A 1153433-nucleotide genomic window follows, 5' to 3' on the forward strand; every position below is an offset into this window, starting at 1 on the left:
GTGACTGTGTTGTTCATTACAATTGTTTAAAGTAGATATCTTTGTTGGAAAGTAATATTGTTCCATGCAGGTTTATGAGGACATAGTATTGTGTTTGTTTTTCTTTAAAGGGGGAAGATGTGTGAATATGTGTGTACATAATAAAGAACTTCAGTTCCCAATGGGCATTGCGAGTGGTTCACCCCAGAACCAAAAGTGACAATGGTGAGCTGGCTGCACGTGCTCAGTGTTGAACACTGTTTAGAATAAAATACATTAGTGCTTACCCATGCTAAGTTTACCTTTATTAAGAACAAACCAACAAGAGCAATTCCGCTCTTAAAAAAACTAAAATTTCAATCAAAAACACCAAAAAGTGTGTGAAAGCATGAAACAGCAAAACTCAAGATGTAAATCTGCCGTTTCTGAAACATACCTTCAGGGTTTCCATTGCATCAATGAGAAACTTAAATATAAATTTTAAAAAGCACAGAAAAATAGTAACTAAGTTACTTCTTTCTTCTGAGGCAATCTTTCAGGATAGAGGACGGTTTACTTCCACTCCAGTTCTATGTGTTCTGATGGCTGATGGAGCACCCACAGACTTACCTACAGATGAGGTGGAACTTGCTCACTGGTGTTAATATGTGGGTGGTTTACAAGGTGCTGCATTCCTTTGACCATTCATATTGGCTTTCTTTTTACTTCCAACACATTGAAGCAAATTCTCAGCGTCATCCCAATCTGTCTCCAACATTAGGAGATAAAGGAGCCATTAGGAGGTAGTGACCATAATATGATATGTTTTAACCTACAATTTGAGAAGGAGAAGGGAAAATCGGATGTGTCAGTATTACAGTTGAACAAAGGGAACTATGGAGCTATGAGGGAAGAGCTGGCCAAAGTGCAATGGAACAATACCTCAGCAGGAAAGACAGTGGAACAAAAATGGCAAGTATTTCTGGGAATAATACAGAAGATGCAGGATTGGTTCATTCCAAAGAGGAAGAAAGATCCTCAGGGGAGTAAGGGGTGGCCGTGGCTGACAAGGGAAGTAAAGGACAGTATAAAAATAAAAGAAAAGAAGTATAACATAGCAAAGATGAGCGGGAAGCTGGAGGACTGGGAAGCTTTTAAAGAGCAACAGAAGATAACAAAAAAGGCAATACGCGGAGAAAAAATGAGGTACGAAGGTAAACTAGCCAAGAATAAAAAGGAGGATAGTAAAAGCTTCTTTAGGTATGTGAATAGCAAAAAAATAGTTAAGACCAAAATTGGGCCATTGAAGACAGAAATGGGTGAATTTATTATGGAGAACAAGGAAATGGAAGATGAGTTGAACAGGTACTTTGGATCTGTCTTCACTAGTGAAGACATAAACAATCTCCCAGATGTAATAGTGGCCAAAGGAACTAGGGTAAAGGATGAACTGAAGGAAATTTATATTAGGCAAGAAACGGTGTTGGATAGACTGTTGAGTCTGAAGGCTGATAATTCCCTGGGACCAGATGGTCTGCATCCTAGGGTACTTAAGGAGGTGGCTCTAGAAATCGTGGACGCATTGGTAATCATTTTCCAATGTTCTATAGATTCAGGAACAGTTCCTGCTGATCGGAGGGTGGCTAATGTTGTCCCACTTTTCAAGAAAGGAGGGAGAGAGAAAACAGGGAATTATAGACCGGTTAGCCTGACATCAGTAGTGGGAACGATGCTGGAGTCAATTATAAAAGAGGAAATTACAACACATTTGGATAGCAGTAGAAGGATCAGTCCGAGTCAGCATGGATTTATGAAAGGAAAGTCATGCTTGACTAATCTTCTGGAGTTTTTTGAGGATGTAACTATGAAAATGGACAAGGGAGAGCCAGTGGATGTAGTGTATCTGGACTTCCAGAAAGCTTTTGATAAAGTCCCATGTAGGAGATTAGTGGGCAAAATTAGGGCACATGGTATTGAGGGCAGAGTACTGACATGGCTTGAAAGTTGGCTGGCTGACAGGAAACAATGAGTAGCGATTAACGGGTCCCTTTTAGAATGGCAGGCTGTGATCAGTGGGGTACCGCAAGGTTCGGTGCTGGGACCACAGCTGTTTACAATATACATTAATGATTTAGATGATGGGATTAAAAGTAACATTAGCAAATTTGCCGATGACACAAAGCTGGGTGGCAGTGTGAAATGTCAGGAGGATGTTATGAGAATGCAGGGTGACTTGGACAGGTTGGGTGAGTGGGCAAATGTATGGCAGATGCAGTTTAATGTGGATAAATGTGAGGTTATCCACTTTGGTGGCAAGAACAGGTAGGCAGATTACAATCTAAATGGAGTCAAGTTAGGAAAAGGGGAAGTACAATGAGATCTAGGTGTACATCAGTCAATGAAAGCAAGCATGCAGGTACAGCAGGCAGTGAGGAAAGCTAATAGCATGCTGGCCTTTATAACAAGAGGAATTGAGTATAGGAGTAAAGAGGTCCTTCTGCAGCTGTACAGGGCCCTGGTGAGACCCCACCTGGAGTATTGTGTACAGTTTTGGTCTCCAAATTTGAGGAAGGACATTCTTGCTATTGAGGGAGTACAGCATAGGTTCACAAGGTTAATTCCTAGAATGGCGGGACTGTCATATGTTGAAAGATTGGAGCGACTGGACTTGTACACACTGGAATTTAGAAGGATGAGGGGGGATCTGATTGAAACATATAAGATTATTAAGGGATTGGACACACTGGAGGCAGGAAGCATGTTCCCGCTGATGGGTGAGTCCAGAACTAGAGGCCACAGTTTAAGAATAAGGGGTAGGCCATTTAGTACAGAGATGCGGAAAAACTTTTTCACTCAGAGAGTGCTGGATATGTGGAATGCTCTGCCCCAGAAGGCAGTGGAGGCCAAGTCTCTGGATGCTTTCAAGAGAGAGTTAGATAGAGCTCTTATAGATAGCGGGGTCAAGGGATATGGTGAGAGGGCAGGTATTGGGTACTGATTGTGTATGATCAGCCAAGACCACAGTGAATGGCGGTGCTGGCTAGGAGGGCCAAATGGCCTACACCTGCACCTACTGTCTATTGTCTATTGTCTATTAGGTCATGGATCATGGGCCAAAGGGTTCCAAGAGTCAGAAGGGATATTGCATTGTTTTGAGGAGGCTTTGAGAAAATTTCTTCCCATGATAGAGCTCAGAATAGATTGTTTGTTTTCAGGAGTATGATTAATGTAGCCAATGGAATGTAACTCTGCTTTTATTCCTGGGATTTAGCCCATGAGAAAGCAAAGATATTCATCAACGTATGCCTCTGTTTTACTTAATGATTTTGCAGATACATTGTTGCTGTGTGTTAAACTTTAAGCTGCTTTCCTGTGATAGAAGGCTATGCTTCTGCATTGAACATGATAGTGAATTTCTTCATCAATCTTTCTCTCTGTCTTTGCAGGGAGGTACCTCCCAAGCTACACTTTGAAGGATATTGCCATAAGGGTGACTCTCTATAGCAGACCAGCTTGCCTTGTGGAAGTTGAGTGCAGGCCCCCCAACATGTGAATCAGTGAATGAACTGACGACTTGGATTTAGGCCTCTAAACATGTGCATATGCAAGAATTGTTTGCATATCACAGCTAGTATAATAAGTTTGGATGAACCTTATTGGTTTAGGTTGAATAATGTGTATTTAGTTCTGAAGATTAGCTCTGTTCCTGTGGGATCCTTATTGAAAGCAAAGTGAAGAATTGCAACAAGAAATGTTTTCCTATCACTCACAACTGATTTACCTCCTTAATTTGCAGAAAAGGCATCAATGATCTTATCAGCATTGAATACTTACAGAAAGTGAAGTGAGATTACTAGTTAGGATGTCTCTTAAGATGGTAAATTCATAAATTTGTAGTTAACCCACAATATTATAAAGATTAATAGAAGCAATACATGAAATAAAATACAAGATATTGCAAGTGTTATAGGAAAAGCATTGATTTAATACACTAATCAAGTTGTTTATTACTGGATGAAAATAGAGGTAATCTGATAATTATCAGATGTTGTGAAGGGCAGGGTTGTTCTGAAGTAGAGTTGTTTCCTTATTTCAGTATCCGCAATGAACTGCTCTATACACAATGGTTCTGGGGTTTTCCTCGTCTCTTCAATCTGCTCCATTTTGATTCCAGCAAGTCCACACAGATCACTTGCTCTACTCTCCAAACCTCTTTATTCCATGTATTCCTGAGTGCAAATATAACCACGTCAAGAAGATTAATTGCAGAAACCAGCTGTGTGCCAGGAGACAGATAATGATTAGGCATTGTTTTTGTAAACTAGGGAAGATTTTCCATCATATTGAGATTAGTTGTAAATGACCGATCAATCTTGTTCATTCATTGCACTTATCATGATACTCTTTGCAGATATGACTAGTTGATGACATCAGTTAATGTTGTACACAAAACTGACATAGTTTCTGTATTCCTAGTGAGCAACTTATTGACAAATTCCTTTGAGGACTCAAATTTCTTCTTTTTGGGTAAACAGAGCTTGAAAATTAGTCGATAAAACTAATTGTACTGTTGAAATATAGTAAGAGAAAACTCAGCGAAGTTTGAACTATTAACACAGTTAGTTAAAACTAAATGAAAAAAATGAGTACAGCTGTAAAGTAAGCTGGTATACACCACATCAGCTGAGATATTACCTTAAATTATGTTTACAATATAGCCTCATCTGTGACGAGGTTACTTTCTCCCCAGGTGGAAGTGCATATAAACTGCTTACAATATTATGTACAAAACTTCTCTACAATTCTGAATGCATCTGGATATTATAACAGCCCCATCATAACCCTGACTTGTGCACACATTCTTATCAATGTTGCTTTTTCTCCAGAAGTGAGTTAACTTTAAGTTTTATGCTGGCATGGAAATTAGAATAAAATACTGCTATATAGTGCACAACTGAAGATATATTTTCTTGTTGAAATTTTGTAATCATTTATCTGAAAAACAAGTGTTCTGCTGCTTCACCTTCTTCCTAATTATGTTTGCTGTCATATTCTGTAGATCTTGATATATTTGAAATAATTCCTGTTTATTTGTCTCCTTTTGCACTACATATTTAATTTTAAATATATTTGTAATTCATAGTTTTTTATTATTATGTATTGTAATGTACTACTGCTGCAAAATGACATATTTCATGACATATGCTAGTGATATTAAACCTGATCCTGATCCTGTGCTGTCTACTTCAAACTATTTAAAATAACAACAGTAGTTCAGCACTTTTATTGCTGTCAAAAGATACAACTTCTGCATTGTTGTTTTCATCCTCAGCTTCAATGTTTCCAAACGGGGAAGAAATCGCATCCGTGTTGGCAATCTGTAAAGGGTGCTCACATTTGATTTACAGACAGCGATTCTTTCTTTAGGAATTTATGTGATCCCCCTGTGAATCATGTGGGTTTGCCCCAGGGGCTCCGGTTTCCTTCCACAGTCCAAAGACGTACCGGTTAGTAGGTTAATTGGTCATTGTAAATTGTCCTGTGATTTAGCTAGTGTTAGCTAGCCCTGATTTAGCTGGGTGGTGTAGCTCGTTCACCAGAAGTCCCTGTTCCACACTGTATCTCTAAATGAAGTAAATAAAAATTACTTAAAAATTCAGGTAAGAAGTAATAAATACATTTTGAAATATAAAATGACGCAAGATCAGATACAAGGTCAGTCAGATAAAGAAAAAGCATGAAACTTTGATCAGTTGAAAACTGAAATTTGCAGAGTTTGCAAGATTTAAAGCTCTGAAATTCCTCCAAAGCATCCTATCACTCTTCCATTTTTTAGACAATCCTTAAAATTTCACTTGGTGTTCAAGCTTTTAGCTGACTTGATATTAAATTTAGTTTCTTAGTACTTCTGGAAAGGCACAATTGGATGTTTTGCATTGTTATAAGCTCTATAAAATACAGTTTGTTGTAATAATTTTGCATCATTTACCCAGTATAAATGGTATGGTGATAGTGCAGAACAAGTCGTGCAGGCTGTAATCCACCGATTTAACCCTAGCCTAATGATGGGACAGTTTACAACAAACAAATAACTGACTAACCAATATATCTTTGGACTGTGAGAGAAAACTTGAGCACCCGCAGGAAACCCAAGCACACGTGGTGTGGTAAACTACATATACCTGTCTGGACACGCCCCCCCTGCTGACTGCTCCTGTGGCTCCTCCCACAGACCCCAGTATAAAGGCGATCAAGGCCTGAGCCCGGCCTCTCAGTCTCCAGGATGTAATATGGTGGTCACCCACTGCTTGTTCCTTCTTCCAGTCAATAAAAGCCGATATCTCGCCTCACATCTCCGAGAGTTATTGATGGTGCATCACGTGGGAAGGAACATGCACACTTGCTTACAAGAGACACCAGACATGAACTCTGAACTCTGACACCCCAAGCTGTAACAGTGCCACACTAACCGTTACGCTATCGTAGCACCTCAGTGTAATTGTGATTTCATACCAACAGAATTTCTGAGTCACAATGTTTTTCAAAATAGTTGTCGGGGCATTAAAGTCCCAGTGATTCTTTTATGAATGAGAAAATGATAACTTGGACCTTCTTAGCTTTATGCTCAAGCTTAGAAAAAGTCATGGGTAAAACAAAAGCCACAATATTTCAATGGGCTTTCACATGGAGTGTCATCATCTAGTGAGATCAATTAGATCTCAATTCCTCAGATTTCTCTGACTCATTGGATCGGCAAAAAAAAGTGGCTTTTACTTCCACATTTGTTTGTTAATTTTATATCTTTTTTTTCATTTTTGTTCCTATCGCCAATTGCAACTTTTTGAATAGTTGCCCCCTGAACAATTTCAGTCAGTATATTGTCATAGATATTCCCACTGGGGTTTTCTGCCTGCCCTCCCCATCCCTCTTCCTCTCTGCAATATAACCTGTTTGTTTACTCACTTTTCCACTTCTGATAAGGGGTCCTTGACCAAAAGCATGAACTCTAATGCTCTTAATCCACTGAGTGCTGCCAATGTTTGCTTTTAATTTATTTAGCCCAGATGGCGTTGATCCAGGGCTCTCCACAACTTACACAGTACTTACAGAGCAAACACAGGGAAATCTGCAGATGCTGGAAATACAAAAAAAACACACAGAAAATGCTGGTGGAACACAGCAGGCCAGGCAGCATCTATAGGAAGAAGCACTGTCGACGTTTTGGGCCGAGACCCTTTGTCAGGACTAACTGAAAGGAAAGATAGTAAGAGATTTGAAAGTATTGGGGGAGGGGGAAATGCGAAATGATAGGAGAAGACCAGAGGGGGTGGGATGAAGCTAAGAGCTGGAAAGGTGTTTGGCGAAAGTGATACAGAGCTGGAGAAGGGAAAAGATCATGGGATGGGAAGCCTCGGGAGAAAGAAAGGGGAGATGGAGAACAGGCAGGGTGATGGGCAGAGAGAGAGAAAAAAACTAAATATGTCAGGGATGGGGTAAGAAGGGGAGGAGGGGCATTAACGGAAATTAGAGAAGTCAATGTTCATGCCATCAGGTTGGTGGCTACCCAGCCGGTATATAAGGTATTGTTCCTCCAACCTGAGTGTGGATTCATTTTGACAGTAGAGGAGGCCATGGATAGACATATCAGAATGGGAATGGAACGTGGAATTAAAATGTGTGGCCACTGGGAGGTCCTGCTTTCTCTGGCGGACTGAGCGTAGGTGTTCAGCGAAACGGTCTCCCAGTCTGCGTCGGGTCTCACCGATATATAAAAGGCCACAGTGGGAGCACCGGACGCCGTATACCACACCAGCCGACTCACAGGTGAAGTGTCGCCTCACCTGGAAGGACTGTCTGGGGCCCTGAATGGTGGTGAGGGAGGAAGTGTAAGGGCAGGTGTAGCACTTGTTCCGCTTACAAGGGTAAGTGCCAGGAGGGAGATCGGTGGGATGGGATGGGGGGGATGAGTGGACAAAGGAGTCATGTAGGGAGCGATCCCTGCAGAAAGCAGAAAGAGGGGGCGGGGAGGGAAAGATGTGCTTGATAGTTGGATCCCATTGGAGGTGGCAGAAGTTACGGAGAATTATACGTTGGACCTGGAGGCTGGTGGGGTGGTAGGTGAGGACAAGGGGAACCCTATCCCGAGTGGGGTGGCGGGCGGATGGGGTGAGGGCAGATGTGCAGGAAATGGGAGAGATGCGTTTGAGAGCAGAGTTGATGGTGAAAGAAGGGAAGCCCCTTTGTTTAAAAAAAGAAGACATCTCCTTCGTCCTGGAATGAAAAGCCTCATCCTGAGAGCAGATGCAGCGGAGACGGAGGAATTGTGAGAAGGGGATAGCATTTTTGCAAGAGACAGGGTGGGAAGAGGAATACTCCAGGTAGCTGTGAGAGTCTGTAGGCTTATAGTTGATATCAGTAGATAAGTAAATAATGAAGTCACCGATGTAGCGAAGGAAAAGAGGGGGATGGATACCCGTATGGACTTGGAACATGGACTGTTCCATAAAGCCAACAAAAAGACAGGCATAACTGGGACCCATGTGGGTCCCATGGCTACACACTTGGTTTGGAGGAAGTGGGAGGAGCCAAAGGAGAAATGATTGAGAGTAAGAACTAATTCGGCTAGATGGAGGAGAGTGGTGGTAGAGGGGAATTAGTTAGGTCTGGAATCCATCTGGAATTTCTGTCTCCATCTCTGGAGACGGCTTATCTACGGATATTTACTATAAGCCTACAGACTCTCACAGCTACCTGGACTATTCCTCTTCCCACCCTGTCTCTTGCAAAAATGCTATCCCCTTCTCACAATTCCTCCGTCTCCGCTACATCTGTTCTCAGGGTGAGGCTTTTCATTCCAGGATGAAGGAGATTTCTTCCTTTCTTAAACAAAGGGGCTTCCCTTCTTCCACCGTCAACTCTGCTCTCAAACGCATCTCCCCCATTTCCTGCACATCTGCCCTCACCCCATCCTCCTGCCACCCCACTCAGGATAGGGTTCCCCTTGTCCTCACCTACCACCCCACCAGCCTCCAGGTCCAACATATAATTCTCCGTAACTTCTGCCACCTCCAATGGGATCCCACTACCAAGCACATCTTTCACTCCCCACTCTTTCTGCTTTTCACAAGGATCACTCCCTACATGACTCCCGTGTCCACTCGTTCCCCCCCCATCCCTTCCCACCGATCTCCCTTCTGGCACTTATCCTTGTAAGTGGAACAAGTGCTACACCTGCCCTTACACTTCCTCCCTCACCACCATTCAGGGCCCCAGACTGTCCTTCCAGGTGAGGCGACACTTCACCTGTGAGTTGGCTGGTGTGGTATACTGCGTCCGGTGCTCCTGGTGTGGCCTTTTACATATTGGTGAGACCCGACGCAGACTGGGAGACCGTTTTGCTGAACACCTACACTCAGTCCGCCAGAGAAAGCAGGATCTCCCAGTGGCCACACATTTTAATTCCACGTCCCATTCCCATTCTGATATGCCAATCCACGGCCTCCTCTACTGTCAAAATGAATCCACACTCAGGTTGGAGGAACAACACCTTATATACCAGCTGGGTAGCCTCCAACCTGATGGCATGAACATTGACTTCTCTAACTTCCGTTAATGCCCCTCCTCCCCTTCTTACCCCATCCCTGACATATTTAGTTCTTTTTTCTCTCTCTGCCCATCATCCTGCCTGTTCTCCATCTCCCTCTGGTGCTTCCCCGCCCCCCTTTCTTTCTCCCGAGGCCTCCCATCCCATGATCCTCCCCCTTCTCCAGCTCTGTATCACTTTCGCCAATCACCTTTCCAGCTCTTAGCTTCATCCCACCCCCTCCGGTCTTCTCCTATCATTTCGCATTTCCCCCTCCCCCCACTACTTTCAAATCTCTTAGTATCGCTCTTTTCAGTTAGTCCTGACAAAGGGTCTCGGCCTGAAGCATCGACAGTGCTTCTTTCTATAGATGCTACCTGGCCTGCTGTGTTCCACCAGCATTTTGTGTGTGTGTTGTTACACAGTACTTTCTCATTTGTGCACCAAGCCCAGCCTTTCACTAACCTTGTGATTTCATTTTCCCATTTTCTTGGCTTGTCTAACAAAGTGCAGAGATATTGGGGAGCAATGAAGAGCGTTCACTAAATAATTGTTGGTGTGATTTAGCATCAGTACTGTAATGTTTTGTAACTCCAGAAATTAATTGAAAGAAAAACACAGGAGTCCAGGAAAATGTGTCTACTTCATTTCACTTCAGACAGGCACTCACATGGTGGTGGTGTAATGATGTATATCTTACATATAACCCATAATGAATTATGTAAACAGATGAAGGATGTTTTATTAACAATGTATTTACAATATTACTATATCTTTACCAAAATATTAATATACTACTCTCTTCCCTGCTTAACTATAAACCATCTCAATATAGAATGCATTCAACACAAAAATGCAACATTTTGCTCTCCACTCAGCTTATATACAGTAAAATATATAATACAACTGCTATATAGACATCCACATCATAGTAAATTTTAAATTGTCCCATTCAGGCCTAAAGATTTAATCACTGTGGAGGATTTTTTATTCTTGTGGTATAACATCTTTCCTGACTTGGGGGTTGAGGGGGTAGAGGTCACTCTGCTCGACAGATGAGACTTCTGGCTGTGAAACAATCTCAGATTTTGGGGCTTCCTCCAAGGTGGTTGTAGAGGTTGACTCTGCGACTACAGGAAGTGGTTCTGACAGTGGAATCCACCTTTCTTCTCTAACAATTGACTCTGCTCTCCTCAATGTGCCGTCTCCAGATGATATCAGACGCAAACTCCACTATGTAAGAGAGTGATCCAGTTCTGTCCTTAATCTTTCCAAATACTGATTTTTGGTCACTACTGTAGTCCCTCACCAGAACTGCTTGGCTAAGAGTGAAACATCCATCCTCTTTGTTTGAGGAATCCTTAATTTTTCTCAGCTGTTAGTTCTGCATTCTCCTTCTGCAACTGGGTTTGAGCAGATCCAAGTGTGAGAGCAAGGGACAACCCAAGAACAGCATAGTTATTGTGTTGGAGTGTACTGCATTGCAACATGCAAAAAGAAAATTGGCGAGTTTCTGATTGGGTTCAATATGGATTTTGAAAATGGATGGCAGAGGGGAAAAAGCTGTTCCTGAATCACTGAGTGTGTGCCTTCAGGCTTCTATGCCTCCCTCGCAATGGTAACAATGTGAAGAGGGCACGTCCTGGTGGTGGTGGTCCTTAATGATGATCACCTCCTTCCTAAGGCATCACTCCTTGAAGATGTCTTGGATACTATGGAGGCTAGAATCCATGATGGAGCCAACTAATTTTACAAGTTTCTGCAACTTACTTCGATCATATGCAGTAGCCACCCCCCCCCCCACCCATACCAGACGGTGATGCAACCAGTCAGAATGCTCTCCACAGTACATTTGTAGAGGTTTTTGAGTGTTTTTTAATTAAGTGCAATTGTGAACAATAGCAGATCAGAAATGCTGATCAAGTCAACTAGTTCCCAAAGAGAACTCTGATAGGCCAGTCAGATGGTTCACTGCTGCTCAGCGATAGAACACAACAAAAAAATCATATGTACAATTAAGAAACATTAAAAAATATAGAAATACTGGAGTCATGATGATCATAATGAAGTCTGCTGGAGAGAGACATTTATATACATGCTGTCCTCCATAATTCAAAGAGATTGAAGGAAAAGATTGCAGGGTGACAAAACGAGGCAGGAGCACTTGGAACAAAAAAGTAATCCCTACCGGGAGAAAACATCACCTGATCTTTCCACACTGTTCTCCAGCAGTTTAAGGACTAAGTCCAGCTGGAACATAACTCACAAGTGCTCTTTGAAGTCAGGTATTAACTCTACCTGCCAACAACATCTCCTCAAACAAAATCTGCTCAGAGTTCAAATGAAATAAAGCCACTGCCTTGTCTTCTTTATGGCTGCATTCATATGTTGCGTTCTGATTAGATCCTCAGAGATATTGACACCCAGGAACTCTCTCCACTTCTGATCCCTCTACAAGGATTGGTTTGTGTTCCCTCTTCTCACCCTTCCTGAAGTCCACAATCAGCTGTTTGGTCTTGCTGATGTTGAGAGCAAGGGTCTTGCTGTGACACAGCTGAGCTAACTGGTAACTAACCAACATCAATATACTGCATCCTGGCCTACAATGATTTCTGCAGACCCTGGACAAACCTTTTCACCAGGCCATTTGTAGCTGGGTGGTACAGTGCAGATGTAACATGTTTTATAACATTCATTTTCAGGATGACTGAAACTGTTCCGCAATAAACTATGGTCACCGACAAAGTGTTCTAGAACACCGAAATGAGGCTTCTCAACCCGTCAGCAGTGTGCGAGGCTCTAGCGGAACACTTCTGGCAACTTTGGAGCTGCATCCACTACCACCAAGAAATTTGTTCCCATGGAAGGTCAAACAAAATCCACACCAATCCTCTGCCAGGGCAATGCAGGCCGCCATTGCCAGGGATGGAGAGGCACTGCTATTGGCATCTTCTGGACACGTTGGCATCCCAAACAGTACAGGGCAAGCTGCTCGAGCTGCTGATCTATCCCAGATCACCAGATAAAACTTCGAGCAAATGCTTTCATTCAGACCAGAGATTTTACTTAGATGACCAGCATGTAGCTTCTCCAACACCTTTGCTCTCAGCTGGGATGGTGTAACAACTCCCAATCCCTACATAAGGTAAGGGCAAGTTCACCTCAGCACTAGTAAAAATGGGGGGGCAGGAATTTCTGCTGCACATTCCAGCCACTTTGGGTGACCATGCAGACCTGAGACAGTGTGGAGTCTTTTTCTCGTTTCCTTTAGAACAACTCTGCCACTACAGGGAGACTTTGGATTTGCATTCAGGAGAATACTTCAAGAGGCGTGTCCTCTTTTGTAAATTTTGCATGTGTTTCCTTTTTAAAGAGTAAATGGGACAATCCAATCAGCATTTGTTACAACTGTGCCCCAACTCTGAGGGGCCGAAGGGTACAAAGTAGCCCCCTCCTTTTTGAGAATCGCAAGATCGCTATTAATTCAGGTCAGGAGACCCAGGAAAATGAGAGAGAGACGTTTGGAATGTGTCCTGGCCTCTGCGATACAAAGCCACAGATAACGGCCATTGTCTCTTGGAGACGGAATTGTGTATTGAGTACTGTACTTCATGGAAGCCCTCAGGGAACGATCAGAGGGGGTTGGTTGAGGGATTGCATCATCTCAACCTGATTGACATCTCAGACCCCGTGAGTAAGGATAAAAGAGGGTTTGGGGAACAACCCCTTTAGACGCACCAGGAGAAACGCTAGAAATCCCGTGACAGCGTTTAATAGCGACAGCCGGTGGGGCCCGCGTGCGTCCTTTCCCGTTGCCAGGGATTGGCGGGACTGACCATGGAAGAACGGCTTAGCTAAAAGGAAAAGGACACCAACGACATTTCGAAGGATCGACATCATAAAAAAGGAAACTCTGGCAAGTTCCAAAATCTCTCTCTCTTGACTCCAACGAAAGGCTGCAGCCTGAATGAACTAAAGTGACTTTTTATATTTCCATTGGACAATACATTATCCCCTAGACAACCATAGAGCTATTTCGTATTGATTATTGTTATACCCGCACCTTTTTGATCTAGTATTGATGACGTATAGTATTTGTATGTTTGCATTGATATTATTTTTGTGTATTTTTACCAATAAATACTGTTAAAATAGTACCATCAGACTTCAACGGACCTCTCTATCTTTGCTGGTAAGTGACCCAGTTATGGGGTACGTAACAAGTTGCCCTCTTGAATTCAATCTGGTAATTGTGTCCTCCAAGAAACAGAGCCATCTCTGCATTCGTGCTGCTGTTAAAGGAACACACTTCTATGGATTGAAAATGGACACTACATGTTTACACACTAAACCAAACTCAAGGCCTCTCTGTCAATGTGTGCACATTTTCTCTCTGTAAGGGAACATGATGCAAAGGCTACGTGTTATTCACTTCCGTCACTCATAATGTGTACCATAAGGCAAGGAGTCACAGGCAAGCTTCACTGGACTCCAGACACTGACCTCACACAATCTTCTAATCTCTCTCACACTCTTTTGAGATTATAGAGATGCTCTTTGTCACCCTCATCAGTGACAAAGATGTCATCCAGGTAAAACTGAGTGTCTGGGCAGCTTTGCAGCACCTAGTCCATAGCTTTCTGCCAGAGTACAGGTGCAAATGCTACTCCAAAAATAAGCCTAGTATAATGAGAAAGCCCTTTGTGAGTGTTTATGGTGAGAAAGACTTTGGACTCTCCTTCCATCTCCATCTGTACATAGGCCTCTGCTAAGTGCATTTTGCTGAAATGTTTCCCTCCTAAAAGGTTTTCAAAGGTATTTTCTATAGCTGGTGTTGAAGTATATCAGCTCCTGTCTGAATGGTGACTTCGATCCATTTCAATTCACCTATTGAAGCAACAGGTCTAGAGCAGATGCTCTCTCATTGGCTCTTCACACAACCCTGGAACATCTGGACAGCAAAGTTGCATACATCAGGATGCTCTTTATTGATTACAGCTTGGCAATTAATGCCATCATCCCCTCAAAACTAATCAATGAACTCCAAGACCTAGGCCTTAACACCCCCTTGTGCAATTGGATCCTGGATTTCTTCACTTGTTGACCCCAGTCAGTTTGGATAGGCAAAAACATCTCCTCCACAAAACTCAATCAGCACAGGAGTACCACAGGAATGTGTACTTAGCCCCCTGCTCTACTCGTTTTACACCTATGACTGTGTGGCTAAGTACAGCTCTAACACCATATACAAGTTTGCTGATGACACCACTGCTGTGGGCTGTATCAAAGAGAGTGAAAAATCAGCATGCAGGAAAATGTTTGAAAACTTGGCTGAGAGGTGTCCTAACAACAACCTGTCACTCGATGTCAATAAGACCAAGGAACTGATTGTAGTCTTCGGGAGGGACAAACAGGATGTCCATGAGCCAGTAATCATCAGAGGATCAGAGGTGGAGAGGTTCAGTAACTTTAAATTTCTGGGTGTTGCTATCTCAATTGGTGTCCTGGACCCACTGTATAAATATTATTGCGAAGAAAGCGCAACTGCGCCTGTAATTCCACAGGAGTCTGTGAAGGTTCAGCACGTCATCAAAAACAGCATCCATTATCAAAGATCCTCACCACCTATGCCATGCTCTTTCTCACTGCTGCCATGAGGTAGAAGGTACAAGTGCCTCAAGACTTGCACCACCAGGTTCAAGAACAGTTACTGCCCATCAATCACCAGGCTCTTGATAAAAAGGGGACGGCTACACTCATTTAAGGACTGTTATATTGTTTGTTTCATGCTTGTTATTTATTGATTTTTTTATTATCTGCATTTGCAGAGTTTGTTTACAGTTAACAGTTCCTGATGTTTACAGTTACTGTTCTATAGATTTGCTAAATATGCCCACAGAAAAAGAATCTCAGAGTTGTATGTGGTGACATGTATGTATGCTGGTAGTAAATTGTACTTTGACTTTGACTTATCCTGGGGAGAGGGTGTTGATCTCCTGGGTTGATGGTTACTTCTTGGCTACTGGGACCACTGATATTGCCCATGATCTCCATTCAAAAATTCCTTCAGCCTCCATGTGATCTAGCTCACTGGTTACTTTATCATGGATTGTATAAGGAACCAGACTGGCTTTGTAAACCCGGCATTTTCATTTAACACCATTTAATCCTTGATATGTTTCAGCTTTCCAATTCCATCATTGAACACTGCTGAGGCACCATCCAGTACCTTTCTTAATTTGCTTTCAGTTGACTCCATTGCAGGGGGTGTGGCATGCAAATAGTGGATGGATCGCAAATGAAATCGTGATTGTCTCAGCCAGTTACAGCCCCACAATGCCTGCCTTCCTGTTTTTACAACATACACTATAAGCCAATGTGGCTTATTGGTTATTGTATTTCACTGTTACGAGTGTCTTATTTCTCCAGTATAAATACTTAGTTGGATATCTGCTGACTTCAGTTCAGTATCTTTGAAATGCCATTCAAACTTATTTTGTGGAATGTCAGAACCAGCTGAGCCAGTGTCCAATTCTATTTTAATTAATTTGCCATTCACTTTTAGTGTAAGCCACATTGATTGTCTTTTGTCAGTTTTCACATTGTAAATCTTAAAGCTACCTAGTCCTGTATCACTCTCATCAGTATATGCGGATCAGTGCTCTTTTTGAATTTGAAATTTGACTTTTTATCTTTTTCTCTTCCCTGTACAGTCCATTTATTTTTGTCTGCCCGACATCCCCTTTGTATTTGACCCACATTATTACATTTTCTGCAAGTTTTTCCTTTAAGCCTGCATTGGTCTGATGAATGTGAGTCCCTGCCACAACAGTAACACAACTTGTTTGGCCAGGCAAGTTTCGGTTTAGACATAATAATTTTGTTCACGTTCACTTTCATTCCTGAATGCAACTCAATTGCATCACTGTCTGCTGTTTCCATTGATGCAGTCATTTCAACTGCCCTTTTCAATGGAAGTTGTATTTTAGTTAGGAGTCATTTTTGAGTGATTTCTGACAAGATTCCACAAACTAAACCATCTCTCAGTGCATCTTTAAGCCCAACATTGAACTGACAAATCTCTGACGATCTCTTCAGTTCAGCCACAAATGGATGCTCCTTTCTTTTGACTTCACTTATATAACCTAAAGCGTTCTGTAGTCAATAATAGTTTTGGTTTTAAATGTTCCTGCATTACATTCACAATATCAGCAAAGCTCATTTCAGCTGGTTTGGTTGGAATCATTAATCTTCTCAGCAAAACCCATGAATTTTGTCCATTTTTTGCCTTTTTAAAAACTCTAATATCTCTCTCCCATTGTAAAGAAATATGTGCTGCACTTTTTAAAACTTGAATGTCTCTCTCCCTTTTCCAAAGAAAAATATGCCATACATTTTTTAGCTCGAACATCTCACTGCACTTCAACAAATTGGTAGTCATCTCAGGTTCATTTTAAAACATCATTGTTATGTTTTGAAGTTTCAGAAATTAATTGAAAGAAAAACGCTGGAGCCTGGGAAGACATGTCTACTTTGTTTTACTCCAGTGAAGCATTCACATGTCATGTGGTGGTGTAATAACGTATGCCATTCACGTACTTCTTACATATACCCTGTAATGAATAATGTAAATAATGATTAGTCAAACAATATATTTAGAATATTACTCAGAAGTTACTGAAATATTAAATACACTACGTACTTTAATTTTTGAGTTCAAATATTACAGATACAAGACTAACACATAATCGACGTTCCAGCATCAGTGTAGATTTAAGAGAGTCTCATTTAATCAAATGTGTGTCTTATGTGCTACTGAAAGAACAGCAGTTTGGAAAGTTCTTAAATAACACAATTAGTATTCCATGTATTTGGAATAAAAGATTAATACAGCAAGAGTGGGGGGAAAATTCTCCAAAGTATTTTTAAATTACTAGTTTTACATTACTCTGGTGTACTTACTCATGGCTTCAATCCTTATCTTCTTTTTGCCCATTCTTTTGAAACTCCAAAAGAGAATAGGATTATTCTCCAATGTAGACTTTTAAGACAATGACTACTCTGCAGTACCTTACTCAAATGGGAGCTCACCTAATCAGTCCAGGCATCAGTCAAGTTTGCTCTTATCTTCTGGTTAACATGTCACAATTTGAAGCACATGACCCTATTGTTGTGACATTAGCACACCCTGTTGGGTTTGATGCCATTCACACTGAATCGATTAAAAGACAATTTTTCAGAAAATAAAATTTAATCGTAATTTAATAGCTTCAAGTTCAATTCGTGTTATGAATTGAAAATCTAGCTTTTTGTCAGTTGTTTTTCCATTCGAGGGAAGCCACGAACCACGGTTAAGAGAAATACTTAAGTGGTTAAATTGCAAATCCGTGGTGGGCTTAGCTCCTAAAGTACAGTCTTATTCAACCCTTGTCCTTTACCATGTAGCAGGGTATCAAATTGCACACATCATCGAGACTCTTCCCTTCCAGTGAGCAAATATATTGTTTGTGCAAAGTGAAAGCTGGCAGTTTGGGGTGCCAACTAACTGGTCGCGAAAAAAAAACAAGTCACAAAACAAATTATTTATTCCAAACAGTAAAAGAAATCTTACAAGCGGACAAATTTTAAAAGCTTGCATTCCACTTTATTTCGCACTCCGGGGAGCCGGAGTGGGACCCGGAAGTTTTTTATATATCACATGGCTATGCGATTTAATAAAAACACAAAAATGGCGGCAGTCACATTGCGAGAGTGTATTTGCTGCGTCATAAAATAATATGCATGTAAACAAAGAGAGGAGAACGAGGAGGAGGAGGGAAAACGGGGAGAGAGTGTGAGGGGTAACTGAGCAAGGAGCGTCAGCGATGCGGGGACGGTCGAGCTCCTGCCTGGGCACTAAGGACGAGACGAGCTTGCTGGGGTCTCGGGGGCGCTGTGTGGCTCAGAAGTCTCCTACTGCAATTGTAGCTGCGTTGGCTGGATTTGTTTACATTGTTTAATATATTTAACAGATATGCCTGTGTAGAATTAAAATGCAGTATAGTACAGATTGTTATTGTTGATAGACGGGGCTTAAAATTGACAAAAAAAAACCTCAAAGTTTAAGCGTATATTTTTTTAAAAACTGGTTGAATTGCAGTTAATTCTAAATGTGAGTTCCTTCCGAATTTCCTATGGCTTTTATTTCTAAGAGCGATTTGATTATATTCGGAAAACTGTACTGCTTTCTTCGGTTTCCTGTGGTTGGAGAGTTTTTAATTTATCTTTTTCAGATTTGTATGTTTATTTTTTAAGATTTCTGCTGGCTCGTAAGATTGGAAACAACGTCCAAATCTAACTTGTTTACATCGAGGGTCGTGCATGGAGAGGAAGGGCGGGAGCAGCGAATTCCTAATTCCTAGATCTCTGGGAAAATCAGCTCCTCCTCTTCACCCTCTTAAACAAGGTAGGCAATGCGACTGACCGTAATTGAAGAGTAACCCCCTTTGAGGCATTTGTATCATCAACACCAAAATTAAATGGAAGAACTTTTTGGTGTTTTGAATTTAATTTCTGAATGTTAGCTTTTATCTTACTTATTCAGAATTGAGAAGGTGCTGGCAAGACCTTTGTTTGCTAGTCATTCAGAATTGGTATCAAGAATGTTGTGGTGAGTTACCACAGCTTTGAACCACTGCAGACCATGTGTTCAGTGTATAGAATTATAAAGCTTTCAAGGAATTACAAAGCATTCAAGGAAACCATATGGCCAACCTTAGCCATGCTCTTCAGAAGTGAGCATTAAATTAATCCCATTTAATTCCAGTACTTGATAATAACTCTGCATGATACAGCTCTTCACCAGCTCATTCAGATTTTGAGGGCACTGCTGCCAATTGGTCCTTCTAATTTGTAATGACCAGTGTACTCAAAATTCTTGTGCTGTGCAATTTTTTTGCCCGGTGACAAAACAGGTGCACACTGAATTTTTAAATGGAAGTAAACCTGAAGCTGTTCTAAGGATAATAAGCCATTCTGCTGAAAATAAATACTCTGCTGGGCAGAAGTTTGATTCTGTTTTGAACAAAAAGTGACCGTCCTAGCTCCTTGTCAGGCTGATGTCTAATGTGGTGGCATTCTTTGGGTGATACCTGCCTCAGGTTTGGAAGGTGTTGCTGATTTAACAGATGGTGTGCCAGTGGTGCAGAAGAAGAATTTTTAAGTCTAATTTATGATGTTAGTCAAGTAGGCAGCTTAATTTTCAATAGTATTTTCCCTTTTCAGTGTTGGATTTGACCAGACAAGTGAAGTGCTGCACTGCAGTCCTGACCACTCAGGATCTCAGCAGGCCAGGCAGTACCTGAGGGGGAAATTCAACAGTTAATGTTTCAGGCTGAGATGTTTAATCAGGATGCTGCCTGGCCTGCTTAGTTTCTCTAGCATTTTTGTGTCGGTCAAGATTTCTAGCACCTTCAGAATCTCTTCTGACACTGCGGTCCTGATTTGATGGTGGAGAATCTTTGAATAATCAAGAAGTCATTCACTGTCATGAAGCAACAAAGCCTCCTTTTGTTGCCACTGAACTTATTTTGCCTGTCTAGTTAAATATTTGGTTTGGTGATCATTAATAATCCGATAACAAATGTTGGACTTAGGTTTGTGCTCGAGTTTCCTCTCCCTTTTACACATGGCATTATCAAGCACAAATTGACCCCGAACCACAGAAAGGATGGTGGGAAAGATATAGTTTTAACAAACATGTTTACAGGGAAGAAGAGGAAAGTTTTAGAACTCTAAATGTCAATGTTAGTTCGCATGCTAGATGAAGGTTTCTGTAATAGTTAAACTGAGCCAGGGATGAGGTAAGTGGGTCTTGATGAATCAGAAAATATGATAGGACCAGTAAAAGACCAGTGTGGTACAGAAACTTGTTCAACTTTAATCAGTAATAGTTGAACAAATTGTAACTGACCTCAACAATTCTTATTCAAAATACATATTCTTGTGATTTTTTTTCTAATTAGCCGCACAACAAGCATTCATATAACAAAGATAGAACATTTAAATATTCTAAGAATCAGGTCATTGCCAAAAAACCTTCATATACTGTTTATTCATAATTGCCATCAAGAATGTGGTAGTGAATTACCATGTTGAATTGCCGCAGTCATTATGTTGAAGGGGTGACAGTGTATTTCCAAGTAAGGAAATGTGACTTGGAGGGAGCTTGGAAGTGTCGGTCTTCCAGTGTGCCTGCTTGGTGGTGGTAGGTGTGAATTTGAGAGGTGATGCATAAGCAAGTAACTGCAGTCAGTGTTTTGCATCCAGGATGCCACAGTGATGGAGGTGGCGCTGTTTGAGAATGATAGGTTGTAGGAGGCTTTGAGTTGATGATGTTGAGGTACTTGAGTATTGTTGGCACTGCAGAAACCCAAGTGGAGACTATTGCATCACATCACTGACTCATGCCTTGGATATGGCAGCAGGGCTTTAAGGTGTCGGGAGGTGATTCACTTGATGCAGCCTACCTACAGTAGCTCCTGGCTTGCTCTTGTAGCCACAATACTCATGAGGCTGGTGTAGTTTAGTTTCTGGTCTGTGGTGTCTCTGAGGCTGTTGATGATGAAGGCCTCACCACAGTAATGCCCTGCAATGTCAAGTTGGAGTATCAGATTACTTGCCATTTATTAGGCCATGCCTGAATATTGTCTAGGTGCCACTGCATGCAGGTATGGCTTGCTTTATTTAGGGAAATAAAAAGTGTTCTCACCATTTACAATGCTGAAATTGGAAGGATGCTGCAATGTTTGCCACCTGCCTGAGTGACACCACCTCCCGATCCACCTGTAGAGATAAGAGCAGCCAGCGAAAGGAACAAGCTGGCCTGATCCCTGAACCTGGAAGTGTGTCCTCATTCCCACTTTGTTGCTGGCTGTCAGTCATGTGGCCCTGATCCAGAAGCATCATGGGACTGAAATGATTCATGAAAGAATTGGTATTCAGTAACATTTATTGGCCTGTGAAAGAAGGATCTTTATTAGTTCCTGGTCCTCCATTCTTCATTTTAAATTCTCATCCACGCATTTTAGACCAATGTAGCCAAGGCCTCTGAGTAAATGGGAGTAGTGATTAATGGCTATCAGAAACAGAACTTCAAAGGAACTGATGCTTAAAATGACGGGGAAATGGGAGGCCAGGCACTGTGCGTTATTTAACAAAATTAAAAACCTTGATAATAGGTCAAGGGCTACAAGTTTAGCAAAGAAATAAGTAGTATGGTTTTAAATATCAGACCTGTTATGTTTTCTATGATTAAATGTCTACCAATACATTGGTTCTGTTTGCACATGGCCACTTGGACAAGCTACAAGAGACTAGCCAGCACTCATGGAACTGGAAGTCATCTTGAGTCTGCATCTTTCAGACAGGAAGGGGGAGTAAGGAGTGGGTGCCAGACAATTTGTAGAACGGCTTTAATTTGTTGTGATATATCATTTCTTGTTACTTTCTTAACCATGGTTTATCTGTATCTTTGTTATGCTCTTCTATTTCATAAGCTTTGCATCAATAAGTGTAGGGGCTTTCTCGTATTGTTAAACCTAGATTCTATCTCTGCTTTTGCATGGAAGCCCATGAATGAAAATGACCATTTTTGTAGCGAGGTGTTAACATGAGTTGTAACAGTTTAATGCTAACTCCAGCAATAGTTTCAAGTAATAAAGTTTATATTTTCTCTTCTCTCCCCCCCCCCAATTTGTTTATGTTCAGTCTTTCAACAATGAGGCAGAAGATTTGTTGTAGAGATGCTGTCAAAATTTGCAACTTTATTTAGTGATACTCTGGTCTTGTCAAAATTTGGAAGTGATAAAGAGAAATTACACTTTTATTGGCCTCTGAATCAAAGTTTAGCCTCACCTGAACTACAGCTTTCATATTTATCCACTTTCCGTAACATCCTTTTCAACTTTGATAGTTTCCTGCATGTTCGCTTCTGCCCTTCTTCATTTCAGCTTAGAATTGGTGCTTGCACTTTTCAATTTCGTTATTGGCTCATTTTAGGATTATTTTTCAGTTAATGACTTTAATAAAATTCAGTATTTTTAATTTCTAAAAAAAAGGCAAAACTTCAACATAGCTTTTATGATATTTTATGAATCATCAATAACAAAAAAAGTCCACACTTTGAAAGCTGCTTGTAATTCTACTAATTTGAGATTTTCCCTCCTAGCCTACCCATTATATTGCTATGGAGTGTATTCTACTTCATTTGGTTGTTAGTTTGTGCACATTAACCTTTTGAAAGCCATGTTATAAAATTAAAATGGATTACTGAGATTATAAGTTTTATCACTGTCAAGAAGTTGTTTTGTGGATTTTAACAGAACAGAAATGGAAAAACTAATTGAAATGAAGACTGAAAAGCACTTTCATATATAAACTGGTAAGTATTTGAACCTTTCACTGGTGCAAGTATCATGAATAGGTTGGGAGAATTCAAATCTAGAGGGGGCATAGATGGATTCCAGTGGTTCCATTGGGAGATTTTTTATTAAGCATGGTTATGTAGAACTCACACTGCAAAAATGACTGGGCAAAATGGCTTAGATTCTTAAAACTGGACAAGTGCACACCAAAGGTGGGGGTGGGAGAAATAGATAACTGAAAGGCTACAATGTGGCAAGCAAATTGGAAGTAAAGATCAGCTTTGTCCAGATGATCCTGTATTGCACACTTTATGTAATCTTTTGAAGTGGCTGCATCTCTGTTCACATTCTGAGCTTTCTGGTGCAGAGTTCTACAGCAGTAGCACTGTGGGTATTGGGTGCCTGGCAGTAAATTAAAGTGGCATAATAGTCCTGAGCCTGTATACCCTTAGTAACGTACTGAGTGCTTTTTAGTATGGTGTCATCAGAGATTTAGGTGCAGGATTCCCTCAGCTCTAAATGTTAAACAGAAAGGGTTATTATTATCCAATTAATACAATAAATTTGATTTTAGCTGATCTCTATCTGTAAGCAATATTTGATGAAAAGACAAAAATACCATTGAGAATTTGCTCAAGAATTTTTTTTTGTCTGTTTTACCATGATTTCATGGTAAAACATTACTCACTACTGTGATCTCCTTGGGATGAGTTGAGGTCAGAATTTGGGAGATTGAATGGTGTTGAGTGCAGGGTCTGGCTCATGCAGGACTATTGACTGCACTCCTCCCACACCCTCCTCTTTCCTTCTTCTTTACATAGAATTACCATAAGCTTTCTGACATGGGTCCCAAGTGAGCACTTTTGACCTGTGGCTGAGAGCTTTGTCAGGTCTTCAGCTGCTAGAGCAAGGATCGTAGCCATGGCCAAATGCAGAAAGAATCCTATCTGATCGTTTTTTTCCCTTCCCACCCCAGTTCTGGACCTGAAGCCATTGTTTAAATATCCAGTTATGTGAGACTGGTAAAAATGCCATTCTTCAGAAAGAAACACTTGCACTTACTTTTCATTTTTCTCCCAAGCAGGTTTATAATTGAATAACTTTCTGAAATGCAATCACTTGTAGGTAGCACAGTAACAACTTCCAGGCTGCAAGCTTTCCTAAAAAAGCAGTGTGCTAATGACAGATGATATATTTTTATGATGTTTTGGGGGGATATTAATTAGGCAGAGGCAGGGAATGACATTGCTGCTCGTATTAGAGATAGTGAAATGAGATTTTTGCAAGAGATCAGAAGAATATTGGTTTAACATTACACCGTAAAAATAACAGCTTTGACAATGTGCTGTACCTCACCACTGCCAAGTTAAGTGAGCCAAGGATTTGTGCAAAAAGAAAAATAAATTGTGAAGATGTTTCCAGCAATCTGGCTGATCTGTATTCCAGATTTTTGTTGAAGTTTGTTTACAGCAGAGCCAAGTTTGCATTTGGTCTTTAAAGCAGTTGGTTCAAAGCATAGAGCTTGAGTAACAAACCTGTATAAATACCATAACTGAATGCTATGATGTTGCGCACATTCGTGCTTTAGCAATTTGTAGGTTCTATTTTCCATCTTATTTCCAATGTCAATGGAGATGCCAAATTTTAATGTTTTTAAATGCGAACAAAATTATGTAACATTATTTAAACCGCTTTTTTGCTTTCTAGTTATGAATCTTACTGAGGACACCTTGTGGTTCTTTAGAATTATTGAAGTAACAAAATTATAGATAAAACACTTGATTAACTTTATCCAAAGAGTGATAGCAATGATTGATAGCAAGTTGTTGCTTATTAAAATGTTGCAATACAGCTCTTTATAAACATTTTGCTCTTTTAATTCCTGCTGATATATTCTTTCCAAGTGTCAACTGCTTTCAAAATCTGCTGAATATCATTTTTAAACTGTATAAGACCACTGGATCCAGTTGCATCCAGACTTAATATTTTAATTCCCTTACCAATTTGGTTACATCAGCACATTCTGATATTGCTCCAATACAGGTGTCCCCCACTTTACAAATGTTCACTTTACGCCACTTTGCTTTTACAAAAGACCTGCATTAGTAACCTCTTTTTGCATTACAACGAGGATTTTCGCTATTACAAACATTTTTCCCATGTAAATTAATGGTTTTTCACCTTACGCCATTTTGGCTTAAGAAAGGTTTCGTAGGAACGCTCTATCTTTGTAAAGGGGAGGAGGCACCTGTATTTGACTCTTTTCGCATATGAATGAGTAATGATATGCATCCTCACTGAGGTGCCATCCACTAGTGCCATCCACTAGCCTGTACCACCCTGAGAAAGGTCATATTAAAAATATCTAATGATCTGACTTCCATCACCCTTGGGAAAAGAATTCCATAGAAGAGTGGAGACATTTTGTCCGCAGTTTGAAATGATGAGATCCGTATTTTACAGCTGTGTGCCCTTCTTCATGACTCTCCTAGTAGTAAAAATATCTCAGCATTTCCCCTGTCAAGTCTCCTTAGGATCCTGCATATTTGGCTAACTTTACTTCCCATTCTACTAAGCACCTGGGAGTACAGATCCAACCTGCGTGGCCTCTCTTGAGAAGACGACCCCCTCATCCAATGAATTTGTCTGGTGGACCTCCTTTGTGCAGCCTGCAATGTTATTACATATATTAGACCGAACTCTGGATATTATTCCAGGTGTGACCTCAGCAGTACTGTGTACAACTGTAACAAAAGCTCCTTATTCTTAAACCTTAACCTCCTTCACAATAAAGGAAAAAAATCTATTTTCTTTTTTAAACTACTTAATGTTTCTATCTGCTAATATTTTGTGATTAATGTACTGCACCACCTAGATCCTTCTGAATTCCACCCACTTTCAGTCTCTCCCCGGTTAGATATTAATCCATCTTTAATAGTTCCTAATACTATGACCTCACCTTCGATTCTATTTGCCAGGTTTTCTCGTGATCACTTAACCTATTAATATTTTATTACAGGATCACCATGTCTTCCACACGACATTTGTAACATCAACAAACTTGGAAATAGTAATTTTTTCCCTCATCTGGGACATTAATATAAATAGTAAATAATTGAAGTCCAAGAACCCAAGGGATACTCCATTAATTACAAGCCTCCAACCTGAAAACTGGCAGCAGGAAACTTTTGCCCATCAGATTTGCACTGACCGTCAACCACCCACTTAAAGCAATCCTATGTTAATCCGATTCTTCTTCTTCTCATGTTCTCATAAGCCTGTCTATAGAAAACTGGCTATCATATAGAAAACAATCTATGATAAAACATTTTCTCCAATACCTTGGATTTTAGTTCATTCGCCAGCCTCAGATGTGGCATCTTGTCAGACACCTTTTAGAAAACTAAATACACTCTACCTACCAACAAGAGAAAATCTGTAGATGCTGGAAATCTGAGCAACACACATAAAATTCTGGAGGAACTCAGCAGGCCAGTCAGCTTACCAATAACTATTGTGAAGAGTGAATTGTCATTTGCCATTTTGTACTATTCGGTCTGAGTTTTCTTAATGTCGAACTTCTGTCGCAACTTCAGGTTTTTCTTCATTAGTGGCGTTGCATCCACTTCAGTTTTGTTCTGATATATTTTCCACGAATCTTAAAAGATTTAATACAGTGTTTCCTTTGATAATAACTACAGCTAACTACTATGTATTTTCCTCTAAATATTTTATATTCCCCAGCTCATCCTGCCTGCAAATTGGAAACTAATCTTTTGAGTATTGCCTTGAATTACAGAACAAAAGAACAGATGAATTGGAAGCAAGACTAATGCTAAAGATTCGTGCTGAGCCTCTTTTAAATCTGCATGCTTTAGTATCAGACCTGCCATGTATATCCCTAAATTAGAAAGTTATCCCTTCAAGCTGCAATTCAAACTATTAGAGCATGCAATCTAGATCTGCTCTCCACTGCAGTACTATAAAGTTCAAAGGAACATACATTTGACAGGGCAAGGCTTGGAAAGTATTTGTCATTTGTCATTTTATTTCACATTCTTTGTTGCTTCCAAGTTGCTAAATTTACTTGGAACTTAAACTGTATTAGATTAAACCTACTGCAAAGTTAAAGTCAACGCTTGAGTAATTTGGTCAGCTCTGCTCGTCTCTAAGTGACAACAGGAATGTGATCAATTTCATCAATAGAATCATACTCACATATGGCAGTGCATGCTTTGGCGTAATAGTAATTCCTAGGTTATATTTTTAAAATTAATTCTGAACCTCTATCTAAACTCCTGTTGTCTTTGCAAGACTTGAGTCTTTTTCTTATGTCACTGGTTTTGACATGAACTACAACTTGCAGCTGAGGCCTTATTTCACAATTATTTCTGAAGGGACTCATAGCATAAATTTGCTAAACAATACATATGAGTGGCATCTTTGCTTGTAACTTCACTAATAAATATCCTACCTACATTCCTACACTACCAAATGCGGCTGTGGTTTTCTTTATTATTTCCAGTTCCTGGCTGTATCATTGTTGTCCAAAAAGTGCTACAAATCTGACAGCTTTGGGGTCTGTGGTAGTTATGGTTCTCTTTCATCATGAAGTCTCCTCTCTTGTAAATACTGTGTGGTACATGATCAGTCGCTTGTTTTGCATGGTTTCATTATCGTTGGTCTTGCAATGGGACAAGAATCTGTTCCAGTGTCAATTTTCAGTTCTCTTTTTTTTTTCTTCCTCAATGTTTGAACTTGTCCAGGCCATCTGGAAGTGCTGGTGATCTTATAGATGGAGCATTCTAATCAAGAATGTTGATTTCTGCTTAGATGGCCAGCTGGTGTTGTTCAACCCCATATCTTTGTACTTCGGCATTTCTTTCCACTTATAGCTTTGGGCTATGTTCCTAGAAATGGTAGGTGACCTCAATTCCCTTAGAGTGTGACCCTAGAGTGCTTGTCACTGAGTGTGCCATCAGAGGAGGCATATTTTTGGCAAATTTTGCCTATACTGACAATCACGTGCACATGCCCCAGCAAAGGTCACTGTGCTGGCCCTCAATCTTGCAAACAGTAAAGCCCAATCGTTAATTACCCTGAAACTTCAGAGCTTTTCCAAGAGCTGCTTTCATTTGTAGGCTACTGAGGTAACTTCTGTTTTTCTAAATATAAACTAGATCCTTTCTAAAGGGAAGAATTGTTATGAAGTAATTCTGTTTGACAGCAGAAGGCATCCAGTGTAATCCATAGGAGAAAATATTTGCTATTTTTAGTGTGTTTCTAAATTTTAAATATTTTCTCCAGCTTGAGTGTCTGGCTTACATTTGTGCTGCAACAGTAACTCAACAAAGTTTGGTGGCTTTGATGTCTGCCTGAAGGCTGAGCACAGCTATCAAAGTATGATGAAATTCAGACATCTCTGGCAGTGGCTCAGAGCAGTTGATGCAGCACCTTTGAGAGGGAATGGAGAAACTTAAAAACTGCTTCAGTTTTTTTAAATTGGGAAAATGTGATTTAAATTAAAAGCCAATCAAATTTCAAAACCGCCAAGACATTCACTGATTGTAGCACGTCATTTTGATTAGCTTCTTTATGTAGGTCACAGTGTCGTGTTTATAAACATCCAGATTCACACTATCCAATTTGCATACCACATGCTGTAGTCTGATGTGGTATAGTGTGCCTTTGTCAGTTGGTTGAGTAAGGTATGGTAATGACTTAACACGTATTTGTTGCTGAAAGTGAAACTGTCCAAACCAATAGGAAGTGTTTTTTTTTGTATTGGCTGCAATAAAAATAATCCTGAAGTATTCTTTCTTTATTTTCAATAGCCCTGGTGTTAGGCAATTGAATGCAGAATTCATTTCATTTCAGGTATAGTCCTGGGGTAATCAGAATAAATTTCTAGTAGCTTCTCTTTTCCTTGGCTGTCATATGTATCTTATTTCAAGTTAATACAGGGACGATGTCTCTATAAATAATTGCCCTGCCCTGGTATATAGATGAGTAAGATGATTTGGGAGGACTGCCTTCAGAGTGTTAATGTTCATTCCATTTGGTATCTGATGCAAGTCCAGGATCAGGCTAGTTACTTCACATCCATCTCAATTCTAGTGCTTCTTGTGAGTCTCCTCCCACCATTCTATATCTAACTCAGTAAAGATGTCATCCTGCTCCTTTTGTTTTGCTCTGTGTTTATCTAACTTCCTCTTAAATGCATGATTGCTCTTATTCACCTAAACCATTCTTATATGACACATGGCTGCATGTTCTGGTAATACTTTGGGTAAATTAATGTCTTCTAAATTTTCTGTGCATGACTGTGTACATATCTTCTCTGCAAGTAGAAACTACATCTCCATTTATTCCCTATCAAGCTTTTCAGAATGTTGAAGATCTAATTGTTAAGTTGCCTCGCTCTGCTGTATCTGGAAATGTATATAACTTATCAGTTCTGATGATCTCCTGATTGTTTTTCACCTTTCATAGACCATTGCTATCTACTCGTGTATGAACCTTCTACAGTATTCCAGGTCTAACTAAGTTCAAATAAAGTAATTAACACAAATATCCATTTGGAGATGGGCAGAGTGCTTTGATTTATTAATCCACATTGGTATTTCCAATGACTTGTACTTTTGGATTCCATATCCATCACCAAATTTACCCTTTTTAGTAATAGAACTAACCACATTTATGGTGCAGTGTAAGACCATGCACCTGGCAGAAACAGACAGAATTCAAAGGCTAGGTATTCTGTGGAGAATGACTTGCTTCCTATCTACTCAAAGCCCTTCCACCATCTGCAAGACGTATGGCAGGATGAGTTCAGCTCCAGTAGCCTTTAGTGATAAACTGGTCTGTCTGGTATCCCATCTACAATACTCAAGCTCATAACCTATATCACTAGGTCCAACGACATACATGAAGGCGTGCCACCACCTGCAGACCCCCCTCCAAATGGTACACTAAAATAGCTTGAAATATATTGTTACTGCTTCATCATTGCTGAGACAAAATCTTGGAGCTCACCGCCCTCATCAAAGAGCTGCAGTGGTTCAAGGTAGTGGTCAGCATCATCTTCTGTAAAGCAATTAGAGATTTATGTTGATAATTTGCTAATGACACTCACTAAACAGTATATGTGGAATAAAGAACTGATGCAAAGAGATGGGAACAGACGTGGTCTTCCAGATGTGTTCCCGAATGGGCAAAGCACTAAATGGATTGTGAGTTGGCCCTGCCACGTTTGGGCTCAGTTTTTCTTAATTATTATTGATTGATTCCTCCATATAAGAAAAAGTATATGAATACTGCGAGCTCAAGAGTAGGTTTCCTAGTTACATAGACCTCAGTCCTTGAGCCTTGCTAAACAAATATGGAAAGGTTGGCCGAATACAAGGAGCTGAAATGGATTTTGGCAATGAACATCCTGAACTAAGTTTAATTCAACATGTTGAGTTGCCTGTTGGAGAAAGCAGTCGCTTGAAATGTAAAATGTATAAATCTTCCTAACTTCACACTATAATTAGATAAGGGTTTACTATGAAACACTTGAATATGGCAATGTATCTTTGGTTTTTCAGCTCAAAACCTTGACGGCACCTGAATGCTGGCGGGGTGACTCTCTGGCTGCCCTGGCTCAGTTATCACTGTGCTGATGCTGTCTATTCTCAAGGTACAGTACTGTGATAACTGAAGGATGGCAGCCACCTGGACATCAGAGCCCTTGCAGAGATATGAGAAGGAACATGTCTTGGATTCGTGAAATACCCACCCCACAACCTGCTGGTAGGTTACTTCCTTTTCAGTTCCATTTTGGAATTGAATAGAGAAAAAAAATCCTGGAAAATTGATTTGCTGAATGCTTCACAGTGACAGGTGGAACTGACAGAGTGACCTGGTTCAATTGTTCATTGTGGTAAAATATTCAAAAACTGATTTTGTGACAAATGTGAACGTGATTAAAAATCAAAGTAAAGAGCAGATCTCTATCATTACACAATGTATGCAGCTCTATTACAGAAGTTCTTGTGTTTTGGGGAACTTTACAAAATATTTTGACCTATTACAATTTGTATTATGCATTTATTTCACTTATAATTTTAGATGTGGGGGTATTCTGCTAAAGGGAGCATTTTAACAGCTTGAAATTGTCTCGAATTTTACTGGTATGTTTTTTTTAAATTCAGTATTGACAAAAGGATAAATTTCCATAAAACATAGAAGCATCGAGCCTGCTGATGGCTGATTTTTTTAATCCCTCTCAGCTCCATTCTCCTGCCTTTTCCCCGTAACATTTGCTGCTCAGTCTAATCAAGAACCTATTAACCACCTTACCCAATGACTTGGCCTCTACAGTTGCCTGTGGCAATGAATACCACAGATTCACCACTCTCTGGCTAAATAAATTCCTTCTCATCTTTGTTCTAAAAGGGTATCCTTGTATTCTGAGGCTGCGCCCTAGACACCCCCCCACCCTGGGGTCCACCAGAGGGTTCATGTCCACTTTATCTAGGCCTTTCAATTTGAAGTAGGTTTCAATGAGATGCTCTGTCATTCTTCTAAATCCAGCACTTCTTGTGCATTAACTATTATTTTGCAGGCTGGTTTTTGTGACTCTCCACTGGACCCTCTCCAAAGCTAACAAATCATTTCCTATATAAGGGGCACAAAACTGCTCTTAATACTCCAAGTGTAGTTTGACCAGTGCCTTCTGAAGTCTAGTCATTACACCCTTGCTTTTATATTCTAGTCCTTTTGAAATGAATGCTAACATTACCATACTTACGACTGACTCAATCTGCAAGTTAACCTTTAGGGAATTTTGCAAGAGGACTCTCAAGTTATCTGATATCTGAAGTTGCTCCCAGTTTATTCCTTCTACGAATGTACTTAACCATTCACTTCCCTGCACTGTATTCCATCTGCCACTTCTTTGCCCACTTTCCCAACCTGTCCAAGCACTTCTGCAGACTCAACATTACCTACCCCTCCAACTATTTTAGTATTGTCCGCAAACTTGTCCACAAACCGATTAATTCCATTAGTTTCACTTTAAGTTTTTGTTCTGATTTCATTCTTACATATGAAATGTCTGGTTGAAATTGTGCGTGGAAATTGGCATGCCCAACTTGGAAATGTCAATGTTGTTCAAGGCAGTAGCAGTGTTGCAACCGGTAGAGTAGCTGCCACAGATTTGTGACCGCCCAACTCAATCCAAGCTCAGTGGATAACCAGGATTGTTACGGACAGCTTTAAAAAGAGGACAAGAAACAACTAAAATAAAATAATTTCATTGACCTTTCAACAATGCAGAGACATCCTATGGAGCTCACAGGTGCACTGTCAGTCAACGAAACTGACACAGAGCTGACTGCGGTGAAATCCCCGTAGCTCTGGATTGGTGAGTTGCAATGTGTTCAAGGAATTTTGGCATCAGAGGGAGGTTGGAGATGAATGGAGTTTGCAGATACAATGGGGTCTTTTAAGAGCCTCTTAGAGACATAGAGCTTAGAAAAATAGAGGGCTATGCGCTAGGGAAATTTAGGCAGGTTCTAGAATAGGTTACATGATCAGCACAACTTTATTGGTCGAAGGGCCTGTAATGTGCTGTAGATTTCTATATTCTATGAATGGTAGCAAGAGTGAAGGTGAAGGGACAAAGTATGGAGTTTACATGTTCTCACACTTGACTAAGTGAGTTTGCCTTTCGATACTCTGTTCCTTCCCACATCCCAAAAACATGCTGGTTGTTAGGTTAATTAGCTTTGTTGGTGGATATTTGAGAAGAGGTTACAGGAGAATAAGTGGGATAACAGTATTACTGGGATTGTTGTGCTCTGGCATAAGCTCAATGGGCTGAATGGTCATAAGCAAATGTGACATATTTAAATGTTTTGCATGGTTAGGCAGCTATTACAGAATAGTTTGTACAGTTCTGGTTGTCACCATGTGGGAAGGGTGTAATAGTATTAGAGTTTGTGCAGAAAATAGGCACCAGGATATTTCTTGGAATGGAGGGCTCTAGTTATGTGGAGTATTGGATAGGCTGAGCTTACTCTCAGTGGAATATATGAGGCTGATAATGATCTTGAAGATTTATAAAATGTTAGGCTTAGATAGGTAGATAGTTAGAATTTTGTCCCAGCAAGAGGAATATAGAAATACAGGGTACAAGATGGGAGAAATTAACGTTCATCTGTGAGGCAAGCTTTTTCCCCACAGGTAGAGAGTAGTGAATATCTGGAACAGGCTTCAAGGTAATGGAGGCAAATACAATGTTTAAGAAGTAGTTGGACTTGCACTTGCAAGGGAAAGATAGGATATGGATCTAATGCAGCCAGATGTGATTGGCATAGAGTCAACGTTGATGAGGTGGTCTAAAAAGACCTATTCCTGTGCTATACATTCCTGATAATATGGAAAAAGTAGTACATGGTTCCTTTGTTGCCCTTTATTCATACCCATGGAAAATAAAGTGCTTGCAGCTATTTTTAAACTTTGTTCCCCAGTATGTTGATGGGAGTGGATGTGACTACAATGTTTATGAGGAATTTAGACAGCCACATGAAGAGGCAAGGAATTGTGGGATATGGATGAAGAGCAGGCTGTTTAACTTGACATCATAGCTGCCACGGAGACTGTGCCACAAAGAGCCTGTTTCTGTGCCAGACTGTTCTCATCTCTAAACTATTTGCTCTTTTTTTAAAAAAATTCAGTTCTTTACACATTAAAATTACTAATGGGCAAGCAGATGCAAAAATCTTCATGGTGTTTAAAAACGGGTAGACCTGCTTTTGTGGAAATCTTGGCAATAGGGAATTGGCACAAGAAAGATTTACATACAGTAGATCAACATTGATCACATTGAGTAGCACAGCAATTTTGAACTATTTGCCGCTGCCTCCCATTTTCCTGCACTCCTTTTGCTCCTGATGGAATGGAAAATAGCAGCAAGATATTTGATTCATATTCAGTGTTCATTATTGGAGAATGTGCATGACTTCTGTTCAGGCCCTTTTTGAAGTACTTGAGCATATTTATGTTGATTTTTGTGGACATATCTGGCAATAGTCCACTGCCTTACTGTATTACTTGTTAAGCTCCTTTGCCATTGCAAAGAGGAGCTAATGTTGGTAATAGTTTTCAATCGGAGCATGTTTGAAGAAGGAAAATTCAGATATATTAACTTCCAATGTGCTGAAGGTTTTCTGTTATACATATCATTGAGCCAGTGAAGTAAGACAGTGAAACTATCATGCTGAAGATATTATTGCAAATTATCACACTTCTGAAGTTTTAAAAAAAAATATTTTAGTGGAAGCAGAGGCTTCAACATCCCATTACTGGATTCATTATTTAAAAATAGTGATTTCTTGTTGAGTAATATGTATTGTGAATATTTCTTTCAAAACATTTTGGGAGTGAATAAATGAATTAGTAACTGTATTTAACCTTTAAAACAGTTGAAAAAGCCTTTTCATTTTTGCCTGCAGTAGAATTTTTTTTAGAAGTAAAATGATCACTAAACCACATTAGTTTCAGATTCAGTTCAAAGGAATAATATAAAGGGAAAGATGAAAATGTATCCTATCATAATTTTTTCTAAGTGTGAAGGTGTGGCACAGCTGTACTCTCATAGACATCATGATGAGAAATATCCAGTTACGAAGTTTCTAATAAAATTTCCAACTATTTAAAGAGTACAGGTTTTTACAACAAGCACATCCTTTTGATTTAACATGGAAAGAAAGCAAAACTGACTCTAAAACAAAATTAAGTTCCTCTTGATTTGGAACTTGTGATTTCTGAGGCTTCCCCAATTGTCTTCAGATTTGAGATGTTTGGGAGAAGTTCCACATTAGGCTGTCTGTCCTGGTAGATGTTGAGTAATGGGATTATATTGACCATTGATTGGTTTTGAGTGCTAGTACAGAAGAAGAGTTCAATATTTGAATGTAAGACCCTCCCACAGCTGCTCCATGTCTGATGAAACTTTGAACTTACTCTGCTAACTGACTTATCAGAGTTGTCTGAGTAACCATGGCGTAAGATGAGAAATATTGACGGTGTTGCTAAACAATTTTTAAGCTTTCTCTAGAATTTCTGCCAACACTACTTTAAGAAATTGGGGAACCTCTTCAGAAGTTTGTAAATGAAAATCAATGGAGCATATTGTTCATTTTGCTTCTGCTTTTAATGATAGAGTATGGTTTGGGTTAGTGATAGTCTATTGTTTATCTTTGCAAACAATATTTTATACTGATGCTTGGAAAAAGCTTGATTTTGACTTGCCTAACGCTGGAATTCAGGATCTCAAGAGGTCAGCTTCACCCTCCATTCACCACAGAATTTCTGCAGTAACAGATTTTCTCAAAGATATTCTTGCCTCCACATTTGATATGCTAATACCCATTTAAAAACCATTACTTTCTGTCAACTTAGCTGCTCCCTAGTTAAACCTTCCTGACTGGGAGACCTCAGTCAGTCCAGATCAGGAGCAGCATCTCCAACACCATCACACTGAGCATGCCCCCCCCCCCCCAGGGCTGTGTGCTCAGTCCACTGCTGTTCACTCTGCTGACCCACGACTGTGCTGCAACACACAGCTCGAACCATATCATCAAGTTCACCGATGACACGACTGTGGTGGGTCTCATCAGCAAGTACGATGAGTCAGCTTACAGAGAGGAGGTGCAGCGGCTAACGGACTGGTGCAGAGCCAACAACCTGTCTCTGAATGTGAACAAAAGAGATGGTTGTTGACTTCAGGAGGGCATGGAACGACCCTCTGCTGAACATCGATGGCTCCTCGGTAGAGATCGTTAAGAGCACCAGATTTCTTAGGGTTCACTTGGCGGAGAATCTCACCTGGTCCCTCAACACCAGCTCCATAGCAAAGAAAGCCCAGCAGCATCTCTACTTTCTGCGAAGGCTGAGGAAAGTCCATCTCCCACCCCCTATCCTCATCACATTCTACAGGGGTTGTATTGAGAGTATCCTGAGCAGCTGCATCACTGCCTGGTTTGGAAATTGCACCATATCGGATCGCAAGACCCTGCAGCGGATTTACAGACATTTACACTACACATTGCATCCACAAAGTCAGCAGCATTATGAAGGACCCCACGCACCCCTCATACAAATTCTTCTCCCTCCTGCCATCTGGGAAAAGGCACCGAAGCATTCGGGCTTTCACAACCAGACTATAACAGTTTCTTCCCCCAAGCCACCAGACTCCTCAATACCCAGAGCCTGGACTGACAATAACTTATTGCCCTCTACTGTGCCTATTGTCTTGTTTTTTATTTATTGTAATGCCTGCACTGATTTTGTGCACTTTATGCAGTCCTGAGTGGGTCTGTAGTCTAGTGTTTTTTTTTCTGTGTTGTTTTTACGAGGTTCAGTGTAGTTTTTGTACAGTTTCATGTAGCACCATGGTCCTGACAAATGTCGTCTCGTCATTTTATTTTTACTGTGTACTGTACCAGCAGTTATGGTTGAAATGACATAAAAAGTGACTTGACTTGACTTCGTTTGTATTCCTTCATGTTCGAAAGGCAGAGACTTAATGCAGGTAACAACTGATCAAGTAATTGAGGCCTCCCTGAATGACTTTTTATTGGTCTTAGGTCCAGCTTTTGAGAGTATTTTTATTATTTCACACATAAAACTTAACTCTTAAAAATATTTACTCTTATTTTCTCCATCGAAGTTTCATTAATTTGTTGATCAATGAGATTGAAATTCTTCCTCTGCTACTTCAATCAGGCAATCATTTCAAACCATGAATATTCCTGACCACCCAGTACCCAAACTTTCATGTTGTATTTGTTCATCTTTATCTGCACAAATCTGCTCTCCATACTTGTCCACAGGATGTCCCCACCACTAAATTCAAAAACAAAAACTTTACTGTCCCAAGTCATACCCAGCCATACCTGCTTTCTCAAATATGTTTTAATGGTAAAATGTACAAGAAAAAAATGACCTGTTGCTTCTTGATTAAAAGCATTTATTTAAATATAAAAACAGAAAATGTTGGAAATACAGAAGCAGGACCCTGTGGAAAGAGAACAATAATCTTTAAGGTACAGGATGCTGTTGAAATTGATTTTTTTTTTAAAAAATTGGCCAGGCCATATGAACACCCAACTTCATTGTTCATACTGTCCTATCACCTTCATACTTGCTAATATCACCCCTCCCAAAAACAGAATTACAAGAAAAATCACTCTGCTCTGGCTGAATTTACAAAGTTTTGGGATATCTCTGTTTTTTTTTGAAGGGCCAATGTAAAGTTGAGGGAATTGTTTTTTTCTTTATTACTGCCTGACTTTAAGATTTGTTTCATGGTTCACTTCACTTCTTGGTTGACTATTAACTGAGTTTATTGGGCTTTGAAACATAAGAACTCGACCCTAGACCTCACACTCTGATAATATTTACAGGGAAGTTTACCATACTATTCCTTCTGCCACCACTCAGGCCACAGTGGCAAGCCTTTGCCACTACCTTGTGGTAGACCTGCCACATTTGCCAAATTTGGAGAGCATGGCAGAAAATTTAATGGATTAATAGTGTAGACCAGGATCTTTTTATCTTGCTTTACATAATGTGATTGTACTGTATTTGAAATGCATATAAATCCTAGCAAGTTGTATTTCTAGATAAATATTATACTCTAATATTATACCATTGAATGCACATTATAGTAATCCACTGTATGTCCAGTCCTGTCTGTCTTATTTAAATTTTGAATGCATTCGAGTTTTGACATTTCTGTACAATTTGTAAATTCCAGTCACGTTCCCACGTTTTGCAAATTTGACATCAGTATTTCCCAGTCAGAGTTGCAAATTCATATCGAAATCAAAAGTTTTGGTTGGCATTGACTTTTTCATGAACTGTTGTACTGACATTCCACTTGCTCTTGCAGGTGGATGTGGGGGGGGGGGCGGGGTGTGGAGAGATCACATGACACAATCTTGATAAGGAGCTGGAGAATTTAGTTGGTGCATTTCCTAAGCTCATGAAAGGTACAAAGTAATACAAGTCTGTTATCTTATGTTTTTTTTGAAGAAATAATGGGAAAGCCTGAATGGGATTGGGTATGACTTGCAAGACACAAAAGTTCATTTATTTCTGAGTTCAATTGGAGGAACAGCCATAAGGATAATTTTATGTTATTCTTGCATATTATACCATGCACGTTATCCTCAGATACATTTCAATAATATGTTGGTTCAAATAACAAGATGATTTGATGGACCATAATATGCTTTTGCAATTTTGTGTTCAGGGTTTTGAAATTTGATACCTGTCAATACTTGTGAAACTGAACTCTTAAAAGATTTTTTTCTTCTGAGTAGCAATTTTTCCAAGTGTCATTCATTTAACCTTCTCACTTATTAAGACTACAAATTTTCAGATTAAGTTCCTTTGAATTCAAGGTATTGTAGTTAGTGTGGTGTATTAGATTCCCAAGTGTTTGGGATTGAGGATGACATGTTATTTCAGTTCTACACACTCTTTAAGGGCTGGGGCAGGAGGTGCAGATAGTTTGAGGAGCGTTGTGCTTCTGCCATTTACTTTGAGTTTGTAAGTACTCTCCTCAGATGGACATAAGGAGTGCAGTTGACCTCTTGGTTGGACCAAGCTCTGAAAAGATTATTTGTTGTTGGGCATTTGAAAATACATATATAGAGAGATTGATCCCTAAAGTGGGTGGCTTGCCTATGAGGCAAATTTAGATATGATAGGTGAGTTCATAAGAAAGGCAATTTGACAATTTAGAAACTTGAGAGCTGGATGTGGAGAGAATATTTCCTCTTGTGGGAGAATCTAGAGATAGAGGGCACAGTTTAAAAATGAAGGATGGCCCATTTACTCTAAAGATTAGGTGATTTTTTTTCCTGAACACAATAATCCTTTGAGACTCTCAATGTGTGGCAAAGTGAATTTTTAGACCATTTTGAAGATAAAGTTAGATAGTTATTTAATGAAGGGGTGAGATTTACTGGTAAAATGATGGGAGAATGGGTGATAGCAGCCGTGATTTTAAAAGGTTGACCAGAATGAGGGGGACGTGGACCACTCCTAAAGCTTGAATTGGACCTAGTGTAAAGTTTTCGCACCTGGAAATTTTGGGTGGTGGCTTACTGGTCAGTGAATGTGGGAGGGTTTTGCGAAGGCAGTTGGCGTCTCTATTGCTTTGAATTGGCTGCTGTAGGGGTCACCGCTGGCTGGTGCATCATACGGTTTGTGCTGCGTTTTGAAATCTTGATCATCGCTTACTTAATTATTCACACACACGCCCTCTCGTTCATTTATAACCATTATTTAAATATTACCGAGTCGAGCAGTTAATAGTCGAAACTTTTCTTCACGGCTATCATACGAATCATTACGATAATATCGCACTTGTAATAACTACTGTCCACGTTGATGAATCGTTTCCGGCAGAATGGAAAATCTATTTTTTCAGGCGAACAAAAACTGCTGTTTTTATTTCTCTGTGTGGGGGTGGGGGAGGGGGAGAGATCACAGGAACTTGCGCTCTTACGATTTTGCTTTGGGAATTGCGCTGTTTAAAGCAATAAATGTACCTTTGTGTTCACCATTTGTTGTTACTACTCTGAATTCCAACTTCGTAATTTCAAGCAGTTCCCCTCTCAGAGGGGAGAGGGGTTTCAGGGACCCGGTAGCGTACAGCCAACAGCGGAATGTCCCTCGCTGTTGATGAATTGTAGGTACAATCGTGTGATCAGACATTAATAACCAAGTTTGACCACGGAATCTACGCAGCAAACCTGAGTATGAGTGAATTAGCTCCTTTTGAGTTAACCGCGAAGCGGTCAAATTCCTGGAATGTTTCTGCTGGTAGCAAAGTAGCAAGCACTGTTTCTGGGAATATATTTATTGAAGGCGTCAGTCACGTAATACATGTATTCTTCTGGCAATGTCTGTACTCTCAGGAGCGTAGATCTTAGCATAGACAAAAATAAAAAGATCCATTCAAGTGGATGATTCTGCACATCGTGTTTTGCATCAGCAGCAGGAAATGATATCTGCAATTTTAAGATTTGTGGATGTGCATGGTAAGTGAGCCGTGAACTTGCTTCATAAACACGCTTCGGCAAATGCTGGCCTGCCTCCTTGCACGTGGAAACATTGTTAATTGATCTGAAGTCCCGGCGTATGAAATCGATATTCCATGGTATGTAATGTAAATTACTAGGCCAGTTATAAATTAATCCAGTGACAGACGCTTCCAACTCGGCTTGTTGGTGAGCTGAGTAATACTTTTGGTAGTCGCTTTTAAAAGTAGTATTTAAATTTCTCAAAGATACGGGGATCAATCACTTTATATAGGTGAAGTTAGGAAGAAGCGGTGGTCATATTTTCGCATCAGACCACAGTTTAAAATCTTAAGAATTTCACTATTTTACATAGTGGCAGGTATGGGAAATTAAGTGGGCAGTTTCGTATCGTTTCAGAGATCGTCCGTAGTGTTCACATACTGAAAGCTTATATAGAAAGTTATATTTGGGCTTCTGAATCACGAGATTATATAATCATTCTTTCTAGGACGGTGCACTTGAGATTTTAAAATGTGAAAACTACGTAATACTACATTACAATGTAGGGATGTTAAGTTCCTAGAATGAACTGTATTTTGATGCTGGGGCTTGAAAACCTCTGCAGTCGGTAAACCCTGACGGTAGAATTCGCTGTTCGTAGTGAGTATTGCAATGGCGAGAAATGACCGTCCTATTGTAATACGTGTAGCACTGTGTATGTATGTATATATATCTATAGATCATCTGATTTCCCGTAAAGTTAATCTGGTTAAACGCATCGCGCCTCCGCTCTCTCTGAGTCAGGGATATTAATTTAAAGTGAAAACACTTCAGGAAGGAATATATTTCAAGTCCATTCAAGTTTTTGCCTGGCGCGATGCTAATCTAGTTCTTTTAGAGTAAAAAAATGTACTGATTTGATTATCAATTCTCCCCAGACGCCCATTCCTCCATGCGCACACAAAAACAAATGTTAATGGGAAATGTGCCAATTAGCATGGAGCTCAATCGGCGATTATCCTCAACCCACGTACGCTTTCTGGTTACTGCGTTTACGCAACCGTTTCTTTTCAATGCGGAAGTTCCACCCCTCAGCTCTGATAAATATATTTTTTTAATTTCTCCGCAGGAGCATATCCTCAGTCGCGCTTCCCCATATATTAAACTCAGAATAGATTACCCAAATCGAGGAGCTCAATTGTAGGCATAGAGCAGAAATAATGCAAATCACTTAAAAATAAAAACAATTACTATATTTAAACAATGCTTTACATTCTGTTTCATCATATTTTATTAAACTTATCCTTGTAATTACAGTAATTACTTAGTATTGCATATAAAAAGGGCTTCAGTTACCAGTTCTTTTGTATTAAACTTTTAATACCGTTGCAGAGAAATTTTTAAACAAGGAAAATTAGTTCTGATACACAATCGTGCAAATGCCTCTGTAGAGAAATAAGAGCTGAAATCTTATCGGAGCTGAGGGGAGCTTTCACATTGAAAAGAAATATTTCTGTAAGCGCAAATATCTGAAAGTAAATGTGGCAAAGAAAATTAAGGAAAATCTAAAGAAATTTTATAAAGGGAAAAGAGTATGAAGTGGAAGAAAAGGGCCCCTCAAAGACCTCATGGGACATCTTTATGTATGTGGGGGGGGGGGGTAAGGTCCTTATTGAAAATATCTTCCCTGCTGTTACCATGGAGAAATACATGAATACTTCAAAACTAGGATGTAAGTATTCTGCATTGTAGTAGAGGAGGAGGCTGGGTGTCTTAAAAACTAGGATGGTAGATGTATCTCCAGGGTTTGCCCAGGTGTATATATATAAAATCACAGCGAGGGATTAGAAGAGACCCTGCAGGAGACCTGGCTGAAGTCCATATAAACTTTGTGGACAAGCCTGCCCTGATCAATTTCCTTTGTCACTTCACCAAATAAAAAAATTCAGTTCATGAGAAATAATTTTATTTTATTTAATGTTTGTTTTAATAATACAAAGTCAACCAGTGAGTGGCTTTCTAACATGCTGTATCACTGCATGGTACATAAACTGCACTGTGGTCAAACTGCCCAACACATCAGTGGTACCATTCTACCCACCATCAATGACAAATGTACAGAAAGGAGTCAGAAAAAAGACCAGAAATATCATGAAGGATCCCACCCACCCTGCCCCTGGACGACTTGTCCCATTCCCATTAGAGAGGAGGCTACATAGCATCCACGCCAGGACCACCAGACTCAAAAACAGTTGCTTTCCCCAAGCAGTGAGGCTGATCAACACCTCCATCCACTGACCCACTAACCACACCTGCCACCTCCACTACTTTATTAATTCCTGTAAGTCACCTTTTGTATATGCGCTCCTGTACCTAGCATGTTTATGTACATACAATCAATCTATGAATACAGTGATGCTAGTTTGTGAATCCTTTTGAATTTTCTCTATTTTTGCATAAATATGACCTGAAAGGTGATCAGACCTTCGCATGTCAAACTAGATAATGAGAACCCAATTAAATAAATAACAAAAAATATTATTCATTATGCTTGTTCATTTATTTATTAAGAAAAATGATTCACTATTACATGCATTTGTTGGGAAAACTTCATCCAAACCTTTCTGGATCCTGCACATCAGCTTGGAGGAATTTTAGGCCATTCCTACTTACAAAACTGCTTCAACTCTGGGATGTTGGTGGGCTTCCTTGCACGAACTGCTTGCTTCAGGTCCTACCACAACATAGGATTAAGGTCAGGATTTTGACCTGGCCATTCCAAAAGGAAATGTTCTTCTTTTTAAACCTTTCTTTTGTTGATTTACTTGTGTCTTTTGGATCTTTGTCTTGTTGCATTATCCAACTTTCATTAAGCTTCAGGTGGTGGACTGCTACCCTGACCTTCTCCTATTAAATATCTTGATATTCATTCTATCCTTAATGATTGCAAACTGTTGAGACCCTGAGTCAGCAAAGCAGCCTCAAACCATTATGCTCCTTCCACCATGCTTCACAGTTGGGATGATGGTTTGCTGTTGGTGTGCAGTTCCCTTTTTCCTCCTAAAATAGCAATGTCCATTTCTGCCAAGAAGTTAAACTTCTGCCTCATCTTTCCAGAGAACATTGTCCCAGAAGCATTGTAAAACATCCAACTGGCCTTTGCAAACTTGAGATGTCCATTTTTTTTTAGAGAGCAGTGGTTTCCTCCATGGTGACCTTCCATGAGTATCATTCTATTTCAGTGTTTTTCTTATAGTGGTCACATGAACAGAGACTTTAGCAAGTTCTAGAGATTTCTGCAGGTCTTTAGCTGTTGTCCTTAGGTTCTTTTTCACCTTCGTCGCTGCATATTGTGCTCTCCATGTGATCTTTTGCAGGATGCCTATTCCTAGGGAGAGTAGCAACAGTTTCCTCCATTTGTAGACATTTTCTCTTGCTGTGGACTAATGAACACACAGGTCTTCAGAAATGCATTTTCCAGCTTCATGCATCTCTACAATTCTTCGTCTGAGGTCTTCTGAAAGTTGTTTTGACTGAGGCATGATGCACATAAACAGATCTTTCTTGAGAAGAGCAGGCTCTGTCAGTAACCTGACTTTGTGTGTCTTTTTTATAGGGCAGGGCACCTCTACAACCCACACCTCCAATTCCATCTCGTTGATTGGAACACAACTCCAAGTAGCTTTTGTAGACGGCATTACCCCAAAAGTTCACGTGCTTTTTCCAACAAATACGTGTAACATTGAAACATTTTTCCAATAAGTAAATAAATAGATAAATATAAAGAGCCCAATTAAATAAATAACACAAACATCATTATAACATCTGTGCTGCTTATAATGTTTTTTGCGTTATTTATGTAATTGGGTTCTCTTCATCTAGTTTTAGGACTTGCATGAAAATCTGATCACATTTTAGGTCATATTTGTGCAGAAATAGAGAAAATTGTACAGGGTACCCAAGCTTTCTTGGACCACTGTGTAAACTATCATGTTTCTTTTATTATTAGGTTCTTTTATCTTATTCTGGCTTTTTTGTGCTGCATTGGATCAGGAGTAACAATTATTTTGTACTCCTTTACATGTGTGAACTGGAATTGACATTTTACAATCTTGAATCTAGTGAAGGTTGTTTGTGGATGGTTGGTCTCCAGAGAAGAGTACAGAGAGATCATGAAAGGGGAGAGAGGTGTTGGAAATGGGTTCAATTAACCTCAAGGCAGAGGGGAAGTTTGAGACAAGCGTGATGAAATTGAGAAACTCAGTATAGGTGCAGGAACAGAACCAATACAGTTGTCAATGTAGCAGAGAAAGAATTGTGGAGTGTTCCCAGTGTGGCGATCAGGGAAGATACAGTGGACAATAAAGAAGGTTATCAAAAATTACAGGGGCATCTGATCATCTGCGTAAGGAGGCTGAGGAATGGTAAATGGAGTTTAAATTGGATAAGTGCAAGGTGTTGCATTTTCAAAAGTCACAGCCAGGTATGACTTTCACGGAGAATGACAGAATCCTGAGGAGTGTTATAGAACATAGGGGACCTTGGAGCTCACTGTAAGTTGAGTCACAGGTAGACAGGGTGGGAAAGAAAGCTTTTGGCAAGCTGATCTTCATAAATCAGGTCATAGAGTATGAAAGTAGGGAGGTTGTGTTGCGGCCATCAGGGTACTGGTGAGGCCACACAGTTTTGATTCCCTGCTGTAAAAAGGATTTTATTAAACTGGAGAGAGTGTAGAAAAGATTTACAGGGATGCTGCCAGGATTCGAGGGAGAGAGTTACACGAGTTGTTGGACAGGCTAAACTTTATTCCTTAGAGTTTAGGAGACTAAGAGGTGATCTTATTGAGACATATAAGATCATGGGGGGCATGGATAAGTGAATGCACTCAGTCTTTCTCCCAGAGCTGGGGTAGCAAAAGCAAGAGGAAATAGATTTGAAGTTAACTTGAGAGGCAACATATTACACAATGAGCTTCCAGAGGAAGTGGTTGAGCTAGGAACAACTTTTAAAAGACAGTTGCATTGGCACATTGATTGGAAAGGTGTAGAAGGTTATGGGCTAAACACTGGCATATGGGATTAGCTTGTGTAACCCCCTGGGTCGCCTCAGGCTCGCTCAGCTTGTTCTCGTCTAGGGGGAGCAGCCTTCGGCCCCGCCAAACTGGGTAATCAGCTGGTGTGGATGCTGTGTGAGGTCCCCGCCTCACCCAAAAACAGACAGTACACCATACGCGATTAAATGAGTACAATTTATAAAGGTTACTATAACTAAGTGATTAATAACGAAGCTTGCATGGGGCATTTTGGTGGTGGAAGGGCCTGGTTCTGTGCTGTATAAGGCTATTGCAATCTTAAAAACTCTAATGATTACTCTATACTGAAATAAAAGTGTCTTCTCTCAGGCAGATAATCTGATCAATCATTCTAGTTAACTCCGGCCCCATGTATTACCTCAGTCATTACAATGCACCGTAAACTTTTTTAAAAACAAGTCCTGGTGAAGGGTCTCAGCCTAAAATGTTGAATCAGCATCAGGTTTATTATCACCAGCATGTGTTGTGAAATTTGTTAACTGAGCAGCAGCAGTTCAATGCAATACATAATATAGAAGAGAGAAAAAATAAACAAGTGCATCAATTACAGTATACATAAATTGAATAGATTAAAAACATGCAAAAATCAAAAATATTGTATATTTTAAAAGGTGAAGTAGTGTCCAAGGGTTCAATGTCCATTTAGGAATCGGATGGCAGAGGGGAAGAAGCTGTTCCTGAATGGTTGAGTGTGTGCCTTCAGGCTTCTGTACCTCCTACCTGATGGTAACAGTGGGAAAGGGCATGCCCTGGGTGCTGGAGGTCTTTAATAATGGATGCTGCCTTTCTGAGACATCACTCCCTGAAGATGTCCTGGGTTCTTTGTAGTCTAGTACCCAAGGTGGAGCTGACGAGATTTACAGCCCTCTGCAGCTTTTTTCAGTCCTGAGCAGTAGCCCCTCCATACCAGACAGTGATGCAGCCTGTCAGAATGCTCTGCACAGTACAACTATAGAAGTTTTTCATTGTATTTATTGACGTACCAAATCTCTTCAAACTCCTAATGAAGTAATAGTCGCTGTCTTGTCTTCTTTATAACTACGTCAGTATGTTGGGACCAGGTTAAGTCCTCAGAGATCTTGACACCCAGGAACTTGAAACTGCTCAATCTGCTTTTCCTGCTGAGTTCCTCCAGCATTTTGTGTGTGTTGTTTGCAAACATCTTTAACCACTTTTTATAATGCTATTTACATTGTAATGCATGCTGGTATTTTTGTACTTATGCACATTTTATTCTAAATCTGTAACCTCATACTCTATAAACAAGTTAAATTCTTTATTCTTAATAATTGTTGAATGTTGCGTGTCGCATTAACACACCTCTGCAAATTCCCGGTACATGTAAATTTGCACACAGTGGTCACTTTATGTACATGCAGGTACATTTGTTTGTTAATGCAAATATCTAACCAATCATGCGGTAGAGGTTTGGGTGTTGTTCAGACCAAACTTCAGAATGGGGAAGAAATGTGATCCAAGTAATTTTGACGGTGGAATGATTGTTATTGCTATGCTTTGAGTAACTTCTGATCACATGCAACAGTTTACAGAGAATGGTGCGACAAACAAAACAAAAACATCCCGGTGAGTGGCAGCTCTGTAGGCCAAAACAAAAACCTCATTTAATGAGAGAAGTCAGAGGAGAAGAGCCAGGCTGGTTCAAACTGACAAGAAGGTGACAGTAACTCAAATAACTGTTACAACAGTGGTGTGCAGAAGATCCTCTCTGAACTCACAACATGAGTAACCTTGAAGTGGATGGGCTACAGCAGCAGAAGACCATGAACATTTACTCCATGGCTATGTTATTAGGTACAGGAGCCACGGAGTGTATATGGTGAATGAAGTTGATTCTTGACGCATGAAACTGCAGATGCTGGAATCTGGAGGGATGGATAAACGTTGAATGAGGAACTTAGCAGGTGGAATAGTATTCTGGGGAGAAAGAAATTGTCAATGTTTCAGTTTGAAATCCTGAATCAGGACTGAAAGAGAAGGGAAATAGCCAGTAGAGAAAGATGGGCGGGACAGAGGCTAGTAGGTGTTTGATGGAAGGGTCGGGGAACCAGTTGGGGAAGGGGGAAGAATAGAATTGGGAAACTTCATACATGGACCAAGGAGGTCCATGGAAAGGGTGACGGTAGGGGCAGTTCTTGGAAAAGCAGGAACATAAAGGCTATCAGTGCTGGAATCTGATAAGCAGGGAAGGTGATCATTTGGGGAGAATCCGGGATCTGATGTGAGGGGATGGGCAAGGGGAGAACCAGTGGGTGAAATATATGGGTAGTAGGTGGATGGAACCAGCTGGGGGACAGAAATTTTATTGAGCAGGGGGCATGTGGAGGGTATGGAAAAGGCAAAAAATAGTAGGACCAGAGGAGAAGTGGAGGAAAGAGAGTGGAACTGGAGGTGAGAGTTACTTGAAATTGGAAAATTAAATTTCCATACAATTAGACTAAAGTGGCCTCTTGAAATGACCTTTTTTCCCCTTCCCATTTCCACACCAACCTATCCATTCTCAGCCTTCTTTACGGGCAGGGTGAAATCCAACACAAACCAGAGGAACAACACCTCATATTTCACCTGGGTAGTCTGCAACCAGCAGTACGAATACTGAGTTTTCAAACTTTGGGTAACTTTCTGAGCTGCTTAGCTCTATAACCATCTTAAAACTCTAAAGATGACTCTGCCATCTTAAATGTTTCTTCCCCCAGTCAGTTAATCTAATCAATCATTCTAGTTACCCCCCCCCCCACCCCTCTCTATCTATTACCTCAGTCATTGTAGTGGCTTGTAAGCACTTCAAATCATTTTTATAATACTATTTACATTGCTGGGATTTATGCACATTTTATTCCATATCTGTACTTTAATCCTCCCACTACTCTCTCTCCCTCCAAACTTACTCCCATTTCCCCCTTTTTCCACACACCCACACCTTCCCATTACCTATTTTTGACCACTTCATCCTCCCACTACCATCCACTTATTAACCCCATATTTCACCCATTGGCTCTCACACACCCCCTCATCTGGTCCTTGCCCTACACCATTCATCTCCGCACCCCCAGTAGTTCCCTTACAGATTCCAGCACCGGTGATCTTGGTGCTTATCACCTTCCGGCAGCTGTCTCCACCGTCCCTGCCCCATCTGGCTCCATCCGTCAACACCCCCAATCACTTCTGACCACTGCCTCACCTCCCCACTCTCCTTTTTGTACAGGCTGTTTCCTCTCTCCATTCTCATCCCTGATGCAGGGTGTTGATCCAAAATGCAACAACTCCTTAGCCTCCGCAGATTTTGCTCAGCCCACTGAATCCCCGTCGTAAATTGAGAAATGGCTTGAAACGGAATCGGGTATATGAGTCACTCACCAATACATATGCTCCAGACTATTGCTGATTAATGCCAAGACAGGTTTCCATATAAAATCACTGGCTTGGAATATGTTATCAAATTATAGCAGATGGAACACATTTTTTAAAATTTAGTAAGTCTTAAATAGGTAATTTTCTTTGTATGTATCATGAATAGTTAAGCATTTTCCTCTTCTACAAAGTCTATTTCTCAATTTCTTGTTCTAATTACGGCTTGCTGGGAAAGTACAGAACAAGAGTTATTTGTAAAGAAACTGAAGCTAGTAATGACGATGAAACCCGCCTGTTTTGTTGCAAGCTAGTACACGAGTGTTTCATTTACCTTATTATTGTGCATCATATCAACACGCAATAGCTCTATTTGAGCACGTGTAAATGTTTTAGAAGATTAAGAGGGCTCGGTGCTACTGATTTAGATGAGGGTGAAGCAGTGACCTAAAGTGTTGAGGTTTGGTGTCCAATTTATTTAGTCACTGCGGAGTTCCCCTGCTCTCCCCTAATTCCCTGTATTTCCTCGTGCGCCACCGAGTCACACTGAGCGAAAAAATGTGAAATTTATGTGTGTCGTTTCAGAAATACTGTACTACGAATTCATAAATAAGTATAAGCGGCTATAGATACAGCTGGAGCAAACACAAACTGCAAACAGGGTCCCACCAGTTCCAAAATGATTCTTGCTCTTTAGCCGATCGTGTTCTCGGAGTTTCCGTTTATTTTTTCTTTGTCATCGTGTGGGTAGACTTTGAATTATAAACACTAAAAAAAAATTACGCTCGCGCATGTCGTAATTAAGTTATTTCGAAGACTACAACTCCCAGGAAGCTTGTTAAAGCCGGGGCCTTTAATCGGAGGAGCTGCTCGGCCATGTGACAGTCGGAGCTCTCGAGGATAGGCTCCGCCCACTGTCAATCAACGTGATTCCGGTTGCCTACCGAGTGTGGCGTGTTGCAAGTCTTGTTCGTGTCAGGAAGTTTCAACAGCTAAAGTATTAAATATATGGTGTATCGTAAACCAGAAATAACAGCTGAACGGTTTGGAAGGCCTTCGTAGTATTCTTCTGTCCGAGGAACAACAATTGGAGGTTTTATTTTATGTTGCCCGAGGAGAATTTTCAGATAAAGACGAAGAGGCTCTAACAAGGAAGTGGTGAGTAATACAGTACGAACGAGTCGACTTCAGTGGCATTTGTAAAATGGGTTGATATCTGTTAATAAATGAGAACGTTCATATGATCGCTGTTTAGGGTGTTTCTTCAGAGACAAACGTACAATATCGAGTACTGTACTGTAAATTTCAAAATACGGTCGGCGGAGATTTTAATTATAAGTGCAGATTGTTACGATCCCTGTGATAAAAGAGCAATGTCAATTATTTGACATCAGTGGAATTTCCCCTTTCCCTGAACCAGAAGTTTGGCTCCGTCAGTGTGGATGGGGGAACCTTTATTGGAATTAACCATACCCAGCGTAGGCAAGTGACATATTTTAAACCAGTTACTCATGTTTGAATGGGTCGGCTTTGGGCGGGGGTAAGGAGTTAGATATGGATTTGTCGTGCTTCCCAGAATATAGGGATCACAGTAGATGCGTAAACACGAGAAGTTTTGCAGATGCTGGAAATCCAAAGCAACACATTCAGAATGCTGGAGGAACTCAGCAGGTCAGGCAGCGTCTATGGAGATGAACAAAAGGTCGACATTTAGGGCCGAGACTTTCATCAGGACGGAAAGATGCCAGAATGGAAAGTGCCTCCCCCGGGGGGAGGCGAAGGGGGATTAGCTAGAAGACGATAGGTGAAGCGAGGTGAGTAGGAAGGGTAAAGAGCTGGAGAGGAGAGTGGACCAAAGCAGAAAGGGAAGGAGGAAAGGGCCCAGGGGAAGGGGTAAGAAGCTACAGTGGGGAATGGGAGGGGGAGGGTTTTTTTTTACTGGAAGGAGAAATCGATATTCATGCCATCAGGTTCGAGGCGACCCAGACGGAATAGAAGGGGTTGCCTCTCCACCTTGAGGGTAACCTCATCTTGGCACGAGAGGAAGCCATGGACCGACATGTCGGAATGGGAATCGGAATTAAAATGCTTTAAAGTTCCCATGTTGGGACGTGGAGCAGATGCCCCCCCAGCTTCTGTCGGGAGCACCGGACACTATAGACGACCTCAGCGCATTCGCGGAGGAAGCGTTGCCACACCTGGAAAAACTGTTCGGGGCCCTCAGGGGAGATGAGGGAGGATTGAATGGGCATGCGTAGTACTTTGGCCATTGGATTTCCAACGCCTGCAGAACTTGTCGTGTTTACAATGTAGATAAAGGTGCAAAAGGTCGCGTAAATCTTGCTCAATGAGAGAGAAGTTATTAAAATTGAAATAAAGGAGACAACGGGGGAATAGGGACATGCAGACTTTTGGGGGTGTATCTGAATGTTCTTGTATTTCAAAAAATAACCAATGTTAGAAACAAATCATGACCTAAGATCCTAATGATCCATTCCAGGAAAAATAAAAAAGAAATTAATAATTTCACAGAAATTTGCAGAATTGCAACACCGCCAGAGAAGGAATATTTTTGGTAATTCCTCAATAACAAGTTCTGACCCGCCCCCCCCCCCCCCCCATGCAGATAGAAAGATTTTCTCAGGTATAATTTTTTTCGATAAATTCTGGTCAAAATTGCATCCTTTTCGAGGAATGCAGGATGTGTATACGTCTGATTTCTCTTGATATCGTTGTTAACCAGCACAGATCTGGTGAGTGAATTCTTGTCCCCGTGGTAAGATGGTCTCTGTCATACAGGCGTGATTGGCAGCCATACACAGACAGACATGCTATGTCCCCTCCTGTTCTTCAGTATCCCCTTCCTTTCAGTCACCTCTTGGCAGACCCTACACTCAGACCTTTCTTCTTCATTTGCCAGCCTCTCTCTATACCCTTCACTTTAGCCTATGCTCTGATAAACTGGGGAGTAAATTTACAGCCGTTGCTGATTTCCCTGATGCGCAGGCTCTCATAGACTGTCCTGGCACTGCCTTAAGACTTCCCATGTAGCAGAGTCAGCCCGTTAGCTTGTTGCACGTCATCATAAGTGTTGCCTCTTGTTTTGTAGTATACCAATATGCTGTTCTGAGTTGCAATTAAACTCCATTACATAACCTCAGGAGAGTTCAATAAAAGAATTCTAGGGCTACATCCAGATGAAAAAGTTAGCTCACAGGTAGGTGAGAGATGAAAATGAGTTTTGCGTACTGGGTCAGCCACAAGTTTGCCAGCTGTTGGTAACTGGCTGTTTGGAGCACCCATCTGCAACAGTTAAGTGGGGCTCCAGTTTTTGCCACATCTGTGGTGATCTGAAACACTACAAAAAAGATGCTCTAAAGGTTGTCAAGTTGATATGAAGCCAGAAGTGGAGTGGCCCTCCTGGTGAGATCGAGCACCATGAGCTGGGTGGCCATTCATCCCATCACCTCGTTACTTACCATGTTATAACAGCATTGTGTCCACCTCATGATTTTAAATAAAACACAACTGCTGTTCATGATCTGTGAGAGACTACATTATTTTTAGTTTGAAACTTGTTAGAGAATGGCGATCTTTTGGGTATTATTGACAGTTTAAATATTTTTAGATTGTTGATGGGAGAACTTGTATTATCAAATCATTTAAATGTTTGAATTGTTTTAAAGTGTACCACCTGTGTTTATTGTAAATCCTTGATTTTTTTTTAAGAAGATTGTTAAAACAACATTTTAAGATGTGCAAAGAGATCTTTGGGGTCTTTCCACCTGAATGCAGTTATGATATTGTTGTCCTACTTGTCAGTTTGTGGAAAAGGTGGTGTAGAGAATATGAATTACAAAAATAGGTCCTTTGGCACAATGGATCCATGTTGGATTTATGCTCCATTCAAATGCCTGGCTGTCTTTGCTCATTGTTAACCCCTCGTCCCTTCTCCCTCCAATGTTCAGCTTGTATGACCACAATTGAATCTATATTAATTTTAATTGTTTTCTATTCTCAATGCACTGTGGCTGAAAAAATTACTTTTGAATTCTTTATTCCATTTCTATCTTTTATTCTCACTACCTGTTTATAAATGGTCTCAAGACTTGATCTTTTCAACAGTTTTCATAATTGTAAAGTCATCTCTTTGGCCACTTTCTATCTGGTTTGAAAAGAGATGCAAAGTGTTAACAGGTAATATAAGCTCACATTGTAGGTAGAAGCCTTAATGTATTTTCTCCCTTTTCCTGATCATTTCTGTAATTTGGAAACCAGAATTATTCTTGCATTGTTGTCTGAGGGGTTCAGGTCACTGAGTTCCATGTATTGAGTTTGAGAAAAAATTGGATAATCAGCCCAGTCCCAACATCATAGAAAATGGGCAGAACAAGGAATATCTAGAAATAATTCTTCATTTCCCAAAACTTTCACTAGCCTAATTGGGAATAGTTTGGCCTGTCCCCAGAACCAGTAGATAATCTTTGTAAGGATAGTTCTGGATGCATGTCTATTTTCCAGAAATCTATGCTACATTAACAAGAGAAAGATGTGATTGCGCCAGAGTGAGTACAGAGGAGAATTATAAAGATGTTACCTGGAAAATTAGAACATTTCAGAATTTTAGCTCTGAAGACAGATTGGACAGGCTTGGCTGGAATGGTAGTGTGGTTTCAAGGTGAAGAGGCTGAGGAGAGTCTTACTGGAGGCACATAAAATTATGCTGGTCTTGTATTTAGCTGTTACTAAGGATCTGTTTCCGTTATAGAGGCATTGTGTTTTTGTCTTTTGCTGATTGTTGTCACCTCAGAAATCCGGGGTGTACACTTAAGTTATTGATAGATATGTTAGAGGAGAGATGAGGAAAATAATTTTCCTGTTCCTATGCTATGTATTCTGTGTACCACCAACACTCAGAGGGGACAGGGTTCTGTAACTTACTGCATGAAATGGTTGTAAAGTCAAAAGCCATTACCATATTTAAAAATGCCTGAACATGCATTTAGTGCTTGTACAAGGCATTGGTAAGGCCAAATTTGGAATATTGTGCACAGTTCTGGTCACCCAATTATAGGAAAGATATCAATAAGTTAGAGAGAGTGCAGAGACGATTTACTAGGATGTTACCTGGGTTTCAGCACTTAAGTTACAGAGAAAGGTTGAACAAGTTAGGTCTGTATTCATTGGAGCGTAGAAGGTTGAGGGGGGATTTGATCGAGGTATTTCAAATTTTGAGAGGGATAGATAGAGTTGACGTGAATAGGCTGTTTCCATTGAGAGTAGGGGAGATTCAAACGAGAGGACATGATTTGAGAGTTAGGGAGCAAAAGTTTAAGGGAAACACGAGGGGGTATTTCTTTACTCAGAGAGTGATAGCTGTGTGGAATGAGCTTCCTGTAGAAGAGGCCAGTTCAGTTGTGTCATTTAAGGTAAAATTGGATAGGTATATGGACAGGAAAGGAGTGGAGGGTTATGGGCTGAGTGCGGGTAGGTGGGACTAGGTGAGATTAAGAGTTCGGCACGGACTAGGAGGGCCGAGATGGCCTGTTTCCGTGCTGTGATTGTTATATGGTTATGCACTCAAAGAACCTGGACCTTTTTGACCTCAATCAAGTACTGGAAGCTGGCATTAGGCTGAGTAGCTAATTTTCAACCAGCACAGAGGGAAGTCTAAAACTAGGAGGTAAATTTTTCGGTGAAGATAAATATTTAAATGAGACGAGGGACCTGCGGGACAAGTTTGTCATGCAGAATGTGTTGGGTTTGTGATCAAGCTTCCAGATGAAGTGGTAAAAGTGGGTGCAACTGCAGTATTTAAAAGACATTTGGACAAGTACATCAATAGGAAAGGCTTAGAGCAGGGGTTCCCAACCTTTATTATGCCATTAACTGATGGGTCCGTAGACCCCAAGTTGGGAGCTGCTGGTTAAGAAGGATATAGGTCAAGCACAGGCAAGTGGAACTAGCCTAGGTAGGCATCTTCATTGGCATGGATGATTTGGACCAAAGGGTGAGTCTCTGTCCAGTATAACTGTGTGACTGTATGAGTCAAATAAAGTTCAAAGTAAATTTATTATCAAGATGCGTATATGTCATCAAATATTACTCTGAGATTAATCTTCTTGCGGGCATTTACCATAGATCCAAGGAAACACAATAGACTCGATGTAAGATTACACACAAAGATGAAGAAACATCCAGTGTGCAAAAGAAGGTGAACTGTACAAATATAAAAAGAATGATAATAATACATAAAAAATATAAAATTAAGAACAAGTTTTGAGCCAGCAGCCTGCAAACCGTCACTGTATCAAGAGCACCATCTTGAATTTTCAAAATAGACTCCCATATTATAAATCTATAATTGTTCTTTTTGAGAGTTATCAGCATTTTCATCCTTGGCTTTATTGCAAAAGGCCATTTGACTCAGGCCATGATTTGTCATTTTTTTTGCGATTTTAGTGAAGTTCCATTGTGACGTTGATCAGATGAAACTTGTGGGGAATTATGTAGCTTGAGAGTGTCATCCTGACATTAGTAATGTTTTAATGATTGAGTTCCTGGCCAATGCTCAATAAACATCTCTTAATTACGCAATTAACATGTTAATTGCCTGCTGCAATGCCTTTTTACAACATTGACTGTTCTTCACTTTCAAATCACTTTGGGACGTTCTGAGATGGAGAGGAATTGTCATGTGCAAGGGTGCGGTGAAAAGCTTGTCTCGCATACTAATTGTATAGATCAATTGATTACACAGAGCATTAAGGTAAAACAAGGCAACGCAATAACAATGTGGAATAAATGTAACATCTGTAAGTGAAAGTGCAATGAAAGAAAACAACAAGGTGCAAGATTGTACTGAGATCGGTTATGAGACATAACCATGACATTCTTTTTGAAAGTGAGTTTATCACAAAGTCTGTCTTCCATCTTAGTTCAACTGTTACATGCTATTCAATTCAGTTGTTCCTCAACCCTGTTATTGATGGGTAACAGCTAATCAATTGGATCTAAATTATTGAATCTGTCACTTTTTCTCAAACAAAACAGTCAATTAAACATTTATTTTAAGATTTACTGAGTAGTCACGTTAATCTCTGTAACAGAAACAAATCCACAAGTTGGAACATTTGATTGAAAGGGATGACTGGTAAATGTGCTTCACTAAACAGTGAAATAGATCAAATTGAACTGTTCAAGTTGGGAAGGCTTAAACTAATCAGAAATGAGAAAATCTGCAGATGCTGAAAATCCGAGCAACAACAACAAAATGCTGGAGGAACTCAGCAGGCCAGGAGCAACTACGGGAAAAAACTTCCAACTGGATCCCACCACGAAACACACATCCTGCTTTCCGCAGGAGTTGCTGTCCCTCCCCACTGATCTCCCTCCTGGCACTAACCCTTCCAAGCGGCACAAGTGCTACACCTGTCTCTATACCTCCTCCCTCACTACCATTCAGGGCCCCAAACAGTCCTTCCAGGTGATGCAACACTTCACCTGTGAGTCTTTTGGGGTCATATGCTGTGCTCGGTGCTCCTGGTGTGACCTTTTGTGTATCAGTGAGATCTGTCATCGATTGGGAAACCGCTTCGCTGAGCATCTACGCTCCATCTGCCAGAAAAAGCAAGATTTCCCGGTGGCTACCCATTTTAATCCACTCCCCATTCCCATTCCAATATGTCCATCCATGGCCTCCTCCACTGTTGGGATAAGGCCACACTTGGGTTGGAGGAGCAACATCTTGTATTCCTTTTGGGTAGCCTCCAATCTAATCGATGGCATGAACTTCGAATTCTCAAACTTCCAGTAATGCCCCCCCCCCCAGCCCCTTCACCATTTCCCATCCCCTTGTCCCTCTCTCATGTTATCTCCTTACCCGCCCATTGCCTCCCTCTGGTGCTCCTCCCCCTCCCTTTTTTTCTTCCATGGCCTTCTGTCTTTTTCACCAATCAACTTCCTAGCTGTTTGCTTCATCCCTCCCCCTCCAAGTTGCACCTATCGTCTGGCGTTTCTCTCTCCCCTCCCACCACCTTTCAAATCTGCTCAGCTTTTTTTTCCTCCAGTCCTGCTGAAGGGTTTCAGCCCGAAACATAGACTGTACTTTTTTCCATAGATGCTGCCTCACCTGCTGAGTTCCTCCAGCATTTTGTGTGTGTTGCTATGTTTCAAACTAACTTAGCAGGGGGACAGGATCCAGTGATAGGTGCAGTGTGTAGTGAGTGTGAAGATGGGTAGGCAAGTGAATGGGCAAAACTACAGTAGGTGGGATGAGGTGGTGTAACATGGGGGTAAAATCGAAAAGGAATGAATATAGCACTAAAGGTGTTATTTACATAAATGCTGCATACTGAGTAACTACGCTACAAGATAATAAACCTTAAAGATCGGCAGGAATGATGTGGGCATCACTGAGACGTGCCTGAAAGAAGATCACAGTTGGGAGCTCAATTTCCAAAGAATGTACCTTTGTATTGAAAGGACAGGCAGGTAGGCAGAGGGCCTGGGGAAGCTCTGTTGGTAGAAAATGAAATCAAATCCTCAGGCAGAGGTGACACAAGGATTGGAAGAATCCTTGTGGGTAGAATTAAGAAACCGTAAGATAGAAGGATAAATGCAAGAAATTCTTCAGATGCTGGAAACCCAAAGCAACACAAACAAAATGCTAGAGGAACTGAGCGGGTCAGACAGCATCTATGGAAATGAGTAAACAGTCGACATTATTCATTTCTGTAGAAGCTGCCTGACCTCTTGAGTTGCTCAGAAATTTTAAGGGTAAAAGAGCCCTGATAAGAGTTATATACAGGGCCCCAAATAGTAGCCAGGATGTGTGTTATAAATTTCAATGTGAAATAGAAAAGGCACAATAAAGGCAATGTTATGATAGTCATGGGGAATTTCAATATGCCTTTAGATTGGGAAAATCAGGTTGGTGCTGGATTCTAAGACAGATGGCATTTTAGTGCAGCTTGTGTTTGAATCCACTAGGGGAAAGGCAATTCTGCATTGTGTAATGAACCAGATTTTATTAAGGAGCTTAAGGTGACGGAACACTTAGGATGAAGTCAGATGTATCAGTTTTACAATGGAGTAAAGAGAATTACAGAGTCATGAGAGAGCAAGTGGCCAAAGATGATTGGAACAGGACACTAGCAGGGATGACAGCAGGACAGCAATGGCTGGAGTTCTGTGGGCAATTTGGAAGGCACAGCTTAGATACATCCACATCCCAATGTATTTTAAACGGAGAATGAGACAACTGTGGCTGACAAGGGACGTCAAAGACAGCATAAAAGCTAAAGAGGGGGCATAAAATATTGCAAAAATTAAATGGAAGTTAGATGATTGAGAAACTTTTAAAAACTGACAGAAGGCAAAGAAAATAAAGAGAAAAGTTAAAATATGACGGTAAGCTACCCAATTATATCAAATAGAATATATATTTTGAGATATATAAAGAATAAAAGAGAGGCAGAGTAGATATTGGACTGCTAGAAAATAAACACTGAAGAGGTAGTAACTATGGACAAAGAAATGGCAAATAAACTTAGCATTTTGCATCAGTCTTCACTGTGGAAGACAATAACAGTAGATCAGAAATTTGAATGTGTCGGGGCAGAAGTGAATGCTGTTGCTATTAATGAGGAGAAGGTCCTTGAGAAGTTGAAAGGTGTGAAGGTAAGTAAATCAGTTGGACCAGACGGACTGCAACCCAGAATTCTGAAAGAGGTAACTGAAGAGATTGTGGAGGTATTATAAATTATCTTTTGTGGATCACTAGGTTCTGGAATGGTTCTGGAAGACTGAAATATTGCAAATGTCACTTAAGAAGGGAGGGAGGCAAAAGAAAGAAGATTATAGCCCAGTTAGCCTGATTTCAGTGGTTGGGAAGATGTTGGAATCCATTACTAAGGATGATGTTTCGGGATACTTGATAAAGTAGGCCAAAGTCAACATGGTTTCCTTAATGGAAAATCTTGCCTGACAAACCTATTGGAATTCTTTGAGGAAACAGCAGGCAGGATAGTGTTGGATTTTGTTTACTTGGATTTTCAGAAGGCCATTGACAAAGTGCTACATATTAGACTGCTTAAAATGATAAAAGACCATGGTATAACAGGAAAGATACTTGCATTGATAGAAAATTGGTTAACTGACAGGAAGCAAAGAGTGGAAACAAATATGGCCTTTTCTGGTTGGCTGCCAGTGGCTAGTGGTGTTCTGCAGGGATTGCTGTTGGCAGCTTCTTTTCATGTTATATTTCAATGATTTGGACAACTGATTTGATGGCTTTTGTGGCCAGATTTACAGATGACACAAAGATAGATGGAGAGGCAGGTAGTATTGTGGAAGCAGGATATCTGAAGAAGGACTTGGACATATTGGGAAAGTTGTAGATGAAATATAGTGTAGGGAAGTATAGGGCCATGCACTTTGGTTAAAGTGATAAGGTGTAGATTATTGTCTAAGTTGGGAGACAATTCAGAAATCAGAGGTGCAAAAGGACTTGGGAGTCCTTGTTCAGGATTCCCTAAAGATGGTAAGGAAGGCAAGTGCAAGGTTAGCATTCATTTGGAGAGGACTGTAATGTAAGCAAGGACTTGATACTGAGCCTTTATGAGGCTGTGAAGTCTTATCAATCTTATTGGTCAGACTGCAACTGGAACATTGTAAGCAGTATTGGGCCCTTTATCTAAGAAAAGATGTACTAGCGTTGTAGAAGGTCCAGACAAGGTTCACAAGAATGTTTCTGGAAATTAAAGGGTTAATCTATGAGGAATGTTTGATAGCTTTGGGCCTCTGCTCACTGGAATTTAGAAGAATGAGGAGGATTTTCATTGAAACCTATCAAATACTGAAAGGCCTAGATAGAGTGGATGTGCAGAGGATGTTTCCTATAGTAGGGGAGTCTAGGACCAGAGGGTACAGCCTCAGAATAGAGGAGTGACCTTTTAGAACAGATGAGGAAGTTATTTCGCCAGAGGGTAGTGAGTTTGTGGAATTCATTGCCATGAATAGCTGTGGAGGCCAAGTCAAGGAGTATATTTAAACCAGAGTTTAACAGATTCGTCGTTTGTTAGGGTGTCAAAGGTTATGGGGAGAAGGCAGCAAATGGGGTTGAGATAGACAATAAATCAGCCATGATAGAAAAGTGGATCAGGCTCTTTTAGTGACATTATGGTCTTGTGGTTTAGGTGACATCATGATAAGAGGGTTTAAAACTTGTAAGGTTGTATAGAGAAGAGACAAAGTGGAATAAGGAGTCACATAAAATTTGAGGACATCATAAAATCATTGCTGTGATAATTGACTAAAGACTGAGGTAGTCAGATACTTCAGTGCATAGCTACAGGGTAAGTAGATACTTTAGTGATCCCAAAGGAACTAGGTATCACAGTAGCATTACAGGTGCACTGATATAAATATAAGAAGAGAAGTAGAAAGAATAAAAAAACTAAGTTACCACAGTCTTAACAGCAGGGAGTCATCACTTCCCCATTTATAAATTGACTCGTTATAGAGATTAATGGCTGAGGGTAGGAATGATCTCATATAGCACAGTTTGGAGTAGCATGGTTGTCTTATGATGATGTAATATTCCTCTATTTAACAGAATAATTTTCCAGATACTTATCATTTAATGTGTTGGTTCTAATCAGCTAACAGAAAACTGTTGTATTCCAAGAAGAGGTCAATTGCATCTTCCCGCTAGCGAGCTTTATTTAGTTATCTACTTCAGACAAACATACTGAATATAAATACTTGGGGATCCACAAAATATGATGATTAGTTTAATGTTAATAAGTTGAGAAATGTTCTGTTCTTGCAGACGTATATGAAACCATTTAAATACCACGTGGAGGCTACGTGCATCTAAAATTGCAAAAGTCAAAGGAGCCTTCTGCAGGCATGCTATAAACATCAGGTACATAATAAAGATTAGTCCTGGAAAAACTATCAGGATAAAATACTTAGTCAAAATAATTGAATAGAATCAGAGCAACTGAATCAGGGATGGCCGACCTATAGTGCATGCGCCAAAAGTAGTGCATTGCACCCCAGTGATAATAATTTAAAAAAGTAAGCCTACTCATGCTAACTGTATTAACCAAAAAACGATTTGTAGAAAACAAAATCTATAACAGGAATTCAAGTAGCTTTGAGCTAAAAGTGGGTTTTACTGAGAATAAATCTAAAACGTGGCAATTATTTTTAGCAATTTTATTACATCGCACACGTCTTTTGGCAAATGTTGTCTTCTTTCACATTAATCTGTTTTCAATTAAAAAAAATGTTCAATGAGTCAAACTAGGAAAGGAGGACTTTTGTTCTGAAGTCGATCCATAACTGTTCAATACGCGTTTGATACTTGTTTGATCTGGAGACGCCAGGCGTCTGCACCAGTGGTGTGTCGCAGGTTTTTGCCAGTCAGTTTACAATTGACACTCGTGCGCTACAGAGTTGTGCTTTGTTCGTCCTTTGTGAAGATTTGCAGTTTTGTACTTTTTTGAAAATTAAGCCTTGGTTTTACATTCAGTTACCCATCACAGTGCAAAAGAAAAGCAGAAAGCGATAGTAAGTGTGAATTCAATGAACAGTGGGGAAATGAGTTCTGATTTATAGCGGATCCATCAGGAAAACCGTTGTGCATTGTTTGTGAAAACACTTTCTCACATAATAGAAAACATGATCTTAATAGACCCTAAAAAACACAACATCAGAGTGAAATAGAAGGAAAATTGAAGCTAGTGCTTGGGTCTGAGTTAAGGAAAGAATATGTGATTAAGGAAAAGGAAGAAATCAAAAGAAGACAAAATATATTTGTTAAAAGTCTCATTAAGTAATGTTTAGCTTGTTTTTATATTAAATCAATATATCATGTAAAAATCCTAAATATGCCTATATTAACATTTTCACAAGAAGCGAATGGAGGTACAAGAGTTGTATGGCACATCTGAACTCGTGCGTGAAAAATTGACGCATGGAATGTAAAAGGTTGGCCACCCCTCCACTAAATAATCAAATAGAATCAAAGCAACTCACACAAAATGCTGGAGGAACTCAGCAGGCTAGGCTGCATCTATGGAAACGAGTACAGTCAATGTTTCAGGCCGAAACCGTTTGGCAGGACTGAAGAGAAAAAGCTGAGGAGAGCAGGGGGGGAGGGGAGAGAGAAATGCCAGGCAATAGATGAAACTTGGAGGGGAAGGGGTGAAGCAAAGAGCTAGGAAGTTGATTGGTGAAAGAGACAGAGGCCATGGAAGAAAAGAAAAAAGGAGGGGGAACACCAGAGGGAGGCGAATCAGAATAGAATCAGAATCAGGTTTAATATTACTGACCTATGTCATGGCATTTGGTGTTTTGTGACAGCAGTACAGGGGAATATGTTTAAAAAAATCGTAAAACTACTTACACATGACTACACAACCAAATACCTGAGTTGTCATATTGTCAAATTCACCAATGACACGACAGTAGTGGGGCTCGCCAACAATGATGAGACGGTCTGCAGAGTAGAGGTGGAAGAGCTCGAGCCTGGTGCCAGGCAAATAACCTCTTCCTCAATGACAACAAGACAAAAGAGATGGTTATCGACTTCAGGAGAACCCGCACCACTCACGCCCCTTTTTACATCAGTGGTACAGCATTGGAAACTGTGAGCAGTTTCAAACTCACATCTCGCACAACCTCTCCTGGTCCTAGAGTATGTTCTACACAATCGGGAAAGCTCACCAGTGCCTCTATTCTGAAGAGAGCTGGACTATGCACATCTATACTCGCATTATTCTATAGATGCGCAGTAGAGAGCACCTGAGCATGCTGCATCATTCACCGTGGGGGACAGGAAGAAGTCAAAACTGCTCAATGCATCACCAGCACCAGCCAATCCGCTGTCAAGAGCACGTATGCGGAATGCCAGAAATTGACCATTAAAATCATGAAGGATCCTACCCATGCTGCTCATGGACAGTTTGTCCCGCTCCCATCAGGGAGGAGACTAGTAGCATCCAACCAGGACCACCAGCCTCAAAAACAGTTACTTTCCCCAAGTAATGAGGCTGATCAACACCTTCATCCACCCCATTGCAACCTCTTTCCCCCCCCACCCCCCACCATGAAAAACTATGGCCATCATGATTGGAAAGAAGGTTTCTCAGGGTGACCTTAGTTTTGAGTACAAAAAAAGGTTGATCTGGAATATAACAAACATATATGTAAGAAGGGCATCTAATTCAATTTTGATAAATTTTGGGATATGACATCAGGAAAATTTATGTTTATTATGACCGGTATGTGAAATGCAGAATAAGTAAACATTGGAATCTGGGGTAACATTGGTAGCTGGAGTTTTGTTGGGTTTTAGGATCCCTCTGTCTGGATGAATCAAGGTGGGTTAAATTGATTTTTTTTTGCCCATTATTATCTTGGATACCTTTGTCAACGTATTGCCTGTTTGGTGCATTTCTGTTCTTTTCAGTTGTAGGTGGAGTTGAAAGCATTGGAAATTAGATCAGTGGTAGATTGCTTGGGTTCTGGCCTAGCATTTGCAGTATATTTTTATGTTCATTTACAAAGGTATTTAGAGAATGTGGGTGTTGCTGCCAAAGCTAACAAGCATTGCCCATCCTTAATTACCATTGAGGACATCAAGATGAGTCATTGGTCTGAACTGGTAGAATACCTCTACAGAAGGAAATTCTGTATCAATGTTGTTTGAAAGGAACTTCCAATTGATTACGTTCCCTGGGTGTTTTTTGTTTTGTGATGAGAGGGATGCCTTTGGCATGGGCTAGGCTATAGTTAACTGTAGTGCAGAGCCTTCTGAAGGGTGAAACTCCATTGCCAAAAATAACTATCTCTTTTGCCTCAGGACTCCTTGTTGAATATTGAGTCCCATGACTTTCTGGGCTCTGTCCTGGGATTGGATGCCTGTTCCATAAAGCAGACATTTGAATTTGTCTTTTAATGTTCAGTTCTTTTACACCATTTTTATATTTACTTTTATTTGATATCATTCTACAAATCTGATATTCACAGAACTAATCTTCATTGAAGATTTGGAAAAGTGAGTGCAGGTTCGTTGTGTGACATGGCATGTTTTATAGCTGAACAGTAATTTGCTTTCACCCACCATATGCAAACAAAATGAGTTAAAGAGCAAAAACAATTGGCATTTGAACCTTTAAACCTTTTATGCTATTTGGTAAGATCTTGCTGATTTTCCACCTCAAGTTGTATTTTCCTGCCCCATCCCCATATCCTTCAAATAATCAGAAAAATATGCATTATTGTTTTGAATATTTCTGTCTCCATAGCCACCATGGTAGAAAATTCCAAAGATTTGTTCTGCTCAAGTAGAGCAGAACATTTCTCCCCTGGATTCTTTAACTGGAGAATCAATGTCCATCCTCTCAAGCCCTGTAAGAATATTTTAAGTTTTCAAGTATTCAAGTATTTTAAGTATTCAGTGAACTCTCCCCATGGCAACTATAGCCTCTTTTTTTTTAGGTAGGTCAAAATTATGCATTGTACTCCAGGTATAATCTCAACATAATTACAGCAAGAATTGTAACTAGAATTCATTTCACCTGCACCAAAGCTGAATGCTCAATTTAGAGGCTTACATCTAGTTGTTGGAATAGTCAAGTCTAAAGATAATAAAATGTAGATGAGATATCAACGAGAGATGAGCTGAATTGGGAGCAGATGTATGGAGGTGTAAGTAGACAGGCTTAATGGTAGGGTGAATATGTGAGCACCTTGGTGTGAAATAAGACAGCAAATTCCAGACTCTCTGGTTTTGGATAATTCCCAAGGGAAATTAGTGAGTAAGGAGTCAAGTTTGTTGAAATAACCAAAATGGAAGTTTTTTGTACTCACCAGTATTTAGTGGAAGGTTTTGGACTCCCCAGGAGATTCCTGGACAAACAATATCGACAGTGGTGTGCAGGGGTCAAGAAGTAAGGCAGAGGTGAAATCTGGTACTTCTGTGTTTAGATAATGTTTATGTGGAGGAATTGTAACAAATCCTTGAGAGACACTGGATAAAATTCTACTTGGGTGAGCAGAGGAGCCATTGTGGTTGATTTCTGGGTAGGAATGTATAGATAAGAAAGGAGCCGGGCAAGCATAGTCCCATTCAGCTGGATGATGATGGAGAGGTTTCGAAGTGAGGTTGCATAGTCACTATGCCAAAGCAATATGACGGGATATGAAGAACAGATTTCTTCTTCCATGGCCTTCTTGGTTGTCATTAGCTCTTTCTGCATGATGGCGAGGGTTCAGACAAATAGTTCTGTCTTGGACGGGCATAAAAGTGGGAGGCTGTTACAATTTCAAGGTTTTCTGGCAGGAAAGGGAAACTGGGAAGAGAACAGTTTGTTCTGATAGATTTGAAATTTGATTCTTTTTCCACTGTAGGAGAAAGGTGATGACAGTATACTTAAATGATAGTATTTGAGCATAAACTCTCAGCACTCTTAGCCAATATGGAGATAAAAGTGAGCACTTGAGTGGTTATCTGTTTTATGGAAACGAGGTCACAAGAACAGGAAGAGAGTTTGGAGAACTTATTCAGCTTGATAAGGCACGTAGGGACATAGGAAGGAAGCTGTTAAAATTGAAATGAGGAGCTTTCAGGGGTGAACAATGGAAGTTCACCCTGGCAGGCAAAGAGAAGAAAAAGACATGACAGAGTTAGTTGATTAGATGGTCTCCAAGTTATTGAAAATAAGCTCACAGCATTTTGTATTCAAGATGTTTGGGGTTTATGCAGGTGGTTTGCAGTAGAGAAGGATATGGTTATATTAGCAGCATGGATGTGTCTGTAGTTATGAGTGGTTTTAGCTGGTGGTAAATTACTAAACCCATTACTTGGCATATCCGTTCATGTCTTGGCATAAGTGTACACTAACAGAGTAAACAAGTGTAATGGTTTTGTTTGGAATTGGGGAAAGTAGGTGAAGGCAAGAGTGTGGTTAAATTAAAGGTAAGTGCAGAATACAACGATAATGTCTGATAAATTAAAAATCTGCAAGTGAACTGGTTGAGAGTATTTCAGTGTACAGATACCAAAGAAAGGTTGTTATTGATGGTGAGATAATGAGTTTGGAGAGCAAATGTTCAGATGTGACACTTCTCCGATTGAAGTATTGGACATAGTGAAATTCTATGTTAAAGCTAAAGAGATGGCTGTAACATTGGGTTGGGAAGTTTTATGTGATGGTTAAGATGGTGAGTATATTGAACTCTGAAGGCAATGATGAAATACAAACCATCTCAGTAGTCATGTAGAGCAGTTTTTGAAATTGCAGTAATTAGCTGCTAGCATTAAGTAATCTAAATCTGCTGTGTTAATGTTGTTACGAACCCCGTAACTGGGTCACTTACCAGCAAAGATAGAGAGGTCCATTGAAGTCTGATGGTACTATTTTAACAGTATTTATTGACAAAAATACACAAAATAATATCAATGCAACCTACAGATAATATACGTCGTCAATACTAAATCTAAAAGTGCAGGTATAATAATAATCAATAAGAAATAGCTCTGTTGTTGTCTAGGGGATAATATATTGTCCGATGGAAATATAAAAGTCATTGCTAGTTCGTTCAAGCTGCAGCGTTTTGGTTTGAGAGAAAGACGGGTTAAAACTTGCCCAGTCCTTCTATGATGTCAACCCTTCGAGAGTCGTTGGGAGTTGGTTTCCCCGTTGTTAGCTAAAAGCCGTTCTTCCATGGTAAAAGCCACCGGTTCCGGGGCAAATGGAACCGAACGCACATGGCCTCCTCCCACCGGCTTCTGCTATTACGGGATCGCTAGCGTTTCTTCTGGTGCATCTGAGGGGCTGTTCCCACAGACCCTCTTTTATCCTGACTCACAGGGTCTCAGATGTCAATCAGGTTGGGGGGGATGCAATCCCTCCCTCAACCAGCCCACTTTGCCTGAGGGCTTCCATGTAGCACAGTCTTGTAATATACAAGTTCGGCTCCAAAAGACAATGGCCGTTTCCCGTAGCTTTATATCGCCGGGGGGGGGGGGGGGGTCAAGACATTCCAAACGTCTCTCGCTCATTTCCTGGGTCTCCTGACCCAAATCAATAGCGATCCTACGATTCTCGAAAAGGAGGGGGCTGCAGGTGTAACAATGTAATCAAGTATAATGCTTCTATGAATGAAGGTGTGTGCTGGCAATAGTTCAAACAAAATGCTATTTTATTCTCAAAAGGCTAGGCCCTGCATGGTTGTAATGTTTTTTGGGCATAAACCTTGACATGTTGGGAACAGACAGATCGAGCTGCAAAAATGCTAAGAAAGCTTTGATAGCTGGCTAAGTGTGGCCCCTGGCATGGCCAAGTGATAACATGGTCAAAGTATTGTAACTGTTTCTGATCATCAGAAATTTGTGAAAAATCTGAAGCTATTAAGACAATCCATTTTTAGAACCAAAAACCAAACACAATTAATTGAAACATTAAAATATTGAAATAACTCATAATTATTAAAAAACGTAAATGAAGCAAAATTTGGTCCATACTCTCTGTTCAAATAAAGGAGATATCATTTAGGTGCCAGGTCCAACCAGGTTTACTTTATCTGAGTGTGTTCCACATAGTACAGGCTGGAGATTTATTTGGAACATTGTACTTTGCTGCTGAACTTCATCGGGAATCCAGGAACAGTCAGGAAAGTTGTGGTAAGCCATTGTGGGCAAGTTCAGTACTTTTCTGTTTATGCATACTTGAACAGGAATTCCAAACCTGATGTATCTTTTGGTCAGTAGTAATTCAGGTTGGTGATGTTTATTTAGTATTACAGATTGGGTACCCCTTATCCAAAATTCCAAACTCTGAAAACATGGGAAATCTGAATGTTTTTTGAACGCTGACATGACATCACAAATAGAAAATTCCACAACGTGCTGGAAAGGTTCCTAGGTGATGTGTAGGTTTCTGCATGTCACAGGCAGTTCTGAGAAGTATGTTTCATACAGAAGTAAATGAAGAATAGAAAAACACTGCATAGAGTGAAAAATTAAGATCTTGATTGTGTATTGAAAGAGTGAGTTCTTCAGCATCTGAATGAAGATATGCCGCTTAACGGCGTGCCGATCATCAAACAAGTAAAGATTTATCATAACAAACTGAAGGTAATTGTGAATATTCAGGCTGATTGCAGAAATTTAAGAAAAGGCAGAGCATTACATTTTTAAAGATTTGTGGTGATAAAAGAGTCTACTGATCAAGAAGCAGTGGAGAAATTCATTAAGGAGCTTGTCAAGATTATCACTGATGACATATCTAAAATGTTCAACGGCTACATCAGTTCATATGTGTGATGGAACAAATATAAGACTAAGACTGCTTACTAGTAACACATAAACTGTCGGAAATAATGGCAATCTCAAACTATCTCATTAGATATTCCAAAATCCAAATCTGGAACACTTTTTGCTCCAAGCATTTCGGATAAGGGGTGTTCAACCTGTATAACCATCAGTAATGTAAATGTGTTTTTATAAATCTGTTGTTGAGTTATGGTTTAAGGCAGAGGTTCTAAACCAGGGTTCTGCGAGAGATTGTGATTTTAAAAAATACTGTTTTTGAACTTTGTGCAATGGTGCAGTTTGCAGTGGTGGCAGTAGCTAAGCAACTCGTTAGCATTCTCGTTAGAGGTCTCTCAGCCCAGTGCTGCAGTGCTCAGGAGCCACTGATGGTCAGTGAGCGTTACTTTCAAGAAAATGGTAGACCAGATTTTGCTGAGAGCTTTGAAGATGAAGAATGGCTGCAGAAACTTGCCTACTTAGACATTTTCCATCATATGAGCCAGTTGAACAAGTCTCTACAAGACCCTGGAGAAAACGTTTTGACTTCAAGTGACCAGATTCTTATATTTAAAAGGAAACTGAATCATTGAAAAAATCATGTTTGAAAATCTTGAAATGTTTCCATTGCTGCTTGGGCTTGAGAGTGAGGAACGATATCAGAAATCTCAAGTCTTATTGAAAACCACCTGGGAGAACTGCAGAACAAAATTGAACAGTATTTTTTCTCACTTTCATTAACAAGTGTATGACTGGGTAAGGGACCCTTTCTTTGAATCTTCTGCTCAGCCTGAGAACTTGACTTTGAGAGAAGAGGAAGAACTTTGAGTTGCAGTCTGATTGTGCACTCAAGATGAAATTTACTAACCTGCCCCTGGGCACCTTCTGGATTTCTATGAAAGAAGAGTATCCTGCCATTCATAGGAAAGTAATAAACATTTCTTATTTAATAAGCATCAAGAACAAGGATAGAAATCGTCTCATTTCAGTTGAAGCTGAAATCCATGTGTGTTTATCTCAAGTTCAACCCAGAATTGAGTATTTGTGCAGCAGGTTTCACATGCTAGGCCTACCTATACTTGAGCCTGATCATGTCACTTAGTAAGAAAATGTTTTTCCAAAGCTTTATATAAAATTGTGTCTTAAGCTATATTCATATTCCTTATGGTCTTTAGTAACTTTAGTATTCAACATTGTCAATAAATTTTCATGCTGTAAATAGCATGAATTAATATCCATTTACAACCTTTATTTAAATTAAATCTACTGAGCCTTTTTTTAAAAAAAAACCTGAATTCCATTTTGGCTTAAGCCAGATATCTAACAGAAATTCATTATGTTTGCCTTGTGAGTTTTTAAATTTTATGAAAAGGTATGAAAGAGATTTATTTCAAGAAAGGTAAGTTAGGCTTACCTACTTGTTTTTTCCAAGCAAGGCTAGCTAAAAATTCATTCTCTACTCGGAAGAGCATTAATGATTATTTTTGGATTACTACATTTACAGTTTACCGATCATGCTAACATGCCCCTGAGCTGTAAATATAATAATTTTTATGCAGGGGTTCCCTGAGACCTGAAAATTATTTCAAGGGTTCCTCCAGGGCAAAAAGATTGAGAAAAGCTGGTTTAAGGGTTTAAAGGTTAATAAATGTATTTCAGACTTTAAAAAAAACAGCGGTAGATAAACAGATTAATGTCATGGCCTCAGTTTCCTATACATATTAGCATTTCTCTTTTGATGAGTTGCCTAGGTCTGATGAAATTGTTCATCATAAATTAGATAATAATCTCACAGACCCTTCAGAGACTCCCAGCTACTCATGAGTTTAGTGTGATTTGAGTCTAGTAAACACCCAGACTTGCTATATCTAAAACTTTGTTACATGCAGATTTATGAAGGTTATTTTTTTCAGAAATCCAAATCTACATAAAGTCTTCATAAAGCAAATAGTCTCACATTCTATAACCAAACAATTTTTTTTTATAAACAAAATAGATATCAGGAACATATTCAATTGGGAAATAAAATTTATTTGCATTTTTGAGGAAATATGTAATTACAATTTGAGGCATAATTTTTTTTCCCCAAATTTCTGTTCTAGAGCTTAATTGTTGTGAATTCACGTTAGGAAAAAAAGAGCAGCCCAGTGCCCAATGACTAATCTAGAGTTTTGGCACATCAGGAAATTGCTAGGAATCAAAGTATCAGAAATTAAATACTATTCCTGAGTCTTATTGGACTTTATTGAAACAGTGTAAGAGTACAAAACATAGGTACATTAGAGCAGTGGTAGGAGAGAGAATTGAAACTTCAAATCATTCTTGTAGATGGAATGGGTGAGATCTTCAAAGTGCTCACTTTAACCTACATTTGATTTGCCCATTTACTACACATTGTGACCCTGCTATGTAGTGCACTTAACTAGTAGTACAAGAGAGTACCTGTTCTGGCTGACAGAAACAATGTAAATTTAAATGGAAATTTTTGCAAAACAAGAATCTGACAGCCAGACAGATTGCACACCCAATATATACAGACTGCTATTTAATAGGTGGAGTTGCATAGCAAAACAGAAATAGATCAACAATGTATTTCAACTACTCAAACCAGTTCTGTAAATAAGCGTGGATTAAGAATTTACAAATCAGGTTTGTGTTACTTAATCAGAACCAAAGTGGTATTGATAGGGGGCAATAGTAATCCTAGAACATGGAACAGTACAGCACAGGAACAGGCCATTCGGCCAACAGTGTTGTGTCAAGCTAATTAAATTAGTAATTAAATGTCAAACTAAACTAATCTCTTCTGCCTACACAATATTCTCCAAATCTTCACTTTCATTGTAACGTACAAGATGACTGTTGATTTTCGTAATTCCTAACCAGTTGAAATAGTGAAATCGCAACCAATCTTCATGAACAAAGGTCATATTAAGTTCAATTCTTCTTCGATATATGCCAATCACTGTTTAATTCAATTTAAAATTGTTCACAGTTATTAATGAAGGAGAGACTATCCAAAATATTTCCTAACATAGACAATTACTGCGATAGGTGTAAAACTGAAGTAGCCACTTAGTCACATATGTTCTGGTCATGCTCTTCATTAAAATCATTTTGAAAATCTTTATCTTCTACAATTTCTAAACCTAATACATTGACTGTTCTATTTGGAATAGTTCCGCATCATATTCAGGGTATTTCATCTTCAGATCAACATGTAATTGCATTTGTTACATCGTTGGCAAGAAGGGCTATTTTATTAAAATGGAAAGTTACCTCTGTCCCTACATTAATTCAATGGTTTTCTCAAGTAATGTTATGTCTTAGTTTAGAAAAAATTAGTAGAACTTTCGATCCTCGATTTGATTTTTAGAGAAGATGGGGCTCTTTTGCCAAATATTATCATTTAATTTGAATTATTTTACATGGTTTCTTTCCAATTTTATTTTATATGAACGTGAATTGGCAGTTGATAATTCTTCTATATATATAAAATGGTAAGACATATTGCTCTGGGAGTTGATGCCTAATGAGTTTTTTTTCTTTTTCCTTTTTCCTTCTCTTGTAGTTAGTGGGGTTTCTTTTTTTTAGTTGGGGTTCTTTTTTTTTTCCTTTTCTTTATAAAAATATTTTTTTCATTATCATATATTCTTTTTTGCTAGGTTTTATTTCAGCTTTATTAATTGTATATATATCAACTTGTTGAAGTTTTGTATCATTTTATAGGTGTAGAAGATTATGTATTAATAAAAAGATTCCAAAAATGAAATGAAGTAGTGAAATCGTTCCATTTTCATTCCTGGTCATTTCTAGCATTGCCAAGCCTGAATGCTTGAAACTGCAGTGATCAAAACAGTTCTAAATAGTGTTGCTGTTGTTTCTCACCAACTATCAGTGACAAAATAAATCACTGCTTTTTGAACACAAACACACTATTATGAGTGATGAACAGACCTGATGGTCAGTGCAGTGCAGAGTTAACCATTCCCAACCCCCTCCTGAGAACTATGAACTATTACTGTTGCTATGCTGCTCATGAGAGAGAGAGATGAAACACAGGCAAGAACATCTGCTACAGATAAGAGGGAGAGAGAGACTGTTGATTTACTGTATTTTGACTCTTCCTGGATTATTTACCTTCCACTACAAGGACTTTACTTTGCTCGTTAACATTCCTCAGGAGACAGCAGGAGTGGCCTGATTTGATTGACACAGTCATTCAGAGTTGATGTATAGCTGAGACCCAGTTAGCAGGGATAAAAGACAGGTCTGGAGAGACACCCTTCAGACACACCAGTGGACACTGACTGAGTGTTGTGAACCTACAGAAAGATGGGGGGGCTTCGGAGACCAAACCAGGAGATCAGTCAGTAAAGCTCACAGTGTTACAGCAGGGCCTGTGGGGACTTGTGTGTGTGTGTGTCCACTCATGCCAGAGTGATGAGTACACCACAGAAGAACAGTCTAGCTGAAGAACAGAGGGGTCATAGCTGAATGACCACAATGATACGACAGATTAAGAAAGCAACAGAAGGTTTGCCTGCTGCAGCTGTTACATCTCGCTCGCTCTCTCTCTCCAACGATTTCAACACAACAACCATAACTACCTCAGCATTTATGAACTGAACTCTATACTTTCCTATGACAATTCATTTACCCCTAGACATCGATAGAGCTTGTTTATTATTGCTTATTATTATTCCTACACTTTTAGGTTTATTACTGCTAACTTATGTTCTATGTATATTTGCATTATTGGTATTGTTTTACTTATTTTACTAATAAACATCTTTAGTTTTGGTACCACCAGACTCCAATGGATTCTTCTTTCTCTGCTGGTCTGACACCCAGTTACGGGATATGTAACAACACGTACCAACACTATTTTTAAAAACTGTTTGCTTTAAGCACAGTGTAGTATCTAATTTGTATGCAATTGATATTAGTTAGAAACTGTTCAGCAATAGACTCCTGTCCCAATTAAGTGGCATGGTGTCCCAAGTAAAATAAGGGAGTCCTGGTTATTTTCTTGTTTTAGTTTATGTTCTTCAAAAGTTGTCCAAACATAGTAGGTAAGTAACTGGAATCCACTGTGCTCCGCAAGTCGATTTGGGTTATTTCATTGGGAAAAGTTCAATCTGTTTTTCTTTCCACAGATCCACCCTGACCTCATGAGTATTTTCAGCAATCTGTATTTATGTGAAATTAATATTTCCTAGCCAGATAGGGGATTTGACAATAATAATTGCACTGTGATATTTTAAAAACTCACACTGATTTGAGCAAATCCACCCTGAATGTTTTAGCCATTCTCTGTGTGGAATTAGTGGTGTCTTTTGCACAATGGTTGTTTGTCTGTCTTTGCCTATGTATAGTTTCTCATAAATTCTATTGTATTTATTTTCCTGTCAGTTACATCATGTACTTTGGTTTGTCAGGCCACCTCTGTGAGTTCTTGCAGGACTGTTAGTGAGGATGTTTTGAGAACCCTTTGTCTCCTGTTTGATAGGGACATCTGTAATTGTGCATTTACCAATGTAATTGGTAGAGCCAAAGTCTCCAGAGCTTTTGACTTCAATTTTGTTGTTAGCTAAAGATAACGATTTCCAGATATAAGCCTCTGGTGCTAGTGGCCAACAAGTTGAAAGATCTGCTTAGGTAGTCACCAGTACTATTTAAATAGCTTTCCATGTACTGTGCATCATCTATAGAATACCCTTACTGGGAATTTGTTAAATTTCTGTGGGTATTACCCATTATGTAATTCAACATTACAACAGTTAATAGTTCTTTGAAAATAGAGTGAGGAAGGAAAGGGAGCATCTGGTGGTCAAGTCTCATCCATTTTCTCTGCTGAGGGAGTTTTCTGCCACCTTCCTGCTAGCTTTGTTTATTTCACCTCAGGCCAATATCAGGCAGGCATTGGAGGAGCTGAAGACCATGCTCAGGAGTCACAAAACAGCACAACTTTCCCTATCGTTTCGGGGGATTCAACCTGGCCAGTTTAAAGAAGCTATTAGCCAGAGGAGCCAACAGACTTGACCACAGTTAGACCACCATTAAAAATGCTTACTCACGCCTGCACTGGAAAATTCCTGACATCCTGACGAAGGGTCTTGGCCCGAAACGTCGACAGCACTTCTCCCTATAGATGCTGCCTGGCCTGCTGTGTTCCACCAGCATTTTGTGTGTGTTGCTTGAATTTCCAGCATCTGCAGATTTCCTCGTTTGCTGTTGCAAAATTCGACCACCTAGTTGTATTCAACTTCTTGTGTACAAGCATAGACTGAGGACCACAGTACCAGTGATGAGGCCCAGAACAGTATGGTCAAGGGAGGCAGAGGAGTGCTTAAACGATTGCTTTGAATCAATGGATTAATCTTTGAAGCTGAATGCATACACCGCAGTTGTCACTGTATGGATGGGTGTGTGCCTTCAAGAGGATATTGGAGATGTCCAAACCAAAAGCCGTGGATGGGCCAGGAGATCTGAAATCCTTTTTGAGGGCTAGATCTGCAGTATTCCAGACAGTGTGGAAGGCCCTATTCCACACTGAATCTCTAAATAGATAGAAAGATAAATAAATAAATCGGTGGCATTCAAAACTGGTGATCCAGAACTATATGAGAAATCCAGGTATGCCCTAGGGAAGGCTACTTTAAGAGCAAGAAAACAATTTTGATTGAGGATAGAGATGAAATCAGATGCACATCAGCTCTGATGGTGTTTGCAGGCCATTACTTCCTCAAGGCAAATCTAACGTCATGAAAGACAGTGATGCTTCACTCCCAGATCAGCTCAACACATTTTATACATGCTTTGAAAGGGAGAATGTAACTACACTGGTGTGAATCCCTGCAGCATCTGGTGACCCTGTGATCGAAGCCAGCATCAGAGCATCTTTCAAGAGGGTAAACCCTTACAAAGCATTAGGTCCTGATGATGTACCTGGCAGGGCTTTGAAACATGCCAACCAGCTGGACAAGTTCAGCTTCAGTTTCTCATTGCTGCAGTTGGAGGTTCCCACCTGCTTCAAAAGTACTTCATCACAGTAGATATGAGTGCATCGACAATATCTTCAAAAGGCTATATACATACTCCATGCTTTCTCTCTCTGACTCTATGAGAGTGGAGATGTTAAGTGCTCCCCAAACCTGCCAGACTCTCATCCTGACAGCGAAGTGGAATTTCACTTGGGAAGTCGCTGCAGAATGGCCTTCCTGTTGCCAGTAAACATGACAGCATAGAGAGATGAGGTAATCAAAGTTCAAAGTAAGTATGTTATCTATCAAAGTGCATGTATGTCACCATAATCAACCCTGAGATAACTTTTCCTCTGGACTTACTCAGAACCATAATTGAATTGAGTCAAAGACTGCACCAAACTGGGTGGAGAAATAGCCAATGTGCAAAAGATTGACTAACTGTACAATTATAAAAGAACATAAATAAATAAACAATAACATATCGAGAACATGAGATGAAGAGTCCTTGAAGGTGCAAACAGTTCAGTGATGGGGCAAGTGAAGTTGGGTAAAGTTATCCCCACTCGTTCAAGAGCCTGATGGTTGAGGGATTATAACTGTTCCTGAACCTGGTGGTGTGAGTCCTGTGGTTCCTGTACCACCTTCCTGATGGCAGCAGTGAGAAGAGAGCATGTCCTGGGTGGTGGGGTTCCCTGATGATGGATGTTGGTCTCCTGTGGCAGCACTCTGTGCAGATGTGCTCAATAGTGGGGAGGGCTTTAGCAGTGACGGACTGTGTCATATCCACTACATTTATAGGATTTACCATTCACAGGCATTGGTGTTTCCATACCAGGCTGTGATCCAGCCTGTCAATATTCTCTCCATCACACATCTATAGAAGTTTGTCTACGTTTTAGATCTCATGCCGAATCTTCTCAAACCTCTAATGAGGTAGAGGTGCTGCTGTGCTTTCTTCATAATCTCACTTGCATACTGGCCTAGAACAGAACACATCCACTGAAACAATAATACCACAGAGTGAAGGTTGCTGACCTCTCCACCCTTCATCAGAAGTGGAGAGAGTGAGCAGTTTCAAGTTCCTTGTTGTCAAGATCTCTGAGGGCCTAACCTGGTCCCAACATATTGATGCTGTTATAAAGAAGGCAAGACAGTGACTATACTTAGGAGTTTGAAGAGATGTGGTATGTCAACAGATACACTCAAACCTCTATAGATGTACCGTGGAGAGCATTCTGACAGGCTGCATCACTCTCTGGTATTGGGGGTGGGGGAGGGGGGGGAACTACTGCACAGGACCAAAAGAAGCTGCAGAGGGTTGTAAATTTAGTCGGCTCCATCTTTGGTACTAGCTACAAAATACCCAGGAAATCTTCAGGGAGTGGTGTCTCAGAAAAGCAGCGCCCATTATTAAGGACCTCCAGCACCCAGGGCATCCCCTTTTCTTACTGTTACCATCAGGAAGGAGGTACAGAAGCCTGAAGGCACACACTCAGTGATTCAGGAACAGCTTCTTCCCCTCTGCTATCCGATTCCTAAATGGACATTGAACCCTTGGACACTACCTCACTTTTTAAAAATATATTATTTCTGGTTTTTGCATGATTTTTAATCTATCCAATATACATATACTGTAATTGATTTAGTTGTTATCATTTTATTCTTTCTTCTATATTTTGCATTGAACTGTTGCTGCTAAGTTAACAAATTTCATGACACATGCCGGTGATAATAAACCTGATTCTGATTTTACTAGCTGTCAATGCTGTTGTTGAGACTGAATGTCTGTGGCACATTAAAGTTATTAAAATCTCAATGAATTCATAACATAAAAAGTGAATGCTGGGTGACATACGTACTTCACTCACCTGAATTAAGACAAAACAAAATTGAATTTTGTGTTCCTGCATTCTTTCCTGAACTGTTTTCTTCCTACTAATATTAATGGCTCCACTAAACTTGCACGGTATCTGGCTTGCTGGCCCGTTTTTCCCAGTACAAGTGCTTGGAAATGTGACAGGATTTGCTGGATTCCGTTCTGGCAAATAGGACTCTGGTCCTATTTGACTAATCTGGACCAGCTGCACACATTGGAAAGAAAGAAGCAAAATGAATCAGTTTACAATTCTGATCTTTGACCTTGCAGAGGCTGAAAGGAATGATAGTCCAGTAGGGAACATGTCCAGTCTTGAGAGTTTAGCGATATTGGATTAAAGGAAAAAGCTTATAACCTCAACAAAAAGAGCATTATCTGCAGATCAGCAGAGAAGGATAAAGTCACTGAGAAACTAAAGTGAGGTACAATCCAATCAAAGCCAGCAAAAAGCATAGAAGTAGGTTGTAAAAGCTTCTGAAGTGTTAATGGGGTAGATTAACTAATGTTAATATTGGTCGTTTACAGAGTGAAGTGGTAAAAATTATATTGCCGAATAGGGAAATGGCAGCTAAATTGTATGTTCATTTGTTACGTGCTGTGCCGTGTTGTTTGATATAGCTGAACGTGGTCTTTCTATTACCATGATGGCTCCTCGCCAGTTTTTCTGCAGCAGTGGTTTGCCATTGCTGCCTTCTGGGCAGTGCCTTTGCAAGACAGGTGACCCCAGCCATTATCAATTCTCTTCAGAGATTGTCTACCTGGTGTCAGTGATTGAATAACCAGGACTTGTGATATGCCCATATGACCATCTCCTATGGTAGATGAATCCATATGGCAGATGAATCAAACGTTTCTTTTGTCTGCCTTTACGTAAGATGACATGCAAAATCTTCTGGAAGTAGTGGAGAAGGGCAGGTCTAAAGTGAATGAGAAGCTGTTGGAAGTTATCATTAGTAAAAAAAAATGAATTGGATGTATTAACGGGATTGAAATACGATAAATTCCCATGATCTCGAAGCCTGTGTCTTTTTTTGTAAGAGGTGGCAATGGGATAAGTAGATATTCTTGATGTCATGTCTGAAAACGGTGTTGATTCCAGAAAATTCTGTTGGATCGAAACAGAGTAAATATAAGCCCTCTATTCAAGAAAAGAGGGAGAGATTAAACAGGGCTAGAATCTTGTAAGAAAGTAGCACGAGAGTACTTAGGACAAAGTAATTGGTCTGGGCAGAGTCAATGTGGATTGAAGAATAGAAGTTGCATAAACTATTGCACCACTGAAAGCACTAAAGTAACTCAGCAGAGATCCTACAGAGCTTTGTGTTGCTCCAGATTCCAGCATTTGCAGTTTCTTGTATCACTATTGTACAGACTGCAGGTGGATAGAGGACCGGTTGTGGGCTATAAGTTATTAGTGTAGCCTCGCTTTCAGGTTTCTGGTGGGGGGGTGGCATGTTTGCAGTTACTCTTCAAATATTTTGGTCAAATAAACCGGTCTGTCTGGTGTTTTGCAATCCCTGATATGACCTTCGCTCCATCTGTAAAAAGCAGTATTCCCTGGTGGCCAACCATTTTAATTCCAATCCCCATTCCCATTTCAATATGTTGTTCCATTGCCTCCTGTACTGCCATGATAAGCCAACTCTCCAGTTAGAGTAGCAAACCTTGTATTTCATCTGGTTAGCCTCCAACCTGATGGCATGAACACCGGTTTTTTCCAGCTTCGAATATTTTTTCCCCATCCCCCTTCTCTTCTCCAATACCCCATTCTGTGCCCTCCCTCCCTTCTCTTGTCTTCACTTGACTATCACCTTCCCCGGGTGCCTGTTCTCTCCCCCACTTTTTCCCATAATGCACTCTCCTCTCCTATCTGATTCTTTCTTCTCTGGCCCTTTACCTTTTCCACCTATCATCTCCCAGTTTCTCCTCCACCCTTGTGGCTTCACCTATCTCCTTCTAACTTGTACTCCTTCCCCTCACCCCCTCACTTTTTATTCTGGCTTCTTCCCCCTTTCCTTTTCAGTCCCAACGTAGGGTCTTGGCCCAAAATGTTGACTGTTTGCTCATTTCCTTCGATGCTGAGTTTCTCCAGGATTTTGTGTGTGCTGCTCTGGATTGCCAGCATCTGCATCTGTAGAATCTTTTATGCTTATGATTCATAATACAACCAGCTAGCAATTATATATTTTGGTATTTTGATTGCTGCAATTCAGTGGTCCTTTGTGTTTCGCATTCTGGAGGTATAGCAATATTATCCAGGTGATATATTCATCTAGAGCTTTTGTCTTCTAAACCATCCAACATTAAGTAAACTAAAATGAGAATTAACTGCAAGAAATTAATCTGACTTGCTGGGTTGAAAGCCCACACCTTGAGTGGATAGTTAGTTTTTACACTTTGCCTGATATGCTCTGCACAGACTTTAGCAGAGAATGAAATTGGCCAGTGCCTTTGCAATAAATACCGAATTTCATCATTTAATATTGCTGCCTTAGATTGCAAAATTAATGCACTAAACCAAACACATCTTAGTTTCAGTTGCAATTTCGCTTTGTGTTTTTAAGCAAAATAACATTTTCGTATTTGTTTTAAAGGATCTAAATGAAAATAGGCCTATGTGATGGACTTCTGCTTGAAAAAAAGCAAATCGTGCATCTTGCAGATGCAGCCGGTAGTTCCCCATAAAGGCATGGAAGTGTTCAGATATGTAAATAATTCAACTATCAAAGTTCAAGAGGGCGAGCATACTGCTGAGGATTTGTGCATTGAAGCTGCCAAGAAATGTGGTAAGAAAAAAAAAGACGCTTTATTCCAAGAATACATTAACATAAGAAAGGAAGTGGTTTCTTGCTTCATTCCCTCAGTCATGTTGTTTTATGGATCATCAAATCCCAATCCAATTCTGATGTAATCTCCCAAGATAATTCTGAAGAGATAACATTGGAAATCAAACTAGTCCTGTCAATGTCTCTACCGCTGATTTATCTAAATTAGATACTTTTTTGCTCATTTGGAAAAGGAATAGCCACATCAGCAATTCTTGTTATTGGCTGCTTACCTTTAAATAGAAATAGACAGTGTTAGCAGTGCTTTCTTCTTTTTGTTTGAACATTTATTGGTACTGTTTGGGTGATCATGTGACATTAGTTGTTTCCTCGATATTTCCAAGTTGTTATTCTGTATAATGTTGGCAGTCCCTTTCCTACTGATGCAGGTAACTTTGAATTTTGTTGCCTGCCCACTTTTCCATTGTTTCCACTTGTAGCTACATACACAAACTGTTTTTAATTTTGATATCTGAGTGCAAGCTAAACATGAACATAATAGGTATAAGAGAAATCCAAATAAATCTGAAAATTCAAGCTCATTTAGATTGTGGGCATACCGGCAAATTGATGTCAGAGTGTGGTGAATCTGCAGAATTCTTTGCCAGAGACAGTTGTGGAGCCCAAATCTTTATATTTAAGGTAGAGGTTAATAGATGCTTGTTTGGTCATGGCATGAAGGGATAGCGAGAGAAGGCAGAAGATTGGGGCTGAGAGGAAAAGTGCATCAACCGTGAAGAAATGGTGAAGCAGACTCTGGGCCTAATGTCCTAATTCTACTCCTCGATCTTATGATCTTCTGGTATCAAACTGCCCTTAAAAAGATGGTGATATGTGTTGCAGTAAACTCCAAGGTAATAAACCAATTACAGAAACAGAATGCAGAAATATGCCTACTCAAGATGGTGCGTGCCTTGGAGTTAGTTGTGTTCTCACATATTTTCTGCCTTTGTCTTTCTTGGTCATGAAAATTGTGGGTGTGAGAAATGTTGCCAAAAGCCTAGATAAGGGGCAAAAAAAAAATTGATCTTGTTTTGGGTGGTTGATGGAGTCGGGCATGGCAGACTGAAAGATCTTTATTAATATCTCTATTTTTCATTTGAAAATGTTATATTATTATTTGATTGTTGCAGTCAATATTACATTGTTTGCTGTTCCGCAAATCTGAGATCAAAATAGAATAATCATAATGGGTGGATGCTGCAACTATTTGGTTTCGCTTCAACAAATGGACCCAAACTTGGCAGTTCCTTCAAAACCCACTTCATTGTTAATACAGAGAAGAAAATAGAGAGTTGCGAGAAATGCTTTATATTGTACACCATTTACACCACTAATAGGTAGGGCTAACTTAAGCAACCCCTAGTCATCTACACCGCCAAATATACTTAGCAACATCTGTGTGGTCCCTGAAGCAGGCGATTGACCATGGACTGGCTAGGGTGTGTCCTCGGCGCCGGTTCAGCTGCTCAGCCCAAAGGTGGGACCCAGGCGAGTGGTCTGTCCAAGAAGGGACTTGCCCATCTTTATAGCACTATCACTACCTCCCAGTCCAGCTGGAAGGGGCCAGGCATCCAATTTGATGCTTACACGACCCCAATTTAGCTAATCCAAGTCCCATTCACATATTAAGCCAACGCACAACCTCCATACCTGCAAGTCCCACAACTGGGTGACCTTCAACAGTCAGCCTCTGCCTCCCCAGGAACAATGCATCCTATTAAGCTTACAATAAAAAAAATTTAAAGACAAGGTAATTGATGTCTTTTACGCAAATCAATACTTTTTAGCTTGTTTTTGTGTATTGCCATCCGGTATACAGGGTCATATATTGTCCTCCTTTTATTTAATATCAAGGATCAATCTGCCCAACAACATAATAGGCCCACAAATGTCTAATTGTTAACCATTTCTTTACCATCTCCATTTTCACCCACTCACTCTACACATACACTATACACTTACCTATACGTTTGCCAGATTTCATTTTGTGCTTTAGGTAACATTTTGAATGTTTCTTTTTCAGGTATTTCTCCATTATGCCAGAATCTCTTTGCGTTGTATGATCCAAGTAAAAGATTGTGGTTTCCTCCAAATCACATGTTCAAAGTTGATGACCAAACAGCCCTATTGTTGCATTATCGGATGAGGTAGGAATTCATTATTTTTTTGGAAATGATGCTTTTACATATGCTAAATGCTTTAGAATACACATTTCATTAAATTTCCATGGGAGTGTTTTTTTCTTCTTCCAACTGCTGCTGTTGTCTGAAACTTTTTATTGGCTACTTCACATGCGCGGGCTTTATTTATTTATTTCTCATTATCAGGGACGTTGCTGTCAAGGCCAGCATTCATTCCCCATTGCACTTGAGAAGTTGATAGGATTTAGGTCAAGTGCCAACGAAGGAATGGTACTTTTTCAAACTGAGAAGGTGAATGGCGTGAGGGAGAAGCTGAGCAGTAACTGCAGTGCATTTTGTAGCTGGTACATACTGCAGCCACTGTGTGCTGAGGTGGGGAGAATGAAAGTTCAGGGTAGTTGATGGGCTGCCAGTTGGACGGGTTTCTTTGTCTTGGATAGTGTCAAGCTTCTTGAGTTGTGTTGTAGCTCTATTCGTCCAGGCAACTGAAATGTTTCCATCATAGACTTGATGGATGCTGGTTCACAGGGGGTGATTTATTTGCTGCAGAGTACCCAGCTTTTGACTTTTTCTTGTGGTCACAATTTCTTTATGGTCAATGCCATTGAGTTTTCAGTCATTGGTGATGCCAGATCATAGGAGAGCCAATCATTGTAATGCCTTTCAATGTCAATGGTAAATGGTGAGACTCTCTTTGTTGAGAGGGATAAAGCCTGATATTTTTGTGGCATGAACAATACTTTCCACTTATCAGCTCTGTTGTCTCAGTCTTGCTGCATGTGGACCTGATCTACTTCATTTGCTGAGGAGTTGTAACTGGACTTAAAAATTGTGCAACCATTAGGGAACACTTCCAGTTCAGATCTTGTAATAAATAGAAGGTCATTGATCAAAGAACACAAGATGGTTGGGTCATGGACACTGCCCTGAGGAACTCCCACAGTTGAAATACTTGGCTGGGATACTTTCAATAATCTGCACCATCTTCACTTTTGTAAAACATAACTCTGATAGCTGGAGATGTAAAGTCAGTGGGCGTTGAGATGACAACACTCTTATTCAGGAGGAAATTATGGACTTTGTGTGTTAGGAACAAGGGCATGGGCCCTTTGGCACAACCAGTTCAAGCCTATAAGATGCCCATCTAAGCTAGTCCCATTTTCCTGCCTTTGACCCATATCCCTCCAACCTTTTTCTATCCATGTTAAGTGTTTAAGTGCCTTTTAAATGTTGTTGAGGTACCGGGCACAATTACTTCCTCTGGCAGCTCATTTCATGTACAGAAGAAAGTCCCTATAATTTCCTCCCGAGTAAGAGTGTTGTCATCTGAATGCCCACTGAATTCAGCTATACCAGCAGGTTTTTGTGTCACACTCAGTAAGGTACTGCCTTGGACAGTGATGCTCGTGAGGTCAGACTGGTACTTTATGTGGATAGGCATCGCATTCCACAGGAAAAATAGGCTGGAAATCAGAAGTGAGATGGCACTTTTCCTCTTTCTTTCACAATCCAAGAAGAAAAAGTTTGAATTCTGGCTAAACTGAATTTGACATGGAAACCTGGTGGTCATTATGCAGAGTAATATATTTGGAGTCCAGGGTGACCAAGAGAGGAGACTCAGAAATCCAAGTCATATAAATAATAAGCAGCTGTAGAAATGATTAAGGAGAATTGAAAACAATAGCACGCATGGCCATTAAAATTGCACAAGGTTAATCCTGCCTTGTGCTCTCCATGCCAATTCAATGTCTATTCATCTCTTGTTCATGGAGAGATACCTGAACAGTAATGTAGCATTTTAGAGGAGATGCACCAATTTTTGCTAAGATGCCACGACTTCTTTTTGGTTAGCCTCTGTAGTTAGTCATAATTTGTCTCTGTCTCTCGTATATTAGATAACCTACTGTTATTTAATGGTCTGAACAGTGAGTGAATTAAATGAATTGTATAAAGAGCATAGGAAGAGTACTTGATTTCTTTAGGTTGCAATTAACATTGTAGTGACATTCAAAGTGTAGGTGAGCATGTTCTGATAGCGTTCAGCGATGTTTGCGATATTTGCTGGGAGAGTGTGGAAAGAAGAGAAACCAGTTATAAATATGTGGGCATTCAACCCCATAACACTTGCTTTCCCCCAAAAGTCAACAAACTTAAATCCCTGCAACTATCCCTGCTTAAATTACAGTTCCCCGGTGTAAGCTACACTCTTGTAAAACTGAGTTAGTTCTGGATATTTCCTCATCGTTTCGAATGTTTGAGGGATCAGTGTCTGAAGGAGTGCTTTGGGATAAAAGTTGCTATCAGGAATAACTCTTGAATATTTGGTGCAAAGGTGCCTGCGAATTGGATATTAACAAGCTGTAGCACAGCCAAAGTCACTTTGTGTCAGCAAATCTGAGCAATCCATTCCAACAACTGGGAGCACATTTTCACAGTTGTGTGACCAATCATATTTGGTGCTTTTTCTCATCCCTGTAGACTAATCTATGCTTGGCAGAGCTCCAGTGGGATAGGCCTATCATTCACTTGGTGTTGCCAGCTTCACTGTTTACGTAGTCTGGAGAAGCAAGTCCAGGCCACTGCCTATGTCCTTTGTCCTCTGCCTCTTGATGTTAACCATTACAGACCCGTATTTCTGTTGTTTGCACTGTTTTTATGTAATACAGTACAGCGCAAGAACAGGCCCTTTGGCCCACAATGTCTGTGCTGTGTGTGTAAAACAAAAAAATCCCTATCTGTACATCTTCTAATGTTTTTTATGCTTCTAGCAGATTGCCTTTCGGCCTCCAAAACATGAGAGAGAATGCAAGTTTATTACTAATGGTAGAAACTACCATTTCAAGCATTTAATTTACTGGTTCATCTGTAATTTCAGCACACCAACTGAAACTTCAGTGTTTTCTGTGTGTCTGTGCCACATCCCGTCTGCTAGCTCAACAGAGCAAATGAAACTCTTTTGTTGGCAATCCAGACAAATCCTGGTGAACTACTTCTCCACTGTCTCCAACGACTCCTCATCCTTCATGGTGGCAATCAGACTCCACACGACACTCCAAATGTGGCCCAATCAAAGTTTTATAGAGCTGCAACGTGACTGCCCTACTTTTCTGCTTAGTATCCTGACTAATAAAGACAAGTATGCCATTTGCTTTCTTTCCTACCCTGGCTACTTGTGTTGCCTGCATGGAACCTGCTATTTATTGTATACTTTCCTCTTGCATTTAACCTCCCAAACTGTAACACTCTCACTTGTTTGGATTAAGTTCCATGTGCTGTTTATCTACCCATGTTTCCAAGTCATCTATGTCCTGTTGTATCTTCTGAAAGCATCTCACACTTCCCCCAACTTTGCCGACTTTCTTTTCATTTTCAAATTTACAAAGCTACAAATTTACAAATTTTCATTCATTGGTCATACGCCTCCAGTCACATTAGCATTCCTTCACCACTACTCTTATGTTCTGTAGACAAACCAATTTTGAATCTAATCTACCAAATCTCTGTGGATCCCATTTGTCTTAATCTTCTGGATCAGCCTACAAGGGGATCTTGTAGAGTGTGTTACTATAGACAATATCCACTGTCCTACCATCATCAGTTATTGGGTTTTGCATGCAAATTCCCTGCTGTGTTTCTGCAGCTAAACTATTTCATGCATCTTGTGCAACGACCAGTGTTTGTTTTGTGAACAAAGTATAGTAATGTGTTCTCTGATCTTTTTTGTACTTGCAGTTCCATTCTATTTGCTTTAACTAAACATAGTTTAATCATAATTTAAAGTCATGCCTTTCCCTTGATCCATCAAGAGTGCTGAAGGTCTGATAAGAGTTCCTGGGATAATCACCGACTTGCTTTAGGGTGCAAAGTGGTTCTTTAAATATAGTTGAAAAATTAAGATTACTTATGGTGGAAATTTCCATTTCAAACATTTCAATTTTAATTTCACTTATTTATAACAGCTCAGGATGCCAACTAAAGCTTTAGTGAGTTGTGTCCTTCTGTGCTATGTCCCACTGCTCGCTGTACAGCAGCATATTAAGTTTTTTTTTGTCGGCAACCACTGCTTTCACCTGAGCTCATTGATAAGTAGCAATCTTTGGGAACAAGCCTGTGACATACAAGGCCTGTTTTGTGGTCTAGCTGAACAATTGATTTGAAAGATTCAGTGGTTTTCCATTGTCTGCTGCCTTTGCAAAGCAGCAGCTTGATTCATTTATGCACTTTCCAAAATGTAGCATCTGTTCCAACAATAAATGCATTGATAGTGAGTCGAACTTTCAGTAAGAAGTCAAACAAAGTGGCTAAATGCAGTGTTTATGCATTGTTAACCTGAGTTGCAGAAAAATTAGTCTGGAGTAATATAAACACCAGCATGGCCTTATTTTCTACCTCATGCTATGGAAGTATTGTTTCAGATCTTTATCACTTTTTTAAGGATTCTCTCAGGAGGATGGGACAATCATGTAGCACTGTTTGAAAGAAGACCACTGGCATTTTCCATGGTGCTTTGGCTATTATTAATCCCCACATTTACTTGGTTGTTTTCTTCCCCTTCTTCTTGGTTCTGTTTCCCAATCATCATCATATCCACTGGGACTGTGGATGAAAGGAAACTAGACTGTGATTTGAGGTGCAGCTCTTCAACCACAGAGAGGAGTGTGCTGAGAAGAACCTTGGCGATAACTTGCACTCTGGCAGAGACCAGGGAGATACCCCTACACTAGAACACTGTCGGAGTTGTCTCTTGTCTTGAGGACGCTGTTCCTGAGGTCTTCTGGAATAACCTCATATTTGATCAGGCTGTGAATTTGTGACTGAAGCTCTTCATTTCTGGTTGCTTCGGTGTTGCTACTGATAGAAAGTTGCTGCATGCAAATTGTTGTGTTTCCTTTATATAATAGTAACTTCTGCAAAAGTATTCCACTGACCATGCGGTTCTATGCCACCAAAGACTCTTGCAGAGTTTTCTGAAGGTATGGTAGGGAGCATTCTGACTGATTTTTATCATAGCCTGGTATGGAGACTCGAATGCAAGAGGGTACAGAGGATTTTAGACTCAACCATTTCCATCAAAGACACAACTCAACTATCATCGAGGAATTTTGAAGAGACCATGTCTCAAGGAGGCAGCATCCATCACTAATCACCCTCGTCATCCAGGGCATGTCTTCTGTTACTATGATCAGGGAGGAGGTACAGGAGCCTGAAGACTCTCACTCAGTGAATCAGAAACGGTTTCTTCTCCTCTGCCATCAATTTTCTGAATGGCCCATGGACATCACCTCTTTTTTTCACTTTGTATTTTGTAATTTTATATCTTTGCACTGTATTGGTGTGACAGAGCAACAATTTTCAGATTGTATATGTCAATGATAATAAATCTAATTCTGGTTGCTTTCCTGATGTGAAGCCAGATGACTGCATTTTATATCCATGATGGCATGAACTAAATTCTCAAGGAAGACGTTTTGCACAAAATCCACAGATGACATAAATTTAAGTGTGATTAGTATTTCAGATTTCTGCCGGTTATTCTGCATTTGGCAATAAGAAGGAACTTGAAAGTGGAAAAAAGGGGAATTGAACACTCAGTAACTTCTGCTCTAGAAAACTTAGGCAAATTTAAGTTTTGCGCAAACGGCTTGGTTTTGGTCAGTGTTTGGTTGGTTTGTCAGAAAAGCTAACTGAGGGAGAATCAACATTAGTAGCTCTTAAGAATTTGTAACGTTACCACCTATAGTTTAGGACATTTGAAGACCCCTTAAAGCTCCCAACTGTACTTGGTTACAGTTGAACATGTTTGAGAAGTGAAGCACAAATGACATTACATTGGAGAGGGTGCACACACCAAAGCAGGGAGAAAAAGCAACTGTGTATGTATTTATTAGGTGATACAGCGTGAAGTAGGCCCTTCTGGCGCTTCAAGCCGGGCTGCCCGAGCAACCCCTGCTTAACCCTAACCTAATCACGGGATAATTTACAATTAACCTGCTGTATTTGGACTTTGGGAAGAAACAGTAGCACCCGGGGAAAACCCACCGGGAGGACGCACAGACTCCATACAGAATGGCACCAGAATTGAAATCTGAACTCCGGAACATCCCAAGCTAACTGCTGTGCTATCATGACGCCCTACCGTGGTATAGCAGAAAGATCCAAAGGAAAGCATTAAGAATGTGCCCCTAATAGTTCCATTTTGTGTTCCAGCCAGCTCTCTTTCTCTTAACATGTCATGACTGATTTGCATCTTTACTTCTCTTTCACAACGTAATGAAATCATTCATGTAGTACAGAATACACAAATACAGGAAGTTCTGCAGATGTTGGTAATCTAGTGCAAAACACACAAAATGCTGGAGGAACTTAGCACGACTGGAGAGGAATAAGTAGTCAATGTTTTGGGCCGAGACCCTTTATCAGGCCTGTGAAGGAAGGGGGAAGAAACCAGAATAAGAGGGTGGCGGAGTGGAAGGAGTACAAACTGGCAGATTATAGATGAAACCTGGTGAGGTGTTAGGTGGGTGGATGGAGAAAGTGGGAAGTAAGAAGCTGGGTGGAGATAGGTGAAGAGATAAGGGGCTGATAAAGGAGGAATCTTATTGGAGAGGACAGTGGACCATGAGAGAAAGGGAAGGGGCAGGGCACCAGATGGGGGTGATTGGCAGTTGAGGTGAAGGGCTAAGAGGGGAGCCTGAATGGGAAATGGGAAAAGAAAGAAAGGATTGGGGGAGAACTTACCAGGTGTTAGAGAAATCGATGTTCGTGCTGTCAGGTTCGAGGCCAGACAGAATTTGACTTGCCATTCCCATTCTAACATGTTGGTCCATGACCACTTCTATAGTCACGAAGAGGTCACTGGCTGGTTGGAGGCGCAACACTTCATGTTCCATCTGGGTAGCCCCGAACCTAATGTCATAAACAGTGATTTCTCTAACTTCCAATAATTTCTCACCCCTCCCTCTTGTCCATTTTGCCATTCCCCTGTCTGGCTCCCCTCTTGCATCTTTTCTTCACCTGCCTATCACGTGCCTCTGGAACCTCTTCTCCTTCCTTTTCTCCCATGGTTCACTAGTCTCACCTATCAGATTGCTTCTTCTTCAGCCTTTTACCTCTTCCACTTATCATCTTCCAACTTCTTACTCCACTCTCCCTCTCCCACCTAACCCCCCCTCACCTGGTTTCACCTATCACCAGCCAACTTGTATTCCTTCCCCTTCCTCCACCTTCTTATTCTCACTTTTGCCCCTTCCTTTAAAGGGTCTTGGCCCAAAACTTTGACAGATTTTCCTCTCCACAGGTGCTGCCTGACTTTCTGTGTTCCTCCAGCACTCGTGTCTGTTGCAGCAGAGTACACAAACCTCTCCCTGACTTTTTCTCCACAACATCGATGACTGTATTAACCCAGAGATTTCCCTGTGGCAACAAGCTCCTTTGAAGAAATTTCCAAGTTGGGGAGAGTTGTGCAGATAATAAGAGAGGGAAAACAGTAACATCTACACTTGCAGCAAGTTGTGACAACAGACTATTGCGTTTGGATGATCAGTTAATGCATTGAATAGGTGCTGCTGGCCTTGGTTTCGCAGGCAGCTTCTCTTCACTGGGCTATGAAATTGTGAGATTACAGCCTGGTCCCTGGCACAGGAGTGGGACAGGGGTTTGCATGAAGATCCCAGTACAGCACCTCTGTGAGTAATGTTTCTTTGTGAGTTGCAGAATTCTTTACTGATCTCATTCCTGAGAACCAGTATGGTTTCAGATTAAATTCTCCTATAGATGCTATGACTGTACAACTAAGCTGAGCTTTTAGTAGTTGTTTTCCATTGCAGAGACCTCCATGCTGCCAGATTGTGGGCAACTTCTTCTGATAATAGAGCTCTTGGCTACAAATGAATTGTTGTACTGCCTATCCCCATGGGGATATGGCACAAATTGAGTATGAAGGAGAATGCCTGGTACGTGATAAACTGCAGAGAGGAAAACCATAGCTGCCCAGTATGTTCAGACAGGAATTCTCATACTTGAGGTTTTCAGTGGATTTTTTTATCATGAGATCTTAAACGGATTTTTTGTATCAGTATTAACTTGGGAACGGATACAGAGTCTATGGGAGTGAGGCAAAACAGCAGCAAGGCCACAAACTGTAAGCCGGTTACAGAGGGGGAGGTGTTTGCTGTCTAAAGGCAAATTAGAATGGATAAATCCACAAGGCCTGGCAAAGTGCCCTCTCAGACCTTGTGGGAGGCTAATGCAGAAATTACAGAGGCCCTAGCAGAGGTATTGAGAATGTCCTTAGTCACAGACAGGTGCTAGAGGATAGATAATGTTGTTCTGTTGTACAAGAAAGGCTCTTAATAATAAACTGGAAAATTATAGGCAGATGAGTCTGTCAGTAGTGGGTCAATTATTGGTAAGTGTTCTAAGGGATAGGATATATAAGTACAGTAAATTCTGGTTGATTGGGATACATCAGGACCAGTACATTTTGATCCAGTTAACCAAAATTTAATGGAAATAGTTAAAAAGATATGAAAAAGGGAAACCGCTGTTTAACAAAGAAACAATTTATTAGAACATTACCAATATTGCTATTGCACCATAAAACTATTATTTCGTAACAGTTAATGACATGTAGTGTATGTTGTAATATTCTTTTTGACTGTAAACAAACAAAATCAGTGGAGACACCCCTGTGCAGACACTTTAGATGAATGTATCTTCCAAATCTTCATTTTCATTGTAACATTGAAGATGATTGTCAATCTCTTCAAATTTTTCAGTTCCTTACTTGTAAAGTGAAATTGTTTCATTCTCACTCGTGACTATTTTTGGCTTTTCCAAGCCTGAATGTTTGACGTTGCCCTGAGCAAAACAGTTCTGAATTCTTACTGCTTATTATTCGCCAACCTACAGTGACAAAATCACGGCTTTTTGAACACAAAGAGGGATAGTTTAGTTTCTGCTAGGTGAGTGCATGTGACTGACACTAGTGAGAAACCGTTCGGCAACTCTTAGTCTCCTATTCCAATTGAGTGGCATAGTGTCCCAAATATGCTAAGGTAATCCTGACTATTCTCTGAATTAGTTTTTGTTCTTCAAGAGTTACACCAAATAAGCGGCTGTCCTGATTAACTGATGATCCAGTTAACCAGAATCTACTATAATTGACAGGGTCTGATTAGTGATAGTCAACACGGCTTTGAGGATGACAGGTCTTGTCTAACCAATCTTTAAAGTTTTACAAGGAAGGCATAGTGGATGAAGCCAAAGACTATGTCATCTACATCAATGACTATGATTATATGGAAAACTAGATTAGCGAATCTGTTCGGGGTGTAGTAGACAGCGAGGGGAAGGCTTTCAAAGCTCGCTTTGCGATCTGGATCAGCTGGAAAAATTGGGTAGAAAAATGGCAAATGGAATTTAATGCAGTCGAGTGTGGGATGTTGCACTTTGAGAGGGTTTACACTGTAGAGTACTGTGGAATGCAGTAGAACAGAAGGATTTAGGATTAATTTCTTGAAAGTAGCATTTCAAATGGGCTTGTAAAGAGAGCTTTTGGCAGATTGGCCTTCATAAATCAAAGTATTGTGTACTGGAATTGGGATGTTACATTGAAGTTGTATAAGACATTGCTGAGGCCTAATTTGAGTATCGTGTGCAGTTCTGGTCTACTAGGTACAGGAAAAATGTATCAATAAGATTGAAAAGAGTCCAGAGAAATTTTACAGGGATGTTGCCAGGATGCGTAGACCTCAGTTGTAGGAAAAGTTGAATAAGTTGGATCTAGAGTGTAAGAGAATGAGAGGAGATTTGTTAGATCGATACAAAATTATGAGGGGTATAGCTAGCGTAAGTGCGAGCAGGCTTTTTCCACTGAGGATGGGTGAGATGAGAACTGGAGGACTTTGATTAAGATCATAAGCTGTAGGAGCAGAATAAGGCCATTTGGCCCATTGTGTGTGCCATTCTGATTTATTATTCCTTTCGACACCATTCTCCCACCTTATCCCCGTAACCTTTGATGTCCTGACCAATCAAAAACCTGTCAATATCCACTTTAAATATATTCAATGCCTTGGCCTCCACAACCATCCCTGGAAATGAATTCTACAGATTCACTACCTTCTGTTGAAAGAAATTCTTCCTCATCTGTGTTCTAAATGGATGGTGCTCTATTCTGAGGCTGTACCCTCTGGTGCTAGACTCACTTGAGGAAACATTCTCCACATCCACTCTACCTAGGCTTTTCAATATTTGAAAGATTTCAATGACATCCACCCCTCCCCGCCATTCTTCTAAACTCCAGCGAGTACAGGCCAAGAGACACCAAACATGCTTCATATGTGAACTCTTTCTTTCCCGGACTCATTCTTCTGAACCTCCTCTGGACCCTCTCCAATGGCAGCTCACCGGGTGCCATGGTAGCGTAGCAGTTAGCACAATGCCATTACAGGTCAGGGCACTGGAATTCAGAGTTCAATCCCAGTGTCCTCTATGAGGAATCTTTTTTTGCCTTCCCTGTGGAATGCATGGGTTTTCTCTAGGTGCTCCGATTTCCTCCCACAGATCAAAGAATTACTGGGTAGGTTAATTGGTCATTGTTAATTGCTCCATGGTTAGATAAGAGTTAAATCAAAGTTGTCAGGGGTTGCTGGGTGGTGCTCCTTGAAGAGTCGGGAGAGCCTATTTCACACTTTATTTCTAAATAAAATAAACTTTCAATACTCTAAGTGTTTGACTAATGCTTATAAAGCTTCACATTACAGCCTTGTTCTTTAATCCTAGTCCTCTTGAAGTGAATTCAAACATTGTATTTACTCTCCTTATTACCAGCTAAACCTGCAAGTTAAACTTTAAGGAATCGAACACAATGACTCCCAAGTCCCTTGGCAGCTCCTATTTTTTTTTATTTTTGAATTTCTTCCCTATTTAGAAAATACTCCATGTCCTTATTCCTTCTACCAAAGTGCATTAACAGACACTTCCTTGCACTATATTGCATCTGCCATTTCTTTGCTTATTTTTCCAGTTCTTCATCTTTGGGATCTATCTGTGCTACACCTTCCAAATTGCCTGCACAAACTCCAGCCATTGTTGTTCTGCCATCATCCCTCTTAGTGTCCCCTTTCAATCAACTTTGGCCAGCTCCTCTCTCATGCCTCTGTAATTCCCTTTACTCCAGCATTGTACTGATTCATCTGACTCAAACTGCAAAGTTAATTTTTATTATATTATGACTACTGCTTCCTAAGGGTTCCTTTACCATAACCTCCCTAATCAAATCTGATTCATTACACAACAGCCAATCCAGAATAGCTGATCCCCTGGTGGGCTCAACCATGAGCTGCTACTCTTAGAAAAATTCTATCCCATAGGCATTCTACAAGTTCTATTTATTGAAATCCAGCACTGCCCTGATTTTCCCAATCTACTTGCATATTAAAATTCCCCATGACTATCGGAGCATTGCTATTTTTACATGTCTTTTCTATCTCCTGTTGTAATTTGCGCCCTGCAAACTAGCTTTAGTTCAGAGAACTGTGCGTAACTCCCATCAGGGTCTTTTTACACCTGCAGTTTCTTAACTCTACCTACATTAATTCTACATCTTCCAATCCTGTATCACCTCTTCCTAAAGATTTGATTTCATTTTGTTTTTACCAACACAGCCACCCCATCCCCTCTAATTGCCTGTCTGTCCTTTCCATACAATGTGTATCCTTGGATGTTAAGCTCCCAACCATGATCTTTTAGCCAGAACTCAGTGATGCCCACAAAGTTATACTTGCTAGTTTCTAACTGTGCTACAAGATCATCTACCTTAGTCTGTACACTCTGTGCATTCAAATACAGCACCTTCAGTTCTGTCGTCTTCACCTTTCTGAGTTTGGCTCCTTGTTACACTTTAACTCACCCCACTGACAGCAATTTTGCCCTATCATCTGTCTGTTCTCCTTCAGTCTCTCCACACACTGCATCTAATTGTGTACCGCCTGCCCCCTCCCCAGTCTCAGCCCCGTCGCTCGCTCCCATTCCCCTGCCAGATTAGATTAAGGGTAGACATTGTAAAGGGAACCAAAGTCTTCTTCATTCAGAGGGCGAAGAAAAAGCTGTCGGTGGAAGTGTTGCATATAAGTTTGATTTCAACAGTTAAGAGAGGATTTACTAAGTACCTGGATGGAAGGGGTGTGGAGAGCTATGGGAGTGGGCAGAATAACAGTTCAGCATGGACTAGCTTGGCGGGGGGTGGGGGGCTGTTTTTATAACACTGTTATCATAGTGTTTCACACTATGACAATGATAGTGAGGAACTATGTGAGAGATTTCTGCATTGCAAGATAGATGCTCTTGTGGGTTTTTGATAGCCTCAACTATCGAGCCCAAACGGGGGAAGGAGTGTATTACCAGTAGATGTCCAAATGACCCAGCAATCTATTTCTTTGTGTTGGGCCGTTTCTAGATGGAGTTGGATATGTTCCCACTGTTGCATTAAGTAAGTCCCTGACGTTCTTTTGAGAAAAAGGTAATTGCATTTGCTTCTCCCTTGCCGTTGTTGAGTAGGTGGGGCAAGCACATGGCTACTGACCCCAGGAAATCCTTCCTCTGCTGAACTCCCAACAAACCTGCAAGTAATTGACGATTCCTCAGAGTAGAGTAAGTGCTGGGCCACTGCCAGTTGTTCATATCTGGATTCCTATGCATGGCTACATGCTGGTTTTTACTTGCAAATATATAGTCCATTTCCACAAGTATCAAATCTGGATTGCATACTGATTAATAACAGCCCTGAGTGTGGGGAGAATGTGCATGATCTACATTGATCAGCATTTGCAAACTGCAGGAGAAACTCATCAAATCAGGTAGCATCAGTGGAGAGGAATTTAGGGCCGAGAATCTTCATCCTTCTCCACTTGTGGCGCTTATCCCTGCAAGCGTGACAAGTGCTACACATGCCTCTGCACCTCGTCCTTCACCACCATTCAGGGCTCCAAACAGTTCTTCCAGGTGAGGCAACATTTCACCTACAGGTTTGTCAGGTCATCTATTGAAGGAGCTCCCAGTGTGGTCTGCTCAACATCAGAAAGACTCAGCAGAGATTGGGGTCCATTTTGTTGAGTCCCTTTGCTTCATCTGCTGCAGAAGGTAGAATCTCTCACTGGTTACCCAGTTCAATTTGACTTCCCATTCCCGTTCCAATATGTCCATCATGGCCTCCTTTGCTGCCACTTTCAGACCATACTCATGTTGAAGGAGCAACATCTCATTTTCTATTTGTGGCCTCTAACCTGGTAGAGAAATCAATGTTTATACTAACTTCTGTTTCTTTTTTTCTTTTTCCTTTCCCCATTCTAGTTCTCTTCTCACCCATTCTCTTCTCCTCAGCTGTCCATCTCCTTCCACTATTGCCTCACCCCCTTCCCTAAGAAGCGCGTCCCAGCTTCTTACTTCATCCCCTCCTCCCCACTCACCCACTATGCCCTTCACCTGGTTACACCTATTACCTGCCAACTTGTAGTTTTTCCAGCCCACCCCTTCTTATACTGGTCTTTGCTCCCTCCCTTTCCGGACCTCATGAAGGCTCGTGGCCTGAAACATCAACTGTTTACTGCTCTGCATAGACGCTGCTTGACTTGATGAGTTCCTCCAGCATTGAGCATGTTGCTCAAGATTTCCAGCATCTGCAGAATCTCTTTTGTTTATGATCTATGTTGAGCAAGCAGTTCCATCTTTTCTGTATGTGCAGGGTGAGTTATCATCTACAGATTAAATGCATATCAGTTGCTGATATTTATGCATTGAAAGAAAAATATACCACTTATTTCTAGATTTTGACATTTGGACCCATTAATTAATTTTTCAAACAATTTTAGAGCTAGAAATCTCTGAAAATATTGTAATGGTAAATCTCTTGCTTTAGCTTAAATTATAGTAATTAAATCTAGAGGTCTTTAACTGTGGTCTAGGTAGAGGGTATATTCTGAGCTTCTTGGTGTTATAGTGCTGTTCCTTTAGTTTAATTGTGGCACTGTCATCAAGAATCTCTTGTTTACTCTCTAGTTTAAATATTACGAAGATTGAATACTAGGTAAGTTAAAACTGCTGTTTACAGGCCATCTCAGAGTGTATTTTCATTATTTTTTTTTAACTTTTGTTCAGTTTTTGACAGCAGAACTTGAACATTTAAAAGCCCCTGTAATATGCTGTACTGTTCTGTGTTCTAAGGCATTAAAAGCCCATTTTGAAATCACCCAGACGCACAACAAGGAACATTATTGCCTTCAGTGGATTTGAGTATGTGCCTTAAGAAGGCCTTGAGTTTGATGTCAGCCTGCACTGCCTTTTGCAATTCAGCCACATGCTGAAATATTGGAAAATGTCCTCTTAAATACCAAGGAACTCTAATATTCCATCTCAGAGCTCAGAAAAAATAAGAGGGACGCTCTGTAGAAAGTTGCTTATATATTCAGTGGCCTCTTTATTCTGTGCACACTTACAGGCTGTTAATGCAAATATCTAATCAGCCAGGCATGTATAGGCAACTCAATGCATAAAAGCATGCAGACATGGTCAAGCGGTTCAGTTGTTGTTCAAACCAAACAACAGAATGGGGAAGAAATGTGATCTAAGTGACTTTGACTGTGGAATGATTTTTGTGCCAGGCATGGTGATTGGAGTATCTCACAGACTGCTGATCTCCTGGGATTTTTCACACAACAGTCTTAAATAGTTTACAGAGAATCATGTGGGAAAAAAAAACCAAAAAACATCCAGCACTTTTCCTGTGGGTAAAAGCACCTTGTTAATGAGAGAGATCAGAGTAGAATAGCCAGATTGATTCAAGCTGACAGTACCTCAAATAGCCATGTGTTACAACAGTGGTGTGTAGAAGAGCATCTCTAAATGCACAAAACATCGAACCTTGAAGTGGATAGGCTGCAGCAGCAGGAATCCACCCCTGTACCTAATGAAGTGGCCACTGCATATATATTGGTTTTGGTGTGTGTGGAAGAAATGCTATTAGAAAGTAGCTAAGTATGTGCTGTCCTGTGTAAATTCCTGAAAATGGATAGTTGCGTTCTGTGTTTCTGGCCAAAGATACTGTGTTGTGGTTGTTGGAGCCTAATAAGACAAAAATGGCTATTCTGAACAAAGTTATAGTTGCCACTTGCCCCCCACAGCAGGTAACTTTAAAAAACAGAAGGATTCACCTCAGTGATGAGAATAACGTTAATGCATCAGCTGATGCTGCTCTTTGGCGGAATCTTCATTTAGCATTGTAAAGAAAAGTAAAATGGTTAACTGTTTGAATATGTTAAGCACAGGGCAAAGAAAAAGTTTTATAATTTATGAAATGCCATTGATTTAGAATAAACGGGTTGTGATATTCACCTGAAATTTATGAGTACCATGCACACATACTTTACATATTTTAAGGTTTACATATTGCCGTGTATCTAATTTAAAGCAGTGAATGTTTTTAACATTCTATTCCATATTTATCATATACTACTTATGCAAGCAAGCAGCCTTCTCCTAGACCTTCACCAATTTTGTTTTAATGTAATAGAGGGAAGAGACATGAGGTGAGCATATCAGAGGTTTTTGCCCTTTTCATTGACTCAGGATCGTAGCTCAAGTGCGATGAAGCTGGTAAGAAAGGTGATGGGCTAGGGCTACACAATCTGGTGGTGTTGCTCATTTTCCAGGCATCAAAGTGATACATGCACTGATGTACTTAATAGTTCATTGCTTTGATGGTCTGTTTACTCTAATAGGGTTGAAAGCTATTGCGACACAACAGGCTTATTTTAAAGTGAAAAATGTAAATCTAAGATGTCTGAATCAATAGCTGCAAAGAGAAAGTGCAAGTTATGCTATTTCAGAAAAACTTTTTTTATCAACGTGGAAGGGATTGTGTTTAAAAAAAACTGCTTTAACTTTTTATAGATTTTGGCTTTAATATTTAACACAACTTTTGTTTTATCCTTGTTTTGCTGCTGCTTTCTGTTAATTTGGTTGATTTGCCATTTCTATATACAGATATATGCAGTGTACAGTGGATTTTTAAATCCAGAATATAAACAACAATTTGACATAGTCCTTTGTGGCTATGTCTTCTTATCAGGAAAACCCAGGTTTTATATGGTCGTTGCTCTGTCAGCTTGGGCAAATTTCACATCAAGTGAAGCTGAATTTTCCCTCTGTGTTTGATTACATTTAATAGAGTTCATTAGATTTTTGAGATCCTTTTGGTAAGTGTGCTAACCGTTGGGGCAGTGTTCTTTGAGATAAGGATAACAGTAAGTTAGATGCTCATTTTTAATTGAATTATTTATTCCTGGTCTGGTTGGTTGTGCAAACTACTTTAGCTGTACATCTTTTCCAGCTTCCCAATTATTATCTGTATGCTGTAAAGTGCATGTTACCAGCTCTTGCAAGTCTTATAATTAGAGCTTTCCAACATCCCATATGTCCTGATAACTTGTATGAGCTGAAAATCATTGGCTAACACACTTAACCACAATGATTCAGTTGTTCATGGTATTTTGAACAGTCATTGACTCAGTATTTCCTTACCAAGTCTTGTGTAAGCAATGTACTTTAGATTTCCTGATGCCTCAGTTAGAAAAATTAGTATAAGCTGAAGATCATTGATTTACACCTGTTGATACTTAAATGTGAAAAAAATAATGATGAAGGCAATGCTGGACTTCAGTTGAGGTTTTTCCATTGATGCCATAAACCAGGCAGATCACTGGTGGGAACTTGGAAAATACAATGGGTATAAAACAGGCCATGGTGCAATTTGCTGCACATCAAAATCTCTGTTATTCCTCTGTGTGTGTCCATAGCATCCATTCTGTGAGTTATTATTGTACATTGATTGATTTCCAGAACCAAGCATGTCATATTTCTTCAGGTTCTTCTTTGGCAACTGGCATGGATCCAATGAAAATGAACAACCTATCTGGAGACATACTCCTGCTCGAAAGCAGAAGAATAATAGTGACCCCCAAAATATGGAAAATGGGACTCCTCTCTTGGATGCAAATTCCTTGGAATATCTGTTTGCTCAGGTATGAGTTTTGTTTAATGATCTTGAATTTGAGGATGATCAAAACCAGGAAGTTCCTAATCTATAAAGACCATATTTTAATTTGTTGTTGAATCAAATACTTCGACAATCCTTGTAGACATTAATAATTCCTCATACAGTTGAACATAGATCATTACACAATACCCTGAATTGTGCATGCACATTTACGTGGCTACTAGTCTGACTTATTCATCTGTGCACTGTGGGTACTTGCACTCAGTGGCCGTTTTATTCAGTCCCATCTGTACCTGCTGAAGTGGCCACAGAGTGTATGTTTGTGGTCACCTGTTGCTGTAGCCCACCCGTTTCGAGGTTCAACACATTGTGCATTCAGAGATGCTCTTCTGCAAACCACTGTTGTACGGTTCTTTGAGTCACCTTCCTGTCAGCTTGAGACGGTCTGCCTGTTTTCCTTTGCCCTTTCTCATTAACAAGGAGTTTTTGCTCATGGAACTGCCACTCACTGGATGTGTCCAGTTTTTTTTTGTAACATTCTCAGTATACTCTAGAAACTGTTGTGTGTAAAAAATCTCAGTAGATCGGCAGTTTCTGAGACACTCAAACCACCCTGTCTGACCAGCAGCAATCACGACATGGTCAAAGTCACTTAGATCATATGCATTCCAAATTCTAAGGTTTGGTCTGAACAATGACACAACCTCTTGACTACGCCTGCATGCTTTTATGCATTGAGTTGCTGCCATATGATTGGCTAATTAGATATTTATATTTACAAGGAGGTGTACCTGTGAACCTAACAAAGTGGCCACTAAGTGTATTTGCAGTTATCTTCATGATTCATTGAAAGAATCATTAATTGTCCAAGCCAATGATTATTCATGATCTTTTCCACTAGCTCAAACAAGATTCCAGCTCAAGACTGGTATTGCCCCTTATTCTCATTTTGCATTCCATAGATTCACTTTACGATTCCCTAGTCTGCTCTTCTGCCCTTGACTCCTGCTCCATTATCTTACGGTATTTTCCCTTGCATTTGCATGAAGGAGGTGCAGAATCTGTCCTGTAATATAATTTATCTTACTAACATATAGGGACGCAAATGTCTCTAATTCCTCAGGCATTTCTCTGTCAATCCTTACCAATTTTTCTCATGGAAAGCATTCTGTCTGAATGCATAATATCTGCACGTGACTGCAAGAAACTGCAAATATTTGTGGCCAGGGTTCAGCACATCACAGCAACCAGCCTCCCAATGCAAACTCTGACTATTTTTCTTGCTGCCCTCAGTAATGCAGCCAGTATCATCTAAGAACCCATCCACCATGGACATCTCTCTTTCCCCATCTCCCAATGGGCAGAAGATAGAAAAGCCTGAAAGCCCACACCACCAGGCACAAGGACAGCTTCTATTCCAATACTATCAGTTTCTTGAAAGGACCTCTTGTATGATTAGGTGGACTCTTGGCCTCACAATCAACCTTGTTATGATCTTGCTCTTTATCGTTTACCTGCACTGCACTCTTTTGGTAGCTTTTACATTTTATTCTGCATTGTTATTGTTTTACCGTATTCTAACTCAAAGCACCATATAATTGTTTTATCTTTACAAAGAGTGTGCAAGATAAACTTTCCACTGCATCTTGGTATGTGAGAATAATACATCAATATCAGTGCATTCTTCCAAGTGAAGCAACTTCTATTCTAGACTACTACATTTAGATCACAAGTCACAATCTTGTGACTTCCTCTAAAATGGGGAAAACAAATGCATATTGGATGATCACTTTGCAGAGCACTTGCTCTCTGTCTGTAGGAATGAACCATTTATGACTGCCATCTTTTTCTCTTTTCCTTTCTCTGTACAGAATATTGTCTGGCCTGTCGAATGTGTCCGCCTTAGTTTCACCGCACAGCTGCCTAGACTATTTTATGCTGCGTTTTTACCAGGTCTGACAAAGAGTCCCTCATCTGGATCACCAACTGATTCACTTTGCACAGATGCTCCCTGATCTGATTAGCTTTTCCAACACTCCTTTTCAACCTTCCCCCCCCCCCCCCACCCCGTGCATAAGTCTAGCCTGCTGGGTGAGTCCTCCCACCTGAGCAACTCAATACACAGACCTAAAAACTAGAAACTTGGTGAACCAAGAACTGTCCCTATTAAGACATTTTGATTCATCTTAACACTGGCAGTTCCTTTATTCTACATATTTCTGCCTCACCTTCCCTCATACAGAAAACTAGTTTGCATCCCTCACTTTCCCAGTTTCAATAAAGGCAGCATATCTGAAGTATTGGATGAATCAAGATTAGATTTATGTTCACAGACAGTACTGTGCACATGTATATAGCCAGAGTGCCCAAGACTTTTACATAGTACTGTAGTGATTTTATGTAAAACACTCTACTGCTGCTACTAAAAAAAATATAAATTTCATGACATAAGTGAATGATGATAAACCTAATTTTGCTCTGGGTCTCTGTTGTGAACTGAGAATGGGAGGAGAGTTAGAAACACCAGAGAGACATTCTGTAATGATCAATAAACCAATTGTGTGGAATCAAATGACCCTGCCTGATGTCTCAGGGCTGGCTGTGTCTACTCTCGCACCACCCTCTCCCACCCTGGCTCTCCTTCTCTGCCACCTGTCCCACACCCCTCCTGTGGCATTCCACCACATACAGTGCAAAGACATAAAAATCTATAAATTGTGAAAATAAGTGAAGTGCAAAAAGAAAGGAATAACAAGATGGCGTTCATGGGCATTCAGAAATCTGATTGCATAGATGAAGGAGCTTTTCCTAAATCAATTTATAAGTCATTCAGCTCCTGTACTTCATCCTGATGGTGGTAACGAGAAGAGGGCATGCTCCAGATGGTGAGAGTCCAAAGGTGTCAGATTCCAGGGCATATTTCTGATGGTGAGGTTCCTGAGTTTTTCTGGCATTTTCTGTCTTTGCTTCAGATATTCAGCTTCTGTAGTCATTTTCTAATTTGAGTTCTTTCAGAGAGTGATGGTCCTCTGGGCAAAAGGTAGTTATGAAAATCATGCCAAAGTGCAATGTTTGTTTGAAGCGTATAACTGTTGTTTTGCTTTAGGGGCAGTATGATTTGATTAAAGGCTTGGCACCTGTTCGAGATCCCAACAGTGACACTGAATTTCATGAGATAGAGAATGAGTGTCTGGGAATGGCTGTACTGGCTATGACTCATCAGGCCCTTAACCGCAAAATCCCATTGCAAGAGATCTCCAAGGAAATGAGGTGAGATTGTGATTACATAGAAGTAGAGCAAATGGCAATACTATTTTGGAATGTAATTTCTTATGTAATATAGTCTCTTAGAGAATTATTCTCAGAATGAAGAAAGTAGGTAGATATTAAAAATGGGAAATGGTCATGAGATTCAGTAACTGTCTTCTTGCAGTTGACTGCAGTCACCTCAATCTATTTTTGCTGTAAATCCTTCAGTCTTTCTCCTGCTGGAAATGAACAGTATTTAATTGTTTTTGAATCCATTCTTATAATGTTCTGATCTAACCCTTGTTCTATCCTCAACTCTTTGAGCGATTTTATCTGACTTCCAATTTTGTTACTGGAATTCGTGCAATGCTTTTACACATTTCCTGTCCACAAAACCTTATTTTCCTGTTGACAGGTTGCCTCACACTATGTAGGTTTTCTCTGTTGAATACTGGTCAGCTGACTGATGGGGGAGAACTCTTAAAAACTGAACAACATTGACTTCACAGTATGTTCATTGGCCACCACGGTTACAGAAGGTGTCCAACAAAGCAATTAATTGCAATGGTTTTGGTCTTTCTACATACCTCAAGGATCCAGGTCTCTGTTTTCTGTTTGCAACCACAAAGGAAGACTAAAAGGCTTCGCAATATAGTGGCTGTGAGCAACTTATGAACTAACACGTTGATTTTTTAAAAATTTCTGCTTATGAAGGATGCAACATTTTAGTTTTTAGGGAGTTAACCCCTTATTTCTATATTATCATACATTGCATTGTACTACTGCTGCTACATTAAATTCCATGACACATGCCGGTGATAATAAACCTGATTCTGATTCCAAAATTAACTTACTAACAAGTGAATTACTATTGTTGTATCCACTTGTCTTAACTCGCATGAATGACCTTTGATTTTAAGGACAAATAGCTGTTTTTGCGCAGAGAGAAATTGAAGAATAGATTGGGAATATTTCATTTACTGATTGCTGCCTCCCTAATTTTCAGTTATTCACAACTGAAATGCTTCAGAGGTAAAAAAATTGTGTAGATCAGAGATTTCAAATAAAGTTACAGTGTCACTTTCTATTAATTAGATGTATTAAATAGATGATTTAGCTTAAATGACATTTCCTTAATCTCCAGTACCTCTGAGTTAATAACGCAGAAGTCCGCTAAGGGGAATGATTTACACAGTGAAGGCTCCCAGACTCAAAAACAAAACAACTCTGCATGTAGATTGATACGATGAAAGGTTGTGTGCTTTATTTAGGGCACATGAGAAACTGCCAACTGTAGTGGGGTACGCAATGGACAGTGATTCTGTCCAGGGTTATTCATGCATGTCCGGCTTTTCACTGAGCTGTGTTTGAACACATATCAGATGTACAATGGAGAAGAATAAAGTCTATATAATGGATAGGTAGTCTGCTGCGACAGTTTCCTGCCCGATGAAGGCTAAAGCTGATTTTTTTTTTGTGGTAGATTTAATTTCAGTCTGCATCCCATTACCCCTGTATCACCCACCTGCTATAGTCTGAATTGTTTCATCATCAGTTCCATTTTTTAAAATTTTAAGCCTATTATGTTCACAAGTGAAGATGGGAAAATAGATCTGTCAGTCAGCACCATCGACAGTGTGGTTTTGGGTATAGCTGCTAAAGGGCACGGACAAAGAAGTGCTTTCCAAGTAGGCATCAGCTAGAGAAAACTTTCTTCAATCAGAGCTTTTATCATGGAGCTCTACGAAAAATCTCATCTTGAATCTCAGCCTGGATGATTTTGAAAGCTCTTCTACCATACGAATTCAGTACAATTATTAGTCAGATGTATTTTCATTTTCAATCTCTTTGTGTTACTTTTAAGATTGTCTTCGTTTTTTTTTTCTTCATTACGGTGAGGTAGTTCCTTTCGCTCACTTGAAGGAGGCATGTATGATTCTGTCTTCACAACAAAATACCTAATCAACCTCCCAGACATGTTGGTGAACCAAGAGTGCAGTGAGTGGGAGGAACAGATTGAAAAGTATTAGAGTAGAAATAATACCTGGGAAATGAAGAGGGCTAAAAGCTGACAAATACTTAGAGCCTGATAATCTACATCCTAAGTAGTCAATGCACAGATGGTCATCCTTAAATTCTTTAGACTCTGAAGTGGTTCTGGAGGGTGACGTACAAAACCCCAGTCCTTAAGAGAAAAAGAAGGGGAACAAATCACTAATGACAGAGGTACTGAAATGCTGGAGTCATTATAGAGAAGTTAATAACAGAGCACTTTAATGGGATTAGAATGTGTCAACATGTTAGTATGACAGGAAAATCATATAAAACCAATCTATTGAAGTTTATTTTGAGAAGATAACAAGTAGAATGGATAAGCAAGTGGATGTGGTGTATTTGGACTTCCAATAGACTTTTGATAAGGCCTCATAGAGGTTGGTGTGCAGAGTTAAAGTACCTGATATTGAAGGTAATATATTATCAAGGATTGAGAAATGATTAATATACAAGAAATAGATAGTAGGAATAATCATTGCTTTTTCTAGGTGGCAGGCAGTGACTGGGACCCTGCTATTCACAACATATGCCATTGATTTGGCTGAGGGAAATACATGTAACGTTTCCAAGTTTGGAAATGACATAAAATTGGGTTGAGTGGAATATCAGTAGAGGTGAGTGGAAAGGGGTTCCATTGTGACTTTGACAAGTTGGGTGACGGGGGAAAATGATAAATAAAGCATGGATAAATATGAGATTAAACAGAAAGGCAGATGAGCTGAATGATGATAGATTGGAAAAGGGGAAGATAAAATGTGTCCTTGTACACCAGTAACTGAAAGCAAGCATTCAGATGTAGCAAGGAATAGGGAGACCTATGACATGGTTCATTGCTAAGCGTTTGCATACGGGAGCAAGGCCTTGCTCTTTGGTCACACTTCAACTGAGGATTTGTGTACTGGTGCATGAAGATAGATTAGGTTGGTAGGACCATGATTCATGAAGATAGGTTAGTAGGACCATGATGAATGAAGATAGATTAGGTTATTAGGACCATAATGCATGAAGATTAGGTTTGTTGGACCACGATGAATGAAGATGGATTAGGTTGGTAGGACCATGATGCATGAAGATGGATTTGGTTGGTAGGACCACGATGGTATCCCCTGGATGCTTTGGTTTCTCTCGCATTTCAAAAATAAGTGGTTGGTAGGTGGCTTGGTAACAGTAAAATTGTCCCAAGTGCTTGTGAGTAGTGGAATCTAGGAGTTGTTGGGAAAATAGAGAAAATAAATAGGATTAACTTCAAAGGGTCCCTGATTACAGTGTAGACCTGTTCTACCCTTTATGACTCTAGATGTGTTTCTTGATGCTTGAGTGGTCGAAAAATTTGGAGGGAGGGCACGAATAGAGTATGAAAGTGGATAATCAACCATGATCATCATGATCATGTTGAAAATGGGCTTGAACTGAATGGCTTCTCCAGCCACAATTTTCTCCAAAACTGGGGAGCGTAGACAGCCAGTACAAATCTGATAGTGGGTTTTTCTTTTTGCTGCAATATTCAACAAGTGTGCAGGAATAAAGCAGTGCAGAGGGGAGTGAGCAATAGGTAGCATTCCCAGGTGGAGATGGTTGCTGAGGTTGACAGTATCATAGAGTTCTTCCAACACTACCACTATAAAGGCATTCCAATGCTTCTGGGATGGATTTCTATAGGGTTTGGGGCACTGTTATTATACCTCATGGGATGATGAATTAATTTGGACAAGAAGTACATTTTATAGGACAATTATCAGACGAGTTCCTTAAATCCAACTTAAAAATAAAAGGGAGTTGCCAAGCTAATTGAATTTTTTCCTTTGCAGAAACATGATTCAAGTACAAGGTAGCATGCTATTGTGAAGTGACACTGTCTTGTTTCTTTCAGTTACAAGAATTACATTCCTGAGACACTGAATTCAAGTATCAAACAGCGAAACATCCTGACCAGGTGTCGAATCAATAATGTCTTCAAAAATTTCCTGAAAGAGTTCAACAATAAGACAGTATGTGATAGTAACGTATCTCCTCATGACCTCAAAGTCAAGTACCTAGCAACTCTGGAATCCCTGACTAAGAATTTTGGAGCAGAAATATTTAAGCCAACAAGTCTATTGATCTCAACAGAAAATGAACGCTTGATGACCAGCTATGAGCCAATTGAGAAGGAACAGAAGGAGAAAGAACATGAAGTGATCATCACAGGAAGTATGGGAATTATGTGGAGACGCATACTGAAAGAGGTACTGTGAGTCATAATTTCTCATTTCCTCCCAGTACATTGTTTCCTGTATGAGAGCTGTTGTGGCAGCTTAGGAGCATATGTACTGGTAAAATATTCAGTTTAAAAGCCCAACTGTCTGATGCCCACACTAGTCAATATCTGCCGAGTGTTAGGAAGTAGCAATGAGAATGGGTTGCTCCTTCACTCTTCTGTAGTTGTGAAGAATTATATTTTAATTCAGCCACTCCCATTTTAATTGTTGTGACTAAATCTGAGACTTAAAAAAAATCTGTACTACCACTTCATTTCATGTGTTAGTTTATTTCTATTTGTGCTATAATTACAGCTAGAGGGCCATTGGGGCTTGTGAGTGATGTACATGAGACAATATTGTGTGCAGAACAATTCATGAGTTTTAGTGTCCAGTTCCAAGACCGTTTATCGGTTGATAATGTTTTTCTTCAGTCTTACTGCACAACACTGAACAGGCCATGCCTGTGTGACATTTTGCTCATTCCCCTACACTAGGCCCTTATTTTTCTGCGCCTTGCTGTTTAGATGCCTACCCAAAAATCTCTGAAATTTAGTAATCGTGTTTATTTCACCACCTCCACAGTATAATATCAACTATTTTTGTGGAAAACAGCCCCCGCCCCCCGAATCCCCTTCAAAATTCCTTTCCCTTACCTTGAATTTATGCCGCCTTGTTCTTGATATTCTAAGCATTGGATAAATATCCTGACTCTTTGCCCTATCCTATATCTCTTGTGAGTTTTGTATACGTCTTTCAGGTCACACCTCAACGCCCTTTGCTCCAGGGAAACCAAGACTAGCCTTTCTAAGGTCTCACCACAACTCAAATCCTTCAATTCAGGCTGCAAGTTAGTGAATTGCCTCTCTACCAATTCTAGCACAATCACATCCCTCCTAAGATGTAGCAACTAGAACTGCTTGCTATACTCCAAGAGGGGTCTAACTAGTATCATGTAAACTTTAAAATTTTATATTCTGTGTCTCACGCTATGAAGGTAAACATGCCAAATGGGCACCTTTGTCATCCTTCCATCTGTATTTCCACCCTCAATGAACTATGGACTTGAGGTCCAAGGTCCTCTAGAGTATTATGCTCAGTTCGGATTGCCTCATTAGAGGAAGAATGTAGAAGCTTTAGAGAGGGTGCAGAGGAAATTTACCAGGATGCTGCCTGGATTAGAGAGCATGTCATATGGGCTGAGTGAGCTAGGGTTTTTCTTTTTAGAGTGATGGAGGATGCAAGTTGGCTTGAGTAATGCACTTAAGATAATAAGAGGCATTGCTAGAATTGGTGCCTTTTTCCAAGGAAGGAAATAGCTAATACAAGGAGGCAAAATTTTAGAGTGATTGGATTATGTCAGAAATGAGAGAAAATCTGCAGATGCTGAGCATCCAAATAACACACAAAACGCTGGAGGAACTCAGCAGGCAGAAATGTCCAAAATGTCAACTATATGTTTTTCCATAGATGGTGCCTGGCCTGCTATGGAAAAATATATACAGTTGATGTTTCGGGCATCTCAGCCTGCTGAGTTCCTCCAGCATTGTGTGTGGGACTATGTCAGAGGTAGTTTTATTTTAAACACAGAGTGGGGTGGGTGCATGCATTGTGCTACCAGGGATGGTGGTAGAGGCAGATACCTGAAGGACGCTTAAGAGATTCGTGGGCACGTGACTATGCAGGAGGGAAGGGTTAGATTGATTTTATTAAAAGGTCAGCACAACACCGTAGGCCAAAGGGATTCAGTTCAGTGTTCGATGTCTCTCTGTTCATCAACATTCCTTGTTGTTGACTGCAAATGCCCTGCCTCAATTTGACTTCCTAAATTGCATCATTTCCCACTTGCCAGGTTAGCAAGTGCTAGCTCCAACTGTTCTTAATAGATTTGCTTTTCCCATTTGTCCTCTACCAGATTTTGTGAGGTCTGCAAGATTTAAATTTAACAGTGTCATTATTTATCAATACTAGACAATCTGTTGCAGTATTAAGCATATGGGAGATAAAAACTTACTCATAAATAAAAGGCTCCTCTTACCCATTAAGAGTAAACAGATGAAGAAATAAAATGCACTCTTTATTTCAAAGCATGCCTACATGAGCTTGCTGTAATTAAAGAAATGTAACAATCATACATGGGTCTCCTGGGTACTGTCATTTTAAGGACTTTGTTTCCCAGGGTAAGGTAAGGTTTGGGCTTTGAGAATAGAAGGATGAATAAATGAGCCATGTAATCTTCCTGGTGTGGAAGTTTGGATGAATATAGCCTGTAAATCTAATTCAAAGTTCAAAGTAAATTTATTATCAAAGTACATGTTTGTGACCATATGCAACACAGAGATTTATTTTCCGGTAGGCATTCACAGTAATTACAGGAAACACAATAGAATCAATGAAAGACAGTTCCCAACAGGATGGTCAAATGACCAATGTGCAAAGAGCAACAAACTGTGCAAAGACAAAAAGAAATAACACAAAAAAGTATCAAAAATACATAATAAAAGACACAAAAAATTCAAGATGCTAAGTGCAGAAAATGCCAAAGAAAAACCAGAAGCAATCCAACACCTTACAGGATCCTGTAGCAGTTTAACACATCTGATTACTTACACAGGCACAATGAAGTTGCAAACATTGTTCATCAAAATCTTACTTTAAAATACAAACTCATAAATGAAATCACACCTTGCTGTAAATATAAGCCTGATCCAGTTTTAGAATCAGAATACCACAAATTATGACTGGTCAGTTACTACAGAGAATGAAATCCATAATAACTGTATGGATATAATAATACAGGATAAACAAGAAAGAACAAGTTATTTAATAGATATAGCCATTCCCAGCACTCATAACATGCAGAAGTCAATAAATACACCGTAAGTATGCTGAATTAAATGAGGAAATTGAAAGACCTTGGAACATGAACCAGGTGTACATTGTCCTGAGAGTAATATCTACATCTGGTATCATCTCAAAGGCACTACACATAGCATTAACCAATGAAGGCATTAAACGAGCAGTAATATATATGTGAATCTTCAGAAAGCCACAATACTACACACCACTAGAATAGTCCGAAAGTTCTTAGCAATTGAGAAATGAGCATTTTTGGCTATGTCCTTACCTCAGGTTTACCAACTTGAGCTGAGATGATAATAATAATAAAGCTGGAGGTAGTGAGTCCATAGGTTGTGGGTACAGTTCAATGATGGGACAAGTGAAGTTGAATGAAATTATCCCCTTTGGTTCAAGAATCTGATGGTTGAGGGGTAATAACTGTTCCAGAACCTGGAGCTGATGCTCCTGTACCACCTTCCTGCTGGCAGTAGGGGGAAGAGAACATGGCAGGATCGTGGGGGGCTTTGATAATCAATCATGCTTTCCTACAACTGTTTTCTGTGTAGATATGCTCAATGGTGGGAGGGCTTTAAGCATGATGGACTGGGCCATATCCACTACTTTTTGTTGGCTTCTTCTGTTCAAGGGCATTGGTGTTTCTACACCCAGCCATGGTGCTCCTCACCACTCATCTATAAAAGTTTGTCAGAGCTTTACATGCCATGCCGAATCTCCGCAAACTCCTGAGGATATAGGGACTCTGCCATGCTTTCTTCATAATTGCACTTACTTGCTGGGTCCAAGAATTTTAAGTTGCTAACCCTCTCCATCTCTGATTCCCGTGAGGACTGGGTTGCAGACCTCTGGTTTCCAGCTCCTGAAGTCTATAATCAGTTCCTTGGTCTTGCTGACGTTGAGTGAGATGTTGTGGTTACGACACCACTCAGCCAGAATTTCAATCTCCCTTCTATATGCTGAGTCGTCACCACCTTTGATTTGGCCAACGGCAATGGTGTTGTCAACAAACTTAAATATGGCGGTATAAATTGATCATGGAAGAGGAAAAAGTAATTAGAATGTAATTTGTTGGTCAAGTCATATTTTTATTTGGGTTTAAGTTGAGTTTGTCCACAACATCGTCATCTCTGTGTTGCAGTTTTCATCCATTTCCACTGCTTTGGTTCAAATTTACTTCCAATTAAGCCATACTACATTTCTTACCCCAATTCCAAATGCCTTATGGTCATGCCTCTCCCTGTCTCAGTAATCTGCAGCCTTACCAAGTTTCTGCAGTGTTTTAGTTCTGTCCTCTTGTCTTTGAATCTTATTTCCTCTCCATTAGTAGATGCCAAGGCCTGGGTTCCAGTCTTTTTATCTGCCTCAAATTTATTTTGCCTTCTAAGATGCATTATAAAACCCTACTCTGTCATTTGCCTAGTAGCCATAATGTGGGTCTTATGTTAGTTTTTGTTCAATGATACCTATGTGGGATGCCTTGGTATATTTTTGCTGGAGTGTAATTGGGAGAAAAATTCAAATTGGAGAAAGGTTTTGAGCTGTACTATTAAATGCAGTGTTCAGCACGAAACAGAAGATGACAAGTGGCTTTTGAAAGATATATTTGTTTTAATGTAGATATCAGACCCTAAAATGTCATTGAATTTTATTCGAAGAATATATACCTGTCAGTTTTCCTGTCCTTTGCTGCACAAAATACTCTTTGAACTTCACATCACTCACTACCAGTTGCTGTTCAATCAAATAGTGTTAAGAGTTGTCATTAAAATCCCTATTCCCAACTCCTCTATCTCCAATCTACCAGGAAATAGCACTTTTGTTTCAGTTATTTGATGGTCTTTCTCTCTCTCAAGTTCGGGGAATTCAGATCAGAACCATTGATCTCCAGATTCTCAGACTATTTCCATTTATTTTGTTATCTTTAAACGTACCCATTTTTGAAGATATTTAAAATAATCCTTGATGGATGCTTTGCGATCTAGAAAGATGGGTGGCCGGCAGGATGTATGATAATGTAGTATTTTTCATTCAGGTTTTCGATGAAGTTTGAAAGGGTTTCAATGTAATTTCAATGCAAAGGAAAACAGTTTAGTTGGAAAGCTGACTAGTAATGCATACAGTAATTGTATACGTGTTACTGTTAAAGACTAGTTTTACCCTTACAGCCTTTTACACAAAAGTGTAAACTTCCAGTTCAACCACAGTGGGAGAATCTAGCTCACGGGAACTTTATTATTTGTATAAAGCTACTAGGTTTTTAGTGTTGTTTGCAAACTACTATTATAAGGAAGTAGCAGCCTTTTTTTTTGTTGAAACCACTTCCTCTCAACTCGGTGAAGTGTTTTGAATATGTGTTTTCTGTTTGTGTGTATGTGTGTGTGGGAGAGGGAGGAAGAAAGAAAAATGCCACGTAAATAAAAATATTTGAGTGCATATTTGTATGTCTCCTAGATTATAAGTTATAGTGGACAAAGTTGGATGAACTGACCCTCCAAGGACACCAGATCTCTGGTTTTATCCTGATACATGATGTGTATTAGTGTTTGGGTTGGGCAATAGACTTGGGCTCTTTTTGTCTTTAAGCCAATAGAGCATAAAAGTGGGCTGAGTGTATACGCTAGCTTGAGACCTGTGCTCCTGCACAATTATCTGAGAAAGCTAACAGAATTTGACTGAAAGCCTCAAAGTATTCGAAACAATCCTCCACAGGTCACTCCTGACACAGCCCCACAGCTTGTAAGCAAGCAGTTACAGGGTTTGTAATCTGAAGTGTATCCAGCTCCAATATGAAGTAAATAAGAAAGCACAAAGCCCAAGGGGAAATAGATTCACTGTAATCAGTGGCATGTGCTCCCCCTTGATACTTTTTTACCTTTACCATCAAGCATGACTTTTTTTTTTGTGCTTTCAGCTTCTACAATTGACTTAAAATGTGAGTCATTGGAATTACAGCAGGTTGTTCAAAGGGCAGAACCATGGACAATCCGTCCAATCTAGTTAGTTTATTCAGAAGGAAACTCCATCTCTCCATAAATACATTAGAGAGCCAGGTGCACTCCGTCCTCTCATCATTTAATTTACAGTCATTACAACCACCAGTGGTGCTGGTATCTCCATTCACATGGAACTTAACTTGGGCCCAGACCATTGGGATTGTCTGGATGGTGTTTGCATGTTCTTCTTGTGACTCTTTGGCTTCCTTGCTGTGTGCTCTCTTATTTTCTCTCACATCTGAGACAGGCCGGTCAGCAGGTTAATTGGTTACTGTTGATCACCACAAGTGTAGTAGACTGCATTTGAGTTAGCTGGAGGTGTGAAGCGGATAGGTAGATAGGAGAGACTTGGTCAAAGGGAAATAAGTGCACAAATGGGATTGCTCTGTGAGCTGACATAAGCTTGATAGGCTTCTATATCATGAAAAAATATGAGAAATATAAATAGATTTCATCCTGCTTCTTCCTTCCTCCCATTTCTCCCCACAGCACTGGTTCTAGTTCCTACATGTGCATGAAATTAAAAATATTTAAGAACACAAACTTTGATGTTACTGAATTAGTTAAAATGATAAAGATCCTGTTGTGTATTAGTTGAGGATGATTATCAAAGTTCAAAGTGGATTAACATGCCCAATGCAGAGACAGACAGCAAAACAATTTTAATTTTGAACATTATAACTAAAATTGTATATAACAAATTAATCAAATAAGGCAATATACATTATTCTACTCGCAGCCATACAATTTAATCAGAAATTCAAAGTAGTAGTAAAGAGCAAACAATATAAAGTCTACAAAGGAATAAAAGGTACCAGAAACTGTGAAGTGTTCACGTATGTTTGTTCTGAAAGTGCAAGGCTTAAGGAGATTCTGTTTGAGCATGCAAGTTACTTAAAGGATTGGATATATCAATCCTGAAAATAATGTGTTAGATCCCACAGACTTTTAAATTGGGAGGCGGCTTCAAATATAAAAGTAAACTGGTCAGGGATTTGAAATTTAAGTATTTTATGCAGGGAATTATGAATGTATTGAATCGATTAACTGAGGAATCAGTGGAGACAGATCATGTGAGAGAAAATGGAAAATTTGGAAACAGTTCAGAGGCCTAATTGAGGGATTTCCAGTTTTGAGACTGAACAAACTGCAGCATTCTTTAAGCTGTACAGTACAATTTGTCTTTACCACAGTGTGCCAATGTTGCATTTCTGGGAATCTTCTCCTTAACTATCAGCTGATAGTCAACATCTTGGGCCTTAACTTCCTCCATTTTTTCCTTTATTAAAGTCTGTAATGAATATGAAAGAGAAAAATAAATTGAAGAAGAACAAGAAAACAAACAAAAGCAGTAAGAGTATTGCAAGTAACGGTGTTCAGGGCGAGAACTGGATTCAGTTTGCCGACTTCTACGAGATCACACACATCATCATAAAGGACTCCATAGTCATGGTCAACAAACAAGAGAACAAAAAGATGGTAAGTTATTTAATGATCCCAGTTTTTCACTTTGTCTCATTGACTTATTGGGTTCCAATTTGTTGATTTCAGAACTACATTCTAGTCTTTCTTTCAACAACATTCAGGCTTGTAAGTTTTCTTGAATGGATCACTGAATAATGATCTAGAGCAAGCAAAATTCATATAGGCTATTAAGGGATGTGGTGCAAAGGCAGCTGAATGATCTTGAAATACAAATCAGTAAGATCCAATAAGGTGGCAGAAGAAGCTGGCATAACTCGCTGACCTACTTTGTTGCCACATTCTTGTGTTTTTGTCTATCAAGTTCTTTTACAATTACATTTTTCAAAGTGGCAGACTTTACATATGATCGGAGTATAGACATCTCACTGTGAGCATTGCATTAATATTGAGGCCATTTCTTATGAGGATATGAATTTGGAACTCTGGAATATTTTAATGATAATAGAATGGTATTGGGTGTTAATAAATAATGTGTGAAATGTTTTTAGGGCCAAGTGCTCTAAGTTTAAATTCAAGAGAGGATGAGTCGTAATAATTTCCTGTTCATTCGATGATGCTCTGCATTGGGCTTTGAAATATTTTCACTCATTTTATCAACTATTGACCAGTCCTGAACCAGTTACATCAAGGTCTTGCTAACTTCTCAGCGAGGTCTTTCTGACATTCTGAAACATGTCCATTGGCACCTGATTCCACAGATTTACTCATAACACTCCACCACAGGGTTCTTCCCCTCATTCTGTCGTCAATCGCATACATCGTACTGAATTCGTAGCAAGGCACAGGTTCCTTCCTGCACAGGGAAGGGAGACAAATTTGACCACAGACATAATCTGAGCTGAGGATCAAAGACAATTCCTTTGATCTTTACAACCTTTTAAAAGATTACCCACTACATCAAGTTAAGGTTGGCAGTCCAATCTGATGATGTAAAATTAATTTATTCCCAAGCTGAACTTTGTATATTGTCCATTTCAAGGGTCTTCTCCAACTGGCTGTGAAGTGTTATGTATATCATTTAATCCAGCTTCAGTGCATTGCCAAACACTTGCAAATGTTAGAAACTGAGTCTGATGCAAGGGACAGAAAAATAGATTAGTTTTTCCTCCCTGCCTGCACATATTGATAATGAGACCCTATTTGTTTTAAATTTGGCTAGCCCATTAGGCAGTGTGGACACAGCATAGTCAAAAATTACTGCCAAAGGTGCTGCAATTAAATCCTTGAATTATCGGTAACATTAAGTTCTTTGAAAATTGTTTCCATCATGTCTTTAATATTTTTGTGTTTTAGGAGCTTGAGCTGTCTTGCTATGAAGAAGCACTGAGCATGGTTTCTTTGATTGATGGTTACTTCCGTTTGACAGTAGATGCCCATCATTATCTGTGCACAGACGTGGCTCCGCCCCAAGTTGTGCACAACATTAAACATGGCTGCCATGGGCCAATACGGTAAATTGAAAATGATGTATTCAATAAATAACAATTTTTTTTATGGAAGCGTAGAATGATTCTACCTAAAGCTCAGAATGTAAGTGCCAGAAGAAATATCATGCTGTTAAATCTGTGCTCACCAAGGTACTGAAATCAGCAACAATGTTCTCCAGTCTCTCCGCAGAGGCAGCTTCCTTCTCTTTCTAGCTTCACTGGATCAAAATAAAATTTACTGAACACTTACTGAGTCTTTAAAACAATTCAATAGTTTTTAAAACCAATATTGATAGTTCCTACTCACTTCCAAAATCCCCATTCTTTCTAATTGTAATGGAGAACTAATCCATAGTATAGAATATTACATGAATTCCTCAGTTTTAGAATAGTTATCAGATCAGGAGCAGTTGGATTTCACCAGATGAAATTTGGTAGCGATGTTCAACCAAAAATGGGCCGGCCTCCAAGGCTTAAATAAATTGACTGTATTTAGAAGTCATGAATAATTTTCTCACTGCTACTTGTTACTTTTGCTCACCGTATATTTAAAATGTTACGTGTGGCAAGTGAATGAGAATAAATTGAGTCTACATAGCATTTTTCACTTTAAAAAAAAGTCACTAGATTCCCACAGGTAGACGCGTGGAACATCAGAAAGTGGGAAATGAAGGTTTCAGCATATTGAGAGGGATATAGTTTTAAAGTGTTGGTGAAGTTTGCATGTAGTTAAATGCTCAGTTAATAAAAGATCAGTTAAATTGCTGCAATTCACTCCATAAGACATAGGAGCAGAATTAGGCCATTTAGCTCATTGAGTCTGCTCCATCATTTCGTCATGGCTGATCCATTTCCCTCTCAGCCCCAATTTTGTACATTCTCCCCATAACCCCTCATGCCCTGACTAATCAAGAATCTATCAACCTCTGCCTTAAACATACTCAATGACTTGGCATCCACAGTCATCTTTTGTCAACCAATTCCACAGATTCACCACTGTGGCTAAAGAAATTCCTCCTCATCTCTGTTCTGAAATGGTCACCCTTCTATTGTGAAGTTGTGTCCTCTGGTCCTATACCACACACCATTGGAAACACCCTCTTCACATCCACTATTGAGGCTTTTCAAAATTCTTTAGGTTTCAATGGGATACCCCCTCATTCTTCTTAATTCTAGTGAATACTGGCCCAGAACTATCACACATGCTTCATATGACAAGCTATTCAATCCTGGAATAATTTTTGTGAACCTCCTTTGAATCTTCCCCAGTTTTAGCACATTCTTTCTAAGATAAGGGGCCTAAAACTGCTCACAATACTCCCAAGTGAGGCCCCACCAGTGCTCTAGAAAGTCTCAAAATTACATCCTTGCTTTTATTTTCTCGTCCTCCTGAGACGAATGCTAACATTGCATTTGCCTTCCTTCACACTGACTCAACGTACAAATTAACCTTTAGAGAATCCTGCACAAGGACTCCCAAGTCACTCTGCGCCTCAGCTTTTTTAATATCCTCTCCATTTAAAAAATAGTCTAGACTTTATTTCCTCTACCACAGTTCATGACCATACACTTCCCAACATTGAGTATTCCACTTTTTTGCCCATTCTCCTAATCTGTCTAAGTCCTTATGCAGCCTCTCTGGTTCTTCAACACAACCTGCCCTTCCATCTATCTTCGTATTGTCCACAAACTTGGCCACAAAGCCATCAATTCCATCATCCAAATCATTGATGTTGTAACATGAAAAGATTACAGACCCCTGCGGAACACCGGCAGCTAACCAGAAAAGGATCTCTTTATTACCAGTCTTTGCCTCCTGCCTGTCACCCAATCCTCTAGTCATGCTAGTACCTGGCCTCTAATGCCATGAGCTCTTGTTAAACAGTTTCATGTTTGGCACCTTGTTAAAGGCCTTCTTAAAATCCAAGTACATAACATCCACCAATTCTCCTTTGTCTATCTTGATTGTTATTTCTTCAAAGAATTCCAACAGATTTGTCAGACGAGATTTTCTCTTAAAGTAACCATGCTGACTTCAGCTTTTTTTTAAATCATGTGCCTTCAAGTACCCTGAAACCACATCCTTAACAATCGACTCCAACATCTTCCCAACCACTGAGGTCAGACTAACTGGCCTATAATTTACCTTTCTTCTGCCTCTTTCCCTTCTTGAAGAGTGGAGTGACATTTGCAATTTTCCAGTCTTCCAGAACCATGGCAGAATCCAGTGATTCTTGAAAAGATCATTACTAATGCCTCGACAATTTCTTCAGCCGCCTCTTTCAGAGCCCTTGGGTGTGGACCATTTGTTCCAGCTGACTTATCTACCTTCAGACCTTTCAGTTTCCCAAGCACCTTCTCCCTGATCATGCCAACTTCACTCACTTCTGCCCTTGACACTCTTGAAATTCTGGATATTATTTGGAGGTCTTTATGTTACTCCCGCCAGGGTCTTTTTACCCTTGCAGTTTCTTAGCTCTACCCACAGTGATTCGACACCTTCCAATCCTATGTCACCTCTTTCTAAGGATTTGATTTCACTTATTACCAACACAGCCATGCCACCCCCTCTGCCTACCTGCCTGTCCTTTTTGTACAATGTATATCCTGGATTTTAAGTTCCCAGCTGTAATCTCCTTTCAGCCAAGATTCTGCCAATTTCTGATGTTTCCTTACTACTTAAAGGAAACACCATTTAAGAAGATCATGCTTTATTCCTAACCTTTGACATGAAACATTTGCTAGTCTTAAAACTTCATGGAGTTCAGTTTAAAGTCTTTTGCTTTCTGAAGAACTTTATTGACTTTTTTCATAACTTGAATAAACATGTTTCAAAATTGTGTCCTTTTGTCTGCTTCCTTCTTGTCAGTACTGAATATGCTATAAACAAGCTGAAGCACGAAGGCAATGAGGATGGAATGTACGTGTTGCGATGGAGCTGCACAGATTTCAGTCACATCCTTATGACGGTAGCATGCAGTGGACCCTCGGAGGTAACTTTGGTGAACGCTTTTGAGCAATACATTTCTTTTGTTTCTTTCAACTTCATGTTGCAAATGATATCCAAGGTGAACAATTTTTGTAGAAAACTTCAGCTGTCATCGTTGGGGGGGGGGGGGGGGAAGAAAACTTGGTATCTTTTTTGAGGAAAAGAATTAAGTATTCAAAACCCACATAGACATGTTTTGTATTTTACTGGGATCAAACACTGTTCTTAAAAGAAGGCAATCAGATCTTCAAGTCTCTGCAATCTCTTCTGCTCACTGTCCTATAAAACCAGCAGATTTTCCGAAGGATAAGCAGCTGACTGGTTATATTTCAGATCAGCAATCATCTACTAGTTGAGGCCATAGATACTACTCATTCCTTGATTTAGAAGTTCACTTTCATTTAATTGTAAATGAGTGGTTCTGTTGCTGGGAAATCACTTCTTCGAATGAGTTTGTGCAGTGGTAATATTCCATGTGGAATATTTCAATTAATATTCCAAGTAATGTCCCAGTATTCTATAGAAAGCTATTTCACAGTGACACAAGACAGCAGCCAATTTCCATTTTTAGATGTTTATTTCTGAAGTTGTAAAATTTTGTCACTTAATTGACAGAGTTGGAATACTGCACACCCCTTTATGTTTGCCAGTAAGGTAAGTTTATCCACACATGGGTTGGTGGCTATATGGAACAAGTTGCTAGGGGAGATGATGGAAGCAAGTATAGTTAAAAGATTGAAAAGGGTTGGTTGGGTATGAAGTTTGTAGAGGGATACAGACTTAATCCCAGCAGGTGGGATTAGTATTGGTAAGCCTTTGGAGTTGGCATGGTTCAGGTGGGCAGAAAAAGCTCACTTCTGTGCTGCGCAATTTATGATTCTGTGACCTATTGCACTGCAAACAGAAATACTGGGACTGGAAGCAGTTGGCCAGGCATGTCGGATGTTAAGCCAATTGATACTGTTTTACCATCAAAATCCAAGTTGGTCTGAAACACTGAAGAAGTGTTGTCAACGAGAAAATAAAAAATACAAACTGAAACATTTCAAGCACTTACTGGGGGGTACGTGCAGAACAATACAAAAAAAGAAAGAAATTGCAGCAGTCTTGGTATTGTTTTTAAAAGTGTTTTGAAATAGAAAATAACCACTAGGTTTAGTTTAGTTGAGGAAACATTTATTTTGAGGATTACTGTCTTTAAAATGTTGAATATCTGAACTGTGCTTGGGAACATTGTGCAATCTCAAAAATAGATTTGGTGCCAGTATAATTGCATTAATTATCCCAAAATCTTTGTGCATGAGATCAACCAGTATTGTCAATCCATTGTTGTTTTTGCCTAAATTGTAACTGCTTGGATTTCTTTTAGATGTACTTTGCAGAGTGTGGATTCTGCTCATTTGTCCGGGTAAAATAAATGAGAGCCCAGCACCTAAACCACAGGGCCCACGGTTTCTGCAGAAGTTTAACATATAAGCTGTAGTGATCAATTTGTTCTGGAGTATATGAGTGTTATACACAGTGACATTGCAGTGAAATTTGTTCCTGGAAATATAAAATCTTTGGAAATTGAGAATTTGAGTACTAGTGAAAGGGATATTTTTAGCCAAGACTAATTGCATCTAAACATTATTAAAATTAGCTGGCAAAAACACAACTGTTTAGCCTGATTAAATTTTAAACTGGACTCAGTTATCTGTATTTCAAAGGTTGTGTCAGTTTTCCCACAGAGCTCCACAGGGAGGAAGGAGATGATAAAAGAAAAAAATAGGTCTGCTTATTATTTTAAATGATGAAAGTTTGCAGCATGCTATTGTGCATAGGGACTTGGGAGTGCTTGTGCATGAATTGCAAAATGTTGGTTTGCAGCTGGAAAAGGTTACCAAGAAGTCAAGTAGAATGTTGTACTTCATTGCTAGAGGGATTAAATTGAAGAGCGGGGAGGTTATGCTGTAACTATAAAGGGCATTGGTGAGGCTGGATCTGGGTTACTGTATGCAGTTCTGGTCTCCCTGAAGAAAGGCATACTGACTTTGGTTGTGGTTCAGAGGATGTTAGCGGGTTTGATTCCAGAGATGAGGTGGCTAACCTATGAGGAAAATTTGAGTTGCCTGGGATGAAACTTGTTGGAATTTAAAAGAATGAGAGGAAATCTCATAGAAACATATTAAACTATGATGGAGATAGTTACGCTGGAGGCAGGAAAATTATTTCCACTGTTAAGTGAGACCAAAACTAGAGAAATAACCTCACGATTCAGAAGAATAGATTTTTGTTGGAGTCAAGGAGAAACTACTTTTCTCAGAGAGTAGTGAATCTGTGAAATTCTTTGTCTAGGGAAGCCCTGGAGGCTAGCTCTTTAAGTATGTTTAAGTCACAGTTTAGATAGATTTTTGCATAGTAGAGGAATTAAGGAATGTGGAGAAAAGGCAGGTAGATAAAATTGAGTCCATAGCCAGGTCAGTCAGCCATGATCTTATTGAATTTAAAGCAAGCTCGATGGACAAGATGACCTACTTCCTGCTCCTATTTCTGACATTCCTTGTAAAGCTTAACTTGAATTGAGTGCATTTAAGAGTACTGATGATTCACATTCGTAATGCAGGGTCATAAAAAGCCTTTGCCCAGCTTCACCGTGGCAGCACCAAAACAGTTGTAGGCCTTGCATTGGTAAGTGGAGTTGGAAATTGGGCACTGTTGGATTTGCGCCTCATCTTTCTACTGTCAGTAATACTATTACAGGATATATGCTGCTTCCTCTAAGATGTCTCACCTGATTGCTTTAAAGTCAATAGCCACTTCACTAGAGCTAAAATTAAGTTTAAGCACATTTGCATTGTAGATCTCATCTACTTATAAAGGAAACGATGGCCTCCACTTTTTGCAAGGACTCGAAAGTGGCAAACTTTGCTGTAAATTTCTGACATTGTCATTTGTTTTCCCCAGCGCATTGACTTTTGTGATCGAAGCAGTGGTTCGAGAGTGCTAAAGCAGTACAAGAATTTTCAGATTGAGGTGAACAAGTCATCTGGATACAAACTACATGGCTCTGACAGTTATTTCCCAAACCTCAGGGACCTCATGAATCATCTCAAAGGACAGATTCTTAAAACCGAGGATATCAGCTTCCAACTGAAAACCTGCTGCCCACCAAAACCTCGAGGTAAGGACAATGAGAGCAGCTGCATTTTTAAAGTGAAAGGCCTGGGGCCTGTGTGCAGAGACCCATCAAAGTTGCATTGAGTAGCAGAGAAATTGAAGGATCTCTGGTGATAGTTTTCTGGTGACGAGGTTTGCAAGGCCTTTATTATCTTGGAGTATCAAGAGACCAAGGACTAAGCCAAGTTCTGAACTGGAATATGTGAAGAATCTATTGGCTAGAAATTCATCCTCAATCAGAAATGCAATGTCAATCTACATTAGTAGCTACAGTTTGAAAGTGGGGCAGGAGAAGCAATTGTATTGTTTCCCTGGAGTATGTTATCAGAAGTGGCAGTGCTAATGCTACAGGAGGTTCTAATGAAACCACTGAATTCAATGCCCTCCTTTCATTCCACTTTCTGCCTAGCCCACAATCTCTTCTGTTGTACAGGATGAAGATGGTATAAGCACTTGTTTGTTTTTAACCAACCCCATCCCACCTTTCCCTGATAACTTTATATATCCTTTCTCCTTCACTGTTGTTTGACAAGAGTAAAGGTCAGCAAGAGAGAATGGTGAAGGTATACTTGGTGCTGCTTGGTTTTGCACCTGATTAGACACAAGATATGCATGTGGAGAGATATTGAGTCCAAGTGGTCAATATCAATAGCAGAGGATGTGGGTAACTCGGGTGCCAACTTGCTAGAAGGGGGAGATCTTGGAGAGGTACAAATCTTGATAAGTTTGCTTTCAGAAGTAGGTTTACAGGGTAGATTTCTTGGAAGAGTTCAGTATGTTGGAAGGCCTGCCTAGAAACATTAATGAGTATGGAGGAGTCTGACTCCTAAAGGGTTCTCTTAAGAGCTTGGAGCTCACCCTTTCTGGCATTGAAGGAACAACCAGGTTCCTCCATAACCCTGTGGACTGAGTATGATGCATTGCTGACAGCTGCCATCTCTGCTTCTACAGCATCAGCCACACCCACCCCATGTCTGGATGCAGCAATGGAAGCTGAGATTGAAACCAGGTAGTCAGCTCGCTGCTAAGCAGACTCACATCATTATAATGTGGATAGTGGATGGATCTGCAGGATATCACAGTGGCCCAAGTGTCTCCTCCAACAGATGACCTGGTTGTTCACTTTCTTTTCCCCTGTAGTGGTGAAGGGTCCATTGAGTACAGGCCTGCTTTCTCCCCCAAGATGAGGGCATTTGTACTTCAGTCTCTGTAAGCCCAGCAGTGTCCATGCTGTTGCCTGGGCCCCATCTCCACGTTCACACTGAGAGGATGTAACCTGAAGCTAGAGGTTCGAAGTCCAGGAGCCAGTCAACAGCCAGCTGTGGTCTTCCCATTGAAAGCGTGTTTGACCAACTAGCTGTAGTCAATGAGGGTACTGCGTGGGAAGACCACGACTCTCTAGCGCATGGCCCAAGCTGACACTAGAGTGCACACTGATTTTTTTTTTCATATCCTTTGCCACAATTTCCCTCTTATTTCAATATTTATTTAGTGTTAGCTATTATATTTGTTTTATGATCAAATAGTTTATTTTACCAGTGATGGGGAAGGTTAAGAGTGTGGGACTACAACTGAATGGAGAAGTAGGACTAAGGTTGCTAACGCTGTGATTGACTGCTTTGGCTGTGGGCTCCCTTTCCCTGTTCTTCATGTGAGATGGATGGTGATGGTGGCTGCCTGCTCATGATGCTGGAATTGTGTTGCAAGGCATGAGACTGGTTTTTCTGTTGTTTTAGCAGGTCACAGATGTGTGTTCTCACGTGCTGTGGAAACCTCGTTCACACGTTTGTTCAAACTGGAGCCTTGAGTCATGTTGATCCAGTGAATTCTCCCTGTTGCATAAAAAAGAAACTCCCTTTGGTTTGGCATTAGGAATACAGATAGCATAGTGAATTAACAAAGAATGAAGACAGCTAAACTGCTGCAAGAATACTGTGAATTGACCTATATAGTCATTAAGTGGTGCAACATGAAATGGGACCTCAGTATGAAATGGGGCCTGTGGTCCACTGGGTTTGCACTGATCGCCAAACACCTATTGACACTGAGCTCAGTTTTGTTTCCCTTGTATTCCCATCAACTTCCCCAGATTCTACCACACTAGGGGCAATTTACAGTTGCCAATAAACCTACTGAATCATGAATCTTTGGGATGTGGGAGGACATCTGGGTAACTCAGAAGAAAAGCCAGGCAATCACAAGGAGAATGTCTATATAACCAGCACCTGAGGTCAATGTTAAACCCAGGTCATGAGAGCAGCTCTACCAGCTCTAGGGACTGGAATCCTTACTAAGTTGAAAAGTAGCTTTTGAACTCAGTGGGCTTAGTTGGTGACGAGTTGCTCATGGGGAAACCTGTTGACATTGCCAGCCCTTCATTCCAAATGAAATCAATTCACTCTGAATGACAAGCTATAGTGACTGATGGTATATGATTTTGCCAGTAGGTCCAGCTCAAAACTGGCAGCACCACGTATGTCAACTCCACAGCCATGGGATGTGGTCCTTGCCTTTGGTCTGAGTTTGGGACCAGAGAAATCATAAACTTTATTTGTAGTTTCTGTCAGTTAGAAATTCTTTCAGTGCAGCCTGTCTTAGGGTTATTGCTTCATGTAGAAACCTCTGAGAGTTGGTGTTTGATGATTAGGCTGGTGAGAGAGCATCATACTGCTTAATATGTGTCCTAGTGTGGGAGCTTCTGGAGTTGACAGCAGCTGAGGTTGAAATTGAACCCAGGTCACTAGAGGTGTGAGGCAACAGCTCTCCCAGCTACACCACTGTGCCACCTCCAAGGAGTGCTAAGCTGAAATGTAGTAAGCTTAGCGTTTAGTTGGTAGCACATTGGGGAAGCCTGTCATGGAATTGTTGACCTGCTGAATGGAAGTGTGGTGAATGATATGATCTGCATATCTTCATTAGGGGTTAAATGAACTTGCTAATACCTATACAGTACCAGGAAAGCAGAAGACATAGTTTCTGTCTTAAATGTACCTTGTGCATCATATATGTCATATTGAAACACAAAGGATGCATGTACTACCCAAAATAATTGGTATCTCGGTTCTCAAAAGGCTTATAGCTACAGCGATGGGTATGTTTGAAGTCATGTACTTAGATGTGCATAATGTGTGCAATAGAATACAACACAGATTTTACTTGTTTATAAAAACATAAAGTGAATCAGAAATGTTATTCATGAGTTGCACTTTACTAATGGAAAGCGTATAGCAGGCACCATGGAATTATCCACTTATCAAAGGCAATATATTATTCATTGAACGCAAGAAACTTTACATGACTTGTGAATAAAAATTGGCTTATGATGGTAATTGACCAGGTTAAATTCCCCTAATTAATTAACCTAATTAATTTAATATATGTTTTGCTCATTAGTCAATGCAGATCTATTTTCTTTACATGTTTATTGCAGAAGGAAGTTTCTTATCAAAACATCTTGTTCTGACTGACCTTTAGATGTGGCGGGTGTGATTTTCTGCAGACCATATTAAGCCTAACGTTGTTTGAGAATCCTTATTTATATGTTGGAAGTGTGTTCGGAGAGCTAGTTTAAAGAAATACTGTTTACACTTTATGCCAGAAACTACAGACGGTTTTGACATGAAACTTTACAAACATTTTATTGAAATCACTGTTGCTCCATCATCCCATTCTGCATTTTTATTTTAAAGATTTGAGACAAAATCCAGTGCAGGAAGGACAGAGTTAATGTGGTCGTACTTTGTTTATCAAGTTTCTGTTTCCTGACTGACTGAAGGGACCTGTTGACTGGCTGGAATTCACTTAAAGATATACATGTCTTTGCAATGTTTTTTAACTGCTAAATTCCAAGCAGACTTGATGTTAAAACTGTGAATTTGTCTAGATTTCATTTACCTGTAAGTTTCTGTGCATTTAGACCTTTCCCATTTAGACATCCCTTAGCAGCCATTCTTTCTGCTAGCTTTCACACAGTGGTCTGCCACATGAAAACTATCACTCAATGTAAAGTTGCTAAAATGATTTGTCAATAAATAATTTGTAGCACACATATAGACACTTTGGCTGATAGGCTACAAAGCCACCATCTATACACCTTTCCTCTTTTGAACCCGCACTTACAAGCCTACGCACTGCTAAAACCTACTCGTACTATGCAGTCCCACATGTACACCCACGCAGTTCCCTTAACAAGCCCACACATCGTACATTTTGAACTTTACAGCTATTAACAAAATTAAAAAGAAATGTAAAACACAATCAAGGGGAAGTTATTGACTCACTGACCAGAGATAGTGCTGCTGTGGTCAGAAGAGCAATACCTATTACAAAGTTGCTTTAAATTGAAATGGCTACAACTGACTTTTTTAAAGTTCAATTTATGTTTCATAAGCAAAGAATGCAATTCTCTTTGTGCTTTGTCTATTTAACACCTGGAGCTTGCTCTGACATTTAGTGAGAATGTGATTGATTTATTCCTCACGTTCAAAGTAAATTTATCAACGAAGTATATGTGTGTCATTTTCTGCAACCCAGAGATTCATTTTCTTGAGGGTGTACTCAATAAATCCATAATAGAATAATAACCTTAATATAATCAATGAAAGACTACACCAACTTGGGTGTTCAACTGGTATGAAAAAGACAACAAATTATGCAAATACAAAAAGAAAGAAATAATAAGTAAATAAGCAATAAATATTGAGAACGTGAGATGAAAAGTCCTTGAAAGTGAGTCCATTGTTTGAGGGAACATTTCAATGATGGGTCAAGTGAAGTTGAGTGGGGTTACCTCTTTGGTTCAAGAGCCTAATGGTTGAGGGGTAAGAACTGTTCCTGAACCTGGTCATGTGAGTCTTAAGAGTCTGGTACCTTCTTCTGACAGCAGAAACGAGAAGAGAGCGTATCCGGGGTGGTGGGGTCTCTGATGATGGATGCTGCTTTCCTGCGACAACGCTTCATGTAGATGTGCTCAGTGGTGGGAAAGCTTTATGGGTGATGTGCCAAATCCACTACTTTTTGTATAATTTTCCTTTCAAGGACATTGGTGATTGCATATTATGACAGGATGTGATGCAGCCAATCTATATGCCCTCCACTCCACATCTATAGACGTTTGTCAAACCTTTAGCTATCATGCTGAATCTTTGCAAACTCCTAAGGAAGTAGAGGGACTGCCAAACTACATTTGTAATTACACGTGTCCTGGGCCAGAACACGTCCTCCAAAATAATAACAACCAAGGAATTTAAAGTTGCTGACCCTCTCCACCTCTGGTCCTTCAATGAGGACTGGCTCATGGACTTCTAGTTCCCTCTTCATGAAGTCGGTAATCAGCTGTGATATTACTGAATAATGATTCAGACAAAAACCTGTTGAACTCAGACTTGAAAAGTTTTATGAACATAGAATTGACCTAGTGTCCAAACTTCCAGCACTCTGTGCTTTTTTGAAAATATTTGCTGATTTCAACTACTGAATGGCTTAGTCCCAGTTGTAAGATTACTTTCTATGAATGCAGATTCCTTCACCAACAAAACGAGTTTCTAAGTATCAACCCAATCAACTTCTGTAAACACTGTAATAGTTGACTGGGTTAATATTTATCCTATAGACTTCTAGTCTTGACAATTTTATGCAACCTGCTCTTATACTTAATGCTGTAAATGCCAGTATTTCTGTATGAATTTGCACTGCATCCTTCCAAGATCAGAATATCTTTGAGCGAAAGCTCCATTTGGGTTAGAACAATCTATATAATGGATTCATCACAAGTTTTCTTTAAGGCTTACTTGATAAAGGAACAACTACCACTTTGGCTTTTTCCAATTACTTACGGTGCCTCTGATTTAATATTTAAGATCCTAAGATATAGGAGCAGAAGTAGGCAATTTGGCCCAGTGTGTCTGCTCTGTCATTCAATCATGGGCTGAGTGAAGTGTGTGACTAACCAAATAACCTTTTGTTTCTCTGCGGTTCCTGACAGAAAATATTCCATCTTCATGTAATCCAAAGAGGAAAGCCATCCGTTGCTCCACAGCAAGCTGGCGGCTTTGTAGACTGTTTTTTTCCCCCTTGTAACTTCCTGCTTCCTCCACAGAATGTATGGTGCCTCCAAACTCATTGCTATTTGCAAATGTATAACACGAGTCACTGACTTCAGCAGATTTGACCTACCTTCCACTTTGCAGTGATGTTTACAATTGTCTGCTCCAGATGATGAATGCTGTGTTCCTTCCCTTCTCTTATTTTTAGATTCTTGAGTACCTTTTGTATTTTTTTCCTCAAACAGTGAGACTCAAAATGCATAGTTTACAAGTTAACTATTTCCTTATTATTCATTGAATCAGGGGTTCCCAACTTTTTTTTTATGCCATGGGCTAATATCATTGTAAGTGGGATCTCTTGCATTAAATCATCAATTGAATCTATCATTAGTCATCTAAATTCCCAGATTCTCGTTTTTTTCAGATCACCATTAACTCTGTGCTCTGTTTCTCATGTTTACAGCATTATTTTTCATGTTTTTCTCATCTCTATTTTCTCTATTTACTCCTTCTCTCAACAGGGTATTTGCATTAACAAGCCTCTGTTACATACACCCGTCACTCCTCATATACACACAACTAACAGCAATCTGTTATCCATTTGCTCTTGGTCTTCGTCCTGTTGCAGGTATTCTCTTTACTCTCTTCTGAACTGAAAATTACGCTGCAACATTAAATCTGTCTCTCTTTCTCTCTTTACAGGTGCTTTTCTGCACACTATTTATAACATTTTTAGTTTCTATTACTTTCATCATTTGTGCTAGTCCCAGAGAATATGTGAATTGAATTCTCAGTGTAACCATATTTTATTCCATGGTTCCCTGAACTCTGTATTCACTCACTCAAAGTTACATTCACTCACACGTGATGCACCTGATGAAATTTCACAATAGTTAAAGTAGTGGACAGGATCTTATCTATCTGCATATTTTATAAAATTCCTCACGAGACTGTTCACTAATCTTTACAATTCATGGAGTTGTAGATAAATATTGACCTATTTGCCTGTGCATCCAGAGACAAAGTTGAGATCCTGAGGAAGATATGATTAGTGAGGTCCATAGTTGCTAGGGTTAGAAGGGCACACAATCCTGTTTGTTAGTGGCGTAATAATCAGCGGCATTCTAAGCCACTTGGACAAAAACAAAATACCGCTTTGGATCTGTTGGGAGGAGGGGTGAGCTACCGGGGGGAATCTGCAATGCCCGATCTCTGTGGCTCAGAAAGGCGGGGGTGGGGGGAATGGGTGTGCCGTAGTGATAAGAGATTCCATAATTAGATGAACAGACAGCAGATTCTATGGACACTGAGATGACATGTTGCCTCCCAGGTGCATGTCTCTGATTGTCAGGGATGTCTCGGATTAGGTCCACAGCATTCTCCAGGGGGAGGGTGAACATCCAGAGGTCATAGGTAGGAAAACAGGAGGTCCTGAAGAGAGAATATAGGGAGTCAGGTAGAAAGCTGAAACACAGGACCTCGAGGCTAGTATTCTTTGGATTGCTGCCTGTGCCATACACCAGTGAAGGTAAGAATTGGACGATTTGGTAGATGAATGCATGACTAAAGAATCAGTGCAGGGGCAGAGTTTCAGATTTCTAGGTCATTGGGATCTTTTCTGTGTAAGGAATGACCTGTACAAAAGGAGCATGTTACACCTAAACCCGAAAAGGACCAATATCCTTGAAGGCAGGTTTGCTAGAACTGTTGGGGAGGATTTAAGTTAATTTGGCAAGGGGATGGGAACCAGAGTGATGAGGCAGTAGGTATCCAACTAAATGCAGTTTGCAATGAGACTGTGAGGAAGGGCAGGCAGATAATAGAGTAAGGTTGCAGTCAGTGGGAAGAGTTAAAAGGTAATGGGGACAAAATCAAATGTGGTGATGAATACAGGACCAAAGGTGTTATATTTGAATGCATGCAGTAGACAGAATAAGGTAGGTGATCTTACAGAACAGTTAAGATATTGGCAGATATGATATTGTGGCTATCACAGAGACATGGCTGAAAGGAGATCATGGTTGGGAGTTTTAACATCCAAGAATGCCCAATGAATCGAAAGGACAGCCAGGCAAGTAGGTAGAGGAGGTAGGGGAGCTCTGATGGTAAAAATTGAAATCAAATTCTTAGAAAGAGATGATATGTAGAAGCCTTGTGGGTAGAGTTAAGAGTGCAAAGGTAATAAGACCCTGGTGGGAGTTGTATACAGACCTCGGAACAGTAGATAGGATGTGGACTGCAAATTATAAAAGGAGTAAGAAAAGGCATGCCAAGAGGGCAATGCTGCAATAGTTATAGGGATTTCAGTATACAGGTAGATTGGGATAATTGGGTTGGTGCTGGATCCCAAGAGGGAGAATTTGTAGAATGCCTATAGGATGGCTTTTTAGAGCAGCTCGTGGTTGAGCCCACCAGGGGGAATGGTAATTCCCAATTGGGTGTTGGGTAATGAACCAAATTTGATTAAGGGGCTTAAGATAAAGAAACACTTAGGAGACAGTGATCATAATATGTTAGAAGTCACCCTGCAGTTTGAGAGGGAGAAGCAAAAATCAGATGTATCAGTATTAAAAGAGTAAAGGGAATTGCAGAAGAATGACAGAGGAGCTGGCCAAAGTTGATTGAAAGGGGGTACCAGCAGGAATGACAGCAGATAAAATCCAACAGAAGACAACTAAAAAAGCCATAAGGAAAGAAAAAATGAGAGATGAAGGTACGCTAGTCAGTAATATAATAAAGGATACAATATGTTGTACAAGAGAAATGAGAGTGGATGTCTGTCCACTGGAAAATGATGCTGGAGAGGGGAACAAAGAAATGGCAGACCGATTTGGATTTTGAGAAGGACTTTGATAAGCTCCCGCACATGAGGCTGCCAAACAAGGTCGAAGCCTATGATGATACAGGAAAGATACTAACTAGCCTGGATAGAAGATTGGCTGACTGGCAGGAGACAAAGAGTGTGAATGAAAGGAGCTTTTTCTAGTTGGCTGCCAATGGCTTGTGGTGTTCAGCAAGGGTAGGTGTTGGGACCAGTTCTTTTCATGATATATGTCAGTGATTTGGATGATGGAATTGATGGCTTTGTGACCAGGTTTGCGGATGACACGAAGATGGGTGGAGGGGCAGATAGTGTTGAGAAAGCAGGGTATCTGCAGAAGGACTAAAAGTTAGGGAATGGGCAAAGAAGTGGCAGGTGGAATACAGTGTAGGGAAGTGCATGATCATGCAATTGATCATGATCATGGTAGAAGGAATAAAGGTGTGAACTATTTACTAAATAGCTAGAACATTTCAAAAAGGTGCAAAAGGACTTTGGAGTCCTTGAGCAGGATGTCCACAGGTTGATTTGCAGGTTGAGTCAGTGGTAAGAAAGGAAAATGCAATGTTAGCGTTCATTTTGATAGACAAGAATACAAAAGCAAGAATGTAATGCTGAGGATTTATAAGGCATTGGTAAAACTGTATCTGAAGTATTGTGAATAGCTTTGAGCTCTGTATCTGAAAACAAAAAATGATGTGCTGGCATCAGGGAAGGACCATATTGCTGGAAGGTTTACAAAAATGATCCCAAGAATTAAAGGGTTAACATAGTGCTTGATGGCTTTGGGCCTGTATTCGCTTCAGTTTAGAAGCATGAGGGGGGATCTCTCTGAAACCTATGGAATATTGAAAGGCCTACAATGGGGGAGTCTAGAACCTGAGTACACAGCATCAGAACAGGGACATCCATTTAGAACAGTGGTGAGGAAAATTTCTTTAGCCAGAGAGTCGTGAATCTATGGAATTCATTACCACATACAGCGGGCACGCCATCATTGGCTATATTTAAGGTGGAGGTTCATAGGTTCTTGATTATTCAGGGCATCAAGGTTATGGGGAGAAGGCAGGAGAATGTGTTTGAGAGGGACAATAAATTGGCCATGATGGAATGGACTTGATGGGCCAAATGGCCTAATTCTGCTTCTATGTCTTTTGGTCTTAAATTTAAATTTAGAGCAAATAAAACTGGCAGCTGGGATTTCAAAATGGGCAATTTTGATGTCCTCCACTGTAGTTGTAACAAGAAGATAGAGACTTTTTTAAGTATGTAAAACCTAATACCAATTAATAGACTGGATTTTTTTTGAATATAGAAGAGAAGGGCAATACTTACTTACACATTCACTGTAATGTTATGGGTAGCTGTAAAAATGATTCAAAAGGTTCGTGAGTAGCTGCCCTTTATCCCAAGTCTTGGATTGTAAGGGTAACAGTTATGACATGGCTTGCTGGCACCTTTTAAACTACACCTGGAATACAGTGAGCAGAGCAGTTCCGGACTATTAATGTTTTTTTCTCATTCCCTTGGCCTGTCCCCACTTTCACCACTAGAATAGGGTGCATAGACTTATAGTTCACAATCCAGAATGAAAGTTTCATAATAATCATAAAATGGTATGAAACTGGGTAGAATCTGAAACACAGCAAAAGTATAGAATGTCTGTTGAAATGCACAGATTTACAAGAATACAGGAGTAAAGTGGACATTCAGCTTCTATAAGTTAGGCATTGTTTAATGATCCAATGTATATAATTTTTTTTAAACACAAAGCAGCCGTTCAAGAAGAAGACTAACTTGCACAGAGATCAGAATGAAAATTTTCCCAGTGAAGCTGGGCTGACGGCACAGAGACAGCTAGAAGTAAAATTTATTTCTTATTTATGCTACAGAAATCTCTAATCTGTTGGTGATGACAAAAAGCTGGTCCCAGATTTCACAGCTGACTGCAAACACCTACAACTTAAGTCAATTGAGCTTCCATCGAATCCGCAAGGAGGAGATCTGTGAGGTAGGTCTTTCAATACTGTTCCATTATTACAAACCTGTGCAGGAGTTTCAGTAAGCCCAAAACAAATCACCAATCTTTATTTGTGGGCCTTGTTTGTAAAGTAGGCAATTTTAATATTGAAGATCAGTAGAAGTGATGATTCTCAACAAGATTTTGTATGGAATTATTTTCTGGTGTTGACGTACCAGTGGTATCAGAGGCAGTGCCAGGTGACTGCTTTTAACAACTTCCAAGGAAGTGCAAATCAATAGCGATGTGATTGTTGGAGTTTACAAATGCAGAGATAGAAAGGCATATAATTACATTTGTTAATGGAATAAAATGTCAATGTGATTGTAACATTTAATTACAAAGTGATATTAGTAGATTGAGCAAATGGATAATGATAGTGAATCAATTTCGATGAATGCAATTATGAAATTGGGTCTAAAATTAGAACAGTGTTCTCAAACTGTGAAAAGCTGGAACCAGTAGAGATCAAAAGAGACAAAGCTGGGTGGGGAGGGGAAGGAGGGAGTTTCCAATCCATGTATTCAATATAATGTTGTGAACAAGTATATAAAAAATAATAATCAAAAGTAATTGGATTGCTGAACTTTATCAAGGAGTACAAAGAAAAAGAATTTAAGCAGCTGTACAGGCCCCTGGACTTCAGTGAATGTGCTTTTTCTAGGTTGCCTTTTCCCAGCGTTGCAGCATAGTGCATCTACTCATAATGTTAGTGCTTTATACCATCTACACAGGTAGTATAAAACACTAACTCAGCCAAGATCAACCTATAGAGCAGCGGTTCCCAACCTTTATTTTTATGCCATGGACCCCTACCTTTAACTGAGGGATCCATGGACCCCAGGTGTGTAAACCAGGCAGTGAAATTGGAACCAACGTGGTTTCACAGAGCTTTGACTTCCTGACCAACTAGGGAATTTGGTGTTGCAGTGTAGCACAAATTAGAAATTCAGCACAAGGGGAATTTAGTGAACCTCCGTTTGGTGTGTGGTGCCTCAGCACACCATTCTGCTCCTTTGTTTACCACCCCAACACAACTGCTGACCTCAATCAGTCGTTCTACTTCCTAATTTGTTTCCACTTCCTACTTTAATGTTGTTGTCTCACAGCAATAACAGTTTCTTTGTTGAGTTCCTTTTTGTGTGTGTTTGTGTGGTTTGACACCAGATCTGATGCAGGACCTTTAATTGATTTTACCCAATAGAATGAACACCTTGGAAGAGGAACCAGAACAAACATTTATGCTGGAACACTGAATTACAAAGATGATGATGATGAGAATGCAAGTCTCTATCATACAAAAGACTTACGAGTAGTCCTCAAAATCCTTGATCCCAGTCACAGGGACATCTCACTGGTAAGCTGTAACTGTCCTGCACAGCTGTAACTTTGTTTGAAATCAATAATAATTTTTTGGAACTAGGTTTATTTGTTAGGTTTGGGCAAGGCTGAATACTGCCCATCCTGTTTTTTAATTCCAACATACAGTAGTTTTGACTTGATCCTATCTCTTGACTGACTAAAAAGACACTGGTATGCTTTCAAATGTAGTTTGTATTTTTTTAAAGAATGGAAATCAAGAGAAAACAGAATATTTATTGTTAGACCAAAGACTGAGCCGCCTTTCAATCTGAACAGAGTTTCAAATCGCATCCTTGCTTATTAGAAAAGTAGTCTATGCTCACTTCTATGTTGCCCCTCTTCCTCTCCATGCCAAAATATCTGCACAGAATTCAGGATGTTATCTTTGGAGTCAAGTTTTGCAAAACTGTGATTCACCTGGTTCCAACTCATCCAATCTCATGTCAGAGTGATATCCTGTGCCAAGCTTCATTTGTTTAAATCTTTTCCATGCTCTCTACATCATTGCCAATTTCCCATGCAACAACCAGACAGATGGGGCTTGTCACCATGGTTGGCATCTCATCCAGGAGAATATCTTCGGTATTCACTAAGGAGAAGGATATTGAATTGTGTAAGGTGTGGAAAACAAGTAAGGAAGTTATGGAACCTATGACAATTAAAGAGGTGGAAGTACTGGCGCTTTTAAGAAATTTAAAAGTGGATAAATCTCCGGGTCCTGACAGGATATTCCCCAGGACCTTGAGGGAAATTTGTGTAGAAATAGCAGGAGCTCTGACGGAGATCTTTAAGATGTCATTAGAAACGGGGATTGTGCTGGAGGATTGGCGTATTGCTCATGTGGTTCCATTGTTTAAAAAGGGTTCTAGAAGTAAGCCTAGCAATTATAGACCTGTCAGTTTGACATCAGTGGTGGGTAAATTAATGGAAAGTATTCTTAGAGTTAGTATTAATAATTATCTGGATAGACAGGATCTGATTAGGAGTAGCCAGCATGGATTTGTGCATGGAAGGTCATGTTTGACAAACCTTATTGAATTTTTTGAAGAAGTTACGAGGAATGTTGACGAGGGTAAGGCAGTGGATGTAGTCTATATGGACTTCAGCAAAGCCTTTGACAAAGTTCCACATGGAAGGTTAGTTAAGAAGGTTCAGTCATTAGGTATTAATGCTGGAGTAATAAAATGGATTCAATAGTGGCTAGATGGGAGATGCCAGAGAGTAGTGGTGGATAATTGTTTATCAGGATGGAGGCCGGTGACTAGCGGGGTGCCTCAGGGATCTGTTTTGGGCCCAATGTTGTTTGTAATATACATAAATGATCTGGATGATGGGGTGGTAAACTGGATTAGTAAGTATGCCGATGATACTAAGGTAGGAGGTGTTGTGGATAATGAGGTGGATTTTCAAAGCTTGCAGGGAGATTTATGCCGGTTAGAAGAATGGGCTGAACGTTGGCAGATGGAGTTTAATGCTGAGAAGTGTGAGGTTCCACATTTTGGCAGGAATAATCCAAATAGAACATACAGGGTAAATGGTAGGGCATTGAGGAATGCAGAGGAACAGAGGGATCTAGGAATAACAGTGCATAGTTCCCTGAAGGTGGAGTCTCATGTAGATAGGGTGGTGAAGAAGGCTTTTGGAACGCTGGCCTTTATAAATCGAAGTATTGAGTACAGAAGTTGGGATGTAATGTTAAAATTGTACAAGGCATTGGTAAGGCCAAATTTAGAATATTGTGTGCAGTTCTGGTCACTGAATTATAGGAAAGATATCAATAGATTAGAGAGAGTGCAGAGACGATTTACTAGGATGTTACCTGGGTTTCAGCACTTATGTTACAGAGAAAGGTTGAACAGGTTATGTCTCTATTCATTGGAGCGTAGAAGGTTGAGGGGGGATTTGATCGAGGTATTTAAAATTTTGAGAGGGATAGATAGAGTTGACGTGAACAGGCTGTTTCCATTGAGAGTAGGGGAGATTCAAACGAGAGGACATGATTTGAGAGTTGGGGGCAGAAGTTTAAGGGAAACACGAGGGGGTATTTCTTTACTCAGAGAGTGATAGCTGTGTGGAATGAGCTTCCTGTAGAAGTAGTAGAGGCCAGTTCAGTTGTGTCATTTAAGGTAAAATTGGATAGGTATATGGACAGGAAAGGAGTGGAGGGTTATGGGCTGAGTGCGGGTAAGTGGGACTAGGTGAGATTAAGAGTTCGGCACGGTCTAGCCTGTTTCCGTGCTGTGATTGTTATATGGTTATAACTCTGATCTCAAACCTTTGCTGCCTTGTGTCTATGCCTACTCCTGGGGAAGGCTTTGGGAGTAAACCTAGAGGAAAAATCCAGGGCTGGAATCCCTAGGGTAGTCCTATGTGGAGTTCAACGTTGATTGGCATTTCCTGCAATGCCACTGGTGCCAAAGTGTATCAGTCTCTACTGTTCCTTTGGATTCACCAGCTGCGTGGAGGGGGTGGAGGAAACCTTCTACATGGGTAACATCCATGCTCAACCCTAACTACTGGTCCCCATAATGGCCCAAGGCATCATGTCCAAATCCACAGCCTCATTTCTTTAGGCTTTTCACTTCCTTCAGCTCCAGAACATGTGAAGTTCCAGCTTGAAACAGTACTTGAGATCCTTGCAGAAAATCAGTATTCCCTTAAGTACTGAAACTTTTAGGATACTTTGGTATTAATCCAAAGTCTTGTATTTTATGGGTTAATGTATTAATTGATAGTCTTGTATTTTTCTATCAATAAAGCAAATGTTATTCCCTTTGCAGGCTTTTTTTGAAACCGCTAGCATGATGAGGCAGGTTTCTCATAAGCACATTGTACTCTTACATGGAGTTTGTGTTCGAGATCTTGAGAGTAAGTAACATTTTATTTACTAACTTCCCAGGTGACATTGTATCCTATCAGCTTTGAAATAACATATGAATTTACTCTGGACCAGGGGTTCCCAAGTGGGGTCCATGGACCCCATAGTTGATGGTAGGGGTCCACTGCATAAAATTGGAATTCCTGTTCTAAACTGATAAAAGTGACCTGCATCTGTCTATCTATTTATTGAATTGTTTTTAATCTTGTGCGATAACATGGCCCACTGACAGACTAACAACTGGTGAGTTGTGCCAACAATTTTGCATTCTAGAATTTGATGAATTCTTGGAAAGTAATTAACTGTCCTGTGTTAGTCTACTTTAAAAAAAACCTTTGTATTTGTGTACATAATGTAATGCACACAATTTAAAAAATAAATGCATATTTTAATTTGTTAATGTTCAACAAAACGTGGTACATTACATGTTTGGAACACACATTGAGCATCAGTTGGGCTGTGGAGTAAACAGATTCTGATGTTAAAGGTTTACAGCAGTTCTTGTTACCCTGCCCTCTCCTTGTTCATTCTGGTTACAATGACCAGTTTGTGAATTCTGTAAATGTCAAAAAGGATTGTGCAAAACAGCTGCAGTTCCTTTATCCCAAGGAATGAGGGGATAGGAAATGGAGTGCTGAATCAGAGTTTTAAGATTGACAGCTGCTGCAGTAGTTAGTTATGCATCATTATTACATGTTATCAATGATCATCCATTTTTGTGATAAGTCCCATGTATCAAACTATCTATAGACCTTTGTCATGAAAAAGTTGAAAATTCTTTTATTTAGGGGCTTCACGGTGACTAATAGCGTACTTTATTTGGAGATGAATACGCCTTTTAAAAATCAAAGCATCATTATAACATAGAAGAAAGCCAGTTAAGTGTGTGCCTACTTTTGCTGAAGTAATTCCATCAGCCCCATTCCCACAGACTCTTCCCATAGAGTAGCAGATTGGTCTCTCTCTTGAGTGTTTAAAGACATAGATTGATTCTGGATAGGGTGAATTCCAGATAGTAAGTGCTGAGCAGAGAAGTATTTTTGCATTCCTCTTTTTCAACTTTTGCCCAAAGTTTGAAGTCTGTGCCCCTGAGGGAATAATGAATCTGAAATACAGAAGGAATTAAATCTTTCTTTTGGTGGTTAATTTTAAAACAATGCACAGCCAGTCAATGGAGTTGTTGCTCCTGTACAGCAACAGACTTGTGAGTTGTCTTTTTCCTATTAAAACTGTCCAGCTATTTATGTTATTTAAAATTGACACAAAAGATTTATTGTTAGAGTCATTAAATTATGACATTAAGTGGTACTTAAGTTGTTTATTACATCTTTACATAGATTAAGTTTTTAGTCTGCAACCAGTATTTTATATTCCAGTGACCATCTCTGTTAATGTACTCTAATATGAGTACAATTTTATTAAGAATGGACACAATGGAGGGGCACCTGTACATCTAAAGTTTGCCCATCTTCAATCACAGTCCAGTGGTCTCAGAATCTAACGAGTAGCTGTTCCAGGTGATCAGTAGACTTGGCCACTGTAAGAAGAGAAACCTTAATTTCAGTATTTCATAATCACTGCTTCTCAGAACATGCTGCATCAAACTGATCTAATCAGAAATGATGATCTGCACAGGCTGTTTTGTTTCTGTTGCTAGATTACTTGACTGTTTTTAGAATTTCTCCCATTACAGCATATATGGGGTTTTTCAACAAGAAACTTTGATCATTTGTAATATCTCTTAAAGCTTCCACAAAACTAACTACAGAATGTGTTGCTGATCCTTAAGGAGAAGAAAGTTGGCATCTCTAGAAGGCCCAAAGTTAAAGCTGTATTGTTTAGTTCATGATGTTCAGAATAAGACCTTTACATCATCGTTGTCATCTCCCTTTGTAATTATAGAAAATGTGCCTGAATAACAATTGCCATTGCCTTTCATACTGTTATTGATGAAGAGCTTAATGGTGACATATTGTGCAGAATTTATCTGCTCTGAAGCTTCATCAAATTAGTGGTACAAGAAACAAATGAGGGATTAATAGGTGCACATACACCTTTCTGTAAAACATTTCATAGCAAGTTCAATTTCCTTTTAAAATTCTTGTATTTCTGATCAAAAAGGAGACCAATTCTGATCAATAATGATGAAGGTTCAAAATGCCATCTATTTTTTTCTAGATATCATGGTTGAAGAATTGGTTGAATTTGGACCACTTGATTTGTTTATGCATAGAGAGCGTGAACAGCTTTCAAATTTCACACCTTGGAAATTTCTGGTTGCTAAACAGTTGGCAAGTGCATTGAGCTATCTGGTAAGAATGCTATATTAAACATACTAAAATGTATATGCACGTGCATAATGTAACTTGTAATAAAGAAAAAGTGCAGTCTAAATAAATCTGAGTGGAGAATGATGCTAATAACATGATAAAAACAAATATCAGATTGACCTTAGTATTAGTGAATGTAAGTTCCTGCATTTTTAATTAAAATATTTTGGAGAAAGCTGAGTATTACAGAGGAAAGAGGTATATGGGGTTTCATATTTTCAATAGTTCATTTGGTTTAAAAAAAACATTGCAAAACTTGATGACAACAGTTAGATAGTGAAGAAGATCATCAAAGGATACAGTTAATTATAGATCGATGCAGATACAGGCAGATGAGGTTTAGTCTGGGCAAGTATGAGGTATTGCATTTTGGAAGCTGAGCTGGAAGGAGAAAGTATACAGTAAAAGGCAGGACTCTGAGGAACATTGATGCATAGAGGAATCCTGATGTCCAAGTCAGCTCCCTGAAAGTGGATATCTGCAAGTAGATGTGGTGGTAAAGAATGCATGTGGCATGCTTATCTTTATTGATTAAGCATTGAGTATGAGTCTGGAAGTCATGTTTCAAAAGTATAAAACTTTGGTTAAGCTGTTTTTAGAGTATTGTGTACAGTTCTAGTCATCGCATTACAGGAGGCTTTAGAGAGAGTGCAGAAGAGCTCCACCAGGATGTTTCCTGGATTGGGGAGGATTTGCTATAAGGAGAGGTTAGACAAACTTGCGTTGTTTTCTCTGGGACATCAGAAACTGAGAGGAGACTTGATAGTGATTTATAAAATTATGAGTGGCACAGACAAGATAGATGGTCTTTTTGCAAGGGTGGAAATGTGAATTGTAAAGGACATGGCTTTAAGGTGAGAAAGAGAAAGCTGAAAGGAGATGAATGGGATAAGGATTTTACAGAGTTGTAGGAACTCACTGCCAAGAGTGGTGGTGGAAGTGGGTACAATAGTGGCAGTTAGAACATTTATTTGGACACTTGAATGTTCAGGGAATGGAGAGAGATTACTCCATGCAGACAGATAAGTTTAGCTCAATTTGGTATTTCAGGCTGAGGGGTTTGTTCCTGTGTTGTACTACCCTATGGTCTGTGTTCTAGATTAATTGATTTCATGTCAGGAAGTTCAAAATATGCAAAGTGATTATGATTGATTTATCTATATAAGATCTTGGGTGGATTGCCATAAACACACACTATGCAGTTTTAGCCTACATATCAATAAATGCTGAGGCAATATTATTGTTATTTTTAAGAATATATAAAATATTTAAGAGTTCAAGGTAGAAACAGTTGGTGGTGATTCATAACTCAATGGAATAATGTTTCTCTATAACCGGTTCAAGAGAATAAGCAAGAAAAACCTTTCTACATGGCTGTGACAATAGCAGATAAGATTTCCATTTAAATAGTTGGCTGGGGTTGGCTGTTGATGACAGGGAATTTAGAAAGATAAAGAAAAAACAACTATTATAGGAGCAAGATTATTATAGTTCTTAACATGTTTTGAGGGGACAGATGTGAAGTTAATATTTTCCCTGGATGGTGTAACTAGAACCAAGGGTTACTCAATATAAGGAGTTAGACATTCAGAACAGAGAAGGAATTTCTTAACCCAAAAATTGATGAACTGTAGGAATTTCCTGCCAAGGAGGATTGTGCAGGCTTGTTGAGTGTCTTTGGTATAGATGTTGGCAGATTTATAGATAATATGGGAGTTGATGTATATGTGGTTACTGGAGGTAAAAAAAAGGGCTGAAATAAAGCAACAGCTATGATTGTATTGGATGTACTGAGCCTAAGTGCTACCAATATGTTGAGAAAGGACTGTTTTTAGAAGCACAAGGCTGAACCTCTATTTGGAATTGGAGTAAGCAATAATTGAAGGTGCTTCATCTGAATGCATGCAGCTTTGGTCAAAGCTAAGTCAACTAAAGGCATGGAACAAAATAAGAAAGTACGATCTCAGTAACATGTTGCAAAATAGGAGTTGTATATAAACCTGTGGACTGGCCAGTGGTGTAGTGGCATCAGCTCTGAACTTTTGAGATGCATAGTCCTGAATTCAAATCTAACTGGGTCCCAATCTGGGCAGCAGCTGTACTTCTGCAGAAGAATGGCCTGGCAATCTACTTCCTTATCTTGCAATGAAAATCCTGTGGACAACTACACTATCCATAGGGTCACCATGAATCGATGACTTGATGATAGTCAACAACAACAATAGAAATCTCCAAACTACAATGGTAAAGTGTGGCACCTTCTGAAAATCCAAATTCTTGTAGTTCAATCCAGGAAATTGGAGCTATAAGTAACAACAAATACACAATATTGATAGGGGACCGTATAGACCAAACAAGCTAAATTGGAAAAGTTTGGAGTGCAACAGAGATGGTTTTAGAATAACAAATGTGACCCTAGTTTTTTTAAATTACAGAAAGAGGATAAATGGAGAACTGTAGACACGTTACCCTGTCATCAGCACTAGGGGAAATACTGAATTATTGAGAAAGTAGCAATTTTGAAAGTTAATATGATTGGGCAGTTGTGTAGAAGTATGTAAAGAAAATCATATTTTGAGGTTGTAAATTACAGAAATATAAAAGAGCAAACTACTAGATTTTGTGCATTTGGATATTTGGAAGGGCTTCAATAAAGTGCCACACAAGAGTAGTAAACATAATAAGTGGAAATTTTTTCTGGCATGAAGTCAAAACAGGTTTACAGTGAATTAGTTTTTTTTTTGGATTAGTGATGAGCAGGGATCAATGTTACATTGAATTGACTTTATTACTTACATCCTTGATATACATGAGGAGTAAAAATATTTATAGTACATCTCCATTCAAATGTGCAATCATAGTAATTTAAATATTATATACAACAGGATAATCAATATAACATAGAAATACAGTTGAGTCAGTATGAATTAAGCAATCTGGTGGCCTGGTAGAAGAAGCTGTCCCAAAGCCATTTGGTCTGGGCTTATATGCTGCGGTACCATTTCCCGGATGGTAGTAGCTGGAACAGTTTATGGTTGGGGTGATTCGGCTCTTTAGTGATCCTTTGGGCATTTTTTACACAACTGTATTTGTAAATGTCCTGAGTAGTGGGAAGTTCACATCTGCACCACTCTCTGCAGAGTCCTGCGATTGAAGAAAGTACAGTTCCCATACTAGGCAGTGATACAGCCAGTCAGGATGCTCTCAATCGTGCCCCTTTAGAAGGTTCTTAGAATTTGGGGGAACCATACCAAACATTTTCAATCGTCTGAAGTGAAAGAGGTGCTGTTGTGCCTTTTTCACCATGCAGCCAGTATATACAGATCGTGTGAGATCTTTGGTGACGTTTATGCTGAAGAATTTAAAGCTGTTCACCCTCTCAACCTCAGATCCATTGATATCTCCATTCCTTCTGTAGTCCACAACCAGCTCCTTTATTTTTGCGACGTTGAGGGAGCGGTTGTTTTCTCGGCGACTACAAGCTGTTCACTACGTACTTCGATGGTGTGAATCAGGAATCAGTAGCTAGCTATGCAAGTTTACTTGTGATGCAAAACTGGGTGACAGTGTTGCCTGTGAGGATAATGCAGAAAAGCTTCAGAGCAATATTTACTGGGAATATGAAAGGGCAAGGACAAGGGTGATGGAATATATAATACGGAAAAGTATAGGGTCATCCACTTTGCTAGTAAAAAATCATGTGGCATTTTAAAATTCAGTGGTGTTGAATAGCAAGCACAGAAATATAGAAGGCAAGCATTGCATTGGCTTTTCCTGCAAGGATTTGTGTACAAGAGTAGAAGTATCTTGCTTCGACTACACAGGGCCATGATGCAACCTGAAATATTGTGTACAGGTCTCCAAAACTGAGCACAGTATACTGGTGATGGATTGTGGTGAAGATTCACCAGATTGGTTAGGGATGTCAGTTTGGTTGGATGAGGAAAAATCAAGCAGGTTGGGGTGCACTCTTGTCCAGATGAATGAAATGTGATGCCACTGAAACTTGGGGGTCGATGCAAAGTTGTTGCTTCTCATGTCTGGGGTGTCTAGAACTGGAGATATTATCTTAAAATAAGAGCTTGTCCTTTTAAGATGGAAATGCAGAGGAATTTATTTGCACAGAGAATAGAGAATCTTCAGAATACTCTTTCCAAGATGGATGTTTAATAGTAGGGTGTATATAAGACAGAAATTGATAGATTTTTGGATATCAGTGGATATGAAATGAGTACAGGAAACTAGTACTGAGGTAAAAGATCAGCCATGATCATACTGAGTGGCTAGCTTGTGTACAACTGGTGTTTTGTAGTCATGTTCCAATGCATTTTGAAGTTAAAAGTTGAAACACATACCATTTAACCTTATTAATATATAGTTTAATAACAAAAGGGAATAAGTGGAAAAGTAGTTGGAACTTTGACTACTTAGTGTGAAGGAACCTTAACTACTGATTAATGAGATGATTTTGTATTGTAATTTCAATCTTGTGCTTGCTGATTATTACTTCTCACAATCTATTCTGTTGTGTTAAAATTGTTGATTGAAGATGTTCTCTGAGTAGTTATTTACATGTTCACAACACTGAATTTAATTTGAATGATAGAATGAAATGTAACAGTGAGCTACATGTACTTGTGCTTGGTGGGGCAAAGTGCTTTGTGTATGCATATCTGTACTGGGGCCAGCAAGGTGAGTGGATGAATAACTTGCACCACTGATGTTTTAAAGCAGATTTGGTGATTAATTGGGTGAAGTGAAGTAATATGGCGTGATTTAGTCTTAAAGCGCTGGGCTACCTTTTGCTGCTTTCATGATCTTTTGCACGATTTCCATTGGATGGAGAAAAATTGACATGCATTTAATCATCTCTGAGATCAAGTATGGATTTAACATGAATAATTTCATTAATAGGAGGATAAGAATTTAGTGCATGGAAATGTATGCACAAAAAATATTTTGCTGGCAAGAAAAGGGATTGAAAATGATGGAGGTCCATTCATCAAACTGAGTGACCCAGGAGTTCCTCTGTCGGCACTGTCTAGAGAAGGTAACCATTTTAGAGGCTCTGAATTTTAGGGGAAATTCTGTTTTGATGCAGAAGTATAGAGTTTATTTTTAGCCTAAATTATCAGAGGAAAACCAGCTCTTTGTCATCTTACAACAAATAATATAACTGTATTTACCTATGGGATAGATAGATATTTTATTGATCCCAAAGTAAATTACAGTGTCATAGTAGCATTACAAGTGCACAGATATACAAATATTAGAAGTAAGAAGGAATAAAAAATAAGTTGCCTCAAACAATCTAACAGGAGGCAGGGGTCATCACTTCCCTGGCTATAGGTTGATTTATTATAGAGCCTTATGGCTAAGGGTAAGAATCACCTCATATAGTGCTCTTTGGAGCAGTGCAGTTATCTTGGCTTATTACTAAAAGTCTCCCTCTGTTAAGCCAAGGTGGCATGCAGAGGGTGAGAAACAGTGCAGAATTGCCAAGATTTTCCAGAGGGCCCTTTGTTCTACCACAGCCTCCTGTGTGTCCAATTTTACTCCTATAACAGAGGCAGACTTCCTAATCAGTTTATTGAGCCTGTTGACATCAATGGTAATTGTTACTGGTAACAACAAACTGGTAGAACATGTGAAGGAGAGGCCTGCATACTCCAAAGGACCTCAGTCTCCTTGGAACGTAGAGGAGACTCTGGCCCTTCTTGTGCACAGCCTCTGTTTTGGTGCTCCACTCGTCTGTCATCCAAGTGCACCACCCCTCTCCCCCCAGTACTTGTAGGTACTCAGCACATCCATATCCTCACCATCAGTAGTAACAGGGAGCCGTGCAGGCTTAGTCTTCCTAAAGTCCATCAGTAACTGGGAGCTCCCCTCCAGTGATAAGGGCTGTGTGGTATTGAAGGCACTTGAGAAATCAAAAAACATGATCCTCACAATGTTGCCCTGCTTATCCAGATGGGACTAGGCTCTATTCAGCAGGTAGATGACAGTATCGTTGACTCCAGTGTGCTCCCGGTAGACAAACTTCAGGGGATTGAGGGCTGATCTGATCATGGGTCAGAGGTGAGCCAGGGCCAGCCTCTCTGGTGTCTTCATGATGTGTAAGGTCAGGGCCACTGGATGGTAATCATTCAAGACTTTTGGTTGGCCCTTCTTGGGTACTGGGACCACACGATGTTTTCCACGCAGTCGGGACCCTTTCCACCCTGAGACTCAGGGTGAAAATGTGGAGAACTCCACACCAATGCTCAGGTCACTCCTTCAGGACCTTGGGGTTCACACCAATGCTTTGCTGTGTCTGGGTTTCCCCAGAGCCCTTCTCACCTGCTCAGTAGTGAAGGTGAGTTCATGATGACTGGGGAGCTGAGGATCAGGATGATAACATTTGGTATGTGAGAATATGCTTTGAATTGAAATGAGGTGGGAGAAACAAAAGTTTAGGTGGAATCCAAGGTGAGTTCCAAGATGATCAACAGATGCTGATAGCAGCAGATCGGCAGGAAGACACTGATAGGTATGGAAATTGCTGGCATGGCATGCAGGCAGAATGGAAATGGCAGCTTTGGGCAGACTTTCAGGTTAATTGGTTTTAGTTAGATAGAAAGGATAAATCCCATAATTTTACAGGTAATGGAAAGCACTGATACTTTCCCAGACCTGGCCACGTAATCAAACATATGTATCATTACAGCAAACAAAACGATTACTCGTATCATATTTGCTATGAAATTTTTCATGATAATTTAGTTTAGAATAGCTTAGAACCACCCTTGCTGCTGCAGTGACACATCATCTAATACTATATGTTCTAAACTGGGACATGGATTAAATTCTCTGTCTTGTTGGGAAAAGCTCTATATACAGAGCCAGTTGTTACATATTAATAATTAACCTCTTGGCTTGTGTCAATGGCTGAACTCTTCCAAACAACAATGGATTTATTGCACTGAACCTCAATGTCCCAGCACTGAGGAACACAGAGATTCTGTTCATGATCATCAGCTGTTGCTATTGATTTACAGATTGTGGAAGAGAAAAGCAACTGGTGTGAAGACAAATTTCAGTGCACCTGAATAGCCAGGCAGCACTTTTTGACTAGCCTTGCATATTCAAAAGGCCACTTTCAGATCCTAAAGGACACAGAGGAGTTATAGATGACCTAGAATCAGTGTGTCAGGACAGCAAGAAATCCAAGTTTGTGTTGAATAGGTGGATTTAATTATTTATTTAGAATCCAATAAGTTTCACTGTAAATGTAAAGTAAAACATTTAAGTTTTAATCATGATCATAAAAGATTTCTTTGTAGCATACTCCACTTATTAACTTGTTTCTTACTATTGTAGAACGTATTGAACGCATTCCATGGATTGCACCGGAATGTGTAGAAAATTCCAAAAACTTGGGCATTGCAATAGATAAGTGGAGTTTTGGTACCACCCTGTGGGCCATCTGCTATAATGGAGAGGTGCCTCTGAAAGATCGCAGCTTGGCAGAGGTATTTTAATTGTGAACAACTTTCTTTGTTATACTTTTTCCAAAGTATGTCCATACCTTTTATCTTCCTTGTGTCATGGATTTTTACTGCTGTTTGAGTCAACATTTTCTATTATATATTTCTTTGAATGCTAGCAATTTAAAAAAAGAACACAATCGAACAGGAAAATAAATTTATCATCTTGCCTAAGGATGTCTAGCAGGGTCCAATTCTTTTAAAGTAATAATCACTAAATTCTTGGTCGGCAGCTGAAATTTCTCTGTCCAATATGAGGAGTTAACTCAATTAAGAAACAGGATTTTTTGTATTGATCAATTTGTTTGTTTTTGTTCTGTTTAACGCTTTTGTTAAAGTTTCTACTTGTGAGGGGATATTGTTTGTATAAAAAAAACTGAAGCAGAATTGGAATGATGTCCTTAATCTTTATTCCTGACAAAGAATTTTAATATGAACTATTTGGTAAAGCTTTCATAATTTAGTTTTCACCTTTTCCTCCCAAATAATTCTGGAGATATTTGAACAGAAACTTAAAAGATAACAAGTACACATCTATGGTTTTATTTTAGCCATGTTTTCATACTGGGAACTGCATTTGAATTGTATTGGTTATTTATGCTCTGGGCATTGTTTCCCAGGAGGTATTAATACCAGAGGGATTTTTTCCTAATGAATAACATTTGGTGCCCAATTGTAGGTATGGTATCATCAGAATGGTTATATTATTCATCTTGTAATCCTCAGGTTGAGCTAATTTACTAAACAGACATTCATGTAAATTGCACCAGGCAGCTGAGGGGTTTACTGTACATCCAATTAATTATATCTGGGATTAAATATCCATTAGTAACAATGACAATGAAGCCTTCAGATTATGTAGTCTAATTTCTTCTGTTAAATATTTTCACCAAATAAATCTACTGACCTTTCTTAGTCTGACTTATGTGACGCAAGATTCACAGCAGATTGGCCTTGTAGTGTCATTATGCAGTGGCAAATTTTTACAGTATAGTCAACATTCTTTTTGTTTTATCTACAAGGTTGTCATGTGTTGTCCTTCCTCCAACATTAGACTATAGGCTCTAGTCTTCGAAATGTCAAGACTAAGATCACTGAACATTTTCATTTAATGTATATCCTTTCCTTAACAGCAGTTGCATCCAACACTTCAATAATTTATCTACAGTTTGTAATCTGCATATTATAAAATGCTTTTTTTTTGTGACACAGAAAGAAAGATTCTATGAAGCTCGGTGTAAACTAACAACTTCGTCCTCCTGTAAGGAACTGGTTGAACTAATGCAACAGTGCATGACCTACAACCCACCCGAGCGACCATTCTTTCGGGCCATTATGAGAGAGATCAATAAACTGCAAGAGCAAAGTAAGTTAACTAAGATGTCAGGAAGATTTTTTTTAGTTACTTTGTCAGCATCTTATCAAAGTCAGTAGTTCACATTATACAGCCAGAGACTTTTGTCGGCCCATTTTCCTTTATCTTGTCCATTATCATATTAATACCCAGTACTCTTGCACCTCCAATGGTGACCAATCATGTTTTCATAAAGTTGACAGAGTTGTAATTAGAGTAGTGCTTGCTGCTGTTTTAATATGACAATAAAGGAGAAAAAAGATTTTATTACATTCTGGACCAAAATGTTCTTCAATGCAAGTGAAAAGGCATTACGAAAACAACATTAAGAATAGTAGATTTGCATAGATTTTCCCTTGTCGCCATGATGTAGAGTTGCTCACCTGTGACTGAATTGGCATGGAGACATGAATAATTACTGAATCAATTAGGAGATGGAATTACTGACATATGTGCACATCACATTATAGCAAGGTTGTATGTGTGATAAGGCAAAGAACTGATTAATGATTATTTGCATTGTCTTTTTTTAAAAAATCAAGTAACCACTTAACAGACATGATAAAGGTTGTCTTTTTTACATTTGCTTCAAAAGTCTTTTTTAATGCTTTTTACCAGATCCAAATATAATTCCAGAAGATAAACCCAGGGCAGAAATTGACCCAACCCACTTTGAGAAAAGGTTCCTCCGAAGGATACGGGATCTTGGTGAAGTACGGAACTGGTTTTATTTGAATTTGATTTGCCACATTATAATTAGATATGTTAAGTTATTGAAAAACATGAATAAAGGTTGAAAGGTCCAGATGGAAATGAACAAGTTTGAATAAGGTAGAAGCAATGTAACAACAGGAAGTTCTTGAAACACTGAGACTATGCAGTAAACTTTAAACAGCTCCAAATTTGAGGCATAAGACTCACTGTAATCATGAAGTATATCTTGATCAATTAAGATTTGCTCAGGTTTATTTAACGAATTATGGATGATGAGAATATAAACTGCCATACATGAAGAAAAATGCAAGGTTTAGAAACACAAACTGATACTTTAAATCAGCAGGCTTTATTTTTTCCCCAAAAATAGTACTCTACTGTCCAGCTATGCCAATGCTGTACTCCGCCCATAGCCTTGGGTGCCAGGACCACTAAAGGTTTCCAGTATTTTCTCTTTTAATGCCTTTTAAAAATTAATTTGCCTCAACTAGAAGTCTTGATTTGCAGGCAGGTTCAGTTTTGATCCTTAATTTGCAAATTGGAATCCAATAATTGTTTTAACAATTTAAAAATTGATAAGATAGTTCACATTTATAAATCATTGGAAGATTCATGTTCCAGTCACTGTTTGGTGAACTGGAAAAAAAAATTCTCATTTATGTTGTATTCTAGCCTCCTTTATAGGTGAAAGACCAAGAATATTATTTTAATTCACTTTAATAAATTAATACAACTGCCAATGACATTGGGGCATCTGGGATGAAACATAACTAATAAAATGTATAAACTTGTGATTAAGCTAGCAGTTAATTGAAAGGACTAAATGATCTGTTGTGCTTTTCATGTAATATTCTGTCAAGAACTGGAGCGTTGCTGACTGTAGTTATTAGGTCTGGGGTGGGTCTGATAACAAAAGTTGCAGGTCCTTGCTATCAGATCAGATTCAACCAGTTTTTCAAAAAAAAAACAATAAAAAATCAAATTGTAGTCTTTTTGTCTTATTTGCTGCACAATGGTGTGTACAGCAGTCCCAGATGCATGTGCTGATGAGCTGGAAGAGAACATAACCGTAGACTGCCAAAGTCTTTGTCATCAGTTTGGCAGCACAGTCCATTGAAAGCTATTGAATTGTTGGAGTCCCTAACCTTAGCATGAAAAATCTTGGCTCTATGTTATGATTATTTTGATGTCTGACCCAAATGAAGCAGAAGTTCTCAAGCTGAGTTAATCTTTTGTCTGGATAGATCATCATCAAGAACAGAGCCGAGCAGACTGGTACAGATTTGATCTCTGACTTAAGCATCAATTTATCCTTTGATGAACCTCTATGATCAACTTAGAGTAAGCTATTCTGCAAAATAGTGACTGTGTCAATCCCATTTGAAATTAAGTAACTACAATTTTTTTAATTCATAAGGGCCACTTTGGGAAGGTTGAGCTCTGTCGTTATGATCCAGAGGCTGATAATACTGGAGAACTTGTTGCTGTCAAATCAATGAAACCTGAAAGCAGTGAAGAACACAAAGCAGATCTCAAACGAGAAGTTGAAATTCTAAAGACTCTCTATCATGAAAATATCGTTAAGTATAAAGGAATATGCACAGAAGAAGGTAATGCTCTATTAACTTTCTTAGATGTTTCTGAATTGTGATATTTCTGTCAGCTTCAACTGCTGTTACCTTGAATGCTCATTTGGTAGATGTAGTGTAATGTTATGGTTATTAATACTATGTACCAGGGAGTTTTAGTTACAGGGAAATTTAGTCACAGATGTAGTCAATTATCCAATTAGGGCATTGGTAGTTCAAGTGCTTGGCTAAATAAATGTTGTGAAATTAGCTATCTCCATCTTGATTTTGGGCAGTGTATTTCAGATTTCAGCAATCTTCTAGATTAAAAGGATTTCCCCTCAGATCCCATCTAAATCTGCTAATCCTTACCCTAAACTTAGACACTCTAGTTTTAGATGTAGTTACTATAGGGAAAATTTTGTATTATCTATGCCCCTCGTTTTTTATGAATGTCTCTATCAGGTGTCTCCTCAGGCTTCTTTGTTCTAAGGAAAACAACCCAGTCCATTCTTACAACTGAAGCACTCCATCCCAGGCAACCTTGTGTTGAATCTCCTCTGCACCCTCTCCACTGTAATGCCATTAGTCCTTTTGTGTATTCAGTATTACATTAATGGCCAAATCAATGTTTTATCATAGCCTCTTACATATAGTTCTTCGAATAGTGAAGGTAAATATCCAATATATTCTTCACCAGCTCATCTATCTCTGCTGCTACTTTCCAGTATCCTTGTATCCATCTATAAATCATATTCCCTATATCCATTATCACTAATATAGGTATACTAAGCAGAATGGACACTTGTGGTACAAAATTAGTCAGAGGCTTCCAATCAAAAAATCTTCCACCGTCACTCTCTTCCTTCTATTACAAAACTAATTTTGGATCCAGTTTATAAATTTGCCCTAGAGCAAATGGGTTCTTAAATTAGGACACTTTCCTCATGTGCAAACTTGAGCTTTAGTGAACTGATGTAGACTAGATCAATCACATTGTCCTCATCAATAGCTTTTGTTACTTCTTCAAAAATGTTCTATCAGCTTGGTTACACAAAATTGCACGCTAACAAACCTATAGTGAATATTCTTGCTTAATCTCACTGATGCTGCTTTCTTTTGCCATGGGACAGGGATTTCCATTCTTTTTTATGCCATGGAGCCTCACCATTAACAGAGGGGTCTGTGAATTCTTGGTTAGGAACCCCTGCTTTAGAGGCAATATGTCAATGTGAGCTGTTAGCATTGGGGTCAAAACATCAGCTATAGTTTCTGGGTGACTCTCTGGAAGTGTTTTGGTGAGTGAAGAATTGAGCTTAGTTGCAAAGGTGCTCATAGACATACAAATACTCTTGGTTCCGGTATGAGTGAAACTCCATTGAATATCTCAGTAACAGTCATATTTTATAGCTTTGATAGCTCATTTTACAATGACACAGAAGACCATTTGATCTATTGAATACATGCTTCCTGGACTGCAGTCGAATTCTCCTCTCATTTCCCTGCAAAGCTGCAAACTAATCTCCCAGGCATATGCCCATCAAATCTTTTGTTCTTTTTGTCTTGTATCAATGGATAAATTATAATTGCCTACAAGAGGAAATAGGAATATGTGGAAGAAACCCAGTGGGTCACAGATAGAACATGCAAACTCCACACATAGAGGACCCAAGGATTAAAACTCAATGCCCAGTGCTCCAAGGCAGTAGTGTTAGCATGCTGGCAAGACAGCAGTCATCAGTTGCCTGGGCTCAGAATCAAAATTAGATTTATTATTGTTGACGTATGTTGTGAAACTTGTTTTTGTCGCAGCGGTACAGTGCAAGAACTAGTGGAAGCTGCAATAAAAAATAAATAGTGCAAATGGGAATGGTAAGGGCTATTCATGGGCTGGTGGACTGTTCAGAAATATGACTGTGGAGGGGAAGAAGCTGTTTCTGAAACATTAAGTGTGTCCTTACACTTCTGTACTACCTCCCTAATGGTAGTAATGGAAGACAGCATGTCTTGAATGGTGAAGGTCCTTAACAATAGATGCCACCTTCTTGAGGTGATGCCTTTTGAAGATGTCCCTCCTTAATGCTCCAAATTTTGCTCCCACACAAGTACTACTTCATTAGGCCTGGTTTCACTTACATTGCAAAAGTTAATGTTTCTAATTTTTAAAAATCATCTTTTGAAGGAAAATTAATAAGAAGAAGTAGAGGATCGAGGTAGAAGGTTGTTTTCTGATTGGATTGCTCTGACCAGTGGCGTACAACAGTTATCAGTGCAAAAATTTTGTGTTACTTACATAAATAGCGTGGATACAAATGCAAGATTAGTAAGTTTGCAGACAACATGAAAATGAATGATGCTGATAGGCGTAAATAACGGTGGTGCTGATCATTTTGGTAAAATGAACAGAGCAATGGCAGATGGAAATTAATTCTTATGTGCAAGGTAAGGGTGGGGCATTGACAATGAATGGTAGGATCCCAAGGCATTGCAAAATGGCCAGAGCTCAGTGTACTTGTCCAAAGATCCCTGAAGGTGGCAGTACAGGTATATAAGGTAATGTAGGCATGGAACACTAACAGTTCTGAGAAACTGCATTACTAGAGATAGATACTGGATGGGCAGTGTGGATGTGGTGGGCTGAAGGGCTTGTTTGGAATTGTGTGACTAAGAATCTTTAAAGCAAAACAATTTTAATACTGTAAATTGACAACAATTAAATTACATCATTATTTTTAAACACTGCAGAACAGACGTGTCAATTGTCTGTTTGCTCTATTCCAAAAGAAAACAAGATTGGTGGGCCTAATAAAACAATGCAGACTGGTTGTGAAACATTGGTATCAGTAAAAGACTAATTTTAACTTTCAACTGTGGACAAGTTACTGCAATAAAATGGCTGCATTTTATGATTTGTTCACACTAAATTCATATTTTATACCATTTTACAATGACTGTTTAAATACAACCATTTTTAATTGTCGTGTACTATTCTTGTATACAAAAATCACTGATTCTGATATTTTTACACACTGCTGGTGTAGCAGTAATTCAGTTCAAAGGAGACATCAATGGCACCCAGTCATATTTTAACCAGGCCTGAATAAATATATTGCAATCCAGCTGCGGTGTAAATCCACATTGTTAAAACTGTGTTCTAGAGTAACCAAACAGTATCCTCTTTTAGACCAAGAGGTCAAGATTGGATCTTGTGGTATCACAAAGAACATGAGTAACAGCAAGGATAGACATGCCTACTCTTGTCCACCATCAAATTATGGCTGATCCCGCTAAGTAACTTAAGTTACATTTTTTTAAAGATTTAAAATAAAGCCTTGCCTGGTCTAAATTTTCCCCTTCCAGAACAGGAACAAAGTAAATAATTAGCTCAGTTAACACGGATGCAGACCAAAACAAGATTTAAGGTTTCTGATTGATTGCTTCTTCCAATTCTGATGCCAGGCCATCAACCAGAAGCAAAGATTCTTTCTTCACAAATCCTGCATGACTGCTCACGGCAGCTTGTCCAGTTGTTGCTGACTCTTTGGTGCAGGCAGCTAACATCTGTCCCTTGCCCAACTGGCAGAATGCTATTACAACCCTGGCCTCATACTTGGATCTCTAAGTGACCAATTATCAACTGCTCAAACACAATTGGCATTATAAATTGCCACATAATTATTCTCTAATGTAGCCATAATTTTTAATTGGATTTCTCTTTCTTATTGGCTGATAAATTCAAACCCAACTTGGAGGATGTAAATATAAATCTTGTGCTTGCAGACCAGGAAGATTTTTCATTTTATGACTTGTTCATGCCAATTTAGTTGGTATTAATTCTGTGAATGTATAATATGCAAGGTATTTAACACAGATGTATTGTCACAGTCAGCTTGATACTGTTAAAGTTCTCTTGAGCTAAATATTGGAAGTCAAGGAACTGTATGTTTTTAAAACTTTTAAAAATAAAAGAAATTTATTTCTAACACAAGATTTGTTAAATATCCATTTCACACAGAAATCTTGCATTGTGGCGGTGAAAAGTTATGCTTGAATAATATTGATTGTAAAATCCTTTTTCCTTTGATCTGCTTTGATAGAATAAGGAAGAAAAAAAATCAACTGGAGGAGACTTGAGGAGAAACAGATTAAATAGGCTAAACTGGCTCACTTTTGCTTTCTTGCCTGCATCTGCAATTTCAAACTAAATTGTTATTGGTTTTCAGGTGGAAAGGGGATGAAGCTGATCATGGAATATCTTCCTTCTGGAAGCCTTAAAGAATATCTTCCGCGACATAAATTGAAAGTGACCTTAAAAACTCAAATTAAATATGCATTGCAGATATGTAAAGTAAGTAAATATCACAAAGTGGGTGTCAATAATTATTTTGGCTTTCTAGTTGGTCAGATAGTTGACTATTCCTGGCCCAAACAATAATTCCCATTAGTATCTCTGGATTATTCCCAGTACCACATGCTTGTCATGGCAGGAATAGGATGATAGTACTAATGAATGAGTGGCTGAGGAACTGGTGCAGGGAACAGGGATTCAGATTTCTGGATCATTAGGACCTCTTCTGGGTAAGGTTTGACCTGTACACAAGGACAGGTTACACCTGAACCAGAGGAGAACCAATATCTTAGTGGTCAAGTTTGTTAGAGCTGTTGGGGAAGGTTTAAACTAACTTGGCAGGAGGATAAGAACTAGTGATAGGCTAAAGATGGGGCTACTGGTAAACAAGCTCCCAAACAGCAGACAAGACGTAGGATATAAATTTCAATGAGAAACAGAAAAGTCGTGTAATGAGGGTAATGTTACGACAGTCATGGGGGATTTCAATATACAGGTAGACTGGGAAAATCAGTTTGGTGCTGGATCCCAGCAGGGGGAATTTGTAGAATGCCTACAAGATGGCCTTTTAGGGCCACCAGTGAAAAGGCAATTCTGGATTGGGTGTTGTGTATTGAACTATATTTAATTAGGGAACTTAAGGTAAAGGAACCCTTAGGAGGCAGTGATCTTAATATGATAGAATTCACCCTGCAGTTTGCAAGGGAAAAGATGAAGTCAGATGTATCAGTATTACAATGAAGGTAATTACTTAGCCATGAGAGAGGACACAAGCAAAATGACAGTATAACAGCAATGGCTGTAACTTCTGGGTGCAAACTGGAAGGTGTAAGGTTAGATACATCCCAAAAATGAATAGTATTCTAAAAGGAGAATGAGACAACTGTGGCTGACAAGGGAAGTCACAGACAACATAAAAGCAAAAGCGGGCATAAAATATTGCAGAATTAGAGGCAAATTAGAGGATTGAGAAGCTTTTAAAAACCAACAGAAGGCAACAAAAAAAGAAAAAAAGTTAAAACATGAAGGTAAGCTACCCCCAATAATATCAAATATAATATATATTATTCAGATAGATAAACAGTAAGAGAGGCAAGAGAGGATATTGGACCACTGGAAAGAAACACTGGAGAGGTAGTATCTGGGAACAAAGAAATGGCAGATGAACTTAAGTATTTTGCATAAATCTTTATGGTGGACAAAATAGTAGTTTGCCAGAAATTCGAGAGCTTCAGGGGGCAGAAGTGAATGCAGTTGCTATTCCTAAGGAGAAGGTGCTTGGGAAGTTGAAAGGTGTGAAGGTAAATAAATCATTTGGGACCAGCTGGACTCCATCCCAGCAGTCTGAAAGAGGTAGCTGAAGAGATTGTGTAGGTATTAGTAATGATCTTTCAAGAATCATTAGATTCTGGAATGGTTCTGTTGGGCTGAAGAATTGTAAATGTCACTGCTTTCTTCAAGAAGGGAGGAAAGCAGAAGAAAGGAAATTATAGGCCTATTAGCCTGACTTCAGTGGTTGGGAAGATGTTGGAGTCCATTATTAAGGATGAGGGTTTTGGGGTACCTGCGGGCACTTGATAAAGTAGGCCAAAATTAGCATGGTTTCCTTGAGGGGAAATCTTGCCTGACAAATCTGTTGGAATTCTTTGAGGAAATAACAGGCAGGATAGACAAAGGAGAGTCAGTGAATGTTGCTTATTTGGATTTTAAGAAGGCCATTGTCAAGGTGCTGCACATGAGGCTGCTTAACAAGCTAAGAGCCCATGCTATTACAGGAAAGATACTAGTACAGGTAGAAGATTGGCTGACTGGCAGGAGGCAAAGAGTTGAAATAAAAGGAGCCTGTTTTGGTTGGTTGCTGGTAACTAGCGGTGTTCCACATTGGTTGGTATTGGGACCGCTTCTTTTCACGTTATATATCAATGATTGGATGACAGAACGGATAGCTTTGCAGCCAAGTTTGTGGATGATACAAAGGTAGGGGTACGGGCACATCATGCTGAGAAGCAGAGAGCCTGCAGAAGGAGATGGACAGGTTGGGAGAAAGGGGAAAAATGGCAGTTGGAATATAGGTGTAGGGTCATGCACCTAGGTAGAAAGAATAAAGATGTGGACTATTTTATAAATGGGGAGAAAATTTTAAAAACAGAGGTGCAAAGTGTCTTGGGATTCCTTGTGCAGGATTCCCTAAAGGTTAACTTGCAGGCTGAGATGAAAGTACAGAACAAAAATGTAATGTTAGCATTCATTTTGAGAAGACTTGAATATAAGAACAAGGACAGGATGCTTAGGCTTTATAAGTGATTGGACAGACTGCACTTAAGAGTATTCTAAGCAGCTTTGGGTCCCTTTTCTATGAAAAGTTATACTGACATTGGAGAGGGTCCAGAGGAGGTTCATGAGAATAATTCTGGAAACAAAAAGGGTTAACATATGAGGAGCGTTTGATGGCTCTGGATCTGTACTGACTGGAGTTTTTGAAGAATGAGGTAGGATCTCATTGAAACCTATTGAATATTTTAAAGGCCTAGATAAAATGCACGTGGAGAGGATGTTTCCTATAGTGGGTGAGTCTGGGACCAGAGGGCACAGCATCAGAATAGAGGGATATTAATTTAGAATGAAGAGGAGGAATTTCCTTAGCTAGAGGGTGGTAAATATGTGGAATTCAATGCCATGTATGGCTGTGGAGGTTTTTAGTTTCTTGATTAGTCAGGGCGTCAAAGATTATGGGAGAAGGTAGGTTGAGAGTAATAAATCAGCAGACTTGATGGGCCTAGTAGTCTAATTTTGCTCTGATGTCTTGTGGTTTAATCTTTGAGGGTACTAATGATTACCTACCCATCACTGCTTGAGAAATTGAGGCACAAGGTAACTTTTTTAGAAACTGATTTATTTTGACTGTGGGTGAGAAAGTGCATCGGATGTCATGCATATCTAAATGCAGTCTGTGAATAGTGAGGATGGGACTCGTGTGGATTTGGTGGATGGTAGACTAAGAAAAAGATGAATCCAAAGGTTTTTTTTCCTTTATGGGAACAATTTGAAATACATTAGATTGCTCCCAGTATGTCATTACAGCCTGATGTGTCACTCAAGGTGAAAACACTGAAGACAAGGGGAAACATACAAACTTTATATTTTTTTAAAAAGTGGCTATATTTGCTCAAATGTCAACAAAACAGTATTTAAAACTCACCAAAATGTGATTTCAGGGAATGGAATACTTGGGATCTCTGCAGTATGTTCATAGAGATTTGGCTGCAAGAAATGTTCTTGTGGAAAATGAAAACAGAGTAAAAATTGGAGACTTTGGACTAACAAAAGCCATCCAGACCAACAAGGAGTATTACAAAGTGCATGATGATTTGGATAGTCCCGTGTTTTGGTAAGATTCTGGTCTATATTTTTCACATCAGGATTGGATTTTGTTACAAAATCTTGATGTTTTGATAGGAAAGTATCAGAGACAGAATAAACAATATTAAACTTCATATAAAATATCCTTCTGTACCATAATGCTTGGTAATGTAAGATTAAAAAAAAGAGACTGGAGTAAGCCATTTTTCATTCCTTGACCTTGGTTTGCCATTCCATTATTTTTTTTTGTTAAAACTTCAGCACTACTTCAATGCAGCAATCTATATCCCTTGATAATCTAAAAATCTATCCATCTTGAATATACTTAACCACCAAATTTCCACAGCTTTCCTCATCAGAAAACTCCAAAGTTCTGCATGAATATTTTTTTCATATTTGTCCAGAATAGCTGACCCCTTACTTTGGAACTTTGATACTTGGTTCTACACAGTTTAGCTAGAGGAAACAGGAACTCCATAACTAGCTTTTAAGCTACAGAAGAATTTTAGTTTCAATGAGATTGCCTCTTCCTCTTATAAACATAAGAGAACTCACAACCAGTTTGTTTAATTTCTTTTTGTATAACAAACTCAGCATTTGCCAGGAATCAGACTAGAGAAATGCATCTTTAGAGAGGGGAAAATCGGTATTCTGGATGCTGTTATCCCAGTTGAATCTCTGTTACTTTACACAGTCCTCTTGTAGTGTGCACTTGCCTATCTTGTTTGCTGGAACAGTAATGGTCAGGGTCCTTCTAAACACCAACAGTTTTTAATCTCTCACTTTTTTATTTCTCTTTCTTTCACTGAAGTGGATCGTCTTGGTTTCTGTGCTATTTTATCTGCCTATTGACTTAAGCTGTCAAAAATCTACTGAAACCCCCTGTGCATTATCTTTATAACCCACACTGTCACCTAGCTTGGTTATCAGCAGAAAATTGGATATATTCCACTTGATCCCCTCATTCAAATCTCTGGAATAGACTTTGATCAACTAGTGCCCCTGTGAGGTCATCATTCCATTTTCCCACTGAAGGACATGCAGGTAACTCCACATCTTTTAAAAAAAAAAGTAGTACTTTTTTCATATTTTTAATTGCTTTGGTACTAAGTGATACTGCTGAATGTGAGAGGTGGCCATCTTTACTGCTGGATATTTCATATGTTTATGGCACAAGGCCTTACAGCCCCTGGCAAGTCCGTGGTAGCTCTCAACAAAGCAATCTCACAAACCAATAACCGATGCAACTTATTTTCACATCCCCTACACTAAGTGATGATGTGTTAAATTAGCCTACCTGAATTGGGAGGAAACCAGAGCAACTGGTCATGCCGACAACATGCAAATCTGCTGCACCAGGTGAAGGCACGTCATGCAAGGCCTTTGGTGTATGAGTACTAACAATTAAATCACTGTTGAATCTATTGTTACTGAGACACCATTTATCACCCCTTCTCCTGTCATTTCTTAATAAAAAGTAAGTTATTTTCAACATTGTTCAGCTTTCCCATGGCTTACCATACATTTTGTGTGGTCTGCAGTAGTATGCATACAAGACAAAAAAAAATTCTTACCATATAACTCAAGGTAGTTGCAGCATGAAGCTTTAATTAAGGAAAACTGTGCAATGTGTCGAATTGGGCACACATATGAAATAAATGGGAGTTTAGCACAGTTCTCTAATGCAAGAGATGCAGCTCAAGTAGGATTCTTCGCATCTTCATCAACTCTGCTGCTAATCTAGTCTCATTATACATCATTGAAGATATCCTAAAAACAGAGAAGACTATAAGGAATTACCGTCTGGTGCCATTTGGCATATCAGTAACTTTCATTTAGGAAGTAGATATTTTTGCAAATGTTCAAATGAATTGTAGCATTTGGAAGAAAAGGGTGGATAGTTATATATTGGGATATTGGGGAAAAAGGAAGACAGCAGTGTCCTAACAATTTCCCTCAAAATACCGAGCACTAAACAGGGTGGGTGGGAAAATATTCTGTTCAATGGTTATGTGTATCTCTACTTTGAGCAATAAAGAATTTCAATTTAAAATGGTCTCTCCAGTATTCAATTTAAAAATGAAAGCAAGTTTATGAAGAGTTTTAGTCTCACTTGTAACATTACTAATTCATTGCAAATCGAATTTACTTCTCCAGGTATGCACCAGAATGTCTGATACATTGCAAATTCTACATTGCTTCAGATGTGTGGTCTTTCGGTGTCACTTTGTATGAATTGATGACATTTTGTGAGTCTGAACACAGTCCAATGAATGTAAGTTGTTGTGTCTTTCCCAGCATTTCTGTATTAACCTTTGTTATTACAATATCTAAAATTGCACAATTTTTGATCATTTCTCAGACATTCCTGAAATTGATTGGTCCTACTCAAGGTCAGATGACTGTCACAAGGCTTGTGCGTGTACTCGAAGAAGGCAAGCGCTTGCCCTGTCCAACACATTGCCCCGAGGAGGTATAATACTCAATTATTGTATATATTATCACTAATCTGATCAACAGCACAATTCAACTTATGGGCATGAATTTAATCAAAAATAATATTAAAACTATTCAGTTTGAATGTTCTTAGAATTGTCCTTGAAGGATTCACCAAAGCTTAACAAGCAGATACTTGGGAAGGCAAGTATGTAGTCTTTAATTGCAAAAGGAATTAAGTAAAAGACCAGAAGTGCCTTGGTCTAATAAGGCCACAGCAGATTATTAGCTTTTTCACCTCTGGATGTTAAAAGGGATCAAGGAAAGCAGCACTGAAACATAATAGCAGCTCTGATCTTTCTTAATGGCATTAGGGGGAGAATGGCCTCCTTTAAGTACATGTCATGTTCAAAATTGAACATGAATAGCATTGCTACCCTTGGATTGGGCAGTGAAAAGGGGAAAGATTGGGATAGAGGTATATTTCCAGTGGTAGAAACAGAACATAAAACACTTCAAAATTGAATCTGCTCAACCATTCATCCAGATGTTGTTTGAACTACTTCAGTGCTATTTTTCTGAACTGTAATCATAACCTTCTTGTGCAGAAAGCTACTGATCTATTTTAATTAACTGGGCCTCCACAGTGGAGAACTCCAAAGAACTTCTTAGAATAAAGAAATTTATCTTGGTCTTAAATAGGTATGAGTTGTCTGGCTTATTATCACTGACATATGTTATGGAATTTGTTTTGAGACAGCAGTACAATTCAAGACATAAAAACTACTTCAAGTTACATAATAAATAACATTCTATACACTATCGAATCTCTCATTTCCTGTAACAATTTTGTAGGTAATCTCTTTGAGATTATTCTGAGTTTTAAATGCCTAGTCCACTCAATTGGGAAAACTTGTTATCCTTTGAATCAGCCTTGGGAATTTCCATTGTAATTGTATGGCAAATACTGTGGATTCCAGTTACACATCAGTACCAGTATATTTTGGCCCAATTAAATGGCTGCTCCAATTAGCCAAAGTTCACGGAAATAGTTGAGAAGATATAAAAAAGACAAACTACCGATTAACTGAGTAACAAATTGTTAAATGAAATACAGAACAAATTAGAGCACTATCAATAGTATAAAGCTGTATTTGTTCCTAATAATTATCGATGGAGACATAACTGCCTATTATTTTGTTTGACTGTAAATAAACAAAATCAGTGCAGACACCTAGTGTCAATAAAGGACTGCCTTCGAACAATGCTTTTGACGATTGCATCCTCCAAATCTTCATGTAACATTCAAGATTATTGTTGATGATTTCAAATTCTTCTTGGGTCTCTAACTTGTTAAATAAGTTAAATTGTTTCACTTACGCTCCTGGCTGTTTCTGGCATCTCCAAGCCTGAATACTTGAAACCTCAAGGATGAGAATAGTTCTGAATTGTCTTGCAGCTTATTTCTTGCCATCTATCAGTGACAAAAGTTGCTGCTTTTTGAAAACAAGCAAATACAACTAATGCTATTTTAAAACCAACTCACTGTAAGCATGGTGTTGTCTAATGGCTACGTAAGTACATGTATCAGACATTAGTTAGAAACTGTTCGGCAACAGTCTCCTGTCCCATTAAAGCAGCATAGTGTCCCAAGTAAACAAAGGTAATCCTGGCTATTTTCTTACTTAGCTTTTGTTGTTTAAGATTTGTCCCAGATAAGTAGTTGTCCTGATGAACTAATGGCCCAATTATCCAGAATCCACTTTATATCATATCTTTAGGAAAGGAGAGTAAATGTGTTCAGAATGTATCGAGACATTATGTTTTGGCCAATAAGAATTCATCCTTGCATTTTCTAGAATAGCAACTCTCCTCCCTTCCCCCAGTAACACTGGAGTTTTCAGTACTTGAAATGCAGTCTGTCCTGTTTAAGTATCTGTTAAAATCTTTAACCCCCATGTTCAAATCTTTCGCAATTAAAGATTGTAGAATATCTATTTCTAAATTCGTTCTACACCTTCATGTTAGCTTTCAGTCATGTGGAAGTCTCCTCTTCTAAAATGTAATCACTTAAGAAAAAAATACCAGTTTTGTATTTTGTGCAAGGTGTTCTAAGCTCACATTTTTCTAGATAATGTTTTTGTCCTATTATCATCCACTTAGTTGTTGATCCCTCAAAGCCTCTTACTATATTTCTCACAATCCTACCTCTCAGCAAAATTATATCAGAATTGAGAACAGGGTATGAAAACTCAATTGCTTGTCCAAGACTGAGTTTGGTATTTTGAGCAGTGGCCAGTCAGCTTTTGGGATTGCTTGGCAGGAACAAATTAAAATAAGGCAGGGGCAAGTGAAGCAGCCATTCTTGGAGTGTTCAGAGAAGGCAAATAAACTGTAGGTAGAATTTTTTTTTGTTCCCCACAGTTTATCATTTTTCCTCCTTTATAATTTCTCAGTTAGAACAGCAGAGATGGCAGCCAGGATAGCGGAATGCTCCTCTTAGGGGATGTGGGAAGACAGGTCCTGCTAGTGTCCAATGATTACAAGAAGTTTGGTAAGGGTATGGAGGGCTGTGGTGCCAGTGCAGTTTAATGTTCAGCGTGGGCTGAAGAGCCTATTTCAGTGCTCTACTTTTCTATGACTAAGTAATATCAAAATTCATTAAATGGGGACATTAAATGTGATATCAGATAAATACAATGACTGACTGCTCCATCTGTACTGCACAAAATGCAAGACATGATTATGCATTACTGCAGCATTGACTTTAAGAAAGGTCAAATTTCTCATGGCTCTGGGGGAAAAAAACAATTTATTGTTATTTTACTTATTTGTAGGTTTATTCTCATATGAAGAAGTGCTGGGAACACAGTCCAAGTAACAGAACCACATTTGAAAACCTTGTGAATGTATTTGAGTCTTTGCTTCAACGAATGTCAAATTAAGAGGACTGATTGTATTTTTTTAACCGGGTAATGCAACTGTTATGTATGTTTAAACTATCTACGATAATCCAATGTAAATAATGCACTGCTATATGGTGTTTAAATGAGAACTTCAAAAGGCACAAAAATGCCTTCAAAATTTTTAATGTCATTTACTATTAATTTGCTAAAACTTCAGTTTTTCTTGAACCATGCAATTGAAATGTCTATATTTTCCTTGCAAAGATGACAGTTTGAATTTTGTAAATATTATTTGAGAGGATTGGGTAATTTTCTGACAAAGGCCATTATCCTTTGTTTGCCAATGCACACAGCAGCACACACAAACTGCTGCAGGAACTCAAAGTTGGGCATTATCTATGGAAGGAAATAAACAAACGTTTTGAGCCGATGCCTTTCATCAGCAAGGGTGAACTGTTCATCCTGAACCAAAATGTCGACTGTTTATATCCCTCCATCGCTGCTGCCTGATTTGCTGAGTTCCTCCAGCATTTTGTGTTGCTCAAGATTTCCAGTATCTGCAGAATCTCTTGTGCCTACAATTTGTGCACAATTTTAGTAGAAATAGTGGGAAAAGAACTCCAGTGAAGACCATCTTTCATTTAGAAAATAACAGCCCTTAATCATGTTTGGTGGATGTTTGATGTGCCCTTTGTATTCAGTGTTGGCTCAGAATCAGATTTAATATCACAGGTATATGTCATGAAATTTGCTTCACAAAAAAATATCAATAACACATGGTTATTGTGAGCACTTGATGTATGCCCTTCAGTATAGCAATGGAAAACTCTTTTGCATTAATGTTTCTATGTTTTATATTTTGTAATATATCAATAAATATTTCAACTTCACCCTGTTGCAGACTTAGAAACTTACGATAGAACAATTCATTTCAAACCAAGTGGAAATATGAATGACAACATTGCATCTTGTTCAGGTGATTACTTATTCACCTTTAGCCATAAGTCATTTGTATTCAAGAGTATCACAACTTCTTGAAATGATGTGCTTATTTTCTTTTCAAAAAGGCAATTTAACAACAAAAGTCTTGTGCATTAAACTACTTTTAATTTGTTAAGTAAGCTGACATTCATCTTCAATATTATGATTGGGGTACAAAACACAATATGTAAATTTCTTTGTTTAAATAAAATCCAAAAACTGTTAAGTGCTAAACTATATATAAAGTTGATCTAAACATTTTTGGATATAACACATTGAAACTTGAGAACAAAATGATATTCCCTACTGTTTCTATCATCTCTTGCAAGTAGTTCTGTGCATACATCAAATATGAAAGCACACAGCAGAAGTGGTCACCAGATGTCTTTTCTGCAGGGAAGGAACACACTGAACAAACTGAGAATCTATCAATGCCACTCAATTTTTAAATACCTTCATTCCTGAACTTCACTGCATTTTAACACTATTGCTTTAGCCACAGGTTTCATTGTAGTTTAACAGCTTTATGTTCTCTTTGATCCCTCCCAAGAATTACACTTTGCACTGGAAAGGAATTTACAAACAAAGCTAGATGATAGGAAGGTGTATTTTAAATAGCAGCTGGTTTAAAAGCATTGCAGTCTTGCATTGAAACTAAGTTTATAAAATCTAAAGGAAATCCACAATCAATATGCAAGATTACTTCAATTACTAAAAGACTAACAGTAAAGGACCTGTATGCAAATAGTTAATAAAACAAATTAGAGAGCCTCTTCTTTGATTTGTTATTGCAGTAAATTAATCAAAACTTGAGTTCATAATCACATATGGGGGTCTAATTCAATTTAATTGCCATTTATGCCAACAGCCTGCCCATCATTTCAGGAGCCAGGTAGAGCCAATACCAATTTTACTTCACTAACAGTAATTGTATTCAACAGATAATGTCATGAACTTATTAAGTGTCCAGATTAAGCACAAGGTTACAGCTACTGTGATCAATACCACTGAAAATGCATTGTATTTGTGTAAATGCAGCAGCAGAAGTGAAAATCCTGGGTCACAAGAATCAGGGTATCCAGGAACACAAACTGGAGAATACAAGTCTCATAGAAAACAAGTTTCAGTGCAGCAGATAAGACTACTCCATTTCAAGTGTTTGTCGAGTGAGGCAGTTTTTAGATCAAACAGCAACTTCCAGAATAAGTTTTAATTAAAAGTAAAATTCTAAAAGCTACAGTAAGTTACCTTGCTATTCTACAGACTGCATTAGAAGACCCATCTTGTAAAGGACTAGGCTATACAAATTCACTGATAACTTTAGTATGGAAATATAGTCTTTATCTCTGTTTAGAATTTGATTTCAACAGTATGGCTGATCCCTAACTGATCACTGATATAACTAAAGGAAGTTGTCAATAAAAACAGACTATCAACCACAGAAAATTTGGAAAATATAAAGGTATAGTACTCCAAATAACTTCGTAAAGTCCCCTCATTAGAACGAGAGAGCTGTTCTGCAAACCAGCCATTAAGACTTGTATCTTTTTTTCACACATTGTCAAGACCCTTCAATCAAGACCACCCAGTTCCACCAATGCCAAAAAGGTGGTGACAGACATTGAAGTCAAGTAATGTTGCCTCTGGGGTTTTGTACATTGGCTTTGGATTCATGTTTCATGGCATCACATCAAACATGGGTAAATTAAGTTTGATTACGTCCTCTGATAAAGCAGTATTAGTGAAGATAATAACATAGAATATAGCCTGAGGAATGAAAAATTTGATAGCATGCAAGGGCTGGTCAAATATCAAAACAGACAGCAGCTTGCATGGACTCCGAATCATATAGGGAATGCCAATAGGAAGGGGTAAAATGCCTATTCAACATGAAAAAGGATCTTGTGCTTTCCCGGTGTATATAACGAATAACTCTTCCTGGGCTTCCAGCAGGGGAAAAGGTATGGATGATGCCTGGGCATGACTAATCTGGTGGTATTTATATCCTCCATAGTCCGTCCCTCCTGATTGGATGAGGACTAACCAATCACATTTCTGCTCTCCCACCTCTTACAATTGAATTCCAGTTCTTAATTAGAGACCTTAATTGCTAAAATTCTTTAGCTCTAGTTTTATTTCAATGGCTTCCTTTACCAGACAATCCCAAAAGCCACTGGCGCGGCAGTTGTTTTGTGCAGAAGTCAATTCTATGGCCACTGTGAATGCAATGTTCTGCTACCGCCAATTTCTCCAGGTAATCCAAACAGATACACTTCCTGTGTTCTTTGATGACAGTTTCCACTATGCGTCATGTCTGGCCAATACACAAAACTACTATGCCACAACAATGGCTTCTGGGATTGCCTAGTGAGGGGAGCCATTGAAATAAAACTAGTAAAAAGTAATTTTAACAAAGACAAGGGTTTCGCTCCAAGAAAGAACTGGAATTCTATTGTAAGCAAGGTGAAAGAGTGGAAATCTGATTGGATGAGGACTAATCATTCAGGAGGGATGGACCTCAAGGGTATAAATACCACTGGACTATCCCAGGTATTATCTCTGATGAGATAGCAGTTTATCATTGAAATGTTGATTATTATCAATACTTGTGCCCGGCTGGAAGCCTGAGAAGAGTTTATTCACCTATTCAACATCATCCACACTAAACTACTACACGTTGTGTCTGACCATGTTACTCAGATTGACCACCACACAGTCCCTATGGAGATAAGAGTCCCAGCTTCCTGCCGAGGACACCCATCTAGTTCTTTGAAAGAAACAATATGGACATCAACATGGCACTAAAAGCTTTCACTCACTCTGCTAATTGCCAAGAAATTAGGAAATTGACCCTGAAGTGCAGAAATAGGAGTGCAATCAATCATTTAAGGCTACATAGAAAACATACAGCACAATACAGGCCCTTCAGCCCTCAAAGCTCTGCCAAACACATCCCTACCTTAGAACTACCTAGGCTTTATCCTTAACCCTCTATTTTTCTAAGCTCCATGTAGCCATCCAGGAGTCTCTTAAAAGACAATCATTTCTGCATCCACCACCGCCAGCCCATTCCACACACTCACCACTCTCTGCGTAAAAAAAACTTACCCTGGTCATCTCCTCTGTACCTACTTCCAAGCACCTTAAAACTGTGCCCTCTCATGCTAGCTATTTCAGCACTAGGAAAAAGCCTCTGACTATCCACACAATCAATGTCTCTCATTATCTTATACAACTCTATCAAGCCACCTCTCATCCTGTCGCTCCAAGGAGAAAAGGCAGAGTTCACTCAACTTATTCTCATAAGGCATGCTCTCCAATCCAGGCAACATCCTTGTAAATCTCCTCCGCACCCTTTCTATGACTTCCACATCCTTCCTATAGTGAGGCAACCAGAAATGAGCACAGTACTCCAAGTGGGGTCTGACCAGGGTCCTATATAGCTGCAACGTTACCTCTTGGCTCCTAAACTCAATCCCATAATTGATGAAGGCCAATGCACCGAATGCCTTCTTAACCACAGAGTCAATCTAAGTAACAGTTTTTTTTATATTAGTTTTTTAATACATTTTCTACATAACTACAGATAAAAAAAACCCCAGATCAAAATGAAGGACATTGATACAGTGCAAAAATAAGCATACAATAACAATCTGATACAGAGAAAGATAATTGAAAAAGCACCCAAATTGAAGACAAGTAAAATTAGTGTCCTCCCCAAGCCCCACAACACAATATAGAGAATATAAATCAGGACAATCAAACCCCCAAACTGTGAATACACTTAGCAACAGAAGATATTAATGCCTTTATATTAAAAATATTAAAAAAAGATATTAAAGAAAAAGGAGCTGAAAGCAAGGGACCGAAAAAAAACCTTAGTTAGGAGGAAGGTTATGAAAGTACTCAATAAAAGGTCTCCAGACCTTATGGAACTTTAAGTCCGAATTAAGAATTGAATAATGAATTTTTTCAAGGTCCAAGCAGGCCATGATATCATTAAGCCATTGAGCATGCGTGGGCGGGGCAACATCTCTCCATCTAAGAAGGATTAAACATCTAGCCAGGAGAGAGGCAAATGATAATATTCGACACTTAGACGAACTCGGACGTAAATCTGTCTCAACCCAGAAACCGAACAGAGCAATTAAAGGGTTTGGTTCTAGGTGGTGATTCAGAATATACGATAACGTTATAAAGACATCTTTCCAAAATTTCTCCAAGCTAGGACAAAACCAGTACATATGAATGAGAGAGGCCTCGCCCCTTTTGCATTTATCACAAAGCGGACTGATGTTAGGGTAAAATCGAGATAATTTAGATTTAGACATAAGGGCTCTATGAACAATCTTAAACTGTAAGAGAATGGCGAGCACAAAGAAAGGTTGTATTAACCGATTTGAGAATCGAGTCCCAAGTCTCATCAGATAAGGAGGTATTTAAATCCTGCTCCCATGCCATTTTAATTTTATCCACGGGGCACGTCATAGGGCTGCTAATTTATCTTGAATACTTGATATTAAACCTTTACCTAGTGGATTAATGGAAAGAAAAAAGTCCATAACATTTTTCTCAGGCATTTCAGAGAAGTTAGGAATTAAAGGAACAATAAAGTGTCTAATTTGGAGATATCTAAAAAAATGAGCATTGGGCAGATTGAACTTAGCAGAGAGCTGTTGGAAAGAAGCGAAGCGATTATCAATAAAAAGATCTTCAAAATGTCTAATGCCCTTGCTATACCAATCATGGAATGCTGAGTCATACGTAGTGGGTAGAAAAAGGTGATTATGTATGACAGGGCTGGAAATGGAAAAACCATGGAAACCATAAAATTTCCTAAACTGAGCCCAAATACACAAAGTGTGTCTAACAAGAGGATTAACTATTAATCTGGACAAACTACTAGGGAGTACATAGCCAAGAAGTGCAGAGATAGATAGTTCTTTAGTGGAGCTCAACTCCATTGCCACCCAATTAGGGCACTTGGGTTGGCCATGGAAAAAAGACCAAAATGTAGCACAGTGTATATTGGCTGCCCAGTAATATAAATGAAAGTTAGGTAAAGCCATGCCACCCTCTTTTTTAGGTTTCTGGAGATAGACTTTATTAATTCTAGAGCGCTTATTCTTCCACAGATAGGACAAAATAATAGAGTCTAAGGAATCAAAAAAAGATTTAGGAATAAAAATTGGGATTGATTGAAATAAGTATAAAAGTTTAGGGAGAACATACATTTTAACAACATTAATATGACCTACCAAAGACATAGATAGAGGTGACCATTGAACCAGACTCTGTTTTATAGTATATGCAAGATCGGCAAAATTTTCACGAGAGATATCTTTAAACTTCCTTGTGACTGTAATTCCAAGATAAGTAAATTGATTATGGACTACTTTAAAAGGGAGATCACGAAATGTTAATTCTTGTGCTTCTTTATTAATCGGGAAAAGTTCGCTCTTATTGTAAATTAAGTTTATAGCCAGAGAACTGGCTAAACTGGTCAAGAAGTGAAAACATTGGAGGTAAGGATGTAGACGGATTTGAAAGAAAAAGTAATAAATCATCAGCATAAAGAGAAACTTTATGCTCGACACCCCCTCTCCAAATCCCGGTCAATTCAGGACAATTTCGAAATGCTATCGCCAAAGGTTCTATAGCCAAATCAAAGAGAAAGGGACTTAAAGGGCATCCCTGACGGGTGCCACGTTTGAGGTTAAATAACTGGGATTTCTGAAAATTAGTTAAAACAGAGGCAGTAGGACACAAATACAGCAATTTGATCCAAGAGATAAAATTTTGACCGAAGTCAAATTTTTCTAAAACTGCAAAAAGGTAGTTCCACTCTGTACGATCAAATGCTTTCTCCGCATCGAGGGAAATAACACATTCAGGAATCCCAGTTGGAGGTGAATGTAAAATATTGAATAGACACCGAATGTTAAAAAAAGGGAGACGGTTCTGAGTAGCAGTTTTGAGTGTCCTATGGATTCAGACCCTAAGATCCCCCTGATCCTCCACACTGTCAAGAGTCTTACCATTAATGCTATATTCTGCCATTATTTTTGACCTACCAAAATGAACCACCTCACACTTACCTGGGTTGAACTCCATCAGCCACTTCTCAGCCTAGTTTTACATCCTATCAATGTCCCATTGTAACTTCTGACAGCCCTCCACACTATCCACGACACCCCCAACCTTTGTGCCATCAGCAAATTTACTAACCTATCCCTCCACATCCTCATCCAGGTCATTTATAAAAATCACAAAGAGTAAGGGTCCCAGAACAGATCCCTGAGGCATACCACTGGCCACCAAACTCCATTCAGAATACGACCCATCTACAACCACTCTTTGCCTCATATGGGCAAGCCAGTTCTGAATCCACAAAGCAATGTCTCCTTGGATCTCATGCCTCCTTAGTTTCTCAATAAGTCTTACATGGGGTACCTTAACAAATGCCTTGCTAAAATCCATATACACTACATCTATGGCTCTAACTTCATCAATGTGTTTAGTCACATCCTCTAAAAATTCAATCAGGCTCGTAAGCCATGACCTGCCTTTGACAAAGCCATGCTTACTATTCCTAATCATATTAGTCTCTCCGAATGTTCATAAATCCTGCCTCTCAGGATCTACTCTATCAACTTACCAACCACTGAAGTAAGACTCACTGGCCTATAATTTCCTGGGCTATTCCTACTCTCTTTCTTGAATAAGGGAACAAAATCTGCAACCCTCCAATCCTCCAGAACCTCTCCCATCCTCATTGATGATGCAAAGATCATTGCCAGAGGCTCAGCAATCTCCTCCCTCATTTCCCACAGTAACCTGGGGTACATCCCGTCCTGTCCCGATGACTTATTCAACTTAATGCTTCCCAAAAGCTCCAGAATATCCTCTTTCTTAATATATATCTATCTATCTACTGGGAGCAGCATGATTTTAATAAAGTTTTGCCAGCCTACAGAAAAGGATCAAAGCAAAACCCTTCACTTCCAGTTGTGATTGGCAGTGGACGTTTAGTCAGCTAACAGGAAGTTTAGTGAACATCTCCAGCCTTGATTATGGTGGAGCACCTAGCAAGCGATGGGTGAATGATCATTCTGGACTTCAGCTAATGAGCAAACATCAGAAAAGCAAGTTTTCAGTTAATTTGATTCCCTCCGCTTGATTACAAGGAATAACCATTGGAGACTGTGGATAGCCAAGCCCTGTAGCATTCTAGATGTTGTGCTGAAGACTAGTACTCCAGAATCAATAGTACCTTTTGTCAAACTGATCCAATTAAGCTTCAAATCACTAGACCCCCAACAAAGTAAAAAAAACTCCAGTTCAGTGAAATACCATCTCTTTTTTTTCCAATCGTAACAAACTATAAAATAAAATCTTGGACATGGTAACCAATGTTAACTGGCAGTGGAACAAAACAAGTTGTAAATTCTAGGGAAATGGCATCAAAGTCAGCAGGCGAAAATGCCCATGTTTGTGAATACTGCGCAAAGATTCTGCACATTAAGTTCTCTCAATAGTACATTGCCATGGAAGAAGGCTGCTTTTCCAGCCCTGCCACAGATATTGTCATTTTAAAGGTGAGTGCACTATTTCTTGAAGTGTTGTTCCATCTAAAGTGGGAATTTAAGGCAGTTAAGGCACCAGATGCATTGTATACTCTAAAGAATATGAAAATTTTGAAAGATGTTCCAAAATAAAAAAAGTACTCTCAACTCAACAAGATGGTCTGATCCTGACATTTGAATTTCTTGTTTAAAGGTATTTTGACAAGCTGTATAATCTTTAAAATGTTATACCACAAAAAGATTTCAAAAGGAACTAAAAGTTGGTCAGAAGTTGTATAGAAGTTTTCAAACAATTATCAAAAATTGGAAATGCCAAATGCTTAAACTCTAGCCTTTCGTAGCTTCGTTCCATGTCAAATGCTTATTATAATGACATTTTCCCCATAATCCATCACTGCACTGTTTCCATGTTATTCAGTCCAAAAGCAAGCCCAAAATACAACTGAATTATATGCTGTGCCAAGAGTTAGATGTTCAATTCAAAAAGCCCCCAGAGTTGCAGAAAGCAACAAGAAGCTATGTAAAGTACAAATTTAAGAAGATGAGCAAAAGCATTCAACAGGAACTCAACTGCTGTGAGATTGAGTCTAATTAATGTAAAGTTTTCTAAATAGTATGTTATTTCACACATTTTATGAATAATGGAGTTAACTAATGCAGACATATACTGTTTATACATATACACAAGCAAAATAACAAACATCATTTAACCCTTTGAAAATAAATTAATAAGACTATAAGACATAGGAGCAAAATCAGGCAATCTGGCCCATCAAGTCTGCTCTGCCATTCAATCATGGCTGATTCTATAGTTTTTTCTCTTCCTCAACCCCAATTCCCGGCCTTCTCCCTGTAACCTTTGATGCCATGTCCAATCAGGAACCTATCAATCTCTGCCTTAAATACACCCAAAGACCTGGTCTCCACAGCTGCATGTGGCAACAAATTATACAAATTCACCACCCTTTGGCTAAAGAAATTTCTCTGCAGCTCTGTTTTGAAAGGGTGCCCCTCTATCCTGAGGCTGGGCCCTCTTATCCAAGTCTCTCCCACCATGGAAAACATCCTTTCCACATCTACTCTGTCTAGGCCTTTCAACATTCAAAAAGTTTCAATGAGATCCCCGCTCTTCCTTCTGAGTTCCAGCGAGTACAGACCCAGAGCCATCAAACGTCCCTGTACAATAAACCTTTCATTCTTGAAATCATCCTTGTGAACCTCCTCTGGACCCTCTCCAATGCCAGCACATCTTTTCTAAGATGAGGGGTCTAAAACTCTTCACAATACTCAAGGTGAGGCCTCACCAGTGCCTTATAAAGCCTCAGCATCACATCCTTGCTCTTGTATTCTAGACCTCTTAAAATGAATGCTAACATGGTATTTACCTTCCTCACCACCGACTCGACTTGCAAATTCACCTTCAGGGTGTTCTGCTCAAGGACTCCCAAGTCCCTTTGCATCTCAGATAATTGGATTTTCTCACCGTTTAGAAAATAATCTGCACAATTTTTTCTACTACTAAAGTGCACGACCATGCATTTTCCAACATTGTATTTCATTTGCCACTTTCTTGCCCATTCTCTTAATCTAAATCCTTCTGCATCCTACCTGTTTACTCAACACTACCTGCCCCCTACCAATCTTCGTATCAACTGCAAACTTAGCATAAAAGGTAATCCCAACACCAACCCCTGTGGAACACCACTAGTCACTGGCAGCCAACCGGGAAAGGACCCTTTTATTCCCACTCACTGCCTCCTACCATACACCCAATGCTCTAACCATGTTAGAAACTTTCCTGTAATACCTTGGGTTCTTTACTTGATAAGCAGCCTCATGTGCAGCACTTTGTCAAAGGCCTCTTAAAAGTCCAAACTTACAAGATCCACTGCATCCCCTATATCCATCCTACTTGTAATCTCTTCAAAGAATTCCCACAGGTTCATCAGGCAGGATTTTCCCTGAAGAAAACCATGCTGACTTTGTATTATCTTGTCCTGTGTCACCAAGTACTCCATCACCTCATCCTTGGCAATTGACTAACATCTTCCCAACCACGGAATTCACTTTAAAACTGAACATTTGCATAAGCTTAAGATGGAGATTGCAACTTATACTCAATTTGCACTAAAGACACAATCAAAATGTTGGGCCAATGAGAAACGCAATATAAGCCAGTCAACCTAATGCCATTAAGTTATGTGATCAAAAATCCCAGAACATATCCAGAATGGACATCGGCCAAATTCCAGGGCCTGGAGAGAAACATAGATATCAAGACAGCATTTCAATAGTTGTGGCATCAAGGAAGCCAAGTAAAATTCAAACCAGAGGAGAACCTCTTCCAAGTGTGTCCAATGAGGACACCAAATAATGGTAGGTTCCAACATATTCAGCTGTTGTAATTAAATGTCTCTCCACTGTAAAATCAGCAGTTGGGGCTTTAACTGATTACTTCTCTAGAGGTCTAGTCAATTTACAATTATTCAGTAGTTTGTTTCTGCTTTTAGGAAGTCATGGGTGACAGGTATGTTATGTAGGACTAGATGTTAATATCCCTTATTTGCACTCCTGAGACATGCTGCATAGACTCTGCAGGGTAGCCAAGTGAGTGGTGGCATCTTCTGGGTATCAAGTGGGCACCTTCTTTCCTCAGTGTTTTGCTGATAGGCCCATGACACCTCCAGAGGGTTCAGCAGTGAATCCTGACGTCCTGGGCTCACCCCCTAGATGCCATTCACCCACTGGGGGGCCCAGGTGGAATTGTTTCTCTTCATCCAGAGCCACTGACTACCCTTTTCAGCAGCTCTGGAGAGGTCTTTGACTGCTTGTCGGTGTGTCTTCCCTCACACTCCCAACTCCCAGAGTAGCCTTGATGATGATGTGGCTACAAATCCTCTGCAGTCTACTTTGACCGGTTGCACCCTTGCTTTCCAGCCACGTTGCTGCACATCAGCTGCAAGCTCAGCATACCTCAGCTTCTTGCACTCGTGGGCCTCTTCCACTGCATCCTCCCAGGGCAATGTAAGCTCGACGATGTAAATGAGATGGAGAGAGGCCAACCATAGCACAAGGTCTGGTATGAGGTTGGTTTCCGCGATTTCAGTTGGGAAGCAGAGCCTCTGGCCTAAGTCTACCACCATCTTCCAATCATGTGCCCTGCCTAGCCACCCGGTGTCTGGTCTTGATGTGGCGAGTCTGGCTTGACCCTTACCTTCTGGACAAATGCTGTTAACGGCCAGTGGGATGAAGGGGCAGGGAGAGCATTGATGCACGTCCGCCGACTTTCCAGTAGTGCTGCAGGACACCGTAGCACCAGGTTGTGCCGTCAGGTGTATCAGCCTTGAGTGAGGCTGGTCTTGCAGCCCAGCAGAATGTGCTTTAGTGTTGCTGAAGTCCAGCAGAGGGAGCACATGGGGTCCTCTCCATACCACTCGCAGAGATTCATGGGAGACGTCAAGACATCGTACGCAGCCCTGATGGTGAAGCTTGCTCTGTCTCCATCTCCCACAGCTCTCTCCAGGAGACCTTTCTTTTCTCCACTCCCTCCATTGCCCTTGTCTTGTCTGAGCAACGGCTTTTGCGCATCTTGCCACCTCCTCCTGCCGACGTATCTCCTGCATCATGAGCCTGTGTTTCTGAGATGAAGCAGCCTTGTTCCAGACTGGTGTACTGTCCCCAAGGCCAAGACAGCTTCTCACTTGCTGCACTTGGCCCATAATGTCCCTCTACTTGAGTGCCGCCTTTGCTTGCTTGAATTCATGCAGACTACAGCCTTTTTTAATCATGTGTCTCCAAGTATCCCGAGACCTCATCCTTAATAACTGACTCCAACATCTTCCCAACCACTGAGGTTGGATTAACTGGCCTGCACTTTCCTTTCTTCTATCTCCTTCCCTTCCTGAAGAGTGGAGTAATATTTGCAATTCTCCAGTCTTCCGGAACCATTCCCGAATCTAATGACGCTGGAAAATTCAACACTAATGCCTCCACAATCTCTTTAGCCACCTCCTTCAGAATCTTGGGGTGTACACCAAATGGTCCAGATGACTTATCTATCTTCAGATCTTTTAGTTTCCCAAGAACCTTCTCTCTAGTAATGGTAACTTCACACACTTCATGACCCCTGACACCTGGAACTTCCACCATACTGCTGGCATTTTCCATATTGAAGTGATGTGAACTAATTATTCAGTTTATCCACCATTTCCTTATGCCCCATTACTACCTCTTCAGCATCATTTTCCAGCAGTCCAATATCCACTCTCGCCTTTTACACTTTATGTATCAGAAGAAACTTCTGGTATCCTCTTTAATATTATTGGCTTGCTTACCCTTGTATTCTATTTTTACCTTCTTAATGATTTTTTTAAGTTGTCCTCTGTTAGTTTTTAAAAGCTTCCCAATCCTCTAACTTCCCACAATATTTTGCTGTTATATGCTCCCCCTTTGGCATTTTGGGTGGCTTTGACTTCTGTTAACCACTATTGTATCATCTTGCCTTTAGAATTCTCCTTCCTATTTGGGATCCCTTGCCTTCCTAGTTACTTCCAAAAAATTCCAGCCATTGCTGCTCTGCCATCATTCCTGCCAGTGTTATTTTCTAATCAGTTCTGGCCAACTGCTTTCACATGTCTCTGTAACTCCCTTTATTCCACTGTAATATTGGGTCATCTGACTTTATCAAGCTATTGTTTAGATGACTCTGTGCATTGGTTGTATATGCTTAGGTTGTAAATGCACCTGAATTTCCACCAACTTGACCTGGCAAAATCAAAGCCATTTTGCTGGTTCCCATAAATACAACCATTAACACAATGGCATTCTAACATTTACTCACTATGCCTGACATCATGCCGTCAAGTCTAGATACATCTATGTCTACATCATCACTTGCCTCCATCCTTCCAAGACCCTAGAAGAGCCTAAACTGTACTGAAATATGCCTTTTGATTTTGTGTTTTTCTTTTTCATTCTGTATGTTCAGTCTTTTTCTCTGTTACCTTTTACGTGGGGGAAGGGGGTTTGATGTTTTTTCTTTGGACGAGTTGGTTCCATGATTCTTCTTTGTTTTGTTACTGTCTTTGAGGAAAGCAAATTTCAGAGTTGTATACCACATACATACTTTGATAATAAATGTACTTTGTACATTCAGTTCATTTTATACCAATTGCAAAGTAACATTGAAGAAAATGCCACCATGGTAGAACATCAGCCATAAAGTTAATGAGTGGCCGAGCTGGCACATAGGACCACTGCCAACTCTTACTCCTATTTCTTAGGTTCTTGTCTTAGCCCTCCAAGCTTGACATGAGCCTTCCTTCACAATTCATCTTATCCAAAATCTGATCTTTAAGCTCATCCTTCAGGTAAACAGAGACTTTGATAAATCTGCCCCAACTTCATTTTTATATGTATTTCAATGTCATTCTCAGCAACCAGTTTTCCAATGTCACTGTTTCACCAAATTCCTCCATTCCTACATTCTTTTCTTCTGATTCACCCACCCTGGCAAATTCTCTTTATAATACCTTCCATCTTGTAATTTAATTTTCCATCAGCAAAATCCACTACTTTTAAATTGCATCTGTACTTGTATCCTCTCCTGCTGCTTGCTTGATTTTGATGGGTTGCCTGTACTGATGTCCTGAAAATTAGTCATTGCCTCCGAGACAAGCTTATAATCAACAACTAAGAGATGGTAAGCGGCTTTCAGAAAAAAGCAAAAAAAGAGTAGCTAATTGGACTATTTCTTATCCATCCCATTTATGGCCATTTCTTTTGGTACTAAGACCTGGTGAAAGCTGCACAAAGCTGACATACAGCTGGAAAAATTAGACTGAAAACATTTAGAAATCTACACAAATATTAATTTGGTAGTTGAACAGAAATCCAGTAAAAGCAGTACCAGAAGGTGCAATGGTACAAGCTATTTATTTGCATATATGGAGATATGAACAAACTAAACCATATGGTAAATATCAAAATATCAAATACCATATGGAAAGTATCAACCCGAATGTCACATTATTTAATATCTGCAAGATAAATAATTTCCTCAAAAGATTTACTTTTTATGACACTGATTATTCTCACCATTATAGTTGGTTGTTTGTCATATCCAACAATGACAGGAGGCTTCTGTGGGAGAGTTTTAAAGGAGAAAAGCCATTGCAGCCATTGCACTTGGACAATTCCGCTCTCTTGTACTTGATCATTATAAAGGTATTTAAACAGCAAATAGATTGTAAACTATTTAGATGGTACAGAGTAACCTTCTGGAGTACTTCAGAAGCTATCAGTTCTGGATTATCATTGCCTATTTGATTAACTCGCGGATCATATATTCACCATTGAATGAAGAGGATTGCAGGACAGACTTGTAGGACAAAACACAAGATAGAACTAGATAACATTAACTTTTGCTTCAATCATGACTAGGAACTTCTGATTGTTAAATTCAGCTTCAAAAAGGGTGGATAATGGGCAGGTTGAACTTATTATCTGAATCTCCTTTCTTTAGAACACTACTGCATCACTTACACCTTGTTAGCCTTGTTGACACTGCACTTTCTGTTCCACAATAGCTGCTTCTGCACAATTACATTCATCAAGGGTAACCACATCAGTAACAACAAACATAGCATGGATTGTCAGTTTCCTGCTTCCAGCTAACAGTATTACAAATAAAGCCACCACACTCAAGATCTATATTAGTAACCAATCATTAAATTTCAAATGGTTTAAAAACAGAGTAACAACCATCTGCACTGAATCAAGCATTGCACATGTGCAAAGGTTTTAAACAATTTTTGAAGTATCAACTAGAGTCAAAGTTGATTCCATATAATCCAAGTTGACTCATAAAAAGGAGTGAATCAGTTTTCTCCAGGGTGTCCTTCACTATTACCCTTATGTGGGTCAAGTGTTATTCTAGCTTCACTGAATACCTTAAGTGCTTTGTAAAAGCATTATCACAAAATACAGAAACTACCACTAATTTATCTATATTACTATTCAAATCAACTTAAGTGGCCATTATTATTTTTGGCATCATAGACAACTTACAGAATAAGTAAGTATTGAACCCACTGCTATTTGCTCCAATAATCTCTTTATCTCATTCTGTCCTCATACTGTTAAATATTTGTAAAGGGAATGCTTCCTGGGAACATTTGGTGACAGGACTTCATCCACAAAACTCATTAATAAATTAATCGGCATATAGTACTTGAATTTTCCAACTCTCCCAACTAACTATTCTGACACAACAGTAGTGAGCAAAACAAAAAGGCGTTCTGACCTGAATTAAACAGACAATTTTATTTCCAGAACAAATTGTATTTGACATAGCCACTTCAGGTTTTCCCGCAAATGCCCTTTTGGTAAAATTTGAGCTAGATCATGAAGGTTTCAGGTAGTACAAACAATATTACAGTATCACAATATTAAGATAATGCCTTGGGACAGCCAAGATGAATGCTTTTTTAAAAACTCTTAAATTCACCTAATAAAACAAAAAAGGACAAAGAAAAATGGGGGTGGGGGTGGGAGGAGAGGTGGGAAATCAAGATTTGCTTTGCTCTTCAAAAACAGGCAAAAGATGTTTAAGGTTCAACTGCAGTGAAATTACTCCCATATTTTTCCTAGGCAAACACTGCAAACCCATAGTTCCCAAACAATTCCATTCCACTAACCAGTATGCAACACACTAATAAATTGAAAATTCTCAAAATAATTATTCAATCAAGAAAACATGGACCCAGCAGAAACATTCAAATCAACAAGGGAAAAAAAAACATCTCTTTGAGGGAATGAGGGAATTTTAAAAAATAGCTGAAAATGCCTAAGTATTAAAATCTTACACAAAAATGAACATTTTTGCTTTGGTTTGTGGAGACAGTGTGTACTGCATAGTGTAAATCTAAAGACAAAACTATATCAAATAAACAAGTCCATGCAGTCAGAGAGCAAGTGGGTTATCCATGGTTAAAACTTATTTCCATGTACATTTTGAATGTATGGTATAAACTTGTGACCTAATTAATTTTTTAAATAGTGTAGTTCAATAACTAAAGTGTACATGATGTGAAGTGATTGGAGGGTTAAAATAAATTGAAGTGAGAAAGGGATTTACATTTATCTTTTCATAGTCCATTTCCCTTCCCCAAACACCATCATACAGTGAAACATTCAAATATTATGAACTGCTCCAAATTCAACTAAATTTGCTAAAGTTGGTTCGACTCTGCAAAATCTTCCAATTTGAAACTAGATTGTACAGCTAGATTCAAACAATTATGCCTGAACAGCTTGCATCAAGTGTGAACCTAAATGCATGTTAATCTCACTCAACCTGCTTCAGGGGTGCAGTGCAGAGGAGGTCAAAAGTATTTTTTTAAAATTCAATTTCAACAAATAAAATTTAAAGAACTTTCATTAAAACTGAATTTAAAATCCATTTTTTCTAAACAAAAATGAACTGGCATTGGACAGTTTCACATTTCAAACAATGTCCCAGCATTAAGTAAAAGAAAGAACAGCTAAGTAATTGCATATCAAAATATTCTCTTTTTCTTGTGATAGGAATCAGCATAATGACCACCCAGGCCTTGCGAGTGTTGGCCAACGTAGCTGCCGTCAGGGCTCACTTCTGGGGAAGGTAGGAGGTAGGTAGATGCACGTTTCTGGCCAGTCACTGGAGACTTAAAGAGAAACAAGAGCTCAATCTCAAATTCACGCAAAAATATGCGTCAAAGGTATGTTTGATAGCCACACTATTTTTTTCATTGGAAATCAGAATATCAGATAAAGATACTCCAGCAAATGAACCATACGTAACAAAAACCTACCATATGTAACAAAAACCTATCAGCTTTGACCTTTGATCACTGTTATGACCAATGATGGTGTCAGCTGTGGAGAAAGATGAAAGGAGGAAAGAGTGTTTAAAGGTGAAGCTGAGCAAACAAACTGTTTCCATTTCTAATCATTATATAATAACCTCTAATGAAATGGACATATCAAAACTCATTGAAGTAGTCTGAAATCATGTCACCTTATCAAGGGTCTAACTATATTTCAAAACTCAAAGCACCAGTGTTTGGTAGATCTCCATTGTTCCTCAGGACTCCCTCAAATTATAAAGGCAACTCATCTACAAAAACCTTCATTGGAAAACTGGTTCATTCTAAAGTAATGGCTTCATTGCAGTCTTTCAATCAAAACAATGGCTCCAAGATTTCTGCAGTGTCTACTGAATTCTCGCAAATTTCCATACTCTTAAATTGGGAATTCTACTGTTGAAACTGCATCAGTTCAATCTGGTGGAAGTGTAGGAAGCTGTCTAAAATGAGAGCAAATGAACTACTGGATGAAAAAGTAATACCTGAAATTGAATATTTTGAGTGTTTTAAATAACTACACAATGATGTGGAGGGGGAGGGGGTTGGGAGTTGCATGCAGTATATGAGATTTCTTTTAACTTCCACAAACACCAAAATTTGTAACAGTTTTAATTTCTATCTAGTCCAGAGCTCAGACAATAGCTGAACTCAGGGCTAAAGATGTGGACACAGATTTCATTGCCCAGTACTTTTTATATATGAACATGCAAAGCTTAAGCTGAACCACTTTTACTTCATCGTAAACAGAACAAATTTGTATACAATGATAAAGATGTCTGGTCAAGAAAGCGTCAAGGTGCAAGGTCCATTGAGGTTATGGCTTATATGTGCTTATTTTTTAAAAATTCATAGGGATATTCATTTTTAAAGCTACAGCATGGAAAAGGCCTTTCCAGCCCTTTGAACAGCACTGCCCAGCAACTCCCATCAATCCTGATTGAACTCAACTTAATTATGAGACAATTTACAATGATCAATTAACCTACCTGGTACATTTTCAGGACATTGTGGGGTGTTAGGTGGTCAAGTTAGGATTTAGGGACAGGGATGAGGGGGTGTTAGAGATTAGAGGTAGTAAATGGTGGTAGGAGTCCGGGTCCAGGCTCAGGATGAAGACCAGCGATCCCTATGGTCAAGGACTGTAGCTGGCAGGCCCTGAGGATGAGGCTGCTCAACCCCAGGTCAGTGAGTCCTGGAGTCTGAGGTCTGTGCAAGACTAGAAGTCCAAAGTCTCGTGCTCAGCAGATCTTGGGGTTGATACTGGAGGCCAACGTCAGCAAATTTGGAGATCAAAGCCTGAAGGTTGAAGCCCCTGTCAGCATATCTGGAAGTCATAATTCTTATGTCTGCAAGTCTGGGTCATGGACTGAAGGCTGGAGATCCAATTTTCTGCTAGTCTGAGTGTCCAAGGCCAAGGACTGCAGGTTGGAGGCAGCATCAGTACCTGAGATTTGTGGATGGTTAGGAAAGGAGCTTATTGTGCTGATGCTTTGTTGTGTTATAACCATATAACCATATAACAATCACAGCACGGAAACAGGCCATCTTGGCCCTCCTAGTCCGTGCCGAACCCTTAATCTCACCTAGTCCCACCTACCCGCACTCAGCCCATAACCCTCCACTCCTTTCCTGTCCATATACCTATCCAATTTTACCTTAAATGACACAACTGAACTGGCCTCTACTACTTCTACAGGAAGCTCATTCCACACAGCTATCACTCTTTGGGTAAAGAAATACCCCCTCGTGTTTCCCTTAAATTTCTGCCCCCTAACTCTCAAATCATGTCCTCTAGTTTGAATCTCCCCTACTCTCAATGGAAACAGCCTGTTCACGTCAACTCTATCTATCCCACTCAAAATTTTAAATACCTCGATCAAATCCCCCCTCAACCTTCTACGCTCCAATGAATACAGACCTAACTTGTTCAACCTTTCTCTGTAACTTAATTGTCGAAACCCAGGTAACATCCTAGTAAATCGTCTCTGCACTCTCTCTAATTTATTGATATCTTTCCTATAATTCGGTGACCAGAACTGCACACAATATTCCAAATTTGACCTTACCAATGCCTTGTACAACTTTAGCATTACATCCCAACTTCTGTACTCAATGCTTTGATTTATAAAGGCCAGCGTTCCAAAAGCCCTCTTCACCACCCTATCTACATGAGACTCCACTTTCAGGGAACTATGCACAGTTATTCCTAGATCTCTCTGTTCCTCTGCATTCCTCAATGCCCTACCATTTACTCTGTATGTTCTATTTGGATTATTCCTGCCAAAATGTAGAACCTCACACTTCTCAGCATTAAACTCCATCTGCCAACGTTCAGCCCATTCTTCTAACCGGCATAAATCTCCCTGCAAGCTTTGAAAATCCACCTCATTATCCACAACACCTCCTACCTTAGTATCATCGGCATACTTACTAATCCAATTTACCACCCCATCATCCAGATCATTTATGTATATTACAAACAACATTGGGCCCAAAACAGATCCCTGAGGCACCCCGCTAGTCACCGGCCTCCATCCCGATAAACAATTATCCACCACTACTCTCTGGCCTCTCCCATCTAGCCACTGTTGAATCCATTTTATTACTTCAGCATTAATACCTAACGACTGAACCTTCTTAACTAACCTTCCATGTGGAACTTTGTCAAAGGCTTTGCTGAAGTCCATATAGACTACATCCACTGCCTTACCCTCGTCAACATTCCTCGTAACTTCTTCAAAAAATTCAATAAGGTTTGTCAAACATGACCTTCCACGCACAAATCCATGCTGGCTACTTCTAATCAGATCCCGTCTATCCAGATAATTATAAATACTATCTCTAAGAATACTTTCCATTAATTTACCCACCACTAATGTCAAACTGACATGTCTATAATTGCTAGGCTTCCTTCTAGAACCCTTTTTAAACAATGGAACCACATGAGCAATACGCCAATCCTCCGGCACAATCCCCGTTTCTAATGACATAGTAAAGATCTCCGTCAGAGCTCCTGCTATTTCTACACAAACTTCCCTCAAGGTCCTGGGGAATATCCTGTCAGGACCCAGAGATTTATCCACTTTTAAATTTCTTAAAAGCGCCAGTACCTCCACCTCTTTAATTGTCATAGGTTCCATAACTTCCTTACTTGTTTCCCACACCTTAGACAATTCAATATCCTTCTCCTTAGTGAATACCGAAGAGAAGAAATCATTCAAAATCTCTCCCATCTCCTTCGGTTCCACACATAGCTGACCACTCTGATTCTCTAAGGGGCCAATTTTATCCCTCACTATCCTCTTGCTTTTAATATAACTGTAGAAACCTTTCGGATTTACTTTCACCTTATTTGCCAAACCAACCTCGTATCTTCTTTTAGCTTTTCTAATCTCTTTCTTAAGATTCCTTTTACATTCTTTATATTCCTCGAGCAATTCCTTTACTCCATGCTGCCTATATCTATTGTAGACATCCCTCTTTTTCTGAACCAAATTTCTAATATCCCTTGAAAACCATGGTGTTCTCAAACCTTTAACCTTTCCTTTCACCCTAACAGGAACATAAAGATTCTGTACCCTCATAATTTCACCCTTAAATGACCTCCATTTCTCGATTACATCCTTCCCATAAAACAACTTGTGTTATTCTGCTAAATATTTTGGGCATACTATATTGGTGTCAGAATGTGTGGCAACACTTACAGGCTGCCCTCAACACATCCCTCGGTTGTGTTGGCTATTAATGCAAATGACACATTTGCACTTCAGTTCATCCCAATGCAAACAACTGAGCCTCTGCTAGTTTCTCACAAACTGCCAGTTATTTTGCTCCTTGTCACACTAACATTTTCAACTATTAACATTTTTCCCTACTGATCCCTCACAATCAATTAAACTCTATTCTTTATGTCCTGCTTGGAATGCTGTACTAATTCTGGTCAGGGAGTTGAATTGAATTGTATTGACTTTATTACTTACATGCTTCATATACACGAAGAGTAAAAATCTTTACATATGTCTCCATTCAAATGTGCAATTACAGTAATTTATAATTAATATTATGTACAACAGGATAGTCAGTATAACATAGAAATACAGTTGCATCAGCATGAATTAAGCAGTCTGACGGCCAGGTGGAAGAAGCTGTTCTGGAGCCTGTTGGTCCTGGCTTTTATGCTGTGGTACCGTTTCCTGGATAGTAGCAGCTGAACCAGTTTGTGGTTGGGGTGACTTGGGTCTCCAATGGTCCTTCGGGCCCTTTTTACACACCTGTCTTTGTAAATGTACTGAATATTGGGAAGTTCACATCTACAGATGTGCTGGGCTGTCCATATCACTCTCTCCAGAGTCCTGCGATAGAGGGAGGTACAGTTCCCATACTAGGCAGTGATGCAGCCAGTCAGGATGCTCTCAATCGTGCCCCTACAGAAAATTCTTAGAATTTGGGGAGCCGTACCAAACTTCTTCAACTGTCTGAGGTGAAAGAGACATTGTTGTGCCTTTGTCACCACACAATCAGTATGTACAGACCATGTGAGATCCTCAGTGATGTTTATGCCGAGGAACCTAAAGTTCACACTGTCAACCCCAGACCCACTGATATCTACATCAATGTCTCCATTCCTCCTGTAGTCCACAACCAGCTCCTTTGTTTTTGTGACATTGAGGGAGAAGTTGTTTTTCTTGACACCGTGTTGGGGTGGTGACTTCCTCATTGTAGGCTGCCTCGTTATTATCTGAGATTAGGCCAATCAGTGTACTGTCATCAGCAAACTTAATTAGCAAATTGGAGCTGTGGGTGATGGCACAGTCATGGGTATACAGAGAGTAAAGGAGGGGGCTTATTACACAGCCGTGAAGGGCACCTTTATGAAGGTTCAGAGCGGTAGAGGTGAGGGAGTCCACTCTTACCACCTGCCGGCAACCAATGCTGCATTGTTGATTACATATTTGCTCTTTTAGAAGCTTTAATTTTAGGAGTCAGTGTGATGACAAAGCAGCAAATGTGCAATTATAGTAATTTATAATGAATATTATGTACAACAGGATAGTCAGTGTAAGATAGAAATACAGTTGTGTCAGCATGAATTAAGTAGTCTGATGGCCTGGCAGAAGAAGCTGTCCCAGAGCCTCATTGCTCTGGGGATCTGTGTTTGATCCTGACCTCAGATACTATTTGTGTGGAGTTTGCTCTTTCTCTCCAACTCTTCATGACTGTGCGGTTTCTGCCAAATGCTTGTTTCCTGTGACCTACCAAATACTTCTATGTCACTAATTTGCTGTGAGTCATATAGTTAAGTAGGAAGATAAACCAAATCTTCTGGATTATCCACAAATGACTGAAAAGCATGACAAAGATGACCTTCTTAAATTCCGAGACAGATAAGCAAGCACCTATTTGCGATCTTCACCACCTTATGTATATGCAATCTATATGTAAAGTTACATTTTGCTGTCTACTTGCATCTAGTTATTATCTAGATACCATGTGTAAATAAGAATAGGCTTTGATTCTCCTGGTTTGATAGCTTGCCCAAGACAAAAATCACAGAAAAATACTATAAATCATCTTTAACACTGTAAAATATTACTGAACATTTTTCTAAATAATGATCAATAAATATAGTTAAGTACCTACAGAACATAATTCAATATACAAAAACCTTCAGAAGAAAATGGCAAAGGGAAAACAAAGAAAATATCCTTGGACATCAGAACAGCTAATTAGATTCTATCTTTAATATCACTTCTCTTCAAAAGGAAAACAGTCATATTTGTATTAATAAAATGATTTTTTTTTACAGAAAAACTTATTATAAATGTTGAAATACAGTTAGGTTACTATCATGCAGAAATCCAGGCAGCTAAATTGTACATTGCAAGTTCACACCACAGCATTGTGATAAAAACCACATCATTCGTTTTATTGATGTTGACGGAGTAATGACTTTAACAATTCTTTAACATACATTATTTTGACAAAATAAAATACAAATACAGAAAGAGGGCAGATGTTTCATTTGAATGATCAAGTTATTGCTGGCATTGTGTTAGTTAAGCACTATTACTATACAAATCCACTGAAACCTGAACAGAAAGTATAACTTAATTCTCCCTATGGTATTTAATGCACTTAAACAAGCAATAAAATAATCTATATTTAAATTCTTAGACCAGTCAACTGAAATGGATTTGACCGTTACCTTGATATTATTCATTATGTTTCCCAAAGGCACTGGACCCAGGATTCCATCCCCTGGGGTAAGTGATTGCTGTGCTGAAGATGGAGGATCCTGCTGAGGAGGGAAAAATAATATCAGATATTTCTATATAAAAAACAGAGGACAAGGTTTAAAAAGGAGTCATCCAACTCTGTTTCTTATTCTATCTTCCACCTCCATCCTTTCCAGTCCTGGGGAAATGTCTCAGCCCAAAACATCAACTGTTTATTCTTCTCCAGAGATGCTACCTGAGTTCCTTTAGCAATTTATTTTCCCCATACTTTTGCATCCAATTTTTATTGTAATAAAACAAGAACATTGTTAGCTTTCTTAATAACTTAATCTACCTGCATTAGTTTATTTTTGCAAAACATGCACTAATCCCAAAACCTCTCTGCAATCTCTCATTTAAAAATGCCTATCTATATTTCCCATCCCCCTCCACCTCCATCATACTTCATTTGATGGACCACCATCCACTCACTTAACCCATCTTCCTCTTTGTGACATCTTTATAATTTTGCTGTCCTTTGTCTTATCAATAAATTTATCAACTGTATCACTGCACCTTGAGTTCCTTCAAATCATTTATGAAAATAGAATAAGTTGAAGCCCCAGTATTGATCCCTGTGGCATATCATTCAATAAATTTTGCCAACCCAAAAAAAGACAAATCTCCAAACCCAGTCTCTTTTTCTATTAGTGATCCAGTTTTCTATTCATGCCTATGTTACCTCACAAATCATATCGTTTAATCTTCTAACAATCAAAGTTTGAAATAACACCTTACCAAAAACCTAAAAATACATGAAGCATACACAATTTCCTTTCAAAAAAAGCTTGCTGCATTTACCCAAGTAATGGCTTGTCACAGTATCTTTGAATAATCACTTTGAACATCACCCACTCATCCAGCGAATTTTGGCAAGTTTAAAATAATATCAACTTTTAATATCAACTTTAGAGATCTTTGGATGAATCTATCATAATCCAGGGAATTATTGGGCAAATGTTTTAAGAAATCAGAAGGTACCATTTCCCTATTTAATGTAATTTTTGTTTTCTACTTTTTCCACAATTTACTATTAGTTTCGGGATGTTACTTATAAATAATTGTGAAAAGGATCCAAGCACTTATTTTATTGATTCTTTTGTCTCCTTGATTTGTATCATTCCCCTGATGCATTTTCTAAAATTACCTTTTAAAAGTTATATAGAAGCACTTTTTAGATATTACTTGATAGCTTTGTCTTGTACAAACAAGAGAAAATCTGCAGATGCTGGAAATCAAGCAACACACACAAAATGCTGGAGGAACTCAGCAAGCCAGGCAGCATCTATGGAAAACAGTACAGTCAACATTTTGGGTCGAGACCTTTTGGCGGGACTGGAGAAAAAAGCTGAAGAGCAGATTTAAAAGGTGGGGGGAGAGGAGAGAGAAACACAAGATGATAGAAAGAGCTGGGAAGTTGATTGGTGAAAAAGATACAGGGCTGGAGAAGTGGAGGCAGGGGGAAATCTGACAGAAGAGGACAGAGGCCCTGCGGCCATGGAATAAAGAAAAGTGGGGGAGGAGCACAAGAGGGAGGCAATGGGCAGACAGGAGATAAGGAGATGGATGAGGAATGGCGAAGGGGAGGGGTCATTACTGGAAATTTGTTCATGCCTTCAGGTTGGAGGCTACCCAGACAGAATAAAAGGTGCTTAGGGTGGCCTCATCACAACAGTAGAGGAGGACATAGATAGAAAGCACCTGTGCTTTCTAAAAGTGGGATCTCCCAGTGGCCACCTATTTTAATTCCACTTCCCATTCCGATATGTCTATCCATGACCTCCCTTTTCTCTCCAGTCCTGTTGAAGGGTCTCAGCCCGAAACGTCAACTGTACCCTTTTCCACAGATGCTGCCTGGTCTGCTGAGTTCCTTCAGCATTTTGTGTGTGTAGCTTTGTCTTATACTCCAGTTTTTCCCCTTCATCTTTTTGTCACTCTTGCTTTTCCAAGTATAATCTTCAGAGTTCACTGCGCAATTATAGGGTTTTTCCTATGTTTGACACTATTGTTAACATTTCTCAGCTAACCACTTGGTGAGTTTCCCACTTAAAACTTTTCTCTTGTTGAAGTGTATAGTATTCCATCTATTCTGATGGATAGCCACCAATGCATTTCTATAAAAGGTTATTTTAACTTAATTTGAAAGTTCTCTTTAGCAAGTAATGCTTGCAGGCACTTGTATAGAACAATGAGCAAGTGCACTTTTTTAATATTATACAATGCTGATCACTGCAGGCCTTTTGAAATGTATAACAATGGTCATTATCATGAAACAAAGGTATTAGTTAACTTTATACCTTCTAAGGCCAGAGACACCATGGTTTGCTGCCCAGCAAATATTAGTTATTTTACAGTCAGATGATCAAATCTAGTCTAACTGAATCAGTTCAGTAGAGGAAAGGTATTTGACTAAAGACCAAGATGAAAGCCAAAATGACCTTTCTTTAAAAAAGGTTCAACTCTGCAACAACAGGACTGACCAACATCTCTAAGGTTTTGTTCTTGCTCTTTAGAAGTAAAAGACTAATAGCATTGGAAGTATCAGTGGAGAAAATGAAAAAGCTTCCATAAATGAAACAAGATCAAGAAAACTTTTCTTTGACAGTGGGATAAATAAAATCCCCCACATTCATATTGGCAGACTTGAACCAGAATTCAACATTGTGGAAAAAGAGAAATCCTACAATGTTAATATACTGTATGTCTACTATATGACAGTATGCATTGTTTACAAAGCACAACTCCACCCCCACCCCCAGAAAAAATGTGTAAATTGACTATTTTACAAAAGTTATAAACAAATTAAATTTCCTAATTAATTCCAGACAAAAAATCTACTTTATGAAAGACCAGATAAAATTCAGTACCTCAGGTTCAATCTCCTCTTTCCAGTGGAAATGAGTAAAGCAGAAAGATATAACTGACAGTGAATCGATAAGCTACCAAGTGAACCTGTTTTCATACACAGACCAGTTCTTTGCAGTTTTGCAAGATCCAATGTGACCATAAAGGTCAATACAAGACCTGCAGACTCTGGCACAGCTACTGTGAGAATTAGTAGGCACTTTGCACTATTTACACATTGAGGCTCTGTGTATTCCCTATGAATGCTACATCTCCACTCTGAGTGGTCAAGGAGCAGAAATGACATGCAGATTAAATCATATTCACCATCAACCACTGTGAGAAGCCAATTAAAGTAGGCTCTGAAAATGTATTAACTGGCAGATAGCAGAAAGGTTCCTCTGTTACCATTACAATTAGTTTTAGCATTTTCAAATGTGGCCAAAGTTATAGCTCTGGAGTTACTAGACACATTCTCCTCCTCCCAGATATCAGTGAAGTGGTGAACTCCAAATTAACTGACTCTGCCAAACTAGAGAACTTAGACACAGACACATAGACCATAGACAGCTTGCTCAAGGTCTCTTATTTTACCATTGGACATAAGGACTCTGTCTTGGTGAGGTGATGCCGAGGATTAACCAAACAGTTTGCTGTAGGACGGAATCAAGAATGCTCATGTCAACATCACAGTTTGAGTCTTTCAAACTGTTGCTCACAGCAGGAAGTGACTATCTCTGCCTATAATAGTTCATCATTAGGGTTAATAAAATAATTTTCAATAGATGAATTGAAAGTACTTTTAGATAAGAACACATTCACAATTTGCAAACAGAATTAGCCACAAAGCAAGGAGATGCAGGGATTTAATTTAAAATAACATCTGTATAATGCTCAAATCAAATCCTCTGAGTAATTTTGCATAATGCAAAACTCCAACTTATGCATTTAACATCCCAGCTCTTCTCTGTATCAAATCAGTTTGTTTATTTACTGACTCACAAACAAAACGTCATTTTTGCATTACATTCCCTGGTTTGTACTCAGCAATCAGAATTCATTTTGTGGATTGCTATTTTACTCTTGCTGTGCACATTAGGAAACTACATTAATGAACATAGAGATATAACCTATATATATTATCTATATTGGTTCACATAATGTGAATCTTACTGGGATTTGTTTCCCCTATTTTCATTCTCATTTGCCCATGAAGTGCGATAGCTATAAGCAAACTTTTTGTAATACTGCAGCTCAAAGTTGCCACCTTGTGCACGGTCATAAAAAATTTTGACCAAGTAACGATGAAGGTAGTGAAATATTTTCAAATGAAAATGGTGAATATTTTAATGAGGGACTTGTGCTGTTCCCTATTTGCTTTCCCACACCTATCCTATCAGGTGTTCAAAATTGTGGGTTTGTGTGGTTCTGGCAAAACAGTTCTGATGTGAGCAAGCATCGCGTTTTCCTTCTCGTAATAGTGTGGGTTTTTAAGTTGTCTCAAGAGTATAGGGAATTTGTTGCAATCTTTTGTGTATGCATTTTCAAAATCATTACTAATCTTTATTTGCTCCCTCTTCAGATTTTGTGCTTCTCATCTGCCAATCCTGATTAACATTGCGCAAATTTGATTAAAAGGAATTCAATTTCCAAATAAATAAACTTATACTTCCATGTGGAATTACTGTATTTTTTTTCTGATCAGGAAATGAACTTTTAAATGGGAAAATCTGTACACTTACAACATCAAAAAACATCTGAACCAATGTTAAATTCTGGTTTATTCCTTCACCTTACCATATAAATTTTGCTTGTACGTACACCTCTAGGAAAGTTGGACTGTCTCTCAGCATAATATGAAGGCATCATTTGAACAGCCATGCCATAATCCACATCGGCATTTGTAGATAAATGCTGAAAGGAAAAGTAATTGTCAATTCTTGAGATGAGCCTCTTATTTAAAAAAAGGCAAAGGCATCATTTACATTGTGAAAGAGCTTAAGCAAAACTTTCTACCTTCTCTCACTGTACTACAGGAAATTGCTATGAAAAAACCTTGCAACAGCTTTCATGAGTTGGATAATTACTTAGTACACTTAACTGCCACTTTATTAGTTACACCTGCTTATTAATGTAAATATCTAATCAGCCATGATTAAGAGGCTCAACTGTTGTTCAGACAAAACATCCAGAATGGGGAAGAAATGTGATCTAAGTAACTTTAACCATGGAATGACTGTTGCTGCCATACGGGATGGTTTGATTATCTCAGAAACTGCTGATCTCTTGGGATTTTCACCAACAACAGTCTCTAAATTTACAGTGAATTGTGTGGGTGACAATGTCTTGCTCATGAGAGGTCTGAGAAGAATGGGCAGACTGGTTCAAGCTGACAGGAAGGTGATAGTGACACATATAGTCATGCTTTAAACAATGGTTGCAAAGTGCAACAAGTTGAACCTTGAAGTAGATGAGCTACAGCAACTGAAGACTGCACCAGATTCTACTCCTGTACCTAATAAAGTGGCCACTGAGTGTATATTAAGTCTGTCCAACAATCTCAGTTTCTTAGTACACTTAACACTGAAGCTCACTCTTACCAGGCTTTCTGAATAAAGTTTACGCTCTGTAAAAGCCAGTTGCATTTCTACAATCTGCCATCTGCTGAAAAAAAATCACTTTATTTCACATACACAGCAAACAGCAGTGACTAAAACAGAAATATGCCAGATGTGCAAACACGTATGTCAAAGGAGTGGGCTACTCAATTCCCCTACCAATTTACTAAATAGCTGATTTGAGTGCAGCTTCATTTTTTAAATCATTGCCTTCTGCTGGTAACCATTCACTCATCTGTTCCTCAGGAAACCAACTTTGTCTTAACATTCAAATACACTGCTTCTGCCAACCTTCAGAAAATGATTTTATGTACTCATGACCTTCAGAGATAAAGATACCCCAGAAAAAAAACATACTTGATGCACCAACAATAACTCTCCGAGACGTGAGGTGAGATATAGGCTTTTATTGGCTGGAAGAAAGAACAAGCAGCATTTGACCACCACACTACAACCTGGAGACTGAGGCCGGGCTCAGTCTCCAATCGCCTTTATACCAGGGTCAGTGGGAGGAGCCACAGGAGCAGGTATATGTAGTTCACCACAATATTTTCCCCACTTGCTCTACCTGGACTAAACTTTTTAGATTTTAATGATGATTTTGAATTTCAGAGCTCTGCAATCCCTCACCATTTAGATTTTATACTGCCAGACCTTTCCTGCCAATTATTTTCCACATCTATTTCATTAGCCAGATATCTGCCCACTCATTTAACTCATTTACATACTTTCTCTTCCTCATTAACATTGAAGGTAGGGTTGTCCATCAAGTTACTATGACCAATTATTTAATTTCCACAACTACATACAAATTGTGCATTAGGACTGAAATTTTGACCCGTTTATCATTAAGACCACTTAACTCTGTCTTATTGAAAGCAGCTTTCACTGGCTAGCATGCACTGTGTCTTGTACATTACCAATTTGGGACATTGTTTTACAATGTTTAAATGCAGCTCCTGAATAATGGCTACAACAAAAGGCCAAAGCACCAGAGAATTTTGTTCCAGAATCGAGCTGCACCTTTAGATGCATTTTCTAGTACAAATAGAGTACTGGCATCCATTCAATTTGTTCAGCTTCTTTTTTTGTTTAGTATACAGAACAAATGCAATTTGGCCACATATTGTTTTACAGGCTACTCTCAAATCTTGAAAATAATGAAAGGTGCCTTGAGTATTAATGAGCACGAATTAGCAATTGTCTGCTATAGAGGTACAACTCTAGCCCTCATTACTGATTTTCAGATCAAAGCTGTAAAACAAAAACAAATCCCTGAGGGGAGTGGTGATAATTACTGTGCCTGAAATAAAAGCAGCGATAAGGAGCTGCTATTATTTGGTGTAAATTTGGTCACAGGAAGATTCAAAACATTTCCATTAGCTGTAGTTTAACCTATCAGAAAGGAGAATAGCCATATCCTCTAGCGACCAATCAGCTTAGCTCTAGAATATTGCCCTCTATGCAAAAGGACATTACAGCTGGTGGATTCAATGGTGAAATTCTAGAACAAGTTACCACTAGAAAGGGGGATTCTTTAGATGGTTTAAAGGCAGATACACCTTTGGAGGCTGATGCAATGTATCCCAGGCTTCAACAGGAGATGAATGAGGACAGTGCGACAGCTCTGACGGTTTTGAATTCTTCACTGGTCACAAGTGAGTTGTCAGAGAAGACGGACTGCAAATGTGAATTTTTATTCAAGAAAGCAGCTGGAAAAATTAATTAGAAGTATGTGCAGTTCTGGCTGCCCCACCTTAGGAAGGATATAAATGTACTCTCTGGAGACAATGTGGAGTGATATTTACCAGGATGTTGACTGGAATGAGTGTTTCAATCATGGATGAAAGAAGCCATGCTTATTTCTTTTGGAATGGAAAAAAGGATACAGTTATCTGACTAAGGGATACAATTTTGAATATGAAATTACAAAAGAGAAAATATGACTGAGATACAAGCACGATTAGATATTGGATCATGCAAAGTGTCTGTCCACGGCAAAGGTACATAAAATCAGAGGAAACAGGTTTAAGGGATTAGAGACTGGAAGAGGATCTGAAGTAGTATTTTTTTCTGTCCACAGTGTCACTGATTCTATAAAGCATTACGCAAGTGGTGCTGACGGAAACAGGTACTTCCACAAAATTTTAGCAATAAATTTACATGAATTGCTAAGTCGTAGAACACTACAGATCAAGTGCTAGAAAGTGGGTCTAGCAACAGGTGAGGTCCCAGAGGACTTAAGAGTTGTCAGTGCTGTTCCCTTGTTCAAGAAGGGAAGTATGGATAAGCAGGCATTTGATGAGGTCCTTCATGGATCAGACATAATTCAGTGAAAAGATGGGCAAGTGTTATATCACAAGTAACTCATCACATAATTCCACAAATACTTACACTACCTATGAAGCACAGAAATGTGACAGAATACTCTCCATTAGACAAGCTGAGTACCATTTCAACATTCTAATAGCTCAACTCCATTCTGCAAAAATCAGCCCAATTGTTTGGATTGCCATCAACATACTGGGAATTACAGTTGATCAGAAACTCAGCTGGACGAGCCACATAAACACTATGGCTTTGAGAACAGATCAGAATTCAGAATACTTTGGTAAGTAACCTGCCTCCCAAACCTTTCTACCATTTACGTGCACGTCAAGAACGTGAGGCAACATTCCCCAGCTTATTGGACGAATGCAGCTCAAATAACACTCAAGTTACTGGACACAATCTGAAACAACCAGCCCCTCTTGTTGGACCTTATTTACTCTAAGCAGTTACTTACCAACATTATTCTGACAGGACCTCCCAAAGCCACAATTATAATAGAGGAGGACAAAACCAGTATGCACTTGGAAACAAAACCAATACTTACACATTCTCCTTCACATCATCCCAACTAAGAAGTGTACATCTAGATTTACAATATAAATATATAATTCCTCCATTGCAAGTCCATATCCTGTGAACGTCAAATAAAGCGAACAGTGCCAGATCAGAAGTGATCAACCAACATTCAGTCGCTCACATCTGTTCAGGTACAGACATCCTGAACGCACACTGTAGACACCCTGCTCCAGGCCAAGCAGTTTTCAACAGAGCACATGGACCAGAAAGCTGCATAAGGACAGTGTATGTGGCGTCTGCTTCACGATAAACTCATTGCAGTATTCGTATATAGTGGTCTTGTCTTGTCTTCCTTTCTCCCAACCTGTAACATCTAATCACTAAATGCCAACTCTTCTACTTACTGAGAGAGCTCTCCGCCATGATCCTGACTGCTGTTTACATACCGCCTAAGGCAGATGTCAAGCAAGCACCATGATTAACAAACAAGAAACTGCCTACCCTGACGCCTTTCTCAGCTTTGACAGGGACTTCAATAAGGCCAGCCTGAAGAAATCTCTGCCCAACTATCATCAGCGCAACACCTGCAGCACCAAAGGACCCAACACAAATGCCCACTGGTACACTGACATCAAGAATGCCTACCAAATTTCAACCATCATCCACATTTTGGAAATTCTGACCATCTGGCCATCCTTCTATCCACGTATAGGCTGAGACTCAAGAGCAATGCACCAGACACAAGTACAACAAAGAGGTGGTGTTCATGACTGACAATCCTGAAAAGTAGCAAAGATCCTGGTATGACTTTCAGAAAACCATCTCAGGTGCAAAGTGGTAAATCCAGACTAAACTTGAATCACAGAGGAGTGTGAAACAGCTATGGCAGAGCTTGAATGCCATCACCTCCTACAAAGCAAAACCAGGCACAATACAGTGGCTATAAAAAGTATTTAACCTCCTTAGAAGCTTTCATATTATATTTTTACAACATTGAATCACAGGGGATCTAATTTGGCTTTTGTTTTACCTTTAATGTTCTTAAGCCATTCTTGAGTAGCTTTGGCTTTATGCTTGGTTGTCTTGCTGGGAAAACAAATCTCCCAAGTCACAGTTCTCTTACAAGCTGCATCAGGTTTTCCTCCAGGATTTTCCTGTATTTTGCTGCATTCATTTCACAAGCCTACCACGGCCTGCTGCAGTGAAGCATCCCCACAGCATGATGCAATCACCACCACCATGCTTCAAGGTAGAGATGGTTGTTTTTGATTATGTGCAATGCTTGGCTTATCCCAAACATAGTGCTTAGTCTGGCCAAAAAGCTCAATTTTGCTTTCATCGGACTATTGAACCTTCTTCCAGCTGACTTCAGAGAGACTTCTGCCACATGTCTTCTGGGAAACTTTAGCCGAGATTTCATGTGAGTTGCCCCCCTCCCACCCCCCAACAGTGGCTTTCTCTTTGCCACTCACATAAAGCTGCAACTGGTGAAGCACCAGGGCAACAGTTGTTGTATGCACAGTCTCTCCCATCTCAGCCACTGGAGCTTGTAACTCCTCCAGAGCTGTTATAGTTCTCTTGATGGACTCCCCCACTCATCCCTTCTTGCACAGTCAATTTTTGAGCACATCTGTTCTAGGCAGATTTACAGCTGTGTCATATTCTTTCCATTTCTTAATGATTAACTTAAATGTAATCCATGAGATGTTCAGTGACTTGGAAATTTTCTTGTATCCATCTCCTGACTTGTGCTTTTCAATAACCTTTTCATAGAGTTGCTTGTTCTTTTGTCTTCATGGTGTAGTTTTGGTCAGGATACTGACTCACCAACAGTTGGACCTTCCAGATACAGGTATATTTTTTACTACAGTCAATTGAAACATCTTGACTGCACACAGGTCTCCAAAAACATGACCTCAACTTAACTAATCATGTGACACCTAAAACCAATTAGCTGCACCAGTGATGATTTGGTGTGTCATATTAAAGGTGGTGAATACTGACACAATCAATTATTTTGTGTTTTATACAGGCAGTCCCCAGGTTACGAACAAATTCCGTTCCTGAGTCCGTCTTTAAGTCAGATTTGTATGCAAGTTGGAACAAGTACAAATGTACATCCGGTATTATTTAGAGTCAGTTACTCAAACATTTGTCTTAGTATATATTTTACCTTTCTATGCATATAAAACACTTAAGAAACGTATGTATCCCAATAAGTAAACCATTGAGTTGCCTAGTAATAATTGTAGCTTTCATTGGGGCAGGGCCTTTCACATGCTCCATTATTCTCACTTTATCCTTTATCCTTCAAAATTGTTCCAATTGTTGACCAACAGTAGCCTAGTGCTTTTCCAATGACCAATGACGTTTCACCTCTTTCCAAACGCTTTATTATTCCATTGTGATCGCTTTCCATCAACGGAACAGAAACACTGCGTGTGGCGGGTCCCGGGCTTTGCCAACTTCTGAGCCCCGCTAAGTTCTAAGGACCACCGCACTGAACTCCCCGGGTCTGAAAGTCCACCGCACTGAGACAGGTTAAATGGGACAAGTGGGGGCTGCGCTGGGTTTGGGCATTTCATCTTCCACAATATTCCACATGGGAATTTAAACTGGAGGTGGCAGTGTTTTTTTTTAAACGAGGTTGAGTTGTGAGCTCAACATCAACCCAGCACGGATGGAGAGCACGCTCGGAGGTGATCTGTCACTAGATTGAACTTGGTAACCTCCGTTCCTGAGCCCAGAGCTGATCTCACTGCGCCACCAGCCGACCGGAAATGGGGGGGGGGGGGGGGGGAGCGGGATCAGGGAGAATCTTGCTGAGAAAAATTTATGCCAAATACAAAGTTACATACTCAACACAGTGTCAATGGCAACAACTTAAAATGTCGGACAGCGTTGCGTTTCAACTTAAAATGGCGGACGGTGTCGTGATCCGACTTAAAATGGCGGATGGCATTCTCATTCCTCAGTTCGTAAGTCAGATGTTTGTAACTCGGGGACTACCTATATTTGTAATTAATTTAGATCACTTTATAGAGATCTGTTTTCACTTTGACATAATTTTTTTTGTTAATCAGTGTCATAAAAAGCCAAATTAAATCCACTGTGATTCAATGCTGTAAAACAATAAAACATGAACATTTCCAAGGGGGCTGAATTCTTTTCATTGTCACTGTACAGGAGTATATGTAATAAAGGCCATCACCAATTACAAGACAACATCACCTGACTGTGCAGGTGATCCCTCCCTCCCAGATGTACTGACTAACTTCTACGCCCGGTTTGAGGTGGAAAATGACGTGGTGGCGAGGAAGTCCACCCCTCCTACAAATGACCAGGTGCTGTGTCTCACCATGGCCGAATTGAGAAGAACCCTGTGCAGGGTCAACCCACGGAAGGCTGCTGGACCAGACAACATTTCTGATAGAGTGCTCAGAGGATGTGCAGACCAGCTAGCAGATGTTCTCTCTGACATCTTCAACATCTCCCTGAGCAGCGCCACCATTCCAACGTGCTTCAAGGCTGCCACCATCGTCCCCATGCCGAAGAAGTCTTCAGTGTCCTGCCTAAATGACTACCGTCCCGTTGCACTTACATCCATCATCATGAAGTGTTTTGAGAGGCTCGTCATGAGGCATATCAAGACCCTGTTGACCCCCTCACTGGACCCCCTGCAGTTTGCGTACCGTCCCAACCACTCAACAGATGATGCCTTTGCCACCACTCTCCACCTGGCCCTAATCCACCTGGACAAAATAGACACATACATTCCGATGCTGTTCATAGACTTCAGTTCAGCATTCAACACAATCATCCCTCAGAAACTGATTGGAAAGCTGAGCCTACTGGGCCTGAACACCTTCCTCTGCAACTGGATCCTAGACTTCCTGACTGGGAGACCTCAGTCAGTCCTGATCATGAGCAGCATCTCCAACACCATCACACTGAGCACAGGGGCTCCCCAGGGCTGCGTGTTCAGTCCACTGCTGTTCACTCTGCTGACCCACGACTGTGCTGCAACACCCAGCTCGGACCACATCATCAAGTTCGCCGATGACACGACTGTGGTGGGTCTCATCAGCAAGAACGACGAGTCAGCTTACAGAGAGGACGTGCAGTGGCTAATGGATTGCTTCAGAGCCAACAACCTGTCTCTTAATGTGAACAAAACCAAAGAGACGGTTGTTGACTTCAGGAGGGCATGGAGCGACCACTCCCCACTGAACATCGATGGCTCCTCAATAAGAGATTGTTAAGAGCACCAAATTTCTTGGTGTTCACCTGGTGGAGAATCTGACCTGGTCTCTCAACACCAGCTCCATAGCAAAGAAATCCCAGCAGCATCTCTACTTTCTGTGAAGGCTGAGGAAAGTCCATCTCCCAACAACCCCCCCCCCCCCCCCCATCCTCATCACATTCTACAGGGGTTGTATTGAGAGCATCCTGAACAGCTGCATCACTGCCTGGTTCAGAAATTGCACCATCTCAGATCGCAAGACACTGCAGCGGATAGTGAGGTCAGCTGAGAAGTTCATCAGGGTCTCTCTTCCTACCATCACGGACATTTACACTACATGCTGCATCTGCAAAGGAAACAGCATTATGAAGGACCCCATGCACCCCTCATACAATCTCTTCTCCCTCCTACCCTCTGAGAAAAGGCTCCGAAGCATTTGGGCTCTCATGACCAGATTATGTAACAATTTCTTCCCCCAAGCTATCAGACTCCTCAATACCCGAAGCCTGGAGTGACACCTTGCCCTATTATCCTGTTTATTATTTATTGTTATGCCTGCACTATTTTTGTGCACTTTACGCAGTCCTGTGTAGATCTGTAGACTAGTGTTGCTTTCTCTGTGTTGTTTTTTTACATAGTTCAGTCTAGTTTTTGTACTGTGTCATGTAACACCATGGTCCTGAAAAACATTGTCTTATTTTTACTATGTACTGTACCAGCAGTTATGGTCCAAATGACAATAAAAGTGACTTGACTTGAAAGGGGCCACAGGAATGGAACTTGGTAAAGTCTCCTGCTGCTGTAGCCCATTCACTTCAAGGTTTACTTTTGTTGTGCATTCAGAAATACTCTTTTGCACACCATTGTTGTAATGCGTGGTTAGCTGTCAGCTCGAACCAGTCTGCCTCTGACCTCTCTCATTAACAAAGCAACAAAGCACTCACATCCAGTTTTCTGTTTTGCATACAATTCTCCGTAAACTCTAGAGTCTGTTGTGTGTAAAAATTCCCGGAGATCAGCAATTTCAGACGTCCTCAAACCACCCCATCTGGCAGCAACAATCATTCCATGATCAGTCACTGAGATTACATTTCTTCTCCATTCTGATGTTTGGTCTGGACAACTGAACCTCTTGAGTTGTTGCACAATTGGCTGATTAGATATTTGCATTAACGAGCAGGTGTATCTAATAAAGTGGCCACAGACTGTATACACACTGATAATAAATGTGACTTTGATCTCAACTTTTTTTAGAGTTTGACACCTTACTTTGAGAAATGTTCAGAAAAGATCATCCCTGAATCTACCCTGTCAAGCTCCATAATAATTTTGTGTTTCAATGAGCACATCTCTCATCTTAAATTGAGTCTGCTTGGTTTCACATCATCAGGTAATCTATTTCTTACTCAGAATCAATTTAGTGAACCTCAATGGCAATTAGTCTACCATAAATCTATCTTATTTATTTCTTTGCTTAAATTACATCCAATTATAGCAATACTCAAACAATGCAAACTCCTTAATGACCAATAAAATTATGGTACTGAGCTTAACATGAATCACTCAGCACCACAGATGGAGCTTTATATTCTGCCTGTCCTATTTCCTAAGAATTAGACACTGCAAACATCCCCTGGGTCATACAATGGTATCTTCAAGTCAAGTCAAGTCAAGTTATTGTCATTTCGACCATAACTGCTGGTACAGTGCATAGTAAGAATGAGACAACATTTTTCAGGACCATGGTGTTACATGACACAGTACAAAAAACTAGGCTGAACTACGTAATAATAAAAAAACAGAGAAAGCTACACTAGACTACAGACCTACACTGGACTACATAAAGTGCACAAAAACAGTGCAGGTATTACAATAAAAAATAAACAGGACAGTAGGGCAAGGTGTCAGACCAGACTTCAGGTATTGAGGAGTCTGATAGCTTGGGGAAAGAAACTGTTACATAGTCTGGTCGTGACAGCCCAAATGCTTCGGAGCCTTTTCCCAGACGGCAGGAAGGAGAAGAGATTGTATGAGGGGTGCATGGGGTCCTTCATAATGCTGTTTGCTTTGCGGATGCAGCGTGTAGTGTAAATGTCCGTGATGGTAGGAAGAGAGACCCCGATGATCTTCTCAGCTGACCTCACTATCCGCTGCAGGGTCTTGCAATCTGAGATGGTGCAATTTCCGAACCAGGCAGTGATGCAGCTGCTCAGGATGCTCTCAATATAACCCCTGTAGAATGTGATGAGGATGGGGGGGGGGGGGGGGGGGGGGGTGGGAATTGGACTTTCCTCAGCCTTCGCAAAAAGCAGAGATGCTGCTGGGCTTTCTTTGCTATGGAGCTGGTGTTGAGAGACCAGGTAAGATTCTCCATCAGGTGAACACCAAGAAATTTGGTGCTGTTTACGATCTCTACCAAGGAGCCATCGATGTTCAGCAGGGAGTGGTCGCTCCAAGCTCTCCTGAAGTCAACAACCATCTCTTGTTTTATTCACATTAAGAGACAGGTTGTTGGCTCTGCACCAGTCCGTTAGCCGCTGCACCTCCTCAATGTAAGCTGACTCGTCGTTCTTGCTGATGAGCCCCACCACGGTCGTGTCATCGACAAACTTGATGATATGGTCCGAGCTGTGTGTTGCAGCACAGTTGTGGGTCAGCAGAGTGAACAGCAGTGGACTGAGCACACACCCCTGGGGAGCCCCCGTGCTCAGTGTGATGGTGTTGGAGATGCTGCTCCCAATCCAGACTGACTGAGGTCTCCCAGTTAGGAAGTCTAGGATCCAGTTGCAGAGGGAGGTGTTCAGGCCCTGTAGGCTCATCTTTCCAATTTTACCAAGTAATTTACAACATTTCAATGGTCACAAATTATTATAACATTAAGTAATTCTGAACCATCATTCATTTGTGTATGCAGTGCCAAGCACCCCATCTTTCAGAAATTAATTTGTTATAAACAGCTGCCAATCTAAAAACCGCACAACTGCACTACATACAAAATATAATAAAAGGCTTTTTAAATATATAGCAACGTACACCCAATCCTGGAGGAACTCAGCAGGCTAGGCAGCATCTATGAAAAAGAGTAAATTGTTGATGTTTCAGACTGAGACCCTTCATCAGGACTGGAAAGAAAGAAAGAAAAGTCAGAGTAAGAAGACTGGGGGGGGGGGTTAGAAGTACAAGGTGGCCGGTGATAGGTGAAACTGGGAGCGGGGAGGGTGAATCAAAGAGCTGGGAAGTTGACTGGTGAAAGATTTAAAGGGCTTAAGGGGTAGGAGCACCAGAGGAGTCGATGGGTAGGTAAGGAGATAAGATGAGAGGGGGAAATAGGAATGGGGAATGGTGAAGGGGGCAAGGCATTACTGGAAGTTGAAGGAAACTATGTTCATGCCATCAGGTTGGAGGCTACCTGGATACAGTATTATGTGTTGCTCCTCCAACCTGAATGTGGCCTCATTGTGGCAGTACAGGAGGCCATGGACTGATAGCTCAGAATGTCAGGAATAATGAATAATGCACAAAAAGGAATAATGTTTACTCATTTCCATAGATCCTGCCTGGCCTGCTGAGATCCTCCAGCACTTTGTGTGTATTCCTCTCGACTTGCAGCATCTGCAGATTTTCTCTTGAAATATATACATTGATTTATATTCTGTGCACTTGCATGAGCATTCTAATTACAACCCAATTAAGCCAATCAGGAGTCAAACTGCTTTTGAGACTACAGTAACCACATACCTGATCAATAACACCAAAAATTCCCCAAACATTAAAATTTAGTGGAAATGCTAGTTTGCATAATAATCTGATAACACACTCAATATTCCCTAATCCTACAGATGAAAAAGACAGAGATACATCATTTGATTTTTAGATATTTAACAAAAGAGTATATAGTAGGCCTCCATTTTAAAAAACCATGAAAATTCACTTGGAAAATGCACAAAGATAAAAACTAAATATCTTCAGCTTTAAAAACACCTCTCTGGAGAATAAATAAAACATGGTTGAGCTAAGCTGACTTGGAGTTTCAAAATGTGATTAATATGCACAATGTAAAATACCCAGCTGAAAAGAGGAATTGATCAAGTGACAGGGACATTGTACCAAGCTTGTGTAATGAAAATTGAAAAGCAGGAATGGGAGCAATTATCTTTGTATTTAGAATCTGTTCATATTTTTGATGGCTTGAATTAGACATTAGGAAGTTATTCAAGGGAACTCTGAGTGATATTTCACTAATAACATATACCAAATTATATATGAAATATAAGCAATTGGTAAGCTTCTGACAAAAGTAGGAACAGAGCAATACACAGTGATAGATTACAGTTGCTGCATATTCAGTTTCTTACCTGGTTATGGAATGTTTCAAGAGGAGCAAATGATGTCTTAACAAAAGTTGGTGCTGGTATCTATACAGCAAAAATATAATATCTTTAAAAAATTAAGGCAAAACTTATCCAGTGAAGAAATAATAAGTTATGATAGGACAAAAATGAATGGGAGTCTCTTTTCAATGGGAAGAGGCTAAAGGACAAAAGGTGAAAATTTAAATCAAAATAAAAGCTCCTAACCCTTGAACTCAGTGCCTCGACTAACAAACAAAAACATGCCAAATGCCATCTTTACCCCCATATCAACTTGTGCAACCACTTTCAGGGAGCTATGGAATTGCAACATAGTTCCTCTTTTAAGGATAGTTACATTCAATAGGTGAACATAAGCCACAAGCAGCACATTACATTTTCATTAAGGATTTATAACTAATTTTCTAATTAATATAGAGGTTATTGATCAAAGAAATTTTGGGGCAATATAAATTGGCTATGCACAATTTACGAAAATGCTAAAGTGCCAATGTGTGAAGATCAGAGAATATAATCTTTTGCTACAGTGGACCCTTCCATCCCAGTCAAACACATTACTGACAGGCTCCATTTCAGATCACACATGAATAGATCACATCTTATGAACAATTGAGTTTTTCAAGGAAATGACAAAGGTGAATAATGAAGGTAGAGCAGTGGATGTTGTTTAGATGGACTTTTGTAAGGCAGGCTGATCCAGAAAATTAAGATGCTCAAGATCTATTGTGACTTGGCATTTGGATTCAAAATTGCCTTGCCCATAAAAGATAGTTGTTGATGAGTTGCATTCTGGCTGGGGATCCATGACTTAATGTGTTCCACTGGAATCCATACTGAGGTCCCTGTGATTAACATAACTTGAATAAACATGTGATTGAATGGATTGTGGATAACATAAAAATTGCCAAAGGATTCAAGCTGGAGATAAACTCAGTTGTAGAAGTGACAGACTGAGTTTAATCCAAGCAAGTGTGAAGTATTGTACTTTGGTAGATCAAATATAAAGGAAGAGTACACAATCAATGGCAATATCTTTAACAGAGGGGTTCTGTGGTGCAGTTCCATAGCTCCCTGAAAGTGGTTGCACAAGTTGATAGGGTGATAAAGATGGCATATTGCATGCTGGTCTTTATTAGTTGAGGTATTGAGTTCAAGGATCAGTAAGTTATGTTGCAGCATTATTAAACTCTAGCTCAGCTGCATCTGGTGTATTGCATTCAATTCTTGTCAACCTATTATAGGAAGGTCAAAAAGACTTTGGAGAAAGCACTGAAAGTCTTACTAGAATGCTGTCTGGACTACAGCAAGGAGTAGTACAAGGAGAGGTTGGACAAACCAGGGCTATGTTCTCTGGAGTAGTATAGGGCAAGGGAAGACCTGATAGTTTATAAGATTATAAGAGGCATAAAGAGACAGCTGGTATTTTATCCCCCTGGGTGGAAATGTCTAATACTAAATGGCATGCATTTAACATTAAAGGGACAAAGTTCAAGGGATATGTGTGGGAGATGCATGGGGCAAGTTTTCCTTTATTACAGTGGTGTTTGCAGTGCACTCCCAGTAGTTGTGGTGGATATAGATATGATAGAAGCGTTTGAGGTTCTTAAGAGTCACATGAATATGTAAAAAATTGAGGAGTAAGGATCTTACGCAGGCTGAAGAAATTAGATTAATTAGGCATCATTACTACAATTATTCAGGACATTTATTTATTTATTGAGATACAGCACAGAATAGGCCCTCTAGCCACATCACCCACCCTGATTTAATCAGAGCCTAATCATGGGTCAATTTACAATGATCAATTAACCTACCAACTGGTACCTCTTTGGATGGTGGGAGGAAACCGGAGCACCCGGAGGAAACCCAAGCAGTCACAAGGATAACTTATAAACTCCTTATAGGCAGCAGTGGGAATTGAACCCAGGTCATCTGTACTGTAAAACATTGTGCTAACCATTACACTACCATGCTGCACACCTCACACATGTATGGTGGGCTGAAGAGCCCATTCCTATGCTGTACTGTGCTCTAATTTAGTACTCATAGATAAATTAGAGCATCAGCCTACATTTTTGTGATTAAGTCCTCAAAGTGGGAATTGAACTGATCACCTTTTGGTACAAAGACAAGAGCCCAGCTGGGATAAAGAGAAATCACAATGATTTGATTACACCACTTTGAAAAGGTGATGATATTTGTTTTATGGAAGAGATTGAGTAAGAAACTATTTCACTTTTCTCAGTAGTAATTCCAAAGGATGATTCTTTCTAAATCATTAGTTACATTTTAGACATTGCACATTCCCAGAATCCTTTGGATAAATTGCCCCTAAGAGCACAAAATGTCAAAGCAACAATTCAGTTTCTATTATAAATCATGTAAGTTTTTTAATTAGGCAACTGATTCAGTGTTTGGATGGCTTCTATGTGAAATTATCATTGATTTTAAAGGCTTCCAGCATAGCACCTACCGCTGCCACACCCTCTGCCAAGCAAAAGCACACAGACACCATGGCACAATTTAAGAGTGTTCTTAAATAATGACAAAGCACATTGGAGCAATGGAGCAACAGTGAAGAGTTGAATCTAAGCCAATTAATTTCTGACCTGAACTGAAACATCACAGCAAAATTGCTGAATGGAATCCAATTGAAATTATACTTGCCTCACATTGTTCTTTTCCACACTCTGGAATAAATGCCTCAGAAGAGTTGTGAGATGTTACAGAATTCTGGTGCCACTGTTGTATGGTCTCCTATAAACATATAAACAGGATCACTATTTCCAGACTGAAAAGAAATAGTGACATTGAATTCATCTTTCATAATGTAACAAAGTTCCATCATCAAAAGCAATTGTTCATAGACAACCAAGTGAAAGATGTAGTTAAAACACCAAAGTAGCAAAGCATTTGATAAGAAACCAGCCAGAATTCATTTAATTCAATCCAAAGGACACCACAAAGTAGAATGTTCTGCATTGTGAATCAAAGAGTAAATTCAAGTATTGTGGAATTCAGAAGGATTGGGGAGGGTAGGTGGGGTGGGGGGGGGGGAATCACTTTAAAACCTGCCAAATACTGAAAGGCCTGGTTACAGTAGACATGGAGAGGATGTTCCCATTAGTAAGAGGGACTAGGATCTGAGGGCATAACCTTAGAATAACAAGACAACCCTTTAAAACTGAGACAAGTAGGAATTTCATCAGCCAAAGAATGGTGTATCTGTGGAATTTGTACCAGAGGGCTGAGGAAGCAGTCACTGAGTGCATTTAAGGCAGAGATGGATAGGTTCTTGACTGGTAAAAGGATTAAGGATTACAGGGAGAAGGCGACTGCATGGGGTTGAGAGAAGAAAGAAAATAGTCATGATTGAATGGCAAAATTGATGGGCCGAACAGCCTTATTTGCTCCTATATCTTATGGTTTTGTTTGGATGATGATTTATACTTCAATAAAGCCTACATCATATTGACCACCACTTAAATATATTTTGACAATGTGAAGGGCAGCAATGTGAACCATAAAAGATGAATGAACTGTTGAACATTAACAGAACTGATAGAGTTGAAAGTATAATTACTAGCAAATTTCTACAGATATACCGAGAGCATTCTGACTGCTTACATTAGCGTCTGGTATGGAGGGGGCCACTGCACAGGATCAGAAAATGCTCCAGAGTGTTGTAACATAGCTAGCTCCATCAGAAGCACTAGCCTCCCCACCATCGAGGACATCTGCAATAGGTGATGCCTCAAGGTGACATTCATCATTAAGGACACTCACCATCCAGGACATACCCTCTTTTCATTGCTATCATCAGGAAGAACAGGAGCCTAAAAATGCACTCTTCCTCTTCGGAACAACTTCTTCCCCTCTGCCATCAGACTTCTAAATGGACACTATCTCACTTTCTCGTTACTTTTTTTTATATTTCACAGTGTAGCTTACAGTATTTTTGATGTATTGCACAGTACTACTGCCAAAAATCAACAAATTTGATGACATACTGTATATCAGTGACAATAAACCTGATTCTGATATATTTTTTCACAGAACTTCTAGATTTTTCAATGTTCATCATATTCAACAGTGGAACTATAATGGAAAATGGAACATATTGGAATGCAAGAAGAAAAGAGTTTATATATAAAGCTTTTCTTTAATGAAACGTGTCATTTGACAACTTTCAGCTAATTTCTCTGTGGCACAAATATTCAGTGGCCACTTTATTAGGTATAGGAGTGGAACCTTGTATGGTCTTCATCTGCTGTTTCCCATCCACTTCAAGGTTCAACATGTTATTTATGGTTAGAGATGCCCTTCTGCATACCACTGTTGTAATGGGTAGCTAAATTTGAGTTACTGTTGTCTTCTTGTCTGACCCAGTCTGCCCATTCTTCTAGGTTCTCTCATTATCAAGACATTTTCGCCTACAAACCGCTGCTCGTTAGATTTTTAAAAAATTTTTCCAACACTATTCTCTCTGTAAGCATTAATGAAAGCTGTGTGTGTAAATCCCAGGAGAATAGCAGTTTCTGAGATATTCAAACCACTTAGATCACACTTCTTCCCCATTCTGATGTTTGGTCCAAGCATGTCTGCATGCTTTTATGCATTCAGTTGCTGCCACATGACTGGCTGTTTGATATTTGCATTACCAAAGTGTACCCAAAGAAGTGGCCATTTAGTGTAAATAAGCCTCTTACATGAAGAACTCAGGAGCTCACTATTACAAGAGAGCCACTATATGTGCTGCAATAATTTTGTATCTACAATTCCCAGATAAGATGGACATATTTCGACATGCTCTGTTCAGCACTTTTTAAAAAAGTTGTGTATCCAAATCACTTGTTTAAAATGTAGGAGAAAAAAAGCTGTTCAGACTAATGATTTCTGTCCTTGGAAACAAAAGGAAAACTGCAGTTAAATTAAATAACAACTTTGACAATCAACTAATACAGATGGGCATCTGTGACACTACCTGTGTATAATCCCCATAGTTGGGTGCATACGTAGCATAACAGTCAAATGTGCACTGTGAAGCAGATGTCTGCAACTTTTTGGCTGCTCTAGAAATGGCTGGATTCAATATGGATTCCAGAACTGCATCATGCTGTTGTACAGGAGTGTGCTTATTAGCATTTCCAACTGAAAGGATTTAAAATAAAAATGGTTTAAAATTGGTACAAAAATTTAAACCAACAACAACAGCAAAATACTGCAAATAAAACATGGGATTATACAGAAAATGTTGGAAATACTAAGGTCAGCATAACCTTAATAGTGAAATGTTTACTTATCTAAAGTTTTAAATTGTTTCTATCTTCACTGAAGCTACCTGATATGAATACGTCCATTGTTTTGTTTAATCAGACTGGCTTTTCGGGGGAAGAGAAGGCAGCAAGTTCTGATGGTTGTGAAGAAAATCCCCTTGTTGTCGTCACATAAATTCTAGCCAGTTTCCTCCTTCATCACAGCACCCCATACCTCCACATCAACACCTCCACATCTTTCCATAGACCCCACTCTACAAACACACATCCCAATTAATTCCCATTAACAGAATGTACACCTCCTCAGATTACTCACCATGAAAATTCGGACTTGGCAGCATATTGCAAAAGTTAAGATAGGGATTGTTTGGTATTTTTAGATCATTTGGTGGGACTCCTAGCAATAACGATTGGTTGCTCACTGCAGCATTCTGCACAGAAACAAGACTTTGAATTAACAAGTTTATTTTCTTCTACTAATCAGCCATTATGGAATGCTGAACTGTTTTAAAAAATCAACTATTTTCTTGATTCACATAGAATGATATTAGGTTGAACCATTCAGGCTGCAGCCAGTGATTTTGAAAGATATTGCACATAAGTACATCCTGGGTCTGAAGTACAGAGCTGGCTTATAAAGAGAATCCCTATTCACTTAAAAAGCATCCATAAATGGAAGCCAAGTATTAAAAACAGATCACATTTAAAACAGGAAAACATTTTATTATTTTTAATTATTTGCATTTTAATATTTAAATTCTAAGTATGTTTAGCATTTCTTCAAATAAAATGTCAGAAACATTAAAAAACACATTGTTACGAGTCTTTAGGCTCAAAAGAAATGAGATTTTATTTCCCAGCCCCTATTAAAGTCATCAAATCTTCCTGATGTGAAGTCTCAGTCTGAAACTAGCCACAGCTCAGTTATCAATTAGGGCTTGCCAGGTCTCATCAATAATTTCATAGGGCTCATTTAATTGGATAACATGATTCACTGAGGCCCACATCTCTATCCAGGGCTGACATGGTGTAGAGAAGCTATTGAGTAAACTAAGCATAATTCAACTGAGCTGATTTAAAGATTAATAGAATACATTTAGAGTGATTGGAAGATAAAACTGGAATCTGATGATCAAAAACAAATATCAGGTTTCTTACAATTAATCACTTCCTCTTCACATCTCATATCTGGGTACCAGCTTTGACTGGAGATAGCTTTTGCAATACCATAAATACCGTAAATTCCGGTGTGTAAGCTGAGAATTTGGCCCTAAATTTTGGTCCTAAAATTAGGGGGTCGGCTTATACACAGGGTGACAACTTCGGAAAAACGAACACACGGGAGACAGGTCATATTTATTGGCTGTTTTTGAGTCAAATTTGTTCCACTGTCGTCACATGAATTCTTTGAATGATTTGTTTAAACTCACATCTAGTGGCTGAAGCACGGAGATCAAACCACCGGGAATGACTGCAATGTCCGTATTTTCAGCTTTCAGTGCTGCTTTTGTCTCACCTGACAAGAGCGCTTTGAACACGTCCCAGATAAATAGTGACTTTTCTTTCCCAAAACCTTTGGGACATTAACGCCACACCTCTTTAACCCACTTCAAGCAACCGGCTTCGTCCATCCAGTGGGTTCTTGAACATAAACAACACCCCACAGGGATTTTCTGAGCAATCTTTGTTTTTTGTCTCAACATGATCATGTCTATTCATAAATCGGGTGCACCAACTTCAGATTGCTTTGAAATTTTTGCTGACCTCACAGTGTTTTTCATCCCATTTCAATGCTTGAACTCGAATCATTTCTCTGGTAACAATGTATCCTGACGATCGCTGGTGATTCACCCACTCTAAAACTTCCAGTTCTGGCCACTGGCATGTTTTCCCACAGTTTGCACATTTTGTCTTTGGCATTTCCCTTAGTGTGTTCTCTGCCTTTCTCTACTCTCTCTCTCTCTCGTTTACACTAAACTTCTTAGCAGCTGCTGAATTATTCGTTCCTTTAGCAAAATCAACAACCTTCAGCCTGAAGCTAGCATCATATCACATTTGTTTTAAACTTTTGTACATGGCGGTCGCAAGCTCAATACTGAGTAGATGTACTGATCCCGCCACCATGTTATGTTTTAACGAGATTACGATGGACACTAAATGGTTTCATGGGGGTTACAATTTTTTTAAATTTTTTTTAATTAGTTTTTCAAAACATTTTACAAATTAAAAACCCCAAATCCCAATGAGGAACATTAAAACAGTGCAAAATTAAGCATACAATAACAATATGCTACAAAGGAAGAGAATATAACAAAAAAAAGCACCTAAATTAAAGACAAGCAAGCTTAGTGTCCTCCCCAAGCCCCACAACACAAGAAAAAACAACAACAAATCCAGACCAACCACAACACAATATAGAGAGTATAAGTCAGGACAGCCAAACTCCCAGACTGTGAATACACTCAGTAAGAGGATAATAATGCCTTCTACCAGAAAAAAAAAGGAGCTGAAAGCACGGGACCGAAAAGAAAAAAAAACCCTAGTCAAGAGGAAGGTTATGAAAGTACTTGATAAAAGGTCCCCAGACCTTATGGAACTTTAGATCTGAATTGAGAACTGAATAATGAATTTTTTCGAGGTCTAAGCAGGCCATGATGTCGTTAAGCCATTGAGCATGAGTGGGCGGGGCAACATCTCTCCATTTGAGGAGGATCAAGCATCTAGCCAGGAGAGAGGCAAAGGATAATATTCGGCATTTGGTCAGACCCAGACATAAATCTGTCTTGCCCCAAAAACTGAACAGAGCAATTAAGGGGTTTGGTTCTAGGTGCTGATTCAGAATACACGATAACGTAGTGAAGACATCTTTCCAGAATTTCTCCAAGCTAGGACAGAACCAGTACATATGGATGAGAGAAGCCACGCCCCTCTTACATTTATCACAGAGAGGACTAACGCTAGGGTAGAATCGAGATAGTTTAGATTTAGACATATGGGCTCTATAAACAATCTTAAACTGTAAAAGGCAGTAGCGAGCACAAAGAGAGGTTGAGTTAACCGATTTGAGAACTGAATCCCAGCTTTCCTCAGATAAGGAGATATTTAAATCTTGCTCCCAGGCCATTTAGATTTTATCCATGGGGGCCTGTCGTAAGGCTGCTAGTTTATCTCGGATGATTGATATTAAGCCTTTACCTAGTGGATTCATGGAAAGAAATAGGTCCATAGCATTTTTCTCAGGCATTTCACGAAAGTTAGGAATTAAAGGAGCAATAAAGTGTCGGATTTGGAGATATCTGAAAAAATGAGCATTGGGCAGATTGAACTTAACAGAGAGCTGCTGAAAAGAAGCGAAGCGATTATCAATGAAAAGATCTTCAAAATGTCTAATGCCCTTCCTATACCAAACCTGGAATGCTGAATCATATGTAGTAGGTAAAAAAAGGTGATTATGAGCAACAGGGCTGGAAACGGAAAACCCCTGGAAACCATAGCATTTCCTGATCTGAGCCCATATACGCAAAGTGTGTCTAACAAGAGGTTTAGCTATTGATCTGGGCAGACTACTAGGGAGTGCAGAGCCAAGAAGTGCAGAGATAGATAATTCTTTAGTGGAGCTCAGCTCCATTGCCACCCAGTTAGGGCACTTGGGTTGGCCATGGAAGAAAGACCAAAAGGTAGCACAACATACATTAGCTGCCCAATAATATAAACGAAAGTTAGGTAAAGCCATGCCACCCTCTTTATTAGGTTTTTGGAGATAGACTTTATTAATTCTAGAGCGCTTATTCTTCCACAGATAGGACAAAATAATAGAGTCTAAGGAATCAAAAAAAGATTTAGGAATAAAAATTGGGATAGCTTGAAATAGATATAAAAATTTGGGAGAACATACATTTTAACAACATTAATACGACCTACCAAAGACATAGATAGAGGTGACCATTGAACCAGACTCTGTTTTATAGCATATGAAAGATTGGCAAAGTTTTCACGAAATAGATCTTTAAACTTCCTTGTGACTGTAATTCCAAGATAAGTAAATTGATTATGGACTACTTTAAAAGGGAGATCACGAAATGTTAGTTCTTGTGCTTCTTTATTAATTGGGAGAAGTTCACTCTTATGTAAATTAAGTTTATAGCCAGAGATCTGGCTAAACTGGTCAAAAAGTGAAAACATTAGAGGTAAGGATGTAGACGGATTTGAGAGAAAGAGTAATAAGTCATCAGCATAGAGAGAAACTTTATGCTCAACACCCCCTCTCCAAATCCCAGTCAATTCAGGGCAGTTTTGAAATGCTATCGCCAGAGGTTCCATAGCCAAATCAAAGAGATAGGGACTTAAGGGGCATCCCCGACGAGTGCCACTTTTGAGATTAAATACTTGGGATTTCTGAAAATTAGTTAAAATAGAAGCAGTAGGACACAGGTACAGCAGTTGGATCCAAGAGATGAAACTTTGGCCAAGGTCAAATTTTTCTAAAACTGCAAAAAGGTAGTTCCACTCTAAACGATCAAATGCCTTCTCCGCATCGAGGGAAATAACACATTCAGGAATCCCAGTTGGAGGCGAGTATAAGATATTAAATAAATGCCGAATGTTAAAAAAAGGGAGACGGTTTTTAATAAAGCCTGTTTGGTCATCAGAGATAATGGAGGGAATGACGGTTTCTAATCTATGAGCCAAAACTTTAGCTAAGATTTTTACATCAACATAGAGCAGAGATCGGCCTATACGAGGAACACTCTGTTGGGTCTTTGCCCTTTTTTAAAAGAAGAATAATAGATGCCTCACTGAAAGAGGGTGGCAATTTGCTTTAATTAAACGAGTCAGGTAATACTGAAAGTAACTGAAGAGAAAGAAGAGAAGAGAATGATTTATAAAATTCTACAGGGAACCCATCAGGTCCAGGAGATTTCCCTGAAGACAGTGCAGAAATTGCAGTAGATATTTCTTCTAATGACATAGGCGCATTGAGTTTGGCTTTGAAATCAGATGAAAGTGAGGTGATATTCAGATTCTGTAAAAATTGATCAACAGGGATATTGTCATTCAGAGATTCAGAGGAATAAAGCCGAGAATAAAAATTTTTAAATGCGTCATTAATTTCTAAATGATCCGATGTAAAGTCTCTGTTCTCCTTCCGGATCTTTGTAATATGTTGTCTGGCTTTGGAACACCTCAGCTGATTGGCTAGGAATTTACCAGACTTATCCCCATGAATGTAAAAGCGACTCTTGCTTTTGAGAAGTTGGCGTTCGACAGGTTGAGTGGACAGAAGGTTAGATTTAGTTTGGAGTTCAACATGCTTCTTGTATAATTCAGGGTTCTTAGTTTGGGCATATATTTGATCCAATTCTTTAATCTGGTTAATGAGGTCTAATCGATCTGCACTGGATCTTCTGTTGAGATTTGCTGTGTAAGAGATTATTTGCCCCCTCAGATAAGCTTTCATGGCATCCCAGACAATCTGGGATGGCACTTCAGGTGATGTATTAGTGTTAAAATAAAAGGTTATCTGATCCTTAATAAATTTTTAAAAATCATCATCCGATAGTAAAGTTGAATCAAACCGCCAGTGTTTATTCCTGAGGGAAACCAGGCAAATTCAGAGAGAGAGTAATTGGGGTATGGTCAGAGATCAGTATACTCTGATAGTCACAAGAGTGGGCAAATGGAATAAGTTGGTTATTGAGTAAGAAATAATCAATTTTAGTGAAGGTATGGTGAACATGTGAGAAAAAAGAATAATCTCTCTCCGTAGGATGGGGGAAACGCCATATATCAGAGATACCATAATTAGAGAGAAACGATTGGATAGCTAAGGCAGATTTAGTAGGTGGTCTAGTAACAGAGGACGATCGATCCAAATTAGGATCTAACCAACAATTAAAGTCACCACCCAGTATAAGGGAGTACGAGTTTAAGTCTGGTAGTGAGGAAAAAAACCGCTCAAAAAAATTAACATCATCAAAGTTGGGGGCATACAGGTTTGCTAGTGCAACTTTAGTGTTAAATAGTTTGCCAGAAACAATAATAAAATGGCCATTTATATCAGATATTTTATTATGGAGTTCAAAAGGAATATTTGAGTTAATAAGAATGGAGACTCCCCTAGCTTTAGCAGTAAAGGATGAATGAAAATGCTGACCCGCCCACTTTGACAAAAGCCGGGAGTTATCAGAACAACGAATATGAGTTTCTTGAAGGAAAGCAATGTCAGCTTTGAGTTGTTTGATATGTGAGAATACCTTCCTCCTTTTAACAGGGTGATTCAATCCCTTTACATTCCAGCTCACGAATTTAAGTGCACTAGCCATTATCAATTACTAATGCATAAAAGGCAGAAGGCATATAAAAAGTCAAGCAGTACAATAGCAGTCTGGGAGCAGAGATGTAAACATAGATTCGTAAAATCAAAACATATACATGTCCTGAGCAATAAAGATATAATATATACAGTGAGTGATGTTGGAACTAGAAAACCCACCCCACCCACACAACCCAAAACTAGACGGCTACCAAAACAAGTAGTCAGCTCTACCAAAAAAATTAGGGGGTTACAATTCTGAGGATTTTTTACCATTGGGAGACCTAATCCAAGATTTCTCTCCCTGATTTACTTATTAAGAATTTGCTTATAATGCTCTACAATGTGTAGGCCCGTTTTCTTAGCAGGTACTGGTTCACAAAATTTCCCGGTTCCGGATCTGGCAAAGCTGAGTACCGGCATGTGAAATCTTGTGATCTTTTCTGGTTAAATCAAAAACCTCTACAAAAGGGGTTGGCTTATACTCCAGAATATATGGTGCTTACATTTTGATCAAATGACAATGCTTGTGACCTAAAAACATATCAAGCAGCCTCTATTATTAGCTCATAACTCTTTACTATTCCAACAAGCATTAAGTGGTTTGTGTCCTAAACAGCTGCCATTAAGAAAATTATATTTTTTACAAAATAAGATGCATGGTTAGAAAAAATACATACGTTATTAAAGCTTTGATTCAATTAGGTTACAATGTTGGCCAAGCTGACATTTATCATCTCAACTTTTAGAGTTGGAAGTTCAAAATAAATTTATTATCCAAGTACGTCAATGTCACCATATATAACCCTGAGACTTGTTTTCTTGCGGGCATGCTCAGTAAATCCAAGAAACATAATACAATCAAAGAAAGACCGCATCCAACAGGTCAGATAAACAACCAATGTGCAAAGGACAACTGACTGCAAATACAAAAGAAAAAATAGTAAAAAATTAATAAATATCGAGAACATGAGATGAAGAGTCCTTGAAAGTGGGTCCATAGGTTATAGGAACAGTTCAGTGATGGGGTGAGTGAAGCTGAATGAAGTTATCCCCACTTGTTCAAGGCCTGATGATTGAGGGTTAATATCTGTTCCTGAACCTGCTGGTGAGGATCCTGAGAATCCTGTACCTTCTTCTGGATGGCAACAGCAAAAAGAGCATGGTCTGAGTGACAGAGGTCCTTGATGATGGATGATGCTTTCCTGTGACAATACTTCGAGTAGATGAGCTCAATAGTAGGGAGGGATTTACCCATGATGCACTGGGCCATATCCACTACTTTTGTAGGATTCTCTATTCAAGGGCATTGGTGATTCCATACCAGGCTGTGATGCAACCAGTTAAAGTTCCCTACACATCTATAGAAGTTTGTCAAAGTTTTAGATGTCATGCTGAATCTTCACAAACTTCTGAAGTAGAGGTGCTGCCATCCTGACTTTGTGACTGCACTTATGTGTTGGGCCCAGGACAGATCTGCTGATATGATTACACTAAGGAATTTAAAGTTGCAGATCCTCTCCACCTCTGACCTCATGATGAGGATTGGCTCAAGGACCTCTAGTTTCCTTCTCCTGAAGTCAATAATCAGCTCTTTGGTCTTGCTGACATTGAGTGTTAGGCTGTTGTTGGGGCTCCACTCAGCCAGATTTTCAGTCTCCCTCCTATATGCTGATTCGTCACCGCCTTTGATTTGCCAGCGACAGTGTCATCAGCAAACCTAGGCATAGATCTGAAATTGCTAAAACCATTAAGAATAGTAGACTCCATTTCCTGAAAACTATTTATTGGACATTAATAGGTACAGAGTTTCATCATCTTGTTATCAGAACAAACAAATGTTGCTGATGTTTTAATGTCTTAATACTTAATACTCATTGTACTGTATTTAGCAAGAGATTTTTAAAAGCAGTACTATTAGGTTTCAGGTTTACCAAATGTCACGTTATCTACATCTGTTATATCCATGAACTATTGTCCAAAGTTTGAGCTTAGTTTTAAACAAACTCTCTCCACACTGATAACCGAGTCAAGATTATCAGTTATTGGATAGAAGAAATAAGTTTATATTTATTTGATTAATTATTGCTGAGTTACTTCAGATACAAGGTTATTTCCAAGGACATCAAATGACACGATAACAGATGATATCCTAATTGCAAATGACATAAATAAAAATATTCAATTGATTTTCAGTGTTTGAGACAGTACTTTTCGACATGGCATGCTTTCATTATACTTAAATAGCAGGTATTCAAATAAAACTAGTATTAATTTAAGATCCAGCTTTTGCACAATGGTACAGCAGATCTTTCATCACACATTACAGAAACATTATCAGACAGCATTACTGCAAGAACTACAACTTTTAAGTCATGTTTTCCATACTTCTAATTGCTAAGAGATGGGAAGTAGAAAGGATGAAAAAGCACAGCAAAATGCTTACCCAGAAGTTCCCATTCATAGGTGTACTTTGTTGAGTTTGCTCCTTTTGGTGGCTGGCCAAAAAGCCACCTGGAACAGAATTGGGAATGCCTTGAAGATGAGCCTGTCTAATAGGAGCAGAAAGTGGTGGTGGCCCCATGACCAGATTTGACTTGGTTTTCTGCTCAGTCACATTTTGCCCCAAGGACCTCTCACTGGACCAAAATGGTGAAGTCCCCACTGCTGGCTGTGCAGCTGCTTTAGCAAGTTCAGCGCAAAATGCAGGAACTGAAATACCTGTGATGAAACAACATCTGTTGATTCCAGAATAATTGAATTACTGTCAAAATGTGTTCAAAGCAATCGTGAGCATTTTAAATTCAAACTTTGTTTTGAAATATGAATACATTTCTTTTAGTGTGAGAAACAAAGCAAATAAATCCAATATATTTCACCCTCTAGCTCCTTCACTTTATTATATATACATACTAATCAAAACCCAAGTAGATGGCGAATGTGAGGAATATCCCAATCATACACAAAGATGGTTAAAGTTGAGCCAAAAGATAGTCCTATGTAATGTAATGAGCTTTCTTTTTATTGTATCTTCTATTTACAAATATAGATTTATAATACTGACACAATCTGATTATTTGTTGGTTCCTTGATAACAGTCCAAGAAGAAATTCACCACAGTCTTCACCAGTCCAGTTTCTCAAAGCAGCTTTTCAATTCTAAGCATAGTCATGGTAAAAGTGTCATCTTGTAGATAGAGAAAAGGTCCAGTGGACATTCTTGAGCGTTAAGTAAATGTGATTCCCACAAGTCAAGATTCCCACTGACCTGTAGGAATCATGGCCTATGATCACTCGAAATGGAGGAGCAGCATGCAAGATGGCATTTGAGCTTACCCCATTCACTGGGAAAATACAGAAATCCAGTATGAATAACGGAAGGATGGCTCCATTTCCTCATCTACCCATTCCCTGCCCCAACTACAGCAGATTCTCCAAGTTCTACAATGGCCTTGTCAAATGATTTCAAGATGACAGTAGAGATCGGTGCTCAAGTCCAATGAGTTCAAAACCTGTATCAGTGATATGCATCAGAATAGCATGTAATAAATATCCATTATTATTGATGAGGAAACTAGAGGGCAGTAATAATTATGAAATTATAAGAACTTCAAAGGAATTTTGTTACTCCATTCTGAGGAACTCACAAGACACAATAGTTCCACAATGTTTATAATACGTTAGTTCCAAATCTTTAATATTCATTTCATTCATGAATTGACTCAGATGATCCTATTATTTATAGGTAATGCAACTCAAAAGATTTCCATTTACCTTTTGATGATTCAGCCAAAACCCCTTTCCCAGGATTTGATGTAAATTTTGATCCAAGCTCCATAGCTCCCTGAAGTAACAAGGGAGGATCTCCAAGTAAACTGGACTTCTGGAAATAAAAAGTCAAGGAAAAAGCGATTAACATTTTATTTAAAGAACATTTTCACTTAAAGAAATACTTATACTTTATTGTCACCAAGCAATTGACACTAGAGTGCACAATCATCAAAGCAATATTTGATTCTGTGCTTCGCACTCCCTGATGTAGAAATCGCTCTGAGCATGTTAGAAATCAACATGTTCCTGATGTACTCACTGCCTTGGAGTAATTTTCTTGTGGGCATTCTTTATGCAGGATTTATGGGCTGGTCCAGAATACAGTGTAAGATCAGAAGGAACAATTTTGTTTCCCAAAATCCACTTTCGAAACATGCATAACTATCAGAAATACAAACTCTGATTATTTTGGGGTGTTTTCCTTAGACAAATCTGACGGATACCATGGGGATTAATGCTGAGATCTAATAAATCCCAAACCTATATAAACGATTTGGAAAAGCAGACCTTGTAGTATATCCATAATTATTGGAAGTTATAGAGCAGCAAGAACTGAGGGAGCATCTACAAGTTTTACTCTTTCTGAGACATTGCTTGTATTACACATGCATGTGCCGTTGGGGGTATTGACACACTAAATGGATAGTGAGGAGATAAAGATGGAATATGATATGGAAAAATGTTACACCAGTATGGTACATGAAATACATTTTTTTTAAATGGCAAGAGTGAAAAGAGCTACCTTAAAAGGGCCCTGTATGCTCACATATGATGCAATTAGGAAGGTAAGCTGCATGATGACCTTCATTGCCAGACAATTTGAACAGAAGAGTAAAACTACAATACAGGGTCTGAATTAGACTGCAACTTGAGCTCAAATCTCATCTCTCCATTTAAGGATATATTTGCAATAGAGAGAATAACACAAAGCTTCCTATGATGAGGTGTGGGAGGAGGATCGGGATAAATTGTCCAGTGAAGATAGATAACTTTACCATCTACTTTCTAGACTGAAGAACAAGAGGTGATATCAATAAATCATGCAAAATTCTCATTGGGTATTAGAGGTAGATGTAGGGATAAAGTTTTTCTTACATGGGGTGTCCAGAATTGAGAAATGCAATGAGAAAAAAAATTACCCAGTGAACAGTGAATGTTTAGATTTCTCAATGCAAAATAACTGTGGTGACTCATCCCAGTGCATAATAAAGGCAGATCAACCTTCTTGGATACTTAAGGATATGGAGTTTGTACATGAAAGTACAGCAGATAGAAGATCATCCTTTTTTTTAATCAAATGCTTAAGCAGCAATAAACATTTAATTTCTGCTCTTGGCTTATTTAAATCATTGCATCAGCTCTACCACCAATTAGCTGGTGAGTAATCAAATGTGGATGAAAAATACTTATTAGAGGAGTATTAAGAGAGCTAGCCAACTGCCCCCATCATGATTTTCACAAAATCAACCACTTTAGTTATCCAGAAGACAAACTGCCTCAAATGTCCTCCAGACTCAAAAGTTCTAAAAAGTAACTGTTCACTTCGGCATGTCTAATTATTATGTTAAATTTATCTTTTTATATATTTTACATAATATTACCTTTGGAAGTACATATCAATCTTCAACTAAACCCACCTTTAGTCCTATACTAGGATTCAAAGGTATCAATCCTATACAACATCCAGAACAACGAACCAGGCAGAATGTGAGTCTTACTAACTAAACACATTTTTGAATTGATTATTTTCAAGGAGCAAAATTAAGAAACAAAAGCCCAGCTAATTTTGGATAATAGTCTTTAATGTAATCCAAACTATCACATCAGAAATATTGGTGTAGTAGAGCAATTTAAGTACACAAGATTTCTCATTAAAGTATCGCATGGATGGCTGAAAAGAGTTCAGAATCAAGTAGTTTGTGGGAATACAGAGCTTAACAACTTACCATCATCACTCTTTGCCCTTTTAACTTTTAGCTTCTGGAAATTTAATCTGATCCAATCAATTAACTTAAAATGTGAAAACTCCTCTACAGTGGTCTTACTATGATGGCACAATGTTTCTGTTACTTCTCAAAATCCCTTAAAAAACTGGAAGTAAGTTCTCAGATTTTTCAGCCCGAACCTACTCTTCCACTGGTACTCTCCTTTCACAGGATTTTATATTGGATTCACCCAGCCCCTTATTCCTTCCCCTTCATTTTACAGGAATGTTTCTTAAGGTGGATATTGGAGGTGCCGTATATCTCTTAATATCTTGTTTGTGCTGAGCATAAAGCCATTAAACTAGTCCCTCCTGTCTGCACATGATCCATATCCCTCTATATTCATATGCTTATCTAAGAGTTTCTTTAATGCTACTAAGACAACTATTTCTGCTACTACCCAGGTACTAACACCTCTCTAGGGGAAAGAAAATTGCCCTTTAAACTATGCCTCTCTCACCTAAAATCTATACCCTCCAGTATTCAACATTTCTATGCTGGGAAAGAGATTCTGTAATCCTATTTATGCTCCTCACAATTTTATAAACTCCAATCTGGTCTTCCCTTAACCTCAAACTCTCCTGAGATAATAACCACCACCATTCAGGACCCCAGACCTGCCCTTACACTTCGTCCCTCACCACCATTCAGGACCCCAGACAGTCCTTCCAGGTGAGGCAAGACTTCACCTGTGAGTCGGCTGGTGTGGTATACTGCGTCCGGTGCTCCCGGTGTGGCCTTTTATATATTGGTGAGACCCGACGGAGACTAGGAGACCATTTCGCTGAACACCTACGCTCTGTCCGCCAGAGAAAGCAGGATCTCCCAGTGGCCACACATATTAATTCCATGTCCCATTCCCATTCAGTTATGTCTATCTATGGCCTCCTCTACTGTCAAGATGAATCCACACTCAGGTTGGAGGAACAACACCTTATATACCGGCTGGGTAGCCTCCAACCTGATGGCATGAACATTGACTTCTCTAACTTCCATTAATGCCCCTCCCCTTCTTACCCCATCCGATATATTTAGTTTTTATTTCTCTCTCTCTGCCCATCGCTCTGCCTGTTCTCTATCTCTGTCTGGCACTCCCCTCCCCCTTTCTTTCTCCATGGGCCTCCCTTCCCATGATCCTTTCCCTTCTCTAGCTCAGTATCCCTTTTGCCAATCAACTGTCTGGCTCTCAGCTTCACCCCACCCCCTCCAGTCTTCTCTTATCATTTCGCATTTTCCCCCTCCTCCTCCTACTTTCAAATCTCTTACTATCTTTCCTTTCAGTAAGTCCTGACGAAGGGTCTCGGCCCGAAACGTCGACAGCACTTCTCCTTATAGATGCTGCCTGGCCTGCTGTGTTCCACCAGCATTTTGTGTGTGTTACCGGAGGTAATAACACAAGTTTGTCCAATCTCTATAACTAATAATAATAATAATAATAATAATGGTTGTCTGTCGGGGTCCGAGGAAGACTACAGTGTGCACGGAGGCAGTGCTTTTTTACGAGGCTGAGTTGCAAGCTTGGCATCAACCTGGCAAAGATGGAGAGCACGCTCACTGGATCAAAACTCAGGAACCTCTGTTCTCGAGCCCGGCACTGATCTCACTGTGCCACTAGCCGATCAGTTGCACAACGTAACCAGTGCATGAAAGATATTAAAGTGGAAAGCCTTGCACGGAGACAACCCCACTCTCTCGGCCTCAGAAGTCAGGATCCAGTGGCATAAAGAATCGTTACATCTGGCAACTTCCTTGGCTGCATTGGATGGCCACGTCTTTTTAAGTGCTCTGCCATGCCCTACGCACTCCACAATGCGCTGCTGCAACGCCTTCTCAGCTGTTGAACCCCCGGGGTTTCCTCCGCCTGATCCACCAAATCTTTGCATGCTGGGATGAGCAAATTCCTATCTCGCCAAGGGTTTCAGACCCGTTGGCTACCCTCACCTGGTTTAGCCTCTCTGTCGAAGCTGTTGCCCGGGCTGTGGCCGCTGTTGCATGCAAACAGCTACGAGGAGCCATAGGTGAGAGCTGGGCATTAGTGGGGACCAATAGATGATGAGCCACTCCAAGGAGTGCAACAAGCCCCCTATCTTGAGGTGCTACCCATCCCATGCACCCCAATAACTAATACCCTTGTAACAACCTGGGAAAGGTTTCGCGGCTAATGCTAATGTAATGGTTTCTCTGTAGCAGGAGTGTTTTGGTTATGACTAGAAACAATCGGAATATGTGACGTCCAGTCAGGGGAGTGTTTTTCTTTCTTGTGTGTCCGAGAGCGAGGCAGTCGTGGGCTTTTGTTTGGCAGAAGAGGGAGAAAGAAGATGCCAGAATGGAGAGGTTGTAGACTGCAGGATTGAGTGGATGTGGAATGGAGGCAGGATTTGACAACACCCAGGGGAAATTGATGGAGAATGAAGTGACAGGAAAATCCTGAGCTCCAATGTGAGCATTAGACTGTCTCATTAAAATGGGCCCTTTTCTTTTTGTTTTCTTTACTAACTCTCTAGTCAATTAAGAATTATATAGCTAAATAGCATAATTGCATATGGTGTACTATTTGTTATTTCTCGGTATTGATTTGTAACAGGAGAAAATATCATGCAGCATCTGCAAAACAAGATTTCACAAGTTCAGCAGGCCGGAGAGTGTCTTCCCCTAGACCGGGGGTCAGCAACCCGCGGCTCCAGAGCCGCATGTGGCTCTTTTACGTCTGTGCTGCGGCTCCCTGTTGCTTTGGGAAATAATTGGTTGTGGCGACCCTTTTCCTGGCACATCCGAACCGACTCACAATTAGATAGCCTACGGGGGTTTGCGAGCACAGAGCTTTGGAGCCTCTGCGCCATGGGGGGCAGGTTGAGGGAGGCTTAAAAGTGAGGCTGAAGATTTCGAATAAAGTTTTTTCCTTCGACTGCAGTTACCGACTCCGTGTCGTAATTTTAGCGCTGCGTGTAGCACACCGCTACATGGTCAGTATTTAATTAAAATGTATTTTATGTTAGTTTGTTAGTTTTTGAAATGTAATTCTAAATTTGAAGATTATGGTGATCTTGTACAATCTAAATAAGACTTTGAGGCGACCCATTTCCTGACACATCCGAACCGGCTCACAATTAGCCAGCGTTCAGGCTAAGGGAGATAGCCTACGGGGGTTTGTGAGTACGTGTCTTTTGCAGCATCCGCGCCCATGGGGGGCGGGTTGAGGGAGGCTTAAAAGCAAGGCTGTTTAGTTCGAATAAAGCTATCTTTGACTGCAGTTTACTGACTGCGTGTAGCACACCGCTACAACGTGTTTTTATCGCTGGCTGTCCAGAGGGGAGGTGCTGAAACGCTTTGTCGCGTGTATGGAAGAAGTGAAAACTTTCCTGGGCAGCAAAGGGCTCACCTTTCCTGAGCTGGAACAGCCAGAGTGGCTGGAAAAGCTACACTTCATGGTAGACATAACAGCGCACCTGAACACGCTGAACACAGCTCTTCAACGGGGTAAGGACGTACAGCCCTGCACATGTTGGAGGATGTTTTGGCATTCGAGCGCAAGTTGACATTGCTTGCCAGAGATTTACAGAAAGGCACATTGTCTCACTTCCCCAATTTGAGAGAGTTCAAAAAAGGTCACGACATGATAAATTAGGAGTATTTACATTCTGCAATCATCGCAATGCAAACATCGTTTGGGAAACGCTTCTGTGAGTTCAGAGAGGAAAAAAACACATTATCCTTCCTGGTCACTCCCCTAAGCATCGATCCATCCCTACTGAATACGACTGCATTGTCAGGTGTGAGTCAACCTGAACAAGGATGATAAATATTTTAATTGCCTATTATTTTACGTATATTCATATGTTTTCATTGTTCAGTGAAATAGTCCTTTTATTTTTCAGGTTGACAGCTGGCTGACGTTATTTTTGGTTTGCTGCTGGCGGCAAATTTAAGTTTGGCGTTTTTCATAAATACAAGAAGGACTCAAATAGACGTTGAGTATTTTACTTCAAAGTAACCTTCAACCCAACGTCTTTTTTTCGGAGGTCAAAATGTTTTTGTTGCATGCAGAAATGTAATTTCGTTTTCTCTGCAGGAGTTCATCAATTTCATAAATGCAACACATTATAGTTTGTTTATACATAGCATAAAGGCAAAACAAAACGTTGTATGCAGTGTTATTTCATTTTAAATGTCAAACGGGTTTTGCGGCTCCCAGTGTTTTCTTTTCTGTGGGAAACGGGTCCAAGTGGCTCTTTCAGTGGTAAAGGTTGCTGACCCCTGCCACCGACCGAACCTGAGGGTTACATCCTTTAATCCAATTAGCATCCTGATCAAACTCTCTGAAACTTCCCCTAAAACCTCCACATCCTTCCAGTAATGTGGTGACCAGAATGTGTGCAATATTCCAAGTGTGGCCTAACCAACATTAACTACAATTACATCAAGAATTCCCGACTCTTACACTCTTTGCTCTGAGCAATGAAAGCATACATCTTCTTTACCACTATCTATTAACACTGTCACTTTCAGCAAGCTTTGGACATGGGCACCAAAACCCTTCTGTATACCAATACCATTAACGGTCCTGCTATTGACCGATATACATCTCACCTCCCAAAGTGCAATGTTTCACACCTGTCTGGATTAAACGATCAAAAATTCTCCATCAATACCTGCAACTATTCTATACCCCACTGTATCCTTTGATGAGCATCTTCACTGTCCACAACTCCACCAATTTTTGTGTCATCTGCAAGGTTATTTACCAACCCATCAACATTTGCAGCCAAGTCAGTATCAGCCTTGATTCCTGCAGAGCATCACTGGTCACAAGCCTCCATCTAGAATAACACTTTTCCACCGCTACCCTATCTGCTATGGATGTCAATTCTAAATTCAAACTACTAACTTACATGGATTCCATGTATCTTAACCTTTTCAATCAATCTACCCTGGGGGACCTAGCCAAAGTCCATATAGATAACATCCACTGCCTTATCACTGTATCTTTCGAGGAGGCAACCAAAGAAAGCCAAGCTGACTATTCCTAACTAGCCCATGTTCTTTCCAATGTGGGTAAATCCTATCCCTAAGAATCCTCTGTCTTCAATACCTTTAATGTGAGTCTCACAGACCTACAATCTCCTAGATTATCCCCATTTCCCTCCTTAAACAAAAGAACAACATTTGCTATTCCATGGAACCTCAGGACCTCATCCAGCTAATGATCCCTTTATCTCCATTCTCTGCCTTCAAAGCTAGAAAGTATACAAAGATTTTCAAAGGCCCAGCAATTTCCTCTCTTGCCTCTCTCAATGATTTATCCACCTTAATGCTCTTGAAAAGACCCAACAATATCTTCTTCTTGATCTCAAAATTCTCCAGCATATTAAAAAACTGAATAGTAGTCTCACCAGAATCCATGCCCTCCTTCTGAATGAATACCAATGCAAAACATCATTACTTCACTGATATCCTTCAACTCCAAGCATAAATTCCTTCCTTGGTCTCTGAAATGTTCTGCCCGCTCCCTGGTCATTCTCTAGCTTTTAAACCTACATTAAAAAATGCCTTGGGACTGTATTTACTATGACATGCTAAGGACAGTTTACATCCCCATTAGGCACTCCTAATTCCTTGTGTTGTTTGTGTTCCTCAAAGATACTCACCCTTACATTTACTTCCTTTCTCTTTCTGACTAAATTTACAACTTCTCTCATCATCTAAGCTTCTCTTGCATTTCATATTTGGACAAGTTAAGCTCTTTTTGCCATTTCTTTGCCGATATCTACAACTGATCTATATTCCACTGTATCCTCTGGCAATATTTCACACTAACACTTGATTACATTTCAGCTAACCTACTTACCATTAGCGTTCCTTCCTGGCTCCTGTGTAAGCTGGCATTGTAATTGGTACTTTCTCCTTAACTGTTCCAACCTCTCCAATAAAAGAAAAAGAGGCCACCAACACCTGTCTGTCCTTGGCCATAACTTAAGGAGCCTCATTAGAATGCAACAATATTCAAACATCTGCAGGGATTTTGTCTCACCTGTGACCAGATCCCAGGAAAAGTAAGAGAGGAATAACTAAACCAACAGAATCACAACTATTTTTTTGATTAGTTTTTGTTCTTCAAGCATTATCCCAAAGACCTGGAAATCCACAGACTGGCAGACTCCAGTGGCACAAGAGGCTTCTTTAGTACCACTATGGCAGTCTATGGTCCAAGTTACTTCGAATTAAACCCCTGCGCTCAAAGGATGGGAAGAACTTGCTTAAGGATTGAAAGGATATCAATGATCAATGGAAAGAGTACTTTCAAGAACTTAACTGCGACAGTACTGCTGGACCAAAGTTTAATAACTGAATCCTCCAGAGACTAGTGAAAGGACATAGGGGGGATCCTCCCAGGATCAAAGAGGTCCATGATACCATCAGGAGGCTGAAAAGCAACACCACAAATCCTATTGGAATCCCAGCAGACATGTATCTTTGACATAAAAACATAGAAAACCTGCAGCACAATATAGGCCCTTTGGCCCACAATGCTGTGCCAAACATGTACTTACTTTAGAAATTACCTAAGGTTACCCATAGCCCACAATTTTTCTAAGCTCCATGTACCTATCTGGCAGTCTCTTAAAAGACCCTATTGTATCTGCCTCCATCACTGGCAACCCATTCCACACACTCACCAAGCTCTGCGTAAAAAACTTACCCCAGACATCTTCTCTGTACCTACTTCCAAGCATTAAAACTGTGTCCTCTCATGTTAGCCATTTCAGCCCTGGGAAAAAGCATCTGACTATCTACAAGATCAATGCCACTCATCATCGTATACACTTCTATCAGGTAACCTCTCATTCTCAAACACTCCAAGGAGAAAAGGCCGAGTTCATTCAACCTATTCTCATCAGGCATGCTCCCCAATCCAGGCTGCATCCTTGTAAATCTCCTCTGCACCCTTTCTATGGTTTCCACATCCTTCCTGTAGTGAGAGGACCAGAACTGAGCACAGTACTCTAAGTAGGGTCTGACCATGGTCCTATATAGCTGCAACATTACCTCTCGGTTTTTAAATGCAATTCCATGAGTGATGAAGGCCAATACACCATACGCCTTCTTAACCACAGAGTCAACCTGCACAGCCGATTTGAGTGCCCAATGGACTCGGACCCCAAGATCTCTCTGATCTTCCACACTACCATTAATACTATATTCTGCCATCATATTTGACCTATCAAAATGCACCTCTTCACACTTACCTGGGTTGAAATCCATCTGCCACTTCTTAGTCCAGTTTTGCATCCTATTGATGTCCCATTGTAACCGCTGTAACAATCATAAATCCTGCCCCTCAGGATTTTTTCCATCAATTTACCAACCACTGAAGTAAGTCTCACTGGTCTATAATTTCCTGGGCTATCTCTACTTTCTTTCTTGAATAAGGGAGCAACATCTACAACCCTCCAATATTCTGGAACCTCTCCCATCCCCATTGATGATGCAAAGATCATTGCCAGAGGCTCAGCAATCTCCTCCCTCGCCTCCCACAGTAGCCTGGGGTACATCTCGTCCAGTCCTGAAGACTTATCCAACTTTATGCTTTCCAAAAGCTCCAGTGCATTCCCTTTCTTAATGTCTATATGCTCAAGCTTTTCAATCCGCTGTAAATCATCTATACAGTCGCCAAGATCTTTTTTCCATACTGAACACTGAAGAAAGTATTCATTAAGTACCTCTGTTATCTCCTCCGATTCCATACACATTTTTTCACTGTCACACTTGATTGGTCCTATTTTCTCACGTCATATCCTCATGCTTTTCACATACTTGTTCAATGCTTTGGGGTTTTCTTTGATCTTGCCTGCTAAAGCATTCTCATGGCTCCTTCTGGCTCTCCTAATTTCATTCTTAAGCTCCTTCCTGCTAGTCTTATAATTTCCCAATACCAGATCAAGTACAGCCTCTCCTCTTGTAGGCTTATCTGTATTGTGTCAGGAAACCTTCCTTAACACACATACTAAACTCCACCCCATCTGAACCCTTCGCTCTAGGGAGATGCCAATCAATATTTGAGAAATTAAAATCTCCCATCACAACAACCCTGTTATTATTACTCCTTTCCAGAATCTGTCTCACTATTTGCTCCTCGATGTCCCTGTTACTATTGGGTGGTCTATAAAAAAACAGAGTCAAGTTATTGACCCCTTCCTGTTTCTAACTTCCACCCACAGAGACTCAGTAGACAGTCCCTCCATGACTTCTTCCTTTTCTGCAGCCATGACACCATCTCTGATCAGCAGTGCCATGCTCCCACCTCTTTTGCCTCCCTCTCTGTCCTTTCTGAAACATCTGAAGCCTGGCACTCTAAATTACCATTACAGTTGGCCCTCCTTATCCGCAAATTCCGCATGCACGAATTCAACCAACTGCGAATCACGAAAACCTGGAAGTGCTCTTCCCGCACTTGTTGTTCGAGCATGTACAGACTTCTTTTCTTGTCATTATTCCCTAAACAATACAGTAGAACAACTATTTTACATAGCATTTACATTGTATTAGGTATTGTAAGTAATCTAGAGATGATTTAAAGTACATGGGAGGATGTGCGTAGGTTATTTATTTATTGTGGATTGGGATCGAAAAAAATTGCAAGTTTTCTTACTAAGTAAGTCGGCACAGGTACATCAAGTATTATTTAACTTGATAAATATATCTTACCTTTCCATGCATATAAAACACTTAAGAAACATATGTTTCAGCGCCAGGCTCAGGAACGAAAGTTCCCGAGTTCAATCTAATGGCAGATCATTCCCAAGTGCACTCTCTACCATGCCGAGTTGATGTGGAAGATCAAAAACCCAAAACCCAATAATTAAACCACTGTGTTGCTTAGTAATAATTGTAGCTTTCATCGGGGCAGAGCCTTTCTCACTTTATCATTTAAAATTGTTCCGATAGTTGACCAACGTAGCCTAATGCTTTTCCAATGACTGATGGCGTTTCACCTCTTTCCCATCACTTTATTATTTCCACTTGATTTTCCAATCGTTATCGTGATTATTTTCAGGAACAGAAACACTGCGGATTCAGATCTCTGCCGCCGGGTCCTAATGTCCACCGCACTGAGACAGGTTAAATAAGGTCTTGTGTTCTGCTGGGTCCTAAGATCCACCGCATTAAGACAGGTTGAATAAGGGACTTGAGCATCCGCGAATTTTGGTATCTACGAGAGGTCCCAAAAGCAATCCCTTGTGGATATGGAGGGCTGACTGTACTGCCCCTGAGCGATCCAAGTCTCTGTAATGGCCACAACATCATAGCTCCAAGTACTGATCCATGCTCAAAGCTCATCCGCTTTGTTCAAGATGCTTCTTGCATTAAAAAAGACACATCTCAAACCACTGGTCTGAGCATAACCCTTCTCTATCATCTGCCTACCTTCCTTCTCACACAGTCTCCAAGCTTTCTCTGTTGTGAGCCAACTGCCCCTTCATTCATCTCTTCAGTTCGGTTCCCAACACCCCCCCCCCCCCCCCGCAATTCTAGTTTAAACTCTCCCCAACAGCCTTAGCAAACCTCCCTGCCAGGATATTGGTCCCCCTGTGATTCAAGTGCAACCCATCCTTTTTGTACAGGTCACGCCTGCCCCAAAAGAGTCCCAATGATCCAGATATCTGAATTGCTGCCCTCTGCTCCAATCCCTCAGCCACACATTTATCCTCTACCTCACTCTATTCCTATACTCACTGTCATATGGCACAGGCAGTAATCGATGGATTACTACCTTTGAGGTCCTGCTTCTCAACTTCCTTCCTCACTCCCTATCGTCTGTTTTCAGGACCTCCTCCCTTTTCATACGCGTGTCAATGGTACCAATATGATCCAAGACCTCTGGCAGTTCACCTTGACAACCAACTCCTTCCTCCATCTGAAGAAGTACTCCCAGAATCGCAGTGTGCTTTCCACCCACTAGAGGTACAACAGCAATAATCTTCATAACACCTCGATTATAATCATATAACCATATAACAATCACAGCACGGAAACAGGCCATCTTGGCCCTCCTAGTCCGTGCCGAACCCTTAATCTCACCTAGTCCCACCTACCCGCACTCAGCCCATAACCCTCCACTCCTTTCCTGTCCATATACCTATCCAATTTTACCTTAAATGACACAACTGAACTGGCCTCTACTACTTCTACAGGAAGCTCATTCCACACAGCTATCACTCTTTGGGTAAAGAAATACCCCCTCGTGTTTCCCTTAAATTTCTGCCCCCTAACTCTCAAATCATGTCCTCTAGTTTGAATCTCCCCTACTCTCAATGGAAACAGCCTGTTCACGTCAACTCTATCTATCCCACTCAAAATTTTAAATACCTCGATCAAATCCCCCCTCAACCTTCTACGCTCCAATGAATACAGACCTAACTTGTTCAACCTTTCTCTGTAACTTAATTGCCGAAACCCAGGTAACATCCTAGTAAATCGTCTCTGCACTCTCTCTAATTTATTGATATCTTTCCTATAATTCGGTGACCAGAACTGCACACAATATTCCAAATTTGGCCTTACCAATGCCTTGTACAACTTTAGCATTACATCCCAACTTCTGTACTCAATGCTTTGATTTATAAAGGCCAGCGTTCCAAAAGCCCTCTTCACCACCCTATCTACATGAGACTCCACTTTCAGGGAACTATGCACAGTTATTCCTAGATCTCTCTGTTCCTCTGCATTCCTCAATGCCCTACCATTTACTCTGTATGTTCTATTTGGATTATTCCTGCCAAAATGTAGAACCTCACACTTCTCAGCATTAAACTCCATCTGCCAACGTTCAGCCCATTCTTCTAACCGGCATAAATCTCCCTGCAAGCTTTGAAAATCCACCTCATTATCCACAACACCTCCTACCTTAGTATCATCGGCATACTTACTAATCCAATTTACCACCCCGTCATCCAGATCATTTATGTATATTACAAACAACATTGGGCCCAAAACAGATCCCTGAGGCACCCCGCTAGTCACCGGCCTCCATCCCGATAAACAATTATCCACCACTACTCTCTGGCCTCTCCCATCTAGCCACTGTTGAATCCATTTTATTACTTCAGCATTAATACCTAACGACTGAACCTTCTTAACTAACCTTCCATGTGGAACTTTGTCAAAGGCTTTGCTGAAGTCCATATAGACTACATCCACTGCCTTACCCTCGTCAACATTCCTCGTAACTTCTTCAAAAAATTCAATAAGGTTTGTCAAACATGACCTTCCACGCACAAATCCATGCTGGCTACTTCTAATCAGATCCCGTCTATCCAGATAATTATAAATACTATCTCTAAGAATACTTTCCATTAATTTACCCACCACTAATGTCAAACTGACAGGTCTATAATTGCTAGGCTTCCTTCTAGAACCCTTTTTAAACAATGGAACCACATGAGCAATACGCCAATCCTCCGGCACAATCCCCGTTTCTAATGACATAGTAAAGATCTCCGTCAGAGCTCCTGCTATTTCTACACAAACTTCCCTCAAGGTCCTGGGGAATATCCTGTCAGGACCCGGAGATTTATCCACTTTTAAATTTCTTAAAAGCGCCAGTATCTCCACCTCTTTAATTGTCATAGGTTCCATAACTTCCTTACTTGTTTCCCACACCTTAGACAATTCAATATCCTTCTCCTTAGTGAATACCGAAGAGAAGAAATCATTCAAAATCTCTCCCATCTCCTTCGGTTCCACACATAGCTGACCACTCTGATTCTCTAAGGGGCCAATTTTATCCCTCACTATCCTCTTGCTTTTAATATAACTGTAGAAACCTTTCGGATTTACTTTCACTTTATTTGCCAAACCAACCTCGTATCTTCTTTTAGCTTTTCTAATCTCTTTCTTAAGATTCCTTTTACATTACATAGGAAAACATCATGTTCAAAGGCAATCCTTGTACCTGGCTTTCATAGACTTGACAAAGGTATCTGATACAGTAGACTGCCAAATTCTCTGGCTTATACTATCAAGACACAACTGTTCTGACAAGTATTTATGAATATCGAGGCTACTGCATGGTGGCATATCAGCCACTGTACTCAGCAATAGTGGTGCTGAATTAGAACCCTTCACTGTCAAGACAGGAGTCAAACAGGGCTGGATCTTTGTGCCCACTCTATTATCCATCTTTATTGCTGGCGTAATTCAACTCATTGGCCAAGACCTGCCACAGGGAATCCCAATCATATATAGAATGGATAATAGCAATTTTAATCTTGACTGGTTCAAGGCCAAGAATAAGTTTAGCACCACCAGCATCATGGAACTTTAGTATGCAGATTACAATATTATTGCAGCACACTCTGAAGTATCCTGAATGCCTTTGCCAATGCAGATCTTGCCCCGAGTCTTGTTTTGAATATTAAAAAACCACAGGTCCTATGGCTGATCTTTTATTTTCTCCTCCTTATCCCCAGTTCCAGGCCTTCTCCCTGTAACCTTTCATGCCATGTCCAATCAAGAACCTATCAATCTCTGTCTTAAATACACTCAACAACCTTGACTCCACAGCTGCACGTGGCAACAAATTCCACAAATTCACCATCCTTTGGCGAAGGAAATTTCTCCACATCTGTTTTGAAAGGGTGCCCCTCTATCCTGAGGCTGTGCCCTCTTATCCTAGATTCTCTCACCATGGGAAACATCCTTCCCACATCTACTCTGTCTAGGCCTTTCAACATTCAAAAGGCTTCAATGAAATTCCCCCTCATCCTTCTGAATTCCAGTGAGTAGACCCAGAGCCATCAAATGTTTCTCATATGATAACCCTTTCATTCCCAGAATCATGCTTGTGAACCTCCTCTGGACCCTTTCCAATGCCAGCACATCTTTTCTAAGATGAGGGGCCCAAAACTGTTCACAATACTCAAGGTGAGGCCTCACTGGTGCCTTACAAAACCTCAGTATCCCATCCTTGCTCTGGTAATCTAAACCTCTTGAAATGAATGCTAACATGGTATTTGCCTTCCTCACCATTGACTCAACCTGCAAGTTAATCTTTAGAGTATTCTGCATAAGGACTCACAAGTCCCTTTGCATCACAGATTTTTGGATTTTCTCCCTGTTTAGAAAATAGTCCGCACATTTATTTCTACTACCAAAGTGCATGACCATGCATTTTCCAACATTGTATTTCATTTGCTACTTTCTTGCCATTCTCCTAATCTGAGTCCTTCTGCATCCTGTTTCCTCAAAACTACCTGCCCCTGCACCAATCTTCATTAGCATTTGCAAACTTGGAAACAAACCCATCTATTCCATCATCTAAAACATTTATACACAGCATAAAAAGTGGTCCCAACACCAACCCCTGCGGAACACCACTAGTCACCGGCAGCCAACCAGAAAAGGAGCCTTTTGTTCCCACTCACTGCCTCCTACCCATCAGCCAATGCTCTAACCATGTTAATAAATTTCTTGTAATACCATGGGCTCTTAACTTGGTAAATAGCCTCAGGTGTGGCACCTTGTCAGAAGTCTTCTGAAAATCCAAATATACAACATCCATTTTTTTATATATATATATATATATATATAAAGGTATCCGTTAGTCTCATGAGTCCATGGATTTGCATCTTGGAAGGTTTCCAGGGCGCAGGCCTGGGCAGGGTTGTATGGGAAACCAGCAGTTGCCCAAGCTGCAAGCCTTCCTCTCTCCACACCACCGATGTTGTCCAAGAAAAGGGCACTAGGACCCAAGCAGCTTGGCACCGGTGTCATCGCAGAGCAATGTCCTTAAGTGCCTTGCTTAAGGACACAACGTGCTGCCTCAGCTGAGGTTCGAAACAGTAACCTTCAGATCACTAGACCTGATGCCTTATCCACTAGGCCACTGCATCCTCTTTATCTATTCTACTTGTAATCTCCTCAAAGAATTCCAACAGGTTCATCAGGTAGGATGTTCCCTGAAGGAAACAATGCTGACTTTGTACTATCTTGTCCTGTGTCACCAAGTACTCCACCACCTCATCCTTAACAACTGACACTAACATCTTCCCAACCACCATGGTCAGGCTAACTGGTCTATAACTTCCTTTCTGCTGCCTTCCTCCCTTCTTAAAGAGTGGAGAGACATTTGCAATTTTCCTGTCCTCTGGCACCATGCCAGAGTCCAATAATTTTTGAAAGATCATTTCTAATACCACCAAAATCTCTAACACTACCTCTTTCAGAACCCTAGGGTGCATTTCATCTGGTCTGGGTGTCTTATGTACCTTTAGGTCTTTCAGCTTTTTGAGCACTTTCTCTCTTATAATAATAACTGCACTCACTTCTCTTCCTTCACACACTAAACATCAGGTATACTGCTAGTGTCTTCCATAGTGAAGACTGATGCAAAATACTCATTTAGTTCATCAGCCATCTCCTTGTCCCGCATTATTTCTCCTGCCTCATTTTCTAGCAGTCATATATCCACTCTCATTTCTTATTTTTAAACATATTGGAAAAAAAACTTAATATGCACTTTGATACTATTTGCTAGCTTACTTTCATTTTTGATCTTCTTCCTTCTAGTGATCTTTTAGTTGCTCTCTGTAAGTTTTTAAGAACTTCCCAATCCTCTATCTCCCTACTAATTTTTGTTTTGTTGTATGCCCTTTCTTTTGCTTTTACAATAGCTTTGACTTCCCTTGTCAGCCATGGTTGTACTATTTTACCATTTGAGTACTTCATGTTTGGAATACCCATGTCCTGCACCTTGCTAATTTTTCCAAGAAACGTAAGCCATTGCTATTGTGCTGACATGCGTGGCAGGAGCTCGTTCCAATTTACTTTGGCCAATTCCTCTCTCATACCACTGTAATTTCCCTTACTCCACTGAAATACTGCTACATCAGACTTTACTTTCTCCCTATCAAATTTCAAGTTGAACTCAATCATATTGTGATCACTGGTTTCTAAGGGTTCTTCTGCCTTAAGCTCCCTAATCGCCTCCAGTTGATTACATAACACCTAATCCAGTATAGCTGATCCCCAAGTAGGCTCAACGACAAATTGCTCTAAAAAGCCATCTCTTAGGCATTCAATAAACTCACTCTCGAGATCCATTACCAACCTGATCTTCCCTAATTAATCTGTATGTTCAAATCTCCAATGACTACCATAACATTACCTTTTTGACTTATATTTTCTATTTTCTGTTATAAAGATTGAATGGCAGAGCAGACTCGATGGGCCAGATGGCCTAATTCTGCTCCTATGTCAGAATTATCAGTCCTATGACTGTGCGGCCAAGTACACCTGCAACACCATATACATACAGGTTCACTGATGACACCACTGTTGTGGGCTGTAACAAAGGTGGTGATGAATCAGCATCCAGGAGGGAGAATGAAAATTTGGCTGAGTGGTATAATAACAACAATGTCAGCAAGATCAAGGAACTGATTGTAATCTTCAGGAGAGGGAGACAAGAGGTCCATGAGCTAGCACTCAGAGGATCAGAGGTGAAGAGGGTCAATAGCAATCTCAGAAGATCCGTCCTGGACACATCATATAAATGTAGTTGCAAAGAAAGCATGACAGTGCTTCTATTTCCTTAGGAGTATGCAGAGATTCAGCATGTCATCAAAAATCTTCACAAATGTCTATGGACGTGCGATGGAAAGTGTATTGACTGGCTGCATTAGAGGTTGGTATGGTAACACTAATGCCTTTGAGCAGAAAATACTACAGAACGTAGTGAATTCACCCCAGCATATCACAGGTAAAGCCCTCCCAATCATTGAGCACATTCATGAAACGTTGCCATAAAAAAGCAGCATCCATCAAAGATCTTTACCACCAAGACCATGCTCTTCTCTCGCTGCTGCCATCAGGCAGAAGATACAAGGTATTCACACCACCAGGTTCAAGAACATTTACAAGCCTTCAACCATCAGGCTCTCGAACAAAAGATAACTCATTCTAATTCTGGTGTTCCCACATTCAACAGTCTCACTTTAACGACTTTTTACCTTGTTGTTTTATGCTCTCATTATTTATTGCTATTCATCTATATTTGCATAGTTTGTTGTTTATTGATCCTATTTACAGTTACTGTTCTACAGATTTGCTCAGAATGCCCGCAGGAAAAAGAATCTCAGGGTCGTATGTGGTGATATGTATGCATTCTGATCATAAATTTTATTTTAAATTTTGATCAGTCATCACCCAACCAGCCACTTATGTAGCCTTCCATAATAGTTGATGATATTGCCCTTGAAAATGTAGACTATTTTCCTTACATTGGCAGCATTCTCACCTCAAAAGCAAACATTGACTCAGAAATTAACCACTGCCTGAGTAGTGCTAGTAGAGCCTATGCAAAATTAAGGAAAAGAGTCTTTGAAGACCGCAACCTCTGGGTCCTTCCTACATTACAGTATGGAGCTGAAACATGGACATCTCCAGAAGAATCCTGAAAGCCCTGAAACAATTTTGAATGAGGTTGTATGACATCAGATGCATGTCAACTCTGGCAAGGTTTGCAGGCCATTACTTCCTACAAAGCAAAACCCAACATCATGAATGGCAGTGATGCTTCACTGCCAGTCAAACTAAACAGCTTTTATGTTCACTTTCAAAGGGAGAATAAATCTACAGCTATGAGGATACCTGCAGCACCTGGTGAACCTATGCTCTGTCTCTGAGATCAACGTCAGACTGTCTTTCAAGAGGATGAATTCTCGCAAGGCAACAGACCTTGATGAAGTACCTGGTAGGTAAACCTGAAAACCTGTGCCAACCAAATGTTCAAAGACATTTTCAATCTCTCATTGCTGCAGTCAGAAGTTCCCACCTGCTTCAAAAGGGCAACAATTATACCAGTGCCCAAGAAGAGCAAGGTGAGCTGCCTTAGCAACTAATGTCCAGTAGCAATCACATCTACCATGATGAAGTGCTTTGAGAGGTTGGTTATGGCTAGAATCAACTCCTGCCTCAGCAAGGACCTAGACCCACAGAAATTTAGCTATGGCCACAATAGGTCTACAGTGATTGCAATCTCATTGTCTCTCAACACAGCCTTGGATCACCTGGTCAACACAAATACCCATGTCAGAATGCTGCTATTAACTACTGCTTAGCACTTCAAACTATCATTTTTACAATCCTGATTGAATAGCTCCGGAACTTGTGCCTCTGTACCTCCTTCTGCAACTGGAACCTCAATTTCCTAACTGGAAGACCATAATCAAAACCAATAATCTGCTGCCAGACAATGATGCCACACTGCCTAATGTCCTAAACCAGTTCTCTGCCCGCTTTGATATTCAGAGGGAGGAGGCTGCTCCACTCAACAACCCACCTGACGATGGGTCCACACCTTTCCTTAAGCAACATCAGATGAGATCCACCCTGGGAAAGTGAATGTGAGTAAGGCAGCTGGCCCAGATTGAGTGCCTGGCCAGGTACTGAAAGCATGTGCCGACCAGCTTGCTGAGGCATTTATAAGTATATTTAACCTCTCACTGCAACAAGCTGCTGTTCCAACGTGCCTTAAAACCTCCACCATCATCCCAGTGCCCAAAACATCAGCTGTGAAGTGCCTGAATGACTATCGCCCTGTAGCACTGACACCCATAGCCACGAAGTGCTTTGAGAGACTTATGCTCTCACACATTAAGGCTATAAACCCACCTGATCTGGACAATTACCAGTTTGCCTACCGGGCAAACCGCTCCACAGAGGATGCAATCACAACAGCCCTCCATGTTGCTCTGACTCATTTAGAGGAACTGAACACTTAGTTGAGGATGTTATTTGTGGACTTCAGTTCTGTATTTAACACAGTCATCCCCCATAAACTGGTCAGCAAACTGAACACTCTTGGCCTTGGTTCCTCCTTGTGCTCATGGGTCATGGATTTACTCAAAGACTGACCACAGCAAGTCAGAGTTGGTAAGCACACCTCCACCACCCTCATCTTAAAAACAGACACCTTGCTCAGCCCTAAGCTCTACACACTCTTCACACATGACTGCACCCCCATCTACACCTCCATAATTAAATTTGCGGATGATACCACAGTGGTTGGCCAGATCGCAGACGAGGATGAAACAGCCTACAGGCTCGAAGTGGATCATCTGACTGAGTGGTGTAAGGACAACGGCCTGGTCCTTAACACTTCTAAAACAAAAGAGATGATCATTGACTTCGAGATTAAAGGACAGAGTACACACCCACCTCCATATATATGGAGAGGAAGTGGAAAATGTGGAAAACCTAAAGTTCCTTAGAGTTATGTTGTCAAAACAGCTGACATGGACCACCAACACCTCGCTGACGTGGACCACCAACACCTCGCTGCTTATAAAAAAGGCACAACAAAGACTCTTCTTCCTCAGAAAGCTGGAACAAGCCAAACTCCCACAAAAGCTGTTGCTTAACTTCTACAGAAGCACAACTGAAACCATCCTGACCAACAACCCCACAGTGTGGTATGCCAGCTGCACAGCCGCTGAGCGACAAGACCTGCATCGCGTGGTGAAGGCGGCCCAGCGAATTGTCAGGATGGAGCTCCCAGGACTGAACACCATCTATTCCAGCAGACTCAGGAGGAAAGCAATCAGCACAACCAGAGACACCACACACACCGGCCACTCCCTGTTTGACATGCTGCTGTCCAGCAAAAGGTTCAGGACACTAAAAGCCAGAACAAGCAGACTGAGGAACAGCTTCTACCCCAGAGCTGTGGCCTCCATCGCTCCACTCCCACAGAACAATGACTGAAACTGTGAGCATACACAAGGACTCAAATACTTGCATTAAGGGCACTTTGTGCATTACTGTGATATTCTGGTGCTGCTGCAACTTATTTTCTGCTACTTATCTATTTAATACTTTTTCTATTACTGTCTTGTTTTATCTACTGCTTCATTTAATTGCTTGAGAGGAAGCCAAATGGAGTTTCATTGTACCTTTGTATAATGACAATAAAGATCTTTCAATTCAATAATCAGTGCAGATTGGGAATAACATCTCCACCTCACTGACAATTAACACCGACACACTTTTCAGGGATATATGCTTAGCTCACTGCTGTACTCTGTCCATACCCGTGAGTGTATGGCAAGGCACAGCTCATATGCCATCTATAAATTTGCTAATTTGCACTGTTGGTAGAATCTCAGATGGAGATGAGAGGGTGCACAGAAGTGAGATATACCAGCTAGTTGAGATGTGGCACAGCAACAACCTCACATTCAACATCAGTAAGACCAAAGAACTGGTTGAGGACTTCAGGAAGGGCAAGATGAGGCAACACAAACCAGTCCTCATAGAAGGATCAGAAGTAGAGAAAGTGAGCAATTTCAAGTTCCTGGGTGTCAATATCCTTGAGAACCTCACCTGAACCTTACATATCGATGCAGTTATAAAGAAGGCAAGATAGCAGTTATATTTAGTTAGGAATTTGAAGAGAGTTGGTATGTCACCAAATCACTCACGTATTTCTACGGATGTAACATGGAGAATATTCAACTGGCTGCATCACCATCTGATATCGGGGATGGGGGGGGGGGGGGGGGAGAAGAACTGCACAGGATTGAAGTAAGCTGCAGAAAGCTGTAAGATTAGCCAGATCCATCATGGGCACTAGCCACCATAGCGGCCAGATCATCTTCAAAGAGCAGTGCTCCTGAATGGCAATGTCCATCATTAAGGACCTCCACCACCCAAGACATGCCCTCTTCTCATTGCTACCATCAGGAAGGAGTCACAGAACCCTGAAGGCACACATTCAATGATTCAGGAACAGCTTCTTCCCCTCTGCCATCCAATTTCTGATTGGATGTTAAACCCTTAAACACTACCTCACTACTTTTTTTTTTAATTTCCTATTTTTTGCACTACATACAATGCGTATAAAAAGTATTCCCCCCCCCCCCCACCATCACCCCGTAAGTTTTCTTGTTTTACTGTTTTACATCACTGAATCACAGTGGATTTAATTTGGCTTTTTTGACACTGATTAACAGAAAAAGTATCTTTCCTGACAAAGTGAAAACGGCTCTTTCAATGTAAAAACAGACCTTACAAAGTAAAAACAGATCTTACAAAGTGATTTAAATTAATTACAAATATACAACACAAAATAATTGAATGCATAACTATTCACCCCCTTTAATATGCAGTCAATTGGTTTTAGAAGTCACATAATTGGTTAAATGGAGAGTAGCAGGCCAGACAGCATCTATAGGGAGAAGCACTGTCGACGTTTCGGGCCGGAACCCTTCATCAGGACTTTTCGTGAGTCCTGACGAAGGGTCCCGGCCCAAAACATCGACAGTGCTTCTCCCCTTAGATGCTGCCTGACCTGCTGTCTTCCTCCAGCATTTTGTGTGTGTTGCTTGAATTTCTAGCATCTGCAGATTTCCTCGTGATTGCTAGTTAAATGGAGATCTGTTTTTGGAAACCTGCATGCAGCCAAGGTGTTTCAAAAGACTATACAGCAGTAAAAATACACCTGTATCTGGAAGGTCTAACTACTGGTGAGTAAATATCCTGGCAAAAGCTACACCCTGAAGACAAAAGAACACTTCAAGCAGCTCCACGAACAGATTATTGAAAATTATTGATTACTTATGATTGATAAATTGATTATTGAAAAGCACCAGTCAGAAGATGGAGACAAGAAATTTTCCAGTGAGTGGTATGGCATTGAGTAGTACGGTGGAACAGAGGGATCTGGGAATACAGATCCATAACTCTTCAAAGTGGCATTATAGATAGATAGGGTCATAAAGAAAGCTTTTGACAAACTGGCATTCATAAATCAAAGTACTGAGTACAGGAGTTGGGATGTTATGTTGAAGTTGTACAAGTCGTTGGTAGGCCTCATTTGGAGTATTGTGTGCAGCTTTGGTCGTCTACCTACAGGAAAGATGTAAATAAGGTTGAAAGAGTGCAGAGAAAATTTACAAGGATATTGCCAGGACCTGAGTTTATAGGGAAGGGTTGAATAGGTTAAGACTATATTCCCTAGAGTGCATGAGAATGAACGGAGAATTGATAGAGATATACAAAATTAAGAGGGATATAGATAGAGTAAATGCAAGCAGGTTTTTTCCACTGAGGTTGACAGAATCTAGATCATGGATTAAGGGTGAAAGTGAAGGGTGAAATGTTTAAGGGGAAAATAAGGGGAACTTCCACAAAGGGTAGTGAAAATGCAGAATGGGCTGCCAGCGGAAGTGGTGGATATGGGTTCAATTTCAACATTTTAGGGAAATGTGGATAGGTACATGGATGAGGGGTGTATAGAGGGTTATTGTCCAAGTGCAGGTTAAAGATATTAGGCAGATTAATAGTTAGGCATGGACTAGATGGACCAAAGGCCTGTTTCTGTGCTGTGGCATTCTATAACTCTATGACGCTAATGATGCAACCAGAATTGAATACAATACTCCAAATACAGCCTAACCAGAGTTTTATAAAGCTGCGAACACGACCTTTCTAATTCCTGAACTAAAATCCTTGACTAATAAAAGGTAGGTGTATTATATGACTTATTTACTACCCTCTCAAATTGTGCAGTCATTTTCAAGGAGCTATGGACAGCATTTACAACCACAATCATAAAATAGGAGCTGTGGAGAAAAGAAGTTCAGGTCAGTGACAGTCCAGGAGACTGCGATCTAGTCTTTCAGTGGGTTTGATAAAACTAGCAGGTTTAGTCTTCACTGACTGGAGTGTTTGTTGGAAAGCAGGTAAGTTAAAGTAACTAAGGCGGGGGTCGGCAACCCGCGGCTCCGGAGCCACATGTGGCTCTTTTACGTCTGTGCTGCGGCTCCCTGTTGCTTTGGGAAATAATTGGTCAGTATTTAATTAAAATGTATTTTATGTTAGTTTGTTAGTTTTTGAAATGTAATTCTAAATTTGAAGATTATGGTGATCTTGTACAATCTAATTAAGACGTTGTGGCGACCCATTTCCTGACACATCCGAACCGGCTCACAATTAGCCAGCGTTCAGGCTAAGGGAGATAGCCTACGGGGGTTTGTGAGTACGTGTCTTTTGCAGCATCCGCGCCCATGGGGGGTGGGTTGAGGGAGGCTTAAAAGCAAGGCTGTTTAGTTCGAATAAAGCTATCTTTGACTGCAGTTTACTGACTGCGTGTAGCACACCGCTACAACGTGTTTTTATCGCTGGCTGTCCAGAGGGGAGGTACTGAAACGCTTTGTCGCGTGTCTGGAAGAAGTGAAAACTTTCCTGGGCAGCAAAGGGCTCACCTTTCCTGAGCTGGAACAGCCAGAGTGGCTGGAAAAGCTACACTTCATGGTAGACATGACAGCGCACCTGAACACGCTGAACACAGCTCTTCAGGGGTAAGGACGTACAGCCCTGCACATGTTGGAGGATGTTTTGGCATTCGAGCGCAAGTTGACAGTGCTTGCCAGAGATTTACAGAAAGGCACATTGTCTCACTTCCCCAATTTGAGAGAGTTCAAACAAGGTCACGACATGATAAATTCAGAGTATTTACATTCTGCAATCATCGCAATGCAAACATCGTTTGGGAAACGCTTCTGTGAGTTCAGAGAGGAAAAAAACACATTATCCTTCCCGGTCACTCCCCTAAGCATCGATCCATCCCTACTGAATACGACTGCATTGTCAGGTGTGAGTCAACCTGACCAAGTATGATAAATATTTTAATTGCCTATTATTTTACGTATATTCATATGTTTTCATTGTTCAGTGAAATAGTCCTTTTATTTTTCAGGTTGACAGCGGGCTGACGTTATTTTTGGTTTGCTGCTGGCGGCAAATTTAAGTTTGGCGTTTTTCATAAATACAAGAAGGACTCAAATAGACGTTGAGTATTATACTTAAAAGTAACCTTCAACCCAACGTCTTTTTTTCGGAGTTCAAAATGTTTTTGTTGCATGCAGAAATGTAATTTCGTTTTCTCTGCAGGAGTTCATCAATTTCATAAATGCAACACATTATAGTTTGTTTATACATAGCATAAAGGCAAAACAAAACGTTGTATGCAGTGTTATTTCATTTTAAATGTCAAACGGGTTTTGCGGCTCCCAGTGTTTCCTTTTCTGTGGGAAACGGGTCCAAGTGGCTCTTTCAGTGGTAAAGGTTGCTGACCCCTGAACTAAGGGAAGTGGAGATATTGAAGCAGACAATACTGATTAGCTCATTTTCCCTCTCTCCACAGGCAAGGTCTGATCCACTGAATATTTCCAGCACTTCCTTTTGGTTTCAGTAACAGTTCCAGTTTGCACAGTTTTAAATGTTCTTTTGTTTTCAGTCTCATTAACTGCTCTAATTACAGTAAGCCTATTAATAAGGCAGCTCTAAACCTACCTCTGGTCATTCCTTCCAGAATGTCTCTGCAAATTAAATTTGACTCTTTCCACTGACAATGCTTGATCTGCCAGCATGTAACTGTTTAATGCAAGATCATCATTTAAAAGAAAAAGAAGACAACACAAATCTAGATAAGAATGAGGCTGTTACAAACTCACATTGTTGATCGCTGGATTTTCTTTGTTCATGAGCAGTTGTTGCTGTGTCAGGTGCATTTGGAGTAGATTCTGAAACAATCCATTCCCTAAAGCAGCATTCTAGGTAGGAAATTAATTCATTATAATGTAGGTTGTACAAGCAAGTTGATCAATTACTGACACAAAAATTATCTTCCCAAGTTAATTTTTTTTTAAATCTGTGTTGCAAAGAATTAAAAGAATGTATTATTTTTTGCCAGATATCAAGAGGAGTAGATACAATTACTTTCACAGATAACCAGAGTTGTAGGTTTGGATAGCACTAGTCGAAAGCCAAAACTGTTCAATTAATCTCTCAAAACAACAATGCTCTTTTTACTTACTTAGTTTTTTATATAATGATAGAGTTTGGAGTAGGTTTTTCCAGCCCTTTGAACCACACTGCTCAGTGACCCCAACAAACTGATTAGCCATAACCTAAACACAGGACAATTTATAACGAATGACCAATTAACCTACCCAGTGAGTCTTTGGACTACGGGAGGAAACTGAAGGACTCGGAGAGAACTCAAGCATGCCACTGGAAGGATGTACGGAGACGCTTCACAGAAGCAAGGTGTGCAAGGCCCTTTTTGTGCAAGGTCTTGGAAGTTGTGGAGACACGAACTTCATCTCCAGTTGCAGCCACTGACTTCTACAACTCACTCAGGGTGACTGTTGGTGTCACAGTAGCCTCTCTTATTAGCACCATTTTTTGCAGACAACAAAGATTAGAAGGACAGTCTGACCTACACAGTGTGGCTATAGTTTCATATTGTTGCCAATTTTTCAAAATGGACTATACTGAACTCCAAGATATATTCAGTGCTTTCAAGATGGTCTTGTATTCTTCCCCAGATTTGTGCTTCTCTATTATCATTTTCCTGACTTGTCTTGAATGCAATTTTGTCTTCAAATTTGGTTTGGTCTGTGAAATATCTACCATACTGGTAGACATTACACAGGGAGGGGGTATATATTCTTGCAAATTCATTGAAAACAGATTACCCTCCAATTTTTTACAGTACATCAGACGGGGTGAGTCTGTAAGGTAATACAGTACATTGCACCTGTGAAAAGTTAGCATAGTAATTACAAAGGAGTTGAAGACACTTTCAGCCTCATAATTGTGGTTTTTATTGTTTAGTAAATTATTCAGAGGTTTTGAAATTGTTACTTTGATTTGATATCATGCACAATGATCAAAAATCCTACTTTAAATTTATATTTAAATCTATTTTTAGAAAAAGAGACAGTAAACTGCCAAAGTACTTGTGGGGGCTAAATACTTTTTCAAGGCACTATAGACTTCATTAAGGTCATTGATAGGGTTCTACATGGCAACGGCTCCTGTGGAATCCAGGAAAAGGCAGCTAACTGAAAACACAAGTGGCTTGATGGTAAGAAGCAGAGGATAATGAGGTTGTTTTTCCAGATTAGGGACCCATGACTAGTGGTGTTCTCTAAGTGTTGGTGATAAGTCCATTACTATTTGTCATTTATATCAATTATATAAGACAGCAGCTATACTTCATTAGGAGTTTGAAAAGATTTGGCATGTCAACAAATACACTCAAAAACTTCTATAGATGTACTGTGATGAACATTGTTACAGGCTGCATCACTATCTGGTATGGCGGGGGTGGGGGGAGGGGGTCTACTGCATAGGACCAAACGAAGCTGCAGAGGGTTGTAAATTTAGTCGGTTCTATCTTGGGTACTAGCCTACAAAGTACCCAGGACATCTTTAGGGAGTGGTGTCTCATAAAGGCAGTGCCCATTATTAAGGACCTCCAGCACCCAGGGCATGCCCTTTTCTCACTACTGCCATCAGGTATGAGATACACAAGCCTGAAGGCACACACTCAGCGACAGCTTCTTCCCCTCTGCCATCCGATTCCTAAATGGACATTAAACTCTTGGACACTACCTCATTTTTTAATATATAGTATTTCTATTTTTTGTACAATTTTTAATCTATTCATTTACATATCCTGTTAATGACTTAGTTATTTTATTATTGTATTTTGGGTTTTTTTCTTCTATATTATGTATTGCATTGTACTGCGGCTGCTAGGTTAACACATTTCACGTCTCATGCCCGTAATAATAAACCTGATTCTGATTTGGATGAGAACATACAAGGTAAAGTCAGTAAATTTGCAGGTAACACTAAAACAGGTGGTGTTGTCAACAGTGAAGATGGTTACAACAAAACAGAGGGATATTGTTCAGTTCAGCAAGTGGGCCAAGGAATGGAAACTGAATTCAGATAAGTGTGAGCTGTTACACTTTGGGATCATACATGAGGGTAGGACTTTCATAATTAACTGTAGTGACATTATGTGTGTTTTATAAGAGGTACCAAGGAATTGGCATTGCAATTAGACAGGGTGGTGAAGATGTCTTTTGGCATGCTGGCCTTCAGTCAGGACAATGAGTATAGAGTTGGGATGATGTACAAAATGTTTGTCCAACTACATTTGGGATACTATGTTGTGTTTAGTTTTTGTTATCCTACTGTAGGAAGACGACATTAAACTAGAAAGTCTGCAGAGGAGAGGATAGTACAAAGAGTTGTATAGAGAGCTTTAGCAGGTTAGAACTTTTTTCTCAGAGTGCAGAAATGAAGGGTGATCTTATAGTGGTATATGAAGCATAGATAGCTTTTTACTTATTTATTGGAATGTGCTTGAGAAAGAATGATTTCAAAACAGCTACCTGTTGTGCTTGATTTATTTGAAGCAGGGCTGCAGTCAGTATAGGATTTGGCAAAACTGGTAGGCCACAGGTAGTCCCCAGCATACCTTAAGGGAACAAACCAGATTTGAGAGCATGAAGAAATATTTTGCTTCCACAAATGTTCATTTTAATTTTCTAAAATTCAGGTAATAACAAGGAAAATTACTCAAAATTAGTCACACAAACATTGGAACTGCTCCATATACCTTTTTTGCATGTGACATATTTTGCTCATGCTTACTGTCACAAGTCTAATTCACTATTTATCCGATGCTGAGAAGTGTTCAAGAGCAAAATCAGGGATTCATTAAACATAAAACACCTCACTTCATTTTATTTGCAAAAAACTACAGGCCTAACTGTTAACATTGTCTTTAGATTAGAAGGCTGCATAGCACTAATTAACTAACCTGAGCATATAATTCAATTTTACACAAATTTTAAATGCTGAGTAATATTAATGTTTATTACACCAACACTCAATCTCCCTCTGAGTATACACAAAAGACTCTGTAGCAATAAATGAAAATAATCAAGAGAATACCCTAAGGTATTCAGGATGCTCTAAGCTTCTGGCTTGAAACTTCAGCATCAGCCAAACATGGATTATAGTTCAAACAAAGATCTGCCAAAAGTTATTGTGCTACCTGTTGATCACATCATTGAACTTGCTTTGCAGGTAGGAAGACTGTTTAGAACCCTTACCCACCCACTGTCCCTCAGCCCCTCCTCATGCACTAACCGGTAAAAGCAATCCAAACATTATAGAAATTGCAACAGAATTCATGACTTCACTGATATTCAACAATTCAAGCTTAGCTATCTAAACATAGTCCAAGTGTATACAGTTGTAAAAACTTCCATGTGTTGCAATTCTTTTTCCTCAGTTTTGCACTAGCAAAACATCTATTAGATAATAAATGCTCATTCCATTCACCTGAAGATCTAACAATTTCTCCAGCATAGATGCTGGTTAACCTAAAAAAGTATTTCTGGCATTTTCTATTTTAATACAAAGTAGTTACAAGATTTGCACACATCTCGGCACTAATATTGGACTGGTAATCTTAAGAAAAGGTGGTTTGGAATGCTAAGGAAGGTGGTTTGAATTCCATCCAATACCTCTCACACTGTTAGTTTAAAGCCTTCAAGCCACCTAACTCATCTAGACATTCATCCTGGCTCAATTTAAGTGGAATCCATCCCAGAAGGATTGCTCCTGCCAGCATATCATGAGACTGAAATTGGAAATGAAATTCCTTCCTTCTGTGTTACTCTGAACCATACAGTTAACACTGATCTTCTCAACCCTGTATCAGTTTACAAATGTCTCCAGTAAGGATTGTAATTCTCTGAAGAATCTCAATCTTTTGGGTATCAATTGGATTATTTTCTCCCTGAACTACTGTATAAAAATTGTATCCTTTTCGTTTTGTCATTATAAGCTCTTGATCACTTCCTAGGGAAAGTCCTCAATCTCAGCTTCTACAAAAACAACACAAGCTTTACCATTAAGTTAGACCTAAAAAGAAATACATCAATCATTATACTTTCTCTTAACATTACTATGTTTCTTTTTTACTCTTCTCATTGGAATGGTCTGTTGTACCATGTTGTGATAGTTAGATTGCCCACTCTTCCAACAATTTTTGTTCACATCTATACAAGCAGAAAACCCCTGGAACAAATACAATAAGGAAACATCTGAAGACTCCTGAACCATTACCTGCTAGGTACCCATACATGCTTGATAAAAACAAATCTTAAAATGTTACATATATTTCTTTGGAAAGAGTTGCAAAGTAACTCACTTTTTTTGCCAGCACGCCCATTGAAGTAAGGTCTCAGGAGCAACTGCAAAACAGGATTACCCAGGGCGTTTATGAACTGCAAAGGGTTGGGTGCAGGAAGGAGGCCTTTACTGTTGTTTAACAACTTAAAAGGAAATTTAATTTAGTTAGACATCCAACTACTGCAAAACCATATATGTATAGGAATTTTATAGGAATATAACAGCAAATGTGTTATAAAGGAAAATCATTTACAGAAATAATTTAAAAACCATGAAAAAACAATGGAAATTTAATGAGAATGATAATATTTGCAGTGAAGTGAAACATTCATAATTTTATAAAATATTTTTTATTCATGGAATTATTGAGACACTTACATTCAGTTGAGACTGCCACCTGCATTTTTCCCAGATCCAAATGTACTTTTTATGGCTCTATGAATCCAGTTTCATAGGAGACTTTTCTGCATGGTTGTTCATTGAGTAATCCATGAGAACTGAATACACTTCAAGGACTGAACCCAAGACCTACCCTCACAAATTGCCTGCTGGTTTTTCACACTTAAAGGATTTTGATCATAAAAGAAGTGGTGGGGTGGGAAATCTAGCAGGCTATTAAAGAACTCAAGTTTTGATTATACAATTCCTTTGTTGTCCTTTAAAATTTGAAACATAATGCTATTGCTCCCAAATAGAGCCATGTATATCAAAGAAAACTGGGCTTGCAACTCTAAATATCTTTATATAATGCAGAAAACCAACCCAAGTCTCAAGCCTCATTATCAGTAATATTGCTCATCATTGAACTAAAAATGAGGGCCATAATCTATTAAGTACAATTTTTCTTTTCCAAGAGGTTTAAAGATTCTTACTTACCAGCCTTTGAGCAGCAATAAGTGCTGCTAGCATACTGCGTCCTGGAAGCCCTGGAGCACAAAATGAAACATTGACATGGCTACCCCGAATAAGCATTCCATTAGTGGATCGTTGAACTAATTCAGTTTGATCAGCAGTCTGGTACTCCACCACTGCAAAGGACGGTTGGCTACCTGAGCCCTGGGCAAGCTGACAAATAAATGGAAGAAAAGCAAGCATATTAAAAAAAAACACTTGAACACCTCTAGCTAGCCACTCAAGGAAATATGTGGTGGATAGTTAAAGGAATTTCACTGGGAGTATGCTTTCTCAACCTTTTTAAACTGAATTTAGTCAAGTTAGAATAAAGGGCTGGAGAAGAAATGGCTTTTTGAAGGAACAAGAAATAATATAATAAAAGGTGCAATTTTTTAATAAGTACAGTGGATTCTGGTTAATAGGGCCATGACTTAATCAGGACAGCTGTTTATTTGGGACAAAAACATACAAACATAGAAAACCTACAGCACAATACAGGCCCTTTGGTCCACAAAGCTGTGCTAAACATGTACTTACTTTAGAAATTACCTCAGGTTACACCTAGCCCTCTATTTTTCAAAGCTCCATGTACCTATCCAGGAGTTTCTTAAAAGACCCTATTGTATCCGCCTCCACACCACTGCCAGCAGCCCATTCCATGCACTCACCTCTCTCAGTATAAAAAAAAACTTACCCCTGACAGCTCCTCTGTACCTACTTCCAAGCACCTTAAAACTGTGCACTCTCGAGTTAGCCATTTCAGCCCTGGGAAAAAGCCTCTGACTATCCACATCATCAATGCCACTCATCATCATATATACCTCTACCAGGTCACCTCTCATTCTCCTTTGCTCCAAGGAGAAAAGGCCGAGTTCACTCAACCTATTCTCAAAAGGCATGCTCCCCAATCCAGGCAACATCCTTGTAAATCACCTCTGCACCTTTTCTATAGTTTCCACATCCTTCCTGTAGTGAGGTGACCAGAACTAAGCACAGTACTCCAAGTGGGATCTGACCAGGGTCCTATATAGCTGTAACATTACCTCTTGGCTCATGAATTCAATCCCACAGTTGATGAAAGCCAATGCACCATATGCCTTCTTAACCACACAGTCAACCTGCACAGCAGCTTTGAGTGTCCTATGGACTCGGACCCCAAGATCCCTCTGATCCTTCACACTGTCAAGAGTCTTACCATTAATACTACATTCTGCCATCATATTTGACCTACCAAAATGAACTCATACTTATCTGGATTGAACTCCATCTGCCACTACTCAGCACAGATTTGCATCCTATCGATGTCCCGCTGTAACCTCTGACAGCCCGCCACACTATCCACAAATCCCCTGACTTTTGTGTCATCAGCAAATTTACGAACCCATCCCTCCACTTCCTCATCCAGGTCATTTATAAAAATCACTAAGAGAAGGGGTCCCAGAACAGATCCCTGAGGCACATTACTGGTCACCGACCTCCATGCAGAATATGACCTGTCTACACCCTTTGCCTTCTGTGGGCAAGCCAGTTTTGGATCCACAAGGCAAGGTCCCCTTGGATCCCATGCCTCCTTACTTTCTCAATAAGTCTTGCATGGGGTACCTTATCAATCTACCTTCATCATCGTGTTTAGACGCATCCTCAAAAACTTCAATCAATCTCGTAAGGCATGACCTGCCTTTTACAAAGCCATGCTACCAACCACTGAAGTAAGATTCGCTGGTTTATAATTTCCTGGGCTATCTCTACTCCCTTTCTTGAATAAAGGAAGAACATCTGCAACCCTCCAATCATCCATAACCTCTCCCATCCCCGTTGATGATACAAAGATTATTGCCAGAGGCTCAGCAATCTCTTCCCTTGCTTCTCACAGTAGCCTGGGGTATATCTTGTCTGGTCCCAGTGACTCATCCAACTTGATGCTTTCTAAAAGCTCCAACACATCCTCTTTCTTAATGTTTATATGCTCAAGCTTTTCAGTCTGCTGTAAGTCATCCCTACAATCACCAAGGTCCTTTTCCATAGTGAATACTGTAGCAAAGTATTCATTAAGTACCTCCGCTACCTCCTCCGGTTCCAGACACACTTTTCCACTGTCACACTTGATTGGTCCTGTTCTCCCATGTCTTATCCTCTTGCTCTTCACATACTTGTAGAATGCCTTGGAGTTTTCCTTAATCCTGCTCGCCAAGGCCTTCTCATGCAACCTTCTAGCCCTCCTAATTTCATTCTTAAGCTCCTTCCTGCTAGCCTTATAATTTTCTAGATCTCTATCATTACCTAGTTTTTTGAACCTTTCGTAAGCTTTTCTTTTCTTCTCAACTAGATTTTCAATTGCCTTTGTACCCTACCATCCTTTCCCTGCCTCACTGGAATGTACCGATGCAGAACAGCACGCAAATTTCCCCTAAACATTTGCCACATTTCTGCTGTACCTTTCTCTGAGACCATCTGTTCCCAATTTATGCTTACAAATTCCTGTCTGATAGCCTCATATATCCCCTTACTCCAATTAAACACTTTCCTAACTTGTCTGTTCCTATCCCTCTCCAACGCTAAGGTAAAGGAGATAGAATTGTGATCACTATCCCCAAAATGCTCTCCCACTGAGAGACCTGACACCTGACCAGGTTCATTTCCCAATACCAGATCAAGTGCAGCCTCTCTTCTTGTAGACTTATCTACATACTGTGTCAGGAAACCTTCCTGAACACACCTAACAAACTCCACCCCATCTAAACCCCTTGCTCTAGGGAATTGCCAATCAATATTGGGGAAATTAAAATCTCTCATCATGACAACCACTATTGCACCGTTCCAGAATTTATAAGGCTGTCTCCTTTTTAAATTCTTCCCGCTAGTCTAACTCGCTGACGTCCACTGCCTGCGTAGTGGACTCTTAAAGTCTTAACTCTTAAAGAACAAAAACTAATCAAGAAATTAGCTGGGATTCCCTTCAGCTATTCGGGACACTATACTGCTCAAGTGGAATAGGAGACCATTGCCAAACTGCTTCAGTCACGTGCACTTGCATGGCCATTAGACTATGGAGAAAACAGTTTTTAAATAGCATCAGATGCAACTAATTGTGTTCAAAAGGCAGTGATTTTTGTCACTGATAGTTGCCGAGAAATGAGCAGCAAGACAATCCAGAACTGTTTTGCTCACTGAAGTTTCAAGAATTCCAGATTGGAATGGTTGCGAATGTAAATGAAATGATTTCAGGTTAGGAACTATGAAGAATTTGAAGGGATCAACAGTCATCTTGAATATTACAATGAAAATAAAGATTTGGAAGATGTAAACATTGAAAGCATTGTATGAAGACAGTCCATTATTTACACTAGGAGTCTGTGCTGATTTTCTTCATTTAGTCACTCAAAAGAACATGGCAGTATATACTGGATTAATTCCTCTGCTGATAACAATTACAAACTAATACACAATGTTATAGTACTGTAGTAGTATTGATAGAGTTCTAATTTGTTCTGTACTTCATTTTAATACATAATTTGTTACTCAATTAAACAGCAATTTGTCTTTTTTAAAAATATACCATTTTTACCATTTCCATGAAACTTTGGCTAATTGGGGCTAAAATGCACTGGTCCCAGAATGTCTCAATTAAATGGAATCCACTCATTGAAAACCCAAAGTAAATTACCAGGAATATGAAACAAAGGTGTTTTCTAAAGATTTGGCAAAATATTTAAAAGATAGCTTCATAAAAATACTACAATTTTAATATTATACATCACACAGAGACAAGAGATGCAGATGTAGTTAATTTTGAGCAACACATTCAAAATGCTAGAGGAATTCAACAGGTCAGGCAGCAACTGTGGAGGGAAATGAACAATCTATGCTTTGAGCCAAGATCCTTGATCAGACTGGAAAAGAAAAGGCAAAAGATAGAATAAAAAGTGGAAGAAGCACAAGCTTGCAGGGAATAGGAGAGTCCATGTGAGAGGAGAAAGGGAAGGAGGAACAGTCCTTCCAGGTGAAATGGCACTTCACCAGCAAGCCTGTCAGTGTAACTTATTTAATCTAGTGCTACCTGTATGGCCTCCTCTACATTGCTGAGACATGATGCAGATTAGGAGATAGCTTTGTCAAACCAATTGCTCAATCTGCCTCAAGAGCCAGGATATGGAAAAGGAAAGGTATAACATGCTTTCGTGATCTTTTTTTTTGAAGGTAGTCTGTCTTTTGACCAACTCTCTAACAAATTTAAGTTACCTAAAATTCATTTTTTTAGATATTTACAAATCAGTTAAATAAAGTTTTACCATCCTTTCCCAATTCAACTCCGATGGATTTTTTAGATATAATTTTTACCTTGAATCCTTGTCAGAAGGGTTTAGTGGCTCTTATTTATAATATGATCATGAAGATAAAACCAGAAATGTCAGGCAGAATTAAACAAGAGTGGGAAAAAGAGCTTCAATATGCTATATAAACAGAAAAATGGGAAAAAATTTTACAAATGGTTAACTCTTCTTCTAAACATGCTAAACATGCTTTAATACAATTTAAGGTGGTACACAGAGCCCACATGTCTAAAGATAAGCTTGCTCGATTCTACTCCCATATTAACCCTCAATGTGACAGATGTCACTCAGAAGTTGCTTCATTGACCCACATGTTTTGGTCATATCCCACCTTATATAACTATTGGAAGGATATATTTGCTATCATTTCCTCAGTTTGGAATATTGATTTACAACCCCATTTTATCACTGCAATTTTTGGTATACCAATTGAGGATGGTAGTCGATTCTCCCCTCCAATTAGATGAATGATCGCCTTTGCAACTCTAATGGCTAGAAGGTCTATATTACAAAATTGGAAAGAAGTAAACCCTCCTACCACGTTTCAGTGGTTCTCTCAAACTATTTCTTGTTTGAGCTTAAAAAAAATTAGAAGTACTATTTTTGACTCATCAATTAAATTTGAAGAAACTTGGGGACCATTTATTCGACATTTTCATATAATTTGACCTCTTCTGGATCTTTTCTCTTTTTATCCTTGTTCTGGTATGGAGTTCCGGAGTTCTTGACACTATCATGTATATTTAAACTATTATTATTGCCCATGTTAGTTTAGGTTTATTGTTTTATTTCAATATATATTTTTTCATGTATTTTTTTTTCTTTCTTTTTATGATTATCCTTTTTCATATACAATTAATACAGGTTTGATTGATTATTTTATGATGTTCCTTGCTGATATTTCAATAAGATATTGATATCTTATTACTAATTTAACTTCAAGCCTAGTGTATTTATAACCTATTCAATATTATGTTATTTTTTTTTATATATGAAACTCAATAAAAAGATTGAAAAAGAAAAAAGAGCCAGGATCTCCTAAAGCTCAGCTACTTCAATTTCACCTCCCATTCCCGCAATGACATACCTGTTCACAGCCTCCATACTGCCATGATGAAGCCAGAAGCAGGTTATTGGAACATAGAACATTATAAGATTACAGCATGTCACACACACACATCCTTCAGCCCAAGATGTGCTGACTTTTTAAACCTACTCGTAAATCAACCTAACTACATAGCTCTTCACTTTTTCTATCATCCATATTTATCTGAGAGTTCTTATATATTCCTAATGTATCTGCCTCTACCACCACCCTGGCAGCACATTCCTTGCACCCACCACTCTGTATAAAATAACTTACCTCTGATAGCCACCCCCCCCCCACTATATTTTCCTCCAGTCTCTTTAAAATTATGCCCCTCTTCCTTTGCTCTAAATAGAAAAGCACTACCCTTTTAAGACACACTCTCTATTCCAGATAGCATCCTGGTATATCTCCTCTGCACCCTCTTCAAAGCTCCCATGTCTTTCCTATAATGAGGTGACCAGAACTGATCACAATTTTCCAAGTGTCATTTACCCAGGATTTTATAAGAGCAGCAACATTACCTCACAGCTCCTGAACTCAATCCCCCGACTAATGCTGGAAAAAATATGCCTTCTTAACCATCCTTTCAATTTGCCCAGAACTACTGAGGGATCTATGGACATAATCCCCAAGATCCCTCTGTTCCTCCACACTGCCAGGAAGCATGCCATTAACCCGAAGTTCTGCCTTCAAATTTGACCTTCCAAAGTGAATCACTTCACTTTTCTGGATTGAACTCCATCTGCCACTTCTTAGCCCAACTCTGCATCCTCTCAATGCCCCATTGTAACTCGTGGCAACCTTTTATACCATTCACAACTCCAACCCCCATGTCATCATCAAACTTAATAACCCAGCCTTCCACTTCCTCTTCGAAGCAATCCCAGAACAGATCCCTGCAGAACACCAGTGGTCACCAACCTCCAGGCAGAATACACTCCATCTACGATCACCCTTTGCTTTCTAAGGGCAAGCCAATTCTAAATCTATACTGTCAAGTTTTCCTAGATTTTATACCTCCTGACTTTCTGAGTGAGCCTACCATGAGGAACTCTATCAAATGCCTAGCTAAATTTTGCCCATCAACTGCCTCTCCTTTCTCACAGTCTCTCTACGCCTTGCATCTGTAGTATTGAGCAAAAGTCTTCGGCACCTATGTACAACTAAAGTTCCTAAGACTTTTGCACAGTACTGTATTTGTTCACGTGGAGCGGAGAGCAAGTTTGTAAATCTGGCTGGAGCCAAGGATGCTGGTAATGACAAAGGTGAAGCACTGAGGGGTGTGGGACAGGTGCCAGGGGCAGAGGGGTTGTGTGTGCATACAACCCAGCCTTGAAACACCAAGCAAGGTCATTTGATTCAAAACAATTGGTTTACTGATCATTATAGAATGTCTCTCTGGTGCTTCCCTCTCCCTTCCTCTATTCCCAACAATGATTCCCCTCTCCTAACCCTCTTCTCACTCAGTCCACACTAGAGACTAAATATCAGAATCAGGTTCATCATCACTTACATGTCATAAATCTTTTTTTATGCCAGCGGTCAGTGTATTACATAAAATGACTATATTACTGTGCAAAAGTCTTAGGCACCCTAGTTTTATATATATATACACACACACACACACCCTTAAGACTTTGCACAGTACTGTACCTTTGCACAGTACTGTACCAACTGTCTCATTTACAGCACTATCACTCTGGTTCCCAAACCCCTACCAATTCAGTTTAAATCCTCCCTAACAGCTCTAGCAAATCTGCCCGCAAGGATATTGGTCTCCTTCATGTTCAAATGCAAAACATCCTTTTTGTACAGGTCATACCTTCACCAAAAGAGATCCAAATAACACAAATCTGAAATCCTGTCCCCTGTATCAATTCCTCAATCACACATTCATCTGCCAAATCATCTTATTCTTCTCCCACTAGTGCATGGCAGAGAGAGCAATCAAGGAGTTACTACCCTTGAGGTTCTGCTTTTCTGGTTCCCATCTAGCTTCCTACATAATCTCTTCAGGATCTCGTCCCTTTTCCTACTTATGTTGTTGGTACCAATATGTACCATGACTTCTGACAGCTCACTCTCCCTTTAGAACTCCTCCTCTGCCCAGACACCCAGCTACCTGCCTTCTGCAACTTAGGAATGCCTAACCCCCACCCCTCCCCCCTCCACATAGTTCTTAACTGTCACCTTTTCATTCTCCCTATGAGCCGTAGGTCATCCAGCTCCAGCTATTACCTCCAACCATCTTACATCATCCCCTTTCATTCCTCTTCCCCCACCCACCATTCCTCTCCCATCTGGACTCACCTATAGTATTACCTGCAAGCTTGTCCTCCTTCCCTTCTCCCTATCTTTGTTGTAGCTTCTACCTTCTCCTTTCCAGTCCTGATCAAGTATCTCTGCCTAAAATGCTGCCTTTTCATTTCCCTCCTCAGACGCTGCCTGACCTGCTGAGTTCCTATAGCATTTTGTCTCTTGATCATGCATCACACAAGCAGCCAAGAGGGCTCAGTTACTTCAGATAACATAAATAATCCATTTAAAAATACTAAGCTATCCAGACGAGAAAGATGGCTGTTTCAATTCCAAATTCTAAATAAGACAAAAGTCATGTTCAAGTCAATATTTAGTGTTCCATACTGGAATTAGGTGGGGTTGCGCTATGTTTTAACAAAATCTAAATAGCTTTATTGTGAATCACAATACTATCAGGTACAATGAAAAGCTACTGCCACTTAAAAAATCTTCAGTATAAGTAATGAAAGATAGATTTTTTAAAAAATCATTTATCCTAACTGCATTAATCTGTTACTTTTTATTTAAATATTCTTCATACTCTCCAATTTTAGCAATAAGTTGTGGAAATGGGTGAAGTGGCAGGAGGTAGTCAAAAAAGTATGGAGAGCATATTTTGAGTGAATACAAATGAAAGATCCGCAAACACTTATTTCAGATATCTTTCTGGGAGAACTTCAAAGGCTTGATCCAAATCTTCACAAGAATAGAAAGCACTGCATTTAGAGTGGAATTCAATATAATTGTAATGGTCAAGAAAGAAGGAAAACTCAGGAAGCACTTGGAAACACTGGGAACAACATTGAAGACACAACACTAAAAAAGCAATGGGTAATATTTAACAAAATCCGTAACTTATAGTACTTAAAGACAAAAAAAAAACCTTACAGTAAAAATGATTCAGGCAAAAAGAGCAGGAAACATTAGGATTAAGCAAATTTCAGAGTGCAGCAAATGAGAACCAAGAAACTGCTATTTGTGTCATAAAAAAAGCTGCAAAAGCATATTCCACATACCTGACAGAAAACTGGTTTAAACATCTGAGAGAAGAGTTGTGTTAGTTCCTCTGCATCTTTGTACTCATGGGGAAGTTTACCAATGCAAAGGCACTTTGAATGAAGGAAATCAGGTGACAGATGATCAACATCTGTCCAGTGCACATACAGGATGCAAGATCCCAGCTGTTTACCCATAAGTTCAGATTTAGCTCGAGCAGCAGAGTCCTTCTTCATGTATTCCACAAAACCATAGCCTTTAGAATGCCCAGTAGTCTCACTATAAACAAGGAAGCATCGCTCCATATTTCCATAGCGGTGGACCAACTCCTCAAACTGTTGCTCTGTATAAGAATGCGGTAGCTGAGTAATGCAAAGCAAGCTATCTGTTGGTTGTAGCTGAACAGATATCTCCCTTCCTTGGAAAATGGACTTATGAAATTTGTGAATGGCATCTTGTGCTTGCTCTCCATTCAGCAAAGTAACAAAAGCTGAAAAAGAGAATCCCAGTAAATTAGGAAATAAAGAAAAGAATGGTTTTTTTTTAAATGTGTGTTTTTTCATCAATGGTACAGACCATCCCTGGAATACAAAAGCCCAAATTACGGACAACTCTACATACAAACAAGCACTGTATTATCAAAATTCAAAAAGCCGATATCCATGCATAATTTTGTTTTTATAGAAGGCAGAGTTCCTTTCCTCTTTCTCTACTCTTAGTGATTGTTTTTTTCTCCCCCACACCCATCTTATGTCCTCTTGATGGCATTTATTACAATACTGTGCAGCTGTGGTTTTCAAAACAAGAATTGTGGAGTGTTTTGATTTATGAACAAACTCAACAATGAATGTCTGCAAACATAACCAGTTGTTTAGCCAGTATCAGGATCTATTAACTTTTCTTTACTCAGATCAAGAAAATAATTTGTTCTCCAACTGTTATTCCTAACTACTTAATTATTTACTTACATGCCAACTTTAGATAAAAAGAAATCTGTTATCTTTGATGAACAAGATTTAGTTTAATAAAACAGTAACTCCCAAGTAGTGAGTCATAAAATGACTAACATATATTACAATCAGCAAAAGTGAAAGTTGAATGAAAGATACTTCTCACAATTTCTGCAATGGAAACTACATATTAGCATCTATTGGTTATTGTGTTAGCTTCACACAGTTAAAACTGGCTGCTATGTGCCACAAGTCTAACAAGTTTAAAGATAATATAAAGACACAAGAGACTGCTGATGTTGAAATGTGGAGCACCAAACAACGTGCAATAGGAACTCAGTGGGTTACACAGCATCTACGGCTGAATCAAAGAAGGTGAAGAATCAGCATACAGGAGGGAGAATGAAAATCTAGTTGAATGGTGTCACATTCTCACTCAACATCAAAGAGCTGATTACTAATTCAAACAACTGACTATTTACTACAGGAGGAGAAACAAGTGATCCATGAGTCAAGATCAGAGGTGGAGAGAGTCAGTAACTTTAAATTCCATGGTGATATAATTTCAGAGGATCTGTCCTGGACGCAGCACAAAACTGCCATTACAAAGAAAGCATGGGAGAGCCTCTACTTTCCTATAAATTTGTCCTATAAATCAGCATGTAATTTAAAACACTGACAAACTTTTATAGATGCACAGTGGAGAGTATCCTGATGGGCTGCATCATGGCCTGATATGGAAACACCAGTGCCCAAGAATGGAAAAGTCTACAAAAAAACTACCAGGTAAACAATAGTTGTTGTTGACTGCAGATCATGGCATCTCTTTGGGTGCCTTACTTTTGCTTGATGGGTGGTGGGCACTGATGCTTTGTGCTGAAATGGGCAGAAGTGGGAGGGGGGTTGATGCTTTCTGCTGCTTGTGCAGGAGAGGGGGGAGAGGGGGCTTTAGGATTCTAACGTTTTTCTGTCATTCATTCTTTTGGGGTTCTTCTGTTTCTTGTGGATGTCTGCAAAGACAAGTATTTCAAGTTCTATACTGTATACTGTATCCTAAGGTTGTCAAGGAGAGGAGTGGTAGTGGGGACAAGCTCCCACTACCTAAAAGTGCTCCTCACGGCATGCGCCTCAAATAGCCAAGTCCAACTCCTGGCCTTTTCCTGTGGCTTAGCCTCTAAGCTTGGCAGAACTGTTTCTACTGACAGGAGAAGGGGTGAAGGTGGATCCCAGCACCTTAAAACCAGTGCTTCGGGTAGATGGAGCTCATCAGCCTGGGAAGGCAGTCCATTGAAGAGAGGGAAAACTCTGATTTCAAACCTTCACTGCCTTGTGGCCATAACCACTCATGGGAAAGGCTTCAGGAGTAAACCCTGAGGACAAATTGGGAGCTGGAGTCCCTAAGGCAGTCTGACGTTGCCTTCAACCTTATTCTGGCAACTCCTGCAATGACACCGGTGCCAATTTGTATTGGCCCTTGCCCTTCCCTCGGACAACATTAGTGGTGTGGAGAGGGGAGACTTGTTGTATGGGCAACTGCCGGTCTTCCATAAAACCTTGCCCAGGCCTGTGCCCTGGAAACCTTTCAGGCACAGATCCATGGTCTCGCAAGACTAATGGATGCCACCACTGTATACATTCTTTGATAATAAACAGAACCATTGAAACTATGGAACTCAATAGCTAATACTATAAGAGGTGCAGACTCATTTGACACTTAAATGCCAGCTCAAAACCTATTTATTTAACTTTGCTTTTAACTAACATCTTTGTCTTTATTTTTCATGTTTGCATGTTAACCCATGTAAAGCAGTTTGATCTACATCATTTATACGAAAAGTGCTCTATGAATAAATTATTATTATCGACAAGGAGCATTGCCACAAGAAAGCAGCATCCACCATGCTCTTTTCTCGCTGCTGCCATCATGAAGGAGGTACAGAGACTTAGATCTTACATTACCAGGATCAGAAACCATTAATACCTTTCAACCATCAGGCTCCTACACCAGCGTGGATAAAATTACTCACCTCAATCATGAACTGATTTCACAATGTATGGACTCACTTTCAAGGACTTTACAACTCATGTTCTCAGTATTATTTATGAATTATTATTTTTTTTCATATTTGCAGTTTGTTTTCTTTTGCACATTGGTTGTTAGTATGTTTGTGTGTAATTTTTCATTGATTCTATTGTATTTCTTTGTTCTACTGTGAATGCCTGCAAGAAAATTAATTTCAGGGTAGTATACGGTGATATATACATACTCCGATAATGAATTTACTTTGAACTGGTTAATTACTAATCATCACATGAAATTCAACATGCCCTAGATTAATAATTACAAGTCTCTCATTAAAAAAGTGCATATAAAACTTTAAAGAGCAATTACAAGCTTCACAATTTAAAAAGATTTGTTCAAATTACATAAAATCTAAATGGATATCTGAAAGTATGTTGAAAATAAAGTGATTTTTTTTAAATCCTGAAAATTCAAGCCATTGTACTTGTTATCAAGGTTGCAGGAGCCCCAACATTCTAGACCATTTATTGGTTGACCTCACTTTTTATGCTTTGCAATGCTGCACCATTTGGGGCTTTTAGCTTACACAGCACTGCCTAGTGTAAACAGAAACCACAAAAGATCAGCACGCATGCACTCTGATAAAGATATTCAGAAATAAGGCAGTATTGTCCAAAAGAAATTGCTGACCAGACAAGTTCAAAACAACACTTCAGTCACATGCACTAGTTTTATATAGAAAACACAAGCATAATGGGAAATGTAACTGGTGGTGGGGATGGGTGTGTGTGGGGCAGGTAAAAGTTCTTTCATGAGGAATGCATTTTAAAGTATACTAACAGTATTACTGCATTGTTGTATGATTCATTGCAAATGAAGAATCTACTTCTCTACTAATAGGTGGGGAGAATGTTCAAAATATTGAGATCCTGACTTGAAAATGAAATTCTGCACTTCCTCCAATTATAAGATCACGCAAATATATATAGCACGAGTACACTATTTGGACTTTCACGTCTGCTCTGCCATTCAATAAGATTATTGCGATGCAACCTCAGTTTTATATTATTATTAAACCCCAGTAACCTTTCACCTCTTTCTAATCAAAAACTTACTCAAAAATTATTCAAAAACTTTGCTTCCAACACACTTTGAAAAATAAAGCTCCAAAGCTTCAACCCTCAAAACTCTCAACTCTTCTGTCATAAATTGGCAATCTCTTTGGTAATCTCTTTGGCAATTTTATTACCAAAGAGAAACACGCTTTGCAAACTTCGTGATCATATTATACTTCCATCTTAAGAGAAGTCAATAGTCAAAAAAATGCATCGTGCAATATATCACTTTGTACTGTACAACACAATTTCAATACAAAACATACAGGAAAAAAGTGGACTCCAAGGAAGTTTCATCAAGCATGTAATTTTTCTTTTAGATTCTTTAATCATTTGACTTGGTAACCCACGAAGGAAAGTTAAATGCTGAAGGGTCTCACCCTGAAATGTGAACTGTACTCCTTTCTGTAGATACTGCCTGGCCTGCTGAGTTCCTCCAGCATTTTGTGTATTGTTATGTTTTGTGTATTGCAGCAACTCTGAGGGGCCGAAGGGTACAAAGTCGCCCCCTCCTTTTTTGAGAATCGGGGGTGGAGTTTCAAGATGGCGACGTAAACATCTGCCTTTAGGCGCTCTTCATTTTTTCAACTATAATCACCCCTTAATTAAATCTTTTCGAATTTAATCACATGGGTTGATACTTTTGATTAACTTTTTCTTCCTAAAATAATATTTGATCTAATCTCGACAAACTTAAAATGGCTACAAGCAAGAAATCGTCTAAGGAACCTGTATCCATCGACGCAATCTCTACTCTTTTGGACGCTAAACTGGATATTAAACTTTCGAGTCTGGAAGGCAGATTGGATGGTAGATTGGGAAGCAGACTGACAAGTTTGGAAAATAAACTTACCAGGAAAATATCCGAACTTGAAGAAGCTGATAGATCGCTTGAAATTAAACTTCAATCGCAGGCATCGGACATTCAGCGGCATGACGATAAGATCGCGACTCTTGAAAAATCCATTTGTGCAAAAGTACGTACAATTGAACCGTTGGAGAAGAAGGTAGAGTCGAATGCTAAAACTATGGATCAATATAAGTTTAACATTACTGATCTCGAAAATCGATCTCGTAGACAGAATTTGCGTATCATCGGGTTTCCCGAAAAAGTTGAGTCCGGTGATTTAACTGAATTTTTCTCTAAATTACTATGGGAAACTTTCAGTGCTGAAGGTTTGCAAGCTAAACCTGTTATCGATCGTGTTCACAGAGTTGCGAGATTTTCGGCTCTGTCTGATAAGCCACGAGCGGTGATTGTTCGCCTTCATTATCCTCGGGAGAAAGAGCTTTTAATTCGATTAGCTCGTAAAAAAGGCATGATTTCTTATAACACCAATTCATTCCGAATTGTTGAAGATTATTCTTATGATGTAATGAAATCAAGAATCGCTTTTAAACCAGTGATGGCAGAGATTTATTCGATTGGCCTTAAACAAGCTTTAATGTATCCAGCGAAGCTCAGAATTACGTTAAACGACAACAGTCAGCAATTTTTCAAAACACTGGAAGAAGCGAAGAAATTTGTTGAAGAATATCGATCTTCTAGTGCAACTTGAACTATGTGTCATGTTGAAGATTCCTCGGAGAGAGGGTGCCATCTCATTTTAAGTAACCTACGAAGTTGGGTTATAACTTTCTATCCCGTTCTACGGGTCTGGCTCTTATTTTTCACTATTATCACTGTTTTATGGATGCTTTCTTAACTTTTATAATTTTTTTTTAATTTTATTCTTTTTTCTGTTTCAGATATATACATCTATGTCTTGTAATAATGATTTATTTTTTTCAAGATGTCGTTTCTTCTTCCCATAAGACTCTGCTTTTTATAAACATTTATTTGTTTGCCTGTACTTAGAAATGGGACGAATGTTTTGAATTTTTTTTTTAGCTTTTTTATATATATTGTAGCGTTTATTGAATCTTTTTTGATCCTATTTTGGTATTTTTTTATTATTAAACTTTTTTAATAGATTGTTGAATCTACATTTATATTTTGTAAGATGGCTTTTTCAAAATGTCGTTTCTTCTTCCCATAAGTCTTTGCTTTTGAAACGTCATCTTGCATTTATATATGAAATTTTTTTAAAGGTATATTACACTCTTAAATTTTAATGTTTATTTTTTTTTGTTAAAGATTGTTTGTTTTATTATATTAGTTTTCTCATTCTGATTGACATATATTTTCTTTTTGCAACCCTATATTTAAATATGGGTGTTACATAGTTTTTTTTTAAAAGCTTTTTATGGAGCTGCCATCTTGAAATGGGGGTAAGGTTAGTGTTAGATTATGCGCTTGCCGCTTGGCTTTTCTTCGAAGGGTGGGGGGAGGGGTGGGGATCTTTTTTCACGCTTTTGCGTTTTTTTCTGCTTTTAGTTTATGGGCCAACTTTAAATTATTAATATTGTTGAGGTGTCATGTTCTCTGGTTGCTCCTGAACCTATTTTCCTTTTTCCTAAATTATGGGTTATGTGTCTTTTTAACCTATTATGATATACACAACTAATATTGGCATGATGGATAAATCTATTAATTTTATCTCTTGGAATACTAATGGTTTAAATCATCCGATTAAATGTAAAAAAATATTTAAGGTATTCCATAGATTGAACGCTAATATTATTTTTGCACAGGAAACCCATATTAGGAGGGAGGATAATCAACGTTTTTTTAGGTTCTGGAAGGGTCAACAATTTCATTCGAATTGTACCGCTAAAATTAGGGGTGTGTCTATTTTTATAGACCCCTCAATTTTGTTTACACATCACGAAATTATTTCTGATCCACAGGGCAGATTTTTGTTGATAACTGGTTCACTTTTCAATCGGAAAGTGGTTCTAGTTAATATTTATGCCCCAAATTTTGACTGCCCTGAATTTTTTAAACGTTTATTTACTTCCCTTCCTAATCTGAATGAATATATGTTGATAATGGGTGGAGATTTTAATTGTTGTTTGAATCCTTTGATGGATAGATCTAAACCTATTCGAACTCTTCTGAATAGATCAGCCTTACTTATTAATTCTTTTATGGTTGATTCGGGAATTACAGAAATATGGCGGTTTTTGAACCCTAAAGATAAAGAATTTTCATTTTTTTCACATGTATATCATAGTTATTCTAGAATTGATTACTTTCTTATTGATCATCGGTTATTAACGGATGTTATTGATTGTAAATATGATTCTATTACTATTTCGGATCATGCACCTTTGAAGTTATCTATTAAGATTCCGGACTTTTCCAATAATGTTAGATCTTGGAGACTTAATGCTACTCTGCTTCAAGACCCAGAATTTGTCACCTATATAAAACAGCAAATTGATTTGTTTTTCTCAACAAACTATACTGAAGAAATTGACAGAGGAATACTTTGGGACTCTTTTAAGGCTTTTATCCGTGGACAAATTATTTCGTATTCCGCTGGTAAAAGGAAACAAAGATATTTAGATATGGCTTTATTAGTGGATAAAATTAAGGAAATTGATAAGATTTATTCTGTGACTCCTACCATAGAACTTTATAAGAAGAGAGTTGAGCTTCAAATGGAACATAGTTTATTATTATCTTCTTCAATTGAAAATCAATTAATTAGGACTAGAGCTCAATTCTATATTCACAGTGATCAAACTGGTAAACTGTTAGCTAATCAATTAAAAGCTATTTCGACCAGGCGACAAATTATTAAAATTTGTAAACAAGACGGTAATTTAACCACTGATCATAAACAAATCAATAATACTTTTCAAGATTTTTATAAATCTTTATATCAATCAGAATTTGATGGTGATCTGTCCATGATGGATAATTTTTTTAACAATTTGAATATTCCTAAACTGATTGGTGAAGATCGTAGCTTGTTTGATGCTCCTATCTCTATGGCCGAAATAGGTGAGGCTGTCTCATCAATGAATTCAGGGAAAGCTCCTGGCCCTGATGGTTATATTGTAGAATTTTTCAAAACTTTTTCTTCTTTGCTTTCCCCTTGGTTATGTGAAATCTTTAACGATGCATTTGCTAAGAAGAGATTACCTCAGTCTTTTTATGAAGCTACTATCTCTCTAATTCTTAAAAAAGATAAAGATCCTACTTTATGTACATCTTATCGCCCTATATCATTATTAAATGTAGATTCTAAGATTCTTACAAAAATTTTAGCCACTAGATTAGAAAAGGTACTACCACAGATTATTTCAGAAGATCAAACTGGTTTCATTAAGAATCGGTATTCTTTTTTTAATGTTAGAAAATTGATTAATATAATTCATACTTCATCACCCACAGTCCCAGAATGTGTTATTTCATTAGATGCTGAAAAAGCCTTTGATAGAGTTGAATGGACATATTTATTTAATGCATTGAGAAATTCCTTTTTGAGAATCGCAAGATCGCTATTAATTCAGGTCTAGGACCCAGGAAATGAGAGAGAGACACACAGAATCCACAAGGTTTGGAATGTGTCCTGGCCTCAGCGAAACAAAACCATTGATAACGGCTATTGTCTCTTAGAGACGGAATTGTGTATTGAGTACTGTACTATTCATTGAAGCCCCTCAGGGGATGACCAGAGTGGGCTGGTTGAGGGATTGCATCATCCCAACCTGACTGACATCTGAGATCCTGTGAGTAAGGATAAAAGAGGGTCTGGGGAACAACCCCTTTAGACGCACCAGGAGAAATGCTAGAAATCCCGTGACAGCGTTTAATAGCGACAGCCGGTGGGGGGCTCGTGTGCGTGCTTCCTTGCCTGGGTTGGCGGGCTCACCACGGAAGAACGGCTTAGCTAAAGGACAGCCCACAAGTGAACGGCCACATCAACAGGACTCCTGAGGGATCGAAATCATAAAAGGAAAGCCAGCAAGTTTTTCTCCCAAAATCTCTCTCTCTCCAACCATGGCAACCCAGCGGTCCCCAAAGGCTGCAGCCTGCATGAACTGAGTGAACTTTATATTTCCATCGGACAAAACATTATCCCCTAGACAACGACAGAGCTTATTTCTTATTGATTATTATTATACCCGCACTTTTAGATTCAGTATTGACGATGTATATTATCTGTATATTTGCATTGATATTATTTTTGTGTATTTTTACTAATAAATATTGTTAAAAATAGTATCATCAGACTTCAACGGACCTCTCTATCTTTGCTGGTAAGTGACTCTGTTACGGGGTTCATAACAGTATGTTACTAGGATTTCCAGCATCTACAGATTTTCTCTTGTTTGCCATTAAATAAATGTACCCCTGGATATCTTTTCCAGATCATGCCACCTGCGGAGGTGTTTGTGAAGTTAACTTTGTTATTTGAAAGACACGATCAAGCAGTTCCAGACTGTGGAGTCTACACCCTCCATCGTGACAAAGACCGAGTCCTTTACTTAACTGCCATGATGACTTATTCTGAAGCTCCTTCACAACCCACAATTCCACTTAAGTTCCCCCTACTTCCTTATTAATCTGCCAAATAACCTCCATCTCAGCCAGTTCTAACAATTACCACTGCCTTTCAAACATCACCCACTTCCCATAACCTTCCCAACCACACAGCAGTTGTCATCCAAACCCATTATAGTCACAGAAGTACAGCAGAAACAGGCCGTTCACCCCATCTAGTCCATGCCAAAACCTTTGAAACTGCCTACTCCCATCAACCTGCACCAGGACTACACCAAACTGCCCTCCATATTGCTACTATCCATGTACTTATCCAAACTCTTCTTAAATGTCAAACTCATGTGCACCACTGGTGCTAACAGTTCATTCCACACTCTCACAACCTTCTGAGTGAAGTGGTTTCCCTTTATGTTTCTCAAACTTCTTACCCTTCATCCTTAACTTATGACCTCTAGTTGCAGTCCCACACAACCTCAGTGGAAAAAGTCTGCTTGCATTTATCTATCTATACCCTTCATAATTTTGAATACTTCTATCAAATGTCCTCTCAGTTTTTTAAGTTCTAAACAAATACAGTCTTCAATCTTTCCTTACAATTCAGGCCCTCCAGACCCAGCCATATCCTTGTAAATTTTCACTACATCCTTTCAAGCTTGTTTACATCATTCCTGTAGGTTGGTGAGCAAAATTGTACACAATAAGCCTCACCAATGTCTTATACAACTTCCATATAACATCCCATCTTCTGTACTTATTGATTCATTGATTTATGAAGGCCAATGTGCCAAAGCTTTCTTTATGATCCTAACTACCCATTATGGTCAAAGAATTATGTACCTATATTCCCAGATCACTCTATTCTACTACTCACTGTGCAAGACCTACCTTGGTTGGTCCTACCTAAGTGCAATACCTTGTACTTGTCTGCATTAAATTCTACCTGCCATTTTTCAGTCCATTTTTCTAGCTGATGCAGATCCCTCTGCAAGCCATGATAGCCCTCCTCCCTGTCCACTACACCACCAATCTTGGTGTCATCCACAAATTTGCAGATTCAGTTAACCACATTATCATCCAGATCATTGATATAGATGACAAACTACAAAGGGCCAATACCCAATCCCTGTGGCACACCACTAGTCACAAGCCTCCAGTCAGAGAGGAAACCCTCTACTACCACTCTGGCTTTTCCCACAATGCCAATGTCCAATCCAGTTTAATATCTCATCCTGAATGCCTAGCGACTGAACCTTCTTGACCAGCCTCCCATGTGGGACCTTGTCAAATGCTTTCCTAAAATCAACATAGACAACATTCACTGCCTTGTCTTTATCCACTCCCCTGGTAACTTCCTCAAAAAAAAACTCTACAAGATTGGTTAGACATAACCTACCATGCACAAAGCCATGCTGACTATCTTTAATTAGTCCATGTCTATCCAAACATATATATCCGGTCCCTTAGAATACCTTCCAATAACTTTCCCATCTCTACTCAGTTTGCTGCACAAACACCCCATTTCTGACAAGGACCTCCCACATAGTTATTTTTACCTTCCCCACCCTGCAGTTCCCTCACACGAACATGCAAGTCCAAACTCCACTGCAAAACTCATTCTCATTTCTGAAAGCAGAATTTCCCACTTCTGTCTTCCCTCCACTCCCCAAATGATGATGACTTTGACCTCACTAAGTGACCTGCCACTTTCCCCTTTCCAAATGTCCCGCACCAACCACCTTGCCTATCCTAAGAATGTGTCATCTATTAATTCTGGGCTGATCACGACTGCCCAGTGATCCTTTCTAAACCTGATTAATCCCATTCTAACTCCGCCACACCTCCAAGTTATCCAATTTCTTTCAGCATCATACAGTATCTTTTTAGGTAACATTAAATTTAAAATTCAGTTTTTAATTTGCATAGTTCAAAGCAGCATTACACTGAAGCAAAATTTAATCTGCTATTTTATTTTCCTCCAATGTAAACAGAACTTCATGGTATCTGAATTAGCTTGAGATTATGGTCAAATCAAACAATATTAAGTAAGGAGTACAAATACAGAACTAGATTAATAACCTGCACTTCTAACTTTTCTTCTCCACTTCCACACACTGATGAATTGTCACTTTTGAACTGACTGGGGAAGTTGATGCAGCAATTGTGAGTAACAGAGGTGCCTTCCACAGATGAGAACAGAAGCTTGAAATGAGAGGAAGAATGTAAACTACCCACTTTATAAGATGAAGTGCTTCTCCATTTATTCTGGGCTTCTACATGCCCCATTGATGTACTGCTCCCTCTTGAATGATCTTCCATTATTTTGAACATATCCTTGAACACCTTCCTGTAACAGAAGTCAGAATAGAGTGCCACCCTCAAAACTGGAGTTAGGTGACTAAATAAGGAGATCCAACATCACAAACTAAGCACAGACTTTAGGCTACGTATTGTACCACTGAGAAAGCAGACCTCCAACTAGAGGTTGTGACTCAGACGGCATGGGATAACCCTGAGAACCATCATCATTAGCCTTTAGGTACATATGCTTTATGGCATAAGATCAGACATGGGCAATCAAATCTTTTCCTGATTGCCAGTCATTGCCCTCACTTAGTTGAGGAATCACTACTTATTCATGTTGAGCAACACAGCACTGAAATTAACAACAGCACATAGGTTTTTGGGTGGGAGACTACAACATCTTTGACCAGAAACCAAAGTGATCAAGTTCTGAAGGATAGGGAATGAATGAACCAACTCAAGGGATGTACTATTTGATCTCATCCTTACAATGCTCAATTCCATTTACAACTCTCCAGCAACTGAAGCATGCATGCAGCAAGATCTAAATAACATTCAGACATAGTTAATTTGCTGCCACTAAAATTTGCAGTCAGATATCAACTGTTTCTAGTAAGTTTGATCATTTACGTATTCTCCTGATCCCAATTTTTTGTTTTTTTTTAATATAAATACAAGAGCAATGCAAAATTCTTTGTGCTATTAACCCAGGATTCATGATTATAAACTACAGTTCTCAGTCATGCTATCTAGCTACAATTATTCAAACACAGTATCAGCAAAATCAAGTCAATGTCTTCATCACCTGATATTCCACAAATTTAACAATAACCATATGAGGAAACGACAAGTTTCAAGGTCAAGTTGACATAGGCCTTGGAAGAGAACTTAGAACTGATAGTGTTCCTACATATCAGCTTGTAGGAATATTACTTTTTTTGCTTTGGAAGGTTTTTATTATGAAGTCTTCTCAACTTACTGGCAGTGTACCTTGTAAGGTTCAAAGAAGCTACAATGTGGGCCTGCATAGATAAAGAAAAGTATGCATTAAGTGAACTACTCTCTGGATGGTATTCATTTTTTTTTTAAACACTGTTGGAGCAGTATTTAGAAAGGGAAGAGGAACATTTCACTCTAATAACTGCAAAACAGGTTTGCCCACTATGGATGCTGAAGCAGTATTGAGGTGAATAGCCAGCTTCATTATTCTAGTGCTCATGTTACTGGTGCAGCCAGTTCATAGAATTTTTATGTCAATAACAAAAATTAGTGCATTACTGGCTGGGGATCAGCAATGAAAATAATATTAAATGTCAAAGTGAAGTGGCTAGTATATAAAAGGTGGCCATTCATTGCATGTCATTTGTATAGCTAGGGACATTAGTTTTCATGCATCACCTCAATTCTTGCCGGCTTGGGTCTCACTGGATTTGCGAAAAGACTGCTTCATTGGCAGCAAATGGAGTTAAATGAAACAATGAAACAGGTGTAGAGCAAAGACTTAAACTTGCTCTGTCATTCAACAAGATTCTCCTTAAAAGTGCCTCATTCACATTCTTAGCCAATCCCCAAGCAGAATAACATCATCATTACAGTATATATACTCCATACAGCAAACCATGTCAGCTTTAAAGCTCAGCTTTCCCCAGAGGTCATCAAATAATTCTCAAGTAGCTACCTATCCAATACACGTATGAAAACAATGTGGCAAATTCCAGGACTGACTTGGGAGCAAAGAAGGTTTTTCCTCTGCCTTCCAAAGTATCAATATACAAAATATGAAAGGTGAACAATTTGATAAGCATTGAGAAACCCACCTACTTGTAGAAAGTAAAGTGAAACTACAACATCTCTTGAAATGCACAGCAAGATACCTACGTACATCAGTTTTTCACCAAGTATTTTGAATTTCCTCCATAATACATTTACCACTTTGCCTTTTTTTTATTTTGTTTAGCTAGACACTAATATTGCAGTTGTACATATGGGAACAGTAATTGGTCTGTGGCATACTACTAAAAGTCACGTACTTTCTAGTTTACTCTTTAGATCAAGGGGAATGCAAATGATTGCACAATATTTCTTCATAAATGTGTTTCTTAAACACTACACAATTTCTGCTTACCTGTTCCTTTGTTCTTATCTACATAGCAGTATTTCAATTCATAATCTTTCAACAATTCATATACATCCTGAAAGATAAGAAATTAAAATTAACTACATATGTCAAAGTTAAGGACTAAATGCATAAATCAACGTGTTTCATTTTTAGATAACTTTGATTAGTCAATTAAAGCTTAAATTTCAAAAGTAGTCACCATTAAGGCTTTAATGAACATTACCTCAACGACTTCTGTATAATTTTACAAAATTAGAAATAACAGCTTTGATAATAGTAATCAGCAATTTTACCAGCGACTTAGTATCTAGCAAAAACATATTATGTGCACATCATTTAAAAATGCAAACACAATACATCGTTAGGTAGGTAAATTTTAGGTATACAGCAGATGCTGTTGCAGCTATCCTACTTAATCACTGTTAACAAGACTATCAGCCATATTTGCAGAATTCAACACAATCTTACTCTCAGTTATACCTAACAAGCTCCAAACCCTGTGTTTCTGTACCTCACTCTGCAAATGGATCCTTGACTTACTCACCGAGAGTCAATGTGGATCAGAAATACTATCTCCTCCTCACTGACAATCAACACTGGCACACCGCAAGGATGCATGTTTAGCCTACTGCTCGACTCTCTACATCCATGACTGTATGGCTAGACACAGCTCAAATATAATCTATAAATTTGCTTATGACACAATTATTGGCAGATTTTCAGATGGTACAGGAGTGACATAGATCAAAACACAAAATGCTGGCAGAACTCAGCAGGCCAGGCAGCATCTATGGGAGGAAGTAGTGATAATGTTTCGGGCCAAAACCCTTCATCAGGAGTGACATAGATCAGTTGGTTGAGTGGTGTAACAACAACAACCTTGCACCCAAGATAAGACCAAGGAATTGATTGTGGATGTCATGAAGGGAAAGTCGAGGGAACACAAATGAATCCTTATCAAGAGATCAGCAGTGAAAAGGGTGAGCAACTTCAAGCTCCTGAGTGTCAATATCTCTGCAGATCTATCCTGGGTCCAACATATGATGCAATTACAAAGAAGACACAACAATAACTGTGTTTTATCAGGAGTTTAAGGAGACTTGGTATGTTACCAAAGATTCTCACAAATTTCTACAGGTGTATCATGGAGAACATCCTAACTGTTTGCACCACTGTCTGGTATGGAGGGAGCACTGCGCATTTTTAACATTATGCACTGAATGTATTCATGCCGTAAAGCAACAAATTTCATGACATATGTCAGTGATATTAACCCCAATTCTGATTGTAAAGTTACTTCAACAAAATAAATTACATCCAAGCAGATAATAAGTAACTGCTACAGCCCCCATTTGGTTGACAGTAGATGAAAGACTGACAGCTTGCTGTAACGCAGTCTGTCAAGAGATTATTAAAAATGTAATTTCTTCAGAAATTTTGGCCTCAGGAAATTTCATTAAGGAGACCTCTAGTTCTTGGGCATCAGTACACATAAGCTATCTATGGTCAGATTAAGCTCTTATGGATATTTTTCTTGGTGAAAGGTATTTGATACAAGGATGTGATACAAAATAAGGATTCATAAGTAATGAACATATTAGCAGGTATGGTGAATTAAAGGAACAAAAAAAAAGTAAAGAATACACTGCCTACTGTCACAACAGGTCAACAGCAGATGCCACTTCATTGGCTCCTCACTCAACCCTAGAACATGCAGACAGCAAAACTGCATACATCAGGATGCTCTTTGTCAACTATCGTTCAGCATTCAACACTATCTTCCCCTCAAAACTAATCAATAAGCTCCAAGACCTAGGCCTCAATATGTCCTTGTGCAACTGGATCCTTGATTTCTTCACTTTCAGACCTAGTCAGTTCGGACTTGCAACAACATCTCTTCCATAGTTATTAGCATAGGTGCACCACAAGGCTACGCGCTTAGGATAAAGTGGGGAACTATTGCTTGGATGCAGAAAATGTAGGCAAGGTATTTAATGCGTACTTTGTTTCATTACTTACCAGGAAATTGATATGGAGGGCCAGGAGATTGGCACTGAGTGTATAAATATGTAGTGCATTTCAGGGTCGAGGAGGAGGAAGTATTTGGCCTCCTATTAAGATGGAAGTCCCCAGGGCCTGAAGGAATTTACCCCAGGCAAGAGACAAGATTGCTGGGCCCCTGAACGGTATTTTGTGCCCTCGCTAGCCACATGCGAGGTCCCTGGGGACTGGTGAATGGCTGACATTGTACCTCTATTTAAGAAGGGAACAAGGAAAAATCTTAGCAACTATAGATCAGTGAGTCTCACATCAGTTGTAGGGAAATTACTGGAGAAACTTCTTAGGGATAGGATACATGAACATTTGGAAACCCATAGCCTCATTAGGGACAGCCAACCTGGCTTTGTGCGTGGCAAGTTGTCTGTGGCTACCAGAGTAGGCTAGGAATCCTGTTGCATGTAACTCACCTCCTGACTCCCCAAAGCCTGACCACAATCTACAAGGCTCAGATCAGGAGCGTAATGGAATACTCATCACCCACGTGGATGAGTGCAGCTCCATCAACACTCAAGAAGCTTGACACCATCCAGTCCAAAGCAGCCGACTTGATTGGTACTTCTTCCACAAGTATCCAATCTCTCCACCGTTGATGAACAGTTGCAGCAGTGTGTACTATCTACAAGATGCACTGCAATAATACACCTAAGTTCCACAGGCAGCACCTTCCAGACCCACAACCACTACCATCTAGAAGGGCAAGAACAGCAGATACTTGAGAACATCACCCCCTCCAAGTCACTCACCATCCAGACTTGGAAACATAACACTGTTCCTTCATTGTTGCTGGGTCAAAATCATGGAATTCCCTCCCTAACAGCACTGTGGGTGTACCTACCCCTCAGGGACTGCAGCGGTTCAAGAAGGCAGCTCAACACCACCTTTTCAAGGGCAACAAGGGATGAGCAATGAATGCTGGGTTAGCTGGCCACATCCCAGAAATGAATAAATTTTTTAGAAGTTGTGCCGTACCGAGTTTTTTGATAACATGACAAGAGAAACTGATCGGGGTAGGGCAGTGGATATTGTCACCATGGATTTTAGTGAGGCGTTTGGCAAAGTCCCTCATAGGAGGCTAATCAGAAGATTAAGATGCGTGGGATCCATGGCAAAATGACTGCTTGGATTCAAAACTGGCTTGCACATAGAAGACAGAGGGTGGTGATTGAAGAGGCTTATTTGTGCTGGAGGTCTGTAATTAGTGGAGTTTCGTCGGGATCTGTGCTGGGACCTCTGCTATTAGTAATGTATATAAGTGACCTAGATGAAAAATGTAGGATGGGGGGGGGTGGTAAATTGCGGATGATATCAAGATTGGTGGAGTTGTGGAGAGTGTAAAAGAATGGCAAAGTTTACAGCATGATATAGACCTGTTGCAGATATCAGCTGAGAAATGGCAGATGGAGTTTAACCCAGATAAATGTGAAGCGTTGCACCTCAGTATGGCAAATGTAAGGAGACAGTACACTGTTGAGGGTAAGATCTTTAACAGTGTTGCTGAACAGAGAGATCTTGGGATTCAAGCTTGTAGCTCTTTGAAAGTGGCTATGGTGGTTAAGGCGACTTATGGAATGCTTGCTTTCATTAGGTGAAACAATGAGTTCAAAACTCAGGAGGTTATGATGCAACTTTTTAAAACTCTGGTTAGGCCACATCTGGAGTATTGCATACAATCCTGGAAACCCCACTATAGGAAGGATGTTGAGGCTTTGGAGAGGGTGCAGAAGTTGTTTACCAGATGCTGCCTGGTTTAGAGAGTGTGTGCTATTTCAAGAGACTGGACAGACTTCCTTGATTGGGAGGTTTTTAAGATTATAAGAGGCATAAATAGAGTGAACAGACAGTATCTGTTTCCCTGGGTTGAAATAGCTAATACCAGAGGATATGCATTGAAGATGAGAGTGGATGGGTTCAAGGGGGATATGAGGGGTAAGCTTTTTTACTCAGAGTTGTGGATGCCTGGAATGCACTGTCTGGTGCAGTGGTACAGGCAAATAAATCAGAGACTTTTAAGAGACATTTTTGACAGACATATGGATACAATGAGGATGGAGGGATATGGACATGGTGTAGGTAGCAGGGATTAGTGTTTGGGTGTTTTTCATTTGCTTTTTAGCTGGTTTGACATAACATTGTGGACCAAACGGCCTGTTCCTGTGATGTACTTCAGATTTCTGGATAATTGGACCTCTTCTGGGGCAGGTGAGACTTGTACAAAAGGGATGGGTTGTACTTGAATCCAAGGGGGACTAGTACTCTTGTGGGCAGGTTTACCAGAGCTGTTAGAAGTGATTTAAACTAGTATGGCAAGGGGATGGGAACCAGCATGAAAGAGGATGCCAGCATGTTTATGATGGGAGTAATAAAAATGTAAGAAAGGACAAGCCAATAATTGGGCACAAATACAGACAGAGCAAAGAGTTAAATTGTGCCAAAGATGCAAAAGTCAAAAGGGTGAAGAATGTAGGACTGAAGGTACTGTATTTAAATACATGTAGCATTCAGAATAAGGTGGACAAACTCATGGCACATTTAGAGACTGGTAGGTATGACGTTGTGAGCATCACTGAGTTGTGGCTGAACATCAAAGGATATACATTGTATCTAAAGGACTGGCAGGAAGGCATAGGTGGTGGTGTGGCTCTGTTGGTAAGAGATGGAATTAATTACATCTTTAGAAAGAGGTGACATAGGGTCAGTGAATGTTGAATCTTTGTGGCTGCAGTTACGAAAAAGCAAGGGTGAAAAAAAGACATGGGTATCATACATGGGCCTCCAAATAAAAGCCAAGATGTGGGATTGAGATTACAAAGGGAGCCTAGAAAAAGGCATGTAATAAGGGTCATGTCACAATTGTAATGGGGGACTTCGATGTGTAAGGGGAATGGGAAAATCAGGGTTGGCATTGGATTACAAGGGAGGGACTTTGTTGAATACCTACAAGATGGCTTTTTTGAGCTGCTTGTGCTTGAGCCTACTTGGGGAAAGGCTATTGTAGATTGGGTGTTGGGTAATAATCCAAACCTTATTAGGGAACTTAATGTAAAGGAACCCTTTGGAGACAATAATCATAATATAATCAATTCATACTGCAATTTGAGAGGATGAAGCACGAGTCACATGCATCAGCATTGCAATGGAATAAATGGAATTACAGAGGCATGACAGAAGAGCTTGCCCAGGTGTATTGGAAGATACTGGTGGGGATGACTGCAGAGCAGAGATGGCTGAAGATTTCGGGAATACTTCACAAGACACAGTATGGATAGGCCCCACAGAAGTAGTTGTTCTCAAATGGCAGGGATAGGCAACTGTGGCTGACAAGGGAAGTTAAGGACTACGTAAAAGCCATGGAAAAGGTATCCAAGGTAGCAAAAGTGAATAGGAAATTGGATGATTGGGAAGTTTTTAAAATTCAACAAAAGGCAACTAAAAAAGCTACAAGAAGGGAAAAGATGAAATATGAGAGCAAACAAGCCAATAATATAAAGCAGGATACCATCTTTCAGTTATATAAAGAGTAAAAGGGAGCTGAGAGTTCATATTGGACCACTGGAAAATGATGCTGGTGAAATAGTAATGGGGGACAAAGAAATGGCAGATAAACTTAATGGGTACTTTGCATCAGTTTTCACTGTGGAAGACATTAGCAGTGTGCCAGAGGTCTGTGAGTGTCAAGGAGCAGGATTAGGTGCCATTGCTGATACAAAGGAAAAAGTGCGAGGCTGGCTCAAAAGTCTTAAGGTGGATAAATCACTTGGACCAGATGCAGTACATCCCAGAGACCTGAGAGGGGTTGCTGAAGAGATAACAGATGCATTGGTCATGATCTTTCAAGAATCACTTGACTCTGGCATGGTCACAGAGGACTGGAAGATTACTTTAAGAAGGGAGGAAGGCAAAAGAAAAGAAAAAGAAAAGAAATGATAAGCCAGTTAGCCTAACCTCAGTGGCTGGGAAAATGTTGGAGTCTATTATTAAGGATGAGGATTTCAGGTACTTGGAGGCTAATGATAAAATAAATCAAAGTCAGCACCATTTCTGTAAAGGGAAATCTTGCCTGACAAACTTGTTAGGCCTCTTTGAGGGAGTAACAAGCAGGGTGGACAAAGGAGAGGCTCCTGAACCAGCATGGATAACCTCACTCAAATCAACACTGAACTGACCCCACAACCTATGGATTCACTTTCAAGGACTTTGCAACTTATGTTCTCAGTATTATCTATTTACATATTAAATAATTATTAGTTTTTTTTGTATTTGCAGTTTGTCTCCTTTTCCACATTGGTTATTTGACTTGTCAGTCTCTCTTGTCATTATTCTATTGTATTTCTTTGTTTACTATGAATGCCTGTAAAAAATGATTTCAGAGTAGTATACGGTGACATACTGATACTTCAATAAATTTTGTTACTACTAGAGTGCTGTAGGTATTAGAAATAGTCCCTCAGTTATTAATTTAATTTTAATAACTTGTAGGAACAAACTGAAACATATCTATGCTGATAGCATCAAGTAAGAAAATGAGCTACAGGCATTCTACAAAATGGCTGTAAACACATCAGGAAAATGGGCAAGATGGAAGACAACATAAAATATGGCAAACTGTGGGGTTAATCCCTTCAATAGAACACACCATTTTTGAAAGAAAGTGAAAAGCCAGTAAGTTGTTAAACACAAACCATGACAGAAGATTGGTAGATTAGATTAAAGATTGGCTTTTGAGAAGAATCTGCTAAACAAGCGCCCATGGTATTACAGGGAAGAAATTAGCATTGACAGACAATTGGCTGACTGGCAGCAGACAAACAGTGGGCATAAAGGGGGCCTCTTCCATTTGGCTGAGGCTGACTAGTGGTGCTGAGTAGTGGTCAGTGTTGGGACCGATTATTTTCATTTTACCTGTCAATGATTGAATGGTAGAATTGATAGCTTAGACGCCAAGATTGCAGACCATAGAAAAGATAGCTAGAGAGGCAGGCAGTGTTGAGGAAGGAGGATGTCTTCAGAAGGACTTAAAACAGATTAGAAAAATGAGCAGAGAAATAGCAGGTGGAATACAGTGCAGTGAAGTGCATGGTTATGCAATTTAGTAGAAGGAATGGGGAGTGAATTCCGAAATCAGAGGTCCAAACTGACTTGGGAGACCTAGTGCAAGATTCTCTAAAGGTTAACTTACAGGTTGAGTTGGTAGTAAGAAAGGCATTGTTAGCATTTATTTCTAAAGGACTAGAATATAAAAGCAAGAATTTAATACTGCGATTTTAAAACATTGGTCAGATCACACTTGGAGTACTGTGAGCAGTTTTGTGCTCCTCATCTAAGAGAGGATGGCTGGCATTGGAGGGGGTCCAGAAGAGGTTCTTGAGAATGATCCCAGGAATGAAAGGGTTAATACAACAGAAGCTTTTGATAGCTCTGGGCATGTACTCACTGCAGTTTAAGAATATATATAGGATTTGGGTAGAAAGGCTGAGCTGCTTCAAGCTCCTAGGTCATCTCAAAGGACCTATCCTGGACCAACATATAGATGCAATCACAATGATGATGTGCAACCATTTCTGATTTCTTTGAAGTGTAAGCAAATTTAGCATGTTGAAGACTGACAAACTTCTACAGATGCAGTAGGAAGTTTTGTAACTGGCTGCATCAGCGCCTGAGCTAGAACGTCCAGTCTACAGGAATGCAAGAGGCTACAGTGTGTGGTGGACTCAGCCAGTTCCATTATGGATATAGCTCTCCTCAAATATTTCACTAAGGCAGCATTCATCATCAGGGACCTCTGCAATTTGAGCCAAGCCCTCTTCATGATGTTGCCATCAGACAGGGGTACAAGAGTTGAAGATCTACACCTCACAGTTCAACTACAGCTTCTTCCCCACTGCCTTCTGGTTCCTGCATAAAAATAATTAAAAACCTTACATTTTGCTCTCTCCCTCTATCTTGCACTACTGTCGTTATGTTTATTTCATCGCATATTTTTGCATGTATATGTATAATACATTAATTCATGTTAACTTATGTTTGGTCCTCATCTTGGATGTATATTCTTCTGCTATTGAATAGTATTGTATACTATTCTTTTGCTGCAATAAAATTCATTGCATTCTTTATCTGGGTATGTATGTCCATGACAATAACTTGAACTTGATATACAAGTGCAAATAGAGAATTTTAAAATAACCAAATAATCAAAAGGCTAGTCACACTGTTAGATTATGTTAAACATATCCCATCTGTGCTTGGAATTCCCAATATGAAAAGCTTACATCAGGAACAGAAAACAATTTCTTTAAAATAGTACAATATTATTATTGGCACCACGTGGTGATGGTTGTGCTAATAAAAATGAACTTGGGTGATGTAGAGGGAATGGTTTGCTGAAGATAATGAAGTTTAATGGTGGCAACATACTGAATTCAGCAATAACAGGAATGATCATGGAGAACAGTGCAAGGAAGAATAAGGAAAGGTAATTTTGAAACATAATTAAATTTGGTTATGATCTTAGATATCTAGAAGTCAGAAAAAAATAGAAAAACCAGCATGTTCAAACAACTTACCAATGATTCTAAACAGCAGTCCCCCCACCTCCCTTATTTACTCCTTATTCTGGTACTAAACTCTTCATTTACAATCTTTTTCATTGTCAGTAACTGTTAGCACATGACTTCATCAGGTGTAACAGAGAAGCTGTCAGTCAGCCAGGTGCGTTCTCCCCAAAGGAATACTGAATGTCAACCAGCAGTGGTTTAGCTAGTACTTCCCATCAACCAAACATACCACATAATTGCTCTGTGTTAGTATACAATGGAGGTGTTCCATGTTCAACTCCTGATAATTTCCAGTTTTCCCATTTAAGCAGGAAACATTGCTATTAGATTAGATTAGTGCTTTTGTACAAAAAAGAGTAAGATCATTAGTTTATTTTTTTGTGGGGAATGAACAGGAATTCTGTTTGCCAAGACCTTCAATACTCATCTTTATACTGTACTACGGGATATCTTGCAGAAAGACAGGGCCTTGACTTAACTTACATGCAGAAATTAGCTTGTCTGACAGCACTTCTCTCCACATTTGAAACTCCTGTGAATTACTGAAGTTTCAAGCCCTAGCTTGAAACCTTAGTAATGCATAGGAATTTCAAACTAGGGTTAGCACGGGGGTCGGCAACCCGCGGCTCCGGAGCCACATGTGGCTCTTTTACGTCTGTGCTGCGGCTCCCTGTTGCTTTGGGAAATAATTGGTCAGTATTCAATTAAAATGTATTTTATGTTAGTTTGTTAGTTTTTGAAATGTAATTCTAAATTTGAAGATTATGGTGATCTTGTACAATCTAAATAAGACGTTGTGGCGACCCATTTCCTGACACATCCGAACCGGCTCACAATTAGCCAGCGTTCAGGCTAAGGGAGATAGCCTACGGGGGTTTGTGAGTACGTGTCTTTTGCAGCATCCGCGCCCATGGGGGGTGGGTTGAGGGAGGCTTAAAAGCAAGGCTGTTTAGTTCGAATAAAGCTATCTTTGACTGCAGTTTACTGACTGCGTGTAGCACACCGCTACAACGTGTTTTTATCACTGGCTGACCAGAGGGGAGGTGCTGAAACGCTTTGTCGCGTGTCTGGAGGAAGTGAAAACTTTCCTGGGCAGCAAAGGGCTCACCTTTCCTGAGCTGGAACAGCCAGAGTGGCTGGAAAAGCTACACTTCATGGTAGACATGACAGTGCACCTGAACACGCTGAACACAGCTCTTCAGGGGTAAGGACGTACAGCCCTGCACATGTTGGAGGATGTTTTGGCATTCGAGCGCAAGTTGACAGTGCTTGCCAGAGATTTACAGAAAGGCACATTGTCTCACTTCCCCAATTTGAGAGAGTTCAAACAAGGTCACGACATGATAAATTCAGAGTATTTACATTCTGCAATTATCGCAATGCAAACATCGTTTGGGAAACGCTTCTGTGAGTTCAGAGAGGAAAAAAACACATTATCCTTCCCAGTCACTCCCCTAAGCATCGATCCATCCCTACTGAATACGACTGCATTGTCAGGTGTGAGTCAACCTGACCAAGTATGATAAATATTTTAATTGCCTATTATTTTACGTATATTCGTATGTTTTCATTGTTCAGTGAAATAGTCCTTTTATTTTTCAGGTTGACAGCTGGCTGACGTTATTTTTGGTTTGCTGCTGGCGGCAAATTTAAGTTTGGCGTTTTTCATAAATACAAGAAGGACTCAAATAGACGTTGAGTATTTTACTTCAAAGTAACCTTCAACCCAACGTCTTTTTTTTGGAGTTCAAAATGTTTTTGTTGCATGCAGAAATGTAATTTCGTTTTCTCTGCAGGAGTTCATCAATTTCATAAATGCAACACATTATAGTTTGTTTATACATAGCATAAAGGCAAAACAAAACGTTGTATGCAGTGTTATTTCATTTTAAATGTCAAACAGGTTTTGCGGCTCCCAGTGTTTTCTTTTCTGTGGGAAACGGGTCCAAGTGGCTCTTTCAGTGGTAAAGGTTGCTGACCCCTGGGTTAGCACCTTTTACAAATGGATAGTAGTGATTTTGGCTCTTAAAAAACTTACTGAATTCGTTTTTAAAACAATCACTTGGTTTTGTGGGCAAAATCTCACATTTCACACAAAGTGCACACTATTATATGAGTTTATTTAAACTTAGAATAATTAACAAACGGTCATGATAAATGTTGAACTAACTTATTTCAGCACTTTTCAGCAAAAATCAAATGAGAATTCAAGTTCAAGTTTATTGTCATTCAATTATATATACACACCACCAAATGAAACAACGTTCCTACAGACCAAGGTGTACAAAACAGTACAACTCACGCACAACACAAATAAATTAACAAATAATAAAATGCATTTAAGACACAAATCAAAAAGTAAATAGCATGACACTACTGGCACTTCATACGTGATGAGTCCTGGGTGACGGAAGGGAGTTCGGCAGTTTTACATCCTGGGGGAAGAAGCTGTTTCCCATCCTAACAGCTCTTGTCCTAATGCTACGGTACTTCCTGCTTGATGGAAAGGGGTCAAAAAAATTGTTGTATAGGTGGGAGGTATCATTGGCAATACCAAGGGACCTGCATACACAGCACTCCTGATAAATATCTCAGATGGGTGGAAGAGAGACCGTGATGATCCTCTCAGTAGTCCTTGCGAACCTTTGTAGGATCTTGAAGTCAGATGTCTTGCAATTCTTGTACCAAACAGTGTTAAAACTGGTCAGGGCACTCTCAATGGTGCTCCTGTAATAATTAGTTAGAATGGGGCATTAGTTAGGTGGGGCAGAGGAGACGAGTATCACTCACCTCAATCTCCTTAGAAAGTGGAGACATTGCTGTGCTTTCTTGGCTAAAGAGCTGGTGCTGAGGGACCAGGTTATTGTTGTTACTTATACCAGGTTAGAATGAAAAATTTTGATTTGCATGCCATCCATACATAGCATTTCATCACAACACACTCTCAAGGTAGTAATAACAGAACGTAGTGTTACAATTACAGAGCACAGCAAAGGCAGACAATGAGGTCCAAAGTCAGGACAAGGTAAATGGAGAGGTCAAGAGTCCATCTGATTGAACACAATGCCCATTCTATACAACTGGACAGAAGCTGTCCTTCAATCTGGTGGCACATCCTTTCAGGCTTTTATATCTTCTGCCCACTGGAAAGCAGGAGAGAAGGCAGCAAGAAGAGTAAATAGTCCATGGAGGGGAAGCTAGTTTTTGTGACATGTTAAGCTGTGTACACAACTTACTGGCAGCAAACAAAACTACTAGCTACTTTATTATTACACTTTTCTTCTAGAAAACAATCACTGCAATCAATAGCCTGTAACTTGCCTTTCAGAATTGAGCTTTGAACTGCCTTGTGACCTAGAATTTTTGTGCTGTGGAACTGAAGTCCCAAAGTTGCAGGGAGGTTGCAGCATAGCATTGGACCCAAGTCCCATGGCCTCTATTTGATCCAAAGGCAAGGAATGAGCCAATGTATGACCATTGCTGGAGCAGACTTGGAGCCAATTTGAAGCAGTGGATATGAGGCAAGGCAGAGTCAAGGCAGCATGAGAGTGAGGAATGAACCAATGTTTGACTGATTTAAGTGCCAGGCCAATTTGGAAAGGTCAAGTATAGGTGGAATCGAGGTGTGGGGTCCAGGCCCGAAAGCATATCGAAACTTTTGCACCTGGGTGCAAAAGTGAGGAACACCCTAGGTTTAGGGAACTTCAGCGGCAGGCTAGATTGAAAAGATCAGGGTGTTGGGGTTGAACGCAAGGGATGGGCCAGTGTTCAGTTCACTGCTCTGTGAAGTTTACTCATCTCTGAACTGAGGCTGTGAATCCTGGATCAGCTGTGACTGGCTTCGTGGCTATGAATTCACATCCATAACCTTTAGTTCTGAATGTTATTTCTTTACTTTTTATTGTTTGCATGACTTGTTCTTTTTTTTTGCACACTGGGAGTTTGAGTCTTCTTTCTAAGGGGTTCTTTGTTTTGTGGCTGCCTATAAGCTGATGAATCTCAAGGTTATATATAGTATACATACTTCGACAATAAATATACTTCGAACTTCTGAACTTTAAACACCTGCAGATGGAGTGAGAGCAGAATCTGGCCACATAGTCACAAGTGTATAGAGTAGAGTAGGGGGCTAAGGACATAGCCTTGGGGAACACTAGTGTTGACAATTGTGGTGTAAATGTTGATGCCTGTTTTTACTGATTGTGATCTCTTGTTCAAGTAGTCCATGATCCCCCTGCAAAGGGAGATGCTGAGTCCCAGGTCTAGGGGTTCAGAAACAAGTTTGCTTGGAATTAAAGTATTGAAGTGGAGCTGTAGTCAATAAACAATGGTTTAGTGTAGTTATCTTTTACAGTGTAGATGCTCCAGAGATGAGTATAGGGCCAGGGAAATGGTGTCTGTCATAGACTTGTTTTGGCAGTAGGCGAATTACAGTGGGTCCAGTTTGTCTAAGAGGTTGGAGTTAATCCATGCCATGACCAACCTCTCAAAGCACTTCATGAGGCCACTGGGCAGTAATTGTTAAGGCATGTTACCTTATTTTTCTTAGGTAGTGGGATGACCATGATCTTTTTAAAGCAGCTGGTAACCTCAGTTTGAAAAAGGGAGGAGATACAAACATGTCTGCAAATACCCCCTTAAGACATAGGAGCAGAATTAAGCTATTTGGCTCATAGAGTCTGCTCCATCATTCCATCAGAGCTGATTTTTTTAAAAATCTATTTTAACACCACTCTATCTTCTCCCCACAACCTTCAGAATTGCCCTGACAAACTAGAGCTATTGTTATTCTACCATCATCCCTGCTAATGTCCCCTTCCAATCAACTTTGTCCAACCTCCTCACTCATGCCTCAGTTTTGGGCTCCTCATCTAAGAAAAATAGATTCCCTTTTTAATTCCCTTTACTCGACAGCAATACTGATACATCGGACTTCAATTTCTCCCTCTCAAATTACAAGGCAAATTCTATCATGTTATAGTGATCACTGCCTCCTAAGGGTTCCTTCACCTTAATCTCCCTAATCAAATCTGGGTCATTATACTCACATACAATCTAGAATTATCTTTCCCTTCATGGTCTCAACCACAAGATGCTCTAAAAAGCCATCTCATAGGCATTATACAAATTCCCTCTCTTAGGATCCAGCAACAATCTGATTTTCCCAATCTAGTGTACCTGCATTTTGAAATTCTCCATGACTATTGTAACATTGCCCTTTTTATATGCCTCTTTTATCTCCCATTGTATCCAACGTCCTGGCTACTGTTCAAAAGCTTGTATACAACTCCCACCAGGCATGTTTTTTTTTAAACTCTTGCAGTTTCTTAACTCTATCCACGAGGATTCAACATCTTCCAATCCTGTCACCTCTAAGGATTTGTCTTCATTTTTTAACCAACAGAACTACCCCATCCCCTCTGCCTACCTGCCTGTCCTTTAGATATAATGTGTATTCTTGGATGTTAAGCTCCCAACTAAGGTCTTCTTTCAACAATGACTCAGCAACGCCTATGCCATACCTGCCAATCTCTAACTGTGCTACAAGATCACTTACCTTATCCTGAATACTGTATGCATTCAAATACAACACCTTCAATCCTGTATTTATCACTGTGTTGGATTTTACCACCATGTTACACTTCAATTCATCACACTGACTGTAATTTTGCCCTACCATCTGTCTGTCCTTCCTCACAGTCTCGCATCTAGTTGTATACCAACTGCCTGATCTTCAGTCCTATGACTCTGGTTCCCTTACCCTTGCTGAAATAGTTTAAACCCTCCCCAACAGCTCCAGCAAACCTACTCAAGAATATTGATCTCCCTTAAGTTCAGGTGTAACCCATCCTTTCTGCACAGGTCAAACCTTCAACAAAAGCGATCTCAATAATCCAGAAATCTGAAACACTGCCAACTGCACCACTTTCTCAGCCACTTAGTCATCCATTTTATCATCCTATTCCTTCCTTGATTAGCACATGGTACAGGGAGTAATCCAGAGTTTATTACCTTAAATGCCCTGCTCTTCAGCCTCTTCGCTAACTCTCTACTCACTGCATCCTCCTTTTTACCCATGTCATGTGCACCAGGACAGCAAAATTGCAAATGTCACTCCACTCTTTAAGAAGGGAAGGAGGCCAAAGAAAGGGCAGTTATAGGCCAGTTAGCCTAACTTTAGTGGTTGGGAGAAAGTTGGAGTCCATTAGTAAGGATAATGTTTCCAGGTACTTGGAGGCGCATGATAAAGTAGATCAAAGTCAGCATGGTTTCCTTAAGGGGGAATCTTGCCTGACAAATTTGTTGTTATATTTTGAGGAAATAAAGGGAAGGAGAGTCGGTCGATGTTGTTTACTTGGATTTTCAGAAGGCCTTTTGATAAGGAGCTGCACATAATGGCTTATAAGAGCCCATGCTATTACCAGAAAGATACTAGCATGGACAAAAGACTGGCTGATTGGCAGGAGACCAAACAGAATAAAGGGGCCTATTCTGGTTTGCTGCCGGTGGCAAGTGGTGCTCTGCAGGGGTCAGTATTGGGACCACTACTTTTCATGCTATATGTCAACTATTTGGATGATGGAATGGATGGCTTTATGGCCAAGTTTGTAGAAGATACAGATAGCTGGAGGGGCAGGTAGTTTTGAGGAAGTAGTGGGTCTGTAGAAGGATTTGGAAAGGTTGAAAGAATGGGCAAAGAGGGTCAGATGGAATATAGCGTAGGAAAGTATATGGTAGTAGGAATGAAGGCATAAATGGAGAGAAAATTTAAAAATCAAAGGTGCAAAGGGTCATTCAAATCCTTGTGTAAGATACCCTAAAGGTTAATTTGGCTGTGGAGTCAGTGGGAAGAAAGGCAAATACAACGTTTACATTTGTTTTAAGAGGACTAGAATATAAGAGCAAGGATGTTATGCTGAGGCTTTACAAGACACTGATAAGACCACACTTGCAACATGAAGAGCAGTTTTGGGCCCCTTATCTAAGAAAAGATGTGTCGGCGTTGGAGAGGGCCCAGAGGAGGTTCATAAGTATGATTCTGGTAAAGAAAGGATTAATATATGAAGAGTGTTTGATGGGTCTGAGCCTATACGCACTGGAGTTTAGAAGAATGAGGGTGGATCTCATTGAACCCTATCAAATATTGAAAGGCCTAAGTGGAATGGATGTGGAGGGGACATTTCCTATAGTGGATGTTTACAACCATAGGGCACAACTTCAAAAAAGAAGAACATCCGTTTAGAACAGAGCTGAGAAGGAATTTCTTTAGTCAGATGGTGATGAATCTGCATAATTCATTGCCATGGATGGCTGGGGAGGCCAAGTCATTGAGTATAATTATAGCAGATGTTGATAAATTCTTGATTAATCAGAGTGACAGAGGTTATGGGGAGAAGGCAGGAGAATGGAGTTGAGAGGGAGAATAACTCTGCCATGATGGAATTGCACAGCAGACTCCATGGGACGAGTGGCTTAATACTCCTCCTATGTCATATAGTCCCTCTGGCTGTTCATCCTTCCTCTTGATAATCTTCTGCAACCACTCAGAGATAACCTGGACCATAGCACCTGAGAGGCAACACACCATCCTGGCATCTCTTTCGCAGCCACAGAATCTCCTGTACTCCCCCCACTCAAGCTAGCAAGACACCTATCACCTGTCTTTACACTTCATTGATAAGCCTCAAAGCCACAGTTCCTCCACCACCCCTAGCAGTATCCAAAGGGCATACTTGTTGCTGAGGGGAATGACCGTTACTTCTCCTGGTGGTCGCACATCTACTATCTGAAGCCTACTCTGAGTGTGACCACATAAGTAAAAGTTTCATTTATGATGCTTACAACTTCCTGATGGTCCTGAGTACATCCAGCTCCAGCTCCTTGAATTTGTCAGTCAGGAGATGAAGTTGGCTGCACTCCCTGCAGACATGGGATTCAAGGTACCCAAATTTCCCTAATGACATCTCACAGGTGGAGCATTCCACTGCATTACTACCATCCTGCTTACACTTACTATAACTCTAATTTATCATGTTTAAATTCTAGCCAGCACCTGTTCATGACTAAGCCTATTGAGCCAAAGTCTGGCCACTCTAATACTTTTCACACCAACCACAGCCACACCAGCTTTTCACTGTCTGGAAGACCAACCTTACATCCACAAGTGTACTGGAGGCTGTTAGAGTGGGTGATGACATTCCAATTCAATCTGTTCAAAATATGTAGAGAATGCTCAATAGAAAGGGATGTGCTGTTAGAAGCAAAGCTGCCCAACTTTTTTTTGTAGCCATTATGGCATGTAAGCCCTACCACAACTGAAAGCTGGTCTGGGACTCAATTTTGGTCTGTTAAAATGCTCCTGGCATCCCTGATAGTTTTACTGAGGTTATAGCTCAATTTTTTGTAAAGGTCAGGATCACATGAATGCTGCAGTCCTCATTTTTCCCCCCTATTCATCTAATATTTCTTAGTAGCATCAAGTACACTTGTTGACATCCTACAAATCTTAGAGTATCTTTTAAAGTTACAATCTTGCTCTTACATCATTGCCAAGCCTTCTTTATATTTCTTCAAAGCTGTTAACAATACTTTTGCAGTGAATTTCTCCAGGTTCTGGGTTTCAACTTCTTGCTCTTTCCTCTCCCTATCTAACAGCTGTGTTCAGTTCCATTATGCCTTTCTTGTTTAGTTCTTCAGCATGACATTCAAGCAAGTTGGTGATATCCTCATTAATATCAAATTGAAGTTGGTTACCAAAGACTACCACATACTCCTTCATATATTCTATTGTCTCAGAGGAAAAAAAATCTCAAAAATCATGGACATTAGGGTAAAGCTTCTTCCATACACCATAATTCTTTGCTTTACCTCAGTCCAAGGATCGACAATAGTCTTCACAGCATCATGACTTCCAAAATTCTCTTAAAGCAGGGGTCCCCAACTTTTTTTTGCCATGGATTCCTACCATTAGTCGAGGGATCCGTGGACACCAAGTTGGGAGCCCCTGCCTTAAAGTCTTGCCTTCTGCTGCATTAGTTACTTTAACAAGCTTGAAAAAAAAAGATCTGCAGGCATATTATGCTTTAATCACATCATCGTTTACTGGCTGGAGAATGGCTGTTGAATTCAGTAAGAAGAAAATAATCCAAAAATTCCAGAGCCAAGAGGCATGATTGAGAATCAATAAAGTCTTAAATTACATGATTCAGAAGCATTCTCTCTACTTCACAAACAAAATGGTTCATAAACCAATTATCAAAAAGGAACAACTGAACCCAAGCCGTTTCGTTGGACTTCTAAATGATCTGAAGAGATGCCTTCCAAATTCCTTCAAGTACACAAAAGAGTTTGTAATCCTGTAATTTTTACTAAGAGGGTCAGTCCTTTTGCTCATTTGTGTCCTGGAGCATTCTTTTCCTCCTTTGTAATAAGTACATTCCAATATAATCCTGTCACATCCACACTGAAGACTTATTTGACATAATAACTCCCTTCCCTAATCATCTGCCCCCAAACATCAGGAAATGCATCAGTGCATTATGGTGAACACTTGGTGCTTCCCTGTTATTTTAATATTATGCAATTTTTTCTTTGTTTTAAATCTGTTAAATCACCCTCTACTTGCAAATGTCTCCACTTTCATCAGCATGCTTTTTCTTCAAATATTTGAACAGGCTGTTTAATATTCCCTGAATAATCAGGCTAATGGGTATTCAATGTTGATTTTTATTTTCAAGAAAATCACCCATAGGTTTTTCATCTCAAATACCAAACCATTTCACTACTTCCTATGATACTAGTTTGCATTGGAGCTAATCCTTTAATGTGATCAAGGATGCATGTTTTGTCCTTTCAAAGTTCAGTTTGTCAAAGTATACATCATACAACTTGAGTTTCATCTAACAGGCAGCCATGAAACAAAGAAAACCAAAAGAACCCATATTAAAAAAAAATGAACACCCAATACAGAGAAAGGAAAAAACCACAAGCAAATAGCATTCTGAACTGAAGTGTGCAAGAGAGTCTCACAGTTCAGAGCAGAGCTCAGTAACTGTCATGGCGCAACGATCTGAACTGGTCTGCCCTCCCCTAGGGCCCCGACACAGTGATATTTTTAACCTGGCCCTGTACCTAAATCAACGACCAAACATCCGGTTCAATTGCCTCAATAGGCTTTGGGGCCTGCACCTTACCGCCTCGATTCAGCACAGCGCTCAAGTGTCTGTGTAATCATAGAGTTCAGTTGCCTCAATCCACTCTAGTGCTCGAGCCTTGCCAACTTAATACAGCCTTCAGCCCACCACTTAAATCGAACTTCAGGTCCTCCTCGATCTTGGTGACGAGCATGCCACTTTGCCTTGGTTCTGCCACATCAAATTGCCTTGAATTCCAAATAGAAGTTACAGACTATTTTTGTTTTGTGATGATCATTTGTCAGAAAAAGTGTGATTAAACAAAGTATTTAGCTGTTTTCCTTGTCTTGTTAGCCACCAGGCAGAAGTTGCTGAAATCACCAGCACCACCTTATCCTTTAGGATGATACCAACTGTTGAACATAGAGCAGTACAGAACAGGAACAGGCTTTTCAGTCTGTGCCAAACCAATTAAATTGGTGATTAGTAAACACAAAGTACACTGCAGATGCTGTGGTCAAATCAACACGTACAAACAAGCTGGATGAACTCAGCAGGTTGGGGAGCATCCGTTGAAATGAGCAGTCAACATTTTAGGCCATGATCCTTCGGACAAACAAGCTGGATGAACATCAAATTCTCCAACTTCCGATAATTCCCTCCCTTTCCCTTCCACCATCCCATTTTCACTCTGCCTCCTCTTCTAGCTGCCTATCACCTCTCATGATTCTGCCTTCTTCTACCACCCATAGTACTTTCCCCTTACATTCCTTCTTCACCTCTCCGGCCATCCCCTCCTTGCTTCCCCTCCCCCACCCCTCGATCTTTTCTCTGATTGGTTCTTCACCTGGCACCTTCCACCCTCCCTCCACCTTCTTTATAACCCCTGCCCCCTCCTTCTTCAGTCCTGACGAAGGGTCTCAGCCCGAAGCGTTCACTTCTCATTTCAACGGATGCTGCCCGACCTGCTGAGTTCATCCAGCTTGTTTGTACATGTAAATTGGTGATTAAATGGCCAACTAAGTTAATCTCTTCTGCCTGCGCCATATACCCATACCCTTCCATTTTCCTCACACTCATATGCTTATCTAAACATCTTTGTTTAGATAAGCCTTTGATTAGACATTGGCTCAATGAGAGAAGCCAGAGAGTGGTAGCCGAGGATTGCTTCTCTGAGTGGAGGCCTGTGACTAGTGGTGTGCCACAGGGATCAGTGCTGGGTCCATCGTTATTTGTCATCTGTATCAATGATCTGGATGATAATGTGGGTAAATTGGATCAGCAAATTTACTGATGTGTAACTCCCTGGGTCGCCTCAGGCTCGCTCAGCTCATTCTCGTCTAGGGGGAGCAGCCTTCGGCCCCACCACACTGGGTAATCAGCTGGTGTGGATGCTGTGTGATGTCCCCGCCTCGCCCAAAAACAGACAGTACACCATAAGCGATTAAATGAGTACAATTTATAAAGGTTACTATAACTAAGTGATTAATAACGATACAGTATACATGAAGAAAAAAATTAAAGAAAAGGCGCCAGACTTATCAAAGTCCAAACCACTTCGTGCACAACCGTTGGAGCTCAATTACTGAAGTCTTCTGACCACCATTCGATCCCCTCCGAACTCCTCGATTCTCCAAACAGCTCAGGACCCTCCGAGTGGTCAACCAAGCACATCTAGCTTCATCCCCCCCCCCCCCCTCGGAGAATCTCCCGGTCTCGGACCCCCCTTTGGGGTCCGATCCTCGCCCAGCTTAGAGCATTGCGTCCTCTCTCTCGACCCCCTCGAGCCGATCTGCCCAAAAGCCCGTCAACAAAAGCTTACAGACTCAGAAGAAAGAACATTAATCCCCATTTGGTTTACAAAGGAATACCATTCTCGTTATCAGTAAATTAGCATTCCTGCTAGTTAACAAAAGGAAACCCTTTCCCAACAGTAACAAAGAAAAAAAAAGAAACCTCCTTTACAGATGATACAAAGATTGGAGGTGTAGTGGACAGCGAGGAAGGTTTTCAAAACTTGCAGAGGGATTTGGATCAGCTGGAAAAACAGACTGAAAAATGGCAGATGGAGTTTGATGCAGACAAGTGTGAGGTATTGCACTTTAGAAGGCCAATCTGTACCAGTCTGTGTAAAAAAAACTTGCCCCTTGCATCTCCTTTGAAATTATACTCTCACCTTAAATGTGTGGCCTCTGATATTAGACATTTCAACCCTGGGAAAAGAAGATACTGTTTGTCTACTCCATTTTATCTTATAATCCTCTATCATGTCTCCCCTCAACCTTCACTGCTCCAGAGAAAACAACCCAAGTCAAGTCACTTTTTCAACCATAACTGCTGGTACAATACACAGTAAAAACGAGACATTTTTCAGGACCATGGTGCTACATGAAACAGTATAAAAACTACACTGAACTACATAAAAACAACACAAACAAAAAAAACACTAGACTACAGACCTACCTAGGACTGCATAAAGTGCACAAAACAGTGCAGGCATTACAATAAATAATAAACAGGGCAATAGAGCAGTAAGGTGTCAGTCCAGGCTCTGGGTATTGAGGAGTCTGATGTTTTGGGGAAAGAAACTGTTACACATTCTGGTCGTAATGCTTCGGTGTCTTTTCCCAGATGGCAGAAGGGAGAAGAGTTTGTATGAGGGGTGTGTGGGGTCCCTCATAATGCTGTTTGCTTTGCGGATGCAGCGTGTAGTATAAATGTCTGTAATGGCAGGAAGAGAGACCCCAGTGATCTTCTCAGTTAACCTCACTATCCACTGCAGGGTCTTGGGATCCGAGATGGTGCAATTTTCGAACCAGGCAGTGATGCAGCTGCTCAGGATGCCCTTAATACAACCTCTGTAGAATGTGATGAGGATGGGGGCTGGGAGATGGACTTTCCTCAGCCTTCACAGAAAGTAGAGACGCTGCTGGACTTTCTTTGCTATGGAGCTGGTGTTAAGGGACCAGGTGAGACTCTCTGCTAAGTGAACATCAAGAAATTTGGTGTTCTTAACAATCTCTACTGAGGAGCCATTGATGTTCAACGTAGAGTGGTCGCTCTGTGCTCTCCTGAAGTCAACAACCATCTCTTTTGTTTTGTTCACGTTCAGGCTCCTCACAGTGCACTTCCTCTCTGTATGCTGACTTGTCGTTTTTGCTGATGAGACCCGCCACGGTCGTGTCATCAGCAAACTTTATGATGTGGTTCAAGCTGTGTTTTGTAGCACAATCGTGGGTCAACAGAGTGGACAGCAGTGAACAGAGCACACAGCCCTGGGAGTCCCCCATGCTCAGCATGATGGTATTGGAGATGCTGCTTCCGATCCAGACTGACTGAGGTCTCCCAGTCAGGAAGTCTAGTATCCAGTTGCAGAGGGAGGTGTTCTTCTCAACCTCTCGTTACAGCTCAGGCCCTCTGATCCAGGAAACATCTGGTTGAATGATCAAAAAGCAACACTTTGGCAATTTTCAGTGGCATCCCTCCCTTTTACATCAATTTTAACCTCTATTGTAATAGTTTTCATTTTTATAGATTCACTAGCACCACACATTTTTGTTTCCTTTTGGAGGTGTAGTAATGACAAAATACTGTTTCCGAAGAATCACAGATCAATTTAGTGCTCTAAAGATGATTTTCTTCATGTGGTAGGCTCCAGTTGCTTTGGCATCAAACAATTTCAAATGCCCAGAGTGCAAAGGAAACCAGTTCTGTCATTTATAACAAGAAATTATACACATTGAATTTTTGTTTATCGAAATTCAATCAAATTTATGGGACAATGGGGATGGCCTGTGCACTCTTTTAGTTTGCCTCCCTGTGGGTTTCTATTTCCTTATCTTCTTTCCTTGTAGAAATGAATCTATCTTGCAGCTGATTCAACTCCATTATTTATTTATCAATACAACGTCGAGTAAGCCCTTCCAACCCTTCAAGCTACGCCGACTCAACAACCAACAACTCCGTTTAACCTTAACTCTAGTATCAGGACAATTTACAAGGACCGATTAACCTACCTAGTGTGTCTTTGGATTGTGGGAGGAAACCTGAGTGCCAAGGGAAAACCTGTGCATTCTTCAGGGAGAATGCACAGACTCCTCACAGGTGACGGCGGAATTGAACTCTGAACTCCAACACATCAAGCTGTAATAGCGTCTCCCTAATCACTCCACTACTGTGGCACCATTTTTGTTCAGTTTTGACTGCCAGGCTTCAATTCCATTTTACCCCTACTAGATTTGTTCTGATTAAAAATGTCCTTTCTCCAAGTTAATAACGATAAATAGAGATTGATAACTTTTCCATAGACATTCTCTTATGATTCCATTTCCTCGACTTTCCCCACTGATACTTGCTCAGAACTGAATACAGTGGTGCCATTTCTGGTAAGATGGTGGCACGTTCAGACACAGTTGCTTCTCAGAGACCAACCAAAGGCGTTTTTTTTTCTTTGTTAAATGCCTTTTTTACTGTCACAAAGCAGTGCTGGGCCAAGAGCATCAGATGCTGAGTCTGTCCCATCTGCTCGTCAATCAAAGTAGCTGAACTAGGTGTTGGAGGAACTGGCCTGGGTACAGACCATGTGACTACCTGCTGCAGGGGGCATCGGGGGGGGGGGGCCTTCGGGGTCAGAGTGCGAGACCGACATGCAATGTGGCCATGTGTAGTTATTTTGGACGTTTCTCTTGTTGCAAGATCCTGTTGGACATAGATAACGTAAGATGCCACAGGCCTGCTTTCTTTGTTTGGTGGACCAACAGGCAGCAAGGTGACAAGGCATCTGTGTGGCCTCAGTTGTAGCCACGGATTTGACTGCTGCTGCAGCGCAGGCAAGGAGACACTATAGTTGGCCTCTCCCATCAGTGTACCCATTCAGAGTTCGACTGGTGGACTGACTGACAGACTGGATTATGTATGTCTGCACTGTACCATCAATTTGCAAGACATGCCGTTTAGGGATTTGGGCTATGTACATTTTTTTTCCCCATAACTGTGTTTATTTTTGCTCTCTACTTTGAATGTGCTTCGTATGTTTTGCATCTTGGCCCCAGAGGAACACTGTTTCATTCGGTGGTATTGATGTATGATTGAATGATAATTAATTTTGAATTTGATTTGATTTCCTCATTGTGCCAAAATTTAGAGAGATCCCAAGCTTCCACACTCAACATCCATTTGCATTTCATTTGTCAACCTCACTGCATTGTCAGGATTGGTAAATAACTTAACCTGTATAACCATCGTGAACATTTATTATAGGGAAAAATAGCACACTTTGATTTTGATTGAGGGAGTGGGAGATCAAAGACTTAGAAAATGGCGGAAAATAAAAAGAGGGAAATACAGTACTTGCATGTTTTTCCACAACATAGTTTCAGCAATGCAGCAGAGTCTATAATAAAATCAATCGGACAACAATGGAAGTCTACAACACTACTTTCTATAAGAGGCCTTGTCTACTAATAATTACAAATCTTATTCTTTTTTTTAAAAACAGAAATATACAAATTAGCATATTTTCCATTTAATTTAGAATTATTTGCATGTTCCATCATGCCTAGTCAATGAAGAATTCCAGTATCCTGCAACACACCACTATGCAAGTTTCAACATGGCCAGCATCGCAAAGTTAAAAACAACAAAAATGTTGAAAATTGCTTTAAAATGTTTTTACATCATCCATTACAGATTATTTGACATTATAGTGTAAAAAATAGCCAGAGGTTAGAAACCACATCATAAATTTTGCTTTGTACAAGACATCTTTTCAGATTTAGCTTCACTGGTATCTAAAGTTATCTTCAGCCTTTTTCCTACAAAAATGGAATTTTCCCCCTTTCCTAGCATCCATTCCATAGCTTGAGTAACTAATGATGAAAAGTATATTTGAATTATGTATACTTCCCCAAACTTTCATTGCGAGATTGACCAGCAAAGTTGCAACACCAGATAACAGTCCAAGAGCAAAGTTTTATTGTGAACCATTACATTAATTTTATCAACCTCTTTACATGATAGCTTTCTTGAACAGCATGTTACTGAACCTACAAGGGAACATGCTATCTTGGATCTGGTCCTGTGCAATGAGACAGGTAAAATTAACAATCTTGTAATTCAGGTTGCTCGTGTAAAGAGTGATCAGAGTATGACTGACTTTCTCACGCAATGGAGGATACAATAGTTCAATCCAAAACCAGTGTAATGTGCCTAAACAAGGAAGTCTACAACAGGATGAGGGAGGAGTTGTATAGGGTAAACTGGGAACACAGGCTATACAGTGGGACTGTTGAGGAACAGTGAAAGACTTTCAAAGAGATTTTCCACAGAGCTCAACAAAAGTATATCCCAGTTAAAAGTAGGACAGCAAGGGTGGAGGGAGCCAGCTATGGATAACTAACGAAATAAAGGCAGGCATCAATCTAACATTTCATGCATATAAAGTTGGCAAGAGTAATGGTAAACTGGAAGACTGGGAAAACTTTAAAAAGCAACAAAGAACCACTAAGTGAGCAATAAAGGGAATATAAATTATGAAAATAAACTAGCACAAAATATAAAAAGATAGTAAAAGTTTAAATAATTATATAAGCAGAAAAGTCTGGCTGAAGGGAATGTAGGTCCCTTGGATGATGAGTGGGAGGAATTGATATGGGGTAATGAGGAAATGGTCGAGGCTTTGAATGACTTCTTTGTGTCAATCTTCACGGTGGAGAACACATCTAACATGCCAAAGAAAGATGATATGGATGGGATCTGAGGTGAGGACCTCAATACAATAGCTATCACTAAAGAAGTAGTGCTGAGCAAACTTGTGAGCTTAAAGATAGACAAGTTCCCTATTCCTGATGGGAATTTATCCCAAGGTACTGAAAGATATGGCAGAGGTTATAGTAGAGGCTTTGGTTATAATCTACCTAAATTCTCCGGGCTCTGGGCAGGTTCTGGCAAATGTCACATTACTGTTCAAAAAAAAGGATCTAGGCAAATGTCAGATAACTACAAGCCAGTTTGTTCAACATCTGTATTTGAGAAAATGCTTGAAGCTATCATTAAAGAAGAAATGGCCAGGCATCTGGAAAGAAATGGATCCATCAGGCAGATGCAGCATGAATTCAGTAAAGGCAGGTCCTGTTTGATGAACTTACTGAAGTTCTTTGTGGATATAACGAGCGCGGTGGATAAAGGGGAACAGATGGATGTTATTTACTTGGATTTCCAGAAGGCGTTCCAATAAGGTACCACATAAAAGACATCCATTAGATAAGGATGCATAGAGTTGGGGGTGATGTACTAGCATGTACTAGGTTGGTTAACCAATGGAGGCAGAGAGTTGGGATACATGGGTGTTTCTCTGGGTGGCGATCAGTGGTGAGCAGTGTGCTACAGGTGTTGGGCCCAAAACTGTTCGCAATATACGTAAACGATCTGGAAGAGGGGATCAAGCATAGTGTATCTAAGCTTGCTGATGACACTAAATTGAGTGGAAAAGCAAATTGTGCAGAGGATACGGAGAGTCTGCAGACAGATATAATGTTGGTAAATGTGAGGTCCTCCACTTTGGAAGGAAAAATGGAAGAGCAGATTATTATTTAATGGTAAAAGACTGCAGCATGCTGCTGTGCAGAGGGACTGAGGAGCGTTTGTACAAAAATCACAAAAGGTTAGTTTGCACGTGCAGCAGGCTATCAAGAAGACAAATAGAATGTTGGCCTTTATTGCTAGAGGGATTAAATTTAAGAGCAGGGAGGTTATGCTGTAACTGTACAGGGTACTGGTGAGGCCGCATCTGGAGTACTACATGCAGTTATGGTTTCCTTGAGGAAGGATATAATGGCTTTGGAGGCAGTACAGACGAGTTATCAGGTTGATTCCAGAGATGAGGGGGTTAAGACTATGAGGAGAGATTGAGGCCCCTGGGACTGTACTCTTTGGAAAATCAGAACAATGAGAGGAGACCTTATAGAAACATAAAATTATGAAAGGAGAATAATTTCCACTGGTAGATGAGATGAGAAGTAGGGGACATAGCCTTAAGATTCGGGGGAGTAAATTTAGGGCAGAAATGAGAAGAAACTGCTTTTCCCAAAGAATGGTGAATTGGTTGAATTATCTGCCAAATGAAGCAGAATATTGAACATGTACTAGCTTTAGAAATTACCTAGGGTTACCCTTTGCCCTCTATTTTACTAAGCTCCATGTACCTATCCAGGAGTCTGTTAAAAGACCCTATCAGATCCGCCTCCACCATCTTCACCTGCAGCCCATTCCACGCACATGTTCTGTTAGGTTAATTCCTACAGGTCCGCATTTCAAACTTCTACATTCCAGACATCCCACCTCTCCCGGAAGTTCCAGGAGTCTCCCGCATATTGATAACAGCTCCCTGATGCCAGCAAATTATATACAATATTCCAAAAATTGATTTTTTTTTGAGAGAGCGAGTGACAGACGTAGCTAGAGAGTGACAGAGAGAGCATCCTGATTGGTCACTCTTTGTGCTAAGTAGACCTATCAGTTTTCTCTGTGGGTGGGCTTTACAGTCGACCTCTCTCTCTCTCTTTCATTGTCAATCAGTTCAGTTTAGTGTCCTGCAGCGCCATGGCAGAGTGCTCCAAAATAAGAAAATATAAAATGTACTTCACCCCAGACTACACTGAAGTGTACCCCTGTCTAATAGGGGTCAAAAATAATGACAGTGTTGCTCGCTGCACTATTTGCAACAGTGACTTTTCTATTGCCTATGTGGGTTAAATGACTATAAAAGACATGTTGAGGTGAGTTTAGCAGGTGTCATTTGTTTATTAGCATAGCCAACGTTATTTAAACTAGCTGGCTAGCTGCTAAGTTACTCTACTGATGTCCTTCGTGATGAGGCCCAATTCCCTGTAAACTTGTTTAAAGTTGTAATAGAATTAAAAAAAATGACTCTTATGATAGCTGTCTCACAAAACACTTGTGAATCTGATGTCTTGCAAAATTAACAAATTCATTGACACAGACTGCTATGAGGTTGAGACTTCCGGCAAAATGCTCAAATCTGCCAGGCAAACCACATCACAGCACAAGGAAAGTTCGAAGAAGAAACAGAATAGCTATTTGCATTAGCATTTAGCTGTTAGCATTGAGACTGCCAACAAAATACTCAACAAGGAATATATATATGTAAATAGTTTCATTATGTGATCAGATAAATTGTTGTGTTCTTTCATAATCAAATGTCCTGTATACATACACCCTTGGAGGTCCGGAGGTCAACCAGAGGTGGGGGGGGGGTTATGGGGTTGCAGGGGGCAGGTGTGGTGGTGCTACCTCCCTGAAATGAGTTTTTGCAGGGTGGGATGTCTGACATTCCTTTCTAGGTCCTCATCAACCTCCCTCATTAACCCATCAAACTTATCAAAAGTTTAATAACATTCCAATCCATGACCTCACCCTATTTCCTTCATCTTATCCATCATTCCCTGCAACTTAAAACTACAGGTGACTCCACCGTAATGTAGAGTTTATGTTCCTAGGAAAATGGTTTACATGTTATATCTGGAGATGCATTACTACAGGACATCTCTCTTGATGGTAATGAAAGCACCATAGCTGCTGGTTCAGGGCAGGAACCAATAAATATTTTTTTGTCAGTTTCCAAAGCAGCTCTTAAGTTGCTAGCAGCTGAGTTTGGAGCCAAGTAATTTGGACTATAAAACAAACTGAGGCTGGAAGGTAATGGCAGCTGGTATAGGTGGGTATGGAATTCACAAATCACCGATTCTTTTTTATCACCTTCCTTTCTTATCAGATTCTAGCAACTGCATCCTTTTTTGTCTTCACTTTCAGCTTAGACTTACAAGTTGCTCTTAAACCTACTGGCACTGTTTCAGACATTAAGGATAAATAATATTAAAAATGCTAGACAGTAATACGATCAACTTGCACTACTTTGTACATGCACCATGAAAAAAAGATTGGAAAAATACAAGTCCACAAAATTAATTGTTTTTTCCCACATTTGTTTATTTTATCCTCACTCACGTAAATTTCACAAAAGTCAATTTGATTCTGTATTTGATCTTGTATTTTTGTGATGTGAATTCCATAAAAGGGAATTTCCATAACCCAATCAGCACTAGTGGGGGGGTGGGGTTCATCTGTACCTTGATTTTTGTCCCCCTTTACCAGGTCTGGAAAAATTTAACATGTAATACCTGTAACATTTTTTCCTCAGATATATTGTGTATGCGCCCAGCATTTTCTGTATTTTGTTTCAGAATTTCAGCAGCTAGAAATATTTTTTATTTTATTAAACACACTTGTAGGCTTTAACAGAAGAACCAAATCTGCCCCTGGCAAAGATATTTTGGGGAGAAGATCATGATATTATACAATAAAACAAAAACTCTGGCCATCCCCATTCAGGTTGGATGACAATCTTGACTACAGTACTTTTAAATATAGTACAGATTGAAAGATTTGAAGAAAACTCTTGCCAGAAGAGGTTTAGCAAACACATTAATTAAAGTGACGATTTAACTGTACTTGAATACATTCTGTACAGTGACAGTTCATGGATTGACATCTGGTCACACCTCAGAACATCCCTCACAAGTCCAACTGATGGAAGGTTCAGGAATTTGTCTAGTTCAGATTACTTCTTTCTTCTTAGTCCTTCATGCTGGATAATTAGATATTGGGAATCCTGGAGGCATCAGTTAACATCTCATGAGTTTCTACCTCTGCAACTGGCTCATACTGGCAAAGGGTGCATGCTCCAGCACACAAAATTGCAGTGTCCACTTTGCTTATACAGTATTTGTTGTCTTTCCAATATTTTTATTTAGATATAAGAATACAGAATACAAGAAATATATACATCAACACATTATACTAATTCATACAAATTCCTAACATTCAAGTATAGTAATTTTATTATTTAAAAAAATCTAACCCACTACTAAGACCAAAGCTGATTAGTAAAGAAAAAAAAGGAAAAAAATTATTAGTCATCATCTGTGCTTTAACAGCAAATCAAAGGTTTTGAAAATAATCCAGAAAAGGTCCCCAGAATGTTTGAAAGTCATGACTAGATTCAGAAATTGAACATCAAATCGTCTCTAACTTTAAACATTACATCACATCACGTAACCATTGGGTGTGAATGGGGGAGGCTGCATCTTTCCATTTAAGCGAGAGCGCCCTTCTGGCCATAAGAGAAATAAAAGCCAAAATGTGCAAGTCAGATGACTCCAAAATAATATCCTTTCCTCCAACAATACCAAATAAAGCGGTCAAAGGATTAGACTTAAAGTTTACTTTGAAAAGTATCGAGAAAGTTTGAAATACTTCTTTCCAATATTTTCCAAGACTCAGACATGTCCAAAACATATGAATGAGTGAAGCTTCTCCATTATTACATTTATCACAATACAGAGATGTATCTAAATAAAAACGAGACAACTTATTCTTGGTGATATGGGCCCTATGGACCACTTTAAACTGTAGAAGAGAATGGAGGGCACGTAACGATGAAGTGTTAACCAATTTAAAAATTTAATTCCAAGTTTCCTCAAAAATTGAAGTCTGTAAATCTTGTTCCCAAAGATTTTTAATTTTATTTAAAGGAACACTTCTCATTCCCAACAGCATATTATAAATATTAGATATAGATCCATTATAAAAAGGTTTCAAATTAAAAATTACATCTAGTGGATTCCTATCAGGACTTTTAGAAAATATACTTAATTTGAGACTGCAAAAAATCATATTTGTAGGTATCGAAAAAATGAGTTTTGGGTAAACTACATTTAGTTGACAGCTGTTCAAATGAAAAGAGACTTCCCTCTACAAACAAGTCCTGAAAGCATTTAGTACCTAATCTATCCCATTCTTTAAAAGCCACATCAATCATAGAGGGCTTAAAAAAATAATTAGAAAAAATGGGACTCAGAAGAGAAAATCTCAATAAGCCGAAGTATTTTCAGAATTGCATCCAAATTCTCATAGTGTGTTTAACTACCACATTATCAGTTAACTTACTCAGAGACAAAGGAAGTGAGGATCCAAGAAGAGAAATAATAGAAAATTTATTAACAGCGTTAGCTTCTTAAAAAAAAACCACATCGTGCAATCCTCACAATTAATGTAACATAACCAAAAAGTAAGATTTCTTATATTAACTGCCCAATAATAAAATTTAAAGTTTGGTAAGGCTAATCCTCCATTCTTTTTATCTTTCTGAAGATGAATTTTATTTAATCTGAGACGCTTATTCTTCCATATATAAGAAGATATAATAGAGTCAAGAGAATCAAAAAAAATTTAGGAATTAAAACCAGGCAATGCCTGGAAAAGTTATATAAATTTAGGTAATATATTCATTTTGGTAAAGTTAATTCGGCCAATCAGCCATAATGAAAGAGGCAACCAATTTGATAGTATCCTTTTTACGTGTTTCAACAGGGTAAGAAAATTTTATTTAAATTGTTCTGAATGTACCACAGCTCTGAGGGGCCGAAGGGGCGGGAGCAGCCCCCTCCTTCCGGAGAATCGCAAGAGCACTATTAATTCGGGTCTCGGACCCTGGAAAATGAGAGACAATGTAACGGTTTTGGCCATGGCTCTTAGAGACACCTGTGTGAAGGGCATGACCCTGCTACGTGACAGCTACCACAGATATGGACACCCTCGGGCAATGTGGGGGTGGGGATTGCATCACCCTACTTTGATGGACATCTACAACTCTGCAAGTCAAGATAAAAGGGGACTGCAGGAGGCGGTACCCCAGCGACGCTCAGTGCTCCCATGGTAGCTGGAAGCCATTCAAAAGCCACGTGCGCTCCGTAACTCCTTTGCCTGGGGAGCGGGTGGCTGAGAATACCGAGAAGGACTTCGAACTAATAACAGGGAAACAATGCTCCCCGGATTCAACGAAGTTGCTTCATCAAAGGCCCGGGCAAGTTTTTCCATTTCTCCACAATCTCTCTAAAACACGTGAAACCCAGCGATTCCCCAAAAAGACTGAAGCCTGCAGACTTCTGAGTGACTTTTATATTTCCAACGGACAATATATATTCCCCTAGACAACAGTCGAGATTATTTCTTAATGATGATTATTGCTATACCCGTGCTTTAGATTGAGTTTTGCTGATGTATATGATCTGAATGTTTGTATTAACCTTACTTTTGTGCCCCCCTTTATGAATAAAAACATTCAAAAATAGTGCCATCAGACTCCAACGGACCTCTCTATCTTTGCTGGTAAGTTATCCAGTTACGGGATACGTAACAAAATAAACACTTATTTAGTGATTAGTTACATCTAAGTAGGTAAATTGGTTTCTTACAATTTTAAAAGGCTAGAATTTGTTGGTATCAAATTATTCAAACAGAAAAGTTCACTCTTATGTAGGTTTAACTTATAACCAGAGAACTGGCTAAAACGGGAGAGTAAAGAAAGCGCATGGATTAACAAAGTCTGGACATTAGAAATAAATAGCAGCAGATCATCAGCATACTGCGAGACTTTGTGAATAGTGTCTCTCCTTAATATACCGGTGATATTATTAGGTTCTCGAAAGGCAATGGCTAAGGGTTCTAAGGCCAGATCAAAAAGCAAAGGGCACAATGGACAACCTTGGCTAGTGCCACACTGAAGCTTAAATGGTTTGGAATTATGAGAATTAGTGATAACTCTAGCGGAAGGAGCTAAATAAAGTAATTTAATCCATTGAATGAAAACTGATCCAAAATTGAATTTTTCTGAAGTTTTAAATAAATAATTCCATTCAACTCTGTCGAAAGCTTTCTCAGCATCTAGGGATACCACACATTCCGATATCATGTTAGAAGGACAATAAATAACATTTAATAACTGATGAATATTAAAGTGAGAGTATCAATTTTTGATAAATCCAGTTTGGTTATCGGAAATGACGGGTGGTAAAATATTTTCAATCCTACGGGCCAGAACTTTAGATAGGAACTTAGTATCAACATTAAGTAAAGAAATTAAACTATAAGAAGAGCATTCAATTGGATCCTTATTCTTTTTAAGAATAAACAAAATGGAAGCCTCATAAAAAGATTGAGGGAATTTGCCCAACTTGAATGAATCCAAAAAAACTGAACATAAATGAGGTATAAGCAGTGAGAAAAAGATTTTGTAAAACTCTCCAGAAAATACATCTGAACTCGGAGCTTTCCTCAAACATAATGAGCGCACAGCCTCAACAATTTCCTCAAAAGAAATAGGTTGTTCCAATAAATTTCTGTTGTCGGCAGAAATTGAAGGAAAGTTTAGTTGGTCTAAAAAAATGTTCATTACAGAGTTATTCTTAGAAGATTCAGAACTATAGAGTTTAGAATAAAATGCTCTAGAAGTATCATTTATTTCTAAATAATCAGTTGTCCTGTCACCATTAGCTTTGTATATTTCTTTAATGTGCTGTTTAGCTATAAAGGTTTTAATTTGATCAGCCAATAATTTACCTGTTTGATCTCCATGAATATAAAATTGACTTTTATCTTTCAGGAATTGGGTTTCAATTGGATAAGTTAAAAGGAGATCATATTTAGTTTTAGTTCCAACACGTCTTTTATCTAAGGCAGGTTCTGAAGCTAAGGCAAATTGTTTCAGCTGATTAGCTAAATCACTTCCCTCTTTATTAGCTTTTTTCTTCATACTTGCAGTATAAGAAATAATTTGTGCTCTAATATACACCTTAAAGGTATCCCATCTGATAAGACTAGAAGTCTCCTCTAACGTATTCTCTTTTAAAAAAAAGTAATTTGTCTCTCCGTAAACTTTAAAAAATCTTTATCAGATAACAAAGTTAAATTAAATCGCCAAAACCTATTTGCCTGAAGAAGACCAGGGAGATTTAAAGATAGGAGCACAGGAGAGTGATCTGAGACAGCAATCTCTTTATATTCACAGGATCGAACTGATGGAATTATTTGGCTATCAATAAAAAAAAAATCAATCCTGGAATATGTATGATGGACATGAGAGAAAAACGAATATTCCTTGTCCACTGGATGAAAAAAAACACCAAGCATCAACAATACCACATATCATTAAAAAAGATTTAATAAACACAGCTGATTTATTTGGTATCATTGGCTTAGAAGATGAATGATCTAAAACTGGATCTAAGCAACAATTAAAGTCTCCACCCAACACCAATGAGTACAAACTTACATCTGGCAAAAATGAAAAAAAAACAAAGAAACCTGGGTCATCTATATTCGGAGCATACACATTGGCAAATATCATTAGTTTGTTATTTAGTTTCCCTGATACTATAACAAAACACCCATTAGTATCAGAAATTACTTTATGTTGAACAAAGGGAACTTTATTATTTATAAGGATCGAAACCCCCTCTGGCTTTGGCTTGAAACAAAGAATGAAAATGAGATCCTCTCTATTGATTAAAAAGGCGTGAATTGTCACATGTACATGGGTTTCTTGAAGAAAAACAATTGGTACCTTAAGTTTTTTTAACGTAGGGAAAAATCTTATTTCTTTTCGGGGGTGATTTAGCCCTTTCACGTTAAAACTAAGTAAATTAATACTTTGATCCATTTTAAAACTATTTCTAAGAAAGGTTAAAAGTAGCAATCAGAGAAATGTATATTAACCCCAAATAATAAAGCTTGAGATATATTAGCCAAGCAACAAAATTGACTAGATCCCAAAATCAGTTTCAAGAAAAACAAACTCCCCATCCCACTCCTCCCAAAGACACAAAATCGGTCAAAGAACAACCGCTATCTATCCCCACTGAAAACATCCCCTTAGAAAGCCTGTTGGAACTGCTCCAAAGAATTCAAGATTATTTACTGTTCCAAGACTAAATAATAAACAGTGAAAAACAAGCTTAGACAGGTTTATCCAATAGAAAGACCAAATATTCATACGGAAAAATATTAAAGTCATTTTTTAATATATAGTATTTCTGTTTTTGCAAGATTTTTAATCTATTCAATATATGTATACAGTCATTTTTTTGAGTTTAAAAATTCTTGTGCCTGCTCCTTCGTATAAAACCATTTAAATGATCCATCTTCCATTGTGATTCTCAGTTGAGCCAGAGAATGAAGAGAAGCTGAAAATTTTGGCTGTATAGCTCTGCAATACCTTTTTTTTAAAAACTTAACTCGTTCTGCCATAACTTCCAATGAAAAATATTCAGCAATACGAATCTTCTGATCTTGGTAGTCAATCACACCTTTTCCACAGGCAACACGAATCAGACGATCCTTTATTTGAAATTCATGGAAACATATAATGACTGATCTTGGTTTTGATTTTGAAATCGACCCATAGATAGGCGATCTGTGAGCACGATCAATCAAAGGCAGAGACTTCATAAGGGAATAATTCCATCAAAAGGTTTGCAAAGAATTCTTTAGGATTATCTCCTTCCATTTGCTTTTTAAGTCCCAAGATTCGTAAGTTGTTTCTCCTACTTCTGTTTTCCAAATCAATAATCTTCTGTCTAAGTACTTCATTGGACTTGGATTGTTTTTCATAAAGCTTTTGCAAATCATCCATTTTCTCGTCCAGTATAGTAATAACCCCTTCATGTTTTTTTTTAATCTTCTTATCATGCTCGGTTAGAATTGCTTGAATATCTTCTAATTTCGCACCTATTTGTTTAATTCCAGCGCTGATTTGTTGTGAATCAGCCGACACTTCTTTTCTGAACTGTTGAAACTCCTCAATAAGCTTTTGAATTGAGCCCGTAATAGCTTCCAAAGCTGCTTTGGTAGTCATAGTAATATAATAACCTGTCTAACAGTAGTATTCCAAAAGGTTGGAGACAACAAATACTGTGTCAGGATTTGTCTGGAGGCTACTGATGGAGTAACAGATCTCTGCTGGTTCTCCGAACTCACTCACTTTTGTCTCCAACCTGAGATTGATTCTTAGCTTCCAGCCCATCTGATTGCCAAGCTCACAGCATTCAGTGACATTCAGAGTACAAATCTCATGGTTCTCTCCAAAACATGTTACAGTATTCTTGTACATAAGGTCACATTTGAGTTCATTGAGTGAGGAGTGCTTATGAGATCAACTCTGCATAGGAGGAGGAAAAAAATATCCAAATGTGCAGGATGTATTTTTAAATTGCCCAGTTGCTTTAAGTTCAATTATGATGTAGCAACACTATGAAGTACACCAGCCATTAACTAAAGTTTTACTCAATACGTACACAAACTATTAATAACTCTGAAGTTTTGTTTCATAGCACATTATGAATATAGAGATAAAGCAGCTGCAGAAACTATTTGCATGACTTTCCATGATTAAATGTTAATTATTTGTTTTTCAAGGGACAAAGCAAATACATTGATATGAAACGGCCATTGTACTAACACCTGGTATATTAAAAAAAAGCCACAAGGGGCTGCTCAGTTGTGGAACTTTTTTATGTTGGTGCAGGTGGTGAAACCAAAAATCTTGAATACTAATCTCACTTTAGGAGTAAATATATTGCTGCAATATGTTGAAATGGTGAGGCTTCGAAAAGGCACGGTTTCAAAATTGGTGCCAAATTGGTACTTTTAATTACTAAACAATCAATAACTTGAAGGAGAAACAACTGGCCAAACTTAGTTCTACAAAGTACATTCAAAATAATACAATATTTAAAAAAAAAACAGAAATCAAGCAGAATGTCACGTTAAGAAATATTACATAAATTATTTACGTCAAAAACAAAATTGGGGTTGGCCAGTTGTGTCAACGTGGATCAGCTCAATGGGCACTATCATGCCCATCCTACCCTTACACAAAAACCAATGACTAGACTCCACCAGTCATTTAGTCTAAACACTACGCGCATTGCTCTCTCACTCACCACAGCCAAACTACAGAGTGCGTAAATTAAAGACATCCATAATAAGAACACACGTTGGAAATAGACAGCGAACGGGGGAAGAGAAGGTCATTGTTTCAGGTGGACTCCTCATCGCCATGTTGACCACCACTTCACTCCGGACACGTCAACCGGCAGCAGGGGGTCCCGTTCCCTCCCCGTCAGCGGCAAATGGTCAGGATCCGAGACCGGCTGCAGGTGGGTGGGGCTGCACCTGGACCACCCCCCACCCACCGGCCGCTCCACCCGCCTCGCCCGCCTGCCCCGGGCACCGCACCGGTACCTGGCTGCCGCTGTCCGGGGGCAGGTGCTTCACCAGGATCTTTCTCCTGTTACTCAGTGCCCTGCGGGTTCTCTGCAGCCGCCGCTTAATTTCCTGAGGCGAAAGTACCGGTAGCACGCCTGTCATCGCCGCCGGATCCCGCCGCAGCAATGCGGACCGATAGTCCGACGGTGCCGCCGCCATTTTCCAGAGACAACCGTTGCAAATTGAACGGCCGCGAGCCCGAAGCTGCTTAAAATAGGGCGCGGGTAGCGCCGCCTGCCGCCCGAGTCCGGTACCGCAGGGCGCGGGTAGCGCCGCCCGTCGACCGAACCCGGTACCGCACTTAGCTGCCGCTTAAGATCCGCGGTGACAGTCAGGCGAAGATACTCCTGCAGCGTTGCTGGTTCAGGAATGCCGAAGCTCACATCCAGCGACGGTGGAGTAATGAGTTTTCAAGGTATAGTTACAATAGTGGATCAGGAGCAGAAAACATTCAGCTCCTCAATAACTCAATAAGAGTTTCTTCAGATGCAGAAAGCAACACACACAAAATGCTGGAAGAACTCGACAAGTCAGGGAGCTGCTGAGGAGAATGCACAATAGATGTTTCCGAGGACGTAGGAGCAGAATTGGGCTGTTCAACCCATCTCAAACCTATTCTCCTGCCATGTCCCTGTAGTCTTTACTTCTGGATGGCTATGGAATTAGGTGATCTACATTTCAATGTGTTGATGGAGATTGATGCAAGTTCCCTTCAAAATAGCTAGAAAACAATTAGAGGGCCATCTTTTCCAGCAAACTAGAAATGGACCCAATATAAAGTAAGGCAGGGTTTATGTCCGGATCACTCTTCTTCCATTTCCATTATAAAATTATACTTAGTTGTAGATCTCAGCCTTATTTTTTTAATCCCCTTTTTTTGCCATGCACTCAAAAAAAAGCAGAGAAAAATCAGGTCAATGTAGTGTTGAACAATTGTTTGATTAGAGGACATGGTAAAAAATTAAAAACCATTCCTAGCATTAACTGCTAGGTTCATACTTTCCAACAGAGGGCCTTGGATAGTAACTAGATAATGATATATTAATGGTACAGTATTTTATTTCCTTGTGTTAATAGTTCCAAATCATATCACCTCAAGACTGTGTGGTTTGTTACCACATTGCTTATTATTCAATTTACCAATTTGCAGAATATTAATATAATGTTTTAAAACTTTCATTACGAAACTGTAAAATAATAACAAGTAAATTTTTTAAAAACTTGCATTCAGATCAAGTTACTTAAAGCTTAGCAGGGTATACAAATTTAAGTGATTATCTAGAAATGCAAAATTCCCTGACAAATTAGTTGGTCTATTGACATCCAAGGTATCCCGTGATACATTTACCCTTAATAAAATTCACTTCCTCTAACTCTACAACCTTGAAATGGTTGTTCCCTCTGGCTTATGAATGCCCAATTACAACCATTCCAACAGGTGAGAGTGATTTCAGGTGCAGAGGCTCTAGGATCTGAAATTCTCTCCCTGAACTTCACATTTCTCTGTCCTCCTTCTCATCCTTATATGTAACCTTATTATTACATTCAATAACTCTGAAATTATGATGCTGGTCTTGGTAACAATGACTATCACTACCCAATGTGCATCTCCTGACCCACCAATGTGGTTGACTGTTAACTTAGGTTAGTTAACTTTATCTTGCCTAGATATTTTTTTAAAAAAGCACCATTTCATCCAGGATCTTAAACTATTTTCTAACACCAGATGTGAATTTGGAATTTTACATAAATTACTTCCACACAAAAATGTACTTTTCTCCCTTCATATTTCCGGTCATTAACACCCAACACTTATGCCCCATGTATTTTCCTTGTACAGCAAAACATGCAGGCCAAACCAAAGGGACAAAGCATCTGTGTTGTACCGGTCTGCACTGAGTTGGGATTAATTGTGGACCTGGGGATTACGATTATGTTTTACATGACAACGTGAAGCGAAATAACATAGTATACAGAATAGTGGAGCACATCTTTCAGTCTACAATATCTTTGGTGATCGTAATACTGATTTAAAATGCAAAATAAACTGCGCTATGCAACTATGCCATATTACCACCCTATTTACTTGTGTTGACACATCCAGAGAACTATGGACTTCCACACCAAAACCCTTCTTTCTAGCAGAGGTGGAGATAAATTTCGATAGCAGCCAAAGTCTGCAGACGACTCTCCAGAGTATGAGCAATCGATGAATGAGGTCAGAAAAGACCACATGTAGTAGTTGCAGCTGCTCTTTGAATTTCTGCATGTTTTCTTACAGTGAAGGTCTTGTCAACTGCTTGTTAATGGACAGAATTTGCATTAGAATTCAGAACCCAGAAATAACCATCTCTCTGCCAGACACCTGGAGACTTCTCTGTTGTTACCATAGCTGGATTTATTATCTTTCTTGGTAATTAGCTGATGGCTGCACACCACCACCCTCTGACAAGAGAAAACTGAGGAAACAGTTCACGATTTCTCACATCTTGGGAGACACATTTCAGTGAAGGCTTAAGTTCACCACCTCTCCTATCACCGGCAAAGCTTCAGGGCATCAGAAGTCACTTTGATCTCAAACTTGGCACAAAACTAGGGGCTGACAAAGCAGTAGTGATCCCTTGCTTCTGTGACATAGCCTACCTGCAGCAGGAACCTTTGAGCACTGGGGGGACATCACCAAAATGGTCTCTGCAAAATCCTTTGAGTTCTCTGCTGGACAAATGACCTACCTTCAGCATTCCCACCCAGGCCAATATCCCAGAAATGAAGTCCTTATTAAAAAGTTCAAAGTAAATTTTATTTTCAATGTACACGTTATTATGTACAACCCTGAGATTCATTTTCCTGTGGGCATTCTCAGCAGTTCTACAGAACAGTCACTATAACAGGATCAATGAGAGATCAACCAGAGTGCAAAAGCCAACAAACTGTGCAAATGCAAATATAAATAACGAGAACATGATTTTGATGAGATAAGTGAGATCGTTGGTTATGGGAATGCATGATCAACTCCAATTCCGCAAGTCTCACCATTCCCAAAACTAACCTCTTAAAATGGAAACAGTTTGCAGCTTTGCCACAGGAAGATACAACTAGGTGGACAGTGGAGATGTTTCCAGGATTTCTTTGAACATCTGCATCAATCCAGGAATCCCCGCGTCCACTCAGTGCAGAGAAAGTATTGGATCGAACTGAGAACCTTGAGACCCTAACTCAGAATGAGAAACAATGTTGCAATTGGGAAAAAAAGCATGCCAACTCACACCACTACCCACCACCTTGCCCATCACCTCCTGCCACACTGGCCTTAAAACCCACATAACTGAAGTGAAAGTTGACCCTGAGGGACTGTGCAAGGAGTTCAACATATAACAATGAAACACAGTTGTGCTTAAAAACTTCTCCCTGCCTTCTGCTGCAATGTTCAACTAATATTGACACTGAACCCATGAACACTACCTCACTTTTATTTCTGTTCTTGCACTTTTTTATTTAACTATTCAATATGCATATATTTACTGTAATTTACATGTACTTAATTTTCTCCTATATTATCGTGTATTGCATTGTACTGCTGCCGCTAAGTTAACAAATTCCACGACATATGCCAGTGATATTAAACCTGATTCTGATTCTAATATTTGGAGAGCCGTGGGGCACACTGCTCTGATATCTTGTGTTATCTTACCACACCCTAATGATAGCTTTGACCTCCTTTTTAAGTCAAAGTAGTTGCAGTGTTCTATATGAGATGAGGAAATAAACAAGCACAGATCAAGCATGAACTGTCTTGGAAAAATATACCTGGGATGAAATGATGTATTTTGAATGTAAGTACCTTGCATGGAAAGCGTGGGTGTCACAATGGAAATTTAATGTTCAGGGCAAGAGACCAGATTGTTTAACCATTGTATACTGTGAATAATCTGGATTTTGTGGTCTTAATCCAGCACTCGCCACTGACCACAAAGATCGCACATTTTGTGTGAATTTCATCTTTATGTCTGGAATCAGCTTGATGAAATCTCTGGCATCTAGGAACAGTGGTATTATAAAGCAGAATGAATAGCCAACCACAGTCAAGGACTTTCACAGATCCAGCAAATCTTGTAAACGCTTTAAAAAAACTGACTTTGTACACATTTTAAAGCACAGAAATAATTCGTACACAATGTAAAAATATCAAGCAATTAAAAATGACTTTACATACATTTGAAATACTCATCTGCAGATATTCCAGAAATACAGGATGAGTTTTCATGGCACAGAATGGCTGTTAATGCTAATTTACTACGTGTGTGTCATTAAAATCTCATTAACATCTCATGAAATAAAGGAGAATACTTTCAGATTACTCCCAGATCTGCCAAGGGAGAGAATTCCTGGAGTTCTCATGTTTACTGATTTCAGAAGGTTGAGTAGGGAATCAATGTCATGAGTTTTTCAGTTCATATTCAACAACTCTGCAAATTGAGTCTTTCTTCTAATGGCATCAATATCCTACTGTTGTTTTTAACTGTAATTTTTGGGTTATTGACTTCAATATTTTAACAAAGTACAAAATGATAAACTTCATTTTATTCTCTTGAAAGACTGAAAACCCTCCAATACACTATCATCATATTACTCAAATTCAATAACTCAGCTATCTAGAACCAATAAAACACAATAAATTATTCAAATTCTTTTTAATTTTACAATCAGTTACCTTTACTAAGTGTATTTAAAAAACAGTAGACATTCAAAAAAGCCTATTGACAAAAATAATAAATTTCATTTTTATAGCAAAACAACTCATTAAGAAAATATTAATGAATTCTCTGACATCTGAGATGTGACATGATCCAAGAGTTATCTGGAGAGTGGCAGAGCAACAAGGTTCAGTGAGATAATTCAAGGGCTCAGAGATTAAATCTTTGCCAGCTGAATAAATGAAGACAGAAGAGACTGCAGAAGCAAAAATCGGGAACAACATTCTGCTAGAAGAACTCAGCCTAATGAAGGCTTTCGACCCAAAACGACGACAATTCCTCTTCCCCCATCAAATACTGCTTGGGCCAGTTGTTGCTGAAAAATGAAGACATGGTTGAGCATTTAAAATTGCAGTGAAAAAAAAATCAAGAACTGCATGTAGAAAAATGCATAAGAACAAAAAATAAACAGAACTATAAGTATTCTATTTGGATTGTAGGTGAAAGAAATCTTTGGAACAACCATAGTACTGTTTAAAAAACCCAGATGAGATGAGAGAAGTTCATGCCAACTAAAGGCGAGCCTGCAATTCTGCTTTGTACATCTCAGTTCATTACCAGACAGTACATACATAGGCAGGACATTACCAGGCAGTACAGTACCAGATGTCATACACAGGCTTGACATTACCAGGCAGTACAGTACCAGATGTTACATACGCAGCAGGCATTGCGTTACCAGACAGTACATACATAGGCAGTACATACACAGGCAGGACATACACCATTGAATATCAGAACCCATGGTTGACAATGGCAAAGTCCTTCAGAAATTTAAAGCACAATTTAATGTCTGTTGTAATTATTATTTCCAGCTTGTTTTGGATCATCTAAGCTTTCATTGTGTGGTATAAGTCTATTCCAAAGGTAAACCAAGATTAACCTGATGTTTATCATCTGTAAGCACTAAATTATGGTTATTTGACATCTGATGTAACAAAAATCAACCCACGTACAGGTCCTGAAGAGCTGCAAAATATCACAAAGTAGAGACTCGACAGCTAGCATCATTGCAACTATGGTTTTTAGAATTATGTTTCTTTATAAGCAGTCTTTTCTAACAGTGCACCTTTGTCTTTCTCCACTAGACAAGTATTTCCTTCCACTAGATGATGACTGAAGGTTGGCCATGGGCACAGACTTGATATTCTCCAGGCATTCAGACTGATGCACGGGCAATTAAGGAACAATCAGAAGCATGATTGGCTATCTGCATCTGCCTCTAATACCAATTTGGCAGATTGTGGTTCCCTCACTATGGTGATCGATAAGTCAAATCTACCAGTGGACCAGAGGGCCAAATCGTTAATACAGGAAACTGAATGATTATCACACAAACTTAGATACTCTATTTGCTGAAGAGCTTGATGTTTCTATTGCCAATTCAGTCAGAGAAAACTTGTTTGGAAAGAAATAAACTTAACATTTCTCAGATATGATCATAAATTGATTTAGAAAATGCCAAAGTGGAACAACCAAAATCTGATTTTGGTATAAAATGCAAAATTTATTTATAAGGCTTAAGGTACAAAACAGAAATAATCAAGACTCCATCTACAAATTTTATTTGACTATTTTGCTCTTTTCCCAAAATTTTCCCCACCTTCCCTGCCAAATCTTGCTGGTATGTACCTTGTGAATATTGGCAGGCTAGAGCTTGGTCCTCATCCAAGTACATGCAGAAGCCTGGACAGTTACCATTTCAGACCTAATATAACAATGGAGTTACTTCTGTGTTTATCCAATGTTATAATTCAACAGCAATTAATGGGAAGTCTGACAAATACCCTTCCCCCTGGCCTACCTGTGTAGCACCCAGGTGACGGACCTCATAACTCAACGTCTTAGCTTTTAAAATTATAACATGGCTTCTGCAAAAGAAACATGCTTTGCATTAAAAAAAAAGCAGAGGTTGGAAACCTAGCTATTTAAAAAAACCAGAAAATGCTGGAAATACCCAGCAGCCCAGGCAACATTTGTGGAGAGGGAAACTATGGTCAATTCAGTGAATGATTTTTCACTGATCTGTGTTTATAAACTCAGGTGACACTGATGCTTCCCAGTTTTAAACAAAGACTTAATTTACAGATTCTTCTGCCTTAAGGGAGAATGGCAGTAAATAATTCATATGATTCTGAATCTTAGTTACTGAAATGTTGAGACCACACTAGGCAAGTTTGAAGATGATTAGCATTATTTGATACATGTAATGTTTCCAAATATTGAAACATAGTAAAATGCATTACTTGTATCAAATCAAATCAGCGAGGATTGTGCGGGGCAGCCTGATTGTGCTGGGTAACCGTAATTCTGGTACCAAGGTGGCATGTAATACTTTGGCAAAGTTGTCTACATTTGAAAATTCTAATGTTGGAAAGCTAAAAGTGTGACTCCACTGTTTGAAAATGAGGAGGAGAATTCAGGCAATCACACCCTTAAAAGTTTAATATCAATGATGAGAAAACTACTAGATTCTAAAATAATGTATTCACTGAATGCTCAGATAATCAAATATCAAGATCAACATAGATTTATTATCATCTGATTATTGAATCCTTAAACATCAACAGTAAGATAGGTTGTTGAAATCTCTTAATAGTATCCAAGTACAGTAGATTTTGAAATGTCTCTTAATAATAGCTATCAAAACTTCCAGATGACATTCAATAATAATTCGCAGAAATTTTAAAAAAGAATTTGGAAAATGGGCAGTGTTCAACCACAAGACATCAAAGCAAATTAGGCTATTTTTACCCATTGGGTCCTCTCTACCATTCGATCATGACTGGTATTTTCCCCCTCTCAACTCCATTCTCCTGTCTGTTCCCCATAACCTTTGACACCCTTACTAATCAAGAACCTATCAACCTTTGCTTTAAATTTCTTTAATGACTTGGCCTCCATAGCCATCTATAGCAATGAATTCCATGGAATCATGATCATCTAGCTAAAAGAATTCCTCATCTCTATTCCAAAAGGATATCCTTCTATTCTGAGGCTATACCCTGTGGTCCTAAGAAGAAGAATAGCCCAACTCGGAGGTGGAGTAATCAGGGCACCATCATGACAGTGTTTCCGTACAAAGCTATTCTTGTTTTTACGAGGCTGAGTTGCTAGCTCGATGCTCAACTCGACTTGGATTTGAACTCGGGAACCTTTGCTCCGGAGTGCAGCGCTGATATTATTGCACCACCATGTGGTCCTAAACTCTCCCACTATTGGAAACATTCTCTCTTCCAACATTCAAGAATTCCCCCCCCCCCCCATGCTTCTAAACTCCAGCGAGCCCAGAACCATCAAATATTCTTCATATGTTAATTCTTACATTCCTGAGATCATTTTTTAAGCCTCCTCTGGATCTTTTCCAATGCCAGCACATCTTTTTTTAGATATGGGACCCAAAACTGCTCACAATACTCCAAATGCACTTTGAGCAATGCCTTTTGAAGTCTCAGCATTACATCCCTGCTTTTATATTCCAATCCTCTGGAAATTAATGCTTACATTACATTTGCAATTTTTTATTACCAACTCAACCTGCAAATTAATCCTGTACAAGGATCAAAGTCTATTTGCACCTCTGATTTCTGAATTTGCTCCTCGCCTTTATTCCTTCAAGTGTGCATGCTTCGCTGTGCTGTATTCCACCTGCCACTTCTGTGTCCATTCTTCTGATCTGTCCAAGTCCTTCTGCTGACTCTACTTCCTCAGTAATATCTGCCCTCCAGCTACCTTTGTATCATCCACAAAGCCATCTGTCATTCATAACATAGAACATGATAGGTAGTGTACCCAACACCAACCCTGTCGAACACCACTAGTCACTGGCAGTCAACGAGAAAAGCCCCCTTGTCCTCCCCCATCTTTTTGCCTTCTGCTGGTGTACTAGTATGTTTCCTGTAATACCACGGGTTCTTAGTTTGTTTAGCAGCCTCATGTGCGGCATCTTGTCAAAGGCCTTCTGAAACTGCCAGCAAGCAGCACCTACTGATTCTCCTGTGTTCATGAGGGACTAATAGTTGACAAATGCCAATTTTTCTGGCACCCAATTAAAGGTTTGGAGATGACCTCAAGCCGCTACAAGGTTGCATGGAGGATACCAACAAGTCACAAAGAATTGTAGGCAGAGCAAATGAGTGAGCAAGACTACGGAACATAGAATGCAATGTAATGAGTGCAAGAGTTTTCTTTTGACCTGAAATATATTCAATTTTTTAATAACAAATAAATTTACAGTTTAATCATGCAGCAATACAATCATTATTGTCTTAATTCGGGATAGCTTCATTAAAAGACAGTAGAGATACGAACTTCTTGTACATAGCAGTGATATATGTAAATATGGGTATATAATCCTGCATTAAAGCTTTTAATGCCAATGCAGGGTCTAAACCCATGGTTTTAGCAACCCAAGATATTGTAGCAGTTTTGAGAATAACAGTCCCATGGTTATGTGACATCTGTGCTTTAGGATGGGGCTAGGAGAGAGGGGAAGTGTAATTAGTAAGAAAATAGTGAGGCTTTAAGGGAATGTGTACCCTTATTTCAACTCTGTCACTTTAAGTCCAGGAATGTTATGCATTAGGGTGTTATACACAGGAGAGTATCTTTTTTGTTTGAAAATAATCTCCGTTCAATTCATTGGGCAGGGAAGATTATTCTATCCAGAAATTTTGTAGATTTCCCTTAAACTCTATAATATTCAGAGTGATTTTATTACCATATATCATTCAGGAGACTGAAAATGAAAGTGAAAAGATGTTTCCAATGTCTAGGATGGCTAGAATTTCAGAATCACATTCTTCAAATAGATTATGCATTTAGGACAGTGATGAGAAGGAATTTTTACATTCCAGAGTTGTGAATTTTTGAAATTCTCTGTCCCACAGAACTGTGATGCAACAGATTTAGAATATTTAAGACCACATACTTATAGGTACTTTGAGATATGTAATGTGGAAAGGTGGGCTTGTGACTTCTGCTTCTATTGTCAACAAAGAGAAAACAAAGTGTCATCAATGATTTTCACTTGACAATGTACTTGTCTGTTACTCACAACGGAGTCATGCCACAACATTCTCCCCCTGAAGAGATGTTTAGGAAGGGAAACAAAATGGAACTGGCTAGATTAGGTTGCAGTCTCTCTTTGTAATAAAATGGATGTTGAGTAAAAACAGTCATATTTTAATGTTTGTATGTGCACTGAGTGATGACTGTTTTGGTGAAAAATATTTGGAAAAGCTTTTCCTACAGAAATTAGATTCATTTTACAACTTTTTCACATGCGGTTCACTTCATAGTGTAACACGGCCTTATAAACAAAAACATGCAAAATACCTCTTTGAAGTTACACTCCTTTAATTTTACAATTATATATCCTTCACACGTAAAATCTATTTTAAGATTTTGTTTAATAAAAAGACTTTACAGTTTAAAAACATAGGAATACAAATAATTAAAATTTTAATCAACTGTAACCATAAAAATAAAAAAACAACTTTACAATTTCATTAAACAATTTTCTTCGGGAGATCTGGCTGGAGAGTATGTGAACTGTACATGCATGAATCATGTAATTACTAGTATTCTCCCCTCCCCTAAACTTCATGTAATTATCAGCAGCAATTTCAGAGGATTTTTAAAATATTACATGTAGGATCATAACTGACTGAAAGAGCAACGATCACTAGAGATTAATCTACAGAGGACATAGTTATTTAAAAAAAAGACTTTGCAGCATCAGTTGCTCTTCAGGTTATGCTATTTGACACCTAACTTTAGTTCAGAGCAGTGAAGTAAATTGAAAACTGATATTTCAAACATTTCCACTGCACCACATGTATTTAACACTAACATTCCAATATAAAATCTCACTCCAGACTGGTCTCATAACACTGCCACTTTAAGACAGCAGCAGTAAGAATGATATAATAATTACTGCATGCCTTATAGTAGTGCTCATAAAATTGCCAGATGGCCATTTGAGCTAAGACTTTGTCCTTACCTGTGAGCCCTGGTACCTTTAGTATGTCACATTCAGCCTGCCTAAATGTAGACTGTAACTCATGCTGAGAATTCCTATAACTTTGATACAACAAAAGGTGATTTTGGAATTTTATTAAGAGGCAGGAATATCCCAGATTTTATAACAAGTGAAAGCTGCTTGCTATAATAGAAGCACTGAGCCAAGTGAGTTACGTTATTTCCTGTGGTTTTACGTACCTGTCCTCCGATTAGCTTACTGAGTAGCATGATCAAAATTAGGTACTCACTATATGGGATAATCCCATTTTCACAACAGCATTTCATCAACTCTTGCTGTATTCTTGAGTGATCCTCAAGACGTTGGTTGAGACTGTAGCTCGCAACAAAAAGTTAATAGTAACACTATTCTGAAGAGGTTTGTGGAGCTCATGCAATTGACATAAACTAAACACAAAGTGTTTACAAACATTTGACTCAGATATAATTAGTTCTTAATCATTATCAATGTAATTTTGTTCATTCTTAATCCATGATGCCATCCATCGTCAGGAAGAGAATAGTTAGTTTTTTTTAAAAAAAGAAACTGCTTCCCATGGTCCACTTCTGTTAAAAGGTTCAATAAATAGTAGAAAAATAATCCTTTATTAAAAAAAAATCTGTGATGTATTGTTAACACTTTAAATTCCCAAATGAGTTATTCTGATGGTTTTCAGGACCCCTTAAAATCTGAGTTTTCCCCATTTGACTCAAAGACTGATGATTAAAACAACAGTTGTTGCAATTCCTTCTGATAGTAGCTTCCATTGAATGGGGAGGAGACACGGTTCAGCACTCTGCGTCCACTGTGTGCACTGTAACTGCTGCCTGTAGATGGTGGCTGTGATGGAGAGAAGGATGGTGGTGAAGACGATAATGGTGGAATTTGTGACTTAACAAAGCAGCAGTCTGAGGTGGCGTGTCCAACTCTAAATCTTCCTCATGATTGCCGACATCCACTCCAGCAGATAATGGATCATTATTGCATGGTGGGTTTTCGCTGTCCTCTTGAGGGCTCATTGTACTATATCCTGTAGATGATTGCAAGTTCACAAAATTAATTTCTAAATACATAATTTTCAGAAAATACAATGCAAAATTTTCAATTATGTCCTAGCTTCATTATTTATAAAACTGAAAATGATTATCAGTGATTTGAAAGAAACAGTTTCATGTTTAGCTTGTGAATTGCCTGTACTATAAACACCTCAAACATTTTGTCCATTAATCATCAGCAGGAAACCTAATATAAACCGCAGAGCATTTTAACAAAAATAAGTAAACATAGAGCAGGGAATCTATGCGGCTAAAGACTATGTCGGGCATGACATTCACTCTCCATGTTGAATATATATCAATTCAGCTACACCTTAAGATCTTTGGTAAACTATACCTTCAAGGCAACAAAATTAATATTTTAGCGACAGTACTCACGGTAGAACAGGTTCTATTTGGACTGAATCTGTTCTCTCCACTCCTTCAATAAATTTAATTTTCCATTTTCCAGATGGTGATAGAAACAACAAGAGTTCTAATTCTCTGTATAAGTTAATTTAATATATTTTAAAGTTGCATGAATTGCAAAATAACTGGGTAGATGTATCCCAAATCACCAGCTGTGAAAACATGTGGAAGCATTTCAAATGTTTTATTATGTCATAGGTTTGTCTGTTTAACACAGACACTAGTTTTCAGCTGAGCAATTCTGTCAGATCAGTTGTACTGCTAATTCACCATAGAACCTCATTCATTCATTCAAATACAGTGATAGCTAACATTAGCAGACTTGTTAAAAAAATTGTAGATTCTTAGGTTTCTGGACAGTACTTTGTTTTTTAGTCATCACAGACATATTACACCAGACCTGATGTGAAGCAGAGAAAAACAGCATTGACTCAATTTGACCAATTTCATGGTACATAGAACCCGTTCTATCTAGAGTACCACCACTAAAACGTTATTTGATTTGTTGACTTGAATAAGGTGATTATATCATTTATTAAGTGTGAAACATTGCAGGACCGATTATCTTATATTCTATGTACACTATTGCATTGCTGTCAAGCTGCAGGTGGAATGCCAGCGAACCACAGAATAGCAGGTTCCGTTTCCAATGATTTTACTAAGTTGAATTCTTGGGCTGAATTAAAATCCACATCATTTGAAAGCATTATTGAAGCTCTTTGGAAAACTATGCTATTGTTAACCATTAGATAACTGCTGATTATGTACACAATTTTAAAAAAAGAGTAAGGGGTAATTTCCCTTGATAGCTTAGTAATACATCTGCATATTTTACACCGTTATCAGGAAAATAGAGTACAGGAAAATTTATCAGGAAAATAGAGGATGAAGTTTTATAATTAAAGGTTAAAATAGCAGCAAGATAACAGAGGTTCCAATTCATTAAAATTATTGCAACATCCTTGTTTAAACAATGCTAAAACAATGCACTGATACCACATACGTCAATACAAGAATTATAAAGTTTATATTTTCTTCTAACTCAAGCAACATCTTGAAGTATTTGTTCATTTTGAGTACAGGTTTCTTACGTACTCAGAAATCTAGCTTAAGAAAACTAAACACTGTCACTCACATTGCTAGAACAGAACCAATTCAAGGGTGCTCTGGACAGTGATTCAATACTATACAAACAAAATGCCCACAGAATATTTTTGGAAATATTATACTAAAATCTTGAGGTGTTAAAATAATGACCAGCTGGTCAAAAGATGTTTATCTCCCAAGAATTTTTCTGGACGTCCGTTCACCTAATAAAAGATAAATCTGTAGTTGTGAACTTCCCATGATTCAGGACATTTACAAGGACAGATTGTAGCGGTGTGCTACACGCAGCGCTAAAATAACGACACGGAGTCAGTAAACTGCAATCAAAGATAATTTTATTCGAACTTCACAGCCTTGCTTTTAAAGCCTCTCTCATCCCGCCCTCCCCGGGCGCGGACGCTCCAAGAGACACGTACTCACAAATCCCCCCAGGCTTTTCACCCTTTGTTGTGGACCTGGCCTTTGTACCCGCACGCTGGCTAATTATGAGCCGGTTCGAGTGCGCTAGGAAGTGGGTCGCCACATAACCCCCCCCTCCGCCCAGAACCAGCGATACACCCCCCCCAATGTCCACAGTCTGGGCCAGACCCTGTTTGGGAGGCCGGCCTCTGCGCCGTGGTGCCGGAAACTCGATCGGTTGCGCCAGGTCCACATGGGCCGGTTTGAGTCGGTCCACCGTGAAAACCTCCTCTCTCCCCCCAACGTCCAGCACGAACGTGGACCCGTTGTTCCGGAGCACCGTAAACGGCCCCTCGTAGGGCCGTTGCAGTGGTGGCTGATGCCCACCCCTTTGTACAAACACCAACTTACAGTTCTGCAGGTCTTTGGGTACGCAGGTTGGGTTCTGCCCATGCTGCGAAGTGGGTATGGGGGCCAGGTCACCGAGCCACTCGCATAGTCTGCGCAGGACTGCTGCAGGTTCTTCCTCTTGCCCCCTTGGGGATGGTAGGAACTCCCCGGGGATGACCAGGGGTGCGCCGTACACCAACTCGGCCGACGAGGCGTGCAGATCGTCTTTGGGTGCCGTGCAGATGCCAAGTAGGACCCAGGGAAGCTCGTCCGCCCAGTTAGCTCCTCACAGGCGGGCCATGAGAGCTGACTTTAGGTGACAGTGGAAACGCTCCACTAGTCTGTTCGACTGTGGTTAGTAGGCAGTGGTGTGGTGCAGCTGTGTCCCCAAAAGGCTGGCCATAGCTGACCACAGGCTGGAGGTGAACTGGGTGCCTCTGTCGGAGGTAATGTGGGCCGGTACACCAAAGCAGGACACCCAGGTGACGATCAGTGCCCGGGCGCAAGATTCGGAGGTGATGTCGGTGAGCGGGATCACCTCTGGCCATCTTGTGAACCGGTCCACAATAGTCAGGAGGTGCCGTGCTCCGCGCGACACTGGCAGGGGGCCCACGATATCCACATGAATGTGGTCAAAACGCCGGTGGGTGGGGTGGAACTGCTGCAGCAGAGCTTTGGTGTGCAGCTGCACTTTGGCCGTCTGGCAGTGCATGCACGTTCTGGCCCATTCACTGACCTGCTTGCGGAGTCCGTGCCAAACAAACCTGCTGGAAACCATCCGGACAGTTGTCCGGATGGAGGGATGTGCCAAGTTATGAATGGAGTCGAAAACACGTCGCTGCCAAGGTGCCGGGACGACGGGACGGGGCTGGCCGGTGGTGACGTCACAGAGTAGGGTCCTCTCACCTGGGCCTAAGGGGAGGTCCTGGAGCTGCAAACCGGAGACTGCGGTTCTGTAACTCGGGATCTCCTCATCTGCCTGCTGTGCCTCTGCCTCAAAGTCTACCCCTTGGGAAAGGGCATGAACGGTAGGGCGAGAGAGCGCATCCGCCACGACATTGTCCTTACCTGAGACGTGTCGGACATCCGTCGTGTATTCAGAGATGTAGGACAGATGGCGCTGCTGGCGGGACGACCAGGGATTGGACACCTTTGTGAACGTAAAGGTAAGTGGTTTGTGGTCCGTGAACGCAGTGAAGGGCCTACCTTCTAAGAAGTACCTGAAATGGCGGATTGCCAGGTGTAGCGCCAACAGTTCCTGGTCGAAAGCACTGTATTTGAGCTCGGGTGGCCACAGGTGTTTGCTGAAAAACTCCAGGGGTTGCCAGTGACCCGCGATGAGCTGCTCCAGTACCCCACCGACTGTCGTGTTAGATGCATCCACTGTGAGGGCGGTAGGGACGTCCATTCTGGGGTGCACTAGCATCGCGGCGTTCGCCAAGGCTTCCTTCATTTGAATGAAAGCGGCAGTGGACTCCTCCTCCCAGGTAATGTCCTTGCCCGGACTCGACAGCAGGACGAACAGGGGGCGCATGATCCGGGCAGCTGAAGGGAGGAAGCGGCACTAGAAATTGACCATACCTACGAATTCCTGAAGGCCTTTGATCGTGGTGGGTCGGGGGAAACGGCGGACCGCATCTACCTTAGCGGGCAGAGGGGTTACCCCGTCTTTAATAATCCTGTGACCCAGGAAGTCGATGGTGTTGAGCCCGAACTGGCATTTGGCCGGGTTGATTGTTAGACCGTATTCACTCAGTCGGGTGTAGAGTTGACGGAGGTGGGACAGATGCTCCTGATGACTGCTGCTGGCTATGAGGATGTCGTCCAAATAGATGAAAGCGAAGTCCAGGTTGCGTCCCACCATTAACCACTGGAACGTCTGTGCGGCATTCTTCAGGCCAAACAGCATGCGGAGGAACTCAAAAAGGCAGAATGGGGTGATGAGAGCCGTTTTGGGGACGTCGTCCGGATGCATCGGGATTTGATGGTATCCTTGGACGAGGTCTACTTTGGAGAAGATCCGTGCGCCGTGCAGGTTTGCTGCAAAGTCCTGAATGTGCGGCACAGGGTAGCGGTCCGGTGTGGTAGCCTCGTTTAGCCTGCGGTAGTCGCCGCACGGTCTCCAGCCCCCCGTCACTTTGGGCACCATGTGCAGGGGGGAGGCCCATGGGCTGTCGGACCTCCGTATGATCCCCAATTCCTCCATCCTCTGGAACTCCTCCTTCGCCAGTCGGAGCTTGTCCGGGGGAAGCCGCCGAGCACGGGCATGGAGGGGTGGTCCCTGGGTCGGGATGTGGTGCTGTATGCTGTGTTGGGGCTTGGCCGCTGTGAACTGCGGTGCCAGAACCGATGGGAAATCCGCCAGGACCCTAGTGAAGTCGTTGTCAGACAGCGTGATGGAGTCGAGGTGAGGGGCTGGTAACTGGGCTGCACCCAGGGAGAACGTCTCAAAGGTCTCGGCGTGGACCAGTCTCTGCCCCGGCAGGTCGACCAGTAGGCTGTGAGACCGCAAAAAATCTGCACCCAGAAGCGGTTGGGCTACAGCGGCCAGTGTGAAGTCCCACGTGAACTGGCTGGAGCCGAACTGTAGCTGCACCGTACAGGTGCCATAGGTCCTTACTGTGCTGCCGTTCACAGCCCTCAGGGTGGGACCCGGTGCCCTGTTGCGGGTGTTGTAACTCGTCGGAGGTAAGACGCTGATCTCAGCACTGGTGTCAACCAAAAAATGGCGTCCCGACCGCTGGTCCCACACATACAGGAGGCTATCCCGAAGCCGTAGCCATCAGCGGCAGCTGGCCCTGGCGTTTCCCGGGAACTGGCAGGGCGGGCGACAACGGCGGGCTTCTGCGCCCCACCGCTGGTGGTAGAAACACCATTGTTCGTTGGGCTCCTCACCCCTGCCTCTGGGGTTAGCGGGCTCTGTGGCCGGGCCTGATCTGGTTTGCTGCTGGGAGCGTGGCTGGGAGATCTGTGCGATGGACGCCCCGCTCACCATTTTGGTGTTCCACAGCAAGTCCGCCCGGGCTGCCACCTTCCGGGGGTCGCTGAAATCCGTGTCGGACAGCAGCAGGCGTATGTCCTCGGGCAGCTGCTCCAGGAATGGCTGCTCAAACATGAGGCAGGGTGTGTGTCCGTTGGCCAGAGACAACATCTCATTTATTAAAGCCGATGGAGGTCTGTCTCCCAAACCATCCAGTGGCAGTAAGCGGGCAGCTCGCTCGCACCGTGAGAGTCCGAAAGTCCTTAGGAGCAGGGCTTTGAATTCCGTGTACGTGCCGTCCGCCAGGGGAGACTGTACGAATTCCGCAACCTGGGCCACTGTGCCCTGGTCGGGGGAGTTCACCACGTAGTAGTAACGGGTGTCCTCTGAGGTTATCTGCCGAACGGGGAATTGGGCTTCTGCTTGCTGGAACCATAGGTGAGGTCGGAGCATCCAGAAGCTTGGCAGTTTCAACGAAACAGCATGAACAGATGCGGCGTCGGTCATCTCCGGTCCAAAAATCGTTTGGACCATCGGGGTCACCAATTGTAGCGGTGTGCTACACGCAGCGCTAAAATAACGACACGGAGTCGGTAAACTGCAATCAAAGATAATTTTATTCGAACTTCACAGCCTTGCTTTTAAAGCCTCCCTCAACCCGCCCTCCCCAGGCGCGGACGCTCCAAGAGACAGGTACTCACAAACCCCCCCCCCCGGCTTTTCACCCTTTGTTGCGGACGTGGCCTTTGTGCCCGCACACTGGCTAATTATGAGCCGGTTCGCATGTGCTAGGAAGTGGGTCGCCACAAGATGTGTAAAAGGGGCCCACAGAAATCACTGGGAACCCGAGTCACCCCAACCACAATCTATTCCAGCTGCTACCATCGGGGAAATCAAGTCTAACAGGCTCTGGGACAGCTTCTTCCACCAGGCCATCAGACTGATGAACTCATGTAGATTTGAGTGTACTCTATATTACACTGACTGTTCTATTTATTATAAATTACTATGATTGTACATTGCAGAATTAGACAGTGAAGTAAAGATTTTTACTCCTCATGTATGTGAAGGATGTAAGAAATAAAGTTAATTCAATTCAATTCAATAATTAATTTCTAGTTTTGACTAAAGTTCCACATCAATTACAGCCCACATAGATAGGACAAGTTCCTTTGAGACAGAAATGAAATCACTTTCTAGTTTCTGAAATGTTGCATGTTATTCTGAGTTAAATGAGACTTTCCTTCTCCATTGAGTGGCATGCAAGACCATTGAACTTACCGTGATCACTTTCTGTTCCTGACCTTCCCCAGTATCGTCGTCTGCGTTCTGGACTGTGTGCATGTCTTTCAATTACAGCCGCAATAAATCTCGTGTTACTGACTATTCAAAAGAACAATTAAGAAGATTCAGTAATCTACATTTCTGAATGTACGTCTCTAAGTAATAGTGAATTTAAAAATTCAAGTTCAGGCAGTGCATGAGGTGAGGGAAGGGCAAGGGAATATGAAGCCGAGGAGGTGGGGGAGAAAGAGCAATTTATGAACTGAGCAGGTACTTGTACTGGCATTCCACTACCATCTCACCCATCAAGTTCAGTTCCAGAGGTAAAGGAGATTCTTAGTTCTCTTCCTGGGTACAGTCCCAGTCAGCCACCCCCAAGCCCAGAGCAGAGAGGGAGGAAGGCCTCGCAGGAACTGAGGTTAAGAAAAATCTACAACTATGATTATGGTAAGAGGGAGTGGAAATGACATAGCACATTCATTCTCAACTTTCATTTTTAAACTTAGCTACTTTGAACGTTTTTAAAAACTCACACCATTTTACCATCTGCCATCTCTCTCCTTGCTTTTGTTTTCCTGATAGATACAATTACTTCATAATGCACTTTGACAGCACAACTTCAGATCATGTTTCTCATGCTAATCAAAAAAGAGGGCATCATACCAGCAGATAATATCGTACATGTTAGAAGACCCAAGATATTTGTTTTCTATCATTTATTTAAGAATACATTCCACTTAGAATAGAATACAAGTATCATCATGACCTTAAACGCTCAAGTGTAGCTGGTAATTATTACAATACAATACTTCTGTTTCTAAGCAAACTTCAGAAGGCAGAAATCTAGAAATGTATTTGAGTTGGAAGTGGAAAAATTGCCCCAGATGTAACATAATGTAATTATTACCAAAAAACCCTTGGTTGCTGTAACATTTCAAAAGTTTAAACTATGATTGCAAGACCCCAAAACAGAAGTTACTGTGGCATAATACATGATCAAAACAAGTTAACCCCTTCCCTCCTGTAAGCAGCAGCTCACAACTGAGAACATATTCAAATCCTCAGGCAAACATTACGATCAGAAATTGAAATTCTTAATATCAAGTCTTGTCAAATCATGTTGTAGGGCTCTGTCAATAATCTAACTAGGGACTAACCAACTTGGAAACGGTATTGCAAAAATTCAAGGTGAGTTTGAAAATGAAACTCGGGTGTTAGATTTTACAAAGTCAAGGAAAAAAGCCGATGTTAGCTGAAGTGATAGGAAATTAAATTACAAGATAGCACTTTTGATAAACTGTGGCAAACACTTTTTAAAAAGTCTTTGTTATTCTCTGTGAACATAAATTTCCGTGTGGGATGAACCCTTCACAGGATTCACCAGAGAGCCAGAGCAGTTATGGAAATTATAATGCTGATGTGCGAAAGGGTTTTTAAAAATCAGTCAAGTTTGAACAGGATGTTGATAGGGGAGGATAAAAATGTTAAAAATTGCTTGTAAAAGCGATTATGAAAATTAAATTCCAATCTGTTAGGGGTAGAGACAAAAGAAATATCAGTTAAAAATCTTCTGTATCTTTCTTCTTTGATGAGAAATCAAAGTGGTTGATGAGTTTGAGAATCTTATGTTTAAGGCTTATGGTCCTCTGCTACAATTCCTGAAATTGGAAGATAGCAAATACACTTTCTACTGTTTAAGAAGGGAAAGGAAAGCCTGCTTTCCTGCTGTAAGGTTATGCCATGATTGTTAGGATCTTTCAAGTTTTCCCCTTTGCTAACTCATGCGAAAAAACTCACACTTGAATATCTGTTGACGTTCTGAACCTTGCATAGTTACTGTGCCTCTACCTGAGCCATTGCATCATGAAGAACCTATTCTGTCCATACCCAACTTCAAGATCAACAAGAGTGAGATGCTAGCTGATTTACTTCCTCATTCTTTGCCAGGGACAAGACCCCTCTTATCATCTCAGGTGAAACGACACTGATCAGGAAGCTTCTTGTTTTAGGTCATTCAACATCACATGGAGTGGTGCACCTGTCAGAGTCACTGGCCAGCATTTTCTCATCTGTTCATTCTCAGAACAATAGTTGCTAAAAGTAAGCTTTACCCCATGACCTTCCAAGATGTTAAATTTAGAATCACAACGTGAGTGGAGCAATTAATTTCACAAATATCTTTCTTTTTATCTTCACTGTAGGTAGTACTTACTGATTCCTCTGTCCTCATGACTATCTTCATCCCTCTCGTCGCGGTCATTTTCTAGGTTGGACATTCGGACAGACATCTCTGTTTGTATATATACAAAAAAAAGTTTCAGTTGCAACCTTTTGTTTAAAAAAGATGTATAGATATATAATTTTTCATCAGGTTATATCATTCTTATTCTTTAACATGGGAGGGAAAAGTATCTTCACAACATTAATTCAATTCTGGAAGCAGTGTCAAAATAAACTTCAAATTGGGGTTCTCTAATCTTCATGACTGAGAAAAGTTTACCAAATAGTGCCTTAACCACAGGGGAACAAATAAAGGGCAACTTCTGGTCAAGATGGTGCCAAGTTGCAGTCTCTGGTGACATCGTAGCTCAGACTTAGTTGATTTTTAAGCTGAAAGAGATAGTTTTGGGGATGGAGAGTGGAGTTGGAGATCACAGGGTTTAGGGACGGTGATCTGGGGGATTTAGAGTTCAGGGCAGAGATCTGCATTCAAAGGCCGCAACTTGGACGAAGGACAACCACAGACTCTGCCTCCACTTCACACTCCAGGCCAGGGATGTGGACATGAGACGAAGGACATTCACAAATGTTAAAAACCCCCAGGTTGGTGGGTCCTGAGAGGCACGAGGGCCGGGGATTCGGTACACTTGGGAGTCCAAATCTCGACTGCCTACTGCAGGGGTCGATATCGAAGACTGAAGCCTAAAGGTTGATCGGAAGTCCAAAATTTGAAGCCCGATGGTTGTAGCTTGGAGACTGGAAGCCTGTTCAGCAGTTGGATGGTGAGTGGGAGAGAGGAAAGCGATTTGTTTTGTAGTTGTTGTTAAGAAGCTTGTTGAGTTCTGAGTTGTTCTGCCTAGCATCGTGGCCATGTCACGTTGCTTCTGGAACGTACAGTAACACTTGTGGGCTGACCCAGCACATGCTTGGGTGTGTTAGTTGTTTACGCAAGCTATGCATTTCAAATTATGCTTTACTGTACATTTGGTAAATAAATCTGAATTCTAGAAGATATCAAGTATGGTGAATGGAACATTGTCCTCCTTGTCTAACATACCAAGTAATCCTTCCCATCCCTTCCTACATCAATGTCAATGTCATATATCCCCATTAATACATGTCAAACCATACATTTCCTGGACAGCAAACCGGGGATGGCTAAAAGTTCTCACCTTGTGCTGCAAGCGGAGACATGTGCTGGTGACTTCTCCTGTGGATCTGGTGTCGGTAAGCGTACACTGCCAGCACAAGAACCATGATGCACCCCATGATCCCACCAGCCACGGGGCCAACTGGGGCACTTTTGATCATGTTCAACGCTACAACCTCATCGCCTATAATTTGGCAAAAAAAAAGAAAATTACCAGAAGGCTACTTGGTTCATTGCCTGTCCTAATCTTCCAATATACAACTAAACAACTAAATGGAGCTGAAGCACAAACTACAGATAGCCATCAAGTCCTAGTAAAGGAACTTTAGAACAATAGACATTACCTTTTGTCACTGATGGTGGGTAAGGAGAAGCAAGCCCTCAGGAAGATTAGAGGAAAAGCAGTCAGCGAGGGATATGACAGTCCACAGACTGAAAAGAACAATGGCTGTAAGTGCGATGGAGCTGTGGAACGATGCTGACAGCACACCCATTGAAAGACCAGGTGTGGCTTAATGGGAATTTGCTTGTCATTAACTTTTTAGAATTGTGTAAAAATGAGAGGTAAAATGTAAAGATCCATCATTTGCTCAAGATGGTGTGGTCGCCATGCACTTGGCAAACCAGCACAGGGAACAGCAAGATCGCACAGGAGCAATATAAAATACATTCCAGAATGCCCTACAGGTTAATCCTGGGAAGAGACAGTAATAGTTTACCGCTGGAGCTGTTGTCAAAGCAATATTTAATGAATTCCAGATTAACTATAATGTTTCCCTCTAATTGAACATACTCAACAAGCACTATGTCGCCTGTGTCGATGTCATTAATTGGTTGAATAAATGCTATAAAAATGGTTATTTTACTGAAATTTTTATATATATTTCAAGCAGTTCCACCTTTTGTTCCAAAAATATTTTTTGATAAAATAGATTCCATGATCTTGTGTTACATTTGGTATAATAAAAGCTCCAGAGTGAATAAATTTTTATCGCAAAAATCAAAAAAAGATGGAGGACTGGTACTACCAAACTTTAGATTTTATTATTGTGCGATTAATATTCATTATATCACCTTCTGGATTCATGGTATAAATAACCAGGACTGCCCTTCATGGTTACATTTGGAGGAGAATTCGATAAGGGGGTTTTCTTTAGCTTCTTTACTAGAAGCTCCTCTTCCTTTTTCATTCTCCAGGATAGGTACACAAGGTCTTAGTCCCATTGTTAAACATACTTTAAAAATTTGGTTTCAGATTTTTCGAATTAAGTCACTTAGTACTTTCTAGTAAAATCCATTCTAATTTTTTCTTTAAACCATCAACTCTGGATAAGGCTTTTTTTTATATGGAAAACTAAGGGAATAAAAACTTTTTTAGATTTGTTTTCAGAGGATTGTTTAATGTCTTTTTCGCAGTTAGTGGATAAATATGATATATGTAGTACACATTTTTTTTTAGATATTTACAAGTTAGGAATTTTTACATGATTTTTTTACCGAAATATCCCTTGGTTTATTCACCAAATTTGATTTATGCTATTTTCAGCTTAAACCACTTCAAAAACGATTAACAGCTATTATATATAAACAGTTAATGAATGCACGTATGATGCCTAATGATAAGGTTAAATGTACTTGGGAAATGGAACTTCAACATTCACTTTCAGATGATCAATGAAGTAAACCTTGTTATCTAGTTAATAATTCATCTATCTGTGCACGTCACTCCCTAATTCAGTTTAAGATAGTACACAGGGCCCATATGTCAAAAGATAAATTAGCGCGTATTTTTTCTAATATAAGCCCCACCTGTGACAGATGCAACGCTGAGGTGGCTACTCTAACTCATATGTTTTGGTCCTGTGTAAAGTTAAATAATTTTTGGAGGGATGTGCTTAGAATATTATCAAAAGCTATAGGTGTGGATTTACAACCCAATTCATTTACGGCAATCTTTGGGATTATTCCAGAGGAAACAGGAAGAGTTCCTGCTTCTGCTCAACATGTGATAGCCTTTTCAATTTTACTGCCTAGGAGAGCTATCTTGTTATACTGGAAAGATTCTAATCCACCTACTGTTTTCAACTGGCTCTCCTCCATTACATCCTGTTTAAGTTTGGAGAAAATTAGGAGCCAGATGTTTGACACATCTTTTAACCTTAAGCAAGTCTGGCAACCCTTTATTCAATATATTCATAGGATTTAATTTTTTCTCTCTCTATTTTTTTAAAGAAACAATTTTTTTTCCCTTTGTTCCTCCTTATCCATGAAGGTTTGGAGATGACTGAAGGGATGTTTTCTTTCCTCTTTTTTTTTCTAATTTTATTCTCAAATGGACTGCCCAATCTTTCTTTTTTTTTGTTTTAGGTTAGTTTAGCGGGTTTTTTTTCCTCCTTATTAATAAAATTTCCAATTCTTTTCTCTCTACGATTTGCCTAGAGGAGTTGTGGTTTCTTGTTTATATACAATAGCTTAATATTATATTTATTTGACTTTGACAGTAAATATATTCTTTTGTTGTCTCTACAGTTTGTGTATTATGTGTTTGCTAAAACTTCTCCTCTGATTTGTATCTTTATTTCCTGTTGAAAAATCAATAAAAAAAGATTGAAAATGAAAAAAAGAACTACAATGTAATCAATGTACTGCCAACAAATTGGTATGAGAATTCTTCTCCCCCCAGCCTGGTTATACTCAAAACACATATCTGATCATCTTGGACTGAGCTCCATGCTGTAATATTCATAGTGAACGTTTGACAAAGTTTTCTTATCACTAACAAATAGAAATTACAAATGAGTGTGGTCTAGGAGTAGTTCATTTTGATGCACAACAATCATAAGTTCTGGGACATGATAAATGCCATGCTGGGCTTCTTATTTTGAAATTATACTGCTTTTCTCTGACCGGTCAACTGATTTAATTGTGCTGGTAAGAGTTAAAAAAAAAACTCACTAATGTTGGATTCAAGTACATGGAGGGCAGTCTAATATGCACGTAGGTTTGCAGATTGAAATAAGTGCACTACTCTGTGTTTAATGAAACCTCTCATCAAAAATGGGAATTTAATGTTTCCATAACTATGAAAATATGCTAAAGAGGAACTAGTTTGAGCAGTAAAGTTTCTAACGACAGGTGCCTCAGCGAGTCTGTTCACCGACCCAGTGCAGCAGCTGGTGAGCGATGCTGTTAAAAGGGAAACAGATTATGGATTGAATATCTCCATGTTCAATAGTCTTTAAACACCGTTAACAAGCATAGACTTCAAACTTTCACTTGACAATGCACTCAAAGATATGCTTCAAATGCCGATACTTGTGACGTGAGAAAAACATAGGACCTTAAAAGGAAAAATTGAGCTTCAATGATTTGCCTTCAGAAGATGATTTTGAACACTGAGAATAGCAGAACAGCGTTTGCACTGAGCAAGGTTAATGAGTAAGCACAAGGCTTTGGGCAAAGAAGCATATACTGAAAATACTGGAACACTGATGTTTAATTGAGGATGTATCTCTGAATCAAGCAGCCTGTGTGGGCCACCTTCAGATTAGACAACAAATGAGAGAATGAAATAAGCAGAAAATAATGCTAATCTCTGTAAAGGAAACAGTAAAGAAGATGGCAGTCATTTTAATTTGTTGACATAAAGAAAAAGGTGTTAGAGGGAATAAAATTCACATCTAGAAACTTAAGTAGTAAGTATTTCAACTATTTACATTCTTGGAAACAAGAGTGCAGGCCAGATAATTTTAAAATATTTTATATATGTCACAACTCTGGTCACCTTAGCTGTCAGTGGTGCACATAATCGAACTTCATGTGAAAACCAATTATTACAGGCAAATTTATATTAATATGGAATGAGAATCGGGGAACGTCTTGTTCTTAGAAAATGGCAAGGCCTGCAAATAAAATATGACATCGTTTTAGCTGCCAACACCTAACAAATTTCCATAAAGGTGGCTTGACATTCGTTATTAATACTTTATTAGTTTATAACTTGGTATTCAGCATTTCAAGAGTAAAGGATGTACTATGTACAGAGCCTGCCACTATGCTTCCATTCACTGTAGCATCCTTACCCAAGGCAGGCATGTCATCGATATAGGGACTCTTAGCTCCAACAATTCCTCCAAAACATTCTTTCTGGGATGTGCAGTATGGCTCATCCAGATGTGTTTTTCCATCACTATCCACCACACACCATTCACAGTCTAAAACGCCAAAACAATCCCTGAAATAGAAAGAAAGAGCCAGTCAAAAGCCACTGGCAGCCAGTCATAGTCATTTCCATTCTGCTTCTATTCTTCTACAGATGTGCAGTGGAGAGTACAATGACTGGCAGCAGCACAGCCTGGTATGGAAACACCAATGCACTTGAAAGGAAAACTCTACAAACAGTAGTGGATACAGACCAGTCCATCACGGGTAAAGCCATTCCAACCATTGAGTACATATGCACAAAACTTTATTACAGGAAAGCAGCAGCTACATTCAGAAACCCTCCCCACCCAGGACATGCTCTCTTTTCACTGCTACCATCAGAAAGGTGGTACAACAGCCTCAGGACTCGCATCACCCAGCTCAGGAACAGTTACTATGAGGCTCTTTGACCAAAGGGGATAACTTCACTTGCCCACTTGAAGTGTTCCTCCAACCAAAGGACTCACTTTCAAGAACTCTTCATCTCATGTTCCTCATATTTATTGCTTGTTTGTTTATTTATTTATTTTATTGTTATTTCTTATTTTGTATTTGCATAGTTTGTTGTCTTCAGCACTCTGGTTGAATGCCCTAGTTGGGCGGTCTTACATTGACTTTGTTATAGTTATTATTCTGCACAATTATTAAGTATGCCCACAAGAAAATGACTCTCGGGGTTATATATGGCGTCATATAGTTGAACCTTAAACTCTTTTGTGGATGATAGCTTTGAAGGCACTAATTCCCTCGATACTCTTCAATAACTAATAATCTTATGTGAACTTCATTTCTACCCTGGTTGGTAGTGGGAATCCTGATCTTTATCCACTTTCAAGGAAAGTTGACAGGTTAGCAACCTGATTTTGCTGCTTTCAGCATTATTAAAACAGGGGCAGAGGTTTACCTCATCTACTCTCCTGCCTAAGAACAGTTACAGCTGAATACGTGAGCACAAAGCTTCAGTTATGTTTCTATTCCACCAGTGGCTGTCCTTATATCAAAAGCCAGTAACTTATACTAAGGAATTGGTTAGTATATTACCAGAATAAGAAATATGCAAATGACTAGGTCAAAAATTAATGAAGCAAGATAAAGAATGGAGTTGTATGAAATCAAGATTAATCTGTTCTTGCCTTAGTAAAAGAATAAATCTATGCTTGTGACAGGGAGAAAAAGGCTGCCTGGCACACTTCCAGGCTGCAGATTTATGTGCTGGAAGCTGGCATTACCCGCTCAATGTCCTTTGGCTGCATCTGGTGTTGATGCACTGTGGGAGGGTTTCTTGTAGACTGGGATCAAAGGCAGCAAGAGTCAGTGGCTCCTGGTGGACTTCACAACTTGGATTCCTGTTTTATTAAAATACAAAATCAATTATACACAATGCAAGCACTTATTGTCACACTTTCTGAAGTATTATCCACTCTCACCCCCACTCATTGCTCCCTATCTGTGCTAGTGGTGTGATTTCTTGTCAGTGTATTGTTCTAGGTTTATCAGCAGTACAATACGTTGACAACACGTCCTTCTTCATGATTAAGCTTATGCAATGTGTTTTGACAAGCCTATGCAAAGAGGACAGAAGAAATGAATCGAATCTTGTCCTTAACACATAAGCGGACATTAAAGGCCGTCAGGAGCAAAGCTCCTCTTGACCCTCGTTTCTCTCCGACACGAGGGTCCTGAACTCACAGTAACAGCCTACAAACTCCTACCACAAACATCATCACTGAAATTGAATTCAGTTCATGAGGAAGAAGACAATGATGCCTTTATTTACTTATCGTAACTTTGGCTCTGTGAAGACCAATCATTCATCCATAACCACAACTGAGAAGCTGGTGGTAATCTGTCTGAATGAAATGCTGGAGATCTTCTAATTAAAATAGACCTAGTTATAGAACAAAACAGCATAGATACAGGTCCTCCAGCCCAGCAAGTCCACGCTGACTACCCAGCTAGCCCGAATTCCCTGCGTTCAACCATTCCCTATGTCCACCTCTCCAAGTGCTTCTTAAATCTCAACCACTTCCTCACATTCCATATATTCATCACCATCTGCGTAAAAAACTTGACCTCAGGTTCCTTTCAAGTCTTTTCCCTCTCACCATAAAATCTAGGCCCCTGGTTTTGGTTTCTCCTATTCAGGGAAAAGACTGCTACTGTCCATCTTATCTATGATTTTAAACATTTCTATAAGGTTGCCCTTCACTCTCCCCTGCTCCAAGGAATAGAGACCCAACCTGGCCAACCCCTCACTCTCAGTCAGACCCACTAGTCCTGTAAATGTCCTTGTGGATCTCTTCGACACTCTTTCCAGTTTAACCACTACACTCCTTTAAGGTCACCAGAACAGTGCACCTTTCCCAAAGTGTGACTTCACCAACAACATAGCCACTGCAACATAATATCCCAATTCCTGTACTTAGTGCCTTGACTGTAGAGGGCTAACATGCTAAATGTCTTTTTCACCATCCTATCTCCCCGTGACACCACTTTCAATGAACTATACACTTGTACTCTCAAGTCCCGTTGTCCTACTACACTGCTGAATGCAAGTCCTATTCTGGTTTGACTTTCCAAAATGCACCACCTCTCATCCACAAATTTACTGATCAAGCCTTGTGCATTCGTATCCCAAGCATTTATTTTTAAAAATGAATTAACAGAATCCTAACATCAAACCCTGCAACACGTCACTGGTCACCAGCTTCTATTACAAAAGACTACAGAAAGAACTACAATCAGTGAACAGGAATGGGGACAGCCATTTTGTGAGACTGCCCTTGCAGCTGCCACTTTGCGAACTGTTTGATGAACTTACTCTTGCTTTGGGATAACTTATTCAGAGAAAATGAATGTGGAGACAATGGTTTCTGATGATCTGTTAAACCTGCGATCATTCCCAAATAAGTACAGTCAGCCCTCCTTATCCATGGATTCCGCATGTGCAGATTCAACCAACCGTGGATCAGGAAAACCTGGAAGTTCTCTCTCTAGCACTCGTTGCTTGAGCATGTACAGACTATTTTTTCTTGTCATTATTTCCTAAACAATACAGCATAACAACTATTTACATAGCATTTACATTGTATTAGGTATCATAAGTATTCTAGAAATGACTTTAAAGTACAAGCAGTCCCCAGGTTATGAATGAGTTCCATCTTTAAATCAGATTTGAAGTCGGAACAGGTACATCCAGTATTATTTAGCGTCAGTTAGTCAAACATTTTTCTTAGTATATAGTACACATTTTACCTTTCTATGCATATAAAACACTTAAGGAACATAAGTATTTCAATAGTTAAACCACTGCACTGCTTAGTAATAATTGTAGCTTCCATCGGGGCAGGGCCTTTTACATGTTTCATTAAAATTGTTCCAATCGTTGATCGACTGTAGCCTAACGATTTTCCAATGATCGATGGTGTTTCACCTCGTTCCGATCGCTTTATTACTTCCACCCTATTTTCAATCGCAATCGTGATTATTTTCGTGAACAGAATCACTGCGGATTCAGAGCTGCACTGCCAGGTCCTAATGTCCACTGCACTGAGACATGTTAAATAAAGCCCGAGGTTCCGTTGGTACCTAAAGCCACCGCACTGAGACAGGTTACATAAGGGACTTGAGCATCCACATTTTTTGGTATCCACGGGGGGGGGGGGGGGGGGGGGGGGGGGGGTCTTGGAACCAATCCCCTGTGGATAAGGAGGGCTGACTGTAGCTGTTTATTGTGTAAGATGGTAGGTTTGCAGAAGTAATATCATCCAGGCCCAGTGTCTGGGTGACACAGTTTGACTGGTTTGAACCAGTCAAGTTGAATAGTTTAAAGGAATCTCTTAAGGCATGAAGTTGAAGGCAAAGGCCATGGAACAATAATGTAGCCCTGGGTTACATCCAACGGGAAGATGACACAGGTCAGATAGATGGCCTCGAGCCAATGAAACTAAACCATCGGAGATTAATATAATAAGGGAAAGAATAAGAATGAAGGATATTGGGAGCACAAGCAATGACAACTTTCTGGAGATCGCTTTCATCCACTGCGGATGTGGATGACCCCACGTCGGTCATGTCGAGATCACATCGGGAACACGAGGAATATCTGGCCAAGCGGATGTAGACTCTTTTCCCCAGGTATTATTCTTTTCTTTTCTTTCACTATTCATCAGGGTTCAGAGAAATTTAGTAAGTGTGCAGTTATTCAGTTGTGTAAATGTGCATGCTTGTGAACCGAGCCAAACAGGTACTTGTCAGTAAATATAAATTCTCTCTGTGCCTAACTGATCATTATTACTACCACAACCTACTACCATCTCTGCTTCCTAACTTGGAGCCAATTTTGAATCCACTGAACTACAGTACCTCCCTCTGAATTCCATTATGTCTAACATACCAGGCCTACCTCCCATGTGGGATCTTGTCAAACGTCTTGCCCATGTCAGAATAGACAACATCTACTGCCCTACCCTCACCTACCTTTTTGGTTAACTCGTCAAAAATGCTGAAAGGTCAGTCAAATACGACTTCCCATGAACAAAGCCTGCTGACTTTTCCTAATTTGACTATCAAATGCTGGTAGATCCTGTCTCTCTGAACCTCAAGTAACTTCCCCACTACAGATATCAGACTGACCATCCTGGGATTCCCTGCCTTGACCTTACTACTCTTTTTTTTTAAGCAATAGAAAAACATTAGCCATCTCCCAGTCTTCAGGAACATCGCCACTGACTAACAATAAAGCAACTACTACCATCCTGGTAATATGCCTTCCAAAACATCTTCACTTGTTTCTTTTACCTCTTGAACAATGACTTTTGCCTCAGTAAACACCAATAAGTGTTTAGGTTAAAATCCCACCATCTCCTGCAGGTGAGCCCTGCTAATCTCGAAGGGGAACTACACTTCAGGAGCCTCTTGGGATTTTCCTCACCCTTACATGCCAGATCCATCTCAGACCCTCTTTGTTATTTTGATTTCCCACTGACAAGTATTTCTAATCTCTTTAAGGTCATCAAGTGATCCACTCAATTGTGACCTCCTAAACAAAATGTATGATTCCTTATTTCTGTTGGCCAGAGCCTCAGGAACTCCCAACAGCCAAGATTCTGAGTAGAGAGGATCAGAGTTTAAAAACCCAAGTCAGCACTGGAGGCAGTCTGAGGGGAATATGCAAATGGTGGTATTCTCCTGCACTGGCTCTTCTTATGCTTCTTTTTGGTAGAGTCAGTGTCAGAATAACCTAGGCAAGTAACTCCAATGCATTCGGTAGATGGTACACGTTACAGCCAGTGGACTGGTGACAGAGAGAATGAATGTTGAGGATGCTGAATGAGGTATGAATTATGTTACTATTTTCTGGATGGTGTTAAGCTTCACAAGTTACGGAAACTTCCCTAATCCAGGCAAGTGGAGAGTATTCCATGACTCACTTAACTTGTGCCTTGCACAAAGTGGAAAAGTTTGTGGAGTTAAGTCACTCTTTGTAGGATACCCAGCCTCTGACCTACTTTTGTAGCCAATACTATCTATGGCCATTCCAAATGAGTTTCTGGTCAGTGATCTGCACGATGGTGCTGGTCTGAGCTTTGAAATGGAGATGCTCCTGAACGGCTAAGATAGGTGATGCAGCTCTAGTGATGGTGCCGCTTTTGTAGCACAGTTGCTTGCTGCTTGGATCAGTTTGCATCCAAATGTTATTTATGCCATGCTGAATGCAGGCACGAGCTGATTTACTTGATAAGAAGTTTTGAATAAAATCAAATCCTGTCCAACTGTCAGTGAACATCTCTAGTTCTGACATTAATAAGGAAGGAAAATCATTCACAAAATAGTTCACGATGCTGTCCTGCTGCTGTAAGGATTGACCGCAGCAACCTCAACGTCTTTCATCATTCAGGTATACTCCAGTACCTGCAGTACTTTCCTCTTGTTACCTATTGGCTAATTCTACCACATCTTTCTGACATCACGCTTAATCAAATGCGAATCCACAGAACACAGAAAATACCGACAAAAATATGATGGGTATGAAACCCAGCTAAATTGGAGACTTTGTTTAAATACAATTAAAAACCAATGAGAAAATTAGGCAATCACTCAAATCGGTTTACTAAGACTATTCCAAGTTAAAAACAATTTAGGAGAAATCTTGCCTGCTTTCAGCATTGGTCAGGTTGCCAGTACATTCATTCACCTCCAGGGGGCACTCACAGGGGCACTCACATTCATTCTGCTCCATTCTAAATAAAAACAAGGTACACATTACATGAGAACATAATTGTTAGTCTCTCACCAACTTTTCAAATAGATATGCTTCTTTCTTGTGCTCAATGAAATAATAAAACACTTCCTTTTAATTATGTTAACACTCTCCCCATCCCCAAAATCCTGGCCAAACTCCTTCAAAACAAGCTTATAGAATCTAACATCAATTATTGCTTCAAAGAGGATAACTACTTGCTGAATAAAAGCCTTATGTGCATCATCACTGTTGTCCTATTGTCATAAAGAGCCATGAAACACTGAGTTATCATTTGGAGTATAAAAACACAGGATTTGTGCTTTAGAAAAGAATATTTCCCCTATGAGAATTATAAATTTAAATTGCAATTTGAAGCAGTGCATGGCAAATCAGGAAAACATAACAGCTCCAGGTTCTACGGGTCAGAGAGGACTGAAAGGTGCAGCATCCCACAACTTATTGTACAACTCAAATCCTACAAGCTTCCTTATAATCTGTCATGCTGAAGGTGAAAACTGTAATCAGTGCCTCTAAACATTTCTTTAGTACTCAGCATTTATCTTGAGTTAGAGATAGACATTTTCCAGAGGATTCAATTACTTTAACATCCACCTAAAGGAGTCTATGTTCATTATATGCAATTGGGATATTAATATTTCATAATGACATTAAAGGCAACTGTTCAATCAACTGAATCTCTGCTACCTCACAGAACAATCTCAACCCCCACTGAATTTCCCTGTAACCAATTCATCTCACATTTCCAAAAATTCTATTAACCCACCTACATGAGGATTAATATACAGTGGCCAATCAACCCTCCAAGTGGCATGTCTTTGGGATACGGGAGAAAATCCATGCAGTCACAAAGAGTTCTTATAGAAAAAGAAGTGAGTTTGGACTAAACCCAGGGCACTGGGCTGTGAGGTAAAAGTTCTAATAAGCGCACCAAATTGCCTTATTCTCCATCTTACTACCCCTCTACCACCCCGTTTCACCTCCATCTGCAAACTTGACCACAGACTTTATAAATGGCATGAATAATTGAAGGACCAAAACACTTCATGAAGAACCATTACTTATTAAATAAAATTAACTCCAATCTTCACTTCCACAAGTGATATGACATCTCTGTAAAGCCAGGTTATTCATCCTAAGAAGATAAATAGCCTCATCACTACACATTGGGATGAACGCAGTGGAAAGTCACCTAGTAGGGATCATCTTTACAAGAGTACCCCCAATGGGGCAAAACAATGTAGAACATAACATTAGATAGGAAACAGCTCACTACGCAAAATTTTTGCCTTTTGCTTAATTTCAATGACAGGCTTTAACAAGCCTTCCTCCTGCTAATTGCCAATCTTTACTGAGCAAACCTTGGAAATGAGCTTTTAAACATATAAAGTAAGCTACAAACACATAAGAAACTGAAATGTAGTGTCCTTAGAAAATGCCATGGCACAAAACATTAAAGTAGTCGTACAGAATTCCAATCAATTTACTAATATTTCCAAATACTTGTGTTCACTATTTATTCTGAAATTTAAAGTTCAGCAACACATCCTTTTAACAATATTAACTTGGATGTTCCATGATTTTAAAAAAATCTCAACAAATGGGTTAAAAAAGATAATGGGCTAACAAAATTTTTTGAACAGACAAGTGTATTAAGTTTGCCTGGGAGGAAAAGTAGGGGGTGGAGAATAGGCATTATGAGCAGAACAGGAGATAGAGGAGGAGGATGTATGGGGAAGGTAAACAGTAATGAGAATCCTGCCTCTGGGATGGGTTGGCTGTTGGTGGGAACGATATCCCATCAGATTCATTGCAAGAGAAATGGGCAATCTGTTGGACTTGAAAAATACATAAATGTGGTGTTAAACATTAATGTTAGATACTTACCAGTTATCAATATAGAGCATTTTGCAGCTAAAAATTCTTAATGCAATAACATTATTTACTGGAAATGCAGTGCAAGTATCTATTCATCGAGCTTTCTTCCCCAAGATGACAGGCTAAACATTTTAATTATTGTTAAGATACAAATGTGAAATTGATAAAATCCAAAAGTCCATAAATATGATGCATCAATAAACTTATTGGAGGCTCTATAAATTACAGAACTTGCATCCTAAAATTACTAGCAGTAACAATATTTACATGAAATTAGCAGCACAAATCTGTTCAGTAAAGTGATATTTTACAAAAATGGCTGGAAATGGTTCTAAATTGTTTGCATTTAAAATACAGATAATATAAAATTGGTAAGTTATTTCAGAAGATCTCATTTAATTCTTATTTCTCTTGCATACACAGATTAACTTTGTATTAGGTAACAATTTCAGATAATGCTCATTCCCATTTTTTGCCAACATAAATGCCAAGCTATCTTCAATTATGAATGGCACTGAAAATCTATTAACTTATTAACCTCCTTATGATGTTAATGTACAATTCTAATTAAAGTTTGGTGACACAACACTGACCTGTGACAGTTCAGGCAAAGTCTGTCTACCATGCTGCAGGCACAGAAAGCAAGTGCATCACATGTTTCGTTGACAATTCCAAGAAATGCATTGGTGCCAGGAATCCTGGTCAATCGGTACTTCGAGCAATGGCTACCATGAACAAGATTTGTCAGATCACCCTATCAAAACAAAATGTACAGTAGTATCATGGAAAGAAAATAGTTTTGATTAAACTGGGTTAAAGATCATATTACTGCATCCATGTGATCTTCTCGGGGAGCTAAAATTAACCTCATTATCTCTGATTGAAAAGGAAGGTAAGCATGGGATTCTAATGTTGGCTGGCGTAAAGCACACCAAATGGTTTGTGAAAAATTCTAGACATTTTCCAGACTCAATTCATTTGTATTGCTTCAGGTAGAAGTTTAAATGGCTGCATTTTGCAAGACTGCAGGCAAATCCAGCACAAGATGAAAGGGATACTTGGAGGAACATTGACACACAGCTAATGGAAAGGAATGAAAAAGAGAAAACTTACACACTAATAACATGACAATGCAGCATTGAAACCCTGGTGGAGAAAACTTGCTGCTTATGATGATTGTGTGCCATACCAGCTCCAGAAGGCAGTACTGAAGCATGGTGTAAGACAATGAAGCAGAGCCTCGCGAATGAGGAAAGCAGGTATATGAGCTGCTAGCAAATCCAGAGGTGATCATTCCCTTCACTCACTATTATATATTTAATGCAGGGCTGTTAACATAATGGCACTCAAAAACTACCTTTGACGCTTCTTTTGTGCAGAGGAGCCTGTGTCTACAGAAATCATCTGCCAAAATGAGGTACATTTCTCTTTGTTACAGCTATAAAACAAACAGTCATAAGGCACAGATCATCTCTTCAAAGTTAAAGCTGAGCTCATTGTTGTATGCACAGGTGCAATGAGAAACTTGCAGCAGCCTCACAAGCACACTGTATTGGAGACAGTGCATTCACACAGAAAACATATTAAAACAGTTCAGGGTGGCCCTGGAGAGAGTGGAACTTTGCTGACAGTTAGCAGCAACATGCTCTGATCGTACCTGCTCTGTTTGCGACCTTAGTTAATTTTCCTCCACTAAGAAGGTTCTCATTATTGATGAGCAATGTGACAAAAAGCTACAAACTAACCAAAGTCATCTTTACAGAACATTAATCTTAACCTTGGCTCTGTATCAGGATTTTTCCACCTGAAGCGAGAATGCTGTGGTTTCAGGTCACACTTACTGGATTTAAACACCAAAGTTCAACCTGATTAATCCAGACAAGTTTTGAATAGTTAGTGCATCCTCAATACTTGCAGGTGGAAAGCAAAGGCCTCACCTGCTTTCTCAGGTGGAGGGAAAAGTTCAAATGGCAGTATCTGCAGGGCATTCTCTCCAATGCCCTGGGCACTATTTGCTACTAAACTGACCCTGTCTAAAGTTACGTTACAGAGAAAGTCTTCCAGCGTTAAATCCCTCCGTTGTGTGTCAGGAGAAATAAGAATGTTAGAATACACAATAAATTCGACTTCTGTGCCCACAAAGTTGAGCTGCTGTTTGCATTGGCTTGCCAGCAGAGAAAGCTCATTCCTCAAATGTGGCAAGATCCCAGAGCTTCTTCCAGCAACCCGGGGCAAAGATTTCTGAATAAGGATAGAAAAAAAATATTTAGGACATGATTCTATTTAGTTACACACACAAAATGCTGGTGGAACACATTTTGTGTGCATTGCCATCTGCAGATTCTATTTAGTTGCTGGTGCTGTGAAACAAGGGCACTTTATTATGGATGGCAAAAAGCTAAGCTGTCTTTCCAATAATATTTAAAAATCATGTTGAATTCGTATAAGACATTGTTGAGGCCCAACTTGGGGGTATTGTGTGCAGTTTTGGATACCTACAGGAAAGATGTAAACAAGGCTGAAAGAGTACAGAGAAAATTCACAAGGATGTTGCTGGGACTGGAGGATCTGAGGAAAAAATGAATAGGTTACCACTTTATTCCTTGGAACGTAGAAGACTGAAGTATGCAAAATTATGAGGGGTATGGATAGGGTAAATACAAGCAGGCTTTCTCCATTGAGACTGGGTGAGACTGCATCTAGAGGTTGAGACTGCATTGAGACTGCATTGAGACTGCATCTAGAGGTTGTGGGACAAGGGCGAAAGTGATAAGTTTAAGGAGAACATGACAGAAAACGTCTTCACTCGGAGGGTTGTGAGAATGCAGAATAGGCTACCAGCACAAGTGAAGCATGCAAGTTCGATTTCAATGTTCAAGGGAAGTTTGGATAGGGTATGGAGAGCAACAGTGCAGCTGCAGGTCGATGGGAGTGGGCAGTTTAAATGGTTCGGCACAGGCAGATGAGCCAAAGGGCTTGTGTCTCTGCTGTATTTTTCTATGACTCTATGAACTCTCAGATTCGAAAAACATCATTAGGCTCACCCCAGTTTGGAAGATTTGAAGGCAATTTTAAATTAAGAGTTATAATTCTACACATGAACAGTATTCAATTTTCTGAAAATTGCAGATGGATTTAGTTCAACCATCTACATAATTAGAATTTACAGACATGTGTGCCTATCAAACAGCACATTTTGATTTGTCTGATTACAGAACTTTATTAAGACCACGATCTTTAAATGAGATGACACATATTGCACATGCACCGTGCATTTCTAGAAATAGACTCCTCCTCCATACATGGAGGCTGCTGAAGCTGCAGTAACATCAATTATCAACACGATCTTTCACCATGAATTTGGTTTAAAAGGGCTAAGCAGAGCATATACGTGTGGAGATTTAAAGGCTGCTTCCACTTATTGCAACAACCCAGGCACTACAAAATCATCCAGAATAGGTCATTTATCTCTTGGAATTTGTTCCTGGTTTCTCCTAAAGTGACAGTAAGGCTCAGAAGCTTCTGTTCTGACTTGCAATGCCTCCGGACAAAGTACTTTGGAGTTTTGGAATAATTTCTAAACCGCGATGTTTGAAGACAGACTTACTACAATGCTGGTGTTAAATTTGTAGAACCGCTGCACTGTTCTGTCACTGAAACTGTTGCAAAGATTCTTCTTCACAAAATTAGGATGATTTAGAATGTCATTTGCCACCAGAGGTTCCTGATTAAAAAAAGAGAAAACATTTAGTTTCAATTCTACTAAAATGTTACAATTAATTGCATAGATCTTCAACTCTCTGAGAGCACAGCAAGAAAAGATGTACATTTCATGACTGCATCCACATGTTGAAGAACTATCATTATTTACTATTTTAATTCTTACTACTCAGAAGTCTGTTCTAATGGCCGGTATCTGAATCAAATTGCTGGCTTGTGCATATGCCTCCATTTGTCTGACATGGGCATGTGGTCTCCTTTTGGAGCACGTTCCATTCTCTTACATTATGATGGGGTTAATTAGCTCTCATTATTCACAGGGGCCTGCAGGAGCTTAGCTATTTAAATCACAAAGGTCATCAGCACAGGGCACTTATCCACCTAGGATCACTTAAAAATGTAACAGTGTTATCCAGTAACAGACACAGCTATGGAGTCACTGTTTTAGCATTAATTTCAGTGGAATTCCTAGCAAACAGCACAGATAATACACTCACTTAACACTTATCATAACCTAAGAAGAACTGGGCACCACAATCAATAAAAACAAATGCATACTGAGCCAGCAGGCTTACTACTTTATCACAAATTATAAAAATGCTGAAGTGCATATGGACGTGGTCTACAAGTACCAGCATTGCAGATGTACTCTATGGCTACACTCACTAGTCAGAAAAGCAATCGATCCCACCTAGATTTCTTATCTGGCTGATAGCCAAGTCACTGAGTTACAATGAATTATAAAATTGGATTATTCAAAGTCACTGAGAACATGCAAGTCCTTTTGAGGATCCATCAGTTTGGGCAGTCATTTATTAACAATGCTCCCAAACACAGCCATCTGATTCTGGTATCCAGCTATTTTGTCCACCTCAACGAATCAGATTCAATCCAGTATTTTATCTCCAGCAAGAAAACACATTAAGAAGCCTAATTATGTCTTTGTAGAAGAAGTCTTACAAATTCAAGTAAGTTATTTCCCTGGGTTTTTTTTAAACAAAACCTCCATATACCAAGTCACCTAAGAATTAATGGGACAAATCAACCATCCAGTACATTGACCAAGTAGTGAGCAGTTGCAATGCAGTTTGCGGTGAAGGTATACTCTATATTTTAAAAAAATGAATCTCTGCAAAGCTACACATTCATGTGATTTTTTTCCCCATTACTTTGTGGGTGATGTGCTGCTGCTCCACAGGTGCATGGCCTTTGGGGTCGATTAGAGTTGGATGTGCCAAGAGATAACCTTTGTCCTCCATGATAAAGCACCTAATGAAAGAAAGTCAATTAGCTCAAGGTAATTCTCAGCAAAATAGCAGCTAATGCTTTAATGTCGCAAGTAAAAAATATATAAATTCTAATCAGAAAGCAACATCAGGCAACTTAAAACATATACGATATATTATAATAAAACTTGTATCATAAATGTACCAATCTGAAGAAATGATGACTTTCCACCAAGAATTGAAAGACCACCTAAATAAGCATCCCGCCCATAGATGTAGAAATAGCCTTTTCTTAAAAAAAATGAGGTCAAATGCAAAATGACTGATTTTCTTCTTTAATAGATCCTGAGTCTTTACAAAGTTGGCCATCCCTTGGTTGGAATTACCTGATTTTGTTGCCTCCATCTTGATTGCAAATGGGTAGCAAATCCAAAAGAACCTTGTAAAAGTATCGCAAGGTGAAGTCCACTCCCATTACAGCCACAGCATGTCCTGGTGCCAAAAGAGACCTTGGGGAGAAATTTTAAAAAACAGTACTTTGACATATTTCTTACCAATGTCTAAGCTGAAGTTCCTCTAGCTAACTTCAATGTGCAAGAGTCCTAAACTCCATAAGTAAATGCTAATGAAGGTTATGAAGCACAATTTCTCTTGTCAAAATATCACTGCATCTTTTCTGCTGCAACAATCAGCAACTTGTACATTCTGACATATTTACAGATGAACATCATTTATCAAGTTGAATGAAATAAACACGGTGATGAATCCGCACATTACCTGGATGAATGAATAGTGTGGCTGAGTGTAACCACGTAACCAGCTCCTCCAACATCAAGATATGGGCCAGTGAAGGTAATTAGAGCAGGGTTTGCCATTGCATGCAGATACCTAGCAACAATAGTCCAATTTTTACAGAATTAGAGAACTCTCCAAGGGCATGATTAAAAGGTTTGAAGATAGTCTTGAATACAATGCAAAAGATTATTTTCCCTGAATTATGTTGTCCCACACCATGCTGCTCCAGGTTTTTACCAATATCATAAGCATTTCTCCATGTTTCTTCCTGGCAGATTCTGAATAGCTTCAGTGTTACTCCACAATAAACTGAGCAAAGCAGTGACACTGGCATCACATGCAGTCACGAACCCTGGTGCACTAATCATATACTCCGAACGCTCATATTGCTTTGACCATAGGCACATTCACAAGAGCAATAAAGGGGCCTTAATACTGCCCTCAGTGTATGGGCTGGAGTAGGGAGAGCCCCTATTTAAGCAAACAAGAGAGCTTGGTGGCATTGCAGCACAGTTAAGAGGCTCACCCCCTCACAGAATGAATAGCAATACGAGGTGAGAGAAATGAAGAACAGGTCCCCCCCCCCCCCCATCCGAAGGTAGAGCGTTCCAATGAAACCGCTTGTAATCTGAAATGTCGTAAATCGAAGAAGCAATTACCATTAATTTATATAGAAAAAATTTTTGAGTGTTCCCAGACCCAAAAAAATAACCTACCAAATTAAAGCAAATAACACATAAAACCTAAAATAACACTAACATATAGTAAAAGCAGGAATGATATGATAAATATACACCCTATATAAAGTAGAAATATTGTAGGTATGGTGTAGTTTCAGGTATCAAACTCAGGAAGACAGCGAGCCAAAATAGATGTGGAGAGAAAAAAAGAAAATCGGCATATACACGCGTACGTACGCAGATGCGTATGCACATACACGCATGCGCAAACAACTGCCCGCACAAGGCTTCACAGTCATTGTAGTCTTTCTCGGGGTAAACACACATATAAAGCGGGTGTCTTTTCTCGTAAAAGCGAAAACAGGTACAAAGGTAGGTCTTTCGTAACAATGAGTTGTTGTAAAGCAAACGTTCGAAAAGCGGGGGCCACCTGAAATTGGGAGTGGGAAATATTACCTTTAAAGCACTTTGTTGAATACGAGAGTTTTAAAGGAGTGTATGTTACTGTTGGGTTACACAGGATGTCCTCAATCACAGAGGAAATACATTCAGTACACTCAAGCAGAAAAACAACCAAGCAATCACTAAATTCAAAACAATACAAACGAACTAACAGACATCTTCAGATGCGACATCATCAAAATGCAGTGTTAATTATACAAACACAAATAACAACATTAATCACTTCAGTGCTCAGACAAACTCTGCTCGCTGTGGTGAGAAGCAAACATTTTTTCTCTAAGAGGCTTTGCTTTAGAGGCTATTTGTAACACTCTTCCTGTGGATCCTATAAAACTCACCACTGTCTCCTGGTGGGATCAAATGCTTTATCCATGAGAGAGCCAGGGTAAATCCGAAGCACCCCATTGGGCGTTGCTATGTAACGACGGACAATGTAACTGTTTAGGATGCTGATTTCCATTTGTGACATCCATTCATCTGTTACGTGACTGGTAGCCATGACTTCGTTTCTGACAGAGGACTACACACAGGCAGAGAGAAAAAGAACAGGACTTCTTAAAGATATGCCCAGAACTTTTCAAAGCTGTGAATCAATCCTGTTAATATGCTTTTTTTAAAAATCAGACTGTATAAAATTGCATGGACAGCTTCCCTCATATATATAAAATAAAGATTATGTGCGGATTTTAGAGTTTCAATTTATCCAGACAAGGGAAAGATAACGAGCTTAATTTCACATGTGAATACCTGAAAGGATTCCCTTTAAGAACTGACTTTAAAAATTGAAAAACCTAATGAAGGATCAGAGGTCACATTGCTGGATGCCAGAGGAGGGAGGTAACAAAGAACAGTTCTAGGATCTCTGAGCCTGAGATTATCATTGAATATAGCAAGAATGCAGGAAGGATCAAACATGTGTAGGTGATTTATTTTCACTTAGGAAAAGCAAAAAAAAATTCGTTATCTGTCAACGTATACACTTCACAAGATTTAGGTGTGTAAAGATATTCTTGACAACCAGGTTTTCATTCAGCCCTGCTCTCAAACCCCCTGCTGCCACTGGGTTTCCACACTATTCAATGGCTGAGAGATCACCCCGCACTCACTTCACTCTGCACTTCAACTACTGGCTGGATCCTTTTTATTTCTAGAGCGCACTTTGAACTGAAAGGTACTAGCAAAAAGTAGCGGCTGAATTGAAGCACAGAACAAGAACGGCAACCACAACACACTGAACTGTATTTATTTCAAATTTTGCTCGCCTCTCTGGCTACTAATGCAACACGTGAAGGGTTAATAACTACTCCACAAGTCCAGGGAACGTATGAGGCAAGATGCAAAATGGCCATTAATGCTACAACTAAAGAGAAAAAAAATTCCAATAATACATTTATGAAGGAGTATCTGGCACCAATTTGAAATAAATTTGATTGGAAATGCCATTTCAGGACAGACAGATCCACTTTCTACAGTGGAACTATAATTATTTGAAAATCTGTCACATGCTTCACAGACTTTGTTGTTCTGTAAAACACAATGTGTACAACTGCGATCTGTCTGGTCACTTATTTATCTCCCATCTGAGAATAATAAAGCAATATTATTAACCACCCACACTTCAGAATAAAGGATCTGATTTTACATTATTGCTTAGCGAACTAAGCATAATACTGTCTACAGAATATTATCTCTTCACCTTTGGCTCTTTAAAGAATTGCTGCACCACTTGCCTCTGAGTTCCAGAGCAGGACTTACGCAGCTGTGAAATTTCTGTCCCAGTCAGCAAGAGAATGTTATGAGTAGGTGGTTATCTCTGCTTCTTTGAATCACAACAAAATATGTGAAGGGTTCCATTCCCGTGATGCCCTCAGAGATTAAACCAAACTTTGCAATCTTGACATCTTGTTTGATTGCAAATATGGTTTTCAAACCCCCAAGGCAACATTTCACCCTCAACAAGTTGCAAAATAAAGTTAAACAGATTGATTAAAGTGACAGCACAAAATTTATAGAAATCAAATCTCACTTTGAGTCCTGGATTGGCGATGAGGCGTGTGTTGTCACTCAGATAAGCTGTATAATGCTCCACCATACGTTTGGTCTCTGCTTGACTGAGGTGCTCAAATGGAGATGAAAAGCTGCCTGCTGATAGCATGACAGTGGGGCTTTCTGCAAGAGACACAAGGAGTGCAAAAGAATTGAATAAATTCCTCTTAATCATGCTCAGTATTTAATGGCAACTGTTGTTGGCGACAATGACATATTTGAAACTCAGGCCCAATGGATATCTATCTATCTATATTGAAGAAAAATGTCACACTAAGGATGGAAATGATGAATGTGATACCCGTTGTAAAGAATTTTGCCCCCAAGTTTTCTCCTTTTCCTTTTGCAAATTCTAACTCATGTTGGGATACAGACTCATGGGCAATACTTGGATACCTCACATTGTTGCACAGCTAGATTCGAAGCCCACTGGTATTAGGAGTTAGACACCTACGATCCTCCTGTGAGAGTTGGCAACGCACACTTCAAGATGATAAGGAAGTCGACAACAGGAACTTGGGTTCAAGCTGAAAAGGTTACAGCGGAAGCCTTTATTGAATGTGCCTGAACCTGATTCTAATTCTGTAGAATGTGGCCAAAGTATTGAAAGGCAGGATTTTTCTTGTCCTAGTGCCCTTCCCTTGGACAACACTGGTGCCAAGCTGCATGGGTCCTAGTGCCCTTTCCTTGGGCAACACTGGTGCCAAGCTGCATGGGTCCTAGTGCCCTTTCCTTGGACAACTTCGGTGGCGTGGAGAAGGGAAGGCTTGCAGCTTGGGCAACTGCCGGTCTCCCATACAACCCTGCCCAGGCCTGCGCCCTGGAAACCTTCCAAGGCGCAAATCCATGGTCTCACGAGACTGACGGATGCCTATACCTATATATATACACCTATATATTAAGTAGTCAATTACCTCCCCAATATCTAAAGAAATACCAAGGAAACTAAGGCACCCATCTACAGAGTTGTTAAACCGCACAAAACCCAGTAGAAGTCTTCTAGTTCCTGTTCTATGTGACTCTGTTCCAGACCATTCTCCTCTGGGAGCTGGGAGCACCACTGGAAAGCACTAAATACAAATGCTGTGGTTTAGGAAATGAGACAAATCCAAAAGTTAAATACTACTGTGCTGGGAATATGAAACGAATGATGGAAAATCTCAACTTGTCAGGGAGTATCTGTGGAGAGAGAAACAGAGTCACTGAGCAGGTCTCTGACCAACTACTCCAGCACAGTGTTTTGTTTGGGAAGTTGGCTGGACTGGTCAGGCATTGTACTTTCAAACAAGTACCATTAAAAAAGACATGTATGTTTTATATTTAACAATCCAGTAAAACAATTAAAATTGTTTAAAAGAAAAACAGCTGGCCAGGACTCTACAATTTCCAGCTCTGCTTACCCAACATGCTAAACCAAAGGCTCATATAAATTGACCCACAACAGAATTCCTTTATCGATGCTTGAAAATTATCAAATATTTGTGAGGCACAAAACGAGTGAAATGTTTCTTGTGACTTTAGCTTTTTGCTCATACTTAAAATATGCATTCCAGTTCATTTTAAGTACCTTTAATTGTGAAAATAAACACCTACTTAATGTAAAATTACAAATTAAAGTTATATTTGTATAGATCAACCACTACACCCCTTAATCAAAAGCTGCTGTATGAGTTACACTCCTACACCCAGATTCCTCCACTGACCCATTCACAAAGAGATGCTAATCTCTTCAGATCCAGTACAAGAGGCACCATGGGGCATCTTATTCTCCATTTTAAACTCTCCTGCCTTTCTAAGCAATACAAGTTAGCACTCTTCAACCAAAGCAATTCAGAAAAAGTAATATACTGTCAACTCCCTTCCCACTAATTTCAGTAGATGGCCTTACAGCAGCAGCACACTGGTGCTGTACTTCAATAGTACACAACACTCTGGTGGTTGTTGCACCAGACCTTTGCCATGTAACCAATATACCAGTAACATCAAGGAAAGGGGGAAATCTATGATCTTCAATAAATAAAACACAATAAGTGAAATAAAAGATTTCTTTACCAAAAATTGAACAACATTCATCAATATATCAAATCTTGTAAAAAAGAAGCAATATTGAATAACTCCTCACCTTGATTAACAACCAACTTGTTAAGCAGCATTTCTCGTGACTACAGTTTACCATAGAACATAGAACCATGGAACATTACCGCACAGAAACAGGCCTTTTGGCCCTTCTTGGCTGTGCCGAACCATTTTTCTGCCTAGTCCCACTGACCTGCACCTGGACCATATCCCTCATACCCCTCTCATTCATGTACCTGTACAAGGTTTTCTTAAAGGTTAAAAGTGAGCCCACATTTACCACTTCATCTGGCAGCTCATTCCACACTCCCACCACTCTCTGTGTAAAGAAGCCCCCCCTAATATTCCCTTTAAACTTCTCACCCTTAACCCATGTCCATTGCAACTCTTTCTCTGAATGTTCATTTCCACTTATTGGCTTCTCCTTTGTCCCTCCATTGGAAAGATAGTTATGGATTCTTTCTTGCATTCAGTATCATCACTGGCAGGCAAATGTCATTGTGCTACAATAACTTGCAGAAGCATGCAAAAGATTGCTAAAGCACAATTGTGAAATGGATACTTCACACCTATGCACAGACTTGTTAAGAGTTAGAGAAATAGAGGATATAAAAGCCAAGTTAATGCTTTATCATAAGATTGCAGTCGTGTATCTTTATTTCTTAATGGTTCATAAAGTGGCATCAATTTGCCAATCAGTATTTGATAAAACCTCATTGTTCAGTTGAGTATTAATACAGAGCTTGTTGAGAGTGGGATAGTCTAATCCTTTGTTCCTTTTCTTGCTTATAGTGCAAGTTGGAGTATATTGGAAAGATCATCTCTGAAAGTTAATTATTCCTTACATAAATAGAAAGAGAATTGACAAAAGGAGTTCAGTTTATCAGGATTGTTCACTGCATGGCTTGTAATCACTTCAAAATAAGACTGATGGAGATCTCTGGTATCTAATGTAGTTGGCTTCTTGGTGACTGGGTGCATGTGTGGATGTAGAATGCAAAGGAAGTTGCAAATGGAAGAGCAATATGGAATGTTAGAGGCTGCAAACCCTCAACATATTTCTTCATAGTTAGCTTCTTACCTAGTGTTGCCAACTGCTTGAAATGCAAACAGGAGGTAGGTTGACCCAGCAGATCCAGCCGATGGTACAGAAGCTTACTACTTGGGGCAGTGTTCAAATTTTTCAGGTGTCTGACGGGCACTTCAGGTTGGACCATCACAATGCACAGAATAAATGACGTGTCTTGCACCTGCATAGACCAAGGAGTATCCGAACTTTTATAATCAACTTTAAGTGTCAGTTCAAATTTCCAGTGACTTTCTACAAAACCAATAGAAAGATTTCACTGAACTATCAAATTCAAGTTTATTGTCATCTGACTACCCATGTACAACAAAACGAACCAAAGTTCCTTTGGACCACGATACACCCACAAAACATATCACACACAGCACAAAAACCAAAAAAATTACCATAAATAAGTTAATAAAATCTAATTCAAAATACGTATAGTGCACAGCACAGATCAACAGTAAATTGCTCATTGTCCTAGTGAGAAAACCTCGATGGTGGCAGCGTATTCATTCGCCTCACTGCTCAAGATTAATGGTTCCCATCTCTGCAATGACCTCTATGACTGAACATAGTATTGTTTAAAGTAATACAGTTAAAAGGGCAGGATTGAGGAGTACAAAATTAAGTCAGTGGACAGCAGAATTAAATCAAAATAGGGCCAAAGTTTTGAGGTCACATTAGTTACACATGTGGAAGCTAAGAAGCAAGAGCTCTAGTTTTAAAACACCATCGAAGAGTAATGCACACAAAATGTTGGAGGAACTTGGCAGCTTAGGCAGCATCTATGGAAATGAATGAACAGTGGAGATGTCAGGCTGAGGCCCTCCTTCAGGACTGAAAGGAAAGGGGGAAGATGTCAGAATATATGGGCGGGTGGAGGGAAAGGTGGACTAGCTAGAAGGTGATGGGTGAAGCCTAGTGGCTGGAGAAGAAGAAATCTGATGAGAGAGGAGAGTGGACCATGGGAGAAAGGAAAGGAGGAGGAAGAGCACCAGGGGGAGGTGATAGGCAGGTGAGTAGAAAAGAAAAGAGGTTAGAGTGGGGAATTGAAGAATGAAGAGGAAGGGAGAAAAATTACCGCAAGTTGGAGAAATCCGTTTTCATGTTATCAGGTTGGAAGCTACCTAGACGGAATGTGAGGTGTTGCTCCTGCACCGAGAGTGGCCTCATCGTGGCAAAAGTAGCAGCCATAGATTGGCATGTCAGAATGGGATGGGGATAGGAATTAAAATGGTTGGTCAACAGAAATTCCATTTTTGGCTGATGGAGTGGAGGTGCTCAACAAAATGATCCCCTAATTCATGTTGGGTCTCACCAGTGTAGAGGAAGTCACAACAGGAGCACCGGATACAAAAGACAAATCCAATAGATTCCCAGGTGAAATGTTGCCTCATGTGGAAGAAATCTTTGCAGCCCTGAATGGAGGTGAGGGAGGAGGTGAATGGGCAGGTGTAGCACTTCTGTCACATGCAGGGGTATGTGCCAGGATGGAGATTAGTTGGGAGGGATGAATGGACAAGGGAATTACAGAGGGAGTGATCCCTGTGGAAAGTAGAGGGGGAAAGGAGAGGTAAAGATGCATTAGATGTGGAGACTCATGGGGTGGTAGGTGAAGATAAGCAGAACTCTATCCCTGTTAAGGTGGGGGGGGGGGGGGGGGGGGAGAAGATGGGATAAGCGTGGACGTCCAGGAAATGGAAGAAAAGTGGCTGAGGGCAGCATCAATGGTGGAGGAAACACTATTCTTTGAAGGAAGAGGACATCTCTGATGTCCCGGAAAAGAAATCCTCAGCCTGGGAACAGATGCGGCAGAGACAAAGGAACTGAGAAAAGGGAACAGCATTTTTACAGCAGACAGGGTGGAAGAGATATAGTCAAGATAGCCATGGGAATCAGTAGGTTTATAAAAGATATTGGTAGTCAGCTTGTCTCCAGAAACAGAGACAAAGAGATCAAGAAAGGGGAGAGAAGTGTCGGAAGTTAACCAAGTGAAATTAAGGGCAGGGTTAAAATTGGAGGCAAAGTTCATGAAATTGATGAGCTTATCATAGGTGCATGAAGCAGCACCAATGTAGTCATCAAAGTAGTGCAGGAAGAGTTAGGGAGGCTTGGAACATGGACTGTTCCACATAGCTGGGGCCCATGCAGGTGCGCACGGCTACCCTTGAGTTTGGAGAAAGTAGGAATAGTCGAAGGAGAAATCGTTTAGGGTGATTCCTGCCAGACAGAGGAGGGTGGTGGTGGAGGGGAACTAGTTAGGTCTTTTGCTGAGAAACAGCAGAGAGCTTAAAGGCCTTTTTGGCGGGGGTTGAAGAATATAGGGACTGGACATCCATGGTGAAAATGAGAACTGAAAGTTGTTGATGAGATCAAGAGCATGTGAAGTGTCGTGGATATAGGTGGGAAGGGACATAATCAAGGAAGATAGGAGCATCCAAGAATGCCCGTGAGTGAGGATAAAACAGAATCAGAGAATAGTTCACACCACCCACCCCTTTTCCCCAGAGGAGTCTGTGTTAGTAGAAGCACAGAAGCACCTTGTTCCTGCGCTTTGAAAGAACCACATGATCTTGAAAGTAAGTGAGCATTAATAAATGGACCTGCTCACTTTGACACTCAAGAGGCACATCTTAAAATGTCCTGGCTTTTGCAGTACTCTCAAGTTCCCTGCATTTGGAGCTTTCATTTGACTACAATATCCTACAAGTAAGCACGAGCAAATCTGTTTCTGCAACATGGAATGCAGAAGGGTTCTACAGCGGAATGACAGAAATATGTGCAACACTGGATCACACAGGCAGGCAAGATGTCACCCTGCCGATGGACTGGAATGGCGATGAATGGTGCCCCTGAAACATGTGCTTCTGCTGCCCTTGAGAATCCGATGCCATTAGCTGAAAATGTGCAGGTATTTCATCAACTAGGTCTGGTGCATCAGGAAGCAGCTGTTTACCTTTCACAATAAGACCCCTGGAGACAACAGTCGTATGATAAGTAAAATCAGAAGACGAGAAGGACTGCTACTGTCTGAATTTCTACATTGCAAATGCTTCAGATAAGGAACCCTGCTTCAAGGATTTTTAAATTCAAAACAACAACAGCATCCTAAAAATAGCTCACCAAATGCAATCATCAGCATTCCCAATTTTAAAAGTGTTTAACTCCGATTAAATCTAATTGAAATATTCAAAAGCTCTATGCTAAGCCATTACTGAGGTAAATAAATTGAGCAGTTGTGTAAAGCATCCTTGATTAAACACATTCTTCTGGTTTTTAAAACACAATCCTATACATCTTAGCAGATCAAAGGGAAGGAAAATTCAATGGCATACTTGGAATAACATAACCTACCAACTTCCAGGCATAGCTGACATTGTAGGCGTCCTTACTGGTTTCTCGCAATCGATTTATATGCCAAGATAAAGAGGAGTTTACAGGTACAGTAATAACTTGACTGCCCAAGGGGAGACTGCACAGAGATGAAGGAAGAAAAATGTTATTTGCACGTCTATAATTTACACTGCCACAAATTCCAACTTTCAAAACATGTCTGGCGAAGTTTACAATGATGAAATGTACACTGGACAATTTAAAGACTATGAACAATTCTACTGGGACCACTTATTTTTGCTCCCAATACTTAATCAAAGAACTGCTAAAAGGTCACTAACCTGAAGTGTTAAACACTTCTTTCCATAGATTTGAGCAATTTCAGCATTTTCTTTTTTTAAATTCAGATTTCCAGAATCTGCTGGAATTGCTCAATTTTTTGCTTTTATTCAAGGTTGTTGCTTGAAGGTAAAAAAATAATTCTTGTTGAATAGAAATCCAATGCTGCTTTCAAGCGATTAAATCGTCAGGCAAAAAGGACCCAACAATTTCTGCTGATTCATTACTATAAGGATGAAGATCATGTTCAAGTTTAACTTTCATTCAACCGTACATGAATATATTGAAATGAAACAGTGTTCCTCCAGGACCAAGGTGCAAACTACACATAGCACATAAGGTTATGACAGCAGGAAGTATACAGCAACAAAAAAAAATATATAGCCCAAGCCTCTGAATAGCATGGCCTGCAGAAGAGACAATTTTGAACGAGATTGGAGATGATATCGGATGCAAGACAGCTCTGGCAGGGTTTGCAAGACATTACTTCCTACAAAGTGAAACCCAATAGCATGAATGGTAGCGATGCTTCACTTCCAGATGAACTCAACATCTTCTATGCCTGCTTTGAAAGGGAGAATACAACTACAACTGTGAAGACCCCTGCTGCACCTAATGACCCAGTGATTTCTGTCTCAGAGGCTGTCCTTAAAGAGAGTGAACCCTCCTGAAGTGGAAGGTCCCGATGGAGTACCTAGTAAGCCTCTGAAAACCTGTGCCAACCAACTAGCGGGAGTATTCAAGGACGTTTTCAACCTCTCACTGCTATGGGCAGAAGCTCCCATGTGCTTCAAAAAGGCAACAATTATACCAGTGCCAACAAGAATAATGTGAGCTGCCTTAATGACTATTGCCTGGTAGCACTCACTTCTACGGAGATGAAATGCTTTGAGAGGTTGGTAATGACTAGACTGAACTCCTGCCTCAGCAAGGACCTGGACCCATTGCAATTTGCCTATCACCACAATAGGTCAATGGCAGATGCAATCTCAATGGCTCTCCAAACGGCTTTAGACCACCTGGACAACACAAACACCTACGTCAGGATGCTGTTCATCGACTATAGCTCAACATTTAATACCATCATTCCCACAATCCTGATTGAGAAGTGGCAGAACCTGGGCCTCTGAACCTCCCTCTGCAATTGGATCCTCAACTTCTTAACTGGAAGAGCACAATCTTTGCAGATTGGTGATAACATTTCCTCCTCGCTGACGATCAACACTGGCACACCTCAGGGGTGTGTGCTTAGCCCACTGCTCTACTCGCTATATACACATGACTGTGTGGCTAGGCATAGCTCAAATACCATCTACAAATCTGCTGATGATACAACCATTGTTGGTAGAATCTTAGATGGTGACGAGAAGGTGTACAGGAGTGAGATATACCAACTAGTGGAATGGTGCCGCAGCAACAACCTGGCACCAGATGAAAGAGCTGATTGTGGACTTCAGGAAGGGTATGATGAAGGAACACATACCAATCCTCATAGAGGGATCAGAAGTGGAGAGAGTGAACAGTTTCAAGTTCCTGGGTGTCAAGATCTCTGAGAATCTCACCTGGTCCCAACATATCGATATAGATACAAAGGAGGCAAGACAGCAGCTATACTTTATTAGGAGTTTGAAGAAATTTGGCATGGCAACAAATACAATCAAAAAATTCTATAGTTGTACCATGGAGAGCATTCTGACAGGTTGCATCACTGTCTGGTATGGAGGGGCTACTGCACAGGACCAAAAGAAGCTGCAGAGGGTTGTAAATTTAGTCGGCTCCATCTTGGGTACCAGTCTACTAAGTACCCAGGACATCTTCAGGGAGCAGCGTCTCAGAAAAAAGGCAGCGTCCATTTTTAAGGACCTCCAGCACCCAAGGCATGCCCTTTTCTCACTGTTACCATCAGGGAGGAGGTACAGACGCCTGAAGGCAAACACTCAGCCATTCAGGAACAGCTTCTTCCCCTCTGTCACCCGATTCCTAAACGGACATTGAACCCCTGGACACTACCTCACTTTTTTTTAATATACAGTGTTTCTGTTTTTTGAACATTTTTAGATCAATTCAATATATGTATATTGTAATTGACTTATTGTTACTTTTACCTCTTTTCTCTTCTGTATTATGTATTACATTGAACCGCTGCTAAGTTAACAAATTTCACGTCACAGGCCAGTGATAATAAACCTGATTCTGATGATGCACAGGATGTCACCCTGGTCTAGCTTGCTCTTCCTCTCAGCGAACATCAGAGGGCAGCACCAAGCAAACACAGGAGAGCCGCACTGGCGGGAAGGGACGGCCCCTAACCCAGCATGGGCTCCGGCGCATTCATAGAGGCCTTTGCTCCCTCCCACACCACCTCAGTGTCTCCTCTCTTGCGCGGCTGCAACAGGCAACTCCATAGTCCGAGGGCCTCCGTCCTAGCCACAACTGAGGCAACACAGCTCATCTGCCACTGGTCTCACCAAAGTGCCAGAGAACCAGATTTAGAATGTTCCACAGTGCCAATGTGCCAAAAGAGTTTTGCTGTCATAGGAAAATCTTCCAAGACAATCACTCGCACCTTTTTTGGGACTACACACATCTTCGCACAACAATACACAACAAGGCAACAACACAAATACAGTACATAATAAGTCCAGCTCCGCAAGTTGATGAAGGGGTACATCTGCAGTACTTGATATTGCTGGTAACTAGCAGCATCTTGTCATCATAAGATATAAAGGGCAAACAGCTGCCACCTCTGCATGGACTCAGAATGTCCGCTGTGTCCGAACATGCTCCCATCTAACACACCACCAGATCAACATATATGGTGGAAGGAAACATCATCAGAAAGATATCACCGACAATGTATGTATCATGACCTACGAGCCAGTATGAAGCTCCTATGCTAAATAACTTTGAGATACATACGATAACTTTCCACTTTAATGAGCCCTGGGAATATAGGATTATGAGATCAGCTAACATAGAGCAGATCATCAATTTAAGCGATTTCCCAGCACGAGCTGTTCACACTGGATAATTAAGAGCAATTTACTCTATTTAATAGTTGACTCATAGCTTTTGTTTTTACCTTAGAATGTTCTGCCTGACAAGCTGAAATCTTGGAATGTTTTCATAGTGAATTATATCCGTGTGGAGAGGTGGCTCTGTGAGAAGATATGGCCGAGTCAAGGAGGGATGCATAAGGGTGTAACCTGAAATGGAAACAAGTAGTACCTAAAGTTGTTGTATTCAAAATCCTGTACAATGTTCAGGCCTATTTCCAGTATTCCAATAGGGAGACAATCAATCAACAAACAACAGATGAAATTAGAACATTAATTACAAAACAATCAAATTCACCCTGATTCTATAGTGCTGTTTAAGTCTGGAACAACCATTTCAAAATGACCTCTCGTACCCTTTTGCTGTTTGGGTAGGTCTGAACTCTTAAATTTTGGAATTTAGTCAGTTTGCTGTGCGACGGGTAAAACAAGGAAATTTCTGCTTCACAGATAATGCTGGCCTGAAGCTCTGACGCAGCTACTGGTTAAAAAAAAATCACTTTCTCACCTTTATTATCTATTAAGAATGTGTAGGAAGCAGATGAATCGCGGTAGTAAGTTACGTCCTCCAGAATATAAGCCAAATTCACATCCGCTCCCACAATTCCCAATAGCATGTTTCCAAAATAGCACGGTTTGCTAACAGTCATGATCAATCCTGTGAAAGTAAATTTTCAAAAAGGTTAAAAAAATTGGAGGATTGCATAATATTATTTTGGTCTCATGAGGCATGAAGGTTCCAGCAGTATAGATACATCTTGGGAATGGGGTCCTGGACAACCAGTACTTCTCAGCAACTTGCAAGAGGCCAAACTGAGTGCTGTCCACTTGCTCATGGAATTCCTCACATTCAAACTCAACGTTGCCTTATCTAATGACCAAGCACATGTCGATTTCACTCTTTGTTCAGTGGTAACGTCCTTAGAGTCAAGGTGTTCATAAATTACTCCAAAAACATCAGCGCACAATGCAAGCTAACATTTAAAGGCAGCACGAAAAAGCTGCTACACTGTTGTTGGCGGTGCCATCTTTCAGATGAATTATCAACACAAGACCCCAATACACTGAAAGGGGAATATATTAAAAAAAATCTAGCAGCATTCACAATTGTTCTGGGCCACATTTATCTAATATTGCAAGAGCTTACCCAGTTACGTATCACTGTGTTGATTCCAGGGAAAAGCCTAACCCGTCTATTTCCTGATGCAACAGTACCCATAAAAATTGCCATGAACTACTTTGGGACATCTTAAAAATTTTTGAAGAAAGGTTTTTTTTTAAAATGCTGGATTCCCCCCCCCCACCCCTTCTCATGGAACCTGAGCCTTGATTGACTTTACCTCTTCACATAGTTGAACACTTCTATTAAGTTCAGTAAAATACAGATGAGTTTCAATATAGATGCTTTCCTACCTCATAATCAGTGCTAGTTCATTTGGCATACAGTAGTCGTGAATTTTTAAACTTACCTTGTAGAAGATACATACATTGCTGCATTGATAATTCAACAGTCACTGGCCAAGGAAATGAAAGAGGTACACCATTTTTGATAGGGATGCTAATAAGGACCAAGGGACTATTGGGAAGAGAAAACTTCAAAAGGAAAGACCAAACTTACCATCACCCATTTCATCCGTGTATGGTAGACTAAACACAGCTTCATCTATCATTCGGTTTGGCAGGTTTGTATAAAACCGTCCTACAGTGGTCTCCAAGTTACTCAACTGGTTCAATACCATCATTGTTCCTTTTACAACAGGGAGCGATGTGCGATCAGGAACTCCATATTTTGCTGAATTCTGTTCTGCTAAATCTCGAAGAAAGGCAAGTTCCTTCAAACCAGTTACGCCCTCTAAAATAAAACCAAAAATATTAAAGTTGGAAATAGTTGTGTTACTGACAAAGCAAATGAGATTCTGATCTATTTGATATATACTTGACAGGAAAGCAAAATGGAAAAGTATTTCGAAAACCCTTTACTATACGACCATAGCTTCCCCCCCCCCCCCACTGCTAAAGTCTGTGTGTTTTGCATTCTCTTGCAAGATGTTCAAAGGATCCTCAAATACAGGCCAACGCACTAGAGATGTACCCATTCTTTTTTTTTAAATCACCACCTTATCATCTTATGCATGTCATCCCTGGTAGTAGAGTGAAACAATGCTTAAGTTGCCAACCAAGCAGACTTGCTAACACAAGAAAATCTGCAGATGCTGAAAATCTAATATAAAACACAAAATGCTGGAGCAACTCAGCAGGCCAGGCAGCATCCCTGGAAAAGAGTAAACAGTCGACATTTCAGGCTGAAACTCTTCTTCAGCAAGCAGATATGCCGTAAATTTTCAAAAGTTCATTCACTCAAGTTGATAACGATAGCCAAGAAATTGATATGGCAACTGATCCTTTCATAATTTTAAATACTCCACATATCCACAACTCTACCTCCGAATACTTTGATCAATCATATATGTCATTGCTTTGAACATTTCCAAATCATTTGACATGATCAGGCAATATTCTTCAAACAAGTTACCAGCAGAAGCACTCTATCATGCTGTTATGAAACCTGTCCAATCTGCTTTCAAATTGCTCTGTGTTATTGATGGTAGTACAAACTTTGACATTTTCTTCAACAGTAGGATCTCCCTGCCAATTCAATAATGATTGTTCAAAGACCATAAGTTACAGGAGCAGAAGTAGCCCATTTGGCCCATCGAGTATGCTCCAACATTTCATCATGGCTGATCCAATCTTCCTCTCAGCCCCAATCACTTCAAGCCCTCACCAATCAAGAATCTAAATACTTTATCCATTCTTCTGATAGATGTTCAATTCAAACATAGTACACATTGAGGTGGCCATTCAGCCCATGATGCCATGCTGACCTTGATGCCAACTTACACTAAATGTCCTCCTCCAGTGTGTATCATTCATATTCTCTATTACCTTCATATTTTGTATGTCTATTTACAAACTTTTTAAACAGCCTGCTTCCCCTGGTAACTCATTCCAGGCATCTACTGCTCTTTACGTGACAAAGCACGCCCTCCGTATTGCTTTTAAACTCCCCAGTCCAACCTTACAAGCCTGAAAAAGCACCTGACCATCCATGCCTCCATCAGATCTCCCCTCATTCCCTAATGCTTTAGGCAGAACCATTCAAATCTGTCTAATCTTTCCTTATAACTCTAATCCAGGCAGCATCTTGTTAATCCTCGTTTGTGCCCTTTCCAGTCTCCATATCATTCCTAAAATGGGACAACCAGAACTGCATGCACTACCCTCCAAGTGCAGTCTGAATAAAGTTGCACATAGCTCCAGCATTAACTTCCTTACTCATACGCAACCTTATCAATGAAGGCAAGCGTGCCTTACACCTTCTTTACCACCTTATCTACTTGTACAGCCACTTCTAGTGAACTATGGTCCTAGACCCTAAGACACCCCTGTACCTCGATATTATTGAGAGGTCTACCATTAACATTCGGCTTCACTAAGTGCAACACCTCACACTTGTGCTGATTAAACTCCTGTTCCTGTTTCTGTAACTGATTCATATCCTACTGTGTTGAAAGCCCTTTACTCTGTCCACAATATACTAATCTTGGTGTCATCCGCAAACTTGTTAATCCACTCAACTATGTTTATCATCCAAATAATTGAAAAATGGCATTGCTCCATATACCTTAGGTCAACCACTTGATGAGCTCTTTCAGACTTCACATAGTGGCAATCAGCCTTCAGACCCCACATTACACTGGTAACTGTTGGTACCAAAGCTTTGCCACATCATTATTAAGCTACTTTAACCTACTGTAGTTTTCGATTCTTGAAAGACACATGGTAGATGTTCATTGCCACTTGGGCTCTGAGCATATCCGATGATTTTAGTAGTGGGAGTAAAGCGTGTCATTTCTTCTCACTGCTTCATCTGTACCCCACCTGCAAATTTCCTCCATTGTCCACTAAGTCTGAAATCATGCCATCTAAATGGCAGCATGAATTTCTTTCAGGCTTTCGTACAGGTTTTAGCTAGGGTACTGATCTGTGACATGTCACTTCAACAGAATAAGATTTCTTTCCAATTGCTCCAGAACCCAAGAGTTGACTCTTTCAGCTCTTGGATGGGCTTCTAGTCAGTGAATTGGAACATCTGCTGACCTCAGGAGACATGGGCAGCCTAACTTAGCCCATTGGTTAAGGTCTACTCCTTGGGGAAAGTGGGAATTAAGTTCTTTTGGTACTTCTACCACTGGGACACAGCCATCATAATTTTGACCTAGTTATGTTAGTTGAGATTTGGCAAAAAAAAAATCAGTGATGAAGGAAAGCAGAAGCTAAGGATAAGAATGAGTCATCTCATAATTCAGCCCGGAGAGCTGTGGAAGCTCAGCCACATAGTTTGTGATTCAAGGTAAGGGACATTTCAGGTTTCTAAAAACAAGGATAGCACAATGAGTGAAGATCACTCACAATCATAAGTGATGGAGCAAAGAATCAAATGATACACTCCTACTCCTACTTCTCAGCTCCTTAGTTCTTCAATCAAGAGGACTCCAATGGTTGCATGACCAAAAGCAGAAGATATTCTAGTCAACTAACCAGAAGCTCAGGCAAGGGCCGAGAGTAAAGAGTGAAATTTTCACTCGTAAAGAAATTGGAAAGTAATTTTAGCCAGTTGGAGTGCCACCTCCAAGAGTGATACCCAGCATGAACCTCAAAGAGCCTCAAAGAAAGCACTGTGTCGTTGCAGTGAACCCCAAGAAAAACAAAGATCACTTTGGTCAATGTTAATAGCTGATTTCAGTTTGGCCACATGAAACATGATTACCTTCCAAACCATTACATTAGAGCTTTGATGGTAAGAATAACTCATTCAAATGTACTCAACTTTATATTTGTGCTCAAAATTCACTGCCAGAATAAGAAAATCAGTATCTTACCATTCATGAGAGCATATGTAAGGATCATCACGGAGTTATTGAGATGTCTGTTTTCCTCACTAATAACACTCAGGGTTGCCTTCTTCTCTTCTTCAGAGGAATCCTTCGAGGTGATACCAGATGACAAATAGATGATCACCATGTCAGTGGCTATGATTTTAAAATGATATCTTTAATAGTGATTCCATTCTGCATTTCAGTTTGCCGCTACTCTTCTAACCACGTTATCATATGGCTGAAGACACAGCGTTACGTGCAAATCACATAGTACAACCCACAGAAAAAAGAGAACCAAATGATGACACACTTGAACTCTAATCTGTACTAAACTAGTTAATCCCAGTTAAGGCTTCATAATAAAAACTGTCCTCAGATCTATTACATCACTGCAGCAAATCATCTTTGACTCTCACCGGATATTCTGCTTTTGCATCCTGTCCACCTTTTCTAAATACCTCCATGTTATCACTCATCATATATCACCTTCCTTCAATTGCTACCAGTCAAGAGTCTGAAGTCCCACACCAGCAGGTTCAAGAACAGCTAATTTTTGTCAGCAACTCAGTTCTTAAGCCACCCCACACAGCCCCAAGGACTACCTGTACAGCAACACTGAGAGCTCTTCTACCATTTTTTTGTTTACTTATGGCACAGTACAGGCCATTCGGCCCACAATGTCATGCCGACCCTTAAATCCTGCTGCCCTCCATATAATCCTTCACCTTAAATTCCTTCATATACCTGTCTAGCAGTCTCTTAAATTTCACTAGTGTATCGTCTTTTTCTAAACCTTCCTCTAATATCCCCCTTGAACTTTCCTCCCCTTACCTTAAAGCCATGTACTCTTATATTGAGCAGTGGTGCCCTGGGGAAGGGGCGCTGGCTGTCCACTATCTATTCCTCTTAATATCATGTATACATCTATCATGTCTCCTCTCATCCTCCTTCTCTCCAAAGAGTAGCCCTAGCTCCCTTAACCTCTGATCATATTGCATACTCTCTAAACCAGGCAGCATTCTGGTAAATCTCCTCTGTACCCTTTCCAATGCTTCCACATCCTTCCTATAGTGAGGCAACCAGAACTGGACACAGTTCTCCAAGTGTGGCCTAACTAGAGTTTCATAGAGCTGCATCATTACCCCACAATTTTGCACCACAACATTCATTTTGTTCTAATTGTGTTCTTTCTTGTAGAAATTGTATACAAATCATACTTATGCTTATCATATGAATTCTGCTCATCTCATGCTGCTTCTTCAGCACTTTTTTTAATGCAACTCTGCACACACATACCAGCATAAATGACAATAAACTCTGACTTTGCAGAGAAACAGGCCCTTCTACCAACTCGTCCATGTGTTCCAGAACTTGTGCTACTTGCCTGGATTTGACTTAATCCCTCTGAACTTCTCCTCTCCATGAGCCCCTCTAAACATCCTTTAAGTTTTGTAACTGTTTCATCCACCTCCTCTGGCAATTCATTCCATATACTCACAACTTTCCAGGTGAAAAAACTTTCTTAAAGTCCTCTTTAAGTCGTTTCACTCTTACCTTAAACCTTTGCCATTTAGTTCAGGACCACTATCCTGAAAAAGGTCTGAGACTATCTACTCTTAGCTATGTCCCTCAGGAATTTGTAAGCCCTCACTCCTCAGCCTCTTTTGCTCCAGAGCAAACAGTCTCTGACTATCCTGCTCTTCAGTGCTGGCAACATGCTAATAATTCTTTTTCACAACTTTTCCAGCTAAATTATATTGTTCCTTTAGTGTGGTGACCAGGATGCACAAACTCTTCCAGGTGCTAGCTCAACACTTTGTATGGCTGTATTATGACAACCCAACTCCTATACTTAATGCCCCAAGCAATATAGATGAGCATGCCATACACCTTCTTCACCACCCCTTCTACCTGTGTTAGTGTTAAAGGGAACTATGTATGTCCTTCTGTTCAAAAAGACTACATAGAGCTTTGCCATTCGTGGTATAGGTCCTAGCCGAAAATAATTACCCAATTTGCTCTTACCACTTTATCTGGCATGCTCTTCCTTTGTCTCATATGAGGGTTTCAAACATGCCAGATGAAGTTAAATTCCTTCTGCCATTCATTTGCTCACTTTACCAACTGTTCTAGATCCTGCTGTAACCTTAAACATAAACAGCCTTCTGCACTGCCCATGCCCGATGACAAGTACTTGATCACCATGTCAGTGGCTATGATTTTAAAAGCAAGTCTTCAGCTCACTTAACAATTACTCTATTCTGCATTTTAGACCACAAAGTTACTAACCATGCTACCTACACTCTCATGCAAATCATTCATGACAAACAACAGGGGACCCAGCACTAATCCCAGTGACACTCCACATGTCATAGACTTCCAAGCTGGAGAAAGAAACTCCACTGCCACCCTTTGCATGTTACCACGATTCCAATCTCGTATCCAACCAGCCAGCTCACCCTGGATCCCATGAGATTAACTTCATGGACCAGCCTACCATGAAGGACCAAAGGCCTTGCCAAAAATTCTACTTTCTACAATCATCCAACTTATGGTCAAGGTATATTAGCCTCAAAGGAGCTTTAGATCAAAACTTCAGAAATGCATATATTTTCTTCCTACATCAAAGTTCCATTCCAACTTCTGTTTCCCACAGTGGTAACCTCACACCAAAATGCAAGCAATTTTGAACTCTATACTCATTTGGTCAAAAGTGGTTATTAATAATTAATCTTTTTACCATGGTAACCGTCATTCCACAGGCATATTTGAAACCCTCATATGAGATAAAGAGCATGCTAGATAAAGAAAATTATAAACTGATGAACACATTCCAAAAGATATTTTACAGGACAAAAAACATGGAAGAAGTATTCACAAATTGCTAATCTGCATTTGGGTGTAAATATATATTCTTCCAAATCTTCCTGTTCTGGTTACATAGTGCACTTATTCATAGTCAATCTAACTTCAGCTTCAAAACTGTAAAGAAAAATCTTAGCGATAGCTTTATAATTCTCTGCCCTTCACTAACCTCCTTACTCCTTATTTACCTTGTTGCATCAAAACATCAGGCAGGCAGGCAGGCAAATGTTCCTGCACTCTGACCTGCATTGCACACGGTTTGCTGGTTCACTGGTCACACTTGTCAACAGGACTTAACAATAAAGGTGCATGTTTCCCCCTGAAGTTTATTCATATCCAACTTTTAATTGATTTGTTTATTAAACACAAAAGCCAATTATTTGATATTGAATTCTAATCTTGTCCAAATAATCCATGCATAGATAAGATGAATTGGTCACAGGTTTTTTCCCCAAGGTAGAAAAGGTACAGATTTAAGGTGGGGGGTGTAATTTAAGGGGGAATTGAGGAGCAAATTTTACACACAGAGGGTGATGGGAATGTGGAATGATCTGCCAGAGAAAGTGACAGGAGACAGGTGAAATTACAGTTTTTAAAATTTATTTAGGCAGGTACATGAACAGGAATATGTGAGAGGGATATGGGAGAAATGCAGGCAAATGGGACTAGCTCAGATCAGCAACCTGGTTGGCAGAGACAAAAAGGACCAAAGAATCTGCTTCCATGCTATGTCACTCTGTGACTCCATGACTCAATGCTCAATAAAACAGTTTGCCAACAATAGCAATCCAAGCTCGTGCACAAGGAAGCTTTAAGAGGGTCAGTCATTCTCTGAAAGCCAATGCTGTCTAGTGAATAATTTTATAATCAATTTGTGGGATATCATTGATAATTGTTGAAACTCAATTTCCAGCCATAGAGAAGTTAAATATTCAAATATATCGACTCTTCTGTGCACTCACGTGAATGGATCCTCGTGCTGTTGTTGGTATTCTGCAGTAACTGGAATGCTTTACGAAAGCCCAGTGCATGCTGGGTGGCACCATCCACCGACTTTATACTGCCAAGGAATGTGGTCATTTTCCTTTTAGTTTCACTGGTGGCTGGAGACAAGTATGTCTTGTAGCATTGGTCCAGTGAGCATGTTCGGACTGTATCTGCCACAGCCAGCACAGAAATCTGTGAACAAAACAAAATATTATTATTGAAATTCTTCACTGTTTGTATAGCTCTCGTGTTAAAGTCAGCCTATTCTGTTTCCATTGACCAAATTACAATTCCTCAATATTTAAAAATGACTAAGTTTGATCCCAGATATTTTTCCCTTTCAGTTTCCTCCCATCTCTGAAGTACTACTTAATTAGCCTGGTCCATCAACCCCATTAACTGACAGATCACAAGCCAACACTCCATTCTCATATTCCAGATAATCTATCACCTTATGTCTAATTAAGTTGGCTCTGCTTGTTTTGAAGGGTTATTTTAGATCACTACTAAGAATCTGGAGTTTCTATTTGGATATACATGTATTTAAAAGGTAAATGTCTAAGTATGTGAGTGAGGATGTGCGCATACCTGGGTCCTTGTTAGACCCAAGAAGTATAAAATTGAGAACAGATTAAGTTTGAAATATTAAAATACTGAAAATCTGGAGCAAAAACAGGAAATGTTAGAAAAACTCAACAGGTCAGGCAGCATCTATGGAAAAAATAAGCAGTGAACATTTTGGGTGTGTGACCTTTTGTCAGAACTCAGTAAGCTCTGTTTCCTTCTCAGAAGCACCAACAGAATGGGGACATCCCCCACTTAACATCCTTTGAGAAGGTTTTGCATTTCCACAGCTTTTGAATGATTATGAGAGCAGAAACAAACCATCCCACAAAAGTAATTCATTTGCACTCACATTATCTGCCCTCAGTGCTTTGAAGGCGTAGATCATATTTCTGGACCAGTTATGTGTCATTTGGTAGGATGATTTGATGTAGGATAAATTGCACATTTACCATACAGTTGAGGCTGAGGAGAGCTTACCTTGTCATGCTCATCGATAGAGGTTAAGATTACTTGTGCAGCATCTTTGGCTATTTGAAGCTGTGTGTCTGTGGCTGACGCCCCATGATCCACCACCACCACAATATGTTTTGATTGTGGCCTCACCGTGGAAACGTAAACAGGCCTGCACCAACAGAATTTCAAAAAGCTTGTATGGTAGACAATAAGGAACCAGTAATTCTTCCACATTTTCCCAATATATAATCAATGTTCCCTCACACCTGATTCATATCTGTGAAGGTACAAACTCCCTGTGTATAAATGCCACTGCTTCCAGGTATCTGTGATTAATCAGCTTGATCAACTAGTACAGTCAGCCCTCCTTATCTGTGGGGGATTGGCTCCAGGACCCCACCACAGATACTCAAGTCGGTAGACTTTAGGACCCAGTGGAGCTCCGGACCTTATTTAACCTGTCTCAGTGCAGTGGACTTCAGGACCCGGCGGAGCTCAGGACCCACTGCTCACAGTGTTTCTGTTCCAGAAAACGATCACGATTGAAAATAAAGTGGAAATAATAAAGCGATCGGAAAGAGGTGATACGCCATCAGTCATTGGAAAAGCTTTAGGCTACAGTCAGTCAACAATCGGAAGAATTTTAAAGGATAAAGTGAGAATAACGGAACATGTGAAGGCCCTGCCCCAATGAAAGCTACAATTATTTCTAAGCAACACAGTGGTTTAATTATTGAAATACATACGTTTCTTAAGTGTTTATATGCAAAGAAAGGTAAAATATATACTATATACTAAGATAAACGTTTGACTAACTGACGCTAAATAATACTGGATGTACCTGTTCCGACTTAGAGAACTACCATTTTTTTTTATTCCCGATTCGCAGTAACCTATGCACATCCTCCTGTATACTTTAAATCATCTCTAGATTACTTACAATACCTGATACAATGTAAATGCTATGTAAATAGTTGTTATACTGTCTTGTTTAGGAAATAATGACAAGAGAAAAAGTCTGTACGTGCTCAAACAAGTGCTGGAGAGAGAACTTCCGGGTTTTCCGATCCGTGGTTGGTTGAATCCGCGTTTGCGGAAGCCGTGGATAAAGAGGGCCAACTGTACTTACAAATCAGAAAGATCTATTTCGAGTAAGAAATCTCATAAGAGAATATGACAGGGACCTTGCACTCAGATCCTGTGGGGAGGGGAAGAAGAACAGGAACGGTAGATAGACTCAGCTGGTCTGGCCACATCTGTGGCAAGAGAAAAGGAGTTCATTTTTCAGATCAATAATCTTCCATCACACCAGTGCTGACGACAAGTTACTAACCCAAAAGGTTAAATTTATTTCTTTCCCCACGATCGCTGTGTAATGGAATATTCTGTGTGTATTATCATTTTTAATTTCAGTGCCCCAGAATTCCACTTACTTTTCTATTTTTTTAAATCTGACATTATTCAGATTTAAGGAAAATAATACTGGGTGTTCAGAAATTTAACTACCCTCAGAATTACATGCCTCTCATTATCTTGGCCCATGGCACACCCCAGGAATTAATTAAAGGGAAATTATACTAAATGTTAAAAATAATAAATTGAAGATCAAATATCGTCATCACTTTCTTATTCAGTAATATTCTGACTACAACGCATTTATTATGCAGCAGTTTCACCTTCAGCTGGAGTTCCTAAACAGCAACAAAATGGTTTCACTTAACAATTCATCTATGCATTAATCTAGTAAATCTACTTAGTATATTTTATTAACGTCTAGTTTTATCAGTGTTAACACTAATAAGGTGAGAACTATCAGATAATTAATCATTAAAAAGAAAATGCAAAGCCCTAAAGAGGACAAAACTAGAAATTCCCACCTGCTCCGATGTTCATAGCCACCTTTGCAGCGAAATTTATGTGCTGGGAAAATGGTGAAGATCCCTTCTTCTGAACTGAAATATTGCCACTTAATGCCAGGATTTGACTTAAAGTTGTCAGCAAGAACTGTTGGGTTAAAGAAGTAAGATTGTTTAAAAAATAGATGGAAAAAATTACTGGGAAATCTCATACAATTTTTATGGCAGGCTCTGTGTAATCCTGCCTATAGAAATTCTAAGATGATAAATGACAAAATCATAAGAAATAGATCATCTACTTGGATCATCTAGTCAGCTCCACCATTAGATCATAACTGAAATATTTTCCTTATCAACCCCACTCTTCTGCCTTCTCCTCATAACATCTGATGTCCTTACTAATCAAGAACTTATCACCTGCCACTTTACATACACTCATTGAATTAGCCTCCACAACAGTCTGTGGCAATGAATTCTACAGATTCACCACATTCTGGCTAAAGGAATTTCTTCTCATCTCTTTTTTTAAAAGAGATATATTCTTCTATTCTAAGGCTCTGCCCTTGGGACCTACTCTCCCACTATTTGAAAGATCCTCTCCACATCCATTCTTTTTGGGCCTTTCAATATTTGTTAGCTTTCAGTGAGATTACTAAAACTCATTTAACTAAAACTCCCATGAGTACAGGCCCAGAGCCATTGAACACTTCTCATACGTTAACCTTTTCATATCCAGGACACCATTCTCAAAACCTCCTCTTACAAGCATATCCTTTCTTATATATGGTGCCCAAATCTGCTCACAATACTGCAAATGTGATTCTAGTCCTCAGTTTTCAAAGCCTTGCCCCCCCCCACTCTGCAAGTTGACAAATTTTTCAATGCTACTGATCACCTCATGAAATTCTGATGCAATGATTGGATTCAGAGAGAAAAATGAACTTTCACCTTTGCGGTAGAAGATAAATGGGGATAAGCAGGATGTTCAAGCTGGGGTTAATAGATGGACCCACACTTATGCTTTCAGTTCTATTTAATTAGTAGCCACGGCCTCTACACTACAAGAAAAATAACTAATTTCAAAATATCAGAGTTGTATTGCTGAGATTCCACCTGATATTTTCAAATGTAAATTAAAATTGAGTCTAAACAGACCAATTGTGTTGCCAGTTCAAAGCCAAAATGCATGAGGCCAAATCTGTTGAAAGATGGAATTGAAAGTGCTGAACTCTCATTTTCAAATACTGAAGATCAACGGCAGCTGGAAGTTGTAATGTCAACCCCACACAGCCTGTATCAAGTGACAGAACCTTGATATTTAATAAATTAAAATCCATTTGCCTTCATGAAGTGAGATGCGAAAAATGATCTCTCTCCAACAATCAAAATAGAGGGAATAACAAACTGTACAACTGAACTGTTGTTATTTCTGTTTTGGTCACTATTGATCAGTTAACTATTTTCCTATTATACATTCGCATTTTAACCCATTTTAATAGATTTTGGTTATAAATTCATGCTGCACAACTTTGCAAAGCTATGGCCACCTGCTGACTGTACCCAGTATGTGATCACATTCATAAACCTCTGACCATCACTGTGCATAATTCCACTTCACTCAGACATTCTTCTATCAAAAAAATAGGGTTTTAAATTTTCACTTTCACTCTCAAACAAACTTTTTGAAAGTTGGTTACTTTTCAGCACAATCTGCTACCACCAAGAATGGCAAAACATTATTTTAAAATGCATTTGAGCTCATGTAGCCCATAACACAGTAATAGGCTACCTGGCCCTCCAAGTCTACCCCACCATTCAATATGATCATGGTTGCTCTATGCTGACTACATTTCCTTGACCTTGCAAATATTTATCTGTCTCCATCTTAAGTATAACTAGGGCAATGTATTCCAGAGATCCACCGCCCTCTGTGAGAAGAAACTGCCCTGCAGTTATTTTTCCATCAGCACTGCGCCATCCCAACCTATCAATCCCCACTGTCCTCTGAAGCACATCCTAGAAACCGCAGAACTCTGTGTATGAATGAGACACAAAAAAAATAAACGTACACTTCATACAGACCAGATATCAGCATCATTTTCAGTTGAAAACAAGGCCAAAATATCACCAACTCCCAATGTTGAAAATCTGTTGCTTAACTTTTGACTAGATTTCTCTAGCACAGAATGGAGCACAGAGAACTGGCCCATCCCCTTTGCTTTAATGATATTGACTGATTAACAATTACCCAAATGTACATCCCACAGAGAGAAGTGATAGAGCTACTACAGAACCACTGATGTATCCCAGGAAAGTAACAGAAATGGTGAAAGTTAGACATGTTTCTTACCACTTTCCCACAGGAATACAACTTATTTGGATATTCTTTTTGACACAAACTACAACACAAGTTTAGACTATCTAACCTAACAGGTTAAAAGGAATGTTTATATTCCATACAAATTTCCATCACCCCACTCCTCATCACCTCTATTCCTTTATCAGTAATGCATCTGTTAAACTTCTCTTTAAACATGTAATTATACAGTGTGCATGATTCGTGAAATGCAGGCTTTCGTGAACAAGCAACTTCAATTATATTGATCAGTGTCAGTAAAAAGAACTTCACACTGGAGATGACAGTTTCTAACAGAGCAGTTTGAAAACTGCAGCAAGAAAAATTCTACAGTGTTACATCGCAGGTAAAATGAGTGCTATTGCCTGCGGGCTATTTGAAGTTAGCACATAGTATGCAGCTAAATTTTAACAACTAAATGTAATTAATTTAATTAAGTGATAAATTTCATTAACTTATACACACAAAATGGAGGCAGGACAAAGATGTGTGGCTGCTTCAATATGTGGGGGTATGTGGGCAATTTTACCCAAGGCAATTACATCCGCACAAAATATCTGCAACTCAGTGGTCCTGGGCTCCATGTTGAGAAGCAGGAACACATGAATGAGAGAGGAAGTTCTTGTGACCATTTGCTCCATAAGGTAGTAACACCCCATGGATTAGTGACTGTGAACTCAGTCTATAATCAGAGACAGGTGCAAACGGGGAGGAACACCATGATGCTGCATTTGTCCAAGCCCCTTATTCAATGGAACTTTCAGATATTACCACACTCAACATTGCTCGCAGAGATGAAACTGTTGAGTTAGTGCTGGATTAGGGATTACAAAACACTGGGTTGATTTGGTTTGAGGATCGCCTAGATATTATATGGCACATTTTTACCCTATTAGCATTGCCTGAACTTGATTCCAGCATTCAGAGAAGTATGGATGGAGCCATGCCTACCCAATTCTGCATAGCGCTTCAAGAATTATTGAATATCAGGAGATAGTGACTAAAGTTTCATCGTAAGATTTGAAAACGAGTGGGATATTGAAGTATGAGTATATTGAAAAGGGGGCTTCCAGAAATAGGAGAGAACATTTTACAACTGTTGAAGAAGAAGGACAAGTAAAATTAATACCCTTGCCCCATCTAAATCTTAGAGTCAAAAATGAAGCAAATGAATTAAATGCAGCACAACCCAAGAACTAACCTGTGTTTAAGTCACGTCCAGGATTAAATGCTCGGCTATTGACAGTAGTAGATAGTCTGTCACAGCTAATCGTTTTTGAAACATTGGTGTTAAAATTCCCATCAAACCTGTTAAGTACAAAATTAAAATGTATTGAACTTTTTACAGTAACATAACCAGGAAATGAATTCTGACTCAATTTCAGAATAAGCAGCAGGAACAATGTCCTTCATTTCTAACAAAATCAATTTAACTCAGATTTGCATGTTTAATATACTCAGAAGGAAGAAACCAGAAGTTCATTATTTCAGATGAGGGAAAAATCAAATAATAGTTAACAATGGTGCTGGAACAGTTCTAAATCCCATTGTAGCAAATCTGGATGAAGAAATGCCAAAATGTGTGATGGAGAGCTACAATTTACATGAAATCAATAATTTATTTTCTCTACCACCTAACCAATTCACCTGAAAATATATTTTCATAAATGGGCATTCGCCTTACCTTATGGGCAATTATTCATGCATGCATCAGATAACATCATAGTCTCTGATACTCATATAACCATGGCTTCCAGTGAGTATCTGAGAAATTAAGCTTCTGTTTTCTTAAGTTCCTGATTTTAAAGCAATATACAAACAGAGTGCCACTTGACGAAGCATGGGTCATATTCATCATGTGAACGAATGAAAAGTGGAAAATACACAGCACCCCAGTCTTCAGCAGGCTACTGGGAAAATTATTACTGGGAAAATTGGATTCTGAAGCCAAGCAAACTAATAGACATACGTTCGTGTTTAATTCTGCAACATCGAAGCAGCATAGCTGAAGTGCCAATGCAAGACTAGTTTCTGGTGCTGAAATCAGATTTTAATGTCACAGAAATACAGTTATACACATCAAAATTGAATAATAACACAAAACATCTGTATATGCATTTCCAGCATCAGTGTTTCAAGCATTGCCTCTGCTGCCTATGGAACTGCCAGTCGCACTGCTCCCTTAAAGGCACAGGTTTAAACGCACAGAGATAGCCATCACTTATTAATACGAAAGCAACATTAAAGCCTTCAAAGCCACACTGGCATTCCGGCCCCATTTCTTAAAATCACTTTGTGTTCTCTACAATTATTCTGTCTACTTGTGAAATCTCTGTGCTGGCGATTGTGGCTTTAATCACAATACCATCCATATGTAAATTGTTATTGTTACTACACTTGATTGAAAATATAATCCGCAAGCCAAAAAGAAAGCACTGGGTATTTTACTATCCTGTTTCACCTGCAAAAATGAAGATCCTACTTCACAACAAACCTTTGAGTCAAGTCTTCCAATATATACTTCAAAACACAAGTGCTTGCCATCCAAGCTCATTCATCTACATGCATACAGCAAGGCCAAAACCAGTCATGCTTGTTAACGGACCTAACTATAAACGCCATGGGAATCATGTTAAAAATAAAAGGTACAGAAAGAGTTAAATGTATTTCTATGAAAGTTGCATGCCATTATTTCTTTAATTGCACACATAACTACAGTAGTTCGTTTCAACTTGCCCATTGTACCAAGACTACAGCTGTGATGAGATTCTGCCTGCTCTTGTTGCATGATCAAAAGGCAGAATGAAATTCTGCTTCCAAAAGCAGTCACATTGCTGCAATTCCCCCCCCCCCCCCACTTCTTCCTGGATGAAATTTAATGAACAACTGATCGAAACACTGTCTCCAGAGAGAGACTGCAAGGCCTCAGCCATCCTCTTTGATCTCATTCCCTTTGGAAATGCCAGTTCAGTCTTCAACTTGCAAGGCACTTATTTGATTGATATATGCTCTGATGTGCTTCAGCACTTTGAACTTCACATAGTAAAATCCCATTGGATCAACCGGCTTCTATTCAACTGAACTGGATTTGTCAGGGAACTGGGGTTAATGCAGAACATAAAAACTACATACTTTGGCAGTTCTTTGAATTTTATTTCAAAACCCAGACTTCGAGCAACGTCTAAATCAACTCAAATCAGATTGGCCTTATCGCGCGAAACACATTTCTACAAGATGTTTCCTCAAATGGAAACTGGAAAGAAAATATATACTCAGACATACCTTCTAATGTCTGCCAGAACAGCTCTTCCCCATTAGTTAACTGATTCTTTTCTCTCCGCGAGCAATATATGCTGCATTTCGAAATGTTTGACCTCACCTACTCGCTCATTTTCTCTTCTCCTAGAGCATCCACTATATTGCAGTACAGTTGCACAGTGCATTTAAGCTTCAGGCCATATATCACGCCTGCATCAATTGTAAGCTGGCAATTATTATTCTTCCATGTGGGATGTTAGAAGAAAACTAATCTTAGCTACACCTCATCATGAAACATTCAACCTCAGGCAGCAACCCAGTTCTTTTTCCCCAGATGTCAACTATAGGATTCCCATTGCTGATCCATCTATGAGTTTTACATCAGTGCAGCCCAAGCTGCAAGCCTGAAATCTTTCTAATTTGGTTTGTTCAATATCACTCAATCAGTTGTGTGTCCGTCAACTGAGCCAATGTCCCTTTTGTGTGAAGTCACCCGAGGCACAAAATACTGACTTGAACTGAGAGGTGCTATGGACATGTCCATCCATCCAATACCGTGATATGCATTTTCCAGCTAACGTGGAAACACTGCTTTTTCTCCCCCTCCCCTATGCTCTTGGATAGACTCCAATTGTAACACTTCCAATGCAACCCAAGACAGCATAGCCCTTGGGCAACATACCAGATGGCTGTTTGTTTCCCTTTTGGTGAGAGGAACCCTTAGGAGGCAATGATCATAATATGATTGAATTCATTTTGCAATTTGAGAGGGAGAAACACAACTCACACGTATCAGTATTGCATTGGAATAAAAGGAATTACAGAGCTATGAGAGAGGAGCTTGCCCAAGTGGATTGGAGGAGGATACTGGTGGGGATGATGGCAGAGCAGAGATGGCTGAAGTTACTGGGAAGAGTTCACAAGACGCAGGTTAGATACAGTGGCATGCAAAAACTTGGGCACCCCTGGTCAAAATGTGAACAGTGAGTAGAAGATGAACTGATCTCCAAAAGTCAAAGTTAAAGATGAAACATTCTTTTCAACATTTTAAGCAAGATTTGTGTATTATTTTTGTTTCGTACAATTTTAGAGTGGTAAAAAAAGGAAAGGAGCACCTTGCAAAAGTTTGGGCACCCCAAGAGATTTGAGCTCTCAGATAAACTTACCAATGACTCAGGCCTTATTAGCTTGTTTGGGCTATGGCTTATTCACAATCATCATTAGGAAAGGCCGGGTTATGCAAATTTCAAAGCTTTATAAATACCCTGACTCCTCAAACCTTGTCCCAACAATCAACAGTCATGGGCTCCTCTAAGCAGCTGCTTATCACTCTGAAAATTAAAATAAATGATGCCCACAAAGCAAGAGAAGGCTATAAGAAGATAGCAAAGCTTTTATAGGTAGCCGTTTCCTCAGTTCATAGTGTAATTAAGAAATGGCAGGTAAAAGGAACGGTGGAGGTCAAGTTGAGGTCTGGAAGACCAAGAAAACTTTCCGACAGAACTGCTTGTAGAATTGCTAGAAAGGCAAATCAAAACCCCCATTTGAATGCAAAAGACCTTCAGGAAGATTTAGCAGACTATGGAGTAGTAGTGCACTGTTCTACTGTGCAGCGACACCTACACAAAAATGACCTTCATGGAAGAGTCATCAGAAGAAAACTTTTTTGCATCCTCACCACAAAATTCAGCATCAGAAGTTTGCAAAGGGACATCTAAACAAGCCTGACAGAACTTTTTGGCTGCAATGAGCAAAGGTATGTTTGGAGAAAAAAGGGTGCAGAATTTCATGAAAAGAATACCTCTCCAACTGTTAAGCATGGGGGTAGATCAATCATGCTTTGGGCTTGTGTTGCAGCCAGTGGCACGGGGAACATTTCACTGCTAGAGGGATGAATGAATTCAATTAAATAGCAGCAAATTCTGGAAGCAAACATCACACCATCTGTAAAAAAAGATGAAGACGAAAAGAGGATGGCTTCTATAACAGGATAATGATCCTAATACACCTCAAAATCCACAATGGACTACCTCAAGAGGTGCAAGCTGAAGGTTTTGCCATGGCCCTCACAGTCCCCCAACCTAAACATCATCGAAAATCTGTGGATAGATCTCAAAAGAGCAGTGCATGCAAGACGGCCCAAGAATCTCATAGAACTAGAAGCCTTTTGCAAGGAAGAATGGGTGAAAGTCCCCCAAACAAGAACTGAAAGACTCTTAACTGGCTGCAGAAAGCGCCAGTTAAGCTGTGATACTTGCCAAAGGGGATGTTACTGAGTACTGACCATGCAGGGTGTCTAAACTTTTGCTTCAGGCCCTTTTCCTTTTTTGTTATTTTGAAACAGTAAAAGACAGAAATCAAAAAGTAATCTTGCTTAAAAATATTAAAGAAATGTGTCATCTTTAACCTTATGCCTTTTGGAAATCAGGTCATCTTTTCACAGTAACAGAAACTTTGACCAAGGGTGCCCAAACTTTTGCATGCCACTGTATGTCCCACACAAGTAGTTGTTTTCAAAAGACAGGGGTAAGCAACTGTAGCTGACAAGGGAAGGTAAGGACTGCATAAAAGCCAAGGAAAGGGCATATAAAGTAGCAAAAATGAGTGGGAAGTTGGATGATTGGGAAGCTTATAAAATTCAACAAAAGGCAACGAGAAAAGCTATAAGAATGGAAGAGATGAAATATGAGGGCAGACCAGCCAATAATATAAAGCAGGATACCAAAAGTGTTTTCAGTTATATAAAGAGTAAAAGGGAGGTGAGATTTGATATTGGATCACTGGAAAATGGTGCTGGTTGGAGAGATAGTAATGGGGTCAATGAAATGGTAGATTAACTTAATGGGTACTTTGCACCTGTCTTCACTGTGGAAGACACTAGCAGTGTGCCAGAGGTCCATGCACATCAAGGAACAGGAGAGTGAGCCACTGGTATTAAAGGAAAAAGTTCAAGGCAAACTCAAAGGTCTTAAGGTGGATTAAGTCCCCTGGAGCAGATGGACTACATCCCAGAATCCTGAGAGAGGTTGCTGAAGAGTTAACAGATGCATTGGTCACTCTCTTTCAAAATTCACTTGATTCTGGCATTTCTGGCATGGTCCCAAAGGACTGGAAGACTTCAAATGTCACTCCAGTCTTTAAGAAGGGTGGGGGGGGGGGGGGGGAGGCAAAAGAAAGGAAATTGGAGTTCAGTTAGCCTAACCTCAATGATTGGGAGTGTTGAAATCTATCATTAAGGATGAGGTTTCGGGGTACTTGGAGACTAATGATAAAATAAGTTAGTCAGCATGGTATCTGTAAAAGGACATCTTGCTTGACATATCTGTTAGAAATCTTTGAGGAAGTAACAAGCAGGGTGGACAAAGGAGAGCCAGTGGATGTCATTTACTTGGATTTTCAGAAGGCATTTGATAAGGTGCCACACGAGGCTGAACAACAAGATAAAATTCTACGGCAATATCAGAAAGATACTGGCATGGATAGCAGAATGGCTGACAGGTAGGAGGCAGCGAGTGGGAAGAAAGGGGGTCTTTTCTGGTTGGCTGTCGGTGACTAGTGGTGTTCCTCAGGGATCAGAGTTGGGCCCGTTACTTTTCCACATTCTTTGTCAATGATTTAGATAATGGAATTGATGGCTTTGTGGCAAAGTTTGCAGATGGTACAAAGATAGATGGAGGGCTAGGTTGTGCTGAGGAAGCAATGCGATTGCATTAGACAAATTAGAAAAATAGTGGTAGATGGAATATACTGTTGGGAAATCTATGATGCATTTTGATAAAAGTAACAATAGTGCAGACTGTTATCTAAATGGGGAGAAGGTTCAAACATCAGAGGTGCAAAGGGACTTGAGAGTCCTCACGCAAGATTTCCAGAAGATTAATTTACAGGTTGAGTCTGTGGTAAAGAAGCAAATGCAATGTTGGCATTTATTTCAAGTGGGATAGAATATAAAAGCAAGGAGATAATGTGAGGTTTTTCAAGAAACTAGTCAGGCCACACTTGGAGTATTGCCAACAGTTTTGGGCCCCATATCTCAGAAAGGATGTGTTGTCATTGGAGAGAGTCCAGAGGAAGTTCACAGTGATGATTCTGGGAATGAAAGGTTTAACATACGAGGAACATTTGGGAGCTTTGAGCCTGTACTCACTGAAATTTAGAAGAATGCCAGGTGATCTCAGTGAAACCTACTGAATGTTGAAAGGACTAGATAGGGTGCATGTGGATAAGATGTTTCCTGTGATGTAGGTATTCAAAACTAGAAGGCACAACCTCAAAATTGAGGGACAGCCCTTTTGAACAGAGGCAAGGAAGAATTTTTTTAGTCAGAGAATAGTAAATCTGTGGAATGCTCTGGCACAGACTGCAGTGGAGGCCAAGGCCATGTGTAAATTGAAGGTGGAAGTTGATAGTTTTCTGATCGGTCAGGGAATCAAAGGATATGGTGAGAAGGCAGGTGTATGGGGTTGAATGGGATCCAGGATCAGCCATGATAGAATGGCAGTAGGCTTAATGGGCTGAATGGCCTAATTCTGCTCTACACCTTATGGTCTAAATACCTTAAGTGCACGCTACTAGCTGAAGATTAATGAAAAGTTAAGAAAATAAATTTCCCCAAAGGTATAGTGAAGTTGGATAACAAGTGCAATAAAATCTTTCTAGAACTGCATGTGTTGCTCTGGATTTCCAGCATCTGCAGAAACTGTTTTGTTTACAACTTGGAACTTGCAGTAGATGTTTTTAAATTACACCTCTAGTGAATTATCTTAGACTTACTGCTGCATTTAATGATTAACTTTGTCTTCACGTTGATACACTTCCAGTGATGACGAACCTACTTCAGTTGATGCCAGCACAGTAGCTCTTTGAAAGGAAATGGCAGCAACACCATAAAATGTGACTTTGACTAATTATCCATCGGGAGGTGAAAATAACCTTGCACCCCATTTCATGCAACAACTGCAGTTCACCAAAGGTACCCATATTTAATCTGCGACCTGTTAAAGCCATCCATGCAGCAGTTACATCTAAACAATTACACTAGCTAGATATATGCCTACATATGAACACTTGACAAGTGCCATCAATTGGAACCTTTAACGCCATACAATAAACTCCGAACCAAGATTTCATTGCAATGCAGAATGCCTTCTTGGCAGCTCCTGATTACCTGAGACAGAGAGTGATTAAAAACAAATCACTGACAAGACTTCTGGTGCCTAGAGCAGCCACAAAGCCAAACAGCTACACCAGCTCTGACTGACAATTTAGTAAATAACAAAATTGAATTTTTTTTAAAAAAACATAAGGCTCTAATTTAAACAGAAATTCGAGACAGCATATCGAAATTCCACCAAAGATGGGAGAAATTAAAGTGAGGCATGAAAGAAACATGAAGCAATTATCCGTCAGCCAAAATAGGGGCAATGGTACTTAATTAGCCAGGGATATTTCTAACATGATTGTCCCTTTTGTGATTTTTCCAGTTTCCTCCTGAGAGTTCAAAGTGCATTTCAGTATTCCCCAGAGGCTGAACCAAAATAACATTACTGATCTCCATCAAAGACATTTTCATTCACCTGACTGCCTGGTGTACCTACGCCACTTTAACGGTACATCGGTGCAGAGATTACTTATCCATAGCAAAGAATTGCCAAGCTACTCTGTGATTCTCAGTCAGAGACATTTGTGCAGAGATTACCAATCCAGATCAAAGAATGACCAAGCTTGGATTCCCAATGGTCACTAGAAAAGGAAACCAAGAATCTCCTGTGGTGCATGACTATTTCTGAGTAAATATAATTCCGTTACCAGTGCTGGGGTGTCATCAGCAGATTATTAAGCATATATAGATTCTTATTTATTTATTTAGAGATCCCACACAAAATAGGCTATTTGAGCCGTGATGTCAGCAACTGATTTAACCCCAGCCTAATCAAGGGACTATTTACAATGACCAATGGCCAATGAGTATGTCTTTGGACTGTAGGAGGAAACCGGACTACTCAGAGGAAACCCATGCATTCATCACAGGGAGGACGTACAAACTCCTTACAGATGACCTTGGAATTGAACGCTGAACTCCAACACCCCGAACTGTAATGGCACTATACTACTGTAGCACCTTAATCATCAATATGATTATTAATCCTGGAATACTACTCTGAGATCTGGATCTGCTGTACCTTTAGCTTCTAAGTTTAGCACTCCTCCTCTGGCAGTTTGTGGATATATTCTGCTTCGATACTCCTTAGAGAGCAGGTCTTCTTTGATTTATTTATTCCTTTCTCTTAATTTATCTGCATTGTTTTTTTTCTTATGCAGTAATCTAAATATTACATTCCATGCATTCACGAAGACAATAGCTTTACCAATTGATGTAACACACACAAATACACTCAATGAAGGTGCATAGCTACTTGTATTAATATAGCTTTACATGACTTAATTTAACAAAGTGCTTCTCGGAAATGTAATCTGAGAAGGAGATTGCTTGACAGATTTGCTTAGAAGACAATGCCTTCCAGGAAACTCCAGAGTAAGCAACTTAGATGACTGAAAATACATGGGAACAAAACAAACTTGTGGCATGAGATTCAAGTAGTACAGGAAGCCATTGTTGGAGAGACATGGAGAAGAGTGAAAGAAATTACTGAGAAAGATAATCACAGAAAGATATTACGGAGGTCAAACCTTACTTAGAGTGGGCAAAGGTACAGATTGTAGAGTTGTGGACCGATTTGAGAAAGAAGTGCAGGAGAGAACTAGCACCCGTGAGACACAAAAGCATGGTATTTCACTATTAAATAGGGTGAGATAGATCCTTCTACACTGGTGGAACAAAATGTGGCACTTGTGGTGGAATGCAGACCAGGCCCAACACTCAAGTTATGAACTCTTCAGGTTAAAGTCTCAGATTATGAAGGTCAGTCCAACACAATTTTTTGGGAGATAATAATATTACTACAAAAGATACAGAAATTATGACCTCATCTCCCTACAATCATCCACTTCTCACAAGATAGTCAGCATCTGACCATAAAAATCATTGCAAAGTCCACTTTGGAGGACAGTATAGATACAGTTGTTAGTAAATACAAAGATACAAGACGAAAATGCCCACATCTAAGATGTGGGCTAAATTCAGGTCACAAGAGACTACTCAAGCAAGTTTCAGACACTAAAAGAGGACCTTTCTAAATAAAGAAATCATTATATCAAATAAAGATGAAAAATATCCCCAACATCAAAGAGGGAAACAAGAGTACAAGGAATTAGGATGAAGAGCGTAGTGAGGATAGAGTTACGAATTTGAGAAACTAAGTAATGAAGAGAGGAAAGATAAAAGATGTGATGACTGGTTCACAAAGTGGAAGGGAGATGAGGATTGGAGCGACGGGTTCTAGCTGCCCATGCTGACATGGGCAAAACCAAATTTGAAGCCCACTCTGTGCTGAGTTAGCAGATGGAAACTGTCATGGGAGTAACAGTACAATTGTACCAATGTGAGAGTGAAAGATAGACAAGAGCAATATTTAATGTGTTGGCCTACAGAAAAAACTACTCATTACACAACAGTGGGCTTTAATAATGGCACTAAGGCAATGGATTGGTACTCTTGCAGAAATCAATATATAAGAGAAAGCATAAAACTCGTTGATTTGGTTATCACATTAGAATGGCTCTCCTTCCACCGATAAATTTTCAACATTGTACTGCCACGTATAATCACTGCTAGAATCAGTAAATCGGTGTAAAAGATACCTACTCCATCATCGAGGGCGGAATAGTGCAGCAGTCTTGGATAGCCGTCAACGGTGACGTTAAGTGTGCTGTGTACGACGCTTCCACTACTTGCTTGTTCCGGTTCACTACATCGAGATAGCGATTAAACTTCTCTCTTATCTTTTTAGCCAGCTGTCAGAGGAACACAAAGGCACAACAAAAGATGAGATTGTGGATGAGCACTGCTATGAGTTTACAATTACTTGCATCTTAAAATTCTTTTAAAACCATCCTGAAGTACATCATCAGCAGATGAATATCTACCCAGCATCAATCAAATCAACAGCAGTGTATCTTCCAATATATGCTGGGCCAATAATCTCCATAAAATATTCATAGGAATTAGTTATGTCAAAGTCGTACCCTCCCTCCATCTAAAATATAGCACAAGCAGTCCTAAGTGGTTTTGGGTAAACTGTTCAGTTTAGCACCAGTCTCCAACTATAAATTAGCCTCAAATTAATTTTTGGAGGATGTTCCCAAGCAGCAATGAGAAGACAGATCAAGGGCAGATTTGCCGTTCACTGCATAGTTGAGAACTTGAACCTATATCTTGAGATAAAACCTCTGCTACAAAACTGATGAACAAAAATAGCTAGATTGATGCTGCGCAACCAACCATTATGAAAAAGAATCTACCAGTAAACCCAATGATACATAATACGGATTTAGTTATGCAAACTGAAAATTCAGTCTACACAAATGGCCCACTGCTCGTTATAGCGATTAGATGGCAACTTTTCAACTAAACAAGTTTGCAATCAAATCATCACAGCAACACATTAAAAAAATCTTTGCCTAGTGCAAGAATGTAAACATTTACATCTCATTATTTCAAAAATGGGCAGCATTTTATTTTTCAAGACATAACAACATACAAACCCTGTGCCCTTGCAGAGTGAATAAAGGCAGCTGAGTGGGGAAGGAGGCAAGAGAAAAGTGAAGAAAATCAGCCAAGGTTGCTGCTTCTGATTATAGAGTAGAAAATTCTTCTGCTCAAGACGTAGGTGGATAGATATGGATCAGGCCCAGCTGCAGGCTTTCAAGTACTCCACTGACACACCACAGCATGAAGAATTACATTTTACACTATATGTAAGATAAACGCAGCACAGAAATGCATGACAGGACACAGCACCTTCAAGCGAAGAGTCGATATATGTATTGAAAATACACTTTTTAAAAGCTAAAATGGCGAGTCTGAAAAGAACAAAATTCTGTGCACAGAATATTCAGAATGTAACATCAAAGCATAAAATGTTTAGCTTTCTGTGCCCGTATTTGCATTACTAATACAAATACTTCAAATATGAATATTTAATGAACTGCATACAAGTTTTACTAGGTCTGTCTCATCTGCAATTGTTAAGTGATTAAAGCATGAAATAACATGCTTTGAATAGAGCAACCTAAAAATTAATCTGTGGGTCTTCTTTGATCAAGAAAAAGACTACAAATTTTCATAATGTCTAATTTTGTTTTTCATCTGTTTGCAAACAATGAAGGAATCCTAACTAAACTTTGGATCCTTCAAAGTGTTAGCAGATTTAGCATATTGTCATCACTATACCAGAGGGGGAAACATACTTAAGAAAGTCTGCTTTAATATTAGCCAATAAATTATTTACATGATAACTTGTAAATTATTCTGCTTAAATTTTACAACTCTCTGCCATTCACCTCAACTAAAGTTAGAGTTCAAAATGATGTGTTCTAACACCAGAAAGTTAGAAGGGCAGAAACTCTAATTGATCGCTAAATGTTTTGCTCATTATTGCATATTAAACACAAGACTTTATTAAAATGCTAATCACACACATCCAATTTGGCAAAATCATCATCTTTCATTGGCAACTGCTGACCCCTGACCTGAATGCCATCTCTACCCACAACAATGGCCTGTCACAATTGAAAGCTCCTTAAACACTTCCTGTACTTCCATTTTACGTGCTAAACAGTCCAGTTTCCACTCATCAATATTATTCTTTTTGCACATTAATCAGAAAAATATTTGCTCCAAGAGAATTGCTTTGTAAGCAAAATCAATTACCGAGTATGTAGTAATCAAGTAAGAACTAATTGTCTATTAGGGACTGGGTATTGATAGTGAATGATCAGCCATGATCTCAGAATGGCGGTGCAGACTCGAGGGGCCGAATGGTCTACTTCTGCACCTATTGTCTATTGTTTGTGGTTTGATAAATGTTCTTCAACCATGCAGCTATTTGTCAAGCGAGGATCTGACATTTGATGCAATTCACAGAAACAACCTTACATGGGCACACCCAGAATTAAGCAATGTACGGCCGTTTTCAATGCACTGAGAATATAAATAAATAAAGGCAAAGGTTTCAATCCACGATTCCAAAAGGTACCATTATATCTGTTTGACTATCAGCATTAACACAATGGAGCCCCACAAGTCAACATGCTCTCACTTGCCTTTTCATTGTCAATCCTCTCCACAAAGAGATAAGATGATAAATTGTTGACTGCAGAATAATTTTCTGGTCCAGTGCAATGGATGGATTCCCAATCTGAAACAATGTACCCCTGATGATTCATCTGCCAAGAATGCCTCAGGTGCAAATAAAATATCTTCACGTTCATTTGCTTTCAGTACAGACATTTTGTTTTGTTAACACTCAAAGCAACTCCCTTGCCATTTTGTAAAGTACATATACAAGACCATAAGATATAGGAGCAGAATTAGGTCATTTAGCCCATCGTGCCTGCTCTGCCATTTCATCATGGCCGATTCAATTTTCCTCTCAGCCCTAATCTCCTCCTTTCTCCCATATCCCTTCATGCCCTGAGCAGTCAAGAATCTATCAATCTCTGCCTTAAATATACATAAAGACTTGGCCACAGCTGCCTGTGGGAAAGAATTCCACAGATTCACCACTCTCTGGCTAAAGAAATTCCTCCTCATCTCCATTTGAGAAAGGACTTCCCTCTATTCTGAAGCTATGTCCTCCGGTCTTAGACTCTCCCACCATAGGAAACATCTTCTCCACATCCACTCTCTCAAGGCCTTTCACCATTCGATAGGTTTCAATGAAGTCACCCCTCATTCTTTTGAATTCTAGTAAATACAGGCCCAGAGCCATCAAATGCTCTTCATATGACAAGCCATTCAATCCTGGAATAACCTTCGTTAATCTCCTTTGAACTCTCTCCAGTTTCTGCACATCCTTTAAATGTCATAATATGTCCTCATATTAATTTTTGCAGGCATATTCAATAAATGCATAATAATAACCCTAACAGAATCAATGAAAGACCTCACCAATTTGGGTGTCCAACATAGCCCGCAGGATGTTGCCTTGGCTCACCAGCGCCACCTTGCTTTAAATTCGGACAAAACAATAACACCCAACTCGGCACACATCTCCTCGCTTTGGCTGGATGACCTGCACCCTGGAAGTAGCCAAGTTCCTGATTTCATTGTTTTCCATTCCAACACCAGATCTATTAATACACTATCAAACCTCTTGTCCACACTTCTTGAGAATTCACAGACAAAGCAGAATGCCTGCCCATTTTCCTTGCAGGGTCACTACACAAGAATGATTTTAGATAATACTGGAATAAAATACTGGAGTAAAATCAAAATATTCAAACAAATACACCTTGTAATTGGTAAGTGTGGTGCAGAACAAGCATGCTGGGAGACACCCCATCAGCAGGCAGGTGCTACATAAATCAAACTGGGTCTCCAGTGAAATACAGTGGGGTTACTCTCCTCACCACCACCAAGAAGTTGTGGAGAGCTACACTTACGTGCAACAACAACATGGCCAACACGCTGACACATTGTGTGGAAAAACACGTGGTCAGCCATGGTTACCAGGTACTGGCATTCTACTATCCCAATGCCGCACAATTACTTAGAAACAACAACCGATTGACTCAACTAGAGGAGGTCTTCAGAACGCAGTGTTTAGCTTTGACCAGAACCTGCTGAGAAATACTCAATTCTGAGTAGAACGATTTCTCAGCACAGTTCCCTATGTCTAACATCTGAACTTGCTGACCAGAATTCACCAGTGATTCCCCAAATGTGCTACTATGTCGCACCTCACAAAGTTCAGCCAGCAGTTATGCGGAGGAGCCTTGCGCAGAATAGAGTGCATTATTTGACTTGAGAGGAACAAATGAAATATAATTTACACTTCAGAATTTGCTTTAATAATTTCTGTTATCTAAAACTATTTAAGTGACGTAACACTTTAGGTTTGGTAAATGAATTTTTCAGTATCAAGAACCCTCAGAAACATTCAATGTTTGTGGATGTAGCTTCATCAGCTGTAAACAATTTTTCACCTGTTTTATAGGCAGGGTTTGTTCTTCATGCCATTGTGATGATTTTCGATTAGGATTGCACCTGACACCAAAATATTGTCACTGTTCGATCAGGAATAGGCAAGTCCATTACGATACACACTCAGAGGCCACTTTATTAGGTACATCTGCTCGTTAATGCAAATATCTAATCAGCCAATGGTGGGGGGCAACTTAATGCTTAAAGCATACAGGCATGGTCAAGAGGTTCAGTTGTTATTCAGTTCAAATATCAGAATAAGGAAAATTTGTGGTCTACGTGACTTGACCGTGGTATGCTTACTGGTGCCAGACAGGGTGGTTCAGAAACTGCCGATCTCCTGGGATTTTCATACACAATCATCTGCAGAGGTTACGGAGAATGGTGCAAAAAAAACATTCAGTGAGCAGCAGTTCTGTTGGCGAAAACATCTTGTTAATGAGACAGATCAGAGGAGAATGGGCAGACTAACTCAGGCTAACAGGAAAGTGACAGTAATTCAGATGACGTGTTTCAAGAGTGTTGTGCAGAAGAGCATCTCTGAAAGCACAGGATGTTGAGCCTTGAAGTTGATGGGATACAGCAGCAGAAAACTGTGAACATAGACTCAGTGGCCACCTTATTAAGCACAGTAACAAAATGACCAATGAGTGTATTTGCTAGCAGTAAGAGTCAGCAGCTCATTATCGATGGAAAATTATGACCCATCCACTCCCAATGAATGTCCAGTACTGACAAAACAATACACATGAAGAAGTTAGCCCATGACCAAGGCAACTGAATATTCCATTAGATTTAACTACTAAAGTGAAATGGGGAAATGCATAAACTCTGCATCTTCATCTTAAGTAATGGTGAAATGTATCAGTTTCAGTTAACACATCTTCAAATGCAGGGCAAACCAGCCATGAAGTAAACCTGGTGCTGAGGGACACAAGAATTGCAGATTGCAGAACGTGCATCTCTATTGGTTCAAAAGTTATAGTTGCTACACCTCCAACGTGTTGCACCTTTAGACACTGAAGTTTGCCTTAAATATTTCTAATTAATTTTTTATAAAAATGTGCGTGTCCTCCCCAGGTTAAGAACACCCATCTTACGTACAGCCGAAACAAATGAGTAACACTTGACAGAAAGGATTTGCCAGCTGCTGCTGGTCAGGGACTTGGCCCCCAGCTTCAATTCTGACTTGCAAAATGTCCAGTTTATGAACCATTCAGAGGAACAGAAACGTGGGTTGTGCGGTGAGGGGGAGACTCCTGTAATTTAATTCATTTCCCCTTGTCCTTTGCATTCCATTCATTCAGATAATACAACAAGAAAAAACTTCTTTATCTTTAAAATTTGTACCAATTTCACTTATTGCTCAGATTTATTCCATTCCTTGATTCTCAGTTTAACAGTTTCTCAGCAATACAGTTCAATGTGGGTCAATAATTTGAACAACTCTTGTTTGTAGCAACCAGTTTTCCATAATGCATTAATACTTAAAGAGCTCACTTAGGATCCATCAATTCCAGGAGGTGTTTGCAGTTTTTTTTCAGCTTCGATTGTGATCACAGCCAAATAACTTACTGTTTGTACATACAGAGCAGTATTATCAAGCACTGGGTCACAGAATATCAGGCACAGTGTACTTACTGAAATGCTATCAGCAATGAACGGAGTAGCTTCACCCAAACCTTCCTAACAGGTGATGGGAAAAACTGCTGCCAAGGAAGGATTCTTTCTCACCCCCAAAAGTAACCCCATTCCCTCAGAAGCTTAACGACAGATTAATATGATTTGTGTGGTGGCAGCCTAAAGCAATCTCTCACAAGGCAACTTTCAAACGGGCAAAGAAAATCTCATTAATTTGCCACATCAGCAGAATGTATTTCAGTCTTAAAAGCTTCTTCAATATTCTTCACAGCATTACTGCAGTAGCAAATTTAGCAAAGAATTTTAACCCAATGTACAAGGATGATTTTCTTTCAAAAAGGAACAGTAATTTTTTTTTAAATCTCAAAGCCAACCAATTCTCCCATATCCTTTAATCTATATGGATCACGCCTTAGGTTCCAAGTCAGCTTCCCAGCCGTTCATGGGACTGCATAAGAAATGAAATTGAAGGTGGATTTACAGTATACATGATCCACCTTCGACTCTGACCAGCTGTGCTTGCTGCACTCCGAAGCTTGGCTTGGGATTGAACTTGAAAGTAACTTGCTGGCGTTGCAAGAAGCCAGGATGAACAGAAATAACTATTAAGCCACTAGCCCTATTTCATCAAATCACCCCAGTGACTGGAAAACAAATAAAAGTACAGATGCTGGAATCTGAAATAAAAATAGAAATGCTGGAAGAACTCAGTCAGGCAAGCAGCATCTGTGGAACGAGAAACCAAGTTTTTGATCCAGTGATATTTCTTCAAAACAGAGAGAAGAGTACAAGAGGGTTTGTCCAATTCTACTGAGGGTGGACCACCATTTTGAATGCACAACATCAATAATCACAGCTATAAATATTCCTCCCCAGGCTTACACTGACCTGGCTCTCAAGGAACTGTACGAGACCATCAGCACTCTGAAGCTGCACACCCGGAGGCCGATTTCATTGTCGCCGGAGACTTTAATAGAGCGTCACTGTCTAAAGTCTCTCCAAAGCTTTGTCAACACATCCAGCTGAGCACATGAGGAGACCACTGCTTCTCACCCTTCCGCAAAGCTTACAAAATGCCCCTTCACCACCCCCCCCCCCCATTTGCAAAATCGGATCACTCCTCCATTTTGCTGCTGCCAATGTACAGGCAGAAGCTGAAACAAGAGGTTAAACTTAGTTAAAACCGTCCACTGTTGGTCTGACCAGTCAGTCTCCATGCTACAGGACTGCCTGAATGACGTCAACTGGAATGTCTTTCGTGATGAGGGTCAAGTCAAGTCAACTTCTATTGTCATTTCGACCATGACTGCTGGTACAGTGCATAGTAAAAATGAGACGATGTTTTTCAGGACCATGGTTTACATGACACAGTACAAAAACTAGACTGAACTATGTAATAAAAAAAAACACAGAGAAAGCTACTCTAGATTACAGACCTACACTGGACTTCATAAAGTGCACAAACACAGTACCAGCCTTACAATAAATAATAAACAGGACAGTAGGGCAAGGTGTCAGTCCAGGCTTCGGGTATTGAGGAGTCTGATAGCTTGGGGGAAGAAACTGTTACATAGTCTGGTCGTAAGAGCCCGAATGCTTCGCAGCCTTTTCCCAGACGGCAGGAGGGAGAAGAGATTGTATGAGGGGTGCATGGGGTCCTTCATAATGCTGTTTCCTTTGCGGATGCAGCATGTAGTGTAAATGTCCGTGATGGTGGGAAGAGAGACCCCGATGATCTTCTCAGCTGACCTCACTATCCGCTGCATGGTCTTGCGATCTGAGATGGTGCAATTTCCAAACCAGGCAGTGATGCAGCTGCTCAGGATGCTCTCGATACAACCCCTGTAGAATGTGATGAGGATGGGGGGGGGTGGGAATTGGACTTTCCTCAGCCTTCGCAAAAAGCAGAGACGCTGCTGGGCTTTCTTTGCTATGGAGCTGGTGTTGAGGGACCAGGTGAGATTCTCCGTCAGGTGAACACCAAGAAATTTGGTGCTCTTTATGATCTCTACCGAGGAGCCGTCAATGTTCAGTGGGGAGTGGTTGCTCCGTGCCCTCCTGAAGTCAACAACCATCTCTTTTGTTTTGTTCACATTAAGAGACAGGTTGTTGGCTCTGCACCAGTCTCTGAGTTCACGGACGGAGTCACAAGCTTCATCTGGAAGTGTATCGAGGATGTTGTCCCCCTGAAACTGGTCAGGATCTATCCAAACAAGAAATCCTGGATCAACAGTTCTGTGCAAACAGCACTTACCACACAAGGCAGAGCTTACATTGTCAGTAACCAACAAGAACTTAAAAAATGCAGCTACGATCTGCACAAAGTCATCAAGGCAGCAAAACAATACGGGGACAAGATCCAGACACAATCACCAACAACACACACAGCTTAGGGCAAGGTCTGTACACCATCGCAGACTTCAAAGCTAAATGCAATGGTGCTGCCAATATCTCCCAGATAAGCTAAATCTTTTTTACGCTCGGTTCAATGTTGCCAACACTAGGCCCCGAGGAGAGCCGCTGAAGCAACCTGCACCTTGGTCATCTCTGAGGCTGAAGTACGCAGGTGTTTCCAACGAGTGGACAGTCACAAGGCTGCGGGACCGGACAGCATCCCAGGGCAGGTACTCAGGATGTGCACAGCACAATTGGCAGGTGTGTTTAGAGAAATTTTTAATTTCTCCTTTTCCTAATAATAGAGTGCCCTCCTGCTTCAAAACATCCACCATTGTTCCTGTACCTAAAAAGACCAAGGTAACATGTCTGAACGACTGGCATCCTGTCGCACTCACCTCAATAATAAGCAAATGCTTTGAAAGACTGGTCAAGGATTACTTCGACAGTATGCTACCACCCACACTGGACCCCGTACAACCCACCTGACACACACAACCGATCGACAGGTGATGCAATAGCCACAGTTCTACACACCGTCCTTACATATCTGGAGAAGGAGGATACTTATGTGAGAATGCTGTTCCTGGATGACAGTTCAGCATTCAACACCATAACTCCCTCCAGGCTCGACAGGAAGCTCAGAGACCTCGGCCTTCACCCTGCCTTGTACAGCTGGATCCGAGGCTTCTATTCAGATCGCCAGCAGGTGGTAAGAGTGGGCTCCCTCACCGCTGCCCCTCTGACCCTCAACACAGGTGCCCCTCAGAATTGTGTCCTAAGCCCCCTCCTTTACTCTCTGTATATCCATGACTATGTCACCACCCACAACTCCAATCTGCTAATTAAATATGCTGACAACACTACACTGATAGGCCTAATCTCAAATAATAACGAGGCAGCCTACAGAGAAGTCATTACCCTGACACTGTGGTGTGAAGGAAACAACCTCTCCCTCAGCATTGCAAAAACAAAGGAGCTGGTTGTGGACTACGGGAGGAATGGAGACAGGCTAACCCCTATAGACATCAATGAATAGGGGTTGAGTGGGTGAACAGCTTTACGTTCCTCAGCATACACATCACCGAGGATCTCATGTGGTCTGTACATACTGGCTTTTGCCTCAGATAGTAGAAGAAATTTGGCACGAGTCCCCAAATCCTAAGGACTTTCTACAGGGGCACGATTGAGAGCATCCTGACTGGCTGCATCATTGCCTGGTATGGGAACTGTACCTCCTTCTATCGTAGGACTTTGCAGAGAGTGGTGCTCAGCCCAGTGCATCTGCAGATGTGAACTTCCCATTATTCAGGACATTTACAGAGACAGGTGTGTAAAAAGGGCCTGAAAGATCATTGGGGACCCGAGTTACCCCAACCACAAACTGTTCCAGCTGCTACCATCCGGGAAATGGTACTGCAGCATAAAAGCCAGGACCAACAGGCTCTGGATGTTCTTCCACCAGAACATCCGACTGATTGATTCATGCTGATACAACTGTATTTCTGTCCTGTTGTACATGCACATGTACAACATGTGTGAATGTGAATTGCACATGTATGGGATGTAAGAAATAAAGTTAATTCAATTCAATTCACGAGCATATATAATGCAACAAACACATTCCTTCCATAGTATTGGGTTGTTACATTAAATCATTCAAATCACTGTCAGATAAAAGGTTCTTCATGCTGTATGTATTTTCACATGACCAGAAGCTTATACAATTTAGTGTTAAAGCAGGAAGATCACCTAATGAAGGAACTATTATTTTGGCTGGTACTGCAGCACATTCTTGGAGTTCAATCACCTGTTCCTCACTTGCTTTCAAGTATTCTGAACCTGCAGTCGTGTCACTGGACTCAGATCTCATATTCCCAGTTCATATTCTCTATTAATAGCAATGCTGTCGCTCAGTTTGCAAACATAAAAATCCCAAATATATTTTTCTCAGATGAGCTGTATCACTCATTAACCTTCATTTATTGAGGCTTATTAAGCGGGAAATGCAGAAGTGTCTTGACTATCAGAACCTCTCCAAATCTGAGGAAATTACCAAAATGTTCATGCATCCTTCATTTCCCATCGTTCAACTTTAGTCTGAAGCCTTCCTTCTAATTAAGTCACTACCTGTGAGCCCGAGACATTAAAGTGTTGCATAAATTAAGTATTTGATCTGAGTCAGTTCCTTTAACTTTTAATCCCATACATTATCCCTTTCTTCTTAAAAAAGTCTCTTGCTTCTTAAAAAAAGAACCTAGAGTTCCCTCATCACTTACTTGTAGGGAGGCTGTATTTGCTTTAGCTTACTGCTATATAGTGAGATGAGGGTAACTGGAAAGAGTAGTCATTGCTTGCAATATTGAGCTTCTCAGTTTACTATTGATTTTGAGTCTCCTAGTTCTTGCCTAACCATAATTAGCTCCACCTACACAGCTCAAATTATAAGATTATGCATCAGTTAAAAAAACTATTTCTCCAAAAAACATCGCTTCCCCCTATAGATGCTGCCTAGCCTGTGTTCTACCAGCATTTCGTGTGTGAAAGTATAATCAAAGTTAAGGCCATACTTCAAAAAATATTCCAGTATAATTTGTTTCCTATGCTACAAATGACTTAGCTTTCTGAATTTAGTTTAATCATTGCCCTTTGCACCTTTCTAACAATAGAAGTTAAATTGATTGGTTTGTAATTATCTGTCTCTTCATTTCCATCTTGAATGAGGAAGCCTCATTGGCTGTTTTCAATCAACTTCTACTGTCCCAGAATTCAACAAGTTCAACAAAATCTTCAACTGATATGTCACTAATTCCACAACCACTACCTTGAAAACTCTTGGCTGCAGGCCAAGTGACTTGACCGCACTTTGCCCCATAGGTTTTTTTCTAAGACCTAGTCTCTGTGACTGAGGATTTTAACTAGTTTTTCCATGCAACATGCAACAATTAGATATCTGCAATATCTTCCACTGTGAATAATGATTCAAGGCAAAATGCTTTAACATAACTTCTGTTCCTTGTTGATTGTTATTAATGCACTAGCTTCTTTACCCAAAGGTCTTACTTTACCTTAGCTATACTCTTTCTTTTCATATATTCAAATGTAACACTTACCCAACAGGCTGGTATATGTCCAGGGGAAAAGGAGATCCAGCCACTCACCAACCCCACCTCCCGTACACGCAGGTGCTGTGAGAATCAAGTTTATGCCGCGCGTACACACACAATATCAAACTCACACTAGATACAGTTATGGAATACACTTTAAAGATTTTACTAAAACTAAAAGAGTACTATGCAGTACAGTATATATGAAGGAAAAGAAAATAAAGTAAAAGGCGCCAACTTATCAAAGTTCAGTCAGTTTAGTGCACATCGTTGGAGCTCAACCATCGAACCATTTGACCCCTCGTCACTTTCCTCCGGCCTCCATGTCCTCGCACCTGGGACCACCCCTGGTGGTCGACCGAGCAGGGCAGCGCACGTCCACCTTCCTCGGCGTCTCCTTCCCGCCTCCCCTCAAAAGACCGCGAAACCCCCCAAGCTCCCAGCCTCACAAGACAAAATAACATTCCCCATTGGTTAACAAATGAATACAATCCCCATATCAGCAAGTCCAAAGCTAAACAACTGTGAGAGAAATACTTATCAAACATAAAAGCATTCTTACTCTAGCAAACCAAAGAAGCCATTTTGATTAACATACACAGTACATTGTATATTCTGCCCCCACCAGCAAATGTCATGCCCTCATGACATTACCAGAGTTCCCCAAGGCTTCTTGCAACACACAAAACCCAACCCAGGTGCAGAAAGCAGTGACATAACTACCCAGAGCAGTAGAAATCACACTCGGTTCTCCTGGCACCACATATGTCAACCGCTCTGGGGGGCGCCTAATCCTCTGAGATCTCCAAACCCCTTCTGCCGACCCTTCCACCTCACTGGGCTCCCTCTTCACCTGCGAACCCTCTGCCTCGGAGACCCCAGGTCTACCTGTCAGATCCTCACTCCCTCCCGCACGGGGTTCCCCCCTCACCTCAGAACCCTCCGGCTCATGTTTGGGTTCCACCCTCTCTCCCCCCAACACTGGCTGTCTCTCCATCTGGCCATCAACACCTTCCCTCCTCTTGCCCAACTCAGTAGGGGAAGGGCCAGGAGCCTCTTCTTCTGGTACTGAAACGCCAGCGAATGGGAACAGGGGTCACTCATCTGAGTTGTCCTCTTCCGAATCGGAAGCCATTCCTGAGTGAGGGACCCGTCCCTGCTCTTCAGCAGCGGGCTCTTCCCTTTCTCCTTGCCCTCGCAGAGTCCTTGTACTAGGCGCAATCACCCACTCTGGCTCCTTGTCCACCCGCACCGCTTGACCCGGGGCAGCAGGTGATTCCGATGGAGCACCTTGATAGGCTCATTTCCATCCTCAGGTTTCGCCCGGTAAACTGGCAGGTTCGGCATCTGGCTCTCTATTACATAGGGCTGTCCGCCCATCGATCTGCCAACTTGTGCTTACCAGGGAGTCCCAAATTCCGTAAAAGTACCCGGTCGCCCAGCAATAATTGGGCAAACTTCACCTTTTGATCACATCTCATCTTATTCCTCTGATTTTGTTTGGTAGCCACTGCCTCGGCCAACTCATATGCCTGCTGTAACTCCCTCTTCATGTCGGACACATACTTTAGATAGGGCTTCCTGGGTAATTCACCCACTTCAGCCCCAAAACACAAGTCAATGGACAACCTCACTTCCGGCTCGAACATCAGATAATAAGGCGAGTACCCTGTAGCATCATTGCGAGTACAATTGTAACAGTGAACCAATTGTCCAATATGACGACTCCACATATTTTTCTGCCCAATCTCCAGCATCCCGAGCATATCCAACAGGGTCCTGTTGAACCTCTCTGGCTGAGGATCTCCCTGTGGGTGATAAGGGGTAGTCCTGGATTTCTCAACCCCCAAGCATAGTCAGTAATTCATGGATAAGGCGGCTCTCAAAGTCCCGCCCCTGATCACTATGGATTCGCCTGGGAAGGCCGTAATGAACAAAATACTTCTCCCATAACACCTTCGCCACTGTCGTCGCCTCCCGATCCTTAGTGGGAAATACCTGAGCATAGTGAGTGTAATGATCGGTGATGACCAAGACATTCGCAGTGTTGCTGGTGTTGGGCAAAATCGACAGGAAATCCATACATACCAGGTCCAGAGGTCCCGCACTCTGCAAGTGCGACAGTGGAGTCACCGACGCTGGCAGGGTCTTCCTCCAGATGCAATGACTGCATCCCCTACAGTATTCTTCGACCTCCCCCCCCTCATCCGGGGCCAGTAGAACCGGTCTTTGAGTAATCCATAGGTCTTTTCCACCCCCAAGTGTCTGGAATCATCATGCAAGGCCTGGAGTACAGTCTGCCAATACTTACCCGGCAGGACCAGTTGCCAACGGCGGGGTTGGTCCGGAGGAACTGTGACCCGGTACAAGACTTTGTTCTTTAATTTTAACCGAGGCCACTCCTTCAATAACAGAGGCACGACTGGGTGTTTCGGCTTCTCAGCCAACGCCACATCCCCCTTCTCTACCGCTCTCCACACTGTGCCAAGACCCGGGTCATTTTGCTGAGCAGCTGCCACTTCCCCCAGACTCAGTTCTGGCAACGGTTTAGTCCGCAGTGCAGTCATGTCACAGTAAGCTAGGGGTATGGCGTCGTCAAAAAACCCCAAATGGTCCACGGCTCGTTCCAGCCTCACTCTTCCCTCGGCCCTCACAGTGATAGCAAACTGACACATCGCCTTCACTCCAGGGGCAGGGACACTCTCACACTCCTCGTCCTTCTCCTGTCCCCCCGGCTCCCGACGTGACAATGCATCCGCATCGACATTCCTGCTTCCTGGGCGGTACCTCAGGCTGAAATCATATACTGACAAGGCCGCCAGCCACCGATGTCCTGTGGCATCCAGCTTCGCCGAAGTCAAAATATAAGTGAGAGGATTGTTATCCGTTCTCACCTCAAACTTGGCTCCATACGGGTAATCGCTCAACTTGTCCAACACCGCCCACTTCAGCGCCAGGAACTCCAACGTGAGTGGGATAGTTTCTCTCAGAGGGTGACAAGCTTCGGCTGACAAGGGCTACCGGTCTCAATGCTTTGCCATGCCCCTGGTACAGAACAGCCCCGAGACCCTCTCAGCTGGCATCCGTGTGCAGCACATAGGGCTTGTGGGGATCGGCAAAAGCCAACACCGGGGCCTGGGTCAGCACCCTTTTCAAAGATCGGAATGCCTCTTCACATCGATCATCCCATCTCGAGCCAAAAGGTTGCGCCGGGTTCCAGTATCCTCCAGTGTCTTGCCTCCAGACCCCCTTCCTTTTCTTTCCCACTGGGGGATAGCCACACAACAGCTGAGTCAACGGGTGACACATTTTGGCGTATCCTTTCATAAATCGGCGGTAATACCCATAGAACCCCAAGAATGAGCGCAGAGCGCTCACTTTCTGGGGTCTCGGCCAGGTGGTCACGGCCTCTGTCTTGGTTGGATCAGTAGCGACTCCCTCTTGTGAAATGATATGGCCAACGTAGCTGACTGACGACTTGCAGAACTGGCATTTGTCCAGGGAAAACTTCAGCCCTTCCTCCTTAAGCCGGCTTAATACCTTTAACAGCCGTTCTTCATGTTCCTCCAAAGTCAATCCAAACACTATCAAATCGTCCAGGTACACCAGCACCTCCAACAGATTCATATCCCCCACAGTCCTCTCCATCAACGATACAGGAAGTGGTGGCTGGGTGGAGGACTGTAAACCTCCAGGGGAGTAGGGACCCCCCCCCCTCTGGAGGGGAAGAACAGGGAAGGTACTCACTCCTGGGGGCGGCCTGTGCAGTGGGTTGGAAGCAGGGGCCGTCCTGGGAGAGGAGGGGTGGCGAGCAGCGCACGTCCACCTTCCTCGGTGTCTCCTTCCCGCCTCTCCTGAAAAGACCGCGAAACCCCCCCAAGCTCCCAGCCTCACAACAAAATAACATTCCCCATTGGTTAACAAATGAATACAATCCCCATATCAGCGTCCAAAGCTAAACAACTACAAGAGAAAACACTTAACAAACTTAAAAGCATTCCTACTCCAGCAAACCAAAGAAGCCATTTTGATTAACACACACAGTACATTGTACACAGAGAAAACCTTATTTTGATGTGAGATTTAGGTAATTTCCCCCAAAATCAGTTCTATACTTTCTTATAAGCTGTTCCTGAAAAATTCCCATTCTTCTAGTCTACCATTAGCCCTTGGTACTTTCAAATTTAACTTTATCCTTGAGCTGCTTTAAGAGAATTGTTTCCTCTTTTCAAATGGAATTCCTTTTTTTAAGCTATTATACCATAAGACTTTAAGATATAGGAGAATGAGGCCATTTGGCCCATCGTGTCTGCTCTGCCATTTCATCATGACTGATCCAATTTTTCTCTCATACCCAGTCTCCTGCCTTCTCCTTATATCCCTTCATGTCCCGGCCAATCAAGAATCTATCAACTGTTGTCTTAAATATACACCAAGAGTTGGCCTCCACAGCTACCTGTGGCAAAGAATTCCATAGATTCACCACTCTCTGGCTAAAGAAATTCCTCATCATCTCCCTTCCAAAAGGATGCCTCTCTATTCTGAGGCTGCATCTTCTGGCACCATAGCCAAGATCCACTCCACATCAACTCTTTTGAGGCCTTTCACTACTCGATAGGTTTCAATGAGGTCACCCCTCATTCTTCAGAATTCCAGTGAATACAGGCCCAAAGCTATCAAACGCTCTTCATATGAGAAGCCATTCAATCCTGGAATCATCTTCATGAGCATCTTTTGAATCCGCTCCAGTTTCAGCACATCTTTTCCAGGGGGCCAAAAACTACTCACAATACTCCAAAGTGAAGCCATACCAGTGCTCTTTAAAGTCGATACATTTCTGAGGAGCTTTACCAACTAGCTCTTTGAGTCCCAGCGCTCAATTATAACAAATTACACTACAGTGGCATGAAGTAATAGAGAAAAATACAATTCAAAACAGAAATATTAAATCGATCAGAAAACACTTAATAATCATCTCAACAAGAAAGCAATTTTCTCAAAAGACCCAAACTTTTCAGCAAACTTTTATTAGCAATCAAATTTTAAGCATCTAAACCAGGAAATTCCTGCCAAATCCAGAAATTAATTGGCCTTACATCGAGTGGATCATATTTACTGGTGAATCTTAGCCTTCTTGAGTTACAACATGCAATTCTATCCTCACTTATACATGAAAAAAGATACCCTGATTGGGCTCAAGTTCGGAAAAGATTTGGCAGCCTTCCACTAACCCTTGGAGCCTGTCCAAATATTGGCATTAGCTCACAGCTCTCTTAATCGAATGAACTGCTTCAATAGCTGAAAAAGGAAAATATTTTAGTGGATGGGGTAAGACCAAATATACAGAAATCAGTTTGTGCACCAAATTCTTTAAAAATTACATAAAATTTACTGCATGTGTACACGTCCTACATCCCAACTAATTAAGTTAGCATTAACAGAGAGTCTGCAGAGAGACTTAGATAGTTTAGGGAATCGGCAAATATGTGATATTGAGGCTCTATAAGGCACTCATGAGACCACACTTGGAGCACTGGGTGCAGTTTTGGGCTCCTTATTTTAGAAAGGATACACTGACATTGGAGGGGATTCAAAGAAGATTCACAAGAATGATTCCAGGAATAAAAGTGGAGGAAAGTAGCTCTTGGACTGTATTCCCTGGAGTTCAGGAGAATGAGGTGGGGTGGGGGGGGGGGGGAATCTCATATAAATGTTCTGAATATTACAAAGCCTAAACAGATTAGACATGGCCAAGTTATTTCCCATGCTGGGGAGTCTAGGTCAAGAGGGCATGACTTCAGGATTGAAGGATTTCCATTTAGAACTGAGATGCGGAGAAATTACTTTAGTCAGAGGGTGGTAAATCTGTGGAATTTGTTCCCACGAACAGTTGTGGAGACCAAGTCAATGGGTGTATTTAAGGCAGATATAGATAGGTTCTTGATTAGCCAGGGCATCAAAAGGTATGGGGTGAAGGCAGGGGAGTGGGGATGACTGGAAGAATTGGCTCTGCCCGTGATTGAATGGCAAAGCAGATGCGATGGGCCGAATGGCCTACTTCTGCTCCTTTATCTTATGGTTTTATGGTCTAAAACTTCACACCATCCTCCCTCTTCTTTATATCTAACTCCATCGGTCACTATTCTAGTCCTTTCCTTTCCTTGTAATCACCTAAAACCATTTCAGCAGTGGTTCAGTTAACAGAATTCTCAGATTAAGTGGTTTGAGCTGAAGTTGCAAATGGGCACTGTACAAGATCTGCCAGGTTTCACAGACTCCTTTAATGGTGATTAAATTACAAGGCGAGGAGCAAAGATTAAACACAGCACAATGAGAACAAATCACTCTCTACTGTGCTTACATTAACACAAGGGTGCACCCACATACATTCTACGATGTCTGTGACGATTGAGGCCAATAGTAATTGCCCGCCTCTAAGTGAACTTATATGGTAGCAATGAACTGCTTTCTTGAAATACATCTGCCTACAGGAGCACAGCACACTCCAGTGCTACAAGGGAAAAAGAGGATTCTAATGCAAAAACAGTGACAGAATGTTTGCATATGATGGCATTGTCATTCACCTCTTCCCTGTCTCTTTTATGGGAGCTACTGTGAAATTCTGTTGTACTGACTCTCACAGATGTGGTGGACCTGGAATGACCGAATAATACAAATGGTGGACGAGGTGCCCATCAACTGAACTGCTTCTAAATTGGTCCTGACCTTCTTAAATGGTGTTGTAGGCATTCTCATTCAAGCTAATAAGTTCATTATATTCTTGTCTTGTGCCTCAGAAGCAATGGGACTCTTTAAAGGAAGTCCAAAGATGATTCATATCTCACGATGCACGACCTCTGACCTGCACTTGAAGACGCAGTACCTTTGGGTAATTTTCCATTAAATATCCGGTTAATGGTCAGCCACAAAAATGTCCTGGGAGGACAATTAGATCCTCTTGATTTAGATTGGACTTTCTGGCATTTTTATCAATGTTTCTTGCAACTTATAAGCCCATGCCTAACTGTTGACCCAAGTCTCATTTCCTGAAGTCTCAAACTACTCCATTATCTGAGTAGCAACAAACAGAGTTGTACAATCAATACATTTCCCTTTTGCTGCTTAATAATGATGAAATTAAGTTCATTCATGGAGCAAATGAAAATGGGCCTTCCTAAGATGCCATCAAAACATCCTTCTGCAGCAGAGATGGCTACATTAGGTTTTCATTACATGATTGATGGAGGGCAGAGCAAACAAGGATTCTAGGCTGAGTTGGTAGAAAGACAGCACATAATCAAGAAACAACACACACAAAATGCTGGTGGAACACAGCAGGCCAGGCAGCATCTATAAGGAGAAGCACTGTCGACGTTTCAGGCCAAGACCTTTCATCAGGACTAACTGAAAGAAGAGAAACTAAGAGATTTAAAAGTAGTGGGGGAAGGGGGAAATGCAAAATGATAGGAGAAGACCGGAGGGGGTGGGATGAAGCTAAGAGCTGGAAAGGTGATTAGCTAAAGTGATACAGCGCTGGAGAAGGGAAAGGATCATGGGATGGGAGGCCTCGGGAGAAAGAAAGGGGGAGGGGAAGCATCAGAGGGAGATGGAGAACAGGCAGAGTGATGGGCAGAGAGAGAGAAAAAAACAAACAACTAAATATGTCAGGGATGGGGTAAGAAGGGGAGGAGGGGCATTAACGGAAATTAGAGAAGTCAATGTTCATGCCATCGGGTTGGAGGCTACCCAACCGGTATATAAGGTGTTGTTCCTCCAACCTAAGTGTGGCTTCATCTTGACAGTAGAGGAGGCCATGGATAGACATATCAGAATGGGAATGGGACGTGGAATTAAAATATGTGACCACTGGGAGATCCTGCTTTCTCTGGCAGACTGAGTGTAGGTGTTCAGCGAAACGGTCTCCCAGTCTGCGTTGGGTCTCACCAATATATAAAAGGCCACACCGGGAGCACCGGACGCAGTATACCACACCAGTCGCCTCACCTGTAAGGACTGTCTGGGGCCCTTAATGGTGGTGAGGGAGGAAGTGTAAGGGCAGGTGTAGCACTTGGTCCGTTTACAAGGATAAGTGCCATTAGGGAGATCGGTGGGAAGGGATGGGGGGGACAAGTGGACAAGGGAGTCGCATAGGGAGCGATCCCTGTCGAAAGCAGAAAGAGTAGGGGAGGGAAAGATGTGCTGGGTAGTGGGATCCCGTTAGAGGTGGCGGAAGTTACAGAGAATTATACTCATAATCAAGAATCAGAATCAGAATCAAGAATATCCTCAAGCAACAAAAATATTCTTTTATTTTAGAGATGGCTCTGGGTCGGTACTCTTTGGAATTCAGAAGGATGAGGGGGGAATCTCATTGAAACCTTTCAAACGTTGAAAGACCTACACAGAGTAGATGTGAAAAGGATGTTTCCCATGGTGGGAGAGTCTAAGGCAAGAGGGCACAGTATCAGGATAGAGGAGAGTCCGTTCAAAACAGATGCAGAGAAATTTCTTTCACAAAAGGGTGGCAAATTTGTGGAATTTGTTGCCACATGCAGCTGTGGAGGCCAAGTTTTTGGGGGTATTTAAGGCAGATTTAAGGTTCTTGATTGGACATGGCGTCAAAGGTAGTGGGGAGAAGGCAGAGGAGTGGGGTTGAGGAGGAGAGAAAAAAAATGGATCAGTCATGATTGAATGGTGGAGCAGATACGATGGGCCAGATAGCCTAATTCTGTTCCTATGTCTTATGGTCTTATTGCAGATGAAGAGCCTTGACCTGAAACGTGGATTATTTTCCACAGTCATTGCCTGACCCACTGTTCTTCCCACTGTTAGCTCAGCATCTGCAACCTCGCTTTGCCATAGCAAAAAAAACATGGAAAAGCCACTTATGTAAAAAGTCACAATTTTTATCTCAACTTCAATCACAGAATCACAAGCATTGCTAAAGCTAACAAGCATAACAATACTGTTCAACAATGTAAATATTTTAACCCCTCCTTTTCTCTCTTTCTTAAAGAAGGTGACAATGCTTGACTAGATTCCAGTGATCCAATGGTTATTCTTCAACAAATGGTCTGGAGGGACATTGTGACCAAGGACTGTGCGATTGTGACAAAATATCCTTGCATATGTAAACTAGATGGTGATGATATACTTAACTGATCTTTACACTGGCTGCTTAAATTGACAACATTGAAACCAATTCAAGACTCTTCCACATGGTGAGATTAGAAAGCCCAGTAAAGACTCCTACATTAAAATCCTTATCTATATGGTTCAAATTTAATCCAGAGTACAGAGAATAGCACAAAGGTACAGCTTGGCAGCACAGCAGTGCAACGGTAGAGTTGTTACTTCACAGCTCCAGTGGGGTCTGTTTGCAGTTTGCATTTTCTCCCAATAACTGTGTTCAATTCCTTCCACATTCCAATTATTGTGGGAGATTCGAGTTTAATTGGTCACTGCAGGTAGCCCACAGTACTTTGTAGGTGGAAAAATATGGGAAGAATTCATGGGAATGTGGAGAAGGAATAAAATGGCTTGAGTGTAAGATTGTCAGCCTGGATTCAGTGAGCTGAAGCGTGGGCTTGCATGCCGTATGTCTTAAATGTCTTAAGACTCCATGTCTTAAACTAAAAATGAAACACTGCTGCCGGAAAACATAATCAAAACTCTGAACTACCTTTACCTAATAACACTGGCTTGAAAAAGAGAAACAAAACTATGAAGCATGACTTTGGCTCCAACCACAGCAAGTCCACAAAAATAAACTGCTCTCCTTCACAAACTCCACAGGTGCCCAAACAAATGGTTAGCACTTGACAGAATCACAAGGAAAAGCACACCTCCTGACCACTGTGGTCAGATAAGTCACTTTCAGAACCCAACATGGCATCTACCCTACTTGCCTCTCAGCTTTACCACTCTACAGCATGAAACAGACAGCAACTCAAAGAGAGACCTGTGATCAGTTCATCTTTAATTGGAGGCAATCTCTCTAGGTGCTCAAATGTCACAAAATTTTAAAAGTATTAATGCAAATATTTATGACAGTTCATCATTTCTTTTGTCATAATGCCTTACTGGTTTAATTGCTTCTTACAAAATTTCCCCCTTCTAAAATGTACTCGTGGCATTCTAGGCTCTTTAGTCATTGTTTATTTGTAAATATACTCACCAAGTGTCAGTCAGCTAGAGATTATGGAGACTGCAAGAAGTGAACAAGGCTGCCAAAACCAATTCTACTCTTGCTCGACATCCACATCATGGTAGCTAGGAGCAATAATCTTCATTTATATTTCTCATTCCTAAACTGGGACTGTTTTATTTACACAAAATGCTGGTGGAACACAGCAGGCCAAGCAGCATCCATAGGAAGAAGCACTGTGGCCGTTTTGGGCCGATACTAAGAGATTTTCAAATGTCGACAGTGCTTCTTCCTATAGATGCTGCCTGGCCTGCTGCGTTCCCATTTGTGTGTGTTGTTTGAATTTCCAGCATCTGCAGATTTCCTCTTTGGACAGTACATCTAGTCTTTGTGTGTGTGTTGGTATGGACACCTTCAAAAAGTTTACCTCCTTCAATCAAGATAAGAAAAAGCAACAAAGTGGTGAAACCACAATTAAAATTCCACAATCACATCAAGATGTACGCAGGGACAAATTTATCACAAACAAGGAATCATACATTCAGGGTTTCCAACCTGATGGTAACAAGCTGCACAAGTTGAATATTACTTTGGTCCAAAGAATCTGGCAGGCAGCTGTGAAACTCATGAATCTAGGGGGCCCCTAACAGATTTGGGTAGGGTGAATGCAAATAGAACTGCCAAAACAATTCAAACTGTATAGGCTGCAGTATCCTGCAAACAAATACCTGACAAAAGACAGTTGCTATGAAGAGAGAAGCAGAAAGTTTTACCTACCTGCTGCACTTCTGTTTCCCCATTGGAGATTTTCTCAACGTAAACAAATGAATTATAGATTGCCTGAAAATTAAAAAGAAGAGGTTAGATCAAATATACGGCTACGCAAAAAAAATGGCGAGTGCCATTACCATTATAATGACATTCTCTAAAATACAGCCCTAGAAATTCATGTAACTGCAATCCTTTCTAAGTTCTGTGGGTTGAAATTTTACAAGAATGACAGCCTAGCTGATGTTCAAGCGAGTAGCATTGTAGCTAGAATGTCCGCTCTCTGCAGATCACAATGATCTGACTTTACAGTCACCAGAGACTCCATAGTACAAACTCTCCACACTTGTCTATTTACACTTGGTAACATAAGTATATTTAAAACTCTTGGCAGATTTATTTTTCAAAACATTGACCCAAACTCTCCCCAGCTTTGTCACAAGTTTTTTTTAAATTAAGACTCAAAATAATTAAGCCATGGCTTGTAAATGATGTACCTTTGCCTCAAGCATACACAAGATACCACATTTACTCGTCACCACGTCCCAAATCCCAAAATCCCCACCCACCTCAAGCCTTACATTTCAGACACCCACATTCTACAAATATATGGAGACCCCAGATTTCCTGAAAGGTGCTCAAATGGTGCTTTAACCAATCAAAGCTTACCACTAGACTCTTTGTGGAGCCCAGAAGCACAGCACACGTGCCATGCATTTCCCTAGCATATATGTTGGGGAAGCTACTTTCTGAATTGTGTGTAATTGAGAATGGCTGCAAGGGGCCTTGGTAACTAATAGGTAGCTCATGAAGTTCGAAGTAAATTTATTATCTAAGTACATATGTCACCACGTACAACCCTGAGATTTTTTTTCTTGCCGGCATACTCTGTAAATCCAAGAACCACAACTGAAAGACCTCACCCAACAGGGCACACGAACAACCAAAGAGCAAAGTACAACAAACTGTTCAAATACAAAAGGGAGGAAAAAAAGCAATAAATATCCAGAACATGAGAAGAAGAGCCCTTGAAAGTGAGTCCAGAGATTAAGGGAACAGCAAGTGAAGGTGAATGAAGTTATCCCCATTGGTTCAAGAGCCTGAGTGAGAGTCCTAGGGAGTAAGTCCCGTACCTTCTTCCTGATGGCAGCAGTGAGAATAGAGCATGACCTGGGTGATGGGGATTCCCCAATGATGCATGCTGCTTTCCTACGACACCACTCCATGTAGATGTTCTCAATAGTGGAAAGAGATTTACCCATAATGGACTGGGCTATATCTGCTACCTTTTGTTGGATTTTCCATTCAACAGCATTAGTGTTCCCATACCAGGCTGCAATATATTCTTCACCACACATCAATAGAAGTTTGTCAAAGTATTCGATGTCATGCCAGATCTTTGCAAACTTATAGTTCTAGTTATTGTGAATGTGTTAAGTATTTTTTTAATTTAAAAATTGAGCAGGGAGGTCATGCTGCAACTATACAGGGTACTGGTGAGGCCACACCTGGAGTACTGTGTGCAGTCCTGGTCTCCATACTTGAGGAAGGATGTACTGGCTTCAGAGGCAGTGCAGAGGAGGGTCACCAAGTTGATTCCAGGGATGAAGGGGTTAACCTATGAGGAGAGATTGAGTCGCCTGGTACTATACTCTCTGGAATTCAGAAGAGTGAGGGGATCTTATAGAAACATACAAAATTTTGAAAGGGGTAGATAAGATAGAAGTAGGAAAGTTGTTTCCATTGGTAGGCGAGACTAGAACTAGGGGACATTGCCTCAAGATTCAGGGGAGAAGATTTAGGATGGAGATGAGGAGAAACTGTTTTTCCAGAGAGTGGTGAATCTGTGGAATTCTCTGCCCAGGGAAGCAGTTGAGGCTTCTTCACTAAATATACTTAAGATACAGTTAGGTAGATTTTTACATAGTAGGGGAATTAAGGGTTATGGGGAAAAGGCAGGTAGATGAAGCTGAGTTTACGGACAGATCAGCCATGATCTTATTGAATGGCGGGGCAAGCTCAACGGGCCGGATGGCCTACTCCTACTTCTTATGTTCTTATTATGTAAAGGTCTAATTTTTATTAATGTTTGATGAGTGAATATTTCTGAACAGAGTTATTTAATAGCATGGTGTCAGTTTCTTCTCTCCGCTCCCACACACTCCAGCAATCATGGGTAAAGTTTGTTCTGCCTCCACAATGGGATCACATTTAGCCCCAAAACAGCATCCAACGTGAAGGATTCAGTACAGCTTCTCTAATAATGCCACTGCCTGGAGCTGTGCCTCGTGTAAACGTGGACTTAGAAAGTTAAGTGTTCACTGTTGCTAGCAAAATGTGGACCCCCCCCCCCCCCCCATATCACAACCCTTGCTCTGTCTTCAATGCACATTTAGCTCCAAAATCACCTTCCAATTGGATAAATGTTGTTAAAATGTTCCTTAATTCAATTCACCTTTTCACATAGTTTTAAATAAACTAAATAAACAAATAAATTTAAATAAGTGTTGCTATTTCTTCCAATTAGCTTTCCAAATTCATAAAAATTAATGAGCTGCAGTTAAAATGTTGTGTCCTGTTTTATTATCAGGTTGAGACTTATCATGATGAAACTAGAATTCCTCGAGCTCCTAACAATAGAGCAGGAAAACCTAGAAGCAAATTTAAGAAGGGCTCAAAATCATGAGATACTGAAAGCCCTGTCAGAAGTACTGTGCCTTTAATGCAACTGCGCAGCAACAATAAAGAAATTCACATCATGGATGAAGCTACATGTAACCCTCTGAAGATGCTGTGGTTATAGAAGTTCACTGCTCCACTGTGGTAGGATTGGACATTGCTACAGCATTGTGAGGAAGGACAGAAGCCTGGGAAAACAGGAACAGTAGAGGCCCGAATTCTCATCTCTAGTTCTTTAATGTTCCCCTGCACAAAGGTACACAATGGTCCTCTTTAATGGACCATTTTTAGTTGTAAAATAGACAACTATATTGCATTACAGCACTCACAGGAGATGGTTAGTTTCCAAACACTTATTCAAAGCAACACAACACACACAAAATGCTGCAGGAAGTCAGCAGCCCAGGAAGCATCTATGGAAAAGAGTACTGGTTACCTTTCTGGCGTTCATCAGGACTGGAAAAATGAGGAGTCAGGGTAAGAAAGTTGGGGGGGTGGGGTGGAGGAAGAGCCATAAGGTGATAGGTGAAAGCCCCTCTCCAAGCTGGTATCTCTTTCACCAATCAACTTCCCAGCTCTCCTTCCCCACTCCCAGTTTCACCTGTCACCTTGTGGTTCTTTCTCCCCTCCCTACACTTTCATACGCTGACCAGTCTTTTTTTCCAAACCTGCTGATGGGTCTCGGCCTGAAACGCTGACTGTTAGAAATGCACTTGGAGTTGCTGCTCTGGAAGGGGAGAGCTGGTGAAGGGAATGGATATGAATAGAGTGCTAGTGACTAATAACTGCTTAAAAAGACACAAAGGCATCTCACCATTTTTTTAGGAATTTAAAAATCACCAACAACATTCCATTTTGTTTCATGTTTGTAACAAGCCCTATGATCTAATGTTATTTTCAGCTTCCAAGAATCACTGAACCACCTGGAGCCACTTGATAAGAAATTTGGCATCGTCTTCAAAGCAAGCAAAATCGTACAGGAACATGAAACAACAGAAAATGCTGGAGGAACTCAGCAGGTCAGGCAGCATCCATGGAAACGAATAAGCAGACACGTCAGGCCAGACCCTTCTTGAGGACTGAAAAGGGGGAAGACACCAGAATAAAAAGGTGGGGCGAGGCGCGGAGGATAGCTGGAAGGTGACAGGTGAAGCCAAGTGGGTGCGAAAGGTAAGGGAATCTGATAGGAGGAGAGAGTAGACCATAGGAGAAAGGGAAGGAGGGGACGCAGTGGGAAATGATAAGCAGGTGTGAAGAGGTAAAAGGCCAGAGTAGGGAATGGAACAGGAGGAGGAGAGGGAGGAGGAGGGGGAGTCGGAGGGAATTTTTTTTAAGTGTAAGAAATCAATATTCATGCTATGAGGTTGGAGGTTACCCAGAAAGAAAATAAGGTATTACTTCCCCACCCCGAGGGTGGCCTCATCTTGGCACACGAGAAGGCCATGGACTGACATGTTGGAACAGGAATGGGAATGGGAATTAAAATGACCACCAGGTAGTTACGTTTTTGGCAGATGGAGTGGAGGTGCTTGACAAAGTGCTCCCCCCATTTAGGACGGGTCTCACCAGTGTAGAGGAGGTGGCATCAGGAGCAGCAGACGAGACTCGCAGGTGATTTGTTGCCTCATCTGGAGGAACTGTTTGGGGCCCTGAATGGAGGTGAGGGAGGAGGTACGTGGGCAGGTGTAACACTTAGACTGCTTCCAAGATACGTGCCAGGAGGGAGATTAATGGAGAGGAAGAATCATGGAAAGAGCGATCCCTGTGGAAAGTGCAGGGAGAGGGGGAGGTAAAGATATGTTTGTTATCAGATCCCTTTGGAGATGGCGGAAGTTGCGGAGGATAATGTGTTCAATGTGGAACCTCATGGGGCAGTAGGTAAGGACAAGAGGAACTCTATCACGGTTAAAGTGGCAGGAAGGTGGGCTGAGTGCAGATGTTGAGGAAATGGAGGAGATGCGGGTGAGGACAGCATCAATGGTGGAATAGAAAATCCCGTTCTTTGAAGGAGGAAGACAGCTCTGAGGTCCTGGAAAGGAAGACCACATCCTGAGAACAGATGTGGCAGGGATGAAGGAACTGAAAAAAGGAAATACCATTTTTACAGTTTTTCCCAGAAGCTTGGTCTCACCATACATAGAAATATTAGATGTTGAAGAATGAAGTAATGAGAAACGTTTTCTACATATAGTTTTAGATAGGCTCATATTCTTTCATGTCCCATTTATAATTCACTGCTGTCAATGGCAGAGATGCAATAAACTACAATGAACTGGGACCCTGATCACAAAACAGGTTTCCCGAAACAAAAAGAACTTGCCTAAGGTTGCAAGAGACACGTGACAACTCTTCACTGACAAGCTCACAACTTGCTGTTGTAAGCATTTGTCCAAGAATAACTTCCAGCATCATCCCCCACCTCCACACACACTACCCATTTCACCTGGAAGTCTAAACTGCTTTCCTTCCAAGTTGCCCAACTGGACAAAGGGCCTTCAACCTGAACCTTAGACTTTGTTTCTCTTCCCTGAGATGCAGCTTCATCTGCTGCAACCACCAGGCAAGCAGAGGAGCAGCTAATCACATGATTGGACATAAACAAGACAAACTGCAGTTGTAAATGGAGCAACAAGCGAGGCAAATGGCACTGTAGGCTTAACATGGAACAAGAAAGGAGGTCAAAGTACCCATCAGTATTAGAGTTCGTGCCTGAAAGGTAACATCCTGTCCCTAGTAACAAGGGTCTTACAAATGCACACTTTCCAAACATTATTCTTCAGTTAAAGGCCAATGATCATTACTAACCTCAGAAATCCAAGTAAAGAGAAACATTATAGTAACGAGGGACTACCTGCAGGCCTTTTCCATAGAATCTGCATACGGATAGCTACATCTCACCTCTCTGTGGGATGCAAATACCACATTTTAAGGTTAATATATTATAGGTTAAGATCCCCTTATCTGGAGATCCAAAATCTGAAAAATTCCATTATCTGAAATTTTTCTGAGCATTGACATGGTGTCACAAATGGAAAATTTCACAAGGTGCTAGGAAGGCTCCCAGGTGATGTGTGCAGGTCTCTGCAGACCACAGGCAGTTCTGAGAGGTGACCTCACATACGTAAAGAACAGAAGTTGATGAAAAATAGAAAAACACTGCATAAAGCAAAAAAACAGAAGATCCTGATTGTGTACTGAAACAGAGGATTCGTCAGCAGAGTGAACATTTGCCACTTAATGACATGTTGATCATAAAACAAGCAAAGGCCAATTACAACAAACTAAAAATTTAAAGTACATTCATTGACAAAGAATGTATATATCATACAACCTTGAGACTTGTTTGCTCACAGGCAGTCAAGGTAATCGTGGAGGCTAGTTGCAGAAATTTAAGAAAAGGCATGTCATTAAATTTAAGTATCTGCTGATCGTGATGCAGCAGAGAAATCCATTGAGGAGTTTGCTGATGAAAATCTAACACAAAACCTAAAACAAAGATAAAATACAAATACAGTACACTGTAACCTTTAAATGAAAACACAGCATCGTAGGTGGAAGCTGAAAGCCTGCCGTTGTTTGTGGCTGTTCAACAGCCGATTTGGGTATTCTCCCAATGCTGCTGTGCTGTTTTTGTTATGATGTGTAATAATTTTTACCGTTAAGCAAATGTGTGATGAACACCATGGTGATAAAACAACAGTAGCACATAAACTCAGAGTTGGAAATTATACCGATCCCAAGCTATCTTATTATGTATTCCAAAAACATCCAAAATCCAAAACACTTCTGGCCCCAAGCAGTTTGGATTTGGAGAACTCGACATGTACTAGGTTACCTCAAGAAACCATCAAACGTAGCCCTTAAGGTGAATTCACTTAGAGGCTTGTGTATAATTAAGCAAAGCTGTACACACAAGATTGTCAAAGTTCTTTTGCATGCATCTGATATATTGCATCAAATTTTATTCATTGCATCTTGAGAATAGTCCTGGAGAGGACATAGAGAGATTTACCAGAACTCTCTCTAGGATGAGGGAATTCAGCCACAAGGTGTTTTGACATATCTTTGCAAGATCATTAAAGGTTTAGATAGAGTACAGAATCTTCATCCAGGAGCAGATCGTTTAAAGACCAGATGACAGAAATCTAAATCAAAGGGTAAAAATTCCACAGGATATGAGGAAAAGTTTTTTTTAAATATATAAACTGGAGAGTGGTGATGATCTGGGTCTCAATGCTTGCAAAAGCAAAGGAAACATATTAGAAAGATAATTATGGCTTTCAAAAGGTAACCAGACAGGCACTGGGGGGGGGGGGGGGGGGAGTTAAGGGACTGTGGGGAAAGGGCAAAGACATGGAAATGAACATCTTGCTCTACACAAAACTGGCATGGACTCAGAGATGAACTTTCACTAAATAGTGAACAGGGATCTCCTGAGGATGAGGAGTACAGCAAAGAGAGTATTGGCCAGAACATAGAATAAATACAGTACCTATATAGTTGATCATGAAAGTTGATAAATCTCATGATATCCAACAATTTACAACTCAGACTTAAGGTGGCTGTTTTCACAGGTAATGTGAACTCTGGTTATCATTGGAACTGTTTCAGTGGATTGAAGAGAAGCAAACTTCATCACACTATTTTAAAAAGGAGGGAGAGAGAAAACCAAACTCCCAAACTGTTGGCCAGATATCAATGGTAGGGAAATTGCTGAGATCTCCAATGGAGGATGTAATAATGGAACACTTTGAATGAAATAATGGGTTCAAGCAGAACATGGATTTATGAATGGAAAATCATGTTTAATTCATCAGATGAAGTTCTTTGAGGTTGTGACAAAATAGAATTGGTCAGGAGGTATCAGTGATATGCTCCATCTAGATTTCCACAAGGTATTAAATAAGGTCACACACATAGGTTGATCAATAAGTCTGGAGCACATGGAATTGGAGGCTTCATGCAGGCTAGATTGAGAGTTGTTTATAGGACAGAAAGCAACCCATAGTATAAACAAATCATTCAGAGTGGCTGACCTGAGAATGATGTACTTATTCTTGTATTTACATATTCCTGTGCCTCGGCCCCAGATTTTCACCATCTAGATCAACAATATGGCCAAGAGAGCCACATATCACATTTCCAAGTTTTCTAATGACACTAAACTACACCATTCCTGCAACTAATAAAGTAGCCAATGAGTGTATGTTCATGGTCTCCTGCTGCTGTAGCCCATCCACTGCATTGTCTTGTGCAGTCAGAAATGTTTTCTGCACACCACTGTTTGCAATGTGTGGTTATCCTGTCAGCTTGAACTAGTCTGGCCATTCTCCTCTGACCTCTCTTGTTAACGAGGTGTTTTTTCCCCCCCCCAACAATACTGTTTTTTTTAATTATTATATTTTTTTTGCACCATTCTCTGTAAACTCTAGAGACTGTTGTGTGTGAAAATCCCAGGAGATCAGCAGTTTCTGAGATACTCAAACCACGCCGACTGGCATCAACAATCATTCCACGGTTTGTTACGATATGGCAACAATGAATATATAATTGAGACAGGTTTTTCATAACAAATAAAACACAGCTTAAAAAAAACACAAAAGTAAACAAACGACTAACTTAACCGGAAGTCGGCTGCGATACAGCAGATCAAACAGTTCTTAAAGCGAGAAATGCGAACTCAGTTCTTTAAAGTAGTATTGCAAAAAGTCCAAAATGATTTACAGCCAGTTAGGACAGACTTCCCTTGAAGTAATAAATTCTCTTTCGTAACATTACTGCTGATCCCAGCCGAAGTATGCCTTGCCCGAAGGAAATACAATGAAGGAAATAAAACGGCTTAAAGGCACTGACCTTTTCCTTGGCGAAACCGTGCATCCAGTTTTTTCTGCTCTTTTAGCAGGAGCTATCTTGGATTGCAGGTTACTAATTCCTTCCGAATGAGGATCAAATAAGGTCGAACCTGTTTTACTGCCAACAATGCCAACTTTTCTTGATCTTTCGGGTTTTCTGAACTTCGATAATTCTTCACTCTCTGACTGGACTTTAACTGGCAGTGATTTTCAGAACTGCCGGCACAACAATTCTTACAGTAAAAATTAAAACTGCACTTTTAAAACAAAATTGCGTCATAAAATCAAATACGCAGCAGAACGGAGTCACTAACAAATTAAACCACGGACTGACCTGCATCACAGGGAGGGGTTCTCCTTTTATACCCTGTTGAAACAGGCCATCACATGACCTCTCACTGGCGGGAAAATTACATCACTCCACTATCACAAGACCATTACATCATGCCCAGCACAGCCTCAATTACATCACGGTCATGTGACAGTCACAAGATACCCACGGGAACATAACAGGTCAAAGTCACTTAGATCACATTTCTTCCCCATTCTGATGTTTGGTCTGAACACCTGAACCTCTTGAACATATCTGCACACTTCTACGCATTGAGTTGCCATCACAGGATTGGCTGAACAGATATTTGCATTTAGAAACAGATGTACAGGTGTACCTAATAAAACGGCCACTGAGTGTAGGTGTAACTACAAGCACAGAAAATTGTGAGTGCTTGTATACAAGCCCCTAAAGACAAATACACACTGTAGATACAGTATGTGATTGAGAGCAAACACAATGTTATCCTTCAATATGAGGATATTTGAATGCAGAAGGAAAGGCTTCCTGCAATTGTACTGGAACATTGACTACTATTTGTAACTTTAGTCTCCACACACTAGAAAGGATATATTAACCACAGATTGTTATAGCTGGGGATGGTAATGGGAACAAGCTCCCACTACCTATTAAATGCTCCCAATGATATGTGCCTCAAATAGCCTCTGACAACCAAATCCAGCTCCCGGCCTTCACGTGTGACTTAGCTACTAAGCATGACAGAACTGCTTCTACTGACAGGAGAAGGGGCAAAGGTGGGTTACTGGTGCCTTAAAGCCAGTCACTACAGGCAGACGGGGCTCACTAGTCATGGTTGACAGCTCATCTGGGAGAAGCAAAACTCTGATTTCAAACATCCGCTGCCTTGAGGCTACACTCACTCATGGGGAAGGCGCGGAAATAAACCCTGAGGGAAAAATTCAGAGCTGGAGTCCCGAAGGCAGTCCTACACAGAGTTCAATGTTGACTGGCAACTCCTGCGACGTTGCTGGTACCAAACTGTATTGGTCTCTGCTGTTCCTTTGGGATAGTGAGCTGTGTGGAGAGGGGGAACTCGCTACAGCTTCTTCTCCATATGGTACTGCCTGGGCTTGCTTACCTAGACAACTGGGACACAATATCCATGGTCAACTCTGACCGATGGAGGCCCTCACAATGCAAAATTATTCACTAGACTTAGTTGAAGAAAGGGTCAGTATGCCATACAAGGAGAGACTCGGTAGGCTATGTCTATACTCTCAGAGTTGAGAAAAATGATAGAAAACCTCATTGAAACTTTAAAAAATTCCTAAAGGGCATTTGTAGGCTAGACACAAGGAGAATATTTCCCCAGGCTAGGTGACCCTAAACCACGATCAGAATAAAGGATGGGCTGTTACTAAGAAAAATCTCTAAATTCAGAAAGTGATGAGCTTCTGGTAGTGTCTACCCCCACACTGCTGTGGAGGCTCACTCCTTGTGTTCATTCAGCAAACAGGCCAATAGGGTTCTGGATACTATGGAAAAAAAGGAATATGGAGATAGTGATAGAAGATGGGGCTGAGATAGAAAAGGGTAGGCTCAAAGAGCCAGAAGATGCTCCAATATCTAGTGTTCTACACCATAACAACTCTGATATGAAAAAAATAGTTTGGGTATAGTTGTTTCTCTGTAGAATAGCACTGAACCAAGGAGCTACAGGAGCACAGATGTCAAATAAAATAATTATTATACAAGGCAATTACCTAAATAGTTATATTACAAATACTGTCAGTTCCAGTTAATTGGGCCATCAATTAAATGGGACAGTCATTTAGTTGGGACAACTCTTAAAGAAATAGATTAATCGAGAAGATATCGGGGTTTCCCTTCGATTATTTAGGACACTATGTCGCTTAGTTGGGACAGAATTCTGTTGCCAGACAATTTCTAATTACTTTACTTTATTGTCACCAAACAATTGATACTAGAGTGTACAATCATCACAGTGATATTTGATTCTGTGCTTCACGCTCCCTGAAGTACAAATCTAAGTAAATATAATAAAATTTTAAATTATAAATCATAATTAGAAAATAGAAAAGGGAAAGTAAGGTAGTGCAAGTCAGGTCCGGATATTTGGAAGGTACGGCCCAGATCCGGGTCAGGATCCATTCAGCAGTCTTATCACAGTTGGAAAGAAGCGGTTCCCAAATCTGGCTGTATGAATCTTCAAGCTCCTGAACCTTCTCCCAGAGGGAAGAGGGACAAAAAGTGTGTTGGCTGGGTGGGTCGTATCCTTGGTTATCCTGGCAGCACTGCTCCAACAGCGTACGGTGTAAAATGGGTCCAAGGATGGAAGATTGGTTTGTGTGATGTGCTGGTCTATGTTCACGATCTTCTGCAGCTTCCTCTGGTCTTGGACAGGACAACTTCCATACCAGGTCGTGATGCATCCTAAAAGAATGCTTTCTACGGTGCATCTATAAAAATTAGTGAGGGTTTTAGGGAACAGGATAAATTTCTTCAGCCTTCTCAGGAAGTAAAGGCGCTAGTGGGCCTTCTTGGCAGTGGACTCTGCTTGGCTTGACCAAGTCAGATCATTTGTGATATTCACCCCAAGGAACTTAAAAGCTTTTGACCTGTTCCACCTGCGCACCACCGATGTAGATGGGGTCGTGTGGTCCGCTACTCTTTCTAAAGTCAACAACCAATTCTTTCGTCTTGCTGACGTTGAGGGATAGGTTATTGTCTTCACACCATGCCACCAGGTTCGTAATTTACTCTCTGTACTCATCATTACCCAGGATACGGCCTACAACTGTGGTGTCATCAGCTAACTTATATATTGAGTTCGATGGAAACTTGGCTACACAATCATGGGTGTACAGTGAGTACAGCAGGGGGCTGAGTACACAGCCTTGTGGGGCACCGGTGCTCAGAGTGATTGTAGATCAGTGTCGGTCATGTGCACTTATGTGGCCATTTGATTATACACTGTGCTTTGAGTGAACTGTTTTTAAAATAGAGTGAATTATTGTGTTTGTGTTCAAAAAGCAGTGATTTTTGTCACTGATAGTTGGCAAGAAATTATCAGCAAGACTGCTCAGAACTGGTTTGCTCATTGTGGTTTCAGGCATTCAAGCTTGGAGATGTCAGAAACAGCTTTTATACGTTGTGGAGTGAACAGTTTTTAAATAGCATCAGCTGCATGTGTTTGTTCTCTGTTAGCCATTTGGGCTGGTAGATGATAACTCAAAAAGCAGTGATTTTTTCATCTTTTTTTTTAAGTTTGACTTTATGCAGGAAGGCAATCAGGCACTCATTGATGTTATCTGAAGTGACTTTGTTCATTTACAATCAAAAGATTGCAGGGCTGAATTATTACCTCAATAACTATTAGGAACTAATAGTTTTATTATATTGCAGTAGTATTGGTAGTGTCCCATTCTTTCTGCATTTCTTTTAAATAGTTTTTTAAAACGCATTTTTATACCTTTTAACTATTTTCATGAAATTTCAACTCATTGGGCCAGCCACTTAATTGGGCCAAAATGTACTGGTCCTGATGTGTCCCAATTCCTAGGAACACTATATTCCTAGGAACTTAGATCGGTTCCAGGAAATGTGCTACAATAATCATCACATGAACAACCAAAGATTTCATCCTGCCCTGCCCCAACTCCATCCCTCATCAGAAAAACAGTTCTCAAGGTCATGATATTGTTGTATCATCAGATGTAACAACCGATTGTTGACCAAATAATGCTGTGGGTCGCTTTGATGAAATTACTTCTTTGGTTCAAAAAAAATATCTAAACCACACAGAACTTGCTTTTGTGGCCAAATGCTTCACAGCAAAAAAGATGTTTGCAAATTCAGCACAGGAAGTCTGCTGTTCTATATCCTTAAATAAATAAAACATACTTCCTAGTGACAAAACCATTTCAATAGATGTTTATTATAAATTCCCATCCCCACATTTATAACATAAACTTAATTTGTTGTGTGTTCACAGCTTCTTATCAGTAAAGGGACGGTAACTCCCAAAGGCTACTTCCTCTGCTGGCACTCTTGTCCAAATGGCCCCAATCTCTAATACCACCTTGTCTTCGTTTCCAGCATCCAGTGCTGCAGGAGCTTACAAACTGGTTACTTACAACATTCTGAGCTTTGCTGTTCCTCCTTCTACCAGTGACTGAAAAGACACAAATAAACTGGCAGCATTAGGGTCCTTACGGCTTGCGACACAGGAAGCCCCTCAGCAAGTCCATAGTCAATGTGCTAAGGACATGAGGAGAAGCTAATCTTCTGGAATGGGCACAATTTGAGGCAACCCCAGAGGACAGCAAATGCCTGACCACGCACACATCCACATATTTAACTATATTCAACATCAAGGTTGAACCTAAAAATTCAACTTTTTACGTTGCAGAGCAATCACAATTTCCACCCAAATCAACCTCCACCATCATCATGCACAGACACTAGGAGCATAGCTGAATGAAACCAGCATACAAACGGTCTCTATGCCCCATATTACTTTTCACCAAAAACCCAAAAATCACCACCTTCCTCCTGTCAATCCCCACTAGCTGAAGATCATATAAACATCTCCTTCCCGACCTTCTGAAAATATATTTGGCCAATATTCCCTGCAGAACTTTCTAACTGAGCTACTTGAAGAATTAATGTATTCCAAGTTTGACATCTGAGTATTATAAAGTGTTAAATATATATATACACACACACACACACACACACACACACACAAACCATAAATGTGTAGGTAGACAGTGTTAAAATAAACACAAGTAAATTAGACATGATATATAGTTTGTTAAATAAATCGTGCATATGTAATATATACTGTATGAAATGTATTACATATAATATTTAAAACCATATATATACACATAACCTTAGCATACACAAATGAATATATATATATATCTATCATGAACATTGATTAACTTCCGTTAATGCTCCTCCTCCCCTCTGTTTTTCCTCTCTCTGTCCCTCTCACTATCACTCCTGCCTGCTCTCCATCTCCCTCTGGTGCTCCCCTCCCACTTTCTTTCTCCCCAGGCCTCCCATCCCATGATCCTTTCCCATCTCCAACTGTGTATCCCTTTTGCAGCTTAGCTTCATCCCCTCCTGTCTTCTCCTATCATTTCAGATCTCCCCCTTCCACTTTCAAATCTCTTACTATCTCTTCTTTCAGTTAGTCCTGACGAAGGATCTCGGCTTGAAACGTCGACAGTGCTTCTCCCTATGGATGCTGCCTGGCCTGCTGTGTTCCACCAGCATTTTGTGTGTATACTGTGGAGACATGGGGTTGGATGAAGTAGGGAAAAAAATCATGGATTGCTAGCTGGCGTAGAGAAAACTATGAGAAAAATTTATTTCTTATGCAAGAATTCTGTAATGTTGTAAAAACAGTTATATCACGGTAGGTTTGCAAAAAAGAATAAAGGGTTTTAAGGAAGTGAGTCTTTGAAACTGTAGACATTTATGAACTCCTAAAATATATGACAAGTCTGTGAAGGAACCAGGAAGAGTTGATAATCGTCGGACACACTGAAGACAGCAAAATCAGTTCCAGATGTCAAACTAAATGAGAAGCATTTCATTCTTGGCAGGAGAAAGCAAATGAAATCAAGAAGGCCTTAGTAACGAAACCAAACTTTGTTCACTCTCCAAAGTTATAATCCATGGGGCAAGATGGTTATGTAAGACTATAAGACCATAAGTCATTTAAGCAGAATTAGGCCGTTTGGCCCATCGAGTTTGCACAACCATTGGATAATAGCTGATATATTTTTCCTCTCTTTCCAATTCTCCTGTCTTCTTCCGATAACTTTTGACCCCCAGACTGATCAAGAACCGGCAAGTTCCATTTTAAATGTACACAATGACTTAGCCTCCTCAGCCATCTGGGGTAATGATTTCTACAAATTCACCATTTGGGGGGGGGGGGGGGGAGACGGTGTGGTGGTGTAGCAGTTAGTGCAATAGCTTTACAGCCAGTGAGTACTGATCAGGGTTCGATTCCTGCCATTGTCTGTAAAGAGCTTATATGTCTTCTCCGTAACCATGTGGGTTCCCTCCCATGTTCTAAGCACGTACAGTTAATCTTAAAGCTGATCTTTACTCTTTGTCTAAAAAAAAATTCCTCTGCACCTTCATTCCAAAGGGAGATCCTTCTCCTCTAAGACTGTGCCCTCTGGCCCCAGACTCTCCCACTGTTGGAAACATCCTCTCCACGTCCACTCTATATTTGGTAGGTTTCAATGAGATTCCCTATGCCCATTCTCCTTTCCATTCTCCTAAACTTCAGTGAGTGTAAGCTCAGAGCCATCAAAAATGCTCCTCATACATTAACCCTTTCATTCCCTGAATCATTTCATAAACTTCCTTTGGACCCTCTCAACATCTGTTCTTAGGTATTGGGCCCAAATCAGCACACAATACTCCAAATGTGCTCTTACCAAATGCCTTATAAAGTCTCTGCATTACATCCTTGCTTTTATATTCTAGTTCTCTGGAAATGAATACTAACATTTAATTTGCCTTCCTTACTACTGATTCAACCTTTAAGGAATCCTGCACTAGTACTCTCAATGCCCTTTTAAAGTCTGATTCCTGAAATCACTCCAACTATCACCACACACATCACCCAAGTGAGCATCAGTGCAAGTCTCACCAACGCACACTAATAATCTGCTGCTGCAGCTCTCCCTCATAATCCTGAGTTTAGTATCTCTTTTCATTTGGTTACTATATGGTGGTTCTGTGCTCTTTTCTTTAATATCTACATTCATAGTCAAAGGGGGAGTGGGTAGGGGAGGACATCCTTTTTCAGTCAGGTTAGCATTATAAAGCTTTGCTTTTGACTTCAGCAGCCATGCAGCATGGAGTGAAATGAAATAAAAGATGACTCATCTTGGTCTAAGTGGTGACTTCTATTGGAAATCCACATGTGACAGATGACTGGAAAATGATAGGATAACCAGGGAATGTGGCCAGGAAGGAGGCCAGCGAGACTGCTGGGGAAGGGAAGAAAGGACAGATACAAAAGAAATCTGCGGAGCAGCAAGGGAAGCCAGGGTAGGAAAAAAAAGTGATAATGTGAATGGAAACAAAACTGAAAATGCAGGTAACAACCAACAGAACAAGCAGTGTCCTTGGAAAAAATGACCCCTCAGAGGTGGGAAAGAGGGGGAAAACAAATTATTAGGCCTTTAAGAGGGTAGGCAAGGGCTGGATAGCACAATAGGAATCATTTCAATAGCATGAAATCATGAAGTAACACTGAGGTAATCTGGTTAATAGATTCATAAGGGCAGTTAGAGATAGAAAATGAAAATCCATCAAACCTGTGAGTTGTGGGCAATTAGAAAGACAAAACAGAAACAAAGAAATGTAAATTATGTGAAATGTAGAGCTGCAGGGGATGTGGAGCAGGTCAGAGCATGCAAAAGAGAAAAAAATCTGAATCACCTTCACAGATAGATGCCTGTAACACAACCACTCACGTAGAGAAAATTGTGTTATCGGAAGCTCATTTAAAGCACTTATTTGGGGTAAGAGGGAATAAGTTAAAGGAGATGTGTGGGGCAAGCTTTTTGTTAAGAAATGGAGAGAGCAGTGGGTGTCTGGAATGCACTGCCGAGGTGTTAGTGGCAGCAAATATGATAGAGGCACCGAAGAGGAATATATGAAGAGAACAGTGTGATATGGACAGTGTGCAGGCAGAGGGAATTAGTTTAGTTAACTGTTTAATTACCAGTTTAATTAGCTTGGAACATGTATAGTATCAATGAAAGACTGCACCCAACGAGTTGGGCAAACAACCAATGTGCCAAAGACAACAAACTATACAAATAGAAATGAAAAAATAATAAATAAATATCAAGAACATAAAATGAAGAGTCCTTGGAAGTGAGTTCATAGGTTGTGGGAAGAGTTCAGTGATGGGGCGAGTGAAGTAATCCCCTCTGGTTCATGGGCCTGATAGTTAAAGAGTAATTACTGTTCCTAAATCTGGTGGTGAGAGTCCTGAGGTTTCTGTGCCTTCTCCCTGATGGCAGCAGTGAGACGAGAGCATGGCCTGGATGGTGTGAGTCCATGATGATGGATGCTGCTTTTCTGTGAAAGTGCTCCAATGTAGGTGTGCTCATTGGTGGAGAAGGCTTTACATGTGATGGAATGGCCATATCCAATACTTTTTGCAGGATTTTCCATTCAAGAGAATTGGTGTCTCCACACCAGGCTGTGATGCAACCTGTCCATATATTCTCAACTACACATCTATCTATAGAAGGTTGTCAAAGTTTTAGATTTCATGCTGAATCTTCGTATATTTCTAAGGAAGTAGAGGCGCTAATGTGCTTTCTTCGTAATTGCACGCGTGCTGGGTCCAGGACAGGTCCCTTGAAATAATAACACTGAGGAACTTTAAGTTGCAGACCCTCTCCGCCTCTAACCCTCCGATAAGGACTGGCACATGGACCTTTGGTTTCCTCCTCCTGAAGTCAATAATCAGCTCCTTGGTCTTGCTGACATTGAGTGAGAGGTTGGTGTCATGGTGCCATTCAGCCAGATTTTCAATCTCCTTCCTATATGCTGATTTATCACCACCTTTGATTTGGCCAAAGTTAGTGGTGTTGACACCAAACTCAAATATAGCATTGGATCTTTGCTTAGCCTCACAGTTATAAGTGTAAAGCGAGTAGGGCAGGGGGCTAAGCACACAGACTTGTGCTGATGGGAGATTGTGGAGAAGATGTTGCCAATCTGAACTGACTGGGGTTTGCAACTGAGGAAACAGAGGATCCAGCTGAACAAGCTGGTATTGAGGCCAAGCTCATGAAGCTATTAAACTGTGCATTAGTTCCTTATATTTAATCGTCAGAGGAATTCACCCAATGTATATTGTCATTTTTTTTATTGTAAATGAACAAAATCAGAGCAGATAATAGACAGCCTTCAAACAATGCTTTTAATGATTGCATCCTCCAAGGGTTCATTTTCATTGTAACATTCAAAATGATCTTAGATAACTTCAAATTCTTCATTTTTGCTAATTTGCAGAGGTAGTGAAAATGGTTTCATTTTCACTCCTGGCCACTTCTGGCATCTCCAAGCCCAAATGCTTGAAACTGCAGTGAGCAAAACAGTTCTAAATTGTCTTATTGCTCATTTCTCACCAATTACCAGTGACAAAATGAACTACTTTTTGAACACAAATAAATGCAACTGAAGCCACTTAAAAAACTTTTTGCTCTAAACACCATAGTGCTCGCGACTGATGCAAGGTAGAAACTGTTAGTTTTAGTCCTTTAAGAGTTGTTCCAAACTGCCCTGCTTAACTAATTAACTGGAATCCATTGTATATTCAAAACCTCACTTCACTTTTCTGTTCAGTTCTGGGGTATACCACACACATTTGCTTTGAGGAATTGACAAACTGAGCTATTAAACTGGAGGTTCCTAATCTAATTCATCTGTGATGATATCAAATTAAAGAGACCCAGAACAGATTCAAGCTTGACTCACTGGCAACACTCATCCAGGCTCATAATAACCACTATTTCACCGTTCTCTTAAAACAAATTAAGACTCCCTCGTAAAATAGTCAATTCCTGCTCCCTTTGTTTTTCCTAAGTAAAACAGATAATTCTGGGGATATTCAGCAGGTCAAAAAGCATCTGAGACAGCTCATATTTCAGATTGATGACTCTTTACCAAATGAGCTCAACTGAAGAGGTAACACTGCTTTTCTCTCTCACCAGACCATTTCTATAACTTTGGCCACAATGTCATTGGTTAGTAGTCTCTGAAATGATTTTAATATTAAATAATTTGCCTGTTGTTCAGTATTCTCCAGACACCTTTCCCAACTTCTGAAGGACACGTCAGAAATCCCGTAATTTCCTCGCTTATTTCTTAAAGAATCCCTGGCTTGATCTTATCTGCAACCCAAGTTTATCACTTTTAAATTCATCGTGCTGGTAGGAAAACAAGTTTTGTCTGCAGCAGCCTCTGTTTCCACTTACAGATTAAATAAGCCATGTGACCCCTTGACTAAAACCAAATGCTCAGATGAACTTCAGCAATCTTTTCCATAATCTTGAAACATCTCCAAATTTATTTCCATGTGGTCATAACTGAGTAAAATGAATTAAAATATTTAGCTTTTTCTGATTCCATTACCAAAAAGTGGCCAACATAATTCTGCCATGAGATTTGCTGTAGATTACACTAAAAAAATAAAAGCCTAAACATCACACCGCAAGCTCATTGGTGCTATCTAAGTCAATTTAGCTGATTAACTACATAATGTTCAGTCGATTCATTGCTAGGTTGCTTTTCTTGCCCACAGACATACAGACAAAATAAAGACAAGAGGCCTCAGGCCTTAGCCTGAAACCTCAAGGTAAGGCCAATCGAACTCCATTAAAATGGTTTTATTTAACCCCCAGGTTGTAAATGAACAGGCAATTCATTTTCTCTCTAAAGATGTTTAAATAAGGCAGCAGGCTAAGCATCCTGAAGAAATTTAACAATACTCATTCTAGATTAAATATGTTTGTTGCATGTAGATCAAAACGTACAGTGAAATGCATCGCAAAAATCAGTGAGTGTTGGGCTGGGCAGCCTGCAAGTGTGGTCACGCTTCTTCCACCAAGCATAGCATGTCTTCAACTAAAAAGCATGCCACACATTAGGAAACCCACACAGTCACGGGAAGAACATACAAACTCCTTACAGACAGCAATGGGAACTGAATCCTGACTTGTGGCTGCCATAAAGCAATGCTCTAACCACTGAGCTACTAGCAGAATAACTCTCAGTTCAAGAAGGTCACTGAAATCTAAGCTTAATTTGCCTGTACTCATCAAGACATACAAGAACACCATTCAAAACCTTCATCCACTGTTAACTTAAGCAATATAATTAATGTAAAAATACTGTAAATCAGGGTCAGAGGACAGAATGCTCAGAGTTTAAAGTACATTGCATTCATTATCGAAGTACCTATCCTGCATACAACCTTGAGATTCATCACCTTGCAGGCAGCCACAAAACACAATGGAACCCATTAAAATAAATCACAAAACCTGGATGGTCAAACACCCAACGAGTGGAGAAAAAGAGCAAATCATACAAACAGTAAAATGTAAGCAAATTACACACAGAATATGAACTGCAGACTCCCTGAAAGTGAATCTACAGCTGCAGAGTCAGTTCAGCACCGAAGTGACTGCCAATGGTTACAGGCCACAGCTGCAGAGTCAGTTCGGCACCGAGGTGACTGCCAATGGTTACAGGCCATTGCTGCAGAGTCAGTTCGGCACCGAGGTGACTGCCAATGGTTACAGGCCACAGCTGCAGAGTCAGTTCGGCACCGAGGTGACTGCCAATGGTTACAGGCCATTGCTGCAGAGTCAGTTCAGCACTGAGGTGACTGCCAATGGTTACAGGCCACAGCTGCAGAGTCAGTTCGGCACCGAGGTGACTGCCAATGGTTACAGGCCACAGCTGCAGAGTCAGTTCGGCACCGAGGTGACTGCCAATGGTTACAGGCCATTGCTGCAGAGTCAGTTCAGCACCGAGGTGACTGCCAATGGTTACAGGCCGTTGCTGCAGAGTCAGTTCGGCACCGAAGTGACTGCCAATGGTTACAGGCCATTGCTGCAGAGTCAGTTCAGCACCGAGGTGACTGCCAATGGTTACAGGCCATTGCTGCAGAGTCAGTTCAGCACCGAGGTGACTGCCAATGGTTACAGGCCATTGCTGCAGAGTCAGTTCAGCACCGAGGTGACTGCCAATGGTTACAGGCCATTGCTGCAGAGTCAGTTCAGCACCGAGGTGACTGCCAATGGTTACAGGCCATTGCTGCAGAGTCAGTTCGGCACCGAGGTGACTGCCAATGGTTACAGGCCACAGCTGCAGAGTCAGTTCGGCACCGAGGTGACTGCCAATGGTTACAGGCCATTGCTGCAGAGTCAGTTCAGCACCGAGGTGACTGCCAATGGTTACAGGCCACAGCTGCAGAGTCAGTTCGGCACCGAGGTGAGTGCCAATGGTTACAGGCCGTTGCTGCAGAGTCAGTTCGGCACCGAAGTGACTGCCAATGGTTACAGGCCATTGCTGCAGAGTCAGTTCAGCACCGAGGTGACTGCCAATGGTTACAGGCCATTGCTGCAGAGTCAGTTCGGCACCGAGGTGACTGCCAATGGTTACAGGCCATTGCTGCAGAGTCAGTTCGGCACCGAGGTGACTGCCAATGGTTACAGGCCATTGCTGCAGAGTCAGTTCAGCACTGAGGTGACTGCCAATGGTTACAGGCCATTGCTGCAGAGTCAGTTCAGCACCGAGGTGACTGCCAATGGTTACAGGCCATTGCTGCAGAGTCAGTTCAGCACCGAGGTGACTGCCAATGATTACAGGCCATTGCTGCAGAGTCAGTTCAGCACCGAGGTGAGTGCCAATGGTTACAGGCCACAGCTGCAGAGTCAGTTCAGCACCGAGGTGACTGCCAATGGTTACAGGCCATTGCTGCAGAGTCAGTTCGGCACCGAGGTGACTGCCAATGGTTACAGGCCGTTGCTGCAGAGTCAGTTCGGCACCGAGGTGACTGCCAATGGTTACAGGCCACAGCTGCAGAGTCAGTTCGGCACCGAGGTGACTGCCAATGGTTACAGGCCATTGCTGCAGAGTCAGTTCAGCACCGAGGTGACTGCCAATGGTTACAGGCCACAGCTGCAGAGTCAGTTCGGCACCGAGGTGAGTGCCAATGGTTACAGGCCATTGCTGCAGAGTCAGTTCGGCACCGAGGTGACTGCCAATGGTTACAGGCCACAGCTGCAGAGTCAGTTCGGCACCGAGGTGACTGCCAATGGTTACAGGCCACAGCTGCAGAGTCAGTTCAGCACCGAGGTGACTGCCAATGGTTACAGGCCACAGCTGCAGAGTCAGTTCGGCACCGAGGTGACTGCCAATGGTTACAGGCCACAGCTGCAGAGTCAGTTCAGCACCGAGGTGACTGCCAATGGTTACAGGCCATTGCTGCAGAGTCAGTTCAGCACCGAGGTGACTGCCAATGGTTACAGGCCACAGCTGCAGAGTCAGTTCGGCACTGAAGTGAGGAAACTTTGGAGTAATGAGCTGAACTCCGGTTCAAATCGCGCAAATAGTAGAAACAAAAATTAAACAAAAGCACATGGAAGAACTGCAGAGTTCCCGAAAGCAAGTCCACAGAGAGTGAGCCCGTTCAGCGCTGAGGTGACTGAAGCCTGTCCAGGAGCATGATAGCTGCAAGGCAGCAACTGCGCCCGAACTTGGGAGCGTGGGATCCAAGGTTCCGCAACTTCTGCCCAGCAGTAGCAGCAAGACGTGAGGGAGATAGGTCAAACGCAGGCAGAGAGTGCCGAATACCTGCTCGTTCTCCCCCGCAAAGATTTTCATCAGTGCGGAGTAATGGAGCTGACCATGGGTTCTTCTTCCACCATCAGGCCTCAATGCAGTGAACACACCCAGCGATGGCCACTCTGACAGTACCCGCACACTTGAAAATCTAGTACGCCAAATCCCCTAAGAACTGCAAAAGTGCCAGATTGTTTTGTTGTTTCAAAAGTCCATCCTTAAAAGGGCAATCACAGGCTGCAGACTGCAGCACGTGGTTAAATCCGTGTATTACAATTCCCCTTTGAGAGACAAGACCATAAGAAACAAGAGCAAAATTAGGCCACTCAGCCCATCAAGTCTGCTCCACCATTCCATCATGGCTGATTATTATCCCTCTCAACCCCATTCTCCTGCCTTCACCCTGTAACCTTTGTCACCATGTCTAACCAAGAATCTATCAACTTTAAATATACTCAATGACTTGACCTCTAAAGCCATCCGTGGCGATAAGTTCCATAGATTCACCACCGTCTGACTCAAGAGACTCCTTCTCATCTCTGTTCTAAACAGATATCCCTCAATTCTGAGGCTGTGGTCTTTGGCCCTAGGCTCATTCACTACAGGAAACATCCTCTCCACATCCACAGAGCCTTGGGTTAATGGTAGGAATGCATGGCATAAAAATGGTTGCGAATCCCTGGTCTAGGCCTTTCAATATTTGATAGGTTTCAATGAGATTCCCCACCCCTCCCCCCATTCTTACAGCGAGTACAGGCCCAGAATGATCAAATGCTCATATGTTAACCCATACATTCCCAGAATCATTCACATGAACCTCCTCTGGACCCTCTCCAATGTCAGTGCATCTTTTCTCGGGTAAGGGGCCCAAAGCTGCTTACAATACTTCAAGTGCGGTCTGACCAGCCTTATAAAGCTTCAGCACTACAGCTTTTCTCTTGTATTCTAGTCTTCTCGAAATTAATACCAATCGGAACCAAATGATGGCAAGAACACCACAGCTCAGCTGAAGTATTATCTACAGTGGAAGAATATGATGCAGCTGCAGTTTCCCCTTCAATTTCTCAAACAGCTAAACCAAGCAGCCTGCCAACACACACTCCGCAGCTCTATATACTGTAGAATATCAATTAGTATGTTTGGAACAGCATGATTTGGTGAATTCAGGAGAAAAATGCAGAGGGTACTCAGGAAAAAAATCATAAACAAAGGGACAACAAAGTACATGCTGATAGCAGTATCATTTTCAGTTGAAAGCAAAAAAGTATATATAGTTCACTAGTTTTAGTCCATGAAGCTTTGAGTGGAGTTATCATGACAAAACAGGCTGCCATTTTTCCCCACTGAATGCATTCCTCCTGGTAAACAGGATTATCAACTCAGTATTATCAAAAGGCTTAGCTGGCATTATAATGTCACAGCAGGAAAAATAGACAGATGAATTTCCTAAGATTTTCTGCGATGATTTTCCCTTAAGTTTGTTACCTCAAGTGGTTTCCGCGGCCAGCTGGGTGCTTCAGTGACGCTTTCTACAAACCACATGGATCGGGATTATAGCGTTGCCGTTCTAGCTATGCAGTTTGCTAAAACTCTGAAGACAAAGATGAGTTGCAAACACCTAAATGTGCTGTAGTCTGAAAGAGAGATCAAAGCTAAGCATCTTTCTTGTCTTTTACTGCAACAAAACGACATAAAAATAGGATTTCTTTAAACAATGTTCATGTTTCACCTCTAATCTGATGATTACAATCAGTTGCACCAAAATAGTTAAATCTAGTTGAACAAAGTATCACAAATGGTCAAACTGGCCTAGACAATGGGAGAAGGCAAGGACTCCACTGTGTACAGATTTACCAGGATGCCACTAGGAACAGGAAGCTGTTGTTATGAAAGGAGCCGAAACACATTTAGATTGTATCTGCTGGAGCAATGGCTCCTGTGCAGTAGATTAAATAGTTGTGTATAAGGGATGATTTCCATTGGTTGGAGGACAGTGTGGTGAGGTTATCATCAATCTAAAATTGTTACTGAAAGAATTCAAGGAGAGACAAGATGATTTAATCATAACTATCTCAGCCACCTCCACAAACGTAAAGCCATTTACAAACTTGCAGCATGGAATGAAGCCATGCAGCTTATTGTATCTGTGCTGGTTCTTTGCCAAGACATTTCAAAATGAACTCAACCTCCACCTTCTCTTTACATGCTGTTTTTACAAATATTTATCTATGTTTTCCTTTGATTATATATTACCTACCTGGATTTTCCCCAATGCATTAGCACCCAATGTACCAACAACCTTCTCTCTCCATACGATTATTTTTCATGGTTTCTCCAAAGGGAAAGGTATTGTCTGATTCCTCACTAAACATTCAAATTGTGCTTTTAAATTTTCTCCTTGCTTCTCTATTTTGATGAAAATGTCTAACTACCAGGCTGGTATATTTACGCGGGCTTCCTTGTGTGTTTTGAAATGCCTGAGACCATGGGCAGTGCTCTGAACCATTGTTTAATCAATCTTTCGCACCAAATGATCCTGCATTTTCTGCTTGTTTACAGTACGTAAAATGATTTCTTTACAGGTTTTATTGACTCATGCCTTTGTGAACAGCAAGCTACTCTGCTCACCCACTCACCCACACCCTTCCGTAACATGCCATTGAATGCATAACCCTTTGTCTCATTTATCCTCCAAAACTATTACCCAACACCAGTGCAAATCTGTCAGCTTCGTGCTTTACCAGCCTGTCTTTCTGAAGCCTATCACTAGTTCTCTTCAATAGTTTTAGATTTCCTCCATCTGCCTCAGTGAGTTTTGAGTTCACGTTCACGATATCCAAATGAAATCATCTTTGTACAAGGAACAAAGGTGTACTGAACACTGGGCATGGCACCCCCAATGTGATCAATATGTATTCATTCAGTTCCTCATTTCCCATCCATCAATTTGATCATCATATTGCAAAACTATCTCCTCTGCTTTACATATGAAGACTCACAAGCTTCTTTTGAAATAACTTATCAAAAGTCTGAGTGAATTTACATAAACATCTGTTCTGCTCTTCGTTATAATTCATTCAATCATCAGCGCTTCAACATTAAAAATCATCAAAAACAATTAACCCTTTAACAAGTCTGACTGACCTTGATATTCACCAATGGTACCAATTTTTACAACCATTTCAAACTATTTTTGGAATGTTTACCAAATGGCTAAACAGGCAGACACAGTAGTGGATATGCTTCTAAACCATGCTAACCAATTTGCTTTTGTTTCTTGACTAACGCCATTAAAATGATTTTACCCAGAACCATCAGCCACAAAGAGGCTTTTGACAGTGTAAACAGGGATCACTGTCCCACGTATCTTATGATGAACACTGAGCCAAGGCACACACATCCAAAGGCTTGAATCGCTGCAATATTTACTGTGTTCATAACAATGAGCATCCATTCTGAGAATCATCTTGAAAATAAAAAAGCTTCAGGAAAAATAAACAAAAGCACAAACCATTTAGGAAGTTAAGAGCACACAACACTTTTTTAAAAATCCTCTCTAAACAAACCTATTGAAAACTGAACTGGATTTATTCCCCAGAATACCCCATTTGCTTGAACACACACGCAGTAGTAGAAACCTACTATATATTGCATACAAAAGGGAAGCTGGGTCAATTTAAGTTCAGACTTCCACTCAAGTTTACCTTGTATCCATATAACCATATAATAATTACAGCACAGAAACAGGCCATCTTGGCCCTTCTAGTCCGTGCTGACGCTTATTCTCACCTAGTCCCACCAACCTGCACTTGGCCCATAACCCTCCATTCCTCTCCTGTCCATATATCTATCCAATTTTACTTTAAATGTCAATACCAAACCTGCCTCTACCACTTCTACTGGAAGCTCGTTCCACACAGCTACCATTCTCTGAGTAAAGAAATTCCCCCTTGTGTTACCCCTAAACTTTTGCCCCTAACTCTCAACTCATGTCCTCTTGTTTGAATCTCCCCTACTCTCAATGGAAGAAGCTTATCAACGTCAACTCTATCTATCCCCCTCATAATTTTAAATACCTCTATCAAGTCCCCCCCAACCTTCTATGTTCCAAAGAATAAAGACTTATCTTGTTCCAACCTTTCTCTGTAACTTAGGTGCTGAAACCCAGGTAATATTCTCGTAAATCTCCTCTGTACTCTCTCTATTTTGTTGACATCTTTCCTATAATTCGGTGACCAGAAATGTACACAATACTCCAAATTTGGCCTTACCAATGCCTTGTACAATTTTAACATTACATCCCAACTCCTATACTCAATGCTTTGATTTATAAAGGCCAGCATACCAAAAGCTTTCTTCACCACCCTATCCACATTGTTGTAAACTTCTTTCAATCTACCCAATGCAAAGACACCATGTACTACAGTGAAAGTAACTTAAACTCTTTATTAGCAAGTTACTCGAGAGAACCTTCCTTAAGCACTCTCTCTCGGAGGCTGTTTCGAGGGTCTCTCCCTCCTGAAGCAAATACAGTTCTTTTTATATCATGCAGTCACGTACACAGATACATGTGGGTTCAACACCCCCCCCCCCTTAGTTTCTCTACAGATGAGTATTGTTAACTTTATCAGTCATAAATTGTTCATATAACAGTTTTAATTGCTACTATGTCTGGATACAGACAGGCACAGGCTTACCATCCAAAGCCTCCTGCTCTTGGAAATAGCTACTCTTTCTTTATACTTATCTTGCAAGTGCCTTAAGGAATACAAGGCACAATAGGTTTCTCACAGCAATTAATCAGGTAATGATACAAGTTACCCTAAGCAAAACCAAAGTTAGGTGCAGATTGCATACCAAGGATGATGTCACCCGCTCAGCTTATCTTATGGGAAAGCATTTGTGCACCTATACTCTTTTTCTCAAGCTCATAGCTGCTATGACCCTTACAAAAAATAGCCAGGGTCACAAGTGACCTACGAGATGCTAACTTCTTAATATTACAACATAAGATTCCACCTTCAGGGAAATATGCATCATTATTCCTAGATCACTCTGTTCTACTGCATTCTTCAATGCCCCATCATTCACCATGTATGTCATATTTTGATTATTCACACCAAAATGTAGCCCCTCACACTTATCAGCATTAAACTCCAACTGCCATCTTGCAGCCCACTCTTCTAACTGGCCTAAATCTCTTTGCAAGCTTTGAAAATCTACTTCATTATCCACAATGCCACCTATCTTAGTATCATCTGCATACTTACTAATCCAATTTACCACCCCATCATCCAGATCATTAATGTGAACCCAGTACAGATCCCTGAGGCACACCACTAGTCACCAGCCTCCAACCTGACAAACAGTTATCCGCCACTACTCTCTGACATCTCCCATCCAGCCACTGTTGAATCCATGTTACTACTTCACTATTAATACCTAAAGATTGAATCTTCTTAACTAACCTTCCGTGCGGAACCTTGTCAAAGGCCTCACTGAAGTCCACATAGACAACATCCACTGCTTTACCCTCGTCAACTTTCCTCATAACCTCTTCAAAAAATTCAATAAGATTTGTCAAACATGACCTTCCACGTACAAATTCATGTTGACTGTTCCTAATCAGACCCTGTCTATCCAGATAATTATATATACCATCTCTAAGAATACGTTCCATTAATTTACCCACCAGTGATGTCAAACTTACAAGGCCTATAATTGCTAGGTTTACTCTTAGAACCCCTTTTAAACAATGGAACAACATGAGCAATACGCCAATCCTCCAGCACCATCCCCGTTTCTAATGACATTTGAAATATTTGTCAGAGCCCCTGCTATTTCTACACTAACTTCCCTCAAGGTCCTAGGAAATATCCTGTCAGGATCCGGAGATTTATCCACTTTTATATTCCTTAAAAGTGCCAGAACTTCCTCCTCTTTAATTGTCATAGTTTCCATAACTTCCCTACTTGTTTCCCTTACCTTACACAATTCAATATCCTTCTCCTTAGTGAATACCAAAGAAATTGTTCAAAATCTCCCCCATCTCTTTTGACTCCACACATAGCTGTCCACTCTGATTCTCTAAGGGACCAATTTTATCCCTCACTATCCTTTTGCTATTAATATAACTGTAGAAACCCTTTGGATTTACTTTCACCTTACTTGCCAAAGCAACCTTGTATCTTCTTTTAGCTTTTCTAATTTCTTTCTTAAGATTCTTTTTACATTCTTTATATTCCACGAGCACCTCATTTACTCCATGCTGCCTATATTTATTGTAGATCTCTCTTTTTCCGAACCAAGTTTCCAATATCCCTTGAAAACCATGGCTCTCTCAAACTTTTAACCTTTCCTTTCAACCTAACAGGAACATAAAGATTCTGTACCCTCAAAATTTCTCCTTTAAATAACCTCCATTTCTCTATTATATCCTTTCCATAAAACAAATTGTCCCAATCCACTCCTTCTAACTCCTTTTGCGTCTCTTCAAAGATAGCCTTTCTTTAATCAAAAATCTCAACCCTGGGTCCAGTCCTATCTTCTCTATAATTCTATTGAAAGTAATGGCATTGTGATCACTGGACCCAAAGTGCTCCCCAACACATAACTCCGTCACCTGACCTATCTCATTCCCTAACAGGAGATCCAACACTGCCCCTTCTCTATTATCGGACTTTTGAGGAATTGAATGGTACTGCTCTACAATAAGATGTACTCTTGGCCTCATAATCTACCTTGTTATGATCTTTATCATTTAACTGCACTGAACCTTTTAGGTAACTTTTACTCTATATTCTTCATTGTTATTGTTTTACCTTCTCCTGACTCAATGCACCATGTCAGGATTTGATCAGTGACAAGACCAGCTTTTCACTGCATTTGGTACAAGTGAAGATAATGAACCAAAGCAAAATTTCACAAGAGGTTAGAAATCAATGTACCGCCATCTATTTCAATCTCTCAAACTTGCAGCCATCATAAATCTCTGCTAAAAGGTTGCAAGCAGGAATTTGAGAAGAGACTCAGGCAATCCAAGCACATATTCATCTGGAATTATGCCCCCAATACAAAATGTCATTATTTAATAAAAGCCAATAATTTCACAACCTTGTTCCAACAGCCAAAACAATAGCTAGTGATGTGGAATGTATCTGGGATTATTTTCTGAAATTCTAAATTGTGGCATAATCTTGGAGCAAAGTTTTTTTCCCAAAGATTTATGTATATACTACATATATTATATTCTTTAAAACAATTTAGGCTTCACAGGCTGAGTTGGCATTTCTTTGCCCATGTTATTGCTGCCCAGGATATATTGAGATATTTGATGATGGTTAGGCACCCAAACTGGAAAACATTCACTTTCAAAACAGCCCTTTACTTTTTGGAACTGAGAAAACATATGAAATGAAAGACTGTTACAGTTCATATTTTTTCTGGAATAAAATGCATTTTTGTTTTGTACAATACATGGCTCCATTGAGGATGTATGATTCAATTTTACTCCAATTGAAGGACAACAGATATTTGCATCTTTAGGCCTGGAATTTACTACTACCAATGTTGCCAAAACCAATATTCCAATGCCAGGTATCAGATTTATAGTGAGAGTTTCAAAGCTTGGTATTGACATATATGTTCCTTCCCCTCATCCTACCATCCACTCATCACCTGAAAGATGCTCCTTTTCCACTGCCATCAAATATTAATATCTCAAATCAGGTGAACTTTAAGAAATGAACACAAAGTTCTGAAAGAGTTCCATGTCCCTGATGGACCGAATTAATGTTGTCAAAATGAACATCCTTCCTAAATTCTTACACATGTTTCAAGTCAATTTTCATTGCTAAAGTCTTCTTTGACTCGCTAGATTCGGTCATATCGTCCTACCTACGGAAGGGCAAGCGTCCCCGACCGAATAAAGTCCATCTTCAAAAATCTAAAAGTGTTGGGGGCATGGCTCTACCCAATTTCTGCTTATATTACTGGGCAGCTAACATACGCTATCTCATCTTTTGGTCTCATTTCCACAACTAATCTGAGCGCCCAATAAGGGCGGCAATGGAGCTGAACTCTATTAAGAATTTTTCTACTTCCGCACTTCTTGGATCCTCACTCCCTTTTCTTAAGCCTAAACCAATTGCTAATCCTGTTATCTGGCACACCTTGAGAGTATGGGTTCAGTTCAGAAAGTATAGTGGTCTCCATGGCTTCTCTCTTTCAAGTCTATTTGACATTATCACCTCTTCCAGCCTTCTATACATGATCCAACATTTCAAGACTGCTATACAAAGGGCATTGGGTGCTTTAAAGATCTTTTTATAGACAACTGCTTTGCATCATTTGAACAACTGTCTGCAAACTTTAACTTACCCAACACTCGCTTCTTCAGATAATTGCAAATTAGACATTTTATCAGCTGTTTGTTATCAAGCTTCCCTGAGGCACCCAACACAAACGTTGCCGATATATTTCTCTGCATGAATCCATTGCGCAAAGGTCTAATATCTACAATTTGTGACAAGCTAGCAGTTCTGAGGCGAGCCCCTCTTGACAAAATTAAAGCTGCCTGGGAGCAAGATTTAAATTTTTCACTGTTAAGCAATGTATGGGCTTCAGTTCTCAAGTCAGTTAACTCAACCTCTTTATGTTCCAGCCACTGCCTGCCTGTTACAGTTCAAGGTCATACACAGAGCCCATAGGTCTAAAATTAAATTATCTCTCATTTACCCAGATGTTAATCCCTGCTGCGACAAATGCAAAAGGGGTGAGGGTTCCCTTATCCACGTGTACTGGACATGCCCTAGCAGTCTTGCTTGGGTGGAGGGATGCTGCCTTGCCCACCCACGCTCCAAAGTGGCTTAGGGACATCATGTCCAGTCTATACGTTGAGAAGATCCATCACTCAACTCTCAATTCGGACGAAGTTCCAAAAGGTGTGGGGACCCTTTCTTGGATATTTTCAGAATTCCCAGCCAAACTAAAGGTTCATCCCTTCTCCCTTTCCTTTGCACATAACTCCCTGACTTTCAGCATTCTCCGGTAAAATTCTATGAACTCAGACGTGTAAACATACAGTAGTTAGGAAAATACACCTTCTCTGTACCAATGCAGCTCTGTGGGGATAAAGGTTCTGGTTAACCCTTTCTGCTAATGCAATGATGGCTTGGAGATGGGTATTGAGAGGGGTAGGTCGGGGCAAGGAGACAACCAAAGCATGATTGTACTATGGGTGCATCTCTTTCATAGATGTGAATTTATTACATTTGTTATGTACTGCACAAACCTCCTTTGTACTATACTTTCTTGATTTAAAAAAAATGCTGAGAAAAAAGTTCTGAAAGAGCAAAGTTGAATCTATTTCAGTCTTCTCTTGAAATCCATTTATTTACATTTTTATTTGGTCTAAGATATTTTAATTTCAAATTAAGCTGACTGAAATTTCACAAATATCTGCAACTAGAGGATGTTACATTCACAAGTAATGATAGGTTATTTATTGAAGATTGAACTATTTAAAAGAATATAGGATACAGATAGTATAATTAACTCCTCATAGAATAATTTTGCCTAACATGATTGGCACCAAGAATTATCACCAAGCTGTGTTTCAGAAAGGCAGCATCCATTATTGCGGACCTCCAGCACCCAGGACATGCCTTTTTCTCACCATTACCAGCAGGAAGGAGGTACAGAACCCTGAAGACACACACTCAGCAAATCAGGAACAGCTTCTTCCCCTCCGCCATTCGATTCTTATATGGACATTGGACCCGTGAACAGTATCTCATTTTAAAACAAAATAGTTTGTTTTTGCACAATTTTAAATCTATTCAATATACGTATACTGTAATAGATTTATTATTTCTTTCTTCTATATTATGTATTGCACTGAACTGCTGCTGCTAAGTTAACAAATTTCACAACACATGCCAGTGATAATAAACCTGATTCTGGTTCCTAACTTTCCTAACTCGGATGGGATAGGCACATCACTGAGTGAGGTTACTGAACAGCATTGGCCCACTGTCACTCAGCCCTATTCCCCTCATCTACAGTGGGTGCCAGTTAAGCAACCTCCCATTTTGAATCTGAATCTTCCATCTTTAAATTGCTCCATTGTTACTCCCTCCCATCACTAATCTCTTGCAGTTATTGGTGCTCTTTCAATTCTGGCCTCTTGCTGATAGTAGAGTTTAATTATTCCACTGTTGTTGACTTTCTTCTGTTAGCCTTTCTGCCTCTTCGCCTCAATTTTTTTTTGTTATTAGCCCCCATTTTCTTTCTTCCATGCCCTTCTGTCTCTTTCACCAATCAGCTTCCCAGCTCTTTACTTCATGCCTCCCACTCCAGGTTTTACCTATCACCTGGTATTTCTCTCTCCCCTCCCCCCACCATTCAAATCTACGCCTCAGCATTTTTTCTCCAGTCCTACCAAAGGGTTTAGCCCAAAATGTCGCCTGTACTTAGTTTCATAGATGCTGACTGGCCTGCTGAGTTCCTCCAGCAATTTGTGTGTGTTGCATCAAAAATGTTGTACATTACATCTTGTTAAAATTTTAATGATTTGGTGTCCAAAAAGGTAAACTCAAACTCCCGATTACTACCTATTTCAACTTGCAATCTAAAAATTAATTACCTAGCGTCACACAAATTTATTTTGTGTAGTACTGGGAGCAGCTAGCAAATAGATCTGTTTCCCGGTACTGTAATGCATGTGCCTCCAGGTGAGAAGCAAAAGAGAGCGCCTAGTCTCTTCAAATTTTCCGATTTTCTGCCTTTTCCTTGACATCTGCATAATGTGTTATATTTGCATGTACAGTAACTACTTTACAACAGTACTAGCTTAAGTTTTCCACTGGCCACTAAAATAATTATCACAGGCTCAGCCAAGGGCTATTAAATTCCAACCACAATGGGCAGATCACAACAAACAAAAGCAGCCCAAGGGCTCTGTTTTCTGTAAGGTAAACAGAAGTTTTAAAAAACATGCAAAATACATCTTGCAACTAAAGTATTTATAATTTAAATCTATATATTCACCAAACTACAGTTTCTTAATTTAAGATTCAATTGAACCAGCTCCCTTCCTATACCTCAAACTACAGTGCACAGCAAACAAAGAGAAAATCTGCAAATGCTGGAAATCAGCAATCATTATACAGTATCCAGCAAGCAGTTTTCTTTGCAGATAATCTTGCTCACGATGCAAAGAGCAGGGCTGTAATGCACAAAATCCAAAGACAAATGTGTAAAGGTACAGAAAACTCCCCACTCAAAAGGCCAATTGTAGTGCTTTTGGCTTTGACATACATGTTAAACCGCATAATTGTGGCTAAACAAGAAAAAAAATCTGGCCACAAATTGCTTCGGGAAGACACATTGCAGACAAGCCACAATACAACTAACAAACACAGAATCATCAATAAGAAGATAGATACTTGAGGTCCTCTTTATTGCAATTTAAAAACTCAGGATACAAAAATTGCAGATGCTGAGAATAAGTACAACTAGAAAATGCTATAAATACTCACAAGTCTTGTCAGCACCTTGGGAGTAGAAACACATTGGATCAATATTGCAGCTGAGGTTAAATTGGTTGCACTGATTTTGCTGGGTATTCCATTGGGCTCAGTGACCTAATGAGGTGTTTAAGATGTTTATGGGTTGATTGAAATCTATTCCCTTTAGATGGAGAACAAGATGCAGCGCTGGAAAATTGGAAGAGTTATTCAGGCAAGTTATCCAAAACCACATTTTCAAAAATTGGGGGATTGAAATCTATAATTCTCTCCCATCAAAAATCTATCAATAAAAGGTAACTTTTAAAATGAGGTTACTAAATGTCTTTGATATACAATCAGCTTAAAATTGCAGGAACAACTACTTGTGGAGTGTAGAGTCAGGTTTATAAAGTGTGTGGGCCTGTCGGGATTTCCCAGAGCTTGAAATCATTTGGATGGTAAGGCTATTGGTTCTTGCCAGTAAAAAGGTAGGTGAAGTGGGGCCATTGTTGGAGTGGGACAGAGTTAGAGTGGGATCTGAGGTTTTGGCTTAAGCAGCCTCAGCAAGGCCAAGCAAAGATTTTTATTTTCCTGTCAAGTTTCTCTTTCGTTCTTTTTTAGTGCCCAACTAAAGTTGTGAGAATGGATCTCAGGTCACTGGTGTGCTCCTCGTAAGATGCGGGAGATCTCGTAGACCCTTCTTCCTGATTGCTACTTCTGCATGAAATGCTGCTTCATACAGATCACGTTAGGGAACTGGAGCTTGATGTCCTATGGCTCATTCCAAAGAATGAAGAAGTGATAGTTAAAAAACCAAAGGGAGGAAGTCACCCCTAAGTTGCCAGAGGCAGGTACCTGGGTGACTGTCAGGAGAAGGAAAGGGAATGGGCAGCCAGTGCGAAGATCTTCTGTGGCCGTTCTGCTCATGTGGCCATGTCGTTTTGGACAAAACTGGGGGTACAACCTACCGGGGAAAGCCACAGTGAACGCACACTGAATCTGGCTCTGTGACTCAGAACAGAAGAGTAGAGCCGTGGTAACAGAAATTCAGTAGTTATGGGAAAAGGCAGGAGATTTTGTGGATGTGAAAGAGACTCCCTGATGGTAGGTTGCCTCCCAGGGTAAGCAGCCAGAAGTCATGGTATATATTGGTACCAACTACATAGGTAGGAAAAAGGGATGAAGTCCTGAAGAGAGAATATAGGTAGCTAGGAAAAAGCCAAAAAGCAGGACCTCACAGGTAATAATCTCTGGAATGCTGTCTGTGCCATGCAACAGTAAGCACAGGAATAAGATGGTGTGGGAGATAAATGTGTGGCTGAAGAATAGATGCAGGGGGAAGGGTTTCAGACTTGTGGATCATCGAGAACTCTTCTGGGGAATACATGACCTGAATAAAAAGGATGGGTTAAACAAGAGGGAACATGCGTTAGGTTTGCTAAAGCTATTGGGGAGGGTTTAAACCAGTTTGGCAGGAGTATGGGTATCAGACCAGCTGGTGGCGTGGTGGTATCAGCGCTGGACTTCGGGGCGAAAGATCCAACTTCAAATCCGGCTGGCTCCCTTGCAAGCTCTCCATCCATGCTGGATTAAGAGCTGGTGATCTCTTTAAAAAAACTCACCTAGCAGAAGGCAAAGGCAAATCACTGCTGTAACATGCCATGTACATGATTTCCCAATACGTCAGAGCGATGTGGAGGGAAATCGTCCGCCAACTGGAAATTCCAGGTGCGACCTACCATCAATGGGAATCAGAGTGATAGATCAGAGAATGGAGCACTAGTGTAAAGGTAGTTGCAGCATGAGGAGCAGGGGTTCCCAACCTGGGTGGGGTCCATGGACCCCTTGCTTAATGGTATTGTCCATGGCATAACAAAGGATGGGAACCCCTATAGAGAAACTATGGGGAAAGACAGGCAGCCGATAGGGCCTAATTGCAGTCAGTTGGATGGGTTGAAATGTGCCTATTTTAATGCAAGGACCCCCATCATCCAGGATATGGCATCTTCTCATTGCTACTATCAACAAGGAGGTACAGGAGCCTGAAGACACACACTCACTGTTTCAGGATCAGCTTCTTCTCCACCACCAGATTTCCTAACAGGCTATGAACCCATGAGCACTACCTCAGTATTTTTCCCATCTCTTTTTGCACTATTTAGTTAATATTCTTTCTTTGTATGTACTTATTGTAATTTATAGTTTTTATTATTATGTTTTGGGTGGTGGGGTGGGGATACATCTCTACTAAAGGAGGCATAAGGCTCTCCTTCCCTCCACTAGGCTGCAGGTCACCCTTGGGCAAGGTGTAGCACCTTCACAGGCCCCCAGATTCATGTGAAGCCATGGCAGCAGGTGGTGGTTGGTTGGTGCACATCACAATTACTGGTTATGCAACTACTGAGCCCAGGGAGACAATCTCTGAAAATGGCTGGGTTCACCTGTCTTGTAAAGACACTGCCCAGAAGGCGGCAATGGTAAGCCATTTCTGTAGACATCTGCCAAGAATAGTCATGGCCAAAGAACAAGACTGCCCACGTCAAACAATACAGCACATAATGACGATGATTATTTTTATTATGTATTGCAAAGTACTGCTGCTGCAAAACAACAAATTTCACAACATATGCCAGTGGTATTAAACCTGATTCTGAATGAAGCAACTTTTGGCTAATGATGGCATTCATTAGAGACAATGTTTACAACCTTCAAATTACTGGAAGAGAGTTAAGATCAAAACCTGACACTGGGCAGAAAACTGAGGATTTACTAGGAAGCAGCGAGCTGTGGAGCCCTGTTGGAAATCGATAACGTGAGATGCCGTGGGTCTATTTTCCTCGTTTGGTGGAGTGTCAGGCAACGAGGCAGCAGTATGGCCTCGGTTATAGTGATGGTTAGGTCTGCCTGCTGCTGCAGTCCGGGTGAAACGACACTACAGGGGGTGTAGTATGGCAGCCGTGCTTTGTTCGGAGCTGGCCTCCAGTGTTTGACGGGCGGAAGATCAGGCTGGTTTGCCAGGAGCTGTACCATTCATGTGCATGTTGCTCAGGGACTTGAACTATGCATGTTTTTTTTGTATAATAATGTGTGTGTTTTTTTTCCTCTCTTTTGCTATTTTGAATGTATATATACACCTGTGCCTCAGAGGAAAGCTGTCTCATTTAACTGTGTCCATGTACAGTCTGAATGATAATTAAACACGATTTGTCTTCCACTATACTTCTGAGAACAGGACTACCTACAGTGGATGACTCGAACTACTACAAGAGCACTACCCATGTGGCCTCGATGAAATTCTTCAATCCCTTGAAAGGATAACCAATGTCAGTGTATTCTCCCAAGCCAACATCCACAGGACTGTGACCCCAATTATGCTGAACTGGCTCTACAGAGCAAGCCACATCTCTCCAAACAACCCATGACCACTAAAGGTGCTCAAGAGACATTCAGCAGAAGAGAACTTCAAATTGTAAGAAAAATATTGCCAGTGACCCCCATGGTTTGTTAACAGTTACCAGACAATTTCATTAACAGGGCCAGATGACATAACAAGAAGCAAGATCAAAGCTTGAATACTTTGTAGCGATTATCAAGCCCTAACTCAGACCACTATCTGGTAATCACTCAGCAGCGGACACTCGGTTCGGGGGCAGGCATTGAGTGCTGGTCATTGCTTGGCCCGCTGTTGTTTCTGAACTGCATCATTGGCTTCAATGCCAAAATCAAATCCAAGCATGTCAAATTTCCAAAGCAGCACACTAACAAAGATGCAGTAACAGATGTGCATTGGTCTGCAAAACTCAGCAGATTAAAAAAAAAGGTTGTTACGTCTACAATGAAAGGAAGTGAACTGGCGTAAGGAGAGCAGGCTCCAGCATTACACAAAGTACTGTACTTAATTGCTTGGAAAGTACTTTGGGACATCTGGAGGTTATGAAAGGTACAGCGTAAATGGAAGCCCTTTCCTCAAACACATCATTTACAAAGTCTAGACAAAGCAGCAAAGGGTATTTCTAATCAATTTGATCGCTGGGATTCATCAGCAGCAACAGATTACAAATGTACTGAGAAATGCTAGAAGTTGACAATGTACTGGCTAAAGCAGAGGTGAAATTGTACAATATTTAACTCCAATAATCACACAACGATGAATAAAATTGTGAAATAAGCCAGAAGCAATGCTAAAATTAAAAGTTATGAAGTCTTGAAGTTAAAGAGAAATTTAGTAACTGCTTTAAAATAAGAGGTGATTCACAAAGATAAATGACAAACTGCAAAAAAATATATTAAACATAACAAATAAACCAGATAATTCCAATGGAATTCAGGAAAGTAGGAACAGATGCCATAAACTTTGATATGTGAAAAGTAAATTTGAAACAGCTAGCACAAAAAAAATGTTTTGCTCAGTGGAACTGATTGTTTTAATCAAATAAGTTTTGCACTTCTTACACGATTACCATAATTGAGTCCTGATGGAGGAATGACGACAACTTTGCCCCAAAGATACAACCCTCAGTGTCCATCAGATAGGTATGGTTATTTTAAAGTGCCTCAATAGTAAATATCTGGAATAATTTTATCACACAATTTGGTCAAAACAAAACACTTCAGTCATGAAAAATTGAATTAGATGTTAGACTGGCAGACTAAGCTTCTGGAAGAAACAGCTTCAGTGCTTACTATCCTTCCTTTCGGTTAGTCCTGACAAAGGATCTCGGCCCGAAACGTCGACAGCGCTTCACCCTATAGATGCTGCCTGGCCTGCTGTGTTCCACCAGCATTTTGGGTGGCGTTGTTGTTTGAATTTCCAGCATCTGCAGATTTCCTCGTGTTTGCTCAGTGGAATAAATGATCATTTTTTCCTCAGTGAGTTGTTTTAACTCATTTTAATATTAATATCTTCTTTCAAATGAGTGAATTCATTTGCTTTTTTTTTAAAACTTCTATTATCATCTGTACCATTCAAGTTTTTCAACACATTTCTGGCAAAATACTGTGTACTAATGTTGAAGATTCAATCTCTGCTTTGTGCTGTACTTACTAATCACAGGACTGGAAACAGTAAGGCCACCACAATAATCATTATGTAGGAGAGTCATTTGTGGCAAATGGAGCAGGCAATTCAAGTAAACATGAAATAAAAGATGGATGGGGAACATATGAAAGTAGGAAGGCTTAAGTTATTTTACTTTATTACAAGAAGCCTTGCAGGTAAGATTGGAGGGGGGCATGGATTAACACGTGAGATTATAATATTACGACAATCAAGGAATTGTGGCTGAGGGAAGAGAGGAAAGTTTCTGGTCTGAGATTTTCAAGTGCAACATAGAGGTAGTTCCAAAAGAGGAGGGAGTGTTGCACTGCCGATCAGTGACAGCTTACACAGTAGGATTTAGGGGGGATACCCAAGAGAAACTAGCAATCAAAGTTAAAAGACCTAAACATAAAAATAAAAGAGGGCCGATGATTTTGAATGAATTATGATGTAGCCCTCCAAATAGTCACCTGGATTTGGAAGAACAAATATGCAAACAAAGAGCAGAACAATATGAAAGTAATAGAGTTGCCATAGTGGGTGGATTTTACTTTCCCTATCTTGGCAAGGACTGCCGCCTTAGCTTAAGGGGCCTGAATGGGGTGAAATTTGTTAAATCCGTCTAGGAAGGGTTTTTAAACTTAGTCCTACTATAGGGAGGGAGTTGTACTTGATCTTACTTTAGAGAACGAGGATAGGCAAGTGGTGTAATTGTCTGTGGAAAAATCCTTTGTGAACAATGAATCAGCGAGTTTTAAGAGAGTCATAGGAAAGGATAAGACTGGACCTAGCACTGAGGTCTTAAAATTCCAGGAAGGCTGACTTCAACAGTACAAGACAGGAGCAGGCAATAGCAGCAGCTCCCACTCGATAAATAAGAGGAGTTTGAGTTCAGTCAGCAGGTCAGTGTTACCAGTAAGGTTAAAGAAGCAAAGGACCTTGGGGATTGGGGAACCTTAGTTAAGAAGAGTTTGATCAGTAAAAAGGAAGCTGAAGTATAAAAAGTTGTTATCTTCAATGCTTACAGACGATATAGGAGAGATCTTAGGAAAAAGTTGGGGGGGGAAGGGGGACATGAAATGGTCCTGGTCAACAGACAAAGAAAATTCAAAAGTCTTTTAGAAAATAATAAAAGCACAAGGGTCATTTGGAAAACAGTAGGTCCCCTCAGGGATCAAAAGGGAAGTCTTTGTGTGGAACTAGGACATACATGTGGTGTTCTGAATAAATACTTCATGCCAGAATTCACCAGGGAGCAGGATGGGGAGGATGGAGAATCAGAGATGGTGTAGACTGATAGTCTAGGGCAACTGTATATGAGGAAAGAGCATGATTTACAGATATTGATGAAAATTAAGGCAAACAGTTCCCCTGGACCTAATAAAATCTATACCAGCATGTTACAGGAAGGAAGGGAGGAGACTGGAGGGGCACTACCAGATTTTTGCATCACCTTTAGACATGGATGAGACTGGAGGGAGGTTCATGTTGTTTCATATTCAACAACAGTAGAGATAAGCCAGGTGAGCATAGGGCTAACTATTAGATTTTGTTTAGGAATGGGAGTTATCACTTGGAAAGGTAGGGATTGATTACATGGAGTCAGCTTGGTTTTGTAAATGGAAATCTTGCTTCACAAACTGATAGATCTTTTTTATTACATTACTAAGAAAGTTTACGAAGATGGATATTAGCAAGGCTTTTTGACAAGGGCCTGTATGGTTGACTGGATCAAAAAGTTAGGGTGCAAGCTCCAAAGTGTTTTGGAAAACAAGCCTGAAGGTAGGTGGCAGAGGGTAGTGCTGGAAGGTTGCTTTTCTGATCGGACGTCTGTAATGGGTGGTGTACCACAGCGTAAGTGCTGAAGCTTCTTTTGCCATATATTATACATGTGGCTCAGTGCTCTGATGCTGATGATACAAAGATTAGTGCAGTTGTAGAACAAGGGAATGGTTGCTCAAGGATAAAGAAGGATGTAAATCAGCTGGAAAAATGGGTGAAGTGGTGGCAAGTGGAGAGGTAATGCAGCCTGGGTCCTCTAATATTGGCATACATGCATACATAATAAATAGAAGGGACCTTAAGAAGTTATGACAGAGATTCAGATATGGATGAATTTGTTTATCACATTTACATCAAAACATAGTGAAATGTGTTGCTTACATTATCAAACACAACCCAACGATGTGCTAGGGCAGCCCACCAGTGTTGCCACACATTCCGGCACCAAAAAATCTTGCCCACAGGGACCTTCGGGTGCAAGTTCATAACTCCATGAAAACGGCGACACAGATAGGTAGGTTACTGAAGAAGTCGTTTAGCTTGCTAGTCTTCGCAGATATCGAGTGTAGGAATTGGCACAACATGTTGCACCTCGCAGCTGTACAAGACATTGTTTGGGCCAGAGCTGGAATACTGTGTGCAGTTCTGGTCACCACTCCAGAGAAAGGAAATGGTAACACCAAAGAGTGAAGAAGGGATTCAGGAAGATGCCTGGACAGGAGGGATTTAGCAAGAAGAGATTGAATGGCCTTAGACTGTTCTCCCTGGAGCACAGGAGGCTACGTGGTTACTTTATAAGATTATGAGGTGGACAGTCAGTCTTTTTCCCAAGAGTAGTGGACTCTAAAATGGGAGTAAATAGGCTCAAGGTGAAAAGAAAAATACTTAAAGGCATGCTTTTTGCACACAGAAGGTGGTGGGTCTATGGAACAAACCCCTAGAGCGGGGGTCGGCAACCTGCGGCTCCCGAGCCATTTGTGGCTCTTTCACCTCTGTGCTGCGGCTCCCTGTGGCTTTGGGAAATAATTGGTCAGTATTTAATTAAAATGTATTTTATGTTAGTTTGTTAGCTTTTGAAATGTAATTCTAAATTTGAAGATTATGGTGATCTTGTACAATCTAAGTGTGGCGACACATTTCCTCACAATTAGCCAGCATTCCGGCTAAGGGAGATAGCCTACGGGGGTTTGTGAGTACGCGTCTTTTGCAGCATCTGCGTCCATGGGGGTTGGGTTGAGGGAGGCTTAAAAGCAAGGCTGTTTAGTTCGAATAAAGTTATTCGACTGCAGTTTACTGACTGCGTGAGCACACCGCTACAACGTGTTTTTATCACTATTAATATACGTCACCACTGCCAATACCTGACACCCGCCAGTGCGCGATTTCTTTAATTTTTCGATCCAAGGTAAGCCAACTATGGAGAATTCTAAAAAAAGAAAAGTGACTGAAGAAAACAGAACGTTTAATGATACGTGGACAGATTCATTTGCTTTCACTGTTGACGAGACTGGTTTACCGGTATGCTTAATATGCAATGAGAAACTAGCAAACAACAAAAAGTCAAATGTCGCAAGGCATTTCCAGAATAAACACGCAGCCTTTGCTCAAAAATATCCGGATGGAGATGAGAGAAAAAAAGCCGTTTCGGAACTGATGCGGAAGGTTGATCTGAGCAAAAATCATTTCCAGAAATGGATGAAGTCTGGAAAATCAACGACATACGCCAGTTATATTGCCGCTCAGGAAATAGTCAGGCACGGGAAGCAGTTTACAGATGGTGAATATATAAAAGAATCTTTCATTAAGAGTTCAGAACATCTATTCACGGACTTTAAAAACAAGAGTGAAATTGTGCAGAAAATCAGGGATATGCCCCTCTCTGCAAAGACTGTCAAAGACAGAACCATAAAAATGGCAGAAGACATCACAAGACAGCAAATTAAAGACATCAATTCAGCTGTGGCCTACTCGATTGCCTGTGACGAGTCTAAAGACAAAGGTGATATTGAACAAATAGCGTTGTTCTGCCGGTATGTAAACTCTGCCGGGCCACAGGAAGAACTGATTGAGTTGATACCTCTAAAAGACCAAACACGGGGGGAGGACATCTGTGAGGCTGTCTTGAATTGTTTAAGAGCCAAAGGAATAAAGACCACCCATCTGGTGTCAGTAGCTACTGATGGGGGCACCGAATATGACGGGAACGCACAAGGGAATTGTGGCTTTACTGCAGAAGACGCTGGACAGAAAGCTGCTGACTTTTCACTGCATCTTGCACCAAGAGGCACTGTGCGCTCAAACATTTCCTCCGGAATGCACAGAAGTAATGGATGTTGTCATTCAGATTGTCAATAAAATAATGGCAAAAAGTTTAAATCACCGTCAATTCCGTTTGTTACTGGACGAGCTGGAAATTGCATATTCTGATCTCCTGCTGCACAACAAAGTCCGGTGGCTGTCCAGACGGAAGGTGCTGAAACGCTTTGTCGCGTGTCTGGAAGAAGTGAAAACTTTCCTGGGCAGCAAAGGGCTCAACTTTCCTGAGCTGGAACAGCCAGAGTGGCTGGAAAAGCTACACTTCATGGTAGACATGACAGCGCACCTGAACACGCTGAACACAGCTCTTCAACGGGGTAAGGACGTACAGCCCTGCACATGTTGGAGGATGTTTTGGCATTCGAGCGCAAGTTGACGTTGCTTGCCAGAGATTTACAGAAAGGCACATTGTCTCACTTCCCCAATTTGAGAGAGTTCAAACAAGGTCACGACATGATAAATTCGGAGTATTTACATTCTGCAATCATCGCAATGCAAACATCGCTTGGGAAACGCTTCTGTGAGTTCAGAGAGGAAAAAAACACATTATCCTTCCCGGTCACTCCCCTAAGCATCGATCCATCCCTACTAAATACGACTGCATTGTCAGGTGTGAGTCAACCTGAACAAGTATGATAAATATTTTAATTGCCTATTATTTTACGTATATTCATATGTTTTCATTGTTCAGTGAAATAGTCCTTTTATTTTTCAGGTTGACAGCTGGCTGACGTTATTTTTGGTTTGCTGCTGGCGGCAAATTTAAGTTTGGCGTTTTTCATAAATACAAGAAGGACTCAAATAGACGTTGAGTATTTTACTTAAAAGTAACCTTCAACCCAACGTCTTTTTTTCGGAGTTCAAAATGTTTTTGTTGCATGCAGAAATGTAATTTCATTTTCTCTGCAGGAGTTCATCAATTTCATAAATGCAACACATTATAGTTTGTTTATACATAGCATAAAGGCAAAACAAAACGTTGTATGCAGTGTTATTTCATTTTAAATGTCAAGCGGGTTTTGCGGCTCCCAGTGTTTTCTTTTCTGTGGGAAACGGGTCCAAGTGGCTCTTTCAGTGGTAAAGGTTGCTGACCCCTGCCCTAGAGGATATGGTAGAGGCAGGTGCAATCAGAGCATTTAACAAACATTTGGACAGGTGCACAATAAGAAAAGAATGCAGGGCTAAGGGCCAAATAGAGAAAAATGGGATTAGCATAGATAGGCATCTCATCAGCATGGACAAGTCAGGTTATAAGGCTATTTCCATGCTGTATGACCAACTAGCTATCTGCGGCTGCAGCAAGATAAGGGATGAAGTTAGAATTAGACTTGTATATTGTATGCTTCTTGATCAAATATACTTCAAGCATTTTTGCAAGTCACGTAGTTTGCAAAGTACTTTTAAGATATGGAAGCAAATCCCAAGTCAGTCATTCTTTTAGAACTTTGGAGAGTTAAAGACTAAAATAATATACTGTGGCGGCCCACACACGCGGGACTTGAACCGCCATCGGGAGGTGCGGGCAGACATGCAGTAGCGCATTTGGAACTACCCGCTCGGAGCGGACCTTCTGGGGACAGTCTGACATCACGTCCGACCTGCGGGATGCAGGGGCCCATGGGAAGGGAGATTTAAGTGCACAATTTTGAATCAGTAAAGGCATTCTGAGTTCAGCTCTCTCTGCCTCCGTGTGTTTCTTTAGTAGCGCAACTACAATACAATAAATTCTGAAAGAGGGCAGATTTTTAAAATTATTAAGTATCAGGAGAAATCCTAATAAAAATCTAAATTGCTCAGTAGTAAGAACATATAAGAATTGTCTGGCTGTTTTCACAAGACTCAGTACTGTGCAAAATATTCATATTTCCTTTTTCAAAAATAGAATCCTTCAGTATAGAATTTATTATAGGCTGATCCCAGAAGATCGGATAAAACAACTGTGCTCAGAGTATAAAGAAAGCTTTTGGCACATCGGCCTTCATAAATCAATGAATCAATAAGTACAGAAGATGGGATGTTATATGGAAGTTGTATAAGACATTGGTGAGGCTTATTGTGTACACTTTTGCTCACCAACCTACAGGAATGATGTAAACAAGCTTGAAAGGGTGTAGTGAAAATTTACAAGGATATGGCTGGGTCTGGAGGACCTGAGTTGCAAAGGAAGATTGAAGAGGTTAGGACTGTATTTGTTTAGAAAAAGACTGAGAGGAGATTTGATAGAAGTATTCAAAATTATGAAGGGCATAGATAGGTAAATGCAAGCAGACTTTTTCCACTGAGGTTGTGTGGGACTGCAACTAGAGGTCATGAGTTAAGGATGAAGGGTAAGAAGTTTGAGAAACATGAGGGGAAACCACTTCACTCAGAGGGTTGTGAGAGAGTGGAATGAGCTGCCAGCACCAGTGGTGCACGTGAGTTTGATGTTTAAGGGGAGTTCCGATAAGTACATGGATAGTAGCAATATGGAGGGCAATGATCCTGGTGCAGGTTGATGGGAGTAGGCAGTTTCAATGGTTTTGGCATGGACTAGATGGGCTGAAGGGCCTGTTTCTGTGGTGTACTTCTAAGAACTATGACTATAAATCTGCATCCACATTTAGAAGTGATGTTTGTATTCTTATTTTTCCTTCAATTAGCCAATTCTTATCAGACTGAATTCCCTCACCATTATCAAAACATGCACAGCCTTCATAGTTTAAAGCATTTTGTTGTTGGGGTAAAGAAAAAGCACATAGAGCTTCAATCGAACCCACGGGGATTAAATGTTTACGGTAAATTTACCTCATGAATATATGTGATGATTTAGCCAAGGTTATTTTAAGCAGTAATCATGCAAAAAAACAACCAACACAAAACCTTTGCACTTGTTGAAGGGCGTGTGTCAGAGGAAGATTAGTCAGGGCTTCAGAATGTAATAATTTTCAAAGAATTAGATACTATTACACTTTATATGGAATATCCCATGTTGAAATCAAATTCTATATAATTAGTTTCTACGGCTTCAATTATTCATCTCCAAGACCACTCCCCCCCCCCCCCCCACTAACCTTCAACATGATGTAATGTAACTACTAATACTTATTATACTTCATCATCTATTATTTCAGTAACTTTCAGACTTGGCTACCAAAAAACCGTCTGGGTTGTATTTTGAGCCAATGTAAGTCGAGTGTATTAGGATGAAAGAGATTACTTTGGACCTGTGGTTACCAAAGATGGGAGGTTAGCCTTGTCTAGAATCTGGGTTTTCCAGAGATTAATTATGGGTCCCCATGATTGGTCAGGAAGTTCACCATTACATTACACAGGCTATCTGAGGCAAGCTGTGGTGATAGGGGAATGGACAGATGGTTCTAGAACAAGATTCCCAGATCAAGTCCTCTGCATTCTTAAGTGGGGGGTGAACAGCCAGAAGTCGTGGTCCATGTAGGTAGCAACGACATGGGTAGGACGAGTGACAAGGTTTTGCAGAGAGTGTTCAGCGAGTTAGGTGCTAAATTAGGGCACGACCTCCATGGTTGTGATCTCAGGATTGCTACCCATGTCACGTGCTAGTGAGGCCAGAAATAGGAATATTACACAGTTTAATATGCAACTAAGAAGTTGGTGTAGGAGGAAAGGCATAAGATTTTTGTATCATTGGGCTCTCTTCCAGGGAAGGTGGGACCTGTACAGAAGGGATGGTTTGCACCTGAACTGGAGGGGGACTAATATCCTAGCACGGGGGTCGGCAACCTGCGGCTCCCGAGCCATTTGTGGCTCTTTCACCTCTGTGCTGCGGCTCCCTGTGGCTTTGGGAAATAATTGGTCAGTATTTAATTAAAATGTATTTTATGTTAGTTTGTTAGCTTTTGAAATGTAATTCTAAATTTGAAGATTATGGTGATCTTGTACAATCTAAGTGTGGCGACATCCGAAACGGCTCACAATTAGCCAGCATTCCGGCTAAGGGAGATAGCCTACGGGGGTTTGTGAGTACGCGTCTTTTGCAGCATCTGCGTCCATGGGGGCTGGGTTGAGAGAGGCTTAAAAGCAAGGCTGTTTAGTTCGAATAAAGCTATCTTTGACTGCAGTTTACTGACACCGCTACAACGTGTTTTTATCGCTGGCTGTCCAGACGGAAGGTGCTGAAACGCTTTGTCGCGTGTCTGGAAGAAGTGAAAACTTTCCTGGGCAGCAAAGGGCTCACCTTTCCTGAGCTGGAACAGCCAGAGTGGCTGGAAAAGCTACACTTCATGGTAGACATGACAGCGCACCTGAACACGCTGAACACAGCTCTTCAGGGGTAAGGACGTACAGCCCTGCACATGTTGGAGGATGTTTTGGCATTCGAGCGCAAGTTGACAGTGCTTGCTAGAGATTTACAGAAAGGCACTTTGTCTCACTTCCCCAATTTGAGAGAGTTCAAACAAGGTCACGACATGATAATTTCGGAGTATTTACATTCTGCAATCATCGCAATGCAAACATCGTTTGGGAAACGCTTCTCTGAGTTCAGAGAGGAAAAAAACACATTATCCTTCCCGGTCACTCCCTTAAGCATCGATCCTTCCCTACTGAATACGACTGCATTGGCAGGTGTGAGTCAACCTGATCTTGAGATGGAACTGGCCGACATAGCCGACAAAGACATATGGGTGTCCAAGTTTAGACGCTTGACAGCAGACCTTGAAGATGTTGCCCGTTCTTGCTCAGAAACACAAATGGAGTGATATTGAAAACCTTCCAAAACCGGACAAACTTGTGTTCGAAACATTTATGTAAACATTAAAAAGTATGCGCTTTGAGTCCTGTCGATCTTTGGATCCACATATGTAAGTGAGCAGGTGTTCTCCAACATGAACTTTATTAAAAACAAACATCGCGCATGCCTCACAGATGACAGCTTGCGATCCTGTGTAAAGATGAAGGTGACGTCATACAGCCCTGATGTGCAGACGCTGTGCGCTGAGGTCCAGGAGCAGAAATCCCATTAACCAAGTATGATAAATATTTTAATTGCCTATTATTTTATGTGTATTCATATTTTTTCATTGTTCAGTGAAATAGTCCTTTTATTTTTCAGGCTGACAGCTGGCTGATGTTATTTTTGGTTTGCTGCTGGCGGAAAATTTAAGTTCGGCGTTTTTCATAAATACAAGAAGGACTCAAATAGACATTGAGTATTTTACTTTAAAGTAACTTTCAACCCAACGTCTTTTTTTCGGAGTTCAAAATGTTTTTGTTGCATGCAGAAATGTAATTTCGTTTTCTCTGCAGGAGTTCATCAATTTCATAAATGCAACACATTATAGTTTGTTTATACATAGCATAAAGGCAAAAAAAACGTTGTATGCAGTGTTATTTCATTTTAAATGTCAAACGGGTTTTGCGGCTCCCAGTGTTTTCTTTTCTGTGGGAAACGGGTCCAAGTGGCTCTTTCAGTGGTAAAGGTTGCTGACCCCTGTCCTAGCAGGAAGGTTTTGTTAATGCTGCACAGTGGGGTTTAAACTAGAGTTGGAGGGGGATGGGAACCAGAGTGCCAGAACAGTAAGTGGAGAGGTTGTGGAGGCAGATTTTAGTCAGATTTCAGACAAAGGCTGGAATCAAAAGGTTGAGCATGGTGCAAATAGCATCCTGAGCTGACTATATATCAATGCAGCAATGGTTGGAATTTCTGCAAGTAAATTCAAAAGGCACAGTACATATATAAATCCCAAAGATGGCGAAATATCCAAAAGGTAAGGTGACACAACCGTGGCTAAAAAGAGAAGTCAGAGACAACATCAAAGCCAAAGAAGGGGCATACAATAGAGCAAAACTTAGCGGGAAGTTAGAGGATTGGAAAACTTTTAAAAACTAACAGAAGGCAACTAAAGACGGAATACAAAAGTAAGCAAGCCAATAATATTAAAGAGGATATCAAAAGCTTCTTCAGATAACTAAAGTGTAAAAGAAAGGCAAGAGTGGACTACTGGAAAATGATGCTGGACAGGTAGTAATGGCGGACAAAGAAACAGCGGACAAATTACGTATTTTGGGTCAGTCTTCACAGTGGAAGACACTAACAGTATGATGAAAGTTCTAGGTGTCAGGGGGCATTAAGTATGTGAAGTTACCATAACTAAAGAGAATGTACTTATGAAACTGAAACTTAGGTTGGCACAACATTGTGGGCCGAAGGGCCTGTAACGTGCTGTAGCTTTCTATGTTCTGTGAAAGATCTGAAGCTGGATAAGTCAGCTGGACCAGATGGTGTGACACCTCAGGATTCTGAAGGAGGTGGTTAAAGAGATCGTGGAGGCATTAATAATGATCCTTCAAGAATCACTAGATTCTGGAATGGTTCTAGAAGACTGGAAAATTGCAAATGCCACTGCACAATTCAAGGGGGGAGAGGGGCAGAAGAAAGAAAACTACAGGCCAATTAGTCTGGCCTCAGAGTTTGGGAAGATGCTGGAGAGATTATTATGGATGAGGTCTCAGGGTACTTGCAGGCACATGATAAAATAGGCCAAAGTCAGCATGGCTTCCTCAAAGGAAAATCTTGTCTGACAAATCCGTCGGGATTCTTTTAAGAAATAACGAGCAGGATAGACAAAGGAGAATTGGTTGATGTTGTGGACTTGGATTTTCAGAAAGCCTTTGACAAGGTGCCACACATGAGGCTGCTTAACAAGCTACAAGCCCATGGTATTACAGGAAAGATACTAGCTTGGATAAAGCAATAGCTGATCGGCAGGAGGCAAAGAGTGGGAATAAAGGGAGCCTTTTCTGGTAGGCTGCTGGTTGGTGACTACTGGTGTCCCACAAAGGTCTGTCTTGGGACCAAATCTTTTCATGTTATATGTCAATGATTTGGATGATGGAATTGATGGCTTTGTTGCAAGGTTTGCAGACAATACGAAGATAGGTGGAAGGGCAGGTAGAGTTGAAGAAGTAGGATAGGCTAGAGAAGGAGTATGAGAATGGGCAAAGAAATAGCAGATGAAATATTGCGTCAGGAAGTGTATGGTCAGGCATGGAGTGATGGGAGGGGATTGGAGCCGAGAGGAAAAGTGAATCAGTGATAATGAAATGGTAGAGCAGACTTGATGGGCCAAAAGGCCTAATCTTGCTCCTATTTCAAATGGTCTTATCTTAAGAATGAAAAACAATTCCAACTGAGGGAAGAGATAGAATCGGATGCATGTCAACTCTGGCAGGGTTTGCAATTATTTTCTATAAAGCAAAACATCGTGAATAGCAGTGATGCTTCACTACTAGATGAGCACAACACCTTTTATGCACGCTTTGAAAGGGAGATTAAAACTATACGTGTGAATCCCTGCAGCATCTGGTGACCCCATGATTTTTATCTTGGAAACCACTGTCAGAACATCTTTCAAGTGGGTGAACCCTTACAAGGCTCTGATGGCATACCTGGGAGGCCTCTGAAAACCTATGCCAACCAACTGGGGGCAGGTATTCATGGACAGCTTCAATCTCTCACTGCGGCAGTCAGAAGCTCCTATCAGCTTCAAAAGGGCAACAATTATACCAGTGCCCAAGAAGAGCAGGGTGAGCAGCCTCAATGACTATTGCCCAGATACCTTCACATCTACTGTGATGAAGTGCTTTGAGAGGTTAGTCAGGCCAGAATCAATTCCTGCCCAAGGAAGGATGCAGACCCGCTGCAGTTTGCCTATTGCCACAATAGGTCCACAGTGGATGCGATTTCACTGGCTCTCCACTCGTCCTTGGATCACCTGGACAACAGCACTACCTACATCAGGCTGCTGTTTATTGACCTTAGCTCAGCATTCAACACAATCATTCCTTCAGTTCTATTCGACAAGACCCAAAATGTGACCCTCTGTACCTCTCTCTGAAACTGGAACTTTGACATCCTACCAGGAGACCAAAGTCTGAGCGGATCAGAAAGAACATCTCATCGTTGACAATCAACTCTGGCACTTTAGTGCTTAGCCCACTGCTCTACTCTCTCTACACCCACAACTGAGTGGCTTGGCACTGCTAAAACATCATCAATAAATTTGCTGCCAACACAACTATTGTTGGCAGAATTTCAGATGGTGACAAGAAGACATACAAGAGTGAGACAGATCAGCTGGTTGAGTGGTGACACAACAACCTTGCACGCAACATCAGTAAGAACTGATTGTTGACTTCAGTAAGGGGAAGGCGAGAGAACACACACCAGTCCTCGTCAAGGGATCAGAAGTGGAAATGGAGAGCTGTTTCAAGTTCCTAGGTGTCAATATCTCTGAGGATCTATCCTGGCCCCAACATATTAATGTAGAATCAGGTTTAACATGTTGTGAAATTTTTAACAGTGGCAATAGTACAATATAATGCATGATAAATATAGGAAAGTAATAAATAAATGAATTACACTAAGTATATATACGCTTATTGAGTAGTTAAATTAAAAATAGTGAAAAAACATAAATAATAGAAATGATGTAGTGCTCATGGGTTTGATGCCCATTTAGAAATCTGATGGCAGAGGGGATGAAGCTGTTTCTGAATCGCTGAGTGTGTGCCTTCAAGCTTTTGTACCTCCTTCCTGATAGTAATAATGAGAAGAGGGCATGTCCTGGATGCTGGGTGTCCTTAATGATGGACATTGCCTTTCTGAGACACCACTCCTTGAAGATGTCTTGGTCCCAAAATGAAGCTGACTAATTTTACAACTTCCTGTAGCTTCTTTTGATCCTGTGTAGTAGCCCCTCCCCATACCAGATGGTGATGCAGCCAATCAGAATGCTTTCCACAGTACAATTATAAAGATGGCAAAACAGTAGCTATATTTCATTAGGAGTTTAAGGAGACTTGGTATGTCTCCAAATTCACTCATAGATTTCTGGAGATGTGCCATGGAGAGTATTCTGACTAGTTGTACAGCCACTGCACAGGACTGGAAAAAGCTGCAGTACATTGTAAACTCAGCCAGCTCCACCATAGGCGCTAGTCTCTGTAGCATCCAGATCACCTTCAAAAAGGTAATGCCTCAAAAAAGCAAAATCCATCAGGAAGGACTCTCAACAGCCAGGACATGCCCTCTCCTCATTGCTACCATCAAGGTGGTGATACAGGAGCCTGAAGACACACACTCAATGTTTCAGAAACAGCTTCTTCCCCTCCGCCATCAGGTTTCTGAATGGACAATGAACTCCTGTAAACTAACTCAGTACTTTTCCCCTCTTTCTTGCACTACTTTTTTAAAAAAATACACTTTTTGTAATTTATAGTTTTATTATTATGTATTGCGAAGTACTGCTGCCACAAAATAACAAATTTCACAACATACGCTGGTGATTCCGATTCGATACTGAATTGACAGAAATTACAGCACCACAGTGAACCATTTGGCCCATCATGTCTGTGCAGGCTAACATATTCATAGTTTTGAGCACAGCTAATTTATTCAGAAAAATAGTAGATCCTAGTTTCTTGGCCTGAAGTTGAGTGCTCAAATATGGACTTTTCAAAAGCTGATGATTTCCTGCTTCCATGATGAAACTAACATATTAATTGTTTAATGTATTTCATCCCCTCATCAAAATACTGCTTGATTGAGAGAAGACATGGCTTCAGTTCAGTGTCTCATTTGAAAGACGACCGATCCAACAGTACAGAACCTTAACTTACAGAATGGGTGACACACACAAACTGGTGGTGGAACTCAGCAGGTCAGGCAGCGTCTCAGGGAAAGTGTAAACAGTCGGCGTTTCAGTCTGAGACCTTTCATCAGAATAGGTGGTACAGTGGTGGAGAGAACATAGGGAATATCCTGTTTCTCTTTGCGTCCACACTGTCTGACCTGCTGCCTACTTCTAATTTACTTCAAATTCTAGCATTTATTGGATTTTCATTTGGTGTTTGTGGAACTTAACTGTGTGCAAACTGACCATCACATTCTTCCCAACAGCAAATAACATTATTTATGCTATTCCTTGCTCCCTGCAAGTGGCTACTGCAGGCAGATGAACAGGATAGTGGATACACTAACTTGGTCTTTATTCATTTAGTGGTGTTCTTCTACTGATGATAAACCAACAGCATCTATTGAGAAGACTGGGAAACATGCAAAACTAATCTGAGATATAACAAAATTATTAAACATAGATTTCATCAAAGTGAACAGCATGAATATTCATCAGAAGAATCTCCCACAGAAAGAAACTAAGAGAAAAGTAAAATGATAAATTAATTACTAGGATTTTTGTTTATTAGATTGCTTATGCATTTGAGCAAGATTCATAGCCAGATGGAGCGAGACATTTGCAGGCACGGTTACAGTGCACTGGGGAAAATCTCAGACTCGTAAACCAGAAATAGTGAAGTCCCTTGTTCTCAGGTCTGGTTAAGTTTGAACTATTCTTGATACAGGACATGAAATGCCAGAGAATCAGAAATCAAGGGAAAGTCACAATCAAATTATAAAAGAACTAAGTTACATTCAAATCTTTTTTTAATTACAACATTCTCTTCCCCTCTCCCTTAGAAGCTGCCAACTTGTGCTGTCATCAATTTTAAAGGTGCTGACTGCCCTTGTTATCGAGCACACACCATTCTTCATTAGCCTATGAGTGTTGGCAGAATAATTGACTGTGAACACATCAAAGAGAAATCTAATCCCGTGCTTAACCAATTTACATAGGAGAGCAAATTTCCAGCAGAGGTCAGTGGCCAGTAGTTAATGAAAAACTCGGACAATCTTACTTTTATCTCTGTAGAATTATCAAATGATACCACACAGAGTAAAGCTTAGCAAATCAAATCTGATAGATCGGTGAATTGGTGCCAATTGCCTGCAAATCCTTACTCCTCCCAATTCTCTTATTACATTATTATTGAATGTGTTTCTACCACACCTTCCACATAATAAAAATTAGTCTCTCACGTTATTTCAGGCTGTTCCACAGGTCCTCCCTGGAACCATTCCAACTGACCTATTCTGCATCACCTGAAAAAATGTGTGCAAAATAAAACCGGGACAGTTTCTGAATGGTCAGAAAACCGTGAGGGAAGGTCTTCAGATTTATACCGTGGCAGAAGTTAAAGCAACACAATCATTTTCATTACTGAGCAAGTGAGATTTTGGTGGTAGTAGACTTTCTAAACAACTGGATACCATTCCTATCAATACACCAACATTCTTTTAATCAAAGCACTGGGAAAGATGGGGCCCAGAAAGTTTGAGACCATATTGGAAACAATACGGTGATTTCCAAATAAAATCACACAGTGGATTAGTGGTGGTTGACCGTAATCGGATTTCTAGAATGTGCCATATTTTGGTTTGGAAGTAAATGAGACCATGACAAAAGCACCACAATAGTGTAACTCTTTAGCAGTGCAAGCAGTGAGGGCTCAATTCCTGCTGCTGTATGTTAGGAGCTTGTATACATTCTCTCTGTGACCGTGTGTGTTTCCTCCGGGTGCTCAGGTTTCCTACCACATTCCAAAGGTTAGTAAGTTGTGGGATATATTACACGGGTGTCTGAAGGATGGTGGCATTTGCAGGCTACCCCCCTGCACATAACCAGACTGTGTTGATCACTGACACAAATGATGCATTTCCCCGTACGCACTGATGTCTCGATAAACAGGTGACAAATAAAGCCAATCTTCAAGATACTGCATTTAAGAGGAACAATGGCTGTATCAGACACCAGAATTCGTGCCTTCCTGGATCATCGGCAAACTCAAATCTGGGACTAACGCAAGTACATGCAGCCTTTATTTTGTTTCATTGAGGGGTAAACACAAAGAGAAGCATACTCTAGTGCTCATATGACATCAAGTTTACGGTAATCAGTGAACTTCATGTCAATGTACTCATTACAGAATCAGTTCTGGTCCTTTGTTATTTATTAAAAAAACACTACTTGGGAATATAACACAGCTGGCAATAATTATAAACATGGAAGGCACCAGTCTAATAGGAAGGAAATTTGCCATTCTTTCAGTTTTGTCTACACATGAGTGCAGAGCCACATTACTGAGAGCCTTTTCTGATTTTGAAATGGACAAGCAACCCCCAACTTCCCCACAACCAAATGGAAGATTAACCAGAGACAGGCTGTACACCAAAGTTCACATTTTGCTCAGCCAGTGTAACTGCAGTCTCAACACTACGATCAGGTAACACACCTTTCCAGGAACAATTCAAGGCCTTTCACAGTTTGCATGAGTCAGTTCTATTTGTTTAGCATTTACTCGCCACATCCCATTGCACTTCACTGCTTTCCTTCTCAATGTTTGCTGAAATACATTTCCACCTGCATTGACGAATGTACACTAAATTTAACATCATATTGAAACAGGAGATCATGGCATCAAACTTGAAGTTTACTGCTGCTAATGGGAAAAAACCTCAACAGAAAAAGGCTGAACTTATTGTTACTGAGTCAGATGAACAGAGTTTGGTCTCTTTGTCCCTGTACTGGTCTAGTTTCAATATAGAGCGCTTATCTTGCTGGCCTTGATGCACCATCAATAACTCTCGGAGACGTGAGGCAAGATATAGGCACACCCTGGAGACTGAGGAAGGGGCTGTGCCTCCAACTGCCTTTATACCGGGGTCAGTGGGAGGAGCCACAGGAGCAGTCAGCGGGGGGGGGGGGGGGGGGGGGGGGGGGGAGGGGCGTGTCCAGACAGGTATATGTAGTTCACCACAGGCCTCAAGGATCCTCAGACCTGCACTAGTTCTTTGATAATGTCAGACTCCTCATGCCTGTGCAAAAGTGTCGACACTAAAACCTATAAGACTTTGAGGTATTCAAAATATCAAAACTGAAGCAAATAATTTAACGTTGATCTACTTTTAAACGGTTGAAAACATAAATATTAAACTTAAGATATTCTCCAACAGAAAAAAAAGGTAACCTGCCTTTTCCTCTCCGAGGTCACACAGTGGAGCTACTCCCTCGCTACTCTATCAGCCCGGGTCCAATCCTCACCATCAGTGTTCGCTGTACAGAATTTGCACGCACTCCCTGTTTCCACCGAGTGCCCCAGTTTCATCCTACATCTCATGGACATTCTGGTTGTTAAGTTCAATTGGCTTTTTTGAGTGGGTGAAAGGAGAATTGACGCGCACACAGACAAGAAAGGGTTACAGCAAAGTCAGGGGGGAAGGGGTTTGTTCCGATGGCTCTGACCGCCATGCTCAAAGGGCAAAATGGCCTCCTCTGTTTTTATGCAGATTGGACGTTAAACATGCCTACAGTAAAATCAATGGACTCTCAGGTCCTGCACCAAGTATCACGTGTCACAAGATGTTAGAAATGACTCCCCAGAATGAGTGAATCCGAGGGATACTTGCCATAGGATAAAGGAAGTGCTGATGTCCCTGGGTGTCAACACCATGGAGGATCTGTTCTGGGTCCAAAACACTGGTGCAAATCCAAAAGCAGCATGGCAGTGGCTTGATTTCCTTTGAGGGGATTTGGCATGTCACCAAAGATTTCAGCAGATCTCTATAGATGGATGGTAGAGAGCACTTGGACTGATTGAATCCAGCCCGCATACGGCGACTCCATTGCAAAACATTGTTACAGGCTGCAGAGGGGTAGTAGGCGCCGGCACAACACTGCCCATCACTGAGTGCACCTTAAGAAGGATCCTCACTATTGAGACATGCGTCGTCTTCGTACTACCAACCTGGGAGGCAGTACAATAGCCTGAAGACACACACTCAATAACTCAGAAACAGCTTCTCCTCTGCCACCATCAGATTTCTGAACGGTCCATGAACACTATCTCATTATCCTTTATTTTAAACTGTTTATTTATTTTGTAATTTATAGAAAATTTCCATCTTTACACTGCTGCCTCAAAACAACAAATTTCCCTTTATGTAAGACGGTGATAAACTTGACTCTGATTCTGAAGAACCGGGGAGAGAGCTGCCAGGTCTGATATTCGAAGCCAGTCAATGATTTATGGCTTCTAAGTTTGACAATGCATACATAGAAGTCCCAGTACTACTTATATTTAAACATTCATAACTGCTGACGTTTACCAGCAAGATCCAAACCTTTAACTCCTGACTTGAAGTTCAAGCTCTAATGCCTAATATACATGGAGAGAAATTTTCGCAGCATACTCAAGAATCATACGTTGCCTTCCTAGGTACAAACAGTCTTTCTGAGTTTTATATACAAACAGCTTACCACTGCATTTTCCTTTTCAATAATTTAAAACCTTATCAATGTTATGAACTCTCCACAAACAGTCTTCTCTCGTGTATTTTCTCAGTTAGACCCATAACTTTCACCACTTCCCTGACCACTCATTTTTTTTCTCTTTAGCCAAGTGTTCCACAATTAAACATATACAAGTCTGATCATTTGAAAATCTTGAAACCATCGATTATATGGCTCTAGTCAGTCTCTGGTTTATCATTTTGAGGAGATCAATTTTCATTCAAATTGACCTAAAATAATTCATGATAAGAAGAGCACTTTTATGGGACATTTTTCACTTTCTGTTTGCTCAGCCCCATTTTACTTGCAGTAACACTAACGAGATTTTAATAGGTGCTGTGTAACATCTATTCTTAATATCTTATCTATTTTCAACTGAAATACAGTTGGTAGGTTTCATTTTTGTTATCGGCTGGTGCAGTTCAGACAGGAAATGACCTTGGTTGCAGTTGCCATGACATCCTTTGGGTTACATTTGTTTTTTTGAAGATGAAAAGAACTGGCAACCTTTTGAAATTAAGCCACTAATTGGAGATGGCTGTGGGAAGGCAGAGATTTAAGCATGATGAAACCCAGGAGGATCTGCAGCAGCTGTGATTTCTACCATTGCCAAAATCAGTCTGAGGCTCTCCTTAGCTACAGCAATTCAATAAACAGATTTACAAGATGTTTTTAGGCCTAGTGCTAGAGGCAAGGAAATTGGAATTGAGGGTCACTGTTTTTGATTTTAGTATTATTCCACAAATTTTATTTAACAAAGTGCAAGTCACTACAGACTTCATATTAATGATTTTAAGTACTGTACTTAAAGACTTAGCTCGTTATGTGGAACTAACTTAATTCCAATAAATTATGATTGGTAAGGAAAATAGATTAACAAGTATATTAATATAGTTAAAGGCATTCTTCTCTTGGTGGAAGAATGCAGGCAGCTTTGTTGCATGACTCATTAAAACCCTACCTGGGTGTACTCAAAGTTGACATTGAAAGCCAAAAATGGAACACATTCTATAGCCAGCAGTAACATTCCCCACCCTGATTACAAGGAATGCATTAACTATAATTATACATCTTATATATTTATATTATAATCGGTCAGAAGACAAAGGAAACATTTTTATTTACCTTCACTTTTTTTCCTTTTCTTGATGATAATTGTGTGTAATTAATTTAGAGTGCTAAAACCGCTGGATACGTCACAAAAGTAAGTTAATTTCAGAGAATGCAAGCTGGTAAGTGCCAGCAACCCATTTGAGCATGAAAATGGAGCTTCACAGCTAAACCCAGTCATGTACTCAACTAGTTTAAAAGGACCCATTATTAGGTCAACAGGGTTTTAAACCTTATCCATCCTATTGATTAGATATAGCTGCTGTACCTTTTAAAAAAGTGCCTAACTCTACAGACGAGTCCAATAAAATATACTGAGCCAGATCAACTAAAAGTTATTGGAAGAGACAAGAATGTAAACCAAACCATATTTTGAAAAGCAAAACTAAGGATAATAAGCACCAGCAGATACTGATTTAATGTAATGGCCAAATGAATCAAAACAGACATGAAGAGTAAGTGTAAACAGTGAGATTTTGTGAACTGGAATACTCTAAACAGCATGATAGAAGGAGATTCAACTCTGACATTCAAAAGGAAATTGGACAAATACCAGAAAGGTTTGGGGGAGGGGGCAAAACAAAAACAAGAGCTTATGAGGAAAGGACAGAAGAACGAAGAATCTGAATACCTTTACAGACAAAATGGGTCATTCTACACTTCTCTGAAATACCAATACTTCTCCAAATACATTGCAATATTAGTTACAATTCAAAAGCATTTTATTGGAATGGCCCAATGTTCTGAAACAGGCTATATATATATATATATGTATATGTATGCGTGTATGTATATATATATAAAAAACACAACTTGGACGAACTGCCACCCACAACTAGTGACAAGACACAGTGTGCAAATGCTCTCCATGCACATGTTCATTCAACACTTAAGTGTTAACTTTTTGGATGCAGTCATATTAGAAGACCATAAGACTACAAGGTATCTGAGAATTAGGCCATTTGGCCCATCGAGTCTGCTCCACCATTTCATCATGGCTGATCCACTTTTCCTTTCAGCCCCAATTTCCTGCTTTCTCCCCGTATCCCTTCACACCATGACCAATTAAGAATCTATCAACGTCTGCCACTCACTGGCTAAAGAAATTCCTCCTCATCTCTGTTCTGAAAGAACTCCGCTCTATTCTAAGGCTGTGTCCTCTGGTCTTAGACTCTCCCACCAGAGGAAACACCTTCTCTACTTCCACTCTATCAAGGCCTTTTACCATTTGGTAAGTTTCACTGAGGTCATCCCTCATTCTTCTGAATTCTAGTGAGTACAGGCCCAGGGCCATGAAACACTCATCATATACAAGCCATTCAATCCTGGAATCATTTTTGTGAACCTCCTTCAAACCCTCTCCAGTTCCAGCATATCCTTTCTAAGATAAGGGACCTAAACCTGCTCTCAATACTCCAAGTGAGGCCTCACCAGTTCTTTATAAAGTCTCAACATTACATCCTTGCTTTCTATATTCTAGTCCTCTTAAAATGAATGTTAACATTGCGTTTACTTCCTCATCACAGACTCAACCTACAAATCAAGCTCTAGGGAATCCTACACAAGGGCTCCCAAATCCCTTTGCGCCTCATGTTTTTGCGTTTTCTCTCCATTTAGAAAAGAGTCAATCCTTTCATTTCTTCTAGGTGCATGACCATACACTTCCCAACACTGTATTCCATCTGCTGTTTCTTTGCCCATTCTCCTAATCTGTCTTTCTCCAGCCTCTCTACTTCCTCAAAATGATTTATCCCTCCACCTATCTTCCTATCGTTTGCAAACTTTGCAACAAAGCCTTCAATTCATTGACATACAACGTAAAGAGAATCAGTCCCAACACAATCTTGTGGAACACCCCTGGTCGCCAACGGCAGCCAACCCAGAAAAGGCTCCCTTTATTCCCACTCTCTGCCTTGTGCCAATCAGCCACTGCTTTATCCATGCTAGAGTCTTTCTTGCAACACCATGGGCTCGTAGCTTGTTAAACAGCCTCTGGTGTGCACCTTATCAAAGGCCTTCTGAAAATCCAAGTACACAAACAACATCAACCAATGAATGCTCTAGCTTGTTATTTCTTTAAAACATTCCAACAGATTTTTCAGGTAAGACAACCCTTGAAGAAACCATGCTGACTAAGGCCTCTTTATCATGTACCTCCAAGTACCTCAAAACTACATCCTTAACAATCAACTCCAACATCTTCCCAATCACTAACATCAGACAAAGCGGCCTATTATTTCCTTTCTTCTGCCTCTATCCCTTCTTGAAAAGTGGAGTGACATTTGCAATTTTCCAGTCTTCTGAAACCATTCCAAAATACAGTGATTCTTGAAAGATGATTACTAATGCCTCCACAATCTCTTCAGCCACCTCCTTCAGAACCCTGGGGTGGACCCCATCTGGTCCAGGCGACTTACCCACCTTCAGAGCTTTCAGTTTCTGAAGAACCTTTTCCCTAATAAAGGCAGCTTTACACACTTCTGACAGTCTGGAACTTCCACCATACTGCTGCATCTTCCACAGTGAAGACTTATACAAAATACCTATTCAGTTTGTCCACCATGTCTCTCTTCTCTCCTGCCTCAGCAACTTCCTTTACTCCACTGTAATACTGTTGCATCTGACTTTAACTTCTCCTCAAATTTCAGGGTGAATTCGATCATATTATGATCACTTGCCCCGATGGTTTCTTTTACCTTAAACTTTTTAAATCAAGTCCACTTCATTGTACAACACCCAATCCAGAATAGCTGCTCTCCTAGTGGACTCAACCACAAGCAGCTCTAAAAAGCCAGCTCAGAGGCATTCTAGACCTCCTCCCCCCCACCCCCAGAATCCCACACACCAACCAGCCTTGCCTAAGGGTTTCAGCCCAAAACACTGTACTTTTTTCCCCCATAGATGCTAACTGAGTTTTCCAGCATTTTGTGCGTTCAGCACTATCACTCCAGTTCCCAACCTCCTGCCAAGTTAGTTTAAAGCCACCTAAACAACTCTAGTCAACCTACCCGCAAGGATATTGGACCCCCTCAGGTTCAGGTGTAACCTGTCCCTTTGGTACGGGTAGGTGCAACCCGTCCCGTATGTGCAGTAGTTAGTCAACAGCAATCATTTAGCTACTCTGGTATAAATGAGTTTTCAATAATGTTTCAAATATGTATTAGCAAGGTCTGCTGCTACTTTTTACCTTGAGTTACTGTCCAATCTACAAGACCCCTATAGGTTACAAACATCTCCTACATCTTTTTCACTCTACCCCTTTATGGCTCCACTCTCTCGAGATTATATAAAAGACCTCTTGCTGTGGTAAATTATTCTGTTTAATGGAGAAGGATTCAGCTGGAAGGCAAAAACTAATGAAGCACAGCTTTTAAAATGCTCACTGCGACACGTGACCATTTCAGGAATGATCAAAGTCAGACGTTGCATGCAACATCCTTTCTGCCTTTTCCAGGCCACAAACTGCAGGCTTTTACTTTTGGACTCGATGTCCTTTGTTCAACAAAAGAATGAGCTTCCTACGAGTTTCAAACAAGTTGGGTAAAGACAAAGTGAAGTTTCGAAAAAAGATGAATTTAAACCTCTGTGCCAATGGGATGAACATTTCTCCAACTTACAGGTCACAAGACAAATTCTTGGTCATCTCACTTACAATATTGAGAGGAGAGGTGGATAAACAATGAAAAAAAAGTATTTTCAGTTCAGTAAGTCTGATGTGAAAACAGGAGAAAAATAACTGATGTGAAAATTGAAAACGTAATTGGTGAGCTATTGACATACTATTGCCAACAAAAACAGCTAAGTTTCAAATGTCTATTTTCTGTTCAGTTTAAGACTCCTTTTCCAATCTTTAAATTTACCATTTGCCATCATCCAAGGCCATAAACAAGATGATAGCTATGGGCTAGAGGAGTAAAGGAAAACCAACATAGGCTTTTATACTGACCACCGTTTGAGAATCTGATAAAAATCCATCTTCTCTGCAATGATTGTTAATAAACCTTGGTTTACATGTGATGCCTCTCAGTCTGCCAACATTTACTGCTCAAGTTCACAAATGCTGAACATCGACCTAACTGAGATCCTGAAAAGAATCCAAGTCAGAAAGGGTCACTGCAGGTATTAGAAAAAATGAAACTGGGTGGCAGGTGAAAAATCTCCTTTGTTTGAACTGGACCTGTGTTTTCCTGAAGAGACCTTATTAAACCATATACAATTCTCACAGGGTTTCAAAGCAGAATGCATGTAGGATGCAGGATGAATTCTCCCCCTAGCTAAGGAGTCTAGAACAAGAGAAGTATTTAGGACTGAGATGAGGAGAAATTTCTTTATTCAGAGCGTGATTGTCCTTTGGAACTCTCTACCCCAAAGGTTGTTGAGGCTCTGCGTTGAGTTCATTAGCTGAATTCAAAGATTCAAAATCCAAAGTATATTTATTTTCAAATTATTTATGCAGGAGATTCACCCTCCCAAAGCCACTAAACAAAAAACCACGGATCCTGTTGAAGGAGTGAAAAAGCACTGAATATTAAAACACAAAAACTTAAGATGTCCAGGCATACACAAAGAAATCTGCAGATGCTGGAAATTCAAACAACACACACAAAACACTGGTGGGACGCAGCAGGCCAGGCAGCATCTATAACGAGAAGAACTGTTGACGTTTTGGGCCAAGACCCTTCGTCAGGACTAACTGAAAGGAAAGATAGTAAGTGATTTGTAAGTAGTGGTGGGGGGGGGGGGGGGAGGGGAAATGCAAAATGATAGGAGAAGACCGGAGGGGGTGGGCTGAAGCTAAGAGCTGTAAAGGTGATTGGCGAAAGTGATACAGAGCTGGAGAAGGGAAAGGATCATGGGATGGGAGGCCTCAGGAGAAAGACATCCCTGACATATTTAGATGTTTGTTTTTTTTCTTTCTCTCTGCCCATCACTCTGCCTGTTCTCCATCTCCCTCTGGTGCTCCCCCCAACTTTCTTTCTCCCGAGGCCTCCCATCCCATGATCCTTTCCCTTCTCCAGCTCTGTATCACTTTCGCCAATCACCTTTCCAGCTCTTAGCTTCATCCCACCCCCTCTGGTCTTCTCCTATCATTTAGCATTTCCCCCTCCCGCCACTACTTTCAAATCTCTTACTATCTTTCCTTTCAGTTAGTCCTGACGAAGGGTCTTGGCCCGAAACGTCGACAGTGCTTCTCCTTATAGATGCTGCCTGGCCTGCTGTGTTCCACCAGCATTTTGTGTGTGTTGAGAGCCCAGGCTTATTCAGTTCAATCTAGCGTTGTGCCATTTGATATCTGCAGACTGCCCTGATCAAAAACACCCAAAACTGTGTGACCAGAAACACATCATAACATGAACTATGTCCAATCCACAAACTGCGCCGATTAAACCCAGGACTCCAACACAATCCAGAGACACCGAGAGATACACAGAAACCTTCCTCTAGCAGCAGCAAGCATGGGGTTAGTAGACAGCAATGAATACCCACTCACCTTGATGCTTCAATCGGTGAAATCGGCGAGAAATGGAGTTCATCGTGGATTTGCACTCCATTTCCAGGATTCTTGACTTCAAAGCCGCAAGCTTCGCTCGAAAACTCACCAAACACCCTCAGAGCCAGCAAAGCACCAGATCGCTCAATCAGCCCAAAAACACACCGCCAAAATGTAGATCACAGGCTCCAACAGTAACATAAGCACATTAAAGAAGAGAAAGTAGTAACAAAAAAACTAAAAAAAACCCTATGTTGGTAGGACCCAAAGTGAAATTTCATTAGTCATAAAAATAAACTCTGGTGCCAAAGATGAAATCCAATGTTTAATTCAATGTACTCCTCTGCTCTAAAAATAGCAGTGTGGATAGCCAAGACTCTGTTAGCAATGGCCAATCTTTTTTGAAAAAGTACAAATAGAACTTAAATACCTCAAAACAAGTATAGAAACCAACTCTTTACAGAGAGCATGTTATGTGTTAAAGGGGAGAGGCTGCATTAAATGCAAATTTAATCTGGCACCTGAACACAACAAATTTCCTGATGGTGGGGGAGCTGTGTTGTCTTGGTTGTTCCATGGACAAGGCCCTCATGCCTTGAGTTGCCTGTTGCGGTTGCTGGCAACAAAGATGCTGGAGTTGATCATGAGCCATTGGATTTTGTACTGGGTTGAGGGCTGGACATTCCTGCCAGTGCTGCCCTCTGGTGTCTGGTCAGTGGAAGACCAAGCTGGACACCTAGGACAACTCAGGGACTTGGGCTATATATTTTTTTCTTCATATAGTGTATTTTTTTCAGATATCGTAACCGTATCTGTTATTCGTACTATGTGCTGTGTAGTGTTGGTAATTAGTTTTGCACCTTTGCCCCAGAGGCATGCTGCTTTGTTTGGCTATATTCATGCATGGCTGAATGATAATTAAACTTGAAACTTCCAACTACAGACGAGCAACAAGTAGAATTAGCTTTTTATTCTTGCACACTAATTTCAATGCACTCTGGAAATAGTATCCCACCCCAAAGTAGACTCATGCCAAATAAAAATCATACAGAGAGACCATAACCACTAACATTTTACCTCTCAAAATAATCCTGGGGAAACTGCAGAAAGGCAGAAAATTCATGGGGGAGAGGGTAGCAAGAGATTCTACGTGGCAGTTTTAGAGCAAATACATTTTACAATGTGCAAATAACACAGCTCAATTTGCCTCACTTCTCAGCTCCAATGAAAAGTCCTGTTCCCTAGACGAGTTTGGAATGGCTTGCACAACTGTTTTGTTAAGTGTGAACAGCAGCAATAACTGCTTGAAGTGTGTGTTGCAAAACAAACAGTGCCGCTTCAGCAAGTGGATGCTGATTTTTCCCCCCCACTTCTCCCCAGCAAAAATCCAGGCAACCAAACAGTGCCTATCTCTCTAAATTTAGTTAATTTTCTAACGTCAGAACATTCAAATGAATTCTCCTTACTTTTTCTAGTTTGTGTGCCTTGATCTTGGGAAGATCCATTCAGTTCACCTGAGGATTCCCTTACTAATCCTTCTATTGCTCCCTTTGCAATCTGATCTCTCCTCTTGGTTTCCTCATCCACAACATGATCTCATGCATCCTCTGTTTTCCTATCTCCACTGACTCCTTTCATTTTCTACTGGCTTCAGTTTAGTATCTTTGAAATGCCTTTCAAACTAATTTTGTTGAATGAATGAAACAGCTGAACCAGTGTTGAATTAAATTTTAATTAATTTGCTGTTCACTTTTGACATAAGCCATATTGCTTGTTTATTGTTAATTTTCACCTTGAAAATCTCAAGGCTATCCAGTCCTGTGTCACTCTCATCATTATCAAATTTTTCATCAACAACATACAGATTAGTGCTCTTTTTGAAACTGCAACTGGACTTTTCAGCTTTTTCTCTTCTTGGAGCAGTCCATTTATTTTTGTCTGCCCAACGTGCTCTTTGTATGTATCCTACTTTGTTGCATTTTCTGCAAGTTTCACCTTTAAATCTGCACTTGTTTGGTGAATGAGACCCTGCCACAACGGTAACACAAGTTATTTGGCCAGGCCGGTCCTGACTGCAACTCAATCATATCTCTGTCTGCAGTTTCCACTGATTAAGCAATTCAGATAGATGGATACTTTATTGATCCCAAAGGAGATTAGTGTCACAGTATCATTACAAATTCACAGATATACAATAATAGAGAAATAAGAAGTATAAATGTAAAAAATAAGTTACCTCAAACAATCTAACAGGAGGGGTTCACCACTTCCCTGGCTATAGGTTGACTCATTATAGAGCCTTATGGCTAAGGGCAAGAATGACCTCATAACAGACTTTGGAGCAGCACAGTTGTCATAGTCTATTACTAAAGTGCTCCTCTGATCAGCCAAGGACGAGAAACATTGTCCAGAATTGCCAAGATTTTCCGTAGGGACCTTTGTTCTACAACAGCCTCCAGTGTGTCCAGTTTGACTCCTATAACAGAGCCAGCCTTTTTGTCAGTTTATTGAGCCTGCTGGCATCACTTGTGTTGATGCCATTGACCCAGCACACCATTGCATAGAAGATTGTACTGGTGACAACAAGCTGGTAGATTACACTTATAAACCTAAAGCATTCTGTAGTCAACAATGGCCTCGGTTCTAAATGCTCCTGCATTACTTTCACAGTATCAGTGAAGGTCATTTCTGGGAATTTGGTTGGGGCAATTAAATACCTTTAAACCCAATCCACACAGCAAAATTGGTACTTGCTTCCCATTGGCTATTTCAGTTGCTTCAAAATACTGTTTTTAGCTCAGTATGCAGGGGCCAGTTACCCACTGAGCAATCAAACGTGTTAATCTTTCTGATATAGCCAGCCATTTCTGCTCTTTTTTAAAGGATTATTATCACCCTGTATTCGCTCTTTATGAACCCATGAATTTTTACATTTTCTGCCTTTATTTTAACTCGACAGTCTCTGTGGGTGCTGGGCTGCAATCTTTTACTCACCATTCCTCGCTGCGTTTTAATGTCTCACTGAGCTTCAACAGAACAATAGCCGTCCTGGGTTCATTTGTAAAATACCACGTCAGCATTGTTATGTTTTGTAACTTCAAAACATTAAGCTAATTCAAAAGGAAGACACAGGAATCCAGGTGTAACTTTGTGTTTAAGCAAGGCGCGCACTTTCACGTGGTAGTGTGATGACATATGTCGTTCACATATTTTTTTGCATACAACTTGTAATTAATTATTTAAACAGGAATGCTTAATCAAACATTATATATGTATACATAAACACATACATACACATGTGTGCACAAGATTACTCAAATATTACTGAAACATTAAATACACAACAGGTCCAATCTGGTTTTTTCTTCACTGTCCAGATATTAATTACATTTCATAGAATAGGCCAGTATTAAGAAGACAATTATAGTGCAATCGTAAATAACCAGCTGTAATCAGCAGAGATATTTGGAACTCACATGGATCATGAGAGGATGCAATTATTTTATAGCTTTTTTTAAACATAATTTCCACAATAATCCAAAGGAACCAAAACTCATATAGCTTCAGCTCAAGTCACCTGACCCATACAAACTTTTTGCAGAATCCAGCACTGACAGAATGTGCTTTTTACTGGTCCTAGCAAGACCGAGATTGGTATAAAGCCAAAAAGTACAGAAGCAATTTGAACCATATAGTATTTCTAGAAATGCTGGAACCTACAAATTCTGGCATGTTCCCTTGCTTCCTCTGGTTCCATCATTTTACATCGTAGTTCTTCAAAAGGCATATTTGTCTTCCAAATTTCAGAATAATACTGATCTCAATAGGACCCCACCCCCCCACAATTTACTTCAGGCCACTGGAACTTTATCTACAATTGTGCTCATCAGGTTTAAAACTGCTAGCACCGATTTACTGCTCATAGCAAATGCATTAAGGTGTTCAGTGATAGAAGTTATGCAGCAGTTATTTTGACACAAAAACTATATCAAGCTCTGTAACTACAGTGCTATCTGCCACTGTAATAGAAATGGGATGTAGGAAATTAAGGCTAATTAAAATATGGGTTTTTGTTTTAATCAACAGAATTTATTCAACTGAACTGCAAGTTATGGGTCAAATACAACTGATCAATAATGCCATTTATAATACCAATAACTGTGTGAAACAGCATACCCACGTCTGAGCAACGGATGCAGTGCTCACTCTGTTGGTCGAGATGGATTCTCTAAGTCGGATGAATATTGATAGGTTGATTAGTAAAAGTGCCATAGGTTACAGGGAGAAGGCAGGAAAATGGGACTGAGAGGGAAAATAAATCAACCATGATTGAACGGTGGAGCAGACTCGAAGGTCTAATCTATAGTCTACTCTGATTCCACTAAGTGCTGCAACATCATGATCAGCTCTTCAGACAGATTCCAGCAGCCATGATCCCAAGTCCCAAGTCACCAACATGCCCAAACCTTGCCTTTACCATCACAATGCGCTTATGGCCACGACTGCATCACAAGAAACTCAAAAATCATTTTACAAATTAAAATAGTGACACATTAATTAAAAAAGTCATCTTCCTGTACATTCCGTTAGTGATAACCTGTCTGTATGGTTTTCCCCTTTTAGTTCTGCACGCTGTTAGTCCTACTGGCTGCTAGAAGTGCACTTTATCTGCCTGTGACCTCAACTACCTCAACACTCACAAAGGAGTGACCAACTATGTATTGTATTATTTTGCTTCAGGTGGCAGCAGTTTAGGCTGGTACAAGACGATAGCTGGGATACTGGCTGCATTATGGCAGATATATTTGCATAAATGTCACCTCATGGAGTTAAGAGCTATAGGCTTGTGCCCCACAAAACCACTGCCACTTGGCAGAAATGATGTTTCAACAATACCAGTAATCCACTAGCAGAATTTCTGGGAGTCTTTACAAGCCACTTTGTGTTGTAAACAACAGCCCTAATGGCAACCATTTTTTTTACAGCAGACAAGTTGCTACTGAGTAGAGGCAGTCCCCGGGCTACAAATCAATTCCGTTCCTGAGTCTGCCTTTAAGTCAGATTTGTACGTAAGTCGGAACAAGTACATCTGGTCAAACATTTGTCTTTAGTATATATTTTAACTTTCTATGCATATAAAACACTTAAGAAACATATGTATTCCAATAATTAAACACTGCGTTGCTTATCGGGGCAGGGCCTTTCACATGCCCCATTATTCTCACTTTATCTGTTATCCTTTAAAATTGTTCTGATTGTTGACTGACTGTAGCCTAATGCTTTTTTAATGACTGATGTGTTTCACCTCTTTCCAATCGCTTTATTTCCACTTTATTTTCAATCGCGATTGCTTCCAATCAACGGAACAGAAACACTGCAGGCGGCGGGTCCCAAGCTGCAACCGGCTCCCGAGGTCCGCTGGGTCCTAAGGACCACCGCACTGAATTCCCTGGGTCCGAAACTCCACCGCACTGAGACAGGTTAATTGGGACAAGTGGGGGCTGTGCTGGGTTTGGGTATTTGATTCTCCACAATATTCCGTGTGGGAATTTAAACTGGAGGTGGCAGTGTTTTTTTTTACAAGGTCGAGTTGCGAGCTCTACATCAACCTGGCACGGATGATACGGGAGTCACTGGATCTACATCAACTTGGTACGGATGGTACGGGAGTCACTGGATCTACATCAACCCGGCACGGATGGTACGGGAGTCACTGGATCTACATCAACTTGGTACGGATGGTACGGGAGTCACTGGATCTACATCAACTTGGTACGGATGGTACGGGAGTCACTGGATCTACATCAACTTGGTACGGATGGTACGGGAGTCACTGGATCTACATCAACTTGGTACGGATGGTACGGGAGTCACTGGATCTACATCAACTTGGTACGGATGGTACGGGAGTCACTGGATCTACATCAACTTGGTACGGATGGTACGGGAGTCACTGGATCTACATCAACTTGGTACGGATGATACGGGAGTCACTGGATCTACATCAACTTGGTACGGATGGTACGGGAGTCACTGGATCTACATCAACTTGGTACGGATGATACGGGAGTCACTGGATCGACATCAACCTGGTGCGGGAGCCGTCTGTCACTGGATCGAACTTGGGAACCTCAGGAACCTCTGTTCTCCAGCCTGGCACTGATCTTACTGTGCCACCAGCCGACTGGAACGGGGGTGGGGGGGGTTCAGGGTGAATCTTGCTTGCTAAGAAAAGTTTAAGCCACATACAAAGTTACAAAATCAACACAGTGTCAACAGCAACGACTTAAAATAGCAGGCGGCGTCGCAAGCCGACTTAAAATGGCAGATGGTGTTCCCCTCCCTTGGTTCGTAAGTACGAGCTGTCTGTAAGTCGGACGTTTGTAACTCGGGGACTACCTGTACTACAATCATCGTACCGGGGAAGAAAAACAAAGCTGATTTGTCGCCTGAAGTCCACTGCTTTGGAGATCCGCTGGTTAGGAAATGCTTGTATTCTGGGTCATAGAGCCATTCAAATCCTTGGGAGATTGGGTCCACATTTCAACTTAATTGGGATTAATTGCCATGCTGCAGATCAGAGTTCAAATGTGGATTCTGAAATTTAGTTTGCCAAGATTAATGCGGCAGAATCCAATTTCAAAATGTTTCCTGGAGGACTAAAACCCAAACATCAAAAACTTTCACAATCTGGCACGAAATAAATTATCCTTCTTAGGAATCTCGTAGAGAAGCCTGGAAAGAGGAATAAAAATATCTCTATTTATAAATAAAAATAGGTATCCCACAAAATGAATCAGAATCAAAATCAGATTTATTATCACTGACATTGAGCATGTCATGAAATCTGTTGTTTTACAAGACATAAAACTTACTACAAACTACAAAACTAAATAAACAAATGGGGAAAATAGTGGGTTAGACAAATATTGAGGTAGTGTTCATGAACTTTTCATAAATCTGATGCGGAAGGGCAAGGTCTTGAGGCTCTCCTACCTCCTCATGATGGTGGTAATGAGAAGAAGGCATGTCCTGGATGGTGAGGGTCTTTCATTATGGATGCTATCATCTTGAGGCACAGCCTCTTGAAAATGTTCTTGATGGCAGGAGGGTTGTGTCCGGGTTGTAGAGCCCCTCGCAGTTCTGTGCATTAGAATCTCCACACCAGGTAGAGATCTGACTAGTCAGAATGCCCTCAATGCTGCATCTATAAAAATTTGCAAGAACCTTGTGACATTTCAAATCGCCTCAAGCTTCTAATGAAGTTGAGCCTGTGGCACACCTTCACAATTGTTTCAATGGGTTGGGCACAGGGTAGATTCTCCAAGATGTTTAAGCCCAGGAACTTAAACCTACTCACCCTTTCTACCACTGACCCGTCAATGAGGACTAACATGTGTTCTTCCAATTTCCCCTTTCTTAAGGTAAAATCAATCGCTTAGTCTTGTTGATGTTGGTCTGCAAGTTTGTTACAACACCACTTAGCCAGCCAATGTATCACACACCTGTATGCCTTGTCACCAATTTAGTGCATGATTTTGAAAGGTTTTTTTCCCATTGCCTGGACCTTTCCCCTCCAGGAAATCCTTTCAAATTGGATTCTGCTGCTTCAATCTTGAAAAATAAATTTCAGATCTTGTGTTTGAATTCTGATCTACATGTTAGTTGATCCCAATTAAACAGAAAAGTCTCCCAGGGATTATACGGGCCTAGATAATGAACAAAGAGATGGCTTCATCACTATCTGAGATTCTGCCAACAACATGTCATCATTGGTAAATTGATAGATAGTATTTGAACCATACATTCATGAGTGCAGGGAAATTGAGCAATGGGCTAAGCGTGCAGCCTTGAGGCACGCCTGTGTTTACGGTCAACAAGGAGGAAATGATGTACCTGGCAGGATATTGAAAATCTGGCTGGAGTGCCAGGTACACCAGTGGGGAGAAGTGCGATAATATACGAGTAAGTGTCACCAGATTTGGGTATCAATCTGTTGACTTGGGACAATAAGAGGTAAGGGACCATTTGATCCCTTGAGCTTCCTTCACCATTCAGTAATTTTGATCAGAACTTAACCTGATGGACCAAATATTTATAAGGTGCCCTGCAGATTCAATGCCTTAAATGGAAAACCCCATATTTTCAGACTAGCCATCCAGCTCTAGACTCTCCAATGAGGGGAAATAACCTCATGAATTTTATACTGGCAAGTCCCCTTAGAAACAACACCATCATTCCAAAAGTTCAATGAAAATAGATCCAAACTCAAAGGTTCAAAGATTCAACCAATCTTTCTTCATAAAGCAACCCCTTTCATATCCATAACCAATCTTGTGAACATTCCGTCACTACCTACAAAATATATCCCTCCTTAAATGAGGGGACTAAAATGCAAGATGTAGTTTTTCCCAAAACGCTGTGGAGTCATAGCAAGATTTCCCACTTTTATCCTCTGCTCGCCTTACAATCAGGGAATTTAAGATGTGGTTTCCTTTGACCTGCTGCGTGATAACAATGGATGACTGAAACAGTAAAGTGGACTTTTTGAACTCAAAACCTCTTGTAGTGTGGACAAATATTACAGATCTCATTTGCTGAGAATTTAAAAGTGAGGTGAAAGAAAAGAATCAGTAGCAATAAAGGTTACCCTAGTTATGGCTGCTCAGTACCTGGTGTTTACAGGAACTTCTGTGTAGGATAACATTTTATACCTTATAACTTTTTTTTTTATTTGGTCAAGCCACAAAATAGAATTTAAAAGATTTTCCTCCAATTTGCCCCAAAATTTACCTCAGTGCCCATTCTCTCAGAGTACATCTTGTGGCTGCAAGCCCTCCTCCGGCGTTATGTTATCAAAGTTCAGACAGCAAATATAACTAATTGAACTTATCAAAATGAACTTTCAGTTCCAACTGACAGTCAAGTAGAATTCTGTCCTCATTTTCAGCAAAGCCAGTGGTTGATAACGAGGAACCCTAGTTCAATCACTGACCACAATCTTGGCTCCCTCCAACCACCCTGGCTAAAACAGCATAAAATGGAAAGCTAGATGTTATTTCAACAGGAAAATAACACAGTTCATGCAAGAAGATGACTTAATACAATACTAGTTTATTTCATTAAAAAAATGTCATAACATAGCCCAAGTTTTAAAAGTTGGAATTATCTTGGTCTGGTTGTGAACTCTGTTGTGTATGAACAGAAGCTCTACTATCAGTGTTCAGTCTGCTTTCCCATTTGTGTTATATGGTACAAATACATGTTCACCTTACACATGTTAGCTCACTCAAACCAAATCATACAATTAAAGGGCAATACTTCTGCTGTCACTTTTGACCCAAAGGTGTGTATCACAATCTTTTTCAATTCATCTTTTACAAGGTGGCCTGCAGGGAAGAAGTCATCTCTCTGACACAGTGGTGTCAAGAAAACAATCTCTCCCTCAATATCGCAAGAACAAGGGAGCTGGTTGTGGACGACAGGAGGAATGGAGATGGGCTAACCCCTATTGATATCAATGGATCTGGGGTAGAGAGGGTAAACAGCTTTAAGTTCCTCAGCATTCACATCACTGAGGACCTCACGTGGTCTGTACACACCAGCTGTGTGGTGAAAAAGGCACAACAGCGCCTCTTTCAACTCAGACGGTTGAGGAAGTTTGGTACGGGCCCCCAAATTTCTACAGGGGGACAACTGAGAGCATCCTGACTGGCTGAATCACTGTCTGGTAATGGAACTGTACTTTCCTCAATCACAGGACTCTACAGAGAGTGGTACGGCCAGCCCAGTGTATCTGTAGATGTGAACTTCCCATGATTCAGGACATTTACAAGGACAGGTGTGGAAAAAAAATGAGCCCAAAGGATCATTGGAGACCTGAGTCACCCCAACCACAATCTAATCCAGCTGCTATTATCCAGGAAATGGTACTGCAGTATAAAAGCCAGGACCAACAGTCTCCAGGACAGCTTCTTCCACCAGGCCTTCAGACTGATTAACTCACACTGATTTGAGTATATTCTATGTTGTATTGATTGTTCTATTTATTATAAATTATTATAAATTACTATCATTGCACATTGCATATTTAGATGGAGACATAATGTAAAAATGTTTACTCCTCATGTAAGGATGTAAGAAATAAAGTCAATTCAATTCAATTCTATCTTTCCCATTTCCCCCTCATCAGTTACTGGTTTATAAAGTTACAACAATATTGACTTCTCTCCAGTACATTGGTCAATTGGCCAGACAGTAAATGCCTTATGCCAGTGTGGTAGCAGTGCCAATTAACATGCTACTGTTACTTTGGAAAGACAATCTACAGGGACTTATTTTTTTAAAATGCCATCCATTAATGCGTGGTTAAAATATGGAACTTCCACATGAAATTTCAGAGTAATCAGGAGCATGTAGAAAATAAGTTTGCAGTGTTCCCCTTCCCCAACATGAAAAATCCAATAATCTGGCACCTTGTGCATTTTACAAACACCAGGCTATAGATTTTACAAGTGCCAGACAAGTAGATTTTCCAGATTATTGGACATTTCTCTAATTATTACCCACACTTTTATCCAACTATATTGTTTTCTTGTTACATAATTTTGTAATGAATTTTGCTGTCACCAAGTATGGTCACTTAAATAGAGGTGTTCCTATGAGGTTGAAGTTAAGGACTGAAAAGGCCACAAAGGGAGAACCTACTGCGACTCACCAGAGGAAGGTCTCTGGAGAAATACTGTAGAGTAATAAAAGGCAGCACAACTCTGAGACAAGGGAGTACCACAAACAGCCTCGGATACATCAACAATTGCTGAAATTATAAAATGACATCAGTTTACTTTACTGCAAGCAAGCTAAAAGTGATTTTTGAAATTCTAAACACAGTAATAAAAAAAATAGTACTTGCAATTCTTAATTAAATTAACTGTATATCTATATACACATACATATATACACACACGCACATACATGTATACATGGTCACTTGTTGATCATCCAAATTCAGTTCTTGCATTTTTAATTTGAACCTTGCTCTGTTACTTAAAAGTCACTTGTACCTCTATTTGATTACAAAGAACTTTGTTTCATAAAATGTTAGGCCATTTGTATCTGAGCTGATGGCTGTGTACACCCAAGTTAAATATTCCAGTCTTCCCTTGTACTCCCTTTCTTCAGAGATGGGCATCACAGTGCAAACTTCATAAGGAAATACGAGCAGTACTTCCAATTCTGGGGTACAAATCTACTGCATGTATGAATAAAAATAGTAATAATAGATACATCAAAACATTTTTTTTTAAAAAACATTGCATCTATTAATCTACTGAATGACTTTGTAAATTTTCTGTTCTTCAGCATTTGACACATGTTCACCACACTATTCACAGGGATATTCAGTTCTTACAATGACATCTGGTCCTGTCCTTTACTGATTCACAGACTTGAATAAATGCAAAAGTTAGTTGAGGATGGTCAAGAACCAGAACTCCCGTTGATTCCTTCCTCACAAACACACAGGAAAGCAAGGCTTGCAGTGAATGCTTAACGGTTTATTTCAGATTCAGGTTCATTATCACTGACATGTGTCAAGGAATCGGTTGTTTTATGACAGCAGACGAGATCAATACATACATCATCGAGGCTGTTGGGGATTACCTGGAGAGAGAAGAGCAAGTGAGACAGCCAAAGTCTGTACTAAGTTCTCCAAGATGACCTATTAGCTGATTTTTGTACAAAACTGCATGATAGTGTTCCTAAGAGAACTGATAGAATTTTGAAGGCATACTGTGGTCACATCAAATACTGACTTAATTTAGTGTTTCTTTAAACTGTTTAATGCTCTTACTAGTCAATGCTCCCTCTAAGATGTTTGCCACACACGCATCTTTTGCTACAAGCACACAAAGGAATTACACAAAGAATATGCGTGGTGAAGATGGACCTTAGGACCCAGGGAGCTCAGGAACTGCTCCCTGCGGCTGCTGCTGAAGCCACAGTATTTCTGTTCCATTGACAGATGCCGTTAACACATTAAAATTAATGGTTTGATAATTCTCAAATCATGTTTATTTCATTTACCACAAATTTATGTAGACACTGACTTACTCCTGACTCGGGTCAACAGCAGCCACGGGTGGTGGTTCCTGAGATATCCCAGCACCCCCAGATCCTAAAGTCTGCAACAAAGCAAATTCTTTGTGCAATTCCTTTGTACGCTAGTAGCAAAAGATGCGTGCGCACGCACGCCTTAGAGGGAACATTATTTTATGTTAATTTTTTGATATTTAGAAACTCTCCATTTCATTATTTTTGTATATAGTGTGTAAAAAGAGAGCAGAAGTGTGAGACAGTGTTCATGACCCATTCAGAAATCTGATGGTGGAATTAGAAGATCTCCTGAAGCACTGAGTGTGTCTTCAGGCTGATGGAAGTAGTGAGAAGGCACTCCACCACAGTGCTGGAGGCTCCAGTACACGCTGGAGTCACTGCTGCCCCCAGTGTTCATTTGGCAGGAGACAAGCTGTATTGTGTTCAACTGCAGACTGCTACAACAGTCATGGAATTAGGGACATGAACTTTTTTTTTGTGTGACCATATCTTGCTGCTATATGTTCTTGTTACTTTATATGCGCTCTATGTGTCTTGTGCTCTGTATGACTGCTGGTACTCTGTTTTACACCTTGGACCTACAGTAATACTATTTCGCTTGGCTGTATTCACGGGTATTTATATATGGGTGGAATGACAATTAAACAACCTTGAAGAGGACATGGGTGGTGGAGGTTCTCAATGATGGCTGCCACCTTTTTGAGGCATAACTATTTGAAGATGCTCTTGATGGTGGAGAGATCAGTGCCCATGATAGAGCTGGCTAAATTTACAACCCTCTGCAACTTTTTCTGATCTTATCCAGTAACCCATCCACAACAGACAGTGATGCAATCAGTCAGAATGCTCTGCACAGTGGAGCTCTGGAAATGTGCTTGAGTTTTTCAGAACGTACCACATCTCCTCGAATGAAATAGAGCCGCTGATGTGTCTTCTTTGTAACTGCACCGAAATGCTGGGCCCATGAAAGATCTTCAGAGATGTTGACACCCAGGAACTTGAAACTGTTCACCCTTTCCACTGATCCCTCAATGAGGACTGGTGTCATTACAAATTCCCACTGTCATTACATCCCATTGATATTTTTGCAATGTCACTCTGTACAAATAACCCAGATTAATTTTGTCGCAAGAGTAGCAAGTGTCATTTGTGCCTATCCCCAGAGGTGTTAGCATCCAGAATTTGAAACTGGTCACCTCTTCCAGGTGCCATTGGCCTGCACTCCTGGATGTGGTCTCTATGCACGTTAATGTTGTGCTGCAAATACAGACTGCCTGCCTGACAAGACAGGAATAATTACCAGTGTTACACATTACCAATTAGAACAAACAGCACTTTTATCTAAATCTTAGATTATGTGCACAGACTAAATTAAATAAAATCATGTTAATTAGCATAAAAGTAGCTCCTCTGTAATTTGCCTTGAGATCCTTTGAGTTCCGAAGGAAAAATAGCTTTTTGACTGCTCACCAATGAACTCCATTACAACATGCACGCACGAATTCAGCTCCGTTACCAACCACAATAAAGCAAGCACGCCAAAGACAACCTTAACTTTACAATTAAGGAATGGCCATTCAATACCAAATGAAAGTGAAAAAACAAATGAGGCCAACTCAAAATTACAGTAGGTGGTTTCATTTCCACAGAATTGAAGATTTAAGCTCCATTACAACTTAAACCACTAAAAGCAATGACAGCTAGGTACCTGAGGCTGTGAGAATCAGTACTCACTGGGAGCTATAGGAATTGTAAAGTCTATTGTCATGAGTAAAAAAAAAACTAATCTCCTTTACCTAAATTCCTCATTCTGAATGCTAAAGCCTCTGCTGGGAGTAGCAAGTGAATTAAATGCACAAACAAATGCCACGATGCATGCGTGTCAATTGCACTGATTGCCTTGCATTCCAAAGCTTATTCGCACCGACCCCCTCTGTGCCCCCCGCCCCCTCCCAATTTTCAACAATCCCCATTGTTCTCCACTCAAGCTTGCTGTGATAAAGATTTTTTCCCCCTTCTCTTGTCGCAGCGATTTGGGAAGCTCACACCAAGACTAGAAAGCTCCTGAGCCAAATGTAAAGAAAACCTCCAACAAAAAAAAATACAATCTTTCTTTCATCTCAGCTAGTAGATCTATTTAATAAGGATTGTAAACATGCATTATGGAAAATAAAGAACTCAAGAAGGAGCCTTGCACACTCTCCTGAATTAGCCCTATAATATCACTTTACAGGCAAAACAATGCTCCAAATACTCAACAGCTCTACACAAACCACAATCCCACAAATGTTTGTTTAGTCAAATAACCCTCAACTTTGAGCCGAATATTAACACTTCAGCATTCCAAACCTAAAATCACAAAACTAAAATGTTTTCAGAAATAAGACTTCCTCACAGTTGTAATTGGTTTATGGCCTCCTTGAAAATAATCAGGGTATTATTTTATTTTGTGCTAAGTGAAACCAACATTTACATTCACAACATCACCTGTGTTTAACCACAGAATCATTATTTGAAATGTTACGAAACTTACACAACTTAGTTTATTTAACTTCAAGCAATATGGAGACAAAAACTGAAAAGAAGGGTAGTGAACACAGGACTGAAGGTGATACCTTAAGGTAAATAATAATAATTATTAATAACTAAGCAATAAATATCAAGAACATGAGATGAAGATTCCTTAAAAGTGAATCCACGGGTTGTGGGAACAGTTCAGTGATGGGGCAAGTGAAGTTATCCTCCCTGGTTTAAGAATGTGACAGTTGAGGGGCAATAACCATTCCTGAACCTAATGGTGTGAGTCCTGATGTTCCTGCACCTTCTTACTGATGGTAGGAGCGAGAAGAAAGCATGAGCTGCGCAGTGAGGTTAATGACGGATGCAGCCTTCCTGTGACAACACTACGTGTAGATGTGCTGAATTGATTGGGAGGGCTTTTCCGTGATCTTAGTCTTTAGACTTGGACAAATTAGGAGAATGGGTAAAAAGAGTGGCAGATGGAATATAGTGCAGAGATGTCTGTGGCCATGCAATCTGGCAGCAAGAATAAAAGGCATACATTATTTTCTAAATGGGAAGTAAATTTAGAAATCGAAGATGCAAGAGGGAGTCCTAGTGCAGATTCCCTAAAGATTAACTTGCAGGTTGAGTCAGTAGAGAGGAAAGCAAATGCAGTGTTAGCACGCAAGTATATAATGCTGATGTTTTATATTGCAATGGTCAGACCACATTTGGAGTATTCTGAGTAGTTTTGGGCCCCATATCTAAGAGAGGGCGAGCTAGCATTGGAGAGGGCCCAATGTAGGTTTACAAGAACGATCCCTGGAAGAAAATTTTTAATATACGAGGAGTATTTGATGGCTCTGGGCCTGGACTCACTGGAGTTCAGAAGAATGAAGGAGGTTCTCATTGAAACCTACCAAATATTGAAAGGCCTCAATAGAGTGGTTATGGAGAGGATGTTTCAGAGCCTAGGCCCAAAGAGCCTTCAGAACAGCGATGAGATGGGATTATTTTTAGCTGATAAATCTGCGGAATACATTGGCACAGATGGCTGTGAAAGCCAAGTCATTGGGTATATTTAAAGTGGAGGTTAATAGGTTCTTGGTTTGTAAGGGCAAAGGTCAAAGGGAGAAGGCAGGAGATCCGTACTGAGAGGGAAAATAAGTCAACCATGATCAAAAGTTGGAGCAGACTATCAGCCAAGTGCTGATCTTTAACTTAATATTGCCTACATTCTAAATTAATCCAAAGAACAGGTTTGGTGTTTATTTATGCACATTGTCTTTAAATCACAGACATATTATAACTTACAGAAACCCTTACACTTAAATATTTGATAGTTTTCATATCAGTTTGCTAAGTAAAATTAAAGATACTAAAATGTAGAAAAAGTTCAAAAACCTATGAATTTCAGCCACATTAATTTCTGTTCACCACTTTGCTGAAACTTAGGAAATCCTGATTGTTATAAAAAGAAGTCAATCTTTTACATTCCTCCACAAAATGGTTATAAGCTTCAGGCTGACATTTAAGTACAAGTTACATAATACAATTATGTTCTAGTGGCTTTTAGGTATTTATAGCAACGTGGCTGTCACTGAAAAAAAAGTTAAGTGCCGTTTTTTAAAGGAAGAAAACATAAAATGGCTAATTCAGTCATTTGAAAATGTGCATTTTCAAGGAGTTATTACATGAATAGTGTACAATACAAGAATAATGGGGTATGTTTTGTTACTGAATTAAACTGGTACCAAGTGGAACCTTCCCATCGGGGGCTCGTATACTCATTATCTAACTCTATTAGCCACGAGACTCAGTGTTGAGAAGGCCACCTCTCATAAGCAATATACGTCTAGAGTTAGTATGATTTGGGATTCAAACAAACAGGGGTGTTGTGATGTTCTGATTAAAGGAAGCACGATTTGAGTGAAAAATGATAATAAAAAGGGCCCATTTCTGTTAAACCAGTCCAATATGCACATGACCGTTGAGCTAATACTGGAGTATTCGGGGTGTATCTGTTTACTCATGCACTGGACTCACAGTCTGTGTGAAAAGCATCTGCCACATTCCAGACTCCTCTCGAAGACCAAGCTGGCTCTCTCTCAGTGCTGGGCCTTCCTCCTTGGAGCCATTCATCTGCTTTCTTGGAGCGGAGACTCTCCTTCCAAATGGCATCCTGTGGCATCTTCCCTCATGCCCTGCCCCACTGAAAGACCACAAACCCCAACGTCCTTCAGAAAACTCTTCCCCACAGTTCTCTGGAACCTTCTTTCACATCCCACAATTCTGACTGGCTGATACACATTCCTAAATTGGACAACATGCCTCCTTATCTTTGCTGAAGCCAAACCTCTCTTTCCAGCACACAGAACATTGCTAATACAAACTACCTCACAGCATAGCAGTAGAAATCTTAACCAGGGTATTACACAAGGTAGTCAGAAACTCCTCTCAGTGAAGAGCAGGAAGTTTGATGAACAGATCCATGCATTAAGGAGACATCCATAAACTGCAGCACTTCAACATGATACGTGACCACCAATTTCAAAAGTTGTATTTGACAATAATACTGACCTAGCCAATAATAAGCATATACAATGCATAAATAAACAAAAAAATTACGGTCCTTTTGATATATTTTACAAAATTTAATAACCATTCACAAAAATAGAAACTGTATAATTGAAATACACTGCTTCAAAATGAAATACAATTGTTTTAAAGATTCTATACAAATTTAAACATTTCTGAAAAAAGAACAGAGTACTACAGAAATTATGATGCAACATCAAGATCTCTACCTGAAATTGAGTAACTTATTGGTCTAAGAAAGTACGAAATTTTATTCTACTCCCCCTTATCATTTTGCTATGATTTAGTAATTGCCCTCAATGGCAATGCAATCAGTAGCTCTTTAAAATTGGTAAGAGATGTATCAGTAACAAATCCTCACACAAGGCAAACTTCAGATTAACCTAGAATGATGCATCCCATGAAAGCTCATCCAGGCCCTTACTGCTCTTTCAACAACTCTCACACTTATGGCCATGAAAGAAAATGTTGCCAGGCTAAAAACTTCTCACCTCTCATCCACTTTTAATCCCCCTCCCCAGCTCATTTTTAGCAAAAACGTATCAATGCTCTCTATTCAGAAAAAAAATCAAAGATATACCTGTTATATTAAAATCCATTAAATCGTTTCCATACTCACATTCAGTCAATTGTCCTAAAATAGTAGGATCATCACATTCTTCATTCGTTGCCTTCTAATTCTCAGACTGATTCTATAGTACTGACCTTTTCATTTACTTGATTTTTCCTCCTTTCTAAATATTTCAGTATGATTTTTAGATCCCCGCTATCTCTTATTGTTAAAAAGCTCCAAAATAAAACAGTCAACACAACTTCTAACTGCCATTTACTGGAATAAAGTCATCCAAATCTCCATCAGTCAAACCAGGTTTTCTTTCGAAGTGTGCATACAGAAAAGAGCGAGAGCAAAGTGGGATCAAGTCATGATGGATTATAATAAAGATAAATATCACTCCAAATAGCATAGCCTACGATTAACTTCATTCTTTGGAAAAATAAAAGTAAGTTTTGCATTTGAGGACACCTGAGAATTTGGACAAGCACTGGGCTTTAATAAACAAAGGCAATTCCCACTCATTTTAACTAATCTTTAAAACTTTATCCCATGTTAGTGGAGCTGAATGGAGAACCACCAAATGAAAACTTCCACATCTCTCCTCACAAATCAATTCACTGTTTCACTTCTGTCTAACTCAAATATTAACACCATAATTCTTAAAGCCACGTCTCTGCCCAGGGGCTTTGGGGATTAAGATGGCTGATCCATATCATGTGTTACTTTATCAGTCTGTCAGGAAAAATAGATTTTTTGCCATTTTTTCCTCCCACCATCATTTTCACTCTGCAGTTACCTTAGTTCATGCAATGCTCTCCCTCACAATATAACTTAGAAATGAAGTCAAATCCACGGGCACTTTTGCATATAGACAACTAGATACACTTCAGTGGTGAATCAAAAATCACAATCCAATCTATTATCACTGGCCTAAATGACATGAATTTTTGGTTTTGTAGAGAGTACAGTGCAAAGACACGAGATTACTAAAAGAAAGTGCAATAAAAAGGAATAATGAGGTAGTGTAATGGGCTTGTGTACTGTTTGCAAATCTGATAGCGGAGGGGAAACAGCTTTTGCCAACTCATTCAGTATGGGTGGTCAGGCTCCTCTACCTCCTCCCTGATGGTAGTACAGTTGGCCCTCCTCATCCGCGGCAGATTGGTTCCAGGACCCCCCCCCCCCCCCCCCACGGATACCAAAATTCACAGATGCTCAAGTCCCTTATTTAACATGTATCAGTGCAGTGGTCTTTAGGACCTAGTGGAACCCCGGACTTTATTTAACACGTCTCCATGGGGTGGACATTAGGACCTGGCAGCGCAGCTCTGAATCCATAGTGTTTCTGTTCACGAAAATAATCACGATCGCAATTGAAAATAAGGCGGAAGTAATAAAGCGATCGGAAAGAGGTGAAACACCATCGGTCCTTGGAAATGCATTAGGTTACAGTCGGTCAACAATCGGAACAATTTTAATGAAGAATGTGAAAGGCCCTGCCCTGATGAAAGCTACAATTATTACAAAGCAACACAGTGGTTAAATTATTGAAATACGTATGTTTCTTAAGTGTTTTATATGCATAGAAAGGTAAAATAAGTACTATATACTAAGATAAACGTTTGACTGACGCTAGATAATACCGGATGTACCTGTTCCGACCTCAAATCTGACTTAAAGACGGATTCAGGAACGGAACTCATTCATAACCCGGGGACTGCCTGTACTTTTAATTCATTTCTAGATTACTTATAATACCTAATACAACATAAATACTATTAAATAGTTGTTATATTGTATTGTTTAGGGAATAAAGACAAGAAAAAATAGTCTGTACATGTCAAGCAATGAGTGCTGGAGAGAAAAACTCTGGGTTTTCCCGATCCGCAGTTGGTTGAATCTGGACATACGGAATCCGCGGATGAGGACGGCCGACTGTAATGATAAGAGGGCACGTTCTGGATGGTAAGGGTCCTTAAAAATGGACGCCAACTTCTTGAGCACCGCCTCTTGAAGATGTCCGTGATGGTGGGGAGGTTTAGGCCCGTGATGGAGCTGGCTGAGTCTACAACACTGGAACCTCCATAACAGATGGCAATGCAGCCAATCAGAATTCTCTCTATCGTACATCTACAAAAATGTGTAAGAGTCTTTGGTGACCGATCCCATCAAACCGCTAACATAGTAGAGCCACTGGCATGCATTCTTTCCCAAGTGTTGGGCCCAGGGCATATCCTTGGAGACATTGATACCCAGGAACTTGAAGCCATTATTTAGAGCATAAAACCACAAGACATAGGAGCAAAATTAAACCATTCAGCCCATCAAGTCCACTTTGCCATTCCATCATGGCCGATCCCAAATCCCAGTCACCCCATACACCTGCCTTCTCACCACATCCTTTGATGCCCCGAGCAATCAGGAAACAATCCATTTCCATCTTAAATATACACACGGACTTGGCTTCCACCACAGTTTGTGGCAGAGCATTCCACAGATTTACCATTCCCTAGTAAAAAAAATTCTTCCTTACCTCTGTTCTACAATTTTGAGGCTGTACCCTCATTCTGGATACACTGACCACAGGAAACAGCTTCTCCACATCCACCCTACTTAGTCCTTTCAACATTAGGAAGGTTTCAATGAGAGACCCCCTTCCCCATATTCTTCTAAATTCCAGCGAATACAGGCCCAAAGCTGCCAAACGTTCCTCACATGTTAACTCCTTCATTCCTGGAACCATCCACATGAACCTCCTTTGGACTCTCTCCAATGACAACACAACCTCTCTAAGATCTGGGGCCCAAAACTGTTGCCAATACTCCAAGTGCGGCCTGACTAGTGTCTTATAAAGGCTCAGCATTATCTCCTTGTTTTTATATTCTATTCCCCATGAAATAAATGCCAACATTGCATTTGCCTTCTATACCACAGACTCAACCTGTAAATTAACTTTCTGGGCATCTTTCAGAATTGTAGACTCCCTCTGACCTCTAATGTTTGAACCTTCCCCCCATTTAGATATAGTCCTTCTATCAAAACCCATTATCATACATTTCACAACAGTGTATTCCATCCAAGTGTAATTTATCCAAGTCCTGCTGCAATCGCATTGCTTCCTCAGCACAACCTACCCCTTCACCTATCTTTGCATCATCTGCAACCTTTGCCACAGAGCCATCAATTATCTAAATCTTTGGTAAAGAATGTGAAAAGTCCCATTACTGACCCTTGAGGACCACCACTAGTCACTGGCAGCCAACCAGAAAAGGCCCCTTTTAATCCCACTCGCTGCCTCCTGCCTGTCAACCATTCTGCTATCCAAACCAGTATCCTTCCTGTAATGCCATAAGATTTTATCTTGTTAAGCAGCCTCATGTGTGGCACCTTATCTCGTCCTTTCCACACTGATCCCTCAACAAGAACAGATACATGCCTCCTGACTTCTCCTTCCTGTTCTTCCAAGTGAAGCAATGACTCATTTGCACTTTTTCCCAATGCAGTGCATTATGGTCACATGGGCTGGGTGAACATTTTGTTGGAGCTCCTCTGCTCAGTCTGCAGGTGCAAATCCAAATTTCTAGCTCGTATCATTTTAATCCTTCACCCCACTTCAACCTACCTGTCTGTGTCCATCTGCTCTGTTCCAATGAAGCACAAGGTATTTAGTTCATCGTCTATTTGGGAACATTGCAGTTTTGCTTTCTCTATTTGGATCGGAAACCAATCAGCTCTGCTGTTATGGTATCCGTCTGTAATATTGCAAGTTCCTCCCCCCCCACCCCAACAGCCACAGCCTGATACGCTATGAATTCTCAGTTCAATGACTCTGGTCTCACCCCATCACAGATATTCTGTCTTCCCTAACCATCCCTTCTCCACACTCTCTGCAACTTTAATTTGCTTTCTCATTTTTCCAGTTTTGATGAAGACCCTTCAATTTGAAGCATTAGCTTTGCCTCTCTCTCCATAGTTTCTGCATGACCCACTGTGTTTCCTGCACTTTTTTTTGTTATCAATGTAATACAATATACAAGCCATGAGTATACCTGCACCATGAACACAAAGTTTCTCTCTCAGCACTTGAACAACAGGCTCTCTTCCAGTATCTACTGTTGGGGAAAGTACAAGAGCAAGAAGACCCACACTCAATGATGCAGGAACAGCCTCCTCCTCTGACATTAGTTTTCTGAATGGTCCATAAACACTCACTATTCCTTTTCTTGCACTAATTATTTTAAAAGTTTTAGTGAATTTTATGCCTTTGCATGATTTTGCTGCCTCAAAAAAAACTAGATGAGACAATAATAATAAAAAACCTGGTTCTGATGCTTTTGTAATATATGGTTGTAACCATTGAAAGAGAAGTCCTGCTCTCTCTTTGCTGCTCGACAGACACCTAAACCATACACGTCATCACTTCATGGTTCTGTGTGAATCTACCACTGATTTCCTATTCTCCTTCATAATGAATTTAAAATTATAGTCCTTGACTTCTTCTAGCCTCATGCCACAACCACCCTTCATTCCGTCTCTGCTGCCCTATATATACCCATCTCCTTTCTGTGGGCAACTTACAACCATCTTACTATGATCCTTTTAAACATCATATCTTTTCAATTGCCCCCAAATCTCCACTTTTCCATTCCCCTTACCAATTTATCAGTTTCCAACCCTACTTTCCACTTGCAATGTTAGGGAATTCCAAAGCTGCATGATCTAAAAAAAGTGCTACTGAAATACAAACTGCCACTTCACCACATGAAGGATAATACATCAATAGATCAGTGTGATTAGAATGTGGGGCTGTACACCATAAACACACTGAAGAATAACATTCCTGTTGAGAGGAAAACCAAAAATTAATGTCAACAAATGGCCCTCCTGATAATTTCTCATGGTCATTGAAATACAACATGCTGAAAAGGTGTCTTGGACCCAATTGTATCTATGCCAACTGAGAAGTGTATTCAAGATAATCCCATTTCCCAGCACTTTGCCAATATCACTGTAAACCAGGGACTTTCAACCTTTTTAATGCCATGGACCCCTACCATTAACCAAGGCATCCGTGGATGCCAGGTTAGGAACCCCTGTTCTAAACTCTTGTCATCCATACATTCTGCCCACATACTTCTTCAGTGCATCTTTGATTAGAAAGAGTGTCAAAGATTACTGGGAGAAAGCAAAAGAATGTGGTTGAAGGATAGTAAATCAATCATAAGCAGACTCGATGGACTGAATGGCTTAATTCTGTTCCTATTGCTCATCTCATGTACCTGCTTCAACCACCTTTTCCAGCATCTGCTTCCATATAGCTTCTTCCCATTCTGCAGCTTTTTATTAAATCTTTTACCTCTAAGCTTAAAGCGATTACCTCTAGTGTTTGATTCCCTAATAACCCTGGGAAGAAAAACCGTGTGCCCTATCTGTGCCCCTCATGATTTTATACATGTTTATGAGGTCACCCAAGTCTCCTACACTCCATGGAGTAAAGGCCCACCTGATCTAACCTCTCCCTCCAATTTAGTCCCCTAAGTCCTGGCAATGTCCTTGTATATCATTTTGAACTCTTCACAATTTAATCACATCCTCTCTATGACAGGGTGGCCAAAACTGAATATGATACTCCAAGTGCAACACTAGCAACATCTTGTACAATTGCAACATAATCTCCCGACTTCTAAATTCCTTGCCCTAATTGATGATGCCAAAAGCCCTTGTGTCTGTCCTGTCTAAGAGACTTATACATCTGTAATCCAAGTTTCCTCTGTTCACAGTAGAATCCAGAGCTTTTCCCTTCAATGTAAAAGTCCTTTGAAAATGTTACACTTCCAAAATTTAACACTGAACTAAATTCCATTTGCCATTTCTCAGCCCACCTACCTGCTGATCAAAATCCCACTTCGATTCTTGAATCTCCTCTTCACTGCAAGTTTGTACAAATTTACTAACTATGCCTTCATTTCTTTAATATAGATGACAAATAACAATGGGCCCAGTACTAACCCTGGGGCACACCACTAGTCACAGTTCTCCAGTCTGAGAGACATCCTTCCACCATTACCGTCTGTTTCCTATCATCTAGCCAATTTTGTATCCAGTTTGTGAGCTCTCTTTGCAGTCAATCCAAGCAGGGTGTTAAAAACTGCAGTTTGAGGGGGAATGTCTTTAAGTAGACATTCATTTACCTTCCCAAACCTGAATTAAGCACAATTTTCGTTCTTTCTCTGAGCTATTAAGGTTGCTCATTAACTCAATTTGGCAAAATTGAAGCCAGTCACAGATGGCACAGAATAATAGCCTAAAACAAAACTGCTCCAAATTATTTTAATGAACTGATAATATGATTAATGACAGAGGTCAATAACTGAAATTTTTTTAATGGCATCCCTGCAGCAGAGCAAATACAAATTAAAGTATACTAGACACATTTCAATTTGAAGTTTCCTTTACATTGAACACTTTTATTCTGTATGATCTGAAATTAAAATATTATAAAATAAATAGAATTATCAATAGTCAACATAATCCACTCCAATGCTAAACTTTCAACCACTGAATATATCTACTGCTATCTTAATTTGCATTTGATTATTTTTGTTGGTTCATGAGTTGGAATGCCAATCAATTCAAAGCCAGCTCACCTATTCAGAACTTAACTTACAACTTGACTTTAATAGTCAGCATGTTCCAATCCTTGGCACTGGCATATCTAATCATAATCAGACTGTATTATCCCACTTCAAGATCTTTTGTGGTCTTGGGGTGGCATTACTGACTCTCCTATTACAATCTTTGCAGAAGGAGTGTTCTCAAATTTTGCTGCATGGACACTGCAGATAGCTCAGCTCCACAGTCAGCCTCCTTGGTTACAGAGTGTAGACTTTCTACAAGCACAAGTCCAGTACTGTCACACAAGGAGGAAATAAACACACAGGACTAATTGTTCTGTTGAATTCCGAACTCCAAGCTGCAGTTAATTTGCATAACAGAAGGCTTTGGACCCAGGCAACCTGATATAGTGATCTACCTGAGGAGCAAATATTAGTCAAGTCACCAAGAAGATTTCTAGTGCTCCTCTTCGACAAGTGCCATGGGGTGATTATGTTTTCTTAAGGCAGAGGAGTCCTTAGTTTCAAGTTTCAGCTGAAAGTACCATCAGCCTCAGTACTGGACTGAGAGAAATGAAAACAAAAGACAGGCAATATTCAGCAGGTCAAGCAGCATCTGTGGAGAGCAGCATAAAGCTAATGTTTCGAGTTAGTAACATTTCACTGAACTGGGGAAAAAATGCAAATGGAAGTTTTAAGTCAAAGAGAAGCATTGGGGAAAGCAGAGCAAACACAGACAAACATTAGTAATAGAGTGTGGACCAGGAAAGCCTGAAAGACTAGAGTGACAGTGGCTAAGAAAGGACGTCCACAATACAAAAAGACAAGTGGTCCAATCACTTGCAAGTCCGATAGAGAAAGAGTGTTAACATTGCAGTCGAATAACCCATCGTCCAAACATGCAAGGTCTGATGCAAATTTATTGACCTGAACCATTAACAAGTTCTCTCTCCACACGTTCTGTCTGAGCTACCGAGTAGTTCCAGCACTTCTGTTTTTGATTTCCAATATCAGAAATTCTGATTTTCCATTATGCTGGTAAAAGTATATGGGGGGGGGGGGAGATTTAAACTGGGGACAAGAAATAAAATCTCCAACACTGAATAAGGATTTTTATTTTCAGTTTCAGCATCTGAAACAACAAAAACTACTTAGCAGTTCAGGTCAATACCATTTCTGAAGTAGTATCATCAATTTGAAACATTAAGTTTCTATCATTTTCTTTTCAGAGCAGAACTCAAAATGTTTTCTTGACATAAACCAAGACAGAAATTCATTTTACTGAATATTTTAATGCAATTCAAGCAAAAGATTTCACTTTCACATTTTATAGAAGTTCACATGACAACTCTGTCATATTCTGAGAAGAACGAACCATTCCCAATATCCTTGGGGACAAAACAAGATTCTTGAGATTTGAATAAGACCATCTCATCCCTGCAGTTTCACAGTCAATTTAAAACAAGCAAATGTCATTTTCAAATAATTTCACTGCAATTTTGCTGAAACATTTCCACCCAAAATTCACCACAAAACGCAACTGCTTTCAGACTGGTGTCTGCTAATAGGAATCCTAATTATCAGCCTGTCCACCTTGCCCAGCATATACATTTTTTAATATCTGCCTCAGACAGCTGTGCTCTTGGTGTTTGAAGTGAAATGTCAGTCCTTGCTAATATGACACTGCTTACATCATTAGTGATTTCTGAGCACTTTGATGTTGCAGTTCAAAGCTCGATTAAAAATTCTGATTTATTCTCACAAACCCCAGGATTCTAACAATGGTTCCTCCAGGACTTGCTGAATGTACTTTGTTTTATGCATTTCATGGAACAATGTCATGGTAAAATAAGATGAAAAAATCCGGTCTTTGGCAATGGTGACATTTTTCAAAATAACCTTTCTGAATGACATTACAATTGGAACCAAATCAACTAGCAATCATGTACAATGGAAGATTTCTCCCTGTTCCCTTGTGCACAATGTGCCTTATTTCAAAGGGCAGCACCTTTTAATGAAACTAAATTCCAAATTAAATTGTTAAGCTTCATAACACCAGAGAAACAACGATTTTGTCCACTGAGTTGTCATGTTCCATCAGACAAGCACCATTAACGTATATTGACAATGTTTGAAGGAGACGTAATACCCTGGGAGGTTGTATGCAAGTGGGGCCATTCTGCATTATCACACGTGATCTACTCTAGTAACTACCAAAGATGGCCACTAGTCTATAAACAATCAAGCTGCTACTCTGCTTCCATTTTTTGTATCCTAAAACCTGAGCAGAATCCTTTGCACACAATTCCTCAGCCTGCATTGCGACACATCCACATTTTCCATTGTATTGTGATTATAATGATTAAAAATAAATGCAAATTATTTTTTAAATTGCATTTTCTTGGGTACTTATTAAATGCTCTCTTTGACCAACAGCGCAGGCTGGCTAATTCACCACAAATGAGAACTGCAGTCAGACCATTTATTCACCACAGGGCTAAACAACCCTAAACGAGCCCTTTGAGCATTTCAAGACACTGAGGAAAAGTTTAGTATCTAGATTTATTCTAGCTTTTACAGAGTTCTTCAAATGATATGCTATTAGACTGTCACATAGCTTGAGAACAAAACCAAAGTCAAATAAAACAAACACCGGCAAATCCACAAGAAATGACTCTCTCTGATAGTTAGCTCAGATTAAGTTACGGAATTCCAATGATCAGCTTGATCCCAATTGTTCAGACTTCAATTTTTGTCAGGAGAAGTTACACACGTTCTTCTAAGGCATTGACTCTTGCTACTGGACATCTTCACCAGAGTGTATGACACTTCAAGTATGAGCAATTTTTTTTTATTCTAGAATCCTCATGCATGAAATGAAATCTATTTTGTCAAGCTTCTTAGCTGTGCAACATAACACTGAATGAGCTCTTAGATATTGAGAATCAGCTCACTCAATGAAAAGAACTGTTGGTTTTTCTAAAAGCGTGCACAATCTGTAAAATATGAACTGCATTCCAGTTTCAATTTTGATTTATACTGATTTAGCTAACTCTCATCATACCGCTACACCAGTTAATGTAAAATCATCCATGGTTGCTGCTGCCAATTGATATCCCCACAAATCTATTGCTGATTGAAACAGTGAATAGTGAGATTGGCTCAAATGCCACACCACGGTAAAATAGTTCAGTAGTACGCAGCACCCATGCCTGCACACAATGACTGCCACTTTCCGCAGATTATCAGAAACCGCCATGGGGGCGGGGGGGGGGGGGCATACTTGTGAATCTATCACTGGAGAGATCAGCATTTCCAGAAGGAGGGCAGAAAGTAATCCAGTGTAATATTAGTTTCCATAAATAAATTACATTATGCCTATTAGCACCTGCAGGAAACTACAATTTTAGGATCCAAGTTATACACATAATCAAAATTAAAATACCATTCTTAAATAGCAAGTTAAATAAATCTGAAAGCTGTATTTGATTCCTCGCAAGGCAAGTGCTTAAAAGGAAGACAAATTATTGTGAGAATTACTCACGTTTAAATACTGTGCCTGAACCTTGTGCTTTTATCAACACCTGCCCACTTGGATAGAGTTAGAGAGAAGAAAATACATAGAACTCCTCTCTCAAAGGTGGTTATGTTTGATCTGGTATCTTGCTTTTCAAGCCAGTCAAAAGACTATCAGTTCAGTCATCACCATCAAGGATATACCACCCACATACTTTAAAGCAGTGGTCAATGGTTATCAGATGCTCAGACTCAGTTAATACTCCCCTTCCCATCCTGGAAATACAACATATCAACACCACCCCCCCACCACCCCCCCCCCCCCATCCTCAGCCGCTGCATTGGCTGTGATCAACCAACTGTGTACAGATCAGGATTCAAATCTTGGATTTCCTAATCTTGGTTTAATACCTTTTCACACTACACCAAGCACCTAAATCGATGGGGTTCTTCAAGCCTGTCTTTTGTATTATACAAATAATAAAATGCCAATCAATGTTTACTGACGCCTGACTTACAAAAACAGAGTGAACTGGGGGGCTGTAGAGGGACAGACCTTCATCCACCTATGCAAATCGTCCCACATGTTAAAGTGGCACACAGAGACAGCAAGTTTAACACCTCTTTGACTGCCAAGCCCATTTGCTTTCACCTTTTGTTAGCCCCATACAGATTTAGGATGCCATCCATCCTTCTGTTTGTCACTGACATCTGTAGGTGAGGAATAAACCAAAAGAGTGCATACATTTTAAATGGAGGATCACCCTTGCATTGCGAGTGAAAGAATGCTGATGCATATTTATATACATTTTAAAACCAGCAGTATTAAATACATTTGTGATGAGTACAAAGTGACAGTATCTGGAAGAACGCTCAAAATAAAACTACAAAATGATGAGAAACGGATCACTGAAACATTCTAAATGCATCCGACTACAAACAGCAGCAGCTCTAACACATCACCGAAGCAAAGCCTGTAATGCTTGGGATAACAGAATAGAGAAGTCACAGGTCAGATGCACCCAACAATCCCAAAATCCTTTAATCCTCAATCGTGCAACATTATGCCTTCCAAACATGATGGGTCTAAAAGAAAGAAATAAAGTATAAAACATAAATTTTACAAGGAATTACGTTCAAGAAGATAAAAGAGATGTTGTATCTTGATATCAAGCTTAGATACAAGATTTCAAGACATGGGTAACTAATAATTGAGAAAAGTCGATAAATAAATGGAAGAGAACAAACAATGGCTGGAAATGGGTTAACGCGTTACAACCTATACAAAGGCAAATGGGGCAACGGGATGAAAGATAAATGACTGCGTTTCTATAAAATGGGAATAGACTGCATCCAATATTGGGAACAACCATGAGCTTTGCTGGGATCAGTGAGCGAAAAGCAAACTGAGACTTCACAGGCGAAAAGAAGGATATTCAATGGCAGACAGTATATTAGAATGGGTTAACTTTGGAATGAGTAAAGATTAATTTCATATGATCAGTATGACAGCAGGAGCCAATATGCTGCGCTCCAATTACCAGTAGGACACCAGTTCATATATTAACTAAACGAGATAAAACGCTTGCACCTATACTATTTGCCAATAACAATGGGTGCGATTTCTCAAGCAACTTATGCACCCAAGATCTTAGACAATAATAAACGACAGAATTATGGAGCAGGTTCCCAAACAGAATATTGTAGTATTAAGATGCATTCCCCATTTTTTTCCGCAGACGGACAGCATCCCCGAAGAAAACCCACGTCCTTACCTGCATGTTGAAGACTCCAAGTTCGCTGGTGGCCAGGATTCGCATCTGATTCGCGAGAACTTGTGCTTCCTCCAGGATGGCGAAGTCTCCGGACTCCGACGGGGCGGCGGATCCGGGCGAGATGAACCGGAGCAACAGCAGGAACACGGGGGCAACGAGGAAAACGCTCGGGGGGCTGTAGGCGCGGGCACGGCGGCGCCGGGGAGTTGCTGCTGCCGGTGCCCAGGCCGAGAGTCCAGCTCCCATCTCAACGCATCCGCGGCTCCCTCTCGCCATGATGTAAAACTGTGGATGCGACAAGAAACTTCTCAAACTCTGCGGCAAACTTTTCCCCCAATGCTAAAAAACTGTGGCCCACATTCCTAATGCCAACCAAATGCACAAATCCTTCCAAATGGAAGTCATCCTTCTTTATTTCCCCCACTAAGTGTAAACAAAATACACAAAAATGTTTATTCCACGGAGATTCTCTGAGCTCGTACTTTGCTGCTGTGCGGATCCCACGACACGCTGCCGCTCACTCTTTGGCAGAAAAGCACTTGGATTCCAGCAGCAGAGATCGCAGCAAAATCCGCGCTGGATCTCCGCATCGGGCAAGCAAATAACCATGGCAACCTCCCTGACGAAATGCAATCAATTCCAAACATGGTTGCGGAGGAAATGCACTTTGTCATTTTTGACACATGTTTAATAATCATTCCCGTTAAATATTAACGCAATGAAATACAAAACATGAACACTGCCTCCACATTTTTTATGGGCAGTGTATTTGTTGAAACTCCTCCAGGGCTTTTACACAAGATGCAAGAAAAATGTGTCTCCTTTGGAATGATTCGCATTCAAAACCTCTCTGTTCCGACACGATCTACCTTATCTTCTATTTTTGCAATGGCTTTATATTTAGTTCTCCTCCAAACATTCCCATTTTGTTGTCTTTTAAACTACCAATGCACCATCCTCCATGTTCTTCTTCCTCTCTTTTCTCACTGCATTGAATTCAAAACTAATCTCATTGTTATCCACTTTTATTCATCCTTTTCTACAGATCTGCAACTTTTTTTTTACTCTTTAAAGTCTTCGTTCTTCCTAAAACCCGCTAGGTTTAGAAACACAAACATGCCATTACCTAACCTCTATGTCGCTCTATCACCCTCTCCTTGGTGAGGTACTCCAGTACTTTATTTCAGGTAATAAGATATTTGCAAATCCATTCCACTCAAAGAATATAATCCACTCCACTTTTTTTGGGAATGGTTTATTTCCAAATCGGTGAAGGGAGATGCCGAATCACATTTAAAATCTACTGAGAACATAAGAAATTGTTAAAATGTGGAGCAAGATGTTAAATAGAAGGAGTACTTATCCGCCGAGTTCTTGTGTGATAAATTGCAGATTGCAACAAATTCTTCAAAATGTTGAATATGTTTGCTTGCTGCAAACCGGGTATCCCCTCTTATCCTATGGAGCTTACCTGCCTGGGCAGACTTGGAAACCTGCTGGTTTGCTTTTCTTTTCTCGTCTGTGGTTTCAATTTACAATCGAATGTTTTTTTTTATCAAGCTTTTCCGGCTCAGAAAATCGAATGGCAGCCTTAACTGTACGAGATAATCGAATCTTTACTCTAAAAAAAGTCTCTTTTTTTTATTACTTTTGCACAGTTAAATTATATTTTGTGGAGGAATTTTTCAAATACCCTTTTAATTAATTTTGAATGTAATGCGTATTTTCTTTAACTATTTGTGATCTAGTTTGATGGTGAGAACTCTTGCATTTTGGAACTCGAATTATTCCATGTGTTTAGTAAAGCCCAGTTGGCTTCAGGTGCTGAATGTTAATTCAATCTTCGACTGTTCAGGCCCCACCACCTTCCATCTCCGATTCGGCTCTCTCTCTCGCTTTTGAATGTATGTTCCCCCCTAACGGAGCGCTTGACCTAGTGATTGCTGTTTCTCAGTTTTGTAAACCACCCCTGTTCGTTCCTAGGTCTTGATCGTCAACTATTCAATGCCGCATTTTTCTTTGTCGTGAGCCGTGGCCCAGGGTCTGAAGTTGATGCTGGGAGTGTAGACAATTTTATCACAGCTCAAGACCAATCGCCAGGAGTAAATGGAAGCTAGGGAGATAGAAATCCCAACATCTCGCAACACATCATCAGGCTTATTAGAAACAAATCATAGTACTGGCGAGGTTTACAGTGATCTAGCAGGAACCTCAATAACCCTTGGCACACTTGGCTTTGGGTCCTGTTGAAAAAGTCAACTAGAATTTTAAAACTCTTCAATTCAAGAGAGGTTTGGAAGTTTAGACCAGAAACTAATAAATCCAGAGTGTGAATTCAATTACACAATCCCAGGTTTGTCGAGGACATTTGGACTCTGTCATTTTAAAGATTCTAACCATCGGCCATGCAAGACACAAAGCACAACTGCAAGGAATTTTTCTACTTCTTACCTTTTAAATTATTAGAATTACTTTTAAGCAGGTATTTTTTCAACAGTAATACAGTTTCTAGTGATTAATCCTTCACAAGCAAAAAAAAAATATCTTAATTGCTCTTCCTCACATATGCTTCCTGGACAACGGAGAGATGTCCAAAGTAAATTTATTATCAAAGTACATATATGTCACCATGTAAGACCCTGAGATTCCTTCTCTTGCAGGCCTAATCCTTAATAAAGATTAAGGGTTTATTCTATAAAATCCTTAATAGAATAATAACCAATATAGAATCAATGAAGGACCATTTGTCTTCTGTTCAACCAGTGTGCAAAAGACAACAAATTATACAAATGTGAAAATAAAAAAATAATAAGTTAACAAAGGATATTGAAAACATGAGTTGAAGAGTCCTTGAAGATGAGTCTATAGGTTGAGGGAACGTTTCAATGATGGGGCATGTGAAATTGAGTGAACTTATCCTCTCTGGTTCGAGAGCCTGATGGTTGAGGGGTAGTAACCTGCTGGTGTGAATCCTGAGATTCCTGTACCGTCTTCCTGATGGCAGCAGCAAGAAGAAAGCATGGTGTGGTTGGTGGGGATCCCTGGTGATGCATGCTGCTTTCCTGCAACATCTCATGTAGATATGCACAATGGAGGGGAGGGCTTTACCCATAAATATATTAAAATTTATTTAAATATTTAAAATATAAACAGCATATCTAAAGAAGGAAAATGAAGTAATATGTTCAAGTTAGAATTTAGATACAAACCCCTGGGTGAGGAGTTGATGTCAACACAAACCAGGCCCATTCCTTGCAAAACACCAGCTGTATACAAATGAAAAAGGTTATTTGACTTATGTTACTGTATCCATCCAAAAGTACTCTGTACGTCCTGCATAATAACATCTAGCTATTTCTTATATAATTCCAAGAGTGCCGTTTCCATTATCATTCTTGAAAACTATGTGTAGCTAACTTCCTGACGTGAGTCCTAACTTCATTTGTCTGTGTAATATTTGTATTGCAGGTACATTCCAGACCCACATTTTCCATGACTTTTACATGAGCCACTTGCAAATTAGCACAGGACAATTAACTCAGTGATACTGCTGGTAGAGCTTCTGTCTCACAGATCCAGGGACCTACATATAATCGTGACGTTGTGTAAGAGAGTCTGGGATGAGGTTTGATATTCTCCCAGTGACAACATGGGTTTCCTCCAGGTGTTCTGTTTTCTTCTCTATCCCAAACGTGTAAGGGTTGATGGGTTAATTTGTCACTGTAATTTGTGCAGTTCGGGGACAGGATTGGTGGTGGTGAGGGTTGGGATAATTACAAACTTTGTAAGTGGTTTAGAGTAGTCTTAATGTAAACAGAAATATGCTGAATGATCATTCAGGGGGCCAAAAGGCCTGTTTCTGTGACTAATAGAGAATGGCATATTCAGGTGTGGCAGAAGAGCTTTTGGTTCATAAGCCTCCAGCACCAGTATTGTTGAAAGGTTGAAAGTTAAAGCTGTGCTGTGTGGGGGTCAGTCAACACATGAATAGAAAGAGAGGATGCAAGTTTTTAAACTAAATAGTGGGTATAAAGGGTCAAAGTTGCAAGAATGTGGTGATTCAAAGAGATGAGAGAAAACTGAAGAGAAAAGTACTTCCACCAAGATGTAACACTGAGCGTCATAGGAAGACATTCCTACTTGTGGCCATCAAACTTTACAACTCCTCCCTCGGAGTGTCAGACACCCTGAGCCAATAGGCTGGTCCTGGACTTATTTCCCCTTGGCGAGACTAACTTATTATTATTTTTTATATTGCTATATTTCTTCACTATTCTTGGTTGGCGTGGCTGTAACGAAACCCAAGTTCCCTCTGGATCAATAAAGTATGTCTGTCTGTTAACATGGGAAATGAAAAACTGATTATGACAAGGAGAAACAGAGAATACTAATGTTAAAGTAGCAATAGGTAAGGCAGGGGTTGCAAAAATAATAAAAAAGACAAAACTAAAGATTGTACCTGAATTTAAAATAAATAGATTCTCTGAGAGTGAAAACAAATTAATAAATAATATTGATACTCATTAGAGACATGACTGCAGGATTGTCATAGATCAGCACCTGAATATTAAAGGCACATTATATTTAAGAATGACAGGAGACCAGGTAAAGGCTTCCTTAATTAATGATGTTGTTAATACAATAGAGAGGAATAGTTTATGTTCAGGAAAGCAGGATGAAGAAGTGATTTAGATGGAAATTTGAAATAATAAAAGCATAAAGTCACTCAAGGCGTGGTGTTTTGATCAGATATAGCAACTCCATGGTAGATCAGATGAGAAGAAATAACGAGATGTACTAGAAAAGTAAGGTGATAATCATTGGTGATTTTAGGATGGGCGAAGGAAGCTTAAGTGGTGAGTCCATACAGTATTTTGGGGATATTGTATTTATACAGCATGTCCTTGAGTAGATCAAACTAGAATTGGTATTCTGCAATGGATTAGTTAAAGACCTCATTTCTGAAAGTGCCCCTGGGTAACAGTAACCATAACATGATTGTATTTTATGATCAGTTTGAGGGAGAGAAGAATGGACCCAAGACTAGTAATAGAACATAGAACTATAACTGCATAAAAAAATGACTCGCTATACTGAGGAGTCTGCTTTGTCTTAACTGCTTATTCCTTTCACTCACCAGTTATTACTGCTGTACTTGAATCTTCCAAGACAGACTTGGCCTCCTTCGCCCTATCCTGCATTCACCCACCACCTTGTGCTTGCTGGCACACATAGTTCCGCAGTTTACCAATTAATTGATGAACAAATACTTATTTTCATTACTCCTTGGTATGATCATGAAATAATCTGCTTGGTATAACATCATCCTTGTAAACTGTTATTGTATACTAAGTAACTTGTGAATGGTTCAGCCAGATCTGAAGTCATGTGTACTTATGGTCTGATGAACATGTAAGGTCAAGAGTGAAACCCAGTCATTTTTAAATTGTAAACTTTATTTATAAAAAAGGTATGTAGAAAAGAATGCTCAAATCAACAATCCCATAACATCATGTTACTTCCATTATTCAATATTTGCACATTATCAGTTATCATTCATTTACAACTGTAAAGCAAATAGTCCATGGAATATTAGAACAGATTTCACATTTTGCATTTGTATAGCAGTGAAGCCTAAAGCTGTGGCCCTTGCTTAAACAGCACATGCAATGTTTGTTTACTGCTTCAAATGTGTCTCTCAGCACACAGTCCTGGGCTTCTGAGTATGCTATTTTGCACCATCTAGTCATGAACAACACAGTCTTTGTGATTCCCTTATCCATTCATCCCTCCCGGTACTTATCCTTGTAAGTGGCTAAAGTGCAACACCAATCCAGTCACCTCCCTCATTCCCATTCAGAGCCCCAAACAGTCCCTCTAGGTGACGCAACACAACACCTGTTGTCTATTGTGTCCAGTGCTTCTGATGTGACCTCCTCTACATTGGTGAAAACCCATCGTAAACTGGGGGACCACTTCGTTGAGCACCTCCATCTCCATCTGCCAAAAGCTGAACTTTCCAGTGGCCAAAGATTTTAATTCCCATTCTGACATGTCGGTCCATGGTTTCCTCTTGTGCCAAGAGCGGCCCACCCTAAGGATGGAGGAACAACACCTTGTATTCTATCTCAGTAGCCTCCAACCTGATGGCATGAATATCAATTGCTCCTTCCACTAAAAAATAAATACCCTCCCCCTCCCCTCTTCTTCTTTTCCCCACTCAGGCCTCTTAACTTTTCTCCCCTACCTATCATCTCCCCAAGTCCCCTCCTCATTCCTTTTCCCTTTCATCCACTCTATCATTTGCCTTCCTCTCCAGCCCTTCATCTTTCCCACCCACCTGGCTTCACCTATCACTTTCTTGCTAGCATCCTTCCCCTCCCCTCACCTTTTTATTCTGACATCTTCCCCTTCCTTTCCAGTTCTGGTCTCAGCCCAAAAAGTCAACTGTTTATACATTTCCACAGATGCTGCCTGACCTGCTGAGCTCCTCCAGCATTTTGTGTGTGTTGCGAAAGACACCATCTTACCTGAAAATATCAGTGAGTTTACAGCATACTAAAGAGTACCTTTCACTGCACTGATGGTTTCACTCACCAGATATTTGCTTCACTGTGCGTGTCCTGGAACAGTCCATTCAGCACATAGCCCAGTTCAGGACAAATCTCCAAGTATTCCTTAATCTCATGCCAGATCTTCTAGTCAAAGACATAGTCACATGGGAGGAGGGCAATGGAAAATATCGAACATTTCACATACTTGTGTAAAGCAAATTCAGTTATGTCAAGGGACTTTGTCTTAGCCTATTGGCTTCAAGGTACCTGTGGCTGGTGGATAAAGCACACCCCCATTCAATTGAAATGGTGCACTGAACTGCATTGTAAAGAAAGTTCAAGAAAAGTTTTTTTTAAACTAACTTAAGGCTTTCAACTCCCTTCTAATGTGTTGTTAAGTGATATATTGTTCATCTTTTAAACTTTTATAAAATTTTTGAAAACACATTTAATTTTTTAAAATATTCTTGTTATCAGAGATACCTAAGAACACTAAAAAAAAGTTATTGATAGCAGCAAGCTGACAAAGGACTATGAAGACTTGATTGGTGCTTGCAAATCATTTTGCTTCCTGAAACAGCAGTGGCAACAATGCCTGAAGGAGGTTTTAATTTGCAAGCTACCATTAAGCAACAATCATCAGAATATTGCAGAGGGTGAATGTGAGAAACGAGCTGGACTAAGGATGAAAAACCATTTAATGATTACATAGTGTATTTATAGACTGGTTTGGGCTCATGAAGGATTTGGAATTTTTTTGTTTCTCAATCATCCTCCAGCTCATCTACATTGAGTCCAGTTGTCCAGTTCACTAAATTATCTACTTCTTTGGTCCATAGATCCTCCTCATTTGCACAAGTGTTGGATTGCTCTGCTTTGATGTTCATCGATAGAACTGGACGTACTGAAGTTGAAGCCTCTGTAAATAAAGTACCACCATTCATTAATTCATTAAGCATGACCATTGTGAGCCAAATAATCTGACACTCCAAGACATTTTATTTGATTATCTTCAATTGTGTAGAATAAACTGGGTATTTTATTTTCATGTTCTCTTCTAACTTTTAACCTTTAACCAGAAAGAAGATCATTATAGCATCATCATCATCTCAACCAACACTCAGTACAAACTGGGAATTAAATTTCTGGGATAATGTGTAGTTCAGTATCATGCTTGGCACCATACAATACACTGATTTATTCCTGATTTTATTCATGAAATTAAACAACAATCCTCACTCCAAATAATATGTTAAACTTTATGGTAAATGTGAAATCCACTCAGACTGGATTTAGCTATGATGCTGTTGACTGACAAACTATCACCTACACCTTTTATAAAGAAGACAAGTCATCTAATTAGATAAAGTAATAAAGGATTACTAACCTCCTTGCATAAATCCAGCTATTCATTCATGGACGAAACTTTCAAACAACTCACCAGAGAACCTGTCCATAATGTAGCTCTTCTTCATGCGGTTGATCCGTTCCAATTTCTGATTCATTGTTACTTGAGTCTTCCTTTCTTTACCAAATGTTCCATAGATAATCTCATCAAATCTATGTAAATATGATGAGAGCATTCAGATTGTCAAGATACTGTTTAAAGTCAGATCAGCCATAATCTTGTTACTCAGACCTGGCTTGAAGGAGTGAGTGGCTTCCTCGGGCTCATAATTAATATCTTATTTTCAGTTAGCCAATATTAATCCCCCAAACACAACAGTAAAATATGTTATTTTACATTTACACCTTGTTACATTACTGTTTACAACACCTTCTGTTTTATTTCAGATTTTCAGCAGGAAATGAAATATTTAACTTTGCCAATATAAGGCGCTGAATGAATTAAAGGGATAGACTTGTTAATACAGCTTGCAGTGTCTGGGTTGGTACTATTCTTGCAAGACTATCATTATGATGCCTAGTATTTCCAGGACATTATAACTATTATCCATTCATTTCAAGTCAGTCTATAATGAAGATAAAAATGCATGCAGATCTCTGGAAGCACTTACTACATTGCTGTTCCCTGCTCCCTACAGCTGTACTGCAATTTTAACACTACCATCTTAATTTTTTTTCCACTTTGGAGAAAATTTGCAGACATGATAGTAAAGCCATGAGAGAAAAATGAGCAAAATCATGCACGTGTAAACCTTATAATTGTACAATTTCTCCATGCAGCTAAATTTGAGGAGGGTACTCCACAGTCCTTATTGATAAGAGTACTGATTTCCATGGTTATTTAAAATTGTATTGTCTAGTTAACAATTTTTAGGATGGTCCATAGCTCCCTGAAAGTGGCCACATAAGGCAGTAAAGAAATTATGTTTGGCTTTATTGGTCTGAGCAGTAAGAATAAGAGTAAGGAAATCAAATTTGGGTTCTTTTCTCTAGAATGGGAGAGCTGACAGAAGTTTATAAAATTATGAGTCATAGACAGTGAGAATCTTCTTCCCAGGGTAGAAATGTCAAGTTCTAAAGGACATGAATATAAGGTGAGAGAGGGAAAATGTCATTACAGGAGAGTAGTAGGTGCCTGGAAAAGGCTGCCAAGGGTAGTGGTGGAAGCAGATATGATAGTTGTACTTAGAGGCTTTTGTATATGTAGATGCACACGTCTAGGGAATGGAGGGATATGGATCTTGAACAGGCAGAAGAGATTTACTTTAATTTGGCATTGGGTGAAAGGCCTGTTCCTGTGCTGTCCTGTTCTATATTTCTGGAGTCTCAACCACATTTGATCAACGAGCCATAGGTCATGTGACAGGTTTTTCAGTTAGTACAGCCAAATGACTTGCGATTGATCACAGGTGCTATTTCTGGCATTCCCAACATTTATTGCTAAGGTTTAAAAGGTGGTGTAAACCTCAAAATTTGTGATAGGGTGGTTCTATCATCTTGGGAATGGAGTTCTGGTATTTTGACCCAGCACCGTTGGCAATACACTTCTAAGTCAGGCTGGTTTGCGATTTAGAGGGAGCCTAGCAACTGGTGGCATTGAACCTGATGCTTTTGTCTGTTGGGTAGGAGAGTTCACTGGCTTAGGAACTGCTGCTGAAGAAACCTTGATGAATTAATGCAGTGCATTTTGTGGACAATACACACTGCAACCTCAATGTTTAGAGTATGAATTGATTTTTTTTGGAGGTACATATAAACTGGCAAATGAAGTATATTCCAGTGTACTCCTATTCTGGTTTTGAAATGACTTTGAAGAGGAAGGAGGTGAGTCACTTGCCACAAAATTACTAGCCTCAAACCTGCTCATACTCCTTCTGTAACTATTCATGTTTCTGGTCATTGTTAAATGGAAATTAGCAGAAGCTCCTATAATCTGTACCTTTAATGTGAAGGTTATATTAAAGAAATATTGCTCACACTAAAGGGAAGTATGGGAACACTCAGCAGATATGGAGAGTACAACTTACTGTTTGCAATGAAACATTTACACTAATTTAATTTCTGGATGGAGGAGAGAGAAGAAGAAAGCTGAGGAAGGATCAAAAGCCAAATCTGCTGCCGGATTTGTGCAAGTAGGTTTGTACTGTTGGCAAAGTAAGTATTTTGTAGCAAAGTGGAAAAAAAGGATGGACAGTAGGAGAGTGAAGCCTTGTGGCAAATTTTCTTGATTAGGCATCAGCGGAAGTTCCTGGTGGCCAACCATTTCAACAACTATCCCCATTCCTGTTCTGTCATTTCAGTCCATGTGCCCCATGGTGAAGCCAAATTAGAAGAGCAACACCTCAAATTCTTATTAGGTAGCCTCCAAATTGATGGCATGAACATTGAGTCCTCCAGCTTCCCACAATTTATCCCCTCCCCTTTCCTCTTCTTCATTCTGGCCTCTTAACTCTTCTACTCATCTGCCTATCGCCTCCCACTGGTGCCCTCCTCCTTCCCTTTCTCCCATGATCCAATCTCCTTTCCTATCAGATACCTTCTTCTCCAGCTCTTTGTCTTTTCCACTTATCACCTCCCAACCTTTTACTTCACCCACCCCCTCCCACCTGGTTTTGCCTATCACCTTCTAGCATGTCCTTCTCCCCTCCCCCTAGCTTCTTATCCTTGCTTCCTCCCCCTTCATTTCCAGTCCTAATGAAGGCTCTTGACCCAAAATGTTAACTGTTTATTCACTTCCATAGATGTTGCTAGATCTGCTGAGTTCTGCCAGCATCTGTGCTTATTGCTCTGGATTTCCAGCATCTGCAGGATCTCTTGAGTTTAGTTCTTTTGTCCTTCATGGTTAATATTATCTTCTATCTTTGTTGCTTTTTCTTCCAATGCAGTTTATCATTTCTAGTTCCATCCTAAATCTACCCTTTCATTTGATCTTCCATTCTGTTACTGGTATTCTCAGAGATTCCATTAGTCTCAAAAATATGCAGAAAGCCTCAATAATCCCAAAATGTTTAGTGAGATATTATTTCTGGGGCTCCTGTCAGAGCTATGGCTGTATGGAGATTTTCAGCAGAAATTTCCATTGTATAATGAAAGTTCTCATGAACTTTATAAAATAGCACCTGGGAAATACAGGATCTATAATTCATGCCTGTTTTCCTATCTGATGACTCCGTCTAAATGAAGCAATGGAGGTAAGAAAAAGAACTGATTACACAAAACCAAGCTTGTGTTTTAAGTGTGTGAAGAATACATGGTGGAAAGACTGAAGAAGTAAAAGCTGGAAATGAATGTATTAAAGTATGAAATTGAGATATTTTAATTTCAAAATCGTGAGTTTCTGGGTAGAAGAAAGAAAACATAGTTTTGTGTATTTAATTCTTGGGAAACAACACAAAAACTGATCATAATTGAAAGTATCCAGAAAAGAAACACATAAGATATTATGAAAGAAATTAGAGGCTACAAAGAACAGACTAGTACCAAATGCCAGATAAAAATAGCTTTTCTTGTACCTTGACCAGAAAAGTGAATGAGGGAAGAAAGTATTGGGCACCCAGAAAGAAATTTTACTTATTGCATTTGTGATTTGGGAAATCAGTTTGGTCAGAAAAAGAAAATCTGAGATTGTTACCATCAAAAGATGAAGGTTTCTGTTTTGATTTAGAAAAAAATGAGGAAATTCAGATTTCTTCAGAGATTGTAATAGATATTGCCATACTTGCAGAAGAAACTACAAAACAAGCAGGAGCTCAGCTGTACTGAACAATGTGCATTTTTTTTTTACTTTACATTGAAGAAAAGTCAATGAGATTAGAGATAAATAATATTTTTTAAAAATACCATAAGACATGCCAGTAGAATTAGTCCATTTGGCCCATCAAGTCTGCTTCTTTCTACCTGTATCCTTTGACACCCTTACTAATCAAGAACCTAGCAATACCTACCTTAAATATACCAAATGATTTGGTCTCTGCAGCTGTCTCTGGCAATTTATCACCCTCTAGCTGAAGAAAATCCTCATCTATGTTCTAAAAGAATATTTTTCTATTCTGAGGCTGTGCCCTCTGATCCTAGACCTCTCCACTTTAGAAAAAAATCCTCTCCACTTCCAGTCTTATCTAGGTGTTCTATATTTTATAGGTTTCTTGGGATTCCCCATCATTCTTCTAAACTCTGTGAGTATAGGCACAGAGCCATCAAGCGCTCTCCATACAGTAACCCTTTCATTCCTGGGATCATTCATGTGAACCTCCTCTGGACCATCTCCAATGCCGGAACATCCTTTCTTAGACAAGGGGCCCAGAGCTGCTCACAGTGTTGTTGTCTAATCAATGCATTACATTGAGGCAGTGCCATTTAAATGCAGTGGCAGAGCTAAGAGAGTGCTGCCTCACAGCTCTACTGATCCAAGCTATATCCCGACCTCCATTGTTGTCTATGTAAAATTTGCATGTCTCCCCATGATCATACAGGTAGGTTTCCTCCAGGTGTTCCAGTTTTCTCCCTCATCCAAAAATATCTCATTTGGTTGGTTAACTAACAACTGTAAATTGTCACTAGTGTGTCATTGACCCAGAATTGATGCGACCTGGGAAGCATAAAATATGAACAGTGTAAATGGCTGTTTCATGATCAATATGGATTTGATGGGCCAAAGGGCCTGATTCCATGCAGAGACACTGTTGTCATTGCTTTCCTATTTCTATTATTCTTGAAGTAAATGAAGTATGAAAGTTGTAGCTGAAAGAAATTTGAAGACAATATTCAAGTACCTTGATTACAAACAAGAGAAAATCTGCAGATCCTGGAATTCCAAGCAACACACACAAAATGCTGGAGGAACTCAGCAAGCCAGGCAGTACCTGTGCGAAAGAATACCGTTGACGTTTTGGGCTGAAACCCTTCAGCAACAGTCCAGCGTTGTAAGTACTTTCATTGTTGAGTTTGCCATACAGTACTTACTATATATGCAGACAAAACTCGAAGGCAGATAATGTGATTTGAGTGCAGGGTCATCAGTAAAGAAACCTCAGAATCCCTTAGTTCCCCCCTCCAACACAGATAAAATGACATCATATAACGAGGGAAAAGTATTTTTAATTTTTTTTGCTTTGAATAGTCAGCTGAGAGTACCAATGGGTAGGATATGAATTTTCATTAGCATCACCAATATTGGACCTTCTGGATGTCACACAAGGGGTGTACAGCTCTTGGAGGAGTTTACTCCAAAGCACTAAGAGGGAAGGTGGTGTTAAATTAAAGAGATATAACACAACAACATGCTTTTCTTTTTCATTAGGGTCCACTTTGAGGCTTCTGTTCCACTGAGCAACAGGACTACAGCTCAGGCATTCCAACTGCATCATGAGAAGACTTCTAATTTGTATCTTTCTTAGGCCACTTATGAGACAAATAGACCATCATAGCACAGGCTCTAAGCACTTTTGATCTTTCCAGCTTTCACCATCACATATTCAAGATACTGATTGGGGGACAGTCTTCAGACCAGAGTTCTGCAAATGGAAACATTAAATCACATATTCCCACCTTAAATTATATAATACTAATAACCTATGTAGCCTCCTATAAAAGTGTACCTGTACATTTAAGTGCTAGGTCATTGAAGTCAGATGAATACGCACTCTTTATTCTGTGCTTCAATTTCTTTTTGTAATTCCTCTTCTCCACAATATATCGCTTGAAGATTAAGGCAGGGCCTGGGCACTGTCAAAGTTCAAAGTAAGTTTATTATCAAAGCACATATATGTCACCACATACAACCCTGAGATTTATTTCCTTGCGGGCACACACAGCAAATCCAAGAAACACAATACAGTAGAATCAACTGCACCCAACAAGATAGACAGACTACCAAAGGGCAAATATGAAAGAGAAAAAAATAATAAGTAATAAATATCAAGAACATGAGATGAAGAGCCCTTCAAACTGAGTCCATAGGTTGTGGAAACAGTTCATTGATGGGGTGAGTGAAATTATTCCCTCTGGTTCAAGAGGGATAAGGTATAATAACTGTTACTGAATCTGGTGGGATGGATCTTGAGGCTCCTGTGGTTTCTTCCTCAGCAGTGAGGAAGGTGGTGAGAATCCTTGATGATGAATGCAGTTTTCTTGTGACAGCGCTCCATGTAGATGTGCTCAACGGTAGAAAGGGCTTTACCCATGATGGACTGGGCCATATCCACTACTTTTTGTAGGATTTCCATTCAAGGTGTTTGTCAAAATTTTAATGTCATGATAAATCTTTGTAAACTTCTAAGGAAGCAGAGATGGTGCCATGCTTTCTTCATAATTGCCCTTACATACTGGGCCCAGAACAGATCCTCTGAAATTATAACACTCAAGGATTTGCTGACCCTATCCACCTCTGATCCCTCACTGAGGCTCATGGACTTCTGGTTTCCGCATCTGAAGTTAATAATCAGTTCTTTGGTCTTGTTGACATTGAGTGAAAAGTTGTTGTTCTGGCATCACTCAGCCAGGTTTTCAATCTCCCTCGCATCATTATCTTTGATTTGGCCTACGACAGTGGTGTCGTCACAAAACTTAAAATGGCTTCGGAGCTGTGCTTTGCCTCACAGTCATAAGTATAAGGCGAGTGGAACACGGGGCTAAGCACACAGCCTTATACTGATGGAGATTGTGGAGGAGATGTTAGAACGTAGAAATCTATAGCACATTACAGGCCCAACAGCCCACATCATTGTGCCGACCCTGTAACCTACTCTAGAAACTGCCTAGAATTTCTCTACTGCATTGCTCTCTATTTTTCTAAGCTCCATTTACCTATCTACCAGTCTCTTAAAAGACCCTATTGTATCCGCTTCTACCAGCATCACTGGCAGTGCATTCCACGCACCCACCACTCTCTGTGTAAAAAACTTACCTCTGACATCCCCCTTGTACCTACTTCCAAGCACCTTAAAACTATGTCCAGCTCCAAAGGTAGTCATAGCCTAAGGGTGGTAGTGGGGATGAGCTCCCACTGCTAAATAAATGCTTTTCATGGCGTGCGTCTCAAACAGCCTCTGGCAACCAAGTCCAACTCCTGGCCTTCATGTGTGGCATAGTTCTTATGCCCAGCAGAGCTGTTCTCACTGACAGGAGAAGGGGCAAAGGCAGGCCACTGGCACCTTAAAACCAGTAGCTCTGGGCAGATGGGCTCATTAACCACGGATGGTAGCTCATCTAGGAGAGGGAAAACTCCGCTGCCTTGCGGCTATACCCTCTCACGGGAAAGGCTTTGGGAGTAAACCCTGAGGAAAAATCAGGAATTGGAGCCCCGAAGGCGGCTGACTGCTGTACCCAGCTCCGGCACGGCAACTCCCGCGATGCTGCTAGCACCAAACTGTATTGACTTCCGTCGTTCCTTTGGACCTGTCACCAGCGTGGGGGGGGGGGGGGCCCACTGCATGGGCAACAGACGAATCTCCATATCAACTCTGCCCTGGCTTGCGCCCTGGAGAGGCCACTCCCCAGTGACCTGGGTGCAGTACCCATGGTTGACCATGACTGATGGAGGCCACACACAAAACTATGTCCCCTTGTGTTTGCCATTACATGCCTCAGAAAAAGCCTCATGGCTCTTGAACTCAATCCCATGGTTGATGAAGGCCAACACACCATACCCCTCCTTAAGAACACTGTCAACCTGCAAGCAGCTTTGAGTGTCCAAGATCTCACTGATCCTCCACACTGCAAAGAGTGTTATCATTAATATTACATTCTGCCTTCTAACTGGACCTACCAAAATGAACCACTTCACACTGATCTGGGTTGAACTCCATCTGCCATTTCTTAGCCCAGTTCTGTATTCTATTGATGTCCCGCTGTAACCTCTGACAACCCTCCTGACTATCCACAATACCCACAATCTTTGTGTCATCAGCAAATGTACTAACCCAACCATCTACTTCCTCATCCAGGCCATTTATAAAAATCACAAAGGGTTGGGGGGGGGGGGTCCCAGAACAGATCCCTGGGGAACACCACTAGTCACTGTCCTCCATACAGAATACGAACCATCTACAACCACCCTTTGCCTTCTGTGATCAAACCAATTCTGGATCTACAAGGCAAGGTCTCCTCGGATCCCATGCCTCATTACTTTTGAATGAGCCTTGTATGGGGAACCTAATCAAATACCTTACTGAAATCCATATACACTACATCTATTGCTCTACTTTCATCAATGTGTTTTGTTACATCCTCAAAGAATTCAATCAGGCTCGTAAGGCATGACCTGCCTTTGACAAAGCCATGTTGACTCTCCAAATGCTCATAAATCCTGCCTATCAGGATCTTCTCCAACAACTTGCCACCACTGCAAGTAAGACTCACTGGTCTAAAATTTGCTGGGTTATCTGTACTCCCCTTCTTGAACAAGGGAACAAGGTTTGCAACCTTCCAATCCTCTGGTACTTCTCCCATCCCTATTGATGATGCAAAGATCATCACCAGAGGCTCAGCAATCTCCTCCCTTGCTTCACACAGTAGCTTGAGGTATATCTAAGGCTCAGAGGCGACCACAGTGCTATTGGTTTGGCTGCTGCTGCCTTGCCCAGATAGATCATCCCCTCAGTAGTATCCAAAGGGTTATACCAGTTGCTTAGGGGAATGGCCCTAGGGGTACCCTGCACTGACTTCCTTCTCCCTTTACCTCTCTCAGTGCTCACCCATCTACTCCCTGAATTCTGCACTCTGGGCTAAACCACCTGCTCAAAAGTCATATCTTAAAGTCGCTCTGCCTCCCGGATGATCTTAACTTCATCAGACTCCAGCTCCAACTCCTTAATGTGGTCTTTCATGAGCTGGAATTGGCTGCACTTCCCATAGGTGTAGTAATCAGGGAGACCATCATGCTCCATTAATTCCTACATCCTACAGGAGAAGCATTCCATTGTCATATATGCCATCCTGCCTGCACTGTACAATGGGCAACCAAGATCAAATCCTCTACCCTGTTTCTTTGGCCTCAGCAACTTCCTTTCGAAGCTTCTTGAGTCAAAGCCTGAGGCTCCTACTCTCATTGCTGGCCTACTCCTGACAATGGCTGTCCCACTTGCTCCTTCTATACTTCTTTTAAAAATTTGCAGTTCTCTGCTCCTGATGCTAATTGGACCTCTGGAATGTCCGAACACCTGCGAGGCTCTCCTTTTATACAAGCTTCAGTGACCTGCGAGTAACCTCTTTGAAGTGCTTTGCTCCCAGTACTGAATGGACCTCTGGAAGGTCCAAGCACCCGTGAAGCTCGCCTTTTCTACAAGCTTCACTGATCTGAAAGTAACTTCTTCGAAGTGCTCTGCACCCCACGCTGACTGAACTTCTGGAATGTTGTTGCCAATCTGAATTGATTAGGATCCACAAGTGAGGAAACTGAGGATCTAGTTGCACAGAGGTATTGAGGCCAAGATATTGAAGCTTAATGATTAGTTTTGAGGGGATGATAGTGTCGAATGCTGAGATGTAGTTGATGAAGAGTATCTTGATGTAGGTATCTTTGCTGTCCAGATGTTCCAGGGTTAAGTGAAGAGCTAATGAAATTCCATCTGCTGTGGACCCATTGTGCCAGTAGGCAAATTGGAGTGGTTCCAAGTTGCTTCTCAGGCAGTAGTTGAGATGTTTCATCACCAACCTCCCAAACCACGTCAGCGCAGTGGATGTAAGTGCTACTAGACGGTAATCATTGAGGCAGGTTACCATGTTCTTCTTATGGCATTGGTATAATTGAAACCTGCTTGAAACAGGTGGCTACCTCAGGCTGCCAAAGCAAGAGGTTAAAAGATATTGGTGAACACCCCTGCCAGTTGAGTATAACTCTGTTCTCAATATATACAGATTAAACTAAAATAATTTTATTTCTTTGTGTAAATTTCACATTGACCAACAAATTTATTTGTTGCCAAATCTACCAGGATGCTTTACAATATAATACATACAGTATGATTGACAGAAGTATAACCTTCGGGATATATTGAGTTCCCCAGAACACAATTAGTGCGATAATCAGCATTTGTAAGTAACTTCAATTAGGGGAATTATGGCCAACATACTGCAGCAATTCCATGTCCTTTCCAAGCATCTATTTTGCTACAAGTTCTCAGAGCATTCGCTGCCAATATGCAAGATCCTTAAGTGCAGCAAGGTGGCATGTATGGCCTGTCAAAGAGATTTTGTTTGTAAAAGTAGTTAAAGATCAGCAAGGGAGGTATGATTTAGTCTAAACTAGGTTCAGGTAGGTTTGCCCTCACAGCTTCCCATCCTCCAATATGTGAATGACTGATCCAAATAGCTTCCAGGCAAAAATTTATTCCCAACACTAACAGCCTAGCTCTTTTGCTTTAAGTAGTCCTGCATTATAACTCCTGCAATGACTCTAACTGGCCTAAACTATTCCCAGATACCCATTCCTTTAATGGTGCTACTTATACAGATTTCCATCCATTTGAAGCCCATTCTTGTATCTCACCTTGTTCACATTAGTTTTCACCTTACCATGTTCTCTGGTCTTTCAAAGAGGTAAGAATAGAATCTGAGCATATTAATGAAACAGCAATAGTTCAGACAATGTAGAATGCAGACCAAAAAAGATGTGAAAAAACTTTTAAGTCAGATAAAATTAAAATACAACAAAAGTCTAACAGAAAAGAAAGAACTCTGAAGCAGAAATTACAAGTAAAAACAAACAGATAGTTAAAGTGACGATACACTGATTCTATTTTATATCCAATAAATACATGCACTACATTTCAATTTTTCACTAAGGGAGCTTTTATCCCATCTGCTGAGGTATTGGTCCCAGTGTTTAATGCAGACAACATATTTTAAAAATTCTTGGCAAGATGTCTAAACCATGCACTAATGTTAGTCACCATGAACGTTTACAGTAATTATGTAACATCTGTTAAAGAATCCCTTCTGAAAATTAATAATCTACCAATGGGAAAAGTATTGGCAATACTTTTCAATAACTTTAAACAAGATCATTTTTGTTAAGCCTGGTGGACCAGGAGCATTCCTCACACCAGCATGGTATTGCAATCACCCTTCACTTTTCAAGATAATTCTGGCACTATTTTCAGAACTTATTCAGGCTTAAATTCACAATATGTATTGAAATTATCTAGAGATTTGATTTGAATGTCCAAAAGCTCATTACAGATTTGATACTTATTGCAGCAAAGCCTAATTTCAAGTGACCACCAAAGAAGTATAAAGGAAAGATAATAACTCATTTAACCACTCAGCACCAATAACATGGTGAACAAAATATGTGGGTCGAAGGGTGGATCATAAGGAATATATCACTGTACTTGAATCTTTGCAGCTCTCATTTGATTTTGATGTGGCAATTTCAGTCCACGTCTTGTGATATTCATCAAAAGCAATCATTTTAATTCTGCAATGAAACACAATAATTAATGCCTTTGTCAGAGTTCATTTACTTTAACTTATGTTAAAATAATATATATTTTGCAAAATATAATTGATGAGTGAGGAAAGTATAAATAGTTATTTTATTAATAACTGGCCAAAGGTGACTAATGATTATAAAACTTCCCCTATTATAAAACCAAAAATAAATTCAAAACAATCAACTGAAAGCTAGGAATGAAATATTAACAGGACATGGAAAATAGAGGTGGGGGTAAGCAATTTTGCCCCTTTAGTCTGTTCCACTCTTCAATTATTGTTGATCCATTATCTCAGTCACATTCCCACACTCTCCCCAAATCCCTTTTTTCTGTCTGGAAGTTCATCTACCTCCTTCTTAAATATATTCAGTAATTTGGCCTCCACAGCTTTCTGTGGTGAACATTCCACAGATTCACAACTCTGAGTGGTGAAATTTTTTCTTATCTCATTCCAACACATTACACCCCATATTTATTTATATATTTATTGATACAGCATGGAATAGGCCCTTTGACCCATCAAGCCATGCTGCCTAGCAATCCTACAATTTAATCCAAGCCTGATCATGGGGCAATTTACAATGACCAATTAACCGACTGGTATGTCTTTAGACTGTGGCAGAAAACTGCAGAACCTGGAGGACACTCACAAGGTCATGGGGAGAATGTACAAACGCCTTACAGGCAACGGTTTCAAATGAACCTGGGCCGACTGTACTGTAAAGTGTTGTGCTAACCTCTATGCTACTGTGCTTCCCGATCCTGTGAACTTAGTTTCAGATCTCCATGACAAGAAAAAGTTCTCTCTCCATCCATTCTATTAAGCTCTATCAGAATTTTATATGTTTTATTGAAATCAATCATTCTTCTAAAGTCAAGAGAATACAGGCCCAGTTTACCTAATTTCTTTTTGCATGACAGACTCACTATCCCAGGAATCAACCTGGTGAAATTTTGTTATATTCCCTCAATAGTAATTAAATCCCTTCAGAGGTAAGGAGACTCAAATGCACATAGTAGTTCAGGTTTGATCCCACCCAGACCCTGCATTGTTGTTTTATGATAACCTTATACTCAAAACCTCTTGTAAAAAGGCAGCATACAACTTACTGTATGTACCTTAAGTGCTGCACCTGCATGATTGCCTTCAGTGTGTGACACCCAGATCCCTTTGTTGATCAACAATTTGTTTTTCTGCATTCTTTATTTACAATCACCAGAAGCAGTCCAACAATTTATCCTTTATGCAAGACCCTGAATGCCAAGTCAAAGTCTTCAATGGATACAATTAGAGATATTTCTTGGAAGATTTTTGAGGAAGAAAAAGTGGTTACGAAAATACTTCGGTTCGTATTTAAGAAACAAAAAAAAACGGTCAATTGTATACAGTCAGAGGAATTGAGAGTGTACTGAGGAATCCAAAAATTCATGAAGAGTTCTGAGGGTGAAATCTAAATTTTTATAACTGCTATATAGAAGATTGTGAATAGCAGTAAGTATGCAGAACTTTGCGAGAAGAGAAATGGTTCCAGAAGAAAGGAAAACTTGGACAGAACCCAACTCCTTGATCATCTCTACTTGCATAGATTGAACTTCAGGATCTGCATATCTCAGTTCCACATTGCACTGTTCTTCGCCCACGTGATCAGAGAAGCTGTAATTTTATTTTTTAACACACAACAGGAAAATATGATTGCATTGTGACCATTCAGGAGTAAGCTAAGTCCTGTAACAGTATAATTTGGGATGTAGAAAAGTTGGTTCTGCATGCTTATGCCAAGAAAATAAAAACAGACTGGCAGATCCTTCACCGAAAAGAAAGCAATGCTTTGAATCTTTATCCCCACAGCCTTTCTCTTCTCTGTATCTCTCCCACAACTCTTTCATCTGCCTCTGGTTTGCTACTTTGACCACTTTAAGATTGGTCATAAATTCTTGTTTTAATTAGATAATGGGTAGATTTGATTGGTGTGTATTTTGATTTTTAAAATGTTTCTTTACTGTTTCCGTGATCTGGCTGACATTAGTGAAGTAATAGTAAAATTAAAAAGTGAAAATTGTATAATTTTGAATTCCAACAAAACCATGACTTGGCCTCCCAATCAATACCAGCAGAATTTGCTTCCCTGACCATTAATATTAATGTCTTGTGCACATTGTGTTTAAAAGCTTGCACACACTGAAAGTCTCAGTCTCTCCCTCTCACCCTAAACCTGTTTTCTAATTCTTCATTCTCCACCTCTGGGGAAAAGACTGTGCACATTCACCCAATGCCCTCAGCTTAGATAGGAGTCTTGGATAAATAATACTTCTCAATTTTAATTTCATCTCTTCAAGATCACTCCTCATTCTATTCTCCAACCTACATAACCTGTCTCCATAACTCAGTCCTTCAGGTCCCAGCAACATCCTGGTAAATCTCTTCTACCTTATTTTTGTCGTAATAGCATTTTTCCTATAGCTTGGAGACCAAATCTGAACACAATATTCCAAATGTGGCGTCACCAACATCATGTTGAGCACACACATACCTTCCTCTAATAGCTAATCACACACATAAAATGATAATTTTTCTGTAGGTTTCCCCTTTGATTTCCTTTGGATCACAAGTAACCTGATGCAACAATTTAGATGGAAGAGAAGAATGCAGCAAGAAATTGAAGGTCTGCTAAAGCTCAGCACTGACTGAAATCTGAGATATTTAAGGAAAGCCTATTGATCATTATTTATTTCAAACACATGGAAGCAATTTCCAGAGTTTTACTGAAGATGAGATCACATGTTAAGATAAGATTATGCTGGTCACCCAGGTGTTTCATTCTTAGAATACTACTGAAGGATTGACACTGAAATCAAAGAAAATTTAAATAAATACCGTACATAATTATAAATAAATAAATGGTGGTCATGTGTAAATGATGAAAAAGTCATTTCTTTATACTTTTCTGAAGTGAAACAGTTGAATATTTGATTAATAATGTGCTGGATTTTCCAGTATAATTAACAGCATAATTAAAGCAAACAGCAACTTCCAAACACCATAGATGTACTGTGTAATGTACCCAAATTCCAAAGATGGGTTGTCCAAAATATCCCCCATTTCTGGAAATTACACTATGATATCCGAAGGAAAGTTTTTGATGATTAATGAATATATATCTTTTAGCAAGAGATAAAGGAAAGTTATAAATCAACAGAACAGAAAGTCTTAAGGAGAGAAAACAAGACAATCAAATGTCCACTGAATCTACTGGCTCCAGTGTCATAAAAATTCTTCTATTTGATTGAAATCATGTTGTTGAAGACATACTTTCAGTACTCAGAAATGATACTTCATGGATGTTTAACCAATGGTTACTCTTCATTATCATGGAATGGATTGCATCAATCCATGGAAGCCATTGGGTTCAAGTTATCCACAATCATTTGGAAGAAATAGTTTTGATGTACTATATAGCTACTAATACCAATTAATTATTCTTACATCTATGGCATATTGCCAAATTAGTCCAGTCATTTACATCTGGCCTGTTGAAGACCATCAGGTTTTCATTAATGGTTGAATTGCCAAAATTCAGTAAATGTCTTTCTAATGATCTTGGGCATTCTCAAAGCAAACCCATTCTCCATGTTCAACCCAGGGACGTTTAACTGTTTATCCCTTCAATTGTACTGTTTTGGCAATGCACCACAATATTGACTTTGCTGACTGCTACTATCCATTGGCAAGACCTGCCTGGCATTGTCCCTAAATTCTGAACCCTGATTCTGTTTCAATTTAGACAACTTCAACTCTTATTAGCAAGTATTCATCTCAATTGTTTTTACAATCTGCATGGTTTGCTGTTCTTTACCCACTTGCACATCTAGTCTGCACATTCCGATTTCTGACTTGATTTCATTGTCTTTCCTAGTTTTATATCAACTGTGAAACTAATTTCATCTGTTTCTGAATATACAGCATTCATACTAAATGTTTAAAAGTCATGCTGATACTAACCACTTTAATCAGACTCCACCTCTCCCTGACACAAAAGAAAACTCCACATAACTCCTCTAAAAGTAATTGTTCTTCATAGACTTCAGGCATTTTTTTCTGTCAGTTTTATCTCAAATGTAAGTTTTGAATTTGCCTATTGAGGTACACCAAAGTTTAGGAATCTAGTTAAGTCCATTACACCCTACAGGGCTTATCACTACTTCAAGCAGGTCAAAGAATTTGGACAGTCTGAGTTATGAAAACTAGGTCATTTTGCACAGATGCTGTTACTTATTTTTGATAATTAATTTCAACATTTTGCACAATTCTGTTGCTGTCTATAATTATTTGACTCCATTCTGAAATATTCCATCTTCTCATTTCCTGGTAACACATCTGCTTTCACTGATACCCTCATATTTTCCTGGAATTTCACTGTTGTTCAAAATAATAACTGTTTCTCTGCAGATTTTTCAGAATTCATCTTTCATTTTCCTGCTGGCTTTTCATGTTTAAAAAACCTGGAAATTCAAAAACACTGAGCTTATCAAAATAGGTGGTAAAGAGATCTCTACTGCAGAGAAAGATCTTCAGTAAATTTAAAAGCCAAGAGGAATTGACAGCATGGAGATGCTAAGTGATATTTGGTGACTGAGAGAAAACGTAACATGTGTTGCCACTTCAAACAATGTATTGCATTTACAGAAAAACTTTGTTGTGTGGGTGTCTTGAATATCTGAATGCTCATTGCTTATACCTGGTTCCATTTATCTACTCACCTCCGCAGTTTGCTGCAAGTTTGGCTTTGAAAGTGAGCCACAGGAAAACATTCAACTGCGAAGTTCACTCCAGCTGTTGAGGATCATAAGCAAACTTGAGAGACTCTACCATCCATACAAAGAATAACATTGTCACATTTTATTTCCTGTTTCCTCGAATCTCCAGCTAGAATTACCAAATTTAGCTGCCAGGTTGGAATCTTCAAAGAAATTACCATCTCCGTAGCATTCTAAATGTGAAGCATGCAGATTACAGAATGTAAACCAATGACTGCCAAATGCAGCATGAACATACTCTGTTGGGTTAAAATCTTTGATCTGCATAAATTATTTTCAAAACACACACACATTTAATCTATGTGCTTATAGTTGTTTGCATCCTTCACCACCTCTCCTTATTTCATCCCATTTTCTTCTAATTTACCAAGGATTATTCTGACATAAGCACTTCCAGCTCTATAGTATTTGTCAAATTTGGTTTCAAAATGTTTCTAAACATGAGTGTTGACACCCATTTTACTGTATGGGGTAGGGTGGGGTATGCCCAATAGTAGCTACATAACTGTTACTTTTTCAGACTGAGTCATTGGACAGTGCTGAAATAGGGATATCCTGAATGACGGACGATTTTCCATCCTCACAAGCCCAAAGTTGTGGAAACCAGATCTGGTAAGCCATTTTCTCATATGGAAATATCAACACCCAGGAATGGAAAAGATACAGAAAATGGTGGATACAGCCCAGACCATTACAGGCTAAGCCTCCCCACCATTGAGCACATTTACAGTTGCATGCAAAAGTTTGGGCACTCCAGTCAAAATTTCTGTTACTGTAAATAGCTAAGCAAGTAAAAGATGACCTGATTTCCAAAAGGCATAAAGTTAAAGATGACACATTTCTTTAATATCTTAAGCAAGATTACTTTTTTTATTTCCATCTTCTACAGTTTCAAAATAACAAAAAAGGAAAAGGGCCCAAAGCAAAAGTTTAGGCACCCTGCATGGTCAGTACTTAGTAACACCCCTATTGGCAAGTATCACAGCTTGTAAATGCTTTCTGTAGCCAGCTAAGAGTCTTTCAATTCTTGTTTGGGGGATTTTTGCCCATTCTTCCTTGCAAAAAGCTTCTAGTTTTGTGAGATTTTTGGGCCGTCATGCATGCACTGCTCTTTTGAGGTCTATCCACGGATTTTTGGTGATGCTTAGGTCAGGGGACTGTGAGGGCCATGGCAAAACCTTCAGCTTCTGCCTCTTGAGGTAGTCCATTGTGGACTTTGAGGTATGTCTAGGATCATTATCCTGTTATAGAAGCCATCCTCTTTTCATCTTCAGCTTTTTTTTTACAAATGTGTAATGCTTCCCTCCAGAATTTGTTCCCTCTACCAGTGAAGTGGTCCCCGTGCCAGTGGCTGCAACACAAGCGCAAAGCATGATCGATCCACCCATGTTTAATAGCTGGAGAGGTGTTCTTTTCGTGAAATTCTGCACCTTTTTTTCTTCAAACATACCTTTGCTCATTGTGGCCAAAAAGTTCTATTTTAATTTCATCTGTCCACAGGACTTATTTCCAAAATGCATCAGGCTTGTTTAGATGTTCCTTTGCAAACTTCTGACGCTGAATTTTGTGGTGAGGACGCAGGAAAGGTTTTCTTCTGATGACTCTTCCATGAAGGTCATATTTGTGCAGGTGTCGCTGCACAGTAGAACAGTGCACCACCACTCCAGAGTCTGCTAAATCTTCCTGAAGGTTTTTTGCAGACAAACAGGGGTTTTGATTTGCTTTTCTAGCAATCTTATGAGCAGGTCTCTTGGAAAGTTTTCTTGGTCTTCCAGACCTCAACTTGACCTCCACCATTCCTGTTAACTGCCATTTCTTAATTACATTACAAACTAAGGAAACGGCTACCTGAAAACACTTTGCTATCTTCTTATAGCCTTCTCCTGCTTTGTGGGCATCATTTATTTTAATTTTTAGAGTGCTAGGCAACTGCTTAGAGGAGCCCATGATTGTTGGGACAAGGTTTGAGGAGTCAGGGTATTTATAAAGCTTTAAAATTTGCATCACCTGGCCCTTTCCTAATGATGACTGTGCACAAGCCCTGGCCCTTTCCTAATGATGACTGTGCACAAGCCATAGCCCTAACAAGCTAATTAAGTAAAAGTTATCTGAGAGCTCAAATGTCTTGGGGTGCCCAAACTTTTGCATGGTGCTCCTTTCCTTTTTCCCCCACTCTGAAGTCGTACAGAACAAAAATAATACACTAATCTTGCTTAAAATGTTGAAAAGAATGTTTCATCTTTAACTTTATGACTTTTGGAGATCAGTTCATCTTCTACTCACTTAACTATTCACAGTAACAGAAATTTTGACCAGGGGTGCCCAAATTTTGCATGCCACTGTATATGGAGTGCTGTCACAAGAAAGTAGCATCCATCATCAAAGATCTCCCACCATCTAGACCATACTTTCTTCTCACTACTACCATCAAGCAGGAAGTGTAGAAGCCTCAAGTTCCACACCACCAGGTTCAGAACTGCTATTACCCTGCAACCATCAGACTCCTGAACCAACATGATACCTTCACTCACCACAACTATGAACTGATTCTTCAACCTATAGCCTCACATTCAGGGACTCCTTACAACTTACTTTCTCAGTATTACATTTTATTTGCACAATTTATTTTCTTTTGCACATTAGTTGTTTGTCAGACTTTGTTTACATAGTTCTTCATAAATTCTATTGTATTTCTTTATTTTCCTCTAAATGCCAGCAAGAAAATGAATCTAAAGGTGATATATTGTTATATGTATGTACTTATATAAATGTTATTTTGAACTTTGATTTTTTTGATCTTACTTGCTTTGAGCTGCTTGCAGGTTCTGACACATTCCAAAACCATTTCTCGATATCGTGGTGGATTCTCCATTAACATCTTGGCGGCCTCCATATTGACTGGATTTTCCAGTACTGGGTTGGACAACATCACCTAATTGTGGGGTTACAGCAAAACTTGGAATAAGGCTTCCCATAATTAAGAATTTCAGAAAGAAGCTGCCAGACTAATTAAAATTCCAAGAGAGTTGATTTATCTCAGTCCAGTCCTCATTTTGCTATCTTGAAAACTGAGCTTTCAACCCAATCTAATGTAAATTTATTTTTATTTATTTATTTTAATTTATTTATAGTAGCATAGTGATTAGCCCAATGTTTACAGTACCAGCAACCCACTGTCTATAAGAAGATTTTACATACAGTTGAAGTCGGAAGTTTGCATACACTTAGGTTGAAGACATTAAGACTCATTGATTAACCACTCCACAGATTTCATATTAGCAAACTATAGTTTTGGCAAGACGTTGAGGACATCTACTTTGTGCATGACATGAGTAATATTTCCAACAATTGTTTACAGACAGATTATTTCACTTTTAATTGACTATATCACAATTCCAGTGGTTCAGAAATTTACAAACAAAATTAAAAGAAATCAGCCAAGACCAAGAAAAAAAGATTGTGGACCTCTACAAGTCTGGTTCATCCTTGGGAGCAATTTACAAATCCCTGAAGGTACCACGTTCATCTGTCCAAACAATAGTACGCAAGTATAAACACCATGGGACCATGCAGCCATCACACCGCTCAGGAAGGAGATGCATTCTGTCTCCTAGAGATGAACGTACTTTGGCGCGAAGAGTGCAAATCAATCCCAGAACAACAGCAAAGGACCTTGTGAAGATGCTGGAGGTAACAGGTAGACAATATCCACAGTAAAACCAGTCCTATATCAACATAACCTGAAAGGCTGCTCAGCAAGGAAGAAGCCACTGCTCCAAAACCGCCACAAAAAAAGCCAGACTACTGTTTGTAAATGCACATGGAGCCAAAGATCTTACTTTTTGGAGAAATGTCCTCTGGTCTGATGAAACAAAAATTGAACTGTTTGGCCATAATGACCATCGTTATGTTTGGAGGAAAAAGGGTGAGGCTTGCAAACCAAAGAACACAATCCCAATCCTGAAGCATGGGGGTGGCAGCATCATGTTGTGGGGGTGCTTTGCTGCAGGAGGGACTGGTGCACTTCACAAAATAGGTGGCATCATGAGGAAGGAAAATTATGTGGATATATTGAAGCAACATCTCAAGACATCAGCCAGGAAGTTGAAGCTCGGTCGCAAATGGGTCTTCCAAATGGACAATGACCCCAAGCATACCTCCAAAGTTGTGGCAAAATTGCTTAAGGACAACAAAGTCAAGGTATTGGAGTGGCCATCACAAAACCCTGACCTCAATCCGATAGAAAATTTATGGGCAGAACTGAAAAAGCATGTGCAAGCAAGGAGGCCTACAAACCTGACTCAGTCACACCAGTTCTGTCTAAAGGAATGGAACAAAAATCCAGCAACTTATTGTGAGATGCTTGTGGAAGGCTACCCAAGATGTTTGACCCAAGTTAAACAATTTGAAGGCAATGCTACCAAATACTAACAAAGTGTATGTAAACTTCTAACCCACTGGAAATGTGATGAAAGAAATAAAAGCTGAAATAAATCATTCCCTCTACTATTATTCTGACATTTCACATTCTTAAAATAAATTAGTGATCCTAACTGACCTAAGACAGGGAATGTTTTCTAGGATTAAATGTCAGGAATTGTGAAAAACTGAGTTTAAATGTATTTGGCTATGGTATATGTAAACTTCTGACTTCAACTGTACTTCCTGTGATTACATGGGTTTCCTCCAGGTGCTCCGGTTTCTTTCCACAGTCCAAAGATGTAACAGTTAGTAGTCTAATTGGTCATTGTAAATTGTCCCATGATTAGGCTAGGGTTGAATCGGGGGTTGCTGGGTGGTGCGGTACGAAGGGTCGGGAGGGCCTGTTTCGCGCTGTATCTCCATATATTTTTAAAAAATGAAAAATGCAAACATATATAATGCTTGAAGAAAAAAATTGGTATTGACAGGACAATTCTGTAGACATTCAGATGTTCAAGTTACCAGAAGAGTTACAGTACTTTGGTAAGTGGTTACTATATTAAAGTATTTGTTAGTGCTGTCAGTAGAAAAATGAAGCGTGAAATGTGAAAAGACTGAAAAAGTAAGTATGAAAGAAAATAATATTTCCCTAATGACTGGTTATATCCCAAAATGAGAGAAAGGCTACATGAGCATTTCCAGGACTGTGATGTAATATTCTGTATAAATGACAAAGTAACTCATGAGATTGGCATTCCCAGACATTCAATCCCTTCATCATTGCTGTATAGTGGCTGCAAGGTGTACTAACTATAAATGGTATTCTGGTGGCACCTCCCAAACCCAAGATTTCTAACACCAAGGACAAGGGCAGCAGATACTTGGAAGCATTCTACCTGCAGATTACCCTTCAAATCACACACCATTCTGACCTGGAAATACATTCTAGTCGTTCATCCTAACTGGATCACAGTCCTGGAACTCCTTGCCTACCAGTAACATGTAAGTGTTCAAGAGGGTGGCTCATCACCACCTTCTAAAGGGCAGTTAGAAATGGGCATTAAATGCTGGATTTCTCACAAAGCCTACTCAAAAATGTGAATTAAAAATAATGGATATATTAATAATAAAAAGTATGACTTGGTTTGAAATCCTGACCCAACAAAAATCTATGTTGGAAAGAGAAAAGAAATAAGAATAATTCAGGGAGCTGGCTGAAGCCGTTTGGATTTGCAAATCAGACAATGGCTCCCTCTGCTGGAATCACAGGTGATTACATCTTATTCGAATACAGAGATAATAGATAGCGGTAGGAAAAAGCAAATACAGACAATGAATTTAAAACAAAGTCATAAAATACTACAAAGTATACCACAGATATGGTTGCATTTTAAAAAATGAAGGCATTTTAAGAAACACTTGATATCTGCTAATGAAGAAAGCTGAAAGGAGCAGCAGGAAGAGACAAAATGTGTAGAATGTGTGTGCCACTATCAAATTAGAGATGATAATATTTCAAGGAGTGTTGTGCAGAATCACTGCACTAAAGGGTTAGAGACAAGACAAGTGTAAAAAAGCAGCTGAAGAGGAATTTCCACAACCATTTTGTATGTCTTCCCCATGGATGTGTGGATTTCCTTCGGGTGCTCCAGTTTACTCCCACATTCCAAAGACTACCAGTTAGTAGATTAATTGATCATTGTAAATTGTCTTGTGATTAGACTAGGGTTAAATAGGTTGGTTGCCAGGCAGTATGGCTCCTTGGGTTGGAAGGGCCTGTTCAATGCTGTATCTCTAATGAAAATAAAAAATAACACACACAAAATGCTGGTGGAACACAGCAGGCCAAGCAGCATCTATAGGAAGAAGCACTGTCGACAGTTCAGGCCGAGATCCTTTGTCAGGACTAACTGAAAGAAGAAATAGTAAGAGATCTGTAAGTGGGAGGGGTAGGGGGAGATCCAAAATGATAGGAGAAGACAGGAGAGGGATGGATGAAGCTAAGAGCTGGAAAGTTGATTGGCAAAAAGGATACAGAGCTGGAGAAGGGAAAGATCATGGGACGGGAGGCCTAGGGAGGAAGAAAGAGGGATGGGAGCACCAGAGGGAGATAGAGAACAGGCAAAGAGTGATGGGCAGAGAGAGAGAGAAAAAAGGGGAAGGGGGAAATAAATAAATAAGGGATGGGGTAAGAAGGGGAGGAGGGGCATTAACAGAAGTTAGAGAAATCAATGTTCATGCCATCAGCTTGGAGGCTACCAGATGGAATATAAGGTGTTGTTCCTCCAACCTGAGAGTGGCTTCATCTTGACAGTAGAGGAGGCCATGGATAGACATATCAGAATGGGAATGGGATGTGGAATTAAAATGTGTGTCCACTGGGAGATCCTCTTTCTTTTGGCAGACAGAGGTTTTGCTGAACACCTATGGTCTGCCTGCCAGAGGAAGCAGGATCTCCCGGTGGCCACACATTTTAATTCCACGTCCCATTCCCATTCTGATATGTCTATCCATGGCCTCCTCTACTGTCAAGATGAAGCCACACCAAGGTTGGAGGAACACCTTATATTTCGTCTGGGTAGCCTCCAACCTGATGGCATGAACATTGATTTCTCTAACTTCTGTTAATGCCCCTCCTCCACTTCTTACCCTATCCCTGATTTATTTATTTCCCCCCTCCCTTTTTTTTCTCTCTGCCCATCACTCTTTGCCTGTTCTCCATCTCCTTCTGGTGCTCCCCTCCCCCTTTCTTTCTCCCTTGGCCTCCCATCCCATGATCCTTTCCCTTCTCCAGCTCTGTATCCCTTTTGCCAATCACCTTTCCAGCTCTTAGCCTCACCCCACCCCCTCCTGTCGTCTCCTATAATTTCAGATTTCCCCCTCCCCCTCCTACTTTCAAATCTCTTACTACCTTTTCTTTCAGTTAGTCCTGACAAAGGGTCTCGGCCCGAAACGTTGACAGTGCTTTTTCCTATAGATGTTGCCTGGCCTGCTGCATACCACCAGCATTTTGTGCGTGTTGCTTGAATTTCCAGCATCTGCAGATTTCCTCGTGTTTGCGTTTTTAAATAATTCGGAGTCCTGCTTGGTGTCAGGGTAAAAGACCTCACAGAGGGTATGGAATACTCTGCAAGTCCTGGACATGAGACAGACTTTTATACTAATGACATACGAGAGTATATATACATAAGTGCAATTATGAAGAAAGCACAGCAATGTCTCTACTTCCTTAGGAGGTTGCAAAGATTCAGCATGACATCTAAAACTTTGAAAAGCTCCTATTGATGTGCAGTGGAGAGTATATCGACTGGCTGCATCACAGCCTGGTATGGAAACACCAATGCCCTTGAACGAAAAGACCTACAAAAAGTAGTGGATACTGACCCAGTCGACCACAGTAAAGCCCTCCCAACCAGTGACAACGTCTATATGAAATACTGTTGCAGGAAAAGACCATCCATCAACGGGGACCCCATCAACCAGGACATGCTCTCTTCTCATTGCTGCCATCAGGAAGAAGGTACAGGAGCCTCAGGACTCACACCACCAGGTTCAAGGAGTTAATACCCCTCAACCATCAGGCTCTTGAACCAAAGGGGATAACTTCACTTAACTTCACTTGCCCGATCAATGAAATGTTTCCACAACCTATGGACTCACTATCTCACGTTCTTGATATTTATTGCTTATTTATTATTATTATTTCTTTCTCTTTGTATTTGCATAGTTTTTTGTCATTGGTACACTGGTTAAATGCCCAAATTGGTGCAGTCTTTCACAAACAAGAGGAAATCTGCAGATGCTGGAAGTCCAAGCAACACACACAAAATGCTAAAGGAACTCAGCAGGGCAGGCAGCATCTATGGAAAAGAGTAAACAGGCGATGTTTCAGGCCGAGACACTTCATCGGAACCTTTCATTGATTCTGTTATAGTTATTATTCTATGGATTAACTGAGTAATCTCAGAGTTGTATACAGAGACATATATGCACTTTGATAATAAATTTACTTTGAACTTTGAAATCCTTTGGTCAGGCTTGCTGGAGTTGGGAGGAAGCTAAAAAAAAGTACTGTACCGCAAAGGTAGTAGCTATTTAGGAATTCTTACCAGTGCTACACCAAAAAAGAAAAGAAAAAGGAAGATAAGGGAAATCAGTGCATGACTTAAAACTTGGGGCAGGAGACAGAGTTTCAGATTTTTCAATCACTGGGACCAGTTTTGGTCAGGAAGTAGACACTCAAAAAGACAGTTTGTACCTCAATAATACTGGGACCAATGTCCTTAGTTTCACAGGTGTAAGTATAGATTTAGTCTAAATTGGCAATGGGGGTGGTATATAGAAAAAAAGGTAATAAGGAGATGAGTGTGGGACAGTACTAAATATGAGGCAGTGCCATTTAGCTAACAGCAGGCTATGAAGGACTGTAGGCTTAGAGTGCATGTATGTAAATGCACAATCTGGTGAATAAGTTTGGTGAGTACAAGCACAAATAGCCTTACAGGAATGTGATGTCGCAATAATAGAAATATAATGTTAAAATGGTGAGGACTAAATACACATGGATACAAAGAAGGAAATTGAGTTCTATGGACTGACTGGGAAAGGTAGGTGGGTTTGGTCAGAAAAAGACATGTTATGTATGTCAGGTTAACACCTCAAGTGAAAGGAGAAGTGAATATCATTTAAAGGAGACAAAGAGAATATGCAAATAGAATGGTAGTTAAAACAAAAAGGAATCAAAAGATGTTCCAGTGTCAGGGAACGAACAAGAGGATAGTAAAGAATGGGGTGAGGTACATTTGGGAAAACTAATATACACAGGTGCAGGATAAGGCTAGAATATTAATGAGTAATTTGTATTGGTGTTAACCAAGTAAGAGAAGGTAGAGGTGATAGAAGAAATAGATGAGGTAAAAATATAGCTAGGATGTACGGTAATGGTCAGTCTATTTTACAGTGGAAACACTGCCTCATTGAAAATGGCTTGCATCACAGTTTAGGAAGAGGTCAGAATATTTGAAGGTCTTAGTATAATCATAAAGATCTCCACAGATACAGACAAAGTGCCAGAGGATTGGGAAGTGGGAAATGTGAGACCTTTGTTTGAGAGTACATGTTGTAACTACAGGCTAGTTAGCTTAACACTAGCAGTGGGAATGTTACAGAAACAATAATCAGGGAATAAAAGTTACCAAGTACCTGCAGAGATTTGGGTTACTGGAGGAAAGTTGGTACAAATTTATCTAAAGCAGATCATATTTGACTAATTAGTAGAATTTTTGGATGAGGCAACAGAGAAGATTGATTTTATGCTGCTTTTATGGTCTTTGGGGAAGTTTATAAATGTCTGTTCAATAAAATTGTGGCTCATGAAAGAAGGGTTAATGTAAGAATTGTGGAAAAAATAGCTTAAGACAGAAAGCAGTATGTCATAGAATGACTACTTGTCAGACTGGAGGATGCTATTCCCCAAGAGTCAGTACTAGGATCACTGCTTTGCAAATAACTCTCTGGGTCCAACAAAAGGTGTAAATGCTGGTATTAAATGCTTTTTTTGTCAATGCAAGACTCTGACAGACGTAGGTTATACAAAGTACTGCAAGTGCTGTTCACTGGAGAGACCGATGGTGGGGGTGGTTGTTGTGTAGACCAGGCCATCATGCCCTGATGTCGCATGCAGGAAGATTGTTTCCGATGTTGGGGAAGTCCAGAACGAAGGGTCACAGTTTAAGGATAAAGGGGAAGCCTTTTAGGACCAAGATGAGGTCTTCACACAGAGAGTGGTGAATCTGTGGAGTTCTCTGCCACAGGAAACAGTTGAGGCCAGTTCATTGGCTATATTTAAGAGGAAGTTAGATATGGCCCTTGTGGCTAAAGGGATCAGGGGGTATGGAGAGAAAGCAGGTACAGGGTTCTGAGTTGGATGATCAGCCATGATCATACTGAATGGCAGTGCAGGCTAGAAGGGCCGAATGGCCTATTCCTGCACCTATTTTCTATGTTTCTATGTTACAACCATCCCAGGGGAGGAGGTGCCAGAGAGAATGGAGGCACACCAGGCACACTTGAATCCGTGGTGAGTTGGGGCTGGCCCTCCTGTCACTGTTGCTCTCTTCCTGGAAAACCTTTGTTTGAGGTTGTGGGAGAAGAGGAACTGCTGCATGCTTGTTCTTGCGTAACTCCAGCACAACTTCGTATGCACCATCAATCTTCAAGCCTTGCCACTCAGGGACTTATGCTAGTAATATTTTGTGATTGTATCCTAACAATAAATTTCATCCCACCTGATGAATGGTATTGGCTCAAAACATCAACTGTTTATTCCTTTTCATAAATACTGCCTGACCTGCTGAGTTCCTCTAGCATTTTGCATGTGTTATTGAGGAGGATATAGGGTTTCTAATACTGAGGCTAGCTGTGTTCCTGGCTGGTACCTATATAGAAAAGTAACAGATGCTGAATCCTATCTGGTTAGTATGACTCAGTTTCATGCTTACAGTTCAATAACTGAGATAACAGTGAGTGAGATTTCATTTAGATACACTCCTACCTGAATGGTAAGAAGTATGGTTGTCAAGGAGTAATGTTCATCCCCTTTCCTGGGATTATCTAGAAAGTAGACACATGGCTTGCCTGTGATTGCATCAACTAGGAGACAAAGTACAATAACTGATTTTTACATAAATCATTAGAAAATTAAGAAATCACAATGCATGAACAGGTTATATGACAACTTTATCAATTTCTCCCATTGGCTTATTTACATACTTACGTGCTTCACTAAAAGTACTTGAACTCAAGTATGTGGTTCACTGTTATTGATGAAATCACACATTGCAGAACAGTTGCACTCCACAAAAGCCTTCTGGTCTCCACTAGCAATGTTTCCTTCTCCTCCCAGCCTCCGTTTCTTCTACCCAATGATACCTCAGTCTTCAACTATCTCTGCAATTTCCAATGCTATTCTCAAAACAGACAGTCGGCCCTCCTTATCCGCGGGGGATTGGTTCCGGGACCCCCCCGTGGATACCAAAAAACTGAAGTCCCTTATTTAACCTGTCTCAGTGCGGTGGACTTTAGGACCTGGCTGAGCTCCAAATCCGCAGTGTTTCTGTTCACGAAAGTAATCATGATCATGATTGAAAATAAAAGTGGAAATAATAAAGCAATTGGAAAGAGGTGAAATGCCATCGGTCATTGAAAAAGTGTTAGGCTATAGTTGGTCAACGATCGGAACAATTTTAAAGGATAAAGTGAGAAAGGCCCTGCCCCAATGAAAGTTACAATTATTACTAAGCAACACAGTGGTTTAATTATTGAAATACATATGTTTCTTAAGTGTTTTATATGCATAGAAAGGTAAAATATATACTAAGACAAATGTTTGACGAACTGACGCTAAATAATACCATATATGTCTGTTCTGACTTACTTAGTAAGAGAACCTGCGTTTTTTTTTCGATCCTGATCCGCGGTAACCTACACACATCCTCCCGTATACTTTAAATCATCTCTAGGTTATTTATAATACCTAATACAATATAAATGCTATGTAAATAGTTGTTATACTGCATTGTTTAGAGAATAATGAAAAGAAAAAAGTCTGTACATGCTCAAACAACAAGTGCTGGAGAGAGAACTTCCGGGTTTTCCCAATCCGTGGTTGGTTGAATCTGTGCATGCAGAACCCGTGGATAAGGAGGGCCGACTGTATATTTGTTCAGTAACTTTGTGGAGTTACTTGGAGAAAACTGGTGACAATACCTTGATCTTACAGGAATATTTTCAGATACTTACCATTGGGATGAAATGGAATTGTATTGAAAGTGATAGTAGGAGGGACTGACTTGTATTCCTCTGTATACCTCAAGGAGAGTTGAAGGGAAGCACCTTAATGAAGCAAAAAAATATTCTGATCAATAAGGAATTCTGGTACAATTAGCACAGATGTTTGAAGGTTAAGATCAGACACTAAACTGTAGGTTGTCCATTTCTCCAGAGCTTGTATAAGGGATCACCACACTTGATAGACCATGAGTTTTGATGTATTATTCACTGAAAGGGCCTATTTCAACACTGGGCCCAGAACCACTGATCTCACATTCCAGAACTAGTGCTGAAGGTTTCTTACATAAATAACAGCTATGGACTCTGTACCTTGGCAATAAATGTTATGTGATAGTCTGTTGCTCAATACAGTATAGGTGTACTGTTAACTCAGAGGATTTCAAGTTGATCAATATTGGTAAATGTCATTGGATCCCTTGAGAACATGAAACCTCTATAGTAACCACTTTCCTACCTAGGCAGGAGAGGGGAGATCAGGTAAGAGGTAATGGGGATGTAATGGAAAGTTGAGGACGGAAGAAATAGATCCCCCAAAGCATTGGAGAATTCTTTGATGTCTCCACAATGTACTTGTAATACAATAGCAGCAATATCAAGTCAATGCCAGCACTCTCTTCCAGGCCAGCACCTCCTACTTCAAGACTTTAGTCATGCAAGCCAAGTGTCAGTAGGTAAGCAACATCATCATTATCATCATGTATGACACTAGGTGGTTTAAATAAGCATTATACTCCAAGCTCCATTAAGATAAGAGATTTCCACAAGGAGCATGAAAATACTTCAAGGACATTCTTAAAGTCACCTCAAAAAACTAACATTCTCCTAGATTAGTGATAGTGTCTTAAGAGTGACAATACAAATGGAGGCAATCTTAATGGCACTACTGAGGATATGTGCAAACAGTGGAAGAACTGCACATCTCAACAAACACAATCAATTTCTCACAAGCACCAAATGCTACACATGTGGATTCTAGATACTTCAGAATCTCCAGAGCTGCAGTGGAAGCAAAATATTTTTGGCTTCAAGGTGTGACAAAGAAGAAATGACTAATAGATCATGACTTTATTTACTGTTCTGGCAATCTGTGCCATAGGATTAATATAAGGGACCCAGATGGGTCATATTACTGCAAGAACTTTGGTCACTCTGTAAGTGCAATTTCTTTTCAACTAATGTTTTTTTCTGACATTCAATGTGATGTTACGTTTCAACAGAAGAATTTCTCAAACTATTTAGCTGAGGAAATTACCACAACTGAATCCATTCTTGCCCTTGACCAGCTTGTACATATCCCAGCAGGGATTAATAAGCAGTGATCAGAAGCTGAAACATGTGATGCTGTCTCACTGAGATCAGCCAATACCACATTTTAGGATTTTCCAACTGGTTGGTCCCTTTATTGACAGAATCAATGGGAAAGGTTTAAACTCATTTAAACTTCATTAGAAAATAAAGTAGAATCTTGGACTGTATTCCTTTTGATATTTTATTAAATAATTCAATATTTTTTATAAAAGAAGAATTTATCTAACTTATTCCTGTCAGTATTAATTCAGAACACCAGAAAAGAGAAAAATAGCATGCTTTTAATTATTTTATTATTATACCTGACAGTGATTATTTACTCTATATAACATGAAACTCATAAAAAAAATCTTACAGTATTATTTTTCTGCTATAAGCTTTGACTCAATTTTTAACATTATATTTTCTTTAATCCAACTTTCAGGTGTCACTTGGGGTGGACTTGCTCTCCACCCTTAACTCCACCAGACAATTTCAGTGATGTATCAGAAGCACACTAAGATGACTTGAAGTTTATTATCCCACTAAGCACAGAAATCAGGAGCTGGTTAGGTGCTAAGGGATTGTGCAGCCCAGCTAACAGAGGTCTTAGAGGACATCTTTAACATCTCTAGCAATAGTTGACTGTCCCTGTAGGCTTCAAGGCAACTGTCTTCATTCCAGTGCTCAAGAGAATGATGGTAACTGGCTAAATGATTACCACCCAGTGACACTGACCTTAATAATCATGAAGTGCTTTGAGTGGCTGGTAATGGTTCATATAAAATCCCACCTTTCAGCTACATTGGACCCTTTCCAGTTCACCTACCACTCAAACCAGTCCATTGATAATGCCATAGCCTCGTCCCTTCCCACTGTCCTGTCCCATCTAGAAAATGATGCCTCATATGCCAGGAATTTAACGTGATCATGCCTCAGAGGCTGGTGGCTAAACTGTCATCATTAGGACTCAACACACCTCTCTATAACTGGAGCTTGTATTTTTTTTACAGACAAAACCCAATCAGCCCAAGTTAGCAGCAATATCTCAAGCTCCATCATGATGAGTGCTCAGCCCACCGCTGTTCAGATTGCCGATTCATGACTGCACCATCGAATCCAGCTCATACCGCATCATCAAGTTCGTTGATGATACAACAGTGGCTGGCCTCATTGACAACAACAAGTGTCTTGTCTGTCTGTATCATTGAGTGATACTGAAGTTGCAAGACTATACAGAGGATAACAAAAACTGCCAAGATAATCACCGGGGTCTCCCTCCCCCTTATTTACCAGGAGTGTGTTTTTGAAGGGCCTAAAGCATTGTTGAGGATCCCTACCATCCATCCCACAATCTCTTTGGCCCACTACCATCAGGAGTGATGTACAGGAGCATCAGGACTAGAACTGCGAGCCTGGGTAACAGTTTCTTTCACAGGCCACCACTGAGGTCTCATCAATAGAACAGTGAACTGTTTACAGCCACCTGTGTTATGCACTTCACCTGCATTTTGAAATATATTTTATTAACTAATTTGTTGTAATATTATGCTTTATGTCCTGTGTGTGATATATGTATTGTGGGTGTACTGTGGTCTGGAGGAATGTTGCTTCGTTTGGTTGTGTATAAGTACAATCAGATAGAAATAAACTTGAACTTGAACTTGAAATAACAGCCGATGCAAACCCAGCACATACACATCAAAAATTTAGTGGTCCAGGAGAACATGGATAAAGTGTGTGTGTGTGTGTGTGTGTGTGTGTGTGTGTGTGTGTGTGTGTGTGTGTGTGTGTGTGTGTGTGTGTGTGTGTGTGTGTGTGTGTGTGTGTGTGTGTGTGTGTCTGTGTGAGAGAGAGAGAAAGAGAAAGAGAGATTGTGCATGTGTAGGGAAAATAAAAACAAGTGTAAAGGGGAAGGAGCAAGAGAGATGAATGATCAAGATTGGGAGAATTATGTTAACACTATTGTAGATGAAAATACACATAAATTCCTAAAGCAATTACCCTGCAGTAAGAACCTCAGAACTGAAGGTCTGGGAGAAAAAAACAGAAAAACATGGTGGTAAAAATAATGATTTTTGAGTTTAAAACATCAAAATCTTAAATTAACACTTAAAATTGTTTACTACAGAATGGAACTTCCTTTACAATTTCAACTCCAACTGCTACCCAATTAGCCTCAAAATGAAATCTTGAACAATAGAAGAAACAGAAAATGTTAATCTGCTCAGTTTCATTAGAGTAGAAAACTCTGCTGACAGAAAAAAAAGCAGTGTAATTCTAGAATAGCTGAAAATCTGAAACAGACCTCCAGGATCTTTGTTTAGTCTTTCCATTTAAGTTATTAATTGACAACTTCTGCTGATGCAGGAAGCATAATTTTTGTTTGCTCTGTACCACGCAATCGTTTTCAGAAATGATAAATGAAAGAAGTTTAGTTTTATGCTTACCTTCCCAGAGAGAATCTTTCAATCCTTGCACTGTGGCCACCCATTCTAGTAGATCTTCTCTAACTGGGTATGCAGAAATGCCCTAAAGTTGTATAAACTATAATTTATTAATAAAGTGCTTGTGTGCTTACAAAGACATATTCAGTTATTTAGATTCCCCAACATACAACCACCCTCAGTTTTCTTTCCATTGCCCGTTTCCGCTATGCAATTAACATCTGATAAACTCGGGTGGTTGGTAACTGAGGATATTTTGGTTCAGTTATGAGGCCTTCAAAGATAAAATCATCCATCAGCATTTATTAATCTGCCTTGTTTCAGAAGAACAATCAATAAGATAAGGTATTGGTGAACAGCTGTCAACCATACAATGTATCGCAGCTGAGGTCGCTTTCTTCACCATCACAAGGGTTAAAAAATAATCGTCCTTGTACCTAGGTGGAGGAGAAGATGGATCATTTATGCTCAGGAACCCAATGACAACCTTAGGTCTATAATAAAGCAGCAGTTGAATGAAGTTAATCTTAATGTCTAACATCAGGAGTGAAGCACTCAACCTATTCCTGAGGAACTGTTAGTAGTTTGAAAACCATTATATTTCAGCAACTTCACCACCTGCTCATACATGGCTACAAGCAAAGTGATAAGTATCATTTACAGGCAAGAATTTCATAAATAAAACCTCATAGATGGAACTTTTACCGAGGTGGTCACAACCTGAATGCAGGCTTCAGAGAGTAGATGGGTGACCACCAGGAGTGAGACAGTGACATTGTTGCATGGCAGGAGCCTTTTAATAAGAATAAGTCTTATTGGATGTGAGTCATTTTTTGAATTCGCGAGTGACAGAGTGATATCATTGCAGGATGGGAACCATTTGAAAAGAACAAGTCTCTTTGGGAGTGAGTTTTACTTGAGCCAATAAAATGAAGGGAGCAGTAAGCAGAGCAGCCATTGCTGGAGTGGGCCAGTATTAGAGAGATCAAGCTTTGGCTTAACAGGCTTTGTCAAGAACAGGTAGAAGCTAAGGGTGCTGATTATTTGTTATCATTTGATTTCATTGTGGAACTTGGGCTTGAGAAGTTGGAGTCAAACGTGTAACGAACTCGGTGAGAAGAGGCTAAGTAAGAGACCTAAGTGAGTGCTAAACATAGAGATTTCATAGAGGAGACACATATAAGAATATTTAAGCTTTTTCTCTTATTCCTTAGTTTAGTGTAGGCAGGATGGTTCAGGTGGTGGAATGTACCTTCTGTGAAATGTGGGATTATGGGGTACCTAACAGTCTCCCTGATGACTACATCTGCAGGAAATGCTCTTGACAAGGTCATGGAAGGAGAGCAAGAACTGAATATACTCAGTATCATCCAGGAGCCAGAAAACCTCACATATGAAACTTTCACTGAGGTGGTAACACCCAGAGTGCAGATGGGTAACCACCTGAAGTAAAGGGAGAGAGCAGTCACTTCAGGGTTCCCCTGTGACCATTCCCCTTAACAATATGTATACACCTTTGGATACTGCTGGAGTATGACCTATCAGGTCACAAGCAGAAGCCAGGCCAATTGCACTGTAACCAGCTCTGAAGCTCAGCAGGGAAGGGTAAAGTCAGGCAGTGATAGTGATAGGAGACTTGATAGTTAGGGGGATAGACGGAGATTCTGTGGCCAAAAAAGAGACGCCAGGATGTCGTGTTGCTTTCCTCGAGCTGGAGACCAGGAAATCTCGGAGTGGCTGCAGAATATTCTCAAGAGGAAGGGAAAGAGCCAGAGCCTAAGTGTGCGGACGTCAGCCAGGTAGAACAGCTAGAAGAGCTTAAAAGGAGACAGCTTTATAGAGCAGGTGTCAGAGGAACAGGTGACGGAGTAGAGAGAGACAGAGTAGGAAGGCTTTGGCTCAACTGGGCTTTGGTGATAACAGGTCGAGGCGAGGTAGGTTGCCTGTTTAGAATACAGACAAGAAGAATGTGTGTGTGTGAGGCAGGTGTTCTGTGCTTGGTGTCAGATGAGGGAAGTCCTGGAAACTCCAAGCCTCCTGGACGGCCACATCTGTGCCAGGTGCGTCGAGCTGCAGCTCCTGAGGGACCATGTTAGGGAACTGGAGATGCAGGTTGATGACTTCATCTGGTCAGGGAGAGTGAGGAGGTGACAGATAGGAGCTATAGGCAGGTAGGTACACCAGGGCCTCATGAGACAGATAAGTGGGTAACAGTCAGGAGAAGGAAGAGCAAGAGTCAGATGCTAGAGAGTACCCTTGTGGCAGTCCCCCTTAACAATAAGTACTCCTGTTTGAGTACTGTTGGGGACGGGGGAGACAGCCTACCTGGGGGAAGCAACAGTGGCTGTGCCTCTGGCTTAGAGTCTGGCCCTGTGGCTCAGAAGGGTACAGAAAGGAAGAGGATGGCAGTAGTATTAGGGGACTTGATAGTTAGGGGGTGAGACAGCTGATTCTGTGGACGCAGGAAAGAAACATGGATGGCAGTTTGCCTCCCAGGTGCCAGGGTCTGGGATGTTTCTGATCACAACAACTTTATCCTTAAGTGGGAAGGATAATAGCCAGAGGTTGTGATACACAGTGGAACCAACAACATAGGTAGGAAAAGGGAGGAGGTCCTGAAAGCAGACTACAGGGTGTTAGGAAGGAAGTTGAGAAACAGGACCTCAAAGGTAGTAATCTTGGGTTTACTGCCTGTGCCACAGGGCAGTGAGTATAGGAATAGAATGAAGTGGAGGATAAATGCATAGCTGAGGGATTGGAGCAGAGGGCAGGGATTTATATTTCTGGATCATTCGGACCTCTTTTAGGGCAGGTGTGACCTGTACGAAAAGGACAGGTTGCACTTGAATCCCAGGGGGACCAATATCCTGGCGGGCAGGTTTGCAAAATCTATCCAGGAGAGTTTAAACTAGAATTGCTGGGGCCGGGGGTGGGGGGGGGGGGGGTGGGAACTAAACTGAAGAGACTGGGGAAGAGGAGATTAGCTCACAAATAGAGGAAGCTTGTAGACAGTGCGAGAGGGAGGATAGGCAGGTGATAAAGAAGGGATGCACTCAGACCAATGCAAGGAGTGTTGTGAACAAAGCAGATGAGCTTAGAGTGTGGATCAGTACTTGGAGCTATGTTGGTGCGGCCATTACAGAGACTTGGATGGCTCAGGGGCAGGAATGGTTACTTTGAGTGCCTGTCTTTAGATGTTTCAGAAAGGACAGGGAGGGAGGCAAAAGAGGTGGGGGCATAGCCCTGTTGATCAGAGATAACATCACGGCTGCAGAAAAGGCGGAAACCATGGAGGGGTTGTCTATGGAGTCTCTGTAGGTGGAAGTTAGGAATAGGAAGGGGTCAATAACTCTACTGGGTGTTTTTTATAGTCCACCCAATAGTAAGTAACAGGGACATCAAGGAGCAGATAGGGAGACAGATTCTGGAAAGGTGTAATATTAACAGGGTTGTTCTGGTGGGAGATCTAAATTTCCTAATTATCCATTGGTATCTCCCTAGAACGAGGGGTTTAGCTGGGGTGTGTTAGGTGTGTTCAGGAAAGTTTCTTGACAGAATATGTAGATAAGCCTTGTTCTTGTAAGAAGAGAGGCTGTACTTGATCTGGTATTGGGAAATGAACCAGGTCAGGTGTCAGATCTCTCAGTAGGAGAGCATTTTGGAGAAAGTGATCATAATTCTCTCTCCTTTACTATAGCATTTGAGAGGGATAGGAACAGACAAGTTAGGAAAGTGTTTAGTTGGAGTAAGGGGAAATATGAGCTTATCAGGCAGGAACTTGGAAGCATAAATTGGAAACAGATGTTCTCAGGGAAACATACAGAAGAAATGTGGCAAATGTTCAGGGGATATTTGCATGGAATTCTGCATAGGTATGATCCAATGAGACAGGAAACAATGGTAAATTACAGGAACCGTGGTGTACAAAGGTTGTTGTAAATCTAGTCAAGGAGAAGAACTTACAAAATATTTTAAAAACTAGGTAATGATAGAGATCTAGAAGATTATAAGGCTAGCAGGAAGGAGTTTAAGAATGAAATTAACAGAGCCAGAAGGGGCTATGAGAAGGCCTTGGCGGACAGGATTAAGGAAAACTTCAAGGCATCCTACAAGTATGTGAAGAGCAAGAGGATAAGATGTAAGAGAATAGGACCAATCAAGTGTGACAGTGGAGAAGAGTGTATGGAACTGGAGGAGATAGCAGAGGTACTTAATGAATACTTTGGTTCAGTATTCACTACGGAAAAGGATCTTGGCAATTGTAGGGATGACTTACAGCAGAATGCAAAGCATGAGCATGTAGATGTTAAGGAAAAGGATGTGCTGGAGTTTTTGGAAAGCATCAAGTTGGATAAGTCACTGGGACAGGATGAGATGTACCCCAAGCTACTGTGAGAGGCGAGGGAGGACATTGCTGAGCCTCTGGTGATGGTCTTTGCATCATTAATGGGGATGGGAGAGGTTCCAGAGGATTGGGGAGTTGCGGATGTTGTTCCCTTATTCAAGAAAGGGAGTAGAGATAGTCCAGGAAATTGTAGACTAGTGAGTCTTACTTCAGGGGTTGGTAAGTTGATGGGGATGATCCTGAGAGGCGGCATTTATGAATATTTGGAGAAGCATAATATTACTAGGAATAAGTCAGCATGCCTTTGTCAAAGGCAGGTCGTGCCTTACGAGCCTGATTAAAGATTTTGAGGATGTGACTAAACACATTGATGAAGGTAGAGCAGTAGATGCGGTATATATGGATTCCAGCAAGGCATTTGATAAGGTACCTCATACAAGGCTTATTGAGAAAGTAAGGAGGCATGGTATCCAAGGGGACCTTGCTTTGTGGATCCAGAACTGGCTTGCCCACAGAAGGCAAAGAGTGGTTGTAGATGGGTCCTATTCTGCTTGGAGGTTGGTGACCAGTGGTATGCCTCAGGGATCTGTTCTGGGACCCCTTCTCTTTGTGATTTTTACAAATGACCTGGATGAGGAAGTAGAGGGATAGGTTAGTAAATTTGCTGATGACACAAAGGTTGGGGGTGTTGTGAATAATGTGGAGGGCTGTCAGTGGTTACAGAGGGACATTGATAGGATACAAAATTGGGCTGAGAAGTGGCAGATGTTCAACCCAGATAAGTGTGAGATGGTTCATTTTGGTAGGTCAAAGATGATGGCAGAATATAGTATTAATGGTAAGACTCTTGGCAGTGTGGAGGATCAAAGAGATCTTGGGGTCCGAGTCCACAGGACGCTCAAGGAAGCTTCTTTGACAAGAAGGATATGGAAGCCATAGAAAGGGTGCAGAGGGGATTTACAAGGATGTTGCCAGGATTGAGGAGCAATGCCTTATGAGAGAAGGCTGAGTGAAGTTGGCCTTTTCTTATTGGAGCGATGGAGAATGAGAGGTGACCTGATAGATGAGTACAAGATAATGAGAGGCATTGATCGTGTGGATAGTCAGAGAGGCTCCTTCCCAGAGCTGAGATGGCTAGCATGAGAGGGCATAGTTTCAGGGTGCTTGGAAGAAGATACAGAGGAGATGTCAGGGGTTTGTTTTTTTACACAGTTAGAGGTGAGTGTGTGAAATGGGCTGCCAGCAACGGTGGTGGAGGCAGATGCAATAGGGTCTTTTAAGAGACTCCTGGATAGGTACATGGAGCTTAGAAAAACAGAGGGCTATGGGTAACCCTAGGTAATTTCTGAAATAAGTACATGTTCAGCACAGCATTGTGGGCTAAAAGGCCTGTATTGTGCTGTAGGTTTTCTATGTTTCTTTGTAACAGTAAGTATATATTTTTTAATTAAATAAGTAGTGTAAAATGAGACTGAGGTAGTGTTCATGGGTTTATTGACTGTTCAAAAATCTGATGGTGGAGGAGAACATGCTGCTCTGAATTGTTGAATGTGTGTCTTCAGTCTCCTGTACATCCTCCTTGATGATAGCAATGAGAAGTGGGCACATCCTGGGTGATGGGAGTCCTTAATGATGGATTCCACTTCTCTGAGGCATCACCTTTTGACAATGCTCTGGATCTTGAGGCGGCTAGTGCCCATGATGGTACTAGCTGAGTTTTCAATTTTCTGCAGCTTTTTCCGATCCTGTTCAGTGCCCCCTCCATATCAGACAGAGGTGCAACCAGTTAAAATGTTCTCCACCATACATCTGTAAAAATTTCCATGTGTCTTTGGTAATATACTAATTCACCTCAAACTCCTAATGAAATATAGCTGCTGTCGTGCCTTCTTTGCATCAATATGTTGGGCCTAGGATAGATCGTCAGAGATGTTGATGCCCAGAAACATTTAGATAGGTACATGAGTGTGAGGAAAATGGAGGGGTATGTTCATTGTATTGGCAGAACAGATTAGTTTAGTTAGTCATTTTATTAATAATGTAATTGGCTTGACACAACACTGTGGGTTGAAGGGCATGCTCCTGTGCTGTACTGTTCTATTTTCTAGGACTCCAACAATCTCAACTTGCACCAAACATTCATATGTACAACTGCATTTATCACTACTTCAAGGATCACACGCTCACAGCTTTGACATACTCATAGTGCTTCTATCACCACAGACTTAACACCCAGAAACATTACAACACACATATTAAAATATTTCTCCTTCTCCAATGCAGGTCACATACAATTTTCACCAGTAGGTGGTAGCCTGTAGCTGTTTTACGCAATAGCCTTGAGAAATGTGTGGTAGCCTTTATTAGCCCAACAACCACAATACTCAGTCAGAGAAAATGGTGGGCCCACACTATCCATCTTTCAACATCTTACTTTCCTCAATCTCCTCTTTTTATCAATTCAGTTTATGATATGCCAGCATCGTGAGCATTTTTGCCCATCCATATTGAGTCATCTTGAGCTGCATTTCCACAATTTTAGATCCATGGAGAGCTACATCATGAAAGCAGGCTCTTTGAAGTCTGTACTGACCATCAGCCAACCACTTACACTCACCCCATATCAATCCCTTTTTTTTATTCTCCCCATATTCTCACACCTCGTCCCACCCCCAACAACTTCTAGCACTAACTTGCATACTAGAGCACTAGGGCCAACCAAACTGCATTTCTTTGGGACCTGGGAAGAAACCAGAGAACCTAGGCAGAACTCATGTGGTCATAGGGAAAACATGCAAAATTCATGCAGACAGCACAGGATGTTAGGGTCAAAGCTGGGTATCTGGTGCTGCAAAGCAACAGCTCCATTTGCTGTGCTACCATGCTGCCTGTACTATTGGCTAGGAAATTCCAGGATTTAGAGCAAGTGGTAATGCAGGAATGGCAATATATTTCCAGGCCAGATTGAATTATCTTGTAATATTCTTGTGTTTCCACTGCTTTCATGCTCTTATTGGTAAATGACTTGTGTTTGTAGTGTATTGCCAGAGCACTAACTATATTGCATTTGTAGATGTCACACACAACAGGTATGGTACAAGAGCACTGGAAGGATGTTTGGGGGTTGGGGGGGGGGGCAATAGGAATGCCAATCAAGTTGGGTGCATTGTTCTGGATACTGTTGATTTTCCTGGATATTATTGAATTGTTGGACTTCCCGGTGCCTCAGGAAATATTGCAGTGATATCGTGGGGCTGTGACAATGGGCATTCAATAACCATAACAGTCTTTCTTTATGTGAGGTAGGATGCCAAGCATTGGAGTGCTTTCTGTCTGATGACCCATCTTCAGCATTACCAGCGGTCTTGATATTACACTTGCTCAAATGCTATCTTGATATTGTGCTTATCACATCTGTGAAATTTAACTTTTTGATTGACAGAGGGTACTATAAGGCCTGGAGTCAGTTGGTCTTGATGGAATCCAAACTAGATATTGGTGACCAATTATACTGGCATAAAAGTACTTCTTGGCAGCATTGATTATGACTTTTTCCATCATTTTTATGTTAGGTAAGAGTAAGCTGATTAGGTGGTAATGAGCCATTTTTGATTCATCCTGCTTTTTGTGACAGGGCGTACCAGGGCAATTTTTCCACTTGCTTCTTACATGGCATTGTTATAATTTTAGTGGAACAACTTGAGATATAAGATTTGGAGGAAGTGCCTATAATCTTTTTCTTGCCCCTTTCACCCACCCTGTTCTCAGATTTTAGTTACTTAAATCAACACTGCAACTTTCTTACATGCTACATGATGCTTGCAATGCCAGGCAGTACAATTCAGAAAGCAGGAAAATTAGCAGTTAAAAATAGGCATTTTAGGGGTTACAGTAAAAAGTTAAAAATAATTGGCAATCAGAATGCTGACATAATTGGTACCAATTTTGTGGCTTTTGTGTTCAGTCCATATCCATAAAGAAAAAAAACAATACTGTTTGCCTGTATGGCATAAAGGATCTGCTTTATTAAACCTCACACGAAGAGCACTCAACATAAATTTCAAGGGCCAAAACAACAAGCATTTATTTCCATATTGCATTGATTGGCTTAATTATGATTTTATTCACAGAAAAGCATGTAATTAAAACAATCAAGCAGCACAAAACTAATAAACTTCTTGACCCATTTAATGCCTTGTACTGAAAAGCTGTATGTAATAGGCTCAGGATTGTTGAGGAGCCAGGAGCACAGTGAAGCTAAGGACTAAGCCTGCTGTTGGGAGTTGCCCTCAGGCAGGGGGGAAATAAAGAAGTTTTGAAAGTAATGAAGAAGATGGAAGTGGCAAATATGGGATAGTATTGGGTGATAGGAGTTGTATGGATGCAAATGTCAAGTTTCTGCAAAATGGAAAAATAAGTGGCAAATTTAGGATTACAATGGCTTATTGTCCAGTATTGAAGGCAGTAATTAGGATTTAAATAAAAGGAAGAGTTTAAGGCACTGCTGAGTATTGAATGTGAAGCTGTTTCTGATATCAATCCGATTAGATGAACTAAGGATTTGAAAAAAGTGTAGGAGATATTGTGGGTGCAAAACTTTTAAGATACGGGGTACGCTTAGTATTTTGCAATGATAATAAGCAATGTTAGAAAGCTTTCGGGTTACAAGCTTTGGGAGGAAGGAAAACAACACCAAGGAATTATTTGAAATAATAGTGGCTTTGGGGAGTATTCACAGGAGTGCCTCTAGATGTATCCATGGACCAAGTTGAGAATAATTTAGTCAGGGGAAAAGTTATATATGTTAAATATTTTAATGTTTTATGGTAAAGTAAGAATAGGTACCTTACTGATGTTAGTTAAATTTGATGGAAATATTGTCAGATAGTGTTAACTTAGGTGAAATGAGTTATATGGTTCAAATCTATATTCCACTCCCTCTGAGATGTTTTCAGTGCTAGAAATTTGGTCATGTAGCAGTTGTGTGTTGGGTTTGTAGATGTGCAAGAGAACATGATTATGGTAATTGTGGAGAAGGCATTTGGCCAAAATGTAGCAATTGTGTAGGGAGACATAGCTCTACTAATGCAGAGTGTTTTGTATATAAGAAAGCTGTGTAAGTGCAGTGTGTTTGGATAGAAATGGGCATATCATGCAGAGGCGCTTCAGAGAGAGCAAAAGACAGTGTTAATGGGATCTATTAATAACCAAAATGTATAAGGATTAAAGTCAGTATGTAAAGTGCATGATTTTATAACAAAGTATTTGGTGATTGCTGATAAACTAAAATTTGTTACTTTCATGGCAGATGTGGTAAATTGCACAGACTAGAAGCAGGACAGAAAAACATAAAAATCTGCAGAAAAATATGTAGATATCAAAGATTTAACTCGAGCAGTTATTAATGATGCTTTACAAGAAAGGGTAAATGATATTCAGACTTCAAAGGTTATTAATGTTTTATTACTTTGTAGTGATGTGCTACACACAGCGCTGAAATAACAACACACAGTTGGTAAGTTGTTTCGAGACTAGTTTATTCAAACTTCGCGGTGCTGGCATTTAATCCCTAGCACCCACCCTCTCCCGGCGGACATTACATCAGAGGTGTATTACCAAAGTCTCCCCCTGCGTGCTGGCTATTTGTGAGCCGGTTCGCCTGTGCAGAAAATGGGTCGCCATATATCCCTCCCCAGAACCGGCGATACACCCTCCAATGTCCACAGTCTGGGTCGGACTCTGTTTGGGAGGTCTGCCTCTGCGCCGCGGTGCCTGAACCTCGACCGGCTGCGCCGTCCACATGGGCTGGTTTGAGTCGGTCCACCGTGAAAACCTCCTCTTTCCCCCCAATGTCCAGAACTTACGTGGACCTGTTGTTGTTGATCACCTTCAACGGCCCCTCGTACCGCCGCTGTAGCGGTGCCTGATGTCCACCCCTTCGTACAAACACAAACTTACAGTTCTGCAAGTCTTTGGGTACATGAGTTGGGGTCCGTCCAAGCTGTGAAGTCGGTACGGGGGCCAGGTTGCCGAGCCTCTCGTGTAGTCTGTCCAGGACTGCTGCGGGTTCTTCCTCTTGCCCCCTTGGGGCTGGTATGAACTCTCCTGGGATGGTCAGGGGTATGCCGTACACCAACTCAGCTGACGAGGCGTGCAGATCCTCTTTGGGCGCTGTGCGAATTCCAAACAGGACCCAGGGAAGCTCGTCCACCCAGTTAGTTCTCTCAGGCGGGCCATGAGAGCCGACTTCAAGTGACGGTGGAAGCGTTCCACCAGTCCGTTCGACTGTGGGTGGTAGGCAGTAGTGTGGTGTAGCTGCATTCCCAACAGCTGGCCACAGCCAACCACAGGCTGGAGGTAAACTGGGCGCCTCTGTTAGAGGTAATGCGGGCCGGTACCCCGAAGCGTGTTACCCAGGTTGCAGTCGGTGCTCAGGCGCAGGAATCGGCCGATGTGTCGGTGAGCGGGACTGCCTCTGACCACCTCATGAACCAGTCTACCATATTTAGGAGGTACCGTGCTCCTCGGGACACTGGTAGGGGGCCCACGATATCCACATGAATGTGGTCGAGCCTCCGGTGGGTGGGTTCGAACTGCTGCGGCGGGGCTTTAATGTGCTGCTGCACCTTGGCTGTTTGGCACTGCGCGCACGTTCTGGCCCATTCACTGACCTGCTCGCGAAGTCCGTGTCACGCAAACTTGCTGGAGACCATCCAGACAGTTGTCCTGATAGATGGGTGTGCCAAACCCTGTATGGAGTTGAAAACTCGCTGCCTCCAGGCTGCAGGGACAATGGAGTGAGGTTGGCCGGTAGCCACGTCGCACAGGAGGATTCTCTCACCTGGGCCTGCGGGAAAGTCCTGCAGCTGCAAACCCAAGACTGCGATCCTGTAGCTGGGCATCTTGTCATTTGCCTGCTGTGCCTCCGCCAGTGCTGCATAGTCCACTCCCAGGGACAGGGCCTGGACAGCTGGTCTGGAGTGTGTGTCTGCCACGACATTATCCTTTCCCGAGACATGCTGGATGTCCGTCGTGTACTCAGAGATGTAGGACAGATGTCGCTGCTGGCAAGCCGACCAGGGATCAGACACCTTTGTGAATGCGAAGGTCAACGGTTTGTGGTCCGTGAATGCAGTGAACGGCCTGCCTTCTAAGAAGCACCTGAAATGCCGGATTGCCAGATACAGTGCCAACAGCTCCCGGTCGAAAGCATGTACTTGAGTTCGGGTGGTAGTAGGTGTTTGCTGAAGAACGCCAGGGGTTGCCAGCGCCCCTCGATGAGCTGCTCCAGCACCCCACTGACTGCTGTGTCGGATGCATCCACCGTGAGTGTGGTCGGAATGTCCATTCTGGGGTGCACCAGCATTGCGGCATCTGCCAAGGCTTCCTTGGCTTTAACGAAAGCAACTGCGGCCTCCTTGTCCCAAGCAATGTCCTTGCCTTTACCTGACATCAGGGTGTACAAAGGGCACATGATATGGGCTGCTGAGGGGAGGAAACGGTGGTAGAAGTTCACCATACCAACGAACTCCTGTAGACCTTTGACCTCTTTGGTAATCCTGTGGCCCAGGAAGTCGATGGTATCGAGACCGAACTGGCGTTTGGCCGGTTGATCGTGAAGCCGAAATCACTCAGGTGGGAGTAGAGCTGGCGGAGGTGGGACAGATGCTCCCGGCGACTACTGCTGGCTATAAGGATGTCGTCCAAATAGATGAACGTAAAGTCCAGGTTGCGTCCCACTGCATCCATTAGCCGCTGGAACGTCTTTGCGGCATTCTTCAGGCCGAACGGCATTTGGAGGAACTCGAACAGGCCGAACAGTGCCGTTTTGGGGGTCTTCAGGGTGCACCAGGATTTGATGGTATCCCCGGACAAGGTCTACTTTGGAAAATATTCTTGCCCCGAGCAGGTTTGCCGCAAAGACCTGTATGTACAGCACGGGTACGGTCTGGAGTTGTAGCCTCGTTCAGTCTGCAGTAGTCGCCTCATGATCTCTAACCCCCAGCTGCTTTGGGCACCATGTGCAGGGGGGAGGCCCATGGGCTGTCGGACCTCCGTACGATCCCCAATTCCTCTATCCTCTTGAACTCCTCCTTTGCCAGGCGGAGCGTTTCCAGGGGGAGCCTTTGTGCGCGGGTGTGGAGGGGTGGTCCTTTGGTCGGGATGTGGTGCTGAACCCTGTGTCTGGGCATTGCTGCCGTGAACTGCGGTGCCAGAATCGATGGAAAGTCCGCCAGGATTCTGGTGAATTCATTGTCCGACAGCGTGATGGAGTCCAGGTGTGGGGCCGGCAATTTGGCTTCACCCATGGAGAACGTCTGGAAAGTCTCGGCATGTACCAGTCTTTTCCCTTGCAAGTCGACCAGCAGGCTGTGAGCTTGCAAGAAGTCCACCCCCAGGAGTGGTTGGGCCACAGCGGCCAGTGTGAAGTCCCACGTGAACCGGCTGGCGCCGAACTGCAGCTGCACTGTGCGGGTGCCGTAGGTCCGTATCGTGCTGCTGTTTGCGGCCCTCAGGATGGGTGGGTCCTGGCTTCCTGTTGCGGGTGTCATACCCCATCGGGGGCAAGACGCTGATCTCCGCTCTGGTGTCGACAAAGAAGCGGTGTCCCGACTGTTTGTCCCAGACGTACAAGAGGCTGTCCTGGTGGCCAGCCGCCATAGTCATTAGCGGCAGCTGGCCCTGGGCCTTGCAAGGCGGGTGACAATGGCGGGCTTTTGTGCCCCACCGCTGGTGGTAGAAACACCACTGTTCACAGGCCTCCTCACTCCTGCCTCTGTGTTGTGTGCGCCCCCCTGCCGGGCCCGATCTGGTCCGCTGTTGGGCGCGTGGCCTGGTAATCTGACCAACGACTCTCCCTCTTGGCTTTCCACAGCATGTCTGCCTGGGCCGCCACCTTCCGGGGGTCGCTGAAATCTGCATCGGCCAGCAACAGATGTATGTCCTCGGGCAGTTGCTCTAGGAACACTTGCTCCAACATGACGCAGGGCTTGTGTCTGTCAGCCAGGGCCAGCATCTCGTTCATCAATGTTGATGGAAATCTGTCTGCCAAACCGTCCAGGTGAAGCAGGCGGGCACGCCGCTCATGCCGTGAGAGGCCAAAGGTCCCAATGAGCAGTGCCTTGAATCCTTCATATTTGCCTTCTTCCGGGGACGAAAGTATGAAATCTGCAACCTGGGCGGCCGTCTCCTGGTCAAGGGCACTCACCACGTGGTAGTAATGCGTGGAATCAGAAGATACCTGCCGAATCTGGAACTGGGCTTCTGTTTGGGTAAACCACACACGTGGTTGCAGCGTCCAGAAAGTCAGCAGTTTTAGCGAAATTGTGTGAACAGATGAAGAGTTGGTCATCTTTGGTCCAAATCCCGTTTGGACCGTTGGGGTCACCAATGTAGCGATGTGCTACACACAGCGCTGAAATAATGACACGCAGTCAGTAAGTCATTTCGAGACTAGTTTATTCAAACTTCGCGGCGCTGGCATTTAATCCCTAGCACCTGCCCTCTCCGGGCAGAAATGACATCAGAGGTGCATTACCAAAGTCTCCCCCTGCGAGCTGGCTATTTGTGAGCCAGTTCGCCTGCGCAGAGAGTGTGTCGCCACAACTTTTTTTTCCTTTTCTCTTTCTTTTCTTTTGTAATAATGTACTGTAAGAAGTTTGTTAATGGTCAGAAAAACTTGCTAATGTTTTTTCTTTTTCTAGTCCTACAATGGAATGGTAGAAATTTGTTAGCTAATTATCAAGGGATTTTAATGCTCATGGTACTGTGTGGAGTTATAGTAACACAAAAATGAAAGGGGTGGTGGTGAAAGACTTTCTGGAAGAAAAATGATGCTCAGCAGGTGGCAGTAATGCATCTCATGTTGGTCTGCCCACTGCCATTAAACATTATTAGAAGAACTGTATGGAAAGAAAATATAAGTTTTGAAAGAGTAGCAGAAATAGACTAGACTCTGCTGGATAGCTGGGAAAACATTTGAGGAAAAGAACAGGAGCAAGATTATGGGAAGGCAGAATACGTAATAAACAATGAAGTGACAAGAGTAAGAACCAAAAATGAAATACAAAAACAGAACCAATAAACCCCAGGAATATGAACAGAAATGAATAAAGCGTCAGCAGATCGTTAATAAGTAAGAGGAATGCAAATGATTAAAAAAAAGACAAAATGAGATCTATTGAAATGGAATCCAAAAAACACTTTCCCAGGATGAGGGGCTTCAATTAAAGGAATAGATTTGAGGAGCAACAACTTGAGAAGGATGAGGGGAGTTTTGATAGAAGTTTATGAAATAATGTGTCTGGAAAACATGGATAACGGGATCTAAGAAGGTAGCTGTATGCTGATTGACTATAGCTTTAATGGTTTTCTTTGGTGGAAGGTCAAGGGCAAAACCTCATTGGTAAAAAATAAAGTGAAGGAGAATTAAGGGAATAAGAGAACTGTTTTAGGTCAGTATTTGGTTAGAATCGAGAATACATTCTGTGGAGGTGGGCTCATTGTGCCCTTGCAGAGCAAATTAGATATACAGGTAGTCCCTGAGTTACGAACATCCAACTTACGGACAACTTGTACTTACGAACCCAGGAAGGAGTACGCTGTCCGCCATTTTAAGTCAGATTGCGACGCCGTCCACAATTTTAAGTCGGATCGTGACACCGTCTGCCATTTTAAGTCATTGCCATTGACACTACATTGAGTGTTTAACTTTGTATTTGGTTTAAATTTTTCTTAGTAAGATTCACCCTGACCCCGCCCACCATTCTGGTTGGCTGGTGGCGCAGTGAGATCAGCGCCGGGCTGGACAACGGAGGTTCCTGAGTTCGATCCAGTGAAAGACCGCTCCCGTGCCTGGTTGATGTCAATCTAGTGACTCCTGTACCATCTGTGCCGGGTTGATGGCGAGCTCACAACTCGACTTTGTAAAACAAAACACTGCCACCTCCAGTTTAAACTTCTACGCGGAATATTGTGGAGGATCAAATACCCAAACCCAGCACAGCCTCCACTTGTCCCATTCAGTCTGTCTCATTGCGGACCTGGGGAATTCAGTGTGGTGGTCCTTAGGACCCAGTGGACCTCGGGAGCTGGCAGAGCTCAGGACCCGCTGCCTGCAGTGTTTCTGTTTCATTGATGGGAAGCGATCGCTATTGAAAATAAAGTGGAAATAATAGTGTTGGAAAGAAGTGAAACGCCATTGGTCATTGGAAAAGCGTCAGTCAACGATCAGAACAATTTTGAAGGATAACAGATAAAGTGAGAATAATGGGGCATGTGAAAGGCCCTGCCCTGATGAAAGCTACAATTATTACTAAGCAACGCAGTGGTTTAATTATTGGAATACATATGTTTCTTAAGTGTTTTATAAGCATAGAAAGGTAAAATATATACTATATACTAAAACAAACACTTGACTAACTGCACTAAATAATACCGGATGTACTTGTTCTGACTTATGTACAAATCCGACTTAAAGATGGACTCAGGAACAGAATTTGTACGTATCCCGGGGACTGCCTGTATATATATTGTTGCAAAAGGTTTGTGAGAGCAACAGAAAATAGACTGCTGGGTGGAGCTGGAGTTGATGAGGTTGTGAACAATATGGATACGATGAATTGATTTCCATCTTTCTATGCAGTGACTATTCTATAATATTATGAATCAAAACTACTTCAACTCACAAAGAATCCAGCTTCTTGAAGTTGAATATATTCCCTTTTCAGCAACAAATAAGCCTTCGACTGCATGAGCTTCACAGTTGTTGAGTACCCATCAAATGAAGAATCTTCTTGATGATGTAAGTGTTAAAAAGGATTTTTTATATTTTCTCCCCAGCTTCGTAGCATCAAAAAAAAAGAAACTTTAAATTAGATTTTCTAGTAACCTTGTATAAACAAATTAAATTAAATATGCTTAATATTTAAATAAACATTATTGCTAAGTTATAACAGTAAAAGATTAGAATGCATAAAATGGCCAAATGTATATGTAATTTGTATGCACACTTGGTTATCTAATCATAATAGTCACCCAATTTACTATACAGTATTTGCAGCAGAAAGACATTATGCTGTTGAAACTGACATACATATATGAATATTTTTGTTGCGTCCTTGTGAGTATCATGGAGAAAATACACCTTTCTTCTCTTGTCAATGCAATTTGTGCAAGTTCAGTGGCTTGTTCCCAGGTCACCATTATAGCACACAAAAATGATTGCATCACTTTGCAAATTTTGTAAATTGAAAACCTACTGTTCACGACTGAGACCTTACAGGCCTTGCTTTCGACACCTGCAATAGAGAACGAAACAGGATCTCTACATTTGAGTGCAACACTTCACAGACACAGATGTAAGTTCAGGGTTTGATTCCTGCCACTGTCTGTAAGGATTTTGTATGTTCCTCCCCCTGAATGCATGGGTTTCCTCCAGATGCTCTGGTTTCATCCCACATTCCAGAGATGTACAGTTAGGGTCAGTGAGTAGTGGGCATTCTATGTCAGCACTGGAAGCACGGCAACACTTGTGGGCTGCCCAGCACAATCCTTGCTGATTTAATTTGGCAAAAATGCTACATTTCACTGTATGCTTTAATGTACATAAGACAAATAAAGCTAACTTTTTGCCTTTAGTGGTTCTGTGGTCTAATAACATTGAGCAAATAAATGCTACCAAGAAAATCCTTTCAACATCTTAATTTTAATAATATGCTCTGAAAACAGTTAAGACTTAAAATGCACTTTTGAGTGCCAACTCTCTTGCCTATCTTTGAAGCCTATACTCAAACTATTCAAAAGCTTAAGTTCAACACAGATTATCAAGGTGTGTAGTATATGCCTATATCTCTATTTTTCAATGCTTGTGTTATTAGCAGTGATTACATTGCAAGCAATAAATTGATTGTTTGATGTTTTGTGAAGTCCTCTTAAGTTGAAAGACTTCATATCCAAACACAAGTCCAAGTTCGAGTAGAAGTTAGACACTGCGAAGGCTGCACTAAGGTGAGGAGTTGAAGGCACTGAGATGCTAGCAGCTGCACAAACATACTGAGGGAAGTGAAGAGAAAGTCAGTTGAGGGTGGGTTAAAGAGGCTGAAGAGAAAGTTCAGATGGTCACAGAAAGTTTTGGGCTGCTGACAATTTAAAGGAGTCATTAGGGTACATTTAAGCAGCATTGACTATGGCCTTGGAATCATTGGCAATGGGTATTAGGGGATATTGAGGGCTGAATGGTCAGTAAGGATTGGAGGCTGGTTAAGGGCACTGGGGATACTATAATTTCAATCTGAGAGAACATTGGGAATTAAGAGTGGCAAGATGGCGCCAGTGAACAATGCAACCAACGACAATATTCTGCTGACAGTTCATGAATCTATTTATTTTACTACTACTTCTTTCAAATATGATTCTACTGCTAAGCTGTGTGCAATTGGAACTTGTGATCTACATGCCAAAGAGTTTCGGCCTGAAATGTCGACTGTACTCTTTTCCTAGATTTTGCCTGGCCTGCTGAGTTCCTCCAGCATTTTGTGAGAATTGTTCGGATTTCCAGCATCTGCTGATTTTCTCGTTTGTGATTTGAGTTATATTTTGATGATGTGTTCTTGGGTTGATTGAGCAATCTGGCACTTTGCTGTCACTAAGGGAGTTCACTGAGGTTTGGAGCTGAGCGTGCAGCCTGGAGGCCAAGAAAAAAGGAGACAGGCCTCAAGCCGATTATCAATTCCATTGTTTCTCTCTGACTGAGGTGTCAAGAGCACAAGCCTATTATTGACTCCATTGCTTCTCTCTGACTGAGCATCGAGCAAGTTTGAAGTCAATGAAGACAAGAGCAGAGGATGGGTGGGTGTTCATGGCTGCACTTGACTGGTCTTCCTCTCTCTCTCTCTCACTAGCTGCTGTTGGAGGAAAGTGCTGGAGTCTTGAGTTCCATGTTGCAAGGATTGATTGATGAGGTTGTGAATTAATTTCAGGAGACTTTGAGGTTCATGTTGCATGTGTTTCTGGATTCTGGTTTTTCTTTATTTTTGCTGTTTCTGAGTGGTTTGATCTGGGTTATCGATGCAGACTCCGGCGCTTCAGTGAAGACTGGCCCTGCAACCTGTATTGGCTAGTGGTGCGACACTGAACTGAACTAATCTGAATACTACTGGACTCCTGGTTTGATGTTTGATATTCTACATGTTCTCTGCTTGCTTTCTACTGTGGAATACTGTGGAGGAGTAGTCGGGGTGATTTCTAAGGTGGTGATGGAAATATTAAGGATAGTACAAAGATATTGAACTAGGAATGGTATTGAGCTGGTATATTTAGTAGGCTTCTGTGCACATTGTGAGATGCAGGATGTGCTGAAAGTGAAATAGGCCCAACACATCCTTGTCAAACAAATTAGCTGACAGCTGGTCTCATTTGCCTGCATTTAGCCCATATTTCTTTAAACCTTTCCTATGCACGTACCTATCCAAATGTCTTTGAAACATTGTAATTCTACTAGCCTTTACCACCTCTTCAACCAAGTCATTCCATTTATTCAGCACAGTGTATGTGGAAAAACTTGCCTCTCAGTTCCACTTTAAGTTTTTTTCCCCCTGTCACTTTAAGCCTATGCCTTCTAGTTTAGTCTCTCCTGCCCTGGGAAAAATACAGTAGCCCTTCACTTTATCCATGTGCCATGATTTTATAAACCTTTATAAGGTCACACTTCAGTCTCCTTTTACTCTGGGGAAAACAGACCTAGCTTTTCTAGTCTTGCCTTATAACTCAAGCCTTCCAGTCCCAGCAATACCCTTGTGAGTCTTTTCTGCACTCTCTCTCTATTCTTGCATATTGAGGATCATATAGGGCAATTGAAAGTCTTGTGATGCCTGGTGTTGAGAATATTCAGGGTAGTGGCTTTGAGGGGTTGTGATGGGAACACTAAGATGGAAGATTTTTTTGGGAATATACTGTGGATGACTGAACACAGAACATTAGAGCACAGTACAGGCTGATGTTGTTCTTCAGCCCATGATGTCGTACTGACCTTGTAAGCTACTTTAAGGTCTTCCCTCCATTTTTCTATCAACCATATGTCTATCTAGGAGTTTCTTAAATGTCCTTAATGTATCTGCCTCTACCACTACCCCTGGCAGGCTGTTTCATGTACCCACCACTCTGTATTTTAAAAAAAACTTACCTTTGACATTCCTCCTATATGTTCTTCCAATCTCCTTAAAATTTTGCTGTCATATTAGCCACTGGAAAATGTCTCTTGATCCAAGCCTCTATCAAATCACCTCCTTCACTCTAAAAAGTCCTAGCCCACCCAACCTATCCTCCTAAAGCAAGTTCTGTAATCCAGGCAGCATCCTGGTAAATTTCCTCCAAAGCTTCCACATCCTCCCTATAATGAGGTGTGCAGAACTGAACACAATACTCCAAGTTTTGTGTAACTGGGGTTTTACAGAACTCAATGACTGAAGGCCTTCTTAACAACCCTGTCAACTTGTGCAGCAACCTTGAAGGATCTATCGACAAGGACCCTATAGAGGGTTGCTCCAAACTGCTAAGAATCCTACCGTTAACCCTGTATTCTGCCTTCAAATTCGACCTTTGAGAGTGAACCACTTCATTCTTTTCTGGGGTGAATTCCATCTGCCACTTCTCAGACCAGCTCTGCATCCTGTCAATGTCCCGTGTAACACTATCCCCAACTCCACCAACCTTGGTTATAGTAATATACAAGTTTCCTAACTCACCCTTCCACTTCCTCATCCATGTCATTTATAAAAAATCACTAAGAGCAGGAATCCCAGAACACCACTAAGTCACAGAACTGCAGGAAGAATATACTCAATTTACTACTGGCCTTTGCCTTCTCTAGGCAAGCGTATTCTAAATCTACATTGCCAAGTCTCCCTGGGTCCCTTGCTCCCTGACCTTCTGAATGTGTGTATCTTAGGGAACCTTACTAAATGCCTTGCATATACACCACATTTGCTGCTCTATCTTCTTCAAAGTGCTTGGTAATATCCTCAAAAGAATTCAATCAGGCTCATAAGGTATAACTTGTCCCTCACAAAGCTATGCTGACTATCCCTAATCAGACTATGCTTTTGGACTCTTTTTTTTTAGGGGATAGGTATTCAAGGTGAATTTATGCAGAATTATCATTGAAGATAGTTTTGTGCAGCATCAAAAGCACTAATCGGCATTTGATTTCTGGGATAGACACAAGTGATGGGGTGGAGTGTGGTATTTCATAAGAAGGTATTACGTGAATTCAGTTGTACTGATAGTGATTTTGGAGGAGGGTCAAGTAGATTTTAATGGCTGTATTATGCTTTTAGGGAGCTAATTTTTATGCTGAAGGTATTTAGATTGTTCTATGAGTAGCTATAACAAGGTTTTTTTGAAGAGTGGGTAATCAGGAGGGGTACTTTGGAGGGTATTTGGATTTAGTTAAGGAATTATTAAGGATGTTCTTTGGGGATAGTGTTATTGAAAGCTTTACTGAAGTGGGGAGTGGATGGTGCCTTGTTCCGAACTGTTGCTCCTCCAGTAAGCATCTCTGATTCCCAGACCAGACCGTGATCAACCTCACTGTAAACCGAGAATGACGCAGAAGGTGGTTATTCGGCCGACGGGTTCCAAGCTGGGTCCTAGCTTCATTTCCATGTAGCCAAGCGACTTATTCTCTCTACAAATGCCCAATAACTCCCCTTTAAGTCTCTTGCCCTTAACCTGCCACAGAGAGGTGATTTGCAGGCTCCAAGTAACCCACCAACCAGACTTCGAGATCTGAGAGAACGTCGGTCCTGCTCGACTTCTCCAGCATTTTTATCGACAGTTATATAGCCTGGCATTTTGCAAGAAACCGCTTCTCGTATTCGCAGCCAGCAGTAGAGGTGCGGTTCGACGCTGGCCCGAGTAGTGCACTCACCAAACAGCGACTGACAATCGCCTCTCCACGGACCGAAGGTCAGACGATCGGGTACCGGAAGTATTGTTCTGGTTGCCGGGTGACGAGTCCGCTTCTTTCCCCAGGTGCGGCTCTGCCCCCTGGTGGTCGCAGGCCATCACTGTTGCTCAGGGGACTCAAAAAACACATCAAAACTTCCATTTTCATTACGCTCAGAAATTGAGCCTCCGTCCTCCAATTAATTTGATTGTTGTCATCAACTTCGAAGCAGAGAATCTCCAGAATCTAAATAACGTCCCATCAAGTAAGGTAAACAAGAAATCATGTGTGAAGTATACTTGCCACAGAATTACTAAGGTATCAATGTGTTTTAGAGAGATATATAGAAAAGTAGAGACTTTATTGATCCCAAAGGAAATGACAGTGTCACAGTAAGTAAGAAAGAATACAAAATAAATTAACTTATACAGTCTAACAATGGGGGTGCAGGTTATCACTTCCCGGCTAAAGGTTGACTCATGATAGAGCCTAATGGCCGAAATTAAGAATGCCATCATTAGGCGCTCTTTGGAGCAGCGCGGTTGTCGTAGTCATTACTAAAAGTGAGCCTCTGTTCAGCCAAGGTGGCATGCAGAGGGTGAGAAACATTGACTAGAATTGCCAGGATTCTCCGAAAGGTCCTTACTGAGACCTAAACATTAGCAAATTTGCCGATGACACAAAGCTGGGTGGCAGTGTGAAATGTCAGGAGGATGTTATGAGAATGCAGGGTGACTTGGACAGGTTGGGTGAGTGGGCAAATGTATGGCAGATGCAGTTTAATGTGGATAAATGTGAGGTTATCCACTTTGGTGGCAAGAACAGAAAGGCAGATTGAGGAAGGACATTCTTGCTATTGAGGGAATGCAGTGTAGGTTCACAAGGTTAGTTCCTGGAATGGCGGGACTGTCATATGTTGAAAGATTGGAGCGACTGGGCTTGTATACACTGGAATTTAGAAGGATGAGAGGGGATCTGATTGAAACATATAAGATTATTAAGGGATTGGACACGCTGGAGGCAGGAAGCATGTTCCCGCTGATGTCCAGAACTAGAGGCCACAGTTTAAGAATAAGGGGTAGGCCATTTAGAACAGAGATGCGGAAAAACTTTTTCACCCAGAGAGTGGTGGATATGTGGAATGCTCTGCCCCAGAAGGCAGTGGAGGCCAAGTCTCTGGATGCATTCAAGAGAGAGTTGGATAGAGCTCTTATAGATAGCAGGGTCAAGGGATATGGGGAGAGGGCAGGAACGGGGTACTGATTGTGTATGATCAGCCATGATCACAGTGAATGGCGGTGCTGGCTAGAAGGGCCGAAGGGCCTACTCCTGCACCTACTGTCTATTGTCTATTGTCCTTTTTCTACCACAGCCACCAGTGTATCCAGTTTGACTCCTGTAACAGAGTTAGACATTCCGATCAGTTTATTGAGCCTGTTGGCATCACCCGTGTTGATGCTATTGCCCCAGCACACCACTGCATAAAAGATTGTACTGGTGACAACGGACTGGTAGAACATGTGAAGGTTTTCTTGATCAGACAAATGCTGGAGTTGCCTATGATACAATTTCTTGTGAATGAATGATTTATACAAAGTGAAGAATTTTTTTAAAAACAACAGAAAATGTTAACACCATGACCTAAAAATGTCCCAAACAGCAACTGAGAATCTGCTCAGTTCCAGGAATTTAACACTCAATAACGACACATGTATACACCTGTATATTTCTAAGTCAGGATGGTGTGTGACAATGAAGTCATTGTTTTTGTTTGCAAAAGTGACCAAAAGAATAGATGAGGGCAGGACAGCGGGTGTCCACCAGGATTTCACAAGGCTTTGGACAAAGTCCCACATGGTAGACTGGTCCAGAAAGTTAGAATACACAGGATCCAAGGTAAACTAGCCAATTTGGCTTGATGGTATGGGGCAGAGGGTGGTGTGGAAGGTTTTTTATATTCAATGCTTTATAGTGGTTTTCCTCGGGAATTAGTGTTCAGTTTCCTGTTGCTTGCCATGTATTGATAATTCGGTTGAGAATGTAGTGGCATAATGACAGTCTGTCATACGGGGGGTGTTGGGAGCGGACCCAAATGCAAGACACAGACACCGAACTACCAGGAACAGGACTAGGCATGAGAAGGAAGCAGAGGAAGAGAAGAAGAAAAGACACTGGACATGACACCGGCCCCCGGATGGGACAAGACTCCGGGCCTGGGTTAGGACCTGACTAGGATAGTGGAACCAGGACATGGAACTGGGAACTGGGAGCCTGGGCTTGGACTCCAAGCCAGAGACTGGACAAGGACCCAGAACCTGGGTCTTGACTCGGGCTCGGACTCCAGAACCCGGCGAGGACAAGACATGGCTACAGGACGAGGAGAGGCACAGGGGAACCCCAGCACAGGATGAGGGAATCCCAGCACCGGGCTGGGCAAGGTACTCCTGTGCTGGGTGAGGCACATGGACAAGACAAAAACACAGAGCCTTGGTCAAGGGAGAAACAACAGGACTGGACGTGAGACTCCTGGACAAGGGAACCCCAGCACAGGATGAGGGAATCCCAGCACCGGTACTCCTTTACTGGGCGAGGCACATGGACATGATGAGGACACAGCCTACAGAGAGACAGGGACATGGAACACAGAGCCGGGACCCCTCCTTGGATACAGGATGTAGGGCTGGGACTCATTACACAGAACACCAAACAACGATGAGAACAACGAGACAGTTCCCAACGTTAGGTAGCATCAAAACGGCCAGACCTACCTAGCGAAGGTGTGGACGTGGAGAGGCAGTTCCCAACGCTAGGTAACGGCAAAAGGGCCGGACCTACCTAGCGAAGGTGTGGACATGGAGAGGCAGTTCCAAACAGAGGCAGAGGCGAGGCGAGGCTCCAGGTTGAGGCGAGGCGAGGTGAGGTGAGGCGAGGCTCCAGGCAGAGGCGAGGCGAGGTGAGGCGAGGCTCCAGGCAGAGGCGAGGCTCCAGGCAGAGGCAGAGGCTCCAGGCAGAGGCGAGGTGAGGCGAGGCGAGGCTCCGGGAGTAAGATGAGGGGAAAGGATACAGACAGGGGTTTGGGCAGGAACAATCCAGCAGCCAGAGGCTGAATCCTGAAGCTATTTATGAGCCAGCCCAGACAAGAATCAGCTGCCTCAACAGAAACTGGGGAAACCCAGAAAACCTGGAATAAGGAACATGGACCGGACCATGAACTGGAATGCAGATTGCACGGACCAGACCATGACACAGTAAGCTCGTTGATGACACCGAAATGGGAGGTATAGTGGACAGTGAAGGTTCGCTAAGGTTAGAACAGGATATAGATCAACTAGAAAAATAGACAAGGGACTGGTAGATGGAATTTAACTGAAAATGTGAAGCAATATATTCAAACCATGGCAGAACATATACAATGAATGGCAGAGTCTTGGAATGCCGTTGAATACTTTAGGTACAGGTACACAGTTCCTTGAAAGTGGCAATACAGACAGGCAGGATGATGAAGAAGGTGTGACATATCGGCCAAGGCACTGAGTACAGGAATTGGGATATTATAGTTGTATAGATTGTTAGTTAGTTTGCACTTGGAGCTTTCTGGTCACCACACCTAGGAAAAATGAGGTTAATCCGGAAAAGGTGCTGAAAAGATCAAGAAAGTTGTTGCACAGATTGGAGGGCCTGAGTTATAAGGAGAGATCTGGGTCACCTAAAGCATGCTGAGCAGTTTGATGACCCACCTTCCATTCTCCTTTTCCTCTTGGACAGTCTACTCTGGCCTTCTGCCTGCTCTGGATCTTTTAATCTCTTACTGCCAATAGGACATCAACAGTCTCAGTCACTTTATCCAACCTCAGCTCCTCTGAATGCATTGCCCTTCACTCTCTCTGTACCTATTTTAACTTCACTATCAAACCCACTGACAAAGGTGGTGTTGTTGTAGACTAGCATCTACCTCGCTGAGGTTAGATGGCCACACTCAGATACCACCTCTTGCCGCTTAAATAATACCCTACGAGAAAGGATCAGGCAGCACCAATCTCATCACTTCTGGAGATCTCTCATGTACTGCCACCAGCCTTATAGTTCCTGCACACCCACTGCTTGTTTCCAGCTTCTACCCAAGATCCATAATCCTAACCATGTCAGTAGGCCCATTGTTTTGGCGTGCTCCTGCCCACTGATTTTCCCTTCTCTCAGTTCCTCTGCCTCTGCCACATCTGTTCTCAGGACAAGGCTTTCTATTCCTGAACTCTGAGATGTTCCCTTTTCCTTTTCAGAAAACAGGGTTTCCCATCACTGCTTTTGAGGCTGTCCTCTCATCTCCTCCATTTCCCTTGTCCTCACCTACCACACCACGTGCCTCCAATGATGTGATAACCAACAACTCATTTATCGCAACTTCCACCATCTCTAACAGAATCCTACCATCAGGCACATCTTTTACTCCTTCCCCTAACCCATTTTGCTTTCTTCAGAGATTGCTCTCTACGTAACTCACTCAGCCCTCTCCACTGATCTGCCTCCCTGCACTTATTCCTGCAAGTGTGGCAAGCACTGCACCTACAAAGCTATGTGACTTATATCAGTATCTAGAGTAAACATTAAAAAAGGGAAGAAAATCAGGAAGAAAGGGGAATCATAATATTTTTGTGTTGGAGATTCATCTCTGGAGACAGCTTATCTTCTGATGCCTATTATAAACCTACAGACCCTCATGGCTACCTGGACTTTACCTTTTCCTACCCTGTTCCTTATAAAAACGCCATCCCCTTCTCTGAATTCCTCCTTCTCCATTGCATCTGCTCTCAGAATGAGGCTTTTCATTCTAGAATGAAGGAAATCCACCATTGATGCTGCCCTCAACCGCATCTCCTCCATTTCACACACATCTGCTTTTACCCCATCTTCCCACCACCCTACCAGGGATAGGGTTCCTCTTGTCCTTACCTACCACCCCACCAGTCTCTGCATCCAGCACATAATTCTCCATGACTTCTGCCATCTCCAATCTCCATCTCCCACCACCAAGCGCATCTTCCCCCCCCCCCCCCCAACTTTCTGCTTTCCCCAGAGATCGCTCTGTATGCGGCTCCCTTGTCTATTTGTCCCTCCCCACTGATCTCCCTCCTGGCACTTATCCTTGCAAGTGGAACAGGTGCTACACCTGCCCCTACACCTCCTCCCTCACTACCATTCAGGGCCCCAAACAGTCCTTCCAAGTGAGGCGACACTTCACTTGTGAGTGTTGTTGGGGTCATATACTGTGTCTGGTGATCCCAGTGTGAGCATCAATTTCTGGTCCCCCCTTCACTATTCCCCATCCCCTTATTTCCTTGTCTGCTCATCTCCCCCTCTGGTGCTCCTTTCTTTCTTACATGGCTTTCTCTTGTCTCCTATTGGACTCCCCCCTTTCCAGCCCTGTATCTCTTTCACCAATCAACTTACCAGCTTTTTGCTTCATCCCTCCTCCTCCCAGTTTCACCTAACACCTTGTGTTTCTCTCTCCCCGCTCCACTTTTTAAATCTACTCCTCAGCTTTTTTTCTCCAGTCCTACTGAAGGGTCTCGACCTGACTGTACTTTTTTTCCATAGTTGCTGCCTGGCCTGCTGAGTTCCTCCAGCATTTTGTGTGTGTTGTTTGGATTTCCAGCATCTGTGGAGTTTGTGTTATTTTTTGTGTTGTTATTTTGAGTGGGTCATAGTTGTATAACATTGAAATGAACACTTGGTACCACCACATCCATGTTGACCTTTTTGCCTATCTACTGATCCCATTTAGGGCCTTCTCTGCCTTGTTATTTAAGTGTCTGATGAAATGCTTCTTTAAATATAATAATTGTTATCATTCCACCACCATCACTGGCAATGTACTCCAGATATCAACTACACTTGTGTAAAAGTTTGTCCCTTTGATCCCCTTTGATACTCCTTGCTCACACCCTAAGCCTTTGCCTTCTTGTTTTCAATACCCTACCATGGTAATAAGATTCTGATTATCTACCCTATCTATGCCTCTCATGATCTTATATTGTTCTATCAACCTCCCTCACTTAAGGGAAAGCAAGCCCAACCTATTTAATCTCTTCCGTCAACCTAGGCAACATATTGGTGAATCTCCTCTGCGTTCCTTCAGAATAAAATCCTTTTTATAGTGTGTAAATCAGTATGGTCCTCTATACTCAAGTTTTTGATAGAAGACTTGAGAACAAAGAAAATAGGAGCTAGTCTTTTGATCTTTCAAGACTGCTGCACTGTTCATTTCGTTTGTAGATAATTGCCCTAAGCCTCAAATCCTTTTCTCTGTGCCAATTTCACATAGCTCTCAGTTCTCCAAACTTTCAAAAATGTATTCCCTTTAAATAATGAGCATTGTAGCCTCCACAACCTGCTGGTTTAGAAAATTTCAAAGATACACCATCCTCTGTGAAAGAGTCCTATGCAACTTTGTTATAAATGACTGACCCTTGTATCTATGCATCCTTGTCTGAGACTCACTCACTAGTGGAAACATCAACCATTTCATATGTTCCTATGTCTTGACATTTCAATTATATCATCCTCATCCTTCTAAACTTAAAGAAACACAGAACCTTTTGTCACCGGACAATCCTCTCATCCCAGGAATCAACCTAGTTAATCTGGCCCATGTACTATGCCAGTTTATCCTTTCAAAACTGTAATGTCAAATCTGTACACAGTATTGCAGGTGCAGAGACACTACATGAATGTAACAATGCTTCACTATTTTTAGACTCCAGTCCCTTAGAAATAAGGCCAATATGCCATTTGTATGCTTCACTTAGCTTTTCGTGTCATTCCTCACTTGTTCATTAATCACCGATTCATCTGGTGCTCGGGAAAACAAAAATGCAAGCTTCTCTAACCTCAGTGAACTGCTGTGTTGACACATAGTCAGTGTACATTAAATGCAAGCACTGAAGAGTTCATTGGATATTATACAAATTCATATTAGCAAGTAACATAAAAGTATACATTATCCAATTAAATAATATCTTTAAAACAAAAGTAATTTTAACATGCACAGTTTGCATCACCGCAAACAATGAAGAGGTGAGCAAAGGCAAGGCTGAGTCGAGGGTTGAAGCATGCGGGTGTGAGGCGAGGCTGAGGCATACTTCAGATGAAGTCGGGGTGAGGTTGAGGCATATTTGAAATAAGTCAGGGCTAGCAGAGAAAAGGAGGAAAGGCAGATTAGGAACCTTTCCACCAAAACTGAGAGCGATGTTTAATTGAAAACAAAGTACACTGCAGATGCTGTGGTCAAATCTTTGTACGTTGTAAAGGTTTAGTTGATCTAAGTACTGGGCCAATTTGGAAAGGTCGGGGCTGAAATATGGCAGCGGGGTCCAGGCCCAGAGCATATTGACGCGACAGGGCCCAGGTCCCAGTGTGAGGAATGAATCAATGTTTGAATGATTTAAATGCTGGGCCAGGTGGTTTGAAAGGTGTCAGGTCCAGAGGCAAGGGTTGGGATGGGTCTGCTTGCTGTTCTATGACACTTACTCTGCTTTTCAGTGCGCTGAGGCTGAGGCTGAGGCTGCTCTGGCTGCTCCAGGCTTTGTGTCTGCGGGCTCCGTGATGTTTACTGTGCTGTGTGCTGAACGGAAGCTGACACAGTGGGCCTATTCTGAGGACTCACTTTCATTCTAAATGCTATTTTCTTACTTGTATTGTTTGCATGATTTGTTTTTCTCTCTCTCTCTCTGCACATTGGGTGTCAGTCATTTTTTTAATAGGTTCTTTTTGGGTTTCTTGTTTTGTGGCTGCCTGTAAGAAGATGAATCTCAAGGTTGTACAAAGCCTATGTACTTTATTAATAAATGTACTTTGAACTTTTGAGTTTGCCAAGTGCATCCCTTTAACCGAACATTGCGGCCATATGTAACCTTTTCTACCATAAATATGTTGATACTTGCTGGTGGTGTATGATTCTATGATCATTTGACTACAGTATCTTGCAAAAAAATGCCTTGCACACTGTTTTCTGAAAGGGCAAAGAGAATATCTAAAGAGATGGGGAAATCCGAGTCAAGATTGAAAAGTAAAGATATAATCCTATACAATATAGTGATCAGTAGTCGTGACCCTTGGCAGCTCAGACTGCAGCCAATTACACCATCCTTAATGCTGCACAGACCAGAATGATTATGGCCCGGTGTCCCAGAAACAATGGGAGAAAATTATTGAATGAGAATGGGAAAAATGTGTATGATTTGCCAATGGCAGCTTATATTGAAATTAGCTTCAGGTCATGGCATATCGTCAGCTAATCGACAGAAATAAAATCAACTGAATTTGTAGTTAAGGTTAAAAATAATTGACCTCAGTCCCAACTTCTCATGAAAGCTATTTACAACTTAACTTTACACAGTTTACTTTGGTAAATGCAAGATCCGATGTAATTTTTCTTTCATCAATTAGTGATTTAAATTAGGAGCAACCAGTTGACAACTCCAAATTGGACAGTCTAAAGCCCAGTGGAGAAAGGTGGTGTTTTGGGAATGGGGCTAGCAACCTGATCCTGTAGTATCCTAGACTTACAGGATTGCTAACAGAAGCTACAAAGACATCATCCCTGGGGAAATAAAGATATTCATCCAGAAGACATACAAAGTAGTGTGATGAAAGCTGAAAGTCTGTGGAAGCCACAGGACTAATCATCCTTCTATGATCCAGAACCACCACCAATAGAACATGGAACTGAGGTCATCAAAGAACACTTTAGGAAGCTGACACCAAGAAGATGGGCTACACCTGGGGACAACTTGAAAGATTGGCCTTGGACAAAGAACTCTGGTAAGCTGTTGTTGGCAGCCTGTATCCCAGTAGGGATGATGGGCTTAACTAACTTATTAACTAACAATTAGTTGACAAGTGCCCCAGTAGATCTTAAATACTATTTATCTTACCATATAGAAAATTATTCATTCAAAAATATCACTAGATTTTCAGATGGAAGATATTGCATAGATTAATATGCAATTATGCTGATCAACTGTGATAGTTACTTACTGATCTGCTTGAGGTTTTTAATGGGTAGGTTACTGAGAATTTCAAATAGTAACTAGAACTAATACAACATTTTTTGTTAATAAACAAAGAAAACTTAATAGTACTTTCAATGCTACTATGTCAACATAGTTTGTTGAAAGTAACTGAATAACAGTGGAATTTTGTGTTTATAGATCTAACAGGAGTTGAGTAAGTGTTTTGACCTTGCTCCCTTTCCCAAATATGTTGACATCACAACTATAGCTCTGTTAATGGTGATTGCTGCACACTTTATTCATGACACTTTACAGCATATGTTGGCAGTCTAGATCATTTTTCACTTGATGTATCCTACTGAGACTTCAACTGACTACTCTGTGCACTCTTTTCTACAATGGACTTCGTTCTCTTAAACCCGACTTTGACTATAGAACTCAACCAATTCCCCTTCATTAACCTGTTTCTGAGTGGAAATACTAATAATCGGGGCGCTATGGTGGTGTAGCAGTTAGTGCGACATTGTTACAGTTCTGGGCATTCCAGAATTCGGAGTTTAATTCCAGTGCTGCTCTGTAAGGAGTCTGTATGTCCTCTCCATGGAATGTATGTGTTTCCCTGTGTGCTCCGGTTTCCTCCCACAGTCAAAAGGTGCAGTGGGCAGGTTAATTGGTCATTGTAAATTGTCTTGTGATTAAGTTAGGGTTATTCAGGTTTATTGGGAGTTGCTGGGGCAGCATGGCTCAAAGGGCTTGAACGGCCGACTCTGCGCAATACATAAATAAATTTGGTGATAAATTCAAATGTTCAAACTTTATTTCTTTAGAGTTTTAAGAACTTTTATTTTCCCTTTTGAATTGTATTTGAAATTTCTTAGATTAAATGTCTTGCTTTCTGGAGTTGCCCCGTGTTTTGGGATTTAATCTTACTCACCAAAAGACAGAAGCAAAGTTAGGCCATTTGGCCCATCAAGTCTTCTCCACTATTCAATCATGGCTGATGCTTTTTTTCTACACATCAGCCCCACCACCCACCCTTCTCTCTCTAACCTTTGATGCTGTGTCCAATCAAGAACCTATCAATCTCTGCCTTAAATACACCCAAAGACCTGGCCTCCACAACTGCCTGTGGTAAACAAATTCCTCAGATTCTCCATCCTCTGGCTAAAGGAATTTCTTTGCATCTGTGTTTAAATGGACACCCTTCTATCCTCAGGCTGTGCCCTTTTGTCCTAGACTTCCCTACCATGGGAAACATCCTTTCAACATCTACTCTGTCTAAACCTTTCACATACAAACAGTTTCAATGTGATTCCCCCCCCATCCTTCTAAATTCCAATGAGTTCAGACCCAGAGCCATCAAACATTCCTTGTATGATAATTCTTTCGTTCCCAGAATCATCCTTGTGAACCCCCTCTGAACCTGCTCCAATGCCAGCACATCTTTTCTTAGATGACGAACCCAAAACAATACTCAAAGTGAGGCCTCACCAGTGCCTTATAAAGCCTCAGCATCACATCCCTGCTCTTGTATTCTAGACCTCTTGAAATGAATGTCAAGATTGCATTTGCTTTCCGCACCACCAGCAGGTTAACCTTTAGGGGTGTTCTGGACAAAAAATCCCAAGTCCCTTTGCATCTCAGATTTTTGGATTTTCTATCCATTTAGAAAATAGCCTGCACATTTATTTCTACTACTAAGTGAATGACCATGCATTTTCCAACATTGTATTTCATTTGCCACTTTCTTGCCCATTCTCCTAATCTGTCTAAGTCCTTCTGTAGCCTACCTGTTTCCTCAACACTTCCTGCCCTCCCACCAATCTTCATCATCATCTGCAAACTTGGCAACAAAGCCATCTATTCCATCATCTAAATCATTGATATACAGCATAAAAAGAAGTGGTTTCAACACAGACCCCCACTAGTCATTGGCAGCCAACCAGAAAAGGATCCTTTTATTCCCACAGACTGCCTCCTGCCAATCAGCCTCTAACTATGCCAGTAACTTTCCTGTGATGCCATGGGCTCTTAACTTGGTAAGCAGCCTCATGTGTGGCACCCTGTCACAGGCCTTCTGAAAGTCCAAATATATGTCCGCTGATCCCCTTTATCTATCCTACTTGTAATCACTTCAAAGAATTCCAACAGGTTCATCAGGTAAGATTTTCTCTAAGGAAATCATGCTGACTTTGTCCTATCTTGTCCTGTGTCACCAAGTACTCCATAACTCCATCCTTAATGATTGACTCCAACATCTTCTCAACCACTGAGGTCAGGCTAAGTGGTCAATAATTTCCTTTCTACTACCCTCCTCCTTTCTTAATGAGTGGAGTGACTTTTGCAATCTTTCAGTCCTCTGGCACTATGCCAGAGTCCAATAACTTTTGAAAGATCATTACCAATGCCTCCACAGAGCCGTAGGGTGCAGCTCATCAGGTCCAGGTGACTTAAGCACCCTTAGGTCTTTCAGATTTTTGAGCACCTTCTCCCTTGTAATAGTAACTGCATTCACTTCTATTCCCTCACACCCTTCAACATCTGGCACACTGCTAGTGTCCTGAACAGTGAAGAGTGATGCAAAATATTCATTTACTTCATCAACCATCTCATCCCCCATTATTTCCCCGGCCTCATTTTCTAGTGGTCCTCTACCCACTCTCATCTCTTTTATTTTTTACATACTTGAAAAAGCTTTTTCTATCCACTTTGATATTGTTTGCTAGCTTGCTTTCATACTTCAGCTTTTCCTTTGAATAATTCTTTTAGTTGCTCCCTGTAGGGTTTTAAAAACTTCGTAATCCTCTATCTTCCCACTATTTTTTGCTTCTTTATGCCCTCTCCTACTCTTTTGCATTAACTTTGACTTCTCTTTCAGCCACGGTGTAATATTTGGCCATTTGAGGTTTTTTTTTCTTTTTTAGATTGCTTCCATCCTGCACCTTCCTCATTTTCTCACCAGGTTTAATTGAGAACTTAACCCCAATTCAGGTTCATAATCAAGACAAAGCTTCATAAAAAAGGTGTACATCTATGATTGTGTTTATCTTTATTTGCCTTCCCTTTACGGTTCCTGGCAATATTGTACAGTGTTCACAGTTCTGATTCACTCATAGTTAAATTTAAGTTATTGATTTCAAAAAAAATCCAAATAGTTAACATTTGCAGTTGTACCAGGAGACACTAAACTTCATGTTTCCATATTTCTTTTGCTGAAGTAGGGTCAGCTTTCTTTACCACTGTCTGTGCTATAGCGTGTGTCACACAATGCTGCAGAATCTCTATGAAATTTGTTCCATTAAAATTAACAGAATGGAATTTGAGTTGGTTTTACCATGGCTGAGTGATCATAGCTACCAGATTGCCATGGATGTGGTAACTCCTGTCTTTACCTTTCTTCCTTCCTTTCTGAAACTCTTGTTCATTACTTCAGTCTTTCCACGGTTTTCTTGATGCTGTGTATTTCCATTTTTCTCCAATTTATTTAGTCTATATTCCTCCTTTATTTCCTCACTTATTGCATTAGCATGATTGGAATTGGTGGCTTTGCACCCAGGCAAATTCATGGAGCAGGCTTTTCATCCTTCATTGATCCTTCACTGTGTGAGGGAAGGATCAGAGAGAGAATGATACGGAGAAAACTGCACAGTTGTTGTGTATGAATATCTGAAAAAAGATTGAGGAAGGATGATTAGAGAGAAGAGTCAAAGATTACATTGAAAAGGATGGGAATGACCTGGGGGAGATTATGGTGGAGATGATTGGGTGAGAAGTTTGTGGGTGAGGTACTGACATCAGAGGATGGGAGATTAGAGTGGAAAGGTCAAAGCACAGGCATATGGAATGAGGAAAGAACTGGAGGGAGAGGGTCTGTAGATGAAATAGTAAGGCAGGTAGGAAATCTGGACTCACAGAACTGGTGCATTAGGAAGAAAATTATAAGCAGTGGGCTGATAAATGGCTATCTGTAGTGGAAGAAAGTAAAAGATTATTAGGCAGTGAGGTGCATGGACAGATTGAAGGAGCAGCAAAACATATTGGAATGCATTTTCCGAGATTGAGATGATAACCGAGAATGTTAAGCTAAAACCAGAAACTTGCCAAATGGAAGAACTATCCACAATATAACATTAATTACTACAGAACTTCTCACCTGTGGCTAGATTGGAATGATCAGGAATGCAGTATCAGAGGAGCAACCTTCATCCTTCTAAAGCTTTTATTTGTACAATTCCTTTTAAAAATATCTTCTGTCTGGGATCATGCTCACATACTCTCTGATGACAAGCAGGAGGGCTCTTGGTTAGGAAGCTTGTGTGACAAGGCCAAAACCCAACTAGAGCCGGCAAATGTGTTGATGACGAATGAGATCAGGACAGTAGCGCAGCCTCCTCCTAGCCCAAGAATCATAAAATCTTACAAAGCAGAACCAGGCCATTTTGCTCATCTGTCTCAGTTTTCCTTCACATGAAAACATTAATCCACCCTACTTTCCTATTCATGTAACATGCCCTTTTATGGAAGTAATGGACCTGCCACATTTGTGGTAGAGAATTCCAATCTGAGTAAATGTATTTTTTGCTATTTCCTCTTAAGATTGGTTATTGAACCCAAGGTCTTTCTGGTATTTATGACTCAGTAGCACACAAGATGGTTAATTATTTTCCCCCAAACCTTCAAGCAAAGTTCCTATTTTTAGTGTGATATTGACTAGTCTATGAGTTACAATGGGAAAGAATCTTGTAAAATTCATTACATCACTCATGTTTATGTAGCAGTAAAATACACCATCAATACAATGCAGGGATGTATTTGAAATTCTTCATACAAAACATTTAAAAAACATCTGTGCAAAAATACATGTGGAGAAATAAATCCTGTTACAATATAACCCACATTAAGTAATAGCCACGAATGCTTGCCTTCTCTTTATAAACATATTATCCGTATCATTGTAAGATATACATAACAATAGATATTCAAAAGTAGAAAAGCACACCTCATCACAAAATATTTGCAGGAAGTGGTTTTGAAAATGAAAATGTCTGCAAGAAGTACAAATCAAATTCTGATCACACTGCGAAATCTAAATGCTAGTGTTATTTATGTTTCATCATTTAAAAAAAAACTTTATACAACCTTGGTGACTGCATGAGATAGCAGCTCACATGCTCAGGAAAGTAATGTGTCCAGGTTCTATGTAAAGGAGTCAGTTGATGTTCTTTGAGTTACATTTTAACCAGATGTCTTGATTCATGAGATTAAGGACTGTTTGTCCTCAACATTGTTCACGAGGAGCTGCAACATATCCTGGCATTCTCTCCTTTCAGCATCAATCTGAGTATTGTTTTAAAGAATGGTGGTCCTCACTAACACCACAGTTTATTCACTAAATCAGACTCCCAAACACACAATATTCTCCCCATTAAGAAAAGTTGATTGTCATCTCAAAGCTTGCATGTCGGACCAATTTACATTAAATAGTTGCATAGCAACAAAAATAAGTGAAATTTAAACTTACTATTTATATAAATTTAAAAAATTCTAAATTATAATGTGTCTTGAATCAAACATGTTATAACTGTAGCCTTTTATGTTACCATTAGCATTTCCTCAAAACATATGAATTCAATAATAATCAAATCCAACTTTGCTAGAGAAATCCCAAAGAACTACACATTCCAGAGATATGCTTATAAAAGACATTTTTAAAGCGTTGATTTTCATTTTTTAAAAACTGCAGAGTTCTACTTGTTGCACTTTCATTAAAAAAAAAGGTTTGTTCTGTCAAATTTGCTGCTAGTTATGCAACGTTTATTTCACTAAACCACATAACTAAAGCACGTTTATGGTTATATGGGATTCTGTTCATAGAAATAACAAACGTATGAAAAAAGTCATTAGGTAAAAAAAAATTGATGCAGTTTACAAATAGTCTTTACACTAAAATACACTGCCCAGTGTAATACAGAAATTTACAGGCATGAAACTCCTTGGCTCGTTCCGTGTTCTGGATGCACAAAATCTCATCCAAGCCAATACCTGGGTGACAACAACTTGTCTCAGCATTCTCTATTGGCAAAGGGAAGGTAAACATTGATCAACGGCAGACCACAATTCAGTGACTCTTGTTGAAAGACCAGTGTGTATCTTAACATCAGATAGGTCTGCGTGAGGTACAGCAATGGTGTCCTCCAACAATGAGCAGCCCATCAATCGAGTGAAGGCTGACTCTGGAGGAAAGGCCACTTGGAAGAGGTACAGGATAATATCAAACATGCAACTCAGCAAATATCAGCATTTTTGGGACACAAAGGGAGCAATCAAGCAAAAAAAAAAATAGCATAGAAGGCATCCATTGCTGTTTAGTCAGGACCAGAATACTAAGTTGCTAACAGACTAGATGAGCTGTTATATCATGTATATAACTCTGTTTCATTCCCTATTTTCTTTCTAAAATCAGATTATACACAATTATAAAATTGTTGAAACAAATTCTAAGAATATATATTTATATATATATATATCTATGCATTCTTTTTTACATTTCAGCTCTAATAACAGATTCATTTGCCAACTGGCCATCACTGTCCCCCAGTAGCGTAGCCTGTACTGGGTCCATTTGCATTGTTTTATGAGATATGTGTGCAAAGATTGGCACATTAGTTCCACTTGGATGGCTTGCCATGGATAAATGATGAGAGAGCAATGGAGTATTTGCATCATGATTTGATCCTGAGGAAGGCAAGCTTGTCACATGACCAGTACTTGTTGATCCACTTCCACTGCTAGGTGATCGGCTCTTTGGAGGTGGGCCATGTGGAATGATTCGTGGCGGCCCTTGCTGGTAATGAGTAGCTGGATAGGCAGCGTATCCTGCAGGCACCGGATAACTGTTAACTTGAATAAATCTCTGATGCTGAGCTATTTGTGGACCAATTAGACTTCCAATCTGGCCCTGGGGTAGGCCCTGTGCTTGATATATATGAATTGGATACCTTGTGTTACTGAGATTACTAACTGGGCTTGCACTCAGAGATGTCGTCTGGGTTGTGGCATTCCCACCAGATGGCGTTGTAGAACTGGTATGGCTTGATAGTCCTTCCCAGGATCTCAGCCTGGCATGAATGTCCTTGAATCGTGGTCTTCTGGCTGGAATCTCATGCCAGGTTTCTGTCATTAAATCATACATTCTAGAGGGGCAATCTTCTGGGCATGGGAGCACCTGCCTCTTACGTATCATTTCTATCACCTCTTGATTAGAAAATCCATAATATGGTTGCAGCCCAAAGCTAAAAATTTCCCATAGCACCACACCGAAAGACCAAATATCTGAGTCACTTGAGAACTTCCCAAACAGTATAGCTTCAGGAGGCATCCATCGAATTGGGAGGAGGGACTTATTCTGCACCCTGTAATAATCGGCTGCATATATTTCTCTTGAAAGGCCAAGATCTGATATCTTCACTCTTAGTTGCTCTCCAATAATGATGTTGCGTGCAGCAAGGTCCTTATGAACAAAAAAGTGACTGGACAGATATTCCATTCCTGCTGCTATCTGTATGGAGATGTGCAAAAAATCTGCGTGGTCCAGGCTGGATTTGACAGTGCCATCTTCATCACTGCTGCAGCCAACATCAGAATGGGGTGATCTCATGATGAGAAATTCATGGAGGTCACCATGGTTCATATACTCAAAGAGCATGCAGACTGGTTGCTCCTGTGTTACTACCCCAAGCAGGCAGACAACATTGGGATGATGCAGCTCTGACATCAGGGATGCCTCCTGCTGGAACTCTGCCCAAAGCTGAGAATTACCAAAGTCCTTCAGTGTCTTTATAGCAACAAGCTGCGCATGATCCATTCCTGGTAGGTAAAGATGACCTTTGTAGATTTTTCCAAAAGCACATTCCCCCAGCTCTTCCATAAAACGAACAGCAGAAAGAGGCAGCTCCTTAGCTTTGCTCTGCTGAATAAATGGAAAGTAGATCTTATAAACTGTAATATCAACACAATAAAATATTTAAAATATATAAAAATTACTTCATTGATGAAAGGAAGAGTTGAAGCTTTTTCTTTCAAAAACTGCTATAAATTAGATAACAAGCAGTTTGTTTCAAACTCTGCCTACAGAAGCATATTGTGAAAAGTTTCAACAGCTGCAATGGATATCTTTTCACCCCACCCTAAGTTTCCCTGTTCAGATTATGGCAGTCATGATTCCGTGTGTTATCTTACCCCGTGGCCATTTTTTTAACCCTGCATATCAACTAAATTTTGTGAAAAGGCTATTGCAGACTGCCCTCAAATGATGTCCAAGCTTGCACTTACTGTGTATTTAATACTTAAGTAATGTTTGAGTAATATTATATATATATATATATATAGTTTGCTAAGCATTCTTTGTTTAAATAATTCATTATATGTAAAAGTACATAAATGGCAAATGTCATCACGCCACCATATCATAAGTGCACACCTCGCTTAAAGTAAAAACAAAACTCAGATCCATTCTCCTGGGGTCCCATAGTTTTCTTGTAATTAGTTTTACATTTTGGAATAACTTGAAACCAAGGCGACTACCTAACCTGTTGAAGTGCAGCAAGGTATTTGAGTTTATAAAAAGGGCGGAGTCTCTTAAGGAGACAGAGAGAATGGTTGTTTTTTAAAAAGGGCAGAAAATGGACAAATACATAGGTGATAATAATCATAAATTTTTTAAAAAGAAGAAATGCCTGGCTACATTGGAAAGATAGTCACATTTGATTGCTCAAAAGATAACTGACTTATGTATATTGAGCAAATTGAGTAGTATTTTAAAGCAAATGAAATAGCCAATAAGAAACAAGTGCCAGTTTTGCTGAGTACATTGGGTTTAAAGGCATACAGTTTGCTTAGGAGTTTGACTGCTCCAACAAAACCAGCTGAAATTACCTTTGCTGATTTTGTGAAAGTAATGCAGGAAAATTTAGAACTGAAGACATTGTTGAATACAGAATACTTTAGGTTTCATAAGCAAAAACAAAATGAAGTGGAGTACATTCAGCATAGATAGCTGAATTGAAGAGATTGTCTGAGCATTGCCAGTTCAGTGATGGGCTTAATGATGCATTGAAAGATCAATTAGTTTGTGGAATCTTACAAGAAAGCATTCCAAAACAGATCCTAACTGAAGCACAACTTATATTTAAAAGAGCAGTTGAAATAGCTGTATCAATGGAACAAGGAGATGAAGACACAATTGAGTTGCAGTCAGAAATGAAAGTGAGCGTGAACAAAATTGTAATACCTAAACAGAAACCAGCCTGGCTAAACAAATCATGTTGGTGTTGTGGCAGGGGGTCACATACAGCCCCTATAGGTTTAAAGGAGAAAGTTGCAGAAAAATGCAACAAAGTAGGGCATATACAAACAGTGTGTTGGGCAGATAAAAAGAAATGGACTGCATAGGGAAGAGAAGATGATAAAAAGTTGCAGTTTCAAACAGAGCACTAATCTGCATACTTTTGATGAAAAATCTGGGTATGATGTGAGTAACACTGGACTGAGTTGCCTTGATATTTACAATGTGAAAACTAACAATAGACAAGCAATATGACTTGCACCAGAAGTGAACAGTAATTAAAATGGAATTGGACATTGGCTCTTATGTTTCAGTCATTCCATAAAATGAGTTTTGAATGGCATTTCAAAGATACTGAACTTTTAAGCCTGCAGATATCCAAACTGTGCTAGAGAAAAGACAACTCCTGTGGAAATGACATTCATAACAGTGAAATACACCAACCAACAAGCCACATTGGGTTTGTATGTGGTAAAAACATGAGGGTCAGCATTGTGGAACCATGATTGGCTGAGACAACTACAACTTGATTGGTGATCCACCTACTATTTGCATGCCACATCCCCTGTAAGAGCCAACTGAAAGCAAATTGAGAAAGGTACTAGATGATGCCACATCTGTGCTTAATGATGGCAATGGAAAACTTAGACATATCAAAGTACTAAGTAAATTTTATTATCAAAATACCATATACAACCCTGAGATTCAGTTTCTTGAGGGCACACTCAACAAATCTACAGAATAATAGCTATATCATAATCAATTAAAGACCACCCAACTGGGCTTTCAACCAAAATGCAGAAAATAAACTGTGCTAATGCTAAAAGAAGAAATAATAATATACATAAGCAATAAATATCAAAAACATGAGTTGAAGAGTCCCTGAAAGTGAGTTCATTAGTCGTGGGAACATTTCAATGGTGGGGCAAGTGAAGCATATCCTGGCAAGCTGCCAAACCAGCCTCTCAGAGGGCAGATACATGTGGTGTCACAACCAGGTCTTTGAAGAGTTTGGCAGTGGCAATTGAGACCAAGAGGACAGCAACCAATTCCTTGCCCCCTAGAATTACTAATGCTCTGACACCAGCAGTATTTGTCTGGGAGGAAGGGAAAACAGATCTCCCTCCTAAGCCAGAAACAGGACAGATGAACATGGTCCTTGACTGGAAAATGTTGGAGGATATCATAAACAACTCACCTTTCCACCAGAAATTGCTACCACCAACTGTAGGCCAGACTTGTTCTCTGGTCTAATTCATTACAGATTGCCTACATTTTGGAACTCACATCCTGTTGGAGGATTCAGTGGCTGAAGCATATCAGGGTAAGAGACTGCACTTATGAAGACCTGGCAGCTGAAGCTCAGCAATGGGGCTGGAAGATCAGTTTGTCCTGTGAAAGTGGGTTGTAGGGAATTTATAGCCACATCCACCATCAAGTTGCTGAAGGAGCTAGGTATCCATGGTCAGATTCTACAGCAAACTATCAGAGCCACAATAGAGACAGTCACTGGCTTTGGATCAAGCAAAAAGACCTCTCCTAGGCTCCAAGATACATTAAGAGAGTGGGAAGACACAATGGGGATGGGGGTGACTCTGGGACACCGGAAGTCATTGTTGAGCCCTTCAGAAGGTAGTGGGCTAATCAATGAAACAGCAAGAAAGTATAATTCCCACTTCAAAGCCCCTGCATGTCAACCCTGTGCCACTTCTAACATCAAGGCTGTCTCGAGCAAGTGCTCATGACCCATTGGCATGAGGGATATAAACATATTATCCTATGTTTTTTTGATTTTTTTAAAACTGAGTCCATTGGTAGTGGGAACATTTTGATGATGGGGCAAGTAAACCAAAAGTTCAAGAGCGTGATGGCTGAAGGGAGGTAACTGTTCCTGAACATGGTGACGAGGGTCCTGAGACTCATGTACCTTCTTCCTGATGGCAGCTGCAAGAAAAGGGCATGTCCTGGGTTGTGATTGTCCCTGATGATGGATGCTGCTTTGCTGTGACAGAATTTTATATAGATGTGCTCATATTAAGGATAAATTAGAGTCCAAAGTGCCAGATGCCACAAGGCTGCTCAGGTACTCAGTGTTACCTGGAAATACATCATTGTTACCAGTATGGATGACAAGAAACATCTTCAAGTTCTCAGGACAGTTTAAAAAAAATAAGATTATGGGCTCAGAGCACAATGTAATGTGTGAATTCTTTAAACCAAGCATTATTTACTGTGATGATACCATCGATGCACAAGGAATTCACAAGTGTGCTGAGAAAATTCGGGCAATGGTGGATGCCCCAAGTCCAAAGGATGAGCCACAGCTACAGTCCTTTTCAGCATTTGTCAATTAGGTTCCTGCCAAACCTGGCTACAGTGCTCCACCCCTTGAACTTATTACTGCAGATCAGGAAGAAATGGCATTGGACAAAGCAGTGTGAGGTGGGTTTCCAAAAGCTAAAGGACATGGTGACGTCAGACACTGTACTCACAGTTTATGATTCACATTACCCAGTGAAGTCTGCCATGCACTATTCGGCATGCTAACATGTCCAGATGAAGGGTATCCAGAGCTGTCAGAAAGACTTACTGCAAACCCAGAATCAGCTCCTATAAACGCTACAGAGGAGACCCCAGAACCTGAGATTGTTTCACAGCCACAAGTCTCACCTGCCAAGCAGAGTGATCCCATCCCTCACCCCGTCAGGAAAGACATTATCCCATAAGAATAAGAAAGCCTCCACAGAAATTAAATCTTTAGGCCTGTATGGGACAAATAAATAATTTATTGTGCTCTAGATGTCTATATAGTAGTTACATAGTATATTATATATAGTTGAGATGCATTGTACATTGAGTTGGAGTTTAAAGCTAAACAGGAAGAAGTATTGTGTATTTAATATTTGAGTAATATGGTATATATGTATAATTGTTTAAGCATTTGTTTAAATAATTAATTACAGGTTATATGTAAAAGTACATAAATGGCATACGTCATCAGGCTGTCACCACATCATAAGCGTGCTCCTCACTTAAAGTAACTTCAAAACTAAGACTCATTCTCCTGGGCTCCAATCTCTTCCTTGTAATTAGTTTTATGTTTTGGAGTTATAAAACATAACAGTACTAACAATCTAAGATATTTTAGAGTGATCAGGAGCAGGAGGACTGAACTCGTCTTCCTTTTTTTCTGATCAAAGACATTACAAAACTTGCAGACAACCCAGATGGAAATCAGCTGGCTTGGAAAAGGCCAAGGATCACCCAGGATTTGCTGATTTCTATGACTCACTATAACCTAAAGCAAGAAAGATGTTTAATCTCTGAGCTTCTAAAGGGGGCTGTAATGACCATACTAACTTTAATGCAAGAGATTCAAGAACAGTTGTCAAGTATTTAACAAAGAACATATTTACATTCCAGCTGTGATACTTCAGCCAGAAAGAAGCAAAACAAAGATTATATAGATCAAAACATTGACATTTACATTCTCTGATTGTGTGGACCCTCACCCATCAGTGGTGCAAGTCATGGGAAATGGTGCTAATGGCATATAATTTGTCACTTGCAAAAATTAACAGGTGGAAAATTGGGAGCTATGAACACAGGGTCTCCTGAGCTACGTTCTCAGCAGGTTTAGGCACTCTGCACTGGGAGTGTACTGTTGGAATTTTTACTCTTTCAAAACTGATGGTTTGCTCAGAACTACTATGCTGTCAGGAAAAAAAAGAGAAAAGCAAGCAGAGGCATTAACCTCTCAAGTGACTTTGAGTAGGCTTTTCCAAAATAGCCCATATTAAACTAACTTGTAATAGGTGGCTTTAAAAAAAATGAAAAACACACACTGTGCTTCTAGCAGCACCTCATAACTCAGAATCTTGTTTTAAGAGTACTAGAGGCTCTGCCACTTAATAAACACCATTAAGATCCTTCCAAAGCTGCAACAGATTTGAAAAACGAACCCATGCATTGCATAGCAATGGCAGGAAATAAAGTTTCATTATAAGTGCACAGATGGTCTGTATTACGAGCAAATCCTCAAGGGCAATGTTGTTTTAAGCTGACATACACTATATTATATACCCAGTAATAAAAGAAAATTGACCTCTCCATGACTCCTGGTGGATTTTATTTTTGTCTCTTCACACCGATACTGGATGACTATCAAAAGAGAAAAGAGGAGCCATAACTTTAGAGATCCAAGAAAACTTACATCTCAACAGGAGGCAGCAAATCTGCTTGTTTTTGTTTGACAGACTGGTCTTGTACTCAGCCGATCAAACTGTACAGCAAACGAAAGATACACACTCGGTTCCCAGCCAAGATAAACTGAACTCAGTGGAAGAAAAACAACTGACTCCAGACGGCCCAGATTTCTTCATTTTCTCTCCCTCTTTCTTGAAAAACCACTTATGTTAAGTACTGTGCAAGTCTGGGTTTCATTTACTGTGTTTCAAAAAAGGAACAATTAAAGAGCCCATATTCCATTATGTTTTTTTGTTCCCTGGATCTTCACTGGATTCTCCTTTTAAAAGAAACTGAAATATAAACTGTTTATATGTAACTTTAATTTTTTTTAAAAAAACTTATCATCTCTTATCTTTTACACAGAAAATAAAATTCTATACGATTAAGCTTGCATTCTGTAAGTGAGGATGTGAAATGACAAAACTTGAGACCTACAGATCAGGAATAACTTTAGACTTTATTCATTCTGTTGGGCAATTTCAGCTGGAGCAGCCATGGGTTACTCAATTAGCCTCCGTTCTCCTGGGTAGGAGAAGAGAAAGAAAACGAAAGTCGGCTAAGGGTGCTGTTCATTATTCTAGCGCAAAGTATGCTTTCTGGCCATGGAAAAAGGGCAAGTCTCAGCACTTATTGCATGTGCAGTCAAACAGATTGTCAACACCACTGAGGTGGTTAATTTGAACAACAGCCATTTAGATGAAATACTAGGTTACCGCTGATGGCTTTTGAAGGAGTATGAATCAGGCACAATAATCAAGAGAATTGTAAAACAAAAACTGTTAAGAGAAATTATAGATGGAACTCATTTCAGAGTAGAACTACCTCACAGTAATAGAAGAGGATGTAATAGTGAGAATCTCAGTTAATAGATAATTTAAATAACAATGTCAAAATCTATGAGATTATGACTGAACACATATACATACATCAAAGTTACTAAACATACAAGTCTGGAAATTACTTTACAGGGGTGGTTCTGGGCCTGGTCCTGCAAAGTTCAACTGTATCTGAGGCCCAAGGGGTGTTGGCAGCAACTAAATGGACCTTACATAGGAGAGAGGCCTTAACTTGGAGCATTAGGCCATTGTAAAGCACACAAAGGAAAACAGCAGCAAGTCCAGAAAATTGGCTGGAGTGGACTTGGGTGCAGATACCACTGTAGATTATTGTGGAAACAAGAGGCTGGCAGAAGGAGACAAGAGCTCTTTGGAAGACTGGGGACAAGAGATGCAGGCTGGGAGGTTCATGACAAAGGACTGGGTCACAACAAAGGTAAAGTTTGGGAGTGAATTATGTTGGAAAAATAAAGTAAAAGGTTATGTAGTGAGTAGGGGAGTTTGCTTAAGGTGACAATCAGCATAGTGGCGACAGGGGTGAGGAAGAGGAATTAGCAGGCCCCAAAGAGAATATATAAGTAAATTTATTAAAGGAACTACTCCAGCATCAAGCTATGGGCTGCTTAGGGAGGCACCCTAAGGTGCCTATAGAATCCAGTGCAATAAAAAAAAGTGGTTATTCCGAGAGTGCCTAATGATAGGCTTGCTTTAGAAGCACATGGACAAATCTCCTCATCAGTAATATAAACTCACATTGCAGCCATTGCATGTCTGAAGCATAACTTGCCTCACTCACATAAGTATTATTCACAAAAAGGAGCACCTGGTCAATTTCCAGTGTAGCATAATTTGGTCCAGAAATAATCATTAAGTAGTTCCACCAGAGAAAAAAAATGATTTTCTTAGGTGTGGCACTGAAAAAAAAACACATCCAAACACTGTCCAAAGAAAAGCTTGAATTTCTTTTCTTCTGGGCTTTCTTTTGTATTTTCTCTGCTAATAATTTGAGTGAATTTTGCTCTCATTTTCTTGGCACAACATCATTCCCTTTGGTCGCAGAAAATTTGAGCCCAATATCTATTATATCAATACTGCCAGTCCAGGAACAAAATTAGCCCAATTTTCACACTTCCAGCTCTTGTCTCCTAAGGAAGTTGAATTCTTATTGCATCAATCTTTAGGTGCCATCAAAATATAAACCTTTATGATCAGAAACTTGTCTGTTGTGTTACAGGGGTGAGATGCACATTTGTATTCATCAACTTCAGCATTTCCAATTACCCAATCTCAGAGTGACTATGCTACAGAGATAAAGTCAATTTGTCAAAGTGTTTTCCACATTTACTCAAGCACTGCTGACAGGAAGCATCAGGACAAATGGAATTACCTTTCTTTTCGAACTCTTGCTGTTTCATTTTAGTCTTCACTAAAGAACTGAAGAGTGTATATGAAGTGTTTACTCACCTGTGCTCTCAATACGATGTCCAATAAATAGTCATTAAACAGTTCACAGGACATATTACTTCATCTCAGACTCAAGAAGATCTTGTTCAGTCTCAGTCAATAGTAAGTTAGTTAATTACAGCTGGAAGAACTCCAAGTGATCGCAGAATGCACCATTTTACTGATTTGCTTTTAATTGAGAATCAGAAAAGCAAGTTTAAAATTTGTAAGAGGAAGTCCAGGAAGATTGAAAATGAAGATAAATCAAAATTGGATCATATGAAGTTCAGCTTGTAACAGTGTGAGGATTACTGGAAATGGGGAAGATTGAAGGAGCTAAAACTCTTGTACGAGTTTGAGAAAAAGTTTTGAATTCAACTGTAATAATATGGAAAGGAAAAAGAAAGAAACAGAATATTTTTAATGCAAAATAAAGCAAGGAAGTTCATTAGAGAATAAATTGGTGATAAAGGCAATCCTGCAATGCAGGGAAAAAGACTCAAGGTTTTGAAGAGTGGTACAGTTCTTCAAATAAAAACAGGATTTTTATTAAATCTTTTAAGTGTGAGGCAGGTGCTATAACAACCTCAGATACAGATACAGAAGCAGTAATCACTTTTGGGATATGCCTGAACTTTATAAGACTTGAGAGATGTTGAGACAAAAAGAAGGGTCTAAAGTAAAAAACTGAAACCAGACTTCCTGGAGGCAGCTTAAGCAACAGAAGAGATGGGAATTCTATTTGAACTCACAGCAAGAGAATCCCGTAATGCTGATGGATGAAGTGTGTGGATCTACCAGAAAGAGGAGGTGACAGCTGCTGGTTAGACTAGTGAGAAAAAAAACATAGAAAGGAACAAGACTTTCATTGTCTCACTTTAGGGAACAAAGGAGATCAAGAGGTAATGAGTCAGTTACTATTCTGAGAGATGTCTGTAGATTTAAAGTATGAATAGTGTATGACATGAAAGCATACCGAAAACTATGTTGTTAAACTTATAAGGAGTGGACAGTGAGGATGGGAGTCTTGAGAAGAGAATACAGTAGTGAGAAAACCCTGAAATTGATAACAAAGTCAGGTGATGAGCTATTGATTGCCCATGTAATAATTTAAACAAAATTTGATAAACAATAAATGGAACAATGTTTAGGCAGGTCACGTAACAATACTTTTTTTTAACAGAACTAGTTTTGAAATAGTTTAAAGACTCCAAGAGTGGAGCCCTATAATACATAATGTAGACAGCAGGACGATCAATAGAATGGCCATGCCAAAATGCAGTTAAGTTGCGGTCATGAGGTCAAAACTCTTAAATTATACAGAGCATGGACAATTAAGAGCAGCTCCAATAACAGTGGAAAATATGAGAACGGTATGAAATCAGTTAAAGGGCAAAAGATGCATTAAACTAGCGGAAATTTCAAAGCAGAGGAAAGGCGGTCCATGAGTAAAAATGATTGAAGAGATGATGTAGGACTTGGTTAAATCCTAATGCAAACATGCAATGGACAATGATAAAGCTGCTGTCAAAGCAGGAGCCTCAGAAGACCATAGGATGCAGGAAACTGACATTTCTGGCAGGGATATAACCCGATGTTGGATGGTGGCTCTTTGCCAACATTATTAAGATTAGAATTAGAGGACAAAAGTGGGTTAATCTTTCTCTCTGAGGGTTAAGAAAAGTATCACAATGAAGAATGTGAATTTCAAATGAAAATTCCCAAAAATTATGAGACACAGATGTGCATTGTCATGGGGAGGTAGAAAGCAGATGGTTTCTTTCAAACAGTAAATTTGACTTTTCCTGACAATAAATTAGAAATTCCGGCATTTATTATTAGAAGCTCAACATGGATAGCTGATGAACCTGGTGAAGAGCGGGAAAAAACTTTTTAGCTGCAGCAGACTCAAATCAGTTGATGCACATCCACAGCTGAGATGTCAAAATGAATACATCTCAGTTTGGACTGTCAATTGAACTGGAGACAATAAAGGAAACTGGAAGGGAAAAGATACTTTGTCTTATATATTAAGTGATGATAACTTAATTGAAAGGACTATCTGGAAGATGGCGTGCTTTTGACATCATGATGTTGAATTAGAGACTTGCAAAAAAATGTCTTGGCTGCTACTACATCCAGGATTTAATGATGATCTTTTGCCAGTTCTACTCACTTCCGCACAATCAGCATAAGGGATCCTTCAAACCCCAGAACCCAGGAAAGACTGTAATATATCAATACCCTGGCAAGAATCAAAGCTTTCACATGAAACAGAAGGAAACTTGGCCTCTAAAAATATGCAGTATTCCCCATCACTTGTTTAGCACTGCATTGAAGATTGTCTGATATGGTTTTGCATCAATAGTCTACACAAATTTCCCAACAGCAGTTTTATTGAGGGTTGAGCAGAAAACTGTGAAGATGACCAAGGATCACTCACCCTCACCTCTATCAGTCACAGAATTGTCAGCAATGCGCAAGATCCAAGGAAAGAGAGGAAATAAACAAACAAATATAAGTCCTCAGCACTATAATGGATGCAGCCTGATTGACAGAACTAAATTTTGCAAGTGAAGTACAAGAATGTTTAGGTTTTAAAGCTCAAATTTCCAACAGTGAATCTGATAAGGAAAAATCTCTTCCCCAGTTTTTGTAACAGTTTCTGCTCTGAATCATTATTGGATGCCTCCTCTTCAGCTCAGTGATGACATTGCAAGACATATAAAAGATGTCAGGATAATTTACACTGGCAGAAATTAATTGATTTATGTTGCAGACATAATACTACAAGTGTTGATATGAAATTTCAACAGACAGAGGGTCATTTAAGCCCATGTTATACTGTTGAAACATGATACATAACCATTAGGACAGGATTCATCTTTTAAAAACTTATTTTAGATAGCTTGCTGACTACATTTCCTTGGGAATATGTCATAGTATTATTAAATCTGACACTAAATTGCTTGTTAAAGCACAACTGACCAAACAGTGTAAACGATTCTCATCTCAAGCAGTCAAGATAGAATCAGGCATTAAAGCCTGGCCCACACAGCATGAGCAGATTCCCCATACCTGGGAATGTGTACTTCCTTTATCTTGTTGGCATTTTAAACTAATTGCATTATTATCCAAACACTTTATTGTACCCTGAAACAAGGCTAACGATACAAGAAGATACTTTTTTTTTAAATGAAGAGTTGCATCAGACAGTCATATGATTTGGTTTTTTATCCCCTCCAAAAAGATATGAGATGCAAACTCTGTAATAGCCATCCATTATTAGCATTTTAGGGTTCTCACAGAACTGATTACTTTCAGTTAAAGTTTTGGGGTTATCAGATATGAGAGGTCTGCGGTCAGAAAATGAGATTCTTTCTCTGCTTCAGCCCAAGTGTCGGCAATGAGCACCCCCAGTGAAGAGTGCACGTCAGACGCTGTGTAAGTAAGTGTTGACTGTTTTCAGAGCAACGTGCTGGGTGAGTCTAATGAAGTGCTGAGAGACCTATAGAATTCTGGGCATTTCATTCAAAAAAAGTCTTGACTATCAGGACATCAGACAATGTAAAATAGGGAAACAGCACTACTATGGCGACTCTTCAGTTGTACAAACAGCCTTTCCCTTGTTGGCTCACAATTGGAGTAGCATGGTGAATAGTTGGCTGTTTCGGTAGGTAGTGATCAATTGCAACCAATCAAGAGCTTCAGAGGAAGAACAAGAGCTTTACCGATTTATCCCAGAGTAGGCTGATTGAAAATATGTTGAATTTAGCTTGAGCAATGCAAATGTATTGTTATTTGCCTAAATGCTGGAGATGTCAGGAGGAGAGATAAAATCATCCAGTATTCCCACTTCTGGGTGTGGACGTTGGGAAGGAGCAGGCTTTGAAGGCAGCTGTGATGGGCCCCTCAGTCAAACTGTTTACCATCTAGGCTCAGCCATGAAGAAAGCTCACTGGGGTTAGGCACTGAAATGCTGACAGCACCTGTGGACCTGTATTCCAACAAGAGTCAGTCATTTCAGGAAAAGCGGGAAGAGAGCTGATAAAAACAACTGTCCAGGGTGCATGGCCCAGAAGAAGAATCTCTTCAAAGTCATCAAGATAGCAATTTCACAAACTGAATCATTCCATTCTATATCAATTTTCTGTTACTAAGGAATCAAAGGAAGGTGATACTGATACGTTTATTGCAGATCCTTAGTCACAAATGTTTTAATATTTATGATAAGAAATATGATGGAGAAACTATTAGCTGACTGTTAAATCCAAGGATATCGTTTATTCTTTGCCCACCATTTCACATTGATTTACATGCCAATGCACATCAGTAACCGGGAACAAGACTGATAATTTAACATCAAAAGTATTATTGAGCTCAGGATTATCACATCCCAAACTACTCCACTCAGTATAGTATTACTGAAAGGTTCCCAATATGACAGAAATTACGAATCTTGGTTACATCTCTGTTTAACAGCTTTGATTTGTATCCTTCACTTAGGTATTTGACAGTATAAATTCTAAACCAATTTCTGTAAAACATAACAATGCAGAATACTGCTTGTGAGTAAAACACAACTGAATATACAGATGGGCATCATTAATTTCCAAAAGACGCTTTGTAAAAGCCCATAAGATATTTTAAATTTAGCTCCAGTTACCCCTCCTTATTTTAGGGTTTCCTCAATATCTTCAAATACATGGAAATGAGTTTTAGTTTCCACCTGATTGCTGATATCCAGTTCCTAAGCCATGAGATGGTCCCAGAGTGCCATGTACTTTGGACCAGCAGAAATGCAAATGTTAAAATAAACTGACTGGTGTCATTGTGTAGTATGCTGCAAATGCCAGGAGAAACCCTGCACTGTTTCAGTATCTTTCCAGCAGAGACTGGAAAATAATTTCTATTTTTACAACATATATACATTGAATGTGTTTTCTGCAATTATGTGGTAGACTACATGATACTCATTACATGGTGTGTTTTTTTTCCACTGGGACACAATTCTCAGATACTGTATAACAACGTTTCTTGCAGAATAATACAACATTCTTCTGTCAAATGATTACTACAACTGTAATCATCAACAAACCAACTGTCAATCAAGCCACCTGAAACAAAGAATTTAATTTAAATTAATCAAATATTAATTAGTTTCTGTAAAAGACCAACAGAAGCAAATGATGGGCTAACAATGATCAATATTTTCAATTTCAGTACATCAGTGCAGATATTGCCCCCTAGTGGTCTCAATCATAACCTTACATCTTTTTGGTTAACTTCCCACCCACTACCCAAATGCTTCAGAGAGCAAAATATGTCGAAGTTCCACATTATACATGAGTGCAAAAGCTATTAACACTATGAGTGGAAATGTATATTAAGGATCAATGAAATGGATGTTGGCTATACTTCTGAGGCACTTTAATGAAAGGGAATTTCTTAAAACCTGCTCTCAATCACTTGGGTTGTTCTGGTGAATTGTGACAGAACACTCTTAATGTGTATGATAAGACTTTCCACTGATTTGCTGTGACATATTGTAGGTAAAATTGGAATAGTACAGAAATTTCTTGGGAAAAGTTTCTTATTATTGCACATGTGGTTAAGTCAAGGTAGAGTTCACAGTAAGGACAAGAACTGATAAAGTAGATGGAAGTAAAATCGTTGTGCAAAAGTGTAATGGTGGGAAAATACATAAATGTTAAAATAAACATTTCTTACCTTCGGTTTGTATGCACTGAGCATGGACATTTCAACATTTTGGCCTCGCATGGGTTTTGGCTGTCTTTGATTGACAGGAGTCGATGCCTTTTGATTATTACGACAAATACAGATAAAGAAGAACAAAAGAGCAATTGCCAGAGGAATTGCCACACTGGGGACCAGGATATACAGAATTTCCATCTTGTTGCTTTCATTGGAATCTGGTTAGCATGAAAAAGTTAGAATGCTTTAAAAACAAAATACAATATAGCATACTCCAATAAGAAAAAAATTTAGAGAGACGAGGCAATCAACTTGTGACCAGCAAGGTTCCACAAATGGCAATTAGATGGCTTGGTTGGTTATGGTGTACCATATCAACGATTGTTTGTCTATTCAAGGCCACTCAGTCCCTCAAGACTGTGGATCTGTCTAAAATCTACAATTCTTCTAAAATCTACAATTTTCTCTATCCCAGGCTCAATCTAACTTAATGACAGATTCTCCACAGCTCTCTGAAGAGGAAATGTCCATAGATTCACAGCTCTCAGTCATGAAATTCCAGCTCATTTTAAATAGGTAGCCATTTATCCACAGTCTATGCTCCCTAGTTCTAGATTTCCTTTCAGAACATGAGAATAAGATTAAGTACTCTGATTTATTGCACCATATCTGGAGTCAACTTAAGAAATTTAAATTGGTGATCCTTACCACAGAGAGGAATTTCACACAACTCCAATTTAACAGCTTCATCCAGTGTAAAGCACCATGGAGCATCCTTGTGATTTCCTGGGTTCCGGCAATAGGAATGGCCACCATTGAGTTCAGGATATTTAACAGCTGTATATGAATGACTATGTGGATATTGGGAGTTCCATGGCTGGCACTGCCGCCCTGATTTGGTCACACTCACTGTACCACGGTAGTCGTTACCACTGATGTTAAAACATTTGTGATCTGCAGGTATAAATAAAACAATTCTCAGCAAAAAGACTTAGCAGGAATTCATGCCGTTTTCCAGATGAACTAATCAACTTACAACCCAATTATAAACTAGTAAGATTCTTAAGACCACTCCCTAATTTGTGCTGACCTCAGCTGGTGTCAACAGTGAAACTGGAAAAGCCCCAGATTCATAAAGGCCACGTCGAGCCCTTGATAGCCATACATCTGTCCCTGCTGTAAAGACACCATTGGCCTGTTGTGGTAAAAGAGTTTGTTGTAGCTCATTACCACATATGCAACGAGGCTAGTTACTGTCCACAAAACAGTGTTCTCAAAAGGGGCCACTGACTACACTTAGGAAAGGGCTGAGGATGTAGAGGAAACTGACAAGAATGCAAAAGAATGTGCAGGTGAGCATTCCACGTTTATGTTAGCAGAGAACAGAACAGTATCTCTTGTTTTCTACTTGTTCGAAGGCAACCCCCTATTTACTTCATATTTAATCTATAACTATTTGACCGAGGCACCCAGTACTAATTCCCTAGAGGAGCATCATTTTGTGTTGTACCAAACTATGCACAGCAGGAACTAACTCAAGGTCTCTGATAGCTTAAGCAGTTAGTCTTGAGCTGTGCTAAAAACATAATCAATCTCAGTCTCATCTGGAGAAGAAGGATGCTTATGTGAGAATGCTGTTCTTGGACCACAGTTCAGCATTCAACACCATATCATTAAATTATTATTATTTAATTATTTATGGTTTTTTATTGCTATATTTCTACACTATTCCTGGTTGGCACGGCTGTAACGAATCCCAATTTCCCTCGGGATCAATAATGTCTGTCTGTAATTCCATCCAGGCTTGACAGGAAGCTCAGAGACCTTGGTCTTGACCCTGCCTTGTGCAGCTGAATCCTGGACTTCTTGTTAGATTGCTGGCAGGTAGTAAGAATGGACTCCCTCACCACCACCCCTCTGACTCTCAACATAGGAGCCCCTCGGGGCTGTGTACTAAGTCCTCCCTTTACTCCCTGTATACCAATCACCGTGTCACCACCCACAGCTCTAACTTGCTAATTAAATTTGCCGACAACACTACATTGATTGGCCTAATCTCAATAACGAGATGGTTTACAGGGAAGAAGTCATCTCTCTGACACAGTGGTGTCAGATGTATAGATTGTGGCTGGGGATCCGAGTTACCCCAGCTACAATTTATTCCAGCTGCTACCATCCAGGCCCAACAGGTTCCGGGAAAGCTTTTTCCACTGATTAACTCACGCTGATTTGAGTATATTTCTATGTTACATTGACTGTTCTATTTATTATAAATTATTATAAACGACTATGATTGCACATTGCACATTTAGACAGAGATATAACAAAGAATTTTACTACTTTTACTCCTCATGAATGTGAAGGATGTAAGAAAGAAAGTAAATTCAATTCAATTCCTCCTCAGTCAGAGTTGTTAGGAAAGCATTTTGTCAGGGTGCCTACCCCTGATTGCAATGCATTGTGTGTTGCAAGACCAGGAGCATTAATTGTGTCCTTCATGATGGAATAGTTCTGGAACATAAAATAGTACAGTGCAGTACAGGCATTTCAGCCCACTATATTGTGCTGACCCTTAAGCCCTGCCTCCCATATAACCCCCCACCTTAAATTCCTCCATATACCTGTCTAGTAGTCTCTTAAATTTCACTAGTGTATCTGCCTCCACCACTGACTCAGGCAGTGCATTCCACGCACCAACCACTCTCGGAGTAAAAAAACCTTCCTCTAATATCCCCCTTGAACTTCCCTTTCCTTACCTTAAAGCCATGTCCTCTTGTATTGAGCAGTGGTGCCCTGGGGAAGAGGTGCTGGCTGTCGACTTCTATCTGTTCCTCTTAATATCTTGTATACCTCTATCATGTCTCCTCTCATATTGCCTAGCTCCCTTAATCTCTCATCATAATGCATACTCTCTAAACCAGGCAGCATCCTGGTAAATCTCCTCTGTACCCTTTTCAATGCTTCTACATCCTCCCTATAGTGAGGTGACCAGAACTGGACACAGTACTCCAAGCGTGGCCTAACCAGAGTTTTATAGAGCTGCATCATTCTGATGGTGTAATACTGATCATTATCTTATTAAAGAATAGCAATTGAATGAGATAACTTCCATGTTGTTTATTAAGCTGATTCAAGCTCACATCAATTGCTGCCTTCCAAAAAGGGTGAAACAGCAAAATATTAATGGAAAAATATGTAAAAGCAATATTCTGAAGACAGCTGTCAAAACTAGCACTTTATGAATATTGTCCTTCAGTCAAATTTACTTACTTTTATTTATAGGCTCTGCCATTGGAATTCCAATGCGCATGCAGTTTGCTGCCTCCGGGCTGTCGGGCATGGGGAGATCTTCACAGTTTGGTAGCTTCAGTCTCATTAGGATCAAAGGATTTGATCTGGCAAAGATATATTCAGTCTTGCACAGATCATTTTCCAGGATCTCACACTCATCCCTGCAAAGGTCCCGAGGTTTGGGTATTGACGACGTGTCATCACAGTATGGGAATGCAAAATGACAGAGTGAAGGGATGGCAAACTGAGAACAACGGTCAGTTAGGTGATTTGAGGTTCCAATCATTGTGAAAGCAGCTGCAGAACAAATAAGAAAGATAATTTATTGCTTTAAGTTTTCCAAATCAACAACAGTAACTACATCAGACAGGAGAAATTAACACAGAGCCCGAGTCAAGAAAATGAAAAACTAGAAGTTACAGAGATTCTTTACTAACTTCATCAGCATAAATGCATTTATGTATGATGTTCCGTTTTGTAAAAAACAATAGAATTATCTATTCAATTGACTAATTTTTCACAAATAATCCAACTACCCCTTTATAAATAACTAGAGAATATGCACTAATAATTGTGTAACTAAGGCGTTACGTACACTTTTAAACCAATACATAGTGAGTTTTTCTGTTGGGATCTAATATCTCAACTAAGATTGCAAGGGAAATCCTGAAACTGATTAAAAACTTTTCAGAATAAAGAAAGTGGAAATAATCATCCCGGGTTTTCACTCACGCTAGCTCTTCGATGAGACCTGCAGGAATATGTATACCTTTGCTTTCTAGCCTTGTATCTAAATTTGTTTTGTTCTGTGATCTAGGCTTGTATGTTTAGAATGGTCATCTGGTCAAGACACTAGAAGTTGACTAGTAATGATAGGACCTACACCATTATGAATCAGCACTTCTCCTAACTAAGCAAATCCCAGAAACCATCTGAAAATTTTTAACCAGCACTGTTGAAAATTTGAAAGCAGAAGTGGCAACTATAAGCATGTGTGAATATAAGAACAGTTTATTTATTATACTTCTTATACCTGTGATCTGGTTTTCAATTTCTCCTTGCATCTGTAGAGAGTCCACATAAATGCTGCTGTTTGCAATGAACCTTGCACAGGCGATTCCCCTGTAGGGCTGACAAAAGCCATCTTCTTCAAATGTAACTCTGCAGGATGAAAGGAAAATTGGAAGTGAATTCAAGATAAGGCACAAGTTACTGGTCAATAGAGGGCACTGTTGCAAAAAATTCTGACAATTTCGAACCGTTTAATGTTCAGAAACTATCTAAGAACATTTTGGAAAAAAAGGCACTTAAAAAAAGGAATAAGGAATTTCAGTGAGCTTCTAATTTTGGCTGCCTTCACTCAGAATTTTTTTTTTAAGTGCTCATACTTGCGTTAATGGGTTGGAGTTCTTTTCCTTCCCAGTTATTCTCCCTGTCCCCTCTAAAATCACTGGCATTTTAATATGATTGGTGATTCTTTATGACTATATCCAGAGAAACTGTCAAACTGTCTGTTCACAATTAAATATTATACTGTTTTAAGTATCATTACAGGGACTATTCCAAGACCTATAGGTAGTTGCACAATCTAAGCAGATCCAATGGCAGGGAATCTTGTTAGTATCATTTAAAACAGTTTAACTTGCCATTCATCTCATTAAGGTTATGAAAATGTTCTTTGCTCTTTAACTGCTGTGTATGCTGAAACAATAATAGCAATCACACCTGAAAAGTCTCTTGTGTGAAGTATTTTGAATCTGTTTAAAAACATAGTATCAGCCCCAATGTTCCCTCTAACGTCTGTGCATAAAGGAATTTAAACTGCGCACAAAAGGTTGCCACCCTCTACCTTGTTGGCACGTTATGTATATTTCACGATCGTGCACAATCATATCTCCTTTTCCGGTTTCTGATGCACAGTGTTGACAACATGGAGTTCGCGATGATTTGTCTGCAGATTTTAGAACTGGCTTACTTATACTGTTGTTATTTTAGAAATTTTAGATTCACTATATCAAATTCCATAGAAGCAAAGGGTGTGAAGTGCAAAAGAACTGCTAGTTCATTTAAAGTGGAATGGCTTAATGAAACAGTAGAAACTGCTACACTGAAAGCTCATGAGGTCAGGAACATACAGCTACTAGAAATATTTATGTACAATACTGTACAGAAACTGGTGTTAACTGCATGTATTGTCACAATGCAGAAGTTGCTGCAGAATTTGCAAGTGGGAAGAAGTGCAGTGATATTTGGAAACTTGACTTTTGAAAGCATCATTTAGCAAACAAATCACATATGGACAGCATGCAAAAGCTCCAGCGAGAAAATCCTTCATTACCTGCTACATATATTTTGTGAGAGTACAGATGAATGAGAGTGAAAACGATCAAACCCAAATGAGATCAAAATTCTCACTGACAGTGTTTCGTTAGCTATTAACATGAACACCTCTACTTATTAAAGTCAGTGTGCACATGCTGTTACACTGGGCAAAAAACAGCACAGCACAAGATTTTTGTGCACACTGGTCATTCCAAATCAGAGGGAACATTAATCAGCCCCTTTTCAATTTTTATATCATTATCATGATTACCCTGATTACTCTTCATCTTCCCAACCCTTTTAAGACCAATTTTGGAAATTAGTTGGAAAGATGTGCATCAGGCAGAAAGCTCTATAAATGTTGACCAACCACTGGAAACAAATAGATAAAATAAATAATTTTGACCTCTACTTTTTGAAAGGATGTGTGGATGAATGCAAGTTGTCATGACATATTGAGACACCCAGGGAGTTTGCAAAAGAACTTAGATTGGGAGAAGTGACAGATGGAATATAGTGCAGGGAAGTGACTGGTCATGAATTTTGGTGGAAGGAATAAAGCCACAGACTATTTTCTAAATAAGGAGAAAATACAAGAATCTGAAGTGCAAAAGGACTTGGGAATCTTAGTGCAAGATTCTTTAGAGATTAACTTGCAGGTTGAGTCAGTAGTAAGGAAAGCAAATGCAATCTTAGCAGTCATTTCGAGAGTACTGGAATACAAAAGCAGGGATGTAATGCTGAGGCTTTATAAGGCATTGGTCTGACCACACTTGGAGTATTGTTAGCAGTTTTAGACTCCCTATCTAAGAAAAGATATGTTAGCATTGGAGAGGGTCCACAGGAGATTCACCAGAATGATTCTGGGAATGAAAGGATTAATGTATGTCATGCACTTGATGGTTCTGGGCATATGCTCACTGGAGTTTAGAAGAATGAGGTGCGGGGGGAATCTTACTGAAACCTATCTAATATTGAAAGGGCAGGTAGAACAGATAGTGAAGAGGATGTTTCCTATAGTAGGTGGGGAGGGGAGGGTCTAGAGCACAAAAGAGCAGAGTGATGTCCATTTAGAAGAGATGATGAATTTCTTCAGCCAGAGGGTAGTGAATCTGTGGGATTTATTCCCACAGACAGCTGTGGAGGCCAAGTCATCAACTGGAAATTGATGGGTCCTTCATTAGTCAAGGCGTCAAGGGTTATGGGGAAAAGGGAGGAGAATTGGGTTGAGAGGGGTAATAACAGAGTACCCCTGTGGTTGTCCCCCTTAACAATAAGTACTCATGTTTGAGTACAGTTGTGGGGGTGGAGACAGCCTACCTGGGGGAAGTGACAGTGGCCCCACCTCTGGCACAGAGTCTGGCCATGTGGCTCAGAAGAATAGTGAAAGGAAGAAGGCAGCAGTAATAGGGGGCTTTATAGTTAGGGAGTCAGAGAAACAAATCTGTGGGCAAAGGAAAGAAACATGGATGGTAGTTTGCCTCCCAGGTGCCAGGATCCAGGGTGTTTCTAATCGTGTCCATGGTATCCTGAAGTGGGAAGGTGAACAGCCGGAAATTGTGGTACATATTGGTACCAATGACATAGGCAGGAAAAGGAAGGAGGTTGTGAAAACAGACTACAGGAAGTTAGGAAGGAAGTTAAGAAGCACGACCTCAAAGGTAGTAATCTCGGGATTACTGCCTGTGCCACGCGACACTGACTATAGGAATAGAATGAGGTGGAGGATAAATGCGTGGCTGAAGGATTGGAGCAGGGGACAGGGATTCACATTTCTGGATCTTGAGACCTCTTTTGGGGTGTGTGTGACCTGTGAAAAAAGGACGGGTTGCACTTGAATCCCAGGGGGACCAATATGCTGGCAGGGAGGTTTGCTAAGGCTATTAGGAGAGTTTAAACTAGAATTGCTGGTGGGGTGGGAACTAAACTGAAGAGGCAGAGGAAGGGGCAGTGGGCTTACAAATACAGAAAGCTTGGAGACAGTGCGAGAGGGAGGATAGGCAAGTGATAGAGAAGGGATGCACTCAGACTGATAGTTTGAGTTGTGTCTATTTTAATACAAGAAGCATCATCAACAAAGCAGATGAGCTTAGAGCGTGGATCAGTACTTGGAGCTATGATGTTGTGGCCACTAAAGAGACTTGGATGGCTCAGAGGCAGGAATGGTTACGAAGAGCACCAGGCTTTAGATGTTTCGGAAAGGACAGGGAGGGAGGCAAAAGAGGTGGGGGCATGGCACTGCTGATCTGAGGTAGTGTCACGGCTGCAGAAAAGGAGTAAGTTAAAGAGGGATTGGCTATGGAGTCTCTGTGGGTGGAAGTTAGGAACAGGAAGGGGTCAATAACTCTACTGGGTGTTTTTCTATAGACCACACAATAGTAACAGGGACATCGAAGAGCAGATAGGAAGACAGATTCTGGAAAGGTGTAATAAAAACAGGGTTGTTATTAAGATTATTAAGGAGATTTTAATTTCCCAAATATTGATTGACATCTCCCTAGAGCAAGGGGTTCAGATGGGGTGGTGTTTGTAAGGTGTGTTCAGGAAGGTTTCTTGACATAGTATGTAGATAAGCCTACAAAAGGAGAGGCTGTACTTGATTTGGTATTGGGAAATGAACCTGGTCAGGTGTCAGGTCTCTCAGTGGGAGAACATTTTGGAGATAGTGATCACATTTCTAACTTATTTATCATAGCTTTGGAGAGGGATAAGAACAGACATGTTAAAAAAGGGATTAATTGGAGTAAGGGGAAATATGAAGCTATCAGGCAGAAACTTGGAAGTATAAATTGGGAACAGATGTTCTCAGGGAAATGTACAACAGAAATGTAACAAATGTTCAGGGGATATTTACGTGGCATTCTGCATAGGTACGTTCCAATGAGACAGGGAAAGGATGTTAGGGTACAGGAACCATGGTGTACAAAGGCTGTTGAAAATCTAATCAAGAAGAAAAGCTTACAAAAGGTTAAAAAAAAACTTGGTAACGATAGAGATCTAGAAAATTATAAGGCTAGCAGGAAAGAGCCTAAGAATGAAATTAGGAGATCTAGAAGGGACCATGAAAAGGCCTTGGCAGACAGGATTAAGGAAAACCCCAAGGCATTCTACAAGTATGTGAAGAGCATACTTCACAAGACGTGAGAGAATAGGACCAATTAAGTGTGACAGTGGAAAAGAGTGTATGGAACTGGAAGAGATAGCAGAGGTACTTAATGAATACTTTGCCTCAGTATTCACTAGGGAAAAGCATCTTGGGGATTATAGGGTTGACTTACAGTGGATTGAAAAGCTTGAGCATATAGACATTAAGAAAGAGGATGGGCTAGAGCTTTTGGAAGGCATCAAGTTGGATAAGTCTCCGGGACTGGATGAGATGTACCCCAGGTTACTGTGGGAGATGAGGGAGGAGTTTGCTGAGCCTCCGTCAATGATGTTTGCAAAGGATTGGAGGGTTGCCGATGTTGTTCCCTTATTCAAGAAAGGGAGTAGAGATAGCCCAGGAACTTACAAACCAGTGAATCTTACTTCAGTGGTTGGTAAGTTGATGGAAAGGGTCCTGAGAGGCAAGATTTATGAGCATTTGGAGAGGCATAATCTAATTATAGTCAGCATGCCTTTGTCAAAGGCAGGTCGTGCTTTACGAGCCTGATTGAATTTTGAGGCTGTAACTAAACATGTTGAGGAAGGCAGAGCAGCAGATGTAGAGCATATGGATTTCAGCAAGACATTTATATAAGGTACCCCATGCAAGGCTTATTGAGAAAGTAAGGAGGCATGGTATCCAAGGGGACATTGCTTTGTGGATCCAGAAACGGCTTGCGCACAGAAGGCAAAGAGTGGTTGTAGACGGGTCATATTCTACATGGAGGATGATGACCAGTGGTATGCCTCAGGGATCTGTTCTGGGACTCCTTGTCTTAGTGATTTTTATAAATGACCTGGGTGAGGAAGTGGAATAGATGGGTTAGAAATTTCACGATGACACAAAGGTTGGGGGTGTTGTGGATATTGTGGAGGGCTGTCAGAGGTTACAGCGGGACAGGATGCAAGATAGGATGCAAAACTGGGCTGAGATGTGGCAGATGGAGTTCAATCAAGTGTGAGGTGATTCATTTTGGTAGGTCAAATATGATGGCAGTGTTATGAATGCACCACAGCTCTGAGGGGCCGAATGGGCGGGGGGAGCCCCCTCCTTTGTGAGAATCGCAAGAGCATTATTGGATTGGCTCAGAGGACCCAGGAAATGAGAGAGACCTGGCCATTGTCTCCTGGAGACAACGTTTGTGGATTGGGGACTATGCTACGTGCAAGCCCTCGGGCAAAGTGGGCTGGTTGAGAGAGGGATTGCATCATCCCAACCTGACTGACATCTGAGACCCCGTGAGGAAGTATAAAAGAGGGTCTGGGGGAACAACCCCCTTGAGACGCACCAGAAGAAACGCTAGTGATCCCGCAATAGCGGGAAGCCATTTGAAGGAAGCCACGTGCGTTCGGTTCCCTTGCCTGGGGGCTGGTGGCCGGTACCACGGAAAACAACTTGGAACTAACAATGGGGAACCCACTCCCCCGACGCAACGGATTGGCCTCATAAAAGTCCCGGGCAAGTTTAAAACCGTCTTTCTTAAACCCAAAAAGCTGCAGCTTGAAAGGACAGTGACTTTTATCTTTCCATCTGACAATACAATATCCCCTAGACAAACGATAGAGCTATTGCTTAATTGATTATTATTATTATACCCGTGTTTTTAGATTGAGTATTGACGACGTATTTTATCTGAATGTCTGTATTAATCTTATTTTTGTGCCCCTTTATAAATAAAGACTTTTAAAAATAGTACCATCAGACTTCAATGGACCTCTCCATCTTTGCTGGTAAGTGATCCAGTTATGGGATTACGTAACAGCAGAATGTAGTATTAATGATAAGGCTCTTGGCAGTGTGGAGGATCAGAGAGATCTTGGGGTCTGAGTCCATAGGACAATCAAAAGCTGTTGCACAGGTTGACTCTGTGGTTAAGAAGGCATACAGTGCATTGGTCTTCATCAATTGTGGGATTGAGTTTAAGAGTTGAGAGGTAATGTTGCAGCTATATAGGACCCTCGTCATACCCCACTTGGAGTACTGTGCTCAATTCTGGTCGCCTCACTACAGGAAGGACATGGAAACCTTAGAAAGGGTGCAGAGGTGACTTACAAGGATGTTGCCTGGATTGGGGAGCATGCCTTATGAGAATAGGTTGAGTGAACTCGGCCTTTTCTCCTTGGAGCAACAGAGGATGAGAGGTGACCTGACGGAGGTGTACAAGATAATGAGAGGCATTGATCATGTGGATACTCAAAGGCTTTTCCCCAGGGCTGAAATAGCTAGCACAAGAGGGCATAGTTTTAAGGTGCTTAGAAGTGTACAAACAAGATGTCAGGGTAAAGTTTTTTTACAAAGAGGGTGGTGAGTGCATGGAATGGGCTGCTGGCAGCGGTGGTGGAAGCGGAAATTATAGAATCTTTTAAGAGACTCCTGGATGGCTACATGGAGCTTAGAAAAATACAGGGCTATGGGTAAAGCCTAGGCAGTTCTAGGGTAGAGACATGCTCAGCACAGCTTTGTGGGCCAAAGGGCCTGTATTGTGCTGTAGGTTTTCTATGTTTCTAAGTGTACCACAGATTACAACAGGGAATAGAAAAGGTATGTCAAAGGTGCAATGTTATTGTAGTCTTGGGAGATTTCAACATGCACATCGATTGGGAAAATCGGGTTGGAAGTGGATCTCAAGGGAGTGAGTCTGTTGAATACCTACGAGATGGCTTTTTAGGACAGTTTGTTGTTGAGCCTACTAGGGGATCAGCTATACTGGCTTGGGTGTTATGTAATGAACCAGAGGTGATTCGGGAGCTTAAAGTAAAAGAACTCTGAGACAGCAATCACAGTACGATTGAGTTCAACTTGAAATTTGGTAGGGAGAAAGTAAAGTCTGATATAGCAGTATTTCAGTGGAGTAAAGGAAATTACAGTGGTATGAGAGAGGAGTTGGCCAAAGTAAACTGGAAGGAGCTGCTGGCAGGTATGGCAGCAGAGCAGCAATGGCGTGAGTGTCTGGGGAAAATGAGGAAGGTACAAGATAGATGTATTCCAAAAACAGAAATACTCAAATGGCAAAATAGTACAACTGTGTCTGACAAGGGAAGTCAAAGGTAAAGTAAAAGTAAAGAGAGAGCATACAACAAAGCAAAAATCAGTGGGAAAACAGAGGATTAGGAAGCTTTTAAAACCCTACAGGAGCAATTAAACAAATCATTAGGAGGGAAAAGATGAAATATGGCAGCAAGCTAGCAAACAACATCAAAGTGGATAGTAAAAGCTTTTCCAAGTATGTAAAAAATAAAAGAGAGATGAAAGTGGATATAGGACCGCTAGAAAATGAGACCAGAGAAAAAATAATGGGGGACAAGGATATGCAGGTGAACTAAGAGAGCATTTTGCATCAGTCATCTCTGTGGAGGACACTAGCAGTGTGCCAGATGTTGAAGGGTGCTAGCGGAGAGAAGGAGTGTAGTGGCGATTACAAGGGAGAAAGTCCTCAAAAAGCTGGAAGACAGGGTACATAAGTCACTCAGACCAGATGAACTGCACCCTAGGGTTCTGAAAGAGGTAGCAGAAAGGAAATTATTGACCACTTAGCCTGACCTCAGTGGTTGAGAAAATGTTGGAGTCAATTGTTAAGGATGAGGTTATGGAGAACTTGGTGACACAGGACAAGATAGGACAGACTCATCATGGTTTCTGTAAGGGAAAATCTTGCCTGATGAACCTGTTGGAATTCTTTGAGGAGATTACAAGTAGGATAGATAAATGGGTGCAGTGGATGTTGTATATTTGGACTTTCAAAAGGCCTTTGACAAGTTGCCACACATGAGGCTGCTTACCAAGTTAACAGAGCCCATGGCATTACAGGAAAGTTACTAACATGGTTACAGCATTGGCTGATTGGCAGGAGGCAGTGAGTGGGAATAAAAGGATTATTTTCTGGTTGGCTGCCAGTGTTCTGCAGGGGTCAGTGTTAGGACCGCTTATTTTTATGCTGTATATCAATTATTTAGATGACAGAATAGATGGCTTTGTTGCCAAGTTTGCAGATGATATCAAGACTGGTGAAGGGGCAGGTAGTGTTGTGGAAACAGGTAGGATGCAGCAGGACTTAGACAGATTAGGAGAATGGGCAAGAGAGTGCAAATGAATTACATTGAAATGGTCATGCACATTGGTAGTAGAAATAAATGTGCAGACTATTTCTAAACAGGGAAAAAATCCAAAAATTTGAGATGCAAAGGGCCTTGGGAGTCCTTGTGCAGAACACCCTAAATGTTAACCTGCAGGATGAGTCGGTGGTGAGGAAGACAAATGCAATGTTAGCGTTCATTTCAAGAGGTCAATAATATAAGAGCAGGGATGTGGTGCTGAGGCTTTATAAGGCACTGCTAAGGCCTTGCCTTGAGTATTGTGAACAGTTTTGGGCTCTTCACCTCAGAAAAGATGTGCTGCCATGGAGAGGGTTAACAGAGGATCACAAGGGTGATTCCAAGAATGAAAAGGTTATCATATGAGAAATGTTTGATGGCTCTGAGTCTGTACTTGCTGTTGTTTAAAAGGATGGGGAGGATCTCACTGAAGCCTTTCTAATGTTGATTGGCCTAGAGCGGGGGTCGGCAACCCGCGGCTCCGGAGCCACATGTGGCTCTTTTACGTCTGTGCTGCGGCTCCCTGTTGCTTTGGGAAATAATTGGTTGTGGCGACCCTTTTCCTGGCACATCCGAACCGACTCACAATTAGATAGCCTACGGGGGTTTGCGAGCACAGAGCTTTGGAGCCTCTGCGCCATGGGGGGCAGGTTGAGGGAGGCTTAAAAGTGAGGCTGAAGATTTCGAATAAAGTTTTTTCCTTCGACTGCAGTTACCGACTCCGTGTCGTAATTTTAGCGCTGCGTGTAGCACACCGCTACATGGTCAGTATTTAATTAAAATGTATTTTATGTTAGTTTGTTAGTTTTCGAAATGTAAATCTAAATTTGAAGATTATGGTGATCTTGTACAATCTAAATAAGACGTTGTGGCGACCCATTTCCTGACACATCCGAACCGGCTCACAATTAGCCAGCGTTCAGGCTAAGGGAGATAGCCTACGGGGGTTTGTGAGTACGTGTCTTTTGGAGCATCCGCGCCCACGGGGACGGGTTGAGGGAGGCTTAAAAGCAAGGCTGTTTAGTTCGAATAAAGCTATCTTTGACTGCAGTTTACTGACTGCGTGTAGCACACCGCTACAACGTGTTTTTATCGCTGGCTGTCCAGAGGGGAGGTGCTGAAACGCTTTGTCGCGTGTCTGGAAGAAGTGAAAACTTTCCTGGGCAGCAAAGGGCTCACCTTTCCTGAGCTGGAACAGCCAGAGTGGCTGGAAAAGCTACACTTCATGGTAGACATGACAGCGCACCTGAACACGCTGAACACAGCTCTTCAGGGGTAAGGACGCACAGCCCTGCACATGTTGGAGGATGTTTTGGCATTCGAGCGCAAGTTGACGTTGCTTGCCAGAGATTTACAGAAAGGCACTTTGTCTCACTTCCCCAATTTGAGAGAGTTCAAACAAGGTCACGACATGATAAATTCGGGGTATTTACATTCTGCAATCATCGCAATGCAAACATCGTTTGGGAAACGCTTCTGTGAGTTCAGAGAGGAAAAAAACACATTATCCTTCCCAGTCACTCCCCTAAGCATCGATCCATCCCTACTGAATATGACTGCATTGTCAGGTGTGAGTCAACCTGAACAAGTATGATAAATATTTTAATTGTCTATTATTTTACGTATATTCATATGTTTTCATTGTTCAGTGAAATAGTCCTTTTATTTTTCAGGTTGACAGCTGGCTGACGTTATTTTTGGTTTGCTGCTGGCGGCAAATTTAAGTTTGGCGTTTTTCATAAATACAAGAAGGACTCAAATAGACGTTGAGTATTTTACTTAAAAGTAACCTTCAACCCAACGTCTTTTTTTCGGAGTTCAAAATGTTTTTGTTGCATGCAGAAATGTAATTTCGTTTTCTCTGCAGGAGTTCATCAATTTCATAAATGCAACACATTATAGTTTGTTTATACATAGCATAAAGGAAAAACAAAACGTTGTATGCAGTGTTATTTCATTTTAAATGTCAAACGGGTTTTGCGGCTCCCAGTGTTTTCTTTTCTGTGGGAAACGGGTCCAAGTGGCTCTTTCAGTGGTAAAGGTTGCTGACCCCTGGCCTAGAGAGAGTAGACATGGAAAGGTTGTCCAGGACAAGAGGACGCAGCCTGAGGATAGAGGGGTGTCCATTTAAAACAGAGATGCAGAGCAATTTCTTTAGCCAAAGAGTGGAGAATTTGTGGAATTTATTACCACAGATTCTGTGGAAGCTAGGTTGAGTGTATTTACGGCAGAGCTTGACAGGTTCTTAATTGGTCAAAGCATCAAATGTTATGGGGAGAAGGCCAGGGAGTTAGGCTGAGGAGTGGAAAGAAGGATCAGCCATGATTGAATGGTGGAGCAGATTCAATGGGCCAAAGTACCTAATTCTGCTCCTATGTCTTATGGTCTTAAAACAGTTCCCAAATTCTGGTTCCCACAGTGCAAATTTTCAACCTTAGAAAACACATAATTAACTCAAATTGAAACTGTTGGTATTTCAATCCACATATCCAACTACTCCATGTTTCATAATAAGACTTAAGCTTCCCTATAACCTTTTAGAAACTGTCTGTTGTAGTAAATGATTGATCACTAAACAAGGCAAAAGTTGTGAGAAGTAATCAGCTTCAGTGGTTGAAATGGAACTAGTAAGAACCACAAACATTCTGCTTACTTGTGTTGTTTGTAATGCATGAGCTTGAGGCAGGAAAATTTTATTTACTTTCATTGACTTGTTATGTAATGTGAATGTTCCTGGTAAAACAAGCTTTCACTGCCCATTTCTAATTGTCCCAGAATACAGAAGGCGAATAAGAGTTTGTTTTGGGGTTTGATATAAGACAGCATACTTCCTTCTGTGAAGAGCAGAAATAGAACAGCTGAGGGGAACTAAGCTGGTTTATTCTTATTATGTATCTATTACATAAACAATAAACTTAGAAGTGACTTGTGAGAACAAGAGAGACAAACCAAACTTCAGCATTCTGCAGTATGTTAGCTAGCTTTTTGGTGGGTCATAATCTACTGGCAAAGTTCTCTTATGACTCAAACATTTTAAGATTCGTGATTGTTTAATGTCATTTCCTGTACACAAGTATAAAGGAGAACAAAATAATTGTTACTACGGCCCCTATGCAGCACAAAAAATATTTTGTGGAGGCATCCAAAATTAGAGGGTTTTGTAACTGAGGAGGGAGGAAGGAGCCCTTTTCATTCATGACTGCCTCAGATTTCCAGTGATTGGCAAAAGGTCTAGGAGGACAATTTCTTTTTATACATAAGTCATTTCACCACTGAATATGTTAAAGAGTGATGAAAGCAGATTCAATTGTAACCACCCCCCCCCTCAAAGGTAATTAGTTGAGAAGAAGCAAGTTGCAAGGATTTGGGGGGCTAAAAACAGCCAATGCATCTGGCTTCTAAAAGAGCTGGCACAGGGACACTGGGTGAACAGCCTCCTTCTATGCTATATCCTTCAATAGTTTGTAATAAGTTAACACTATTGCCTGACTTTGTATAACTTACATGAGAAGTGCAAAAATATATTATTAAAAGTATTACAAAGTGTAAGTGACCAATGCAGAGCCAGCAGTCAAGTCTGCATGAGGGAACAAGAATTAATTCCCTTATCCCTGTTCCCACATCCAATAATGGCTCATTTATAAATAATTATGGCACAGTAATTTTAACCTCTTTTCTGACAGAATCAATTAAGAGCACTAAAGGCAAGACATTATTTTTGATCACAGTAGAGGTCAGAAACAACACTTTTTATGGCATTATGTCCAGTACTTTCTTAACCTTTGTTAAATGGACAAAAGAATTTTTTAAAAATCCATCAAATGAACATTCACTCCCATCAGAACTTTCACTTTTAACTTCATCCCAATATATTAAAAACAGAAAGTGTACACAATGGAATTGTTAATATTGAAAACAAAGTGTAGTAATTTGTATCTAATCCTCTTGTTTTGATAATGTTCAATTGTGTTCGTCAAAATAAAAAATATATTAAAATAAATGCACTGGCATGCAGGTGATACGGTTCGTCGACATAGACAAAATCTTCCTCCTCCAGTTTCCTCGTTCAGCTCTGAAGACACTGAAATGCTGGAGTATAGTGGCACAAATGACCTCCAAAACTAACTAAGCGCCTGTTCATTATGTATGGACTTCGAGGATAAATGTCAGCTATTTTTTTCCCCAACAATGTGAGTGTGATCTCACCAGGAACCCATAAAGGCAATGGGTCACTGAATGACAATAGGGAGCAGGAGTCCTTAACTTATTTTGTTCTTCTCCTCTTAGCCCAAGAGGTTCTGGGACTAATTGCAACACTTTGCCATCATTCTGGTTTAGATCAGCATAAAGCAGATCAAAGGCACTGCATTCCTGCTCTGCAAAATTCAATACCACAAACAGCAGCAATGTTTCAGCAAAGCCTTGTGGGCTGCAGTCATTTATTAAGAAAATGTATACTACTATCAGGAGCTGTAGATGCTTGAGTCAAAAAACCCAAAATTTGAAAGATTGTGGGTATTAATTACAATTGGAATTCATATCTGTTTATGTCAGATTACACTGGTAATTTACCATTAATTAATTAAAATATTTATGAATCTGTCTCACATCTACTGCTATCAATATTGTAATGCTCAAGTCCTTAGTTTACTTTAACAGAATAAGTCCAGGTATCCCAATCCACTTAAGTCCACTTTTGATCAAAATCCCATTTTGATTGGATCGTTTTTTTGGGCTATATTCTGGACTTCAATTTGGAGAGCTGGTATTAATTGTAGCAACTACTTTGTGTTGCTCATAGATTCATACAGCATGAAAACAGGCCCTTCAGCCCATCCAGTCCATACTGACCAAGATATTAATTCAAGCTAGTCCAATGCCCTGTTTGGCCCCTAACCTTCTGAACTTTTCTTATCTAATGGTATTTTTAAAATTGATATGTACAGTATCTCAAAGTTCAAAGTAAATTTATTTACAAAATACATGTATGTCACGATGGCGACTGCATATAATGTTCCTTTGGTCAACATCTTCTAGATAGATCATGGAACTATCTTTTTCACTTCTTTTATGTCTTTTATTTGTTTCTCATCTTAAACGTGATTCTGGAACTGTTGGGGACTGTGTTTTGCTGTTTGGAGATTGTTTGGGTGCTTCAGCACTCTGCAATCTCCGAGGTTCCAGGAGGCAGAGGCAGCATGCATGAACCTTGTGGAGAGAAGCCTGCCTGATGGCGCAGGAGCCAATGTTTGATCCCATTTCACCGCATAAAGCTTCCATCATTTGTCAATTAAAGTGACATGGGCGACTGAAGCATCAAGGCAAGTCTAGAACTGTTAGAGAGTGTATTTTGCTGTTTGGAGATTGTTTGGGTCTTCCAGCACTGTGCAGATTCCGAGAGGCAGAAGCAGCGTGCACGAACCTTGTAGCAGACAGACTGTAGGACAGAGCACAAGCTGATGTTCGGCTCCATTTCGCTGATTAAAGCCTCCATCGTTTGCTAACTAAACTGATGAGGGCATTTGAAGCATCAAAGTGAGTGGAAGGTGAGCACTGGCTGCCTGTCTTTTGATCGCTCTGCTACACTATCAGAGAGGGCAAAGCCTGCCACTGCGGAGAGTGTTGGCCACGTTTTTTCTGTGTTTTGAATGTGGACTTGGACTATAAAATCTTTTTTTTTCAGTCTTATAGCTTTTATATTGTGTTTTTTTTTTCGCCTGATCTTTTCATTTTATTTTTGTGAGGAGGGGGGGAATTTGGGGATCAATGTGCCTGATAAATTTTGCTCGATTTTTGTGTGGAAGGAGGGTTTTGGGGTTGATGTGCCTGATCTGTTTTGTTCATTTTTTTGTCCATGAGGAGGGATTTTGGGGTGTATGTGCCAGTTTAATAGCATCTTTCCTCTAGCAGGTTGAACAGAACTGAACATGGTACTCTAAACGTGGCCTCACTAGCATCTTGTACTACTGTAACATAATCTCCAAACTACTGGATTCAGTGCCCTGACAGATGAAGGCCAGTGTGCCAAAAACCTTCTTCACCTTCCTATTGACATGCCATTCCACTTTCATGAAACCATGTCTTGTAATCCAGCATTCCTCTGTCTAAAACAATCTCCGGGACACTACCATTTACTGAGAAAGCTCTACCTTGTTTTGACTTTCCAAAATGCAATACATTGACCATATCTGAATGAAACACCATTTCTCATTCTTCAGCCTGTTTATATAGCTAATCAAGATCCCCCTGTAATTTCTGTTACCATTTGCTATTACTGTACAGTAAATAAATGGACAACAGGAAGGCATCTAAGTATATATACAAAATTTGTCAGGTTTAAGCATGATTGGTGCTATCTCACAGTTGCAGGAACTGAAACCAGCCTGGCCAAACAAACTGTTCAATTCAGATCATAGCTGTTGTCCATGCAGTGTATGCATGTTCTCTCTGTGACTGTGTAGGTCTTCTCAGGGTGATCTGGTTTCCAAAGGCATGGTAGATTACTTGGCTACTGTAATTTTGGTTAATGTAGGTTAAAGCTAGGAGAATCAAAGGGGAATCAATAAGCGTGTTAGAGAAAGAGCACATTGTGTGGTACAAAAGGAAAAATAATAATAAGGTTTCTCCCCTTGGAACCAGAATAAGCCTAATGGATTGAATGATCTCTTGCACCCGATGAGATTATCAGGTTGAAATACTTAGAATTACTTATTAAAATAAGGCTGGTGATGGAACCGACAAATTGAAGTAAAGCCCCAAAGATGCACTTAGAGATCATTTAGTTTGTGGAATCTTCCAACAAAGCATTCAAAAAGCAACTCCTAATGAAGCACAACTTACATTCAAAAGAGCAGTTGAAATCACTGCTTCAATGGAATCTGCAGAGTCATGATTGAATTGCAGTCAGGAGTGAAAGTGAGTGTAAACAAAACTGAAACCAGCCTGGCCAAACAAATTGTGTTATCATTGTGGCAGGGACACAACAGACCAAAGCAGATTTAAAGGAGAAACTTGTAGAAAATGCAACAGAGTAGGACATATATAAGGAGTATGTTGGGCAGAAAAACATAAATGAACTACACAGAGAAGAGAAAAAGATAACAAACCAAGTTACAATTTCAAAAAGAGCACTAATCTGCATGCTGTTGAAAAATTTGATAATGACGAGAGTGACGCAGCACAGTGTAGCCTTGAGATTTACAGTGTGAAAATTGGCAACAGACAAGCAATATGGCATATGCCCGAATTACACAGCAAATTAATTCAAACAGAATTGGACACTGGTTCAGCTGTTTCAGTCATTCCACAAAATGAGTTTGAACAGCATTTTAGAGACACCAAAATGAAGCCTGCTAAAAACTTATACTAGAGAAAAGTTAACTTCTGTGGGAATGACATTCGTACCAGTGAACTACAACAACCAACAAGCCACATTGAACTTATTGAACTTGTATATGGTAAAAACAGGAGGACCAGCATTATGGAGCATGACTGACTGTGACAACTACAGCTTCATGAGCAATCCATTTACCATTTGCATACCACATCTCCTGTCTCCATGCTATACACCATGAACCGCTGCCCAACAGAGGACAAACAGGTGTAGAGGTGTTGGTGCCAGCCTCTGTGCCTCTGGTTGGAAAGCATACTGGACCAAGGAAGGACCTTGCTCAGAGGAATTGTGAAAAGTGATGAAAGCAGTGATATGACTACAATAGCTTTTGTAGGCAACATATTTGAGAAAACTTCCGATATGTTAATCAGGCAGTCACTTGTGAAATGTGGTATGGTTTTAAGCAGGAAGAGAATTCAAAGAGCTTCAGGCAAGTTGTAAGCATTCAGCTTTTGTGAGTGTAAGGAACCAGAATCTACTCTGCATGCATTAAGGCTACTGTGTGAACTTAAAAGTGGGAGACAAAAAGCTGTTTATAAAAGTAGATGCAAAGACCAAAGCCCAGCTGGATGAATGGAAGGCCAAAAAGAAAGGAGTCAATGGAGATACAAAAACAGAGGATTTGTCAGAGGATGTTGTGGATGTGGGAACCAAGAGGAGAGATCAGATCGTAAAGGAAGGACAAATAAGAGAATACTCTAGTAAACAAAATGCACCTTCTCATGGTCAAGGTCATAAACTAAAGGAAGAAAAAGGGAGAAGAAAGGTAGCTACTGCTGTCAGAGCCACTTACTCCAGTCTTCTACAACCACCACGAAGGAGGCACCAGAACCTGAGATTGTTTCACAGCCACAAGTCTCTCCTGCCAACCAGAGTGATCCCTCACCTACTTGTCAGGAAAGACTTTATCCCACAAGAGTAAGAAATCCTCCATGGCCATTAAATCTTTAGGCCTGAATGGGATCATTTAAAATTTACTGTGCTATGGATGTCTGTATGTAGTAGTTGTATTATATAATATACTGTGTCTATTGTTGAGATGCATTCTCTATTGAGTTGGAGTTTATAGCTAAGCAGGGAGGTGTGTTGTGTATATAAAATTTCAGTAATATTTGAATAATCTTTATATATATTTGATTAAGCATTCTTGTTCATTTAAATAATTAATTACATGTATTTTATATGTAAAATACGTGTATTACATACATCATTACACTACCGCATGATATGTGTGTGCCTCATTTAAAGTATACACAAAATTAGACCCACAATTTGAACTCCCATGTCTTCCTTTGAAATAGTTTAATACTGTATGAAGTTACAAAACATAATACTCACTATTCAAAGAATCAGCAACAGAACAATTAAAAGAAATACAAAAATTAAGTAAAAGCCATCATACCTGCTCCATGCACAAAAGGTATTAAAACTACTCCAATTTAGGGGGCAGAACCAATATTGTCTGATCAAGAAAAATTATGAGTCAGAACTTATTGGGAAATGGAGAATTTGCAGACATGCTGGTTGTTATTCACCAGTCATTTCTCTTTTGCATTCCAGCATTAGACTCCTGCCACTGACCCCATCCTGGTGCCCTGCCTCCACCCCCTTCTCCAATGGCTCCTCTCCTCTCTTATCAGATTCCTTCTTCTCCAGTCCTTTACCCTTTCCACCTATAACTTCCCAGCTTCTTACTTCATCCCCCTCCCAAGCCCACCAGACTTCACCTACCACCTTCTAGCTTGTCCTCCTTCCCCCCCACCTTCTTATTCTGGCATCCCCCCCCCCCAACTGAGATCATAATTCAGTAATTTACTGTACATCTATTTTATATTTCAGTATTCTTGAAATGTTTTTAACATTGTTTGGTGTGTTTATTTCAAATGTATTTGAATTTCAGAAACAACTATTCATAGATTTTGACACATTTAAATTTTTTTTTGGTCAATTTAAAGAGATGGACCTGTTCTGCTCATCCCCATCCATACTCTCACCAGCCCATACCATGGTAATTCTATCATGGGAATGTCTTGCAATTAGGGGCAAACCAAAATGCAGCAGCATTTTCACAATGGTGGAATGAGTAGATATGCATAAAATTAGCACTGACAGCAGGCAACAAGTCCTAACGCAATGGGTGTCTTCAGAATAGAATATTTTGATTAATATTGTCCACTGAAATGTTTAGCTCAGATATAAGAATCCAGTGTTCAGTATTATAAAGTTATAAATTGTACTGCAAAGAGAATCTCCAAGAACAGAGCCCTACATTGTGTGAACTGTACTTATTTGTTTCAGTAAAGACAGTAGATTCCTATAATCATTAAAAATACCTGAAATTTTTCAAAGATTCAAGTGAAGGATTTCAGTTAATTTAGTTACTCCTTGCTAGCTTAACTATATTGAACTGTACATAATACTTTTTAATACATTTTTTAAAGGTTTTAGTTGTTTTATTGATATTTAAAGAAAGATTGGCTTTATTTGCCACGTACTGTACATTGAAACATACAGTGAAATGCATTATTTATGTCAAATCAAATCAAAAGTGAAAATTGTGCTGGGCAGCCTGCAAGTGTCACCACACCTCCAGTGCCCATAACTCACTAATCCTAACCATATGTCTTTGGAATGTGGGAGCAAATTCACGTGGTCATGGGGAGAATGTACAAACTCTTTACAGACACTGGCTGGAATTGAACTCTGATGTTATAACTGGCACTGTAAAGTGTTGTACTAACTGCTTGCTACTATGCCATCTGCAACTATATACAAAGTTGCCTTCTGTAAAACTAATGACCACATCACTATTAATAACCATATCTCTATTAAAAATATAGACTTATTCCTCGCATCTATATTACAATTAGCATTAATAGCTATTCTAAAATTATACAAAGATGGCATTTAATAAACTGCAAAGGCATGCATTTTCCATGCCTAACCTATTTTGCAATTTACCAAATACAATAAGAAATTTGTCTTTTGCAGAGTGCCAAGTCTCAACCTACTGCTGATTAAGCAAACAACTACAAGTTAGAATTCTGTACACGATTGGCAGAGTGCCGTCAATCCGTTATCCTAAATATAAAAAGATCAAACTTAACAAGGCTAAACCTAGTACAGTACAGCATTAAAGTGGCTTGTTGTTAGGATATGCAAGCACAACATAAACTTCAGCTCTTGAAAGGAGGCAGAATGCCTCTCTCACTTCCCTTTGCAAAAAAACCCTCTATGATGATCTCCTCTATACTAATGTAGAGAACCTCAGAAGTATCGAATTTTGACCCGTTTTTTTAACATCAAATGCTTTTTTGTTGATTCATGCAAGCACTATTCCTTGTTTTCATGGTAGAGAACACCACTAAATTGGAAAAGAGTGTGTTGAAAATTAGATAAATAGTGGTGGTTAAGTTACATTGAAATTTACTTTTGAAGCCCTGCAGATTTAGGAAAAAGAAAAGCCCAAGGGTATAAAGAGCTGGCTTGATTTCAGAGGTAGGGAAAGAGCAAGTAGAATATGAGATGGCTGAACAAGTCTTAATTTCAGAACTGCGATAAATAAGTTTCAAATATAAATTCCTCGGGCTACTGTTTCAGCTAATCGTGACTGCAAAAGCACAGAAGTTGAAATGTTCTTTCCCTTTTTATGCTGCCACGTTTCTGGGGGAAAGTTGGCAATGGTATAGTTCCTTGATACAGGGAAGTGATCTTCTCCACTTCTAATTTGACCATAGGGAACATCAGTGGTATTCTCTGAATATGATTCAGTGCATAGATGGAAAGCTGAAGGAAACATATACAGAAGTCACAGTATGCCTTGCAGTTCCATTGCTTCAGGCTTACTTGCAGCAGTAAAGAAGTTGCTATAATGACAAGTTCTGTAGGTTTCCAAATTTTCTTTCCCTTCAAAGGAACAATACTGAGTCCCAGCTGGTATTTCAGTCAAATGTATTACTTGGCTGAAACAGTGAATTTAACTTCTGGCTGTGAATACAAAACCACTGAGTACAGGAATTACCTGTTCAGAGTATTAGACACTCATGGCTGAAGTGCAGTAAGCCAATACACAAAGTATGAAATGAAACCTAAGGCCTTCCCATAATTATTTCATGAAACAGTATTGAATTTTTAAAAAATTGTTCTGCAATGATCAGATTTGAGAGCAGGAAGGAAGCCAACTCCAAAGATTCAGCTGGAGATGAACACACTGTATGCATTATCCAATCAGTACTTTCAAACCAGCAAAGTGGCCTCCTGCAGTCTGTGAGATTCTAAAATCTTCCCTCCAAGCAGTATAAAGGCCTAATAATTTGCCTTCCTTGCCAATATTTCTCTTTAAAGAACAAAAACAGCAAAATCAGGTTCTGTAATACCAGATGTCTGGGTACTATGTGTGATGATTAAGCTGGAATTTTATAAGTAAGTTCTTGGGTCCAAATCTTGAGTTAAGGACATTCATGCGAATTACAATGGTCTCCACTAGAAGCTGACTGTGATATTGGTCTTTGGTAATATTGATTGAAGTACTTTCTACCTTGGTGACATAAATGACGCCATGTCTACAATGTGCATTAAGAATTAAGTCTTTGGCAGCAATAAGAAACCCTCCTTTTGCTCTCATACTATTTAAAGGTGTGATTGATTTCTTACAGGTTACGAACATTCAATAGCACAGTTAAGACACAGAATCATGAACAGATCAAAGAATAAACCTTTGAAGCTGTGCCTGCACGATTTCCAGTTTGTTATTGCTCATGCTGATTATATGGCACCTTCTTCCTTTAAGAGAGACAGAAAATGAATGTTTTATAACATGCTTGGTTGAATTGCTGGTGTGAGAACTGGACCAGCAACAAGATTGAGGATGGTGAAGCATTTGAATGTTGTGCCCTGTGCCAGAAAACCTGAGGCCTGTTAGTACACCCACTGGGCTGGATCATTAGATGTGCCAATTGCAGTTCAAAGTAAATTTATTATTTACTATGAAAGTATATATACGCCACCATATACAAACCTGAGATTCATTTTATTGTGGACGTACTTAATAAATCTATAGACTAATAACTAATAGAATCAATGTAAGACCACACTAACTTGACATTCAACCAGTGTGCTAAAAACAATAAACTGTGCAAATACAAAAATAAATAAATCATAATAAATAAATACATACATAAATAAGCAATAAATATCAAGAACATGAGATGTCCAAAAAGGTTGAATTTTAAAACAAGACCAAGTAGAGTGTAAAAAAGTACCAATTTCTTGATTACATCGGAAACATTGATCAGGTAAATTTGGGTTTAATTTATTTATTTTTTGTGGTGTAATATATAATTGATGTAAAAAATTATATTGCACTAATCTTAACCGGACATTTGTTGTATTTGTCATACTGTCAAGACATAATCTTGACCAACTTGTTTCTTCAATTTTAATATTCAAATCAGTTTCCCATTTTTGTCTTGATTTATGAATTCCTTGTTTAATTGCCTGTTTTTGAATCAAACTATACATACAAGAAATAATTGTTTTAGTTTTTCCTTTTTGAATTAAAGTTTCTATTTCATTAGGTTTTGGCAATAACATTGTTTGATCCAATTTATCTCTTAAATAAGCCCTTAATTGGAAATAACAATAAAGTGTTGTTTGATATTTTGTATTTATTCTTTAATTGATCAAATGACATTAATATACCTCCTTCAAAACAATCTCCTATATATCTAATCCTTTTTTGAAACCAATTGTATAAAAGTTGGTTATCCATTGTAGAAGGAATAAGTTTATTTTGAATTAAAAGTCTCTTTGCTAATAAAGATTTATTTCATCATCAACATTTATCTTATCCCATAAATCGATCAAATGCTTTAATATAGGAGATTCTTTCTTTTCCCGTATCCATTTAGATTCCCACTTATATATAAAATCTTCTGGAATATTTTCTCCTATTTTATCTAGTTCAATATTTATTTATCTAGACAAATTTAAGAGTTTTATTGGAACACAACTTCCACATAATCCAACATTATTTTTACTGGGGATATTGAAGGGATAAAACCAAAATCCAAATTGAATAAATATCAGAAAGAATTTATAAAAATTGCATTGGCAGTAGCCAAAAAGGCTATTGCATTTACTTGGAAATCAGATTCATTCTTAAGTATAGATCATTGGAAGAATGAAATTTTCAGCTGCATTCCACTTGAAAAAATTACTTATAATTTAAAAGATAAATATGAAATATTTCTGAAAATTTGGTGCCCTTATTTAGAAAAGATAGGATTAAATATATAGGTGCTCCGAAGATAAAATTATTGGTTATCTGGGGAAAGGAATAAATATATATACTAAAGCTATTATGAACTCCATGGAGCATGTGGGGATCTTCCGATATCCAGGCATTCTTTCTTTCTTTTTTTCTTCTCTCTTTTTTTTTCTTTTTCTAGGGATATGTTGGGGGGAGGGGTTAAGGGGATGGGGGAAGGGTTGATAATTTTTCTTAATTTTTTTTTCTCTTTCTGTAACCTATTTGAAAATTCAATTAAAAAATTTTATTTAAAAAAAAGAACATGAGATGAAGGGCCCTTGAAAGTGAATTCATTGGTTGTGGGAACATTTCAATGATGGGGAAATCCCCTTTGGCTCAAGAGCCTGATAGCTGAGGGGTAGTAACTGTTCCTGAACCTTGTAGTGTGAATTCTGAGGTTCCTGTACCTTCTTCCTGATGATAGCAGTGAAAAGAGACTATGTCCTGATTGGTGGGAGTCCGATGATAGATGCTGCTTTCCTGTGAGTGTTTCATGTAGATGTGCTGAATTATAGGGAGAGCTTTACCTATGGTGGACTGGGCCATACCCACTACTTTTTATAGGACTTTCTGTTCAAGGCCATTAGTGTTTCCATACTAGGACTAAGATGCAGCCAGTCAATATACTCTCCAAAAGACATCGAGAAGTTTGTTGAAGTTTTAGATGTCATGCCGAATCTTCACAATCTCCTAAGAGATGGTGCCATGTTTTTTTTTTGTAACTGTACTTAACTGCTGGGCCCAGGCCAGGTCCTCTGAAATAATACGGAGGAATTTAAAGTTGCTGACCCTCTCCAACTCTCATCCTTCAATGAGGACTGGCCCATGGACCTCTGGTATCTTTCTCCTGAAGTCAATAATCAGCTCCTTGGTCTTGACATTGAGTAAGAGGTTGTTGTTATGGCACCACTCAGTCAGATTTTCGATCTTCCTCCTAAATGCTGATTCATCACCATCTTTGATTCAGCCTACAACAGTGGTATCAGCAACAAACTTGTATATGGTGTTGGAGCTGTGCTGAGCCACACAGTCATAAATGTAAAGTGAGTAGAACAGGTGGCTAATCACACAACCTTGTAGTGCACTGTGCTGATGGAGATCATGGAGGAGATGTTGTCAATCCAAACTGACTGTGATCTACAAGTAAGGAAATCAAGGATCCATTTGTGCAAGGAGGTATTGAGGGCAAGGCCTATGAGATAATTGATTAGTTTTAAGGGGATGATGTTATTGAATGCTAAGATGAATTTGGTAAAGAGCATCCTGGTGTATGCATCTGTGCTGTCCAGATGTTCCCCTTGTAGCAGAGTGTACTGCATCAAGCAGAGTATATGATGAGTGGCACAATTGATGGAAGCTGATGCACTGGGTTTCCTTGACTATGATCATGATGTCATAGTTAGAGTAACACAGCATAGAAACAGGTCCTATGGCCCATCTCATTTTTGCCAGCCATGGCATCCACCAAGCAAATTCAATATGCTTGCATTTGACCTGTATCCTTCTAAATCTTTCCTATCCATTAGCCTTTAAACTCGCTGCAACACTACATCCATATTTTAAGTGTTTAGATTCTATCATTCGGCTCAGTTGATGCCTTCTCCCACTGCCATTCACCATGAACAGTAACTAGTGGATTTTCATTACTCTGGTGTCTTGGGGCCTCTCTCCTCCCCACCCGTCAAGGCCCCAGAACTGTGCCAATAAATTTGGGGGGAGCACTATCACCAGTGTTTTCTTGTTTTTACAAGCAAATTTTAAAGTTTTCTTCAGTGACCTGCATCATTTATTCCAGTCTCAAGGTACTGTATGTAGTGCCGGCAGGCTTTAATGAGTGCACACCAGATAGTGCCGGTACATGTTACAATTTTATGTCTAATGTTATCCATTAATTCAATAGACAAGGACAGTTCTCAGCTTGTCACTGATATCATGTTAAAGAAATTACAACACAAACTTCTTTTGCATATTGTACCAGGCCATTCTGGGTACAGGTATCTCTCATTGGTATATCTTATGCCATCTTTCCATTGTTCCTGAATATACCCCATCTCCCACACTCTAGGTCACCTCTGGTAATTAGATGCTGGTGTCCTTCATAATGGTTCTTTCAAGTGTCTATTTTTTATATTTCAAAAATAAACTTTTCATAATAAAGTACATACATATATATACACAGAAAAAACAGTTCAAAACTTTTACATTCTGTAGTGTTAACCTGTTTTTAAAAACTACAGTAGGATTGCCATTTATGTGGCTCCCTAAGGTTATAACACCAGGGGCAGGCAACCTTAAGCACAATGACTTTCTAGCATGCATTATTCATTAATTTGAGGCAATACATAACTAGATGTACTTAAATGGATAATTCCTGTGTTTCAAGTTTTTATAGCATTTAATGACCGTCCGCTCATTAATACGCGATCCAGCCCACAGAGGCAAAAGGGTTGCCTACCCCTGTTATACATGATATGAAATCTGAGGAGCATCCCCACTTCACTCAGCCTCTCCATGCAGTGTAAAGGATGGAGCCTAAACTGTGGTCCTTCCCCACAGAGCCTTAACATTGGCTACACCAAGCTTCAGTGCATCCCTCAGCATATACTGCAGCTAGTGTGTGCCAGTGGCAGCATTCCCTTTATGGACATCTCACTGTGCAAGAAGACTAACAAGTTTTGGGCAGACCAAAAGGCATCGTTCATTGAGTTGATAAATTTCCAACAGCATTTAATGTCTGCCTTGGACTTGCCCCTGGAAACAGCCTGCAGAGCAGAGAGTGCTCAGTTATGCAGCTTCTGAGGATGAATCAAGACAAAACGATCCTTTCATTCTTATCCATAACCTTTTAGTGAATCCATAATCTGCAAAGAGGTGGTTAACTGTCTCTTCCCCAATGCAGCTGTCCTGAAGGCAGCACGCATTAGGGATGATATTTCATCTGTACAGGAAGGATCTGACTGTGAGGGCCTTGTGACCACCAGCCAATCAAGGTTTTGGTGCTTGTGGGTTGTGATGGATATTTACTATCCTTGAACAATGGTCTCGCGTTTGCTAATCTTTCTTTCTAAACACAGCATCTAGCACTTGTAAGATCAAAAACAGATGTAAGTAAACTTCTAACTAACAATTTGTTTCGTTTCTGGTTGTAAATGGGAGTCAGTCTTCAATTTTTAAAATGTAAAGGGAGAACAGTAACAGTTTGAAGTTAAAACAGGGTACTGACTAAAGAACAGCATTGTTTATTGTACAGATGCTCTATCTGTGAAAACCAAATGCTAGTTCACAACTAGCACCTGTCTTACTGCTCAAGAGTTGTTTAATTTGGATTGTTTCAAACAAACTACCTGACTCTTAAATTGTTTAGCTCAAGGAAGATGGATAAAATTTTAAGCACATCAATAATTGATGTGCTTATACAATAGTTAGGTTTTATGTACTCAAGGAAGTTGGCTTCACAGCATTTACAGCCTTAGTTGATTACTGTGCCCCCCAAGATGCTTTTATACCATTTATGTTAAAAGGATATCTGAAGAAATACTATAGTCATGTGAAGTCACCTAAGTGGTAGAAAAGGGGTTTAAATATAAAGAACATTCCAAGCTTATTACAAATGGGATAAGGAACATCAAGAAGAAACATGGCAGAAACATGGGATGAACTGGAATCTATTCTTCCAGCTTTGGTTTCGATAATAGATGGCTTATTCATTTGTATCTTTGGTACATCTTTTTAGATTATAGGAATAGTACCTGTATTTTGGAAATCCTTAATGCTTTATGTTTAGGAAATACTGTGCTCTAGAAATGGTTTGTAATTTGGAAATGTTCAAGATTGAAATCCTCTGCGAGTTTTAAATGTGTTTTGCTAGTGTAGTTTGGATTTAAATATCTATCACTGAAAATAAATTAACTGTGTTTTAAACTACTTTGTCAACTGAAAGTATCTTCTCCTTTGGTAGGGAGAGGGGACCCACCACTTGAATAGTGGGTAATGGCAGCTAAATTAATTGTGGAGAATAAACAGAAGTAAACTAGTCTTTGAAGATTAGGTAGTTGCAGTATAATCTTCCTTTAGTACTCATGGATATTTATATCTGATAAGGCTTAAGGTCTTTGTTTGAGTTCAGAACTTTGTAGTCAACAAACCAAACACTATCACAGAGTGAGTTCTGCCAATGAAGTGTTCTACCAAATCTTTTGGGCTATTGGTTCAAGGAACCACTCTGTATTATCCATAGAGTCCCTATCATCAGCGTCTACAAGATATTCTATTACTGACCATTACCTGATGGACTTGTAGTCAAAGTTGTTTGCTTAGAAAATGCTTTCCACAAATTATTAACTAATAAGATAATTATTAAAACTGTAAAGCAGAAGGGAAACAACCATACTTTTCAATTACAGCTGCTGCCACTTTACTGTTTTTACCTGCTTTCTCTTTGCAACTATAATCAACATTTTATTTCCAAAACATTTATAATTAGCAAAAGGAGAGTGATTTGGATTAACAATATCTCTTATCCATTTAGTATGTCATGGTAACCCTTCAAACAATTTGCTTTGCTCCTCCCTACCATTAAGAACATTGGGCTGGCTCATCAGTTGTAGCAGGAACTGCAAACACATTGCAACTATACATGCCAGTCATTGTCAGATAATAATCAAGGGAGCACCAGCTGACCAAAATTATGAATGACATCTATTCAAGCTCTTTTGTACCATACTATTAAATTCTGTGAAGGGTTGTAATGCAAAGGTTAATTGAAACCCCCTGAAATGTAATTGGTTGAAAGTAATGTTTGCTTTTAATATGCATCATGGTAACAATGACAGGCTAGATTATGGTGGTGGATAAAATAAATTAGGTGGTTCTCTGATGATTAAGCCATGTTTTCACAGCTGAACGATTGGTTAGGCTTAAAATCCTTGGAAGAATGGCACATGCAAGTTTAGTGCCAAGCAAGTGCAGACTACACATACGATTGCATCTGTTATCTCCTTTCAGTGATCCTCCTTGAAGTGGTCTCCTTCACTTGATAATGATTTTTTTGAGAAGATGCCAAAGAGGGTTGATGAAGACAGACCATTTGATGGATTCGTAAATTTTAGCAAGTTGTTGACAAACTCCCACATTAAAGGCTGGTCAATGAAATAGATGCCCTGTATTTCAAAGAAGAACAGCAAATTTGAAACAAAACTGGCTTAGTGGCCAGATGCAAAGGGATAAATTTGTGTTGTAAATTTTCTGTAATTCTACAAAGAAACTGAAAATAACAAAAGAATAAAAACTAGCAAATGTATTTGATAGATTGTTAGTTTATGGATTTGTGGGTTAAAATTAAACAAGCTTGAGTTAATGGACATCATTGATTTCATATTCATGAATGCCTCCAACCTATCGCTCCTATAGTTAGCTGCGTCGGCCCGAAGGACTCATGACAGTACCTCCCTCCCTAAGGCCAGAATCGGATGGCTCAGGGAGACCTAATACTCTCGAGACAGACCTGACGCTCTTGAGATAGGGACAGTTTTAATTCTTTGTCTCAGTTTAATCAACAAAAAAAACTAATGGATAACCTCTTCAGTTTAAAATTCTTTCCTCTGGTTGAGTGGGTGTGATAGGGATCAGAAAAAATGTTTTTTTCTGATTTTCAGTTTCTTTGCAGAATTACAGAAAATTTACAACACAGAAATGTACCCCTTTGGTCTGACCTCTTAGCCAGTTTTGTTTCCAATTTGCTGCTCTTTCTTGAAATCCATGACATCTATTTCATTCAACTTGAGACAGACTTGATGCTCTTGAGACAAGGCTGGTAAACTCAGGGCACCCCTGATCCTCTCGAGACAGAGCTGCTAAACTTGAGACAGACCTGATGCTCTTGAGACATTGAATATAACTCAGGAACATTGAGTACCATGGGAGACCTAGTGAACCTTGTGGACCTACAGAACCATGGAAAGAGTCTTGAACACAGACTGGATAAGCTAGGAATGTACACTCTGTCCATAGACTTGGGACATGAACTGAATTTAGAAGGCACCCTCGCCTCTAGTAACCGATGCCCAAGCTGTTGATGAAACTCCAGTGGGTCCATTGATTGTGGGGTCCTAGTGTCATGTTAAGTGTTAGCAACAACTGAACTCAGATGCAGAGGAACAACATAACTCCCATGTGGAGATGGAGACAAAAGTTTATACATAGGAATTCCAAAAGAATATTGGTGGCTCCACCAAGCGACACCGTGAGACAAATTATTCTCAAAACAAGGATCCCGCTATCAACGCTAACTGGGAGCACAATTTAAATAATCACATCATTATTATCATTATGTCATATGATGTGGATGACCATGGTCTTATCAGCATGATTGTTATTGGCAAACATGTTTACTAAATTGGTTTGCCATTGCCTTCTTCTGGGAAGTATATTTACAAGAAGGGTGACCCCAGCCATTATCAATACCCTAAAGAGCTTGTCTGCCTGGCATCAGTGGTCACATAACCAGGACTTGTGATATTCACCAGCTGCTCATACAACCATCCACCACTATGACCCTGATCAGAGGGCTAAGAAGTTATTACACCTTGCCCAAGGGTGACCTGCAGGCTAGCGGAGGGAAGGAGCACCTTACACCTCCTTTGGTAAAAAAGGATTTCTGCTCAGTCACCCTTAAGTAATCACAGAACTCAGAAAACCTGTCAAAATAAACTTGACAAGATTAAACATAAAGCACAAGTGTTTAACGATTCTAGTTAAGACAACAATTAACACATATATGTGCTCTAGAAACCTCAGAGCCCAGCACTCTATGGTTAGCCACACAGGCCTGAAGAGTTTCTGACAAGTTACTGGCCGTCACTCAGTTCTGAAGGCTATGCCACATCAAATGTTTGACTGCTGTGGGACTTGATGATGAAAAGGTCTGCCCTTGGAAATTTGGAATGGAGGACATAGTCATGTCAAAAGGAATGATGAATGGTAACTTTCAAACATTTGTAGATGATTTAGTCAAATCTTTTTAATGATGCCTTGAAACAACATTAAATAAAGCAGAGCATTGCTGCTCGAGTCTTCCATGAAAGTATTCATTGAGAATAAAGCAAAACTATTCCATCTGCCTTTCCGTGAAGGATGTGGGCAGTGATAAGTCCAGGTCTCAATAACCCGAATAATTATCTTGTAAAAAAAATAGGCACTGACTACGATTTGCTTTCAGAGGAAACCAGCCGCTGGCTCCTATTACTGAGCCATTGACAAATTTTAAGTAAATTTCCCCAAATGTAGCACAGGGAATATCCAAACAATTAACAGCACCTCAATTATGCTGAGGTTGACTGATTCAGCATAACCAGAGATAAAATCTAAGACCTTCTAGACAATAACAATGGACAATGACCTATTAAGACTGTCCACTGTCATGCTGCCTGGGGCATCATGACAGGACAATCCCTATTCTTTTCTTAACCCTCTGCCCACACTCACAATCACATCTTGACTTGAAAATGGTCAATGTGATCAGTACAAAACCTAATCAGTAAAATAAATTAGGCGAATAGCATAATAAGTTATCCACAAAACAACATCTGAACAAGGAAGCAAAAATACAGCTCAGCTGAGATTTTGCAATATCTGAAAAAATTATCATTATATTTTAATTGCATATTGTCTGGGTTAGTTCACTATATGGGTTTTCTGATAAGTATCTTGGTCTAAGCCGATATCAACAATTCCTCCTCCAATTGTTTTTTTCTCTGAACAGAATGAAATGCTATTCAGTTCTCTGTACATAATATTATTCTGTTAAAAGCTATTTGTTTGACTTCTAAATCTGGACTATATATGGAAATTGTGCCTTCTGCATGAGTTCTGTAAATGAGCCTACAATTTGGACAAGAGGTTAATTTTGCACATTAAAAAATGCTATGCCTCAGTCAGTTTGAGGATGTCATTGTAAAGTTTTCAGCTTGGCATTTTCTCACCTCCCTTCAGATAGCCACAAAAATTTAAGTTTAGCACAAAAACATAATTTATTATATTAGTGTCCTGTGACTGAATTTGCAGGCATGGATTTATAAACTTTCTAATTTAGATGCTGGGCATCTAAGCAGATAATGCCACAACCTCATCGATACCGTAATACCCATATATTATTGCAGTAACAGTACCATGACCTAAGATTTTGACAGGGTGAGGTACAAAATGAAAAATGGCGTATCTCCGGGTGGAAGAAGTGAACAGGCACTATGGTGGAGACTTTGGGACAACAGACAACAGTGTGTAACATATTGCAAGCCCATTTTCTCATATTTACCCCCTTTCAGAAAAGACACCAACCACGACCTTGGAGGCACAATGCCATTCAGAAAGGAGCAAGAACGTTAAATTCTAACTGAAGTTTGCTGATATACAGATATGACAAACAAAATTTCAGAAACCTCTTGAATGTTTGTAGGAATTCACTATGGAAAATACTCCTTGCATAATAACAAACAGTAAAATTTTGTTGGCTATAGTTGCTTATTCACACCCTATGTATTTGAAAGTGATGTCCTCCATTGAAAGGCATTAGTCTAGTTACACCCTTCTTTTTCTTCAAGTTCAAAATATCATCTTTGGGTTAAAAACTCCTCTGCCTCATCCATCTTTTCACTATAAACTAAACTCACCTCATATATCCCCCATTTCCTGAGCTGTTTGATTTGTGGCTCTGACCTCAGTATTAACAGCTATATTTTTGTTAATGCTACTTTCAACTATTGATGTTCCCTCTCTAAACCCTTTCTTTGCCGCACACTTCTCTTCATCAAGAGCTTCCTTAACTGCCCTAAACTTGATAACTGAATAACGCACAAGGCAGAAAGGGCCTAGTTTTCTTGCCTCTAGTTTCTATGTTTCTCTTTCACTCTACATTTGTTTCAGTTACGTTTCACTGAAGCACGTTTCAAGCGTTACTTTTCCGCCAGTTTGATCCCACAGCTGATGTTACAGTGCAAAGCCCCCACACAGCAAAGTAAACTCAGGACACAGTAGGAGGTCACTGGCTCCATTGAATCTATAGTGGTATATACAGAAGGATAACTGATACTGCAGAAACACTGTTGTTCTAAAATGCATACTCCAGTCATCAAGATCCCTCCACCTTTTTGAATCCCTCAGACCTTCAGCAGTATAGCTTGGGAACAGGATTTTTCTTGGTGTTAACTGAGTGTTTAATCAAAAATAAACTTATTTAACAGACTTCGACATAAAATTAACATTGGGTTGGAAATTATATATGGCACAATATGCCAAATCTGCATATAGTTTCCTTGTGTGATTTCAAATTGAGCAGATTTACAGTATGTAGAAATTACTTTAGAGCATTAAATGGCCACAAAGTAACTACATTGACTTGAAAAAATATTCAGCCCCCACCAATATTTTCACATTTTAATTCCCCATTTAAAAATTTTTAAATATATTGAAGTAGGATTTTTTTGCAGTAAAATACAAAACATTATGCAACATGTCAGTCAAAACAAAAATTCCAAAACCTAAGTTTAAAGTTAAAATTAAAAACCAAAATTGTGAGGCTGATAAAGCATTCTTCCTCTTTGTAATTACTACAGTCATTTTCCTCGGGTGCAATACTGTATATTACCTTACCAACCATCTAATTTGTTGATGTAGAAAATTGGAGGATCACCTGAACAAATGCTCCCTCTCTCTGTAAGGTCCAACAGTATGGTAGATTTTCAACAGACCAAACCAAAATGAAGACAAAGGAGCATTCAAGGCAAGTCAGGGAAATGATAATAGTAAAACACAAATCAGAGGATGGATACAAGACCCTCTCAAAGGCACTAACGTACCTTGGGGCTCAGAGCAGTCTATCATAAAAAAAGTAGAAAAATATGACACCATTGCCACACTGTCTAAATCAGGCTGCCCCAATAAACTTAGTTGCTGGAGAAGAATGACACTCATAAGACAGGCTACTGTGATGCCAATAGTCACTCTGAGAGACCAGCGGAAGTCAGTGGCTGCAACTGGAGATGAAGTTCATGGCTCCACAATTTCTACGTCCTTGCACAAAAAGGGTATTTATGGAAGAGTGGCAGAGAAGAATCTCTGGCTTAAAAAATGTCCTTGCCTGTCAAGACTTTGTAAAGCATCATTTAGAATAATATTGTAAGGATGTGGAAGAAGCTCTTGTGGTCAATGAGACTAAAGTGGAATATTTCTGGCCTCAACACTAAGTAGTACGTGAGGTGTAAATCTAATATTGCACATCAGCCAAGTAACACCATCCCTACTGTAAAGTATGGTGGTGATAGCATCATGCTGCGGAGATGTTTTTCAGCAAGAGGAACTGAAAACCTGGTTAGGATTGACGGGAAGATGAATGCTGCTAAATACAGAAAGATCCTGGATGAAAACCTGCTAGCCTCTGCCAGAAAGCTTAAACTGTGGAGGAAGTTGGTCTTTCAGCAGGGCCCAAAGCACACTGTCAGAGCAACAATGGAGAGGCTTCAAATGATGAAAAGTGATATCCTTAAATGGAGCAGTCAGAGCCTTACCCTCAACCCTATCTTTGGCAAGATCTCAAGATTGCTGTCCACCACCGCTCCCCAACTAACCTGGCACAGCTTGAGCAATCTTGCAAGGAGGAATGGGCAAATCTCACTCCATCATGTTGTGCAAAGCCAATAGAGACTTATCCAAAAAGGCTACTAGCTGTAATAGCTACAAGTGGTGGTTCAACTAAGTACTGAGCTAAGGGGAATGAATATTTTTGAACTGCTGACATTTCAATTTTTCAATTTTCAGTCTTTCAGTTTTAAAAATTCCCCCCCCCCCCACCCCGTCTTTTAGGCCCTACTGTGCCAAAGAGCATGTGATTCACAAATAAAAAGTCGCAGTTAAGTTGATCAAAATTCCTGGTTGCAATACTCACTTATATGAACAATGTTTTCTGTTGGGAGCTGAATACTTTTACAAGGCACTGTATTTCTTAATTTTGGCTAAAAGAAAGTATTTGCTGTACAATCACTAACTGCAAGGACTCAGACACGGTGAGCTCAGTGCTGAATCACAGGCTTTACCGTCTGAGATTAGCAAGCAGGATATTCCTTCACTCTCTCTTCATTGCAAAGAGGAAACAAAAAAATATCTTTGAGAGTTACCCAGCTCTTGGCAGTGGTTTGTAAATAAAGGTGCATCTCATCTAGCATGCCAGTTGCAGCCTTGCATGTCGTCTCAGTTGTCCTGAGTTAATGAGGGGAAGAGTCTGCTGGCATTCCTGCCTTTGTCTTTGTTCATTTAGCTGTTGCTAGAAAATGTGCAAATGGACTTGTCAGGCAAGATCAAACTTGCCTATTTTACTGTGTTCTCTGAAGCTCACTGAATACTGTGGTCAGCTGGGTAGTGGGTGGAGGTAACAGGAATTCAGTTTCTTTTTACATTATCACATCCTAATATGCCATCCCTTTCAAAAATGAAAATGTGACATTTGTAGAAGAAATATACAGGGGATAATTAAAAAAAGTTATGTTGAAAATCATAAATATTCCACACCTGTATGGAATTCTCCAACGCATTTTCAAACTGAGTTTCAGCCTGGAAAGGGTCAACTGTGTGCAAAACAACGTGAGTGGTTCCAGTACCCAAGAAGGGCCAATCAAAAGTCTTGGATGACTACCTTCCATTGACCCCGACTTCACACATCATGAAGACCCTAAAGAGGCCACTCCTGATTCAACTCCAATCCCTAGTCAGATCAGCCCTCAATTGCCCGCAGTTTGCCTACCAAGAGCACACTGGAGTTGACGATGCTGTCATCTACCTGCTGAACAGAGCCCACTCCCACGTGCATCAGGAGGGCAGCACTGAACGTTGTGGTTTTTGATTTCTCTAGTGCCTTCAGTAGCATACAGCCATCTTTGCTGGTGGCAAAAGCTCATTCAATGCAGGTTGGCACTTCCATTGTATCCTGGATAATGTACTACATGACTGGCAGACCACAATTTGTGCAGCTTCAGAGCTGTGTGTCACACATGCACTACAAGCAGCACTAGGGCCCCACAGGGGACTGTATTGGCTCCCCTTCTGTTTACCATGTAACCTTGGACTTTAGATACAACACTGAGTCATGTCATCTGCAGAATTTCTCTGATGATTCAGCAGTATTTGGGTGTATAAAGGGAGGACAAGAAGATGAATACAGGGCTCTGGTGAAGGACTTTGTCTTAGTGATGTTGTGCTGCAGATGATTCAGCTTGTACCATTTGACAAAGGAGATGTTGATGAACTTTAAGAAAACTGAGCCTGCATTGCTCCCTGTTACTGATGGTGAGGACCTACAAGTGCACCTGGATGACAGACTTGAGTGGAGCACCAACACAGAGGCTGTGTACAAGAAGGGCCAGAGTCACCTCTACTTCCTGAGGAGACGGAAGTCTTTTGAAGTATGCAGGCCTCTCCTTCACATGTTCTACCCGTCTGTTGTTGCCAGTACAATCTTCTACTTGGTGGTGTGCTAGGATAAGGCATCAACACGGGTGATGTCAACAGGCTCTATATACTGATTAGAAAGGCTGGCTCTGTTATAGAAGTCAAACTGGACACACTGGAGGCTGTGGTAGAACAAGGGACCCTATGGAAAGTTCTGGTAATTCTGAGCAATGCTTCTCACCCTCTGCATACTACCTTGGCTGAATAGCAATGCACTTTTAGTAATAGACCAAGACAACTGCACTGCTCCAAAGAGCACTACACGAGGTCATTCTTACCCTCGACCATAAGGCTCTATAATGAGTCGATCTATAGCCTGGGAACTGCTGACCCCACCCCCCCTCCCATTAGACTGTTTGTGGTAAGTTATTGCTTATTCTTTCTACTTTTCTAATATTTATACCTGTGCACTTGTAATGCTACTGTGACACGGTCATTTCCTTGGGATCAATAAAGTGATTCTTGAAAGATCATTAGTGAGTCTATCTTATCTATCTGTGGAATGACAAACAAAACTGACAAAATGCTTTAAATCTGTTTCTCTTTCTACAGATGCTACCTGATTTGTTGAGAGTTTCCATCATTTCTGTTTTTCAGAAAAACAGAATCTGTGTTTGTTTTTAATTAATATTCTGTAGTAGTTCTAACATTACAGCAAGGGATGTATCTTTAGTCACTTTCACTTTAAAATGATAAAACATAACGTTCAGAAGTGAGTACCACTGGCAGCCAATACTCTCTCACTTATTTACAGCCATTTCCTCCAACAGTGCTTGCAAAAACCTGAACAGATTAGTTGGCCTAAACACAACAGGCAATAAGCACACTGTTAATACTCGCTTCCTCTGAAGACCAATGATTATTGCTTTGAAGAGCTGGACTCTGCAGGGCAAGTAAGTGATTTATCTTCAATTCTGAATTGCTCCAAAATAAAACATTGTCAAATTCATTGGAAGCTGATTGCTTACAGATGACCTTCAAAGAACATTATTTGTCTGTATTATTTGTATTCTCCAAAAAATCATGGTGGATCTGTAAGATTGATATTCTGTTAACTTTCAACATTTTCTATCTTTCACACAGATACTTAGCACCCCTTTCCTTTCATTTGGCAAACAATAGCTGGCTCCAAGCCAAGGATATACTCATTATAAATTCCAAAGAGGCAATTTTTTAAAACTTTTGAATTTGAATTTTTTGTTTTACATTTCGATAAAATTAAACTCAGAATCATCACAAAGTGTTTCCTGATGTGTGGAGTTAGGTGAATATCAGCAAGCCTTTCATATCCAGCACAATTCATTGGAAACTGGGTATGGACGTTAAATGAAGACATTCAGACCATAACAGCAGAGGCTATCACTGGGCAGCCCGTGGGATTTCACCTTTTACAGACACATAAGACAAGCACCATGGGCAAATATTACTGAGCAGTGGAGCTCCTGGTGTACCTGGAATTGACTGGGGCTGTTGTTATTCTAACATTTACCAGATTTGAAACGAAGTCTCAAGTGGCGCTGCTTTTATTTGCTGGAAGATTCTTGAAATTGGTATTCTGCCACTTATCAGACCATATTTGTGTATTGCCTGTGTCTTACTGCATACACTGATAGACTGCTTCATTCACTGAAGGATTGCAAATGAACTGAACATTGCACAATTACCAAATATCTTCCTTTAAAATGAAAATAAGGACATAGATGAAGATGGTTAGGCCAAAGGCACTGTTGGAAGGAACTCTTACAGCAAAAAAAAATCACCATTTTCCTTAGTGTGAGTATGATTCAAACACAGCAGTTCACTCCCCCAATACCGTGTTTTACCACATGCCTTTGATGTCACACTCAGTCAAATCTTGCCTTTATATCAAGGGCAGTCAATCTCCCCTCACACCCGAATTCCAGTTCTTTGGTCCATCTTTAGAGCAAGGGTTCATAAGGTTCAGAGCTGATATGGTATCAGTGAGCAGATAATTGGCGAGTAATCAAAACTTGACTGCTTTGCCAATAATACCTTCCCTCACTGTGCTGATGAATGGCAATGGATTACCAGGCAGTAATTAACTGTATAGGATTTGTCCTGTTCTTTGAGAACATGACACATTTGACCATTTCCTGCATGTTTACGTTGAAAGTACCATTTTCCCTTTCCTGAAACAGCTTGGCTAGAAGTGCAGGTAGTTCTTGTGTTAAAGTCCTTTGCTGTGAGGAGTTGCAGTGTAATAAGTCAAAAAGGGTGGCAAATACAGGACTGAAAGGGTTGAAAGCTTCAACGGTTTCTTCCCCCAAGCCATCAGACTCCTCAATACTCAGTCTAGACTGACATCTTCATTTATTATTATACTGTAATTTGTCCTCTACTGTACCTATTGTCTTGTATATTAATTATTGTACTGCCGTGCACCGTTTTGTGCACTTTATGTAGTCCTGTGCAGGTCTATAGTCTAGTGCAGTTTTTTATGTTGTTCTACATAGTCTAGTGTAGCCTTGTGCTGTCTCACATAGTCTAGTGTAGTTTTGTGTTGTTTCATGTAGCACCAGGGTCCTGGAGGAAAGTTGTTTCATTTTACTGTGTACTGTACAAGTAGGCTATGGTCGAAATGACAATAAACTTGACTTGACTTGAATGCATGTAGTATATGGAATAAGGTAGATGATCTTGTAGCACAGTGAGAGATTGGCAGGTATGATGCTGTGGTCATCACTGAGTCATGGCTGAATGAAGATTATAATAGAACTTAACATCCAAGGACACACATTGTATCAAAAGGACAGGCAATTAGGCAGAGGGGCTGGGAGTGTTTGGTTGGTAAAGAATTAAATGAAATCCTGAGAAAGAAGTGACGTAGAATCAGAAGATTCTTTCTGGGTAGAGTTTAGAAACTGTAAGGGTAATGTAAAGGGAGTTTCTTCTTTTTTTCTTCTTTGTTACTATTGGGAAAGGGTTTCTTCATTTTGTTAACTAGCAGGAATGCTAATTTACTGATAACAAGAATGGTATTCCTTTGTAAACCAAATGGGGATTAATGTTCTTTCTTCTGAGTCTGTAAGCTTTTGTTGACGGGCTTTTGGGCAGACCGGCGCGAGGGGGTTGAGAGAGAGGACGCAATGCTGTAAGCTGGGCGAGGATCGGACCCCAAAGGGGGGTCCGAAGCCGGGAGGTACTCCGAGGAGGGGGGGATGAAGCTAGACGTGCTTGGTTGACCACTCGGTCCTGAGCTGCGAGTCGAGGAGTTCGGAGGGTCCTGAGCTGCGAGTTGAGGAGTTCGGAGGGGATCGAATGGTGGCCAGAAGACTTCAGTAATTGAGCTCCAACGGTTGTGCACGAAGTGGTTTGGACTTTGATAAGTTTGGCACCTTTTCTTTATTTTTTTCTCTTCATATATACTGTATCGTTATTAATCACTTAGTTATAGTAACCTTTATAAATTGTACTCATTTAATCGCTTATGGTGTACTGTCTGTTTTTGGGCGAGGCGGGGACATCACACAGCATCCACACCAGCTGATTACCCAGTTTGGCGGGGCCGAAGGCTGCTCCCCCTAGACGAAATGAGCTGAGCGAGCCTGAGGCGACCCAGGGGGTTACATTGATCCCGGACGAGCCCCCAAAATGTAACCCCCTGGGTAGCCTCAGGCTCGCTCAGCTCTTTTCGTCTAGGGGGAGCAGCCTTCGGCCCCGCCAAACTGGGTAATCAGCTGGTGTGGATGCTGTGTGATGTCCCCGCCTCGCCCAAAAACAGACAGTACACCATAAGCGATTAAATGAGTACAATTTATAAAGGTTACTATAACTAAGTGATTAATAACGATACAGTATATATGAAGAGAAAAAAATAAAGAAAAGGTGCCAAACTTATCAAAGTCCAAACCACTTCGTGCACAACCGTTGGAGCTCAATTACTGAAGTCTTCTGGCCACCATTCGATCCCCTCCGAACTCCTCGACTCGCAGCTCAGGACCCTCCGAACTCCTCGACTCGCAGCTCAGGACCCTCCGAGTGGTCAACCAAGCACATCTAGCTTCGTCCCCCCTCCTCGGAGTACCTCCCGGCTTCGGACCCTCCTTTGGGGTCCGATCCTCGCCCAGCTTACAGCATTGCGTCCTCTCTCTCGACCCCCTCGCACCGGTCTGCCCAAAAGCCCATCAACAAACGTTTACAGACTCAGAAGAAAGAACATTAATCCCCATTTGGTTTACAAAGGAATACCATTCTCGTTATCAGTAAATTAGCATTCCTGCTAGTTAACAAAATGAAGAAACCCTTTCCCAACAGTAACAAAGAAAAAAAAAAGAAGAAACCCCCTTTACAGTAAAAAGATAGGAGTTACATACAGACCGCAGGATGTGGGCTACAAATTACAATGGGAGATAGAAAACACACATCAAAATTGCAATGTTAGGATAGTCATAGCGGTCTTCAATATGCAGACAGATTGGGAAAATCAGATTTGGTGCTGGATCCCAAGAGAGACAGAATTTGCAGAAGGCCTACAAAATGGCCAGTTTGTGGTTGAGTCCATTACAGAAAAGGCTATTCTTGATTTAGTGTTGTCTAATGAACTGAATTTGATTTGGGAGCTTAAGGTAAAAGAACCCTTAGGAGCCAGTGATCACACTATGATAGCATTCACCCTGCAACTTGAGAGGGAGAAGTTAAAGTCAGATTATCAGTATTACAGTGAATTAAAGGGAATTTTGGAGATATGAAAGAGGAGCTGGCCAAAGTTGAATGGAAGGGGTCACTAGCAAGGATGACAGCAGAACAACAATGGCTGGAGTTTCTGGGAGAAAGTCAGAAGACATAGGATAAATACTTCCCAAAGAAGAAGTGTTGAACCATGGCTGACAAGGGAAGGCAAAGTTAGCATAAAAGCAAAAAGAGCGCAAAAATATAGCAAAACTTCGTGGGAAGTTAGAGGATTGGGAAACTTTTAAAAACCAACAAGGCAACTAAAAAAGCCATAAGGTGGGAAAAGATGAAATATGAAGGAAAGCTATTGAATAATATCAAAGAGGATACCAAACTTTTTTTTCAGATATTTAAAGAGTAACAGAGATGTAAGAGTAGATATTGGACATTGCAAACTGGAGAGGTAGCAATGTGGAGCAAGGAAATGGCAGGCAAACTGAATAAGTACTTTGCATCAATCTTCACTGTGGAAGATATCAGCAGTATGCCAGAAGTTTGAGAGTGTCAAGGGGCAGAAGTGAGTGCAATTGTTATTACAAAGGAGAAGGTGCTTGGAAAGCTGAGAGGTCTGAAGGTGGATAAGTCACTTTGACCAGGTGGACTATACCCTAGGGTCCTGAAAAAGGTAGCTGGGGAGATTGTGGACTCACTTATGATCTTTCAAGAATCACTGGATTCTGGCATGGTTCAGGAGGACAGAAAAATTGCAAATATCACTCCAAGAAGGAAAGGAGGCAGAAAAAAGAAAATTATAGGCCAGTTAGCCTGACCTCAGTGGCTGGGAAGATATTAGAGTTCATTATTAAAGATGAGGTTTCAGGTTACTTGGATGCACATGATAAAAGAGGGCATAGTCAGCATGGATTCCTCAAGGGAAAATCTTGCCAGAGAAATCTGTCGGAATTCATTGAAGAAATATCGAGCAGGATAGACAAATAAGAATCAGTTGGTGTTGTGGGGTTTACAGAAGGCTTTTTACAAGGTGCCACACATGAGGCTGCTTAACAAGAGTCCATGGTATTATAGGAAAGATATTAGCATGGACAAAGAATTGGCTGATTGGAAGGAGGCAAAGAGAGGGAATAAACAGAGCCTTTTTTGGATGGTTGCCAGTGATGAGTGACATTCTGTAGAGGTCGGTGTTGGGACCACTTCTTTTTACGTGATACATCAATGATTTGGATGATGGAATTGATGGCTTTGTGGTTACGTTTGAGGGCGATATGAAGAGAAGTAGAGTGGCATGTAGTGCTGAGGAAGCCATGAGTCTGCAGAAGGACTTAGACAGATTAGGAGAATGGCCAAAGAAAAGGCTGATAGAATATAGTGTAAGGAAGTGTATGGTCATGCACTTTGGTAGAAAGAACAAATGCATAGACTATTTTTTGATTAAACTGAAAATTCAAATATCCAAAGTATAAGGGGACCTGTAAGTCCTAATGGTTAATTTGCAGGTTGAGTTGCTGGTGAGGAAGACAAATGCAATGGTAGCAATTCATTTTAAGAGGACTAGAATATAAAAGCAAAGAAGTAACGCTGAGGTTTCATAAGGCACTGGCAGAGTTTTGTGAGCAGTTTTAGGACCTTTATCTAAGAAAGGGTCTTGGTTCGAAATGTCAACTGTTAATTCATTTCCACAGATGCTGTCTGACCTGCTAGGTTCTACCAGCATTTTTGTGTGTTGTTAAGAAAGGATGTGTTGACTTGGGAGCGGTTTCAGAGGAGGCTCATGAGAATGATTCCAGGAATGAAGGGATTATTGTATGAGGAGCGTTTGACGTCTCTGGGCCTGGACTTGCTGGAATTTAGAAGAATGTGGGGGTGGGGAGAGAGAATCTCATTGAAACACATCGAATTTTGAAAGGTCTAGATCAAGTGGATGTGGAGAATGTGGAGAGGAAGTTTCCTATAGTGGGGGAGTCTAGGACCAGAGGGCACAGTCTCAAAATAGAGGGATGCCCATTTAAAATGGAGATGTGGAGGAATTCCTTCAGCCAGATGGTGGTGAATCTGTGGAATTCTTTGCCACAGATGGCTGTGGAGGCTAGGCACTTGAGTATTTTAAGGCAGAGGTTGATTAGTCAGGGCATGAAAGTTACAGGGGGAAGGCAGAAGAATGGAGTTGAGAGGGAAAATGGATCAGCTATGATGAAATGGCGGAGCAGACTCGATGGACCAGATGGCCCAATTCTGTTCCTATCTCCTATAATCTCATGCTCTTATATTGTCTGGTTCCATCACTTTCTTGGTATCCAGTGCTCTCAGCTGCTTCTTGATTTCTCATGGAATCAATAAGCTAGAGACTGGACTTTGTAATGATAAGTATCATATAAAAAATAATCAACTGATCAGCTAGGCATTTCTGGCTGAACATGGTTGTAAATGTTTCAGCCACTTCCTTAGCACAACTTTGAGGGACACCCGATTTACAACTGCAATTTTTTATTTGCATAGTAAATAAAAAAGGAAAGGAAAACAATATAGAACCTCAAGAGATTCTGCAGATGTTGGAACTCCAGGGTAACACACACAAAATGGAGAGGAATAAACATTTTACATTTTAGGCTGCGATCCTTCATCAGGGCTGGAAAGGAAGGGTATGAACACGAGTTAAGAAGGTGGGCGTGGGGAAGGAGCACAAGCTGGAAGGTGATAGGTGAAGCCAGATGAGGGGCAAGGTTTGTGGGCGGGGAGGGAGACTGAAGTGAGAAGCTGGGATGCGATAATTTGGAAAGGTAAAGGGCTGAAGGAGGAATTTGATAGAAGAGGAGAGTGGACACTGGGAGAAAGGGAAAGAGGAGGGACGTGATAAGCAGGTGAAATGAAAGGATAAAAGGGGAGTCAGAATGGGGAATGGAAAAAAAGGGGGGGGGGGAATAAATGAACAGGTGATATAGAAATCAATGTTCATGCAATTAGGTTGGAGGCTACCCAGACAGAATATGAGGCACTGCTTCTCCAACCTGATAGAGGCCTCAGTTGTGGCAGTAGAAGACACCACGGACCAACCTGTCAGAATATTGGGGGTGTGAAGTGGAATTAAAATGGCTGGCTACCAGGAAATCCCTTGTTGCAGGTGGGATGAAAGTGCTTGAGGAAAGCAATATAACACACAACAAATAAAAGAAACTGAGAACCACAAGAAAGGTTAGGAATAGACAGCAAAGAAAAAACAACTTCAAAAAATGTCTTTTAGATTTTTGAAACAAGGAGAGAGATAATGATGCAGAAGGAATGAATAGTTTTAGACATCAAAAATGTACCTGTTTAACAAACAGCTATTTCTTGTGCAGTGGAGGGTACACAGAGTGAGGTATAGTTCAGTATTAGAAGCAATGAGGCATAACGCAGAAAGGTAATAGTACAAGGCATCTCAATTTTATAACGGAAATGCTTTGACATCTGGAGTGAAGAGAGGTTGGAAAAGGCTGAACTGATGAAAATGAAGGATGGAGTAAATGAAGGCGTGAACAATTAGAAATTGTATGAAGTTGAGGCGGAGAGATTAGCTGTAATGTGGTTGCATTGACACGTGTACATACTGTAGGCTTTGGTAATATAAACAAAAATCTACTGGCAGATGCTGGGAAGATTGACAAAATTTCCAGAAGCAGTTTTGTTAACAGAAAGGGAAGAAAAGATGAGCTTGTGGCTGAGCACAATGCTGAAAGGTCAATGCTGAGTCTTTCCTGACTCAGCTTAATTAGTAGAGGGTGAGGGAATGAAGCCAGAAGTGCTGACAGCAGCACAAGAAGAAGGTTTAAGTTTTCTAACATTCACCTTTAGGAACTTCTGGCTCATGAAGCTCTTGATAACAGACAGGTAATTTGAGGGCATGGCAACATACACTTGGACAATGGAGAAGGGTGTTACTACAATATTTGAGGATATAAATTATGAACATAGACTGCATTTTGCTATGTTATAACTTGCTCACTGATAGTTCCACCCAAGATCCTGGGATTGGGTTGGAAGGATGGAATTGGGTGTAGGAAAGGAGAAAAGAGTGGAATTTGTGTGTGTGTACCAACGTATTAACCATATAACAATTACAGCACCGAAACAGGCCATCTTGGCCCTTCTAGTCCATGCTGAACGCTTACTCTCACCTAGTCCCACCTACCTGCACTCAGCCCATAACCCTCCATTCCTTTCCTGTCCATAAACCAATCCAATTTTTTTTAATGATTAAAAGAATTATTTCATATTTTTTCATAACATCAAAAGAAGCTTTTTTGCTCATCAATTCCATACCAACGTTGAGAACAATCCCACTGCTCCAAGTATTTACTGCAACCTGTTGTCTCTCACATGCCCAGATTCTCCCACCAGCCACCTGCACTGGTGGCAATTTATTGTAGTCAATTCACCTTACGGTCAGCGCATTTTTGGCACGTGGGAGAAAACTGGAGCATCTGGGGGGAAAGACAGACAGTCATAGGGGAACATGCAAAATCCACACATACTACATGCGGTCAGAATCAAACCGATATAGCTTATGCCAAATCCATATTTAGTGCATTTATTAAAAGTTTGAGTGTCTTGAAGCTTGAAACTTCTAAATAAAGCCCAGTAAAATTAGTCATCCTGAACACAGATTTTAAAAACATAGCTTGGTTTTGTCTATCAAAAAGTATGTTTTGGCTTCAGAGGGTGCAGTGCAGATTTACCTGATTTCATACCAGGAAGGTGGGACTTTGGCTACCTGGAGAGAATGGAGAATTTTGGATTGTTTTTCCTTGGAACCAGGTGGGTAACAAAATATTTAAGAGGCTTTCAAAACCGTGAGAGCATTTGATAAGTAAGAAGAAACTATTTCCATTGCAGACCATTTGGTATAAAGAGATCACAGAAAGGTATCAAAGAGCAAAAGAGAAGATGCTCTTTTTACCTACCTAATGGTTTGCCAATGCTTTTTTTTTTATTTGGAATACACTGCTTGATGGGGTAACAACAGAGAAGGAAGCCATTCAGCTCATTGGGTCTATGCTAGTCTTGATTATTTTATCTCACATACAATAATCTCTCCTTTTTGATTCTTTCGCCACTTACTGCAATATATGGTTGTGCAGATGCACATTAGTATCCAATTGACCTACAAACATGTCTTTGGAATGTGGAAGGAAACCAGATCATCTGGCAGAAAGTCTCATGGTTACAGAGAGAATACTGCAAACTCCACAGAGAGAGCACCTAAAGTCAGGATCAAATCCCGAGAACTCTGAGTCAGCTGTGGGTACCACCATGTGGCAAGATTTAAAAGCTCCATCATTAATACTACCTTTTGGAAAGAAGAAAACATTGGCAGACAAGAGAAGAAAATAACATACAGACTAAGCAGTCTTATATGTGCAAGTGCGGCTTGATTGCAATTTGTTTTGTCACAGGCAAGGACCACAGTAAAGCATTTTTTAAGACTGGCAAAACAATATCTAACGGGGTTGCAAATGAAATAATGTACAAATTATTGCTTTAAAAGAATGTTTTAAACTTATTGAAAATAACCCCATGCCGTTTTCCAAGGTCCTTGAAACTCTTTAAGTCCAACTGTCATATGCTTGAAGTAAGAAGGCCCAAAGAATGTTAGCTCTGGAAGTAGGTAACAATATATAGACGAATACTCACTGTGTTGCCTTGCCTGAATTTGGAGTCGGTGGGGGTCCTGCAAGGAGGGAAATACAGCGAGTTAATATTCTTGAGTTGAGTGATTTTTTTCTCCTCACTCTGTTTATTCTGGTTTTATTTATCTTCAGGCATCTGTTGCTTCACACTTTGATTCATGTCAAAGCATTGAAAATCACAGCTTGGTGTAAAGAATGACGTTTATCAATGACAGATGTTTTATGGAAAAATATTCCATTGGCTATTGGACTAACAGATGAATATATCATCCCGTGTGGAACTGACCCACATGGAGACAAAGACTCCAGGTTTAATTCCAGACTCAAGTTAATAGAACCACATTCAGTAAGAGGTCGTTGTTCATTCAGATTATGGGCTGGGAAGGACAGGAACAGAAATCTAGCTGTCCACATGCCACCACTGAATGATAACTGGTTGATGCTGATCTCTAGCTGTCTTGTTTGATGACCTTCCATTTTACAAAGTATACAAAGGTAGTAGAAGTCAGAAGGAACCCATCAGGACTTAGGAAGGATGTGGGGAGGGGGGAACTGAAGTTGGAAAAAAAAGTTAAAATAATTAGACATGCAAAAGGAATTTATTGGTGTTGGATTATTATTGGTACATGTACCGAGATACAGTGAAAACCTTTAGTTTGTCAGGATATCCAGGCAGATCATGCTATAGATAATTACACTGAGGTTTTCAAAAAGAAAACCGTGTAGAATATAGTGTTGCAGTTGCAGAGAAGCAGAGAAATAACATGCAAGGACCGCTAAGGTAGATTGGGAGATCAAGAGTTTATTCTTTAGCATATGAGAGGTCCATTCAAAGGTCTGGTAACAGTGAGATAGAAGCTATACACAGAGCTGTGCCCAAAAATTTCATTCACTCAGAATGTTGCTGCCCATGTCCCCGTAGATCTAGCCTCTTGTAATTTTGAACAATGTTCATAATTAGGCTTATAAAGGTAGAATTTTAATTTGGATGTAGAATGTAGCAGTTCATGCAGCCACAGATGATCAAGGATATCAGATGATGGGAGACACATTAATACAGCAGCAGAAATAGTAAAATGAACCTTAGTTCTTATGGTCGTGTTCAGGTAAGTAATCAAATTATTTTAAGAGGCTATTCAGCTCTCTGAGTATGTAACAGCCCCAGGCAGAGTAATCCCAGCAGTCCCATTCCCCTGCTCTTCCTCCTTAGCCCTGATTATTATTTTCCTTCAAATGCCCAGTACACTTCTGAAATCCTTAACAGGTAGTGAATCCATATCATAATCATTTGCTTTCATCAGCCCTTCAATTTGAAAGTTTGGTCTATAAGCCATTTGCCAATGGGAACATATCTCTACAACATCTCATTTAAACATGCCATGCTCTTCTGTCAACCTTTTTATTCTAAAGAGAACAGCTGTAGTTGTTTTTTTTGTCTGACTTTGAAGCTGAAATCCTCTAGTCCTGGTGCCATTCAAGTAAAACTTTTTTAAAGCATCTCTGATACCTTAACACTCTGAAGTGAGATTATTAGAACTGGAGGCAATATCCCTTATTTAACTTGTTTACTTGTTATGGAATAGAAGGAGACCAGTTCCATGCACAGCAGTCGCAGGAAATGGACGTCAGTCCCATTTGATGTCTATTTCCTTTAACACAGTGGATCCCAACCTGGGGTCACAGACTCCTTGCTTAATGGCATTGGTACAAGGCATAAAAATGTTGGGAATCCCTGCTATAACATGCCCAGTTCCCCTGCTCTGATTCTCTTTGCCATTAACCTATGCTAAGACTATGCCAATTAGCCTCACAGCTTGCTTTTGTAATACTGGTGGAAACTAGAGTATCCAGACAAAATCCACATAGTGACAAGGAGAACATGCCTCCCTGACCGTACCTGAGCTCAGGATCAAACTCAGGTTTCAGGAGCCGTGAGGCCTCAGGCCTATCCTCCCTGTACCTCTGTTTTGACTGTAAGCGAACCAGTTTCTTTATAATGATTCAAAATTACCTTCCTGTTTTTGTTATCTACACTTCTGTTTATGAAACAAGTCACTTCAGCGGAGAGGAGGGTTAAACAACAAAGCAGGGTGTTAGAATTTTAAGAAGATTTTATTGCACTCAGCTAGAATAATTTCCATTTCAGAACTGATTAACCATAGATACTTCATAATTTCAGACTCAGCTATCCTGTTCCAACTAATGAATGGTGGTGGAACGGGGTGGGGGGGGGGGGGGAGGTTGTGCCAAATGTGTACCAACTCCATTCTCTGATTGCAGTGCATAAATTTAGCCACCATACAATATCACCTTCCAGCTACTTAAAAAAAGCTTTGTTTTTCTCTCCTGATCCTTCTCAAAGTCACTTACCGTACTTGGTCAAGGTAGAAAAATATCTTCCAGACCTCAGCCAGTGCTATACTGAAAGCAGATGACAGGGGTATTAGTGGGGGTTGGGATGAGGTCGAAGATGGCAAAAAAAAATTGCATGGGATTTCCATTCCCTCATCTAGGAGAAGTGTCAAATTTTCACTCACCACCTCTCCTCAGAGCTACAAGTGTGAATGAAAAGTGAACAACGGATGGGTTGCAGATGTGCTCCAAGATTTTATTGCAGGCCAGTAATTCCTACACCTCCTCCACACCAAAATCGGGTGCTACCAATGAGGGGGAAGTTTTCACATTCTACTTCTTCCATTTTGTTCTTCTGAATTTACATTTTAAAAGAAAAAAAGACTTCTCTTTAAAGAAAAAGTTTTCTTTTGACTAGAGTATCATATGGTATCCTAGTCCATTTTTTGCATGCAAGATGGTACAGGATTTTCAACCCTTTAATATTTATTTCAAGCCCAAACGCGTTCTCATCTCCACAGCAAGAATCATGATGCAATAATCAGGAATGACAACAACTGTTTGACTTTATTTTTCACTTTTTAATCCAGTAACAATGAGATTGCTAACAGCTTGTCAGATCAGCTAATGCAACACAAAAAAATGATTTAAAAATCGGGACCAGTCTGGCATCAGTGGCTCAAACTCATGAAATGACTCATTGAACAACTGAGCCCTTGGGGTGCAACAGGTTTAAATTATAACCAAAGCAAAATGCACTGTGGCACCACAAAGGGAGAACTGCAGCCACAGATCTAGTCTTCTAAGATTACTAACTGCAAAGCAATACACTAAAGGGAAAATAAATCCCATTTAAACCAATATTCTTTAGTTTTATCAACATATTCCTTTTGTAATATTTTTAAATCCTTAGCCTAAAAATTGTGCAGTGTCCTACAAATGCTACGGGTAGTTGTCCTGACAAAGGGTCTCGGCCTGAAACGTCGACAGCGCTTCTTCCTATAGATGCTGCCCGGCCTGCTGCATTCCACCAGCATTTTGTGTGTGTTGGGTAGTTGTAGTGTTGGGAACTCTACAGCCTAAAGCCCAGGCCTGAGGCAAAACTGAATCAGCTCTGAACATTTTTAAATGGAAGTGTGCCACCTCAGTCCCATGTTGGGTCCAGGCAGACCAGGAGGGAGCGAGAGTAAATAATCACGGAAATGACTAGTGGTTGCAGTGTAGAAGGTAAGGATAAGTGGCCTTAGAGTCAAGGTCAGGTTTGTTGAAGGATCAGGTGTTCTGCTGCAGATGGGCAGTGTGGAATGAGAGAAAGGTCTGTGGGAAAGCATTGTGTAATGGGCCTGGGCTGATCATACAGAAAGAGTGGGGCAAGAGAGATGGAGCTGAAGGCCAGGGCCATTCAGAGGATCAGGAGAAGATTGTGTGTGTGTTTTGTAGCCATTGTTGCTTATGTTGTTCTGCTTAACACTGTGGGCATGCTGTGTTGGTGTCAGAATGTGTAGTGACACGGACAGGCTGTCCCCAGCACATGTTTAGGTTGTATTGGTTGTTAATGCAAACAATGCACTTTGCTGCATGTTCGGAGGGGGAGAGGGAGAGTTTGAATGCATGTGTGTACTTGCATAGAAGGTAAGGGCGGTGACCAAGGGAGGCGGTGGAAACAGCTCAGTGCGGGTACCATAATAGAGTAAGAAGTGTGATACTTATCCTAGTCCAGATTTAAAAGAAATATGGAGGATGAAACCAGGTAGGTTATGCTGAATAATCATACAACTATGGGTGTGATCAAAAATCATCCATACTGGTTTAATTTCCTTGTTATGTTCCAAATGGTGTGTTCCATGGAGACTAATATAATTAGACAGACATCAGATTACATTGTGTGTAATCTGATGCACATCTGAAGTGTAAATCAGATCGGGTGTGCATAAATCTCCGGAAGTATGACAGGTTTTGATCCAAAACGTCAACTGTTCATTTCCCTCCGTAGATGCTGCCTGACCTGTTGAATTTCTCCAGTAGTTAGTGTATCTGGTATGTTTCAAATGAGGATGGAAAGGTGCAGCAGACTCGGTGACCATTTGGCTCAATTTTGCTCCGATGTTTGATGGTCGTGTGGTCTAATCCAGAGAGGAGGCTATTATCATCTCACACTCCATAGGTCACTTTTTCTCATGATGACCAATACCATTGCCAACAAGGTGGCAAAAGACAAGAGAAAAGAAATTGGATTTCACTGGAAAATGAGCACCAAAATGGTGCTGGTTTGTGCTCATTTGACCTGGTGCATGTTGCAAACAGAACTTTATGCTCCTCAAGTCTTTGTCCTTGGGTTGGATTTTTCTAAAAGCTGGCATGTACTAATGCCAGAGCAATCCCCAATGTACTGGAGGAATGGAAGGGTGTTTCAGGATATGTGGGAGGAAAGAAATTGTCATTGGTTTTAGTAAAAGCCCTGTATCGGGACTCATTCGCCTAGCGGACTTCTGTTTTGACTCTTCAACAAATCAAAGTTGTTGCCATGGGCACCAGCTATGCCGGGTTTTTTTGTTAGCTTTGTGGACAAGTCCCTGTTTCTAAGTTTTTCTGGTACCACTCTCCAACTCTTCCTCCATAAATCCCAGTCTTCACCAATTTACTAATGCTCATTGGCTCTGATGGGAGTTGTGCCTGTAGAGCATAAATGAGAAGTACTTATCATCTTCAGCTGCAGGTGGCTGTCATCCCAGCAGTGGTTCATGAAAATATGAAAGCCCCCGAGTTCCTGATTCTGCTCCATGTACTGAACTGAGGAGCAGAAGGAATATCTGCACATGTAGGTGTTTGGAATTTATCCAGTTCCATAATGAGATGGCAGGAGGAGGTACCAAAAGCACCAGGGCCATGACTAGAGTGCTGTAAACTTTATGGTGTTCACACATAGGATCCCCTTCTAATCATATATTCCACATAATTCCATTTGCTGCAAACCCAACAAAGAGTTTACATGGGCACCCATACCCGACATCTATGATACAATATAACTGTGTAGAAGTGCAGGAAACTCTGTCTTTTCAAAATGCCCTCCTCCATGAGCCTCAAATCAAAATAATCTACAAATGAATGTGTCACATTGAAGTACGTAAGGCTGTCCCCCAGTGTGAGTGGGCCCAAAGCATTGGCTTGAGTTTTGGCTTTTTGCACCAATGTCAAATTGGTTTTGGAACCTAGAATTCCTTGTTTCAAATCCCCATAAACGACATAACATTTTAACGGAGATCTTACCAAATTTGACAAAAAGCACGCCTGTAGTTGACACAGTCTTTTGCCCGTTTGTTGCCACACACTGGAAGTAACCTGTGTCTGTGGTGTCGAGGTTTCGTATCCGTAGGCGGGAGCCGTAGTTAGTCTGTCGGTAGGATATCCTCCGTGGTTCCTGGACAACCGGAGCATCGTTCTTCAGCCATCGGATGGTAGGTGGCGGATTGCCAGACACCTTACAGTACAGCTCTGCAGTTTGCCCAAGTGATGTTGTGATATTATTCATTGGCTCATCAAGGATTAGATAATAATCTGAAAAGAAGATTTTAAAAAGTCTTTAGCTGCGAGCGAGTAAAACAATTCAGTTAATAAGAAATGTAAAATGCATTCATTACCTTAAAAAAATAAGTACTGCAACAATGGGTTAATGGATTATTTCATCAGAGCATAGTGCAGACAGCAAACAGTTTTGCCTAGTTCTACTGTCTATGTTGAATTAGCTGACCTCAACTAAACCAGTAGACAATATGACCACTTGCATCATGCATCTAATTAGAGAAATGAGTCAAAAGCATCTTTCTTTTTCAATCTTTTTATTGATTTTCATATATACACAAAAAAAATAACATAGTAATAAGTAAATTATGAATACAATAGACTTGAAATCACATTGATAATAAGATAATAATATCCTACTAAACATCAACAAAAGAAAATACCTTAATCAATCAAGTCCACATGATTATATGAAAAAAAAACAAAAATAACCATTAAAAAAGAAAAAAAATATTAAAAATATGTGAAAAAAAAATATATATTAAAAAAAAATATAAAACACTAAACTAAACTAACATGGGCAATAATAACAGTTTACAAGTATAAGATAGTGTCAAAGAACTCCGGAACTCCATACCTGAACATGAATAAGCAGAAAGAAGGTCTGGAAAAGGCCAAATTAATTCATATGAAAATGTCGAATAAACGGTCTCCAAGTTTCTTCAAATTTAATTGATGAGTCAAAAATAGTGCTTCTAATTTTTTCCAAACTCAGATAAGAAATAGTTTGAGAAAACCATTGAAATGTAGTAGGAGGATTTACTTCTTTCCAATTTTGTAATATAGACCTTCTGGCCATTAATGTTACAAAAGCAATCATTCGTCTGATTGAAGGGGAAAACTGATTACCATCTTCATTTGGTATGCCAAAAATTGCAGTAATAAAATGGGGTTGTAAATCTATATTCCAAATTGAGGAAATAGTAGTAAATATGTCCTTCCAATAATTATGTAAAGTGGGACATGACCAAAACATATGGGTCAATGAGGCCACTTCTGAATGACATCTGTCACATAGAGGGTTAATATGAGAATAGAATCGAGCAAGTTTATCTTTAGACATATGAGCTCTATGTACAATTTTAAATTGTATTAAAGCATGTTTAGCACATATAGAAGAAGAATTAACCATTTGCAAAATTTTTTCCCATTTATCTGTTGATATGTTATATTGAAGTTCTTTTTCCCATTCTTGTTTAATTCTAACTGATATTTCTGGTTGTATCTTCATAATCATATTATAAATAAAAGCTACTAATCCCTTCTGACAAGGATTTAAGGTAAAGATCAAATCTGTAATGTCCACCAAAGTTGAATTAGGAAAAGATGGTAAAACTTTATGTAAGAAATTTCTAATTTGTAAATATCTGAAAAAATTAGATTTAGGTAATTCAAAGTTATTGGAAAGTTGATCAAATGACATCAAAGTATCTTCAAAAAAGAGATCACAAAAACATTTTATACCTTTCCTTTTCCATATGTTAAAAGCTTGATCTGTCCAGGAGGGTTTGAAAAAGAAATTAAATAAGATAGGGCTATCAAGAACAAAGTTTTTCAAAATAAAAAACTTACGAAATTGAAACCAAATTCGTAATGTATGTTTAATAACAGGATTAAATATTTGTTTATTAAATTTAACTAAATCCGCAGGAAGGCAAGAACCAAGAACAGAGAATAGAGAATATCCCTTTACCTCATTACATTCCAAATTTACCCACTGTGGGCACAGTGGTGAATCCAAATCTAGTTTCCAATACAATAAATTACGAATATTATTTGCCCAATAATAAAATCTAAAATTAGGTAAAGCTAAACCACCATCTTTTTTTGATTTTTGTAATTGCTTTTTACTTAACCTAGGGTTTTTATTTTGCCACACAAATGAGGAAATTTTTGAATCAATGTTATCAAAAAAAGATTTAGGAATAAAAACTGGTAGGGCTTGAAATAAGTATAAAAATTTCGGTAAAATCATCATTTTAATAGCATTAATCCGACCAATTAATGATAAAAACAAAGGAGACCATCTTGTAGTAAGTTGATGAATTTGATGAAGCATAGGTAAAAAATTCAGTCTAAATAAATCTTTATATTTCTTGGTAATTTTTATACCTAGATAGGTAAAGTTATCAGTAACAACTTTAAATGGTATCCTATCAGTCAATAAAGTTTGTGAGTCAAAAGCATCAGTGAAGTCAAATGGCCTTACTCAACTGGGTTCAGCGGTAGCATTTTCACCTCTGACCTATGAGGTTATGGGTTCAAGCTTCTGAAATGGTACCCTATTGTTAGGTGGTGCTTCGGGTGAGGTAGGAAACAGGAAGAAAATGATAGTGACACAATAACTCCTTCTCTTAAAAGGCAAAAATCTTGTTTGAAATATGATCACGTAAACTCAAAAACCATGGAAAGTGATTCACTGGGATTGTGATGCACCATCAATAACTCACTCTGAGACGTCAGGGCGAGATATCAGCTTTTATTGACTGGAAGAAGGAACAAGCAGTGAGTGACCACCATACTACATCCTGGAGACTGAGAGGCCGGGCTCTGGACTCAATTGCCTTTATACAGGGGTCTGTGGGAGGAGCCATAGGAGCAGTCAGCAGGGGGCGTGTCCAGACAGGTATATGTAGTTCACCACATTTTGAAACAGTTTTCTGTCTTAGCTTGCTGCTGTTTACAAATCTTCTCTTCTCAGACAATTTGGTATGTTGTAAACCTAAACTCTCAAAGTCAAATCAGTTCCATTTCTTTTTAGTACTTCTCATAAAACACATTTAACTGTTAACACTCATTGAGCCATCTTTTAAGTGCTGCAGCTTGTACTTTTCTTGGCAGCATTAGCTACTAATTAATTTGTAAATTCCAAGCACTTTGTTACTCTCTTTCAAGATGAGACAAACCACCGATAGCTCAACATGGGAGCTACTGGCATTATACGGTAATGAATCATCAAGGCTGTCTGAAGGTAGAGGATATACAAAAGAACTGGCAGGCTCATGGAAGTCAATTAATATTTTGAAACCTAAACATGAGCCCCACACCTCCACCCCACTAATCCAGTCTAAATTTTAATGACTCTGATAATGTATTACTAAAACCGTATTACTGACCAGTCTCTTCAAGAAATTGTGTGCTTTAATTATATTTTAAAAACTGCTGAAGGAACAACTAAGAAATACAGCTGTTCAAGGAACAATTCATCGTCTTTTACACAGACTCAGAAAAATACAGATGAACTGCTGTGTGAAACTGCATCACGAGACTGTTGAGTTTCAATAGCTGGAAATGTCTTGGTCACCAGTAAAATGCCCTATGTTGCTATTGTGCTATGCTTTGATACTTGAGGAGACAGCTATTCCACCACTGACATTTGGGTAATGACAAATACACAAAATATCTGTAGTTCAGGATTACTGGTAATATCTATCCCTCAGAATAACAAATTCCCTAGAACTGTATCTTATTGCTGCTTGTGACACTTCCCATGCTCATTCTCAGAATGCCATTTGATCTTTCACTTGCAGCTGGTGGGCAGAGATAGAAACATAGAAACACAGAAAACCTACAGCACAATACAGGCCCTTCAGCCCACAATGTATTTACTTTAGGAATTACCTAGGGTTACCCATAGCCCTCTATTTTTCTAAGCTCCATGTCCCAGAGATGGTTTAACACCTCATCTAAAATGTGGTGCCTTCACCCACACATCATTCCTTTAACATTACACTGAAGACTCTTCGTGCTGCGTATGCTCAGGTTTCTAAAATTGGGTCTAAGCGTAACCTTCTGACTCAGCTGTGATGATGTCAAAGCTGACAATATTATACTGGTTGCATTTAGATCATGTCTTTCGACCTGTTGGTGCACTGCTCTCATTGGTGATAGCCACAAACCTTTCATCAAGATCTGCCAAGTAATACAAAGACAGAAAGTGCTGGAAATGCTCAGCAGATTAGACCATATTTGCAGAAACAGAAAAAGAGTCAATATTTCTGTTTCTGATGAAGGGTCATCGACCTGCAATGTTGACCCTAGAATTCCCAACCTTTTTTTAATGCCATGGACCCCTACCATTAACCAAGGGGGCTGTGGACCCCAGGTTGGACACCCCAGCCTTAGATGCAACTGGACCTGCTTAATACTTACAGCATTTTCTGTTTCTTAATTAAAAATTTCCATCTGCAGTTTTTTTATTTTCATCCAACAGATAACACCTGATTACGAAACTCCTTTGCCACTGTTCCAACATCAAAGAATTTGCCAATATACTGAATATAACTGATTAATGATATTTATTTATTAAGATGAATCTGAGATCCTGTCACTGCAGACAGAGAATCTTTATAGTGTACAATGGTAATTTTAATTAAAATCAATTAGAAATTCAGCTCTCAATTCCTTCCCTCCTACCACCCCCTGTTACTTTCTGTTGAGAATTAACCCCAGAACAACCATTCTTTGTTTTATTCCACAAAGAAATGCTTTACATTTTCCACAGCAACTTTATTCAGAACATAACCTAATTCTCTGCTGGGTTTGTGTTGGCAGCCATATGCTGTGTTCGCCTCACTTTAAACTTATCTCAGACTCTGCAGGGACTTTGGGCTGTTACAACTTTTTAAATTAAAAAAATAGTTTCTACATTTCAGTTACTCCAGTTACTTAGTTCAGTCACATTTTCCTCCAGCTATTTTCTCTCATGGAGATACCTACTCAGGCTGGGGGACAATTCCATGGGCGTCACCCTCATATGCTTCAAGTAAGTGTCAATATTCCCGGTACAACAGTTTTCCCAGTGCAGTCGCTAAGCACCAATAAAGACTTAATCCATAAAGGGTATTAAGGAGAAAGGAAAAATACACTATGAAACTTTTATAAGCTTAGTTTTCCCAAATGGCTTTATATCCAAGAAAATACGATTGAAATGTATGAAAAGCAGCACCAATTTTATGCACAAAATGATCCCACAAACTGTGAAGAGCCAAGACAATATTTTGAAAAGGACATTAAGACTCTGGGGTTGGTCTGTACTCTGCAACAGGAGATCTTTTGATCTGCGATGTGGAAAAATTAGTTACTGTCACATGGTTCACAAAAGAAAATGTCTGATTGATGTGAGGAAGTTGAAGTACAGAGGCTCAAATGTCATAGACTCCATGGTCAAATTGACCAATGACCCTATGCACGAAGTTTTGGGTTAGCTCATGCAGCACCATTAGTACAGGAGGAAATCAAGCCGATCATAGCTATACTTAAAGCTAAGCATGAATGCTAACAGGGCAGTCAGGCTGATGTGGCAGATGTGAGCCATCTAATACATACAGCGCAAAATCAATCATTCCTGTTCACCAAACAATTAGTGATAGGACAGTTAACATGGCAATATACAGTATTAGCATTGCCTGAGCTAAATAGGGCTTTACCAATGCTACACCCACTCTGTAACAGAGACATGGAGGCGTCTCAAGTGAGGGGGCCAGCCAATCCGTCATCTCTCAGCTTTCTGCTAAACTGATTTATAATTATGACAATTCACTAGTACTGTGTGTACCTCTACCACAGAACATTTTCAATCTTATTAGTACTGGTTGGTTTCACAGTTCTCCCCATTATCGCACAAGGAGAGCAAAACTGGCAAGATTACCCATCACTGTGTAATGGCATCTGATAATTGTAGTCAAAAAGGCCACATCTCTTAGAGCTGGTTGTTAATGCAAAGGATCTATTTCACTGGACATGTGATAAATAAATGAATCTGAATCTCATTTGTCCCATCCACTCCATAATGTCCTGGTTAGGCACAGGAGTACATTCAGCCAGAGACTCATTCCACTGAGATGCAACACTGTGTCATAGGAAGTCATTCCTGCCTGTGGCCATCAAACCTTACAACTCCTCCCTCGGAATGTCAGATACCCTGAGCCAATAGGCTGGTCCTGGACTTATTTCCACTTGGCATAATTTACCTATCATTTAAGGTTTTATATTGCTATATTGTCTACACTATTCTTGGTTGGTGCAACTGTAACAAAACCCAATTTCCCTCGGGATCAATAAAGTATGTATGTCTATGACTTACTTTGGCTCAATGTACAGAACATTAGAATGTCTTCTTAATAGATTACATAGAAAACCTACAGCACAAAGTTGTGCCAAACATGTACTTACTTTAGAAATTACCTAGGGTTGTCCATAGCCCTCTATTTTTCTAAGCTCCGTGTACCTATCCAGGAGTCTCTTAAAAGACCCCATCGTATCCGCCTCCACCACTATTGCCGGCAGCCGATTCCACACACTCACCACTCTGCGCAAAAAGTTATCTCTGACATGTCCTCTGTACCTACTTCCTCTGTACCTCTCATGTTAGCCATTTCAGCCTTGGGAAAAAGCCTCTGACTATCCACACAATCAATGCCTCTCATCATCTTATACACCTCCATCAGGTCACCTCTCATCCTCCGTCGCTCTAAGGAGAAAAGGTAGAGTTCCTGCTAGCCTTATAATCTTTTAGATCTCTATCGTTACCTAGTTTTTTGAACCTTTTGTAAGCTCTTCTTGTCTTCTTGACTAGATTTTCAACAGCCTTTGTACACAATAGTTCCCATACCCTACCATCCTTTCCCGGTCTCATTGGAACGTACCTATGCAGAACTCCATGCAAATATCCTCTGAACATTTGCTACATTTCTGTTGTACATTTCCCTGAGAACATCTGTTCCAAATTTCTGCTTCCAAGTTCCTGCTTGATAGGCTCATATTTCCCCTTACTCCAATAAACGTTTTCCTAACTTGTCTGTTCCTATCTCTCTCCAATGCTATTGTAAAGGAGATAGAATTGTGATCACTATCTCCAAAATGTTCTCCCACTGAGAGATCTGACACCTGACCAGGTTCATTTCCCAATACCAGATCAAGTACAGCCTCTCCTCTTGTAGGTTTATCTACATATTGTGGCATGAAAGCTTCCTGAACACACCTAACAAACTCCACCCCATCTAAATCCTTGCTCTAGGGAGATGCCAATCAATAATTGGGGAATTAAAATCTCCCACCATGACCACCCTGTTATTTTTACACCTTTGCAGAATCAATCTCCCTATCTGCTCTTCGATGTCCCTGTTACTATTGGGTGGTCTATATTTTAAAAAAAACACCCAGTAGAGTTATTGACCCCTTCCTGCCCCATAACTTCCACCCACAGAGACTCAGTAGATACTTCCTCCATGACTTCCTCCTTTTCTGCAGCCGTGACACTATTTCTGGTCAGCAGTGCCATGCCCCCACCTCTTTTGCCTCCCTCCCTGTTTTTTCTGAAACATCTAAAGCCTGGCACTTGAAGTAGCCATTCCTGCCTCTGAGCCATCCAAGTCTCTGTAATGGCCACAACATCATAGCTCCAAGTACTGATCCACACTCTAAGCTCATCTGCTTTGTTCATAATACTCCTTGCATTAAAACAGATGCATCTCAAACCATCAGTCTGAGCGCATCCCTTCTCTATCACCTGCCTATCCTCTCTCTCACACTGTCTACAAGCTTTCTCTATTTGTGTGCCAACTGCCCCTTCCTCCGTCTCTTCAGTTCAGTTCCCACCCACCAGCAATTCTAGTTTAAACAAGTTTATATTGTAAGCAACCTAGCCACACAGACCAGGGAAGTTCCAACTATAATCTATGCATTTTGTGGCTCACAATCTGACCTCAAACAAATGAGATACCACAGTCAGTCTCAGTGTATCAGGCTGGAGAGGGGAATAAACAAACCAGGACAAATTAATGCTTTTCTACAAGAATGGGATGGGAAAAATGGTGAAAAGCATAGTTGCAAACAAGTAAATCTACTCAGGAAGATACAAATTAACAGATAACTATTTTCCAGCGATTTCCTAGATTTCCAAATATTAAATGTAACAAAGTGGAAGCCTGAAAATGTTGGTGGTTTGTATCATGTTGTTTAGGTAGTATGAATGTGGTTAGACAGTTACTGGCTGGCCTCAGGACAACTAAGCCTGAACTGTGTGCTGCTAAAAATCCTCAGTGAACATTTCTGTGACGCAGTCATTGCAAGCCAGCAGTGAAGAAGCACATTTTTAATAAAAACTTCCAAGCACATTAAAAGATATGCATGTTCTTCTTTTAATTCTGGAAAGGCACAAGTACAGTACTGTACTGTATTAACTGATGTTCGGCCAAGTTTTCTAATCTATATCTATTGGATACAGAATTACAATACTACACTAGATACAAAGAAATTAAAGCAGAATTATTGTCAATATACTTTACTTGGGATCAACACCCATACGACCTTCCACATTTGCAACATTATATAGAATCCCTCATAACAATGTAAACTCCAAATTTTGGAATGAATAATAACATTTTAAAGTACCAAAAAGCATCAAAATATGTTACATAGCATTGTTCTTTTGGAATTAGATTATCACAATTCCTACAACTTTCTGTGGGCAGAACCATGAAGAATCTGATGGCATGTAACTATTAATTTCAATAAATAGTAAGTATAATGTATATTTCCTATCGCATTCAACCTATATCCCACTGCAAAGAAAAGTTTAAATCAATAAAAACTCTCCCAGAACACAAATATCCATAGTTTCAAAGGTAGGATTTTAATCTTTACCCTGATTGCAACATTTATATTTTTGGCATTTGTCCAATCTAATTCCACAAGTAAAGTGGGATCTCTCCTTAAAGTCATGCAGTCTTGTAAGTTAATAATGGTGCTTCAAAAAATTTGCTCTTATGCACCAAAAATCTGGAATACTCTTCTGACTGAGATACACTGTGGAACATTTCAAAACACTTCTAAAAACCTACTTTTTAAAAATTTGGCATACTTACAGGATTACTTAATGCCTGTTGATGCTGATTACATTTATATAATTTGGTATATTCAATAATATTTTATTCTATATAATGTTTGTCTTTATTGATTTAAAATTTTGTCTAGTATCTTTATGATTATATTGATTTATCATTACAATCTATTTACAGAGAGCATTAGAAAATTACTTTGAGCATGTGCTAGTCCATAAAACATCTTAAGGTATGAAAGGTGCTATACAAATAATGTTTTATTATTAAATATATGTTGTACAGTAATAAACCAAAAACAGAAAGGAAATAGGAAATAGTTGGTCAGGACATAAATGAACTTACTTAGAACATCTGAAAACAACAAGCAGTCTGCAAATACTAACATTAAAATTGGGCAGTTGTAATCACAGGTTTGGCTTTATTAAAAAAGAACTGTCTTCAACTCCTCTATGGAATGGAAATTCAGCATGTACTATAACAAAGTTCAAATTTGGAAGGAACCTCAACAAAAATACCTCAACTTAAATATAATGATATAGAAATTTCAGTACAGTTGCAGGGATACTTTAAAGAAAGGAAGGTGATTTTTTAATGTTTTATATATTTCTTAACTTTCCTTACAAAAGCTTCATCCAAATCTAATAAACTAGAGTGAGCAGTTAAAGTAGCTTCAGCTACTCTGTATACACTATTAATAAATACTATAATGCACAGATGCCCAGGTTTAAGTGTGAATAAAAGGCAGGGGAATTATTGATCACCTCAAGTTATAATTGGCTCATTTTATTCTTGTTATAGGTTGGTTTTATAATACTTAGCAATGTTTGGGAGATGGATAATAGTTCCAGTCTGCAAATAAGGTACACAATGTAATTTTTATTAGACATAATGGACATAGGAATTTAAGATGGAAAATACTTCCACAGAAAGCACATACACATGTATGATTTTTTTTAAAAACTATGTTGTGGATGTAACTGAGTAGAGCTTATTTTCCATTTAGGCTTCCCAGTCTCTCTTCAGTAAATTAAATTGGTAAATTGTTTTCACATGTACAGTGGAAAAGCATTGCTTTGCATGCCATCATACAAATCATTTCATCACATCATGCATCGAGGTAGCACAAGGGAAAACAATCAGCGAATGTCAAATAAAGTGTTACAGTTTAGGACAGTGATGAATATTGGTAGCTTGGGTTGAGGCTTCTTATTTTCCAGTGTTCGCCAGGCTTGGCTGTTGGCTTGCAGACGTTTCATCATCAGTCACAATGTCACCTTGATGGGTGATGAAGTGTTTGTAAGCTGATTGCCAAGCTCAACGAACACTGCAACATCAAAGTGTTAACAGTTAAAAAGAAAGTGTAGAGCAGGCAGACAATAAGGTGTAAGACCAAAACGAGGTACATTGTCAAGTTATGAATCCACAGAACATTACAGCACAGAAACAGGCCTTTTGGCCCTTCTTGGCTGTGCCGAACTATCTTTCTGCCCAGTCCCACAGACCTGCACCTGGCCCATATCCCTCCATATAAGTGAGCCCACATTTACCACTTCATCTGGCAGCTCATTCCACACTCCCACCACTCTGTGTTCCCTTTAAACTTTTCCCCCTTCACCCTTAACCTATGTTCTCTGGCTTTTTTCTCCCCTAGCCTCAGTGGATAAAGCCTGCTTGCATTCACTCTATCTATACCCATCATAATGTTATATACCTCTATCAAATCTCCCCTCATTCTCCTACGCTCCAGGGAATAAAGTCCTAACCTATTCAACCTTTTTCTGTAACTCAGTTTCTCAAGTCCTGGCAACATCTTTGTAAACCTTCTCTGCACTTTTTCAACCTTATTAATATCCTTCCTGTAATTAGGTGACCAAAACTGCACACAATACTCCAAATTCAGCTTCACCAATGTCTTGTACAACCTCACCATAACATTCCAACTCTTATACTCAATACTTTGATTTATAAAGGCCAATGTACCAAAAACTCTCTTTATTACCCTATCTACCTGTGACGCCACCTTTAAGAATTTTGTATCTGTGTTCCTAGATCCCTCTGTTCTACTGCACTCCTCAGTGCCCTACCATTTACCTTGTATGTTCTACCTTGTTTTTTCCTTCCAAAGTGCAATACCTCACACTTGTCTGTATTAAACTCCATCTGCCATTTTTCAGTCGATTTTTCCAGGTGGTCCAGATCTGCCTCTGCAATTTACCTCTGCAAGCTTTGAAAACCGTCCTCATTGTCCACTGCACTTCCAATCTTTGTTCAGCAAATTTGCTGATCCAATTTACCACATTATCATCCAGATCATTGATATAGATGACAAATAACAATGGACCCAGCACTGATCCCTGTGGCACACCACTAGTCACAGGCCTCCACTCAGAGAAGCAATCCTCCACTACCACTCTCTGGCTTCTCCCATTGAGCCAATGTCTAACCCAATTTACTACCTCACCATGTATACCTAGCGACTGAATCTTCCCAACTAACCTCCCAAGCAGGACCTTGTCAAAGGCCTTACTGAAGTCCATGTAGACAACATCCACTGCCTTCCCTTCATCCACTTTCCTTGTAACCTCCTCGAAAAACTCTAATAGATTCGTTAAACATGACCTTCCATTTTATCATGATAGAGGGCTATTCCATATTCCTACAACAGGAAAATAGAAGCTGTCGTTGAGCCTGGTGGTACCTTCTTTCAGGCTGTAGTATCCTCTGCTTGAAGAGAGGATGTCTAGATTGGGCGGGGTTTTTACTCATGTTGGTTGCTTTACCAAGGCAACAAAAAGGATAGACAATGAAGTCCATGGAGGGGAGGCTGGTTTCTGTAATATGTCCACAACTCTGCAGTTTCTTGCAGTCGGGTAGAGCAGTTGCTATGCCAAACCATGATGCACCTTAGTATCATTGATGTAAACAGAACCACATGCCCCACCCCCTTCCTGAAGTCAATGACCAATTTTTTTGCTGACTTTGAGGAAAAGGTTGTTGTCAAGACACCTTATCACTAGGTTCTCAATCTCTTTTTTCCTGTACTCTGACTCATCATTGAGATATAGCCCACTACAGTGGTGCCATCTGCAAACTTGTAGATGGAGTTAGAGCAGACACTGGCCACATAGTTGTGAGTATTTGGCAAGTAATTGGGGGGCTAGGGTCACAGCCCTGTGGGGTACCAGCACTGAAAATAATCATGGTAGAGATATTGCTGCCTATCCTTACTAATTCCTGGAGGTGCATTACAAGAACATTTTGGTAACTTAAAGCATTTGAAATTCTAGGAGAAATGGTTTTTGTTGCAGCAACAATTGTAAAAATAGTCACTTCCCATTTGAAGATATCACCCACAGATTTTCTTCTGAATCCTTTGAGTAGTAAAGGTACATCCATCCATTGTCCAGAAATAAAGCACCCTACACCAATGACGAAACAGTGGAGATCACAGGTAACCAATTTAGTAAATTCCTCTTCTATTTCAAGCATCCTCTCCCAAAGTTGAAGTCTCATAAAGGACTTTTACTCTCTGTGATCAGAACTGACCGAGTCGAAGGTGCTGTACACTTCTGTATTGATCACACAATTACACCATTTTGTTCTTACAAGTTGAGATGTTTCCTGTTGAGGGAGGCTGTTTTCAAATGTCCACAGTTTACCAGCTCGCTTCTTGTATTGTGTGTTGGTGGCAATGAGACTGTGTTCCTGGATGAAATCAACTAGGTATTGTCCATTTCTGTTGGTAAAGTCATGCTATGAGTGTGGAACATCTTCCAGTCCGACCTGGGCATTAAAATCACTGAGCACAGCCAGGAAGTTATGTGCCGGTATTGAAGTGACCGCTTCGTGAAGTTTACTGTAGAAGGTCTCCACCTCCTTCTCCTTGCTGCAGTTGTGCAGGGAGTAACAGATGATGACAGAGGTCGCCGGGTTTCCGTCGAGTTCCACAGTAAGGATTCTGTCACTGACTGAGACTATGCCCCTCAGTGCCTTCTTCACCTTGCAGTTCAACACCAGCCCTACTCCGCCTTGTGCTGACATCGTCGTCAGCTCTCTCTATGCGGACGAGGTGATGAGGTGCATCTCCTCTAACCCTGTGAACCCTATCTCTTCATCTGGATGTACATGACTGTGTTCTTGGATCCCCGGGATGGAGATCTCGTATCTGCTTGCCTGTGATGCCAACTCTGCATTGAAGGTTGAGATGATCATTGTTACCTTACAGTGCAAAAGAGGCACAGGCAGCAAACCAAAGCCACGGGTCCCAAGAAGATAGGCTGGAAGGCATTCTCCTCACAACCTATCTTTCAAGCCCAGTACACTGTGGAAGTGAGAAATCGCTTCGGCCCACTGGAGAGGGAGGAGGAAGAGACTGCCACCGACCGCTATCAATGGCTCATAGACACACACACAGATGCAACAAAGATTCTGCCTACTGTGAAGTGAATCAAAAAGAGCCGGATCGCGAAACATCCTGACATTGTCACAGCGTGGTCAATGCCGGTCATGCCGAACTTAGAAGGAACAAAACAGAAGAGCTAAGGGACAGCAAAGAAGAATCTCTTTGCCACCTACGACCGACTGAAGGAAGAGGAACTAGCTGAGAGGATTAGAAGGGTAGAGGCTGCTAATGAAGACAAGCAGCATGGAGAAGCATGGCACCTAGTCAACAAAATCAGCAGATGGAAGAAATCCCCATCAGGTCAAATCAGTGGTAAAACAGCAGGGGACCGTGTCCAGACATGGTTTACTCACTTCATGAACCTGTTGGGAAGCCCTCCAACGATCATGGAAGAAGAGGACATACCCACGATACTAATGCAAGTTGACATCGATGACTGCCCATTCACCATTGAGGAACTGAAGAAGGCACTCAAACAGGGCAGGAGCGCTGGACCAGATAGGATACCACCAGATGTCCTGAAGAATTGCGACCTTGCTGGACATATGTAATACAGCACTGATGAAAGGCAACAAACCAGAACAGTGGTCACTCTCAAACATTATCCCTGTCCCTCACAAAGACAGATAACTGCTGCGCTTTCAGCTTGACCTGCATCTTAGCAAAGCTATACAATTGGATGATCTTGAACAGGATTCGCACCACCATTGACCCTAAACTAAGATTCAATCAGAATGATTTTCAGCAGAAGTGCACAACAGTAATGCAAATGCTTGCTCTCCGTAGAATCATCGAGGAAGTCAAGAAGAACAACCTATCAGCCGTGCTTACTTTCATTGATTTTCGCAAAGCTTTTGACTCCATTCACTGAGGTAAAATGCTGAAGATCCTGAAAGCTTACGGAGTGCCAGACCATCTACTGAGAGCGGGAGTCAAGCAATACCGAGACCATGGTGAAAGTTGTATCACCAGACAGAGAAACAGCAGTGTTCGAGCTCCTAGCTGGTGTGCTGCAAGGAGACACTCTGGCACTCTACATCTTTATAATTGCCCTTGATTACGCTCTACGTCAAGCTACCAATGATCATGACAGGCTTGGTTTTACCATAAAACCAGGATGAACCAAAAGGGTCAGAACAGTTACGTTCACAGATCTCCATTTTGCAGATGACATAGTCCTGCTCTCTGACCAGATGGAGGAAGCACAGCAGCTACTGACAGAAGTGGAAGTTGAGTGCAATAAAGTTAGACTTCACCTAAATGCTAAAAAGAGAGTACATGGCGTTCAACTGCGATGAAGGTACTCTCAAGACAGTAAAGAATTATAGCATTAAGAAAGTCTTAGACTTCAAGTACCTTGGGTCAAGAATGATGATTTCGGAGAAGGACATAAAGATACGGAAGGCGCTGGCGTGGAGGGCTATGAACAACATGAAGGAAATCTGGAGGTCGAACCTGACCGGAGGGCCCAAAAAGAGGATCTTCATAGCAGTCATAGTCCATTCCCACGTACGGATGCGAGACGTGGACGCTCACCAAGACCATGCAAAAATCACTAGATGGTTGCTACACATGAATGCTCCAGATGGCTCTTGACGTGAGTTGGCAACAGCACATGACCAACGTCAATCTCTATGACACCTACCGGTGCTCACTACTAAAATTGAGGCGAGAAGATTGCAACTAGTTGGGCACTGTCTACACCACCCTGAGCTACCTGCCAGCCTGGTCATCACATGGGAGCCCAAGCATGGGAGGATGAACCCTGCGCGCCCCCTCAAGACTATGGTCAACACGCTCCTAGAAAATAGCAGTGTGGCTAATGTAGATGAACTGACCACACTGATGAGGGAGAGGGAGGAGTGGAGAGTCTGTCATTGTGTCTGACACCGGCCCCCTAGGCCTGAGTCAACGTAGTAGTAGTAGAAGGACTTTTAATGGGTATTGCCTTTACATGGACTGTCACTGGGTTATTTCTCTGTTGAAAGTGCTAAAGCCAATTTCAATTTGGCTCACTCTGTGATCGCCACACAGGTATTTTCAGGGAGTATTACCATAAGGTCCCCTCACAGTGCCTACAGGTTAGAAAGGAACTGGAGAATCTTTGCCTGCCAGAGACCATGCCCTGCACCTGGAGACACCTTGCTTTACACATTCAAAAGCAAGCCAACTGCTGCATTCTCTCACTGAGCTTTTGACACAACTTTGCAATTATTATTATTGAGAACAGCTGGAAGACGTAGACTCAAGAATTTTTTAAAAATCTATTTAGAGATACGGCACAGTAACAAGCCCTTACAGCCCACAAGCCCGTGCCGCCCAATTACACTCATGAGACCAATTACCGTAGTAACCCATTCGGCTTTGGAATGTGGGAGGAAACTGAAGAACCCAGAGGGAAACCCGCGCGGTCAAAGGAAGAACATACAAACCCCTGACAGAGAGCGGGAGGAACTGAATCCAGGTCACTGCCACTGTAATAACAATTATGCTCCTAAATTTATTAATACCCTGATATTAGTTTCCATTGGGTGTAAGAGAAGCAGAAAATCTCTCACTGCTTTCCTCGTGAAGTTTATTAATTTGCTAGCTATAACTTTACAACTGCCTGAAGCAACTTTACCTCTGAATAAAACTTGGTATAAGAATCTCTTTCACACTTTCAATGTCACAAGTAAAATTCCTGGGGCATGAATAGTAATCATCCAGAATAACTTTGAATGTACTTGACCAGTTTAACCCCAAACTGCCCCCCTTCAATAGTTTTCATTTAACCCAATCAGAATAATCTTCTATTCCTTTTGCCCTTCACAATACTGTATGCACATAGACTTACCAGAAATTAATCTATGCTCCTTGCCTCAATCACTCCTCAAGATTGCAAATCCCATATTCTAACCACCCAGAGCTAAAGATGATTCTTCTGAATTCACTTTGGGATTTATTACTGTCTGATATTAATGACATCTCGTTTTGGACTTCACCACAAGTAGAAACATATGCGTGGCTATCATAACAAACTCTTTCATAATCTTAGAAACCACAATGTGCTTAGTCTTCTCCCTCTGAAGAGCCTCAGTCTGTTTAAACTTTCAATTAGAATAGCCACAAAAACAGCAGGAAGAATAATGGTTGTTTGTAACAGTGGGGATTGGTGACTTTTGAGGAAGACCACATTGAATAAACTGGGAAAAGCTTCAATCAGGAGGTGGAAGCAGTAGTAAGCCTTTCTGTTTCTCTTAATGAAAGGAAGGGAGAGATAAATGAGAGTTCCAGAAGACCATACCTTATGAGATGTGCAGTCATTTCATATAAAGTTATGTTTTTGAATGAAGATTGCTTAATTTGATACCATGTGATTTCACCAGAGTGTCAGCTACAGAACCCCCCCAACTACCACAGGATGACCTCATCAAAGCTCAAGGACTTCAAGAAATCATTGAAACACACATCCTGTTTGAATTACAGTATCATTTTGGTGTCCCAATGTCTCAAGTGAGGCTTCAGCAAAACAAATACTCAGTAAAATCACTTGCAGATGTAGAACAAACATTTCATTTTTCCCAGAGTGTCTTCCAGTTTGAGTTTGAGAACGCTAATAGTGCTAATGCTGTTGTATGTACAGTATGGCAGATGAGTTGGAATTTTTTACTGGGAGGAGATGGTGGGTGTAACTTTCTGTTTTGCACTGAGCCTTATGATAATAAAGAATTGCTTACCTGAATCACTGGAACTGTTCCATGCTGGGGTGGATTGCTGCAACCGAGTATCATCTGGTAAATCTGTTCCTAGAGGAAACCAAAAGGAAACACTTATTAATGTCTATAATATTAACCCTGAACATGAGTCAAACATACTTCATATCCTTACAAGGAAATATAAAACCTCTCTTGCTTAATGTATAAATACCACAGGTTTTTCACTACTGATGTTCGTTTTGTAAGTGTGCATTGCTTGAGGTAGCATAAGTAACAAGAGGTTTTATTCTTTGCAGTCACTGTCAGTATCGAGCACTCCCCTGCTCCTTCCATTGCCCTCCAAAAATATGCCTTGGCCCAGGTTCAGAGGAACAGCCACTCCACCAAAGTAAATTCACATTTCCACACCAGACATTCCCTTGGCAGTTCAGAGCAAGATTGTCATTTACTGCTAAATTAGCTTCATCACTCACTGGTCCTGGAAAATGGGTTGAAATTACCTAAATACATCTAGTCTCAGCAGGGTCTGGGCCGCAAAGAGAGTGCAATTCAGTTGCCAATAAAAAAATATTGTGCTTAAGCATATAAATAAACCCTTGGTAAATTGTCATTATATCATAAAAGGCTGTTAGTAGCTAAACAATGGGCAGAGGATGAAAAGTAAAGATTTGTAAGTTTAACAGGACCAGATGTACTTCTGTCTTTGCATTGTCATGGATCAACATTGCCACTTGGTGGATAGAGGGGCTATCTACTAAAAGGATCTCTACAGGATCGGTGGACAGGGAAATCATCATGCAGACAACTAGTTTATCTGTGGTCTGGTAAGAATAGCCTATAAATTCTGGTAGCTATAAGAGTATCAGTAACAGGTAGGCTGATGATAGATATGTGCCCCTCCACCAACTATTTATAGCCAAATGGATCTTAAATCCAGTTTAGGGAAAAAGGGCCTCACTCATTTCTTCACTACCTTAATCTGGTAAAATGCAAATTGCAACAAGTTAGAACAAATTGCTGGAGCCTCTCTAAAATGCAGATCAAGTCCTGAAGATGCAATTGCGATTTGATCTGTCACTTTAAATTGAAATCTGAATGAGGGAGCAGTGAAGGCACTCTCACCAAGCAAAACCACAAGAGCCTGAGGTGGCTTAGCACACAAAGTTTTACATTTTTTAATTTCCTTTTGGATCTGAGAACAAGAATTCCATCTTATCTGTCAATGCTTCTATTTAGCACCAGAAGATTTTTAATATTTAAAAACATCATACAGTGCAAATGACATAGTTTCACCATAGAGAACACAACAAAAACAAACATCAAAGCAACTGACTCTGACTGAATTTCTGCTGGATTTAGTTGAGAAAATCTGTTTACAAAACCGGCCTCTTTTTTCCTGCTTCAGCTACATGACCAGGCTACTTGCACTGACTTCCAGGAGCTAAATGAAGCCCACAGTCTCAACTGGGCTATCAACTGGACAAGCAGAGATTATTTTTTAAACAAGAGATTAAAGGAGAGAGGCTTGAAGGCATATTTACTCATGCTGGTCTCATGAACTACTTGGCTGCTGCTGAAGTGTGGGTCAGGATTTGAGAGTTCGCCATTGTTCTCAGCTCATTCAGTAAGTGTACATGGGAGAAATTAATAGCACAGCACAGAATAGCATAGCACTTTGAAAACAGAAACTATGGTACCATTTCCAGCTGAACTACAATCTCCAAGGAGATCAGTGGTCTCAGGAGACACCACTTACTGCCAGCCACTGGTTGCTGTGGAACCTAGTGGAAGCTAAACATAAGGTTCCACTTGATGAATAGAAGATAGCTTAAACAAAGAAAAATTAAAATATCCATAATATATTTGAAGAGCAATCTTGACATTCTTTATTCCTTTTTTTAAAATATTTGTCCTATCAGCACTCTTCACACCAGGCACTTCCCTCAACCAGGCCGCTTCCCGACAGGCCCTTTATTCCTATCTTTACATTCCCTATTTCAGTGATGAGAAGGTCTTGACCAAGACAGATGTCCAAGGTTTGTAAATATACACCAATGTGATATTATACTTTAATTAATGAAGGTACTCATCACTATTTGGGGATCATGTTCCTATCCAGATCAAATTTCAATTCACAGCTCATTTCTATAAAGACCAATTCTCATATTAATTAGCCAGGGTGAACAGGAAAAGCAGAAATGCTTTGTAAAGCAAGGGTTTCGGCCCGAAGCATCAACTATACTCTTTTCCATAGATGCTGTCTAGCCTGCTGAGTTCCTTCAGCATTATGCGTGCATTGCTCGGATTTCCAGCATCTGCAGATTTTCTTGTTTTTGGAAATCTGCAGATGTTGGAAATCCAAAGCAACACACACAAAATGCTGGAGGAATTCAACTGGCTAGGGACCTTCTCTGGAAAAGAAGCAGCAGTCAATGTTTCAGATCTTCCAAGTCCTTATGAAGAGCCTTGGCCCAAAACAGCCGACTGTTTACTCATTTCCAAGGATGGTTCCATTTACCATTGGGTACCACAGTAGCACGGCAGTTAATACAACATCATTACAATTCTGGGCATTCCGGAGTTCAGAGTTCGATTCTACTGTTCATCGTCCCCATGGAATGTGTGGATTTTTTCCGGGTGCTCTGGTTTCCTTCCACAGTTCAAAGACATACTGGGAGGTCAATTGGTCATTGTAAGTTGTCCTGTGACTAGGTTAGGGTCAATTGGGGTTGTGGGATTGCTGGAGTGGCGTGACTCAGAGTCGAAGGGCCTACATGCTGTATCACCAAATAAATAAATAAATCTGGTGAACTTACGAAGCAGCATTAGAGGAAAAAATGTTACACTTACAAATTGCTCTGGGATTTGCAGTTTATTGGATTGCCTGCTTGAGTTTGCATTTAATTGGAGTATAGAGAAATATTGTAACATGATAAATAGCCAATTTTACTCTCAAATCAGATTAAATCTAATGATAGTGGCTCACCAAGTCAACCTGATGAGATTACTCTGCTATCACTGTCTGCTGAAGTGCAAGAATGATTGATGATGGATTTTCAGAAAAATACTTTCTTCAGAAATTATTACTGTTCACTTCGACAGAAGAGAAAATAATTGGAGTCACTCAGATTAGCCCCTACGCCCAACACACCAGGATGGATTTTCACCTTGTAGAGTTAACATTCCCAGTCAAAGATGCTTTGGCAGAATTTGGTAAGTGAAGAACCAAGTTTGTTCTATGTCGCAGGGAGAATGGGAGAGAAATGGACAAGCCAGAGGGAATTTCAGAAAGATACATACTCCAGTCACACCCACCATCCTTCAATAGAATATCAACTTGTCCCCATTCCAACAATGGATCTCAGACCTGCAATGTTAACTGTTTTCTTGTTCAAATTTGCTGCCTGAACTGCCGGGCATTTTCTGTTTGTTTTTTAAAAATGCAGAGATAAGATGGATACCTGGACTGGACTACCAGGGGTAATGGTGGAATCAGCTACAATAGTCATGTTTAACAGGCTTTTAGATAGGCACAAGAATATGCAGGAAGTGGATGGTGGGCCGGGAATATCAACTACATGAAAGCAGAAGAGAATTACTTTAGTTTGGCATTGCATTCAGCACATAAATCAGGGGTTGAAGAGTCTTTTCGTGTGCTGTAGTATCACTGGTTCCCTAGAAAAATCTCCAGCTGCACACTTCTCTGCATATTGAAACCCTGCTTGTTCTTTCTAGATGCACTTTGTTTTGATTACCCCTCCTTTTAAGCAGTACTCTTACAAGAAACAAGTATGATGCCAGAAGATTTTGAAGAGGTCAGCACTTTCACTACAACTGCAAACACTTAGAAATTGCCTAATTAGTGAAAAAGCCAACATTAGGTGGTTTGCCTGAGAGCACTTGATAATGCCTTTAAATATAATTGGAAATGACCAATTCACAATTTATTGCGATGGTTGAGGTTGAGAACAGGATACGAAGAGCACTATGGGCAGTGACCAAAATAGTAGTGGAGTCATAACTCTGTCATTTGAGCTGATTTGCATTTGTTAATGAGGGCCCTGTGGGTTACAGGGGGATACCCTGGCTGCCAAAAGCAAGGCAAACCCAAACATCAGACTTTGGGGAACACAAGTGTTAAACTCATAATTTAACTTAATGTACTAGATTGATTCTACTCTTTCCCTCTCAAAGTGTACATGGCTGGCAGAGAAACAGTCAAAATTATTATGTCTGCATATATTAACATTAGACAAAGTGAATACATCATCCAAAATTCATGTTATTTTCAGAGGGAAATGAATTATGATGTAATTTTCAGAAATAATATTTTTCATTCTTTTTTGTTTGCCTTGTGTTTAAGATTGTGTGATTTGGATTGTGACTTGATGAGTTCTCTTTAAGGATTACAGAGCGTTGGATGGATCAGTACATTTTTCTACCACCACCCACAATGGTGCACCATTCCACACAGAATGCCAAGTTTACCAGCATCTCAACCAATCCTGACATAATCCACAACAAGCTGTGCAAACATAGGAATACTGCAGTTAAACACCCACTCCCCTATCCTTGTCTCACTTCCACATGTGCACACTTTCAGTAAGGATTACCAGCTGACAATCAGGAGGGAATCTCACATGATTTTTCCTTGATATGCCAAGACTATGTATGTTGTTATTTCATCTGAGATAAGTTTAACTTTCTACATTGTAGATATCAAATGGGGAACTTTGCAGATGGTTCTCAACCAGTATCATAGCATGTTACCAAATCTTTGGGGGGGGGTGGATTAGGTAAATTTGTATTATACAGGACCATTTTTGATGCCCAAGGTAAAGGTGTCCTACTCCTACATAAATCATCCAACACAGAAGGCTGTTCATGCAGGTAATGATACTGAGAAGAAAGAAATGAATTAATGACACAGAATCTAAGACAACATAAAAAATCCAGTTAGATATTATACAGTAACCAACAGAATGGAGAAAGATAAATGCAGAATTTGTTTTATTAGGCTGCTCTGAGCCTGCAACACTGGAAGAATCTTGATTACAAGTCACCTCTGCCTGTTCAGTTCTGTTGATGATATGAATGCAGGTTGTCAACAGGGCAATAAAACATTAGTAAATCATCCTCTCCATTGGTAAGTGCAATGCAATTCTGTTGAATTGCACTTTGAGAAACTTGAAAACAACATTTAATTACATATTGCAGACTAATTTCAAGAACTGTGTTAAATGGAAAACATGGTTTACTTTCACTATGGTACAATTATCCAACAAAGAAAACCTCACCATTTAAGCATACAAGTAGAAGAAACACCCCAAAAGTAAATGAATATTGATATGGAGAGGTCTGTTAGAAATAGTCACCTAAGGGCTTTATAAAAAGCTCAATCATCCTGAGTTTTTTTAAAAAAAATGACTAGTTTATAGAAAACCCATCAACCTATATTTCTCCTTTGGAAATCACATTATCAAGTGTTAATATGGTAACAATTTTCCAAAGAATAAACTAGCACTAACTAAAGGACCCAACAAGCAAAAATTATTTACCTAGAATTTCTTAAAGAGAGTACTAGCGCTTGCTGCACTCTTAGCCCACATCTGTTCAGGACAAATATGTTTACAACCATTGTTTTCAGTACCCAACATGCTTTGAAGCTCTAAGCTTACAGGTCTTAGAAGTTATATATTTCTGTGTAATTCATTAGCATACTGATATCAGGGTCCAGACCTTGGAGAGGACCCCTCCCCTCCCCAAAGCCTCAGTACAACTACAAATATGTTCCAAAATACCATGACAATAACAAGGACTCTGTGCAGGAGACAGATTGTACCTCATACAGCTCAGATAATAGCTGAATATCTCAGTTAAAGAACCACAGCGTAGAAGCCACATCTGTGCAACTGACACTTCCCCAAGTCAAAATAAAGCGAAGTGAAGGATTCCTTTCAACTTTACAAGTCAAGACCTGAACCATGAGTGGGAAAATTTTAAAGTGGTAATCAGCTCATTGTTAGTTAATAGGCTATTAACTAATTAACAACAGCCAATAAAAAGAAGATAGGCTCAAGCAGAGTGGTCATTGTGAGTATTAGCCAATGTAGAAATGGGGGTATGATTTGCTATGAATATCTTTAATAAGGCAAGTCTCATTGATTGGCTAAATGAGTGGGAGGAGCACTTCATCCAATAAAATGAAGATAAGGTTAAGTAGAGCAGAATTTGTGAGCTGAGGCTTTAGTGAGGAGGTGTTGGAGACCGTTTATTCGACATTTTCATATGAATTAATTTGGCCTTTTCCGGACCTTTCTGCTTATTCATGTTCAGGTATGGAGTTCCGGAGTTCTTTGACACTATCTTATACTTGTAAACTGTTGTTATTGCCTATGTTAGTTTAGTTTAGTGTTTTATTTTTTTTAATATATATTTTTTCTCACATATTTTTTAATATTTTTTTTTCTTTTTTAATGGTTATTTGTTTTTTTTTCATATAATCATGTGGACTTGATTAAGGTACTTTCTTTTGTTGATGTTTAGTAGGATATTATTATCTTATTATCAATGTGATTTCAAGTCTATTGTATTTATAATTTACTTATTATTATGTTATTTTTTTTTTGTGTATATGTGAAAATCAATAAAAAGATTGAAAAAGAAAAAGTGAGGAGGTGTTGATATGTAATGTTTTAGTGTACTGGTTGAAGAAGAAAGAAATCTCTATTTGTCATGTGTACATAGAAACATACAATGAAGCATGTTGCTTGTGTTGAATCAGCAAGGATTTTGCCAGGGAGCTTACAAGTTTTGCCATACTTCTAGAGCTGACATAACCTGCCCACAGCTCACTGACCCTCACTGTATGTCTGTGGAACATGGGTGGGAACTGGAGCACCCTGGAGAGAGTGGTGAGACTCTACAGACAACAGATCAGAATCGGGTTTAATATCAATGGTATATGTCATAAAATATGTTAACCTTAAGCCAGCAATACAATGAAATACATGGTAAGTGTGGAAGAAGCTCAATTAGTGTGTATATAATGTCTATTAAATCTTAAGTTAAAATAAATAGTACAAAAAAATAGTGAGGTGGAGTTCATGGGTTCAATGTCGATTTAGAGTAGTCTTTGGGGTACTGCAAGTCTGTGTCTTTACTGATGCTTTATTACATACTTGAGTGCTTGGTGGGGGTGCTGATAGTTTTTGCTGGTGGGGGGTGGTGTGTTGCCTTCCTACTGCTTGTGTGTGGGAGGGGGATGCTAGGGAGTGGCTTTGGGGTCTTAATGTTTAACTGTCATTCATTCTTTGGGGGCACTCCTGTTTTCATGGTTGTCTGTGAGGAAAAAGAATTTCAGGATGTATATTGTATGTTTCTCTGACATTAAATGTACTTATTGAAATTGGATGGTAGAAGGGAAGAAGCTGTTCCTGAATCACTGAGTGTGTGCTTTCAGGCTTCAGTACCTCCATCCTGACAGTAATGATAAGATCAGGGCATATCCTGGGAGTTGGGAATTGATCCCCAATCTAACAGTTGGCTCTGCAATAGTGTTATGCTGTTACATTACCATGTTTCCTCATCTTCAACACCTAATTCTCTGTAGGCAAAATGAGCTTCTGCAGTAGAATGCTAATCCTGGAGGGTGCATAATAATAAGAATAATGGAGTAATAGAATTAGTGGGAGATTTTAATTTCCTGGTATTGACTAGACCAGAATGTTAAGGGCAGAGAAGGAAAAAATTTGTGAAACATATCCAGGAAATTTTCCTGGGTCAACATATAGAGGGTCTTACTTGAGAGAGTGTAATATTGGACCTCTGTGAATAAAGTAGGGCAAGTAACTAGAGTGGCAGTCAGGAGGCACTTTGGCTCTAGTGACCATGGATCTATTAAGAGTGATGGAAAAGGGTAAGACAGGCCCACAGGTTAGGGCATTAAACTAGAGCAGGCTAATTTTGGGGAATTCAGGGACATTGTATCAGAGATTGATTGGGCGAGTCCATTTTAAGGGAAAGCAATGAATACTAAGTGGGAAGCTTTTAGGAGTGTGACACCGAGTTGAGGTGTGTCATGTTGCTTTTAGGGTGAAGAGTAAACCTGGCAAGTTTATGGAACCCTAAGAGATCGGAGATATTGAGTCAAGAAAAAAAACATGCATTTTGTTTAGGAGGTCATTATCAAGCAAATCCTTTGATGACCAATAAGCGAGTGAAATCAGGAGGCAAACAGGATATGAAATGGATCTGGCAGGTAAGGTTAAGGAAAATTCTAAGTTCTATAGCTATGTTAAAAGGGTGGCTTGAGAGAGAATAGGTCCCCTTAGAGACAAACAGAGCTGCCTGTGTCTTGGGTGGGTCTTATAACAAAATTCTGCACTGTTTATTAAAGAGAAAATAATGGTTGTTTAAGAGATAGGTGAAAAAGTGGGGTGCCTTTGGAGGACATTTGTATTAGAAGGAAGGAGATATTTGCAGTTTTGCAATGCATTAAGACCCATAAAACATAGGAGCAGAAATATGTATTCAACCCATCATGGGTGATTTATTATCCCTCCCAATCCCATTCTCGTCATCTACCTGTCATATTTGACACCATGACCTCTACCTTAATTATGGTCATTGACTTGGGCTCCACTGCTCCTAGACTCATCCACATGTTGACCTTTCCATTCCTGGGATCGTTCTTGTGAACCCACTCTGGACCCTGTCCAATGGCAGCACATAACCTTTTTTAGATAAGGGGCTCAAAACTGCTCACAATGCTCCAAGTACAGCTTGACCAGTGCCTTAATAATGCCTCAATATTACATCCTTGCATTGAATTCTCATTCTCCTGAAATGAATGATAACATTGCATTTGCCTTCCTTACCACCAACCCAAGCCACAAGTTAATCTTTAGGGAAACCTGCACAAGGACTCAAGTCCCTTTCCTTTGTACCTCTGTGTTTTGAATTTTTTCTCAATTTAGAAAATAACCCACATCTTTATTCCTTTTACCAAAGTTTATGACCATGCACTTATGTACACTATATTCCATCTGCCACTTCTTTGCCCATTCTCCAAATTTAAGTCCTTCTGCAGACACTGTTTCCTCAACACTACAAGTCCCTCCATCTATCTTTGTATTGTCTGCAAACCTGGCCACAAAACCATCAATTCCTTCATCCAAATTATTAACATATAACATGAAAAGAAGTGGTCCAAACACTGACTTGTGAGCCACCATTAGTCGCTGGCAGCCAAATTAAAAAGGCTCCCTTTATTCTGACTCTTGGCCTCCTACCAGTCAGCCAATCTTCTATCCATGCTAGAATCTTTCCTGTAATACCCTGGGCTCTTATCTTGTTACTCAGCCTCATGTGTGGTACTTTTTCAAAAGCGTTCTGAAAACCCAAATAAACAACCACCACAGGCTCTCCTTTGTCTATCCTGCCTGTTTTTTTTCTCAAAGAATTCCATCAGATTTGTCAGGCAAGAGTTCCTCTTGAGAAAACTATACTGATTTTAATCTATTTTATCATGTGCTTCCAAGAACTCCAAAAACCTCGTCCTCAACAAGTGACTTCTACATTTTCCCAACCATTAAAGTCAGGTTAACTGGCCTAAAATTTCCTTTCTTCTGCCTCCTTAAAGTGTGGAGTGACATTTGCAATTTTCCAGTCCTCTGGAAGGCGGATACATCCTCAGGGCCTGACAAAGTGCATCCTTGGACTTTGTGGGAGTTTAGAAAGGAAATTGCAGAGGCCCAAGTGAAGATACTTTCTTCATTGTAAACCATTGGAGAAGCTCCAAAGTCTGGAAGGCAGCTAATGTTCCAACAAATGAAGGACTGAGGAATCTGAGAGCCAGGTTCTAGCATTATTTGGATACAGTCTGATTAGTGGGAGTTGGCATAGCTTTGTGTGTCGCAAGTGGTGTTTGATGAAACTTTTAGTTTAATTTTGAAGAGGTAACAAAAATGATAGGTGAGTGTCGGGCAGTGGATGTTGACTATTGAACTTTAACTGGGCCTTTAACAAAATCCCACAAAGTAGGTTGTTCTTAGAAGGTCAGTTCCTACAGAATTTAAGGAGAGGTAGTTCGGCAGATTCAAAATTGGCCCAGCGTGTGAAGTAGGCGATAGTGACCAAGGTTGTTTCTTGACTAGTGGTGCACTTCAGGGATCAATGTTGAGACCCTTGTCATTTGTTAATTATATGTGATTTGGATGTGAATACACAAGCGATCTAGGTGTAGAGTGCAGAGTTTGCTGCAAGAGGCGTCACAGATACACGGTGGTGCAAAAGGAGTATAGGAGTTGTGCTTTTATGTCAGAATCAGGTTCATTGTCACTGACCTATGTTGTGAAATTTGTTGTTTTGTGGCAGCAAATACTACATGCTACCATAAAAAACAAAACAGTACAGAAAGAGCAAACACTGATTTAGACTGTTCAGGAATTTGATCATGAATAAACTGTCCCCTACACACTGAATATGCATCTTCAGAATTCTGTACCTCAGAGTAATGAGAAGAAGGCATTTCCTCACTATGAGATTGCACTTGAAGTTCTATATAGTGTTGTTCATCCCATTATAGGAAGGATATGGTTAAAATAGAAAGCATGTTGCCAGGACTAGAGGGCCTGAGTTAAGAGGAGTGGGACATAGGAGAATGAGAGGTGATTAAAAATGTTTAAGATTGAGACATACAGTAGATGAGGTGGGTGGCAAGTCTCTTTCTCATGGTAGGAAAGATCAGAACTAAGAAGCAGAGATTTAGAATAACGGGAGAATTTAAGAGGCTGGAAAGGCAACTTATTCATGAAGGTGGTGAGTCGATGGAATGAGCTGTCAGAGGAAATGGTTGAGGCATTTAAGGAGCACTTGAATAGGTATATGGAGGGGTGGGGGTTTACAAGGATATGGGACAAATGTATAAAATTAGGACTAGTTGCGAGGACATGACTCTCTGCTAAAGGGCCTGTATCCGTGTTGTTATTTAGCAGCACATTGCAAAGTAGGCTCTTCTGGTTCTATTGCTCTATGACTCTACAACTCGTAGCTATAACTCAACAGCTGCTCAGTGTGAGGTGATCTGTCTGAGTGTTACAGACTTGAAATTTTTTACCATATGTATCATCATAATCATAGTCACACATGAGCTGAATGGTCTATTCTCATTAACTGGCACATGCTAAGATTCCCATCTAAACTAGTCTCACTGGTCCCTGTTTAGCCAATTCTCTCAACCATTCAAGTTATTATTCAAGTTCCATTAGTGTAACCCCTTCCATTGGTAACTCATTCTACGTACTGGGCAAATGAGTTTTACTTTGGATTCATTTTTAAATCTCTCCCCTCACCTTAAACCTAAGTCTTCTGGTTTTAGAATTCCCAACCCTTGCAAAATAATTCTCTGCCCCCTAATGATTTTTTTGCACTTCTATAAAATAACCCCTCTTTCTCCTATGCTCCAATCAAAACAAATCACAACTTGCTCAACCTCAAATTAATAAGAATAATGGTGGTATTTCCATCTCTGCTGTGAGGAATATTACACTACAAATAAGAGGACACAAAGTAGGTCATTCAGCCCTTCAACCCTCCTCCATGATTCAGCAAGATCATGGTTGACTTCTCAGCAGGACCCTACAAACAAGTCCACCTGCAGTAACTTACTGATCCTGTTAAAGATGTCACCTAACTTAAGCCTGAAATGCTCAGACTGAGTATGAAAGGCCATGTGGTGTCACTCCATGTATGCTCTTTTTGCATACAATCTGCAGTACCCCACAACCAGAATGCTCATGTTTTTAGCAAATTATTTACAGAATTTTTAAAAACAGTCATCCATGCTTAAAAGCCACAGGCGTACAAGACCCAATGCCCACACAGTGATATGCAAGAGATCTAGACGTAGTTTGTGAATGCAAGATTTTCAATTCAAAACATTTTGTGCACACCTTGAGCATAGCTCTGACTCATCACTTGGAAGGCTTTTGCAACAGCTCCTACAACGCAGCTGGTTAGAATACAATGATAAAACGTCAAATAGCTGATCCCTCTACTTCTATCCCTGTCTGGAAGCATCCAGGTATTTTTCTCTGAAGGAGGTTACACACAGTTTGAACTAATCTGTTATTGAGCTGAAATCAGATTAATCCTGTGTTTCCTTCACCATGTTTTTAACCATGCTTTGTTAAATTGTGAATGTGTTCAAATTATCTTGTAAACTACAGAGCTTATATAAAAAAAATGTAAATTTGACTTTACTGCACCTCTGCCTTTAATTAGTTTGACCTTCCATCCATTGTTTCCTCATGTGTTGCATCGGAGGGCTTGGTACTTCCTACATCGGTTTAGTAAAAAGATTTACAATCTCACTGACCAGAGCTGATCAGAGAAAACACAGAAACATATGATTTCTAGAGTGGTCAAGCTGAAAAGCCCAAGTCCATCACGGGATAAGATTCAATGCATGCTTTAAGTATGAAGTCTGATCTGCCTTCAGGGTTCTTGTTATTTTAAGTAGTTTGTTCCCAGAACCTGGTGAGGAAATGATCCAGCACACTTTGTTTCTGAAAGTCTTGAATTAAGTTCATGTTTGTGCAGACATCAGGCAAGAATGGCAACAGCTTAAGCATGTCTCCCTTGTTGCAGTCACAATGACAGCTTGCACAGGTTTGCCTCAACAAATCTGTTGAGTTAAGTTAGGGACTGGAGGATGGCCAGCAGCAATGGAATCATTTCTCATTCTTTGTAGAGAAAACAACATGAGTTTAACAACATTAAACTGCTTGTTATTAGTGTCGTGTTGCTGCTTCTCCAAAGTTTCTCAATTTGTGTAGTTTTTTTAATACAGCACGATGATTTTTCAATGGAAAATTGCTCTTTAAGAAATGATATGAAACTGACTTGCAAAGAGATTTTTCATATTTTTTCACTTTATGCCACCTTTCAGTTCATTGCCAAGAATCCCATTTCCCAATTTATTTTCCTGTAGCCTCTTATCTCCCATGTTTACCCACCAATACGAGCACACCAGGGAGCAATTTATAATGGCTAAATAATTGGGCAACCTTGGATCTGGGAGCGAACTGGAGCATCTAGGCCTCTGCATCTTCCACAACACAGGTGCCCTGCAGGGCTGTGTGCTAAGCCCATTGCTGTACATTCTGCTCACTCGTGACTGGACAGCCAAACATCCCAGTAATCACACCGTCTTTGGCGTACTTGACATGACAGTGGTGGAGATCATCACCAACAATGATGTGATGGCCCTCAGGCAGGAGCTGGAAGAGCCTGAGGCCTGGTGCTAGGCAAATAACCTTTTCCTCAATGTCAACAAGACCAAAGAGATGGTTATCGATTCCAGGAGAGCTCACACCACTCACACCCCTCTTTGCATCACTGGCACAGTAGTGGAAACTACAAGTAGTTTCAAAACCCTGGGAGCACTCATCTCACCCAACCTCTCATGATCTGAGAACACATTCCATACAATCAGGAACTCTTCGGGCTAAAGACAGCTGGACTATGCACATCTATACTCACATCATTCTACAGATGAGGAGTAGACACTGTCCTAATGTGCTGCATCATTGCATGGTATGGTAAATGCACTACAGTAGACAGGAAGCTCTACAGTGAGTAGTCAAAACTGCCCAATGCATTACCGGCACCAGCCTACCCACCATCAAGGGCCTACATACAGAAAAGTGCTGGAAAAGAGCCAGTAACATCACGAAGGATCCCACCCAACATGCTCATGAACCATCAGGGTGGAGGCTATGTAGCATCTAAGCCAAAACCATGAGAGTCAAAAACGGTTATTTTCCCCAAGTAGTAAGGCAGATCAACACCACCCACTAACCCACCCCTCCACAATGTTCACCACCACCTTATTTCCTATCAGCCGCCTTAAGTACAGGCACTCCTGTGCCGAGTGTTAATTTACGAACATATAATCAATCTATGTATATAAGCTATCTTGTGTATTTATATTTGTGTTTTTCTTTAATTGTGTTCTTTATCTTGTCTGTTGTGCTGAATTAGATCTGGAGTGATAGTTATTTCATTTTCCTTTATACTTGTGTACTGAAAATGATGTGAAGCAATCGTGATCTTGAGCATGTAAATCTATGTGGTCACAAGGAGAACAAAATGACTCCACACAGATAAACAGAGGTCAAGTTTGAGCCCAGCTTTTGGGCAGCAACATCACTGCAGTGTCTCCATTGTTCATGTCAAATATCACAGCAGTGATATTTGTGTATTACTTGTAAAATTCAATCCGATACTTCAGTGCTATTAATTTTCTTGAAGGGCTGCTGATTATATTCCACCATGGTTCATTTTGAGTAAAAGGAAAAACTGCTGTTCAACCCATGAAAACCACAAATTACCTACACTTTCTTACTCTGACTCATCTTTTTCCAGTCCTGATGAAGTGTCTCGGCCCAAAAGCGTCAACTGTTTACTTTTTTCCATAGATGCTGGATGGCCTGCTGAGTTCCTCCAGCATTTTCTGTGTGTTGCTTGGATTTCCAGCATCTGCATATTTTTTTTTCCTGTTACCTATATTTGATGTAAACTTCAATTCAGCACCTAATCTTCTGAAGAATCTATAAACTTGTTCTTGCCTTATGCACCATGATACACCCTGAAAGCTGACTCTCCTTGGTAAATTACATTAACAAATCCAGTAATGCAGTTATTCCAGTGTTTCACATGTGATTTTCTTCCTTTTGTACCTATCCTGCTTCCATTTGAAACACTGTTTATCACTTTCTCCAAAGGGGTAAACAATGCTATTCTCACATGGAGTCACAGAGACATAGAAAACCTACAGCACAATACAGGCCCTTCGGCCCACAAAGCTGTGCCGAACATGTCCATACTTTAGAAATTACTAGACTTACCTACAGCCCTCTATTTTACTAAGCTCCATGTACCTATCCAAAAGTCTCTTAAAAGTCCCTATCATATCTGCCTCCACCACCGTTGCTGGCAGCCTATTCCACACACTCACCACTCTCTATGAGTAAACAAAACTTACCCCTGACATCTCCTCTGTACCTACTCCCCAGCACCTTAAACCTGTGCCCTCTTGTGGCAACCATTTCAGCCCTGGGAAAAAGCCTCTGACTATCCACACTATCAATGCCTCCCATCATCTTATACACCTCTATCAGGTCACCTCTTGTCCTCTGTCGCTCTGTATATTCCATTGAATATATCCTGATAGAATTAGATTCATTTCAAATTTAACATTCTTCCAAATTGCTACTTGAGCATCATCACGAGTCACTGCCTTTTAAGGAGGATGAGAGAAAACAAGTGGTCAGAAAAACAAACTGACCTCAATAGTAGTCTTTAGTCTTCTGAGTTTAATCCAACCATCTCCTTGAGAAAAAGACCAGGTCCAATGCTGATTTTGTATTTTCTCCCCACCCCCTCCTAGTCACATGATCCTCATGTGGCCAATACCAGGAGAGGAAAAAAATAATTTTTCTTTATCCCATGTGCTTCTTGCCTATCAAGATTACTTTCTGTTTAAAAAATCAAAACTATTGAATTCCAAGGGAAGTTTTAAATCCTTATCACCAGTGCTGCTGAGATCAATGAATTGAGCAGGGACCAGCGTTTATGACCTAACTGTTCATTGTTGGTCTATCAGGGAAGATGAAATTTTACACTTGATCTCAAAGAGATAAATAGTTTAGTTTTTGAATCTGCAGATAGTTTAGCATTTAGCAATATGTCAGAGAAATCACAGCCGGAATGGATTCTAAGTGTGCTGACAGTTCATGAAATCTCTGAGGAAAATATATCTACCAAATTATCACTTGAGAGGACTACCTTGGTGGAACAAACCACTCTAAAGGGATGAAAAGTGAAATGTTAAATAAGACACTGGTACTCTGAATATAGAATATTTCTACACGTCATGGTATTAGATAGAATTGTATTTGGTTTGAGATAGATCAGTACAGCATAGTACAGGCCCTTTGGCTAACAATGTTGCAATGATCTTTCACCCTATCCTAATCCTTCCCTGCACACAATCCTCCATTTTTCTTTCATCTCTGTGCTCATGAAAGAGTCTCTTAAATACCCCAAGTGTTTCTGTTTCTACCACCGTTCCCAGCAGTGCATTCCATGCACTTAATAGTTTGTGTATTTTTTAAAAATAAACATCTATCTATAACATCCCCCCTACTTTAACTACCCTAAAAGTACATCCTCTCATTAACCATTGCCACCCTGAGGGGCAAAAAGACTCTGGCTGTCCACTCTATTTATACCTTTTATCGTATACACCTGAGATGAACCCACAATCCTTGTCATTAGCTAAATCTTAAATCATACCTGCTAATAGTAAATACTAATACTAACTAGTGCAGTGAAGCAACAAAATCTGAAGGAATTCAATGGGTCAGGCAGCATTTATGGAGGGAAGTGGACAGCTTGATGAAGGGTCCAGATCTGAAACACCAAGTGTCATAGATGCTTCCTGACCTGCTGAGTTCTTCCAGATTTCAGGTAACTGCAGTCTGGTGTCTCAATTAGTAGTGAAGAGTTTTTTCTATATCTTATTGAAATAGACAGGAGAGAGCACCTTATCATTTGAGCTCAAATGCAGAAATAAATCATCTTTTTCTTGAGCTGCTTCAGTACATTTAGCATTTTCTCTTTGAAAGGCAGTTGTATGATCTCATCTGAAAATGGTTTCACTGAATTCCATTTCAACCTGAGGATGGTCGGGCTCTCCTTAATACCTCAGAGTTAATCTTTTCATCAGGAAGATTAAATGTTCAGCCTGTGCCAATTGAAGTACTATAATTGACGACGTCTCCCTGGGTTAGCAAAAGCACAATTGGCCAGTGTACTATAAACCTTGAGAGATTTCCACAACAGTGGCTTTATCTGCCACAATGTATGCACGGGGATATAATTTATGCTTGCAGTTTTTGCCACCAAATCATATCTAATGTCTGAAAAATGTATGGGCAGGCTTGTGATGGATAAGCTGAGCACTCAATACCAGTGCCTCCTGGGACACCAGGGAAAACCTCTTTGGATAATTTTCAGGTTTTTCAGACAAACAACATATTACTCTTTGGAACTCTGCAGAGCAGCAGTGTCGGGCACTCTCAAGTAGCATTTTGTTTGCATATATCCATGATCCAGGAGTAAAGGAATGGGAAGAACTTGTAAATATAGAGAGTAAGATATTACACAAAGATTCACCAGAGGAAAAAACAGTCCATTCAGTACTGGAGGGAGAAAGGGGATGGAGTTTTACAACATACAGCATTACAGCACAGTACAGGCCTTCTAACCCACAATGAAGTTTTGCCAAGTGGAGGTCAGATCCTTGTCAAAAGAAATGGGGGAACAAGTTCAAGAATGAAAAGAGAATGTACAATAGATTATTGTCATATTTGTAGAAATGGTGTGAAACAATCAAAAATGTTATGTTCAAAACCTCATGCCATGTACACCAAACCAATCACAAACTGAATCACAGTACATTGCCAAAATATCAAAAGGAAAACTTCTGATGACTTGCTTTCTAATTGCACTAATTAGTGTTGTACTGAGCCATGCAGCCAAGAAAGTTCCACTTCAATCTCTGCTCTAAGTTCTGCTAGTGGAAGAACAACAACTTTGGTTGGTTGATTATGCTTCCTACCAGAAAGTATTTAAGATGAGTATCTTGCAGCATTAGCCTTCCTTGCAATTCTCGGTAAATAACTTACTAGAACTTGCTGCAGATCTGGCAATATTGGCAGAGAAGGTGACTCGAAATTAGTAATTTCTGTTATCTTCCTATGGATTGAATTCTCTTGCTGTCTCTCCTGATTACCAGTTCATGAGGAAAATAGATTTTGTGCCAAAAGCACATTAAATAAACTGTTACAGAAAACAAACTGGTTGGTCTAGTGAAGCAGGCATTGAGAATGCTAAAACAATGAAATTGCCTCAAGGGATGGATTAATTACATCCGGCGGGCTATGAAAATTGCGACTATGGTTCACCAGTAAACAAATCTTGTGGCAATCATTTTGAGTTTACCAGTGAAAGAAGGTTGCATATGGATATTCAGATTCACGTAGACTGGCAGATGCATGCTGTTATTTTGAGTCATGAGCTGGTCCAATTTCTCATACCTGCCTAGTTTCTCAGAAGACTCATTGGTAGGAATTGCTCAATACATCCACTTGTGATGAAGAATCTTCTAATTTTGCAGGTTTGCTGATGTATCAGCAACAAGTAGCACTTGCACGAAAATAAAAATCTCGATTCATATGGTGCCCAACAAAACCTCAGGGTACACTGATGCTCTTTACATTAGAGGTGTAGCTATAGTTCTAATCTTAGAAACACAGCAACCAATTCTTGCAAAATCAGACCACAAACGCTGACCAAATACTGTGTATCATGACAATATTGGCAGAGGGATACTAGAAAGCTCATCAGGTAAAATCTGTTTCTCTGTGGAAGAATGGATGTGGGATCAATTACACCCACCTGACAAAGCAGATGGAGAGCTTTATTTATTTTCTGTGATTTAGAGATACAATGCAGAACAGGCCCTTCTGGCCCCTTGTGCTGTACCACCCAGCAACCCACCAATTTAACCCTCGCCTCTTCACAGGCCAATTTGCAATGACCAATTAATCTAGTAACCGTACGTCTTTGGGCTGTGGGAAGAAACCAGAACACGGAGGAAACCCTCGTGCAAGAACATACAAACTTGTGCTCCGACGCCCCGAGATGTCATAGCGTTACACAAACCACAACACTACCATGGTGACTATATGGCATCCAATTCCAAACAATGACATTAATAACAACATTACATTCTCACAGTGTCAACTTGTGACATATACTTAAATCTCTGGAGTGAGGCTTGAAGTCACTAATTTCTTGATCAGAGCTAGCTATAAAATTAAGCCATGAAAGAAACTGTATAGAGGCTCTGAAATAGCCACCAAGCATTGAACTATATTAACCACATTCACCAGCACTTGGCCCATAACCTGCTATGGCATGGTAATTCATGTTTGTTTAAATACTTAAATGATGCAAGAGTAACTACTTCCATTGCCCTGGCCCCTGTCCCCATCAGGCATGTATCCAGATTTCAACCACCTTTGCATGAAAGGTACTGTTGTTTGGATGGTGATCTGAATTGAATATAGTGTTAATATCTGTGTTTTCCTGCTGTCACCCAAGTTCAGAATCTGCAGAAATTAGGAACCATGCCTGGTGCATTCGTTGTCAGTCCTGCATTCTTGAATGGAAGGAATAAGGAACCAAATCAACAGGTTGGAATGGTCACAGATAGCTTTAACATCTCACTTCAGCAGTCAAAGGAATCCACCTGCTTCAAGCAGTCTTCAATTATACTGGTGCCCAAGAAAAATGTGGTGAACTTCCTCAATGTCTATTGTCCAGAAGCACTTGCTTTGATGAAGTGCTTTGAGAGGCTGGTGATTAAAAATATTAACTCCTGCCTGAGAAATGACTTATCTTCTCTCCAATTTGCCTCCCTTCACAACTGATCCACAGCAGATACATTTCACCAGCTTTTCACTCAACCCTGGAAGATTTGGTCACTGGGGATATATACATCAGGATGTTTTTCAAGTTCAAGTTCAATTGCCCTTCAACCAAAAATGAATACTGCCAAACGAAACAGCATTCCTCTGGGCCAACAACACATAGCACATATAGTTACTACAGCAGAAGAAAAAAAACAAACAGTTGAAAAAAAAAAGTCCCTGGATAGCATAGCCTGTAGACTGATAGTGCATGAGATGTTGTTCTGGTCCAGCATATCTTCCACTGATCGAAAAAACACCAACACCCAGCCCAGGATGAACGGCAGCATTTCCACAGAGGCCTCTATTCTCTCCCACACCACCTCTGGCATCTCCTCTTCACAGTGGCTACAACAGGCAACACCACAGTACAAGGGCCTGGTCCATGCAACCAACAAGGCAATCCAGCTACCCTGCTGCTGGTCTTGCCAATGAATAAATGAACTGGACTTGCCGTATTCTATGTTACCAATATCCAGCTGGGTCCTGTGATCACAATAAAAATGTCCAAGACAATGATTTGCACCATTTGTCCTTTAATACATGCACTGCCTCAGCACAACGATCTGCAAAGAGTCCAGCTGACAACATGGTAATATGCAGCTACATCTCTAGCAAGCAATTCAAATGAGCTAGATCATTGTCTACAGCTCTACTTTCAACAGCACTCAATAGGCTCCAAGACCTTGGCCTCAATACCTCTTTGTGCAACTGGGTCCTGGATTTCCTCAGACCCTAGTCAGTTTGGATTGACTGTGGCTAAGTACAGCTCCAATGCCATATTCAAGTTTGCTGATGACACCATTTTGGTAGGCCGAATCAAAGGTGATGATGAACCAGCATATAGGAGGATTACTGAAAATCTGTCTGAGTGGTGTCATAACAACAACCTCTTACACAATGTCAGCAAGACCAAGGAACTGATTATTGACTACAAGAGGAGGAAATTGGAAGTCCATGAGCCAGTCCTCATTAGTGGATCAGAGGCGGGAAGGGTCAGTAACCTTAGATTCCTCCGCATTATCATTTCAGGGGATCTGTCCTGGGTCCAGAGCATAACTGACATTATAAAGAAGACACGGTGGCAGCTCTACTTATAAGTTTCAGCATGTCATATAAAACTTTGACAAAATTCTGAAGATGCACAGTGGAGAGTATATTGACAGGTGGCATCATGACCTGTTGTGCAAACACCAATGCCATTGAACAGAAAAGCCTGTGAAAGTGGTGGATACAGCCCAGTGCATCATAAGTAAAGCCCTCCCTACACAGAGCACATCTACAAGAACAGCAATCGTAGGAAAGCATCTATTATCAAGGACACCCACTATCCAGACCATGCTCTCCTCTCACTGCTGCCATGCAGAAGGAGGTGCAAGAGCCTTGGGTCCCACGCAGCTAAGTTCACGAACAGTTATTAGCCCCCAGACATCTTACTTTTAAACTACAGTGGGTATGTATGTGTGTCTATATAATATAACTAATCGTTTTTTCCCTTTTTGTATTTGCACAATTTATTGTCTTTTGTACATGGATTGCTTCTTCAGCTTTGTATGCAATTTGTCGTGAATTCTATTGTGTTTTGTTCGCATTTACTGTGAATACCCACAAGAAAGTGAATCTCAGCATAGAATACGGTGACAAATATGTACTTTGATAATAAATTTACTTTGAACTTTGATGGAAAGGAATTAGACCACTAGGTCTATAAGGATGTAGGCATAAATAGGTGCATTTATAGATGTCATTGCAATTCATTTTGATAAATGCATTCTTTCACAATAATGGGATTATCAAAAGCTGTGCAAAAGACTCTTCTCCCCCATCCCCCACCACCCACATTTAGCTGAATTTAACAAGAGAGTAACTATTTCACTTAGAGGGTTTTTCTTTTAGCGTGTCGCACCAGACAGTCAGCCATTCTTATCTGGCACGTGGTGTCAGGATTGGTCTCCTTTCGGATTAACCGGGTCACGATATGAACGTTCCTGACTCGACCCTTGTATTTTTTATGAAGCTGAGTGGCTAGCTCAATGCTCAACCCGGCACAGATGGAAAGCGTGCTCGGGGGTGGCCCGACTTGGAATCAAACTCGGGAACCTTTGCTCCGGAGTCCGGCCCTGATACCATTGTGCCACCAGCTGGCTGGCACTTGGCCAGCACTTAGAGGGTATAGTGCCGCCACAAGAACAGCTTGTACACTGAGCCACATATTGCAGCATCATAGATAGTGTCACCTCTGCCACTCAACCATAGTCAACTATTGTAGACTAATATAACATTGAAATATGAGGGCAAAGCAGGTACCAGGTCACAGTAGAGTGTGGTTAGAAGAGGGGTGGGTTCAGAGCTGATGAATGAAACGCTTGTCAAAACGATGCATCTTACAGAAATAAGAATAGTTTGGAAATGGAATCCCAGAGAGTGGAAAAAGCTGGATATCAATGTAGCAGGGAGGGAATGGTGGATGAGTGGAAGGTCAGATCTCGCTTCCTCCAATCCTTGCTGTATCTGAGCTGGAAGTTTGGCATGTTATCAATAAAGTATCAGAATCAGGTTTCTTATCACTAACTTACATGATGTGAAACCTGTTGCTGCATGTTATCACTGTAATGCAGACTGATCAAAACTACTATGCATTACAAAATAAGTGGCAGAGAAAAAGGAATAATTAAGAGCTCATAGACCAGTTCTGCTTCAGGAAGCTGGTGGCAGAGGGGAAGAAGCTACAGCATTTGTAAATCATTGAATGTGGGTCTTCAGGCTTCTGTACCTCCTCCCTGATAGTAATTAGAGGAGAGGACGTCACAGATGGAGAGCGTCCTTACTGAAGGGCATCACTTTTTTTGAGGCACTGTCTCTTGAAGTTGACAACCTGCTTCAGCCCCTTGCAATCCTGTGCATTGGAGCCTCCTTATCTAGTGGTGATGCAGCCACTTAGAATGATTTCCGGGGTACATCTGCAGAAATCTGCAAGAGTTTTTGGTGACATACTAAATCTCCTCAAACTTCTTCCTGAATTCCACAACTGATTCCCTGGTCTTGCTGACGTTGAGTGTGAGGTTGTTGTTGCGACATCATTCAACCTGTCAATCTATCTTACTCCTGTACACCTTCTCATTGTCATCTGAAATATTACCAACAACAGTCAACAAAAATCTACGAATTTATAGTTGGTGTTTGAGCTGCACCTAACTACACGGTCAAAAGTTTAGAAAGAGTAGAGCAGCAAATTAAGCATGCTAAGGATTTGATTTATTGACTTGACATTTATCAATTACCTTGATGAACAGAACATGAATACCTTCAAACAGTTGAGATACTGTCCAATTATGCAAGCAGTCTGTAGCACTGGAAATGATTTGGCGACAATATTCTGGTATTACGTTGGCTGCTCATGCCAGAAGTGCATCAGAAGTTCAATGGTTGACACAGTTTGCTGGGAGCATTTCTGGCACTTGATCAGTTTTTAAAAAAGTCAAACATATTTGTAAAGTGTTTTTTCACAGCCACATGTTGTCCTAAAGTATTTTACAACCAATAAAAGACTTCAGAAGTGTAGCCACTGTTGTAATGGGCAAATTTGTGCACAGCAAGCCCGCAGAAACAACAACGTGATAACGATTAGCTATTCATGTTTCTGACATTGATCCAGGGATAATATTGGTCAAATTACTGAGGATAACTCACCTACTTTGAAACTGTGACAAACGATCTTTTAGACCATCAGCAACAGAAGCAGAATTAGGCCAATCAGCCCATCCAGTCTGCTTCACCATTCCATCATGGCTAATTTATTATCCCTCTCAACCCCATTCTCCTGCCTTCTCTATGTAACCTTCGACGCCCTTAATAACCTAGAACCTCTCAACCTCTGCTTTAAATATACTCAATGAATTGGCCTCCTCAGTCATTTGCGGCAATGAGTTCCACAGACTCACCACCCTCTGGCTAAAGAAATTCCTCTTCATTCTTCTCTAAAGGGACATCCTTGTGTTCCGAGGCTCTGAATCTAGACATCCCCACTATAGCAAACATTCCCTCCACATCTACTCTATCTTGGCCTTTCAATATTCGATAGGTTCCAATGAGATCACCCCCTACTTTTCCAGCCACATGAGCAGACAAGGAATTAATTTATCACCCTGGCACTTCTGAACCAGCAGTCCCAGCACAGGACCGAAATGTGGGGCCGGCTGAGACTTTTAGCCTTGTCTCTGGAGTGGGCTTGAACACACAATCTTTTAACCTACAGGATAAGAATGCTACAGAGCCACAGTTGAGACCTAAAGGACATTGAGTTCCATTCAGCATGCAAAGTGATCACTCTTTTCCGCTCTTGAAGCCAACTCACTGGCACCTAGAACAGTCCAGCATGGATCAGGCCCTTCAGCCCACAATGTTGTGCTGAACCTATTAAATTAGTAATCAAATTGTTAATTAAACCAATCTCTTCTGCCTACATAATGTCCATATCCTTCCATTTTCCTCATTTATGTGCCTATCTAAACATTTTTTTGAAGTCCTTAATGCACCTGTTTACCACCATCCCAGACAGTGCCTTCCAGGCACTCACCACTTTCTGTGTGGGAGGGAAAAAACTTGTCCCTTCACATTTCCTTTGAATTTAACCCCCCCCCCCCCTTAAATGCATGCCTTCTGGCATTAGATATTTCAAGGCTGGGAAAAAGATAAACTCATTAGCATTCAATGGCAACACTGGATGTTGACCTTTCTATCTCAATCACTTTCTTCCATCTAACTTTTTCCATTTCAGGTAATTTATTTCCTTCATGTTTGAAGAAGAATGCTGTGCGCAAGTTGTCTACCATGAATGGTAGAATGTCTACCATATTTAGTGATACTCCAACAGACACTACATTCAAAATGTACTTTAATCAGGTTTAGGCTTGTGAAATGTGGTGCTTTATTATCCCTCTCAGGTAAGCGCACATTCACTGACTCTAACACAACACAAGCATGCACTGCTCTCCTGAATGACTCCAGGTTATTAATGCACATATTTTGCCACATTATCCTCTGCTCCTAAAACTGAGACAGCATGCTACAGAAGTTCACTTCCTGTCAGCAACACTAAGAAACCATGATTGTATCCACTTCCTACACCCCATTTCATTGAGATTGATGGAAGTGAATGTGTGAAGATGAGTGTGGCTACAGCCGCAGCTCATGCATGTGTTCAGTTAGCATTGGATAAGATAACAAAAGATCCTTTTGAGGACCTCAGCACCAATGGAAGGAAAGCAGTCTCATGTCTCTATCGTACTGCTCCACTGCAACGTCTCTTCAAGGAGTGCCAGCTTTGAAAGAGTTTTCCTCCTCTCTCTCTCTCAGATGGAACTTCTGTGAGACCTTCTTTCTGCTTCCCCTCTGGTTTTTCACTAGGTCTTGAAACAGGATCTTGTTCTGAAATATCAACACAGATCCTGCTCAAATGCTGTGCTCTTCCAGCAGATTGACTGTTGCTTCAGATTTCAGCATTTACCATCACTTGTGTCTCCACTTCACATGAGAGGTTTTGTCTGGATAAGAATTCCAGTCTCTCACAAGCTGCACTAAGACTGTGCAAGCCTCAAGAGTGTTCTCAGATATCCTGGCACGCACCAATTTTCCTGAGACATCTGGTCAAAGAGGCACCAGAAGGTGGAGTCACCTAATGAAAACACCCAGAAAGCATAAACCAAAAATACCCACAGCAGAAATAAAAATCAGTGCAGTGCTGGATTAACTCTAAATACACAGAGACCTGAACTTGTTGATTTAACACTCCTGCTCTGCTCTAACTTCTAGAAAACTAAGACCAGCTGCAGTTGGTTGCTCAATGAATTGCCATCCAGATGTGTGCTTACCCAGCTGGATCACTGGATGGCGATCAGGAGTAGATTAAATTTATTTTTCCTCCTGTTTCTGTTCTCCGGCCATGCCTGTGCAGCAGGAATGTTGCGGTCTGGCTGGGATCAGATAACTACCAACCACATACTGAACCTGGAACCATCCTGTTCTTTATTTTCTGTACAAGTGGAGTATATTTATCCGCCTTTCATTTTAAACTTCTAAAAGACGTGCGCAGAGAAATAGCCTAATCTGAGCAAGTTACTCCAGTAATGAAAGTGTGCAGGACAAAACAAGCATGTTCTCTAAGAAAACTTGAGCGCTCCAATATGCTATATGGTCATTTTGAATAATACTTGATTTTTTTTTGTTCCAGGGCATTTACAACTTATTGAAATGCTGGAACTGTTCCAATACATTGCCTCATTGATGGGAGCTTGGAGTGGTGACATTTGCTTCTAATGCCAGAAATCTGTTATCTAATGCATCAGCGTATATCAATTATGGACAAGAAGGGATAACAAATGCTATTTGGATAAGAGTCCCAGAGGAATTTAAACAGGCATTTCTATTATTCAGGGATTGCCTCTGACAATCTTTTCCTGAGTCAATTGAAGAGTCGGCTTCAGTGTTGTGTTGCATGTCTAATATGCTTTCTTAACTTATTAACAGAATACCAAGGTTGCTGGGAACATGGAGGAGGATGTCCTTTGAATTAAGTACAACAGTCACAAAACATAGAAACATAGAAACCTAAAGCATGTTACAGGCCCTTCAGCCCACAGTGTTGTGCCAACCATGTAACCTACTCTAGAGACTGCCCAGAATTTCTCTACTACATAGCCCTCTATTTTTCTAAGCTCCACATACCTATCTAAGAGTCTCTTAAAAGACCCTATTGTATCCACCTCTATCACCTTCGCTGGCCGTGCATTCCACTCACCCACCACTCTGTGTGAAAACTTGCCCCTTGTACCCACTTCCAAGCACCTTAAAACTATATGAGCCACTTTCTGAGAGAATGCAAAGTATTATTGAGTGTTAATTCTGCTCTATTTTGTTTCTTCCCTACAGAATGCTGAACCTCGTCCCATATCTGAAACTGGCCATTTCTCAGGTTCTGGTCTCAAATATTTACACCAGCAGGTCTTTCAAACTTTTAATCAACCTTCAAGCCTAACCTGAATTTGCAGAATGCCCTTGAATTTGTTTTGCTGTGCTGGAAAGACCAAAACTTATCTTCATGAGTACTTTCCCTACCCCATTAGATATGATCAACACAAAAATGAAAATGGAATTGTGTATCACCTTCCACAATTGTTAGACGTTCCAAAATGTTTTGTAGCTAATTGATTACTTCATGATCTGTTAGTGTTGTAGAGGAAGCCCATGTGAAGACAACAAAATCTCATAAAGAACAAGCAAACATATTGCCAATTAATGTCTCTGAGGACTCCGCATTATTTATTTTGCTTGTTCCCTCTGAGCGTGGAAATTAATGATGTAATCCAACATTAACAACACTCAAATCATCATTTGGCCCACTGCATCTGTGCTGGTTAAGGAAGTGTTAACGTACCAAATTCCATTTCCCTCCAGATCACAGTGCATCTGATGAAAATTATACTCATCTTTATCCTGGTAGACCACTTTCATCACACTGACAATGCAGATACACGGCACTTGCGTGCAGTCTAGCCAGTTTCACTATGGCCTCTAGGAACTTGAATCCACAATCCATGCCTGGGATAGAACCTGCCCAGTGGTTATTTCTGACACAGCAGTAAGAGTGTTACTTTACAGTGCAATATTGTAGTTGCAAGTTTTCGCTTTGGACTTTAATTTCCATCATTAGTCAAATGCTGAACTCCATTAGTTTAAATCTTTGCTGTATCATCTGAACACACAGTCCACTGCTACCTTACTGATCCAGCCACGAAGTTTAGTATTATCCGAGATTTGAAACAGTTCGCAACAAGGATCCAGCCCCTGACAGGATATGCAAGCCTGGGATAACAAATCCAAAGCTTTTTCAAAGGCTCTTTACCCAAGACCTCCTGTGAACTTCAATCATTGGTACTGTCCAGCACGTTATCAGAATTCAAGGAGTGTATTGATTGAAGCTTTCAGGACTTTGATGGCATTGACAGAGGAGCCACTTCCGTTGGTCATGATATCTAAGACAAGCGGATAGAACTTCAAAATCAAGGCTAGTCCACTGAGCAGATTAGTCAGGAATCATGGTTGTTTTTCCAAGGAGAATGTGAAACTCACATGCAAAAAGCTGTAGATACAAGTTCAGGTAACATTATATGTGAGATGAATAGCTTTTATTTCCTAAGACAAAATATTTCATTTAAGACACAATTAATATTCATACTAAGAGGTTCATTACTGACTAAAAGGAAGCAAAGCAGGAGGCAATTGAATAGAAGTTATGATACAGTGTGTGGTGAAATTGAGCAACTGTTCCATGCCTGAAGCTCTCTATTACTATTAACAGAATTGGAGCCAGAATGGAGGATAGAGTCAGGGTGGTGATTAAGTCATGATCTTATTGAAAGACATAAAACACCCAAGGGTTGAACAGCCTACTCTTTTGATATAGCCCATTAAATTGGGATGGCAACTGGATATGTTCGTCAGATAGTTATGACGAGATCTTCAATGGTATCAACTATCATTTACCAAATTATTTTCTAACAGAATTTTAATATTAATTTTATTAGCTTTACTTTTAGTGAGGTCAGGTCTGTTCCTCTGCAAAATGCTTATTCTATTGTGTTGCCATGTTATAATAATGGAGGATCCGAAACTCTCTTTTCCTTTCTCCTGAACATTTCTCCTTAGATGTTCTGACCAGAATATGAAAACCGGAAAAGAATTAATCCTAACCTCACTTGGTTACAATTCTAATTTAGCCCTGTTTCATTACCAGCACCGCAACTGTAAGAACTAAGTTTGAAAAAATCCTTGGTACTGTTCCCACTCCACCAGTTTCTGTGCCGTTAATATGGTGGAAACTCTGCCAAGAATAACTGCTTTAAGGAAGCTTGCAGCCTTTGTTTTCCTGTAGTTGGTCTCAAACTATTAATAATAGTACCAGTAACTCACCCATCCAAAGAAAAGGTCTTCAAATGCAGCAACCAGGTTCAGCTGAAATATTATTTATATTTCATTAACTTATTAATATGAACTAGTCAACTATTTTCCATTTCATAAAATAAATACTGCACCATATGTTCAAATGATTTTACAACATGGTCAAAAACTCTGAGCCAAGCATTAAACTGGAATGGATCATTATACCACTTAAGATCAGGGAAACAAAGAAAACTGAGAGCTTGATCAGGGAGAAGGAGGAAGCATATGTCAGGTACAGGAAATTGTTATCAAATGAGTCCCTTGATATTTATGGAGGATATAGGAAAGATCTTAAAGCACTTGGGGCAAAAAGGGCACACCAAATGGTCCTGGCAAACAGAATTAAGGGAAAGTCCAGAATCGTTTAAAAATACATCAGAGGAAAGGGGGTAACTAGTGAAATAGTAGGTCTGCTCAAAGATGGCACCAACGTTGTTGAATGAATCACACGTGGTGAGTCAATGCGTAAGAGTGAGCTGGAATACTTGGCTGACTGGTGCCTCAACAACAGCCTCTTGCTCAGCCTCAGTAAAACTGAAGAACATTAGTGACATTAGGATGGAGAACACGCCCCAGTCTACATTGGTGGATCAAAGGTGGAGACGGTCAGCAGTTTTAAATTCCTGGACATTAACATATTGGATGACCAGTGCTAGGCTCAGCACATAGACGCAAACATTTGAAAGGCACACTAACATCTTTACTTTCTTAAAAGGTTTATCATGTAACTGAACCATCTAACAAAACTTATACCTATGTAATGTTGAAAGTATCTTGATGGTTTCACCATGATCAGGTAGGGGAATTCAAATGCACAAGAATACAAGAAGTTGTAGAGAGCAGTAGACACAACTCAATATATCATGGGCACATCCCTGCTCAGCTTCAGTCCTATCTATAAGAAGCACTGTGTCAAGATGACAACATCTATCATCAAAGATCCCTTCCATTTGGACCATGCCATATTCTTGTAGTTACCATCAGGCAGGAGGTACAGAAGTGTTTTGCCTTACTCCATCAAGGACAGCTACTTCCCTTCAACCATTCTGTTCTTGAACCAACCTGCACAACCCCACTCATTACCTCAATAGAGCAACACTATAACCATTTTACACTACAAAGCAGTAAATGAGATTCTGAAGATGTTGGAAATATTGCTGTGTTATAATTGGCTTTTTTTGGGTTCTGATTGTGTCCCTTCTTGTAAAAGTTGTGTATAGAATATAACAGCACAGTACAAGACCTTTGGCCAGCAATGTTGTGCTAAGCTTTTAACCTACCCTAAGATCAATCTAACCGTTCCCTCCAATATGGTCTTTCATTTTTCTATCATCCATGTGTCTAAGAGGCTTAAATATCCTGAATGTATCTGGCTCTACCAGCATCCCTGGATGTGCAATCTATACACTCATCACTCTGTGTAAAACATTACATCTGATATCCCCCTATTCTTTCCTCCAATCACCTTAAATTATGCCCCCTCGTATTTGCCATTTCCACCCTGGGAAAAAGTTTCTGGCTGTCCACACAATCAATGCCTCTTTTCATCTTGTACAACCCTACGAAGTAATCTCTCATCCTCCTTTGCTCCAAAAAGAAAAGCCCTACCCTGCTGAGACTCTCTTCATAAGACATGCTCTGCAATCCAGATAGCATCCTGGTAAATCTTCTCTGTATCTTCTCTAAAGCTTCCACATCCTTACTAGAACAAGATGATCAAAACTAAAGATTATATTCCAAGCAGAGTTTGATAGAGCTGCAACATGACCCCATAGCTCGTAAACTCAGTTCCCTGATTAATGAAGACCAACACACCATAGACCCTACTTAACAATCCTGTCAACTTGCACAGTAACTTGAGGGATCTAAGGACGTGGACCCCAAAATCCCTCAGTTCGTTCACGCTGCTAAGAATTCTTCCAGAACCTCATATTTTTCCTTCAAATTCAACTTTCCAAACTGAAGTACTTTGCACCTTCTCAGGTTGAACTCCATCTATCACTTATCAGCCCAACTCCGCATTCTATCAATATTGTTATAATTTATGTTTTTGTGTGTGAATGCTGCTATGTAGCTATGATACTGCTGTGAGTGTAAGTATTTCACTGCTCCTGTGTATGCTTTCATGTACTTCTATGACAGTGAACTTATTTTTGACTTTGCTGTGTGTATCAGGAAAGAAGTAGTGTTGGATATATTAATGCACATTAAAGTGGACCTGATAAAACTTCTCTCAATGATGGGAAGCAAGGGAGGAGATTGCTGGGACTCTGACAGAGATGTCTGCATCTTCTTTAGCCATGGATGAGGTATCAAAGCACTGGAGGGCAGTGAAGGTTATTCCCAAGTTCAAGAAGGGCAAAGGCAATAAGCCAAGAAGACTACAAGCCTATGAGTCTGATGTCAGTAGAAGGGAAACTACTGGAAAAATTGTAATCACTTGCAAAAGCAAGGACCAATTGGAAGGAGTTGGCACAGTTTTGTAAATGCAAAATGCAGCCTAACACGTTTTGGGAGGTAGTTCCCCTTCAAAAGTTTTTTAGATGAGGTTACTAAGAAAATTAGTGAAGGCAAGGTGGTAGACATGATATACGTGGTCTTTAGCAAGGTTTTTGACAAGGTTCTACGTGGCAGGCTGGCCAGAAAGTTAAGGCACATGGGGTCCAAAGGATTTTGTAAAACTAGATCCAAATTTGGCTTGGTGATAGGATGTAGAATGTGGTGGTGGGGTTTATTTTATCTGAAAGTCTGTAATCAGTGTTGTGCCACAGGAATTGTTGCTGGAACCTTTGATGTTTGAATGTGAAGTTCTGTGCTCTGATAAGTAAGTTTACTGATGATATGAAGATTTGTAGTTTGCGAGGTTAATTGCCTATAGATACAGAGAAACATAGATCAGATGGAAAGTTGGGTGGAGTAGTGGCAGATTAAATTAATCAAGAGAAGTGATGTAATGCATTTTTAGTCATGTAATTTGGCAGCTCATATAATGGGGATTTAACAAGCACAGATATACAGAGGGACCTTGAAATTCAAAGTACTAGCTCCCTGAAAATGGCAGCACAGGTGAATAGGGCAGTGAACTTACTTGACTTCATAGGCAGAGATGCTGAATATAAGAGTTCCAATGTTATATGGCAGCTGTGCAAGGTAACTTGTTGGGTCAGACTTACAATACTGTGTGCATTTCTGGTTACCACACCATAGAAAGCATACGGTAGCAGTAGAGGTTCACCAGATTTTGGCCTGGTTTTGAAGGCTTCAGTTAAAAAGCAGCAACACACACAAAATGCTGGGGGAGATCAGCAGGCCAGGCAGCATCCATGGAAAAGAGTACAGTTGACATTTTGGGCTGAGACCCTTCAGCAGGACTAGAGAAAAAAAACTGGAGTAGATTTAAAAGGCAGGGGAGAGAGAAAGACAAGGTGATAGGTGAAACCTGAAGGGAAGATGATGAAGTAAAGAGCTGGGAAGTTGACTGGTGAAAGTGATACAGGGCTGGAGAAAGAATTATGTACTGGACACGGAGGCTGCTGGGGTGATAGGTGAGGAGAAGAGGAACCCTCTCTCTGGTAGGGTAGCGCTGTGGATGCTGAGCTTTCCTTCTGGTGCCTCCATCTCCGAGCCTATTTCTTTGGCAAGGGCTCTCCACCCCACACTGATTACCCCTCCTCCCATGTTCAACACTCCTCCTTTTCCTGGACACCCTGCCCTGGTCTTCTGCCTGCTCTGGACCTTTACATTGCCAACTGCCATTGGGACATCAACTGTCCAGACTTCAACATTCCTCTCTCCAATTCCAACCTCACTCCTTCCAAACGCTCTGCTCTCCACTCCCTCTGCACCAACCCTAACCTCACCATCAAACCCTCAGAAAGGGGTGTGCTATAGTAGTCTGGCGTACTGATCTCTATCTTGCTGAGGCCCAGCGACAACTCTCAGACTTCTCCTCTTACTTACCCCTCTAACAGGGCATCACTAAGGAACACCATTACCAACCTTATTGACTCTGGGGATCTCCCAACCACCCCCACCAAACTCAGTTCCCACACCCCGCACCTCCTGTTTCTACCTCCTACCCAAGATCCACAAACCTGCCTATCCAGGTAGACCCATTGTTTCAGCTTGGTCCTGCCCACCTGAAATTATATCTGCATACCTCAACTCTGTTTTATCCCCTCTATTTCAGTCCCTTCCTGCTTACTTCCATGACACTTAACACACTCTGGATATTTCCAATAATTTCAGGTTCCCTGGCCCCCATCATCTTAGTTTCACTGTGGATGTCCAGTCCCTCTACACCTCCATCCCCCACCAGGAAGGCCTCAAAGCTCTCCATTTCTTTCTGAACACCAAACCCAACCAGTATCCCTCCACCACCACTCTCCTCCGCCTTGCAGAATTTGTCCTCTCTCTAAATAATTTCTCATTTGGCTCCTCGCACTTCCTTCAAGCAAAAGGTGTAGCCATGGGCACTCACATGGGTCCCAGCTATGCCTGCCTACTTGTTGGCCACATGGACCAGTCTATGTCCCAAGCCAACTCTAGTGTCCGTCCCAAACTTCTCCTATGCTACATCGATGACTGCACTGATGCTGCTTCCTGCGCCCATGAAGAACTCATTGTCTTCATCCACTTTGCCTCCAACTCATACTGCTCTCAAATTTACTTGGTCCATTTCTGACACCTCCCTCCTCTTTCTTGATCTCTCTGTTTCTATCTCTGGAGACAGCTTATCTACAGATGTCTATTACAAACACATGGACTCTCATAGTTACCTGGACTATACCTCCTCCTACCCTGTTACTTGTAAAAACACCATCCCTTTTTCTCAATTCCTCTGTCTCTGCCCCACCTGCCCTCAGAATGAGGCTTTGCATTCCAGAATGATGGAGATGTCCTCCTCCTTCAAAGAAAGGGGCCTCCCTTTCTCCACCATCAAAACTGCCCTCAACCGCATCTCATCCATTTTATGCACTTCTGTTCTCACCCCATCCTCCTGCCACCCTAGCAGGAGATAGGGTTCCTCTTGTCCTCACTTACCACCCCACCTTTCACAGTGTCTTAAAAGCATTTGCACAGGTATGGGCCAAATGCTGGAAAATGAGATTAGCATAGAAAGGCATTGACTATTTGGGACAAAAGGTCTGGTTCCATGTGGTTCGACTATGTGATGCTGTGATTATAAATCTCAGGGGATAAGTCCAGATCAAATTGTTTTCTACACACTTAGCAAAGAGCCAAATTCAGCCTCAACCAGGACAGAAATAATGGCGTGGAGTGGTTGCGTTCATGTTTTACAGAAAAAAAAATCAGTAAGACCTAGAGGAAAATAAAAAGAAGAGAAATCCTCACTATAAATGAAATGACCACTTGTGTTGTAGAAATATTTTTAATTATAGAAACTCCAGGATTAAAAATACTTCTAACATAATATATTCCTGCGTTTGCTTCCTCTCCTCTCCTCTCTCATACCTCACACAAGTGGCACCTGTTCCCCCAGCAGTCAAGACAAACAGTGCATCCAACAGCTCTACCATCATGTCTGAATCTCTCCCACCATCCACTTCCATCTTCAAACTGGAACAAGTATTGTGGTTAATTTCTCCCTTCCCTAATCCAGATCTCACCAAGACCAACTGCACCTATTAATCTACTGACCTAGGGCTAACAAATAATTTACAGACTGCGCTTTGATTTTTTTTTTCCACTGTCAATTTGACTGTCTGACATGCTGGGAGGAACACTTGCCTTTTGACTTCCCTGGGCAACCACCCAACTCCTTCACCTAAACTTTCCCCAGGGTTGCCACTGTCCTGCTCACCGATCCCCTCCTTCACAGGGATGGGAATTAAGTGTGAACTTCCTTCAGAATAGCAGAGTGGCACAGCTAGTGCAACTGCTGCTTCAGAACTCCGGTGTCCTGGGTTCAAGCCTGACCTCCAGTGCTGGCTGTGTGGTATCTGCACATTTTCCGTGTACCACAGGAGTTTCCTTATACATCCTAAAGACAGACAGGCTGACAAGTTCAATGATCACTGTAAATTTGCCCAAGGGCGTATGTGAGTGAGTAAACTCTGATGGGTTTGGGAGAGAATAATATAAGGGTGCTTGATGGCTAGCACATACTCAATAGGCCAAAAGTCCCATTCCTCTTGAAGCTGGCTCCCGAAGAGGTGGAGTCCTTTGTATTGTAGGGCCTGCTGCACTATAAAGAGCCTTGTTTTGACAGCCAGTTAAAGCATGCACTTGCATCACCGGTTTTCAAACGCCCAGAGAGATTGGCCTGAACCTTGCACTGCGTTTGCTGGCTGTCTGCCCGTTAAACCCTCCTTAATGTGAGTAGGTCCAGCAGGAAGTACTTTACAAACAGGAAGCTGGTTCCCATCTGACTGGTGAGGCCTGTGTAGCGCAGTCCTTCTAGATCCCCACTGAAATTCTTGTTTGACACGCACAGCCTCAATGATAGAGTGAGTACACCTTCCCTAAATAGCTCAGCTAAGCTGTTCAATTTCCAAAGTGCCATCAACATGCTTTTGGAAGGGAAGTGGGAAAGAAAAACTCCTAGAAGGCAAGTTTGACAAAATGCCTGCTGGTTGAGGCGGGGTGAAGAGAGTACAATGCTACCTTACAATCATAAATAATACACTCCCTGGTCAGGAAAACAAGCACCTTTAAATCTCCATCCATTGCCACTTTCAGCAGTAAACAGAGAAAGTGACTGTGTCAACTTTTATCTCTGACAACCTTAGAGCTCCGAAGGTGGCTTACGGGATGATGAACACCATTGGCTGGGACATATAATGGCACAGAGATTATGATACGACTATATAAACCATTGGTTCGTCCACAGCTAGAGTACAGAGTGCAGTTCTGGTCGCCACACTATAAGAAGTATGTGATGGTACTAGAGAGGATGCAGAGGAGATTCACCAGGATGTTGCCTAGGATGGAATGTTGGTGTGTGGAGAAACTGATTAGGCTGGGTATCTTTTGCCAACAACTTTGGAAGTTGACTGGAATCTGACTTGGCTATGCACAGGGACATAGACAGGGTGGGTAATAAAATTAAATCAGAGATCTTAGGTTTAAAGTAAGGGGAAGGACTTTAGGGGGACTCTGAGGAAGAATTTTTCACCTGGACACTGGCTGGAATCTGGAATACACTTCTTCTGCAGGAGATGGACAGGTATTCCCACAGTATTTAAGCAGTATTTAGACAAGCACTTGAATAAACAACACTGAATACTCTGAGCCAAGTGGGATTAGCATTGATGGGTACTGGATAGTTGACTTAAGGGCCTGTTTCCCTGCTGTGTAACTCAAAATCTGTTCTTCAGCTTTGACCATTGGGTTAAACGCCTTCTCTGATGGTCAACAGATCCAATGTGAGACAGTGTTAGGTAGTGTCAATTCATGTTTCATCTAGCAAAGTCACTAAACACAACCAGCACAGAATTACCGAATACGTATCAGCAGTCCGAGATGGTCAGACAATGACAAGGGAGCTAAATGGAGGAAATTCAGTGTGATGCACTCAAAAGCAATCTTTGAAGTTCAGGTGAAGGCAGATTGCTGGGCCACAGTTAAACAAGTGACTTTCCGTTGGTCTACTAATTGTCAGAGCTGAAATAGCAAGTTTCCCCTCCATTGTCAAGCTAAGCTCATTGTAGCAAGCATAAAAACTCAAATATAAAACAAAAATACACTCAGTGGCCATTTTATTATGTACACCTGGTTGCTAATGCAGATCTCTAATCAGCCAATCATGTGGCAGCAACTCAATGCATAAAGGTATATGTGGTTAAGAGGCTCAGACAACATCAGAAAGGGAAAGAAATGTGATTTTAGTGACTTTGACCAAGGAATAATTGTTGGTACCAGATGAGGTGATTTGCAATCTCAGAAACTGCTGATCTCCAGGGATTTTCACGCACAAGTCTCTGGAGATTACAGAGAATAGTGTGAGAAACAAAAAAAGACATCCACGAGTGGCAGTTCTTAACACCTTGTTGATGAGAGAAGTCAGAGCAGAAAGACTGGACTGGTTCAAGCTGACAGGAACTCAAAGAACCAAGTGCAGAAGAGCATCTCTGAACACATAACACTCCAAACCTTCAACTAGGTGGGCTATAGCAGAAGACCATGAACATACACTCAGTGGCCGCATTATTAGACAGAGGAAGTACCTAAAAAAGTGGCCACAGAGTGTAGTTAGGATTATGAATGATGATTGTGCGCCGGCTGCTTTTGATATGGTTGTTAAGGTACTGCAGAACAATTCTTCATGCGGCATTATGTGTTGAGAGAATGATTCTAAGTCTGACCAAAGACCCAGAGCAGGTGCCTCACAGAACCAACTTTACTCTTACCATTCAGCAGTTGTAAACCATTGATTTTAAGAAACGCTTCTTGGACACCAACATTGCAGATGGCATATCAGTAAATCCACAGGATATCTTTTGTTTTTACTTGCTATTAACACACATGCATGAGCCACTAATGTCCTGTAACATCCTTGACAAAATGGAAATTACGTAATCTCTGTTGGCACCACTCCGCTCCTCTGCTCACATTGAGTTGGCCTGGTACTGATTATATACCATTAAATTCACAGCCAATATTCTTCCAATAAATCTAAACCAGTTTACTGAAAAGTTCCCTCAGGTAAATTATACACACATGTTGATCCAAGCCGAACTTTTCAGAGACAGTTCCCTTTAAATTTAAAGAATGAATGTGGTGTACCATCATGAGAAAAATTATTGCTAAATGTTGGAAAATGCTATGTTTCAGTACTGAGGAAGAGAAACGAATTGAAAAGTCAGTACGTGAAAAGTATGCAACCATTAATCTGCCTTGATGGTTTAAATGAATGGAACTGAGCTCCAGTGTTAATACCCAGTCTGTACTGAATTAGCTGATCTCAGTTGGAGTTCTGAAAACTGAAATTGGGGGAGGGCTCGGCTTGTGAATGATATCCAATGACTCCTGATACAAAATACATACTGTATGTTGATTTAACCAAGTTCAGGGTGAGACTTGTAGTAAACCCTCAATGCTCAAATAATTGGAACTCTTGGTTCGCAAGTTAATTGCTGAGAAATTATTTCCCTTAGTGAGGGTATCAAGAGTTAGGGGGCATAATTGCAGAATAAGGAGTGGTTCATTTAAGGCATAGATGAGGAACAATTCTTTCTTTCAGCGGGCTCTGACTCTTTGGAATTCTGTAACCCAGCGGCTGTCAGTGAGCATTCTCAAGGCAAAGATACGTCAATCGCAAGGGTGTCAGGGAGAGAGCAAGAAAATGGTATTGAGGTCAAGTTTGGATCAATCAAGACTGTACCAAATGGTGGTGCAGACTTGAGGGGTCAACTGGCTTACTCCTGCTCCTGTTTCTCAAGTTCTTAGAAAATGCTGGAGCCTTAGGTCAAGGATATAAATGTGACTGTTCTGATTTTAGAAAGCGTTTTTCCTTGATGGTAGCCATAGTTAGACTGGACAGTAAGCACAGTGTGACTGGACAGTCCAGATCTTGTGTGTCGACATCACAATATGTTCTACAGTGAAGACATGGAGACAGAGATGGGCTTGTTTTGGAACTGACCCATGTATCTTTTATAAGAACACTGCATGTTGCTCCACAATTTGGCAGGGCTGTAGGCAGTCCTGCTCTGACCACAGGCAAATTGCATAGTGCCTGAAAATTGCATAGGATTGAAGGAGGCTATTCAGCCCATCAAGGAGAGGCTGCTTCAGAGACTTGTATTAAACTTTTCATTAGAGTTCCTTTTTGAATATCAGCTACTTCTGGCATCCTTTCAAGCAGTGTATTCAAATTCACCTGAACACAGACCTTAAAGTATTCCTGCCCAGGTTTATACCTGTGCCCCCTTACTAACATCTCTCCAGCTGGTGCAAATAATTTCAACTTATACACTCTACTGAAATTTCACACGATTTTGGACACTTCTTTTGAATCTCCCCTTTATCTTCTCTGCTCTGCAGAAGTCATTCCATAAGGAAAACTACCCAGTAATCCTGCTCCTGAAAATGAGCACATTTGAAAGAAAACAGCAACATCTTGAAGAATGGCTCTCATGGCTGGAACTGGAGGGCCATGGCCTGAAAACAGGAGGGGGGCATTTGGGATTGAGATCAGTACCAAGGTAGTAAATCTCTGAAATTCAGCTGTGGATGTTGAATATATTGAAGAAAAATATCGACAGACTTTGAGATTTTCAGAGATCACAAGGGCAGAGCAGGTGTGAGGGACAGAATAGTCCATTCTTATGTATTCTCCAATCACCATCCACCGATCTCTATCTGAGGAAACTTTGCCTCGTCCACAACAAATATAATATGGTAATTAACCTTGCAAATTCACCACTGCAGTCCCACATTCTGAAACCTAACTGCACTACTCATTGGAATGAAGTCATTTAACTTCCTGTTTTGTCACTGCCCCACTCTGCCCCTATCCATCACACTGTCACAATCCTAAAATATCACTCCTTGTCTTGCAACGTCTTGTTCTTTTTCTTTTCTTCCTACCACAAATGCAAAGCCTTGAGCAACCTCGTGAGAATAAAGATGTCCCCTAGTTTCCTCCCCATTCAACAGTTAAAGAGCATCATATTTCCCTTCAATAAAAAGGCGAACTGTTGGTAGACCACCAACAACACCCCCTCTCTGCGCAGATGAAATTAAATAAATTATGTATCCATGCCCCATTCAAACACTCTTGTCCTCTACGTAGGGAAATTGTTCTTGGTTTACTATTCCCATGCACCACAGAAAATGAAACTATAGTCTGGGAGCCTGTTTTTCATCAGTAATTACCTTAAAATCATTATCCTTTTTTATTCCACTATCATCCTCGCACACCACCTTCTCTCCATCCTCCACCTACCACTTTCCCTTCATTAAAACATAAAGGTAAAATCTTGGTGGACAGTTTGCCTTATTATACTGTAATGTACTTTGAGCAGTTTCATATTCTGGATTAATATTAAACTGAGGTTCCAGCTGTCCTTTCAGCTGGATGTGGGGAAATTCTACAGCATTAATCATAGAATGGCAAGGTTCTGCAATAGTATAATGGAAAAAGTACTTAATTGGATGCCAAGTCCTTTGAAACATTGCGATTGTCCACTTGATAAACACAGTTTGTTTTCCTTTAAATGTTTTTGCCAGGCGCAGTATGTGATAAATATTTACATGATAAATCAGAAGCATGGTGCTTGGGTGGTGGGGTTCTCGTTTAAACTTTCTGAATACTGAAAGGCCTGGATAGAGTGAATGTGGAGAGGATGTTTCCATTGGTAGGAGAGTCTACGATCTGAGGACACAGCTAAGCTAAAATAGATTTGAAGAGGAATGCCTTCAGCCAGAGATTTGTGAACTTCATTGCTACAGAGGGCTGTGGAGGGAAAGTCATGGGGTGTACTTAAGGCAGAAATTGATAGGTACACAGGTTAAAGGTTGTGGGGAGAAGGCACAAAAATAGGGTTGAAAAATAAAATCAGCCATGGTCTAATTCTGCTCCTGTATCTTATTAACTCTTTATTAGTAGACATTAAAAAACCTTTTAACCTGAAAAGTTAACTTACTTTTTCTTGCCAGAAACTAACTGAGCTGATGAGAATTCCTTGGCTTTGCTTTTCCTTTTATTTCAGATTTCCAGATCTGCAGTGATTTTCCCTATTATTAAGCAACTTACCATGAACAATGTAGTAAGCATTCATGCATTTTTAAAAATTTTAATAATTATACTATGCTTTATGTGAATTCTATTATATAAAATCACATGGCAAAATATCATCCAAAAATACTATTTAACATTTTAAATGTTATTATAAGGAATGTCATGACCATCATGTATAAACAGTACAAGTTGTGTCAACAGTAATGCAACTCAGGCACTTACGATTTTGTGAAAAAGTTTAGCAAAACATTCTTTACACATTGGAATTATGTGCATTAATCAAATGAAGGAGAAGAAACAATTTTCCCAGCTGAACCTGACATCCACAATGTTCCTCAAAATTAATCCAGCAGGTTGGTTCAGGGGAAATCAGACATCATAGGATTCGTTAGAAATATTATAGTGTTATTAAGCTACTAAATAGTTCTTAGTTCTAAGACCAGCATTAATTTATATGTTTAGATTTAACCTTGGACCGTGAAAGAAAAAATATATAAATCACTACAATAATGGCTTACTTTTCTGCTGAATTATTTGTCATAATTACAGGTTATGTCATTTAAAGATCATACATTATTTTGTGGGCTAGGCATAAGACAGCTTAATTACAGTGAGAATTGAACTATTGCTATGAAGTACAATGCATTTACATATAACAACAGGTATCTACTCATTTTTCTCTTATAAAGACTGCTTCTTTATTAAAAAAAAAGGAATAATTGGAAATAAAAACAGAAAATGTCAGAAATAGCTCTCCAGAGATAAACAGAGTTAGTATGTCAGGTCCATCATCTCTCATTAGATTAGATTTAATGAAAAGTCACTGATCTCCTTCCACCTTCACAGATACCATCTGATTTGCTGAGGTTTTCCACATCTTCTGTTGTTATTTCAGATTTCAAGTGTCTGTAGTTTCTCACTTTTACATTCAAGATTCAAATACTTTATTGTCATTCTAACCGTACATCAGCTCTGCAGGGCAGAATGAGACAGCGTTTCCCAGGAGCAGTGCAATCATAACACAACAAACGCAACACTAAATAATAAACATGACAATAAATAGTAAAACACAACAACCACATGTCAGTTAAAAACAAGTGATACGTGTCCAGTGCAAGTTAAAAGTGTCCAAAGCAGAGTCAGGTAGAGCAGCTATTTAGCAGTCTGACTGCCTGTGGGAGGAAGCTGTTTAGTAGCCTTGTGGTTTTAGTTTTGATTCTCCTGTAACGTTTACCTGATGGCAGAAGAACAAACAGTTCATGGAGAGGGTGTGAGGGGTCTTTAATGATGTACCATCTCTTCTGGAGGCATCGACTCTGAAAAAGGTCTTAGACAGAAGGTAGGGAGACCCCAATAACCTTCTCTGCTCCCCTAACCACCCTCTGTAAGGCTTTTTTTGTCAGCAGCACTGCAGCTGGAGTACCAAGTTGTGATGCAAAAGGTCAGCACATTCTCAACCACGCCTCTGTAGAATGTAGTTAAGATGTTAGTGGGGAGTGATGCTTGCTTAAGCTTCCTCAAAAAGTGCAATCTCTGCTGGGCTTGTTTCACAATCCCAGTGGTGTTCCTGGACCAGGTGAGATTGTCCAAGATCTGCACCCCAAGGAACTTGATGTTTTCCACTCTCTCCACTGTGGAGCCGCTGATGCTGAGGTTGAGACCGTCTGAAATCGATGATCATTCCTTGGTTTTGGTGACATTAAGCATCAAGTTGTTGATTGATTCATTGATCATTGATCTGCATGCGGTGGGAGTCACAAGGCCAGCCTCCCCAGACATGTTCTCGTCTCCTGCTGAAACTTTGGCAGAATTCCTGTGGAACCCCCAGAATGGATATTAAACAGCCAAAACCTCTCAAGTATCTAAACTCTAATTATTGTGCTGGGCTTTAATCTATGATTGAAAACTCTATCCTTAGAGTCACAGAATGAAGGAAGTTATGCAACCAATTACACTCATGAACTTAATTGCTAAGATATTCATGCGAGTAACTGGTTGCTTAACTTTCTCTATGCTGGTAATTAGCCAAGGCATACAAGTGAGACAAAAGATGCCTTTGTGATTGTTAATCTTCAATCTATATAATGTTTCCGCAATGAGAAATGCACCGACTAAAAATAGATTAATTATATAATTGTTAGGTGCCAGTATATCTTCATACCACTCATCAGACCAAAGTTCCACAAACATTGGTAGCCACATGGCATTTCACTCAAGTGAAACTAATGTCTGTACAGGCATGGAGAAAGAGCAATGTCATTGAAAACCCACCTGCTTTCACTCAGTATTCGCACACAAATTTCCTGCTAGCACAATGGATAGGGACAGATTGGTCCCTTTACCTTGACTCCCAACTATCATATTTATTTCCAGCCCCCCTGTACATCTCCTCCTCCATGTGCTGCAGAAAACTAACATCTTGATTAACAATCTGGCTATGATCAGCTACTCATCACTGACCCAGATTAAACATTAGCTCACTAAACGACTAGGACATTTATACAGTCACGTTTTCAGATTGATGAAAGCATTAAGTGTTGAAACCCAACAGGCACTACAGAGGCTTTAGAGCTTTCAGCACAATATTCTTGTTGTTAAACTATTGGATCCATCCCATAAACATGAAGTGGGTGAATAAATAAAATGTGTCCTCAGTAAGTATATTAATTGCTTGTCATTTCTTTTCTAACTATGGAACACAGTCTGTTGTTCATAGCACCATGATTGTAATTGTATGCTCCATCAAAATTTTGCTTCAGTCTCAAGGATTCCCAGGTTCTGTAGTTGAATACGGTATACCCTCTTTCCCTCCGATATAGCTTATTACATTGTTGAGTCATCTCTGAATGCTTCAATTCATAAACCAAACTTGCCAGTTTTTGAAATATTCAACTCAGAGATAGTACCCTCTTCCAAATCAGAAGACTGTGGGTTCAAACCTCAGTCCTGAGCACAAAATCCACGTGTGTACTCCACTGCAGCACTGAATGATTGCTGCAGTATCTGAAGTAGTCTTCCAGATGAGATATTAAACCAAAGTCCCCCCGGCTTTCTCTGCTGGAGGTACATCAATCTTAGAAGAGTATAGGATGTCATCATGTCCTCAACGATATTTACTCTTATACCAAAATGACAAAAGCAGATTTACAGGTCATTACCCACTGATGTGCACACAGTAGCTAGAGTTCTGCGCTTTGCAAGAGTGAGTACTACTTAATGCTCTTTTGTGATGTCCTGGAATTACGAAAGTAGCTTTTGTAAATAGAGGATCTTCCTTAATTATAAATGCAGTGTTACATGTATTACCACTGTAAGGAATGGTTTTGAATATTTTTGCAAATTAAATAGAAAATTCTGTTGAAATGTCCTTTAATCACTGATAGATGCCTCTATTGTAACAAAAACAATAACCTTCTCAATTACTACTGCAATCAGAAAGTTGCTATCCAGATAAGCTCTTTTTTTTAATGAGACTGTACCTCTCAGAATCAAGAAAGATATCAAGAAAATATCCAAGACATCTTCAAGGAGGGTGCATCAGAAAGGCAGCATTCATTATTAAGGACCCCTGTTACCCAGAGCATGCCCTCTCCTTATTGTTACCATCAGGAAGGAGGTACAGAAGCCCGAAGGCACACACGTCAGTCAGGAACAGCTTCTTTCCCTCTGCCATCAAATCCTAAATGGACATTGAGCCCATGAACACTACCTCACTTTTTAAAATATTATTTCTGAATTGCACTGTTTTAAATCTAACTATTTAATATACATATATACTTACTGTTACTGATTTACTTTTTTTTTCTTTCTATATTATCATGTTCTGCTGCTGCTAAGTTAATAAATTTCACAACACATTCTGGTGATAATAGACCTGATTCTGAAAATAACATGGTTATTAACAGAATGCTTCATAACCTGCCTGAATCCCAATGAAAATGTAAACAATCAGTACAGTATTATAATCTTTAGGGCTGGCAATGATTTGAGAGCAAATATGTACCAATTTCTCATGCCTTATTAGTGGGAGCAGATAAAGTTGGCAGTTTCTTCCCTTTTGAAGAAAATTTCGATACTTCCTAGAGTTAAGATACCAGCAACATTTTACACTTTAACCAATTCTTTCATTAACAGTCATGATTATAAAATAATCTCAAAATAAAACCTTGATGAGTATCAAATCAATTAAAAATTACACAACATTGTTAAAATCCAATTTTTCGGCATCTCAGCTGCATTTTGGGATAAAATTAAAACACATGGGCTCCTTTAATGTTACTTTATGGAGCTGCAGTTACTTTTTCATGTTTAGATATTAAAAGCACCATTAAACAGGCAGTAAAAATGTTTCACATTAAGAAAGTGGGGTGATAAGTTTATAGCTGAACAGCACTGCTAATGGCATGAGCCATTGCAGCCCAAAGGCATTTAAGCTTTTTTGGAAATTTGATCCCTCATTTTAGTGTCTTTTATGTGCCCTTCAATTACCCCTGAGTAACCTTACTTAATGTTCGCATTAGAAATTCTAACACAGGAAGGGTGAATAACTGGATCTGGTTTCGTTATGTCCTTCAGTAAATGTGAGACCACAGAAATCATATCTCCCCATTTTAGAAGTTAAATCATACTGCCCCGGTGATACTTAAATTATATTGTGTTTGCACTATTACTCCGGACATATTTCGGTATCAGGTTCCAAATCACGGAGAGGGAGTTTTGTAATTTAGACTGAAGACACTTTTAAAGTTAATAGTACCTGCAGTTAATCAGTCCAGAATGACTTGTTATTGTATGTTAACTTTGTGGCCAAACAATACAGAAAATGGACACATGCTGTGATCCTGCCAGCAGTAGCTGGTTACAGTGGACAGAACAAGCACTATTATGATTTTGTCTTTCTTGGTAAGTGAAGATGAAAACTCCCAAAACAACTCTTCATGGAAAAGGAACGTTGGCAGATGCCAAGGACAAAATATATCTTTCAATCACATCAGGACATCCAGTTGTTAGAATACTTGTCTAAATACTCATGAGAACACCTTTGTAGTTTGCACTTTCTATTCTATTCCTTTGCCTACAGAACATGGGGTATACTTCAAAAATCTTCATTGTTTATGCAGCAGTTGTTTAAAATGATTTTGGTGATTATTCTTTACCAAAAACATTTTCTCTGCCTCTTGCAGATGACCGAAATCATATCAAGAGAAAGGGTTTACATGAAAATACACTTTTCATTTGTGACTTCCTGTCTCCATTTATGCAGTAATCCTTCCTAAGATACTAAACTTGCTGTTCTTTTATCCATGCCATTTATACACTTGGTGAAACCTTACTGGAGAACGGCATCTGTCACATCCTGACAATATTTCTTTTATCCCTACCAACAATCTGCTCTCTCAACTATTCACAATACATCTGAAGTGACATGGTTGTCTCTGATTCTTCATATTCCAACTACATTGAGGAACGTTTGCAAATGCTTTCTTAAAATCTCTAGGGAATATTCACCAACTAGCTATTTACTATGATTCAAATAAAAATCAACAAAATTAGCCGGCATGTGCTATCCTGAATAAGTCCAAGTCACTAATAAGATTCCCCTAACTTCCCTATTACTGTTGTTTCTCAAATATCTTTTACAATCTCCAAAAGACGTAATTAGAGTACCTCTTAAATCAATCTTCTGAAAGAAATTTAAGTGAAAAGCTACAGCCCTTTACAGTACTTCACAGCTGAAAAACATCTTCTCTGGGGTTTATGTTTAGAAAAGTGATTTTTTTTTCTGAGGAAGGAAGTTATAAAATAATGAATGAAAACAAAAATATTAGGATAATGAAAGTGTACATTAGAAACAAGGTACTGGAAATACTCAGGTCAGATAACATTCTGAGGACAGAGAAACAGTGTTAATCTTTCAGGTCAAAGACCCACTATCAACACTGAGAAGGGGAGAAACACAAGGTGTTTTAAACTGTAGACAGTAGAGATGGAGAAAAGATGGAATTAAGTTTCTGGATGGAGGTCCAGTTTATCGGTGTGACACAATTCTTTCAAAATGATCCAGTTAATATGAGCAGTCAGAAGGGGAGGATAAAACAAACAAAAAACATGCTGGAATATTGAGACCTGGAACAACGTATTAGCTAAAAATCTGAAACAAAAGACAATGTTGGAAATACCCAGCAAATGAGGTAGGATTTGTCGAGAAAGAAAAGTTGAGTTAATGTTAGCCTTACATCAGAATTGACCAGAAAAGGCTGGTTATCTGAAGAGCTGAATTTCTAATTGAGTCCTGAGTGCAGCAATATGTTTGGACCGAAGATGAGGCACTGTTCCTCTCTTATACTGAACTTAATTGGAATATTAGGCAAAAATATCTGGAGGGAATGGGACGGAAAATAAAAAAGACAGGGCACAAATGGCCAGATCAGAAGTGATCTGGAAGTTGCTATTCAATATGCATTTCTCCAGTACGGTGGAGGTCACGTCATGAACACAGAATGGATTACAAGAACTGCAAGTGAATTGCTGCTTTACTGAGACATCTGGAGATGGTGAAGAGCAGTGTTAAAGCTCCAGCAATTGTTGGGGGAAGGACCATAAGAAGGGGAGTGACTGCTGAAGGGACGGGGAGTTGAGAAAGGAACAGTGAAAGCAGATGGGAGGGGAAAATGCGTTAGAGGAATCTCATTGAAGATTGCATAAACTACAGATGATGATCTGTTGAGCATGAAGGCTGGTGGAGTGGAAGGTGGGGACAAGAGGAACTCCATCCTTCCTAGGACTGGGAGGAGTTGACAGCAGGAAGGGCAGAAATAGATGAGATGAAGCTGAGAACCCTGAGGTCTTTATTAGAGAAGCTGTAGTTAAACAAAAAGAAATGTCATCCCAGAACGAATGTTACAGAGACAAAGAGACTGAATGGAATCCTTGCATGAAGTGGGGAGGGAAGAGGGGTAATCACGATAACTGCCAGCTTGTAATGGGTACTGGTTGCTATCTTGCTTTCTGAGAAGGAGAAACAGTAGAAAGGGAAGAGTTAAGTGGAGAGAGAAATAGAACATGTGAAGGCAAGAGAAGGACAGTAACTGTCAGCAAACAATAATGAAATTTTCAACTTCATTACATTTGTGGTCTCAAGAGCAAACTGGTTGAAATCAAGACCACTCAGCATAGATCACAGATTAAGCCAGAGAGACTTTAATTTTATGGTGAAAAATCATGCATTTACCTGTTACACCACCTGCAGAACTAATGGAAAGCATGTAATATGATGAGATGAAAGGCTTTTGTTTTCTTTTGCTGTGGTTGGAACAGGAAAGCCATGTGCGGAACTCAATATCAACATGAGGGTTGCCATCTGTGTAATACAACCTAAGTCATGCCTGTCTCTCAAGATTAGAGTGGTGAAAGAAGATATACGACAAATATCAATGCAAACAATGGCCAATCCAGAATATTTTTTCCCAGCTGTCAAACCTTCAAATAAGAACAAGCAAATCACAACATTATAAAACCTACATTGCCTTCTTTAGCTTACTCATTCCAACAGCACTTTTATAAGAAGTCGTTTAAAGCCAGCTCCTGCTGATGCCAGACTAACTGAGTTCAGCTCAAGAAGGCAATGTGAGTGACCTGACCACGCTGAGGTACGACTTCTTCAGCACCAGTTTCACTCTGTTGATCATATTTAGTGCAAATATGGGAACCTGCAGAAATGGAACAGCAGTCACCGTTGCTGCTCCTCAAATCTGTTCCACTCAAGAACATTGTGGCAGACTCTCTCCCTCACGCATCGTTTTACACGATTCCTACATCACTTGACTCTTTGGGTGCCCAAAATTCCTTCAATGTCAACCTTATATAGAATTCTGAATAACTGGAACACAAAGGCTGTGGGACATTGTTGGGAAGCAAGGATGACACCTTAAAGAGCAAGTCAGATGACTATGTCAAGACACAAATCGTACGAAAAACAAACTTCTCATTGTTTGCAATTTTGGACATAATGTTAACAGTTACAAAATTAACACTTACCGCGTTGTGAATATTAAGTGACTTCTCTTCCTTTTATGTGATTTATAATGAGACTCATAGGCAGAGAGACCATTCAGCTGGTTTTTGGAACTTTTCAATGCAAGGGAATGATGTGGTATTTAAGATTTTGACTTTGAAAGGTTATGACTATCACATTTCTGAGATACCTGCCAATCAATTCTGCAAATGACCAGGTTCAACTGCTACCATATAGCTAGTGGTTGTTCCTTCAGACAGCAAGTCCCGGCTTGAAACACCCAGCTTCAGGAATGATGGCTAATGGCTGAGAATGGGAGTTAGAAAGATGTAAAGGAATATAAAAGTTTCCTTCTGTGATTTCTTGAGAAAATGAATAAAGGTCAACTGTGTGATCAGAGAACTCACTTCCTACTTAAGATGAATTAACTAGTTCTCTCTTCAGCATAGTAAGGGGGTAATCAATTGGATTCGTAGGATTAAAAGAGGTAGAAAGAATACTGTCCAGATTTTTATATAGAAAGCCTCCCCATCAAATAAATTACTGGCATTCCCTAGCAAATGGAGTGTCATAAAGGTAGAAGAGGAAACAGTTTGTCCTCTGAGTAAAAGGTGCCACATCTGTCTCAGCTGATCACCGTGTTCACACACTGTCTTCATCCCATGACCCCCACATAATATATCGTATGTACTTAATTACATTGAAAGTGATAGAAATCTGTGAAGACTGTGGGCAGTTTTGGAAAAAGGGAACATTTTAACAATTACCAAATCTCTGACTTCACAGTTTTCTTTCATTCCTTTCTTCATCAATCTTTTTATTAATTAAAAAAGTACATATATATAAACAAGAGAAGAATTATCTCAAATATCTATATCGATAACAATTCATATAAAAGGCAAAATAAACATTATCAAGATCATACATAGTATTAATCTAATAGTATATAATAAAAATGAGATAATCAATTCTCCTCTTATCATTCCATGAAAAGAAGAAAAAAGATAAAGAAACTTTTATAATTTTTATGTACATAAAAAAAACCCACTCAACAAAAAAAAAGAAAAAGAGAGAAAAAAGGGACTGGGCAGCCCATACTGAGAGTAAAAGCAAGAAAAAAGAGAAACTTTCTGATCAAATCTAAAGTGTCGAGAAAGTAACTGGGAGCAATAAATCAAACCATATGAAAATATTGAATAAAAGGTCGCCAGGTTTCTTCACATTTAAAGGATGTATCAAATGTCCGACTTCTTATTTTCTCTAAACTTAGACAAGACATAATGGAGGTAAGCCAATAAAAAACAGTAGATAGTTTTGAGCTTTTACTTGAAACTCTTCAGCCAAGCTGTAGCTCATCCAATCAAATAGTCTGAGCAAGTGGTGGAGGTATTAAAAGAGGACCTTGTGTGGTATTTACTGTGGATAAGGATTTGGAGGTCAGATGGAGGGTGGTATTTTGGGGATAAGGAGAGAGGTAAGTGCTAGGACTCCTGAAAAGCATTAAATATTTTAAATCCCAAGTGCATGATGGCATATATCCCAGAATGTTGAAGGAAGCAAGTGACGAGATTCTGGGCTTTGACGAGGATTTTTGCAATAATTAAGGTCCTAGCAAATGCTGTGCCTGTGTTCAAGAAGGAACCCTGTGCTCGTGGAGGCTATGCAAGAATAACGAAACGAGTCTTTGAAGACTGTGACCTACAGCTCCAAACAAACCTTTTGGCTTGTGGAGCAGTCGAGTTTCCTACATTACTTTATGGAGCTGAATCATGGACAATCTACAATAGGCACCTGAAAGCTTTGGAGCAATACCACCAAAGAGCCCCACGAAAGATTAGAAGGATAAGCTGGAAAGACAGATACACTAGCAGCAGAGAATTGTAGGAGGGAGAGACATCAAATATTTGAGAGACAAGGATAGGTAGACAGTCAGAATCTTTACTTCAGGGTAGAAAAGTTAAATATGAGTTGGTATGTTTTTAGATTAGAGGAGAAAGTTTCATGGTGACATCGGGGCAAGTTTTTTTTTTAATGCAGATTGCAGTAAATGCCTGGAATATGTTATCAGGGGTAGTGGTGAAGCAAGCAATTTGGTGGAGTTTAGGAGGCTTTTAGATATGAAGGGAATGGATGGATATGGATGTTACACAGGCTGAGGGCATTTAAAATAAGGTGGCATCAAGACTGGCATAATGTTCTGCACTGAGTATCTTGTCCAGTTCTGTACTGTGTTCTATGTTGTTTTAAACGCCTCACTTGGTTCAGTGGCCAATTTTGTCCAGATATATGTACACACTTCTGAAGAACTTTGGGATATTTTCTTCTGTTAAAGGTGCCTCTGCAGACTCATTTTACTTTAAATAGGTACTGATGGTTGGCACAGACTCAATGGGCCAAAAGGACTTTTTTGGTGTTCTATGAATCTTTGACTCTAATTTCAGTGTATGGGGCAGCCAGCTTTAGCAGTCAACCCAGAAAAAGACAATAGCCTAGGCTGCAATATCCCAATAGCTATCATACAGTCAACACCACAAAATATAACTGCTTGTCAAATGTATTTGCGATCAGACAGACTTTGGTATTTATTTGAGTCATTCAGGAACAACGTCAAATTTATTCTTGTTGCTACAGGAATTCTATCATGAACTGAAAAGAAACAAACTTGGCTGACTTCAGGACATGGGATTTCCTAGAATCTGTCAGCCATTCAAGGGTTAAGCCATCCTGCATGAACAGGATAAATAAATTTGGCACACACTGTTACATATTAGCAAATGACTGACTCAAACCTCATTACTGTGGTTAATTTGAAACACAGGGATGTTTTCATTGTAAACATTTCATATCAATTGTTCATCATAGATTTAATAAAGCTAAACTGGGCACTGACATAAAAAACTGTTGAACTAAGGTAGAATGCTAAATGCAGTTCATGAGGCCCCTCAGAGATGGATGATTTTAACCAAGCATGCTGAAAAAGTAATAAAATTAGAACTAATTATGCTTCTGATACTGCTTGAACTCTGAATTGTTTATCCACGAGTTGTATCAGAAATTGACCGAGAGATCAATATTGTGCTCCATTGTAACGTAGGATATCTCTGACTAGAATAGGCATTTGGGGAAGATTTACGTTATGATCACCCCAGCTGTAGAATCCCAGAGGGGAGCAAAAGACGAAAATTGGGAAAAACAGAGGAAAGGTAGCTCCTGCCGACTGTACACTGGACGCAGTGAAGCCAACAATGCAGCACTTACTGTCCAAATCCCACATTCATTGCTAACAGCTTCACACAGACAGCTCAAATATTTACCACTGGGTTAAAAATAGAAAATGTGGGGATTACTCAGCAGGTCAGGCAGCATCTGCAGAGCAAAAAAAAACAGCATTAATTTCCTAGGTCAAATACTTTTTAAAATCAAAACTGGAGGAGAGAGAAAAATAGTGTATGCTGAGTTACAGAAAGGAGAGCATTGAGAGAATCAGAATCAGGTTTATAATCATGGTAACAAATGGAGAGAATGTCTATGACATTGTGGGGACACCGTTACCTGGTGCCAGCTGGGAGAGGGATCAGTCTTCCCATGTATAAGTCACTGAAGATGAGTGTGGGCAGTAAGAAAGAAAAACACAACATCAGCAAATTTGGAATCGTGAGAGGCAGAACACAGCAATAAAGAAAATCTGAAATTTTTAATGACCTTCCAATTTCGATAGACTAACCAAGCTCTATAAAGGTACATCAGAGGCCAATATAATCGGGACGTAAGTCAGTCAAGCGCTCTAGCACTTTCTCGATCTATTGGCACAAAATATGAAACATCCCAACCATGGCATGTTACTCAAGAGAAAAGTAAGTACAAGTTTCATGAATTTACAATCATTGCCTCTAGGCGCCATTTTCAAAGCATTTAATTAGATTGTCAAGCCCTTGTACTTGGTGTTTTACAATCGTTTAAAAATATGTTCAGAAAACTGTGAGGCGTTTTCCTCGCCCACATACCTCTGGTGAACAAGGCATTACACAGCTCTGGAACAAATGCACCTGCAGTCTTCACACCAAGGTGAACTCACAGATTAAGAATTAAGAGGTTAATGTTGGATCCCAAATGCAAAGGTTCCCTGCATATTTTGGGTCATTGCAAACAGAAGCACTTAACCTTACACAAAACATGCAGGTAATAACCTGCAGCTTGTTTATCCTTTATGGTTTTCCCTATAAAATTGCCGTAGGTCCTGATATCTGTAATCTCTTGTGGCTTTAGCCACTTCCTGGCTACAAAGCCAGAGTAAAATGCTTCACCATCCCTGATGGTTTCTGGGTGAAATTCACAGCTCGGCAATGCTATGGAAGCATCTTCCTAATGACAGCTGCTGCGGTTCCCCTTTCCAGGTGTGGTGAACTATACCTGTCTGGACACGCTCCCTGCTGACTGCTCCTGTGGCTCCTCCCACAGACCCCGGTATAAAGGCGATTGAGGCCTGAGCCTGGCCTGTCAGTCTCCAGGATGTAGTATGGTGGTCAACCACTGCTTGTTCCTTCTTCCAGTCGATAAAAGCCGATATCTCGCCTTTACGTCTCAGAGAGAGTTATTGATGGTGCATCACCAGGCCAACCAGAGATGCCACATTCCATGAAAAATTTGAAGGGAATAGTGAGAGGGGATGATGCAAACACAGAATTAAACTTGAATTTAAACAGCCCTAATATTCCCAGATAAAACTATCATTGTAACTGGTTGTTGACTGACAAGATGAACAGCGATTTGCTGTTTTCCTTCTAGAAAGAACTGGAGTATACTGTGTACAAGTGGAGGAAGGATACGTTGGTTTATTTAGAAATCAGCCATAATTGAAGGGCAGAGCAGACTCAATGGGCGAGAGTCCTAATTCAGCTCTTACGGTAGTTTCGGGGTCTATTTTTCATTGGCAAATGAAGCAAGAACATTTTCAGATATCATTCTTTTAACTGTCCTGGGATTTCAAGTGAAAAATTTCCCAGCTCCTGAGAGATTACATAGCTCATGAAAGATGATGAATCATTATAAAATGAAGGTTCAGGTCAGATACACCAGGAAGTCTATTTCCTTTCCTCGGTTATTAGTACAGTTTGTCTTGTACTTGGAGTGCCTTAACGTATTCCAATTGAATTTACATATAATACATTAAATGGTGCTGATTATGCTTTGCAGATGTGCATTTAATTTTTGTGCATCCAGGAAATTTCTACATTCTCCCACCCCTGAGCTTAAGACCATTTTCATTTAGGATAGCCCACTCCACCACAACCTTGCGCAAACAGCAATGTGATGTGGCACTAAAATCTAGGCTGAAACAACAATGTGCATTCAACTAATTCCCTGCCACACCTCCTGATAATGAGGCACTGGGCTGAGCAGGCACAAACATCGCTGGGTTCTGTTTTCACTTTACCCTCTTCTCAATAATTAAAGTTTCTGACTCCCCTTGCTTTTTTCAGTGTTAGCTTCAGCTTAAGTTGGAAACACTGTTGCCTTCAAGTGAGAAGGCTTTGGGTTCAAGCAATACAATAACAGATAGATAATCTGTTTTCACACTGCAGAACGAGTGATAACTACTGGCTCCATGCCAAGAAGGGAGCTCGCAGACTCTTCAAACTTGTGCTATGGCGCCTTCCCGGTCCAGTGGGGAAGGCCTATGGGGATGGGGATTCAGTTTCATGTCTCACCTGAAAAAGGTTATCTTTGACCATGGTATTACACCTAAATTTCATGCTCAATAGCAGAAGTTGTGTCCATAACCTTCTGACTCAGAGGCAAAGGCTCTACCAATGGAGTCAAAGATAACGCCCACACTGAGGGGCTGGGTATAAGCCAAGATGTGATCTCCACATGTCCACGCTAAACTTATCCACAGAAACCGCCATCTCCTATGTTTAACAAAAATGGACAGAACATGATTTAATAGGGGGAAAACAAGGTACTTCAATGAAAACAAGTATAAGTATCCTTTTAAGAATGATAGCATCGCAACCTATGATAACATCTGCCGGTAAAATCTGATACTCCATAAATATCTGTGATTTCTACTCTCCCAACCCTGGAGGCACACATCTAATTGAGGCCATTATCAAGTCACCACACAGCTCTTCTACATGATCTATTTTGACACTTCTACACCACAAGTATGAAGTGGCTTATGTCTTTTCGACCCCTCCCTTTGCCTCCTCAAAGCACCAATAAATTATACTGGAATGCATTGTAATGGATACCAGCAATCCCCACTAAACAATCCTTCAGTATACAATCCTCTGGCCAGGGCAGAGAGTGTCTAGATTGTTCAACAATGAAGAAGGTCACTGTTTTTCATTCATGCAAAAGCCACACTGCAGTAGGAGTCAAGTGTGAGATATCTGGGTGGACTATTCTGGTAACTTTGTCCCTCTGCTCACTCTGCTAATGTTTTGATCAATTAATGATTCTGCTTCTGTGAAACAAGCTTCTTTAAAGCAAGCTATGAATGGAGCCTGAGGCCTTCCTGAATGTGCAGCTCACTGGGTCATTTTCCTACTGAGCCTGTCATAATAACTTGATGACATTAAAGGTTTTAGCCAAATTGTTTGTAAAAGTAAATGTCAAAGGACCACGTTGATATTATTTCAATGCAGAGCTGATGAGTATGGCTTTCCGTGAAAAAAATCAAAACGTCAGACCTGCCATGCTCTTGTTAGATGTGCAAATCTCTTAATAATGTCATCATTGTGAGGCTAATTAACTGCAGTGCCCTGATGGTCAAATGCATTATTTCAGGGTACTACCAGGAGCATGGAGAGAAAAGAGCTCACTCTGTGTGTGAGAGGATGCTTTGCATGGCCAATTGATTCCTTTCCTTCCCCATTAATGATATTTAATCAATTAAAGAAGATCAATCTTCAACCAAGGGTTTACACCATGGAAACACAAAACAAACAAACAGATGACCAATCGGGGACAAGTACCGCCTAATCCTCCCTGCATGACGGCACAGCGTTATTCTTCGCTGTCACTGCTTATCAGCAGGTACTCTGATTAAAATCCCAGTCATTGTTTGTCTTGCTTTTTCTCTCTTCTCTCCAGATTTACATTCTTTTTAAAATCCTTAGAGAACGTACTCTTTTCACCAGTGAAATCAATTAACAAAAAAATCCGGCAGGTATTGTTGAGAAAGGGTACCTGCAGTGAAATAGCTTTCAAAAGCTGGTATTTAAACTGGTTCAATATGCTGGGCACAGCAAAAAGATTTTTTTCAAGAAAGTATTGTTTTAGGAACTTTTCTGTGGTTGACTTGTATTACAGCAGGAAAATGAAAATGGAAACTAAATCGCCCAGTTTCTCCAGTGGCGGACAGAATCTTCAGACCTATTTGTTCCATATACAAAATGTGGTGTTATCTTTGACTCCCTCTGAGACAGCTGATCACAATTCGAGCCTCACCGTAGAATTATCTTGCACATCATCAAGGCTGATACTTCAATTCAGTACAGTTCTATTAATTCCACAAATGTGGAATTTCCAGAACTCCCAAATGTATATCACATTAGTTCTGCACATTACTCCTTTTCAGACTTGTTCATCCGTTATTTCCTATACCATTCCAACAACATTCAACATAAATTCACTTTCCATCTGAAGTTCAAAAAATTCAGTTAATTGTCATTTATGGAATTCCAACATCCACTCCGCCTCCCTCCAGTAATTCACATCCTCTTCAGACTGACCTTCCTCGCCCCAATGACTGCAGTTTTTGTCTTACACATCACTTTTATTGACATTTGATCTCACCTGCCTCCTACTGTTTCGCACATTTTCCTATATGTTATCTTTCCCGCCTCCTTTTCTCTTCTTAAAATTCATGTTATTTCTTTCTCAGTTCTGATGAAAAATTGTCAACCTAAATCTTTTTCTTGCCAGTTATTGTCTGATCTGCTGAATGTTTTAATTTTATTTTGGATTTCCTACACCTACTGCGTTTTGCCTTGGAATTCCACTTCAGGAATTAGAATTAGAATTTATTTAAATCTTACATCCATTCCACAATGTGAGGAAGTAGAAATCTCTGCGTTATGACTCCGTACAGACATGTGAATTTGTAAGTCTAATGGCTTGTAGAAAGAAGCTGACCCATGTAGCCTGCTGGTCCTGGTTTTAATGCTGCAGTATGGTTTGCCAGACAGAAGCAGCTGAAGCAGTTTATGGTTGGGGTGACTGGTGTTCCCAATGATCTTCCAGGCCTTCTTTCTGCACCTGCTGCTGTAAATGTCCTCAATGGAGGTAAGTTCACATCCATAGATGCGCTGAGCTGTCCATACCACTCTCTGCAGTGCCCAGCGATCAAGATTGGTGCAGTTCCCATACCAGGAGAACTGCCTTGGGTGAGAAGTATCCCAAGATCATGATGGGCAGTATAACAAGATAAGTTACTTTTTCATTCCTCATCACCTCCTTCATTTGCCCACATTTGAATGTTCTTGTGATGCGAACACATCGGATTGTATCCATATGAAACACTTGTATCTATATGAAATAACCAGCAAAGCAGAAATATAACTGTGACATACAATGTGACTACCCTGTGACATACAGTGGTTTTCAGCCTCTGCATCAATACTTTGACAAACAAGTTTAGAATTTGAAAATAATGCTTTATTTGTTATTCAAATCAAGTCAGCTTTTCCCTCTTAATGTAGTATTTCCAGAAGTGTAGGGTACAAACAGAAATGCAAGGTGGCAGGGGTTTGTAGGGAGAATGGATCAGACTTATCTTTCTGACCCGCAAGGGCCCATATCTAGTTTGAACTCTACCACTTCCACAACCAATAAAATTTAAAAATACCAAGCATTAAAATAATAACATAATTAAACTAAAAGCAATTAACAAATAGCACTCTCATCATTTGCTACAGTATGAATCAGCAAGTAATTACAGTGAGATAAGTACTAGACACAGTAAGTCTCAGTAGGATCTCATTCTACCATGCAAATTACGGAAGAAGATCCCCTATAGTTAACATCTCTCTGGCCAGGACTTTTACAACAGCAAAGACATACTATACTTACTATAGCTCACAAAAATGAATGGTCATTTTCTCTTGTCTTTTACCTTGTGATGTAGGAAATATAACATTAGCAACACATGACCAACTAATCCATCGTAAAGCTGCTCTTCCAACAGTTAGCTGTTGGCCTGTCAGCATGCTTCGCTTTTCACAAACATTGTACTGTCTCTTTCATCTTTGACGTGGTTAATGCAGGAATTGGGTGTCTCCCACAAGCTAATAACCTGAGACTTCTTCACTCTAAATAGCAACAAGTGAAACTGTGTATCTTGACTGTGAGTTCAAGACATGTACATTCATGTTCAGAACCTACTAATGGAAGTGCGCTGGCAGGCTCACAGTGAACTTTAACACATCCGATAACCTGCCGTTAAGAAGTGGGGGTGGGGGTCGATTTTAAGTGCCTGCTGGTTTCTGGTGTGAAACTGCTTGCTTGATTCAAATTCCTGTTGGTTCCCTGTGGCAATCTGAGGCTAAAACCATTTCAACTTCATGGCCTCATTAACGCACCACCAGCGTTGGGTGGGAAGCAGCTGTTTGGCCTTGACTAAGCATCGGGAACGGGGTTCTGGGCAGTTACAAAAACTGGGATAAGGGAATGCCATACTTTCTGACAAGACAGGAAGCTGCCTGAGGAATACAGACTGCTTTTTACTGGAACTTTTTTGCTCCGCTCTTCACCAGGAAAGTCACAGTGGCATCTTTACTCAGGCCAAGGTTACAATCCGATTTAGGGCTAAGTGATATCATTAGCATTTGTGGATTAGGACCCAATAGTTGTGGACTGGGGGAATTCCTTTTCCAGAACTGTTTTAAAATCAGGCTGTGTGTCTTTTGTTGGTTAAAGAACCCTGGGCTTTTTATTTGCTTTGAACGCCTTTAATAATCTGCAGTGCCTTATTAAATCATTTGAACTTTTCAAATGTGAAGATACCCTTTGGAAAATTCAGTATTCTGTTGAGCAATTCAAGAGTCAAGATTGTTTAATGTCATTTCCAGCACACAAGTGTAAGGAGAACAAAATAATTGTTACTCCAGATCCGATGCAGCACAACACAAACACATTAGGATGAAGAACACAGTAATAAACAAATATAAATATATAAGGTAGCTTATATACACAGATTGATTGTATGTCTATAAATTGTCACAGGGCGGAGGAGTGTGTGTACATGAGGTAGTGGTGGGAGAAATGGGTCAGAAGATAGGCATGTTGATCATAAATGCTGCTTGGGGGAAAATAACTGTTTTTGAGTCTGGTGGTCCTGGTGTAGGTCTAACAGTCCTTGAGGAGGGCGGTGGTATCCTTTGTGACATTACTGCTCCTTTTCTGTATATACCATATGTCCATGATGGTGGGTAGGCAGGTGCTGGCGAAGCACTGGACAGTCTTGACTCCCCGTTGTAGGACGTTCCTGCCTGCTGCAGAACAGGTTCCGTACCATGCAGCTTGGTAGGTGCACACCTGACTGGACGTCCAGCTCTCCTCGGAACGTAGAGGCGTTGGTGAGCTTTCCTGATTGTGTGCAACCGTCTAGGACCACGGGAGCTTGTGCGAGATGTGAGTTTGAAACTGCTCACAGTTTCCACTGCTGTGCCGCCGATGTAAAGGGGAGTGTGAGTGGTGCAAGTTCCCCTGAATTCGGTAACAACACCTTTGTCTTGTTGACACTGAGGAAGGGATTATTCGCCTGGCATCGGGCCTCAAGCTCTTCCACCTCGTCTCTGCAGGTCGACTCGTCATTGCTGGTGATGAGCCCCATCACTGTCGAGTCATCAGCGAATTTGACAATGTGATTACACGGGTGCTTTGGCCATGCAGTCTTGTGTGAGCAATGTGTACTGCACTGGGCTTAGCACACAGCCCTGGGAGGTGGGGGGGGGGGGGAACCTGTGTTGAGGATAATGGGGAGGGAGGAGCATTTGTGTATCCTGACTATCTGAACTCTTTTGGTTAGGAAGTTGCACAGTGGTGTATTTAGGCCAAGGAGAAAGAGTTTGTTCTCCAAGGTCTGTGGGACAATAGTGTTGAATGTCAAACTGTTTTCTAGGTGTGTCAGGGCCAGGTGCATGTCAAATGCTATGGCATCTGTCATAGAGTGGTCCTATCAGTAAGCATGTTGGTGAGTGTTCAATATGGTGTTTTGATACGTGCCATTACCAGCTGTTCAAAGCACTTCATCATGGTTGGCATCAGAGCCACTGGGCAGTAGTCATGTCGTTTTGACAACGTGGAACTCTTTGGCACCGGGGATGATGGTGGCTGATTTGAAGCCTGTGAGGACAGCAGCCTGGATGAATGAAGTGTTGAACATCAATCAGTGAGCTGGTGTGCACAGTCTCAAGTACTCAGACTGGGGTGTTGTCTGGCTTGATTGCCTTGCAGGGGTTGACTCTCAGCAGACATCTTCTTATGTCTGCGGCTGTTACAGAGAGCGGCTGCTCTCTGAGGGTAGCTTTGTGCTGCATGTCTCGAAGCAAGAATAAAAGCTACACACACAAAATGCTGGAGGAACTCAGCAGGTCAGGCAGGAAATAAATAAATAGTTGACATTTCAGGCTGAAGTTCTTCAGGATTTGGAAGGAGGGGGAAAGACACCAGAAAAGGTGGGGGAGGAGAAGGTGGATAGTTAGAGGGTTATGGGTGAAGCCAGGTAAGTGGGAAAGATAAAGGGCTGGAGAGGAAGTAATCCGAAAGGAGAGGAGAGTGGCTCAAAGGAGAAAGGGAAGGAGGAGGGGTCCTTGGGGAGGTGATAGGCATATGAGAACAGGTAAGAGGGGAATTGAAGAAGGAGGGAATTTTTTTTTACCAGAAGGAGAAATTGATATTCATAGCATCAGGTTGGAAGCCACCCAGACGGAATGTAAAGTGCTGCTCCTCATCATGAGGGGTGCCTCAATTTGGCACAATAGGAAGAACAGGAATCAGAATTAAAATGTTTGGCCATCATGCAGTTCCACTTTTGGTGGATGGAGCTGATGAGCTCGATGAAGTGATCCCCCCAATTTACTATGGGTCTCACCAAAGTAGAGGAGGCTACATTAGGAGCACCAGGCACAATAGATGACCCCAATTCAAAGTGAAGCATGGCCTCACCTGGAAGGACTGTCTGGGGCCCTGAATGGAGGTGAGGGAGGAGGGGAACGGGCAGGTGTGGCACTTTGACTGCTTGCAGAGATAAGTGAGGTAAGGAGATTAGTGGGAGGGGGTGGATGGATAAGGGAATCACAGAGGGAGTGATCCGTCTGGAAAGCAGAGAGAGGTGGGGAGGTAAAGACATGTTCGGTACTAGGTTTTCTTTGGAGACAGCAGTAGTTGTGGAGGACGATGCGTTAGACGTGGAAGCTCATGGGGTGGTAGGTAAGTTGTTTAGAGCATCAAGGAGGGAGGCATTACTGGTACAGTAGGCCCTGTTACTCCTTGTGTAATCAGTAATGCCCTTGATGCCCAGCCACATACATTGGGGTTTGGACAGGTGTTGCTGAATTTTTTTTGTGTGTCAGTGGTCTTTGCCCTCGTGATGCCTAAAATGAGGTTTCTCTTGGCTGTTCTGGAGCCCTTCTGTCTCCAAACTTGAAGGCAGCATCCCAGGCTTACAGTCAGGAGAGCACCTCTATGTTCCACCCAGGGTTCTGGTTGGGCCACGTGATGACTTTTCTTGAGGTCCCAATATCGTCAGCCAACTTACTGATGTAACCAGTGGCAGATGAGGCACATTTCTCATGGTCTGTGTCTTCTCTGTTTATGGCGACCTCCTTGAACATCTGCCAATTAGTCCATTCAAAACAGCCCTGAAGCATAGAGATTACTTCATTAGGCCATACAGTGATGGTCCTCTTGACTGGTTTCTCCACTTTCAGCAGTGGTCACTATGCCAGGATTAATATTATGGAGATGTGGTCAGAGAGCCTAAGATGAGGGCACGAGATGGCTTTGTAAGTACCTCATCCAGTCTGTTTGTTTCCCTAGTGGTCATGGTGACATGTTGGTGGAATTTAGGTAAAATGTCCTGCAGGTTAACATGATTGAAGTCTCCCACATTTAGAAAGGGGCTGTCCAGATGCTTGTTTTGTAAAGATCTGATGATACTGTCGTGCATCCTTGGCATTCACGCTCGGCGGGGGGGGGGGGGGGGGGGGGGGAAGGGGAATATATGAACACAACAGTAAACTCCCTCAGCAGGTAATGCAGCTGACTTTTAAATATAAGTTTTCAATTGCCCTGAATAGTAACTATAGTTGAGTTTGTGCACCAATTTTTGCTAATATATGCACAGATTCTACCTCCTTTAGACTTCCCTGACAGGGAGCTTCTGTCTGGGTGGAACAGAGTCATCCCATTGAAATGAAACACTGTTGAACTTCTTGTTGTTTAGCCACGTTTTGGTGAAAATCAGAATGGAGCAGTTTCTCATCTCTTTCTCTTTAATTTTCTGCTTTTACTCTAAATAGTAGTTCACAGGTATCTGTGGTCATCCTGGAACCATATCTGGTCCAGAAAGTAATCTAATTAACTGTTTTATTTAAATTATACAAACACAGCATTAAGAAAAAGTATTCGCCCATGCAGAACCTAAGCAAACCCCCCTCCCTACTATTTGCCTGTTTGCGTTCTACATACACCCCATCACATTTTGGAGTATTCTACTGCTTCCACTAACCCTTCCGCAAGTAAAAATCCTAATAGCTTGCTGCAGCAGAGAGGCATAAGTAATAAATTCACTTCTGATTTTCCAGACAACTAGCTCAAATCGATACTCTATGTTCATTGAAACAATTTCATTTTGGACACTCCATCAAAGTCCCATATAATTTCAAACACCTCTTAAATCTGACCTTATCCTTTCTGGTTGATGAAGAACAATCCTGGCTTTCCTACTCTCTCCACATTACTCATTTCAGATATGAAACCAGTGAATGTCCTTTGTGTTTCCCCTTGGCATCTGTCCCATGACCTGGTCCAAAAGGTTAGACGTAACCCACCAGCAGAGATCCAACTGGTCTTTTATGAAGGTTTTAGCATATATTCTTTGTCGTTCTTCTCTGGGTTTCTAATTTTAAAAATCTTACGATTTTTTGACAGCTAAGGCAATGATTTGCAGAAAAATTTATGGTCAGTTCACTTCAGTCCTCACCCAAAATTTACACAAATGCATTTTCCAACTGAACAAGTCTAAAGAATAGGAATCTGACTAGTGTTCAGCCTTCCTAAGACCAGGTCTCCAAAGCCGATAACAGACTAATATTCAATTAATAACTGTCAGCTACTGGTATTAAAAATGGCATCCCCTTAAAGGAAAATGTACAAGATTGATTGTGGGTCATTTTGATAGACACCCGCCTAGAAAGTAAATTTCACTTTTGTTTTGGTCTGCTAAATATGCACTACATTTAGTGTTGAGGGTCAACTGTGTTGTATTCACAGAAATATGAAAATGATGAAAATATATTAAAAATTCAACTACTGTGGTTTACAGCTTCACAATAATCTGCGCAGTTCCCAATATTTTAAACTACTATGCCTTTATTGCACTGTTCACTGGGAGGTATCAGATCTTACAGTATCTCTTCAAAGAGAACAGCTGAATAAAAGGTTACTATGGAGGCAAGGAAAAACATACCTATCTTCTTTGTGTGTGGTATCCTCCATGTGATCATGTGCCTTGATCAAATCCCATTCTCTGAGCGGCTCCAAGGCTCTATGAGATGCGAGATGATCAATGAATCAGAGGTTACATCAGTTCACAGTACATTAGTGCACTGTGTATAAAGACGATGCACTCAGTGATGAAACAGCTTGTGAAGAGGCTTCAGACACTGAGCAGGAAAAGCACTGCTGCTGGCAGGTGCTCTGTGCATGACTCAGCATAACAATGGAGACCCTTTGATGGGCGATTATCACATTGCAATGTGCTCCCAGCTTTTAAACAACTGGTGCAGCTGAGCTGCAGTAAGGAATTTCTCTGGTTATTTTAGTAAGAGAGGAAATGTTTGGTGTATGAGTTGCAAAATCATAAGGCGTGACACTGACACTAGAGAAATATCTGATGACTAAGACAAAATGCACAGGTAGCTTCCATCGGCCAATTTTCTAATGGCTGAGATTTCATCTCGAAATGATTGGCCTAACCTTTGAGCTTGAAAAATAGATGTTAATCAACCCATTTTCTAGGTCACCTGCATTTTGTATTTGTAAATAAACCAAAATCAATTCTGTCTCAGCTACTTTTTCATGAAGACCGTGACTTCTCAAGCTCTTTCAATGTCTCAGTAAAGATCTGGTATACGTCCTGTGTGGACTTGCAGACAGGAACCCACATCAGATACAGCCAGGTTTTAATCTTTTAATCATCAAGTCAGAGGAAAGAAAAAGTGTTGTTATGATTCACTATAATCTTGGCATGCTGGGACTGGAGTAAAGCCTGAAATAGTTCTTCTAGGTGGCTCAACAATTCTGAGGAAAATGGGATTGTTCAGGGTAGACTTGGAGACTAATGGTTGATACTTCAAAAGAACACAGTGTAATTCATTTGGTCCATTCCAAATTACTTGAGGTTGTGAGCTTTTGCACACACTTTATAAAAGGCTTCATAAATGCTAAGTAATAGGAGAAGGCCATTAGCCTCATTGCAGTTGTTGCTTTGTTGTGATCAATCCCAAATAACCATTTTCTTAGCCTACCATTTCTTCCTTCTCTCCGAAGACAGCTCCTGTTGTGCCTGGAACCCACTCACATAGCCTGCTTTCACTCGGACTCAAAATGCTCTGCTAGTCTTCTGTTCTCACCTCCGGGGTCTCAAATTCCAGCTGGTTTCCTTGTGCTCTCACTTTTCCACATTGTGAATGATTTGCTGGGGCCAACCTGATCAATCACAGTAAACTGCTCCTTGCAGAATTGCTTCGTTGCATAGCAGTCACACCTATGAAGAGCAGAGAGTTGACTGTGCAGTGACACTGTCACAAGGATCTTTTACTTATATGATTACCAGTCTGCCACCGTCCATACACTTCCAACAAACTCTTGGCTCTAATGAATGCAGATACTAATAAACATGTTCACTGTCCATTATTACTCTCTGCTACAGTGGAATGCCAGTCAGAAATAAATGAAATTACTCAAAAATACAAAGAAAAGTGATAATACACGTCCCGTACCGGTTTGACTTTCCAAAATGCTTCACCCTACACTTAACTGTAGTAAAATCCATTTGCCACTCATTGACCCATTTCCCTAACTGACCAGGATCTCTTTGTAATCTCCAAAAACCTTCACAGTCAACAACATGTCCTAATTTTGTTATTCCACATTCCCTACTACTGATGTCAGGCTGTAGTTCCCTGACTTGTCCTTGCTGCACATTTTAAATAACGGAACAACATTTTGTCAACTTTCCAGTCAGTATCAGTGTCTTATATGATGTGAAATTTGTTGTTTTGTGGTAGCATTACATTGCAAAAATACAACGTAACTAAAAATTACTAAATAAATACATATTGCAAAAAAATTGGGAGTAATGAGATAGTTCTTAAGAGTTCATGACCCACTCAGAGATCTGACGATGTAGGGGAGGAAGCTGTTCCTCAATTGTTGAGTGTGTGAGTCTTCAGGTTCCTGTACCTCTTGCAGTAACGAGAAGAGGAAATGCCTTGGGCAACTTCATCAGTGGCCAACAATGAAGCAAGTATCTCCACAATTCCTCCTCTAGCCTCCCACAAATTCTGAGGATGCACCCGGACAGGTACCAGGAATTTATTCACTTTAACGTGTTGTCAAGGCTACAAGTTCCTCCTCCCTAGTAATATGAATATTCTCCAGAACATCTCCACCTGTTTCCACTAACTACTGAGCAACCACAATTTTCTCCTCAGTAAACACTGAGGAGAAATACTACATTAAAAATCTCACCCATCTCCTGTAGCACAAGAGATAAGCAGTCGTGCTGATCTTTAAGACAACCTCCTCTCCCCTTAGCCTCCCTTCTATTGTTCATGCAACTATAGAACTTCCTGGGATTTTCTTTAAACTTACCTGCCAGATATATTTTATACCCTCTCTTTGTCCTCCTTATTTCCCTCTTAAATTGTATTCTTATTTTTTCAGTCCTTGAGTTGTCAGAATTCTGAACTCTGAACAAATTCAGAATGAATTTGGACCAGGCAGGTGAGGGGTGAGGGATAAATTTCTGCTGTGAAGTTTAGTTTCCCCATGTGTCACTTGTACAGCCAAGCCTGGTTGACTCCTCTTGAATCCTCACAAAAGCCATCACACCGTATGGCAGTGAGTCAATATTTTAGATAGATTGTGTTAACTCAGCCCTGGGTTTCCAACTGACAGCTTCAGGTCCTACTATCAGCTGGGACCTACTACCACCGTCACTGCATCCATACCTATGCATATTTCACCCTCTTATCACCTGCATATGAAATCTCACTCATATTTGGATAATTTAAACTTTTTAATCCCTTGCTAACTCACCTTTCCCTAACTTGATCAAAGCTAAAAGTCTGTACCTTGCTCTCTACCAAGTGTTATTTTCCCCACACTCCATTCTCTGCCTCCCAGCCTGGTATCAGTGGTTTAAAATCTCAATGTAATCTTCAATTCTCCACATAATCTCAGACCACTCTGTCCCCTCCTCCATTGCATTCTCCCAGCCATTTGAACATGATCTGTTTAAACCTTCAGACATTTTGAATTTCCTCTCCGCGACATTGTTAAAAAGATTTTTAAAAACTGAAGGAAGGATAGGTAGAGTGGAAGCATAGATGTGGCTGCTATGCAACGAGTAGTTTCATCAATGGATGATGAAAAAGAACAGTGACAGAATTAGAATAATAAATCTATTTGTCATTATGGGAGATTTATTTTCAGTACAATTAATGTTCACTTTGTTTATCAGCCAGTGGAGATCAACTATTATTTCAACCAGTGTAACCTTTCTTGACGTTTCTCTTTTCTGGATCATTCTTGGCCACTTCTCTTCTTTTCTGAGTTCTATATACTCCATCTTTCATATTGTCCAGTCCACCACGGGAGAATTCAGCTGCGAAGCTCGTGATTAGAGAGAGGAAAGCCTTCAAGTCTGTGGCATCTAATCTCTGGACTGCAATACCCTTGAGAATGGATCCCCACTGGGAAAGTTAGCTTGTAGGAAATACTTCCACACCCATCAATATTTCAGGTCATTAAAAATTGCCCACTGCACAAAAAATAACTTTTAAATCCACTTAGTTTAATATTCTTATAACATATTTTCCATTTTTTTCCCAATAGGAGATAGAACATGTGAAGTTGAACTGAACAAACCCGGAAATGCTTCATTTAACCTTGGTTTTGAAAAGCGACAATTCCCAGTTATTAAATTAGTATTAACTCTGGCTAGTCTGACTGCACAAAAAAAAAGAATGGCCACTTATCAAAGGGTAGCATCTCGCAGCTATGAAGTTGTAACTAAACAGGAATCCATGACTTTAAGTGGAAGAAAAAAAAGAACAAAGTATGTTTTGCAGCCTGCAATTCTCTGCAATATCAAAATGCCATGCAGATGACATTCAATATTCCATCTAAGAAGTAAAGACTGGTCAGTGCAACAACGGCATAAGAGTGATCGCTGTTCCCGGGGCACAGGAATTTGACTGGCAAAATGTCTAATCAGCAAGTCAGTCAGTCGTAGCAACTGCTGAAAGAAAGTTCAAACAACAAAGAAATACCAGACCTCCAAGTAATCAAGGCATCAGCCTGTCATTTTCTGAGAAATCCCTGTCTATCCTGTGTCATAAAACCTTGTGCTATTGGAAATTGTAACAGAGCTTTCTCAGACTGCTTGCTTTATCGCTATATCTCTTTTTTAAAAACAGTAAGGCGCAAAAGCAAATGGGCAATATCAGCTGATACTCATTTGAAGCAGTATGGGAAAGAGACTTGATCTATTATGGCCACAGAAAACACTGAGTACATTTAATAAGACTTAGACAAGTACAGAGTTCACTGACAGGTACACGTTCAGGATTCCAGTTGATTCCTTTCACCATAACAGAAATAATAATGAAGGTATATAATTGAGAGAAAGGAACATGAACCATGATTTATGCTTCTGTTGTATGCAACAGTATACTACCTGCAAAGGCTGGGCAAAAATAGAATTAGAATGTAGTTTTGCTTTAGAGCTGCAACTTGAGGTCTTTTTCACATTGATATGCATAGGTGGCATGGTAATGTGACGGTTAGTGCATCGCTTTACAGTCTCCCCATGACTCTTCCAGCTTCCTCCCACATTCCCAACACGTGTGGTTAGGGTTACTAAGTTGTGGGCAGGCTGTGTTGGTGCAACAATTGCAGGCCGCCCAGCACAATCCTCGCTGATTTAATTTGATGGAAATGACGCACTTCACCGCATGTTTCGATGTGCATATGACAAATTAACTTTAAAATATATTTAAGCAACACACACAAAATGCTAGAGGAGCAGGCCAGTTAGCAATTATGGAAAAAAAACACAATCGAGGTTTCAGGCCGAAACCTTTCGGCAGGACTGGAAAAAAAAGGTGAGGAGTAGATTTGAAAGGTGGGGGAAGGGGAGAGAGAAACACCAGGCGATCCGTGGAACTTGGAGGGGGAGGGGTGAAGCCAGAGCTAGGAAGTTGATCAATTTATATTGAAATTCCTCACTTATTTTCACATTTCTTTGCATCATCACCTGTAGCGCCCCAGCAGGCAATCCCCTTGCCCTTCATATAGCGGGTGGCAGACCAATAGTACCATTTTGTTATGTAATTAGAAAAATGATCACTAGCTGACAGCCAGGCCTCTGCACTATCCCTAACTCACTCACATCCAAACACTCGGAGCCATCCCAGTCTCTTGTGCCACATTTTCTTTTACGTACTTGACAGAGGTCACAAAGGAAACATGTCTTGTTCAGATGTATCTGAGGTTTTCCAGGCTTTCAGGTCCCCATTGAAGATTGGAGTGGAAAGTTCATGACAAATACATCCTTGTGCCTACTCTGCAAAGAGCACATAGCTCTCCAATTTCAAAGCCTGCATTTATGCAGCACTTTAATGTAGCAATAATTTACTGTCAGGCACATTAACAAAGAAAATTGATGTATAAAAGTGATATTAGGTAGATGATTAGGTTAGGTCACTTCCGACTTTTAGAAAGATTTGAAAGAAGAGGATGATAAGTTTTATGAGGGAAAGCTCATTCTTAAAGAGTGCAAAACCACCAAAGGTGAAGCATTTCAAACTGGGAAGATCAACAGAATCTCATTTGGTATATCAGGAGAATATTACAGTGTTACAGAGTAATCAGACCTTGAGAAGACTGATAAACAAGGTGAAGGTGTTAACAAGGTGTTAAAGTGAAGGTGTTGTTTTAACTGAGTGCCCATACTAAGGCTACATCCACACGATATCGGATAAATCCGTAACCGAAGCTTTTTCTCTTCGTTTTTACCCTCCGTCCACACTAAAACGGTTTTATCATCCCCCGAAACCGGAGCTTTTCAGAAACGCTTTCCAGGGTGGGTATTTTTGAAAACGCTGCTCGGGCAGACCAGTGTGGACGGGGTAACCAGAGGCTTTTGAAAACGCTGGTAGACAGCACCGCGCTATTTCGCTGTTTTCTTGAACGCAACCTAACAATTTCAGAACAGACGGCAAAGAGACTGAAGCCAGAAGAGTTAGAAATGTACTCACCAAATACTTTGACCCATAACTTACTGAATAAATAAGTATACTCACTTAGCCCTGTTTTCTGTCCTTGCTTGTATGAAGGTGGTTTACCTATTTATGCAAGTACTTCTCTGACAATAGATGTGTAACAGCCTAATGTAACATTGTATGAAAATACAAGATAACACTGATGCAGACATGTTTTATACATTTAACAAGGTGCTTTATGAATGCAACAGAGTTAGTCAGTTTTTCAATGTTCGTCATAGGCTGGGTCAATCTGCCCATGAACCATGCCACCGTACGCTCCAGTATTTGGTTTTTTTAGTTTTAAGTTCTCCTGCGCAAGAGCCAACAGCTGTCCGTCGTTTTTCTAGTCTGTAACTACACAAACGCACACTTCTATGGCGACATTCGACACCAAACATGTCGCTTATTTTCGGTAGATGTGTCCTGCGCACGCGCAGGAGGAGGAGATTCGCCAAAAACTCCGTTTCAGTATGGATAGAGTTATTTTCAAAAACACATAGTGTGGACGCCTATCATTTTTACGCGAAACCGGCGTTTTCAAAATTATCCAGTCTAGTGTGGATGTAGCCTAAGCAGGCACGGGCATAATGAGCAAAGAGGACTGGGTTCAACATCCAGGAGTAGGTTCTCAAACTTGCCTTTCAGTAAGATCAAGGCTCACCCTGGACCTCTCATTGAGGGAAAGTAGAATGAGGAATGAGCCTCAGAAATTCCAAGCCTAGAGGTAGCAAAAGTGCAAATTAGACTTTAAGAATAGAGGACCTTAGACAGGCAGAGGTGTGAGTGGGAAGCCAATCAGTGAAGACATTAAAATATACATAATATATAGGACATTGTGAGTGACTTTAGAATAAAAAAGCTTTGTTATAAGGAGCTGGCTATTTAAGACAGAGGTGGGAAACTTCTCTTTATTCTGTGGCTTGTAAATTTTTAGAATTGTCTTCCTCAGAGGAGTATGGATGTTTAGTCATTGAGACCATTCAAAAGTGAGACAAATAAACCTTTTGGCATGAAAGCTTTCAAGAGGAGTTAGGATCCGGCAGATAACTGTCAGGATATTCAACATCCATGACCTCAGAAAAAAGTGGACCTGGCTTAAGAAGTGCAGCCTCTTCCTATTTCCAACACTTATAGTCCAAAACCCAGTTTCAAGTCAAAGTTTGCAAAGGTTAATGAAATCATTAGTTTGTAAACAAAGATGGAAGGAAAGGACTCAACATTCCTACTCACACAGTACTGGGCACTGGGCAAATAATTCTAACATTTAAACAGTAGAAAGGTCAAGAATAGTCATGGAAAAGGAGAGCTTCTGTCAATGGCATATGGGGAAGATCTGCACTCATATTTTTCAGATGATGCTCTTTGGGATCTAGTAGGTCAAAAACGTAAAGAAACACTAGTGTAATGGTGGAGATAAGGGAGGAGAAAACAATAACAGAAGAAGTGTGGCGCACCAGTACGCACTGATGATGTAGCTACATACTCCCCCTATTTTCCACATGAAGTACTTCAAACCACGGGAAGGACTGAGATTTGTTTTCATTTCTCTTTGCATATACCATGCACATGCATGCAATTCATTAGGGTCAATCTCCCCACCTTAATTTCATGCTTTTTAAAGCCTGTGACTCGCATTGTTTTACAGATGGACAGGCAATAGCAGTACTTTGGTAACTTGCCCAAGTAATCTTTCCTCAGGCAGACATATAGAGGAGGCATGCAAGTTAATTAGCCACGAGGCCATGACAGTAAAATCTGTTTTCTCTTTGTTTCTACCTTCAATTCTCTTTCCTTACAGCCCTTCTCAGAATAGTGATTAATGGGAATGCACAGTTACACAGGTCAGGGTGGCCCTCTGGTCATCCCTCATAACGCTTTCCTTCCAGGAGACCAAAGGGCAAACAGACTGGAAAAGAGCAAAACCCTCCTTTTTATTATCTGAGAGTTCTTGGTCTCAACCCACTGAAAAACCCAAAACATCCACTCTTGTTTTTCTTTCCACAGATGCTCCCTGACTGGCTAAGTGTTTCCAAGAATTTATTCTATGCAAGTAAGAAGAGAAAATAGGATAAACTATTGACTACAGTCTACAAAAATGATATCAGTCATTGATCCTGACAGAAGGCTGTCTTTCTCCAAGTACTGTAAAATTGTTTTTTAAAGGAAAAAAGAATACCTGTAGGACAGAAGCAGGCCATTCACCCCCTTACATCTGCTTCATCATTCGATGAGATCATAGCTGATTTGATTTTACTTTATTACCACTATGCCTGTACCAACCCCGTTTCTTGATTGCCTTTTAGCAGAAAACTTATCAGCCTCTGGACTCAAATAATTTTGTCCGTCCTTTGGGCTGATTAGATGAAGCAACATCCACACTCATCTTGACACTCAATGTCTTTCCCTCATTTATGAGTTTCATCGGAGTGGGACGTTGACTGTGTCATATCATGAAAAACTGCAGAAAAACAAAGATGACAAAACACACGTTGTGGGCATTCAGTCTTTCAGAATATCTACAGCATGAGGTGGAGCCAGTCAGAGATGGAGGTTGTCAAGGTGACAATTAATCACTAACACGTCAGGTCTACCCTTCATTATTTGCTCATTCCTGACATCTGTCGTCTGCATGTCAGCAGGAAAGTGCTATTTGTCTTTTATCCACCTCAAGAAGCAATGAAAGCAAAGAAGCTCTCTGACGGACCGGAAAGGTACTTCACCCCTCTCAGGTTTCACTGTAGCAATCTTCTACATCTATTCTAAGTGTGCTGATTCACCATTTTCAGCCACGTATATTAACGACTACAGCATTCTTCCTTTGGTTCAGGAGGTTGTGTGTTCAGATCACATTCAGGCCTGGGCACATGAATCTAAGCTGACACTTCATTGAGACCTTTCTGCTTACCCAGAGCTGCTATTTTTTGGAGGGTAGCAAGTCTAATGTTTCGAATGGATTGCAGAAGAACAAAGGCGATAAAATACTCCAACTCTGACTGTGCATATCAGATTTTTTTGAATGGTGCAGCAGTCTCGAGGGGCCAAGTGCCCTACTCAAATCCACCTCAAATTGTGACCAACCTCAAATCCACATTCCCAGCTATCTCCGGAAAACTTTCATCTTTTCGTTTTTCAGGAGTACACTTAACTCTGTTAAAAATATTCAAATAATTTGCTTTCACTGCCTCTCAGCAACAAGAGTTCTCAAAACTCTCAGCCTTCAGAGAAGAACATCTGCCTCATCTCAGTCCTAAATGGGTGAAACATCATTTGTAAAAAGTGGTCCTTGGAATTAGATTACAGTATCTTTAAAGGGAAAATATTCTCTCCACATCTACCCCTCCAATCTTGCTTGTCCCTCTCAATCTTAGATACAAGCTTAGCCTGTCCAACCCTTCCTCATAAGAGGACCCTTCCTTTCCAGTTTCAAACTAGTTACACAGGTAGCTGAGAGAAAGCTCATTATAGAGTGTGCTTCTTCTGCTTTGTGATATTCAAGGATAATATGAACTGTGGGATGGTAGAACCGGACTTAGGTTAGACACCCTCAGTGATCCCAACCATCTTTATGCCCTTTGCATGTACTTTATGCAGTTTTGAAGCTGACCTCTTTATCAACTATCTTGATTATAAACTTTGGTATTATGCTTCAACATCTCCAAGTTTTGATTTTTTTCTTTCACAAAACCCCATAAAAACAATCAATTCAGCCAACCTCCTTTTCTAATGTCTCCATTAAGCTTGGTATAATTACCAGCTACTGTTAACAGGGACTCCTGCTGGAAAATGCACTCCAAAGAATATTAAGGCAGAAACAGAATCGGGTATGGACAGAATTGCCGCAAACCCTCTTTGATATCCTCCAGCTACTCAACATCACGACACAGATAAGATCCTCCAGTGCTGAAATAGATCATTCAACACAAATCTTTTGGTTTCATGCACATGATCAATCTGTCTAATATTAATCTCCAATGCATTCCTTCTGATTTTAATCCCTCTTGCAAAAATTAATTCTCTATTTAGAAACTTATTCCGCCTACTCATATTCATTGGTTAAATGATGTTATGTCAAGCTTAAATTTAGAAAAGATTCACTGTTCAATTTCTGAACCTAGACAAGATTTTTTAACATTGTGGGCACCTTTATTGAATCATTTTCAAAATCTTTGATTTGCTATTAAGCACAGATGTTGGCTTATGATATGTTTTACTATATGATAAGGATTTTTTCCTTTTTTTAAAACCAAACAGCTGTTTTCTTCTGGTAGTGGGTTAGATTTTTTTGTATAATAAAATTATCTCTTTTCCATATTATGTTTAAATTTAATTTATATGGATATGGGGTAATTAGACTATATTTGTGATTCAATATATTGTAATCGATATATATTATATATCAGTGGTTCCCAACCAGCATGTGCTACTGCGCCGCGAGGAAACGATATGATTTGTCGATATGAAACGATATGGGACAGCTGCACCTTTCCTCATTCCCTGTCACGCCCACTGTTGAACTTGAACGCATGTGAGGTCATCAGTCGCCTAAACGCAGTGATACCCTCACGCCAGGGATCACTGGTTGGCCTTGCATGGCCAGCGAGAAGTGCTGTTGTTACTGGCGTGAAGCACGGACAGATGGGCGCCGCCCCTAAGCCTGTTTAGCACACTGAATGTTCATGGGGAACCCGGTGCTAAATTATTCACAGACGACCCAATTTAGGCTCAGGGTTTCGTAAGCAGCAGAGCAGCTACCTCGCTGCGATTTACTGAAAGTCATCCCTCAAGCCAAACTTTTTTCAGCCAATAGATTCTACTTACTACAAGGGGGGGGGGGGGGCGCACCCTGTCGCACACCTCGCTCGGTCGCTCCCCGCTCGGTGACCGCTGTGGCCCCAGTACGGGAACCTCTGGCCCTTACCTTGTACTCTCACCCTACCCACAACCAGCCACACCTGGCCAAGGCGTCTGGCAGCGGGTGGGTGGGAAGCTGGAGTTCGGGCCCGGAGGCTGTCTAATGAGGCAATGAAGCCCTCAGAACTGCTTCGGTACCCTGAGTCCAAGCACCCTGCACTTAAAGACAAACCTGTTGAGTTTTATGAGTGGAAAAAATGTGAGAGCAAACGGGACAGAAGCAAGTGCTGATAGCCACGAAAACTAAATTGCGGAATAGACCGGGCATAAGGAACCCCTTTTGAGTATCGCTATATAATGGTCATGATTAACACCCCCTCCCCCGTCAGCCGGTCCGAAAGAATATTGTCAATATTAAACTGGTCCGCGGTGCAAAAGGTTGGTGACCCCTGTTACATATCCTACTGTACTCTGTATTCTTTTATGTAAGAAATCAATAAAAATGTTGAAAAAGAAAGGAAATAAAAACAAGTGTATAATGAAGAATACTTCATTCTGACCATACTCAAACCAAATAAATACTTATTACTTTCAGTCTTAGAGATTATCTGAAATGAGAGCTTTCATATTTCTGTTGCACAAACCTGTGCTATAACCCCTAATAATCCCAAAGATCTCCAATAGTTTGTTCATTAACCTTTTGGTCATTACTTGTCACAATTCTCTTCATAACCCCAACTTCTTGTTGCCAGTAACATGCTAGTAAGTCTAAACCACACTATCCAATTCGTTTTTATACCCTGCTAATTAGTGGTACCATAAACTGTAAAAGGTTCCTCTGGTCTAACCAAAGCCACATATGTACAAAGACTTCTCTTTAACTTTTCTTTTTTGATACAAGTCTATTGACTTTTAAGTTCTTTCCCAATGATATTGTCAACTTTAGTAATTTTTTCTCTATATTCTGACATCTCTCTGATTTCCTAAGCTTTTTAAGTTCATGCTGTTGATATAATATTTTCTTTTCCTTTATTCCCATTCCCAATATTTACAGCATCTCCTGTTCTCAGATTTGGTAATACATGGTGACTACCACTTATCAGAAATGCTTTGGGCCAGAAGCGTTTTGGATTTTGGATGTTTTCAGGTTTTGGAATATACAATGAGATAGTCTGTGATTGGCATCATTTCTTTGTAAGCAGCCTTGTTCAACACACATATGCACTGATGCAGCCATTCAGTGTGATAGATTTTCATCAGCGATGATCTAGGAAAATACATCAATGAATTTCTCTGCTGCTTTGTGAACAGCAGATGCTTAATCACCACAAATCTTTAAAAAAATCACTGCTATGCCTTTTCTTAAATTTCCAAAACCAGCTTGATGAATATTCACAATTATCTTCAATTTTCAGTTCATTATGATAGATCTTTGGTCACTTTATAAACAACATATGTTCACTCTGACACTGACGAATCCATTCTTTCAATACATGCTCAATATCTTCATTTTTCACTTTATCAGTGTTTATCTATTTTTCATTAACTTCTGTTCATTCCATATGTGAGGTCTCAGAACTGTCTGTGGTGTGCAGAGACCTATACATTGCCTGGAAACTTTCCAGCACCTTGTGGAATTTGTGACATCATGTCAGTGCTCAAAAAAAATTGCAGATTTCGAAAGTTTTTGTATTTTGGAATTTCGGATAAGGGGTATTCAACCTGTATTTATTCCTTCCTAGAATATAAATGCACACTGTATTGATTTCCGTCCTGATGTCAATTGGCATTAAAGTAACTTGCAACAAAAAACGAACTGTTGACTTTGCCCAGAAACTGCTCAAGCAAAACAAAACATACTTGGGAGAATTCAAAATTGCTTATTTTGAAAGTGAATATAAGATGGGGATGAAGTAACTGAAAATTCTACTCACTCATCTATGGATGTCTAGCCCTTTCTTTCATGGCTGTAACAATACAAGGCTATACAACCCTCATACTATTTAGTCTGTGAAGTAAAATGATAAGAAACAGACCATCCATTTTGGAGAGCTTAATAAAGTTGTGATCATTTGCAGCAGAGCTATTTTAAAGTTATACAAATTGATTGCATTTTTAAAAAAGATACACTCCTCCAGCTCTACTGAAATTTTTCAGTCACCAGTAGGATATAAACTAGATTGTTTTTTTTTTGTTGAAAATGTGCAGAAGCCTTTACATTTCACTATGGCTGTATTCAGCATTAAAGTATCTGTGATATTTATTCTGGACGCTGATGGTGATAAAGAGTTTTGCAGTCAGGTAAAGGAGAGCCATTGAAATTAAACACAACTAATTGGCTACAGTGCTCTGGGAGCTCAGTTAGAGCCATAAAAGCATAGAAAACTACAGCACAGAAACAAGCCCTTCAGCCCATCCAGTCCATGCCAAACCATTTATGAGAAATCTTTGTTGATCTCTTTGAAATGACTAGTTGAGCAAAATCCTTTACCCAAGTAACTAAACATCACTAAATCTATCAACTGTGGAAGTAAGTCCAGCATTCAAATTCACTTTGTTTTTGTCCAGAGCCAGTTAATGGCAATTCACAAACAGTGCCCTTGCCGGTTCATCTAGATGAAGGGCTCTCAATTTAACAGCGGTACTCTTGTGCCACCTCGACTGAATTCGGCTAATTCAGACAATAACCCAAACAAGAGTCTTGGTTTATGTGGCTCAAATACAAATTGAAGATAATTCAGTACATAATTATTTCTAGTTTTTCTTGATTTTTATGTTTATATCCTAGAAAATATTGGTGTTCCAGTTATTTCAACAGAGACATATTGTTAAGAGCTCATGGGGTTTCGAGTCATTGATTGCAAACAGGTTCGTGATATAGTAGGTACAAGGACTAGTGAACAATGGCTTTTACTTCAGAAAGTGTACAGTTACACCAGTGAGATCTGTGGAATGTCTGCAGTCCAACAGAATTGGTGTTGCGCACGATTTACAAAGAATTTCGTAAAATAGGCTGCCAGCCAATTGTGCGAATCTGTGATGGAAGTATAAACAAAAGGGATAATGTGGCACTAGTAAACTGACGATTTGAGAAACAAGATCAGGGTAGAGCAGAGAGGTGCAAACATGGTCTATTTCCCCAGTTGAGACATCTTCGCCTCATTCACTACTAACCCTGAGCCTCCTCACTTGCCCTCTTCCAGTCTCTGACCTAGATCCTGTTCCCTTCCCCTACCAACGTTCTCTGTGGTGAGCAAGACAAGCTCCAAATCTTCAATCAGGTAAATGGCCATTTTCCCTCCTCTGATCTCTTTTTCATCTTCTCTCTCAATCTTCTTTGTCCTCCTAATCTAGTGTCCCCTCTAACTTCCTTTACCATCTCCATTCTAAACTCTCCTTGCACTCCAATCTCACTTCCACACTGTAGCAGAGACTGACAGGCACATAATGAACCCCACACTCTCACACTGTATCTTCCAATTTCCTATCTCATTCACACATTCTTCATATGCTCTTAACTCACACTCATTTCCCAATCCATTCGCTTCTTTCCCAGCATCTCATCCTATGCTGATCACTTCCTCCAGCCCTCAAATCCTCCAAGTCAGCCCTCTCTCCTGACTCCATTAATCCACACTATGTCCACTGCCACTCCTCAAAATCTACTCCCCCACCCCCTTACTCCCCAACCCTCCTCTCCCAACGATCTCTTGACCTTCTCAAAGCAAGCAGCAAGCTGATAGAAAACAGCAGGCAGCAGAGTTGCAGAGTGCTTCAGGCCGCAGGCAGATGTGTAACCACAACAGCGGGTGCGCAGGCACAAGTGGGGGATGGGAAATGGCCCCAAGACATCATGCCTGCAGTCACAGTTGTGCACTTAAGGAAATACAATATGAGTTTTATTGAAAAAGCCTTTTCGTTTTCTTCAGTATGTTTGCTATTTAGCAGCCTATTAACAAGTTAACCATAGCAATATGTAATCAGGTAAAGATGAGGTAATTACTGGTTTGAAACACTCATTGACAGCATCTCTAATTTATCTGAATTTTATGGAGAACATGGTAGATTTGTAGTGCATTCAAAATGAAGTCATTATTCAAATGTCTGAGTGGAATTTCATAATGTTTCCTCCACAATCCAGATGGTAAATATTTTGCCAACTGAATGAAGGCCCCTTTCCTGCTCACTGAGGTTACTTTTATTGCTGGGTGACCCCGACAGTACCGAGATCAAAGGGGAAGAAAAGCCATTCCATTGTGTCATCATTCATTTAGTCACCATTAGAATGTCATAACTGAGTTTGCAGAAAGCCTGACTGGTGACTCTGTCAAAAACTTAAGTGCTGAGTTTGGATCCGAACCTGACTTGGCCCAATATTAAAGCTGAGTTGAGCAATTTCAAGCAAGGTGGCAGTCAGGCCACGAATGTCCGTCTCCTGAGGTAATCGAAGAGAAAACTCAGCCCAAGTTCCTCTTCTTGATTGCAATGTATTGCCTCTTTAAAAAAAAAGTGGACGATCAAATACGGTGGCTGGTTGTCAAAGAGTCCTGCAAAACGCCAAAGGAAAAGAGAAATAAACACTTGTGGTTATCAAGCACTCGAATAGAGTTTCAAAATTTAAGTTTGTTATTTATAATTGAGAAAAAAAATCTTTACCCAAAGGATAATGAATATTTGGAAATCTTTACCCAGGAGGGGTGTGGAGTCTCAGTCACTGAGAATGCTTGACAGGAATAGATAATTTTTTTGATATTAAGGCAATCAGGGGGTGCAGTAAGGGTAAAAGGTCACCTGCGTCCTTATTGAAATGTAGAACAGATGCAAAGGGGCAAATGGTGTTACCCTGCCTCTACTTCTTATGTTCTTCCCCAATAAATTCCCAAGGAGATATGTGGGGCTGCATCCAAAAACTATTCCACAGCACTCTCTTGTGAGATTGTTCATTCTGCGTGGTGGGGTAGAAGTGGATAACAATGTCCTCTTCTCATTGCTACCATCGGGGAGGAGGTTCAGGAGCCAGAATGTACACACTCAGTGTTTTAGGTACAGATTCTCCCCTCTGTCATCAGGTTTCTGAGTGGTTCATCAACGCCCCTCGCTACTTTGCTCTCGTTTTGTATCTTTGAGAAGTTTTTATATCTTTGAGAAAAGTTTTTATATCTTTAAGTTTTTGTATCTTTGAGAAGTTTTTTTCTCGTATTTATCTTTGAGAAGTTATAGTAACTTTTTTCAATATCTGCACTGTACAGCTGCTGAAAAAAAAATTTCGGGACATACTGCATGTCGGTGATCATAAAGCTGAGTCTGATTCTGAATGCCGTGACTAAACATCCAAGCAAGTACTGAGGCTAGCACCTTCAGCAATGCAGAACTTTCTCAGTGCTAGAGAGTGCCAGGTTCAACAACTGACACAGAGGAGACAGCAGTGTCTTGAAAACTGGTCAACTTTGCAACAGTTCTGCCAAATGCCTTGATGCTCTTCCAAGAAAAGAGGCAATTAATTCTCCACGTTCTGTTGTCCACTGAATTCCACCACCCTCCAAAAAAACCGTTTGTGTCACTGTGCAGAAGTGACCTCCCAGTCTACTCCAGAACGTGTTTTCCACCAACAGTACAAATGTTAGTCAAATCACGAATATTTCAAGCACATAATATACACTCAGTCACCACTTGATTAGGTACACCTGCACACCTGCTCATTAATGCTCTAATTTAATCAGCCAATCATGTGGCAGCAACTCAGCTGTTCAGACTGGGGAAGAAAGGACTGACCACTGGTGCCAGACAGAATGGCTTGAGTTCTCAGAAACAGCTGATCTCCTGGGACTTTCAAGCACGACGACCTCCACAGTTTACAGAGAATAGTGCGAGAAAAAAAGAAAAATGCAGTGAGCAGCAGTTCTGTGGGTGAAAGTGCCATGTTAATGAGAGAGGTCAGAGGAGAATGGCCAGGTTGCTTCAAGCTGACAGAAAGGTGACAGTAACTCAGATAACCACGCTTTACAACAGAGGTGTGCAGAAGAGCATCTCCGAAGTGGATGTGGCTATAGCAGCAGAAGACCATGAAGATATTAGGTACAGGAGTTACCTAACAAATTTTATTTATTTAGCACAGAGTAGGCCCTTCTGACACTTCAAGCCGCACCACCCCAGCAACCCCACAGCCCCGATTAACCCTAACCTAATCACAGGACAACTTACAATGATCAGTTAACCTACCTGGTACATCTTTGGACTACGGGAGGAAACCAGAGCAGCTGGCCACTGAATGAAAAGGTACTGAAAATAAAGGTAGTAATACCTTAAAAAAATTGAAGGAACTTTAGGGGACACAGCCTCAAGATTCGGGGGAGTAGTTTTAAGACAGAGATGACGAGGAACTGCTTTTCCCAGAGAGTGGTGAATCAATGGAATTCTCTGCCTAATGAAGCAGTGGAGGCTACCTCAGTAAATATATATAAGACCAGGTTGGATAAATTTTTGCATAGTAGGGGAATTAAGAGTTATGGGGAAAAGGCAGGTAGGTGGAGATGAGTCCATGGCCAGATCAGCCATGATCTTATTGAATGGCGGAGCAGGCTTGACAGGCCAGATGGCCTACTCTTGCTCCTATTTCTTTTGTTCTTATGTAAAAATAATTGTGCGATTTTCTTTGCAACCTTTCCTTAACCAGCACAACTAAGTCAGTGCAAGAATCCTGGATCTTAGCCACCACTTATGCAGAGGAAGGCAGAGATTGTAGTGGAAACAAGAAACAACTTTACAGTAGACAGAGCAGTGAGAAACCATTTTTCATCACTGAATTTCAACTTAGCATTTAAGATGTAGTGGGGGGTAGGGGGAGTGTTTTTTATTAAACGGGTGAACATGCTAGTCAGTTTGAACAAGAAACCCTTTTCAGTCTGAAGTGACATTGAAAAGAACAGAATCTACTTCACAAATAGAGTCAGTATTGTCGAGCTCCTAGGTGGATTAGTGTTGAGCTCACCCTTCGCCGTCCGGCTCTGATAGAAGCCATGCTGCTTTCACTCCATTCTATCATCAGCTAGTACACGTAGCCCCACAAATTACTACCTACACCTCATTAAAAACTTTGCCAGCCAAGGGTGTCTATGGATGTACAACAAGCATCACCCCTTTGAGCTCCTATGAATGTGAATGCATGCTTAGCAGAGAATTAGTCCTGGGGACACTATCAGCAAGAAGTATTCAGGCATGAGCTATTAAATCAAGCAGAGATAACAGTATTTTGTATGAGCTGCTGAAGTTGGAGAAAACATTTGCTGGAGTATAAACAATTATAACTTGTAAAGATTGCTTTGCCACAACTCAGTATCAAGACTTGTTGAGACTACTGTCAATCACCTGCCATAAAAGCACACTGCAGAATTTACACACTATTTTATTTCAAATTATGTACTTCAAATTCCGCAAATACTGTTTTATACATACACTAATGAACACATTGATTTGCACTATGTATGTACAAATTTACAATGGCTCATCTAAAACAAGGTAAAGTTATTGCATTTTAAAAACTCTTGGTGGAAAGTTTACTTTTCACCAATTCATTCCCTTGTCCTGCAAGGGCTCCCGACTCAGACTGGGTAAAGTTCCATGGGGCCCAGCACACTGTTCAATAACTTACAGACCCTTACCAGCTCCAGCTCTTTCAAACAGCGCATTTATCACAAACATCTGCAATGCCGCTGAGATGTTTCACTGTGATCTGTGCTGAAATGGTTTTGGCTAAATCTTTTGCCTTTCATCCTTCTCCGCTGAAAACTTCAGACTGAGTTGCCGTGCAGTCCCAAGGGTGCACCAACTCTTGCAATCTGACCCACCAAATTCTTCAAGCCTGAGAATAGACAGTGAGCTTTGGCAGGCTTTTTCCCCCAATAATGGTTCTGTACCAATCACTCCCGGCACCAGGTCCAAAATAGAGTTTTACGTCTGATATATTTTCAGGGCATACAAATAATTTTCATATGAGAACGCTCAGGCAAAGTTATTGGGCAGACTGTTTTCTTCCAACTAGTTTTCAGGTTGATGTATAGCCAAGTTAGATGACACTGTGACACATCCAATTAACTTCAAAAACCAGAACTTATGTCATAATTTTTGGGCAATAATTCAAAGGCTAATTATTTCCTCATTTCTTAACCTCCTTGCTAACCCTCAGCTCTTTCAAACATTGGGTTTATTATAAACATCTGTAAAGAAGCAGCCCTGAAAATTGTTGCTGTGATATTTTGATGTGATCTGTGTAGAGCTTTCCCTTCTGACTTCTCCCCTTCCGTCTGCCCGTCCTGAAGTTGGTGAACCCTGATGCTGCCGCACTGTCTCAAGGGTGCACGGCAATCTTATCCAAATGAAATCCTTCAATCGAGAGGCCAATCAGCAGGCCGCTTCAGCGCAATACTGTCTTGACCTAGCACTGATACTGTGCAGTTTCCAGCAAGGCTCAGTGCCCCAGAATGAAAATTGAAATCATGGATCGTTTTCCCTATTTGCTTAGACTTTTAAATCTAAAGTCTGGAGATGTGTGTGGTTAAGTAGCCAAGTGGTTACGGTGTTGGACTAGCGATCTGAATGTCGTGAGTTCAAGCCCCAGCCGAGGGAGTGGTTTGTGGAATGCTCTGCCCCAGAAAGCAGTGGAGGCTAAGACTCTGGATGCATTCAAGAGAGAGTTAGATAGAGCTCTTATAGATAGTGGGGCCAAGGGATATGGGGAGAGGGCAGGAACGGGGTACTGATTGTGTATGATCAGCCATGATCATAGTGAATGGCAGTGCTGGCTAGAAGGGCTGAATGGCCTACTCCTGCACCTACTGTCTATTGTCTATTGTGTCCTTGAGCAAGGCACTCAGTTCCTTGTCCACCCAGCTGAAAGTGGGTACTGGCAAAATGCTGGGGGTTAACCTCATGATAGACTGGCGTCCTATTGGGGGGGGGGAAGCTTCATACGCTCAGTCGCTTCACGCCACGGAAACCGGCATAAGCACCAGCCTGAGGAGCCTATAAAGTTTGGGATAGACTTTAACTTTAATTCTGGAGGTGTGAATTCTGTTCTGTTCTATAATTCGGTATCTACAGTACTGTGCAAATGTCTGAGGCTGTGGTTAAGGCCTTTGCACAGTATTGCAGTAATTTTTTGCATTGCATTGTATGCTGCCACAAACAGAAACAAATTTCATGACGTCTATGAGTGATGATAAACCTGATTCTGTTGTGGACTGAGTGTGGGAAGAGAGCAGGGAAAAGGGAATCATGACTGGTAAAAGGGGAAGGGAAAGAGGAGGGAGCAGGAAGCACCAGAGAGACATTCTGTAATGATCAATAAACCAATTGTTTTGAATGTAATGACCTTGATTGGTATCTCAGGGCTGGGTATGACTAAACCTGCATCACCCTCCACCCTCACCCTGGCGTTCCTTCTCTGCCACCTGTTACACACCTGTACCTCAGCACTCCACCCTCACCATTCCTAACTTCCTTTGCTCTCCGCTCCACACTGACAAATACAGTACTGTGAAAAAGTCTTAGCAACCCTAGCTACGTATGTGAACCTCCGGTTTCCTCCTCCTGAAGTCAATAATCAGCTCCTTGGTCTTGCTGACATTGAATGAGAGGTTGTTGTTGTGGCTCCACTCAGCCACACTTTCCATCTCCCTCCTCTGTGCTGATTCATCACCACCTTTGATTCAGCCAGCAATTGTGGTATTGTCAGCAAACTTAAACGTGGCATTGGAGTTGTGCTCAGCCTCACAGTCACAAGTGTAAAGTGAGCAGAGAAAGGGGTCCAAACACATGGCCCTGTGGTGCCCCTGTGGTTGTGGAGCAGAGATGTTGTTGCCAATACAGAGGGGGCTCTGCAAGCGAAAAAATCAAGAAACCAGTTGCACAAGGAGGTATTGCGGCCAAGGTCTTGGAGCTTATTGAGTAGCTTTGAGGGGATGATAGTATCAAATGCAGAGCTGTGGTCAATGAAAAGTAGCCTGATGTATGCTTCTTTGCTGTCCAGACGTTCCAGGGTCGAGTGAAGAGCCAATGAAATGTTGTCGGCCTGTTGTGGATGGTCTGGATTCTGTTTTTGATCAGCAGCTGCAGTAAGGAAGAGATGGGTCTCATTTCAAAACAACACATACAAAATACTGGAGGACCTCAGCAGGTCAGGTAGCATCCATGGAAATGAGCAAACGTTTAATGTTTCGGGCCGACAGCCTTCTTCAGGACTGGAAAGGAAGGTGGAAGTTGCTGGAATATAAAGGTGGGGGGAGGGGAAGGAGGATAGCTAGAAGGTGATAGGTGAAGTCAGGTGGTTAGAAAAGCTAAAGGGCTGGAGAGAAGGGAATCTGATAGGAGAGGAGAGTGGACCACAGGAGAAAGGGAAGGAGGAACGCCCCCAGGGAAGTGATAGACATGTGAGAAATGGTAAGCGACCAGAGTGGGGAACAGAAGAGGAGTGGAGGGGAGGGAATTTGTTTCTACCAGAAAGAGAAATCGATATTCATAGTATCAGGTTGGAAACTACCCAGACAGAATATAAGGTGTTGCTCCTCCACCCTGAGGGTGGCCTCGTCGTGGCACAAGAGGCGGCCATGGAACAGATGCCAGAACAGGAATGGGAATCGGAATTAAAATGTCTGGCCACCGTGAAGTTCTGTTTTTGTCGGATGGAGCGGAGGTGTACAACAAAGCGAACCAATTTTTGACAGGTCTCACCAATGTAAAAGCAGTAACATCGGGAGTACTGGACACAATAGACAACCCCACCAGATTCGCAGGTGAAATGTGCCTCACCAGGAAGCACAACTTGTGTCTCTGAATAGAGTTGAGGGAGCAGGTGTAGCACTATGGCTGCTTGCAGGGACTAGTGCGAAAGGGAGATTAGTGGGGAGGGACAAATGGACAAGGGAATCACAGAGGGAGCGATCCCTGTGGAAAGCAGAGGGGAGGGAGGGGTAAAGGTGTGTTCGGTGGTCAGATGCCCTTTGAGATGGTGGAAGATCTGGAAGCTCATGGGGCAGTAGGTAAGATCAAGAGGAACTCTATCACAGTTAAGGTGGCAGGAAGATGGGGTGAGCATGGAGGTTCAGGAAATGGAGGAGATATGGGTGACGGCACTATCAATGGTGGAGAAGGGGAAACACCATTCTTTGAAGAACATCTCTGATATCCGTTTTTTGAAGAAGGAGGACATCAAAATTCTTCTGTGTGCAAATTAAAGTAGCAATGTCATGATGGTTGCTGTAATTTAACAATGGAGACAGTGGCTCAGCACGAAAACAGATGAAGTACTGAAGCACCAAGACAACCTGCTGGTGTCGTGCAAACTAACCTCAGACTGGTGGAGTCATGACGAGACTACAGCATGTCTCCCTGGCCTCAGGATAGGGCATTTGGCAAAGACAAAGTGTCAAACAGTGAAAAGAGGGAATAATGCTACAAAGAGAAGGTGGTAAATGAATGCTCGATTGCATTAAAAGCTAACCAATAACTCAGAATGAAAAATTGACTCATTTTCACCAAAGTGGATCAAGTTAATGAGTTCCAGTCCAATTCTCAGTTTATGATGAATTAGATTCTTTCACCTAGGATGGCAGTCGACATGCCAGTGCCCTTGGCTACATTGCTACAGTGACAACACCGAGAAACTACTTTGTTGGCTGTGAAGTGCTTTGAGGCACACAGACAGCATAAAAAGGGCAAAATAAATGTAAGCCTATTATTCTCAGCCAGGCAGAGATGGTATCCGGTGGACTACACAAGTTACAAACAAACAAAATCAGGTTTTAATGTGGTTCTTTATGCAACTCAATAAGCCAAAGTACCCACTTTTCATGAAGAGTAGTCCACTTGAACAAGACAGATGAGCTGTCAGTGTTCATGAATTCAAGCCACGGTAAATGTTGTGCTTTCAAAAAGAATGGAGAAAATCTGCATCAAACAGATATCCAATTATAAAACTTCGGAACACAAATGTAACAAAGATCCCTCAGGGAAACAAAAAGTTCTTTCGGCAGACTATACTTTAAAAGGGATTTGAGCTTCTATGGAATGCAGAGACCGCAATGATCCCCTGTTGCTGATATGGGTCAAGATATAAGAAGGGTAATAAGTCAGAGTTGAACAAGGGAGATGGGACATTTGATACCTTGGAGCTTTCATTCATTAGTTTCTGTCTGGATAATAAATGAACTGAGTAGAATCTGAAAGGGTGGACTCTGTATGGACTTTGATGAAAGGAGTTTGCAAGATTAGATTTTTCCACTTTAAAGCTCCTTATTTAATATATAAATACTAACTCTGAACCCAATTATATATGTAGCAATGCATTAAGAAACCAAGGTTAAATTCATCAAGATAGGTTTGTTTGCAGCCTCTCTGTTGGGACAAAGATAATCCAGTTTCAATCCAGGAAATTACTGACAACTCAGTAGATGCGACTGGGAGTTTGCTCATCTGCCTGTGGAATTTGCCACCTTATCACATTCACTGCAGCCAAGATACATCACAGAGCAATCAGCTTGCCATAATCACTCTGCCACAGTACTCAGAGATTAAACAGAACCCTAGATTGTGTTCAATTCCCCAATAATGTATCCAGAATGCAATCTTTACACCCAGGCAGATAAATCAATTTGTCATGAAGCCTTGTGGATCATTTACGCTTGCAGCGAATGCCCAAAATAATGTAAATTAGAACACTGGCCAATCTCTTAAACTGATTTGCCAAATTGAAATCTACCATCTTAATGATATAACATTTCAAGTTTTGTTTCTAAAACAAAGATCCTCTGAATCTAACATTAAATTCTACTTGAGGCTTAGTTGACTGGCTAACAATTTCTGACTAACAATATGGGTAGTCCATTCCATGTGAGCTCTGTTGTCGTCCACTGAGACGCACAGCATCAAACACGAGAGGATGGAAAAAATGTTGCAGTTTCAAAAGGAAAATTTTCCTCTCCTCCTGTGTTTCTGGCTGTCAGTTTTGCCAAAGGTTACAACAATTAACCCTTGCTTTTGAAAAAGGAGCTGCAGAATGCCTGATTCAAATTCCTCAGATGGCTGCATGCCACTGAATTTTGTTACTTTCAACCAACTGAATTGGAAAATATTCCCAATGTGCCAAGAATAAAAGGAATATACTCTGGTGGATATCTGACATTCCAAACAGCTGTTCAAGGTGTACAACGGGCTTCAAAATCAACAGTTCCCTCTCTTAGTCTGGTGTCTGCTGCAATGAAAGATGAACAAGTGAAACAGAAAGAGACTGTTGTTGAAATCAGGAGCAGATGAGGCCACTCAGCCTCTTCAGCCTGCTCTCCCACTCAATACGAAGCTTCACATTTCCATCTACCCAAAGTAAACCTGCATTCTCCTTGTTTAGCAAGTATCTACTTCTGCTTCAATAACTACTTATTTTTCAAAAGCGGCCACTGATTCCAGATTATTCACAACTGGAGGTATCCTCTGTATATCCATCGTGTCAAGCCCCTTGGAATCTTACGTGTTTCATCAAGTTGTCTCCACTCCTCTAAGCGTCAATGATGCACATTTTGTCTGTCCAACCCTGTCCCTGTAAGTCTACCTGCCCATTCCAGGTATCAATCCAGTAAATCTTCATCGAACTTCTTCTAAACTACAAACATCCCTTCCGAAATAAAAAGGCAACTGCCTACATAAATGAAGCAATCCCCATGTATTTGTATTCTCATAATAAGCATGAAAGATTCTACTGGCTTTTCTAATTATTTTCCAAACCGGAGTACCAGCTGTTAGCAAATCATTCACTTGGACATGCTGAGTTTGCATGGAAAACTGAATGTGAAAGGTCTGAGTGGGAAAGATGGAAGAGAGGACCCAGAATTTGCAAAGTAAACAGTTGTTTCATAATGCTAAGACGTGGAGGAGAAGACTTGCCTAGGGCTGGAATCTCAGTGAAGATGACGGAAATTGAGAAAGATAATCTGTTGAATGTGGAGGTGAAGAGTTATGTGGGAAATAAATGTAGTTACGAGATATGAGGGGAAGCCATGGCTCAGATCGAAGGAAGACATTTTGGAGGTACTGAAGTGGAAAGTCTCACCATCAGAGCCGTCTATGCAAACTACCCCTTTACTTCATTATCCAGTGATCGCAGCGTTCCTTCCAGGTGAAGCAGCAACTCACCTGCGGTTCTTTTAACCAAGTCTATTGCATTTTGTGTTCATAATGTGGTCTCCTCTACACTGGAGAAGCTAAATGCAGTTTGGGTGACTGGTTTGTGAACCCCTATGTTCAGTTCACAGGGATGATCATTAGCTTCTAGTTACTTGTGCTTTAGTTACCCATCCCATCTCTACTCTGACCAATCTATCCATGGCATCCTGCACTGCTGTATCAAATCCAAACAGAAATTGAGGAACAGCACCCCTTCTTCTCTCTGAAAATGTTGCAGCCTTTGGAATGCAATATCAATGCTACAACTTCAGGTAAGTCACTTTCTCTGTATTGGAATTGGCCAGTTCTACTTTCAGTCACCCACTATCAACATAGTCTCAGTTTACTCCCTCACTCAATAAGCATTTAAAATTTTTGAAGCGAACCCTTGCATTCTGTAATGCATATGTTCATTACACAGAAATATTGCAAATTGTAAAGTCAAATCAAGGTAGGACTTTCACAGTGAACATTTGGGCGTGGGGAAGTGTTGGAGTTCAGGTACGAGGTTCCCTGAAAGAGTAGTCCCAGGTAGACAGTTTGGTGAAGAAGGCATTTTGTATGTTGGCAGTCCTCAGTCAGGCCATTGAGTAGAGAAGTTGAGAAGTCATGCTGCAGTTGTATAAGATACCGATGATGTCACACTTGAAATATTGTGCTCAGTTTCTGTCACCCGCCTATAGGAAAGATGTTATTAAACTGGTGTGTCAAAAATATTTCTCACCCTCTGTCATGAATGCTACCCTCACCAGTATCTCCTTCATTTCCCAGACATCTGCCTTCATCCCATCTTCCCATTCCCATAAATGAGATGGAATTCACCTACCACCCAGGAGCTTCCAAGTCCAACAAATTATTCTCAGTAACTTCCGTCACCTTCATTGGGATCATACTACTAAACACATCTCCCCCACTCTCTGCAGGGATTTTCTCTCTATGTGACTCCCTTGCCCACTTGTCCCTGCCCACTGATCTCCCTCCTGGCACTTACACCTGCAAACAGCTACACCTCCTCCCTCATCACCATTCAGGGCCCCAAGTAGTCCTTCCAGATGAGGCCGGCGACACTTCACCTGCTACTGTATCTGGTGCTCTCAGTACAACCTCCTCCATATTGGGGAGACCAGATGTAGACTGGGGAACCCATTTGTCAAACAACTTTGCTCCATCTGCTACAGAAGGTGGTGCATCCCAATGGCCACCCATTTTGATTCTACTTCCCATTCCCATTCCAACATGTCAGCCCATGGCCTCCTCTATTGCCACAATGAGGCCACACTCAGGTTTGAGGAGCAACACCTCATATTCTATCTGGGTAAAGCCTCCAAACTGATGGCATGAACATCAATTTCTCTAACGTTTAGTGATTCTTTCCCTCCCCTCTCCTTTACCATTCCCATTTCAGGCTCCACTCTTATCTCTTTCCTTCTCCTAACCTGCCCATCACTTTCCTAAGATACCCCTCCTCCTTCTTTTTCTCCCATGGTCCACTGTCCTTCCTATCAGATTCCTCCTTCTTCAACTCTTTATCTCTTCCACCTATCACTTCTCAGCTTCTTCCTTCAAACCCCCCCCCCCCACCTTCCCCCTCACCTGCTTTCACCTATCACCAGCCAGCTTGTTCTCCTTCTCCTTCCTCCCACCTTCTTATTCAGGTCTCTTCCAGTCCTGATGAAAGGTCTTGGCTGGAAACATCGACTGTTTATTCCCCTCCATAGATGCTGCCTGACCTGCTGAGTTCCTCTGGCATTTTCTGGATGTCACTGTAGAAAATATTTACAAGGATATTTCCAGAACTCAAGGAATTGAGTTATAGGGAGAGATTGGTCAGGCTTGGACTCTTTTCCATGGATTGCAGGAGACTGGGGAGGTGATCTTATAGACGTATATATGAAGGGCAGAGATATGGTACAGGCACTTAGTCTTTTTCCCAGGCTTGGGAATCAAGGACTAGGGAGTTCCGGTTTAAAGTGAGAGGGGAGAGATTTCAAAGGGCAACTTTATTTTATACAGAGTGGAGCATATAGATAATGCGCTGCAGAAGGAACTGGTTGAGAAAGGTACAGTAACAACTTTGAAAGGTCATTTGGACAGGTACACAGGCTTCAAAGGTTGAGACAAGCTTGGATGGGCATCTTTATCGGAATAGACCAATTGGGCCAAAGAGTCTGTATAAATCTATATAAAAAAAGCTGTGAACTTTTGTATCTTAGAGGGAAGTTACAATGGAAAAAGGAAACACTTATGGTGCTAGAGTTTCATGTTTTGAGATTTCATTGACTAATTCCCAGAATGAGAATCAGGTTTATTATCACAGCGTGTGTCGTGAAATTTGTTAACATAGCAGCAGCAGTTCAATGCAATTCAGAATATAGAAGAAGAAAAATATTTAATAAATAGGTAAATAAATAAATATATACATACATATATTGAATAGATTAAAATCATGCAAAAACAGCAATAATGTATATTTAAAAAGTGAGGTAGTGTTCACGGGTTCAATATCTATTTAGGATTCAGATAGCAGAGGGATTCTGGATAGAAGCGTGTGGGGGAGAGCTGCGACAAAGTGCTACTTGAACTTTTTCATTTTAAAAAAGTGTATTTGCCAAGACTGAAGAGGAATGAAAGAGAATGAAGGCATTTGGAGAATGTGTATTAATGCCAGACATAGCTCTTCAGCCAGAATAACATCAAGGAATACAGAGGTCACGATCTAATTCCAGAAGGTACCAACAAAAACTCTGGAGGCTTAGAACGTTCCTTCATTTTCAGCTTTGTCTAAATTTAATTCCAAAAAGGATATGGGTGTTATTCCCAGCACCCAATGCAATCTCTGACCATGGAAAAGGAGTAAATGGTCAGGTTCTATTTGTCCTTGAGGAGAGGAAGGGTGTGCTAAAACCCAGTCAGGTTGTTTCTCAATCCTTTGGAAAGTTTATATTAGTTTAGGAAATAGAAATATTAAAGATAGAGGACAAACCTTTTTAAGTCATGCAAGATGCTCCTTTGATGTGAGTTTGAAGGAAGAAAGAATGTCACAGGCAATGGGAAGAAACTGTAAACTGGGTTAGCTTTGACAGTAACTACATTGAATGGACCTGCAGCATAAACTTACAGGGTTGGGAACAGTTCTTTCTTTTTTATCATTCATTAAAGATAACTTTTAATTATTGAGCCCAATGTGATTATTGCTGATCCTCCCCCACCCCGTTCACTTGGAATGAAACTGAAGATTAAAGACTTGGATCATGCCTTGCTTCACCCAGCTCTTTGAAAACTTAAGTACATATAAATGAAACAAATGTTCGGGTCATATAAGATAAAAGGGTTTAAACACAAATTGTTAATCTTCTGTTCTATGTAATAAATGCATTTTGTAATGGTTTTTAAAAACATCTGCACTTTTTAGAATGTACAGTTTTAAAAAAAATCTTTACAAAATGCATTTACTAGAAAAAGCCAACATTTATTGCCTATCCCTTGAGAAGCTGGTAACAAGTTGCCTTCATGAACACCTACTGTCAGTAACAGAGCAATAAATGAGAGAATCATTAGGTCATCTCTGAGTGCAGTTAAAAGCCAAGCCTAGATAGAGTGAACATGAAGAGGATGTTCCCTATACTGGGGTAGTCCAGGATCAGAGGACACAGTCTCAGAGTACAAGGATAACAGAGATGAGGAAGAATTTCTTCAGCCAGATGGTGGTGAATCTACAGAATCCATTGCCAGAGATGGTTATGGAGGCCAAACATTAGGTATATTTAACATAGAAACATAAAAAACCTACAGCACAAGGCATTGGTGAGGCCAAATTTGAAATATAGTGTACAGTTCTGGTCACCGAATTCTAGGAAAGATATCAATAAATTAGAGAGAGTGCAGAGACGATTTACTAGGATGTTACCTGGGTTTCAGCACTTAAGTTACAGAGAAAGGTTGAACAAGTTAGGTCTCTATTCATTGGAACATAGAAGGTTGAGGGGGGGGTTTGATCGAGGTATTTAAAATTTTGAGAGGGATAGATAGAGTTGATGTGAATAGGCTGTTTCCATTGAGAGTAGGGGAGATTCAAACGAGAGGACATGATTTGAGAGTTAGGGGGCAGAAGTTTAAGGGAAACACGAGGGGGTATTTTTTTACTCAGAGAGTGATAGCTGTGTGGAATGAGCTTCCTGTAGAAGTAGTAGAGGCCAGTTCAGTTGTGTCATTTAAGGTAAAATTGGATAGGTATATGGACAGGAAAGGAGTGGAGGGTTATGGGCTGAGTGCGGGTAGGTGGGACTAGGTGAGATTAAGAGTTCGGCACGGACTAGGAGGGCCGAGATGGCCTGTTTCCATGCTATGATTGTTATATGGTTATATGGTTAATACAGGCCCTTCGGCCCACAATGCTGTGCTGAACATGTACTTTAGAAATTACCTCAGGTTACCCATAGCCCTCTATTTTTACTAAGTTCCATGTACCTATCCAGGAGTCAATTAAATCCTCCACCATCATTGGTAGGTAAATTACTACAATCCTCAATCTATTTCTTTAATTCCTAAAAAAGATAAGAGATCCCACTGAATGTGCATCATACAGAGCTATATCTTTGTTGAATCTTCTCCAAAATATTAGCTATTAGATTAGAGGTATTGCCTCAAATTATTTCTGAGGATCAGACAGGATTTATTAAAAATCGTTACTCACATTGTAATCTGCTCTGCACCCTTTCTATAGTTTCCACATCTTTCCTATAGTGAGGTGACCAAAGCGGAGGTTGATAGATTCTTGATTAGTAAGGGTCTCAATGGTTACCAGGGAGAAGGCAGGAGAATGGGATTGAGAGGGGTAATAAATTAACCATGATGGAATGGCTGGGCAGACTTAATGGGCTGAACAGCCTAATTCTTCTCCTTATGGTCAACATAGACCATGCAAGGAGGTATAGATTTTCTCCTCTGAAGGGCACCTGTCACCACTACAGAGCTAGCAGTTTCTGTTTGCATTGAGTTGAGTGAATACAGATCACATGGTGGGATTTGAACTCAAGTTAAAACTGGTTAGTTCACCCAGGTCTCTGGAAAACCAAGTTGAAAATGTAATTGCATCCCATATGCATCAAACTCCAGCTCAGAATGTTGATTCTGTTGAGCAGATATCAACAGTGGAGATGAACAGGCTTGATCACTATTATTGTATCACTATCACATTTAGAATCTACAACTCAGGACACATTTCAATCTTAGTGTCCCAACTTCCATAAAGTGACACTCAGTCCAAATCTGGCAGCATTCACTGTGACTAAACTAAAGTTGCATTGATTGAGTTAAACTTGTAATTATGATAATCTGTGCTTTACTCTCCCAGTTTCAGAAAAGCAATGCCCTACCATGGCACTTATATTTCCCACACCAACTGTATGCATAGCTACTGGGATCAAAGTCATTTTGCCCGGCGGACTTCCATGCAGTCCATTTCTTGGCTTAATCCTTTAAGACTACCCAAAAAATGTTTTGGCATACCAGCACTTAGTCTGGAATTCTGTCTCTCCTCATAGATACAGATTTAACAAAATTCATGCTGAAAGTCTGGACAGGCATCAAAGTAATCAACTGTCTGAGACAATCAGTGAAAAGACTTTTTAAAAAAAAAAGACATATGTAGATAGTTAAAACTCAGTTGTACCTCAATCTCATTACAGATAAGATAAAGGATCATTCATGATATATGTTAGAATTTTAGCAAAACTGAACAAAGCTGTTGCAATGAAAATGTTACAACAACCACTTCACTTCCGTTGCGTTGCTCGCTATTGCAGCCTCCCTGACTGAATGCTTTCCTAAATCTGGGCTTGCCCCTCCTTTCCCAGAGATGTCACAGTGGAATAGGATCACTGGTGCAGGTAATCTCCGATGCAACGTCCTTCCAATCAATCCTTGAATTCTCCCAAAACCTTTCCAAGTACAACACATTTATACAGTGTCACTCACAGTAAAACATATTTCCAATGCTGTCATTCACAGCACATGACATATTAATCCAGTTATTGACATTACACTCCCATACATCAGTTTTTCTTTCACACATTTGTCCTTATCATCTTCTGAGATAAGTTCATAGTTCAAAGTACATATATGTCACCATACACAACTCCGAGACTCATTCTCTTGTGGGCATACTTAATAAATCTATGACAGATTAATAACCACAATGAAAGATTTAAAAAAAACTTGGGTGTTCAGCCAGTGTGCAAAAGACAACAAACTGTGCAAAAATACAAAGAAATAATAATAATAATTAATAAATATTGAGAATATGAGAGCCTTTGAAAGTGAGTCCATAGGTTATGGAAACATTTTAATAACATGGCAAGTGAAGTTGAGTGAAGTTATGCCCTTTGGTTCAAGAGTCTCATGGTTGGGGGGTAATAACTGTTCCTGAACCTGGTAGTGTGAGTCCTAAGGCCTTCTTCCTGATGGTAGCAGTGAGAAGAGAGCATGACCTGGGTTGCTGGGGTCTCTGATGCTGGATGATGCTTTCCCACGACAATGCTTCGTGTAGATGTGTTCAATGCTGGGAAGAGCTTTGTCCGTGATGGACTGGGCCGTATCTACTACTTTTTGTAGCATTTTTCGTTCAAGACCATTGGTGTTTCCATACCAGTCCGAGACATAGCCAGTCAATATACTATTCACCACACATCTATAATAGTTTGTCAGAGCTTAAGATCTCATGCTGAATCTATGCTAACTCCAAAAGTAGTAGACATGCTGCTTGCTTTCTTTGTAATTGCACTGATGTGCTGGGCCCAGGACAATTCCTTTCAAATGATAACACTGAGGAATTTAAAGTTTCTGACCCTCTCCACCTATGATCCTTTGATGAGGACTGACTCATGGATCTCTGGTTTTCTCCTCCTGAAGTCAATAATCAGCTTCTTGGTCTTCCTGACATCGAGTAAGAGATTGTTGTTATGCCACCATTCAGCCAGATTTTCAACCTCCTTCCTATATGCTGATTCGTCACCTACTTTGATTTGGCCAACAACCATAGTGTCAGAAGCAAATGGCATTAGAGCTGTACTTAGCAGGTAGAGCAGGGAGCTAAGCACACAGCCTTGTGCTGCTCCTGTGCTGATGGACATTGTGAAAGAGATGTTGCTAATCCAAACTGAGTGCGTCTGCAAGTCAGGAAATTGAGGACCCAATTGCACAAGGAGGCTTTGAAGCCAAAGTCTTGGAGCTTATTGGTTAGTTTTGAGCAGATGATGGTATTGAATACTGATCAGTAGTCAATAAAGAGCATCCTCGTGTATGCATCTTTGTTGTCCAGATGTTCCAGGGTTGAGTGAAGAGCTAATGAGTGGCTTAGTTCCTTAAAGTTCCTTAATGGCTCCTCTTGAGAAACCCATATTGGTACAGATGATGCAGTAACTCAGGTGCACTTTAAATTGGCAGTCTTAAAATCGAATAAAATCCCAGAAATATTACAGGTAGGAGTTATTGATCACACTAGTTCAGTGGTTCTTTGTATGTGAGCATTAACCAGAAGGCTACTAGCAGCCAGAACAGAAGAGCATCCCACACTGTCAAAACATTTGAATTAACACTATGAGAGAAACAGGATTTCCCATCCACCTAATGCAATGCCTTTTGACGCCCACATCAAAAATCTGCCTTTCAACCTCACTATCACGGGGCACTGGTGAGTACTGGCATCTCCAACGGCAACAGAGACTGTCTACAAATGCAGCCTAAATCAATACAAAGTAAAGAAATGCTCTGCAAGATGAGCTTTTCCAATGAAGTGCTAAACCTGAACTTCTGAAGGCAATAAAGGGCAATTTTAGTATCAGTATTTCCCCAACACATATTCAGTATAAATTAATTCAAAGTTAGAGAGCTCACAATGAACACTTGGCAGCTGAGCATCCATGGTTGACAGCTGGCAACCGATCACATTAACAAATCAATAAATTCGATACTAAATCTTTAACACCAACTTTTAACCAATTGTCTTTTCTAATATTTCCCTCGAGTTTTCTTCCGTTTAAATCTAGTCCTATACCTGGAGCTGGTAAACATTAATACCAGCCACCTACAGACTATCCCACATTGAGGAAGAAGGTGGAAGTAGCAGAACATATGTGTGTTGATCCTGTACTAATCCAAAGTCCACATCCCTATCTATCCCAGCACAAGCCACTTTTCAAAGCATCTTAAATGGAACCTCCATCTACGTTTGTAAATGGTCTTCTCCCCACCCAGAGCAAGTATACTAAAGCCAACGCAATTCCTCCGGTACTATTCTGGCTACTTCACAGATATTGTCCTGCTCTTGCCCCCCCACACCAGAAATGCTTACCAACTGAGCCACGAGCAGGATAAAATACTTTCTTGTGCCACTTAACAGTTGATTTATTTTGTTTCATCGTCAGCATATGTGCCATATTTTATACATTGTACAGATTATCTGCATCTGGTAATGCAGTCTCTGACATTAATACTTCTTTTCCAAAGAGCAGATGTTCCTATATTCTCAATAAATCTACAGAAACTTCCCTGAGAAAGCCTGTTACCAGGATCTTCCAACATGATTTCAAAAGCAAAACACAGGTGTCCACTGCTTGTTCAAAAGGAAATAGTCCACTGATTGAAACTAGAATCTCAGCAAGAGTGGAATCTCAAAATGTAACCAGATCAGTTTGTGATATAGCTTGTACCCGGTGCTTACAGACCCTGCATTGATTAGTCGAATTTCTCATGTAATCTTATGCAACTTTAGTTTAGCGCAGGAAGCAACTCATTCCCTTAGGGAAAAGCACAGGAGACTAAATCTGCACTAATCTACCACAGGATTGTTCTAAATATAAAACTTATATTGAGAAAATACATGGCCTGAGTTTTGCAAACAAAAAGTTGTTCATTATTCATGTCACTGCTTTCTTCAGAGACACGTGGAAAAAAATCTGTGACTGAAGGTTTAAAATCTTATCAGTTTATGTACCAACACTTTCCAATGGCTCAGTTGTAAATGGCTAGGTCAGTATTGTCAGATCAGGTTTAATAGCACCGGCTAATGTCTTGAAATTTGCTTTTTTTTTGTGGCAGCAATACATAATTTTTAAAACTATAAATTACAACAATTACAATAAATTACACATATATAGCTAGGGTGTCTAAGACTTTTGCACAGTACTGTACTTGTCAATGTGGAGCAGAGAGAAAGTTTGTAAATCTACTGAGAGCAAAGGATGTTGGGAATGGTGAGGGTGGAGTGCTGAGAGAGGGGTGTGGGTCAGGTGGCAGAGGAGTGCCAGGGGCAGAGGGGGGATATGGATTCAGACATATCCAGCCCTGAGATGCAAGGCAAGGTCACTTGATTCCAAACAATTAGTCTATTGATCATTACAGAATGTCTTTATGGTGCTCCCTGCTCTCTCCTCTTTCCCTTCTCCTTTTCCCAGCCATGATTCCCCTCTCTGTTCCCTCCCCTCCCCTTCCCACTCTCAGTCTATAATAGAGAACCTTATCAGAATCAGGTTTATCATCACTCACATATGTCATGAAACCTGTTTTGTTTTTCCCTGCGGCAGCAGTACAGTGCAATACATAAAATTACCACAGTTCATTAATGCTATTGTGTATTTTGTGTTTTGTGTTTGTGCATTGTGTTTTACTGTGATTGCCTGCAAGAAAAGGCATCTCAGGGTTGTATATGGTGACACAGAGGTACTTTGATAACAAGTTTACCTCGAACTTTGAATCCCCTGCAATGACAGGGAAGGCAACAGGGCATGCTGTTTCGTGCCTGCTGATTATGGAGCTTAGCTCCTCCAGTGATGGTCCAGGTCAGGTGAACAGAAGTGAGAAAGAATCACCACATATGTGCAACAGATGAGTTAATCATAAAGCACTGATTTTGAGTATGATAGATTTTTCTTAAACGTCTTAAAAGTATGTTGCTTCCTGTAACACCCATGGTGGTGACTGTGGATTTCAAGTGTAGTAATCCTGAACGGGAAACTCTGATGATTCCCATTGGAGCTACGCCCAAAGAGCTATCGGCACTATCTTGATGGTCTGAAGATGTGATATTTTCACATTGCATTCTGAATTTATTAGATATATATGTTGACAGTATGGTTCTTAAAACTGCATACAGCATTTCTAGATGAAGTGGATAAAGCAGTTAGACCCCCATTACCCCTTACAAAGGAAAGGCTTGGAAATGGGGAAAAGGGGAGTCATTTAAACTTTCACTTTCCATTTCAAATGTTCTAAACCACCTCACAACAAATGTGGTACTCTTAATGTGTAGTCATAACAGAGGCTGTACTTGGGAAATACAACAGTCTGTGCACAGCAACTGGCAGGACACTAAGCAAGTAGTGATTCTGAGATGTTGACTCAGGCCCAGACATCATGGAGAATATCTGTGTTCTTTCCCCAAATGCTGTTATTTGATCCATTCCATCTACCTGAGAGAATCAGCAAGTACTACACCTCAGCATCAGCCTGGACCATGTTCAAATCTCAGGAATGGGATCTCAAACTGAGGGGTCCGTGCCTTCAAAAACTGCACTGCCCTTCAAGCAGTAGCATAGAAGGCTGTACATATCTGTGTGGGCTGGGGAAGTAGGAGGGGGAGATGCAGAAAATGAGCTTCTGTCCAAGGCATGTTGAAACATTATGAATTTAATGGGTACTTTGCCTCTGTCTTCACTGTGGAAGACACTAGCAGTGTGACAGAGTCTTTGAGTGTCAAGGAGCAGGAGTGAGAGCCATTGTTGTTACAAAGGAAAATGTGTTAGGCAAACTCAAAGATCTTGAGCAGTTGAGAGGGGCACACCAACCTTAACTTCATATTCAGATGGGACAGGGTGCATCGGTCTTCCCTCCTGTGTCCCCACCTGATCCACTTGTATTTTCAGCACTCAGTGATGAAGGTTAAACTTATAGATGGATACTGGAGAAGGATACTTGTAAGTTAGGCATTGCAAACACAATGAAAAAAGTAGGCACCATTTTAACTTTCTAACAATCCCAGTTATGTCCACGTCCATTTGTCTCACATCAAACTACTGCACTGCATGAAAAAGTCTACATTATTAATACATTACATGCACTCTGTCAGTGAGTCTCATTCCAAACAGTGACAATCCCCCTTGAAAATCTTCTGTTCTTACAATAGCAAACAGATTTGTTTCAAAACTTGACCACATTCCTGTCTCCTAGTAACCATGAAATATTATTCATAACAATACCACAATTTATTTTTCATGGCTGTTCAGACTTCCAAGTGAGATTCATTAAACTTCTTGAGGGTCATACTGAATCTTGTTACACTCCTCTTCCTCACTCCTTCCTGCTTCTCAGGAGATGGACTTTCCTTGTGCCCTGCAGATGCTGGCTACTATTCGGTACTATCTGTGCAAACCAATCAGTAATTTATCCAACTATGGAAGGTATCATAAGCGATTTCAAGTCCTTTATACGTTAGTCAGTGATCTCACACATTTAGTTTTCAGTCACTGAAGAGTTTCAGGAACATGAACTCCAGCCAGCGGGTACCGAGGGAAGATGCTTCTTCTTACCCTAGGCAGCTGCTCTGCTGTAGAACATTACGTTTTCTCTCTCAAACAAACTACATTATTTCGCTCCCTTTAAGACTGAAAAATCTGCTGGAGTCAGCCAGCTGCATCAGTCTGACCAAAGCTGGATTATATTTCCATCCTGTACTGTTGAGCGTTATTACTACAGCTTCCTCTGCCCTGCATTTCTCAAAGGAACATTATTAAAATATTCACAATTCCCAGCACTGCCCGCCTAGATTCGACCACCCAAATCGAAAGGAATTAAATGAACTCTCCAGTCTTTATTGCTTGCCCCCCACCCCCACCTTACCAACTGCCTTTTGCAGACTGATGTTGCCCCTTTAATGTAAGGGAACAACAATTTCCTATAGATAAAACAAATAACAATGCTTTACAAATGAAAAATTCACTCCACATCATAAAGGGTTTAAACCATGTAGAGCAACAGTTTGTAATTGCAAACAGATTGTCCAAAGTATTATCTCATTGTTCGAAAATGTTACCCCAGTCCATGTACAACTCTTAACTTCAGCTAAGATTTTTAAAAGAAAGCATATCCTCTGTTAATTCCTTTTCTTCAGAAGTTGTTTACTTTGAATTCCTGGGAGTATGGTCAACATAATGCTTCATGAAACAATGTCCAAACACAGAACTGTTGTGTCCCAGTGCACTAAATCAGAATGACGTTTTCATACTGCTTGCTGCCTCCACAAAAGATGCAGATCACTGCCCATCAGTTAGCACTACACCCCTTCTCCATTTTGCTTACATTATCTGACTGTCATATGACCTCCATTAGAATTAAAGGGTTGTAACACTATATCAGAAATGTTTTGTTATTATACATTTTTAATCCCTGTATTACAGGAGAAATTTCCTTCAGTAATTTTCTTATCCTCCCAGATGCAGGTCAGATTTCACGTGCGCCTCCATCGTGTAACTCTTTACCTCCCCAGCCCCCCTCCACCTTCCACAGGGATCGCTACCTCCATAATTCCTTTGTCCATTCATCCCTTCCCACTAATCTCGTTCCTGGCACTTACCCCAGCAAGCGGCACAAGTGCCACACCGGTCCATTCACCTTCTGCATCACCTCCATCAGGGCCCCAAACCGTCCTCCTGGTTGAGGCAACACCTGGCCTGCATATCTGCTGGGTCGTCTATTGTGTCCAGTGCTCCCAGTGCAGCCTCCTCTACATTGGTGAGGCCCAGCATAAATCGGGAGGCTGCTTCATTGAGCATTTTAGAGCTTGTTGATTAGTACTGATATGATGGTGTTGAATGCTGAGCCATAATCCATAAACAGCGGCACTGTTCCCTCTAAGCTGCATGGGTGCACAGCTCTGCAGTAATTGAATTGCTCCTGCACACATATTCTTTGTTGCTGCACAGGTGGAAAGTTCTTCTATATAATGTTAATAAAATTCTGAAATTACGCTAATATAGTTTGAAATCTATGTTAATATAATTGCAAAATACCCTGCAATTATGTTTTAATGAATATAATCCATAAATTTCTAAATATGTAAATGTATCTCAACCTTTGAAACATTTTAAAGCTCAATGTATTTACACTGTCAGTGTTTCAAGTTACAATACTGTTACAAATGGTAACAATAAACACAGAATGAAAGTCAGTAGCCCATTGTTACTAAACCACTAGGCCACTGAATGCTGACGTTTGTAGTTCTTCCTCCCCTTCCCCCCCCCCCCCACTTTTTTTGCTCTAACTTCTCATCTTTTTTCCCAATCCTGATGAAGAGTCTCATCCCAAATCGGCGATTATTTACTCTTTTCCATAGATGCCACATGGCCTCCTAAAATGTCGACTTTACTCTTTTCCATTAATGCTGCCTGACCTGCAGAGTTCCTCCAGCATGTTGTGTGCATTGCTGGATTTCCAGCACCTGCAGATTTTCTCATCTTCGTGCTACTACTACACCGTGAAGTCTCCTCCAGGACTGCCTACCCTGAAGTAGTTCAAATCCGTCCTTCAAAGGAAGTTCAAGAAACCCTCTCTCACTGCACCCCCTCTGCGATCTCTATGCCCTCCGACACCCTGTACTTCTTCCTCCCCTCCCCACCCTTTTTATCCAGTCCTGATGAAGGATCTTGGCCCAAAATGTTGACTGTTTACTCTTACACATAGATGCTGCTTGGCCTGCTGAGCTCCTCTTGCAATTTTTGTGTGTTGCTTGAACATGGACACTGTCTAATCAAAATATTTCACTTTTGCCATTTTGATACAAAATTAATCTGAACAGCGTTTACAGACAATGGATTTGTAATAAAGATGGCTGAGAAAAAGTTTACGTAATGTGAAAGATTTTCTTTGCTTTGTTGTCTTTCATTATACCCTTAAATTAGTAAATAAAATCTAGAGTATATATGAATCTGTTGTAGACCTATTGTGGCAACAGACAAATTACAGTGAGTCCAGGTCCTTGCTTAGGCTGGAGTTGATTCTGGCCATGACCACCCCCTCAAAACACTTCAACACTGCAGCTGCCAGTACAACTGGGCAATAGTTGTTGAGGCAGCTCACCCTGCTCTTCCTTGGCACTGGCATGATAGTCACCCTTTTGACACAAGTGGGAATCTTTGACTGCAACTGTGAGAGATGAAGATATCTTTGAACAGTCCCACCAGTTGGTTGGCACAACTTTTCAGTGCCATACCACGTGAACCATCAGGTTTTCATGCTTTTCCTCATGAAAGCTGTTCTGGCATCAGCCTCCGCAACTGAGGTTACAGGCTGACCAGTGCCTTATAAAGCCTCTGGATTATATCCTTGCTCTTATATTCTAGTCCTCTCAAAATGAATACTAACATTGCATTTACCTTCCTCACAACTGACTCAACCTGCAAGGTAACCTGTTTTTAATAGACGACTCCAGTATCTTCCCAACTACTGAAGTCAGGCCAACTGACCCGTCCTTTCTTCTCCCTCCGTCCCTTCTTAAAGAGTTAAGTGACACATACAATATTTTTCAGTACTCCGGAACTATTCCCAAATCTAGTGATTCTTGAAATATCTACTGATGTATCCACAATTGCTTCAGCTATCTCTTTCAGAACCCTGGGATGTAGTCCATCTGGTCCAGGTGACTTCAAACCTTTCAGCTTCCCAAGTACCTTCTCTTAGTAATATCAACTACACTTACTTCTGCTCCCTGACACTCTCGAATTTCTGGCGTACTGCTAGACTCTTCCATGGTGAAGACTGTTGCAAAATACTTATTAAGATTGTCTGTCACTTCTTTGTCCCTGTTATGACCTCTCCAGCGTAATTTTCCAGCCGTCTGATATGTACTCTTTGCCAATTCACATGTGGCTTTAGTGGCAGGTCCTGAATTATGTCAGAAAGCCTGCTGTCTAGTCTGGCCTCAATGCCTTCTATTACAGGCAAGGAAAGTAAAGGTTGTTTGGGATTACTGGCTTCAAATGCAGTTCTAGTTTCTAACTTGTGCCGAGTTTTAATGGAAGCTTTAAAGTTCAAAAGGTTGCATGGATCAGAGGATTGTGGAGATTTACACTACTGTCTGAGAGTTCGGAACTTTCATCACTGTCCCAGTCACTCTCATCATTCTCGTTGCTGTCATCTTCATCACTATCTGTGCCTCCTAAAATGTAGGCTATTGGCTATTCTGAAATGGTAGAAACAAGTACAGCAGCAATTCTTAAGGGGCTTTAAATGAGCAGGGAATGGAAAAAGATAGATTGTGAGCAGGTTGATGGGATTAGCTTAATTTGGCATCATGGCTGGGGACAGACTTATGAACCAAAGGTCCTGTTCCAGCGCTGTGCTGGACTGGAACAGCTTCTTCCCCTCCACCAGCACACTTCCGAATGGACAACCAACCCACCCATGAACACAACCTCACTACCTCTGATCTCTTTTTGCACTACTAATTTAATCTAATTTGATTTTGTAATATTTCTTATTGTAATTTATACTTTTTTGTGTATTGCACTGCACTGCTGTTGCAAAGCAACAAATTTCAGGACATACGTCGGTGATATTAAACCTGATTGTGATTCTGTTCTATGCTCTGTGTTATCATGAGCTGGAGCAGAGCCAATTCTTAAGAATCAATAGTACCAAGCTGCCTCAATTCTCAGCAGTTAGTTAACTCATTGCAGACCCAGGATCAAGCACTGGCTATTCTCAAGAATGCATGGCTCAGTTTCACACCATGTGGTAAATGCATCCAGTGTACTTTGAGGTTAATTAACTGGAGGGCACAGCAGGGTAAATGCGCAGACCAACTGATCTGGAACCAGCATTCAAACCTTGTTCTCCAACTGCGCTGCTGACCGCAAGGACACCGTTTGAAACAAGCCTGGTCAGTTTCAGTCTGGTTCCGATTAAATGTACATCTATTGCCCAAGTTATATAGAATCTATCCTATTTACAGAGTCCAGATTCTACAAATGGGAGCAATCTTAACACAACATAATATTTAATTTCAGATTGACTAATTCCGATCTTCAGTGTACATATAAAGTCTCATCACAGTGTTGATAATCAACAGCCTATGACCTTAATCTGTCATGCAGATTCCTAAGACATCTGCAATTCATTTAGTCATTTTGAATTCAACTGAACTCAATAATAATTCTAAAATTAAGTTTTTGCCGTACCTGTGTTCAGGTAAGCTCAAGGGAGCTGCATCTAAAGCCTCTTGCAAAGGGCAGATGCACTTTACTTTGGGATATTCAGATGACTACCCTGGCCAGATAGCACAAACTACCAATTAAGGGAACCATTTGGGAGTGTGGAGTAGCCACTGACCAAGAAAAAACACAACTCGCCTGGAGCAGTAAGGGGTTGTGGGGAAGTTGTGGCCAAATTTTTTTGAAAAAGTCAGTGATGTGAATGTATTGTCTTTAGGTTTGGATGGAAGAAAAATGGAGAGTTATGTGGGAGGGAAGTGTTAGATTGATCTTGGAGTAGGTTAGAAGGTTGGTACACCATCACAAAGGGCCTGAACTATGCTGTACTGTTCTATGTTCTTTGCTTGCTGATCACTTAATTCTCAATGGCGCTCAACCGGTGGATTCAAAGAACAATAAAAGATTGCTGATCAATAATTAACTCAGTTTCATTGATTTGTTGCATCACTTTTTCAATTTTATCCAGAATACAAGTATGATAATATCCATGAGCAATCACAAAAGAAGGTAGCATTTCAAGGAGTCATTTGGTGGTGACAGAAATGTCCCATATGGAATCCCTAGACCCTGTCACAGGTGGGACAGGTGAGACCTGATGGGGTTGGTGAGCTTTTAGAGACATTCTCCCCTCCTAACACCGTTGTATTTGGTCTTTCTGTGTTCCTGTTGCCAGAAGTCATCAGTACTCTTTCACCATCTCTAGTGGTCACAGACCACTCAAAGATAACCATGAACTGGTGAGAATGATACCATTTTGCAGAGACTTTTGAAAATATTATTTAAAATTTGCTTGGTCCTCCTGAAAATATCTTGTCCTGGTGGCACTTTGAGCAGAGTGCTTGTTTCACAGGTCTGTTATGCTGGTTGAGTTTTAATGCTGGAGACACTGACCTGTCAGAGAAGCTTGATATGGTTTACACCGTTTGCCTATTCTGCCAGTGGATTTGGAGAGCATTGTAGAGACACTTGTACCTCTCCAGTACAGAGAAATGCCTTTTGTAGGTTAAAGCCTTCTTCTGAAGGAGATAGAGGCCAGAAATCACAGTCACCAGAAGATCATGACTTTACTCAAAGAGTGATAACTGTGTGGAATGAGCTTCCTGTAGAAGTAGTAGAGGCCAGTTCAGTTGTGTCATTTAAGGTAAAATTGGATAGGTATATGGACAGGAAAGGAGTGGAGGGTTATGGGCTGAGTGCGGGTAGGTGGGACTAGGTGAGATTAAGGGTTCGGCACGGACTAGGAGGGCCAAGATGGCCTGTTTCCGTGCTGTGATTGTTATATGGTTATATGACCTTAATGCCAAGTTTGTGGCCTTGGGCTTGTCCTCTGGTTGTCCACAGGCTCTCGTGGCACACTGGTGGTAATGATGGATAAGGTCATTGATGTTAGTCTTTACCAGGAGTTGGCTCCCAGATTTGAAAATGGATTTTGATCATTATGGGCTTTGTTGATCTTGTAATAACAAGCACCCAGATTTGTCAGTGAGAGAAGCACAAGGTCTAATAGAAACACCCCGATCGAAGCCCCAGTACCTGAGAGATGACATTACAGAATGAGCAGCAGATCAGAGATGTCAGCTACACCCCAGCTACAATTGCTGCTTAGCCACTGCTTCGTCTGCTGTCTCTGGTCTCTGTTTAATGATAAGTACAGAAACATGGCATGGCACAGACACCCAGCAAAGTAATCTCTACTTGGTCAGTGCCACACAGAAAACCTGATAACTCCCAACCAACAGAAGCTGTGTTGTATCCACAGTTCCTAGAATGCCTTGAAATCCTTTGTAGTCAGCACCCGTGGAGAGGTTCATCACTTCCCTTTCAGAAAACTGTAAGGCTAGCTTCATGAGAACAAGCAGGGGATCCAAGATAACATTTAAGATTTGCTTAGATTGGAAATCATGTCTGCATGGAAAGCAACAGATCTACAAAGGGTTAGACTTAATACACAAACTAATCTAAATAGATGAAAGAGTCCTGGGATTCAGTACTAGTTGATAGCCACAACATGCATGCATTCTTCAGCACTCCCCAAAGGAAGACCCATCTGACTGAAAGCCGGGAACTGAGGAGATCTTTTCCAGAACAGAGAGCAATTGATATTGACTGGATGGAACATTCCTCAACTAAGACCTTGTCTTTGGATACAAATACCCCTGACTCCATCGAACTGCACAATCTCAGCACTATCTCCAAGAGGCAAGTCAACAGTAGTCAAAGAGTGCCAGTCACAATTGCAATGCAAATTCCATCCAGCAAGAGGTACAGTGGATGTGATTCTCATTTCAGAACAAATCCAAAAACAGGACACTTAACAGGGGCTCATACAACCTCATTATCCTTTATTCCATCAGTTACAAAGATTACAGGGACTCTTTCAAAAATGTTATTGCCTTTCTCTATCTGCTGCATGACAATATTGAAGCTGTGATTCTAATCATCTGGTCCTCTACAGAACAAACTTCAGTGCATGGCATCAACTTTCAGTCTTTCTCCCGGAAAAACTGTACCTCATTGCCAAAGCTCCCTGCTGAAGTGGAACTAATCTACAAGATGAATGAGAACCCAACCTCAAAACATCAAAGTATAGTACTCAAGATGATACCTGCATGTCTACACGAGGTTTTAGCTATAACTCATTGAAGACTCACTCACTTAAGTAAAGAAGGTAAACCTCACGTAAAGCACATGGAAGACAAAGGTCCTCAACCAACTTGTCCCTGTTCCAAACTAACTCTGTAATATTACACAGCTCCTCATTAATGAAACTATAACCTCTGCACTTTTACCTGCAGGCCTCTCAAACTCCACCATTTGCAAACTCCTTTTCTTCTAGAATCTCATTCTTTACATCCTATCTGTTGGCTGTCACACTTATCCTATTAACATATTTCCCTATGATAAAGTGAACTAAGGGGAAGCCAAACAGGTCAACAACAGTTTCAAACAAGCTCTGAATGGGGCTGTAATGCGCCAAGCTGAGGGAAAATGCTAGAAGCTATCATTAAGGAAGAAATATCAAGACATTGGGTTAGAAGTGGTTCCATCATGCTGATATAGTATGGATTTGTGAAGGGGAGATCCTTTTGAGAAAACTACTGGAGTTCTTTGAGGATATAATAAATACAGTGGATGGGGGAAACAGATGTATGTTGTATACTTGGATTTCCAGAAGGCATTCAATAAGATGCTACGTAAAAGACTTTATCCATTAGGTAAGGATGTATGGTGTTGGGGTAATATATGAGAAGGACAGACAACTGGTTATCCAATGGAAGACAGAGTATTGGGATAAATGGGTTGGCAGTCAGTGTTGAACAGACTGCCACAAGGTTCAGTTCTAGTCCTGCAACTGTTCAAGATATATATTAATGACCTGCAAGGTGGGACTGAGGGTAACATATTTAAGTTTGATGATGACAATAAATTGACTGGAAAATCAAACTGTGCAGAACACGCTAACAGTCTGCAGAGAGATATCAACAGATTAGGCAAGTGGGTAAGGATCTGTCCCAAAGTAGGACATGCCTTTCCAAATGGGCATAAATCCTATCGTTCAGTATCCTCTTCAACAGCTTCTCTACCACTGACACAAGGCTCACTGACCTATCATTACCTGTGTGATCCTTATTACCCATCTTGATCAAAGGCACAACATTATCACTCTCCAGGGCTCTGTTGTACAACACTGGTGAATACAAGGTCTTCCACTTTGCAAGAAAAATTAAGAGATCAGGTAATTATTTAAATGACAAAAGATTGCAGCATGCTGTTGTGCAGAGGGACTTGGGAGTACGTGTGTATAAATCGCAACAGGTTGGTTAGCAGGCACATAAAGCAGGCAAAGTGAATGCCGGCCTTCATTGCTAGAGAGATTGAATATAATAGCAGAGAAGTTAAATGCACAGGGTACTAGGGAGGCCACACCTGGAATACTGCACACATGTCTGGTCTCCTTATTTGAGGAAAGATATATTGGTTTTGGAGATGGTGCAGAGCAGGTTCACAGTTTTGATTCCAGAGATGATGGGGTTAACTTATGAGGAAAGATTGAGTCACTAGGGTCTATACTCACTGAAATTCAGAAAAACAAGAGGGGATCTTATAGAAACATAAAATTGTGAAAGGGATAGATAAGATAGAGGCAGGAAAGTTGTTTCCACCGAAAAGTAAAGGATATAGCCTCAAGATTCAGGGGAATAGATTTAGGATGGAGATGAGGAGAAACTGCTTTTCCCAGTGAGTAATGAATCTGTGGAATCCTCTGCCCAGGGAAGCAGTGGAGACTGCTTCCTTAAATATATTCATGACACAGATTGAGTTTTGCATAGTGGTAAATTAAGGGTTATGGGAAAAAGGCAGGTAGATGGAACTGCATTCACGGTCAGATCAGCCATGATCTTATTAAATGGCAGAGCAGGTTTGATGGACCAGATGGCCTAGCTTTGCTCGTACTTCTTATGTTATTATGAAGCTATTGTATCTTCTCAAACATGCTAATTAAAGTAAAAGCAACTCAATCATTCAGTACTGACAAGGATAACCTCATTTAATCCCATATATTTACCTTGGCCAATAAAAGCTGCAGCAGGTTACTTTATGGAACAGGAATCAGGACTAGAGGTCATAAGGCAACCACCTAATGCCTACAACAGCAGCTTATCAATGCATCTAAAGATCAACATTTCCGAAATTCATTGCCTTCTGCCACACCACCCAGATCTAAAGCAGGGGGGAAAGAGTACACCATTCCAAACAATAGTGAGCAATATATCCATGAGATGTGCTTTGTTCACTGAAGCTAAGACATTGCCACATTGAGCAGGGATCCCAATAGACAAGCACTCTTTGTGTGGTGTGAAAAGCTTCCATCGGAACCGACTGTCGTGCTCATGATGAGAAAAGACTGGTCATTTTGCTGGGCCACTGTTTGTTTTAAACATCATTTGTTGCTTCATCAAGCATTCTCTCTTTGCGTTGTTTAAGGAAGCTTTTGTACAAGTGCCAGGCGTCGAAGCGTGAGCACTCTATGCAAAGGTCAAAGGCAGCAACTCAACAGAGCTGGAAACGGGGTCACGTTAGGAGGAGAATCTGGAAAGCAAAGTAAGCCCTCGACACAATAACAGAGCATGCTTGGCTCCTTCGTAGGGATACAGCAGGGCAGGCCTTCACATTAAACACTCCCAGAACATGCATTTACAATCACTTCTCTAAGTATAGTACAGTCATATTCATTCATGCACAGTGTGACTTAATTATACTGACTGCCACATTTGCTTCTCCTTAGCTTCTGCCATTTATTCCATCAGAACTCCATATGTCAAAAAGCAAAATAAAACTACAGACATATTCTGAGGAAAGGCACCAATCCAAAAATTTAACTCTGTCCCTCAGCATACATACTACCAGTATCATCAGCATTTTCTGTTTACCATTTCAGAACTCCGTTTTGTGGGAACATCATGCATATATGTGATTAAAACTCCATTAGAAGATCAAAGGGTTCCAGTTTTCTCTCAGTATCAATCACTCAAAGAACAACAGAGCATTATAGCACTCATTCAAACCTGAAATATACAGCTATTAACAAATTCTAACAGAGTAACTGGCATGCTTGCAGCACCCCAACATCAGGGAAAATGGAACAGTGGCAAGAGTATTTAAATGCATCTTTAAACAATATTACATCAGCTGCATTCTGACCTGTGTTTTAGTTCTGTAATGAAATCTTGTATTGAAGTGCCTGCAATGCTGGCACTCTGGTCTCACTTCTCTGCCTTCTCCCCACAGCCCAACACATTCTGTCCTTTCAAATACATGTCCAACTCCCTTTTGAAAGATACATTTAAATCTGCTTCTGCTATTAACCCTGTCAGTGTGTCTTAGACTCTAGCCAGTCACTGTTTAAAAATAACTTGTTTCTGTACAAAACTTTAGGACTTTGCTTGCAATGGTGCCAACACCAATAGGTATGGCTTCGACATTGATGACCTAGAGTGGCCACATAAGCAGCAATTCAACAGGAATCAGAGATTCTCTCAAAGCAGATTCATTTTGCTTTTTTTTAGAGATACATCATGATAACAGGCCCTTCCAGCCCAATTGTGTCCACACCACCCAGTTACAACCACGTGACCAATTAACCTACTAACCCGTACATTCCTGGAAGTGGGAGAAAACTGCAGCACCTGGAGGGAAGTCACATGGTCATGGAGAGAATGTAAAAATTCATTACAGACAGTGGTAGAATTAAGCCTGGGCTGTTACCACTCTATTCGCATTATGCTATCTGCTATGCTCAAATACGAACACATCACATCTTTTGAATTGGAGGTGGGGGAAGGAAGCCACATATTATCCATATTTAAGGAATTTTCTTGTGCTAATTAAAGTTTGTATTTCTTGCAGGCTCGTGTTTTTTTAAAGAGGTATGGTGTAACTGAATGACTGCAGAACAGGAGGGAGCCCTATCAAGTCCTTGCTAACCCTTGGAACAACCCAGCTGGTCTCACTTCTCTGCCTTCTCCCCACAGCCCAACACATTCTGTCCTTTCAAATACATGTCCAACTCCCTTTTGAAAGATACATTTAAATCTGCTTCTGCTATTAACCCTGTCAGTGTGTCTTAGACTCTAGCCAGTCACTGTTTAAAAATAACTTGTTTCTGTACAAAACTTTAGGACTTTGCTTGCAATGCACATACAGTCCTGGCTGCCTGATTCTTGACCAATCTGACAATGGGAACAGAATCTATCAAGTCTGTCAAAGTTCTTCATGATTTTAAATACTTCTATCAAATCGCCTCTCAAACACACCTGTTCCAAGGAGAACAACCTCGGCTTCTCCTCTTAATTCACAAAAGTCAGTCACCTCTAAAATTGTTGAAAAAAAATTTCTCTGCTGCACCCTCTCTAAAGCCTCTCTGTCTGTCCTGAAGTATATTGCCAAGAATCAGATCTAACAACCAGCTATGACTAAACCAATATTTTATAATGTTCATCATATCTTTTTGCCTCTTGCAGTTGGATGTTCACAGAACCTGCTCATGGACTCTTTGTCCCACTCCCATCAGGGAGGATGCAATGGAGCATACATATGAGGGTGACCAGACTCAGGAGTAGTTTCTTTCCCTAAGCAGTACGACTGATCAACACCTCTAACCACTAACCACCCCACCACACCCCTATCTTATTGTTTCCAGTCAGTCACCTTACGTACAGGCACTCCTGTAGCTAGCATCAATTTATGTGCATTCAATCAATCTACATATATAAGCTATCTTATGTATTTATATTTATTGTGGGGTTTTTTTTATCATTGTATTCTTTACCTTATTGCGTTTTATTGTTTCTGCTGCATCGGATCAAGAGTAACAATTATTTTGTCCCTTTTACCTTGTACACTGGAAATGACATTAAACAATCTTGATTGTCGAATCTTAACCATCAACACAAGTTTGGCTTGCCAAAAATAGCACGTGGTTGAACACCAATCACTTCATTGCTCAACTTCTGTCTGTGTAATTAGTTTCTCTGGATTTTTTTTTAAACAACAGTACTTGGAATTATCCTTGCTCATTTCACCACATCAACTTTTATAATGCTAAGACACAGAGAATACAACATTATTAGGAACCTTGCCGTTAAAAAAAATGAATAGCATTTACTTGGCAAGGCTTTCTGCCACCACATCCCTACCTCCCTACTTTGCCACCAGACATTAACTCACACTGGCAGTCAGATTCATGGTCAACAACATCTGTTCTGTATCTCATCTACACAGTCATGCAACACGTGTAAAAACAAAGTTCAGTTCTCCCGTAACAGATGAATCATTACATGGCACCTCCACTATTCTTTAGCCATTACTTCTAAAATCTCAAAGGAGGACAGTGTGACGTTAACCTTTCTCATCATTTATAGATGATGCATCTCTCTGCCCCAAAAGGAAGGACATGTATGTGATGGGAGTTTAACATCCATGAATATCTTAATTACAACATTATTTTGTATACATTCTCTACCTCAGGCAGATATACCTCCTACCATGAATTTAAAGTCAATTTTTAAGATGACAGTAAAATCATGATCTAACCATCCATTGAGGAATTTACTTCCATAAGCCAATAAAATGTTTTCCATCTTTGCTTCTGTGCTTTCCCTAGCTTCTGACACTGCAGTACAAAATCCTTAGGAGACTTGATGATTAGGTGGAGGACTGGCACAAGGAGGGCTAGAACTGAGAGTCACTGAGGGTGTTGAACAATCAGGGGGAAGAGACCTTTCTTCACCCAGAGGTCAGTGACCCTTTGGAATTCACTATCCAAGAGGCACGTGATGGCGTTCAAGATTGAGATTGAAGGATTCTCATATATTAAAATCAAGGATTGTAGAGTTTAGTGCGGCGAACTGCAGCAGAAATAAAAGTTCAGCGATGTTTATACTGCATGGCAAGGCAGACAGAAGGAGCCAAATGACCCGCTCCTGCTTCTCCTTATGTTTTCCCTGCTGCTTATGAGAAAGAGCAGAGAAAACAGATTGAAAAATTGCTGTTAATGATACTGTGGAAAAGCCATTAGTTAATAAAAACATTGAAATTACATCCAACCCAATTTACCTACAGCATGCAGTGTACATGAACCTTTCACAGAGAGGGCAGGAGGACAGGGAGTGGGCCACCAGGCTGCCAGAGACATGACTGGGACAGTGGAGGTAACTGGCTGCTTACTGATTGCTATCCCATGTCACTTGCTGGAAAGTACAGGTGTGTCAGGACATTAGCTAAGGAGAGGCTCAGATTTGGCTAAAGTGCCCGTCACACTCAACGCTCTCATAAAACATGGCCACCTGGACAAGCTGCTGGAATGCAACAACAAAGAGAAACAAAGACCATGTGTGCATTTCTAATGTGTTCTATGCCCTAAGATGTCTAGTCACATTACAGCCTGTTCTGCTTTAATAAATACAGAAGTCTACCACGTCCAAGGAGCAAGATCTTTGAGATAAGAGTGTATTTGTTCAATCTGAATGACATTATTGATTTAATAAACTGTATATGTGGCACAATAAGGATCTTTTGTGATTCTGAGATCAACTGTATTTCAAGACAAAGCAAAAACAGAAGTAATTCCCGTCAATTTTAATATTGCATTTTTGTCAGGAAAATTTTGTTGACAATTAAGTTCTTACCTCAAACAGTAACCAGTATAAATGAACAAAGTTGGTGATGAAAATATATCTCCATAAAAGTTTTCACAACAAAGATAGGATCTGGTGGATTAAAATACCATCTGGGGCCAGTGTAGGAATGAAACGAAGGCTGTAATAAATACAAGCCTCAAGTGCAAGTGTCCAAATGAAAAAGATTAAGACCAGATTCAATCCTATTCCTATTAATCCACATCACTAAAGCTCAGAGTTTTGCTCTTAAGTTTGACAATCTGATTTAGATCTCTATTGATCACAAAAAGATGTGGAAAATGGGAAAAGGTTGCACTGACATGTTCCAGGGTGCGTTTTTACTTGAGAGGTTAAAGCAACAGATTTACTTTCATATCAGTCTGTGGTAGCACTACATCTCGGAATCAGAAGATCGTGGATTTAAGGAATTTTTAGCACAGTCTAGTGCAATGGAGAGGGAGTGTCCAGAGGAGTTAATTGAAACTGTATGTGCCCTCTCAAATACAAAGCCCCAAGATACTATTCAGTAAACAGAGGAACTCTGCTGGTCTTTTGTGACATTTTGCTGCAATCAAAAAGGCTTCAATTAAGGAGAAAAATCTTCCCACCTACATTGCTGACTGGAAACAATCCTGAAATTCTCAATGGAAGGTAGGTTTTTTCATACCAGGAATGACCTGCACCCAACCATAGAGTGCTTCCTACTTCCACTAGAAACAGGAGAGATCTTCATCATGAACAAGTGGAAGCTAATACTTATGGAAGCAAGCAATGCGAGTTTGAAATGGGAGAGATTTATATCATGAACAAACTCATATTGCTCACTTCCATGATTATGAAACTTAACCAGAGATTGTCCCACACTGACCTATTCACTTTTAGCAGCCTGCAGCCAATTATTCACCGGATGAATTATGTGAGAGTAAAGATGGATTTGTCTTTATCCAAACATACACTGTGCATCAAGTAAGGTTTATCTATGCATGTCCAGTGAATATGGTTAGAAAGCAAGCTGTCTGTGGTGAACTACATATACCTGTCTGGACACGCCCCCTGTTGACTGCTCCTGTGGCTCCTCCCACAGACCCCGGTATAAAGGCGATTGAGGCCGGAGCCCGGCCTCTCAGTCTCCAGGATGTAGTATGGTGGTCAACTACTGCTTGATCCTTCTTCCAGTCAATAAAATTGATGCACCATTAATAACTCACTCTGAGATGTGTAATCACCACCCCCGGCATCTGTGCAAACACAGCCGGTGCTACGTAGATCACAGTAGATAGCAGCGACAGATTCGACCACCTGATAGACTTAATCTGTAAGAAACTTTGCCACATGGGGACTCTTTTTAAAACAAAGGTGGGGGGGTGAATGTGGTGAACTACATATACCTGTCTGGACACGCCCCCCCCCCCCCCGCCCCGCTGACTGCTCCTGTGGCTCCTCCCACAGACCCCGGTATAAAGGCGATTGAGGTCTGAGCCCGGCCTCTCAGTCTCCAGGATGTAGTATGGTGGTCAACCACTGCTTGTTCCTTCTTCCAGTCAATAAAAGCCGATATCTCACCTTTACGTCTCAGACAGAGTTATTGATAGTGCATCACTGTCATAACAGGTGCAGACTTCCAGTTATCTTAAAAACCTCAGCAATTTATAAACTCCTTCAAATGGATATCACACTGTCAGAAAACTTCATATTTTATCTCAGTGTGTTGGAGTAATACACATTCTACTATAACTGTAATTCTCACACCAGCCACCTACAAACTATTAGTTTATTTTTATGTTGCATTTATATTGAACTAACTCAAGCACAGCTAGAGCACTGAAACTTTGATCCTGTGGAATATGGAGATGGTTCTCTGGTCTTATGGTTTTAAGAGAATCCATTTGTTCACACTCTGCCCTAGCAGGGTGTGACCATCAACCAGCAACAACTGACCAGTACTTACCTGTGCAGTCTTGATGAGTTCTCCATGTCGACAGTCTTAGGACAATGGTGAAGGATTGCTGATGGAAATCAAGGTTAGTATCACTAATCAAAGGAAGAGCTGACTAGGGTGGAGACTGTGCTGCTGCTGGTACTCAGAGGCGCCGGAGATGGTGCCTTCGAGTCCGATCAAAGGCAGCGTGCAGTGTCTATGTGTGACTATGATATCTTGGATGTTTCTTTTGTGATCGCACGCAAGACCCTGTTGGACACTGATTGCCGCAGGCCTGTTTCCCTTGTTTGGTGGGAGTCAGGCGGTGAGGAGGTAATGCCACCATGGTTGTATCTAGAACTAGGCCTCAATCCTCATGCTTGTGTTATAGAGTGGCGTCCGGGCTCAGTTAGGGATGGCCCCTCTCGTTGGTGCTGTCCCCAGTGGAAGATCAGTGATTGCCAGGAATTCAGGAACTTGGTCTACTATTTGTTTTCTTATGTAACTATGTTCTTTTTTTCCTCTTTCTCATTATTTTGAATGTGTGGGTATGATTTTGTACCTTGGCCCCTGAGGAACGCTTTCTCATCCGGCTGTATCCATGTGTGGTTTGAATGACAATTAAACGCTTTGATTTTGATTGATTTTCTCTAAAATTCAACTCTGCATCTTTCTTCACAGATCTAGCCCAACTACTTGAGTATTTCCAGCATCCTTTGCATTTAACATCCAAGAGCTGACCACAGTGGGTAAACTGCCACTGTACAGGGTGAGGGGCAGGAAGTGAAAAGTTCCCTATTGCCCCCATCGCACCCAGAGGTAAACAGGTTAAGAATCAATGTCCTGCATTCTGGGTCTGAACCCTTCACCACCCCTCAATTGCACAATCACAAATTAACAATTTTTGAAACACCCACGATGTATTTACACAATACAACAGAGGAGGAGGTAATTCTGTCCCATTAAATCAATGCTCTCTGATTTCTCCTGAAAATATATTCTCCCTTTTCTGTCTATTTCCACTCATCTACACAGCAGGACATTTTACAACTGCCAATAACTTAGCAACCTGAACATTTTTGGGAAGTGGGAAGAAACCGAAGCATAGAGACAGTGCCAGGTGACTGGATTGTGGGCTTTAAATGAAATAGGAGGATGCAGAGGTTTGGTATTTCACCTGTGCATCGTGTATTTGTCAACACTTCTGCTGAATCGCTTATATGATGAACTACTGGTCTCTCAGTCTAACTTGCAATGGCCTTGCACCTTCTTGCTTGCTTGCACTGCATTTTCCCCTTAACTGTTACATTATATTCTGCATTCTGTTATTGTTTTCCTGTGTACTAACTCAACAGATTTATGTATGGAATGATCTCTCTGGGCAGCGTGCAATCAACTCTTTCTCAGTAGATGTCACAATAGTAAACCAATTACCAATTAAACCAATTAACCTCATAAAACATACATAAGACAGGCCATTCAGCCCCACTGGCCTATGCCTGTATTTATTTTCCCCATGAGCGTCCCCCTAGATTAATCACCTTCTCTTCCACATTACAGGCCCTTCGGCCCACAATGTTGTGCAGACCATGTAACTATTCCAGAAACTGCCTAGAATTAGCTTACCACTTTGCCCTCTATTTTTCTAAGCTCCACGTACCTATCAAAAGTCCCTTAAAAGACCCTATTGTATCCGCCTCCACCACTGTCACTGGCAGTGAATTCCATGCACCCACCACTTTCTGGGTGAAAAATTTCCCACTGACATTCCCCTTGTACCTATTTCCAAGCACCTTAAAACTGTGATCTCTCATGTTAGCCATTTTAGCCCTGGCAATAAGCCGCTGACTCTCCACACGATCAACGCCTCTCATTATCTTGTACACCTCTATCACCTCTATCTGCCGCTCCAAGGAGAAAAGGCCAAGTTCACTCAACCTATTCTCATAAGACATGTTCCCCAATCCAGGCAACATCCTTGTAAATCTCCTCTGCACTCTCTCTGTAATATCCACATCCTCCCTGTGGTGAGGTGACCAAAACTGAACACTGTACTCCAAGTGGGGTCTGACCAACTGCTTCCTTTCCCCCCAAACATCTTTTCCTCCTGCCACCATTAGGGAGGGGAGTTGGCACTGCCTCATATTAACAAGAACTGGAAAGGTGCGAATATAAACAGGTCATTTTCCCCTTGTTCTAACCCTCAGCTGGTACAGCCATCTCAGATGGCCCATTGCCCTTGGCTGAGTGCGGTCAGTGATGGGGTTGCTAGGGTAGCTAGTCTGCTGGCAAATAACTGCAAGGATAAAATGGGCCTTGGATCCAAGGTTGAATCACCACATCCTTCTCCAAGATCAACAAGGGCGGGTGTGTTAACAGCACCATTCCAACAGCGATACAGAAGGAGGAGTGGACACCGGGTACAGAGGAGCAACCAAGAGCTCAGGAAGCAGAATCCCTGTATGGGATATTGTTATTCACTGCAGAAATTTCTGAGAGAGGTAAAGAAATATGTAAAATTCCTGGAAAATTGAATTAAAACAAAAAATTTAAAAAAAGGGCCTTTTCTTTTCTGGAGGTGACTTTCTTCTTGAGCTTTCTCAGTCAGCCCAGCAGGAAGCTGTGGCGGAAACCAGTCTTTCTTCAATCAACTTTTTTGTTCTGCATTAAAATGGCTTCCAGCATTTGTCTTGACCCCCAAGAAATGTTTCAGACCTGGTTAGACACAAAGCAGACATGCCGAGTCCTCTGTCAGCTTCAATTGAAGTCTGCTTGCCAAGTATTTCTTTCCTGACACGGAATAGTTTTTGTGGGGGGATGGGGGCAGTAAGGGGAGGAGAGACTAACCCCTGCCCCCACCTTATCCAGCCAGCTTTCCCATCATATAATGACACATGGATTTTAACTTAATGAACAGAACTGCTAACCCCAGTGACCTGAAACCCTCCCCCATTCCAGAGAAAAAACAAATTCCCTTAGACTCTAGTGATTTGCAGCTCGTGCTCTCGTTTGAGAAGCTTGGCATTACTTTTCAAGGCTAAAAGGCACCGTTTTTTCTTTGACATTTGCCACAGAAGAATAGCTGGTGATCGGATCTGGCAAAGGAGAAACTCACATGATTCTAAAATTCTTCTCCCTAAAAGACCTTTCTTTGGAAGTCTAGTGCCCCAGCACATGTTTTAAAGCAACAGTTTCAAATGAGCTTGGTTAGCACTGCAGCCCTTCTGAGCCCCCTGCCTGTCACAAGGACAGTTGTGCATAGGCAAAGCCAAGTGGCCACTCTTCGCTCAGCTGGAGGGCCACTGCCTTGAAGAGCATCACTCAGAACTTGTCCTCACCCAACATCCAGAGATGTGAAGTCCTGATGAAGGGTTTTGGCCCGAAACTTCAAACTTCAACTGTTACTCTTCTCCAAAGATGGTGTGTGTGTGTGTGTGTGTGTGTGTGTGTGTGTGTGTGTGTGTGTGCCTGCCTTGTTCTGGTCAGGACTACAGGTGATTTTAGTTTATTAATTTCCTTGGAGGTTGGGGTCCAGAGGAAACGGCTGCACTTTCACCACTTGGTTGTTTAAAATCTTGATGGCAGTTGATGGTGGGGAAGAAGTAGTGAGGAAACACCTTTATCAATATGTATATATATGCACACATATTTGCCAGTTACTCCTGCATTTACGTATACCACTTAGCTGCTGGGTGAACACTTGCATGGTCATGGGATCTTGGAAAATGGACACAAGGTGGTCAGGGTTCAGACTGAGAGTTGATCATGGGTACAACGTGCTTCTGTCAGGCCAGCAGACCACACTATCAATGGGAAGTGAACCTGAGTGCACTTAATAAATGCTCTTGGTCAGATCTACAAAGACAATCGTCCTCTGGTTCAAACCAGTGACTCTGACAGGTCACCACTTACGCTGACAGCTTCTAATGTGCCTGAACCCACAGTCACCATTATGGACATTGATCGACCTTCCAGAGAGTAAACCCACAGAAAGCACCACCTCCTGGCCAATTATTTTTAGATCCTGTGCAGATCAGGGTGTATTGAAAGGCACTTTACACTCCTCCCTGCTTCAATCTATTTTAAGATCAAACTTCACATGCGTTAAGAACCCTACTACATCCCGGTAACTAATAACTACCACTCAGTGGCTCTGATATCCACCATCATGAAATGTTTCGAGAGGCTGATCATGGTATGGACCAACTCTCAGACAATCTGCACTCTCTGCAATTCAGTATCTCCCTGGCCCTATGTTCGTCTCTGAAAGATTTAAAAAGCAAATACACCTATGTTAGTCTATTGCTTATTGACTACAGCTCCCCCTTCAACACCATTAGTTGAAGCTAACTCCTAGACCTAGGTCTCAATACCTCCCCTTGCAACTGGATCCTTGACATCCTGACCAACGGACCAAATCTGTAAGAATAGGGAACAGTAGCTCCTCCCCAAGAGGCTGCATTCTCAGTCCTCTTGTCTATTCTCCGGTCAGACTTTGCTCTAACTCCATCTGCAAGTTTGCAAATGATGGCACTGTAGTGGGCCAAATCACAAGTAACAGTGAGATGTACTGGAAGGAATGGAAACATGGTGTTATGACAAAAATCTTCCCCTTAATATCAGCAAAACCAAAGAGCTAATCATTGATTTCAGGAAAGTGGATGGTGGAGATGCTCCTGTTTACAGCAAGTGTTGAGTTTGAGGGGGTCGAGAGCTTCAGGTTTCCATGAGTGATCATTGCCAATACCCTGTCCCAGTCCAACCATGTAGACACTATGGCCAAGAAAGCTTCCCAGTACCTTTACTTCCTTTGGAAGATAAAGGAGTTTAGCATGTCCCCTCTGACCCTCACCAGTATATCCAGAAAGCCTCCTATCTGGATATATCTCACGTTGGTATGACAATTGCTTTGTCCATGACTGCAAGAAACTGCAGAGAGTTGTGGACAGCGCTCAGCACAAAACCCAGCCTCTCCTCCATGGATTCTGACATGGACATTTCACTGCCTCGGTAAAGCAGCCTGTATTACCAAAGACCCTATCTAACCTGGGACTAACAAGTGAACAAATTTCCCAGTAGAAAGAATTTTGCCCTCAAATCAGGGAACGGGATCCTCTCTTTTCTGTTGGTAAATAGAGGCACAACAGGCACCCCCCCTCATCATCACTGCTGTCAGGTGGTCAATTACTCTTTTAGCAAATTTGCAGATGACAGCAAGATTGGGGGTGTTGTGGACAGTTAGGAAGGCTATCCAGGCTGCCAAAGTGGGATTTGGACCAGCTGGAAAAATGGTCTGAAAAATGGCATATCGAATCTAATGCAGACGAACGTGTGGTGTTGCATTGTGGGATGACATACAGAGTGAACAGCAGAACACTGAGGAATATGGTAGAACCAAGAGATCCTGGAACATAGATCCATATTTCATTGATAGATAGATAGGGTCACAATGAGTGTTTTTGACACCTTGCTCTCCATAAATCAAAGTATTAAGTCCAAGAGTTGGGATGTTATGTTAAATTTGCATAAGATATTGGTGAGGCCAAACCTGGATCATTGTGTGGAGTTCCGGTCACCTAGCTACAAGAAAGATTAAAAGAGTATAAAGGAATTTTACTCAGATCCTCAAGTCCTGGATGTTGCCAGTGGAAATGGTGGATGTGGGTTCGACTGCACTATTTAAGAGGTGTTTGGACAAGTACATGGATAGGAGGGGTGTGGTCCAGATGCAAATCAATGGGACTAGGCTGATTAATGGTTCAGCATAGACTGGATAGGCCAAAGGGCCTGTTTCTGTGCTGTAGTACTCTCTGACTAGATAACTCAGTGTTGCCCCTCCTTCAGTTACGAAAACTCTCTGCAGCCAGGAACTAGGTCGTTCTCCCACGCTTCATTTCCACTCTACAGAACCAAATCACTTAAATAAACACTGCCCTGCCCCAGTACACCACTCCCTAATCGCTGCTTAAACCATTCATGAAATTATTAACTAAAAGTCACAAATTACCATTTTTATTTGCCAGCTCCGTATCCTCCACATTGTTTTTCAGGGATAGTTAGTATTAAATGGCATTATGAATAGCTCGTCTTTGGTCGTGGAGCAGCCAGTAACAGCAACAGCGGAGTGGGAACTCTGCAGTGTTGTGGAGAGTCTGTGAAGTGCACAGGTCATTTAATGTATATCCCAGCACCGCTGCTGGTGACCGTGCCGTAAGGCGTCTGCAGCATCAGAATACTTTTCTGTGCAATAATTTAAAACAACTGAACAACCTAAGTAAATGGGGCCCTCCTCTACAGACACACACTTGTAATTAGCTCAAAGGGAACCATACAAGTATATATTTAGGGGAGGTATGTTTCACATACTGGGTGAATATACTAGACTACCACAACCTATCTCTTCAGCAAGGTGAAGTGTTTGCTCTGGCTTGATAATTGATGTCCATTGCTTGCAATTCATTCAAGAGCCTTGTGCAATTACCCCATCCTCTGGTTGTGCTCTCAGCAAGGGCAGTCTGAAAAACCATTGAAAAGCAGGCACAAAATAATGTGAAGCATAAATTAGGAACAAAGCTGAGAACAATTCAGTCTACACCTAATAATAGAGAAAGCATAACAATTAAGGATTGGCATATTTCTCCTCCTTAACCCCTGTGAAATACCCAAATTTTGAGGGATAACTGTACCCCTCGCTCTCTACAGTCAACACCACCAGGTCAGCTGAGGTCAGACAGATCGGAAACCTTACAGCTCACTCCTTAAGAACCGGCACTGCACCACATGTCTTAGTTTCCGCATTACGGGTCTCTGAACTCCCTCTGACTGTGAAGAAAATTCCAATCCATAAACTGCAAAACAGATATTTTGAGTTAATTGCTTTGCTAATTTTGGCATATCTAAGACCTAAGAATGTTTTGCTGAAGTGACAGTGACCTTTCCCAGTATCATGCTAACGATGTGTCAGACCATATCAATGGTAATGTTATATTCCAGTCTGCTGTCTGAATCTACTTCAGTAGCCAAGCTAGTTCTACTTGTGGATAAACAGCCCACAGATGATTTTTAGATGTCATGGAGTCCTACAGCACAGAAACAGTCCCTACCAACCTTCAAATACCCAAATACATTAACTGAGACTAACCCCACTTACTATTTTCCACACATTCACCTCAGATTCTGCTACACAATAGGGGCAATTTACAGCAACCAATTAGCTAGCTACCCACACCTACTTTGAAAGTCGGCAAATAAAACACAGAATATTGAGGAACGACATGTGTTCATATGGAGAACTTGCAAACTCCACCTAGACAGTGCCAGAATTCAGAGCTGAACATGAGACAGCAGTTCTAGGACCCATGTTGTTCTATAATTATTATAGAATATTAAAAGATGCCAATTCCTTTTTAAGATGAATATCCATGGGCTCCAGGCACCTTCATTCCAATCAGCCATGTTTTGGTTGTGAAGGTGACATCAGGGTAGTTGAATACAGGGAATGCTATAGCTGAGTCAAATCCTGTTCTTTGTTAACGTCTACAACAAGGATCACCAAAGAGGGAATGGGACTGAGGTTTTCACACCCTATCTCAACAGATCAGTTATCTGGATAGTTAGAAAGATTCTTCAATCTGAAACTCAACTCTTGTTTCTTTTTCCCTAGATGCTGCCTAGCCACTTCCAGCATTTTCTGACTCTATACCCAGACTTGGGATTGGATTTACAGAACAGGACACACAATCAGCTCAGCTGCTCTGAAAATGGTGGGGTGGGGGGTGGGGGAAGCTCAAACCGAGGTGATTACAGAGACGATGCAATGAAATGACGGGCAGCTTTTCTTCATCTAATCAAGAAATGGCACTGAGAGGTAAGAAGCTTATTCATGATCCTCACAGCACACCCGGTTCATGTGCAACAGGGAACACTCCACAGACTATATTACCAATAACATGGAATAATATTACCCCCTAATGTGAAAGTGGGTCTTTTGCTCACTGACTCTGTTATTAGATAAAGACTACTTGGAGTTTGACTCATTGATAATGTAGAAATGTCACTTTATGCCTAGAGTAGCTTGCTGCAAAAAAAAAGGAAAGGACTGTTCCAAGTTCCTTACTAGAGGGGGTACAGGGTTAAGAAAAAGAGTCCAATTTGAGATCGCAAGGTCTGAAAAATATGGAAACAAAAGAATGTGTTGCAATTATATAGCACCCTTCACATCCATTTCAGGTTAATCAACTCCACTATAGAAATTATTTGGAATTATCTGTATATTTGTAACGTCAGATCAGCAAATTATATTGCAGAATTAAGGAAAATCATGCACTCAAATTCTGAAGTATTTTCAGGATCGGTTAGCTTCCGTTATTCACTGGGCCCCATGATCCGAGGTCTACTGATTAGAACAGCAAGGCCTCTCATTAACAGATCCACAGATATAGTAATTCTTGTTTACCTTAAAGGGACTCTGTTAGCTCTGAAAGTTGTTTGGCAAGTTTTTACTGTATATTCTGAACATGCAGGCCAAGTATGTTCATAATGCATAATGCATAATGACTTGATGAAAACAAGGACATTGCTCTCTTGTAAGAACATTTTTCACATCCACAGATTCAATCATTAGCATTCTGATCAATGAAACTAAAATACACTTCCTGTTGTGCTAAACTCATATTAGTGTTAGTTTTTATTAAAAACCAAATTAAAGGCAACTGTAGCCGATTTGCCTTCTGCCATTCCCTGAGAGCTACAGCTTCCTTGGCATGAGGAGATCTCTTGCTGGTCCCCACAGTCAGTCCATCAGGAGGAAAGGAAACCAAATCCAAGCAAAACACATTAACAAAGAGCAACAGTACAAACTGACATAAGAGAAAGTTAAAGTGGAAGATGTGCAAAAAAAGAGAGATGAAAGAACAAAGGTGAATGAGGAAGAAACACCAACATGAAGTCTTTGATAGAAAATTATTCAAGAGCCCTGTTACCAATTCGTTAGCCCATTATAGTTTATTCCACAACATAATTTCTCAGAGAATCACCATCACTTGTATAGAGGTCCCAAAGTTAATGTGATGTACGTTCTAAAGTCAATTCATTCCATGTCAGAGGTCTCTGAGAGCCAGGAAGGGCAGGGTTAATGATAAGCACAAACACTGCTTGTTCAGTGAGCTGTGGGAGGTGTGGCATGAGCTTAGCGAGAACAGCAGGAGCCCTGATGGAACTTCACATCAATGCTCAATGCTGTCTAGTCGGGCATCTTAACTTCCCACTGTGACTGAGTCTGTGTTCTTTTGTGCCGCCTATCCCCAGAATTCCTGGTCACAGAAATCATACTTACAGCAGGGAGCAGGAATGGAAAAGTTTACCCAAGATTATTTGCTGAACAAACTTAATCAACTGTTTCCACAATGCCACTGCATTTATTCAAAATAGAGTTATATAAAAGAGGAATAAAAAAAAGTTGAATACAAAAAATGTTAAAAATCTTACATCAGTGCAGTACCTTTTATAAAGGCATGATGTTGCAAAGCCATTTATAGACAATGGAGAACATCTGCAGTATAGTCGCTGCAGATGTCTCTCCTGTCCTAATATAGGAAAGACTGGATTGATAATCACCAGACAGTTTGTTTTAGTGATGTTAACTGTGGGATATATAGGTCACATTATCAGCATTCACTTTCCTTCTCATAGCAAAATACTGCTACATGAAGTTTTATCTTCACTTTAGGCAGGAGACAAGGCTTAGATTTAATATTTGATCCATTGATAGTGCAATGTTCACTTCATGCTGTAGTGAAATGCCAAACTGGATTCTGTGCTCCAGACACAGAGTGCCTATCCAAATATCAACAATCCTTTTGTCCCCACAGATGCTGCTCAGCACACTGAGCCCTTCCAGCAGTTTCTTTTTTGCTCTTGACTCTGTGCTCCATCCCGAGAGTGAGAGTTGAACCCTGACCTCCTGACTCAAGGTGAGGGTAAGATTAATGTACAGTGAGACGAAGCACGTTTTTGTTGACTGAACTCAGAACAAAAATACCTAAGCCTTTTCCTTTGAAATAAGAAAGTGGGTTGGCGGGGGGGGGGGGGGAGGAATTTTTTGCACTGCTACTCTCTCCTTCCATTGCCTGCATGAAGCTTTCAATGAATTATGAATTTTGTGCCTGCATGAGGTAGTCTGATTCCCAATGTGGCCCATTTATCTCACACACAACAAGAAGGTCCAACATCTTTTGGATGTTTCTCAAACCCCTCAGCTCCATAGCCAATGTACAGTTTAAAATGGGAAAAAAATATCACCATTGCATTATTCAAACATTTGAACATATAGCTTCCTTCTGATGAGATACTTTCAATTGACTTAAAACATTCCTTGGCACTACTCTGAAGAAGAGCAGGGCACTTCTCCCTAGTGTGCAGGCGATTATTCAACCATCCACCAACATCACCAAAGCAGAATCTGGACAGAATCACACTACTGTTTATATGTGCCTGTCATGTGCAAAATTGGCTGCTACGTTTCCTACATTACAAGAGTGACTGTAATGAAAAGCATGTTTCATTTGCTTGGAAGTGCTGGGGTGCTAACAGGGACATGGGAAACGTGCCTGCTTTTAATCCTCAACTCCATATTTTGATAGCCTAGCACCCCACAAGTCAATGCTAAAAGAACACTTTCAGCTATTCAAGTGTTTAAACATTCATCTTTTACAAAACCACTAAGAGTAGGGAACTGTTAGTCGAATCACAAAAGTTCTTCTTAGGCTTCTATCCCTCTGAAACCCAGGTACCACAGGCAATCTTCATGCGGAGTGTAGACACTGTCCCACTTAGATGTAGCCAAGCCTTATGATTCTGCTAATTGACTCTCGGGTTAAGAAGTACTGACTGGCAGAACTATATCCGAGTCTAGAAAAGAATGGTACCTCGTCAGATTTTCATGAATCTTCAGAAAATTACTTGCCTGCTTTTTTTGGGGAAATAAAATGAGGGCTTGAAATGATACCCCCATTAATCGATAGGTAAGAAACAGTGAAGAAATTGATGTATCAGAAAAGCCTTAGGGCTCTTGTTTATTTATTTATTTGTTTGTTTATAATTTATTACCAACACAGCATGGAGTAGGCCCTTCTGGCCCTTCGAGCCATGCTGTCCCACAACCCTGATTAACCATAATCTAACCACAGGACAACTTACAATGACCAATTAACGTACGGTACATCTTTGGACTGTGCCAGGATACCACAGCACCCGGGGGAACCCACACATTCCGCGGGGAGGATGTACAGGGACTCCTTACAGATCGGCACTGGAATTGAACTCTCAACTCTGGAACATCAAGTGAAAGGACTGACTGAAGCAGAAAACTAACAGGGAGGGATAGGTGGAGACAGTCGTTCAAAGAAAATCATAAACTCTCTTTTAATAATAAACCAAATTTACAGCCTTTCACCTCAAAAACAAAACATTCACCCTGCAATTAATTACAGATATTGTGCTTTAGGTTATGGCCAGAAGATCCTTCTGTAAAAACGAATTACAAGTTGCACCAATGATGCAATTTCACACCCTCCTTGCAAGGATGTGATCCAAAGGCTGCTTATCATGTTTGTTATTGGTTGGAAATTCCTGTTTGCACACATCACAGTGAGGGATGTTACTACTGGCAAGGACCTTGAGAGTGCCTGTTTATTCCAATTCAAGTTCAAGATCAGTTGGATATACAACATATGAGGTAAAGAGAATTATCACAATTACTCTCCCTAAAAGCATGAGTGAACCCAAAGAGTACTTTGATATTTTCTGAATCAGTCTTGCTTTGGTGATAAAAAGCATAAGAAACTAGTGTATATGACAAATAAACTCTTCTCAGGCATCCAGCTGGGTTCAAGTATCGATTGTATCCAACTTTATATTGACAAACTCTGCTATCTTCATCAGGGATGATGCCTAGACATGTCTAGTCCAGTGGTATATATACCCCTGTCGTCCACCCCTCCTGATTGGTCAGTCCTCATCCAATCAGGTTTCCGCTGTCCTACCTCCTTTACAATTGAATTCAGGTTCTTACTTAGACTGAGACCTTCGTCTTTGTTAAAATTCTTTTCCTCCAGTTTTATTTCTATGGCCTCCTTTACCAGGCGGACCCAAAAATCACTGGCACGGTGGTTTTGTGCTGTCGAAGTCGATCCTATGGCCATTGTGAATGTTCTGCTACCGCCGATCTCTCCGGGTAACCCAAATGGATACACCTTCTGTGCTCCTTGACGCGGGTTTCCACTGTACACCCTATCTGGCCGATATACGCTGCTCCACATTCTCAGGGAATCCTGTAAATGCCAGTCGTCCTGATTCCCAGGTCATTTTTGACCTACATAAACTGTGATTTGGGCTTCCTTAAGGGTTTGTGGATGGTATTAATCCGGTATTTCTTCAGGATCCTGGTGAACCTTCTAGACACTGGAAATATAGGGCAGGCAGACAGTAACAAGGCAAGGCAAGTTTATTTGTCCGGTATATCACTTTTCAAACACCAGGCAGTTCAAGGTGATTTACATACAACAAGATATAAAAATCAAATGTCAAATTTCAGACAAAATAAAGAGAATAAAATCACACATAAAAATAAAGAAATAAAAGTTATGTGCAGGAGATTCTAATTAAAAGTGAGAAGTTTCAAGCCTTGATTTAAAAGAGCTTAAAGTTGGGGCAGACTTCAGATCATCTGGAAGGTTATTCCAGATATGTGGAGCATAGTAACTAAAAGCTGCTTCACTATGTTTAGTTTTGACCCTGGGGATGGTAAGCAGACCTGCCACAGACGACCTGAGAGCTTAGGGAGGTTCATAATGCATCAAGAGATCGGAGATGTATTTTGGTCCTAGGTGATGGGTTCCTCCTATTGTTTTACCTTCGGCTCTTTCAAGGGCCTGATTGATTTCCTTTGGTTGTAGCCATTCTTCAAGAATGTTGCGAATAATCATCTTATTTCCTGGTAGAAACTCTCTGGGTTTGAAATAGTTAAATTAAGGAATTGTGCTAAGTACATGAATTGAAATTAAATTCAACATATCAAGATTTGACTTTGATATACATCATGTGAGTAAGGAGACTTTACTAAGGAAATTAAAGAGCACAGACACAAAGAGCCTTCGGAATTCTGGTACATAATAGTAGCAAGGCAGGATGCTGGGGTCATAAAGAATACAAAGTGGTGAATGCCTTTTCCGGAGGGAAACAGAAATTTAGAAAAGAGGGGTGGGGAGGGTTAATATTGTCCCGTTATTCCTATCAAACCTGCAAGAGACCACATTCTCGGTGTGAATATCCAGAAGCAGTTCTGGAAAAGGGACACTGGGGAAAGTGTAGAAATAATTATGAAGATTTTCTTACACAGAATGTGGGTAATGCAGAATTCACAGCTACATGCAATGGCTGAAGAAGACAGTCAGATTTAAGGAGAGGCTTGATGTATTCATCAGAGAGGAAACTAAAAGAAAAAAGCATCTGGTTAATTGCGCCATTGTTCAATTTGTGTGCTTTTGATTCTTTACACATCTATAAATGTAACTGTAAATACTTGATCTGTTAAAAGAATTGAGTTCTACACAGTACGTAAAAGGAAACACTCCCAGACATTCAGCACTCGCTCATAATATACAAGATCCAATACAAACATTGGAATCTACAGCCCTCAGTTTTCGACTAAATGCCACAATTCAGAAATTACTATTTGTTATAAACCAAATTGGTGACACTGTAGAATTGAGCTTTACATTTAGAAAAAGTCCAGATTGATTTTAACCCAGCAACAAAACAGAATCTTCTAATTGTTTCTATATCCTTGTCCCAGAAAAGAGTTCTCACTCTCAACATCAATTGGCACAATTTGTAAACCAATTTCAATGCTCCCATGGTCCTGGTTCTATCCTGACCCCTGTGCTTTCTGTGTGCAGTTTTCACATTCTCTTTTTGAAAACACAGGATTTCTTCAGGTGCTCCAGTTTCCTTCCAAATTCAAAGATGTTGGGAGGTGAACTGATCAATGTAATTCAATGCCAGCCAAACCAAAGAGCTAATTATTGACTACAGGGGAAAGAAAACAGAGATTGATGAGCCAGTCCTCATTAAAGTATCAGAGTTGGAGAGGGTCAGCAACTTTAAATTATTTGGTGTTATCATTTCAGAGGATCTGCCATGGTATCATCATGTGAGTGCAGTTACAAAGAAGGCATAACAGTGCCTCTAGTCTCTTAAAAGTTTGCTCAGATTCTGCACATCATCTAAAACGTTGACAAACTTCCACAGATGCAGAGTGGAGAGTCTCATGACTGATTGCATCATGGCCTGGTATTGAAACACTAGAGCCGAAGAATAGAAAAGCCTACACAAAGTGGTTGATACAGCCAGTCCATCACAGGAAAAGCCCTCCCTACCATTGATAAATCTACCAGGAGTACTGCAACAAGAAAGCAGCATCAATCATCCCAGAACCCCGCCATCCAGGCCATGCTCTCTTCTCATTGCTGCCAACAGGAAGAAGGTACAGGACCTTAGATCCCACAGGACTAGGTTCAGGAATAACCAGCATGGGTAACTTCACTCAACTCATTCCACAACCTATGGATTCACTTTCAAGAACTCTGCAACTCAGTATTACTTATTCACTTAGTAATTGATTATTATGATTGTGATTTTGTATTTGCACAGATTGCCTCTTTTGCACATTGGCTATTTGTCAGTTTACTTCTGTGAGGGTTTTCATTGATTCTATTGTAATTCCTTGTTCTACCATGAATGCCTGCAAGGAAATGAATCTCAGGGTAATAAATGGTCATGGTTAATAAAGTACAAGCAGTATATTTATTTATTTATTTATTATTACTTTTTCTTTTCTTCTATATTATGTTTTGCTTTGAACTGCTGCTGCTAAGTTAACAAATTTCACGACACATGCCAGTGATAATAAACCTGATTCTGATATGGTGATCTATACACACTTCGATAATAAGTTCACTTTGAACTTTGAATTTTAAATTACCCTAGTGCAGCTGGATGGTAAAAATCTGCATGGAGTGATTGGGAACAAGTTAGGGAGAAGATTTCTGGGGAGATGGAACTGCTTTGTGAGTCAGCATAGACTTGATGGGCCAAATGGTCCTATATAGTAAGGAGATTTCAAAATGTGGAGCATCCAGTACCTTCGGCTGAAAATGATATACTTGCAAATGCGACAACCTACAGCAGAGGATTACGAAGCAAAAATACTTCATGAAAAGCACAATAAATCAGCAACAGAATGTCAGATAACTTTGGTGCTGAGTTACCAGCTCAGTGAGGATAATGTGGTTGTGATGATTCTAGAGTTGATTTCATGTCCCTAACATGAAGAGAAGGAAAAAAACAATCATACTCCACCACGACCTGTCGACTCTCTGCCCCCAAAATGTATCTGCTGATGATGGGAATGGACAATGGACATGTCTGTGTCAGAACACAGAAAAAAAAGCTTGCCAACTCATTTTGCCCAGGATAAAATCAGAAGGATTGGCTATTTGTCTCAGGTATCATATGACATATCATATGGGAGCTCAGCATGAAATATGAGAAAAAGTTGATCAGAATGAAAATGGAGATTTAAATTTATTTTAATACAAAATTGCGTTTTAGCTTTCTTTTGAGCATGAAGCACGTAGAAGACTTTTATAGCAAGGTACTAGATTGAGGATTATTCTCTTAGTCAAGCCTGATAACAAGCTGTTAGTTCTAGAGGACATTGTTGGGAAGAATTAGACCGTGCAAACGCATCACAAAGGAATCTTTACTTCGTTTTCTTCAGTAAGAGTGTTTGCTGAAAAAAAGACAAGAATGTTATTTTGCAGATGAATGCTTCTGCTAATGGAATTTGCATAACTTGTGAAGAAGAACAAAGGGTATTTTAACCCCATACACTGAGACCTGGTGTACTCATTAAAACACAAACAAACCCTCGGGCTTCAAGGGTGATGATGAGCGATGGATTATTAGAAAGGACAGCCATAATGATAAGGCGAACACATAAACAGCCCAAAGGGAGGCTCACAACAGAAGGAGTGGTACTTCAAAGTCTATTGCTGTCCCCAAGGACAAACTAGGAACAGCAGTGTGTTTAGAGGACAGGCAGAGGGAAATATGATAAGAGATGGGAATGCAAGGTGAAAAACAGCAGGTTTTAAGGAGCATAAATGGCTTAGTGGTAAAACTTGATGAAAGAATGGATCTGCAGTGGCATCATCAAAAGCTTTCACTTTTAGCAGATCCTCCTAAGGCTTCATCCATCTCTGTAATTGGTTTAGTCTAACCTAGTCGACAGTTCCACCTGATTAGAAATCTTGTCAGCTTCGTTTTGGTTCTGCTGCTGATATATGTTACACATTATAACCTCTGTGCAATTATTACTCTTCTCCAGTAGCACAATGGACCAGTAAGAAAATACTCAACTTTAAACAGAGCCCCTTGTGTCCCCTGGCAGTTCTAAACTACTTTAATCACCAAATAATTATTTTTGAAATGAACACACTGTAGTACAGAAGCTGGCAACCAAATTTCATCCATTTAAGCTCCACAATCAGCAGTGATTTGGCTCTGTTGGTGGAGGGATTGATTTCCCCTTTGATGCTGGGAGCACACTCCTGTTTTTCTTCAAATAGCACTGTGGGATCTTTTAGCTCTGCTCGAGGCTCTACTTAAGGGAACAATTGAAATCTTGATTCAATCTCTCCTCTGGCAGTGAAGTAGTTCCCCACCACTGCACTAATATATCACCGTGAAAAAAGTTTAAAAAAAAGACCAGGTCTGCTGACAGTGAAGCATGACTGACAAATATTTAAGTCAAAAACTGAACTAAACTCAAAGGACCTCAAACCTGAGGCTCCTCTCACCACTTCCAATCACTTCTTAACAGTAAGACATTGGATAAAAAGGTCCATTGAAGGTTGAGAGTGGGTGGGAAGTGGTGATGCAGAAGCCAACAGATTCGAGGTAAAGAACATCTAGGACATCCAAAATAGGTTAAAACATCTTTTCATCGAGACATTAATGGGCTCTTTACATTATACCAGAGGATGCAAAATCTGCAAGGGAAGACCTTAAGATATTGGCCCTATTCTTCTTGATCATCCTGATTTTAACTGATTCTCCAGGCGTGTCTGCACCTTCAACTGTCAAGGCTCAATACCTTGGAATTTGTTCCCTAAATTCTTTCTGTCCACCCATCTCTTTAAGGTCACATGAGAAAACTTTCACTAAAATTGGTAAACTGGTTTATTATTGTCATAGGTACCGGGGTACATAAATAATAAAATAATTGTCATAAAAATAATTGTTGTGCATAGTGTTCATACAGATCAATTCCTCACAATAGCACATTTGGATAGTACAATGTTAAACAATAAAAGAGTGCAGAATATAGTGTTTAAGTTACATTACAGGTAGACAATACAGCACAAGACTGTAGTGAGGTAGACTGTGAGGTCAAGAATCCATCTTATTTTCCTACAGAACTGTTCTATATCTATATATACATGTATATATCACGACCTCCAAGTCACAGCATCCCAACTTGGAAGGATGTCGGCACTTAGTCGCAGTCCTGGAAGACTCTCCCGAAGAAGTGGTCATCACTCTGTCTGCCGCAGTCAAGGAGACACTTTCACAGAAGCATTTACTCATGGGTGCTAAATGGTAACTTTGTCAGTGATGCCCACAAACCATGAAGGAAAACAGGATCACATCTGAGCAGGAGACATTTGATGAGTACGGTATATCTAATACTTTTGATTAAATATGACTGCCACTGGTTTAATTCAAAGCATGTGTCACCAACTATCAGCAAAACAAAAAAAAATGATTTGATGGGTACAGTCAAGTTGGAAATAACATTTAAAGTAATTCTAATAATCCAGAACAATCAGGGTGCCTAAGTATAAAGGGAGCAGGGAAATCAGATATACTAAAACCTAAAATCACACATCAAATATTAGAACAATTATTTTTTCTGGTAAAGATATCCATTATCATGGACCTCTAGTTTACACAACGTTATTTCTCTCCTCTTCAAGCCAGTGAATCAATGAGGATGCATTTCTCTTTGCCACCCTCCCATCGCAGGAATCATTCAACTGTCCATTATTTACATTGGGGTAGAAAACATACCAGGAGGGTAATTACGGACAGGAGGATGTTTGTCAGTGCCTGGTCCTATTTACACACTCTTTCCAGCTCTCAGCACTCGACAGGGACCTTCAAGAGAGCGCATCCAACTGTCTCCCAAGCTGCAAGAAGCAGTGGCTTCTAATCGCAGCCCTCTCCAAAGTCAGCAAGCTCAGTACAGGTCAGTGGGATCTTCTCGTCTCCATCACTTATACCACAGCACCTATTAACCTCTAAGCAATCAGCAATGCGCCCCCTAAAGCCCACTCTCAGCCACACAATGTTTTGTTAGTGAATGCCTTTGGTCTGGTAAGTACTGTAGATGTCTATCTCAGTTGCAGTCAACTGTTCTTTGATCTCATTAATATATTGTCTGAATTCAAACTTCCTGTAGAAGTGCTAAGGTGCTCTTTTATGTTTTATTCATCCTCAAATAACTTACAACATCAGAGAATATGAGACTAATATTGGCAAACAATAATTAAAGCAACTTTAACATCAAACTCCCCAAGTTATGGCCACTTGGATAATGGAAATTTGCCCTTTCAGAAATCATAAATCACTACTGAAAGCTTTCTGATATATAATAAAATTTGTTCTTACAGAATTTGTGTGAGGAAGATAAAAACTAAATGAACACATATTTTGTCAATCTCTCTCAAAGGTTTATGTAATGGAAAACTGTGATCTGGACTGTTTTCTCGGAATGCATGCCCCTCTAACACAGGGTTCTCTACACATAGTTCAGATTCCAAATGGAAACTTTTTTTTGGAAATCGGCATTTTATAAATTTCTTAACAATTTGAAACTGAAGATGTTTGAAGTAATGAAAGGGAAAGCTGTCCACTTAAAGAAATGCTTACTCTATACAGACAGTAGATGAAGTTCCTGCTTTAACAATTCTCTCTCTTCTTTTTCATTCCTGGTTACATTATTCCATCACCCCTACTTAAGCATATTCTTTGCCAATACTATAAAATTGCTTAACTCTTTCTGTTGTTGCTGCCATAAATATAATACCGGCTGAGTTCCTTCAGCATTTTTGTGTGTGTTGTCAGCCATTTACATTGCAGTTTTAATGCATCAATACTTCCCAATTACTGCAGAGTGGTGATATTAGGAATCTGGTTGAATAGGTGACTCTATTCTAACCAGTGTCAGAAAGAAGTACAGAGAGGCTGCGAGAGGTTGGAGCTCAATTCTAGCGTCCCCTGTATGAAAGTTTGTACGTTCTACCGTGTGCGCGTGTGTTTCCTCCAGGTAATCTGGATTCCTCACACTGTCCAAAGACTTATTGGTGAGTAGGTAAATTGGTCATTGTGATTAGGCCAGGGGTTAAATCGGTGGGTTACTGGACGGGATGGCTCAGTGGACTGGAAGGGGTCTATTCCCCGGTGTATCTAAATAAGTAGATAATTTCTGACCAACATCCAATTATACCTAAAATACAATTACTCCCTTACACAATTCAAAGGCTTTTATCCAACTTAATTTTATATAGTTGGTTTTCAAATAAAACGTAGTCTACCACACAGAGTCTGTGGCTAGGGGAAGGTATATTTTGGATTTAATTGAGTCTTCACCTGCCCAACAGCTAGAGTTAAGCTCTTTTTTTTAATTAGACAGGAATTGTGTCCCTTATAATAAGCCAGTTCAAACTCCTGCTTTGGAAGCCCTTCACTGACTTTGGATCAAGATGTTTCTGGGGCACTGAGTAGTGATCTATCTCAAGTTACTTCGGGGAATAAGCTTGCCACCGAAACAACACAGGGCATGATAGCATAGCGGTTAGCGGGATGCTATCACAACTCATAGTTCAGAGTTCAATTTTGGCACTGTTCTTTAAGGAGTCTCTGTACGTCCTCCTCGTGGAATATGTAGGATTTCCCTGGGTGCTCCAGTTTCCTCCCACAGTCCAACGGCCAACTGGGTCGGTTAATTGGTCATTGTAAATTATCCCGTGATCTGGTTAGAGTTTATCCTGTTTGTCAGGGGTTGCTGGGATGCTGTGCCTCAAGGGCCAGAAGGGCCCACTTTGCACATATCGCTAAATAAATAAATGAAATAGAACACACTTTAATCCTGATTGTATTATGTACTTATCATTCCGAACCAGAGGTCTAAAACTGTACAGCAGGCCGCCATTACAAAACACTGGACTTCCCCCCTGTCTGGAACAAAGACCACTCCCAATGGTCATGCGGGTACACTCCCCTCAATTAACTTAGCTAAGTGGCCAATTTTACTCAAGTCAAGAAGATGAGTTATTTGGACTTGGAGGCCTGAACCACAGCTTCCATCCATCTTGTGCAGGGAATGCTACATAGAAACTTACAGTGTAAAGTTAATTAAGCTTCATTTTTTCCCTCCCTGGCCTGGAGACTTGGAAGTCATTGAAGTTCTTCTTCTTCAGCTTGCCAAGATGAGGTAACTCAGAACTATATTGAACGTGTATAGTGAAGAACTGAGCCATACAGATTCAGAATACACATTTATGTAGTACTACACCCATAATTAAGAAATATTCTTTCCAAATGCAATTTACAATTTTAATTCCTATCTTACAAAGTAGGCATGCTCATCTCTTTCACAATGTAGCCTTTACAAACTTGCAAGGCTGTTGAATCTAAGATTTCAGTCAGCTGTGTTGATATAAAGTCCAACAAGTAACCAGTTGAGGTGATAGAACTTAAACAGACCATAGGAACCGGCCCTTCAATCCTCAATGTTATGCCAGACTGATTAAATTAGTGATCAAATGGCCAACTAAACTCATCCCTTCTGCCAAAACAATGTCCATATTCTTCCATTTATTTAGACATCTTTTAAAAGCCTCTACCAACACACTGGGTACCCGTAACTGTGCAAAGAAACTTGCCCCTTACATCTCCTTTGAAATTATTCCGCTTCTTTTCATGTTATATGACAACAATCTGGATGATGGAATTGATGGCTTTGTGGCCAAGTCTGCAAATAATACAGAAATAGGTGGATATGCAGGTAGGTTGCAGAAGGTGTGAGTCTGCAGAAGGAGTTAGAAAGATTGGGAGAATGGGCAAAGAGGTGACAGTGGAATATAGTGTAGAGAAGTGTATGGCCATGTACTTTGGTAGAAGGAATGAATGCATTCACTATTTTATAAACAGAGAAAATTCAAAAATCAGAGTTGCACAGGTAGCCATCCAGAAAAAGGCCTCCTTTATTCCCACTCTTCACAGCTTGCCAATCAGCCAATCTTCCATCTGTGATGGTATCTTTCCTGTAATATCAAAACCTCTTACCTTTTTAAGCAGCCTCATGTGTGGCACCTTGTCAAAGGCTTTCTGAAAGTCCAAGTAAACAACATCTTCGTCCATCCTGCCTGTTACTTCGCCAAACAATTCTAACATATTTTTCAGGAAGAGCTCCCCTTAAAGAAACCATGCTGACTTTGGCCTACTTCATCAGGTGCCTCCAAGTACCCCGACCTCATCCTTAACAGTGGACTCCAACATCTTCTCAATCATTGAAGTCAGGCTAACTGGCCTCCCTCTCTTCTTAAAGAGTGGAGTGACATTTGCAATTCTCCAGTCCTCTGGAACCATTCCAGAATCTAGTGATTCTTGAAAGATGATTACTAATGCCTCCACAATCTCTTCAGTTACCTCTTTCAGAATGCTGGGCGTAGTTCATCCAGTCCAAGCGACTTATCTACCATCAGACCTTTCAGCATCACAAGCACCTTCTCCTTAGTAATAGCAACTACACTCACTTCTGGCCCCTGACACTCAGGTTTCCTGGCATTCTGCTAGTGTCATCCACGGTGAAGACTGACACAAAATACTTCTTAAGGTCGTCCACCATTTCATTGTCCCTCATTACTACCTCTCCATTTTCCAGCAGTCTGATATACACTCTTGCCTCTCTTCTACACTTTATATATCTGAAAAAACTTTCAGTATCATTATACAAATTCTGTCTACAGGGGTCCAGCACTAACCTAATTTTCCTAATATCCCTGCATATTGAAATCCCCCATGGCTATCATAACATTACCCTTTTAAAATCTGTTTTCTATGTCCCGTTGTGATTTATATACTGCATCCTGGCTACTGTTCAGAGGCCCGTATATAATTCCCATCACGGTCTATCAACTTGCAGTTTCGCAACTTTACTCACAAGGATTCTACACCTTCCGATCCCATGTCACCTCTTTCTAAGCATTTGTTTTTATTTTTTGCCAATGTAGCCACCCCACCCCCTCCGCCTCCCTGCTGTCTTTTTGATACAAGGTGTGTCCTTGGAAGTTAAGCTCACAACTATGAGCTACAACTCACTGATGGCCATAACACCACACCTGTCAATTTCTAACTGCACTTCCAGATCATCTACCTTATTCCATATACTGCGTGCCTTCAAATATAACACTTTCAGTCCTGTATTCAACACCATTTTTGATTTTGGTCCCCCATTACACTTTAATTTGTCCCACTGACTGCCATCTTGCCCTATCATCTGCCTGTCCTTCCTCACAGTCTCACTACACACTGCACCTAGTTGTATATGTGGTGAACTACATATACCTGCCTGGACACGCCCCCTGCTGACTGCTCCTGTGGCTCCTCCCACGGACCCCGGTATAAAGGCGATTGAGGTCTGAGCCCGGCCTCTCAGTCTCCAGGATGGTGGTCAACCACTGCTTGTTCCTTCTTCCAGTCAATAAAAGCCGATATCTCGCCTTTACGTCTCAGAGAGAGTTATTGATGGTGCATCAATTTTATTGACTGGAAGTTTTAAAACATGGAAACCGTTTTACATCCGGAAAGATTGGATTTGGACCCCCAAGACCCTGAAGCAGCTCTTGCCTTTGAACTCTGACTTGCATGCTTCCACTTATACTTGGAGGAGGTTCGTGCAACTGACCCTGCTGTTATGCACCGAATTCTCCTCTCGAGGGTCACCCCAAAAGTTTATTCATTTATCAGGGACCTGCCGACCTACGAAGGGGCACTGGACGCCCTCAGAAGACAGTACCTGCGGCCGGTGAACACCGTCTACGCAAGACATCGCTTAGCTACCCGCCGACAGCGGCCTGCAGAGTCGAGTGCCCAGTTTCTCCGAGCCCTACAGACTCTCATCAGGACTTCTGACTGCAAAACTCTCATGGCGGAACAGCATGCGGAGCTGCGAGTATGAGACGCCTTTGTTACAGGAATTAGGTCAGTGTATGTGCTCCAGCAGCTGCTGGAAAATGCCGATCTTACCCTACGCTCGGTGATCGAGACGGCCGACACGCTGGAGGCTGCTCTGCACAACGCTGATGCTGTCCAGCCGCGCGATCCCCCGCCGGTCCTGTGAACACCTCAGACCCTTCCGCCGCCGGTTCCCGCAAGCGAATTCGCCAACGCCGCAGCCAGTCGCGATTCCACGAACTCCCCGAACCCAACCACAGTTGCGGCCAGGTGAAAGCCCGAGCTGTGTTACTTCTGCGGACTCAAAAAGCACCCCCAAAAACGCTGCCCGGCCCGAGAAGCGACCTGCTCCAGCTGTGGGAAGAAGGGCCATTTTGCCAAGGTCTGTAAGTCTAAACCACAAGCGGGGTCGAGCAGCGCTGCGTGTGAGACATGGGGGCCGCCATCTTGCATGCCCGGATGTGGGCGGCCATCTTTGTCGGTGTCAACATGCCCCGTCCCCGACCCACCGGTGTTTACCGGGCACCAAGACAGCAGTTCAACTCTGGCCACCGTAACCCTCGACCGAAGCGCCCCACACCAGCTTGCAAGGTCAATGATGGACATCCTGGTGGAGGGGCACAGGACTAGCTACCAGTTTGACACGGGCAGCACTGACAGTTTTATTGACCCAGACACAGTGCAACGCTGTGTACTCGTGACACGGCCGGTAAGTCAGAGGGTCACCCTGGCTTCTGGGTCGGATTCCACAGACATCCACCGGGTTGTGTAGCGACGTTGGTGGTGCAGGGCACAGAATATCGGAACTTTGCGCTACTGGTCATGCCTCAACTGTGCGCGCCTGTGCTATTGGGGCTGGACTTCCAGAGCCACCTCAAAAGTGTGACTATGGCATATGACGGGCCCCTCACCACTCACTGTCAGGAATCCTCAGTTTTGTGGGACTTAGCCATATACCCCGCTACTGACCACACACACACACACCCCGAACCACACATCCCACCCAGCACCATGCCGACAGCTGCGCTACTGACACCACTTGCAGCTTCTCCACCCTCAAGATCCCTCCCCCATCGCTGTTCACCAACCTGACCCCTGACTGTAAACCCGTGGCAACTAAAAGCAGGAGGTACAGCGCGGGGGACAGGGCCTTCATTCAGTCAGCTCGGGGAGGGGATCATTGAGCCAAGCACAAGTCCTTGGAGGGCCCAGGTGGTTGTTGTTCGGACTGGGCAGAAAAATAGGATGGTCGTGGACTATAGTCAAACCATTCAATAGGTTCACGCAGCTAGACGCGTAACCCCTACCCCGCATCGCGGATATGGTCAACCAGATAGCTCAGTACAAGGTGTACTCAACAATAGATCTGAAATCCGCTTATCACCAGCTCCCCATCCACCCAGAGGACTGCCCCAACACTGCCTTCGAGGTGGGCGGCAGGCTCTATCACTTCCTGCGCGTCCCATTTGGTGTCACAAATGATGTCTCGGTCTTCCAGAGGGAAATGGACCGGATGGTGGACCAGTGCCAACTGAAGTGCCAACACATTTCCCTATCTGGATAACATCACCATCTGTGGTTGTGACTGGCCAGATCACAACGCCAACCTCCAACAATTTTTCCAAGTGGCCAAAGCCCTGAACTTATAACAGGGACAAGTGTGTTTTGGAACCACCCGACTCGCTATCCTTGGGTATGTCGTGGAAAATGGGGTCATTGGCCCTGATCCCGACCATATGCGCCCCCTGTTAGAACTCCCTCTTCCCACCACTCTCAAAGCCCTCAGACGGTGCCTGGGTTTTTTTTCCTATTACGCCCAATGGGTCCCCCATTACGCAGACAAGGCCCGCCCCCGGTCAAGTCTACCACATTTCCCCTCTCTGCTGAGGCCTGCGCGGCCTTCAGCCGCATTAAAGGGGACATTGCCAAAACAACGATGCATGCGGTGGACGAGACCATTCCTTTCCAAGTAGAGAGTAACGCCTCCGATTTCGCGCTTGCTGCTACCCTCAATCAGGCAGGCAGGCCAGTAGCATTCTTTTCTCGTACCCTTCAAGGCTCTGAAATTCAGCACTCCGCGGTAGAGAAAGAAGCCCAGGCCATAGTGGAAGCTATTAGGCAATGGAGGCACTATCTCGCCGGCAAAAGGTTCACCTTGCTGACCGACCAGCGCTCAGTTGCGTTCATGTTCAGCAACCAACAGCAGGGCAAAATCAAAAGTGATAAAATTTTGCGGTGGAGAATAGAACTCTCCACCTACAACTATGATATCCTGTACCGGCCTGGAAGGCTCAATGAGCCCCCTGATGCCCTATCCCGGGGAGCGTGTGCCAGCGCACAGCTCGACCAGCTATACGCCGTTCATGCACATCTTTGCCATCCGGGGGTCACCAGATTTTACCATTTCGTGAAAGCCCAGAACCTGCCGTACTCCCTGGAGGACATCAGGATGATGACCAGGGACTGCCAAATCTGCGCTGAGTGCAAACCGCACTTCTACCGTCCTGAAACAACGCAACTTGTCAAGGCCACCCACCCTTTTGAGAGACTGAGTGTTGACTTTAAGGGCCCCCTTCCCTCCACCGACCGCAATGCCTACTTTCTCAATATTATCGACGAGTACTTGCGGTTCCCCTTTGCCATCCCCTGCCCCAACACCACTACCACGTCCGTCATAAAAGCCCTGCGCCAGCTCTTCACTCTATTCGGATATCCCTGCTATATCCACAGTGATAGAGGGTTCTCCTTTATGAATGACGAGCTGCGCCGGTACCTGCTAGCTAGGGGCATTGCTACTAGTCGGACCACGAGTTATAACCCCGGGGAAATGGACAGGTGGAGAGGGAGAATGCCACAGTGTGGAAGGCCACACTTTTAGCCCTTAAGTCAAAAGGGTTGCCGGTCTCTCGATGGCAGGAGGTCCTCCCCGAGGCACTCCACTCTATCCGCTCGCTGTTATGTACGTCCACCAATGCCACCCCTCACGAGCGCCTATTCTCTTTTCCCAGGAAGTCTGTCACTGGGACCACCCTACCAGTTTGGCTGACGTCCCCAGGGCCAGTGCTGCTCCGGAAACATGTGAGGAGTAATAAATACTCCCCGCTGGTCGAGAGGGTTCACCTTCTACATGCGAACCCCCAGTATGCTTACATGGTCTTACCTGATGGGCGGGAGGACATGGTCTCCGTCCGCGACCTGGCGCCCGCAGGAGCAGCAGACCACTACCCCGAAAACTCCATGGTAACTATGAACCCTGTACCCATGGTGACACCGCGCACACCGAGCCCTACACAGACTTCTCATGACACTCATATACTGGGCGTTTCATACGCGTATATACCAGGCGCCTCGCACACGCGTGAGGGATCACTGACGCCTAGTGGGCTGACACCTCCAGTTAGGCCGGAACCAGCACAACCTCCATCTCCAGTGCAAGCACCACCGGCACATGTGCAATCACCACCACCAGCATGTGTGCAATCACAGCCGGTGCTACGGAGATCGCAGCGACAGATCCGACCACCTGATAGACTTAACCTGTAAATATACTTGTAAGAAACTTCGCCACATGGGGACTCTTTTTTAAAACGGGGGGGGGGGGGGGTGAATGTGGTGAACTACATATACCTGTCTGGACACGCCCCCTGCTGACTGCTCCTGTGGCTCCTCCCACAGACCCCGGTATAAAGACGATTGAGGTCTGAGTCCGGCCTCTCAGTCTCCAGGATGTAGTATGGTGGTCAACCACTGCTCGTTCCTTCTTCCAGTCAATAAAAGCCGATATCTCACCTTTACGTCTCAGAGTGAGTTATTGATGGTGCATCAGTATACCAAAAGCCTCACCCTCAGCCCCATCACTCCTGTTCTAACACCCCTGCCACATTAGTTTAAACTCTCCCCACCAAACCTGCTTGTAAGGATATTGGTCCGCCTGTGCTCAGGTGTAACCCGTTCTTTTTGGACAGGTCATACTTACCCCAGAAGAGACCCCAATGATCCAAAAATCTGAAACACTGCCCTCTGCACCAGTTCCACAGCACTCATTCATCTGTACTATCATCCTATTCCTGCCCTGACTAGCATGTGGCATTGGGAGTAATCCAGAGATTACTATCCTGGAGGTCTTGCTTTTTAGTTTCTTCCCCAAGTCCTGATACTCACTATGCAGGACCTCATCCTACATCATTGTTGCCAATGTGCACCATGACCTCTGGCTGCTCACCCTTCCTCTTGAGAATCTTCTGCAACTTCTCTGAGACATCCTGGACCCTAGCAACTGGGAGACAACACATCATCCTGGTGTTGTTTTCACAGCCACAGAATCTCCTGTCCACCACCCCCCACCTTCACTATCAAGTCTCCTTTCATTACCACACTACCCATCTTTCCCTTCCCTGCTGAACCGCATAACTGGCCATCATGCCACTGGCCTGGCTGCTGTTGCTGTGTCCTGATAGGCCATTCCCCCACACCCAGTGGTATCCAATGGGGTATATTGTTGTATTCAGAGCCATGCCTGTCACGTGACAGCACTGCCCTCACCTGGTCAGAAAGCACACCACATGCCAGTCAACATTTCACCCCTCCCAACTAATCAGTGCACACTTAACCATTGGCCACCTTAATTGGATTAACCCGTCTTGCACCAAGTCGTTGGCCCCCTGGTGAATCACGTGGGCTGGACCCTCCAGCCCCATGACCTATAAAGGGTGCTACATGTGCTTGGCTTGCTCTCTTTTTTGCCATCCTCAAGGGACCACCCTGCTTCACTCCAGGCTGGAGACTGCAGAACAGTGCTGGAGACACGTGGTCAGCTGTGCATTGAATAGGGTTGCGGGAGTGTTTGTTGTCCCTGTAGCAGACAGCCGTGCCTGCCTGTAGTCAGGGGGTGGCAGGTATCATAGTTACTTTTCCCTTGCTTGTATGAGTACCTGTACTCCGTCCCCACACCGTTTTCCCGTGTATTGTACTGCCGAGCCAACTTTTCCCACACTCGTCTATTCTAAGCACATTTGTGCGAATATTGTAGCCGCTTGTGTTGTTCCCAAGCTCCTCTCCCCTTGTAAACGAACTCCTTATTATTAAAACTGTGTGTCCAGAAACCTTGCCTTTGAGACCCAAAGAACCTGTCTCATTTCCATCACAATAGTTGTTTGCTGAGGGAAATGGCCACAAAAGAACCTTGCACTGACTACTTACTACTCTTATTTCTCTTGATGGTCCCACAGATGCTTTCTGAAGCCTGCAATCTGGGAGTGACCACCTCAGTAAAAGACACATCAATGATGTTTTCAGCTTCCCAGATGGTCCTGAGTACATCCAACTCCAGTTCCTTGACCTTGTCGGTCAGGAGCTGAGGTCAGGTGCACTTCTTGCAGAGGTAGTGATTAGGGAGACTGTTAGGTACTCAGCCATCCCACAGCTTACAAGAGAAATATTACACTGCCCGAAACACAATCCTGCAGACACCTGTTATACCCTTGGCTCTACCTTCTTAAGCTTAAGTTCTATAATCAGCTAAATGATTCCAAAAAGCTCAACACCTTTAGACTCCACCTGTCCTCACTGAGGCCAATTTAGCCAAACACTGGCTCACTCACATAATGGCCACTTTGCTTATACCTCCCTTCTTTTTGTTTGCACAAATAAATCAGAGTGCAGTAGATGGGAAGTTGTGTTGAAGTCGTATAAGACGGTGTGAGGCCTAAGTTGGAGTTTTTCTCATCTAGCTACAGGAAAGATGTAACCATGGTTCAAAGACTAAGAGAAAATTTACAAGGATGATGCCGGGTTTGGAGGACCTGTTTTATAAGCAAAGTTTGAATAAACTAGGATTTTATTACTTGGAGTGTAGAAGACTAAGAGGTGATTTGATGGAGGTACATACAATAATGAGGGGTTTAAATAAAGTAAATGCAAGCAGGATTTTTCCACTGAGATTGGGCGAAACGACAACTGGAGGTCATTGGTTAAGGATGAAAGATGAAAAGTTTAAGGGGAACATGAGGGGCAACTTTTTCATTCAGATGGTTGTGAGGGTGTGGAATGATCTGCCAGAACAAGTTATGCAAGAAGTCTGGATAGGTGCATAGATGGTAGGGCATGGAAGGCTATTGTCCCGGCGCAGGTAGAGTGAGAAGGCAGTTTAAATGGTGGACAGAAGGGCCTGTTTCTGTGCTGTACTTTTCTATGACAAATAAGACTGACTCCCAACGAGATTTGCAGTTTTCAAATGGCTCCTGTTGTCTCACTTGCTATTCCAAACAATGATTCTCATGGTTGGGGGGGACAGTCTTAATGGGCACTTGAGACAGAATAGGTCACAGACAAATAGATGGAGATTGGGATTGATGAGAATGCTTTGAAAACTGGCCTAGACTCCAGGGACCAAATGACCTGCTTTCATGTCATAAAATTTGTGCCCTTTAACAGCACATTTGCAGGTGGTGGAAATTGTTAGATTCAGAGAAATAAAGGTTAATACTGACAGTTTCACCACCATTATAACCACACTTCCTTGCTAATATTTTCTTCACACTTTAGCATAATCTAAAAGTGCAATTTCAAAAATGCATTAACTCTGCCATTGTGTTATTAGGAACAGTGGGCATCACTATAGCACAATGGTAAAACAGACATCAGAACAATGGAGAATAACAACAAAGAATATACTGTTCACAGTACAGAAACACACACTTTAACAAGCACACCACCTTGTATCCCTTCACATTCTCTCCACTGATCACCTACCAAACTTACTCCCAAATAGAGATCAATGCTTAAACCAGCCTTTCTACCTACTTTACCAGCTCAAAGGCCAATTGTGACATTCTTTTGTAACCTCCGGTTCAGCCAGCATGCGTTTGTCCGGAGGAAGACAGCCTCTGGTCCAGCCAAACTGAGTGATGTGTTGCCCGGTTACAAATCTGTACCACAAAATATCAGACAGTACACCACTTGCAATTAAACAATTGAACATTGCTGATTGCAGAACACTAAGTGGAGTCAAAAGGAAGAGTGTCCATTTCAGATAACTTGGCTGAATCGCAGAAACTGTCTGAGCATTGCCAGTTCAGTAATGGGATTAATGATACACTGGGAGAATGTTTAATTTATGGAATCTTACAAGAAAGCATTCAAAAATGACTAACTGAAGCACAAGTTACATTTAAAAGAGCAGTTGAAATAGTTGTATCAATGAAACCAGCAGACAGAGACACAGGTGAGTTGCAGTCCGGAATGAAAGTAAGTGTGAACAAAACTGCAACATCAAAACAGAAACCTGCCTGGATGAATAATTTCTGTGGCAGGGGCTCACATACACCAGACCAATGTAGGATTAAAGGTGGAACTTGCAGAAAATGCAAGACATTTGGACATAAACAAAGCATTTTGGGCAGACAAAATAAATGCACTGCAAAGGGAAAAGAAGAAGATAAAAAGTTAAGTTGCATATTCAAAAAGAGCACTAATCAGCATGCAGTTGATGAAAAGTGTAATAATAATGAGTGACAAAGGACTAAACAGCCTTGAGATTTTCAATGCGAAAACTAACAAAAGACAACCACTATGATTTACACCAGCAGTGAGCAGCAAATTAATTAAAATGGAATTGGACACTGGCTTGGCTGTTTCAGTCATTCCATGAATTGAGTTTGAATGGCATTTCAAAGATATGGAAATGAAACCTACAGATATCCAGCTGAGAGTTTATACTGGAGAAAAGATGATTCCTGTGGGAGTGACAAGCCTAACAGTGAAGTACAACAACCAACCAGCCACATTAGGCTTGTACATAGTAAAAACAGAAGGGTCAGCATTGTTGGTCTGTGATTGGCTGAAACAACTACAACTTGATTGGTGATCCATCCACCACTTGCATTGTATCCCCTGCAACACAGTCAACTGAAAGCAAATTTAAAAAGGGACTGGATGATGCCACAGCAGTGTTCAAGGAGGGCACTGGAAAACTCAAACATATCAAGGGTAAAATAGTGTTAAATGAAAATGCCACAACCAAGTTTTACCAAGCCCGTCCAGTTCCTTATACCACCTGGGATAAAGTAGCCAGTGAGCTAGATCGCATGGAGTCTGAAGGAATTCTTTCCAAGGTTCAGCAAAGTGGCCTTAGCTGAGGCCTACCTACAGATGAAGATGAAGAAGAATTCAAAGAGTCCAAAGTGTTTCTCCCCATGAACATTCAAAAAGGGTTTTCTCGCTAAAATAGGCTTACTTCTGGAGTAGAATCTGCATCTGCACTCTGGCAATAAAACATAGACCAAGTGCTGTAAGACTGCCTGTGCACTCAGTGTTACCTGGTTGTTACAGTTGAGAATGACAAGGAGCATCTCCAAAATCCCAAGATTGTGTTAAAGAGATTGGAAGATTATGTGCTCAGAGCATGACGCAACAAGTGTGAATTATTTAAACCAAACATCACTTACAGTGGTCAAAGCATCACTTCCTCTGGTCACAACATCGATGCGCAAAGATGCGTTCCGAGAAAATTCAACAAGTAGTGGATGCCGCAAGGCCAAAGGACATGTCATAGTTATGGTCCTTTTTAGGATTTGTTGATTGCTATCATAAGCTTCTGTCAAACCTGGCTACTGTGCTCCACCCCTTGAACTCATTACTGCAGATCGGGAAGAAATGGCAATGGACAAAGCAGTGTGAGGTGTCCTTCCAAAAGGCAAAGGAAATGGTGACATCAGACACTGTACTCATATATTGTAATGCACATCATCCAGTGAAGCTTGCCTGTGCCGCTTCATCTTATGGTACAGGTGCAGTCAGGTCACATGTTATGAGTGAAGGAAATAGCCTTTGCATCACACTTCCTTTCCAATGCAAAGAATGCACAGATTGACAGAGAGGCCTTGAGTCTGGTTTGGGGTGTTAGAAGTTTCAACTAGTACTTCTTTGGGAGACAGCTTACTCTCATCACTGATCATCAGCCACCGGTGTCTATTTTCAATCCATAGATGGGTGTCCACTGCCAGCAGCAGCACAAATGCAGAGGTGGGAGGACACAATTACAAAAGGATGATGAATCATGGAAATACTGATGGATTGTCCCATTCACTCTTGGAAAAGTTACAAAAGAGGATACTGTTCTTCACATATTTGAATCAAAGGTCTCCCTATTGTCGATGAGATGACCCAAAGGAAACCAGAAAAGACCCCACACCATCTCAGCTCTACGCTACAAAACCGTCCAAAGTGGCTGGAATGCGCAGCAGAAACTCCAGTTCCCCCATTTTTACTGGGTCTGGGCTGAACTTGCCCTTGACAGAGGTTGCCTTATGTGGGGACTGACAGTTGTACCATCCAAACTGAGATTAAAGCGTTGGAGGAGCAACATGCCGCTCATCTAGCCTTGATCAAGATGCAAGCATTGGCTCGAAGCTTTATCTGGTGATCTAGGATAGATCAGCAGCTCAAGCAGCTTGCCATGTACTGTCTGGGATGCCAACGTGTCCAGAAGATGCCGAGAGAGGTGCCTCTCCATCCCTGGAAATGGCCTGCATTGCCGTGGTAGAGGATTGGTGTGGATTTTCCCAGACCATTCATGGGCACAAATTTCTAGGTGACAGTGGATGCGGCTGCGGAGTGGCCAGGAGTGTCCCCAATAGCCGGGACGACAGCCTTGCACATTGCTGATGTGTTGTAAAGCCACTTCCCAAGGACTGGTGTTGCAGAAAGTGACAATGGATCACAGTTTGTTGTGGAACAGTTTCAGTCATTCCTGAGAATGAATTGAATAGAAATATATATTACAGCTGCACTGTACCACCCTACAAATGGCTCGGCGGAAACGTTTGTTCAGAGTCTAAAGAAGGCACTGCGAGCAAGGTCAGCAGATCACACTGAATCAGAAGCTTGCCAATTTCCTTCTTTCATATCACAGTGCAGCACACTCCACAACCGACAACTCAGCACCGTGCTCTTCCTGGGCTGTCCCTTGTGCTCACACTTGGATCTGCTCAAACCCGATTGCAGAAGGAGTATGCAGGACCAACGGCTGAGCATACTGAGGGCTCCTCAAACAAGGAGGTTCAATGTCTCACTCCTGGATGAGTAGTCCTGGTGAACGACTACAGAGGTGATCAAAAGTGGGTACTTGCAAAGATTAAGGACAAAACTGAACCACTGTGTGTGTAGTATAGGTATTTGAGTAGAGATGCATCTATATTGAGTTGGAATTTATACCTTAGCAGGGAGGAGTGCTGTGTATTTACTATTTCAATAATATTTCAGTAATATTGTAAATGTATTGTTTGATTAAGCATTTTTATTTACATAATTCATCCTGGGTTATATGTAAGAAGTATTGTACATGAATACCATAAGTCATTACACCATCATAACATATCTGAGCTCCTCACTAAAACAAAAATTAAGCATACCCAATCATCCTTGCTCCCATGGTTTTCTTTCAGTTAGTTTCTGGAATTGCAAAACATAGCACTTTTTCGCAAAAAGACCCTACAAAATGAAATTAGAGGCTACTCTCTTCCTTTTTCTGAGAGGGCTTGCAATGCCGAAATTGAAAAAGGTCAAACAGCCAAAAAACTCTACACACCGAACAGTAGCCCCTTTATCATATATTAAGAAGTTAAGTAAACAGAAGCTGGTGTCTGATTGCGAGCTACAATTTGAAACAAGCAGACAACCTGGGCCTAAACAAACAGGCTTTTCTTCATTGCTGCTGCAGCAAGCAGTGCTCCAACATCAAAACCCTAAGTCAGTTATAAATTGATGAGTTGGAGCAGAGACTAACTGCTCATTACTGATATTTATGTTTTGCTGGGAGAAAGGTCTGTGTTATCTGTCTTATCAGGGAAAGGATAAAACTACTGACTATAAACTCACTGATGAACATCCAACTATTTTCTGTGTTGGCCTCAGCTTGACATCAGCTCTGTACTGAGTCAGCAGGCCTTGGATCTTTCAGAGCTGACACACTGTGCACATCCATGTGGGATATAAATGATCCAGGATTCCTGCTGCTAACCACTGATGAAAAAGTGTGTGTACAGGTATCCAACATGGGCTGGAGTTAGCCCAGCTGTAATCATGCCATTGTCATGGACACTTATTATTTGGACTCATCCATGGAGGGCAGCAGCCTGTAAGGGTTCCAGAGAGTATCTGATACCATGGACTCAAACCCTAAAAGGGCCAAGTAAATCGGAAGAAGAAAATACCTATTGTCGAAGACTGTAAGAGATGGTTTCCATAACTAGATTCTTTCTCCTGGATACAATGTTTTGGTGAGATATTGGGGCCCAATTCATGAGATTCACCCACTTAACAGAACTTTCAGTTGTGACTGAAGGAAGTCTTGAGTGAAATAGGGCAGAGGCGGAAGCCTGTTCAGCTGTATCTGAGCACCATTTCCCATCCTACTCAGATACCAGCGTTACCCACGGAGAAGGCACACAGTTGACAACAGACTGCAGCGATTGGAGAGGGCAGTGCTAGTGCAGAACGAAAACAGCTGTAGAATCAATTCTGGTTAAAACAACCATTTCAGTAGGTAGCTCTGTGCGTGCTTGTGAAAGAAGCAGTGAACCAAATTGGGAAGCAAAACAATAAATAATTATGAAAACACAAACACTCTGCAGTGACAAGTTTACCGATGAGTTATGTTCCAAGATAAACAGAAGCAAGCTTCCCTAATTCCTCATCTAAAATTCTGAAATAGAAAAAGTATTGACTTATCGACACTGAGGTAAAGCAATAGAAGCTCCATCAAAACAAATGTGGGTCCCCTTCACCTGATAGTCTGCAGAAATTCAATGTGAGTCCCCTTCACCTGTCAGTCTGCAGATATTCAATGTGGGTCCCCTTCAACAGACAGTCTGGAGATATTCAATGTGGGTCCCCTTCACCTGTCAGTCTGCAGAAATTCAATGTGGGTCCCCTTCACCTGTCAGTCTGCAGATATTCAATGTGGGTCCCCTTCACCTGTCAGTCTGCAGATATTCAATATGGGTCCCCTTTACCTGTCAGTCTGAAGATATTCAATGTGGGTCCCCTTCACCTGTCAGTCTGCAGATATTCAATATGGGTCCCCTTTACCAGTCAGTCTGCAGAAATTCAATGTGGGTCCCCTTCACCTGTCAGTCTGCAGATATTCAATGTGGGTCCCCTTCTCCTGTCAATCTGCAGAAATTCAATGTGGGTCCCCTTCAACAGACAGTCTGAAGATATTCAATGTGGATCCCCTTCACCTGTCAGTCTGTACATATTCAATGTGGGTCCCCTTCACCAGACAGTCTGCAGATATTCAATGTGGGTCCCCTTCACCTGTCAGTCTGCAGATATTCAATATGGGTCCCCTTTACCTGTCAGCCTGCAGATATTCAATATGGGTCCCCTTCACCGGACAGTCTGCAGAAATTCAATGTGGGTCCCCTTCACCTGTCAGTCTGCAGATATTCAATATGGGTCCCCTTTACCTGTCAGCCTGCAGATATTCAATGTGGGTCCCCTTCACCTGTCAGTCTGCAGATATTCAATGTGGGTCCCCTTCACCTGTCAGTCTGCAGATATTCAATATGGGTCCCCTTCACCTGTCAGTCTGCAGAAATTCAATGTGGGTCCCCTTCACCTGTCAGTCTGCAGATATTCAATGTGGGTCCCCTTCACCTGTCAGTCTGCAGAAATTCAATGTTGCTCCCCTTCACCGGACAGTCCGCGGCCATGCAAGGAACAGCTCATCACTACTTTTGTGAAGATAGGCAATACACGTCAGCTTGGTGGCACCTCCTGATTCCAATTGTAAAGGAAGATTCCACATAGCCATGGTGGCTCTCTAGAGTGTATCTCCAATAAGATGCTGTACCTACTGCACACAGACAAGGAGAGGAGGAGGAGAAATTGCTTCAGAGTTTGTTAAATGGGAGCCAGAGCATACCACAGAACATATTAGGTGGGGGTAGTTGAGGGAAGGCACATTTGAAAGAAGGGTGCCAGAGAAAAGATTGTTGTTACAAGGAGATTATCTAGTAGCAAAGCAAAAGTATCATCAGGGTAGTATCAATTGGGATCATGAAGCCTGGCAAAGAATTGAAGTGAGAAGGGAAAATAGTTCCAAAATTAACTCCAGCTTGAAACAGGTTGGAGGCATCAGATTGAGCTGCACTGCTATCACTGCTGTTTGTTTAGCATAACACAGCTACCTCAAAAAAATCCCAATCTCAATTTACCACCCTAGTTAAAGACACATATAATTATCTTCTAAATGATAAATACAAAATAAAGAAAAGCTGACAACATTAAACATGACTGGAAAAAAGTACACAATCACAGCTCACAGTCTGGTCTCCACTAGGAATCCAGGTATGGCTCTAAAGTAGCAGAGGCAGATACAGCGTGCACAGAGGAGAGAGTTAATCATGGAACACTTTATAAATTTTTTTACTTGAATTTTCAAATAGGTTACAGAAAGAAAATAAAAGTTATCAACCCTTTCCCCCCTCCCCTTAACCCCTCCCCCTAACAAAGAAAGAAAGAAAGAAAGAATAGATGGATATCGGAAGATCCCCACATGCTCCATGGAGTTCATAAAAGCTTTAATATGTATATTTATTTCTTTCCCCAGATAACCAATAATTTTATCTTCGGAGCACCTATATATTTAATAGTATCTTTTATAAATAAGGGCACCAAATTTTAAGAAAAATTTCATATTGATCTCTTAAATCATAAGTAATTTTTTCAAGTGGAATGCAGCTAAAGATTTCATTTTTCCAATGATCTATACTTACGTATGAATCCGATTTCCAAGTAACTGCAATAGCCTTTTTGGCTACTGCCAATGCAATTTTTATGAATTCTTTCTGATATTTATTCAATTTGGATTTTGATTTTATCCCTTCAATATCACCTAGTAAAAATAATGTTGGATTATGTGGAAGTTGTATTCCAATAATTTGTTCCAGTAAAACTCTTAAATTTGTCCAAAAAGGTTGAATTTTAAAACAAGACCAAGTAGAGTGTAAAAAAAGTACCAATTTCTTGATTACATCGAAAACATTGAACAGATAAATTTGAGTTTAATCCATTTATTTTTTGTGGTGTAATATATAATTGATGTAAAAAGTTATATTGTACTAATCTTAGTCAAACATTTATTGTATTTGTCATACTGTCAAGACATAATCTTGACCAACTTGTTTAATCAATTTAATATTCAAATCAGTTTCCCATTTTTGTCTTGACTTATGAATTCCTTGTTTAATTGCCTGTTTTTGAATCAAATTATACATACCAGAAATAATTTTTTAAAATTTTTCCTTTATGAATTAAAGTTTCTATTTCATTAGGTTTTGGCAGTAACATTGACCCAGTTTATCTTTTAAATAAGCCCTTAATTGGAAATAACAGAAAAGAGTGTTATTTGATATTTTGTATTTATTCTTTAATTGGTCAAATGACATTAATATACCTCCTTCAAAACAGTCTCCTATATATCTAATCCCTTTGTGAAACCAGTTATATAAAAGCTAACCCCAAAGCTAAAGTGGTGACAAATGGCCAAATTTCAAAATCATTTCAGTTAACAAGGTCAACTAGACAAGGTTGCCCACTATCACCTGCTTTATTTGTGTTGGGGATAGAACCATTAGCTGAATTAATTAGAACTGACTCAGATATTATGGGTTTCAGAGTTAATCAGGAGGAATATAAGATTAACTTATTTGCTGATGATGTTCTGATTTACCTAACTAACCCATTGCATTTGTTGCGTAAATTATCTTCTAGATTGGAAGAATGTGGGAAAATATCAGGGTACAAGATAAATTGGGATAAAAGTGAAATTTTACCCCTTACTAAAGGAGATTATAGTCAATATCGATTAATAACTCAATTTAGATGGCCGATAAATGGTATAAAGTATTTAGGTATAAGAGTTGATAATGATATAAAGAATTTATATAAACTAAATTATTTGCCATTATTGAAAAAAATTCAAGAGGATCTTGACAAATGGATGATGTTACCAATAACGTTAATAGGTAGAGTCAATGCTGTAAAAATGAATATATTCCCTAGATTACAATATTTATTCCAAACACTACCAATACAATTACTGCAGAAGTTTTTTCAAGAGTTAAATAAATGTGTGAGGAAGTTCCTTTTGAAAGGTAAGATGTCAAGAATATCGTTGGAAAAACTGACATGGAAATTTGACCTAGGAGGGTTACAATTACCAAATTTTAAGAATTATTACAAAGCAAATCAACTTAGATTTATTGCATCTTTTTTTGATGAAGATAAACCGGCATGGATTAGAATAGAATTAGATAAAATAGGAGAAAATATACCAGAAGATTTTATATATAAATGGGAATCTAAATGGATACGGGAAAAGAAAGAATCTCCTATACTAAAACATTCGATTAATTTATGGAATAAGATAAATGTTGATGAGATAAAGAAATCTTTATTAGCAAAGAGACCTTTAATTCAAAATAAACTTATTCCTTTTACAATGGATAATCAACTTTTATATAACTGGAACACTTTTATTGAAGCAAATTCCTATCACTCTGCGGTCTGCTAAAGGTGCCCACAAATGCAAAGGATTTCTTCACTCAGGTTTGCTAATGAAGTTTGGGTTTTCTCCAACCTGAAGAATGGGTGCAGCATTTTACTTTGTAAAAGGCCTTTTGCTCTGGTGGTTGCAAGGGTGTTTACAGCCAATACAAGGTTAAGTCTATACAAATTATCACTCTGGGTTTAAATTTTAATTCCTAGAATGATTAATTTCCAACAGAACATTGCCAACTATTGCACTTTGTTTGTATCTGAACGACATTGCTGGAAGTACATCCCAACTGCCTTCCCTAACTGAAAAATCATTCATAAAGGGCACATTTTTGGGACCTGAAGCCTTCTCCTCCTGCCACCTTGATTGACGGTAATGACTCCACGTGGGAGTATGGTTCCACAGGCATCTGGCTGTCACCTCTGTCATGTGAGCATCGTTCATTAGTATGCCCTGATAATGAACGCCAAAGTGATAGCGAGCATGGTGGCCATGTGAGAGCAGTGGAGGGGTGAGGAAAACTCAAATAACACCAGTTTTGCCTTCATCTGATGTTCATACAAGAAGACATTTCAAGGTGAATAGCTGAAAACTTTCAGTCCGTAAACATGGGCTTCTTTTTCCTTTCCAGTCAGAGCTGCAGCCAACTGCAACCTATAAAGCACCAACCCTTCTCATCCTCTCCAGCAGGGATCTCTAATTCAGCACAGAACAGCATCAGCTCCACAGCCAGGGACAGCTACAATACTGGATAAACTTGTTGAGCCATTAGAGAGCCCTTGACACAAACGTTCTTTGCTTCTTCCTCTCGGTAAAATGAACTATGATCACAAGCCAACTCTCTCATTACTCAGTGAAAACAAGTTGTCTATATTGCACAGGATTAGCAAATTAGCCAATCACATCCTTAACATTCTGCACAGATACCCAGGCAATGTTTATTAAACCACTGATCTCTGACTAAACCCTCTTAAGGCAAAATAATCTTCAAAGGGAAAGGAATCCTTGAAACTCTGACTGGTAAAGGGATTACAATCTCTATGGATACTGATGTCAATTATAGTACAAAAACTCCATCTGTAACTGAATAAATTAAAAAGCGATAAAACTTTTGCAAAGGGCAATTAATCTCATTTTACCTGTTCTCTAAAAAAGAGACATTATGTTCATGATCAGGTATCCCAACAGATCCATTTTTGTTGCAGGCAGAATACTTGCAAAGTAATTTGCGTCATGGTATCATGCACAACTGATATAATGAGACGCACAGATGACTTCCACTTGTACTTTGTACTGGTTCAAAGGAGGGAATTCTGCTGGCTTAGGGCAAAGAGAGGTGAAGGTTTGGTCTTTTTAACGTAGATCTTCACATGTTCCCACTGAAAGGAAGCTACAGTATTAACATGAGGCAGTGGAACCCAATAGGTCTTGGTCTACCATTGAATCAATACAAACTGAAACCAGCAGTGAACAGGAAACCAGTGGTTAAAGAAAAAGAAACAAACTGCTGGAGGAACTCAGCAGGACAGGCAGCATCTGAGGAGGCAGAGGGATGGCTCTGCGTCAGGGAAGTGTGTCGAGGTGAGGCAACCAGCATAGAGGGCTGAGGGGAAGAACTGAGGCAAGAGTTGGCAGCCCATCAGTTGACCAGATGAGGAAGGGGTTATGCGTAGTTGGAGCTGGGGGGGGCAGGGGGAGAACGTTGCAGCCACACACAGAAGAGATACCTGGGGACAATAAAGGGCTGCAGATTCTGGAGTTTGATAAATAAAGGAGTGGAAACAGCTTACAGAGGGGTTGTGGGCAGATGGAACTAGTGAAAGTATCTGGGTAATGCTGGAGGAGTTGGAAAGAAGGTGGTGAGTGAACCTAGATGGGTCAAATGGAGAAAGGACAGGGGCTTAGGTTATCTGAACTTGTAAAATTCAGTGTTCACACCATTTAAAGCACCAAGGCATTGCTCTCTGAGTATAGGCTCACCCTAGGAGTGGAGAATGTGAAGGACAAACAGGTCAGTATGAGAATGGAAGGAGGGATTGAGTTGACATTCAGCCCGGATCTCAGGATAGCCTCTGCTGGCAGAGCTGATGAGGAAGGGTGAGCTGGGTGTGGAGACCGTTTGGGTGAAAGACTGGGGCTAAGAGAACTCTATCCCTCTTCTGTCCAGTGAGAGGCAAGGTAAGAGCAGAAGTGTGGGAAGTGGAGGAGATGTGGGTGAACCACTATAGAAGGAGAAGCTATACATCCTGAAAAAGGACATTTCACATGTCTGGGAATGGGAATCCTCCTGAATGAAAATAGAGGAACTGAGAGGCAGAGTGGGAGCCAGTATAGTAAAAGTCAATGGAGAGTTTATCTATTGATATTAGAGAAGAGAGACCCAGAATAGGGAGAGAAGTGTCAAAAACAGCCATTGTGCATTGAAGGGTGGGGTGGAAGCTAGTAGTGAAGGTAATAAAATTAACAAGTTCCTCGCAGGTGCAGAAGGCAGCACCAATGCAGTCATCATTGTAGTAAAGAAAGAGTTGGAAAGTGGTACTGAGCAGGTCTGGAACAAGAACTATTCCACATAACCAACGAAAAGGCAGGCATTGCTCAGGCCTCTGCAAATGCTCATGGCTACACCTTTGATTTTAGAAAGTGACAGGATTCAAAACGGAAGTCACAAAGGGTAAGATCAAGTTATGCCAGACAAATGGGGTGTTCATCAAACAGAACTGGCTGGATGTACATTCCAGTAAAAAAGACGAGGGCCCCAAGACCTTTCTCAAGAGGGGATGGAAGTGTGTAGGTACAGGACATCAAAGGCAAAGATAAGGCAATGTGGGGGCAGGGAATTGGGAGTTGTGGGCATCTAAGGTGTCCTAGATGTAATAATAATAGTTATTATTATTATATTATGACCAATCCATTACAGATAGGACAATCCATAATAATTATCTGGATATAATATTACAGGATAAACGTGCAAAAGCAATTTACAATAGATATAGCCATTCCAAACACATAACTTACAGAAATCAATAAGTGAAAAAGCACCAGAAATATCCTGAATTAAAAGAGGAAGTTGAAAGGCTATGGAATATAAACAGAGTATACATTGTCCCAATTGTGATATCTACCACTGGTCATCCCAAAGTCAACAGCATTAAACAATTTGACCTACACAGCAATATTTAGTAAATCTCCAGAAAACCACCATATTTAATCACCACTAGAATAGATTGAAAGTTCGTAGCAATTGAGAAATGAATGTGCTTCGCTCTGCCCATAACTCAGGTTTTACCAGCTTGAGCTGAGAAAAAATAAAAATAATAATTACTTATTTATAGGGCATTTTTCATACGAACAAGATAGTCTGAAGTGTTTCACAATGGAATAAAGTGAAAACATGAAAACAAAAGACAAAGATGTTAGTTAAGAGCAATTTTAAATAATTAGGTTTTGAGCTGGCATTTAAAAGTATAAACTGAGTATGCGTCACTTATAGTCTTAGGTAATGAGTTCCATAGTTTAGGGTGGAGAATGAAGACCGTAGTCCTAACAAAGACAAAGCATTGCCTTTCATTACTTTAGCATGTCCAAAAGCAGATTATAGGCAATAAAGTTCTAAAGGCAGGGCAGTGCATAATATAGATATTGACTTCTCAACAAAATAAATTTCTATCATCTTCCTCCACCAAGACCTGCCTGGTCAAAGGGGATGCGAGAAAGCTAGATGGTCAGCCGTGACAGAATGGCGGTGCAGACTCAATGGGCTGAATGGCCTAATTCTGCTCCTATGTCTTATGGTAATTTGGCTTCTTGGTTTGTGTGATGCCGAAGTGATTTATGAACTCACTTGTCTTTTAAGCAACTGTGGTGCAACTCCAGCCACCAAGTGGTAATTTGCACTGGGACGTGTGGAGGTAGATTTCTGATACTGTCAAATAAAGCCACCAGAACCTTCATGTATGTTTGAAACACATGGAATCAAAATCTCCCTCCTCCTTAATAGAGATTGGGCAGGGAGGCTGAAGGATAAAGTGCAGGTACACTCACTTCCAGGGAAAAACATCAAAAATAAAGAGCAAAATTTCACCTAAAGATGTTCACCCACATTGTGAGCAGCTGCTAAGTCTTTTTTTAAAGCTGCAATTTCTACTTGCAATTCTGGAGGTCTCACTGAGGCTACTGCCCATACTTTTGGCTTTAGGTCAGTAGATATAGTTCTGCTCAGTGTCAGGGAGGGCCATGAGGGCAAGTTAACAATGCATGGCTTTAACACACGTCCTACTGATCAAGCACATTGAGTGTTCAGCAGCATATAACACTGAATAGAGAGCTCTACGTTGAGATGTTGCATTATAGAGACATACTCAGTCTATCAATGGTTAGGAGGAAGACTGCCACCATCTGTATTCAGAGCTATCCAAGGTGCTTTGCCACCAATTGCATGGTAGCATTCTCAGCTTCCAGAAGTCTTGGCAGCAAACTGTATGTACTCCTGGGCTACTTCCAAAAATACATTGGTAGTGTGAGAGAGTCCCCCTCCAGTAAAGACAAATAACTCTGCCCTCATGACTTCCAGGCGAGAGGCATCAGATGACACGTCTGACTATTCATGTGTTAGAAGCAGTTATCAAAGTGCCAGGGTCTAAAGGCCAGTGAATGCTTGTGTGTGAAATCATCAGATGTGACATTTCTGACAGGCAATGAATTGTGACCATGATCCCGCTGTTTGGGAAACAGGCGATCAGATATCAAATTACCAAGTATTTTGAGCACAGAGGATTTTTTTTAAAGCAGCTGTTACCACTCCTATCTTCACTCAAAAAGCCTTTCTCTGGGGTCCCAAGTGACTGTTAAAGAGAGGGCTCCTGCGTGTCACTTTTAAGAAGCTCTTGTGGCCCTCTGAGGTTAAAAGGTAGACAATCTGTGAATTGTGCTCCATCTGTAACATTTGTCTATTACCATATTAGATTTCCACTGGCTACTCTGTCCTCTTCCTTCAAAACATTGCGGAGGGATAAAATACAACATGTGGGGTTCAGAAAGAGCTGCCTGCTTGAGTGGGAAGGTAATTTGAATCTAGTGCTCTTCACCAAACACTAGTTTGATGAAAATTTATTTTAACTCTGCCCCTCTCTTTTCATAAGTGCTGCCGTACCTGCCAAGTAATTCCAGCTTTTTCTGATTTTACATCAGGCTTATAACATCTTTTCCCTCCCCAATTTTAATCCCTTCTCCGTTTGTCGGTTTGGTGTCTCTGTAGTTAAGAGGAGCATAGATCCTGCCTGTCAGAAGGTGCTCAAGGCTCTTCCACTGCAGGCATTCTACCCCCCCCCCCCCCCTTGCAGCTTCCAATTCCACTGACCTCATAAGAACCTCTATTGTGTCGTTTGCTGCTCAAGGAACTGAATACTCAAGAGACTAGTATCGGGCACCACCCACATAGCAACTGCCCAGACACTGGTAGAAATAATAACTTGCACTTCTGTAGAACTTATTTTCTAGCATTCCTAAGAATTTAAAAATAAATTTCTCGCAATGGCCCAATTGATGACCTGGTTGGTGATTGCAGCAATCGTAGCACGCACACAGTAAAAGGGGCAACATAAATTATGGGGCTTTTAGGGACAAAGGAAATGGTACTGCAGAGTTAGACAGCATAATTGAGGCACTAAATGAATATATTGTATCTCTGCCATGCCACCGTAAATTATGTAGTTGGAGAAAACAAATGGCTAAAATGAAAAGTGACCCTGAAAGGTTTAAAAGCAGTCAAGGTTAAAACAAAAATCACCTGCTCCAGACAGGATCCAGGATACTGAGGGAAATCAGGGTTGAAATTGCACAGTCTACAGCCACTATCTTCCAATTAATTTAGGCGGTGGGAGAGATCAGAGTGTGAGAGAATCTTGTATATTTCTGTTCAAACTATCAACTGCAGGACAGACTGCTTCATGCCTGCCTTAGAAACATTAATTGGAGACAAGAATGTGGGAAAATGTGGGTTAACATACAAGTCATGGCCATACTGACCGCTGTTGCACTTTTGATGAAGTAATCGCTTTCTTCCACACATTCCAGTCTTTTACTACCATGTACAATCAGTTTCAATCTTGCCCGGTCTTTGATGTTAGTAACCTTGAATTAGCTTGGCCCAGTGACATCAAAGACAGGATGGGAATAAAGAATTAAAGTCAACAAAAATTTGTTAAAGACAAATCACGATTGACTAACCTGATGAAGTAGCTTGCTGCCGCATCAGAGAGGCTGGTGAAGGTACTGTGGTTGATGCCGTGTATATTGACTTTCAAAAGCCTTTGTCAAAGGGCATTTTTCAAAGTAGACTCATTAGCAAACTTAAAACCAATGGGATTAAAGGGATGGATATAAAATTGGTCAAGGGACAGGAAGCAAAGGATATTGGTGAACTTTTGCAGTGGTATCACTCACGGGTCACTAACAGCGTTCCACATATGATGACCTGAACTTGGGTGCAATTTCAAACTGTACCAATGATCAAGACTTGAGAATGTTATCTACAGCAGGGAATGATAACAGATTTCAGGGAAGTACAGATAGACTGGTGAATGGCAGTGAGAGATACATTTAAAATCTTTTAGATATAATGATGAAAAGGTAATAATAACTACAAGGCACAAGGTTAAACAGACAGAGTCAAGATCTACCTGTGAACCAGATTTTGAAAGTGGCAAGACAGGTTGAAAAAGCCATTTAAAAAGATCCTTGATTCTCAGCTTTATAAACAGAGACACAATGGCAAGGAGCTAATGTCTTATTATTCTATGAAATGTTGCTTCGGTCTCAACTAGCTTCTTACGGCCATTCCTAATCAGCACAGTAGGAAAAATACCAACGCCTCAGAAAGGAGCAGATGAGATCCAATAGAATTATATCGTGGTTGAGAGACTTGGGTCATGCTTGGAGTCTAGAGAAACAAGTGTTGTTTTCCTTGAGCAGAGAAGGTTAGGAAAAAGCCCTGAAAGAAGTGTTAACTTTGAAAAGTTTTGACCAGTTAAGTAATGAACAACTATGTCCATTGGCAGGAGGATCACTAACCATTATATGCAAATTTGATGTCAATAGGGCAAAATATTTCTTGCAGTAAATTGTTGTGATCTGGAGTATACAGGAAGTGAGGTGAAAGAAGGTTCACCGATAACACTGAAGAAGTAAGTGGGATAAAATAGAGCCAAACAAAGTATAATTGCCCTAATGGCTTCTTCCTACACACAAAAATTCAGTGCAATATATGAAAAGGTTACAAATCTGAGCTGCATCTGTGATGGCTTCACTTCTCTCAGCAAAGTGCTAGTAGTGAGCAGTTCAGTAGATACCCCAGTGAGAGGCACGGGGCAAGCCAGGGTTCCTGCTCATTATCACCATCTAGTGCCCCTGCTGCCAATGGTGTTGGTCTGGTTGTGAAGGACAGCATCCAATAATGCTGAGATAGGTAAAATGCCCTCAGACTCACCAAAATGAACTGCCAGCACCCACCGAATTGCAGCCCAGCCCTACAGAAGAAAAGGACAAAACCAGGAGGAGAAAAAGCAAGAGCCTAACACTCTTGCTAACCTAGTTAACACCAGGATAATGTGAGAGTTGTAGGCAAGTGCACCAAAGGAATCCCTAATGCCTTTTTCATCCTATAAACACACTCCATCCCATTCTGGGAGAAGTGTTACAGCAGATCACAGCCATCAACGTTATCCCAATGTCCCTGCTCTGTCTCTAGAGGTGAGGACTCTTGACAGATTTGGCAGTGAAGTTCCTACTAGTCAAATACCTGGGAGTGAGGTTTCTTTTCAGCTCAGCACTTTTACTCAGTGCAATTCCCCTGAAGTCAATGTAACTTAACCAAAAAACATAAACCAGACTCAGCACAATTGAAGTTACTATTTCAAAAACTAATAGCAAGTAGAATGTTGGCCCTGCCCACAATTCAGCTGCATTGCAGGGTCAGTATATCACCTCAAGAGCTTCACTCATTGCGTTCATTCCCAGGTCTGAGGACAAAAAGTAGTGTGCTACTTTTAGAAGCAAAGACATTAATAGGAGTGTTTCCAAGCTAGTGAATATGTTGATATGCTATGAACATTTACCAATGAACAAGCTGAGCAATTACTGGCAGGTAGTCCAAAGAAAACAGGCTGAATAATGACAAACCCCTTCACCTGTGTTAACCAATAATCTGTTTACTAGTGCTTTCTGCTGATTTCACCAACTCTCCCAAAAGCAGACACTCGACCCCAGGCAGAGGTCTGAACCTCAACAAGTATAGACACACTTAGCAATCTGGAGCAGGAACCATGACTGACTTTACTCCTTCCTGCTCCAGGGAAAACCATCCAAATCTGTCCAACATCGCCTCATCATCAATACTCAGTAGAGCTAACACTCGGAGGCCCAATGTCTGGAAGAGTGCGAGTCTGGGCAAGCGACTGGAAATTGGAGACCCAAGGTACGAAGGTCAGAGGTGGTGGGTGAATGGGTGGAACATTCGTAAGGGGCTTACTTTGCTGTTGTGCTTTGCTTTGTTATTGTTGTTTTTTGTGTTGAACGTTGTGGGCATGCTTGATTGGTGCCGGAACGTGTGGGCTTGTGGGCTGTCCCCAGCACACCCTTAAGCTGTGTTTCACTGTATATTTCACTGTATATTTAGCAGTAAGTGAATCTAAGATCTTGATCTACAGTATCAGCGTTCCCGGTTCAATTCCTGCTGCTGCTTGTAAAGAGTTTGCACACTCTCCCTGTGACCTCGATGGTTTCCTCTGGGCAACCCGGTTTGCTCCCACAACCCAAAGGCGTACTGGTTGGTAGGTTAATTGGTCATTGTAAATTGTCCCATGATTAAGCTAACGTTGCTGGGCAGCGCAGTTTGAAGGGCTGGAAGGGCCTACTTTGCACTGTATTTCAATAAATAAGCATTCTTCCATGTAAAGCAGCAATCAGAACTACCAGCAATACTTCAAACGTGGCCTAACCGAAGTTTTGTATTGCTGCAATGTGATTTCCTGACTTTAATACTTAATGTCCTGAGATGGAAAAGTGTGCCATCTCTCCACTTTACCACCCCATCTACTCACGTTGCCACTTTTAGGATTCCTCTGTACATCAGTTCCCCAAAGGGAACCTACTGCATAATCCATTCCTTATACTTTTGACCTCCCAAAGTGCAGCATCTCACGCTTGTCTGCATTAAACTCCATCTTCTATTTCTTTGCCCATATCTCTGGGCTGATCTATATTCTGCTGCACCCTTTCACTACCAATTTTTGTGTCAAGTACGAACTTACTATTCAGTCCATCTATATTTTCATCATTATCATTTAGATTTATCTCAAAGGTCCCAGATCCCAGCAGAACGCCATTTGTCACAGACCTCCAGACCGAGAAACACCCTCTACTCTCTGCCTTCTATGGCCATTCTAATATTGAATTAAAATCTATAAATTTACTGATGACACAACTATTGTTGGCAAATTTTCAGATGGTGATGAGGAGGCAGACAGGAGTGAGAGAAATCAGTTGATTGAGTGGTGTTGCAACAACAACGTACTCAATGCCACTAAGACCAAGGATTGTGCACCTCAGGAAGGAGAAGTTGAGGGAACACACCAGTCCTCATTGAGGGATCAGCAGTGGGAAGGGCGAACAGTTTCAAGTTCCTGGATGTCGACATCCTGGGCCCAATATATTGATACAATTACAAAGAAGGAATGGCAGCAACTATACTTCATTAGGAATTTTAGGAGATTTGGTATGTCACCAAAGCCTCTCGCAAATTTCTACAGATGTACTGCAAAGAACATTCTAACTGATGGCATCACTGTCTGGTATGAAGGAGCCACTACACAGGATCAGAAAAAGCTGCAAAACGTTGTAAGCACAGAGAGTTCCATCATGGTCACTAACCTCTCCAGCTTCAAGGGCACTTTCAAAAGACAATGCCTCAAAAAGGCTGGATCCATCATTAAGGACCCTCATCTCCCCGGACATGCCCTCTTCTGAATGCCATCAAGAGGGACGGGAGCCTAGACACACACTCATCTTTTCAGGAACAGCTTCTTCCCCTCTGCCATCAGATTTCTGAATAGATGATAAACCCATGAACACTTCCTCACTTTTTTTTTGCTTTCTTTTGGCACTGCATTTATTTATTTATATATAAAATAGTTATAAATATACATTTTTAAAATTGTGGTAATATTAATATATATTTAAATTATTATGTGTTGCAACGTACTTCAGCTGCAAAACAAATTTCATTATATTTGCTGGTGATATTAAACATGGTTCCAATTGTGCCTTAATCTTTATGATCAGCCTATTATGAGGAACCCTGTCAAATGCTTCACTGTCCACGTAGATAATCTCCTAATTTCTACCCTTAAACAAGAAATTTTAAAAATCTTGCTTAAAATTTAAAAAAAACATTTATAGAAACTTCAGTTTTGTTTTGAAGTATAAAGCTAAATCCACTTGAATGGAAATCACCTCTGAAGTGGTGTGGTACTGAGATTAAGTTAGAAGAGATGAGATAAGCCGGCTAATAATCACTAGGCAAATGATTTTTTAACTTTAATAATCTGTAAAATGCTAAACCTGGCAGAGTACACATGGGCTGAACGGCCTTCTTCAGTGCTGTCTTCTCTGATTCTAAATCTTCAGGCTGATAGTTTTGAAATTGTGTTAGACAAAAGAAACATTAGCAGTGGTGACAAGCCTAGAATGGAAAAGAATTGTAGCATCAACAGATTCAGCCAAGTCAGGGCAAAAGCAAAGCTGTGAAACCACAACATCAAAAACAAAAATATAACTTAGTAAGGTTGAAGGTGTGAGGCAAAGGAATAGTTATCAGAGTAGTTTTCCATTTGTAAATGTCCAGTTGAGGAAGATAAATGAACAAGGCATTTTTCAAATGAGAAGATTGCTGAAGCATCCTGGTTTAATGATTTGTTTCTGCTGAAGGTAATTCTACTCCCTTACAGCAAAGGTTTCTGGAACTGTTCCAAACTGGTTTCTCCACAATTTCAAACATACTTTAAAAAGAAAGAAATGTATTAAATTGGAAACATTATAAAGAAACACAAAATGGTGGCAAACATAAATCTGAATTTCTTTCACAATTTCTTTGATTCAATGTTATGAAAAGTTACAAACCATTTTCAAAAACCTTTTCAGAATTAACTCATTACCTACACTCTCCAAAAGGCTCTGCAGTAAATACATTGCCCTGTGTAAATCTGAACAGGAAGGCTCCAAGATTGAGGCCAAGATAATCAACCATTTTGCCCCTGGGATAAGGTAGGGAATTGAAATCAGAATCAGCCAACAAACGTGATTGGTCAATTGAACGTTCCTGTTAGAAAGTACACATGGACACTGGGTAATGGCAGATTAAGACTGACCCCAAGTTCCTTGTCATCAGGTACCCTGCGAATAGATCCACATCATGACTTCAGTGATTATAGCCATTGCATCATGAAAGGAATCCTTCTCAGCTCACCTCAACCGTATTCTCTCCCAGTATCCATCAGTATATACGTAGCTTTCCACAGGGAGGATAGAGTGATCGGGAAGTAGAGAGCTATTCTGTGTGAAGGTTCAAACATGTCCTTATATCTACAGAGTTATATGTAAAGTCTAGTAAATTTCTTTCCTTCCTAAACGCATAAAAAAAGCACAGGTGCTTGATTCCAATTCATATCATTTTTGGCTTTCCCAATGAAGGTATCAAGAGGCCATGATTATGTTACTGGAATAACCCAAAGGCCTAGACTAATAAATCGTGACTTCAAACCACACCAGAAGAATCTGAGATAAATGCAGATAGTGTGCATACAGACATTTCCTCCTCTAATAGGGAGTTAATGGACAATTATAAACTCTAATTACAGTTGAGATTAAGGTTTCTATCCTTAATCCTGCTTTCTTTTGCTCATTACCAGATCTGGTATGTTCTATTGGTAAATTTGGAAATGAATAAATTAAGGATTGTTTAAATCGATCTGAGGATAAAACCAGAGACACAGCCGCTAAAATTGCAACGTTTTGTTTAAATTTAGATAATTCTAATAAAAATTCTACTTTTTGAAATAAATAACATCTGTACATTTCTAAGTTTCAATATATTATTTACAACTACAAATCCTTCAGTAGTGAGCAACATACACAAAATGCTGGAGGAACTCAGTAGGTCAGGCAGCATCTATGGAAAAGAGTGAACATTCAATGTTTCTGACCAAGACCCTTCATCAGGACTCGGTAGTTAGGGTTAGGGTGGCTCAGAGGAGGCACCCTCACATCTCGTCAAGAGCATAATGGGTTCATAATCCAGATTAGAGAGTTTTGGGCCAACTGTCACAGAATTAATTCAGAGAAGGAAGTGCCACCTCCACCTCAGTAGATTAAGAGATGCAGGCTTGCGAGAGTATGTGGAGTAGAACACAGAACAGCATAGCACAGAAACAATATTGTGCTGAGCCAAATACATTAGCAATCGAATGGCCAATCACACTAATCCCTTATGCCACTCCAGGATATCGGATATGTCCTCCTCCTTCAATGAATGGGTTTCCCTCCCTACACAATTAATGCTGCCCTCACCCGCATCTCCTCCATTTCCTGTATATCCGCACTCACCACTTCTTCCCAGACCCTTAACAGTGATAGAATTCCTTTTGTCCTTCTCTACCACCCCATGAGCCTCTGCATCCAAAATATTATAAGGCCATAAGACTATAAGATTTAGGAGCAGAAGTAGGCCATTCATCCCACTGAGTCTGCTCTGCTATTCAATCATGGGCTGATCCACTCCATCCAGTCATCTCCACTCCCCTGCTTTCTCCCCATACCCTTTGATGCCCTGACTAATCAAGAACCTATCTATCTCTGCCTTAAATACACCAACGACTTGGCCTCCACAGCCGCTCATGGCAACAAATTCCACAGATTTACCACCCTCTGACTAAAGTAATTTCTCCGCATCTCTGTTCTAAAAGGATGTCCTTCAATTCTGAAGTCGTGCCCTCCACAACTTCCAGCATCTCCAAAGGGATCCTATCACTAAATATATATTTACCTTCATCCTGCTCCACTTTCCTCTACAATTCCCTCGTCCATTTGTCCCTCCCACTAATCTCCCTCCCAGCACTTACCCCTGTAAGCGGCCTAAGTGTTACACCTACCCATACATCTCCTCCATCACCTCCATCCAGGGCTGCAGGTAGTCCTTCCGTGTGAAGCAACACTTCACCTGCGAGTACACTGGGGTCGTCTTTTGCGTCTGGTGCTCCCAATGGGACCTCCACTACATTGGTGAGACCTGTCGTAAATTGAGGAAGCATTTCATTGGGCACCTCTGCACTACTTTCCACAAGTGGGACTTCCCAGTGGCCAAACATTTTAATTCAAATTCCCATTCTTGTTCCAATGTGTCAGCCCATGGACTCCTGTGTCACGATGAGTCCACCCTCAGTGTGAAGGAGCAATACCTTATATTCTGTCTTGGTAGCCTCCAACTTGACAATCCATATGATGATAACCTATTTCTCCTTCTGGTAAACAAGTTCCCCTCCCCCTTTCCTCTATTCCCCACTCTGACCTTTTACCTCTTTTGATCAGTCTATTATTTCCCCTGGGTCCCCTCCTCCTTCCCTTTCTTCTATTCGGCTATCTATTAATTGCCATAGATACTGCCTGATCTGCTGAGTTCTTCCAGCAGTTTGTGTGTGTTGCTTTGGATTTCCAGCATCTGCTGACCCTCTCATGTTTATAATCCCTTATGCCAATATAATGTCCATATCCTTCCACTTCCTTCACAGTCATGTGCCTATCTAAATGTCTCTTAAAAGTCCCTAATGTATCTGCCTCTACCACCACCCCAGGCAGTGCAGTCCAGGCACCCACAACTCTGTGTTAAAAAACTTGTCCCTCACATCGCCTTTAAAATTACCCCCTCTCACGTCCTCTAGTATTAGGCATTTCAACATTGGGAAAAAGATACTGTCAGTCTATTCTATCTATGCCTCTCATAATCTTATAAACCCTTATCAGATCTTTCTTCCATATCCACTGCTCCAGAGAAAACAACACTAGTCTGTCCAACCTCTCACATGCCCTCTGATCCAGGCAGCCTCCTGGTAAACCTGTTCTGCACCCTCTCCAAAGCCTCAACGTCCTTCCTACAATGGAGAAACCAGAACTGTGTGCAGTACTCCACATGTCGTTTTATAAAGCTACAACATCGCTTCTTGACTCTTGAACTGAATGCCTCGACTAATAAATGCAAACATGCCATATGCCTTCGTAACTACCCGATCAACCTGTGAAGCCACTTTCAGGGAGCTGTGAACTTGGACCAAGATCCCTCTGCTCTTCAACACTGTTATAAAGATTTTTGCCCTTAACAGTACACTGTCTCTTTACATTTGACCTATCAAGGTGCAGCACTTCACTTTCCTGGGCTTAAACTCCATCCGCCATTTCTCTGCCCAGATCTGCATCTGATCTACTGTATATCAGTAGATCATTTATTATTTGCCAGTCATCTACGCTGTCCACAACAGCACCAACCTTTGTACCATCTGACAATTTACTAACCCACTCCTCCCCCATGTTTTCATCCAGGTCATTTATATGCATCACAAACAACAGAGTCTGGTACAATGCCTGCAGAACTCCACTAATCACAGACCTCCAGTTAGAATAAATCCCTTTGACCACACTTCTCTGTCTTCTGTGAGCAAGCCAGTTCTGAATCCAAACAGCTAATTCACCACCGATCATCTTAATCTTCTGGATGAGCCCCCCCATGAAGAACATCGTCAAACGCCTTACTAAAAATACATGCAGACTATATCCCACAGATCTAGCTTCATCAATCACCCTTGTCACCTCGTCAAAAATCTCAATCAAGTGAATAAAACACAACTTGCCCCACATAAAGCCCCGCGGGCTCTCCCCAATTAGGCCATGGTTTTCCAAACACTCACAAATCCTATCCCTAAGAATTCTCTCCAGTATTTTCTTATCATTGACGTGAGACTCACCAGTCTATAGTTTCCAGGATTATCCCTGGTTCCCTTCTTGAACAACAGAACCACATTAGCTACTGGGCAGTCCTCCAAGACCTCACCTGTGCCTGGAGAGGACACAAAGATATTGGTCAGGGCCCCTGCAAACTCTTCACTTGCATCTTTCGATCACCTGGGGTGGATCCATTCAGGCACCGGGGACTCATCTATCTCAAAGTTTTTGATAAAAGTTAAAGTCTGTCCCGAGCCTTATAGGCTCATCAGGCCGGTACTTATGCCGGTTTCCGTGGAGTACGAGAGTACGAGACTCACCCCGGATAGGAGGCCGGTCTATCGCGAGGTTACCCCCCAGCATTTTGCCGGTACCCATTTTCAGCTGGGTGGACTAGAGCAACATGTGGTTAAGTACCTTCCTCAAGGACACAACACATTGCCTCAGCTGGGGCTCAAACTCATGACCTGCAGATCGTTAGTCCAATGCCTTAAACACTTGGCCACGTGTCACAAAGTTTTTGAAAAGACCCAACTTTACCTCCTCCGGTAGCTCAAAACGCTTTAACATATTAATACTCTTGGTATTGATCTCCCTCTCCTCCATCTCCTTCTCCTTGGTAAATACTGATGTAAAGTCTCATTAAGAATCTCACCCACATCCTTCATTTCCAAGCATATGTTCCCCCCTTTATCCGTGAGTGGTCCCAGCCTCTCAATAGTACCCTATTGCTCCTGGTGTATGCATAGAATGCCTCGGAATTCTCTTTAATCCTTCTTGGCCCCTGCTGGCTTTCCTAATTCCCTTTTTGTGTTCTTTTCTGGCTTCTTAATAATTCTCAAAGGTTCTGTTTGATTCTAGCTTCCCAAGCTTTATATACTTTTCCTTTTTATTCTTGACTAAATTCATCACCTCCCTTGAAGGTTCTTTTACCTCGCCATCCTTGTCCTTCCTTCTGACTGGAACATGCCTGTCCTGTACCCTGTGCAGTCGGTCTTTAAACACCCTCCACGCGTTAGCTGTGGACTTGGCCAAAAACAGCTGTTCCTAATTAACTCTCACTAGTTCCTGTATAATGCTTTCATAAATCGTCTGGATCCAGTTTAATACGCTCCCACAAGAGCCATATTTATCCTGGTTTGATAGGTGTGCTTTAAATTGCAGAGAGGAAATTGGTAGAGTGGCGGGAATGTCAGTGGTAAGGTGCAGTCAGAAGAATCCATTGACACGTGCGCTATTTGTGCAGTCTAAGGGAGTGCAATAAGGGGCAAGAGATCTGCGTGGTAGGGGTATAATTAGAAGGAGACGAGTAAGTGTAGAGGAAAAAAATCTGCAGAAATTGTGAGTTTCAGAACACAGTGGTCACTGGAGATCTAAAATAAAAGGGAATGCAAGAAATACTCTGGTTCCTCACCCGTCATTAAACCAGATCATCTTCTCCTTGTCAATTTGCTATTCCTGGGAGCTTGCTGAGGGCAAATTGGCTGCAATGTTTTCTTCATTACAAGAACAACCAGGGCTCAAAGTCACTTCATTGGTTATTAAGCATTTTGGAGCACTTGATGATTGTGAGGAGCCTCTGCTCAAAAGCCAAAGGAATCACACTGACATAGTGCCTGCATGCCTCTGTCAGGATGTCCCCAAGTGAGTTACAACCAATTCCTCTGGTGCAGTCACAATGTAATGCAATGGTTGACTTGTGTACAGTGAAGTTCCACAAATCTGTCTTTGAGCTGTAGCTTGAGGCCACTGAGGATAATATCCATGTTTTTTTCTAATAAATCCATGGGATCTTTTTAATATCTACATGAGAATGTAGGCATAATGTTGGTTTAAAGTTTCATCCTGAAGATTTTTCCAGCAATGTGGCACACTGTACTGAGGTACGAGCCAAGGATTCTATGCAAGTGGTACATAACACACAAACTTCTACCTCAGAGACAAGAATGTCATCAATTGAACCATAGTCCCAAAGGGCATGATGCCTGCCACCAGCCCAGGCGTAGTGAAAAGCAGAAAATGCAGTTCTAAAAATTATTCAGATGTTGTAAAAGAACTACACAGATTTGTTGGAAACAATTATTTGTAAGATTTTTACGATGTTGTGATTGAGACCCTTTTTAAAAACATTTCTACCATTTTTTAATTTGCAGATCTATTTCCCAGTGATAAGCAAGTACACAAACATATTTTGAAATCCAAGTTTTTTTTTAAAGTGCAGAGTTGAGGTTGGGTAAATAGCAGAGACATGATGCAGTTTCAAATACCCAGGGACAAAACTCATTCATTCCATGTATGTGCAAACTGAAACCCAAGTACAACACTCCTTTCTACATCACATGTTTATCAGAATTTAAACAGTGGCGCATTGCTTTGCTCACACGGCTCCAGTTTTCAGCCTTTCTTTAAGTTTTGCTTTCCTTTCTGACTGGTTTATATTTCCTTTCAATATCAAGCATTTTTATGTACATGTCCAGTCAGTGAGGAGACGTGCAAAGTATATCAAACCTGAGATATATAACTGTCAACCTCACATCAGATCCAAATAAACACAAGGATCAGCTGTGTCTCCGTGGTTAGCATTTTGCCTCAGAAATGTCCGTTTGTGATTTCAAGTCCCACAGGAGAGATTTAAACACAAACTCTGGGCTGAAATTCTGGAGAGGTTCAGTGTTACCAGATATGCTACTTTTTGGATGGAACATTGAAACTGAGCGTTGGAATGCCAAGTCAGCTGTTTGAACAGTGAAAAGCAATGGCCAATATTTACACAAATAATATCTCTAAGAACACGTTCTTGGGACCGTTTTGTATCCAAAACTGGCTGGCGATTATCCTACATTCAAAAATAGTTCACCAACTGCAAACTCAAAGATGCTGTATGATGTCAATACATTCCTCATACACCAACCAACTGCAGACCCAGACCCACTCTAGTTGTCCTGCTGGTGCCCTTATTGAACTTGTTAATAGGACAGAATGAAAATAAAAACCTCATGGCTTCTGGTTCCTTACAGCTCAGCTCAACAATATCACAGACAAGTTCAAGCTGATAAGGGAACCCTATTCTTGTCACATTTTAAGGAAGATACCATAGGAATGAGGCAAAGCCATCATAATATCATGCAGGAAAATTGGAAATAATACATTATAAGTAGCTGCACAATTTGAGACTTAGTGGATATTTTAAAATATGTTACTATTTTAAGTAAAATTGCTTCGAGCAAAATGGTTGAGATTGCCTTGGCTGAGGAAGAACGACACCCTCTCTGTTCATGTTGTTCGGCCAGGAGCAGAGGTAGCTGTGACTTTGCTTCCCTCAATGTTGATGTGAAAGTTGATGAGAAATGCTTGGCTTTTGTGGGGAGCCCAAGATAGTCAATCCAGGGCCAGAAAATATCAATACCTTCCCTGCTAGAAAGCCACACTGTCCAATTATGTACACTTAATCAGAGAAGTGGGATCCACAGCACAGCTCTACCTGATTAAACCTTATGGGCACTGACTGGGACAAGTGGCTTTGTTAAAATAAATGTGTGCAAATGAAGGTGACAGGAAGCGAAAATTTATAATGTAAAGACACAGCATCATGCCAAAGAAGGTAATTTAATTTTATGAGAAGAATCGAATATCAATTAATGGACAATAAATTGATCCACTGTCATAATGTTGGCACCAAGTAAAGCAAGGAATACCATGTGGATTCAAAAGGAAGACTGTGTTAAATACTAACTTTAGGGCCATCACATGTGCAGGAATCAACCAGCCAGGAATAATGGTGTGCTTTTGCTATAAAGATATACCTTTACAACAGGGTACTTCCAACTCTTGGTACCACTGTTAAATCTTCATTTTTTGATGGGGGCCAGACATACAAGTTCAACTCACAATTATCAGACAGAGATTAAGATCGTAGATCTTACCATGCTGTGGAGACAAGGAGATTACAAATACTCAGCACCTAACTTAACCCCTGGATAGAAACTTTCTTTAGTAATACTAAATTATAGAGTGTGACGGCAACCATTAGTAAAGGTAGCAGTTTACCTAGGTCAATGTGACGAGTAACTTCTTACGTACAAGTAACCCTCAAATCAGTGACGTCATCCTGTAGCTGTTTCCTATAACATCCACAAATAAAATTAGGCCACTTGTATTTCAAAGAACAGACCAGAGTATGAAACTGGTTCATCATGTAATGTTCGTTCTTCGGACATCCCATCCTTTGGCACTAATTTCTTATTATCTCCTATGGCCGGTAAAGTTCTCTTTCAAACAATTATCTGATTCGCTTCTAAATAAGGAATCCACCTGCTTTTAGATGTTATAATAACCCTCTGCCTTCAAGGGAACATTTTCTCACACTGGCGGAGAACCAGTAGCAGTTACTTTGGGTCTATGCCCTCTATTATTGTAAACTGAAGGCCCACTCAGTCAGCAAAAGCCTGCAGTTCAATCCTCACTTAGCTGATTCAAATCAACATTCGTGCATGTTTCTCAGAAGAATCAACAGAAGGAATCACTAACTCTAGTGCAGGGAAAAGGGGGGGTGGAGTGAATGGTTGTCTTTATTCATTGACACTCCTAAAAGGTACACATAGATTGTGAGTGAGAGAGACTAAGTTTCAGCCAGAATGTAAAGCATTCTCAATTACTTAGTCTCTCACAATTACTGTCCAGCTTATCAGAATAGGTACCAGAATACAGGAAATATCAATTCAGCTAACCAAGAGTAAAGCAAGAGAAAAGAATATAAATAAACAGAGAAAAAAATAGAACCATGAAAATACAACCTCAGAGGTCAGATGTGTGGTAATAATTTGAATATTTGGGATATCAGTCGAACATAATGTTTATGTAACACACAGCAATTGCCCAATATAGTTTACTCTGAACACAAACATGCCATTCAGAAAATTATCTTGATCTAAAGGACTTTTAAAATGAGCACGAGATCAATCTGTCTAAAACTATGCACTAAAAATTTAACCAAGATGCTGCCTGATTTCTTCTGGGCCTTTCATGATCATCAAAGCAGTCGAGGTGGGAGTTTACTTGAACGAGTGCGATACCATGAGTCAGTCTCCAATGGCTGCTCTGCTGGCTTGTGCAGTCCAAGCACATAATTCACACTAATGCATGGAATGCAAAAGAGCAGGAATGCGAGTGGCTTGCTTAAAGATCAGTATTCAGGCACAATACTCTGCACTTAGAGCGAAAAAAAAATATCCTGGGGACACGTGTTTTCAAGAGATTGGCTTGAACACAAAAGACAATTATAAAATATATAGTTGACAAAACCTTTGAAAAGATTTGTGCAATATTAATCGGTGGCTGGGTTGGAAATTGAGCTTTCAAAGACATCAACTAGGAAGCCCATTGGCACGTTTCATGCTCACCTTCTGGCCCTGAGCTTAAGGGTCACAGAATCACCCTATTCAGTACAAAGTAACCAGCTCTAATCAACATTATGATAAAGGTGCTCAGGACCTGACCACTTTTAACAATCGCAAATCATTCTCTTTTACCAATGCAGTTCTTTAGCCAATGGTGCAGCCTCAGGGACCAACTGATAAATCTTTACAAGTGTTACAGTCTGTCACAGATGGACAGAAACAGCAAAAAACCAAGCTCTATTAACCAATCCTGTTCCCCAATAAGACCATAAAAGATAAGAGCAGAATGAGATTGTTCAGCCCATCGAGTCTGCTCTGCAGTTCTATCATGGCTGATCACAGATCCCACTCAACCCCATACACCTGCCTTCTCACCATATCCTTTGATGCCCTGACCAATCAGGAAACTTCCGCTTTAAATATACCCACAGACTTGGTCTCCACCGCCGACTGTGGCAGAGCATTCCACAGATTCACTACTCTCTGGCTAAGAAAAATCCTCCTTACCTCTGTTCTAAAGGGTCCCCCTCAAATTTGAGGCTGTGCCCTCTAGTTCTGGATACCCCCCATCATAGGAAACATCCTCTCCACATCCACCGTACCTAGTCCTTTCAACATTCGGTAGGTCTTCCAGCACTTTCTCCAACTTCACTGCCTGCCTGAAGGAGCTGCCCACCCTCCTCCCCAGCTCCCTAGGCTTTTCCCACTAGCTTGCCCAGGCCACCATTCATGAGCTTCTAGAGGGGAATATCGGAAGTCTCTTCATTATTGTGGGAAGTGGGGGGGGGGGGGGTAGGCATCATACCACCATCATCAGGCAAGAGTTTACAGGAGCCTGAGGTCTCACACCACCAGATTCAGGAACAATTATCAGCCATCAGGCTCCTGAACCAGCATGGATACCTTCACTCACCTCAACTGACAGACTCACTTTCAAGGACTCTACAACTCAATATTATTTACCCACATTTTAATATTATTTTGCACGATTTGTTTTCTTTTGCAGTTTGGCTTTTTGTCAGTCTTTGTTCTCTACAGTTTTTAATAAATTTTGTTGTATTTTAATTTTTAAAATTTATTTACAGGTGAGGATCACACTGCCCAGCAACCTGCCTTTTTAACACCAGCTTACAATTTACAATGACCAATTAACCTACTAACTGGTACTTCTGTGGACTGTGGGAGGAAAGTGGAGAACCAGGGGAAATCCACAGGCAGAACGTACAAACTCCTTACAGATGGCACAGGAATTGAATTCCGAATTTCAGAATGCTCCGAGCTGTAATAATGTCATGCTAACTGCTATCCTACTGTGGTGCCTACTGATCTTTCTGTAAATGCCTGCAAGAAATCTCCAGGTAGTATCTGCAGCTTGATAATAAATTTACTTTGAGCTTTAAATTTTGCTTCCTTCCCACAACTCCCAAACAAAAATTGCTGAGACCAACGACAATATTCTTGGGATCTTCTTGTATTAATAAAGCTCAGGAGTGCCAATACCTTTATTCATTGCATCGCTGATAAAAAAAAACTGAACAGTTTTTTTTAAAGACTTTGCTAAATAACAACTGAATGGAGACCTATCAATGCTGTAAACAGTCGCTTCATTTAAAGCAAAGCAAATGAGAACAAAGTTCACGAGGACAAGAGAAGCGATGAAAAGTGGGTATGGTAATCTGTCGGAGGAAGTACAAAGACAGGGAGTTCTTTTGGTAAACATCTTTAAAGCTAATTGTTTCTGACCCATTGAAAATTGCTTCAGAGGAATTCAGAAGCCAAGTAAACTCACTTTGAGACTCTGTCATAGGCTCATAAAGATCATGATCAGTCAGGAAATTCTTCTACCTGTATTTCACTGTCCACTTGAATCTGAAAGTCTTCAGGTAGGACCCAAGGGCACCAACACACAGCCAACTCATTCACATCCCTTCACTCATTCACCTACGATAGATGATTTGGCCAGTTACTGAACTAAAAGAGGTGGGGTTGAAGGGGAGGAACTGGCCTCTAGGTGGCCCTCATCCTGATGGCAATCTTTGTATCATCAATCTGTGTGAAGACCCTGGATATACTAACACTGTACAACAATGTCCCGAGGTTCTGTTTGTCTCCAGCCAAGGACAGACCATTCCGTTGGAATGTATCACATCACTTGTCCTTCACAGAAAGACTCCTGTGAAAAAGCACCTTCAACCACATATCCATTACGTAGTGGTCTGCTCAAAATATTCTGAAGGCCCTGCAGGAGCAGTAGATGGGATGATTCTTCAGGGCAGTTTCTTGAGGAAATTGTTGATTATTTGTCAGAACGAAATTTGCTTGATGGTGGTAAGGAAGGTTCTCCTTGTCTGATCCTCACACACAGCTGGAAACACACTCCCATCATCGGCTACCCCTGCAAACATGTTGCAGTGTGGAAGAGACAGATGCCCACCTCCTCATGGGCTATGCATTGGTCTAGAAGGTCTGGAAATGGACGCAGAGATCCTTGTTGAAGCAGTTGTGTAACACAGTACTCTGCTTGCTGGGCTATTCCCAAGGACACGCACTGAGACAAACATTACCTGCTGCTAGAAGATCATCAACTTAAAGAAAGGCACACTTTGGTGTGCCTGCAATTTCTTGGTCTTCCAGAGCAAGGAAATTTCTGCATGTGAATGCTACTGACTGGCACATCCAAAGGTGCAGCAGTTTGGCTTGAGTGAACCTCTGAGACTTGGTGCATCCACTGCTCGGATTCTGTGGGAAATTATCACAATCCAAGGTCCAACAGCCATTAAGAGTCTGGACATGAGGGCTTCTCAAATGCTTTATGGATGAAACTGACACAATGCATTGAATTGCTTGGTACACTGAATGAAAATAACAAATGTGTGAATTATATTAACATTTATAATAAGAACACAATTTAAAAAAAGAATCACAGAATGTGACAGCTCATCAAGAGGTCAGTAAACCTACCTGTCAAGTCTGGAATCATACTTTCCTCTACAAGAATGCTTTCCATATCCTTTAACATTTCTCTGTTTTTAATCAACAATCTAGTTAGCTTTTCAAAGAACTTATCAGCTGTGTGCGCGTGCGTGCGTACACATCCTCACGTCAGAACAGCTGAGTGATTGCGCAGCAGATAATGTCACGATGTGTGTGATCGAGTGAGCGAATGTGTGTGGGTGACGGGGCGTGTGCGAGCATGCACGTGGACATGAACATGAGGGCATGCTGGTATTGGTGCACGGACGAGTGAGCTTAGGGCAGGAAAAGTGTCCAGTTGATGTCACTTACTTTTGGTCCAGGTTTTCACTTTGGCAGCAACTGAGCCACCAAAGTTTCTGTTACAAACTTCCATCTAATTCAACTGCAACAAGATCCAGCTTCTTGTTTTTAGCAAAAATGGCCGAGAAATATAGTGCTTAAAATTACGCTGTGTTATACCGAGGCATACAAACTAGGCAAGGCTAATCTGTCACTTCAACATAGCAAGTCCTGTAATCAGATCCAGTTCCTTCACCGTCCTCTTCATACTGCAAACTGAATTCATTACTTATGCATGTACAATTAGCTGAAGCTACTTCTGTAGTGCCAGCCTTTAGACCAGTGGAAGTAAGTCTGCTCTGGCGCAGTGTGAAAAGAGGAACAAAAGGAGGCTGAGCATATGTGTATATTTATTTCAAAAAATAGAATTATTCAAAATAAAAATATATACAAAGGAAGAAAGGGGGCAGAAAAACATTTACATTCATGGTCATTATGTTTAGTGATATAAACTTTTAAAAATGCACCGTAGTACCATTCCCTCTCACATGCTTTCTCAAGGTCATACCCCTTTCATTGTTCAAGAGCTTCTCCACCCAACTCCACCCCTCCATGTTCAGAAATGCAAGGAGCCTAGGCCAGGCGCCTTCCTCATTGAACTGCCTGTCCCAAGCTTCTGTACGTCCCTCAGCACGTCTGCAGAATGCCATTATGGACATCTTGCTGTGCTGGAAGACCAAAAAGTGTCCTTCACCGAGATGATGATCTTCCAGCAGCACTTGATGTCAGTCTCAGTGTGTCCCCCTAGGAACAGTCTGCAGACCACCGAGTCCTCTGTTCTGCGGTTGCTGGTTATAAACTGAGTCAAGGACCTTGCATCCATCTCCAGACCCTCTTAGCAAATCCACAGTCTGCAGAGAGGTGGGAAATTGCTTCTTCCCCACCGCAAACGTTCTGAGGGCAGCATGTGTTGGAGGTGATATGTCAGCTGCTCTGAATGGCTGATGGCGAGATCTTGGTGCTTGTTGGTCAGATTTGGCAAGGAGGCCATTTTGCCAGATGGTTTGGACTGTTTGCTTAGGGAACAAACCCATTGGATCTACAGAGTCTCTATTACATTCTGCACTGATGGACTTGTAATCAAAGGTGTTGTCTTCCACAGAGGACAGGTAGTGTGGATTCATGGTGCAGCAGAGGGGCCAGGCCTGTCTTCTACAACCCAGGGTTAGGTAGAATCCGAGCACGTAGTGGCGTACACTGGTGCATACACTGCCTGATACAGCTACGGTGAGGTGGTCATCAGGATGGGGGCAGTGTTGGGTAAGCTTTTGCCCCCATTCTCTAGGGACATGTACAATATGACCCAATGGACTTGCTCTATTTTGGACCCCCAGATAAACTGGAAGATGGCAGAGGAGCGAGGAATGGCACACCTGCACCAAGTACAGCAGCCCTGTGGGCATATCGCACCTAATAACCAAGCCCTTCCCAGTTATTGACAGAGACTGGCATCTCCACCAACCCAATTTTTGATTTACCTTCCTAATCTGCTCTAGCTAGTTCTTGTAACACACTTCAGTCCCTCCAAACCAGATCCCCAGAACTTTCAGGTAGTCGGACCCGATGGTAAAAGGGATATCGGATTGGTCAGGCTGGTTACCAAAGAGTGGTTGACTCAGGCCACTAATGCCCAACACGAACTGAGTATAGATGCTGATCAGTCTGTGAAATGACAATGAATTCAAGCAGAACACAGAGATATTGTTTCCTGATTGGTCAGGGCATCGAAGGATATGGGGAGAAGGCAGGTGTATCAGGTTGAGTGGGATCCAGGATCAGCATCAACCATGGTGGAATGGCGGAGCAGACTCGATGGGCTGAATGGCCTAATTCTGCTCCTATGTCTTATGGTCTTATAGTGTTCACGCACAGAGAGATTTTGACTTGTGCGTCTCCACTACCTGGCAATGTCACTCCTCTTGTGCCTTCACCCTGATAGATTCAGCAAAGGGTTCCACGTGGCAAATAAACGAGAAAGGGGAGAGTGGACAACCCTGCTGACTTCAGAGTTGAAGGGGAAATTATTTGTTTTCCATCCAAATTCAGACTGCAATATTTCACAACATGTGCCAGTGATATTAAACTTTATTCTAATGTATTTATTTTTGTAACATAATTTTTTTAAAGTCTTGCACCGTACTACTGTGGCAAAATAACATATTTCGTTATATACATCAGTGATAATAAACTTCCTTCTGACTCTGACTTACAGATATCTGTGAAGAGCATTTGGATAATAAATCATATCCATCATGAACGTGAGCTATATCTTGCCGATAGCATTCTCCTGGTCCACACTGATCAAGTGGGCATCCACCCCCCTGTCCTGCACAGAGGCAGGGGTATTGCTGAGCAGTGCACGGCACTGCCGTTCTGCAATAGTACCATTGCAATTCGACACAGGTTTGGTCTCGGTGGATTACCTGCGCTAGAACAATGGTCTTCAACAGGATCTAATGAGTCCACAATCAACAATGAAATGGTTCTCCAATTCCTGATGTTTTCCTTTTCCCCCTTCTGCTTGTTTATGAGGGTGATGATGACCTGTCTAAGATACTGCCAGCAGAGCCAGGCCCATCCACTTCCACAGAGCCGGGTACAACTCTGCTGGTAAGCCATCACTTCCAGAAGTTTTATTTGTGCCAAGGGAATTGATGGAGTCAATCCGCTCTTCCAGGGATAGTGCTGATCCACACTCTTCTCCTTACTGTCACCAGCAATTCTGTGATAGAAGACAGGAAGTTCTGGGGGTCTGTGCTGTGTGTGATTTTAATGATGTACAGACAAGCATGAAAGGGTCTGGAGACCCTTAGTATAGCTCTGAGTGAGGGTATTACTGAGCCTTCCTCTTCCCTGAGGCTGTGGGTCACGGAATTACTCCTGTGAACCTTCTGGAAGAAGCATGACGCTGGATCAGGTAATGATCTTGGAGGATTCAGAGACAAACAGCTCAGCTTGCCAGCTCTTCACCTTTCACAGTTCCTTTCTCACATCCACTCCCTTGACTGTAGAAGTTGCTGCAAATTCATCTGGAGCTGGCACAATTCCTTTTGACTCTCTTGCTTCCTGGACACCTTTGAAGATGAAGAACCTTCCAATGTTCTCATTGGTTGTTTCCCAGAAGTGAATCGGAAAGTCATAGAGTGACTTCAGCTCTCCAATCTGTGTAACCCCACTTTAGTTCCTCCATGTTTGTTGTGCTCAGCAGTTTGATGTTCAACTTTCACATCCTACGCCTGCCTTCAGATCTTCCTATAGGTGATAGAAAGCTCAAAGGAGGCAGTGATCAGAGAGGAACACTGGTATAATGTCAGTGGATCTGACGGTGACTGCCTTTGACACAAAGAACAAGTCTATCCAAGACTCTGCTGAGCTGCCTGTCCTGATCCAGGTGCATGGTGGTGGAGCTCCTGAAGGTGTGGACCACAGCTTTGGACCTCTCATCATTCGAGCATGTATGTATATGCTAATATAGATCAGGTGAATAAAGCTTCAACCTCTCAGGTGAGGCCTTGCATATTCAAATAGCTAGCTGCTGGTCCCACCAGGTAAGTATGTGAACCATGGTTGTTGGGCCAAGCATCACAAAGCCACCCATACCCATGAGATTTCATTCCAGCAACACTTCAAACTTGGAGAAAGAGGGAAATCCAAAAACAAATGTCATTAATGAAAGTAGACCACATTGCGAGCTCCTCTCCCATCTTCAATATCCAAGCTGATTGTGATCCACGCCAATCACAACTTGAGAAGGATTCAGCAAGTAGTGTAGTGTCTAGAGAACACCCACTCACTCCATTCCAAGCCTTACTTCTTGTCTGTTAGTTTTCCTGTGGTCAACTCAACTTTGTTTTGTTTGCGTCTGAGCCTTAAACTTTAAGTGTTTCAAATTCCAGATGCATGATACAATTTCAAAAATGCTTTTTATCGTCACCAAGACTATCATTATAAATTGTTAATTTTAATTCTGCCAAATTACAGTACATACTGATACACTATCCTTTCTTCATGGACCAATGAAAATTAACAGTTACTTTGCTGAATAAATTGAAGGCACATTGGGGGTTAGAAAAATGAACAGAGGGAATGTTTATAGTTTATGACAGTTGAAATACCTCACAAATCCCTCTATACTTTTATTCAGATTAAAGTCCGTGGACTAGAGAACAGAACAGCCATGAATTTTTCAAGCACTGGGGTGATGAATCAAAATACAATGTTTGACTGATGGTACAGAAAGGAAATAATAACAAAAGATGCATTTTGAGATAAGAGAAAAGAGCAAGATAGAGTAAGTGGTGAGCTTCGAAAGGCCCTCACTTCAACAGCGCAGATGTTGTCAGAAGTGTAGCTCAGCTCAGTGTAGCTTTGCTGAAGCTCAGAAGCACAAGGGAAACAAAAGTTCAGAGAATCAATGAGCCCTGCAGAATGGACAGACAAGAAATGGACTGCTTTGCACAAAAGACAAGAAAGATTTGCTTATAAAGAGCCAAATTTGCTGCCAAAATAATGAGTTACAAATCTGTACGCTGTCATTCACCTCGTAACCTGGCTAACCAGCCGAGAAGCACCAGCTGCTCGATGATAACCTGGCCAAAGTGCCAGTTCACCTTCTACTGCCTAGTTGCTGCAAATATGTATTCGTTGCAAATTCATATCTCAGAGGTTCAAGCTGGTCTCAAGTGCTGGTAGTTTTCAACAGTCATATTCCAGCAAGGCATGTCCAACACAGAGACTGAACAGCTTAAAGTGTGGAGCCTCACAGTGATTCTGAAAATTTGAAAACCTTAATTCATCTCTCTTAACTCATTCTGGATTTCCCTCCAATTATCTCTCAATGCCCAATTTGATTCGATTCTACTTTACTTTCTTCTCCTTTGCAGTATCTTTTCTTCCTCAAAAGTTTAAATTTTATAATTTGAGAGGAATTTCAATGTTTAAAAGGATTAATTTCAAATGGACAAAAATTGAACATCCTTGACTGAAATGTTCATTCTCTCCCTACAGATGCTATCTGATCTGCTGAATGTTTCCAGCATTTTGTATTTTATGTTTTCTCTCAGGGGCCAGCTGCTTCTCAAGAATGCTGCGTTCTGGAATAATATGGAATCACAATTCACTGCAAACTGCATATTTGATGATCAAAGTGCCTCCCAACTTCCAAGCAGCTTTAAAAAGCAGCAAGTAAAAAGGAACAACTTGTTAACATATAATTTCAAGATGCAGATTTTATAGAATGCTGGAAAGCCTTTATATTTGGATTAATTTTCTCATACAGCTCAGTTAGATCAGCAGTAACAGCACCAACTCTCCATTCTGTCTCTCTCATTGGCAAAGCAACAGCACAGCGTCCTATTGTCTCCACAACAGAGGGCCACATCATCCCCGTTTAAATTTCCCTTAATCTGTTGTTTGCTGTAACGACACCAGGTTGTTTTGCAACTGTAAAATTACTAGTTAAAAAAAAGCTACCACTTTTATACTCGATGGTATTTCAGTATGAAGCAGGCACCAAACTACATTCCATGTACCAAAAGAATTTGTGTTACCCAAAATATTAAGTATATTGATACTGTGGAATGAAGTGCGAAAAACTCTGCACTGCTTAAAATTAACATGTAAAAGCAGAGGGATATTTATTTTTAAGAATCTCCCAGGTCCGAAGACCAGTGAAAGTGATGATTCATTCGCAGACATCACCTATTCTTCACTGAAGTACTGAGTATGTTTTTTTGTTATTGGTTAACCCGGAGGTTTCACACCGGCTGCCTATTTACAGTTAGCAGAGGATTGAGTGGGAGAGATCTCCAGCTGGGAACTCACTCATCTCCTACACGAGAGCCAGATTGCATTGTACATCGGCTGGGACAGAGGCAGTTCCTGGCACCCCACCGGGAGAGTGAGGGGGTGAAGTGCCCGAGCCTTCAGCATTTTTAGACGCTTATTGTGCCGACAGTTTGTTCGCAAACTGAAGCTACGCAAAAGTACTGGCCGCCACGGTATCTCCCAACATTGAAAACTCCAATTCACACTGGAAAGGCTTTCAAAGCGTACATCCTACGCTTAAAGAATTAGATTCCCAACTTAAACATAAAATATTTAAACTCAGATTCAATGACAAACAGAAACAGAGCCGGACCTCCTGAAATTTCTTGTGATTAGTAACATTTTCAACACTTAAGTAAACCCAGTGTAGTTAAGACTGAAAGATAACGATATGAATGGTCCCGCGTGACTGATATTTCAGTGTATGTTTTTACTAATTTTGCACATTTTATCCATCAAATATACTCAAAATTCCGAACTCCCACTTGCACAGAACAATTTTGCACCAGGTGTATTGAAATTAAAATATCTCTTTAAATTCGAAGTAATCCCGAATTTGCTTTAGCCGTATCAGATTATGGGAAAGTTAACAACATTTTAAGTACAAAAACACACGATAGAGAAGACAAAACAAGTTGCAGTGATTTTTGCATTCTTACCGTAGGCGAAGTGCCGAAGCGCCAGGTTGGATGCCAGTACGAAGAGGACGGATTGAAAGCACACAGCCTTGCCGCGATCTCCCTGTTGGTCCATTGCCCGATAGCCTCAGTTTACTGCACCGTCCGCCGCCGCTTTTTGTCGCATCCACGCTCGCTTCAGGTTTCCCCTCGAGGTTGCTGCCAAAAGAGAGGTAGTTCTGTCTGCGTCCCTTGCTGCCTCTTCAAGCCCGGTTCTGCTTTATCCTCTGCGAAAACTCCGGCATCACTTCTGACCACCCGTACGCGGGTTGCTGTCCGCTCTGAGTGGCGGTGCACTGCAGGAGCCCGGGGAGAGCGAACCGCTGCGTGGTTCCGCACCGCCACCACGTGGGCACAGAGTGAAGGGCAGGACCACTCCGCACGGACTGTGAGTCTTGCCCTGAGAGGGAGTGCGGAAAGCGACACGCTGTGGGAGAGAGGCAGAGGCAGGCACTGATACAGGCCGATAGACACCGCGTCAGAGAGAGAGAGAGAGAGAGAGAGAAGCCTTATGTGGGCAGGAGGGTACTATAGAACTGCCCCTTGAGGTGGTGAATTAGAAAGAGGGAGAGAGAGAGAACTACCCTACAGGTATTAAAATTACTGAAATCCCTTGTAGGCACAGGAGAAAGTAAAAATGTACAGTACAACCTCAAGGAAGTATCTTAGAACTTAGAATGAGGGTATATGAACATCACACTACAATGTCTGGAATGCAGTGCAGAATATCTAAGATGCCAGAGTGTGGGCAACGTGAAAGACTGTAAATGTGTGGGGGACTAGAAAGATAGATTTATGCCTTGGAAGAGCAGGAAGGACCCGCTGAACACTAGAAGCTCCGGGAAGTCCAGCAAGTATGGCTGCAGGCAGGTCTGGGAATGGCAACTGAAGCTGAAGTGAGATTGTGGGGAGTCGGGGGCTGCAGATAGACACAGTGACAGGTACACTGCAAGGGGCGATGAGGACCAAAACATGCTGGCGGACAATCGGCCCCCTCGCAGATGTCCCAGTTTGGTGTGGCAGTTTGAAGAAGAAGATGTACTGGGAGTGCCTGTAACAAGGGGTGTCCCAAAACAGGGTAGTCCAAGTTCACCTGCAGTAGGTTAACAAGAAATGTTACACAGGGCATCATCACAGGCGTGCAACAACAGCAAGTTCACAGAAGGGTTACAGCTCCTGAGGAGGCAATTTGAGTCCATGACAGGGTTTTACAGGAGTATTTAGGATAGCCCTACTCACAAGTGTACTTTCGATCCTTCTGAAAGACATAACTAAGTCTTCCTCCACCACCCTGAACCTGGCCATACTTTCTGGTTCCACAGCACATTCCAGACCATGACCACTGACTCCGCTAAAAAAAGAAACATTTTCTTCTTTTCACTTTTGGTTCTTTTGCCAAATAGATCTCTGATGTGGAAATCAGATCAGAGTTCCATCGTCACATTTCTGAGAAGAAATGACTCAGAAATGTTCATTATTGTGTTACGGTCATAGAAGAAAAAACACTTGCACTTTTCCATTAAAAGTGCTTTGCAGTTTATTTTACTTTTCAGCTGTTGTTTTGTTCGGTCAGGAGATCATTCTGAAACAGGAAAGGTAAGAAGAAACAGTGGTCAGCCTCTAGTCCCTCGTCCCGCTGCATTTGGATAACATCGTGGTTGATATTTTAGCTGATTGCTATTCTCAGCACTATCCTCATATCCCTTAACTCCTCTCAAATCCATAGTCTATCAAAGTCAGTGTTGAATGTTTGATCATTTATAGCCCTCCAGGGGAAGCAAATCCCTAAAATTAACCACCTCGAGTGACAAAATTTATTCTCATTTCCATCTGTAATGGCCTACTCATTAGCTGGGAAATTTTCTCCGTTTTTACCCTGTCAAACCCTCTAAGAAATCAGTGCTTATCTATGAGGTCACCTCTCATTCTACTCTGAATTCTCTCATCTTTTATCAATATCCTTTTTCAAGTAGACAATACTGATGGCATAGACGGTCCAGAGTGTTATAAAACTTCAGCCTCTGTTGGTTTGTTCTGCACTGTTTTTTTAATTCCCCAGCTCTTTGCCGCCTTTTTGGATTGCCCCAATGTTTGTCTCAACACTGAAAATTTCTCCCATAACTCTTTGCAAGACTTTCTCTGGTACTCTGTATTACCAAGTTTGCACAAAACGTCTGTTCATTTGCAATACCAATGAAGTCCTTTTGCATTTATTTGGCTGTTGCCCTTCCCAACAGCACTCACAACTTCACTACTCTGAAATTTAACAAAACTGCCAACTTGCTTATGTGCCCAAGTTATTTATTGAAATAAGTAACAAGAATAGCCTCCTGAATTATTACCCTTAAGTACTACCTCCAATCTCACTCTGTAAAATCAACATTATAAATCTAGGCTTCATTCATTGGCTGTGCTTACTGTATTTCTGATACATGTGGCTTTGGACCAATGCCCTAGCAGTAACATAAACACTGCCTAACTGCTCACTGTTTTCTGCAGCAGCTTACTGACCGGTATCTAGGAGTTAAGAAGTTGTAAGTCTAAGCAAGTGAACACCTCAATACTGTGAAAGTTTACACTGCTGGGTGTTAAACTGGGGTCTTCTTTCAGGAAATAGTAAAATATACTGTGGCACTCTTTTGGAGAAAATTGACTACACTACAAGAACAACCACACTTCAAAGACCATAAGAGATAGGAGCAGAATTAGGCCAGTTGGTCCATTGGGTCTACTCGGCCATTCCATCATGGCTGATTTATTCTCCTGCCTTCTCCCCATAACCTTTGACATGCTTACAAATCAAAAACCTGTAAACTTCTGCTTTCTGTCCCCCCTTTACAAAGGCCGAGCATTCCTGCGAAACCTTTCTGAAGCCGGAATGGTGTAAATTGAAGAACTGTTAATTTATATGGGAAAAATTTTTGTAAAAGAGAAAATCCTCTTTGTAATGTGAAAACAGGTTACCGATGTAGGTCTTTTGTAAAAGCAAAGTGGCGCAAAGCAAACATTCGTAAAGCGGGGGACACCTGTATACCCAATGACTTTGCCTCCAAAATCACTGTGGCAATAAATTTCACAGATTCACCACCCTCCAGCTAAAGAAATTCCTCCTAATTTCTGTGCTAAAGGGAGGTCCTTCTATTCTGAAGTTGCACCCTCTGTCCTAGACTCCCCCATGATAGGAAACGTTTCTCCACATTCACTCTAGCCCTTTCAATATTCAAAAGGTTGAATAAGGTCCTAAACTCCAGTGAATTTCATTTGCTGTAGGGTATTTGAGACATTCTGAGTTTAGGATTGGTCTTTTTTAAATTCTAACATCTTACTCATTTTTATTTCAAAGTTTATTCTGACCTCTTAAGTCGCCTTTATTTCAAAGTTTAAGTCATGCTTTGAAGCAACTAGTGAGAGGTCAGGAAGAGCAGAGTGGGAGCTATTTAAAAACAAGTCTCATTGGGAGTGAGCTTTATTTGAGCCAATAAACAGAAGTGAGGTTTAAGCAGGGCGGCCATTGTTGGAGTTGACTGGGGTTACAGTGGTCAGCTTTTGTTTCAACAGGCTTAGGCAAGCTTATGGTATCCCTAAGTAAGTTTCTAGTGAGTTTTTCTCTTTCTTTGCCTTTCTTTGTATAGTTCATGTGATGAGAATGGATCCCAGGTTAATGGTATGTTCTTTGTGTGAGATGTGGAAACTTTGGGAGATCTCCAGTCTCCCTGATAACTACATCTGCATGAAGTGGATCCAGCTACAGCTTTTAGAGGCCATGTTAAGGAACTAGAGCTGCAGCTCAATGGCCTTTGGCTGATAAGGGAGAGTGACGATGTGATGAGTAGGAGCTACAGGGAGGTTGTCACCCCTAAGTTACAGGAGGCAGCTACCCGGGTGACCCTCAGGAGAGGGAAAAGAAATAGGCAGCCAGTGCAGAGTACTTCAGTGGCCGCTCCTCTTAATAATGAGTAAACCACTTTGGATACTGTTGGGGGATCGCCCTACCGGGGTTAGCTGCAGCATCCATGCCTGGCTCTGTGACTCAGCAGGGAAAGGGGTGAAGAGGAGTACAGTAGTGATAGGGGATCCTATAGTCAGAGGAGCAGACAGAAAACTTTGGTCATGAAAGAGACAGCGAGATGGAATGTTGCCTCCCCAGTGCCAGGGTCAGGGATACGTACGTACTCGGATTGGGGCCACAGCATTCTAAACGGGGAGGGTGAAGTTGGAAGTCGTGGTTCAAATGGGTACCAACAACATAAGTAGGAAAGGGGATGAGATCCTAAAGAAAGCATATATGGAGTTTGATAGAAAGCTGAAAAGCAGGACCTCCAGGGTAGTAATCTCTGGATTGCTGTCAGTGCCAGACACCAGCGAGGGTAAGTGTAGGATGATTTGATAGATGAATGCATGGCGAAGGAATTAGTGCATAGGGCAGAGAGTCAGACTTTTGTATCATCGGGATCCCTTCTGAGGAAGACATAATCTGTACAACGTCAAGTTCCACCTGAACTTGAGGGGGACCGATATCCCATCAGGCAGCTTAGCTAGAGCTGCTGGGGAGGGTTTACACTAACTTGGCAGATGGATGGGAACTGTGACCGGGCTGAGGGTGGGGCAGTTGATATGCAAGTAGGTGCAGTGTATATGAGAATGTGAGAAAGGACAGGCAGATGGTAGGGCAAAATTGCAGTCAGTGGGATGCATTGAAGTGTAACATAGAGGACAAAGGTGATGAATACAGGACTGAAGATGTTATGTCTGAATGCACACTGCGTGCAGAATAAGGTAGATGATCTTGTACCTCAGCATCACTGAGTTGTGGCTGAAAGAAGATCATAGTTGGTAGCTTAACATCCAAGGATACACCTTGTATTGAAAGAACAGGTAGGCAGAGTGGAAGGGGTGGCTTTGTTGGTAAAAAAAATGCCAAAATCTTAAACCCTGATTTCCTGCAGGTCTGCCAATGTATGTAGCACTGAACAATGTTCAGAGTTCAAAGTAAACTTAAATGCTTATACATCACCATATACTATGCTGAGATTGATTTTCTTGTAGGCAAATACAAAGGAACACAATAGAATCAACAAAAAACCATACACAACAAAGATGGGCAAACAACCAATATGCAAAAGGCAATAAACTCTGCAAATGCAAAATAAAGCAATAAATATTGAGGATGTGAATTGAGGAGTGCTTGAAAGTGTCAGAGTGAGTGAAATTATCCCCTCTGCTTCAAGAGCTTGATGATGATGGGGGTGGGGGGGGGGGTAATAACTGTTCCAGAGCCAGATTTTGGAATCTGAGGCTCCTGTACCTCCATCCCGATGGCAACAGTGAGAAGAGGGCATGTCCTGGGTGGAGGGGTCCCTGATGATGGATGCTACTTCCTGCGACAGTGCTCCATGTAGATGTGTTCATTGGTGGGGAGGGCTTGACTCGTTAGGGACTAGGCTGTGTCTGCTACTTTTTGTAGGGTTTTTCATTCAAAGTCATTGGTGTTTCCATACAAGGCTAGGATGTAACCAGTCAGTTTACACTCCACTACACATCTACAGAAGTTTATCAAAGTTTTAGGTGACATGCCAAATCTTCACAAACTTCTAAGAGAGGCGCTATCGTGCTTTCTTTGTAATGGCACTAATGTGCTGGGCCCAGGACCAATCTGCTGAAATGATAACAATGAGAAATTTAAAGTTGCTGAACGTCTCTTGATGAGGACTGGCTCATGGAGCCTGGGTTTCCTCCTCTAGCAGTCCATAATCGCCTCCCTGATCTTGCTGACATCGAGTGAGTGGTTGTTCTTGCAGCATCGCTCAGCCAGATTTTCAATCTCCCTCCAATAAGCTGATTCGTCAGCACCTTTGACTTGGCCAATGACTGTGGTGTTGTCAGAAAACTTAAATATGGCATTGAAGCATAAGCTACAGAAGTGTGTAGAGCAGGGGGCTAAGCACACAGCCATGATCATTTGTGCTCGTGATGATTATAGAAGAGATATTGTTGCCAATCTAAACTGATTGGGGTTTGCAAGTGAGGAAATCAAGGATCCAGTTGCACAAGAAAACATTGAGGCCTCAGTCTTATAGGTTATTGATTAGTTTTGAGGAGACGATAGTATTGAATGCAGGACTGTAGTCAACAAAGAGCATCTTAATGTATGTTTCTTTGCTGTCCAGATGTTCCAAGGTTCAGTGAAGAGCCAATGAAATGGCTTCAGCAGTTGCCCCGTTGTGACAGTAGGCAAACTGGAGCAGAACAAGTTGCTTCTCAGATAGGAGTTGATATGTTTCATGACCAACCACTCAAAGCACCTCATCACAGTGGATTTGAGTGCCACTGGCTGATGGTCATTGAGGCAGATTACCATATTCTTTTTGGCCGCCTGTACAATAGGAGCCTGCTTGAAACAGGTGGGTACCTCAGACTGGTGAAGCGAGAGGTTAAAGATCTCAGTGAACACTCCAGCCTGTTGATTAGCACAGTTGTCAGTACTCAGTCAGTTACCCCGTCTAGGCCAGGTCCTCTCCTTGGATTAACCCTCCTGAGGGATGCTGTCATATCAGCCTCAGGTACTGAAATCACTGGGTCATCGGGGGCTGTGTGAATTTATGAAGGTGCCTCCATATTTTGTCGGTCAAAGCAAGCATAAAAGGACTTTGCTTCTTCTGTCATCAAAAGCACACATCTGGTATAAAGTTCGCTCTTCCCCTCCACTACCCAAACCTTCTCTCTCGGAAAATCAACATTCCATTGAGGTTCTGCCTTGGAACACAAATATATATATTAAAAAAACTTTAAACTTTCTTCCTCTTGATTTAGAAGTGTTAAGTATAATAATGATCAACGTATGCATTTATATTAAGCCATTTGGAGAAGACAGAAGAATTAGAGCAGGAGCAGGCCGTCCACCCCTCAATAAGATCCTGGCTGATCCTGCCTTTGTAAAAATATAAAAACAAAACAATTTTTTTTGGCATTGAACTTAATCAACTGTTATCAAAAAAAGAAGAATTGGTTTATAAGAAAGAAAGAGTAAAATACTGTGAGATACTCACAGCTATATTCTTTGTTATTTTCAAAAACTTTATTCCAACTGTCAGAAAGCAAACTCTTTGTTACTATTTTTCAAGCCCGGTACCTTTTAAAATTTGCACAGTGTTAAGTAGTGAGCTGGAGACACCATTTACAAGGTGTCTCAAGAATATTGTTCATAATTCAAAGTTCAAAGTAAATTTATTATCAAGGTACATATATGTCACCATGTAGAGCCCTGAGATTCACTAGAATCAATAAAATAGAGTCAGTGAAAGACTGCAGCCAACAGGTTGGACGATAACCAATGTGCATTAAAAAAAACTATGAATTCTGTATGAATACAGAAAGAAAGAGAAGAGAAACAGAAAAATAATAATAATAATAAATAAGCAATAAATATCGAGAATGTGAAGCGAAAAGTCCTTGAAAGTGAGTCCATCGGTTGTAGGAACAGTTTAGTCATGGGGTGAGTGAAGTGGAGTGAAGTTATCCCCTCTGGTTCAAGAACCTGATGGTTAAAAGGTTATAACTGCTCCTGAGCATGGTGGTGTGGGTCTTGAGCCCTCTGTACCTTCTTCCTGGTGGCAGCTGAGAGCATGGCCTGGACAGTGGGGGTCTATGATGATGGATGCTGCTTTCCCGTGACAGCGCTCCGTGGTGGGGAAGCTTTACCTGTGATGGATTGGACTCTATCCACAGTTTTTGTAGGCTTTTCGATACAAGGGCATTGGCGTTTCTGTACCAGGCCAAAATGCAACCAGTCAATATACTCTTCAGCACACAGCTATGAAAGTCTGTCAAAGTTTTAGATGACATGCTGAATCTTCGCAAAGCTTTATGAAACTAGAGGTGCTGCCATGCTTTCATCATAATGGCACTTACGTGCTGGATCCAGGACAGATTCTCTGAAATGATAACACAAAAAGCAAAGTTTACTTCAAATCATAAATATCTGAACATTTTAAGATAGACAACTTTTATGTGATAGCTACAAGTTTGCACTTCAAAATAATGACACAAAGTTATAACAAACAGAATTTCAATGCAGCATCAATGAAAGTGAAGTATGCTGAATTTTGTAGATACATTATTCCAATTTTATTTAAACAATTATTATATTTATGAAAAATGACAACAAAACCCAGTAATTACGTTATCATTCTTCAGTCAATTTCCAAATAACAGTTAAAATTCTGAATATAATTTTAAAAATCTAGGTTTCAGAGTGAAATGAAATCAAAGTTCTTTAGAAATTTAAAATGAATGTCAGGAACACTTCACAAAGCATAATAGTAATTTATTCAGAACAACTGGCTTATGCTAGTGTTTATATCATTATACACCTCCCCCACCATTACCTATTTGCTTAACATTAACAGCTCTGATTTATCAGTGTACAGGCAGTGGCAAGGAGAATAAATCCACATTGACATCCCTCATTTAAAATGTAAATTACAAACTCTCTCCTATTTCTAAATTTCCAAATGATTACCAAAAGGAGGCTACAGTCGGCTTAAATGCTTTCAACTGCTTAGGTGCACAAAATTGCATATATTTGCACACATTTCCACATTTCTCCTTTAACTAATACAAACATCTTTAATAACATGTAATAATAATGATTTTATTTATAGAGCACTTTTTATACAGATGATGTAGTTCAAAGTGTCTTACAATAGGATAATAGTACAATATTGAAAATAAAATGAAAAATAAAAATAAAAATAGACAAGGATGTTGCCAGGACTGGAAGACCTGAGTTAATAGGAAAGATAGAATGGGTTAGAATTTTATTCCCTAGAATGTAAAAGGTTGAGGGGAGATTTGATCAAGGTGTACAAAATTATGAGGGGTATAGATAGGGTAAATGCAAACAGACTTTTTCCACTGTGGTTGGGTGAGACTACAACTAGAGGTCATGGGTTAAGAGTGAAAGGTGGAAAGTTGAAGGGGAACATGAGGGGAAACTTCTTCACTCAGAGGGTGGTGAGATTGTGGAGTGAGTTTCCAGCACAGGCAGTGGATGCGATTTTGATTGCAATGTTTAAGAGAATTTTGGATAGGTACATGGATGGGAGTGGTATGGAAGGCTATGGTCTGGGTGCAGATCAACAGGACTAGGCAGTTTAAATGATTTGACATGGACTGGATGGCCTGTTTCTGTGCTGTAGTTTTCTATAACTATGAAAATAAGACAAAAGGATGTTAGTTAAAACACGTACCTCTGGTCATGTTTTCTGGTCATGTTTTCAGAGTAATGTTCATTCTTCTGTTATGTAGTCAATCCTGGAAGACAGTCATAGGACTTGGAACAATTTAAACCCCATCCTCTTGTTAATGAACATCCTTTCTCATATTGGAAACCAGTCCAAATATTCACAAGTGTCACCTCTAAAACTTCTGCTCATGGCTTTCTGCGGGGCAGGTCATGTCTTACAAATGTAATTAAGTTTTTTTTTGTGGAGGTGTCCAATGTGATTGATGAGGGTAGGGCAGCGGATGTTGTTTATATGGACTTGGCACTTGACTAGGTCGGTCATGGTGGGCTGATCCAGAAGGTTAGGATGCATGGGGTCTATGGCACCTTGTCAAACTGGATTCAGAACTGACAGAGGATGTTATTCTTGTTGAATGTTTGTGAACAGTGATGTTCTACAGGGATCGGTACTGGGGCTTCTGTTGTTTAAGGGCAAACATGGGTTGCTTTCTCTGGAATGTGAGAGCTGACGGGAGACCTGATAGTGAGTTATGTGATTACAAGAGGCACAGATATGGTTGACAGAATCTTTTTCCCAGGCTCAAATCAAAAGGGAGAAAGATTAAAGGAGATGTTTGGGTCAAGTTGGTCCCAGGAATGGGTTGCTGAAAATAGTGCTAGAAGCAGATATAATAGTGGAATTTAAAAGGCTGTAAGATAGACACATGGATTGGCAAGGAATGGAAGGATACGGATCATGTCCAGGCAGAACAGAATTAGTTTGGCATTATGTCCAGCACAAGCATTCTTGGCCAAAGGGCCTGTTCCTGCATTGTACCGTTCTACATCCAATGTTATAACTCAAGCCTGTTTAGAATACACAAATATCAGCAGACTTCTTACTGCTTACAACCACGACTGGTTTGCTTTCATGATTTTACGTGATAGTACTTTGTTATGTGAGGCACTTGGTCAAATGGCATGGAAGCGACACAGCCTGTTCTCAAACACCAACTATCTCAGTGAACTTGCGTTGGCAAGCCTCAGTGCGACTAACTCCCACTCCAGCTCTGACTTCAGGGCCTCCGCAGGCTCTGGACATTCTTCAGCATTCTAACTTTGAAGCGGATCTTGCTCTTACACCCAATTTTTGGCCTCAGTCATGAATTTAGTTTGCATACTTATCTGAAGCCACAACATATAATTCATTCAGAACTTGCCACTGCGCTGAGAGACCTGTTTATTTTGCAGTGATGCTCAGGTGAAATATTGTTCCCACCCACTGGACCTGTTATTAATTTAGTATACAGAATCACAGTTAACGTCTCATTTTCTTGTATTTCATTTACCACTAAAAACGCTAAAAGACAAGTGCTGGGATATACTTAATTTCCAATTGTTTTAAAACTTACTGCCACTTGTGAAATAAAAAGGGATACTCCTGGCAAAAAGAAACAAAACGACTAAAATACCGGATCATTACTGTGCAGCTTAGATCATGTTTATTTGCTGATGCCCTGTGGTGAACTACATATACCTGTCTGGACATGCCCCCTGCTGACTGCTCCTGTGGCTCCTCCCACAGACCCCGGTATAAAGGCGATTGAGGCCTGAGCCCGGCCGTCATTCTCCAGGATGTAGTATGGTGGTCAACCACTGCTGGTTCCTTCTTCCACTCAATAAAAGCCGATATCTCGCCTTACGTCTCAGAGTGAGTTATTGATGGCGCATCATGCCCACACAAAGTTATTCAATCAACAAGTTGTAGTTAGCTTCAAAGGCAGATTGGGCTACCGACCCTGCTGGTATTCGGCCTATTACAATACTGTAAAAGGAATATTGGATTTATCAAGATTGTTACAGGATTTCAGATTAACTAATTTCTGATGAAAGGCTTCAAATGAAACATTGTTTCTCTTTATAAATGCTGCCTTAGAATTTCCAGCATTTCTGTTTTTACCTCAGATTTCCAGCATCTGAAGTTTTTAGCTTTTGAGTCACTTATTTATCTACTTGTCAAGATCTCTGAGAGAGGACATCAAAAAATTAAATGAGGACTTGCAGGCCTAACTGACTAATACACAAAGCAAAATGTTGCCAAGAATTCACAAAAATATTAATGTAATTGTCAAAAGCAGCTTTCTTACTTTAAGAGGCTGACCAGAGGAACATCTCCCACAGGATCCTACACTGTGGGTACTTTTGAGTAATCTCATCAGTCGTGCAATGGATATGATTAACCCTTGCTAACATGCCTTCTGTGCTACTGAGGTGGTGAGCCACACAGATCTGGAAAATACCAGGTTTTATTACTCATCCAGTGCTCCATTTTTACCTTCTCCAGTTTGCTACAATATTCATAGTTAAGAATACATAGGTATTTAAAAAAATAGCACTTGTGGTTTTTAGAGTATTTTCGAATCATCTTCTCTTAGAAAGCTGCTGCTGGAGAATTGATACCCAACCATTTGAGATGAATGGACTGAGTATCAAAGCATCCAGGAACAAGTCTGAGTTGATTAGCAAAAAAGCATCAGTCATACCGGCATCAGTCATATAGGAGTAGAATTAGGACACTCAGTCCATCGACTCAGTTCTACCCTTCCATCGTAGCTGATGTATTATCTCTCTCAACCCCTTTCTCCTCGCCTCTCCCTGTAAACATTGACACCCTGGCTAACCAAGAACCTATCAAATCACAAACAAGAGAAAATCTGCAGATGCTGGAAATCCATGCAAAACACACAAGATGCAGGGGGAACTCAGCAGGCCAGGCAGCCGCTATGAAAAAAAGCACAGTCAATGCTTCAGACTGAAACCCTTCGGCAGGACTGGGCCTATCAGCCTCCTCTTTAAATATGCTCAGTGATGTGGCCTCAACAGCTGTCCGTGACAATGAATTGCACAGATTCACCACCCTCTGGCTAAAGAATTTCCTCATCATCTCTGTTCTAATTGAACCACTCTATTCTGAGGTTGTGCCATCTGGTCCTAGACTCACTCACTATCAAGAATATCCTCTCCACATCCACCCTACTTAGGCCTTTCAATGTTTGATAGGTTTCAATGAGATCCACCCTAATTCTTCTAAACTCCATCAAGTACCAGCCCAGAGTCATCAAACCCTTCTGATACATTAACCCTTTCATTCCTAGAATCATTCTTGTGAACCCCCTCTGGACACTCTCTAATGCCAGCACATCTTTTTCTTAGATATGTGACCCAAAACTGTTCACAATACTCCGGGTACGGTTTGACCAATGCTTTGTAAAGCTTTAGTATCAAATCTTTACTCCTGTATTCTAGACCTCTTGAAATGAATGCTAACATTTGCCTTCCTTACCACTGGCTCAACCTACAGGGAATCCTGCACAAGGATTCCCAAGTCCCTTTGCACTCCGATTTTTGAATTTTCTCCCCCTTCAGAAAATAGTCTATGCCTTTATTCCTCTCACCAAAGTTAATGACCATACACTTCCCTACACTATAGTCCATAGACCACTTCTTTCCCATTCTCCCAATCCACCTGTCCTTCTGCAGATACCCTGCTTGCTCAACACTACCTGCCATTCTGCTTATCTTTGTATTGTGCGCAAACTTGTCCATGAAGCTATCAATTCCATCATTCAAATCATTGATATATAACAAGAAGCGGTTCAATCATTGCAGAACACCACTAGTCACCGGCTGCCAACCAAAAAAGGCCCCTTTATTGCTACCCTTTGCCCCGTATCAGTCAATCTTCTATCCATGATACATAATATCTTTCCTGTAATGCAATGGGTTCTCTGTTAAGCAGCTTGAAGTGCAACAACTTGTTAAAGGCTTTCTGAAAATCCAAGTAAACAACATCTACTGACTCTCCTTTGTCTATCCTACCTGTTAGCTCCCCAAAGAATTCTAACAGATTTGTCACACAAGGTAGCCCCTTAAGAACATTCTGCTGACTTTGGCCTGTAGGTTTTTGCAAATAAAATGGTGGAAGCGATTTACGTTTCAGAAAAGCTGTAGCAACTCATTTATTGAACAGCAAAAAAAAATTAGTACACTATAAATCCCTTTATATAATTACTTCATCACGTCAGGGCAGCCTCAAAGTGAAACCCCAATTCAATGTCAGTGTTTGTGTATTATGTATATTACCACCCTACACAGCAACCCCCCCCCCCGTATTCACTAAAACTGCAATTGTGAGCCCAGCTCGGGTGCTACCCTCCAAGGGTGGAGGAATTGCAGGTGCCTCTGGCTCATCCAGAGGTGCATTGACATGCTCATGCAACGCTGTGACAGCAGGGGCACGGTAGCGGAATCCTCCAAGTCCTCGTGGGCCAACTTAATGTGCTCTACCAAAACACGTTCAGGTTTACCCTTCTCCTCTATGAAAAAAAGTATTTACTCCCTGTTCCAAAATGTGGAACCTGCCATTGTGAGGGGGCCTAAGGGGATGGTGACGTGCATCATGGCAGACGAAAGCAAACAAGGTGGAATGTAGATCAGCAGGAACCCAAGAGGGCTGCACACCATGATGGGAGATAGGAATAGGTGCAAAGGAATTGGATTTGCTGTTAAGAGGGCAACCAGGCAACTGGTTTCAGAAACATTATGGATGCCCCTGAGCATCTATTAAAATTATACAATGGTGTCCCACAACAGATTATCCTGCAAGGAAAAATTACTTGTGGTAAACTATTCCAATGAATCAAGTAGTGACCATGTTGTTGCCGCTAGAAAGTGTTGGTTAATGTGTGGAAGCAGTTTACTCGTGGTGCCCTAGAGGCACTATTGATTGTTTTAAATATTATTTCTACAAATTATCAAATGTCATTGTTGGAACAGTCAGCTGGCAACAGACAAGTGGAACTATTGCTTGAAAAATTAATATTCATAATGTGGTCTAAATGCTCTGTGTTGTATTATTCTGTGATCCTAAATGTTGTAGCAATGTCAAGACTATAGGAGAAGGGACATCTGCAAGTGGAAATAAATATATAAGGGGAAACGGGCCAAACTCTGGTAAATAGTTTTTACATTACATAAATCTAGGGCAATGGTCAACATTGAGTGTACTTACAAATCATATCTGTAAAATTAAAAGCAGTTGAGAGACAAAAGGATTTTGTCATTATTTTTTATAAATTCTCCAAAGGTTCATGGCTAACATTAAGAAGCTGCAGCCAAAGCAAACAGGATACAAGTTTGCTTATGTACAATTACTGAATGGAAAATAAAGAGCACTGTCTACTCCATTAGGAGTAGAGGGGAACCAGGAAAAATGATCTACCACTTTTGATTCCAGAACAATTAAAATTATAACTGATCTTACTATTTTAATTATAAAAGCAATGCCCAGTGGTAATGTAGTGCAGGATTTTATTTTGTTCTTGGCAAACCAGGACAACTTCCCTGAAGGATCTGAAAATGGATATTATTGCATTCAATGGCTTGTGTATGAGCCTTACACCTGATAAAAGTGATCAGATCAGGGTGTTGAATAACAGCCAAATTCATTTAGTTGAGTACTCAGACATCCTTTGCCTGTTGATGATTGGTACATGAAATTGGGCTTCATTACAGTCAATTGGAGAGACCAGTGCAAGGTATACTTTGTGGTATTATATCTTGAGATGTCATTGTAGTCTATTAGTAAATGAATTGCTAGATATACACATCCAGTGATCTTCCACTGAAAGAGGAAGATGGACTTTGACTTCAGTATACTTTTTGTTAATTTTTCAGATTTTCACTCTGCACAAGTTTTTCCACTTATTCTAGACTAGGTAAACATCTTGACTTTTTAAGGAATTATGTCATCCATAAACCTCTGCTTTACTCTTAGTAGTTGCTAGTAAATCATACAGATCATAGCATTTCTACATCAGAAAAGCCAGTCTTTTGGCTGCAAAGTGGAAAAAGTTTTCTCTGATGCATTTTACCACATTTATACTCACTAGACAAAAATATGGTGTATTTATAAATTCATATTGTAACATAAAATATTTTCATTTAAATGGAGAACGGCTGATGATACACTGCACTAATACCTCAAATACAGTCTGCTGTGAATCCCTATTTGCATCCATACTTGCCGGATTTTAGCCATTTCAACTTCTCTTTCTTGGCTTCAGTCGGTACATGTTATTGAAAGATCACAGAATTTGAAGACCAATTAATAATTTAGGAACATAAGAAAATTTATCCATTATGTCTCTTCTTTTCACAAAGATGCACAGACATCCATTAATTTAATAGTCCTAATAATAGCTCCAGAACATGGTTTGTAGCAGGGACCCTGACTTGAGGCTGTGAGGTACTCGGTTGAAGGAGTTTGCTGCTTATTCAGTTGTGGATATTAGACAAGACATCATGCAAATTAGAGACAGTGAAGGTGTGCAGATCTGGTTAGACATTTTTTGGGTGAAGTCTGTAGGGAAACAAGTTGATGAGACCACAGGCCAGATACTTCGTCATGGTGTTCGTGTAGGTCATTTCTTCTCCTGAGCATTTTCCATAGCCAAAATGCCCCAGAATCACTCAACAACCAAATCTACAAGATTTACCATTTCTTTATACGCTTCTACAATTCTAGTTGTTCAATACCATTGGTTTGGTTGGCTATTTGTTAGTCTCTATGTGCATTTATTTCAATATCAATACATTTTCCAAATAGATTCTAATCCAGTTTCTTTAAAATTAATGAAATTTGCAAATCACTGAAGTGTTGTCTATTCTATCTGCTAAGGGAGTTTTCTAACATCATCCTGTTAGTGGAGTACATTCCACCACCAGCAGACATCCTGCTAGTACCAGAGGAAATGAAAGGATGGATGGTTAGCTCAAATGCCAGCTATATATTTGCCAATGACACCACTGTGGTGACAAGTAGGTGTACAAGAGTGAGAAAGATCAGCTGGTTAGGTGGTGTTGCAATAACACTCAACATCAGCAAGACCAAGGAATTGATTGTGGACTTCAGGAAGGTGATTTCAATCCCTCATTGAGGGGTCAGTGATGGAAAGGGTGAGATTTCCATCTTCAAGTTCATGGGTGTCGACATTTCAGAGGATCTGTCCTGGCCCAAACATATTGATGTAATCATTAGGAAGGCAAGCCAGTGGCCTTACTTCATTTGGAGTTTGAGGACATTTGGTATGGCAGCATGATTCTTGCAAAATTCTACAGATGTGCAGTTGGAAATAGTCTCAAAGATTCAAAGTAAATTTATTATCAAAGTATGTATGTGTCATCATGTACCACCTTGAGGTTCATTTTCCTGCAGATATTCAGAGTAGAATAAATACAATAGAATCAATGAAAAACTGCACACAAACAAAGACTAACTGAATCAGCCTGATACGGAGACTCCAACACGCAGTATCACAAGAGGCTACAGAGCCAGTTCCAGTCGGCTCTCCATCGAAGACATCTTGAAAATCTGGTACCTCAAGGAGGCAGCATCCATCATTAAAGCTCCTCACCATATGGGATATGCCCTCTTCACATTACTACCATTAAAGAGGAAGTACAGGAGCCTGAAGATCCACACTCAATGTTTTAAGGACAACTTCTTTTCCTTTATTTTGGAACTTGTAGTAATTTTTATGTATTGTACTGAATTGCTGCTGTAAAAGAACAAATTTCACAACATCTGTTAGTGATAATAAACCTGATTCTGATTCCGAAGCAATCACACAAAAAAAAAATCAAACATACCAATAAATGAAAATCAAAATGGAAAATGCAAAGAATACCCAACAGGTCAGGCAGCAGCTGTGGAAAGGGAAAAAGAGTTAATATTTCAAGTTGATGTCTGACAAAAAAATCTTTGAGCATCCACTGTTTTTATTTAAGATGACAGTTCAGTAAATGGAAGTGAACTTAAATGCTACAACAGTGCTTAAGAATGACTTTTCAAGCATTATATCACATACAATTTCATCATCTCTTCAGGCTGTTCTCCAAGAGAAGCCAAAGCATAAATGGTTTCAGGTGGAGTTGTTCCCAGACATGCCCAGCTTTTCATTTCAAAGATATTGGAGGATAACCACTTGCTTAAACTGACAAAATTAATTGACTTTTAAAAGGACCAATATAATGCAAAACCAGCACTTCTTATAGGGGCCTTCTATATAGCAGTAGATAGGCATTGATAAATACCACACTGAAACTATGGATCAACAACAGACAAAGCAGTTAGTCACAAGCTAACACATATCACACAAATTACAACCCCTCCTTAATTAAAAAAAGCATAAGTAAAAAATACTTTGTGCTTTATTTGAACTTAAATTCCTCCACACACTGTCCCTGCAGATTTGAACCCACACGTGATCCTCCAAATTACAGTGCATTCTTCCATCATGAGCTTGTGGATCAGGGTGTGAAATGTGTGGAGTCATTATTGCAAACACATGTGGCATCAATCTAATGCTGGATTCCTCCTCATTTTATCTCCATCCCTTAGAAGTTGAAAGTTTTCAGCATATCTGTTGCCGTGGCATACCTGTCTTCTTTAAGCTGCCTTCATTTGTCCTTCTGCTCTTTTTTGCAATTTTGGTTTCCCCATTCCATGGGGAATTATATTCCTATAGCATCATATTCATCTCTGCTTTGTGTGCATATGTGATTGTTTCGTTAAAGCAACCTTCATGATCTTGTTCACCATTACCAGTCCAACCTACGGAAATGTGCTATGTTCAAGCATAGGTGCAAGATCTTTCAAGTTTGCTACATTATATTCTTAATATTTTGATCAGTTTTCAGTGTGCTTGCACTGTACATTAATAGAAAATAAATTGTGGTGCCTTTAAAGCTGACTTGCTGGGGAGAACATTGGTTCTGAGTCAAGTTAAAACGTTGCTGGTTGCCTGTGCACCATCATCATGGTGTTTCCAGCGAGTATTCCTTTCACTGAATTGTACTTATGTGGCACAAAAAGTACTCTGTTCATTTGATACTCTGAATCTGACCCTATCTCTATTCTGCACATCTTCACTTAAGGATTTTTTGTGTCTTCTCTGTCATGTACTGTTTTGTAGAAGTGATTTTCCAATCCACATTGTGCACAATTTTTCTTCAAAAGGGCATTTCTTTTCCAGCTGTTAGTGTTGTCATCTACAATATATGTGGTATCTAAGCAACCTTGGCTGTGCTTTCCCTTTTCTGCCTTTTGACTCACACTTCATCACATACACTTCATGCTGTTGGCCATCCAACTTTAGATAGTTTCATAGCTTTTTATGACTCGACACATTTTTATAGAGTTAAGTATGTCTCACATAAACCCCATTCCCTTAGTTGGATTCCCAGATTCTGCAAATACTCCAATCTCTAATGAGCGAATCCTTTAAATCTATTAAATTAAATTAATCTGGCAACAAATTTTGCACCAACTAAGAAAGTATTGAAGCGCTTCCTTACTTTTGGCTATATGCAAAGAGCCAGATATCATTGAGTTTAGACTGAATTTGTTCCCTCGAGTCTAGGCAGTCTATCTCCCCTCACATCTAAAACAGACATATGAGTTGGTAAGAAGTTGAGCATCGTACATTAGTATAGGTGGTCGGTAAATACAGGTGGGGAGGGGTGGGGGTGGAATTAAGAAGAATGTAGGAAGAATAAGTTCCATGGAGATTAATAGGAGAATGTGATTTCTCTCTGAGCTGGCACAAACTTAATAGCTGAAATGGTGTCATCTATATTGTAAGTACATACGGGTGAGAAGATGGGCAAGGTGTTTAATTTCCAGGCAAATTGCTGATTGCTATACACCTGTAATGCATCCTACAGGATCTTACTTGAAGGCTTTATGGTATGATTGAATTCTCTCCTATTCTCATCAATGAGATACAATAATATCTTAAATTGTCTCTGTTCAGGTTTAACTGGCTCAGCATACATGGAGTGGACACTTTATTTTCTACTTCCTGTACCTAATAAAGTGGCCATTGAGTGTATGTTTGTCTCCTTCTGCTGCTGTGGAAGGTGTGATGCACTCAGAGATGCTCTTCTGCACACATTGACTGTACCACGTGATTATCTGAGTTACTGCCTCCTTCCTGTCAGTTTGAACCAACCTGGCCATTCTCCTCTGACCTCTCTCATTAACAAGGCATTTCTGCCCACAGAACTACTGCTCACCGGATGTTTTCTGTTTGGTTTTCGCACCATACTTCCTAAATTCTTTGGGACTGTTGTGCAGGAAAATCCCAGGGATCAGCAGTTTCTGAGATACTCCAACCATTCTGTCTGCCACCAACAATCATTCCACGGTCAAAGTCACTTAGATCACATTTCTTCCCTATTCTGATGTTTGGTCTGAACAACAACTGAACTGCTTGATCATGTCTGCATGTTTTTATGCACTGAGCTTCTGCCAGTTGATTAGATTATTGCATTAATGAGCAGGTGTAACTAATGAAGTGACGTCTACTGTCCCCTCTATCGTTTTCCATTCTCTAGACAAGTTACTGATTTGTACATCCAGCATCCTGCCCATCTTCATTTGTTCCATCTGACACTAACTCATTAAATATCCTAGCTCTCTATCTTTAAACACGTTTTTGCATATTTTCTCTATTGGGAAGAATTTGGGATTCCAACTCTGGCATAGTATCAAAACTTCATAGTTACACACATAAGAGAAAATCTGCAGATGCTGGAAATCCGAGCAACACACACAAAATGCTGGAGGAACTCAGCAGGCCAGGCAGCATCTATGGAAAATAGTACAGTTGATGTTTTGGGCTGAGACCCTTCATCAGGACTAGAGACAATAAGATGAGGAGTACAGTCAAAAGGTGGTTGGAGGAGAGAGAGAAACACAAGGTGACAGGTGAAACGGGGAGAGGGAGGGGTAAAGTAAAGAGCTGGGAAGCTGACTGCTGAAACAGATACAGGGCTGGAGAATGGGGAATCAGGCAGGAGAGGACAGAAGGCCATGGAAGAAAGAAAAAGGGGGTGGAGCACCAGAGGGAGGCGATGGGCAGGCAAGGAGGTAGGTGAGAGAGGGAAAAAGGAATGGGGAATGGTGAAGTGGGGGGGGGGGGGGCGAGATAGTTTTGCTGAGCACCTATGCTCCATCGGTCAGAAAAAGCAGGATCTCCCAGTGGCCATCCATTTAATTCCCATTCCAATACATCTAAGTAGGTACAGAGGAGATGTCAGGGGTAAGTTTTTTTTATCGCAGAGAGTGGTGAGTGTGTGGAATGGGCTGCTGGTGATGGTGGTGGAGGTGGATACGATAGGGTCTTTTAAGAGTCTCCTGGATAAGGACATGGAGCTTAGAAAAATAGAGGGCTACAGGTTACCCTAGGTAATTGCTAAAGTAAGTACATTATTTGGCACAGCATTGTGGGCCAAAGGGCCTGTATTGTATAACCATATAACAATTACAGCATGGAAACAGGCCATCTCGGCCCTTCTAGTTGGTGCTGAACGCTAGTCCCACCTACCTGCACTCAGCCCATAACCCTCCATTCCTTTCCTGTCCATATACCTATCCAATTTTTTTTTAAATGACAAAATCAAACCAGCCTCTTACCACTTCTACCAGAAGCTTGTTCCACACAGCCACCACTCTCTGAGTAAAGAAGTTCCCCCTCGTGTTACCCTTAAACTTTTGCCCCTTAACTCTCAAATCATGTCCTCTTGTTTGAATCTTCCCTACTCTCAATGGAAAAAAGCTTATCCATGTCAGCTCTATCTATCCCCCTCATAATTTTAAATACCTCTATCAAGTCCCCCCTCAACCTTCTATGCTCCAAAGAATAAAGACCTAACTTGTTCAACCTTTCTCTGTAACTTAGGTGCTGAAACCCAGTTAACATTCTAGTAAATCTCCTCTGTGCTCTCTCTATTTTGTTGACATCTTTCCTATAATTCAGTGACCAGAACTGTACACAATACTCCAAATTTGGCCTAACCAATGCCTTGTAGAATTTTAACATTACATCCCAACTCCTATGCTCCATGCTCTGATTTATAAAGGCCAGCATTCCAAAAGCTTTCTTCACCACCCTATTCATATGAGATTCCACCTTCAGGGCACTATGCACCATTATTCCTAGATCACTCTGTTCTACTGCATTCCTCAATGCCCTACCATTTACCATGTATGTCCTATTTTGATTAGTCCGACCAAAATGTAGCACCTCACACTTATTGTACTGCAGGTTTTCTATCTTTCTATCTTTCTATCTATCCGTGACCTCCTCTGCTGCCATGATGAGGCCACACTCAGGTTGAAGGAACACCACCTATATTGTTTCTGGTAGCCTCCAACCTGATGGCATGAACATCGATTTCTCAAACTTCCGGTAATGCCTCCGCCAACCCCCACCCCCATTCACCGTTCCCCTTCCCCTTTTCCGAGAGGAAGCTACTGACATCATGAAGGAAGTCCTGAACACTGCCAGAGATGGAGGACCTCCATTTCTGCCTTAAATGCCAACAGTGTAATGGATAGTATGGATATGATCTGCCTGGAGAAGATGTAAGTAGGAGATGAACGAGACTAGAGGAAAGAGGATAATAACACAATAACACTGGGAATATGAGATGCAAAACACAGACGCTGTTGAAAACCCAAAATAGAAAGGGATGTACTTTTATTTCAAGTTTCCAGAAACTGAAGTGTTTGTGGCTCATGGCTCCAGCAGTGTTTGTTTTCTCTAACTTCTCTTCTCATTCATCATATTCACTTCTCCTCCAGATACTGTAAATCAGCTGCAATCAACAGGTCTTCATCACTCTCAGATGAAAACACCATCCCTTGTAACAGTCAGTCTCCCCTGGTCTTGAGTCTATCACAGACATTTCCTTTGTTTTGTCTACCCCTAACCCTTCCCATTTTCTTTGCTAAGTGCGTTTGATTTCTGATGAGAGTTAGTCATGAGCTGCAATTTTTAAAGAGGTGCCAAATATAATGACATGTTACACACAGAATGATCGAGTTAATTGATAAAGGCATTGGGTCTGAATAAGGGCATGAATAACTTGTGAAGTATACGCACTGTAATTCATTTTCATAGTTTCTCAGGAACCGCCACATAAAATGACTAGAAGTTCAACAGCACAATGACGAGCCATTCAGGCCGATTGGTCTACGCAAATGTTTATACACCACATGAGACTCCTTCCACACTTTTTCTGCAAACCTCAGGGCTCCATTTGGATTTCATATCCTGGCCTCTTTCTTCAAGTAGAACTGTAGCTGGATTCAGGACAATTTGCTCCCCCAAAAGAAGTTCAGAATTGTAAAGTATCATGTCCAAGTGTAAGTAATTAATACATGAATAATATTTAGTGTAATGCAGCATACTAAATGATAAAACACAAAGCTGACAACCAAAATTTTAAAAGAATCATTTCAGAAGTAGATTCCCACACACTAAGCTGCCTACGCACTGCTGGACCTGACTCAAATGAAAAAGGAAACCTGCCAGCAAGGAAGCAGCAAAAAAAAGCTGTAAGGTCCAATGAAGGAGATCAAATTGAGGCCTGTGCTGGCCATCAGCACTGCTCTTAAACCTGGCTTTTTCTTCACTGTAAAATGTAGCCTGGCATATGTCCAGTTTGTGACCCACAATCCCATCCAGCAAGTCTCTGTGTAGCTAATGAAGCCCCATAAAATCATTGCTCTGGGGGTCTGCATCAAACATATGGATTGGCAGGAACAATATTTTAATAGTTAACTGACAGGAAATATTAACAGCAGGTCAAATATGTTAGTTCTTTGGAAATTGTGGAGGATCGTGAAATGGCAGATGTGTTAAATTAATTCTTTTTGGCAAACAGAAGGCAGCAGACAGATTCCAGGGCTGGCCATTTTAAACGTGGAATCTATCAAATACGGAAGAGTCAGCAAATCATGACTTTGAAGGAAGTCAGAGAATGAAAAGTGTTCTTTTCTGACTATTTACTGTCAGGCACGGATAGACACATTTACTTTCCTGCTGGAAAAGGAACAGATTCCAATAAGCAATGTAACAACAGCATGTTCGATAAAAGCGTACCTGGTATGGTTAAAATCTTTGACTTAAAAGAGAAGAAAGAGTGAAAGTAATGAATATAAAAACACATGCTTGTGGGAGTTATGCCCACTAAAAGAGAAGAGCAGCCCATGCAGAAAGTTTTTTTTACTGAAGCAGAATGGTTTATTTTAGTGAAGCAGTTTTGAAACAGAGGTTTTATTTGACATAATGTTGAAGCCAACTCTGCATTTAGGGGACTGAATTTGGACATTTTCTGTTTTTTTCACTACACAGTGTAGTGCAGTAGAATTTCCCACAGAGCTACTGAACAGCAAACACATATCTACATTTATAACCTGGCTGGTTAGATAGTTAAGTGGTTAAATTTAGTCAACGTACAAAACTGCTAAATGATTTTTGCTTTTAGTTGCAAACAAACAAGTAATTCCATGTGTACATAAGCAAATATGGTTGTTTGACTGTCAATTATTTCAGTATTTGAAACTTGAATTAGCCAGAATATACTTAGAAGGAATTTACAGTGCATTTTAAAATAATGGAAATGTTACACGTTTTCAATACTATTCAAAGTCACTTAGGAAGTTTACTCTTTTAACAGTTTGATTCTTCAATATTTCCTGCTGTGCTAGAGATCCCCAGAGCATTGCTTCAGTTCTAATACAGTCTTTTTCTTATGGTCAATTGGAATTCATTACATCAACAAGAACAGAACAGAAATGCCTAAAGTAGGTGGTCCACAGTTACAAATGCAAGAGCAATCAACGGACTGTGCCGTTTTATGTCTTTACTCTGAAACCCAGTTCATGACAGTAAATTAGCACCACGCTGGTTTTAAAGAAATATGGACAGGATAATCAGAATTGTGATTACTGGAGCCACGGTATAGCAACATATTCAAGTAAATGACATCCGGAGAGAGCTAGTCACTCTCATGTTTATACAGTAGACACTTTGACATTGTTGCCACAGGCTGGTTGTTATTTTCTATATTCCCACACCTCTCTTTTCCAATGGTCCCAACCTCCTTTTCGGTTTCTCACACATGGTGGCTGCAATTCAGCTGGTGTCAAGTGAAGAAGGGTGGGGGATACTGGATGAAACATAACATAGCATTATGGATTATTTGAGTTGAATTGTCTGTGCTGTCTATTTTTCGCATTTCCGTGTAATTTCTGGGTGCTTTTCTTGGCTTTCTTGTTTGGAATTTGACTTCAGGCCATGAATGTTGATTAGTTAAATCTCACTTGGGGTGATCCAGCTAGCCTACACTCCTCCTACCAAACATTTATACATGAGAGAACCTTTCAGCAAGTGAGAATTCTGTCCTACCCTGATACTATTCCACTTGGATCATTGCTTCCCTCCTTTGGCAAATGCAATGTGCCCATTTCTTGCAAATAAAGTGTCCAACATCTGATCACAACCCCGTGTAACACAGAAATTTAGCCTGGGTGTTCCACAGCCTTCATGGTTTCATCCTGCAATAGTTGCTGTTTCAGCATGCTCATTGATTGGGTGTATTTTACTCCTGAGAATAAATTACTGCTTTCTATTGCATATGTCTGTTTGACTTTTGTCATGTTTTTGAATCCCAGTTCTAAAAATCTTTGAAAATTTTCACCATTTTGTTCAATCAGGTGTTTTGGTAGCTGACAAACTGTGGCCATGCACAACAGAGTTCAATTGTCAAATGGAAAAGTTACTCCAAACAAGCACCAAAGGGACCAGATGGAATTTGTAAAATACATGAACTGGTCGCTGAATGTTATGTCACCCATGCCTGAAGCTACTCCAGTTGAAGTTTCACCTGTCATGTGGGCTGATCCCTTTGATCTTCTGACTCCTGCTCAGCAGAGCACACCTGCTTCACCAGTGGCTCTGTGATATGGAAGAATGGTCATCATCGTTGGAAGGCTGCTGCCTTTAACCCTCTCACCCAACAAGTTCTGAATAAGGAAGGCCCTGAAGGAAGGAGTTAATATGATTTGCTTGTAGCGGGGCTTACTGCCATTACGCATGAAACCAAAGTGGCCCATATTTATACTGATTCTTGGGCTGTTGCTAATGGACTTGCTGTCTAGTTACCCTGGTGGAACCAGCAGTCTTATGCTGTTGTGGGGCATACTTTATGGAGAGTGAAATTATGGAAGGACATTTGGAGTCAATCATTACATGTTACCATTTCAGTTCACCATGTCAACGCCCATTTGAAAGATGATGTGGCAATGACAAGATTTAATTACATTGCTGGCAAACTTGTTTGTGTTGACAGGGTAACATCTGGTCCTCAGCCTCAAATACCATTATTGCCACTTGGTTGGTGGGCCCATGATTCTTCCGGTCATTTGGGGTCCTTTGATGGCATCCCTACTGTTAAAGCTAATCAGGATAGTACCTTTTGGGGATTAGTACATGTTGTTTCTGCAATCTCTTTGAAATTTAATCCAACCATAGAACATAGAACATAGAACATAGAATAGTACAGCACATTACAGGCCCTTTAACCCACAATGTTGTGCCAACCTTTAAACCCTGCCTCTGATATAACCCTCCCACCTTAAATTCCTTCATATACCTGTCTAGTAGTCTCTTAAATTTCACTAGTGGGTATCTGCTTCCACTATAGACTCAGGCAGTGCATTCCACGCACCAACCACTCTCTGAGTAAAAAACCTTCCTCTAATATCCCCCTTGAACTTTCCTCCCCTTACCTTAAAGCCAGGTCCTTTTGTACTGAGCAGTGGTGCCCTGGGTAAGAGGTGCTGACTGTCCACTCTATCTATTCCTCTTAATATCTTGTACACCTCTATCATGTCTCCTCTCATCCTCCTTCTCTCCAAAGAGTAAAGCCCTAGCTCCCTTAATCTCTGATCATAATGCATACTCTCCAAACCAGGCAGCATCCTGGTAAATCTCCTCTGTACCCTTTCCAATGCTTCCACATCCTTCCTATAGTGAGGCAACCAGAACTGGACACAGTCCTCCAAGCGTGGCCTATCCAGCATTTTATAGAGCTGCATCATTACCTCTCAACTCTTAAACTCTATCCCTCAACTTATGAAAGCTAGCACCCCATAAGCTTTCTTAACTACCCTATCTAACTGCAAGGCAACTTTCAGGAATCTGTGGACATGTACCCCCAGATCCTTCTGCTCCTCCACACTTCCAAGTATCCTGCCACTTACTTTGTACTCTGCCTTGGAGTTTGTCCTTCCGAAGTGTACCACCTCACACTTCTCCGGGTTGAACTCCATCTGCCACTTCTCATGGTTCGCATGTTTTGGTTTCCCAGGTACAAGAGTGATCCGTCTCTGATGGTGTACATGTCCCCTATTATCCTCAGGGCAGTGGCCTGATTGAACAAATGAATAGCCTATTAAAAGAGCAAGTTTGTTTACTTAAACTGCCCACACCTTATCTAGATGGTTATCTGTCCTTTTCCATGCTTTGTATAGTTTAAACAATCACTTCTTGACAGGCAGCACTCCCTTTTTGTTAATAATAGGACAGTCAATTCCTTTTGATCCTGATGGCATAACTGGATGTGCTGATAAAGAGCTGATTCAGTTCTGCATTGGGGTAGAGTATGGGTGACATACCTGTCTCCCTCTCCAGCGGAGGGTGAGGTTATTGCTGATGGACAAGGAAATACATTATAGGTGATGGTACAAGGACAATCACAACCTGTGAATGTGGATAAGGTTAAACTGACTAAGGGAATGAAAATATTTCTGACTATCTCTTCCCTTTTGTTTTTAAAGATTCCTGCTGGAACATTGTTTTGTTCTGTTTTAATGCTTGTCTTGTGTTTTGTTTGATGTTGGACTTTGATTTGTTTGATTGTAATTTGACTTTTGCATCTCTGATCACAACGTGGTGCTTGTAAATCTTATTCATTCTGTTTGAAATGTCAACAAGATATTGTTAACACCCCTCCTGCTTAAGAACAATGATATATATTTCAGTGGGTATATTAAAATCAGTCATTGGATCTGTATAATTTATCAATATTTTAATAATCATGATAATATTAGTTTTAATCATCCAAGGCATATTAAATGTATTCTTTGCTTTAGGCAAAAGTAAGAGTTCTATGTGACTTTAACCTGACAGATATTCAAGGGGTAGTATGTGGCATAATGAATTTGTAAACAATGAATGAATGTCTGTTAGATCAATGACCACTTAACTCTTTCTGATCTTGCAGCATGTGAGGTCTGTTAGTAACTAAGTTTGTCTGTTAATGTCTGTAGAATATCTGTTGATAGCTGGATTCTTGCTTCAGGCTTATTACATATATGTAAACATTAATGTGCTTTGTAAGCCCAAGAAATGCTGCATGCTATGAGATAAGGAGTAACCTTTAAAATGTCCAATTGATTTATGAGGGTATGCTGAACTCTGTGTGAATGGACACATATGTTATTTGAATGAAATAAACCAGACTGTGTTAATGAATGAGAACAAAGGGTTTGGCTGTCTCACAGTTGCTCTGCACTTATGAAGCTTGTAGATATATTGGGCTACTTTTTGAATTTTCTTTGGACTTCACCCAGACCGGGATCGCAATCAGTATCTGGGACCCAGGGGTAGTTTCACGGGTCAGAATTCAGAGTTCCCCTGAGAACAGTAACAATCAAGTGATGACTAAGATTCGTGAACCCAGAAATCTTTGTGACTTGCTATGTAGTTCTTGGTGTGGTTTAATTGTGCTTTCTATTTTATGATAATAAATTAGGCAAGTTACTTTATTGTGCTTGTATGCTTATTATCACATCTCCTGGACACACAGATTATTGGGTCTGATCAGTCCAGCCCAATACATTTGGGCACTGCAAGTGGGATCCAGGAAAATGAGGGAGTGGACAAACAAATTGAGCGATACTGAACCCGAGACTAGATAAGTCCCCAAATGGAAGGGTAACTCTGTGGGTTTTGGATTGCTGGCTAATATTCTGACTAAATAGGTGCCCTCCAAGCATTGGGAGGAGGTATTTGTTGTACTGTCTGATGTTAAGCTTCCTTGTGTGGTATCACAATGTCTTAAGTATATTACTTTTCCTTCTAAGAGGGATTCTCTGCTTCAAGTAGAGTGGATTTTTATGACAGCATTGTGGCAGTTGAGTATTGAAACAGCTGAGGAAATCAAGCAACTGAAGTGTGAGTTGGCCTTTTTGAGTTCTAGGAACACTATTTTAAGTGATATGTCACAGGCCGGGCAAGAACAATGTTAAACGTTCTGAGCCTAATCACATTGTCATGGCTGATGGGGCTATCCAGAATGATGATAAGTTGGGTAGGACAAAAGCAATGTAATCGAGCCGTGCTCATTCTGGTATGTAAAATTTAAAGAGCAGTGCCAGGATGATGGAGCTGATTGACAAAATCAAGCTTCAGCAGCTGTCCCTTTTACCACCGAGAGAAGAGGTGAAGAAGGCATTGGTCTGTCTCGAAGGATAATAGATAGCAGTACAGGAGTGAACTCTCCAGAGCACAAGCCTGGGTGGAAGGTATGGAGATCCTAGAATGTCCAGTCATCAAGATCCCCCTCCCAGCCTCACCGGTGTAGTCCAAAGGAAAGCCAAGATGTATGTTTGGCACCAGCTTGGCTGCAGGAGTTGCCAGAAGGATGATCGATGACGTCCAGCCACCTTTGGGCTCCACTCCAGATTTGCTACCTGGGTTTACTCCCATGGCCTGTGTCTCTCCCAGTGCTCCCGACAAGGCAGTTACCCATAGCCAGAGATCTGGTTCACGAGCACCAGTGGGCTTGTGTGTTATGTGTGTAGGGGCCAGACCTCCTCACCGTTCTCTGTAGTTCAGCCTGAGTCCGAAAGGAGTTCAGTTTCCATGTATCGCCCACGAAGAGGCATTACATGAGGCTTGCTGTTGGAGAGGATATGTACTGGCAGGGAGACACTTATGCTTTTAGTTCTCCTTTTTGCAAGACTGCTAGCCAGCAGTGAAAGCTGAAAGTGAGAGTGACAGGCACTATCCACTACACTACCACACTAGATGTGCCACAACAATCATTTGACACATACCACTACTGAGACCATAATCCATAATTACACTACCACCAAATCACCAAATCAGCCGTTGTATCAGCAGCCAGGGGAATCCTTGTCTAGCTGGCTCACCTGTCCATGGGATTTATGAACCTCCCAACTATTTTTTTAATATGCAAGAACTGATCCAGTTAGGGCCATTGAAGAAGGATCCATTGGTCCTGGTTGAACTCCCTGTGGGATGTGGTCATACAAGCTCGCCACCCTGCCCCATTGGATTGGGATGCATCTCCTTATCTCTGGAAATCTCGCACCTGGAGGCTATTTTGTGTCTCCAATCTGCCATTTATAATAATAGCAATGCCTTTAATGGCCCTGACGCTGTCCCCATTTCCCTTGATACGTTATTTTTAGCAATAGGGCTTTATGATTATGAATCAGGTTATGAATGCCCAACTTATGGACAACTATGCATACGAGTGAGATCCCATAAATGTTACTAAATTCAAACTAGAACCATTTCTCCAGGAAAAGTAACTGTTTATATGTAACCTCTCTAATACCATTATCTCTTAAGCACACAGGCTGTCAGCTTCACCATGGGATGCCTCTTAAGAAAATTGCTTCGGAAGCCTACAAATAATCATTTGTATTGATAATTATGCAACGATATTCTATTAATACTGTATAACATCAAACCTGTCAAAACTAGTCATTGAAAATGGGACACCTTCATTCTGCACCATTGTAACTGGACAGTGGAGGATGATGAATAAATTCTTGTGTTAACTGTGCCTCAAAAACACCACTCATTTTATGTATTTTCAGATTCATGGACACAATCACCATATGGATTTCGATGAAAATGGAATCCATTCATAACCTAGGAATGACCTGTGCACATAATCTGCTTTGTGCACAGGAGAACACAATAGGAAAATACATTTATTTTAAATTGCTCAGTATTTTCAATTACAAAATTTCACTCCATAAAACTTTTTCCAAGAGCACATTCCTTTTGTACACCAAGGGATGGCTATACAAAATTACAGAGTCACAATATCACCTAAGTGGGCCAAAATTTTTCCTTTGTCATTTATTGTGACATTAACATAGCAAGAGGTGTGGAGTACTTAACTTCCCTTTTGTTGAGGTTGCTGTTGTGGTTCTGACCAGTGAGAGATTTTGGTGGAAAGTTCCACATTGTGGTCTTCTCACTCAATGATTGTTGCTGAGCTTCAGGTGGGAAATTTTCTCCCTGAATATTTTGATTGCCTGTTTGAGCCCATTTCCTATCCTTCTCCCTCTCTGGCAGCGAATGCTCCCTCTGTGCATTGTGCTCTGAGCTCCAATTCACACCTCAAGCTGCAATCCCAGTAGCTCAGAAATTTGTGCTCACAGTTCCGTTGTAAACATTGTGGTTCACCGCCTTGATTTAATGCTGGTTCAGAGCTATGGCTTTCTTTTACGATCCATGGAAGCTTTTTTGAGCAAACTGTTTGGCTTTTGCAGCTTCTCTAAATTGAGGTGTTTACCAAAGCAGATGAGCTTAGAGCATGGATCAGTACTTGGAACTATAATGAAACTTACAGAGACTTGGATGGCTCAGGGGCAGGAATGGCTACTTAAAGAGCTAGGCTTTAGATGTTTCAGAAAGGACAGAGAGGGAGGCAAAAGAGGTGGGGCAGTAGAGATAGAGGTGGCTGTCTGTTAACAGATGACCAGCAGAGGTGGAGAATTGGCACTGCTGATCAGAGATAGTGTGACAGCTGCAGAAAAGGAGGACATCATGGAGGAAATATCTACTGAGTCTCTGTGGGTGGAAGTTAGAAACAGGAAGGGGTCAATAACTCTACTGGGTGTTTTTTATAGACCACCCAATAGTAACAGGGACATTGAGGTGCAGATAGGGAGACAGATTCTGGAAAGGTGCAATAATAACAGGGTTGTTGTGATGGGATATTTTAATTTCCTCAATATTGATTGGCATCTCTCGAGAGCAATAGGTTTAGATGGGATGGAGCTTGTTAGGTGTGTTCGGGAAGGTTTCCTGACACTATATGTAGATAAGCCTACAAGAGGAGAGGCTGTACTTGATCTGGTATTGGGAAATGAACCTGGTCAGGTGTCAGGTCTCTCAGTGGGAGAGCATTTTGGAGATAGTGAGCACAATTCTATCCCCTTTACAATCGCATTGGAGAGAGATAGGAACAGACAAGTTAGGAAAATATTTAATTGGAGTAAGGGGAAATATGAAGCTATCAGCAGGAACTTGGAAGCATATATTTGGAACAGATGTTCTCAGCGAAATGTACGACAGAAATATGGCAAATGTTCAGGGGATATTTGTGTGGTGTTCTGCCTAGGGACGTTCCAATGAGACGGAAAGGATGGCAGGGTACAGGAACCATGGTGTACAAAGGCTGTTGGAAATCTAGTCAAGAAGAAAAGAAGAGTTTATGAAAGGTTCAAAAAACTAGGTTATGATAGAGAACTAGAAAATTATAAGGCTAGCAGGGAGGAGCTTAAGAATGAAATTAAGAGAGCCAGAAGGCGCTATGAGAAGGCCGTGGTGAGCAAGATTAAGGAAAACCCCAAGGCATTCCACAAGTACATGAACAGCAAGAGGATAAGATGTGGTAGAATAGGATCAATCAAGTGTGACAGTGGGAAAGTGTGTATGGAACCGGAAGAGGTAGCGGTGGTACTTAATGAATACTTTGCTTCAGTATTCACTACGGAAAAGGACCTTGGTGATTGTAGGGATGACTTACAGTGGACTGAAAAGCTTGAGCATATAAACATTAAGAAAGAGGATGTGCTGGAGCTTTTGGAAAGCATCAAGTTGGATAACTCTCCAGGACCGGACGAGATATATCCCAGGATACTGTGGAAGGCAAGGGAGGAGATTGCTGAGTCTCTGGCAATGACCTTTGCATCATCAATGGGGATGGGAGAGGTTCCGGAGGATTGGAGGGTTGGAGATGTTGTACCCTTATTCAAGAAAGGGAGTAAAGAAAGCCCAGGAAATTATAGACCAGAGAGTCTTACTTCAGTGGTTGGTCAGTTGATGGAGAAGATCCTGAGAGGCAGGATTTATGAACACTTGGAAAGGCATGGCTTTGTGAAAGGCAGGCCATGCCTTATGAGCCTGATTGAATTTTTTGAGGATGTGATTAAACACATTGATGAAGGTAGAGCAGTAGATTTAGAGTATTTGGATTTCAGCAAGGCATTTGATAAGGTTACCCAAACAAGGCTTATTGAGAAAGTAAGGAGACATGGGATCCAATGGGACCTTGTATGTGGATCCAGAACTGGCTTGCCCACTGAAGGCAAAGAGTGGTTGTAGACGGGTCATATTCTGCATGGAGGTCGGTCACCAGTGGAGTGCCTCAGGGATCTGTTCTGGGACCCCTACTCTTTGTGATTTTTATAAGTGCCCTGGATGAGGAAGTAGAGGGATGGGTTAGTAAATTTGCTGATGACACAAAGGTTGGGGGTGTTGTGGATAATGTGGAGGGTTGTCAGAGGTTACAGCGGGACATCGATAGGATGCAAAACTGGGCTGAGAAGTGGCAGATGGAGTTCAACCCAGATAAGTGTGAGGTGGTTCATTTTGGTCGGTCAAATATGATGGCATTATATAGTATTGATGGTAAGGCTCTTGACCATGTGGAGGATCAGAGGGATCTTGGCGTCTCAGTCCATAGGACACTCAAAGCTGCTATGCAGGTTGATTCTGTGATTAAGAAGTCATACAGTGTATTGGCCTTCATCAACTGTGGGATTGAGTTTAAAAGCTGAGACATAATGATACAGCTATATAGGACCCTGGTCAGACCCCATTTAGAGTACTGTACTCAGTTCTGGTCACTTCACTATAGGAAGGATGTGGAAACTATAGAAAGGATGCAGAGGAGATTTACAATGATTTTGCCTGGATTGGGGAGCATGCCTTATGAGAATAGGTTGAGTGAACTTGGTCTTTTCTCCTTGGAACGACGAAGGATGAGAGGTGACCTGATAGAGGTGATGGAAGGCATTGATCATGTGGATAGTCAGAGGCTTTTTCCCAGGACTGAAATGGCTAACTTGAGAGGGCACAGATTTAAGGTGCTTGGAAGTAGGTACAGAGATGTTAGGAGTAAGTTTTTTATGCAGAGAGTGGTGAGTGTGTGGAATGAGCTGCTAGTGATGGTGGTGGAGGCAGATATGATAGGGTCTTATAAGAGTCTCATGAATAGGTACATGAAACTCAGAAAAATAGAGGGCTATGGGTAACCCTGGGTAATTTCTAAAGTAAGTACATGTTCAACACAGCATTGTGGGCTGTAGTGTTGTTTTGTGCTGTAGGTTTTCTATGTTTCCATGTGGAAACATCATTCCTGGCCATTTTCTGAAATTAATTTCTAAGATGTGTCTGCTTTGTAGTTGACACTTACCCATACGATAACTGTTTTGGAAATACCTGGTGCATCAAACTGGGCAAGTTTTGCAGTCAGAGCATCCCTCTCCTTGAGCAGCGTAAAATTCTCTATGTCACTTAAATTCAAAAATAGAGAAATATACATTATTAAACCATTCCATCTACCCTACATGATAACAATGTTTTCTTCCATTAACAAGCACATTTGATTGACAAGTCAATCCCATAACCAAAAGCTGGAAGACAACATATTATCTTTACATTTATCTCTACATTCCCCAATTTCCACCATGTCATTTATAACTGGCTATAATAAAAAATAAATTGCTCCACATTTCAACTTCCAAATTGTACTTCCATCACAGAAACAATAAACTCAGACTCAGTAATCTATAAACAGAGCAGTCAAAAAAAATTCTCAGTGACATTTTCAGTGAATACAACTGTTTTCATAATGTCCATTTAGAATGTTTCTTTTCAATCAATGGCATAAAACTAGTTCCTTTTTATTATATTGACTAGAGAATCTATGAAGCTTTCCTTCTGTATGGTACCTCACAGCTTTGAAACAAAAAATACGTGAAGAAGAAAGAAAGAATTTGCATTTGTGTGGAACAACTCACAACCTCAGGCCATCCTGAAGCACTTTATACAAGACAAAGACTTCTGTTAAATCTAATCACAGTTGTAATGTATAAAATATGGTACAAATCTGAGCACAGCAGGGTCCCACAAACAGCTTTATGACCAATCACCAAATACTTTAATTGCGCTAGTTGATTGATAGATTTCAGCAATAACAAAAAAAGATTCCCTTCAACTAATAGTTTGATTGTATCTTTTATGCCCTACTGAGAGTAGAGATGAGGCCTTATTTTAATGTTTCACCTGACAGACAGTACCTCTGATAGTTCTACACACCTTCAATACGGCTTTTATTGTCTGTCTAGGTTTTCTGAAATATTATTAATTTTTCATTTGAGATGAATTAAGAGGCAGATATCAGTTTTGTTCATTCATGTTCTGGCTGCCAAGAGCCTTACTGTGGGACCAGAGTGATTATTCTTTGAATATTTTGTAGACCTGTATTCAATTAGATGTGACTATCCAATGGATATTGTGTCTAGAATCCAGATGTCATAGGTTCTAATCAATCACTTTAAGTAGATTCAAACCAGATGGTATCCAGGCCTTTGAGGTCCCTTGCAATACAGAGATAAAGGTTGAAAGTCATCAAGCTGTGCCTTGAGTAAAACTAATCAGAGCACTTCTTATTTGCAATGCCCTCCTGTGATCCTTTGGACTTACCTTTAGGTACCTCAGCCTGTCCTTAATTTGGCAAGTTACTTCATGCATGAACGATTTTTCTGCTTGTAGTTTTGGGAATTCTCAAGCATCATCCATACTTATATGCAAAGAAGGACAATTTATGTTTATAGAGCACCTCTACATTAATAAAACATCCCCAAGGACCTTCACAGGAATATCATCAAACAAAATTTGACATAAGCCAAGACAAATCAGTTAAATTGAAATATACTCCAATCTAAATATTTATCTCAGCCTTGATAACCAGCAAGAACTGACCAGTAGTCTTCAAAATATTGGCAGATCATAATCAACATGAATTGAAGGAATGGGACTGACAAAGCAGAAAACAGATTATTCATATTCTCAAATGTTGACACATCCAAAGTGCCACTTTTGTTACATAAGAGAAACTTAAAATATTCAGAACTGAGCTAAACGTTAAAGTGCAAGCACTGGAGAAAATAGTTTTATTTTTCAGAAGGTCTGAGAATAGTAATAATCAGTCAGAAAATTGGAATTTTTGAGATTTGTCTGATGGAAATTGTAGTATTTCAATATGAATTCAATTCCAGTTTAAATACAACAAAAATAAGCAAGCATGAGTTGAAAGGTTATTATGGAGATTAAGGGGTCCAATTTGCTTTTCAGGAAATATGGCCATAGTGGCCTAACATTTTATGAACATTTAATGGTATACCAACATCATGGTTAAAAGAATTCCGGAGGTTTATGCCAATTAATTTGCACCATTTTTATGCCATACATAATAATCTTCAGATAAATTTTGCTCCATGACACAGAGCTCTCCATGAAAAATGTGAGCATGGAATTATCATTACCTTCCTAACACCATAAAACAATGACAAGATTAAGTAAGGAACATAGGAATATTATTGAAAGGTCTTTGGCCTGAAAGAGTAGTCCCTTTTCCATTTCCATTACTCTTGCCTCATTTGTTGAGTATTACCTGTTTTTATTTCAAATTTCCAGCATCCTCAGTATTTTGCTCTTTGGGGAACATAGAGCTATGACAGGGACATCTGAGTCTATTCTGGCATTCAATGGAATGGCGCTAGTTTTCTGAACTTAAGCCATTGTCATCACCAGATGCACTTATGTCACTACAGAATAGTTCAAATAATTGTAGTATATTGTTTAAATTAGGGAACATTTCCCTCATTAAGAGCTTTGAATTTTTATTTTTTTCAGACAGAGATTCAAGTGTCCAGTGTAGCTTGGGCAAATGGCAAAGCAACCAAAAGAAGGCATTTTTCAGGTTAGTGGCTTTCAAATTTCTACCTTTAAATTAAAATAAATAAATAAATAAAATTTGCTTGTATCTTCTACATGATGATTGTGGTTATTAGTGACCATAATGTACCATGTTGTTTAGCATTCTAATTTGTAAATCAAGATTTGGAACTCCAATTATAAACTGTTTGACCCTCTAATTTCTGTATTCTGCATTGCTACTCTGAAATACATTTCCTTTTGTATCCAACTTCAATGGGAAATTAATGTGAAGGTGACTGAGGGACTTCGAAGGTTTGAGAGTTTACCATTGTACACAATACAATTAGTTATCCCCGTCACTTCTCACAAATTGACCAACTTTTACATTGATAAAGGACATGCTTTTCCCTATTTCTGCACAATAAAAGGATATTGTACCAGTACCCTCAACTAACCCAATATAGCTTTATACTTTGCAGATAGTGGCAAGCTATTGCACTCACAAATAAATGGGGCAATAGTCTACGTCATAGCATTTCAATCTGAAGTATGCAGGATTGTAGAAGTACAAAGTAATATCAGCAGAGTATCAATTTTACTCCACCTTTTGTTGCCTAACAAATCCAGTACAATGTCAGGAAGAATGACATATTCTCTGAAATGCACATCCTCTTTGGCTACCCACATTTAATATCTTTCCCCTGCAAATCATTCTGAGAAAGCTTGAATGAAACTTTAAACTTCATTGTTCAAAACTGGTGCAAAGTAACCAGAGAAGTTAGTTCTGGTGTGTTGGATCTGAATCCAACTATCATTCAGTTTGATTTCCCGCCACCTGATTTGGCTTTTTCCCCAAAGCAGTTTGGATAAAATTTGATTTGTTCAAACAAATATCTACCTCGCTCTACAATGTCCACCAGCTGCAACCACATAATAACCAGAACACTAATCAGATTAATTCAGAAACTTTCAATCTCAATTTTAAATGTAGGTGACTAGTTGATAGCTACAATGTTCAACGGCAGTACAAATGCCTGTCCTTCTGGCAAATTGAAAATAGAGTTCAATATCAAATTGACACATTGACATTCACCTGATAAACATTCATGCTCAAATTCTGAAAGCTGCTTTGAAGAACAGATGCTTTCAATGCAACATAAACTAAAAAGGAACTGCATTTATACAAAACATGAGAAACTCTGCAGATGCTGCAAATCCAAAGCAACGCACACAAAACGGTGGAGGAATTCAGCAGGCCCGGCAACATCCATGGAAATGAATAAACAGTTGACATTTTAGAGTGAGACCCTCCTTCAGAGCTGGAAGGAAGGGGGTAAACAGCAGAATAAAAAGGTGGGGAGAGGGGAAGGAGGATAAGGTGGGTGGGAAAGGTAAAGGACTGGAGAGGAAGGAATCTGATCGGAGAGGAGACTGAACCATGGGAGAAAGGGAGGAAAGAGAGGCATGAAGGAGAGATGACAGGCAGGTGAGAAGAAGCCAGAAGACAGAAACTGATGTTTGAAGACTAGTTCCCAGGAAGAATGCGTGGCTGTGGTAGGAAGTCCAGGTGAGTGCATAGTTGAAGAGTCGAAGGGCAGCAGAGATCACATGGGGGAGCAGTTTGAGAAGGTCTCACTGAGCTCCTGTCGAAGATTTGAACTTCTTCAGGGTAGGCATCCGTCGAAGAGACATTGCAGTAGAGTAGCAAAGCTTAAACATGAAAATCCAAAGCAACGCACACAAAATGCTGGAGGAACTCAGCAGATTAAGCAACATTAATGGACATGAATAAACAGTCAATGTTTTGAGCTGAGACCCTTCTTCAGAACTGGAAACATTGATTTCTTCTTCTGTTAATTTTCCCCTCCCCCTTCCCTCTTCTTCTATTCCCTGTTCTGGCCCCTTACTTCTTCTCACCTGCCTATCAGATCCCTGTGATACCCCTCTTTCTTCCCTTTCTCCACGGTCCACTCTCCTCTCCTATCAGATTCCTTCTTCCCAAGCCCTTTACCTTACCCTCTCATCTGATTTTCTACGTATCCTTCTGCCCCCACCCCACCACTTTATTCCGTTGTCTTCTCCCTTCCTTTTTCACCATAAAGATGCGTCTTAGACCGAAACATTAGCTATTTATCGATCTCTATGGACGCTGCGCTCCTCTAGCATTTTGTGTGCGCTGCACTGCATTAGTGGTTCTCACACAAATGAAGTATTTTTAAACAAAGTCATCGTCACAATGCAGAAAGCATTAGGAGAGAAAACAAGGTGGTGTGAATTTTTCAACAATCTTTCCCTTCTTGCTGAAGGTAGTGGCCATTAGTTCTGCAGCCATTAGCATTCTATCAATGTGTGGCTAGTGACACTCTGTCTTGTTGAGATCATAGACTAAAAAATGAACTTGAGATCTTCTAGATCTGTGGTTTAAGAACATCACCGAATGATCCATTCAACTGTCACTCACTTAATAGTTCATTGACTTGTTATTTGCCACATCGTATGACATGGCAATCATGGTCTTTCCATGACAATGATTGATCTTGGCAAATTTTTTTGACGTAAGTGGTTTGCTACTGTCTTCTTCAGGGCAGTGCCTCAATAGTACAGAACCTATTACAGGTTCGTTCAGAAAAACCACAAAGGCATTAATTTGATCAATTACAGATAGTATAAAACAAATAGACAAGTGCAAATGCTTTAACATTTACAAATCAATGACAAATTAGGTCAGGCAGTAGCAAATTTGAAATCTGATGACCAACACACTTGACAAACAACTATGTATTTCTGACTGATACGGCCAGTGGTGGATTAATTTGTTAGGATTACTCTTCCAAAGTGTAAGCAATTTTGAAATAACCATCAACAATGTAACTCATGTGCAAACAAAGTAATTTTGAAAGTCCATTCATTTCACTGGAGAAGCTCCAGGTGAACTAACATTCTGAACGAGTTGAGTTAATTGAAATATACCTAATTAGACCATAACCCACATGGTGGTGCAATAATATCAGCGCTGGACTCCGGAGCGAAGGTTCCCGAGTTTGAATCCAAGTCAGGTTGAGCATCCAGCTAGTAACTCGGCCTCGGTAAAACAAGAATAGCTTGCTACGGAAACACCGTCAAAAGACGGTGCCCCGATAACTCCACTGCCGAGTTAAGGGCTATTCTTCTTCTCCTTCTACTAATTAGACCATAAGACCATAAGACATAGGAGCAGAGTTGGGCCATTTGGCCCATTGAGTCTGCTCTGTCATTCAATCCTGGCTGATCCTTTTTTTCCCTCATCAACTTCACTTCTTTAAGATGTGGCCTCTGCAACTAGCAGCCCGGATTGTTGCTATTCATTGGGCAGGAGGTACAGAAAGCTGAAGTCCCACACCACCAGCTTCAAGTACAGCTACTTCCTTTCAAACACTCAGTTCTTGAACCAGCTGGCAAATACTAAATCATCACATACGTTTAGCTACACTAGGACCATTCTGATCACTCTGTACTAAAATGCACATTTTTTTGTTTTAATTGCATTTTTTCTTGTAAAAGTCATTATAATTTATGTTTATGTTTTTCTTCTAAGTGCAGCTGATATGATACTATGTGCCTGTGGTGCTGCTGCAAGTGAGATTTTCATTACACTTGTGCATATGACAATAAGCTTGATATTGACTTTTCATGCTGCATGAATTTGATACACCTTGACCTATCACTACATGAACAAAAGAAAATCTGCAGATGCTGGAACTCCAAACAACGCTCACAAATTGCTGGAGGAACTCAGCAAGCCAGGCAGCATCTATGGGAAAAAATATAGTGGATACTTTTTTCGGGAGGATGGGCTGATAGCAAGTGTGTGAGAAACTTCATCCCCTTCTCTCAATTCCTCCGTCTCCACTGTATCTGTTCTCAGGATGAGGCTTTTCATTCAAGAATGAAGGAAATGTCCTCCTTCTTCAAAGGGGCTTTCCTTCCTTCACCATCAACGCTGCCCTCAACCGCATCTCTGCCATTTCACACATGCCTGCTCTCACCATATCCTCCTGCCACCCTACTAATGATAGGGTTCCTCTTGTCCTCACCTACCACCGCACCAGTCTTCGTGTCCAGCACATTATTCTCTGCAACTTCTGCCATCTCCAACGGGATCCCACCACCAAACACATCTTTCCCTCCACTCACTTCCTGCTTTCCGCAGGGATCACTCCCTGTGCAACTCCCTTGTTCATTCGTTCCTTCCCACTGGTCTCCCTCCTGGCACTTACCTTTGCAAGCGGAACAAGTGCCACACCTGCCCCTACACCTCCTCCCTCAGGACCTTCACTTCACTTCACCTGTGAGTCTGTGTGGTCATATATTGTGTCCGGTGCTCCTGGTGTGGCTCCTATATATCGGTGAGACCTGACATAGATTGGGAAACTGCTTTGCTGAGCACCTAAACTCCGTACACCAGAAAGGACAGGATCCATTTTAATTCCACTTACCGTTCCCATTCCCATTCCGATATGTCTATTCATGGCCTCCTCCACTGTCGCGATGAAGCCACACTGACTGTGGAGGAGCAACATCTTGTGTTCCGTATGGGTAGCCTCTAACCTGATGGCATGAGCGTTGATATTTTTGAACTTCCGTTAATGCCCCCCACCCCCTCTCCTTCACCATTTCCCTCTCTCACCTTATCTTCTTCCCCCTCCTTTGCCTCCCTCTGGTGCTCCTCCCATCTTTTCTTACTTCCATGGCCTCTGTCCTTTTCTATCAGACTCTCCCCTCGCAGCCCTGTATCTCTTTCACCAATCAGCTCCCCAGTTCTTTACTTCATCCCTCCTCTTCAGGTTTCACCTATCAACTCGTGCTTCTCCCTCCCCTAACCCCACCTTTTAATCTACCCCTCGGCTTTCTTCTTTTTTCTCTCCAGTCCTACTGACAGGTCTCAGCCTGACTGTATTCTTTTTCATAGATGCTGCCTGGCTCGCTGAGTTCGTCCAGTATTTTGTGAGCTTTGCTTGACCTATTGCTACTCAGCTTTGTGCTCCGAGGTCACCTGCGGTATCCTAACAGAGAGAGCAGGAGCCTCAAACACCACACTGTAGCCACTGAGGTCACACTGTAGAAGAACAACAGGACAAGCAAAAGCATAAAGAAAACAGGCAACACATGATAAGTATGTCATTAGACATATTTATGCATGGTTTATACGTTATTGCTTTATTTTTGCATTGCTTTCAAGTGAAAGGTGTGACATTCAGTTTCATGCAAAATGGAATTGCTGTTGAATGAAGAGTTAGGGCTGTGTTAACAGGCATTGTAGTTGGGTGTGTTGCTTACCATCAGCCTCCACTCCATCTACCTCTTGTCCTGCAGTTGTTTGCCTCTCAGGTCCCATCAAAATTTTTCCCCTTTCACCATTAAAGCAGTTTTAGATTTCCCTCACGCTGGGAAGAATGGCAAGAGCTGAGTCATCCTGGTGTCATCAAATAGCAAACCACAACAGATCTCCACGTCTGCTCTGCTGAGTACTGGAAGGCTCTCCCACAGTGACTCAGACAGCAAAGTACTGTTTCAGCAGGACAGTTGTCTGCTCACTCAAGTTTTGCCTGGCATCACAGCATTGGTTTTATGCACGTTGCCCACATGAGCTTGGCTGGCATACCAGCTTCGCACACCACGTAATCAGTAAGTAACTCTTGCCACCCATTAACCAGCCAATGGCTTGATGCAGTGGTTTAAATTCATATAATGCTGTGGATTAGTAGAGAACAAAGGCGAAACAATTGCTGCCAGGTTTTCAGACATTGATCTGCTGGATACCGAGGGAGTGGGATCCCTTTCTTGTGTATGCCACACATTAGGTATGTGGTATCTGCCAGACACCCCGTCCAAAAAGCATATCTGGATTCCACACATTGACTCCACTTGTGCAGCTGGGATCTACTGTGCATCCCAGGTTTGGTATTTCCGAAACTGGAGAAGACTCTGAGTAACTATCATGCAAAGATGTTTGCAAGACATGGTGCTATTAGCCCAGTTCAAACAAGACTGTATTATAACTCCTGTGCTAAGAAAATACTGAACATCCTATCAAATGGCAAGAGGCTAAAGCACACATCCTGGCTCAAAAAGACAGCAATAACGGGCAAGGCATGCAACAGTCTTCTCAGTAGTTAGTAGTAGTCTCTCTTTGGGCGGATTCCTCATCCCGTGCCATCTGAGAATCAACTGTTGTACCCCGGCATGGAACTGATCTATGTTGGTGCCGGAATGATGTGTGGTGCCACTCGGGAGTGCTGGCTGTTAAAGCAAATGACACATTTCAGTGTACACGTGATAATTAAATGAATCTGCATCTCATTTCAGGAGTATCGGCTGATGAAATTCAGCAGTGGGCTCCAAGAGCTCTGTTTGGCAAAGGAAGTTGCCATTACTTCATTTTCACTACAGTGAAGGAAGGATTAGATTAAGCTTGGGAGGGTGCAGTTGCTGGGGCTGGAGGTCTTGAGTTATCAGGAGAGACTGGAATGTCTGAGACAGTTTTTTATTAGAGCAGAGGAGACTGAGGGGTAAGGTTGAGGGGCATCGATAGGGTAGATAGCCACAATCTTTTCCCAGGGTAGCAGAATCTAAAAATAGAAGACATACACTTTAAGTGGGAATGGGGAGTGGGGGTGGGGGGAGAAGATTTAAAGGGGACCTGAGAGGCAAGTGTTTGCACAGAGACTGATGGGTATAGGGAACAATCATTCAGAAAGAAAGGTGATTCAGAATCAGAACCGTTTAATACCAATGGCACAAATCATGAGATCTGTTGTTTTGCAGCAGCAGTAGATTTCAATGCTTAATAATAAAAAAATGATTTTTTACACCTAACACCGAGAATTAGACATCAAATGGGACTGGTTCTGACCCATATTGCTAATTTTTTCCCCCATGGAACCATTGGCTCCTTCATACATGTTGTATGGGAATGTCCAGAGGTTTTTGGTTTGTGGGGGAAGGTTATCAGTACTCTTACAGAACTAACGGGGGTATAATTACCAATGGACCCTGCTGAACATCTTCTAAATGATGACTCCCACCTTTCCCTTAGGGAAAAAACACACAAAATCTGGCTGGCAGGCCTGACTGCAGCTAAGAAGATTGTAGTCCAGCATTGGAAACCTCCTCATGATATTTCAAGTACTCACTGGCTTCGGAGCTTTTTGGACATTTCTTACCTGGAATTATCACCAGCAAGAGTAAACGATGCACAACCAAACACAATCTTAATGTGGACAAATTGTGTATCTAACTTAAAAGATCTTTTGTTAAAGCAGGAATGCTCTGTCTGTGTATGCACTACTATTCAGCTGGTTGGTGGAGGGGAGAGAGAGGGGTGGAGAGGGGATGAGGGTTGGGGTGGCTGAGTTAAGCAGTCAAATTGTAATCGGCAACTAGTTGTATTGAATGTAATTTGTTGGAGTTGCAATAAAGATTAGTGATAAAAAATAATAAAAATGATAAATTACAGTAAGAGATATATATATATAATTAAATAAGTATGCAAAAAGAGAACAAAAATCAGTGAGATGTTGTACATGGGTTCATTGTCCACTCAGAAATCTGACGGCAGAGGAGAAGAGACTATTCCTAAACATTGGGCGTGTGTCTTCAAGCTCCTGTACCTCCTCCTTGATGATAGAAATGTGATGAGGTAAGGTCCTGGGTGATGAGGATCCTTCATGATGGTTGCCGCATTTTTTGAGGCATTGCCTTTTGAATGTGTCCTGGATGCTGGGGAGGCTAGTGCCCATGGTAGAGTTGACTAAGTTTACAACTTTGGGCAGCTTTTTCCAATCCTGTGCAATGGCCCCTTCAAACCAGACGGTGATACAATCTGTTAGAATGCTCCCCATTGGCGTGTATTCCTTTGACTTCCCCTTCCTTAAGTCCACAATCAACTTCATGGTCTTACTGGCATTGAATGCAAGATTGTTGCGACCCCACTTAACCAGATGATCTATCTCACTCCTGTACATCTCCTTGTCACCATCTGAAATTCTGCCAGCAATAGTTGTGTCATTGGAAAATTTATAGATGGCATTTGAGCTGTGTGCCTGGCCACACAGTCATGGGTGCAGAGTAGAGCAGCGGGCCAAGTACACTTCCTTAATGTGGGCCAGTGTTGCTTGGCAGCAAGAAGGAACTGTTATTTCTGATCCGTACAGATTGTGGTCTCTCGATGAGGAAATCAAGGATCCATTTGCAGAGGATCCTTGACTTCCTTATTGGGAGGAAGACCCAGATTTTGTAGCCTATTTATTTGAATTGAGGTTATGATTTTGTTGAATATTGAGCTATAATCAATAAACAGAAGCCTGATGTAGGTATTGCTATTGTCCAGATCATCCAAGACTGAGTGAAGAGCCAATAAGATTGCATTCACTGAAGACCTATTGTGGCAAAAGGAAAATTGCAACAGGTCCAGGTCCTTGCTTAGGCAGAAGTTGATTCTAGCCATAACCAACCTCTCAAAGCACTTCATCACCGTAGATGTGAGTGCCACGGGGTGGTAGTTGTTGAAGCAGCTTAGTCCTGCTGTTCTTGCACAGTGGTGTGACTGTTGCCATTTTGAAGCAGGTGAGAACTTCCAGATGCAGCTGAGAGAGTTTGAAGATGCCCTTGAACACTCCCACCAGTTGGTTGGAACAGGTTTTCAGTGCCCTACCAGATACACCAACAGGGTCTGACAGCTTGTAAGGATTCACCCTCCTGGAGGATGTCCTGATGCCAGCCTCCATGACAGAGGTCACCGGGTCTGCAGGGACTGCAGGGATTCACAAGCTGTAGTTTTACTCTTCCTTTCAAAGTTTGCATAAAAGGTATTGAGTACATCTGGGAGTGAACCTTCACAGCCAGATATTGTTAGGTTTCATCTTGGAAGTAATGGCCCACAAACCCTGGCAGAGCTAATGTGCACCTGATTCTGTCACTAAGTGGTATGAATGGGTACAATTATAATCTTTTAATAACAATGACATAGGTACATAGATAGAAAGGATTTAGAGAGATATGGACCAAATACAGGTAAATGGAGCAGAAGGGCCTGTTTTCATACCATGTAACACTGCGACTCATTTCAAATAACAAACCATAAGAAGTTCTACAAGTAGTAAAAATGTAAACAAATAGTTTGTTACTGTCCCAATTAATCCAGTAACCTTTCAAACCTATTTAACTGAAGTTATAGTCAGCTGACTCAGTACTGTGGTACCAAGGAATATAATTCAGGGATTTGGCAAAAGCATGGCATGTTAGATAATGCAGAGTCAGCATGGTTTTATGAAACAGATGTCATGTTTAAAGTTTTATTTGAGTTGTTACCTTGGAGAGTTAATAAGGGAAACTGTGGAAGTGATGTGTTTGGCCTTTGATAAGGCATCACCCAAATTTTGACTGCATGTAATTGGGAAAATACAAATATGTGGACTGAAACTGATTAATGGACAGAAAACAGAATCATTTTATGTTAGAAAGTTGTATTGATGCATGGATCAGAATTCACAGTCTAGTTCATTGATCTGGGTGTGGGAATCAAATCCAGCATGTTGTTCGTGTTGCTTGGAACAAGAGTGTTGCTTGAAACTCTTGTTTGTTTTTGCTTTTATGCTCTAGTCATCTTGAAGTGAGGCATTTGGACAGTATGTATATTCAATGGATATTAATGGACTGTGCTCTGTTCCATAGATGTTGCCTGACCTGCTGGGACTCTTCAGCATTCTGTGTGTGTTGCTCGGATTTCCAGCATCTGCAGATTTTCTCTTGTTCTTGCTTTTATGTTCTAGTCCTCTCAAAATGACTGCATACATTGTATTTACCTTCCTTAATACTAACTCAATCTGAAAATTAAGTTAAAATAATCCTGAACTAGGGTCTCCAAGTCCTTTCACCCCTCTGATTTCTGAACTCTCACCCCATTTAGAAAATAGTCTGTACCTTTATTCTTCCCTGCTTTGTATTCTATATGCCACTTCCTTGCCCACTCTCCTAACCTGTCTATGTCTTTCTGCAGGCTTCCTCATGCCACTGTTCCAGCTGTCCCTTCACCTATCTTTCCTTTGTCAGAGAGTTTCAAGAGAGTTGTGGATGCTAAGTATGCATATTCAATGGACATTAATGGACATTTGTACATTGAAAGGGATCAAGGGATAAGATGATAGTTCAGGAAAATGCCACTGTGATAGAAATCAAAGTGATTTCATTAAAAAAGCTAGTTGACACAAGGGCAGAATAGCCTAGCCCTGGTCCTCTTTCTTTATCTTCTCATGTGATATGTGGAAATAAGCATAATGTAGAAATGCTAATTGAAAGGTCAGTTAATTGCCTTGTAGGCAAATCTGAAATAACATTAGTTCTTCAGCAGCAAATAATTAGATGTGCCCCAAAAGACATTGATGTCATGCCTACAAGCCAAAATTGCTCCCAGTCTATTTTACAATAAACACAGTGTCCAGAAGGAATCAAAGTGGTTCTTTTCTCTTGTAATAATGTTTATCATGCAGCTTTGATTATGTCTTCTGTGTGGAAAATGATTTATGTTTTGAGTGAATCAAACTGCTATTCTCAACAGCTGGAGGTACTCAGTATTTGACAGGAGAGGATTCTTTAATCATTCCCTTGGGTCTTGAGGTTATATGCACCACTCAGTCCAAATCCAGCACTTCTCCCCTGCAGGCTGAGCCTTGAAATCGTTTGATTTGCTTTTAGACTCCTATTAGGTTAATTTACTTATATTCACAAATTAGCAGGTGTAGCTCTGTGTATCTTCTGATATAAATATACAAGGAATGTTGTTTGCCTAGATAGCTTGGATGAAAAGACTTCAATCATTAACAATTTCTACGGTTGCCTTTTATTAAACGCCTTTCTTGAAACTGTTACTTTTCACGAAGGACTGTGCAGCGATGGCACTTACCATGCTGTCCCTCCACCACTGTGAAGTGTGGATGAGAACGACGGATTGACTCCTCTTGCAAGCTAATAGAAAAGAGGTAGAGGCAGTTTTAACCCACTGACTCCTGGATTTCAGGCAACCACGGAAGGCAAGTTTAGATTTTCCACTGAGTGGCAGTATAAATGGTAATTCCTTTCAGACAGTCAACACGCATAAATAAAGGAGGTTTAAAATTGACAATCAAGTTCAATGACAGTCAGGAAATAAAGCTTATTTCTCACTAACTATCAGTGACAAAAATCACAAGCACATACACAGACGCTACTTAAAAACTGTTCACTCTCAACATGGTGTATTGTCTAACAGCTGCAGAACAGCACGCATCTGACACTAGTTAGAAACTGTTTGGCAACAGCCTCCTGCCCCAATTAAGAGGCACAGTGTCCCAAATAAATGAAGGGAGCCTGGCTCCTTTCTGATTAGATTTTCTCTTTAAGAGTTGTCGCAAATAAGCAACTGCCCTGATTAACCAATGGCCCATTTAACAGGAATTCACTGTATTTTTGAAATCTATTCCACTCTTTCAAAGACCTCTGATAAAAACAGCTGAAAAAGCATTTGTAAGGACAAGATGCCATCAGGCTAAATCTTCAGGTTCTGTCACAAAGGTCCAATTACTGTTTGTGGACCATGCTGCTTAGTGGAATATCTGTAAGAGCAAGGCCTCAAATTTATTGGGACTAGTGTGGAAGATGTCAAAGTACTGGTCAGGTCAAGCACAAACTATCCTAAATGTCATTGTTAATATACAACCACTACCTATGGAAAAGCACCATGGAGGATGAGGACAGCTTCTCCTTCATGGATTTAACCTCAGATTGATTGCACTCTCTGTAAGCACTTCTAGGTTTCATCAGTATAGGAATTCTACTGCCCTCGCAGTGCACGTGTACACAGCCAGGCAGGGAGTTAAACACCTTCTCAAAGTTCACCTGAGCTGGATGCTTTCTTCAGGGCTCTTAAGGAGATCTTACTGCAGAAAGTTAAGCAAAATTTGTATTAAATTCAGCATTTCAGGAAGTACATTGTATACATTTCTCTGACATTGAACATACCTTTGAAACCTTTGAAATTCAATACTGAATTGTTGCATGCCTGAATATACTAATACTATTGATTATTCTCATGATCAGTGTTAACCAAAGTAATACATACATGCAACTTTCTATAACTATGCCATGTAGACCATAGTGAACTCGTGATGCAATGATAACTTAATAGCAATAAACAATAAACATAATACTTTCTTCAAAATATATCTTTCAAATGTTTAACAATATTAAAAAAGTTTAAGACTCACTGATATTACTGTTTCAAAGGCAAATAAAGAGGAGATGGAGATGGCTATCTTCCTGCAGCGTATGCTTCAAGTCAAAATGTGAATTAACCCACGCAGGAAATGATATAAGAACAGGAAGTGATGATCAAACTGAATGCAAAATGAACTACACTTCTAGAGGCCAGAACACTCCCTGTCTGACGTCCACAGGATGTCAGATTAACTACTCCAAGTTAAGATCAGATGATCATTTCATTAAGTCTTTGGCAAAAGAAGGTAAGTCTCAGAGACCGGTCTTGAAAACAGTCTTTACCTGTTGTTGCTTGTGGTCCTGCCTGATGAGCAGACTGGCGATACAGGGATCACTCAGAATGACACCTGGCTGAGGTAACATTGAAGTGAAGTGAGTGCCGTCCTTCAGCTCACTGTAGCCCCTCAGAGACAGAATTCACGGAATTCCCTTTGAATGGGGAGTGGTTCCTGCTTTGTGATGCACTGCACCTCCTTTGAACAACAGGCAGGATTCGAACCTTTACCTGATTCTGTTGCCCTGTGCTGAGAGGTTGCTCACAAACATGCCAGCCGCAGCAGGGGCGGCCTTTGGCTCCTCCTGTAAAGGAATGAGCAAAATGTGAGAGCTGGGCAACTGCACTGGGAAGCAACTTCCAAAGATTCACAGTACAATTCTTTATCAAAGTACGTGTGCAGGATACGGCCTTGAGATTCATCTTCCGCAGGCAGCCTCACAACAAAGAAACACCATGGACAATTCAAACAGACATGCTGATGCACCATCAATAACTCACTCTGAGACGTAAGGCGAGATATCGGCTTTTATTGACTGGAAGAAGGAACCAGAAGTGAGTGACCATCATACTACGTCCTGGAGACTGAGGCCGAGCATAGGCCTCAGATCGCCTTTATACAGGGGCCTGTAGGAGGAGCCATAGGAGCAGTCAGCAGGGGGCGTGTCCAGACAGGCACATCAGGGGGAGTGTCCAGACAGGCACACGTAGTTCACCACACATGCAAAAAAAAACAACAAATTGCACTAACAGCAAAAAACAAGCAAATAATATACAGAATATTAAACATTAAACTGCAGAGACCATGATTCAGTCTAGGAGCTTCAGTTTAGCTCAGTTCAATTTAGTGCTGCATCTTTTGAAGACTGCAGGCCGCAGAGCCGATCTTTATCTAAGTACCCGATCAAAATTGTACAAAATATCAATAAAGCAGAAGCATGAACCGCAGACTCTAAAAATGAGTCCAATCCACAAATCGCGCCAAATGAGCCTTGTGCAAGACCCAAAGCTCGTGCACCTTCCTCTGGCAGCAGTGAGTGAGAGGGTGAGGGAGCCAGTCAAATGCAGGCAGACGGCGCTGAACACACGCTTGCCTTCTGCTCTTGTCCTCGTTGATTTCAGTCTTGCTCAACACTTTAATTGGTGAGATCAGCGAGAAGTGGAGCTGATCATGGATTCGCACTTCATCTTTGGGCTGAACACTCTGTTCCCAACCTTGCTCTCAACCACACCGAATTCCCGACACAGTAAAAGAGCTAGTCAGCTCAGTCAGCCCAAAATCACATTATCAACATGTAAATTACAGGCTCCAATCACACACTGATTAGTAGTAGAAGCACATTTAAAAGAAGAAGGAGAAGAAGATGTCTTTCTACACCATGTGCTTAAAGTCATCCTAATTAACCTGCGCAGGAAATGATATAAAGAACAGGTTATGTACAGGAATTGATGTAAATGACACACAAACTGCATAGAAAATGAACTGTGCTTATAGAGGCCAGAACAGGAATGATTTTCCTGGCTTTGCGCCCATTTAAGTAAATTGCTTGTATAACCAACATCACACTGTCTCCTTCAGTCTGCCAATTAAAAAAAATCCATCAGGGAAACATATTTCCCCCAAAAATATAGTTAACACACCAAGATTGTTAATGAGAATGAACTGAAGTGAAATCCACCTAGAGAGGGTTAATGCAGGTCAAATGACAGAGAGTTTAGGGAATCATGGTTTTAACCCTTAACCCCATAACAATACATCCTTCCGATATATAGATCGGTCTAACCTAAGATAATAATTTCACAGAATTATGTCATTTAAAAAAACAATCTTGTGGTTACCTGTTTTATTCTTTGCCTAATAATTATGTAAAATAATAGAGCCTAAGCAGGTCCATACAAACATAATTAAACAATGAAGATCCTGATACCAAAATAATAATAAAGGAAATCCAGATGATTCAAATAGCCTGTTTCCTTTTTTAATTATTCCTGGTGATTTTCTATGCTCCAGTTCTTCATCCCCATTCATGTTCTTCATGTATGGCTTTGGTCAGCAAATGTTGGCAGGCTGTTTAAACAGAAGTTATACAATCTTCCCTCATCTGGTATTTGCAGAACTGTACTCCTCAGCGTCACAATGCTAAGAGATATAGATTTCCATTTATATATGGGTTCACGTCCTTTACAGGGTTATTCAAAGCACTTTACAGTCAGTGATGTACTTATGAATCATCATCATGGTTACAGGTTAGGAAATGTAGCAATCAATTTGCAAGAAAGTGATAATGAGCAGATTCTGCAGATGCTGGAGATCTTCAGCAACACATACAAACTGGTAGAGGAGCTCAGTCCTGATGCAGAGTCTTTGCCCAGAATGTTGACTGCTTCTGCTCAACATAAATGCTGCTTGGCTTGCTGAGCTCTTCCAGCATTCGCTCTGTGTGTATTGATGCTGATTGAGGGATAAAGACCCTGAGAAGCCAGGGCATTGAGAGTAAGTCTTCTGTTTTTACCGTAGTGCTCAGAATCGTTTATATTCATTTTACATTATTGAACAATGTTGTTTTTTCTGTCTGCCCATTGGGTGTTTGAGTCTTCTTTTTTTATGGGTTCTTTTGGGTCTCTTTGTTTTGTGGCTGCCTGTAAGGAGATTAATGACAAAGTTGCTTATAATATACATACTTTAATAATAAATGCACTTTGAACTTCGAACTTAGAATGCAGTCATGGCTGACACTGCGGTTGATGAAAAATTATTTTCAATAAGGACTCCCTAAGATGTTGGCACCATTAATATTGCCACCGGAGAGATGGATGGGACCAACTTAATGCAATGAGACATGAATCTGCCACTTGGAAACACGAGAGCTGCAGATGTTGGAATCTGGAGCAACAAACAACGCGCTGGAGGAATACAGCATTCGCGGAAGAGAAGACTCCTTGGTGCAGGAGACATTAACAATTTCTTGCCTCCAACAGATGTTGCATGATGCACAAGTTCCTCCAGCATGATAAATCTCCCACCTTTCCAAACTCCATTATGAATTACTACACTCAATATGCAGCTTCTAATAACTTACAGCAATGCTAGAAAGACAAGACCCTAGAAGCCTGGTGATGTGATGCCATGTGTTTGTATTTGGTCTAATGTCAATGAAAAATTGCTTCAGTGAGAGTGGGGCTAATCTTTACAGTGAATGAGAAACCGTTGACTATACTCCAGAATTCAGGTCATCTGAACCGCAGAGGCAAGCTGGAGCATATAGACAACACTTGTGTTACATGTGCTCAGAGACCAAGCATTAGTGCGTATGCTTACAACAGTGGAGAAAGATTCTTTAGTCCATCCATCAGGTCCATAAGGAGCATATCTAATAACCTCATTTCCCACCTCCCCTTACTTCTCTGTATTCTTGCAACTTATTGTCTTTCACACAGACCCGTCAATTTCTCTTTAATTCTTTCTGCCATTTACCTCCATTTTAAGGGATAATTTGCAGTTGCAAATTAACCTATTAACTGGAGGTGGGGAGGGGACAGAACTGCACAGACAGCACCTGAGGTCAGGGTCACAGTTCCAGGAGCTGTGAAACAGCAGTGCTAGCCATTGGGTCACTGTTACATGAGGTGACATGAGATATTGGAGTGTGGATATAGGGTGACACTTGGATGATTAGCAGGGAAGAGGCTCGGGGAGTAAGATGTTCACCTTAAAAATCAACTGAGCCCATTGCAGACATGAGGGAGATAAGAAAAAAATGCAAAAACAAAACTTGCCAAGTGTTAGGGCAAGAGGGAACTCCATTTAGATTAAGGACATTCATAGCTCCTTGCTGGAGATGAAGAATAAGGAAGAGAGGAGAAAGGTTCACAATTGCCTATCCAGGAAAATAGGAAAAGGTTATACTTGCATTCTCGTATATATGCAACAGTCGAAAGAGGTCTGTGGTTCTACGGTGTTCAATACGATCCAGTTAGATTGTCAACTGTTGGTTGAACTGTGATTAACTGTATGCTCAGCCCACTGCTGTTCATGCTGCTGGTTCATGACTGCACTGCCAGGTCCAGCTCAAACCACATCATCAAGCTCACTTTTGAGCATTAGGTGCTCTAGGTCAGGGGAACAAGAGGTCAACACAATGCCCACCTCTGAACACCAAAGAGACTTGACTAAAAAGCACATGCCGCCACCTTTTTCCTTCCCTGGATAAACCAAACTTATATAAACCACACTTCCAGAGTGGTTCGATCCACTCTGAAAATCGTAAAACCTTATGGTTGGATTGCTGTATCTGGCGTGCCAGCTGGTAACCACGTCTCGACGCAACGAACAACTGCGATCTGCCTCATCTCTCTCTAATACAGCAGCGTTGCCCTGAGGTCGTCATTTTTATCTTTCAGTGACTGCACGTTCACCACAAGGTGCTGGGCTGGGTAGAGGAGGCCTCATCCCTCTGCACACCAGCCTGGCTTGAATTCCACTTCAGCCATGGTGTTGACCCTTAAAGGCGCCACGCTTAACTGACTCATGACTTTTGCTCTGCATTCAATCGTTGATCATGAGGTTAGTTTAGTGGCTTTTTTTCCCTTTTCAACAATAGAAATTTTGAGTCTTTTTTTAATGAATTGTTAAGAGGCGTTGTGGTTCCTTTTATATATTAGCTCAATACTATACTACACACGACTTTGACAGTGTATATTCCTTTCTTTGTTTGTACTTCTATTGAAATATGTATTTGATGTAACTTCTCTGCTTTGCATTTATTCTTATTTTTTTTTAATCAATAAAAAAAGATTGAAAATGATCATGAGATCTGAAGATCATTGGTGTTATTTTGTAGTCAGTTGTTAAGAGGAAATTTACATGCTGCAGATTGCACCTTAAGTAATTCAAGAGAAGTATACTTAAGTGGAAAACCTGGATGATTTTCTGCAGCCCACAGAAAGTCACTGATGTACACCAACAGCATCTTAATGCAATTTGTAGACTTTGCTGCCTGACCTGCTGAGCTCCCCCAGCATTTTGTGTGAGATGATTCAGAAAAGTGCAGGCTGACCACTCGCCATTGCACATCAATGGCTCTGCCATGGAGAGAGCGGAGAGCACAAAGTTCCTTGGTGTGCACATAATGGACAATATAACCTGAACCCACAACACCTCCTCATTACTCAAGAATGCACAGCAGTGTCCTCACTTTCCGAGGAGACTGAGGTGCACAAGACTCCAGTAACTTCCTACAGAAGCACCACTCAGAGTGTCCTGTCTGGCTGCATCATTGTGTGGTATGGAAGCTGCAAGGCATCAGACTACAGAGGATTGAAAAAAACTGCTGGGAGGATCACCGGGATCTCCCCCCTTCCTATTTATGACATTTACTGGAAGCATTGTTGGGGATCCCAACCACCCATCCTACAATTTCTTTAACCCACGAGCAGGAGGAGGTACAAGAGCATCAGGACTAGAACTGCCAGACTGGGTAACATTACTTCCCTCAGGCTGTGAGACTGCCACCACTGACGTCTCATCACTAGCACAGAGAGCTATTTACTGTTTACTGTGCTGTGCACTTTGAATTATATTTTATTAACTTATTTGTGGTGATATTTTGTTTTTTTGTGCTGTGTGGGATATATGTTTTGTGAGTGCACCAGGGTCTGGAGAAATGTTGTTTTGTTTCGTCAGATGGAGCGTATACAGGCAGATGACAATAAGCTTGAACTTGAACTAAAGCAAGAACCTGTCTGAGTCATCTTTGGGAGTACACATAGACAGCATACCTAGATATTTGGTCAAACGGGAGAGGGTAGAAACAAAGACGCCAAAGGAGACTGTGAAAGAATAGTAAAACAACTGACAACTACAGGAGCATGAATGTGTTAAGGATTGGTATTAACAGTGAGATTATATGTGAACTGGGAAAGAAGAGAAAGTAGAGTTGCCAAAAGCACGGGTATGTGGCTTATTAATCTAAGCCAGGAAGGCAATGATATCACTTCTTCTATTTTTCATGGATCTGGGGCAGAATGTTTAAACTACTGAAAACTGAGAGTTTGTAGCATAAGCCCTTATTTAATTCTGATGATAACTGTTATGAAAATGTAACATCAATCAAATTATGAATCCTCTGCAGGATCTTGTAGGCAGCCATCCAAGGACAAGAAAGAATGCAAATAATGCCATTAGCTAAAGGCACAACATCAGCAATGTTTAAGATGTTGAAAGAACTGACCTGCCTCATTAAATCTCTGAGATCAAGAATCAAACAGCTACTCTAGCCATAAAGTCTTTGTGTACTACTGCCTCGAACACTTGTAGTTCCTCTACATAATAGTCATAAGGCATTTACATGGTGGAGCTTTAGGATCTGTGGCTCATACCTGTGTTATGGGCCTTTCATAAATGTTTCTCTACTACCTTAAACTGATTTTGCATTTTTTGAGTTTACTGGTAGCTATTTAGCCATGGGTCAATGGGTTACCCCATCGAGATCACCCACAGAAACACACTTAAGAGCACTGGCACTTAAGGACTTAGGAATTCTTGAAACAGAAAAGGCCATTAACAGACCTAATTTCTATAATAGATAATCTAACCCCACTCAGGCCCTTATGTAACAAGATGCTCTACATTCCAGATATGCAAAAATAAATTGTTGTACTCAGATATATTGCCCTCTTCAAACACATTTCCTGGTAATTTGCTGCATAATAGCATTACGCTTTAGATGGAAAACTTGTTTTGACGTTTCCAGTTTGGACATCCCAACACTTTAATGTGCATGTACTGATTCTTGAACCTAGATTTGCTTAGATTATTTTTGCTAATTCTTGTTCAAAATCTCACTTGTTGCAATCACCTTTGTTTAAACACTTTCTTGTTCTATCAAATGTAAGGCACGTGCATTCCTAAAATTTTGAAGATCACCGATAGTATTCCATAAATTGAGACATATTTTATGAGCAATGGCCATACTCTATATCTTTTTGCATTACCTCTGAACGTTGTGGTGACCCATGTCCTTAACCAGATGGAAACACTGAGATCAATATTTCACTTTAAAAGAAAGCAGAAAACCTAGAAAGCAAGACCTACAAACACGAGGAAATCTGCAGATGCTGGAAATTCAAGCAACACACACAAAATGCTGGTGGAACACAGCAGGCCAGGCAGCACCTATAGGAAGAAGCACTGTCAATGTTTCGGGCCGTCCCCTCCCCCTTTCTTTCTCCCTAGGCCTCCTTTCCCTTCTCCAGCTCTGTATCCCTTTTGCCAATCACCTTTCCGGCTCTCAGCTTCACCCCACCCCCTCAGGTCTTCTCCTATCATTTCGCATTTCCCCTCCTACTTTCAAATCTCTTACTATCTTTTCTTTCAGTTAGTCCTGACAAAGGGTCTCGGCCCGAAACGTCGACGGTGCTTCTCCTTATAGATGCTGCCTGGCCTGCTGTGTTCCACCAGCATTTTGTGAGTGAAGCAAGACCTGCAGTGTCATTCATTAGATATGTTAATATTTTACCTATTTACCTTTTCCTCCTGATGAATAAGAGTCTTATGATTTATATTAATGTAAAATATTTCATGGAGATCAGAACTTGGGTCAATGATTGAACCCACCTCCCTCAAGGGTTTGATCCCCTTGCTTGGCATTGAAGACAATGGAACCAAATTTCAGAAACAAGAGTTCTTAGCGTAAATGATACTGCATTGTATGCTTAGCATAAACAACAAAGAATAAATTAACAACCTTGGGGAACTTTTATGATACCCTATCATTTCTGCATCAACCAACACTGTAAAAAAATGTGTATGGTTAGTTATTTCATTGTTACTTATGATATTGTCCTTTGTCAACACTGGCTGCCGTTTAAACTCACATAAGCATGATTAATTCCAACAGTAATTAATTGACTGTGACACATTTGAATATGTCCTGAGGATGTGAAAGGTAGTACTTAAGCATTAAGTTCTTTTTCACTTTTAGCATTAAATGTTCTTGCTTTCCACAATGCACGTATGCATTCTCCACAGATATTTGTTACCTCTGATCTGAGTTAGACTTCTTCCATCGGTGGGAAACAGTTTCTTGCCAAGTACTCGAGCCTGCGTTTCTGAAGTAGGCAGAGGGCTAATAAAACATGACTTGCATTTCAAGCCACCCAAAGCACTATATAGTCAGTGCCATCCGTCTGAGCCAGTCACACATGTAATGTCAGAAAGCTTCACAGCAGTCACAAACATTCACAATAATTATTCTTGGAGGCATTTTTACAGGTCAAGAAACAACAATGACTTCCTCTGACTGTCTGCACAGCTCAAGAGGGAGCTGGATTATTCCAGAACAATCAACAGCAGCAAGAGCTGTCACCTAGTGCAACATTCTCCACAATGACCATTCTCAATTACAAGGCTGAGTTTCCATCCTGCAGTCATTTCATTCTTTAATGATTTCAACTATGCCACAGCTTTAGTAATCCTCCAAACTTTTTATGAATATAAAACAACCAAAATTTACAAAGCTGTTTTAACATTTTATGTAAAAGGGAGATGAGAGTATTTTTGCCCTGTTGCAAAATAAATATGAACAATAAAGTGAATGAAAAGAAGTTAATACCAGGTGTGTTAACTGAACAGAATTGACTTTCTGTTGGTCATGGTTGAAGAGGCTTTCAAAGGATACCAAAATGCACTCACTGCTATTAACATGGGCAAAAAAAGATGGAAATATAGTAACACTAAATGCTGACAAATCCACAGAAAATAATGGGCTTTACTCAGGGCATTAAAGAAATTAGCTGGGAAGTCTGCAAAAGTTTTAGACTTTACCATTCAAGATCTCCCTACTTCAGGAATTGTCCCTTTGTAGACTGGATAATTGCAAATAAGAAAGGCATGATAGAGAAAAAATTAAAAGTTATGAACATTTGGGCCCATCTTCCACAGTCACGTTATTTGAAGACAGTGTGATTGTGTATTTAGCAAAAGCCATCCTGGATTTGGAGTGAGTTGTCCACAACAAATAAAATTAACTGAAACTTTCAAGCCACTGGAGAAGCAAATATGTCACTGTTCTTGTGGAAGAACAAGGTAAACTATAACAAGATGTAGATGGCTCAAAGACTCTTATATTCCAAATGTAACTTAAATAGTCCTATAGTTAAAATATCTTGATTCAATTTGGATTGAAAAGGCCCAAAGATAAATTCCAGTATTTGATTAACCCTGATATAATCTCATACTTTTCAGTGAATGGTTCATAATCACATCCAAAATGTTTCTATTTTCCACTTTTGGCAATAAGACCGCAAGCCACTAGATATGCGTGCTTCATGTTTCCTGGTCTATTATGTACTATACACATTAAATTGCATGTGCAATGTTTTTATCTGCTTCCTTCATCTGGTTTAGAAACCCTCCTTACTTTGTGCACCGACACACAGCTTGACACCATTTATAAATGAGACACTGAAAGAAGCATTCTCTTCACAGCTGTTCAGTGCAAGCTTTAGGAAACCTTACACACTACCCTGATAGGGACTTCACCATTTATCATTATCAACTACTTTAAACTACAAACCAGATTTCTATCTGGGTATCTAGTCTGCATTAGTACAATGAACATTAATCTTCCTCAAATGCTAAAACAAATGTCTTTGAAATACTCTCAAGGAATGCTAGCAAATTCATGAGCTATGAGTTATTACTTGTAAACACAGGCTCATTATCGATTATGACTGCTGCTCTATAGAGCAAAAATATGATAGAATGAGCTGCTGATATTTGGATAATTTATCCTTGACTCATATCTGAATTTTTATTTTCACAACAAAATCATATTTAGATATTTTTCCGTGTTTTTATTGTGCATTTTTTTATCCAAAGCTTTTCAATTTTCCTAAGGATAGGAAAGTGCATGCCATCTGCAGCAGATGCTCTGTTGACATTCAATTCCTTGTGTTTCTTTGCAACATATGCTTTAATGACCTCAACACATGCCATAAATTTCCAAGGTTGTTTAACTGGATTTGGAATTTATCTTCCATCTTATTTGGGAAGATTGATGTGAAGGATTAATTCACCATGTCTACTATTTCCATTTGAGATTCCAAGTGCTGTGGCTGATTCCATCTACTTCATAATTAAATTGCAAAATACAACTTCTCTGAGATGCTCCTTTCTGCCATTTGCAATCAACCTTCCTGCTTTCCACTTAACCCTTAATAACCTTGAACTGATTGCTTATATAAGACCATAAGACATAGGAGCAGAATTAGGCCATTCAGCCTATTGAGTTTGCTCCGCCATTCCATCATGGCAGATCCTGGATCCCACTCAATCCCATACACCTACCTTCTTGCCATATCATTTGGTACCCTGACTGATCAGGAAACTATCAACTTCTGCTTTAAATATACCCACAAACCAGGCCTCCATCTCAGTCTGTGGCAGAGCATTCCACAGATTCACTCTGGCTATAAAAATTCTTCCTTACCTCTGTTTGAGGCTGTGCCCTCTAGTTCTGGATACCTCCACCACAGGAAACATCCTCTCCACATCCACCCTAGCTAGTCCTTTCAACATTTGGTAGGTTTCAATGAGATACCCCTGCATTCTTCTAAATTCCAGCCCAAAGCTGCCAAACGCTCTTCATATGCTGACCCCTTTATTCCCAGAATCATCCTTGTGAACCTCTTCAGGAATCTCTCCAATGACAACAAATCCTTTCTGAGATATGAGGCCCAAAAACTGTTCACAATACTCTCAGTGCAGCCTGACTAGTGTCTTATAAAGCCTCAGCATTATCTCCTTGCTTTTATATTCTATAAATGCCAACATTGCATTTGCCTTCTTTACCGCAGTTTCAACCTGTAAATTAAGGTTCTTCTGAGGGTCTTACACAAAGACTCCTGAGTCCCCCTGCACTTCTGATGTTTGAACCTTCTCTCCATTTAGATGATAGTCCACACTATTGTTCCTTTTACCAAAATGTATTATCATACATTTCCCAACACTGTATTCAATCTGCCACTTTTTTGCCCATTCTTCCAATTTGTCTAAGTCCTGTTGCAATTGCATTGCTTCCTACCTACCCCTCCACCTACCTTTGTATCATCTGCAAACTTTGCCACAAGGCCTTCTATTCCATTATCCAAATAATTGAGAAACAATGTGAAAAGTAGTGGTCCCAATACTGACCCCTGAGGTACACCATTAGTCACTGGCAGCCAATCAGAAAAAGCTCCTTTTATTCCCATGCTCCTCCTGGCTGTCAGCCACTCCTCTATTCATGTGAGTATCTTTCCTGTAATGAGATAGGATTTTACCTTGTTAAGCAGCCTCATGTGTGGCATCTTGTCGAATGCCTTCTGAAAATCCAAGCAAATGACATTTGCTGCCTCCCCTTTGTCCACCCTGCCTGTTACTTCCTCAAAGAACTCTAACAGATCTGTCAGGCAAGATTTCCTTTGACAGAAACCATGCTGACTTTGACTTATTTTATCATTAGTCTCCAAGTACCCCTAAAACGTAGACTCCAACACTTACCCAACCACTGAGGTCAGGCTAACTGGCCTATAATTTCCTTTCTTTTGCTTTCCTCCTTTCTTAAAGAGTGGAGTGACATTTGCAATCTTCCAGTCCTCCGGGACCATGCCAGAATCAAGTGATTCTTGAAAGATCATGACCAATGCACTGTTATCTCTTCAGTAGCCTCTCTCAGGAATCTGACATGTAGTCCATCTAGTCCAGTTGACTTATCCACCTTAAGACCTTTGAGTTTGCCTAGTACTTTTTTCTTTGTAATAGCATGGCACTCACTTCTGCTCCCCGACACTCATGGACCTCTGGCACACTTCTTGTGTCTTCCACAGTGAAGACTGATGCGAAGCACCCATTAAGTTCATCTGCCATTTCTTTGTCCCCCCCCCCACCATTACTGTCTCACCAGCGTTATTTTCCAGTGATCCAATATCAATTCTCACCTCCTTTTATTCTTTATATAACTGAAAAATCTTTTAGTATCCTGCTTTATTTTATTGGTAAGTTTGCCCACATATTTCATCTTTTCCCTTCTTCTAGCTTTTTAGTTGCCTTTTGTTTGTGATTTTATAAGCTTCCCAAACATCCAAACTTTCCACTCACTTTTACTACTTTATATGCCCTTTCCTTGACTTTTATGCAGTCCTTAATGTCCCTTGTCAGCCACAGTTGCCTACCCCCGCCATTTGAGAACTTCTTCTCCTGTGAGACATATCTATCCTGCACTTGTGAACAATTCCCAGAAATTTCAGCCATCTCTGCTCTGCTGTCATCCCCACCAGTATCCCCCTCTAATTCACCTTGGCAAGCTCCTCTCTCATGCTTCCTTAATTCCCTTTATTCCATTCTGATACTGATACATGTGACTTATGCTTCTGCCTCTCAAATTGCAGTATGAATTATGATCGCTGCCTCCTAAGGGATTCCTTACATTAAGCTCCCTAATAAGATCTGGGTTATTACACAACACCCAATCTAAAATAGACTTTCCCTGTGTAGGTTCAAGCACAAGCTGCTCTAAAAAGCCATCTCATAGGCATTCAACAAACTCCTTCTCTTGTGATCTGACACCAACCTGATTTTCCCAATCCCAATCCAATGAAGTCCCCCATTACAATTGTGGCATTACCCTTATTACCCCACATCTTGACAACTACTTGGAGGCCTATATATGATTCCCATAATGTTTCTTTAACCCTTGCAGTTTCTTAACTCCACCCACAAAGATTCAACATTCACTGACCCCGTGTCACCACTTTCTAAAGATGTAATTCTATCTCTTACCAACAGAGCCACACCACTGCCTGTGCTTTCGATACATCCTTTGATGTTAAGTTCCCAGCTATGGCTTTCTTTCAGCCACGACTCAGTGATGCCCACAATATCATACTGACTAATCTCCAAGTGTGCCACAAGTTTGTCTGCCTTACTCCGAATGCTATGTGCATTTAAATACAGCACCTTCAGTCCTGTATTCTTCACCCTTTTGAATTTTGCCTCTATGGTACAACTTAACTCTTTGCTCTGTCTGCATTTGTACCCAATCAACGGCTTGTCCTTCCTTACACTCATGTTACATCCATCATCTTCTTGTAAACCTGCTGGGTCATCCTCAGCTCTACCATACTGGTTCCCATGCCCTGCCATATTAGTTTAAACCATTCCCAACAACTCTAGTAAACCTGCCAGCAGAATATTGGTCCCCCTCAGGTTTAGGTGCAGCCTTTCCCTTTTGTACAGGTCCCACCTACCCCAGAAGAGGTTCCAATTATACAGATATCTGAATCCTTGCCCCCTGCTCCAATTCTTCAGCCACGTATTTATCTGCCACCTTATTCTAATCTCGAGATTACAACCCTTGAGGCCCTGTTTCTCAGCTTCCTTCCTAACTGCCTATACTCATTTTTCAGGACTTCCTCTCTTTTTCTACCAATATGTACCATGACTTCTGGCTGCTAACTCTCCCTTTTCAGGATATTGTGGACACAGTCAGAAACATAGCGAACCCTGGCACCTGGGAGGCAAACTACCATCTGTGCTTCCTTTCCATGTCCACAAATCGCCTATCTGTCCTCGTAACTATAGAGTCCCCGATTACTGCCGTCATCCTCTTCAGTTTCCTACACTTCTGAGCCACAGGGCCAGACTCAGTTCCAGAGGCATGGCCACTATTGCTTCCCACAAGTAGGATGTCCCCTCGCACAGTACTCAAGGTGGAGTATTTATTGTTGAGGGGGATGGCTACAAGGAAGCTTTCTACTATCTGACGTTCTTCCTTCCCTCTCCTGACAGTCACCCATTTATCTGTCTCCTGTGGCCGTGGGGTGACTACCTCCTTGTAGTTTCTGTCTGTCACCTTTTTATTTTCCCTAACAAGCTGAAGGTCATCGAGCTGCAACTTCACTTCTTTAACACGGTCTCTAAGGAGCTGAATCCTTAGAGAACAGACTCCCAGTCCTCGTTAGTTTTGTTTCCTGTATAACCTCTCCATTTTCACCCAGAATCTATTGTTCTTCCACTTCTGCACAATACTTTCTTTGATCAGAGAATCAGAATCAGGTTTATTACCACTGTCATGTGACGTGAAATTTGTTAACTTAGCAGCAGCCGTTCAATGCAATACATAAACTAGCAGAGAGAGAATAATAATAATAATAAATAAAATAAAGCATAATAAATAAACAAGTAAATCAATTAGGTATATTGAGTAGATTTTTAAAAATGTGCAAAACAGAAATGCTGTATGTTAAAAAAAAGTGAGGTAGTGCCCGAAGCTTCAACGTCCATTTATGAATCGGATGGTAGAGGGGAAGAAGCTGTTCCTGAATTGCTGAGTGTGTGCCTTCAGGCTTCTGTACCTCCTACCTGATGGTAACAGTGAGAAAAGGGCATGCCCTGGGTGCTGAAGGTCCTTAATAATGGATGCTGCCTTTTTGAGATACCACTCCCTAAAGGTGTCCTGGGTACTTTGTACGCTAGTACCCAAGATGGAGCTGACTAGATTTACAACCTTCTGCAGTTTCTTTCGGTCCTGTGCAGTAGCCCCTCCATACCATACAGTGATGCAGCCTGTCAGAATGCTCTCCATGGTACAAATATAGAAGTTTTTGAGCATATTTGTTGACATGCCAAATCTCTTCTAAGATCTAATAAAGTATAGCCGTTGTCTTGCCTTCTTTATAACTACATTGCTATGTTGGGACCAGGTTAGATCCTCAGAGATCTTGACGTCCAGGAACTTGAAGCTGCTCACTCTCTCCACTTCTGATCCTTCTATGAGGATCGGTATGTGTTCCTTTGTCTCACCTTTCTTGAAGTCCACAATCAGCTCTTTCGTCTTACTGATGTTGAGTGCCAAGTTGTTGCTGCGGCACCATTCCACTAGTTGGCATATCTCACTCCCGTACACCATCTCATCACCACCTGAGATTCTACCAACTATGGTTGTCTCGTCATCAAATTTATAGATGGTATTTGAGCTATGCCTAGCCACACAGTCATGTGTATACAGAGTAGAGCAATGGGCCAAGCACACACCCCTGAGGTGCGCCAGTGTTGTGAGTATAAGAATATGGCAACATTCTGCATCACTAGTTCTCTTGAAGCTATTTTAACCCTGATGCTGGAAATAATTTACATCAATCCCTGTTCAGTGGTTCAAACCTGATCTCAGTTATGGCAGCATGTTGAAGATTAGGAACGCAGCATTCCAAAACTCTGCAGCACTCGTACGTGAAGCAATATTTTGCTACTCTAGTAGCTTTCACAATACTTTTTCTCTTCATTCTCTGTATGTCTCTTTGAAGAGGTTTGAGACACAAGGTCTACGTTACATTGACTGCAGCTGGAGTTGAAGATCAATCTCAAATAGGGTGAGGAAAAATTCACCCACACTCCCAATCTGATCGGTATTCATTGATTCCTCCAAGAAAGTAGAAATGTTGTAAAAGGGTGCCAAGAAGCAGGGATGTCATAGCACAGGAAACCACCAGCACGTGTAACCTCGGTTTAAATCAGAAACAGGATCAGGTTTAATATCACTGGCATATGTTGTGAAATTTGTTGTTTTGCAGCAGCAGTATAGTGCAATACATATTAATAAAAACTCTACATTACAATAAGAACTGTAAAAAAATAAATTAAATAAGCAGTGCAAAAAGAGAGGAAAAAATATTGAGGTAGTGTTCATGGGTACGTTGTCCATTCAGAAATCTGATGGCAGAGGGGAAGAAATTGTTCCTGAAACATTGAGTATGTGTCTTCATGCTCCTGTACCTCCTCCTTGATGGTAGCAATGGGAAGAGGGCATGTTCTGGCTGATGAATCTTCTTACTGATGGATGCTGCTTTTTTGAAGCATCATCTTTTGAAGATGTTCTGGATGCTGGGGAGGTGAGTGTCTGCCCATTAACCATTCACAATGATATGCAAAATGTGATAAAGCAAGCACACGGTTGAGTGATTCTGTCAAGAGAATGGTTCTCATTTAATATAATGTGAAACTATTGTACACATGGGACTTCAGTATCTGATATTTGTTAACTGTGAATATGGTGAACAAGCCATATCCAACAATTTGTTCTTGGTTTCTGAGGGTTTCTTGGACCAAAGGTGAGACATCGCCATTTGGTTAGTAATCTAATTTGTTGCTGTTACTTTTGCTAACTTTCAGGTCTGTGACTATTTCTCCCTCACCCAATGCTGAAAATTTTTGTTACATATTAAATTCCCAACCTCGGAATGTCTTTGCTGGGAGAAATGGTAAGGTTGTAGGAATTGAAAGCAACCATCTAAAAAATGTAATGCTCTAGAAGTTGCAGCCATGGGATAAATGAGGGGTTATAACAATCCACATACAGTATTCATTCATGACACCATCCACTACGCCACTGGAAAACAATTGCAAACTATCCTGTCCCTGATCGTTTCTGCCAAACCTTCAGTTTAATGAAGACCCTTGACAAAACAAGTATTTTGGCTTCAATTCAGTTGGGTAGTAATCCAAGTAATAAACTAGATTCCTCAAAGCTTTATATATTGAAAGGCATTTCTGCAAGTGAGGAAAAATTTATTACAAACCCAGGGCTCATTTGAAATGAGAAAAACAGCCCTATACTCTCTGCTTGCAATAGTGTGGTTGTCCTTTAGAAATGGAAAGATGAAACTTCTCTTGCTACCTGGCTTAACAGCCTCAACGCTAACAGGCCTTCTGATCTGCAAACTTTAAAATGCCATGACATGCTTTCAAAAGAGAGCGTTGCTACAAAAGAAGTTGAACCATGTTTCGTATTTGAAATTTAGAATGATAATTTAGAATTGTGTTGTGACATTATTGGGTCAGACATCATTCAGTCCAACAAAGGCTCAGCACACAGTGAATGGGGCAAGAAGCAAAATACAACATTCGATTTCATTTCAGAATTACATAATAAAGAGAAATGTGGTTTCCATAAAAATATGGTGTCAATATGTATAACCAAAGTATTAATTACACTATGTTATGAGCACTGAAATAGAATTAAATTAATTCATTCAACATATCTGTCATTGATGCCATATTCCACCCTTGTTGAGATACTGCAAATTGTCAGCATTTTTGATTTTCATAGGATTATAAAAAGTGAGATTGGACAGAGAGAAATAAGGGGATCTAAATTAGCTGAACAGACAAGGAAAATCAGTTCAATTGCTCGGTTGTGCTGAGCTAGATAGGAACATGTTTTGCCCAAATTTCCCCATGAAGGGAAGGAGAAAAGCTAATCTTGATTCTCTGACTTTACTGTCTGAACAATTCTTGTTCGAATACGTGTGCCCATGCATCTCCTGGTGGCCAAAGGTCTTGTTAATATTTACACTTATGCCCAATGAAAGGCCACCTAGGTGAATATGCTGATTGGACAAGGGATTTGGCAAAATGCTCATTGGGAAAATTTGGATGAAACTCAAGCAGAAGCGTTGAAAGTAGGAAACTTCAAGACAGCAGAATGTTGTGAGAGAAGCCAGAAATAATAACGGCTGTGCAGTGTAGGCAGAATATGGCAGGGGATTGGATAAACAGTGCCAGAATGCGAGCTGTGGCAAAGAAGAATTGTTCAGAAAAAGCACAGGGAACCTGAATGACTTAAAAGCTGAAACAGTGGGTATGCTTAAAAAAATAAAGTCACAGTCGACACAAGGAAAGAGTGAATAGTCGAATGACTAAAATCTCAGTGTTTATTTACACATCCATATTCTAACCTTGTCCAGATTGTAAATTAAAGGCAACTTAACATAAAACATTAAATATGAGGTTAGGGTAATAAACAAACTTTCATTGTCAAATGGGTAAGTTGTAGCATTAAGATAAATAAATTACAGGTCCTTTTGCACAGGAAAAAAACATCAGGAAAGATTATACCTGAAACAACATTCCAATTGAATTGGTAAATAACACTATACGAAGTTTAAATTAATTAAGAGATGAAAGACTGAAATGATAAGTGTATTAATAATACCAAAAATTAAATTTAAAAATGAATAAGTATTCCAGCATAAAAAAAATCAGAGAGAGAAAGTGAAAAGGCAAATGAGTAACAGTGTTGAGGGGAGATAAAACTGGTTGAGTAGAAATGAACCTGCAGTGGAACAGTTTCAAGTAGAATTAAGAACCAGCAAAAGATCCAAAGCTATGGTGGAGGTAAGCTACAAACCACTTGGTAGTGATGATACAGCAGTGAGCGTACAAAAATATAGAAATTAGAGAAGCCTGTGGAAAACCTACTTTTACATATTCCATAAGAATCAAAACATCGCAAATCAAAGAAGCAGTGAATTTCTAGACAGCATTCAGAGAATTTTTTCAAAATGGAAAATATATTTTAGAACCATCAAGGGAATGTTAGTTACACTGGATTTATTGATGCATAGCCAGCCAGAATGAATTAACAGTTAGATGGTAAAGGAACAGTTTGAGAAGAAAATGATTTGATTTTCAGTTGCAGAACAGAAAACCACAACAAAAGATTTTAAATCTAAGTTAGCCAATCCTTGAAGGTCAAGAGATAAACTGACAATAGCAAACAGGATTGAAAAGTTAATATACAAAGGTGGGAAATATTCAGAGACTATTTTGGATAATAAAAATCCAGAACATTCTCCTAAATGTTAATTGTTCCACATGTGTAACTAAGGAACTATGGCCAAAAAAAAGTGAAGTGTGTGTCTTGATTAAACTAAAAGGCAAGACTACCTGGAAAAAGATTTTAGTATAAGAAATTAATTGAACTTGCTTTAGTGGATTCAAATATTTAGAAGCGTTGGTACTTTTCAGTGTTTGAATATTGAAGCTTTACTATTTTATTTTACTTAATTGTTTCAATGATTTCTAATAATTTTTAGATGTCCCAGGGACATTCACAAGACCTGATAATTTTCAAAGCTGGCAAAATAATGATCAGTTTTCCAAGTGTCTAACTTATTCCACAGCGTCACACCCTAACCCTGCACAACACTTGCTTGACATTAAAAAGGGCTTCACTATTTTGAATTAATGGCAATTTGGCACTTAATAAGAAGCTGATATATTTATGAACTAATGTTTAACTGGTAGATAAACATAACATATGTAGTTTACTTACCAACTAAAATGGTAAGTGTTTGGTTGATACAAACAGTATGTCACCAGTGAGCAAGTTTGCTCTATTGTCAGGACCTATGTCAGGATGCTGTTCATTGACTATAGCTCATCATTCCCACAATCCTAATTGACAAGTTACAGATCCTGGGCCCCTGTACCCTCTCTGCAATTGGATCCTTGACTTCCTAACCGGAAGACCACAATCTGTTCGAATTGGTGATAATATCTCCCCCTTGCTGACGATCAATACTGGTGCACCTCAGGGGGCTATGCTTAGCCCACTGCTCTACTCTCTCTATACCCATGACTGTGTGGCTAGGCATAGCTCAAGTACCACCTATAAATTTTCTGATGATACAACCATTGTTGGTAGAATCTCAGATGGAGATGAGAGGACGCTTAGGAGCGAGATATGCGACTATACTTCATTAGGGGTTTGAAGAGATTTAGTATGTGAACAAAAACACTCAAAAACTTCTAAAGATGTACTGTGGAGAGCATTGTGACTGGCTGCACTGCTGTCTGGTGTGGTGGTGGGTGGGTTTGGGCTACTGCACAGGACCGAAAGAAACTGCAGAGTGTTGTAAACTTAGTCAGCTCCATCTTGGGTACTAGCCTACAAAGCACCCATGACATTTTCAAGGAGCGGTGTCTCAGAAAGGCAGTGTCCATTATTAAGGACCTCCAGCACTCAGGGCATGCCCTTTTCTCACTGTTACCATCAGGTAAGAGCTACAGAAGCCTGAAGGCACACACTCAGCGATTCAGGAACAGCTTCTTCCCCTCTGCCACCCGATTCCTAAATGGACATTGATCCCCTGAACACTGCTTCGCTTTTTAAATATGTGTTATTCCTGTTTTTGCACGATTTTTAATCTAGTCAATATAAAATACTGTAATTGATTAACTATTTATTTATTATTTTTTTCCTCTACTAGATTATGTATTGCATTGAACTGCTGCTGCTGCTAAGTTAACAAATTTCACGTCACATGCTGGTAATAATAAACTTGATTCTGATTCTGATATTGATCACTAGCAAAAGAATGGAAAACAGAGGGGTATTAGCACCTATGTACAAAATCATTATTATCTAGTTGCCACATTCAAGAAAGTAATGAAAATGTTTAATGATATCTTGTTCTTTGTCTCAATGGAATTTCTCATTGTCAAACTATTTCAATACGCAGCTTTTTTTTTACATTTTTTACAGAATTACTGCTGCAGAAATGCTAATCTCTAGAGATTTTTGTTGATAATTATTTGGAAGAAATAAAAATCTATGCCTAAATTGTAAAATTATATTACAAAAAATAAGAATTCTAGCTTTGATATTTTATAGATTGCACCTGGCAGCCTTCCAAAAGAACAACTTTTTAAAACTTTTATAATATAATAAGCAACAAAATGGAAACAATTCTTTATTCTTAGTCTTCAATACCACAACTGAAGACAGCATCCAAGCACTAGCATATGTACTGTTTCTATGTTTGATTGCTTTCCAGTGTTATTCATTGACTATTGCTTATTCATCAACAAAATATTACAGAACACACTCATCTCTAAATGAACAACACACACAAAATGCTTCGTCCTGACGAAGGGTCTCGGCTCGAAACGTCGACAGTGCTTCTCCCTATAGATGCTGCCTGGCTAGCTGTATTCTACCAGCATTTTGTGTGTGTTGTTGTTTGAATTTCCAGCATCTGCAGATTTCCTTGTGTTTGTCATCTCTAAATGCCTGGCTTTGGGACTCAAACTTGCAAATGGCTTCTAGATTTCCTGAGAGGCAGTCCTCAGTCAGTCATAAATGATGAGTTCATCCAGCAGGGATGTATGCTCAGTCCCTACTCCACTCCTTGTATACCCATGACTGTGTGGCCAGACATTGTGCCATTGATACCACTGTTATCAACTAAATCGACAATGATGAGACACAGTGCAAGAAAGAGATCACAAACCTTATCTCATGATGTCAGACCAACTTAGTCCTTACCAGCAGCATGGCGAAAGAATTGGTTTTGACCTAAGGAAGGTGGGGGAGTAGGAGGGAGAATGGGGAACGTAACCCTATCCTCATCAATGGAGCTGCCACAAGAATGACTGGCAGCTTCATGTGAAGCATATCTTCTGCAACCTGACCTGGTCCTTTCAGATTGACATGGTGATCAAGAAACTGAATGAGCACATTACTTACTTCGGGATCTGGGAAATTCAGCTTCTCCACGAAGATACTCCCAAAATTCTACCGATGTGCTATAGAAAATAGATTGCATCTTAGCTTGATAATGGCAACTGCTCTGCTCTTGACCGAATGAACAAGCAGAAAGTGGCGAACACTGCCCACTCCATCAAAGGTTCATCACTTTCTTCCATTAAGTCTGTCAGCATTGTGCATTACTTCAGGGAGGCTAACAGTATCAACAAGGATGTCGGACCCCCCTGGCAATTCCCTTTTCTACCTTCCAGAAAACAGAGGAGGTTGAAAGCACTGATGACTAGATTTAAGACCTGCCAATAGACTTCTGAAACAATTATCTTTCACACCCCCTTCTCAGTGGTGCTGCACTGGGTATCTGTTATTGTCACTTTAGATTGCAATAGGTCAGACTGCATTACAGCCTTCGCACCATTCTGCTGCTTTACACTCATTATTGTACTATTACTGTATTTATTATATACATACACTGTTAGCTTCACACAAGGAATTTTATTGCACACTTCTGTGTATCACATTAGATTAATCGCATCATTAGCAGGACCATACGGGTACATAGATATAGTAAGGATTGAAGTAGGCTTGGTTGTGTTAAACACTGTGGGTAATGTAAACTCTTGAGTGATATTGTAAAATGCTCAGTCACATGTTAAATACCTCTCTCAAATGAAATCAATTTGGTTCACCCTATGGATTAGCGTGAGTCTGATTTTTTCGAAGAGTGGAGGTGGTGATGGAGGAGATGAATCTGTCAAACTTGGGGCAAAGACAACTATCCAGCAAGAGAAACTGAAAGATAATACATTCCTTTTTAAAAAAAAATTACAGCTTCTTACTTCTGGCATTGTTTCAGAAGCAATCAATTTTAGTTCTGTTTATACTATTTTCCCCACTTTGAAACGTTGTTTTGAATTTCATACAAATACCTCAAGCATAAATGTTTGCACTACAGGATTTAAACCCAAGACCACTGAGGCCCAATGCTGAGAAACCTAAAACCATCTCCTTCTAAGGACTGTGATGGTAAAACACACAGCGTCTAACCCTGTCTGATGATGGATTTCCCTAGTGTTTTTGAAATAGAATGAATGTAACATGAGCAGAATTTCAGTGTTTACCCTTAAATTATTTGAGTTTCTCAAATATTTTTCACTTTCGTCCTATGCAAACTAACTGCAAAGATGATCTTTTCCATTTATGGTTGAGAAATAATTGTGATCTTGTTATTTAATCTTTTCTTGAGCAGGTTTACATTCTGTTACTATAAAGTTTCTATGAAGTTTTCTCTTTGTCACTGATTCCAGAGCTTTGAGTTACACAATGCTTTCCTCATATCATGATTATTTGCATTAAATGGGTGTTGAAGTTCTTGTGCTCCTGCAAATAAGTTACAATAAAAATATACACTAACAAGTGTCTCCTCCCACTATCAGTTGCTACGTTTTTCATTGGTTTGCCATGTGGCTAAGTCAGTCAGAAAGCCAAGGGTTCAAATCATGCCTCAGTTAAAGCCAACAGAAATACTGAGGGCACTTTATACAGAGATTCTGTTACACGGGGGCGACAGAGGAGAACCCAAGTGCAGGACACTGGCATGTCAACTCAGTTGGGGAGGCTGGCGTAGACTGAATGTAGAGCAGGAAACCAGAGGAATCTCGACAAGGAGATGGGATTCACAGGGACTCTTCTAGAAACTAGAGCAGAACTTAGAACTACCGGTTCTAATCGGAACAGGGAATGAAGTATCACATGAGAATTGACCAATGAACTCGCAACCTGTGATAGAGTCGCCATCGTATTTAATTTCCCAGTCTCTGACGAAGGCCAGATGTACGGTAATTGGGTAACTAGCAGCAATTGACTGAAATTGGGGCATGATCTGGGAGAAAGAAGTGTTAAAGGGGAACGGCCAACCGGAACCATGACAGATGCTGCTTTCAGGTGACTAGGAATGATGTTGTCCTTTTATGTTTTCAGATGGATACAAATGGTTCCATAACATTACCTTCAAGAGAGCTGGGAAGTTATACCGGATATCCTGACTGATATCACTTCCTCGAGCAACAACACTAAAGTAAGTTACCTGGTCAGTGTACACTCCTGTTTGTGGTAAACGGCTGTGCAAGTCCTAAATAAAAACAGTGAACATACTTTAACAAATACTTGGACTCTAAAGCACATTAGAATTTATGAAAGGTGTTACTCAGTGCCATATCTTTCACTTCTTAATTGGATTGGATTGTGACATATTTTAAATAAGGAGAAATGGTGGAAATGAAACAGAAGTTTGTTTTCTTTTTGCATTCACAGTCCGGTCACTAGCTGCTGGACCCAGGCAATCAGTACTTGGTAGGTGCTAGAAGAAAAATAAGATAGAAGAATTCATTTGATATTTCCACACATTTGCTAGAATGATCCACCCACCAACCATCCAACAACACTCTATTCCTCTATGTGCACCAAAGTTGAAAACTTTGTGTTTTTCCCATTTGCCATGTCCTCACCCACTCACTCCATCTTTCCATAACCACTTCACGTCTCATTACCTCTTCTTCCATGCTCACATCTGTATCCAGAAATACCAGCCACGTGACGGACACACTGCCACCTGGCTGGTCAGAGGACACACCACATGCCAATCAACATTTGGTCCCTCCCAACTAATCAATGCACACCTAGATTATTGGTCACCTTAATTGGATTATCTCACCCAGCCCCATGCTATAAAAGGTGAGACGTGTGCCTGGCTTGGTCTCTTACAGACCACCTCATTGAAGGTAAGTGCATTGATTTATGTTTGGGAAGTTCTATCATTTGTCCTGGTAAGGGAGCCACAGCTATCCAAGGTCAAGGGGGATAGCTGTCGTTGTGCTTTTCCCTTTTTCTTTGTGTAACTGTACCCTATCCCCACACCGCTTTCTGTGTATTGTAGTTGCTTGTGTTGACCTTACTTCTCCTTGTAAGTAAATTCCTTATTATTAAAACTGTGTGTGTCCAGGCCTCTACTGTTGAGACTCAAAGAACCAGTTATTTTCCATCACAACATTTGGCACTGCGAGCAGGGTTTATGGGAAGACCTGCGATGTCTTCAAAAAGGGTGACAATGTCAGGTACAGCGGCGGCGAGGGGGGGTGGGTGCAGCCTTGTTCAATTGCCTATAATCAACAGTCATCCGCCAGGAGCCGTTCCTCTTACGGACGGGCCAAATGGGGCTATTGAAAGGCAAGGCAGCGGTTCTAATAACTCCCCCCCCCCCCCCCGTAACAGGGCTTGAATGGAGTTTGCGATTTCTTGGCCCCCCCCCCCCGGCACTCTGTACTGACTGTTACAGATGATCTTGTGGGGGGGGGGGAATAACAATTGGCTCCCACTTAGCCGCCCCGATGACAATAGCGGCTCGTACGATGCCAAAGGTGAACTTGCCCCTGTTTGTTTCAAGTGATTGTCCCTTTAAAACATTGATCCCAAGGATACATTCCAGGGAGGAGGCAATAAGAACTTGTACACGTCTGGGGGAATAGTTGCCTATGGTAGATGAAGTGTGACCTCCCTGGCAGGTAAGAGGGAGCCCCCCCCAAACCCTCCATCTGCATGTCCGTACCCCTCCATAAGGCAGGATTGCCTGGGATAATCATGTGCTGGGTGCCTGTGTCAACAAGCACCATCCACCTCTGTGTGTTTCCCTTTCCCCAATGTACTGTGATGGGTATATGTGGCCTCAGGTCCCCTGGGTGGGAAAGGGCGAGAGAGCAAATGCGCCGGGGGCCCTGGCCTTCACCCTATGGGGGGGGGGGGGAAGAAGGCTGCCAAGCCGGGGGTGAGGCACTTTGCTGGTGGAGGTGGGACATTTCCTGCCTGACAAGTTGCCTGAGTTCTGCTTTGAGGGCCTTTAAGACAGTTTCGGGCAGGGGAGGCGCAGAGGGTGGCTCGGTGTGGGTGGTCTTTTTATAACTAGTCTTCCCCATGCAATGCTCCTTCCACAGGGCATATAGGGTGGGGGGTGGGAATGCCATCTATCTGGTTACGATCCACCCCTGCCTGCGTGTATATCTGAGAGGGACAGTGTCTAGAGCCCTTGTCGCCGTCTTGCGGACCTGCATAGGTGCCCCTCTCTGCATATATTCTAATCCCTCCAGGAGGGTGATGTCATCCCATATGGTCCTACTGCTGGCTGGTGCCATGAGGGGCAGGATTACAGACTTCAGATCGGGGCGTGCGGTAGTGACCAACTATCCCGCTAGGGCACTGGTCACTCGTGCGTTTTCAAGGAAGTTAAGGTCGCAGGCACCTTGATAGATGCACTACGACAGCTATCCCCCTTGACCTTGGATAGCTGTGGCTCCCTTACCAGGACAAACGATAGACCTTCCCAAACATAAATCAGTGCACTTACCTTCAATGAGATGGTCTGTAAGAGAGACCGAGCCAGGCACATGTCTCACCTTTTATAGCATGGGGCTGGGCGAGATAATCCAATTAAGGTGACCAATAATTTAGGTGTGCATTGATTAGTTGGGAGGGACCAAATGTTGATTGGCATGTGGTGTGTCCTCCGACCAGCCAGGTGGCAGTGCGTCTGTCACGTGGCTGATATCTCTGGAAATGTGACACTTGGTCGCCTCAATCAAATAGTTGTAGATTTTGAAAAGCTGGAACCATGCATGGATCCCTACTGGCAGAACTTGCCAACCTGGCAATTTACTTCCAGTAAGATGTTAGCATGTCTAATTGTAGCAGCCTCACTGGGTCCAGCAAGTGGTGCAAATGTTTATGCTAAATATTTTTCCAGTGATCCCAAGACACTCTTAAGCATTGCCAATACAAAACCTTGTACTGTTGGTTTATTAGTTTATTTGTGGGTCCAATGGCAGAGGAGATGCGCGGCCTTGGGTTTTTGCACGGACCATGTGACATTGCCTGTTACAGCCTCCTGGGGAGGAGAAGCCAGAGGAAGCATAGGAGAGAATTGAGACACTGCAGGGTCGCTGGAATTCGTTCTGGGCTGTGGGCTGGCTCCTGTGGGCTGTCACTCCTATTACTGCTGCTCCCCAGTGCTCACTCCTTGGAAGACAAACCAGATTGCCTTCAGCTGAGATTTCAATTTTGAATCTCAAACTGAGGACCAGACTTATCCTTCCCCATTGTTATCTTGAAACTAATGACATTTTGATCACTAATGTTTGATCACTACACAAACATCTGTCACCTGCCCTGTCTTATTCACTTATAGGAGATCTAGTATCACACTCTCTCTTGTTGGGACTTCTATGTACGGATTAAGGAAACATTCCTGAACACATTTGGCAAACTCAATCCCATCCAAACCTTTTACAGTATGGGAGTCCCAGTAAATATGTGGAAAGTTAAAATCACCTATTATCAACCATATATTTCTTACAACAGCTGTAAACTCTCTCCAAATTTGCTCCTCTAAATCCTGTGGACTGTTGGGTGGTCTATAATATAATCCTTTTAATGTGGTGATCCCTTCCTTTTTCCTCCATTCCACCCACACAGCCTCAAAGTATGAGCTCTCCAGTCTGTCCTATCTGAGCATTGCTGTGTCATTTTCCCCGACTAGTAATGTCACCCCCTCCCCTTCCATTCTATCACGTCTAAAACAATGGGATCCTGGGACACTGAGCTGCCAGTCCTGCAACCAAGTCTCACTAATGGCAACGTCATAATTCCACATGTTGATTCATGCTTTAAGCTCAAGCACCTTTCAAACAATACTCCTTGCGTTGAAATATACACGGCTCAGATTGGACAGTCAATTTAGATTGAATTCTCTACAATGAACTACATCACTTTCAAATTCATTGTTGTATCCTTTCACGTTGTGGTCACTCTTCCTCTTGGCAATAAAATGATTAATGAATGCTTTTCCATTACACAAAGTAAGATGTGAAAACAGCATTTTCCTGAGATGGTTCCTCAACATTTTGATCTATTAAAGTATCTTATAAATATTCCATGAGTCCTAGGATCCTAAATGTTTTATTAACCACTCTTTAAACATTGTCATGACAATTTCAAAGGTTTATCCTAATATACATCATAGTCCTCTGTTCCTGCACTCCCTTTGCAACAGTGCCAGCATGAACCTATAATAGAAGGACATTCACATTGAACATCAGGAAGATGTAGATTGGCTGGTGAGGAACAACAAAATCCAATGTTGGCCACAGAATTGTTTATGCAGTTAGAAGAGACTGCTGTATCTCAGTATCCTTAGCTGTATAATAACCCTAATATATACATTAATAGTTTAGATAACTACAGTTATAGAATATGTAGATGGCATGCAGCATTAAACAGTTTGTCATGATCAGAGTTAATCATAAGCTCTGCAATAGATTAACTCAAATATAATGGAATACATAGGTTCAGCCTGCTTATGGAAACAGTGTTCAAACAACAGATGACAAAAATGCCTAAAGCATAATAAGATTTATGGGACAGGTTACTCCACAAATATTTCAGAATGCATGATTAAAACTGGATGAGCAGTGGATATTTCACAATAGGAAATGTAGCCTTGACTTCTTCCTAAAACCAGAGAAGATTCTTTCATAGAAAGTGGTTTTTTTCCTATCTATCTCATTTATAATAACACATAAGAGTCTGCTCCCCGGGGCACCAGAAATTTCCAAGTATTGCTAGCACCCAGGATGAGCCGATCCATGAAAGACGGAGAGTTTATATTGAAACGATACCTATTTTATTGAAATCGCATGCCAAGCAGAAAGTCAATTGATTATTGGCCTTGCAATAGCCATGGTAGATTGCACACATGGCTACAGAATGCAAGGCACTTTTGTACAGAGCCAAAGGAGGTGGAAATTTCTCTGCTGATAGCAACACTGCCTACATTTACTCCAGTTAACTGCCGGTTAACTGTCGGCTAACGATTACTTGGATTGCATTACTTGTATGTATAATCTATATTTTCATTTATATTTATCATCTGTTATGAGCAGAGAGACAACATCTGCCGGAAGTAAATTCCTTGTATGTGCACAGGTACTTGGCGATTAAAGTCTGATTCTGATTCTCAAATTCCCATTTTGAAGAATGGGCAGACCCAAGACTTACCCAAATTCTGGATTTCCCCATAAAAGAACACAAGAAGTGAGAGGAAGGAGAAAGTTAAATGGCCCTCAGATTTGTACCAGCATTCAATAAAATTCTCAGGTAAGATGGAAACTGTAATTATAGTGTACATTTTGAAGTAACAATGATGCGCATGGTTTTACTTTATATTTTGCCAATAATGCCCAGATTTTGAGCAGGGGGTTTTAATCTTCCACTGTAATAAGGAACATGACATGGAAAATGACATCAAAACAATATTCCCACTGCTGTCTATAAGGAATTTATTCTCCTTGTGACAATGTGAGTTTCCCCCAGGTGCTCCGGTTTCCTCCCACAGTCCAAAGGCGTACTGATTGGTAAGTTAATTGGTCATTGTAAATAGTTTTGTGATTAGGCTAGGTCAGGGGTCAGCAACCTTTACCACTGAAAGAGCCACTTGGACCCGTTTCCCACAGAAAAGAAAACACTGGGAGCCGCAAAACCCGTATGACATTTAAAATGAAATAACACTGCATACAACGTTTTGTTTTGCCTTTATGCTATGTATAAACAAACTATAATGTGTTGCATTTATGAAATTGATGAACTCCTGCAGAGAAAACAAAATTACATTTCTGCATGCAACAAAAACATTTTGAACTCCGAAAAAAAGACGTTGGGTTGAAGGTTACTTTTAAGTAAAATACTCAACGTCTATTTGACTCCTTCTTGTATTTATGAAAAACACCAAACTTAAATTTGCCGCCAGCAGCAAACCAAAAATAACGTCAGCCAGCTGTCAACCTGAAAAATAAAAGGACTATTTCACTGAACAATGAAAACATATGAATATACGTAAAATAATAGGCAATTAAAATATTTATCATACTTGGTCAGGTTGACTCACACCTGACAATGCAGTCGTATTCAGTAGGGATGGATCGATGCTTAGGGGAGTGACCGGGAAGGATAATGTGTTTTTTTCCTCTCTGAACTCACAGAAGCATTTCCCAAATGATGTTTGCATTGCGATGATTGCAGAATGTAAATACTCCGAATTTATCATGTCGTGACCTTGTTTGAACTCTCAAATTGGGGAAGTGAGACAATGTGCCTTTCTGTAAATCTCTGGCAAGCACTGTCAACTTGCGCTCGAATGCCAAAACATCCTCCAACATGTGCAGGGCTGTACGTCCTTACCCCTGAAGAGCTGTGTTCAGGTGCGCTGTCATGTCTACCATGAAGTGTAGCTTTTCCAGCCACTCTGGCTGTTCCAGCTCAGGAAAGGTGAGCCCTTTGCTGCCCAGGAAAGTTTTCAAAGCGTTTCAGTACCTCCCCTCTGGACAGCCAGCGATAAAAACACGTTGTAGCGGTGTGCTACACGCAGTCAGTAAACTGCAGTCAAAGATAGCTTTATTCGAACTAAACAGCCTTGCTTTTAAGCCTCCCTCAACCACGCCCCCCATGGGCACGGATGCTGCAAAAGACACGTACTCACAAACCCCCGTAGGCTATCTCCCTTAGCCTGAACGCTGGCTAATTGTGAGCCGGTTCGGATGTGTCAGGAAATGGGTCGCCACAACGTCTTATTTAGATTGTACAAGATCACCATAATCTTCAAATTTAGAATTACATTTCAAAAACTAACAAACTAACATAACATACATTTTAATTAAATACTGACCAATTATTTCCCAAAGCCACAGGGAGCCGCAGCACAGACGTAAAAGAGCCACATGTGGCTCCGGAGCCGCGGGTTGCCGACCCCCGGGCTAGGATTAAGTCAGAGCTGCTGGATGACATGTCTCAAAGAGCCAGAAGACCCTATTATGTGCTGTATCTCAATAAAATAAAATGTTAAAATTACTTTACATAAAAACCAATGAATAATACTTTTCTCATTTTTTGGAGTATAGCCTAGGTTGAATCAAGTTAGCAGCATTCTCTAGTGCTCCATCTGAGCAATGGTCATGTCTGAGCTGAGATAACATGATGTATGAGGACTTTTTGACAATGTACATCACATTGCGGTATCCCATAAATCCATTCCTTGATCTCAGTAAAATCCAGGCACGTGCATTTCCAGCAAGGAATTGCTAGAAGCAGCAACTCTGACTGATTTTCCCATTCAACCACCCACAAGCAATTATTGTCATCCAAACCATACAGTCCAGAATGCTGATCCCAACCCACAGCCTCCCTGAACAACAAAACAATACTTAATTATAATCACAATTTAAAGATATGGCTATTTTGGTGGACTGAGGTCCTGGAGGAAATTATCGAGCTAGAAGCTAGAGCAGATAAGTGCATTCAAGAACTTGAAAGCAAGGCTGAGAAATTTAAGACTGAGTTGTTTAATCAGAAGTAATGCAGGTCAGGAAGCACTGGGGTGGGGTTAATTGGGAAGTGGTGCAAGGTGAGATGCAAGAAGCTGTTAAAAAGAAAATGAATGTTGTACACTCATTAGCAACAGCTGGAACCTAGTGCAATGTCAACCAAATGTCAATCAAAAACTCAACCAACTACAAGCAATCTCCAGCTTGTGCCTGAGCCAGCTAGAATGTCACTGTCGATTAGTAATAAATGAGTGATTGAAAGAAAGGATTTGCAGTAAGTATAAAAATGTCCCCTTTTGGCCATACTGGCATGGTCTAACAGAGGATGTTCTATGAGAGGATTAACATGTGAAGTTACTGGTTCTACCTGTGATCTTCAATACTGTTCATTGACTTTTTTTCCATAATTTTCATAACCAATCCATTGGTTCTATTTTCCTCCAAACTAAAAGTATAGTGTTGACAAAAGTAGCTTAGCAGTTTTACAGAGGAGTTAAATAAATATCCAAGAACTGTGGCCGCAGCGATGGAATGAGTTCTTTGCAAGAACAACGGGATGTGGTGGTTGCTGTTCACAGAGTCTAGCTTATGCTCAGGGGATTTTACATGTGAAGGACACTAGATAGTAATGTGAAGTAGGATAGGGAAAGTCCTGACGGGAAACATGAATAAAATGATGATCAGATGGACTCCAGAGAACTGAGTGCTATCGTAGATTTGTCCCTCTAGGCAAATTAAAGTTTTCCATGATACTCTGATGAAGGCTTTGGGAAGGCTCCAATGGCAGATCTAGCTGCAACATGCTTCAAATCTCATTACATGCTTGGTCTGAAAATGGACATACAGCAATATTTCAGAGGGGAGGCAAGAATGATTTCATCAGCAATTCCAGAGAAGGTGCAAGTCTCCATTGCATGCCACAATGTTGCAAGGCTTCTGCTGTAAACATATTCCTTTTGCAACACAAATTGTTTATGCACATAGTTGTTGGCATTTAAGACGGAGATAAAGAAGAGATTTCTCTCCAGTTTTGAATCTTTGAAATTCTATCAGAGAGTCATGAGGAAGGAGTCAATAAATATATTAATAATTGATAGATATATTTTTCCTCTTTGTGAAGATAAATGCTATGGAATTGAGCAGGAAACATCTGAGGACAAGATCAGACCAACTATGCTCTTATTGATTGAAAAGGCTCAAGAAATCACAAGCTTTTTAAAAAATATATTCTACTTATGCATACAGTAGCTTTTAACTTCTCCAACAATTTATACAATGCTGCCATAAAAGATCCTGATTCCATTCTGCAGGACATCAGGGGTCGTCCTTCAAAGAGGAGATGAGGAAGGGATTATGGAAAAAGGGATCATATGGGACTTGTGTGAAATCAATGTCACACAAGGATTGATGTCATCATCCCGATACTCCTACATGAATACGTATACTCAGGACTCTGATGTTCCAGGGCTGGCAACTCAGTATTATTCTAATTAACATTCCAATACACTAATTCATTTTGTTCCTGATGTTACAAAATAGCATTAAAAATTCCAGTGAACCCTGTGAGTCTGAATGGACCCTGGGAAATTGGCTGATGAATTTCAAAGGAGTACAAAATACAGGGCCAAACTGTGTGTAAAAAAAGTCTCCAGTGATGTTTAGGAAATAGAACCAGGTGAATTTAAGGGGAGCATGGGAATCAGGGGCATGGTTTGTCAAAGGGACTATGGGAATCAGCACCCGGAGAGCCAGATGCTGAACTATCAGGTTTGCCAAATAATTGGACAGTGAAATCATTGGACTTTTACTGGGTTGAGCAAAAAATTTACATTCAATACTGAATGCAGATTCTCACTTGATACACTGGTGTTATGAAGTACACTATTCTCTGCCTCTTTCATGTAATTTTTTTTGGCCAAAAGCAAGGACCTTAAAGTCCAAAATCATTAAAATGCAGTTTAGTTCTTGTCAAAAATGTTTCAACATTAACATAGAGTATGTGACCAATACAGGAATTATCATCTCCATTGTTTCACTAATATCCTAGCTAACCTTCGATATTAAAGCTAGATTTGTACTAATGTGAATGCTTTCTAAGTCAATAATAAGCAAGAGCTAGGCTGACCTCTAGGGGATTTTTTTCTTTGCTTTTTTTTGGATTTTTGTAGAACAGAGTAATTTAATACACTAGAGGAAGCACAAACTGGGCTTCAAACCAACAAAAGTTGCTTTGGCTCACAAATCCAATCTGTACTTTCCTTATCCTGTACTGTTGTTCAAATTGTTCCTTACACAACAACTTACATATGACTTAGCTAAAGAGAGTGAGCAGTAAGTACACTGGAGGAACTCAGCAAGCCAGGCAGCAGTTATGGAAGAACGTGATCATTTAACATTTTTTCTCTGCGTGTTTGCCTTCAGAGAAATTTACTTGGGCTTAAAGCAAATTAAAATCATTAAAATAACTGCAAATTATGAGTCATGTTTCAGGGGACAGGTCTTTGGTGCCATCTAATGGCAAATACATGGAATTACCATTACAATTCCTTAACAAAGCCAAGAGGTATATATTTATTTATTACTTTTATTTTGGCAATGCAACACAGAGGAGGCCCTCCCGGCCCTTCAGGCCACGCCACCCCAGTAACCCCAACAAACACAATTAACCCTAAGCCAATCATGGGGCAATTTACAACAACCAATTAAACGACCCAGTACATCTTTGGACTGTGGGAGGACACTGCAGCACCCGGGAAAGCCCACACATTCTACTGGCGCTAGAATTGAACTTCAAACTCCAGAACACCCGAGCTGTATTAGCATTGTGCTAACCACCAGGCAACCATGGCACCCAATGGTGAACTGAAGCACCCTTCATTTTACAAAGCATTTCTGCTTCTCCTGCTCACATCTCTCAATACTCCAAGTGCAGTTTGACCAACGTCTTATAAAGCTTCAGCATTACATCCTTGCTTTTATATCCTAGTGCTCTTGAAATGAATACTAATATTGTATTTGCTTCCTTACCACAGACTCAACCTGCAAGTTAAACTTCAGGGAATCCTGTACGAGGACTCCCAAATCCCTTTGTGCCTCTGATTTTTTTTTAAAGTTTCTCTAAACTTATGAAATAATATACTCTTTTATTCCTTTTACCGAAGTACATGACCACACACTTCTCTACACTATATTCCGTCTACCTCTTCTTTGCCCATTCTCCCAATCTGATTTTGTCCTTCTGCAGACATCCTGCTTCCTTACTTTACCTGCCAGCCTATCTATCTTCTGATCACCTTCAAATTTGGCCAAAAGCCATTAGTTCCACCATCCAGAACATTGACATGTAACATTTAAAGAAGGGATCCCAACTCCGACCCCTGCGGAACACCTCTAGTCACCGGCAACCAACCAGAAATGGCTCCCTTTATTCCCACTCTTTGCCTCCTGCCAGTCAGCCAATCTTTTCTGTAATACAATGGGCTCTTATCCAGACCCATGTGTGACACCTTGATAAAGGCCTTCTGAAAATCCAAGGGTACAACATCCACTGCCTCTTCTTCTTATTTCCTCAAAGAAATATAACAGATTTGTCAGATTTTGGACTATTTTATCATGTGCCTCCATGTACCCCAAAACCTCATAATAGACTCTAACCACAGAAAAGTCAGGCTAACTGGCTCTATAATTTCCTTTTCTCTGCCTCCCTCTCTTCTTAAAGAGTGGAATGACATTTGCAATTTTCCAGTCCTCCTGAACCATTCCAAAATCTGGTGATTATTGACTGATCATAACTCATGCCTCCACAGTCTCTTCAGCCACCTCTGTCAGAACCCTGGGGTGTAATCCATCTGGTCCAGGTGACTTATCTCCCTTCAGAACTTACAGCTTCCCAAGCATCTTCTCCTGAGCCACTACTCTCAGAAACAATACAGGAAAATGAAAAGCAAAAGACATCTTTGTAAGTAAGATCAATATGAAGGAAATGACAATCACCCCTGCAGCATCTCAAGGACACGTGCTTAGCCCACTGCTCTACTCTCTCTACACCCACTAGTATGTGGCTAAACACGGTCCAAACACCATGTATAAGTTTACTGATGCCACAGCTATTTCTGGCAGAGTTTCAGATGGTGATGAGGAGGCAAGATAGATCAACTGATTAAGTGCTGTTACAGCAATGACCTTTCACTCAGTGTCGGTAAGACCAAAGTTTTGATTGTGGACTTCAGGAAGAGTAAATCGAGGAATGCAAACCAGTCCTCATCAAGGGATCAGAAGTGGGAAGGGTAAGTAGTTCATCTTTCTGGGTATCAATTTCTCTGAGGAACTGTGCATGGGTCAAGATGGGACCCACATGAAACGCTCCCGTGGTTGACATCTTCCATATAGCTCACGGAAATAGCATGTTTTTGTTTACTTCTTTTACATCTGCTTTTTACCTTAAATGTGTTTCTGGGACTGTTAGAGCCTCCAATTTACAGCTTGGAGATCATTTGAGTGATCCAGTGCTTTGCTGGCTCCAAGAAAATTCCGGGAAGTGAAAGCATACTCTGACAACCTCGATGCGAAGGAACTTCCGAGACAGGATGCGAGCCAGTGTTCGACTCCATTTTGCTGTTTAAGGCAACCATTAATCGCTGATTAAAGCATCGAGGAAGACTGAGGGGAGTTTTAGTGCTGATTTCCTGCATTGAGATTGCTGATGGAGAAGATGTCTGTGAGCGTTTTTTGCTATGTGGCTCGTGGTGGCAGACAGGTAGGCCTCTCTGCCTCGTGTCATCCCACTCTTTCGGAGATACTGTAGGATTGTATCGTGGTTCTGCGTTTACAGACTGAATTATTGTGTTTATGGACTGTGGGCTTTTTCTGACTTACGGTTTTTATATTCTGTGTTTTTCTGTCGCCTGTTCCTTTTCCATTTTGTTGTGCGAGGAGAAGATGTTTTGGGGTTAACGTTTTTTGTGCAGGGGAGGGGTCGTTTTTGGGAGTAAATGTTCCTGTTCCACTTGTGCGGGGAAGGGGGAGGTTGATGATCAGAATGCCATTCTTTTTTTGTACGGGGGAGAGTGGGCTTGATGTTTCTTTCTGATTGGCTTGTATGTTCTTTCTTTGTTTCATGGCTATCTGGAGAAATACAAATTTCAGAGAGTTGTATATGCGTACATGCTTTGATAATAATAAATGAAGCTTTAACTTCTATGAATCTATCCTGGGCCCAACGTTTTGATGCAACTACAAAGAAGGCACCGCAGCAGCTATATTTCATTAGGAGTTTGAGGAGAATTGGTATGTCACCAAAGTCATTCGCAAATTTCTACAGATGTGCTGTGGAGAGCATTGTAACTGGTTACATCACCATTTGGCATGGAGGGGTTACTGCACAGGGTCAGACAAAGCTGATGAAATTTGTAACCTTAGCTAGCTCCACCATGGACATTAGCCTTCTCAGCATCCAGGACCTGCCCTTTTCTTATTAAAGGAGGTGGTAGACACGCACTCAATGTTTCAGGAATAGTTTCTTCCTCTCTGCCATAAAGATTTCTGAATTGACAATGAACACTACCTCAGTATTTATTTCCTTGCTTTTTGTGCTAATTGCTTAATTTTTTATATCTACTTTGTATTGTAATTTCTAGTTTTTCATTATTATGTAGTGCAGTGAAATTCTTCATCATTAACCTTATCAGAATTGTCTGTAGGCCTGGGCCAAGAATCCTCCTCTTCCATCTCACATCTCCTCTTCAAAAATTGCCACATTGGACCGTCTTAAGAATGAAAATTTCTCTCCAATCTTCTACTACACCAGTAGAGTTTGTTTGCTCCCATAAGCCAGTGAGCCTCTGTGCAATACAGCGCTCACCGGTTATCAGCCTCCCGTCCTCTCTGTGCAATACAGCGCTCACTGGTTATGAGCCTCCTGTCCTCCTCTCTGTGCAATACAGCGCTCACTGGTTATCAGCCTCCCGTCCTCCTCTCTGTGCAATACAGCGCTCACCGGTTATCAGCCTCCTGTCCTCCTCTCTGTGCAATACAGTGCTCACCGGTTATCAGCCTCCCGTCCTCCTCTCTGTGCAATACAGTGCTCACTGGTTATCAGCCTCCCGTCCTCCTCTCTGTGCAATAGAGTGCTCACTGGTTATCAGCCTCCCGTCCTCCTCTCTGTGCAATACAGCGCTCACCGGTTATCAGCCTCCTGTCCTCCTCTCTGTGCAATGTAGTGCTCACCGGTTATCAGCCTCCCGTCCTCCTCTCTGTGCAATGTAGTGCTCACCGGTTATCAGCCTCCCGTCCTCCTCTCTGTGCAATAGAGTGCTCACCGGTTATCAGCCTCCCGTCCTCCTCTCTGTGCAATACAGCGCTCACTGGTTATGAGCCTCCCGTCCTCCTCTCTGTGCAATGTAGTGCTCACCGGTTATCAGCCTCCCGTCCTCCTCTCTGTGCAATACAGCGCTCACCGGTTATCAGCCTCCCGTCCTCCTCTCTGTGCAATGTAGTGCTCACTGGTTATCAGCCTCCCGTCCTCCTCTCTGTGCAATACAGCGCTCACCGGTTATCAGCCTCCCGTCCTCCTCTCTGTGCAATACAGCGCTCACTGGTTATGAGCCTCCCGTCCTCCTCTCTGTGCAATACAGCGCTCACTGGTTATGAGCCTCCCATCCTCCTCTCTGTGCAATACAGCTCTCACCGGTTATCAGCCTCCTGTCCTCCTCTCTGTGCAATAGAGTGCTCACCGGTTATCAGCCTCCCGTCCTCCTCTCTGTGCAATACAGCGCTCACTGGTTATCAGCCTCCCGTCCTCCTCTCTGTGCAATACAGCGCTCACCGGTTATCAGCCTCCCGTCCTCCTCTCTGTGCAATACAGCGCTCACTGGTTATGAGCCTCCTGTCCTCCTCTCTGTGCAATACAGCGCTCACTGGTTATCAGCCTCCCGTCCTCCTCTCTGTGCAATACAGCGCTCACCGGTTATCAGCCTCCTGTCCTCCTCTCTGTGCAATACAGTGCTCACCGGTTATCAGCCTCCCGTCCTCCTCTCTGTGCAATACAGTGCTCACTGGTTATCAGCCTCCCGTCCTCCTCTCTGTGCAATAGAGTGCTCACTGGTTATCAGCCTCCCGTCCTCCTCTCTGTGCAATACAGCGCTCACCGGTTATCAGCCTCCTGTCCTCCTCTCTGTGCAATGTAGTGCTCACCGGTTATCAGCCTCCCGTCCTCCTCTCTGTGCAATGTAGTGCTCACCGGTTATCAGCCTCCCGTCCTCCTCTCTGTGCAATAGAGTGCTCACCGGTTATCAGCCTCCCGTCCTCCTCTCTGTGCAATACAGCGCTCACTGGTTATGAGCCTCCCGTCCTCCTCTCTGTGCAATGTAGTGCTCACCGGTTATCAGCCTCCCGTCCTCCTCTCTGTGCAATACAGCGCTCACCGGTTATCAGCCTCCCGTCCTCCTCTCTGTGCAATGTAGTGCTCACTGGTTATCAGCCTCCCGTCCTCCTCTCTGTGCAATACAGCGCTCACCGGTTATCAGCCTCCCGTCCTCCTCTCTGTGCAATACAGCGCTCACTGGTTATGAGCCTCCCGTCCTCCTCTCTGTGCAATACAGCGCTCACTGGTTATGAGCCTCCCATCCTCCTCTCTGTGCAATACAGCTCTCACCGGTTATCAGCCTCCTGTCCTCCTCTCTGTGCAATAGAGTGCTCACCGGTTATCAGCCTCCCGTCCTCCTCTCTGTGCAATACAGCGCTCACCGGTTATCAGCCTCCCGTCCTCCTCTCTGTGCAATACAGCGCTCACCGGTTATCAGCCTCCCGTCCTCCTCTCTGTGCAATACAGCGCTCACTGGTTATCAGCCTCCCGTCCTCCTCTCTGTGCAATGTAGTGCTCACCGGTTATCAGCCTCCCGTCCTCCTCTCTGTGCAATACAGCGCTCACCGGTTATCAGCCTCCCGTCCTCCTCTCTGTGCAATACAGCGCTCACTGGTTATGAGCCTCCCGTCCTCCTCTCTGTGCAATAGAGTGCTCACTGGTTATCAGCCTCCCGTCCTCCTCTCTGTGCAATACAGCGCTCACCGGTTATCAGCCTCCCGTCCTCCTCTCTGTGCAATAGAGTGCTCACTGGTTATCAGCCTCCCGTCCTCCTCTCTCTGCAATGTAGTGCTCACTGGTTATCAGCCTCCCGTCCTCCTCTCTGTGCAATACAGCGCTCACCGGTTATCAGCCTCCCGTCCTCCTCTCTGTGCAATGTAGTGCTCACCGGTTATCAGCCTCCCGTCCTCCTCTCTGTGCAATACAGCTCTCACCGGTTATCAGCCTCCCGTCCTCCTCTCTGTGCAATGTAGTGCTCACCGGTTATCAGCCTCCCGTCCTCCTCTCTGTGCAATAGAGTGCTCACCGGTTATCAGCCTCCCGTCCTCCTCTCTGTGCAATACAGCGCTCACTGGTTATGAGCCTCCCGTCCTCCTCTCTGTGCAATGTAGTGCTCACCGGTTATCAGCCTCCCGTCCTCCTCTCTGTGCAATACAGCGCTCACCGGTTATCAGCCTCCCGTCCTCCTCTCTGTGCAATGTAGTGCTCACTGGTTATCAGCCTCCCGTCCTCCTCTCTGTGCAATACAGCGCTCACCGGTTATCAGCCTCCCGTCCTCCTCTCTGTGCAATACAGCGCTCACTGGTTATGAGCCTCCCGTCCTCCTCTCTGTGCAATACAGCGCTCACTGGTTATGAGCCTCCCATCCTCCTCTCTGTGCAATACAGCTCTCACCGGTTATCAGCCTCCTGTCCTCCTCTCTGTGCAATAGAGTGCTCACCGGTTATCAGCCTCCCGTCCTCCTCTCTGTGCAATACAGCGCTCACCGGTTATCAGCCTCCCGTCCTCCTCTCTGTGCAATACAGCGCTCACCGGTTATCAGCCTCCCGTCCTCCTCTCTGTGCAATACAGCGCTCACTGGTTATCAGCCTCCCGTCCTCCTCTCTGTGCAATGTAGTGCTCACCGGTTATCAGCCTCCCGTCCTCCTCTCTGTGCAATACAGCGCTCACCGGTTATCAGCCTCCCGTCCTCCTCTCTGTGCAATACAGCGCTCACTGGTTATGAGCCTCCCGTCCTCCTCTCTGTGCAATAGAGTGCTCACTGGTTATCAGCCTCCCGTCCTCCTCTCTGTGCAATACAGCGCTCACCGGTTATCAGCCTCCCGTCCTCCTCTCTGTGCAATACAGCGCTCACTGGTTATGAGCCTCCCGTCCTCCTCTCTGTGCAATACAGCGCTCACTGGTTATGAGCCTCCCATCCTCCTCTCTGTGCAATACAGCTCTCACCGGTTATCAGCCTCCTGTCCTCCTCTCTGTGCAATAGAGTGCTCACCGGTTATCAGCCTCCCGTCCTCCTCTCTGTGCAATACAGCGCTCACCGGTTATCAGCCTCCCGTCCTCCTCTCTGTGCAATACAGCGCTCACCGGTTATCAGCCTCCCGTCCTCCTCTCTGTGCAATACAGCGCTCACTGGTTATCAGCCTCCCGTCCTCCTCTCTGTGCAATGTAGTGCTCACCGGTTATCAGCCTCCCGTCCTCCTCTCTGTGCAATACAGCGCTCACCGGTTATCAGCCTCCCGTCCTCCTCTCTGTGCAATACAGCGCTCACTGGTTATGAGCCTCCCGTCCTCCTCTCTGTGCAATAGAGTGCTCACTGGTTATCAGCCTCCCGTCCTCCTCTCTGTGCAATACAGCGCTCACCGGTTATCAGCCTCCCGTCCTCCTCTCTGTGCAATAGAGTGCTCACTGGTTATCAGCCTCCCGTCCTCCTCTCTCTGCAATGTAGTGCTCACTGGTTATCAGCCTCCCGTCCTCCTCTCTGTGCAATACAGCGCTCACCGGTTATCAGCCTCCCGTCCTCCTCTCTGTGCAATGTAGTGCTCACCGGTTATCAGCCTCCCGTCCTCCTCTCTGTGCAATACAGCTCTCACCGGTTATCAGCCTCCCGTCCTCCTCTCTGTGCAATACAGCACTCACCAGTTATCAACGGTCTTCCCTATCTTGCGTCAAAAACTGAGAATGGTCTCAACCAAATAAACACGCTCCAAATGTGTACTTCTATACTGGATGGAGTGACCTGTAACAAGATTGCTAATGGGGCTGCTCAGTTACTGCCCACCACTGTGAGCACTAGTACCATGCATTGCACAAAGTTCAAAAAGCAATGTTCATTTTAAATCAGGATCTCTCACGCCACCTCTAGGTTCTCACGGAACCCTAGGGATCTGCTCTAGGCCCTTCTCCATAGAGCATCATCTCTTTTATAATAGTTGTAATGAGGTTTGCTGATTGCAATAGGTATTTGTAGGCTAACTCTCGAGATTCTAACAAGAAAGTAAAGAAGCCACCCTGTATGAGGATAATCCTTCAAAGACCAGATACTGCATTACTCTAACATACCAGAGGATGCACAGAAACGTTAGAGAATGAAATAGAGGAGTCTGCACCTGATGATGTACTGAGTACAAGGGCACACAGAAGATCATTGTATTGCCCAGGAGTCTGCTTGTAAGCAGCAAAATCAATGCAGAAGTGCTTACTTACAAACTGCAGCACTGAGAAGAAAATGGCTGGTCCTCAGCAGTAGTTGTGTGAGGTATTGGAAGTTCACGCACTATGCCTAAAAACAATGACGCTCCCTCCTGGCCTGAATGTAGCCTTTTCCTTGGACTCTACAGCTGAGGCCTCACAAGGGAAGGGTAAGATCAAATTTCTTCTCAAATTTAGCGGAATCTCAAATGGCAACCATAAAGCAAGTTGAAACACCCGTTCCCCTTCAGTAGTCATGCTTTTCTCACAGAGATTGTTATAACATGTGCACATGGCTTTAAAGATTCTATCAAAGAACACGAATAGCGAGATGGAATTCTGACTGATTCAGTTGTGAGGTTACCACACAGTGATTGTCTCAGTGAACACAAAGCAACTGCATTCGGTTCTCCCAGTGCCAGCCAAAACATTGCATGCTCTGAACCCCTTCAAACCCCTGAGTTGTAAAAGGTAGCCACAAATACCTCCAAAGCATCAGCAGATTTCCAACAAACTTGTTGAATCTAGTGGTTCTCTTCATAAAAGCAATCAGCGGTAGGAAAAGACAAAAAAACTTCCCTGGGGTCACAGTAGGTTGAAAATATTCTGATAATCTATGAATGCAGTAAATAAAATTGAACTAAATGAAAGTTTGTTGAAGTATTTATACCAGAGAATCTGTACAATGCAAATTGCATTCAGAATCTGAGAAGCTACAGGGCTCTGGACTAGCACTTAAGGACTGTACCACTGAGTTAATGCATAAATGTTGTTTTGATAGCATTTTTTACTGAAAACTTTTATCTACTGGTCTATCAGCTGCTGCCTTTTTGTGTTGGCATCTTCACATGCAGAACTTGCAGCAACTTTTCCCACTTTCTTTGAGGATTGGCCTCTTCCTCCTCCAATAGTAATTGTTCTTGGTTGGGTAGTTGGGAATGCTTACGAGATCAGTTATCCAGGATGTAGCAGATGGCAACAGATGGAGGAATCCCTGATTTTTGTTCCTGGATCTGAGCTCCTGCCACTGCACTGCACTCACTTGGATGACTCTACATCTGACACTGCCCTAAAGAATCCAAATTTCAGATGGGTTCTCAGTGATATATGACCAGCATAACAATAAAAAGAAGGCTTTGCTGTTCAAACATGAGGAAATCTGCAGATGCTGGAAATTCAAACAACACACACAAAATGCTGGTGGAACACAGCAGGCCAGGCAGCATCTATAAGGAGAAGCACTGTCGACGTTTTGGGCCGAGACCCTTCGTCAGGACTAACTGAAAGGAAAGAGATTTGAAAGTAGTGGGGGGAGGTGGAAATGCGAAATGATCAGAGAAGACCGGAGGGGGTGGGATGAAGCTAAGAGCTGGAAAGGTGATTGGCGAAAGTGATACAGGGCTGGAGAAGGGAAAGGATCATGGGACGGGAGGCCTCAGGAGAAAGAAAGGGGGAGGGGAGCACCAGAGGGAGATGGAGAACAGGCAGAGTGATGGGCAGAGAGAAAGAGAAAAAAAACAAACAACTAAATATGTCAGGGATGGGGTAAGAAGGGGAGGAGGGGCATTAACCGAAGTTAGAGAAGTCAATGTTCATACCATCAGGTTGGAGGCTACCCAGCTGGTATATAAGGTGTTGTTCCTCCAACCTGAGTTTGGATTCGTTTTGACAGTAGAGGAGGCCATGGATAGACATATCAGAATGGGAATGGAACAATTGCTACACCTGCCCTTACACTTCCTACCTCACCACCATTCAGGGTCCCTTGTCCACTCATTTCCCCCTCCCCCCATCCTTTCCCACTGATCTCCCTCCTGCCAGTTATAATTGTAAGCAGAACAAGTGCTGCACCTGCCCTTACACTTACTCCCTCACCACCATTCAGGGTCCCTTGTCCACTCGTCCCCCCATCCCTTCCCACTGATCTCCCTCCTGCCACTTATCCTTGTAAGCAGAACAAGTGCTACACCTGCCCTTACACTTCCTCCCTCACCACCATTCAGGGCCCCAGACAGTCCTTCCAGGTGAGGCGACACTTCACCTGTGAGTCGGCTGGTGTGGTATACTGCATCCGGTGCTTCCGGTGTGGCCTTTTATATATTGGTGAGACCCGACGCAGACTGGGAGACCATTTCGCTGAACACCTATGCTCTGTCCGCCAGAGAAAGCAGGATCTCCCAGTGGTCACATATTTTAATTCCACATCCCATTCCCATTCTGATATGTCTATCCATGGCCTCCTCTACTGTCAAAATGAATCCAAACTCAGGTTGGAGGAACTACACCTTATATACCGGCTGGGTAGCCTCCAACCTGATGGTATGAACATTGACTTCTCTAACTTCGGTTAATGCCCCTCCTCCCCTTCTTACCCCATCCCTGACATATTTAGTTGTTTGTTTTTTTTTCTCTCTCTCTGCCCATCACTCTGCCTGTTCTCCATCTCCCTCTGGTGCTTCCCTCCCCCTTTCTTTCTCCTGAGGCCTCCCGTCCCATGATCCTTTCCCTTCTCCAGCCCTGTATCACTTTCGCCAATCACCTTTCCAGCTCCTAGCTTCATCCCACCCCCTCCAGTCTTCTGCTATCATTTTGCATTCCCCCCCCCCCACTACTTTCAAATCTCTTACTATCTTTCCTTTCAGTTAGTCCTGATGAAGGGTCTCGGCCCAAAACGTCAACAGTGCTTCTCCTTAAAGATGCTGCCTGGCCTGCTGTGTTCCACCAGCATTTTGTATGCGTTGAAGGCTTTGCTGTTGGTCAGAAATAGAGCAGGAGCTTTGGTGTGGCACAGAGTAAATGCTTTTGCTTCGAAGTATGTTACTGTGTGCAGTTTTGGGCTCCTTATTTAAGAAAGGATGTGCTGACATTGGATAGGGTTCAGAGAAGATTCTCTAGAATGATTCTGGGAATGAGAGGGTTAACATATGAGGAACATTTGATCGCTCTTGGACTGTACTCCTTGGAGTTTAGAATGAGGGGGGACCTCACAGAAACATTTTGAATGTTGAAAGGCATGGACAGAGTAGATGTGGCAAAGTTGTTTCCTATGGTGGGGGAGTCTAGTACGAGAGGACATGACTTGAGGATTGCAGGGTGCCCATTCAGAACAGAGATATGAAAAAAAAATTTTAGCCAGAGGGTGGTGAATCTATGGAATTTGTTGTGACGGGCGACAGTGGAGGCCAAGTCATTGGATGTATTTAAGGCAAAGATTGATATATGAGTATTCAGGGCATCAAAGATTATGGTGAGAAGGCAGGGGAATGGGACTAAAGGGGAGATCGGATCAGCTCATGATGAAATGGTGGAGCAGACTCGATGGACCGAATGGCTGACTTCTGCTCCTTTGTATTATGGTCTTATGTTTATTATCAAAGTATGTATACTATACACAACCTTGAGATTTGTCTCCTTACAGACAGCCTCAAAACCAAGAACCCATTAAAAAAAAGACAGTCAAACATCCAATGTGCAGAAAGAAAACTAATTGTGTAAACAATTGAAGAAAGCAAGTAACATTCAGAACTGAAGTTCACAAAAGTGAGTTCATAGCCACAAAGCCAGTTTTCATTGCAGCTGATCCAGGAACCTGTTAGTTGTAGGTCACGGACTCAGTTCAGCACAGAGAGTAAACCTCACAGAGCAGTAAGCTGAACATTGGTTTTCCTTGCCTCTGGCCCCCACACCCTGACCTTTCCAATCTGCCCGGTGATTAAATCGGCAAACAACAGGTCATTCCTCATTCTCGGACTTGGGTCCTGCTGCTTTGATACACTGTCTAGCCTAGAGCCCAACTTTTCCAATCAGTCAAACCCCCAGCTTGTTCCTCATTCCTGGGTTCAAACCCCATCACCTCAATTCTGCCATGCCTTGTACACTTTGTACGCCTCCAAGTCTGCTCCAGCAGCCAAACATTGGCATATTCATAATAGCCGCATTATCAGATATTCATGACACCCTTATTTACTAGGTACTGGCTCTTTTAAATGATCTCCTAACAATTGTTGCAAAAGAGGGCTAAACTGTTGGAGATCCTCCACTCCCCTGTCTTGGAGCCGTTTGTTGCAATGGTTTGCCTCTGTGAACTGGGGTTTGTCACCTCCTTCATGGGTACATTTCAATATACTGTAGTTCATAAGTAGTAAGCTATTTTAGATTTCAAAAAGAAACTGTTCTTACTATAGTCAAAAATGAATTTGTTTTCTTTTGCATAACCAATAATGAAATTGAAATTTAAAATAGAAAGACTATTTGTTAGTAAATGACTAAATTTGACAGAGCATTGACTGAATCTTGAAATGAAGCAGTCATGACTCAGCTGTGCCTTGTTTTCTTTGTACTCATTGGAATCACCCTTTCAATATATCAGTCTGATTTTTAAAATTAAGTCAAAACTGGAACACTTTTTTAGAACTTAATCATAAAAATTAAGATTCTGGATCATGCTGTTAGAAACATATTCATGTGTTGAAATGACCGTGTGGAGCAACTGACCCAGTTTGTCCTGGAGCCACATGCGCAGCGTATTCACACACAGATCTCATATAAGGGTTTAAGCACATAAGGGGTCTCACAATTGATAGTGATTTCAGGAATCTGATATCTCATATGAAATTAAACTGTTAATTCACATCATACCAGCATCTCCTATACAGGAGTTCTCACTGACTGTAGGCACTGTAGGAAGTGAGCACAGCTTGGGATTTGAGAAATGGTAACTCAGGTATGAGAAAGGACATAATGTTGCACACTTTGGACAAGCATATTTTTGCATTTATTGGTGTGGTCCAGCATCAGAGATCACTGAAGGTGCTCATCTCTGGCCCTTTGCCTCAAATCTCAGTGGCTTCCCACTCACAAACTGTTCTGCTTAATGTGCAGATGGTTTAAACATGCCTCTCTTACCTGCTCCCTCCTATCACAACAATCATATACTGTGCCCCTTTCAGTTAAGTAACTCAGTAAATATAAAATTTATAAATCTCAGCTGAGAAGCCACAAGAATTAGAAGAAACCATCATTTTACACCGGTAGATATTCACATTCCCCAGTTCAGATTCTGGTATTGAGCAGTTCAGAGGTAGTCCACTCAATTTATTGAGCACAAGTGGACTACAACCAGACACTGAAGAACGGGCAGTCATATGATAGGTATCAAGAGACATGATCTGAGGCAAGTGATCAATGCAATAGTAAAGCCTACTGACAAAGAATGACAATCGTGTAAAATGAGATTATGGTTAGTATCGGAAATCCTGAAGAATCTTCTAGAAACAATGCAGAGTCCTGCTTCAAACTTGAGTGGTGCCGGACCCCCATCCTTTGCATTATGGAAGTGAAAGTCGGTTGTGAAGTCAGCACTTGCATACACATGGTGCAGTATTTGAAAGGCTAAGGTTGCAGCATTCATTACAACATGAGCAGACTCTGCTAAAAAAAACTGCAGTGGGAATTCTAACTTCTGCTATGCAAGCAGCATTTCCTGCAATGTAAGCTCAGATTACTGCCATCAATGATCCAGCTTCCAGTACTTTTTGAGGTTATCAGAGCAGTTCAACAATCTGTGCTGTAACAACTCACTAGAATTGCTCATATTAAAATCCAGTGGGAGTGACAATGACCTCATAGAGTATGAATCTATCGTCCTTTCTCCATAATGATGGCATTAATGTATTAATATTTCCACCACTGCTACTCCAACAGTGACCTCCCAGCAGTCCACCACCAACTTCTGCTGCTAATGACATTATTTAGTTGTCATTCAACCATACATGATTACCCGTGAATACAGCCAAATGAGACAATGTTACTCCGGGGCCAAGTTGCAAAACACAGTACCGACAATCATACACTGCACATATCTCTTCTTCTTTGGTTGTCCATCGGAATCCAATGACAACATCCATTCCTTTAATGGTGAGATAATTGATGAATATACAGTCCTATCCTGGACCCACAAGTTCTATTGCAGGTGGGAGATGTATATGTGGTGGTAGTGATGGTAACCATGGCTGCATTTCTCCTGGCTCTCTTCTACTGTCTTCTGGTTGTTCTTTCCATCTCCAGAATACGAACCCCATCCCTACACAGCTGTCGCCAAGTGTTACAGTCAGCAGCAACATCCTCCAGGTCCTTGGGTCTGATCTTGCACTTCCTTAAAGCATTCTTCATCTGATTCTTATAGTGCTTCTTCAGCCCTCTAGCTGAGTGTTGACCATGATGTAGCTGGCCATATAACTCTCTGCGGGGTAGCTGACATGGGGGCATCCTTATCACATGCCCCAGCCACTGCAGCTGACACTGGGTGATCATGGTCTCAATACTTCTGCAGTTGGTCTTTACAAGTATTTCAGTGTGAGGCACCTGCTCATGCCAGATAATTACCAGGATGTGCTGAAGGCAGCTTATGTGGAAGTGCTCCAAGCACATATAATATAGCAGTAAAATACAGTCACACAAAAATATAGTCCAAGGCCCTGCGTGCATGAATGCTGCAGTCTGCAGTCAAATAAATTACAGTTTGACTTCTGCTGAGCAAACACTGGGAACCATCACCTCCAGTGCTCTGGTAGAGGAGCCGACTGCAACACCTCCGCCCAGGTGGCTGCAAACCAGCAACATCATGGCTTGAGGCCTGGCCCTCTCTACAACTGGAGTTACACAGCTCCCCTGCCCTGCCGCCATTCACCAGTAAGCCAATGAGTTGGACTTCAACATTCCACACCAGTAATTTCCAACTGGATCTTGAAATCACAAGAAAAGCAACTAAGACAACCACCCACTATTAAACTGCACGCCTCTTTTGCACATTAATGCCTCACTGTTGCAGCCAGCATCAAGGTCAGTTTCTCTGTCAAAGAGCAACTCGCTGATGAGGGAGACCTGTTGTTAATGCCCAGCAAGGTCTTTCAATGGTAAAAGAAATACGGTAATGCCTTTGTTTGACTCCATAGAAACTGCTGCAGAAAATTGCTGTCAAAATCCAATCCCTTCAGTCCATACCTAATCCCTGGAACCCTTTCCATTGCATGTGTACAATCATTCACTGGCAAAACTACAGCTGCTGAGAGATTGTAGTAGTAATAGTACTAGTAGAAGAAGAAAAGGAAAGAGGGAGACAGAAGACAAGTATTGAGGGAATGCAGAGAGTGGTTAGTGTCATGAAATTTGTTGTTTGGCAACAGCAGGTGTAATTCATAGAAATAAAAACTATATATTACAATATACTGTTACGCCTGTGCCCCAACTCTGAGGGGCCAAAGGGTACAAAGTAGCCCCCTCCTTTTAAAGAATTGCAAGATCGCTATTAATTCAGGTCAGGAGACCCAGGAAATGAGAGAGAGACGTTTGGAATGTGTCCTGGCCGCTGTGATACAAAGCCACGGATAACGGCCATTGTCTCTTGGAGATGGAATTGTGTATTGAGTACTGTACTTCATGGAAGCCCTCAGGGAACGATCAGAGGGGGCTGGTTGAGGGATTGCATCATCCCAACCTGATTGACATCTGAGACCCCGTGAGTCAGGATAAAAGAGGGTCTGGGGAACAACCCCTTTAGACGCACCAGGAGAAACGCTAGAAATCCCATGACAGCGTTTAATAGCGACAGCCAGTGGAGGGCCCACGTGTGTCCTTTCCCGTTGCCTGGGATTGGGGCCTTACCACGGAAGACAGCTTAGCTAAAGAAATCACCACCGACGACATTTCGAAGGATCGACATCATAAAAAGGAAAACGGGCAAGTTCTAAACATCCGTCTCTCTCTCCAACCAAAAGCTGCAGCCTGAATGAACTTGAGTGACTTTTATATTTCCATCGGACAATACATTATCCCCTAGACAACGATAGAGCTATTTCTTATTATTATTATACCTGCACTTTTAGATTTAGTATTGATGACGTATATTATCTGTATGTTTGCATTGATATTATTTTTGTGTATTTTTATCAATACTGTTAAAAATAGTACCATCAGACTTCAACGAACCTCTCTATCTTTGCTGGTAAGTGACCCAGTTATGGGGTACGTAACAATACAAAAACAAATTAATAAGTAGTGCTAAAAGAGAAGGAAAATATATTGAGGAAGTATTGATCAGTTCAATGTCCGTGTATATGTACTTAGATAATAAATTTACTTTGAACTTTGAAATGTATTATAGTACATTTGAGTTAAGAGGAATTGGTGAAGCTTCTTTCTATTCTTGGAAACATCACTTAATAGTTATTCATGACCAAAATGCGGCACAATATTAATTTGCTTATTATTATTCCAAGTCCAAATGATGCTGTCTTGGTATGTTTGGGCACAAATTGTAGTTATATTTGAGCCCTCATTTTGTGAAGTTATCCCCATAAGGATTCAATATGTGCCCACACATCAAGCATGGGATGAATCTGTTTCAGATTTCCTCATGTGTAAGAGGCAATGACTACCCTACTTTACAAGAAGATCACAGACAGGATGCAGTGAGATGGTACCACTGAACTTCTGTCAAAGAGAAGATCTAGGCATCCCTCAAAGAGACTTTGCAGTGGAGCAGCAAATCGCAATCATATGAAATTCTCCAGATACTGCAAATCTAAAGCAACATACACAAAATACAGGAGGCACACAGCAGGTCAGGCAGCAACTATGGAAATAAATAAATAGATGGCATTTCAGGCCAAGACCCTTCTTTAAGACTGGAATGGATAAGGGAAGAAGCCAGAATGGGGGGGGGGGGGGGGGGAGGGAAGAGGGGAAGAAGAGGAAGGAGGATAGCTCTCTGCTGCCGTCCAACTGATTTTTCCTTCTGGTAAAATTTCTTTCCTTCCCCATTCTCTCTTCTTCTATTCCCCACTCTGACCTCTTCTCACATGCCTGTCATCACCCCCTGATGCCCCTCTTTCTTCCCTTTCACCCATGGCCTTCTATCCTCCTATCAGACTCCTTCCTCTCCAGCCCTTTACCTTTCCCATCCATCTGGCTTTACCGATCACCTTTTAGCTATCTTCCCCTCCCCCCCCACCCCCACCCCCACTTCCCAGTCCTGCAGAAGGGTCTTGGCCTGAAATGCCAATCATTTCCATAGATGCTGCCTGAAAAGCTGAGTTCCTGCAGCATTTTGTCTGGGTTGCTATAAGACATACTGTATATACCAGATGCTATGGCCATGCAATGTGCTGTTCAGGTTAAGCAGTTCAGGGTGATGGTAATCTTCATCTTCAAATGCAGCAAGGCTCATACAGATGTGGTTGGTGCTGTGCCTGGACTTCTGTGACCATTTTGAATATCTCAGTCTCTAGAAACTCTATTTTCTGGATATGGTGATAAAACTTATAACTGGAAGACTCTTAGGGCAGCCTCCTATAATTTCCTATGGAGATTAGCTTAACTTCTCCCTTGACTGCTTCTGATTCATGCTGGAGTTCTACCAAGGTAATTAGTAGAACAGACAAATTTAATAAGTTTCAACTTGAGAGAAAAGAAACATCACCACGACAACCATAGCTCTTAAGTGCAGTACAATAAAACCCAGTAAGTTCTCCTCTCAGATGAATCATCAATAAAGTCAGAAATTATTTTTTGATTCTTTGACATACACCATTTCATTTGAATGGCTTCTTCCTATTCTTAAAATCAGGTTTACGCCACATAGCCTAATATGCTATGTGCAGTGGCCAACACGCACGGTGGCAGGACAGATGTTAAATATGCATTGCATGATGTTTATTGTAGTTTGTATGGTAACTTGTCAAGAGTATGAAAGCAAATGATGAAATCTTTCATTTTGCCAGAACATGCAATAATAATCTTGGTACTGCAATTCACAATTGACTTTATGCAATAATTCAGGCAAAAAAGTTGTAATTTAATTTTTGGGTCATCCTGAACATGCAATACAATCAACAAAATTTCTCTGGTGAATGGAAATGAACTAATAAATGACTATTTTGTGACTTAAATAGCATGCACAAATGAACACCTTAATAACTCTTGTAATAATTAATTCCTGCTTATTATTAAAAAAGCCCCACTTTTGTTGATACTTGTTTACTTCACCTTAAAATAGCAGATGGTATCATATGTTACAATTTGCAGTGTTTCTGGTTGCAGTACAGAACTGGTATTGATAAAGGATATTAAACGTAGTAATGAACTACAATTATTTTGAGTTTGCATTGCAATTTGAAAAAATACATCAAGAGTATATAATATATATTAATGATATTTTAATACAATATTTAAGCCTATGTTCAGTTTTCCTCATAAGGCCTTAATATTCAGAAAACAGTGAGAGATGATAGTTTACAATAGCACTTCACATTTTTCAGGTGTTTTAAAATCTTTAATTAATACTTCTCTTATTTTATCTTCTGATTTATTATATATTTATGTGATCACTGTTGGCTTGGTGCGACCTGTCCGTTCATGAATCTGAGAAAACTTCAGAGCAATTTTTATTAGAGGGCTGAGCATTGCCTGTAAAAGAAACAGAAATCAAACTTTAAAAAATGTGTACACACTCTATGCCATGCCCCTTTATCCCCCTGTGCTTATATAACTCCCATCTCTGCACCATCTGCAACTAACAAGGCTATCTTCAGGACTGATATTAGGAACTAGCTGTACAGGAGACCGAGATACACAGATGACAAACTTTGGGCAAAGAGGAGGAGCAAAGTGAAAGAGCTAAAAGAGTTTAATACCTGGAAGATTGTGTTTAAATAGCAGAATAGGAGGCTTAATATAGAGTGAAGATCAAGTTTATTAAGTAGGAAAACACTCTTTGGGACTTACAAAGTGTTCTCTCTGAAGGGCAAGTGACTATAAGGTTATTTGTGGCTATTTCAATTGGAACAGGGAATTAAATATAAAGCATAAATTTAAAAGAAACCAACTCTCTAGTATAAAGTTTAAACAGGAAAGCAGGGGTGAAAAATGCATGTTATCAGTGATTCACCTGAAAGTTCAATTAGGACAACACATTAACAATGTGCATCTGAAGAGTGAAAGAAAAAAAGAATTGGAGTTTCATAGATTATGGACAACTGCCCTAGCTTCCAAGTGCAGTGCAGCACAGATCAGTATGCTCTCTTCTCAAATGAATAAAACTGGAAGTAACTGGTGATCTTTTGAACATTTCACATGCATGGCTTCTTCCTACTATTTAGTATCTGCTCCATGTGGTCCAATGGGCAACATAATGCAACCAACACAGTTTTGTAAGACAGCTAATACTGCTGAGACTCAAGACTCATCATGTGGAAACTTCAGAATTCTGGAACAACAAGTGCAGTAAATATTTCCAGGTAATCAAATTTAAACTAAGGCTTTCTAGGCTGGAATCAATCTTGAACACAAAGGAGAGTAAGCATATCCTGAACCTGTGTGTTCCAGGATGACAATGCTATCCAGGATAACAAGTCGATTGATCATCCCAAAGTGCAGGAGTAGGGAGAATCCTCCCTGCCTTGCACTAGTTACTGATGAATGCTCAGTATGACAGATGGGCAGGTGAAGCCCTAAACAAATATAATGGGCAGTTTAATGTTGGTGGAGAATGTGGAGTGATGAAAACAGCCAGGCTTTGAAATGCATTCCAATGTTTAGGAAGAAATTGTGGGCAGATACATCCCAATTGATGTATTGGCTTCCTGTGGCTAAGATAATAGAGTACTACAAAATATTCATGATATTCTTCAAGGAAGCCGTGTAAAGAAACATAACAGTTTAAAGGAAGATAATAGATTAGAGAAAGAATATCCTTGTGCAAATAATTGACCATTTGGTTGGAAATTAAGATTCAAAATATACATTTGTGGCGGCCAACTCAAACCACTATTGGGAGCCGCGCGACAGACACGCGGTAGCGCATTTGGAACTACCTGCTTAGGGCGGACCTTCCAGTGACAGTCACAGGGGCCCACGGGAGGGGAGATTTAAGCGCATGATTTTGAATCAGTAAAGTCATTCTGAGTTCAGCTCTCTCTGCCACCATGTGTTTCTTTAGTAGCACGTTGCGTGCGACTACACATTATACTATTGAAGGTTATTTAAATATCATTAACTAGTATAAGGAAACAGTGAGCATATTTGCAGGAAAATTAGATGTGCAATAACTCTAGAGTGGTTATATTGGGGAATTCCCAATATTTTGGAAGGTAAACCTGTAAGAAAACAATCGAAGACTTTTAAACTGGGGATGTCTCAAGCTGATGGTAAATATATATCTTTCCTGGGAATACCCAGAAGTGGAATACAAGCATTGGGAACAGTATCTGAACATCAAGGTCATTCATCAGGAGCACACATCAGTCCCTACCACCTCAACTATCCACCATCCAACTACCAGCCCTGTCTTTTACAAGGATCTACAGATCACTCATCAGCCACTTCTGAACCCACAATGCCAGTGGAAACAAGTCATCCTTGAACCTAAAGGACTAGCAAAGATATCAAACAAGTGAAAGGATGGAAATAGGGAGGGGCAGAGTAGCTAGATGCTACCTAAGGACCAGGAAAGGAACATGTGAAGAGAAGGGAAAGGCAATGCTCAAATATTTACTGAGTACTTTGTACACATGAAGACTCTTGGGTTGAGGGATTTAGATACAACACTCATCTGGAGAAGCATGTATTGTTCCCCTAGGAGCCACAGAAGTTGAGAGTTTAACAAGATCATGGTAGACTTACATAGAGCAATAGAGAGAAGCAGAGCAGATTCAGATTGATGGGTAAAAGCTACAGATGTTTTAAGTACAAAATTCAGAACTTGGTTGCCATTTATTGATCTGGAAGTCACTAACTGTAAGGGTGATGGGATCATAGTTAGAGTCCATTGGAACTTTCAAAAGTGAATTGGATAGGCACTTGAGGGGAAATAATTTGGAGGACCACTCCCAAAAAAAGCATCAGGGAATGTGGCTGAATAGATTGTTCTACAAGAAGCCAATTGACCAAATCACCTTCTTATACAACGTTGAAATAAACCTCAGGGTTTGAATCTCTCAGAATTTTAATGACAAAAGAGTGGACATTTTCCAAAATAATGTGTGCATTCAATTTTGTCTTACCTTCACTGCACAATTTTGCCAGTGCAGTTCCATGTTCAATGTATTTTGTAGTATATTGCTTTAAAGTAAATGTGTGAATTTCTGAGTTGAATCTTTCTGTTTACCGGTAGTTTGTTCTTCTGTATACAATATCATGGGGTCACAGGGAGGAAACTAGTGTCTGAATTTTTTTGAAAATTTTTCATTCTGTGAGAGAAGTCTGCTTTTCTAAAATGTCATGGTTAAAGATCAATCTCCTACAGCACATCGGTTAACTATGGATGCATTTCACAGCATGCACTTTTATGTTTCATTAAATTGTAACATTACACTACATTATTTTTACAATTTTTTGATCTTTAGCTCCTGATGGCATTGAGTGCTCCTGCACAGTTTTACTAGCAGTGGAACTCACTTGTGCCTTTCCTGTGTTATACAGTAGGTGTTTAATTTGGGGAACAGCACATTAAAAAACATGCACACTTTCTACCACAAGTCACAGAAGTGGAATCAGCATTCTGGCTGCACTTCTTCACTTTGACACAAGGACCATAAATAGAACCCCAAATGCTATCCTATCAGTGAAGGTCAAATCTGGAACCTTTTGGTTTGCAAGATTCCATTTAACCATTAAAGACTATTTCTTATAATTTTAATTAATAGAACTGCCAAAAATAACTCCATACCCAAAGCATTGCTTTACACATGTTTGTTACAGAATTAAAATTTAAATCAATAGTTTAAAAACTCATTAATAATGCACACACATGTGCAGACCCACACCAAGCAAAAAGCTCATTAAATGCGCCTAACTGTAAACACAGGAGATTTTGCAAATGCTGGAAATGCTCAGCAAAACACACAAATGCTGGAGAAACTCAGCAAGACAGGCAGCATATAGAAGACTTTTATTCCCCTCCATAGATCTGCCTGACTTGCTCAGTTCCTTCAGCATTTAGTGTGCGCAGCTCATTAGATGTGTTTCTACTTAAACTGGAGGCTGTTAATCAAGTCATCAACTCAAGCCAGACATTCCTAATTTTGGTAGAACAACTTAAATTTCAGTTACCCTGATGTCAACTTTATGGGTCATTATGACAAAATGCTAATGAAATACAGTGTATACAAAGGGGAAAAATTATTCTCTAACAATTTTTCTCACCACTTGAGAGCAAAACATTCCATTAGTGCCGGTTACCCTCCTATACCTATTACACTGAACCTGGATTATCTGATAATAAAAGCTAGCACAGATTACAGTACTTGTCTATTGAGTAAACAGGAAACAAAGTTAATAATTTCAAAATAGATCCCCAAATACTAACAAGACCAAGGTACATGAGCTGATTTGTTTTCTCTTTTGTCATTGCTGCAGAAACATTGAATCAAACTGTGGTAACATTACCTCTGATTAGCGATTATCAATGGAGATTGGCAACAAAATCTCCATTTTGTGGAGATCTCCATTTTGCTATACACCACATCTTACAATTCACTTACGAACTAGAGCACTGGGAGCCATCCAGTTACTAATTGAACTACACTAACTGGGAAGTTCAGAAGGGAGCTCCACCAGCCATACTCTGCCAATTAATTTCAATCAGTGTAACAGAGGTCTATCAAGCTTCATTGATCTATAATGAAGGAGACTATTGAACTTCAATGGTATCACTGCTGACTACAATGCAGCACCACTGGCTAGAAGCCAATTCGTAAATGAGAACACAATTGAATTTAGATGCAACAATTCTCCTTAGTTGAAAACCAGGAAAACGAACCATCAACAATGACAATGAATAAAAGATGGGATAACTATGAGAAGCTATATCTTAACTATAATTAATTGCCTTCAGAGAAGGATACCAGGTATGCCACATTAATATTTTATTTAAAGGTCCCAAATCAATGGTTCCCATAGTGGGCGATATCACCCACCTGGGGATGGTGGGAGTATCTAAGAGGGCAATAAAGATAAAGGGTTATGTGGGGTAAGTGCTCAGCAGCAAGGGGGACAGCTGATGAATTACAGGCTTCAACTAAGAAATGAATTACTTATTATAAACATTTGATCTTCAGTACCACACAATTGATTATAATGATCATGTGATCATGTCCGCTCTTGCTAACCCACTGTTCTCTTAGACTTTGCTCAATGTGTGTTATAGTTTTTGAAAAACAATGTGCTACTTCTGTATTTGGCATATCATGAGATACCTGTGTTTAAGAAACCATGTTCTTTCCAGGCCTGGCCATTGTATTATTGCCATTCACTACTGTGATACAGTGGTAGCTAGTACAACTCTCATATTCTAATCACACTGTGACACAATTTCTGTGAATTAGGGTATGGTGTTTAATAGAGCCAGCAGTAAGGGAGATTCTGAGAACAGTTTTGCTTAAGTCACTAGATCAAATAATTAAAGTTATTCTGCTCAGCAACAACTCTATTAAAAGATGAATAAATGAAACACAAGAAGATGTGGGAAGCACATTGTGCAACATACTTAGGACAACAGAATTTGCTTTGCAGTTCCATGAATCATCTTTGTCAGGCAACAAATCTTTGTTCCTTGGTTAAGTTTGCTTCACAAAAGATGAAAGCTTGGTTTAAGAGTTGTTATTTGCAAGGGGACTAGAAATAGACATGAAGTGGAGGCAATATTTTGGGCTGTAAACAATTTTTCCAAAAGAGAAGGACATTCTGCTCACCAACATTCTGGCTTGTGCAGCAGAAAGAGCACCATCAATGACAAGATGCCACCATGGGGTTATTACTTTCTTGAAATAGGTGTACTGAACATATTTACCATTCACTATGTAATTCACAGATAACATCTAATCACAAAAAAACCTAAGTGATTGGCTGTACAAATTGTTAAATACGGTTATCACAGAGATAAATAAAATCAAGTCCCATGCTCTCAGTTCTCGACTAGTTTGAGAATTTTGTATTAACAATTATTGAGATTGAATGCTTGCTTTTGCACACAGAAGTCAGATGGCTCTAAAAAAGAACCGTCTGAGATACTTTTATGCACTTTTAAGAAATGTGATAAAATTCTTTGAAAACTCAAATGCTTCGTTCAGTAATCCACTCAAGAATGTTAGGCGTGAAATTGCTTATTTGTCAGAATTATTCATAAAGTTTAATGAAACTTTATCTTCGATTGCAAGGAAATGATGTAAATCTTATCAAAGTCAAATCGTTGTCTTCACATTTCTGTCCAAGTTAATCCTATGTGCAACATTGGTCATTGCACCTTTTCTAATTTCAGAAACTCTCTGAGTTGGAAGAGAAATAAAGAATACTAGATGATGATCTTCCAAGTATACTATGCCCATCTGGGTGAGCTGCATAAAGACACGTCAGAGAGATTTCAGGATTTTCTCTTGATCCAAATTGGGTAGTAAATCCATTCCTGAATACATGTAATGAGGAGTTAACAGGAACGATGGCAGAAAAACTGACCTCTCTACAAAATTACTTGGAACTGAAGGTTCAAAAAGTCATATCAAGACTTCTGGTTGCAGAAAGATGACTCTGAATGCTATCTTGCAATGTGGATAAAGGTCAACGTGTTCTATATTTCCTTTCCATCATCATCTTCAGTGGAATGCGCTTTCAGTACAGTCAATCAACTTCTTTCAAAGCAATGGAATAGACTGTAAATTACTGAACGTGGGTTATCTGAGACTCCCGAGTGACATTCAGCCTGATGTTGAGAAGCTGATATCACTCCACCAAGCCCATCTACGTCATTGAAAGTTGAAAAAGCAATGAAGTAGTAAATAGTTGGACTACTAATGTACACTTAAAAATTGTTGATGAAAATTTCTTTTTACTGTAATTAAAGGAATAATTTTATTTGTAGTAATTTTATATAATTTTATTTGAATAATTTTTGCAGTTTCTATTTTCTTTCACAATGCATTGTAAATCAAAACTCTTTAAAGTTTTTATGTAATGGCTAGAAAGGGAGAGAGAGGCACTGGGGATGTAGTCTGGAGGCCGGGGGACAGGGGGCAATCAGCAAAGCATTGAGCCATATGTTTAAAAGAAAGCAACAAAAGGTCAGGTAAAAATAACACAAAATGAGTTACACACAATTACTCAATCAGACATGGTTAAACATTCACACTTGGAGAGATTCCTTCATAGAAAAACACTGTAGATTAGTTGTTTTCATAGGCAATCCGATTTACTTTTATTTTAGTCTTTTTAGTTTTTTTCCTAAATATGGGGAAAGAGTTGAATTATTATGAGCATTTTTAAGAATGCCTTGGAAAATTAGGCTGAGATCTTCTTTTCTTAATACATGCTTGAAAATTTCCTAGAAAATCGTGCAGATTGTCAGCTAAATTTGAACATTTACTTGCTAGAAAATCAGCTTTCAAACAAAACAGGTAAATTATGGGCCAGGTAGCTTTTCTAAATGCTCAAAATGTTCATGTGCTGCTGTTTGTGTTTGGCTTGCTGAAAACAAACTTAAGTTGTCATCAATTTTCATCTGCAATATCTCAATAAATAATTCTAACAAAACATGATATTTCATAAATTGCAGATTTTAACCAAGATTGCAGCAGGAAATAAAATTATACTCTTCTTGATTTATAGAAATCCCAATCAGGTTTCCAGTAAAAATGAACTCCTCTGCTGCTGTCTTATTGCATATAATGACATAGTTTGGAGAAGCAGTGCCCAGCAGAAGGTCACAACATAAAGTGTTTAGATAAAAGATAAAGGAAGATGGGAACTGAAATTCACTTTGTAGACTATATAGTTACCTGTGGATCTTGGAAGATTTTACAAGCATCTTTATAGTAGCTATCAATATAAACTCTGATGGTTGCTCCAGCACTGCCAGTTCCACTTAATCTAAAGATTAGGCGTGATCCATCTGTGAAAATTATTCTCAATCCCTGTCAACATAAGATTTATGACAATTATTCACAAACTGACACTGATGCTGTGACTTGTTAATGACATGACATATATTCTAAATACACACAGCTTTGTTACCATGAGCTACTGGTGCATAAGAAATGTAAAAGCAGAATATTTGTAGTACCTTCCAGCAAAAAAATTAGAATTCATATCACTTCTGAAAATTTAATTCCTAGTTTTTGAGTTAGCAGATTGGTGATAGAATAGCAACTGTATTCTTTTTATTGCTCTTAAATACTTGAGATAACAGGCAAATGAGAAAAGCTGTAATCTTCTCTCAACTACTCCAGGGTAGTGTGTATGTTGTTTTTGGTTAACATCTTCCTCAGATGTTCCAATATCTTCATTTAGGCTTATATCTAAAGGAAAGGCTTGAGGATAGTCTATCCCAGGAATGGAGGCAACTGTATAAAATCATCCAGCAACTCGAGGAGAAAAATTGAGAAAACTGCAAGTTATAGAAGTTACACACATAAATGCTGTTTGAACTCAGCAGGTCAGGCAGAATTTATGGAAATGAATAAATGTCAGTGTTTCAGGCCAAGGCCCTTCATCAGGACTGGAAAGGAAAATGCCAAAATAAAACAATAGGTGGAGGAGAAACAGGACAAGCTAGAAAATGATAAATGAAGCCAGGTAGATGTGGAGCGGGGACAAATTAAGAAGCTGGGAAATGAAATGTGGAAAAGGCCATGAGCTAGAGAAGTAGGAATCTGATAAGAAAGGAGAGTGGGCCAGGGGAGAAAGGAAAGGAGAGGGGCACCAGGGGGGAAGTGACAGGCAGACGAGAAGAGGCAAGAGTTCAGAGTGAGGAAAAAGAGGGAAGGGGGAGGAAAAAAAATTACTGGAAGAACTCAATGTTTATGCCATCATGTTGGAGGCTACATAGAGGGAATATGGGTGTTGCTCTTCCACATTGAGAGTGGCCACATTGTGGCAGAAGAGGTGGTGGTGGACTGACATGTTGAAACAGGATTGGGGATAGAAGTTGGTCACTGGGAAATGCTGCATTTTGCAAATGGAGCAGAGATGCTTGACAAAGCAGTCGCCAATTTACAACAGTCTCACAATGTACAGAAGGCCACAATGGGAGCACTGGATACAGTAGACAACCCCAACAGATTTGCAGATGAAGTGCTGCCTCACCTGGAAGAACTGCTTGTGGCCCTGAATGAAGGCAAGGGAAGAAGTGAATGGACAGGTGTAGCATTATATAGGTGTAGTTATAGAAGTTACCTGTGGCTATTCATCTTAGCCTGAAAGGAAATTAACATTGTAGTCTGGTAATATTTTGTTAAACGGTAAATGGATTGAACATTATTCTGAAATATTTTATGTGTAAATGTGAAATAAAATTTGAAACTTTTTCCCCTTCTGACTTTACAAAATTCTTTGTTTGACCACTTTTGTTATGACAGATTTCAGAGATGGAAAAAGTGATACAGTTTTCAGCATCTACCACAGCTATTGCATGTTCAAAGATCATAGATATGCCATAATCTATTTTAGACTAAAAGCTTTGTACTATTCCAATATACTGTTATGTTTTTGTTTGAACTTCTGACTGAATAAAGTTGATAATTCTCAACAAAAATGAATGCCAGTTTATGATTTAGGTTTCTTAACATGTTAATCAATTTGTTTTTCAATATTGAGCCCACAAGGAACTACATTGTCCACAATAAAATAATTCTCATTTCTGAACAAAAAAGAAATAAAGTTCTGATTGAAGCCCATCATTACACTAAATTACAGAAAATAGGAGTAAGAAATGCAACTTCTTGAGCCTTCTTTGTCATTCAATATGATCATATATCATGATCATAGTTCATCATCTATTTTAGTACTATATTCCCACTCTCTCCCTTTGCATCAAAAAATTTATCCATCTCCTTTAATATATTAAGCAATTTGGCTTCTGAAGTCTTAAGATGATAATTCTAGAGATCCATTACTCTTCAGAAATTATTCCTCATCTTAGTCCAGAATCTCTTCTTCAACTAAAGAGATTGTAATCCTTTGTTTATAGATATGCCTGCCATGGAGACATCCTCCTGGCACCCAGAATAAACTTTGGAAGCTTAAATTAGATCTCTCTGACTCTTCCAAATTCTAAAGAACACAAACCTACTCAACTTAATAAGTCTTGTTCAATCAATGTAACTCATATTCGTTATTTTTAAAAAAAGCATCCAAATTTCTCATCAGTTGTATAGATTAACTCCAGCTGCTTTCCAGTTTTTCTGTTTTTTCCTGACCAGTATCCTTGATTGGCAACTTTAAAGAGACTAAATTATTAGATGTCAGCACCTGTATTTCTTTCCCACCTTGTCCCCCAAGATACATTTCAGAGCACGATCTTCTAGATTCTCACAATTTAAGTTACCAACAAGTTACCCCTTAACCTACCTCTATGGAAAACAAACTATTGTGCAATTACATCACATTTACATTTCCTACCTGATTTCTGGAAATACTGCCATCAACAGGGTCACAGTATTCAAAATTATCAGCCTTTTCCACAATGTATTCTTCTTCACAAACTGTGAATTTATGGCCAATGAAAGCACGGTCGAACATTACCCTCTCCATATCCTTCATTATTTTACTTGCTGCTGCAGCATCTACTTCCTCATAATCATACCTGTCATTCAAAAAGAGTCAATTATGTAGATACAGTTTTTACTGTAAGAATTTAGGATTATAGGGTAAATGTAATATTGCTTCAACAGTTTTATTTAAGATAATCACAAATGCTCAACTACAGTTCTTTGCAGGCAGTGGGTTTTCGCTCTTGGAACTGGCATTTTGATATCTCCAGTGCGGCCTGGAAGACATGCACTTTCGGGGTGCGACCCTGCAGATGACATGATCCCTTGACCAGTGTTGCCAACTGAAGTGTCGTGGGAATTTGAATCATTGAGGCAGCGAGAAGCAGGCAGGTGACGTACGCCATTGTTGAAAGACTGCCTCTGCACTTGAGTGATTCTCTCTCTCTCTCCCTACGGTGAGTGAGAGTCTGCTGGTCCTCAAGTCAGAAGAATTCAGATAAGTGACGCGACAGATTGTAACACCGAAACAGCATGCTGTTGATCTCCTTTCTCGTGGCAGGAGTGATATACTGTATCTCTCTCCCTCACTAGTGAGAGAGAGCGCGTGTCTAAGATGTTGAAGTGTTGGGATGGACTGTGGTTTTTGACGGAATCTGGGGGCTTTGCTCTTGCTTACATCATGGGGGGACTGATGCCTGCTGGAGCAAGTGGGGGGAGAGGAGGAGGTTGGATGCTTGTTCATGGGAGGGGGAGGGGGGATTTGGGGTTCTAATGTTCTCTGTCATTCATTCTTTGGCGATTTTTCCCCATTTTGTGGATGTCTGTGAAGAGTAAAGATTTCAGGTTGCATGCTGTATATATTCTCTGATATTAAATTGAACCCCTGGTAGGTAAGAAATTTTATAAATCACAAGGAATAATATTATCACTGGAGCGCAACTCAGGTATTTTAGAAGGGAATTGGATATTTGCTTGTTAGGGAATAAGTGGAGGAGGAGGAGATTTGACACTGGTTCATGAGAAAAAGTGACAAATGTAGACACAATAAATTCAATAGTTAACATGAAATAAGCTAAGTGTGGCTCTTAGACATTTATGATTACCAGCCCACACTCCTGATTGCTCAGTTCACATAATGTTTCCAAAATAAAACTGAAATGCTCATCAGGCTAGGCACCATCTGGAGACATAGTAACAAAATTGACAGTTCAGATAAAGACCCTTTGGCAGGACAATGTGAGAGAGCAGACAAGTTGGTTTTAACTTACAGAGAGGGTGGAGAATGAGATGCATTGCTTTCTGAATCTCTGACTCAATATCAGGTGCAAACGAGCAAAAAAAAAAGCATTAGAAGCCTACAGACTCTCACAGCTATCTTGACCATGCTTCTTTCCACCCTTCTCATTTAAGAACTCCCTTTTATACCCCAATTCCTGTTTCTGTTGTATTTGTTCCGATTATGTACTTTTCACACAGGTACCTCTATGCTGTCTTCTTTTTTCCCTAAGCCATAGTTTCCTTTTGACATATTTGACAAAGCATAACCACCTCACATATATTATTGGGCACCTGGGCAGAGCAAGGGTAGAATTTCTCTGATACTCCCCTTTTTACCCTAAGCCTTTGAGGCTAACAGTTCATCCTTGGCAATTACTGCCACTGCCCTGGCTTCCCCTCACCAGAGATTTTCAACTTGTCCTATCCAGTCCTCCCTCATCCTTTGCAATTTTAAACAAATTTGTCTTCTCTTCATCCCATCCCAGTGTGACATGGGGTTTATAACCTAAACGGTTAAATCCACTTTTCTTTGATTTTGTTCCAGATCAGACATCAGAAGTCTGATTTGTCTTCAAAAGGCATACTGCATTAGTTTGCAGAAAAGACAATAGTTCTGCTACAAAAAACAACTTTCCAAATAATAAGGGATGTACTTGTGGAAACAAGTTTTTTTTTCCCAAATCAGGATCTCTCAACAAACAAAAACAGATTAAAAAGCAGCATGGTGTTCTTGCCCAGTCTGCTGGCTAACCCATTCTAAAACACTGTGTCTAGGTCATACAGTAGTGGAATTATAAATTAGGTGATTGTGCATGTTCTAAGTAGGCTGCTGGCTCATCAAGTGGATAAAGATTAATTACAATACTTTTCTCCCAAAATTACTCTTTGCTAAATGTCAAATGAAACTGAATAAGTTCTTGGATGTGCTCTGAGGCAGAGTATTTGGTAATATACCATAAGATCCAAGTTACCAAATGATGAGCATTTTTCTCCTTTCAGGATCAAAGGTAAGTTTCCCAGTTGATATTCCCTGTTATATCTGTTTGTTCATTCTGCAGACTGCTCAGAGAGAAATGCTTGAATTGTTCTACTAAATAAATGGGATATATGCAGTCTATTCCTTCAGCCCTATTATACTTCACTATGTTTGGCATTTATTTTTAGAAACATTCCTGAAAATGAATTGCAAGCGGCACTAGACAATAATCAACAATATTGCCTTTAAAGTTTTATCTTACTAGCAAATGATAATACAGTATTTTTCATAATTTGAGTGTAAAGTGTGACGATGAACATGGGAATTAATTCTGGAACAATATTTAGATTTTTTCTGTAACTATGCATGTTTAAATGAAAAGTAATGTACTTTTTTAAAAACATGATCTGACCTGGTGAAAAAATTGCGACCATATTTCTGCCAATGTTCCTGCATGATCACTTCCACGCTTTGTTTGCGTTTGGCAATAATGGACAACCAGGCAAGCACAGCCCAAAGACCATCTTTTTCACGAATGTGGTCAGATCCTTGAGAGATAATGAAAATAAAGACCACCATGAATCTAAGGTTTAATTAAATAAAATAATTAAAGAATCATGGTGTGAGAATGCAGGCAGAAGGAACACATTTCCAGTTTCTCATTAAGCACTCCAAGGTTAGATTAGATAAAGCAAAAGCTTTCCACTAAAACTGCCCTCGAAAATGTTCTATATTTAAAGAATAAAGTTCCCTCTTCTGTATTCCAGGCTTCATTATTGTATATTGTCCAGTTACCTGAGCTGGCCAATATTCATAAACAAAAACATGCATGTTTTCCCTCGTTCCTCAGTAGAGCTACTGTAACCAAATAAGGCTTCATTAGAGTACAATTCAAGACAAATCTTATGATTTTTGTAGCTCCATTACCTTCAGATCCAATCTCAGAAATAACTGTTATTCTTTTGAGAGTATGTTTCAAATAATATTGTCCCCAAGTCACAAGACCAAAGGGAGATGACAATTCTCTCTCAGTTTATTAGCACAACATCTGCCAGAAAGCACGTGATAATAATTTCAGGAATGGCTTAGCTCCTGACTTTCAATTCACCGGAGTACTGGAAACTAGAGCAATCTGCTTTGCACAATCATCACGTTACTGTCTACTGCACATTTTTTTTTAAGATTTAGACTATGCCTTAATGTTGAAAGCAGCAATTTAAAAAATCTTATGATAATCAACTACAATAGTAAAGGGATTTCTAGGCCTCTTATCTCATAATGTCACTAATATCACATTCATCTATCAAATAAGAAAAATAAATACCTGTTCCAAAGCTTTCTTCTCCACAAAGGGAAAGTTTATTGGCATCCATCAAATTTCCAAAGAATTTCCAGCCAGTAGGTGTCTCATACAAAGCTATTTTTGTAGCCTTGGCGACCCTTTGAAGAAATGAATTCAGGTCCAATTTTCAATTTTGCTCAACAAATAAACAAAAATCATACCATCCAAAAAAATTATAATTTGAAAAAGGATCTAGTGCTTTCCTGACGTATATGATGAATAAAATCTTTTCGATCAGTTATCGATTTTAACGATATTTCAATGACAAACTCAGCCACCTTCATCAGGGATAATGCCTGGGCATATCTAGTCCAGTGGTATTTATACCCCCATCATCAGTCCCTCCTGATTGGTTAGTTTTCATCCAATCAGGCTTATGTTGTCCCACCTTGTTTACAATTGAATTCCAGTTCTTATTTAGAGCGAGACCTTCATCTTTGTTAAAATTATGCTCCTCTAGTTTTATTTCAATGGCTTCCTTCACCAGGTGGTCCTAAAAGCCATTGGCACGGCACAGTAGAATGTAATGCAATCCAAAAGGAAGCTCGACTCACAGCTTATGCGGGTCAAAGATGACTTGGACTCAGGATGCTTGGTGCTTACAGGATTCCCTGTGAATGTAGAGCAGCATATACTGGCCAGATGAGATGCACAGTGGAAACCCATATCACAGAAGGTGTATCTGTTTGGGTTACCCAGAGAATGCAGAACATTGCATTCGAAATGACCATAGGATTGACTTCAATGGCACAAAACTACTGTGCCACGCCAATGGTTTTTGGGACCATCTGGTGAAGGAAGCCACTGAAATAGAACTGGAGGAAAAGAATTTTAACAAAGACGAAGGTCTCACTCTAAGTATGAACTGGAATTTGATTGTCAACAAGGTGGGAGAGTGGAAAGCTGATTGGATGTGGACTAACCAATCCGGAGGGATGGGCGACGGGGATATAAATACCACCAGACTATACATACCCAGGCATCGTCCCTGATGAAGATGCCAGAGCTTGTCATCAAAATGTCAGTTAATATTGATCGCAGGCTTCCAGCCAGGTACAGCTAAGTATTTATTCGTATCTATAATTTATTGCAGAATTTGACTTCACAACTTTGGCTAGTTATAGAATAAAACCAAATGTAAAGGGAGTCAAGAATATTTGCTTGCAAGTTCTAAAAGGTACAGGACCAGGAAGAGAAACTTGTTACAATAATATAGTAAAAGTTGATCAAAATACAGACAGTTCACTGAACAGGACTATTGAAAATGGTGTCATCTATTATAGTCAGAGTACAGAGAAGTCGAGCAGGGTATGTCTAGAAGAGATGCGGCATTTGATTGTGGTCACAGTCATAAGTTATATTATTTGTGATTAGAAGTGTATTAGTAGCATGCCGGACCCAGAAATTCAGATGGAGAAATGAATACAAATTTAAAGATAACAAACAACAGGTACAAGAAACCAAAAGCAGAATTGTAAACAGATCTGAGACAAAGGATTGCTTTTGAGAAGTGGGCAATGATAATGACCATTATAGGGTCAGGAATGGCAGCTACTTGTAATGTTAATATAGCAAGTGTGAAGTCAGAAGCTTAATGAAAATAGTTTTAAGAGTGATGGAAACGTCTTGTAAAAAAGATAAGCTTACAGAGGGAAAACCAGGCAAAAATGTATTCAAAGTTCTGTGCAGAAAATGTTGGAATACCAACGATATAGGTCAAAAACTGGATGAGGTCTTACAAGGTGAATTTAGGGAGTTAGGAGATAAACTAAAAAGTAGGACCACAAAGATAATAATCTCTGGATTACTACCAGTGCCACGTGCTAGTCAGAGTAGAAATAGGAGGATATTTCAAATGAACACGTGGCTTGAAAAATGGCGCAAGGGGAGGGATTCAAATTTCTGGGGGAGGTGGGACTGGCACAAATAGGACGGTCTGCACCTGGGTTGGACTGGAACCAATGTCCTAAGGGGACCGTTTGCTACTGCTGTTCAGGAGGATTTAAACTAATGTGGCAGGGGGATGGGAACAAGTGCAGAGAGACAGAGGGGTGTAAAATGACGGTAGAAGCAAAAAGTAGTAAGGTGAAAAGTAAAAGTGGCAGGCAGGCAAATCCAGGGCAAAAATCAAAAGGGCCACTTTTCAACATAATTGTACAAGGGCTAAGAGTGTAAAAACAAGCCTGAAGGCTTTGTGTGTCAATGCAAGGAGCATTCGTAACAAAGTGGATGAATTGAATGCGCAGATAATTATTAATGAATATGATATAGTCGGGATCACAAAGACATGGCTCCAGGATGACCAAGGATGGGAGCTCAACATCCAGGGATATTCAATATTCAGGAGGGATAGACAGGAAAGAAAAGCAGGTGGGGTAGCGTTGCTGGTTAGAGAGGAGATTAACGCAATAGAAAGGAAGGACATTAGCCTGGAGGATGTGGAATTGATATGGGTAGAGCTGCATAACACTAAGGGGCAGAAAATGCTGCTGGGAGTTGTGTACAGGCCACCTAACAGTAGTAGTGAGGTTGGGGATGGCATGAAACAGGAAATTAGAAATGCGTGCAATAAAGGAACAGCAGTTATAATGGGTGACTTCAATCTACATATAGATTGGGTGAACCAAATTGGTAAGGGTGCTGAGGAAGAGGATTTCTTGGAATGTATGCGGGATGGTTTTCTGAACCAACATGTCGAGGAACCAACTAGAGAACAAGCCATTCTAGACTGGGTATTAAGCAATGAGGAAGGATTGGTTAGCAATCTTGTCGTGCGAGGCCCCTTGGGTAAGAGTGACCATGATACGGTGGAATTCTTCATTAAGATGGAGAGTGACATAGTTAATTCAGAAACAAAGGTTCTGAACTTAAAGAAGGGTAACTTTGAAGGCATGAGACGTGAATTAGCTAAGATAGACTGGCAAATGATACTTCAAGGGTTGACGGTGGATATGCAATGGCAAGCATTTAAAGATCGCATGGATGAACTACAACAATTGTTCATCTCAGTTTGGCAAAAGAATAAACCAGGGAAGGTAGTGCACCCATGACTGACAAGGGAAATTAGGGACAGTATCAAGTCCAAAGAAGAAACATACAAATTAGCCAGAAAAAGCAGCACACCCGAGGACTGGGAGAAATTCAGAGTCCAGCAGAGGAGGAAAAAGGGCTTAATTAGGAAAGGGAAAAAAAGATTATGAGAGAAAGCTGGCAGGGAACATAAAAACAGACTGTAAAAGCTTTTATAGATATGTGAAAAGAAAAAGATTGGTTAAGACAAATGTAGGTCCCTTACAGTCAGAAACAGGTGAACTGATTATGGGGATTATGGGAACAAGGACATTGCAGACCAATTGAATAACTACTTTGGTTCTGTCTTCACCAAGGAGGACATAAATAATTTTCCGGAAATAGTAAGGGACCGAGGGTCTAGTGAGATGGAGGAACTGAGGGAAATACATGTTAGTAGGGAAGTGGTGTTAGGTAAATTGAAGGGATTAAAGGCAGATAAATCCCCAGGGCCAGATGGTCTGCATCCCAGAGTGCTTAAGGAAGTAGCCCAAGAAATAGTGGATGCATTAGTGATAATTTTTCAAAACTCCTTAGATTCTGGATTAGTTCCTGAGGATTGGAGGGTGGCTAATGTAACCCCACTTTTTAAAAAAAAAGGTGGGAGAGAGAAACCGGGGAATTGCCTGACATCGGTGGTGGGGAAAATGCTAGAGTCAGTTATCAAAGATGTGATAATAGCACATTTGGAAAGCAGTGAAATCATCGGACAAAGTCAGCATGGATTTGTGAAAGGAAAATCATGTCTGACGGATCTTATAGAATTTTTTGAGGCTGTAACTAGTAGAGTGGATAGCGGAGAACCAGTGGATATGGTATATTTGGATTTTCAAAAGGCTTTTGACAAGGTCCCACACAGGAGATTAGTGTGCAAACTTAAAGCACACGGTATTGGGGGTATAGTATTAATGTGGATAGAGAATTGGTTGACAGACAGGAAGCAAATAGTGGGAATAAACAGGACCTTTTCAGAATGGCAGGCAGTGACTAGTGGGGTACCGCAAGGCTCAGTGCTGGAACCCCAGTTGTTTACTATATTAATGATTTAGACGAGGGAATTAAATGCAGCATCTCCAAGTTTGCCGATGACATGAAACTGGGTGGTAGTGCTAGCTGTGAGGAGGATGCCAAGAGGATGCAGGGTGACTTGGATAGGTTAGGTAAGTGGGCAAATTCATGGCAGATGCAATTTAATGTGGATAAATGTGAGGTTATCCACTTTGGTGGCAAGAACAGGAAAACAGATTATTATCTGAATGGTGGCCGATTAGGAAAAGGGGAGGTACAATGAGACCTGGGTGTCATTGTACACCAGTCATTGAAGGTGGACATGCAGGTACAGCTGGTGGTCAAAAAGGTGAATGGTATGTTGGCATTCATAGCAAGAGGATTTGAGTACAGGAGCAGGGAGGTTCTACTGCAGTTGTACAAGGCCTTGATGAGACCACACCTGGAGTATTGTGTGCAGTTTTGGTCCCCTAATCTGAGGAAAGACATTCTTGTCATAGAGGGAGTACAAAGAAGGTTCACCAGATTGATTCCTGGGATGCAGGACTTTCATATGAAGAAAGAATGGATCGACTAGGCTTATACTCGCTGGAATTTAGAAGATTGAGGGGGGATCTTATTGAAACGTAAAAAATTCTAAATGGATTAGACAGGCTAGATGCAGGAAGATTGTTCCTGATGTTGGAGAAGTCCAGAATGAGGGGTCACGGTTTAAGGATAAAGGGGAAGCCTTTTAGGACCAGGATGAGGAAAAACGTCTTCACACAGAGAGTGGTGAATCTGTGGAATTCTCTGCCACAGGAAACAGTTGAGGCCGGTTCATTGGTTATATTTAAGTGGGAGTTAGATATGGCCCTTGTGTCCAAAGGGATCAGGGGGTATGGAGAGAAAGCAGGTACAGGGTTCCGAGTTGGATGATCAACCATGATCATACTGAATGGCGGTGCAGGCTCAAAGGGCCGAATGGCCTACTCCTGCACCTATTTTCTATGTTTCTGTGAATGAGTTTGGTTGGTGTGCTAACAGAGAGGGTGATTAAGTCTATACACCAAATGAGAATATACACAGGCAAATGGAGATTCCTGAGTAACCAGGAAAACAGTGACTGGCTAATCATATTTGGTGTCATTGCTAATCACAATTATTTAAAATATTGTGAAATGTAAATTATTTTCACAATAATTGACTTACAATTTAACATGGCTGTGTTCAGCAGTAAAGCTGTTCATTAGCAGTTTGTTCAGTACAAATAGTTGAATGTATGGTATGTTTAGAAACATGCAAGCATTTTTGTCAAAAGATAAATAATGCAATTTCACCAAAAGTTGTATAGAAGTAAATTTATCATATGTACAATGAAAAACTTGTAATGAATATACCTGTATGAATAGTATGCAAGACAACAGTGCATTAGAGGTAATATAAAGTAAAATAGCAAAGCTCAGAATAAAGTGTTACAGTTACAGAAAAAGTGCAATGTAGGTAGACAATAAAGTGCAGGTTTATAACAAGGTAGACTGTGAGGTCAACAGTCCATCTTATAGTGCTAGGGAATGATTCATGGAGGGAGAGTCTTATAACAGTAGGATAGGAGCTGTCCTTGAGCTTGATGATACGTGCTTTCAGAATTTTGCATCTTCTACCCGACAGGAGAGGGAGAAGAGAAAATGTCTGGGGTGAGTGGAGACTTCGATAATGCAGGCTGCTCTACCAAGATAGCACTGAGTCCATGGAGGAGAAGCCGGTTTCCTTGATAAGCTAAGCTGCGTTCACAACTTCCTACAGTTTCTTATAGTCATGGACAGTGCAGTTGCCATACCAGGCTGTGATGCATCCAGATGGGATGCCTTTTGTGCTACATCAATAAAAATTGGTCAGGGTCAAAGAGGGCATGCCAAATTTCTTTAGCATCCTGAGGAAGTAGAGGTGCTAGTGAGCTTCCTTGGCCATGGCATCAACATAGATGGAACAGGACAAGCTACTGGCAATATTCACCCAGGGGGATGTGAAGTTCTCAATGCTCTCAACCTTAGCAGTGTTGTTGTATGTGCATTACGCCTTCTTTCTGAAGTAGGTGAATAGGACTTTTGTTGACATTGAGGGAAGGATTGCTCATGTGATACCACGTCACTAGGCTCTTTACTTCTAAAAGTATTTTCTGGACAGGAGATCTTAGCAGAGGCCCTAAAAACCAACGTAAATGATAAGTTGATTCATATTCATTTGACTCAGTTTAAAGCACTTAGAAGTAGAAAATACTGTTTAATTCAGCTCAAACAGATCTGGAATTTGTATGATCCATATTACTGGATAGATGATCTTTGCCATAAATTTAACTGAGGCACAATATGTAGATACATTATAGTTTAGTTACTTTAATAACGTTGTCCCTAGTTGATAGCAAGTGGTGTTTTGAAGCATCTTGCTCAATAATAATTCTAAAGATTGTGTGGAATTAATCAAAAGATTCTCTCCAGTCACAAAAGTACAGGGAAATTCAGAAGGTTATTAGTATGCTCAATGTACTTTTTCTTGAAGGTACTCCTAAAAACAGGGACTTCCCTTTAAGAAAACAAAACAGAAAACCAGAATGCAGACACCCATTTAAGTTTCAGACCACAAGAAAATCATGCTCACCGATCCAGTGCTGCACTAGTGGGCATGCTGCGAGCAAATCCTCGAACACCAGTTTGTTGGAAGTATGGGATTGTGAAGATATTTGCAGCAATTACAGCCACAGAATCAGATGGGTTGACAAAGAAGCCATGCTTTCCAAGAATCATGTTCCGATCCTGGAAGAAATAAACTACATTTTTATTCTATGTGATCAAACATAATTTAAATAAACTGAAGAAAAAAACATTTTGACTTATTTTTAAGACATTAATTGTATATTTGTACAAGATTTAGGAAATTTTCACCACAGTGATAGCATACATTTTATGTTGAAATGCTGCCCTTCGAAAAATCTGATATAAGACATTGAGAAGGATGATAGACAAAAAAAATAAGTGATTTGGTCCACTGAGTCTGTGCTGACCATCAACTTACATTTACAACAACCCTATTCATTTTTTAATATATATTCTCCACATTCTCATCATCTACTCCCATTTCACCTATAATTCAGGAGCAATTTAAAGTGGCCAATTAAACTGCCATCCTTTATGTGTTTGGGACATGGAAGGAACTAGAGCACCAAGGGGTAACCCATGCAGTCACAGGAAGCAGATACAAACTCCAGACAGACAACACCCAAGGTCAAGATCAAAACATGGGTATCTAGAGCTGAGAAGCAGCTGTTGTACTCAATGTGTCAAACATTTCTTTGCAGAATTTTGTACGTTAATGGTATTGAGTAAATAGTGCATTTAGTTGATTAAAAGCAAAAACTGAATTAAAGATGAATGACCCACATTAGCACAATGAGGAGCATATCATGCTGAAAAGTGAGGCTTGTGGGGCACTGCTGGAGGAGTGTTTTCATATTTAATAAAGATTGTCCATTTCTCTGAACAGATGTTACCTGTCCCACTGAGTCCCTCCAGCTTTTTGTATGTTGCTTCAGATTTCCAGCATCTACAATCTTTTGTGTCTCCACTGTTTCAACCAAGTTTTATTTTAATAAAAATGGCTGCCACATGCAACATGGTATCAGGCTCTGCTTATCCTAGCCAATCACAGTCTCATTCCATGACCCACTCAGCTTGATTGCAGCTGATCATAACCCTTAAACCCAAAGCTACAATCTGCATGCCAATAGGAACATATCTTTAACGGTTAACACCCTTCTGAGGTTACTGTGCAATGAAACAATGTGGTCTCACTGGAAACTAAGCAGGTCCAAATTTAGTATTTTATTCTAGCTGTTTGGCTTCTTAATCAACTTACTGATTTTTTGAAAGGGGTCTGAGAGCCAGCAGAGTTAAATGCAACAATGCTACTGCAAAATACATGTTATCAAATGGGCGAAGCTTTATCAGGACTGAAGCAACACACACACAAAATGCTTGTGGAACACAGCGGGCCAGGCAGCATTTATAGGAAGAAGTACAGTCGACGTTTCGAGCTGAGACTCTTCGTCAGGACTAACTGAAAGAAGAGACAGTAAGAGATTTGAAAGTGGGAGGGGGAGGGCAGATTCAAAATGAAAGGAGAAGACAGGAGGGGGAGGGATGAAGCTAAGGGCTGGAAAGTTGATTGGCAAAAGGGATACAGAACTGGAGAAGGGAGAGGATCATGGGACGGGAGGCCTAGGGAGAAAGAAAGGGGGAGGGGAGCACCAGAGGAAGATGGAGAGCAGGCAACGAGTGATTCAGAGAGAGAGAAAGGGGGGGGGGGGGAGAGAGGGAGAGAGGGAGAGAAATAAAAGTGGGGAAATAATTAATAAATAAATAGGTAGATAAGGGATAGGGTAAGAAGGGGAGGAGGGGCATTAACAGAAGTTAGAGAAATCAGTGTTCATGCCATCAGGTTGGAGACTACCCAGACGGAATACAAGGTGTTGTTCCTCCAACCTGAGTGTGGCTTCATCTTGACAGTAGGAGGCGGCCATGGATTGACATATCAGAATGTCAAATGTGGAATTAAAATGTGTGGCCACTGGGAGATCCTGCTTTCTCTGGCGGACCGAGCATAGGTGTTCAGCGAAATGGTCTCGCAGACTGCATCGGGTCGCACCAACATATAAAAGGCCGCACCTGGAGCACCCAATACAGTATATCACACCAGCCGACTCACAGGTGAAGTGTCGCCTCACCTGGAAGAACTGTCTGGGGCCCTGAATGGTGGTGAGGGAGGAAATGTAAGGGCAGGTGTAGCACTTGTTCTGCTTACAAGGATAAGTGCCGGGAGGGAGATCGGTGGGAAGGGATGGGGGGGGGGGAAACGAATGGACAAGGGAGTCGTATCGATCCCTGCAGAAAGAAGCGGGGGGGGGAGGGAAAGATATGCTTTGTGGTGGGATCCTGTTGGAGGTGGCAGAAGTTATGGAGAATTATATGTTGGACCCGGAGGCTGGTAGGGTGTTAGGTGAGAACAAGGGGAACCCTATCCCTCGTGGGGTGGCAAGAGGATGGGGTGAGAGCAGATGTGCGTGAAATGGGTGAGATGCGTTTGAGAGCAGAGTTGATGGTGGAGGGGGGGAAGCCCCTTTCTTTAGAAAAAGAAAGACATCTCCTTCGTCCTGGAATGAAAAGCCTCATCCTGAGAGCAGATGCAGCGGAGACGGAGGAATTGTGAGAAGGGGATAGCATTTTTGCAAGATACAGGGTGGGAAGAGGAATAGTCTAGGTAGCTGTGAGAGTCTGTAGGCTTATAGTAGACATCAGTAGATAAGCTGTCTCCAGAGATAGTGACAGAAAGATCAAGAAAGGGGAGGGAGGTGTCGGAAATGACTAGGTAAATTTGAGGGCAGGGTAAAAGTTGGAGGCAAAGTTAATTAAGTCAATGAGCTCAGCATGCATGCAGCGAAGGAAAAGTGGGAGATGGAAACCAGTATAGGCTTGGAACGTGGACTGCTCCACAAAGCCAACAAAAAGACAGGTATAGCTGGGAGCCATACGGGTGCCCATGGCTACACCTTTAGTTTGGAGGAAGTGGGAGGAGCCAAAGGAGTAATTATTAGGAGTAAGGACTGAAAATTCATCTAGTTAAGATTTAGCAAAGATTTTTTTTTTAAAAAGAGCCTAGCATCCAATTGCTGGGGTTCTATTTGCCTTCTGTCGAGACCACATGCAATACCCAATCCACGTTGAAAGAATTCATACATAGGTAATAATCACTCCATCAGAAAATTTCTGTAAGGAAGTCATCCTCCATCTGAAAAACTGCCCAAGTCTAGACAAATGAGCAAAGAATAGGAATACAAAAGAAACTGAATACCATCTCAAATAAATAGCTAAAAGAGATGACCAAAGGAGGTGGTTAAAGTGGAGGTTAATAGGTTCTTGATTAGTAAGGGCGTTATAGGTTACAGGGAGAAGGCAGGAGAATGGGCTTGAGAAGGATAATAAATCTGCTACTTTGGAATGATGAAGCGGACTTGATAGGTCAGATTTCTTAACTCTGCTCCAGTGTTTTATCCGTGGATGAGACAAGGCACTCTACGTGCAAATAACTGTTGCTGTCTGAAGGGCACTGCTGCCAAAAATAAAGTACACAGAATTGGCAAAGCATAGCAACCACAGGCAGTGGAAGGAAAAAAAAATCACTATCAAGGGTGTAGGCTTCCCTATTACTTTTCTAAGACAAGTATACTTCACAAAAATACAGCACACAGATACCACATCACCAGCAGCTTCTATAAAAGAAAATAAGAGATATATAGATGTAACCTGACTAAGTAGAAGCTCTAATCCAGCACAAAACTAAATTCTGACAAATGCCTAACCCACAACACTAAACATGAGGGCAACTAACATGCAGCACCATTTGACTGTCATAATTGGTCTTTTTAAATATATTCATATCCTTTTGCATTGGTCACCAGCATTAGAAACTGGAATATTATACCATAACAGCTTCAAGCTGAAATACTGACAAAAAGACAAATGTTATTTCTTACACCATCACCGTCAAAAGCAGCTCCAAAGTCATAGTCTCCTGTTTGCATGGCCTGCACTAGGTCAGAAGCATACGTCAAGTTTGGATCAGGATGATGACCACCAAAATCTTCAAGAGGAATGCAGTTCACTGCTGAATTTGCAGGGGATCCCAGCTCTTCACACAGAATCCTCTTAACATAAGGACCCATCACTATTCAAAAGAATAAAATGAAACAAGTAAATATTCTGATGACAAAAGCACAGCCCATTGACAATTAAAAACCTGAAATCCAAAACAAATATGAATTGAACATTGTACAAAATATTGTCAAAAGCGAAGTAACCTCATGTTAGAGAATCAGAATACTGGAACTGTTCAGCAGGCCAGATAGTTCTGTGAAAGTAGAAACAAAATTTTAAAATCTGATGATTAGTGTAGGGGGGGCAAAAAGGTAAGCATGGATTGGTGGGCCAATGGGCTCATTTCTGTGCTGTACATCTATGGCTCGATTATCTCCGACTCACAGAAATAGAAAAAAATTAGCTTAAAATTTATTGTACTACATTATCTGTGGTTAAAGTGGCATTGAGAGAAAGAAAAATTGTGACAATCTGTGATGATCTGTCACAGACCTTAATCTTAAAACTTATTTTACCTCTAACTTTCACCAGTTCTGGGGGAATGTTATTAATGCAGAAGATTAACTGTTCATCACAATCCAAAGACACAAAGAATGATGTCAAGACTGAATCTAAAGCAAAAATATACATCCTATCAACAGCAGATTCTTACTGAATAATTTCTTTAGGACATGCAGAACTGCTGACACTATTTGTAAGATTTATTTTCTGCCCTCAAAGATCAAGCTTCGTCATCTAAAAAAAGGTACCTTTTACAGACATTTACCCGTCCCAAACAAGAAATTTCCCTTAAGCTTGATAACCTCTTTTGATCTTATTGTCAATTGGCTCACTGCAACTTCCCAAATAGGGATGGAGGGTATCAGTTTACATGTCTGCATTTTAGGGACTGCAAAGCTCCAAATTAATTTGAGATTCTAGACTTTTAACGAAAAGCAGAAATGGTGTCTTTGATAAGAAAATGTCTCTTGTAAATTTGAAGGTGTTATTGCATTGGAGAAGGTATAGAAGAGATACACCAAGTTGCCTGAATGATATATTTCAGTTATAGGGTAAGACTGGACAGGCTGGATTTGTTTTTAATGGCATAGAGAAGGTTAAGGGGGATCCCAAAGTACAAAATTATGAGAGGCATTAATTTCAAAGATACTGTATATGGAAAAAAATTAAATGAATAGCTCGTATATTCACGAATGTCAAAAGCCTTCATAGATATATCAGCTATTTAACAGCAAGCCAGCAGTGGGACATACACTTCACAAGAATTCACTGATCACAGTGGAGCAGGGTTTATTCAGAAAATTGCTATGGGAGGATCCACTTGAGGTTAGGACAGATTTAAGGAAGGCAAAGCAGATCACAACATGGAACCAGAATAAGGTAACACATTTATTTCAGCAACTTTTAGGCGATGTTCGCAGCTTTCAAACACGCAAGATTAAAATTAATGTTTTTTCAAAGGAAAATAACCAAATAAAATCTGAAATGTGGCAAAGACCTGCAGCAATAGTTCATTGTAAAATAGCTATACAAATTGAAGGGTTTTTGAGATATAGTTCTGCTGAGGAAACTGAGTAACACTACAACTTAATGCAAATGCAATATTTGGCTTAGTTAAAGATCAATTACAGCAGTTTGAAATCTTAAAGTTAAAAAGAGGTACTAGCTTAGCAAACAGCTAGGCAGTCTGACCTTTTTATTATTTGAAAATAATTCAATTATGTAATTCCTAATAAAATGCTGAGCAATTTAAAGTCGATTTGTTGAGCATACATTCATGAATACTCATCATTTGCAGTTATATTTTATACCAGAAAATTTCAAAGATAAAAATGTTCTAATAGTAATACAGTAATAACCAGACTTCTCATTGCAGTCATACCTCCATGCATAGCATCCAATCTTAACTTCAAGTGCTCTGACCCCGAAAGTAGCTCCTTCAAAGCATTAAAATCAAAGATGTTTCGTAGCATGTTAGCATAGGCTTCCACCGAATCCACAATCTCCACTAAAAAATAAACACAAGTTGCTTATGGGTACTAGAGAAATATTTATTTTTAAAGTATATAATAGCGCACATGACAAAAAGACCAATTGTTACAAAAGACTGGTAAAGGTGAAGGTACAGTCAGCTGTGCTGTACTTCAACTGAAAACATGAGAGTAATAATTCAGTAATTAGAGATTGGATGAAATGTTTCTAGAGAAGTTCAAGTGGATTTCTTGCTTCACCTGACTGAGTTTCAATGCGTTGATGTGCTTTAGCTTTGGAATAGGGACAAAAAAAATTATAAATGATAACTGCAGGGCAAGGCAGAAAAAAAAAAGAACAGTAAAATCACAGCAATGTGCAGAAAATAGTGACTTGAGTAGCTTTGCATATAAGAGATCAATACCTGCACTGTTCTGTAGATAAAAAGCATCAAGTCCCATCTGAAAAAAAAACACTATTTTGCCCATAAAACTTTCTCCCCATCCCCAATGGATCTTAACTCTACGAACCTATTGCCACACAAGTTCTCTCAATTTGTTACTCTGAAAGTTAGTTAGAAATAGTTTCTGTGACTATATCTTTTAAAGGATGATCATTCATAGCCCAACGACAACAAAATCATTGTTAGTTGGCAAAACCATTGTTACTTGATTTCTTTATTTTCATAGTTACTATTAATACTGGTTCCTGGGTAGTTAAATTCTAATGGCATCTCTTTGTGCAATACTAAGACAACAAGAACACTTTCAGTCTGCACTTAGTTAGCTTGCTTGTCACAGCCAGGGTACAATGGTACAGCAAAAAGTATTTCCATTCTTTATTGAAGTAGAGAGTGAAGACGACAAAAATAAAGTCAAATTGTATAGATCTTAAAAACCATTATTCAAGACCATAAGACATCAGAGTAAAATTTGACCTTTTGACCCATCAAGATCCATGGCTGGAAGAAAATCCAAATGAATTGTTTGGTACCAAAATAATGTGATTAATTTTGATGGGTACTATTCTATTGTTTGAACTGCCAATTCAAATTATGCTCCTTTTTATGAAATGGATAAGACACTTGCTTTGCATGTACTTTCGAGTAAATAGCACCTCCAGGAGTGAAGGAAAAGAAAATTGGGATGTGAAACATCATTAACCTGATTTGAAGCTCTAAATTACATTTCTGTTAGGAACACAGTGGGCTTGATAATTGTTTATAAGACCATGCAATATTATGGAGCCAAATATTGCATGGTCTTATAAACAATTATTAAACCCATTAGTGAACTCCTGAAGAAATCAGGAGACTGAGAGATTGAAAACACTTATTAACCTAAAATAAGTAAAAGTTTAATTTATGCCAGCAGTGTTAAAATGGATGAATCAATTGGTTACCTGTAAATGGTTTAAACTTGTTCTCCAAGTCAAATTGTTGTTTTCCAATTGTGCTTAAGTCAACTTTCAGATCAGGACAGATAGCATACTCTTCAATAGTTTTGCTGAGCTGAAAAATCTTCTCTGTGACAGCTTCGGGAGCTGGACCTGCAAGTGACAAGGCAGACTTGATATACTATAAAAGAGATAAATCAGAACAAATAACAGATTTTAAACATAGGTACACATTTAAAATCTAAGGATCTTCCAGTATGCCAGTAAATAAAGATACTTTTAACATTCTTGTATAAAATGCTGCATTCTACTTCAAAATTTGCACTTGAAACTAACAGGATTTTCCCCAGTTTGTTTTCAGACAGCCAAGTTAAAAGCATAACACCGATTGTTTCTAGAAACTCAAATAGAATATGAAACCTTTTGAGAATCAAAGTTTACAAAGCTAACCACCAGACTATAAAGACGGCAGATCTTAAGCAGTAGAGATCTACAAATTGCCATGGGTTCTAAAAGTGAAAATCAAGATTTGGTAAGGCTGACATTCATGAACGTAATTCTGCAGTGATATGCTATCAGACAAGGATAAGAGTGAGATAATCGGTGATGCACTCAGGATTGAGTAGTCTCTTAATATGGCATGACACATGATTAAATGACTCTTTAGGCAAATAACTGAAGGGTGTCTTTGGACACCCTTTGTTCTTGGTGAATGGAATTTCAGACTAAATTATCAGAAATACTATCTGTCAGATTTAAGTATGTGTTACACAAAACAGAAATCATAATAAAAGCCCTCTCCATTTTATTTTTAAGTTTTGCCTCCTGAACCCAAGTCAAATTATAGTTCTATATTGCCTAAACTAAGATAGATAGATAGATACTTTATTCATCCCCAAAGGGAAATTCAACATTTTTCCAGTGTCCCATACAATTATTGTAGCAAAACTAATTACATACAGTATTTAACAGTATAAATATGATATGCATCTAAAATCACCCTCCCAAAAAGCATTAATAAATAGCTTTTAAAAAGTTCTTAAATAGTTTACTAAAGTGCATTGAGTGGTAACTTAAGCTCAGTCCTAACCCCTGCACTTTAACATATCTTGCCCCTGGTGGTTGAATTGTAGAGCCGAATGGCGTTGGGGAGTAATGATCTCTTCATCCTGTCTGAGGAGCATTGCATTGACAGCAACCTGCCGCTGAAGCTGCTTCTCTGTCTCTGGATTGTGCTGTGCAGAGGATGTTCAGGGTTTTCCATGATTGACCGTAGCCTACTCAGCGCCCTCCGCTCTGCCAGTTCTGTGTCCACAACAGAGCCCGCCTTCCTTACCAGCTTATTAAGACGTTAGGCATCCCTCTTCTTAATGCTGCCTCCCCAGCACGCCACCAGAAAGAAGAGGGCGCTCTCCACAACTGACCGATAGAACATCCTCAGCATCTCACAACAAACATTGAATGACGCCAGCCTTCTGAGGAAGTACAGTCGACTCTGTGCTTTCCTGCACAGGGCATCTGTGTTGGCAGTCCAGTCTAGCTTCTCGTCTAACTGCACTCCCAGATACCTGTAGGTCTTAACCTGCTCCACACATTCTCCATTAATGATCACTGGCTCCATATGAGGCCTAGGTCTCCTAAAGTCCACCACCATCTCCTTGGTCAACCAACCTTGATTTTTGAGATTACCTTTTAAACTTCCCTATTCTTTTAGACTTTGATGTTGCAATTGAGTACATAATTTGTATCTGGATGTTAAAAGTATCATGACCTTAACTTAGCTCTCAGAAATAGGTGGGAAAAATACTGCAAGCTTTATTTAAGTGGATCTTTTGAACATGGTACCTCCATTATGTTAGGTAAGATAAGTTTTTCTGGGTAGAATCATTTTTGCCTTTTATTTAATTGGTGGATCATCTTTTAAGAGGCAGACAATCATTCCTTTGTTTAATAGCACTCAACTGAATGTAACCCAATTCGGGGACTTGATAGAATTGCAATATAGAAGGTTGTGGGAAAGCATTAAAATGGTGAGTTTTCTTTTCATAATTGATATAGTGGGCTGTAAATAAAATGTGAGTGCAGCCACTTTTACAGGCCATCTTAATTTTGGGCAGTCCGTCCTGCATCCAGACTAAAAGATACAGATATAGCAGGAAGGTAAATCTTGACATTTAGATCTAGGAATGCCAGAGCAACAGCAGAATATCAGGTGGGATTTGCATGGCTGCACAAAAAAAAATTAACATCTTCAGGATCTTCTTTGACCAATCCACCATTTTGTGCTCACTGGAACATATTCAGTCTATTATAAATGGGCATACTATCCATCTCCAAAAGACATTCTATTGTTTGTGTCTTGTATTCATTACTTATTACCTTCAGAGTGCTACGGTTTTGGTTCTCACTAAATGAAAGTGAAGATCCTTCCATGTGTGGCAACTGCAATTGATCTCAGGAAATCTAGGTTGCAAGGAAGAGGGACAATTGCTAATTAATATTCCTTAATCTACTGGAAAGAACAAGTGTAGGTGCTGGTGAGAACAGCTCGAGTGAAAGTATGATGATTTTACAGAACCACCGAAATGCTACAGCATGTTAAGAAGCTATTTGAGCCACTGCCTATGCAATCCCAATGTAAGAGCAATACAGCTGGCACCACTCCCATATTGCATGACCTTTTTCTTTAAAATGCTTACTCAGTTCCTTTTGAACATAACAACTGAATCTGTTCCCTGGCAATGCATTCAAGACCGTAAACACTTATTGTATAAATAAGTTGTTCCACATGTTACACTTAGTTCTTTTGCTAATCACCTTCATTTTGTGTGTTCTACTTCTTGGCTTTTCCACCAATGAAAATATTTTCTCTGTCAACCCTTCATAATTTTAAGTACCTCTATTGAGATCTGTCACTTTTGCCAAGGAGTGGAGTTACATGGATTGACTGAAGGACCAGTGATTAAAATCCCACATCTGTGCAATCATTCCAGTCAACCTCTTCCTGCGTTTTAAGATCTTCACATCTTTATGAAAATATGGTGTTAGGAAATCAACACATTTCCCCTGTGTGGCTCAACCAACCATTCCATAAAACTCAATATGAAGTTACATTATGCTTCCATTTTCCCCAAACTGCCTTGTCACTTTCAATGATTTATACATATACAACCTCAGATCCTTCTGTTTTTGCATTGTATCAGCAATGCTGAGGTAGAGGTGAAATTTCAAACTATAAAAATGAACAAAAAAGCACACCAGTGCCTCTATTTCTATACAAGGCCAAGGAGATTCAGCATGACCCTGATAACCCTCACCAATTATTGCAGATGTGTCACTGCTTGGTTTGACAAAAGATCTGCCTAAGAAATTCTGCAGGAATTGTTAATGCTGCCTAGTCAGTCACAAAAAAAAACACCTCTCCATTGACTCTGTCTACAGAGTAAGCCTGATGGAAGCCTGAGGAAGGCTGCCTATATAATCAAGGACTCCTCTCATTCTGGTCAATCTCTTTTCTTCCTCCTTCCATCAAGCAGAGGATATAAGAGCATTAGAATTAAAGTAGAGAGTTATAACATGCAACTTAAACAAATACAATGTGCCAAGAAATCGCTTTTGCAACTACAATTTCAGTAATTATTTGTGCCAATATTAGTAAAACTAATATACATAGTATACACGAGGAAATCTGCAAATGCTGGAAATTCAAACAACACACGCAAAATCCTGGTAGAACACAGCAGGCTAGGCAGCATCTATAAGGAGAAGCACTGTCGACATTTTGGGCCGAGACCCTTCGTCAGGTCTAAGTTTCACTGTCAACAAATGTCGACAGTGCTTCTCCTCATAGATGCTGCCTGGCCTGCTGTGTTCCACCAGCATTTTCTGTGTGTTGTATACATAGCATACAATTTGATATTAACAAACCTGTTGGCAAAATTAATCATCTTTGGGCAGAAATAGGTAAAGGTACAAATAAGATAACAAAACCAAATCTCAAATAGTAACAATAACTTAAAAATAAATAAAACATAACAAATACTACAAAGGCACTTCTTTTGTGACTAGATAGCAATTATAATCAACTCAGAAGTGAGACATAATACCTCAGGATGTTTCCAAAAGGCATGCCACATGAAACATGCTCTACATTTGTGATTTTCAGTTCTCAAACATCTAAGATAGCAAAGGAATGGAAAGTGCAGAGAAAGGCTATATTTATGAAAAATCACAATCTGTTTTGCTCTAAACTGCAGAGTAAATGAAAAACATTAATACAAACTTGGCAGTCTAAATACATGTATCAGTACCCAGTGTTTGTCTCAGTATCATTCTAAATTAAAAGCAGGTGAGTGGAAATAATAAGATAGTTCTTTCAAAGAGTGAACAGGAAGGGATAGATGTAATAGCTGTCTCCAGTGCTATTAAAGGGATAAGTAGAACAATTATGATTGGGATGAGAACTGAAGATAATGAAAAACATCTATTTCACCAAGAAATGCTTTCTGCTTGAACCACTAGCAAACCTCAAGTATGACCTATTCAAATACTACATCAAGATGGTGCTATTGAGCTGAGGAGGATTCCCAATGTACCCGAGTTGCCATCTAAGGATCTCACTAGCTAAAATGATATCAGCATTCAAGATTGAGAAAAATACCTAAACACGGTCAGTAAAAAGAAGCTCATTATGGAGATAAATTTTCAAGATACACCATTCTATTCTTTCCGGGAATGAAAAATAACAAATGAGGCAGATGTAAATAAAGATAAAACAGCTACTCTTCTCAGAAATTATGAAATAATGTCAAACAAATATTTCCACCAGCTTTCTGTTAAATACTTTCTTCTGGCATCCCTTCTGTATTTTATTCTATTTCACCCATACTCCAAATACTTACACATGAGATGGGTCACAAAATCTCAATTTGGCAAGTGCTGTAATAGAAAGTTGCATCATAGTGATTTTTTTTAAAGCAGCTGAAAATGAGTTGGGCCTAAATGATGTCTGGTCTCAGATGAAACTAAATGAAGCAATTATTGTCATTCAAACTATCCAAACAATATAAAAATGAATTATCAAAGCACAGATTTTAAAACATTAGTTAATCAACAGCCAATTTTGCTTGTATTACTAACCTCCATTGGAAATATTGAATTTGATTCCAAAATCTCCATCAGGTCCACCAGGGTTGTGGCTTGCTGTCAGAATAATTCCTCCAATTGCTTTGATTTTTCTGATTATGCAAGATACAGCTGGAGTTGAGAGAATTCCATTTTGTCCAATTACTAAACGCCCAATCTGTTTAAAAAAGAACATTTGTTGACCATTCCAAACTAGTTAGACATTATTTTTAAGTGAAATCCACTCATTAAAACACAAAGCATCTCTGTAGCGAGTAATAAAAAAAAACTTTTCTTCCCAGTACCACCATACAGTATTACCCATTTAGAATGTGGCTTGGAGTTAATTAAAATTTGAGTTTCTTTCCTATTGTATGAACAATGTATGCTCTGATTCCAGCTTCAGGAATATCTTCACTTTTTCTATATATCTACATCGTCAGTTGGTAAGATCTTCCTTAATATTCAATTTATTGCCAAATTATGGAACATTTGATGCTTTTATTCATTCCTAGCAATCAGATTGAGACTTCTCCAAATACACGTTACCCACAGCCATTTCAACAGATAACAAAATAGCCACATTCAAACCACTAGCAAGAAACTAGTCTACACAGACTTGTTGATATATTTTATTAATCCATGTTTACCAATAACTATGAGTTCTAAAAGATTGGAATAATTTGTGAAATATAAACAGAGTGCAGAAATTCTTGATTAAAAGGCTTCTACAAGATTTTATTCACCACTAGCGAAGATCCTTTGACATTACTTACAGTAAGTTGGAGTCAATACATCTCATTATTCATAACAAAATATATTATTAGGGTGATTGTTATTCTGAATAAATTAGTTCCACTAATATACTTTGAAGATACTTTAATGATCATGAAGTACTTTGAAATGGCAAGGCAAATTTTCTCTTCATAACTGGAAGATTCATTCAGGGGGATCATTTGTGAGAAAAATGTGCTGGTATTAGAGACCGTTGTAAGGAGGTTTTACAAGAATAATCCCAGGAATTAAATTGTTAATGTATATAAGGAGCACTTGATGGCTCTAGGCTTGTACTTGCTTGAGTACAGAAGACTGAGAGGGAATCTCATTGAAACCTGCCAAATATTGAATAGCGCAGATAGGGGAGAGATGAAGAGGATGTTTTCAACAGTGGGAGAGTCTGGGACACAAGGGCACAGTCTCAGAATAGAAGGATACCTCTGTAGAACAGAGATCAGGTCAAATCTCTTTAGTGATGAATGTGTGGAATTCATTGCCACAGACTGTTGTGGAGGCCAAGACATTGGGTATATTTAAAGTGGAGGTTAATAGGTGAATTGTATCAGATCAATTACAAGAATGTGGTAAGTGTGCCTGTGGCTGATTGATTGCATGGCTTTGAAGTGCACATTTATTCATCTCGGAGGTCCCGGGTCATCACTCTTGCACTGTAAGTTGCCTAACTAACATGACGCGGTAAGAACATTTAATCCTACTACTCCGTTGTCTTTCCTGCTCCATTCATACATAACAGTTGTCAACAGGAATCTAAACAAGAATTATCTCTATTCTACACGACTAATCTATTTAGAGCTGCGGCTATGGCACCTGGCTGCAATGGAATAAAGTCTTCAAGAACTACATTGAACTCCTATTAATTTTAATACCAGCAACAAAGCTGGTGGAAACAATAATACTCAAACTGCTCTGCATGCATTTAGGAGAATTCAGGCTGAAATAAGATCAGAAGACATAGGAGCAGAATTAGGCCATTCAGTCCAATGAGTCTAATTCACCATTCACGGCTGGCTTATTATACCTCTCAACCCCCTTCGCCTGTCTTCTCCCCATAATATTTGAGGCCTTGCTTAATCAAAAACCCACCAATCTTCACCTTAAGTATACCCAAAGCCTTGGCCTGCACACCTGTCTGTGGCATCTGGCTAAAGAGATATTTCCTCATCCCTGTTCTGAGTGGATGTCACTCTATTTGGAGGCTGTGCCTGCTAGTCCTAGACTTCCCCCCCCCCCCCCCCCACAAACTATAGGAAACATCTCTCCACATACACTCTATATAGGCCGCTCAATATTCGATAGGTTTCAAAGAGATCCCTGTCATTCTCCTAAACTCCAATGAGTACAGCCCCAGAGCCAATAAATGCTCCTCATACGTGAACCCTTTCCTTTGTGGGATCATTCTCATGAACATCCTCTGGACTCTCTCCAATGCCAGCCCAAAATTGCTCACAATGCTCCAAGTGAAGCCTCACCAGTGCCTTATAAAGGCTCAGCTTTAAATTTTTGCTTTTGTATTCCAATCCTCTCAAAATTAATGCTAACACTGCATTTGCTTAGCTTATCACCGTCTCAACCTGCAAGTTAGCCTTTAGGAAATTCTGCACGAGAACTCACAAGTCCTTTTGCACCTCTGATTTTTGAATTTTCTCTCCATTTAGAAAATTGTTCACACCTTTATTCCTTCATCCAAAGTGCATGGTCATGTACTTGCTTACCCATTCTCCCAATAGTCTAAGCCCTCTGCAGACAACTTGCTTCCTCAACACTACCCGCTTCTCCACCCATCTTTGTATCCTCTGTAGACTCGGCCACAAAGCTATCAATTCCTTTATCACTGACATGTAACATAAAAAGAAGCAGTGCCAACAATGACCCCTGTGGAAAGCCATCAATCACCTGTAGACAACCAGGAAAGATGCCCTGTATTCTCACTCTTCACCTCCTGCCAGTTAGCCAATCTTCTATCCATGCTAGCATCTTTCCTGTAATACCATAGGCCTTTACCTTGTTAAGCAGGTTCATGCGCAGCACCTTGTCAAAGGCCTTCTGAACATCCACTGACTCACCTTGGTCTATCCTGCGTGTTACTTTCCTCAAAGAATTTCAACAGATTTGTCAGGCAAGGGACGGGTTACACTTGAGCCTGAGGGAGACCAGTATACTTGTGGGCAGGTTTGTTAGAGTTGTTGGGAGTGTTTAAACTAATTTGTCAATGAGAGAGGAACCAGCGTAAATGTGCTGAGGGTGAAGTAGTTTGTTTACAAACAGGGGCAATGTGTAGTGAGACTCCGAGCAAGGAGAGGCTAACGATAGGGTAAAACTGTGGTCAACAGGGTGAGAAGCAATGTAAAAGGCAGACAAATTCAGAAAAAGTTTAACACAGAACTGAAGGTGTTATATTTGAATGCATACAGTATATGGAACAAAGTAGATGAACAGGTTGGCATGCATGATGTTGTGGGCATTATTGAATCATGGCTGAAAGAAGATTATAGCTGGGAGCTTAATATCCAATGATGCACATTGTATCAAAAGGTAGGAAAAGGGCTGACATAGCTCGTTTGGTGAAAAATGAAATCCAATTATTAGAAAGAGGTGACATAGAGTTAGAAGGTGTTGAATTGTTGTGGGCAAAGCTAAGGAACTGCAAGGGTAAAAAGATACTGATAGGAGTTGCAAACAGACCCACAAACAGTAGTAGGAATGTGGTTTGCAAATTACAACGGGAGGTAGAAAATGCAGCCAAAAGGGCAATGCTACAATAGTCATGGGGGACTTCAATATACAGGTAGATTGGGAAAATCAGGTTGGTGCTGGATCCCAAGAGAAGGGATTTCTAGAATGCCTATGAGATGGCTTTATAAAGCAGCTCATGGTTGAATCCACTAGGGCGCCAGCTATTCTGGACTGGTGTTGTGCAATGAATCAGAATTGATTAGTGAGCTTAAAGTAAAAGAACCCTAAGGGGGATGGGATCATAATATGGTAAGAGTTCACCCTGAAATTTGAGAAGAGGCTAAAGTCAGATGTATCAGTACTACAGTGGAGTAAGGGGGATTACAGAGGCATGAGAGAGGACCTGGCGAAAATTGATTGGAAAAGAACACTGGCAAGGATGACAGCAGAGCAGCGATGGCTGGAATTTCTGGCAGCAATTCAGAAGGCACAGGATATATACATCCCAAAGAAGAACTCTAAAAGCTAAATGACACAACCTTGCCTAACAAGAGAAGTCAAAGCCAATATAAAAGCCAAAGAGAAAGTATATAATAGAGCAAAAAATTAGTGGTAAATGAGAGGTTTGGGAAGTTTTTAAAAACAAACAGAAGACAACTAAAAAAATAACTAAGGAGGAAAAGATAGAATACGAAATTAAGCCAGGCAATAATATTAAAGACACCAAAAGTTTCTTCAGATACATAAAGTGTAAAAGAGAGGCAAGAGTGGATTTCAGAACGCTGGAAAATGATCCTAGAAAGGTAGTAATGGGGACAAGGAAATTGTGGATGAACTGACTAAGTCACCTGGACCAGATGGTGTACACTACAGGGTTCTGAAGGAAGTGGCTGAAGAGATTATGAAGACATTAGTAATGATCTTTCAAGAATCACTAGATTCTGGAATGGTTCTGGAAGACTGGAAAATTGCAAATGTCATTCCACTCTTCGAGAAGGGAGAGAGGCAGAAAAAAAAAATAGGCCACCTAGTCTGACATCAGTGGTTGAGAAGATGTTGGAGTTGATTGTTAAGGATGTGATTTCGGGGTATTGGGAAGCACATGGTAAAATAGGCCAGAGTCAGCATTGTTTCCTCAAAGGAAAATCTTGCCAGACTAATCTATTGGAATTCTTTGAAGAAATAACAATCAGGATAGACAAAGGAGAAATGGTAGATGTTGTGTACTTGGATTTTCAGAAAGCCTTTGGAAAGGTGCCACACATGAGGCTGCTTAACAAGTTAAGAGCCCATGGTATTACACGAAAGATACTAGCATGGATGCAGCAGTGGCTGATTGGCAGGAGGCAAAGAGTGGGAATAAAGGGAGCTGGTGACTAGTGGTGTTTTACTGGGGTTTGTATTGTGACTGCTTCTTTTTACGTTATACGTCAATGACTTGGATGATGGGATGTTGCAAAGTTTGCAAATGATAAGAAGATAGGTGGAGGGGTAGATGGTGCGGAGGAAGCAGGGAGGCTGCAGAAGGACTTAGTATTAGGAGAATGTGCAAAGAAGTGGCAGATGGAATACAGTGCCAGGAAGTGTATGGTCATGCACTTTGGTAGAAGAAATAAATGGGTAGGCTATTTTCTAAATGGAGAGAAAATTCAAAAATCTGAGGCACAAAAGGGTTCCCTAAAAGTTAATTTGCAGTTTGAGTCAGTGGTGAAGAAGGCAAATGTGATGTTAACATTCATTTCAAGAGCACTAGAATATAAAATCAACACTGATGAGGGCTCATTTGGAGTATTGTGAGCAGTTTTGGGCCCCTTATCTAAGAAAAGATGTGCTGACATTGAAGAGGGCTCAAGGAGGTTCACAATAATGATTCCAGGAATGAATGGTTTGACATATGAAGATACTGTGATGGATTGGGCCTAAATTCAGAACAATGAGGGGTGCCCTAATTGAAACCTATTGAATGTTGAAAGACCTTGGTAGAGTGGATGTGGAGACGATGCCTCCTATGATGGGAGAGTCGAGGACCAAAGGACACAGCCTCAGAATAGAGGGACATCCTTTTAGAATGGAGATGAGGAGGAATTTCTTTAGCCAGAGAGTGGTGAATCTGTGGAATTTGTTACTCTTGGGTAGCTATGGAGGCCAAGTCTTTATGTATATTTAAGACAAAGGTTGATAGATTCTTGATTTATCAGGGCAAGAAGGGATACAGGGAGAAGGCAGGAGTCTGAGGCTGAGAGGGAAAATTGGATCAGCCATAATGAAATGGCAGAGCAGATTCGATGTGCCCAATGGCCTAATTCTGCTCTTATCAAAACCATGGCTGACTTTGGCCTATTTTATGATGTGCCTCCAAGTATCCCAAAACCTCATTCTTTATAGACATCAACATTGTTCCAACCACTGAAGTCAGGTTAACTGGCCTATAACTTTGTTCCTTCTGCCTCCCTCCCTTCTTAAAGATTGGAGAGATATACGCAATTTTCCAGTCCTCTGGAACCACTCCAGAATCCACTGATTTTTGAAAGCTCATTACTAGTGCCTCCACAATCACTTCAGGTACATCTTTCAGAACCCTGGGGTGTAGTCCATCTATCCAGGTGATTTATCTACAGTACCTTCAGACTATTCAACTTCTCGAGGACCATCTCCTTAGTAACAGCAATGACACTCACTTCTGCCTCGGATTCATTCATTCATCCATTTCTGGCATTCAACTGGTATCCTCCACGATGAAGACTGATGCAAAATACTTAATAAGTTCATCTGCCATTTCTTTGTCCTGCACTACTACCTCTCCAGCATCATTTTCCAATGGTCCAATATCCACAATGGTCTCCCTTTTACTCTTTATATTAAAAAAAAACTTTTGTATCCTCTTTTATATTATTGGCTAGGTCAGTGGTTCTTAATGTGAGCCATATTTCATAGGGGGGCCACAAATAAAAAGCAAGAAACTGAGGGCAACACACGCAAAATGCTGGAGGAACTCAGCAGGCAGCATCTATGGAAAAAAGTACAGTTGACGTTTTGGGCCGAGACCCTTCGGCAGGACTGTCTGTGTTGCTTGAATTTCCAACATCTGCACATTTTCTCTTGTCTGTGAAGAAACTGGGGGTCACAGAATTTTCTGATGGGAACCCTGAATTAAGTGAATTGGAAAATATGCCAGATGGTGCAAATGAAACAGTAAAACGGGTGTGTATGTGTGTATGGAATCTGGCATGGCACTCATCATCTCTGCTCCTGCTTGACCACACATACCCTGCAGGGTGGCTCACTGAGCCACACTCCAAACTACCCCCATATCACAAACTGCAGGATGAACAGGGTTGTCTGCAGCAAGGCCAATTAGTGTGTATACAGCAGGAGGCCGATTCTGTTTGCCTTCCACTGACCATTGTGCTATAATATTTAAAAAAGTGACATGAAGGCAGCAGTTACAACAGTGGGGCCATCTGCCAGAAATGGCTCAACTGCAGAGAGGCAAGAATGCCTTAAGTCTACGACTACAACTTCCATTAAATCCCTGATACTTATATTTTGAAAGGAAGTTCAATTTGCTTTTATTGGTGAGTACATGCTCTTTATTGCTACATTGAATTTGCATATATAACATTCAAAAAATTGTGAGAAAATATTGCCCAAAAAGCGTTTTATTTTACGTGTATATTCAATACTGATACTTTTTCATGTGAGATTATACTTGATATAACTTCGTTAACATTTACTAATTTGCTATAGAACCTTCTCACAGAATTGCATTATTACCATGTATATATGTATGTATATACACAGATATATATTTTATTTTTTTCTTTTTTAATATCAGATTATCCATGGGAAAGAATAAATGTCAGCAATTGAATAACTTGCCCATGCTTTTATTCCTTACCCACAGGATTAAAAGGTTGCCACTGTGTCTAATTTGTATGACTCCACTTCCATATGAAAGCACGTGGCCACATAAACTGAGGAAGCACTTGAGACAGTGCATAAGGACAAGAAAGACAAGACACTGAATTACTCCAAATTGTGTGTTACTGGATTATTACTACATTATAATTTTCAATCAAGGTCGACAGTAAAGCAAATGTTTAGTGAAAAAGCAGCTAAGATAGACAAAGGTTTACTTGCATCCTATGAGATTTCAAACTTAATTGGAAAAGCTGGCAAGCCACATAATAAAGGTGAATCATTGATTCAGCCTGCTGTTTCTGTTGTAATTTCTACTGTTATGAATCAGAGCGCATATGAAACTATTCCAGCTATCCCCTTGAGCAACTCATCAGTATCAAGGCGTATTGATGATATGTCAGATGATGTGGAAAAACAACTAGCTGCACAACTGCAAGTTAAGAAGTTTGCCCTGCAAATCGATGAAAACACATTATGTGATAATGAAGCTCTACTGATGACACGTTAGATTTTTGAATGATGATCAGGCTAGTAGAGGAAATACTTTCTTGCCTGAAAGCTTAAGACAGATACCAAAGGTGAAACTATTTTTGAAGAAGTCAAGAGTTATTTCTTGGAAAACAATATTCTGGCTGGAAAATATAATGGCTTCTGCAACTAATGGTGCTGCATTGAAGGTAGGAAGATAGAGGATTCATTGCTCATTTTAAAAAATGCTGTGCCTGATGTTTTTTTGCCATACACTGTATCAACCACCATCAACGGTTAGTTGCAAAAAGAAATCTGAAGGACATTTGCATGACACCCTTGCTGCTGTAACAATGTCTGTCAACTTCATCAAATCAAATGCACTTCAAGATGGTTTTTTTCAGCTGCTTTGTGAGGAATATCACAAATATTCTGACTGTATATCTTGAGCACTTGAAACAACTGCACACCAATATGGAATTCCAGTTCAGAGATCTGCTGGAGATACACATTCCAGATTGGGTGATGGATCCATTTGGGGTGAATGCACCACGTTGCAAGAATATCTGAGCTGCACAGTAAGTGATTTAACAGTTCAAGCAAAATTCAAATGCAGCAAGGAAAATTTCTGGATAACTAGTGATATTCGAGATAAATTTCCACAGCTCTGGGAGAAAGCAAAATTATTTTAAATTGTATTTTCCATCTGTTATCTAATTGAATGCTGTTTTAATCAAGCTCTTCAACCTGATAGCAAAAGCTTGATGTTGTGAAAAGAGATGACCTTTGATTATCTTTAACCAAGTTGCAACTAGATGTTCATAGACTCACTAGTTTGTATCAGTTGCAAGGTTCTCACTATATACCCAATGTAACAATATTAAAGCTTTTTTTTGCTGGGAAAAATGTTATATATAATATAAATGAATTTAGAGATTTGAAATAGTTTTAGTTTTCATATACAACTGTAACATTATATTTAACATAATAACCTATTGAAACATAAATATTGGCTGCATATTAGAATAATGAGGACAGTTGACCAAAACAAAAACTTTAGCAACTAAACAGAGATGATGGAGGATGGGAGCCACAGAGGTAAATGTAAGTCATAAGTGGGCCATGGGCAGGCAAAGTTTGAGAACCACTGAGCCAGCTTACCTTCATCTTTCATCTTCTTTCTCTTATGGCTGTTTTAGTTGCCTCTGTTGGTTTTTAAAAGCATCCCAATCCTCTACCTTCCCATTAATTTTTGCTACATTATATGTCCTCTTTTTTGCTTTTATGCTGGCTTTTACTTTTCTTGCCAACCAAGGTTCCCTCAAACTCCCTTTAGAATACTTCATCATCTTTGGGATGTATCTATCCTGCACCTTCTGAAATACCCAGCCATTGCTATACTGCTGTCATCCCTGCTAGTGTCTCCTTCCAATCAACTTTGGCCTGCTCCTTCATCATGGTCCTGTAATATTCTTTAATCCACAGCTTCTCCTTTTCAAATTGCAGGGTGGATTTGATCATAAAATGATCAAAGCCTCCTAAGGATTCGTTTATTTTCAGCTCCCTAATCAAATTTGGGTCATTCAATCCAGAATTGTTGTTCCCCTTGTAGGGTCGATCACAAACTGTTTTAAAAACCCATCTCATAGGCATTTCACTAATTCTCACTCTCGGGATCCAGCACCAACCTGATTTTCCCAATCTACAGTACCTGCATATTGAAATCCCCCAAGATTATCATAACATTGCCTTTTCTATCTCCTGTGTTAACCTGTATCCCACATCCTGGCTACTGTTTGGAGGTTTGTTATACAACTCCCATCAAGGTCTTTTTACCCTTGCAGTTTCTTAATTCTATCCATAGGAATTCTACATCTTTCAATCCTATGTGACATCTTTATAAGGATATGATTTCATTCTTACCAACTCCCTACCCCCTTCACCTACCTATTTATCCTTTTAATACACTGTCTATATTTGGATGTTAAACTCTCAACAATGATCTTTCAGCCATGACTCAGCACAGTCCACAGCATCGTAGCTCCTGATCTCTAAATGCGCTGCAAATTCACCTGACTTATTGCGTATACTGCATGCATTCAAATGTAACACCTTAAGCCCTGAATTCATCACCCTTTTTTGATTTTGGCACCATGTTACACTTCAATCCGTCCCTGTCAACTGCCTGTCCTTCCTCGCAGTCTCACTGCACACTGCACCTAGTTGTATGCCAAATGCTCCATCCTCAGCCCTATCACTCCAGTTCCTATCCTCCAGCCAAATTAGTTTAAACCCTTCATCAGCTCTAGCAATCCTTCCCACAAGGATATAGGTCCCCCTCAGGTTCAGGCGTAACCCGTATTTTTTTTTGTACAAGTCAGATCTTCCCCAGAAGAGATCCCAGTGATCCAGAAATCTAAAACCCAGCCCCCTTCACCAATTCTTCAGCCACACATCAGTCATCTACCAAATCATCCTATTCTTATCCTCAAAGGAGCATGGCACAGGCAGCAATCCAGGGATTACTACCCTGGAGGCCCTATTTTTCAGCTTTCTACCTAACTCCCTGCATTTTCTCTTCAGGGCTTCCTACCTTTCCCTTCCTATGTTGTTGGTACTAATATGAACCATGACTTCTGGCTATTAGAATGCTCTGAACCCTAACCGAGGCATCCCTGAATTTGGCACCTGGGAAGATGTCTCTTTCATTCCACAGAATCTGCTGTTTGCTGCTCTAATTATGGAATTCCTGATCACTGCCACACTCTTCTTCTTCCCCCTTCCCTTCTGAGCCACAGAGACAGACTCAGTGCCACAGATCAAATCAATGTGACTTCTCCCCATTAGTCATTCCTTCCCAGCAGAATCCAAAGTGGTATATTGATTACTGAGAGGAATAGCCACAGGGGTACTCTGCAGTGGCTGCCTATTCCCTTTCTGGACAGTCATCCAGGTACCTGCCTCCTGCAACAGGATTGATTACATCCCTGTAGGTAATATCTATCACTTCCTCTTTCTCCCGTATGAGTTGAAGGACAGTAAGCTGTTTAACACATCCCCTAAGGAGCTGCAGCTTGTTGCACTTCATGCAGATGTAGTTATCAGGGAGACAAGGGATCTCCCAAAGTTCCCACATACTATTAACTCTGGAGCATTCTCAGTGTACTATGAGGCCCTCCACTGGCTGAGGTCAACCACGGATATTGCGTTCTTGCTTCCTTCGTGATTCACAAGCCAGGCCAGTTCAATATAGTGAGCATACTGTTGCCCATGCAACAGTCTCCCCTCTCCACACAGTTGATGAATCCAAAGGAACAGCAGACCAGTACAGTTTGGTACCAGCAGCATTGAACTCAAAGTTGGACCACCTTAGGCACTCCAGCTCTGGGTTTTTCCTCAGGGTTACCTCCTAAGGCCTTCCCCATGAGTGGGTATAGCCACAAAGGTTAGAGATCAGAGTTTTCTTTCCCTTAGATGAGCTGCTAACCATGGCTGATGAGCCCCATCTGACCAAAGTGACTGGTTTTAAGGCACCAGTAACCCACCTTTGCCCCTCCTCTTGTCAGCAGAAATAGTCCTGCAAGACTCAGCAGTGCAAGCCACATGTGAAGGCAGAAGCTGGATTTACTATGTACTCATGGAAAAAAACTTACTAGAACCACCACCTGAGCTTGCCTGAGCCTGTAAAGCCAAATACTGACTACTCTAACAATGGCCAATCTACATAGATTTTGCTTATTTTATTGGCCCCTGCAAAGTGCCTAATAGATCGCTATGATCACAAAAGCTCCCAAGCTTTTAAATCTCGTACTGTGTCACCAATGAACAACTTCTTGCAATGATTGCAGCCCACTGAAATGTCTTGAAAGACCCTGAGCTTTTTTTTATACCTCATGTTGCCTCACTAACAGATGACCTGTTAGTGCCAAAATTGCACTAAATTGCAGCCTGCCAAAATATTTCAATACTCTGCACCTACAGAATGAATCTGAACTGACAGAGGCCTTTGTGGCTTTGAACAAGGTTGGCAGACACAGAATAAAGTCTTTATGACACATTTCAGGCTCTCACAGTTGCGGTGGAACCCCTACTAGAACATCATCGCAAGACTGACTCTTGCAATGCAGGAATGCAAGTACAAAGATATTCGCCTGGGCAAATTCAAAGTAACAATGCTTGTGCTTCAACACATCATTCTCCTCAACTTCCACCATCTCCAAAGGGATCCTACCCTCAAACATACCATTAATTCCATCCCCCCACTTCAGCTTTTCACAAAGATTGTTTCCTCCATGATTCTCTTGTTCATTCATCCACTAATCTCCCACCTGGCACTTATCCCTGCAAGCAGCCAAAGTGTCACACTTGCCCATTCATCACCTCCCTAACCTCCATTCAGGGCCCCAAGCAGTCCTTCCAGGGAAGGCAACACTTCACCTATGAATCTGCTGTGTCCAGTACTCACAAACTGACCTTCTCTGCATTGGTGAGACCCATTGTAAATTAGACAACTGCTTCATTGAGCACCTCCACTCTATCCACCAAAAGCAGAATTTCTTAGTGGCCAAACAATTTAAATCTGATTCCCATTGCTATTCTGTTGGTCCATGGCCTCCTCTTGTACCACAATGAGGCCACCCGAAGGGGGGCAGGGAGCAACATCTTATACTTCCTCTGATTAGTTTCCAACCTGATGGCACAAATATAGATTTCTCCTTCTGATAAAAAATTTTTCCTCCCCCTCCCTACTTCTATTCTCCACTCTGGCCATTTACTTCTTCTCCCTTGTCTATCACTTCTCCCTGGGTCCCCTCCTCCTTCTCTTTCCCTGATGGTCCACTCTCCTTTCCTATTGGATTCTTTCCTCTCTAGCCTTTTAACTTTCCTGTCCACCTGTGATTTGACCTGTGAAGTAGGACAGACACTTACAGGGAGATATGGACTTGAACCTCAAGATCCTTAGTCTACATCAACACTATTAAAGATCCTGCTATGGGGCACCATGGTAGTGCAGCAGTTAGTGGGATGCTATTAGAGCTTAGGCACCAAAGTTCTTAATTTAATACTGGCACCATCTGTAAGAGAAAAGGCAGGAGAATAGGGTTGAAAGGGAAAATAATTCAGCCAGAATTGAATGATGGAGCAGGCTCAATGGGCCAAACAGCCTAATTCTGCTCCCATCTTTTATGATGGCCATTTTTCAATTTAAGCTTACCATCTTAAAATATCATGAATAGGAATAATTTAGAGGTGCAGTATTTCCTAATGAACTAAACTTGACTTTCTGCTTAGCTAATGAGTACTCACAATGCAGCTCCCTACACTCCATCCACCAGGAGAAACGGGATCTCCCAGTGGCCACCTATTTTAATTCCACTTCCCATTCCGATATGTCAAACCATGGCCTCCTCTACTGTCATGACAAGGCCACCCTCAGGTTGGAGAAAAAAACACCTTTATTCCGTCTGGGTAGCCACCAACCTGATGGCATGAACATAGACTTCCTCGAACTTCTGGACCCCTCCCCCCTTCACTATCCCCTTTTCCGTCTCTCATCTTATTTCCTCACCTGTTCATCGCCTCTCTCCGGTGCTCCTCCACCCTTTTCTTTCTTACATGACCTTCTGTCCTTTCCTATCAAACTCCCCCTTCTCCAGCCCTGTATCTCTTTCACCAAACAACTTCCCAGCTCTTTACTTCATCCCTCTTCTCCCAGTTTCACCTATTACCTTGAGTTTCTCTCTCTCCCTCCCCCACCTTTTAAATTTACTCCTCAGCTTTTTTTCTCCAGTCCTGCCAAAGGGTCTCAGCCCAAATCATTGACAATACTTTTTTCCTTAGATGCTGCCTGGCCTGCTGAGTTCCTTCAGCATTCTGTGTGTGTTGCTCCCTTAGAGATGTGATCGATTGAGTAAACGTGTTAATGAGGCATAAAAATGCAAAAGCGTATCAGGTGCTTGCCAAATAACTCATGACTTTAAATTTGGCTTTTGTTTATCATTAAGTCTATCAATTAAAATTGTTGAGTAAAAATTCAGCTATACTTCAAGATAAAGCCTGGAAGAGGATCGGAGCGTGTCACTTCTTAAATAGCAGAGAATTAGAGAAAAAAAGCTTGAAGAGATGGCAATGAACTGAACTGTGACAACATCCTCAAAAATGTAGCTGAGGGATCTAAATGGAATCTCAAACTGCAATAAAATATTATGGTGGAAATTTGAAAGATAGACAGAAGTGATATGCCAAAACAATGGAATAGACAACAAAAGAACTTTAAGAGAATGCAAGAATTGTATTACATATAAAATTGTTCATTTATATGTAGCAGACCTGTCGAGATATGACTTTAGCTTAATTGGACAATGTGCAATTTTATAACCTTGAAGCCATTTGGCACAGAGCATCATATTCAGAGATTTATGGTGATGGTATCAGTTAAACTACATTTTGTTAAATCAATCATCATCAAAATGAGAAAGACATTAGATCACATCCGTCTCAAAATGTTTCAACTGTTACTGAAAATCAATTTAACATAGAATAAATTGCACTTGTGACAATTTCCACCTCAAATTACAAGAATCAAAAACATCTCAAATAAATATTTATATATATTTACAAGTTGCCCTTGTGACCCTGCCATAATTTCTACGTCATGGAATCAGGTGACTCAGGATTACCTGTGTAAAGCAAGGAAATGTGGACCACACTGCCTTGGAACTGTACACTATTGAGAATTCCTAATATAACAAAATCTTAGTCCTGCAACATCAGCACAATACCAGCAGGTAAATCAGAAATGTATCCAAATCCTCAAGCCACAGCTCTCTCCAAAACACCCCCAATTTCCCAGACACATTCTCCCTCCTCAGCTCATGCCAACCTCTCCGACTACCTCACATCTACTGCTTCTCTGTTCTGCCTCACTTATCTGATCTTCCCACCACTCCATATTCACATTTCTCTTCCTGATCTCCCAATACCCAATCTTCACATTGCCCTTCCTAATCCAGCAATTTCCACCATCCCACCATATTTTTATGTCAACCTAATCTGCTGCTGCTTTCCACCAATTCCTTGTAACAGCCTTTCTCCAGACCAGCCCGCCTCCCCATTTACCTTTCCACTCTATACATGCTGTGTTAACCTCTAACCCAGTGTCAGGAAAATACTGAACAGTATACCCAAGCACAAAAAAGGGCAAGGTCTGGAAATTTGCAACCAAGGCCAATTCATTAATAAAGGGACTGAGCTCAAGAACAGCAGAGTAACATTGCAGCTCTATAAAACTCTAGCTAGACCACACTTGGAGTAAACACGAGGAAATCTGCAGATGCTGGAAATTCAAACAACACACACAAAATGCTGGTGGAACACAGCAGGCCAGGCAGCATCTATAAGGAGAAGCACTGTCGACGTTTCCGGCTGAGACCTTTAGTCCTGACAAAAGGTCTTGACCTGAAATGTCGACAGTGCTTCTCCTATAGATGCTGCCTGGCCTGCTGTATTCCACCAGCATTTTGTGTGTGTTGTCCACATTTGGAGTATTGTGTTAAATTGTAGTCACCTCATTATAGGAAGGATGTGGAAGCTTTAAAGGGTTCAGAGGAGATTTACCAACATGTCTTATGAGGAAAGGTTGAGTGAGTTAGGGATTTCTCTTTAGACAGAAAGAGGATGAGGGGTAGTTTAATAGGGGTACACATGATAGGAGGCATTGATAAAGTGGACAGCCAGCAGCATAATTTTAAAGTAATTGGAGGGAAGTATAGGAGGAAATGTCTGGTAGATTTTTTTTCTCTATACACAGGGAGTGATGACTGCATGGAATACTTTTCCAGGGTGGTGGTAGAGGTAGTTACATTAGAGACATTTAAGAGACTCTTGGATAGGCATGTGGATAAAAGGAAAATGGAGGGCCATACAGGAGGGAAGCATTAGATTGATCTTGGAATAGCTTAAGAGGATGACACAACATCATGGATGAACGAGCTTGTCTATGTTATATGATCCAGGAATGTTTCAAATGAAACTCAACTGAGCAATAAAAGGACAAGTTACAGCAAAGTCTCAACAATTTGGACAAAGGGGGCACATTTTACAGGAATTAAAAGGGCCAAGAACTAGAATGATATGGGAAATTATTTCAGAGCAGCTTGGAGCAGAAAACAAAGCTACAAATGGAAGCTAAATAAAATAGGGGATAATCAAGTTGCCAGTGCTGACACATACAGACAGCCTCCAACGATTAGCTAGCACTGCTGCCACACAACTCCAGCAAACTGCTTTTGATCCTGACTTCAGGCCACATCTGTGGTGTTTGCTCATCCTCCATGACTGCAAATTTGCTCAGATGCTCTGGTTTCTTCACACAACTGTCTAAGTTAATTGGCTACTGTAAATTGCTATTGATGAGGGTGGAAAATCAGGAGAAAATGAAAGGCATTTCTTAGACCATAAGACACCATCTGGCCCATCATGTCTGCTCCACCATTCCACCATGGCTGATTTAATCATCCCTCTCTACACCACTCGCCTGCCTTCTCCCTGTAACCTTTGATGCCCTGACTAATCAAGAACCTACCAACCTCTATTTTTCCATTTGTCTAATGCAGTGGTGATATGAGCTGCAATCAAATTGTGGTAGAAATTATATATTTACCTACAATGGTCACATCGCACACCAGCAAGCATCTGAATTCTCACCACAATCTGTTTTGCCATTTCTGCCTCTATACCTGGTACAGCAGAATAGCAAATTGAGAAATAATCACATTATGGGATTTTTAAAATTTCCAACTGTTGTCATTAGCAACAAAATTGTCAATAACTTAGCCAGTTTAGTACAGCAATATTTTCCACTTATCCTCTGGTATAGGGACAAAATGAAGAAAATATACACTCAATAGCCACTTTATTAGGTACCCTGTACACCTGCTCATTAATGACAAAATCCTAATCAGTTAACCATGTGGCGGTAACTCAATGCATTAAAAGTATGCAGACGTGGTCAAGAGATTCAGTTATTCAGACCAAATATCAGAATGGGGAAGAGATGTGATCTAAGTGACTTTGACTGTAGAATAAATTGTTGGTGCCAGACAGGCTGGTTTGAGTATTTCAGAAACTACTGATCTCCTAGGATCTTCACTTACACCAGTCTCTAGAGCTTAAAGAGAATGGTGCGAAAAACAAAAAGAAAATCCAGTGAGCAGCAGTTCTGTGGGTGAAAACACCTTGTTCCTGAGAGAGGTCTGAGGAGAATGGCCAGACTGGTTCAAGCTGACAGGAAGGCAGCACTAACTGAAATAACCAAGCGATGCAACCGGGTGTGCAGAAGTGCATATATGAACTCATGACACAATGAACCTTGAAGTGGATAGGCTACAGCAATGGAAGGCCACACTAAGTTCTTCTCTTGTACCTATTGAAATGGCCACCAAGTGTATCAGAATCAGATTTAGTATTACCAGCATACATCATTAAACTTGCTGTTCCACAGCAGCAGCACACCACAACACACAGTAATAAAAACTGTAAATTACAACAAGTACATATTAAAAAAATAAATTAAGTACAGTCAGCCCTCCTTATCCACGAGGGATTGGTTCCAGGAACCCTCGCAGATACTAAAATTCATGGATGCTCAAGTCCCTTATTCAACCTGTCTCAATGCACTGGACCTCGGGACCCAGCGGAACCGCACACCTTATTTAGCCTGTTTCAGTGCGGTGTACATTAGGACCTGGTGGCAGAGATCTGAATCTGCTGTGTTTCTGTTCGCGAAAATAATCACGATCACGATTGAAAATAAAGTGGAAATAATAAAGTGATCGGAAAGAGATGAAACGCCATCGGTCATTGGAAAAGCGTTAGGCTACGTCGGTCAATGATTGGAACAATTTTAAAGGATAAAGTGAGAAAGGCTCTGCCCCAATGAAAGCTACAATTATTACTAAGCAACACAGCGGTTTAATTATTGGGTTTTGGGGTTTTGGGTTTTTGATCCTCCACATCAACCAGGCACGGTGGAAAGCGTACTCAGGAGCGGTATGTCCCGAGTTTGAGAATTTCCGTTCCCAAGCCCGGTGCTGAAACATACGTTCTTAAGTGTTTTATATGCATAAAAAGATAAAATATATACTATGCACAAACAAACATTTGACTGACACTACGTAATACCAGATGTACATGTTCTGACTTACTTAGTAAGAGAACTTCCGATTTTTTTCGATCCCGATCCACGATAACCCACGCAATCCTCCCGTATACTTTAAATCATCTCTAGATTACTTATAATACCTAATACAATGGAAATGCTATGTAAAATGGTTGTTATAGAACATAGAATAGTACAGCACATTACAGGCCCTTCGGCTCACAATGTTGTGCCGGCCTTCAAACCCTGCCTCCCATATAACCCCCCACCTTAAATTCCTCCATATACCTGTCTAGTAGTCTCTTAAACTTCACTAGTGTATCTGCCTCCACCACTGACTCAGGCAGTGCATTCCATGCACCAACCACTCTCTGAGTGAAAAACCTTCCTCTAATATCCCCCTTGAACTTCCCTCCCCTTACCTTAAAGCCATGTCCTCTTGTACTGAGCAGTGGTGCCCTGGGGAAGAGGTGCTGGCTGTCCACGCTGTCTATTTCTCTTATACTGCATTGTTTATGGAATAATGACAAGAAAAAAGTCTGCGCACGCTCAAACAACAAGTGCTGGAAGAGCACTTCCAGGTTTTCGTGATTTGCGGTTGGTTGAATTCGTGCATGCGGAATTCGCGGATAAGGACGGCTGACTGTAGAGCAAAAAGAGAGGGAAAATATGGAGTAAGTGTTCATGGGTTCATTGTACATTCAGAAATTTCATTGAGAACAAGCTATTTTGAAATGGTGAATGTGCATCTTCAGGCATCTGTATCTTCTTGATGGTAACAATGAGAAGACGGGACTTTCTAAGTGATGGGGATCTTTAATGATGGATACTCTTTTTGAGGCATCACCTTTTGAAGATTTCCTGTATGCTAGGGAGGCTAGTGCCATGATTGCCATGATAGAGCTGGTTGAGAGTACAACTCTCTGTAAATTTTTCCTGATCCTATGCAGTGGTCCCTCCATACAAGCTGGTGATGTCTCTCAGCTATAATGAGGAAGTTGGGGAAGGTCGCACCTGCTACTTTGGGCAGCCGTAACATCACGGTTCAACTCCTGTCATAGCTTATACAAGTTTCGTATGTTCAAGTTCTCCCATGACTAAGTACTGTGGCTTCGTCCCACACCAAAGTAGGGATCTTAACATGTTGGCATCAGAAGCGTGGCAAGATTTGCAGGCTGCCCAACACAATCTCATTTGATTTGATTTGGCACAAACTATACATTTCACTGCTTGTTTCAAAGTATACATGACAAATGACTCTGCAGGAGGCAAGTGCAGAAATTGCAGGCCCTTAGCAAAGATATTTAAGTCACCATTAGCTACAGGTGAGGTATCAGAGGATTGGAGGATAGCCGGCATTGTTTGGGTGTTCAAGAAAGTCTCTAAAAATAAACCAAGAAATTATAGGCTGGTGAGTCTAATATCAGTAGTGAGGAAGCTACTGGAAGGTATTCTAAAGGACAGGATAGATGAGTGCTTGGATAGATAGGGACTGATTAAGAACAGTCAGCATGGCTTAGTGTGTGGTAGGTCATGTCTAACTAATCTTATAGAGCTTTTCAAGGAAGTTTCCAGAAAAGTTGATGAAAGCAAGGGAGTGGATGATGTCTGCATGGACTTTAGTAAGGCACTTGACAAGGTCCTACATGTGAGGCTGGACAAGAAGGTTCAGTTGATCGGCATTCAAGATGAAGTAATGAATTGGATTAGACGTTAGCTTTTTGGGAGAAGCCAGAGAATGGTAGTAGATAGCTGCCTCTCTGACTGGAAGCCTGTGACTAGTGGAGTCCCACAGGGATCACTGCTGGGTCTGTTGTTGTTTGTCATCTATATCATCGATCTGGATGATAACGTGGTTAACTGAATCAGTAAATTTGCAAATAACACCAACATTATAAGTATATGAGACAGCAAGGAAAGCTATCATGGCTTACAGAGGGATCTGGACCAGCTGGAAAAATGGGCTGAGAAATGGCAGATGGAGTTCAATGCAGACAAATGCGATGTGTTGCGCTTCGGTAGAGCCAACTAGGGTAGGTTTTAAATAGTGAATGATTAGGTGCTGAGGAATCTGGTAGAACATAAAGATCTGGGAATACAGGTCCATAATTCATTGAAAGTGGTGTCACAAGTAGATATGGTTGTAAAGAAATCCTTTGGCACATTGGCCTTCATAAATCAATGTATTAACTACAGGAGATGGGATGTTATGTTGAAGCTGTATAAGACATTGGTGAGTTTTGATTTGTAGTATCGTGTGCAGTTTTGGTCACCTTCCTACAGCACAGATGTAAAGAACATTTAAAGAGTACAGAGAAAATTTACAAAGACTTTGCCAGGTCTGGACAACCAAAGTTATAAGGAAAGATTGAATAGATTAGAACTTTATTCCTTGGAACATAGAAGATTGAGAGGAGATTTGATAGAGGGATACAAAATTATGAGGGGTATAGATAAGGTAAATGCAAGCAAGTTTTTTTCCACTGGAAGTTGGGTGGGACTACAACAAGAGATCGTAGGTTAAGGGTGAAAGGTGAAAAGTTTAAGGGGAACCGGGGGGGGGGGGGGGGAATTCTTCACTTTGAGAGTCGTGAGTGTGGAATAAGCTGCCAGCACAAGTAGTGCAAGTTTGATTTTAATGTTTCTGAGAAGTTTAGCTGAGGACATGAATGGTAAGTGTATGAAGGGCTAATGAGGTCAATGAGAGTAGCAAATTTAAATGGTTTGGCATGAACTAGATGGGCCAAAGGGCCTGTAAGCAAAGACTTGAGTGGCAAGTATTTTCCACCGCTCCCCCGAGTGATAGGTGCCTGGAGCATGCTGCCAGGGAAAACTGATACGATAGTGGCATTCCAGAGGCTTTTAGATAGCCACTTGTTAATCAAGAGATACGTCATGTGCAGGCAGAAGTGATTAGTTTAAGTTGCATCAAACCTGTCATAGACAGTGTGGATCAAAGCGCCTGTTCCCATGCTGTAACATTCTATGTTCTATGTAATGATTTAAGTAGTCTGGCATATCATTTAGCTGCACAGAAGTAATTTACCTCACTAGAATTGATTACAGGGAAACAAATGGAAAATGGGACCGATGGGAATGCTGAGAGTTGGCACAGACTCAATGGGGCAAAAAGCTTCCTACAAATTTTGAAAATATGAATATGAAATCAACTTTCATTCTTCTAAATTCCAATGTCTGTAAGCTTAATCAACTGAAAAAATTTCATCTGAAAAATCTGAAAAAAATCAACCAAGATAACCTTCACTGCACTAATTCTAATGTAAGTACTGCCTTCCTTAAATATGAGGGTATGTATTCCAAACTGTTAATGGCACTAGTCAAAGACAGTAAATGGAACATTGTAGAATTGTGCAGTACCTATATGCATTAATTGAGCAACAGCCCGAAAACTTTGAGAATTACATGTTCACAGTCTTTGCAATAATAGCCAACATACATTCAAAACGTATATCAAATACTGCAGTATAATGAATTAAAGACTTAAACCTGAACTTGTTAATTTTTTCTGCTTGTTCATTTAAATTCTCTCTCATAGAGCTGGTATGTTCAATTGTTCTAGCTGTAGATATTCTTCACAATAGCTTTAACTTTGAGATATGCCCTTTGATTTATTGACCTAAATTTTGTTAAAAAGAGTTGTTTCATGAAACTTTTCCCAGAAACAAAGCCCCTTTATAAATCAAAGAATAACTATGCATTCAAGACTAAGTGAGAATGATACCCTGAAAAAAAATCAAGGTGATTAGAAATGATGAATAGAAATGTAGAAATTCAGCTATAATGCAAATGAGCACCGGAGCAAGCTCAGGGTGTACTGTAATCAGTTCCTGTTCTTATTTGCTATATTCTTACATCACAGATTTTTTAAAAAGGCACAGTATAAAAACTAAGGAATGGCAAGCAGCAAGCTTGACTTTTAAAATTATGATTCCAGGAAGACTGGAGTTTCTCAAATTTAAGATTCTGGAAAAGGGTGAAGTTAAAATGGCATATCTTATTTCCAAATATTACAAGAAACAAGGAAGAAGGAAAAGCACACTGGTTTGAGTATGTGCAACTTCAGAATAACTAAGGAGAACAGCTTAGAGCAAACTTGATCCTAGAAATATCTGAAAAAAGTAAAATTAGAAATGCCGTAAAATAATATTGTGAAAAGAATTAGTGCTCATCAAACACTTTTCTTTGATTCTGTCCAAGAAAAAATTGGTAGACAGTTTTGCACTGCAGGCAGCATTTAACTCCTGAATTTAATTGAACATTTTCAGCAATTACACTATTTAAAGGAAAAGTGCCAGGCATTAAATAGAATCTAAGCAGTCAGAACACTAACTATACCCCTCATAATCTTATATCTTCCTATCAAGTCACCTCTCATACTGCTTCACTCCAAAGTTTCTTCTCCTTCATCCTCCCTAGCTCACTAACCTTTCCTCATAACATATGTTCTTTAAGCCAGGCAAAATCCTGAAAAATTTCCTCTGCACCATCTCTAAAGCTTCCACATCCTTCCTATGATGCGACTGAATATACAATATTCCAGGTGTGGCCTAACAGAGTTTTATACAGCTGCAGTATTACCTCATGGCTCTGGAAGTATTCACAGTTTTGAAGAACAATATCTTATATTTAATATATCTGTTACATACCATGATCACCATAGAAAAATGTTTAAGATCATGTCTTTGATGTAGACCTCCTGGGATCTCCTGTCCAGCTTATTTGGGTGAAATATATTGTCCTTAAATTGAATATTTTACTAGAATATCAGTTGTAGGGAGGACACCAAATTATGGAAAAAAATATACCCTTCATAGTTCCTTGGGAAGGTTAATGAACTTCTTCAAACATCTGAAGAAATGCAGAAAATTAAGGAACATTTACTCACTGGTGATTTTGGATCTAGACCTAACAGATGGTGTCCTCTTATTTTCTATGCAACAGTACACATGGTTGATTAAGTCCTAAGTCAGTTCTTTGCTTGAAACAAAGGATTGGAAATAATCTGCAATGTTAGACAGACAAGGATAAATATGTGAAACATTAAGTAACATTTCTTTGTGCATTTAAGTGGGGAAAAAAGCATCAGGTAAAATAGAGGCATTTTGTCTTTGCACCAGTGAGCCACATTGTAGCATAAAAATAGACAGTTCCTAAAACAGGAAAATCTTCCATACCACAGCGAGTGTCTTTCTTCTCAAGAGGATAACCAACTTCAAAAATAACAAAACATTATTAAAAAGAATGCTTGTCCTTGGAATGGTCAATTATTTTTGTTTTGTGTTAAGTCAATGGAAAAGCAAAGAAACAATGTGGAACGATTTCACATTTTGAGTCGAATGGCTCAGTACCATTTCATCAAAAACAAAACAAACATACTTAAGGCTTAAAGACAGTTCCCTTAGAAAAGTAAATGACACCTTTCAGGGGTTCCCAACCTTTTATGCCACGGACCCCTACTATTAAGCATGGAGCCCGCGGACTCCAGGTTGGGAACCCCTGCAAAAGAAATCCAACTAAACCAATATAATCTGTTCATACTCCCAAACGCAAAGGAGAATTGAGCTAAAAGTGAATTGATTAAATACACTGTTACATTCAACTCCAAAACCAGACAGACCTCTCTTAAGCATGGGCAGTAATGTTACCATCTACCCATTTCCAACATGACTTAACCTTTACGACCAAAAGACACCAGTGCACATTACAGGCAATTTACTCCATTTTTGAGGTGATGTGGCGTGGGAATTGCTGCAGCCAATTGAATTATTCCAGACAACAACAAAGATAAAGCGAAGTACCGCAAAATCTATTGATATTGAATTTCTGCTGCTCTTCGCATAAAGCAATAGAACTTCCTATCTCTAATTGAATAAGCACATGAAACCTTCACCACCAATTGTTGCTGTTTCTCGGATTCTTTAGCACTGCAGTGAAGTCAGTTAAGATGTGGGTCCCAAGTCTTGGCAGTTGGACTTGAACCCCCAACCGTCAGTGGGTGTTGTCTCCGAGCATGGATAAACATCAACCAATAGTAAGGCATACAAACGTATATTCAGATATTGCCCGTCTAAATGTTTCTCGCATACGTGTGTGTCCTTTTGATCTGTACCAAATATAACTTAAGGAACTTACCGACTCGACGCAGAAACCAAAACACGTGTTTCGGGGTTTAGAGAAATGTTATTTGCGCTTCAATTCACCTACGTCCTCCAATTACCAAGCGTGCTACTAGTCAGCTTTTTTTCAGTCGTACCTGTTCTGTTTAGGCCCATTCCTCAGCAGAAGTACTTACGACGCACAGCATACACACTAATGTTATACCCACGTGAAAATACCCACTAAAGTCAGCGCAATTCATTCGCAATACTGGCTCGGGTAGCAACATACCCCATTGGCAGCAGCCATTTGAACTATGATCTCTATGGCAGCTTTATTGTAGTACCGACCATCGCCTCCGACCACCATAGTAGACCCCTGGCGATCCCTCAAATCAATGGAAGCATAGATGCTCTGAATGAAGTTCTCAAGGTATCGCGGCTTGAACTGAAAAACTCTAGCTTTCTTCCGAAGCCCGCTAGTTCCCGGTTTCTGAGCATCATAAGGAGCTGTAAGCACGGTCACTATAGGCAGTGGACTCCCATCCATAACAAGGTTTACGTCGATGAATCATAAAACTCTATCGGGATATAAGAATGGATGAAAAGTGGGAAAGAGCAGGGTTTCTTCCGAAATTTACACGGCGAAATCAGCCAGTGAGGGGCCGGGTTCCGCTGCCGAGAAATTTAGATGCTCAGAAACAGCAAAACAGCGCCTAGAAATAGCTCGCTCCCTCGAACAGATACAGCACTTTCTGTAATTGAAGAAGCGTTGCCACACTTGTTCCAAAAGATCACTGTCAAAAAGTCAGCATGAAAAAAAAGAAATGGCCCATTGCAAATCAATGATAGGAAAATGGAATTGTTCCACTTATCATTTGGCAGCAAACTTTCTTCGGGTGTCTGCTTTTGATAGATAGGCTCTCCGCACAGAATGAATCTCTCAGGCTTGCTGTTGTCAGATAAACGTGACGGACAACGAACTGAAAACACGGTATGAACTCGGAGCCATCCCGAGAAAGAGTACCAAGAAAAGTTTGGTCTACTCATGGGATAACACGGTGTGGAATGCACAGTGATATACGGAGATGTCGAAATCTGAACGGAAAGGTTAGACCATTCCATAGTCTGAGGAACTTCCGAAAACTCCTACTCCGGTTCGAAAAGTTCACTATACGTTGAAAAAAAATGCAACGTCTATTTAGCAGATCAACAATTAATGGTGGGTTAACTTCACATCTCAAACATCTTCCATTGTATTTAATGTACTGCGACTCAAAAGACTAATGTATTAATTATTATATTGGAATAATTCCGAATCGGTTAAGTTCCAATGCTTTATTTCTAAAACCACATCTCCAGCCAGGGTTCAAGTTTATAACTTTTTTACATATTGAACTTCTACGGCGGTTTGGTACAAATTGGATTAGCACAGGGTGTTTACCGCATAGAAGTGCAGATAGATACTTGGAGTAGTTCTAATTAAATCATATTTTCCACGTCAGATGCTGAAAAATATCCCATCAAATCTATGTAATTTACAGACGGGAAATGCCCGTAGTTTTGTTTACTGACCACCCTTTATAAAGACGTCAAGGGAACTCCTCCCCCGCCCACACAGACACACAAAGGACGAATAATCAATGACCAGCTGCGGATGAGTAGACAGATCCCGCACTAACCATCAGCAACCTTAAACACCCACAGAAGTGCAGAATAATTCATTCACAGCCACGAAAAGTTAGGGGGTGTCGAGCTTAGCAGTCAATCCTTTTTATGGCCCTGTGACTTTATGCATTTTAAGTTGCCATACTGTCGGTTTAACATGCTGTTCTAACTTCTCCAGTGCTTCATTTCACATTCACATCCCAACTCAGCAATTATGAAACCGCTATGAAGGTTTTCTGCTGTAAACAAACGTACTGCCAGGAATAAACATTTCCCTCATTTATCACGAATATACAAATGTCTACTTAAAGAATATTTTGATGTAACTGGATTCTAAGATTCACATTTTGCATTTTAAAATTTGGTGTTTTTACATTATTTTAATGTAAGAGCAACTAGTAAATGTATCAATTAGTAATTTTCTCGAGGTCTCAAATGAGGCTGAACACATGCGAGCTCTAAAAGATAATACCAAAGCATGCTCAAATTACCAAACATTAAAAACGAAAATATTATTACAATGGACTAGAACTGATTGCTGGCATAAACAGCAGCGGGCATTCTTACCAGGAGTCCATTGTGTTACACAGTTCCTGCATGACACACATTTCTGTTTAAAAGTTATGGCATTGTGCCTAACAGAAATTACTTATATTTAAATAAATAATTTATAATTAAGACAATAACCAACAAATTTCATTCTTCAGGAACTTCGTGCACAAGACACTTATTTCTCACAAATGTTTTCATTTATGTGTTTAAAATTAAGAAATCACACAAAAATCATCTAAATTGCCTTTGTTTGATTATAAAATGCCAGTATGATTTTACAAAGAAGGGCCAAGTTTGATTAATTTAGCAGATTCATTTGAGGAAGTTAAAGTTGATGGATAAAAGTAAACCATATTACAATGACAATTTCAGGAGGCAGGTGACAAAATACTGAGATTGATTTCATGCAGACTTGAAAAGTAGAGAGCAAAGAATGATTTGGGATGAGGAACTATCATCATACCAGAGCAATGAGGTTAATAGAACCATCATTTAGATCTATTAGCTAGTTTTTGGTCTTTACAAGTTACTTTAAAAATATGGATAGCACAGTCCAAATTTACACCGCCCTTATGCTAAAAATATTGTTAATATCCCATGAAGGAAGCCTTAATTAGGTCAAAGTCATAGAGCAATAAAGCACAGATACAGGCCCTTTGGCCCAACCAGTCCATGCCGATCACAATGTCCAATCACCCAGTCCCAATTTCCCACATTTGGCCCATATTCTGCCTACCCCTGCCCCTCCATATAATTATCCAAGTGCTTCTTAAATGGTACTATTTTACTTACATCAACTACTTCCTCTGTCAGCTCAGTCCATATTCTCACCACCTTTTCCCTTTAAAATTTTTCCCCTCTCACCCTATAGCAATCAATGCACCCTGGTTTTAGGCTCCCCTCTGCCAAAGAAAAAACAGTTACCATCCACCTTATGTCCTCATAATTCTAACATCACCAGTTATTCTCCTATGCTCCAAGAAATAAAGAACCTAGCTTCTTTGGTCAATCTCTTCTATAATTCAGGCCATGTAAGTCTCGGCAATAACCTCATAAGTATTTTCTGCAACTCTTTCCAACTTAATTACATCTTTCCTATAACAGAGTTATCAGAACTGTACACAGTACTCCCAAGCATTGCCTCACCAATGATTTTTACAAATGCCCCAATGTCCCAACCCCTATCCTCAATGCTCCGACTGAAAGTCAACATGTTAAGTGTCTATTTCATCAACTTGGTGACCTGTGACACTACTTCCAACAAACTATGCATGATACAAATCCCTCTGTTCTATTAAATTCTCTAGTGCCTTCTATTCATGATACAAGTCCTGTTGGTTTGCCTTTCTAAAATGCTTCAAATTAATTATCTGTATTGAAATCCATTTGCCACTCCTTGGCCCACTTCCCCAACTGATCAAAATCTCCCTGTAATCTATGACACCCTCTTAACAACACCTCCTAGTTTCATGTCATCCACAAACTTGCTGATCAGCAAGCTTACTGATTCAACTAGAGAATCAGAGGTGGAGAGGGTCAATAATGTTAAATTTCTTGGCTTTATCATAATCAGAGGATCTGTGCTGGGACCAGAACATAACTGCAATTACACAGAAGGGACAATAGCACCTCTAATTTCTCCAGGCGTCTGTGTAGATTTGGCATGTCACCTAAAACTTTAACAAACTTCTATGGTATGGAAACGTCAATGCCTAGGAATGAAAAGGTCTACAGAAAGTGGTGGATACAGCCCAGTCCATCACAGGAAAAGCCCTGACCAATATCAGACACTGCCACAAGAAAACAAATTTATCAAAGACCCCCACCACACAAGCTTCTCACTACTATCATTAGGCAGGAGGTACAAAAGCCTTAGGTCCACACTGCCAGGTTCAGAAGCAGTTATTATACTACAACCATCAGGCTCCTGAATCAAAATGGATAACACACCACTCACCACAACTCTGAACTGATTTCACAACTACAGACTCTATAACACATGTCCTCAGTATTATTTATTTTTGTATTTATACAATTTATCTTCTTTTGCACATTGTTTGTCAGCCTTTATGTATAATTTTTCATAAATTATATTGTATTTCTTCATTTCTCTGTAAAAGTTTGTAAGAAAATTAATCTCAAGGTAGCCCATGGTAACATAAATATACTTTGATAATAAATTTACTGTGATTTTGGATCAAGCCTTCTGAATTCATGTCCAAATCACATATGAATAATGAATAATAAGCGTCCCAACACCCACTGCTGTGGTACCTCACTAGACATCGGCTTTCATGTCCAGAAATAACTTACGACATCACCCTCTGCTTTCTACCACTAAACCAATCTTGAATCCATCTAACTGGCTTTCCATGGATTCCACGGCTCCTAACCTTCCAGAAAAGCCTGCCATGTGGGACCTTGAAGGCCTTGTTAAAGTCCAAATAGCCAAAAACTTTACCTCATCCAACCTTTAGTTACTGCTTCACAAACTCAAAGGATTCATCAAACACAACATTCTATGCCAGGGGTGGGCAAACTTTTTGACTTGAGGGCTACAAAGGGTTCTAAAATTTGACAGGGGGGGCCGGACCAGGAGCAGATGGACAGAGTGTTTTGGTAATACACCTCTTAAGAGAAAATAAAATATCATGGGATATGTAGAAAACATGTGCTTTAATTTCAATTGAAAATGAACAAATGCATTACAACAAAATATCTGTCTTTGAAGCCCCATGGTATTTAGCTATTTATTGAAATGACTTTTAAAACACTGAAAATTAAATGAATAAAATACAGCTTTTTTTGATAGTAACAGTTACTATTTTAAAGCACTGAAAATTCTGTTATCCTTCAAGATATTATCATCATCACTCTCCTCCTGACTGTCTTTATTTCAAAAACAGTAGGAGATGCAGGTCTACTTGTCCTGCTCCTTCTTATTCAATTGTCCCCTGTGCCAAAACTCAACAACGATCCGCACAATGACAGAACAGTGAGAGCGTGCCAGTATGCGGAGCGCGTTATTTGATCTGGAGCGCATTTTTTATTTTGAGAACATACGTGCACCTGCGCACTACTCATGTCCATCACTTAACAGAAATGACATTTAACATGTAAAGCTTATTGAAAAAAATATTTTCAAATGCATTTTTTACATAACACAACGAAGAAACTTATTTTTAATTTCAGTGGGAACAGTGTTGTTGGTCTCCCTTTTCAGCCAGCGCATCAAAGTCTGGATTTAGTTTTGTTGTGGCAATTCTCAGGATGGATCTGAGGTGTTGGTCAGTTAACTTGGATCTGTGGCTGGCTTTGTTGATGTTCATGACGCTGAACGCCTGTTCACACAAATAGATCGAGCCGAACAAAGAGTAAAGCGCAAATGTGGAGTAATATGCTGCACCTCAACAAAGATCAATGTGTAGCGGTGTGCTACATGCAGCGCTAAAATTACGACACGGAGTCGGTAACTGCAGTCGAAGAAAAAAAACTTTATTCAAAATCCCCAGCCTCCCTTTTAAGCCTCCCTCAACCTGCCCCCCTGCGCAGAGGCTCCAAAGCTCTGTGCTCGCAAATCCCCGCAGGCTATCTCCCTTAGCCGGAACGCTGGCTAATTGTGAGCCGGTTCGGATGTGCCAGGAAATGGGTCGCCACAAAATGTATATAGAGTGCGTCATCTATTGGGAAAACACCAGAATTGCGGGGAAAAAACATTAACAAGGTTTATTAATATAATTTCATCAAGTTCTGCGGGCCGGATTAAAAAGCTTAACGGGCCGCATATGGCCCGCAGGCCGTAGTTTACCCATGCCTGTTCTATGCCCAAAACAATACTGACTCCTTCTAATCAGACCCATATATCCAATGCAGGTAGATCCAGTCCTTCAGAATTTCCTACACTAACTTTCCCACCAATTATGTCAGGCTGACCAGCTTATAGTTCTCTGGCTTGTTCTTGTTTCTCTAACAACAGAATAACATTAGCCACCTTCCAGACTTTGGGAACTTCATTGCTGGATAATGATGAAGGGTTATGTCAAGGGTATCTGCTATTTCTTCTCTCGCCTCCCACAAAGTTTGAGGATGCACTCAATCAGGAGCTGGGGATTTATTCACCTTAATGCACTCTAGGGCTTCAAATACATCCTCCCTGGTAATATGAATGTCCTCTGAAACATTCCCACTTGTTTGCCTGCACAACCATGAATTTCTCATTTGTAAACATAAAGGAGAAATACTTGTTAAAAATCCCACCTATCTCCTGAGACTCAGGACAAAGGTGGCTCTGATTATCTCTAAGAGTACTTGAATCTCTCTTTAACCATCTTTTCCTTCTTAATATACCTACAGACCCTCTCAGGACTTTTTTTAATTTCCAGAAATTTTCTATATACCACATAGACAATGTTCAATCCAGGAAAAATAGAAATTCATGGATTTTGTTTTTTTTTTAAAAGTGAAACTTGCTATCAAATTCTAAATGAGCATATTTTGAATAGTTTCTGCATATTGTTGATCTGAAGAAAAAGGAGGGGTTGTTTCTACTTTTTTCTTATTTAGGTGAACATCTGACAGGAGGTCACAGTCTCATATGCAGGTGTGCTCTGTGATAGAAAAGACATTTGTTTCCTTAATAACTCACACATAGTTATCCATCATCCATAACTCTTACATTTGGAACCCATTTCCATCAGGGTGATAAATTACTCTTCTTGATGGCAAACAATAAAAAAAACTGATTGGCCTAATTCCATGCAGGCAATTGACTATGAAATATCAGAATTCTAATGCCCCTTAAGAAGTATCATGATCTTTAAATGGCATGCATAGGTCCTTCCCAACTTTAAAGGGGTAAAAAGGTGGAACAATTAAGTTAAACTAGTAATTTTTGATCAGTTTCACCTACATAGAAGTGTGTGTTCAATTTGAACACCTTTTTAATTAGCCTTTCAGAATAATTACATTCAATATTGAATTTAGTTGCTAAATCTGTTCCATCTATAATTCAGATTTTTTTCCAGATGGAAAAATACAAATTCACTGTTCAAAGTTGTTTTATGGTTTTGAGAATTCCAGCCAAAATATATATATCCAATAATATAAACCAAAAATGTATATCAGGCCTAAGATGGTGCTTCTAATGACAAGGAACATCAGAAGAAGTAATACTGATGAAGGGTCTCGGTCAACTGTTTATTCTTTTCCACAGGTTCCTCCAGCATTTTGTGTGTATTACTCTGATTTCCAGCACCTGCAGATTTTCTCTTGTTTGTGGAACATCAGAAGGAGCAAGGTTACCTTACTGTTGTTGACACTTCTAATTGCTTTCATCCAGCTAAACAATTATTTAAAGTTGAATAGGACACTATTATTCAGTAAAATAACTGTGTTCAAGTAGCCAATGAAATTTGTAGAAGACAATGACTCTGACTTTATTGCCTCAAAATTTAGTTTAAAACTATTGATGTAGTGAGCTTTAAATCTGATACAAGAGGACTAGCAAAAACAGGAGCTGTTAAGACTTCTTAATTATCATAAAACATTATCTTGATTTCTGTCTTGCTTTCATTTATGTTAAGAAACTTAAGTCGATTTCTGAAGTTATTTCCATAACAAGCCCACTTATTGGTAAATGAAGAAGTTATTTTTCAAATTCAATGAAAACATATATTTTGATATGTCCTCTTTTGCTAGCATTCTTCTAATCAACTGCCCTTTATCACTAACTTATCCATCTCTTCTCCCATTCTTTCTAGAACTTTGTTTCTTTTCTCCCTTTCCCAATTCTTAAGTTCTCTTGATCTGGAATGTTAATATTTTTTCTGTTTCCATACTTTCTCAATACCAGAACTGGTCATAAACTCAAGAGATTCTGCAAATGCTGGAAATATACAGTACACACATGTAGAGGAATATACCATCAACATTTTGGGCCGAGGCCCTTCTTCTTCAAGACTGTCTAAAGATGTTGCCCGAACTTAATGAGTTCCTCCAGCATTTTGTGTGTGTTACAACTTCCTGACCTTTACTATAGCATTGGAGAAGGTTAGAAGCAGACAGTATGAGAAAGTATTTAATTGGGGAGGGGAGAATTATTATACTATTAGGCATAAATAATGGAGCATAAGTTGGGAATGGATGTACTCAGGAAACTGCACAACAGAAATGGAGAGCTTTAAGGAACACGCACAGGGTTCTGGATAGGTTCGTACAACTGAAGCAGGGAAAAGATAGTAGGGTGGATGAACCATGGCTGACAAGAGAAGTGAAACATCTTGTCAAGTGAAGGAAAACAATCTGTTTTACAGATCCTACATTCTCTTCTCTTCATGGGGAAAGGATACCTTACCTAGGTCTGTGCTCAAGTTTAGAAGAATTAGATATTCTCCCTTCAAGTTCGTAAGGACACTTAAAATGTGAAATAATCAGGTAAAACAAGATTTACTTTTCATAAAAATATTTTGTTTGATAAATTTATTAGTTTTGTGGAGAAGTAAATAATATGTGCTGTGGATAATAAAAAATCAATGCATGTACTAAACTCAGATTTCCAAAAGGCCTATGATAAGGTGTTGCATTACAGTTATTATGGAAAATATAAGCTCATTATGTACATCTAACACAATGGCATGCATATAAGATTTATAGAACAGTAAAAGGAAAGGTGGCATAAACGGATCTTTCGTGGGTTGGCAACATGTAATGAGTGCTCTGCTAAAGCAAATGCTGCTGTGCTGGCTTTTCTACATTTGTTATATAGATGACTTGGATGAAGATAGCAAAGGTGTGTAGGAAGTGTGCATGTATCTATTTTCTGTCTGTATTGTAATTTGTATTGCACACATTATTATGGGTAATTTGTCATGTGGGTTGGATGTGGTAGAAGCAAATAAGTATAATTATATATTCAAGCTTTGTCTTGGTTAGTCTAGTTGAGGGCAGTGAGTTGGGGAATGATTTTTTTTGCTGCCCCTAATTATGCTATTTTATGATCTTTGCTTAGTTACACTAACTGGAACGCTTATTCTGATATTTTTAGTATATCGCTAATTTAGTTTTGTTACTTTTTTTAAAAAATTACTATAAGATCATTCTGTAATAAAGGATCAAACATTTTTTTTAGAATTGGAATTTATTTATTTGGAAGCGCATCATACAGCGTCAACTCCCGTACTCAGTCTCTCAGTGTTTTTGGTTTAATTTCAAGGAACCGCTATACTTCATCAACAAAAATATAGTTATACCAAACAAACACCAGTTTAAAGCAAAGGAGTGCCTCAGATCTATTGGTGAAATTGAAAGAGCAGTTTGTGGTAGGAATGTCCACGACCTTTTGTTGATTCATGCTGTGTGTTTGTGGTTTGAACACAATTGAGTGGTCAGCGCTGCCCATCCATTGGGGACCATTGCTCAAATGTGTGGTGTTTGCCTGAGGGTCCATTGCCTTGTTTTACTGAAATGCAGAAATATTCTTCCACTTGCTGATGTTTGAACTAAACACTGTTTGCTTGGTCTGGTTTAAACACTGTGGGTGCACGGACAGTTTGTTTGTTGCCTATGTTTACTGAATGGAATATCGCCAATGCATTATGCGAACTTGCTGCAGGCAAACAAGGAAGTAATTGTAAATGGCACAAAAAGAAGAAAGTAACACAAGTGAATTGAAGTATGGAACTGACATCAGCGACCTTGAATTTGGGGTCAAAAGAGAAATTTAACTTTGAAAGCTTTAGTGGGTAGAATCGAAAGACTTCAAGTATAAAAGAAATGTTAACAAAACTAAAAGTATAATACCATCAATTAAGGACCTTATGGAAAATAAGGAAAATGTCTTACAAAGTACCATCCTATCTTGAGGACTTGACTCTTCTCTATGAAGCTATTGATAAGCAATATCACATACGAATCTCATTACTTCCCAAGGATGAACAGAGAAAACAAAATAGATGTTTTACAAACATTGATAGCCTTAGTTATGCATTCACTGAGGATATGAAACAATGGTTGACCCAAACATATTACAATGAAGGTCATGTTGTTTAACAAGACAGTATATGTCTCACCTTCCATTATATGATGTTTTGTAAGTTCTAAGGCATGTTTTGACTACGCATATATCAGAGGACCCACAGGATAATGTAGTCCCACAAGACAATGTGTCAAATGTCAGTGCTTGAAGTTCTGCTGCAGAAAGAACATCTTCTTTCTCAAATACATCCTCTGCATACATTAAAATAAAGGCTGATTTAGCTACAATAATCACACGTCAATGATTACTGAAGGACAAACATGCACTGGAAAGCAAGAGGAACATGTATGGAAAGGGAAGAAACAGCCTAAGTTGCAGGAAGAAATTGTTGCATAGATGACCAAAGTTGTATACTGGGTGTTTCAAGTATGACAAGAGCTAAAAGTGCTCCAGCAGGGCTGTCCTATGGTATGAGTTCCTATATTGGAAAGGCAGAGAGAAAAAAAATAAACACTCCAATCTCAGTGTTGATTTATTTGCTCCTCAAGTGTTTGGGATGCATGAACAAGACACTCATGAGATAGTTCAGGGTGTTTACTCTCAGCCTGCACTTATGAGGGACTCTGAACCTATATCATATCTCACAGCTTGAAGGTCTTACAGCATGGAAACACTCTTGTTTCAGACAATACAGATTAAAATAGTATACTGATATTATGAGGAAGCAAAGTGAAATTACAATCTTATTGGCACAACAACAATACAATCCATCTTTGCCTGAAAGAGAGATACAAATCTTCTATAGTGATCACTGTAATATCATGCATTCATAAAGGCTTTTGAAAACAGTGTTGAAGGCAAGACTGATAGCTATTTTGACTTACTGTTTCCTTGAACAGTACGCTGTGACTGACTGATTCCTTGAACAGTACACTAGGGGTCACCCTAGTGAACTTGTCAGAAGTTGCCAGCATGTTGACCCGAAGAAAGCATATGCAAAGACTTTGGCTTTACAGGAACATTTTGGTAAGGAACAGAAAACTGCCTCTATCTACATGCAAAAGGTTCGTTTTTGGGTACCTAACAAATCTGAATACACGAAAGCTCTTCAAGACTACAATCTCTTTCTGAGAAGCTGTTGCAATGCCATAGAAGAAGTGCAGCACATACGTGAGCTGAACATGCCAACTGCCATAAAGAAATTGCCCTGTATGCCTAGGGATGAATGGAGAACAGTGGTCTGTGAGCTGTAAGAAAGGCATTTCCATAAGACTACTTTCACTGACATTGTTGATTTTATTGAAAGGCAAATAAAGATTGCTACAGACCTGGTGTTTGGGAATATACAGAATGCTACATCACTGACAATAAGCAAAGATGTGAACAAAACTCACAACTTCATTCTAAAGCTAAAGGAGGCAGCTTTGCCACTACCGTGGCTGCTATGAGAAGTAAAGCTAAAAATAAAGCAGGAGCTAATGGAAGGGACATGGTCTCGACATCAAAGTGTTTGTCTCTTCTGCGAGGGTGGACACATGTTCCCTCAGCTGCAGAAAATGGCTCATAGTTAGAAGACTGCCTTTCTAGAGGAAAATGGTGTGTTTTAGCTGTGTGTATACAGAACACATCAGCAGGGATTACAGGAAATGCCTTTCATGCAAGGTATGCAGTGGCAAGCATCCCAGCATAACTTTATATTCTCTCTTATGAAAGGGTGCAGAATCTAAACAAGCTGTGAAAGAATCATACCGAGACCCTGGTATCTAATGATCTTACTATTATCATTGTAAACTTCCCATAATTCTGTATAAATGAAGTCTAAGAAGGGCAACAAAAAATTGGTTACAGATGCTTTCCTAAATCAAGGGAGTACAGTAGTGCTCTGTACAGTGGGCCTTGGGAACAAGCTCAACCTCACAGGAAAAAGGACACACATTCTCTCATGCACCACGAGTCAAGAGAAAGTCATGACAACTACATTATTTAAGTGGAAATGGCTGACTTAGATAGTAAAAACTATTGAGAATTATCTAACATCTATACACAGTAAAGTATGCTTGACCACAAAGGGAACATTCCATGATAAGACGGATCTCCAGGGAAACATGTCCATTTGTCAGAAATTGAGTTGCTGATAGGGATGAGTACGTTTGAAGCATTGGTCCTTTTGCAAGTGATTCACAGCGTTAATAATGGAGCTTATGCAATAAGAATAACGGACAACTAAAAGGAAATAAAGGTGATAGGAGAGACTGTGTACAGCCGCATGAACTTTGGCAGTGGCAAATCAAGACAGAGTTCGCTAAATTCAGTCAAGATGAACAACCTGGTTTGTCAAGGGAAGATCTCAAGTTCTTGAAGTTGGTTACGAATTCTGCAAAATTGGTTAATGGTCACTACCAGATTAGTTTACTTTAAGAAAGAAGCAAGTAAACATGCCAAATATCAGGAAGATTGAAGAACAGCATGCTCTATATCTAAGGAAGAGATCTAAGAAGGATTTGTCATTTCACACTGATTAAACAGCTTTCAAGAATATCATCTCCAACGGTTACGTTGACTAAGTGCCAGCAGAGGATCTGGAATATAGTAATAGGAAAGTCTGGTATATTCCACATCATGGTGTTTATCACCCTGGAAAAGAACAACTTTGTGTTGTATTTGATTGTGGAGCGATTTTTCAGGGAATATTTCTTAATGCTCAGTTCAGACTAGTTCTTACCAGCTCACTGATAGGAGTCTTAACCAGATTCAGAAAAGAACCACTGGTGATAATGGCAGATATTAGATCAATGTTTCATCAGGTTAAAGTAGCGGCAGAAGACGCAGATCTGCTGAGGTTTCTGTGTTGGTCTAATGTTGACCTTAGCCAAGATATGGTGGATTTTAGAATTGGTGGTACATTTCTTTGGAGCAACTTCATCACTGAGCTGTGCCACCTTTGCCCCTAGGAAATGCACAGAGGACAATAAAGAACCATTCAGCTGCGAGATGGTGGATAAGGTTTTACATTGCTTCTATGTTGATGACTGTCTTGTGTCAGTGTCCTCTGTGAAAGATGAGGTATTTCTCTCCCTCATGATCTTGTATCCATTTGTGCTAAAAGCGGCTTTTGATTCACAAAGTGGATAATCATCAGACATAGTGATACCAGAAGAGCAAAGGATGAAAGACATGAAGGATTTGGATTAAGATATATCTTCTATGGAGAGAGTACTGGGTGTGCAATGGTGCACTGAGTCTGATAGTTTCAGGTTTAGGATCACAGTCCAAGCTAGACAACTCACCAGATCCCCTCCACAGTTGGTTCCATCCATGATCTTTATAAATCTTGTGTCCAATGGTGCTATCTACTAAGAAGATTCTACAAAATTTACGCAAGAAAGGGCTAGGCTAGGATGACACTATATCAAAATCACTTGCTTATGAGTGGACAAGCTGGCTGAAAGAACTCTACCAGTTGGAAGACTTCAAAGCTGTTAGAAGTTTAAAGCCCTTGGATTTTGGAGAAGTTACTGCTACACAGTTAGACCACTTTACAGATGCAAGTGAAGATGGCTCCAGAGCAGTGACCTATCTATTGTTGCATAACTCACACTCTCAGGTGCACAGTGCTTTTATAATAGGAAAATCTAGGGTGGCTCCATTGAAGTCAGTTTCCATCCGTCGTATGGAGCTTACTGCTATTACAATGGCAAGGTGTTTGAACACATTGTGGAGGAAGGAGTAGCACATACAGCTTCATGACTCAGTTTTTTGAACTGATAGTACTTCTGTGCTATCAAGAATACCAAGAATTGAACTTCCATGTTCTGAACCTTTGTTGCAAACAGAGTTTCAGAACTTCTTAAGCTTTCATTGGCATCCCAGTGGAAGTATGTAAAAACTTTTCTGAACCCCCTCCATTAAATAGCTTGAGAAGATGAACACAAACCCCTGCAAATCCAGAACTGGGCACTACTCTCTGATTCATGAATCCATCTTCCAAAGCCTTTGGCTATGTCTTTATTGTATCAAAGTTCAAAATAATTATCAAAATACACATATGTTACCATATACTACCTTGAGATTCATTTTCTTGCAGGCATTTACGGGGGGAAGTAATACAATAAAATTATGAAAACGTTACATGAACGGAAACAAAGAATGACAATCAACCAATGTGTCAAAGAAGATAAACTGCAAGTAAAAATTAATACTGAGAACATGAGTTGTTAAAAGTGCTTGAAGAGGAGTCTGTAGATCATTGAATCAGTTCAGAGTAATGGTGATTGAAGTTATCAATGCAGGTTCGGGAGCCTAATGGTTGTAGGGCAATAACTGTTCCTGAACCTGCTGGTGTGGGACGTAAAGCTTCTGTACCTCATGCCTGACGGCAGTAGTGACAAGAGAGCATGGTGTGGGTGGTGGGCATATTTGATCAATGTTAATTCTTTTGGTAGCAGTGCTCCATGTATATTCCTGAAAATTCCACAGATTTACCACCCTCTGACTAAAGTAATTTCTCCACATCTCTGTTCTAAATGGACGTTCTTCAATCCTGAAGTCGTGCCCTCTTGTCCTAGACTCCCCAGTATGGGAAATAACTTTGCCATATCTAATTTGTTTAGGCCTTTTAATGTTCAGAATGTTTCTATGAGATTCTCCCTCGTTCTCCTGAACTGCAGAGAATACAGCCCAAGAGCTGCCAGATGTTCCTCATTCAGTAACCATTTCATTCCTGGAATCATTCTCATGAATCTTTTCTGAACCCCCTCCAATGTCAGTATATCCTTTCCAAAATAAGGAGCCCAAAACTGTACATAATACTCCAAGTGTGGTCTCACGAGTGCCTTATAGAGCCTCAACATCACATCCCTGCTCTTATATTCTATACCTCTAGAAATGAATGCTAAGAATCAAAAGGAAGCCCCTATATTTGGGATGAGGAGATTGTAAGTGGAGAAGCTTGAAATCATGTATCAAGCCAGTCATCTGGTTTTGGTGCTATCCTAACCAACTTGCTTTAGTAGTCTTAAGTGTTGTTAGTGTGAATACTGTGTATTAAGAGAAGGATAAATTAAGCACGTGTATAAAATTCTGACTCAATTTCTAACTGTACAGAGTATTGCTGTTTGACACAGTTTGAAAGTTACAAAAAGATAATAAGCAAGTGGGCAAAGTTATAAAGAGGTAATTGTAAAACATGTAACTTTAACTAAGCAATAAGAGAATGCAGAATTCCAAAATGCAGAGGTATCTAGATTCCCTAGAATGAGTCACAAAAGGGTTGCATGCGGTTGCAAGTAATGTGGAAAGTTGAAAGTAACTTGTTTTTTTGCTGGAAGAATCAAATACAAAAGTAGGAAATTTATGTTTTAGTGAAAAATGGACATTGATAAGTCTGTCAGGATGACACTGCAAAGAATTGATTTCTATGTCTCTGGAAAGATGTTGATGAAAGTAATTTAAAAGTGTACTAGACTAATACCTAGAATGGAAGGGCTGCTGCAGGAGGCAAAATTTTAATAGGATAGACCTGAGGCTATCTACAAGAAGGGTCAGAGCCATCCCTATTTCCTGAGGAGACTGAGGTCCTTTAACATCTGCTGGACGATGCTGAGGATGTTCTACGAGTCTGTGGTGGCCAGTGCTATCATGTTTGCTGTTGTGTGCTGGGGCAGCAGGCTGAGGGTAGCAGACACCAACAGAATCAACAAACTCATTCGTAAGGCCAGTGATGTTGTGGAGGTGGAACTGGACTCTCTGATGGTGGTGTCTGAAAAGAGGATGCTGTCCAAGTTGCATGCCAACTTGGACAATGACTCCCATCCACTCCATAATGTATTGGTTAGGCACAGGAGTACATTCAGCCAGAGACTCACTGCACCGAGATGTAACACTGAGCGTCATAGGAAGTCATTCCTACCTGTGGCCATCAAACTTTACAACTCCTCCCTTGGAGTGTCAGACACCCTGAGCCAGTAGGCTGGTCCTGAACTTATTTCCACTTGTCATGATTAACTTATTATTATTTAATTATTTATGGATTTATATTGCTATATTTCTTCACTATTCTTGGTTGGCGCAACTGTAACGAAACCCAATTTCCCTCTGGATCAATGAAGTATGTTTGTTTATATACACTGAATTTTTAAGGAATATCAGGAGATTTGACTGAAAGGTATTAGCTTCTGAGAGGTCTTGGCAAGGTGGATGCAAAGAATACTTCTTCTTGTAGAGGCATCTACATCTAAGGGTACCTTTTAAAAGTATGGTAAGATAGTGATAATGTGAGATTTTCCTCTCAGAATGTTCTAATTTTTTTTAACATTTCCTCAAAGAGTGATGGAAACAATCTGGTAAATAGATTCATGTAAGCAAGGGATGGTGTAGGAGGAGGAAAAACTGCTGCTCCATTCCCCTTGATCATAGCCAACCTTCTATCTTAATACCATTTTCCTGCAATATCCCCATTTCCCTAAATTCCCAAAACTTCCAGAGAATTTTTTGGATCTCTATTTTTAATAACTGAATAACCAAGTCTCCAGAGCCTTCTATGGTGGAGAATCTCAAAGATTCTACTGCATAAAAATATTTCTCCTCATCACATTCGCAAATGGCTGATCCCTTACTCCAGTCTGTGATCCATGACTTTAGACTTTTCATGCATTCTACATTTAGCCAAACAAACTTTGTAGAATATTTTTAGTTTTAAAGGGATCTCATTTCATTTCTCTGAACTCTGGGGAATACAGGCCTATTCAACCTTATAAGTCAAATCCATCATTGCGGGAAGCAGCCTTTGCTGGATTCTATGGCTGGTACACTATATTCCTTCTTTAGTAAAATCAAACTGTTCACAAAAGGGACAAGTGTGATCTTATAATTTCATTAAAATATCTTTAGTCTTATGGTCAAATCCTATTGTAACAAATGGCAACATATCATTCAGCTTCTTAATTGCTTCCTTCACCAGAAGTTGACTTTCATTGAGTTGTGCAAGTGAACAGTTTTTTTCATTTTGAACATAAATGTTATTCAATCACCTACCATGTAATAATCATTTTGTTTTCTCTATTTTGTTGGTCAAAATCCATAACTTTTTCCCCAAAGGATTCAAAGTACATTTATTATCAAAGTATGTCTTTTGCATTAAGCATGTTTTTGCCCACTCAGCTGATCTATATCCCCTTGAAACTTCCTTACATCATTCTCCCTATCACCATTCTATCAGATGTAATCTGATCATCTAAACCTGGAAATATCAGACTATGAATAAATGGGGTCCAAGTACCAGTCCCAGCCTGTGAATTGAGAATGATCCATTTATTTCCACTGTTTGCTTTTGTTGGAGTATAGTACTCTTAGTTTTCTTGTGCTTGAATTAAAAGAAATATATATAAAAAACCATGCACATAATTGTTCAGTGAGTTTTCCAGTGATTGCAGTCTATTTTTCTGGAAACTTCTTGGTTTCAGTAGCAGGTAGGTATTGTGAAAATATGCAGTGAACTTTGTATTTTCTGTAACCATTTGATGTGACAAAATGGAGTAAACAACCCCAAAGTGGTAATCTAATATGTCGTAATATATGTAAAAGACTGTAAGAAATGTGCTTAAAAATCATATTTTCTCAAATTTGTCTGATTGTACAGGGGGAGAGAGAGAATGAAGACAGATTTGGAGATGGAGACGATGATTTATGTTTGCTCTATTAATAATGGAAAGATCAAATTAATCTTCTACCTTAGACCAAATATTTTACTCTGGTATGGTTTCACTTTTGTGTTTTAAAATGTGTTCACGTGATTCATGTGTCAGGGTCCCATGTAGCAGTTTTTCCCTTGGTACCTTGTAAAATGTGTGTAAGTTTTCACAATGAAAATTATCTGTTTATTCTAAGTTTTGAGGTGACTTGCAAGGAAGAACAGTACAAGTATGGATACATGAGTGAATCTGCAGATGCTGGAAATAAATAAAAATTACAAAATGCTGGCAGAACTCAGCAGGCCAGACAGCATCTATGGGAGGAGGTAGTGACGACGTTTCAGGCCAAAACCCTTCATCAGGAGTGAAGTAACATGGGATGGTCGAGGGGGGATAAGAAGTGGGGGGAGGGATAAAGTAGAGAGCTGGGAAGTGATAGGCTGGAGGGAAATGGGCTGGGGAAAGGTGGAGAATTATGGGAAATAAAAGAGAAAGGAAGGTAGGGCTGAGGGGAGAGATTATAGTGAGGGGGGAAAAAGAGAGAGAAAGAGAACCAGACTAAAGTAATAGATAGGGATGGGGGTAAGGGTGGGGGGTAGGGGTATCAACGGAGGTCAGTGGGTTGGATGTTCATGCCGGCAGGAAGGAGGCTACCTAGGTGGGAGATACGGTATTGCTCCATCAATACCTTATGAATGGATTTTAGTTTTGTCTTGTCTGTGATTTTTTTGGTTTGTGTTTCTTTATTTGTTTCCATGGAGCTGATTTTAGAGAAACTCTGATTCTGCACTGACCAGAAATTCAGGTTAAGTAAACTGGAAATTCGTGCATCTGTATTCCAGATATTTCAGACAGAACATAAAAGATATTGCTCGACACCTTTGACATATTGAGATTGCTTGGAAAATAATTTTGATACAACCAGTGTTTTGTCATGTAAAGTGGAAACAGAAAAAGGTAAAGAACCTCACCAGGAGCTCTACTGTAATTACAGTACATGGATGATCTCCTGTTGACCTTCCCAAGCAAGAAACCTTTGAGCATGACTCCCTTCATCTACTGCACAAATTAACTGCAAAAGGACACAAGGTCTCAAAACGAAAATTGCAATTTGTGCAGTTGGTGGGTGTGCAAAAGTACCAGTCTGAGGCAGAATTGGATGAGAAAAGAAAATGGGAAAAGATGGGTTGTCAGCAACATTACGGCTTGTGGTAGCACTCAGATGGACGTGAGGCTGCATCAGTAAAATTGATACCACGGATTGCCTGCTATGTTCACAAATTCACACATATGGGAAAAAGGGAGATAATTGATCAAACAAGTCAGACCTGGTACACTCCAGGCATATGAGGTAAAAAGATAAATATATAGGCAACGTATATGTGCCTCCAGGAAGCCCACAACCTTGTCATGGTTTGGTGGCTTGCATGCCTCAATGATCTGGAGAGTATTTTGGCTGCAGTCAGGGCTTTATGCTTTGGCTCTTGGTATGGTCACCTATGCCAAACATGTCAAAGGGTAGAGGCCAAACTAAGAGTCCTCCAGGCTTGGGGATTCAGCTCAGGGCTAACAACATTGACTGGTAAAACAAAATTGTTACAGAAACAGCAATTAAGAATCTGAGTGCGACAGTATTCCTGAGTCTTCACCCATGACTTGCATGACTGACAGTAGTGAAATCTGAGAGAAAGCTACTGACATGATGAAGGAAGCCCTGAACACAGCCAGAAATGGAGGACCTTCACTGCTGCCCTAGATGCCAGCAGCATAATGGGCAGTAAGTACGTCCGTACATACGTGCCTTATAAAATTTTGGAAAGCTGGTACCCCACTAGCAGATGGACTTTATTGAGCTACCACCAAATGAAGGATATAAATATGTATTGGTATTTATTGATGTATTTTTGCTGTGGGTTGAAACATTTTCTTATAGGAAAGTGATACAGTTACAGAGGCAAAATGTTTGTTAAAGGAAATAATCCCACGATTTGGGATTCCTTGGAAACTATCCAGTGATAATGGTACCATTTTATTGGTAAGCTAATTAAGGAATTATATAAAGCTTTATGGATAGATCAGCATTTTCATTGTAGCTGCCATTTTCGATCAGCAGGTTTAGTAGAAATAAGGAATGGAACAAACTAGGAAAATCATGTGAGGAAACAGGGTTAAGGTGGAAGCAGGTATTACCTTTGGTTCTGATGACCATTCAAGCTGCTGCCAATAGAACCATGGGCCTATCCCCACTTGAAATTATAATGGGCAGATCTTTGTGCATGCCATCTGATTAACCCCTAGGGATTAAGCAACTGAATATATATAATCTGGACGAGAATATGCTGAATTATTACATTGCCTTAACAAAGAGCCTTACTAAATATCATCAACAGGTGAAAGAAGCCCAGCAAACTACAGCAGACATTAAATGCCACAAATCTGAGACTGGAGACCATTTCAGGTGTTACTGGTCACCAATGCTGTCAGTCACCAACGCTGCCATCAAGGTAAGAGACAGAACAACCTGGATTCACACCCCTCATCGTGAGAAGGTGCCAGATGACATAACACCATGACGAAGCAGTTAACTAAACTGGTGATTGTGGTTACCCTCTTCCTGACAGAGGAAAATGGCCAGAATTCCTTTTTACACATGTCGCATGAATATGCCAACAGAATTAATGTATTAAGCTGCTGGGTCTGAATGGTGGTCCAAGTACATGCAGAGATTAGTGTACCCTTTCTACCAGTACCACTCAATACTGGTAGAAGTATAAGCTGTCATCATTTGGCCCCTGGTTCTTTGGAAAACAACTTAACCTTAGTAGCGGAATTGTTCAGATGGCTGAACATCCCCAGACCATTTTAGTAGTAATGAGGGGAACCAAACAAAGGGACCACTGAATAATATTGGGAAAACTAATTCCACGTGGAATAAATGTTTCATGGGTTGGTGGTTCCCCAAATAAAATTTGACAAGACTAAGACCCCCTGCATTGCATGTTATCCCGCAGACAGTTGATCAGTGCTGGTGTAAGAGGGAAGATAGGAGTCAGTTCATGGATTGGAATAAGAGTGGTAACTAGTAAAAGAACTTCACAAGGGGTGCCTTGGGCATTAAATGGCACATACTGGATAAGTGGTGAGCGAGCTTATCTATGGTTCCCTTGGAGTTGGAAGGGCTGCTGTTATTTAGGATATGTGGTACCCTTCATACATCAGACATATGTTTGGGACATAAACAGCATCATATAAAAAGGAGGTAGTGGAACATAACTGAAGCCGAAAGTTTCTGGATGATAGCGTTCCCAAAAATATGGGACGGGAAAAGCTGCTTGAGAATTGATTAACATAACTTCCACCCTTGAGATATTAGCAAATGACACATCTGACTCCCTTGATGAGGGACAAAAAGCAATTTCTGAAATATTGGCAGAGTTAGTGGCAGTACAAACTGTAGTTCTGCAAAACCGAATGGCCATAGACTATAAATTAGCTGAAAAAGGAGGCACACATGCTTTAATTGGGCAAGTGTTTCACCTACATACCTGACAAATCTGAAAACAACTCATCTGAGAGATTATATTTCAGACGCTGCAGATAGAATTAGGAATGTTAGCAAACAGTTCAGCAATTATAAATCTCCAGGAAGCTGGTGGTCATTTGGGATGCTGGGAGGATAGAGGGGGGCTACTGTCTTAAATTATGGAATAACCATTGGTTCAATAATAATGGCAATAATCTTATTGTGATTCTTGTGCTCAGTAGTGGGACTGAAAAAGAGGGGGTATTAGGGTTTTGGGAATTCGCTGGTAATGGATGAGATAAAAGGTGAAAGCCGTGAGAGCTGAATCATTATATCCTTAAAGACTTAATTTCCTTTGTAAATCCTGATAATATTGAATGTATGTTGTCATGGGGTGCCAAAAAGGAGAGAATGTGGAAATGTATATTGAACTTCTTTTTCCTTTGTAAATATTTGATGCAACAAAATGGAGAAGATGCAAAGCTAATAGGTTGCAATATATGAATATGACTACAAGAAACAGGCTTACTAAAGGAATACGTGACTGTGAGCACTCATGGTACTGAACATTGTGCAAGAATAAGTAAGTAGCAGAGAGGAGTCAACCACAGATGGCAGACTACAACAAATGTGTCAGAAGGACTGAGCTAGCTGGAAATAGTAAACCCATCTTGTTCTTATGTATAAAAAGAATGCTTTGTAAACAATGCGCTGGAAGTCCCCTACCATCCCTGGTAGGAGTGGTAGAACTTAACCCTTGCAAGTAACAAAGAATAGAATTATCTGTAATCTACATCAAATGTTTATCATTCTTGTGTGAATGTCATCAAAATGCATAGGAAAAGGCTGCTCACCAAACTATTACATAGTCTGATTTTGGAGCCAGTGATAAGATCTTTGCTTTTCTATGCTGTGAACAGTTTGGTTATGGCTTCATTTTTCATTGCCATCATTCTTATAACACCAGTACCTATCCAGCTGAAGTGAGCACACAATTCCCAATAAAGGCACTGCACAGATTTCCAGGATCTCAGCTTCTCTAGTATATTGAGGGTTCATAAGGAGATGTACGCTATTATATATTCAAATGCAATATTTCACATTTCATATGACAAAAGAGGCCATTTAGACCAAGGTGTACACTAGCTGCTAAAAGCATTCCATCAAAAATTCCCATTGTATATAGAAGGAAACTGGAGAACTAGGAGAAACCCATCCAGTAACACAGAGATTAGAACATCAGAAATTTTTTGGCAAGAATAGGCCATTCGGATCAACAAAACTTGCCAAATTCCGATTCATGTAGTGTGTTGAAATAACTATCTTAACTACACAACTAAGTAATTTGTTCCATGTGTCCACAACTTGCTGTGTAAACAAATGCTTCCTGATGTTAGTCTGAAATCTCCCTTTAACCAGTCTTGGCCTATGGCCCCATGTCCTCGTTGATGGATTAATTTTGAAGTAGCAGCTGGCATCCACCTTACTTATACCCTTAATGATTTTGAACATTTCTATCATATATCCTCTCATTCTATGTCTACATAGGCTAAAAAGGTATTATTTCAATCTTTCTTCATAGCTCATGCCCTGTAAACCTGGAATGAGTCTTGTCACCCTTCTCTGGCGTCTCTCCAGTGCCTTCACTCCCTCACAAAACATGGCGAGACCAAAATTGTACACAGTACTCAAAGTGTGACCTCACAAGCACATTATACAGCTTGAAACAAGTGTCTTTAGACTTGAACTCCACTGAGCACACTATATAGGCCAACATTCTATTAGCCTTCCAAATGACTTCAGAATCAGAATCCAATGCCCTCTGTGCATTGTCTAGATGTTGCTGGGGATGAGTCTACCAGGACATCCAAATCCTTCTCATACAGTGTGCTTTCTAACTCAAGACCCCTTCACTGTATATTTATATCTAATATTTCTATTCCTATATGTAGTACTTTACATTTACTTACATTAAATTTCATTTGCCATTCGTCTATCCACATCTGGATGTTGTTTAGACCTAACTGTGTTGATTCTGCTGCCTGAATGTTATCAACCTTATCCCCTAATTTTGTGTCATCTGCAAACTTTACTAGTTTACTTGTTACGTGCTTATCCAAATCATTCATGTAAAATTAAAAACAGCAGCGACCCCAAAATGGATCCCTGCGGAACCCCACTTTTAACATCTTCTTGATACGGAAATGATCCTCTCACCATAATTTGTTTTCTGTTTTTGAGCCAATCCTACACCCATTTGCACACTTTACCCTGAATCCCTACCTCCATTCCTTAACTAATAAAGGCAAGCATGCCATGTGCCTTCTTTACCACCCTATCAACCTGTGCAGCCACTTTCAGGGAACTATGGACCTGGACCTCAGGATTCCTTTGTACATCAACACTATTAAGGGTCTTGCCATTAATAGTAGACTGTCTCTTTACATGTGATCTCCCAAAGTACAACACTTCATATCCGGCCAGATTAAACTGCATCTGCCATTTCTCCACCCAGATCTGGAATTAAACTATATCCCACTGTAGTAACCTTTGGCAATCTTCTACACTGTCTGTAATGTCCACTCTTTGTTTCATTTGCAAACTTATTAACCCATCCAACTCTACAATATCATCCAGGTCATCTATATATATCACAGACAGCAGAAGTCCCAAAGCAGATTGCAGCATAACATCACTAGTCACAGGCAGCATACAAGTTTATAGAGCATATTTCATTAACTTCATGAAAATGAAAATTCAGAGCTACTCAAAACTATGCTTCCTCTTTTTGAAACATATCATGTTTTCTAAATGATGACTAAGTCTGTATTGAATTTTTTGCACTTGGACTGAGACTCGAGCTAGGTTACAATTCCACATTTTAATTTTTGAACTCCATCTTTCATGTCACCTTTGCCCTAAACCGACATTTGACTGTTTTTATTTGTTTCTGACAAATGACTCGTTGTTCCCCTTCCAAAAAATTTGCTCATTACTGTTCAATATTAGACCCTCGTAAAATAAGGAAGCTCTTCCCCTCACCATGAACAGACCAGGCCATCCGTAACCATAGCAACCGGGCCTGCTAAATCAAAGGCAGCCTGACAAGACAAACTGAGGGATAAATACTGTACATTAACAGGAACACCAAGCCAAAAAATAAAATAAAATTGTTATCAGACACACCAAGTACCCTACATGGCTGGAATATTCACCAGCATCGTATTACAAATAAGAAAATGTCAGAGGGCAAACGCTCAGGAACAAGTTACCGAGCTTCTAAAGGGCAGCAACTTAAAAAGACCAAACGAGCCAATAAAGAAAGACTCTTAACAGCTATTTAAAACTAAAAGTGACTCAACTTTCTGAATCTGAATACTTGACCATTACAAAGCAGTGACTTAACCGTAATATCTGCTTGCTGTCTCTTCACTTAATTTATACTTTGAGCTGCAATGTTAATCATTGGGACCATATTCAGTGCCCCCCTCAAAAAAAAACGAGAAGATGAAATCTAACAACCACTCCGAGTTTTAGCGACAAAAGAACCGGTGTGTCAGCGGTGTTGGTGCCCCCCGGCCTCCAGTGAACCGCCCGCTTTTCCCTTGCTACCGTGCGCGGAGTGTGTGCAATTTACCCCGTTGGCCGCCGATATCTGGATGATGAGCTGAATGACATGTTTGTTGTAGTAGCGGCCGTCGCCGCCGACCACCAACACAGCGTCCTGCCGCTGAGCCGGCTCCGCAGCCGCTGTCACGATGCTCTGGATAAAATTCTCCGCGTAGTTCGCCTTGGTTTCGAACACGCCGACCCGCTTCCTCAGGCCGCTGGTGCCCGGTTTCTGGTCATCGTAGGCGCTGGACTTTACCGTCAGGATTTTGCTCATGTTTCAGCCGCTTACTTTCCCCCCACTTTACAGATCTATTGACAAGTTTAGTTTTGTCCTTGGCCCTGCCCTCAACGTTCTACTCCTCGTCCGTGCCGACGCCTTCCCCTTTTGACAGCTCACTGCTCTTCCCAGGCTGCCGAGCTGCTGAGCACGTACGGCACGCCGACCTTCCTTGCCTGCTGGCACTCTCCGCGGCTGATCAATTCCGCTGCACAGAATACCTTTTCCACCCTGGAAGGCATTACAACCTTCTTGGGCTGCCAACACCTACAAGCAACGTTTGCAAGTTTTGTTCAGCTGTATTTACCAAAAATAAATGTGAACTCATGAAGGAGAAGCAAAGTATCAAGACATCCCACCCTGAAAAACTCATTTCAGGGAGGTAGCACCACCCCCACACCGTCGACCTCCAAGGATGTCCGTATACAGGACATTTGATTATGAAGGAACACAACAATTTATTTGATCACATAATGAAACTATTTACACACACACACATATTCCTTGTTGAGTATTTTGTTGGCAGTCTCGGTGCTAATAGCTAAATGCTAATGCAAATAGCTTTTCTATTTCTTTTGCAAACTTTCCTTGTACTGTGATGTAGCTTGCTTGGCAGATTTGAGCATTTTGCCAGAAGTCTCAAGTTCATAACAGTCTGTGTCAATGAATTTGTTAATTTGGCAAGACATCACATTCACAAAATTCACGATTGTATTATCGTGGAGTCGTTTTTTTATTCTATTACAACTTTAAGCGAGTCCACACGGAGTTTGGCCTCATCAAGGAGGATATCAATAGAGTAGCTCCTTAGCAGCTAGCTAGCTAGTTTAAATAACATTAGCTGTGTTAATGAACGAATGACACCTCAACATGTGTTTTACAGTCACTTAACCCACCATGGGCAATAGAAAAGTCACTGTTACAAACAGTGCAGCAAGCAACACTGTCATTATTTTTGACCCCTGTTAGGCAGGGGTACACTTTAGTGTAGTCTGGGGTGAAGTACGTTTTATATTTTCTTATTTTGGAACACTCTGCCATGGTGCTGCAGGACACTAAACTGAACTGATCGACAATGAAAGAGAGAGAGAGGTCAACTGTAAAGCCCACCCACAGAGAAAACTGATAGGTCTACTTAGCACAAAGAGAGACCAATCAGGATGCTCCCTCTGTCACTTGCTCTCTGTCTCTCTGTCTGTCTGTCTCTCTCTCTCTCTCTCTCCCTCTCGCTCGTTTGCTCTCAATAATTTGCGGGTGTCAGGGAGCCGCTATCAATATGTGGGAGACTCTCGGAACTTCCAGGAGAGGTGGGATGTCTGAAATATTCCCCAATAGAAACTCTGAAAGGTTGAATAACCTGTGCGCTGAGCTCTTTGCAATCTTCTCCAATCACCTAGGGCCCTGAGAAAACCAGAAATGTAATACTGTGTTCAGGTCAGGTCTCCCTACAGGATATATCTACAGTTGTGTAAGTGCTAAGAGGGTTTACTCCTGGAATGAAGGGTTTATCATTATGAGGAGTCATTAAGCAGATTGGGCCTATACACTGCTGAGTTTGAGAAGCTATCTCTTAAAAACACACATATTCCTTATGTTACTATACAAAGTAAATACAAAGCTGATGCTTTCCCTGACTGGGGTATCACCCCCTCACAAATAAGGTGTTGTCCAGTAAAGGTCAGGATGGAAAGAAATGTCTTCATATGACAGCTCTTAAGACTTCTCAACCCAAGGGGGAAATATGAGTCTCAGTTGCTCAGTATATTTAAGGCAGAAATCAAAATGGATGGGAGTTGAATGCAGACTAATCATACTGAGGTAAAAGATCAACCACATTCTTCTTTAATGATGGTCTGAGCACAAAGCTGAATGGCCTACTCCTGCTTCCATTTTTTTCTGCAGAAAAGAGAAAGGTTTGTGATGGGGTGGAGACCATGAAATTTTGGACCACATAAGCCATGATATGTTGGTTAAGACAGAGTGGAGAAAGCTTGTTAATTACAAATGATCATGGGTTTACAGAATGGTTTGTGTGCAGTATGATGACATTTAACCCATTGAGTCTTACCAAGTTTATGTAAAAGAGCTTCAGCTGGTCCTCCGATCTCTCTTTACATCCAAAAACAACCCTCACTACATTTATTTTACATTACTGTACTTCAATATAAAATACATCAATAATATTTACCACATCTATCCTCCGATCCTTCATCTCCAAACTCTATCAGCTGGAGATTACTTGCCTTAAACAAATCCATGCTGGTTTTAGCAACATTCTGCTGAAGGAACTCGAGTAGCAAATCTGGGAGCAATTGCCAAAATTTTATGTTGAAGCCTGCATTAGAGCTGGTCCAGCATCTGCAGTTTCTTGTGTCACTATGCTGCCTCTATCTCTTTGATCCATACATGTTCACGTGACTTCCAAATCTGTCCCAGATTTTGTTTCTCAAAATTTCCTTATCACCAAGTAGGTATTTGACTTTATTTCTACACTGTTTTATTTATAAAGATGTAATATTGCAACTTTTCCCGTCCTTAGGCACTTCTCCCAATACTATAGATATATGCAAAATTATGACCAAGGTCTCAGCAATTTTCTTTCATCCATTAGCAACCTTAGATACAACAACCCAGATACCTTATCTATGTTCAGTGTGGCTATAATTCCAAATGTCAATTTTTGATCCAGTCCAGAATTTCATGTTGATACTCCAACAGCATCGTCTTCCTTGGTGAAGATTGAATGGTATCATTCCACTCTGTTGCCAGCAGATTTTCATCTTAGTGTTTGATTGGCCACCTCCCTTTGTAGAACTCTTTTGTTCTTCATTTTCCCAATTAGTATTTTAGCATGAAGGTAAAACCTACCTTTTCTTCAGTGTATCTTCAGTTTTCACGCACATCTGCTGTAACCCCATCCTCCCACCACCCCGCGAGGGATAGGGTTCCCCTTGTCCTCACCTACCACTCCACCAGCCTCTGGGTCTAACATATAATTCTCCGTAACTTACGCCTCCTCCAATTGGATCCCACCACCAAGCACATCTTTCCCTCCCCCCCTTTCTGCTTTCCGCAGGGATCACTCGCTACACGACTCCCTTGTCCATTTGTCCCCCCATCCCTTCCCACCTATCTCCCTCCCAGCATTTACCCTTGTAAGTGGAACAAGTGCTACATCTGCCCTTACACTTCCTCCCTCACCACCACTCAGGGCCCCAGACATGCCTTCCAGGTGAGGCGACACTTCACCTGTGAGCCAGCTGGTGTGATATTCTGCATCCGGTGCTCCCGGTGTGGCCTTCTATATATTGGTGAGACCCGATGCAGACTGGGAAACTGTTTTGCTGAACACCTACGCTCTGTCTGCCAGAGAAAGCAGGATCTCCCAGTGGCCACACATTTTAATTCCACGTCCCATTCCCATTCTGATATGTCTATCTATGGCTTCCTCTACTGTCAAGATGAAGCCACACTCAAGTTGGAGGAGCAACACCTTATATTCCGTCTGGGTAGCCTCCAAACTGATGGCATGAACATTGATTTCTCTAATTTCTGTTAATGCCCCTCCTCCCCTTCTTAACCCATCCCTTCTCACTCTCTCTCTCTCTCTCTCTCTCTCTCTTTCTTTCTTTTTCAATCTTTTTATTAAATTTCATATATAAAAAAACATAACATAATATTGTATTAAATAGGTTATGAGTACATTAGACTTAGTTAATTTAGTAACAAGATAACAATATCTTATTAAACTATCAGCAAAAAAAACATACAATAATCAATCTAACCTATATTGATTATACATGAAAAAGATTAAGAATAGTCATCAAAAGAAAAAAAATATATAAAAATGCAAGAAAAAATGTATATTAAAAAAAAATAAACCTAAACTAACATGGGCAATAATAACAGTTTATATGTATATGATAGTGTCAAAAACTCGGGAACTCCATACCAGAACAAGAATAAAAAGAGAAAAGGTCTGGAAGAAGCCAAATTAATTCATATGAAAGTGTCGAATGAACGGTCCCCAAGTTTCTTCAAATTTAATTGATGAATCGAAAATAGTACTTCTAATTTTTTCTAAACTCAGACAAGAAATAGTTTGAGAGAACCACTGAAATGTGGTAGGAGGATTTACTTCTTTCCGATTTTGTAATATAGACCTTCTGGCCATTAATGTTGCAAAGGCAATCATTCGTCTAATTGAAGGGGAAAATCGACTACCATCCTCATTTGGTATACCAAAAACTGCAGTGATAAAATGAGGTTGTAAATCAATATTCCAAATTGAGGAAATGGTAGCGAATATGTCCTTCCAATAGTTATGTAAGGTAGGACATGATCAAAACATGTGGGTCAATGAGGTCACATCTGAATGACATCTGTCACATTGGGGGTTAATATGAGAATAAAATCGAGCAAGCTTATCTTTAGACATATGAGCTCTATGTACGACCTTAAATTGTATTAAAGCATGTTTAGCACATATAGAAGAAGAATTAACCATTTGTAAATTTTTTCCCCATTTTTCCATTGATATATTGTATTGAAGTTCTTTTTCCCACTCCTGTTTAATTCTACCCGATACCTCTGGTTGTATCTTCATAATCATATGCTCTCCATCTCCCTCTGGTGTTCCCTTCCTCCTTTCTTTCTCCTTACGCCTCCTGTTTCATGATCCTTCCCCTTCTCCAGCTCTGTATCACTTTTGACAATCACCTTTCCAGCTCTTGGCTTCACCCCACCCCCTCCTGTCTTCTCCTATTATTTCGGATTTCCCCTTTCCCCTCCCACTTTCAAATCTCTTACTATCTTTTATTTCAGTTAGTCCTGATGAAGGGTCTTGGCCCGAAACGTCGACTGTACTTCTTCCTATAGATGCTGCCTGGCCTGCTGTGTTCCACCAGTATTTTGTGTGTGTTACTTGCCTTTTCTCTTGTTTTCTATTTAGCCATCATTTTCCTTTTACTTTCCCTCAAACTTTATGTATGCAACAGTGTTAAAAATTGTATCTTCACAAATCTGCTCTGTTCATTCTCTCCCTTTTTGGTCATCCAGGCAGTTTTGGCTTTAGTTTTTCAGCCCTTCTCCCCCAGCTGAAATATATCTGAAATACCTTACATATTTAAATTACGTTTGCTTGCCAAGTGTTGATTCATTTAACAGGGTCCTTCTCCAACTAACTTCTGACTGGCAGTCCAAGTCTGTTTCAGGCAGGCTGCAATCACACCAGTGCCCAAGAAGAATGTGGTAACCTGCCACAATGACTTTCATCTGGTAGTATTTACATCCACTGTGATGAAGTGTTTTGAGAGGTTGGTCATGAAACAAATCATCTCCTGCCTAAGCAGTTAATTGGATATGGTCAGGATGCTCTTCATTGACTACAGTACCACAGTCAATACTAACATCCCTTCAAAACTGATCAGTAAGCTCCAAGACCTAGGCCTCAATACCTCTTTGTGAAACTGAATCTTTGATTTCCTCAGTTGCAGACCCCAGTCAGTTTGGATTGTCAATAACATGTCCTCTACAATCACCATCAGCACAAGTGCACCACCAGGTTGTGTGCTTAGCCCCCTGCTCTACTCACTTTATACTTAAGACCTTGAGGCTAAGTATAACTCCAATGCCATATTCCAAGTTTGCTGACAAAATCTTTGTTGTTGGCTGAATCAAAGTTGATGATGAATTGGCATGTGGGAGGGAGATTCAAGAAGTAGTTGAATGATTCCACAACAACAACCTATCACTCAATGTCAGCAAAACAAGAGAGCTGAGTATTGATAACAGGAGGAGAAAACTGGAGGACTATGAGCCAGTACTGTCTTGGGACCAGCATGTAAGTGCCATTATAAGAAAGGCATAGCAGTGCTTCTACTTTCTGAGAAGTTTGCACAGATTCATCACCTTGCCTAAAACTTTGACAAACTTCTATAGATGCATGGTTGAATGTATCCTGACGGGTTGCATTGTGGCTTTGTATGGAAACACCAATGCCCAAGAACAGAAAATGCCTACAAAAAGTGGTGAATACAACCCAGCCCATTACAGGAAAAGCCCTCCCTGACCACATCTGCAAGAAGCACTGCCACAGAAAGCAGCATTCCTCATCAAAGATCCCCATCATCCAGGCCATGCTTCCTTCTTGCTGCTGCTACCTGGGAGGAGGTATAGGAGCCTTAGGTCCCACACCACCATGTCCATGAACTTTCAAGATGACACTAGCAACCAATGTTGATGTGCCACAGACAGTTCACAAAACTACTTCTTCTTCTTTTAAATATGCTTCCATGACTAAACTGCATGTAATTGGAGCCTGCAATTTACATTTTGATGATGTGTTTTTGGGCCAACTAAGTGTTCTGGAGCTTTTGCTGTTTCTAGGAGAATTCAGTAAGGTTGAGAGCAAAGTGTGCAGCCTAATGGTGGAGCGTGAACCCATGATCAGCTCCATTACTCCTCACCAATCTCACCAATTAAAGCATCAAGCAAGACTGAAATCAACATGACGAGCAGATGCTCAGCACTATCTGTCTGTGTTTGACCAGTGTCCCTTTCCCTCTCGGTTGTTGTTACCAGAGGAATGTGCAGGAATTTTGGGTCCCACACTGCAAGGTTTGATCAGCTGTGTACACATTTTTGGAGGACTCTGCTGCTCTTGATACATGGGTTTCTGGTTATTATTTTTTTGCTATTTTATGCAATTTGATTGGGGTGCTTCAGTGTGCATTGGCTCTACAGCCTGCAATCAACGAATGCCACAGTGCTAACAGAGTGAACTGAACTAAACTGAATACTCTTAGACTGTTCCAAGGACTTTGTTGTTTGATGTTCTATGTGTTATTTACCCACTTTTTGTTGTTTGCAGGATTGTTCTCTTTTTACATGTTGAGAATTTAATGTTTTCTTCAAATGGATTCCATGCTGTTTCTTTGTTTCCTGGCTGCCTGTAGAAGAACAAATCTCAGGGTTGTATACCGTGTAAATACTTTGATAGTAAATGTACTTTGAAACAACCACCAGGCTCCTGAACTTCACTCACCTCAACACTCAACTGTTCCCCAAACTATGGACTCACTTTCAAGGATTCTACAATTCATGTACTCAATATTATTTATTACTTATTTATTTTTATTATTTGTTTTTTTAATTGCACAGTTTGACTTCTTATGCACATTAGTTGCTTGTCCGTATTTGTGTGTAGTTTTCATTGTGTTCCTTTGAATGCCCACAAGAAAGTGAATCTATGGTGACATATATACACTTTGAACATTTCAGCTTTTCTCTGGTTATCCTGAAGCTTATGATATTATGCTCATTATTTCTGGATGTTTCCCTTCTGGTCTTCTTGGTCTGTCTCATTTCATAGATTAAAACAAATCCAGCACAGCACTCTGCTCTGACATGTAAACAGTAGTAGTAGGCAGCCGTCGATCCCAGGGGATTCTGGGTTTACACCTCTTTAGGGTGCAAGCCTAGGCAAGAAGATTTGAAGAACCGCCTCTTGCCCATGCAGCAGGTTCCCTCTCTCCATGTTACTGATGTAGTCCAAGGGAAGGGCAAGCACTGATACAGCTTGGCACCAGTGTCATCGCAGAGGTTGCCAGAGTGAAATTATAAATAACATCAAACTGCCTTAGGGACCCCGGCTCCAGACTTCTTCCTCGGGGCCTTTCCCATTGGCAGGTATGGCCGGAAAGCAGTGGAGGTTTAAAATCAGAGTTTTCCTTCTCCTAAGTGGGCTGCCATCCAAGGCTGACAAGCCCCACCTGCTCAAAGCTACAGGTTTTGAGGTGCCAGTAGACAACCTTTGCACCTTCTCTTGTCAGTAGTTAAGCCACACGTGAAAGACAGGAATTCATCTAAAATTCAGATTCCCATGAATCAAATGGGGGTGCAACAAATAAGGTCTGTACAATCCCCAACTTTGAAGTTTTCCTATGTGGCTCCTGTAATCCTTCAGCTGTGGTCCCTCTCCAACTTTTTTCTTCTTTGTCTTATTGCTTTCTATTTGTGCCTCATTTATTTTGTTTTACTTCCCCTCAAAATTAATGTAGTCAGCATAACACTTGTGTTGAAATATGGCATCTTCACAAACTCCGTTTCACTATATAGTTTTTAGGTTAGCAAGGGAGATATAACTGAGTCTTTATAAGGTGATGCATTTAGAATATTCTAAGCAATTTTGACCTTATTTCTAAGGAAGGATGTGCTGAACCTAGAGAGGGCCCAGAGGATATTCACAATATGATCCCAGCAATGAAAGGTTTAACATATGAGGAGTGTTTTTTATGTCCCTGGGCGTGTATTAAATGGAGGTCAGAAGGATGGTGGTGATGGAGGGGTGGGGGGTATCATCTCATTGAAATCTGGATACAGTAGACTTGGAGAGGATGTTTCCATTAGTAGGAGAGCCTCAGATCCAAGGGCACAATCTCAAAACAAAGGGGAATCCTTGTAAAACTGAGATGAGGAGGAATACCTTCAGCCAGAGTAGTAAATTAGCCATTCCCTCAAAGGACTAAGGAGGCCAAGTTGTTGGGTGTATTTAAAGCAGAGATTGATAGGTTCTTGATTGGTAAGAGGTTTAAGGATTATGGGGAGAAGGTGGAAAAATCAACAATGATTGAATAGTGGAACAAACTTAATTGTTCAAATGGGCCAATTCTGTTCCTATATTTGATCAGGGAACTTAAGGTAAAGCAAAAAGGGGAGCTTAAGGTAAAAAAAAACAACAGAAGTAATAAGGACAGAAAAGATGAAATATGAAGATAAGCTAGCCAATAATATGAAAAAGTATACCAAAAGTTTTTTCAGGTATATAAAGAGTAAAAGAGAGGCATGTGTGGACATTGGACTGCTGGAAAAAGATGCTGAAGAGGTAGGATGGGGGACAAAGAAATAGTGACAAAATGAGTAAGTATTTTGTGTCTGTCTTCTCTATGGAAGACACCAGTAGCATACCAGAAATCTGAGAGAGTCAGAGGGCAAAAGTGAATGTAGTCATTATTACTTAGAAGGTGCTTAGGAAGCTGAAAAATCTTAAGGAAATTCTTCAGGTAGATAAGTCATCTGGACCAAGTGGACTACCCCCCAGGGTTCTGAAGGAGTTAGCTGAAAGATTGTGGATGTCTAATTCTGATCCTATGTCTTATATTACATTTTATTATATGTATGGAAAGCCATTCAGCACTAGTTCCCTTACACTCACACTTTCACTACTCTTTTTAACCATCTCACCATGAATTGGGCTTGTCTCTTGTTCCACACAGCTACTTCACTTTATTCTTAGCTTTTATCTCATAGTTTCTCTTGCATTTGCTCACTTAAGAGCCCTTTTCAACCTTCCTAGTGGCACTTTCCTCTGACACCTTTACATCTTCACAACGGTACAACTAATATTGTTTTTACATTTTCACTTTCCATTACAGATGCCTACTTATAACTTCCATGATGCTTATACTTGAGGTGCTTTTAGAAGGTAGCTGTTATCCCAGGGCACTATTGCATCCTACTTGCTTGCTGACTAGTATGCTGTGGTCATGCTTTCTGTTGTTTATCTGTTAGGCCCCACCAAATTTTTAAGTTGATTTTTCTGGATCTGGATCAACATTCCCTCTCATTATTTTTACATCTGCATGGAACAACCATTGCTCTGAGCAGTAAATTTTTACATGGCCCAAAAACTATGCAGAACATTAAATGTTTTCTTTGGAATATACATATTATGAATATTTGGAATGAAAATTGAAAAATCACATACTTTTCATTTTATTTATTAAATGAAGGGCATAATGAAAGACAAAACAACAAAGAAAATCTTACACATTTCATAAACTTTTTCTCATCTGTCTATAAACACTGTTCAGATTGATTTTAGAAACATAGAAACATAAAAAATAGGTGCAGGAGTGGGCCATTCGGCCCTTCAAGCCTGCACCGCTATTCAGTATGATCACGGCTGATCATCCAACTCAGAACCCTGTACCTGCTTTCCTTCCATACCCCCTGATCCCTTTAGCCACAAGGGCCATATCTAACTTCCTCTTAAATATAGCCAATGAACCGGCCTCAACTGTTTCCTGTGGCAGAGAATTCTACAGATTCACCACTCTCTGTGTGAAGAAGTTTTTCCTCATCTCGGTCCTAAAAGGCTTCCCCTTTATCCTTAAACTGTGACCCCCCTTGTTCTGGACTTCCCCAACATCGGAAACAATCTTCCTGCATCTAGCCTGTCCAATCCCTTTAGAATTTTATATGTTTCAATAAGATAACCACTCAATCCTCTAAATTCCAGTGAGTATAAGCCTAGATGATCCAGTCTTTCTTCATATGAAAGTCCTGCCATCCCAGGAATCAATCTGGTGAACCTTCTCTGTACTCCCTCTATGGCAAGAATGTCTTTCTTCAGATTAAGGGACCAAAACTGCACACAATATTCTAGGTGCGGTCTCACCAAGGCCTTGTACAACTGCAGTAGGACCTCCCTGCTCCTGTACTCAAATCCTTTTGCTATGAATGCCAACATATCATTTGCCTTTTTCACCGCCAGCTGTACCTGCATGTCCACCTTCAATGACTGGTGTACAATGACACCCAGGTCTCGTTGCATCTCCCCTTTTCCTAATCGGCCACCGTTCAGATAATAATCTGTTTTCCTGTTCTTGCAACCAAAGTGGATAACCTCACATTTATCCACATTAAATTGCATCTGCCATGAATTTGCCCACTCACCTAACCTATCCAAGTCACCCTGCATCCTCTTGGCATCCTCCTCACAGCTAACACCGCCGCCCAGCTTCGTGTCATCCGCAGACTTGGAGATGCTGCATTTAATTCCCGCGTCTAAATAATTAAAATATATTGTAAACAATGGGGTCCCAGCACTGAGCCTTGTGGTACCCCACTAGTCACTGCCTGCCATTCTGAAAAGGTCCCATTTACTCCCACTCTTTGCTTCCTGTCTGCCAACCAATTCTCTATCCACATCAATACCATACTCCCAATACCATGTGCCTTAAGTTTGCAAACTAATTTCCTGTGTGGGACCTTGTCAAAAGCATTTTGAAAATCTAAATATACCACATCCACTGGCTCTCCCCTATCCACTCTACTAGTTACATCTTCAAAAAATTCTGTAAGAATCGTCAGACATTATTTTCCTTTTTGACAAATCCATGCTGAATTTGTCCGATGATTTCACCTCTTTCCAAATGTGCTGTTATCACATCTTTGATAACCAACTCTAGCATTTTCCCCACCACCAATGTCAGACTAACCGGTCTATAATTCCTCGGTTTCTCTCTCCCTCCTTTTTTTAAAAAGTGGGATTACATTAGCCACCCTCCAATTCTCAGGAACTAATCCAGAATCTAAGGAGTTTTGAAAAATTATCACTAATGCATCCACTATTTCTTGGGCTACTTCCTTAAGCTCTCTGGGATGCAGACTATCTGGCCCTGGGGATTTATCTGCCTTTAATCCCTTCAATTTACCTAACATCACTTCCCTACTAACATGTATTTCCCTCAGTTCCTCCATCTCACTAGACCCTCGGTCCCTTACTATTTCCGGAAGATTACTTATGTCCTCCTTGGTGAAGACAGAACCAAAGTAGTTATTCAATTGGTCTGCCATATCTTTGTTTCCTGTGATCAATTCACCTGTTTCTGCCTGTAAAGGACCTACATTTGTCTTGACCAATCTTTTTCTTTTCACATAACTATAAAAGCTTTTACAGTCAGTTTTTATGTTCCCTGTCAGCTTTCTCTCATAATCTTTTTTCCCTTTCCTAATTATGCCCTTTGTCCTCCTCCGCTGGTCTCTGAATTTCTCCCAGTCCTCAGATGTGCCGCTTTTTTTGGCTAATTTATATGTATCCAGTTGAAAGATATCTCTTAATCCTCATTAGATCATCCAAATATTCCACTTCAGTCTGTTCTGAATTTACATTTGATTGAATTCATAATACTGAATCCACATTTTCAGTCAGCACAAGAAGCTTGAAATGTTCCAGTGATATCAACAAGAATTGACAGTACTGTAGCGGTGTGCTACACGCAGCGCTAAAATTACGACACGGAGTCGGTAACTGCAGTCGAAGGAAAAAACTTTATTCGAAAACTTCAGCCTCACTTTTAAGCCTCTGTCAACCGGCCCCCCATGGCGAAGAGGCTCCAAAGCTCTGTGCTCGCAAACCCCCGTAGGCTATCTAATTGTGAGTCGGTTCGGATACGCTAGGAAATGAGCCGCCACATAACCCCCCCCCAGAACCGGCGATACACCCCCCAATGTCCACAGCCTGGGCCAGAACCTGCTTGGGAGGTCGGCCTCTGCGCCGAGGCGCCGGAAACTCGGCCGGTTGCGCCAGGTCCACATGGGCCGGCTTGAGGCGGTCCACCGTGAAAACCTCCTCCTTCCCCCCAACGTCCAGCACGAACGTGGACCCGTTGTTCCAGAGCACCGTAAACGGCCCCTCGTATGGCCGCTGCAGCGGTGGCCAATGCCCGCCCCTTCGTACAAACACAAACTTACAGTTCCGTAGGTCTTTGGGTACGCAGGTCGGGTGCCGCCCATGCTGTGAAGTGGGTATGGGGGCCAGGTTACCGAGCTTCTCGCGAAGTCTGCCCAGGACTGCAGCGGGTTCTTCCTCTTGCCCCCTCGGGGCTGGTAGGAACTCCCCGGGGACGGCCAGGGGCGCGCCGTATACCAACTTGGCCGACGAGGCGTGCAGGTCGTCCTTGGGCGCTGTGCGGATGCCGAGAAGGACCCAGGGAAGCTCGTCCGCCCAGTTGGCTCCTCGCAGGCGGGCCATGAGGGCCGACTTCAGGTGACGGTGGAAACGCTCCACTAGCCCGTTCGACTGTGGGTGGTAGGCAGTGGTGTGGTGCAGCTGAGTCCCCAAAAGGCTGGCCATAGCTGACCACAGGCTGGAGGTGAACTGGGCGCCTCTGTCGGAGGTAATGTGGGCTGGTACACCAAAGCGGGATATCCAGGTGGCGATCAGGGCTCGGGCGCAAGATTCGGAGGTGGTGTCGGTGAGCGGGACCACCTCTGGCCACCTTGTCAACCGGTCCACGATAGTCAGGAGGTAACGCGCTCCGCGCGACACTGGCAGGGGGCCCACGATATCCACATGAATGTGGTCGAAACGCCGGTGGGCGGGATGGAACTGCTGCGGTGGGGCTTTGGTGTGCCGCTGAACCTTGGCCGTCTGGCAGTGCATGCACGTTCTGGCCCATTCACTGACCTGTTTGCGGAGTCCGTGCCAAACGAACCTGCTGGAAACCATCCGGACAAGGGATGCGCCAAGTTATGAATGGAGTCGAAAACACGTTGCCGCCAGGCTGCGGGGACGACCGGACGGGGCTGGCCGGTGGCGACGTCACAGAGTAGGGTCCTCTCACCTGGGCCCACGGGGAGGTCCTGGAGCTGCAAACCAGAGACTGCAGTCCTGTAACTCGGAATCTCCTCATCTACCTGCTGTGCCTCTGCCAGTGCCTCAAAGTCTACCCCTTGGGAAAGGGCATGAACGGTAGGGCGAGAGAGCGCATCCGCCACGACATTGTCCTTACCCGAGACGTGCCGGACATCCGTTGTGTATTCAGAGATGTAGGACAGGTGGCGTTGCTGGCGGGATGACCAGGGGTTGGATGCTTTCGTAAACGCAAAGGTAAGCGGTTTGTGGTCCGTGAACGCGGTGAAGGGCCGACCTTCTAGGAAGTACCTGAAATGCCGGATTGCCAGGTAGAGCGCCAACAGTTCCCGGTCAAAAGCACTGTACTTGAGCTCGGGTGGCCGCAGGTGTTTGCTGAAAAACGCCAGGGGTTGCCAGCGACCTGCGATGAGCTGCTCCAGCACCCCACCGACTGCCGTGTTTGATGCGTCCACTGTGAGGGCGGTAGGGGTGTCCATTCTGGGATGTACTAGCATTGCGGCGTCAGCCAAAGCTTCCTTCGTTTGAACGAAAGCAGCGGCGGACTCCTCGTCCCAGGTAATGTCCTTGCTCGGACCCGACATCAGGGCGAACAGGGGGCGCATGATCCGGGCAGCTGAAGGGAGGAAGCGGCGGTAGAAATTGACCATACCTACGAATTCCTGAAGGCCTTTGATCGTGGTGGGTCGGGGGAAGTGGCGGACCGCATCTACCTTAGCGGGCAGAGGGGTTGCCCCGTCTTTAGTAATCCTGTGGCCCAGGAAGTCAATGGTATCAAGTCCGAACTGGCATTTGGCAGGGTTGATTGTAAGACCGTACTCACTCAGTCGGGCGCAGAGTTGACGGAGGTGGGACAGATGCTCCTGACGACTGCCGCTGGCTATGAGGATGTCATCCAAATAGATGAACGCGAAGTCCAGGTCCCGTCCCACCGCGTCCATTAACCGCTGGAACGTCTGTGCGGCATTCTTCAGGCCGAACGGCATGCGGAGGAACTCGAAGAGGCCAAACGGGGTGATGAGAGCCGTTTTGGGGACGTCGTCAGGATGCATCGGGATTTGATGGTACCCTCGGACAAGGTCGACCTTGGAGAAGATCCGGGCGCCGTGCAGGTTTGCCGCAAAGTCCTGAATGTGCGGCACAGGGTAGCGGTCCGGTGTGGTAGCCTCGTTCAGCCTGCGGTAGTCGCCGCACGGTCTCCAGCCCCCCGTCGCTTTGGGCACCATGCGCAGGGGGGAAGCCCAGGGGCTGTCGGACCGCCGGATGATCCCCAATTCCTCCATTCTCTGGAACTCCTCCTTCGCCAGTCGGAGCTTGTCCGGGGGAAGCCGCCGAGCACGGGCATGGAGGGGTGGTCCCTGTGTCGGGATGTGGTGCTGTACGCCGTGCCTGGGCATGGCTGCTGTGAACTGCGGTGCCAGAACCGATGGGAACTCCGCCAGGACCCTGGTGAAGTCGTTGTCGGACAGCGTGATGGAGCCGAGGTGAGGGGCTGGCAACTGGGCCGCGCCCAGGGAGAACGTCTGAAAGGTCTCGGCGTGTACCAGTCTCTTCCTGGGCAGGTCAACCAGCAGGCTGTGAGCTCGCAAAAAATCCGCACCCAGAAGCGGTTGGGCTACGGCGGCCAGTGTGAAGTCCCACGTGAACTGGCTGGGGCCGAACAGTAGCTGCACCTGACGGGTGCCATAGGTCCTTACTGTGCTGCCATTCACGGCCCTCAGGGGGGGACCTGGTGCCCTGCTGCGGGTGTCGTAACTCGTCGGAGGTAAAACGCTGATCTCAGCCCCAGTATCGACCAAAAACCGGCGTCCCGACCTTCTATCCCACACATACAGGAGGCTATCCCGATGGCCAGCCGCCGTAGCCATCAGCGGCGGCTGGCCCTGGCGTTTCCCGGGAACTTGCAGGGCGGGCGGCAACGGCAGGCTTCTGCGCCCCACCGCTGGTGGTAGAAGCACCAGTGTTTATTGGGCCGGGGGTTAGTGGGCTCTGCGGCCGGGCCTGGACTGGTTTGCTGCAGGGAGCGTGGCTGGGAGATCTGTGCGATGGACGCCCCGCTCACCTTTTTGGCGTTCCACAGCAAGTCCGCCCGGGCTGCCACCTTCCGGGGGTCACTGAAATCCACGTCGGACAGCAGCAGGCGTATGTCCTCGGGCAGCTGCTCCAGGAATGCCTGCTCAAACATGAGGCCTGTGTGTCCCTCGGCCAGAGACAACATCTCATTCATTAAAGCCGATGGAGGTCTGTCGCCCAAGCCATCCAGGTGCAGTAAACGGGCAGCCCGCTCGCGCCGTGAGAGTCCGAAAGTCCTGAGGAGCAGGGCTTTGAATTCCGTGTACTTGCCGTCTGCCGGGGGCGACTGTACGAACTCCGCGACCTGGGCAGCTGTGTCCTGGTCGAGGGAGCCCACCACGTAGTAGTAGCGGGTGTCTTCTGAGGTGATCCGGCGAACGTGGAATTGGGCTTCGGCTTGCTGGAACCATAGGTCCGGGCGCTGTGTCCAGAAACCCGGCAGTTTCAACGAAACCGCATGAACAGAGGCGGCGTCGGTCATTTCTGGTCCAAAAATCGTTTGGACCGTCGGGGTCACCAATTGTAGCGGTGTGCTACACGCAGCGCTAAAATTACGACACGGAGTCGGTAACTGCAGTCGAAGGAAAAAACTTTATTCGAAAACTTCAGCCTCACTTTTAAGCCTCTGTCAACCGGCCCCCCATGGCGAAGAGGCTCCAAAGCTCTGTGCTCGCAAACCCCCGTAGGCTATCTAATTGTGAGTCGGTTCGGATACGCTAGGAAATGAGCCGCCACAGTACTTCAAATTCTCTGTTTCTAAGCACATCATTCAACATAGCGGTGAATGTCTGAATTGAACCTGTCTTAATTTTCTCAGACATGACAAATTTGAAATCACAGTATTGCTGCGATATTTTTGAAGCAATGCTTTCATTGTAGTTCATAATAGTAGCTGAGTATTTTTTGTCAGTCGTATAACAGTTTCTTTTCCAAATTCAAAACGGTGGTTGCATTTGCAATTGCAACATGGTAAAGGATTGCCATTCTCATAACTCATCATCAGGAAATCTATTGTCCAAGTGATTACACACCCATTGAATGAATCGAATGCAGTCATGCAGACAATTTTATAAAAACAGAATTTACCTTGTTCTAACAATTTTTAATTTAAATATTCTTATTAGAGTATGATCTGTAGAAGGATTACTTACCAAAAAATCAGAATATATAAGTTTTCACATCATACACAATTCACAACACAAGTAAATGATGTCAGGTAGTCAAAACTGACAGGCACAACATCAAAAATAATAAGTTTTGACTAGACGGTGTTGGTATTCAGTGGGCCAGTGAATTATTAACATTTGACTACCAGTTTCCATTCTGTGTTTATTGTTGCAAGTTACTGTGTCAATTTGTAATTGTGTTGTAAGTTGAAACACTGACAATGTTAAAAATTGAAGCTCTAACATGTTTCAAAGTAAAGGTTGCGGTATGCACATTATTTAGAAAATTTATGGATAATACTCATTAACATAATTAATTACAGGGTATTTCACAATTATATTTACACAGATTTCAAAATTAAATTAGCATAATTTCAACATTAGCATTATATAAAAGAAAATTCCAGCTGTATGGCAACAAGGGCTATGTGAGTGGGAGTATTTCAGGTATTTCAGGTGAGTGGCAGCCACACACCTACACAGCTTAGAGTGACAGTGATCTAGATCTCCCTATTAACACAGCCAATCACTTACAGAGTACACCTTCCATCTGGTCCGGTTTCTGAACAGTCATTCTTAACCAAGATAACAACCCTAAATATTCAGTATTTCATATATATTGTAATACCATTTCAATTTTTGTTCACAAAAACTCAAGAAATGAAAGCTTTATGATAAAACTAAAGAGGTGGCCTCATTATCATACTTAGAAGAGCACTGCATGTTCTGTCATAGTCAGAACTTGTTCTTGCCTGGATCTCTAAGCACCTTTACAACAACCATCAAATCAAACAATAGGATGATTTACGGGCTAAAGCAGAGCGCATTTCTGCTATATTTTGGCATGTAGACTTAATTTTGGTGAGAATGGTGTCAGTGATTGGTCAACAAACTGGAGTAATGTGCATGTTATCTTCACTATCTATCTGAGCTGATAAAGAAACCACACATCAAATTTTTCAAAGCTTGAAGTTTAGTCCTCTGACATTAATATTGTGCATATGACATTGCTCAGTGTTGGAATACATACAAAACTTACTAACTATTTGCAGTGGAACACTCTGGACTTTGCACAGCTAATCTATTCCAATTTCAACTCCACATTCCTGTTTATCCATGGGAACCTATCACCACTTATTAACAAGTGTCACTCTATCTCTGCCTTAAAAATATTCAAAGGCTCTGCTTCCACTGCCCTTTAAGGTTTATTTCAAATTCATGTGATTGTCTGAGAGAGAAAAAAAATCACTTGCTCTTTCTTAAATGGATAATGTATTGTTTTAAACAGTAATCCCATTACTATCAATTTTCCAGAACAAGAAATTTATTCCCTATGTTCACCCTATCAAAACCCCTTCAGATCTATGTTTCAATTGCATCATTTCATTCTTCAAAATATCAGCAGATGTAAGTCCAACCTATTTATCCCTTCTTGTAAGACAATCCACATATTCCAGCATGGAGAAACTCTTCAGAAAGGTCCTTTACACTGAGTCTGAATTAGACATAGGTTATATTTCTAGAACTTTAAGATGCAAAGGAATCTGAGTGACCCAGTAAAGTGATCCCAAAAGACTCGTATTAAGGCACAGCATGTAATTAAGAACGATAACAGAATGCTATTGTTCATTTCCAGAGAAATTGAATACAAAAGTAATGAGGTTATGCTACTGTTATTTGACACATTAATTGACAAAGCCACATTTGTGTATTTATTTAATGATGCTAATACATTTGAAGCAGTTCAGAGAAGGTTTACTAGACTGGACAATCTAGTAAATTTTCTCTGAACTGCTTTCAATCTGTTAACATCCTTATAAAATGTTTCAAAAATTATCTGACAATACCTTACTAACTGAGCAGTTCCAATCCATCATGTGAATGGCCCTTCAGCAAGTATTTTGCTATACTTCGTGAATGAAAATTTTGCTTCAGAGTTGCAAACATCTATGAAATTTGTTCTAGTCCCTCCATTTTCTGATTATATTGCGAATATATATAGTTCTATCACGTAGTTTATTTGTATCCTGCATATTAGATCTAATTAGCATCCTAAATGAATTTTGTTCTTTTTTTTTGGAATGTAAATAGTTCACAAGAAATTCTTTCCTTAACAGATATCACAGAGATGCTTAAATCAAAGTATGCTTCTCTAAATAGTTATCAATAAATGATCGTACATGAGGCAAAATTAACATTAGCAATGTCAGCAACACTCGTACCAATGTATTACTGGTAGTCCCTAATGTAGCCCTCATGTTCAACTAGCATGCGTTTGTCTAGAGGAAGACAGCCTCTGGCCCAGCCAAACTGAGAAATCTCGTTTGTGTGGATAGTACGTGATGTGTTGCCCGGTTACAAATCCATTCCACAAAATATAGACAGTATGCCATATGCAATTAAACGATTGAACATTATAATTCCTAATCTGACTATAGGGTTAGTAAAGAAAATAAAAAGGGCCCATTTTAATGCAACAGTCTAACGTGCACACTGAAGCTCATGGTTCTGTCCATTCGTTCCCCATTGACTTCCTCCATCACCGACCCTTGCTCCAAGTCCACTCCATCCAGCAGTCTACCAATTCTCTCCCCTCGCTCTTCTCTCTTCAAACGCTCGCTGACAAAAAACCGTGAATACCTTCTCTCAGACCACAAGAAAGAAGCAACACACCTCTCATTGGCACATTCCATAGCCACCGTTATCTCTAGTCATAACCCAAACATTGCTGCAACAGGGAAGCGATTGCCTTAGCAGCGAAACATTACAGAGAGGCCATTACATTAGCAGTGAAACCTTACAGCATGTTACACTAGTTTTCCAGCCATTGCAGTTGTGTGGTGAAGGGTCTCCACCCCTATGCTGCTAATTGGTGGAATTTTGAACTACTGACAATGAAAAGTCAATACAACCAGCATAGCACTTACAATACTCTGCAGGATTGCATTTACAGTTGAAAGTTGACTGATGGAGCAATAAATGGCCTGACTAAATTTTATTTTTTTGTGGAAAGGACTTTTTTGAAGAATTTGCTATATTGCTGCTAGATACCGATGTTGTAGCTCTGTTAGAATAACTTGGCTAAAGATGAGTCTAAAGTTAAATCTTGAATACTCTTGACTGTGATATTGCCTCCATAGTATACTGAACATCAGACAACTCTTCATTTCACATAGAATGCAATGAATTGATTGAAGGTCATTTTTATTGATGGTAAGGGCTTTGGAAAGATGCTGGGATGAAGAATCAGTTCTGCACTTGTGGCTGCAACTAACTGCAAGTGTTTCAATCTTAAACTCACAAGCTGTGTTATTGCATTCTTGAAGACAGGGATGAATATGAATTATTTTCTCCAGCTGGCTGTTTAATTTTCTACTGTCCTTCATCATGTGAAAGGATGGAAGAGGTTTGGTCTTATCCAATGCTGATGGGATTAATGGAGTCTGGCTATAGCAGGGTACATGTAGTCCTGTTTTACAGAGCAATTCACTTGGTCAGCACTTCATTGTTAGGTTATCATAGTCTGCTCTTCACTTTACTCACATAACTAGGAGTGGTTTTGGTAGAATGAGGGAAAACCAAACTGTGAGGTTACAGTGATAAACAGAAGGATCTGTCTGTGCTTGTGTTTTTTTTCCCCACGAGAAATTCATCATATCCAAATCTTCCTTTGTGATACCAATCCAGTGGCTGTCTCGGAAATGGGACAAAATGTACCCATAGAATCTAAACAATTATAAGGTTTGATGTTTTGAGTTTGTTTGTCTCAGCCATCAGCTCCCTAAACTGATTTGTGAAGGAAACACTGCAGGAGCCGTTGGGCTGAATGTACCTTTGTCATCTCCATATCCATTATCCATATTGACGTCAAATAGTCCAGCTGATTTCACTGTACTTTGTTACTGCAGTTTGTTTCAAGAGAGTCTTGCTGAGTCATTTCAAAGAACAGTTAAGAATCACAGATAGGCTATAAAGATAAGGAGTACAGATTCTTTGAATGACCTAACTGAACAAGGGTTTTTACTACGACTTCATAATTTTCTGATCACCAAGTATACTGGCTTTTTGCTGCAGGTTATTTAATTAACTAATTTTAATAGGTTATCTGTGGTGATAGGATTTGAACAGGATTTAGTTCACCAGTCTAGGTCTAATAATTTCTTTATTCCCCAACGAAATAAATTGTTGAAATTATAAGAACTAAATTTGTGATCAATATCACAATATCTGGAGAAAAAGTGTGAAGGAATAAAAATTATATTTCAGAGATACATAAAACACAAAAGTGAAATTAGGATAGGGATAGAGTCACCAAATAATACATGATAAACTCACACACGATAAAAAATGCTCAAAATATTTATAAATTACGTTGCCTCTACTCTTATCAAGGAATCCACATTGTGAACAGGATATTAGAAAAAAAAGGATCAAAAATATATAAGAATATACAAGGTAGAAAGGGGTAAATAAATGACAAATTAATCATATTTATGAAAAGACAAAATCTCTGACTTGGTCAGACAGTTTGCTACCTACAACTGATACCCTATCTTTTATCATCTCCCACCATGTTAAATTAGGGTATCAGTTTCTAGGCAGCAAGGGTAATTGCCCCTCAATTGTTAGTTATTCTCAGCAGCCAAGATTATACAGTCACAGGTACTTTAGGAAATGATGTGCCAAATGACTCGGTCAGTGGTTTCTTCAAGAAATAACAATTTATGAGAATGATAGATCAGCTATCTTAATTGTAGAAAAGATAATAGAATCATCAAAGATGTCAGAGAGAAGCATCCAGATATTAAAAATGCAGTGGGAGATATTAATATGGATTTCAAAAGGGAAGCACATGCTTGTCCAGCTTTACTGAATTATTAAACTAGCAGGAAAGGGTAGTGACAAACAGCTACTGAGGTAGATGTAGTATAACTTGGATGTTGATAATGTACTGCAGGATAAACTCCAGACAATCAGAAGAAATGGAGTCATCGAACAAGCAGAAGAATGCATAAAAAACACAAAAAATAGAACATACGAAGTAAAGCAGGGATAGATCACTCAAACCTTACGAAGTTGATCCACTGATCTTCTAGGGTTGTTTTCTCTTCTAAACCCCATATCCTTTGATTCTGCTGGTGTCTAAAATCTAGTCTTTTCAAGCACAACTGGTGTGAAATAATGACAAATTCATCTCTCCTTGCCCACATCCCACAAGAGAAGGATTCCACTATGCCCACTGCTCTAACTGCAATAAGAAAGAAAGAGAACTCAAGCAGCGTGGGCTCATTGGGCTGGAATGGTCTGTTACCATGCTAAAATAAAATCAAAATATCTCTCTCATCTGGCTTGACTTCAACTCCAGAACTCCAGTCTCTTTCTCCATGTCTAATTCTCTTCAGGCATTTTAGATGGAGGTTGAAAAAGATGAGATGGCATTGAAATATTGATTAAGAAGTTTATTACTGCAGCAATGTGACTGGATAGCCTAGGACAGAGGTCGGCAACCTGCGGCTCCAGAGCCACATGCGGCTCTTTGATCTCTGTGATGCGGCTCCCCGTGGTTTGTTAGCTTTTGAAATGTAATTCGAAATTTGAAGATTATGGTGATCTTGTACAATCTGAAAACTTTGCGGAGACACCGTTTCCTGGCACATCCGAACCGGCTCACAATTAGCCAGCGTTCAGGCTAAGGGAGATAGCCTACGGGGGTTTGTGAGTACGTGTCTTTTGGAGCATCCGCGCCCACGGGGGGTGGGTTGAGGGAGGTTTTAAAGCAAGGCTGTTTAGTTCGAATAAAGTTACCTTTGACTGCAGTCTTTATTTTAGCGCTGCGTGTAGCACACCGCTACAACGTGTTTTTTATCGCTATTAATGTACATCACCACTGCCAATGCCTGACACCCGCCAGTGCGCGCTTTCTTTTAATTCTTCGATCCAAGGTAGGCTAACTATGGAGTAACCTTCAACCCAACGTCTTTTTTTTCGGAGTTCAAAATGTTTTTGTTGCATGCAGAAATGTAATTTCGTTTTCTCTGCAGGAGTTCATCAATTTCATAAATACAACACATTATAGTTTGTTTATACATAGCATAAAGGCCAAAAAAAAACCCGTTGTATGCAGTGTTATTTCATTTTGTGGCTCCCAGTGTTTTCTTTTCTGTGGGAAATGGGTCCATATTGGCTCTTTCAGTGGTAAACGTTGCCGACCCCTGGCCTAGGAGCTCTTTAGAGCAGGGCAGACATTTAAAACCTACAAACAAAATGGAGCTATCACTCTGCTGGGAATGTCACATATTTCACAAAGCTATCACTTTGCTGGGTATGCCACATTTGTCCTAATAGGCAGCAAAACCTAGAGAAGCAGATATATTAGCAAAACACAGGGGTGTAAGACTAATAGGTCTATAGTATTAGGGGATGTCACCATCCTAACTGTGATCACCTTTGTGTACAAAAAATAGAAATGGAATTTTTCATGTGCATCGAAGGGAATCCTCTAAGACAGGAGACTATGGTGCATTAAAAAAAAACAAGAATGGTCTGGATAAGAAACAGTTTCTTCCCCAAGTTCAGGCTTCTGAACACCCAGCCGCATCATATTTAAGTGTTACTGGTTAACCTGTTCCATACCTTACAATATTTAATATTAATATACTTCAGTTTGTTGTTTATGTGTGATTCATCTGTAGATATTATCCTCAACTTCATAAGTTATCATGTGTTATGTGTACTATTGTGCTTTACACCCCGGTTCAGAGAAATACTGTCTAGTTTCTATATACATTATATGGTTATGTACATTATAAACATGTATGAATAAACTTTACTTGACACATGACTTCACTAAAGCAGGTGTATAGATAGTCCTTCAAAGAAGGCCCTACCAGACCTATTCTTAGTGAATGTAGCTATGCAAATAGCTGAAATATCAATGGGAGAGCACTTGGGAGATAATGACCAAAAGCAAAACGACAAGAGATTCTAAAGATTGCTGGAAATCTTGAGCAGCACACACAAAATGCTGGAGGAATTCAGCAAGCTGGGAGCCATTTTTCGATGTTGCTGGATATTGAGTTCCTCCAGCATGTTGTGTGGTGACCAAAAACAAGTTTCAAAATACTATTGGAAAAGGATAAGGATAGATCAGAAATTAAGGCCTACAATTGGAGGAATATAGTGTTATGTACCCCGTAACTGGGTTAACAGACCAGCAGAAATGGAATGATACGTTGGAGTCTGGTGGTACTGTAACTAAAGGTGTTTATTAGTAAACTAAGCAATACAGTATCAAAGATGCCAATATACATATAAAACAGGTTAGCAATAATAAAAACAGAAGTGTAGGAATAATAATCAAAATCAAGCTCTATCAAAGTCTAGGGGTAAATGAATTGTCATAAGAGAATATTGAGTTCAGTTCAGTTCATGCTGAGGTAGTTGTTGTTGTGTTGCAATGTTGGAGAGAGAGAGCAAGAGATGAGCAGCTGCAGCAGGCAAACCTTCTGTCGCCTTCTTGTTCTGTTGTACCGTTGGGGTCACTGGTTATGACCCTTCCGTTCCAGGCTAGACCGTTCTTCAGTGATGGACTTGTCACCCAGGCAAGAGCGGACACACACACAAGTCCCCACCGGTTTGCCTTCATCCACCGTGCTCTAGACTGATTCTTCTGAACTGATCCTCCAGGCCCCCACCTTCCTGTGGGTGCACAACACTCTTTCAGTGTCCACTGGTGTGTCTGAGGGTGTCTCCCCAGACCCATCTTTTATCCCCACTGATGGGGTATCAGCTATCTATCAACTCTATGTCCATCAAACTGGCCACAACCTGCTGTCTCCTCAGTAATGTTAACGAACAAAGAAGTGTCCTTGCAGCAAAAGGTAAATAATCAGTGAAGAAGCCATAATACATAAATCATCCATCTCCCTCTTTCTTATCTGTAGCAGATGCCTCTACATCTGTTCTTCATCTCTCTCATTAGCAGCATAGTTCCCGGGGGGGGGGGGGGTCAGCTCTGGACCCCATTTCCATCTGGTTTGTTCAGCACACATAACAATAGTAAGACAGAATTTGGCAAAAGCAGAGAGGAAACATTATCTGCCGACAAGTTCATATTCAACAAGTGGGAATAAATGAAAAGTGAAATAGAGTACAATACCAAAGTGCTCTTATGCGGGTGAAAATAATAACGTTCAAGAACTCTGAAGGTCAAATTATATTGTTGACTGAATGAAGAAGAGGAAGACAGGTATAATGAAGTGAAAATGGTGCAGTTTGAGAAGAACAGAAATAGTGTCGTTGGGGTACAAACACCAGAATGGGCGTAAAATATCTTTATTAGGTAAGATTAAGGTAAATGTCAAATATTCTACAAGACCACTAAGGGGGAAAGGATCATTAAGAATAGGGATAAAAGGGTAATCTACACATGCAGTCAAAGAACATGGTGAATGTGGAGGCCTCACTTTGAGTATTGTGAGCAGTTTTGGGTCCCTTATCTTAGGAAGGATGTGCTGGAACTGGAGAAGACTCAAGGGAAGTTCACAAAAATGATTCCAAAATTGAATGGCTTATCATGCGAAGAACGTTAGATGCCTCTGGGCCTGTATTCACTAGAATTCAGAAGATGAGGGCTGATCTCATTGAAACTTATCGAATGGTGAAAGGCCTTGATAGAGTGGATGTGGAGAACAAGTTTCCTATGTGGGGAAAGTCTAAGACCAGAGGGCACAGCTCAGAATAGAAGGGCATCCTTTTGGAACACAGATGAGGAGAAGCTTCCTTAGCTAGAAGTTGGTGAATCTGTAGAATTATATGCCTCATGCAACTATGGAGGCCAAGCCTTTATGTATATTTAAGGCAGAGATTGATAGATTCTTGATTGGTCAGGGCATTAAAGGATACGGGAAAAAGGCAGGAAACTGGGGCCGAGAGGAAAATTGGACCAGCCATGATGAAATGGTGGAGCAGACTCGATGGGCCAAATGGACTAATTCTGCTCCTATGTCTTATAGTCATATCTTAAATAAATACTCTTCGGTTTATTTAGGGAAAAGTCTGGGAGATGGATTGTGAAATTTTAGAATGAGTTAACATTAAAAAAAATGGAGGTATTAGATATCTTGAGTCCAGTATGCAGTTTTATGACACCCTTTACTCTTTCAATCAGGAGCTAACACACCACCCTGAATTCACATCAAATCTCCAGAAATGTCCTTCTTTCCCCTATTGAGTCTTCTGTCACTATTTTCCTTTGACCAACAATGCCATGATCATTCATCTGGCTGGGCGCTGCAAAGATGCACTGAATCCCATCACTTCTCAACATAGAGAAAATATTTTGGGAGTGGGATACACTGTCAGGTTTTCCTAGCAGTGTCCCTTCCTAACTCTGCCTAGTGGTTATCTAATCCTTCTCTCACTACCTTTCCTCATCTATGAAACAAACATTTCTTAAACTGCACTATCTTGATAACTCTCAATCTCAGAGATGAGTGGAGAAAATGCCTTTATCTCTGGCAATTCAGTGATCTCACTGGAACATTATACATTCAGAAAGGGCTTGACAGGCTGATTGCCATGAGGGCATCCTAGTGGGAGAGTTCATAACTGAGAGGCATAGTTTAAGGCTTAGAGTTCAACCATTCAAGATACAATGAAGGGAAACCTTGTTTCAAAATCAGTGAATCGTTGGAATATACTACACTAGACGACAGCAGTAGATAGTGGTATCTATTCCAAGCTAATTTAAAGCCAGAGTAAGATTTGTACCATGAATTGTAGGATATTTTCTCCTTTCACAGTGCATCTATGAGACTGAGGATTATCAGTGTAGGACACTTTAAGAAGTGCTTGCCCTATAGCTTCAGAAAGATGGTCAGAGAAGGCATAGATGGCCACCAGGCAGAGTAAGGAAGAGAGACAGGCAGGTAAACCTCGAAGTGTATTCTACTACAAAACATTTTCTGGGGAAGGTTGGGAAATGATGGGACACATAGAGTAATGGGTAGACAGACCTAGAAATACAAGTACATAGTTGTTAAAAGTGATATCACTGGAAGACAGAGTGGTGGAAAAGGTGTTTAGCATGCTGGCCTTTGTTAGTCAGGGCAATGAGTATCGTTTTAGGATGTTATGTTGCAGTTGTATAACTTGTTGGTGAGTGCACTGTTAGAGTACTCTGTATAGTTTCTATCACCCTGTTAAACTGGAGCAAATGCAGTAAAGATTTTTGAGGAAGCTGCCAACACAAGAGGACCTGAGTAATAGGCAGAGTTTGACCAGGATAGGTCTTTATTCTTTGGGATGTAGGATAACGATGAGGTCATCTTATAGAGGTATATAAAATCATGAGCGGTATTAAGGTAGATCGTAGCAACTTTTCCCCTGGGGTCAGGATTCTGAAATTAAGGGGCAATGAATTAGGGTGAGAGGAGAAAGATTTAAAAGGGATTTGAGGGGCAACTTTTTCCATGCAGAGGGTGGTTAATATATGGATCGGACTGCTGGAGGAAGTTGTATTCAGATTCAGATTCAGTTTATTTGCCATTTAGAAACCACAAATGCAATGCAGTTAAAAAATGAGACAACGTTCCTCCAGAATGATATCACAAAAGCATATGACAAAACAGACTGCACCAGAAAATCCACATAACGTTTGGCAATCCCCAATCCAGAGTCCGGAGAGGCTGCTGCGTATTAATATCGCACTACTGTCTTAGCGCATTCTCCAGAAAGGAGCTCCAAATCCACCAGACAAAACAAGACCAAAAACTAAAGGTACAAGACCTGCACAAAACCACATAGTTACAACAGTGCAACAACAGCACAATTGATTAAAAAAAAGACCATGGGCACAGTAAAAATAGTCCAAAGATGTTAAAGGGCTATAAGTTCAAAAGAAATCACCACACAGTTTCCACAAGTCCCCAGGGTCTCGAAAGACTCGTCATCCCATGCAGAAGGAAACGTCCCCACTATGGACTTCCACGACGCCACCTGACTCAGCCTCGCAGACGCAACACACACCGAAAACGACCTGACTGCAGTGCACTCCGGGTCCGTCGAACCTCCGAACCGACGAACATCCACACCGGCACAGCTTCTCCGAGCACCATCCTCTGCCGAGCGTATTAAGACGGCCCCGCCAACAGCCATCGGCAACACGACCCGGAGGACTGGGGGCCTGTTCTTCCCAGCAGAGTCCCGGATCTCACAGCAGCAGCAGCAACGAAGAAGGTCTTCCTGGAGATTTCCCGATGTTCCTCCGTGCTCCCACGTCCGTTTTCAATTGATTATGATTGTGCCCAGCACCCCACTTCACAAATAACAGATAATCAGCTCCAGAGTGGCCGCTGCAAGCTGCGTCGCGCTACCATCTTGGAAATATGCCAGTTGTATGCCAGTTACAATAAGATCATTTAAGAAGCACTTGGACAGGCACATCAACAGATAGGGCTTAGAGGGATTTGGGCTGAATGCAGGAAATTGAAACTAGATGGGTAGGCAATATGTTTTGTGTGGACTCATTGGGCTGATGAACCTGTATCTGTGTTGTACTGCTCTATGACGCTACGACTGATAGAACTTTAGATCCAGAGTTATGTGTCGAGCAAGAAACTAGTATTTAGGTCCTCAAACCAAACTAGCCACAATCTTATTCATTGAGGAGCCACACAGAATACTCATACTCCTATATCTTGCATTATGGTCTCAACAAAGCCTGATAGGAATACAGCTATGTCAAATTATCAGGCACAGTTTCATGACAAGTGGCAAGTAGCATTCTTGCCACAGAGGTCCTAGATTTGAGTTTGTTTTTTTTTAAAATGCCCATACATCTTCTCTTGATGACCAGCAATACCATCTTAGCTGATCCCTCTACCATTATGGTGAGGATTTGGAGTGGAGCTTACCAAAAACTAGAACCTTACTCGAACCAACCATATTAACATGGCAGATGATGGTTGCCTCACTTTCTTACCCCTGCAAGGCTTTCCATCATCTACAAGCCTCAAAGCAGGAGTGCTGTCATTCCTTTTATTGCTATTTGCACTTGAACTAAAAATTACCTTTGGCCTCCACTTGGTATCTCACCTGTGGTTCAGGGGAGATCACATTGCAATACCAGATTGGTGCTGTGAAAAATAAGACATTGAGTCATACTACCCTTGGCATATTTAATAACAACTTCCATTTATAAAAACAAATTCAATAAAAGCATATTGAGAAGCATTTCACAAGGAAACTGGCGACATGAAGAAGGGAATGATATTCAAGGGGGTCAGTGGATGAGTCACTCATGATCCAAAAACTAAAGTATCATTATGTTTCTTGGCGATAAACTCAATATGAAATAGAGTTTGTTTGATATTACCTACCAAATACCACTATTAAACTTTAAAGTTTTACTTACTTAAAATTAAACATTGTACAATTTTTTTTAAAAAATGTATATTTCTATGTTTAGAATCAAACTAAAAGTGGGTGCTTGTAAAAGCAGTACGGGTTATGTGTTAGCTGACATTTACAGTACTGGGTTACAATTACAGTGCAAAAAGTCATAGAGCAAAGGAATCACCAGTAGGTTAAAGATAGCCTTTGAAGACTTCTTGTTGCCAACACATCTAAGGCAATTAAGACACACTTTAAAATAACCTGCAGTAAGTCTGTTTCAGTTCTGAGTATAATATAATGTGTTCATATGTCAAAATGAGGAGACCTGAGACAAATCTATAAAGGACTTTCAGGTTTTAGATTTAAGTGGGAAATATGTTCAAAATTTGAACAAACTTTAAAAACAGAACTCAAATTCTTGACTTCCCTCCAACTACCACAAGTGATATTTCAAACTGTATTAACAATCTTTCCCAACAACTAAGTAAATGTATCATGTGGTGTGGTGGGGCAGTGAGCCATATAAAGCAGGGATTCCAGTTCTGATCCCAGATTTGTGCTGAATCAGCTGGACTCAGTTGAGGTGTTAGGTACTCAAACTAATCTTGTTGCCCCTATATTAAGGGGGAAATACTGATCTTGTCGATAAATACACACATAAATATGAAGTGATGGTTCTCAGTTATGAGATGAATAACTCCTATGTCAAATAATATGTTGACTCTTGCTAAACTGCAATATGAAGAATGGTTCAGTTTGAAGGCAGTCTCCCCCACAATAGGTTTGTAGCCTCAATATGACTCAGAAGGTGGACTGGATCAAATTAATGATAAAATATATAAAACCGAATGTTACTGCCTATTTAGGCTAAAGAAAACCTCCTAATTTTTGCTTAAAATGAACTGCACTCTGTTAAGCTGTAGTGTGTATTTTCTTTAAAAAAGCTTTAAAATACAAAAGCAAAAGCTAAGCATTTTTATCAAGTTCCAGTACCTGCCTGGCAAAATGCACAATGGTTTAACTGTTATTTAAGTGTGATCTCTAAAAATTTAATTTTGCACTTAATGTAACTGAGACAGCCAAAAGTGTTTTTTTGATAATATTAATTTGTAACTATTATGAAATTGGGTTGGTGGTGTACAAATGTTTTGTTATTGACTTTGAGTGATGGAACGATAGCAACAAAATTTGAAGATGTTGGATATACAGGCAACTGCTTTCAGCAGGCCAGCAAGTATACAAGAGCTAAGAGTTACCACAAATCATCCAACACCAGCTCACCTACAAGCTTCTGCAAAAGTGCTTCCAACGTCCATATCATGATTCCTCCTTTGACTACATTAAGATTCTATGTCCCTACTGTTTTCAGCTGGCTATCTTTCCCTCCTGTAATTGCTTCCTTCTCTGACTTCCTGCCATATGCCAAGCCTCTTCAATGCTTTTTCCCGACCTCATCATTGCTAACCTTTCAATTACCTGCACACATGTAGCACTTCACCACATGTTGGCTCCAAATCTGCAGATTCAAAGCAAATAAAATTGAGACATTCAGTTTTTTTTTAAAAAGCCACTTAATAAATAAACAAATTGAAAACAAAATTAACAATTGGAGGTAACCAAATGCAGACATCACAAGGATAAACAGACCACCGCCAAACAAAAAATAGAAAGGAAAGGATGAAGATAAATGTATTAGCAAAAGAATGAGAAAAGCAAAAAATAAGAATGCTATTTTTTTTTCAATTGACAATAAAATGGAGGATCAAATTACTTTTCAATTTTTTCAGCTTAATTTATTTTCTGTTTTTAATAGGATATACTATCATGCAAGAATCTGAAAATAAAAGCATGGGTCAGTATATGGAAGAAATTCATTGCTCGAGATGCACTCCTTACATTCATATAGGTAGTAATAAAAAGCTGCAAATAGGCCCATCCAGTTTGATGGTAGAGAAAAACCAAATTAGCTGCAGTCACTAACGATGTAATTTGTGAATATGGCAAGGATTGTTCCAGTGCTAAAGAATACAGGCTGGGGGAAGTCGAAAAGGATGTTTTGGGAGAGAAGATGATAAATTAAAGAACTTCAAAGGGAACTGAATGTTGGAATGGAGGTAGTAGTTGAAAGGATAACAAAATCTTTTTTGAAGGTAAGAATGTGCGTGTATGCTGCTCATCAACTACTTTTATGATAGTATCACTGGTGGTGTAACCATAGCACCCTCTTGTGATCTGAACCTGTTATGTCTGCCAGAACATTTCTTCATTCTTTTCTAGGGTGGAATGAAACACTGCTGAATGAGGCCAAACACAAATCATTTAAATTGTTGTACCTCAGAGGAAACATTAACTTTCATTAACCAATACGTAATTAGTTCTCACCTTAATTCATCTCAGTATTAACAAGGAAACAACTGCAATTATGTTAAAGTAGCCCCCCTTTTAGATTTTCCCGCTGGTGGAAGTGCAGAATTAAGCAGATAATATTCAGTTATTTCTGAAAATAGGGGCAAAATTGTAACAGGTGTTAGATAAGACAAATGACTCACTGCAGTTTGTAAGTGATGAGATTTAAATATCCTAGTAATTTGGATTTGACACAAATCTTCAAAATTTAGTGCAGTAGTAATGAAATTATGTTACTGTTTAATCCTCTTTTTAAGTGCCCAAGGGGCTTAACTTTTGCAGCTAAAAAAAATTACGAAGCTCACATACATGTATTCACTTGCTGAGATGTCTGGAATCTAAGGGTCACAGTGTCAAACTAAAGGATCATCCATTCAGAATTCACTACCTCAGAATTCTATATCCAAAAGGGCCATGGAGATGAACAGACTGAGATTTTTGAATATTAAAGTACTTGAGTGATGTAAGATTAGTGAATGAAAGTGGGACTGAGACACAAGATCAGCCTTGATCTGATTGAGTGCAGTACAAGCACAAAGGATAGAACAGACTCTTACTATTTCTTTTACATTTCTTTGGCATTATTCACAATTCCTTTTCCTTCAGACAAAAAAACTCAAAACTCAAATTGTGATTAAAATAAAAATACAAAGTGGTCAGAGGATGAAACTACAGATGCAGAGATGGGAAGGCAGATAATGAATTTGAACAGGTATACAGATGGCAGAATTTATAGAATGGGTTATTTTGAGGTAGAATAGTAGCTGGTGAAGTCAAAGATTACAGGGAACTGTGGACTCAAATGAAGTCACCCAGAATGCAGAGATTGGGGCAAGAAATATGATGGAACACAAGTAATAAACTAGATATGGTGCATAAAAAGGTTGACAAGTTTTTAAACTTTAAAAGATTGCTCCAAGTAGCGTAAAAGATTGGAAAGTACCAGAGAATTAGATTGGAGAGGCCGAAATGCAATTCATGATAAGAAACATGCCAACTTCATGTTATTTTCAACATTACTATTAAAAGACACAGAAAATAGTCAGTAAACAGAGAAGTCTCTGCCAAAACACACCAAAACTTCAATGAATCACAGATATTGGAAAAAGCTTTATTCGTGAATTACAATATGTTCACTATATGCAATATATGCACTATATGCACTTCGTGTATTACTGTGACATTCTGGTGCTGTTGTAACTTATTTTCTGCTACTTATCTATTTAATACCATTTTTCTATTACTGTCTTGTTTTTATCTACCGCTTTGTTTGATTGCCTGAGAGGAGGCCAAACAAGAGTTTCATTGTACCTATGTATAATGACAATAAAGATCATTCAATTCAGATGGTATACAAAGAGGACAAGTGAACGCTGATCCTTCAGAGCAACTGAAAAAGTGAATAAAATGAGTAAAAAAACTTGAGTATTTAGTATTCAGTGTAAATTGGTTCTCTCCACTGATATATAAAAACCAAAACCAATGTTATTTTTGAAAATAGAATAAAGATTGCCACAATATCCAAAAGCTAAACTTCTAGAATGTTAAAAGTGTGTGATGTAGGATTTGTGTGATATGTGTACTTTTGTTCAGCAAGATGAAGGACATTAGATTTAGGCAGTGGGTGCGGATTCTGTCTTAAAGGACATGTCTCAGTATCGCATACACTAGACAAGATTAGGTGTTTTGATGCAGTCTTGCAAAGGTGTCTGTTACTTGGTCAGTCTGATATCATTGCACCACTCATATTAGCCAGGTGGTCTCCAAGACAGACAGCCAATTTACACAAGGTAAATTGCAGTTAGCCAATGTCCAAGGAAATTTTCTAAATTTTTAACGCTTGTTATACAAACTGTCTAATAATCAGAAGGCTGTCTGGAGAGCAAGATTGTGGCAGTTAAACCAAATTGAACTTGTAAATGAAATCCTTCTGAGAAAGCTCAATTGCAATGATGTAAAAGTTAAAAGAACTATGAAGTACTGTAAAGCTCTAACAATCCAGCATCCATTGGACTTTGCTGCTGGTAATTCAATAAAGGGAACATGGAAACCTAGCCCTAGTGAGTTTAAGAGGAACGTGGGAAACAGGACCTTGTGTTGTAAAGGGAGATAATAACCAGAGCCTGTTATGTTAATGAGAAAGAGAGAAGTCACTAATACTACCCAAAACAGATATTTCCATAAAGGTTTTTTGCACTGCTCAGTCGATATTATGCCACATCTAAAACTACATCAGTTCTTTTGTATAGATTAAGAACCAGAACCCTATGTCATTATATTAATTTAGTAATGTAAGATGGTACTGATTTTATTACATGCACACTTTAGTTTCAATTTCTTTAATCTCTCCACACTACTGTTCACTGTGCCTTTTAAAGTCCAACATCTATTACACTTTTACTTGCACCTTCAGCTCTCTTTCCTCTCACATTAAAAAACACACTAGCTAGGGTCACACAGTCAGGGTCACAGAATGGTACAGTATGGAAACAGGTCCTTTGGTCCACCAAGTTGACACTGACCATCAACCATTCACTTATATTAATCCCATTTTAATCTTCCCACATTCCCATCAACTCCCTCAGATTTAACCATTCACCTACATTTTAGGGGCAATTTATACCAATTAGTCAAAGGGAGAAAGGGTAAACTCTACATAGAAGTCAGGATTGTGCCTGGATCTCATGTTGGGAAGGAACAGCTCTACTAGCTGAAGTACTGTAACACTCCGATGGTCTCAAAATTTCATACCATAACTATTTAAGTCATTGAGTCATATAGCACAGATAAAGGCCTTTCAGCTCAACTCATCCATGTTGACCAAGATGCCTAGACCCATTTGCCTGTGTTTGGCCCATATCCCTCTAAACTTTGCCTATCCATACACTTGTTTAAATGGTTTTATTTAAAACACTGTAATTGTATTTGCCCTGACCCCTTGCATCTTCAAGGGAACCATGTCATGTGGCATAATGGGACATCAGCTTCAGTTTTGGTATGGCAAGTGCCATGCAAACAGAAGATACTGCATCTGGTAGCCTGGCCAAAAGCCCTATAAAACACATTTTAGTAGAAGCAGATGGACTGGATTGATGGATGGCCAGGAGACCATCTGCTTGCGAGATATGCTCCAATATCTATGCTTTTAGGCTACTAAGCACTGATTATTTTTTTTTAAATCTTGTGCTGTTGTAATTAAAGTAGTGCTTACAAACACATATAATGAAAATAATGTATCATATGAAATTATTCCCCATCCACTCTCAAAAGAAGTTTTCTTGCATAGCGTGACTTCACAAATCAACATCAATAATTTCCCTTGACTAGTAAATGGATATTCTATAGAACCATGATTATACAAAACATTTAGCCAGCAAATAAATTAGATCAATTAAAAATACATTAGAAGGCACAAAGTAGTGTCAATTTAACGTGCACAATTTGCACAAAGGAACATTGTCACCCAGATGCGTTATAATGCAGCTTAATAATGGAGCTCAATAATACAGCTCCTTTCCTACATTGCATTTCAAGTCACAATGCTTTCTGTGCAGCAGTAAATCCATTCTCGCCTCTCATCGACAGGCATCACATGTTGGCAGACCTACAAACAAGAGAAATATTAAAATTAATATTTCTATTTTATTCTTTTGTGGCAAATTTGAGGCTGACATAGAAGGGATAATAATTTCTACATAATCCTTTTTCCAATTTTAATCATTCCATGCTCCGTGGCATATTGGCTGATTTCGGCTAGGATATCATTTTTAAAAATTGAAATTACTCTCTTCATTGTATATGAGCAAGGGAGAGGAAAATTATATCAGTTTCTTACTGATCAATATGCAATAATCTGTTTGAAATGTTCTTTTAGAGATTCTTATGTGGCAAAATTTGAAATGACTGAAAAAGGGATTATTTATACATACAGATCCTTGGTTTGACCCAAAACAGTTTACAACTAATGCCCATCATGAATAATAGCTCACCAAAGCTCAGTTTCGGCCCACAGCAAATGCAGTGCAATAAATCTGACTAGATGCTAAGATTTAGGAGTAGGACAGGGATTCTTTGCTGACAAAAATGACTTACTTTGATGGGGCAAGTTCAAAGTTCAAAGTAAATTTATTATCAAAGTACATATACATCACCATATACAACCCTGAGATTCATTTTCTTGTGGGTATTCACTGTAAATACAAGGAAACACAACAGAATCAATGAAAAACTGAACATAAGATGCACAAACAACCAATGTGCAAAAAACTGTACAAAAAAAAGAGCAATAACCATCATGAATATGAGATGACGAATGCTTCAAAGTGAGCCTATAGGTTATAGAAATAGTTGAGTGGGATGAGTGAAGTTATCTGCTCTTGTTCAAGAACTTGATGGTTGATGGGTAATAACTGTTCCTGAAGCTGCTGGTGTGGGTCCTGAGGTTTCTGTATCTCCTTCCTTATGGCTGCAGCGAGAACAGAGCATGGCCTGATTGGTGGGAGTCCTTGATGATGGATCTGCTTTCCAGCAATAACGCTGCTTGTAGAAGTGCTCAATGGTGGGGAGGGCTTTAACCCTGATGGACTAGGACATACCCACTGCTTCCTGTGGGCCTTTCCATTCAAGGGCATTGGTGCTTCCATACCAGGCTGTGATGCAACCAGTCAATATACTCTCCACCGCACATTTATAGAAGTTTGTCAAAGCTTTAGATGACATGCCAAATATTCGCAAACTTCTATGAAAGAAGGCATGGTAACATAGTGGTTAGCACAACGCTTTACAGTACCTGCAACATGGGTTCAAATCCCGCTGCTGTCTGTAAGGAGTTTGTATGTTCTCCCCGTGACCAAGTGGGTTTCCTCCGGGTGCTCTGGTTTTCTTCCACAGTCCAAAGACATGCCAGTTAGTAGGTTAATTGGTTATTTTAAGTTGTCCCATGATTAGACTAGGGTTAAATCAAAGGTTGCTGGGTGGCGTGCCTCGAAAGTAGAATAAAAGTAGAGGCACTGCCATACTTTCTTCATTATTGCACTTATGTGTTGGACCCAGGACAGATACTTTGGAATGAGAACACTAAGGAATTTAAAATTGCTGACCTTCTCCACCTCTGATCCCCCAGTGAGACTGGCTCAGACAGCTCTGGTTTCCTCCTCATGAAGTCAATAATTAATCCTTTGTCTTGCTGACAAGTGAGTGGAAGTTCTTGTCGTGGCATCACTCAGCCAAATTTTCATTCACCCTTCTTTATGCTGATTCATCACCACCTTTGATAGGGCCAACAACAGTAGTGTCATCAGCAAACTTAGCAGGCATTGGAGCTGTGCTAAACCTCACAAACTTAAGTATAAAGCAAGTAGAGCGGGGGGCTAAGCACACAGTCTTGCGATACACTTGTGCTGATGGTGATTATGGAGGAGATGTTGTTGCAATCTGAACTGACTGGGGTCTGCAAGTGAGGAAATTGAGGATCCAGTTGCACAAGGAGGTACTGAGGCCTAGGTATTGGAGATTACTGATTAGTTTTGAGGGGATGATAGTATTGAATGTAGGGCTGTTGTCAATGAAGAGCATCCTGATGGATGCATCTTCACTATCCAGATATTCCAGGGTTTAGTAAAGAGCCAATGAGATGGCATCTAGGGTTGACCTGTTGTGACAATAGGCAAACTAGAAGAGATCCAAATCAATCCTTAGGCAAGAGTTGATATGTTTTATCACCAACCTCTCAAAGCACTTAATTACAGTGGTAGTAAGTGCTACTGGATGATAGGAGGCAGGTTACCACATTCTTCTTGGGCACTGGCATAACTAAAGCCTGCTTGAAGCAGTTGAGTACCTCAGACTACCAAAGTGAGAGGTTAACGATATCAGTGAACACTCCAGCCAGTTGATCATCACAGGTCTTCAGTACTCAATCAGGTACCCTGTCTGGGCCAGATGCTTTTCATGGGTTCACCCTCCTGAAGGATGCTCCCATGTTGGCATCAAAGACTGACGGTCTGTGGGAAATTGTGAAGGTACTTCCATGTTTTGTCAGTCAACACAAGCATAAAAGGCGTTGAACTCATCTTGGAGCAAAGCTTTTTTCCACATATGTTGCTTGGTTTTACTTTGTAGAAGATGAGAGCATTCAAGCCCTGCTACAGCTGTTGAACATTTTTCTGAGATTCCAGTTTGGACTGGAATTATCACTTTGCATTTGAAATGGCTTTCCAGTGATTGTACCTGGATCTCCTGTACTTTATAGACCTGAACACCTCGGACCTGGCCCTCAGCAGATTGCAAATCATTTGGTTCGACCAGGGCTTCTGGCTGGGGAAGACTCTAAGTGATTCTGTGGGGACACACTCGTCCATGACGGACTTTATAAAGTCCATGACAACAGTAGCATATTTGTTCAGATCTTCTGATGACTCCTTGAACATGGCCCAGTTCACTGACTCAAAGTTGTCCTGTAGCCACTCCTCTGCTACGCGTGACCATCCCTTTGTTGTTCTTATTTCTGGAGACTTGCTCTTTAACCTCTGTGTGTATACAGGTAGGAGGACAAATTTCTCAAAACATGGTCCAGGCATGGAATGGTAGGCATTCCTAATCATAGTGTAACAATGGTCAAGAGAGTTGGGACCACTTGTGCTGCAGATGATATGCTAATGATCACTGGGCAGAGAATTCTTCAAACAATAATTTGAAGAATAATTTGAAAAGAATCGGGGTAGGCAGTTTCTTGTTTGCTTATTGTTGCATTCAATACCTCGACTGCTTGCTTAACATTGACCACATGGTCAGGATCACGGAGAACTCTCTTGCTAAGTAGAATAGGTGGCACTTAATCATTAGATGTTCCAGCTGGAGGAACAAGAGTGTGACAAAACCGCTATGTTCGAGCACCACGAAGAGTTTATCATGAAACATAGACCCCGACACTTTGTCCTCTTCAAATCAGCAGTCCTGTCCATCCAGTGTCTCAAGAAGCCCTCAGGTTTTACCAACATAGACAGCTTGACTGAGTGAGTCATTTCTCCATAAAACACAGAACACAGCAATCCTTCATTTCCCTTTGAAACAGTAATCTTGCCCTTAATCCTCAATCTTGGTTCTCCAGCGACTACATTTGCTAATGAGATACTAGGTAGAGGAAGTTTTACACTTCAGCATTTTAGTCTGGCTTGCAGTCCTCCCCTCCTCCCTCTCTTCTGGGCATGGTGATGTGCCTTCATCTGCTTAAAAGATGCCATACTTGCATCCCTAAGAGTTGAGACTGCTGAGTCCTTAAGGATACTGTAAAATCGTTAGTTCGTTAAGAAGGTTTAATAGTACGCGACTGAAAGGGAAAATACAGGCTGCAGATTGCAGTAATAGTAATTCAGAAGCAGTATACTTAGAAGTTTTGTGTGCAGTCTGCAATGTATCACCCTTGGTCATCAGTGCTATTTTGATCAATAGCAAGATGAGTGGCAACACCACTAATTAAAAAATATTCCAATTGTCTCTTCACTGTCAGAAAGAAATCTTTTTATTAATATACCAGTCACTATAACTATCAGCGATGGTTTATAAGGATGATTCAAAATTACAGATAGATAAAAGGATAAATGATAAATAGAAAACCAACAAGACTTCTGTTTATTGAAGATTAATCCTTGCTTTCTGGGATAATTCACACCATTTACTCTCAATTTTGTATCTACGATATGTGTGGACTGTGCAACTTGGTGGTGGTTTTGTATGAATACTAGTTGCTTGGAAATAATCATCATTTATTTGTAATTTGGACATCCATGGTATAGGAGTTTAGCACTTGCCACATAACCTGTATATTACAACAGCTGTGAATCTGATTTGAATAACACAAGTATTAGTTTGCCCAGCCATCTGTAGAGCATTCTGTAAATACAAAAACACTGGCATGAATATCTTGTTAAAATTTAAATTATGTAATCAGCATCACCAATAATTTTCAGAGAAAATGTGAAATAATATGATTGTGGTGAGCTGGGAAATTAATCAGCTTGTCACATGCACTCTTACTTATGCAAAATCAATAAATAAAAAATGTCACCTGAAAAGTAGAATACTGGAGGAATAATAACCCATTGGAACTGACATGCTGTGTGTGTGGGATTTGAAATATTTTGCCTGTGACCACTAGGGTTTCTTTCAGGTGCCCCAGTTTCTCCCACATCTCAAAGATGTGCAGGATTGTAGGTGAATTGGACAATGTAAATTTTTCCCAGAGTAAGCAGTTGATTTGTAGGGTGGGAGTTGATAGAAATGTGGAAAAAATAAAAATGGGATTAATGTTGGATCAATGTAAAATTAGTGCTGATGGTCAGCACAGACTTGATGGATTGAAGGGCTGTTTCCATGTAGCATCTCTCTGAAACTTTTATTTCTACCTTCAATTCCTTCAACAACCCAAGATACATTCCAGACACACCTCGTGACTAATCTACATTAAGTTACCCAATCTTTTCTACATCTCCTCAGTCAATATTTAGACTACCAAGCTATCAAATACTTTAATTGAGACTTTGCAGCTATTCCAACAAGTCCCCAACATATAGATATAGTCATAAAGAAAGCAAGACAGTGGCTATGCTTTATTCGGAGTTTGAAGAGATTTGGCATATCAACAAATACACTCAAAAACTTCTATAGTTGTACCATAGAGAGCATTCTGACAGGTTGCATCACTGTCTGGTATGGAGGGGCTACTGCACAGGACTGAAAGAAGCTGCAGAAGGTTGAAAATCTAGTCAGCTCCATCTTGGGCACTAGCCTACAAAGTACTCAGAACATCCTCAGGGAACGGTGTCTCAGAAAGGCAGAGTCCATTAAGGACCTCCATGCCCTTTTCTCACTGTTACCATCAGGTAGGAGATACAGAAGCCTGAAGGCACACTCTCAGCGATTCCGGAACAGCTTCTTCCCCTCTACCATACGATGCCCAAATGGACATTGAACCCCTGGACACTACCTCACTTCTCTTAATATACAGTATTGTTTTTTGCTCATTTAAAAAAATCTATTCAATATACATAATTGATTTACTTATTTATTTATTGTTTTATTTTATTATTATTATTATTTCTTTCTGTCTCTCTCTGCTAGATTATGTATTGCATTGCTGCTAAGTTAACAAATTTCACATCACATGCTAGTAATATTAAACCTGATTCTGATTCTTTGGCAATCACAAATATGAAGTACATATTCAGAATCATTACTACCTGCATCCATATTTAATATCTATTTGGTTACTAATTAATGATGCACTCTTGTCCACCACCCCCCTTAATACCCTTATCTAACTCTGAAAGAGTCAGCCATTGAGCTGAAAACCAGGGCCTTCTTCCCACCATATCTATATATTGATTAGTAGTATCAATCCATACCTATCCAATTTTCCAGCACTTTTGCGCCCGATGGTTCAGGTGCTTATCTGGATGCTTCTTAAATATTGTAAGGGTACTTGCCTCCACAGAGTTCTTAAGCAGAACATTCCAGATTGCAACCACTATCTAGGTAAAAGAAATTCTTCCTTAGATCTCCTTTAAGTTTCACCTAAAACCTATATCCTCTAGTCTTACTTTGCCCCAAGGAATGGATTGTTGCTCTTTGTCTTATCAATGTTTCTCACAATTTTGTACATTGTTATTTTGTTTCTCTCCATCCCGACTTTTCCACTTCAAGGAAAACCAGCCCTAACTGTCTAGTTCCTCAATATGCCCAAGGTCCCACTATTCATGATATGTGTTCCACCCATATTGATCCCCTCCCCCATGCATGACCTTGTAGCGGTGTGCTACACGCAGCACTAAAATTATGACACGGAGTCGGTAACTGCAGTCGAAGCAAAAAACTTTATTCGAAAACTTCAGCCTCACTTTTAAGCCTCCCTCAACCGGCCCCCCATGGCGCAGAGGCTCCAAAGCTCTGTGCTCGCAAACCCCCGTAGGCTATCTAATTGTGAGTCGGTTCGGATGCGCCAGGAAATGGGTCGCCACATAACCCCCCCCCCCCCAGAACCGGCGATACACCCCCCAATGTCCACAGTCTGGGCCAGAACCTGCTTGAGAGGTCGGCCTCTGCGCCGAGGCGCCGGAAACTCGGCCGGTTGCGCCAGGTCCACATGGGCCGGTTTGAGGCGGTCCACTGTGAAAACCTCCTCTTTCCCCCCAACGTCCAGCACGAACGTGGACCCGTTGTTCCGGAGCACCATAAACGGCCCCTCATATGGCCGCTGCAGCGGCAGCCGATGCCCGCCCCTTCGTACAAACACAAACTTACAGTTCTGTAGGTCTTTGGGTATGCAGGTCGGGTGCCGCCCGTGCTGTGAAGTGGGTATGGGGGCCAGGTTACCGAGCTTCTTGCATAGTTTGCCCAGGACTGCTGCGGGTTCTTCCTCTTGCCCCCTTGGGGCTGGTAGGAACTCCCCGGGGACGACCAGGGGCGCGCCGTATACCAACTCGGCAGACGAGGCGTGCAGGTCGTCCTTGGGCGCTGTGCGGATGCCGAGTAGGACCCAGGGAAGCTCGTCCGCCCAGTTGGCTCCTCGCAGGCGGGCCATGAGGGCCGACTTCAGGTGACGGTGGAAACGCTCCACTAGCCCGTTCGACTGTGGGTGGTAGGCAGTTGTGTGGTGCAGCTGAGTCCCCAAAAGGCTGGCCATAGCTGACCACAGGCTGGAGGTGAACTGGGCGCCTCTGTCGGAGGTAATGTGGGCTGGTACATCAAAGCGAGACACCCAGGTGGCGATCAGGGCTCGGGCGCAAGATTCGGAGGTGGTGTCAGTGAGCGGGACCGCCTCTGGCCATCTTGTGAACCGGTCCACGATAATCAGGAGGTGCCGCGCTCCGCGCGACACTGGCAGGGGGCCCACGATATCCACATGAATGTGGTCGAAACGCTGGTGGGCGGGATGGAACTGCTGCGGTGGGGCTTTGGTGTGCCGCTGCACCTTGGCCGTCTGGCAGTGCATGCACGTTTTGGCCCATTCACTGACCTGTGTGCGGAGTCCGTGCCAAACGAACCTGCTGGAAACCATCCGGACAATTGTCCGGATGGAGGGATGCGCCAAGTTATGAATGGAGTCGAAAACACGGCGCCGCCAGGCTGTCGGGACGACGGGATGGGGCTGGCCGGTGGCGACGTCACAGAGTAGGGTCCTCTCACCTGGGCCCACGGGGAGGTCCTGGAGCTGCAAACCGGAGACTGCGGTTCTGTAACTCGGAATCTCCTCATCCGCCTGCTGCGCCTCTGCCAGTGCCTCAAAGTCTACCCCTTGGGAAAGGGCATGAACGGTAGGGCGAGAGAGCGCATCCGCCACGACATTGTCCTTACCCGAGACGTGCCGGACATCCGTCGTGTATTCAGAGATGTAGGTCAGGTGGTGTTGCTGGCGGGACGACCAGGGGTCGGACGCTTTCGTAAACGCAAAGGTAAGCAGTTTGTGGTCCGTGAACGCGGTGAAGGACCGACCTTCTAGGAAGTACCTGAAATGCCAGATTGCCAGGTAGAGCGCCAACAGTTCCCGGTCGAAAGCACTGTACTTAAGCTCGGGTGGGCGCAGGTGTTTGCTGAAAAACGCCAGGGGTTGCCAGCGACCTGCGATGAGTTGCTCCAGCACCCCACCGACTGCCGTGTTAGATGCGTCCACTGTGAGGGCGGTAGGGGTGTCCATTCTGGGATGTACTAGCATTGCGGCGTCCGCCAAAGCTTCCTTCGTTTGAACGAAAGCGGCGGCGGACTCCTCGTCCCAGGTAATGTCCTTGCTCGGACTCAGGGCGAACAGGGGGCGCATGATCCGGGCAGCTGAAGGGAGGAAGCGGTGGTAGAAATTGACCATACCTACGAATTCCTGAAGGCCTTTGATCGTGGTGGGTCGGGGAAAGAGGCGGACCGCATCTACCTTAGCGGGCAGAGGGGTTGCCCCGTCTTTAGTAATCCTGTGGCCCAGGAAGTCAATGGTATCAAGTCCGAACTGAGGAGCAAGTCCTGAGGAGCAGGGCTTTGAATTCCGTGTACTTGCCGTCTGCCGGGGGCGACTGTACGAACTCCGCGACCTGGGCCGCTGTGTCCTGGTCGAGGGAGCTCACCACGTAGTAGTAGTAGTGGGTGTCTTCTGAGGTGATCTGGCGAACGTGGAATTGGGCTTCGGCTTGCTGGAACCATAGGTCCGGGCGCTGTTTCCAGAAACCTGGCAGTTTCAACGAAACCGCATGAACAGAGGCGGCGTCGGTCATTTCTGGTCCAAAAGTCGTTTGGACCGTCGGGGTCACCAATTGTAGCGGTGTGCTACACGCAGCGCTAAAATTACGACACGGAGTCGGTAACTGCAGTCGAAGGAAAAAACTTTATTCGAAAACTTCAGCCTCACTTTTAAGCCTCCCTCAACCGGCCCCCCATGGCGCAGAGGCTCCAAAGCTCTGTGCTCGCAAACCCCCGTAGGCTATCTAATTGTGAGTCGGTTCGGATGCGCCAGGAAATGGGTCGCCACAACCTCACATTTAACATGTACTAGCAAGGACTTGACTCCAACTGGTTTTTTTTGCATTTATGTCTCGTTTTGCACATTCATTTTTTCCCCACTGTCTTATATAATTTATGTGTATCATCTGATTCTACATGCCTGTGATGCTGCTTAAACAATTTTTTCATTGTACTTGTACCTCACCCTACTTTGTACATTTAATGATAAACTCAGGCTTAGATTTTCTCTTGTTTTTGACTTAAATTCTATCTGCCATTGCCCTGCCCAACCTACCAACTGATGACATCATTCTGTAGCAAAATTTACCCTCTCATCATCACATTTTCAACAAACACCTCTGATCCCAGAATTAAGCTCTGTGGTACACCACTGGTCATAGATATCCAATCAGATTGGTAACCGTCCAGGATCATCCAGTCTCCTATTATCAAACCAATTTACCAACCTGCCTTGGGTCACATGAGCTCTAAATTTTGAACCTGTCTTCTATGTGGAACCTTCTCATAGGCCTTACAGAAGTCTACATAAACTACCACATTGCCATCATCAATATCTTTATTTACTTCTTTAAAAAACTCAGTCTGACGGGATCTCACACCAACAAAGCCATGGTGACTAAATCTGATCAATTCTTGCCTTTCTTATTGTATGGTAATCCAGTAGATTGAGACTTTAGAGTTACCTTTTATGTTAGCTGCTAATCTGCCGTCAGACAACATCTCTGCTCCTTTTATATCCTTTTTCAATTCCATCCAGATATTTCTAATTTTGACCTGGTTCTCCTTTGCCCAATATGTATCTTACTCACATTCTCTTAATATCATTCTCTACTTTATCTTACTTTCTCTCACAGGCAGCTGTAAGGGGAGGGAGGATGGGACAGGAGAGGCATTTCGATTTCCAACATCAGTAAGCAGCTTAAGATACATAAATGCAAAAACAGATTTGTTTAAAATTTCCTTCTAAGAGTCATGTTCCTATACATGCCCCTTCTGTCTTTCTCTCACACCATCCAGGGAGTACTGGATTTGTTGCCCAACCTTTCCCATTGTAATAATGTATCTGAATATTACTCAAGCTCTTTTTCTCTTTCAGTGTCTGATCTTTCAATAAACATTGTATCTGTCAATCTTTGACTCCAATTTCATACTGCTTGCAAATTTTTCCCCTGAATTTTGTATTGTTCCTTATGCTTTTCCTTAGCTACTGAAACCGTCTTCTGAGATGTTCCGTAGTGATATTTGTTCCATTTGATACAGCATATTTTTAGAACAAAAACCAGCAAAAACTTCCTTCTCATTGAATCTATTAATTAAGCATATTCTCTTGAACATTCTGGAAATGTTGTTTCTTCTATTTTGTCCTTTGCAGTTTTACTATTAAGTTTATAATAGGATATTTGGCATTCCTCATTATCACTTCTCCATAGTTCTTAGTCCTCCTTTAATTTCTCCCAAAATATACTGTTCCGTTGGTTAACAACCTATAAGTGCAGTAGTATTGAAACTTCTATTGTTTCTTAGTTCAAACCCCATGAATTCAGTGCTTGACTCCTCAGGGAATTTGTTTGGGGGTACTGAAATATTCTTTTTGATCAATTTACCAGACACTAATCTTTCTTTCCTTCCTTACTTTGCAAATCTCAAATGTAAGACTGCCTTTTATTGATGAAATAAATTAGATATGACCATAATTAATTTGACAATATCAATCTTGCATAAATTAGTAACAGTCATACAGTGTTATTTGGTGTATAATGTAATATTAAACTCACAATATAAGTGTATGATTAATTGACCCGTTCAAAGAAAGGACTGATATGAGAAACAAAGAAATGAAATAAATAAGGTGCCTCAAGATAGCATAAAGTTTAGAGGAACAAATTTGCAGAGAGATTGCAGACACTTGCAAGAAACAAAGTTGTAACAGCAGGTGACTTTAACTTTACACATATTGACTAAGACCTCCACATTCAAGGGCTGGATAGGATGGAGTTTGTCAAATATGTTCAGGGAAATTTCTTTAATCAATATATAGAGGTCCCAATTAAAGAGAGCGCAATGCTCGATCCCCTATTAGTAAATTGGTTTTGACATTGGCTTCATGGGAGAAATACTCCCACTTATTGAACATAGGGACTGTGTTATTGAACACTCTGACTGGAAGCCTGTGACTAGTGGTGTGCCATTGGAATTGGTGCTGGGTCCATAGTAACTTGTCATCTATGTCAAAGATTGTGATGATAATCTGGCAAACTAGATCAGCAAATTTGCGGATAACACCAAGACTGGGGGCATAGTCGACATCAAGGGAGGCTATCAATGCTTGCAGTGGGATCTGGACCAGCTGGAAGGCCTAATTTGGAGTATTGTATACAATTCTTATCACCCACCATACCTACAGGAATGATAAAAGTAAGACTGAAAGAGTAAAAAAAATTTACAAGGATGTTGCTGGGACCTGAGTTCTAGGGAAAGGTTGAATAGGCTAGGACTTTATTCCCTGGAGTGTAGGAAAATTAGGGGAGATATGATAGAGGTATACAAAATTATGAGTGGTATAGATAGGGGAAATGCAGGCAGGCTTTGTCAACTGAGGTTGGGTGAGACGAGAACTAGGGAACATAGGTTAAGGGTGAAAGGTGAAAAGTTTAATTGAATTGACTATATTTCTTACATCCTTCACAAAAATGAGAAGTAAAAATCTTTGTTACTTCTCCATCTAAATGTGCATTGTGTAATCATAGTAATTTATAATAAATAGAACAGTTAATGTAATATAGAGTACACTCAAATCAGTGCGAGTTCATCAGTCTGATGGCCTGGTGGAAGAAGCTGTCCTGGAGACTGTTGGTCCTGGCTTTTATACTGCTGTACCGTTTCCCAGATGGTAGCAGCTGGAATAGATTGTGGTTGGGAATAACTACAGATGCGCTGGGCTATCCGCACCACTCTCTGCAGAGTCGTGCGATTAAGGGAGGTACAGTTCCCATACCAGGCAGTGATGCAGCCAGTCAGGATGCTCTCAATTATGCCCCTGCAGAAAGTTCTTAAGATTTGGGGGCCACAGCAAACTTCCTCAACCATCTGCGGTGAAAGAGACACTGTTGTGCCTTTTTCATCACACAGCTGGTGTGTACAGACCATGTGAGGTCCTCGGTGATATGGATGCCGAGGAACTTGAAGCTGTTTACCCTCTCAACCCCACACCCGTCGATGTCAATAAGGTTTAGCCCGTCTCCATTCCTCTTGTAATACACAACCAGCTCCTTTGTTTTTGCAACATTGAGGAACAGGTTGTTTTCTTGACACCGCTGTCAAGGGGACATGGGGTGGGAAATTTCACTCAGACGGAGGTGACAGTGTGGGACAAAAGTTGTAGATATGAGTACCTTCAACATTTGAGGTCTGGATAAGTACATGGATGAAAGGGGTATTTAGGGCTGTGGTCCAAGTGCAGGTTAAAGGGACTAGGCAGTCTAGTTCAGCATGGACCAGATGGGCAGAAGGGCCTTTTTCTATGCTCTAATAGTCTATAACTATAACAGTACATATCAAATAAATAACTTTCAAAAGCAATCAATATCATTGCACAGACAACATACCCAACAACATTCACACAAATATCAATTGAAACAATCATCCTTCTGCATATATTGGTGTTCTTCCACATAGAATATTGGTCAGTACTTCCAGAAAAAAAAACAAGGTGGGTCTCTCTTGATGGGTCAATTAAAAAAAACCGAATAATACATAAAACATTATCCTTCATTTTCTATATTGGTACTCGGAATCAGAGCATCACAGAGTGTTTCATTTGATGGTGTGTTACAAAGGAATTGCAAACTTATTGTATACTCCCTGCTTCTAGATTCTGCATATTCAACTCACCATAGTTGTCTTTGGTGATACTTCCATTGCAAAAGTATTAAGACCCCGACTACTGACACAGTTCCTACTTTTCTCGTTGTTCACGTGAATGATTACTTTGCTTTCAGACTGCAAAAAGAGTACATAGTATCAAAATGTTACCAAAAATAAACAAAAATTGTGCAGCAATAAATTCCTTGGATTTATGAAATAAAATGAGAAAATACTTACTCAACAATCCAACTAAAGGGTGAAAGGTGAAATATTTAAGGGTGGTGCAAGTATGGAACAAACTGCTAGCAGAAGTGATGGATATGAAATAAATAGAAAAAAGTGCTTAAAGTACAAAACAATTCAAGTAACTACAGGTCATAAGTTAAGAGTGAAAAGATGAAATATTTAAAGGGAACCCAAGTGGGGGGGACTTCTTCACTCAGAAGGTGGTGCAACTGTGGAATGCGCTACCAGGGGAAGTGATGATTGTGGGTTTATCTGTAACACTTTAGAGAAGTTTGGATATGCACATAAATGGGAGGGGTGTGACAAGCTATGGTCCAGGTGTGAGTTGACAGGACTAGGCAAAATAACAGTTTGAACAAACCAGATGTGTTGAAGAGATTGGATTTATGCTGAAATCCTCTATTACTCTAATGCTATAGAGGAAGAAACACCTTCCAATAGTCTGTTGATAACTTAGCATCCACTTAGGGGAGGGTAATTGAATTGGTTTGGTTTATGAGAATTAGACAAATAGCTTCTTAAATTGGCCAGATCCTTAGTATTTTGATGTGATTATCAAACCAATCTCCAAAACTTCACTTTGCCTTTTAGCAAAAACTGCATGACTGGTATCTATGACTTTTCTTCCCAGAACTGCAACTACATCACCATACTCATCCCTCACCACACACTGTCCTGCACTTTGACAACTTTTCCAATTTATTGGGATAACATCATTGCTACATCTGTACTTGAGCAGTCTGGTCAAAGCAAAGCTAATTCTGAACCACAAGCTTTGAATGGTATGTTGAGAATACATCAAACAAATCCATTGTCTTTACTGTATTCAATGCCTTCTATTGTTTTGCAATACTAAGAGTAGATAAGCTTGGAAAATGAAGTGATATAATGCAGCATTCTTCAAACAAAACATAAAGAGCATATGCTGCAGTCCAGCAAGCTACAAATGATGGATGATTATGCTCCATTAGCCTGTAATTTGGAATTAAGGAGCACCCAGAATTTTACCTTAAACAAAAAGGATTTATTCAAAAGCCAATACAGATTTAAAATTCCTATAATTTTAATTTGCATTAAAGATTGCCAAAGTGTACAGATGCCACAAATATTACAAAAATTAAATTCAACTAATAAAAAGATAATACATACTTTATTTTCAATTACTGAAGTGATTATTGTATCAGTCTTGTAAGTGTAAATCACTAATGCATTGTAACCCTTCATGGCTTTTGCTTCTCCTTTACTTATGACATTTTTGCAGATAACTGAATTGAGGAGCCTTCCACCTGCTTCCAGACTGATTGGAGTCAGCTTAAATTTGCTATCTTCTGCATAGATATCAACAACAAATGGACAAGCCTATATAAAAAAATACATTACTTTAATGAGAAATTAATAAAAACACCAATGTTCTTTAGTAAATATATAATTTGCATTTATGTGTTATCTTTTATTTCACAAACCATCAGAAAGTCTCTACACAGAAGCTTAATTATAGTAATTGAAACTGACCCAGAGGAGGGGATATGAAGAAGAGTAATCAAAAGCTTGGTTAGGTCTACATTTTGAAAAACAACATAGAGGGGGAAAGAATGAGTCTTGATGAAAGGAATTAAGGAACTCAGGCCTAACAGACTGAAGGTCTAGCTACCAAATGTTAGAACTTGAGATGGAATGTAATCTAAAGATATGTGGTGCAATTGCGAATTATTTCTGAGGAGGGGCAATGATACTAGTTACAAGCTATAATTATGAAACTTAATTTATTGAAATTCTGAATAACCTAACAAGTCAATTATGCAATATGCCTTTCCAGTAGCAGTTGACTCACAATTGGGAGCTCAATATACAGTAAATGTGTCTGCTATTGGTTAATGCTCTAAATTTAAATGCTTAATTAAAAAAGGTAAACTACCACTGTTGCAAAAGCAAAATGCTATCAAAATTGCTATAAATACTCAGCAGGTCAGGTAGCATGTAGGGACAAAGAGGAAGTATCAATGATCCTTCAGTACAAGCACATTTTAACTTGATACACATTGTAAATACAAGTTTTCTTCTTACATGCCAATGTATGTTAAATAAACCTACCAATAACAATGTTCCAGAATAAATTATAAAATGTATACACCCGAAAGCATGAAAAATGTACGTCTCTCTTATTGTAAATTGTTGACAACTGATTGCTTTAAGTCAAAAGGAACACTCATACCTCTTGCATTTCCAATGCTCTGTTGTAACCCATTGATTCAAGTGTAACCCAGAGATCTCTTGGATCACCTTCCCGATCATTGGCTTCCATCAGGTTCAATTCCATGAAACCCTGTCGTGTCAGTTGATTTTTCTTCATGTCAAAGTTTTCTGTGCAGAACGTGGAAGTATGATGTGAAATGAATATATAATTAAACATACCCTGTACTGATTTGCAAACCACATTCATCTGAGGTTGCTGTAATACAAATTCCAGCAAACAGTTCAAGTAGATATTACCAAAGACACTGGGAACATGTGACCCACCAAACTACTTAAATACAGCTCATATAACCCGGTGTCACTTGCATGTGATTTGGATAGAGGTAATTATAGAGGAATTAATTTTCAATCATAATCTTAAAACAAAATCCGACATTAAAAATTGTCTTAACCATCTCAGGTTCCATGGAAATTGTTCCAGCAATTTCATTTTCTCCTCATAGCTTGTTTTTTACCTTTGAGCTTTACTAGTGAATCTGTGAAATCTATGCTATAAGCTCTGGGTGGCTTTAGTGATCAAATTCTAATAGTATTTACAAAATAGACAATCTACTTCAGTTGCAATTTAACTAAAGTGCTGTGCAAAGGTCTGTGACTCTAGTCTATATTTCCATGTTTTTATTTTTAAAACTCAGATTTTATTTTTATTTTATTAAAATAGCTCTCATTGAAAATGATGGAACACATCAAATATTCTCATTTTAGTCTGCTACAAATGAGAACCATAAATGCATCTATGATGTGTACAGTCAGTGATGAAGTTCTAATGCAATTGAACCATACATCACTGCTTAAAACCAATGGAAATAGACTGGACTGTGGCCAGCACACTGCCTCTTTAAGAAGCTGCCAACGAAAGAGGAGTTGACGTGCTGGTCTGAAACTGAGTTTTTTTTTAAAATGAGGTTTTCAACTCCCAATACTAACTATCTTGCTGGCAAACGTGCAGTCTCTGGCAAATAAAACTGATGATCTCAGAATTAGGGTGCTGTATCACAGGGACATTAGGAACACGCGAGTCCTTTGTTATACAGAATCATGGTTAACCCCTTCCGTGCCAGATACAGCAATTCGAATAGACAGGTTTACAATACATCATCAAGACAGGTCGGTTGAGTCTCTCAAGAGCAGAGGTGGAGGCATATGCCTCATGATCAATTCCTCCTGGTGTACTAACATGTTAGTAATATTGCTCACCAGACCTGGAATACCTCGCAATTTTACCTGCAGCACGAGTTTTCAGTGATCTTTTTGGTAGTAGTATATATTCCACCTCAGGCTAATATCAGACAGACTCCAGATGAACTGTGTAATGTAATCAACAGGCATGAAACAGTACATCCTGATACCTTCTTCATTATTTTGGGGGATTTTAACCAGGCCAGCTTGAGAAAGTCATAATTATTATCAACAAATCATCTGTCTAACACACTGGACCACACTTACACTAAGTTCAAGAATGCCTACCTTGCTATTCCACACCCAGCCCATGCTTTGGTGGGTCTGATCACCTGTCTGTACTTGTACTCCCTGAGCATAAGCAGAGTCTGAAGACTGCAGCACTAGTAGTGAGGACCAAGAAGGTATGGACCAGGGACGCACCGAAGCACATACAAGACTGTTTTGAATCAGTTTTCAGGGAGTCATCTTCGAGCCTGGATGAATATGCCACAATTGTTACCGACTACATTAAAACCTGTGTGGATGAGCATGTGCCAACAAAAACTTACTGTACATTCCCAAACCAAAAGCTGTGGGTGACATAAGAAGTTCGTAAGTCTGTTGAGGGCTAGATCTGTGGCACTTAAATCTGCTGATCTAGGTCTGTATAAGAAAACCAGGTATGACTTGTGGAGAGCTATTTCAAGAGCCAAAAAACAATTCAGGGAGAGGTTGGAGGTGACATCAGATACATGTCAACTTTGGCAGAGTTTGCAGGTCATTACTTCCTACAAAGCAAAACCCAACATCATGAATGGCAGTGATGCTTCACTACAGGACGAGCTCAACGTCTTTTATGCTTGTTTTAAAAGGGAGAATAAAACCACATTTATAAGGATCCCTGCAATGTCTCTGATCTCTGTCTCAGAAGCTGATGTCAGGCTGTCTTGCAAGGCAGCAGGGCCTGATGGAGCACCTGATGAGGCTCTGAAAACCTGTGCCAACCAACTGGTGGGAGTATTCAATGATATTTTAATCTCTCACTGCTACAGTTGGAAATTCCTACCTGCTTCAAAAGGGCAACAATTATACTAGTGCCCAAGAAGAGCAGTGTGAGCTGCCTCAATGATTATCATCCAGTAGCACTCACATCTAAGGTGATGAATGCTTTGAGAGGTTGGCTATGGCTAGAATCAACACCTGTCTCAAGGAGGACATGGACCCACAGCAATTTGACTATTGCTACAATAGGTTTATAGCAGAAATGATCTCAAATGGCTCTCCATGCAGCCTTGGATCACCTGGACAATGCGAATACCTATGTCAGAATGCTGTTTACTGATTACGGCTTAGCATTTAACACCATCATTCCTACAGTCCTGATCAAAAAGCTCCTGAACCTGGGCCCTCGTACCTCCCTCTGTAACTGGATCCTCGACTTCCTAATCAGAAGACCACAATCGGTTCAGACTGGAAATAACATCTCCACTTCCCTGACAATTAACACTGGCACTCCACAGGGAAGGAGGTACAGAAGCCTGAAGGCATACACTCAGCGATTCAGGAAAAAGTTTCTTCCCTTCTGCCAAACGATTTCTAAATGGACATTGAACCCATGAACACTACCTCACTACATTTTAATTTTTGTTATTTTGCACTACTTATTTTAAGTTAACTGTTTAATAGAGATATAAATACTTAATGTAACTCAGTCTTTTCTCTGTATTTATCACATAGTTCACTGCATTGCTGCCATAAAGTTAACAAATTTCAGGACATATGCCAGTGATATTAAATCTGATTCTGAAAAGTCAGATCATTTTAATGTATTTAGACATCTGGAAATACACTTTTGGGGAAATGCATGTTTCAACAAATAGCTTTGAATGAGTTTCCACTGAGTATATGCTCTTATCCCTTGCTTTCTTTGTCAAAGTGCATCACCACATAATTAGACACATAAAACTACACCACCCATATATTTGTTCTTACTACTAACTTTGAAAGTCCTACTCACTGTCTCCCTTCTTCTCTGGGTCATCAACATTTTTAAGATTATGTTTTGAAGCCATGCCTAGATATGCATAAAATAAAAGAGCATCGAAACTTGAATGTAGTTCATTTTCTGCTCTCAGCAGCACTCATTTACCATACTTTGTCAATGTGCTCCATTTCTCTCATCTCTAAGAATTTGTACCCTGTAATGTACCTGTAAGACAATTATATGCCTGTTGCTAAATTGGGTTTTACAGATTATTTAATTGGCTTATTCATGGTTAAGTGTGGAAGTGCACCACAGTTGACAGGTGGAGGGCAAAGGGGGCAATAGAGACAGGAATCCCACAAATAAATCAAGACACGTGCATGTGTATGTTGCCACTTCAAAGATGGTTAGATTTAAATATTTGCACATGCCCATGTGTGAGATTTGTAGCTGAGCTACAAATATGTTTTATACTATCTATATCTATATATATATATATAAAAAACCACAATCATGACAGAATAAAAAAAACACTGATGATGTGCTTGAGTACAATAGATTAGCTGGGAATTTGGATTAGCATTCAGAGACAAATAGCTCAGTTTTGCTTGCATGATAACATTCACTTCAAAATATCTCCCTCTGGATTTTTTTAACCAAACATATTATCGAACTGTGCTCATTCTTCTGCATCACTTAAAATCTATTTTCTTTTCCACCTAATCTCTCCAAGATAGTATTTTGGACCCTATGATTATTGGTTCTGTTCAATGCTGTGCATCCATAACTAAACTATAATTATCCTTTCATATTAATGCTTGTATCACTTATGGCTGTGCAATCCAGTTATTTTCAAGATCTCACAAACTCTCCCTGAACTACAAAATTTTCTTGGCTTAATTGATTGTTTTGAAGGTTTAATATATTACAAATGCAAATATCGTTAATGCTGAATTATTTCTCACAACATGGATTCAATAATTCTAAGATATTGACATTGCTGATAAAACCAGCACTTATTTCCCATCCTTAATTTCACTTCAGAAGGTGGTGAAGAGCACTTCCTTCGGCCATCTGATTAAGGAGCTCCCATCATACACAGTTCCAAGATTACAGCCAGAAACCATGAAGCACCATGAATATTCTTTCAAATTATAATGATGACCTGGAGGTGCAAGAACCGTTAGAGCTATCTGGGTGAATCACTGGGTTTCACTTCCAATCGGTTACATTTGTTACAACTGCACCATCACCCCAATTGTTTTCTATATGCAAAAACCCTGAGCCTTTATGTTAAGTTTCAAAATCTTCACTGAACAATTACAACGTAGTAGGAAATCCAAGGGCATTGATCTTTGAGATATTTTTTTCTCTATTTCATACTTAACATCTTAAACTCCTTTTGCTAGACATCACCTACCTTTGTTCATGTAATTTGTTCTAAAAGCACTGCATCCTTCTCCAAAGGATCTTCAACATTCATTCAAGCCCTTTATTCTAACACCAGGACAGCAACATTACATTTTGGAATTCCGATTACAATTGCAAAGCTTAAAATAATGTCAGCAATTGTTTACTTTTTTCTACCAACCTCTATACTTCAGCCTCCTCTACATCAAAAGACCAAATGTAGATTTGCAGGGCACCAGCACCCTGCCCGAGCTCCAGTTGCGTGTCATTTCAGCTGAGTTCCACATTTCCATACCAATCAGTTCTCAGTCTTTTCCACTGTTAAGATGAGGATTTAAGCAAACTTGACAAAACAACATCTAATATTCCATCTGTGTATTGTATAGCCCAATAGTATTAATATTGAATTTTCCAATTTCATGTAACCCTCATTTCCTGTGGTCCATTATCTCCACTCCTTCCAGTTCATCTCTGGTCCTCAGATCTTTGTTCCCTTTGTTGAACTCATGCATTTGCATCTGCCACCCCTTCCTGGTTCAATCCACCCACAACATACACATTTCGTCCACCAGATCGTTTTCCCCATCTGGTTCGACCTGTAATTCATCCCTCCCCTAATGGTCCCATTTCCACTTTCTATACTGATCATCTTCCAGCAACTGCCTCCATTTTACCCCTCCCTCTACCCCACCTGGTTCCTTCTGCCCATCCATTTGCCTACAGGCTGGTACCATTTGCCAGCATTGCATTTCAATCTCTGAGCCTAAAATATGAAAATCAGCCTATTGCTCACACTGTCAAAACCTATGTAAATATCTGGATTTGCTGATTCACCAAGGATTAGCAATTACTGAAGTGTCCAGTTTAACACTCCCATTCATGAAGTTAGTGAGAAAATTATTCTCCTAAATTTAGTATGAGAAAGAGAATTTAGATATTTTTAAAAAATGAATGGTGACGATAGAAGAAGCAGCAGACCGATAATGAACCGGAAAACAGGTTGCTTAATGCCTGCACCTTAAAGGTTCTTGCAGAAATTATTCTATCACTTATCAAGTTTCCATCCAACAACATTTTGGGTTTACTTTACTGGCTCTGGATTAGCTTTGCTATTGTAGGGTTAGGGAAGAGAACCCTTTTGGTGTAGTTCTAAATTTATTTAGCCTTGACTTGTTCTATCAACTTCAGGTTTAGCCTTGATTTGTTCTATCAACCTCTTGAATAACCTTGCTCTCTGAAATGATGTGAAAAAAACTACAGAGCTGCTAATATCCACAAAATCTTGCACAAATACGAGTTATCACTTTGTGAAATTAGAGAGGAAAATTTTAAAAAGATTAAATAATTTTTTCTTATTTGGACATGCTAAAATGATGATTTACAATGGGTTTTAAGCCTATTTGTCCTGTTGACAAACAAAAGCCAATTTAAGTGTTCCTATATATTCAGCTAGCTCTGGAAACATTCTGCAAACATTCAAAACAGCATCTTAAAACAAAATATTATGCAATACTGAGTATAGTGCTTTTGACTTTTTGACCCTGTGTGTCTCTTTCAGATGATAAATAATGTCTTCCCCATTTCAAATATTCTGTTTTCATTTCATTATAATAAGGATACAGGCCATGTTTATCTCCTATTTTAAAATATGTAAGAATTAGAAATATGTTTTTCCAAAACAAAGATCCTAAAATATTGAGGGTTAAAAAAAGTTTAAGTTTAAGAAAGGTAAAATGAAAACAGATTCCACCAAATTCAGGACAAATGTCCAAAAAATTGTACTTTACAGAAAAAATGATCACTATATATGAAACAATCTTCCAAGCAGTTAGATGAAAACCTCTTGGGTAGAAATTTGCTCTCTGTTGTATGTACTAACACATGAGCAGAAATGCATACCTGTTGAACTTTGCTTCCAAAAGGTAGATTTAGTTACTGTATTTCAGAACCAGATTTTAATGTGTTTACATCACCGCTGTGTACATTTAGTGCTTATAACAAAAGAGAAATTTATTTCCCCATAACTTTTTAAAACTAATTAGCTGCTAAAATACAGAAGAATGACTGAAGATAGGCTGAATAACCTTCCCCATCATAACTGTCTTGATTAGTAGATTCCTAGCTCAATACTTAAATCCTTGGTTTTCAATTACTGGTGCTGTTTTAACATCTTTGCTATTCCCTCTGGACTGCGCAATGTGCATTCAATAATATCTTGCATCAATAGATTATGGGAATTGATTTGTTACTACTATGATGCTTGAATATTCACTACATTCAAGATTTTTGAACAAAAAGTACTCACTAATCAAATCACAAATCATTAACTACTCGTCACTGTAAGTGTAAAAATCTCACACGACTTGTCTATGTATGTCATGCCACATTGCCCTAAATATAGGCCATAGCATTTGCTCATGAAACAAAATCTCTTTTACATAGCAGCAGATCTGCCACTTACCTTGGATTAGATCATTTAAAGATATACACTTATTAACAATGGAAATACAAAAACTGTAAATGCTGGAATCTGGAGCAAAAAACAAGTTGCTACACAAGCTCAGCAGGTTGAGCATCATCTGGGGGGGAAAAAAAGAATTGCTGATGTGCTAATGCAGGGTTCTCATCCAAAGTGCTGACAATTCCTTTGCACCCATAGATGCTGCTTGATGCATTGAGTTTCTCTAGTTGTTTGGTTTTTGTTACTAACTTATTTTGTTGAATTAAACAAACTAACATTTATCAAAATCACCCAGAGCATTTGTAAAATATTCAAAGTAGAAAAATATGTATGGTTATCAACATTTTTCAAACTTTTAGCATATCATTGGCAGAGATAGTTTTGGAATTCATTCAAGGGAGTCTGTGATGTACATAAATAAAACTGGGAAGCCTTCCATACTACATTATATTTAAAATCTAAATATACTAAGGGTTTACTATTGAGTCCTTAGCAGAGCATCATAAATTTCAATGCAGAGTTTGACAACTGATGTCTGGGAACATAATGGCAAACATTAATGGCAAATGATTCTGCTTTTGCAATAACAAGCCTGATTAATATAACTTGAGTATGAAGGAACATAAATTAAATTTTGGCAAATCTGGATTGCTTCATGGAGATATTTTCACATTGTTCTATTGGCACACTCATTAATTTATAATTGTAACTGTTGCAGAGTAGTTAAACACTTTCCCAAGCATGGATTATGTTTTTCCAAAGTTAGCGAAAAAGTAACTCCCATCCCAATGTCTGAATTTCCAATTTTCTTGATGAACAGCAACATGAATCCACTTTTACAGCAAGACTCTGGCAATCTCCTAGTACTCTGAGATACATTCAACTTCAAATTATATCTGTTGTGTAACTAAAGATACATTTGCCAGTCATAGCTAATGTATGAGGAAATTAAAAGAAATGGAAGTACTCAAAGAAAAATACAGAATATATTACTGCAAAGATGAGTATGTCAACTTATACAACCAAGACCCGTTTGGTCAAGACACAATTAAAATGGGACAGTCAGTTCTGTCCCTACTGAGCCAAGAGAGATTGCATTGGCAGGAATTGATAGAAAACACAGACATGACCAACAACAGTAAGAAGGCATGGGCAACTGCTCGGAAACTCAACTCAGATAATAGACCACCACAGAGGATTGCTGCCATAACACCCAATCAGGTTGCCTACCAACTAATACTAAATGGTTGACCAAATAACAAGGAACAGAGGCAAAAGAAAAAGCAACATCAAGATGGAGTCAGCTATCTCAAATGGGAATAACAATTTCCCAGCTGTCACCCTAGAAGAATTAAAGAATGAAGTATCACAGCTAAAGTCCAACAAAGCTGCTGGCATAGATGGGATTCTTAATGAATTCCTTAAACATCTTGGACCTAAAGCACTCCACTGGCTTCTGTCCCTTTTTATCTGTTGCTGAAGATCATTAAAAACTCCTAAAAAGTAAAGAGCCAAAGTTGTTGCTCTCCTAAAACCCCAACATTCAATAAAGACCCCAACATTCCTAAAAATTAAAAAGACCGATTTCCTTGCTCTACACCCTCTCTGAACTCTATGAGAGACTCACACTGAAAAGAATATCCCCCTTAGTTGAAGGTCTTCTAACACCAGACCAAGCCAGGTTCAGGCCAGGCCGCTCTTGCTGCGGTCAAGTCCTGAAGTTAACCCAGTATATTGAGGATGGCTTTGAAATGCGACAAATTACAGGGGCAGTATTCGTGGACTTACCAGCAGCATGCGACACTGTGAATCTTAGAGGCCTTCTACTCAAATTATCTAAAATGTTAAAAAATGAAACCACAGTCAAAGTAATAAGCTTCCTAGAAAATCACAGATTTTATATAGAAATGAATGGAATTAAGAGTAGGTGGCATCCACAAAAGAACGGACTACCGCAGGGATCAGTCCTGGCACCTCTACTATTTAATGTTTACACCAACGACCAACTAGCCTTTCCTAATACACGCAGGTTTATCTATGCAGACAACCTATGCATAGCAACACAAGCTGACTCATTCCAAGGAGTTGAAGTACGACTTAGAGCAGTCTTCGAAGCAATGAAGCAGTATTATGAAAACTGGTCTCTGAACCCAAATCCAACAAAAACTCAAGTGTGTGCATTCCACCTGAGGAATCGAGAAGCAGCTTGGAAACTCAAGATCTTCTGGTGTGGGAAGGAGCTTGAACATCCGATTCCAAATTACCTGGGCGTGACACTGGATAGGACCGCTCTCATTTGTCTCTCACCTCCAGAAACTCCAAGGGAAAGCTGGCTCTCGTAATTCTCTCTTGAAAAAATTAGCAGGCAAGAAATGTGGAGCTAATGCTCACACACTTAGATCAACTGCCCTAGCACCTCTGCTTTGCACCTGCAGAATACTGTGCACTTGTGTGGGGCAGATCAGCCCACGTGAAGAAAATTGACCCGTTGCTTAATGAAGCCTGCTGAATAATCACGGGCACACTGTGCCCCACATCTACTAACATCATTTACAGACTTGCAAGCATTGCTCCCCTAGACATCCAAAGACATACTACAACAAAAACTGAAAAAGGTAAACAGAACTCAGATCCATGGCACCCACTACATCATCATGTGCCAGTTTCCAACTGTCTAAAATCGAGGAAAAGCTTTGCTACAGTGTAGGAACTACCGCATGGAACATCCCCCCAAACATACAGGATTGACCTCTAGCAACAAACAGAACCCAGAACCCTACCATACAATACAGTGCAAGACCCCACAGAAATGTGCCAGACAGGACACTTTTTTTTTTACTGTGCTCATGGTCTGTTTTTTTTAAATCAATTATGGTATTGTCTGCACTGTTGTAACTATATGTTAACTACAACTATATGTAACTATGTTGTTTTTAGTAGGTCTTGTAGCTTTAGTTTTTGGTTTGTTGGGTGGTCTCTTGACTTTATGTGTCTGGGTAGTCTTGTTTTGTCCGTTGGTTTTGGAGCTCCTGTCCAGGGAACGTGCTAAGATGGTAGCATGATATTAATACACAGCAGCCTCTCCGGACTCGGGATTTGGGGATTACCAAACGTTATGTGGATTTTCTGGTGTAGCCTGTTTGGTCGTGTGCTTTTGTGATATCATTCTGGAGAACGTTGTCTCATTTTTTAACTGCATTGCATTTGTGGTTTCTAAATGACAGTAAACTGAAACTGAATTGAACTGAACTGATAAACAGAAGTGATGCACTCTCAACAGAGAGAGACCAGGAGTTAGTAGGACAGGAGACGATATGGTGAAGTGGGGTTTAAAGACCAGCGAATCCTGTGAGTGTGGCGAAAGGGTGTAAAATATCCAACACGCTCAGCGCAACTGCCCACTCTCACCTGATTTAGTTGACATTGACCTGCTCAACATCAACCGTCTGGTGGCATCATCATCGACTATCTGGTGCAACAAGCTATGCAATGAAATTACTGCAAAGAAATCTTCACGTGGTACTTCATACACCAACAATAACTTCTGAGAAAACAATTTTAAAAATATGTGCTAAGGCCTAAATTTTTACGTGACTTCAGGCTTGTTCCTCATTCTTTGAATAAATAAATTTCCCAGTTTCTGTTTAAATAAAAAAAATCACTGTGTATGTATAATAAAATGTATCCTTCTAACTTTTGGTAGCATGATGAATGAATACAGAAAAATATTCCAACTCCCAATCTGAAAATAACTATCTTGTGCTTGACCCAATGACTGGGAGATGTTTGCTTATTTACTGATGTCCCTAAGATACTGAAAATATGCATCAATTCTTATTGTCCTATTTTTTCCCAGAAATTTATGCAGGCCATCTACAGGGGTGGGTAAAAGGTCTCAAGTTTCTTTAGATGATGTCCTAAAACCACCCATTACACAGAACAAAAGAATTCCCATTTTAAATCTTCATAACATTCAAGACATTCATTGCTTCTTTAATGCTTTTGACTGACAAATAGAATGCTGTCCAAAATACACTCATAATTTAAAAAAAGGGGGGGAGAAACTAAATATATCAGAGATGGGGTAAGGAGGGGAGGAGAGGAATTAACTGAAGTTAGAGAAGTCAGTGTTAATGCCCCTCCTCACCCCATCCCTGATATATTTAGTTCCCCCCCCCTTTTTTCCCTCTCTTTCTGCCCATCACTCTGCCTGTTCTCCATCTCCCCTCCCCCTTTCTTTTTCCCTAGGCCTCCCATCCCATGATCCTTTCCTTTCTCCAGCTCTGTATCCCTTTTGCCAATCACCTTTCTAGCACCTGTCTTCTCCTATTATTTTGGATTTCCCCCTCCCCCTCCTGTCTTCTCCTATTATTTTGGATTTCCCCCTCCCCCTCCTACTTTCAATTCTCTTACTATCTTTCCTTTCAGTTAGTCCTGATGAAGGGTCTCGGCCTGAAACGTTAACAGTGCTTCTCCCTATAGATGCTGCCTAGCCTGCTGCGTTCCACCAGCATTTTATGTGTGTTGCTTGAATTTCCAGCATCTGCAGATTTCCTTGAGTTTGCATCTTCTTTTCTCATTTGTTTGCTTATTTCTTTCAGTAATTTCTAATTATATCTTGAATTGCCAGATAAAATACTTCCCTGTAACAATGTTTGCTACTCTCAAAATGAAAATTTTCAGCATTACTTCCATTGTAATTTTAAGCAACCTTTTTTTTAAAAAAAAATGGGATTTTGTATTTAAACACAACAACAATTAAAAATACTTGTGTTTAAAACAGAAAACATGGGAATTACCAAACTGCAAATAATATTGTTCACCTCACCTCGACACAAAACCCAGGCCTCGCTGTCACATTTCTCTCCACTGGTTCTCAACTCAAAGAAGTTATACTCATCAAAGCTTAAAAGCCCATTGCCATCTAAATCGATAACTTCAAAGATGTCTGATAGTGCAGCCCTAAGCAAAGGAAAAGAATCAAATTGGAGAGATTGTTATCATCAAAATACAGAATAATCCTTACGTACTGTGGTAACTGTTTCCTCAAAAACTCAACAGCATTTTTCTCCTCAAGTGCATAATTATACAAGGCTTTTAAGCCCTAAAAGATTGGAACTATCAAAATAATATGAAAGCAGAAAACACTGCAAAAATAAGCACTAAGATAATATTCTAAAGACAAATTTTCTCCCCATGCATCACTAGTCAGAAGCAACATAACTTGCACCTTATTTTTGTCCAAAACTGGTTAAAAGATAATTGGCCCTTCCAGCCCAACATGCCCATGCCACCCTTTTGAACAATTAACCTATTAGCCTATATGTTTATTATCAAATAGTAAAGATTACCAAAAAAAATTTACAACATTATCCAATTATTTGAATGTATACAAATAATTAGTTATCAGTTCATCTGAGGGGTATATTTGAACTTCTCCCATTTTTGGTAATACTAATGGCCTTATCCAGCATGAGTGTTGCGTTCTGATAAAGAGGGGTTAAACCGATTTGTTAACTCATTTTTTTCTCTTCCATAAGCTGAGAGTCTGCTGTGCATTTCCAAAAGTTCTTTTTTCACTTCTAACCCACTGATGATTTGTTTATATTCTGCAAATAACATCTTTTAAAAATTACCTATTATGTATAACATTTATTTAAAATAAACTCTCATACCTGAATTCCTTGGTGAGCGTTAAGTCACCATTCTCCCTGTGGACCAGTTTGGCCTCTCGGATCATTGATTTACTCCTCTTCCTTAATCTGCAGCCAGTAGTGAATGGGATTAGATGATAAACTCCTGAATGAAGCCTTCCCTTCCATCCAGATCTCTGTTGTAGGAAATTTGTTAAACAGGTTTTGTTTAAATGTACACAAATTGGTGCCACAAATTATTCCTACAACTGTGGGAGTCAAATTCAAATCTAAACAAGTTTGACAGTTTTTTTCCTATAACTAGCATAAAGCTTCAACATAAAAGAATAAGATTTATTCCAATTTTAAATCCAAATCAAGAGAATTGCTCATTTTAACACACCTGGACAATGCAGTTGGAAAGTTAGACAATGTGGTGAAGGCAAATTGCTCGAATAGCATAAAGTTACCAAATGCTTACTCTAGGTTTCATACTTAAGGAAATATGAATTTCTACCAAAGCTTGTGTCAGAGTCCTTCCTTGCTAAAACAATTTTCTCTGGCACTTTAGATCATAGGAGCTAAGGACAAAGCGAGAATGAATCCATTGTCCTGCTTATCCACAGGAAGCCTTAAGGCTCTGACAGTACAACTGTAAGCAGTATCAATGTGTTGTGACAGACATGACGTGGGACTGAAAGAGTCAATATCTGCTGATGTCCACCTCTGCTTTTTGCTGAGGTGGAGCAGAATAGTCAACTGTGTAATGCTACTGTTGACATGTAAGAGAAAAGGAGATGAAAAATCTGTCCAAGACATTGTTTTGCTTATGTTTTAAACAAATGACCAATGTCTGACACTGCAGTTGATCCTTGTGAAGAAATAAGGATAACATAATGCTGGACACTGCAGGTGATTCTTCTGAAGAAATAAGGATAACATAATGCTGGACACTGCAGGTGATCCTTGTGAAGAAATAAGGATAACATAATACTGGACACTGCAGATGATTCTTCTGAAGAAATAAGGATAACATAATCCTGGACACTGCAGGTGATTCTTCTAAAGAAATGAGGAAAACAAAGATGGATACTGCAGTTGATCCATGTAGTTTCAATGGCAAAATTGGGGAAACTTGCCTTCTCCATGACAGGTCCTTTTTTTTTAAAAAAAAGAGAATAGTTGTTTATTGTTGTTCATGCATCACACTATTGTTGGTTCTCAGCTGGCACAGACCAAGACTTCTGTTTGATTGACAATGATGTGATAAGATGACAGATATTAAAGCAAAATCTGGTTCTAGAGGGGGCAGATAATCCATTCATCCCTTTCATTATACAAAACACTCATCTGACTGCCATTTGAAGATAAAGCTTCACTCACCCAGTACATGTAAAAAAAACAGAATAGTTTCATTGGATATAAAACTGATTTTGATTCTTAATTTTCTGTTAAACTTCACATGGGACAATGATTACAAAATTTCACCCTTTAAGCTGTCTAGAGAACTCCATTATGGGTTTAAAGGATGCTCAGCTTCCCTTTGTGCTTAAATTTACCTGAAATTTTATTAAGCCTCTGTGTAACATACCTTTTAATTTTTTTCAATACAAAGTGTGCTGGAGTAATAACATTCACTAGTCTGAAAACAAGAATCATACAGAGAAACTGCACCAAACAGGCCCCAAGGCACACCGTCCATGCCTATAAAGCATCCATTTTTACACTAATCCTATACAAACCTAATTTATTCTCCCCAAATTCCAATCTACTTACATGCCTAACCACTGACCCAGCCCAATGCCATCACTCACCTACATACTAGGTACCACTTTCAGTAGCCTATTAGCTAACTAACCTGCAAATACTTGAGATGTAGGAAGAAACCAGAGCATCTTGAGGAAACCCTTGTGGTCATGATCCACTAGGCCAGCACCAGAGTCCCAAGGGTGCTGTTTTAAAAACTGGGTAGTAGGGACAGAAGGTAAAATAAAACAAGTTCAAACAATGTGGCCTAATCATAAAAAAGATCATCTGAAAATGTTAACTTTAATATTAAGTCCCGACAGCTTGAGCATTTCCTGATGAAAGATGAAATACCATTTGAGAGCTTACATCGGGCTCCATTGAATCATTGTAAGTGAAAAAGAATAAAGGTAAGAATAAGATACAGGTTGCTATGTGGATCCTGCTTTCAGAAGTAGTAGTAGAATGAGAAACAATTACTCCATTTAGGATTTATTCAGACAGACACTTAAATTGCAGGGCATAGAAGAAAATGGTTCTAATGTGGGCAAATGAGATTAGATAGATGTGCAAAAAGGATGGCCCAGACATAGTGGGCTGAACAGCTCATTTCTAAGTTGTACATGTAAGACTCATTGCCTTGTAAGATTCACTGACAGATCAATGACCCGATGACAGAAAATTAAAGTGCCAGGAAACTGGAAACTCAGGCTCACTCTTGCAAGTTGAACGGGTATGTAAGGAAGAGGCAGAGATTGCCCAGATAGAGTCAATTTATGAATTAGCTAGTGTGCATTGTGATGATACCACATAGATGAATAACAAATTTAGACCATATGCACACTAATCATCAATACTTCATCTCTCCATGTGTCAATTCAATAATCAACAAATCCATATTCAAAGACTTTATTTTTGTTAATAATTCAGACCTCCTTTTCGCGTAGTTCTGTCACACACACAACTTCCAGAGCTTCAGGATAACCAACATTCCTCAACACATATAATCTTGTATCCACATTCATCCAGGGCGATAATTTTTCTGAGCAGTAGAAACAAATGTAAAGTTACTGAGACTTAAAGACTAATCCATAGGCAACAAAAAATGTAGAGTGTATTAAAAAGTCTTTATTATTCTGCTGAAATTTGTGTTGGAAGTATGTCATTTTACAATTGTTAAACGGATAAAGATATATTGTATTGGGGAGAAGTTGCTCAGAATTCAAATAATACAGGATTACAGCACATTGAATAAAACATTTAAAAATCAATAAGGTGTTCAAAATGGTTGGGAAATCATTTAAACATACTTTACAAGGGAATTATGAGGCAAAATTAGTTTGCTTCCATTTCAGATCATAAATAGTCCTGTCTGAAATTCTGCAACCATACCAGGCTAAATTCATAAAAACCTGATGAAACTATAGAACACACATTTCTCATATTGTGAATGATTGAACTGGCTGATTGATGTGCTGCCATTACCAAGATTTGTGATGTTGCACCTGTCAAACAGGAGGGAACTTACTTAGGATTAGTAAAATATGTATTAAAAACTCTACATTTTTTAAGGTAACAAAATGTATTGCTCTGCACTTTTTTATGCTATTAAATAATACATTCACATTCATTTCATCCATTTTCCAACTAGAACAGTAAAATGCAAAAAATAAGATAAAATACATATTAGTCAGTGTAACATTGTGCAGGCAATGAACCTAGAGTTAGAAACCTTTAAAAAAAAGTTGCAAGTTAGTAATTTGATTTCCTTTTGGCTGGAGCTTGGCATCCATGTCTAACCTCACTTAAACAGCCATTCTTCAAGTTTGATACCAGGACATGAGTGTTGACAATCGTTTTCAACTATTTGTGGCATCAAAAACCCAGTCTAATCATTGTGTGAAACGGCATGATTCGTTCTGTGTACAATATATAGGAAAATCATAACATGAACACATTTATATTTTTACCAGACTCGGTACATTATATCCTTGTGTTCCCTGAAGTATATCTGGCATTAGAAGACTGGATAGAAGTTAGAAACATCAATTAAGCTGGTATTTTCCATCATTAAAGTCAGAATTATGAGTTAAAAGAAAATGGTGATTACTGTGGAATAAAATAGCTTTTCTGAATTCTGAACACAGATATAACATACGAAGTAAACAGCACAGGAAATGACATCTCATTATTGCATTATGTTCTTTAGAAGGAAGAAACAAAAAGGGAATAAAAGAAATGATAAAAGGTAAGAGAAACACAACTCTTTGAGATACATAAATCATCGATGAACTCTCAGAATTTATATTTTGTTGCAAATAGGGAGACTAACAGAAACACAAGAGCAGTCATGTTTTCTTGGCTGATATATAATTACAAGATAATTATAAATTATGAAAACTATCAGTCCACATATATTCATCTATCAATCCATATGAACCCAAGTACATTTTCATTGTTGCATTCAGCATTCATGCAATTCCAGAGATCTTACCCCCATTGCTCTGAATTATGTTTTACTCATTTGAAGCAATTTCCATAAATATTATTCCCACAATTAAGCACAGAGAGAAATATTGTCTAATGTTGAGTACTTTGATTTGTTTTTGCCTGAGGTATTATGAAGACAGCATACAATACTTACTTCCTCTTATGAATAGTTGTAGAAACTAGCCAAACAGAATACTTACCTTGTGCTTGCTCGCATTTTCAAGTTGATCATTTTTGTCTGTCTTTAAATGCCTCCTTATTGTTCCACTTCTGAAAGACCTTTTACTGTTGTTTAGACAACTGCTAGCCTCTCATTATAGAAATTTGAGTATCTCTCTAAATGTGTTCTCCAAGTGTTTATCTTCTGTTTCCTTTTTACTGGATTTGAATAAATTGCATTGGCTGATTAGGGAAATGAGCTAAATGAGCAAGTGGAACTAGCTTAGTCAACAAATTGGTCAACAAAGATAGGTTGGGCCATGGGCCAGTTTTTGTGCTGTACAACTCCCCAATATTTTACTTCTAATGGGCAGGATTTTGCAGTACAATGTCAATACATAAATTGACATAAATTTCCTGTACAAGTGCTAGCTAATTTGGACTTTCCATGTATTGGTCAAGTCCCAAAGTGACTGGCAGTTGACATTAGCAATTTCCCACAGGTCCAATGGCGTGATTTTCATTTGTGAAGAAGGGGAATCTACTTGAAGTTATTTCAAATGTTTTCCTCTTTGATTTCAATGGAGGGGAACAGTTTCAAGGGATTAAAGTGCTCATATTTTTAGATTTCATAAAGTGAGTTTATTTAAATTGTTTTAAGTAAGTTTAAAAAACTCATCAGACATTTACTATAGAATGTTAATCTACTGTTGGAAACATTATTCTTTCTTGGAGGTGAGACTTCAAGAAAATGTCAGATTTGTTTCAGCAATTCTGCATTTATTTTTGTTATTTGAGTAAGTTTCCATAACTATAAAGCCCACAATAAAATACAGGAAGAAATACTATCCATTAGTAATCAAAAAATTTTTGCTTCAGGTACATTTCCTGGGAAAATTACAGATACCTCATCGAGATTCAATATACCTCCATGTTAAGAAGGGTCATAAAAAACTATCTCTATTGTGATTTCTGGAATGCAAAATTGCTTTTCCCCATTGAATCCCATGTTATAAACAGAGAGGCATTCTTAAGGGAAGTTTTTCTCACGACATTAATGCCACTGCGAATGGTCAGTGTATTGACAAAAGATTTCTGATTTTATTGTGGAGGGAGGGAAGGGTCATTGGTTTAAGTAAGCAGAAAATGGATTTTTATTGCTGGATAAAGTTCCAATAGATTGACTTGTCAGTTTCCAAAGCAAATCCCTTAAGAGGCCCTCCTGCTGAGAACTGGCAGCTTGAGAAATTCGTCCTTGGAAAACTAATTGGATTATCAAGTATATATTATGCTTTTTATTCCCCCCCCCCATAAAAACTCTGTAATAATGAACTAACATTACTCCTTCAAATCATTTGGTAGTGACTTGTGATAAAAGAGTGAATTTTTATTACTGAAATGACTACTGATGAATGTATACCTGCAGGGACACTGTAATCATTGTGGCCTCTTAGACATTCTGAGCCAAGAAACAATCACACATTATATCTTTGTTTGTAAATCTCATATTAATTTAAAATACTTTCCTCATCTTACTGACATGCAGCAAATTGTCTTCCTTTTCCAGCAGACCAACTAATCTCGGGGAAATATATTTTTTTTGTTTAAACTGTTTTCAGTATTTAAAATGTCAACCCACAGAAATATAGTTGTTGCAGAATACTTGACAAATTATACCTTCAGTTTGGCCAAGGCTTAATGGTCCGATGGTAAGAAAAACATTAGTAGTTTGATGCAATTCCAGTCTATAACGATGACTAACAATTCCATCATTATCTTCAAGGTAAAAGCATCCCTTTGACCAAGCATGTTGCCAATTCTATAATAAAAAAGTATAAATATGAAACATCAAAAGTTGGCTTGTTTAAGAGGTGCATGACATGATTTTTATTAATGCTCATTAATGCAGACAGACATCAAAACAGCATTTTAATTTGGAAAAATAATTAAATATATTAAGAGTGAAATCTTGCAGACTTTTAGTTATTTGCGGACTTAGAAATTTGATTCACTTTTTAAAATCATGTAAGATTCTAGACATGGAGTGGCCTACAATTTTATGTTAAGGTAGTAGTTTCTATCTCTAGAGTCACAATGTTTTTTTTTAAAAATGGGATCACAAAGACCCTTCACAGTGTAATTGATTCACTTCCAATGCCTTGCATGGTTGCTTTGGGGATAGCCAAAAACTTTGATCACACTAAGGATAAAATTGAGAAATGCTATATTAAACATTTTTGAACAATTTCAAAACAGAGATTTTAAGCCTTTAAACTCACATGTAACTTGCACATAAAATCCTTAAAATCAGTTATTAAAATAATTTTATATATTCTTAAGAAATCAATATCTTCTTTATCTTTTAAAAGTTATTGTACACATTTTAAATTAATTATTCATGTTATCTAGAAATACTCAACACCTTCTCAAGGCAACCTGAGTGAGAGTGAGAATGAGGAATACATAAGGCATGAATTCAAAATACTTGGGACATAGAATTGTGGTTTTAAAATTAATGGAAGGGACATTTTGGAAAAAGGCATTTTTTATTTTCTAATATTCCATGACAAATAAATATGTGCTCAAGTAAACATATAACAATGCGGCAAGCTTTTTACTGGTAGAGGCACTTCCAACTTCCTAGAGTACACTAATAAAAAACCAGCTAACCTTCACGGAATCTTATTAATCTATGTCTAATTACACATTAGGAAAAAAAACATGAATAACATGGATTATTCCAGGCAACTTAAGACTCAATAAAGAGAAACATCTTCAGAAGCATTAATAATAAATTCTCTTTGGGAATAGGTTGCATTGAGTGAAGAAAATAATTTCATAGTCCCTTGGTCACAGAACGAACAGTACTGAACTGAAGATCAAAATAATAATTTACTCAGAATAAAAGCTCACCTAAATGCTGGGCAGTAATCATTTCAATATGCTGTATTCTCTAACCTGGCATCACACTTCCGTTTGCTCTTTTTATATAATGTTGCTAAAATGGCTGCACTCAACTACTTAATAGCATTCCACTGCCTCTTTCAAAAGACTTTTTCAGATTATTTTCTTTGCCGCACAAAATATAACAGCTCTGTTAAAGCATGAATTTTGAAAGCTTTGCCTAATTCTTTTCATGTGAGAGAATACTGTACAAGCCTAAGGTGTTCATACCTATGATTACCTGGTTTATTTCCTGCTAAGGCATTTTCAGCAGCCATAATTAATCTATCACTCAGTACCATCCATACAAGTGACAACCTATTAATGCATGTATGGCCCCCCCCCCTTATAAAACAAAAATGAACAAAGCAGAGTGAAAGTACTAAGTAAACTGGCAGAACTTGGCTTAGATGTTTATACTAGTTTTGTTTTGTGATCTTTTTTCCTACAAGATAAAAATACGCAAAATGTTCAAAAAAGCGAACTGTTTTGCTTGGCTGAACTCATTTAAAATAATTTGAGTGCTTCATAGTATGCCATGATATTTTTCATTTTGTTGTCCATTTCAGACTGAGGAAAGAGAGTCAGTATCTTCCAATCCCCAGTCCTAGAAGATTAATAACTCTTCAAATGGAAAAGTGGACAGCAGCGTAGTCTGCAGGTGATGCCCCCCGCCATCCCAGATTGCAAGGGTTAGGAGGAGCCGTTGCATTCCTAGAAAATCTCCTGTATCGCAATTTTCCATTTTATTAAACTATGACTTCAATGCACGCATCAAGAAATTTGAGTTGAAAAAAATGTAAATACAGTTGGCTCTCCTTATCTGCGAGGGATTGGTTCCGGGACCCCTCGCAGAAACCAAAATTCATGGATGCTCAAGTCCCTTATTCAACCTGTCTCAATGCGGGAAACCTTAGGACCCAGTGGAACGCCACACCTTATTTAACCTGTCTCAGTGCGGTGGACATTAGGACCCGGCATCAGAGCTCTGAATCCGCAGTGTTTCTGTTCACGATAATAATCGTGATCACGATTGAAAATAAAGTGGAAATAATAAAGCGATCGGAAAAAGGTGAAATGCCATTGGTCACTGGAAAAGTATTAGGCTACGTTGGTCAACGATCAGAACAATTTTAAAGGACAAAGTGAGAAAGGCTCAGCCCCGATGAAAGCTACAATTATTACTAAGCAACGCAGTGGTTAACTATTGGGTTTTGGGGTTTTGGGTTTTTGATCCTCCACATCAACCTGGCATGGTGCAGAACAGACTTGGGAGCGATCTGTCACTACATTGAACGCAGGAACTTCCATTCCCAATCTCGGCACTGAAACATACGTTCTTAACTGTTTTATATGCATAGAAAAGTAAAATATATACTATATACTAAGAGAAATGTTTGACTAACTGACGCTAAATAATACCGGATGTACCTGTTCCAACTTACTTAGTAGAGAACTTGTGATTTTTTTCGATCCCGATCCACGATAACCCACGCACTTCCTCCCGTATACTTTAAATCATCTCTAGATTACTTACAATACCTAATACAATGTAAATGCTATGTAAAATAGTTGTTATACTGCATTGTTTAGAGAATAAGGACAAGGAAAAAAGTCTGTACATGCTCGAACAACAAGTGCTGGAAGAGCACTTCCGGGTTTTCGCGATTCACGGTTGGTTGAATTCGCGGATAAGGAGGGCCGACTGTATTTACTTTCACTTAAAAATTCACTGACATTCTGTTTCTCATAATGCACCAGGTGGCGCTCTAGCCACTTAGATTTTCAGACACAAATTCTTCTGACTGGAGTTGACCTGTGGGTGTTAAAACCTTTAAGTTTCAGAATCCCACACTAATACAATTGAATAAGTAAGTTTGAGACTTATCCCACTCACTTTCCAGCAACTGAACAGGTCTCGCTAGGAAACACTCCTATCCAATCATATGCCCGTGTAAGGCTAGAGTCCATATTCAAATGCAGATGCCCAGTCATGAAACTAGGAGAATTTTTTTAAAGTTTATTTTAATATTTTAGTTATTTCTTTGTATTTTAATTAATTTTATTTTAAAATTTTCATTTGGTAACTTTTAAATTACAGTTCTGGCTTCAACCAGAGATGAATCTACATGAACAGTTATCATGGTATACCAGGGATAGGATCAAAAGACTACACTCCTTAAACCCTCTTGCCTAAAGCTTCATTTATTTCCAAACTCATGTGCAGAGTGTTCATGAGATCAGCCCATAATAACTCAAACCAGCCAGCATGAATGAGCAAGAAGCTCGGTCAAGTCAAATGAAATCCAGCTCTGTGTTCTTTCCACTTAAAGATAATGATTTTAATGTAATGTCCTGAAAAAACTGCTCTGACCTTGTTGGTCTCATGGGTCATTTTACAGGTAAAATCAACAATGCACTGTCAGGGTAGTAGTGAAAGCAGATTCAACTGCGACATTCAAAAATGAGTTCAGAATCAGAATTAAATTTATTATCACTGATATACATCAAGAAATGTGTTGTTTTGTGGCAGCCATATAGTGCAAGATATGAAAAGTTACTATATAAGAGCAAAAGGATAGTAAGGGATAAAGTTGGTCCTCTTGAAGATCAGAGTGGTTGGCTATTTATGGAACCAAAAGAAATGGGGGAGATCTTAAATGGGTTTTTTGCATCTGTATTTACTAAGGAAACTGGCATGGAGTCAATGGAAATAAGGCAAACAGGTAGTGAGGTCATGGAGCCTATACAGATTGAAGAGGAACCTATTAGTTTGATGTCAGTAGTAGGTAAATTATTGGAAGGAGTACCAAGAGATAGGATCTACAAGTATTTAGATAGACAGGGACTTATTATGGAGAGTCAACACAGCTTTGTGCATGGCAGGTCATGTTTAACAAATCCATTAGAGTTTTTTGAGGAGGTTACAAGGAAAGTGCATGAAGGGAAGGTAGTGGATGTTGTCTATATGGACTTCAGTAAGGCCTTTGACAAGGTCCCCCATGGTAGGTTAGTTAGGAAGATTCAGTCGCTAGGTATACATGGTGAGGTAGTAAATCAGATTAGACATTGGCTCAATGGGAGAAGCCAGAGAGTGGTAGTGGAGGATTGCTTCTCTGAGTGGAGGCCTGTGACTAGTGGTGTGCCACAGGGATCAGTGCTGGGCCCATTGTTATTTGTCATCTGTATCAATGATCTGGATGATAATGTGGTAAATTGGATCAGCAAATTTGCTGATGATACAAAGATTGGAGGTGTAGTGGACAGTGAGGAAGGTTTTCAAAGCTTGCAGAGGGATCTGGACCAGCTGAAAAAATGGGCTGAAAAAAGGCAGATGGAATTTAATACAGACAAGTGTGAGGTATTGCACTTTGGAAGGAAAAACCAAGGTAGAATATACAAGGTAAATGGTAGAGCACTGAGGAGTGCAGTAGAACAGAGGGATCTCGGAATACCGATACAAAATTCCCTTAAAGTGGGGTCACAGGTAGATAGGGTAGTAAAGAGAGCTTTTGGTACACTGGCCTTTATACTTAAAGTATACTCAAAGTATTGAGTATAAGAGTTTGAATGTTATGCTGAGGTTGTATAAGGCATTGGTGAGGCCGAATTTGGAGTATTGTGTGCAGTTTTGGTCACCGAATTACAGGAAGGATATTAATAAGGTTGAAAGATTGCAGAGAAGGTTTACAAGGATGTTGCCTGGACTTGAGAAACTGAGTTACAGAGAAAGGTTGAATAGATTAGGACTTTATTTCCTGGAGCGTAGAAGAATGAGGGGGAGATTTGATAGACGTATATAAAATTATGATGGATATAGATAGAGTGAATGCAAGCAGGCTTTTACCACTGAGGTTAAGGGAGGAAAAAATCAGAGGACATGGGTTAAGGGTAAAGGGGGGAAAAGTTTAAAAGGAATATTAGGGCGGGGGGTTTCTTCACACAGAGACTGGTGGGAGTGTGGAATGAGCTGCCAGATGAAGTGGTAAATGCGGGTTCACTTTTAACATTTAAGAAAAATTTGGACAGGTACATGGATGAGAGGGGTATGGAGGGATATGGGCCGGGTGCAGGTCAGTGGGACAAAGCAGAAAAATGGTTCGGCACAGCCAAGAAGGGCCAAAAAGCCTGTTTCTGTGCTGTAATATTCTATGGTTCTATATTGGTGAAGCAACTGTACCATTTCATTGTTGATTTCAATCTTATTGCTTGACTTGTTAATCAGACCCTTTAACTCGATTTCTCGAAACACATAGAATCTTTCACAGTTTTAATAGACATTCTAGGAAGGTAATACTTCCTTGATGAAAGACATTTCATCTTAAAACTTCAAACAATTACTTTTTATACTTGGTCTCTTTAAAATTTGCATCCCATCCTGGTGAAGAACTTGCCAGATACGCTTCTATCAAAGCTATTAAAAGTCAGTATTTGCAATTTAGTTCATTAATATCGTGGCAAAACAAATACGTTCTTAATCTGTTGTCTTTCATTTCACATGCGCATAGCGAAAATTTATGTGGACTCTTTACCTTTCTTTTAAACTAAACATTCAAATCAAAAGATGATAATATCATAAAATCCAGTGTGGTGATTTAACATATCGGTTTATCTGTGGGCTTGGCTTATTTTTTAATACAAAGATATACCAGATACTATGGACCCTGAGGTTTCTTCATTTGACACCAAAATAGAGAACACTTCCAGCTTGTTCAAAGATGAAGCAGCTCACAGTATGTGCAGATACATCTTCCAGCAGGGGTCACTGGAAAACCAATGAACTTATGGACACTGGATTTTATTTTACTTTTCTAGCCCAGAAACTCTGGATTACATATAGGCAGGCCCATTACTGATGAGACTAGTTCACTCAGCATTAACTGGAATTGAATCCATAGTCTCTGGTCTAAATGGCCAGAAAATGCATTAAGCCTTGAACTACTTAGAACCCAAATTAATTTGAAGATAAACAAACCACTTGGAACAACAATCTAACCAAGTAATAGAAGAATCTGATTAGTATCAGGAAACTCAAGCCACCATCTTTCTTTGTGATCACCTGTGTAAGAATTCCTGCAACAGTGCATCAGCCTTGTGATATTCTCCACACAGTTAACAGCAATGAGGTGTGATTGATGAAGTCACCACACTACTTTCATCATAATTTACAAGTAAAATGTAATCTGTTTTAACTCTGCTGAACAGATAATATCTTGTAAGATCGATATATTATGAATGTCTTTTTTATTTTAAAAATTTCTGCATCAGGGACAAAAGATTAAAAACAAGACAGACCTACTGATCACAAAGAGCAGACAGAGGCTGGGCTGTAATATATTATAACATCCCTATGCCCCAGGCGTAATATTCAGCTCAGTTTGGAAATGAGAAAAGGGTGCACAGATTTTAAATGTAGTTGCAGCTATTTTTAAAAAAATATATTTCACTTTGCTATTGTGCTAAGATGTTCATTTTTAAAGGAGTCTGTCACCCCCAGCTAAAAGCATCTACAAATGCTGTGTCATTTTAACTAATCTCTGCTTAACAAGGGTAAATGGGAATAGGATTGCATAAACTCAGGAAAGGAACATTTCTGCTTCTGTGGTGCATAACTATTTCTGTTCTTCCCAAAAATGCTTAACTGACCAGATAATTCATAAGAAATTAACATGCAATCCTTTTAACAAACTCCAGTGTATTCTGCAATAAATTTACAACATTCTACCATATTGTTAAACAAAACATGATTTCAAAATAAAATAACACCAGGGCCTTTCTTGCATCAGATGTCTTTTTTTTTGGTGGAAGCTATTAATGGGGTGGAATTATCTTCAAAAGAGCCTAAGGGGTATAATTACTTGGAAGGAGTATGTGACATACGGTCCCATTGAGACCTTGTATTCAGACATCTAATATAGAAAGGCATGACGTCTTTTCTATTTCATCATATATTTATGCTGCCTTTGTGTTTTGGGGTTGATAGGTATGGGGGAAAAAGGTGTCAAGTGGGATGTGGCTCTGTTATTTCTCCACATTGCAGCACAAAAATCATCAATGCACAATTTTTACAGAAGGTCTCCAGGCTCTCATTCACAACCAGAACAGTAGCATTTTCCAATTTTCTCTCCAAGCATTTACAACTGTTATTGTATTGGATGTTGAAAGGAAAATATAACCAAAGTTAAGAGATGAAAGGAGGAAAGAAAACAAAAAAAATCAACATTAACACTACACAAATATTGACTTTACAAAGTCAATATCATGTTATCTTTACCCCTTAGGAACAGAAATTGAGAGGTTGCTTCTAGTTTTGAAGCAAACAACAGTCAAAATTTCTTCTCTATATTTTTGTTCACATAGTGTAACATAAGGCAAAAATCAAAATTATTAAACCTACAAAATCAGACACTGCTACAATTGGCAGATGCCCAAAGTAGATATAAAAATTGTAACTGAACTTCAAACAGATGCAGAACAGCTTAAATAGATACTTTACCATTTGACCCGCAGAATTCACTTACCTCAATAATAAGTAAATGCTTTGAGAGGCTGGTCAAGGATTAACCCTGCAGCATGCTGCCACCCACACTGGACCCCCTAAAATTCGCCTACTGACACAACCGATCAACAGACGACACAATAGCCACAGCTATACACACCATTCTTACACATCTGGAGAAGAGGGATGCTTATGTGAGAATGCTGCTCTTGGACTATAGCTCAGCATTCAACACCATAATTCCCTCTAGGCTCGACAAGAAGCTCAGAGACCTTGGCCTTCACCCTGCCTTGTGTAGCTGGATCCTGGAATTCCTCTCACATTGCCAGCAGATGGTAAGAGTGGTCTCCCTCACCTCTGCCCCTCTGACCCTCAGCACAGGAGCCCGTCAGGGCTGTGTACTAAGCCCTCTCCTTTACTCTCTATGTACTCATGACTTAGTGACACCCACAGCTTCAATCTGCTGAACCTGGGAGGGGGAGGGGTGAAGTAAAGAACTAAAGAATAGCTGCTACTACATTTAAAATCTGTGCATCCTTTTCTCATTTTCAAACTGAGCTAATAGGAGAGGACAGAAGGCCATTGGAGAAAAAAAAAGGGTGGAAGGACACCAGAGGGAGGTGATGGGCAGGCAAGGAGATAAGGTAAGAAAGGGAGGAGATGAGGAATGGTGAAAAGGAGAGGCATTACCAGAAATTCAAGAAATTGATGTTTATGCCATCAAGTTAGAGGCTACCCAGATGGAATACAAAGGTGTTGTTCCTCCAACCTGAATGTGGCCTCATCGCGACAGTAGAGGAGGAAATAGAAATGGGAATGGGAAGTGGAATTAAAATGGGCAGCCACTGGGAGATCCCACTTTTTCTGCTGGACAGAGTGTAGATGTTTGATGAAGCAGTCTCCCAATCTACCTCGGGTCTCACTGATATACAGAAGGCCACACTAGGAGCACCGGACACGGTAAATGACCCTAACAGACTCACAGGTGAAGCGTTGCCTCACCTGGAAGGACTGTTTGGAGCCCTGAATGGTAGTGAGGGAGGAGGTGTAGGGGCAAGTGTTCCGCTTGCAAGGATAAGTGCCAGGAAGGGAGATCATTGGGGAGGGACGAATGGACAAGGAAGTCGCAAAGGGAGTGATTCCTGCGGAAAGCAGAAATGCAGAATGAGGGAAAGATATTCTTGGTGGTGGGATTCTATTGAAGGTGGTGCAGGTTGTAGGGAATTATGTGCTGGACGCAGAGGCTGATGGGGTGGAAGGTGAGGACAAGAGGAACTCTTTGCCTGGTAGGATGGCAGGAGAATGGGGTGAGAGCAGATGTACATGAAATGGTGGTGGAAGCTATTTAACAACCTTCTTGGCCCTTCAAAAGTAAACAACAGTCATTCATTCAGATAATCAAATCGAAACTAAAATTAACTCAATGTATTAAGTTTATATTTGAGCCTCACACACAAAATGCTGGTGGAACTCACAGGCCAGGCAACATTTATGGAAAAAAGTACAATCAAAGTTTCGGGCCAAAACCCTTCAACAGGACTGAAACGTTGAGTGTACTTTTTTCTATAGGTGCTACTTGGCCCGCCTCCAGCATTTTGTATGTACTGCTCAGATTTCCAACATCTGCAGATTTTCATTGTTTATATTTCTACCTTAATATCACACTTGTCCCACTTTTTTTATTTTTGTTACAAATCAACAGTATTTACTTCTTGGTTTGTCCAAGAATCTTTTGAACATAATTTGCTGTTGTTCTTGCTTGATAATGGCATTATTTTTAAGACAATAGAGATCTCAAAAGAACATTTAAAAAAAAACCTTCCATAAAATCATGCTGGCCAGATCTAATTATCTTCAGCTTTCTTAAAAGGTTATTTCCTCTTTGATTATTGATTTGGCCATCTTGTAAAATTAACTGGCTCATAATTCCCTGCTTTTTGTTTTGCTCCCTACAGCAAGAGAGTTACAATGTCTGTTTTCCAATGTAATCACCTAGAATTTAATGAATTATCAACTGATAGGTCCACTGTGTATGAACCCATCTCTTTAGAATGCTTGGGAGCAGGCTATTGGGTCCTGGTGATTTTTCTGCCTTTCTCCCTTGGGACTGGGATTTCTACAAGTTCTTCTGTATTTGAAGTTAACCTATGTACTATCTTGGGAAGATGGGAGTTGTCCTCTATGGTGTTGACACATGCAAAGCATTGATTTAACTTTGCTACCTCTTCCTTTTTCCTGTTATTAATCCATTAGCCTTTGGAATGGCCCCAATAACCCTCACTAGTTTTTATGGATGCATCACAGAAAGTATCCTATCTGGATGCAACACGTTTTGGTATGGAAACTGCACTGTTCAAGACCATAGGAAACTGAAGAAAGACTGTGATGCATTCACAGCTATTATAATAACTAGCTTTCCCTTCATTAACTCTGTCTATACAATTCTTGATGCCTCAGGAAAACAGGCAACATAATCAAGGAATCCTCACACCCCAGTCAGTCTCTCTCTTTCCCTTCCCATCAAGCAGAAGATATGGAAGCTTAAGAACATGCGCCACCAGGTTCAAAGGCAGTTTCTATTTCACTGTTATGACTACTAACCAGATCTCTCAACAAAATAAATTCTTGATCTCTCAATCTATCTTGTCATGGCTCTTGCACTTTATTTATCTAACTGCAGTATATGTTCCCTGTAACAGTATACTATATTCTGCAAGCAACACACACAAAATGCTGGAGGATCTCATCAGGCTAGGCAGCACCTATGGAAAAGACTACAGTTGTCGTTTCAGGCTCAGACCCTTCATCAAGATTGGAAAAAAAAAGATGAGGAGTCAGAGCAAGAAAGGGGGAGGGAGGGAGGGAAGGAAGGTGATAGGTGAAACCAGGAAGGGGGGAGAAGGGAGAAATAAAGAGCTGGGAAAGTTGATTGGTCCCTTCCCCCTCTTTCTTACTCTGACTCCTCATCTTTTTTCCCCCAATCCTGATGAAGAGTCTGAGCCTGAAACATCAGCTGTACTCTTTTCTATAGATGCTGCCTGGCCTGCTGATAACAGAGGACAGAAGGCCATGGAAGAAAGAAAAGGGGGAGAAGCACCAGAGGGAGGTGATAGCCAGGTAAGGAGATAAGGTGAGAGATAAATGGGAATGGGAAGTGGTGGTGGGGGAAGGAGGGAAATTACCAGAAGTTAGAGAAATCAGTGTTCATGCCATTAGGTTGGAGGCTACCTAGACAGAATATGAGGTGTTACTCCTCCAACCCGAGTGTGGCCTCATTGCAAAAGTAGAGGTGGCCATGGACCGACATGTCGAAATCGGAATGGGAAGTGGAATTAAAATGGGCAGCCACTGGGAGATCCCACGTTTTCTGGCGGATGGAGTGTAGATGCTTGGCAAAACGGTCTCTCAAACTGTATTGGGTCACACTGGTATACAGGAGGCCACACCGATTTCTATATTCTATATTTTCCAATTGGATCCCACTACCAAGCACATCTTTCCCTCCCCCCCCCCTTTCTGCTTTCTGCAGGGATCGCTCCCTACGCGACTCCCTTGTCCACTTGTCCCCCCCCCCCCCCCCATCCCTTCCCACCGATCTCCCTCCTGGCACTTATCCTTGTAAGCTGAACAAGTGCTACACCTGCCCTTACACTTCCTCCCTCACCACCATTCAGGGCCCCAGACAGTCCTTCCCTGACACTTCACCTGTGAGTCGGCTGGTGTGGTATACTGCATCCAGTGCTCCCGGTGTGGCCTTTTATATATTGGTGAGACCCGACGCAGACTGGGAGATCGTTTCGCTGAACACCTACGCTCGGTCTGCCAGAGAAAGCAGGATCTCCCAGTGGCCACACATTTTAATTCCACGTCCCATTCCCATTCTGGTATATCTATCCATGGCCTCCTCTACTGTCAAAATGAAGCCACACTCAGGTTGGAGGAACAACACCTTATATACCGGCTGGGTAGCCTCCAACCTGATGGCATGAACATTGACTTCTCTAACTTCCGTTAATGCCCCTCCTCCCCTTCTTACCCCATCTGACATATTTAGTTGTTTGTTTTTTTCTCTCTCTGCCCATCACTCTGTCTGTTCTCCATCTCCCTCTGGTGATTCCCCCTCCCCCCTTCTTTCTCCTGAGGCCTCCCGTCCCATGATCCTTTCCCTTCTCCAGCTCTGTATCACTTTCGCCGATCATCTTTCAGCTCTTAGCTTCATCCCACCCCCTCCAGTCTTCTATTATTTTGCATTTCCCCCTCCCCCCACTACTTTCAAATCTCTTAGTATCTTTCCCTTCAGTTAGTCCTGACGAAGGGTCTCAGCCGGCCCAAAACGTCGACAGTGCTTCTCCTTATAGATGCTGCCTGGCCTGCTGTGTTCCACCAGCATTTTGTGTGCGTTGTTCTATATTCTGTAATCTTTTATGCTACCTTGACCTATTTATTTATGGAATGAACTGTCAGATGGCATGCAAATGTCAGCTTTTCATTGTATTTTGATTTAAGACACAATAAGACAAATTACCAGAGATACACAACTACTTTAGCCACCTTCTTCCTATTTATATATTCATAGAAACTGTTTTGATATTACACAAAAAATCCCTTCTTAGGAGCTTTTTAAATCTTGTTGATGCTTGCCAAAGGCATTAGGAAAAAAATCTTTGGAAAATTTCAAGGTTGCTTTTTATAAGGTCAATGTCAAGCAGTGCCACTTGGCTACTGACCACAAAATCCAAACTGGCTTCTCCTCACCCAGAAGAAAAAAATCAATCTAGCATCATCTTCCATTAAACTTCTGACACAGCACAGATTTGGGACAGAATCTGTGCCTGCAAGTTAAAATGGGTCATAATCACATCATTTAATGAAATGAATAAGTTCTTAAACCTTTTTTTCTAAATATTTCTTCATTCATTTGACTCCATAGGTTAATATGCACTGCCTAATCCCACTTGGCTTTGGTGGAAAGCTATTTTTTTTCTCTATGTTTAGATTTGTAAAATTCTAAGACAGTAGCACCACACCAGAAAGTTAAAATGATCACCAGAATAAATGTTGAGTATATCATAAAGTGAGCCAAGATGATTTACTGCACTGGGGCATTCTCAAATCCATGAATCTTTACAGACAAATAAATTTTCTATATAATCTTTTATCAGCTTTGTGATTTTGTCAACTGGAGGTGCAATATCAACTCCTTCTCTACTGACATGCAAAGAATAGCAACAGCTTCACACAAGAGTAAAGCGATTCATGACATTGAAAATTAACTCCAGAAAATAAGGCTCAGCTACACCACCTGCTAAAGTCAGTCAAACAGCATATCACCACACACTATCTGGGCTTATTTTGAAGAATGGCACTTAGGTAAGGTACCCAAGGTCAGCCAGCACTGTAGCATTGGGTGAGCTTGATGTATTGAGGGGAAAAAGTAGGGAAATGTTAGCAAATAAATACCACTTGATGACTGCCTCACTATATACTTCCAGGAATTTGCCTTTTTTTTAATTTCAGATTTTCAGCACTTGTAGATTCTGGCTTTATTTTGCAATTAAACATAATTTATTTTTTCAGAAGTATTTTTAAAATTCACAGAATACCCACAATAGGAGAAAATTATGTCTATTCCATTTTGATATAAGAAATACACAAAATTCCATGCTAGAGTAACTAGTAATCAATAATGTCACCACAGTAGCTTGAGAAATATAGGATATAATGTCCTGAGGGATACTGTGTCATTTCTGTGCTTCTTTCAATAGAGCCAATGGCGTAAATAACATTAATTATGTTGAGCTATTATTTTTAGTATGGGCTCACAAACCTGTAGATAGGTAACATTTCTGTAATCATATTATATTTTGCTGATAATTGCAAGAATGATGCAATATTTTCAGAATAAAAAGTTTAAATAGTGAAATTTTTCATTCCCTTTATTCAACACAATTTTATATATAGAAATCTTTCTGAAGCTCTATTATCACCTTACTAGACCTTATACACATAGCTAAAGATACAAATAATATGTGCAATGCCGAATTTGGATTTCAAACAAAACATTACTATTTGCTTCACAAATATACAACCTGAGTATGTATTTCTGATATATTAATTTTATTTACACACAATTACCATTATCTGCAATTTTATTTTTAACTATAAAAGAACAGATTTCACAGATATGGAAATTACCTTTATTGTTTTGGGCTCTGCCAATTTAAGACTCTTTGTAGTAATAGCCCCCATGTTAAATGTAGAAGAAACAGATGTCCTTTGACTTCGGGCAGTTGAGGGTCTTGATGAAAGTCTAGCATCAACTGTAATAGAATTGTGAATACAATGAGAATCTATATTTACATTAATATTTTACGAATCACAGAACTTGGAACAACATAAAAGGCATAGCTATACAAATACAATCTTTTAACCAATTATTGTAATTCCACTCAAAAGAACATTTCCTATCTCTCTGATCAGAAAACAAAAATGTTTGTTTTGTATATACTTGCATCCATTCTCAAAACATCAAAATAACTTGAATTAAACTGCCATTTTTCCTTTTATATCTGTACCTCCTACCAAATAATTAACATAAATGTCAGAACCGTTTTTTAACTTGAATATCAATATAATTGCAATATTTTGGAAGTGACATTTTAAGAAACCTATAATTAAACTATGAATTGCCATTTCACAACCAGAAAGGTTATCTAATTAAATCTATTCAACAAAATATTTCCGTCATAGGATTCAATATTTTCATGAAACTGCAGTATATTGCAGTTGAGTTTAAATTTAATATAGGTGCATTCTGGTATTTATTGCAATTCTGTGGGTTATATTATTTATCATGGCATTATCAAAACCTGCAATATAAAGTAACAATTTTTCTAAGTACTGATTCTATTTTTTAAAAATACAGCATTCCATTCAAAATGTGACAAATGATATAAAATAAATGTTGTGGCTATATTACCTTTTCTGGGAATTGTTTCAGTTTCTTGATCTTGAGAAGCTCCCTGCAGTGATTTTGTTGAAGATAAGGATGAAAATTCAAGTGAAGTCAAATTTCCAAATTGTTGTTGTTTCATCTTGGCATTAGCATCTAGCCTTGCTAATGCATTCTTTTGACTTGTTTCAATTGTTGTCAGAAATAAACTACAAAACTGAATAGGTGCAATATAAATCAGTACTCTGTTTGCACAATCAGCATTATGAACACTTTCCAGTAAATTTAAAATGCAAAAGAATATCTACTCCTTCATATCCTTACAGGAGTTAAAATTACAAACTCTTTTTTTCTTTTCAAATGTTTTAGATACTGAGTTTTCTATTTATATGAAAACTTGCTATTCTGAATTCACAATACAGGTTCAGGCTCCATAATCAAATGTAAATTGATAAGTTTTATAAAAGTTAGTCAAAGCCACAAGAGGAAAAGATTAAAAAGATTAAACATGAGGTTAGAGAGAAAGGAAATCATTTGTAAGTGAAGTGACAACAATTGAGTATTTTAAAGTGCATAGATTGTAGCACAAACTGAATATGTTTACAACTTTTCGAAATTATAAGGAGAATAAGAATTGAATATTTCAATGGATATCAATAAAAGCTGGAAGATGTGGCAATACATGTGGAAGAGATTTAATTTCTTGTCTGGGACCAAAAATAACAGATTACGTCCAAAGCGTACCTTCAAAGCACATCCCAAAATGGTCAATCTCCTTTAAATAATTCAGAGGATTGCAATGTTATTATGAAGAAGGTTTATTAAAACTTGACTTCAAACTTAGCTTTTGAGATTTTATCAAGTGGTTTTGCAACAATTTACATTTCATGGCATATTTAACAAAGCAATAGGTCTTAAGTCACTTGATGTGAGCCACTCATAATGTTATTTGGCAGGTGAAAAGTTCAGTCAAAGTGGTAGATTGTATGGGATGTCTTTAAGAAAGAAAGAGAGATAGAGAGGCCAAGAGGTTTTGGCAATGAATTCCAGAGCTTAGGACGATGGCAGCTGAAGGCACAGCTGCCAATGGCAAGTTATTAAATTTGGGGATAAACAAGAGGTTGTAATTAAAGGAGCACAGATAGCTTGAAGGGTTACAAGACTAGATGAAATTACAGAAATAGAGAAGGATGAGCGTAGGGGGATTTGAAAATGAACGAGTATTTCAAAATTGTGACTTTGTTTAAGAAGGAGCTCGAAATGATTAACAAAAGCATGACTGAAATGCAATTTATCACAGCTGAACAGCAATCACTACAAATAAAATCTGTGTTCAAATTCTAGATCTGTTTAAATCCCATTTAATAAATGCCAGTAATAACACATTTAAGTTCAAGTTTATGTATACAGCTGAAGGAAGAGGAAAAATACACAGGGACATGACAAGTACTTTAGAATGGGACTATCAATCTTAACCAATTGGCCAAAAAAGATAGCCTCTAAGCTGCAAATTAAACTTGCCCTATTACTAGACTAGTTGCATAATAACTTTCTCTAATGTACAATTGTAAATGACACTGAGAGGTGCCAGCAATTCAGGTCACTTGTTTACTCTCCTCCTCTCAGCAAAGACCAAATATAATCAAGATCTATATTAAAATAAAACCACAAACAAATCCACTTGGCTTATACAAGTCAATTTTGAATCATCAGTACATTAATTTCAATAAAAGTAGACATTAAGATACCTGAATATAATACTTCAGATTTGCAGTCAAAGACAAAGTAAAGAGAATCAGCTGTTTTTTTTTAACCCTTGTACAGAGATATTGGCATGGGATATGGTATCTCTACATCATAGTAAGTAATGGTATCTCTTTAACAAATCAGAACATAGGCTATGTGGCCACTTTATTGGGTACATCTGCTCGTTAATGTAAATATCTAATCAACCAATCATGTGGCAGCAACACAGCGCATAAAAGCATGCAGACATGGCCAACTGGTTCATTTTTTGTTTGGACCAAACATCAGAAGGAAGAAGAAATTAAATCTAAGTGACTTTGGTGTGATTGATTGTTGGTGCTAGATGGGGTGGTTTGAGTATCTCAAACTACTAATCTCCTGGGATTTTCATGCAAACAGTCTCTAGAGATTACAGAAAATGGTGCAAAATACAAAAATCATCCATTGAGTGGCAGTTCTATAGGCAAAAACAGCCTATTAATTAAAGAGGTCAGAGGAGAATGGCCAGACTGGTTCAAACTTACAGAGAGGTGACAATAACTCAAATAATCACTTGTTACAACCAGGGCGTGCAGAAGAGCATCTCTGAATGCACAACTTTTAAACTTCGAAGTGGATGGGTTACTGTACCATAAGACCACATGAAGCAAAGGCCACTTTATTAGGCCACTCCCGTACCTAATACAATGACCATCGAGTGTAGAATTGATAGGTCATAAACAGCATGACTGAAGGCAAATTGGAATAGTTAATTCAATGCCAAATCATATTCAAAGCAAAATAAGAAAGAGGAAAATCAAATTATAATTTGATCATAATTATGTTTTATAATCTATTACAAAATATTTAAAAGAAAAAGTCAATAAATATTTAACTTCCCCAGCATGTCTAGTGGGTAACCAGATACTGCAATTTCATGAACACTCTATGTAGTTTAATCACCAATATAGAACCAGAGATGCCAACACAGTGTACTGCTGCCACAAAACAACAAATTTTACAACATATGCCAGTAATATTAAATCTGATTCTGAATCATTTCTTGTGTGTTTTCAAATCATTTGGAAAAAAAAAGTTGTATTATGGTGAGAACTGTTTTCTCCTTAAGAGGGTATTGCATTTTTTAAAACAAAGGATTGTTTAGGAATAGTTGCACAAGAGATTTGGAGTTTTCCCTGCTTTGCTTATGATTCCCCACCCTGGACTTAACCGTTCAGGCAAACTGTTAGGACTTCCCCAGCAACAATTCTTTCAAGTTTCTGGGTGTCAACATCTCTGAAGATCTATCCTGGGTCCGGCATAGTGGTACAATTACAAAGGAGGCACGACAGCAGCTAAATTTCATTGTTAAGTTTGAGAAGACTTGGTATGTCACCAAAGGCTCTCACAAATTTCTAAAGATGTACCATTTTAACTGGCTGCATCACTATCTGGTATGGAGGACCCACTACACAGGATGGGAAAAAACTGCAGAAACTTGTGAGCTCCAGCCAGCTCCATCATGGGCACTAGCCTCCCCGGCATCAAGGACATCTTCAAAAGGCGATCTCAAAAAAGTGGTATCTATCATTAAGGACCCCAATCACCCAGGACGTGCCCTCTTCTCATTGTTGCCATTAGGGAGGTGGTAAAGGAGCCTGAAGACACACACTCAGTGTGTCTCCTCTTGTACCATTTAATTAATTTGGTTTTATAAATGCGTATATTTCTTATTGTAATTTAGTTTATTATGTATTACAATGTACTATTGCCTCAAAACAACAAATTTCATGACATGCACCAGTGGTATTAAACCTGATTCTGATTCTTCTAATTCTGATTCACAGATCCTACAAGGAAACAGACAACTTCTTGATTTCCACAATTATCTGTATGCATACAGCCACAGGAAGCTGCTTCTGCTTCAATGATGATGAACACAGATAGCCACACTATTATTTTAAAATCACAAAATCCAGTTCAATGCTAATATCCCATTATGTTACAGCATAGCTTCAGGTAGCAGTAATTCTATAACATGCTGTGCTGTAGATTTTACACTACATAGACTGTACAGGATAGTGGATTCTACAGCATCAGTAACTGAACAAGTCTCATTCAATTCCGGTCATTATTGATTAATCATCTTGTTACCTTTTACAGACCTAGTTAAACAAGTTTCCAATAACTGTTATTTACAGCACTGCTCTCTCTGGACAGCATTACCTTGAGGTGTTTCGATCCTAACCAGGTAAAATTCTATCATATTTATATTACAACAACTATGGCACTATTTTCTATATTAAATTAAAGGAAGGGTAACTAAAGTGCTTAGGTATAAAGGGATAATGTGATTTTGAATTCCTGGCAGGTAATACTGTCTGTTGGGGGGTGGAGGGAAAATCAGGAATTATCTGAGTATTTTACCTTCTAATTATTTGGATATATATTCTATTTGCATGTGCAAAATGTGTACCCTACATTTAATTTCAATCATTTAACAAATGATATAAACATTACAAAACAAACTTAGCCATTAGTTTATAAATTTCTAATTTACAGAACTTTAAAAGAAAAAAGAAATAACCCCACAGCCTTACAGGTAACAGAAAAAATTACAACCAATTAACTACTTTTTCATATCAAAACGCTGAATAATAATCATCTACATTCCATTATATGTTTTGCATGAATTCTTAATTTTTTATTGATTTCTTAGTTGGCCATTTGGTCCTTCCACATCTGCTCCATGATCTGATAAGAGCATTATTCTTAGGTTTTGCTGAGAAATGTGCTTTTATATGTGTATTTGGTAAACTATTATTTTATTTTTACTACTGAGATATAGTGTGGAATAGCCCCTTCTAGCCATTTGAACCTCACCACCCAGCAACCCCAGATATAGCACTAATGTAATCACAAGACTATTTACAGTGACCAATTAACTTACCAACCAGTATGTCTTTATACTGTAGGAGGAAACAGGAACACCTGAAGGAAACCCATACAATCACAGGGAGAACAAACAAACTCCTTACAGACAGCAGCAGGATTTTCAGTTTATAAAAACTTTAGGTAAATACACTTTTTTCATAGTTCTATAATAAACTATAAGTAAATTGGTAATGACAATATACAATTCCTGTACATTCAAAGTCATCCACTGATTCTTATAATTTAATTAATACAGATTTCTTTCCTAGCACCCAATACTGATGAAAATGCACAAATAAATAGTCCAGTAGTGTCTCTGCATTTTAGAAGCTGTACTCTTGAGGTAAAATACATGACTGTGATAAAATTGGCAACAAAGATTTTAACTAGTGTGTAAATAAAAATTAATGCAGAACTATAGTGGCTGCTTATTATAATTGGTAAAATAAAAATCATGCTTGAAATTTCAATAAATATCCTTTTAGGTGTCCCTCAGGATCAATATGGCTTGCTTCCAGTTCCAACAAACAGGAGATGCCCCTGTGTGATTTATTTTAACATTCAATGGCTGCTGCACACTAGCTATTGTATCTCAACAAAGCGAGGCCTTGGTCCAATGGCAGGAAGGTCCAAAATTATTATGGAGAAGACTACCACATGGAATAGGCAATGCACACATGCAAATACCTCACTCTCCCATAACTCTTCTCCTTTGGCATTTCTATTCCCTGCATGGCATTAATTATGTTCTGTTTTCCTCAGCTTCTGTTCCCTCAGAGCCGACAGTAGGCTTTCCCGCATCACAATGGAAAAAGTCTGGCAAAAGGGTTTGTGTGTTCCTGCAAATTTTCTTTAAGCAAAATATAATGGCAAATACCATAAACATTGAAGAAACAGAAGGAGTTGGCCCTCCATGTCTGCGCCACAATCTGATAGGAGCATGCCTGGCCTTTTACCTTGGCAGCGCCTTCTATGGTATTTAAGGAATGTGAGATGACATGGATAAAAGATTATCCATGAATATGGTTAAAAAGTAGACACAGGGGCTGATACCCAAAATGGTTGGATAGCAGACAAATTAGAGGAGAATGGAAAAAATGAATTCGAAAGGAAAGAGGAGTGAAAAAGTGGAATTATTAGATTCAGAGTATGTAGAAGGAAAGGAGGAAAAACATAATCACAACAGGTAAGTGGACATGTTCGGTTGAGAAAGACAATTAAAAGAGGTAAGTGTGGTAGTATAAATTCAGAAGCTTGAAGGAGACAAACTGGAGAAAAGGTGAAGCTATATTTTGCAATTGCTCCAGGACAGACACTAAAATTAATCAAATAACTTCCAGAAATGTAGAGTACACTTCTCCTGGATTTTCCATAAGAAGCATGATAAATGTAAGAACTACTTAATGTTACTTTTTAATACCTCATTATAATCCAGTTTTCCATCATTATTAACATCAGTTTCATCCATTATCATTTTAACTTCTTCATGTGTCATCTTCTCACCCTTCTGCAGAAAAATAATAGCACAAATATTTGTGAGGCTAGAATACTATGTAAGATTACTCATCAACTAACAACATTTAACAATGACGAAGAGATGCAATGTGAAATGAAATGCTGAAATTACATCATTTAATTTTTTACAAGGGCTCAGTTACCAGGGAACACAGGTGTTAAATACAGGACATCAGAATTATAAGAGAAAGCCGATAGTTACGTTTCCCAAACAAATGAAATTAATCACCAAGAAAAACAAGTGTATTGAATCCCAAAGGGGTTACACAAAAGAAAACCAATATGACTGTTTGGAGACATTGAGATCTACAGTGTATAAAATAAGACAGTCATATTGAGCCTAATACTCCTTCCTTGCTCTTAAAATTCCTAACATAAACAAGACAGGAAAGTTAAACAGAGAAAGAGCCAAGTAGGGCGTCTTCAAGACTTAAGACAAATGCACTGCTTCTATGCTCCATATGAAACACCAATTTCCATGAATAGAAAATCCTCCAAAAAGTAGTGGAAATGGCCCAGTCCTTCATAGTAAAGCCCATCCCACCTTTGAGCATTGTTGCAGGAAAGCAGCATCCATCATCAGGTACCCCAACCACCCAGGCCATGCTTTTTCCTCGCTCCTGTCATCAGGAAGAAGGTACAGGAGCCTTAGGTCTCAGGTCTTCAAAAATCTGATAGCAGAGTGGAAGAAGCTATTCCTAAAATGCTGAGTAAATGTCTTCAACCTCCTGCATCTCATCCCTGACCATAGTAATCAGAAGAAGGCATGTCTTGGATGGTGAGGGTCCTTCATCATGGATGCCACCTTCTTCAGTCACCACCTTTTGAAGATTTTCTTGATGATGGAGAGGCCAGTGCACTCACACCACCAGATTTAAGAACAGGCATTACGCCTCAAGCATCAGGCTCCTGAAACAGAGGGAATAACTTCATTCAACTTCACCTTCCCCCATCACTGAACTGTTGACTCAATCTAAGGGCTCACTTTCATGGACTCTTCATCTCATGTTCTTGATATTTATTCTTTATTTACTTATTTTTCTTTTTGTATTTGCAGTTTGTTGCCTTTTGCCACGCTGGTTGGCCATCTTGTTGATGTGGTCTTTCATTGATTCTGTTATGGTTATTCAATTTATTGAGTATGCTCACAAGAAAATGAATCTCAAGGTTATATATGGTGACATATATATACTTTGAACTTTGCTATGCTCAAAGAACCAAAACATCACTTAAAATTACATGGCATCTTATAAGACCCTCAGAATGTTGCTCAGTTATAAATACAATAACTAATGCAATAACAACATAAATGTTGCCAGCACACTAGGAACATTACTCTTCTTGTAAAAACAAAACCATGGGAAGACTCATTTAAAGGGGAAGCTAGAACTTTGACTTAACATCTTTTTTGATAGTATGGTGCTTCTTCAGCAATACAGTGCGTTGTCATGTTAATTCTCTGATTAAATCTCAATAAGATAATGTACAGTATTGAATCATATGGCTGATACGCAATTTACCTGGAGTTTTAATCTCCTAACAGTACACTGTGGAGTAATATTCAGGGGTTCAAACATTATACATAATCAGCAAGCTTAATTATCAATTCGATCAAAAGATTTTGAGGTTTCAGGAAAAAACTCTTCTGTAATTTCTTAGACTTCAGTTCCTCGACAGCAAAAAAACAAATTGCTGGAGGAATTCAGCGGATCAGGCAGCATAAGTGAAGGCAGAGGTATGGACAAGATCCTGTACGGAGCACCTTCATTTTCTTGTATGCTACCTTGCTTTTGCTTTCACACTGTTGACTCATGAGAAGAAAATTTAGGAAGTTGAAAAAGGGTAAACACTAAGCCTTATGTGCGATTTGAAAACTCATACCAATTGAGCAGATTATTGGTTCATCATCATCCTAAAATGATGAACTGCAACCAGTACTGTCAATGTTATGACAGGCTCAAATAAAAGATGGGGCAAAATTTAAAAAAACAAGATTATTTTTGTTGATAGCTCTTCAGTCACCCTTTGTCGTAAATTGCATTGATGTGTATACAGGATCAGATTTACCTGCTGCATTGAGGTTTAATGTATAAAAACCACAGCCAGTTACTTTGAAATTTTCCAGCTCCTGAATTATCATCTTCATGTTGTGCCCTGGTTCACATCTTTAGTGTTATTCTTTAGGTATTTCATTTAGCAGCTTTGTAAGAGCTGCTAGTTCTACTTTCAGCCTCTGTGTTATTGTTGAAGATAAGGGATGATATGAAATGTGTGCCATCTAATTAGTGGGAGGTTTTTCTTGGTGAGGGACAATAAGATTGGTCTTGGGCTTTTGTTTGAGAGGAGATAAAGAGAGCAGACTCTGTGGAGAACCTGTCATAGCATATGATCCGGTGGGAGACCTATTTTTTCGAGATGAATTACGAGCAACGTTTGGAAGGTAGTGTGTGCTTTCACGTTGATTGAGGGCCCTGCAGGTGAGTGACAGAGAAGTTCAAGATGAGCTCCAACTTGTGCACATTTGACTGTTTGATTAGAATGGGCCCTTTTCTTTTTGTTATTCTTTGCTAACCCTTCAGTAAAGATTCATAAATATAATTCCTTTAATCATATGCAGTGTAATGTCTGTTATTTCGTGGCATTAATTTATAAGGGTAACGAATTATACATCATCCACTTAAATAGAGGGTTTGGGGGGTGGGGGGTGCTCGTGCCTCAATCTCACATGGTCTTCACTAGACTTATGCAGCCAAGGAAACCAGAGTGAAAAATCCCTTTTTCATTGAGAAAAAGAAATTCAAAACATGTTTTCAAAAACTATTACATTTGGGAGACAGAAAGGACACTTTCTTCTGTATATTACTTAAAATCAAATATCCCTTTTGAAGTCAGAGTACATGATGTTGCAATTTTGGCGTTTGGAAGCAAGGATGCAAAGGTTTATTATGTTCAGTCAATCTACCTGCCATCAAGTGACAAGTCCACAAATCAACCCAGCCGTGTTTAGAATTACATGGAAAACCGGTCCATGTATTCAGTTAAAATAATATTCAAATATTGGTCCCATATATTGTGATCTCGCAATCTAATATATTGAACTGGTACATTGGCTTCTGATAACACTGCTGAAAGGTTCAATTTCTAACTTTGGTGCATTTTGAAACGAACAATATTTATTTTGAACAAAGGATGAAGAAAGCACTTACAGTGGTGAGTATTTTATAAAGTTCTTCCTGCACAATATAACCATCATTATTTAAATCAATCTTTCTGAAAGCTTTCATCAATTCATTCTTATCCGTTAGCTTTTCTTTTTTCAAGATCTCACAAAAGTCATCAAAATTTAACGTCTTCGTAAATTGTGTCCAGTACTTTCCAAGTGTCTTTCTGGAAGGATTCCTTCCAGCTTGCTGGAGAGCTATAATTTAAGCACATTAACAATTAACCAAAAAAAAAGTAAAGACAGAGATACAGACTTGCATTTATATATAGCTTTTCACAACCATTACAGATGTAAGATCAGTGTTCCAAAGAATGAATCCATGGAAATCAACTGGCCGAGACACTGTCCTCGGCCATGTGCTTAGGTCCTGCACAGATCAGCTGAGGAATGTATTTGCAGACATTGTTTCCTCTCCTTCTTCAATCTGAAGTTTCCACCTGCTTTAAGAAGACCATTATCATCTTGGTAGCTGAGAATAATGAAGTAATATGCCTTAATGACGACAGCCCACTTATTCTGCTCTAACTCTGTTGACGTTTTCGGATGACACCACTGTAGAAAGTTGTATCTCAATAACAACTAGTTGGAGTACAGAAAGGAGATAGTGAGCCTAGTGACACAGCGTCATGACAACAACCTTTCCCCCAATCTCAACAAAAGATTTGGTCATTAACTTAACGCACTCTAATCAGTGTACACATGCTCATGTTCACACCAGTTATTTCTCAATCAATTTGACTCATCTCAGATTATCTAGGAACTGCTATTATTTCAAACTTCCCACATTTACAATGATTTTCTCTGGTACTGTCAAATATTCACAAAAAAGATGGTGCCCAATTATTTTTCTAATCATATCGTTTGCTTATGATATGTGGCAAACGAATTTCTACGTGGCAAAGAAATGAATTTAAATGAATCTGAATTTAAAGTTACCTCCCTTTCATTCATCTATCATCATCCCATACTACTCTGCAAGGGTGTTTATATATTTTCTGCTTGACTGTAGAACACTAATTTATGAACAAATTGTATGAACTTGATTAAATAAAATTTACCCAGGCAGAGTTGATCCTTGGAAGTTATATTCTCCAAAGTGGTACCAAACACTGTCAGGTAAGCTGCTCTGCAACTTCTATAAAAAGTCTCTTCTTCACTGCACTGAGATCTGCCAGCTTCAGACTGTGCTGATCTTTTTGTAGTAGGTTTGATCCATTCTTGCCGATTGGACATTCTGGAAAATTCACAAAGAATTGTGTCATTTTAAAATTTTCAGTCAGTAGTTGTGCAGCGAGTTAAAGTTGTTATGGAATACAGAACATTGTCAAAACTATCAGCCAGCCAGTAAAGATGAATAACATGGCAAAATTACTTTTGTATCATATACTTATCATTTATAATGCCTGTTGTAAGATATGTCATATATTAGTAAGTTGAAATTCGATAAAGGCAAAGCTTGATGTAACTTTAGAAAGTCCTGGTTTGAAATGATGATCCACTAATTTAACTAATCTTAACCAAGATGGAAGTTGGGACACATCGTTTTTATTAACATTTAGATTAAATACACATTACCAGTTATACAAAGACTCCCTCTAAGAAAGCAAGCGAATATACATTGAGAAACCGGGTTTAAGGCTTTGTTAGATTGCTTACTATGATCGAACAAATTAATCATACTTGATGTATAGAAGAGGCACAATCTTGGAAATTCATAACTCTCATTTAAGAGATCCACCTACTTAAAACATTAAGATTCTTTTCATCCTTGTTTATTTATTAATAGTTCTGAACTAACAATATCTGAGCTGAAATCTACGATCAGATATTTTAATTGAACATAGTTAAAAGATGTGAGGTTTATTGCATGCCTATTCACACAGATAAAAATCTACTTTAATATCAGTGAAGCATCTCACTTGTGGAATTTCCACTGTTACAAATATTTATCCAACTTTCCTCTAAACTGGGATGGCTTCTATTTCATTCACAGCTTGTGGAAACGCACTCTAAACCCATGACCAAAATTATCTCCAAATCCTGTTCTCCAAAGCTTTCATTTTCACCTTGCCATAACGTTATTGATATTCTGGAAAATCTTCTAAATGCCCTCCTTTTCTCCGTTCCAGTACCTCACAACTTTTAACTTCACTTTCTCCAGTTATTAAATGGTAAACAAAGCGCGTGCTGTTAAACAACTTCTATTTATGAAAAGCGTTTAAGGCTGCCTATTAAAAATTTGATCTAAGACGTTGTCGTTTATGACTATATAATACTGTACCTAAATAAGCGTTGGTGAGCCGAATCGCCCACTTAACCAGCCCAGGCCGTTCTGCAACCATGGCAACAACTGCAGCCAATCGTAAGCTTGTGGTCCCACTGTGAAAAGGGCTCGACTCAAAACATTGGTTCCGCTTTTCAGAATCAGATTCAGGCTTAAAATCACGGGCTTATATCGTGAAATTTGTTGTTTGCAGCAGTGCATTGCAATACAAAATCATAAAAAATATAAATTGCTATTATATATTTAAAAAGCATTAAATTAAATAAGAAGTGCAAGAAGAGAGGGAAAATACTGAGGGCTCATTGTCCCTACAGAAATCTGATGGTGGAGGGAAAGAAACAGTTCCTGAAACGTTGTCTTCAGGCTCATGAACCTCCTGGATTTGATTATTTCTTTTCCAATTCCAATAAAGGCAAATAGAAAAGCCGTTAAAATGATTTTATGCAGCGCATGATGAATAGTTAATTGTTGACCAATCGTAAACAACAGCCCGCAACTATTTGCATGTTATCGAAAATTCCTTTAAGCATCGTTTTGTCTGCCAGTTTAAGGTAATATTATCCTTGAATCTACGGAGGAAAATGCCCATGGAAATAAAAGCAACCAGTTGTTACTGTCAAATTATCTCTTCTTTAAAATTCAAAATTAAGATAATGTGGATGAGGATGCGGTTTCCCCAAGCACGGACCGTTTCACTGACTAATTTTACTCCGGGCACATAAAAATGCAACACGTGGCGCAAAATGTTAAAATGGAACCGAAACGCCCGTAAGTGAGTTTGAGGTAGTGAAGGGGAAAGAGGGAAGTAAAAGCGGAATAAAAGGGGAGGGATGAAGATGGGGGCATAGTGAAGAGAGGAGAAAGTGGGGTGAAACTGGGAAAGAGTGGCAGGCGGAGGAAGAATGGGAAAGTTGGGGTGACTGGTGCTGAGAGAGAGTAGTGGGTTCGAGAGGAGAGAAGAGTAGGATGGATGAAGAAAGGAATGCTGGATAAAGGGGTGGTGCATGGAGAGTTGGGGGGGGATCGTGGGGAAGGGGTAACTGGAGAAAGTGGGAGTGAGGTAAAGAAAGTGGCCTGTGGGGAAGGGGAACAGTAGAGAGAGGTGCACCACTATGTTCTCAATGTACTTTCCCTTCTCTGCTTCGCACACCTGCTTCTCCCATTAATATCTCCGCGCTGATATGCAACACTGGTGAGCTTGAAGGATGTATGCATGGCCCGCTGTTCTACTGTTTGCACTCATGACTGCGTGGCTAGGCACATCTCAAATGGCATCTATAAATTCGCCAAGAACACAACTGTTATAGGCAGAATTGCAGATAATGATGAGCAGGTGTGCAGGAGTGAGCTGGATCAGCTGATTGAGCGGTGTCAAACAACCACCTTGCACTCAAAATCAGTAAGACCGGAATTGATTATGGACTTGAGGAAAGGGACGATTGGGAGAACACACCTCAGTCCTCTTCAGGGGTCAGCTTCAAGTTGCTGGTTGTCAATGTCTCTGAAGGTCTATCCTGGGCCCAACATACTGATGCAATTACAAAGAAAGTACACTGCAGATGCTGTGGTCAAATCAACACCTACAAACAAGCTGGATGAACTCAGCAGGTCGGGCAGCATCCGTTGAAATGAGCAGTCAATGTTTTGGACTGAGACCCTTCGTCAGGACTGAAGAAAGTATGCCAGCAGCTATATTTCATTAGGAGAATTGGTATGTCACTGAAGACTAGTAAATTAAGGCAGGTGTACCCTGGAGAACATCCTGACTCCATTTTTGAGAGTGCCAATGTGCAGAATTGGAAGAAGCTGCAGAGGGTTGTAAACTTGGCCAGCTCAATCATGGGCACTAGGTTTTGAAGCTTTGAGGACATCTACAAAATATGATGCCTCAAGAAGGCAACATCTATCATTAAGGACATTCACCGCCTAGAGCATCCGTCTTCTCATTACTACGTTGGGGTAGGTAAAGGAGGCTGAAGAGCAACAATATCTTCCTCTCTGCCAATCTGAACAATTCATGAATGCTGCCTAACAATTTTGCTTTCATTTTGCACTACTTATTTAGTTTTTATATTTATTATCTTACAGTATGTTTTTGTATTGCACTGTACTGCTGAGGCTAAAAAACAAATTTCACAACCTATGTCATGGTAATAAAGCTGATTTTGATTCCTCTCCAATTGAAAATGATTGCTGTTATACTGTACACATTTACTCATCCCATTGTCTTAGGCTTCAACTTTGCAATATATTTATGTCAGGCTGATGGTACCAACTATAAACTGCATTTTTTTTTATCCTTTCACTACCTCTATGGTATTTGGCTAATATCTAAAAGCTATTGCTTCTATTTATATGACATCTTTAATAAAGTATTTCTCAAGATGCTTCCCAAGGTATATTACAAAATTAATACTGATGGGTCAGAGTCAAAGAGATAGAAAAGGCTCATTCTTGAATGAGTTGTGAAACCTTTATCAATGTTTTTTTCTTATTTCCAATGATTCCCTGCTCTCCCAACACACTTGGTTAAAATTATTTGCTCTTAGAGCTCCTACAGCAAATCACATTCTATTCAATTTCTAAACATCAAATCAATTCAAATCAATTTCTAAAAAATTCACTTTAACTTATTTCTGCAAATTCAAACAAAAGAGATTCTGTATCTCTGTAATCTTTTATTGCTGAAACATCCTTTTCTGTCCTTTTCTACATTTCTTCCTTGCTATTAGCAGACATACCTTTAGCCAAATAACTTGGAATTTTTCTGTCTTTGCTATTTAACACACTTTTAAAAACCCACTTCTCTGACCATGCAGTCCAGCCAGCCTTTCTGTATCCAAATTTTTACTTCATTTTGCATACCTGGGAACATCCATCTTTGTTCAAGATGCTGCATGAATATGAATCAGAATCAGGTTTATCATCACTGACACATGCAAAATACAGTACAGGAATAAAAATTACTATGTCTCATTTGATCTTGCGTATTGGAATCTCCATATCATGCAGAGATGTAACTAGACAGAACGCTCTTCACCGTAGAGATTTGCAAGAATCTTTAATTACATGCCAGATCCCCATAAACTAATGAAGTATAGTGGCTGGCGTGCTTTCTCCATGATTTGCTTCAATGTGTTGTGCTCAAGATAGATCCTTCAGGATGTCTGATGCCCAAGAACTTCAAGTTGCTCATCGTTTCCACTATTGATCCCTCAGTGAGGACTGGTATAAGTTCACAATAAATTTCTTGGTTTTGCTGACATTGAGTGCGAGGTTTTTGTTCTGATAGCAATCAACCAACCGATCTGTCTCCTTCCTGTATTCCTCTTCTTCACCATCTGAGATTCTGCCAACAACAGTGGTACCATCAGCAAATTTATGGGTGTGTGTGCTGTGCCTAGCCACATAGTCATGTGTAGCAGGTTTTGAAGCTTCTTAATTAGTACTGATTGGATGATGATTTGAACATACACTGGAACACATAGATTTATTCTCGGCTACTCAGTCTCTCAAGCTTGCACAGCAATAATAAGATCATGGCTAATCTGATTGTTGTATTGATTCTTCATTCCCAAACCTGCAAAAAATTGTTTTGTTATTACAACAATGTTGCTGATGTGATGTGAAACAGGATCATTAAATGACAAAGCCAGATTTGATGTCAGTGGATCAATGAAAGGTCAGTCATTAATTTTAAGCATAAAAATATTTCAATTAATCAGCTGCAATTGATTGTTGTCAGAGTCCTATTAGGTCATTTAATCAATAATTAAACTCAATTATTCATCTGTCAAACCAACCTCATCTTTTTGCAAGGGGGATGAAGAATCCATGGGCTACAGTGTTAATCATGAACTTATGTTCAGAAGCAGAGATGGGACTGATGTTTTGCCTGGCTGTTTGTTCTGTGTACATGAATGGACATCAGAAGAACTAGATCATTGGTCTGTAACCTTTAACTGCCAAACAGCGTATTGATACATTGTCTGATTTTGTACTCATTTAGAAACTCTATTTTGGATAATATGAGAATATCTTTCAATGGATGTTGGGTGAGCTTACTGAAGGTATATTGTTAAATTGAAAAGCAACCTGTGCCGCTGAACATGAGAAAAATCATCTCATATACTGTAGCTAATATAGTAATACAATCAAAATGTAGACAACATTGGAATAAGAAATTATATTAGACCTGGTGTTTAGAAGTTGCTTATTTGTTTCCGTTTTTAACAAATCCTATTTGTTTTAATATTTTAGAGTTAAACGGTCTCTCCAGTTAGAAAAAGGGGTAAGTGTTAAAAAAGGGGAAGTGAAAATTTGAAAATACTTCCTTTAATGAAACAAAAGGAATTATTGTGTCTAGAGGCCAGTTTTTTTATATATTTCTGCAGGAAGTAGAGAAAACACCATGTAAGAAGAAACCCAAGATTTCCAAGGAAATGTTTTCGCCAGTCACTGGAACACAGCGACTTAGTCCTTATACTCCCAGGGGTTCTCATTTTAGGACATACTCCGGTAAATGCATAATATATTTGGTCACTAATTTTACTTAATCTGTTATTCAACTACATTGTTCAGTGTTTACTCATTTTTGTTACTTTCTATTGTGTATAATTGGTGTTCCAGTTTTGTTGAGTCATTATTGTACAAACAAATTGCTTTACAAAACTAGTTGTAATCCACATAGTTGACGATAATTTCAGAAATATTCATAATGGAAAATGCATACAAAGTTATGGTAATTTAATAGTCTCAATAAATGTAAGGAAGACTGCAAAAGGAAAACAATGTTGATTAAACATAAAAATGCAAATTTATACTTTATGATGGGTGTAAAAATATGATTCAATGTGAAAATGCTATGCTGAAGAGAATACATTTATACTTTAATTTTCTACACTTTCAATATCTGAACTACTATGATTTATATGCAAGCCTCTGATGTCATCTGTTTCAACTATGAGACATAGAGAATGAAAACAGGACATTCAACTCACCACATCCATAGCAACCAGTGGCCGCCAATCCATTTTAATCCCATCTTCCAGCACTTGGCCCAGAGCCTTCTATGCCTAAGCCATCAAGTACTTCCAGTTACTTCTTAAATTCTCTCAGTGACTGTTCTACTGTCTCAGGCAGTGTATTCCATATCCTCACCAGTCTCTAGGTTAAAAAAAATCAGATCCCCTGTAGCTCTTCAGGCCTAAATCTATGTCTTCTAATTTTAATCACCTCCGTTGAGGGGAGATATTTCTTGTTTTAATCCCTCAATTTTATATTCCTCAGTCATGTCCTTTCTTAGTCCTGCTCACCCAATCTGAAATATCTAGTGGTTAACTGTTGTCTGTTTTATCTGGTAGTGGTGTACCTTCCACCTCAGGCCAATTTCAGGCAGGTGCTGGAGGAGCTGAGCAACATAAACAGCAGCCACAAAATAAGGCACCCTGATGCCTTCCCTAACATTGTGGGGGGATTTCAACCAGGCCAGCTTGAAGAAGTCTGTGAACAACTACCACCAACATAAAATCTGTGGAACCAGAGCAGTCAATATATGACCACTGTGATATCACCATCAAGAACTGTGCCATCTGATGCCTGAACTTGGGAACATCTGATCACTTGACTGTACTTCTACTCCTGGCATATAGGGAGACATTAAAGCCCACAGCACTAATGGTGAGGACCAAGAAGGTATGGTCAAAGCAGATGGAGGAGTGCTTACAGGACTGCTTTGAGTTGGTGAACTGGATAATATTCATAGATTCATTTTTGAGTGTGAATTAATAACACCACAGTTGTCACTGACTTCATCAAGACCTGCGTGGGTGAATGTGTGCCTTCAAGAATATACCACATATACCGAAAAGCCGTGGATGAACCAGGCGATTCGTAGTCTTTGAGGGCTACATCTGTGGAATTCAAGATCAGTGATCCAGAACTATACAGTAAGTCCAGGTACGACCTACAGAAAGCTATTTTAAGGGCAAAAAAAAAACATTCTGATTGAGGTTAGAGTTAGAATTGGATGCACATCAGCTCTGGCAAGGTTTGCAGCCCATTACTTCCTACAAAGTGAAATCTAACATTGTGAATGGCTGTAATGCTTCACTCTTCAATGAGCTCAATGCATGTTATACCTGCTTTGAAAGGGAGAATAAAACTGCTCCTGTGTAAATCCCTGTAGCATCTAGTGACCCTGAGATCTGTATCACAGAGGCTGACATAAGAACATCTTTGAAGAGGGTGAACCTTTGCAAGGCATCAGGACTCTGAAGACTTGTGCCATCCAACTGGTGGGAGTGTGCAAGGACATCTTCAATCTCTCAGTGCTGCAGTCGGAGGTTCCCACTTGCTTTAAAAGGGTAACAATCATACCTGTGTCCAAGAAGAACTGCCTCAACAACTTGCCCATTAGCACTCACATCTACTGTAATGAAGTGCTTTGAGACATTGGTCACAGCTAGAATCAACTCCTGCCTAAGCAAGGACTTGGACGTATCGCCACAATAGGTTTACAGCAGATACATTTACACTAGCATTCACCACTTGGCCTTGGATCACCTGCACAATTGACTGAGGAGGGCGGAACAAAGTCAAGATGGCACTAAACGGCGACTCCTTTGCATCTTCGGAAACAGCTCTATTTCTGTCTTTGATATCTCTTATTTTTACTTTTCAAGGTTCTTTTGAAAACCCTGACCTGAAGTTACATTCTGACTGGTGCAGTGAGGTGCACAGGAGCGAGGTAAATCATCTGGTTGAGTGGTGTTGCAACAACAACCTTGCACCCAGTGTCAGTAAGACCAAGGAATTGACCATGGACTTTAGGAAGGGGAAGTCAAGGCATCACACACCAGTCCTCATTGAGGGATTAGCAGTAGAAAGGCTGAGCAGTTTCAGGTTCCTGGGCCCAACATATTGATGGAACTACAAAGAAGGCAAGGCAGTGGCTATGTTTCAAAAGTTTGAAGAAAACTGGTATGTCACCAAAGATACTTGCAAATTTCTGCAGATGTACTGTGGAGAGCAGTCTAACTGGTTTTATCATCATTTGATATGGAGGGGCCATTGCACAAAATTGGAAAAAGCTGCAGAAAGTCGTAAACTTAGCCAGCTCCATTGTGGGCTCTAATCTCGCCAGCATCCAGGACACCTTTAAAAGGTGATTCTTCAAAAAAGTAGCAATCCATCATTAAGGACCCCCATCACCAAGGACATGCCCTCTTCCCATTGCTACCATCAAGGAGGAGATACAGGAGCCTGAAGACACACACTCAACAGTTTCTTCCCTTCCACCATCAGATTTCTCAATGGACAGTGAACTCATGGACACTGATTTTTTCCTTCTCTTTTTGCACTACTAATGTATAGATATATATATATATATATATATACACACATATACATACACACACACAGATTGATTATAGCTTATACTTTTTATTATTATGTTTTGTAATGTACTGCTGCCTCAAAAAAACAAATTTTATGACTTATGCCAGCAATGTTAAACCTGATTTTGACTCTGATTATTATGCACTACTTCCCGCACTACCAGGCAAACTGATTTTAAGCCAAATGTTCAATTGTTTGGGTGGAGAGAAAACATGGATACTAATCATGTCTTGAGTGTTTACGAAAGGCAATTTTAGAAGAGCATTGGCCAGGTCATAGGGTCATGTCATTTACTCATTCTTCCTTTTCACAAAAGATGGATCAATCAAACAAGAACATTTGGGAAATTAAATTATTGTGTATTCAACAGGCCTACAATACTTTCCAAAGATCAATTTGAAAAGTTGGCATTTTATGTTGTCTTACAGATGCTCCAGAGTTGCATACAGAGAAGACAATGGTATCCACAAGAGGGCAGCTGAATTCAGACCAGAAAGAGTGAGTCACTGAATCAACAGGAAGCCTCCTGTTGCTAAGTGGAAGAAAGGCTATGCTTAGCAATCCAACACTCTGGGGAAAATTAATATACCACCTAAATATACTTTTAAGATGATATGTAATAGGAATGTGTTGATGTTATCACTCAGAACATTAGAATACACTGAAAAGAACAGCCAAAGTGTAACAAACTAAAAGTGATGATTACATGTGCAAGATTTCAAATCCGTTATTTATAAAAATTACAGATGATACAGGTTACGGACATGATGTCAAGGGACAACTAGAGCTGTCCACTATAATCCTTTTTATATCTTTCCCTGCACATTTGTATATTCTTCCTTTTCAAAAATTCATCCAATTCTTAACATAAAAAGTATTATAAATATACATGAATTGCTAGGTAGTGATTTCTTATACATGTTCTAATTGGGATTGTTTCTTTTAACGTAGATTAAATATATTAAGGTCAAAGGTGGAGAAGTCTGTCTTGGTTATCCAGTCAATCAGAGAGAAACTGAGTGCTTTGAAGGTTAGTATGGATTATATGATTAAAAATAATTAATAACACATTTAAAATGTTGCCATATTTCTCTGCATGTTTCTTCACTAGTTGCTCTTGGGGTAGAATTGACAATCATTCATAATCAAATTACTTTTTCTGCTAAACACAGTTTTGTAACCTAAAGTGCTGCAACCCCATGATTCCTGTTTTGTAAATTTCCATCTTTCAGAAAGTACAGGTAATGGATTTGTTCAGTGCCTGGCAGCGGTTATACAATGCACAACTTGATCGGCAGTACTTTTATCTTTCAGAGACCTTTATTTGTCGGAGATTTCATAAGTCTTTAGAAATATCAGAACTGTGAAAACACAACATCTTTGGAGCAACAAGCACACTATAAATAATCACAATTTTTCATCTTCAATTTTTGCCAGAATTGCACAACCCATTTATTATGTATATACAGATCTAGTCAGATTGATTCTTTGTTCAGTTTTGAAGAAAACCTTTAATCTCTCAGAGTTATTTAGTGGCACAGCTGAAGATAAGAGCAATTGTGTGATTCCTGAAACGCAACTTTTGGATATGCCTATTGCTACTATAAGCTGATTTTGTTCCTGTGTGTGAATTATGTCTCCTGATAGTTTATTATTGATTTAAGGAGTAAACTAGAACCATAAAATATACAAAAATACAGCCCAGGAATAATACTTCAACCCATGAAATCTGTTTTGACCATCATGCTAAGTTAGACTAATTCCATCTGCGTGCACATGCTACATATCCCTCCAAACCCTGCACATCCATGTGCCTGTCTGAATGCCTCCATTCTGCCTGCCACCACCCTTAGGTACCCACAACTTTTTACCCCACCCATAACTTATCCTGCCCATTTCCTTTAAACATCCCTCCCCCAACACATACACGAGTCGTCTAAGTAAATTCAGAATACTGTACTTTATGATTCAAGGTCAGTATCTGTGTGCAGTCTTTTGAAGAGTGACAAATCTCTATGTCAACTCGTGTAGATTTATAAACCAAGCAAGAGCAATAATAGACATTGCTGAAGGAGTTTGTTGATACAAAGTTATGTAGTTTTTTAAAATATGTCCCCATGTTATTTATAGGTTTTGTTGGTTATGCAACAAGCTTGTCACTTGCTATTATTTCAGGCTTTAGAGAACACTAAAGAGTTTGGGTATATCATTGGTGCCTGGAACAAGTCAAGTGACTTAGCCACTGAACTCTGCAGAAACAGGGAACTTAGTAAGTATCAGAGTTTTGTTTTCCAAATTTCAGAATCCTGTGTTAACTGTAGGATAACTTGTACTACTTGTATTTGTTGACAAATATCTAATGTCAGGGAATAGGAATGACTTACTTTGCAACTGAATTGGGAACAGATGAGAAAAAAACATAGCCATTGTGTACAGATGTTGCCTTATACATAGTACAATTGAAGCCTCTTTTTTCAGATTATTTTTGAAAATAAGTTACTAATTGAACAAGATATTGTAATAATATTGTAATAATAGCAAGTTAGAGTGCGGGTTAGTGCAGTGGCACAGGACTGACCGTTTCTGCATATAATCATGTTTTATTGATTTCACTAACATTAGTGGTTAGGCAAACCACAATGTAAGGGATTATAGTGGGAGTAAAGATGAGAGAGTATCTTCATATTATTTTCTAAATAAGTATGATCAAGTGGTTCAAAATATCAAGCCTAGGGAAATGATTCCTAAACTAGAGAGGTATGGATGGATAGCAAAAAGAAACAATGATTCAATGATATCTACACTTGCTCCAAATGAATTAATTTTGGAGCAAAGTATTGTGAAAATGATATATTTCATTTTGCATATTCTGGATAAAGGAGAAAAATAATATACTTTTGACCTTGAGTGATCTAGAGAGATTATCCATAAATGTTAAGTGAAGATTAACTTGGGGTTGGTACCAATGGGCACCCATTGATTGGATTTTTTTCCACTTCATGATTGAACTACCTGGAGATTCATTGGTCACTTGAGGCATGATTTCACAGGCATCAGCTAAATCATCTCTGTATTCAATGCTAATTCTTACCGAAAACGTGTGAAGTTCCAGTGCAGATTATGATAATACATTATTGTTTTTGTTGCAGTGGCACAAGTTGAAAGAAGCAAAAGAACTGCTAAAGTTCAGGAGAGATGAAACTGCAAATCTTCAAATTCACGTTTTAATACATTTTTTCACTATCATTCAAACCTGCATAGCTGTTCTTTGTGATGTATTAATAATCTTTTTTCTTAAAATTGTAGTTTGTTAAAATGCTTTACAATAAAATGAATTTCATGTGTACTGTCTCCAAAGGGATACTCCTGAAATAATCTTATATGCAGTATAGTTAAATTAAAATATCAATTTTATTTTTTAAAAGAAGTGTCAATTAGGATCAACATTTGAAACATCTTTTCTAACTATCATTCAGATTGAAGTGAAACATTCTTCAGAAATCAAAACTGCAGATGCTGGAAATCTAATAAGAGAAAACAAAACTGAGTTAATGTTTCAGAACTGATAAAGGGTTTTCAATCTGAAATGTTAACATTCTCTTTCCACAGATGCTACAAGGTCTAACTGAACCATTTTCCCTTTCCTAATGATTTCACATACATTGTATGCTAAGAACCCCCTGACTGTTCAAGTTTAGTTCACCTATTTGTTACAAAATAAGGTTGTTCTATTCTGAGGTGCACGCAATGCGAGTATCCCTGTCTTTGATAGTAATTAATCTAGAGTGTATTTCAAAAGTATTGTTTCCATAGTCACCTAGAATAGGATTGCTTTATTTTGTGCTCTCCACAAGTCCAGTCTAGTACTCCCCTGACAAATGGGATTCTGATTATCTTATGTTAAAACAATAATTTTTATCATCCACTTGCACAAGTATCTACTAGAATCATAGAAACTAATTGCACAAGAGAAGATCATTTTGCTCATTTCTATGCAGGCCAAATACAAACTTTTGCTTTATCTCAGTTCCAAGTTCTTTGTCTATAGCCTTGTCCCCACCCTCATGGTTTTCTCATTCATCCATGCATCAAATACAAGAATGGGAGGTCATGCTCAAACTTAACAAAAGTCATTTACGCCATAGCTGGAATGCTGTGCATGGTTATGTTTGTCACGTTAAAGGAAGAATAAAATGGCACTACACTAGGTGCAAAGAAGATTTATGAAGATGTTTCCAGGACTGGAGATGATTTCTGCTTCCACTACCTGTTCAGATGTGAATTCCAGTTCCCAAAAATTTACCGTGTGATACAATTTTTTCCTTAGTCCTCTACTAATTTACATCTTAGTCCTTGAGTAACTAAGTACTCTACTGATGGGAAATGGGTCCTTTCTGTTTTTCTTATCTAGAGCTCTGTAGTTTTACACTCCTTAATTAAATTTCCCCTTACTCTTTGTTCCAAAGGAAAATTGCTTATTCTCTCATTACTGTAACATTCTAGATCTGGCAAAGTCAAAGTTTCACCTGCTTAATAGCCCAACTTTTTTGTATTCTACTTTACATTATGAAGCCAAATCTTTTATTGGCACCTTGAAACAGTATTTGCATCCACACTTGAACTTCAGCTGCAGCATATAAAAATAACATATTCTTTTCCTTCATGTATGTAGAGAGCATATCAGGGTTTGCCTTGATTTTTTCTACCATTATTTTTTCCATTCACCTCTTTATACTGTATTCCTAACTTCTCAATTTCACCCCTGTACTTTCAAGTGTTCTGCAGCACTGTGCTCATTGTCTGTCCTCTTATACTTTACCTGTCTGTTAATGCCCATGGGCATCTAGAATTGGGAATTCTTTTCTTGGTTGTGGGTCTCAACATCTTCTCATTGAAAGCCTCCCATGGCCCTGACAATGATTTGCCTTCAAGCAGGTGTTTTGGTCTATTTTTTCTAAACCAGCTTAGTAAAATTGCCTTTACCGACTAAGAACCTTTAGTCAATCTATCTTTGTCCATTTTTTCAATAACTCTGCTAAATCTAGCCAGCCATCTTTTTCTCTTGTCTGGATTCATTCCCCCTTTTCTTCATTTTTGTGCTTAAGTTAAACTTATAAGGTCCCATTTGTTGATGATTGCAGGATAATCACTCCTGGTTTGGAAGAAGCAATCAAAAATTGGAATTTTTTTCTTTTGATCCCAAATCATCTGTTTATTTATGATTCAAAATGGCTGATTCCTTGAGTTTATTGGTAAAACTAGTTCCTTTGATTGGTGAAACAACCTGGAGATAAATCTTAATTCATGCAACATTTAAAGTCATTGCCATCAAGCACAGTAAACAGGCCCTTCAGCCCACCATTTCCACACCATCCTTGTACCTATCTCCAATCCCATTTGCCAATGTTGGGGCTGTAATCTTATCTCCCTTGGTAATAATTCAAGTGCTTTCCCTAATCTGATTAAGGGTTAATAGAATACACTTCCTCTATACAAACTTAGGAGTTGTTTACATGCAATGCAGGAGGCTTTGGTGTCTTTTTCTTGTTAGAGTCTTCTTTTGCCAGCTAATGATTTTCTTTGCATTTGAAACATCTCACAGAGAAAAACAACCCAAGTAAATGACTGCCTTTCACATCCATTCTCTTTTGGGATCAGAATGTCTTATCACTGCCACTGGGAAAGCCACCAGATCAATATGGACTTTGGAATTGTCCATAAAACAATAAGACATAGGAGCAGAATTAGGTTATTCAGCCCATCGAGTCTGCTCCACCATTCCATCATGGTTGATCCTGGATCCCACTCAAATCCATACACCTGCCTTCTCACCATATCCTTTGATGCCCTGACCGATCAGGAAATGATCAACTACTGATATAATGGACTACTCCTCCACCGCAGTCTGTGGCAGAGCATTCCACAGATTCACTACTCTCTGGCTAAAAAAAAAATTCCTCCTTACCTCTGTTCTAAAAGGTCACCCCTCAATTTTGAGGCTGTGTCCTCTAGTTCTGGATTCCCCCACCATAGGAAACATCCTCTCCACATTCACCCTATTTAGTCCTTTAAATGTTCTGTAGGTTTCAATGAGATCCCCACTTATTCTTCTAAATTCCAGTGGTCCCAATACTGACCCCTGAGGAACACCACTGGTCACCTGTAGCCAAACAGAAAAGGCCCTGTATATTCCCACGCTGCCTCCTGCCTATCAGTCATTCCTCTATCCATACCATTCCATATCCATTTCCTGTATTGCCATAGGATTTTACCTTGTTAGGCAGCCTCATGTGTGGCATCTTATCAAACGCCTTCGGAAAATCCAAGTTAATGACATCCACTGCCTCTCCTTTGTCCATCTGCTTGTTACTGCCTCAAGGAATTCTAACAGTTTGTCAGGCAGGATTTCCCTTTCCAGAAACCATGCTGGCTTTGACTTATTTTATCATTAGTCTCCGAGTATCCTGGCCTATAATTACCTTTCTTTTGCCTTCCTCCCTTCTTAAACAGTGAAGTGATATTTGCCATTTTCCAGTCCTCCGGGACCATGCCAGAATCAAGTGATTTCTGTAAGATCATGACCAACGCATCAGTTATTTCTTTAGCAACCTCTCTCAGGATTCTGGGATGTAGTCCATCTGCTCCAGGTGACTTATCCACCGTAAGACTTTTGAGTTTGACTAGAACTTTTTCCTTTATAATATCTGTAAATACCGACAAAAGTCGTGTTTTTCTAATAAGCTTTTCTCTTTAAGCATTTCAAAACCAAATATGTAATAATATTTTTGCTTGACTGCTTTAAAGCAATTGCTAGGACTTCGATGGAAACTCAGATTTCTTATTCTTGAGCCATTCACTATAGATATTGTATAGCACTCCATAAACAGAGATTCTTTCCCAATCAGTAGTGCCTGATAAAACTTGCCTACTGTGGTAAAGAACAAACCAATCTCCTTCCTGCTTCAGTGAATTATCTAAAATTGTAAATAAATCTGATCTTCATTAGATAGTATAATGAGTGTAAACAAACAATCTTATTCTCTGTTGTCTGATTTGGCAAAAAAAAATCTGATGCACACTCTACTATACTTGACAAGTAATCTCTCACAATTAACATAAGAACCGGCCTGGGATAACTGAAAATAAGCTTTGAAAACTTTAGCCAAGCTCGTATTTTGCAAAAAAAGTTGAAGGTACTAATTTGTGGTTGAAAATATGGAAATGTACAGAATTAGAGGAAACGTATGTAACAGATTGAATGTCATTGAATGGTTCATTGTAAATAATTTTATTTTTGAATTAAGTATATTGTTTTTAAAAAAAAATTATATCCCTCAGAGGATAGCTTACTACCAGTACCAAAAAATATTTCCATTGTGTGATTCTTGAATTAATAAAACCTTTCCTACTGCAGATTGCAAATATTGCCTTCATATCATAGCTTCTTATTAGGAATATTATTAGGCACAGTAATAGATTGATTTAGTTTCTTACCAAACCTATTAATTTCCATAAGACTGTGAATCAGTTTGTAAACATGATTTAGTCTCAACATTTGAGAGCTTACTCTACATTTTCAAATCATTTTTGAAACATTGCAGGTTTATATATACAGCAGCTTGATAAGATATTAATTTGTGTTTTGTTATTAATTGTGAGAGGAATTTTAACCACAACACCAGAAGAATTTGCTGCTCCTGTAATTGTAAGAAATTATGGACTAGGGAGTCTGACTTCAGTGGTGGGCAAGTTGTTGGAGAAGATCCTGAGAGGCAGGATTTATGAGCATTTCGAGCAACATAATCTGATTAGGGATAGTCAGCATGGCTTTGTCAAGGGCAGATCATGCCTTACGAACCTGATTGAATTTTTTGAGGATGTAAGAAAACACATTGATGAAGGTAGGGCAGTGGATGTAGTGTATGTGGATTTCAGCAAGGCATTTGATAAGGTTCCCCTGCAAGGCTTCTTCAGTAAGTAGGGAGGCATGGGATCCAAAGAGACTGCTTTGTAGATCTAGAGTTGGCTTGCCCACAGAAGGCAAAGGGTGGTTGTAGATGGTTCGTATTCTGCATGGAGGTCAGTGACCAGTGGTGTTCCGTAGGGATCTGTTCTGGGACAACTCCTCTTTGTAATTTTTATAAATGACCTGGATGAGAAAGTAGAAGGCGTGGTTTAGTAAGTTTGCTGATGATACAAGGTTGGGGGTTTTGTGGATAGTCTGAAGGGTTGTCAGAGGTTACAGAGGGACATTGATAGGATACAGAACTGGGCTGAGATGTGGGAGATGGACTTCAACCCAGGTAAGTGTGAAGTGGTTCATTTTGGCAGGTCCAATTTGAAGATAGAATATAATACAATGGTAACTCTCTTGGCAGTGGAAGATCTGAGAGATCTTGGGGTCCATGTCAATAGGACACTCAAAGCTGCTGTGCAGGTTGACAGTGTTAAGAAGGCGTATGGTGTGTTAGCATTCATCAACCATGAGATTGAGTTCAGGAGCCATGAGGTAATTTTACAGCTATATAAGACCTTGGTCAGACCCCACTTGGAGTACTGTGTTCAGTTCTGGTCACCTCATTACAGAAAGGATGTGGATACTATAGAGAGAGTGTAAAGGACGTTTAGAATGACGTTGCCTGGTGTGGAGGGTGTACTTTATGAGTATAGATTGAGAGTACTTGGCCTTTTCTCTTTGGAGCAATGGAGGTTGAGAGGTGACCTGATAGAGGTGTATAAGATGATGAGGGGCATTGATGAGGCTAACACCAGGGGGCATAGTTTTAAGATGCTTGGAAATAGATATCGAGGGGATGTCGGGGTAAGTTTTTCCCACAGAGAGTGGTGGGTGTGTGGCCGGCAGTGGTGGTGGAAGTGGATACAATGGGGTCTTTTAAGAGCCTCTTAGATAGGTACATGGAGCTTAGAAAAATAGAGGGCTATGTGCTAGGGAAATTCTAGGCAGTTTCTAGAGTAGGTTACATGGTCAGCACAACATTGTGGGCTGAAGAGCCTATAATATGTTGTAAATTTCCATGTTCTGTATTCTGTGTACACCGGGTCTTGGCTGTAACATCCATGAAAATACAACATGTACTGAAACAGCAGCCTAGATGTTATGAACAACACACACAAAATGCTAGAAGAACTCAGAAGGTCAGGTAGCATTTGTAGAAGGTAATTTTCCCAGTAGCCCAGTTGAATTGGAGTGAGAGGGGAGGCTACTCATAGGAGTAGCCTCCATGGGTATGACTTTTAAAAGTACTGGGCTTTCAGCATTTTCCGGCAGTCCAATCAAAATACGATTCTTTAACAAGGGCAAATAAAAATAAGGCAGGGACAGGCAGAGCAGCCATCGTGTGAGTGGATCAGTGTTGGAGTGGGGAGGCTTTTGCTCATCAGGTTTGGGCGAGCTAAGTATCTGGTAAGTTTCTTCTTCATTCTTCCTAATTAGTGCAATGACAATAGTTCCAGGGGGTATGTTGCATTCTTTGTGTGACATGTGAAAATTCTGGGAGACCTCCAGCCTTCCAGATAACCACATCTGCACCAGGTGCACCAAGAGTGTACTGAAGAACTGGAACTGCAGCTTGATGACCTTCAGCTTAAACTGGAAACTGAGATGATACATAGGAGCTGCAGGGAGGTGGTCACACCTAAGTTACAGAAGACAGATACCTGGGTGAACGTCAGGAAATGGAAAGGAAATGGGCAGCCAATGCAGAGTACCCCTGAGGCCATTCCCTTCAATAATAGGTATACCACTTTGGATGCTGTTGTGGGGGGTGACACACTGGGAAAAGCTGCAGCAATCAGGTCTTTGGCACTGAGTCTGGCGTTGTGGCTTAGAAGGATAGGAGGGAGAAGAGGACTGCAGTGGTGATAGGGGATTCCATGGAGGAGAAGACACAAGATTCTGTGGACGTGATAGAGACACCCGAATGGTATGCTGCCTCCAAGTACCAGGGTCAGAGATTTGGTGCACAGCATTCTAAAGTGGGAGGATGAGTAGCCAGATGTCTTGATGCATATTGGCACCAATTATATACATAGGAAAAGGGAGGAGGTCCAAAAGGGAGAGTTCAGGGAACTAAGTAGAAAGCTGAGAAACAGCACCTCCAGGGCAGTAATCTCTGGATTGCTGCCTGTGCCACGTACCAGTGAGGGTAAGAATGGGATGATTTGGTAGATAAATGCATGGCTGAACCCATGGCAGGGTTTCGGGTTTCTGGGTTTATTGGATTTTCTTCTGGGAACTATATGAACTGTACAAAAGGTATGAATTGCACCTGAACATGAGGGGGACCAATATCCTTGTGAGCAGGTTTGCTAGAGCTGTTGGGGAGCCTTTAAATGATTTGGCAGAGGGATGGGATACTGAGTGATAAGGTTGAGTGTGGGGAAGGTGGTATACAAGCAGAGGCAGTGTGTTGCAAGACTGTCAGGAAGGACAGGCAGACAATAAGGCAGATTTGTGGTCAATGGAAGGAGTTACTGTGTGATGAGGACAAAATCGAAAAGGGTGATGAATACAAGACTGAATTGGTTACATTTGAATGCATGCAGTTTACGAAATAAGGTAGATGGGCTTGTAAGTGCAGTTAGAGATTGGCAGGTATGAAATGGGTATCACTGAGTCATGGCTGAAAGATTATAGTTGGGAGCTTAACATCCAAGGATACACTTTGTATTGGGTATTGTGTAATGATTTGATTAGGGAGCTTCAGCTAAAAGGAACCCTTTGGAAGCAGTGATCATAATATGACAATTCACCCTGCAGTTAAATCGGATATATCAGTGATAGAGTGGAGTAAAGGTAACTACAGAGGCACGAGAGAGGAGCTGGCCAAAGTTGATTGGAAGGAGATGTAGCAGCCAATTCTAACCAAACAAATTGCTGCTGCTGATGGCCCCCATGGATTTGTTATACTTGTATGACGCACCCTCAGGTCCAATAATGATTGTTCCAAAAGTCTAATATATGTATTTGATCCTTTATTAGCAATTAGCAAATATACAATATTGAAGCGATGAAACTTAAGCGCACTTAAGTGAAAGTAAGTGTAATAGAGCAATCAACAAAAGATATGACATCTGTCGGCCCCAGCTACAAACTGCCCCAAACAAAGCATGAATAAGTAACATATTCCCTTCGCTTTTAGCTCGACCCCATACACGTGACTAGTTACCATTATAAAGAGCAACACAAATTACAATGCAGATAGAGAACATATGCGTTGCTCCTATGTTCCGGGCCCAAATTATTATACTATAATAATTACAACTACATGCTACCAAGATGCAGGAGACATGAAACCTCAACATTCACACAGATGTCTTTTTTCTGGTAAGCTGATTACCTTGGATCATGATCTCCTGACAAAACCAGGTTGCTCCTCTTGACTGCATTTAGGAAAATCTGTCTTGATAGGTTGCTGCCAAAGTTCATTCAAGTTCAAAACTGAAATCCTGCTAACTGTAAGCTTTGGCTGAGCATAGTCTCTTCGACCACCATGGTCTCCTTTCAATGGTACATTAGCAGTCCAAACCAGTATTGTTCTGATTGCATAGGCTCCATCATTAACACTGTGAATCACTTGCAATGGTTTGAAGCCTGAGGCACACTCACCCCTATCAGCAGCTCAATATCTGACACAATTTTCGCCAAATGAATATGCCTAAGGTGAGACCATTCCTGAAGTTCTCTGTGATGAGGAATGTTCTCTTTGTAGACAACCATACTTTCCTGCATGTAGATGTTAGACAGTTCACAATAGTTTTCACTAACTAAGCCAGTCACTTCCAATCCTGAAATGACGTAGCTCTTCACAATTTTCTTCTGACCCATGGTGTGTAAGACAATGTGTGTTCTTTTTCCCATCGGGTTCAGCTTGTTAATGGTACAGGCTCAGGCTCAGGCTCACATTGTTGTACTTAGTTGGATCTAGGAAAGCACTGTCTTGTTATGCTTCTTAACTTCACCGGAACTGGAATTACAGGAAGTTTACAGTCATGATCACCAGCCCCTTTGGAAGAGCATTGGATACAGGGTGTTATTTGCTACCATGTTTGACTCATTTACGGCTTGTTTCAAACCTGCACCCATTTTCATCAGTTCAGGGCTCAGTTTTAGCTTCAGTTTTCACCATAGTCACAGATGTGTGGCAAAGCTGCTTTCTTTAGCCTTAGAATGAATTTGTGATCCAGTTTTGTTCACACCTTTGCTTATTGCTGGTGGTGTGGTGTCGTATACATTCCCAAACACTAAGCGTACAGCAATCTTGGCTTTCAATAAAATCAATGTTAGTGAAAGCAACCTTACAGTTGTGCTTTTCTTGCAGTTTACAGACCACCAATCTCCATTTTCCCCTAAGTTTAGCAGCCAATTTATTATGACAATTGTTATATTAGCAGGCCTGTTCAACTATGCATGCCCTGCATATCTTCCATAGCATTTCAACAGCTTCTAAGAAAAAGGCTAGTCTTAAGGAGCTTTCACGTCTTCCGATTTAATATGCGGCCAAGAAAGGGCCTTTTACATAAAGGCCGCAGTAATTTTCTGCTCATCTCCAAAATGTTCCTGTAGTATAGCTTGAGGCTTTAGATACCCTTCCTCAGGGCTGGCTCGCTGGCAACTTTCGACAAGCTCTCTAGGGTAACCTACAGTGAACTATTTGTGAAAATAGAGACAATTGCCACAATCATCTGTCTTGTCTTCAGTGCTATTCTTGGAAGCTCTCATAAATGAGTGATACTACAATGGATCACCATTGAATTTCTTTTAGGCAGAGATGTAATGAGTTGTTGCATCACGAAGCTTGTTATTTCCTTTTGCGTACTGATGGCCTCCAGCTCAGCATTTAGATTTTTATCATCTGAAATATGAGCATCACCATTATGTAAATTAATGTCCTCAGAAGCACCTTGTGCTATTGTATATGGCATAGGTTCAGAGTGCCTCCTAGGTGCAGGCTGAGAGTGAACACCCAGAACTACCCCTTGGGGTTGAAACTCATGGCTGGCGGACATTTGGTGAACAAAGGTATCCACATTGACATCAAGCCTGTTGGATTTTCTCTGAGCCATGTCAACGTCAGAACTCCCACTGTGAACTGTCCTGCTGGAGCATGTTTAGCACCCACAGCATTAGAAGCCTTCAGTGCTTTCTCTTTGGCCATCTTGGCTGCATTTTCTTCCTGCACATTAAGCTGCTCCATCTTACTTCATAACTGCTCCTGGTTTCTCTGAAGCTGTTCTGCCCCCTGCTCCACCTGTTCCTCCAATATATGTTTATCCTTCAAAATTTGTTGAACTCAGTTAAATCATCCTCCTTTCTAATACGAGCCAATGAGGTATCAGATACATTGGATGCTCTGCTAGTAATAGAACCTATGGCATGGACGTTAGATACGCTGTCTTTAAAGTCTACGCTATCCTGACAGTCGTATTTTATACATGGCCACTGTATGCTCAGTGGCTTTATAAATATTTTCATTTCCTCCAGCAATTTGAACTTGAACATTACATATTTATTTCAATCATTGTTCAGCCTCTGCTGTGACTGTATTAATAACTGTATCAAAGTTTACATAGTTTTCAATTTACCTTGCTCAGAGATAGGCATTGTAGCAACACCTTCAGGAAGATTTTTTAACTTATCCAAATGAAACTGCACTTGTGAAACATCTTGTTCTACATGTAAAAGGTTTCTAATTATCGATATTAAATGTTAAATCTTTTTAACAATTTTATTATAGTCCTTTGGAATGTTGCTAATTCTAGTTCCCAAAGTTTGCCCAGTAAGTTTAATTTCTCTCTTAGTCAAGACTTCAAAATCTTTGCTTCCAGCTTGACTCATGTTGTTTTCCACGTGTGCAAACCTGACAAAACGACGGCAATTCCAGATCAGATGTCAACAGTTGAAGTATTTCAGCACTTCAACAGAATCAAGCGTCGAACCCTTCGGCAAACACCACCCTATAGAGACTGTGGTCACTAATTGGACAGGCAGCACTGACCATACCAAGCTGTGTTCCAAACCCAAACACACAGCATAAATCAACAAAAGGTCATTACTTGCTATAAGCTACTCCTGGCTGTGGTGTTTCTAATTTCTGAGGCATGTCTGAATGCTGATGTATGTTTGGTATAACTGTTGATATCTTTTGTGACAGAATGTAGTGGCCAATTCTAACCAAACCAAATTGCCGCTGCTGGTGACCTCCATGGATTTGTTATACTTGTAAGAAGCCCTCAGCTCCAGTAATGATATTCCAAAAGTTGAATGTATGTATTTGTTCCTTTATTAGCAATCGGCAAACATATAATCTTGAAGCGATGACACTTAAGTATACTTAAGCGAAATTAAGTGGAATTGAGTAGTCAACAAAGGATGTGATATTCATTGACCCCCAGCTGCAAACAGCCCCGAACATAGCACAAATACATGACTTATTCCCTTCACTTTTACCATGACCCCGCTCATGTGACAAATTACCATACTAAATGTGCAGCGCGGAAAACAATGCAGATGGAGAACAGATGTATGGTTCCAACACTAGCAGGTTTGATGGCAGAGTGGCTGGAGTTTCTGGGAGCAATTCAGAAGGTGCAGGATAGATGCATCCCAAAGAAGTATTCTAAAGGCAGGATGACACAACCGTGGCTGACAAGAGAAGTTAAAGCCAACATGAAAGTAATGGAGAGGGCGTATAACAGAGCAAAAACTGGTGGGAAGTTAGAGCATTTGGGAAGCTTTTAAAAACCAACAAAGGCAACTAAAAAAGCCATACGGAGTGAAAAGATTAAGTAAGCTGGACAATAATCTCAAAAAGGATAGCCTAAGTTTTTTCAGATATACAAAGAGGCAAGAGTAGATATCAGACTGCTGGAAAGGTGGTAATGGGGGACAAGGAAATGGCAAAAAAACTGCATCAGTCTTTACTGTGGAAGATACTCACAGTCAGTGGGCAGAAGTGAGTGTAGCTGCTATTATTAGGAAGAAAGTGCTTGAAAAAATGAAAGGTCTGAAGGTAGATAAATCACCTGGACCAGATGGACTACACCCAAGAGATTGTGGAGGCATTAGTAATGACCTTACAAAAAATCACAAGATTCTGCCATGATTCCAGAGGACTGGAAAATTGCAGATATCACTCCACTCTTCAAGAAGTGAGAGAGGCAGAAGAAAGGTAATTATATGCCATTCCGCTTGATCTCAGTGGTTGGAAAGATGTTGGGAGTTGATTGTTAAGGATGAGGTTTTGAGATACTTAGATGGACATGATAAAATGGGCCAAAGTCAGTTCCCTTTTATGGAAACTCTTGCCTGACAAATCTGTTTGAGTTGTTTGAGGAAATAAAGAGTAGGATAGACAAAGGAGAATTGCTTGATGTCATGTACTTGGATTTTCAAAAGGCCTTTGACAATGAGTTTGCTTTAAGATAAAAGCCCATGGAATTACAGTAAAGATACTAGCATGGATAGAGCATTGGTTGATTGGCAGGAAGCAA

The 1153433-nt window shown here is 40.4% G+C and overlaps 8 protein-coding genes across 30 annotated transcripts; 2 read left to right on the forward strand and 6 right to left on the reverse strand.

The window, feature by feature from the left end:
* Positions 1–39800: 39800 nt before the first annotated feature.
* jak1 (Janus kinase 1) lies at positions 39801–163713 on the forward strand. Of its 3 annotated transcripts, none has more exons than XM_059984389.1 (24): positions 39801–40049; positions 79276–79467; positions 81533–81656; positions 98572–98728; positions 101810–101973; positions 105878–106232; positions 113387–113575; positions 114875–115032; positions 117878–118001; positions 120944–121160; positions 131914–132032; positions 133246–133398; positions 136184–136271; positions 138460–138593; positions 143526–143661; positions 145971–146122; positions 147350–147503; positions 148110–148204; positions 149623–149815; positions 153997–154121; positions 157337–157509; positions 159639–159756; positions 159844–159954; positions 162755–163713. In XM_059984389.1, the coding sequence occupies exons 2-24, from the start codon at positions 79302–79304 to the stop codon at positions 162860–162862; spliced, it is 3513 nt and encodes a 1170-aa protein (XP_059840372.1). In that variant the 5' UTR covers positions 39801–40049; positions 79276–79301; the 3' UTR covers positions 162863–163713. The 3 variants fall into 3 exon arrangements, with proteins under 3 accessions (XP_059840372.1, XP_059840373.1, XP_059840371.1); XM_059984390.1 differs by lacking the exon at positions 39801–40049 and adding an exon at positions 40150–40168; XM_059984388.1 differs by lacking the exon at positions 39801–40049 and adding an exon at positions 49406–49647.
* Positions 107758–313658, reverse strand: raver2 (ribonucleoprotein, PTB-binding 2). Of its 16 annotated transcripts, none has more exons than XM_059984401.1 (17): positions 309379–313654; positions 272484–272550; positions 258592–259061; positions 249839–250027; positions 248982–249105; positions 247150–247235; positions 244411–244509; positions 218856–218964; positions 217529–217803; positions 209086–209200; positions 208478–208644; positions 206161–206250; positions 203479–203538; positions 191213–191329; positions 186502–186594; positions 180243–180306; positions 179969–180095 (listed from the first exon to the last, which is right to left on the reverse strand). In XM_059984401.1, exons 1-16 carry the CDS (start codon positions 309559–309561, stop codon positions 180262–180264), a joined length of 2289 nt encoding a protein of 762 aa, XP_059840384.1. In that variant the 5' UTR covers positions 309562–313654; the 3' UTR covers positions 179969–180095; positions 180243–180261. The 16 variants fall into 16 exon arrangements, with proteins under 16 accessions (XP_059840378.1, XP_059840379.1, XP_059840382.1 ...); XM_059984402.1 differs by having other exon boundaries at positions 186502–186591; positions 309379–313652; XM_059984395.1 differs by lacking the exons at positions 179969–180095; positions 180243–180306 and adding an exon at positions 107758–113387 and having other exon boundaries at positions 309379–313655.
* Positions 313659–318357: 4699 nt separating this feature from the next.
* cachd1 (cache domain containing 1) lies at positions 318358–503700 on the reverse strand. Its single transcript, XM_059984386.1, has 28 exons — positions 503624–503700; positions 503142–503426; positions 409774–409836; positions 387367–387515; positions 377545–377651; positions 374009–374135; positions 372156–372300; positions 371087–371303; positions 367263–367412; positions 363938–364171; positions 362828–362977; positions 362346–362469; positions 358946–359063; positions 355601–355769; positions 352424–352566; positions 350736–350917; positions 349238–349348; positions 348847–348969; positions 348404–348503; positions 347122–347238; positions 344108–344268; positions 341530–341616; positions 336604–336720; positions 335254–335405; positions 331194–331355; positions 330014–330091; positions 327799–327900; positions 318358–321208 (listed from the first exon to the last, which is right to left on the reverse strand). Exons 2-28 carry the CDS (start codon positions 503415–503417, stop codon positions 320967–320969), a joined length of 3906 nt encoding a protein of 1301 aa, XP_059840369.1. The 5' UTR covers positions 503418–503426; positions 503624–503700; the 3' UTR covers positions 318358–320966.
* A 4876-nt stretch (positions 503701–508576) lies between these two features.
* On the reverse strand, positions 508577–564699 carry LOC132401991 (ubiquitin-conjugating enzyme E2 U-like). 2 transcript variants are annotated; one of them, XM_059984408.1, is made up of 11 exons: positions 564629–564699; positions 559389–559542; positions 543360–543441; positions 539572–539664; positions 538325–538383; positions 530152–530281; positions 527293–527365; positions 522433–522518; positions 516745–516826; positions 511137–511255; positions 508577–510614 (listed from the first exon to the last, which is right to left on the reverse strand). In XM_059984408.1, exons 2-11 carry the CDS (start codon positions 559452–559454, stop codon positions 510460–510462), a joined length of 945 nt encoding a protein of 314 aa, XP_059840391.1. In that variant the 5' UTR covers positions 559455–559542; positions 564629–564699; the 3' UTR covers positions 508577–510459. The 2 variants fall into 2 exon arrangements, with proteins under 2 accessions (XP_059840391.1, XP_059840390.1); XM_059984407.1 differs by having other exon boundaries at positions 538325–538422.
* Positions 564700–576706: 12007 nt separating this feature from the next.
* On the reverse strand, positions 576707–852482 carry ror1 (receptor tyrosine kinase-like orphan receptor 1). Of its 3 annotated transcripts, none has more exons than XM_059984410.1 (9): positions 852146–852474; positions 667492–667560; positions 650216–650503; positions 644601–644637; positions 599564–599691; positions 598510–598827; positions 595948–596193; positions 595255–595457; positions 576707–581620 (listed from the first exon to the last, which is right to left on the reverse strand). In XM_059984410.1, the coding sequence occupies exons 1-9, from the start codon at positions 852237–852239 to the stop codon at positions 580196–580198; spliced, it is 2808 nt and encodes a 935-aa protein (XP_059840393.1). In that variant the 5' UTR covers positions 852240–852474; the 3' UTR covers positions 576707–580195. The 3 variants fall into 3 exon arrangements, with proteins under 3 accessions (XP_059840393.1, XP_059840392.1, XP_059840394.1); XM_059984409.1 differs by having other exon boundaries at positions 576707–581623; XM_059984411.1 differs by lacking the exon at positions 576707–581620 and adding an exon at positions 594175–594641 and having other exon boundaries at positions 852146–852482.
* A 99603-nt stretch (positions 852483–952085) lies between these two features.
* On the reverse strand, positions 952086–1035216 carry pgm1 (phosphoglucomutase 1). The gene is made up of 11 exons (XM_059984413.1): positions 1034812–1035216; positions 985652–985814; positions 980519–980665; positions 979029–979154; positions 977026–977216; positions 973098–973252; positions 966366–966481; positions 965454–965589; positions 962696–962879; positions 960076–960210; positions 952086–952717 (listed from the first exon to the last, which is right to left on the reverse strand). Exons 1-11 carry the CDS (start codon positions 1035058–1035060, stop codon positions 952628–952630), a joined length of 1692 nt encoding a protein of 563 aa, XP_059840396.1. The 5' UTR covers positions 1035061–1035216; the 3' UTR covers positions 952086–952627.
* A 32423-nt stretch (positions 1035217–1067639) lies between these two features.
* efcab7 (EF-hand calcium binding domain 7) lies at positions 1067640–1130587 on the reverse strand. The gene is made up of 14 exons (XM_059984412.1): positions 1130520–1130587; positions 1129297–1129472; positions 1128222–1128433; positions 1124921–1125007; positions 1118869–1119058; positions 1118085–1118209; positions 1104125–1104266; positions 1100731–1100840; positions 1098095–1098249; positions 1097248–1097381; positions 1085363–1085511; positions 1084300–1084509; positions 1082932–1083039; positions 1067640–1070146 (listed from the first exon to the last, which is right to left on the reverse strand). Exons 2-14 carry the CDS (start codon positions 1129469–1129471, stop codon positions 1070072–1070074), a joined length of 1872 nt encoding a protein of 623 aa, XP_059840395.1. The 5' UTR covers position 1129472; positions 1130520–1130587; the 3' UTR covers positions 1067640–1070071.
* A 654-nt stretch (positions 1130588–1131241) lies between these two features.
* Positions 1131242–1145336, forward strand: LOC132401996 (centromere protein R-like). 3 transcript variants are annotated; one of them, XM_059984414.1, is made up of 7 exons: positions 1131242–1131290; positions 1134783–1134813; positions 1134917–1135040; positions 1138349–1138418; positions 1138872–1138950; positions 1140096–1140189; positions 1141070–1145336. In XM_059984414.1, exons 1-7 carry the CDS (start codon positions 1131247–1131249, stop codon positions 1141117–1141119), a joined length of 492 nt encoding a protein of 163 aa, XP_059840397.1. In that variant the 5' UTR covers positions 1131242–1131246; the 3' UTR covers positions 1141120–1145336. The 3 variants fall into 3 exon arrangements, with proteins under 3 accessions (XP_059840397.1, XP_059840400.1, XP_059840399.1); XM_059984417.1 differs by having other exon boundaries at positions 1131248–1131294; XM_059984416.1 differs by having other exon boundaries at positions 1131261–1131290; positions 1134896–1135040.
* The last annotated feature ends 8097 nt before the right edge of the window (positions 1145337–1153433 follow it).

Source organism: Hypanus sabinus, chromosome 11, assembly GCF_030144855.1.
Source record: "Hypanus sabinus isolate sHypSab1 chromosome 11, sHypSab1.hap1, whole genome shotgun sequence".
Classification (NCBI taxonomy): domain Eukaryota; kingdom Metazoa; phylum Chordata; class Chondrichthyes; order Myliobatiformes; family Dasyatidae; genus Hypanus; species Hypanus sabinus.

Excerpts from the sequence above, each read along its gene's own strand:
- jak1 (XM_059984389.1), top strand. The coding sequence starts at position 79,302 with ATGGACTTCTGCTTGAAAAAAAGCAAATCGTGCATCTTGCAGATGCAG. Across the intron at positions 106,233-113,386 it reads GGAGACGCATACTGAAAGAG|TCTGTAATGAATATGAAAGA; the intron begins GTACTGTGAGTC and ends CCTTTATTAAAG. Across the intron at positions 154,122-157,336 it reads ATGCATTGCAGATATGTAAA|GGAATGGAATACTTGGGATC; the intron begins GTAAGTAAATAT and ends ATGTGATTTCAG.
- raver2 (XM_059984391.1), bottom strand. The coding sequence starts at position 309,561 with ATGGCGGCGGCACCGTCGGACTATCGGTCCGCATTGCTGCGGCGGGAT. Across the intron at positions 272,551-309,378 it reads CCCCGGACAGCGGCAGCCAG|GATGTATATGAATTGTTGAA; the intron begins GTACCGGTGCGG and ends CTTATCTTTCAG. Across the intron at positions 191,330-203,478 it reads TTGAAACATTCCATAACCAG|CATTTATCTACAAATGCCGA; the intron begins GTAAGAAACTGA and ends TTTTCCTTTCAG.
- cachd1 (XM_059984386.1), bottom strand. The coding sequence starts at position 503,417 with ATGGCGAGAGGGAGCCGCGGATGCGTTGAGATGGGAGCTGGACTCTCG. Across the intron at positions 374,136-377,544 it reads TGGACGTGACTTAAACACAG|TTCTTGCTGACAACTTTAAG; the intron begins GTTAGTTCTTGG and ends TTAACCCAACAG. Across the intron at positions 341,617-344,107 it reads CTTTGCCTGAACTGTCACAG|AATGGAGCAGAATGAATGTG; the intron begins GTCAGTGTTGTG and ends GTTTTTATTTAG.
- LOC132401991 (XM_059984407.1), bottom strand. The coding sequence starts at position 559,454 with ATGCAGTCGAAGGCTTATTTGTTGCTGAAAAGGGAATATATTCAACTT. Across the intron at positions 538,423-539,571 it reads AATTCCATTTCATCCCAATG|TTGATGCAATCACAGGCAAG; the intron begins GTAAGTATCTGA and ends TTTGTCTCCTAG. Across the intron at positions 530,282-538,324 it reads CCATACTTCTTACCATTCAG|GTGATGTTGTCCAACCCAGT; the intron begins GTAGGAGTGTAT and ends CCCCACAATTAG.
- ror1 (XM_059984409.1), bottom strand. The coding sequence starts at position 852,239 with ATGGACCAACAGGGAGATCGCGGCAAGGCTGTGTGCTTTCAATCCGTC. Across the intron at positions 644,638-650,215 it reads CGTGCTTTTTGTCAAATTTG|GACCCCCACCGACTCCAAAT; the intron begins GTAAGATCTCCG and ends CCCTCCTTGCAG. Across the intron at positions 599,692-644,600 it reads AATTCAGGCAAGGCAACACA|AGTTACATTTGAAGAAGATG; the intron begins GTGAGTATTCGT and ends TTCATCCTGCAG.
- pgm1 (XM_059984413.1), bottom strand. The coding sequence starts at position 1,035,060 with ATGAGCAAAATCCTGACGGTAAAGTCCAGCGCCTACGATGACCAGAAA. Across the intron at positions 962,880-965,453 it reads GGTCGCAATTTTTTCACCAG|GTATGATTATGAGGAAGTAG; the intron begins GTCAGATCATGT and ends TTTGAATGACAG. Across the intron at positions 960,211-962,695 it reads GCAGTATTTCCAGAAATCAG|GGATTGAGAATAATTTTCAC; the intron begins GTAGGAAATGTA and ends TTATGTTGACAG.
- efcab7 (XM_059984412.1), bottom strand. The coding sequence starts at position 1,129,471 with ATGTCCAATCGGCAAGAATGGATCAAACCTACTACAAAAAGATCAGCA. Across the intron at positions 1,128,434-1,129,296 it reads CAAGGATCAACTCTGCCTGG|CTCTCCAGCAAGCTGGAAGG; the intron begins GTAAATTTTATT and ends CTTAAATTATAG. Across the intron at positions 1,125,008-1,128,221 it reads TTTATAAAATACTCACCACT|AAGGGTGAGAAGATGACACA; the intron begins GTAAGTGCTTTC and ends ATTTTTCTGCAG.
- LOC132401996 (XM_059984414.1), top strand. The coding sequence starts at position 1,131,247 with ATGCAACACGTGGCGCAAAATGTTAAAATGGAACCGAAACGCCC. Across the intron at positions 1,131,291-1,134,782 it reads AAAATGGAACCGAAACGCCC|AGTTAAACGGTCTCTCCAGT; the intron begins GTAAGTGAGTTT and ends TTAATATTTTAG. Across the intron at positions 1,140,190-1,141,069 it reads CTGCAGAAACAGGGAACTTA|TGGCACAAGTTGAAAGAAGC; the intron begins GTAAGTATCAGA and ends TTTTTGTTGCAG.